Source organism: Suillus plorans (assembly GCF_016647745.1).
Source record: "Suillus plorans strain S12 chromosome Unknown HD556scaffold_11, whole genome shotgun sequence".
Lineage (NCBI taxonomy): Eukaryota > Fungi > Basidiomycota > Agaricomycetes > Boletales > Suillaceae > Suillus > Suillus plorans.
Genome location: NW_024537395.1, coordinates 1 through 857,106, shown reverse-complemented (window position 1 = coordinate 857,106; position 857,106 = coordinate 1). Strand labels below are relative to the sequence as shown.

At 47.3% G+C, this 857,106-nt stretch overlaps 297 protein-coding genes across 297 annotated transcripts; 142 read left to right on the top strand and 155 right to left on the bottom strand.

The window, feature by feature from the left end:
* Positions 1–64: 64 nt before the first annotated feature.
* HD556DRAFT_1305691 (uncharacterized protein) lies at positions 65–703 on the bottom strand (the record flags this gene model as incomplete). The annotated part of the gene is made up of 3 exons (XM_041299815.1): positions 65–153; positions 206–419; positions 644–703. Coding segments are annotated over 3 exons (363 nt in total), but the record flags the coding sequence as incomplete, so codon positions are not given.
* A 9,672-nt stretch (positions 704–10,375) lies between these two features.
* HD556DRAFT_1439871 (uncharacterized protein) lies at positions 10,376–11,002 on the bottom strand (the record flags this gene model as incomplete). The annotated part of the gene is made up of 1 exon (XM_041306019.1): positions 10,376–11,002. The coding sequence occupies one exon, from the start codon at positions 11,000–11,002 to the stop codon at positions 10,376–10,378; it is 627 nt and encodes a 208-aa protein (XP_041163889.1).
* A 1,924-nt stretch (positions 11,003–12,926) lies between these two features.
* Positions 12,927–14,709, bottom strand: HD556DRAFT_1439869 (uncharacterized protein; the record flags this gene model as incomplete). The annotated part of the gene is made up of 7 exons (XM_041306018.1): positions 12,927–13,220; positions 13,288–13,423; positions 13,454–13,658; positions 13,701–14,165; positions 14,217–14,305; positions 14,364–14,620; positions 14,686–14,709. 7 exons carry the CDS (start codon positions 14,707–14,709, stop codon positions 12,927–12,929), a joined length of 1,470 nt encoding a protein of 489 aa, XP_041163888.1.
* Positions 14,710–21,050: 6,341 nt separating this feature from the next.
* HD556DRAFT_1305689 (uncharacterized protein) lies at positions 21,051–22,274 on the bottom strand (the record flags this gene model as incomplete). The annotated part of the gene is made up of 4 exons (XM_041299814.1): positions 21,051–21,685; positions 21,736–21,830; positions 21,885–22,052; positions 22,111–22,274. 4 exons carry the CDS (start codon positions 22,272–22,274, stop codon positions 21,051–21,053), a joined length of 1,062 nt encoding a protein of 353 aa, XP_041163887.1.
* Positions 22,275–23,442: 1,168 nt separating this feature from the next.
* HD556DRAFT_1430716 (uncharacterized protein) lies at positions 23,443–24,504 on the top strand (the record flags this gene model as incomplete). Its single annotated transcript, XM_041304933.1, has 5 exons — positions 23,443–23,595; positions 23,648–23,902; positions 23,969–24,035; positions 24,091–24,260; positions 24,316–24,504. 5 exons carry the CDS (start codon positions 23,443–23,445, stop codon positions 24,502–24,504), a joined length of 834 nt encoding a protein of 277 aa, XP_041163886.1.
* Positions 24,505–26,010: 1,506 nt separating this feature from the next.
* On the bottom strand, positions 26,011–27,041 carry HD556DRAFT_1231305 (PIN domain-like protein; the record flags this gene model as incomplete). The annotated part of the gene is made up of 4 exons (XM_041297418.1): positions 26,011–26,511; positions 26,561–26,690; positions 26,745–26,860; positions 26,916–27,041. Coding segments are annotated over 4 exons (873 nt in total), but the record flags the coding sequence as incomplete, so codon positions are not given.
* Positions 27,042–39,800: 12,759 nt separating this feature from the next.
* On the top strand, positions 39,801–40,764 carry HD556DRAFT_1231331 (uncharacterized protein; the record flags this gene model as incomplete). Its single annotated transcript, XM_041297420.1, has 3 exons — positions 39,801–39,935; positions 39,991–40,215; positions 40,273–40,764. The coding sequence occupies 3 exons, from the start codon at positions 39,801–39,803 to the stop codon at positions 40,762–40,764; spliced, it is 852 nt and encodes a 283-aa protein (XP_041163884.1).
* Positions 40,765–46,186: 5,422 nt separating this feature from the next.
* On the top strand, positions 46,187–47,200 carry HD556DRAFT_1305685 (uncharacterized protein; the record flags this gene model as incomplete). The annotated part of the gene is made up of 4 exons (XM_041299813.1): positions 46,187–46,252; positions 46,306–46,610; positions 47,005–47,038; positions 47,132–47,200. The coding sequence occupies 4 exons, from the start codon at positions 46,187–46,189 to the stop codon at positions 47,198–47,200; spliced, it is 474 nt and encodes a 157-aa protein (XP_041163883.1).
* Positions 47,201–47,719: 519 nt separating this feature from the next.
* HD556DRAFT_1525346 (uncharacterized protein) lies at positions 47,720–51,048 on the bottom strand (the record flags this gene model as incomplete). The annotated part of the gene is made up of 7 exons (XM_041309259.1): positions 47,720–48,752; positions 48,794–49,483; positions 49,538–49,682; positions 49,936–50,132; positions 50,192–50,389; positions 50,429–50,560; positions 50,607–51,048. 7 exons carry the CDS (start codon positions 51,046–51,048, stop codon positions 47,848–47,850), a joined length of 2,709 nt encoding a protein of 902 aa, XP_041163882.1. The 3' UTR covers positions 47,720–47,847.
* Positions 51,049–58,295: 7,247 nt separating this feature from the next.
* HD556DRAFT_1348132 (uncharacterized protein) lies at positions 58,296–59,579 on the bottom strand. Its single transcript, XM_041302306.1, has one exon. It carries the CDS (start codon positions 59,517–59,519, stop codon positions 58,320–58,322), a length of 1,200 nt encoding a protein of 399 aa, XP_041163881.1. The 5' UTR covers positions 59,520–59,579; the 3' UTR covers positions 58,296–58,319.
* Positions 59,580–65,245: 5,666 nt separating this feature from the next.
* On the bottom strand, positions 65,246–66,511 carry HD556DRAFT_130319 (Mis12-domain-containing protein). The gene is made up of 2 exons (XM_041299585.1): positions 66,039–66,511; positions 65,246–65,988 (listed from the first exon to the last, which is right to left on the bottom strand). Exons 1-2 carry the CDS (start codon positions 66,459–66,461, stop codon positions 65,563–65,565), a joined length of 849 nt encoding a protein of 282 aa, XP_041163880.1. The 5' UTR covers positions 66,462–66,511; the 3' UTR covers positions 65,246–65,562.
* Position 66,512: 1 nt separating this feature from the next.
* On the top strand, positions 66,513–68,374 carry HD556DRAFT_130282 (uncharacterized protein). Its single transcript, XM_041299546.1, has one exon. It carries the CDS (start codon positions 66,668–66,670, stop codon positions 68,228–68,230), a length of 1,563 nt encoding a protein of 520 aa, XP_041163879.1. The 5' UTR covers positions 66,513–66,667; the 3' UTR covers positions 68,231–68,374.
* A 2,442-nt stretch (positions 68,375–70,816) lies between these two features.
* HD556DRAFT_1231354 (uncharacterized protein) lies at positions 70,817–71,560 on the bottom strand (the record flags this gene model as incomplete). Its single annotated transcript, XM_041297423.1, has 1 exon — positions 70,817–71,560. One exon carries the CDS (start codon positions 71,558–71,560, stop codon positions 70,817–70,819), a length of 744 nt encoding a protein of 247 aa, XP_041163878.1.
* Positions 71,561–71,886: 326 nt separating this feature from the next.
* On the top strand, positions 71,887–73,467 carry HD556DRAFT_1231596 (peptide chain release factor eRF1/aRF1; the record flags this gene model as incomplete). Its single annotated transcript, XM_041297445.1, has 6 exons — positions 71,887–71,966; positions 72,026–72,065; positions 72,122–72,360; positions 72,408–72,840; positions 72,893–73,109; positions 73,163–73,467. 6 exons carry the CDS (start codon positions 71,887–71,889, stop codon positions 73,465–73,467), a joined length of 1,314 nt encoding a protein of 437 aa, XP_041163877.1.
* Positions 73,468–74,087: 620 nt separating this feature from the next.
* HD556DRAFT_1305677 (uncharacterized protein) lies at positions 74,088–74,836 on the top strand (the record flags this gene model as incomplete). Its single annotated transcript, XM_041299812.1, has 4 exons — positions 74,088–74,094; positions 74,152–74,276; positions 74,330–74,568; positions 74,596–74,836. 4 exons carry the CDS (start codon positions 74,088–74,090, stop codon positions 74,834–74,836), a joined length of 612 nt encoding a protein of 203 aa, XP_041163876.1.
* A 182-nt stretch (positions 74,837–75,018) lies between these two features.
* On the top strand, positions 75,019–79,918 carry HD556DRAFT_1348111 (uncharacterized protein). The gene is made up of 12 exons (XM_041302305.1): positions 75,019–75,866; positions 75,920–76,255; positions 76,316–76,484; positions 76,610–77,865; positions 77,924–78,313; positions 78,369–78,489; positions 78,544–78,835; positions 78,892–78,931; positions 78,977–79,145; positions 79,199–79,266; positions 79,323–79,474; positions 79,535–79,918. Exons 1-12 carry the CDS (start codon positions 75,125–75,127, stop codon positions 79,784–79,786), a joined length of 3,987 nt encoding a protein of 1,328 aa, XP_041163875.1. The 5' UTR covers positions 75,019–75,124; the 3' UTR covers positions 79,787–79,918.
* On the bottom strand, positions 79,919–81,321 carry HD556DRAFT_1348107 (Pex19 protein family-domain-containing protein). Its single transcript, XM_041302304.1, has 3 exons — positions 80,597–81,321; positions 80,371–80,538; positions 79,919–80,309 (listed from the first exon to the last, which is right to left on the bottom strand). The coding sequence occupies exons 1-3, from the start codon at positions 80,948–80,950 to the stop codon at positions 80,199–80,201; spliced, it is 633 nt and encodes a 210-aa protein (XP_041163874.1). The 5' UTR covers positions 80,951–81,321; the 3' UTR covers positions 79,919–80,198.
* A 28-nt stretch (positions 81,322–81,349) lies between these two features.
* Positions 81,350–83,236, bottom strand: HD556DRAFT_1348105 (peptidase M50B-like-domain-containing protein). Its single transcript, XM_041302303.1, has 11 exons — positions 82,985–83,236; positions 82,900–82,925; positions 82,823–82,835; positions 82,742–82,766; positions 82,622–82,682; positions 82,367–82,559; positions 82,234–82,315; positions 82,130–82,181; positions 82,002–82,079; positions 81,880–81,956; positions 81,350–81,825 (listed from the first exon to the last, which is right to left on the bottom strand). Exons 1-11 carry the CDS (start codon positions 83,113–83,115, stop codon positions 81,688–81,690), a joined length of 876 nt encoding a protein of 291 aa, XP_041163873.1. The 5' UTR covers positions 83,116–83,236; the 3' UTR covers positions 81,350–81,687.
* HD556DRAFT_1348093 (P-loop containing nucleoside triphosphate hydrolase protein) lies at positions 83,237–87,119 on the bottom strand. Its single transcript, XM_041302302.1, has 6 exons — positions 86,838–87,119; positions 85,923–86,785; positions 84,125–85,871; positions 83,850–84,069; positions 83,511–83,800; positions 83,237–83,455 (listed from the first exon to the last, which is right to left on the bottom strand). Exons 2-6 carry the CDS (start codon positions 86,774–86,776, stop codon positions 83,393–83,395), a joined length of 3,174 nt encoding a protein of 1,057 aa, XP_041163872.1. The 5' UTR covers positions 86,777–86,785; positions 86,838–87,119; the 3' UTR covers positions 83,237–83,392.
* Positions 87,120–90,765, bottom strand: HD556DRAFT_1348085 (V-type ATPase, V0 complex, 116kDa subunit family). Its single transcript, XM_041302301.1, has 12 exons — positions 90,668–90,765; positions 90,514–90,614; positions 90,134–90,460; positions 89,964–90,076; positions 89,400–89,916; positions 89,059–89,346; positions 88,978–88,997; positions 88,667–88,928; positions 88,123–88,602; positions 87,808–88,065; positions 87,647–87,724; positions 87,120–87,570 (listed from the first exon to the last, which is right to left on the bottom strand). The coding sequence occupies exons 1-12, from the start codon at positions 90,693–90,695 to the stop codon at positions 87,526–87,528; spliced, it is 2,517 nt and encodes an 838-aa protein (XP_041163871.1). The 5' UTR covers positions 90,696–90,765; the 3' UTR covers positions 87,120–87,525.
* A 97-nt stretch (positions 90,766–90,862) lies between these two features.
* On the top strand, positions 90,863–96,054 carry HD556DRAFT_1525334 (uncharacterized protein). The gene is made up of 8 exons (XM_041309258.1): positions 90,863–91,345; positions 91,397–91,446; positions 91,497–91,748; positions 91,800–92,505; positions 92,561–92,601; positions 92,649–94,776; positions 94,829–95,285; positions 95,339–96,054. The coding sequence occupies exons 1-8, from the start codon at positions 90,982–90,984 to the stop codon at positions 95,730–95,732; spliced, it is 4,392 nt and encodes a 1,463-aa protein (XP_041163870.1). The 5' UTR covers positions 90,863–90,981; the 3' UTR covers positions 95,733–96,054.
* Positions 96,055–97,930: 1,876 nt separating this feature from the next.
* Positions 97,931–99,036, top strand: HD556DRAFT_1231462 (uncharacterized protein; the record flags this gene model as incomplete). The annotated part of the gene is made up of 5 exons (XM_041297433.1): positions 97,931–97,981; positions 98,034–98,100; positions 98,152–98,297; positions 98,354–98,482; positions 98,536–99,036. 5 exons carry the CDS (start codon positions 97,931–97,933, stop codon positions 99,034–99,036), a joined length of 894 nt encoding a protein of 297 aa, XP_041163869.1.
* Positions 99,037–109,762: 10,726 nt separating this feature from the next.
* HD556DRAFT_1439843 (uncharacterized protein) lies at positions 109,763–110,490 on the bottom strand (the record flags this gene model as incomplete). The annotated part of the gene is made up of 3 exons (XM_041306017.1): positions 109,763–110,151; positions 110,208–110,355; positions 110,407–110,490. 3 exons carry the CDS (start codon positions 110,488–110,490, stop codon positions 109,763–109,765), a joined length of 621 nt encoding a protein of 206 aa, XP_041163868.1.
* Positions 110,491–110,992: 502 nt separating this feature from the next.
* On the top strand, positions 110,993–111,702 carry HD556DRAFT_1439842 (uncharacterized protein; the record flags this gene model as incomplete). Its single annotated transcript, XM_041306016.1, has 3 exons — positions 110,993–111,076; positions 111,128–111,275; positions 111,332–111,702. The coding sequence occupies 3 exons, from the start codon at positions 110,993–110,995 to the stop codon at positions 111,700–111,702; spliced, it is 603 nt and encodes a 200-aa protein (XP_041163867.1).
* Positions 111,703–112,969: 1,267 nt separating this feature from the next.
* On the top strand, positions 112,970–115,099 carry HD556DRAFT_129790 (uncharacterized protein). The gene is made up of 4 exons (XM_041299446.1): positions 112,970–113,521; positions 113,577–113,783; positions 113,842–114,031; positions 114,483–115,099. Exons 1-4 carry the CDS (start codon positions 113,342–113,344, stop codon positions 114,764–114,766), a joined length of 861 nt encoding a protein of 286 aa, XP_041163866.1. The 5' UTR covers positions 112,970–113,341; the 3' UTR covers positions 114,767–115,099.
* A 230-nt stretch (positions 115,100–115,329) lies between these two features.
* Positions 115,330–117,152, bottom strand: HD556DRAFT_129768 (uncharacterized protein). The gene is made up of 2 exons (XM_041299444.1): positions 116,676–117,152; positions 115,330–116,612 (listed from the first exon to the last, which is right to left on the bottom strand). The coding sequence occupies exons 1-2, from the start codon at positions 116,919–116,921 to the stop codon at positions 115,389–115,391; spliced, it is 1,470 nt and encodes a 489-aa protein (XP_041163865.1). The 5' UTR covers positions 116,922–117,152; the 3' UTR covers positions 115,330–115,388.
* Positions 117,153–117,672: 520 nt separating this feature from the next.
* HD556DRAFT_1348027 (uncharacterized protein) lies at positions 117,673–120,499 on the top strand. Its single transcript, XM_041302300.1, has 11 exons — positions 117,673–118,068; positions 118,125–118,186; positions 118,242–118,418; positions 118,471–118,651; positions 118,701–118,789; positions 118,841–118,978; positions 119,030–119,262; positions 119,315–119,653; positions 119,709–119,814; positions 119,863–119,921; positions 119,973–120,499. Exons 1-11 carry the CDS (start codon positions 117,842–117,844, stop codon positions 120,420–120,422), a joined length of 2,061 nt encoding a protein of 686 aa, XP_041163864.1. The 5' UTR covers positions 117,673–117,841; the 3' UTR covers positions 120,423–120,499.
* HD556DRAFT_1348022 (beta-lactamase-like protein) lies at positions 120,500–121,781 on the bottom strand. Its single transcript, XM_041302299.1, has 4 exons — positions 121,650–121,781; positions 121,560–121,592; positions 121,483–121,507; positions 120,500–121,428 (listed from the first exon to the last, which is right to left on the bottom strand). The coding sequence occupies exons 1-4, from the start codon at positions 121,683–121,685 to the stop codon at positions 120,533–120,535; spliced, it is 990 nt and encodes a 329-aa protein (XP_041163863.1). The 5' UTR covers positions 121,686–121,781; the 3' UTR covers positions 120,500–120,532.
* A 36-nt stretch (positions 121,782–121,817) lies between these two features.
* On the top strand, positions 121,818–124,138 carry HD556DRAFT_129618 (armadillo-type protein). Its single transcript, XM_041299432.1, has 6 exons — positions 121,818–121,936; positions 121,987–122,614; positions 122,672–123,068; positions 123,120–123,254; positions 123,305–123,453; positions 123,504–124,138. The coding sequence occupies exons 1-6, from the start codon at positions 121,872–121,874 to the stop codon at positions 124,041–124,043; spliced, it is 1,914 nt and encodes a 637-aa protein (XP_041163862.1). The 5' UTR covers positions 121,818–121,871; the 3' UTR covers positions 124,044–124,138.
* Positions 124,139–125,651: 1,513 nt separating this feature from the next.
* Positions 125,652–127,498, bottom strand: HD556DRAFT_1430702 (S-adenosyl-L-methionine-dependent methyltransferase; the record flags this gene model as incomplete). Its single annotated transcript, XM_041304932.1, has 11 exons — positions 125,652–125,727; positions 125,779–125,900; positions 125,952–126,022; positions 126,069–126,165; positions 126,218–126,322; positions 126,370–126,509; positions 126,563–126,623; positions 126,671–126,685; positions 126,744–126,979; positions 127,029–127,209; positions 127,265–127,498. 11 exons carry the CDS (start codon positions 127,496–127,498, stop codon positions 125,652–125,654), a joined length of 1,338 nt encoding a protein of 445 aa, XP_041163861.1.
* An 850-nt stretch (positions 127,499–128,348) lies between these two features.
* On the top strand, positions 128,349–129,390 carry HD556DRAFT_129489 (uncharacterized protein). Its single transcript, XM_041299422.1, has 2 exons — positions 128,349–129,199; positions 129,256–129,390. The coding sequence occupies exon 1, from the start codon at positions 128,557–128,559 to the stop codon at positions 129,106–129,108; it is 552 nt and encodes a 183-aa protein (XP_041163860.1). The 5' UTR covers positions 128,349–128,556; the 3' UTR covers positions 129,109–129,199; positions 129,256–129,390.
* HD556DRAFT_129479 (rhamnose mutarotase) lies at positions 129,337–130,190 on the bottom strand. The gene is made up of 5 exons (XM_041299420.1): positions 130,066–130,190; positions 129,716–130,003; positions 129,506–129,659; positions 129,413–129,454; positions 129,337–129,357 (listed from the first exon to the last, which is right to left on the bottom strand). Exons 1-3 carry the CDS (start codon positions 130,105–130,107, stop codon positions 129,615–129,617), a joined length of 375 nt encoding a protein of 124 aa, XP_041163859.1. The 5' UTR covers positions 130,108–130,190; the 3' UTR covers positions 129,337–129,357; positions 129,413–129,454; positions 129,506–129,614.
* HD556DRAFT_1348002 (uncharacterized protein) lies at positions 129,983–130,632 on the bottom strand. The gene has a single exon (XM_041302298.1). The coding sequence runs from the start codon at positions 130,403–130,405 to the stop codon at positions 130,139–130,141; it is 267 nt and encodes an 88-aa protein (XP_041163858.1). The 5' UTR covers positions 130,406–130,632; the 3' UTR covers positions 129,983–130,138.
* A 101-nt stretch (positions 130,633–130,733) lies between these two features.
* HD556DRAFT_1347999 (uncharacterized protein) lies at positions 130,734–132,500 on the top strand. The gene is made up of 2 exons (XM_041302297.1): positions 130,734–130,959; positions 131,018–132,500. The coding sequence occupies exons 1-2, from the start codon at positions 130,786–130,788 to the stop codon at positions 132,236–132,238; spliced, it is 1,395 nt and encodes a 464-aa protein (XP_041163857.1). The 5' UTR covers positions 130,734–130,785; the 3' UTR covers positions 132,239–132,500.
* Positions 132,501–132,637: 137 nt separating this feature from the next.
* On the top strand, positions 132,638–134,035 carry HD556DRAFT_1347998 (uncharacterized protein). The gene is made up of 3 exons (XM_041302296.1): positions 132,638–132,967; positions 133,019–133,269; positions 133,326–134,035. The coding sequence occupies exons 1-3, from the start codon at positions 132,706–132,708 to the stop codon at positions 133,704–133,706; spliced, it is 894 nt and encodes a 297-aa protein (XP_041163856.1). The 5' UTR covers positions 132,638–132,705; the 3' UTR covers positions 133,707–134,035.
* A 118-nt stretch (positions 134,036–134,153) lies between these two features.
* HD556DRAFT_129380 (uncharacterized protein) lies at positions 134,154–135,690 on the top strand. Its single transcript, XM_041299409.1, has 4 exons — positions 134,154–134,484; positions 134,552–135,019; positions 135,076–135,451; positions 135,502–135,690. The coding sequence occupies exons 2-4, from the start codon at positions 134,581–134,583 to the stop codon at positions 135,629–135,631; spliced, it is 945 nt and encodes a 314-aa protein (XP_041163855.1). The 5' UTR covers positions 134,154–134,484; positions 134,552–134,580; the 3' UTR covers positions 135,632–135,690.
* HD556DRAFT_129272 (uncharacterized protein) lies at positions 135,691–136,535 on the bottom strand. Its single transcript, XM_041299397.1, has one exon. It carries the CDS (start codon positions 136,286–136,288, stop codon positions 135,749–135,751), a length of 540 nt encoding a protein of 179 aa, XP_041163854.1. The 5' UTR covers positions 136,289–136,535; the 3' UTR covers positions 135,691–135,748.
* A 205-nt stretch (positions 136,536–136,740) lies between these two features.
* On the bottom strand, positions 136,741–137,237 carry HD556DRAFT_1347984 (uncharacterized protein). Its single transcript, XM_041302295.1, has 2 exons — positions 137,069–137,237; positions 136,741–137,013 (listed from the first exon to the last, which is right to left on the bottom strand). Exons 1-2 carry the CDS (start codon positions 137,217–137,219, stop codon positions 136,922–136,924), a joined length of 243 nt encoding a protein of 80 aa, XP_041163853.1. The 5' UTR covers positions 137,220–137,237; the 3' UTR covers positions 136,741–136,921.
* Positions 137,238–139,096: 1,859 nt separating this feature from the next.
* On the bottom strand, positions 139,097–139,620 carry HD556DRAFT_1347969 (uncharacterized protein). Its single transcript, XM_041302294.1, has 2 exons — positions 139,349–139,620; positions 139,097–139,311 (listed from the first exon to the last, which is right to left on the bottom strand). Exons 1-2 carry the CDS (start codon positions 139,575–139,577, stop codon positions 139,280–139,282), a joined length of 261 nt encoding a protein of 86 aa, XP_041163852.1. The 5' UTR covers positions 139,578–139,620; the 3' UTR covers positions 139,097–139,279.
* Positions 139,621–140,289: 669 nt separating this feature from the next.
* Positions 140,290–142,266, bottom strand: HD556DRAFT_1458397 (uncharacterized protein; the record flags this gene model as incomplete). Its single annotated transcript, XM_041308178.1, has 6 exons — positions 140,290–140,553; positions 140,667–140,726; positions 141,109–141,126; positions 141,288–141,621; positions 141,686–141,936; positions 142,002–142,266. The coding sequence occupies 6 exons, from the start codon at positions 142,264–142,266 to the stop codon at positions 140,465–140,467; spliced, it is 1,017 nt and encodes a 338-aa protein (XP_041163851.1). The 3' UTR covers positions 140,290–140,464.
* A 664-nt stretch (positions 142,267–142,930) lies between these two features.
* HD556DRAFT_1518318 (uncharacterized protein) lies at positions 142,931–143,876 on the top strand (the record flags this gene model as incomplete). Its single annotated transcript, XM_041309107.1, has 4 exons — positions 142,931–143,121; positions 143,176–143,249; positions 143,287–143,396; positions 143,450–143,876. 4 exons carry the CDS (start codon positions 142,931–142,933, stop codon positions 143,741–143,743), a joined length of 669 nt encoding a protein of 222 aa, XP_041163850.1. The 3' UTR covers positions 143,744–143,876.
* A 486-nt stretch (positions 143,877–144,362) lies between these two features.
* HD556DRAFT_1439829 (uncharacterized protein) lies at positions 144,363–145,038 on the top strand (the record flags this gene model as incomplete). The annotated part of the gene is made up of 4 exons (XM_041306015.1): positions 144,363–144,458; positions 144,510–144,729; positions 144,781–144,962; positions 145,015–145,038. The coding sequence occupies 4 exons, from the start codon at positions 144,363–144,365 to the stop codon at positions 145,036–145,038; spliced, it is 522 nt and encodes a 173-aa protein (XP_041163849.1).
* A 154-nt stretch (positions 145,039–145,192) lies between these two features.
* Positions 145,193–146,288, bottom strand: HD556DRAFT_1458359 (small GTPase CDC42; the record flags this gene model as incomplete). The annotated part of the gene is made up of 5 exons (XM_041308177.1): positions 145,193–145,539; positions 145,594–145,928; positions 146,002–146,074; positions 146,123–146,179; positions 146,241–146,288. The coding sequence occupies 5 exons, from the start codon at positions 146,286–146,288 to the stop codon at positions 145,477–145,479; spliced, it is 576 nt and encodes a 191-aa protein (XP_041163848.1). The 3' UTR covers positions 145,193–145,476.
* Positions 146,289–146,720: 432 nt separating this feature from the next.
* Positions 146,721–150,296, bottom strand: HD556DRAFT_128994 (WD40-repeat-containing domain protein). The gene is made up of 12 exons (XM_041299373.1): positions 150,217–150,296; positions 150,015–150,168; positions 149,473–149,951; positions 148,671–149,418; positions 148,284–148,619; positions 148,069–148,226; positions 147,881–148,013; positions 147,730–147,832; positions 147,616–147,675; positions 147,286–147,560; positions 147,214–147,236; positions 146,721–147,161 (listed from the first exon to the last, which is right to left on the bottom strand). The coding sequence occupies exons 2-12, from the start codon at positions 150,163–150,165 to the stop codon at positions 147,075–147,077; spliced, it is 2,553 nt and encodes an 850-aa protein (XP_041163847.1). The 5' UTR covers positions 150,166–150,168; positions 150,217–150,296; the 3' UTR covers positions 146,721–147,074.
* Positions 150,297–150,726: 430 nt separating this feature from the next.
* HD556DRAFT_1206080 (uncharacterized protein) lies at positions 150,727–150,906 on the bottom strand (the record flags this gene model as incomplete). Its single annotated transcript, XM_041296474.1, has 1 exon — positions 150,727–150,906. A coding segment is annotated over one exon (180 nt), but the record flags the coding sequence as incomplete, so codon positions are not given.
* Positions 150,907–151,506: 600 nt separating this feature from the next.
* On the top strand, positions 151,507–151,981 carry HD556DRAFT_128906 (uncharacterized protein). The gene has a single exon (XM_041299365.1). It carries the CDS (start codon positions 151,623–151,625, stop codon positions 151,875–151,877), a length of 255 nt encoding a protein of 84 aa, XP_041163845.1. The 5' UTR covers positions 151,507–151,622; the 3' UTR covers positions 151,878–151,981.
* An 808-nt stretch (positions 151,982–152,789) lies between these two features.
* HD556DRAFT_128819 (RdRP-domain-containing protein) lies at positions 152,790–157,003 on the top strand. Its single transcript, XM_041299356.1, has 7 exons — positions 152,790–152,936; positions 152,988–154,586; positions 154,641–155,605; positions 155,660–155,732; positions 155,781–155,894; positions 155,952–156,548; positions 156,599–157,003. Exons 2-7 carry the CDS (start codon positions 152,988–152,990, stop codon positions 156,896–156,898), a joined length of 3,648 nt encoding a protein of 1,215 aa, XP_041163844.1. The 5' UTR covers positions 152,790–152,936; the 3' UTR covers positions 156,899–157,003.
* Positions 157,004–157,736: 733 nt separating this feature from the next.
* On the bottom strand, positions 157,737–159,184 carry HD556DRAFT_1347848 (uncharacterized protein). Its single transcript, XM_041302293.1, has 7 exons — positions 159,011–159,184; positions 158,730–158,957; positions 158,525–158,675; positions 158,264–158,472; positions 158,129–158,209; positions 157,831–158,080; positions 157,737–157,759 (listed from the first exon to the last, which is right to left on the bottom strand). The coding sequence occupies exons 2-6, from the start codon at positions 158,808–158,810 to the stop codon at positions 157,931–157,933; spliced, it is 672 nt and encodes a 223-aa protein (XP_041163843.1). The 5' UTR covers positions 158,811–158,957; positions 159,011–159,184; the 3' UTR covers positions 157,737–157,759; positions 157,831–157,930.
* Positions 159,185–159,744: 560 nt separating this feature from the next.
* HD556DRAFT_128579 (major facilitator superfamily domain-containing protein) lies at positions 159,745–162,513 on the bottom strand. Its single transcript, XM_041299331.1, has 14 exons — positions 162,202–162,513; positions 162,012–162,151; positions 161,872–161,947; positions 161,749–161,819; positions 161,488–161,696; positions 161,388–161,427; positions 161,116–161,333; positions 161,021–161,057; positions 160,937–160,965; positions 160,818–160,890; positions 160,545–160,768; positions 160,403–160,485; positions 160,228–160,344; positions 159,745–160,160 (listed from the first exon to the last, which is right to left on the bottom strand). The coding sequence occupies exons 2-14, from the start codon at positions 162,133–162,135 to the stop codon at positions 160,079–160,081; spliced, it is 1,383 nt and encodes a 460-aa protein (XP_041163842.1). The 5' UTR covers positions 162,136–162,151; positions 162,202–162,513; the 3' UTR covers positions 159,745–160,078.
* On the bottom strand, positions 162,359–165,857 carry HD556DRAFT_128594 (uncharacterized protein). The gene is made up of 3 exons (XM_041299333.1): positions 165,485–165,857; positions 165,362–165,423; positions 162,359–165,306 (listed from the first exon to the last, which is right to left on the bottom strand). The coding sequence occupies exons 2-3, from the start codon at positions 165,375–165,377 to the stop codon at positions 162,842–162,844; spliced, it is 2,481 nt and encodes an 826-aa protein (XP_041163841.1). The 5' UTR covers positions 165,378–165,423; positions 165,485–165,857; the 3' UTR covers positions 162,359–162,841.
* Positions 165,858–165,957: 100 nt separating this feature from the next.
* On the top strand, positions 165,958–167,636 carry HD556DRAFT_128553 (Dolichyl-diphosphooligosaccharide--protein glycosyltransferase subunit WBP1). The gene is made up of 5 exons (XM_041299327.1): positions 165,958–166,153; positions 166,204–166,314; positions 166,365–167,026; positions 167,082–167,299; positions 167,357–167,636. Exons 1-5 carry the CDS (start codon positions 166,015–166,017, stop codon positions 167,550–167,552), a joined length of 1,326 nt encoding a protein of 441 aa, XP_041163840.1. The 5' UTR covers positions 165,958–166,014; the 3' UTR covers positions 167,553–167,636.
* Positions 167,637–167,759: 123 nt separating this feature from the next.
* Positions 167,760–168,711, bottom strand: HD556DRAFT_1231566 (adenylate kinase; the record flags this gene model as incomplete). Its single annotated transcript, XM_041297437.1, has 4 exons — positions 167,760–167,994; positions 168,054–168,239; positions 168,297–168,504; positions 168,561–168,711. 4 exons carry the CDS (start codon positions 168,709–168,711, stop codon positions 167,760–167,762), a joined length of 780 nt encoding a protein of 259 aa, XP_041163839.1.
* Positions 168,712–170,140: 1,429 nt separating this feature from the next.
* On the bottom strand, positions 170,141–171,566 carry HD556DRAFT_128513 (uncharacterized protein). Its single transcript, XM_041299321.1, has one exon. The coding sequence runs from the start codon at positions 171,203–171,205 to the stop codon at positions 170,405–170,407; it is 801 nt and encodes a 266-aa protein (XP_041163838.1). The 5' UTR covers positions 171,206–171,566; the 3' UTR covers positions 170,141–170,404.
* A 932-nt stretch (positions 171,567–172,498) lies between these two features.
* HD556DRAFT_1518308 (acid protease) lies at positions 172,499–173,920 on the top strand (the record flags this gene model as incomplete). Its single annotated transcript, XM_041309106.1, has 5 exons — positions 172,499–172,775; positions 172,833–172,930; positions 172,980–173,460; positions 173,507–173,777; positions 173,836–173,920. 5 exons carry the CDS (start codon positions 172,499–172,501, stop codon positions 173,918–173,920), a joined length of 1,212 nt encoding a protein of 403 aa, XP_041163837.1.
* Positions 173,921–174,743: 823 nt separating this feature from the next.
* HD556DRAFT_128290 (uncharacterized protein) lies at positions 174,744–175,916 on the top strand. The gene is made up of 4 exons (XM_041299307.1): positions 174,744–174,921; positions 174,986–175,074; positions 175,122–175,681; positions 175,727–175,916. Exons 1-4 carry the CDS (start codon positions 174,764–174,766, stop codon positions 175,790–175,792), a joined length of 873 nt encoding a protein of 290 aa, XP_041163836.1. The 5' UTR covers positions 174,744–174,763; the 3' UTR covers positions 175,793–175,916.
* Positions 175,821–176,963, bottom strand: HD556DRAFT_1458335 (flavoprotein; the record flags this gene model as incomplete). The annotated part of the gene is made up of 5 exons (XM_041308176.1): positions 176,535–176,963; positions 176,369–176,482; positions 176,188–176,316; positions 175,964–176,135; positions 175,821–175,906 (listed from the first exon to the last, which is right to left on the bottom strand). Exons 1-5 carry the CDS (start codon positions 176,655–176,657, stop codon positions 175,821–175,823), a joined length of 624 nt encoding a protein of 207 aa, XP_041163835.1. The 5' UTR covers positions 176,658–176,963.
* Positions 176,964–177,080: 117 nt separating this feature from the next.
* Positions 177,081–178,213, bottom strand: HD556DRAFT_1231405 (S-adenosyl-L-methionine-dependent methyltransferase; the record flags this gene model as incomplete). The annotated part of the gene is made up of 5 exons (XM_041297427.1): positions 177,081–177,358; positions 177,412–177,619; positions 177,672–177,757; positions 177,816–178,004; positions 178,075–178,213. Coding segments are annotated over 5 exons (900 nt in total), but the record flags the coding sequence as incomplete, so codon positions are not given.
* HD556DRAFT_128385 (uncharacterized protein) lies at positions 178,097–179,840 on the bottom strand. Its single transcript, XM_041299314.1, has 4 exons — positions 179,245–179,840; positions 178,757–179,189; positions 178,438–178,700; positions 178,097–178,385 (listed from the first exon to the last, which is right to left on the bottom strand). The coding sequence occupies exons 1-4, from the start codon at positions 179,512–179,514 to the stop codon at positions 178,251–178,253; spliced, it is 1,101 nt and encodes a 366-aa protein (XP_041163833.1). The 5' UTR covers positions 179,515–179,840; the 3' UTR covers positions 178,097–178,250.
* A 521-nt stretch (positions 179,841–180,361) lies between these two features.
* On the bottom strand, positions 180,362–182,152 carry HD556DRAFT_128245 (uncharacterized protein). Its single transcript, XM_041299303.1, has one exon. It carries the CDS (start codon positions 182,049–182,051, stop codon positions 180,408–180,410), a length of 1,644 nt encoding a protein of 547 aa, XP_041163832.1. The 5' UTR covers positions 182,052–182,152; the 3' UTR covers positions 180,362–180,407.
* A 906-nt stretch (positions 182,153–183,058) lies between these two features.
* On the bottom strand, positions 183,059–184,594 carry HD556DRAFT_1439814 (uncharacterized protein; the record flags this gene model as incomplete). The annotated part of the gene is made up of 9 exons (XM_041306014.1): positions 183,059–183,155; positions 183,225–183,379; positions 183,432–183,448; positions 183,518–183,608; positions 183,656–183,794; positions 183,844–184,037; positions 184,092–184,203; positions 184,253–184,402; positions 184,458–184,594. 9 exons carry the CDS (start codon positions 184,592–184,594, stop codon positions 183,059–183,061), a joined length of 1,092 nt encoding a protein of 363 aa, XP_041163831.1.
* A 2,165-nt stretch (positions 184,595–186,759) lies between these two features.
* Positions 186,760–187,654, bottom strand: HD556DRAFT_1439813 (uncharacterized protein; the record flags this gene model as incomplete). Its single annotated transcript, XM_041306013.1, has 2 exons — positions 186,760–187,486; positions 187,542–187,654. 2 exons carry the CDS (start codon positions 187,652–187,654, stop codon positions 186,760–186,762), a joined length of 840 nt encoding a protein of 279 aa, XP_041163830.1.
* A 462-nt stretch (positions 187,655–188,116) lies between these two features.
* HD556DRAFT_1439812 (uncharacterized protein) lies at positions 188,117–188,791 on the bottom strand (the record flags this gene model as incomplete). Its single annotated transcript, XM_041306012.1, has 3 exons — positions 188,117–188,317; positions 188,353–188,457; positions 188,513–188,791. 3 exons carry the CDS (start codon positions 188,789–188,791, stop codon positions 188,117–188,119), a joined length of 585 nt encoding a protein of 194 aa, XP_041163829.1.
* Positions 188,792–189,341: 550 nt separating this feature from the next.
* HD556DRAFT_1458280 (uncharacterized protein) lies at positions 189,342–191,878 on the top strand (the record flags this gene model as incomplete). Its single annotated transcript, XM_041308175.1, has 13 exons — positions 189,342–189,484; positions 189,524–189,629; positions 189,682–189,756; positions 189,806–189,946; positions 190,233–190,245; positions 190,486–190,611; positions 190,642–190,973; positions 191,002–191,064; positions 191,145–191,203; positions 191,326–191,426; positions 191,450–191,496; positions 191,593–191,684; positions 191,815–191,878. 13 exons carry the CDS (start codon positions 189,342–189,344, stop codon positions 191,876–191,878), a joined length of 1,362 nt encoding a protein of 453 aa, XP_041163828.1.
* Positions 191,879–201,819: 9,941 nt separating this feature from the next.
* Positions 201,820–203,442, bottom strand: HD556DRAFT_1305642 (uncharacterized protein; the record flags this gene model as incomplete). The annotated part of the gene is made up of 8 exons (XM_041299811.1): positions 201,820–201,940; positions 201,990–202,144; positions 202,199–202,390; positions 202,438–202,576; positions 202,629–202,819; positions 202,870–202,978; positions 203,032–203,163; positions 203,213–203,442. 8 exons carry the CDS (start codon positions 203,440–203,442, stop codon positions 201,820–201,822), a joined length of 1,269 nt encoding a protein of 422 aa, XP_041163827.1.
* A 764-nt stretch (positions 203,443–204,206) lies between these two features.
* Positions 204,207–206,693, top strand: HD556DRAFT_1305641 (uncharacterized protein; the record flags this gene model as incomplete). Its single annotated transcript, XM_041299810.1, has 16 exons — positions 204,207–204,239; positions 204,319–204,406; positions 204,457–204,602; positions 204,641–204,735; positions 204,770–204,907; positions 205,070–205,278; positions 205,527–205,657; positions 205,732–205,755; positions 205,793–205,818; positions 205,850–205,880; positions 205,935–206,045; positions 206,135–206,188; positions 206,224–206,246; positions 206,294–206,328; positions 206,521–206,564; positions 206,616–206,693. The coding sequence occupies 16 exons, from the start codon at positions 204,207–204,209 to the stop codon at positions 206,691–206,693; spliced, it is 1,266 nt and encodes a 421-aa protein (XP_041163826.1).
* A 521-nt stretch (positions 206,694–207,214) lies between these two features.
* HD556DRAFT_1439806 (uncharacterized protein) lies at positions 207,215–208,149 on the top strand (the record flags this gene model as incomplete). Its single annotated transcript, XM_041306011.1, has 3 exons — positions 207,215–207,356; positions 207,411–207,679; positions 207,736–208,149. 3 exons carry the CDS (start codon positions 207,215–207,217, stop codon positions 208,147–208,149), a joined length of 825 nt encoding a protein of 274 aa, XP_041163825.1.
* A 960-nt stretch (positions 208,150–209,109) lies between these two features.
* Positions 209,110–212,761, top strand: HD556DRAFT_1458277 (cobalamin-independent synthase; the record flags this gene model as incomplete). The annotated part of the gene is made up of 10 exons (XM_041308174.1): positions 209,110–209,823; positions 209,872–210,532; positions 210,595–211,144; positions 211,310–211,395; positions 211,600–211,673; positions 211,749–211,808; positions 211,926–212,198; positions 212,248–212,417; positions 212,453–212,570; positions 212,702–212,761. 10 exons carry the CDS (start codon positions 209,110–209,112, stop codon positions 212,759–212,761), a joined length of 2,766 nt encoding a protein of 921 aa, XP_041163824.1.
* A 635-nt stretch (positions 212,762–213,396) lies between these two features.
* HD556DRAFT_1305638 (uncharacterized protein) lies at positions 213,397–214,120 on the top strand (the record flags this gene model as incomplete). The annotated part of the gene is made up of 5 exons (XM_041299809.1): positions 213,397–213,531; positions 213,571–213,732; positions 213,797–213,892; positions 213,939–214,021; positions 214,084–214,120. 5 exons carry the CDS (start codon positions 213,397–213,399, stop codon positions 214,118–214,120), a joined length of 513 nt encoding a protein of 170 aa, XP_041163823.1.
* Positions 214,121–220,798: 6,678 nt separating this feature from the next.
* HD556DRAFT_1231581 (uncharacterized protein) lies at positions 220,799–221,609 on the top strand (the record flags this gene model as incomplete). Its single annotated transcript, XM_041297440.1, has 2 exons — positions 220,799–221,026; positions 221,073–221,609. Coding segments are annotated over 2 exons (765 nt in total), but the record flags the coding sequence as incomplete, so codon positions are not given.
* A 2,350-nt stretch (positions 221,610–223,959) lies between these two features.
* HD556DRAFT_1458271 (uncharacterized protein) lies at positions 223,960–224,682 on the top strand (the record flags this gene model as incomplete). The annotated part of the gene is made up of 3 exons (XM_041308173.1): positions 223,960–224,098; positions 224,154–224,558; positions 224,606–224,682. 3 exons carry the CDS (start codon positions 223,960–223,962, stop codon positions 224,680–224,682), a joined length of 621 nt encoding a protein of 206 aa, XP_041163821.1.
* A 341-nt stretch (positions 224,683–225,023) lies between these two features.
* Positions 225,024–227,164, top strand: HD556DRAFT_1458269 (uncharacterized protein; the record flags this gene model as incomplete). Its single annotated transcript, XM_041308172.1, has 9 exons — positions 225,024–225,108; positions 225,130–225,187; positions 225,236–225,281; positions 225,335–225,463; positions 225,569–225,683; positions 226,048–226,131; positions 226,320–226,521; positions 226,620–226,944; positions 227,000–227,164. Exons 1-9 carry the CDS (start codon positions 225,045–225,047, stop codon positions 227,162–227,164), a joined length of 1,188 nt encoding a protein of 395 aa, XP_041163820.1. The 5' UTR covers positions 225,024–225,044.
* A 1,867-nt stretch (positions 227,165–229,031) lies between these two features.
* On the top strand, positions 229,032–230,208 carry HD556DRAFT_1347764 (uncharacterized protein). Its single transcript, XM_041302292.1, has one exon. It carries the CDS (start codon positions 229,290–229,292, stop codon positions 229,797–229,799), a length of 510 nt encoding a protein of 169 aa, XP_041163819.1. The 5' UTR covers positions 229,032–229,289; the 3' UTR covers positions 229,800–230,208.
* Positions 230,209–237,278: 7,070 nt separating this feature from the next.
* Positions 237,279–239,126, top strand: HD556DRAFT_1231600 (carbohydrate-binding module family 21 protein; the record flags this gene model as incomplete). Its single annotated transcript, XM_041297446.1, has 2 exons — positions 237,279–238,759; positions 238,811–239,126. 2 exons carry the CDS (start codon positions 237,279–237,281, stop codon positions 239,124–239,126), a joined length of 1,797 nt encoding a protein of 598 aa, XP_041163818.1.
* A 334-nt stretch (positions 239,127–239,460) lies between these two features.
* On the bottom strand, positions 239,461–241,671 carry HD556DRAFT_1347729 (WD40-repeat-containing domain protein). The gene is made up of 7 exons (XM_041302291.1): positions 241,291–241,671; positions 241,173–241,241; positions 241,011–241,115; positions 240,615–240,960; positions 240,441–240,561; positions 240,242–240,393; positions 239,461–240,195 (listed from the first exon to the last, which is right to left on the bottom strand). The coding sequence occupies exons 1-7, from the start codon at positions 241,552–241,554 to the stop codon at positions 239,516–239,518; spliced, it is 1,737 nt and encodes a 578-aa protein (XP_041163817.1). The 5' UTR covers positions 241,555–241,671; the 3' UTR covers positions 239,461–239,515.
* Positions 241,672–241,674: 3 nt separating this feature from the next.
* Positions 241,675–243,077, top strand: HD556DRAFT_1347726 (histone H3). Its single transcript, XM_041302290.1, has 6 exons — positions 241,675–241,960; positions 242,255–242,332; positions 242,388–242,540; positions 242,599–242,653; positions 242,710–242,773; positions 242,828–243,077. The coding sequence occupies exons 1-6, from the start codon at positions 241,946–241,948 to the stop codon at positions 242,877–242,879; spliced, it is 417 nt and encodes a 138-aa protein (XP_041163816.1). The 5' UTR covers positions 241,675–241,945; the 3' UTR covers positions 242,880–243,077.
* A 1,735-nt stretch (positions 243,078–244,812) lies between these two features.
* HD556DRAFT_1305630 (uncharacterized protein) lies at positions 244,813–245,488 on the top strand (the record flags this gene model as incomplete). The annotated part of the gene is made up of 2 exons (XM_041299808.1): positions 244,813–245,218; positions 245,268–245,488. 2 exons carry the CDS (start codon positions 244,813–244,815, stop codon positions 245,486–245,488), a joined length of 627 nt encoding a protein of 208 aa, XP_041163815.1.
* A 1,649-nt stretch (positions 245,489–247,137) lies between these two features.
* HD556DRAFT_1347689 (uncharacterized protein) lies at positions 247,138–248,754 on the top strand. The gene is made up of 11 exons (XM_041302289.1): positions 247,138–247,158; positions 247,211–247,225; positions 247,274–247,312; positions 247,372–247,400; positions 247,461–247,474; positions 247,528–247,560; positions 247,726–247,785; positions 247,836–247,970; positions 248,028–248,259; positions 248,313–248,367; positions 248,423–248,754. The coding sequence occupies exons 3-11, from the start codon at positions 247,292–247,294 to the stop codon at positions 248,612–248,614; spliced, it is 771 nt and encodes a 256-aa protein (XP_041163814.1). The 5' UTR covers positions 247,138–247,158; positions 247,211–247,225; positions 247,274–247,291; the 3' UTR covers positions 248,615–248,754.
* Positions 248,755–250,046: 1,292 nt separating this feature from the next.
* Positions 250,047–250,987, bottom strand: HD556DRAFT_1231540 (uncharacterized protein; the record flags this gene model as incomplete). Its single annotated transcript, XM_041297436.1, has 2 exons — positions 250,047–250,789; positions 250,849–250,987. 2 exons carry the CDS (start codon positions 250,985–250,987, stop codon positions 250,047–250,049), a joined length of 882 nt encoding a protein of 293 aa, XP_041163813.1.
* Positions 250,988–253,252: 2,265 nt separating this feature from the next.
* HD556DRAFT_1305626 (uncharacterized protein) lies at positions 253,253–254,079 on the bottom strand (the record flags this gene model as incomplete). Its single annotated transcript, XM_041299807.1, has 5 exons — positions 253,253–253,365; positions 253,420–253,574; positions 253,627–253,813; positions 253,868–253,999; positions 254,037–254,079. The coding sequence occupies 5 exons, from the start codon at positions 254,077–254,079 to the stop codon at positions 253,253–253,255; spliced, it is 630 nt and encodes a 209-aa protein (XP_041163812.1).
* A 247-nt stretch (positions 254,080–254,326) lies between these two features.
* On the top strand, positions 254,327–255,930 carry HD556DRAFT_1347659 (uncharacterized protein). The gene is made up of 7 exons (XM_041302288.1): positions 254,327–254,516; positions 254,569–254,964; positions 255,022–255,033; positions 255,087–255,137; positions 255,198–255,227; positions 255,281–255,321; positions 255,388–255,930. The coding sequence occupies exons 1-7, from the start codon at positions 254,421–254,423 to the stop codon at positions 255,485–255,487; spliced, it is 726 nt and encodes a 241-aa protein (XP_041163811.1). The 5' UTR covers positions 254,327–254,420; the 3' UTR covers positions 255,488–255,930.
* A 92-nt stretch (positions 255,931–256,022) lies between these two features.
* HD556DRAFT_1231447 (Calcipressin) lies at positions 256,023–256,775 on the top strand (the record flags this gene model as incomplete). The annotated part of the gene is made up of 2 exons (XM_041297430.1): positions 256,023–256,300; positions 256,355–256,775. The coding sequence occupies 2 exons, from the start codon at positions 256,023–256,025 to the stop codon at positions 256,773–256,775; spliced, it is 699 nt and encodes a 232-aa protein (XP_041163810.1).
* Positions 256,776–257,598: 823 nt separating this feature from the next.
* On the top strand, positions 257,599–260,994 carry HD556DRAFT_127125 (growth factor receptor domain-containing protein). Its single transcript, XM_041299178.1, has 6 exons — positions 257,599–257,864; positions 257,923–257,991; positions 258,045–258,839; positions 258,893–259,231; positions 259,285–259,458; positions 259,515–260,994. Exons 1-6 carry the CDS (start codon positions 257,816–257,818, stop codon positions 260,741–260,743), a joined length of 2,655 nt encoding a protein of 884 aa, XP_041163809.1. The 5' UTR covers positions 257,599–257,815; the 3' UTR covers positions 260,744–260,994.
* Positions 260,971–263,158, top strand: HD556DRAFT_127190 (phosphatase 2C-like domain-containing protein). Its single transcript, XM_041299188.1, has 4 exons — positions 260,971–261,655; positions 261,713–262,090; positions 262,145–262,309; positions 262,367–263,158. Exons 1-4 carry the CDS (start codon positions 261,343–261,345, stop codon positions 262,798–262,800), a joined length of 1,290 nt encoding a protein of 429 aa, XP_041163808.1. The 5' UTR covers positions 260,971–261,342; the 3' UTR covers positions 262,801–263,158.
* HD556DRAFT_1458229 (uncharacterized protein) lies at positions 263,061–267,148 on the top strand (the record flags this gene model as incomplete). The annotated part of the gene is made up of 8 exons (XM_041308171.1): positions 263,061–263,399; positions 263,453–263,550; positions 263,609–264,511; positions 264,563–264,622; positions 264,671–264,882; positions 264,931–265,268; positions 265,327–265,485; positions 265,543–267,148. Coding segments are annotated over 8 exons (3,357 nt in total), but the record flags the coding sequence as incomplete, so codon positions are not given.
* HD556DRAFT_1347635 (S-adenosyl-L-methionine-dependent methyltransferase) lies at positions 266,550–267,951 on the bottom strand. Its single transcript, XM_041302287.1, has 3 exons — positions 267,448–267,951; positions 267,194–267,387; positions 266,550–267,144 (listed from the first exon to the last, which is right to left on the bottom strand). The coding sequence occupies exons 1-3, from the start codon at positions 267,674–267,676 to the stop codon at positions 266,815–266,817; spliced, it is 753 nt and encodes a 250-aa protein (XP_041163806.1). The 5' UTR covers positions 267,677–267,951; the 3' UTR covers positions 266,550–266,814.
* A 571-nt stretch (positions 267,952–268,522) lies between these two features.
* Positions 268,523–270,112, top strand: HD556DRAFT_1305619 (uncharacterized protein; the record flags this gene model as incomplete). Its single annotated transcript, XM_041299806.1, has 8 exons — positions 268,523–268,643; positions 268,692–268,861; positions 268,991–269,089; positions 269,142–269,228; positions 269,282–269,341; positions 269,395–269,535; positions 269,633–269,996; positions 270,024–270,112. 8 exons carry the CDS (start codon positions 268,523–268,525, stop codon positions 270,110–270,112), a joined length of 1,131 nt encoding a protein of 376 aa, XP_041163805.1.
* A 457-nt stretch (positions 270,113–270,569) lies between these two features.
* Positions 270,570–270,896, bottom strand: HD556DRAFT_1213418 (uncharacterized protein; the record flags this gene model as incomplete). The annotated part of the gene is made up of 1 exon (XM_041296614.1): positions 270,570–270,896. A coding segment is annotated over one exon (327 nt), but the record flags the coding sequence as incomplete, so codon positions are not given.
* Positions 270,897–273,108: 2,212 nt separating this feature from the next.
* Positions 273,109–274,007, bottom strand: HD556DRAFT_1305617 (uncharacterized protein; the record flags this gene model as incomplete). The annotated part of the gene is made up of 7 exons (XM_041299805.1): positions 273,109–273,216; positions 273,314–273,455; positions 273,507–273,532; positions 273,562–273,605; positions 273,675–273,711; positions 273,768–273,908; positions 273,966–274,007. 7 exons carry the CDS (start codon positions 274,005–274,007, stop codon positions 273,109–273,111), a joined length of 540 nt encoding a protein of 179 aa, XP_041163803.1.
* Positions 274,008–280,867: 6,860 nt separating this feature from the next.
* On the bottom strand, positions 280,868–282,206 carry HD556DRAFT_1439784 (uncharacterized protein; the record flags this gene model as incomplete). The annotated part of the gene is made up of 4 exons (XM_041306010.1): positions 280,868–281,045; positions 281,093–281,277; positions 281,341–281,442; positions 282,129–282,206. The coding sequence occupies 4 exons, from the start codon at positions 282,204–282,206 to the stop codon at positions 280,868–280,870; spliced, it is 543 nt and encodes a 180-aa protein (XP_041163802.1).
* A 3,838-nt stretch (positions 282,207–286,044) lies between these two features.
* On the bottom strand, positions 286,045–286,768 carry HD556DRAFT_1305616 (uncharacterized protein; the record flags this gene model as incomplete). The annotated part of the gene is made up of 5 exons (XM_041299804.1): positions 286,045–286,201; positions 286,257–286,275; positions 286,436–286,475; positions 286,587–286,711; positions 286,744–286,768. The coding sequence occupies 5 exons, from the start codon at positions 286,766–286,768 to the stop codon at positions 286,045–286,047; spliced, it is 366 nt and encodes a 121-aa protein (XP_041163801.1).
* An 8,955-nt stretch (positions 286,769–295,723) lies between these two features.
* On the bottom strand, positions 295,724–296,550 carry HD556DRAFT_1439780 (uncharacterized protein; the record flags this gene model as incomplete). Its single annotated transcript, XM_041306009.1, has 3 exons — positions 295,724–296,002; positions 296,051–296,179; positions 296,230–296,550. 3 exons carry the CDS (start codon positions 296,548–296,550, stop codon positions 295,724–295,726), a joined length of 729 nt encoding a protein of 242 aa, XP_041163800.1.
* A 6,651-nt stretch (positions 296,551–303,201) lies between these two features.
* Positions 303,202–304,594, bottom strand: HD556DRAFT_1439779 (uncharacterized protein; the record flags this gene model as incomplete). The annotated part of the gene is made up of 4 exons (XM_041306008.1): positions 303,202–303,408; positions 303,961–304,062; positions 304,115–304,255; positions 304,310–304,594. The coding sequence occupies 4 exons, from the start codon at positions 304,592–304,594 to the stop codon at positions 303,202–303,204; spliced, it is 735 nt and encodes a 244-aa protein (XP_041163799.1).
* Positions 304,595–305,575: 981 nt separating this feature from the next.
* HD556DRAFT_1231589 (uncharacterized protein) lies at positions 305,576–305,788 on the bottom strand (the record flags this gene model as incomplete). The annotated part of the gene is made up of 1 exon (XM_041297443.1): positions 305,576–305,788. One exon carries the CDS (start codon positions 305,786–305,788, stop codon positions 305,576–305,578), a length of 213 nt encoding a protein of 70 aa, XP_041163798.1.
* A 288-nt stretch (positions 305,789–306,076) lies between these two features.
* On the bottom strand, positions 306,077–306,337 carry HD556DRAFT_1231424 (uncharacterized protein; the record flags this gene model as incomplete). Its single annotated transcript, XM_041297429.1, has 1 exon — positions 306,077–306,337. A coding segment is annotated over one exon (261 nt), but the record flags the coding sequence as incomplete, so codon positions are not given.
* Positions 306,338–307,064: 727 nt separating this feature from the next.
* Positions 307,065–307,313, bottom strand: HD556DRAFT_1231578 (uncharacterized protein; the record flags this gene model as incomplete). Its single annotated transcript, XM_041297439.1, has 1 exon — positions 307,065–307,313. The coding sequence occupies one exon, from the start codon at positions 307,311–307,313 to the stop codon at positions 307,065–307,067; it is 249 nt and encodes an 82-aa protein (XP_041163796.1).
* Positions 307,314–307,679: 366 nt separating this feature from the next.
* HD556DRAFT_1430667 (uncharacterized protein) lies at positions 307,680–308,846 on the bottom strand (the record flags this gene model as incomplete). The annotated part of the gene is made up of 5 exons (XM_041304931.1): positions 307,680–307,873; positions 307,928–308,090; positions 308,148–308,364; positions 308,491–308,797; positions 308,828–308,846. 5 exons carry the CDS (start codon positions 308,844–308,846, stop codon positions 307,680–307,682), a joined length of 900 nt encoding a protein of 299 aa, XP_041163795.1.
* Positions 308,847–312,692: 3,846 nt separating this feature from the next.
* HD556DRAFT_1231634 (uncharacterized protein) lies at positions 312,693–312,875 on the top strand (the record flags this gene model as incomplete). The annotated part of the gene is made up of 1 exon (XM_041297448.1): positions 312,693–312,875. A coding segment is annotated over one exon (183 nt), but the record flags the coding sequence as incomplete, so codon positions are not given.
* A 2,000-nt stretch (positions 312,876–314,875) lies between these two features.
* HD556DRAFT_1430665 (uncharacterized protein) lies at positions 314,876–315,555 on the top strand (the record flags this gene model as incomplete). Its single annotated transcript, XM_041304930.1, has 3 exons — positions 314,876–314,955; positions 315,025–315,384; positions 315,483–315,555. The coding sequence occupies 3 exons, from the start codon at positions 314,876–314,878 to the stop codon at positions 315,553–315,555; spliced, it is 513 nt and encodes a 170-aa protein (XP_041163793.1).
* Positions 315,556–315,858: 303 nt separating this feature from the next.
* HD556DRAFT_1430664 (uncharacterized protein) lies at positions 315,859–316,499 on the top strand (the record flags this gene model as incomplete). The annotated part of the gene is made up of 4 exons (XM_041304929.1): positions 315,859–316,015; positions 316,072–316,121; positions 316,155–316,251; positions 316,330–316,499. 4 exons carry the CDS (start codon positions 315,859–315,861, stop codon positions 316,497–316,499), a joined length of 474 nt encoding a protein of 157 aa, XP_041163792.1.
* A 1,150-nt stretch (positions 316,500–317,649) lies between these two features.
* HD556DRAFT_1439775 (uncharacterized protein) lies at positions 317,650–320,402 on the top strand (the record flags this gene model as incomplete). Its single annotated transcript, XM_041306007.1, has 10 exons — positions 317,650–318,141; positions 318,190–318,261; positions 318,318–318,629; positions 318,782–319,064; positions 319,117–319,319; positions 319,381–319,579; positions 319,631–319,705; positions 319,753–320,051; positions 320,141–320,300; positions 320,359–320,402. 10 exons carry the CDS (start codon positions 317,650–317,652, stop codon positions 320,400–320,402), a joined length of 2,139 nt encoding a protein of 712 aa, XP_041163791.1.
* A 1,136-nt stretch (positions 320,403–321,538) lies between these two features.
* HD556DRAFT_1347624 (uncharacterized protein) lies at positions 321,539–323,563 on the bottom strand. The gene is made up of 5 exons (XM_041302286.1): positions 323,322–323,563; positions 322,686–323,270; positions 322,593–322,637; positions 322,237–322,537; positions 321,539–322,189 (listed from the first exon to the last, which is right to left on the bottom strand). The coding sequence occupies exons 1-5, from the start codon at positions 323,493–323,495 to the stop codon at positions 322,026–322,028; spliced, it is 1,269 nt and encodes a 422-aa protein (XP_041163790.1). The 5' UTR covers positions 323,496–323,563; the 3' UTR covers positions 321,539–322,025.
* A 7-nt stretch (positions 323,564–323,570) lies between these two features.
* On the bottom strand, positions 323,571–324,547 carry HD556DRAFT_1347623 (Cerato-platanin). Its single transcript, XM_041302285.1, has one exon. It carries the CDS (start codon positions 324,454–324,456, stop codon positions 324,016–324,018), a length of 441 nt encoding a protein of 146 aa, XP_041163789.1. The 5' UTR covers positions 324,457–324,547; the 3' UTR covers positions 323,571–324,015.
* A 1,512-nt stretch (positions 324,548–326,059) lies between these two features.
* HD556DRAFT_1231506 (COX17-domain-containing protein) lies at positions 326,060–326,321 on the bottom strand (the record flags this gene model as incomplete). The annotated part of the gene is made up of 2 exons (XM_041297435.1): positions 326,060–326,192; positions 326,251–326,321. Coding segments are annotated over 2 exons (204 nt in total), but the record flags the coding sequence as incomplete, so codon positions are not given.
* A 387-nt stretch (positions 326,322–326,708) lies between these two features.
* On the top strand, positions 326,709–330,480 carry HD556DRAFT_1347620 (uncharacterized protein). Its single transcript, XM_041302284.1, has 10 exons — positions 326,709–327,272; positions 327,335–329,094; positions 329,152–329,210; positions 329,257–329,327; positions 329,377–329,471; positions 329,522–329,602; positions 329,656–329,749; positions 329,806–329,961; positions 330,013–330,120; positions 330,178–330,480. Exons 1-10 carry the CDS (start codon positions 326,802–326,804, stop codon positions 330,295–330,297), a joined length of 3,015 nt encoding a protein of 1,004 aa, XP_041163787.1. The 5' UTR covers positions 326,709–326,801; the 3' UTR covers positions 330,298–330,480.
* A 19-nt stretch (positions 330,481–330,499) lies between these two features.
* Positions 330,500–331,589, bottom strand: HD556DRAFT_1458195 (glyoxalase-like domain-containing protein; the record flags this gene model as incomplete). Its single annotated transcript, XM_041308170.1, has 4 exons — positions 330,500–330,918; positions 330,974–331,324; positions 331,385–331,436; positions 331,489–331,589. 4 exons carry the CDS (start codon positions 331,587–331,589, stop codon positions 330,556–330,558), a joined length of 867 nt encoding a protein of 288 aa, XP_041163786.1. The 3' UTR covers positions 330,500–330,555.
* Positions 331,590–331,993: 404 nt separating this feature from the next.
* Positions 331,994–332,188, top strand: HD556DRAFT_1220082 (uncharacterized protein; the record flags this gene model as incomplete). The annotated part of the gene is made up of 1 exon (XM_041296778.1): positions 331,994–332,188. A coding segment is annotated over one exon (195 nt), but the record flags the coding sequence as incomplete, so codon positions are not given.
* A 1,565-nt stretch (positions 332,189–333,753) lies between these two features.
* On the top strand, positions 333,754–334,527 carry HD556DRAFT_1430661 (uncharacterized protein; the record flags this gene model as incomplete). The annotated part of the gene is made up of 2 exons (XM_041304928.1): positions 333,754–333,918; positions 333,976–334,527. 2 exons carry the CDS (start codon positions 333,754–333,756, stop codon positions 334,525–334,527), a joined length of 717 nt encoding a protein of 238 aa, XP_041163784.1.
* Positions 334,528–335,263: 736 nt separating this feature from the next.
* On the bottom strand, positions 335,264–336,486 carry HD556DRAFT_1347612 (glyoxalase-like domain-containing protein). The gene is made up of 4 exons (XM_041302283.1): positions 336,367–336,486; positions 336,263–336,314; positions 335,852–336,202; positions 335,264–335,796 (listed from the first exon to the last, which is right to left on the bottom strand). Exons 1-4 carry the CDS (start codon positions 336,465–336,467, stop codon positions 335,434–335,436), a joined length of 867 nt encoding a protein of 288 aa, XP_041163783.1. The 5' UTR covers positions 336,468–336,486; the 3' UTR covers positions 335,264–335,433.
* An 86-nt stretch (positions 336,487–336,572) lies between these two features.
* On the bottom strand, positions 336,573–338,282 carry HD556DRAFT_1458188 (aspartic peptidase domain-containing protein; the record flags this gene model as incomplete). Its single annotated transcript, XM_041308169.1, has 6 exons — positions 336,573–336,819; positions 336,866–337,009; positions 337,061–337,232; positions 337,306–337,575; positions 337,627–338,059; positions 338,110–338,282. The coding sequence occupies 6 exons, from the start codon at positions 338,280–338,282 to the stop codon at positions 336,728–336,730; spliced, it is 1,284 nt and encodes a 427-aa protein (XP_041163782.1). The 3' UTR covers positions 336,573–336,727.
* Positions 338,283–342,217: 3,935 nt separating this feature from the next.
* Positions 342,218–343,154, bottom strand: HD556DRAFT_1231452 (uncharacterized protein; the record flags this gene model as incomplete). The annotated part of the gene is made up of 3 exons (XM_041297432.1): positions 342,218–342,347; positions 342,398–342,773; positions 342,830–343,154. 3 exons carry the CDS (start codon positions 343,152–343,154, stop codon positions 342,218–342,220), a joined length of 831 nt encoding a protein of 276 aa, XP_041163781.1.
* A 760-nt stretch (positions 343,155–343,914) lies between these two features.
* On the top strand, positions 343,915–345,314 carry HD556DRAFT_1439766 (NAD(P)-binding protein; the record flags this gene model as incomplete). Its single annotated transcript, XM_041306006.1, has 11 exons — positions 343,915–343,927; positions 343,992–344,033; positions 344,091–344,200; positions 344,250–344,312; positions 344,368–344,542; positions 344,595–344,604; positions 344,654–344,784; positions 344,841–344,861; positions 344,917–344,968; positions 345,021–345,041; positions 345,092–345,314. 11 exons carry the CDS (start codon positions 343,915–343,917, stop codon positions 345,312–345,314), a joined length of 861 nt encoding a protein of 286 aa, XP_041163780.1.
* A 73-nt stretch (positions 345,315–345,387) lies between these two features.
* On the bottom strand, positions 345,388–347,064 carry HD556DRAFT_1458136 (uncharacterized protein). The gene is made up of 5 exons (XM_041308168.1): positions 346,738–347,064; positions 346,268–346,470; positions 345,990–346,159; positions 345,831–345,934; positions 345,388–345,780 (listed from the first exon to the last, which is right to left on the bottom strand). Exons 1-5 carry the CDS (start codon positions 347,038–347,040, stop codon positions 345,514–345,516), a joined length of 1,047 nt encoding a protein of 348 aa, XP_041163779.1. The 5' UTR covers positions 347,041–347,064; the 3' UTR covers positions 345,388–345,513.
* Positions 347,065–348,030: 966 nt separating this feature from the next.
* Positions 348,031–351,293, bottom strand: HD556DRAFT_1458124 (MFS general substrate transporter). Its single transcript, XM_041308167.1, has 22 exons — positions 350,846–351,293; positions 350,721–350,787; positions 350,540–350,618; positions 350,404–350,476; positions 350,335–350,354; positions 350,214–350,284; positions 350,101–350,161; positions 350,017–350,048; positions 349,821–349,924; positions 349,720–349,770; positions 349,588–349,665; positions 349,346–349,532; positions 349,257–349,289; positions 349,144–349,206; positions 348,983–349,057; positions 348,952–348,962; positions 348,762–348,901; positions 348,668–348,702; positions 348,570–348,612; positions 348,444–348,519; positions 348,332–348,395; positions 348,031–348,274 (listed from the first exon to the last, which is right to left on the bottom strand). The coding sequence occupies exons 1-22, from the start codon at positions 350,983–350,985 to the stop codon at positions 348,257–348,259; spliced, it is 1,521 nt and encodes a 506-aa protein (XP_041163778.1). The 5' UTR covers positions 350,986–351,293; the 3' UTR covers positions 348,031–348,256.
* A 2,139-nt stretch (positions 351,294–353,432) lies between these two features.
* Positions 353,433–354,121, top strand: HD556DRAFT_125665 (uncharacterized protein). Its single transcript, XM_041299024.1, has 3 exons — positions 353,433–353,684; positions 353,765–353,837; positions 353,897–354,121. The coding sequence occupies exons 1-3, from the start codon at positions 353,538–353,540 to the stop codon at positions 353,956–353,958; spliced, it is 282 nt and encodes a 93-aa protein (XP_041163777.1). The 5' UTR covers positions 353,433–353,537; the 3' UTR covers positions 353,959–354,121.
* A 3,084-nt stretch (positions 354,122–357,205) lies between these two features.
* On the top strand, positions 357,206–358,478 carry HD556DRAFT_1305598 (uncharacterized protein; the record flags this gene model as incomplete). The annotated part of the gene is made up of 2 exons (XM_041299803.1): positions 357,206–357,234; positions 357,293–358,478. 2 exons carry the CDS (start codon positions 357,206–357,208, stop codon positions 358,476–358,478), a joined length of 1,215 nt encoding a protein of 404 aa, XP_041163776.1.
* A 578-nt stretch (positions 358,479–359,056) lies between these two features.
* On the bottom strand, positions 359,057–361,652 carry HD556DRAFT_1231296 (GMC oxidoreductase-domain-containing protein; the record flags this gene model as incomplete). The annotated part of the gene is made up of 16 exons (XM_041297417.1): positions 359,057–359,140; positions 359,190–359,312; positions 359,365–359,384; positions 359,440–359,663; positions 359,722–359,810; positions 359,863–359,924; positions 359,969–360,108; positions 360,156–360,204; positions 360,260–360,349; positions 360,397–360,623; positions 360,676–360,795; positions 360,850–360,860; positions 360,919–361,098; positions 361,151–361,242; positions 361,291–361,542; positions 361,607–361,652. The coding sequence occupies 16 exons, from the start codon at positions 361,650–361,652 to the stop codon at positions 359,057–359,059; spliced, it is 1,809 nt and encodes a 602-aa protein (XP_041163775.1).
* Positions 361,653–362,774: 1,122 nt separating this feature from the next.
* HD556DRAFT_1231339 (uncharacterized protein) lies at positions 362,775–363,830 on the bottom strand (the record flags this gene model as incomplete). The annotated part of the gene is made up of 1 exon (XM_041297422.1): positions 362,775–363,830. The coding sequence occupies one exon, from the start codon at positions 363,828–363,830 to the stop codon at positions 362,775–362,777; it is 1,056 nt and encodes a 351-aa protein (XP_041163774.1).
* A 749-nt stretch (positions 363,831–364,579) lies between these two features.
* HD556DRAFT_125415 (P-loop containing nucleoside triphosphate hydrolase protein) lies at positions 364,580–367,528 on the bottom strand. The gene is made up of 2 exons (XM_041299023.1): positions 365,920–367,528; positions 364,580–365,871 (listed from the first exon to the last, which is right to left on the bottom strand). The coding sequence occupies exons 1-2, from the start codon at positions 367,401–367,403 to the stop codon at positions 364,926–364,928; spliced, it is 2,430 nt and encodes an 809-aa protein (XP_041163773.1). The 5' UTR covers positions 367,404–367,528; the 3' UTR covers positions 364,580–364,925.
* Positions 367,529–367,542: 14 nt separating this feature from the next.
* On the top strand, positions 367,543–368,373 carry HD556DRAFT_1347453 (mitochondrial ribosomal subunit S27-domain-containing protein). Its single transcript, XM_041302282.1, has 2 exons — positions 367,543–367,902; positions 367,952–368,373. The coding sequence occupies exons 1-2, from the start codon at positions 367,602–367,604 to the stop codon at positions 367,981–367,983; spliced, it is 333 nt and encodes a 110-aa protein (XP_041163772.1). The 5' UTR covers positions 367,543–367,601; the 3' UTR covers positions 367,984–368,373.
* Positions 368,374–368,556: 183 nt separating this feature from the next.
* HD556DRAFT_1231699 (ribosomal protein S5 domain 2-type protein) lies at positions 368,557–369,714 on the top strand (the record flags this gene model as incomplete). Its single annotated transcript, XM_041297453.1, has 4 exons — positions 368,557–368,837; positions 368,894–369,338; positions 369,392–369,559; positions 369,607–369,714. 4 exons carry the CDS (start codon positions 368,557–368,559, stop codon positions 369,712–369,714), a joined length of 1,002 nt encoding a protein of 333 aa, XP_041163771.1.
* A 334-nt stretch (positions 369,715–370,048) lies between these two features.
* On the top strand, positions 370,049–370,837 carry HD556DRAFT_125281 (Cerato-platanin). Its single transcript, XM_041299022.1, has one exon. It carries the CDS (start codon positions 370,319–370,321, stop codon positions 370,739–370,741), a length of 423 nt encoding a protein of 140 aa, XP_041163770.1. The 5' UTR covers positions 370,049–370,318; the 3' UTR covers positions 370,742–370,837.
* A 168-nt stretch (positions 370,838–371,005) lies between these two features.
* On the bottom strand, positions 371,006–371,875 carry HD556DRAFT_1430650 (uncharacterized protein; the record flags this gene model as incomplete). The annotated part of the gene is made up of 3 exons (XM_041304927.1): positions 371,006–371,566; positions 371,633–371,787; positions 371,863–371,875. 3 exons carry the CDS (start codon positions 371,873–371,875, stop codon positions 371,006–371,008), a joined length of 729 nt encoding a protein of 242 aa, XP_041163769.1.
* Positions 371,876–372,788: 913 nt separating this feature from the next.
* On the bottom strand, positions 372,789–373,472 carry HD556DRAFT_1199244 (high mobility group box domain-containing protein; the record flags this gene model as incomplete). Its single annotated transcript, XM_041296345.1, has 1 exon — positions 372,789–373,472. A coding segment is annotated over one exon (684 nt), but the record flags the coding sequence as incomplete, so codon positions are not given.
* Positions 373,473–374,005: 533 nt separating this feature from the next.
* On the bottom strand, positions 374,006–375,735 carry HD556DRAFT_1347422 (uncharacterized protein). Its single transcript, XM_041302281.1, has 6 exons — positions 375,642–375,735; positions 375,381–375,593; positions 375,253–375,333; positions 375,085–375,200; positions 374,907–375,034; positions 374,006–374,858 (listed from the first exon to the last, which is right to left on the bottom strand). The coding sequence occupies exons 1-6, from the start codon at positions 375,720–375,722 to the stop codon at positions 374,410–374,412; spliced, it is 1,068 nt and encodes a 355-aa protein (XP_041163767.1). The 5' UTR covers positions 375,723–375,735; the 3' UTR covers positions 374,006–374,409.
* A 55-nt stretch (positions 375,736–375,790) lies between these two features.
* On the top strand, positions 375,791–378,825 carry HD556DRAFT_1347416 (Mak10 subunit, NatC N-terminal acetyltransferase-domain-containing protein). Its single transcript, XM_041302280.1, has 15 exons — positions 375,791–375,931; positions 375,980–376,047; positions 376,099–376,224; positions 376,287–376,514; positions 376,564–376,678; positions 376,736–376,785; positions 376,834–377,139; positions 377,190–377,261; positions 377,315–377,491; positions 377,540–377,671; positions 377,728–377,935; positions 377,987–378,066; positions 378,120–378,281; positions 378,332–378,439; positions 378,489–378,825. Exons 1-15 carry the CDS (start codon positions 375,850–375,852, stop codon positions 378,648–378,650), a joined length of 2,076 nt encoding a protein of 691 aa, XP_041163766.1. The 5' UTR covers positions 375,791–375,849; the 3' UTR covers positions 378,651–378,825.
* Positions 378,826–379,915: 1,090 nt separating this feature from the next.
* HD556DRAFT_1347407 (DNA glycosylase) lies at positions 379,916–381,526 on the top strand. Its single transcript, XM_041302279.1, has 5 exons — positions 379,916–380,438; positions 380,489–380,679; positions 380,735–380,869; positions 380,921–381,086; positions 381,144–381,526. Exons 1-5 carry the CDS (start codon positions 379,983–379,985, stop codon positions 381,315–381,317), a joined length of 1,122 nt encoding a protein of 373 aa, XP_041163765.1. The 5' UTR covers positions 379,916–379,982; the 3' UTR covers positions 381,318–381,526.
* A 1,463-nt stretch (positions 381,527–382,989) lies between these two features.
* HD556DRAFT_1347396 (uncharacterized protein) lies at positions 382,990–384,411 on the top strand. The gene is made up of 9 exons (XM_041302278.1): positions 382,990–383,209; positions 383,304–383,333; positions 383,389–383,415; positions 383,465–383,503; positions 383,552–383,644; positions 383,692–383,758; positions 383,811–383,957; positions 384,019–384,192; positions 384,243–384,411. Coding segments are annotated over exons 3-9 (579 nt in total). The 5' UTR covers positions 382,990–383,209; positions 383,304–383,333; positions 383,389–383,414; the 3' UTR covers positions 384,301–384,411.
* Positions 384,412–384,967: 556 nt separating this feature from the next.
* HD556DRAFT_1525272 (uncharacterized protein) lies at positions 384,968–387,604 on the top strand. Its single transcript, XM_041309257.1, has 14 exons — positions 384,968–385,085; positions 385,182–385,447; positions 385,507–385,539; positions 385,592–385,611; positions 385,660–385,671; positions 385,732–385,770; positions 385,818–385,860; positions 386,044–386,073; positions 386,129–386,155; positions 386,205–386,243; positions 386,296–386,388; positions 386,436–386,502; positions 386,556–386,702; positions 386,764–387,604. The coding sequence occupies exons 2-14, from the start codon at positions 385,366–385,368 to the stop codon at positions 387,107–387,109; spliced, it is 978 nt and encodes a 325-aa protein (XP_041163763.1). The 5' UTR covers positions 384,968–385,085; positions 385,182–385,365; the 3' UTR covers positions 387,110–387,604.
* A 661-nt stretch (positions 387,605–388,265) lies between these two features.
* HD556DRAFT_1347381 (Mg transporter) lies at positions 388,266–390,234 on the bottom strand. The gene is made up of 7 exons (XM_041302277.1): positions 389,854–390,234; positions 389,735–389,803; positions 389,323–389,684; positions 389,165–389,274; positions 388,798–389,109; positions 388,512–388,747; positions 388,266–388,461 (listed from the first exon to the last, which is right to left on the bottom strand). The coding sequence occupies exons 1-7, from the start codon at positions 390,133–390,135 to the stop codon at positions 388,291–388,293; spliced, it is 1,542 nt and encodes a 513-aa protein (XP_041163762.1). The 5' UTR covers positions 390,136–390,234; the 3' UTR covers positions 388,266–388,290.
* Positions 390,235–390,472: 238 nt separating this feature from the next.
* HD556DRAFT_1439750 (histone acetyltransferases subunit 3-domain-containing protein) lies at positions 390,473–392,712 on the top strand (the record flags this gene model as incomplete). The annotated part of the gene is made up of 5 exons (XM_041306005.1): positions 390,473–390,731; positions 390,973–391,105; positions 391,166–391,379; positions 391,429–392,064; positions 392,119–392,712. The coding sequence occupies 5 exons, from the start codon at positions 390,473–390,475 to the stop codon at positions 392,710–392,712; spliced, it is 1,836 nt and encodes a 611-aa protein (XP_041163761.1).
* Positions 392,713–392,875: 163 nt separating this feature from the next.
* On the bottom strand, positions 392,876–393,798 carry HD556DRAFT_1430644 (uncharacterized protein; the record flags this gene model as incomplete). Its single annotated transcript, XM_041304926.1, has 3 exons — positions 392,876–393,222; positions 393,280–393,484; positions 393,538–393,798. The coding sequence occupies 3 exons, from the start codon at positions 393,796–393,798 to the stop codon at positions 392,876–392,878; spliced, it is 813 nt and encodes a 270-aa protein (XP_041163760.1).
* A 198-nt stretch (positions 393,799–393,996) lies between these two features.
* Positions 393,997–396,385, top strand: HD556DRAFT_1347372 (Phosphomethylpyrimidine kinase-domain-containing protein). The gene is made up of 9 exons (XM_041302276.1): positions 393,997–394,113; positions 394,166–394,291; positions 394,349–394,988; positions 395,056–395,179; positions 395,231–395,374; positions 395,426–395,467; positions 395,516–395,712; positions 395,764–395,949; positions 396,002–396,385. Exons 1-9 carry the CDS (start codon positions 394,042–394,044, stop codon positions 396,130–396,132), a joined length of 1,662 nt encoding a protein of 553 aa, XP_041163759.1. The 5' UTR covers positions 393,997–394,041; the 3' UTR covers positions 396,133–396,385.
* Positions 396,337–398,004, bottom strand: HD556DRAFT_1534549 (uncharacterized protein; the record flags this gene model as incomplete). The annotated part of the gene is made up of 12 exons (XM_041309572.1): positions 397,923–398,004; positions 397,697–397,711; positions 397,603–397,641; positions 397,505–397,547; positions 397,422–397,452; positions 397,334–397,395; positions 397,283–397,312; positions 397,196–397,222; positions 397,108–397,146; positions 396,845–396,908; positions 396,647–396,793; positions 396,337–396,592 (listed from the first exon to the last, which is right to left on the bottom strand). The coding sequence occupies exons 1-12, from the start codon at positions 397,998–398,000 to the stop codon at positions 396,337–396,339; spliced, it is 831 nt and encodes a 276-aa protein (XP_041163758.1). The 5' UTR covers positions 398,001–398,004.
* A 354-nt stretch (positions 398,005–398,358) lies between these two features.
* Positions 398,359–400,940, bottom strand: HD556DRAFT_1347352 (uncharacterized protein). Its single transcript, XM_041302275.1, has 6 exons — positions 400,659–400,940; positions 400,545–400,607; positions 400,330–400,490; positions 400,018–400,278; positions 398,768–399,965; positions 398,359–398,701 (listed from the first exon to the last, which is right to left on the bottom strand). Exons 1-5 carry the CDS (start codon positions 400,755–400,757, stop codon positions 398,837–398,839), a joined length of 1,713 nt encoding a protein of 570 aa, XP_041163757.1. The 5' UTR covers positions 400,758–400,940; the 3' UTR covers positions 398,359–398,701; positions 398,768–398,836.
* A 62-nt stretch (positions 400,941–401,002) lies between these two features.
* HD556DRAFT_1231650 (Per1-like protein) lies at positions 401,003–402,064 on the top strand (the record flags this gene model as incomplete). Its single annotated transcript, XM_041297450.1, has 2 exons — positions 401,003–401,462; positions 401,517–402,064. 2 exons carry the CDS (start codon positions 401,003–401,005, stop codon positions 402,062–402,064), a joined length of 1,008 nt encoding a protein of 335 aa, XP_041163756.1.
* A 91-nt stretch (positions 402,065–402,155) lies between these two features.
* HD556DRAFT_1439744 (uncharacterized protein) lies at positions 402,156–402,839 on the bottom strand (the record flags this gene model as incomplete). Its single annotated transcript, XM_041306004.1, has 4 exons — positions 402,156–402,202; positions 402,250–402,400; positions 402,451–402,517; positions 402,571–402,839. The coding sequence occupies 4 exons, from the start codon at positions 402,837–402,839 to the stop codon at positions 402,156–402,158; spliced, it is 534 nt and encodes a 177-aa protein (XP_041163755.1).
* Positions 402,840–402,997: 158 nt separating this feature from the next.
* Positions 402,998–404,657, bottom strand: HD556DRAFT_1347336 (phosphoribosyltransferase-like protein). The gene is made up of 7 exons (XM_041302274.1): positions 404,533–404,657; positions 404,442–404,481; positions 403,915–404,379; positions 403,738–403,856; positions 403,575–403,685; positions 403,463–403,521; positions 402,998–403,417 (listed from the first exon to the last, which is right to left on the bottom strand). Exons 1-7 carry the CDS (start codon positions 404,564–404,566, stop codon positions 403,247–403,249), a joined length of 999 nt encoding a protein of 332 aa, XP_041163754.1. The 5' UTR covers positions 404,567–404,657; the 3' UTR covers positions 402,998–403,246.
* HD556DRAFT_1347327 (Aspartate/glutamate/uridylate kinase) lies at positions 404,644–406,778 on the bottom strand. Its single transcript, XM_041302273.1, has 7 exons — positions 406,516–406,778; positions 406,262–406,449; positions 406,103–406,213; positions 405,958–406,053; positions 405,726–405,900; positions 404,866–405,670; positions 404,644–404,814 (listed from the first exon to the last, which is right to left on the bottom strand). The coding sequence occupies exons 1-7, from the start codon at positions 406,565–406,567 to the stop codon at positions 404,736–404,738; spliced, it is 1,506 nt and encodes a 501-aa protein (XP_041163753.1). The 5' UTR covers positions 406,568–406,778; the 3' UTR covers positions 404,644–404,735.
* HD556DRAFT_1534546 (DOPA-like domain-containing protein) lies at positions 406,779–408,119 on the bottom strand. The gene is made up of 7 exons (XM_041309571.1): positions 407,798–408,119; positions 407,710–407,723; positions 407,375–407,657; positions 407,289–407,319; positions 407,225–407,229; positions 407,070–407,173; positions 406,779–407,016 (listed from the first exon to the last, which is right to left on the bottom strand). The coding sequence occupies exons 1-7, from the start codon at positions 407,851–407,853 to the stop codon at positions 406,898–406,900; spliced, it is 612 nt and encodes a 203-aa protein (XP_041163752.1). The 5' UTR covers positions 407,854–408,119; the 3' UTR covers positions 406,779–406,897.
* Positions 408,120–409,410: 1,291 nt separating this feature from the next.
* HD556DRAFT_124160 (uncharacterized protein) lies at positions 409,411–411,072 on the bottom strand. Its single transcript, XM_041298213.1, has 6 exons — positions 410,730–411,072; positions 410,520–410,681; positions 410,372–410,467; positions 410,159–410,326; positions 410,009–410,104; positions 409,411–409,957 (listed from the first exon to the last, which is right to left on the bottom strand). The coding sequence occupies exons 1-6, from the start codon at positions 410,888–410,890 to the stop codon at positions 409,561–409,563; spliced, it is 1,080 nt and encodes a 359-aa protein (XP_041163751.1). The 5' UTR covers positions 410,891–411,072; the 3' UTR covers positions 409,411–409,560.
* A 7,066-nt stretch (positions 411,073–418,138) lies between these two features.
* HD556DRAFT_1305577 (uncharacterized protein) lies at positions 418,139–420,868 on the top strand (the record flags this gene model as incomplete). Its single annotated transcript, XM_041299802.1, has 10 exons — positions 418,139–418,204; positions 418,233–418,293; positions 418,382–418,647; positions 418,680–419,048; positions 419,533–419,615; positions 419,743–419,788; positions 420,033–420,153; positions 420,388–420,415; positions 420,496–420,541; positions 420,572–420,868. 10 exons carry the CDS (start codon positions 418,139–418,141, stop codon positions 420,866–420,868), a joined length of 1,383 nt encoding a protein of 460 aa, XP_041163750.1.
* Positions 420,869–422,338: 1,470 nt separating this feature from the next.
* HD556DRAFT_1305576 (phosphoribosyltransferase-like protein) lies at positions 422,339–423,418 on the bottom strand (the record flags this gene model as incomplete). Its single annotated transcript, XM_041299801.1, has 5 exons — positions 422,339–422,569; positions 422,703–422,761; positions 422,814–422,887; positions 422,983–423,081; positions 423,135–423,418. The coding sequence occupies 5 exons, from the start codon at positions 423,416–423,418 to the stop codon at positions 422,339–422,341; spliced, it is 747 nt and encodes a 248-aa protein (XP_041163749.1).
* An 859-nt stretch (positions 423,419–424,277) lies between these two features.
* HD556DRAFT_1217738 (uncharacterized protein) lies at positions 424,278–424,427 on the bottom strand (the record flags this gene model as incomplete). The annotated part of the gene is made up of 1 exon (XM_041296726.1): positions 424,278–424,427. A coding segment is annotated over one exon (150 nt), but the record flags the coding sequence as incomplete, so codon positions are not given.
* Positions 424,397–426,884, bottom strand: HD556DRAFT_123592 (kinase-like domain-containing protein). The gene is made up of 16 exons (XM_041297784.1): positions 426,763–426,884; positions 426,691–426,702; positions 426,506–426,614; positions 426,400–426,456; positions 426,149–426,337; positions 426,068–426,098; positions 425,976–426,013; positions 425,784–425,923; positions 425,693–425,726; positions 425,315–425,641; positions 425,215–425,268; positions 424,978–425,160; positions 424,901–424,931; positions 424,814–424,851; positions 424,531–424,762; positions 424,397–424,484 (listed from the first exon to the last, which is right to left on the bottom strand). Coding segments are annotated over exons 1-15 (1,419 nt in total). The 5' UTR covers positions 426,765–426,884; the 3' UTR covers positions 424,397–424,484; positions 424,531–424,588.
* Positions 426,885–427,329: 445 nt separating this feature from the next.
* HD556DRAFT_1439738 (WD40-repeat-containing domain protein) lies at positions 427,330–429,061 on the top strand (the record flags this gene model as incomplete). The annotated part of the gene is made up of 5 exons (XM_041306003.1): positions 427,330–428,334; positions 428,394–428,438; positions 428,491–428,598; positions 428,653–428,754; positions 428,810–429,061. The coding sequence occupies 5 exons, from the start codon at positions 427,330–427,332 to the stop codon at positions 429,059–429,061; spliced, it is 1,512 nt and encodes a 503-aa protein (XP_041163746.1).
* A 341-nt stretch (positions 429,062–429,402) lies between these two features.
* On the bottom strand, positions 429,403–431,479 carry HD556DRAFT_1439737 (kinase-like domain-containing protein; the record flags this gene model as incomplete). Its single annotated transcript, XM_041306002.1, has 12 exons — positions 429,403–429,615; positions 429,675–429,714; positions 429,770–429,921; positions 429,969–430,006; positions 430,059–430,089; positions 430,143–430,334; positions 430,400–430,447; positions 430,499–430,834; positions 430,882–431,079; positions 431,131–431,168; positions 431,224–431,254; positions 431,306–431,479. 12 exons carry the CDS (start codon positions 431,477–431,479, stop codon positions 429,403–429,405), a joined length of 1,491 nt encoding a protein of 496 aa, XP_041163745.1.
* Positions 431,480–432,911: 1,432 nt separating this feature from the next.
* HD556DRAFT_1439736 (WD40-repeat-containing domain protein) lies at positions 432,912–434,207 on the top strand (the record flags this gene model as incomplete). The annotated part of the gene is made up of 3 exons (XM_041306001.1): positions 432,912–433,850; positions 433,917–434,009; positions 434,067–434,207. 3 exons carry the CDS (start codon positions 432,912–432,914, stop codon positions 434,205–434,207), a joined length of 1,173 nt encoding a protein of 390 aa, XP_041163744.1.
* A 460-nt stretch (positions 434,208–434,667) lies between these two features.
* HD556DRAFT_1347228 (Alpha/Beta hydrolase protein) lies at positions 434,668–436,548 on the bottom strand. The gene is made up of 6 exons (XM_041302272.1): positions 435,921–436,548; positions 435,566–435,868; positions 435,464–435,518; positions 435,298–435,416; positions 434,950–435,237; positions 434,668–434,894 (listed from the first exon to the last, which is right to left on the bottom strand). Exons 1-6 carry the CDS (start codon positions 436,347–436,349, stop codon positions 434,850–434,852), a joined length of 1,239 nt encoding a protein of 412 aa, XP_041163743.1. The 5' UTR covers positions 436,350–436,548; the 3' UTR covers positions 434,668–434,849.
* On the top strand, positions 436,549–437,841 carry HD556DRAFT_1347223 (uncharacterized protein). Its single transcript, XM_041302271.1, has 4 exons — positions 436,549–437,088; positions 437,136–437,202; positions 437,252–437,481; positions 437,564–437,841. Exons 1-3 carry the CDS (start codon positions 436,829–436,831, stop codon positions 437,456–437,458), a joined length of 534 nt encoding a protein of 177 aa, XP_041163742.1. The 5' UTR covers positions 436,549–436,828; the 3' UTR covers positions 437,459–437,481; positions 437,564–437,841.
* Positions 437,842–438,543: 702 nt separating this feature from the next.
* On the bottom strand, positions 438,544–439,964 carry HD556DRAFT_123290 (kinase-like domain-containing protein). The gene is made up of 7 exons (XM_041297550.1): positions 439,912–439,964; positions 439,719–439,857; positions 439,378–439,650; positions 439,291–439,312; positions 439,203–439,240; positions 438,942–439,154; positions 438,544–438,887 (listed from the first exon to the last, which is right to left on the bottom strand). The coding sequence occupies exons 3-7, from the start codon at positions 439,570–439,572 to the stop codon at positions 438,681–438,683; spliced, it is 675 nt and encodes a 224-aa protein (XP_041163741.1). The 5' UTR covers positions 439,573–439,650; positions 439,719–439,857; positions 439,912–439,964; the 3' UTR covers positions 438,544–438,680.
* A 1,792-nt stretch (positions 439,965–441,756) lies between these two features.
* On the bottom strand, positions 441,757–443,609 carry HD556DRAFT_1347178 (kinase-like domain-containing protein). Its single transcript, XM_041302270.1, has 8 exons — positions 443,334–443,609; positions 443,166–443,235; positions 443,065–443,115; positions 442,823–443,008; positions 442,741–442,771; positions 442,638–442,675; positions 442,398–442,583; positions 441,757–442,350 (listed from the first exon to the last, which is right to left on the bottom strand). Exons 1-8 carry the CDS (start codon positions 443,423–443,425, stop codon positions 442,132–442,134), a joined length of 873 nt encoding a protein of 290 aa, XP_041163740.1. The 5' UTR covers positions 443,426–443,609; the 3' UTR covers positions 441,757–442,131.
* Positions 443,610–443,634: 25 nt separating this feature from the next.
* HD556DRAFT_1266166 (kinase-like domain-containing protein) lies at positions 443,635–446,999 on the top strand. The gene is made up of 16 exons (XM_041299114.1): positions 443,635–444,009; positions 444,062–444,258; positions 444,305–444,361; positions 444,411–444,593; positions 444,651–444,681; positions 444,744–444,781; positions 444,836–445,060; positions 445,122–445,332; positions 445,381–445,463; positions 445,519–445,692; positions 445,747–445,872; positions 445,922–445,984; positions 446,039–446,227; positions 446,284–446,406; positions 446,454–446,654; positions 446,710–446,999. Exons 2-16 carry the CDS (start codon positions 444,124–444,126, stop codon positions 446,926–446,928), a joined length of 2,058 nt encoding a protein of 685 aa, XP_041163739.1. The 5' UTR covers positions 443,635–444,009; positions 444,062–444,123; the 3' UTR covers positions 446,929–446,999.
* Positions 447,000–447,980: 981 nt separating this feature from the next.
* On the top strand, positions 447,981–448,283 carry HD556DRAFT_1231615 (uncharacterized protein; the record flags this gene model as incomplete). The annotated part of the gene is made up of 1 exon (XM_041297447.1): positions 447,981–448,283. One exon carries the CDS (start codon positions 447,981–447,983, stop codon positions 448,281–448,283), a length of 303 nt encoding a protein of 100 aa, XP_041163738.1.
* Positions 448,284–451,144: 2,861 nt separating this feature from the next.
* On the top strand, positions 451,145–451,366 carry HD556DRAFT_1201013 (uncharacterized protein; the record flags this gene model as incomplete). The annotated part of the gene is made up of 1 exon (XM_041296387.1): positions 451,145–451,366. A coding segment is annotated over one exon (222 nt), but the record flags the coding sequence as incomplete, so codon positions are not given.
* Positions 451,367–452,566: 1,200 nt separating this feature from the next.
* Positions 452,567–452,902, top strand: HD556DRAFT_1215762 (uncharacterized protein; the record flags this gene model as incomplete). The annotated part of the gene is made up of 1 exon (XM_041296676.1): positions 452,567–452,902. A coding segment is annotated over one exon (336 nt), but the record flags the coding sequence as incomplete, so codon positions are not given.
* A 1,611-nt stretch (positions 452,903–454,513) lies between these two features.
* HD556DRAFT_1347145 (uncharacterized protein) lies at positions 454,514–455,980 on the bottom strand. The gene is made up of 3 exons (XM_041302269.1): positions 455,422–455,980; positions 455,300–455,366; positions 454,514–455,235 (listed from the first exon to the last, which is right to left on the bottom strand). The coding sequence occupies exons 1-3, from the start codon at positions 455,691–455,693 to the stop codon at positions 454,999–455,001; spliced, it is 576 nt and encodes a 191-aa protein (XP_041163735.1). The 5' UTR covers positions 455,694–455,980; the 3' UTR covers positions 454,514–454,998.
* A 119-nt stretch (positions 455,981–456,099) lies between these two features.
* Positions 456,100–458,471, top strand: HD556DRAFT_1347141 (uncharacterized protein). The gene is made up of 4 exons (XM_041302268.1): positions 456,100–456,542; positions 456,594–456,696; positions 456,744–457,057; positions 457,110–458,471. Exons 1-4 carry the CDS (start codon positions 456,169–456,171, stop codon positions 458,221–458,223), a joined length of 1,905 nt encoding a protein of 634 aa, XP_041163734.1. The 5' UTR covers positions 456,100–456,168; the 3' UTR covers positions 458,224–458,471.
* A 710-nt stretch (positions 458,472–459,181) lies between these two features.
* HD556DRAFT_1347138 (uncharacterized protein) lies at positions 459,182–461,636 on the top strand. Its single transcript, XM_041302267.1, has 5 exons — positions 459,182–459,364; positions 459,423–459,652; positions 459,705–459,828; positions 459,885–460,495; positions 460,564–461,636. The coding sequence occupies exons 1-5, from the start codon at positions 459,218–459,220 to the stop codon at positions 461,489–461,491; spliced, it is 2,040 nt and encodes a 679-aa protein (XP_041163733.1). The 5' UTR covers positions 459,182–459,217; the 3' UTR covers positions 461,492–461,636.
* Positions 461,637–461,808: 172 nt separating this feature from the next.
* Positions 461,809–464,511, top strand: HD556DRAFT_1457899 (kinase-like domain-containing protein; the record flags this gene model as incomplete). The annotated part of the gene is made up of 9 exons (XM_041308166.1): positions 461,809–462,245; positions 462,305–462,681; positions 462,736–463,031; positions 463,081–463,304; positions 463,358–463,495; positions 463,547–463,700; positions 463,753–463,867; positions 463,920–464,158; positions 464,216–464,511. The coding sequence occupies 9 exons, from the start codon at positions 461,809–461,811 to the stop codon at positions 464,417–464,419; spliced, it is 2,184 nt and encodes a 727-aa protein (XP_041163732.1). The 3' UTR covers positions 464,420–464,511.
* HD556DRAFT_122533 (uncharacterized protein) lies at positions 464,300–466,692 on the top strand. Its single transcript, XM_041297003.1, has 16 exons — positions 464,300–464,657; positions 464,720–464,867; positions 464,932–464,958; positions 465,014–465,035; positions 465,091–465,177; positions 465,234–465,307; positions 465,361–465,449; positions 465,502–465,766; positions 465,823–465,864; positions 465,914–465,959; positions 466,015–466,050; positions 466,110–466,120; positions 466,175–466,194; positions 466,248–466,335; positions 466,398–466,431; positions 466,483–466,692. Exons 1-16 carry the CDS (start codon positions 464,603–464,605, stop codon positions 466,492–466,494), a joined length of 1,056 nt encoding a protein of 351 aa, XP_041163731.1. The 5' UTR covers positions 464,300–464,602; the 3' UTR covers positions 466,495–466,692.
* A 3-nt stretch (positions 466,693–466,695) lies between these two features.
* On the bottom strand, positions 466,696–468,926 carry HD556DRAFT_1347114 (uncharacterized protein). The gene is made up of 6 exons (XM_041302266.1): positions 468,795–468,926; positions 468,706–468,745; positions 468,486–468,648; positions 467,667–468,435; positions 467,332–467,593; positions 466,696–467,278 (listed from the first exon to the last, which is right to left on the bottom strand). The coding sequence occupies exons 1-6, from the start codon at positions 468,862–468,864 to the stop codon at positions 466,882–466,884; spliced, it is 1,701 nt and encodes a 566-aa protein (XP_041163730.1). The 5' UTR covers positions 468,865–468,926; the 3' UTR covers positions 466,696–466,881.
* A 133-nt stretch (positions 468,927–469,059) lies between these two features.
* HD556DRAFT_1287735 (uncharacterized protein) lies at positions 469,060–471,351 on the bottom strand. Its single transcript, XM_041299352.1, has 2 exons — positions 470,136–471,351; positions 469,060–470,068 (listed from the first exon to the last, which is right to left on the bottom strand). The coding sequence occupies exons 1-2, from the start codon at positions 471,123–471,125 to the stop codon at positions 469,187–469,189; spliced, it is 1,872 nt and encodes a 623-aa protein (XP_041163729.1). The 5' UTR covers positions 471,126–471,351; the 3' UTR covers positions 469,060–469,186.
* A 1,289-nt stretch (positions 471,352–472,640) lies between these two features.
* HD556DRAFT_1347106 (uncharacterized protein) lies at positions 472,641–473,464 on the bottom strand. Its single transcript, XM_041302265.1, has 4 exons — positions 473,279–473,464; positions 473,113–473,196; positions 472,983–473,039; positions 472,641–472,928 (listed from the first exon to the last, which is right to left on the bottom strand). Exons 1-4 carry the CDS (start codon positions 473,363–473,365, stop codon positions 472,779–472,781), a joined length of 378 nt encoding a protein of 125 aa, XP_041163728.1. The 5' UTR covers positions 473,366–473,464; the 3' UTR covers positions 472,641–472,778.
* A 3,521-nt stretch (positions 473,465–476,985) lies between these two features.
* Positions 476,986–478,060, bottom strand: HD556DRAFT_122041 (uncharacterized protein). The gene is made up of 4 exons (XM_041296792.1): positions 477,652–478,060; positions 477,466–477,593; positions 477,156–477,417; positions 476,986–477,102 (listed from the first exon to the last, which is right to left on the bottom strand). The coding sequence occupies exons 1-3, from the start codon at positions 477,958–477,960 to the stop codon at positions 477,234–477,236; spliced, it is 621 nt and encodes a 206-aa protein (XP_041163727.1). The 5' UTR covers positions 477,961–478,060; the 3' UTR covers positions 476,986–477,102; positions 477,156–477,233.
* A 180-nt stretch (positions 478,061–478,240) lies between these two features.
* Positions 478,241–480,985, top strand: HD556DRAFT_1439721 (major facilitator superfamily domain-containing protein; the record flags this gene model as incomplete). Its single annotated transcript, XM_041306000.1, has 21 exons — positions 478,241–478,369; positions 478,421–478,430; positions 478,491–478,508; positions 478,566–478,626; positions 478,680–478,839; positions 478,891–478,931; positions 478,994–479,024; positions 479,079–479,120; positions 479,174–479,220; positions 479,268–479,358; positions 479,409–479,480; positions 479,526–479,576; positions 479,624–479,861; positions 479,920–479,974; positions 480,025–480,154; positions 480,206–480,251; positions 480,317–480,340; positions 480,394–480,444; positions 480,495–480,589; positions 480,644–480,796; positions 480,854–480,985. The coding sequence occupies 21 exons, from the start codon at positions 478,241–478,243 to the stop codon at positions 480,983–480,985; spliced, it is 1,677 nt and encodes a 558-aa protein (XP_041163726.1).
* A 981-nt stretch (positions 480,986–481,966) lies between these two features.
* Positions 481,967–482,809, bottom strand: HD556DRAFT_122209 (uncharacterized protein). The gene is made up of 2 exons (XM_041296828.1): positions 482,309–482,809; positions 481,967–482,256 (listed from the first exon to the last, which is right to left on the bottom strand). Exons 1-2 carry the CDS (start codon positions 482,507–482,509, stop codon positions 482,056–482,058), a joined length of 402 nt encoding a protein of 133 aa, XP_041163725.1. The 5' UTR covers positions 482,510–482,809; the 3' UTR covers positions 481,967–482,055.
* A 433-nt stretch (positions 482,810–483,242) lies between these two features.
* HD556DRAFT_121358 (uncharacterized protein) lies at positions 483,243–484,043 on the bottom strand. Its single transcript, XM_041296620.1, has one exon. The coding sequence runs from the start codon at positions 483,827–483,829 to the stop codon at positions 483,371–483,373; it is 459 nt and encodes a 152-aa protein (XP_041163724.1). The 5' UTR covers positions 483,830–484,043; the 3' UTR covers positions 483,243–483,370.
* Positions 483,468–484,710, bottom strand: HD556DRAFT_122179 (uncharacterized protein). The gene is made up of 3 exons (XM_041296818.1): positions 484,195–484,710; positions 484,066–484,132; positions 483,468–484,010 (listed from the first exon to the last, which is right to left on the bottom strand). The coding sequence occupies exons 1-3, from the start codon at positions 484,428–484,430 to the stop codon at positions 483,834–483,836; spliced, it is 480 nt and encodes a 159-aa protein (XP_041163723.1). The 5' UTR covers positions 484,431–484,710; the 3' UTR covers positions 483,468–483,833.
* HD556DRAFT_121841 (uncharacterized protein) lies at positions 484,682–485,793 on the bottom strand. Its single transcript, XM_041296743.1, has 3 exons — positions 485,056–485,793; positions 484,957–484,995; positions 484,682–484,897 (listed from the first exon to the last, which is right to left on the bottom strand). The coding sequence occupies exons 1-2, from the start codon at positions 485,646–485,648 to the stop codon at positions 484,992–484,994; spliced, it is 597 nt and encodes a 198-aa protein (XP_041163722.1). The 5' UTR covers positions 485,649–485,793; the 3' UTR covers positions 484,682–484,897; positions 484,957–484,991.
* A 1,589-nt stretch (positions 485,794–487,382) lies between these two features.
* HD556DRAFT_1346965 (uncharacterized protein) lies at positions 487,383–487,795 on the top strand. The gene is made up of 2 exons (XM_041302264.1): positions 487,383–487,681; positions 487,728–487,795. The coding sequence occupies exons 1-2, from the start codon at positions 487,464–487,466 to the stop codon at positions 487,768–487,770; spliced, it is 261 nt and encodes an 86-aa protein (XP_041163721.1). The 5' UTR covers positions 487,383–487,463; the 3' UTR covers positions 487,771–487,795.
* A 1,347-nt stretch (positions 487,796–489,142) lies between these two features.
* On the top strand, positions 489,143–490,131 carry HD556DRAFT_1457809 (uncharacterized protein; the record flags this gene model as incomplete). Its single annotated transcript, XM_041308165.1, has 3 exons — positions 489,143–489,477; positions 489,539–489,605; positions 489,665–490,131. The coding sequence occupies 3 exons, from the start codon at positions 489,143–489,145 to the stop codon at positions 489,938–489,940; spliced, it is 678 nt and encodes a 225-aa protein (XP_041163720.1). The 3' UTR covers positions 489,941–490,131.
* Positions 490,132–490,163: 32 nt separating this feature from the next.
* On the bottom strand, positions 490,164–492,508 carry HD556DRAFT_1534523 (uncharacterized protein). Its single transcript, XM_041309570.1, has 3 exons — positions 492,418–492,508; positions 492,246–492,363; positions 490,164–492,194 (listed from the first exon to the last, which is right to left on the bottom strand). Exons 1-3 carry the CDS (start codon positions 492,438–492,440, stop codon positions 490,242–490,244), a joined length of 2,094 nt encoding a protein of 697 aa, XP_041163719.1. The 5' UTR covers positions 492,441–492,508; the 3' UTR covers positions 490,164–490,241.
* Positions 492,509–492,649: 141 nt separating this feature from the next.
* On the top strand, positions 492,650–494,577 carry HD556DRAFT_1457801 (glycosyltransferase family 4 protein; the record flags this gene model as incomplete). The annotated part of the gene is made up of 6 exons (XM_041308164.1): positions 492,650–492,704; positions 492,761–492,881; positions 492,941–493,269; positions 493,318–493,483; positions 493,541–493,668; positions 493,719–494,577. 6 exons carry the CDS (start codon positions 492,650–492,652, stop codon positions 494,351–494,353), a joined length of 1,434 nt encoding a protein of 477 aa, XP_041163718.1. The 3' UTR covers positions 494,354–494,577.
* On the bottom strand, positions 494,415–495,500 carry HD556DRAFT_1231583 (polysaccharide lyase family 14 protein; the record flags this gene model as incomplete). Its single annotated transcript, XM_041297441.1, has 3 exons — positions 494,415–494,505; positions 494,728–495,002; positions 495,051–495,500. The coding sequence occupies 3 exons, from the start codon at positions 495,498–495,500 to the stop codon at positions 494,415–494,417; spliced, it is 816 nt and encodes a 271-aa protein (XP_041163717.1).
* Positions 495,501–496,170: 670 nt separating this feature from the next.
* HD556DRAFT_1346943 (uncharacterized protein) lies at positions 496,171–496,911 on the bottom strand. The gene is made up of 3 exons (XM_041302263.1): positions 496,600–496,911; positions 496,492–496,551; positions 496,171–496,437 (listed from the first exon to the last, which is right to left on the bottom strand). The coding sequence occupies exons 1-2, from the start codon at positions 496,854–496,856 to the stop codon at positions 496,530–496,532; spliced, it is 279 nt and encodes a 92-aa protein (XP_041163716.1). The 5' UTR covers positions 496,857–496,911; the 3' UTR covers positions 496,171–496,437; positions 496,492–496,529.
* A 432-nt stretch (positions 496,912–497,343) lies between these two features.
* Positions 497,344–498,790, bottom strand: HD556DRAFT_1346942 (uncharacterized protein). Its single transcript, XM_041302262.1, has one exon. The coding sequence runs from the start codon at positions 498,625–498,627 to the stop codon at positions 497,548–497,550; it is 1,080 nt and encodes a 359-aa protein (XP_041163715.1). The 5' UTR covers positions 498,628–498,790; the 3' UTR covers positions 497,344–497,547.
* Positions 498,791–501,361: 2,571 nt separating this feature from the next.
* Positions 501,362–502,893, top strand: HD556DRAFT_1525238 (uncharacterized protein; the record flags this gene model as incomplete). The annotated part of the gene is made up of 3 exons (XM_041309256.1): positions 501,362–501,573; positions 501,628–501,637; positions 501,700–502,893. Exons 1-3 carry the CDS (start codon positions 501,404–501,406, stop codon positions 502,891–502,893), a joined length of 1,374 nt encoding a protein of 457 aa, XP_041163714.1. The 5' UTR covers positions 501,362–501,403.
* A 1,996-nt stretch (positions 502,894–504,889) lies between these two features.
* HD556DRAFT_1346913 (uncharacterized protein) lies at positions 504,890–506,321 on the top strand. The gene is made up of 4 exons (XM_041302261.1): positions 504,890–505,560; positions 505,615–505,840; positions 505,891–506,085; positions 506,151–506,321. Exons 1-4 carry the CDS (start codon positions 505,162–505,164, stop codon positions 506,168–506,170), a joined length of 840 nt encoding a protein of 279 aa, XP_041163713.1. The 5' UTR covers positions 504,890–505,161; the 3' UTR covers positions 506,171–506,321.
* A 590-nt stretch (positions 506,322–506,911) lies between these two features.
* HD556DRAFT_120935 (uncharacterized protein) lies at positions 506,912–509,289 on the bottom strand. The gene is made up of 2 exons (XM_041296535.1): positions 509,162–509,289; positions 506,912–509,105 (listed from the first exon to the last, which is right to left on the bottom strand). The coding sequence occupies exon 2, from the start codon at positions 509,066–509,068 to the stop codon at positions 507,398–507,400; it is 1,671 nt and encodes a 556-aa protein (XP_041163712.1). The 5' UTR covers positions 509,069–509,105; positions 509,162–509,289; the 3' UTR covers positions 506,912–507,397.
* A 70-nt stretch (positions 509,290–509,359) lies between these two features.
* HD556DRAFT_1346893 (uncharacterized protein) lies at positions 509,360–510,328 on the bottom strand. The gene has a single exon (XM_041302260.1). It carries the CDS (start codon positions 510,236–510,238, stop codon positions 509,456–509,458), a length of 783 nt encoding a protein of 260 aa, XP_041163711.1. The 5' UTR covers positions 510,239–510,328; the 3' UTR covers positions 509,360–509,455.
* Positions 510,329–512,283: 1,955 nt separating this feature from the next.
* Positions 512,284–514,874, bottom strand: HD556DRAFT_120770 (major facilitator superfamily domain-containing protein). Its single transcript, XM_041296500.1, has 14 exons — positions 514,507–514,874; positions 514,379–514,454; positions 514,246–514,316; positions 513,981–514,189; positions 513,891–513,930; positions 513,618–513,835; positions 513,519–513,555; positions 513,438–513,466; positions 513,315–513,387; positions 513,042–513,265; positions 512,899–512,981; positions 512,713–512,829; positions 512,477–512,656; positions 512,284–512,420 (listed from the first exon to the last, which is right to left on the bottom strand). The coding sequence occupies exons 1-13, from the start codon at positions 514,643–514,645 to the stop codon at positions 512,575–512,577; spliced, it is 1,398 nt and encodes a 465-aa protein (XP_041163710.1). The 5' UTR covers positions 514,646–514,874; the 3' UTR covers positions 512,284–512,420; positions 512,477–512,574.
* A 601-nt stretch (positions 514,875–515,475) lies between these two features.
* Positions 515,476–518,100, bottom strand: HD556DRAFT_1534516 (major facilitator superfamily domain-containing protein). Its single transcript, XM_041309569.1, has 14 exons — positions 517,723–518,100; positions 517,574–517,666; positions 517,435–517,510; positions 517,315–517,385; positions 517,042–517,250; positions 516,944–516,983; positions 516,672–516,889; positions 516,574–516,610; positions 516,499–516,527; positions 516,381–516,453; positions 516,107–516,330; positions 515,965–516,047; positions 515,789–515,905; positions 515,476–515,728 (listed from the first exon to the last, which is right to left on the bottom strand). The coding sequence occupies exons 1-14, from the start codon at positions 517,757–517,759 to the stop codon at positions 515,647–515,649; spliced, it is 1,389 nt and encodes a 462-aa protein (XP_041163709.1). The 5' UTR covers positions 517,760–518,100; the 3' UTR covers positions 515,476–515,646.
* Positions 518,101–518,785: 685 nt separating this feature from the next.
* HD556DRAFT_120349 (uncharacterized protein) lies at positions 518,786–519,786 on the bottom strand. The gene is made up of 3 exons (XM_041296419.1): positions 519,170–519,786; positions 518,991–519,107; positions 518,786–518,937 (listed from the first exon to the last, which is right to left on the bottom strand). Exons 1-2 carry the CDS (start codon positions 519,523–519,525, stop codon positions 519,005–519,007), a joined length of 459 nt encoding a protein of 152 aa, XP_041163708.1. The 5' UTR covers positions 519,526–519,786; the 3' UTR covers positions 518,786–518,937; positions 518,991–519,004.
* Positions 519,787–520,833: 1,047 nt separating this feature from the next.
* Positions 520,834–523,401, top strand: HD556DRAFT_1457785 (uncharacterized protein; the record flags this gene model as incomplete). Its single annotated transcript, XM_041308163.1, has 7 exons — positions 520,834–520,873; positions 520,931–521,078; positions 521,134–521,279; positions 521,327–521,424; positions 521,479–522,304; positions 522,358–522,633; positions 522,693–523,401. The coding sequence occupies 7 exons, from the start codon at positions 520,834–520,836 to the stop codon at positions 523,298–523,300; spliced, it is 2,142 nt and encodes a 713-aa protein (XP_041163707.1). The 3' UTR covers positions 523,301–523,401.
* On the top strand, positions 523,105–524,434 carry HD556DRAFT_1346825 (uncharacterized protein). Its single transcript, XM_041302259.1, has 2 exons — positions 523,105–524,241; positions 524,292–524,434. Exon 1 carries the CDS (start codon positions 523,502–523,504, stop codon positions 524,021–524,023), a length of 522 nt encoding a protein of 173 aa, XP_041163706.1. The 5' UTR covers positions 523,105–523,501; the 3' UTR covers positions 524,024–524,241; positions 524,292–524,434.
* A 363-nt stretch (positions 524,435–524,797) lies between these two features.
* On the top strand, positions 524,798–526,358 carry HD556DRAFT_1430621 (UV radiation resistance protein/autophagy-related protein 14; the record flags this gene model as incomplete). The annotated part of the gene is made up of 6 exons (XM_041304925.1): positions 524,798–524,862; positions 524,913–525,103; positions 525,154–525,441; positions 525,497–525,668; positions 525,740–526,021; positions 526,130–526,358. The coding sequence occupies 6 exons, from the start codon at positions 524,798–524,800 to the stop codon at positions 526,356–526,358; spliced, it is 1,227 nt and encodes a 408-aa protein (XP_041163705.1).
* Positions 526,359–527,122: 764 nt separating this feature from the next.
* HD556DRAFT_1305539 (uncharacterized protein) lies at positions 527,123–528,673 on the top strand (the record flags this gene model as incomplete). The annotated part of the gene is made up of 2 exons (XM_041299800.1): positions 527,123–527,368; positions 527,435–528,673. The coding sequence occupies 2 exons, from the start codon at positions 527,123–527,125 to the stop codon at positions 528,671–528,673; spliced, it is 1,485 nt and encodes a 494-aa protein (XP_041163704.1).
* Positions 528,674–530,613: 1,940 nt separating this feature from the next.
* Positions 530,614–532,084, bottom strand: HD556DRAFT_1346803 (uncharacterized protein). Its single transcript, XM_041302258.1, has 3 exons — positions 531,955–532,084; positions 530,944–531,904; positions 530,614–530,894 (listed from the first exon to the last, which is right to left on the bottom strand). Exons 2-3 carry the CDS (start codon positions 531,889–531,891, stop codon positions 530,871–530,873), a joined length of 972 nt encoding a protein of 323 aa, XP_041163703.1. The 5' UTR covers positions 531,892–531,904; positions 531,955–532,084; the 3' UTR covers positions 530,614–530,870.
* A 1,416-nt stretch (positions 532,085–533,500) lies between these two features.
* Positions 533,501–534,550, bottom strand: HD556DRAFT_1346795 (uncharacterized protein). Its single transcript, XM_041302257.1, has 5 exons — positions 534,498–534,550; positions 534,096–534,443; positions 533,948–534,046; positions 533,775–533,891; positions 533,501–533,710 (listed from the first exon to the last, which is right to left on the bottom strand). The coding sequence occupies exons 2-5, from the start codon at positions 534,239–534,241 to the stop codon at positions 533,629–533,631; spliced, it is 444 nt and encodes a 147-aa protein (XP_041163702.1). The 5' UTR covers positions 534,242–534,443; positions 534,498–534,550; the 3' UTR covers positions 533,501–533,628.
* Positions 534,551–535,113: 563 nt separating this feature from the next.
* On the top strand, positions 535,114–536,417 carry HD556DRAFT_1346792 (uncharacterized protein). Its single transcript, XM_041302256.1, has 4 exons — positions 535,114–535,308; positions 535,379–535,418; positions 535,480–535,949; positions 536,003–536,417. The coding sequence occupies exons 1-4, from the start codon at positions 535,290–535,292 to the stop codon at positions 536,338–536,340; spliced, it is 867 nt and encodes a 288-aa protein (XP_041163701.1). The 5' UTR covers positions 535,114–535,289; the 3' UTR covers positions 536,341–536,417.
* A 1,998-nt stretch (positions 536,418–538,415) lies between these two features.
* Positions 538,416–541,946, bottom strand: HD556DRAFT_1266117 (uncharacterized protein). The gene is made up of 7 exons (XM_041299113.1): positions 541,683–541,946; positions 540,799–541,629; positions 540,455–540,751; positions 539,596–540,402; positions 539,246–539,533; positions 538,868–539,175; positions 538,416–538,778 (listed from the first exon to the last, which is right to left on the bottom strand). Exons 1-7 carry the CDS (start codon positions 541,917–541,919, stop codon positions 538,685–538,687), a joined length of 2,862 nt encoding a protein of 953 aa, XP_041163700.1. The 5' UTR covers positions 541,920–541,946; the 3' UTR covers positions 538,416–538,684.
* Positions 541,947–542,293: 347 nt separating this feature from the next.
* On the bottom strand, positions 542,294–544,055 carry HD556DRAFT_1534506 (uncharacterized protein; the record flags this gene model as incomplete). The annotated part of the gene is made up of 3 exons (XM_041309568.1): positions 542,294–542,893; positions 543,063–543,753; positions 543,822–544,055. 3 exons carry the CDS (start codon positions 544,053–544,055, stop codon positions 542,496–542,498), a joined length of 1,323 nt encoding a protein of 440 aa, XP_041163699.1. The 3' UTR covers positions 542,294–542,495.
* A 136-nt stretch (positions 544,056–544,191) lies between these two features.
* HD556DRAFT_119978 (glycoside hydrolase family 20 protein) lies at positions 544,192–546,969 on the bottom strand. Its single transcript, XM_041296362.1, has 12 exons — positions 546,143–546,969; positions 545,999–546,088; positions 545,799–545,948; positions 545,726–545,746; positions 545,313–545,676; positions 545,205–545,253; positions 545,068–545,152; positions 544,979–545,019; positions 544,884–544,920; positions 544,774–544,834; positions 544,569–544,720; positions 544,192–544,515 (listed from the first exon to the last, which is right to left on the bottom strand). The coding sequence occupies exons 1-12, from the start codon at positions 546,683–546,685 to the stop codon at positions 544,417–544,419; spliced, it is 1,692 nt and encodes a 563-aa protein (XP_041163698.1). The 5' UTR covers positions 546,686–546,969; the 3' UTR covers positions 544,192–544,416.
* A 3,730-nt stretch (positions 546,970–550,699) lies between these two features.
* Positions 550,700–558,020, bottom strand: HD556DRAFT_1231711 (uncharacterized protein; the record flags this gene model as incomplete). Its single annotated transcript, XM_041297454.1, has 27 exons — positions 550,700–550,943; positions 550,998–551,952; positions 552,133–552,389; positions 552,440–552,826; positions 552,879–553,624; positions 553,676–553,940; positions 553,990–554,546; positions 554,601–554,684; positions 554,731–554,868; positions 554,916–554,952; positions 555,010–555,079; positions 555,129–555,160; positions 555,211–555,467; positions 555,517–555,638; positions 555,696–555,739; positions 555,789–555,851; positions 555,907–556,087; positions 556,141–556,170; positions 556,224–556,383; positions 556,435–556,756; positions 556,801–556,872; positions 556,922–556,964; positions 557,172–557,350; positions 557,405–557,504; positions 557,623–557,665; positions 557,724–557,832; positions 557,881–558,020. 27 exons carry the CDS (start codon positions 558,018–558,020, stop codon positions 550,700–550,702), a joined length of 5,637 nt encoding a protein of 1,878 aa, XP_041163697.1.
* A 3,628-nt stretch (positions 558,021–561,648) lies between these two features.
* HD556DRAFT_1525223 (uncharacterized protein) lies at positions 561,649–563,472 on the bottom strand (the record flags this gene model as incomplete). Its single annotated transcript, XM_041309255.1, has 3 exons — positions 561,649–563,173; positions 563,239–563,248; positions 563,303–563,472. 3 exons carry the CDS (start codon positions 563,470–563,472, stop codon positions 561,941–561,943), a joined length of 1,413 nt encoding a protein of 470 aa, XP_041163696.1. The 3' UTR covers positions 561,649–561,940.
* An 848-nt stretch (positions 563,473–564,320) lies between these two features.
* HD556DRAFT_119771 (uncharacterized protein) lies at positions 564,321–566,163 on the bottom strand. Its single transcript, XM_041296313.1, has 2 exons — positions 565,884–566,163; positions 564,321–565,815 (listed from the first exon to the last, which is right to left on the bottom strand). Exons 1-2 carry the CDS (start codon positions 566,115–566,117, stop codon positions 564,580–564,582), a joined length of 1,470 nt encoding a protein of 489 aa, XP_041163695.1. The 5' UTR covers positions 566,118–566,163; the 3' UTR covers positions 564,321–564,579.
* A 140-nt stretch (positions 566,164–566,303) lies between these two features.
* On the bottom strand, positions 566,304–567,834 carry HD556DRAFT_1305528 (uncharacterized protein; the record flags this gene model as incomplete). Its single annotated transcript, XM_041299799.1, has 8 exons — positions 566,304–566,386; positions 566,429–566,504; positions 566,550–566,654; positions 566,758–566,970; positions 567,030–567,127; positions 567,365–567,411; positions 567,492–567,741; positions 567,804–567,834. The coding sequence occupies 8 exons, from the start codon at positions 567,832–567,834 to the stop codon at positions 566,304–566,306; spliced, it is 903 nt and encodes a 300-aa protein (XP_041163694.1).
* Positions 567,835–567,940: 106 nt separating this feature from the next.
* Positions 567,941–570,546, top strand: HD556DRAFT_119236 (WD40-repeat-containing domain protein). The gene is made up of 4 exons (XM_041296203.1): positions 567,941–569,181; positions 569,236–569,340; positions 569,393–570,051; positions 570,099–570,546. The coding sequence occupies exons 1-4, from the start codon at positions 568,207–568,209 to the stop codon at positions 570,199–570,201; spliced, it is 1,842 nt and encodes a 613-aa protein (XP_041163693.1). The 5' UTR covers positions 567,941–568,206; the 3' UTR covers positions 570,202–570,546.
* Positions 570,547–570,866: 320 nt separating this feature from the next.
* On the bottom strand, positions 570,867–578,326 carry HD556DRAFT_1287696 (uncharacterized protein; the record flags this gene model as incomplete). The annotated part of the gene is made up of 27 exons (XM_041299351.1): positions 570,867–571,224; positions 571,278–572,259; positions 572,434–572,696; positions 572,745–573,131; positions 573,184–573,932; positions 573,978–574,242; positions 574,292–574,848; positions 574,904–574,987; positions 575,034–575,165; positions 575,213–575,249; positions 575,307–575,376; positions 575,426–575,457; positions 575,508–575,764; positions 575,814–575,935; positions 575,990–576,033; positions 576,083–576,145; positions 576,200–576,383; positions 576,437–576,466; positions 576,520–576,679; positions 576,731–577,052; positions 577,103–577,168; positions 577,217–577,259; positions 577,467–577,660; positions 577,714–577,813; positions 577,932–577,971; positions 578,030–578,138; positions 578,187–578,326. The coding sequence occupies 27 exons, from the start codon at positions 578,324–578,326 to the stop codon at positions 570,969–570,971; spliced, it is 5,688 nt and encodes a 1,895-aa protein (XP_041163692.1). The 3' UTR covers positions 570,867–570,968.
* Positions 578,327–581,758: 3,432 nt separating this feature from the next.
* On the top strand, positions 581,759–584,429 carry HD556DRAFT_1266100 (asparaginase-domain-containing protein). The gene is made up of 10 exons (XM_041299112.1): positions 581,759–582,316; positions 582,368–582,407; positions 582,466–582,602; positions 582,654–582,753; positions 582,803–582,913; positions 582,966–583,046; positions 583,093–583,110; positions 583,157–583,425; positions 583,477–584,058; positions 584,108–584,429. Exons 1-10 carry the CDS (start codon positions 581,840–581,842, stop codon positions 584,282–584,284), a joined length of 1,992 nt encoding a protein of 663 aa, XP_041163691.1. The 5' UTR covers positions 581,759–581,839; the 3' UTR covers positions 584,285–584,429.
* A 64-nt stretch (positions 584,430–584,493) lies between these two features.
* Positions 584,494–586,195, top strand: HD556DRAFT_118879 (uncharacterized protein). Its single transcript, XM_041296124.1, has 3 exons — positions 584,494–584,518; positions 584,616–584,701; positions 584,765–586,195. The coding sequence occupies exon 3, from the start codon at positions 584,910–584,912 to the stop codon at positions 585,999–586,001; it is 1,092 nt and encodes a 363-aa protein (XP_041163690.1). The 5' UTR covers positions 584,494–584,518; positions 584,616–584,701; positions 584,765–584,909; the 3' UTR covers positions 586,002–586,195.
* A 374-nt stretch (positions 586,196–586,569) lies between these two features.
* On the top strand, positions 586,570–588,094 carry HD556DRAFT_1439692 (uncharacterized protein; the record flags this gene model as incomplete). The annotated part of the gene is made up of 3 exons (XM_041305999.1): positions 586,570–586,815; positions 586,890–587,160; positions 587,217–588,094. The coding sequence occupies 3 exons, from the start codon at positions 586,570–586,572 to the stop codon at positions 588,092–588,094; spliced, it is 1,395 nt and encodes a 464-aa protein (XP_041163689.1).
* A 285-nt stretch (positions 588,095–588,379) lies between these two features.
* On the top strand, positions 588,380–589,627 carry HD556DRAFT_1457741 (uncharacterized protein; the record flags this gene model as incomplete). Its single annotated transcript, XM_041308162.1, has 2 exons — positions 588,380–588,901; positions 589,001–589,627. 2 exons carry the CDS (start codon positions 588,380–588,382, stop codon positions 589,187–589,189), a joined length of 711 nt encoding a protein of 236 aa, XP_041163688.1. The 3' UTR covers positions 589,190–589,627.
* Positions 589,628–590,067: 440 nt separating this feature from the next.
* Positions 590,068–591,796, top strand: HD556DRAFT_1346614 (uncharacterized protein). Its single transcript, XM_041302255.1, has 3 exons — positions 590,068–590,157; positions 590,244–590,466; positions 590,519–591,796. The coding sequence occupies exons 2-3, from the start codon at positions 590,439–590,441 to the stop codon at positions 591,481–591,483; spliced, it is 993 nt and encodes a 330-aa protein (XP_041163687.1). The 5' UTR covers positions 590,068–590,157; positions 590,244–590,438; the 3' UTR covers positions 591,484–591,796.
* A 1,462-nt stretch (positions 591,797–593,258) lies between these two features.
* Positions 593,259–595,228, top strand: HD556DRAFT_118790 (uncharacterized protein). The gene is made up of 2 exons (XM_041296113.1): positions 593,259–593,636; positions 593,692–595,228. The coding sequence occupies exons 1-2, from the start codon at positions 593,397–593,399 to the stop codon at positions 594,949–594,951; spliced, it is 1,500 nt and encodes a 499-aa protein (XP_041163686.1). The 5' UTR covers positions 593,259–593,396; the 3' UTR covers positions 594,952–595,228.
* Positions 595,229–595,912: 684 nt separating this feature from the next.
* HD556DRAFT_1525215 (uncharacterized protein) lies at positions 595,913–597,728 on the top strand (the record flags this gene model as incomplete). The annotated part of the gene is made up of 3 exons (XM_041309254.1): positions 595,913–596,112; positions 596,171–596,451; positions 596,517–597,728. Coding segments are annotated over exons 1-3 (1,494 nt in total). The 5' UTR covers positions 595,913–596,111.
* A 1,310-nt stretch (positions 597,729–599,038) lies between these two features.
* Positions 599,039–601,776, top strand: HD556DRAFT_1525214 (glycoside hydrolase family 20 protein). The gene is made up of 12 exons (XM_041309253.1): positions 599,039–599,825; positions 599,880–599,969; positions 600,020–600,169; positions 600,222–600,242; positions 600,293–600,656; positions 600,714–600,762; positions 600,815–600,899; positions 600,949–600,989; positions 601,048–601,078; positions 601,128–601,188; positions 601,241–601,392; positions 601,445–601,776. Exons 1-12 carry the CDS (start codon positions 599,286–599,288, stop codon positions 601,541–601,543), a joined length of 1,683 nt encoding a protein of 560 aa, XP_041163684.1. The 5' UTR covers positions 599,039–599,285; the 3' UTR covers positions 601,544–601,776.
* A 61-nt stretch (positions 601,777–601,837) lies between these two features.
* On the top strand, positions 601,838–603,643 carry HD556DRAFT_118642 (uncharacterized protein). The gene is made up of 2 exons (XM_041296106.1): positions 601,838–602,201; positions 602,270–603,643. Exons 1-2 carry the CDS (start codon positions 601,914–601,916, stop codon positions 603,515–603,517), a joined length of 1,536 nt encoding a protein of 511 aa, XP_041163683.1. The 5' UTR covers positions 601,838–601,913; the 3' UTR covers positions 603,518–603,643.
* Positions 603,644–605,115: 1,472 nt separating this feature from the next.
* Positions 605,116–606,175, bottom strand: HD556DRAFT_1305521 (uncharacterized protein; the record flags this gene model as incomplete). The annotated part of the gene is made up of 5 exons (XM_041299798.1): positions 605,116–605,321; positions 605,449–605,556; positions 605,722–605,767; positions 605,839–605,904; positions 606,044–606,175. The coding sequence occupies 5 exons, from the start codon at positions 606,173–606,175 to the stop codon at positions 605,116–605,118; spliced, it is 558 nt and encodes a 185-aa protein (XP_041163682.1).
* Positions 606,176–606,895: 720 nt separating this feature from the next.
* On the top strand, positions 606,896–614,010 carry HD556DRAFT_118302 (uncharacterized protein). The gene is made up of 17 exons (XM_041296105.1): positions 606,896–607,830; positions 607,882–607,958; positions 608,008–610,707; positions 610,756–610,809; positions 610,858–610,986; positions 611,039–611,206; positions 611,340–612,091; positions 612,139–612,207; positions 612,256–612,318; positions 612,378–612,467; positions 612,517–612,621; positions 612,669–612,752; positions 612,799–612,859; positions 612,912–613,185; positions 613,238–613,397; positions 613,454–613,502; positions 613,551–614,010. Exons 1-17 carry the CDS (start codon positions 606,986–606,988, stop codon positions 613,739–613,741), a joined length of 5,871 nt encoding a protein of 1,956 aa, XP_041163681.1. The 5' UTR covers positions 606,896–606,985; the 3' UTR covers positions 613,742–614,010.
* A 268-nt stretch (positions 614,011–614,278) lies between these two features.
* Positions 614,279–615,514, bottom strand: HD556DRAFT_1231587 (uncharacterized protein; the record flags this gene model as incomplete). Its single annotated transcript, XM_041297442.1, has 3 exons — positions 614,279–614,911; positions 614,962–615,169; positions 615,192–615,514. 3 exons carry the CDS (start codon positions 615,512–615,514, stop codon positions 614,279–614,281), a joined length of 1,164 nt encoding a protein of 387 aa, XP_041163680.1.
* Positions 615,495–618,104, top strand: HD556DRAFT_1346551 (RNI-like protein). Its single transcript, XM_041302254.1, has 8 exons — positions 615,495–615,696; positions 615,753–615,941; positions 615,998–616,264; positions 616,313–616,498; positions 616,552–616,649; positions 616,702–616,769; positions 616,824–617,818; positions 617,870–618,104. The coding sequence occupies exons 1-8, from the start codon at positions 615,637–615,639 to the stop codon at positions 617,912–617,914; spliced, it is 1,908 nt and encodes a 635-aa protein (XP_041163679.1). The 5' UTR covers positions 615,495–615,636; the 3' UTR covers positions 617,915–618,104.
* A 166-nt stretch (positions 618,105–618,270) lies between these two features.
* Positions 618,271–619,849, top strand: HD556DRAFT_1266087 (acyl transferase/acyl hydrolase/lysophospholipase). The gene is made up of 4 exons (XM_041299111.1): positions 618,271–618,353; positions 618,404–618,549; positions 618,605–618,922; positions 618,975–619,849. The coding sequence occupies exons 1-4, from the start codon at positions 618,312–618,314 to the stop codon at positions 619,774–619,776; spliced, it is 1,308 nt and encodes a 435-aa protein (XP_041163678.1). The 5' UTR covers positions 618,271–618,311; the 3' UTR covers positions 619,777–619,849.
* A 322-nt stretch (positions 619,850–620,171) lies between these two features.
* Positions 620,172–622,962, bottom strand: HD556DRAFT_1346544 (Peroxin-3-domain-containing protein). The gene is made up of 7 exons (XM_041302253.1): positions 622,758–622,962; positions 622,249–622,699; positions 622,114–622,198; positions 621,693–622,062; positions 621,522–621,635; positions 620,864–621,461; positions 620,172–620,718 (listed from the first exon to the last, which is right to left on the bottom strand). Exons 1-7 carry the CDS (start codon positions 622,955–622,957, stop codon positions 620,641–620,643), a joined length of 1,896 nt encoding a protein of 631 aa, XP_041163677.1. The 5' UTR covers positions 622,958–622,962; the 3' UTR covers positions 620,172–620,640.
* Positions 622,963–626,528: 3,566 nt separating this feature from the next.
* HD556DRAFT_117987 (uncharacterized protein) lies at positions 626,529–627,347 on the bottom strand. Its single transcript, XM_041296103.1, has 4 exons — positions 627,052–627,347; positions 626,956–626,975; positions 626,873–626,902; positions 626,529–626,809 (listed from the first exon to the last, which is right to left on the bottom strand). Exons 3-4 carry the CDS (start codon positions 626,886–626,888, stop codon positions 626,646–626,648), a joined length of 180 nt encoding a protein of 59 aa, XP_041163676.1. The 5' UTR covers positions 626,889–626,902; positions 626,956–626,975; positions 627,052–627,347; the 3' UTR covers positions 626,529–626,645.
* Positions 627,176–628,698, bottom strand: HD556DRAFT_118003 (uncharacterized protein). Its single transcript, XM_041296104.1, has 2 exons — positions 627,772–628,698; positions 627,176–627,715 (listed from the first exon to the last, which is right to left on the bottom strand). The coding sequence occupies exons 1-2, from the start codon at positions 628,412–628,414 to the stop codon at positions 627,459–627,461; spliced, it is 900 nt and encodes a 299-aa protein (XP_041163675.1). The 5' UTR covers positions 628,415–628,698; the 3' UTR covers positions 627,176–627,458.
* Positions 628,699–629,265: 567 nt separating this feature from the next.
* On the bottom strand, positions 629,266–632,641 carry HD556DRAFT_1534489 (uncharacterized protein; the record flags this gene model as incomplete). Its single annotated transcript, XM_041309567.1, has 12 exons — positions 629,266–629,300; positions 629,344–629,462; positions 629,518–629,572; positions 630,013–630,069; positions 630,117–630,180; positions 630,220–630,423; positions 630,755–630,831; positions 630,993–631,034; positions 631,251–631,272; positions 631,631–631,653; positions 631,996–632,109; positions 632,164–632,641. The coding sequence occupies 12 exons, from the start codon at positions 632,639–632,641 to the stop codon at positions 629,266–629,268; spliced, it is 1,290 nt and encodes a 429-aa protein (XP_041163674.1).
* A 3,859-nt stretch (positions 632,642–636,500) lies between these two features.
* On the bottom strand, positions 636,501–638,826 carry HD556DRAFT_1231322 (eukaryotic translation initiation factor eIF2A-domain-containing protein; the record flags this gene model as incomplete). Its single annotated transcript, XM_041297419.1, has 7 exons — positions 636,501–636,629; positions 636,690–637,660; positions 637,714–638,014; positions 638,073–638,356; positions 638,418–638,533; positions 638,592–638,733; positions 638,796–638,826. 7 exons carry the CDS (start codon positions 638,824–638,826, stop codon positions 636,501–636,503), a joined length of 1,974 nt encoding a protein of 657 aa, XP_041163673.1.
* Positions 638,827–641,341: 2,515 nt separating this feature from the next.
* Positions 641,342–642,398, top strand: HD556DRAFT_117690 (uncharacterized protein). The gene is made up of 3 exons (XM_041296102.1): positions 641,342–641,915; positions 642,035–642,083; positions 642,223–642,398. Exons 1-3 carry the CDS (start codon positions 641,471–641,473, stop codon positions 642,353–642,355), a joined length of 627 nt encoding a protein of 208 aa, XP_041163672.1. The 5' UTR covers positions 641,342–641,470; the 3' UTR covers positions 642,356–642,398.
* A 1,384-nt stretch (positions 642,399–643,782) lies between these two features.
* Positions 643,783–645,103, bottom strand: HD556DRAFT_1534487 (uncharacterized protein; the record flags this gene model as incomplete). Its single annotated transcript, XM_041309566.1, has 9 exons — positions 643,783–643,875; positions 643,989–644,037; positions 644,099–644,219; positions 644,272–644,332; positions 644,382–644,450; positions 644,575–644,656; positions 644,785–644,859; positions 644,895–644,979; positions 645,058–645,103. The coding sequence occupies 9 exons, from the start codon at positions 645,101–645,103 to the stop codon at positions 643,783–643,785; spliced, it is 681 nt and encodes a 226-aa protein (XP_041163671.1).
* Positions 645,104–647,623: 2,520 nt separating this feature from the next.
* HD556DRAFT_1439677 (uncharacterized protein) lies at positions 647,624–648,369 on the top strand (the record flags this gene model as incomplete). The annotated part of the gene is made up of 3 exons (XM_041305998.1): positions 647,624–647,792; positions 647,842–647,985; positions 648,041–648,369. 3 exons carry the CDS (start codon positions 647,624–647,626, stop codon positions 648,367–648,369), a joined length of 642 nt encoding a protein of 213 aa, XP_041163670.1.
* A 1,891-nt stretch (positions 648,370–650,260) lies between these two features.
* Positions 650,261–650,422, bottom strand: HD556DRAFT_1203246 (uncharacterized protein; the record flags this gene model as incomplete). Its single annotated transcript, XM_041296415.1, has 1 exon — positions 650,261–650,422. A coding segment is annotated over one exon (162 nt), but the record flags the coding sequence as incomplete, so codon positions are not given.
* Positions 650,423–650,514: 92 nt separating this feature from the next.
* On the bottom strand, positions 650,515–651,538 carry HD556DRAFT_1439675 (uncharacterized protein; the record flags this gene model as incomplete). The annotated part of the gene is made up of 4 exons (XM_041305997.1): positions 650,515–650,628; positions 650,668–650,688; positions 650,738–650,775; positions 651,469–651,538. 4 exons carry the CDS (start codon positions 651,536–651,538, stop codon positions 650,515–650,517), a joined length of 243 nt encoding a protein of 80 aa, XP_041163668.1.
* Positions 651,539–655,861: 4,323 nt separating this feature from the next.
* HD556DRAFT_1439674 (uncharacterized protein) lies at positions 655,862–656,525 on the top strand (the record flags this gene model as incomplete). Its single annotated transcript, XM_041305996.1, has 2 exons — positions 655,862–656,141; positions 656,197–656,525. The coding sequence occupies 2 exons, from the start codon at positions 655,862–655,864 to the stop codon at positions 656,523–656,525; spliced, it is 609 nt and encodes a 202-aa protein (XP_041163667.1).
* Positions 656,526–659,462: 2,937 nt separating this feature from the next.
* On the top strand, positions 659,463–661,529 carry HD556DRAFT_1305508 (uncharacterized protein; the record flags this gene model as incomplete). The annotated part of the gene is made up of 8 exons (XM_041299797.1): positions 659,463–659,551; positions 659,630–659,880; positions 659,932–660,069; positions 660,123–660,259; positions 660,549–660,642; positions 660,878–660,942; positions 661,278–661,346; positions 661,431–661,529. The coding sequence occupies 8 exons, from the start codon at positions 659,463–659,465 to the stop codon at positions 661,527–661,529; spliced, it is 942 nt and encodes a 313-aa protein (XP_041163666.1).
* A 1,053-nt stretch (positions 661,530–662,582) lies between these two features.
* On the bottom strand, positions 662,583–665,376 carry HD556DRAFT_1457689 (uncharacterized protein; the record flags this gene model as incomplete). The annotated part of the gene is made up of 10 exons (XM_041308161.1): positions 662,583–663,827; positions 663,893–664,126; positions 664,285–664,342; positions 664,396–664,436; positions 664,509–664,549; positions 664,599–664,636; positions 664,695–664,735; positions 664,784–664,849; positions 664,902–664,933; positions 665,007–665,376. 10 exons carry the CDS (start codon positions 665,374–665,376, stop codon positions 662,583–662,585), a joined length of 2,166 nt encoding a protein of 721 aa, XP_041163665.1.
* Positions 665,377–668,227: 2,851 nt separating this feature from the next.
* Positions 668,228–669,382, top strand: HD556DRAFT_1439671 (uncharacterized protein; the record flags this gene model as incomplete). Its single annotated transcript, XM_041305995.1, has 4 exons — positions 668,228–668,615; positions 668,665–668,862; positions 668,912–669,052; positions 669,108–669,382. The coding sequence occupies 4 exons, from the start codon at positions 668,228–668,230 to the stop codon at positions 669,380–669,382; spliced, it is 1,002 nt and encodes a 333-aa protein (XP_041163664.1).
* Positions 669,383–670,662: 1,280 nt separating this feature from the next.
* Positions 670,663–673,548, bottom strand: HD556DRAFT_1457688 (uncharacterized protein; the record flags this gene model as incomplete). The annotated part of the gene is made up of 5 exons (XM_041308160.1): positions 670,663–671,910; positions 672,671–672,796; positions 672,895–672,935; positions 672,985–673,021; positions 673,408–673,548. The coding sequence occupies 5 exons, from the start codon at positions 673,546–673,548 to the stop codon at positions 670,663–670,665; spliced, it is 1,593 nt and encodes a 530-aa protein (XP_041163663.1).
* Positions 673,549–674,513: 965 nt separating this feature from the next.
* On the bottom strand, positions 674,514–675,239 carry HD556DRAFT_1439669 (uncharacterized protein; the record flags this gene model as incomplete). The annotated part of the gene is made up of 1 exon (XM_041305994.1): positions 674,514–675,239. The coding sequence occupies one exon, from the start codon at positions 675,237–675,239 to the stop codon at positions 674,514–674,516; it is 726 nt and encodes a 241-aa protein (XP_041163662.1).
* A 3,735-nt stretch (positions 675,240–678,974) lies between these two features.
* HD556DRAFT_1439667 (uncharacterized protein) lies at positions 678,975–679,686 on the bottom strand (the record flags this gene model as incomplete). The annotated part of the gene is made up of 4 exons (XM_041305993.1): positions 678,975–679,137; positions 679,225–679,315; positions 679,369–679,615; positions 679,666–679,686. The coding sequence occupies 4 exons, from the start codon at positions 679,684–679,686 to the stop codon at positions 678,975–678,977; spliced, it is 522 nt and encodes a 173-aa protein (XP_041163661.1).
* A 1,403-nt stretch (positions 679,687–681,089) lies between these two features.
* On the bottom strand, positions 681,090–682,630 carry HD556DRAFT_1457687 (uncharacterized protein; the record flags this gene model as incomplete). Its single annotated transcript, XM_041308159.1, has 3 exons — positions 681,090–682,331; positions 682,397–682,406; positions 682,461–682,630. The coding sequence occupies 3 exons, from the start codon at positions 682,628–682,630 to the stop codon at positions 681,090–681,092; spliced, it is 1,422 nt and encodes a 473-aa protein (XP_041163660.1).
* Positions 682,631–683,130: 500 nt separating this feature from the next.
* HD556DRAFT_1457685 (uncharacterized protein) lies at positions 683,131–684,163 on the bottom strand (the record flags this gene model as incomplete). The annotated part of the gene is made up of 1 exon (XM_041308158.1): positions 683,131–684,163. A coding segment is annotated over one exon (966 nt), but the record flags the coding sequence as incomplete, so codon positions are not given.
* A 1,011-nt stretch (positions 684,164–685,174) lies between these two features.
* Positions 685,175–685,490, bottom strand: HD556DRAFT_1231379 (uncharacterized protein; the record flags this gene model as incomplete). Its single annotated transcript, XM_041297426.1, has 2 exons — positions 685,175–685,273; positions 685,326–685,490. Coding segments are annotated over 2 exons (264 nt in total), but the record flags the coding sequence as incomplete, so codon positions are not given.
* Positions 685,491–690,381: 4,891 nt separating this feature from the next.
* On the top strand, positions 690,382–690,597 carry HD556DRAFT_1231570 (uncharacterized protein; the record flags this gene model as incomplete). The annotated part of the gene is made up of 1 exon (XM_041297438.1): positions 690,382–690,597. A coding segment is annotated over one exon (216 nt), but the record flags the coding sequence as incomplete, so codon positions are not given.
* Positions 690,598–691,378: 781 nt separating this feature from the next.
* On the top strand, positions 691,379–691,732 carry HD556DRAFT_1231370 (uncharacterized protein; the record flags this gene model as incomplete). Its single annotated transcript, XM_041297425.1, has 1 exon — positions 691,379–691,732. A coding segment is annotated over one exon (354 nt), but the record flags the coding sequence as incomplete, so codon positions are not given.
* A 1,707-nt stretch (positions 691,733–693,439) lies between these two features.
* Positions 693,440–694,333, top strand: HD556DRAFT_1231639 (kinase-like protein; the record flags this gene model as incomplete). Its single annotated transcript, XM_041297449.1, has 5 exons — positions 693,440–693,619; positions 693,675–693,705; positions 693,763–693,800; positions 693,859–694,068; positions 694,118–694,333. 5 exons carry the CDS (start codon positions 693,440–693,442, stop codon positions 694,331–694,333), a joined length of 675 nt encoding a protein of 224 aa, XP_041163655.1.
* A 1,368-nt stretch (positions 694,334–695,701) lies between these two features.
* Positions 695,702–696,798, top strand: HD556DRAFT_1534484 (uncharacterized protein; the record flags this gene model as incomplete). The annotated part of the gene is made up of 5 exons (XM_041309565.1): positions 695,702–695,893; positions 696,081–696,240; positions 696,367–696,489; positions 696,510–696,589; positions 696,625–696,798. Exons 1-5 carry the CDS (start codon positions 695,771–695,773, stop codon positions 696,796–696,798), a joined length of 660 nt encoding a protein of 219 aa, XP_041163654.1. The 5' UTR covers positions 695,702–695,770.
* Positions 696,799–697,344: 546 nt separating this feature from the next.
* On the top strand, positions 697,345–697,500 carry HD556DRAFT_1231682 (uncharacterized protein; the record flags this gene model as incomplete). The annotated part of the gene is made up of 1 exon (XM_041297452.1): positions 697,345–697,500. A coding segment is annotated over one exon (156 nt), but the record flags the coding sequence as incomplete, so codon positions are not given.
* A 4,087-nt stretch (positions 697,501–701,587) lies between these two features.
* Positions 701,588–702,618, top strand: HD556DRAFT_1439661 (uncharacterized protein; the record flags this gene model as incomplete). The annotated part of the gene is made up of 4 exons (XM_041305992.1): positions 701,588–701,864; positions 701,910–702,116; positions 702,165–702,269; positions 702,323–702,618. The coding sequence occupies 4 exons, from the start codon at positions 701,588–701,590 to the stop codon at positions 702,616–702,618; spliced, it is 885 nt and encodes a 294-aa protein (XP_041163652.1).
* Positions 702,619–704,860: 2,242 nt separating this feature from the next.
* Positions 704,861–705,765, bottom strand: HD556DRAFT_1457666 (P-loop containing nucleoside triphosphate hydrolase protein; the record flags this gene model as incomplete). The annotated part of the gene is made up of 4 exons (XM_041308157.1): positions 704,861–704,921; positions 704,978–705,401; positions 705,451–705,685; positions 705,733–705,765. 4 exons carry the CDS (start codon positions 705,763–705,765, stop codon positions 704,861–704,863), a joined length of 753 nt encoding a protein of 250 aa, XP_041163651.1.
* A 1,900-nt stretch (positions 705,766–707,665) lies between these two features.
* HD556DRAFT_1457665 (uncharacterized protein) lies at positions 707,666–709,000 on the top strand (the record flags this gene model as incomplete). The annotated part of the gene is made up of 7 exons (XM_041308156.1): positions 707,666–707,802; positions 707,898–708,052; positions 708,087–708,115; positions 708,174–708,366; positions 708,479–708,555; positions 708,723–708,784; positions 708,841–709,000. 7 exons carry the CDS (start codon positions 707,666–707,668, stop codon positions 708,998–709,000), a joined length of 813 nt encoding a protein of 270 aa, XP_041163650.1.
* An 11,699-nt stretch (positions 709,001–720,699) lies between these two features.
* Positions 720,700–721,575, bottom strand: HD556DRAFT_1439657 (uncharacterized protein; the record flags this gene model as incomplete). The annotated part of the gene is made up of 3 exons (XM_041305991.1): positions 720,700–721,071; positions 721,122–721,369; positions 721,425–721,575. 3 exons carry the CDS (start codon positions 721,573–721,575, stop codon positions 720,700–720,702), a joined length of 771 nt encoding a protein of 256 aa, XP_041163649.1.
* A 521-nt stretch (positions 721,576–722,096) lies between these two features.
* HD556DRAFT_1305493 (uncharacterized protein) lies at positions 722,097–722,950 on the top strand (the record flags this gene model as incomplete). Its single annotated transcript, XM_041299796.1, has 2 exons — positions 722,097–722,597; positions 722,639–722,950. 2 exons carry the CDS (start codon positions 722,097–722,099, stop codon positions 722,948–722,950), a joined length of 813 nt encoding a protein of 270 aa, XP_041163648.1.
* Positions 722,951–723,585: 635 nt separating this feature from the next.
* HD556DRAFT_1457661 (Per1-like-domain-containing protein) lies at positions 723,586–724,628 on the bottom strand (the record flags this gene model as incomplete). Its single annotated transcript, XM_041308155.1, has 3 exons — positions 724,189–724,628; positions 723,680–724,134; positions 723,586–723,648 (listed from the first exon to the last, which is right to left on the bottom strand). The coding sequence occupies exons 1-3, from the start codon at positions 724,604–724,606 to the stop codon at positions 723,586–723,588; spliced, it is 936 nt and encodes a 311-aa protein (XP_041163647.1). The 5' UTR covers positions 724,607–724,628.
* Positions 724,629–725,476: 848 nt separating this feature from the next.
* HD556DRAFT_1231332 (uncharacterized protein) lies at positions 725,477–727,082 on the top strand (the record flags this gene model as incomplete). The annotated part of the gene is made up of 8 exons (XM_041297421.1): positions 725,477–725,679; positions 725,730–725,864; positions 725,914–726,022; positions 726,074–726,264; positions 726,314–726,452; positions 726,504–726,632; positions 726,756–726,910; positions 726,962–727,082. The coding sequence occupies 8 exons, from the start codon at positions 725,477–725,479 to the stop codon at positions 727,080–727,082; spliced, it is 1,182 nt and encodes a 393-aa protein (XP_041163646.1).
* A 2,608-nt stretch (positions 727,083–729,690) lies between these two features.
* On the top strand, positions 729,691–729,888 carry HD556DRAFT_1231463 (uncharacterized protein; the record flags this gene model as incomplete). Its single annotated transcript, XM_041297434.1, has 1 exon — positions 729,691–729,888. A coding segment is annotated over one exon (198 nt), but the record flags the coding sequence as incomplete, so codon positions are not given.
* Positions 729,889–730,728: 840 nt separating this feature from the next.
* Positions 730,729–731,037, top strand: HD556DRAFT_1231740 (uncharacterized protein; the record flags this gene model as incomplete). Its single annotated transcript, XM_041297455.1, has 1 exon — positions 730,729–731,037. The coding sequence occupies one exon, from the start codon at positions 730,729–730,731 to the stop codon at positions 731,035–731,037; it is 309 nt and encodes a 102-aa protein (XP_041163644.1).
* Positions 731,038–734,956: 3,919 nt separating this feature from the next.
* On the bottom strand, positions 734,957–735,923 carry HD556DRAFT_1305490 (uncharacterized protein; the record flags this gene model as incomplete). Its single annotated transcript, XM_041299795.1, has 9 exons — positions 734,957–734,976; positions 735,120–735,176; positions 735,224–735,242; positions 735,280–735,346; positions 735,393–735,418; positions 735,469–735,489; positions 735,541–735,558; positions 735,609–735,666; positions 735,862–735,923. 9 exons carry the CDS (start codon positions 735,921–735,923, stop codon positions 734,957–734,959), a joined length of 348 nt encoding a protein of 115 aa, XP_041163643.1.
* Positions 735,924–736,416: 493 nt separating this feature from the next.
* On the top strand, positions 736,417–736,790 carry HD556DRAFT_1305489 (uncharacterized protein; the record flags this gene model as incomplete). The annotated part of the gene is made up of 2 exons (XM_041299794.1): positions 736,417–736,668; positions 736,716–736,790. The coding sequence occupies 2 exons, from the start codon at positions 736,417–736,419 to the stop codon at positions 736,788–736,790; spliced, it is 327 nt and encodes a 108-aa protein (XP_041163642.1).
* Positions 736,791–738,407: 1,617 nt separating this feature from the next.
* On the top strand, positions 738,408–739,117 carry HD556DRAFT_1190992 (uncharacterized protein; the record flags this gene model as incomplete). Its single annotated transcript, XM_041296172.1, has 3 exons — positions 738,408–738,602; positions 738,658–738,828; positions 738,881–739,117. Coding segments are annotated over 3 exons (603 nt in total), but the record flags the coding sequence as incomplete, so codon positions are not given.
* Positions 739,118–740,701: 1,584 nt separating this feature from the next.
* On the bottom strand, positions 740,702–741,411 carry HD556DRAFT_1192357 (uncharacterized protein; the record flags this gene model as incomplete). Its single annotated transcript, XM_041296201.1, has 3 exons — positions 740,702–740,938; positions 740,991–741,161; positions 741,217–741,411. Coding segments are annotated over 3 exons (603 nt in total), but the record flags the coding sequence as incomplete, so codon positions are not given.
* Positions 741,412–743,675: 2,264 nt separating this feature from the next.
* On the bottom strand, positions 743,676–745,651 carry HD556DRAFT_1305486 (uncharacterized protein; the record flags this gene model as incomplete). Its single annotated transcript, XM_041299793.1, has 8 exons — positions 743,676–743,797; positions 743,871–743,951; positions 744,085–744,399; positions 744,508–744,793; positions 744,867–744,919; positions 744,965–745,347; positions 745,419–745,489; positions 745,631–745,651. 8 exons carry the CDS (start codon positions 745,649–745,651, stop codon positions 743,676–743,678), a joined length of 1,332 nt encoding a protein of 443 aa, XP_041163639.1.
* A 1,036-nt stretch (positions 745,652–746,687) lies between these two features.
* HD556DRAFT_1231410 (uncharacterized protein) lies at positions 746,688–747,187 on the top strand (the record flags this gene model as incomplete). Its single annotated transcript, XM_041297428.1, has 3 exons — positions 746,688–746,735; positions 746,791–747,083; positions 747,136–747,187. 3 exons carry the CDS (start codon positions 746,688–746,690, stop codon positions 747,185–747,187), a joined length of 393 nt encoding a protein of 130 aa, XP_041163638.1.
* A 2,799-nt stretch (positions 747,188–749,986) lies between these two features.
* HD556DRAFT_1231448 (uncharacterized protein) lies at positions 749,987–750,778 on the top strand (the record flags this gene model as incomplete). The annotated part of the gene is made up of 2 exons (XM_041297431.1): positions 749,987–750,480; positions 750,535–750,778. 2 exons carry the CDS (start codon positions 749,987–749,989, stop codon positions 750,776–750,778), a joined length of 738 nt encoding a protein of 245 aa, XP_041163637.1.
* Positions 750,779–754,407: 3,629 nt separating this feature from the next.
* On the bottom strand, positions 754,408–756,359 carry HD556DRAFT_1305483 (uncharacterized protein; the record flags this gene model as incomplete). Its single annotated transcript, XM_041299792.1, has 13 exons — positions 754,408–754,473; positions 754,645–754,704; positions 754,771–754,883; positions 755,073–755,093; positions 755,154–755,175; positions 755,285–755,349; positions 755,404–755,492; positions 755,536–755,579; positions 755,618–755,899; positions 755,955–756,027; positions 756,084–756,140; positions 756,254–756,294; positions 756,318–756,359. The coding sequence occupies 13 exons, from the start codon at positions 756,357–756,359 to the stop codon at positions 754,408–754,410; spliced, it is 975 nt and encodes a 324-aa protein (XP_041163636.1).
* Positions 756,360–756,769: 410 nt separating this feature from the next.
* Positions 756,770–757,657, top strand: HD556DRAFT_1305482 (uncharacterized protein; the record flags this gene model as incomplete). The annotated part of the gene is made up of 3 exons (XM_041299791.1): positions 756,770–756,798; positions 756,846–757,180; positions 757,230–757,657. 3 exons carry the CDS (start codon positions 756,770–756,772, stop codon positions 757,655–757,657), a joined length of 792 nt encoding a protein of 263 aa, XP_041163635.1.
* A 1,456-nt stretch (positions 757,658–759,113) lies between these two features.
* Positions 759,114–760,120, bottom strand: HD556DRAFT_1457649 (aldehyde dehydrogenase; the record flags this gene model as incomplete). Its single annotated transcript, XM_041308154.1, has 6 exons — positions 759,114–759,158; positions 759,204–759,506; positions 759,559–759,639; positions 759,675–759,717; positions 759,764–760,054; positions 760,101–760,120. 6 exons carry the CDS (start codon positions 760,118–760,120, stop codon positions 759,114–759,116), a joined length of 783 nt encoding a protein of 260 aa, XP_041163634.1.
* Positions 760,121–760,802: 682 nt separating this feature from the next.
* HD556DRAFT_1305480 (uncharacterized protein) lies at positions 760,803–761,338 on the top strand (the record flags this gene model as incomplete). The annotated part of the gene is made up of 3 exons (XM_041299790.1): positions 760,803–760,858; positions 760,929–761,059; positions 761,130–761,338. The coding sequence occupies 3 exons, from the start codon at positions 760,803–760,805 to the stop codon at positions 761,336–761,338; spliced, it is 396 nt and encodes a 131-aa protein (XP_041163633.1).
* Positions 761,339–763,853: 2,515 nt separating this feature from the next.
* On the bottom strand, positions 763,854–765,050 carry HD556DRAFT_1439643 (kinase-like domain-containing protein; the record flags this gene model as incomplete). The annotated part of the gene is made up of 7 exons (XM_041305990.1): positions 763,854–764,069; positions 764,122–764,322; positions 764,381–764,418; positions 764,469–764,499; positions 764,548–764,730; positions 764,780–764,845; positions 764,901–765,050. The coding sequence occupies 7 exons, from the start codon at positions 765,048–765,050 to the stop codon at positions 763,854–763,856; spliced, it is 885 nt and encodes a 294-aa protein (XP_041163632.1).
* A 975-nt stretch (positions 765,051–766,025) lies between these two features.
* On the top strand, positions 766,026–767,190 carry HD556DRAFT_117160 (het-c2 protein). The gene is made up of 5 exons (XM_041296100.1): positions 766,026–766,086; positions 766,140–766,224; positions 766,280–766,359; positions 766,418–766,708; positions 766,769–767,190. The coding sequence occupies exons 1-5, from the start codon at positions 766,060–766,062 to the stop codon at positions 766,961–766,963; spliced, it is 678 nt and encodes a 225-aa protein (XP_041163631.1). The 5' UTR covers positions 766,026–766,059; the 3' UTR covers positions 766,964–767,190.
* Positions 767,191–767,892: 702 nt separating this feature from the next.
* HD556DRAFT_1457632 (uncharacterized protein) lies at positions 767,893–769,211 on the bottom strand (the record flags this gene model as incomplete). The annotated part of the gene is made up of 2 exons (XM_041308153.1): positions 767,893–768,821; positions 768,885–769,211. The coding sequence occupies 2 exons, from the start codon at positions 769,209–769,211 to the stop codon at positions 768,030–768,032; spliced, it is 1,119 nt and encodes a 372-aa protein (XP_041163630.1). The 3' UTR covers positions 767,893–768,029.
* A 644-nt stretch (positions 769,212–769,855) lies between these two features.
* HD556DRAFT_117207 (glycoside hydrolase family 3 protein) lies at positions 769,856–773,352 on the top strand. Its single transcript, XM_041296101.1, has 13 exons — positions 769,856–770,179; positions 770,236–770,414; positions 770,476–770,493; positions 770,555–770,661; positions 770,719–770,847; positions 770,940–771,041; positions 771,102–771,294; positions 771,349–771,640; positions 771,699–771,976; positions 772,030–772,455; positions 772,516–772,740; positions 772,791–772,840; positions 772,901–773,352. The coding sequence occupies exons 1-13, from the start codon at positions 770,020–770,022 to the stop codon at positions 773,307–773,309; spliced, it is 2,568 nt and encodes an 855-aa protein (XP_041163629.1). The 5' UTR covers positions 769,856–770,019; the 3' UTR covers positions 773,310–773,352.
* Positions 773,353–776,833: 3,481 nt separating this feature from the next.
* On the bottom strand, positions 776,834–778,986 carry HD556DRAFT_1346347 (uncharacterized protein). Its single transcript, XM_041302252.1, has 6 exons — positions 778,889–778,986; positions 778,802–778,837; positions 778,713–778,749; positions 778,291–778,662; positions 777,253–778,231; positions 776,834–777,199 (listed from the first exon to the last, which is right to left on the bottom strand). Exons 2-6 carry the CDS (start codon positions 778,812–778,814, stop codon positions 777,185–777,187), a joined length of 1,416 nt encoding a protein of 471 aa, XP_041163628.1. The 5' UTR covers positions 778,815–778,837; positions 778,889–778,986; the 3' UTR covers positions 776,834–777,184.
* Positions 778,987–780,412, bottom strand: HD556DRAFT_1266062 (Brix domain-containing protein). The gene is made up of 4 exons (XM_041299110.1): positions 780,305–780,412; positions 780,119–780,251; positions 779,833–780,069; positions 778,987–779,776 (listed from the first exon to the last, which is right to left on the bottom strand). The coding sequence occupies exons 1-4, from the start codon at positions 780,316–780,318 to the stop codon at positions 779,144–779,146; spliced, it is 1,017 nt and encodes a 338-aa protein (XP_041163627.1). The 5' UTR covers positions 780,319–780,412; the 3' UTR covers positions 778,987–779,143.
* Positions 780,413–782,719: 2,307 nt separating this feature from the next.
* HD556DRAFT_1231591 (uncharacterized protein) lies at positions 782,720–784,629 on the bottom strand (the record flags this gene model as incomplete). The annotated part of the gene is made up of 2 exons (XM_041297444.1): positions 782,720–784,409; positions 784,460–784,629. The coding sequence occupies 2 exons, from the start codon at positions 784,627–784,629 to the stop codon at positions 782,720–782,722; spliced, it is 1,860 nt and encodes a 619-aa protein (XP_041163626.1).
* Positions 784,630–787,338: 2,709 nt separating this feature from the next.
* On the top strand, positions 787,339–787,853 carry HD556DRAFT_1305471 (uncharacterized protein; the record flags this gene model as incomplete). The annotated part of the gene is made up of 2 exons (XM_041299789.1): positions 787,339–787,455; positions 787,644–787,853. The coding sequence occupies 2 exons, from the start codon at positions 787,339–787,341 to the stop codon at positions 787,851–787,853; spliced, it is 327 nt and encodes a 108-aa protein (XP_041163625.1).
* A 1,468-nt stretch (positions 787,854–789,321) lies between these two features.
* Positions 789,322–791,015, top strand: HD556DRAFT_1346306 (tryptophan synthase beta subunit-like PLP-dependent enzyme). The gene is made up of 5 exons (XM_041302251.1): positions 789,322–789,637; positions 789,690–789,988; positions 790,037–790,209; positions 790,264–790,581; positions 790,639–791,015. The coding sequence occupies exons 1-5, from the start codon at positions 789,530–789,532 to the stop codon at positions 790,908–790,910; spliced, it is 1,170 nt and encodes a 389-aa protein (XP_041163624.1). The 5' UTR covers positions 789,322–789,529; the 3' UTR covers positions 790,911–791,015.
* Positions 791,016–791,586, bottom strand: HD556DRAFT_1346297 (uncharacterized protein). The gene is made up of 3 exons (XM_041302250.1): positions 791,367–791,586; positions 791,274–791,315; positions 791,016–791,219 (listed from the first exon to the last, which is right to left on the bottom strand). The coding sequence occupies exons 1-3, from the start codon at positions 791,475–791,477 to the stop codon at positions 791,070–791,072; spliced, it is 303 nt and encodes a 100-aa protein (XP_041163623.1). The 5' UTR covers positions 791,478–791,586; the 3' UTR covers positions 791,016–791,069.
* Positions 791,587–795,056, top strand: HD556DRAFT_1525194 (uncharacterized protein; the record flags this gene model as incomplete). The annotated part of the gene is made up of 7 exons (XM_041309252.1): positions 791,587–791,648; positions 791,707–791,855; positions 791,924–792,278; positions 792,334–793,028; positions 793,609–793,679; positions 793,741–794,288; positions 794,345–795,056. The coding sequence occupies exons 2-7, from the start codon at positions 791,747–791,749 to the stop codon at positions 795,054–795,056; spliced, it is 2,490 nt and encodes an 829-aa protein (XP_041163622.1). The 5' UTR covers positions 791,587–791,648; positions 791,707–791,746.
* Positions 795,057–795,335: 279 nt separating this feature from the next.
* HD556DRAFT_1439633 (uncharacterized protein) lies at positions 795,336–796,554 on the top strand (the record flags this gene model as incomplete). The annotated part of the gene is made up of 5 exons (XM_041305989.1): positions 795,336–795,524; positions 795,578–795,607; positions 795,674–795,690; positions 795,751–796,305; positions 796,368–796,554. The coding sequence occupies 5 exons, from the start codon at positions 795,336–795,338 to the stop codon at positions 796,552–796,554; spliced, it is 978 nt and encodes a 325-aa protein (XP_041163621.1).
* Positions 796,555–797,352: 798 nt separating this feature from the next.
* On the top strand, positions 797,353–797,629 carry HD556DRAFT_1439632 (uncharacterized protein; the record flags this gene model as incomplete). The annotated part of the gene is made up of 2 exons (XM_041305988.1): positions 797,353–797,540; positions 797,593–797,629. The coding sequence occupies 2 exons, from the start codon at positions 797,353–797,355 to the stop codon at positions 797,627–797,629; spliced, it is 225 nt and encodes a 74-aa protein (XP_041163620.1).
* An 875-nt stretch (positions 797,630–798,504) lies between these two features.
* HD556DRAFT_1346278 (kinase-like protein) lies at positions 798,505–801,373 on the bottom strand. The gene is made up of 7 exons (XM_041302249.1): positions 801,239–801,373; positions 800,950–801,188; positions 800,491–800,879; positions 799,740–800,441; positions 799,521–799,639; positions 799,303–799,468; positions 798,505–799,250 (listed from the first exon to the last, which is right to left on the bottom strand). The coding sequence occupies exons 2-7, from the start codon at positions 801,138–801,140 to the stop codon at positions 798,793–798,795; spliced, it is 2,025 nt and encodes a 674-aa protein (XP_041163619.1). The 5' UTR covers positions 801,141–801,188; positions 801,239–801,373; the 3' UTR covers positions 798,505–798,792.
* A 504-nt stretch (positions 801,374–801,877) lies between these two features.
* HD556DRAFT_116444 (uncharacterized protein) lies at positions 801,878–804,712 on the top strand. Its single transcript, XM_041296099.1, has 5 exons — positions 801,878–802,082; positions 802,129–802,878; positions 802,928–803,636; positions 803,692–803,922; positions 803,970–804,712. Exons 1-5 carry the CDS (start codon positions 802,048–802,050, stop codon positions 804,390–804,392), a joined length of 2,148 nt encoding a protein of 715 aa, XP_041163618.1. The 5' UTR covers positions 801,878–802,047; the 3' UTR covers positions 804,393–804,712.
* Positions 804,713–806,469: 1,757 nt separating this feature from the next.
* On the top strand, positions 806,470–808,105 carry HD556DRAFT_1231676 (uncharacterized protein; the record flags this gene model as incomplete). The annotated part of the gene is made up of 2 exons (XM_041297451.1): positions 806,470–806,679; positions 806,738–808,105. 2 exons carry the CDS (start codon positions 806,470–806,472, stop codon positions 808,103–808,105), a joined length of 1,578 nt encoding a protein of 525 aa, XP_041163617.1.
* Positions 808,106–808,928: 823 nt separating this feature from the next.
* Positions 808,929–810,742, bottom strand: HD556DRAFT_1305463 (uncharacterized protein; the record flags this gene model as incomplete). The annotated part of the gene is made up of 4 exons (XM_041299788.1): positions 808,929–809,066; positions 809,130–809,176; positions 809,232–809,511; positions 809,570–810,742. 4 exons carry the CDS (start codon positions 810,740–810,742, stop codon positions 808,929–808,931), a joined length of 1,638 nt encoding a protein of 545 aa, XP_041163616.1.
* Positions 810,743–811,124: 382 nt separating this feature from the next.
* HD556DRAFT_116168 (uncharacterized protein) lies at positions 811,125–811,769 on the top strand. Its single transcript, XM_041296096.1, has 2 exons — positions 811,125–811,661; positions 811,712–811,769. Exon 1 carries the CDS (start codon positions 811,176–811,178, stop codon positions 811,512–811,514), a length of 339 nt encoding a protein of 112 aa, XP_041163615.1. The 5' UTR covers positions 811,125–811,175; the 3' UTR covers positions 811,515–811,661; positions 811,712–811,769.
* Positions 811,770–811,776: 7 nt separating this feature from the next.
* On the top strand, positions 811,777–812,723 carry HD556DRAFT_116240 (uncharacterized protein). Its single transcript, XM_041296098.1, has one exon. The coding sequence runs from the start codon at positions 811,974–811,976 to the stop codon at positions 812,475–812,477; it is 504 nt and encodes a 167-aa protein (XP_041163614.1). The 5' UTR covers positions 811,777–811,973; the 3' UTR covers positions 812,478–812,723.
* Positions 812,724–812,788: 65 nt separating this feature from the next.
* Positions 812,789–814,817, bottom strand: HD556DRAFT_1231355 (uncharacterized protein; the record flags this gene model as incomplete). The annotated part of the gene is made up of 3 exons (XM_041297424.1): positions 812,789–813,052; positions 813,363–813,602; positions 813,651–814,817. 3 exons carry the CDS (start codon positions 814,815–814,817, stop codon positions 812,789–812,791), a joined length of 1,671 nt encoding a protein of 556 aa, XP_041163613.1.
* A 245-nt stretch (positions 814,818–815,062) lies between these two features.
* On the bottom strand, positions 815,063–816,663 carry HD556DRAFT_1439626 (P-loop containing nucleoside triphosphate hydrolase protein; the record flags this gene model as incomplete). Its single annotated transcript, XM_041305987.1, has 4 exons — positions 815,063–815,822; positions 815,882–816,278; positions 816,328–816,586; positions 816,634–816,663. 4 exons carry the CDS (start codon positions 816,661–816,663, stop codon positions 815,063–815,065), a joined length of 1,446 nt encoding a protein of 481 aa, XP_041163612.1.
* A 967-nt stretch (positions 816,664–817,630) lies between these two features.
* On the top strand, positions 817,631–820,306 carry HD556DRAFT_1346209 (P-loop containing nucleoside triphosphate hydrolase protein). The gene is made up of 6 exons (XM_041302248.1): positions 817,631–817,788; positions 818,076–818,261; positions 818,310–818,447; positions 818,495–818,753; positions 818,801–819,245; positions 819,306–820,306. The coding sequence occupies exons 1-6, from the start codon at positions 817,714–817,716 to the stop codon at positions 820,099–820,101; spliced, it is 1,899 nt and encodes a 632-aa protein (XP_041163611.1). The 5' UTR covers positions 817,631–817,713; the 3' UTR covers positions 820,102–820,306.
* HD556DRAFT_1346208 (histone-fold-containing protein) lies at positions 820,294–821,029 on the top strand. Its single transcript, XM_041302247.1, has 3 exons — positions 820,294–820,537; positions 820,589–820,837; positions 820,891–821,029. The coding sequence occupies exons 1-3, from the start codon at positions 820,397–820,399 to the stop codon at positions 820,939–820,941; spliced, it is 441 nt and encodes a 146-aa protein (XP_041163610.1). The 5' UTR covers positions 820,294–820,396; the 3' UTR covers positions 820,942–821,029.
* A 215-nt stretch (positions 821,030–821,244) lies between these two features.
* On the top strand, positions 821,245–822,247 carry HD556DRAFT_1346205 (ribosomal protein L14-domain-containing protein). The gene is made up of 4 exons (XM_041302246.1): positions 821,245–821,383; positions 821,602–821,638; positions 821,695–821,765; positions 821,831–822,247. The coding sequence occupies exons 1-4, from the start codon at positions 821,378–821,380 to the stop codon at positions 822,122–822,124; spliced, it is 408 nt and encodes a 135-aa protein (XP_041163609.1). The 5' UTR covers positions 821,245–821,377; the 3' UTR covers positions 822,125–822,247.
* Positions 822,248–823,261, bottom strand: HD556DRAFT_1346199 (uncharacterized protein). The gene is made up of 3 exons (XM_041302245.1): positions 823,080–823,261; positions 822,652–823,017; positions 822,248–822,588 (listed from the first exon to the last, which is right to left on the bottom strand). Exons 1-3 carry the CDS (start codon positions 823,191–823,193, stop codon positions 822,283–822,285), a joined length of 786 nt encoding a protein of 261 aa, XP_041163608.1. The 5' UTR covers positions 823,194–823,261; the 3' UTR covers positions 822,248–822,282.
* Positions 823,262–823,504: 243 nt separating this feature from the next.
* Positions 823,505–825,849, top strand: HD556DRAFT_1430596 (uncharacterized protein; the record flags this gene model as incomplete). The annotated part of the gene is made up of 6 exons (XM_041304924.1): positions 823,505–823,670; positions 823,724–824,468; positions 824,522–824,668; positions 824,724–824,781; positions 824,834–825,603; positions 825,651–825,849. The coding sequence occupies 6 exons, from the start codon at positions 823,505–823,507 to the stop codon at positions 825,847–825,849; spliced, it is 2,085 nt and encodes a 694-aa protein (XP_041163607.1).
* Positions 825,850–826,193: 344 nt separating this feature from the next.
* Positions 826,194–827,976, bottom strand: HD556DRAFT_115780 (UV radiation resistance protein and autophagy-related subunit 14-domain-containing protein). The gene is made up of 6 exons (XM_041296095.1): positions 827,810–827,976; positions 827,560–827,747; positions 827,226–827,513; positions 826,999–827,170; positions 826,650–826,934; positions 826,194–826,562 (listed from the first exon to the last, which is right to left on the bottom strand). The coding sequence occupies exons 1-6, from the start codon at positions 827,872–827,874 to the stop codon at positions 826,331–826,333; spliced, it is 1,230 nt and encodes a 409-aa protein (XP_041163606.1). The 5' UTR covers positions 827,875–827,976; the 3' UTR covers positions 826,194–826,330.
* Positions 827,977–830,510: 2,534 nt separating this feature from the next.
* On the bottom strand, positions 830,511–831,187 carry HD556DRAFT_1305458 (uncharacterized protein; the record flags this gene model as incomplete). Its single annotated transcript, XM_041299787.1, has 2 exons — positions 830,511–830,595; positions 830,652–831,187. 2 exons carry the CDS (start codon positions 831,185–831,187, stop codon positions 830,511–830,513), a joined length of 621 nt encoding a protein of 206 aa, XP_041163605.1.
* A 541-nt stretch (positions 831,188–831,728) lies between these two features.
* Positions 831,729–832,061, top strand: HD556DRAFT_1204152 (uncharacterized protein; the record flags this gene model as incomplete). Its single annotated transcript, XM_041296433.1, has 1 exon — positions 831,729–832,061. A coding segment is annotated over one exon (333 nt), but the record flags the coding sequence as incomplete, so codon positions are not given.
* A 1,491-nt stretch (positions 832,062–833,552) lies between these two features.
* On the top strand, positions 833,553–835,389 carry HD556DRAFT_1439619 (uncharacterized protein; the record flags this gene model as incomplete). Its single annotated transcript, XM_041305986.1, has 4 exons — positions 833,553–834,552; positions 834,608–834,752; positions 834,818–835,162; positions 835,209–835,389. 4 exons carry the CDS (start codon positions 833,553–833,555, stop codon positions 835,387–835,389), a joined length of 1,671 nt encoding a protein of 556 aa, XP_041163603.1.
* A 3,575-nt stretch (positions 835,390–838,964) lies between these two features.
* Positions 838,965–839,881, bottom strand: HD556DRAFT_1439618 (uncharacterized protein; the record flags this gene model as incomplete). Its single annotated transcript, XM_041305985.1, has 3 exons — positions 838,965–839,159; positions 839,211–839,433; positions 839,487–839,881. The coding sequence occupies 3 exons, from the start codon at positions 839,879–839,881 to the stop codon at positions 838,965–838,967; spliced, it is 813 nt and encodes a 270-aa protein (XP_041163602.1).
* Positions 839,882–840,957: 1,076 nt separating this feature from the next.
* On the bottom strand, positions 840,958–841,585 carry HD556DRAFT_1305455 (uncharacterized protein; the record flags this gene model as incomplete). Its single annotated transcript, XM_041299786.1, has 3 exons — positions 840,958–841,282; positions 841,408–841,433; positions 841,535–841,585. The coding sequence occupies 3 exons, from the start codon at positions 841,583–841,585 to the stop codon at positions 840,958–840,960; spliced, it is 402 nt and encodes a 133-aa protein (XP_041163601.1).
* Positions 841,586–842,194: 609 nt separating this feature from the next.
* HD556DRAFT_1305454 (uncharacterized protein) lies at positions 842,195–843,111 on the top strand (the record flags this gene model as incomplete). Its single annotated transcript, XM_041299785.1, has 3 exons — positions 842,195–842,589; positions 842,643–842,865; positions 842,917–843,111. 3 exons carry the CDS (start codon positions 842,195–842,197, stop codon positions 843,109–843,111), a joined length of 813 nt encoding a protein of 270 aa, XP_041163600.1.
* An 830-nt stretch (positions 843,112–843,941) lies between these two features.
* Positions 843,942–844,950, top strand: HD556DRAFT_1305453 (uncharacterized protein; the record flags this gene model as incomplete). The annotated part of the gene is made up of 3 exons (XM_041299784.1): positions 843,942–843,972; positions 844,236–844,540; positions 844,585–844,950. The coding sequence occupies 3 exons, from the start codon at positions 843,942–843,944 to the stop codon at positions 844,948–844,950; spliced, it is 702 nt and encodes a 233-aa protein (XP_041163599.1).
* A 1,440-nt stretch (positions 844,951–846,390) lies between these two features.
* HD556DRAFT_1305452 (uncharacterized protein) lies at positions 846,391–848,559 on the bottom strand (the record flags this gene model as incomplete). The annotated part of the gene is made up of 5 exons (XM_041299783.1): positions 846,391–846,671; positions 846,725–846,942; positions 846,989–847,333; positions 847,399–847,543; positions 847,599–848,559. The coding sequence occupies 5 exons, from the start codon at positions 848,557–848,559 to the stop codon at positions 846,391–846,393; spliced, it is 1,950 nt and encodes a 649-aa protein (XP_041163598.1).
* Positions 848,560–850,038: 1,479 nt separating this feature from the next.
* Positions 850,039–850,371, bottom strand: HD556DRAFT_1207678 (uncharacterized protein; the record flags this gene model as incomplete). Its single annotated transcript, XM_041296499.1, has 1 exon — positions 850,039–850,371. A coding segment is annotated over one exon (333 nt), but the record flags the coding sequence as incomplete, so codon positions are not given.
* Positions 850,372–850,950: 579 nt separating this feature from the next.
* On the top strand, positions 850,951–851,511 carry HD556DRAFT_1305450 (uncharacterized protein; the record flags this gene model as incomplete). Its single annotated transcript, XM_041299782.1, has 1 exon — positions 850,951–851,511. The coding sequence occupies one exon, from the start codon at positions 850,951–850,953 to the stop codon at positions 851,509–851,511; it is 561 nt and encodes a 186-aa protein (XP_041163596.1).
* Positions 851,512–851,991: 480 nt separating this feature from the next.
* HD556DRAFT_1305449 (uncharacterized protein) lies at positions 851,992–852,486 on the bottom strand (the record flags this gene model as incomplete). Its single annotated transcript, XM_041299781.1, has 2 exons — positions 851,992–852,258; positions 852,328–852,486. 2 exons carry the CDS (start codon positions 852,484–852,486, stop codon positions 851,992–851,994), a joined length of 426 nt encoding a protein of 141 aa, XP_041163595.1.
* Positions 852,487–856,614: 4,128 nt separating this feature from the next.
* On the top strand, positions 856,615–856,776 carry HD556DRAFT_1206396 (uncharacterized protein; the record flags this gene model as incomplete). The annotated part of the gene is made up of 1 exon (XM_041296481.1): positions 856,615–856,776. A coding segment is annotated over one exon (162 nt), but the record flags the coding sequence as incomplete, so codon positions are not given.
* Positions 856,777–857,106: the final 330 nt, after the last annotated feature.

Sequence of the window (857,106 nt, the reverse complement as noted above, 5' to 3'; positions counted from 1 at the left end):
GATATGTCTTTCCTTGAACTGCACCTATGTAAACATCTCATTCTCAACAAGAAGACAAACTCACCATTCTCTCAGCCTCACGGAGAGCATCAATATGTGTTTCTTTACCCCAGAAGTGCTTAATATGTGAGTCCTTCTGTGATGGGTCAAGCACTATTAACAACAAGAGTGAATATAAGGCAATAGTGTTCTAACAAGCACATACACATAGCCATGATATATGCATCATTGTCTGCAGTTCGCTCATAGTACCCACAGATCTTTTCAACAGCTGCATTCAAGGCTGTATGAAAGGGCTCATACTTTGAACTCTCAGAATGAGACATCCAAGCCTTATGCAAGGCTTTGAGAGCTGGCAATGCAAGCTGAAGGGTTGAGCCTTTATCAGACGAGAAACTCTGCTGTACATTATCAGCATGCTGAGCAAACAGTCAGTGACAAGAGAGACATATCAGCACATAACACACTGCAAGAAGAGATGTGAATAGCTCCACTCATTTCCACTCATCATTATTGAGCCTCAACTGGTCAATTTTTGCACGCTTTGCAAGGTTAGGCTCTCGAACACCAAGTTCATATACAAAAGTGTTGACAAACTGATGAAACATTAATGTCATGTCAGTGTCAAGCTCATAGCACATACAGGTTTCATCTTCTCCACACGGTTGAGCATAACATAGGTTGATGACCAGCGGACAGGCATATCAAGCAAAAGCTGAGAGGTGACAAGGCTCGTACTCGGAGGACGGGTCTGGACATCCTTAAAAAGCTGTTTTCATTGCGCAGAAGATCGTGCCTTGATGATGTTAAGGTCGTACTCTCGTAGGATTGGATCTGAAGGACTTCGGCCTCAGCTCGTATGCTGTGCCCCTTTCCCAAGTACTGTCCCTTATTTCAAAGACTTAACGATAACGCGTCCGAAGGTCCGGACGAGTCTCGTAGTTATATCCGGATGACTTCCGGATATCGGAAACGCGTTGTCATGCATGATATGGATATCATACATGGACATATTCATATATATATATATATAAAAGCCTACAGCAATCAAGCCTATTAGCTTTGTCCATGGGAGGCTTGCTTAGAGGCGATATATAGGAAGTTGAAGAAAAGAAGCAGAAAGACTTGAGTAATTTGTATTAGGATCTGGTTTAATTTTGTTTGCTGAATGTCTGAAGACTGTGTTTCTTACATAATCTTTTTCATTGGTCTATGATTGCAATTGTTTATCCATGTTTCATATTTATGAGTTGTTTACGTTCATCATGTTAGTTTTCTCTTCTAGGGAAAAACTTACATAATGAGTTCACATGTGATTATTCAGAAATTGGCAAGATCAAGCTTAGTCAAATCTGATGACTCATGAACTCTCTTTCTCTGCTCAATTTGTCGTCTAGCACCACTATTTGCATATTGGTGATCAGATCGATCGGACTGAGTCAGTTCTATTTTTATTTTAATAGTATACATGTAATATTTGATTACAAATAAGTGGAGCAGGATATTCCAGATATTCATTTGGCACCTAGGTATCTTTCCCACGCCAAATGTATAAAAGGAGGGCCTCTTCTCCACTGAATAGAAGGAGATTTTCCACTTTATCTGTCTCTCACAGAGGAGAATTCCCACTTCACCTGTCTGTCACAGGAAGTGCAAGGGACCAGTATTTCCCTCAGTTAGTCTACACTAAGATTAGGTAATCTTAGTCTTGTATTTACTCACTATTGTTAGACTCCAGCTAGTCTAATCACTTGTATTTAGTTATCTAGTCCTTAGGTGGTCTAGATCTGTTGTATTCTTGTTGTGATTACATCAGCAAGGATTTGTCTGGGAAAAGCTTAGTCAGCATTCCCATCTTTTGTTTGCAAGACCTTTCAGCCACAGCCTGAGGTCCAGCTTAGTCATAGGTTCTCACATCCTTCCAGCTTGAAGTATCTTTGTGTTCAGCCTACTCATTTAGGATAGTTTCTTATATCACTGTCCATTACCTTCTTCAATATATTTCAGTGACTCTCATAGGATTTTACCTATACTAGTCATTGTCTATCTTATTTCAGCAGTCCATCGCTTCAACCAAACGACCGACTGTATAGTCTTGCCTCCAACGAACAGCACGTTATCAACCGAGAAGTAGAAAATCCGTTGACCGTGTACTTGAGGAGTTGGCAGCTTTTGTCTTATCAAAGTGTAGTTGTGGTGTCACTGCATTTTACACGAAAACATATAAGACCCTCAAGTAACAAGACAGCGTATAAGACTAATCCGGACGGATCCGGACTAGAAACAAACAGAGTATAGACTATATGAAGATAGAGGCGGAGACGTAGACTATCAGAATCGATCCGAAGTCTCAGAGATGACAAGAGTTGTTTAGACTCAAGTCCGGAGGACAGAAAGAGGACAAACTAAGATGATATTCGAACTGAGGTACTACAGGAAATATACATGGGTTTATATACTAAGAGGATAACGGAAGGATCAATAAGCAAAGGTCCGAGGCTATGTACGAAGCATATGCAAAGCTTATCAAACACGAGTCGGAAATGAAGCATAGGATAACGGATCAGTAATCATACCGGTAATAAGTATAACCGAGACACCGGGAAGAGGAAATACCGAATAGGCTGTGTTTAACATTATATGAACAGGAAATGAATTAAGAAGCTTATCGGATATCGGACCGGACGCGGATCTATGCATCGGACCGGACCGGATCTAAGGTCCGAAGTCCAGAAGAGAAGTGTGAATATATGGGATATGACAGTATCCCCCCCTTAGGGCCGATCCCTAGAGGCACAAGAAGCATCGGTCGGACCGGACGAAATTAATGAGATGATGGAGAAGTCGATGGGGGGAGTTTCTGAGTTCGGAATCGGACAGATATACACAAGGTCGGATGTCCAGGATGATTCTTCCTTTCCCACTTTTTCACTCTATAACGCTCTATCGGATATGTCTGGCAACACCTCCGGATCTCAGAAACTGCTAAGCAGAAACTTCTGGAGCTTCAACAGCAAATAGCGGACGCGGAAATTGGCTCGGATGGAAGAAGAAGAGAATCGGAAACGTCAGGAGGCGGAACGGAAACAGGAGGAATTGCGGAAGATTAAGGAGGCTGAGAGTCTTGTAGCAGCGGAGGAGAAAAGACGCAAGGAAATAGTAGCGGAAATGGTGAGTTTCGGATGGATATGGTGGATTTCTCTAACGGATGGAAAGACTCGTGCTATGTCTGCGGAAAGGGACGGATCCTGCGCGCGTTGTGCTAACAGGGGACGGACTTGTCTTTGGACGGATGCAGAGGGCAACGCTCAGGTGAGTCGTCCGGATATTTCGGATCCGGGTTTTTGACGTCCGGATAGATCAAGTCTTGCGATATCTGCCGGAAGGACAAGGCTACATGTCCCGGAACCCGGAACTGTCAAGGTGTCCAAGGGCAAGAAGAGAAAACATGCTGCCGGATCTCCATCTCCGAAGGGCAAAGGTAAGAAACACCAGAAGAGTCCGACTCCGGAAGATCCGGAAGAGATGGAGGAGAATACAATGACCAGGCTTGGGTGGCCGCGGCCAACAATATAGTGTCGGAACTGGCTCGGACGAACGCACTTTTGGAGAGGAGCATTCAGGCAGCGGAAGGCAGTAGGGCTGCAGCGGACCGGATGAGTTCCGGAATTGAGTTGTTCCTTCAGCAGCAGAGGGAATTTCAAGCCATGCTATTCGGACACATCCGGAAGGGGTTTCGGACGACTTCGGATCTGGATCCGGAGGATGAAGTGATGGATAAGGCGTCCGGAAGTGAAGATGGCGGATCCGGAGAGGCGGATGGGTCTATGGAAATGTAGGATTTTCTGGTCTGTTTCTGTTTCTTCCTTAAATGTACTTATATCTGTATACACATCATGTACTTCAAAGTTGAATAGGACCGGGTTTGTTCGATATGCTGAGTGGAAGTCCGATACTAGTTCGGATGCGTTTCCGAGCTCCGTTGCAAGCAACCATGAAGTTTCCTCGTCCGTTCCTTCATATCCGGACCATCGGACGAGGTATAGGAGTTGACATTGTCTTCTCCGACGGTCTAACTTGGAGTCTAGGATTTCGGATATCTCATATTCGGGTTCTCCGTCGACTTCGATCGGAGGCGGGGGTGGTTGGATACGATTAGGAATAGTGTTCAAGGATGCTGGTTCTAATTGCGAGACATGGAAAACTGGATGTACGGAGCACATGGAATCCGGAAGTCGGATGGTGAAGGAGTGCATACCCGGATGAGCTATGATTTCGAACGGACCTAAGTTCTTTTCCGAGAGTTTCTTGGATGGACGGGTGGAGCGGAAGTATTTTGCTTTGACGAAGACCAGATCTCCGATTTTCAGATCCGGAGCGGGTTTCCATTTGGCGTCCGCAGGACCTTGATATCTTTCTTGTGCGTGGGCCATTTCTTCTCGGAGGAACTGATGTAGTTCGTCAAGGTCTACTGCATAGTCTCGTGCGCGGGTGGAGGAGAGATCACGTTCCGGATGAACGGACAGGTTCGGATGATATCCCTTATTGGCAAAGAAGGGTGATACTCCGGTAGTGGCACTCGGAGCGTTGTTATAAGCGAATTCTGCCAAAGGAAGTAGTTCCGACCAGTTATCCTGCTGATAGTTGCAGTATATCCGGAGATATTGTTCTAGGGTTTGGTTGGCTTGTTCGGTTTGTCCGTCTCCTTCCGGATGATATCCGGACGTGAAGTGGAGGACCATATCTAATGCTTTTCCTAAGGACCGGAAGAAATGCGATACGAATTCTGTCCCTCAGTCTGAAGTGACATGGGATGGAACTCCGTGCTTGGAAAACACGTGGAGGACGAACAGGTGAGCGAGGTCCGGAGAGGTAATGGTGTCGTGGGTGGGGATGAATATGGCTTGTTTCGATAGACGGTCTATTACGACGAGGATGGCTGTAAAGCCAGATGAATCCGGAAGATGCTCTATGAAATCCATGGAGATGGAATTCCAAGGCTTTTCCGGTATGGGTAACTGCTTTAGCAATCTGTATGGTTTATGTCTCGGAACCTTAGCTCGGCCACAGGTAGTACAGGACTTGACATAGTCCTTGACATAAGTATGTATTCCTGGCCAAGTATACTCGCGTCGGATGAGGTCTAGTGTCCGATTTTGACCGAAATGTCCGGACAAGGGGTGATCATGAGTATTTCGGAGGACGCGAAGTCGGAGGTTATTGGATTCCGGAACATATATACGGTTGTTGCAGCGGAGGAAACCACTATCGTCTACCGTCCATCTCGGATCCGAAGGTTCCGGAAGATGATTGGATGCGATAGGGTCATTGGGAAGTGCGGTCAGGATGTCTTTCCGGAGCTGGTCGATATCTATCAGAACGGCTGCCCTAAGAACCGGAGTTGCTAAGGTTGAGGCTCGTAGGGACGAAGCTAACTGTTCCGAAGTGAATACCGGATGGAAATTATGAGGGTTAACTCGAGCATAGTCCTTATCCCCCTCTTTAGGGTAGACGTCCCAGCGTCTAGTAAGGGAATCCAGTTTAGCTCCGAGTTTTCCGGGATGGAAACGGATGACGAGATTGAACTGATGGAGGAATTCCGACCAGCGGGCCTGACGGCGAGAGAGGAGTTTTGTGGTAGAGAAGTACTCAAGGTTCTTGTGGTCCGTGACAACGTCTATCGGCTCAGCAGAGCCTTCAAGGTAATGTCACCATGTCCGAAAAGCTTCATGGATGGCTAGAAGTTCCTTATCGTGAGTGTCGTAGTTGAGTTCCGGAGCGGTAAGCGTCCGAGAATAAAAGGCTACCGGACGAAGCTCTGAGTTCGGACATACTATGGAAAGTATACTGGCTATAGCGTAATCAGAGGCGTCGGTTTCTACGACTATCGGAACATTCGGAATCCAGTGCGTAAGCACCGGAGCAGACGTGAAAGCTTTCTTGAGTGTTTCAAAAGACTTCCGACAATCATCGGAAAAGTCCCAAGTAACCCCCTTGCGGGTAAGACGGGTGAGCGGAACTACAATATCCGAGTAATTGAAAATGAATCGACGATAGAAATTTGCGAATCCAAGGAAGGATTGAATATCCTTAACTTTCCGAGGTTCCGGCCAATCGACAATGGCCTGGACCTTCTCGGACGACATGGTCAAGCCGTCCGGAGATAGGAGGTAACCAAGGTATTCAACGGATGTGGTGTGGAACACGCATTTTTCGGGTTTAGCATAGAGTCGATGTTTTCGGAGATGGAGGAGAACTTCTCGGACATGTTCCTTATGGGATGCAAGGTCTTGGGAATAGATGAGGATGTCGTCCAGATATACGATAACGCATACATCCAGCATATCAGCAAACACGCTATTGACAAAGCGTTGGAATGCGGCCAGAGCGTTAGTGAGACCTTCCGGCATCACCAACCATTCATAAGAGCCATAGCGCGTTCGGAAAGCAGTCTTCCATTCGTCTCCTTCCGCTACCCGGACAAGGTGATAAGCGGATCGGAGGTCGATTTTGGTATATACTTTAGCGCGGCTCGGAGAGTCTAGAAGGTCGGTAATGAGGGGTAATGGATATCGGTCTTTCTTGGTAATCTGGTTAAGTCCACGGAAATCTACACAGAGGCGAAGGGAGCCATCCTTTTTCTTGACGAACAGGACGGGAGCTCCGTGAGGAGAGGATGAGGAATGGAGGAGTCCGGAGGAAATGTTTTCATCAAGAAACTTCCGGAGGGCTGCGAGCTCAACTGCAGATAGAGAATAAATGGTTCCGAGGGGTGGACTAGTTCCTTCCTCTAACTCGATTTTGAGATCGTAGGGACGATGAGGAGGAAGTTGGCTAGCTTTGCCTTTATCGAACACATCCGAAAATTCATGATATTCCGGAGGAATTCCGGATAGGTCCGGAGGATCGGACGAAAGGGTAGCGGACCGGAGGTCTACACCGGTCGGACGAAGGTAGATGCTGAACTGTTCTGATCCTTCCAATTTGCAGGCCCGGCAAAAGGCAACTGCATTTATCAAGGAAATATTGGGGATGGTTTTATCAGCGGAGGTTCCGGATGTAGTCAGAGGAGGTAAATCTTCCATCGGAGGAGGGGTATCCGGAGACGGAAGCGACGTCGGAGGTGTCGAAGGCATTCCATGAGAAGTCGTTCGGAAATCAATGCTGCCCGAAACCCAGTCAATCAACGGATTGTGTAGGGTGAGCCAGCTATATCCTAGAACGATAAAACAAGAAGAATCCAACGGAGTAATGTAAAACGTATCGGAGGTGACTACACCGGACGGAAAACGAATGGGCAAATCTATAGCTTCGGAAATCATATTATTACAAGTACCATCAAACAAATGGAGAGAAAGCGGAGGTATCGGATATGTAGGGATTTTATTTTTTCGGACAAAATCAGAGTCTATAAAACAATGTGAGGAACCACAATCTATTAGAGAAGGAAACGAGGAAATATCAGGAAAAGTAGGAAGAGAAATGTATGGACATAGAGAGTTCGGATCGGAAAGAGAAACAGTGTTGAGACGTAGCTCCGTTGCACGGGTAGAGTCAACGCAACCCTCATCCCGTGCGGAGTCAGGAGGGTTGCGGACTATTTTTTTGCTTCATCCGAAGCCTCCAGTTTGTCTTCCGGAGTGACTACTGCAGCACGGCCTTTGGCAGCGCGCGAAGTAGACTTGGTGCATTCCCGAGCCAAATGGCCGGGTCCGCCGTAGAATAGACAGAGTTTATTATCCATCTGTCTTTTACGTTCTTTGGACGTGAGCTTTCCGTCCTTTCCTAACTTGGAGGTAAGGTCCGGAGCTTTAGAGGCGGAGGAGGATGTGGAAGTAGTGGGTTTGTCGGATTTGAATCTCGCGGATCCGGACGGGTTGGAATTCGTCCGGTCCGAAGTGGGTTGCTTAGGTGGATTGGAGGTGGTGGGTTTGGTTTCGCGGGCAACTTCTCCCTTCCGTTCCCAGTATCGTGTGTCAATAGTCTGGGCAAGGGTCTTGTATTCGGAAAGGGTAGAAGGCTTACCCATGCGACTGATTTCATCTTTGATACGAGCCGGAAGTCCGTTATAGAATTGGCGTCTTAGGGCACCATCACCCCAGCCACGGACTTGTGAAGCAAGACACTGAAACTCAACAACATATTTATTAATGCGTTGTCCGTCACGCATGTGAAGTTGTTCGAGTTGTTGTTCCGCGTCACCGGACGGATCGTGAGGTCCGAAATTGGTTTGTAATTCTAACATGAATGCGGAGTAATCATCCATCCAATCCGGACGATCATCGTCCTCGTCGGATAGGAGGTCCGGTTCGAACCACTCGAGTGCCATACCCTTAAGGTAGGATTGGGCGAAGTTGACTTTAGCCCGTCCGGTACGGAAAGACTTGGGTTTGCTTTGGAAATGAAGCTCGCATTGGACGAAGAATGCACGAAGCTTCCGAGGCTCAGTGCCATTGAAAGTATCGGGTTCGCGGATCTTGACTTTGGAATCTTCGGACGAGATGGGACGACGGTTGTTGCGTGCGAGATTGTCAATGGCTTCGAAAAGCTGGAGCATGATGTGGTCTTGTGGGTTTAGTCCATCATTTTCGTCGTCATCGTCCAGATCATCATCCGGATTACCTCCGAAATCATCCGGAGGGTCTTCATCATCGGGTCCTTCATCATCTGGAGGTCCTCCAGCGGCAGTACGCGTAGGCGTAGGAGTCACCGGATGCGGACGATTCAAGAGTTGAGAAATACTTTGAGCAGGAACGCTTGAGACACGGCGCTGCGAGAAACTGGTGAAGGCATTAACTATGGAGGTTGGATCGCGTCGGCTGGATGAGAGTCCGACTGCGTGCAGAGCGGCTTGGTTTACTTTAGTAGGAGCCATGATATGAGTAAGTGTACTTGGAAAGGTGTGAGTTCGAATATACTGTTAAGGTCGTACTCTCGTAGGATTGGATCCGAAGGACTTCGGCCTCAGCTCGTACGCTGTGCCCCTTTCCCAAGTACTGTCCCTTATTTCAGAGACTAACGATAACGCGTCCGAAGGTCCGGACGGGTCTCGTAGTTATATCCGGATGACTTCCAGATATCGGAAACACGTATAAGACTAATCCGGACGGATCCGGACTAGAAACAAACAGAGTATAGACTATCCGAAGATAGAGGCGGAGACATAGACTATCGGAATCGATCCGAAGTCTCAGAGATCGACAAGAGTTGATTAGACTCAAGTCCGGAGGACAGAAAGAGGACAAACTAAGATGATATTCGAACTGAGGTACTACAGGAAATATACACGGGTTTATATACTAAGAGGATAACAGAAGGATCAATAAGCAAAGGTCCGAGGCTATGTACGAAGCATATGCAAAGCTTATCAAACGCGAGTCGGAAATGAAGCATAGGATAACGGATCAGTAATCATACCAGTAATAGTATAACCGAGACACCGGGAAGAGGAAATACCGAATAGGCTGTGTTTAACGTTATATGAACAGGAAATGAATTAAGAAGCTTATCGGATATCGGACCGGACGCGGATCTATGCATCAGACCGGACCGGATCTAAGGGTCCGAAGTCCGGAAGAGAAGCGTGAATATATGGGATATGACAATGAGTCTTGAAACACTCAACCTATCATAGCTGGATTAAATATTGAATATGATGACAGTAATGACATCCTTTTGTTCAACACAGGTAATTCAGTTAGCATCAAGTTGTATAATGATCTTGCAACTTCATTGATGAAACTTGATATGTCCTCGGATTCAGATATTAAGGACTCAAAATGCAAAGACAAGGTGCTTTAAAGCAGCACCTACTAGGTCACCAATGAGAAGTCAAAACAGTGAGTACTATTTATGATTCAACTTATAGTATGATACTATACTTATTCATTTAAATAGCAAAGTGCACTCACACTTTGCTTTCCCCATCACCATCAGAAGCTACTAGGAAAGCAGTCCAAAAGAAACTTAGAAAGAGTTTATCTCTCAAATATTATGACAACTGGTGAGCTTATTTTATTTGTTGTTCTAGAACCTGCAAGTGATACTGCCATTCCCTTATTTTCAAAAAACTCTAAATCTGCAAGCTCTGAACTCAAACTACCTCTGTCCACCCAGCCTAGTCCTCAATCTAATAGTTATAGTGAGTTTACTATTTCATTTATTTATACTAGTGGGACTCAGAGTAGATTTTTTAAACTCACTAAAACATAACTAAGACTCGGTAAACTTTGAAAAAACTCGGCTATAGACGGCTGGCACAGATCAGAGTTCAAAACAATACTTGTGCATTTCTGAGAGATAATGGAAGATATTGGGGGTAGCGCACATGATAGAGAACATAGATATACGTAGATATGTCAAAGTAATTAGTCTGTCAGCCTCCAAACAATGAATGAGCACCGAGACCCATCCCACAATTGCGCGAGTGAACAAGTGTCACGAGGAGAGGGGAAGGGAGCAGAGCCAAACACCTCGCGACTGTGGTATGTTGGCATCTGGGGCTTCCGTGGGAGAAGGAAGGTTTTTTTTTCCATGGGAGGGGGAGAAGGGAAAGCCGCGTATGGCCGCTTCTGCCCCCAGTGCCGGAAAAATGAGGAGGGGGGTGCTGTGAATGGGGGGGATGCAGAGTGCTTGGAGGAGCGCGCTGAGCGCCCATGGGACTGGGCCAAATGCTTGGAGGAGCGCACTGAGCGCTAGTATCAGGTGGGCTCCAGAGAGGGAGCTGAGGGTCTGGGGGAAGCGGCTGATGGTTTTTGGGAGGGAGCTGAGGACCAGGTAGATTCATAGAGGCATCAGCCCCCCCACGTGGACGAACGAGCGCAGAGAAATCTGCAGTGCCATCAGGAGGTATAGGATGATGAAGAAGCAGGGAAAGATCTGGGAGCGCATGGAAATCCGCAGCGCCATCAGAAGGTATAGGATGATGAAGAAGCAGGGAAAGAGCTGGGCCATCAGGAGGTATAGGATGATGAAGGAGCAGGGAAAGATCTGGGAGGGGCATCCTCATATCCGGAGTTGTTGAGGGTAATGGACAGCACAGTGGGGATGGTAGGTTGCTCGCTGTCATGCAAGATGAGCTAGACTTAGCACGCTGACCGTGGTAAAATTTAAAACTCTGATTGAAACTCCGCTTATCATCGCACATCAGTTAGGGGGGATAATAAGGGAATCATCTCTCGATCTTGAGCTCTCACCATGCCTCGCCCATCCACCAGGCAAGATATTCTTGGTGCAGTTGATAGAGCTGCACTGTCATTAGCCCAACTCCAATATCAGCAGGTGTTGGAAGCTCAGGAGTCAAACTCTGACTCCAGCTCCAATTCCAACTCTGATTCCAACTCTAATTCAACCATGGACATCACCTCCTCACCCACCCTTTCCTCCAACACCACTAGTGAATTTTCTGATGAGTCCAATGACTCTGATGATATTGCTACACGTTATAATCATCTTCAGCACCAAATTGCGGTGCTCCGCGATGAGGTCACAAGGGCTCGTGTCCTTAACAAGCCAGATGAACCTCCCCCATGAGCTTCCCAGCTGCACATGCTTGTTCATCATGAGAAACACCGCCCTTATTTATTTCGCCAGAAGCTACGTGTTGACCCTATCATTTTTGACGATATCCTCAATCAAATCTCTGATCTTCAAATATTTTTCAACCAATCCAATAATCCCCAGCTTCCCATTTCCATCCAGCTTGCTATCTTTCTCAATCGTGCTGGCCACTATGGCAATGCGATTTCTCTCGAGGATGTTGCCCAATGGGCAGGTATAAATGTTGGGTCAGTTGTGAATTGCACAAATCGTGTGATAATTGCACTGCTTGACCAGCATGACAATTTTGTTGGTTTCCCACACCCTGATTCAGAGGATGCTGAGCTTGCTTGGCAATATGCAGAGTCCAAGACTTGTCCTGAGTGGCGCAATGGCATTCTAGCTGTTGATGGCACCACAATTAATCTCTATGCTAAACCTGCTCATTTTGGTGAGACATTCTATGACAGGAAATCTAACTATTCCCTTGGCTGTCAGGTATTTTTTCCCCCTCCCCTCATGGTCAACAATTAAATATTTTTAGGCAGCTGTTATGCCTCATAACCTTATCATTGTTGATTATGCTCTTGGTCATCCCGGAAGTGTCCACGATGCCTATGCTTTCCGATCAACTCGTCTCTATCAACAGCACGAAGCCCTTCTGCCAGATGACCATTGGATTTGGGCTGACAGTGCATACCCACTTGAGAAGTGGTGCATAGTCCCTTTCAAGAAGCCCCGTAATGGAAGGTTGACTAAGGACCAGAAGACATTTAATTATCATCTTTCCACGGTGTGCTCATATTTTTTGTGATTTTTTGTGATGGTTTGGTGACTGATTTTTATTTTTATTAGGTTTGTGTGCGTGTTGAGCATGCATTTGCTGCTCTTAAGGGGCGGTTTCAATCCCTCTGAGAGCTTTGCCTCAATATTCACACAGAAAGAGAGCTTCAGATTGCTGTCCATTGGATTGTGTTGCATCATCTTGCACAACATGATCATTCGATTTGAAGCACACCATCACCAGCAAAATGCGAAATTCCCTCGTTCTCAGAGGTGGGCTGAAAGGGAGGCCAGAGAATTTGCAGCTCAAGAGATGGAAGATCCTGATGGAGATGAAGTTGTGGGTGATAGGTCATATGAGGGTACTCTGGGGCAAGCTTCCTGTTTGAGGATGATGGATCAACTGTTTGACAGTCCTCACTCAAGAGCTGAACACAGGGAAGGGTAGCTTGAAAGGACCAGAATCATATTGGCAACCATAAGGTACATGTACTACTACAAGAGATTCAACAGATGTAACAACAGATGTATGTAAAAAAACAATCAAGCAGCTAAAGTTAACATGACAACAACAATGAAAAAAATGCGAAAATCACAACACATATTCAGACTGATGGTGACGAGGATGAGGGACCGGCACCTGCGGCACGGATCATCATCTCATATTGGATCTTAAGGCGCCAGGTCTCAGCCTCCCTTTCCTGCAGGGCAGCTGCAGCCTGAAGGTGCAGAATCTCCTTGTCCTTGGCCTTCTGCTCACGTTGATGCGTGGTGGCCGAAATGAGGACTTTGTGTGAAAGATTTTCACGGCGCCACTGAAGATCCTTCTTCTGGGCTTGATAGTTCATCTTGATGGCATAGTGCTCATTCCTCGACTCCCGGCGCTCGGAGATGTCGGTCTGCATGCTCCGGATATCTTCATTGAGCATGTTGAGGTTGTCCTCCATGTCCACTGCAGAGGCTCACTTCTTCTTCGAGCTGGCCGAGCTCCGTGGCTTCGCAGACAGCGATGTCTGGGATGCCGTTGGTGAAACACAATAGTCGGTCGATATGAAGGACGAAGACGCCGTGGACAAGGGAGTGGAATGGCTGCGCGATATCCCTGACGATGATGCAAACGAGGAAGGTTTACGTGGCACCTGGCCACCAGGGGAGGCAGAGCCAAATGCCTTGCAACTGTGGTATGTCAGCGTCTGGGGCTTCTGCGGGAGAAGGAAGGTGTTTTTCTTTCCACGGGAGGGGGAGAAGGAGAAGCTGTGTATGGCCGCTTCTGTCCCACCGACTTGGGGGGACTATCAAGGCTAATGATACAACGACGGGAGGGGTCAAGCTCCATCCTATTGTCATCGTCCATGTCAACGTCCCCCCGTCCAACATACCCAGTGCATTGCCAAGGGGGGCAAAAAAAGGACCATTGTTGTCGGCATGGGGGTCGTCGTCGAGGTCACCATCTGGATCATCGATTGGACTGCCCCCAGTGCCGGAAAAATGAGGAGGGGGGGGATGCAGAGTACTTGGAGGGGTGTGCTGAGCGCCCGTGGGACCGGGCTGAATGCTTGGAGGAGTGCGCTGAGCGCTAGTGTCAGGTGGGCTCCAGAGAGGGAGCTGAGGGTCTGGGGGAGGGGGCTGAGGGTTTTGAGGATGGAGCTGAGGGAGCTGAGGGAGCTGAGGACCGGGTGGGTTTGTAGAGGGACCAGCCCCCCCACATGGACGAACGAGTGAGTAGTAATCTGCGGCGTGGTCAACTCCCGGCTGGGAGGTGAAAATCTTTGCGCTGATTGTTGGATTGGAGAAGAGGAATGGGTGGAGCTGGTCGTACCAAGGGAACTCAAGTAATACTTGTTCTTTAAATCAAATAAATCAAACAAATATAAAAACAATGACAAAAAACTCACTGTGAAGATTGGCGGCCGCGTGTTCGTCAAGCAGGGTGACGCCAGTGCTGGTCTTATTGAACTTATCGTGGTGATCCCTAAATAACTTCCTAAGACTTTAAATATTTAAATTAGTGGCAAAAAATCCGAATAAAGGAGGCCACTTACGCAGTGCAGCGGTTGCCCACTGATACATCGAATTTTTTCAGGTCCTCAGCGTATAACGCTGAATATTCGGAGTCCTTCTCGAAGATCAGCTTCAACAAGATTCGATGGATGTCCCCTTTGTCCCTGCCAGAGGGACACTCCTCAGTGCTAGAACTGGCGGTCTTTTTCCCCTCATAGAAAAGAGTGCGTGCATCGGAAGGATTAGTGGTAAGGTGGGTCACGAGAGTGTCTGTGCGGTGGAGATCTTGGGCCCTAGTCTAATGGACGATTATCTTTGGTCCGGCAGCCTTAGGAGGCTGATTATGAGTGGGGTTGGACCCACCTCCTCAAGATTTCCCTTTTCCATGGGATGTGGATGGATTTTGGGGCAACTCCATTGCCTTTGGGCGAGTACGACCGTTTGCTTGAAGCCTTGCAGAACGGCGGACACGTTGGCGGACAGCAGGCATGGTTATTTAGACTCCGACTTCATGCCGGCCGACTCCTCATTGTTGGCTGTGCTAGAGCGCTTAGCCGGTGTTTTACCGAGCACTCTAGCGAGTTTAGAACTCTACTCTGATTCCCACTACTACTTATTGATGAACATCTGTGCTGCTGTTATTCCAAAAACAGTATCATTTTGTACTATGACTAGTCAAGTGCTAGTTACCCTCAAAGTAGAGAATAAGATATCCACTCTACTAGGCTTTGTGTTAGTCAGCAAAGTGAATGTCCTGTAGCATGACAAGATATAGAATGATGACTCTTTTACAAAATACATCAATCTTTGAAACTTCTATTACTTTATGCTGAATCTTGCCAACCTCTAAGTAATTTGAGAGTTGGCATAGGCTATATCACATAACATTTGATGGTGACCAGGTCTATTTTTAAAATAACAGGCACTTTAATTTTGTAGTTTTTGTTCTTTGTGTATTGTAGTACATTTATCATCTGAGTTATCTTATTCCATATTGCTATATTCAACTTGCACTCTTGTAATGCCTCACCTACTAATGATATCTTGTAGTTACATACATGATTCACTTATTACTACTTTGCAGATTAAATGCAGATGTGTTGTTACTTAGGCTTACCAAACAGCAGTACACTAAAGTTAAAATCATCAAGGTGTCACAAGTTTCAAATACAAACCATTATTCCTTTTTGAATTTGAAGTCCTTTAAGCACCCAGTCATAGTGTCTATCTCTAAGAATGTATTTACTGTTGAAGAAGTTCTCACTATAATGTCTATTGTAGAATTACCAAAAGTACCTGTATCTAAATTATATAACCTATTAGAAGAACCTAGACTAGATGACCTCATACCACATGATCTTCTTAGAGTCTTACTATGGCTGCAGTATATGCCATGACATCATAGTTATATATTGAATCATATGATACCTTTAATTATTCTGATTGACTAGTAGTTAGAACTCAGATTTAATCTCTGTTTCAATATATGTATATAGGTAGCTTATTGTAATCAGTATTTTAGTTCAAACCTCTTGTTTGTTTAGCTTACTTGCTAGCAATCATAGATGTACCTACTGTTCACTTTTCATTATTTGATAATCTTTGTTTGAATCCTAGTCACTGTGTTAGCATTTATTCATTTGAAGTAGGTGTCAGATGAAGTTGTAAGCTACCTAAGTGTAGTTAGCTATTTGTGATTAGTAGAGTTAGAGCCATAAGGTACAAGTTTGCACATAATAAGAGTAACAACTTATATACAAGAGCAAGCTTAATGATGTAATTAAACTCCCATAACATTCATGTTTATTAAATCATTTTCCAAAAAGACTAAAGAGTGTGCCAGAGTGATAGAAATTATGATTCATCCTGATCATATTACTATTGCTAGGCTTATAATTATGTGCACAGAATATCATACTAGTTCTATCTTTTGTGAGGATGCTGAGAGAAATTATGACTACCTAGCTGAGCCTCAAATTGAGGTTTCTGATAAAGAAGATGCCTACCACTATCTTGAATCCCCTGCCTTACAAAGCTGAATATTTCATTATGACATTCCTTCATTTTACACTGTGGTTCTTATTTAGCACCATAATTACTATCTGAAGCTACATAGTCTTTTATGTACAGACTATATGGCTTCAACCCCAGGCATCTCTTGTGCCCTAGAAGAGTGTTTTACTTCCAGCAACTCAGCCTCATTATACAAGTTCAGATAGTTATGAAGGCTATTTTGATAGCTTAAAGTACATTTTCCTAGTGATTTCTTTTGATCCATCATTTAAGTATCTATGTGTAGGGTAGTGGAAGATGTAGTTAGAGGACTGCAAGGCTGTATATTCCATAGGTCTCTAGCTTCAAATTTTGGTCCACTATGGAGGTGTTTCTATTCATCTGAGCCTGCAGAATATTCAAGTCCAGCTACACCCCCAGTCATCATGACTTGATACTGCAGAAGTATGACATTAGCATTTTTTTTGAGAGCCATTGGTGGAATAAAGGCTACTTCCAAAGTCCCCTACATCTATAATAATTTTCTCTAAAGGTTCTGGTGTTTGTAGGACTATAGCTACATGTTGCTGCTTGGAGGACTCTGTAAGTAGTTCCACCAAAGAAGTAGATATAGCACTGAGATAGGGAGTAGGTTCTATATTCCAGGGTTCATGTGGTAATTAAGTGCCAGGGGTTCCCTTATAAGGCTGATAGTGATCATTAATGTAAGTGTTGTTGACACTACAAATCACATACTTATATGAAATACTAACATTTATTTGAGCTAGTCAATTTAAAGAGAATAACAATGGCTAGATAGATGTAAGTTAGCAGAAAGGTTCTTAGTGTTTGAAAGATCTCATGTAAGCCAGTAGAGCTTAGACAAAAACTAAAGACTGATAAAATGACTGGTAGGTGAGACAAGGACTTTAAAAACATAAACTTATTTATGTACACCCAATAAAATGAGAAGACTGCTACTATATATTAGATTTTAAAGATAATTTCATATTTTCATTGTCGTTTTCAGCGCAGATCTAACCCATAATGTGTTCACAGTGCGATCCGCACTCTTTTTGCTCTTGTAAGTGAGAGTTGGTGGCACTACCCCAAATGTATCCTCGACCTGTTTGTGGGACAAGGTCTTGCGAGAGGTATGTTCCCCCCGCTTTCGCTTGAGCTTCAGCTGGAACAAGCTGCAATACTCATGAGTCAATCGGCATACTCTCAGATACTGCTCAATCTCAATGCTGCACACCTCAGCCATTCCTTCTTGTCGTTAGAGAATAGTGGGACTCAAAATAACTTTCAAAACCTTTTGGAAACTCACATAGAGCACAGCTAAACTTTCTAACACCGCCTAAAGGCATCGAGAAACTTGGCTAGAACAGCGTCCAACAGCTGCGGCACAGGTGGCATAACATATGCATATGAGCGGACTTCAAAGCACTTAGGAGATTTCAATGCACTAAGGATAAGACAAATATATTTGTAGCTAGTTAATGTGCTAACATGTAATTGAATATCAATGGAGGGAGAGAGGAAATCAAAGCTTTCTGTCTGCTCAGCCTGCTGTCTACTCAGGATTCCCTGGCTCCCTACTATCCTCCCTCAAACATCCCTCAATCCTGGCGCACTGGAGCGCTGGCTCTAAGCTGTGCGGGATGACACATGTGTTGGCACTTGAAGCCGTGGCTTGGGCCCAACCAGGCTGCAAGGAGAAGTGCAAATGTGTTGGGGACTGGCATGACTGAGCACCATTAGGATGCATAACAAAATGTGTGCAAGCATGAATGAACAGCTGTAAATGAGTGTAAACAGGTAGATATGAGTGAGAATGACTGGATACAAGCAGATATGAATGTGAATGAACAAATAAGAGACCACATGTGCGCGAGAGTGACTGCAAACCTTGATCCACTGCACAGCAAAATCAAGGTCTTTCTCCGGCTAAATCCTGAAACAGAGCTCTCAAAGGGACTGAAACCGTCCCTTCAAAACAGCAAATGTGTATTCAACACGAACACAAATCTAAATAAATGTAAATCAATTAAAAACCACCAAAAAAAAATATACCTTAGAGAGGTGATAATTGAATGTCTTCTGGTTCTTTGTCAGCCGTCCATTGTGAGGCTTTTTGAAAGGGGCAATACACCATGGTTCCAATAGGCACTGTCCGCCCAAACCCAATGACCATCAGGCAGAAGATCAGCATGCTCTTTATAGAGGCAAGTAGATCAAAAAGCAAATGCATCATGGACACTCTCAGGGTGACCAAGAGAGTAGTTGACAATCAGGAGGTTGTGGGGCAAGATGACTGCCTAGAATTAAATTAATTTTTGCACATGAAGATGGAAAAAAAATACCTGACAGCCAAGAGAATACTTGGACTTCCTATCATAAAATGTCTCACCATAATAACCAGGTTTAGTGAACAGATCCATGGTTGAGCCATTAATGGCTAGAAAGCCACCTCTCCACTCTGGACAAGTACGTGACTCAGCGAATTTCCGAGCCAGGTCACTATCCTCAGAGTCCCCTGCTGGGAAGCAGATAAACTGATCATGGGCATCAAGTACTGCGACCATCCAGGGGACCCAACACTCATGCCTGCCCATTGAGCAACATCCTCGAGAGTAATGGCATTGCCATAGTGGCCTGCACGATTCAAAAAAATAGCAAGCTGGATGGAGATGGGGAGCTGAGGATTGTTAGACTGGTTCTGGAAGATAGGGTGATCAGAGATATGATCAAGGATATTGTCAAAGATCTCTGGGTTGACATGAAGTTTTTGCCAAAACAGGTGAGGGCGGTGTTCCTCGTGGTGAACCAGCATATGAAGCTGAGGTGCTTGTGGAGGGGGCTCATCGGGCTTATGGAGTACATGTGCCCTCTTGACCTCATCACGAAGAGCAACAATGGTATCCTGGAGCCTGTCATAGGGTGCAGCAACATTATCGGATTCGTCACTGGAAGAATCTGAAACCCCTGTCATAGGGGAGATGGGGGAGATGAGGGATGGAGGGCTAAAAGACAGACTGATATTATCATCATCTGAAGTTGAAAGCGAGTCCAGGTCAGAGTTGGTGTCAGACTCAAAGTCTGACCAGTTGTCGAGGGTATCCTGATACTGCAACTTGGCTAATACAAGTGCAGCCTGATCAACAGCATTCAAGATGTTTTTATGTGTGGATTGATGAGGCATGATGCTGGGGAATTCACAGTGTGATCTCTTATCAGCTCGTCTGATCTCCAACTGATTTGTCGGAGTTTGAATCAGAGTTTGAATCTCCACCACCATCAGCGTGCTGATTTGTTGACCTCCACCTCTGAGACCATCATAGCCTAACATCTGCCAAGCCTTTATCGACCTCCACCAGACCATTGCTAACATCCGCCAAAGTTCCAATTCTCTGCTACATGCAGCCACTCTGGGTTTGCAGTCACTCTTGTGCATATGTGGTCTCTTATCCGTTCATTCACATTTCAATGCAGCCACTCTGGGGTTGTATCATCCTGCACAACATGATCATCTGCTTTGAAATCAATTGTTGCAAACAGGATGAAACATATGAGAGTTCTCTAAAGTGGGACCATGGAGAGGGTGAAGATTTCATTGCTCAAGAGTTTGAGGCTCCAGATGGTGATGAGGTAGTTGGTGACAGGACATATGAGGGCACTCCAGGTCAGGCTACTTGTGCAAAGCTGATGGATGAGCTCTTTGACAGTCCTCAATCTAATGCACAACATAGGGCAGGATGAGGATCACATTGACATGTACTACTTGACATGTGCTACTGCCAAATGTACAACATATATATGTACCTATGTAACACCAACTTGAATCAGAGCAGTACCAATGAAGGAAGGAATGAGAACAGTGTAGGAGAAAAACATACATGCAACAACGACAACACGATGACAAACAACAACATAGCAACAACAAAAAATGGAACATATGATGGTAGTACAAATAAAATGATAGCGACAACATGTAACAGCAACAACAAACAAAGTGCGATGATGATGACAACAACGACAAATGAATCATGCAGCTCCATCCAATGCTGGGGTCCTGTTGCCCTGCATCATCTGGTGAAACTGTATCTTGAGCCGGAGGGTCTTGGCCTCCTTGTCGAGCACCAACGAATGCACTTCATGCACTCAAATATCCGTCTCGCAAAGGTGAATCTCGGCATCTTGTTGCTCCTGCAGACGTTGATGGGAGACAGTGGCTTGGGAGGCCTCATGCTCGCGGGCACCGCGAAGCCATTCATATTTCTTTGAGTCACAATTGTGTTCGCTCTTCGCGTCGAGCTTTGTGAGGAAGTGTTGATGCTTGCTATCGTGGCATGACATTGCATTGGAATGCATGCTCTTGATCTCGTCCCGAATGTGGCCTACCTCCTGCAGAACATCCGACTTTGCTTTCTTCTTCTTCAAGCCCCCACGCTGTTTGGCAGGGAGGTCTGCAGGGTAGGCGACATATGGTAGTCCAACGAGGGGGTAGTGTTGCAAGTCATCGACGAGGGTGTCGAGATGCTGTGGGACATCTCCGACAACACTTTACATTGCCCCCCACGGCTGGATGGCTTCTGTGCACCAAACACTGAGTGACTGTTGTAAAATGACGTTGGCAACTTCGCAGGGACTTCGAATGGGGAGGGAACATCAGGAGGAGGGGATGGGGATGTTGGGAGCTGGTGTTTCTTCCCTGTGGCTCAGGGAGGCGTCTCTCAAGCATCCCCATTATGGTCCATCATCTCATCACCGTTAAGATGTTCTAGTGCATCTCCAAGGGGCACAGAAAATGGGCCTGTGCCCTCCAAATACAAGTCATTATTGTTGTTGGCAGCTCCAAAGTCATCACAGATATTGATGTCAGGGGAATTATAGAGTCCAGGAAGGTGGAAGGAAGGATAAGGGGGAGTACTAGTGTTTGGGAAGGGGAATGCATTGGGGGGTGAATATGTGTTAGAGGGTAGATATGCGCCAGGGGGTAGGTCAGGCATTCTGGGAAGCCTCTGGGGAATGTTTGTGTTCGACAGCTCGTTGACGGATGAGGTCAGTGGAACATTCGCATTCAATGGCTCATTGATGAATGAGGTCAGTGGAGGATATGTGGAGGGGGGCAGATTGGAGGGCGGATATGCATGGGAGGACTGAGCAGCCGGTATGGAGGGACCAGCCCCAGCAGTGGTGCCAAAGTGCATTGAGGGGCCAGCCCTGCCATGTGGCTGGACAAGCGAATACAGTGTGCCAGCATAATCAATGCCTAGCTGAGATGAGTAAGTCTTTGCCGCCATGGAGGAGTTGTTGTGCCAGATGGAATCAAGATCCAAGAACCAAGGAAAGTCTGCACGAATGAGTGCTACAAAAATCAATCAGCCACAGACCAAAGACAAGGCATGAGGGACTCACCTAAGAGATTTTGTGCAGACTGCCCATCATGTGGCATGATGCCAGTGCCCGTGGCCGTGAACCTGCCCTTGTGCTGTTTGTATTTTGTCCTGAGTCTTGATGTGTTTAATCAGCATATGCGAGCACAAAAAAAATAAGAGAGGACTTACCCTGAGATCTGGTTGGAGACTGAATTGCAAAATTTCTTCAGATTTTGACGGTATGCGGCGCCATACTTGATGTGATCCGCAAAAATGAGCCCGGCGATGGCACTATAGATATGCCCTTTGTCCTTGCCAATGGGATTGTCATCAGCATCCACCATCTTTTTTCTTCCCCTCCGAATAAAATAGGATCCTGCAATCAAAGGGGTGGGTGGGTGGTTAGATAGTTTACCAGGGCATCAGTGAGAGCAGTTTCGCCCTGCCATTGAATTGATATCTTGGGTCCTGGTGTGACTGCGGGGCCAGCAGTTTGTCCTTTGAAGGTGGATGCTTGAGGATCCATTGCTCTTGAGTGCACTCGAGTGTTGGCTCGAAGTCGTGCAGAATGACAAACATGTTGGTGAGTAGCAGGCATGTTTTAAAACTCTGCCATACCATGCCGGACTGACTTTGAATTGAGGCTGAGTTGCTTGAGGTGTTGGAAGGTTTTAGCCATGCTCTATGTGAGTTTCCAAAAGGTTTTGGAAGTTATTTTGAGTCCCACTAATACTCAAAGGCACTGCAACAATTCCTCTTAGTTACCACTCACTGGCCTTCTGTACTGTCTGAGCTTCTCTCTGACATTGAACTTTGTCATTCTTCAGTTTCTGTTGGTAAGCAAATTAAACTAATGTTTCAGTATGCTGTGCACGTCTTAGGGGCCTGGATCTGCTTACACCAGGAATTGATAGGTGATGAGTGGTGTTCCAGGTGTGTACTCCCGGCCAAGGATGGGTAGGCAGAGTATTTCATCACTAGATTCCAGCATGATTTTGCCCAGAGTGAGTAAGGTGTGTCAAATAGTAGCTCTCACACTTAAATGCAAATCAAACCAAAACATTTCTGCACTATGTCAGAAACATCTGCATGTAAGCTAGTCTGAGCCATCTCATACCTACACTTGTCACTCGCGATGTCTCTAGCTCAACTCAAGAGTGTCACTGCTTATCCCGTTGACTCCTAAGGCATTAGTGTCAAAGCTGTAGCTAAAGACCAAGATGAGGAGGTAGAATCCCTCCTCAATAGCTTCAATGTCGACAATAAGGCCACCTGTGGCACACTGCGCATCAGCACAAATGAAACTAACACCCTGTCATCGAAACATAAGAGGACACCTACTGCTGTCCCAGTGCACCATGACCAACTGTCAGCAAGCCTTAAAACAGCCTCAGCAGGTGTTATTGTTGACACCACTCTGTAAGATTATCAGTGGTACATATCATATTCTGTCTGCAAACCTTGTTAACACACAGTACAGGTACTGGAATTAATTTAAGGACTTTTGTATCACTATAAACAAGGTTGTGTTGGCTGACAACATTAATGGCCTCTATCCTAATCTTCCTGCTGACTTTCCCATGTGGATTGCACTCTGGATAATGGACAAGTAAGTTGTACTACCATTTGAACTTCTTTGTGCTGCACATACTGACTCAGAGTTCATAGATGTGACGGAAATGATATCTGGACTAGCAAGGCAAAGCCTCTGAATTTCCTGTGTGCAACATATGGCACTGCACAGAAGATGCGAGCTGCTGTGAGCCACAAGTTTGGTCATGACCACAAGCTTGGCACACAGCCATGGTCAGAACATCCAAAAATTGCTGGAAAGTCAATTAGAAACCTGTCCCTCTCAGTCACAGTCTCACAATACATGGTTAGTCTTTGTCAAAGGAAGGCAAGTATTTTGTACATCTTCCTTTGCAACTCTGGCTGACATCATTTGTCAGGTATGGTCTGGTGAAGCTATCACAAGTGCTCAAGCCATAGATGAAGTAACTATGAAGCACCTATGGGATTTCGTCTGGGCAACACCATGCAAGGAGTATGGACCAACATCTCGCAAACGAAAAGCTGAAAATTCAGCAGAGTGGGCAGGGTTTGTGATCCACAGTATGCTTCTGCTACTTTATTTGGTTTCAATGATCTGTCTCCTGCACTATGATGAGGCGTTACAGATTACTTGGGGAGATATCACTTTCCAAGTTAAGGACAACTCAGTTGAAGGAAACTGGCTTGATGCTTCCACAGAACTATTGCTCCAGGGTGAGGGCTTCCGACCTGCTGACTTTTGTGTGAGACTCGAGGTGTCATTCAGGAAAACACATCAATATAGAGGTATGTTGCTTGATGAGAATGCACAACATATTGGAGCTGACTAGCAACTGTACAGGGATAGCACCATTCTACGTATATGCTGATGAGCAACATCCATGGATGTGCTTGGTGCAAACATTTGCAGTTTGGTGGATGCTAGCAAGGGAGAAGTGTGAGAATCTTGATGGGTTTGTTTTTAAGAAAATTGGCATAGACAGTATCAGTGTCAATCCCACTGATGGCATGGTGAGTTTTCTATGCTTCTTTGCTTAGCTTCTCATAATTTGCATAAATTTTGTAGACCTCTGATGCATTCCTTGAATGTTTCTGTAATAACCTCCTGGATATTGGTGTGGACCCACATCCTTATGGTACTCACTCCTTCAGACGGGGTGAATGCCAATTTTTATACAAGGTATGCAGATGGTACTTCAGGAACATCTGTGATTGGGAAGGATGGGAGCAAGGACCCTTGCCATGCTTGTGGTAGAACCTGTCATTATGCTTGAGACTGTACTAATACACTGGAGAGTAATGGTAGATTCTGATGTGAGATAATGAAACAGTCCGATGTAGCACTCGAGCTTGTGCTAGGCTTGTATTCAGCTGATTCACGATTCATGTTCAATGCCCGTTGCACGATAATCACTTCCCACTCAATCCGACACTTTGACTAGCAGACCTGACATTTCGGCCGCAGCGGACCCGATATTTTCCCGTGCACTTGTCCTATCCATGTGCCGTCTTGTCTTGCTAGCCCCACTAGGTGTGTAGTTGATTATTTTGCACATTACTCATGTCGTAGCCAGCGCTATTACATGTTTTCCCATAGTCCGCAGTGCCTCATGTTTATTTACACGTACTTCGGATCCGAAATATTCCGCTGCTACTTTTGCCTACAGGTTCTGCATTTCTACGTACTTACATATATATTGGACTGACCTCGAGCATTATTTATCATCCAAGTAGTGGGGAGCTGTTCCCCGACGCTTTGTGGTCAAACCCGATATTTCATAGTTCTTAGTTGACATTGCGAATATTACCGCTCTTTCTATCCGAAACACCTGTCATTGTCGATATTCCGCATACCGCTCGCTTTCCCAACACTCACTATCACTATTCTCTGTAATCTGCTGAACCCACACCCAAAACCCGCTAACCCAAAAACATTGGACCCGACACTTTGGCGTCAGACTCATAATTATACCTTCAGACTTCATTTCCCGTGCTCGGACTTTTGATCACTTATTATCTCACTACTTTCGGACTAATACCAGATAGCTAACCCCTTGGGTCGAATGCACTTGTCTACAAGTATAGCAGACTAGGCTGCGCAAGACCACAACATTTTATATTGCTGGTTACTTACTTTGTGTAGTGTCAAGCAATTGTTGTCTCATTACACCGAGTGCAAGAGTAGATAAACGAAAAAGATTCGTAGAAGAACAACATATAATTACACTATACTGGAGCAAACATTTACACAAACAGTCAGATAGTAAGGTCAATGATTTCAGCATCTTCACCTTCACCTGTGAGATCAATGATCCCTGGTAGGTCTCCTTCACCCTGTGTGTCATCAATGAGCGCACCACCAGTCACATTTTTATCCTCGGTGAGGTCAATGATATCCACAGAAGACATGGTGGCCATGGAGACTGCAGGAGCAGATGGCTGGGGAGTATGGCCCTGGTGTGTTCTGAGGTCAATTAAATCTTTTGCATGAGAATTTGAAGGCCCTGGAGAGAGCGGGACCATTGTCTGTACCCAGCAGTCGTAGATCCGGTCTGCAAGCCACACCTGAATATACTTGCTTGATGATCTCTCATCATCCTGAGAAGTAGAGATTCCAGTTGGCCCTTCGAGCAGGTGAAGTGTGGCCCACTCCAGATCACCGACAGGTACATCATTATCATGTCCTGCAATGCCCGAAAGAACTTTCTTAGGGCACCTAGCACGGCACTGGAACACTGCCCTTGTGCAGCAAGAGGCAAGATCATTCTGCAGAACAGTATGTACCAGTGTGTCTAGTAGTGTAGAATGACTGAAAACTTACCTTGTCACTTGCAGGCGAATTGCTGGCAAGGTCGTTGAGCATTTCATGCAAGATAACCACAGGCCAGATGGTGGAATGAAAGGCACTGACAAGTTTTTTTGGCTCCCAGCCCAGGAGTTGTTGGATGACCAAGGCTAGTGGAGCAAGATCAGGAGGGGCAGGAGATTGCACAACAGGCAACTCTGCGAGTGGGGTGACAGCAGGTTGCACATACAGATTAATGACATGGGGATCAGGAAATGACTCAGCGAGCGAGCGGGCCAGTGCAGAGTGAGCTCGGCCTAGTTTCCCAGTGGAATCATCTGTAAGATGGTATCGAGCAGCATCCCGCCACTGCTTCAGGGCCTGATCCAGTGGAATGCTATCATGTGCCAGTATGCTGGTGTTCATGCAGCGAACAAGACGGAGAGCAGTCTCAGGGCCACAGCCAGCAAGACCTTTCTGAAAAAGACGTTAGTGAGAGAAAGTGTCTGTAGGATAGTTAACATACCATATCGAAGTCACCACCACAGCAGATAGCTATCATCACAAAGGCATCACCAATAAGGCAGGACGCCACATGCTCCTGGATAGCACTCGTGGTGTAAAGCTTGATGGTCGCATCAGATGAGAATGTCGAACTGAGAAAAAGAAACCCCATTTAGTAGCTGCCCTCACAAAAACAAAGAGCTTACTTTCGAATGACTGTCTTAGCTCCAAAGACGAAGACATCACTGTCATCCATCATAACAGCATCAACAATTCCTGCATTGTTCATCAATGCTAGCTGCACTTCAGCTTCACCTGCAGCCTTAATGACAAAAAATGACATTAATGACAAATGCAGGGAAAGAACAACAATGCACAGTGATCCATTGTGTGTTGAAGGCATTCAGGATACGTTGCGTGGGCTTAACCATCCAATGGTCTCTTGTAGACATGTGGCAGCCTCTTTTGACCTCTGGCTGCTGGTCACCATCATAGCAGAAGATGAGTTGCACCAGGAATCATGCAAGCCAAGCCAGGCAAAATAGAAAGGTCCAGAGGGCAGGTGAGGGGCAGGTCCTGCATATCGATTCAAGAGGGCGAGGGACACGATGGACACTATTGTTGCGGCAGGCTCGAGCACCTGTGAAGCCAGAGCATAAGGTCTCTGTCCAAGTGAAATACTAGCAGGGCAATACATAGTACATACCTCCCATAAATGATTGACACCCATCGTTGTGCCGGAGAAGGACAAGCTGCAGCTGTTGTATTTGCAAGAGAGATAGTTGTGTGCTGTGTGTTATGACTTGGATAGGTCGAGCCTTCTCTAGCTGAATAGCTAATCGTCTGGCGACAGAAGGACGGTATCTAAGCTCAGCGGAATGCTGAGGTATCCTCCTATGAGCTTGGTAAGCACGGCAGCTCGTCAAGCTGTAGGGCTAACGGATGTATGGCTAAGGTAGCATCGGCTTGCCTTAGAAGTGCTGTCTGGACAGAGGGACTGCAGGTCACTCTGAAAGGATGTTCAAGGGAAAACCAAGTATATCAAAGTAGGGAATACAATGATATGTGTCTACATTATATAGGGTCTAACTACATAGTTCAGGAGGAGTCTGTATCTGTGGATCTATCCTAGTCAGAGATAAGATCCATGAGGCAAGTCATGCTTGTCTGATAAGATGCATTGAGGCGCCTCTTCTATGTCAAGATAAGTACATGAGGCGCTCCGGCCCCTGAGTCCATCAGCGCATGAGGTGGCATACGTTGGTCTAGTTCTACATGAGGCGGACAGCCATCATGATGGGATTGGGAGGCCTTCTAGGCCAGGGGTGATGTCATAGCAGCTCTAGGCTGCTCTAGGTCTCCAGCGGCATCCAGGCCGCTCTAGGCTTCTGGCAGCATTCCGCCATGTCAGTAAGTTGAGAAGAGGGAGCATAGGGTGAAGGCGGCATGTTATTGTAACACTGTGGCCATGGATGTTAAGGAGGAGGACAAGGAGAGGACAATGTAGTAGGGTGCACCTGTATTATCAATCAAGTGGCTATGCTGCAGCTGCCATGACTGCAAAGCCGAGGACTGTCAATTTGCAGTCCATCAGCCCAACAGTTATTTTTTTTGCAGAGGAAAAGACAGGTACTCACCAAAACCTCAGCTCCATCCAGATGGTAGATTGACGGTCTGACGTGGGAAATTTGCAGTCAGTTCAGCATCTTCCTGGATGCATTGGACTTTGGCTCACCCGGTCATTAATCCAGATCCATTCACCTCACCCAGCGGTGGCTCAAGCTCTTCAGCGGCTCAGAAACACCTCATTCTTTCTTCCATCTATGACGTCGATCTAGTGCTGCTGCAGTCCGGTTCTGAACCGGACACATGGTCTGGTCCAAGGTTCGGCCAAGACTCAGAACCAAACCTTTCTGAGGTTCAGGGTTTGGGCTGGCAGTGAATAGGTTTGAACCTGTTTGAACCTCTCAATTTTTGTCGGCTTCACGCTTTTTTAAAAATATGTAAGTATTTACTATGTGTCAATATACACAAAGGCATGTGTCTGGAACCACAGGTTTGGGCCATTGGGTGAAATTGACGCGGTCTCGTCGCACCTGCTGCAGTCGTGACACGCTGTGACACAAGACTACACCATCACAAATAGATACAATGTTTGTTTTCAGACAGCACTCAAGTATTATCTCATGCTGCATCAAGGGCATCAATGCTGCATTCACATCAAACCTCATCCATGATGTGTCACTCCTCTACACTCCGACTCACTCTAACTCTTATCACCAGGGTGGTCATCAAGTTCTAGCGAGATGTCTGAATCGTGACTATCCAGAAGCCGGACCCTTATCATTATCTTAGCCAGCATCTGGATAGTGAAACAATGATACCAGGCCACAAGATGGTTGCTGTTACCGCCTGGATTACCTGGATGTTGGTTATTAGGAAATACGATGCCAAAGTCACAGTAAGTCATTGTCAAGGGACACCAACATTGTTACAGTAACATTTAACCCCTATACTCATTTCTTTTATCTCACTTACGAAACGGGCCGTCCGTACCATGCTTATCTCTTATCTTCGCTATCTTCGCCAAGCGGGCTGTCCGCCTTATCTTTCTCTTATCACGCTTCTATCTTGATAACACATTTACAAGCTCCGCTTGAACACTTGTATATAAACCTAGCTACTTACAGTTGTATTCCTTACTTTAATCTACTGGGTTTTACCTGGAACATTGTCCTTCAGTAAGGTCTCCAACCTTACTGTCTAAGAACCACTATTCTAAGGGAGTCAGCAACACTCGCCTTAGCCAGAACCTTTGATCTCTCATTCGAGAGCAGACTCACGTCTATCCGGTATCTTACCGATTGTCTACTCAGACAAAGGATAGCTTGACTCATCCCAGTCGTAACAAAAGATTAAAGTCTTATCAACTGAACCGTTGCCATCTGCAACGAAACCGACACCACGACTTCGTTAACTCCCTTGATCGGAGCCTTGAACCTAGGAGCCTTACCAAATATCCCTCCTTTGAATACCATGACGACCAAAGCCAAAGATATAGAACTCAAGATCGGCTCCCCTCCTGAATTTGATGGAGACCGAGAAGAATCTAAGAGATTCATGATGAAATGTCACGCGTACCTTGATATCAACGATCAGGTATACAACGAGGACAAGAAGAAGATCATCCTAGTATTGTCTTATATGACAAAGGGAAACACGGCGATATGGGCAGAAGACTTCATGGAAGCAGCCCTAGACCCTAAGAGGAAAGACACCTCTGGCCAAATGATCGGTTACGGAACTTGGGCCACCTTCAAAAAGGACTTCGACGAAGCCTTTAAACCCATGGACCCCGCCAGAACCGCCATGATGAAAATCCGAGGATTAGAAATGAGAGGAGACCTTCATACCTACATCTCCAACTACAAACTCCTCGCACACAGGGCGGGGATGACCGAACAAGCCCCCCTTATCGAGTTCTTCAGACAAGGTCTAGATTACGGGCTCCAAGACAGCATGCACCGTACCGGTGAAAGTCTCGACGACTTTGACACCGTAGTCAACACCTGCATCAACCTCGATAACACTTTTCAAAGATTGAAAGCTATCAAAAGAAAGGAAAGACCCAACCAGCAGAAGAAGAAGAACTTCGGGAACAAGCATTATGTTCCCAGAAGGAGCGACGATATGGAAGTCGATCGCATAAGCCGTCTGTCAGACGCAGAGTTGAAGAAACATCTCAAAGAAGGGAGATGCTTCAAATGTCACCAAGTAGGACATCGCGCCAACAATACCTCCTTCCACCCTAGAGAAAGGGACCAGATCCGGAGAAACAAAGAGGAAGAAAGCAGCAGCGACGACAAAGTCGAAAGTCGCGCCTCCTCCTCCAAAACTCCTATCAGGAGAAAGAAGGAGAAGAACGAAGAAGAAACCCCAAAAAGGAAAACACCGATCCGAAGGAAAATTATGAAAGAGAAAGCGAAAGAAGTCGAGGAAGAAGAAGACAGCGACTTCACCAAAGTAGAACGCCGCTTCGTGGAGATGGATTTTTAGAAAGGGACACTGCCTCGACATCAGTAAATCCCACTCATGTACGACTAATACGTTCTATCGGAACCAGAAATGAATTAAGGATTCCTGCATCCATTTTTTCCGATAAACGCGTACAAACCGTCGAAACATCCATGATCATCGATTCCGGAGCATCTGGAACCTTTATTAGCGATGCCTTTTGCAAAAGGCATAAGATAAAAACCCATAAACTCTCTCGACCTTTCCCTGTCATCACTGCAGATGGATCAGACGCTCAAGGAGGACTCATTTCCCGCTATTGCGTACTCACGGTCAAAATCGATCAGCGAACTATGATCGGAAAATTCAATGTAGCAAAACTAGCCAAACAAGACAAAATCCTCCTGGGATTCCCTTGGCTCTCTGCACTGAAACCCCAGATCGATTGGGAAACCAAAACAGTGTCACTTCCGTCAACGAAAAGATCGTTGGCTATAGAAAAGAACATCGACAGGAGACGACGAAGAAAATCCCTTCCTCCACTCTTCAAACAGGAGAAAGCCGTCAAAAAGGAAACGTCCCGAGATTGGGTAAACTCTAAACTACGGAAGCCAGTACAGGTGAAGGTGGCAACTAATGAAACCACCTCCCCCTATACCGCTTCTGTAGAAGAAGTAATGGACGAAGAAGTCCCCAACTATGACACTAAAGAAGACGTTTGGTCAGAAAATTTTAGATCTCCAGTCCTCGACCCACTAGCCTATCAACTAGCCAACGACGAAATACTCGTTGAATACGCCACTGACGGATCAACTGTGCGCATCATCGAAGATCTAACTTTCGACACCCCGCTCGTTCGAGATGGAACATCAAAAAGAGAACAAAACTTCGGGAAGACAAGCAATAAAGCCCAAGAATTCGCAGTCACAGGAGAAATAGAAAAACAGAAGAAAACTTTCGAAGAACTCGTCCCCCCCTTTCTACACCAGTACCAAGATGTTTTCGCCAAAGATGGCCTTAACAAACTGCCGCCTGAAAGGCCCGGGGTAGATCATCATATCGATCTCAAACCAGGATTCGTACCCAAGACGTCAAAAGTTTATCCATTATCAGGAAAAGAACGAGAAGCCGTCAAAACTTTTATTGAAGAAAACACCAGAAAAGGCTTCATTGTCCCGTCTAAATCCCCCCAAGCTAGCGGATTCTTTTTCGTAGGAAAGAAAAGCGGAGAATTACGTCCCTGTCAAGATTATCGGTATCTTAACGACTGGACCATACGAAACCAATACCCTCTCCCTTTGCCTAAATCCCTCATCGAACGACTTTATGACGCCAAGTACTTCACGAAGATCGACATAAGATCGGGGTACAACAACGTTAGAATCCACCCTGAAGATTGCTGGAAAGCAGCGTTCACTACGCAAGAAGGACTATTCGAACCAACGGTCATGTTCTTCGGACTAACAAACTCCCCCGCAACATTCCAGGCGTTCATGGCAAACCTTTATCAGCAACAGATAAATGAGGGGTGGTTAGTCATATACATGGACGATCTTTTAATCTTCTCAAAAGATCTTCAACAACATCGAGCACGAACCATTGAAATCCTCAACATTCTCCGGAAAGAAAAGCTGTTTGTCAAACCAGAAAAGTGCACTTTTGACGCTCAGGAAGTGGAGTATCTTGGAATGATAATCCGACCCGGAGAAGTAGGGATGGAACCTGCCAAAGTAGATGGAATTAAGCATTGGCCAACCCCGGAAAATCTAAAAGACACATGATCGTTCCTGGGGTTCTGCAATTTCTACCGAGCATTCGTCGCTCACTACTCAGACATCGCTCAACCTCTTATTGACCTTACAAAGAAAGATCGCCCATTCCTGTGGACAGACGACTGCCAGAATGCCTTCGACCGTCTTAAAAACGCCTTTTTATCGCAACCAGTACTAAGAAACCCTGACCCAACCCGACAATTTGCAATCGCTACCGACGCATCGCTTGCGGCGACTGGAGCAGTACTATTGCAGACTGATGAAAATGGGATGTACCACCCATGCGGTTACTTGTCTCAATCGTTCAACCCCGCAGAACGAAACTACGAAATCTTTGATAGAGAATTATTGGCAGTCATCAGAGCACTCTCTGAATGGCGCCACTACCTGGAAGGAAGCCCCCATACCGTGATAGTATTCACGGATCATATGAATCTCCTGTACTTCCGCTCCGCTCAGAAGTTAACAAGACGACAAGCGCGTTGGCAGCTCATCTTGTCCAATTTTCAGCTGGAATTACACCACGTTGCGGGAACCAAATTGGCTGCCCCTGACGCACTCTCACGACGACCAGACCATTCACTCGGAAAAGATGATAGCGAGAATCGCATTCTCCTCCCTGATACCATGTTCGTACGGCTGATTGATAATGACCTATCAGAAAGCATTGCACGTAACTCTGCCGAGGATCTGGTATATCAGAAAGCCTTACAAGCATTGGACGGTGTGTGCCTTCCCCCCATGAAATCCGCCCTCTCCGACTGGACGTGCACCAATAACGTCCTCTTTTATAAACACAGGGCTTACGTACCAGTGGCCCAACGGCATGATGTATTATTTAAACATCATGATCACCCTACAGCGGGACACCCCGGCCGGTTCAAAACGGAAGAGCTAGTGAAGCGGGATTTTTGGTGGCCCGCCATGGGAACCTATATTCGCAAATACGTCGACGGATGCGCTTTATGTCAGCAGATGAAAGCCGACACGCATCCTACTACCCCACCTTTACGCCCGATTCCCTCTGTTGCCACTCGCCCCTTTTCCCAAGTATCTGTCGACCTTATCACCGATCTGCCTGTGTCAGGTGGTTTTGACTCTATTATGATCGTGGTAGACCATGGGCTTACGAAGGGGGTAATTATTTCACCATGTAACAAAAACATCACCTCAGAAGGAGTGGCTAAACTATTCCTCAAAAACGTATTCAAGAGATTTGGCCTCCACGAAAAAGTGATCTCTGATAGAGGACCACAGTTCATTTCAAAATTCTCTCGAGAACTCGCCCGACTTCTTGGATATCAGATTGCTGCATCAACTACCTACCACCCCCAGACAGACGGGCAGACAGAACGTCTCAACCAAGAACTCGAAACCTACCTACGGATCTACTGTAGAAGTAACCCGTTAGAATGGTCCAACCATCTTCCTATCGCCGAATTTGTCCACAACCATCGAAAACATGACGCCAGAAACACGTCCCCATTCTTTCTCATGATGGGCTACGAGCCACGGGGAATTCCCCACATCTTACCGGTATCAGACACGCCAGCAGCAGAAGAAAGACTTAGGAACCTCCAGAAGATACGAGAAGAAGCACTCGCCTGCCATAACATCGCTATGCAGCGAATGGCAGAAAGATCTTGCCATGGGAAGTACCGACCATGGAAGACAGGAGATAAGGTATGGCTCACGGCCACCAATCTCCTGACATCTTTACCATCTAGGAAACTTGCGCCCAAACGATATGGTCCATTCGTTATCACCGCAGTCTTATCTCCCATCACGTTCACCCTGAAACTCCCAGATCAATGGAAAGTTCACCCCACGTTCCATGCTTCTGAACTATCCTCCTATCGCGAAACAGAGATACACGGACCGAACTACACCGAACCTCCACCTGATGTTATCAATGGCGAAGAAGAATACGAAATAGAAGCTATTCTTAGCCATAAGGGCACGGGTAAACGAAGACGCTATCTCGTATCTTGGATAGGCTACTCTTCCGGAAGCAACGAGTGGATACCCGAGGAGAACTTGCGGAGTTCGAAAGAACTCTTAACAACGTATAAAAGGAGACACAAGTTGAACTGAACGGACCATTCCCCTCAGAACAAACATCCCAAGTAACATGACTCCCCCATTGACACCTTCCCCTACTGGATCATCCTCATCCGCCTACTCCCTCGAAAACTCCACGTACAAGAAAAATATCGTTGACCTAGACGACGACGCCATCGTCGAAACAACCTTGTTGTCCCTTCCCCACGCAATTGAACTAGAGAATCAACTCGCCAAAGAACCCGCATTTGTTGCCGCCCCCATATTATCCCAGATTCACGTCATACGCGCCACCGCCGCCCTTGAACTTAGATTCAAGGAAATAGAAAACGATGCCCTCAAACTCGCTTGCCAACACCTCCAGAGACAAATACACAGCCTTGAGATTCAGCTGCTTCCTTCTGCTTTCAGCACTGTCTGTAAATCAGTTATACGGGCTGTTGCAGAGCGAAACAAGACCGAAGTCGGTCGCCCGCCAAGCCCTTCTGCTAGCACTCCCCCCAGCAGTGTACCTGCTACAAATACGATTAGAGAAGAAACTCAGCCTGCTGCTCAGCCAGCGCCAGCTGAAGAACCACTACCCATCCCCGAACCCACCGTCGTTTTTAAACGAAAGACCCGCAGAGGAGCTACCGTGCACGGAGTGTCGAAGACTAGAGCTTCTAAGGGAAAGAAGCGTGAAGTCATTGACCTCACCGAAACCCCCGACGTCATCACAGTAAAACAACCCCAGTTCTCCTCAGACAATTTTGTCTGCCGTGTCTGTAAGAAACTCGGGCATCACCACAAGAACTGCCCCGAATACCATTGCCGCGTATGCCAGAGCCAGAAGCCTGGCCATCTCTCCATCTATTGTCCCTATGCCGCCACGAAAGAGTTATTCCCATTGGTTTACACCGATGAAGGCTTCTACAAAGCATTGTCGGCATGGGAGGCCAGGAAAGATGAAGAACTCCAGGATGAGATAGACAGGGCAAATCGGGAGTATGCCACCAAGTACAACGAACCGGAGTTCTGCAATGCCGACGCAGACCCTATCTACTATGAACACATGGACGAGTATGTCAACACCGAGGAATATTGAAGTCGGAGACTTCAACCATAACAGAGGGGTAATGTTACAGTAACATTTAACCCCTATACTCATTTCTTTTATCTCACTTACGAAACGGGCCGTCCGTACCATGCTTATCTCTTATCTTCGCTATCTTCGCCAAGCGGGCTGTCCGCCTTATCTTTCTCTTATCACGCTTCTATCTTGATAACACATTTACAAGCTCCGCTTGAACACTTGTATATAAACCTAGCTACTTACAGTTGTATTCCTTACTTTAATCTACTGGGTTTTACCTGGAACATTGTCCTTCAGTAAGGTCTCCAACCTTACTGTCTAAGAACCACTATTCTAAGGGAGTCAGCAACACTCGCCTTAGCCAGAACCTTTGATCTCTCATTCGAGAGCAGACTCACGTCTATCCGGTATCTTACCGATTGTCTACTCAGACAAAGGATAGCTCGACTCATCCCAGTCGTAACAAACATGATCTCTATCTAACCCCTCATGCAGTGTGCCGTTTCAATTCACGAGATGGAACAGAACAATATGGACCTACTAATAGATATTTGGTACATTGCACATGTAGACTCAACTCTGGATGGGGGGCTGATATGTTCCTTGTCGGGCACTCTTCATCAACATGGCTCTTATTCTGTGGGCTTTCCGCCTTTTGGAGAATCCTGCAGTGAAGATTGACACGCTTGCATTCTCAAACACTGCAAACATACATGCTACTCCATTTGAGATATGTTTTACGAAGAGGAATGATGAGAACGTGATCAGGGAACTATGCGCACCAGGCAAATAAAATGTGTTTATTTTAGAAACTTGAATTCAATCTTTGTACAAAGGAGTTCTCCTTATGTTATAGAGTCTTTTCATTATCTGTCCAACTCAAATTACATGAAAACTCATAGTCTCAAGCCTATACAACCAAACAGATGGTCCAAGCTTAGTCGAACCTGGTTCAAACGCGAACCGGACCTCCCAAACATGTTCAGTCCAGGGTTCAACCAAATGGCTGAACTGAACCTATGGTTCGGTTCAGCATTCAGAAAATTTGCCCCAAGAACCGGACCAAACCAGTGTAGATGAGGAATGTGAAGTGTAGGAAAATAGGTGGTATGAGATGTACTCAAGTAGTCCTCTGTGCACGAGCTAATGTCGGCCCAAGGGGATTGCTACTGAGAAGGTTCCTCTAAGTATATATATGGAGGGAAACACTGAACTGGGCGCTTAGTCAAGCCTTGTTACGCACTCAAATAGGTCTGTTATGCGGAGCCCTAAGAGGGACGTCGTTCACTAACGTTCGTGATGTAACTGGAAGGATCCGGTATAGCGAGTGAGACTGGCGACGTCGAGTCGGCAGATATCACAGACGCGCGTGTCATGTGACTTCTAAGACGACTGTCTGTGAAGTCACTGAAGTCAAAGAAAGGACAGTCTTGTCCTAACAATAACCCGTTGACCGAGGTAGCCTTAAGTGCAACGAGCACCTAAGAAAGTTGTACTAGAGACAAGAGCTGAGAGGCTCTTGAAGGAAGTAGTTTTGAGGGAAGATTGAGTAGATTCAAGTTAGGGAATCTAATACAAGATGACCGACTACTTATACTAAGTGGAAAGGGTTGAGGGCTGGGTTACCGTACTGTAGGTAAGGGTAAAGGGGAAACGGAAAGGGTATAGGTATGTTGGCAACACAGCCTGATTAGTGATGTGAGGTCAAATGCAGAATGAGACCGATGAACATTGGACCGAGCCAATGGTAGAGTTACAATGCACAGCAGGTGCGATGTAGAGACTCATGCCTCTCATGGTGTGATATGGCAGTATTCACTAGGGAGTACACAGCACGAACTTGCAGCATCACTCTGTGTGCTATCTGCAGCTATCCCTATATGAGGCGCAGCTTTCCCGCGCAACGCGCGCCATGCGCGCACCTTTCCCGCGCTTTACGATGTATACGCGCGCGCGCTTTCCCGCGCTTGATCGCCCTATAGCGCAAGCCTTCCGGAAGCATCCATCCACTGTCCACCAAGCTCTCTAGTGCGTGTATTTTCATTTCCCTTATTTACATATCATTCCACCTTTATTTATATCATGGACCCTTACTTACATATAGCTTTACATACCTTACTCGGTAGCGCTTCGGCTCCGCGTGACAGCGCTTAGGCGCCGTATATAAGCGCCAGCATTACATACTATTAGGAACTTTCGAACTTTGGACTGGACCTCCCACTTACCCACTTACCACCTAGAGAATATAGTTGCAATCTATTCTTTGACACCTCGCGCTCACATCTCTTGTTATTCATCTATCATCACTTAAGCAAACTCACACTTACTCTCACTTGTTTCCGCTCACGCGCGCGCGCGCTTCCCACGCCTCGCGCGTACCTTCGCTTTCCCGCGCCTCGCGCGTACCTGCGCGCTTCGCATTGGCCGACCAGTAGCGCCTTCAGCGCCTACTTCCAGATCCTTGCTGCACTCGCTTCCCCTTTAGGGTTGAATGCACTTGTCGTCTCAGGTATAGCAGACTAGGCAACGCGCGACCTCACAACATTTACAGATACAGTTTGGAGCATCATTTGTTCCTCTCAGTATTGTTGTTTCTACAGCGAGTCAAAGGAGACGAGAAAGGAGAGCCACATTGGTGGCATGAGTCTGGGCAAGTCATGATGCCAAGGCACATGCGCACGTTGGTGCGTTATCAGAGATAAGGCAGATGATGGGGTGGAGACGAGGGACGGGAACGGTCCCAAGGATCCGGTCAACGGATATCCGGTAGAGGAGTACGAGCCAGTAGATGGTGAGGACGAGGATGAAGGGAAAATGATAGGGGGGCCACGTGACCGATGTTACTTGTAACAAGCCTGGTAAGGTGCACGAGCGAGCAAGAGCGACATGAAGCGCTACTGGGCAATGATGAGCGATGACACACGCTGAGTGGGGGCAATGCGCGGTTGCGGGTGGTGGAGCGAAGCGACTCTTAATGAGTTGGAAAACGACTGTTAGAGGTTCTAGTAATGTATGATGGCGGGCGCTCATATTGTATTTAGATATTTAATGTCAGTCGGTGGATATGACAGAGAACTTAGACTTAGAGTCCAACGATGTGTGGGGAGAGAGATAATCATTCTACAGCAAGGTGCGAGTATATATATATTCTATCTATGTAGCATTAAGTGCTGTCAAGCACTAAAGCGAACTGAGAAGCGAGGCAAATATGTGATAACATGTAATCTAAGGGTCCATGACAAAACATACGGAATATGAGCATAAGCACCGGAGATATGTCAGAATAAATGGAATTATGATAGGAATACGCACTGACAAACTGAACGGACATGGAATGGATGGACGGAGGATGAGTGACGGAACCGAGGACGCGCACACCAATGCGCAACCGAAGCGCTCGTGCACGTGAGCGGCCATCAAAGCGCCAAGTGCGCTGGGACGAGATAGGAGTCGTGCTATATTTGGAAGTGGTTGGGATGTTGGGAATTTAGACCTCTACAAGGCCACAGAGATATCAGTCTCTACACCGGACCTTGGCAGCACTACGTCAATCACATGTCTCCTCCCGCAGTCCTTTTTTCTCCATCACTGAGCTGGTTCCTGCAACTGCCTGGGGTCGCATCCTCCTCAGTTTGGGTGTTGCATGGTGTGGTGGCGGTGTTGCTCGCATAAGCCTGTGCATGACCGTCAATTTGCTCATGATCAGTGCTTCTTCGAAGTGACCTGACTGAGCTACCATATATGGTCTAATTAACGTGACCATAACACTGTCACGGTAGGAGTGCCAGTGTGTCCCAACTTACGCCAGCTAATCCTGACCTGACCACTTAATTACAACTTTGTTTTTTTGTGGTCATTGAATTCTGCTGCCAGTGTTTCAGGTAAACATTGTTCTTGAAAGCTAGTGGTCAGAGGTCTCCTACTCGACTATTGGTTCTCCCCTTCTTACTCATTTTCTTATCATGATGATACTACCTGCGCAGCACTCTGTTTCATACGGCCGCCTGCAAGCCAGTAGCAGCAACTAGATGGCCCAGTGGCTAGCTGAGGCTGCCGAGCCAAATTTTGTCTAGCATGTCACGACCTTGCTTGATACGCGTGTCCCATTGTCAGATGTCTCACGACAACAGAATCACAATGATAACTTAGGGACATACGTATCTGGCACGAGGATTGTCGTATAGCATTAATGCTTGCCACAGAATCAGGGCCGCCTTGAACAATTGGCAAGAATTCGTGCCCCTTTCAAGCTGCTTCGTTACAGCCTCATGGTTACGTTACGTTCATATTTGAATAAATACTTCGACAACCTTGTGGCGACCTTCGTCTTGACTTCCACTATCATGGCAGAGTGTAATCAATGCGACCGTTCATTTCGTTCCACTCAGGCATTGTTTGCCCACTGTCGCGACAAAGCTGACCACCCCTTCTGCGAGGATTGCGACAGACTATTCTCTACTTTTACTGGACTGGATCAGGTGCGCGAGGCGCTTGTTGCTATTTTTCGCCCAACTCACGCTCCTTTTATGTCAGCACATGCAAAACGCTGCGGTACATCGCAGCGACAGTGAATCAGACGAGTATGCATCCGAGAGCGATGATGACGATGACTCGGATGACGAAGAACCGTTCTGCGTGGGATGCAACAGGTGGTTTGTTGACTTGGCAAGCCTTTATCAGCACCTTGCTACCAGCTTAAAGCACAACTGGTGCTTTTTGTGCTCGCGCGATTTTGCCACCCCGACTTCATTGGATCAAGTAAGTCCGGCTCTCTCTCTTTTACCCTTCCTATGTTGATAAAACCCCGCCACACAGCACTCATCCTCCCCTGTGCACAAAGGCCTGGATTTCGAGTGTCCTCTGTGCTCAAAGAGGTTTAAGACCCCTTCCTCGATCGCCCTTCACATCGAGTCGGGGACTTGTCACAATATCTCACGAGCGCAAGTAACTGCGGCAGTCCATGCACTCAATATAGTGCCTACGATTTCGGTCTCTCGCCGCATAGAGGGCGGATCGACCCGCGTTGTGTCTTACTATGTGACAGAGCGCGCATTCAACGGCACTGCTTACGAGTGTTATCTTTGCCACCGTACTTTCCGTACCTTGGGAGCTCTGAACTCCCACATCAACTCTCCGGCGCATGACGCGGATGAGTTCAAGTGCCCAAAGTGCAAGAGGAAGTACAAGTTGGTGTCAGGCCTGATGCAGCACATTGAAAGCGAAGCATGTGGGATCGCGAGGTTCCAAGTGGTGGAGGACTTTACGACGAGCTTGATTGACCAGTTTATGAAGCGCTTGAAACTTTAACTTCGTTTGAAAAGGGAATATGAACTGTAAGTGTAACATACATGGTGTATTTTTACGAGAAAGTGAATCAGAATCGGTTTGTCTCTTTGTTGTCGCCACTGAAGAATTTCTAGCCTAGAGCTCACCTTAGTTGACAACAGTTTTGTGAACACTGAAAACGTACTGAATTCATTAGAGTGACACGTTCACCAGCTCTTGGTGAAATTTTGAATGGTGCGCCATTCTTTCTTGTTTACACCGTGGTATCTCTTATATTTATGAAGGGCACATACTGGTTTATGGAATGCTGTAGGCGTTTGCAAGTAATTTCACAAACATGCGAAGATGTGATGATGCTGGGCAAGCAAAGTTTCCAAAGATTTGGCGCGGCGCTTCAAGTTCCCGCCAACGCTGTTGGTCAACGGCAAGTATCTGCAGCTATTTTCTTTGACAGAAGTTCCTGGACTGATTGGCAAGCGGAACTTGGAGTGCTGTACAGGAAGTTGCGAACCTTTGAGAGGTGCACGTGCATGTTCAGTAGTAAGAATAGTGCTGCCCATGCATAGCTGGCTGGTATATTTAGGTAGGCTGCCAATGCGGACCGATACGGGTATGGCTGTCCTGCCTCTTCTCTCTTGAGCGCTAGAGTCAGCGCTCCCTCCAAAATACTCCGGGGAGCATTGAATACGTACTACTACTATGTCGATGCGATTTGAGAACTACTTGAGCAATGGGGTATCTGATTCTACTGCACTGGCACTGGATGTAAGTTCTCAATCTTCTCACCGGACGTCGCTGCGTCTGAGAGTCAGCGCTTTCAGCATTCGCTCGATGAGATGTTCCAGTGTATGTGGGAATGTGCAGATGGGACGAATTGCGACGTCTTGATTCGTGGCCACGATCTGGCCGCTCATTTACGCGTGATTCACAAAAAACATGTCCCACACACGACACGCGTCAAGTGCAAATGGAAACATTGTGATCGGGAAATAAACAAAGATTCACTCGTTGAACATATAGAGGGAAAGCATACAAGGATTGTACATACCCGCAAGTGCGGGCACGCGTTCTCGCGCAAATATACTCTTCTTAGACACATCTGTTCAGGTCAATAACAGTAGATGGCTGAATGTAAACTGCATTTGCTTAATGGTGGAGCGGTAATGTTGACGTAGCTAGTATGCCACTCGTCTTGTCAGTGGTAATACAAGCCAGGCTCGTCCCGAGCCTAGATTAGAGTCTCTTCACATAGATAAACCCCACTGCGTGCCCAGGCGATTTTTCCTTGATTCGTCGCAGTAAGTCTTGTGGTATTCGCTCCTATGTCGTGACCTCGGTCGATGCTTTTAGCGAATTATGCACGTACATTGTTCTCTAGAAGACGTTAGCATCGCCAAGATGATCCTTACTTAACTCGTTGCAGTGGGTATTTATTGAACATAAGTCCTGAGTTCATGGGGCGTACATACCATTCCAATGTGTTTATCGGTGCCACCCCTAGGGAGTTCAGGAGACACTTCCGCTGAGTATGGGGACATACACACGATAAGTGACCGGGAGTCAGCCCCCCCAAATACACAAGATCAGATATGAAATCATGAAAGTGCAGCTAAGGTTAGATCAGGACGTTACCGGTATCATCCGACTGATCTCTACGAACCTACAAAATAGCCGCTAGTGCGATAGGCATTGATGAACGGCCGCCAACTGGGATCAGTTGAGATCAAGTCAGACTGTTAGAGGACGGATGCAGATAAGCGGCGAACTTGGTGAATGTATAATTATATGTCCATCCGTGGCAGCCTACGCAAAAGATGCACTGCGCTTAGCTTAAACGTTCTGTGAAGTTGATGCCACGGTGACACATCAATTACCGCAACCAAAAACGTTCCAACCCTTGACACTCAATGAATACATGGCGCCCATCGCTAGATAAGAGGAGAAGTGAGACAGCACCAATCAGGATATATGAGATTCAAACGCGCTGCTACTACCGCAGGGAGCCTAACTTTCGATCGTATTGTGGGCGCTCATTCCATAGTTGATGGTCACATTATCCTTATCGAATCGGCCTCCCTGACTGGGTCTGGGAACTCCAGTGTGGAGCATGACAGCAGTGATCGATCAGCTCTTGGCTCTTCTGCCTCGACCCATGGAGCTATAACACATAAGGTTACAAGGATGGAAAGATATAACAGGGGCCTACCTAGGCCTACTGATGAATTTGAAACCGATGCAAATCACACCAGGCTAAATTCATCATGCATCATGCATCACGCAATTGTCGCATCGATGTTTTGGATAAGCACGGTGGCGGTAACCAGTGCCTGCTGTGCGTACTTGCCTTCTCATGTCCATAAATTACAATTTCGAAGTCAGTCTTTTCATCTATATCGCTCCTAGTTTGTTGTAGGGTAGGCATCGATATGTGATGGATGTGTCCAACTACCAGACAATGCCGACAGTTCAACGGAGATGAAGAAACTGCGCATATAAGATTTGGGCGCCTGGTTGCACAGCCCGTGCTCAAGCTATGAAGCGAACACGATGATACAGCATGAATGGTGGGAATTTCGACAGGACTTTCATCCTGTGCATTTTACAAGTTGTCCACCCCATCGGAGCCTTCATTTCGTAAGGGTGACGGCGAAGTGCCTATGAGTAAATATTCGTATGACTTTCGAAGGTAACCCGAAGACCTGCGCGCCCATTAGGTAAAGTCCGCGAGCAAGAATGACGCCTTCCCCTTGTCGTGAAGCAAGAAACATTAACAAGAGCGCCCCACTAAAAGATAGATGAACACGGCAGCACCGTCTATGGCCGCGTTTTACGCCTGACTGGACTTGGAGAACGATACACAGGTCTGGAAGGCCTGTCAGGACGGAGGTAGTGGAGGAGACGGCAAGAAAGTAGCAAGGGGGAGTGAAGATGAAACAGTTGCATTCTCGGACATCGACAAAGGCAAGGTCATAAAAAGTGGATTGGGCATGCCAAGGTTGAATTGTGGTTTGTCTGCTGGGGTCCAGGTGGGGGACGAGCGGATCCTTTTACGGAACAGTCGGAATGTGGAATGTCGGGAGCGGCGAGACCATCCTTGGACCAACCAATGCAAGGAACAATGGTGTGTGAGCTGTTTCACTGGATAGTACGATGATTGCAACGGGCGGGCGCTCGCGCTAAAACCGGTAAAGATGGGTTGCGTCGGTTGTACCGCACGTCGTGGCTCAAGCGCTGAGCCAGAGCGCTCATCAAGAAAGAAATTCGACACAGCCACCTGAATCACAATGACATAAGTCAATGCATTCAACATTGATCACCAGAATTTCAATCTCGCATTCTCGTAAGCGTACCTTGTGACAAGACAACGCGACTATGGAACCTCAACAGCAGTGTTAACAAATCTATCAGACCACCACCATGTAACCTAGGTGGAATCTGCTGCCTTTTCTACGGATGACCCGGGTCCCGGGAAAGTTACTCGTCACCGGCTTCTACGACAACCACTCCTCGATCCCTACCTCTCCAATCTGAACCGAGTAACTGAACACGACACCCGGTCTCCATCACATACCACTGGGCTCGGGTGGCACTTCGTCTCTGGCATACTACGCACAGGAGATGCATCGGACATCGAGTAGCGAGAGCCATACATAGTCGACATCCCTTACACTACCACCAAACCTGTACGTTTCTCAATTCTTCTTTATCATTCACTCATTTTCATACAAAAGAACTATAACGGGAGAAAGAAGACAGCTGCCGGCTCCTCTCGACCGTCTAAATACTCGTATCAACGGAGTATCATTGCAGCAAGCCACGACATCTGCGGTACTTCCCGCTGTCACAGTGGCGACTAGAACACCGTCGCTTCTTGACCATAAGACAAGCTGGATTCTGGATTTATTTATTTATCTGGATTGATCGCGTGTGTATTCAATACACCGACATTTAACATCAGTCATCATCGACATCTCATTTAATTGACCACGACCCCCATGTGTTCCGCCACTATATTTATCTCCTGCTTGTTTCGTCTTTTCTCTAGTTCCCACCGGGCTGATGAGTTTTTTGGCTTAGAGGCGTGCGTATTTCTGTTGAAAAGCTTGAGTTTTCTGGCCGTTCTCGGCGTATATGTCATCAATGACAAAGATCACAAGACGAGTCGTGCAGTGTGGCCATCGCTTGCACTCCGGTATAGGCCTCCAACGTTCATGAGGAGCCTGTGGGTCCGTTGCCTTCAACAAATGCCCTTAATCATTCCAGCCTGCCAAGTGGTTACCATGATTTCTGAGTTTCAAAACCTTCTGATAAGAGTTACTTTGGTGAGCGCACCTTCAACGGTCACCCATAGATAGTCCCTTAAAGATCCATCTTCAGTAGTCATAGCCATGTGGGCGCAATAACAAATTCAAAATTTGTTTCTCTCGAATGTTGGAGGTTTGAAACCTGCCTCAAATGGTTTTTGTCTATGATCACACCTACACATTCACTCACCAATATTTTCGTGGTTGTTCATCCGGACTAGCCTTAGCCAAGGGGTTAGTGCACCAGACTCGAAATCTGTCTATTGCATTGATGGTGCAAGTTTGAAACTTGCTATTTTGAAACTTCGATGGCAATTTTTTTTCTTTTTGTCACACCTTTACACATTCACTCATGATAGTTCCCTCGAAGGTCCTTCCAAACCAGTCATAGCCAAGGGCGCATAACCACAGATTCAAAAGATCTGTTATTAGACCCCCGTGCCGGTTTCAAATCCGTCGCCATTAATTTTGTTTTATTGCATTCATTCAGCATCTGAGGGCGCTGGTTGAGCTGAAACGTGCTGAGATCTTATCAGTCCCCTCTGCTCATCGAATGTCTGCATTACCTTCAGCCCGATGAAGGATTCTATCAGACACACAGTATCAGTATTTGGTTAGCATGCACATCCTACATGAAATCTGAACTCAGCGCTTTGTGCTGCTAGGCGCGCGCTAACCTGGAGCGAAACATCGCTTTGTTGTGTCGCTTCATAGACTGAAGAAACAGTCGTATTGATGATATAGATGTGGTACTACATATTATTTTGCCTCCTACACCGTGTCGCAGTACTCTCGCTATCTTTCACGTCGTCGTCGAGATATAAATTAAAGTTCGAGCGCTTATTTTAGAATTTTGCCGATGTGTCAATAGATGGGCTGTGTGAAACTTGGCAGGCTGGGAAAGTAGCCCCTGTGGCCGATTGGCCTGATCATCTCCGTGAAGCTCAAATGTAACCGCTCGAGGAGGTTCTCGATTAATTGCCAACAGCGTGATTGCTGTATACTCATCTTTTATTAGGTAGTTTGGGGAGGCAAGAGTATAAGAACATTGTCATTGTTGATGCCCATTGCATCTTGCTAGGTCACTGCTCACTCAGGTATTCAAGCTGCATAAAGCACACAGTTCTCTCGATCATACCATGTCGAACCATTTTTATAGCCGCTCTAGCAACGGGTTGTCTGATTCCTCCACTACGCCAGGACCTGTAGGTGTAAATTGTCAATATTATGATCACTTGCATCTAATTAGCACCTTCAGGTTGCCCATTCTCCCGAAGAGTTATTCCTGTGCATGTGGGGTTATCCGCACGGGTTACACTGCGACGACTTGATTCGTGGTACCGATCTGCATAATCACCTACGTGAAACTCACGAAATTCGCGGAAAAGAGAGCGCGCGCGCCGAGTGCAGATGGAACCATTGTGGTCGGGAGTTCAACATTGGGAGCCTTTGCGAGCATGTGGAAGAAATGCACATGGGGATTGCATACTTCTGCGACTGCGGCAGCAAGTTCTCGCGCAGGGACACTCTTAGCAATCATAAGAAGAATTGCTCGGGTCAGCGGTGCGTAGATGGTGGTCTTTCAATATAGACGGACGCTAGGGCCTGCCCAGATGATGATTACTTTAACTCGTCTTGCGGTGTTTATTCGCTGTCACTCCTACAGTTAGTGCTTCTCCAGATTTATGATTCGATGTAACATACCAGTATCAATGTCTTACACACACGTTTATTTACTCCTGTAGTAGTAAATCCCCAAGTACGAAACCAGAATTCGCAACTCAATCTCACATCTAAAACACGAGGAGCGCAATAGAGGCAGGGTTTAGTTAGGGACTTAGCCTCGTGTTGTGCAATGGGGGCGTGACTCCATCGATAAACTCGAGTAACAGAAGTCTCGTCTTTCGGCTGCTAAGCGATTTGTTGATTTAGATGAGGTCCGATTTCAATTCCTCAGGTCCGGAACAGCCCAATCGGTACCTACTAATGTAGTGAGTCCGAATGTATGTTTATGTGGTGGCACAGACCGAAATTTCTATGGCCTTTAATCAAGCCAAAATTCAACCCTGTGGGCCCGTCCACAGCGCAACTTGCCTGCAACTGCCGGTGACCCTAAAAATTTTTCGGAAGCACAGAGGCCCGATGGTCTCTAATTGAGGATATCCCCGTAAGATGTTGTCATTACTCACTCCTCTGCGAGGCACTGTAACGTTTAAGGGTCACGTTCCAATCAAGCGGGGGAAGGTGTTTGGTACTGTACGTGTACTTAGTACAACGGTGCAGGAGTGCATGACGTTAATGCCAGAACCGTCAAGGGACACGCGTGTGGTGACCTGATTGCAGCCTTACATAAAAAGGGCAATAAATCGAGTGTCTTAGATGAGAGAGATTAATGCTGTGATGTGTATAGGCGGCTACGGTAGCGACTGCAGTCGCTACTATCTCGTACAGCGGCAAGGTTAGGGCTAGCGATAACTCGCATGGTCTCCTGGGAATCTTCAGCGTGAAGTTCGAATTCGTTCCAGGTGCTGATTAGTAGTGGTGCCGCAGACGAAGGGTGACCGGTGATACATAAGGCAAGTGACGAGACTTGACTTAGCTTGAAGCATAAATTGAACCCCAGCACGTGCCCGTGTGGTGAACCAAATTGGCTGACTGATCAGTTCATGTAATGAGAGAAGTGCAGATAGTGCATTGGAAGAAACTATGGTCCAGAACACATGCGTGTACTAGTATCCCGTATACGAAGTACCATTGAAAACCGATCAGATCTCTAATCTTTAGGGAAAAAAACATGCATCTACGAAATTTCCATCATTCTGATGCCCATAAGGTATCGAACAGAAGCCACATCTTTGACTTGTGCGATGATATCACGATCCGACGCGACCCTCTTGTATTCTCCACGGCGCTGCCGCGCTAGCAAAAATGCGCGGAAAGGCTGCCCAAGGTGAACAAGCAATCGCAATGCTCGCGATTTTGAACCATCCACTTGTTCCACAAGAGAACGGCTAGATGAATCGTCTGACGGAGAAGGAGGTGGCGTCCAATAGTCTTCCTCGCTTTCCGTATCGTCTAGCAAATCTGCAAAGTCTGATAGCTCGATGAGAGACCGATCCCAGGGACGAACAAGCACGAAGGTTTGATGAGGGGGCCTTGTCTGCGAGGACTGAACAAGCGGCTCATTGGTGGTGATCAGCAGGTCATGAAGCCCGTCTGCCTTGACTTGATATTGAGTCTCCGATGGACCGTAGCTCAAACTGACTTCTGTGACACGGAATGTTATGCAAGGCAGATGCAGCCTGTAGCTCACGAAACGAGCAGCGCTCATGTAATCAAGCGCGTCGTGAAGTTTCGAAGCCAAATCCAGAGCCATAGGATTTTTTCGCAGCGAAGATATAGTTGTCTGAATCTGATCTTCGGACAAAGATGGAAGGGTGAGAGGAGGAGTAGTATAAGAGGTAATATAGGCTGGAAGACAGCTATTGAACTCAGACGCTTGTCCGACCCAATCGAGGACAGTGATGTCGCCCGACCGAGCCACGATCTCCTGCAGGAGTCTCCCGAGCGCGTTCTGTTTGTTCTCACGGTACATCACAGGTAAGTGGACATCGAAGATACCAAACAATGAGTACGCGATGTCTTCTTGCAATGTAGTGATGCGTGACGATGCCCATTGAAGTCTCTGTCGAGCGTCACTCATCCCTGGACGGAAGTTAGGGCCCGTGCATCTATGCCCGTCGCACCCTCCAACTCCTTCATGATTGCAGGAGACTCTTTGTGGTTGGGAGAGCGATCGTTGAGATATAATGACCAGTCCTTCTGATAAAAGATTACGACTTTCGGAGCGACCAATTCTTGAAAGGTCCATGCTCTCTCGTTCCAAACACTCTGCGCCAGTGCACCGGGCTGGGATGAAGGAGGGACATCACATAGGTAGACGATGGTAAGCGCTGAGTGACGATACCATACGAACATGGAGTTGATTGATTCTTGGACCTCGGGATTGCTATTCTTGTCGATGCAGCATGTGTCCATCCAGGCCCAGTTATACCCAGCATCACGAACGATTTTGCAGAATGACTGCAGTTTCGCGATGCCACCAAGTCCATTCAACTCGTACACGACTTTGTCCTGAATGTCGTGCAGTAGCACCTCCGTCTCTTCCCAGCTGTGCGATAGCAGGACGCAGCGGAAGTACGTTGCCACCACGTCTTTAATGCGGTTCGTTTGGAGGTCTGAGTGCTTCGTTGTAGATGAAAGAAGCTCCTTGTACTCTGAACTCATTTTGAAGGAGTTTATCTGTGCTGCTCGGTTGCACAAGAGACCCGTGGAAGTGTTAAGTAGACGAAGCGGGGCGTTTTCGAGTTCAATCCAAACAGCTTTTCGAATTGTATCTTCTGCCTCGGATGGAGAGACATACTGCTGACGCAGGTCTGCAGGACAAGGTAAGCATCCTCGAATTAATGAATGAATGTCCCAGGACCTACTTCGTATCTGTGCTTCGGGAGCACTATCCAACTTGGACAACATGATTGTGAAGGCCTTAACGGCTTCGTCGTAACGTTGCGCAGCATGCAGCGCTGTGTATGTCGACTGGTATCCGACGTGAGAAGAAGGATTGAGTTCGGTAACCTATGCATTGCCGAAGTTAACATGGGCCACAAAAGCATAGACGTCATCGCAAGAAAATGAATGGTTTCTTGATCCTGGTTCGTGTACATGGGTGCGACATCAAATGCTGCCCTCGCATCCCGGACATGGCCTTTTCCGCAGAGGGCGATTTCCCTGGAAAGATGGCCTGTCAATGAGGGCTGGATGCTAATGGACTAAGTCACTATTGAGTTAGCCTTTTGTAAGGGGGCCATGATCGGTCATTTCATCTCACGTTAATTGCATCCTGAAGGGTGTGGTCCCAGTCGTGTTTTCGGGACATTACAAACGAGCGACGGACATAGGAAGTATGGTCGTCCGTACCGGTGTTTATTTCTTGCGCGAGGAGTTCTTCAGCAGTAGATAAGTCTCCATTTATGATTGCAATGCGGGCTGTCGTGATAGCTAGGATCTGCACGAAACATGCTCGAGCTGTAGTCTACATATCAAGGACGGAAACGTGCCTTTGGATGAACACCCTGTTGATGTACCCACTCCGAGATTAATGATCTCATGTCCACCTCCGTTGAGGATGTGCTTGCCGTCTACGGAGAAAGTGATACATGTCGGCGATGATGAGTGCTTGAAGATGGCAATGGTTTGTCGATCTGAGCGCTGCCAAAGACGGACATAATTGTCATCAGATGCGGAGGCGACGAGCGTGCCAGCAGGATTAACGGCAATGTGACCTGACTATGGATCACCGACCTGCTGCCAGGTCAATGCACCCCATTTGCGTAGGGTATTGAAATCATTGCTGCCTGAAAGAAGGTGTGCGCCATCGGGTATCCATGCGAGTGAGCAATTGTATAATGTATGAGTCATGACCCTTGAAGGATGCGACGCGCGTTTCCTCGTGCCTGGGATAACATTATAAATTTCGATAATATGGTCGATGTCTCTAACTAATGGCGAATACCGTACGCTGGACCCAACAACTGCACGTGATTTGACTTTTCCAGCACAGTTTCGCGCCTGAACCAGTGACCAGCACGGTTCCATCAGGAGAAAAGTCCAGCGAGGAGACACAACTGGAGTGGACTTTGATGGGTTGGGTGAGTGATTCGCCAGTTTCTCCGTGCCAGACAATGACCTCTCCGTTAAAATCACCACTTGCTATTAATTGCTCATCTTGTGATACAGCCAATCCCAATACCTCCCCGCTGTGCCCCTCCATCTTCTTCAACACAACACCTGTCTTCAAGTCCCACAGACGAAGCGTCTTGTCTATCGAGCCCGTAACCATCCGTCGTTTATTGAGGAACACTGCGACTGCCATTATGCGTTCTTCATGGCCTTTGAACTTTCGCAGGGGTGTAGTGATTGGAATGAGCTTGAGCTTCGACATTTTACTGGAGGTTGATGGCGTCGGGCGCGTGCTGAAGTAGTCTTTGGAGGGATTGTTGGTGTCTTTCACTAAGCTGCAGAGGTGCGTGTATTGTGCGTTTTATGCTGCTTCACTGCGTCAATTTGCCTCGTTTATATAGACGCCCAGGACACAAGGCCTCCACACCTCCATCACTGTTGTAGCAAGAATATATATACTCTGTCGTCATACCCGCCATCCTTGACCCTATACCCTCCAGCACCTCACACATCGTGAGCATGTGTCCAATTCCTGTCTCCAAAGCTTCCAGAACGTATTTCACCATATCCAATCAAGCAGTTGGTGCTTCCTGGCTATCTATCCTGCTTTATCGCATGAACATCATTGTTTTTTTTCGTTTCGAGCAGCTACTCCAGCACATCACCATGTCACTCGTTCGAATGCATGCATATAGCTAAGGGCTTACTGCAATACCACCCCTTCATCGCGTCGACTCCCAAGACCTGTTCGTGCACCGGATGCGGCCAAAGGTCCCTCTTCTGGCATCTCAAACTTGTCACCAATTCTATCATGGAGGAGTGCTTTGCTTCCAGTGCTCTGCTCATGATTCACCTTTACTTTCAGCTTCGCCTACTCCCGCCCAACTGATCTCAGTTTTCTCACTCCCAAGTACATCATCATTGGAATCCTGCACCACACCAGTACTAATGCAACATGATCGTTAACGTTGGCAAGTCCTCACCACAGATGCTACTGAGCCACGCGTTCAAAAGACTGTCATTGTGGGTATTTTGGAATGTCTACCATAGACTCAATAGTCCCTATACCTGGGCCGCCGAGAAATCAAGTGAGATTTCACACCAGTTCTTTTACCAATGCTTTCACCCTGATTATTATGCATGATCGATCTTTGATCACATTTATTCTCGAATGTCATGTAGAATTTGATATTAAACTGAGCGGCAGTGCGCAAATACAATATAATGTGATCTTCACACCATCTTCTTGTTGTCTGGCAAGTGTTCCATCAGAGATCGCCATGTCATTAGCAGCGGGCACGAGATGAATGTGGTCACTGGTTGTGGATAATAGGGCGACTTGAGCTCAGTGGGCATCATCTGGAGCGACGAGGTAGATCGCTCGTCTTTCAAGTTTTGTCAAAATGGGGCGTCTTGGCCAGAGTGATGCATGCATTATCAGGTATCCGTGCTGATAATTTATCAGTAAAGGTAGCGGGAATACCTGCAACCTTGATGCAACCACTATCGGAAATTTGCGACACGAGTATTCAAAAAGAAGAAGCAGGGATCCGAAAAGACGTCAGCAAAGTTGGATGCGCTGGACTTGACCCGAATTGGACGGGCCTTCCAATTGATATGAGCCGAGAAGTACTTTCTAGTGGCTTTGTCCTACACCTATATTACCTCTTGAACTCAATCAACCCGTGATGGAGGGCTGCTACACGACGTCCAGGATATCGTGAAGTTGCAATCTTCCTGCGATGTTTCTCGTGATTCGGGGAGTTGAAGGATGCGCGAGCATAGATCTACGAGCATTCGTCCAATGGTGACAACACGGTACCCGAGAAAAACTTCAATAGGTGTTGGCGCATGTCACGGTCACCTCGTTGCAGAAAGACTTGGCATACCATCAAACATACTCGGTGTCCAACCACATGTGAGAGGCTGTTGCAGGAGATCGTGTCAAGGCTATGCGACAGACACTTCTTCCCTGGGCTGGATTAGAACACCGTCCGAATTCAGTGGGTTTCCTTTCAGTCGACATTACCCCGCACGCCATTCAATGCTACCATTCCTGTAACAAGATGAGATCCAAAACTTGATGCCTTGGCCGACAACGAGTCTTCCTCGTTCCGCGAACTGCTCACTGCGTCTGCCTTGCGTCGCATGCCTTGTCACAGAAGTCAGACAGATCCATGCGTAACATCGGGAAACACATTTCACGTATGTTATCTGGGCAGAGGGGCTTAGTTGGCCTGTGATGGAAGAGGTCTCCCAATGCAGGACAACCAATTCCATTCTCACTCGCAAAGCCACTCCGCATATATTCATGCTTGTCTGCCCACCAGATCGATACATCCTCGAGCTGCCTGTCCTTGTGGACGAAGCTAAGAAGATTGTTTCTCCGTGCCAGAGTTTTCGTTACACGAGTGCATCAGGCGCGCCGGTCCGTCTCGCTGTCATTATTCCTGACGTAACAGCGCAGCGGAGAATACAAGAGAATCACACCAGATCACGATATTATCGGATGATTCAAACATAGCCTGGCTCGCAGCATGATGAACGTCGACTGGGGACACTAGAGATGATGTGGTCATATGGTGAAGATTCGAGTTATGTGAGCAATGTCAACCTCTGCCTTCATATCGTCTGCTGCCTCAGAATTACAGACACTGAAATTATAACTCACAGGTTCACTCGCTCCGACTCGGATCGACTAGACCGCCGATGCCAACCAGCTCTCTACGTGGCACTCGGCTACCACATTAATAACAATGCTTCATATACATTTATCATGAAGATCTAGACTTTAAAGCTCCGAGTTAGTGAAACACCTCGAGGGTGACTCATGTCACTCGTTCTCTTGTGATTCACGTGCGCATCATACTCCGCATACAAGGTATCGCATGATATTGTCTGATGCGCATGCTTGTAGGAGCTGACTAGTCGTGCGTATTATTATTCAGACTCGCTTCGGCATAGCTGGGTACCTCGACTCTCCACGTAAAGGTACGGCGAGCGTACTGCGTATTACCCACGAGGCTATCAAGAGTGGTAGCGAGCATTCACACACCCTCGGATCCGATTGTTCGGGGAATGCCTAACTTCATGTGTCAGACGCGCCAGCACGTGCGTGCATTCATTGAAACTGCCAAGACCTGCAGTCTAGGTGCAGGTAACGCCACTATAATAAATTATCGAGTACGTGGTATCGCAACGGTTTACCAAATATTCGGTTTGGTAAAAGAGCGGTGTACGAGATGCCTATCTGGTCGATCGATACGATACGGCCGATATCATCCATCGTGGTTCGCATATGCGCGCGCAACCACCGCAAAGGATTCAGCCTACTCGAATTGGATCCCCGGATGGCAAAGTGTCCAAGGTCCTCCTTCGCCTGTGTAGAGTCATGTTGCATAGGATTGCCTATCATATGCGTGTTTCATTTCGTTTGCTGTATATTAATGCGTCCCTAGCCTCGTGATATCAGTTGCTCATACATATGAAGACGCGTGTATTCACGCAAGCACGGATCAAATCAGCCCCTAATATGTGTTTGCTGTGTTGTCTGATATAGCACTGATCAATCAGCCCCGGCTCATACGATTCACGTCAGCCTGCCATTGTGGCGGCAGTAGTGTCGGCATGTCTTTCATATTCCCAATCTTTTCACTTACCGACGCTCTCAATGTACTAGATCCAGAACTCAAGTATCTTCTCTTCACAACGGTCTATCTAGACCAAGGTAAGCGAGACATTAATCTGCCTTTTTTCACTAATGATTCTCCTGAGCTCATCCTGCATATCAAGCGATCTCATCCCCTTAACCAGCGAAGATTCTGACAGCGGCAGGCTGTGTGCCTAATTCCCTGAGAATCCCACAAATCGAAGGCAGCGTTGGTGGGATACTTCTGTTCTTTAGATGAACAGGATGTACGGCATTCCACAGCAATACTGTCAAAGTGCTGCGGAACGGTCAAGTTTTTTTGATGTGTTGCGACCATCCTGTGAGTATGTAACCTTGCGCTCCATAATGGTTTTTCCAAATTTCACCATCATATGACGGCGTATTGCCTGCTTATCGTGACCGGATGTCAGTTCAGGCGGTGTACGTTTCCCGCCGCGCCAGCGATACGAACACCGTCCCTCCGGAAGTTCAGCCGCCGGAACGTTACCACATAGCTTCCGAAACCTAACCCACAAATGGAAAAAAATCCGCACCACATCGCAACTCCACCTGGCATATTCCTCACCGGTTCCACCAATTTTTTAATGGCCAAAATCACTCAGCGCTCCTCCGCCTCGTCCAAACCCCACGCAAAAATTAAACTACATCAAATGGCTAAAATCCCGCCGGCCACGATAGACTCACATCATCAATCTAACGCTGAGGGGCTCAGATAGGCGCATGAGATCGGATGGAGCGGATATGTCGGGCTACGTTACTTCAGGCTCTCGTCGGGCAAAAATCCCTCTAGGATCGAAATGGTTCGCTGCCTGTGAGGCAATGATCCGAGAGCCAGACCCGGGGTCCTATGCGCAATTACCTGGCACACGACCAACACAAGCTAGAACTACTATCTCGTAAGCTTCTGGACTGGACCCATATTTGCTCAAGAGTCAACATATGTTGACAGGGGCTTTTGATCCCTGCCATCATGTATGCACACGTCTCGAATTCTTCGAAATTTTTACCTGGCATGCGACCGACGCAGCTAAATCTGCTATCTCGTGCTTCTGGATTGGACGTTGCCTGCCCTCACGTCTATGGTGACTTTGGCCACTCACTTTGCACTTATTCGTCTGCAAATTTCCGAGCTTGTCCCTGGCCGAATGAATTTCTGACCATGTCATGTCACCAAATCACCTCTTGGTCGAGGTGCACGCCCTCTCCTCTTGACAACCAAACTTCAGGGTCCTAACGCCTCGCGATTAGTATACTTAGCGCACGACCAGCACCTATCTTTAGCACACGCCCCGAGGGCCTCGAGAGCCGAAGTCGACGACTCTTCCGTTAACACGCCCGTCAACCTGTAACTCCTTAACTCCGCTAGCGGCTCGACTTTACAGCAATGGCTGACCATGTCACGTTACCAGTTCATGTATCATGATTCAGTAACGTTACCGCGCATGCGATCTACACCATCAATGTGCTATCTCGTGCGCCTTCCGACTAAGCACTGACAGTCGGTGACGACTTACATTCCTTACCCATCTAGGAATTTAACTCCCTCTAATCTCCTCTCAACTCAGCTACCAGACCTCCAGTTGCAGCACTAGACGAAGAAACGAAGAATAAACAACTGATAAAACGTCACGTCATTGTCAAGGCTAGTGTTCGAATGTCCACCAAAATTATCACCACGTCGGATATAGAATGATTTTATTTTAATTTTTCAAACGTCTCAGACGCCATCGTCATCAATTGCCATACCGCGGCTCCTCGCTCTCGACCCTACTTGAACTTACGCGACGCGCGTTCTGATGGATTGTACACTTGTATGTTTTGTAGTGATGTTTCAAGTTGAATTCAGGTGCTCCCTCTACCCTAGATAATATCGGACTCGGACTCGCTTCTTTTCGCGTCCAGAGCTATTGTAAGAAACCTTCTACTTCTCGAGTTATAGATATCACATGTATCAAAGCGCATGAGTTCAAAAGTTGTTTCAGGTCAGCACGCATGATATTAGACTCGCGTCAAGTTCTTGTTCTCGACATCATTAATATAGATCAAGTACGACTCGAAAATACACGCCTTGTATCGGAGTCGAGTTCGATGTCTTTGTACCCTGCATGCAGATAATATTAGAGGCCAGGCCATATTGACATGACAATGCCATGCGTATGTACATATGGGCGCTCTTCTTTTCGCGTCAGCCTGCCTGAGATCCGATCAATTGTATCAGATCATAGAAGGTAACTCAACCTTACGACATCCAAATTTAAACCTTACAATGCATCGATACAGACTTGGAGGGACATCTTTTGAGCTCGGTATCTCCTCCCGCACTGCGGGGTAGCACGAAACGTGATGCATGCGTATATGTTATGTGACCAATATGCAACCTAATCGTCGTGATGGATTCTATGCTATAACATCGCCACCCCACCCCATTGCCAGACTGGCTGGCCCAAGACTCTGCCCGAGCATCTACATCAAAAAAAACCAATAACCCAGCATCAAAAAAGAAACGACGAGAAGAAAAAACAGACAAAAGAAAGACGATACGAAGCTACACTGCTGAAGGGTATAAACTAATGCATTGCGACATACAGTCCATGATGGAATGAAATAAAAAAAGTCAAGATGAGATATAGCGTTTGGAAAAGAAAAGAAGAGAAGAAACAAAGCACGACGAGGTGAAATGAGGCGGAAGGGAGAGCAGGCGATTATAGCTCCTCTCAGCACTGCAGTACGGAGACGAGACGGGGCGATGCAAGTGCACTGTCAAAGATGAGCGCGATAAGCTTTGGGATCTATGCAATGTCAAATAGTACGAACCGGCACCCGTGTGAATCAGGCAATAAGATCGTTGTTGGATACAAGTTAGAGGTAGAAAGATACATGATGGACGAGTGGCGATTGAGGATAAAAGGAGATGTCGAAGTTGATCGGGACATGGAGATGGAGGGGTGAGTTTGCAATGCAGGGGACACGAAAAAAGTCATCGCTGACGGTATCATGGCTAATCCGGGCTCGAAACATAAAGCCGAAACCGAACCCTTGCCCCAGTTGACAAAGATGGAGATGGAGATAGACAAAGATTGCCAACTTGATGGACAAAGCAAATCCCCGCTTGACTTGATGGAGATAATGATAGTGCCCGGGGATGTCCACGAAACACGGCAAGCATGAAGAAGTCAAGGTGCTAGTGGAGTGGTGTAATGCAGGGATAAATGAAACTGATAACACCGGGTTCTGGTTATGATTCCGCCTAACGCCAACCTTGCACGTCGGACACGAACAAGAACGGATATGAATGGTGACAAAGGCGCTATATCAAGAATGGATTTAGCAGTCGAGGATTAAATGGACGCTAGATGCAAGGCACTATTACGAGGATGAACTATTTTCAGTACAGGCTGCGGATAAATATGGAGACGAAGTACCGTAGACAACCATTAATCAATCTCCAGACCACGAGGAAGCCCGCGTTCCAAGAAAACATCATCCCACGTCGAAGAGATGGCGCCGGTGTAGTGGGGACAGCGGTATGCGCCATGATGCTATGCACGATCCGGGAGGGATGTGTGATAAAGAAATATGAGCGATATACCCAAGCATAAGATAGCAGTAATTGAGCGGGCTGTGATGGGTAAGATACAGGGGCGTAAGAGGCTATTGAGCGATGATGTGAAGGCGAGGATAGGGCGAATGGACGATATGCACAAGAAGAACAACAGAGCAAAGGGATATGGACAGCGAAGTATATTGGAGGAGAAGTCAGGGCGGGGCGCGGGTGCTGTAAAGATGGGACGTTAATGAACGGCTTGTTTGTGCCTGCTTATCTTTTCGACTCCAGCGCCCAGAGACGTCTTTCGACGATCCTATTAGAAGGTGAGATGGGTAGAACAAGGGAAAGGTAGGAGACGTACCTCTGCGCGGTCGACCTCGCTCTCGTCCGAGTCGTCCTCTCTTAGAGCCTGGCGATGATATTTGGTACTCTCGCTGGCTGTGCTTGGGCGATTCATGGGAGGGTGTGTGAAGGAGAGTGATGTGTTGACCACGGGGGAGGTGTGTTTGAGGTGAGGACTCAATCTCACAGCCTGCAAGATATAATCTTGGGGTGGGAGAGTATCGGTGGTGCTAAGAGGAGTTGTAGGAGCTGAAGAAGCAGCGAGAGTGGAGAGACGAGTACTTGTGCTGTCCATGGTGGAAGATCTATCTGTGCTTGTTCGCCTTGAATCTGTATCGAGGGCAGAAATGAGCTCCGCCGCCTGTTTCTCCCTGGCAAGACGTTCTCTTTCGAGTTTCCTTTTCTTTACCCAACCCATGCCACTCCCATCATCCTCATCATCTGGAGCTGGTACACCCACGCCATCGTTCCTTTCCACCGGTGTTTTGGTAACTCGTGCTTGAGTATGGGAAAGTAGAGCTGGCGCGCCTTTTGCGAGAACGGAATATTTTGAGTCGCTACTGCCGGTCACGCTTCCCATGCCGCCATAACCCCATTCTACGAATTCTGGCTCGTCACGTACATTTGCAAAAGGGTTCGCTGGAGGCTGACGTTTTGATCCGTAGACGCGACCATTAAGCATACGCCTGGCAGATTTTGTGGGTAGAGATGGGGTAGTGAAACGAGTTGAAGGCATTGGCATTGCATGACGGCCGCCGCCTGAACCGAGTGAGTTTGCTGAAGAGCGTGGTTTTGAATCTGATGATGATGATGATGAACGTTTTGGTTGACGAATTGGAGTTGAATTGGCACGGGTGAGAGGAGAACCGAAGTCATGGGGTTGTGGAGAGCGGGAGCGACGAAGGATTGTTACGTCTTCTGGTGGAGGGGAACGTTTGAAAATGCTACGGAAGAAGGAAGATTTTGGTTTTGGTTTTGGTTTTGAATCGACTGCTGCTGGAGGAGTTGTTGTGATCTGTTCATTGGGTAAAGGTGCGAATCTGATACGACGTTGCATTTGTAGGTTCAAGTCAGAGGATGAGCAACTACTGGAAGAGATGGAATAGGTTGCGGTAGGGGAAAGTCTTGGTGACTGCGTTGGTGAATTCAATAAAATGCTGTTAGTACGAATCATTGTTGGGTGAAAAAATGCAACAAGCCTCGCTCATCCTGGACTCTTAAATGAATCACTTTATGATTCAAAAAGGGTTTCCGGGGGACCAAATCGATCGAGATTTGAATTGGATCTTATTATGAAATTTAAAACTTGCTTCCGTTTTTTCTTATCGACTTCCTCTTAAAATAATATTCCTCACGCTGGCAACGTTTGTCATCAAACATTGTACTACATCGTGCCTATACTCACGTCGGACCTGTCTGTCTTTGTAAACAATCCCCATGATGATTACACATCCTTGGCACCCTCTCTCTCTTCCGTACCTTTTCTTCATCTTGGCTGTTCATCCACTTGGCTGTCCAGACTTGTCTCTTGTCGTCTTACTTTCACCATCTAACTAACTCTGTCCTTGTACTGTCAATCAAATCCTTCGAATTCTTGTTTCCAAGCGATGTCATATCGCTAATCCTCCCCAGGTTCACGCCAAGTTCTCCTTTTTGGTACGGAAAACATCTGATGGAAAACCGTCGCGAGCTTACGAACTCATCGGCCAACTGCAATAGGGGGAGTCCCAATCCGATTACAAACTATACGTACCTCCTTGTCGACTCTCCAGTCCGCGATAACATCGCTAATTTTCACTCTTACCTTCGGAATAGCTCCGACTACAAATTTCATTAACCTTATCCGAGTCATCTTACAAATATCGAACTGCATCACCTCAAGTGTGCATTTCCGAGGATTCACCAACCTTTCTCTTCAACGTTGGCACCATCGTCACACTCATCACACCCATGCCCATCGTGAATATCGACCGTCGGTGCCACCATCTTTCCCGCTATCAATTCAGAGTCTTTTTGACCGATACGGTCGCGGGCTACCACGCCCTGACATCGCTAGCAATAGTGGCAAACTACTGCCACGCCAAGTCAGGCCAAGTCCATCTATTACGAAGGCATCCGAGGACCCATCCTCCATTATCATATATACAGACATATTGCTGATACCGATCATCCTCTGCTATCAATTAACATAGCTTGGACTATCACTCAAGACATCTTGGCGCATCCAAAATACATAGCAGGCAACCGACAAGTCGTCAAGCTTTCAAGGGTCCCTAGGTCTAGTGCTCTACGAGACTCCAATCTGCGCACGAACGCCGATATCTGATCCGTTTGCTGCCTTCGCAGTTGGCAACGAGGCACGACTCGACTCATATTTTTTTCTTCTCGCGTCCAAGGGGTTCCGTTCGCATACCACTGGCAGCGTCGCGTACCAGGTCGGGGGTTCTTCTTCGCATGCAAGGGGTGTTTTTCGCGTATCATCCACAGGGTCTTGGAAACGGGGGGTTTTATTCTTCGCGTAGCAGGATATCTCCTATATTCTGTTATGTTCCTTGGCTAGGCGCACCTGGATCGAGCTCGAGGTGCCACATTCCATGTTCACAGCACCGATTGAGCGTCATCCGAGTCGTCATCGGCATCGTATGTGCCGCCCCGACCGCTTGGCTTTTTTTTTTCGCAAGTTCCGTCCGGGAGGTTCCGCATGTACATCATGCAGTGCGAGTGTGGAGATGTTTTTTTTAGATTTTTTCATCCGCTCCGTGACCATGACCACCACTCGATGGCGGGATCCAGTATGCAGAGAGTGGTTGAGCTCTGTGCCACTGACACTAGCTCGGAGGCCCATGGCGTTGTCTTGAAACACGTTGATCGATGGATAGAATAGGAGATCGAGGGTCACCTGGTAATCGTCATCTTCCCGTCCTGTCCCGTTCTCTGTCTATCTATTTGTCCTTGCGTTAATATCCACGCTGCGCCGCGGTAATCATCCCTATGTGGGAGTTACCAAGGTACCCCGACCGCCCTTCGTGCCACATCAACATCCGGAGTGTGGAGCCGAACTAGGATATCTATTCTCGCTGACGAAGGTCCAGCGCAAACCTGTTTCAAGGTTGTCGACACTGATTGGCGCCAGATAAGCTTGACGCCTCGGGAACGGCAAATACAAACGAGCTCCACAAGGTGCTCTCTACCTGGCTTCGTCCTCTTGGAACCTTGTGCCGATTCAATAGGTGAAATCAGACGAGCCGCCGATGGGTGCTCTGTGTATGTCGACTTTGTACTTTCAGGACCTCGTGCCGACCCGACAAATGAAAACTACCGAGGGTTGTCGTTAGATTTTACCGTCCACGGTGTCGTTGGTCTCCCGTAGGCAGACCAATGCGTGGACTGAGGAAGGCAAGGTTTTCTCACCCGGCTGCCTTGCTTCTTTCAATTCAACTCTGGCACCAAGGGCATTTTTGGCTCAATCATCACATTTAGGTTCCCTCCAGTTGGTGCTCCGTCAAAAACCATTCGTGCTTTCACGTCCAAAAGTATGCCCTGGAACTCGAGCCTGCGTCGAACGGGTTTTCTAATTTAACTGAAGAGTAGGCACGAGCCCGAGTCGCTGCTATGGTGCCTTTTTCCTTACCTCGACGAGAGAACATCGTTCAACCTACATCCGGTCACCTCCGTCCCCTGCCCTCGCATCGAAGTGCAGGGGTTTCCCACTCAACGACTCTTGCCTCTTCTTTCTTCGCGGGGTTCCTTCCGCAGAGGATAGAAATGGATATGGAAAGCGCACGTTTTGTTTCATGTTCCAATTTGTCTGCTCTGGTGCCCATACCTGATATATTTCCAATAGTGCCAGTGCGCATCTGGATTGGGAGTTGGCCTTTCTGTCGGCGCTCGACTCCTTGTTCAGAAGTTCGACTTCCAACATGCGTGTATGCGGATCTATGTGCTGGATGCCTCTAGTCGGCTCGGCTCAGCACTCAGTTTTCGACGGAACGACAAGTGCCGAGGATGTGTTGGATGGTCCTGAGATGCAAACACGAACACCGTCAGCTCGGCTCATTCGTGAAACGACAAACGCTGGTTACCGCTGCTGTTGTTTCGACCTTGGACGGGATAAGTAGCTCCCAGGCACCCGACCACCTGGCTTCTTTCTTCGCGCAAGTGTATATTTGGCTCAGTTACTGAATTGGTCCTCAGCCATCCCTCCTGTTGGTGCTCGTTCGACGTTCTCGCTCTTTCTCGTGCGTTCGGAGTTATGTGCTGGATGTTCCATGGACTTTCGAGGCTACGAATTGGACGGATCTTCTACGAATGCCGGATCCATCTTATTTTGAGTGCAGATGCCCCTTTTGCTCGTCGTTGATGCTCAGTCCAGCCAACTGGTTATGCTGCGTATTTACATCCTCGGCTTAATACCGGCAAACGATATCGAAACGATCTGTGTGTGGCTCTGTACGACGCCCCTTATCTCATCAAATTGATTAGAACGACCCTTGCGAGTGTCCTCCCTTCCTCTATGCAGGGCTGCTTTCTCAGGCCTCCGATAGCTCCAATTGTCCAGTCCCAGCCAAATCACGCAAGGGCCATCGTAATCATGTTTCAGCCTCGTATGACTCATCGCCCAGGAAACCTCTGACTCATGCAACCCTGTCGTTATGCTCTCAACATCGTCGGCAAGTATCATCTTTCTTCCGTACACGTCAGATCCCTCAGCGGATGTCGCCGATGCCTGGATATCTACGTTGGCGAACAGATTATCGGGGACTGGTAAAAGGCCGTACGTCTACTCCGAGGACTCCTCTAACCCGAGTGTCGATACCTCAGGTCATCAAGACTTCTTTGATGGCTTCTCCTCTTCTATGTTTCTCACTGGCGGAATCTGCCTTATCAAAATTGGTTTTTCGAGTTCAGTCGTGTATTCCTCTACAAGGCACGCGCACGGGGTCGTTACGAAATAATACCTGCAAGACGATGCTGCTTGCGTAGTTCTGAGGACTCATCGACATCTCAGAAAGATACGTACATGGCAACGTGATTGCGCGTCTACATGATTGCCCTTGATTAGTGAGCACTCTAGTCTGTATGCTTGGCGTATGATTAGAGTTCAGCGTGCGGCATGGTCTCCGGGGGACGGTCGCTAAAAGGGGCAGTCTAACAAGTCTTAGGGCTGTATGTTAAAAGCTTCGCACCTATCAATGCCGATCATGGGGGTCGCACTGGATAGTCGCACACCTCACTTGGGCGAGCTCACGGCTTGAGCTTGGACTCTCTGTCCAGTCATCGACGGTTTCAACGATATTTGCCACTGGAAGCTTTCCCAAGATATCGAAGAAGCGATAAAACTAAGTTCAGGAATGACAACAGGTGCTGCGAGAAGCTGTGCTCCGCTTATTTGTTATAGTTTGTTCCTTAGGGGTCTTTGCCCTTTGTGTCTCAAGGTTTGTATTCATTGTCTCGGGCCTGAGTTCCGAGTTGGAGTTATGATAGTTACCGTGCCTCAAGGCATGACCGGGACCCTTTCCTGCAAGTCACTTTTTTATCATGCCAGAAGGAGAACGATGACGTGCCAAGTGCCAAGAACACTTAAGACTATGTACACATGACAAATGTAACTGAATAGATTGCACAAGAGGCGAGGTTTGCGACATGATCGGGGACTCGGGAATTAAGTCTTTTACTTCAGATCGCGGCGTTCAAGAAGTACTGGACCTGAGCTCAGGAGTTATATGTACCAGCTCACCAGTGCATGCAACGTTACAATATCTGCACGTGTCAATGAGCGTCTCCAGATTGCTATCGATACGGTAACGGTGACCGGGGGTTATCGTGTCAGCTGGTTGAATGCACAACTTGCCGGTATTTGAAACCGTTTCAGTTCGATGTGGGTTGCGTGCAGGCTTCGAACAGTAATTTAGCCACCGCAGAAAAGGACGCGTTGACTTGCACACCTTGACAATGCCCCGCGCAGCCTGCAGAGAACTCCGACTACATAGCCACTTTAGGAAACATGATCTGTCGGTGACGAAGCCTAGTAAGTACAGCGCGGTCTTACAGCCATAGGTGCCCACACCCCCCCACCTTCCATAACCTGCTTTCGTGTCAGCATGATGATCAAGAAGAATGATCGCTATCAAACATGTTACTCAGATCGCACGAGATTGAGAATCCTTGGCAAATTCGAAACAGAAGGTCTTTCACGGCGGATCATCCGAAAACAGATGATGCCACGACCCGTGAGCAAACGCGGGCTGTGGCTGAGTAAAACACCAAGACTTCACAAGCCAGACCACTGTCAAGCATGTCAATCCCTCTCCGAGTCGTAGGGGCTTAGCAACGCCAAGGGTTCATATGGCCGGAGCTAACTCAGCTGAGCTGAGTGTAACCCAGCATACCTGTGACCCCCATGTTTCAAAAATATGGTGCATGCTATCGGTGCCTGAAAGTGACGCAGCTGATCTGGCAGAGTCCCGGCTGCCATCTGCCGCTATCTCGTCACAAGGTCAGCTGACTCGAACTCGGATCTATAGTTCGATGTGGGGTATCGGGGAAAGCGGATGTCTTACATTGATTAGCAGGTGTGGGGTATGTGCCTCTCCGAGTCCTTCTCGACGTGTTGACGTGGACATATCATCCTACGATGATGTTCGTTTAGCGGCGACTGGGGGCACACATGTGACGTCCGAGCTCGTCCGAGTCTGTGCGCGTAGGCAGACGGAACAGAAGGAAATAAATAGTCTCGCTTCCGAGGATCACGACACGGGCTGTTACGACCGGAAGAATTGGCGGTCTGTATGCTTGGCAGGCATCGCAAGCAGTGTGCTATATAAAAAATAGTAGTACGAGTTTTTAAAAAACCTGAGGCCCTTCAAGTTTACTGGGATCTTTGTCACTGTCCAAATGCGGCCAAGCGCGCCTAATTAGATGCAGTTTCATATGCAACACAATAGTATGCACTGTAATACGGTAGCGAGTACTTTATCGTTCACAACTAATCTTCATGAGAGCACAGCTGGAGCAAACACTCGGCCCGTACCAAGCACCTAAGTAGCCTTACCATATAGTACTTGACGACGCTGTTGTCACATCGAAACCGGCTTAGAGCTCTTCCCAAATCGGAAGGCCGTGATGTGTTGTACATATTACCTCCTTACAGTACAGTACTCATCCTTCCACTACAAATTTTGACCCGCAATGGTATCACGGTCCGCTTGCCCCGGCGATCAAGCATTCTCCAAGGCAGAGCTTACTTCCATAAATCGCCTGAGATCTTCAGTCTTCGATACCGCAGCAGTGGATTCCACCAGTGATCCTACTGTCGAGCTACCAGCATTACCATCAGATTGCTGTGCTCTAGCAAGTACCTGCTTGCTGGCCCAGTCAAGATAACCCATCTTACTGACTTCCCATGGCCGTTTGCCAGGGTCTGCCAACAGCGATTGCGAAAAGGCAGCGACAGCTTCAGGTGTAAGAGGCGGAAGGGACGATACCGCAGAGAACATCGAGCGATACTGCTCTGGAAGGCTCATCAGTTCAGAAGCTTGGGGTGCTTGAAGAAAAGAGAGCTTTTCCAGGCGAGATTCAGAGCGACGGCATTTTGCTGAAGACAAGCGGACTGCGCGAGTCAACAAACGTTTCAAGCGACGTTGCTGCACGCTATTAGAACGGGCGGGGTTCGATGACAAGGTTGGAAACGTACAGCATCTAGTTTTCTTCGCAACTCGTCTATCTCTGTCATGAGCTCTGTTTCACGTTCTGGAGGGCAATCGAGATCGAGGTTCTCTTGGTGAGGGACGACGACGGGAAGATCGGCAGGAATGGCGAATATGTTGCGAAGTGACCATGTCTCGAAAAAGTCAAAGGCAATGTCCGTGTGGGATTCCAGAAGTGTTTGGAAAGCGACAAGGCCCTGTTCCACTTCTTGCGTGCTATCCCAATCCTCTTTCACTCTTTGTTCTCGCTCAGACGCCCAGCGAAACAGGAAGCCCTCTAAGGCATCAACGGTGTTTGTTATTGCTTCATTTGCGTAGTTGATAATGTCATCGAGGAGGAGTTGAGGTGAAAACTCGAGAATCTCGGGAAGTAAGGCCGAAGGTACGGTAGGCTGTTGTGCGTTCATCATGGTCGCGTCAAGAAGATAACGACCACGTGATCGATCATTACCGTAAGCGATGCCGACTCCCGAGTTACTTACTCAGCAAACGCGTGTTCGTCCGGCACTTGAATTAATTTATAACAGCAAGCACTGCTTCACACTAGGAAAGGCTTCACTTGCAACGTTGACATTGACTAGCTCTAAACACCACTAACCGATCAGTGCGCTTCACCATGTCTGCCGTCTCGCACGGCACTCGTCACCTGAGGCAAGGTATCGGCGGAACCAAACACCATGCCCCTGTGACTGGTTCTGCTCGGTCACTTCACAGCTCTGCGTTCATTCCACCACTCCGAACGCCCCATCCGTCCACTGCTCAACGAATTTTCACAAACTCTCGTAACCTCGTCTCCAGATTCTTTGCTCATTTAACTACTCCAGGACTTGCGCATTCAGTTGCAGTCGCTCCGAGTCACTCGCTTGTCCGTCCTGCTCATTTCCATTCCAGTGCTCAGAGCGTTAAAGCATCGTACTCGCTCCCTGTGAGAAATGCCCTTTATCGCCCCTTATCTTTACCACGCCTTCCTCGTCCGACTCCCATCCCCGGGAACGTAGCTAATGTTGGTCTTGGCACTGCTCGTTCATTCCATTCTGCGCGCCCCATATTCCAGAATCTCGTGGATAACGTTCCTATCACTACCCGTGCCCTTTGGGAGGCTGAATGGGAACTCAAGGCGAAGAAGAAGGAGGAGCGCAAATTCCGCAAAGCTAAGGAAAATGTGGCACCCCCAAAGACTAAGGAGATGCTCAAGCCAAAGCAAAAGCTCATTGTTGCTGAAGTCCCCGCCGAAATAGACATCTCTGAACTTGACCATTACATGCCACAACCTGCTTTGCCGGAAGTAACGACTTACCTGCTCGTTCCTATCGCTCCTACTCCCACCTCTCGTCTGCCCCTATCTGCACATTCTACCGTGGGAATTAGCTCATTCCATCCGCTTCTTCCTGTACCTGAAATTGCTGCTGCGCATAGGACGCATCGTAACCATTCACTTCGCGTGTCCACTCTTTTTTCCCGATTGGATGCTGCGAACGTGTGGGATGACCCTGGCGTCGGCGTTGATGCCTACGCCTTTGGTTCCGATCCTGGAAATAATCCAAGCGATAAACAGTGCACGATACTGCGAGTCACATTTGCAGGTTGGACAGCTGCTCAAGTGCGCAGCGTCACCGGAGATAGCGGACAAGGATGGTGTGCTCTCGAAGAAGTTTACTCAGATGCCATGTCTACTTCCTCGCAGATGAGTACCATCGATGAGGAAGAAGTTTTATCAAGTCCCCAGTCGGTTGCTTCCAGTATCGAGCTCGATCTAGCATCCTTGTCAGAACTGGACTGCGACAACGATGCTGATGTCAGTCCAGACATTGAACTTGATTCGGATGATTGGGACTACGGACTCGGGTTATCGCCCTCTCCCGACATACATGAGAACTTCGTCCTGCCAACGCTGGACTTTTCGTCATCATTTGCGCAGGTTGCATCTCCTACCCAATCATGGGCTCTACCGCCGAATATTATCCTTCGGACAGCGTCGGAGCTTGCCGAAGAGTTTGGCAATGTATGGTCCCCCACTTCATCGTCTTCGCTCTCGCCATCACACTCGTACGACTGCCTGTCTGATCGGGAGGCACATGGAATTCCACGTGTTGCAAACAGCGAGATGGAGAGATCGTGGCTGGGGGTTAGCATGGGGCTGAGCTCTTCATTCACTGAGAGACTTGAGGCGCTGCGATAGTTGGAGATTGATCGGTGACACGAATCTGCGTTGCGTATGCTACACCCTCTTTTGTTTTCTTCGTGATTTTAGCTTTCTTGAATATTCTGTACCATTAGGAAGCTTGTTCATCTATTCAATGGCTCAACATTATTTTCACAACGATCTTTTCAGGTATATGACACACTTCCAGTGCTTCTCACTTGCGCTAGCATGGCCGTCCGCACAGCAGGAACTTTCTGCGCAGATAAATAAAGGCGGGCCCAACTCAAGTGTCCACATCTTGTCACTTGGAGTCACCATGAGCACTCACTGGGCTGAACTCACCGTGATCAAAATTTGACTCTGAAAAAGCAGCGAAAGCATTTTTTCCGTCCACCTACCATGCGTGTATATGTATTTGCAATGCTCGCCAATAGCAACCGTCATCGGGAAGAGATGAAATTTTTTTCTTGAGTTCAATTTGTTCTCTGAATTTCCACTTTGGGGGAAGGTGCTCTGGCAGTTGCCGACCTCATAGGGTCGCAGGGTATTGCGTGTCAACTGGTACCTCGACATGGGTCTGCGTAAATGTATTCCCCCCCTGTTGAAATGCCTGTATCGCTGGATGTAATTCACAACACACCGACCGGGGCTGACTTGGTCAGTTACCAGAAACCAGTGGTCTCGGGCCACGACGTTCAATCAATCAATCAAAAAAAAAGAAAAAACAGAAAAGTATTACGTACAAACGTTACCTATAACCCCTAGTACCAAGTATACGGTTCCCATTCGACAAGTTGAATCGTACGGCACCCATCGTGGCGTGTTCTTCATTACCGCCCACTGGCTGGCTATCTCGTTCACCGGTGAAATATCCATCATGTTGTGAGTTTAGTGGAGAACTTTTCCCCGATTCAACCGTCGCAGTCGCACATCTATCTGTATATAACGCAATTCCGATACCTAGTGTAGGCTGTGGCGCGATGGGTCGAGAAGGCTGTCGACAGGACGACTAGTTTAGGTCAAGAAACCCCCAGACACTGCGATACTGTATGTGATCTGAACCAAGTTCTCGCTCTGATGTGCTCTGCAGCGATCTAACTACCTCCCAGGAAGCTCATTTGAGGAGGCTTCGAACGACACGACGTCACAACTTAAACTTTACTTGAAACAATCTGAATTGACCCTATAAAACCCTTAGTGCATCATGATGACCTACGCTGTGGCCTATTTATATATCAGGATGTATGGTTATTTTTGGGCATTGTAAGCGCGAAGTCGCGGCTAGTGGGGCGCGAGGTGTAGGGAAGCTCGACAGGATAGGGTAGTCTCCATTTTCCTAACTTCCCCCTCATGATCATTGTTGGTTAGCACAGCGTTATACCGGCAGTTGCCTCATTTCACGAAGGCCATCAAATTTATCAGAAGTTAACGTTCCCCTACCATACCTTCCTTTACTAGTAGCTTCGGGCTTGCGAGACGAAGTGGTCATCACTCTGCTCATGTAATGTAAATCAAAATGCACCAACCCGCATCATAAAGTCCCCGTTAGCGTCGGTGAACCCTTTTTTTTGTCCGAGTAGTTGGCCACCGGATCTTAGTGTATCGAATGCTTGACAATCATGCTGTCATTCGCGTCCAGCAAGGGCCAGGCCTGGATAATCCCGGTGAGTAGAAAGTAGCAGTCCTTGTGGCAATGATGTCATAAATGACTCTTTGTATTGTCTGATGATGACTTCTGAACGACCCTTATGCTGCGAAAAGAACGACAAGCGACCCGTCATCAAACACATAAAGATATTTCTCACCGAAGCAGCGGTCATCCGCTATCATGTATGGCCGCCGGTAGAAATTTTAGCATTTTTTCGTTCAAATCGGTTGAGGCCTCGTTGATTTCCGTCAGGGTATAGCGTCTATAAGAGAGATACACGTGTTACTTGTGTAACTTTAGCTCCTGCTGGCGGGTATTATAGGCCAACTGAAGGCTCTAAAAACGGATTGGGGGTGTAGTGAGGTTATGCGCTATACATTCATTTACTGATCCTGGAGATCAATTGATAAATAGGGTTAGGATAGGGGCACGCACAGCGAGGGTTCAGTAGTTCCAGTTCAGAAGTCCCGTGCCGCAAGTTGCAATGCATCTGCAGTAACTTCTCTAGGTCAAATTGGTGATTAGAACCGGTGGTATAGAGTGACCGATGTATCGATTTCACGTTCATTAGGACCAGTGAGAAGTCGATAGCAATACGTTACCAGAGTAAGACGGAAATGCAACCATGTGCATTAGGTTTATTGAAGTGTGAGACAATAGAAAATGAAAGTTCCAGTACATATCACGCGAGCTCACCGGTGTATGAGCGCTGTTAACATTACAGTGATGAATACATATGGCGGGGGGTAATATCGCAAAACGGCGTGTTGCTCCGTGAGTTACGTTAACGTATTCCATCCCTAGATCCCAACACATCTGGGACGGTTTGTTCCGAAGGTGCGCGTTACATGGTAAGATCCAGCCGGGTAACACCCGTGTGTCTTCAGACAGATGTGAAAAGTTGGACTACAAGCTATGACACTCATGAGCAGTGACCAGCACAATGGGGTAATAGCTTCCTACTGTGATTTCTGCTACGACTGGTCCATGTCTTCTTGTTCAGGCTCCTGAAGAACAATCTGCTCCGGTTGCTGAATATTTCCATCGCTTTGACTAGAATCTGTCGCTGGTCCTTTCGCGGGATTGCTTATCACCTTGGGGTCCCCCGAGCCTCCTACGCGAATAACGACGTTCAATGTCGACTTGACCCTTGTTTTAAATTCCTCGTCATTGTCACCACTATCTTCATCCTCGCTTCCTTCAAGCATCTGGTCGATAACGTCCACGCTACCCGTCTGCACTTCAACGTTCAATTCGCCCGGCACTATTTGAGGCAGAGAGACAGCCAAAAGCGCAAGATGCGGGATAGCAGCACCCATTGCGCTCAATCGAATCTCTTTAAACCCATCTTCGAGGATCAGAGCCTTGCATCGGCGCAGGTAAGCGGCTAGCTTGGTACGCCGCGTGATACAGATGTTATTCTTGCCTTCGGTATGCAAGGAACGCGGTGCTGTGGCAGGTGCGGACGGTGCAACTGTTGGGAATGGCCGTGGCGGCGCGAGTTTCCGAATTCTGGGACGGTTTTTGGGAGCTGCTGATGGCGATGTTGCTGTAGGGTTCTTGGTCGTCGATGGCTCCGATTGTCCACTATTAGTCTCCTTGTCCTTTTTGTTCTTTTTCGGATTGGCCTCGGCAACGGCTCCGCTTTGTAACTTGACTCTTTTCTGATCATTGGTAGGAGGGACAATTGACTTGCGCTTTCCAGCTGAGTTGCTCATGATGCGGTGAGACGAAACCTTTGAGATGGCGGTTCGCTTCCGACCAGATCAGTTGCAGAATTATATGACTAGATAGCGCCAGTAAACGTCATAAAGACTCAGTTGGTGAATGAATTGAGTCAGAGTACTGGAAGTGCAAGTACTCGGCGAAGTCATTGTATTGGAAAGCAGCCTTGAGGCAGCCTACCCTAAATCCGCCACCGCCCGGTAAAAAAGTTTGTCCTCCATACATAAGCGTCAATTTGAACGTACGGGACATCCAAGGCGTCCCACTCACATTTTCATCAACAGAAAATCAAAACGTTCAGAAGAAAGATCTGCCCATCATGAGTCAAGATGTCGCAGAGCAAAACATTCAGATGTGGAAAGTAAAGAAACTCATCAAGAGCTTGGACTCTGCACGCGGGTATATCTTCATGTTTTTATAAAACCAACAGCGATGGAAGCTGATCGCGTGCTTTACAGAGCGGGGACATCCATGATCAGCTTGATCATTCCTCCCAAAGTGCGCCGATCTTACCCCCTTTTGCCATCCTGCTCATTTCAGTCTACCTGTTACAGGATCAAATTTCTCGTGCCTCAGCCATGTTGACGCAGGAATACGGTACCGCGAGTAACATCAAGTCGCGGGTGAACAGATTGTCTGTTCTTGCAGCTATCACCAGTACCCAGCAGCGCCTTAAGCTGTACAACCGAGTCCCGCCAAACGGTCTCGTACTTTTCGTGGGCACCATCCTCACCGACGAAGGTAAGGAGAAGAAGGTGTCGTTTGACTTTGAACCTCACAAACCGATCAATACGTAAGTATCTCATCGGATGCATGACCCTGATCTTATGCATGAAACAGGTCGCTTTACCTCTGTGATAACAAATTCCACACTGAGGCCCTATCCGAGCTTCTCGAGTCCGACTCTCGCTTTGGTTTCATCGTCATGGATGGTAATGGAACCCTCTTCGGTACCCTCTCAGGCAACACTCGTGATATCGTACATAAATTCACCGTCGATCTTCCTAAGAAGCATGGCCGTGGTGGTCAGTCTGCACTACGTTTCTCCCGTCTGCGTGACGAAAAGCGCCACAACTACGTTCGAAAAGTCGCCGAGCATGCTGTCCAGCACTTCATTACAAACGACAAAGTCAATGTAACTGGACTCGTTCTGGCGGGAAGCGCCGACTTCAAGACAGAACTCAGTCAAAGCGACATGTTTGACCCACGCTTGGGCGCAAAGGTGATCAAGGTTGTGGATGTGAGTTACGGCGGTGAGAATGGTTTCAATCAGGTCGGTTCAAGCGTTTTGGTACTTTTATATTATGACTAAGATTGAGACGTAGGCTATCGAACTTGCAGCAGATGCGCTGGCAAATGTGAAGTTCGTGCAGGAGAAGAGGCTCATCCAGAAATACTTCGACGAAATCAGCCAAGACACGAACAAGTACTGTTTTGGTATCGATGACACGTTGAAAGCGCTTGATCTAGGCGCGGTCGAGACTCTGATTGTGTGGGAGAACCTGGATATCACACGTTATGTATTCCGCAATGCTGCAGGAGGTAAGACACCTGTCGTCATTACAGATCCTGGATGACTCATGGAATAATGTCAGAGGAAATTATCATCCACGCAAACAAAGAACAGGAGAAAGATCGCGAGAGATTTTTGGATAAATCCACTGGTCTAGAAATGGAACATGCTACGGATCCACAGCCTCTCCTTGAATGGTTTGCCGAGAAGTACAAGGAGTTTGGAGCAAACCTTGAGTTTGTGACCAATCGGTCGCAGGAGGGCGCACAATTCGTAAAGGGCTTCGGTGGAATAGGCGGCTTGCTTCGTTACAAGGTCGACCTGACAAACCTAGCGGCCCTTGATGAAGATGAAGACGAGTTCTACAGCGATGATGATGATATCTGACGTTATGGTTGGCTCTTCGGAGCCCCGTCCACTGATAGCACGTCGGGCGGGGCGGGGGCAGGGGCAGGGAAGTCAGGGGAGAACAGCGAAACCGGTATTGCGCGAGTTTCTGCGTTCGGTCACAGTTCAATTGTTACACGCCAGTACTTGGTCTAAAGGTTCGCTCCTCCGCACATTTCATGGAATTTCCTGACAATATTTATTTCAGGTAAACGGTTCTTAGAGCGTATGAACTACTATATGCGAGTGGAGTTATCCTGTTGTTCGCCGATGAGTAGTTTCAACCTATGTAGTTGTATCCTATTGTTCGTTTGATCAATGCATTTCTTGTGTGGTGCAGTGTCTCAGATCTCAGTGCTCTCAGTGCTCTGTACAGCATGCTCTCTGTGTCAACAAAGTGTCGACGTTGCAAGACGTTTATGAGCTGTGGCACCTGGTCAAAGCGCATCAAAGGGACGTGACGAGGCGCGTGACGTCACACGTCCACCTTGCGCCCACCTGTGGTATTTATTGACGGTTGACAACGATATAAACAGACGCGACGATTCGGGATCCACAATTTCAAGCGCATCGTTCTTGACTTCTAACACCCATTTCACATCATCTCCCGTTCTATTACTATGGCTGGTGAGTTTAACTTCTTTAATTCATGCATCCAACAGCTCCTATATAATGTGCCCGCAGGAAGAAAACGAGCTGCAGAAGAGTCCGCCACAGAGAAGCGCGAGACGCGCAGTGCCAAGGTGCCCAGAACAGAGGCTCGAAAGAGCGCTAAGGGCACCGGGAAGAAGGGCGCAGCTCGATTGAAGGTCTGTGCCCCCGCATCCCTCAGCCCCTAATTCTGAATGTGTAGCATGAGTAGACGGGGCTGAGTGCCACTGCGTTCAAGTCGCGGGCGCAACCCTTGCATGTTAACATTTCACACACTAGGCCTCCTACTGATGTCGAGTCGACGGATCCTGGGTTCTTGGAGGCTATAGAGCTCGTTTCGTCGGGCTTTTCTACTGGGAGCTTTGGATGGAAGGGGAGCAAGCGGCTGACTGTGAATTTGCCCAAGTTGGAGGGAGAGGAGGAGGGAGAAGCAGTGCATGTGATGTTAACGTGAGTTCTACCGGCGAGTCTTGGCAGATCCCTGGGTAATCTCTCACTCGCCAGAATCAACGCCACTGTCATTGGCAGCAAAGGTGCCAAGGAGGAGGGTGAGGAAGGTGAGGAGGGTGAGAAATCAGGAGAAAAGGTGGGAGAGAAACCCGAAGAGAAAGCTGAAGAGACGGTTGAAGAGAAAGAATCCGAGGGGGTGGACGAGCCTGTAGTCCAAGAGGAACCTGCTCCTCCTGCCGAGGCAACAGAAGAAGAGGCGGCTTCATAAGTTGTATTTTTATTCGTGCGTTAACAAAGTCCTAGTCCCTGATTTCTTTTTGGTTCATCAGAGGTTCAGTCTATCTACGTTACTACCATACATGAACATGACTGAATTGAATTCGCGAATGACTTTTTTTCTCATGTCAGTTCAAGTTTGTGTGTATACGGTACTCCGCGTGCACAGGTTGACGTTATTCCGGAAGTGCCTCATCATTATAAGCGCCCATATATAATTCCCACTAATCCCGTTCCAAGCTCGTTAGCTCACTCAGACACTGGTTCTGAGTAGGTGAAAATGGTTCTCGAGTTCGGCGATTCAAACTCGGAGAAACCTTCTCTAACAACCACAAAAGGGGTTCCGACGTACTATACGACTCGCCGAACGAGAAATCATCGGCTACAACTAGCAGTTCTGAAAGTAGTTATATGTCTCTGCCTTGCAACATGGGTTAATCACTTTGCCCTCCCCATCCACCAACTTCTCTTTACCGAGTACGAGTCTAGGGCCTTGTTGGATGACCCCGCATCCGAGTTTGCAGACAACGATTTCCCTCTGCGTGCACATGAACCCTGGGACATATCTGTGGACTTCCCCTACCCTCGCACACTGTCCTATGAGGTAACAGAAGGTACATGGTTGCGACTCGACGTGCACCCCGTGAGTGGGGATATCGTATTTGACATGGCAGGGGACGTATATTGCCTACCGGGTGACGCGTATTTAGGAGCTGCTGGAAGAGTAGGAGGGAGAACAGAAGCGGTACCAGTCCTCACTGGTGTCCCACACGATGCGGATCCGCGGTTTTCACCTACAGGTGATAGGCTTGCATTCAAAAGCGACGCGGGGCTCGGCGCTGACAATCTGTGGGTAATGCCCTGGGCGCCGGACGGGTGCACGGCCATGGACGTGCGTGCGCATGTCAGCTCACCGCATGACCTCGAGCTAAAGATCCATGAAGAGGAGCAACTCGCACGAGGTATAAAGGAGACGGGTGAGAGGAAACTAAGGAGATTGATAAGGGAGGGAAGGGTAAATGGTGAGTAATATCAATTACTTCTCTGTCAAGGCGAGATGCTCATGGAAGTATAGCGCAGCGCATCACGAACGAGACGTACAACTGGGTGTCTGACCCGCGCTGGCATCCTTCAGGGGATAAGGTCGTCGCAACAAAATGGTACTACTCTTCACGCTCTCTTGGAGCTGGCGAAGGATGGGAGTTCCCTGTTTCCACTGTCCACGCCCGGTCACAGGTCGAGGCAGGCGCCGGAAAGCGTTTGGTATCAAAGAAACTACCTGTGGGGTGGACAAAGGAGGACTACGTGGAGCAACAGATCGGACACGAACAGTTCATATGGGCGGGCGATGATGCGCTGATTTATGCTGGTAATGTGAGGGATGTAGGTGGCAGTTACTCGTATTCCAAAGGTGCGTTAGCATTCGCTGTTTCATCAACGCGCTATGTACTTGTTTCTCATATACATGCAGATGTCCATCGGGGTATCTACGCGATCTTCCAGCGCAACTTGACGACGGGTGTGGAAAAGACGCTCGTTGACGCCTTCCCTGGTGGTGCAAGCCGGCCTATACTCTCGCGTGATGGACGCACACTTGCATTCGTGCGCCGTGTGAGGGATAAGGAAGCACTCGTACTCAAGTGAGTGGTGATTTACTTATGATGTTCCTTCAGAGTTTGTGTAATCTCTCCAGTGTTCTTAATCACCATAGTTCTTGCATCGATATCATTGTATACGTGTACTATAACTGACATTCCTTCGACAGGGATCTTAATACGGGCACTCTGCATCATATCTGGCATGGGCTCACCTACGACCTCTCCACAATCTACGCGCCGATGGGTACATACCCGTCCTTTGCATTCACGCCCTCTTCGTCCTCGCCGGGTATCATCATCTGGGCTGCTGGGCAGATCTGGCATGTCCCATTGGCGTATAACTCAGAGGGGGAACTTGTCGCTGCGGCCACAGCCACTAACAACATAAACCTTACGCCAAAGGTGATCCCGTTCACAGCGCAGATCTCGAAGAAGCTCGCGGAAACTCGGCGTATGAAGACTGATGTACGCAAGTTCGAATCAGGCCCGCAGCGCGTGCGTGCCTTCACCCAGCTCGCGCTGGACGAATCTGGCGAGCATGCAGTATTTGCAGGCGCAGGCCAGACATGGGTGCAGGTGCTTGGAGACTCCCTCATCAATCCGACTACCTTGGACCCCATCGATGATGCCAACTTCGTTGAGACTTCGAAGCCTGCCCAGCGCATTCCGCACCTACACTCCTCTGCAGGATACTACTCACCTTCCTTCGTTCCTGCATCTTCATTCATTTTGCACGCACGCTGGGATAATACACATTTCTCATCCCTTGAGCTGGCAGATCTGGAAAGTAGGCAAGTATGGGAGGTCGCTGGACTTCCTAAGGGGCGGTGGTTTGGTGCTGTCGTAAGCAGATCTGCGGCAAACGGCGCGCGGACAGTTGTGCTAGTGAAGACGGGTGGAGATGTGTTGACTGGTGACGTGGTGGCTACTGCGCAAACTGGAGTCTGGGTTGGAGAGATCACGCTTCCGTCCCATTCATGCTCCCAAGGCACGGTCGAACTGACCAACTTGCGCTACGTCCAAAGTAGTATCGACCCTTCTGATGTCGTCAAGCTATCGTTCGTGGATGGCAAGTCTAGTGAAGTCCTCGTTCAGCAATCTGACAGTGTACTTCGGGTCTCATTGCGCGACGGTGCGGAGGAGGTGGTTGCTCAGGGGAAGGGAACTGACGAGGTCGTTTTTTCACCATCTGGATCCGTGCCTTCGATATCTTCAATACTAGCTGGACGCAGCCAAACAGCAGGGGGTGCGGCGTTTGTCAGCCTCTTTCACGTATATTATGCATCCCCTTCCTCAGTGGACCCTGAGAAGGCGATGTGGGCCAAGCCTGGGAAGGCACCGAAAAACTTGGCGCGTCTGAGTGGAGACGGTGGACATGATGTCGTGTTTAGTGGTGACGGCAGTGTGATTGGATGGTTCCTTGGTGCGTTCGTTTCTCTCCTAATTTTTTCGTGTTCCACTTGTGACCTAACACGAATTAGGTCCATACCTCCATACTCTCCAGCTTTCCCGCCTACCCGCATGCACGGGCGCAATCGAGGCTGACCCATATAACTTCGGAATCGACTGTGTCCGAGGCTTGCTGCATGTCACAGCAGTGGATGTTACTTATACCCCTGATGTGCAGCGGTTGTCCAGGGAGGCACGCAAGTCAATAGCGGATGGCCTACAGAAATCAATTGCGGTGGAGAACAACGCTGATGTGGTCATCATTCACAACGCGACTGTCTTGAGTATGGAGAATGGTGTGCTCGCGCAGGATTTTAGGTCAGACGCGAGCGTCGTAATTCGGAGTGGAGTTGTGGAAGCAGTTGGCGGTCCTGGTGTTGGTGAGGGACTGCCGGGGGCATTTGAAATCAATGCTGAGGGCGGTCGGTGGTTTCATTTATGATCTGTGGAAAAAGGCTCATGTTACGTGACGCGTAGGGTACGTCGTTCCAGGTTTCATCGACTCGCACGCACACTGGAGTGGCACAGAAGACAAATACCCAGCAACGTCATGGGAAATGCAGACTTTCCTGGCGTACGGCGTGACCACACTACACAAGTGCGTGATTTTCTCTCCACACATTCATTGACCATTTCATTCCCGAACCTACAGCCCAAGTCTACATAACTCCCTCGGCTACGTCGAGCGCGGACGCATTGAGTCCGGACTTATGGCTGGTCCGCGGCTCTTCCATACCGGCAATGTCATCTATGGTGCATCTGAATACAGTATCCATCAGGACATCGCAAGCATGCGCGAGGCGCGTGAAGCACTTATCAGGATCAAGGCTGAGGGTGGAGATGCGAGCTGGAGCTATAAGAACTACAATTTGCCGACGAGGGCTGCAAGACAACGGTTATTAACAGCTGCACGTTCGGTGAGAATGCTGTGTGTGCCCGAAGGTGTAAGTGTACCTCTGTTTCCTCATTCAGTTGAGTAGCCCGCTGATTGCGGTCGCAGGGAATGAACTATGATTGGGATTTGACGTATATTATAGATGGTAAGTGCTCAGCTCTAGGCCTTGGGTGGTTGTTGATTAGACTAGGGATGACGACGATCGAGCATAATATCCCTGTGTCCGTGTTGTACGATGATATCCTCACGCTCTATACGATGAGCGGGACTGGATCTACTCCAACTCATATCGTCGATTATGGAGGCATGTTCGGAGAGCAATATCTTTGGGCAACAGAGGATATTCCGAATGACCCGAAGTATGTCTCTACTTCAGCCTTTCACTATGTGCATTCAAGTAACTCATGATCAGACTTCGCACACACACACGACACGACATCCTCGAAGGGGTCTCAGAGAGCACAAGCCGGCCGTTCAATTGTATGCTTCCTATGGATTCATGCCTAGTGACAAGTCGGTTGACTTTCTCGTTCCAGCGATGGCACTATGGAATGTTTCTGCATCCGTTGCGAATATGGTACATAGAGGGCTGCGTGCTCATATCGGGGCACATGGCGAGCCGCCTCTTGGACTGATGTACCACCAGGAGATGTTCTACGCCAAAGCGGGTGGGCTGAGCAACTATGAGGTTCGTTTTATATATATCACAGTTGTTTGTTGAGTCTGATCTGGCCTGACCTCATCGCAGGTGATTCGCGCAGCAACGGCTGATGCCGCAATCACTTTTGGTCTCTTTGACAGCCTCGGGTCCATCTCGGGGGGTAAACTTGCAGACCTCGTCATCTTCCCGCCTGGCTTTGACCTGTTGCAGGATAATATCCGTCAGACGCGGAATATTCGGTATGTTGTCCGCGGCGGACGGATATGGGATGCGGAGACCATGGAGGAGGTTTGGCCCGTCAAGAGGAAGCAGGTGCTTCCGCCGTTCAATGCGGAGTAGGAACAGAATACGAATTTGTAGCAGAACTTGAAGATGTATAGTGAGATTCACATTGGTCATGTTTACCGAGGTCCGAGTCCCATGTCAAATGAGCCATTATCAAATATCAATTCAACCTCACAATCAATACAAAGTTCAGTCAACCAAGGTACAGCGCTTGAAGACAACACGGAAACATAGTCACTGTGCTCATTCAGGGGCAAGGGTCTGACGTCTGGGAGCTACAATGCCACGGCAGTGCGCAAGTCCGATCGATGTTTGTTCTCGGTGCAACTATTTTCAGTATACCCCGGGCATATGCTTGTAAATTTGTCGCAAATGTTATGTACTATCATGAAGTTCGTGCTCGTTGTGGACAACGGCAAGCTCAGGTATTCGCTTAAAGTTATTCAGTCCCTCCGCCGATATGCATTCAACTGATAATACAGTTATCCGGCATATCCGGCATACCATCAGCGCCCATGTTCAATCCGGGGGGTAATGGGCCCATGATTTCCTCCGGGGGAGACCCGTGGTTTTGAAGCTGTGATTATGCAGGCGATTTCAATGCCATATCGAAGAAAGTAGACTTGGAGTTAACGCACCTCACCCATGAGCTCGACGATTTTAATTCTCGTCTTCTCGTCGTCGTCAGCGTAATCTTTCGATTCAAAAATTTCCAGGAGTTGCCTTATGCAGATAATCTGCGCATCGTAGCGTGACTTATCATCGGACGTCAAGGTAGTTGCATTGGCCTTGAGGTAGTCCGGGAACTGCAGATATGACAAAGGGAAAAAATGAGAGGCTTCGCTATGTCAAGAACAGGCCTACCTTGTCCGAAAGCTCTTTCAAGGGCTCGTATAGGACGTCCTTGCCCATAAGCTGGCCCATCATGGCTTCTAGGACACCCTGCATCCCTTCTTCATCCTCGTCACCCAATTGAGATAAAAGCGCCTCGAGTGGATCAGCACTAGGAGCAGAACTGCTCGGATCCGATGACTTCAAGCCTGACTCGCTCTCCTTGAGCTTGTTCATAGTGTTCCGGATGCGTGATTGGAAGTCGTCCTTTTCGTCAGTTTTCTGGGTAATAGGTGCTCCCTGTGTGAGCGATGGGTCGGTCGAGCCATCGATCCCTTCTGTCGACATGAGTCCCTGCTGTGCAAGATCGCGCCAAAGAGCCTCCATGTCTTCAGCAAGCGATTTCGCAAAATCAGCTTCAAAGTCGGCATTTGAAGAAGACGGCTCTTGTTTCGATGAGGTTGGTTCATTCACAGCAGGCGATGACGTCGACAACGGTTGGGATAAACTGGATGCAGGGGCTTTGGACGGAGTAAACTGATCCAGGACATCTGCTTAGCCTTTATAAGCGCATCTAGATAATGAATGGTTGGCTTCTGACCGTCGAGATCATCGACGTCGTCCTCATCGTCGACACGAGGTTTGGTACTGTTGGACATCCCCGACTCTACAAAAAGTAGGGACAAAGTGTCCAGGCACACTGTGTTTTCGCATGTGCATGAAATAAATTCCTTTTTCGCTTAGGGTTCGGTCTAGACCGGCGGCGACATTAATATTGACATGGACACCACCGCTAAGATCTCGGCACTAGGCTACTGTAAATAGGGTTCACCGGGTCAAGCAGTATGTAGCCTGTAGTCCGTGTTCCGAAGTCAACCGTTCGTTCGGTGACGTGAATATCAATAACAAGATCTCTGCATCGACGTACCAGCGAGGACTGTAACAGTGTGGCACGCAGTGCAGGAGTTATCAAAATAGTGCTGGGATCAAAAAAGGTCGGATCAAAACAGTATCAACAAGTCAAGTATACAAAGCATCATTCTGCATCTAGAACCAACAGTAAAAGCTACAGGATTGTCATATCTGGTATCAATAAGCCCAATCACTGGTTCTGATTTTCAAAGTCACAACAACAACTTCCATGAGAGGGTCGTAACAATCATTAAGAGGACACCCGGTAATGGTACAGATGTCATGGCACCGCTCGATCCTGGAGCAGGAAGGAAGTGTGCGGCTGCCGATTCCTGTTCCGACGAAGACTCCTGAAATATCTCGTCTATCAGCGCTATCCTACCGAGGGAAGAGGAGATAAGAACCTTGAACGCAACTAGCCCCACTATGATGCCAGCGGCAAAGAACATGAAGGCTACGATAAGCCAAATGACGCCCCACACTGATAAAGTATTAACGAAGGTTCATCAAAGGTAGAGGGTTTTACCTTGAGATGGGAAACAGCCACAAACCCGAGCGAACGCGGATGCATCGGAGCTGTTGACTTTCCGCGCGATGGTATCGTCTGAAGGAACTTATTAGTCTGACGCGTGCAAGCCTTGAGGGTAAACCTGCCTATCACGTCCCACAGCACATACAAATCCGACATCACGCCAACAAACAAGACCTTATCGAAGGGTTTAGCTAGAAACACGAGAAACATCTAGAACAAAACTCACAAAGAAGCGCAACGCAACGCTGTCCGCCACTAGCCAGAATAACACGATCAAGCCAGACATTCCAAGAATGAGTATCCATGTCCTGCATGATCCGTTCAGTGCCTGTCCTTCCGCAGCTCCGCAGTGCACTCACAGCCAATTCTTGCGCGCCCACCATAACGTGAAGATGAAAAATACACCAAGAACAATACAAGCTATTTTGCTCGCATTGGTATCAAATCCACATGCAATAAGAGAAGCGCCAATGAGTGAGGACCCAAGGTATCCGGCAGGAAGGGTGATCCATGGTACACCGCCCGACATGCGGGTCTCGCCGCCTTCGTCAGCTGTCCGAATGGTAACGGAGTAAGCAGAGGCTCGATGGCGAGATAAAAGACATTGAACCAACGATCGAGCTCGACGGAATGGATAGTAGCACAAGTCAAGATACCAGCAATTGCATGGCTCATCTAGGAAAATAACTTAATCTAAAGGCCTCGTATCTTGAGCAGCGGTGAGGTGAGCTTACCTCATGGAAGCCCACAGTAAGCAATCTACAATAATGATATCAACCTATTAGCGACCTTTCGGATCTTTGAGAGGAACGTACTTGAAAGGGTATACTGCGTAGTAGATCCAGAGCACATCAGGGCGCTGCAAGAGGGTATGGTATGAAGAGGTACGCACTAATCCAACTCAATACTGGGACATGCCTGCGAACAAAAGGCTCAACAGTGGCCAATGGTCATTGCATGGGGTAGTAGATGCTCACCAGAGAATAGCAATAAGTATAACATAGCAGCCAGCAACGATTAAAGTCGTCTTCTGAGTAGTATTCGGAGTGAGTTGTGTGCCGACGTCTCTAGCGTACAAATTGAAGGTTTGCTCATCAAGGTAGGGCATTTCGTACTAAATCGTAAAGAGAACGGAACCGAACAAGAAGCACGTTCAAATGTTCAAGCTTGCAAGCTGTGCACACAGCTCTTGTAACATGACAAGTGCACGTGCACGCGCTTAAACCAAGACATGAGACAGAAATGCATGAATCCATTATATGAAAATAGTGAACAGGGTACATAAACAACAGCCCGAGGGTAACGACATAACAGATGGCATGAATGCGAATACATGACAAGGTGCACACAAGAACATATTAACAATACCATGACCAGCAGGCAACTTAAAGCTCATCGTCGGTGACTTCTTCACCTCGTTTTTTACGAGCCATGCGCTCCTTCTTGAGCTGTGGAAAAATGGATGGTGAGCACAATTCGGAGAAGTAAAGGAAGTGAACCGACCTTGCGTTGTTCAGCTGATGTCAGCTTCTTTACTTTTTTGTTATCGATCTTATTGCCCATGGCATCATACTGAACCTCCTCCTCGCCATCCTTCTTATCAATGCGGGGACCTGAACCCTGGCCCTCGACCCAGTTGTGGCCGGAAGCCTCGAGGTGGCCATCGCGCATGGCCCACACCTCGTGGCAGAGGGACTCAGAGAAGTCCCTGTTGTGGGTGATAACGAGTACACCACCCTCGAAGACTTTCAAGGCCTCGATGAGCGCAGCAAGTGACTCACGATCAAGGTAGTCTATATAGGACATAAGTAAAACGAAGGCAAAAAAAGTAATCGAACATACTAGTCGGCTCGTCCAAGCAGATGACATGAGGCCGGCGCCATGTAGCAGCACCGAGAACAATTTTCACTTTCTGACCGCCAGAGAGACCCCTCATGGTGTTATGCGACACAAACTCGGGCTCGAGACCGAAGTCAGCAAAGTGCTTCTCAATCTCCCGACGGACGAGAGGGCGCAAAAGACCAAGACGCTGGGCTTCACGAGTATCGACCTCGAGAACTTTCTGCAATGAGATGAATCGTCAGCATTGAGCAATCGCTAGAGCGAACAATACAAACCTTTTCGAAGCCACGCTTGATGAGTTCGTCACGAGGCATCCATATGTTCTCCGAGGAGCTCATGTTCTTGAAAGAAACCTCATACTCGTAGGACTGCTTCAATTTCTTGCGCGCGACGATCTCTTCGATGAACCTCTTCGAACCGTCCTCGTGAACATAGAGGGAACCATCTTTCATCTTTTGTGCCTCGGCTTCGGTAATTTGACGGTTGGCCTTCTGCATCTCTTCCAAATCCTCACCAGTCTGGTAACGCCAAAGCATATATTCGAGAGGAGTCTTGTCGAGATGATGGTCAATATGGTGGAAGGCATGCTGAGCAACGTAACCGATGACCAAGTTGGGATGCTTCCAGATTTCACCACCCTTGTTGGCCTCCATGTCGCCAATGAGGAGCTTAACTAGTGTCGACTTGCCCGAACCGTTGGGACCAAGAACAGCAACGCGAGACGAAAGAGAGACTTGAAGATTGATGTCGTAAAGTTGCTGGACGGGTTGCGTGGGGTACTGGAAGCCGACCTTGCGCATCTTGAGCAAACTCTTCTCTTTGGTCTTGACACCCTCGAGCAAAGGTGGGTCTGGGAGCTTGAACTTGTAGTCCTCAGCAGCCTCAAGGGTGTAGTAAGACTTCGCCTCAGGGACGACCTTGACGAAGGCCTCAAGGTTACCGCGGTATCTCTTGACCTTGAAGCGGTTAAGGTGGAGAACGTCAGTGATTGTGTTGTTGAGGAAGCTAGAGTCGTGTGAGACGATGATGGAGGTACAGGTCTTCAGGCCGACGAGGTAGTTCTCGAGCCAAGCCACGTTAACAACATCTAAGTGGTTGGTAGGCTCATCAAGGAGGAGAATGTCAGCCTTGAAAAGCATGGCCCTGGCGAGGGCAAGCTTCATCTTCCATCCACCGGACAAACTGCCAATGGCGTCCTTCTGACGCTCATCGCTGAAGCCGACGGAAGCGAGGGTCTCGATAACTTCAGTCTCGCCAGCAAGAATGCGTGAATCAGATAGGATAAACTGAAGGACCGACGTGTCGGCCTCACTGCCATCGATGTCGTGCTCGACATAGAAGGTGCGAACCTCATCAGGGGAAGGGAAACCCTCGACCTGTCCGTTGGTGATAGCACGCATGAGGGTTGACTTCCCTGTACCGTTCTTACCGCAAAGACCGTAGCGGTGGCCACGCTTGAGGCGGAGGGTAGCGGTGTTCAAGAGAATCTTTGCACCGTAGGCAAGGGAAAATTGGCAGTTGCACAGGTCTTCACCCTCCTCTTCATCGTCAGGGACTGTATCATCCTCAGTGTCCTCGCTGGCAGAGCGAACGACCCATTCCCTTGCAATGGAAACAGGGTCAGGAGAGGGGGCGAGGAAAGCGAGGTAAGAAGCGAGTGTGTCCCACTCAGGAACATCGAAGTTCTTGGCGTTAACAAGGTTGGCAGCAAGGCGTGAGACATAGACGGCAGAAGCGTCAGTGGTGGAGAGAGTGGCAGCGCCTGCTTTCTTGTAGATGACAGCGAGGGATGATGCAAGCTGCGATGCCTCAGCAACTTTCAGTGCAGGAAGGTCGGTACCATCGCTTTCAGCGGGGACTTCACCGACTTGGCGAAGAGTGGCAATGGCTTTGCCAACTACGCCACGAGCCTCAGGGTCACCAATGGTAGTCTCGACCTTGATCAAGCCAGGGAGGAGCTTGGGCAAGAATGGACGGACAGTGACAGGAGAGTCCACAAGCTTGGCCATGTTATCGACGATGCTACATGCGAGATGAGATCTATGTCCGGCAAATGAAGAAGTTAATACTTACACTGCAACCTTACGCTTCGTAGCAGTGAGCTTCTCTAGGAGACCACGGGACAGGAGGGGAACCATCAAGGAAAGAGTAGCAGAGTCTACTTCGGAAACGAATGTGGTAGCCGAGAGGAGCTGAACGGTATTTGGCACCTCCTCGACAGGATTTATGAGAGCTTTAATGAGAGCTGGAATAAAGCGTTCAATGTCCTTGTTCGAAACCAACGCAGTAGCCTTGGTAAGAGAATCGCGTGCAGCCTTCTTCACGTCTGCTTTGGTATCCCAGATAGCCTCAGCAAGAATAGGGACGATGTCAGGCATCAGGCGAGCGGTTTGAAGGGGCGCAGACACAACGAGCTGGTTCAGGACGATAAGTGAGCCAGTCTTCACTTGCCATTTTCCTGCAGTTTTAATTTCGTGAAGAAGTGCAGGAAGAAGAAGACCGGTAGCCCATGGGTTCATGGAGGCTACAAACTCCCGAACTGCCTCGACGGCTGCATTACGAGGGGCAGGCATTTTGTCGGCAAAACCCTCGATGAGAGCTGCATAGAGACCAGAATCGACGAAAGTGGGTTCAAGGGCCTTGGTAGCGCCCGCTTTTGCAAGGGCGATTACAGCATCAGCTGCACCCTCACGGGCAGCAGCGGATTTTTTGTCGGCAAGAGCCTTGACTGCGGCTTCAACGAAACCAGCAGCGGCAATGGCAGCAGGGCCATCGTTTTGCACGGCCGAAGCCAGAACCTTTGCGGCTGCGTCACGGGTAGCTTTGTCAGCGACAAAAAGGGCGGCCACGTCGACTTGGCTGTCAACAGGGCCCTTGAGAGAGGCGGAAGAAGGAATAGCAGGAGTGGTAGCAGTAGCAGCAGGCATTTCTAGTATCTGAACTGATCGTGAGCGCACAGAAGACAAGATCGCGAGAGCACAAGCGTACCTTTAGTAGAGACGTTGAAAGTAAGTTTTCTTCTATGATGATGAAGTTGGGATTAAGCAAACAAAAGCTACAAAACCGTGCTCTATGTCTACTGAGTGGCTAAATGCCTGAAAAGAGGTCAGTCACGGAAGACTTTGGGAGAGAGGGGGAAGAGGACGAACCTCTATTGAGATATGAAGAAGAGCAAGAAAAGAAGTGAGAGACAAGTGAAGAAAATCGATCTGGAAACAGTGCCTGCGATATAAGGCTACAGGCTCTTGCGGAGTTGGAAAAATCAAGATAATCTAAATTATCTCACCTTGCGCCAGCCGACAAAAGCGGTTAACCGGCAAGATCGCTGATCTTACATCACTGCCACCGAGCTGTGCAAGGGCGATGTGGGGCATCGATGGTGCCGGTCACTTGGCGACCACCACAGTGGTGAAATCAACTTCTTCGAGTGACCAATGTAAACCCTAAGCCTGTCGTTGATCACTCATTGAAAGGATCGTTTCTACAAGAGCATATAAAAATCTGATTTTCAAAATGGGGTGGGAAGTTGGAACCTTACACACAAACGTAGTGGTCGGTACGTAATCGGAACCGTACTCTCACTGCCTTACCCCACATCTTTGAATTATCTAACCATCCTATTGCTCCGTATCATGCCTACAGGACACCAGAAAGGAATATGGGGTAATATGTGGGGTCACTCCTTCTCGTCTAGCTTAGCAAAGCTCAACGGCGTGAACAACTGTGATTCAGAAAAATGTATCAGCACGCGCACTACACGCACATTGAAATAGAAATGATGGGATAACGCCACATACATATCCCTCTCCTTGATAATGTTTACTGTTCGCTTCGACCCAGTGCAGACGAAGCGCGTGCAAAAATGCCGAGAGACCCTGTTTCGAATGAAGATGTCACGAGGAACAGGAAGCATGAGTATATCTGATCCACGCCTGATGGGCATGTTTGTAACACGCACCTCCATGATGCACAGAATGAACACCGTTGCTGAAAACCAGAAAACAACCACTATTGCGAGGGTGATCGTCCCGAAGATACCGGACATCCCCAAAAATTTCTCGATTGTCATTGACCACAGCACCTCGGATAGCTGAGCGTGTGCCAATGACAGGGCCCATAGCCGAAGGTAAGATGCAGTATGCGAGATACAGCCAAGACAGAATTCGATGGTGTGAATGATCTGATGGATTACCACCTCGCTGAAGTCGTGTTGTTCCTGTAGATAATGATCAGTAACGATAGCACCCCTATCTGCTAGTTAATAATAACGTACATGCTCTTCCTCCATCTCCTCCACAATGACACGACCATTACCCTCTTCCTCACTTTCTAGAACTTCATCCGTACTCTCACGATGCCCACCGTTATGGTGACTAAGTCCAACGTACCCTTGACCCTGGATCATTTGTATCTCCTTCCACTGGAAGTACGGTTTCATGCACAACATCCAGGGCACGCAGACCATTGCGAGTAGAAGAAGCACAACCTGAATGAAACTTTGTCCAGGATATAGCTGTGCATTCGCATCCACCTTCCCTGGTGACAGGAGCATCGCAATTAGCATGTTCAACAATGAGGGAGGCTCCGTGTCTCGGGTGGACCAATCAATCGACCACTTGTAAAGGATGCATACGACCAAATAGCCGAAAATCGACTGCAAGAAAATCATTTGGGGAATGAAATTGGCATAAATGTCAAGCGGGCGTTTGAACTTGATGTGATTGGGGAGCTGTAGACAAAGGGCAAATGTCATCTGAAAAAACGTGATCGTTTGAGCGTAACGATCGAGTCGCCCCACAGTGGAAATGAGAACACACATGAATGACTCCAAGCACGATGGACATCTTCATCTTGTATGAATTTGTAAACACGAGCCCGTTATCCGCACCGTGCCAGGCAGGGTCCACCCCAAAGGGATACATATGACCATTAGAAACTGCGTATGAAACTCCATTCGACCCAGGCTCAGGGAAGTCCCATCCCGAGTGCCAGATGTGGAGACTCTTGGAGAAGATATCGTTGTACATGAGGCCGGTGTAGACGGAGAAGATGCCCATGAGAAGAATGATATATCGACCACTGGTGTCGATGTTAGCGAGGGCATCGATTCAATCGTGTTAGAACTTACTAAAAGAACTGGCCGAGGATCTGGTACACACAACCAATAGAGTTAAATGCTGTGTGTCTACCAACCCCAAAAACGACTCACCTCATCAAGTTCCTGTCTAGCCCATTTCTTCTCTTGGTAAATCATGTACAATGCGGCAAAGAAAATGATCAATCCATGCCCGATATCACCAAACATCACGGCGAACAAGAAAGGGAACGTGACGATGGCAAACAGACCAGGGTTGACTTCTTGATAGGTTGCAATACCATAAGCGTCCATGATAGTCTGGAAGCCTTCGGTGAACTTGTTGGTACGCGTGAAGGTTGGTGGCGTTTTGCTCGTGCGCAACTCATGTAAGATAGGAACAACACTCGTTCCGGACGCCTCCTGAGATTGATTGCGTGACTGAGAAGTTCATCTAGAATATGCAACTGTCTTACCGTGGCGTGACGAAGTGCTAGTTGGACCGTAGTAAGATCCCTTGTTGGGACCCAACCCTCGGCGACAAGTGTCTTTCTCCTGACATCAAAGTTGAAAAGATTCATCGTCTCATAAATCGCCTTCTCCTTGCGGACGACATCCTGCCACCTAGCCAGATTCTCTCCAATTTTCAGCAGCTTGCTGCGTCTGTTGAGACCTGTGTTATATAATACAGTCTCCAAGTCTTCCAGGCGGGCGGTAACCTCGCGCAGAGAGTCTGATCGTTTGTCGGCATTGGCATCAATTGGATAGAGTGTCGCGCCCATCGACTCTGCCACTTTTCGTATCTTCGCAAGTAGGGCGTCACCATGCGCGAAAATTATGAACACATTCTTGCGCGTCTCAGTGCCAGTAGCAGGGTCAACAAAGGGCTCTGTGATATCTGTGTGATTCATGTACAGGTTACCCCTTAGGACACGCCACAAGACGCGCTCGAACGTCGATATACGGGTACGGTCGATGGTGCCAGCAATAAATCTATCTTCACATCAGTACAATAATTGTAAGGACATCCACGGACGTACTCAAGGTCAAACTGCACAGTGGATGAGTATTGCTGTTCCCGGTCATCATGTTGCAGAAGAGGTGCGGAGCTGTCATCGAAAGAAGTCCTGATGTCAGTGTGCTGGGTCTCAGCCTACATGCCGCAAGTTAGTATGTCATGTATGCGGACCTGTCGATCAAACAAACTTGCCTTCTCAAAGAACACAGCAGTCTCTCGAAGAACATGCCGGGCCTCCACCAGCTCCCTTGTGCGCTCACTCAACGTCTTATAGCTATCATTCATCTGCACGAGCCGTTTCTCATGCTCGGCGAGTGTGACATCAAGCTCGTCGATGTTATGAGCAGCGCTCGGTCCAACCGTGAGTAACGGTGCCGAATCATATAAAGGACGGATAGGAACTACATCCTTTTCCTTCTGAATCTGAGATTCGAAGGACCGAACACGTCGTGTCATCTCTTCCGTTCTCCGTATTTCACCCACAAAGGAACGTTGAAAGGGATTGACAGCAGGATTCAACTGTTACAAGTATCATTCAGTAGCATGATAACAGCTAAACAGAGCGCACGCACGTCCTTAAATTGAACATTTCCCAGTTCACCGAGCTCTGCAACTGTGTCATGGGCAACTTCAGTTGGGATAAGAAATTGCATCAAGCTCATCTGTTCCGAACCTGGTAAACATTGTCAGTAAAACAGTGGTATTACAATTCGAGCTCATGCGCACGGAACAGTGTGGGGTAATCGTCCCCCATTGTATTGGATTCGTACGTCTAGCAAATAAATGAGAAATGTCAGAAGGACGTCAGAAATCGGTTGGAAAAGTAATGCCGCTCGCGCAGCAGGATACGCTGTTTATTTGACACTATTTGTGTATTGATAAGTAAGGCATAATACTAGTCTCCCGGCCAATATTATTGTCATCTAGTAGCAACTACTAGGCGACTTCTACCATCGTCCCCTTCCGCTTCGTCCTGTATATACTATGCAGAGTATTTAACCGATCTTTCTCTACATCCAACACCATCCATTTCAATTACAATGACCATTACTCAAGACTCCTCCATACAATCCGTCAACGAGACCATTCTCCCTCGAAGATATCAAGAGGAGATTTTTCAACGCGCTCAAGAATGTAATGTCATTGCAGCACTCGACACCGGCAGTGGAAAAACTTTCATCAGTATTCTGCTCATCAAATGGATCGTGCTCCAAGAGAGTGCTCGCGGCAAAGTCATTGTATTTCTGGTACCCAAGGTAGCTCTGGTCGAACAACAGGCCAACTTTATCGCAGCGCACACTCCTTTGCGAGTCAAAAAGTTCCATGGATCTCTCGATCTGGAGCTTACTGATCGTGCCAACTGGAGATCATCCTTCGAGAAGTCTGACGTCGTTGTTATGACTGGTATGTACCTCCATCATTGTTTCCCTTTGATGACCGATGTAACGTTATTAGCGCAGATATTTTTGAACATAGTCACACATTCGCACTGGAGCATCGACAAGGTATTCAGCTAACCTCCCCTTGAAACTAATATTTCTCACGCGCAAGACAGGTTTCTCTTCTCGTCTTTGACGAGTGTCATCACACTAGGAAAAATCACGCTTACAATGGCATCATGCGGGAATATTTCCAAACTCCGTCGTTCCAGCGCCCAAAGGTGTTTGGCATGACTGCATCTCCCATTTGGAATCCAAAAGATGCTCAGGGATCTCTGATGACACTCGAGAGGAACCTTGACGCTATCGTCATTGCAGTCCGCGAGCATGTCTCGGAGCTACTTCATAACTCCCCCCGTCCCCTTGAGGTACTCTGCTCCCTAGTTCTGGAACACAAGACCTGACGAACTGTTCCACAGATCATCAAGGAGTACTACCCCCCGCCTACTAATTACATCTACCTGCATCCTAATCTGTGGGACTGTGTATCCTTATTCCGCTCCCCCGACGTTGCCATTCCGTGGGAGAAGCTTCAGATGAAGTATCATGTCACCCGAAACAGCCTGGGTCCTTATTGTGCCGACCTCTATTTATACCACGATATCAAAGCACGAATCTCCCAGATCATCAATGACCTAGAAGCGTCGATCAAGGACAAACCACGCATTAATTATGACGACGACATATACCCAGACATGGACATTGACGAATCGTCAGAGACTACTATCATTATTTCTCCTGACCTCGAGCAAATTGATTTCATCCTCTGCGAATTTCGACCTTTCTTCGAAGATGATTCCGTGCCTCCTGCCGTACCAATAACTGTACCACTCGCATGGTGCTCACCCAAAGTCAAGGCACTTGCAGAAGTGCTACTCGAACATTGTTCTCCGACTTTTCAGGGAATTGTATTTGTGGAGCAACGGCAGGTGGCGGCCTGTCTGGCAAAGATCCTTTCGTGCATACCAGAACTTCGAGGCAGTATTCGATGTGCGGAGCTTGTTGGCCACGGTGGTGGACATGGGCACCGTGGTAAACATGCAGCCACCGCTAATGTGAAGGGGATGGGTCTCGCACGTCAGCAGGATGTTGTCAAGTCCTTTCGCGATGGTACTTTGAACTTGCGTGCGTTAATATCTCCATATCTGTCAACATGCTCATTCAAGGGCGCGCATCACAGTTGTAGCAACGTCGGTTGCTGAAGAAGGTCTTGACTTTCCTGTAAGCATTTTCATTTTGCTATCATGCACTAGCTGATCTTCTCTCAGGCCTGTGATCTCGTTATTCGTTTCGATCCGCTACATCATATGGTCGGATATGTACAATCGCGTGGTCGGGCACGCACCAAAACGTCTACTTTCGTTATCATGGTGCAGGAAGGTCACATGGCACACCTCAATCGTTACAAGATCTTTGTTGACAGCGAACCCGAGCTCAAGCGTGTTTATCAGAGCCGAGAAAATCCTACTCGGCCATCCTCACCGACGCCTTCCGACTCGGAAGAAGGTGAAGTAGAAGAGGAGAATCCGATTGATTTGGCCGCACGGGAGCGTTATATAGTTCCTTCGACGGGTGCTGTGCTCACATACGGTTCTGCTATCAGTCTATTGAACTATCTCTGTTCCCTAATTCCCCATGACGCATTCACGCCCACCCCAAATCCAAAGTACAGCGGTGACTATGCCACTGTGCTTGAGCTGCCATCCAGTCTTCCTCTTCCCATCGATAAATTGATCTTCCGTGGACCACCCCGATGTTCCAAGCGAGAAGCCCGGCGTGCAGTAGCATTCATAGCTGTCAAGGAGCTTCACAAACTCGGGGTATTCGACGACTACCTTCTTCCGTCAGCTGGCTCCAAGGGTAGGAACTTAGAGGATGCCGACGGAAGAAAGCTTTTGGATGTGAGTGATGTGCCCGACATCATAGATGTTCCGGTACGGGATCCTTGGGCTCTAGGGCCGCGGCTGAGGATGCACGTCATTTCCATCGACGGCGTTGACGTTGCAGGACTCGTCACTGGCACGGAGTTACCAGCGCTAGAGATCATGAGCGAAGGTTGTCTTGTCACAATGCGGTGCACTGACGAACTTGTATTTGACGAAGACGAGGAATGGGAGAAGTTGGAGATGCTCAACGAGTATACCAAAATGGGCATCTGGTTCTGCATCACTGGCCGGCCCATCACTCTTCCTATCACTTGTTTTCTCGTTCCACTGACTCCTCACAACTGTATCGACTTCGACGCAGTGGAGCGTGTTGTTCACGATCCTATGGGAACGTACGACTGGTCGTCTGTAACTGAAGACGATTATCATCGCACCCTGATCATGAACTGCAATCAGTTCGGACGAGCAATGGTTCTGCGCAAGATACGACACGACTTGACAGCGCTGTCTGTACCACCACCTGGCTCCCGTGAGTCTTCCTGCTCCACCTACGAAGAATTCTTCGTACAGAGATGGACCAGGAAGACTCGCGAAGCGGTCGTTCCGACCGACTGTCCCTTGGTTGAAGCCACTTACATTCCACGTCATCCCTCTGGTCTGTATCGACCAATGCACCGCTTACAGGACATCGACAAGTATAAGCGTCACATGGCACGTCCGGGGTTGCTTGTCCCTCAAGGAGCCTGTCGACGCACATATTTCTCGGAAAACGTGTACCGCGCATTCCTCTTCCTTCCACGCATATGCCGCCGCGCTACGGACCTGTACCGCGCTCAACAAGAACGGTTCGAGCTCGGGTTACCCGCCATGAAGGACGAGCTTCTCATTGAAGCGTCGACCTTGCCCACGACAAGTGCAACGTGGAATAACCAGCGTTTGGAAACGCTGGGAGACTCTGTTCTCAAACTTGCCACAACTGTTCATGTCATGAACAAATACCCCCATCGGCACGAGGGGCAGCTGTCTCAGCTGCGCCAGAACAGCGTGTCCAATCGGACTCTGCTAGCAAGGGCATTGGAGATTGGCCTCGAGCGGTACCTCACCTCGGAGGGTCAGAGTCTCCACGTGTGGCGTCATACCATTGCAAAAGATGACGATCGCATGGAGCCTTTCACTTCTGCGAGACGGCATGCTCGTCGAGCATACCCTCGTCGAAGCTTACAGGACTGTATGGAGGCAACGTTAGGCGCTGCCTTTCTGCACGGTGGGATAGATATGGCACTCCGTGCGGGAGACGCCCTAGGTATGACTGTAGGTGGCACTATTCCCTGGACGCTACGATACTCTCGTCCGCCGGAACCATCGCCGGCACCACCTCTTTTCGACGACCTTCAAGCCAATCTTGGATACGAGTTTCATCGGGGCGATCTTCTGATTGAAGCCGCAACTCACCCTTCTTTCGCAACTACTGCCGGGTCATCTTATCAGCGATTAGAATTCCTGGGCGATGGTGAGCAAACCGGATGCTTCGCTTCTGAACCAGCGACTGATGACCTCCTAAGCTGTCATTGACCTTGTCGTCATGAAGTATTTGTTCAACAAGTTCCCTGAAGCCACTTCAGGTCAGCTGTCAGCTGCTCGCTCGCGAGCTGTGTGCGGGCCAACCCTAGCCTCTGTCGCTGTGAGACGGCTCGGACTTCACAAACATCTGCTTATCAACAATGTTGAACTAAGTACTGCGATCACAAGACACGTTCCTTTACTTATGTCTCTTTCCCCTGAGGACACCATCAGCAAGGGATGGAAATACGACCCGCCGAAAGCACTGAGCGATGTGTTGGAAAGCATTGTTGGAGCAGTCTTAGTTGACACCCGTTTTGACTTCGAGAAAACGGCAGTCATAGTCGAAGCGGTGATCAGCGATGTGCTAGAAGTCCTCACGACGGATCTACCTCGGGATCCCGTATCCGAGTTGATGGTCTGGGCAGCTGCAGCGGGATGCAGGCGGATATCCTTCCAGTGAGTTCCCTGGATGAATACTTGTAGGACCCACGACTCATTGTTTTTTTCAGGAAGACACAGAGTAACCCCGATCTCCGGCGAAATGATAGTGTTTCTGTGGTCGTGCATGACATAATTGTCGTCGGCCCTATTACAGCCACCAACCTGTCTTTGTCAAAAGGTCTTGCAGCGGAACGCGCACGCACTGTCTTGGCTGACCCAGCATTTGACAAGTCTCTCGAAAAGTTGTGCAATTGCGTGCGGGACCTGGCCGCTGCTGTCCCAGAAGTGACAGAGGCTATCGTCGCCGATGATGCCACGGCTCCCTTGAAGCTCACTGATGAGACCGAAGAGGGCTTTGCTGCCCTCGCCAAGCAGAAACTGCTCGACGGGGAGGCTGAACCTGCTCACGACCACGATGAGTATGACGACGACGACGTGGTGGATATGGATGTGGAGGAATGATTAGCAAGGCGTGTCGAACAAGTTTTGTGATCACTTATGGAAGCGCGAACGGTCACAAAGAGTGCTCCCAGCCTGTGCGGAAGTGTTGGAGTTTCCCTCCAGGGTGGGCGTCCGTGAATGATCGTTGTATTATACATATTTTGAGTGGGTTTTAGAAACAACTTCTTATGTATTTTCCTGCATGTATGTACCAAGGCCGCTGTGTAGCAATCATTAGAACGATTAGAATCGCACATATTATTATTTGTACCAGCCAACTCTCCAGTTCCCACTACGACAACCCGTCATAATGAAGTCATCGATGCGGCGTGGGAGTCCCGGGTCCGGGTGGTTTTGCTCTACTCACACACCGTGACTTTCATTTCATGCTCCTCGCTATTGTTCTTTCTATGGCCGGCAGATTCTTCCACAGCCATAATATACTTGAACATCAGAAGGACTCGTTGAAGACGATTACAGAAGATAATCTACGACGCCTGCGAGACTGGCCGTTTGTCCCACATTTGTGAAACAGGTAAGTGTTTGAGCCAACCATGCAGATGTGCATCTGCTGATGGTTATTGGCGACACAGAGATATTGCATAAACCCATCACTACTGTACAGGGCTACGTCCACGACATGCGTCAGCCACCAGTTAACTAGTGTGACTATGGGTCAATTTGAGATCACGGTGAGAATTCATTGACATAGTCAGAGTCGGACTGTCAGACTGGTCGAACTCGGAGTGATTTGGCAGAGGAGTTTGAGATTTGGCAGATGCCGGTATGCCGCTTTGGGTAACATTACTTGTCAACAGCGCAAACTATTTCGTTTGTACCGTGAAAACACTGAAAAGTACAGTACTTATCCTCCCAAATACAACAGTACATCGCCCCGGAGCACTAACCATTGATTAGGACAATCAAATTGATTCCATTTCATGCATTATACCCACCCGTGATGATGTATCAGCAGCCTGAACCTTTGACTTGGATGATCAATCCTTCCAGCCTCGACGAGGAAGGAAAAATTCTCGCTGTCCTCAAAATACTCCGTAGATTGCGGATGACAGTCATGGACCTCATGTTGTATTCAAGACCCTCCATGGCAACTTGGAGAGAAGGTTTCTTTCGAAGCAAGGCACTCGTGCAATTTCTGAATGTGTTGGACATGATGGATGAGCGAGCGAGTGAGCAACTTCACGACCCCTTGCTATTGCAACGGTCATTGATGAGGTTGATGCTGAGATGGAGGCCTCAGGCCGCTAAGAACGTTTTTCGCATGTCATCAAAAGATGTCACCCCCGAACCTACTTCTCTCGTTTGATCCCAATACATCGTTGATATAGCCATTACAATTTGAATAGATGGCTTGCATCCTTTGGTTTCTCAGAATGGATTGACGCTAATCAACGGAAAACAATGCATTTGAACTGCTACAAAAGCAACAAAAAAAGCTATAAAAATGGGCTACACGCCCGCACTAGTACACCCGCTCGCGCCAGCTGCTCTGTGCAGGACTGTCCTACCCCGGTGCCTGACTAATGTAGCGTGCCGCTGGAGAACTTCGAGAGGACTTCGACCGTATTTGCGGTCCAAACGCAGTCGGCAACCTAGGTCCTAGATAGAACACACGAATAAGTGTACAATTGGAATAGGATCAAGTACTTACCTCGATGTCGAAGTTCTATAGTAGTAAGTATTACAATAACTTGAAGAACAGAACACACGATAAAAAGAATGGAAATGATACCGCTTGACATCTTTTCGAGCGAGTCCCAGCATGCCTTGAACTCCGGCAAGGAGCCGTTTGGCATCAGCACCATCACCAGCGACGGCCGCAGAGTTTCTGGAGGAAAATATCAGAGTTGTTGGAAGACAGAGCAGGGCATTACACTCACCTGTTGTTCTGAATTGACGTTCGTGGTATTCATTGGCGCCCGAACCATAGCGAGTAGAAAGCCCTCACGACGTTCCAAAGCTCGTTAGCGGAGAAGCAACATCAAAACCTAGGCCGATAACAGATCAGCGAATCAAAGTACTAACAGGACTGAATATCTTCGAGGGAGGATGGTCTCATTGACGGATTGTATGGAGGAGTCTTGAGTAATGATCATTGTAATTGAAATGGATGGAAACATCGGTACGCTGGAGAGCGTGGGTGACTCTCCGGACCCGTAGATTTGGACGCTTTTGCTGACCTCATCTTCACAGTGACAATGTCCGGAAGACCTCAAGACGATAGAAACCAGGAGGCTACGGTATATCTGGTATGCGCCCCTTTCAGCCACGAACTTCCATGCTCACACTGATCAATACTAGGGTAATCTCGATGAGCGGTGCACGGACGCACTCATTTGGGAGTTAATGCTACAAGCAGGACCTGTTGGTAAGTCGCAAGTCGTCCAATCCACCACCTATTCGAACTGACATTATATAGTAAACGTGCACCTTCCAAAGGATCGCATCTCAATGGCTCACCAGGGGTACGGTTTTTGTGAGTTCCTGACAGAGGAGGATGCAGAGTACGCATGCAAAATCATGAACCAGATCAAATTATGGGGTAAGCCCATCAGGGTGAACAAAGTAAGTTGTTTTGAATGCTGTTCTGGAGCGTCATACTAACTACATCTCTCACATAGGCATCGTCCGACAAAAAACAACTCGATGTAGGAGCAAACCTTTTCATCGGTAACCTGGACGAGAACGTGGACGAGCGACTGCTATACGATACTTTCAGCGCGTTTGGTATGATGGCCACAACAGCAAAGGTACGTACTCAGTACGCAAACAACTGGCCGTCTTCACTAACAGAATTTGATAGATTGCACGAGACCCTGGCACGGGGGTTTCAAAGGGTTATGGCTTCGTCTCATACACGGACTTCGAGTCTTCCGACGCTGCAACAGAATCCATGAACGGCCAGTTCCTCATGAACAAAGCCATCACTGTGCAGTATGCGTTCAAGAAAGATGGAAAAGGCGAGCGCCATGGTACCTCAGCAGAACGTCTACTCGCCGCACAAGCACGGAAGAACAATGCACTTCCCATCACCTCCCGTCCTCCTCCTGCACAGATGGCTTTTGGTGCTCGTCCTCCTATGCCGGGGTTTCAGGGTCCTTATCAAGGGCAGTTCGCGGGTGTGCTTGCTCAGCCGCCACCTCCACCTGGTTTCAACCCGCCGCAGACTGTTGTTCCACAAGGGATCCCAGTGATGGGAGGAATGCCACCTATAGGGATGGGAATACCGCCGCCACCGCCCAACATGTTTCCTCCTGGAGCGTTCCCGCCTCCGCCACCACCTGGTTTCGCCGTGCATCAGTGAACGCACGAGTCCTTGGAATTGTAGCCGTTGCAATTGTAGGGTGATGTAATTCTGCTGTCACCGAATATGACTATGTATGCCACAAAACATCGTACTTAGCCATGGATGATCACCAAAATAGACTTGCTGGCGGAGTCCGCGACAAAGTCATAACAAGCTGCCTTCGCAGATAGCAATGGACGTAAGCGTAATGACGTCCGTGTTATTGAGTATTCTCACTTTCAAGCATTTATGTCTCGTATTAAGAGATTATCCAAAAGTTTCCACAGGACAAAGACTCCAACCTTTCACAGCAGGTAGAGATTGGCCTGATAATTCGTAACAAAATCGTGACACGCTCTACCTTCGCAGCCAGTAAGGGACGGAAGCTCACTGTCATTGAGGTCGTTGGTTGCTGTCAGTTCCCATCAAATATTGGCTTGATTTCAATGTTATCCAAGACCTTCTGCAGGAGAACGGCTTTAGCCCTCGACAGCGGATAGAGATTGACATGACGGTTAGAAACAACATCGTAACACGCTTTCTTCGCAGCCAGTAAGGGACGGAAGCTCACTAGCGTTGACGTCGCTGATTGTTCTTAGTTCCCATCAAATATTGGCTCGACTTCAATGTTATTCTTGACTTTCCCTACGGCCGTGTCTTTTTTGGGCATCATAGGCTATATGGCTTCGTCAGTCGATCGTTCCTTCGTTGTTCATTGTCCTCCTGTTTGCGTCTGTCGTCTCGAGTCCATCCATGGATTCTGGTTTCTCCTCAGTCATTGATCCAACTCTCTCTTGTCCTCCAGTCTCGCTCATGCTCTCCGCTCGCGAACTTGTAGACCTCTGTGGTCATGTGTGACTCGATCTTCACGGCTCCACACCGTCCGACGTTCTCTTTTTTAGGGATCATATTGCTTTGTCAGCATGAAGAGTCGATCGTCCCTCCCAAGAGGCGTGCAAAACTAGAGTTCAGCACACTGACCTGTCAGAACTTGGGTACCCCCTACGCCTACCGTGACAGCGTAACCGATCACGCAATTTATCCATATTAGGTAGTCGTTTGAAAAAACGAATCGACTGAACAATCACAGAGCAAAATGTACAAGTTGCAGCAATACAATGAATGAAGTACGTAGACGACTGGCATAAGTCCGCCGTCAAGTAATAACTCAAGCACCGAGTGCAGAAAGAGCTGTTGGATTATCAAACCCTCGCTACTATGGACACTCGGTACCGTTTCATTTCTACCTACCTACAAATACCATTTGTTCCCGCGCCTCGTAACTACCCTTAGTTGACTTCGTACGTCGCTGAGGTTAGTACCGTCCTTAGTATCTAGTACCTATGTAACTAACATCAACTGTAGCTATCTGCTACAGGTATACCAATATGACCTAGTTGACTTCGTACGTCGCTGAGCTATCTGCTACAGGTTATGAGCCCTGCGCACCATTAGTGAAAATTTCAAATTAAGCGCACGAAGAAAAGACTCACAGAAGGATGTCAACCTCGAATGGAAAACTCGGAGAAGATTTCCTCCGCATCCCGAAGCTCGCTGCCGATGGCGAGAATTGGATGATGTACAAAGAACGACTTCAATGGTCCGTTGATGCTCGGGGGCTGCTCGGCCATTTGGATGGCACTGAGACGAAGCCCGTGGATCCCCAGACGCTGCCTAACAGAGGACCGTCGTGGGTACCAGCTACTCCGGATGAAGTGAAAGAAGTTAGTACATATAAAACAGAATTCAAGGAATGGCACACCGGGCAAGCCATAACAAAACAGCAAATCGCGGGAACGATTCCCGATTCGTTATTTATCCAAATCAAAGCATTAGCAACGGCGCACGAAATATTCGCGCACCTTTCGAGCAACGCTCGCGCGTAGTCTCCGTTGAGCTATTGCGCAAGCTGCAGGACCTAAAATGCCCCGAAAAGGGAAATGTACGTGAGCACTTTGACAAGATGCGCACCGCGAAGGAACAGTTATCGTCGTTGGGCCACGCGCCCTCGGACGAAAGTTTTGCGGCCATGATTATGAGCTCGCTTCCAGCATCCTACGACCCCCATTTGTCTGCGTTAACAGCATCAGCCAAAGTATCAAGCGTAAAGCTTACCTCTGATACGTTGATGTCGACTGTCGTCGACGAATACGACCGCCGGGCCTCGAAATTGAAGAAGACCGGCTCCTCAAATGACGACGCTGCCTACAACGCAAATAGCAATCAGCGCACACGAAAGATCAAAGGAAATTGCCACAATTGTGGCAGATACGGCCATATGCAGCGTGACTGCCGAGGAGCTGGTGGGGGAGCATCCGGAGGAAAGGGAAAGGATAGGCCCGACGCAAAAGGCAAGGACAAGCGTGCCGAAACGGCCGCAAGCGCAAAAGACAAAGACAAAGATGACGAACCTGAAGGGGTATGGTTAATGCACGAAACCGACACATCAAATGAACAAACATCATTCACTTACGCGACGTTGGCCGACTCAAGCAAAAACAACCATACTCGAATCAAATTGTTTGACTCGGGCGCTTCGCGCCATATGTCATCATATCGAGAGCTATTCCACGACTTCGTCAGTATCAGCCCAAAGCCTATCACAACCGCGGATAAACACACCTTTGAAGCAATCGGCAAAGGAAATATAACGATCCTGCTGCCAAATGGGGAGTCAAGCACTCGAATACTCCTCAAAGACGTTCTCTACGCACCTAAGATGGGCCTAACCCTCGTGTCTATAAGCCGCCTTGCCGCAGCTGGCTATGCCGCGCTATTTCGTGAAAACTCTTGCAAGATTTTCAACGAAAAGAAAAAGCTAATGGGGGAGATCGCGGTCAGTAGAGGATTGTACTGCATAAAAGGGTCAAAAGGAAGCTTTGCAGGAGTCGCAGGAGTGAAAGAGACTCTAACCATGCGGGAAGCCCACGCGCGCCTAGGCCACATGGCGCCAAGCACAATTGCACAAATGATCCGCGACAGCGTGATCACCGGAATAAATCTTGATGCGACCGACAAGTCGATAGACAGTTGTGAGTCTTGCGAGTATGCGAAGGCTACTCAAAAACCTATCAGCAAGGTTCGCGACCCTCCGCGTCGAGAGAACTTCGGCGACGAAGTGCACACAGACCTCTGGGGACCTTCCCCAGTGCAAACCCCTGGACATAAAGAGTATTTCGCGTCATTTACAGATGACCATACTCGATTCACGCACCTGTATCTCCTTCAAACGAAGGATGAAACGTTCGATGCCTACAAAACGTTCGAGTCCTGGGTGAACACACAGTTCGACGCTAAGGTCAAGAAGCTGCGTTCGGATCGCGGAGGGGAGTTCACTGGAGAAGAGTTCTCACGTCATCTTCGAAGCAAAGGTACTGAGAGAAAACTCTGTTGGACTCAGTCGTACATGATGACTGTACGAGCACAGGAGTAAAAGGATTAGTAATACATACATAGATGAATAATGTAGGGAACACCGACTTACCCGGGAATAGCCGGAGCGGTGTCGATTAGTAAGCACAGCACGGAGAACAGACAAGTCCGTTTTCATATGTTTCGGATCGGACGCATAGTATTAACCGTTTAACAGTATATATATTGTACGAAGTAGTTACAATGAATTCAGCCTTTTTATCAAATATTCTACTCTAAAACATCTACTCTAAACTACAGATAACTACAGGTTATGAGCCCTGCTCCGACAATCATGGATAACACGCACCACAGCAGCTCCTCATTGTACACCATCCCCAAACTTGCCGACGATGGCTCGAATTGGATAACCTACAAGGAAAGAGCGTTAACAGTGATCCGCGCACGAGGATTGATGCGATACCTTGATGGTCGAATCAAAGAACCTACCCCATACAAGACCAACTCGGCTGGAAAGTACGAAAAGGCTGATGGCACGGTAGCAACTGAAACAGAAGTAGAAGAACTTGAAGAGAAGATAGATGAATATCTACAGAAGGACTCACTCGCAAAGCAACACTTATTTAGCACGATCTCGGATCAGCTATTGTTGCACGTCCAGCACCTTGGCAACGCCTCGAAGATATGGTCCGAAATTCGGACAATACACGAAGGCAAGACAGAATTAGTTCAAATAGATCTGCGCCGGAAGTTGCAAGAATCAAGATGTGAGGAAGGAGGTGATGTGAAGACTCACTTTGGGGACATGTTTCGCATCCGCGAAACGCTAGCAGGCATGGGGGCGAGCATAGAAGAAAAGGACTTCTACGCAATTATAATGGGATCTCTGCCAGAATCTTACAGACCCCTGTTATCGTCAATCAATGCGACAGCCCGAATCACAAAGCAACCACTCACCCCATACGAGCTAGTCAGTGTCGTCTCTGAAGAGTACGAGCACAGACAACTAGCAAACCCAAAGACCTCAAAGAAAGGAGGCAACAGCGCATTCTCGGCCAAGGACAGTACGAAAAGGAATCGTACAAGCACCGCAAGCAAGGATGTTATGTGTTTCAACTGCGAGAGGAAGGGTCATTACAAAACCGATTGTTGGAGACCTGGAGGAGGGAAAGAAGGTCAGGGACCAAGGCAAGGTGGAAAGGCGCCAAGACAAACGGCTAATGCGGCAGACAAGATCGAAAGAGCAAATGATTATGCTTTTGTCATGTCAGATCTAGCAAATGTGGCAAAAAGGATCAACATACCTGCCGAGAGACAAGGAGCCATTATCGATTCGGGCGCAACGTCCCATTTCTGCCCCGACCGCTCGAAGTTCATAACATTCACCTCCATCGAAGCACAAGATGTGCACACTGCAGACGGTTCTACCATCAGCGCCATAGGAAAAGGGGATATAAAGATAGACCTACCTTTGGGAACAAAGAAGACCACTGTGACTCTCAAAGACACCCTATATACGCCAAAGATGGCATTCACGTTAATATCGGCCAACAGAATCGCTACCGCCGGTTTCGCATTACACCTCGAAGATAACATGTGCAGGATATTGACCCCAGCACCAGAGCGAAGACCCATAGCCGAAATTCCTCAAATAGAAGGACTATATCGAATCGCGGCATCAGTGACCCATAGCGCAAACTCAGCAATAACGAAACATACCATCGATGAATTACACCGAGCATTGGGACATGTATCCCACGAAGCGATCACAAATGCTATAAAGAAGGGCATGATCAGAGGTATAACGTTAGATGAAAGTTCAAACCCTACCTTTTGCGAAACGTGCGCAAAGGCCAAAGCCACTCGACAACCATTTCCAAATGAGTCAAAGACCAGATCATCCGCATATGGGGACCTCGTCCATACAGATCTATGGGGTCCGGCACAAACCGAAACGATAAACGGATGCCTGTATTATATCACCTTTACAGATGATTTTAGTCGGGAAACGAGGGTAACATTCCTGAAGAGAAAGAGCGACGCACTTACCGCATTCAAGGAATACGAGGCTTATGTAAGCCGACAATATAATGCGCATCTGCGCAAAGTACGGTCGGATCGAGGAGGAGAGTACCTAAGCAAGGAGTTTGATGAATATCTGAAAGAAAAAGGAATAAAGAGACAACTCACCGTGCACGATTCCCCACAGCAGAATGGTGTAGCCGAAAGACTAAATCGAACATTAGTCGAACACGCGCGAGCCATGCTACTCGCAAAGGACCTACCAAAGTTTTTATGGGCCGAAGCCGTCAATTACACAACATGGCTCAAAAATCGCCTACCTTCGAGGGCGATCCCAGGATACACGTCCTATGAATTGCTACACAAAGCAAAACCAAGTTTAGTAAACGCACGGGAATTCGGCGCACGACTCTATGTGCACTCACCAGATGGAGGAAAGCTCGAAGCTAGAGCAGAAGAAGGTCAATTTGTGGGAATAGACGAGGAAAGTAAAGCTTACCGAGTATACTGGCCGAAGAAGAGAAGAGTATCTGTCGAACGCAATGTTAGCTTTGTCCCGCCGGACGTCATCGTTCGTAACGACATACTGGACGAGGGGGAGTATAACCAGGAAGAACAGATCAACATACCGAATATCGTCCAGCCCGTTGCAACATCCCAAGTCCCACAAACACCAAGCCAACCTCCCAAAACGCCACCCCAGAGTACACAGCAACTTCCAGACCCAATAACGCCCAGAACCACGAGAGTACGACCCCCTGCAGGATACTACAAAGCGTTAAATGAAGGAGAAAGAGCAACCATAGCAATGGAAAACTCACCGGACAACACTCAATCGAATTCTTTTCCATATATGGCCATGGCAGCCGCAGAGAAGGAACCGACGCTTAGAGAAGCGTTAAATGGACCAGACGCAGAGGAATGGCAACAAGCCATAGACTATGAGATTGGTCAATTAGAGAAACTCAAGACATGGGAAATTGTGGACCCACCTAAAGGCGCGAATATAATACCTTGCCATTTTGTCCTAGCGACAAAGCGTGGACCAAATGGCGAGAAGGTAAAGCTGCGTGCGAGACTTGTCGCAAATGGTCAGCGCCAAGAGTACGGCGTAGACTATCAAGAGACGTTCGCACCTACCTCAAGTATGACGACAATTCATACTGTCCTAACGATGGCAGCTAAGCACAACTGGGAAATACATCAAGTCGATGTTAAAAGTGCTTACCTCAATGCCAAGCTCAACGACGACATATATATGTGCGCGCCGCCAGGATACTTGAACGAAGGAGACGAAGGAAAGGTATTAAAGCTATTGCGTAGCTTATATGGCCTAAAGCAGGCCGGTTTTGAATGGTCCGAGGAGCTAGAAGAATTTTTCCTCAGTAATGACTTCACGCGCTCTCAAGTCGACCAAGCCGTATACTATCGACAAGCCGAAGAAGAACATACCGTTATCACCGTTTCCGTCGACGACATGGCCATCACATCAAAACACCTAAAGCACATCCAAAAGTTCAAAGATCAGCTTTGTAAACGTTTTGAGATTTCGGACCTAGGAGAGCTTACCTGGCTCCTAGGACTAAAGGTTGAAAGGGACCGAAAGGCGCGGACCATAATGTTGTCGCAAGAAGCATACATCGACACTATAGTCGAGAGATTCAGGATGAAGGATGCGACAACGTCGCAAACACCAATGGAAACTGGAGTAGTTCTAACGAAAGAGTCATCAGACCATTCACCAGACACCAAACCTGAAATACCCGAACAACACGTACCGTATCAACAGGCCATTGGATCGCTAATGTATGCTGCGACGAGCACATGTCCAGATATAGCCTTCGCTGTTTCGATACTCTCGCAGTTCATGCGAGAGCCAGCTAGTGCGCACTGGGAAGCTGCTAAACGAGTCATACGCTATCTAAAGGGGACAAAGAATTCAAAACTTACCCTAGGAACCACAAATCAAGGTTTAGAAGCGTTTGTAGACGCTGATTGGGCGAGTCAGCCCCATCGACACTCAATATCGGGCTATATCGTCCTGTTGCACGGATCTCCAGTAGCGTGGAGCGCGCGAAAGCAGTCGCTAGTTGCTTTATCAACCGCCGAAGCGGAATATATTGCGCTGACGTCGGTAGCGCGCGAAATCCTATATCTAAAAAGTCTCATCAGTGAGCTATACGAGCCGATGGATGAATGTATCCCCACCTACTGCGACAACCAAGGAGCAATAGCGTTAGCATCAAACAACAAATTCCGCGCACGCACCAAGCATATTGACATAAGGTATCATTACATCCGCGACCTTGTCGAAAACGGCACCATCCAACTCCAATATTGTCCGACGCTCGAAAACGTTGCGGACGCTTTTACGAAAGCACTGCCGGCACCACGGTTTAGGGAATTGAGAGGGAAGATGAAGGTGGACTGTGCTCGAGGGGGAGTGTTGGACTCAGTCGTACATGATGACTGTACGAGCACAGGAGTAAAAGGATTAGTAATACATACATAGATGAATAATGTAGGGAACACCGACTTACCCGGGAATAGCCGGAGCGGTGTCGATTAGTAAGCACAGCACGGAGAACAGACAAGTCCGTTTTCATATGTTTCGGATCGGACGCATAGTATTAACCGTTTAACAGTATATATATTGTACGAAGTAGTTACAATGAATTCAGCCTTTTTATCAAATATTCTACTCTAAAACATCTACTCTAAACTACAGATAACTACAAACTCACCGTCCACGACACTCCAGAGCACAACGGATTAGCCGAACGTCAGAATCGTATGCTCGTAGAGCGTACACGCGCGCTTCTACACGCAAGCGGACTCCCCAAGTTCTTGTGGGGGGAGGCAATAATGCATATAACCTGGCTCAAAAATAGAACTGCCACCCGGGCGCTGAACGGCATGACGCCGTATGAAGCGTTGTACAAGAAGAAGCCTAACATGGAAAACTTACTGGAATGGGGCTGTCGTGTGAAGGTCCATTCGCCGAACGGATCCAAGCTCGACATGCGAGCAGTCGATGGGAGATGGGTAGGATTCGACCATGCCAGCAATGGTCACCGCATCTACTTGCCGGAATCCAGGAGAGTCGCCGTCGAGAGGAGCGTCGTATTCGATACGGCGGAGGTGGAAGTCCCTCTAGAAGGAGGTAACGCACCGGCAGACTGCACGGTACGAATCGATGATGTCGGTTCAACACCTAAACAACCAGTTAGCCGCACGGTACGAATCGATGATATCGGTTCAAAACGTACCAGTCCACCACCAGCTCCAAACACCAATCCACCTCCTTCTGACCACCTAGGCCCTTGATTCGAGAATGTAGCACCGCCGCGTCGATCTGGCCGAGTGAGAATCGAGTCAGCATATATAAAGAGCCTGCGCGACGGCACAGGCACCACAGATGGCAGCAGTACAGACTTACCTCGCGGGATACAGCCTGTGGGTGAGTCCAGTCATCTAGCTGTTGAGCTAGGAATGGCGGGGGAGTATGGTGAGATAGATGAAGACGACGAGGAGGTATTTGCAATGATGGCAGGTGTGGAAGCTGTGGAAGGAACGGATCCCACGACCGTCAAAGAAGCAAGCGTCCGAACCGACTGGCCTAAATGGGAAGGCGCGATCAACAAGGAACTTGACGCGTTGGAAGACGCACGCACCTGGACTGTCGTCGAGCACCCAGACAACGTGAATGTTGTCGGCTGCAAGTGGGTGTTTCGGATAAAGCGAAACACTGATGGAGAAATTGAGAAGTACAACGCAAGATTAGTAGCGAAAGGGTACTCACAAGTCTACGGCCTCGACTACTATGACACCTATGCGCCAGTGGCGCACCTTGCTTCCCTTCGCACGATCCTCGCTGTAGCAGCACGACAGGATTGGGACATTGACGTTTTCGATTTCCATAGCGCATTCCTAAACGGGAAATTAGACGCTGATGAGGTAATCTACATGGAACTCCCACCTGGCCTCAGCATTGACGACAAGTTCAAACATCCCGTCGCTCGTCTCCACGTCGCACTTTATGGATCAAAACAAGGGGCGTTGAAGTGGTACCAAGAGTTGTGTCGGTTGATGAAGAGCTTAGGGATGACGCGCGCAGAGTCTGACTGGGGAGTTTTCTATCAGCATATCGGCGCGGACATTCTAATCCTTGCGTCACATGTGGATGACTGCACAGTGACTGGTAGTAGCGACAAGCTCGTCGCAGAGTTCAAATGAGACGTAGCCTCGCGCTACAAACTAACGGACCTTGGCCCCATAGCATCCCTTCTCGGCATGAAGGTGACGCGCGACCGAGTCGCGCGCACCATATCATTCTCCCACGAAACCTACATCGAGTCCATCCTGGCCAAGTATAACTTCACGGACCTCAAGCCGTGCTCCATCCCCATGGACCCAAATGCGCCGCTCACCCAGTCTCAGTGTCCCAAAAACCCAACCGAATCTACCCTGATGAAGAACATACCGTACCGCGAAGCTGTTGGCTCGCTCATGCATCTGGCCGTTGGCACACGGCCAGACATCGCGTTCGCAGTGTCAACCGTGGCGCAATATGGCGCGAATCCAGGATTAGTGCATTGGGACGCTGTAAAGAGAATTTACAGGTACCTGGTAGGAACAAAGAAGCTCGTGCTCACCTTTGGTGACGGAAAGCGCGGCCTTGAAGGTTTTGCGGACACGGATGGTGCCTCTCAAGAGCACAGGCACGCTGTTTCTGGGCATGCATTTATCCTGGATGGCGGGGCCGTCAGCTGGAGTTCGAAAAAGCAAGGACTAGTCACCCTATCCACGACGGAAGCAGAGTACGTCGCAGCTACGCACGCTGCTAAAGAAGCAATTTGGCTTCGTCGTTTCCTCACCGAAATATTCCACCCGCTCACGCAACCAACCACGCTCTACTCGGACAACCAATCTGCCATCGCGCTCGCTAATTCTGGCGCATTTCACGCGCGCACGAAACATATCGACATCCGTTACCATTTTATCTGTTTTTCCGTCGAAAAAGGTTCTATCTCTTTAGTTTACTGTCCTACAGATAGCATGATCGCGGACACTCTCACCAAAGCCCTTCCTAGTCTCAAAGTTAAACATTTTGCCTCCGCCCTCGGACTGCGCTCAGTTTGAGGGGGAGTGTTGGATTATCAAACCCTCGCTACTATGGACACTCGGTACCGTTTCATTTCTACCTACCTACAAATACCATTTGTTCCCGCGCCTCGTAACTACCCTTAGTTGACTTCGTACGTCGCTGAGGTTAGTACCGTCCTTAGTATCTAGTACCTATGTAACTAACATCAACTGTAGCTATCTGCTACAGGTATACCAATATGACCTAGTTGACTTCGTACGTCGCTGAGCTATCTGCTACAAGAGCCGCTGGAATAGTTGTTCGAGCCTTCTTTGAAGGACAAGATGGACCTGCCTGGGGTGCGGCAGAGCGTTTTGAACTGCAGGAAATCAACAGAGGTATGTTCTCCTTCCCAATCTCGACCGGGGGAGTATAGGAAGGCTTCCAACACGTCTTCGGGATGCGTGAAGCGGTCTGCTCCAAGTCCGTGAGTCTCATCTCCTTCCAAACATTCGCAGGCAGCGCTAAACCAGCATCTCTCTGTCCCGGTACCACATATTCCTCGTGCTCCTGTAAGATGTGCTCATGCATATTGTAGCGCCAAACAGCACTGACTGGGATGATAGGTGTCTTTCTTGTTGTCTTGCCGGGTGCTGGAGGGAGAACAGGGTGACAGAGTTCACACTTCAATGGTAGGTTGCCTTCGAACCGACATCGGCGGACGTGTATCGGAATTGGTGCTGGTACGCGCACTTGGTGTCCCAAGTCGTTGCGGCTTTCGCAGGCACAGTGATAGTGATAGCACACTCTGGTCGTCCGGAACGCCCACAAAAGCTGCATGGAAGTGTGTTGCCAACCTTGTAGATAGTCATAAGTGTAAACTAAAAATGCAATTTAACAAAACGTACTGGTTCTTTCAAAGCAACCTCTTCTGGCGTGTTACTCAATGCACGCAGGATGTGCTGACGAGACACGTCGAATTGACGCATCATATTGATATTAATTAGTCACGTGTTCTCAAAAATCACATCCAAGATCTGACATTTAGCAGGTATCATGTTTACATGCTCATGTTTCATTAAAATAACTATCTATATCTATTCTACAGTAGTAAAAACACCCCCTTTACGGTACTCGCCAAACGATTTCACGATGATTTGAGGCCGCTGGCGAGAAACTCAAAACGTGTCACTCATAACTTAGAGCAAGAGGCGTGCAAAAGGAGAATCCCGAACACAGAGCTCGCCTTTACATAAGCTAATGAACCTTAATATACAGCCACTCTAAGTTATGAGTGACACATTTTGAGTTTCTCGCCAGCGGCCTCAAATCATCGTGAAATCGTTTGGCGAGTACCGTAAAGGGGGTGTTTTTACTACTGTAGAATAGATATAGATAGTTATTTTAATGAAACATGAGCATGTAAACATGATACCTGCTAAATGTCAGATCTTGGATGTGATTTTTGAGAACACGTGACTAATTAATATCAATATGATGCGTCAATTCGACGTGTCTCGTCAGCACATCCTGCGTGCATTGAGTAACACGCCAGAAGAGGTTGCTTTGAAAGAACCAGTACGTTTTGTTAAATTGCATTTTTAGTTTACACTTATGACTATCTACAAGGTTGGCAACACACTTCCATGCAGCTTTTGTGGGCGTTCCGGACGACCAGAGTGTGCTATCACTATCACTGTGCCTGCGAAAGCCGCAACGACTTGGGACACCAAGTGCGCGTACCAGCACCAATTCCGATACACGTCCGCCGATGTCGGTTCGAAGGCAACCTACCATTGAAGTGTGAACTCTGTCACCCTGTTCTCCCTCCAGCACCCGGCAAGACAACAAGAAAGACACCTATCATCCCAGTCAGTGCTGTTTGGCGCTACAATATGCATGAGCACATCTTACAGGAGCACGAGGAATATGTGGTACCGGGACAGAGAGATGCTGGTTTAGCGCTGCCTGCGAATGTTTGGAAGGAGATGAGACTCACGGACTTGGAGCAGACCGCTTCACGCATCCCGAAGACGTGTTGGAAGCCTTCCTATACTCCCCCGGTCGAGATTGGGAAGGAGAACATACCTCTGTTGATTTCCTGCAGTTCAAAACGCTCTGCCGCACCCCAGGCAGGTCCATCTTGTCCTTCAAAGAAGGCTCGAACAACTATTCCAGCGGCTCTTTCTGCACTCGGTGCTTGAGTTATTACTTGACGGCGGACTTATGCCAGTCGTCTACGTACTTCATTCATTGTATTGCTGCAACTTGTACATTTTGCTCTGTGATTGTTCAGTCGATTCATTTTTTCAAACGACTACCTAATATGGATAAATTGCGTGATCGGTTACGCTGTCACGGTAGGCGTAGGGGGTACCCAAGTTCTGACAGGTCAGTGTGCTGAACTCTAGTTTTGCACGCCTCTTGACTTAGAGTGGCTGTATATTAAGGTTCATTAGCTTATGTAAAGGCGAGCTCTGTGTTCGGGATTCTCCTTTTGCACGCCTCTTGGTCCCTCCTGTTTCTGTCTGTTGTCTTCGTCTCTATCCATGGCTTCTGGTTCATCCTCCGTGATTGACCAAACTGTGTTATGTCCTCCCGTCTCGCTCGTAGACATGGCACGTTTGTGATGTCGTCGTGTGTTTTGCGCAAATACTTTGGGTTTTTGGGTGTTTCTCGTGATCGTGTGTCTTTCATATCCTGCTGGTTCGCTACTGCCTGTAATGGCGCCGAATCTGCGAGTGATTGTCGCGAACTTCGCGACACTTACTAGAGAGCAATACGCTGAGGCTCATTCTATTTATGTGTCGTCATCAGATCGTAAAGATCATGTTCGTGAATTTGCTTCGCGTGCATGTGTGTGATTCGGTCTGTATATCTAATGCAGTCGTGTTTGAGCTTCTAAAGTATCCACTCTACTAATCCTATCTTTCCTGAGCCGTTCGCAGCATCGTCTCGTTTGTATCGTGCAGTATCCCAAATGGACGTGCAGCAGAAAGGGATTCATTAATCCACGACTCTACATGGAAGACAAGACAAACCCACGCACTGCCGAAGCGCTGGTGAAATACGCTAAACGCGGATTCACATTATGCGCGGAGCCTTTTGAATTGGGAGTGCACAACTGCAACAGAAGTATGGATTGTCCGCATGCTAGGCGGACCACTCTAGATGGACATATGTTCCACTGGAACATCAACAGCGGCATAACAAGTGGGACAGCAAGAATTGCTTGCTTGGACATGCCAATCGTAATCTGGAAACTTGGAGGTCATGGATGCACGGTGGGAAGTAGCAGGAGGACGCTGAATCGGATCCTGGTTGCGGCCTAATGACAAATAATTGGTGAGAGAGAAGAGAAAAGACTTCCGTTTTGCGACTGACCTGATTATATGGATTGTAACTTTGAAGCACCGTGGTTTTAGGTAAACATTGTTTTTGAAAGCTAATTGTCACGGGTCTCCTTCTTACTCATTTTCTTATCATGATGATATCTGCGCAGCACTCTGTTCCATATGGCCGCCTGCAAGCCAGTAGCAACTAGATGGCTGGCTGGCTGGCTGAGGCTGCTGAGCCGAAAATTGTCTAGCATGTCACGACCTTGCTTGATACGCGTGTCCCATTATCAGATGTCTCACGACAACAGAATCATCAAGATACTAACTGAGGGTCATACGTATCTGGCACGAGGATCGTCGTATAGCATTAATGCTTATGACAGAATCAGGGCCGGAACAATCGGGAAACATCCGTGCCCCTTTCAAGCTTATCGAATGCTCGCAGATTGACGCAAATTGGATCACATTGGATCCGATTTGAGATTGAGGATTTCCCTGATGATCGATGAACCTTGTGGCGACCCTCGTCTTGACTTCCACTATCATGGCAAAGTGGCAGTGTAATCTATGCAACCGTTTATTTCGTTCCACTCATGCATTGTTTACCCACTGTCGCGACAAAGCTGACCACCCCTTCTGCGAGGATTGCAAGACACTATTCTATAATTATGCTGGACTGTATCAGGTGCGGGGAGGCGCCTGTCGCTATTTTCGCCCAACTCACGCTCCTTTTATGTCAGCACTGGAATGACATAGACGAGTATGCGTTCGAGAGCTCGGACGATGACGAAGATGATGATGATAACGAAGAACCGCCGTTCTGCGTGGGATGCAACAGGTGGTTTGTTGACTTGACAAATCTTTATCAGCACCTTGCTACCAGCTTAAAGCACAACTGGTGCTTTTTGTGCTCGCGCGATTTTGCCACCCCGACTTCATTGGATCAAGTAAGTCCTGCTCTCTCTCTTTTACCCTTCTTGTGTTGATAAAAACCCCGCCACACAGCACTCATCCCCTGTGCACGAAGGCCTGGATTTCGAGTGTCCTCTGTGCTCAAAGAGGTTTATGACCCCTTCCTCGATCGCCCCTCACATTCAGTCGGGGACTTGTCACAATATCTCACGAGCCCAGGTAATCACGGCAGTCCATGCACTCAAAATAGTGCCTACGATTTCGGTCTCTCGCCGCATAGAAGGCGGACCGACCCGCGTTGTGTCAGATGAGTATGCCTTCGAGAGCGACGATGACGAAGATGACGATGATGGCGAAGAACCGCCGTTCTGCGTGGGATGCAACAAGTGGTTTGTTGACTTAGCAAGTCTTGATCAGCACCTTGCTACCAGCTTAAAGCACAACTGGTGCTTTTTGTGCTCGCGCGATTTTTCCACCCCTACTTCATTGGATCAAGTAAGTGCGGCTCTCTCTCTTTTACCCTTCTTGTGTTGATAAAAACCCCACCACACAGCACTCATCCCTTGTGCACAATTTCGAGTGTCCTCTGTGCTCAAAGAGATTTAAGATTCCTTCCTCGATCGCCCTTCACATTCAGTCGGGGGCTTGTCACAATATCTCACGAGCCCAAGTAACCGCGGCAGTCCATGCACTCAAAATAGCGCCTACGATTTCGGTCTCTCGCCACATAGAAGGCGGATCGACCCGCGTTGCGTCTTACTATGTGACAGAGCGCGCATTCAACGGCACTGCTTATGAGTGTTATTTTTGCCACCTTACTTTCCGTACCTTGGGAGCTCTGAACTCCCACATCAACTCTCCGGCGCATGACGCGGATGAGTTCAAGTGCCCAAAGTGCGAGAGGAAGTACAAGTTTGTTTCAGGCCTGATGCAGCACATTGAAAGTGAAGCGTGTGGGATTCCAAGGTTTGAAGTGGTGGAGGACTTTACGATGAGCTTGATTGACCAGTTACTATGAAGCGCTTGAAACTTTAACTTCATTTGAAAAGGGATATGTACTGTAAGTGTAACATACATGGTGTATTTCTATGAGAAAGTGAATCAGAATCGGTTTGTCTCTTTGTTGTCGTCACTGAAGAAGTTCTAGCCCAGAGCTCACCTTAGTTGACAACAGTTTTGTGAACACTGAAAACGTACTGAATTCGTTAAAGTGACAGGTTCACCAGCTTTTAGTGAAATTTTGAATGGTGCGCCATTTTTTCTTGTTTACATCGTGGTATCTCTTCCCTGACTCCCACGTTAATCTGAACTCAGTGTTCTTCCGGTCAATGAACGTTTATCAAAGTTAGTGTACTATTGAATTCATAATGATATCATGCAGAAATATCTAATCAATGATGATTGATCTCATATTGATCATGCATAGTCTAGTCTAGTATGGTAGGACCAGAGAACCGCTGAAAGTCATCTTCATGTTTACTGAAACTTCACCAACTTTCACACAAGTCGTGGTCAATGACCATGACCTTGGTTCACTGACCGGAGGAACACTGTCTGAACTTGACTCAACGAAGTTTTGTACAATGATTACATTGTCTCGTCTTTCATTACTATCTGTCTCCATAGTACAGTATACAGCCCTAATGTAGCACGGCAGCTTTCAAATATTTGAGATGCCTGTTGACTTCATCCCACCCCTCTGTGTGCATTGTAAACTGATTAATTTGGTCAACACAAGGGAGCACATTGAAAATGATGCGAGCTACATCTGCAGTATTCACTATGGGAGATAAGGTGTCAAAGTCCACTGTTTTTAGGGAGGTATGTTGTATTTTGTTAGGACCAATTTCGATGTTCACAGGATCAATCAACACCCGCAGAGTGTGGAGGTGTGGACACAGACGGAGCGCCGTGAATAATCCACAGAATGTAACAGTAGAAGGATGAAGACATGAGCCTTCTATTTCGAGAGTGCGGAGGTGCGGCCAGTTTGACATAGCTTCCAAGAGAAGGTCGTTGTCGAGGTAGATATAGGAAAAACAGCAAACAAGCCGCAGGGTTTGGAGCTGTGCGAAGCAAAGGAGATGTGGAATGGCTGTCAAAGAGCTGCCCTGATGTCGAGATCCGCTAATCACGGTGATTTCAAGTTGTTGCAAGGTCTGGCATGCTTTGCAGTTGGACAGCGCACAAAATAGTTGCTCTGCCTCTTCCGAAGACAGAAGATCGGTTTCTATCTTGAGCTCCGTCAGCGAAGGGAATTGTGAGTGTCGCAAGACTGTGATAATGTATCCAGCACTGTTAACCTGCAAAGAGAGAGCTGTGATGTTGAGGAATTGCGTAGGGTTGGTGGCATTGCGTTCTAACGACCAAGCAGGGGCACTGCACGTCTGCACGTCACGGACTCCTACCCTGACTAGGTTAGGAAGGTTGGAGAGGTGCTCCCATGCTGCCCAGTCGAGCGGGGGACAAGACAAAGTCACGAGCTGCTTGCACAGACGGACACTGTCGGACAGCAAGGACAGCTCATCTGCTGTACTCGCGTCAAAATTTAGTTTTTTGATGGATAGGTCCTCCAAAGCAGCACAACGCGTCACAATATTCTTCAGATTTTGATTGATGGTGAACAGGGAACAACGGCGCAGCGTGGGGGACAGGAATAGGTCCAAATATTTGGCAGTGGAAAGCCTCCAAGTTAACGACTGCAACCTCAAGAAGACGCACTTTTCGATGGGGATGACTGAGAGAAGGTGAAAAAAGTGATCGGATTGTACACTCAATGAGTGAACGCGTGCGGAGTGACGCAGAAATTGACGGACTTCATGGGCAGATAATGGTTCGACACCCTTTGACCAAGTACTGTCCCACTTTTTGGATGCTCCGTTAGCCGATGAAAAAAATAGCACGACTACTGAATACTAAATACTGACCCTTGAACCGCCATGATATATCAGCGGATGTAGCCTCGTTACGCAGCCTAGCAATGGTTCCAACTGATCTACTTTGGACCACAGCAAATCCATTGCAGGCTCGTGGAACGTTTTGCATGTCGTTGCGAGGGCTGCAATAGATTTCCGAGCCAGTGCTTTCTCCCCAGTAGACGATGGGTTCAAGACTTGATTCACATGCGCGAATATTTCAAGGAAGACGTCGGGAATGAGTAGAGCCTGATGCATCTGTTCTGGTCTGGTCTACCGTCGATGAACTCGGAGTAGCGCGCTGAGGAGTGTCATTGAACACGGACATTGACAAACAACTTTACAAACAACCTGCCAAGTCGGGTACGCGGTACCCCCTCTCCCACGTTATGTGGTGAGGATCGATCTTGATGCAGATGTTTCAAACTAATACTTACGTTGTCCACGACCTCGACTATATAAGTCACCCTGGATCTGCGCGTTCCAAATAGGTTCATGCCCTGTGACGTGTGACGCGTGACGAAGTACTACCGATCAAAAATTCATGATGCATTCCATCATAGCACTAGTACAAGACCAAAATTAGCGGCACACTACTAGTTTGACTTTAGTACTCGACCACGCCTTTATCGTGAGATCGAGTCTGGGGGTCTTTTCAATTGCGAATACCATGAGGGTGTCCGGAATTTGTATGCTCAGGGTTTGAAGTTGTTCGAAGGAACCGAGGAATGATAACAGGGTACCAAGAACTCGTATAGACTCACAATGCTAGACCTGGGGAACGAGCGAAAACGAACGCCAAAACCCAGCAGCTATATTTTAGCCTTGTGTGATAATTATTAACATTCATTATCGGCAATTGGAGTAAGCGCTGGACAAGATCAACGAGCTGAGAACTGGCGAGTGCAAAATGTACTAGAGAAAACACGGGTGACAGCATTAAAGCAACGGCGTCGGATATGCGCGGAAAAATCACGTAAAGATCACGTGAGAAGAACATGGTGTTTGCCTCATCGTTTGACACCGTCACCAAACCTGCGTAGTACTCTCAATTACCCCCTCCGGAAGAGCGCGTGTCAAGCTTTTCAGGGTTTCCGTGGCTGTAACACCCTTGCCCCAGAAGTAACAGAATAATTTTGCTACACACAGAAGCTAGTTAGCGTAACTCTGCATTCACCATGGGCAGCTCATTCTTCAAGTCTTGGAGCGCACAAAGACACCAGCCATTACTATCCATTCCAGCATACCTGACATTGACCCTATTGCTGCTCTCGTCACCCGTCGCATCAATATGGCCGTTCTCGCCGAAACAGTTCACGAAGAACTCTCTCCTGGATGCGGGCTTAGTGGGCATTAATGACGGGGATCGGATAGTCGCATTTGGAGACTTTAATGGGGACCAGTTGTGGGTTACACATGTGTCTATATGTGGATGATATATTGAATCTTTCGCCTCAATAGCTTGGACGTCCTGTCAGTAGACTCGGACCAGCAGACTTTGTCTGTGTACCTCTGGCAACACGGTTAGATCATAGAACACCTCATAAATATTCCCTCTAATCACTCCACTCCGGGTAGATGTGTTTTCATTCAAGAAGGTCTCATCGGTCCGACACCAGTGGCCTATTCATAATGTCATCCCAGGCGATTTCACGCACGACGGCAAGCTTGATGTGCTTGTCATGAGCTCAAATCGCGCTTCTTCAGATAGACTAGATATGACTCTCTACACAGGTAATCACGACGGTACATTTGGTGTGTGGTATCTCTCTCATGCCAAACGTTCTACCATAATCGTAACTTTTAGCGTCAGACTCTATTTCAGTCGCATCTTCGACGCTCTCGGAACCCATACCAGTTGATATCGATGGAGACATGAAAATTGACCTGTTGGGCACTGCATATTTGCAAGGAACTTATACCGCCCCCTTCACAGTCTGGCGGAATATCTGGAATGCGTCGCAGAGTCCACCGACGCTGTTCGAACTGTAAGCGTCTCAGGTTGCGCGCGGCATCTTTCAGCTGACTATGAGATAGTATTGACCCTCCTTTTACTGGAAACCAGTGCACGCTCGCCAATCCTCACAGCAATGCTGTGATTGATCTCAATGGTGATTGTTTAGCAGGTATGTAGGACAATTTTATACCATTTGTCAACTCAACAATTGTGTTTGGAGATATTTTTCTGGTATGCCAGGATAGTTCGGGGAAGAAGTCATACCAGATCTGGGTTAATAACAAGGACTCTGGATTCTCGTTAGACCAGAGCGGTGACCTGCCTTCTGGGACGCAGGGGATATCTTTTGCTGACGTCGGTTTGTCCCCCTCATTCTTCACCCCTCCGAACCATACCAACCAATAGACAGACAGGGATGGCACTATCGACATGGTATTTCCCTCATGCTCATCCGTTTCCTCAGCTGGCGTGGGCTCTGGCTGTTTTATCAACATAGTGTACAACAAACAATTACCGCTGTGCACTTCCCCGACATCCCCTGCCATAGGCAAACAAGGAAGGCGAACCTGTCGGCGACCAGAGGAGCTGTGCACTGCTGACCCAAACTTCAAGTTCGATTTGAGTACAGGAAGCGAAAACGACGTTCGTCGCTGCCCACTCTCTGCCCTCCACAGCCTTACTTAGTATACTCCAGGCATACGTACAGATACCACTCTCAAACCTTCTTCCCTCCTCTCCCACGAGCTCTCTTCTAGTCCTCGATACCACATATTCTCCGTCTATCCCTCTACCCGTCAAGCTCGGAGACGCTAACCTTGATGGTTTTCCGGATCTCCTCCTCATTGTCTCGAACCCCTCTGATCAATCACGTACACCCAAACTATTATTTTCCGAGCCTTGTGCTAAGGGCCTGGGAGGATGCGACGAACAGGGGAATGGCAGGAGGGGCTTCAAACTTGTCACGAAAGGTGCTGAGTCTTTGGAAGCTGTGAAGGACGCGCGCGGAGTCTCGTTTTTGGATATGGATGAGGATGTGAGTATCTATTTTCTGGATTCTACATATGGGGTTGACTTGACCTGTATGCAAGGGTACGCTGGATATGATCGTGCAGCGAAATGGGGAGCAAAAGCAAGGCAGTGTGTTGTTTGTCCAGAACAATTTTTATTATGATGCGTTCTTTTTGAATGCTATAGGTGAGGAGAAATATTTCTTCATGACTGCCATGCTCATACCTCGCTCAGTGCTAAATGGTGCATGTAATAATGGATGGTGTACGGATTCAAACGGCTCGACGTACTCCGTAAGGTTTTCTCTAATCTCGTGGGGAACTGCGCTGATGTAGTTGATGTAGCCCTTCGGCGTGAGCTACTCTGGTGCATCGTATAAATACACAGTTCTTGACACTTCTGGCCGTCGTACCGCTGCTCAAGTCGGGCAACTTCCTCAAACTTCTTACCATTCCCTTCTGACGCCATATTCATTCTTCGGGCTCGGGCGCACCAACAATTACATCGAGAACCTGTTTGTCGGCTCAACCAAGCACACACAGGAACATTTCATCAATATGGAAGGCGTCATTCCAAACTCGCGCGTCGTCATCCACCCTGCCCTTGGTGATGGGGCATGGCGAAGGGAGCTGTTCCTCCGGCCAGGGGCTTGGGTCCCATGGGTAACGCTTACAGTCGTAGCTGCAACCTTCATTTTGGCAGGCATTGTCTTCGTACTGCACCTGAATGAGAAGAGGGAGGATGAGCTGGAGCGGAGGAGGGCATCGCATCATATCAATTTTGATGCACTGTAACGTACACGTGCTCGCGAGATTTTCACGGTATATGTTACTTGTATATTACATTGAATGCACGATCTAGTTCATGCTATATTCTTCTTTGGAAAACGGGCCCTTCGCGTCCTTCATAGCTTCGCTAGCAGCTCCCACTTGATGTCCTTGCCCTCGCCCCCAACCTTCTTCGCCTTGCCCTCGGCTTGAAGCTTCGCAAGATGCTGATTCACGCTTTGTGCCGCGCCCTCCCATAGATCCTGCGGGTACGCAGAATATATCGTGGATACAATTCCCCACGTAGACCAAGGCTGCCCGTCAGATCTAGGTTTCTCAATGACGCTAACAATCTGTGCCTCTCTCTCCATCCGATGTGCGACGTATGTACCGATAAGCTTAGGGCCCTCAGCGACGATAGGGCCATGCCCAGGGTACAACACAGTATAATCAGATTGAAATGCGAGGAGCCTGTGCAGGGAGGAAATATATGTGCCTAGGTCCTCAAACACCGCCGTTCCCTGGCCTAGGACAGTGTCAGCTGTATAGAGGGCTCGGTCATCGGGGACGTGGAGGCAGATGGAATCGGGAGTATGTCCTGGGGTGTGTATGACTCGCATGGGTGAGGGTGAGCCGGTTATGGGGAAAAGTTGGCCGTGCACGAGGTCGTGGAGGAAGGCACCGTTGACGGTGGGGGTATATGTACCCGGAGGTGGTAGCGCGATAGTTTTGTTAGAGTCGGACGGCACATTCAGAAGGGGGAATTTATGGATACGGGGAGGCTTGAACTGAGCCGGTGTGTTCCGCCCGTCCCACATTCTCCGTAAGAGCGAAAGGACGGAGTTGATCCCGCGTGTGTGGTCATGGTGCCAGTGAGAGATGACGATGTCAGATATGTGGGGTTCATTTGGGTTCGTGAGCTTGCAAGTGTTGGAGAGGGCGGACTCGAGCTGAGGGATGTATGCGTCCTTGCCTTCACCAGTGTCTATGAGCGTGTAGGGGTTGCGCTCGCCGATAAGATAAGTATTTGTCCCTGTTACAAGAGCCGTTTGGTTTGAGTTTTTAGAAAAAAGTGGTTAGTAGTTACCTTGAAGTGTGAATTTTCCTGGGTTCTGTGGAAGAGAGTTACATTGGGAGTATGCGCTTCAACGATGTGACATTTACCTGGCCCAACACTCTTACTACGCGATCACTGAGCTATCCACGCATTCACAGATCAGAACATAATAGTCACGGAGCATACATTGAACCTACCCTAGTAATGGATGCCAGGACTTCGAGTGTCTCCATGATGTTCACGGGCTAACTCACAAACTTTGCTCCTGGAACAAGCACTTTCGCACACCGGGTCTCCGACTCCTATAAGGACGACCGTATGGCCCGGGATTAAAGCATTTATGCGTAAACAGTATATTGCTGACTAAGTGTATTGACAAGCAAGGGAACTCCCACGGGTTCAGTTGGTCACGGACGACGATGGCAACAACAGCGCTCCCCCCTCAAACTGCTTCAGATGACGGTCCTTCTGGGCGTAGAAAGAGGTACTTGGAGATCGTATTTTGAAACATTCGACCGCTTATAATGTTTTCAGGTCTCGTTCTCGCTCACCTAGTGAACCAGATGGCATTCCACCGGCAACTCGCCGTCGTTCACAGTCACCGTCTCGTGTTCATATAGACCTTCCTCGTGTAAACGATGTGGACCCCATTCGACGGGCCGAGAGAGAGAGGCAGCTTGCTGCAAATATAGTAGCTATGAATCTCGAAAAAGCGACAAATCCCAAAGTGCAAGACAGAGCACAGGACGAAGCAGAAAGGAAAGCTGAATTTGCCAAGCTCATAGGCTCACGCTCGGGTGGTGTGTACATGCCCCCTGCACGTTTACGCGCCTTGCAAGCCGCTGCTGCCAGCGACAAAACCAGTCCAGAATACCAGCGATTATCTTGGGATGCCCTCCGCAAATCCCTCACTGGTATTGTCAACCGAGTCAATATTGCGAATATAAAGCAAATTGTCCCTGAACTCTTCTCCGAAAATCTCATCCGCGGCCGAGGCCTTTTTTCTCGGAGCATCATGAAGGCGCAGTCATCAAGTTTGCCATTTACACCCGTATTTGCTGCTGTGGTGGCCGTTATCAACACAAAACTCCCTCAAGTGGGAGAACTTGTTCTCACTCGTTTGATCAGTCAATTCAGACGATCGTTCAAGCGAAATGATAAAGTAAGCGAAATCGAAAGCTACAGTCGAATTTTGAGTTTGCTCACCTCACCTTCCAAGATTGTATGCCACTCAACGACGACTTTTATCGCTCATCTCGTTAATCAAGCCGTCGCTCATGAAATCATAGCTCTCCAAATCCTGGTTCTTCTTCTCGAGCGGCCCACCGATGATTCGATTGAAATCGCTGTCGGCTTCATGCGCGAAGTAGGCGCCTTCCTCGCTGAAAACTCACCAAAAGCCAATGCGACTGTCTTTGAGCGATTCCGTGCTGTCTTGAACGAAGGGTCGATCAGCCACAGGGTTCAATATATGATCGAAGTCCTAATGCAAACTCGGAAGGACAAGTACAAGGATAACCCAATCCTTCCTGAAGGTCTCGACTTGGTCGAAGAAGAAGAGCAGATTACACATCAAATCCAGCTCGAGGAAGAGCTCCAGGTTCAGGAAGGACTAAGTGCGTACTCGTGTTCTGACAAAAGAAGTTTTGCCTAAAATTTGCATATAGATATTTTCAAGTTTGATCCTAATTACCTGGAGAACGAGGAAAAGTACAAGTCTATCAGGGCTGAGATTCTAGGTGAAGGCTCAGATGACGAAGAATCTGGCTCTGAAGAGTCGTCTAGCGAGGATGAAGACGAAGGTTTGTTTCGTTCGGCGTCATATCTTGAGTTGCGAGCTCATATCATGCAGTGGTTGCAGACAAAGAAGGCATCGAAGACCGTACGGAGACCAATCTCGTGAACCTACGTAGAACGATCTACTTGACAATCATGAATGCCCTCAATTACGAGGAAGCCGTACATAAGCTCCTCAAAGTACAGATAAAAGAAGGCGACGAGGTACGTGGTCGTATAGTCAACGTTTTGCAAATGCTTGACTGTCTTTTTAGATTGAGCTCATCAACATGGTGATCGAGTGTTGCTCGCAAGAACGTTCTTACTCTAACTTCTATGGTCTTGTTGGCGAGCGCTTCAGCAAACTCAACCGTGTCTGGACAGATGCTCTCGAGCAGGCCTTCGTCAATTACTACACAACAATCCATCGGTATGAGACAAATCGCCTGCGCAACATTTCTCGTTTCTTCGGGCACATGCTCGCGACCGATGCCGTCTCCTGGATTGTGCTCGAGTGTGTCAAGATCAACGAGGAGGACACGACGAGCTCAAGCCGTATTTTCATCAAGATTATGATGCAAGAGATGATGGAGAGTATGGGATTGAAAACGCTCGCGGAGAGGTTCAAGGATGAGCAGGTTAAACACGCGACGAAGGACATGTTCCCAATGGACAACCCGAAAAACACACGGTTCTCCATCAACTACTTCACGAGCATTGGACTTGGTGTTCTCACCGAACAAATGAGAGAGTACCTCAAGGTATGTCAAGTCTACATGCTCAAAGCATTGAAGGGACTTACTTTTTTCTGGTAGAACGCCCCACGCCTTATTATGGAACAACGACGTGCCATGCTGGAACAAGAATCGAGTTCATCCAGTAGTGACTCCGATTCATCTGACTCTGATTCTGAGTCCGACTCTGGCTCGGACACTTCCCCATCAGAATCAGAATCTTCTGTGGACTCCAGGCGACGTCAACGAACTCCTCCTCGCAGAGGGCGGGATGACTCGCGTTCTCTACCACGCCGTAGTGTGCGAGACGACTCTCGTCGTCCCCCTGCACGCCGTGATGGGCGGGACGATTCGCGTAGCCCAACCCCACCCCCACGCCGTGTCGCCCGAGATGACTCGCGCACTCCGCCCCCGCCCCCACGTCGTGGTGCTCGAGACGACTCTCGCTCGCCTCCTCTACGCCGAGGCGGGCGCTATTCCTCTCGTACGCCGTCCCCGTCGCCTCCCCCGCGACAAAGGGATGGACGAGGATATACCCGTCGCGACTCTCCTCGCCACAGGAGAGATGACCGGTCCCCTCCGCCTCGCAAGCGGGATATGGATGGACGGGATCGAGGTAGGCGGGATGGTGGATATGAACGGCGGCGCAAGGATGATTATCCTGAGAGAGAGCGGAATGAACGTTCTCCTGGAGGTGATAGGCGCAGGAGGATGTCTAATGAGAGGGAGAGAGACCATGGTGGCAGGAGATAATTCGCTGGTGGAGGTGGGTTGTGCTGTCCTAACGTGTACTCATGTTGTCTGGTGTTTGCATGACAGTGAATGCAAATGTATATGCAGATATCATCTATTTCAATACTTCACAAGGTGTTTGAACATGATCTGTACTCCCGTAGGATTCGTGACAGTGTTGCATCAATTTCACCTGGCCCGGCCAATCAGCTCAAATTCCTGAATCCCATCATCGCTGTCTCCTATAACATGCATTATCACTGTCCCATAGCTGATGACAGACTTGAAATGGATCGCGAAAACTAGCAGTGAATGGACTGGCCGAAACCTCCAAGCCTACCCAAACATAAATTCTTTGGTGTGCCTTACCTTCCCCCACCTACCCACACTTAGATATCTTGATCTATCATATACTTCCACTTGAGTCGTCGGCAAAGATGGACATCTCCATCATAGATAACAACGAGGTTCTCATACTGGTGCGGGAGAACCAGGAGTCAAGGATCACGGCTGAACTTAGCGAAGTTGTTGTACGAGGTACTTATCCTACAACTGAAAGGCGCGTTCTTCGATAAACTCCCCAGCTTCCCATATCTTCGATATACGGGCTGATTGTTCGCGAGAACATATAATTCTATGATCAAGCCGTATGGCAGGCCCGGGGTGATGGCATTGCAAACTCATACAGCGTAATGATGTGAAGAAGCAGAGGCTCCTGCATCTATGCAATCTTATCGTGACGCAGGTCGAGAGATACTCGATAGCCTCGACGAGTGTTTATATCGGTATAACAGTTCTCGTTGAAATTTGATCGCGGGCTGAGATATTTTGCAAGGCAGTAATTAAGCTAATTAAATAAACTATCGGAAATTCAGGTGTGTTCTGGTAAGTATGTGGCGTGCAGTATATCTTCGCATGTGAAGATATATGTGGATGAACAATTGATTAGCTCGAATATTATGCGGCAGAATACTCCAAGACGCATGTTTCGACAAGGTCCCACACTTTCTCTAGTTTCAGACCGGCGGCAGTGCTATTCCAAACCAATCAGGTGAAGCCAAGGCAGTAATCGAACATTACTCACGCGAGTGTGAGGGAATCTTGCAGTGTTCGCTCCATCGCGTTGTGTATGAACAACATAGTCATGTCTTGCTGGTATAAACGCATATTTCCAACACCAAAGTTTGCAAGAAGAGGTTCAGGGGCCTAGGTGCGGAGATGAACAAAGATGGATGTAGGTCAGCGGACATGACATACCGAAACAACTCCGAGCTCTGAAGCTTCTATTACTGCTTGTTTGCGGCTGAGCTGGCGGAGCACATAGTCATCTAAAATTGTCAGACTGGGACGATGATCACACTATATTTGACATACGGATGAGGACGCGGCTGTTTGGACCGAGCGCCTTGCGAAGGTTTGAAAGAATGAGTGCAGTTTCACGGTCAGGCCAGTCGTGGATGATATTTCTGAGCTGCGATCATTGTCAACTTTGCAGGTTGTCACCTACAGAGTCTAGCACTTACATAGTAGATGTCCTTACCCTTCGCGGGCACTTGTTTGAAGAAGTCCAAATTCTCGAACTCGACCCTGTTTTCTGTCAGGGCCTCAGGGCATTCTCTCGCCCAGATCTAGATTCCATCAATTTGGCGGCAAGTACATTGTCCTACCAACTTACGTCTCTCGCCTGGACTAATGCTTCCGGAAGATCGTGGATTATAATTTTAACGTTTTTATGCGTTTTAGCCAAAGGCAGAGAAAATGCTCCGATACCTCCTCCAACGTCGACGACTGTTGAGAGCTTTTCGAATGGGAAATCTATTATCAGGTTAGCACAAAGTTATCCTGTCTTTGTGTGCTCAAATACTTACGAGTCAGGACGGCGAGGGAGCCCATAATGTCATTCAGACCTCTCATCGACGTATGATAGGACTACTAGAGACGTCAGAATGATCGTATGGAGGGACCAAAATCCCTACCTGGCGTTGGCCGTCCTACGAGTAGATTATATGAGTAAAGCTTCCTGACGCGAGCGATATTTTAAAAACATACATGCCGCGCCATCCGGTCGAAGAGCGTTCCTTCAGTTCCATTTTTGTTAATGGCGTACATCACAGGGGCAACCGTTGGTTCATACGAGTAGGCAATCTTTGGATCTTTGAGCGTCTCATAGAAAACCGGTGCTCCCTTGGCAACTATGTCCACGTGAAGCAAGATCATGTATTTGACAGGATTCTCGTCGAGTAGGATCAGAGACAGTCGGTTGTTGGCAAAAACGTTCATGTCAACTGGCGCAGTCTGAGAAGAAATCAAACCAAGTAACAAATAGCTCCTTACCTTCATTATAGCAACCTCTCGTGGCCAGGAGGCGCATTATCCTGGCCAGTTTCTTTGGCTCGATGTTGATTTGTTTGGAGAGCTCGTTGACGTGAAGACCCTTGGGGTACTTCAACAGAATATCAGAAACATGTTCCCGAGCAACTACTCGCATGCAAGCATGATCATACACTTGGACAAGCTGCGTACAATCTGATGAGCAAAAGTAAAGTGCGTTATATTATACAAGTATTCACGTTAACTGCAGTATGGGCAGGTGGAGCAAGTGTCGCGCATATCTGAGCACAAGCACCTTCAAGAGTACGAATAGCACTCTTCAAAGCTACCTGGTCGACTGCATTGTCCAACGGGTGGGGCTCTGTCTGGTCGATGGCGGGTACATCCCCGTACTGCTCATACAACGCGATGGCATCTCGTGCGGATGTGTTGATTAGAGTCAGGAGTGCCTCAAGTTTTGCCTTGTTGGCCATCGTCGTAGTGTTTGTAGGGGCTCGCAGAAGAGTGAAAAAGGTGATGGAAAGGATTATAGATACCAAGAGCCCGAAAGCTTATTATGCTCCCATACCCTGGCCATTTAGTCGGATAAGTTTCACATACTCATTAGTGTTACTCGAAACTTTAATAAAGCTCAGGTAAGACTAATCTCTCTGAGGAACACGGTTAGAATGACCATGGCGGACTTTCAAAAGCATGCCTGTCGTTCGGCCACCATGTCGCGCGACCGTGACCTCGTCGGCGGTCGCGGCGTCGCCCTGCATGCCTCAACGGTCTGCAGAGGCTAGAGCGAGTCGGGACTCAGCAAGAGTGAAAAAACACTATTCAGTACATAGAACGAGTCAGAACTAAGTTCTGTAACATACGAGCTACAAGATAATAACGTACCTGGACGAGAGTGCTGAAGCAAAAGTTGCAAAACATAAACGGGGTTGTTACATAATCGTGTGGCGTATAATAAACAATTCATTCTTTTGTACAATAAGTATGTAAGGCTTAGCTAGCCAAGCTTGAGTTACTGCATATCGGTGGCGAGCCAGCCATGGAACCGACCGATCGACACAGCCAAGAGGCATAAACCAGTGCCAGTGGGATGCCCGGAGGTAATGACAACCCATATTGATTAATGCACTTAGCGAGATCTAGAACCCATCATGATCTACATCACGAGATCCATGCATCATCCTTTTTTTGTTCAAGTCCTGTCAGTGTGACGCCGTCAGAGCCGTACATCCAATGGTTGCCAGTGGAACTTCTACAGACTATCCGGATATCTTTCACGCGGACATGACACCATTTCGGTCAACGTTTCCAGCCCTCCCCTAGACTTGACCAGGGTGTGCCACCTTTGGCGCAGGAGTCTGGTCGCATATTCTGGTCGTCCCCCCGGGCAAGTTACATCATTCAAGTCAAACCATTTCTTCCACGTCTTCTTCAGTGTTGGCTTGCTCGCTCTGGTTGTTTACTCTTCACCCTTTGCATTGTATACAGTGCCCCATGACGCAACCGCACTCGCAGCAGTCACCAACCTTAGATGATACTGGCGGCAAACTCTCGACTTCTCGATATCCTCCTTTCTGAGAGCAAGCGTTTGAAAATGGTCGTCAAGCTCATGCTACACCTGTGTGGCTGGGATATCAACTTCGACACACCTCGTTTGAGAGCCTTGGAATGTGACTTTCTTGTTCTCCGACTCAGCAAATTCTACGCACCAAATATTTCTCGCTTACACCTCAATACTAACTGTCACTATTTGGCCTCCGCACTCAAACCTCACATTTCCTTTCACAAAGATCTACATCATCTCCGCCTCCGCAACGCTTCCGTGTGTGCTTTATGCTCCACTATAACCAGTTTCCCCATATACTTTCCCGTTGTTTCTGGTGCTAGAATTTATTCAGCGACACTCAAGTCGATGACCCTCCTGCTCCCCTCCTCGCATGAGTCACATCACTTCCGACAAGAGTTTATCGACATGTCCAGCCTCATTCATCTTCCGCAGATTGACTCTCGTTGGAACACAAAAATAGTGACAAATTCATCGTCTGTTGTCAATATTGGCGGGCATCTTTCCAGGTGCCGGTAGTGGATTTTCAGACGGATGCATCATTCAGAAAAGTTCACATAAGCAGTATGAAGTCGTTGCTCTCAGTTGTTGGAGAGGTTGCTTTTTGTGGGTACTACATCGACTCATGCACTTGGTCATGCAATTTGAACCTTGCCACTTGACTAGAAATGTATTTCAGATCGACGAGTATCGAAATTTCGGGCTGAAGTTACGTTACTCGAGATGAGTTTGCATATACGGAGTACACGCCGATAAAATCTACCATGTCTTGAAGCTATGTTTCGCGTCAAGTTTGAGCAATTGTAACCAGTCACATTCTTGCCTTGGGCAAATTTTCCTCATCGTCTGCCTTTTCAATATCGCACTACCTTCCAACTAGTCAACAGCCTGAGCCCAAACTCTTAGTATCTCAAACCTTTTTTTTATCATGGTACGGTTTACTACACGCTGACGGCACAGCTGTCATCCAATACTTGATTCACGCAGTGAGGTAGTCAATCTCATCAGCAATGGCTGTCAACGTATCATGCTGAAGAGCCCCCCTCGAAACGGAAGACTTCCTCAACGTCCTATTCACCAAATTATTCAAGGAAGCGAAGATCGCCAGTCTACAATGAAAACTTACCGTCCACCAAGGGATATCCTTTCCACTCCCAGATGCACCATCATTGAAGCTCTCCTGCATACTATCAGTAAGCCTCCACCACCTCTGCGTCTCCTCGTCGTCCCCGATGGCTTTCATATCTTTCTCAAAGTCACTACCCGTGTACTTGAAGTTTGCGATAAGCAAATTCAGCTGCGGGTAATGGTTGATCGAGTAGTCCACGATGTGGTACCGTCTAATGGCGTTGAGGACGCCGGGCCAGACGTTCCTGTGGACCTCTTTGTATTCGTCGGCGCATTCTGGTTTGAGCTATGATGAACGGTCAGGGGTCTGAGCATTTATTACACGAGGCGAGAACCCGCAGTACGCACCTTGATTATCTGGCAAATACGCTTGGTATGTGGAGCAGACATGGAAGGTAACAAGGCGCCGAGACCTTTGATGCTACCAATCACTAATCAGGCCGACCAAACATCGTGACCACGGGGTCGGCCCGGTGGTAGCTAAAGCATGATGAGCGAGAGACCGGCCGTTTGTTAGATGGTGTGGACAAAAGTTGCTCTTACGTTTGGTAACTGTAGCCTTTGTTGTAGCAATGTGGCGGGTGTGGTGCTTGCTTGTCGTGGTGAAGTCATGACAATCGCTAGTCTCTTGAACAAAAGGGCCAAAAAGGTTTGCGAGCAGCACGACCCACAGCGCGTCTGATGACATGCCCTGATCTCCTACGACTAACTCGGCAGATCCTGCAGGTTGCGGAATTGCTTCCCTGGCCAATCAAGGACCGATTATTCCAAGTCCGATTACACCTTTCGGCGCAAGGAACATGTGGACACCAAGTTTTCTGGAGGGGACAGTCTTGAACCAGCGCACTCATGGATTTGATCGCTGTAAAGAACTATCTCGCATTCCCGGTTTAGGGCCATTACAGCCGCTTCGCCATTGTACCATGCTTAGTTACCTTTCACTTAAAAATAATGACCGTTGGTTTTTGTTGTTTTTTAAAAGTCCACAAGGTCCACCTTTGCATATATAAACAGTAGGCATTTCCTCGACATCCTCATCACCTTTCGTCTCTTGCTTGTTATCACATTATGCAGTCAACTCAGATTGAAAGCTCTTCTTCAAGTATGAATGAGTCCGCGCATCTCGTCGTGCGTGACATTCAGTCCACCACTATCGCACCCTCTCAGAGCTTTGCTCATCATTTACCAAGTAATGATGAACTGTACGCCAGCAATCTCGACGCTTTCGGTTTTCACGAGCAGGTACGAGAATCTTGTTTTTTTTTGACCTAGCATGCAAGCCGAACACACGAGCATGCAGGTCCCTGGCTTCCAGTTCGCTCACCCTGGTTCCGCGCAATATGATTTGGAAGAGGATGCCAACAACATTGATGTTAATACGCACTATGCGCCTCAAAATCTGCTATATGCACCACGGCCCATCCCCGCTGTCGTCAATACGGATACCATACTTGCACGCGATGATGCCACTCGAATCCCTCAAGTCCGACCGACTTTCGTCCATACCCAAACTTCAACCGGATCGAACAGGCCAGCACTGCGAGCCACTCTCCCTGCGCCATTTACCTACTGCATACCGAGAGAAAATCTCGAGGTGGAAAGTATCATACCGATGATGATCTACGAAAAGCTAGACGAGCACCATGACATGCCACTGCGTCTGCCGCCTTTCTTCAACATGCCTGGTGCTCAAAAACACGCTCAATTCGACATGCCCGATGCTCGACAATACGCGCAATTGATCAGCAACTTCTGTCAGCACAAGGACGCTGTCACCCGCCGATACTACTCTAAAGTCCCTCGAAACCCATGCTTTCCCGATGACCTGCGACGCCCGAGGATCTATCCCATCAAGCTCTTGAACCAGCTTCCCGACCACCTTGAAAGATACAAGGACGCGTTCCCGCAGCCAATTCCTATGGTCATAATTCGAAACAGCGAGGTCATATGTATGAACCCACCACGTTGGTATCATATGTATGGCGTAATCATCCATGTCCTCCATACGGAACATCCATCAAACTCCGAGAATTTAGAAAACCCTGAAGACACTCTATGGTCCATGTCTCTTAAGCGCGGCGTTTCAGCCTCGTACAAGCCACTTTCAGGTGGCCAACCGAGTGTGGTCACGTCTCCTGTTCAATTCGGTAATATGATTTATTCTGCCGAAGAATTGACCTATTTTAATTTCGCTGTCAACGTATTCATGGAAGTTCCGACGTTCCCAGGGTCTGGGCTGAAGGAACCTGCAGCAGCGTATAAAGGTGCATTTATACTTAACGTTATTGATCACCCTATGGACCCGGCATATTGGACCGAACTTTCCAAGGACCAGAAGATGGACGTATACTGGGGTGCACCTCAGCTGTTCGGTGGCCTTCCTACTTTGTGTCCAAACTTTCCGGCTGTCGATCTGCACTTCCAGAATTGGGATATAAATCTGCTTGGCGTCCTGGACGATCTCAAGTTTGGAACAGTCGACGACAGTATTGATGTGGCCAGTGCGAGGAATGGGAACTAGGATCGTTGCGTTCGACTAGCCGAGTGACTCCCTGCGATACTTGTTAACGACATTTCACGGTCGTCACAAATCTAATCGCATTGACGTTGCTCATTGTCGTGGTCTGACTATCATTATTGCGCATATTTATTTGCTGTTCCAAATACTGTTGTCTGGGGCTCTGTATGGTATAAATACTATCGAGATTGTTGATGATCATTTCCTTGAACGTTTTCTTGCTGTACTTGTATGCTGTCGATGGCTGGTGCTATGGAAGGTTTGCTCATAAGCAAACCGATGAAATTCCTGATCATGATGCATGAGTGTCCAAAGTCCAGAGTGGCCTGTGCGCGTAGGATTGCTCCGAAATCCGACTGCCAGCTAATATTACTGCCGGCTTACTGCTCAAGCGCTGAGCCGAAGGAGAATGTCTCAGGACTTCTGCTTGTCTTCTACAACCTTGACCCCAACTATTCCTTGGCCCCGTCATGTCTCTCCAGCCATTCATAACTTTGTATCGGTATGCTCTTGAACCCATAGCACCTTTCAGCTGGTTTGGTATCAACGTCTGCTCCATCGAATTGGTGGCCGCCTTGCGGCTTTGCACCATCCTGAGACAGACCAAGGAAGATCTATATGCCAAGCATCAACGCCGCTCTGGCGATAAATCCGCACCTGTGGAGGAGAGATCCTTCCTAAGAGACGCATGTACCTCGCTCACGATCAAATTTGGAGGAGAGGCCATCATAGGTACTTCGCTAACTCGAACCTATTATGCATCTGACCGCTCTCCACTTTCAGGCACTCTGCTCGCTGTTCCCCCATCTTTCATGCTCTCAGGTGTTTCCCCCGGTGTGTACATTGCCGCACAGGCGATCGTAGAATATATCCCTGTTATACCGTCCATGTCACTCAGCACTGAGCTTCCGTTGTCTATCGTCGACGGATTCACGCGCGCGTTGCTTCTATGCAGCCTCATACCCAAACCTGTTATCACCCACGCATCCCCTGTTATCGCATCTTCTCCGTGGACTCTTTTGCTATCCTCTCTCGTATGTCGTCCCTTCCCGATCCTGTCTCGATCTCTAACTGATTTTGCCCATAACAGGTCATCGCCAATGGAGGCTTCTTCATAACCAGCATGTTCTCATTCCTCGAGCCTACCCCGCTCACACTTACGACTCCCGCCGCGATCAAGCCCTACGGCTGGACAGCCACGGACCTGTGGTGTGCGCCGTTCATCACGGGGCTCTATGCCCTCCTCACGCACTCTCAGCCGTTCTGGGCCGAACTCCACAGCGTTATCTCGACCGTCCTCGGAAACACTGGCGATAAAGTCGGTCCTATGGACCCAGAGGCCGCCCGTGCGCTATGCGCGCTAATTCTTGCGGGAATGTTCTCCACCCGGACTGCGAAGAACTATGGGCTTGTTTGGAAGAGGAGTAAGTTATCTTATTCTGGATCGGTGGTCGGCGCTGATGGCTTTTGAACTCGTGTGCAGGTGTCGCTGAGAAGATCAAGATACAGTGAATACCCGAAGTGATATAGGTTTATAAACGCTGAAGATGTAAATGTGCGAAATTTATGAATGAAATTTATTCGCTCTGCCACTGCCACTGTACCTGGATGGAGAGCTATACTTGTGACCTCCTGCAAGTGAGCCTAGATATGTTCGACAACTATGCCGAACACTCGACTTGGGTTTTGTGGAGATGAGTACAGTTGCAAGGCGAGGGATCTACACATCATGATACAATTCTTTCTATGACATTAGTTCTCCAGGCTTGTTCTAATCTGTAATCTCGGAGTCTGCAAATCGTGAGCATGTTTCGTGATGCTTATGTGCTGCCTAACTTGCATTAGCCCATAGGAATCATAAGATCCGCTTATCAGAAAATACGCGAGCCCTGATATACAATTGATTAGGCCTTAGATCATTGTATCACAACCTGCCGGCAGGCATCGACAATTCTCTTCTTCGTCACCACAGAATGCTCGCAGGCTCAAACCCCAGGTCTCTCAGCCTGATATCTCTCTCATCAATCAATCACTTGAACCTGCAGTGACCCTGCGCAGCGACAAAGTTGACAAGTTGATACTCATTCTCGTCGATCCAATATGTACTTGGTCGACATCATCAATAATAATTTGTGCTATACATGCCATATGTATCCTGGAGCAACTTCAACGTAGTCAACAGTGTTTTGGGCTACGAAATCAAGAATTCTCTCCCCGGCGTAGATTGCTGATGGGACTTAGTAATTCAGGTAAGAGCTCCACTCATTGCGCATCCCGCAGCTCCCTGGCGTCATGCTTATGAATCCACATTAACAGTCAGCGGACCAGGTATTTGATAACATGATATGTCAGCCAAACGACTTCCCCGGACTTTGGAAACATATATAAGTAAGATACAACTTACTCGTGATACCAGCACACTTTCATTCCGCATTTCATCCAGCACAAACGGACTAACCATGGCCTCTGACACTATCGGCATTTTCAACTACATGTTGGCTCCGTCTGACGGCTCTCGGCCTTACAGTACCATCAACTCAGATAGCACCACCGGAAAGCGAGACCGCAACTGGGTCGAGGACACGCATGATATACGAATTGAGGATGTGCGCGGGAAGGAGGAGCTTTATAAGCTCGACATTGCTGGGTTTCAGTATGGGCGAGAAGCGGCGAAACATACCAGCTTCTTGAATGATGATGAGGTCGAGCGCGAATACTACTCTGAGAGCATCGACCTTATCAAGAGGGTTACGGGAGCAACCAGGATTGTCATCTTCGATCATAGTACGTTGACCACTACCAATTTGAAATGACGTCTTCATTTCCAATTCGTGACACAGCTATTCGTCGCCGTCGCCCAGGTGAGGTAGATGATGGCCCACAGAAACGTCAACCAGTTCCGCTGGTTCATGTGGACCAAACGACTGCATCGTCCATTGCTCGTGTTCACAGGCATCTCCCGCCAACAGAAGCTCCTTCCCTCCTTCGAAGACGCTTCCAAATCATTAACCTTTGGCGTCCCATATCACATGCGGCTGTAGATTGGCCGCTTGCACTATGTGACTTCCGGAGTCTTGATTACGAGAAAGACTTGGTACCTGTCACTCTTGTATACCCTGACCACGAGGGTGAGACATTTGGAGTCATATACAACCCAAACCACCAGTGGAAATACATGAAGGCGATGACCCCAGAAGAGTTTGTTCTTATCAAATGGTGAGTGACGTCACTCGGGGAAGGTTGTTGTCGTGCTAAAAGGGTTTCAGCTTTGACTCGGTACAAGATGGCAGTGTCGCGAGGCTCACGCCCCATACTGGTTTCCAAGACCCGAATACTCCAGAGGGAGCGCCGCTTCGGGAATCCATCGAGCTGAGGGTCCTGGTATTCTATGATTAGAAGGCGTTTTTTTGACTGGCGTTCAGAATTAGCAAAGAAGTCGTACCCCGTTTCGTTACTGTATTTACAAACCACCAAGAGTTCTAAACCCTTCGGACGGTAACCTTATGCCTCCATTCATAATAATTGACGTCTGTATACTATGTTTACCGTTGTCTCTTCCTCCTCTTCTGCAATTCCATGAACCTGCGATGAAGACTGGTGATGCAGACACGCGTGTTCCGTACCAATCCTTTCCCAACTGATAGATTCCGTTGAATAGCGCATACGGCGCGGATCTTGAGGTCCAATCAATTTCAGGTGCGTCAGGAGGCACTTGTTCTTGACAGTGTCAGAACTGAAGTATGATTCTGTTCCGGCTGTCAGTATGTTTCGTCGTCCGCGTGATTTCGACTGGTTCCATCCTCTATGGCAGTTAGCAATGACCCTCCTCAGGCGGTGCATAATATTTCCCACCAAAAATGAAGACAGATCGGCGACAGTGTCTTCTGATTCCGCAAACCCATCCATTTTCCAAAATCTCTTTTTAGATTCGAGCACATAAGGTCGCGTAGCATTTGAATGCCGACGACACGCGCAGAAGAATGCAGAGATCAAAATGAAAAGGAGCGTCAGTGGCTCAGTGAAGCTTTGAAGCTTGAAGTGGCGCGCGCACATGGCAGTCACACCAATTTCGAAATCCTCGCTATGTACCGATCACCTTCGGACGTTTCCTATCGTCAGTACAGGAATACTACGTCCGCCGTCGTCTTTCCGTCTTCCAAAACCGTTTTCTCGCCTCCAAAGTGTAAGGAGTAGCATTTTGGGTGCCTACTACACGAATAAGGTGAAATATATTCAACCCATTTTGTCACAGTTTCTTGTCTGAGTTCTCTGGTGCAGAATGGCTCTTGTCCTGTAAAAATAATCGGAGAGCTGTTATGCCTCGGGCTCGGCCAGCGAGAGCGAAGAGAGTGGACTACTTGTTCCAATCACATCACGCTTTGACTTGTGTTACATTAATGACTACGTGGCCTCTTTGAAATCATCAATGCCACGTACACCTATTTCAATGTCGGCTGAAGACACTGATTTTCTTCTACTTTTACTGATGCTAGAACATATACAAGTCGAATGACATGAGGCCTGAGCCTGAGGTCTTCTATCAACGCTACAGTAATTTATTCGGGAGTCCAGTCAAGGCGTCAGGAAAATTTGAATTTGTACAAAAGTGAGCACATCCATCAACTCCGTGACGAACTGTATATCGTGCGATCAAGCACTGTGCTAACGCGAAAGAAATACGACACACTATTGTGACATGCTCAGTCTGCCAAGTCCCTTTGGATTTGGATGCAGTACCTGTAAGAAGTAGCGGACTCCTATTGGTATAAGGCGCAAAGGTGAATCGTGGGGTTGAATTTCGGATGCAAAGCGAACGACTCATACTCACAGCAGGCCCACAGATAAGGTCACCGCAGCATAAGAGGTCTTGCGGACTGGTCCTGCCACAAGCCTGGCCTAGGTTCGCACAGTACTGTGCGGTGACAGACATAGATCTTGTCAAAGCTGCAACGGCTGCGACTACTCGGAGGAACGAGAAATGCATGGCTCGTGCTAGGTTATACGGGATGTGTCAAGAAAAACAGTGGCTCTGGTTCTGCTAGTGGCCTTGCTCTTATATCCTATCGGAAAAACGTTTTTGGAAAGTAAGCTTGGCACTTGTATCAGAATGGGTGCGCTTTCCAGCGGACTTCAGAGTGAGAGTATAGGCAGAACCGATGTAACGGGAAGGACTGCAAGGGGAACCAAGGCCAGATCTCTATAGCGGGAGGCTACGGCTCTGTCTATCGAGGACAGACTACGACACACGCGAGGACTACCGACTACGAGCCAGAACTCCTGCCACCGTGCCAGGACCCTTGCCACTCCCGTCCCGTGCCAGAGCGCCCCGCTACACCGAAGGCTGGCGGATAAACAATCCAGAGCATGTGGACCGTAGACCAATGCATACCTCAGTGGACGTAATGGAGGTAGGACTGCCAAGGAAAAACATCGAGTATTGAATGTCAAGATGTCCGATACGGGAACCAGTGACGACCGTGACGACACCGGATGTGGTGTCGAAGGAGTCAAGTCATCTGCAAAACTGTAAAATGAACGCTTACTAATAGATCTGTGCCGGTAGGGTGCACATGTGCATCATATTTTTGGTTGGGCAGCATCATGATATTATCGAAGAATTGTGGAGGATGAGGAGGAATAGACTCAGGAGGTACGAGGTGTGCTACTGCCTGCTGATTCGGAGGGCGTGCTGATGAAGCTCCATTTAGTGCGAAAGGATTTGCAAACCCACCAGGTGCTGCAGACTGTGCTTGGACTGTCTTTCGTGCGCGTTTTGAGGTCCCTGACATACCACCAGTACCTTTATCACTAGCATGACTCCTCTTCGATGCATGCTTGTTTGTATTTCCCTCCGTCCCTACGGCAGCTGCCTGGCTTGTTACAGTCTACAACATCCTGGCCTATCGGAGTCTTCCGAGGAGCTATATCTTGACCAGAATCGCGACTGACAGTTGCAAAACGTGTCAAAATAGCTTTGGATAGATCACATAGGTCTCGTACACATGCACGGGCCTTTCTGATGGATAAGAACAAGCTAAGTAACCTGTTTTTGTTATACATCAACATTGCTTAGGATGAGGGGGCAAAGTAACTACTCACTCATGCCTGCACCAAGTGGCAAGCTGAAATAATTCGAAACGTCTAGCAACCAACCTGGTCCTGCCCGATATTGAAATTAAGAACAAGCGTTCCGGACGTGTCCCATCGTCAATTACAGTAATAGATGCTTGTATAGTACGGAGGCCATGATGGTAGTCGAAAAGAAGAGAACCTAGGAGAGAAATGGGCGGGTGGGATTGAAAAAGTGACAATAGGAGATAAAATATTCCAGGCCTGTTGTCTCCCGCCGTCTGGCCTGGATGGCAATATCAATTATGAATCTGGCAGTACAATACTCACCATGACATCAAGTGCACGATGCATTGAACATAATGCGCTTTGGATCGGATTCGCTCTATCCTTACGGTACCATATCTTTGTTCATCATTTTGGTATAATCATTCAAGCGTACGAGGCGACGAATAAGGTGAAATATATTCAACCCATTTTGTCACGGTTTCTTGTCTGAGTTCTCTGGTGCAGAATGGCTCTTGTTCTATAAAAATAATCGGAGAGCTGTTATGCCTCGGGCTCGGCCAGCGAGAGCGAAGAGAGTGGACTACTTGTTCCAACCACATCACGCCGCTTTGACTTGTGTGACATCAATGACTACGTGATAAATTGCCGACGCCGGCAACGACTGGAACTGTTCTAGCCTGGTCTTCAAGTAGCCTCTTTCGAATGATCTTGAATGTCACGTACACCTATTTCAATGTCGGCTGAAGACACCGATTTTGTTCTACTTTTACTGATGCTAAAACGTATACAAGTCGAATGACATGAGGCCTGAGCCCGAGGTCTTCTATCAACGCTACAGTAATTTATTCGGGAGTCCAGTCGAGGCGTCAGGAAAAATTGTATAAAAGTGAGCACATCCATTAACTCCGCGACAAACTGTATATCGTGCGATCAAGCACTGTGCCAACGCGAAAGAAATAAGACACACTATTGTGACATGCTCAGTCTGCAAAGCTCATCTGGACTTTCGTGCAGTACGTGGAAGGAGTAGCGGACTCCTATTGGTACAAGGCGCAAAGGTGAGTCGTGGGGTTGAATTTCGGATGCAAAGCGAACGACTGATACTCACAACAGGCGTACAGGAAAGGCCACTGCAGCATGAGAGGCCTACCGGGCTGGTCTTGCCACAAGCCTGGCCTACGGACGCACAGGACTGTGCGGTGACAGACATAGATCCTGTCAAAGCTGCAACGACTGCGACTACTCGGAGGAACGAGAAATGCATGGCTCGTGCTAGGTTATATGGGATGTGTCAAGAAAAACAGTGGCTCGGATTCTGCTAGTGGCCTTGCTCTTATATCCTATCGGAAAAAACGTTTTTGAAAAGTGAGCTTGGCACTTGTATCAGAATGGGTGCGCTTTCCAGCGGACTTCAGGATGAGAGTATAGGCAGAACCGAAGGTTGGCGGATAAACAATCCAGAGCATGTGGACCGTAGACCAATGCATACCTCAGTGATGGAGGTAGGAGTGCCGAAGAAAAACATCGAGTATTGAATGCCAAGATGTCCGAGACGGAAACCGGTGACGACTGTGACGACACCGAATGTGGTGTCGAAGGTGTCAAGTCATCTGCAAAACAGTGAGATGAACGGTTAATAGATCTGTGCCGGTAGGGCGCACATATGCATCATATTGTTGGTGGTTGGGCAGCATCATGATATTATCGAAGAACTGCGGAGGATGAAGAGGAATAGACTCAGGAGGTACGAGGTGTACTGCTGCCTGCTGGTTCGGAGGGCGTGCTGATGAAGATCCATTAGTGCACATGTACGGGCCTGTGGGATGGCTGTAAATGTCGCAGGAAGAAGCAGAATGTGTATCAGGACTCAGGACTCGGAGGATCTGTTGTATATAGGCTACATGCGACAAATAAGTGACAGGTTGAAAAATTAGCAAGAATCTCCAACTCTTACTGGCGAACTATCGTCCTGCATGTTAAGGAATCATTCCGACGATAATTCAACGATCTGAAAATCGTCGACTTATCGTCGCAAGCACCTGATCAAATGCGGGCGCTTCGACGGGCGATCCGGTCAACGGGAACACAGCTTGGACTTGAACTACGCAAGGAACTGTTAAATGAACCTAAGGTCAATATATGCCAGAAAGGTTACACCACTAGTGCTCCTGCTGTACTGAACGAGAACAGTATCACAGCGGGATATGCACCAAATTTGTACCCACTTAGAGGTGGCAGTCCTGAGTCAAAAGACAAGCTATAGTGTTATTCTGATGCATCAGAACAAGCTAAGTGGCCTGTTTTTGTTATGCATCAACATTGCTTAGGATGAGGGGACGAAGTAACTACTCACTCATGCTTGCACCAAGTGGCAAGCTGAAATAATTCGGAACGTCTAGCAACCAACCTGGACCTGCCCGATATTGAAATTAATACAACTAGAATCAGTGCAAGTGCCCAGACAGCTCGTTCTACGCGTTTGCGGTGCTGTCTGATGAAGAAGTGACCACGAAGCATGAAGCCCAGATGGCTGATAGCTCATTAGTCTGACATGCATTTTCATCCATCTCACGGAAAAGGACAATAGATCAATTGCGCAGTCTCATGGCTCGACTGTCACGAATGAGCATGGCAAGGAGACAAGGTCTGCTGAGTTGGGAGCGGAGAATCAGAGCTCGAAGGCCTCAAGGGGGAACGCACTCGATCATACATATATGTATGTTCTAGATGTTCTCAGGCCTCAGTGTCTGTAGAGCTTTACATCTTTAGAGTTTCTCAACGGGCTCTCAACGCACCGCTGGACCACTCGTACACTATTCGTGGCAAGGACATATCATTCATAAATGTCATGTAGATCTACAGCAAGCGGTATAAATAGATATCGTGCTGGGTATTCATTGTGTCTTGATCTTCTCTACAACACCTAGAGAACCATTAGTACCGCCACAACATAAAAACAACTCATAGAACTCACTCTTCTTCCAGATAAGCCCAAAGTTCTTCGCAGTGCGGGTGGAGAATAATGCTGCGAGGATTAGCGCGCACAGCGCACGGGCAGACTCTGCATCCATAGGATCAACTTTACTGCCAGCACCTCCGAGGACAGTCGAAATTACACTGTGCAACTCGGCCCAGAACGGCTGGGCATGTGTGAGGAGGGCATAGAGCCCCGTGATAAACGGGGCAGACCAGATGTCGGTGGTTGTCCAGCCATAGGGCTTGAGCTCATCGGGAGTCGTAAGTGTAAGCGGGGTGGGCTCCATGAATGAGAACATATTCGTTAAGAAAAAGCCGCCATTGGTGATGACCTGTGGTAGGAAAGAGTGGTTAGAGGTATGAGGACGGAAATCATGACGGGAAACGATCACATACGAGAGACGAGAGAAGGAGAGCCCACGGTGAAGATGCGATAACGGGGGATGTGTGGGCGATAACGGGTGGTGGTATGAGGCTGCAGAGAAGCATTGCTCGGGTAAATCCGTCGATAATGGATAAAGGAAGCTCGGTGCTGAATGACGCGGACGGCAGGACAGGGATATACTCTACAATCGCTTGTGCGGCGATGTACAATCCAGGAAAAACACCGGAGAGCATGAAAGATGGCAGAATACCAAGGAGAGGGCCTGCGCATAGGGAGCGGTCAGTATGCGCAGCTCTGACATTTCCCTACACAACAAGTTAGCAGTACCTATGATAGCCTCCCCTCCAAATACAATCGTCAGCATGGCACATGCGTCTCTCACGAAGGACCTCTCTTCTGCAAGTGCAGGTCTATCCTCTCCAGCGCTTCGCTGGTGTTTAGCATACAAATTTTCCCTCATCTGTCTCAAAGCGATACAAAGCCGAAACACGGCTACCAAATCGAGGGAAGAGACCTTGGTACCAAACCAGGTAAATGGTGCTATTGGTTCAACAGCATATCGGTACAGAGAGGTGAATGGCTGGAGAGACATAACAATGCGGGAACGACGGTGGGAAGAGAGTTAATCCCAGGACTTAGCGCCTGACAGCGCTAAAAGGGAGGGCCCTTACAATTTCAAAGGCCGAGTGTTTCATTTAATAATATTATTCACAGTAAGTCGGTCCCGCTGGCGGATGGCCACTGGCCAGGCTCTTCTACATAGCTCAATGACAGCGCATCAAGCAACTGCATTTGCAAAACCAAGTAGATTTCAAGGAAAATGTCGCCAGACATAGTACATGTCCTCCTTCGAGTTAAACTCAGTGACCAACGGCGGTTGCTCCCTGTCCCGGGCCCAATGACCATGGCGAACGATCCTACTCCTGTTTCCAAGCACCTACAACTCTCGAGGGACAGAGCCTTCTGGATGGCTCAGCGCCAGAATGCTGTCCTGTTCGTAGTCAAGAGGTTTTTACCGTCGCTGTTCCTACTACTACATAGTACCCTGGTAAGTCGGAAGCAAATTTGCAGCTGCCGAGGTTTTCGAGGTCTTGTCACATCACGTTCCTAGTACGTTGCCCTGGACGTACGTACTACGGGAGCTCTGAGGAGCCGAAGCAGACTTATAAGCCGGGCTGGTCCCGAGCCTAGAGCCAAAGTATTTCGGAAGGGTAACAAGGCTCATTGCTCCAAGTTAGCTGCATCATCTACTATCCATGGCCAAGTTCTACGATGAGATACCTGAATCTCTCATCGAATGGATCAAGAAACAACACATGTTTTGGGTGGCTTCGGCTCCCCTGAGTCCTGATGGCCATATAAATCTCTCCGCCAAGGGCACAGCAGATAGTTTCCATGTCGTGAACTCTCACCGAGTTTGGTATCAAGATTTGACCAAGAGCGGTGAGTACCGATCAATTTTTGTGCTAGTCTTTGAGAGTAAGGAACGGAAATAATCTAGGGAGAATGGTCGCATAACGATCCTGTTCAATGCCTTTGAGGGACCTCCCAGGATTTTGAGATTGTTTGGGATAGGTGCTTGTTTCAATTACATTCTAACATCTGAAGGTAGGAACTGTATACGAATGTGGCACAGAAGAATACGAATATTTTATTTCTCCTGAGATTAGGAAGCCGGGCTCTCGTGCAGTTATCGTTATCGATGCGTATCGGTGTCAAACGGTAGGCCATCCCCCATCTACTCCAGTCTCTTTCGATCTAACAGTTCCGCTAAGTCATGCGGATATGCTGTTCCACTCTATGACTTCGTTGCCCGTCGCACCGAACTCCTCCGAGTGGCTGATACGGAAGAGTCAACTGACCGCGCTTCAGATCCAGAGACCCGTCAGAAAGGTCTCAAAGCATATTCGGCACGACAGAACTTGAGAAGCGTGAATGACCTGCCTGGTCTACTCACAACGCCTGATTCCAAAGTAACATTTTACGGAGATGCGACATTCATCTTTGAGAGTGGCAAGCTCCCAGAAGCTAAGCAGCGGTGCAAATTTAGCCGCCGGTTTTACCCTTGATGCCTTGGTCGCTACTGCCGTTCCTTACATCCTATTTGCTACCGGAAAGTTTGATATGTTCACCACCCGAGCTTAATGCGTGCCCATATACATAGTACTTGCTCCTTTAAAGCTTTAGTAACCTTCCGTGTATGTAGTAATGTATTCTGCTGTATCGACACGTGACTGGTTTTGCGTGCCTTTGACATTATTGAACCGTATGTTTTTTGTGTATTATGAAGTGAAATGTGGTCCGGACAGCGTCGATATCTCCCTTATAAGGGCACAGGACTAGACAGACCGATTGCTTCAATATCATAAATTCCTCTCGAGTTTCGTATCAGGAAATATTGAATAACTTTTCATCTTATTCAACTGTGAGGGTAAAGATGTGGATTTATTTGCTACACTTGAACATCGGCGTAGCACCAGAGTCCACCAGGCTTCAAGCTTCAGGTATTGACATCTAGGGCAGAGTCTGTTGTTAGCTAGTCACTTCAAATGTTTAGACCACGAGTGTGTAAGTTACAATAAGTGCCGAATGCCGAACTCAATTGCCTAATTGGAATTTATGTCGTCTCATGGTGGGACGTAGCACTCTGTACATTTGACACCCACTCGAACGGTGCTGAATTCAAAGATGGCAAACTGCTCCAACCTGGAGTATACATCCATAGATCACAGTAAATGGAGGAACCTTCCTCCTCCTCCAGGATTTTCAAGCTTTGCTCCAAGCGTCAGTCCTATGCTCATTTCTAACCGTTTATTAAGCTAATACTTTCAACAGTCCAGAGCACCAGCCAAGGCTCCAACAGTAGCAACGTCATCGTCGTATGCATCGCTGAAAGACAAACGTGCTTGGGATCTCGCTATCTCGCCAGCCAAGTCTCTTCCTATGCAGGCATTCATGTTGTACATGTCTGGGGGAGGCGTACAAATCTTCAGCATGGGTATCGTGTTCATGCTTCTTCTGTCGCCTTTTAAAAATATCGCTGGTATGAATGCAGGTACGTCCGTTTAATGAAATATAACCGTCACATCTCTTATTGTCGAGGCAGCATTCACACCATTTGCGCCTACACCTGCAAGCGTCAAGTCACTCAAGGTCCTTCCTCTCCAGAAGATAGCATACATCGCGTGCAACCTCTTGACACTTGCAGTTGGCCTCTGGAAGTGTCGTTCTATGGGTCTTATACCAACTGGAACAGGAGATTGGCTGGCATTCGAGAGTCGAGCGATGGTGAGTTATCACACAGCACCTCTGGACGACACCTCTCACATGTCCTTACAAGGCACCTGAACTGTCGCTACTATAATCAAGAAATGACCTATGTACGTGATGGGGATAGTATCTGAAACTCCAGTCAGATCTGTGTTTCGAGAGGCTCGCCAACAAACAATTCTGCCCTACTTCGAAGCTATCTCTAATCTGTAATGAATAGACATAATAACTCCCCGTCGTGGGTATTAAATTCCTATCGAACCCAACAGTTTCCGACAATACGAACTACTCATCAATTGTGGTGTGAGAAAGACGGACGAGATCAGCTTCTCTAAGAGCACCAGCATAGCCTCAAGATCCACTCAGCTCGTGCGGAAGAGAACAGATGCTACAGGACTGGGGAAAATCATGATGTCTTGGCGCAACGAGGGAAACGACATAAAAAAAGATGAGAAGGATATATGAGGCAGAACAAGGCGTAAAGGAGTCATAAGAAGATAGAACAAGCTGTACCGTCGTGATGGATCATTCATTAAACGACGACGCATTTATGTGTCTTCTTAACCACGGGTGGCTCTAGTGCAGCGACAATAGCCTTGTAGGTTATCAGCCAATCATTCAGATAGGATTTATCAAAGATTTCACCGACCTCGTCGAAGACGTTCTTCAACCCTTTCTGTGTCAGGGCTGAGCACTCCACATACTTGACAGCACCAAGCTCTCTCGAAAGCCTCTCGCCGTGCTCGGTCGGCACCGGTCGTTGCTTCTGCCTGGAGAGCTTCTCGATCACCTGAGCATCGTCCCGCAAGTCGATTTGCGTCCCAACGATAAGACATGGGACACCCGGACAATGGTGGTGCACCTCTGGAATCCATTTCTCCCTCACGTTCTCGAAGGATGGAGGTGACGTTACACTAAAGCAAACAAGGAAGACGTCGGTTTGGGGGTATGACAGTGGCCGGAGACGGTCATAATCCTCTTGCCCTTTTATGTGGAAGTGATGTGTGAGCGATTGTATGAAGTGTAACTACGACAGAGACTACAAAAAGACACGAACCGGCGGTGTCGAAAAGACCTAGCGTGTAAGGATCTTCACCAATCATTACGGTGACAGCGTAGTTATCAAAGACCTGCGCTTATTTAGCACAGTGTTTGGCGGTCTTGCGGAACCAACTTACAGTCGGAACATAGTCGCTTGGAAATTTGTTCGTGGTGTATGAGATCAACAAACAAGTCTGGCGATATCGGGGCACACAGTTCAAAGTCCGGAGCATACAAATACAACACGTCACGCACCTTGCCTACAGCACCGTCCCCCACCACTACAACCTTGATAGTCTGCATGTCGTTGAGATGGTTCTACGTGATAAACTTGGCTATCAAGATGAAAAAAGCAGTCAGCACACGCGTCAACCACGCATTTAAGGGCCGCTTTTAGAACGCCTGCAGCATGCAGGGGGCTGCATGACAACCGCGCAACCATGAAGGATGAAAACCTCGGCTGTTGGGTAATAGGGCAAATGAACAGACGTCTTACCAATTCTTCCGGAAAATTCAAGGAGGAGAGTTGAAGCGAAGAAATGCTATTAACCCAATCACGACAGAGAAGGTTGACTCTAATTTACGAACAGGACCTAGGTCAGTTGGATTGGTTAAGCAGCGAAGAATGGCGACAAAAGCGGAGAAGGCGGACGAACGTACGTCGGTGGAAGAAATGAGAAAGTACGGTGTCGATGTTGGCGACGACGACGAGCAACGAAGGAGTTCAACTACGACTTCTGATCATACAGGCTTGACCCGACGAACCGGCCCTAATCAGCCAAATAATGCCAAACACTAGTGTCATTATCATGAGGACTTGTCCACAATGAAACAGGTTCCGAATCAATTATCCTCAAATCACCACAACGGATAGTAGCTGCATAATGTCCATACAAAAATTATAGAATGCTCATATCATAATTTAGGTAGGTTGCACATGCAAAGTACTGGTACATTGCATCCTTCCAGAGGGAATTTAGGAATGATTAGCATGTTTCACCCAATTAATCAAGAAGGTTGCTTGACACGGAGACAATGTTCCTGATGAGCAAGTGCGCTAAAAGTAGTACCATAAGTTCTTACCTAAAGTCACTGATCGGGAGGGGAGTTCCACCACGACAAAAGGCCTTGTGCAGTTCCCGTGACGATGTATGAATGAGATGCACGGTCAAAGCCCTATGACACAATTCAATACCACACATCGCAAAAGGAAACAAAGTATACTGACTGCGACGGCCTGGGTTTGCTCATCTACATCAGAAGTCAGCGAGAAGCCGAGAAATAATCACAATTGACTCACCATCTCCATGATCCAGACCACTCAAAACCTCGCCTTTCATTTTGTTCCAGACCAAACAAGAAGACTCTCTGCTATGGAACACCACAGAACGACCACCATTGACGAACACCGCAGGGGTGGATTGTTTCGCGTCACTCGTCGAATCTCCGTTCATCGCATATACCTGCTCGATTTTGCCTTTGCGATCCATCCCTTGAATGCCTACAAGATGAGCACGAGCGCCCACTTGAGAGACAAGGGCCTGTGTTCCGTTCGGACTGACGTCCAGATGTCGTCTGTCACATAGATCATGTCAGTCGTGAGATCAGGCAATCAGAAATAGGTTCATGCATTTTAGCTTTGAGAAATGCATAGGCTCGGAGGGTCCCATTGGGCACTTGACAATACCATCTGTTGCGATATGTTATCAGAAGTTACCGGTGCAACACTTGTAAGAACCCTTACAACACGCCGTCGCTAGTGCCTCCGAGTAATGCCTCACCATCCTCAACGAACTTGATACACGTCACATTTTGTCGAAGAATGGACCGCTGTGGTTGCCATGTGCCTGTGACAGATCTAATAATGCTTGCTAAAACCCGAGAGAAGGACATACCTTTGATCCATAGCCACACCCTCACACCGAAGCGAGGAAATGCAACAGCAAGGCGATCCCTGTTGTAGGTGAAGCTGATGGATTCCTCCTTCCCCGCATCGAGGAGCTTTGCCCATTGCCAATGATTCTGGTTCTGGCTCAAACGGTAAGCTAAAGTCAACTTCGAGACCAAGAACATCAACACTTGCGTTTCGCGTCCATTTACTGATCATACCATCTTGTCCCAGTGTGATGATACCATTGTCATCCGCCATCCAAGCAACTGATGATATTGGCGAGTTTTGCGCAAGACGGGCAGTTTCGACTCGGTTTGATACACTCCATATTCGGATTGTCCGGTCATGACCTATATTTAAGAGATTGGCACCAAGTAGGAGAATAAAAAAGAACAGCAGAGACGAACATACGACAGCCATCCGTTCACCGTCTGAGCTGAAAACGATCTCTCTGACGCCAGCATCGCTATCACTCTTGATCCGTGTGGAGTACATACTCTCTTGTGTGGGCCAGGGATGTGTGCGCTTCCGCGGGCGCGTGCTTTCTGCATCAGACGCTGTAGACATCGCCCGTTTCTTGCCTTTGCTGTCGGACGGCGGTGTTGCACTGTCGGACTCAGTGGAAAATCGGAAAATGCTGGGAGACGTGGTTGAAGCAGGCAACACAGGTCGTGGCGACTGTATTGAGATTTTCTGCTTCACGGTCGTCGTAGGCGTGGGTGGTAATGGAACATCCATGTATTCTGAAAAGACATAAACAAAAAGCAAAGATTCTGACAGAGACGCATCCTTACCGTGTTTGACGTTGGGCTCGCCGGAACTGGATGGAGAGTCTGTTGGTGGCTTATCCCTTAGCGACTTATGCAAAAAACCAGGAGGAGATGGGGAGGTGTATGCGACGAAATTTGATAGACCTGGTGGTGTTGTTGACGAGCGAGTGCTCTCGGGCGTGAGGGGTCGATGAGTACCTGTAGGTGGTGGTAAAGCCTTGGATGTCACAGGGGATATAGAGGTAGAGCCATGTCCGTTAGCCTGTCGTGTGTGCGGCCAGCCATTACCAATTGTCAACGGTTTCTTCGGCGCTTGCTGAGATTGGATTGGAGTAGCTTTGAGTGGGGCAAATCGTGAAGGGCGAATGTTCAAAGGATTAGATATTGTTCCGGTAGCATTATAGGATATTCTTGCGTCGCTGGCTGACGTTAAAGGTGAATAACCGGGCTTGTAAGGCGCCTTATTGGAGTAAGCGATCACCGTTTCTGACGGACGAGGGGGGAGAGAACTGGGGTATGCTTGAGTTCGTGGCGGCTGAGGTACAGATGGAGGGGTTGGAGGTAAGGGGGCTGCAAGAAGACGTTGCTCTTGAGCAGATAGTCTTGCAGGCACTGCTGGAGGTGGAGGGGAAGGCTTCGTTGAAAACTGAGATGAAGGTGCGCAAGGGGATAGGGAAGTGGACATAGTGGAAGAAGCAGGAACGAATGTAGGTGCTTGAGGTGGAGGATTCGAACGTGGGGGTGCAGGCGTTGAGATGGGCGTAGGAGTTGACTGAGTGATTAACATATGAGTCTAATGGTCCATGATCAGAACTGTAACACTTGCCTGTGCCTCAGACATGTTCGGTGAGCCGGTGCGAGACTTCGGTGGTAGCGATTTTTGAGCAGTGAGCGATGCAGGCGAACCAACAAACTCTGTCATGAATCCACCAGAAACGAATGGATTGACAATCGCCGGTTTCTTTGGAACACTTATTGTGAGTTTTGGGGGAAGAGTCGGTTTATTGACGGTAGGAGGCACCGCAGAAGGTGGAGACTCTTTTAGAGATGGGTGTATTCGCTCAGAGATAAAGGGTTGCACAGACGGAAGAGAGGGAATAACCGTTTTCGGGGGTGAAGCTGGCTGTTCGAGCCCAGGTTCCACGGGTCGTTGAGGTGGCGCAGGTGCACGCCATGATAAACCAGTTACAAGACCAGGTATATCAGACGACGAGGAAGATGCAGAACTAGGAGAGGACTGGAGATCCATGTCAGCAGTCTCGGAAGTGGGAGTGCTAGGTTCTGCAGGTAAACTGCTAGTATCCCCTGGGTGGCGAAGATCATCTTCAATCTGCTTCTCATCTTGCGAGTCGCTTGAGAGGTCCATACCGCTGTCTTGAGAGCTTTTTGGAGGTTCTGTTACAGGACTTTGAACTCTAAAAATATTCGGTATGTGCTCGATAATGGGAGATTGAGGAGGGGTGCTAGAAGGAGAGCCCAAACTCATTGGTGACAAGCTACGTTCACGATCTTCGTCCATTATCTACTGTGTCTCAGGATCACGCTTGTAAGTAAGTGAAAGTGCACTCACAACAGCATTAAGAGTCGGAGATAAAGATAATTTTTGAGGAGCAGGATATAGTCCCACTACCTCCGACAGGCGTGTATCGAGGCTCAAATCTTCTTTGTCCTCCGGAAGTGATGGGTGTTGTCCAATTCGAACAGGAGATGTTGTTGGAACTGCCTGGACCGAACTCACTGCCCATGATGGCTGAGCCTGGATACCCACTGATACACGCTCAGGTAGAGGTGGCGGGCGGTGGGCGCTATCTACATGGTGAATAGCACATTGAAAAGAACCCCCGTGGTCAAGCATGTATCACTCACCTGGCACTACGCTCACCTGTTCATATGCCTTGTTCCACGTTCTCCTCATTTTTGGAGGGACGAATGGAACCTCAACAACATGTTCGACATCATCTTGCGTTTCCTGTTCGGCATCAGGTTGTGTGTCTGAAGCAAAAAGATCTCCTTCGAAAATGACGGCTTGGTCTGTGAAAGATCCATCCTCGGAAGCTACGGCTAGTAAAATCTCCTTGCCAGGCTTGACTTCGATTCTTTTCTGCGCAAAAAGGCTAAAGTATGCAACAGGCCTTTTACCAGAGTCATGTACGGACTCTTCTGAAAGTTCTACGCGTCGTAGGACGACGTGTGCCTTCTGACTTGCACCATGCCGGCGAAAACGAAGGGACCCCTTTATGCCGAGGACTGAGGAGACGGTCGCAGAAGAAATGGGGCCTAGAGAATCGCTGGCGGAGTCAACCATATAGTGCCAGCAAGTCGTGGAGCACTGCGAAATGGGTATGCACAGACCACGATATAGAGAGACGCTTTGGCAGAAGTGTGTAACGACTTTGCACGAAATATAATAACTTTGTCAACGTGACGTGAAAATTCGCACGCATAGTCTATACAAACGCTCCCGCCAAGCTGTACTTTTTTCTTCATTCATGGCCTAAACAATGGCCTAGCCCATAAGATCCCATTTACCACTCCAAGTAGTCTTTAAATGACTCGTATTTCTCTGCAAAGTTCCATGTCCCACAATAGTGCCCTAAAAGGTCGTCGCAAAATTGCCAAATGATCATGTCGGGATGATGTCGCCCAATGAGTCTCGCAGGAGTACACTTGAAGATGCTGTCAAAGACATGGTCTACACACCCCTCATTCTTCGGAAGGCTTTCTGACCAGTGATGAGGTTTCATTGAGATTCATATCAGTTTTCTAGGTCCGAACACGTCCGAAGTTCAAGTCTTGAGCCTGATTTGTGGGAATGATATCTCCCTCCTGGTATCTACTTGCGCTCTGAATGCACATCGGCGAAGCTTCTATTTTCTGTTTCTGCCACAGCGCTATTGACCATCAGTAACCAAAGTTAACCATCGCACTGTATGTTTATTACTCTCGGTGACTCCAAGCTAATTTCCTGCAACAGTAATGGTAATGCTACGCGCCATCTTGACGACATCTTCGCCTCTCTGTTCTATTTTATGCGCTCTCAGTACTGCTATCTTCGGCAAGTGGTCTGCTTGCAAAGGAAGAACCCGAAACCAGAGCATACTTGCCGTCGATGAGCCGATCGTACTCCATTACAGGATAAGGAGTATCCAGGTGACCGCTTTATTTGTCTTTGCTAACGTTTCATTTATCTGTCCAGGACATTATCAAAAGTTTTGGAGCGCCCGTGCTTGATACCCCTGGTATTATACTCTGGAGCCATGTTCTTCAAACGGTTGACCTACGGGCGTGGGAAGCTGCTGAAACGGTGAATTATTGTCTCACAGCTCAATCTACGGTTCTGGATGAAGCAAAACGGTGGGTTCTTCTAAGATGTTGGAGAAGTGGACGATTATGTTTCAGAATTTCTGGTGACCAAGCACGTCCGAAGTGAGCCCCATGATCATGGCCCTTCAAGGCACTGTGCCCCGGAAGGATCAACCACCAAACATGGAGCAATCAAGGATAAGGAGACACGTATATTGCCTGAAGTAATCAAGAACTTTGTTAAGTGCAATATAACCAAGTATGTCCACCTTCTGGAACAGGATACGACTCGGGGGTTTTGGAGGCCAATGCTGTGGATCCATGGAAGGATATGGTTACTTTCATGTGGCAGTTCGCATCTCAAGAAGGACAAGGACGGTTGACTCATACTCTCCTATCAAAATATAAATATTCAAATCTTGTTTGGCAGATCACATTCAAAATACTTGGTTATAGCACTTCCTTGGCTTCTTGTCGCTATCACAAGACCTAGATCACGCACGTGAGGTGAGCCGTATCATGATGGCGAGATGGGACTAAAGATAGAATTGATCGTCGCCGCTCAGAGGAGGGATGCTCAGGTTAGAAAAGACCTAGTCAGTGACGATAGAACGGTGGAGAAACTCACGATTGCCGTATTCCTAGTCTTGGCGTCGAACTTATCACGGTACAGGCTCACTATCGCAGTTGTCAATTGTATAGATTGATGTATCTAGCCGACCGATAGCACCGCTGGGGAGAAGAAGTGGTGTTTCATTTGCCTTGCATTCCAATCCGATAGCTTGGCACGGCGCCTGATACTGAGTGATTGTTAGGAAAGGGAAAGGTGCGCAGTATCATGACCCCGTGCCATGATGTTACACCTACATTAGTGGTTATCTTCGGATTTGGCTTCCGTAGGGCGTTTGTCCATGATCAAAACCCAGCTTATATTCAAGTGCCGACGCTATCGTCTTTCTCGTTGTTACCACTCGACAGTCACATAATGTGAGTGACCCTTTCACGATCTAAACGTATACTTGACAATGAACTGGATAGATGGAAATTTCCTTGCACAATATCCCTCTGGCAGTTACTACAGAAGACTTGGCAATTGCGTTCGCCAATATACTTCACAAGCCTCCCTTTCAAACCAGTCCTCTCCTGAATTTTGAAATACACTTCTCAGACGAATCACACCCTAACGGACAGCAAGGCACCCTCACTCTGCCAACAGAGGATGCTGGGGTCACCTTCTTGCGTGCTCATGGTGTCACAGGGATTGTCGTCAAAGGTCGACCAATCCTCATCAGCAGGAGCACGCAGGCGATCCACGAGTCCCGTATTGAGAGGTTGAATAAGGTTCCATGGCGCGACCCAATGCAGTTGCGAGAAGAGCAGGAAAGGCTTCTTAGGAGAAACAAGTCTTTCCAGCTTCTCCGCTATTCGTTCGGCCGTTTCCTCCGGGACGGATCTTTTTCTTCACAAGTGTCCCCTCCTGGTACAGCTAACGTGATTTGTGATCTGGAGCATCGGCAGGTACGCTTCACCTTTGAGCCTCAACAAAACACATATAACAACCCCTCCGACATTAATCTCGGTCCTTTGATGGAGATTTTTGGACGAAGCATCACCACATCCATCAATGCATCCTATGCGCCTCATAATATCGCAACACTAGTGGGTAACCGGGATGAAGATACCACTATTGTGTTCGTTCGTGCCGATGAGCCTCCTGTGTACACCTTGCTTAATGACATAGTGGACAACGCTAGTCGTATGGCGGGCTTGGGGCGTAATCATAAAATGCCTCCGGGATGTCATAGTCTGATGCTGGCCTTTCAAAACCAGTCAGAGGCAGATAGGTTCACTTATACATGCCGCAATCGTCTCCATCTGCGTTGCTCCACACAACACCATATCAAGATTCATAATCACATCTCGAACGGTGCATCCATTGAGAAGCTTCACGAGTCACTCTCTCAGATCCCATACAAGCTTGGGTTCGAAGCAGAAAAGACTGTTGCAGATTCTCTCTTGAGTGCGGCGGACATTCTTTCGCTGAAGGAGGCCATCCTATCATTACAAGCCGAACATGGCGACGATGCGCCGGAAATATTTCGGTCCTTTGCCTCAGAGCTTGCAGGACGCAGTGCGAGTCGTACAAAACGTCGCAAACGCCGGGCACGACGGCAATCCAGTCAAGAGAGTTTGTCTTCTCTTCTTCGCCGAGTTACCCAAGAATTTATCAAAGAGCACCAAAAGCCCCGTCCTCTTCTAGCTCCGCCACCACAGAGTGGGGTCTACCTATCCTATCATCTCATCCTAACGCCCACGCGGTATATCCTAGAGGGACCTGTCCCGGACCAGTCCAATAGTGTTTTACGCCGATACGGACATTCCGAGTGCTTCCTGCGTGTCTGTTTCCAGGACGAGAATGGATCGAAACTTCATCGGGAACCCGATTGCTCCATTATAGACCTTTTGAGGGTGCGATATCGCAATATCCTCCTCGATGGCTGTCGCGTCGCTGGACGCCAATTCCAGTTCTTGGGATATTCTATGAGCGGTCTGAAAGAACATTCGGTGTGGTTTGTTACGCCATTCGAGGATGAGGATGGGAAATTGCTGAATGCACAAGCAATACGAGACAACTTGGTGAGTTCTTGCCATCGGCTTTCCTCGATATCTTGGACTGAATGCAACTATTAGGGCGATTTCTCCAAACTTCACAAACAACCAGCTCGTTTGGCTGCAAGGTGGTCTCAAGCCTTCTCTGGCACTGATCCATCGATCACACTTCTTCCCGAAGAAGTAGATTTTCGTTGTCCCGACAGATACTCGCCTTCAGGCGGGCTCATGACAGATGGGTGTAGCTCCATATCAGTTGAGCTTGCCAAGGAGATATGGAGGTCTATGCAGAAGAGAAAAAAGCGATCCGCGAAGCTACGACATGTTCCGTCGGCCTTCCAATTTCGACTTGGCGGGGCCAAAGGCATGGTCGTCCAAGACCCCACAATTCAAGGAAAGCTCGTCCGCCTTCGTCCATCACAGATCAAGTTCGATGCCCCCGAGAATCTCACATTTGACGTCCAATCGACATCAGCGGAACCAATACCGGTGTTCCTCAATCGTCCGCTCATATCTCTTATGGAGTTCTTGGGTGTGGACACTCAAAGAATTATTGAACTACAGGACGATGACATACGCAAAGCTCAATCCGTCCGATTGTCGTGTGCCGATGCCTCAAAAATTATTCAGCAACACGGACTTGGCGCATCTTTCCATCTACCATCTCTCTTCGCAAACCTATCGTCCATTTTGCAACTCGAAATTGGAGACACGGAAAATCGCCCGTGGCTGTGGACCAACAAGCTCATTGAAAGCTCTCTGCAGTGCGTCGAGACGTACATCCTGCGGGAACTAAAGTACCGGGCGCACATATCAGTGCCAGGTTCGTATACCTTGCTCGGCGTTTCCGATGAATGGGGCTGCCTGAGAGAAGGAGAAATATACGCGACCGTGTTTGATGAAAGGACGGGATTTGTTGAGAGCATCACGGGACAGGTTGCCATAACGCGCAGCCCACAGATTCACCCAGGCGACCTGCAGGTTGTGACGGCTGTACGACGGCCAGAGTTGGAACACTTGAAAAATGTCGTCGTTTTTTCCTGCAAGTAAGTTCTGTTCGTGATTCAAAACAAAGGCACACTGAATTATATCGTCCACAGGGGTGAACGGGCGCTTGCATCATGTCTGGGTGGAGGCGATCTTGATGGTGACATTTTCAACCTAATTCTTGATGTAAGCCCAAAGTTTCGATGCATCCATTCATGCCTAAGCGTTCCGCAGCCGAGGCTGCTACCAACGAAACAGTTCGAACCCGGAGAATATCCGGCAGTGACCATCAGATCGATACCGAATGTATGCGGCATCTCCGATGTCGCAGACTTCGTAATTGACTATGTGAGTTGCATCCTGACTTCAAGTTAAAATGACTGCGAGATGAACTGTGAAAAATAGATTCAGGCCGACCTCATTGGCCCCATCGCCATAAGTCATCTCAGGTTTTCTGACTTGAATACTCCAAATTGTAGAGAATGCATTGAGCTCGCGAAGTTTGCTTCCCAGGCACTTGATTTTCCAAAGAGCGGCACTCCTGTTAACTTCAGATCCTTACCTTGGCTTCGGAAGACTCAAGCCAGGCCAGATTTTCTTGCCAAAGAAGGCGCTGATATCACCGGCGGGCAGTACTACAAAAGCACAAAGCTTCTGGGTCAACTTTACCGTCGGGTACCAATGAAGAGAGTAATACCTCCTGCATGGAATGGGAGTTCCTCTCCATCCGACGGAGCCACTGTGGAGGCTGCGCTCTCTTACGTAGACCTCCGTCATCTTGGCCTTCCAGGATTGCCCGATCCGAGTGAAGAGCTGATGGAGGAGATCACATATCTACTCAATGCATATTGCGAGCAGCTACTGATCGTCGGGCAAGCACACACAATGTCGAAAAACAAGAACATTCACGTCTCCGAAGCCGAACTGGTGAGCGGGACCATCATGGCAACTTGGTCCGATCATCAACGTCGGCGGAATACAGTCTCTGCGATGAACTTGCAGGTCAGCGCAACATTCAATCTATATCATGGGTTATTTAACAATATTTTCAGACGCAAGAACTCGTTCGTAGAGTAAGAGAAGAATTTCAGGGGGAGAATTCTGCAGCAAGAACCGAAACGTCGTACGAGGAGGACCAGGAGACATCAGAGACGGGAACGGACGAGGAAGAAGATTATGAAGAGTCAGACCGGCGAGTGATGGCAGAAACGTTCAAGCGCTGTTGGGCGGCGTGGTGTGTAGCAGAAGATAACCTGAAGGAAGAACCGGGCATGTTTGGAGCTCAGAGTTTTGGATTGATCGCTCTGGGCATGATGCTCGAGATTGTGAAGACATCTCGTCTCATGATATAAAGGATCGATGACCGGAATTTGTGTTTGGTACAATGTATTTTAGCAGTGATCGTTACTTTTTGTACGTATACGACGCAGTGGGGGGAAAAGTCATGTGAAACCGACCATCCAGTGCCGAGTGCAATGGTATCTAACTGTATCGTTCGCTTTGGTAAGTTTTTATACCCAATGTTGGGAGTTTGACCCCCCCTCCCCCCTTAAAGGCTCTTAGATGGGATACATATTTTGCCATGCGTTAACAGTACAAGTTCATATATACTGCCATCCTCGCTTCTGCGTCTAGTCTCCAAAGGGGCGTGGTGGTGTGTGTAGTTGCACCATCTGCTCCGAATTGAGATTTTATACCTGACGTTGGGGGTTCGACCCCACCATTCAGAGACACTCCTGTTTTGCCATCCGCAAGCGCCCTCACTTGCCGTTCGTTCTCGACCCCGCCCCTTGAAGACACATGCTTTGACTATTGGCTCACGGGCGTCAGTTTGATAAAAAATAGTTTATAACTCATGACTAGCCACCAAATTTTGTAGCGCGTTGCTTCACTAGTGTTTGTCCAATCGTGATGGGAATCCTACTGGTGCGCCTAATTAGTACGTGCTGTTCTTGCTGATCTGAAACTCAGTCCTTGGCAGCAAGTTTTGCTACAGCAACGGTCAGCAGGATCCATCCATCGAGAACACAACAGTGCGGGTGGATAATATTTATTCCACCACCAAGATAAGGCAGCTTACTACGATAAGCTCAGTAAGGAAGTAAGAGTCAAACTGTGGAGTCAGAAAAAGCTGTTTCCTGTGTTGCCCCAAATGTCTCTGCAGCTGTTTCGTCACGCTTTGACGAGCTGACACGTAAATGTTTGATCTCCTTCTGTACGAAATAATAGACCAGCCTATACATTGTGAGAAAAGATCCAGAATAGCGGTGACCTGGATACGAACGAGCTGGCTAAAGCAGTTGACAGAATACTACCGACAATGAGAAGGCTGTTGAAAAACCTTGCTTCTGCGCGCCGTGAATCAATGAGAGCAGAACGGCATGTCATGAGTTCTTACGGGCAACGTTGCGATTTCTCAGTTTGCTGTTTGAGAGTCTGGCAACACGAGATCCGATGAACACTTGTATCACGACCCTTGGGACGACAAAACAAGTCGCTATGAAGAACTGGAGCAACGATACCGACGATATGCTCTGTTGTGAAGGCATTAGATCCAAATTACTGGCAATTGAAAAGCTTACTGCGAATAGCGAGTTTGACCAAGCCCAGGGCACAAGTGAAGACATACGGATGAGTATGATCAAGGGCATACCTCTTGATCGCTGTAGGCATCCTCTACTAAGCAAATAAGCCAATGCTAATGAAACAACACTGACTATGACAACTTCCAGAGCTTGCCATTTCTCGTGAGTGGGGGTCCACAAACGCTGCCTCTTGCTGAACATCATCCGAAGGGTGACAAAAACTATAACGGATGCTGCCAGTGTTCCAATTACCGCGGGGATGACGCCCCGTATACCGTATGTGAAACCGAACAAGTAAAGGAGTATGCCATGTCCAATGAAAGGGGGGAAGGATGCGACAACTGAGAGGAATCATGTTTGAACATCAGATGAAAGCGTACAAGACATGCTTACTCATAACAAGGATAAGAATCATGTACCCATATGGAAGATGTCGGAAGTGTTGGCCGGCATCATACACGAATTGAGCAATGCGACCTGGAGTGAGTGTGATGATGAATGCGGCTAAGCAGACGTAGAAGAATACAATGAACCATATCACAGGCTAGAAAGCATTGTCGGTCAACACGAGACCACTAAAATTCAATAGTTATGTCACCTTTTTGGCTGGATTTCTCAAGCTAGCTGATCGTACGAGACGCTTGAGAAAACGAGTTGCCTTCGCGGGTGTGGCCAACATGTTTGAGATTGAAGGCTTCGGTGATGGCAAGGGTTGGTGTTAACGTTCAGGTTGGGACCCAAGTCGATTCACCCCACGATCAACGACGATCTCCGGTTCCCGGATGCTCTCCAGCAATCAAGAGTCAAATGCGGCAAAGCCAGCACGCTGTGGATAATAATTTACAATCTTCAACCTCGTCACCAAAGTTGTCCACGTACAATTTGCAATTATGAAGAGTAGCAGGTAGATAAAGAAATTTTCGTCATAAATCCGACTGTGCAGCTTGCTTTATATTCACGGTTTGTCCCATAAGATACTGGAACGGGCATTCAGACTGGTGCTTGCACGATCAAAATCAATCAAAAAGTGGCTCACTTGTATGTAGTAACTCAACCTTTCCTTGCTCGCATGATCTTGGTCACTTTTCTGGTGCCCATCTGGCCCATCAGGGCAAATCGGTGCTGCAACACGGACTGATGTGCTTATTTCAATCCATATACTTGATGCGATCGGCTTCCTCTGTGGCTGCAAAGATTTTCGCTCAAGGCCTGTTCACCATTACAGGATGTAATTTGTGGCTGAAGACTGAGATAAGTGACAGCAAAACAATGCAACAGAAACATCAGGCGAGTCCTGGGTGATTAATGAGCACTGCGCCTGACAACGTGGCAGGTACAACGAGGAGTTGCCCATGCTGTGTTTACAACACCATGGAGAACCCTTCGCTGGACTTGCTGATAATGTCGATTATAGGCCAGAGCGAGCGTGGCGTGGTACGTTAGTAGGATATTGTGATAATAAAAAGGTTATGCATCAGAAAGATAACACGTATGACTTATGAGTCACTGCAGAGTGTTCCGATTGTCAAAGTTTGCCTTGGCAACGGCACCAAACATCACGACACAGCCACGCTCACATGCATCCAAAAATAGAACATCGAACACGTAGGCCGCTAGGAACTTGGCATCCAGAGATGCAGCTTAATAATTAATTCTCCGTTCTGCGCTCGTAGCTTTCCTTGCATATGGTAGAATGAGCGGGAGTAACCCCCGCGCGAAAAGGGCTATGTCCTACTCAGGGTTTTGACCCCAAAGGACAATAAATTTGACTCCTTGCACTTACAAAATTCAGTGTTTCGAGTTCGAGTTTTGTCCTTATGGTGCTCGGGCCATCATTAGACAGGGAGACTATTCTATTTTCTTTGTTGGCAATGATGACGAGTATATTGTTCCACATATATTGATTATAATACATTGTTTCCTTTCAGATAAACAAAGATCAATCCGTTAATTATTCTCCATGATCGAGAAACCAACATCTATACTCGCCCTCATGCTATCACCATAACGAATTGTCAAGAAAATCATCCTAGGAAAGAAGTTTTGAAGCCGTGTTATGTCAGTATCACCAATTTTGCATTCAAAAAGACCCTTACCCTTGTCCAATGACCGCAAGGCCAGCAGCAATGATATCCGTCCACGCAACACCTATGCGCTCGATCGTTGGAATGATAAGAGCAGTGGCAACAGACATGATGAGCGACCAGCTCGCCCTGACAGGTAAATGAACGAGTTCAAGTTTGATAGTCAGGCGATATTATGGAGACTGACATGCAAGCAGCTGCGGCCTCTGCGCTTCGAGAATGCACTATGTCCACATTATAAGAATTAGTAGGATTCAACACTAACTCGACCTATAAATTCAATGAATTACTTTATGCACAAGTGAGGGGATCTAGCTTGCATGACTTACCCCCACTCCATTCGCATACAGGCATAATATATTCAGCGCAAGGCCGGTCGGGCCCCCAATATACGTCGTGATCAGGCCCGATGCCCCAACAGATAATGGGACAAGGAGCAGCCCTCCAATCCAGGTCGCTCTCAAGCGGTCTTCGGGACAATACGCTCCTCTGCGCTTCTCCCGCCATTTTCTGACTACAATGTCAGACAGGCGGCCACCAACCAGAGTTCCGCCTGTTCAAGGTCATGTTGGTGCACTGTGACTATAATGCTCTGCACCTACCGAAGCATCCCAGTCCGTTTGGGAGGAAAAACGCCCCGATGATGGCATCGTTCGTGATTCCATACCGGACGCCCTATACCGCGATCAGGATGCGAGATGGAAGATGATTGTCAGCTTACAATAGTCTTTGCTATCGGTACGAGGAGAACTACATGGTTTTATGTGAGAATGTACTGCACGATCAGTAAAAGGTAACAACACACCATACATGGTGTTGACCATTAGAGCTGACGCAAGCATCTAAATCTCGCACAAAATCAAGACTTTGTAGTATGTAGCACATGGTAAATGCACTCACAACCGCAAATAGGTTCGGACTGCGAAGCAACCAAAGACTGCTCAGAGGATTAATCCATTTGATATGAATCCGTCTCCTGAACGGCAGTTTATCAATACCCAATGTGCCGGGATGACTCGTCTCAGGAAACGAAAGATATATGAAAAGCATCTCGAGTAAGCCCCATGCACCAATGGAATAATGCAAATTGCGCCAGGACCAGTACTGTGTCGCCGCACCTGACCAAATACGTCACTAGAGTCAGCGGCCATAAACATCCAGAATATATTTACCTCCAACAAACGGGGCAAAAGTGAACCCGAGAAGTGTGACCTGAGATAGCGGTGTCAATACCAAACCGAAAAAAAACATTCAATCATCATGATTCCTCACACTAAAGAATATCCCAATAGCGGTCCCCCTCTCCTCCAGTTTATAAATGTCGCCAATTACACCTGACCCCAACGACAACGCTCCAGCGCATCCAAACATCTGCACGAATCGCCAGAATAACAGACTCTGCAATGAAGTCGATAGCGCTACACCACAACTCCCAACACATAGAAACGGCATTCCCCACAGATATATCGATCGGCGTCCGTCTGTAGGACTGGTGTTAGAATAAAAACTATAATGAGTGCAAGACACACGCACAGAAAGACGAATAAGAAGACCAACATAACGCTCCGATGGCATTAGCAAAGACCGATAGGCTCAAAGCCAAGCTGGGAAATAGCTCGATCATAACTACATATCAGATGGGCATACAACACACACCTAACGACAGCATGCGTCGAGTCGAGATCTTTAGCTATCTGAGGGATGGAAGGCACGAACGTCACTTGGACAAACACTGACCAATCATTTCCATCAGTATCTGCGTCAAACAGTACACTTTACTAACTCCCAGTACTCACTAGCCAACAAACCCGCAAAAGACACGTGAAACACAATCCACCTCTTTTGATCTGGCGCGAATCTGCCATAAATAGCTTCATGCGCGGTGGGCACTGCCAGTAAAGAGTTTTCTTCTGAGGCCATCGTGAAAAATTGTGAGCTGCCAGCCAGTGAACCTCGCGGCAATAACGCGGAAGATATTAAATTTACGTCAACAGAGCCCTGCCGGCAAGATATGAATCAAGGCCGTATGCAAGAAGTACTAGAATCAATTTAATTCTAGCCTATTCGCCACGGTCCAGGGTCACGGAGGTTTCTGATTCAAATGACAGTCAATTTTCAGCATGTGCTTGCTTTTCAAATTAAATAGGCTTTTAAAGAAACCCAGTGAGTCAAACCACTGATACTAAATTTACATGTATCTATTTAGTATATCCTGAATGAGTCGAACAAACCATTGGCAATCAAGACTGCAAGCTGATAACTGAGCGAGGAGAAAAAGAGACAGTCGTAAGCCGCTATGAACTATAAAAGGTTTGGAATGATCAATATTTCAGAGCCAACTTCCGGAAACCAGTCTCCTCTCAGGGTCCTGGAATACACTTAACAAGTTTCTGCCCTTCAGATAAGATGACAAGGCATGACCGCAGACCTTTTGAACACCACTGCCATTCGAGCCAGGAAAGGAGGTAACGATCCAAGAAAGCCTGGAATATGTAGTTGAGCGTTTCATCCCGTGGATCTGGAGCACGCGAGAGATGGGTGGCCTAGTTTTGACAGGCGTACTTGAGAGCATCGGAAGATAATTGACTGATGCGCTGCGCCTTGTATGTGAAACTCATGAAGGCGTTCATAGCATGAACGATCTCCCTGTTTGGTGGACGATATGTTGATGATGCAGTGGAAGGCTTAACGCAAGGAACACTGGGAACATTAAGAAGTCTGGCAAGCTTTTGAACTGCCGGACCACTTGAAAGGTTGGTAGCAAACATAATTCTTGGACAATGGTAAACTGGGTGACTGCTTCCAACATACTTGAGAATTCGTCCAAAGTCACCCAGACGGACGCCGCAGGAGTGGATATCCACGCTTGACCATGGGACGTCTGCAGCCAGTCCTGCCCGTCTGGGGATTTCAGCCATTCTGGCCCGTCCGGAGACTTCAGCCAGTCTCGTCCTGCATCGGTATGCAGCCAGTCTCGTCCTGCCTTGGTCTGCAGCCAGTTCCGTCCTGCTTGGGTCTGCAGCCAATCCCATCCTGTCCGAGTCTGCAACCAGTCCTGTCCTGCCTGAATCTGCAGCCAGTCCCGTCCTCCCTCAGTTTGCAGCCAGTCCCTTCCCGCCTGGGTCTGCAGCCAGCTTCGCCCTCCCAATTTCCGAGTCAGCCAGCGTCGCCCTCCCAAGCTCTGCAGCCAGTCTCGTCCTCCATTGGCCTGCAGCCAGCGTCGTCCTTCCTTGGCCTGCAACCAGCTTTGCCCTCCCTGGGTCCGCAGCCACTTTGGCTTGTGCCCCAATTTCACCTGGTATGACGAGCCTGAAAGGCCGAAGACATCTCGATTCTGGTAGATCCGACCGTCCACCTTCCAATCGTCCGACTCCGAGTCTGAAACGGATAGTAATTCTGGCATGCTTGCGTCTGAGTCTGAGTCACTGGTCGAGACCTTCCAGGTTAATCCTGCCTCTGTCTGCAGCCACTCTCGTCCTCCCTGGGTCTGCAGCCACTTTCGTCCCTTCGAGGTCTTCAGCCAGCGTTGCCCCTTCCAGGTCTGTAGCCAGGCACTCCCATCCACGGTTTCTAACCAGACTTGCATATCTGACTCGCGATCACCCCGAAGCCATAGCATGCAGATAAGAACAGACACCGGTTCGGGTGCCCGAACGAGGAAGGCTAATTGGTTTTTTAATGTACTGTGATCCTTATGTTCCATTGCATTGCTCTGCTTCATCAGTCCTGAGAGCGCATCCAAGAGAGCTGTGCTTTCAGGAATCTCTTTCATCATCAAGCGAAAAGAGGAATCAGCGAGTAGGGAGTAGGGTGATGGCATATCGTGTTCGCGGACTTGAGGGAGGCTGCAGTTTGAGGGGTTGGAAACGTAGTCACGAATGGAAGAGTGATGAATATTCACAGGGAGAATGCTGGCTCCAGGGATATCCACGAAAGACCGTAGCTGTATCAACGTTGTCTGCACATCCCTGCCTAAGCCAGGGCCAAGAAGTGATGAGATTTGCGAAATGGGAAGAGGGTCTGTGAGGGCAGCAACAATGGACAAGTGCATGTAAGCACGCTTGGGGTCGGCACATGTGGAGAGGATACAGTCGTAAAACTTGTACACCTCCGTTCCTGGTAGCAGCTTGCTTGTCAGCTCGAGCATCAGCTGCAATAGATCGCGGGGATCCTTGTCTTCATCGTCGATAATAAACTTCATCATCGTAGACGCTACAATGAAACGTCTGCCCGCTCGGCTCGCCAGCTTCGCAAGATCATCCGTCGATAGCTTAGGGAAATCGGGATGGCGACTTTCTAGCTCTTCAAAGGAATGCTGTAAGAAAGTACAGATGTCGTTGTCAACATCTACGCCGTCCAACGAAATGCCGTCCCCAGAAGTTCTCACGGGTATCTCGCGCACCAACGGGCGCACCTCTTCGTTCTGGAAGGCTTTATGGATATGGGATTCCGAGCGACTTGTGAGCAAAATATGGGTCACGGGAAGGTCAGGCTCACGAAGAGCCTGTGCAAGGGAAAGGATGAGATCAGTAATCTCGGGTTTAGATGTGCATTCATCGAGCGCATCGACAACAAACGACAAAGGCGGACATCCCGGAAATCTGAGTCGAAGTTTCCGGAGGGGTTGGAGAAAGAGAGCCTCCATCTGGTCGCGGAGAGGCGTATCTGTGTTTAATAGTGCAGGATTGTTGCGGATCGCTCTGCTCACATCCATCCGGATGCTTGGAAAATTGGTGGCAAGCTGGTAGGCAAGCGTCGCAAAGAAATGTCCAGCCGTGCAACGCTTTGTGTGCTTGCGCGAGAAAAAGAATGTTCCCGCTAGCCGTTTTTCGACGTTCGTCTCTTCGGTCACTTTTAGACCTCTCATCGTTTCAGCAACTGTAAACGCGACGGCAGACTTTCCGACACCAGCCGTGCCATGCAGCCAAATCAGTTGATTTTTCTCTGGGTCATCCAATGATTCGTGGATGTATTTGAGGAGATCAACTCGGGTCCCCTTCAAACATTTCGGGTGGGGCAAACGTTCACCAGAGTTGTATTGGGCACCTGTGACAGCAACCTGGGAGAGTTTTAGCCAAATTTCATCAAGAACTACCGAAGAGGTTAGAGATTAAGTATGCGAGAGATAAGAGATGGAAGTATTGACATTGATCGCTACTCATTGATGAAGGTCGGCGTTGTGATAAGCGAACCAACTAAAAGTACTAACTGGGTTCGAGGGTGCTGTTAGAAATCCTCCAGGCGATGGTTAATTCAAGAGACAACGTACGAGGATTTGAATCCAAACTTTCTTGGGCTTAGATTGCGCGATTATCAAGCTGTCGGGTGATGGTGAACGCGAGGCGCGACTCTTGAAATTGAATGGTTGAATGGATGTTTCAATCTATGGAAAGGTGATAGGATTTGAAGCTTAAAGGACGAGTACTCAGTAGGCGCTCGTCTGGTGGCTAATCCACTGCAAACAGCTAGACCCTTAGAATCCATTGAGAAATATTGGTGGTGTGACTGGAGCTCGTCAAAACGGACGTGAAGCTTTTAAGCCTGGTAAGGAATTCGAATATTGACACGACAAGTGAATCACATCCTAAAGCGCACCCCCAACCCACAGGTACCAAGTAGGGCTAGCTAGTAGGAGACTACTGTATTGAACGCCAAGTTTGTCTCGCGCTGCTCAAACCAATCCTTGGCAACGGGACCAAACATGGCTACACAACCACGCTCAAACACGTCCAAAAATAGAACAACCAAGACGTGGAAGGCCGCGACATTAACGCTGGTCTCATCAACAATACCACAGAGATGCGGCTTCTCAGCTCTGCGCTCGTAACTCTCCTTACACTTACAACATTCAGTTTTGCAAGTTCGAGTTCTGTTCTTGTAGTGCTCGACCCATCATTAGACAGGGAGAACTATTCGATTTTCTTTGGTGGACTTGAAAGTATGTGTTTAGTTTTAATGGTTGTTTTGTGTCATCTGACTCTTTGACAGAACGAGGCTATAATTTAACGTTCCGTGCTCCCAAAGACACCAGTCCTGCCATCACCGACTATGGCGTGTCAAACTATGACCACGTCATTCTTTTCGCACCAGACACAAAATGTGCGTACAAAGTATAAAGTACAAACCTGCTGACCTCAATTCAATCACAGCGTATGCAAAAGACATCACTCCCCAGTCACTCGTAGGCCTCCTCTCAGAGAACACCAACCTCCTCATCGCGCTCTCTCCGAAACAAACGCCCCTCACAAGTCTCGCGGCAGAGTTCTCACTCATCCTCCCGCCTCCAGAAACACCACTTATCTCTCACCACCCCGCTCGCTCAGAGCCCCAAACCACAATCCCTGTCACCGTCTCATCATCAAGCCCAATCCTCACCCCAGGAATACCCCCAGTCTGGTTTACAGGCGCACCTCATGCACTAGGCTCTACCCCCATGCTCGTTCCCATTCTCCGCGCACCCGCAGAAAGCTTCGCTGCCGACTCCACAAGCGACGATGACAGCGACGCCCTCGTAACCGCTTCCGAAAAAGGCGGTGAAGGCCTCTGGGCCGGAAGTCAGATGGGCTTAGTTACTGGATTCCAAACGAACGTAAACTCGCGCGTGGTGTTCGCAGGTGGCGTAAAGATGTTCAGCGACGAATATGCGACAAAGGAGCTTCCTTCTGGGGGGCCTCCTGGGAACGCTTTGTTCGCGACGGATGTGGCTGCCTGGGTTTTCCAGGAGAAGTTGAAGTTGAGGATCGATGCGGTTGATCATCGTCGAGTTGGTGAGAGCGAGGTGCCAAAGATGTATACTACTAATGATGAGATCGTAAGTTTTGCTTGCTGGTTTCATGGTATTTGCTTGACGTAATGTCTTGTGAAAGGTGTATACAGCGCATATCTCTGCGTACGACAGCGAGACGTCTACATGGAAACCTTACAGCGGCATCGACGACTTGCAGTTAGAATTCACCATGCTCGATCCTCACATCCGCACCTCTCTTCCACCTGTTCCTGGCTCCCCTGGTGCATACCAAGTCCAGTTTCGCGCTCCTGATAGACACGGTGTTTTCAAGTTTGTCCTGAACTGGAAGAGGAAGGGGTTAGTGCATTACTTCATCTCCGCGTTGACGTCCTTGACCAATCAATTCATAATTAGTTACTCATACCTCGAATCAAGCACGACCGTCCCTGTCGTGCCGCCGAGACATGACCAATATCCCCGTTTCTTGAGCGCCGCGTGGCCATATTATGCAGGAGCTATCAGCACCAGCGCTGGATTTTTCCTTTTTGCAGCTTTGTGGCTTGCAGGAGATGTCAAAGGCGAGCGGAAGAAGGGTTCCAAAGTAGAGTAATTGCTCAGCCGTGCTTAGTTATCGAAGTAAAATATCACCACCATGCGTCGATAGTCGCCTTATCTGTATCTCGCAAGTTTGGTGCTCTATGCACATGCTGTTTGACAAGCGCAAATATGTAGATGAAAAGCACTGTGTACAACAGTTTATGCACGAAAGAGACGGTCTATGTATGGTCACCGGTGGAGCCCAAGAGCGTGCGATATATTACGACTTTGCCGGTGGAGCCCGGAACACTTGGCGAAGATTATCCCAAACGACACTAGGACTTTGAGCGGCGTCGATACCCTGCCACAAGCCCTTTGTTTTGTAGTACGCTGCGACAGGACCAGTCTGTTTATGGAACGTGTCGAGACGCTTGCGCAGCGTTTCTACGTTGTCATCGGACCGCTGGATAAGCGGCTCGCCGGTGACATCATCCGTCATAGGTTTTTTAGGCGGACTATGTAATACCGGAATGTATTAGCGTCAATGAGTGCACAGCGTTAGTGTGAGACGTACTGAAATTCTCTGTGATACGTCCGCCCTGAAGCCGGGTGAATGAGACGGCCGGTGATTCTGGAGATGAGGAGTTGATCGGGGATGAGGAGCTCGACGACGCTGTCGAGCTTTTCACCGCGGGAATCGAGCATGGAATCGAGTTTCTCAGCTTGAGGCACGGTCCTCGGGAACCCGTCCAATACGAATCTGAGCCCCATATCAGAACCGACGCGACTGAATAAAAAAGGTATAGATAAAACGCACCCATCCTTGCACTCCTTGTTATTCTCAAGCTGATCCTTGATCATATTGACCATGATATCGTCCGTGACAAGTTCACCGGCATCCATGACTTTCTTAGCCATCCTCCCCAACTCAGTTTTCTTGGCAATTTGCTCGCGGAGCATGTCGCCCGTTGCGAGGTGGCAGACGCAGAAATCGTCGCGTATCCGTGGGGCTTGCGTTCCCTTGCCTATAAACGTTAATACATCTCACCGGAACATCATTATTCAAGTAAAAGAGACGGACCAGCACCAGGAGGACCCATAAGAATAGTCCTAAGCTGTTGGGCAGGCGTCGGAGAAACGGAAGCTTTCGCCTTCGCCTCTAGCGCGTGAATTTTGTCATTGAGCTGCGCTACGAGGTGCTTCAGATACTCGAGTTCATCTGAGGGTGCCATATTGAACTTCAACGACCGACGAATACTTGAGTCTTGTTGACCGGAGAAGTTGGGAGGAAGACGAAATGGGCGCTCCCTGTCTTCACCGTATAACTATTCGGGACAGAAGCGTGGTAAATTTTAAACGGAGTTTGAGCGCGTATCCAACGAATCCCAAGCATGAAGGTTTCCCATCGACGTGTCTCCTGCAATTGGTGAACTGCAGAGTTCAAAGACTCTCAGTACTCATCGTGTAAATCTGTGTGGTACAGAGAGTTTAGTCTTGGAAATTTCTCATTCCAACTCTCTGTACTCACAGTACTACAAGTCATGATCGATCGCGCAATCCATGCATATCTCGACTCTCGAAGTTACCCAACATGAATTTTGTCATTTTCAGCCTCAAATACGATGCTGCATCTACAGCAAGTGTAGATCTGTCTCATCTTTGAGTGTTGTATGAAGACTTTGGCTCGTGTATATTTATCATGCTTTTCGAGGAACAAGCAACTTTCTCATTCTCCGCGTTGCCGATGCAGGCAGTCAAGAGGATCGCGTCGGATCAGGACATCATCACACGAGTCAGGGACATGGTGGATGTTAGGACGTTGGAGATATTGTAGCTGCCAAGAACGAACATATATCCTCTCCATCATCTTCACTAAGACACTTTAGACTAATGTGTACGTCCATCTTGTTGAGAAATTTTGACAAGGGAATTGATACTGAAACATCTCCGATGTCGATGCATCCTTGAAAGTGACCTACGCCCTTATCGATCCTTTTCTGTGCTTATCAATGAGTCCACTCCTGGCCCCTCGTCCGACTCCATCTGGTCTTACTACTCCTCAAGGACATCGACAAAGCGACCAATTTACGACGATTCCCCAGTGGCTTCCACTCGGCTCACCCTCGATCTGTGTTGCTTGTTTATTATTTCTCATCATTGGCAGCTTCGAGGGCCGATCTATCAGACTCGAAGGTGAGCTGCTCATTGCTCAACATATGAGCTATTCGTTTTGTTAATGAACTCCAGCCCAAAAATTTCAGAGTCCTTCCGCATCTTGCAGACATCTATTCATCCATCAAAGTCGAGTGCGAACGATACGGAAGTCTGATTTCGGATCGAGGTTTGATGACGAGGACTTCGACATGCAACCCTCGCCGTCGCACAAAGACAACTGAGATATCGCGCTAGATTGCCGAGAGTCTGTCCTCTCGACAAGTGCATGCTTATTTCAAGACATGGATCGAGGAGAACGTATGTCGGTGTTCTTCGGTCAACAGACGACTTGTAGGTAATATGTCCTTTGGAGATCATTTACATGATAAACACAATATATGGCAAAATACATATCACAATCACCACTAGTTGACCACAGATTTTCTAGCCTTTCTTACGCTGAACGGAGAAGCTCAAGCACGAGGCTGCACGACGAAGGCATCGCTGATCTTGCCACAAGTACCGATTTCAACATCTTGCCGGCCAGCCTTGTCGAGAGTCCATTCTGCCGCGCCCTTTTGATCAAGCTACTCGTTCGGTCCAGAGCGCGAGAGTGGTGGACTCGATAAGCAGCAGTCAATATACTACGTCTATACTATTACACTTGTCATTTCTCTAGGTATTGCTGTGCTGTTGTTCGTAGCCCGCATGGTGTTATGACATGTTCTTCTATTCATGACACTGCTCCCATCGACAAGAAAATCAAAACCATCAGTCAGTGTCCCCTCGTGCCAACTCCGACAAGACATCCTCCACCTTCTTCCACCTCACCGTATCATTGATTGACGCCATATTCATGTACCTGCGATATGTCCACTCGAAATGCAACTCGAAGGATATTTCGAGTTTCGCAAGTCGCAGTGCTATCATGGGCAGGAACCATGGGATGGACATCATCAGGTCTGGTGCAGTCGGCGGGTTCAACGGACCCACACATGCAATGGGCGACCCTCCAATGGCCAGCCTCCTCAGGCGTCTATTAGGTTGTAGGTGCATTTGCTCGTCATCGTCCAGAGGTATTGTCCCGAGCGCATCGAGCCGCGCGTCCGCACATAGCGAGATTTCGCACAGCTCATGACAGCGTCTCACGATGTAACCCAGCGCACCCAGGGACACAGGTGTGTTGTGATTCCCTAGGCTAACAGAATAGAGGTGTGGGCATGCACGAGCAAGCGTGCGGACATCGGCATCTGTAAGTATAATGGATCCGCCGTGGGCGGGGAAGATGAGGAGGGTTTTGATATTTACGACAAAAAAATTTGGTCCTATATAGCACGGGTGGAGCTCAGTGTTACATCTCTCGATGATCGAGATGTGCTCTAGCTTTGTGCGTGCGAGGATAGTGAGGAGTTCGGACCAGATACCGGTGGGACCGCAACGGAGTGCGATATTGTAAATTTTCTCGAGGTTTGGGCATCCGGAGTCAGAATCCGTCCCGGAAATAGAATGCAGCAAGGATGAGAAAAGGCTCAGTATGCAGGTGAGTGAGTGCCTGAAAAGGCTGGTGTGCATGGAGAGGCATGCTGTTGAATCCTATCTGGAGAGTGAGGTATTGGAGACGTGACCATACAGCGATAGCTTCGAGCAAGGCGTTTGAGATGTTCTTACGGAAGCATCTGATCGAAAGTTCGGTGAGACCCTCAGGATAGCTGAACAGGAAGGACTCCAATTCTGAGGTTGCCAGTTTGTCAACCACGCCAACAAATTCAAGAGCTTTGAGATGCAAGGAGGTGGTACGGAGGTTTTGGAAGACAGCCTTGCAAAATTGATCATCTGTGATATCTAGAGCGAGGGTATGGACGGTGGGCAAGAGGAGGTTGAGGGCGGGGATGGATACGATACGTGAGTCGTATCATGCGAGCGAGTGCAGCTGGGGAAAGAGCGAGGCGTCTTTGGGTGTGCTGGCAAGGAGCAGTGCGTATGCAGAGTCATCGCGACGAAAATTGTGATTGAAAAGGATCTGCATGCATGCAGCACGGAGGACTGATGGGCGGAACTGATTGGGTATATGAACCGAGGAAGGTCTGGGTGACAAAACCAGTTGATCAGGCAGGAACTTGATGAGAGGCCAGATACCTCCTATGTGGGAGTGAAGGACGTTGAGTGCTGGGTCGCAAGATGCACGACAGGTGAGTGCGAGGTTGAGGACGGAGCGTCGACCTTCAGTGTTAGGAAACGGTAAGATCGCAGGCTGTAGTAGCAGTGCATGTCGGACGGTGGCAAGTACTACTAGGTCATATAGCCGTATGCTTTTTTCGTGTCCTAAGTCCTCCTGAGCTCCTAATTAGGACTAATTCTCGAAAATTTCGCATTATTATCTACCGTTGGACTAAGAGTCGCTATTATTGTTTTTTTTTCAACAATGTCAAATTGTAGCTTGATCGGCTGATCAAGCTAGTAGTAGTACTTACTGCGACTCGGACAGAACTTCCAGATATGACTTGAACTTTAAAAAAAATCTACGTTATGTAAATACATGTTCAAATGGGCTGAATCACGCCTTTCTCAATGAATTATTGATCAGGTTTCTCAAAGGTTTCTGCTAAACAGGCTCTGTAATAAAATTCAGCAGGTCATCCAAAGGTCATTTCCAGACTTCCCCTGCAGTTACTGACTCATTTCCTGCGTAGATGAATTCATAGGACATATATCCACACAATGAGCGCCGGGCCTAGTGACATTTCAAGCAGCTAACGCAGTTGATTCGAAACCTTGCTATTGTTCGCCTCCATGATATTTCCGGAGTAACGTTATGATGCTTCTACATATAAAATGGTCCAGGTACTAGTAGGATGCCATCGGAAAATGGTTACCTCTAGATCACTTTCATCTCTTCTCGCCCTGCCGGCGCTTGCCTTCTTCTCTCTGTCAGCAAGCGCTTTGCCTCATCCTCGGACAGCGTCAAGCACGTCTACTCTCAAGCTCGCTGTTAGAATAAACTCGTACGGGATCAAGAACATCGCAGCTGCAGATAGAGCTCGAATCCAAACCCTACAAGCTGGCGGCAGCTCTTCCATCAGTCTAACCAATAATGTGACAACATACACCGCTGATATCGGCGTAGGGAGTCCAGCAACGTACTGTAAGCTGCTCGTGGTTCTGCAATTTCTTTATCTGACGTATTGTCGATTTCATACAGACACAGTTCTGGTAGACACCGGAAGCTCAAATACCTGGATCGGGGCCAACGAAGCTTACGCAAAGACTGCTACAAGCAAGGACACAGGCAATACATTCGTGAGTGTTTGTTTCTACGTGACACGTACATTTGTCAAACCGTTTCCAGAGTGTTCAATATGGAATTGGTTCCGTTTCTGGAGAGGAATATACAGACACCGTAACGCTCAATTCTGACCTGGTCATTGAAAACCAATCTATTGGCGTCGCATCTGAATCCTCAGGGATGGATGGCCTGGATGGAATTCTTGGCGTTGGACCAGTTGATTTAACGCAGGGCACCGTTAGTAATACATACGAAGTTGCAACTGTGACGGACAACCTCTATAAGCAGAGAACGATTGGTTCGGAAGTACTTGGAGTGTTCTTTGCACCTGCTTCCTCGGGTGATAGCAGTGGCGAGCTCACATTCGGTGGTTATGACACCTCCAAAATCACTGGAGACGTTAGCTACGTGCCCATCACATCGACATCTCCAGCGAATGGATATTGGGGCATTGATCAATCCATCAGCTATGGGCCTATGCCCATTTTGGATGAGACAGCTGGTATTGTCGATACCGGAACTACCCTGATTCTGCTTGCCTCCGGTAGGTGTCCTGTATGACATGAAAACCCTTCTAATCCACTATTCAGATGCGTTCCATAGATATCAGTCTGCCACGGGGGCGACCTATAATGCGGAGGTTGGTTTGTTACAGATCTCATCCGACCAGTACGAGAAGCTCTCGTCCTTGTATTTCACTATTGGTGGGGTTACTTATGAGCTCACCCCGAATGCGCAAATCTGGCCTCGATCGTTGAACAGCGCCATTGGCGGTACCACCGACGGTATATACCTGGTTGTTAGTAGCACTGGGACTCCCAGCGGTTCTGGCTTGGATTTCACGAATGGCTACTGTTTCCTGTACGTTGAGCTACAATTTTGTTTCGGGAAAATAAAATACTGAATTATTCTTCCATAGCGAGCGGTTTTACTCGGTGTTCGACACGACAAACTCTCGAGTCGGGTTCGCCACCACTCAGTACACCGATGCCACGACAAATTAAATTCATAAGGAACTGACAGCTGAGCACCAGTTAGCATCGCCTTTCCTCGCAGTTTATTCTTCCTCAATGCACCATACGACTCGATCGCTCGTTTTACACACTCTCGCTCGCTCACTCACTCATTTTTGGCATCGCATTGTAATATTCAATCTGCCATTGATTTACATTGGCACGTTAACATTCCTTCACTAATACTAGTTCAAATGCTCATAGAGGTCACTCATTCTGCCTGCATGTCGAGTTTCCCGCCCACAAAGAAAGAGCACACTTGGTCATGTAACCGGAATACCACGCATATGGGCTATCCGGCTAATTCCTCAGTTCGGTGTAAGATATAGTTTGCAGTTGGCGCATTGGCCACCCCACACCACGCATGCCAATGACTTCACTGACATGAATTTAGACCAGTTGGCAGATAGAGCGGCGCAGGCAAACGGGTCCGACTGAGTCAGGGTTGGTGTAAGGTGGGCTAACATGGGTTAACGTTACTAGAAATCAATGCAAACCACGCAATTGTTTGAATCAATCAAGCTAAGTGCTACTAGTGGGTCTGCATTCGGATTCAGAACTTCCAGATGGGTCTTGAGCTTGAACGTTGAACTTTAAAAACAATCCACGTTATGTAAATAAATGTTTAACGTTCAACGTTCAAACGGGCTATAGTATTTCCATGCGATGATCATAATGCCCTCGCCCCTGTTTTCAATCCGGGGAAGCGTATTAGATCCCAGCTAAAAAAGTTTTACTTTACTGGACTAAGGTCCAATTCAATGTAGGAAAGTTAATGCAAAGGTAAACAAATGATCAACAAATTACTAATAAAGTATTTACTCATCAACGACCATGACGATAGAGCCACCCTTGGATACACCAGATAATGTTTCCCACCAAAAAATCATGCAAGTTTCCCTGCTAACAGGTCCTCCAACAAGGAAAGAGTTGCTCGCGCATTATCCAGCCAAGTTCACATGGCACCAGCTCAAGACCTTCGTGAATTCTGGGTACTTGTATTTCACCGCCAGTATCAACAAGACAGACGACGCTGACTCTGCAACGTCACAAAAGGGATCTCGGGCTGCTAAAGCGTAACAAGGCGCTACAAAAGAGATATAACGCATGGTCTCCAGGAGTCGTGAAGGAGCACGGCTCATTGGGTAGGTAACGTAGAGTCAGGATGTAGAGATCGCTCAACAGCCTGAAGAGAACTACCTCATCAACCATCGTCTTCAATGGGGAAAGCCGGATAGCCTTTCGCTCTTACCCTCAGCACTTGATAGCGATATCAGACTCAAGGATGTGTCCTTCTCATCATCCAAATCTAATCAGTTTCTCCCATCGCTTCCCCCAGACGCACCCGAATATTTCAAAGCTGATATCCCGTTCGACTCGGAGTTCATCAGTATCATTCAGAACGACTGGCCTTACTCCGTCCCTATCGAGATCGAACATACGCTCATCTGGTCGCGAGTACCTATCTTCCATCCAGATCTCATCCCAGCAGAAGTCGATACACGGATTCAACAAGATGGGTTGTGTGGGTTTACAGGCACCAATGAGCTTCCACCCTCACCGTCCACCCTACCAGAATGTCTGCCTGCCCTAGCGGAGTGGGGAATCACAATGGAGAAATTAGTTCGCAGCCCCAGGGGCAATCCAGAGATCGAAGATATGGTGAGGAATGCTGGAAGAGAAATAGATGGTTTTGTGAAACGAAGGTGGGTGGAGAGGGAATGGGAGACTGCATGGTTTGTCAACCCCCCAGTGAGTGGCTCTAGCTACGCTGCATCAGATGCTGAGCATTTTCAGAGGATACAAAGTGTTCGTGGACTAGCACATATACATGTATTCGCGAAGAAGAAGGAATACTTGTAGATTAGACCAATATTAGACTTATAGAGTTTTATGATTTGCTGTCTTTGCGAACGAGTTTCATTTGATCCACTACTATCTCCACGATATCACGCCATTCCGTCATGGCACCGAGTCCTTTGAAAAGAGCCAATTTATCTGCAACGGCAAGAAATAAAAGTCGGGACCACATACCAACGTCCCCACAGGCAAGATTTTTTCCGATTGGCCCGACAACTTGGTAGCGCACAACATCCCGCACAACGTGCAAATGTTCTGCCGTGAGCGGATGCTCGTACATGAGCGTATTCATCGCCGGAAATACGTAAGTCGGTGTCGTAGGTGCCAGCGCACGAAGCAGAGAGGTCTAAGCAAGAGGTTTGCCATGAAGCACGAAATGAATGCGCTGGGAAACATACCGCAAGATTGTCGCAGAGTCCGTGTGCAATCTTTGAGAGCGTATTCGCCGAGCAGGGAGCGACAAGAACAATATCAGCCCACCTCCTCAACTCGATATGCAGAATCGGATCTCCAATCTTGTATGGCCCCTGTCATGGACGTTAAGACGGCCAAACTCTTCTGAAAAGCGCGTGTATTCACCGACCACTCGTCCTCATCGGTCCACACGCGGGCGCCTGCATTGACTACATCTGCAGGGTCATAAAATGCGACCGACTCCTTGGTCGCAACCACTTCTACTCTGACATTTTGGTACTATGTTGCACACAACATGAGCAAGAGCAGGATTCCAAGGACGGGGACAGACTTGAAGAAGCGCTGAGACAATGAGAGGAGCTTTGATAGATGCCACGCTGCCAGTTGTTATGAGCAACACATGGGCGTGATCTGGGAGGCGCTCTGTTTCAGCAATAAATTGGCGAGCCACCATGGGTGCGCAAATTGAGCGCTAAGGCTGGCTGTGCATGCTACAGGCACGCGGCACGCTTCGGCACCGCAGCGGAGTTCAAACGTTATGCCTGCCCTTCGACCACCATCTCGTCGTCGTTCTGCGCGACTACGAGCCTCACAGACGCCCTCTAGGAGGGGAACAAGGAGCCAGAACGCTTGGTGTCAATGCAAGTCAAATGTGTCTTGTACCGTTTCACGCGAAGATTGAATATTTAGCACGATAACATCCCTCGATGAAGCACAAATAGAGCGCAGTTGACTCTCTTCCAACCCAAGCCCTTGACTTGAAGGTTTTAACAACCTCACTGGCCTTCCGAATCATTACCAGTGCTTTGCCTTAGATAAGTCTGATGATCTGCAAGCCGCCAACAAAAGAACACCTACCTACCGCCCTCGAGCACTATCACGCTCTCTTAGCCATTACCACCGCCACCGGCCATTCAATATCTACTTCATCATGTCCTTCCACGGCTCTCCCGTCCTCCCGCTCGGCACTCTCCTTAAGATCTTTCCAGAACCGCACTGCGACATCTCCATGCGGGTTCTCTCCATCACTGAGGTTGTGCTGGCGGAATGTGTGCAATGCACTCCACGTATTCAAATACGATAGCAGGTCATCCCACGTCATCTTCTTACGCATGATCACGGAGCGTGGGGAAGGGAGAGATGGGTGGTAGTCGCCTGCGATGTATTAGTGAAGCGTCGCATGACGATATGATGGGTCCAACACAGACCTGTGAAGAAAACTCTCTCGAAATCGCTGAACGCGCCAGGTACAATTTCATTGGCATCTGGTACCTCAACCAAGTGGTTATCTAAAATCGAACGACCGGGTTGCTCCCAGTATGGGCCAACGGTGTTCAGTGGGTCAGTGCCTTCGACATAAGCGTTAATTCTCTGCGTGAGTGACGGATAGCGGGCGAAGCGGAACTGGGAGTAACCCTAAGTCAAGTAAATGTTAAGAGTGACATGGCTTGGAGACGGGAACACGTACCCAGAATACAGCACTTCCATTCTTCCTCAGCACTCTTGCAACCTCAGGCCATATTTTGTTCCAATCGAACCAATGGCATGCCTGGGCTACAATTACACAGTCATCATGAACAAATAGTGGTTTCTCCTTCTAAGTGACACGCACCGGAAATGACTAGATCCACACTGCTATCCTCCAAAAATGTTAGATTCTCTGCGCTCGCCTGTATGTACTCATATTGACCAGTGCTCGTTGGCGTATTCTTGAGGGTACCTTGAGCAACTTTGATCATATTAGAACTCGCGTCGACGCCAGTGACGCGCTTGAAGGGTGTGAGCTCGACTGTTGCTTGACCTGAAATCCCGAGTGATCAACAGTAGGTCAAGAGTCCAAGCCCTCCACATTGAGTACAGCTAGAACTGACCCGTCCCACAACCAAGATCCACCGCTCTATTCCATCTTGCACTATTGTTGCGCTCGTGGTACCGGAATACAAAGTCAAACAGGGACCTAGGGTAAGTCGGCCTGAAAGTCGCATAGATGGCGCTGTCAAAGGAGGATTTGGCGCTAACTTTCCCGAATGTACAAGATACCTGATATCTATTGCTGATCGTTCTCTGGTGCAAAGGGCCAATCCGAATAGCCCGCTGGTGTGAGATTACCGCCCATGTACCATGTTGCTCGGTCACCGCGCTCAAGTGCAATACCCTTTCGCAAGCGGAACGGAAGGTCGGGCTAGTAAGGGGACATGTTGGTCACTGCCTAGTCCGGGAAACAAATGACTTACGTTCGGCATAAACAACCTCCCGAATCCAATAAGGCCGCCTTTCTTGTCTACCGTCTCGATTGCGGTATTCCGGGTATATCCGTTCGCGCTGATGAAGGTACTGCCTTCAACACCTTGCCAGATATCACGGAGGAAATCGCTGTTTTTTTCAGCAGTGACTTCGGCAGGCATCGGCTCCACGACGTGGATGTATGCGAGTTTGTGTTTGCGCAGCTGCTCAACCACGTAGGAGAACTGGGGTTTGGGGTCTGCCATCCCCATACCTGCACCACAAATCAGTTAAATAAAGATCGCTAATATTGAATGATGTCGCATGTACCGTTGGATACGCCCCACGGGCTCATTCGGAACCCGGTCCTCTCAGCACCAATGGCCTCGACAATGGCATCCGTTACTTCGAGCGCAAACCTTGCGCGATTCTCGATGCTTCCGCCATATTCATCTGTGCGTTGGTTACTGGCATCCTGTATGAACTGGTCGATCAAGAAGCTATTTGCGCCATGAATTTCAACGCCATCGAAACCAGCTCGAATGGCATTTTTTGCCGCAGCGGTATACATGGCAATGTATTCTTTGACTTCATCCGTGGTGAGCGCGCGTGGCACGTCTGTTTTGCCCGGCAGGGGGATGGGTGAGGCACCGACGAGGGGACTATTGTCCTCCTTGGCAAGAACGGCTGTTTCTGCGTTGCGGCCGAGCGCCAGGAGTTGTAGGAAAATGAAAGAACCTTTCTCATGGACTGCTTCTGTTACCTGCAGTCCGGAACGTGAGTCATCTCTCATAATTATTGAGCAAGGAACAACATACCTGTTTCCATCCATCCAGATGGGCATCGGTATATATCCCAGGGAGATTATCATAACCACCAGCGCTCTGGGATATGAATGTGCCTTCTGAGATGAGAAGAGTGCCAGGGGTAGACCCTCTCTGAGAATAGTATGCTGGTGCTTGTGGGGTTGGGACGTGATCTGCCTGTGCACGCAAGCGGGTAAGTGGGGCAAGGACAACCCGGTGCTGCAAGTTCATGTTGCCCACGCGGATGGGGGAAAAGAGTGCGGAGGTCGAGGAATCGGACATGGTGATCTATTACAAACTAGGTATGAAATGCTTTGAATGGAGATCTGGAGACGGGAATCCACATCGTGTATTTTATAGCCAACCTCGACAAGCTGGTTAACGAGTTTAAAATATATAGATTTGTCAGGTTGAGTATATGCCGCATCATCAGGAAATCTTGGATGGCACCCAGCACCGGCAGGTGCACAGCGTTGCAAGATTAATAGACTATGATATGCTCGGCTAGCGCTGGGCTGACTGATTCCATGAGTAACGGTGGCGGAAGCTCCTGACAACTGAGTAAGTACTGATGGCGACAGTATCGCGAGTTGGATTTCAGATTATTCATCATTGATTATAAATATTTCACAACCTCTCGACTCATATCAAGTTCCAAAAGATACCTGCGTTGGCAAATTGCAGGTACTAAATATAAGGGAGCGACGAGTGAGCGAAAGAAAAATGACGTAGGATATCGACCAATTAGAATCGGAGTTATTGACGAGAATGATCATGATCATCTCAACTTTGGTACTGCGTTGGCGGAGTCGTTGCAGGTTCAAATGATGAACGATGAATGAGAGGACAGGATTAGTATGTCCTTTGGAGATCAGCTACTCGTTCGGTCCAGAGCGCGAGAGTGGGGGACTCGATAACATCGCCGAACACTTGAAAGCTCACGGCGGTAAGCTCATCCGTACGGAAGAGGACGAAGAGCAGGAGGGAGATGACGAAGAGAAGGTTGAAGACTTACCAGAGTGCACGTTGGTTCAACAGCGGTCAATATACCACGTCATACCATTACACTTGTCATTTCTCTAGGTATTGCTGTGCTGTTGTTCGTAGCCCGCATGGCGCTATGACGTATTCTTCTACTCACGATACTGCTCCCACCGACAAGGAAATCAAAACCATCAGTCAGTGTCCCCTTGTGTCAACTCCAACAAGACCCTCCCCACCTTCTTCCACCTCTGTATATCATCCATTTTCTTCATTTCCCTAAGGCTGTACCTGCGATATGTCCACCCGAGACGCGACTCTAAGGATATTTCGAGTTTCGCGAGTCGCGGTGCTATCATGTGCAGGAACCGTGGGATGGACATCATCAGGTCTGGTGCAGTCGGAGGGTTCAACGGACCCACGCATGCAATGGGTGACCCTCCAATGGCCAGCATCCTCAGGCGTCTATTGGGTTGTAGGTACATTTGCTCGTCATCGTCCAGAGGTATTGTCCCGAGCGCATCGAGCCGCGCGTCCACACGTAGCGAGATTTCGCACAGCTCACGACAGCGTCTCACGATGTAACCCAGGGCACCCAAAGACACAGGTGAGTTGTGATTCCCTAGGCTAACGGAATAGAGGTGTGGGCATGCACGAGCAAGCGTGTGGACATCGGCATCTGTAAGCGTAATGGACCCGTAGTGGGCGGGGAAGATGAGGAGGGTTTTGATATTTACGAGTGTGGTACGGCTGGCGAGGAAGGGGCGAAGCTCAAAAAATGTTGGTCCTGTGTAGCACGGCTCGGGCTGAGAGTTACTACAGCTCTCGATGATCGAGATGTGCTCTAGCTTTGTGCGTGTGAGGATAGTGAAAAGTTCGGACCAGATACCGGTGGCATTGGGACCGCAAGTGTGTGCGATATTGTAAATTTTCTTGAGGTTTGGGCATCCGGAGGTACCAGAATCCGTCCCGAAAATAGAATGTAGCAAAGATGAGAAAAGTCTCAGAGTTACGCATGACATATGCAGGTGAGTGAGTGCCTGAAAAGGTTGGGGTGCACGGAGAGGCATGCTGTTGAATCCTATGTCGAGAGTGAGGTATTGGAGACGTGGCCACACAGCGATAGCTTCGAGCAGAACGTTTGGGACGTCTTTACGGAAGAATCTGATTGAAATTTCGGTGAGACTCTCAGAATAGCTGGACAGGAAGGACTCCAATTCTGGGATTATCAGCCCTGTGTGAACCATGGCTATAAATTCAAGAGATTTGAGGTGCAAGGAGGTGGTACGGAGGTTTTGGAAGACGGCTTTGCGAAATTGATCATTCGTGATATCTAGAGCGAGGGTATGGACGGTGGGTAGGAGGAGGTTGAGGGCCGGGATGGTTTCAACACGTGGGTCAAACCATCCGAGCGAGCGCAGCTGGGGAAAGAGCGGGGCGTCTTTGGATGCGCTTTCAAGGAGCAGTGCGTATGCAGAGTCATGGTGCTGTAAATTTTGGTTGAAGAAGATCTGGACGCATGTAGCACGGAGGATTGATGGGCGGAACTGTTCGGGTATATGAACCCAGGAAGGTTTGGGCAGTTGACCAGGCACGGACTTGCTGAGAGGCCAGATATCTCCTATGTAGGAGTGAAGGACATTGAGTGCTGGGTCGCGAAATGCACGACAGGTAAGTGCGAGGTTGAGGACGGAGTGTCGACCTTTGGTGTTAGGAAACGGTAAGATTGCAGGCTGTAGCAGTTGATAGCAATCGAAGCTTGGGTCAATAAATCGAACATCCAACACAAGACAAAATATTATTTCGAGGATCTCAGTCAGGCGAAGACAGCGGTGCATGTCGGACGATGGCAAGTACTAGGTCAATTCATTGCATATAGCTGTATGTATACGTGTCAAGTCACCTCCCGAGCTCCTAGCATCACTGAAAATCAAGATACGTTACCAACCATTATATCCGCCTTATAATGGTCATAATGTCCGCAATCAGGTAAAATATGGCAAGCGGTTATATAATGTCATATCTACCTTTAAACACGTAGCCTCCTTGACCAATTTAAATAATAATAATACGTATTTGTGGACCACCAAGTATGGCATGTAAGTGAAGAAATTATAATTCTTTTTGCGCAATACACTGTCTTAAAACTACACAACTGGGAGTCAGACATTAAGCAACAGGAACTGTATTAGAGACCATATATGACTTTAAACACGTAGCCTTTGTGGCCAATCTACATAATGATTTTGTAGGCAGATATGACCTACATTGTAGGCAGATACTTGCAGGATTGGCACGAGCAGACACACTATATCATTCTAAAGTTCTAATATATTGATGTGACTTGCATTGCGAAATGAGGTGCTTAGAGACAAAATTGTCATTATTGAGCTGGTGGCCCACATGTATCAGCGCAGTATGCGCTACCAGAGCTTGCAAGTCAGGTGGATGTGTCCCTGATCACTCGCAACGCCGTTCTTGACACAAGCACGACCAATGTTCAATACTGCAACACCACGCACAACTCATTACCTGAAGTCACATAAGTGTCATATTCGTGTTGGCTGCTAGATACTAGATGGGTGAAGAAAGTGAACCACTCGTCTCAACCATATGATGGTGCAGAATGTTTAAACAAATTATCTATCATTCGACATTTACGCAGAAAAGGGTCTTAATGTCATTGCTGAGCGCTGAATCCTGATCGCACTACTCGGATCTCACTCGGCAATGCACGATGTTGCGGCCAAAATTGATCATTATACAACGTAGCTGAAATTGTACAATATAAAGTTTAATACAAGGAACTCCCACTTAAGTACTAGTAGGTTCCAACCCAACTAAGCTACGGGCAACGTCGCTTGGCCAAAGTCATGGCAACTGACATGTGGTTTGCCTGCTGCGGGCGATAGTCAGAAACATGTTTTCGACCAAAAACTTTTCTAAAAAATGGAATCCCAACGTGTCAATGCATCAATGGAAGGCAGTGTAAAGACACCAAGGCTACTCACCTATTCCACCAAAGTAAGAGATCATCCACTTCTTTCGCTGCTTCGGGTGTTGGAGGAAGTTCAAGATAGTCGACTATGTTATCATAAAACTCTTGATTGTTGAATTCGTCATCAACGACGCGCCAAGATCCTGAGCTTGACAACGCAAATCTTAGCTAAGCCCCTTAATCAGTAAAACATGGATACTTTGAATCAAGTAGTCTGAACCTGAACGGATATGTAAGCTATGGCTCGAGGTTGGATAGATCACATATTGACTAGTGTCGAAACATCACGCCGAGTGCGACGCTCACCACTGTTCCTGCCGAGTGCGGAACGACCCATCGAGTCAACAGCTTGTTCCTCGTCTGTGGAACTCGGAGAGGTGAATACGCGTTTAAATGCCTGCAGACAACATTCAGTATAACTTCTGTCACACATATTAATCTCACCTTTACTAGTAGCTCGCCTTTAAACAGATCCTTTGTAGGGTTCTGGGGGTCGTAACGTCCATCCTTGTACAGGAACGAAGGCCAAGAGCAAGCAGTGATGCGAAAATCGGGATGGTAGTCTCGAATGGATGCTCGAACACTTTGAAGGTATAAGTTAGCTGTGGCGCAGCTCATAAAAGAGCACTTACGTGGGATCGCTCCAGTTATAATCAACTGGGCACAAGAGTTCGCCCGTCATGTCGTGGTAAAATCCTCGACCAGATTTGTTTTGCTTGTGAATGGGGGGATTTGGCGTGGGGGTACGTTCCATTAGCCAATCAGCAACAGCACGCTTGAGACCAGCAGAGTCGTCTCCTCTGGCCCCATCAGAGCTTTCATTCAGCTGGATGCGAGATACAGTGATGATTCGTCGGTGATTTGTTTTGGGGAATCTCACCTTACTATACGCAAAAGCAAGAGTTTCATGCTCGGCAGATGACCGTAGCAACTTACGAACCGAGGGACACCATGTCATAAGTTTCTTGAAGGAGCGATACCGTCTATTCTCTCTGAAACACGACCTGAGAGTTAACCAGTAAGATTCAGGAAAACACTTACTCTGGGTTATCTGAGTCCATTATATCAGCGTCAGATTCATTGGCAGCGCCCAGTCCAATGCACCTATCGAATTCTACTACTAGATCTTCAACGCGCTCGGTTAGGCACACGAGCCTTCGAATTGCTCGGCCATAATATACATTTGATTCACTGTTTTGATCGCATTATCAATCTGTTGTACCGGATTTTTAAATATTAGACATACTATTTCTTCCCAGGGAGCCGACGGACTCGAAGGTCTGCATTTTCTTCCTCAAGTGCAGCGATTCGTCTTTTAAGAGCGACTAGAGGTTGAATGTCGTTGTTGTCTGATTCAGATTGAGATTGGGATGAGGACGCCATTGCCCACGGATAAGAATGTTGAGTGGGAATTTGGAAGTGGGCATGTAAGTCAATTTAGCTGAGGAAACATAGCGGAAATGAAGCACGGACCTCAAAACAGCTAGTTTCATGACATGTACCAATCACAACGTCATATACTAGCAAAGATCCGACACCTTTTGAGTTTCGGCTCTGTACATTCTTCATATCTCCATGGACAGTGCATTGCGTACGTGTTGAGTGCGTGATTGACTAGTAGAGTTTGCTCCAGGCGATCCTGTTGATCAACACGATTAGATTAAAGATGACTGCGGCCTAATCAAGTTAATGTGCTCACGGTGATTACATAAAACGTCGCGGTCAAGTGGAGTAGTAAGGGTGGAACAAGAAAAAAAAATCTTGAATAAAATGGAAAAGCGGGGACGCTAAACCAATGAGAGGTGGGGACACCAAACCAAACCAGATTATAACTACCTGGACGAAATAGAGACTAAAACAAATGTACGGCCGGATCTTTGTTCACTATTTGCGCTGGCGGGCAAACCGGATTTGAAAGCCTTTACAACAAATGTCAGAACGTCATTGAATCAAATTGAGACCATTTGAAAAAATACCCCTGCTAAAGGCCTCTGTATAGCCCCCCAAAACACCAACTCCATGTCATCTATACTTGCCAACTTGGAGCTTGAGACTGACCCCCGCGTCTTTTATCCTTCTATCAGTGATTTTCTGGCCAAACTCGATAAGGCAGAGCCACGACGCGGTTGGACTGAAATGTTTCTCTGTCCACTGACATCACTGGGAGTCAGGAAGGTGGACGATATAGAAATCATTTCACCTGAATGCCTTACCGTTTTTCACGGCCTCTGTCCCCTTATGGTCATGGACTTCTTCGTTCATGTCGTCAGTTATCTCGACGAAGCTGGCGATTCGCATCAGAGCACTAGTTCTGGATCGTAACGTGGAAAGCGGCTGGAAACAATACTAGGTGAGAATTTAGCATTGTTCAATGCCTGTATAGAAGGCAAACCTTTATTTTCAGCAGGCCCGGAGTCATCATCTGCCGCAGTACATCTAGTACATGGTGGAGTAGACGTCTTCAGCAAGAGACAGGAGAACACAAATCATTACGCATACCCAGATCCTTGAGACATTGTGTAGGATGTACTGTTTACTATAAGGTGTAGTTTAGCGTCATGTATAAGTCTCAAGTGTAATGCTACGTACAATTAATGATACCAGACTTGGAGCACAATGAACATGAACTCGAGTGCAGGAGGTGGCATATGGGCGTGTAATGAATGAACTGGAGGTCGCCGTCTCTTGATGCTGCGCGTTCGCTTCTCCTTGCCGTTGGCACTTGCTGATGTGACTTGGGGGTGAAAGCCTGGTGTTGATGGGTCGAGTGGGGGTGTCGTAGAATATAGGCGGTGCGGGCATGGATGCAGGGTGCATTGTGGGGACGGATGACAAAGGGCAGGCAGCTAGTGTGAAGACAACGACAGGACGTGCTGATATGATAGAACTAAGCACGCAATTAATCAACAGTCTCCTAAAAGCACAAGTATACTCACTTTAAATGCCCCAGTAGACACTTGTAGCCCTTCACGACATCAGGACATACTGTTCGAATGGTACGTAGGGCCTCATTGCAACCTCTTAGCTGATCGCCAAAAGGCCAGCATTGAATTGGATGCATAGTCCTGCAATTGCAACCAGAACCCTTAACGGAAGAAAGTAGAATATGATAAAGGGACATACCAATGATATACAGGAAGTTCGTGATAGAGAGAATTTGACAACCCCTTGAGAGTCGCACATGAATGTACGGTAGATTTCGAGTCGCGACTGCCGTGACTCTTTCAAGGTCATGACCTGGTCTAATCTTCTGGAAAAATTCTGCCGTGACTGGTGCGACTGAACTCTCTGTCACGAACCAAAAAGATGACCCGCCATTGACAAATAAGATTTTTGGTCAGAATATGTACATAGATCCTTGTGGAAAAAAGTAAACGCGTCCCCTACTCTGAGGTAGCACATCAAAGTCCATACATCGCTCTGAAGATGATTATCTATAGAGCCACGAAGTATGTATCACGATACAGAACTGACCGGGAGGTACTCAGCAATGCAAAATGTTGGATGACGGTACGCTAAAAGGCCCTCCTATTGAAGGCATTAGCCGGTCATAGTGGATTTTCAGGATAAAAAGACATGCCTTGGGTGCGCCTCAAATCTACTACTTGATCAGCGCCCTTCCAGAGAGACATGTCGCCACCTCCAAATTCACCCCAGGCAGCGGGAACTTGAGATGCCAGCACAATGCGAGAGTCGCTAAGGGAACTAGATTCCAGGAATGTTTCGACTGTATTGATATCTTCTGAGATGCGGAAGACAACTACTTGGAGGTGTGGCAGAGTGAGAAGGGACGCCACCAATTTTGGTTTAGTCCTCCGTGTATGGATATGTAGACACAAGTGCGTCAGTCCATGAAGATACTCCAGATCAAGTGTAGAGTTCCATAGCACCCAGCCGTTGAGAATTTCAAGGTGTGTCACGGTACCGAAGGCTTTGAAAGCGGAAAGGGAGACCAACTGGGTGTAACGGAAAATCAGAGATATACTAAGTGATAACAATATTAGTGGGAGGTCATCTAAGGGCTGTAGCAGAGGATTTGTTGTTTCATTCTTGAAGTCCGATGGCGCGATCCATAATGCAAGATTGGTGGTACCACTGCACAGGGAAATGATCTCTGCAGCTGTACTCAGAAGTACATCGCCCTCGATACACAATGATTTCACTGCCCCTCGAGCGAAGTCACAGTGACGGGACCGAATATAAAGTGATGAAAGAAAGGAGATAGCAATGCTTTCACTTGACAGAACAATTTTTCGGTAAAGTAGTCTTTCGATCCTACAGCAGTATTCAGTATCATTGTGCTCTGCCTCAACCCTTCGGAATTGCTCACCAGTAATGCACCCTCCGTGAAACAAACAAGAACGAGTAAGCTTGCTGCATGCAATCAATAGCAAGAGTGATGATCTCTCTCTCAAGTTCGATGGGAAGCGCTGGCACTGGCATGAAGGGTTTGAACACTCGGCCAGTGTGGCGGTGCAGCGGCTGCAACCCAAGTCGCGCCGAGCCGAAGTTCATTCACTATATTATTGCCTGAGATTACTTAATTTTGTCAAACCAACTTACTATTCTGCTCGCCTGGTCACGAAGCTATGCTCCATTCGTCGATTTCATTCCTGCGTATTGATTGCGCAGTCCTGGACCGCGCAAAGCAGGATATGGAGTGCATAGAGGTAGCCTGTGCTAGGTACAGCAGGGCATTTGGCACTGGACTGGTAATCAATCCGCGCAAATCGTAGCCTGAGAAATTCAATTACGTTTCTTCAACAGTACTAATTCAAGTTAAACTAAACCAACGGTGGCCTAGTGAGTGATGAAAGGAGATCTTGCGTGAAATGCTTTCCATCGAGCTTGAATATACATCGTGATAGTATAGGTTTACAACAGAAGGTATCATAAATGATAAGTTTACTTGGCACTGCCCTCCAGAACGCGATAAATCTTGGACAGCACCTCTGTTTGCCTGTCAATGGCAGCTTCGAGGCGTTTCGCAACATTAAGTACTGAGGTTTCATGAGTCATGCTTCTATTCAATTTAAAGGCCTTTCCCAGCTTCCTACACTTTGGCACTTCAAGTGCTGGTGCTACATTCAATATAGCCATTAACAACTGATGTGAAAAACGAAATGATGAGTCCAGCTCACCGTGGGGTCAGACTCAGAGGCTGTCTTTGACCTCTTGCGCTTCAGGGGCCAAATTTCCGAGTCACCGCTACGGCCTCCAACTTGTGTGTTCGAACTATCGACATCCTGGAACAATAACCATTAGAATCGAGTGTATAATATCTTGAGGTGGCCACTGTACCTTTTCAAGTCCCTGGTGTTCGGATACATCTGCGAGTGCATCTGCGAGTGCAAGTGCAGGTTCAACTTTCGTGCGACGGTAGCACCCGCAGCTGTATACAGGGGCGCCTTGGCCATGCGCTTGGCCACCGAGGCACGGCTCAAAGTCATGGCTATGTGGAGTGCTGGATGTCGTAGTGTCGCCTTCACACAACTCCTCAAATCTAGCAATTATGAGGAGAGCTTCAGCGTCGGCCAAGCCAGATGGGTGTGAGTCCGAGTCAGTACTGGTATAGGACATGGCAAAATGTGGTTATCCAGGCTCTTGTGATGGAAATGTGAATCAGGTCGATCGTTTCATTTCTCCACTCCCTAGTTTAAACATATTTTGAGAACCGTATTTCATATCAATGATAGATCTAACTAGTAATCTGGTTCCACTCACTAGCGTAAGTAAGATTAGGTGGTACCGGCCGGATCATGTTACAATTGACGAGGAGCTTGGAGCCGTCAAGCACTTTAGACTGTCCTGTAAGGAGTTATAAAAATTTTCAATATTACATAGAAACAACCCTGGAGTGCGGCGGAGCTTCGTGACGTCAAGTTAGAGTTGCATTTTACCCTGAAATATTGTCCCTAGATATCAGCATCAATGAACACGGTGCCGAACATGAGACTTTGAGCCATTGTTGGCTAGCTTCAGATCTGTTTGGCAACGACGGTGGGAGCATCAGATTCCAAGATTTGTTACAATGCGGACCAAAAGGATTTCTGTAACGGGGCATGGGTCTAAGTCCTGAAAACATGACATGATACAAATACCCTTACACTTGACGGAGTAAGCAAGAAACATGTCGTCTGACTACAACGCTCATAATAACTCTCACCCTTCTGACTTCAATGATGGGGCTGAGGTGATCTTAACGGACGCTAACTTCAGGTTGGAGGACCGCTCAGGGAGGTCTACTCCAGAAAGTCATATCGGATGCCATGGGTGTGGCCATGGCCAAAGTGTCCCTGCGTATTCCTGTAGATGCTATCAGTGGAATTTCGGACAGTTCAAATCCGAACCTTCATCTCCAGACGATGAGGAGGCATTTCAGCTCGCAGATGAGTTTCGAGCGGAACAACCAGAGCTAGTATGTGTCTGTAGATTATAGGCGGCCATTGTAACAGCTCTAATTTCAACAGTTGGAAGCTCAAGGTGGCAATCACAACAATGCTGATGCACCTCGTTCAAAGCGAAAGTGGTCTGAAGATGATGGGGTGAGTATGCCCAGCTCAATTTTTCGACTGACACACTCACTTTGGCCAGGGCGTGACTAACATGGGGGCAACATCAGTACCTATTGTTGAGCTTCCGCCTAAAAAACGTACGAAGGTTGAAAGAAAATTCGAGTCGTTTGAAGGGGAATTGCTAGCCAAGATGGCGGCCGTCATGCAGGAAGTCGTGGGAGTGCGTGATGCTGTCAGTAGGATCGGAACAATCGTTGATAGGCAGCACGGAGTTCTTCTTGAAGTCTGTAACGCTATTGAGAACCATGGGATGTAACTTGTTGTATTAACTCTTCATACCAGTGTAATAACAAACAGTATCGTCCTTGATGATTGCTGAGCAGTGCTGCCTACTAGTAAAGGTTCAACATCACAAACATTGAGATCACGTGACAATTTGCTTAGCCAACCTACCTGTGATCTTGCTTCGATTTTTGATTTGCACCGTGACCACGATGCACTCTTAGTGCCGCGTTTCAAGTGAGTACTCATTGTTTGAAACAGACCATTTGTACTGTTCACTACTTTGATTATTCTCATACTGCAACGCACGACAGATTTTATCCAGCAATGCATCGGTCACACATCAGCTTGTTAATTAACTGGTGCGTGACGTTGCAACACTACTCGATATGCGATCTGTCCAACCTCGAGCCATAGCGTATGTGTCTGCTCAGGTACAGACTATTTAACTCAATATTTGTGTACTTTGCTGATTAGAGGGCCCAGCATTGTCAAACTCAGGATCTTGGCGCATTGTTGATGACGAATTCAACAATCAAGAATTTTATCACAACATCATTGACTATCTGGAGCTTCCTCCAACGCCAGAAGCAGCGAAAGAAAGTCGATGATCTCTTACTTTGGTGGAATCAGTAAGTAGCTTTCGCGTCTTTACACTGCCTTTGATTGAGTCACAGCGGGAATTGATCAAGACATGTCTTGCACCCAAGCACGAATCCGCTGATTGGATGAACAAGTTCTTGGACCGTCTCTGGCTCATTTATGAGCCTGTTCTTTCTGCTACTATTGTCGCCTTTGTTGATCAGATGCTGAGCACCACTATTCCTGCCTTCTCGGACTCCTTGCGCCTCACAACCTTCACCCTTGGGACGAAGACTTCCCGCATAGACAAAGTTAGGACATCTCCAAGGACTGCTAATGATGTCGCCATGATGGTTTGGGGAATATCATTCATTCCCAACCATGTATCTGACATAACTCTCTGTAAAGCAGCGCAACCCCAAAATTGTTCAATCTGTTCGCCTGGGCAAAGGTCTTGCAACAGCCTTCATGCCGGTGAGTCGCTTGGACTCGACATAGCCGCATAAGTAACAATATAATGAATTATCATCGACTCGAGCTTACCCTATCATCAGATTCCTGGTTTACAGACTTTCATTCGGGATATAATTCACTACACGCTCAGTCCCGTGAGGTACGAGCAGTCCAAGCTAGGTGCTGCGAATTTCACAAATCAAGTCTGCTGGAAACGGCGTCTGACGTTAGTCTCGAATTCTCCCCCAACACCTCTGATCATTAAATTTCACCCCATTCAAGCGTGTCGTTCACTGATACAATGGAAGATCCGCCAATTCTTCGACTAGTCATACATGTACGGGCAGCCCCAGAAAAGTCCGTGTGGTGTTACATCGTGTATAGTAAGTGTGTCCAATATGTGCAGCCGCTAAACCTCATTCTCAGCCTCTTCATGCGTATGACCGAACATTCGTAAGTCAACGCAGAATTTTATAGTTGCCGGCTCACCTGGAAGCGCTAACGCGCACCTCTAAGTCCCAGCAGATATTCCAACTCTTGCATCTCCAGCTCAAACATCCGGCGTTCCCTAGCGATCCAAAGGACCATCATCGCGCGCGCTTCATCTGTCCAGGCCGGAGGCAGAGGGTAGGGTTGAAACGGTAAGTGGGGGTTGTAGATTTGTTGGTGCACGCGGATTCGCGCAGTGTCCCATCTCACATACATCATTTCCTTCAGATATGTTAGAATTTTAATTGCTGAATGAGTCGCTACTTACGATTTGCCTTTCAGTCAACGTAAATGTCACGTCGCGAGGCCTCGGCGCGACTCACAGAAGGTGCTCTGGGATCTGTAGAACGTTAGTGAGTAGTAGTTAGAACTTCCTCAACATACCTGGCGACCTTGGTTTCCGTCTCCGTCCCCATCTCGATTCCCGCCCCCGTTAGCGTAGTTGTTCATTATTGTACTAGAGCTACTGGTAGATATAAAATTGAATTGAGAACGAGTTAATGCTTACCTGCGTTGTTGGAATTATCGCGTATCGTAAACACGTCCCGATTTGGACAAATGTATGTCACCGGCATTTTCCGGAATGATGACGCTCAGTTCTAATTCTAAAAGCTACAAGGGCTCATCAATGCATCGTTTAACAGCTGTATGTGCTATCCTAAGTCTACTAACAAGCTCTCATGTTTTATTTTTTCACTATTATCATTTGTTACTTACTCATAGTCACACTACTACTTGGCGGGGGGTGACCTGCTGCTGGCCTTGGACGTTTGGACATGCGGGGGAATCATGTGACTAGTTTTTCTTACGGTGTTAACACTGTTATTGTGAGTTGTTTTGTTGATGTCCGTTGCACTTAACGTTCGCCAATCCCTCTGGCGCATATGAAGAGGCAATGAAATTTATTTATACTCTCAAGGATCTGACGGCCTTTCTGCTACTCGCTGCTTTTATCAGTATGTCCCTCAGATGTGGGGGCGAATGCAGCCGATCATTCTCAGCACCAAGAACTTTGACCCGTCACCGTCAGGACTGCAAGCACTGGCAGAAGCAGCTGAGTGTACAGTCACAACACTTCAAATGCATCTCTGCGTCTCTGCAAGACTCGGAAGCTCCTGCTGCAAAGAAAGTAAAACTTAGTACCCAAGTAAGTGCATTCGTTGTACACCATATCCCGATCTCTGCTCATTTGGATATTAGCCAACTTCTGCCTCGAGCTCTCCACTGATGAATACCATGTCATCCGATTTATCCGATATTCCCATATCTCCCTCCAACATCCATGATCCAGTAGCGTCCTCATCTAACACATCCGCATTTGACATCCCGCAAGAGGAGCAGCGTGCATCAACTTGCATTCCAAACCTGGAGGTGCAGCCAGAAAGTAGAGCTGGCCGTCCCTCTCGATCGCATCGGCTGCCTTTACGATTCAGGGATGAACTTCCGGTACCCCCACCTGCCATTCCAGAACCACCTCCAGCACCCATTCGTCGGGTAGTTCTTTACGTTTTCGATTCTTTTCGTACATCTCTTAATAAATTTGGGATTGGAAGGGACTATCGCCACCGACCATCGTATGACCCGGATGCCTTTGTCTCCGTTGACCAGCTATCTAATATCACGTCTGATCCCCCTCCCCTCAATGAGCAAGCTAATCATTCTGGGAGCCCACCTCCGTCGCAGTCACCCCCTTGGCCATGGAGAAATATGAGTATATGGCGCTTGATGTCTTGGAAGATGACTAGTAATAGCGGTCTGACGTCTGAAACGCAAGTAACCCGCCTCGTTTGCGAAGTATTGAAGGCCAAGGATTTCAGTCTGGATGATGTGCCCGATGATTTCAATACGCATACAGAAATGATGCGCTTCGATGCCTCTGAAGCAACACTGGACCCCGACGATATCTTTCGAAGAGACGGCTGGAGGGAATCGACGGCAGAAATACTAGTGCCAACCAGGGAGAGAAATGCAGATGGGAATGGGCAACCATTAACTGTCCCAGGTTTTCATCATCGGCCGCTTGTGGCTGTTATTCGTGTGGCCTTCTCAGAGGCATCATCACGCTGGTTTCACCTCACCCCTTTCAAACGCTTTTGGAAATCGCCGTTGACCGGCCGAGAACAACGTGTATATGATGAGCTCTACACATCGGACGCCTGGAATAAGGCCCACGATGAGCTGCAGAAACAAAAGAGGGACGATGGGTGTAAACTGGAATGGGTGATTGCTGGACTCATGTTCTGGTCCGATGCGACACACCTGACTCAGTTTGGGAATGCTTCCGCATGGCCAATCTATCTTTTTTTTGGAAACCAATCGAAATATGCCCGTGCCTGTCCGACTACCAATGCTTGTAACCCCATCGCATTTATCCCTTCTGTAAGTACTCATCCCATCGGAAGACCAGTGAGTACCCTAACACGATTTGTCTCTAGCTACCGGAATCTATTGTGGGTTTCATCCGCAAATTTATCAACAACAAGAGCATCAACGACGTCCTCGCCCATTGCAAACGGGAATTGTTCCATGCATTTTGGCGCATTTTATTGGATGATGAATTTGTAGATGCGTATAGGAATGGGATTGTGATTAAATGCCACGATGGAGTGTTTCGACGAGTTTTTCCAAGGATTTTTACTTACTCCGCGGATTATCCAGAGAAGTGAGCTCATTTATCCCCTCAACTTCCACACATTAACTAACAACCTTCAAATAGAGTACTTCTCGCTGCTATTCACGACAAAGGAGATTGCCCATGTCCCCGGTGTTTTGTGCCGAAATCATGCTTCGATCGGCTCGGTCTCAAGGCTGATATGTTGGCGCGCATCAACAGTGTGCGCTTATACCTCAGAGACAAGATTGTTGTGGCACGTGAGGCTATATACACGCTAGGTGCTCCAATCAAAGGTGCTGCGGCCGAGTGTCTTCTGAAGTCGTTCTCACTGGTACCAACATTAGTGAGTGCACTTATCTATAGGACCTTTTGAATGATTTAAGTATACTTTTCGCTTAGAATACCTTCACTGAGCGACTTGGGCCTGTAGGCCTTGACTTCTTTCCTATACTCGTCGTCGATCTCTTGCATGAATTTGAGCTCGGAGTGTTCAAATCCGTCCTCAAGCATCTTATAAGGCTACTTTATGCCATCAATCACGAATCAGTAGCTTTACTGAACGAACGGTACGTATTAATTAGCATAGCAGCCTCATCTGACGTTGACAATCCCTCAATATTAAGTTTTCGCTTAATTCCGTCATTTGGAAAAGGTGCCATCCGATGTTTCCCTTCAAATGTGTCCGATATGAAGCAAAGAGCTGCACGACATTTTGAGGATGTCTTACAGGTGAGTTTGATCTCTACTGTTCTTGAATTATCATAATCTGATGATCGACCAGTGTGCGATTCCGGCATTTGAGGGTCTATTCCCAGACTCGCATGATGAAGTTGTCCGTGTACTCCTCTTTCGTCTGGCTGAATGGCACGCCATTGCAAAGCTTCGATTGCACACAGACGACTCTCTTGACCTACTCGGTCAAGCTCTTAGACATCTAGGACAGCAGCTTCGAAAATTTCGGGACTCCACTTGCTCGGTCTTTCACACTGTGGAGCTCCCAGAGGAAATAGCTTCCCGTCAGAGGAAGAGTGCTAATCTCAACTCGACGTCTGCAGGAACAGGGTCATCTGGGGCGCGTCCCAAGGCCTTCAATATTCGAACTTATAAGTTACACGCACTTGGTGACTATGTAAGCTCTATCAAAATGTTCGGAACCACAGACTCGTACACTACTCAAATAGTATGTGCGCGTTCTTTGTGGAATGACAAGTAAACAACTTGATTTTTTGAATTTCTAGGGCGAGGTCGCACACAAGCTCTTGAAAATGTTTTACCGGAATACGAATAAACAAGAACCTTCAAAGCAATTAGCTAAGCAAGAAAGGAGACGCACTCGTATCAGATGTATGCAAGAATCTGGCAACACCAGCAACAACCAACCTGCCGGAAACTCACTACCGCCAGAAGCGCACCATTGTTTATCAAGTTATCCAGGCATTACCATCAATTTAGCTTCTTATCTTGAGCAGCATCGAGGTGACCCAGCTGTTGCGGTAAATATGTTCTTGTGCGACTGTTCTGACACATTTAATGATACTACCTGACAGGACTTCATTCCGAAAATGAAAGGTCATATCCTTTCCCGGTTGCTAGGTTTAGAATACGATGGTGATGAACGAGACTTCACGGATGCCGAGCGAAATGACTTGCGCTTTATCAACAATCTGAACACTGTTTTCTGACCTAAACACTTCCAAATTAACTATACAACGTACAATATCTGTAGGGATCAAGACACGCTCAAACCTGGACATGGCTCTACGGTGATGGTGTTGTCGCGAGAAAGCAGTGCGGGCGCGCATCCTTTTTGGTATGCACGGGTATTGGGCGCGTTTTGTATTAATGTTCTTCATGTTGGTCCAAACGCTCGTAACCGCTCACCTCAGTCCATAGAGGTCTTGTGGGTGCGATGGTTAGGTGTCGTACCACGGTACCGTTGGGGCTTCCGAGAAGGCCGCCTCCCAAAAATTGGATTCATTCCCGACTCACCCGCTGCCTTCGGGTTTCTTGACCCATCGCTAGTGATCAGGGCATGCCACCTTATTCCTGCTTTCGCTGACCATCGCACGGATGAGCTTCTCAGACATGGTCCCTCTGTGGCAAGACTACCTGGAGAGATCGACGACTGGGCTTCATTTTATGTCAATATGTGAGATTTTGTCTTGCTATATACTCATATCCTTACCATAACTTCGTGTAGTTTTGCCGACAGAGACATGTTTTGTCGTTTCGCAGGCATAGGTGTCGGTCATGAAGTTCAATATGACTCGTCAAATATCGTCCAGCCCGATCGTGCAGTAGGGAGCAGAAGTACCAGCGTTGGTCACGGAGAAGTCTCAGATGATGATGGCCTCGAAGCCAACATGGAGGGGCTCGACAACGCTAATGTTAACCTCGGAGATGAAAGTTGGCACGAAGGTGAATGTGATAGAGACCTGGATGATGAACACGATGATTTCAACCAGGACGACTCCGCAGACGAAGATGAAGATGAAGTGATTCCCGAAGATTGCGACAGTGATGTAGATGACTTGGATGATGACGGCAACCACTCGGACTCTGAGGATGACGGACCTGCATTCAAATTTTAATGATGATTATCCTTCCTCCTACTGTCCGTTTATTTGCTAGTACATAGGCACCCAAAATCAGAACGTTATGTTTGAACGCTGAGCCTATGAAGCATCCTACTAGTAAGTAAGCGCTGCCGAGCCACGTTTAACTCAAACTCAACACCCCTCCCAACTTCTGCAAGCACCTTTCCATTCAACCGCACCCAACCGTAAGCGCACCATTTGGTTTGGAAATGCCTAGCGTTTCCGCATTCTACTAACAGTTGGATGGGCTCGAATCCCACACTCCTTAGCTGCTCAACGATTGATTTTGTTGTCTGGTGCTAGTAGTTAACATGATTGCATTCAGCTATAAGTCATTGTATGACATTATATCTCCTAAGCCCCATGATGGACTTAGGCAGACGGCACTACATCCTAGAACATATCTGTATCTATCATATAACGGATATAGCTCGCGATAATTTATGTGCGGACACTACAATCATGATCATCGTCGCTAGTAAGATATAAACTTTGTGCAGTTTTATGCTTACCTGATATTGCATATCTAATGAGACTATCCGATGAGCAGGAAATGATACCGTGAAACCGTTTAGACTAAGAATGGTAAAAATCTAAGCATCTGTGTATCATTTGATACACCTTTATAATGGCATATCAAGTGTCGCATCAAGGCAGAAATTATCAAGGGGTGATAATATTACACGTGCTTGATATACTGTTATATTCCATTGTACTACGTTACCATGACCAAACAGAATTGGTTAAAATTATAATTTAATTATTGTCATACCGAGCTAAGTGAATTTCAGTGATGTAATGAGCACTGACTCTCCAGAATTTCTAGTAGTACTTAGAAAGTGACATCACTATTAGTACTGGTGAGAGTGCGATTCAGACCAAAAAGAAAATCCTCCGAGTCAGGCAGTATGACACTAGCTTTCCCGAATGTACAAGATGAATGGTCTTGAAGAATAACAAGACTTGTTCTCTTCTGCACAGTACATTCCTCACACTGAAAGACTTCTGGTGCCCTCAGTTGGACGACTGTCGGGATACACAACTCATGTATATATACATACTCAGTCCTACAATCTGGTCCGACAACCTGATATCTGACATACTTCCGCCTTGGTGCCTCTTGGTCAAAAACACGATGAACTGTCACCACTCAAGAGATAAAGATTAAGTATGATATCGGGTGTATACAGTAAGGTATATTATATTCTGAGGTATATTACTTACAAGACCATGTGAGTTGCTGCTCTATTGCTGATCGTTCTCTGGTGCAAAGGGCCAATCCAAATAACCCGCTGGTGTGAGATTACCGCCCATGTACCATGTTGCTCGGTCACTGCGCTCAAGTGCAATACCCTTTCGCAAGCGGAACGGAAGGTCGGGCTAGTAAGGGGACATGTTGGTCACTGCCTAGTCCGGGAAACAAATGACTTACGTTCGGCATAAACAACCTCCCGAATCCAATAAGGCCGCCTTCAGCTCCGGCCCTCTAGGATGGTAGGTAGTCTTTTACTATGAACATATGGAATATATTTATCACATAGGTATACCAGAACAATACCAGGATCCTTGTCTACAATCCAAAGTCACTTTTTGCCTACAATGTACCATATTTTCGCATTTTTGAGGTTTTTCACTACATTCTCACTACATAGACTATACCAGCTGTTCATATATCACTTATAGTACATATATGAAGCCTTCCCAAGGCCATGATCAGGCAGAAATATGTCAGAGTAATGATATCAAGCACATATCTCCTATTCTCACTGATAAGAATTCCCAGACATGAATATAGTAAAATATTATGATCAGACTATCTTGGAGTACACTATATATACCAAGTAATACAGTCCTCGACTACCAGAAGGATCCATGAATAATTGACAGCAGGGGAATCCAATAGATAAGAAATAGGTCGTGGGAAAGTCAAAAAGTCCAAACATCGAAAAAGTACTATGCACCAACAGTCTATGCAAGGGTGGTCTGACCATAATAATGCAACAAATTGAGACCACAACACTTCCACATCACCTTTACCTTCACAACATATATTAGTATAGTATATTTAAGTAGTTTACAATGTATTCTATACATTTTTAATGAAATCTTCGCCCTAGACAGGGTTGAAATATAACATTTGCATGATTGTGGGATTTGCCCCTATATCATTGATATCATTACTATGTCATATTTCTGCCTGATCATGGCCTTGGGAAGGCTTCATATATGTACTATAAGTGATATATGAACAGCTGGTATAGTCTATGTAGTGAGAATGTAGTGAAAAACCTCAAAAATGCGAAAATATGGTACATTGTAGGCAAAAAGTGACTTTGGATTGTAGACAAGGATCCTGGTATTGTTCTGGTATACCTATGTGATAAATATATTCCATATGTTCATAGTAAAAGACTACCTACCATCCTAGAGGGCCGGAGCTGCAGGAAAAATTTTCTCAGGGAGTGAACCACCAGGAAGATGACAATACATATGACCCTAGGGACTGATCCTGCTGACATATACTCTTGATATGATGTATATACTAGTAAAGAGATGTTAGAAATAATATTCACCAGTCTATATACCTAAACACTAAAAAATGCGAACTGGTTTATGTTTTTTGAGAGGTATTCATGAATTTAACATATCTACTGATGTAGGACACTACAGAGGCTCAAACAAGCGGTGTAATATATTCATTAACACTCTAATATATGATATATACAGTCAGAATTGCTTCCCTGCTAAAGGGGCAAAAAAGCGAATATGTTTTAGTCCTGGGATGCACATATTGTAGTCAGTACTGTAGACTGCTGTACAAGCTCTCAGACAATGAAAAAAGCGGTCTATTGTATCATTTTATGTATGTACATGCCATTCTACTACTTATATACATGAGTGAGCAAGGGGAAAGCTCTGGTGCAGCAGTAGAGCCAGGGAGGTATGTGGGAATAGTGAGATTATTGGAATATCCCAATTTGGTAATTTTTCCGGTGGTAGCGCTATTCTTGGAAGCCTGAGAAAAACATTTCCAGTAGCATCGAGATCACAAGAGAGATCCCGATCTTTAGAACCAGTGAGGCATCGTGCCTGTTAAGCTTCATGAAGCTTCATGTTGGTGACTCTGAGACAAACTTACAAAATGTACTGTGTATAGTTAGACATGGTTAAGTATCACCCTGCCATGAACAGGTGAGGTTGAGTATATGCTGCATCAGGAGATCTTGGATGGCACTCAGCACCGGTAGGTGCATAGCGCTGCGGGATTAGTTGTGATATGCTCAGCTAGTGCTCATCAGTGAACCGGTGAAGGTTTTAGAAAGGTATATATGACGATATATAGCACATAATCACAAGAACCAGCATAATTCTGCTATCGAGTATCACATTGTTATATTTGACTTTGTAGAGGAAAGGACATTTCCTGGTTGCAGTACAAAGGATTATGATTGGGAAAAGGTCCTGGTATCCCTCACACTCAAACTTGGAGGAATTTGCGTCGTGCTTCCACTATTAACACCACCTTCTTGAAATGGTTGACTCTCGTCTAGTGCATGCCAATCTTCCATGTAAGAACGAGCGCCTGTATCTCCTAGGCGACGTGAATGTGCTCATCGAGCGAGCGGGCCTAAATTTGCGTCCTGCTTCAGCTATTATCAATTCCTTATTGGAACGGTTGATTTCCCTGAGGTGTGTGTCAATTTTGAAGCCAAGAATGAAAGTGGATACCTTCTAGAGAACAATGGCTTGTTCACCGAGTAACCGAGAATAAATGTATGTCGCTTGGTGAGCGAGAATAAATATATGTTGTTGTTCACACACTGACTGGCGGTTACTCTACTTGTGAAGAATGATGATATTTGCTCAGCGAGCGAGGGTCGGTATGTTGTCGCTGGGGTGGGCGAGAACGTTAATGTAAGTACTGCTTTGAAATGATGGTCCGCTATATATCGATTGGGGATGTGTGGGAATAAGCTTTACCTTTGCTTAGCAGCGAAACATGTTCATCAAGCGTGTGAGAATCAATATACCTCTTGCTTTGAGTTCCTACGCGACCTTATACGTTTATTCAATGACTAGCAGATGCATTATACTTGTGAAAACCGACGATGTGTTTACCGAGTGAGCGAAAATAAAAGTATGTACTGCTCTGAATTTTGACGGTATCTGCTCTGATTTCTAAGGATGGTACTTTATATTGAACTAGGAATTCACGCGTAACGATTCATGTGTCGCGCACAGAGCAAGTACCACCAAGCAACCTATATGTCTCGCCACGCATCAACGTACTGCGTGGATTTTGGCATTTCAGGAGTAAGTCTTTATGTTTGTATTTTGGAGATGTCTTATATCTTCCGCCACACATCAGCGCGCTGCGTGTCTTTTCACCTTTCAGGAGGATGTTTTTCCGCGTCGATTCGAGAGCCCGGCGACCCAGCTTCCCACATTTCAGGAGTAAGTCTTTATGTTTGTATTCTGGAGATGTCATACATCTTCCGCCACACATCAGCGCGCTGCGTGTCTTTTCGCCTTTCAGGAGGATGTTTTTCCGCGTCGATTCGAGAGCCCGGCGACCCAGTTTCCCACATTTCAGGAGTAAGTCTTTATGTTTGTATTCTGGAGATGTCTTACATCTTCCGCCACACATCAGCGCGCTGCGTGTCTTTTCGCCTTTCAGGAGGATGTTTTTACGTGTGGATTTTGGAGCCACCTTGTATGCTTCGCCGCGCATCAGCGCAGTTCATTTCTTTTCGCACTTCAAGAGGAAGTCTTTATGCGTGGATTTTGGAGCCACCTTGTATGCTTTGCCGCGCATCAGCGCAGTTCATTTCTTTTCGCATTTCAAGAAGAAGTCTTTATGCGTGGATTTGGAGCAATTTTATTATACTTTATGCGTGGATGTGGGACCCTCTCGTGTATTCGGAACATTAGGTATTCATTTTATATTGCAAACACAAGCAGGCAGATATAGAACCATAGAACTTGAGTTGTGCTCCAGAACATTGATTTATTTATTGCAAACTAATTAGCAAACAAAGGTATAAGAGATCTCATACAGATCACAGAGCTATATATCTATGGTGAATCAAACGCAGCGTCATCACGCAGTTCTCTCTGCCTTGCGAGAGCATTGACGGACATGTTGGCCTTCATCACGTCGCTAAGTTCACCTCGGCGGTTCCTCCCGAAAACTTTTCTGAAAACAAAGTTCTGGAAAGGCTTTGATTGGAGGGTAAACAACGCACCTGGTCCACCATTCGAGAAGTTTGTCCACCCTCCGCCGCGCTTCTCGACCAGGGGCCCTTTCGAAGAAGTCCACGATGGTCCGCCAAAACTGTTCGTAGTCGAAGTCGCCATCCATGGACCGCCATGAGGTAACGGAAGAAAGTGCGAATCGCACCTGCCAGTATGTAGTGAAGATGTAGAATAAATTTGACCAAACATTATAACTTACTTGGCATGCAATGTATGCGATCGAGCGAGGAGTGACTTTTTCCATCTGAATGATCTGTGCCACGTGTTTTTTGACCTTGATTACGGATAGAGACTTCTTAGCCCGTCGGTTGTTGCTGATGACATCTGCGCCGTCACCGTCGCCGTCGACATCTTTTGCTGATGAAGGAGACGTGAACACGGCCTTGTAACCCTGAAACATAAGTTAGTTTACTGTCAAGTTGCCTCGGTGCAACAAACCTGGATGAGAATCTTGCCTTTGAAAAGACCTTCCTCAAGGTCGTCCGGATTAGTAGTGTACTTGTCGTACAAGTAAGCGGGAAAGGATAGATCTGTGACGATATGCCCATCTGAGCAATTTCTGATTCCTGCCCTCACTCTGGTGAACGGTGAGCGTTGTCTCTCGGGATATCAAGGGTACATCGACTTACTCTGGGTTATTCCAATCAAGCTCGGCCGGACAGAGTAACCTCCCACATACATCATGAGTGAATCCACGGGAATGTTTATCGTCGGGGTCAACGAGGGAAACCGGCTTGAATTCACGATTGACCCATTCTGAAACGAGAGTCTTCAGTTTCGAGGTGTCGTCTCCTCGAGCGCTATCAGCCCTCTGTCGAAGCTAGACAAAGACTCAGCTATGACACAAACAGTCGATATTATTGAACAAACCATTTTCAACATGTGCGAGTACTCCTCGTACTCCATCTCTGAACCCTTCTTGTAAAACCACGGCAAGGTTCTGGTGAGTGTGGAGTAACCTATTTGCAGTCGATCCTGTCTATGTAACCGTGTTAATAAACAGTGTGCACGAACAAAGGGGAAAATACTTACTCGATGGTAGTATCTGGGTCATCGGACTCCTCGCATCTTCTGTCGTTTTCGGTGATGAGGTCCTCGATACTGTCGAACAGGGCGACAACACGCCTGATTGCTCTTCCTTTAGCGACATACCAGATCGTTTGCCTAACAGATAGTAAGCAATGCAACCAAATACGTGTGATAGCGGCTGCACCTTTCCTTGACTGCATGCCCCGACTGCAGGATCTCCAGCTTCTCCTCCAGCTGAGCGATTTTCCGTCGCTGCAGAGCTTGCACATGTGCCGCTACTGCTTGAGATTGTTGTGGCTGAACGTTACCTCCGTCCAGCCGGTTCTCGATGTGCGATTTGCTGCCTTCGCCATCGCCATCGATGTGCGACTCGGAGGTGTTGCCCTCGTTTTGCTGGTCCTCGACATGCGACATAGCGGCAGGGACTCAAATTGGCTAGAGAACGAATAAAACAGTCAAGCCTGAGGGATAAGATAAAGGGTGAGCGAGGAATGAAGCTAACCAGGCCAGCTCGCATTTTATATGTTGGTCAAGACTAGTGCTAGTTGCCTAAAAAGAAATCGCGCTAGCACATGCGATTAAGTCGCTTGAACAGATACCTAATTAGGGAGATTATTAACGGTGCAAAATAAGTTTAACGGCTGTTTGAAGATCAGGGTCACCTCCTGCAGGCTGGTGCCGTCATGTGAGATTGCACATATAGATGCGGCGGACAGATTCGCAATACCCTGCGGATTAGTAGGTGTAAACGCAATCACCTAAATAGGGTACAACAGAAAAACCTTAGTACAGTTATGATTGCTCATGTCTAACTTCATGGCGGCCACGTCGGGCAAACGAGGTGCCGCGATAGAACTTGCTAGCGGTGTAGCAAATATAGACCGCGAGAACTGATATGATGTTGACTCAGACATAAGTCCTCGTGAATTGAACTCGTTGATAAAAGAACTAACGAGTGCAATAATTGTACATTGTTTTGGTGGAGGCAAATTCCGAAGCGACTGAGGTTCGCAGGACGGACGCATAGTGAGACTGATTACGAGTCTAGAAGTCACCGGTGATCGAGGGCAAGGACAAATGTTGTCATCAACAGGAGGACACGATATAACCATGATATAATCGTCCCCCAAGATCTGACTCAAAAAGTCATTTTTCAGTGTCACGGTAGCATGCTGAGCATGTGCTTGACTTACCAACGACGTTCTAAATTTGTAAGCAGGCCATTCACCAAAGAAACGCAAGGCCGGTTTTACTAGTATCAATGCGGCTTAACGCATTCGGTTCGGAAAGGCACTGAACGTGGGCGTCAGCATTGACGAGAAGAACGAACTTGAAATAAGCTGGCGGCATGGAAGCATGGAAGACTGGAAGCTGGAAGGTAAGTATGTGTTTCTCCTTTCAAATAGTAGCGAGTCATGCGTACTTCAGAGTCACAGAGAAATTGGCGGCGATTTGTGCCACAGCCGCCGCATTCACGTCCCGAAGCCATCGCTGTGTCGGTAGATCCCGATGCACACTGCCCGGTTCATCACGACGGCAAGCATCAGACAATTCAGCGTGTGGAAAACGAAGAGGTTAGTATTACTATCTGGTATCAAGAAATTATATAAAGCTCCTAGTAGACCTGGAAATACAAAAGATCAGCCGGATGGCTGGAACCGTGGCTGTCTTGCTAGTGTGTACCCTGGTCCAGGCAGTACTACCTGAGTACGTATTCTTCCAGATGACTTCGGGTTGATAGAATTGATTCGATCGTGTCATCAGAGCCAATGAGTCAGAACGGTGACCTTCTCTCTGAGTGGCGGCAGCCTAGCTTCATGAGCATCGGACCTCAATGGACTAGTAGTACCACTGCAACAGTCACGGTATACTCAATCGTGTCAGTATCTGTTGTGACATTATAAAGTGATGCGGACAAAGTTCAGGGTAAGATGACAAGTACTATGAAAATATTGTCCTTCTACTTTCCCCACCGGTTCACTGATGGTCCAATGTCGGCCCAATACCACTGTTCAACTCTTCTTCGCCATCCGTTCTTCAGCCAACTTTTCTCGTTCTTTACCATATTCGATTATATTGAGAACTGTCTGCCAGTCGGTGCCTGTTTTCTCCCGGCAGATGCGCTTCACAACTGGAGCAAAATTCTGACATACGTCATGATTCTCCGAGTCCTTGATGGTGTCATGATCGCCATTAACTTGAACATCGTCGATTTTTCTTTTGTAACTCTGGCGAGCCGTATTGGTCCAGGTAATAGTACGAGAAACTTGAGCTCCTATTCCTATCATCTCACCACCTACTTGGCTAGATTCGGCTTCCTGACCAAGTCGTCAGTACAACAAAATCATAGCATATAGCAGCTACGCTGAAAACTCGCCGTTCTTTTGCTTTCCTTCTGTTTATCGGGCTCCACGATAATAGTCTTGGTGGCATGTGATATACTCGATGAGTGTTCTTTCTTCAAGTTCTTCATTGCGGCTCTGTCAACATCTTTCCAGACTTCAATCTTGTAATTCTGCTCTGTGGTATATGGTTTGCGCTCACCGACGACTCTCGCCAGCTGCAACTTGGAGCCACTCTGAGTCAGTGCAACACCTCCGAAGTCATTGCGGCTGCGAGATATGTCACGGTAAGTCTCCTTCTCCTCATTGGCGTGTTGAAGAGCAGTCGACACGGGTGACTTAAATTATGCGCCATGTCCAGGTCAGTAGCGCCCCGCATGGCGGTGTGAGTAATCACCTGAGGATCGGTATAACGACTCAAGGCTATATCCGGGTTTTCCATCTTGAAGTGAGTCGGGCCTGTGTTCGGTGGGTTTTAGTTGTCGATCCGAAAACTCAAAGCTGGCCCCGGTGAGTTCTTATACAAACTTTTTCTTCATTCCGTGACGCACTATTTTCGGGTAGATTAGAGTATGCAAGTCTGATACTATATCAAGTAGGACACACAGGCGCAACAGAGCCTGCGATCGGGGCCTAATTGGGGAGGACAAGTACACAACCGACGCGATTATCACTGTATGCCAAATTGCTACTACTTGTCTGAAATTTCTCTATCGAAAAAATCTATAATGATTCGTAGCACTGAGTGAGACGTAACGCCGTAGTCATGCCACACTGAGTCAAGCAGGATTCAGACAGCTACAAAGAAATACTACTCGGTACGCAAAGCAACTAGTACTACTTGTAGTTGTAGGCCACACGTACCACACATAATGAGTGAGCGGTTACTAGTACCATTTTTGGTATTTGGATATTGTATGAAGTCACCCTGAATCCCGAGTCACTAGACTGGCAGCAGGTACGCTGGACCATTTTTGGGCATCGGAGTTGGTTGCAAAGTGTGCAAGCCACCGTCATTACCTTACGTTCTAGTGTTCAATCAAGTCACATACTACTACATAGTTACCGGTACACCAACTTGCTTACGGAGTGTCATGAATCACTGGCAGTACAGCAGATGATTTGTGCTATCACATGACGATCATCACAGAGCTTAAGCTGGGTAATTCTAAAGAGCGCTTGGGCATCACGATGGTCACCAGTGTTCAAATCCGAGCTGAGACTAACTTGCTCTTGTTACAATAGAACATGGGCCACGCTCGTGTCCTGGCAACTATCCGAGTCACTGGTTATGACGACTTTCGCGTCCCTCAGCACTACTAGTATGATCGCATCGCACAGACTCGGCGGCGGCGGCTCGCTGAGTTAGGTGACTCACGGAAGGCATAGAATTCTCCACTTCCCTCAAAGATTATCATACAACCTAGTACCATCGTAAGTCAAAATTGGCGGTTGTGCGTTGCCTAGCCTACTAAGCCAGGCATGAAATCTATCAGCAGCAATGTTCAAAACCACCCACCCTTGAATCCGGGGTGTTCGGAGGTCTCGTTACCGACTGCAGTCTGCCAGCCTGGGTATTCAATATTCAGAATCAGGAACGCCAACCCCGCGACTTCATAGACAACAACACACCAACCCCTTTGAATTTCCGCAATACTAAAATTGGTTATAGCTAGCCCTCACTGGGATCCTGGTAACTATCCTGAGTATAGTCGGAACCACTCATGCACAGAAAATCTGAGTCAATAAAATTCTCCAGCAAAATGTTTTTGAAAGTCCGATGGGTATTTACCGCTTACGCACTCACCTGTCGTGCCCTACTCCTAGCACCCCACATATTGAACATGAACTTATGTGCCACTACATGTGTCGAAGTTCCTTGTTCCAAACAATCCACACCTCTCCAACGCCCTTTTACCCCTAGTTATACTTCTAGCCACATAGGTTCTCCTCCAAGCACTCCTTCAGTCTCTCCTGGAGGATCAGGTATGGATAACTTGGTGATATTATGATACAGATTGACTCATGAACCAATCACAGCGGCGGGCACAACCTCGGAATCGGACGACGATTCCTTCCCTTTGACACCTGATTCTAAGTGCTCAGGCGACACACGCCATGTCGCCGACATCTCAGGCAGAGCTGGACCATCGACTTTAAGTCGGTATCATAAGCAGCATCACGTTGACAGTTGTAATTATTCTTTCCATCCGTATCGCCGAGCAGCATCTTTTCAAGACCGGCGTGCCTTTGAATGTATGTTGGTCAGCTCTGACTGTGACAATTCATTGGGAGACATGAAGGGCAAGGTGGGTCCCCTTTTTTGGAATATATATATAATTCTTTATATGCATCACACTTCCAGACCGATGATTGGTTTTTGGCGCATATGGATGCGCTTGGACCCCAATCTTTCCGCCTCGTTGTTCACTACAAGGAGGCCGTCCGTGAGCGCCAACGCTTGGACCTCTTTGTGGCATACTGGGCACGAGAGGAGAGCAAAAGGCTCGATAATCTCCGCCAGTTCATGCTTCAGGCAGCCCAGGAAGACTTTGTCAGAGCAGAGCGAGAAACCTCGGTGTTAATGAGAAGACTTCTTGAGAAGCATCCGCCATCTACTGAAATAGATGCCCAATCTCTCGCTATGCTCAGCGACCACAAGAAGAAACATCTCCGCAGGACTGACGTTCAGCTTGACCTTCTGAAAGATTGTATCATGCAGAAGCAGATGGCAAGCTCACATCATGATGATCCAGACAACAATTCGGATACTTCTTGAGACCGCCTTGATGACAAGTGAGTGTTCGCCTCTATAAATAAAAGCACCTCATTAATATTTTTCCAGACGTGCACAACTACCCGTTTATGCATTGCTCAACATGTTCAACCGTATCGATTAGCGCTCAGTTCCTACTACTTTACGGTGTCACCACTTATCGTTTACTGTAGTAAGAGAAACACATTGTAAAAGCTGAACTGGGACGCAAGTGGAGGATGTTGTCAGATTTTCGGGCCTCATGATTGGGTAGGCACCGGGCATATTTTATTTATAAGCTCAGGTGCCGAAATAACACGATGTCACACAAGTGTGTGACACGCAAAATGACTGCTATTTGATGGTCCCACAAGTTCAAATACTAAATCAATTCTGCTTGGATAATCAAACGGGAATTTTTTTGCGTGTAGCCGTTCCTTGATTTACTTAGTTGTAGGCTTGTAGTTGAATAAAAGCTCAAATGTCAGGAAAAATTCACGCGCTTGGTCATGTCACAGACGCTGTACAGGTCGGAGGTACTTAGTCACATGTGCGCACAGATCGCACCAGCCGCCAGGTAAACATGAGGTGCCTACCTTATTAGGCGTCTGCTAAAAGTCGTTACCCATATTTGGCAAGGGCCTGCAAATTTCGAACGTGGATTAAATACGCAATATTATGTACTCAGTAAACGATTAAAATATCAGTGTGACCATATTATGTACTCAGATACCACGTGTTTTGCTCTTTGGCCTATTTTGGTAGTGATGTATTAGATATCGAATTCATGTTTTACGCCTCATGACTACATACTTCCTCGTTGCAGATGACGGCCTATTCAGTCCCCTCGTGTCGTCAAATGAATGTTTCCTATCGCGGAAATCTGCTCATGAATTTGTCTGACTTGGTCGGAGTCAGATTCAAGGTAATGTACAGATTTTTCAATTTCAATCTACTAACATTTGAAGGCGAACTGCCGCGGCAATGCGCCCCTTCGAGTCTGGGGCACAGCTACCCCCGAACGACGACGATCACTATCAGTTTAACTTTGCCTCCCCAGTCACTGCAAATCTGTATGGATTAGACGTACGGATGCCTGTACCCGTGCGGCCATGGCGTGGTTTCGCGCCACCTTCCGAGTCCAATGCGTCTGCCAGTGGCTCTGGCTTCCAGCCGCAACAGTCGTTTGTCAACTCCAACAATATTCAGCATGGCATTCCCTCACAGTTACCGTCTACCAGCAGCTCTAGCTTCCAGCTACAGCAGTCGCTCGTCGACGCCAACAATCGCCAGCACGACATCCCCCCACAGCTACCGTCTTCCAACGTCTCTAGCTTCCAGCCGCAGCAGTCTCTCATCGACATCAACAATCCCCACCATTATATTTATCCACAACTACAATCTAACTATGGCCCAGAGGCGCCCGGTTATTTGGTACCGCCCGCGTATCATCCGATCCTCAACGAGAGGCAGCCTCTCGGCTCCTTCTTTCCGGACTTCAGCCAGCCAGTTCCGTCTATGGGCAATGATACACTGTTACCAGTCGGTACCGAATATCGTGACGAACCACGTCGAGAGCGTATATTTGGAGTTGAGGGTACTCCGGGCCAAATGTTCAGTAGGAAGCGCAAGGGCCGCAACGACAAACCGGATACAGAGTACATTAATCAGCTGCCACAGAAGAGGATTAGACTCAGGGTACGTGATTTACGTTTGGTGCATCGCTGACCGCTGATATGCTCTCAGAGATCGATAGCAAACGCACCGACCATGGTCTTAGCAGATGCTGAGCAATTCGTGGTTCCCTCCTGGCCCCAGCTTGTCGCTTCACCGCCTCTGTTTGCACCCCCGGAAGCGGGGCCATCCACGGTTCCCTCCCAGTCTGTTGTTTCGCATCTTCCTTCTGCACCCCCGGAAGCGGGGCCATCCACGGTTCCCTCCCAGTCGGTTATTTCGCATCTTCCTTCTGCACCACTGGAATCGATACCCTTCACAGTTCCCTCCCAGTCCGTCGTTTCACACCATCTGTCTGCACCCCTCGATTCACAGCCATTCACGGTTCCTTCCCAATCCTTCGTTTCACAACCTCCGTCTGCACCCTTTGATTCACAGCCACTCACGGTCCCTTCCCAGTCCATCGTCTCACACCCTCCGTCTGCACCTCTCGATTCGCAGTCATTCACAGTTCCCTCCCAGCCCGTCGCTGCTCCGGCTGTATCTTTCCCCGATATCTCAGAGCTACCATACAACCTAGCGAACTTGGTACACCAGAAAATTGTCTCGTCCGCCACGAAAGCTATCAAGGCACATTTGATTAATACACATTCCCTATCAACCCATTTGGAAAGAAGGCATTGGGTTGAAACGAGATTGGAGGAGTCAGCTACAAAACAATATCATCATCCAGGTAAGCCGGTATACACTTACAAGGCTTTCTCAACGACTGACATTTTGGTTGCGTGTCAATAGAGTTCGGACGTAATTGGGCTGTCCGCAATTCGGCGACGTTGTATATGGCTCTCTCTGATCCCTGCAAAAGTCTTATGCAAACGTGCAAAAGGATCGCACGCTCCAAGGTGATATTGTACCATCTACATCCTGGAGTATGGTCGATGGCCAACGAACGCCAGTTTCGGACAAACAGGATCCGGGAACTTCTCAGCAAAGGGATGTTCCCACCGAGATTTACCTTCGGTGAGGATGAGTTCAGCAACTTACACTTCCTCCAAAACGAGGTGGTGTGGCATGTCCTCCTGGACACTGTTGCGGAACTCAAAATCCGCCGCCACATTGTCAATCTGGACAGTCTATTTTGCTTGGCTGCTGCCGCTGTCAGCTGCGCCTTGAACGAGCTCGAGAATGATCAATTTGCTCATATTGAATTTATGGCCGAGGGTTATCAAGAGTTCTACAATAGACTACTTAACTATCTTCAAAGGATGTCTAACGACCCAGTGTTTTTAGCCCGTTGGGAAGCGTTCAAAAAACGCACTTCGGCAAGACTCGCACAGCTATCCTAGTTTTTGTTTGCTTCCCTTACGACTTACGTACATTGGAGTGTACTGAACGACTAAGTTCACGTTGAATCCTATCTACGATCTGGCGGTAAATGTGTGAACGTTCGGACTCAGACGTTGTTTACTCCGTCAGTCAAATTTCAATGAGTACCACTACTACTACTAAGTACTCTGTCCAAATTCCCCACCACTACCATCGGTTCCTTCCCTCAGACCAAAGAGATTCGTACTGCCCGTGCCAAGCTTGGCAAGGGTGAGATCTCTGACTCGGAGGCTGAATATGATGAGTTCATCAAGAAGGAAGATTGAGCTGGTCGTCAAGTTCCAGGAGAAAGTTGGCCTTTTTTTGTTTGTTTTGAATCCTTGATTATTGTCCTTTGGGGCCGGGCCCTATGATGGACATTACCTACGCCTACTATACTTTTGTTCATTGTCCGTTATGTAATCTATGTGTCAGTCTTTTACAATGGTTCCGGCGCGAGCGAGAACAGTTTGGCCTTCTTCAGGTGTTGGGTTATTGGTGGAATCTGGGTTGGTCGCGTTCTATCTCTTTTGCTTCTATCTTGATCTTGTTGTAGAAGGCTTGTTTCAGCGCCGATTTGAAAGTTGGCCTTGACCTCCTCGTCCACGGCGAGCCTGAACGTAACGACATGGTTCAATACTTCGGTGAGTGACTGAACGGCTTCGTCTTCACTCACAACGCCTGGGTGCAAAACTACAGATCTCGGTCAGTATTGCATCACGAGGAAAGTTGAATGATCGAGCTCATTGTTTTGCCAACAGTTATGTCCATCCCCCATCATCGTGTTCGACGTTAGCCGTCCCACGCCGATGATCGTCAAGTGGAGCAGTTACGCGCAGAGCGTCTCCAGCAAGCCCATGAAGGGTACGCTTTCTGGCGCTGTCACCATCTTGACCTGGTCCTTCCCTCATGACGATGTTTCACGTAAGCTGCAGTCGCAGCAGCTTGCTCTTGCGCTTCGTGATGAGGTCCTTGATCTCGAAAAGGCTGGCATCAGTGTCATCCAGGTCGACGAGCCTGCCATTCGTGAGGGTGTTAGTGTTTTCATGTGATCAGATAAATTCGCTACTAATCAAGTCTCAGCTTCCTCTTCGTCGTTCTGACTGGTACTTGCAATGGGCTGTGCACACCTTCAAGCTCTCTACCGCTGGTGTGAGCGATGCCATTCAGACCCACTCTCACTTCTACTATTCTGACTTCGGTGACATCTTCCCCTCCATCCAGCATCTCAATGCCAATGTCATCTCTATTGAGTTCTCGAAGAGTGACATGAAGCTCCTCCAACCAGATTGGTCCTGGTGTCTACGACATCCACTCGCCTCGTATCCCCAGCGAGGCAGAGATCATTTGAGCGTCTCAAGACCACCCTGGCCATCATTCCTGATCACCTCATGTCCATCAACCCTGTAAGTGGAATATCAAGTGTTTTCTCTAAAGCCACCGCTCATATAAATCGACGCTTCCTTGGCCAACTTGGTTGCTGCCGCACACTGGGCCAGAGCTAACGCCTAATTTTCTACACATCGCGCTTCAATAGCGCCCACATAAGTGGTTAAATTATCATGGCCCTTTTATCGGCAAACTGGCCTACACTTGACTTTGGGTAGTTGTCGCAAGAAAAAGAAAACAAGGTCCGGCGATCTTGTCGTCGACAGGTACAGGGCAATAAATAGTTGCTACTTTGTGGGCCCGCAAAGTGCCTCGGCAGTGAGGCAGGAGCTTAGCGCGTCTATGCTCGTAGTAGTCAGATTTCAACAATCCTCAATGTACTGTATCGCGTTCCATGGAATGAATGATTTTAGCATGCAATATCTATTGGTCTCATAGATTTAATATATGTTTGAATATCATGAGAGTGAAGGTATAAAGATGCGTTGTAGATAAGAGAGACAGTGCTGACCCGGACTTTAATGCTACACACTCAACTTCGGTATGTTACCAACGTTTTGTTAGCTGTACTATGTACTAACCTCTTTCTTAGCGCCTTCGAACGCGATGACCTACAGCGCGGCGAACTGGCGGCAGCTGACCTGTGCACAGCCACAGCATTAATTCTCTTCCTCGACACCCATCTCCATCGAAGTCAACGCCGACTGTATCACGACGACCTTTCGAACCAGTTGCTGGTCCTGTTCCGCTCCATCAGGCGGTCTTTCAGCCTTCCGAGACGCACTCTAGATCCCGGTCTCGTGCAATACATTGATTGCAGCATGTCAATGCTCTCATTCAGCCATGTCCTGGCTCTTTTTCTCAGCTGGCACACGAAACGCAAGACTGGCAAGCTGCACCAGTGCCATTGCGAACATCTATGCACAGATACCTGGGTCACAAACCAGAACGGGCCAATTAGAAGGATATACACTTATCGTAAGTGTCAATGATGTCGTTCAGTTAGTTGGCTGACAGGACAACGCTAGCCTGCAGCACGACAGTGATGGTAACACTTGGTCGATGATCTCTGCGGACTTCACGCACTCCCAGGCCAGCGCCATGGAGTGCATTAAGGCTTTCTTCATCATCTCAATCGGCCAAGGGGGTCCTTCATGGGTTATTAGTGACACATTCCTTGTGAGTTTCCATCATTAATCTACGTTTTCTGGACCGCATTGAAAATTTCTACTCTATCTTCAAGTACAGTCCTGCTTATGTTAGTTTTGCTGCGCTATCAGAGACTGCTATAGCTCAGAATGGTGTCGAAGCTGCCGTACCATCCCCGACAAACGCCATGGTACGTTTTTTTTAAGAATATGCTGGGCTTTGTGAAGGCTGACTAGTGGTGTCGCGTCAGATTTGAGTGCAATCATTTTACCGTCACTGCTTTAGGAGTCAGGAAGGTTCCACTAGATCATGTCAACACGTGCGTCTTAATATCGGATTTTACTGCAAAGGATTGCTAATCGTGCGTGCGTGTTTGTGCAGGTACGCATCATTCTGGAGGGCGGTGAAGACGACCTAGTGCTGTGGGTTGTCCTCGGAGCGAGTGTCATAATCGTCTTTGTGGCTAAATTACTTCTTGTCAGTACTGTAATAAAGTACCTCATCTTGGTAGGTCGTCCGATCTAGTATCATATCATAAGTCTGACAACCATGAGCATTTAAGAAACACCATAGGAAGCGACACGTTGAGTGCAGACTCAGATGTTTTTAGCCGGTGAACGGTGTCCCCACTTACCATGACTACTGTGACTCATCTGTTCTCAGATTCACTGGCAGCATCCTTCCTCGCTTGATAGATATGACTGTCGGTAATGGTCTCGCACAGTTTTATATGCACGTTTCATCAAATTTTTACAGGGACACGGAATAGATGCTCTTGATATTTGTGGAATGCCAGAGACTGCGGCTCTCAGGGAGGGTGCTATCACTCCCCGAGAGAGCTAGCCTCGACAAGTATCACTCCTGTAAGCTCATCTTGTTTTCACAGCAGTGACAGCACTGACGTTGCCGTAGTTATTAATGAGCCAAGAGTGCCCAGCGAGTATGTACGAGACATATGATCTGAACTTCAGTGTTGGCTAGGCCATACAACAAGTTGGAAGCGATCCCAGACAGGCCTTCATCTCAACTTGGAGATAGTAGATAATTAGGCTTATCTAGAAATCTCTTCGCAGGCCATTTCTCCCATCAGCTAGACACGACCTTGAACATTCATTTAAAAGCTCGTTATATCCTCGCTACTGAGAAGCTAGTCCCACTAACACCTCGAAATTTTTACCTGTGTATCTATTACTATCTGAGTCCGTGTGACTCCACGGGTGAATTCGCCGTTCATCGGTTGCAGTATATTGGGTTTGTCAGTCACGGTCGCTGAAGGAGACGACTCCGAGTCCAACTCGACAGTGCGAGCAATGCGCTGTGTCTGGGTCACTGGCCTTCTAGTTTTTTTCTTTATTCTAATGGTGTCGTGTAATGCACCGGGTTGCTACTGGGAAAGGACAACTGACTCTCGAGGACTCAGTAGGCATCGCACAGCTTGTCCTTTCCACAAGAGAGCTAGCACTCTTGCGAACCAGAGGAGGCATACTCGCGCAAAAGAGGCTGTTGCATCAAATTTTGTTCAAAGCTTATCTGCAAGCACCTCCGAGCTAGTGAGTCACTGACTTTCCAATGTTTCGAGAGTCGAATTATACATTTGGACGCGACCGTTGACTAACTTATCGACCTTAGAGAATCTCAGCCGTCCGACATGTGAGGGACCGTCCGAGCCTGAAGCCAATGGCACCTCGCAGACTTCTCAAGCCAATGTCCATGGCCCACGGAGTACTCAGTGTTTCCACTCTCGCAGACTCGCACCCTTGTGACTCAGAGAAGCAGCAAAATGATAATCCTGATGTTGAGATGGGGAACAATCCTGGAGATGAGTTGGACTATAATGCAGGTTTGTGTCCCTCAAATGTAACCACTGTCTTATGATGTGCTTACAATTACTTAGATCTTTCAGAGGAAACAAGTCTCTTAACGAGGCGAATTCCGAGGCCTTTAGATCACCATGAACCTTCATACGATGATTTGAATCATTCTGATAATGCTGAGATTCCATCGACTCAAAATTTGGCTTCACTTCCAGCCCGGTCCAGAATCCAGCGTGTTCTTTTAACGTTAAGAGACACCCTCCAGACCACATTCAACTCATATGGGCTCTGCCGACTATACCCTCGTCGGCCTTCCTTTGAGCCAGATAGATTTGTTTCATCCTCGCTGCTCACAAGAACGTCTCCAACACCTGTCGATGAAAGTGATCCTCCGCCAAATGTCTTCGCGCCTCCTTACCCCTTCCCGAACATGACTATATATCGCCTTATATCCTGGATGAATTCTGGTAGCAACTTGGTATCTGAAACCAAAGTCTCGCGCCTTGTCAAGGATGTATTGCTGGCACAGGATTTTGACCCCCAGCACCTTGAGAACTTCTCCGTGAGGCAGAGCCTACGAAAATTGGATAGCAACGAGAACGGCCAAGAAATCACTTTTCCAGATGACTGGATTCGAACTAGCGTCACCATTGACATTCCAACGAAGTCAAAGGAGGACGGCCCCCAGCCTTATACTATTCCTGGATTCTACTATCGCCCTCTTGTCGAAGTGATACGCGCTGCGTTCGCAGATGCTCAAGCTCGGGCATTCCATCTTCTGCCTTTCAAGCGGCTTTGGAAAGATCCTTTGGACGGTCATGAAGAACGGATATTCGATGAGTTATACACCTCTGATGCCTGGCTGGAAGCTCAGGATGATCTTCACAAGCTACCGAGGCAATCTGGGTGTTCGCTGGAACGTGTCATTGCGGGTCTGATGCTCTTTTCGGACGCCACTCATCTCGCAAACTTCGGAACGGCAAAAGCATGGCCGCTATACATGTATTTCGGAAACCTAACAAAGTACGCGCGATCACAACCGCAATTGGGAGCGTGCCACCTTGTAGGCTTCTTACCTTCAGTAAGTTTATGAATGTCGCACGATTTTCTACCACTGATGATGCTTAGCTCCCTGACGGTGTGAAAGATGTTTTGAGTAAGCTATTTCGCATATCAAAAACTGGTATGGCTTCCCTTCAGGCGCACTGCCGCAGGGAGTTGTTCCATGCGTGCTGGGAAATATTGTTGGATGAGGACTTTCTTCATGCCTATCGCTATGGTATCATCATTAAGTGTGCCGATGGAGTGCTACGGAGAGTCTTTCCCCAAATTTTTACGTACTCAGCTGATTATCCTGAAAAGTGTGTTCCTTCCGGATTGTTCAACCATGTCGAATCGCTGATCAATCTACAGAGTTTTGATCGCGACTATTAAGGACATGGGTTTGTGTCCCTGCCCTCGATGTCTTACACCAAAAAGTTCATTTAGTTTTCTTGGGCTCGCGAGGGACATGAAAAGCCGAATAAGTAATTTACGAGTATATGTCATGGCGAAGGTCGTGAAGGCTCGCGAGTTCATCTCTAGTGGAAGCACTGTTGACGGTGCAAAGGTCGAGGATAGTCTTGGAGAGGGCTCTTGGGTACCTGTCCTGGTAAGCGCAGCTACTTCCTTACAATTTTATAATTGACTATACACTATTTTATGATAGAATGTGTTTGTCCAGAAGCTCGGACCATTCAGCCTTGATCCATTCCGCATGCTTACCGTCGACTTCATGCATGAGTGCGAATTGGGCACTTGGAAAGCATTATTCTCGCACCTTATTAGGCTGCTTTATGCCATCCCTGGGGGTAGTCAGCTTGTCGCGACCCTCGACGAGAGGTACGAGGAGTTCATATGGACTCGTATTGTGCACCTGTTGAAATCACTAACTCCCAATCTTACTGCAGATTTCGACACATCCCAACATTTGGTAATGGCGTAATCCGCAAGTTTTCAAACAATACCTCTGAGATGAAGCGATTGGCAGCACGTGACTTTGAGGACATCTTGCAGGTTTGCGAGTCGTGTGTTTTCTATCTACGATTCGCTAAAATGTTCTCAGTGTGCGATTCCGGTTTTCGAAGGGTTGTTTCCCGCCGAACATGATGCGGTAGTACAGTCTCTTCTGTATCAATTTGCACAGTGGCACGCGCTCGCCAAGCTCAGAATTCACTCGGAGTCTACGGTTGCTTTTCTCGAGGAAACATTTAAGAAACTATCTCAGAAGCTCCGCAAGTTCCAAGTTTACACCTGCGCCGTATTCAATACTGTGGAATTGCCCAAAGAAAAGGCAGCCCGTCAGCGAAAGGCCGCCGAATGCTCAGATACTAATAATACCTCTGCAAGATCAAGTGGGGCGAGGCCAAAAAAATTCAATTTGGCTACCTACAAGTTTCACGCGATGGGAGACTACGTAAGAACCATCAGGCTCTTTGGGACTACAGACTCTTTCACTACTCAAATCGTAAGTACTATCTGCCTTCACAATATGTACCTGAATTCAAGTCTGGCCAGGGGGAGCTCGCTCATAGAGCCCTCAAGTCATTTTATCCGCTGACGAGCAAGTCAGATACCCCTGCGCAATTAGCCAGGCACGAGCGTAGACGTCGTGCATTACGGCGGGTGGAAGAAGCAGGAGGTATATCTTTATCTAGCAATCAATCACGAGCCGACGCCCCCCCATCGACATCCTTCGGAGAACATCACCATATCGCAGCTAATAGGAATAATCCAATACAGCTTTTCGCGTTTCTCCGAGAGCACGATGGTGATCCGGCTATCAAGGTAGAAGTAGCATCACGCACCCCGTACTTTACTCACAACAGTTGTCAGAATTTCCTGCCAAAATTGAAGGACCATATCCTCTATAGATTGGGTGAGCTAGACGTCAGCTATTGTGACCACACCTTTACGGAGGAGGAACGTAACACCGTGATCATCCCTAACAACACAATATACTCGGTCCAGACCATGCAAGTGCACTATACGACTTACGACTTGAGGCGTGAATACGATACCATCAACCCCCGGACCCACGGCGATGTTATGGTACTATCAGGGGAGGCAGCGCCTAGCCACCCGTACTGGTATGCCCGTGTATTGGGTATATACCACCTCGAAGTATGGCTCAACAACGGGGATCAACCTGTGAAGCGGCACATCGACGTTCTGTGGGTTAGATGGATGGCGGCCTTGCGAAACCATAAATCTGGCATGAAGCATACTCGCCTTCCGAAGATTGCATTTGTGGAGGAATTGGACTTGGATGCGTTCGGTTTCCTTGATCCGGGGCAAGTCATTCGAGGAGCCCATCTCATTCCTGTGTTTGCCTCGAAACGTGGTACAAGCGCGCTTCGCCATGGAAAATCATTGGCACGTCCGATGGGGGAGCTCGACGACTGGGAGGAACACTATGTTGGGATGTAAGTGTGCATATCTTTTTCCCTGGCACCTTAATTCTCAAACTTTTGAGCAAGATTTGTTGATAGGGATATGTTTGTGCGTTACACTCACTTCGGTATTGGACATTCAGCCATGCTTCGGAAGATTGCTCAGGACACTCTCGGCTCTCATTCAGTGACAAGGGCCGACACCATGCACGTTGTCGACAGCGAGGAGGGTGAGGATAATGTCGAGGGTCTTGAAGAATGCGAGGATGTGCCAGAGGATGATGACATCGGGGGTCTTGAAGAATCCGGTGACGAGCTTAGTGATGAGGAGTTCGAGGAAGAAGACAGTGAAGAGTGTAGGGATGATTCGGAGGATGACGACTTCGACGATGGTTTTTGTTTCTAGAACTCCCTCCAAAACGCGTACTCCATCGCTCCAATTTCACTCGCTCAAGCTGTCAAAGCTAAGTGTTGGCTTCAAAATTGAACTGCACACATGTCGGTTGCGAATCGTCCAGCCTGATCATTAGCTTTTTCTCTACCTTTCCTTCAAGTTCAAGGTTGAGCCATGCAAGAGTCGGTTCCCGATCACAAACTTGAGTAGACCATTGCCTCTGTACGGTAAGGTCAAATATGATTATTTGATGATCGATGGCAGAATTACGCTGATGGGTGTTCTGGGTTGGCCCCGTGCGCTTCCTTTTATTCCTTCACACTTTGACAACCTGGGTCACACCTTCCACATCGATAACCACAACTATAAGACACCCTTCCTCACCGTCCATGGCGACGATCTAATCACTCTGCTCGTTGTCTGCCACCTTTTCATGCGCTTCATCTGCTGTCGCTTCGTTGCCCATGTTACTCATCGCTGTCACATTCATCGCCCACACCATCTACCCTATCTCTATCATTCGCAATCACTCATAGCACATGAACACACCTCTTTGCCAGCTTGTTTTTTGATTGTAGCCATTTCAGCAATCACTATCTCACGCTACCTCCCACGATCGTCCATACCACATTCATAACATTATACGACTATTGATGTCCCATTTCTAGTCTTAGCCGTCCCACATACTTGTTTGCAATTACCCCGCGCACCATTTTACCAATCTGATGTCCATAGCTTCCACTCCTCCGTCCATCCAAAGCTTCGAAGAGAACCTCCTCAATCGTTCGTTGCTCGATTCCCTCGAAGCCCAAGGAAACGCAGAACCCATTCATCCATCTCCGCAACCTGTTGTGTCTCACTCAAACTCTAACTCTGGTTCAGGAGCACCATCACCTGAAGCGCAGTTTTATATCCCACCTATGAATAAGCCTGATTTCCCCAACAATATCGATTTCAACGCCAACCACAAGAACGATCGTTTACTCCGCACTTCCCATAATTTTCATCTCCTCCCGGAGTACCGCTCAGACGACATCTCCGTCAAGCAGAGTATTGCGAGTAAGCCTTCAAACGACTTCGGCACTGGGTCGTTAAGGTCGTCTTTGAACGCCTATAGCAGAATCAGTGGTGGCAATTCTTCTAGTGCTGGTGTCACCGACTTATATCGCCTGCGTCAGCCAGATGGTCTCCCATCGCAACCTTATTCAAACACAAACGCGATATTTCGTTCCCATCAGCCCTTAAATTTGCAGCACCAACTCTCTCAACAATCTCAGCAGAGTACTTTTAGGTCTGTCGCATTCGAGTCGCATAGCGGGTACGATTTCAGAACCAGCTCTCCGCTAGGAGGCAATAAGGTTCCTCAACAAATTTCTTCCTTGGACCCGTTCCTCCAAGCGCATTCCTCTGAGGGCCAACAACAATCACAGATCCACGACGCTTATCATCCACTGTCGCACAGTAACTCTGGTTCTCAGATACCTTACCTGAATGGCATACACCTTCAAAGCCAGATGCCTTATGGTCTCCACTTACAGTCTAATGGTGGCGCTGCAGCAGTGTCAGCAAGGCCCATGGGTAACGTTGGGCAGATGAATTTAAACGTCGAGTCGCAGAGTGTTAATAGTGGACGGCCAGAAGAGATCTCGACCATCTTTGTGGTTGGATTTCCTGATGACATGCAGGTATGTGTCAAGCCACGTCCCGCAACTTCTGACAGCTTGTGTGTAGGAGCGCGAGTTCCAGAATATGTTTACGTTCTCCTCCGGCTTTGAAGCTGCGATACTCACGATCCCAAACAAGGAGTACACGGTGTATGGGTCGGTCAGTGCCATGACTTCGACAACTCCATCTGGTCTCCCTCTCCGTGGAGGTACCTATGCTGGCTATCAAGGAGGGGTTGTGATTGATTATGGACGAGATGGTTCAGCGACCTCCTGGCCACCCCACGCCATGCCGTTAGATGAGCCTTCGCACTTCAAAGTGGGACGAGGGTTAGGTGGCCAGCTACCTCGAAAGCAGATAATAGGTTTTGCCAAGTTTCGTACTCGTCAGGAGGCGCTTGAGGCGAGAGATCTGCTTCAGGGCCGCCGTGTCGACAACGAGAAAGGTGCAATTCTGAAGGCCAAAATGGCAAAGAAGGACTTGCACACCAAGCGAGGCATTGGTATGGGTGCCACGACATCCGGAGGTGGCGGAAGTGTTTATCTCATTGGGTGTACAATACTAACCAATGCTGGTACCGGCGCATCCTTGGTTCAACAATAATATGGCTACTCAAGATCACCCCCCCCCCTTCCATGGTTCTTCTCACCACCTCCCTCATCCACGAACTTCGGTATCGCACCTGCGTCGTCTGTTGACAATGCGATCGCCTCCCCTCGTGGCTTGCATGCCTTTGGGCTGCCTTCACATTCCTTCACTTCTCATTAATCGCATGGTTTAGAGCCCACTTTTTCGGACTGTCAACTTCGCCGTCGCCTCCAATTTTGTTTTCCCCGTTTCGCAACCATAAATCGTAATTCTCCATCCTACATACTCACAATCTGTTTTCCTCTTCATTTCTGCGTTCGTATCATTCGCTCCCACAGATTCAACTATCCTATTGCTTGTATGTCAACCTGCTGATATTTCTAACATACTAGTCTACCACTTACTGTTTTAGGTACCTTTGAGTTCTTGTCCCTGTATCAGTGAATTCATGAGTCCGTGATATGGTAGTCATGAGACCTATAGACCGATACAATTTTCACGTTCATCGCATATTTCGACTTTGCATACCACCTGTTGTTTGAACTTCGGGTTACCGCCCCAGCATTTTCTCGACATTCTCATCTACACGCGTTCCATACGCTCGTTATGTATTATAATAATGTATACTTATTAAGTTAGTAGTGCTTTTGATGTTGGGTTACGGTCACAGCTAGTCAATGATACCATCGCCGGGTGTGCAAGGAGCGTGTGTGAATTATGTTTGCTTGTATATTATTGTTTGTGCTGCGATCGCACGCCGATGAACGTTTAATCGACTACACTACCGATGGTACTCTGCATCTACCCTCAGGTGCTTTACGCTAGGCAAATGCAGCCATCCTCCACCATCTGTAGTTAAAGCCACTTCATGATTACGATAGCATGTGCAGGCTCAGCAGGATTGCTTGCGCCGGATCGATCTACATCCCTCACTGATAGTTCTTGGTTCGTTTGCAGATGCATAGTAGCGATGGGATCGTCGGGTAATCTTATCGTGACTACTCTATAATTGTTTGACTTATCCAAGTTTTTTCTTCAACCCTCACCAACAGGCCATACCATCACCCAGATTGTTAACATCAGCAAGCATGATGAACAGCTCGCAAGTGGCCTCTCAAACAATCACATCAAGATTCGTTGATTTGACAGGGCTTCATATCATAGGTGAGACTTTCAAACTTTTCTATGCTCAAGGCTCTGATGCATAAACTAGTCTGAAAACTGGGATCAGAGACTCTCAGAACCAACCATGGTGGTGCGCACTGGCTTGTAAGCTCATCTATCAATCGGGAAATACCCCAAAGGTGTAAAGGTTGGAAAAAAGGCTTGTGAATACCTACTCTGGAAGCGCGGCGGATGCACTCCCTGGGGGTGCTCAGCTTCGGGTGAAAGACACGTGGAGCTAATGAAGAGTATCTCTGCCAGCTAACTAGTTATCACCTTCGTCAATTGTCTTGGTTTAGCGAAAGACATGACAAACCGCATAGCCAGCGGTCGAGTATATGTTACAACACAAGTTATCATTGTTCGGGAGTTCATCTATGGATCAGGAAGTTATGTAGACGGTAGAAAAGTTGAAGACACCCTCAGAGAAGGCTTGCGGGTTGCTATTCTGGTAGGTGCGATGGGCTCCGTACTGGTCATGATTAGCTCAAACCGGCATTCACAGAATCGATTTGTAGAAAAGCTTGGACCACTAGGCCTTGACCTATTTCGCATGCTTGTGGTGAACCTCATCCCATCCTCGGGGACCACGGATTCCTTTACTACCCAAATTGTATGTATCGTCTAATTCCACTAGTACGAACTTGACGTTCATGTGCAGGGCGAGCTTGCACACTGAGCTCTGAGCTCTGAAAGTGTTCTAATCACTGACCAGCTCTAAATATCCCAGTGCAGGTGCCGCATGCTTTGGTGGGTTGCAGATGCGTGCTTTGGCGGGTTCCCGCATCGTATGCCGTTCTTTAGACCAACCGTTTGCACCATAGGAGAAACTTGAAATCTCCTTTGACAACCCCGAAGAGATGCACGACTTGATATACCGCTATGCAGAGGGCCTACAATAGGTTATGCACTACTATTACAGTGGGATCGCCTCATGGGGCTGGTTTTACAATTACCATTACGCACCACGGATATCTGGTACTTTTTGCATTCTCTGTCCTCATTGCACTACGTTCACGATTTCTCCAAGATTTATGCGGCCTTGGTGACATGTTGTTCGCATTCGAGCTGGGTAAACCTTTCCCTTTCAAACAACTGATGGGCGTCCTCCCACCCGCAAGCATGGATCACATTCCATTAGCATATTAAGTACGTTCAGTAGCCCTGTGTCGTGCATTAGACTAATCACTCATAGGATCTAATGTACGACCCAAATTCACCGATATTGGATTTCTACCCCCTCAAATTCGAGCAAGACCTAAATCGGAAGAAGCAAGAATGGCAAGCGATCGTTAAGATTCCCTTCATTGATGAGCAGCAGCTGTTACAAGCAATGCATTGTGAGTGACAAGTTCCACTTTTTGGCTGTAGTTTGTCATCACTCCATGTGTGCAGCCCGAGAACATAGGTCCGCCGCAATGACTTTGGAATCAGTACTAAATCTTTCTTCAATCCTGGAGAATCCACAGTCTAACCTTCATAGTTGCCAGACTTCTTCCCTCCCATATATTATTGCACGTGCAAGATGGAATCCTTCGATTTACCAACTCTTGATGGACTCCATCTCGTCTCTGGACTATGTGAAGGTGCATTCCTCGGTGCGGAAGCCCTCGCTGGATACATACGAGAAGTTGGTAATCGTACCTGGCACCCCGGAAAAGGCTGTTTCAAATCTGCATTCCCACCAGGGCTTAAGCCATTGGAAAGGCAAAGCTGAGCGGATTGAGACGATATATTCAAAGAAATGTGGAGTGATCACTAGTGACGTCGATGTCCTAGTGCACACCCGTCTGCTAAAAGGTGCGTGCTGGTATTTTATGGATGTTCGTTTTTACACATTCGTGCAGATTTGAAACGCTTGGAATCAGGCGCATCAGTTAAGGACTACGAAGGACCCGAAAAAGAACTTGAACAAGCTGTCTAGATGGTCATCTAAGAAGATCCCAGATTCCTCGAGAAGGATGCTCCACCTCTGTCGGAGGAATTTCCTGATGGAACGAACATTTTCTTCCTGGGCGAACATGTGTATGGTACGGCTGCCCAGGTATCTTCAACTACCGACAGTGCTTTGTCTGTTGTCTTGGCAGTATGTCGCAATGCCTACCACGATTTATCTTTCTAAATAACATCGTAGTTCTTCCCTTCAGATAAAACGGAGAACAACAAATTCAAGGCTATTGTCGAGAGCTGTGTTTCCCAGTACTACTTGCCATCGTACAAACCAGCTTCTGCAATCGGAATGTCGCCCAGAGCAGCTCTCTAAGATCTAAGATCACATCTAGCTTCATGGTTCTCGCCTCTCATCATCAAAAGAACAATCTTGGATTAAGCATCAAGTTCGAGCTTGAAGGTTATTGACTACTCGCGGAAGACTGGTCGCTATTTGGGAGTTTAGCGAGAAGGCAGTTGTCCTCATTCGTGAATATAAGGTTGGTCCTATCGAAATCGCATTTGAATTAATATTCAGTCCTTTACAGGACAAATTCCCAGAAATCTTCGCGATTCTGGACCAAGGAGGCGACGGTAAGATGTTAGACTGGCTCAACAATTCCTTGATCTCAACTCCAGGATAATAGATATGGCCCGCGATACGGACATCTTTGACTCACGCTGATGCTAGGGTCAAGGAAGTAAAGCCGTGGCTCAAATTGAAGGGGGTCCGAGATCTCGAGCCAGTTTCCCTCTTCTCGGAAAACTTAGCGAAGGTATATCAGAATTACCATTTGTACTGAATCGTGTTTCACTCAAAGCTGCCTTTAGAGCACTGTCAAAAAAATCGAACAGGTTGCTGATGACATCGATAAAAACAGGTCCAAAGCGACAATCAAGAAAGCTATTGTGAAGAACATCCCTCGCCACGCAGTTCTGAAACCATTGCACGCTATCTATCGACTTTAGAACCAGCACTTTGCTTTGGGAGACAGGGTGACTATTTGTTAGCTTGAACGCAGTCGATTGTGTTGGTTGGGGGGAGGTGGGATGGCTAACGGATGTTCTCAATTGGGTTTGTGTCCATATTGATATTGACACTGACCATTAATCCGACCGCCCTTTCCAAAATTTCAACACATTCAACAGCCCACGCCGCCATCTCGACACAACACCAATCCTTCTCCCCGAGTCCGTTTGTGCTGACTGCGAGATCTCTGCCCTCTCCCTTTTCTTCTCCCTCTCCCTCTCCCTTTTGCTCTCTCTCTCTCGTTTCCTCATCTTCTCCCCCTCCCTATCCCTCTCCCTATCCCTCTCCCTCCTCTCGGCTACTATCTTCCTCCCGCGATCGATACTGCAGCAACGCTGATCCACCCTCAGAGTCAGGTGCACAATCAGATACCACGATGGACCTCTTACCTCATCTTGAGGCGCCATCGTACAGGTAAGTCTTTCGGTTATGATTCGATGTTGAGATATTGATTTCTGCACGATACGATGCAGAGTGGTGAAATCGATAACGTCGATTTCCTTTTTCGGCGTGGGGCTTGTTTCGAAGTCCACCGCACCGTCTCCCGGACCTATTTCAACCTATCTCAACCGTTTACTGTTTTCAAAATCTTATCGATACAGTTATGCGCAACTACTCCATATACGCTTGCACTGTCACCATTCGTATTGTCGTATGCTTCGCGATCCTTGCCTTCGCATTCAAGTTCGACTTCCCCCCCTTCATGGTCCTGATCATTGCCCTGCTGAATGACGGTACTATCAAGACACTCTCAGCTGACCGTATTTTGCCCTCAATGACACCTGATTCTTGGGACTCGCTGAGGTCTTCGCGTATGCCGTCGCTTATGGTATCTATTTGACTGCCTCGACGTAAGTAATACTTTTTTTCACATCGCTGTCGAACTAAATCATATCCTGTAGTGTGGCTCTGGTCACCATCATCCTGGAGACTATGTTCTTCTATGACAAATTTGGTGTCACCTTCAATGGGAATCCATCTCCTTCTGGTTCCAATGATTATCAGCTCCACATGATCGTCTACCTCCAAGTTGCTATCATCTCGCAAGCGTTGACCCTTGTCACCCGTTCGCACGGTTTCTTCTTCATGGAGCGCCCTTCTGTTGCTCTCTTCGGAGTATTCTGCGTTGCGCAGCTCGTGTCTTCGATTATCGCCGCCTACGCCAATTTCGGCTTCACGCAGATCCAGGCAATTTCAGGTGGATGGATTGGTATTGTGTGGGTTTGGGTACGTATATCTATCGAGCCTTTTTCTGTGCCTTTGCTCACTCATGAATCCCTAGAACATCGTTTGGTTTGCCCCTCTCGACTGGATCAAATTCGCAATGAAGGCCACTGTTATCAAGAAGCTTCGCCAACATCACGAGGCGGCACAAGCGGCACAGGCCATCACTGGTGTCCCCATCACTTGCACCCAATCTCACGCTGCGTCGATCCACGAATCGTAGTTATAGTAAGCATTGGCGTTCGTGTTTCTTTGATCTTGAACTTTTTCTCCAGTGACGTCGTGATTTGATTTGCGCTTATCCCTTATTGATACTTTTGTTTGCTCATAGCCTCTTCCAATGTCACTTAGTCTAGTGCGATCGCGAGGTGTGCAACTGTATTTCTCATGAAAGGACCAACCCAAAAGTGCGGCAAATTCTATTTGACGATATAGATGTAGTCTGGTTGTCATTTTGTTGTGAGTAACATGTGAATCACCAACAACTGGAGTCAAGGAGGCGGAAAATAGGAACCAGGCAGTGCCAGGTGCCAGGCTCCGCCAGCATGATCTACATCATAAGTGCGCTTAGATTTGTTGGTCATTGCCAAAGCGGCTTTCCATTAAAATGGCTTGGATGACCTTGAAACTGAAACTATGTATAAGAAAAAATAAGAATAAGCTTGCAAGTTGACGCCATTCGACTACTGTGTCTTATTTGCTGGAATGTCGCTATACTTGAACCTTGTCATTGTAGTCACGTGGTCTAAACATGTGCTGGTCATTGCCAAGGCGGCTTTCCACTAAAATGGCTTGGATGACCTTGAAACTGAAACTATGCATAAGAAAAAATAAGAATAAGTTTGCAAGTTGACGCCATTCGACTACTGTGTCTTATTTGCTGGAATGTCGCTATACTTGAACCTTGTCATTGTAGTCACGTGGTCTAAACATGTGCTGGTCATTGCCAAGGCGGCTTTCCACTAAAATGGCTTGGATGACCTTGAAACTGAAACTATGCATAAGAAAAAATAAGAATAAGTTTGCAAGTTGACGCCATTCGACTACTGTGTCTTATTTGCTGGAATGTCGCTATACTTGAACCTTGTCATTGTAGTCACGTGGTCTGAACATTTGCTGGTCATTGCCAAAGCGGCTTTCCACTAAAATGGCTTGGATGGCCTTGAACCTGAAGCATATACGAGACAAACTGAGAATGGACTTGCAGGGTGAGGGTGCTGGACTATTGTATCTTACTTGCTATGATGTCGCTATACTTCAACCTTGTCATTGACGCATCTTCTAAGTCTAGATTTGCACGGATCAATGGTCATTTATGAACAACACAAATTTCTTCTAGAATACATAGATATATTTGGCAAAAGCGTAATTGTATCGGTCTATAGGTCTCATGACTACCATATCACGGACTCATGAATTCACTGATGCTGGGCTGACTGATTCTGAGTAACGATGGCGGAAGCTTTCTGAAGAACTGATCGGCGACAATTCGCGAGTCCATTGATTATAAATACTTCACAGCCACTGGAGGCCTCTTGCTAAGAATGACTCATAATCTCTGCGCAGGTCCTGTACTAAATATGAGGGAGTTGTGAGGGAGCATCTCAACTTTGGTACTGCAGCGTTGGCGGAGTCGTTGCAGGTTCAAATGAAGAAGTGATGAATCAGAGGACAGGATGAGAGATCGGGAATTCGAGCAAGCGTTCTGTAGTGACAAACAAAGAGAATTTTTTGATGCTTGCCGGCAGGTTGCAACTGTGATACGTTGGTCGTAATCCATTATGCATTTGTTGGCCCCAATAGATTGATCGATTAAGGTTTATTCGAGGCGAAATGCATTTGCGACAGAAAGCATCGCGGCACGTCTCCCTAATGTAGCAATATTCATGATATGATGTCGTGAGCAGCAAGGGTCACCATTTCGGTTTAACTTATAAGTTCAAATTCACCGCCCTATGGCACCAGGGAGGAGTTAATATTATGTGTGAACAACTGAGACCATGACCATATAAAAATCACACCAGCCTCCTCAGTTCCTATCAACTTATTCTCCTCTATTAGCTCGGTACACCATGAGTCTATTGAAGATCCCCTTCATATTAGTTTCTGCCATTGGGATTCATGTCTCGTTCACTTCTCCTTCTCCCCCACCGTCATCTAAAGAGAAGGTGGTGCCCTCGTTATTCGAATTCATCATTGGATGGTGTTTGAAACTTCGCGGTTTGGAGTTGATGAAGGTGGGTCGCTCCTCAACATCCGAGTCGGTCATTGACTTTATTAATTTGTGGATAATATAATAGATCGGCGCGTGGGGGGTATCGTCTGCTGAAGTGGCTAACATCTTGGCCATGTATATAGCGCCCTCGCACGATATGGAGGGCATCAATGGTGCTAGAGCTGTGCAGCTTTTGCGCGTTCTTCGCCCTACACCGATCACCCCCACATTCCTTGTCGCCAGTATTGCCATCGCGATTGGTGGTGCACTAAGGCTTTATTGTATGGCAATGTTAGGAAAGCTTTGGAGCTTCCAGCTCAGCATCAGAAAAGAGCATAAACTTGTGACAAGCGGACCGTACTCGGTGGTGCGCCACCCAAGTTACACCGGTCTCCTTCTCCAAAGTGCTGGGATCGCTGTCATGTACGGAAGTCAAGAATCGTGGATGAGACAGTCTGGGATTTTACCAGTGCCTTTCGTTGAAGTGTTAGTGACTGGCGCTTTATTGTTTACCGCATTCAGCGTTTGGACCTCCCTCAGCCGACCTGCAGTGGAGGACCAGATGTTGCAGCGCGCTCTGGGAGAAGACTGGGAGAATTGGGCAAAGAAAGTGAGGTACCGGCTTGTTCCTGGGGTCTATTGATTACATACATTATACCAGTCGCTATGCGCGTATCTCTTTGTTGGAAAACAACCGGTCAACACAGTACATGATTTTCTTTCTATTCAACTTAGACACTCCTTTTACTATGCCAAGCGGATTTAACATATTAAACAAACGGTGATTGTAAACGCACCAAGCAGAGATATACCTGCTTGCCCCACTTCGACAACACAAAGACGGCTTGGACGCTGAGTGAGGTTGAGAGCGGTAAATTAAGGACATTCGGCTGATGAGTATATTTAACATGAACTCAAAGGCATTGTGGGATGTGATTCGGCTTCGCTGTCAATGTTGAGTTGAGATCAGAAGGAAAGTGAGGAAAGGCGAACAGCGAGGAATGTGTCTGGATGGAACGCCGAAAGCCTTGAAGCTTTGAGCTTGCGGAAGTTCACCACGAAAGCCAAACAATAACAAATACGTCCATGTCACTCAGTAGTGCTTGACTAGCACTATTCCAATGTTCATTTCAATAAACATATTTTCTCGCATTCAAGGTACCAATCTCTCATTGCACAATAAACTGGAGTAACTTGGGTTCACATTGAGGCTGTTGTCTGTTCTTTGTGTATGCTCCAAAATTGCAGGTGCCACGTCAACTTCTTCTATCTCAAAATAACATCCTTCATACACGGATTCAAACAGACTGACTCGAGACCAGTAGCATACTTATTTGCTCACAGGACACGCGGCTTCCGTTTTTCTGAGCACCTAGTTTGCATTGTGCTACCAATGTTCCCTCGTCTTTTCAGTTTGAACGACCATGATCAGATGGGCCAGGTGTCGTTGCCTCGGGTATTATCCGTACGTATCCCTCTTAAAACCATGCCATCAGTATCTCGTATGCTATTTTCGCTAAAAATTCCATGCTCATGTTTAGAGGGCCGTTGGTGTGCTTACTAGGCAGACACCTACCCCGTTCTTTATGATACCGACAAGTTAACTTACTGAACTTGTATTCCATGTTGTCATGCATACCAGCCTTGCGAGACGGGTAGTTGCGACAAGGGTAGCTCAGCAATTGAACAAAAGGCGAACTCGAGGGAGTAGCCGTGCCAATCCACGTTATTCTTGATCTTGCAAAGTCATCGTCATCGAGACAGGTGATATGGGGTGTTTCAATAGATCAAAAAGCCATTGACCTGGCATCCTCATTGTCAAGGTGATAGATAGGCTTGAGATAGGCCGCATGTTTTTGCTCGGTATAAAACTTTCTCCGAGTATAGTGTCAACCCTGATGAGAACAGGTATAAAATCAACGTGGTTGAGTTTAAAAGACCTCAAGGACGACCACCTCTTGTTGCAGTGAGTAACCCTCTTATGTCACACTACGCATTTCATTGAACCAACATATAATATCTTCTAAGACTTTGTTATAGAAACTTCGCGCACAGTGCGGCACACTGCACAATCAAACTTTTGTCGGTGTGTAATTTCCTAGAACGGTGGCATTATATGCTGAAGCATGATAATCATACCAGATACTATGAAGCTCGTTCGAATTGTTTACCTCACAATTCTTACCGCTGCTAGTGCCACTGCTGCTAGTGGTGCTACTGAGGTCTTGACCGCAGATTCTCCTGAAGGAACTGTGGGATGCTTCCGGCCGTGCACTGCTCAGCCACCTTCGAGCTGCCCGCCAGGGACATCGCCTTACAAGCGGCCGCACGACACGTGCTGGGTGTGCTGCTACCCTAGTTGAACTTGAGGTCAATCCGGTTACATTTGCTCTCAATACATGTCAAATGTGTGTCCTGTACCGTTTTACGCCAAGATTGAATATTTAGCACGGATAACATTTCTCGGTGAAGCACAAACAGAGCGCAGTTGACTCTCTTTTAACCAATCTTGCTCGACAACTGCGCTGCGTTCAGAGATGGCCGACGGTCGTGCATTGATCCGAAGCCATGGTCCACATAGTGAAGCGTAGTTGGCGTAGTCACCATTTCTGTCAGGAACGCCATTACCACAAATCCACGAGAAGGAACTACCGCTCTCGCATCCAAAAGCACTCGTTTGTACCTTTTCTTCCTGTCACTCTCTATTGTCTCAAACCGCACACAAGCGTCAGCCATGTCATCTGCCTGACTTTAATACAATATCTCGTTTAAAATCTGACAACTTGTATTAACTGGCAGACAATTAATGTTATACCGGAAGATTCGGAACGAGAATAGGATGTGTGAATGTCCCTGAGCGTAAATTATACATGGTGGACACTACATACAGTATTCTACTTTATCGCCTGCGGCTGGTCTATCTGCTGTCTATGCTTTATGCTTCATGGCGGCGGCGTTTGATTAGAGTGGCACAATGCGATTGCTTCCCTTTCCTCTGCTTCTTTTTCCCGCTCTCCTTTGGAAAGGTGACGTCTCCGAAAATGTGTGCCAGTCCTTTTCGAGCGTGCGATGTACTTCAGCGTTGCTCTTATACCCTTTCAATGTGGCACTGGCACGGTCCTACTTTATCTCTTAGTGCGTCTCGTTGTCGAGTGAATGTGGGGTAGACGAGCAGGAAGTGGTGAACGGATTTTCTCATGTGCATTATATTTTGGGTTGGCGATTTTGAAATTCGGCGGAGATATTTGTTCAGGGAGATTAGTAGCTTGTGAAAGACGATCGATGAGTAATGCTTTCCTGGTAGGGTTTCGATCTTGCTTGCGAACTTTTTCGACGGGGCTGATTGATCAATAGAGGAGGTGAGCGTATCTTGGTGATTTGCGTATGATGTTGGCTGCCTCGTCTTTGATTTTCTGGCACAGAAGTGCTACTTTAGCGCTGTTTTGCTTCGTGGAAGCATTCTGATCCGCGGACTCATTTCCCTCGTAGCCTGGGGTCCATCTGATAATATGTTAAGAACGAGTATCAAATTCCAAAAGATACCTCATTATCTCTGCACAGCGGCCGCAGAACCACTGACCTACTAATGGCATAGACGAATTGCAGGTACTATAGATAAGGAAGCGACGAGTGAGTGAAAGAAAAATGACGTGGGATATCGACCGATTAAAATGAGGACTATTGACAAGAATGACCACCACCATCTCAACTTTGGCAGAGTCATTGCAGGTTCAAATGATGAAGCGATGAATGAGAGGACGGGATGAGACCGGGGATTTGAGCGAGCGTTCTGTGGTGACAAAGAAGAGAATTGTTTGATACTTGCCGGCAGGTTATGACACGTTGGTCGTAATCGATTGAATACGCTCCTACATGTTATACCAAAATTTCTGCCAAATAGATCAGTTATGCCCATAGGTATTCGCAGGATATAAAAGCTGACCGTCCTCCTACAGTGTTCCCTCATCCTCAGAGACATCATTCGAGGATTAAACCACATGACTCACCTGCGCCTGCGCGCCTTAGGGTGAAGGTTTGATCTGCCAGATTCCAGTTTAAAATCGAGCCAGCAGCTCGAGGGGCACGTCGCGACAGTGAGTCATGTTTCTGCTCTCGCTTTGGTATCATGGTTGATGGTGCAATACCTAGTTTGACTCGGAGCCAATCAGTACAGTTACTTTTGAACAAATTTTCGTAGTCCTCGAGCGATGTGCATTGTGGATGTTTGAATTTATCCAAGAACGATCAGTCTTGCTTGTGGTCCACTAAGCTTTTCATCGAGCGAGCGTTGGATGGCGTGCAAGGGTGGGCGGCGCATCAATGACCTGTGAACAGATTATATTGGTATTCAAGGCAGACTGAGCACCGTAATAATCGACGTAAACCTGTAAGAAAAATGCACAAGCACAGGTGCATCATGAAGCCATGTATGGACCCAGCCTGAGACGGAAATGAAAGTACTGGCCTCCTTGATGCTAGCTGACATATTGTTCCAACAGAGCACAAATGCACTTGCTGGTTGAGTCACACTGCTGATCATGCCATAGTGAACGTGACTCATCAGGATAGGTGGGCCACCAGGCGAGGATTGGCCAGTGCTAAATACGGACGATTTATGGAGCGCAGGAAGAAAGTTTGCCCTTGCAAAAGGTTATAACTGGATGTTACATTCAAGTTGAGTTTCAATTAAACAACTTGAAGTTGAATCAACGTTTCGCACTCAGTTCAGGCCTTGCAGCAAGCTCAGTCACTTGTCTATACAAGCAACTGTTAGATGTACCTATTGAAAATATAGGCTACACCGTGAAAAGAGAACGCCGAAGTCATGGCGGTGAGAGACATGCGGAGTACATGTAGAGTTCAAGTAGACGCGAATTGCTTCCGCGGGATCAAACGTTATCGGATATATCCACTACGACGACGTTAACTATTGCAGGATAGACCTTCATTAGAATCATCCATTCACAACTGGCCACCAACAGTTCTGTGAACTCTTGTGATTGGGAACAAGCTTACCTCTCCTTACCTACAAACAAGAGTCCCATAAGCATAGGCGGCTGTTACAAATCGATGTTATCAATTTCATCTATTTTTGTAACCGCTAGTAATCACATTCAGTTGAGAAGTCGTCATTGAGTTTGAGTGAATGACCTGACAATCGAGAAAATGTGCAAATGAATGTGGCTCAAGTTCTGCTTCGCTAGTTTTTCCCTGGGAAAAGATCAGCAGACCCGTCATATTCGGTCATTGTTTGAGTTGTCATTGCAAAGCTCACCGCTTATCGTAGATAGTCTTTAAAAGTTCGACGAAAAGCCATAAAATTGCGATGAAGTTAACCGGTTCGCCGAGTTCGAGGACCTCGCAGATACGTTGCTAAAGATGAGACCCTAGATCATAACGTCTCCAAAGATCACGAAATTACGCCATTATGAGACAGGGTCGGTGGAACCATGGACTTCGAGACTGGAAGTTCCACGGGCGAATCACTTGTCGGGAAACCATCCCGACAAGCAAAAGAATACTCCGAAGATGATCCATGGCGGGTCCCTTGATTGGCACCACGAGTGCGGACGACCCTTGACGTCGGTATGATTTCATCGACCTTGATTGTGCACTCTTGATTCCATAACCTTCGGGACTTCTGCGCCCACAAGCAGGATGAGGAACTGATGGGAAAGAAGTTTGACCGAGCACTGAAAGAATACTTATCTTTAACAGCATGCTCATTGCTTTACGAACGTGGCTATGAAGATCATAGAGAAAAAGGAAAAAGTACATCTATTTCTGATGACTCCACGCGGGGGAAGGGCATCGAGGGTATTGACGTGTTAGTCCAACTACGGGATATCGTAGCTAGAGTTGTGGTTTAAAGCTTCCAGATGACACGCCGAGTGGAGCTGCCCTATATTTGAATTTGGCAGTGCCACGACTGCAAGATCAAGAAAGTCAGTAGCTGATGGTGCATAACTTTGTGTGCCAGGAAGCCATTCAAACGGCTTCGGATATGTCAGATCAATTGATCCAGTCAACGAGCCACCCAGTCCCCGCGGGTCCCCGCAAATCTGTAGCATAGGCGACGTTTGAGAATCAACCACAGCGCTGGGTTAGTCACCGCAAGAAAGTCCGCGATGGTTTAGCGTCGTGCTGACTTGCCAATTTGAGTAGTTCCCAAACTCCCACTGATCAGTGGGGCAGACGTGAAGGTACAATTCCGGGAAATCGACATGGACTCGGAATTCTTGCTGTCCGCTGGTTGAAGATGAGAGACTTTATATTGAACTGGTTCATGCCGCAAACGAGATTGTAGGCCAGTCACATAAAACCCTTTGAGATCGAGGAGGAATGGTAAAACTTTCGAGTTTGCTTATCTCGGCAGATAAGTGTGCTGGGAGTCAATTGTTCCTTCTCAAGATGTTCCGTTTACTAGTGCCGTGCGTACTTATTATTGGGAGCCCAGGATTGTGGCGGAAAGGTACCGTACGCATCATGATTGGGCGTTAAGAGACCCATCATTCGAAACTGACAGAGAACATCACGGTGTCAGTGAACAGCGAAAACGTCGCTAGGTCTTTTCGTGGCCCAAAGGTTTAGTGACTAAAGTTGTTATCTATCAAATTTTCGTTTCATTCCGAACCGCACAGATTGACTTACCACACGCTGTCACACTCTGTGGTGGTGAATGGCGTTGCTGTTGAAAAAGTTCTTCAAAGATGCTACTCACCTTCCGGTCCTACTAGAGGATAGCCGGTGACGTGTCTGAACCATTAGGGATTTCGGTGCCTATCCTCTCCATGTTTCTGTTGAGCTTATCTCAGGACAAGACTTACTGAAAATGGAACCTCCAGCGCTAGCGGTAGTCATCTGGGATTGGTGCAGCATGACGCCATGCGAGGTCAAGATTTACGGAAGAAAGCCGACCAGTCCGAATTTTGAAGATAGAATGTTCTTACCACCAATAGCATTGCGTAAAGAAGGACTCGGATCTGAGTTGGACGGTGACCAAACGAAATGACAGATAACAAGTGGAGACAGCTTATCTTTCGCACGTGTGTTCTCAATTCCGTAACGTTGCTGAGTCGTCCTTCCTTCTCAAATTTTTTCATCATATATAATCGTATCGCCATGACAGAATTCGCCCATCAACCTATACAGGTTACACATACGTTCATTCGCCTCCATACCCATACTAGAGTTCACCAGCACCTGTCTTCAATCCTCAATCCATTGCGTCATAGTCAGTTCTGAACTTTTAACTCAAATATGTGACCGGACTCACCTGGCGAATGGAACTTCATCCAGTCTCACCTTAGAAATCAGTCACCGACAGTGTCCAAACCAGTTTCACCTATAATTACACCGAGATCACTGCTACCTACCAGTGACGTCAGTTTCCGTGGGGCAAACTTTTATTCTGGCCCTCATCTTAACCTCATGTCTCAGTCTCTCTAAATCGCTGCGGGTTAATAGACACCGTATTTTTATTCAAACAAAAGCAAGTTCACATCTCCGTATCACTGCAACGTAGTCTAACTTCTCGAAACAGGTCAACAGCTTTTGTCCTTGGGTTTCTTCTATCGTTCATCCTTTGGCTTGCAAGATGTCTCAGCCACGAATTTTATTCCCTAATGCCGATCCACAAATTTTGCAGAATGATAGTGTCGAAGGGCATCTTTTGCCCTTGCAACGAATGTCACTTTTAGGTCATGGTCCGTGGTCTGAGTCCGCCATGACGGACTTTTTCGACGCGAGCGTCCTTGACAACGGCAAGAGCCTCGTCGATCCAACCATGGTTCAATCATCCATACGCTTTCCTTCCGCTGATATTTATCAATACGACTCGTCCAGTTCCACCTCCTCCACCTCTTCCGCACCTTCTGACGAGTCACACATCGTTATATCGCGTCCCCGACGAGTCCGTGGGCACAACTCCAATCCATCATCTCCCACTATCAAGGCCAGGCACCATTCGAGTCCTCGCACACACCAAGCGGACAAAAAGGGTGCTCAGCTGCCGGAGCTCAGTGATGCATCTGATGTTGACACGGTGCGGTTGGCGCAGGCACCATTTGACAATGCTGGCAGTGTAAAGCCCAGGGCACAGACTCGTCAATTTTCTGCGGAAATGCGCTCCAGCTCTCTTCCCCAATTCAACTCACTCGTTGAGTCCCAGTCCGCCACGAACCTATCCACACAGACGCGATTCATTCGAAATAAGTCTGGCCAGCCTATCAAACCATCGCTCAAGCACGCGAAGCTTCCCAGCCTGTCAATTCCAATGGGCGGCGCGATTGTGCAGAGTGAGCCCACGACACCTACCCTTTCGAAGGCGGTGCACTTCGATGCCAAGCTTGAGCATGTCAAACTGTTTCTCTCGAAGCAAAAGCCTCTCGCAGTGTCGCGAGATCGTGACCTAGCCACCGATACCAGTGGTACAGAGAGTGATTTACCCTCATTCGTCCGTGGTTCACCAGACGACTTCGCCGAGAAACAGATTGAGCTTCAGATTCGCAACATGCCGTCCACCCCGTCAAAAGATGCGGACGTGGTACTGCAAGGACTCACTTTATCCCAACACGATAAGACCATCACCGGGCGAGTTCGAGTGCGCAATATCGCATTCGAAAAATGGGTTGCTGCCCGGTTCACCCTGGATTTGTGGCAGACAACGAGTGAAGTTACCGCCCACTATGTGGAATCCGTGAACGGTGGCACGTTTGACATTTTCATGTTCACGATAAGGTTGCATGACATGTGGTCGCGTATCGAGGAGAAGACGATGTTTATTGCCTTGCGGTATACTACCGCAGGCACACAGTTCTGGGACAACAACAACGGTGCAAATTACATGCTCAAGTTCGTCGGGAAGCTTGTGGCGCGGAAGGCACCCGTTGTCGCAGGGTTTTCCTTGGGGGCTTCGGGGCTCAAAGTCGAGTCGGCAAGAATGGATACGGATTCTCCTCAGGTTTCTCCTTCACCGCGCTCTTCCTTGCCATTGATGCCAGAAACGCTTATACCAGCGAGGTACAATATAGGCTCTGCGCGTAACGTAGCTCAAGACAGGGGCCTTCCTCCCCTATCGTCTCCAGCTGTACGGACCCCCACGTATCCCACAGAGCTCTCCAGTGCTTGGCCGAAGAACACTTCTTATCGCGTCGATAAGATGCCTCCACGTCATACTCGATCCGTTACTATAGGGTCATCTAGGGATCTGGAGAAGCACGAGCAGGCGCACCTTGCGCAGTCGGAATCTCTAAACCTCGAAGCCCCCTTTTCACGCGCAGCACGCGAACGCAACCATCATCGCGGCTATTTAGACAGATCAATGGGTGGCACACCGCGTAAAACCCTTCCAGGTCCTGCTCTTCTGAGTCCCTTTAAGGAGCAGACCCCTACTCGCAACAGTGATCCCGCGCAAGGACATCCATCCCTCTTTAGCAGGTTTACTGCTCAGAGTATGGCTCGGATGAATAGCGCGAGCTCCACTGCTTCTGGGTCTGACTCGAGTTCCCTGGCTACTCCGCTTACGTCTGCGGGACCCAGCACACCCATTTCTTCGGACGACAAGCCTTCTATTAATGATAATTATAGCCAATTTCTTAACCGGTAGGTCCAGGTCCTGAGTAATCCGAACTCAAAGCTAACGCCCTTTCACAGATTCTGCTTCTTCACCGGCTCTGGCTCACTGACAGACTACTCCCCTGATTCAATCCCCCGTTCGCAATCGGCATCCAATGTAGAAGCGTTATTGTGCTCTTCTCCTCACGAATTATCTTCTCCCTTGCGCGATACTGCTTTCAATGGCCCTCGCTCTTGTAGCTTGGATAGCGTCTCCACTTGCCAAAGTGGCCCGACTACTCCACGCGGGAATTCAATGCTCGATTGCCCCACGCCAGTGGTCCACTGTGAGTGTCTTCTCCGAGAGACCGGCTGGCATCACACTCACTCCCCCACAGAACTTATAATCCTATAGACTAACGACCCTGGTTTTTACACTGCAATTCATGACATCCACGACTCGAAATGAAACGAACTTTATTTATTTTGTGGCAGTCATATCACAACTTGTACATTAGGGCACTTTCATATTTCCTTGCACAGGGCTTCCTCGCATCGTACAGTCATTTTCATCTTTCTTGTTTATCTTTTCAGCTATCTCATATGCTATCGTTATTGACCTTCCTAGGATGCATTTCCGCGTTGTAGTGCTCCTGATACATATTGATTTTTGATGAAGTAATCACCGTACCATAGAACGCGTCATGTCAGCTCTTACATTCCAATACAACTGTCTTCGAGCTCTCAATTTGTGGTGACCATATTTGAGGGAGATGGCGCATAGATACAGATAATCTCATCATGTCAGTACCGCCCTCTACGAGCACCGTTGGGATTATATCCCCTTCCGCGACCTGTCCACCCACCCCTGCGGTTCCCCCAATCCTCACCTCTCGACTCACCTCTCGAATCAGCCGTCCACATCTCTTCCTGACCAGGAAGCGGACCACTCTGTTTCGGAGCGACGGCCGAAGGACCTGCGCCACCTCCAAGATTATCCGATGTTCCAAATCCAGGAATAAAGTCATCCGATCCCATCGGATCGTCGCCCGAAAACGGCGCGCGCTGGGTATAACTATTATCTCCCAAGCCAACCGCCGTGTCCTCGTCTTTGCCCCACCACTTATTCGTACCACCATAGCTGAACCCGGGGACCATCGCGTCGTCCTCGTCGTCCTGCCCGCTCATGTCTATAATTTCTGGGGGCTTCTCGCCGCCGCCGGAGAACACTGATGTTGCGTCTCCAGGGCGCTCGCGCGACCAGAAACGCGTGGTGTGGTCATTTGATGCGGTCACGAAGAGATGGCCCATGGGGTGGAAGGCCATTGACCAGATGTTGGAATCGTGCGCTTGCGATAGCGTGGCGCGGGGCTGTGTGACGGATTGCATGTTCGTTGGTTCTGGGCCGCCGAGGTCCCAGTGGAGCACGGCGCCCTCGGAGCCGCCAGACACAAGTATCGGGTGCACGGGGTGCCATGTCACGGCTATGGATTGTTAGTGTGCGGTCGAGTGAAATTAGGCAAAGCTTACAGCAGACTTCTTTCTTGTGGCCTCTAAGGATGCGGAATTCTTTCATGGCGCGGATGTCGAAGACGCGAACCGTTTGATCACGGGAGGCGCTTGCTACAAGGTTGCCGTTGGGAGACCATGCCAGGCCTTGTATTGTATTTTTGTGCTGATGCCTAAGTCACTCGTTAATGATGGCAATGAATTGTTTTGGTGCACTTACAGTGTTGAAAGAACCGCTCCAGTTCGCGGGTCCCAGAATTTTATTTGGTTATCTTTGCTTCCAGATACTAGAAGACCTTTGCTAGGATGCCACTCAACGCACTTGACATCCCACCCATGTCCTAGCAATAAAATCAACGGACCAAACCACGAAACGATGAATAAATCTTTCTACCTGTAAGAACACTTTCTTCCCGACTCTCTTCGAACGACCATATTCGGATAGTTGAATCATCGCTTGCCGTTGCAAAGCGGCGATCATCTGGGCTGAAGCTCAAGCCTCGGATAGCCTCACGATGGCCAGCCCACGCAGTCAAGTTGTTCATATTCGGCTGGAAATACTTAATTATTCCATTCTGATCTGCCGAAGCTAGGAATGAGCCAGAGTGTGTGAACTGGAAGGCGCGGACGGCGGAATCGTGGGCTTGGAGAATAGTCTCGAAATTGAATGTGAGACCGTTCCAGAGGGTAAATTCTCCGCTTGTTGACCCTGTCAGTACTCGTCGTCCTTCTGGAGTCCACTAAATTAATGTTTGAGAGATTTAAAAGAAACGTCAACGGTGGTACGGACTGTAACGACATTGACTGGACAACGAATCTTGTTAGTCGAGGTGTGAATAAATTTGGTGCACAAGGACGTCGAAGAGTTTCCAGGATATGCAATTGGTGGGAGCAGCTATACACAAGGAACATTTCTTCAGCAGCTATGCGCCACGGAAAGAAAAACTCGCACGTCAATAACGAAGGGAGGAGCAGGTCTCATGGAGGGGACATATGTCGAATTAGGTCGGTGTTTGCGTAGCTACACTGGATTAGACGTATAATCGTGTAATGATCAAGTTGCTACATACAATATTCCACCTGCCCATACCCGCATTAAAATCAACAGTCCGCCGAGGTCTTGTCTTCTTTACGGCTTTCCCATCTTGCAACTGTCTTGCAGCAGCCATTTCTTGCTCAAGAACTCTTGCATCGTCCATAGGAGGTGGTTGAGGATCAGAGAGATACCGTTTAGGTGTCCATTCTAGATGAGGATGTGAAGGTGGACGCGGAATTGAGCTCGAGGGTAACAGCATTGGTATTGATGTATCCATGCTGAGCATTGGCAGCACCATCAAGTCCTGGTGCTATTTTCGCGTTTCGAGCAAATGGGAGACTTATGTAGTAGCACGATCAGTAGCTGAAGCTATGAAGTATGATTGACTTTGCATTAATGAAATACTTGAAACTTGAATGCGCGCTTGTTTACATCTGTTTGTCAACACTCATGACGACAGTTCCGCTATTGACTCCGCCCCTGCCATGAGACTGTCACAGCGAAGTGCGCACTGACCACAAGCACTGCAAAGCAGAGTCAGAAATGCCAGCAAAAAAAATCCTCCAGCTGGCTTAAGGAGAGAGGATGTGTTGATATATTTTCCCCCACTCTCTTTCTTCCCAACTACCATCATCTCGGTGATCTTCGAGTTCAAATCTCAAATTCTAACTTACCCCACAAATTATCAAATGGCTCGTACTAAGGTATGTAGATACTGTTCTACTCTATTGTATAAAATTTTGTGAGGGGAGGGGGACATGATTGTCGTCCCGAGTGGGGGGGAGTATGAGAAGGAGGTGTTCCCAAGCGCCGGGTGCTGTGGCGTAAGACCTGTGTTTGGTGATTTTCTTTCGCAAAGAAGGCACCACGGAGGTTTGAAACTACGCATTCTGTTCCATCCGCATCTTCCAACCTCCGGAAGTCCCTCTCGTGCCCCGATGGAACTTCTAATGTTGTAACATATGTTTCTAACGACTTTCCTTTTTTGGTAACTTCAGCAAACCGCCCGCAAGTCGACAGGAGGCAAGGCTCCTCGCAAACAACTCGCTACCAAGCAGACTAGAAAGAGTATTGCGGTTAGTATTTACTATCATATACTGTGAACTCTCATTAATTTACTCGTCATCGTAGGCCGCCGCCACTGGAGGTGTGAAGAAGCCTCATCGCTTCAGACCTGGCACAGTCGCCCTCCGTGAAATCAGGAGGTACCAGAAATCCACCGAGCTGCTCATCCGCAAGCTCCCCTTCCAGAGGCTCGTGCGAGAGATTGCCCAGGACTTCAAGGTATGCCCATATTTCCCTTGCATGTAACACAAACGCTGACATTGCTAACCACTTGCAGACCGATCTTCGCTTCCAGTCGTCCGCTGTTCTTGCCCTGCAAGAGGCTAGCGAGGGTAAGTAGATGCATCATTGGACTGTCACTCAAGCTCATCCATGTTTGCTTGTGCAGCTTATCTAGTATCTCTCTTTGAGGATACCAATCTGGCTGCCATTCACGCCAAGAGGGTCACCATGTAAGCTTACTCCTCCAAGTTACTAGTAGTTTAATTGCTCACACATTTTCGTAGTCAGCCCAAGGATCTCGCTCTCGCACGCCGTCTCCGGGGCGAACGTTCCTAATCTACCAAATCACTCAACTGAGTGTTAATCTTGATTCATACGTGTTTCGTAGAAATGCCTGTATTCACCACTCTTGCTTCGTTTAAATGTGTTTGTGCTAAGTATATGATCTACATGTAGTACTATATATCTCGTTACTTATGAATGTACAAGACCACGATTCAAGCCTTCATGGAATACCTACAGGCTGGACTAAACTGCGATGATTCGACGTTAAGATGTTACAGCGGCTCACAGGTGCTCCAGAATGGTAGGTGCAGCTGGACGGATCATTATGCATTATGTCTTGGCCAGCCAGCGCGACCTGCTACGACATCCGACTGCGCGTATTACACCCTTTCGGAAGCTACTTATTGACGAGTATATTCTTGCTCTATTTAATACTGACATTACAAATTGTACACACAATTATAGTGGCATTTTACTAGTACTATTTGTGCAAAAGACTCCATGAAGTGGTCTCCAGCGCAAGCCCGCTGAGCTCTGAGCGTTCATTATTCTCAGCATCTCTTCGCAGTTCTAACCCCGAGTACTTAACTATACACGCCTACCCTCGTGCCCTGACTGTTTCACGTTACCCTTATCGCTCCACACTCACACCCTCAGATGCGAGGCGCGGGTCGATGGACTGTTTATACAGGAAGTCCACTACATCACTATTTAATATCAGCATAATATGGTACAGAACCACGCGTGAATAATAAACGATTTTTCTTGCAGAAAAGAGTGGCTCATAAGAGGTTGCTGGAACTGGAAGGGTCGACGGAGCAGGCAGAGGGGTGCCAGAGGTCTCGAGGGTCACAAATGTCCGCTGGGGCCCTGGCCCAATGCGTTTCTGAAGCAAGGATTATGTCTAAATGAAGCTAGTGTTGTCAATTTCGAAGTTGGAACGTACAAATATTAGCATATGTACCCGCAGTTACCCTAAATGTCGAGACTCAAATTGCCGAGTTCACGGAGTTCTTCAGGAATAGGCCAGTTCCGACTCCCGCCTTCCTGCAGACTCGCCGCCATGAATAATATAGAGACAGAGCAATTGGGTCCATGTCCGCAACGTTGCAACCCCTAGTAAAATAAACTAGTGAATAAACTGTTATTGAGTAGGGTTATGTAATCATATGAGCCGCGTATTTTCACATCCGCATCCCTAAATCACTTTTGTTTTCAATAAGCTATCATACTGAAATCATGTCCAAGGTCCTTCTACCGGTAGCCGTGTTTTCAATTCCACCACCATGACACCGCATGTACAACAGATCACCACCTCCTCAATTCGAGCAATGGCTTACTGTGGGCCACTGTGACTTCGGTGATGCGGCCTGACTTTTCGTCCAGTAGCATGAAGCTAATCAACCGATCGACCGACGGTCAATGATTGATGGCGCTTACCATGGCTCCCCGCCCAGATTCGATCGACTCGGATGAATTGAAACTGGCACTGCAAGCACGATGTCATTCTTCTTATGTGTGGTATTACTACCTATCCGTTTGGTTCAGTACCGGCTATTTTTCTCTTTGTGGATACACAGTGGATCATACTGACATCAAGTCCTGCCCAATACAAGAGCACACCATGACGTTGTAAAAGCTTCTGCTGGTCTCCAATCTTGTTCTCGAATCGCATCAAAGTAAGCTAAATTATACTGTGATAGGACGGTATTCATGTGACGTCTCTCCCAGGTGTAGGCAAAACTGCGGTGTAGGCAAAACTGCAGGTACTCAAGGTGTCGGCTTTTCATTTCAAACCTTGCCAATTAATCCCATACCACACGCGGCAACTAGTAGTTGCAAGCAAGTCATCCATTGGATCAGAGGAGTCGAGCTTATGTCTGCCAGACGTGCCATGGACATGAAGCATATGATATAAAAGCTGGGAAGACAGTAAGTATTTTCCTGCATTCCCACCACTTCATCTGTCGCCTAGAGTGTCCAGATGGATAGCTCACACGCGCATCGTAGACAAAGACACAAGCTCACCATAAAATCATCCAGATCGACACTACAAGACCTGTCGCCCTCACAGTGGCTAGGGCTGGCCCCTGACCAACGTTCAAGGAGACTACTCCTACAGTCATGTCTTCGGCGCCTCGACCACCTCTACGAGTTAGAGCGTCGCGTGCACGAGGAAATCCATTTCCTTGACAATTACCACTCAGATGCCACGATGGAGATTTTAGGCGGATGTGATAGCGCCGTCGACTCCCAAGCTGGACTCGATGGCCTCAATGCTATTCCACCGTTTGTATCTTCGCATGACCGTTACTTCGTGTCACAGCCTGCACCCCATGGAACGTTTAGGGTCATGGGATCGCTGTCGGAGGGTACAGGTTCTCCTCAAGGTAAGTTTCTTTATATGTAGTTTTTCTTCTAAACACTTACCGTGTATAGGGTTATTGGCCCACAGCGCCCGTAGTTCTGCCGACTATGTAACTCAGGTTCAGCACAATATGCACTCTGAGGTTTTTCCGGCATTATGTGATCCGCGTGTCACGGAATCGTCATCGGCGGGTGTGGATGCTCGCTTCGGTGAATTCGCTATCATTTGCAGCTTTTCCTTGAAACGCTTACAACGTATCACTAGAATTGTCGCTCCGTGGCACGTCCAATGAGCCCGCTGCGCAACACTTTCAGGGCATTCATTCCCAGGAGCATGTCCCATCGAGTTCTTCGGCCGGACCCGATGCGCAACTGTCTATCCCCGTTGTGCAGGCTAGCCAAGCAAAGAACAAAGTACAATGCACCCGGTCCGGGTGCTCAACACTCGTCAACAAGGATAACCTCACTCGCCACGTCAAAGAGGTGCACGAGGGGAATATCAAGGCTGTTTGTGCAGGCTGCAGAAAGGAGTTCAAGCGCCCGTATCAGATGAATCAGCATATTCTTCGAACCCGATGTGGAACATCCTAGATGTGAAACAAAGTCGCTAGATATTTGTTGAGATGGTTATGAATGTGTGTCAGGACTCGGAAACAGCTCTTGGTACTCTTACGAACAATCGTTACTATGCCTTATGTAAAATCATGCCTTTCGATATTCTTGCATATTACCATGTTTTTGCAATTGTCTGGCCATGGGTGAATTTAAAAGAGCAACTTGAGCCGGTGACCTTGGAAAAAGCAGCCACGCGCTGTGCAGAGTCTGCAGACCACGCAGTGTGATTCTAGAAGGAACTAGCAGAAACCACGTTACGAGCACGATGCCACTACCGTCAATCGACAAACGTTTGAAACGACTCAGGCTGCCACAATGCATACTTAGAGCAATATCCACTGGCAGTACCATATACATGTTTAGGCACAAGTCCCAGGTTTGGGTTAGCGGCACTAGCTAGCCGCGGTGCTCGGGTCCCAAACGACAACGACATTTTAGAATTGAGCTTCCTGGAAAATTCCCGGCTCGTTATCTCTGCGTCTCCCACGGATGGTTGTCAAACGGGCCCGACGGTCGCCGGGCTATCAGTGGTACTACGTTCGTCTCCTAACAAGTAAGGCTCACTCGACCTGAAATACACTCCTAAGGACTACGTTTTCGCGTGCTGGACTCCCGGGCCCGTGGACTAAATACGTGTCTGGTTCGAGCACCCCATCACTATCATAGTCAACGGTATATTTTCAGCATCATTTATGGGCGGAAACAGGTAGACATGCCAGCGAATGCTCGCTCTGCGGCGATGTTATGTGTTTTGGTACGCCCCGGTGCTACGACCGTCACAAGGGTAGACACACAGATCAACCACAAGCTACTGGAATCTTCCAGTATTTTGACTTCCAACGTGTTTTGCGCGAGTCACGGCTTGGCAGCTTCGTGATCAACATCTACTTTGACTCAATCGAAGGCCGGCGTGGATTAACCCACGTTTCTACTCTCATGTGAACATACTTACTTGGGTCAATTAATGAAGGCAGGAACGAATATCATCCCGTTGCGATCACTTCGGTCTATTATAAAAGGGCTGGATGGTGGTATATCTAGCACGAATTAATTGTTGTACGCCGATCAAGTCCACGCCCTCCCACATCCATCGATTTTCGAGAAACATGACCGTAGTCTCAAATGATCCGTCTTGGTGGCCAGCCATCGATTCGGCCTTCTTCCTCAGCTATCTCATAGGTTCGTGTAGGACTAGGCTGATGATGATGGTGATGTCTCGATCTAACTTTGGCTGTGGTTTCGCAGTTGCTGCCTCCGCCGGGGTAATGTACGATTGGGGTGAGCATGATAGAATTCAAGAACAACCAATAACCTTATAGTCTCTCCAGTACTCACATTTGGACAAGAGGTAGGTTGATATCACTATCAGAGCAGCTACCTCGCTAAGAACGGTTTCAAAGGTTGATCTGGTCTGGGTGAGTCGAATCCTGTGTCAGAACAAAACAACCATCAATTCGCAACAGAGCCAACGCTGGTCCCTCATGACCTTTTTGTATTTGAGTGTGTGTAGTTCGTGATATAAGTGCGACTGACACGTTGTGCTGATCAGAAGATATCTTAGATGCGCTATCTTGGATTGCTGTTTTCCGTGTATGTCTGGAAGGCTAGTAAGCAAATGGTGTTACGCTAATGAGCCATTCTCACAATTAGCATCGGTATGCTGTGTATGTCTCCACACATACACACTCTTTTTCTTTTTCTGACTGGCAACATTCAGTATATGTTCCGACCATCTCGGTGACAGACGTAGTGAGTATTGCCCACCAATGACAATCATTTTAGTCCAACTAATCCATTCCAATGCAGGGGTGAGTAAGATCTTCTATTAGCTGTTTGGTTTGGGATAATGACTACCACAGCTGTGAGTTTTTTCGAGCATGATCCTCTGAAGCTGGTGACCAACTGTATTCGTTAGGCCTGGTTATGCATGCCGCACTAGATTGGATGAGTATGGTCGGAAATGTAATGCTAGGTGGTGAGCGATTCGTCTCCCAGACTTCAGTCTTGACTAAAACATTACGCAAGTCATCATGATCGCCCGATTACATGCCATGTATCAGCGATCTAGAAAGATGCTGGTATTTCTCGTTGTCATCTTCGTGCCTATCAACATCTATGACGGAGTAATGACCGCACTCGCAGCGAGGTTTGTTTCAGGGGGTGAGTATACTGATGGATCACAGACTTAGGTGCAATAGGCTCATTCACGAATATTAGAGGAGCTCATTCTCTCTGACACGTATCAGTGTAGCCTCAGCTATAAGGGAGATGGCGTACTTGTGTGTACCATCACTTGGACACTCAGCACTGTGTGGGAAGTTCTTATACTGTGTCTCGCAGTCCGGATTGCTGTAAAACACATCCGTGAACTGCGACGATATTCAGCAGGAGGGCTCATTGGTAATTGTTTCACGGTGTTAATGCAAACTCACCTAATTTATTTTTCGATGTAAGCTCGTAATGTGGATATCCTTTCCATCGCTGACCTTTCGCACGCGCTAGCTTTTTTGCTATTTCTTGCTTCCAGCTCAGTGATTTGTTTTCAATCATTTCAGCGGTACGCCGATCTCTCTCGCATCTGTGCTTGCGCCCACGGTTCATAATTTCTATAGGACACATCCTCCCTGGAATTTCGAATGCATCTTTGTTTCTGTCAAATCTCCTTGCTCGTGCACATGTTTGTGCTGGGACCACGCCTGATCCTTAGCGTTCGAGAATATAACGCTAAGCTCCTGGGCGACTGGGACTCAGCAACCGGCATGTTATCAATTCCTTTCCAGAATATTTCAACCAGCGGTGTGTAGCATAGGAGACGTTCTGATTGACAATCGTCGGGTATTCTTCAGGCAGCGGGATAATGTGCTGTCTGATTCAAGTTTCATTGTGGTACTGTACATTCAAGCTGTATTTAGTGTTTGAATTTGAATTTGAATTTGAAAGACAAATAGGCAAAACGAATCGTTAATCAACATCTTGTACTAGCTGCACACAAGCACTGCAGACACTTCATGACCCATAGCTCCTAACGTGAAGCGCGGCGTTTCAGCCTCATACAGGCCACATATATCGATCGAAGGTCAGGTCGCCACGTCTCCAGTCGAATTCGGCAATATGATTTAGTCAGCCGAAGGACTGACATACTTTAACGGTGCTACAGTCAGCTTCGTTGTACTTTGAAGGCTGTAGGACCGTTAAAGCATGGAGACTTTTCGGCTGAGTAAATCATATCGCGGATTTGACAGGAGACGCAGCGAGCCTTGGTTGACCTCCAATCAATGTATATAACCTGCACAAGGCCGAAACGCCGCGCTTCAAGTTGAGAGCCAGGGGCCCTGAAGACTTGGAGTTTGATGGATGTCCTGTTATGGGGAGAACACGCAAAGATTAATATGTCATGCATATCTCATCAGCCAGGTGAATACTCCGCAACTTGGATGTGTTTCATTACGGGGTGTTCACCTGACTTTGAGAGGAACATCGTCTGTGGGACAATCTGGATGTCACGCAGGACGTTGGGGGCGCCCTGCTCGACATCCACTGCAGCACGGGACGATCATCAGAGCACAGACTCGGCGAATGAGTTCGTGTTCATCGAGGATTGGTTTAAACATGATTGACTGTGTGAGGTGAAGGTAGGAGATGAAGCGGGATAACGATGCAGAGGAAATGCCTGCGCTTTATATACCACAGTCGTGTCCACAATTTATGTAAGGCAAATGTGGATAGTGGAACAATTTGAAGTCTTGTAGGCATTGTTACCAGTATCACACTGAGACTTGCTATCAGGACCACAACCTGTAACAATATCAATAATACTAGTGATCGTTTCACTCTTCCTCTTCTCTCAGGTCTCATTGCTCCATCCCCCGTATGGAACTTCGAAAATGTCGCAAGTTAGTAGACTCCTAACATATGTTTCCGACGGCTTTCCTGTTTTGGTAACTGCGAAGCCCATCATGATGTTCATATCGAAGTAGTACTTGCTTAACACATGACCAGCATACAGAACCATGCATTATTGTGTCTAAGTCACCGGAACACTTGGTCTTATTGTTTGTACAAGAGTGAAGTGAACTCTACTCCAAGGCGTAAGCTGTTGGACAGCAAAAATAGAACAATATATGAAAAATAAACGTGCCAAAAAGGTCACGGCTACAATATGAGACATCATGAGAGAAATCCCCGTAAAACAAGAGCAAAAAATCCGCGTAATGTGTCTTGTGCATGCAAAATATATCATTCCGGTTCTTCCAGTTCATCCTCAGTAGTAGTCTCTGTGTCACGTCCTTCACGAGAGTTAGATCGAGAAGCCATAGACCTTGGACGAGAATTTGGACGAGAACGAGAACGGTTTTCAGCGTGCCGCGCGATTCGCTGCTGCTCGCTAGCTTCCTCTGGACTAAGTGGGTAGCTTGGGATGCACTTGAGCTCGAAAGTACAAGGCAAGACGTCTCCACAAGCCTCTTTGATGAATTCATCGTTACGGACAAGACCGCCCCACCTCGAATTACTGCAGAGCCAATCCAGGCGTCTCAGCTGTTCTCCCAGGTGGCCGCCGGGGACGTTGCTGTCCGTTGAGCGATTATACTGATACGCTTGCCAAATCTCCCGTCGGCGACGGGTTGTAACTCCTTCATACTCCTTTTTCGCGACGTCCCCATAAAAATAGGAAGAAATGGCTTCGATCACTTCGCCGCAAGTCACACCAATGTTTTGGCGTCTAGCTTTGACAGAGATCATCCACGGGAATGACCGTGAGATGATGCGGATTTGTGACAGGCGCGGGAACGTAGCGGGTGCCTCACGCCCTTTAATCCATGAACGCTTTGGCCCAGTTGTGCGATAACAAGTACTCGTTGGGAAAATCATGTTCCAGCGGAGGTAGTCTTCATGCGAGTCTGTGGGTGGAGATAGGAGGGGATTGATGCTAATCGTTGCCGATACCGCCCTTACAAGAAAAGGCTCGAGAACGGGCCCATCTAATAAAATGATACTGGATCAGAAAACATTCATCTCAGCCTGAATATGAGGTGCATACAATGTGGCCCTTCGGCAAAATGGTTGATATGGTCCGCACTGCTCGTCCACCGAAAGTTCGCGCGAGCAGTGTCAGGCGGTTGTGGCGGCGCAGGGGGCGGTGCAGTTGGGTGCACCCATGGTGTGTGACCAGCATACATGTTCGGTGGTGGCCCACCAGGGAGAGGCATCCCCCACGCTGCCGCAGGAGTAGGAAATCCTGGCGGATATCCTGCGGGTGTGAATGCCCCTAGTTGGGGACCCCAGCCGGGAGGACCCGGTGGTAGCGGATGTTGGAACGAGTATCCTGTCCCTGGCGCTGACGCTGGCCAGGGTGTACCCGGAGGAGGTTGGGTAGGCACATAAGGTGATGGGTTGCCGTTTGGATAACCAGTATAATCAGCCGAGAATCCATTACCAGGTGGTGCTCCATACATGTTTGGAAGATTGGCAGGAGGGGGGAAGTAGGAGCTTTGAGGCATGATAGGAGTAGAATGTGCGGTGGGTATGTTGGCTACGGGAGGGATAAATGGCGTGGTATTATACGGTGTCGGGGGGTAATATGGGTATTGCCCTGGCGTGCGGGGCTGTTGAGCCCACGCAGGCGGGTGGTGGTTTTGAGGCACTGGAGGAATGACTGGTGGCGCGAGACTTTCGGGAGAGGGAAGGGGGGGTATGAAGGGAGTATTGGCTGTCTCAGGTGATTCAAATAGCATTTTGAGCTGATGTTCTAGATATAAATGCGATTGCAGTTTGTGTCACGCCGTCACTGACAGAAACCAATAAATGCATCAATTCGGGATTAAAACATAATGGTATAGAATTCGGCTCACAGGAAATGCAAGGAAACCTATGTCACGCTTATTAATACAGAGGTAACTCAGGACGTATGGCACAGGCTCAACTTGAGGTGGTTCAAGGATAAATTCGAATAGATTGTGCCGATATCTCGGTCTGAGTGCTCAAAAGGGCCTGAGAAGGGAGCATCATATCAACCATATCTCGGGATAGATGCCAGTATCTCTTTACCTGCGGGTACAGTTAGAGAACGTGCTCAATGTATGTGGTGAATCTAAATGGTGAAATCGACTGATTTCAGGAACCTCCTGCACTGATTCAATCCCACAGCCTTTCGAGGTTTATACAGTGCTCGACACAGCCGCTGCTATAGGATTCAAAAAATGCAAGCAAACTGACAATGACCTTTAGGGAAAAAAGAGGCAGTGGGAAGATGAGAAAGGACTTAGATGGGCCGACGGCTACCCTGAGCAAGTCAGTGATTAGTGGCTGTGCCTACTTTTACATAATTGCGGCACATTGTCACATCCATTTGTAGGCCCATCCGGGGACCGGGGCGTTAGTTATGAATCATGATGGCATCATAATGCAGCCCGAGCGCCTTCAGGTGTAAGTAGTTAAGCGCACGATGGAACTTTGCGCGCCCGCTGAGCGGCTTCGCTGTGCTCTTGATGTAAGAAGTTTCCACCAGATTACTTATCATCCTCGGACGTAGATCTGGACCTTGGATCCGAGCTTGGACAATTAAATGTAGTCACCACCGCGTATCGCACGAGTATGTATAGCGTGAGGCAATGACAACCGATGTGACAGATCAGCACGACACGGGGTTCCTTGGTTTTCATTTCCATTAGTCAACCTAGGAATTACTTCTTGAATTGGACAGCAGACGAGTTTTGGGGCCCCAGCTACTGATTTGAACAGTCGGCGCTGAATTTGGAGTTGTAATATCAATGCGATAGGCCCCTGCTCTTGGACTTATGACGCACTTGCTTCCAGGAGAAACCGGAAGTGTTCAAAGTGTATATTCGCAACACATAATATTCCGACACCTACAATTCTATGTTTCCCTAGCTAGAGGTTTGAGTGATTTCAGAGTAAGTTAGAAGGGATAAGACAGTCATCCCGCCTACAACCAAGGCGGTTCCACGATGTTTCAGCGACACCAAGTTCGCTGATGTTGGCTAGCATCCAATCGCAAGTGCGGTCGGATTGAGGGTCAAAACTGTCGACCCTGTTGTACCTTTCGGGGGCCCCTTCCGTTTCTGGGCTCCAACGTTACACTGGAGACCCTATGCTCTTGAAACTCGCCACAATTCGGGCTTGGCATGGGCAATGCCGGTAGCCATTGGGGTGATCATTCCTGGTCCTTCATGAACCATTCGATTCCCATGCTGAAATGAATGTAGATCCGATCACGACGATGATATCGGAGGCAGAGCTCCAACTTGATCATTAGATCAATGCGTTGATTTCGCTCAGAGTTGCTCTGACGAAAATCGCCTGATCATATGTTCACAGCTTAATGCGGGGATGGGGCCTTCCTTAGACATGACAAGGGTTAGCATAAAGTACGCGACATATGATACATCATGAAGCATGGCGGAAAGCGTGACGGTACGGGGCCATCATGAAGTGAGGTTTAATACAAAAATGTTGGGGGCCTTGAAACCGAGACGCTGAATCGAGTAGTTGTCCTTCTTCGACAGACCGTCAAAGTAGTACTTGTCTCGAAGCCAATCTACAGAGATTGTATAAGACATCGCATAACAGCAAAGTTACATGGATAACTCACCAACTCGTTTATACCGATTTGGTGCAGGGGTGGTGTAATACATGTTCCAAGATGCACCGGAGGCATTATTGTGCGTAGCGGCCCTCTTTACTTGTTCCTGGAGCCTTGGAGGGAGAACATTGAATTCTGCATCGGTCACATAACTCTCTGTGTACCTGGGTCGGTAAGGTTAGATTCGGACGTTAAGGCGGCTGGACAGGTACTCACTCTTTCCAAATCGTGCTACAGACATCGCCCATAGTAACACCACGGTCATTGTGCACTACCGTGCACCACGGACTGGACTCGGTAATGATGATAAGATCTTGAACGCGGGGAAGCGTTGCAGGCTCGTCTTTGGCAGAAAATGGTATATCACGATCCCGGTCATTAGGATTGAAGCCGCCAGTAGAACCTTATGTTTACGAAACATTAGCTCTTATCAGATATTGATTCTAAGGTGACATACCAGTGACAAGGTTAAACATGAGGTGGAAGCCATGGTTTGTACCAGACATGATCGGGTGCAGTTGCAGCTCGGTATTGAGCAGATAAAGATCAGTCTGGGAGAGCACTGGACCGTCTGTTTGGGCGCATCGATCTGTATGCGACACACAAAGCTGAACAATCGCACTTACAACCTACTCCTGCAGACCACTTGCTGACAGTTGTGTCACCCATTGATGTGAGCGTCGTGCGAAATGATGGTACTAATAGGTATTGATGGGGATCTACGACAGGATGATGTGGTATTCGACAGAGATGCAGAACACAGAAGAAACGGGGGTGTTGGGGTATAGAAAGTACTGGTACAGCAGCGCTTTAAATGGGGCTGCTCAACGGCTAAGTTAAGCTATGCACTTGTTTGAATTACGAGGTCGGCTGTGTTACATAAGTGTTGTCCGGGTCCCGCTGCAGATTAGATTAGATTAATATCTGACTAAGTGTTGGGCTCTTTGAAGGCCTTTTGAACTCGAACCTTCTTACTTGATTATACCAGATTGATATCCGCACTATCATAAATGGCTCCCAAAGGTGGCAACGCAAAAAAAGAGAGTGGTCGAGCCAAGAAGGCAGAGAACGAGGCGAAGAAGCAAGAGGCTACAGCTGCTGAGAAGGTGCGTACATTAGCATGGCCTTTGTACAGAATTCATTAATCGGTGTTGACAGGGAAAAAAAGAGGCTGAAAAATGGGAGGATGGCGCCAAGGGAAACAAAGCTAAGGAGGAAAAGGAGGCCAAGCGTCTAGCCGAGCTCGCCCGCAAAGCCGAGAATGCGCGGCTGCTTGCAGAGGAGGAAGCTGCCCCTCCCGTAAAAGTCAAGACAGCACCCAAAAAGAAGAAAGATGTCAAACCAGCTGGTCCCGGAGCAATCGCAGCTGGAGGCAGCTCGAGTCAAGAAATACCAGCAACAGAGACGAATGTCAAGGATGAACCACCTAAGGAGATCGAAAGCTATGCTGCAACTGGCATCGATAATGCACTGGATCTCCTGGAGGTAGTGACCGCAAAGATGGACAAGGCCAGTTTAGGGCAACAAGCTGCAGGTATCGAAAGGCACCCAGAGGCAAGATTGTTTCTTCCTGAGGCTATGCTAATAACTGACACACTTGCCACCTAATAGCGCCGATTTAAGGTGAGAACTCACTTGATGGTATATTTCTGATACACGATTTATCATATCCCTAGGCTGCGTTTGAAGCTTACAAGGAACGCGAGCTGCCAAACCTGAAGCTCGAGGTACGGCCGCATCCCCAGTAGGCGAATCACAAGGCTAACGTACTATTTTCTCAACCGCAGCATCCTGGGCTGCGCCTGCAGCAATATCAGGTCAGTGGCACCGTGAGCGCAATTTCGAGATGTCTGACATTTGAATTATACAGGATCTGTTGCACAAGCAGTTCCAGAAATCACCGGATAACCCGTCAGTCATCAGGCTTATACAGCCTCTTTAATATGACGACTGATCCATGCGTACTCATCATTACAGCTTTAATCAGGTCACCATCGCTTATGACGCCACAAAGGACGAGAAATTGCAGTCTCTCAAGGAGAAACAAGATGCTGTGCAGAAACGCTTGCGTGCATAACGATCGTTCTGATGCGATAATTCTAGGAGTCTGGACATTGGCAGACTCGGAAGCTGGGGTGTATGATAAAGTACTAGCGTTGCTGAAGTTCGATTTGCTATCTCTAGAAGAGACTTGATAACAAACATCTGGACCTGTCCATACATATTCTCACAATCTATTAACACTGCGTGTATTGTTCGTGCGACTGGGCTGTGAAATCATCAAATCCAGATGAGTCAACCGAATTTCCTTCGAGAAATGGCCAACTTGCCAAGTGACATGACAAAGGTCTTCGCATCGATAGAGAACACAAAAGAACTACAAGGACTGCCCACGACACCGCATTTCCGACATACCCTGTATAATAACCTGTGTTCAAGCTGCGATTGTTGCTGCGCTGGCCTACTGAGTGTTTCTTCCGGTCCCTGAAGGCAGTGTAGCTGCATTTGCGATTATGTAACCATGGATATTTTTTTCGAGTACATATAAGTTCAAAGTTCGATGTCGTTCGAGGCAACACACGACTACTTCCCACCTCAGCACTAGCCACGACATGCCAGATATTTCGATCCTGACCCAGCGTGCAAACTCTTTTGCATCACCCAAGTCTACTCAGCCCACAAATTCGCTTGTAATAACACAAGTTCCTCGATCATTTTTCCAACCTTCGATAATCAATGCTTTGCGTGACCACTTTGCTACGTACGGCGAGATTAATCAATGGGTGCCGATAGCATCATTTTGCCGTATAATCCTGGTATATTATGCAGAGGAGGCCGCTGAGGTCGCAAAGAACGCTTGTGATCCTCTTATTTTGACTCTCCCACACAGGTACGTGATCTGATTCGAAGTACTCATCGTGTTTCTCATTTTTTTTTTGCGCAGAATACCCACGGTTTTGAGAGTATATCGTTCCGAACCCAATCCCATATTTTCACCGTCATCACCAACGGCAGATGAAAATTTATTACGTCCTCCACCAATCGAAAAGAACTTCCTTATCTCACCACCTGGATCCCCACCCATCGGCTGGGAACAAATTCGTGAAGAACCACCAAATGCTACGCCTCTCGCAGATGATCTTATAGTTGCACTTCACAAGTTGAAACTGCAGGAGAGGCGGTCTAGCCGAGAAGTGCTACTGGAACCTGAAGAAGGTGTAGGAGTGGGGGTATACGTCGAGGACTGCGATATGAATGATGATGATGATGCGGAGGGGGTCGACTGGGAGTATGGTTGTCCATCCCCGGCCAGGCTACGATGGAAACCAATAGCAACAGCCATGCCACCAATGCGAGTGCGATAAAGTTGTGTAAGTCTTATATTTCACCTTTCCTTCAGGATGATATACATCAGACCTGTTCCGAGACCTACATGCGGACATCTTGATATTGCCTTTTTTTCTGACTCTTTTTGCATCAAGTAATGATTTAAACCTGGTGCTAATATTTTTTTCCACAGTGTCACTGCGAATTGTTGTACTATATCTATACTGTCGGCACACTGTATATCACCATGTGAGCGTCTTTCCTTGTGCCCTTCTCCTGATGAGATACTTCAGACCTGTTCTGATCCTTGTGGAGATAACTTCTATTGCCAAATAATTTTCTGATCCATGTTTATCATGCTGCTTTGAACTTGACACTGACCTATCGCTTCTAGGTTGTCGGCATCTTTTATGGGGCCTGTTTTGAGGTATTTTAGCATCATTTCCCCTAGTCATTTGTAATGGACTTGTATAACAGCCATAACCACATGCCTGGACTCTTGCCGCAGCCAGAAACATACGATTACGAATGTACTTATTTCAATTGAGCTAGAATATCATGCCTTATGTTGTTTAGATGTTGTGAGATGTTTCTTATCGCCAACGCTCTCAAACGTTTGCGCTGAAGGCACCAATGTCACATCCCGGAGCTTTGGCTTTAGCCGCTTCACTACCCCATACACATGTAATCAGCGCTAACTGAAGGGCTCAGTGAGACTGATCATTGACATAAATGAGCTAGGATTTTTAGGCGCTATGTTGTCATCATTAAATATTAAATATTGTTCTATCTCCCCCAAACACCGGTTTAACAACTCTAATATGCGCAGTCCACGGCGTTGTACATTGTGGCCTGGAACAATTATGTAATGTCGCGAGTCGGCATGGATTTCCAAATAAGGAAATTTAGAAATGGACTCGCTTATTGTTCTTGGACGAGGCATTGTTCTCTTGGTCGAGCAGCAACCCACCGTCCTTATTCTTCTAAATAACAAAAGGCCACGCTCGCCATGCTTTTCTGTGATAGAGCTTCGCGTTTATTTCTTGCTTCCTTCTCACTACACGTTTCTTAGTTCGACATGTTGTCGAGCATATTTGCTGCTACTTTCGCCTTTGGCGCGTCTGTTGGTGAGTGCGAAACTGCATGACATAGTACCCGATATGTCTGACGCTAGTCATTGCTCAGTCGCGCAATCTTCTTCTTCTGTTGTATGCGTTGCGGGACAATGCCTGCAAGGTTATTCTAATACAACTCGTGAGTCAAAAAGTTACTAGAGCATACATCGTCGTACTCATGGCCATGATAAGTTGGAGCAACTCTTTCAGCATCTGGAATATCGACCGAAGTCCTTCTTCTTCCTGGGCAATATACATCCACGACCAACCCAGAGCTACTTCATGAGCTGTTAACGTCTTCTTCTGCCAAACTTTCTCCGTCCACTGGCTTCGGAAACTCAAGTGCTGGATCTTCGGTTTCTCTTCCACTAAACATCGCACTTCAACCTGGTCTTGCTATCTATCCACAAGCTTTCTATTCAGGACAAGGATCATATTCAAGCCTCCCTACGTCTCCCGTCGGAAATACATCCATCCCATTTACTGCTTCCTCATTTGCCCTCTCAGGGAACGTCTGGGTAGCTGTATCAGCCGGAAGCAATAGCCGTGTCATTCTGTGGAACTCTGTTCCTGACGTCAGCCAGCTCCCTGCGAGCGCCTCAGGATCCCTATCGTTACTCAACCTGCAATCATCAACCTGTTCACCGGCTTGTTCCGGGAATGGCATTTGCTCCGCTTCTGGAACATGTCAATGCTCAAGTGGATTCACTGGTTCATCTTGCGAGTCATGTTCGTCTGGTTTCTTTGGACCGGAGTGCCAGGCCTGTCCGTCAGGGTGTACTTCATGTGATGATGGAATCTCAGGAACGGGGCGTTGCTTGGTGCCAGTAGTGTCAAACCTGCCATCGAGCTGCAACTGTATCAACGGAGAATGTGGTGCCAATGGACAGTGTACCTGTATCGGCGGCTGGACCTCGGCGTCAAACGGAACTCAATGTGCAGCATGTGCGGCCGGTTTCTTTTTAGATACAAGCGGGAACTGTGAAAGTGAGTTACGACACGTTCTTTTTCTGTCTTCCCAATCTCATCTTTGGTTCCAGTCTGTCAGTTAGGTTGTCAACAGTGTGCCGATGGCACCGGGGACTGTATTTCTTGCGCGTCGGGCTTTACTCAGGACGGGAACGACCGCACAAAGTGCGACGCCCTTCCGCAAACTACGTCAAATGGTACGGCTTGTCCTGATGGAAGCTATGGCGCTGGGTCTACTTGCGCGATTTGTTCGCCGCTTTGCACGACTTGTACCGGGCCGAATTCGAACAATTGTGTCGTTTGTGGACCTGCCACGTACAAGTTTAATGGGTCATGCGTGACGACCAACACCGGGGGTGTTTGCTCAGGCTCCAATCTGATTGCTAACAATAACAAGCATGAGTGTGACAGTAAGTGTATCGCACTTTGCGCGCTTAGCATGTGCTCAATTTGCGATTCTCAGCTTGTGGACCGAAGTGCACGACCTGCCAGATATCCAATTTCAATGCAGCATCCACTGTTAATCAAGCTCAGTGTACTGGTTGTCTTCCTGGTTTTGTCTTGTCACAAGGGGAGTGTGTGACGAGTTGTCCGTCTGGTACTTTCCTCTCTCCTCAAGATAATTTGACGTGCACAGGTACGGGTTGTCTCATCTCAATTCATTACTAAATTAGACTGACGTTATTTATTTAGCTTGTTCTTCATCCTGTACTAGCTGTGTGGGAAGTGCTACCAACTGCTTGACATGCGCGAACAACTTGCTGGCTTCAAACGGGCAGTGTGTCAATTCTTGTCCCTCCAACATGTTTAGTTCTTCTGGGGCATGCATTTCCTGCCACCCAGACTGTGCAACATGTTCAGGCGCATCCTTTAGCCAGTGCACAAGTTGCAACAAAGCACTTCCTGTCCTTACGAGTGGGCGTTGCCTCGCTACTTGCAGCCAGAACCAATATTTCGACACAACGTCCTCGACATGCCAGTCTTGCGATTCCAGCTGTGCTAGCTGTTCAGGTGCCGGTCCAAATAGCTGCCTCGCTTGCTCAAGTTCTAGTCAAGTTTTGCGTGGGGGTGCTTGCACTTCAGCTAACTGCACGAGTGGTACAAGTGTTGTCCCAGGTCTTGGAGCATGCCTTTCAGAACTTGTAGTATCTTCACCCTCTGGTACGAGCTCAGGCGCGGTTCCTTCGGGGCTATCGACTCCTACCATAATCACGACCCAGCGATTGCAGTGGTGGGAGATTTTGCTCATGGCGCTTGGATGTGCCTTCATCTTTGTGACCTTTTTGTACTGCTGGCGCCGGCGAGCTCGCAAGCAACGAGCAAAGGACACAGCGGCATTTGCGTCTGCTAAGGCCCTCCACAAGCAAAGCTGGAGATGGCGACTTGCCCGCTTTGGAGAGAAGCTTTTTGGGCACAACCGTAGCCCGCGGCCTGAGTCGGAGAGCGTGGCTTTATGGAAACTGCGCACTGCGGAGGAGGCACGGCACCATAAGGAAATGGAGAAGCTCATAGGTGCACAGGAGTACTCTTGCACGGGATCGAGCCGATCTCCTTCGCCTCTCCCCTCGCTTCATCCCTACAAGCGTCGCGGATCACACGATTACTCCGATGCTCATAGGTTGTCGGCGGGTTCCATGTATTCCCAGGTGACAGGGATGGTTCGTTCCGGACCTGAACCTCGGCAGCCTGTCAAGTCGAACCCTTTGACTTCTCGGTTTTCGACAACGACATTTGGATCTTCGGTACCCAAGAAACCAAACGTGTTAAAACGTCAGCCAACACCTTCTAAATCGTTATCCGCTGCTGAGCAGTACGCTGCGTCCGTAAGACAATCCCCGGAACCTGGATCGGATTGGATAACACCTTCAAATACGGGCGGATCTCACAACCCTTTCCGTAATAAACAAGCCATGTTGTCATAATTCAGCATGAACTTTTGAGGATTAGACTGGATCTTTACCTACCACGATCTCTACAAGTTTATAGCATTGTACACATCTTTTCGTCACTATACTGTAGCTTACGACTATGATTCTGGTTGCTCTTAGATAACGCCACTCATAAAGAGTGTAATGTATATAGCATTTTTAGGTAATTTAGCTATCCCTGCAAATTGCACTGGCATGGAGTGAGAGTTGGCTAAGTTTGAGGTTTATTCCCCTCTGTGTTCGTCCCTCAATGGAGGTTTCCCAGTGCCTGTGTTGCATCGAATGACCGCGCGAAACTCTACAGCCAAACACAGCATTGCGGGAGTTAACTATATCCCATCACGTTGAATCGCCAAGTGCCCATCTCCGTCCCAAACTTCCAATGTGGTACCACGGCGACGTCTGACGCCACGTGTATACGCACGGCTTCAAAGACTCCAAATTTATTGATATATGTCATTAATTAACGTTGAACTTTAACGCTCAGTACTGCACATGACAGCAGCGATGACTTATAAGCGGCCCGACCGCAAAGTGGGGATTCCGCTTCCCCACATTTCTTCTGCGCTTGCTTCTTCCGTGACCGGCGCCTCATGGATGGAATGTCCCAATGCTCCTGGGATGCTGGTCCAACTTCGTCTGCATCCTTTGGCGATATCCCTGGTAATTTGTGCAGTCCTACAGATGATTGGCCACGTCCTTTCCGAAATTTGAACCATGACGATGCCTGGGATCACCTGGCGGCAGCCTCCAACCTCCACAGCGTCAAATTTGACCCGACTGGACGGTGGCGGGCAGATGCCCTCAACTTCCAACCTTGCGCTAAGACCTCCTCGCAAGACCGTTATGCAGTCCAGCAGATACATATTCAGGGACGCGTCTGGACCCTGTCTGCGGTTTTTGATGGTAGGCGCAGTTTTTGACAATGCTTGTCATTGTGTCGTTACCGGGAATTATTCACAGGTCACCTCGGCAGCCATACCGTCGAGCATGTGGCTCATCACATGCCCATCATTGTGCGGGAACACTTGGAGTTGATCACTCAGAAACACGGTGACCGTGTTGTACCACCGCCTTTAATTGCGGACATGTTTGCGATGGCCATTCGCGCTTTCGATGACGCCATCGCTAATGACGTCCTGGAACTTTTCCCGGGCGGTTTGTCATCTCTGTCTCGCTTGTCGGACTTGCAGATCCAGGAAGTTCTTGATGATCAACTTTCAGGAGGACAAAATTACACGAAGGCAAGGCTGTGCTTGTATGGTACTACTGCGCTCGTAGCTCTTGTTGACCCTGATCATCAAAATCTATGGCTCGCCAACCTAGGTGACTGCCAAGGACGTACGTAGAGCATGACAATACTATTTGTCGTGACGGCTAACGTTTTGATTCAAGTGATGGTCTCAGAGACTGATCAGAAAGCATGGAATGTCGAGGTTTTAACGCGATCTCATAATGGAGAAAATCCGCTCGAGGTTCAACGCGTCATAAATGAGCACCCTGGTGAGCCAGAGTGTATTTTGGATGGTCGTGTGCTTGGAGCTATTGCACCCTTTCGATGCATGTTACATTCAGATTTTCAGATTTCACTATTCGCTGACATGCTCGATTGAACAGGTCTAGGAGACACCCCCTTCAAACAACCACCCGAGTTCACTCGACGTATCCTCTACAATCTATACCCTGGTCAGCATGACACATCTCCTTGGGAAGAATTTCTCATGAGGAACCACACGCCTCCATATATTTCATCCACGCCGGAAGTCACGCATTATCCCCTTGATCCATCGCCCCGAGCTCATCGCAGATACCTTATTCTCTGCTCAGATGGGTTCACGGACATATGCGGCACAAACCAACATGTAATTGTTGATCGGTGGGCCCGTGCGGCCGCATGCAGTAGCTCAAGAGAGCTAGATGAAAAAAGTCTGGCCCTCCGACTGCTTTGGCAAGCGCTTGGTAATGATCCGACGAGCGTATCTCGTGTTCTGACTTTGAACATGGACTCACCTTGGTTAGATGATGTGTCTATTGTTGTACAGTGTTTATAATATTTGTATTATATGGCGATAGTCTGAAGAACATACTTATTCTACTTTAACATGCTTGCTAACCCACATATGGAATTGTTGTGGTCGACTAGTGTATTTGCAATTGTTTACTGTTGACAAATAAGGACAATTAACGGTTCCTTCTGAACACCGGGCTGCCGTGAAGGACGCGGAGACCATATGCCTCTCTCCTCATACATCATTGTATTGCCTTAGGGAGACTGATGGCGAAGCCACTTCAATCCTCTGCGTCTACCGATTCCTCCGACCTGTTCGGCCCTGACGATCCAGAGTTCCTTGAAGCTCTCAGGAACGCGGTGCTACCCGGAGATCAAATCACAGCTCCCTCAGCTGACACAGAGTCACTGAGTCGCAAGCGTCATCGTGATGAAAGTGACGAGCAGCAAGTTGAGACGACCTCACACGGGACCTTGACCCATAGACTCCGTGACACCGAGGATGATCCCGAGATCTATGGCGCATCTCGTTTTGGACATTTTGGAGAATACATGCATCGCAAGCGCGCCAAACTCCAGATACAGAATGCAGACATAGGCGTTGGCACTACAACAAAAATATTTAGCGGTCTTTCAATATACGTGCGCATCTCCGCTGTCATCCCAGGAACGCAGGGCCTTGACTTTGATCGCAGATTAACGGGTGGACGAATCCTTCAGTTCAAGATCTGCGTCAGTTGATAGTGGCGCACGGGGGTGTGTTTCAACCTTACCTGGATAAGAAATCATTAGTGTCTGCACCTTCCTTATCAATCCAGTCATTTCACAGAGATTCATCGCCCCTTATACAGGACCCATATCATCACTTGCTCACTGACAGCTGCGAAGATCAAAGAATGGAAGCACATGAAGATTGTGAGACCTGATTGGTTGGTGGATAGTGCCGCTGCAGGAACCTTAATGCCCTGGAGGAATTACATTTTCAAACCTGAGGCCAGGGTCGAGCAACATCAAGGAGCGCACACGCCTCAAAGTTATCTGTCTACGGATTCACGTACAGCAGCATGCTCTGGTATGCGTAAGCATCAACAGCCACCATCAAATAACCAGGTTTCTGCGGCAACGCCTGATTCCAGCATGACAGGTATTGCCGCCCCTGAGGCTGGTGACCCCGCGTCTTATTCACCCCGACCGCTGCATGTTACAGATCCTGGCACATACAAAGACTCTGCACGCATCCCTGGATACGCCGCTCATACATCGAACCCGCTAGCAGAGCGCGTGATGGCTAATCCTGAATGGAGAGCCGCACATACCTCCGTGGCACCGGATTTCATAGAAGGTTTTTACAAACACTCACGACTGCACTACCTGTCCACATGGAAGGCTGAGCTGAAAAATTTGGTTCAACAAGCCCAAGAAGAAGTTGAAAATGGGTTGATACATGAGTCTATAGGCGACCTTCAGGACATGGCTAAGAGTAGTGATGCCAACATGAGCGGGGCACAGCTCGCGACGAGGTCTCCATCAAAAAGAAAAGGAAAGGGAAAAGCCCCGGGTTTGAAGCGTGTTATCATGCACTGCGACTTTGATTGCTTTTTCGTTTCCGTCGGCCTTCTGAGTCACCCTGAGTTGCGAGGCAAACCGGTTGTCGTTTGTCACTCGCAAGGGAGCACAGGGGGTGCATCGAGTACAAGTGAAATAGCAAGCTCAAGTTACGAAGCCAGGTCATTTGGGATCAAAAACGGAATGAGGTATGCTACATACATTTCACGTGTTGACTTGTGAGTAATAGCTATCTTCAGCCTTCAGCAAGGACGGAGATTATGCCCTGATCTTATGACTATGCCTTACGAATTTGAGAAGTATGTATTTGTCTTTTCATTCACTACACTCACCCAACACGAGATCAGATATAAACAGCTGTCGTTGCGTTTCTACACTATTTTAATGCGTCATGCGGATGATATCCAGGCTGTCTCCGTCGATGAGGCTTTAATTGAGGTTACCACGAGTATTTCCCGATGTGCTCTCCGGCCGTCTTCCCTAGCATTTGTGGATGATCCCGCAAGGTCCCTTGCAGAACAGATACGGTCCGAGGTCAGAGAAGGAACAGGTTGCGAAGGTACTTCACATCAATGTGCCCATCGTCACTTATTGACACAAGCCACAGTTAGCATTGGTATTGCGGAGAACATACAGCTTGCTCGCATTGCGACACGTAAGGCCAAGCCTGCAGGATCATTCCATCTGAAACTAGAAGATGTACAAGAGGTTCTAGCGCCGTTAGATATCGATGACCTTCACGGCTTCGGACATTCTACGCGCCACAAAGCGAACGAGAAGCTCGGAGCCACAAATCTCGGCGAACTCACTAAGAAAACCAAAGCCGCATTGTGCGATGCGCTTGGCAAGACTACTGGCGAAACTCTGTACAATGCGATCCGTGGCATCGATGAACGAAAACTCGAGTCTGACAAACCGAGGAAGTCTGTCTCATGCGATATCAACGTGAGTTGCTGATAAGTAGTTTGGTTTATGTAGTCACTGAGCTCTGAGTCTAACCTAGTATGGCATACGTTTTGAAAACGACGGCCAAGCCAAGGCATTCATCTACCAGATGGCCGAAGAAGTTTCCCGGAGATTGAACGCTATCGACATGTCTGGACGTTCTTTAACACTGAAAATTATGAAACGCGATCCAAGTGCACCTGTTGAGGGACCTAAGGTATCCAGGATTGTAGACCTTATTCAAACCAGGTGCTGATGAATGTTCACTGTTTAGTTCATGGGACACGGTATCTGCGAGACGTTCAGCAAGCAAACTCTATTAAGCAGCGCAAATGGCAGGGCTACAAGCGATCCAAAGGATATCGGTGACCACGCATGGGCACTATTGGATTCCTGGGGATTCGATCCAAAAGAGCTGCGCGGAATAGGCATTCAGGTACAGAAGCTAGATATGCTGTCGGCATCTGACATCACCGATCCTGGGCAAGTGAAGCTGCCCTTCCACGCTAGAAGCTCCAAGACAACTATACAGGAGAACACCGAACAAGATGTTCTCCCAGTGCCTAGGATTATCACTGAACCCCCTTCGCAAGATGATCCACTCCAGAATGAGAATGAGGCCGGTCCTTCACGTCCATTGCCTACATTGGACCTTCCCTCTTTCTCCCAGGTCGACAAGGACGTCTTCAATGCGTTACCAGACGACGTCAAGAAGGAACTAGAGGTCGAATATCAACGCAGATCACGTTCGCCAATGCCGGCGGAACAACCCTCTCATGACGTCCGACCGACAATCTTAGTCAAAGGCGTCAACGTCAAAAGAATCACTCAACAGCTTGCACCGAAGAACAGAACGAGTGTATCCCCCCGTAAAAACACGCTCTTTGCAAAACGTGATGTCCCATCGTACATGCGTGTATCTGACGCAGAGCTCCGAAAACTTGATATCGACCCAGATGTGTTTGCTGCCTTACCTTTGGATTTGCAGCGTGAGCAGGTGATCATGGCTCGACATGCGAGAAGTGGAAATCTCTTTCAAGAACGCAAGATCATCAAGGCTTCTAGTCGCGCGCCATCTGCACCTTATCGCAAGAAACCCCCTCCTCAGGCTAAGCACCCGGAGCCTCCTCTTTTGAAGCAGCAGGGCAAGCAGCCAGGGGAGAAATTGTACTTCGCGGAAACTGGAGATGTTCAGACTGTCATCGAGTCATGGGTCAAGGGATTCACAGAATATCCTCCGAAGCAAAAAGACGTTGACTACTTCAGCAAATTTTTGGTGCGGAACGTAGAATCGGCTGATACAGGCATGGAAAAAACCATTGGTGTAATGAAGTGGTGGCTTATCCTCTTGAGGAGGAATTGGGAGGTGTATGAACGCGCGAGCGGCGCAGAGGAGAATCACGATGGAAGATCGACTGCGGAGAGCATCGGGAAAGCTTGGTGGAAAGCATTCTGGGAAGTGAAGGCCAAAGTCGATACTGCTGCCAGAAGACGCTTTGGTGGTTCATTATCTCTCAAATGATGATTTGATCTAATACAGAGTAATTTATGGTTCTTCAGCAACTTCCTTGGTCCCAGAAGCTAAGAAGATCTGGACAGGGTATCCATCTCTCTTCGCCTTGCAGGCTGTCACAAATGAAAAGTTAACCAATCCAGCACCTTCAAATACGGCTTTGATGTCTGCCTCCTCAAATCCACCCTTGTGCGCAACAAGATTCGACTTGAGTGATCCGGTGGGAAACAACGCCTGCACAGATTCTGCAGAAGATAACTTCATTAAATCTGTGACCAAAAGCGAACCCCCTGGTTTCAGGTATGATGCAAGAGCCTTCGTGACATCTTCGATAGAGGGGAAATGGTGATACGCCGATGCACACTAGAATTCGTCAAGGTGAGAGCGTGGGACATTGCAGGCGGAGACGTACCACAACCACATCAAACTTCATTCCATCCAGCTGATTTGGGGCTTCAGTAGTAAGGTCACAGCACACAGCCCTCATCTCCTCGGGTGGTATACCCTGATTAAAAGAGCTCTGATTGTACTGGTCGACCATGGTCTGGCTGATGTCCACGCCCACGATGCATTTGGCATGCGCAGCGAGTTGTCTGGAGATCAAACCTGGAGTACGACGGACAAATTCACAAGAGCGCTACAAAACCCTTCGTATACATGACTGACCTGTACCACAAGCATAGTCTAGAACCAACGTCGAGTCCTCCTCGAATGGATAGGCGTTGATCATGGCTGCTCCAAGGCGCCGAGCTAGCTCATGTCCGTCGGGATGATCATTGTACTGATGACCATGCTCATTGAAATAATTCTTGTTATGTTCCTTGAAATTGTGTTGCTCCTCATGGACTTGGGAAGAGCCATGGGGGTTGGGAGAGCCATGACCATGTTCAGCCATCGTGCGAGCGCTTATGTTCGATTCAGGTTTTCGATATTTGAGTTTCCACCCTCAGCACAGCCTATTGTATGGGCACTAGGAGCTGCGCCACTGCTGCGACCGACTAGTGTCGCAGCACCTTGTCGCGGGCGTCACGGGCACCATATCACCGCAGCACTATCAGAAAACTGGTGAGTCTCCCCAGGGTGCTTCACGTTGATTGCGGTGGTTTTCCGACGTTATATATGGCTTTATATTCCAATATAACGAAAACATTTTCTATATATGATCCAGACTCCTAGTTGTAACGGTTCAGTCTGACTATGCGTCAATTTGAGATTAATATTGTGAGAATTTATTGACGTAGTCAGACTGGTCGAACTCAGTGACAATGCGAGGAGTTTGAAATTTGGCAGATGCCGGTATGCCGCTTTGGGTAACATTACTTGTCAACAATGCAAACTCTTTCGTTCGTACTGTGAAAAGTACAGTATCCTCTCAAATACAACAGTACATCGCGCTGGAGCACTAATCATTGATTAGGACAATCAAAATTATTCCATTTCATGCATTATACCTACCTGTGATAATGTATCAGCAGCCTGAACCTTTGGCTTGCATCAGGAAAATGTTAGCTTACTTAATCTTACTTATTTCGACCTTTTTACTCCTTTTCCTACTTGTCTCAAATGGACCTACTTATTTCTTTTAAATCAACAACTGCTCCAAATTTGAGTATTCCAATATGTTTATTGTACTTAAGAGATATATTTCATAGCATAAAACTATAGCTATTTGCAAATATAATGACATTTCAAAAAAAAAAAAAGTTTTGCGCGATGTGAGGGCTATCACGTGTAGTACTATATGGTAGCGGCAGTAGCTTATATCCGAGTCATTCATACTGCTACTACATCAAAGCATAACGGTAACACTATGCCAGTGCTCAACGATGATCCAGCCTATGATTCAGACGAGCATGATGGCTGTAAGTTTGTTCTGTCTACACGACTAATGGTACTACTCAACTCCGCAGGGGGCATAAGTGGATTCAATGATGGCAAAGGCTTACGGTTCAACGTTGAATTTGTTCCCCTTCAAGACATGGCAGGCACATCAAAACGACGTAAAAATGCGAAACCAAAGGCGATCAACAAAGTTGTATACATTCACGAGGATTTCGACCTGAAAGACATGCTTGTGAAAGTTCTCCATATACTGAAATGACATGATCTCTTGGAACACTCACGGCTGTATAACTTAGGCCGAATACTTCACTCAGATACTACTGACTCGCTTACTGTTACCTACTCAATTCCGAAATCCCGCACAAAGGATATCACACTCGAAGGAGAAGAAGATTATGCAGAGATGGTTGGGCAAGTACAAGGGAAGAAGAGTGCCGAGGGTACATTAATTCTTGTCGAGAACAAGGTAAGATACTGCTCCTTGTACGTTGGTCATAATAGCTCACACTGTGCTGCAGGTGACCATTCAGGAGATACCAAACAGCAACTCACAAGATGCTGATGAATCAAATGACGAGGCAGAGCCACAGAGGCCACAGAAACGAGTGTGTAGTATCTTGAATAGCAACTGCAGTCCACTCAGGCTGATGATGATTAGCAATCTCTGAATGCACTGGATTCAGACGATGACACGCAGCCACAAAAAAAGGCAAAAAGGGTAGATATATGCTACGTATTTTGGTAATTATGACTGACACGAATCAATGATAGCAATCCCAAGTTCGTGAACCAACTGTTGAGGAGCAAGAACAAGATAAGATCATCAAGAATTTACAAGACCACTACCACTGTGAAGATAAAGCTTGCCCATACAATCAATGCTGGCCTGCTGGCATGTCCGTCAATGACCATGTTCATCTGACCTTTCAGCATTTACGCCATTGGGCATCAGCAATAGTTGTTGATTTCTTTTGCAGATTTTTGCTCGTACTAACATTGCCTTTTGAAGCAAGCAAAAATTGATGGAGTCAACATCGACCATCCTCCAAATAGCAAAATGTTTGACCCACCCGCACGCAGGGGATCTAGCTCCTCCAAAGACAATGACATTCTTGCATTGGCTAAACGACGAAGAAATCAAATTACACAAGACTCTAAACTGTCATCGAATATCACTGTCAACTTTTCTGGCCTTGCAGAGCTCCTCAGTACAGCCCACCAAACTCCAGCACCTCAGCCTGATGTTTCTTCTACTGTCCAGCAGCCTTCTCAACCAACTCAAGTCCCGCCTCGTCTTAGCCTTCAAGCCTTCTGTGATTTGTACGATCTCCCACTCTCAGTCTATGATAAACTCAATAGCCATCAAATTACGGGTCCGCATCTCCTTTGCTTGATATCAGATAATCAACTGCGCACAGAGTGTGTGTTGTCAATCGGAGAACTTGCAGCAGTACGGGATGCTGAGGAACGTTGGAAGGAGTCCCACTGATATTCAATTGCTCGCTCGTATGTATTACATTGTCTGATACACGTTCAAATGTAACCAGAATGATGAAAAAAACCCCAAGTCATCTCAGGAGTGATCACCTTGCATGCCTCATACAACTCATAGTACTGCTCCACCTTAGATCCATGAGACAATCCATTGCGACGAAGGTAGTTTTTGATTACTGACCATGCTTGCTCGATAGGGTTGAAGTCAAGAGAATAAGGTGGGAGATACTCGACATGACACCCTTCAAACGAGTCAGCCTGAGCCTAGTACCAAAGGAGTCACATAAAGATCGAAACCACATACCATAACCCTCGATTAGGTCAACCACTTCTTGGGAGTGGTGAATAGTAGCATTATCGAGGACAATGACACTGAGAGGTGCAGGATAAGGGTTCGTGCAGGGAAGCTTGAAGCACATTTAGCTTGCCATGACTTGGAGTAGGTCACAACTCACCAAATCATCATGCAAAAACTGTAAAAAAAGTTCACATGTGAAGCTCCCTTCAACAACTTGTGTTGCAATAAAACCCTCGTCCAATGCCATAGCCCCAAGCACTGAGAATTGTTCCTTCCGAACAAATGGGTGGTGCTTCTCCACACGCTCACCACGACAAGCCCGACCCCACATGTGTGCATATGTCCTATTGTCCTTTGAAACTTCATCGAGAGTGATCAAATAGTGTGCTGGATATTGACTGATACGACGGATGAATGCTGCACGCTTGAGGGGATTCCTTTCGGATGCGAGTTTCTGAACATGCTTGATATTCAGTCCTGCACGTGTCAGAGTGTGTTGAATGGTTGCAAGTGATGCGGGAAGGTGACGATATTCGGCAAGACGACGATTGTACTCGTCCAAGAAGAGGGTGGGTTTATGACGTGCTAGTTGGATGAGGTACTGGCAGTCCATATGGATAAGCTTGTGTGGACGGCCATGTCCAATTGCAGGTGCTTTTGCAACATCTCCGGTTAGGCGCTGGTGTTGTTGAGCACGACAAAGAGTAGAGAGTGAGATAGTAGTAATACGACAGATTTCATCATCAGAGTCATGTCCGCGATCTCTAAGGTGTATGGCAGCCCTCTTCAGATCATCACTGATACGTCTGTTGACCATGATGAGACATCAAACTTAGCTCGAGCGTTTGATAGAACAATGCGCACAGATTCATACAATAGTCTCACGCTACACGAAGCCTTCGGAATGTTTTTTTTTGCGTGCGTCATTATATATGCAAATTGCAATAATACTTGGTTTTTTAAAAAAAAATCAAGTTTCTGTCCTATCGAGAGTATACTCTATGCAGGACATTACATTCTAGTCTACAGGACACCAGTGTCCTTTACGTGCCTCCCAATTCATGAATGCCCTGATGTGAGGTGTGCCCCCATCAGTCCACCGTTCCTGCCAGCCATTTTAGACATGCAATTGGTTTGAAGATGAGACGACTTTGTTGTGGTTACTATGGTGTATGGGTCCGTGTGGATGTAAGCTAACACATACTCGGCCTGCTGATGCAGGCAGGTACAGGAATCAGGTGGTATGCAGTAAGAGATATATGTAGGGCTGGGTGGGGTCTATGGTCCAGGGTGACGGGACCTTCTCTTGCTGACTGATGACTGGGCTGTGGATTCCTTGTAAATGAGTGAATGAGGAGTTATGAGGGGGTAGCATATGGTGGCATAGGTGCACATATTTTCATGTTTATGGATCTGAGGCGTTGTTTCTATCAGTTTTGCGTTTATTAAGAGTAGGGATTTCTAGGGTATACCCCTGGGTGCCGGAGGTCATACCCATACCCGTACCCATAGATATACCCATACCCCAATAGTGGGTACAGTTTTTGTGACGGGTATGAGGGTATGAGGCCTGGGGTATGACCCATCAAGGGTATACCTGTGGGTACAAGTAGAATAATGCAGTGAACTATGACATGGTGTAGTAGTACCTATCCTACTCAATGATAATGCGGTCCCAGCCTTCATCGAGCTCCTCTTCATCATCTTTAACATCAGGCAAAGAAGTCACCTTCAAAACATCCTCGTTCTTGATTAAGTTGAGTTTGCTCCATAAACCAAGGCAAAGAAGAGCGCGCGTTGACTGAGCCATGAGCCGTGAGCAAACATGAGAAAGCAAAAGCTGACCTCAGCTGAATAGCCATTCAACATCCACTGAAGTTGCTATCTAATAATTAGGGCACTGAATAACCATAAGAGTGACAGAGCTTACCGGGGATAGTCAAATAATCCAGAGCCATGTGGGAGAGACGAGGAAAGGAGCCACGACGTTCATGCCACCATGTGATTGCATTGTCGGCACACTCCACGTCAGTACTAAGGTAACGATCTACTTCGTCATGGAGGTCAGCAGATTTGGGTGGTGCAAGAGCTGGTATATGATCAAAGATATTCTTGCTCTAGGAAAAACATGACATTAGCGAGTGAAAAAACAATGAAATAGAGTGTACCATGGAAGAATCAACATCCATTGAGCCAGCAGGCTCCTCATCCATCTCGGTGTCTGCGTCATTCTCGATGTCCAGGATTGAGTAAGAGCATTCAAATTCCTTGTGCACCAGGGTTTCGGCAGTGTTGATCCACTCTTCTGTCCATCCAGTGTTCTTGAAGTATGATAGTTTATGCCGTGGATGCAAAACTATTTTATGATTAGTGAAGGAAGCAAGAAAGTGAAAAGAAAACACGCACCCATTGCTATACGATATACTTTGGATTTATCGGTAAGCTCGTAGTAGCGGTTCAGAGTTTTCTTGGTGAGACGCACAGCTGCACGAATAGAGGCACAATATTTCTGGTTCAGGGAATAACTTGTGAGTGTCTCATGGATTAGGTCCATGGCAGGAATCACAGTGGCCAATAGTGATGTTCCTGCCCAGCTTGGGCTCAAAGCCCCAGCTTAGGCTCAGCCTGGGGGGGCTTAGGCTCACCAGATTTCAAGCCTGAGCCATGAGCCCAAGCCAGCCCAAAGCCGGGGCTTAGGCCCATGCAAGCTGCAGCCCACATGCTGAATCAATGTCTGGACTCCACCATGCCATTCCCAACACCATAAACACCATGCGCAAATGCCCAGCACACATCAGCAACTGCTGACATGGCTCAGACGAATACGGACGATGGACGAGATCAGGAGAAGGGAAGACAAGGAGAAGAATGAGAATGAGAGTTAGTTGTATGACATACCACGATGACCTTCAATGTGAGATTGAATGTGCTATACGCTTCCCAGACCGCCCCAGTGCATTTATCGTTGTAATAGACATTGCCGGCAGCGTTGTGTAGCTTGTTTGTGGTGTTCAGGAGGGCCTTGCGCTCTGCGGCACAGCTGGAAAAGAAGTTGTCAGTCAACACATATTGCAGAGACATTGCAACTTACATGGTGTTGTCAATGAGTTCCAGAGTCTGCTCATAATCTGACACGGCACACCCACACATGCAACTGGCTTGAACTTTGTGAGGTTGACGGCACCTCTGCCTGTGAGCATGTCTTTGCGCACATGGAATTACTTGATGTGCACGAGGATGAGCGTGCTGCTGTGCTCACCTGTGACCGGGTGGGTAATATCTATCGATTTGTAGAGCTATTGAGAGGCGAGAATGTCAGCGAACAAGCGAGCTTGGTGTGAAATGAATTTACCTCACATTCCATGCTAAAAGCACTTTTGATGATGTTCATGGCGAATCCTTGGCTGTTCTTCAGGTTCGCGGTCATGTCTTTGAGGGTGCCCGTAGCATTGTGGTTGATGGCGAATGAGATGGCGGGCGGGTAGTTCGTGACCTATGGGGTGAAGTTATTAGACCATTAAAGGGACACATTTTTTGTTGCATTGCTCACTGTGTTGAACCAACTGGTGGATGCAAGCCAGGTAGTAAGCATGTAGATTCTAGAATATGTTAGATTATGGAAATGTGCACCTGGCCCGCATGACCACTGACGTGACAAGGCATCATATCTCTATGTCTGTCATATCCCGCGTTCCGGACCCGGACCTATCACACTCATCATTTCCGGATTTCCGGATCCGGCCGACTTCTATGTATCGTCCGGATCCGACCCGCGTCTAACTTCCGTGCCTTATCCCTTTGGTATTTCCCTTATCAACTAGTGATAGTCGTCCCATATGTTTTCTTCATAGCTTTACATAGCTTCACACTGCACTTACTGTTCTCCGTTATGTCCTCAGTAGTATATAAACCCCTGTACAATCTCTGTAGTTTCCTTAGTTTGAATATCATCTTAGACTCTGCTCATTCCCTCCTCCGTCCGACTTGAGTTTCTCTCTCGTCGACCTCCGCTCGTCTGTCATATCCCGTATTCCGGACCTACATCCGACAATATTCCCACGCCTCATCCGGACCTTCGGACACCCTATTCATGTCTCCAGTCCTCTATCCATCCGGATCCCTGCACCCCTGCACATCCACATCCACATCCACATACATTTACCTCCATACCTCAATCCACGCATCTCATCCGGATGTCCGGTCCGGTCCGGTCCGATCCGATCCGATATACGATAAGCTTCCTAATTCAATTCCTGTGCATATAACGTTAACACAGCCTATTCCTCTATTCGGTATTCCTTGTCCTCGGTATCTCGGTTATACTTACTACCGGTATGCTTACTGATCCGTTAACCTATGCTTCATTTCCGACTCGCGCTTGATAACTTTGCTTATGCTTCATACATAGCCTCGGACACTTGCTTACTGATCTTTCCGTTATTTCCTTAGTATATAAACTCTTGTATATATCCTGTAGTTCCTCAGTCTGAATATCATATTAGTCCTCGCACTAGATCTCACTCTAAGTCCTCACATCAGTTCTAGTCTATCGACTTAGTCAATATCCATCTCGGGCCTAGGGAGAAATTCCCTAGGCCAGAGCTCCGCTTATCCGCTCATCCGATCCTCCGAAGTTTCCGGACGTTCGTCCGAAACTTTCCCGCGGTCCTCCGGACCTATTCTGCTTCGGACTTTGTCCTTGCAGCCTTTCCTCTGTTTGCTTCTACTTAGGACTTGTCATAAGTAGCCATTACACGTATCCGTATCAGGACGAAACCTCATCGTAATTTCCAGAAGTTCCTCCGGAACTTTCCCGCACTCGTCCGGAAGTTACTTGCACTCGTCCAGAAAGTCCTTCCGAACTTTCCCGCGCTTCGGACGTCCTTCGGACATCATTCTGAAATTAAGGGCACATACTCGGGTAAGGGGCGCAGCGCACGAGCTGAAGCCAAGCCCCTCAGAATCAGTCCTACCCTTTGTGCACGGTCTTAACATCGTCTTAGGATCGACTCCTATAGACTTGTCACCTCCGCCTCTACCTCTGGTAGTCCTCCGCTGTTTCCTTTCTAGTTCGGACTTCGTCCGGATTAGTCTTATCTCTTGTTCCCGAATGTCCGCCGGAATTCCCGCGCATCAGACATCGGACTCCGGACATCGCCCGACGCCCTCCGGACATCGTCCGGTAACCATCGGACATCGTTCGACAACCCTCGGAAGTTAGGGGCACGTACTCGGGTAAGGGGCGCAGTGCACGAGCTGAAGCCAAGCCCTTCGGATCCGACCCTTGAGCACGTTCTTAACAATGTCCCAAAGCCGCAGCTTGGGCCGCCGGCTTAGGCTTTTCTAAATCCAAGCCCAGGCCTAAGCCCTGCTCAGGCCTGGGCTGGGCCCGGCCTATTTGGGCCCAGCTTGGGCCGGCCCAGGGCTTCAAGCTGGGCCTTGCACATCACTAGTGGCCAAGTTAGGCGTGGAGCGAGAGAAGAATGTAGTTGCGTCTTTGAGAATCTATAATGTAAACCTAAACAAATACCTTTAGCACATCACAAAGCTGCTGCACTATCTCCCATTCGACATCGGTGAGTTCAAACTTGCGCAAACCTAAGCCTCAGCTTTGTGTTACAACATTGATTGCATCCCGATGGTCCAGCGCATATTTCAACATGTCGAAGGTCGAATTCCACCGGGTAGTGACGTCCCATGGCATATTACTAATGGACTGGCCAGATGCATGCAGTGCTTTGTGCCATGTGGGGAAAAGTACAGTAGTCGAGTGAATGAGTTTGTAAGCAAGCTTGTGCAGCTAGATTCTGGCATGTCAATTTCAAAGGTGCACATTGTCTTTTTTCACTCACCTTCACTAATACTAACTTTACGGGACGAATCTCTCGCTGCAGCTCATTCCTCTCCCACTCTGGCAGCAAACTTACTTTGTCCACCCATCCCTCATCATTATCGTCATCCCCAGCACCCCCATATTCTTCAGGAATCACATCTTCAGTTTCAGCACTCACCTCATTGAAATCATCCTCTGGCTCAGATATTTCCTCCTCAAGCGCCTGATTGGTGTCTTTCTTCGTCATGTTGAATTCCCTTATCAACGACTTAGCAATGAGGTTCACCGTATGCAAGAAACATCGAGTATGATTTGGGGCTCCAAGAAATGATGGGAGCATCTTGGCCAGCTTTTCAACCATCACCGTGTTATTCGAGGCATTATCGCATGTGATGCTGAGTATCTGAATGTGCATCCTGCTGGTGAGTGACAATCCTCAACCCAACAATTGACTAACTTTCTCCGATATCCCATACTCCAGAATGTCTGCAAATGTTTGTGCGAGTTCCTCTTCTGTGTGCGACTGTGATTCAATCAGCCAAACAATTTGTAAATACATTGTAAGTGACTATGCACCTTTGCGACCTCAATAATATCTAATGGCAATGTTAGTGGCTTGCCGTTGAGTTTGAGGTGGACCGAAACTGCAACAAATGCTCTGTGGTTGGGCGATGTCCAGCCATCAGTAGTAAAATTGACTTTTCCTGGGTATCCCTGGTATGTGCATGTTATTTTGTATGTTTTTGACTTCAGGGAAAACTTACCTTAATCATCCTAGCTATCTGCTCTCGTGTCCATGCAAAAACCATTTGAACATCCCTAGCGACAGTAGAAGGAGACGGTATGTAGTATTCTGGCCGTCCTGTCTTCATGAGTGACTGAAACCCTTTGTCTTCGACGATTTCGAATGGACACAGGCTTTCGGAGACCCAACAGACAAGTTCAGCCCTATCAATTGAGTCAGAAGGTACTCTTGATGCAATCAAGGGCCACGTACTTTGTCTCAGCTTGTGTGTGCTGACGATGAGAGTAAGTCACCTTTCCTTTGCCCTTGCGTTCAAACGAGGCCGTAATTGACCCATTGTGCAGGAAGCTGCTGACAATTTTTTTGCGAACTTCATTAGCATTTTTGGCCTGGTTGGCGGCTTGCAAAACATCCTCTCTCCAACATGCTCGAACATGTTTTCGCATGTTTCCAGTGGCACGGGCATCACCCTTATCCAGAAAACATTCAACTCCTGCCTTACATCCTTTTGCCTGACATTTGAATTCATGTGCCTGCCATCCTCCAATTTCAACAATGTTTGGTGTTGAATGAAAGAAGGCATAGACCGGTGAGACCCACTCTCGCATGAGATGTTCAAATGATGTTGCATTAGATTAATGTTGATTTACAGATTTATTAATGTACTCAATTCATCTTGTAGATCCTGTTCTTTCTCTCCACTTTGTGATTCCTTGTCACTCTCTTTTGGGTCAACATCACTTCTGTCTGCATACAAAGCTTCTTCCTCCTCCTCCATGTGAACGACTGCACAATGACTTTTGTCAGTCGGAGGGGGGGTTGGTGTAACAGATGTTACTGGTATTGGTGATGTTGATGGCAGCAACACTGTCATTCCGGGGGAGTGGTATCAGCAGGTCGGTTGGTTTTTGCCTTCTTTGGCAGAGGATTAATGGTTTCTCCACTCGCTTCAGATTTACATTTCTTTGATGAGGTCCGCATGGTCTTCTATTTCAAAGCAGCCTTTGCTTTGCCTGTCATCTTACTTATCCATCTCGCTGTCGCAGCAAAGAAGTTGGATTGTGACATGGTGAGGGATGGATGAAGTTGAGGGCGAAAATTTGGATGCAGGGTAGTTACTAGTGAGGTAGTATTATATGATATGTGAATTTCCTTACCTCAAGGCTTGTAAAATGTGTTGCAGCCTTATTACATGTCCTTACATATTTACTATATTTCCTATCCCTTCTTATTCCGAGTGGGATTCTAGACAGTATAAGTTGCCTATACTTTGGGCTACTTACTACACTTCCCTCGTGCTGTATACCTCACCCATTAGGCTGACAAGGACAACAGAGTTTGATTCAGTACATTTATAGCTACTATTATCCTACTAATGAATGCCCTTAACATGTACCTACACAAAACAAACCACTAGCAGTCATACCTGTATCTAGACTACATATACCTAATATAAGATAGAACATTATGCTAATAGTAATTGAGGAGGTAATAAGGGATGAGGTGATAATGCTGAGAATTGGCAAGATAGTTTTTGAACATAGCATGTATGTCTTAGAATCATTATTTGTGATAAGCCAACTTGCCAAATTATTACATGTCCTGCCACATGCAAAACCACACTTGTCAGTTAGCTCCATGCTTCCTATGACTGTGGAGGAATGCTACATGATAGAATGTCTATTAATCTCCAAACAGTGCCTATTTAAGAAGTCAGCTTGGTTGAGCTCTACAGGAAACTATCTATGGGGCCTAGATGCTGGGCTTTTATTTCACTAGAACCATGAGAATTGTAATGAAGGAAATTTCAATTATGATGAAGATAAATTTGAAGTATCATGCTTTCTGACTTTTGAAACAGTCATAGTTAATAATCAGCTTAGCATAGGTCAGATTTTAGTGATAGCAATAATGTTCATTCATATAGGAGTCTTCAGTAGTTAAGTTCAAGTACTCTGCTAACCCATGTAATTAACTGTAAAGTGCTTGACAGCATGAATCATAACTCTTCACTAGATATTGGCTAAGACTAGTAAAAGTAAGGTTGTTATGTTCATAAGCTGGGCAGATATGCATATTTAGAGAGTGGGGCAAGCTGAAAACTAGTACAGACACCTGATGAGACAAGAAGACACTAGGAAATTTTTCTTATTTCTATTATAATACCATAGTAGCCTCATTGAGATCTCATTGGCAAATCTTATGTACATTCCAGAACAAGTAACCTAGAAAAAGTTTAGAGTAGTTTCTATTACTTGGTCTATATGAGTAGTACTCACAATAAATTCTGTTTCTTTTGTTCCTCCTGCTGCTCCCACTCCTGTTTTTCCTGTTTTTTTTCTGCTCTTTCCACTGCTGCTGCTGCTGCTGCTTCTCCTTCTACACCTCTAAATGCTGACTTGGACACCACCATAGGCATTGTTCCTGATCTTGATGATAACAACTTATATTCTGCTACTTTCTGTGCCCCTCTTGGCAATGCATTAGACCACTTAGATGATGACTATATGGATACTGGTGCCCTACATCCTACTTATAACCTTAACAGCCCTCTAAAGTTTGCCAGGAAAAAATGACAACTCCCATTATCACTATCTCCTCATTCTAACCTTCCTATCTCTTTCACAATTACCCAGAAGTCACCTATTTTTTTCTATAATAGTTATGCAGCATTCAGCACTCAGATGCCCTCTAGCTACAATACAGACCATCATCACTAGGGATGACTCATAGCTTGTCAATGCCTTTATTAACGACTCACAATATTTTATTATCAGATTTTCCTACTTCTCTGACCTTCCAGACTTCAATATCAGCACAAACGAAGACTATAGGATTGAAGAAGAAAAAGCAAAATCAGACATTCAGGAGCAGGTCGAGAGGGTCAATGATGAGATTGGGAGTATTTAATCTAATGTCACATTATACCATAACCTCAAGCATGAACACTTCTTTATGAAGCTTGATGTGAAGAAGGACTACCATCACGAGACAAAGAAGTATGAGTATCTTTGTGAGGCATACACATATAAAACCATATAAGCCACCGCCAGCCATCAATAAGAGCAGGAGACCAAGAATGCTAAAATTTGCCTTCATAAGATGGATGTTCAAGTGCACAAGGCCTAGACCCTAGCACTTAATAAGGAGGCAGAGATGTAGTATCTAAAGATTCAATTTTATCAGATGATATAGAGTGATAGTGATACTTCTGCATCTGATGGCTGACATGTTTGCTGTTGTTGTTCCTCTTACTATCATGCTGTCTGCTAGCAGCTTATTTTTGTATTATTGTTGCTGTTTTCTGCTGTCACATTTTTTGCTGTTATTGCTATCTGACTTATGAATTTTTGCTGTTACTTGTAAGATTGATGTTACATGTGTTATACAAGATGTACTACTAGTAGTACATGTATCATTGGTGAATGTAAACATGATGCTTATTCATCCCTACATTATGCTTTTAATCTAGGGCTGTCAAAAAGCTCATTCGTGAGCCTTGCACAAGTATCCTGGCTAGGGGTTCCCTCATATGACCTGTCACCTATTGTTTCATTACCCTCTGGATCCTCAATCTCTTGAAAGACAAAAGCTTCACTCTCTGTACAAGCCCACTCCAGAGACTCATCATAGTTTTTATCCTGCTTGTGATAATGAGTTTCACAGCAGATAATCATATTGTATAGAATAAGACAACACTTAATCCAATACACAGCAACCTGCAAGTACTTCTTCATCTGAATATTAATGCAGAGCTCTTGGCTGCAAATATGTACTTAATACATACATGGATCTTTAAATTCATAAAAAAAAATACAGCAAAAAAAGAAAAATACCTTAGAAAGATGATAATTAAATGTCCTCTGGTTTTTTGTTAGTTGTCCATTGTGAGGCTTCTTAAAAGGGGGATACACCATGGCTCCAATGGATATGCACTGTCTGCCCAAACCCAGTAATCATCTGGGAGAAGGTTAACATGCTCTTCATAGAGGCAAGTGAATTGAAAAACATATGGGGCATAATAATTGTCTAGAATTAAATTAAATTGTTGTCTATGAAAAATCAATAAAAACACATTGCTTGACAGCTAAGGAAATACTTGGATTTCCTATCATAAAATGTCTTATCAAAATAAGCAGGTTTGATGAAAAGATCCATAGTTGAGCCATCAATGACTAGATAGCCACCCCTCCACTCCAGACAGGTTCGTGTCTCAGCAAACCACCAAGCCAGCTCAGCATCCTTAGAGTCATCTTCTGGGAAGAAGATAAACTGATCATGCTCCTCAAGTAATGTGATCATCACACAATTAGTGCAATTGACAACTGACCCAACACTCATACCTACCCATTGTGCAACATCCTCAAGTGAAATGGCATTGTCATAGTGGCCTGCATGATTTAGAAAAATAGCAAGCTGATTGGAGACAGAGAGCTGAGGATTATTGGACTGGTTATAGAAGATAGGATGATCAGAGATCTGGTCACACTGCAGGCATTTTCCCATTTTTCTCCACCAAACATCCAAAAAACATTAGTTGAGAGGATAGAAAATTTCCCTCATTTTTCCTGTCAAAACATTGAAAAAAGTAATTCATGTATCAATGATGTTCTGTGTGTGGGACATGATGCAAAAATTGGTCATGTTCCTTCAAGGATAATGCTGTATTTTCCATGTATTGTCTTTGAAATACCAGCTTAAAATAATGTTAATTTTCTTCTCTGTATTTTTCAAATATACACAGAACATTTTAAAAACATAGTATATTTGAAAAACACAGAGAAGAAAATAAACATTATTTTAAGCTGTTATTTCAAAGACAATACATGGAAAATACAGCATTATCCTTGAAGGAACATGACCAATTTTTGCATCATGTCCCACACACAGAACATCATTGATACATGAATTACTTTTTTCAATGTTTTGACAGGAAAAATGGGGGAAATTTTCTATCCTCTCAATCAATGTTTTTTGAATGTTTGGTGGAGGAAAATGGGAAAATGTCTGCAGTGTGAAGGATATTGTCAAATGTTTCTGGATTGACATGCAGTTTCTAGTGAAACAAATCAGGCTGGTGTAGCACTCAGGTTGGCACTGGGCACGTATCCTGCTAATTCCTTCTGATAACTCACATTGCATTCCTCGACACTCTTTTGACCTTCCAAAAGCTCTGTGTGTTCTTCCAAGTCGTCTGAAGGTCGTCTGTCCATTTCTGAGGCTTGTTCTCACTTGCAATCCACCATACTATCATATCCCATATTCCAGACCTACATCTGACAATGTTCCCACACCTCATCCGGACCTTCAGACACCCTATCCATATCTTCAGTCCTCTATCTGTCTGGATCCCTGCACCTCTGCACATCCACATTCGCACATCCACATCCAGATCCCTTTACCTCCATACATCAGACCTCTATACCTCTGCAGCTAGCCTGCATCATTCATCCTTTGTCCCATCACCCTAATGTCATATCTCATATATCCACACTTCTCATCCAGACCTCCAATCTGATCTGATCTGATCCAATGTATGAATCCGCTTCCGGTCCGATATACGATAAGCTTCTTAATTCATTTCCTGTGCATATAATGTTAACACAGCCTATTCCTTTATTTGGTATTCCTTGTTCTCAGCATCTCATTTATACTTACTACTGGTATGCTTACTGATCCGTTAACCTATGCTTCATTTCTGACTTGCGCTTGATAAACTTTGCTTATGCTTCATACATAGCCTTGGACTCTTGCTTACTGATCTTTCCATTATTTCCTATATAAACTCTTGTATATGTCCTGTAGTTCCTCAGTCTGAATATCATATTAGTTCTTGCACCAGTCTTCACACTAAGTCCTCATAACTAGTTCCTTCCTTGTTAGCATCCACCTTAGGCCTAGGGAGGAATTCCCTAGGCTGAAGCTCCACTCCTCTGCTCCTAAACTCCTCTAAGTTTCCGGAAGTTACTTGCACTCATCCAGAAAGTCCTTCTGAACTTTCCCGCGCTTTGGATGTCTTTGGACTTTCTATAGACATCATTCTGAAATTAAGGGCACATACTCAGGTAAGGGGCGCAGCGCACGAGCTGAAGCCAAGCCCCTCGGATCTAGTCCTACCCTTTGTGCACGGTCTTAACACATACCATGTCCTGTCTGTGTCTGTTTGACTTCGCTGGTGTGTTTTCACTTTGTTTCTCTAAGTATTGAATATGTCATAGGTTGTCAGCCTGTCAGGTACTCGACTAATATGTATAGCAGCACACCTCATGCATTATTACATGCATATCTATGTAGCAGCTCACCTCAAGTCTTATTATATTTTGGATAACTTAACTTGCTACTACTTTCACCTATGCAGTTTCTAGACTTTCACACTGTAGGATATAATCTGGCTCACTAACTACCTTGCACTTCACTTCACTTCCCTTGCTAGGAGTCATAGTTAGTAGAGTCACTTTCAGATATTCTCACTTCGTGCAATCAATCTTTTGTTTATTCAGAATGATTGTTTGGCCTAACTGCTGCCATTTTCACATCTTGATATCTTTGAGTCCTTTTCGATAGGCTTTGCTTCAGTACTCTCACAAGTCTTATACTTTGACATACCTGCTGTATTCTCTCCTGGAAACCTCACTGTTTCGTTGGAAGCTTTTCGGACGCTTTGCACAACCTCAGACCTTTGTTTATCAACTTTGGACCACCTTTGCTCACATTGGACAAGTACTCCGGTACTTTGGATATATCTTTGGAACTTCAAATATACCTTGTGTGACTTTTCCTTCTCTCATCCTTGATATTGATAGACCTTCCTTGCACTTATAGTTTAAGAGGTAGTTCTATAGGCAGTCTCTTTGGGATAACTTACAATCGCACTCTGAGTTTTGAGGTGATCACTTTCTAAAGTGCCTACACAGGATCTACTCTTTACACTGGTGTTCCTCATGGTAAACCAGCATATGTAGCTGAGGTGCTCGAGGAGGAAGCTCATTAGACTTGTGGAATACATACACCCTCTCAACCTCATCACTAAGAGCAACAATTGTATGCTGGAGCTGGTCGTAATGCATAGCAACATCATCTGAGTCATCAGATTGGTCACTATGGCTGGAAATATCTAAACTGAGGTCCAAAAGATAGGACATGGGGGACATGGGGGATATAGGGGATAGGGAGGAAAAAGCCATATCTTCATCATCTGAAATATAAAGCAAGTCCAAGTCTAAATTGGTATTAGAGTCTGAGTCTGAGCCCTGGCCATCTAAGAGTATATTCAAATATTGTGAGTTGGCTAATGCCAGTGAAGCCTAATCAATAGTACAAAGGAGGTCTTCACATGTGGACTGAGGAGGCATGGTTGTGACTTGTAGTATGTTCTCTTATCAGTACACTTGATAAGTGGAGTTTAAATCTCCACCACAGTTAGTGCCAGATGTCGTTATTGGTATCTACATCCTCCATGCATTCTACAGCTTAAATCTTACCCTCCCCTTGCACCTTCTAGCACAATCTTACAGGTGGATAGTGGGGAGGGATGGCATGGTGCTGGATGGGAGGTTAAGGACACAAATGTGAGTCATTTTTTTTGCATCTGTGCTCCTGCCCTCTTATGCTACTGCCATTTTTTTCAATGTTTTGATAGGAAAAATGTAGAAAAATTTCTATCTTTTCAATCAATGTTTTTTAGATGTTTGGTGGAGGAAAATGGAGAAATGCCTGCAGTGAGTACCATGGGCGCATGACCCACTGGACACCACATCACCATTCACACCTCCAACACCACCAATGCCAATAACCATCACATTGTGTTCAATGCCACTAACACCATGCGCAATGCCCAATGCACGCCAGCAAGTGCTGATATGGTACAAATGCTCATAGATGACACCAGGATGTCAAAGATGAGAAGAGGATGAGAGGAGGAGGGAAAGAGGAGAGGAGAGAGAAAAGGAGAAGAGTTAGAGTCAAGCAGAGAGAATTGATGAGAAAGGACGGACCTGGAGGACAAATGGAAGACAAATGACGATGTGACCACCTCCAGCAATGATACTACCATGCTAATGTTGGTTAAGGACCCACCTGTCAACATTCGAGTGTGTTCAGCCTCATTTCCACCCTCGACATGCAAATACCACTCCCAAGGTGTGCAAACAGACACCAGTATTTCCAACTTGTGCATAACCAATTCCACTCACACAATGACTATCTCCTTCACTATCACACATTTCTTTTTTGTTGCATCTTGCTCATTAAATACCTAGCTACATCTATATATTTTTGTGTAGCATATATACCTCAAAATTTTAACCAAGTGTTGTTTCCAAGTTTACTCTGATGCTGTATGTGCTGTGTGTTTTAGTGGCTTTTGACCGAGTTTGTTGAAGATTTTAGCAAGTTTGTTTAAGACTTTAGTGAGTTTTTTGAAGTGTTCAAAATTTATCGTGAGTACTACTATGGTTCTTGAGAGGTTCTACTACTATGTTGCTGGTTACAGATAATAGGTCCTGGTTGAGAATATGGACTATCTCCCTATAGATGCTATAATACATCTTTGTCAGTGAAGTGGCAGAAATGATTTTGCCATTGAAAGTGAATTTAGGGTACCCTCAACATATGGTGTAGTAGAGGCAAGAATATTGTCGGATGCCACAGAACGGAGTTCACTTGCCTGGCTTGATCTAATGTAGCATAAAGTCTATAAACACTCTATCAATGTATCATAATTAGTTATAGTAATGGTGTCAGATATTTGCAACCTTATTGATATGGGTCTGGTGCCTTTAGAAACTCTGTTAATGTGGAAAACAAGGTGGTATACATTATCCTAGCAAGCTGTGGAGAAATGAGATAAGAAGGGAAGAAGCATTCTTAATTATCAGTGCTGGTAGAGATGACAAAACCATTTATTAGAGAGTGGAGGGAGCCTAGAGAATGAGTGTCAGAATGGATGGTAAAATTTGATAAGACAAAAGTGTGATAGGTTGTCAGAAGTTTTTTCAGTACCTATGCACACTGTAGCACTCAGGTTGGCGTTGGTCATGTATCCTGCCAAACTCATAGGTGTCTCACATTATACTCCTCGGCACTCCTCTTGCCTTCTGAGAGTTTCATGCGCTCATCCAGGTCATCTGAAGGGTGTCCGTCCCCTTCCAAGGCCTGTATACACTTCTGATCCTCCATACCATGTCCCGTCCGTGTCTGTTTGACTTTGCTGGTGCAATTTCACTTGGTTTATCTGTTATTGATTATGTCTTAGGGGTACATACATTGTTGGCCCGCCGAAAGCTAGTTCAATATGTATAGCTGTGTGCCTCATGCACTATTACATGCATATCTCTGTAGTGGCTCGCCTTGAGTCTTATTACATTTCAGATAGCTTATCTTACTACTGTTCTCGCCTATGCAGTTTCCGGACCTTCACGCTGTAGGATATAATCTGACTCACTAACTACTCGCACTTCACTTTCCTTGCTATGAGTCATAGTCTGTAGAGTCACTTTCGGATAGTCATACTTCACATAATCAATCTTTGTTCATTCACATAGTCGTACTTCGGTACCCTCGCAAGTCTTACACTTCAACATACTTCAACATACCCGCTGTATTCCACTCTCGGAACCTTCACTGTTCACCGGAAGCTCTTGGGACACTTCACACAACCTTGGACCTTTGTTTCTTGACTTCAGACCACCTTCGCTCGCATCGGACAAGTACTTAGGTACTTCGGATGTATCTTCAGAACCCAGAACACACTTTGGGTAACCTTTCTTTTTCTCATCTTTGATCTTAACAAGATATCCCTTGCATTTTATATCAAGAGATAGTTCTATAGGCAGTCTCTTTGGGATGAGCAATACACTCACACATTGAGTTCTAAGGCAAACACTATTTGTAGCGCTATCAACTCTTTACAACACCATCTCTGATCCTGGTTTAATACTATCAAAAAAGGAGCTAGATCATTAGAAGTAAGTTGTCACAACCCAATAAAGAATTAATGCTGGGCGTCCCTAACGGGCGAAGACTAGGACTCAAATGCAAAGATAATCAAACAAACAAGTAGAATTGAGCAGGTACATCCGGGCTGGTACACAATGTACAGACAAGAGGTTTGAACTAAAGAACTACCAACTACAACTAGCTACCTATATACATATATTAAGTCGGAGACTGAAACTGAGTTCAAACTAACTACCAATCAAATAATAGGAAACAGTATCATATGATTCTATATATAATCCTATGATGTCATAACACGCGCCACAGCAACCAACAGGTTCTGGAACATCATATCAAATTCACGTGGTATAAAGTTTAGTCCGGCATATTCCGATAAGTCACATGACTCTACCACATGCTCGTTGGGTAACTCTACAATAGACACAACCACAGGTGCATCTTCTACCGTAAATACATTATTGGGAACAGGCGCCTTCTCAGAGCGCTTAAATGACTTAGAGTTCAGAAAAGAATAATGATTCGTGTGAGGTACTCGTGACATAAGTTCGGAGTTGACAAAATTCTAATATGTGATTTATAATATATCAGTTATATAGAGAGAGTGATAACTGTCTAGCTCTCCATCACTAAGTTTCCTCTCTATTTTTCCCTTAATTCATTGTCTTGTATTTGTATCAAGCATGTAACCTTTGTTTATTTCTGATTGTTTATATTTATTTGGCTTCTTTCAGTCATTAGATTTTATTTGTTAGCACACCATGTGACTGGGAAATATTCTGGTTTGTAATATTATTTAAGCTGACTCAACATGTTTAGTCATGGTTGGTCATGCTTTGTAAGGATTATATCATATTTATAATGTATATTAGTGTTAAGACCATGCACAAAGGGTAGGACTGATTCTGAGGGGCTTGGCTTCAGCTCGTGCACTGCGCCCCTTACCCGAGTATGTGCCCTTAATTTCAGAATGATGTCTGAAGGACGTCCGAAGCGCGGGAAAGTTCGGAAGGACTTTCCGGATGAGTGCAAGTAGCTTCTGGACAAGTGTGGGAAAGTTCCGGAGGAACTTCTGGAAATTACAATGAGGTTTCGTCCTGATACAGATACGTGTAATGGCTATTTAGGATAAGTCTTAAGTAGAAGTAAATAGAGGAAATGCTGTAAGGATAAAGTCCGAAGCAGAATAGGTCTGGAGGACCGCGGGAAAGTTTCGGATGAACATCCGGAAACTTCGGAGGATCGGATGAGCGGATAAGCAGATGAGCGGATAAGTGGAACTCTGGCCTAGGGAATTTCTCCCTAGGCCCAAGATGGATATTGACTAAGTCGATAGACTAGAACTGATATGAGGACTTAGAGTGAGATCTAGTGTGAGGACTAATATGATATTCAGACTGAGGAACTACAGGACATATACAAGAGTTTATATACTAAGGAAATAACGGAAAGATCAGTAAGCAAGTGTCCGAGGCTATGTATGAAGCATAAGCAAAGTTATCAAGCGCGAGTCGGAAATGAAGCATAGGTTAACGGATCAGTAAGCATACCGGTAGTAAGTATAACCGAGATACCTAGGACAAGGAATACCGAATAGAGGAATAGGCTGTGTCAACATTATATGCACAGGAAATGAATTAGGAAGCTTATCATATATCGGATTGGACTGGGCCAGACCGGACCGGATGTCCGGACAAGAAGCGTGGATATACGGGATATGATATTAGGGCAATAGGACAAAGGATGAATGATGCAGGCTAGCTGCGGAGGTATGGAGGTGTGATGTATGGAGGTAAAGGGATCTGGACATGGATGCGCGGATGTGGATGTGCAGAGGTGCAGGGATCCGGATGGGTAGAGGACTGGAGACATGGATAGGGCATCCGAAGGTCCGGATGAGGCGTGGGAATATTGTCGGATGTAGGTCCGGAATACAGGATATGACAATTAGTAAAAACTGATTTATCTCACCAAATTACCTGATTCTTAAGCCACATTATTATTCTATTCTAAAGCTATATACTACCTTGTAAGGGTTGACTATATAACTTTCATTATTATTATTATTCTACTCTAGGTCACATACTACATTATAGGGGTTGATTATATAACCATCAAACAACTTTCATACTAAGCTTTATGTATACACATAAGATTCTCCCTTTTAACAGAAAGTGAGCCACTAAGAATGACAAAGTTGAAACATAACCTACTAGGCTGAAACAAACCTAACAAATTATCCAGAATAAGAACATTCTACAACATTTTATATAAGACTACACAAGAAGAGAACAATAAACTAAATCCTCCTAAGAACTCACTATATTACCTACTACAAAAATTGAAAAGTCAGAGACTATAGACTTAAGAAGTCTTTATCATATATAATAGTATTGTCATTATATATGGCTTTCATATAAGACTCTTAAGGAACAAAACACTGTTTTTGGGCCATAGATTATCTCTTTTATCTTCCTCCAAGTCTTCATCAGCAAAGTTCATATCCTGCCAATCTCATATAGGATTAAAATCTTTAAATGACCTAATAGTATCATCCTGATCTTCTCCCTCTTCCTGACTATTAGCATCTCCTAAGTCAAGAATTCATAAGGCCATTACAACTAGCCTATTACAATAAATGTCATAGCTTTTCACTAAGCTGTCCTTCAGCAATACTTGAAATAGATATATTAATAAACTGTTAGTCAATGTAATAAGGCAGGACTAATAAGAAAACTTATATTTAAATACACCAACTAGTTAGAAGTTCTAGAAGATTTAGATTAATATTATCTGCAGACCAAATAGTAATAAAATACTTTCTCTCAAGACCTTTGATTGAGTCCAACTATTCAGCTTTATGCCCACTCTGAGCCTTAATGGCTGATATTACATGTATCCCAGCAATTAAATAACTGTTAGTTGTATGTACCTATTCAGAGTTAGTTAAAAACAGAGACAAATAGCTAAAGTTTATAATATTGACAGTTTATTCATCTATAAAGGCACTATTTATGTATTAAGCTGGGGGTATGGAGTAGAATTTTGAAAAGAGATCTCTTATGCTAATGTTCTGCAGCATAGAGTATACCTTAAAGTACTGGAGTTTGATGAACAGCACCTATACTAAGACAGCCTAGTTATATTTACTAATATATATTTAACTGTACTTATGTAATTTAAAACCATAGTTCAAAATAATTATAATAGTTCCAGCCATACATAGGTACATAAATAACATTTTTAGCTAATGCTAGGCTCTCATAGCCAAGGCAGTGGAGGGAGTGGACACTAAGAAGAGAGTCACTGTGATAGATGAGGGCTATATGGGCTTTAGCTTTTCTCTTACTTTCTCTACTTTAAAAAAAGAGTAGACTTCTTGAGAGTAGACAATAGGTAAGGTCTATAGTTATTAAATACATAACCTACTAAACAGTTCTTCCAAACTACATACTGACATTATTTATAAATAAAAACCTTAAATGTAGATTAAAATTATATTATTACAGACAAACTCTTAAATTCATTAATATAAGTAACTTGATAGAGGGTATCTGTATGGCTCACTTGGGAGGCTGAAGCATCTGCAGAACTAGATAAAATATTAATTAAAGAGCTAGCTTCTGCAATCTATTGCAGCAAGAGACACTCAAACTGCTAATTAGATAGCAGGGGAGTAATGAGTGAAGGAGAGCTAGATGTGTGATAGATGGCATATCTTATGTCTTCATTATTGTCAAATAAATAAGGCAATGCTAGAATTGATAATATTAGGGCCAAGATGTTAATGTCTATGTGATCATATATATTGAATAATATAGTAGTTGCAGGAGCATCATTTAGCAACTGAGTTTGGCCTACTAGACCTCTCATTTTATTTTGTTTAAAATTAAGGTTGTAGTTTCTAGCATATAGAGCTGGAGGACTTACTGTATTTGAAGTAGGTTAAACCATAGGTGCTTTAGATTTAGTAAGACTAGAAAGGTTTGTAGAAGCAAATGTTGATTTTATATATTGTTATAGCTCAGCCTAAGAGAGTAACAGGGTCTTCTAGTAGACTTTTAGCAGTCTAGTTCAGGCCTAAACTACGACATTTGCCCTTTGGGCCATAGTGTGCAAATATATAAACAAACAATTGTTTTTTGTAAAAACAAGCACTCTCTATATCAAAATGGACAGTAATACTGGTCCTTGTAATATAAGATAGGTCATTCTACAATAGTCTTTAAAGTTTTGAAGAAGGCTTTATGATAATTAATTTGCCTGTTTCTTCTTTTCTAAAGTCTAACCTTAGTGTGCTGGATAACTTCTTGGCAGTTTTTGCACATCTATTCAATGATAGATGTCATGAAGACTATGACAAAATGTTTAAAAGAGCTTTACACAGTAGAAGACTTGGTTCAAAGTAAAAAAAAAACTATTAGAGTAATGTACTAGTCAGCCAATTAGAATCATCAATTTTAGAAGTTTAAATGCAATCAATCATTAATGTGCAAAAGCTAGTAGGATACTAGTATGATATATCAGTATATTAGCCCTTATATTCAGGCTGCAAGGTTAAAATTAAGCATAATGCTCACTGGTGAGCAATACAAAAGTTTTGTAAGTTCATCTTTTGGAGCTTTTATGTCAGTAGTGATGCTTAATATATTTACATGGTACTTAATACTGCATATGGCTTGTTTGGATAATATTTTCCCAATTCAGGACAAAATATGTAGGGACTGGCAATTGCACTACTACTATTATACATTAACATATATACACATTAGATATTAAATGAGGTACAAGATATGATCAATAAGGGACCAGAACACAATAAATTACACAACCATGATATAAAGTAGAAGGTACTGAAAATGACATGAGTAATGTGTCAAAAGCAATGTGTCAATAAATGATCCAACCCATAGAGTAAGTGTGGACTCACTTTTGAATAATCCTGGTGACTATTATAAGTATGAATACTAGCTGATGCAATTCAGCAAATCAACATATCAGTGGCATAAGAATCTCTACGATGAACCAGACACAGTTTCTGCACGTCTGAAAGATTGTCTTACTAGGATATGGAAGATAATAAAATCATTAGGCTATGTACAGATAGTGTATATAATATTTGATATTCAATATTCACTGTCATGTGACAATAGCTTGTTCATCTGGATGATCCTGGATCTTTGATGAGCCATTGTCTACACCACCATCAATGCTCACAAACTGTGGCTACAGATGGACAATCTCCATTGCTGTCATCATCTTTTGCTTATCACTTGCATCATTACTCATATATCAACTCTATACTACCAACCTCTTCCTAACTCCATACACCAGTGTCCTATACCATATGTCTGCCTTAACAGGTCATGCCATGGGTTCTTGAGCTCCTTACAGGCCACCCAGACAGAATCAGACACAATCTAGGGGTCAACTTAAAAGTGTATGAAGAACTACTCCAAGCTCTACAGACTAAGAGTCAGTTCAGCAACTTGATGTTGGGGCGTATTTGCCAACATCTGCATCTGGAGCAAAGTGAATTGTGTTGGCATGTTCTCTCAGCCAGGCGGAGCTCAAATATAATTGTACCACTTGTAGACTTCATCCTCGAGGCTCAAGCTCATGAATCTCACTATAGAGTTCCTACCTGAAGTCTTTCCAGAGCTTTGTTCTCAACACAGCATGCCACAGTTTTATCATAAAATCATACAGTATACGGTACTTCTACTCAGCATCCTCATCTATGCCTCTGGCAGTCTTGTAGTGTCTATGTACTCAAGGGACCCAGAACCCTACCATACATTGATGCTATCTGGTGAAGCTTGGGTGGTCAAACTACTCACTGGTCATTCAGAACGCATTCGTTGCAAACTCGGAGTGCATGCCCATGTTTTTGCAAGGCTCATATCAGAACTACGTACCCTCGGATATTCAAATTCTAAGTTTGTCTCCCTTGAGGAGCAACTTGCCATATTCCTATATGCTGCAATTACTGGTCTGTATCAGGCACATTGGAGAAAGGTTTCAGCATTCTAACAAGACAATCTCTTGGTGAGTGTTGTATTTTTGTGGACTGGACTTGTTCATCTCACTACATATCTAGATACTTTTGTAGAATGCTCCTAATTTTCTTGACCCCGCCATTCTATTCAAAGTATGTGCACCTGCCATCAGATGAAGTCATTTCCCAGAGAATTTGCCAGAATCCCAAATTCTGGCCCTTTTTTAAGGACACCATCAGTGCGCTTGATGGGAGTCATATCTAAGCTGCACCCCCTGCACTTGAACATGCTGCCTACTGTGATCGCAAGGGTCTCATCTCTCAAAATTGTTCATTTGCATGTGACTTTGACATAAATTTTACATATGCTCTCACTGGTTGGGAGGGATCCGCCACAGACACTCGTGTTTTTGAGAATGCATATACCAAAGACCTTCATATCTCTGAAGGTAAATATTTTCTCGCTGATGTGGGTTATCTGTTACACTGTGGACTTCTGATCCCCTACCATGGTGTCCGGTATCACCTTGCTGAGTGGGGGCGAGCGAGTGTTAGGTGAGCTTGTATTCTTCTGAACACCATCTCTGAGGTACTAACATCGATGGCAGACCATGCAATAAAGAAGAACTATCCAATCTTCGTCACACCATGGAAAGGAACGTCATCGAACATGTTTTTGGTATCTTAAAACATTGCTTTCACATCCTCATACTCACACCAAGGTATAACTTAGACATTCAAGCACAAATTCCAGCCGCTCTATGTGCGATCCATAATTGTATATGCCTGCATGACCCACAAGAGGGTCCTCTCCTAGATACCAACTCAAATGAGGATCTGGCTGAGGATGAGGCTGAGCCACCTAATACAGTGGTATGTGAGGAAGAAACACCGGACAATGAGATGGGCTATTTGCGCAATTGTATTGCTGAAGGTATGTGGGCTCAATATATGCAGACATTACATGAACGAGGGCTAGCCTATGATGGTGTAGACGAAGAGGACTTGGGATCTGAATTTGATGATGACGAGAGTGTGGACGCAGACAAAGGCACAGACTATGACAATTATATTCACGCATAGATCACACATGTATTACAATCCAATATTACATGATTTTTGACTGACAAAGATGGTGGGACAACAGACAACAATGAAGAAGAAAAAAATGCAAACAATGATGAGAAAGTAGTGAGACAATGACGAGAAAACAGCACAATATAGCCTAGCATACATTGTACAGCTTGGGACAAGATATCAGCATTACATCTACTTTGCCATGTGAGATTGAAGAAGCGCCTTAACATAAGAGCAACGTGCTGCAAGTGGGCTCTGCATGTAAATCTCCATCGGCCGCTCATTGGTTGTGAATATAAGTAGCAACTGGCCCAGCTCCTCTTTGGGTACTCCAGTGTCCTCGGTCTGCATAATAGCCATGGCACAATCAAAGGTTGTCATGGGGGGAGGGGGAGGTGCAGGTGCAGGTTGGGTGTTAAGACCGTGCACAAAGGGTAGGACTGATTCTGAGGGGCTTGGCTTCAGCTCATGCACTGCGCCCCTTACCCGAGTATGTGCCCTTAATTTCAGAATGATGTCCAAAGAAAGTCCAAGGATGTCCAAAGCACATCCAAAGCACGGGAAAGTCCAGAAGGACTTTCCAGATAAGTGCAAGTAACTTCCGGACAAGTGTGGGAAAGTTCCAGAGGAACTCCTGGAAATTACAATGAGGTTTCGTCCTAATATAGATATGTGTATTGGCTACTTAGGACAAGTCCTAAGTAGAAGCAAACAGAGGAAAGGCTGCAAGGACAAAGTCCGAAGCAGAATAGGTCTGGAGGACCGCAGGAAAGTTTTGGATGAACTTCCAGAAACTTCGGAGGATTGGATGAGCGGAGCTCTGGCCTAGGGAATTCTCTCCCTAGGCCTGAGATGGATATTGACTAAGTCGGTAGACTAGAACTGATATGAGGATTTAAAGTGAGATCTAGTGCGAGGACTAATATGATATTCAGACTGAGGAACTACAGGACATATACAAGAGTTTATATACTAAGGAAATAATGGAAAGATCAGTAAGCAAGAGTCTGAGGTGGTAGTAGGTATAACCGAGATACTGAGGACAAGGAATACCAAATAGAGGAATAGGCTGTGTTAACATTATATGCACAGAAATGAATTAGGAAGCTTATCGTATATCAGATCAGATCAGAGGTCCGGACGAGAAGCATGCATATATGGGATATGACATTAGGGCAATAGGACAAAGGATGAATGATGCAGGCTAGCTGCGGAGGTATGGTGGTCTGATGTACGGAGGTAAAGGGATCTGGATGTGGATGTGCAGATGTGGATGTGCAGAGGTGCAGGGATCCAGATGGGTAGAGGACTGGAGACATGGATAGGGCATCCGAAGGTCCGGATGAGGTGTGGGAATATTGTCAGATGTAGGTCTGGAATATGGGATATGACATTGGGCTGCAGTAACAGCATTTTTGAGAATGTCACTGATGCGGTTGATGGAACCTTGCATTCCAACAACTGCAGTGGCAGGTGTGAGTTTCGACGCTTGTGCTGCACTGGTCATCATTGAGACCGAAGTGTCAATGCGGTGTCCAGATTGCGACTTCTTTGCAGCAGGGGGTGCCGATACCAATGTGGTAGATGCCAAGGGACCAGAAAGTGATGGATGAGTAGATACAAATGATTCAACATCAAATGAGTCCTCGTGCATGCATTTCCCAGTGCCAATACTAGACCCAATAGTGAAAGGAGGCACGGTTAGAAAATGGGGGGAGTGAAGTTGGTATTGCAGGGAGTTTCTATAGTGGCAGCAAGAAGATTTGTACTGGCAGCGACGGTTGCGACAGCAGCAGTAATGATATTCTGAGCTCCAGGTCTAGGTCCAGGATCGTCATCGACCAGTACTGGAGCTGCAGCTGCAGCTGGATGAAATGCATGGCTGCCCTGGGCACCAGTGCCATGCGGCAGAATTTCAGCTACCTTGTCATAGAATATCCACCCATTGTTGGCAAATTGCCGCAATGAACTGTGGGTTGTCTGCAAAGCATTAGAATACAATAGGTGACTTTGGACAGGGGGACGTACACTTGATCCAATGTAGCTGTTGAATACCTCCAATGCAGCCTCTCTTTCTATTCCAGCACCTTTGACATTGTCCCAATGAGCTCCTGAGATGTTCCGATAGTTTTGAATTTCCCGATATGTCCCTTTGAGCTAGTATAGGGGTTAGTAGAACAGGACTTAGAGGATTTTGATGCACTCACCAAGTTCCATTTATTTCTACAGCATTTATTTGTCTTTGGAGGGCTTGCAGTTAGTAGATTGGCTGTCACAAGGGCAGTTGCTGCCAAAGTAAAGATAGAACTCTTGAAATTCCTGCTATCCCCAGCCTTGGAGATGTTCTTGAGCAGATGGGCGAGAAGGGCATTGGTCTCTGCTACATTCCACTGTGCCTTTGGTTTACCTGGGGTAGCGGTAGATGTTTTAGTAGCCATAAGGACAGTAGTGAATTGGCCACAGATGGATACGACAGCAACAACTGCTGAATAGAGCACCTTGCGGAGGTGAGGATCAATCCAGTCCATCTTGTGGTGCTGGTCAGTAGGCGAGGAAGGTTTGAGCTCCGCTTGGTTGCCACCTGGCCAAGGGAACGTGCCAATGCAATTCACTTTACTCCAGATGCAGATGTTGGCAAATACGCCCCAACATCGAGTTGTTGAACTGACTCTAATAGATACATTCAATCTTGCAATGGCATTACAGTCGAGGAACAACTGGCCATTTATATATATATGTGTGTGACTGGTCTCTCAATCCACCATATTGGTCAGTGTTTCCAATGGTCCTCTAACATGATCTCAAGGTAAAATATTCCTCTCCAAAACTCTGATCCCATTAGTGTATACTAATTTTTATTATATATGTAGATACTTCAAGTGCATGCTGATGTTCTTCTCAAATACCCTTTCTACTCCTCCCAAGTTAAATTTCCAATGGTTAATTCCCCCATCCCTTTGTTGATACAAAATGACCCTCACTTTTGCTTTTTTGACAAATGTATTGATGCAGTTGATGGTACACACATTCGTGTATTTACAACACTTACTGATCAGGCTTTCATGTGTAACCAGCAGGGTTATATTTCTCAGAATTCCCTTTTTATATGTGATTTTGATTCTTTGTTCATTTATTCACTTTGTGGCTGAGATGGCTCGTCTGCTGATGCATGCTGTAGCACTCAGCCTCACGCTGAGCTCATATTCAGCTAATTCCCAATGCATGTCAAACACCCATTGCACATGAATCACTTCCCAATGTTATCTGACACTTACCTGCTCAATCCAATGTTTATCCACTAACCTGACACTAACCTAATGTAATCTGACGCTAATCTGATGAACCCAATGTTTAGGCTGCATGTTAAGATCGTACTCTCATAGGATCAGATCCAAAGGACTTTGGCCTCAGCTCGTACGCTGTGCCCCTTTCCCAAGTACTGTCCCTTATTTCAGAGACTAATGATAACACGTCTGAAGGTCTGGACGAGTCTCGTAGTTATATCCAGATGACTTCCAGATATCGGAAACATGTATAAGACTAATCCGGACGGATCCGGACTAGAAACAAACAGAGTATAGACTATCCGAAGATAGAGGCGGAGACGTAGACTATCGGAATCGATCTGAAGTCTCAGAGATTGACAAGAGTTGATTAGACTCAAGTCCAGAGGACAGAAAGAGGACAATCTAAGATGATATTCAAACTGAGGTACTACAGGACATATACATGGGTTTATATACTAAGAGGATAACGGAAGGATCAATAAGCAAAGGTCCAAGGCTATGTATGAAGCATATGCAAAGTTTATCAAACGCGAGTCGGAAATGAAGCATAGGTTAACAGATCAGTAATCATACCGGTAATAAGTATAACCGAGACACTGGGAAGAGGAAATACTGAATAGGCTGTGTTTAATGTTATATGAACAGGAAATGAAATAGGAAGCTTATCGGATATCGGATCGGAAGTGGATCTATGCATCAGACCGGACCAGATCTAAGGGTCTGAAGTCCAGAAGAGAAGCATGAATATATGGGATATGACACTGCATCAGACCCAATATTTTCCTGCACACTTGTCCTCCCTATGTCCTGTCCTATCATATCTATCCCCACTAGGTGCGCAGTTATCTGTTTTCACATCACTAACATTGTAGACCATGTTATTACATGTCCACAGTACCACATGTCTTATTACATAGGACATCAGACCCGAAAATTACTGCTACTACTTTTGCCTATAGCACTCTGAAATTCTACATAGATACTATATATTTTGCATACCTCCTACCTACCATTATCTACCTTTCTACCTCTGAGTAGGAGGAGGTTATCCGATATTAGTAGTTCTTTACTGAATTCCGCAATATCATTCCTTTCATTATCCAAAACACTCCAAAAAATCCGACAGCAACCTGACATTTGCTATCCCTGATGTAGGAATACAACACAGAGTGGGGCTATACAAAGATGGCTCCAAACTGATATCTTTATGTTGTGGTCTTGCGCTGCCTAGTCTACTATACTTGGTGAGACAAGTATGTTCAACCCAGGGGTCTACAGTCTGGGAATAGTTTTGGAGGTCAGTGAGTAATGTGGGGTCAATAGTCTGAGTGTGGGAAACAATGTCTGAAGGTATAATTATGATGTCCGATGCAAAAGTATCGGGTCCGATGTTTTCGGGTTATTGGGTTTGGGTTTGGGTTATCGGAAACTAATAGTAATGCGATAGCGAGCATTGGGAAAGCAAGTGGTATGCACAATAATAACAATGATGGATATGGGTGGTGAAGGAATGATGCTCGCAATGTCAACTAAGAACTACGGAATATCAGGTTTGACCCTTAAGCATTGGAGAACGGCTCTCCTCTACTTGGATGATGATGATGCTATGGGGAGTCCAATATTTATGTAGATACATAGAAATCCAGAATCCTATAGGTGAAAGTAGTAGCGCAATATTTTTGGACCTGATGTCCTATGTAATAAGACATGAGGTGCTGTGGACATGTAATAATGTGGTCTACAATGTTAACAATGTGAAAACAAGTAACTATGCACCTAGTGGGGCTAGTGCAATGAGACAGGACATAGGTAGGACGAGTGCGCACACTATCCGATAGGCTGATGCGAAACCTGATGTGAAGTCCAATGTCCGATGTCTGATGTTTTTTGGGTATTGAGTCGGATATGATATGGAGTGATTTGGGTAATGATTAGCATTGATACATGCATCAGAAAATAGACCTCTATGAGGCCACAAGGACTTCAAGTCCTACACCGATATTCACTAACTTTCTGACGCATTCCTGATGCAACCCGATACAACCCAACATAACCCAACCCAAAAAACATCAGACCCAATGTTTTTACCTTCAGACATTGTTTCCTGTGCTCAGACTATCTTCCTTTTTGTATAACTAATTATTCTAATACCAGATAGCAAAACCCTCTGGTTGAACACACTTGTCTTGCAAGTATAGCAGACTAGGTTGTGCTAGACCACAACAATTTTATTTGGCTGAGTGCTTACTGTGTGTTGTGTTCAGCCATTATTGTTTCATTACAACACCAACACGACCTGCAGATACCAGGAGGAAGATACCTGCTTGCAGATGCAGGGTTTGGCACCTGTAACTTGTTATTGGTTCCATATCGGGGTGTGCACTATCACCTCAAAGAATGATATCAGGCATCTCTCACATCAGTTTTTTCTTTCATTTGTTATCTTGCATTTGACATGTATTCAAGCCCACAGAACACTAAAGAACTTTTCAACCTCAGCCATGCTTCACTGTGCAATGATCAAACATATATTTGGGGTGGTAAAACACCAATGGTGCATCTTACAACTCCCTCCAGAGTACACCATGGATATCCAGGTGTGCTTATCATTGGCCCTTTGTGCTTTGTACAATTTCATCTGTCATCACAATCCCAATTTTGGTCAAGATTTTGACTTAGATGGTGAGATATTAGATGTCACTGGTGATGATGACATGGATGATGGTGTACACTGGTTGCCTGAGGAATTGCAGGGGAATCTGGCTGATGGGTCAGCAGATGGTAGAGAGAGGAGAAGAGTGGATCAGTGTTATGATGAAATAGTGGCTGCCATGTGGGTAGATGACTTAGAAGAGTGGGCTCAGCATGGACTTGCAGTACTGGTGACCTGCACCAAACTGGTTCAGTGCATGGACAACTAATACTCTCCCACGAGTCTTATACCCCAGAATATCACTATGAAACTCTTTTCCTTTTTATCTGAAGTCAGACTGAGGCCAAGGGAATATTTTTCACCTTTTTTGTTTTTCAAGTTGTATGCAAGTGGACTGAATATTTTAGTACATTTAATTTTGTGATGAGTTTTGCTTAGTCAGCCATGGTGATGACCCAGACAAAATCCCATGCATGTCAGGTGACTGTGAAAAATATTTCTCGCATATGTTGTCCTGGGAAAACATTATTAAAACCCTAAATACTAGGCTCGCGTCAGTTTCACCCATCAGACTACAGAAAAACAAAGAAAAGACAGACACACAAAGGATTCACATCATGTGATATTTCTCACTCCCTTTTCTGGATTTGTCATCAGGAGCTGGATAGGTCACATGACTAGCAACAAGCCAGGATGACTCAGCCATATACCCAATGACTCATTATGACTAGAAATGACTCTTGAATATACTAGTAGCACAGCCACATTTATTGTGTATATAATGACCCCAGTTTTTGAAATAATGTGAAAGGCCGCTCGTGGCAGAGCCCACTACGGTCGATTTTACTCTTGTCTGTTATGCTGAATCAGAGTGGTCTCTTTTCAACGACCTATTGTTTATTGTATGCCTCAGTTCTATATTCTATTGCAATGTCTTAGTTTTGTATTGTCTTGCAGCTGCTTGGCTTCTGTGACTGATGGTAGCAGTGGACAGCGTCAGTCTTCGACTTTAAGTGTCAGCCCGATAAACATGGTGGTGCGACTCTCACGCTTCATTTTGCTTACCTCACCTCGTCTTTTTCCTTGTTTTTCATTTTTCTTCTTGATGTCTTATGCTACTTGAGCGTCCCACCTGCAGATGATGGCCTTGGCGACTTGTGGTTCTTTAGACGTTGAGCTTATATTCTTATGCCTCTGTTTTGGTTTACTTTGGGCACCTTTTCTCCCTGGCCTGACATGCCTCCAGGAGGCCAATCCTTGCATCACAGCTCAACAGCTGTCTCCTGTAGATGGTTTGTCTTATTTTGACATTCTGCTCAATACTTGCATCCAATAGGAGTATCTTGGCTGTCTACATTCATGGTTAAGGGAGATTGAGGTACGTAAAGATAGATTCATCAGGTGTTAAACATATATCATAGACACAGACCCAGACAAGTCCCGAGAAGGATGTGAGCGCTAACCACTTCTGCCTCAGGCGGAGGCAGCTCTGGTTGTACAAGCACCTGCCTCAGGCGGGTGCTTGTATGTCCATGTTTGTATAGGTGGAGCTCATACTGGGTGCTCCATGCTGTGCATGTTTGCTTGGCTTTCTCCGCCCAACTCTTGTTTTTTTGACACACATGAGTCTTGCCCTGTGATGCAGCCATATTTTCTGTGGCTATGTCAGGAGCTGTCTGTGATGAACACTGATGCAATGTTCCTGCATTGTCAGCTGCACCTTGTGAGCCCATTGCCAATATTTCGAATGACCATAATTTCTGTTTATTTTGAAAAGGTCTTTGGTGCTCCTGTTGCTGCAACCTTGCAGTGACCTTTGTGCCCGTACTTAACAGTCATACTCGTAACCTGTACCTGCAATCTATTGATTTTGAACACTGTGACTTTGCCTTCCTGCAACAGACCTGGTATGCAGTGTCTAAGATGGAAATCATCAGGTGCCTCACAGCTATTACTTTGTCTCTACGTCTGAATTATAATTCCAGGTATTGATGTCAGTGTTGCTCTTCATTGGTGCAACACATGTAATTGTGCATGAACTACTTTTACTCCCTGACTGACGAGTCACAATGCGAATTGATTGCAAGACTACTCAGACATCAAGTGCTACAAATATAAGTACAAGTCAACGAGCCACAAACCAGACCAGTGAGAAGAAGGCAAGTGTTACAATGAGATGGAGGCCAACTGTAGCAGGCCCAATTTTCGCTGAGAAAGTCAAAATGCATAACAAGCTAGAAGACTATGTTCTTAATACAAAGATTTGTACAGATTGACTCAGACAAGCTGTGAGATGAAGCCTAAGCAAGTACTATGAAAATAAAGTGAATGGTGGCACTGAAACTTTTGAACCAGGAAAACATGAATCAGATCAGGCGCGTTGTGAAACAGAGGAAGCTCTCAGTCTGTCTTTTCTTTACCTTTTCCACTTTTGTGCCTCTGTGCGTTTGCGTGTTTGGATTTCTTGGTGGGACCGATGTAGAAACAACAATACTGAGAGGAACAAACAATGCTCCAAACTGTATCTATAATGTTGTGAGGTCGTGCATTGCCTAGTCTGCTATACTTGAGAAGACAAGTGTGTTCAACCCTAAAGGGGAAGCGAGTGCAGCAAAGATCTAGAAGTAGACGCTGAAGGCGCTACTGGTCGCCCAATGCAAAGCACGGGAAAGCGCAGGTGTGCGTAAGGCACAGGAAAGCGAAGGTGCGTGCAAGGCGCGGGAAGCACGCACGCGCGTGAGCAGTAATGAGAGAGAGTAAGAGTGAGTTTGCTTAAGTGATGATATGATAGTAGACAAGAGATGTGAGCACGAGGTGCCAAGGAATAGATTGCAACTATATTCTGCTAGGTAGTAAGTGGGTAAGTGGGAGGTAAAGTCCCGTTGGTAGGTAATGCTGGCGCGTATATGGCGCCTAAGCGCTGTCATGCGGAGCCGAATTGCTACCGAGTAAGGTATGTAAAGATATATGTATGTATGTAAGGGTCCATGATATAAATAAAGGTGGAATGATATGCAAATAAGGGAAATGGAAATACACGCACTAGAGAGCTTGGTGGACAGTGGATGGATGCTTCCGGAAGGCTGGCGCTATAGGGCGATCAAGCACAGGAAAGCGCGCGTGCATATACATCGTAAAGCGCGGGAAGTCGTGCGCGCATGCTGCGCATTGCGCGGGAAAGCTGCGCCTCGTATAGGAATAGCTGTGGATAGCACACAGAGTGATGCTACAAGTTCGTGCTATGTACTCCCTAGTGAATACTGCCATATCATGCAATGAGAGGCATGAGTCTCTACACCGAGATCGAAAGTCGAGAAACCTGCAATGGCCAAATCATCTTTCGACAACTCAATGGAGGTCATGGAGAGGATGGGGATAAATTTTTCTTCAACAGGTTCATCAGAAGGATGTAGGACTTTGATTGCTTGTACGCCAAGCTGGAACGTCTGCGAAAAGAGACTGTCAGAGTGCATATTGGATGGTGTCGTTTTATACATATGCTAGTTGGTTGGCTGTTCTGCACCATATTGTACATGTGAGCGTCGCAGACGGCGAGAACGAGTGTTCCAGGTCTCAGCTTTGAATATGTCTCATGCATTGGGATGAGTTTGAACCTGTTCTCGGCCGTGTTGTAGATATTTAACTGCTTGAACTTGTTCTGTTGTAGTTGAAAGTACGTCCCACGGTAGTCAGGGAGTATTCTCAGGTTGTACAGAGCTCCTGATCTGACTTTTCTAGGCTGAGTGCATTTTAGACGGAGTATGAGGATGATGGTTATCTTCATCTGCAGTAGGCATCAGCACATTCATGTTGGCGCTCGGGCTTGTTATAGAACTGATGGATGCAGCCGCAGTCTCTTGTCCTAACATGCTGTCCTCATTCACGATCTTTCATTTCGTTCGTTGCAGAGTTGCTTCTTGGTTGGTGTTTTTACCTTTGGGTTTCTGTCAGAGTTGGTAAGAGGCGGCAACAGTGCAATGTTTTTTCTCTTTGCTTACCTCGTAGATGTGTTGTGATGTCAGCATGATGAGGTCCACATACTGGAGGTCGTTTGAGCTCTTAGTGATGCATGGGTTTATCTTCGAACCCTGTGTACCAGTCTGTTAGAATCTGTGTATAATGTTCTTAATGTTTGAAACTGATTGTCGCCACTCTCTTTTCTTCTTCTGTAATCCAGTCCTCAATGGATGTCAGTTGATTTTCCCAGATGTCTGCTAGATTTGGTGAGCATAGGGTGGGTTTGGAGAGTGCCCATTTCCATTTGACAGTGTCAGAATCGCTTAGTGACACATTCTGGCTTTGCATGTTAGATTGTGTCTGTACATTAGTAGGAGACAAAGTGCATACCTTTTTCGTGAAGTGCGTGCCTTTAGCAGAATGTTTGGTGTCACATGCTGAAGTAGCAATTTGACCAATGATGTTGGTCTTGAAGGTGCGACCGTCTTTTGTGTTTACATATGACCAATTAGTCCCACTGTAGTTATCTTGGACAGTGGTAGTCCAATCGACGCCAAAATTGGCCTCGCCTAACCCGTCTTTTCCAAGGTTCGTTATAGCATCTGCAACATGATCATATATGCCATTGGCGACGCACTGTGACAAACACTGCACTTCAATGTCAGGTGAGGACATGGTGATGGTTTGAGTGATAGAGTTAGGAGTCTGACGGGCATTGAACTTGTCTTTAAATCAAAAGAAGTCAAGGATTACAAGGTATGACGCACAATAGGATGGCTCATTGACAAATCTTTATATTGTTGCTGACACATATTGTTTTTGTCAGCAGTCTGGTGGAGGGACAGAAGGGAGATCCACAGGAAGAGAGCCAGATGATTTAGGCTACTCTCCGGTGTTTAGTATGCCGTGGAGGTACTTGCGGGTCATGATCTATTGAACGAGCTATGGCGTCCTCCTTATCTTTGCTAACCAAATTGCTGATTTTTCTCTTTTTTCAAGGAGGTAGTGGCTGTTGTGTTAACCCGGATTGGGTGCCATCCATTGCAAGATTCTCGAGGTCGAAGATGGTTTGTTGAACATTGTTTAGTTCACGCACTCGGTCTTCTTTTGTGCATGCTACCATTGTATTGGATGTGATCAGGTTGTTTAGGACTGATGGTAATCACTGTGCTGCTTCTTCTCGTCCTTCATTGTTTGTATATGGTGAGTGGACAATTGTCTTGAGGTTCAATATGTCTAATTGAAGCATTTCTCAATGAATGTCTTGGGATGGGTGGGAGCAAATTCTATTGTAATTAAATGGCCATAGGATGAACAGGCTGTGCAGAGAAGTTGCGTGCGATACCATCACATATGGTTTCTCAGTACCTCAGCACCATTTTGAACCAAGATCGACAATGACTTTTTTTAGTGTTTGGCCTTGTGATTTGTGTGCGGTGATCACGAAACCCGGAAGAATGGGCACTTGGGCACGAGTAATGCAGCATGTTTTTTTCGAGTTTGGATGTGTGAATCTAAGTTCCACAGAGTCCTTGATGATGGGTATATGGTGCAGACATAAGTTTGGGAGGGCCTCGTCTGACGATTGACTGATTTCCACAATGCAGGACCTCAGCACACGTTGTTTTTCCTCATTCAGTGAGTATCTTACTTTCCTCAGTATACAGTGCTACCATTAACGATTCCACCTTCAACATCAAAATTCTGAGACACGAGGACTGGCATGCCAATGACTAATGGAATTTTGCCCAGCCGCATGTTTGTTTTTCCTGAATTCAAGTGCTGTAGTTTATTGATCAGATCATCATTGCATAGTTGCTTTCCTCTATGCCTATCTGTGCAATGATACCAGTGAAGAGTGCATCCCATCCTTCATGCAAATGATGTCGTCATTCTAATGTTCAGTTTGTCTTTGCTCTCATTATCACAGACAATGATCGGTGCATCTTTCCATTCGCAGTCTTTTGTATCTCCTGTGTTGGTGGTAATCACTCTCATTTTCAGAAGCTGATAATCATCTAATGTACACTTTCCTTAACGAAGATGCGTGAGGCTGTCAACAAATCGTTCATTCTCTTGACCTGACTGACACATTATCTTTGTCAATAATACCACGGTGTTGGTTGATAGCCACAGGAGTCTGCCAAAGATACTTTTTTATCCTTGTGTCATTGCACAGTGTCTGAGGTTGAGGTGAGCATATAACTGTTTGCCACTTACAGGTGATAACTGAGTGAAATATCCAGCAAAAATAATGTTCATTCCTCTGAATGATGTTGTGTTTTCTTTGGCATCAACTAGTGTGTCATGAATTTTGGTCAGAAAATCGCAGCTTATCATGGACACTTCATCTGTGAACAAGTAGTCAATTCCTTCCCACATCGCTGTAAGATCTTGTTTTGTTTTTGTATTTGCTCTGGATGTATGTCATTGATTCAATAAAAGTGATGCATGTAGAGTCATGCCTGAGATGTTATGTGCAGCTACACCCATGTATGAGGCAAGTCTGAATCGTCATGCTTGGTTTCATCTTATAAAGAAGTCCTTCAGCGCATTGATGACTCTCGACTTCCCAGTTCCAGCATGTCCTCCTATAAACATTCTCAGAGGTTCAGGATTATTCATTCAACTATGTTCTGCTATAATTTTAAATGCTCTGGATTGTTTGTGATTTAATGACCATTCTCGGATGACACAGTCACTATTGACATCACAGGATTCATCAATCGTGTGGGTGTGACTCTGGATCCGTGAAATAAGTGTTTCATGTGTTTCTGATGGTCTCATCTGCAGTATTTCAATTGTCGTTGATGGTTCATCTCTTTTCATAACAGTCTCACCATTCGATCTCTTGTTCAATATTTTGAATCATTTGTTCAAAAAGCTGATTATCTATTTCACAGTGGTCTGTAGGACCTGGAGTATTCACGACACATGAGAGACTGTCAAAGAATTGACAAGACTCCATATGCTGAAGGCAGCAGATCATATCATCATTGATTGTGGACTGGCACATAGAACAACAGGAGTCCATTGATTCTAAATGAGTGAGTATATCTTTGTCGGTATCATCCGTGAATATGTCATCTTCGTTAATACCATGACCATAGCTAGATATTTCGGTTGATATTCCTGCGAGTTTATGTCAAAGCCGGTGGTTCACAAAATGATCATCACAGCTGTCTTTACACTCGTACAATAACTGCATGTTGTTCAAGATGAAAACAATATTTTCATTACATGTGCGTCTGAATGTCTCAAAGCTCTCAGTCCATGATTGTGTTGCTTGTTTGAGATCAGATACGGATCTCCAGGGTTTGAAGAGGATGAGCATCAAACAGCAGTATCTGGGATAGACGGACTCCTGGTCTCTGTGAGATATCTTTGGACCCATTGGAACATGCACAAGTCAATTCTTTAGACATCACACTCTCAGAAAATGTGTTCGCGATTCATAGTGCCCTGCTTGGAGTTCTCCAGAAGCCCTTGTTCTGGCAGAAGAAAGAAGAATATCTTCTGCTGAAAGACTTGAGCGTGGTTTTGCTGCTGCTGATGTTTTGTCTACTTCCATCTCTTTCAAGTCTTTTGAATTTTCAGTGTCATTTTCCAGCGAGATATCATTGGCGAGCTCATCTTCATCATCAGTTTCATCATCATCGTCTGTATTCTTGGAATTTGTTTTCTTGTTTTCCTTGCTCTTTCTAACTTTGTCTACCTGGGCTACGAAATCCCATATACATATGTTGTTGAACTTGTCATCTCAATGTAAGTAGTCCATTACTTGTGCAGCCTTGGGCACGAGATTTCCAAAGCTATCACTTCCAATTCTGATTTCGTCATTTTCAAGCTGTTCAACATAGACCCCGTCATCGTCAAGGGTTCTTTCAACATATCCTTGGTTCAACTCATCATCTGATCCATCCAGCATTTTTTCAGTTTCATGATCAGTATGGTCTATGTTATTTGGTGCAGCATCATCAGCCATTGACGATCAATTATACTCAGGACTTGGACTACATTTTTCAACAAAGGATTCAAAGTTTGTCCAATACAAACCTTGATACTCATGACTAGTGAAGTGGTCCTCGAAATCCATTAGGTACGAACATGCTTGCTGAGCAGATAGTTCTTGATGAGAAATCATTGAGTGAGCACATTTTTGCAGCATCTTCTTAGCTCACAATGTGCAATCATTGTCATTAGGATCATATGTTTCTAATTTATGTACTGCTGTTTCCATTGCAGCTAATGCAACATGAGTTTTTAATTGAGATTTTGTGATGTAGTTGGTAATATAATACAGTATGGCTTTTGCAGCTGGCCCCGATCCAATAAACTTTATATCCGTGTTGCACCTCATGGCTTCCAGTATGCTCTCATTAAAATGGTTCACTAGACCATCCAAACACTTTAGAGTAATTTCACCTGTCTCTGGATCTGTCAGGCTTATCGGATGTATATTTTTCTCATCTGGATCAAATCAACATTGTTTTGGTTCTGGTGGACCTCTCCAGTACTTCTAGCATATTTTGGCAAGGAGATGTAGGTCTTTCTTTTGCATCATCTCTAACAAGTTGTCCTCAGTGGTGTTCTGAAAGTCCACTCCTTGAGTTGAACATGGATGAGAAGTTTGATTAGGTATCGATACATCTTCCTTTGGGAGTTCAGGGATGCAAGTCAAGATGGTATCTTCCAAATATTGTAGGAGACGATCTTTAAAGCTCTGTTCTTTACTTTGTAATATTCGGTCCTTGATCTCATTGGGATTAAGGCCACCTTCTAACCAGATCATCATATAGCAATGCAGAGTTCCTTGCCCTTGAGCTTCAACACATTCATAATATGCACTGACGGTGCCAAGTATACCCTCATGAAGGTCTGTACCCTTACCTTCAAATCACAGAAGACATTTGATGAAAGCTTTCATGTAGACATTGAAAAATTTAGCTGTGACAGCCAGATTTCAAGCTACAAGAATAGATTGATCATAGAATTTTGGCACTTCCTCTGACAGTAGATTGTCAATATCTATTTCAGCACCTGTAAGAAATTTGACAAGTGGATTGTATACATCAGCAGGATTAATGGTGACATAAAAGCTCAGCAATCCTCATTCACACATCAGTCCACGGATTTCGTTTCGCATATTTGCTCTTGCATGAGCAGATCCTGGCACTTGTGAAGTTATTACTTGCACTTCTTTCATCAATCATAGCACACATCACTCATCTTCATTGTTTGCAAAAATAGCATCTCCTTGGGCCACACATTCTGTTACACAATGAACAGCCCACGGTGAAACAGCAGCAAGATTTGTCGCTACAGTTGGAAAAGTGTGCTGTTTCACCTTCAAAGATGTATGTAACAGAATCTTCCGCCGCTGTAAAATGTTGAATGCTGTAAACAGAAATGAGTAATGTTCCTGAAAACAACAATCTGCGAGATTGAAAAGGTGTTTGATGTGCCTCTTAATTGACAAGGGTTCAGAACAAAGATGGTCCTCAAATCCACCCATTCCATATGGAAACAATGTAGGGTAAATCATAGGAAAGAGGTCTGGATCGAAGAATTCATTGATGAGCTCAGGGTCTTGAGGTACCTGAACATATCCACCACCCTTGTTCTTGATGTGATGGACTGCAGCAGCACACAACTCATTCACAGATGCATTTCCATCAACATCTGTGACTACAACATTTTCAAAGTTAGCTTGCAGCTCAGCAGCACACAATTGATCATCAAATGGATCCTCCAATTGCACTGCCTTGGTTGCATCATACTTTGATGTCAAAGAATTACATGCATCATTAGGAAGAACATGGTCGACATGAAAGGGCATCAACATTTTATCCTCCATAGAATTCAGGGCATCAAAATCAATAGTGATATCTTTGTACAGATGATTGTATTTTTTTAACCAAACTAATGCAGAACGAACCTTCTCTCTATGTGCTAATCAAAGGTTTGGCCTTTTCCTCAAGCCATGCACGAGTCGGAGGACATGAGCCTATGAATATAACACAAATCGGGGTTATAATGTCAGCGACTGATGGAGGTAAGACACTTGCAATCCCTTGTGGATGCTGAGGGTAGACAATTATGTGACCTTTGACTCCACGTTGATTAGTAGAAAGTTGTAGGTCTTGATTTTCCTCCTTCAATTGAACAATCCAACACTTTGCACGACAACGAGCTATCATTGCTTCTTCGACAACCATCAGATCTTTCAATTCCTCTGGCACTTCTCCCAAAAAAGTTCGATTTGTAAGACTAAGAGCAGGACATTTTCCTTTCTTAAGCTTCTTATCACAAACATTGCACAAAGATAGCTCAAAATCATTTTCACCACATTGTCTCACTCCAGATGGGTCGAGCATCAAATCACGAAGTGGACCATCAGAACATGCAAAAGGTAATGGAGGGAGAGGACAGTCTTCATCGAAATAATCATGCAACATGTGCTGATTTTTTTGTCGGTCAGGTCTACACAAAAGTGAGGGATTGGTGAGCTTCGCTACAGATATTGTTGTCCATTGAGAACATGGAACACTTTCAGCACAGGACACTCAGGTAAAGGTGACCAATCTTTCTGAAGAGGTCTCGTCTTTAAACATCTGCACCAAATGACGCTTCAATTGCAAAGATGGAAGCTGAGACCATTCATGACAAAGCTGACGATGACGATTATTACAAACCTGTTGTCGCACTCGAGCATGAGTTTGATTAGAAGGTTTCAACAATTTTGACTTTCCTTTTCATAGTGATTTGATATGCTTTTTTAATATGCGGCGAAGCTGTCCCATTTTTGATCCAACTTCGAATCTGACCTCGTTTGCTCTTAACAGCCATTCTAATGGTCGTCGTTTAGTAGTCATCAATATACTTGTCAAGAACGCTATCCTCATAGAAAGCACCATGTCATTGTCACCACAAGACACATCAAGACTTCGACATGCAGATTCACAACCCTCATAAGTGCATGATGAATGAGTTGCACATGATCCCATACCTACATGTTGAGATATAGCCTGTAAAAAAATTGGCCAAAGCATGTTCATTTCCCGGAGGTACAGACAAATGTGACGAAGAAATACCCGCTTGGGTAGCTAAAATTTTATTACCATCTGTAACAACAGACGGCAGAGAGGAATGATTCTCTAAAAAAATCATTCAGACATATGAAAACAATTCAAAGCAATACACATACCACCAGGATTAAGATCCCAACTATGGCCACCTGAAAGTCAAGCGATGTCTGTTTCCAAAGGCCTTTGGAACTGAGAACCATCGAACTTTGCATTCACAGACACTAACTAATCACAGCCAAGCTTGACGTCACATCCACCCAGACAGACAGGTCGAAAGGTCTGCCAAGAATTGTACCAACCATCGATGGTAGGCATGCAAACTGGCCCAAGAGTGGACTCTATAGCTGTCCCATAATGTTTGGTGACAGTTTGAGGAACATTGCAATCATGCAAAAATGACAGTGACATGGTCGAATCAGTACTCGCATCGTCAACACGGATAATGGCAGGAATATCACAGAATGAACCAAGGATTTTGTAAGAAGACATAGATAATGGAAGACTAACAGTTTATCAATAATACACACTGTGTGCTGTGCAATACTCAAGATTGTGTGAACCAGACACCACAAACAGAGATGACAAATATGTTTAGGTCCGGAGTTAGACCTTTTCTCTGCCAAAAGTTTGGTCGAATCAGTTTTTTTGACAATAACAGATTACAAAACCCACTACTGCTGTAGCGGGAATAAGAATAAGAGAGAGCAAGAGAGGACCAGTTTTTCAGCCCATCTAACATTAAGTTGTGAGTGAGGTGTGATAAGTGTCAGCATCAGTGTCAAGAACTGTTCAAGACTGAGAGGAACATTCTCAAGAGACAGTAATACTGCAAGCTCATCATACCAAACGACCAGCTGTGAGCTCACTGTGTGCAGCAACCAGCAAGCAAGGTACAGCCAAAGTTATATTCAATTTTCAATTTTCTTTTCTCTTTTGTTTTACTTTCACCAACCTTTAGTGTTCTTTTGCCAAAAACATATTCCAAAATATTTGTGTTGTCTCTATGTCCACCTAAGACTCAGAGTAGCTTAGTGGGGAGACTTTAGGGATTGATAGTGAAGCTTGACCTTACTCATCTGAGTAGCAATACTGAGCCAAGGTTTTCTGTGCCTGCTAGGCTTTAGCTGTTGAAGAGGAGACTTGGTAGTAAATCCAAAGATGTCTGTTTCTGAGTCTGTTTGAATACTCAAAAGTGAGTTCCTTGACAGCAGGTTCAATATTGAGCTAAGAGTTCTACAATAAAGCATTTGACTAGTCTTGACCTTTGATTCTACCTGTTTGTGCTAAGGGGGTTGATCATTGTAATTCCACATTATTCTTTTTAGAGTACAGTTTGGTATGAGGCACTGTTGTTGAAAGGAAGCTTGAGGGAGAACCTTCTATTTCTTTGGTCATCACCATACTGTCAGGCTGACCATTATTTGTTTGTTTGTTTGTTGATGGATGAACTGTGTCCCAATCAATGGTGTATCCCAGACTGCAGTGACCACCCACAATTCCCGAATCAGCTGAAAGGGATCAAGGCTGTGCTCATTGAGCGTGGCCTGTACAAGTCTGGCTGTTGTGGGAGGTGCGAGAAGTGCAACCCTGATGTGGACGTTGCTTTTTGCAACAAATGTGTACTTGAGCAACAGCCCAACTTTCAGCAGCAGAAGTTCCTTGTCTAGGAAACCATCAAACAGTTGGGGCACATGTGCATCTTCCTCCAAAAATTCCATTGCAAGCTGAACCCAATCGAGTTTTTCTGGGGTCGGGTTAAGAAGTATCTTCATGATAATTGTGATTACATGTTTGACACATTGAAGAAGAACATGTCACTTGCGCTCACATCTGTATCTGTCAACACCATCCGATTATGGCAGCATTGAATGTTTCAGTGGATGGAGGCTTACAGGTCAAACAATTCAGCTCTACACGCTATAAATCACACAGATGAGTTCCTGAAACAATAGCAAGGGTCTTTGATCATGTATAGCCACATTTTGTAGGGATGCACCAAATTGACCTTGGAAGAAAACAAAACTCCCTCAAATTTGAGTATTATCAAAATCTGTCTGGAGGTTTTGTTCCTTAGGCAAAAACAAGCATTTTTGCCAGAGGGATAAAAAATTGGGTGAAATTTTGAGGTGCTAAAAATGCACCTATACTTCCCACATATCCTAGTTAGTAAGGTGGCCTTACCGTAATGTTCTGGCCACTTAATAAAGCCTTTGTGCCTTCCTACGGAGCACTGGCAGTGCACACCAGCAGTTTCCTTGTACTTAGAATATTTTACTCTACAGTCTTTTTTCCCACCATTGGTGTCATCACCCTTTTGGGTAATATGGTAGCGCACAACTTTGCATGATGCCACCACACTCGCACTCGTCATCGTTGACAACGAGCTCGTATACGGTGAGTTTTGTTTTATTTTATTTTACATATATATCTCTCACTACAGGACATCACAAAACTACATATAGGCGTTACTTTACGAGGCTCCTAGGTTCATTCTCTGTGCATACAGGTATGTTAACCGAAAATCAACAGAGTGCGTGGGAATCATCCTGCCTTCTGTGTTCCACCACGCACCCTCACCTCCAAGCTGCCTATCCTCCCTCTTGTGTGTCCCCCATGACACTCAATGCTGTGGGCGGTGTATCATGGAAATGCTCTGTCCATGTGGGTGGCAAAAAGACCAGGACTTTGCATACAGGAGTACTTCGCCAACACCAAGATGATGCCCATGAACTTTGCGCTTCCCTCCTCAAGAGTAAGTTCATCTCTCTAATTTTTACTGTCTAATTTACTTCCATTGATAGTACTGTAGAACTCCCTTTGACAGAGCGCGAGCGATTATTGACCTCTGAAACCCAGCAATGCGGCCCCAATTCATCACCACCCACACTATCAGACGACTTCTCTCCTTACTTCATGGACATCAACTCCATGATTCCTCCTCCCGGCAAGGAAGGATTTTCCTTCAGTCATGCAGGAGATGAAGTAGCAATCTACCGGGAACTAGAAGAACTCACAACAACAATAGCGAGGTAAGTTCAGTGTTTCTGTCACACTCACAAGCACTTAAAACAACCCTTTCTTAGTAGACGAAGGTTGGATACCCGTGACCATAGTGGCTGTATCGCACTACTAGCATCAGATTGGGCCTCACAGTATGAGGCGCTCACGGACACCCTTCTCAACTATATGCATGATCCTCTGGAGCCTTTGGAGCCTCCTTCCTCAGTCAATGAGACCGATCAGTTTAGCATCGAGGTTGTTGATATCTTTAGTAAGGCCTTCTTGTTCAATCGAGCTTTTGCATCTCTAATGGAACCTCAGACCGACGTTTGCACACATTCAAACATGTTTCCCCATTCATCAATGTCTCATTACTCCGCTATGGCTGTATAGGCAGCTCACCCATTCAACCGACCATTGCCATCACCATTTGCACGCTGGACGTGTACAGGCAAAGCCACCGAGTAATCCCACACTTCAGTATTCATGCAGAAGTGAAGATGCTATGTTTTCTCCATGGTGTAAGTTTCATGGCATCATCCTCGCACTGCCCTGATGTTACATAAAATTAGGTATACTATTGCAGACACCTTGCCAAGCAGCTTCGCATCAGTTATGATATATATCTTGAACTCCATCGGCGCATAGACCACTGTCTGGACAAGGTTCTAGGCCACAATTCGGATAACTGGCGGATGCTAAACTCATGTCCTGCATGCCAGTACAAGCTGATGGATGAACCCCCTCTAGAATTTTCTATCCTGTGTGCTTGCGACAGCAATAAGTCAGCCAAATTGGTCAATCCTGAGAGCCGCATACTGTGTGTGTGGACTGTTGGCGCAATGCCGCACCCGAATCTCAGAAGAAAATGTTCACAATATTCAAAAAATCAGGCATTTTCATTACCGTGTGCCGACATGGCTTCCTACTCACCATCTGTGACATGGTGTAAAGCAGTGAGCTGTATCTTAGTTCCTTCACTTCCCATTTGATGTGCTGACTGTTAATATTCTGCAGAATGAAATACCCCATCGCTTCGGTTAAGAAGCTGATGGACGTTTTCGGGAGCAATATCTTGTATGGGTATGACATAAAATGTGCCTTTGAGAAGATCCTGCTGTGCAGCACACTTGGAGACAGTGCCAAGAGGCTCAATGTGCAAGGTGTTGTCCCCGCTTTTCATGGACATACCCATAATCATCTCTGTCAGCTTCAGCACCACTCCAAGCACAAACTTGGTGCTGGAATGGAAGATTTTGAAATGTGCGAACAAGTCTTCTCCAAGTCCAACACATTGGCTTCCGAAATACGTAACGCCACTGAGTTCCACCAACACCAAGCACTCGACGAACACTTCCGTTTTGCTGATATGGACAGGTACACTGCATTATGTAAGTCCACCCTTTGTCCTCATCGAATATTGAATGATCTAATCACAAATTTAGCTGACTTCATATTCAATAATTATGTCCAAGCCTTAACATCGATATCTACGACTACCACTTTTCTTGGCAATTTTCACGCTTCAAATGCAACTCTCAATCCTGACTTCGACGGCAACCTCGAAGACGAATGTCTTTTTTTACAGTGTCTTGCAAGGAAGAAGGATGAATCCAGTGTTAAAATAGACTACATAAAAGCATTAAACGAGTATGAAGAGGCGCAGTAAGCTCTCTTCGCTTCAGTTATTCATAAGCTGACAAAAATTGTAAGGCTCGCATACAGTTCAGTCAACTCAATTTATGTCCAAATTACTCTCCCAAGGATGCTGGCAATGTATGGCAGCATCATACTCATGCTGCGACCAAACGTGATCAGAAGGTTGACATTGTCGTTGATTACGAGTGGTAGATGGCCCTGGATGCACGATGGGGTCCGGATCATCCTGAGCGTGTGAAAACCCAGTCACGCATCACCAACCATCTTTATCACAAGGCTGTCAACGATGTCGAACAGCTTGTTGTCATGCGACTTCTCGAATTGACCAAGCTCCAGATTAGTGGTCTAGGTACAGGATCTAATACTGTTTTATCTATTTATTTATTTCTAACTGCTGTCCATCAGGATACAAACTTCGTACTCAGATATCAATTGCTCTCAAGAGTCAAGCCACTGTGATCTGAAATGCGCTAACTCGGTATAACAAGTACGCAAGCCAGCTGGATCCTCCTCGCCCCCCATTACAGTGGGAACAAATAGTCGACTACTCATTCTTAGCTGAATTTGACCTGCTCCACGAAACAGGTACTGAGATCCAAACAAAATGCTGGGCCAATCCCTCTTACTGACATGCTTCCACACAACACCTTGCGCACCAGTGAGCTAAGGAAGAGATCTGCAGGCTGAATGTTGAGGTTGGGCGTTTGTGCACAAAGATTCGGGACGACACATTGGATTATGCGCGAGCCATTGCGCAACTTGAGCTCGACAATCCACTGCTTGCAGCCCATTTACAGTGTCGGTGGCAATGGCTGCAGTCAGCTAATGGATGACACCTTTGGCATATTGAGCAGATTCTACAGCTCCCCGGATACAGTGGTCCCATGTCTCCTGGCACTCGTGAAGGTCAGCAGTGTGAGGTTACGTCTGCACTCGAAGGTGCACAACATGGGCTGACAGATGAAGCAGACGAAGGCGAGGGAGATGAAGATGCATTAAGCCAGCAGCTGCAGGACGTTCATACTTACATTGAAGGACTCGATCATCATCGCATTGACTTGGAATTTGCAGAGTAGTTGTACTTCTCCGCCATCAGACTACTTGCTGTATTTTGTTACTGTTGAATTCCATGAGTTTTCTGTTCATTCTCACTGTGATACCAACCAGCGGTGCATGTAAAGGAATGTCATTTAATTTGTGATCATTTGACCGTCATCAACAACTTCGAGCCCATATTGTGTGTTCAAGTTGTGATAGGAGAAATTTGAATACTGCTCTACTACGTTAGTTTATTTAATGACGCTAGAATTTTAGATGGTGCAAAACATGGTATTCATTGCGCTATAATGTTGAACTGTGTGAGATACTCGATATAATTGTCATATTAAATGGTTGAAACGTTGAAGAGTTGAATTTGAATGTTTGAACAGTGAAATGTGGTTGCAGCAGTGTTCATTACGTCGCATTTCGAAGTACATAATAACTATTGAGTGAGCCTCGCTTTCACCCACCCACCATGTCGAAGTCAAGTCTTCCTCATTGGAAAGCCACTTTGCTGCATAGATCCCCTACTGTCAATGGCTTCAATGAATTCAAAGCTCTCATTCAGCGTCTTCAAGTTCTCAATGGTATTGCTGGATGTGAGGATCGGTGGGAATCAGCACTGTTGTCTCTACTGACGCATGGGCTCCACAACGATGGCAGCTATCTTGACCATGACAACGGCTTCTACCAATTGACTTTGGATCACTACCGCACTGGTGTCTCAAAGACTCAGCCAAATCTAACGCAGGAGAAGATTGGTAATTGGCATTCTTGAACTTTACACACTGAGCGCATTTTGCATTGTATATTTGATCTAGTAAGTCCTTTCAATTTCTAAATCATCAAACACGCTCATAGCACATGTAGTGCACCGTTCTAGACAGGTTGACAGGTGGATCTACCATTGTATTGCATCACCCTAGTGCTACGTCTCCAAACATGAACATCGTGCCTGAAACACTCAAAGCCAACGTATACATCAACCCTAAAGTCCTTGAAGAGCACCATGAGCTCCATGCAGTGGTGGCTCAGATCACCCAACTCTTTCTTTCCGACTATGCTACTCCACTCACAAATGCATTTGCAGACACCCGCACTCGGCACAAGTGGGGTAATTCAACGATGGCTCAGACCCCTACAAAGGGAAAGGCCCAAACAGAAGACCCCATCATGCCGCTCATTCCCCGCCCAATTGTGCCAACCTCTGCACACTTCATCTTTCCTGGTCGTCCTGCAGGCTCCTTGGAATGGCTGTTGAGTTCCAGTGATTATGTCTTATCACACGCACCATCCTTTGACAACGATACTATCATATGGAAGCCGCATCAAATTGGTTTGATGCAAGGTCAAAGAGATGTGCCCTCTATCCAGCGTCATGTAACAATAGCTGCTGTCGGGGTTGGAGGTGCACAGGTTAGGGGTGTGCGCAAGGTACTTTTACATTTGTATTCAACCAATATGGCCTAATTTTTCACCTAGGGTACTTCAACCGCTATGACACATACTGATGATGAGAGCTCGAAGTCATTGCAGTTGTCATGCACCATCACTGTCTACTCAACTTCTGGTAGCGAGTCTGACTCCCAACGCCCTCATTCACATACAAGATACCCCCCGTAACACCAATCTCTGCCCTCCCATTGAAGGGGATTTTTGCATCTACTGTGTCGCCTACTCGGACCCCTCCTTGCTTTATCATAGAGCCTCTCAATGCTGATATGTCCGCAATCACGCCATTTGGGGATGCAACAGAGGCAGTGTTGGAGAACCTTGGTTACCTGGACAATTTTCATAACATCTGCATTTCGATCTGTCAGAACTACCTTGCAAAGCGATGGGTTACAGTATTGCAGCAGGACGCTAACATCTCTTTGGACCATGCCGATGCCATCAGAGAAGCTATGTTGAAAGATTGTAATGTACAGCTTCCATAGTTCAGTTTGTATATGCCACTCGCCATGTATCTTACATTTAAATGGCAGAATGACCATTGTTTTCTCAGTTTTTGAACTTGTGCATCAGCATTCCCTCAATGGCATTTCCAACAAGCTGCTCACACAACCCTCGTCAGTTTATTGCTCGAACACGTGGTCCATACATCAAAGTATCAAAGGAAGTATGCCAACAACTGACTGAACGGCAATGCACCAAACGTCTTGACGAGGACCAGGAGATTCAAGCTGTCCTGAACTATATGAACTCAAAGGCTACCGATTTGGCTTGCAAATTCAAGCAGCCTCGTCGCCGTTACCTGGAGCATTTCACCCTTGGTTCTGTAGTTCACCACCGCAAGCACAACAAAACCAGTGCATGGCATGCATTTATGCATTTCCAGGGCATCAGAACCAATGCCAGTAAGTCAATCTACCAACCATGTATATTTATTGCTAACGACTTATATTCTAGACAAAGACATGCATGAGAAGTCCAACATTGCGGATTTCGTCAAGGAAGCTACTGAGTACCATCAGCTCACCGCTGAGCAAAGGACCAAGCTTATTTTGGACTTCGATGAAGTCAAGAAGGGTGCTCAAGATTGCCCACTGAATATAACCACTCATTCTCGTGCTGCCGAATGTGCTCGTAGCTTCCAGTACATGAAAGAAGAGGTGGGTGATGTCCATGTTTTTCAAGGTTCAGTGTTTATTGACCGTGAATTTTGGGGCCTAGTTGGAAGCTCTGAAACAATGCGTTGGCGTAGAAGCCATTGTTGTGATGGTTCGAGGTGTTTCCAATTTTTCTATGGCACCAAAAGCATTCTTCACAAGTTCAGCAGCAGAACAATTTGTTTGGTTGTACTTACGCAAGGATGTCGCCCAATTAGCGACAGATTTCGAGAGTACCATTCTGGCCAATGGCCTCATTTTAAGTTAGTAATCATTCTCATCCATTTCAATTTATTTTTTTGATGTGAATCCAGACTCAGCCACTAATCATCGGGAGCGTGTCGTGAATGCCAAGGCTGCTATCAGAACAGGTCTCCGCTTGTCGCTATGTAAGTTTTCCCTTGCACAATTTATACTAACAGCTAATATATCACAGGTGAAGTCACAAACAATCCATCTGCCTCAATGGAGTTCACAAAGTACAAGAAGCTCGTTTCTACCTACTTTATCAAACTTATGGGGTGGAACCACCCCCAATGGGCAAACCCTTCAGACTTAAAGGGTGGTATTGACAGCCTTGAAAATGTGGTTGAGGCAATCAGACTTCACCATTGCTGTTTTGTGGCGATTGACCAAGAAGAAGCTAAAGAGCGTGCATGGTGCATAAAAAATGGGGAGACATTAACTCCCAAGCTCGAGCCACCCGTACCGCTTGAGCCACCTCCTTCTAATACTGTAGCTCTCCCTACTCCTGCTCATACACCCCCTATGCTACAACAGCTGATATATCTCAATTATCATACCCTGTCCCTGATGTTAGTCAGCCTGATTTCACTGCTCCAGATGACAATGCAGCCTCAGTGCTGTTTTCTTTGCCTCACAACATCCAACCAGCCCCGCTGCATGGTGATGATGACATTGAGCCCACCCGCAGCTCAATTACAGATGATATGGTGGACCCAGAGCTTCGTGCTCTTGATCAGGGTACGTAAATCATTATTTATATTTAATACAGTCATGCTGACATGCCCTGGTTTATTAGTGCTCCACTCAGACACTCAAACTGCCCTGGAAACGAACCCATGACAGGCGCACACTATTACTCCCATGCTTACACCCCTCATTGATGAGGTCACTCCTGCATTGACCCTCGGGAAGCGAACTGCCGCTGATGTACCGCCAACTCAAACACACCGTCCCAAACGCTCTCGAAAGCTCACAGAGAAAGCTCAGTTGGAGCTGGAGTCAAGGAATGAAACAGACCATCAGGCGACAAAAGTTGGTCGACGGTCAAAAAAAGGAATGCGCACACTGAGTCCAATAGGGAAGACTTGTAGTGTGTCCATAGTTGTTACTAGATACAAGATATTGGTTTAATATATGTCCTTCCTCGCTGGGAGGAGGAATCATGGAGTTGATGTCCATTTAGTAAGGAGAGAAGTTGTTGTAAGGAGAGAAGTCGTCTGATAGTGGGGGTGGCGATGAATTGGGGCTGCATTGCTGGGTTTCAGAGGTTGATAATTGCTCATGCTCTGTCAAAGGGAGTTCTACAGTACTATCAATGGACGTATATTAGACGACAGAAATTAGAGAGATGAACTTACTCTTGAGGAGAGAAGTGCAAAGTTTCTGTACACAAAGTCCTGGTCTTTTTGCCGCCCACATGGACAGAGCATTTCCATGATACACCACCCACAGCATTGAGTGTCATGGGGGACACACAAGAGGGAGGATAGGCAGCTTGGAGGTGAGGGTGCGTGGTGGAACACAGAAGGCAGGATGATTCCCACGCACTCTGTTGATTTTCGGTTAACATACCTGTATGCACAGAGAATGAACCTAGGAGCCTCGTAAAGTAACGCCTATATGTAGTTTTGTGATGTCCTGTAGTGAGAGATATATATGTAAAATAAAACAAAACAAAACTCACCGTATACGAGCTCGTTGTCAACGATGACGAGTGCGAGTGTGGTGGCATCATGCAAAGTTGTGCGCTACCATATTACCCAAAAGGGTGATGACACCAATGGTGGGAAAAAAGACTGTAGAGTAAAATATTCTAAGTACAAGGAAACTGCTGGTGTGCACTGCCGGTGCTCCGTAGGAAGGCACAAAGGCTTTATTAAGTGGCCAGAACATTACGGTAAGGCCACCTTACTAACTAGGATATGTGGGAAGTCTAGGTGTAAAAATGTTGCACAAAAGTAGCGGTGACTAAGTGACGTGCACCATACATGCATTTGTTCTGATGAATTGATATACTACTAGAGTGTAGATAGATCTCCAATATTAGTACAGCTTAAGTGAAATCAATTTCCTGGACTCAAAGTCATCATAAGTTAGGGTCACGTGCCCGTGCTGATAGGGCGAATGCAAAGAGTAGTAATTAATGCATAAGATCGAGGTAAGTAAACCGAGTATCAATTGGCGTAGGCATGAACTGAAGTGACAAGGCATCAATCGGCTAGTCATAAAACTGAAAAAATGGTATCAAGAGGCATAAGGCATGAAAGTGTAAAGAAAGGGTGACTGCTAAATCAATATCATTGAGTGCATCCACAACTCGGGTCGCGAATCCGGTTGTGAATAGTGGTATACGCTCAAGCTTAACACTCGAAGAAGTTGGGAAGGGGGGTAAATCAACCATACTTCGGCTAGGATAGCTTAATGTGAAATCAAAGCCATGTATACACCATAAGCATTGCTTTGTCAGTTCGAGGCATCGATGATCGTGCGGAGTGTCTGAATCTCGCGATGGAGGAGGTCGATCACACCCTCCATGCTACTCATCTTTCTCTTCACGTTGCTCAGCTTCACGGTTTTGGAGTCGGGGGCTGAGATCGGAAGCTGGGGCACTGACACATAGCTCATGACTTTGGATCTGTTAGCGAACTGCATGTCAACCAAGTGATGCACCTACCGACTCTAGGCTGTTTTCGCTGCACCACAGAAGTGCCCATGCGGCGAGTGGACATTTTCCGCGCCTTCACCCTCTCTGATGATCGAGAATGAAGGCCACCTCGAAAGCCCGACTTTCCTCGTTGTTTGGCGGGCTGGTTGACATCCAACTCACACTTTTTTTTCAGTTGCTTGCATGCAGTGCAAACCAACAGGAGGCCAGTTTTGCCCCTGGCTCTCATGCATATCTTGCCTTCCCTGGCACAACGAGGACAGGGATCAGTGGCGCTGACGGTGCCCGGTCGTGTTGTCAAGGTGTTGGCCTGATAATTGTCAATAAGTTAATATGCTACCAGGAGTCAAACGTATCAGTCTTACCGAATTGCCATTTGCCTTCAAGGATAAAGCTGTCGGTGTTTTGGTCTGAAGCCTGTGATTAGTAAAATAACCAGGCTATTGTTAGTGACTTACTTTCGCTCCAGGGTGTTGCACATATATCACTCCCTTGGATACGCCTTCTCCCGTCTTGTTAACGGTATTGGACTTGGTGCCTGCACAGATTCGTTTGTGCGCCCCATCCCTCATACCTCCTGCAAGCGGGGTTTGTGACTCAGACGGCCGTTTCTTAGACCCCCGGTGATTGGACAGGCCCTTAGACTGTTCTGTCGGTAGTGTTTCCTCCTCTTCGTCATTCCCATCCGCATGAGACTGAGACTTAGGGCCAAAGACACGGAGCCGGCGCTCGCTAACTGCGCTGGAAGCCACGGAAGTATTATCGGCGATTAAAGGAACATCGTCGGCAGCAGCGGGTGGGTCAGCAAGTAGTAGGACACCCTCAGGGAGGGCCTGCAACATCTGCTGATCCGGATGAACATACCACGTCTTGTGGATCAGTGGGTGGTTTTCGATCCTTGGGTCATCTTCTCTAATATTCTGCCAGTTGGGTATGCCAACCCACTGCTTGTTCTGGCAGATGGTGGTTATCTCTACCGCTGCTGACAGGAAAATGGGGTCGAACATTGTTGCCGCAGGTATGAGGGTTTGTACACGAACGAACTGCAGGATGGTTTGTTCAGTACACATGAAAAAACCTGAGTTCAGACTTACCAATATCTGGCTAATCTTTCCCCGGTATTCTACGTGCTTTGGGTCGCCAGGTTGGAGTTGGCGAGCGAAGCCCAAGAGCCCCCGAATTGTGTCAGCCTCCATAGCTAACGCCCTGTTCTGTGGCGAAGTCATGAGCTTCGTGATAAACTGCTGCGCAGATGTTCCAGAGGACATCGTCTAGATCTTATGATGAACTCAAGATAAGAATAGGACTTGTAAGGGTCAGAAAAGCTGCCAGTACATTCCAAAAGCAGCATTTCAACAGATTTCAACGCGTGGAATTTCGAATCATACACGGTCAGGTGACATACAAATACTTCCGTTCATATCGTACGCGTACATGTACAGCATGGACACTTAGTCAGACTATGTAGTCAAGGCCGAACTGTGGGCGCACGTGGATATGCAAACAACGCGTTCTCCTGCAAATTCATTGGTACTCTTTTACACGCGTGGGTCGTGTGAGACCAGTATACTACCAATGTTCCAAAAAGAAAGAGGTACATGTGTTGCTCGTGATTAACGTCTCTGCGAGTGCCCATATTGTCCGTACACGAAAGCCAAAGATCAACTGCAAAAGAAAAGAAAGAAAAGAAATTGCATCACACACCTATCAAGCTGGTGAGTACGAGATGCCTTTGTATTTGACGGGGCTCAGAGTATATTGCTTACCCTAATCCCTAATTTCACGGTCTCACAGACCGCAATTGCTTTCATCAACTTGGGTGGCCGTAACGGTGATGCGCCCTAAAAACTCGGCCTGTCCACCCGTGAGGTCGTTCATAGCCTCAAGTGACAGGTTGAACCCATCCCGTGCCTCATCACCGACGTCAATGGCGGTAACATATTTGGTGGTGGTCACCGACGAGCTGGAGTAGGTGATTTCCCAGCACGACCCACAGTATGCTGAGTTCCAGCCTGTGATCTGGGGTGCACCTCCGATGTAAGGAAAGTTGGGAATAGAACTGAAAGTAGTGTAGCCACGCGACTCCAAACCATTGGAGCCGTCTGAGCAGGCCACCGTGTTAAGTGAGTTGGATCCCACATCGTAGTTGGTATCATAAGAGAGGCTGTAAGATGTAGCGATGGCGCACGTAGCGAGGGCAGCGACGGTGGAAGTGATTAAGAACTTCATCGTGGATACAAAAGTAAGGTTTACGATGGAAGATTGATTAATTAACTTGCTGAACGATGAGGATTCTTGGGGCAGTAAATTGAATGACTTACATACCGTATGAGAGCCCTTTTATGCACCGAGGGCAACTTGGAATTGAGCCGCACCGCCAGAGTCGGGTTGAAATGTCATCATTTCAGTATTTCTCCTTTCGTATGATGTCCGTATGTAGCGAAATGTACGGACAAGCCGAGCACGGCGATTCTTCACCGTTGCATTGCACATGGCTACAAAGGCTACTTCTATAGAAGAAGGAAAAGAACATTGAGTATGGGATCACCCCAACAAGGCAAATTCTCCGTACCTGCGCTGTGTCTGTAGCCTCGTGGTGGACGGTTCTCAACACCAGTACATCACAAACAAGGACAGGACAAGCAGTCTTCTGCTGAAATGAATCATGTCAAATTTGTTCAAAGCAATGGACTATTGCAATCACATGGACATCAGCGGCGAGAGTCTAACCATTTTATGTCACCATCTCGGACACCATGGCCCGTCTATCCAAGTAAGAACATACCTTATATATCCTTAAACAAGTAGACAAATTGGTTCTAATGAGCCCATAACAGGAGAAGGCAAATGGTCCTGAAACCATTGGCTACAAGTCACTGGACCATTCTTGCCCTAGGATACGGCCAGTCTTGCGTTTGATATGACACAACTCTGTCCGCCCTCTCTTGCTTCGCGATGACACTCACTCTCCCCTGGAGTTCGTATTGACCCTGCGCGCACGATGGCACTCACTCTCCCCTGGAGTTCGTATTGACCCTGCGCGTACGATGGCACATATCACTACTGCCACCGATGCAATAGTTTTTTCTCGACTTTGGCAAAGACCGTGACCCTGTCGTCCTGGTTCTTCTACCATTGTTGGATAACGAGGGTCAAGTCACCTGCCCTCATTCTTGCCACCACAGCCCAAATCGGGTAGATGAGCTCAGGCCAGACCCCATCGTCGCGGCGACGGGTTGGTTTCTGTAAAACATACAACCGGATTACGGATATGCCGTGGGGGGAGTAACAACTTGAGTACACGTTCTTACGAGAACATCCTGCAGTTTATATAACACCCAACGCGTCGATTCGGAGGTTAGTGTGCATCAACGCGAACGTAAACGACGTAGCGGGAATTGTATTGGTAGTGAAACACGTCTGGGAGAGAAAGGACGACTCGATGAACTGCGAGGAAGCTAACATGTCTGTCATGGGTCAGCGGAATCATAAAGCAGTAAGGACCACAACCATCCCGCTACATCTCAAGTGACAAACCCCCAGGCAATTCTGGAGGTTAAGGAACGACTCGGATGGAAGGCCAAGAACCATGTGACTCCGTCGCGGAGGGTCACTCAAATGTATGTGATGATCTCATTAAAAACAAGTATGAGCGGGGAACTATCGATAGACGAAATAAAGTGGGGGTGTAAGTATAGACTCATCTCTCTGCGTGTTTTGATATCAATGGAACAAGGGGGTTTTCTACGACTGGCCAAAAAATCTGGTGCCAGCCAACGGGAGTCGGGTAGTTGCTGCGTGCGCGGCGTTACCGACAGTATGATCGCGGCAACTAGATGTCGAATCCGAGCCCTCGCATGCATTCGACATGCTTCTTGAGTACCTCAGCACATTTTCCTTCTTCGTTTCCATTCTGTAGAAAACAAGCATCGCGAGAGGATTTCGTTTCTGGGCAGGCACAACATCTGTCCACACGGAAGTAGCCCGAGTCAGTCGGGATGGCAAAAAAAAGCTTGTACTTACGGTTTAAGACCTTGAGGGTTGAGAGGGTTCATCTTAGGGTCTGTGGGATCATATTTTTCTTTCAGGGCGGGTGCGGGTGTCGGTGTCGGTGTCGGTGACCACCAAGACGAAATCTGAATAAGACGAATACAAAGAGGTTAAACAGCAAAGAAGGGAAGAAAATAGACTCACACTTTGGAACATGAGGTAGTGTGGAGTGGTGACCAAGTCTTGCTATGATGTACGTACTATGTGGCCAATGTCAAAGGCTGTCACAGTGTCAAGGGTGAGTATCGGTGACTTCCGGACTCTTCACAGGTACAGGGCAGCTTCCGTTTTTCAAATTCCGCTCTCCGTTGTTACTTCCGAATGTTTGCCAAAGAAAGAAGGTGACCCCTAGGAAGGCACCTATTTTTGGGAGGTTAACCCCTCGAACAAGCCACCCCACCCGTTTCGCCAAGACCGGACCTTGTCAGGATCATATCATCTGAATCGTTTATGCGAGCTGAGCTGGCAGTAATAAAACACTCCAATGGCGACTTTGTCGGACGACTACTACTTGGAACCCAAGGATGCCACTATTAGTGGTACAGAACCATGGGCTGTATCATCTCTCCTGCGTTCTCCTCGTCCTATCAATTCTTTCAGTCAACGTTATTGGGCAAGCATGTATGAACTACGGTGAAACCTCTCCATCTAATGCCTCGAGCTGTCTTTGTCCTCCGGGCTTTGGAGGTGCTACTTGTGCACAACCAGGATGTGGTGGTACCATGTTCGATGGTTCTCATCGCTCTTTAGCTCAACCCTCGTCTGGCGGCTTTGCGAACTTGACTGCGTCCGATTGCACCTGCGAAAGCGGATGGGGAGGAGTGGGCTGTAATGTTTGCACTACCTCTTCAGCATGCCAGGTCGGGTATGCTGCGGTCAATGGCAATGCAAGTGCAACCTCGGGGCTTGACGGTCAGGTTGGTTTGAACCATACGATGGTTTGCAATACTGCCCCTACTGTATGGGCAGCTGGCGAACTTAGCTGTCAAGTTAATGTCAGTGCAACATCGTTGAATTCGAGCGTCTAGTGTCCCCGAGTTAACTTTTTTAAATCTAGAATCCAACATTAGAGGCACTGTATCCTCTCGGATCTACTCTGAACATTCTCCGTACTTTGAACGGCTCTCTATCACCATTGCACAACACCAGTGGAACATTATTGTCGCCCTCCACTAGCTCCTCTATCTATGCTCAACTTATGTATGCTGGCGTCGAGCAGTTCTTTTGCACTGCTTCGCCTTGTACCCAGACATCATCGAATTCCACCACCACTGGCAGTTCGGGTAATACCGCCTCAAGCACCTGGACATGTCAAAATCTTTCATGTAGCTGTATCAAAAATGCCACATTCTGCGGTGGTGTACCGGTTTCAAACCTCACAACTACCATTAGCGGACTCACCGGAACATTGGTAGTTGCGTGCGATAGCACCAATACCTGCCATTTTCAGCAGAAGACCATCAATTCAGTATTCGGAAGTCAGGGTTTATCCATGGAAGGCTGCGTCTTTGGTGAATGTGTCACTCAGGCCGTCATCGACACGACAAACGCTACTTCTTCCGCTGCAGCTACGTCGGGTGGAACCGAACTAAGCGGGGGAGTCATTGCAGGACTCGTTATTGTTGGGGCAATAATTGCGTTTGGGCTAGCATTCATTGCGTGGGGTTGGTATGCCCAACGAGCGGCGAAAAAGTTACCGTTCAATGGGGGCCGAAGCGGTGGGATAAGTGTTCGGTGGTCCGACATTTCATATACCGTGCAATCGCCTAAAAGTTCACCGTATTCCCTGATTGCCAAATCTTCCATCCAAGAGGAAAAGAACATCCTCGATAGCGTTAGCGGCAGTATCGAATCAGGTCAGCTCATGGCAATCCTTGGTCCAAGTGGAGCAGGCAAGACTACTCTTGTTGAACTCATCGCTGGGAAGACAAAATCAGGCCGATACACAGGGTCCATCACGTTTCCTCCCTATGCTCCTGGACGTCGGCCAAGGGTAGCTTTTGTCCCGCAGAGTGACATCCTTCCTTCAATGCTCACTGTCCGCGAAGCCCTTACATTCGCCGCATCCCTTCGCCTCCCCGAATCTCTTCCTGCGTCCTCGAAGGCAGCGCTGGTCTCCACTGTCATTTCCAAACTAGGTTTAGATGGCATCGCCGAAACTAGAATTGGTGCTACTGATGGGACTGGTAGAGGTATCAGTGGCGGAGAAGCTCGTCGCGTTAGCATCGGGCTCGAACTTGTTAGCTGCCCGGATGTGCTCGTTTGTGACGAGCCCACCAGCGGACTAGACTCAGTCAGCGCTTTCAGGATCATCAAAGTGCTGAAAGAACTCGCACGTGAAGGTGGAGTTACTGTAAGTCATCAAGGCTCACATGGACATCGAAAGGGCGTGGCGGTTATCTGCAGCGTGCATCAGCCAAGTTCGCGTCTTTACCACACCTTTGACTCCGTTTACCTCCTTTCCAATGGGCGCACGCTGTACTCGGGGCCGGGCGGATTAGCACCAATACAATATTTCAAGCACATGCGAGAAGGAGGAGGAGCCGGGGCTGATATCCTGTCCTATGAGGAAGGTTACAACGTTGCGGACTATCTACTCGACATTGCGAGCGAGTCTCCTAATATCTCCAGCATGCCCCTGGACAGTAATGCGGTCGGAGAAATAACTCTAAGTGTCAGCAGCGAGGAGAAGGCCGACAGAGGGAAAGACGTTGAAGCTCTCCTCTCTAAGCGAAATTTGGCACAGGGCATGTATGTGGCAACTTTCCTTACGCAGTTGCAAGTACTTTGTGGACGCGAATGGAAAGTTTTGAAAAGGTGCACACACTTTTAATCGTTCATCTTGACGACCTCTAACCTAGCCGACTTTGGTAGAGACAAGACCTTATTTTTCGCGCACGTGTGTGTTGCTTGCGTGCTTGGCATATTTTGTGGTATGTAAAAATGATTATGCTGTTGACTATGCTAAATGTATGGCAGGTGGTCTATACTATCAGGCTAATTTAACTATCGCCGGATTCCAGGCCAGAATCGGATGCATTTTCTTCATGGTAAGAAATCATGGTTGATTGTGGAGACTCGATATGATACTGCATTCAGGGGTCTCTCATTGCATTCTCCTCTCTTAGCGCACTCTATAATATCGTTGAGATACGACCTCTCTTCCTTCGTGAGAGGTCAAACTGGTATTACAGGTTTGTCAATTTCTTTTCGATAGACGTTCCTTCCTCAAGATGCCCTTTAGCCCAACAGCTTGGCTTCTTTCACGTCTGATATTCGACGTGATACCCCTTCGCATTATACCTACCATCACTGTTTGCACCATGTAAGTTATTTCACTTCTACCATCCATGCTTGTGGTCTGACCTAGGTTTTCAGCACATACTGGATGGCTGGGCTTGCAAATGACGCAGTTCATTTCTTCAAGTTTATATTCATCATCGTCCTGTACACACTAGTGATGACGCTCTTTGTATGTCTTTTGCGCTATCACGCCCTACCTTATCTGATTACTGGTCGGCCACGCAGAACTTCCTTCTGGGAACGCTATTCCGCAATGGCGGGATTGCGATCCTGCTTTCCGCTCTTTCTGCACTGTACCAGATGACCTTTGCCGGTTTCTTTGTCCACCTCGCTTCAATACCTCCCATCTTGCGTTGGCTGCAATGGCTTTGCCCGCTCAAGGTGCGTATACTTGACATCCCACGTTTCACGGATGTTCATCGAATCCGCCAGTATACCCTTGAAGCCATTTCTATAAACGAAGTAGGCTCAGGACTGATGATCAATGATACCTTGCAAGGCGTACCCGTCAATATATCGGCGACCCTCATTATGCAGTTGGTGGGTATTATGTCTGTATCTCTCCCTTCGTATCACCGACTGATCACTGCATACAAGTTGTTTGGTTTTGGCTTAAACAACTATTATAGAGATATTCTTGTGCTCTTTGCCTTTACAGCTGTGTTTGGTGTTGCAGTTGTCGCTGTAGTTTGGTTGAGGGTGAGGGAGAGGCGGTGATGGTCGCCTTTGTGAACAAGTTGCGTAGTATGTGTTATATGTAAGACTGTTGACTTGATTTTGCTACTTAGTTCATCGCTAATAGAATAGGGTCTCCTTAGCATTATTTAGCTTCATGAAAGCTTGGCCTGTTGATATTCTAGGGCAAATGATAACTGGGTCAAAGTTACAACTGGAGGATATCCAGTACACCGCTGGTAAGAATTCGTTTAACGGCTAGCCCAAACTTCACCAAGAAGATCGTATATTTGCCGTGAGCTACCCCTTTAGCCAAACAATTTTTCCATATGGCGTCCAGGATTGCCCTTCCTTCATTCCTGAACTAACGAAAAACGCAACCTCATAAATACCCTCGCCCCTTCCTTCCAACGTCCGGCGTTCGTCCTCTGTCTCTGGCACGCTGATGATGAGTTGGGGTCTTCCTCCAGCGACATCTGTGTTAGGTGTGTCAAGTACCCAAGTGACTCTTTGCGATGTGTGAGACACAGGTAATCCACCGATGACCGACGTTATATCCGCTGTCACATCCGATAGATCGTCATCCTCCACCAAAATTCGGATGTATGCGACCCCGAGCACTCCTGACGGATGTTCTGCATTCGAAGGAGGATCGAGTGGGACCTTGAAAGACTCTGATCTGAGATAGCCTCGGATAAGTATCAAACGAGACACATACCCTCCATTCCCTTGGTGTGACATCTCCGCAGAAGAATGGGACAACTCCTCTGCCAGAATCCGGGGATGGTGCAGAGATCTGCCACTCTAATACCTTGCCGTCGCTGCGCTCTCTTCCTCCATCAAATTCTGGATCATATCGAATCCCAGTATTATCCTTCTTGGCTCGGGCGTTTATAAGCTCTGATATTGAGGTGCTGGAAAACCCGAGGAACGTATAGCCAATCCAACCGGGTTCTTTCAATACCCAGGGAAAGGTATCCCGTTGCTGGCGCTCAGGTGATCCTGGTGGGTAATGCGATTCTGGGTGCGTGAAAGAAACGAGCTCAATGTATGCGCCGTCTTGCAGTACCTGTGCCCAAAATGTCAGTACATAGAATTCTGATACATACTTCAAGTTAGACAATCATACCACGAGCGCATTTTGTGTCAGTCCCCCAGCGTGTGTACCCCCTGGGAGGACACTACACATGGAATTTGCCTTGAGATATTTTCAAAACTTGAAAGGTGACGCACTGGAAGCCAAGTTCACGGAATTGTTGTGATACCTCATCCACTGAGCCAGGAGGTGTGAGATGCATAATGTGATCAAGAGTCTTGGTTGAGGGTGTCGACATCATGGGTTGTGTTCACAAGATCAGGTACTATGAGCAAGTATGTATATACTATAGAACAGTCTATAACAGGCACTTCAGCCAAGAAAACTTCGTTGGCCTCCTGTTGCACAACAAAGAGGTATTATATAGATCTGTCTGGTACAAACTTATAAAGTATGTTCATAAATATATAGAATAAAATTTTGAGTCCATCGATCGATGTCTGAATACGCTGCGAATACATCAGTGTTTTTGGTCTTTAGAATCACTCGTCACGAATCCATATAGGGGTCAGCGTTGCCGACGTGGACCTTGCTCAGCTTTGCATCATTTGTTGTTTGTTCCGACCAAACCTCCTTTTTCTTCCGTTGGTGGTCAAGTATAGATGCGAACGAGTCATGATTCAAATTCAACGGTGATAAAGCTCGAACACGGAAATCTATAACAGATGGATTCCCGCGATGAATACGAGACTTAAAAAAATTGATAGGCTCCTTACCGACTCTAAGAGGTGCAGTAGAAAGGCAATTCAAGCCGATAAGACCTGGAGCGGTCTCCTTCTAAACGAAGACAACCTTCCGGACAACTGGGTCCGCCAATCAGGGGTTTTAGTGAGTATCATAGGCGCCCTCCGGGATGGAAGAAATAATTATGAGGTACCGAGTCTCACACTGCAATGAAGCGTACATAAAGTATTTCCTCTGGGTGACTATTATATTATATACACACGGATGCAATCCCCGTGGCCTCAACGTATCCTTTCGGGCTGACCTTGTCAGTTGCTACTGGATAACATCGTGTCCCACCAAAAAAAAAAACAAGTTGTGTAGTAAGTACAAGGGAGAAACCCAGTCTTCGATTGGAGGACTGAGAGGAGATGATTGAGCAAGGAGAATTAAAGATGTCGTTGAGACCGAGAACGAAAAGACAACGTGCAGGACGAGTGATAGTGTACTATGTAAAAGAAAGTACGTGTTGCATAATCTCGGACTCGGCTCATCGCTCATCATACTAGACTATATGATCTTGCACGGTACAATAATGGGAGCCGAGCGACACACGCGATAGCTGAGATGTTCACGAAATTTGGCTTCCTGTGGTCATTGCCGCTTTCTCGTGTCTTCTTCATATGTACGTTGGTTAAGATGAATTTGTTCTCGAGCGGTATTAGAGAGGAAATGGTGCCACGGCCCACGTGCACCGTGGAGCCTCGGGCCGACACAAATAAGTGCTTACTAAGCCACCTAGTACATAGTACTCACTGGCAGCCTCATGTTCTTCGCCCCAAGTTAAGACTTGCCTCGTCATTTCTTCTCTCATATTTTGTCATGTAATTTCACTGGCATTGTCATTTGCTGGAGGTGGGCCAGGTTTTAGTCACTCGAACACGGGGGCCTTTGGATAGCGTAATTGGCGACGGCGTTACATATAAGACGCATAACCACTGGCAACACATTTATTGACCGTGACGCACGCTAAGGTGATCACAAACGATTCGCTCGCCATGGGATCACCTTTGATGTGCAAAATACTCTTCAACTTATTCAAGTGTTACTAATGCATCCGCTTCCGGGAATCTCACTTAGGAAACGATAGTTAACATGTGAGTTGCATATTTTTTTGAGCCTGCAATGAGCCATATTAGACATCTCAGGACATTAACTTGACAGGTCCTAAATGTAATAAAACATTAATAATTGTCAACCCGGTGGCGGCAGTACTACTTCTGCTTGTCTGTCAAACTTACCTTGAGTGCGTCCCTAGCGCTCAAAACTCGACTAGTGATGTGCAAGGCCCGGCTTGAAGCCCTGGGCCGGCCCAAGCCGGGCCCAAAAACTCGTGAGCCGCTCGCCTGCCGTGTAGCTCAGAAAATGTTACCGTCGGAACGCCATTGACTTTACCTGGTGAGCACCTCAGCCAAATCAACACGGCCCGGAAACGTTAACCATGGCATTTTTCCAGTTTAATTAAGATATGTAACCACTCACCCGTTTTATCGAGGAGCCGGGTGTCATAAGCAGCAAGACCCGAAGATATTTCGGCCTAATAGGTTCAAATTCATCGTCCTGCACCAGGAAGAATAAGCATCATGTGCAAGTAACTGAGAACAGACATTGCCCTATAAAAACTTCCTCGACTTGATCAGTTCCTATCAACACTTCCAGGTCAAGTACAGTGGCGCACCATGAGTCTATTCAAGATCCCCTTCATCCTAGTTTCGGCCATTGGCATCCATGTTTCGATTACTGATCCTTCTGCACCACCATCATCTAAAGAGAAGGTGATGCCCTCGTCGTCCGAATTCTTCCTTGAATGGTTTTTGAAACTTCGCGGTACCAAGTTACTGGAGGTAGGTTGCTCCTGACCTCCGGTCGTTGTCTTTATTAATCTGTCGACGATATATCAGCTCAGCGCATGGGCGGCATCATGTGCTGAAGTGGCTAGCATCCTGGCTATAAATATATATCCCTCGCATATTCCAGATGGCGCTAGCGCTGTGCGGTTTTTACGCAATCTTCGCCCTACACCAATCACCCCTGCTTTCCTTGTTGGCAGTATTGCCATCGTGATTGGTGGCGCATTGAGGCTTTATTGTATGTCGACGTTGGGAAAGCTCTGGAGCTTCCACCTCAGCGTCAGAAAAGAGCACAGACTTGTGACAAGCGGGCCGTACTCAGTAGTGCGCCACCCGAGCTACACTGGTTTCCTTCTCCAAAGCACCGGGATTGCCGTCCTGTACGGAAGTCGAGGATCGTGGATGAGGCAGTCTGGGATCTTACAAATCCCTTTCATTGAAGTGTTAGCAATGACTAGCTTTTCGGCAGTCATCGCAATAGCTGGTTATGCTTCTATCTACCGACCTGTGATAGAGGACCGGATGATGCAGCGTGCTCTGGGAGAAGAATGGGAGAATTGGGCAAAGCAAGTGAAATACCGGCTTATTCCTGGGATCTTTTGATTATAGTTGATTTTTTGTGCATCAATATTCAATATGTTGTCGTCCATCCTTTGCTGACAAAATAGCATCCAAGTCTTTGCGCACGGTACGCTGTGGGGCTGAGCGGCGACATGGGTCGATCGACCCGGGTTATACCCACACGGTGGGCCACACCCAACTCGCGGATGCCAAAATTCTCAGAGGCCCACCCGTACCCACCCAGGTCAGAGCATTGCGGATACGGGTCACTCGCGAGTGACTGGACATATTTTGCGCCTGTACATGAGAGCAACAAGATGTACGAAGTTTAGTTGCGCGGAGATGATACAATCACGTCAGAGAGCAATAATTCGGTTTCCTCGACACACTCGGAGGATCAATCGATTAGCCACGGATGTAAATGGACATTTGTTGACAGCGCATCGCACTACCTCATGATGACGCAGTTTGATTTGCACATTTACGATACCGGGAAAGTGAGGTAGAGCGCATTATAATATTGTTGAGATGGGGAACTTGGCAGTATGTCGTAAGAGATGGAGCAAGATGGAGAAAAGTTGTTTCAAAAGAAAATATAGACATCGATTTCCAGCAAGCGCAGCGGAGCGGTGGGCTTGAAGTTTGCGCCCTGGCACGCGAGACGCACGCGGGTGGACGACACTCCAAGGTCATCACAAGATTATATGTTGTGGATGTGTTATATGTTAGGACTGTTGACTTGGTTTTGCTACTCAGTTCATCGCTAATAAAATAGGGTCTCCTTAACATTATTTGGCTTCATGAGAGCTTGGCCTGTTGATATTCTAGGGCAAACGATAACTTAACTGGGCCAAAGTTGCAACTGGAGGATATCCAATACACTGCTGGTAAGGATTCGTTTAACGGCTAGCCCAAATTTCAGCAAGAAGATCATATATTTGGCGTGAGCTACCCCTTTAACCAAACAATTTTTCCATATGGCGTCCAGGATTGCCCTGCCTTCATTCCTGAACTAACGAGAAACGCAACCTCATAAACACCCTCGCCCCTCCCTTCCAACGTCCAGCGTTCGCCCTCTGTCTCTGGCACGCTAATGATGAGTCGGGGTCTTCCCCCAGCGACATCTGTGCTAGGTGTGTCAAGTACCCAAGTAACTCTTCGCGATGTGTGAGACACAGGTGATCTACCGATGACCGACGTTATATCCGCTGTCACGTCCGACAGATCGTCATCTTCCACCAAGATTCGGACGTATGCAACCCCGAGTACTCCTGACGGATGTTCTGCATTCGAAGGGGGATCGAGTGGGACCTTGAAAGACTCTAATCTGAGATAGCCTCGGATGAGTATTAAACGAGACACATACCCTCCATTCCCTTGGTGTGACATCTCCGCAGAAGAACGGGGCAACTCCTCTGCCCGAATCCTGGGATGGTGCAGAGATCCGCCACTTTAATACCTTGCCGTCGCTGCGCTCTCTTCCTCCATCAACTTCTGGATCATATCGAATCCCACTCTTATCCTTCTTGGCTCGGGCGTTTATAAGCTTTGATATTGAGGTGCTGGAAGACCCGAGGAACGCATAGTCAATCCAACCAGGTTCTTTCCATGCCCAGGGATCGGCATCCCGTTTCTGGCGCTCAGGTGATCCTGGTGGGTAATGCGACGCTGGGTGCGTGAAAGAAATGAGCTCAAGGTATGCGCCGTCTTGCAGTACCTGTGCCCAAAATGTTAGTACATAGAATTCCGATACATGCTTCAAGTTAGGCGATCATACCACGAGCGCATTTTGTGTCAGTCCCCCAGCGTGTGTACCGCCTGGGAGGACACTACACATGGAATTTTCCCTGAGATATTTTCAAAACTTGAAAGGTGACGCACTGGAAGCCAAGTTCACGGAACTGTCGTGATACCTCATCCACTGAGCCAGGAGGTGTGAGATGCACGATGTGATCAAGAGTCTTGGTTGAGGGTGTCGACATGGTTGTGTTTACAAGATCAGGCACTAGAACAAGTATGTATAGAACAATAAGTAACAAGAATTATGTACGTGTGTTCGTGATACTGATATTACATATTGATATTAAATAATGCGGCAACAGTCCAAGAAGAAGTCCTTGTTAAGTCCCAATCGTAAACGTCAGTTTCGGCAACATCCTACATAGTCCAAAGCAGTGTCCAAAGAAGCTACAATGTTCGAGTGTGGTTTTAATTGGTGGTATCAGACAGGCGTTATCGAAGCTCATGCAAGGTCCGCGAAGCCAACTCTAGAGTTTCCGACATCAAAGGCGGTGTACACGTTTCTCATGAAGACGTCACCAAGGACCCATACATCTGAAGACATGTCAGCAAGGTGAGCTCTAAACAATTCGAGACCGACCTCCAAGACCATCACCACCTGCTATACCACCAAGGCAGGTGTTCCCTGAAGAACCGTACGTGCCAAAATTGAAGGTCTCTGCGGAAATCGCAAATGACTTCCCGCCAAGGGTGATGGTCACATTTGGCATGGCATCACATGGTACTTGAACCAGCGTTCAGACAAACACAACGATGAAGCTGTTAAAATGCTTACGCGAGTATACACCTCCACCTACTTCTGTCGCATTGATAACTGCGTAAAGCTGACTGACGTAGGTCGTATCACCCAAAATCAACGTGGTCCCAGTGTCGATAATCGCAGAGAAATCATTGACGATTTCTTTCCCATTGATCGCGATGGCATCACCAGTGACCTGCCAGTAACCCTGGCAAATACACAAATAATCATGATGTCTGAGCAACGTAGTTTACGACTTGCAGCTGATGGCTAGCGCTCACCTGCTTGGTTACCGGAGTGTACGTGAACGGATCACGATATAGCGCAGAGTTCACGCCACCAACGTAAAGCTCAGAACCAGAGGATGCAAGTTTGAAAGCAAACACTGGTTCTGGGACAGCTCCTTGTGAAACCAACGTCTGGAAAACGGAGTTTGCGCCATATGCCGAAATGGACTCGAAACCCATTCCCATCAGCCCATCCGCACCAAAGTTCTCCGACGAGAACCCATATGAATAAAACGAGGCAACGCCAAGCGTTTGTGCATTGGCCTGCAACGTACTTCAAAAATGAAAATGAAAGACAACAAGAACACTACGCACATTGTAGCCAGCAAGTGACACGGTGTCCGTGTATAGATCGCCTGTAGCCATAGAACCATCGCCGTACTCCACCATGAAAGTCTTACCAAGGGGCTCAGCAGACGAACTACTGTTGGGGTTGTAAATGTCATGTCCGCTGCACGAGTCCCCGCAGCTTGGTCCAGGTAGAAAGAAGTCCGTCGAACCAGTGTCGCAATCAACTGGGGGTGCTCGCATCAGTGCGTCATGCATAGCACGATCAAGTCGGAAATGCAAACTGATAAATATATACGGCGGAGTGCCGACTTCGATCTCTCCATACCAACGCTCGTTTGAGTCGTCAGCCAGCGGGTCAGAACCGGACGCCGCTACACGCTTTGTTAGCGATGAGGAGTCAGAGAAGAGAACTGCGCCAGTGTTTCTCTCGAATGCAGCAGCGCCCCGCTGTAACTTGCTGAATATCTGCTCAGTTGGGAACAACACTGAACAAGAACAATCACCTACACCACTGTGCTGCTAATATGAGCCATAATTGAAGTAGGGTCAACAGAACCATGTCCATCAGCGGTCCTGAGAGTAGATCTCTTTGTTAATGGTATTGAAAGATGTCGTGGCTGCGGGAAAGTAATCGCCAACACCTGTAAGGCAGCGATTAAGAACACTGATAAAGCACGCATTGCAGTGGAAGAAAAAGGATATATCCAATGGGGGTCCTCACCTCACAGATGGCCCATTATAATGAGTGTGCAACGTGCATACTGCAAATACACCACTGGCAAAAAGACGCCGTAACCACGAGGACGGCTAGTATCACTGAGCCACGCAACTACCGACCTGTAACTACCGAACTTGGCCTGCCTCTTCGTGTAAATGAAAAATGAACCAGCCTTGTGACCAAACCTAATAGCCGAAAGGTCTTGCGTACAATTCTGGTCGCAGCGTTCAACGTTGAACCAAAACTACTAAGCGAAGTCTTCTTTCGCGTGTTCGCTCATTGGCGGACATTGCCCGGCCAGTGTTCGGTTGCTCTACTAGTGTCACTTCTCGCCGATTCCCGGATACCTTTGCCTCAGCACTCGTAAAGAACGGCGCAAAGATTCATATTGTTCCCAGGAAAGAACCCCACCGAAGGAGCTGCACATCAGGAAAACTTTGACAATCAATAGACAATGGACGCCAAACATCCGCGGAGCAAACCCCGGCGTATGTGAATGACCCGTGTTTATTGTACGCACTCACGATACCTAGGTCAAAAACCGGCGCTGGCCCCGCTCTGATATTCATTCTGGAGACCCGCGAGACTGCGAGGGAAATTGCCCATATGCACATACTTGCGAGTCGTGATCCCCGACGTGAAGAACTGGTTTTATTATGAAAGCTCCTGCCACCCTTCGGTGGTAACCATTGATTTTCAGTATGCCCAGTAAGTCCTAGTAGGCGTTCGCTACGTACCTGATGTTTCAGACACTCGCGAGATGGCAGGCTGCCATCCCAGGCGGTACACATGTTGGGGGGACAAACAGAGAATGTGCTCGTGATGTGATCGCCGCGCGCGGCCGCCTAACCAGGCAAATTTAAATCCACGTGGTATCAAAAATCACGCGGCTGCATGCGCACCACACGTTCGCAAAAGCCAGGCTGAACGCTGAATTCTGGTGCTACTACGCATTGAGCCTCTGAGATCGGTTCAAAAGCTGAGAGGTGATGCATTGGAAATTAAATGATGCGATACAATGGTACTTGATTCATTATCGCAGGAGGCGTGGGGTGCACGATATGTCAACTAATGGCATTCAAGGTCAGGCAGAATGGCTGGATCAATGGTGACGAGAGTCTTATATTTATGGGTCGTGGTACTGGCTTACTGATTTAACGTAATATACAAGAAGAGAAGGCTCTCTCCAAGTCTGAATTGTAAGTGTCATCAGTTTCGTAAACACCGCGGTCCAAAGCAATGTTCACAGAAGCTACAATGTCCTGCTCAAGTGCGATTTCTGTCAGCCAGGTAACTGTTACTGCAGCTCATGTAAGGTTCGCAAAGCCAACTCTGGTTTGTCCGACATCAAAGATGGTGAACATGTTTCCTATGGAGACGTCGCTAAGAATCCATTGAAATTGATCTGAAAACAAGTCAGCAAGACCAGCTCTAGACCATCCGCCAAAGGTATCACTGGTGTAGATAGCACCAATAGAAAGTGTTGCTTGATGGATCAATAGGGCCAAGATTGAGCCTCTATGGAAAGCAGAATCGGCTTCCCCTAAGAGTAATCTCTCATGAAGCTAACATTACGCGGTACTTAAAACAACGTTCAGACAAATGTAACAATGAAAGATCTCGAGCTTACACACATATACGCTATGTTCTACTTCTGTCGCATCCGTGGCTGCGTAGAGCTATTCAAGTTGGGACGGAGTACCCAAAATAAATAAGTCCCGGATGACAACGGCGGAGAATTTCTTGACGACGGTTTTGACATTGCCATTTATCGGTCAGTACGCCTGGTAGATGAATGTGTGATGTCTGTGCAGCACTTACAACTGATGACAGTCCACCTTTTTTATTACGAGCGTACGTGAACTAGCCTTTGTATAACACAGATTTCACACCACCGACGCGAAGGTCAAAACAAGAGGATGGAAGTTTGAAAGCCAATACTGATTCCAGGACAACTCCTTGTCAGCGATCTTCAGAATGGAGATTTTCGTTGATGGAATCGAAAGATCTCGGAGGCGGTAGGGAAACCCCCCCCCATGCTTCTAAGTCAGCGATCGGAGACAGAGCATTTGCTGTGAGTGCAAAAGGCAACTCCCAGAGCCACCAAGTCCCCGCCGGCTATCCTTTGGTGAGAATTTTGACTTTTGGTGCAAGATCTGGCTAGCTGTGGTATTTTGATCGATCACAGATCTGTGCTGTAACGATGCAGTGTTCTCTTCTAGGTGCGTAGTTTCTTTTTCTCACCGCCGGGCGCGCATACAGCGTAGATGTGTCATCGTCGGCCAGCGGTTCGTGCATGCCTTGATGGCCGATTATGAACGCAGGCCTCTCGCAGCCCTGACATCCCATTGTATGTGATTAATTTCTGAAAACCGGAGTACGGGTGCAAAGAAAATCCACGACTCGCAACCCATATAACGCTATGTTGCGCGGGAGGTTGGGCACAGTCTGTGAAAGGTCAGAAAGTCGACAAGGGGGCCCAACTGCGACGGGTGATTGTAATGATGCACACGAGTCACCAGCCAGCCTCCAGCCTGTGCCCTGTGATAGAACTACGGTAAACTCCACGATCAGAACAGGACGGACGCAATTACAACTCAAATCTGATCGCCAGGACTTTGCCACAGCATGGCGTGGCGTTGTCGGTAAAATCGCCGCCCCCACAGATATAGAATCCAGAAGAACACTCAAGGCAGAACGTAGACTTATTCGTATATGACCCGATCGCCCGAATGACCGCACATGCTAATGCAGCTGACGTGAGGGAAATGAATTCTTCGAGACCACCAGAAGTGAGTAATATAGATCATCTGTAAACAAGAAAAATCATTAGCACGCCTTCATCGGAACAAGTATAAGTAAACCTACTTCTGAGTTGAAAGCGACCCAAATACAACATCCAGATGCGCTATCGCACTAGGCTGAGCAAGACCTAACACGACGCATCAACTCCCTTCACCAGGCCGCTCCTCAAAATGCGACTACCGTATGGTTCCTGCAGGCGTCAGCGTGTAAAGATGTTGACCACATACCCGCCGCCACAAATTCAACGCTCACGTTCTCTGCAATGCGGAGGCATTCCTGTCACATCCTGAAGTAGAAAGAAACAGTGACTTTGTTCTTGTCAACCTCAGGCACTTGGATCTCATCTTGGTGGACAACTCAAAAAGTGCCTCAGAGATTCGTCCTCGGCTGATTGTGTAGTAAATGATGCATTAATGAATGGTGAGCATTACTTGGACTATGCACTCACGGTTCAGATTGTCTCTCAGCTCCAGCTATGTAAACAATGCGTGGTCGTTTGTCGTTATGCACGAGACGCGATTCGAAAAAGCAAGCCGAGGATAATCAGTACATGAATCCAGAAAACATTGAGAGGATTTATCGCTGGTCGTTCACAACTGCCCTATACAGCGCGCTGTGACCTTCGATATTGGATGTTAGAGGAACTAAGAATTGACGGCGGAGAGACAAGATCACGGAAGCGAGATAGAATGATACATTTCTGCTTGGTTCATAGAAAGAAAAATATAGATGGCAATCTGGACAGAAAATTTTAGTGATATGTTGCGGATACGTCGTACGATGGAAATTCGTGCAGTAGTACAGGACTTGCTATCGTCAAAGTGTTCACTGAGTAGTAGCCGTTTATTGAATGAGTAAAGTAGCCCGGCTTTTCCCGGAAATTCCAGTAATAAGTACTGTTGGACCTTGGTACCCTCGTTGATTCGTGAACCAGCCGTCTTGTCTGAGAAGGGAATGTGCACCTCTGTGCATTCGCCCCATTGATTGTCTGATCTATCGTACCATGGCGAAAGAAAGATGGTTTCTAAATACAGCAACGAAACGGGGTACGATTTCTCTGTTAATTCTTAACGCCACTCGAAAAAACGCCTTCTAATCATAGAATACCAGGGCCCTCAGCTCGATGGATTCACGAAGCGGTGCTCCCTCTGGAGTGTTCGGGTCTTCGAAGCCAGTATGAGGCGCGAGCCTTGCGACACTGCCATCATGCACCGAGTCAAAGCTGAAACCCTTTTAGCACGACAACAATCTTCCCCGAGTGACTTCACTCACCATTTGATAAGAGCAAACTCTTCTGGGGTCATCGCCTTCAGGTATTTCCACTGGTGGTTTGGGTTGTGTTTGACTCCAAATGTCTCACCCTCGCGGTCAGGGTATACAAGAGCGACAGGCACCAAGTCTTTCTCGTAATCAACACTCCGGAAGTCACATAGTGCAAGCGGCCAATCTACAGCCGCATGTGATATAGGACGCCAAAGGTTAATGAGTTGGAAACGTCTTCGAAGGAGGGAAGGAGCTTCTGTTGGCGGGAGATGCCTGTGAACACGAGCAATGGACGATGCAGTCGTTTGGTCCACATGAACCAGCGGAACTGGTTGACGTTTCTGTGGGCCATCGTCTATCTCATCTGGGCGACGGCGACGAATAGCTGTGACACAAATTGGACATGAAGACGTCGTTTCAAATTGGTGGTGGTCAACGTACTATGATCGAAGATGACAATGCTGGTTGCTCCCGTAACCCTCTTGATAAGGTCGATGCTCTCGGGGTAGTATTCGCGCTCAATCTCATCATCATTCAAGAAGCTGGTATGCTTCGCCGCTTCTCGCCCATACTGAAACCCAGCAGTGTCGAGCTTATAAAGCTCCTCCTTCCCGCGCACATCCTCGATTCGTATATCATGCTTGTCCTCGGTCCAGTTGCGGACTGGCCTTCCGGTGGCGCTATCTGAGTTGATGGTATTGTAAGGGCGAGAGCCGTCAGACGGACCAAACATGTAGTTGAGGATGCCGCTGGTGTCAGAGGCCATGGTTAGTCCGTTTGTGCGGGATGAAATGCGGAATGAAAGTGTCCTTCAAGTTGGTATCACGAGTAAGTTATATCCTACTTATCTACGTTTCCAAGGGCCGGGGAAGCCGTTATGGCTTACATATCATGTTATCAATTCTATACCTCCTGGTCCGCTGATTGTTAATGTGGATGAAAATATCTCATAAGCATGACGCCATGGAACTGCGGGATGCGCAATGATCCAAAGTCGTAGAGCCTCCTACCTGAATTACTAAGTCTCTCGTGACCAGCAATCTCCGCTGGGGCGAGAATTCTTAATTTCGTAGCCCAAAACACTTTGAAGTTGCTCACAGGTGAGGATGGGGATCAAGAAAAGATTCATTAATTGAGTCACCGGCAGATTATATAATGACCTAGGTACCAAGTACATATTGGATCGAGCATCAACTTCTCAACTTTGTCGCTGCGCAGGGTCACTGCAGGTTCAAGTGAGGATAGCGTTGGCTGTTGAGATCATATGCGTCACTTCAAAACACACATACTAGCCTGTCCTCGTTCCTTGTGTCTGGTATGATTTGCAGGACAGAGAGGACGCGACGCGTTTATGACAACGCGGTACCATTTTGGGTATATGCGGAGTTTCAAAGTGCGGCTGGTTCACCGTTCACGAGACTAGTTCTCCGGTATTCGGCTACTAGATACCCGCTTCTCTTGCCGAAGTCTGTGTTTCTCCCCATGGATTTAGATTGATTTCGTCTACCTCAGGTCTTACAAACAACATGTCCCCACCTGGTACTCGATTTTTTTTTTTCAAATATTTGCGAAACTCTGATCTTGAGCGCTCGTCGCATTCCAGATCTTTCTGTTCAGTCGCTGTTCAATGTGAAGGGCAAGATCGGTACGTATCATGGCAGTGCCACGTTCCATGATGGGTTACTAACCATCGTTCCATCAGCCCTCGTCACAGGCGGCGGTACCGGTATTGGAAAGACCATTGCCTCAGCACTCGTACAGAATGGTGCAAAGGTCTATATTGCTGCTAGGAAGGAATCCCAATTGAAGGAGGTGCGTGCATCGGTTTCCCAAGCGCAGTCAAAGTTCCAACAACCCATAGGCAGTGGCTGAGCTTAATGCCAAAGGCCCTGGTTCCGCAGACTACATCGTAGCAAACCTCAGCGTATGTAGACGCCCCGGGAAACTATCAACTTGCTGTACTCACTCATGACACCAAGTCGAAAGCTGGTACAGACGCTCTGATATCCGCTCTCGAGGTCCGAGAGCCTGCGAAGAGATTACACATCCTTGTGAATAATTCAGGCGTCTCGTGGGGAGCGTCCTTCGAAAACTTTCCAGAAGACAAGGGGTGGGATCATGTCATGGCTGTGAACGTCAAGAGCTTGTTTTACTGTGAGTGAAACCTTGTCTTTCGGTAGTCATTATTGAGTTTCGGTATGCCAAGTGACATCCGGGTAAGTATTATTTACGTACCTCATATTTTAAAAACTTACGAGCTAGTAGGTTGTCAACATGGCTTGCAAAGGATGCGAGCGCACTCGATCCTGGCCGCGTGATTAATATTTCGTCAACTGCGAGTGTGACACCTCATGCAGAAGGCCTGGTTAGCGCAGATGGAAATGGGACATGGAGTTGTGCGTCATTGTGTTATGCCCCATGATGAGCCTGATGCTATCTTGTTCTCTTCAAGACAGTGTCAGTAAGGCTGCAGGTAAGAAAATATCTGTCGACGAGGTTGTGTAGGGCTACACTGAAAGTCTTCGTAGTGAATCATCTGACATCAATACTGGCCGTCAAGTTGGGACCACAGAAGATCACGTATGTAGTAACTTCAGTTTATACTATTTACTCCTGATTTCTTCGTTTGTAGTGTTAACGCGATCTGCCCTGGGTATGTACTTAACACACTGTCACTTGAATCCCAGCTTATTCCCTCGACAGGATATTTCCCACAAAGATGACGGCCTTCGGATTCAAGAACGCAGGCGAGACAAAAATCTTATCTCAACAACCAATGGGTCGTGTTGGCCGCCCTTCGGACCTCGCTGGTCTCGCGCTCTTCCTTACGTCCCCCGCCAGTGCGCATGTCACAGGCGCACATATCCTTTTGGACGGTGGCGCAACATTATCAAGTCATGGGATTGCACCACAGGTTAAACTATGATTTATCACTGCACATGTTCATACACCTCTCCATCACGCATTTTGCCGTGGAATCTTGTATTTAACATGATTGTTACAGCTGCAGTACAAAACCAGTTGTCCATAAAGTCCTTATTGTCCATGACCAAACCAAGCGGAACAGCCAGAACGGGGTATGATTCCAAAGTTGCAAAGAGTCCTCGATGCAAAACCAAGCAAGCTCAAGGTCCAGATATTCCATCGCCTTCAATTGTTGTGTCACTGGATGATATCGTGGTGGGTACCGACCAGCCTATTCCGCGCCATTTCCCTAGAGCTGCTTGTTCCAAGACCGCGCGATACATCGCAGAGCTGAATCCTACACACTGCAGTCCGATACACGCAACACGAAGGGCACCAACAGCATACAACTGTCCAGTCTCGTAGAGGTTCTGGGGCGAGAGGTTCTTTCGGCCAGCTAGAGTCTCCTTGATAAGAGTTTGCGTCGTCTAGGTCCAAGTCATGATGATAGAAATAGTGCAAAATTATCTTGCTTCACCTCGATTGAAAGAGCCTCCCACTCTTCCGTGGTTAGATCGTCCATGCGAAAAGCCTTGTATACGCCAGCGTAGTACCACTTCCCGTCCTTGTTGTAGAAGCACTCTAACCAGAATGAGAGCGACATCAACAAAACCAGATTAAATGAGACGCAACAAACCAGTAGGCCTGTCCATGGTGCCGATCACATCCGCCACAGTCCATCGATGTGCTGTTGTTACTCGGGGATTGGTGCTACACTTGAAAACGGGGGTAAGCAAATATCCATGTTCTTCGCGCTCTGGGCACCAGTATGTTGTCAGTTGGCCGAGGACACGATAGTTTGACAGGCTAGGAAAAGACATTCATTGCCCATGAACTTCGTGTGAGCTCTATACTATCTTACGAGCTTTTGAGAGTCTGTATGAGACGTGAATAGACTTCCACGTAGATATATACAGGGCACTGACACCAGAAGTATTGCCCAAGAATTCATGCAGGGTATATGGCTGAGGAATGACAATTGGGTTTAGAGCGTCGTCTGGGATGTCAGCAGGGAGGGGAAGCGTCGCAAGAAATGCTTGTCTTGCGAGAATCAATTTCTCAGGTCCATCGCCAAGCAGAAGTGGTTCGGTAATATTCTGAACATCAGATTCCCTCGACTCGGCAGGAAAAAGCGCATATATTGGCTTACCGGATGGTCGAAGTCGACGGTTTCAGAGCGGTGCGAATCGAAAGAATTTTTAAGACGTGCGCAATGGTTTGATTGAAAAGATGGACTGAAAAAATTGGAATCACACCGGCTTCCTGGGCGGGAATCTAGCGGTGGCGTGGGAGGTAGGCCTGTAGATCCAGGTCTGTTCGGAGTGTTCTGGAAAAAATATAAGTCATCGATTGAGCTCCGCGCCAGTCAAGATACTCCGTCGTACAAGAGGCACCTGCCAAGGCAAGACTTGGGCGGATGTATTCTGACAATTACCGTCCCCTTCTCTCGGAGCTGGTTGTGGAATATCGAATGACGTAGCAATGTCTTGCACCGGAGGCTGCGTAGATGAATCATCATCCCTCGCCACAGATGTCGCAGGGGTAGAAGGGCGCCTCAGATCGTCTAGCTCGCGCTGAAGTCGATCGATCGTTGCTGACTTTTGCCGAACAGATATGTAAGCGTCTTCGAGGCGTTCGACAACGGTGTCTCTGGCAGCTATAACTTCCGCCACGCGCATTCTTTCCATTTGGATAATGAGCGCCAATCCAGCAGCATCGGACGTGTCCTGAAATAAACGGATAAGAACAGAATATTTGGGTTGAGTCAGCGTTCGAAACAATGGGTTCTCAAGCACGACTTGGAGGTCACCATTCGTTGTGCAAACTCGGTTGGGGTGGTGCACGTTCCTATACGGTGGTCGTAAGAGGGAAAATGATGTGTATCTGAAGCGTTCTGTATCCCCTGATCGCTGAATGACATTATGGCTGGTAACAAGCGGTATGTTCTCTCTCGAATTGCTAAGTTCAGGCAATGTTTGGCTTGCAAATACCAGCAAGCTGCAACTTGAAGTTGTACTTGTTTGTCTCCAACTCAGATACAACGGCCCGCTGGGCATCCAGAACCCTCTCATTTCCATGTCACTCGTCTCCATATCCAAAAGCTGCTCCAAAACAGAAACCTTTCTCATTTACACTGTGAAGTAGCCATGTGTCTTTCTTTATTTTGTTATGCTGATACCAACATATAGGCAATATTTGTCTCGTTCTCGTCTCCCTAAATTCGTGTCCTCCGAGGCACCAAACCATGATCGGTATATTTTGGCATGTAATAATTGTGTCTCCCAGATCTGAATGGGGCCAAAGTACCATACAAGAACGTTGTTGTCGACCGTGCTGCGCATATGGTGTGGATAATATCCGATTTTCTTCCTGCTCCGCTCCCCTGTCTCGCATATATGCTCTCCCAGATGGAAAGTATCAGCAGTCACTCTGAACCCTCATCTTCTGTATTTCATCAGCACGTGCAAATGTACACAGGTGGGTCAAGTCCTCCAAATACATCCGAGAATTGATGAGGCTCTTACTTGCGGTTGTCCAAGGTGGGTACGGGCATACTGTGACACTATCGAGCGCGCTGTAACATAGTTCATCACCGCTGTGGAGTGAAACTGCAAGATTGACGCGAGCACACACATACCCAAGCATACCCTTGGGCCGTGGGTATGGGTACAGGTAAGCTTGTGGATACCCACAGGTTGCCCATGCCATTGCCAACTCATAGAGATTGACAGTTTTACATTGCAACTGATGTCGCGAAAGGGCATGTTGGAGGTAATTTGTTGCATACACCAAAACATGGCATTGTAGACGCTCGCAGGTACATACTTGATTGTATAACAAAGTAACTAGGAAGCATACATGTCTAACTCTGAATGATTCTTCTGGTTCTGAAGTCAATGCCAATTATAAGGCATAACGTGCCTAATATTTGATGTACAAATTCAAGGCTGTAACACAAATGAAAAGAACCGCACTTACTCGGAAGTAGCTTCCCTTCAGTTGTGTCATAGGAACGGCGATGAAAAACATGCCAATCACAAGCCTATAACAACCGTCAGACTCTTCGAGTGTGTCAAGCGATGTCACTTGCGCTGCTTCAACACCAAACACCATCAATCCTCCAGATTTTGTAGCCCATGGGACTTGGAAATATGCGATTCCGAAACCTAGGCCACAATCGTGAATGTTGGACAAATCATGCATCGTTGTAACTCACCGCCCAATGCTCTTGTAAGGTTTAGCAGGGCACTGACTTCGCCCTAGAAGGGGAGGTCATATCACTGAAATGCAAATAAGTATATATGCGTCACCCACCGCCCTACGAGGGAAGCAGTCATTACAATATGCGTCTACATTAATGCTCCTTGAGTTATCCCACGACACTTGAGATATTGGATCCGAGACTTACACACTACAACAGTGTTGAGGGTGATTGCAACGATCGCAATGCCCCAGCCCATGATGAGAGCGGCTTCGCTGAGATTTTGTATCCCAGCACCCAGCGTCAAAAAGCCACAGATATAAAGCGGCATGGCTAAGTAACAGGTCCTACACAAATTCTCAGCTCTAACCTTAGACCATCAGTTGAGTTTGCATACCACAAGCGGCTCTCGGCCTCAAAGAAACCACCGTTTTGCGAATATGCAGATCCATAATGAATTCATTGACGTAACGTCCAATGAACTCGCCAAGAAGGACAGCGACCTAAAAATTCCATTCTGAGAACGGTAATCATGCATACTTCATAAATGGAAAAAACTTGCAATTGGAGTCGCATATGCTCCAGCCACGGCATATTGGCTGAAGCCAAATCCGACGGGAGGAGGAGATTTCATGAAGATAACATTTGTCCCCTACAAAAGTCGATAAGTTTATTACTGCAGGTCGAAACGGAAACGCTCACGTTCACACCGATCGAGAACCCGAAAACCAATGCCTTTCGAAAAGGTCAGCAAATGTACTAAGTATTGTCAGCAATGCAATTCATCTCACCTCAAAGAGAACTATGAAGAAAAACTGAGGACGCCAAACAACATCCAAAGATGCCAATATAACTTCCGGCCATCGTGGTCTGTATTTTGCCATCTTGTACCCAGTGACGCCTATCAAAGTTTTAAATCGATATCGCAGTCCCGTAGAAATGTGCAGTGGCTTCAAATCAAGGTGACGATCATACATACTGGTTCAGCAAAAGTCAACGCCACTGCCCTAAGAAACAATATAACAGAGCGTACGTTTCTTCCATGAAAAACACAATGAGAAATAATACGACGGCGCTGTAAATAGATCCTATAGCATAGGCCCATCTCCAGCTATCCAACAATTGATGAGTACTCTGAATCAAGGACAGCATATGTAAGACGTACCTCACACGCGCTACAAGAAAGCCAAATACAAATGGTGATAGGTAAGGCGATCTATGAGATAGTGAGAAATGTTTCTCCCAATAAAGGAATTCATTTCTGACAGAACGAAACCCGAAGTCCAGATGTTCAGCTTCCGTGCTTGAAGATGGAAGGGGAAGATATCCGTCACGACATAAAGACCCTTGGAGGTTGGTGAATGTTGAAGCTACCATGAGAATTGCCACTAATCATACTGTCACCTGGGGACACGTTCTGAAACCGTAGTCAGTTTACCGCAGGCATGGATAACATGACGACCTGCCCAAAGAATGCGGTCAAGCAGCGCATCCCTTCATCAAAAGTTAACATTGTCCAATGAATACCAAATTATTGTGTAAATACCTGCAAAGGTGGCTAGATTCGGCGCCAATGTGGCACCAATCAAGAATGCAAACGCAAAAAGCTGCACTCAAGGTTTCAGGGTTCATATCGGCTAAATCACTAGAGATATATACCTGACTCCAGAAGAGTACTGGCAGCCGACCATACCGTCTCATGAGCATGACCCAGAAGATGCCTCCCCAACCTGGACTACAGATGAGAAGAGGCTATTCTCATGTAATGGTGTGATCTCACCCAAAAGGAAGATGCTCCAGCTTCAGGGAATTGTTGTTGAATGTTAGTAACGATTGATGCATCACGCACTTTGATGTCAAATCATTGATGACACCCGAGGTCGTGTCATAAGTTTGAGCGAGGCTAAATATCGACGCAGTTCCTGCCAAAAAAAGTATTCCACGATGACACTACTATGGATATTGAGCGAGGGTGGGATACATACCAATTCCAGAGTCGAAGTCAGGTACCACTGCAGACATTGTAATGATGATCAGGTGCACAGTCTTGCGGAAATCGGTCCACTACGAATGAATAGCTTAGTGTTAGTGAAAGGGACACGATAATGAGAAATGACGAGCATTTTGTGGGTCATTTGGGTCGTCAGCGGGTTGAGGCCAGAGAACCTTCAGCCCATCAGGGCTAAGCTTGAGCCTAGAGGCCATCACCTCCCCAAACTCGACCTTTGCCTGTCTCGTGAGTCACAAATGAGTCACGATAGACTTAGGATATGGGAGCAACAACCACATACTCGGGGTCCACTACTAAACGGCCAGAAGCCCGCTCGTAATAAGCAACAAAATCCACGTCGTCGGTAACATCGACTTTGATTGAGTCATCTGCCTTCGTTTCTGAATGCAGCCGCTGGGAGCTAACATGCTCTAGAGCCATTGGTAGTGGAGGTGAGAGTTGGGAAACAAATTGTAAGGTATCGTCACTCGGTACCCATCATCAATTTAAAGTACTTACGATAACGATGTATCTCTTTTAATCTTGGGGGTGGGGTGCGCAGATTGTGAGGAACGGACAGCCTGTACCTTGATATTACTCGGATCTTTGCTCGGTTTCTGCAATCCGAGCAAACAAGGTATAGACAACAGACCGTAACAGACCTCGAAAATGACCCACACGCATCGGTGAACCGCTCGTCATAGAATTCGTAGTATGTGATTGACATCTCCTACTTAGGCCATCCTAGGCTAGTGATTTCAACCCGGTTACTAGATATTGTAGACTCATCCAGTTCATGACATTTTTAAACATCAACAAACAATATGAAACATCCGGGATGATCGGTTGTACACATATCTTCCACCGGGACGCGTTTCTTGCTGTCAGCATGTTAGTCTCTGTACATTGGTCTGTCCGTTCTGCCACATCTCTCTGTGTAGCGCCGGTGTTATGGATGGCTGCCCTTTCGGTCCCCTCTAATTCCTCTTGTTCACTTTTTTTTGGCAGCCGACTCCTTGTATAGCTAAGCATACGATGGATGGCAAACTTGAAGTAAAAAACACATTGAACGCAGAAGGGCGCCGGGCCAGGCCGAGGAGTAGCTCACAAAGTCAGTGAGCCCATCTTTTACGTATGTCCTGGTCATCCCAGACCGTGCCTGTACCTGTGCCGATACACCGAAAAAATGGTTGCTCCACTGCTATCATGATTCATGATGGTGGGTCAAATGGACGTTTGATATCAAATAGTGCTTACTATGCGACGAGCTCACGAGGTTTAACGGGACGTTTCTGTGCAAAGGTTTAGCCAACGGCGCTGCGGACAAACATTAGGCAAAAGTGAAGACCCGCCACCGAATGGAACATCCCCTTTAGAATTCAAGTCTGTGGGCATTGCAATGCTGGTCTTATCGACTTTCTCATACTTCGTTCTGTCCAGTGCCACCTGAGCACCACAACTTGGGACCGTTGTCAGACTGGACCGAATCTTGAAGCTTGAGCTTGAAGTCTGAGCATGTTGTGATGTCCTGGTCAAGTTTGCAATACCCACTCGATAGCTGCAAACCCAATTAATCAATATTCATCACACAACAGTCTACAAGATGATTCATATTGTATCCCCCAGCCAAACCACGTCCAGCAGCGCACTCAACGAACACAAATCAATAGAATTTCGAAGCTAAAGACATAAAATAAAGGATCAAAACACCCATCACTGCTATCACTTGCGGGAGACACAGCCGCCGCAACAGGCTAGGCTGGTAACAATTCTCGTGCAATGAAGGCATCAGCCGAAGGACAAGAGTCACAGACATCCTGGAGGGCATGGTGAACATCTATTGCACCAAATTACTACTCACCGAGCTAGTACATGTAGCGTGACTGCCTCTGGAGGCGACATCGTCAGCAAATAGTCATTTTGATTATTAAGACGCGGTGCTGATATCCTATGGTGTTCATCAGTTCAGTCAGCGACGGACAGGGCATTTTCGGTGAAAGAAACACAGAAGTCGCAATTACCATGTTCGAGATGCAGCATGTCTGCAACGACTACTATGATCAATGGGCTGGTTTGGAAAAGTTTCCGTCAGCTGACTGTGTACATGAAGGTCGGGACACTTGGTACATTATCTGTTCTCGCAAAATTTATTTCTTGCAGCCTAAACTTCTACGTACGCACATTATAACTGAAGGTCGATAAAATTTTCCAACGTTAAGTTACCTTACAAGGAAGGGTTCTGAGAAGTAGTAGAAGCCTTGGAAGCAGAGCACGGTGGTCTGGCTCTCCAAGTACTATTAGTCTATTATGGTTAGTAACACTCTAGAATTGCCGTCCGGGGCTCGCAGCTTCAAGTTGTACTTGTTTGTCTCAGGGTGCCCGACGGGACTCGGAAGTTCAAGCTGCGGCTTGCTTCATAACTTGTCAAAGAAGTTTTCGACTACTAGTAGGTCAGGCAGGCATGTCTGGACTCTGCGTGTCACTAACGTACTAGGAACATCGATCAGCCAAGCCAAGCGAAACTTTCGTCAGGTCGGGTGCGAAACGCATAATTTATCAAGTCCAACTCCTTATTATCTTAACCGCAAGTGGACCTTACTTCTGTGACTCCGGAGTAACCATCTTCTCATCTTGCTTATTTGTTTGCACGGATAACAGTCACTTGGTGCGTTCAACCGGCAGGCAAGATATTCGCATCTCGCATTCAAAAGGCATTGATACCTCTTCACTACCATCCCTTGCTAGTCAGGCCAGGTCGTTCCTATCACTACCGTGGATTTAGAGCTTGTGATAAACTCAGTTTACATGTTTATCCGCCGACTATGTGACTCTGGCTATGCCAACACCGAAATCTGCCAGCGGCAACCATTCTGATAGAACTACCGAGCCTGTGCTTACCAAAATCACGATTTTAGGATATATAAGCAAGCTGTCGACTCTCAGAATTATCATTCGGGATCCCCTCGACGCATCCAAATTATCTAACCCAAGACATGCGTTTTTCATTACTCCTTGCTGTTGTTGCTACTCTGACAGCATCCATAATGTCTGTCAGTGCATGCACAGACCAAAACGGGCTTTGTGGCGCGAGTAACGTGGGAGGCGATCCATGCTGCTCAGGCCTTACTTGCAAGTTGGGTGTGAGTATGATCCATCCGCTTTGGATCCGAGATTCAGCTCCATAACTTACCCCTTGCGCCTTGTATCAATAGAATCTCAGCGGCCCAAACCAAGTCTGGTACTGCCAGTAGCCTTCTCTCGATTGGCTTCGAAGACCGAGGATGTTCGTGACAGTGAGTCGTCTTTCTGCTTTCACGTTGACCCAGTGGTCAATTGATTACACGATACGCAGATGATCGATATTCTTATTACTGCACGAATTTCCGGGTTTTTATCGAGCAGACTCTAGCATAATATAACATTAGAAAAACTTCCTCGCAAATTGATAAAACACGTTCATGTTACTCGACTTGCGTGCGATTTCCCACCAATGCACAAAAAATGGTGTATTCAGCCAACATCAAAGTTGAAGATCGTCAAGACAGATCATGAAGAAGGAAGAAGGGCTAGTGCCGGTAACTGCTTTGCTAACATCTCAAAGTAGTTTTATCGATAGCTGTCCAGTAATGCTCCGCCTTGCGTGCGTTTTTCGTACAACTGTCTTGGGTCCATAGGATTCTGGCGGTTACTTGTGCTCATTAGGTCTCTCCGAATGTGGGGCAGCCTTTTGAAACAAATAAAGTTGAGTGCTGTAAATAATTTTAGACAGGATATCCAGGAGTCTGGCTAGATCTGCGTGTATTTTTATTACAATTCAAACTTTGCCTTACCATCCAACACTGTTTTACATGTTGGCGAGGGATCTTCCATTTGCCCAGCTAAACCCCTGTCAGCTGCAAAATGCATTGGAATCAAGCAAATTCTACAAGCGGTTGCACAATAATTTCTACCCATTCGGTATTGATCACCTTTGGTTGGATGAACATTTCAAACGCAATCTTGACTCGAACTACCATTGGTGTCGAGGATTTTATATTAAATAGCTGGGACTCCACAGGCTTGGGACCATGCAGGCAGACGACGTGCCAGGTGCAGCCGAGGTGCCTATGTTATCTAGCGCTTGAGTCCGCTTCACGTTAGTAAGTGCGCTGGAACTGCCAAATGATAAGTAACTCAAGCTAGGACCTGTAGTAATCAACCCACTTACATCTTGATTTTGTGTATCCACTATTGGAATGACGATGGGCCGGTATTGCCGTCTTAATCCTTTCTCCGTGTCGTGAAGTGCAGTTCATGTGTATCTCTATGGGTCGAGCCATGACTATTGGGTTCTTACCAGAATGATTATTTTCTTGTCTCGCTTATTTGTCCGCAGAGGATGGAATAGTGCTCAGCGCGCCGCGTCACGACGGTGGAATTTTCACCCGGTCCCTTGCCACCTAGACTGATCTAACGCATGGATCATAGCACGTGCGTTCATTTGATAGACCTAAAGATATATGGCACTATATCAAAACTTTTGGGTGTCGTGTCTTGCGCCCAGCGCGCTTTCGAAGTTTGTGTTTCATTAAAATTCTATCCCCATGGAAATACACGTGCCGTGTGGGCCTATCGACAAGTTGATGATAGTGTACGAGTGCCACAAACTTCTGGGCGAGTGAAGCATTCACGCTCTGCGTGCACATTAGCTGGGTGGTTTACACTGAAAGTGATTTCCGCACATTGGTAGCAAGTACTAATGAATTGAAACTCCGCTCTTCAGCGAGGTTGGACATCATCGTTGTAACCACGACGTCCCCGCCATAGCGCAGCTGCCTATAAGAGGTCCATCTACAAATCGTACTCCCCAACGGCAAAGGGAACTACCGCCAAGCAAGTACCAATCTTCTCACTCTTCGTTACTCGAAATATCCCATCAGTATACATTCGGATTGTAGTCTGGGCGAATATCGGATGCACTCTCCAGAGCTCCAAGTGTTTAGATGACCGTGTGTGATTAAAAGGAAAAGTCTAGTGCATCTAGACTATGCGTAGGCCCGAGGCAGACGGGGTTTCATCATCAAGGGTTCCCGACACGTCAGGTGGTGACCTCTATCCGTCGCCAGGACTTTCCAGGGCCATGTGTCGTGATTCTGAACGCGCTAGGTCTCACATTCCACACTCGCCCCCTGCACCTATCTGAGATCAACCGTGATTAATACGTGGACTAATTCTGATAGAATATTTGGCCTTGCCTACAAGGTGCATATCCCAATCGCTACTTAAAGTTCGTACGTTGACATTTCACATGTTCTGGATTGTTTATCCGCCTACCCTGTAGTTCTGCCTATGATACTCTCTCCCTGAAGTCTCCATGAAAGTCGCCAGCTGTAACTATCTTGATGGAATTGCCGGGTGCTTTCCAAAAACCTGTCTTCCTATCGCCAGTGTCAGAGTTGTTATTTGAGATTCCCCCGACGGCAGAAACACCCCATATTACCTAGCCAAGTCATGTTCCCTTCTCGTTATCCCTGCTGCTTTGACAACATCCATGTTTGTCAGTGTGTGCACGACTTTAGATGGAGTTCGTGGCTCGAGCAGTGCATCCCACGACACATGCAGCTCAGGCTTTACTTGTAAGGCGGGTGTAAGTATGAGTTGTTCGCTTTGCACCTGGAGAACTTCACTTCTCGGACGAGCTTGGCGGACCGAACATGGGGCAACAGTGAGTTGTATTTCTGCTTCCACGTTGGTATAGTGGTTGATCGCACGATATGCAGTTCGTTGCGGAGTTGATAGATGGGCTTACGTCTATACAAAATCCCCTGCTGCCTCGACCAGACTCTTGAATACAAATCAATCACTGTGGCATCGACAAATGTCGCTATTTTTACATGAATACAAGAAAACTGGTGTATGCAGCCGACATCAAAGTGCCTGTACATATGTCCTTGAAGATTGTTCAGAAGGAAGAAGAAGCTAGTTCGAGGACAATCGAGCTTCGTCATTCTGCCAGACACTGCTCCGTAAGTCGCAGGTATTTCTCGACCTCGAAGCTCGTGCCTCGGACCGTGCGATCCACTCTGCCAATGCAAGCCACAGTATCTGCATTTCAGAAATCAACGATAGCGTCGTTCAGAGCGATGATGAAGCTATCCTCTAGACCTCCCGATGGAGGCCATAGTGATCGTGTGCGTAATTCCGTTGAAATTCATTACTCTACTACTTACATCACCTACAGATTGCGTGAGCTACAAGCTTAAACGTACTCCATATATCTTTATCGATGTTGAACGGTTTGAACTGGTCTGGAGTCGGTCGGGTGCAAACGCTTTAAAGGCACGCTATGCGAACCATGGACTTGTCGCAAATCTTATCACATATTCACAAGTTACGACTTGTCAAGAAACATTGAACACGATACACGATGCATTTGTCTGGGTAACATGTGGCAAGTATACCGGATGGTTGTTCTGTGGTTGGATATTCTGGCTTTGTAATGCAAGTGGGGCGACACAATACCGGGTAGGTGATTGAGGCATCCACTAACGCTTGCATCGGTTGTGGAATTTGTGGAGAAGACAATTATGGTGCGTCCACAGTAGTCCAACCTATATAGATCGCAATGCGGATTCCCTCTTAACACTTTTCGCAACTCTTCACCCGTTCTTCCTCATCAATTATGGTTTCTTTCAAAAAATTGTTCCAAAAGTGAGTCTACTGTTTTCAGGTTATACTCATGATCATAATACTAATTAATACCCCTCAGGTGTAAGGAAGACAAAAAGCCATCGCTTAAGCACTCCCAGTCGATGCCATTCAGATACTCAGGAGCGAGCATGTTCGAGCCTTACGGCGATCCTTTCATAGCTGTATACCACGGCAAGACCCCCTCTAAACCTTCTAACATCGCGCACGTCGAGCAAGCTCCAGGGATGCGAGACATCCATCGTGCGCAGTGGCACCCAGGTGTCCACGACCATCCGCCAAGTCATGCCCACTTCGACACGCGCGCCCACTTGCCGGACCAGTTTCCCAATCCCCCACCGCCCCCTCCGAAACTCACTCGCAGTGCCTCAGGCACGACTTCGTCAAACCCACAGAACATTAGGCCTCAACTGCCACCGAAGCACTGCAACACAAGCGATCAACCTGTCGCAGGCAGACACAGAACTATTCAGCAGTCTTCTTCAGCCACGTACTATTCGCAGCCCACAGCTGCGGCATACCCCTCCCTTGGTCGCAAAAAGCGGCGTGAGGCCACCGCTGATCAAGCTGTGGCGGATCTGCTGCAAACACCTGATGGCCGGCCTCCCGTATTTGGGAGCAGTAGGCAGGCAGAACGTGCCCGCGCCAAGTCGAGCACTGCTCACTCGTACATCCCCGTCCCTCACGATCTGCTGGAAACGGCTGACGGCCGACCTCCAGTATTTGGAAGCAGCAGACAGGCAGACCGTATGCGCACCAAGTCGAGCGCTGTTCGGACATACACTCCTGACCCTTATGATCTGCTGGAAACACCTGATGGCCGGCCTCCCGTATTTGGAAGCAGTAGACAGGCAGAACGTGTGCGCACAAAGTCGAGCGCTGTTCGGTCATACACTCCTGTCCCTTACGATCTGCTGGAAACACCTGATGGCCGGCCTCCCGTATTTGGAAGCAGTAGACAGGCAGAACGTGTGCGCACCAAGTCGAGCGCTGTTCGGTCATACACTCCTGTCCCTTATGATCTGCTGGAAACACCTGACGGTCGGCCTCCCGTATTTGGGAGCAGTAAACAGGCAGAACGTCTGCGCGTCAAGTCCAGCGCTGGTCACTCACAAAAACCCCTCCCTCCCCTCCCTCCCCTCCCTCCCATTCCCCCCATTCCTACCAGTCACTCCCCGCGTCCATTTATCTTGCGCTCTGTGCACAGCTCACGTACAAACTTGAATCATTATAGAGATCGGCGCTGACTGGTCTCGTTGGGTAGTATATCGATGGATTTGTGCACATGGAACTTAGTATGTGAAGATAGAGTCTTGGAGCTGCTTTACCTAATCATGTATGTCGAGTATATCATTATGTATATGTATATGTATATGATCTATGAAAATGATTTATGAAAAGATGGTTGTTTGGCATTTGAGATTATGGTCTGCTTGACGCTATCTCAGAATCTAAGTGTTACAATTTATATAGTTTTTTATTGCAGTGAATTATATTACCATCCGGCAGATGTCGTTCGCCATTGCAAGCTAGTGAAATTAGCTCCTATAACCAAGTTACTTCAAATTGCGCTTCGCCGTTGTAAATCAACTCTTCAAGTAATACCTACTTCTTGTCACCGCTGCCTTGTTCATTACATCGTGTGACCTCACTAGCCCTGAAGAACGTTACATGGAATCCATGTAATTCATACTGTGCATCCTTTGAGATGGCTTAATAATATACAATCAGCATGTACATCCGAGTCACGCCAATTGATGCATGTTCAGGATTACTCTGAGGATGCGCATCAAAGACGCGCTTGAGGAGTTTCGGACAACAACTTTCACAGTCTGTATTCGATACCCAAGTCTTCAGCAATGATCATTGCAGCCTTCTCTCCAATGACGAGCGCCGTCGAATAAGTGTTCTGAAACAAGGTCAAACTATGCATCAATAATTTCTCGTTCACTACTCACCGTACCAACATTCTTCGGCACGATGGATAAGTCTGCAACCTTCAGGTTTGTCACACCATACACATTTAGCCGAGCGTCAACGACTCCTTGATCTGCCCTTGATTTCATGGCACAAGTCCCGAGCTGCACACACAAGGATAAGGCACCTCCTGATGAAAGTTTAAGTTACACATACCGAGTGCCATGACGTTTGGACTGGGATTCGATCGGTATGTTAGCTTAAGAATGGGGAAATGAATTCAGGACATACTGTTGTCACGGTGAAATTTTTCGATCACTTCGTCATCTTCTGCAGTGTAGATGATGTCGGGCGCATTCAAGTCCACTGGACCGGTCGCTTCTCCGCAGACTGCAGTACTTCCCTCTGGGAAACGAGGGTGGAAGGCGGCGACTTCACCTCGGTAAGAAGGCATGCGTCGACAGATTTCGCGCATTTTTTTGTACCCAAAGTTGAGAGGTACAATATCCGACGGACTAGGCGGATTGTCATGGTCAGACGGATCTGGTTGAAATGAAAGAAGTGCCCACTTACTCATCTAGGTAGCCTGTAGTGAAGTCGATGTCTTCCTTGCCGTTCTCTCCAAATTTGACATGAACACTTCCAACAGACACGGGGTAAAGCTATAGGACCTGTATTCAGAACAAAAATCACAGGGTGTATGGAAAGCAGTACTTCAATCATTTCGGCAGTCATGTAATTGCGAGGTGGAAAGTCACTTGGCACCAGGACTCTGGCTATCCTGAGCATTCGCACGTCATGAAAGCAAAGGATTGCACACACCCTGAAAAGATAGTCCATATTGCAACAGCCTTTTCCGGGCGATCCTGGAAGAACTCCTTCCATCGCGGTTTAAAAGTTGAACCCATGACTTTCAGTTCTTCTTCGTCAGGACGCCACTTGATTTTTGCATCGTTGCCGCTGAAATACTAATAAGTGCGTTACAAAGAGCGAATCATTGTGCCAACTTTTGAGCAATGAGAGACTTTCTATGACTTTTCCATTGCGCAAGGTGTTCTGCGCGTGGGTACTTAGAGAGTGCTGAGAACATGGCGAGAACATGCTTGCTTACCCTGTATGACACTCTCCTCCCCACGCCAGAGCCGGTCCATGGTAACAAATTCGTCACCAACAAAGTACGGAACGAAGGCGCCAATATGATCTGATAACCTTGAATAAAGATTATGAGATAAAGATATAAACGCAGACCTCGATAGTTTTCTCCAACGCCGGGCAAGTGTACACGTTGCTCGATACCGCACTGCTTGAGGACCGCCTCAGCACCAATCCCAGACCTCTCGAGGATGGCTGGCGAACCGAAGGCCCCGCCAGAAATGACGACAAGTTTTGATGCTCTCACGGTACTCGATGACTGATCTGCGTCCGGGCAAGACACCGGGTCGTTGGTGAACTCGACACCTACAGCACGTTTATCCCTTTCAGTCGTCAGTAGTTGAGCACAATCGCGATCCAGAGTGCAACACTTACTCGAAGATCACGCGCTTTACACGCTTGCCAGCCCATATTTGTAAATTGGGGTTGTGAGCTTGGTTATAGACATAGCGATGTGCAGCGTCAGAACGCGTTCCAGTTGTCCCGTCAATGTACCTTTGCATATATTGCATGAGCCTAAGTCACGATAGACTACGAGGACATGCTCACTTGAACCATGGCTGAGACGAATTTTGTCAGTGGTGGCAGAGGGAGAAGGAGCATAATGAGGTAGCGCACACCGTAAGAATTGCATGTTTCTAAATCTTCGGAGTCATCGGAAAATGGCCTCTTGTGATATTTCGTGCCAACACGGATAAAGTCTTCGCTGATACTCATTTTACACCCACCAGAAGACACCTTGATAGGCCCATCGTACCCATGGGTTGGACGATCGGCCTGCACCTCGTATGTCTCCAGCTATGCAATAACAGTTCAGCTTGAGAAATGTACAGACAACACGTTTGAAGACCTTCTTCATGAGGGGAATCAAGTTCTTAGATTCCCAACCATCAACTCCCCAATCATCAAAATCTGAGGCAGGCGAACGAGTGTAATTCATAACTGTCCAAGCATCAGAGTCATGCTCATTGTTACAGAAATAATACGAACAGTTCACACTTGACCCTCCACCAACGCAATGGGCGCACTGAACAATTGGTGCACGACCGTTGAGATGGGATGAAGAATTTCCAATGTTCAATGTCATCGTAGTACTCGTCGGTGCCAGATGGGTGAAATATTGGTAGGGTTGAACATGCGCAGCTTTATCGAGGGTGTGTTGACCTCCTTCCAGAATTAAGATCCTGAGCGAGGAGTCGCATGCTGCCAGGCGACCCGCGACAACGCAAGCTGTACTGCCGCCTGCACAAAAAGGACCATGTTAAGAGTAACGCTGTGTGCAAGATGTCAATACTCAAGTACTCACCTCCAGCAAAAATGATATCAAACTCTGATAAGGACGGATAAGACATTGGTTTTGCTGTTTAGGGAGCCAGTCGCAGTCACCAACTCACAGTGCCGCAGGTGTGTACAACTTATAGGATAATCTACAGCCACCGCTGTTCAAGTGAATGACCAAGTCCGAGACTCCGATTAGTATCAGTCATCTGCCATCAAATGATAACATTAATAATACGTACCATAAACCATATCATGAATTCAAGGTTAGTGTAGTATAAAAACACGCACTGTAGTGACTACTACACTCGTTACTAAGCTCCTAACGTGATTAGCACGGCCCGCATTAAAGTGCCTTGGTCTCATGCCAGGTGGCACCCCGACTAGGACCCCGAAAAACTAACCAACATTACGCCCAAACGCCATAAAGCCTCCTGACCGTGCGTCAGGTATATATCTCGGACGACCCGCTCGCTAGGCTTCGAGCCGCCACTGCACGCTGTTGGGCTTGTCCACCAGCGCACAATTGCAATGCATTACGAGACATCACTGCTACTTGGTGTGCTTGTGGAAACCCGCACAGGACACACTTGCGCCGCGGTCAAGCTGCAACTGGTACGTACACATGATACATGCTCCACCTATCGCTGAGAAACGAAATCCGTTGGCAACGCCGGTTTTCTAGTCAACATGTACATGTGCTGGATTAGTAATCAAGAAGCACGTTTAATGCATCCAAGGACTGGTCTCGGCTTTAATTTCAACATCTAGTTGAGTAATCATACAGTGTTGAGCCATGCTCATATCCTCTTTACTCAAAGTTCCAGCATGAACGCATACAGTTCATTTCTCGGATTAAGCGACGTAGCGAAACACGACATTAACTATCCACTGAAGCATCATGGCCTGGCGGACAATGGTTTCAGGGCCGTTACACGTTTTTGAAGAACTTCCGTCGTGGAGCTCCCGTGCTTGCGTGTCGGGTGAATGAGCGCTGCCCTGCGCATTACGATCCGCCTCCTCAAAGTCGGAATGCCTCGGTAAATCATCGATGACTTTTAAACAACAGGCTAAGTAATCAAGATCATAGATACGTGGATTGAAATAGATATGTGATATTTATGGGACGCTAAATGTTTCTGTGTGCAGCTACGAAGTTCAGATTGATCTAACCAATAGAAATATCAGGAAGAGTCTCAAGTATCCTTCCCCTTCTCTTTCTTTCTGACCACCCACCCATCCCAGCCTATCCTCGTATTTCGGTACATCTTTGCATCAAATGCCTTTCCAATAAGGACAAAGCCGACATCATCAACTCTGTCCACAATTTTGGCGACAATGAGCGCTGTAGCCATTGGCGCCCATTCTTCCGCGACGCAGCTCAGCCCGCCGTGTCCAAAAGCAAGTAGTTGCATCTCGACTGGACGTTCATGCTGAGGATGGAAGCGCATCGCATCGAAGGTCTCTAGACGCGTGCCATATACACACGAGCGATGAACAGCTCCGACGTCAGCTATCTCTTGCGCAGGATAAAAAAGACGCTTCCACAAGGGGTGTCGACTTTTGCGTGCAATGCGCTGAATGGGTGGGTGCAACCTCAGGACTTCATTGATGATGGCTTCTACGCTTGGCCGAGTGTTCTTGACTTTGAAAGAATGGAACTGCTTCTGAGTGGGATTCTCGCTGAAATCTAGGAAGGCATTATGCATGTGTTGATTGCCATTCGCATAGGCCAATGTGACAGCAGCTAGACGCCACATGGACTCATACGCGGGAAGAATAGTTTCCAAGGCCTGAGAGGCGCGCTCCCTCCCGACCCATCTATAAACACGTTCCCTCATCGCGTAAAGTTCGCCAGGATAATAGGGAGTTTGCCGCGAGATACCATCCGAATGGCGGTTGAGTGCGCTGGTCATGAAGGCGACATCGACAGGGGAAAGGGTTCCAGGGTCTACGCCATAAAACCCAGTAATTATGATGCAAAAAGTAACACTTTGTATAAAAGCGGCGAAGTCGACTTCTCGACTCGGAAGGAACATCTCTGTGCATTTCTCAGCACATTTCACAAATCTTTGCCACCCAGCACATTGCTGGGGGCTAACGGAGGCAATCAATTTTCTCGCGTCTTGTACGAAGCCGTCGTGCCTTGAGGGGTCGAGTATTGCACTCGAGGATGTTAGAGCGAAGTGTTCATGAAGATGGACGCGAGAACGAATTTCGGCTTCATGGTCGATGTTTCTTGGTCTCAGCATTGCCTTAACAGCGCTAGCTGTGCGGTGGGTCCGAGTGCGGGTGACATGACATGCCCCGAAAATGACCATAGCCAGCGACCACAAAGCTACTGCAACTACTATGGGAAGCGCCATTCTGAGTAAGTTTTGCATTCTCCAGTTTGTTTCGGCTGATTATATGAGAATGAGACCCACGTGTCCAAACATTCGTGCGGGAAACACCTGTCTGTGGCATTCATTCCAGTTTGCGTCCTCCGCATGAGCCGCACTGCGACGCAGCATATCGATGTGATTTTTCTTTGTGTGGATAGCAGTGAAACATACTTCTCCCTCTTTCTGATTGCTAAGCGAGGGCTGTTAATTATGCAAACCGCTGATGAACTCCATCCCTGAGTTAGTGGGCTGTTATCACAATACTGGTACATGATCCACCGAAAATTCCGTAGTACAGTATGAATTAATCACAACAAACAACCACAGCACAGAATTCTCATGTCCGTCAATGAATTCGGCTAGATACGGAAATCATACTGTTCCTGCTGCGTTGTCAGAGTTGTCTATTTCCGGAGTTGCTGCTGCCGCCCTCAACAGTCAACGATCTTGTTCGCACTAATTAAGAGGAGATGTGGCCTAGCGTGCTCAACTTTGGAGAATCGTCCCTGAGACAAAGCTGCACGACATCGTGCCAACACCCTCGTGGCCTCGGCAAGTCGAATGGATTCGGAGTGCCTGCATAGCCACGTGCTCGCCCCTTGCTAGAATGGCGTCAGACTTGACATGGTCAGGTAATTAATGCGAGTGTAGACACTATGAGCATGGCATGGAGGTGGCTGTTGCGCCTGTCAAAGTTGTGGCCCTCTCTACTCCACAGACAAATCGAGTGATGCAGCCACGCCAGTCAGAGAATCTTGAATAGTGATCTTCGCTGAGAGTCTGAATAGGATTCGGAGAGGTAAAAGAATATCAACCCTTTGATTACGTACGTATCATGTCTAATGAAAACAGTGCAACGCCCACTGCAGCAGATCGGCAAAGGGTCGACATGCGCGACACCATGTGGGAGGACCGCCTCAATGCTGTATCCAAGTCGATTTGATCTCCGATGTCCTCGGATTCCTACCTTTGACTACGAGCGCTCCGCCTTTCCGAATTCAACAACTTTGCATACCTCACCCCCAACTCTCGGTTACTCTCTTCCTGAGGGCGGGTGGCTGGGATACGGCGATATTCTACACCATCCTCGGCTTCCGAAGAAACCCTCAGTCCAAAACTAGCAGGCTGTCTGTCTGCCACCTTCGTAGACACGTTCCGCAGACACCAATCAAGGGCTTTTTCTGTGCGCTCCTTAAGTGCGTAGGCTTCCTCCGACTGATAGAACGCCACAGGCAGGCGATGGCTGAGCCACAGATAGAGCACGAGCGATTTGTGAAGTCCCTCAAGAGTTACGAGGCCCTGAGACGGCGCACCAGCAGAAGACTTGCCGCCGGACATCATCCCTTCCACATTCTCCAGTGCTTCTATATATGGGCCGACTCGGAGGGCGTGCAGGATAGGGACTCGGATTTTCTCGTTGTATATCTGACATAGGCGAGCTGTGAATTCCACTGCAAGGGCATCTCGCCAATTCATTGGAGAACCGCCGATGAGAAGTCTATCATATAGTTTCATATGTTTGGCGTGAGTTTCGATGAACTGAGATCTTTCCTCAATCTTGGAGGGAACGAAGGCACGGCAAGGGGGCCGAACATTGGAGACATATGGAGCCACCTCCAATAACGTTTGGTGCAAAGCACCGGCAGGAAGTGCTTGAAGAACACTCTCAGCCCAGGCCAAGGTAGGAGAGACGCCTGCAAACACGATAGGATCTGGTTGGCGCAGAATCGCAGAGTGAAGCATTGGGAGATCATCTGCATGGAGAGTCGTAACGAAGCCTCCAGGTTCACCATGAAGGCCATAGCGTCCCGCACGCCCAGCAATTTGCTTGATTTGAGAAACTGATAGAGCGCGTTCGACAGTACCGTCAAATTTGCGCAGGGTCTCGAAGATGATCCGTTTGATTTTGCTAAGCCGAATGAGACGGGTAATACGATGAAGGGTGCAAAGTACTCACAGATTAAGTCCCATGCCAATGGCATCACTTCCGATCATCACATCATAGCCGCTATGAGGATTATTGAAGAGCGCCGCTTGTTCGGCACGGATCTCCGGTGGAAGTCGCCCGTATGCAACGGCACAACGCAAACCTGTATTCTCTTCTACCTTGCGCTTTAGCGCAAATATGCTGCTTCTTGAGAAAGCGACAAGACAGTCGCCCTTTCGGACTCTACCGAAATCTCCCTCCAGAGATTCGTCTTGAACAGTAAGAGGTGTCAAACGCTCGTAGCGGTTGATGAAAAGCTCGTCATCTGTATCATGCAAGAGCGCTTGGACAATTGGGACCGCAACTTCTTCGCCACATAAATGGAGTTCTTCGGCAGGTAGACCCAACACAGCAGCGGTCCATGCGGATCCACGGTCTGGGTCAGCAAGCATTTGGATCTCGTCCACGACTGCGACTTCTACCGGAAGACTCAAAGAAGTCATCTCTACCGTGCAACTCACAAGACCGGCATACTCGGAAACGATCCTAAACTCCTCTCCAGTGCGAAGGTTGCACTCTCGTGCGTACTTCGCCTTGCCTTCTTTCCGCACGGTTGGTCTGGACACTGACTCTTCGATTATATCCATGTTCGTGGATGTGTCTGGCTCAGAGTCGGGGTCTGGATCCATCCCGAGGGGCACGATCTGACCCTTATTGAGCCGGTCCCAAATTTCATGTGCGAGTAGCCGCAGCGGACCAGAGTAGACACCAGTCTTCGCCGCCGCGAGCGCGCGTAGAGCCATGTGGGTTTTCCCACTATTAGTAGGCCCAACGTGCATGATGACCTTGCGACGCATTGAGCGCGCTTTAGGGTACATATCCGCAGGGTATGACATATCTGCGGTTGAGTATAGATATGAAATTTGTTCCAGCGTATGCTGCGATACTGATTTCAGGAGAACTTCTTGTTGCTCGGGGTCGGACGCCCAGGAGTAGAAAAGTTGAGTGAGATTCTGGTCTAGCCGGAGTCCTTGATTCAGTTCTTTTGCTGTGAGAACAAATCTCTCTACGTGGTACTTTTTCTGCTTGACTGGATTGTGAAGGAGCCCAGAGCTGACCTCTCGGGCGAATATTGAAAGAATGGGCTGGACGTCTGTTCGTGGTACCCCGAAGGACTCCAGGCGACGGTGTACGTGCGGAAGATCAGCCCATTTGTGGACCTGTTTTTCCATGACGAGGAGAGTGTCATTAGCGTCCCGTACTGAGAAACCGTCCAGGATGTGACCCTTCTTTTGCTTCGTGACGTACTGAGGGTTGGAACGACCACCATGTTTGAAGCTACCACGTTGATTACCGGAAAAAGTTTTTGGAGAATGATATGAATTTCTTGGTTGTTGACGCGAGTCGTTGGAGCGAAACCGACGGAAGTGGACTTGGCTGGCTTCTAACCAACTTTCAGATTTTATGAATCCCGAAAGGAGAAGGCGACAGCGGGGCAGCATAACAACAGACATTAACCAAGAAGTAGAATAGTGTTATATTGAGAAGTCTACGCTGGCTTTATGAAGCCATTGAATAGAGTTGACCGTATTCTGCGAACGAGGCGGGTTAGAGAAAAGTGGTTGTTTGGTGATGTTAGGATCAGAAGGTTCACTCAAAAATATCAATGACTTGTCAATTCTAAGTCAACTCACTATATACTTACACCGGCCATGGCTGCCGCAGCAGCCGCCATTCGTCCTATGCGACTTGCATCACTGACACTGACACGTTCCTCCGTATTTAAAACTGCGTATAACCCCACATCAGCACGTACTGGAGCCAAATACCTTCGCGCACGACTTCGCGGGCCTTCTATGGTCAAATACTATACTCCAGAAGCCAATATTGCACAGCTCATAAGACAATGGCCTGAGTTGGAAATGATAAACTTGGCAGAGGATGAAAGACTGCAAGATGTGGAGGACAAAAAGAAGAGAGGGAAGGGTGCACCGAAGAAAGCCAAGGAGAAAGGTGAGTTGAGACTTTATGACATATTTGCACAATTAACGCCTCGTTTCAGGCGACAGTCGCAGAGCCAGCAGGAGGCGATGATGCATTGTATTGGAGCTGGAGAACGACCCTGTTCTGTGTGTCTACGACATGGCGGGAGACGACAAAGAGAGGACGGTCTACTACGTAGGTATATATACGTAGTCCGGATCCGGACATCGAACGATGACGAAGGGCGAACATTAAATTCTAACACACCCCCTCGACCGAGACATCGTGAGGAAGATAGTAAGCGCGTGAAGTTGAAATGACTGAACTATGAAACAGCGAGAAAGTGCTAGAAAGTTCATTACCGCGTATGGAGAATCGAGTATGTCGTACTGAGCACTGGGTGTCATCTAAATAGAGCCGGGAAAGAGATATTAGCATACTTGTTGAATGTAGCTTGCAGTATCACTGCGCAAGGTGATGGCATGCATTCGAGTAAGGCGGATTATGTCAGCGGATATTGCTGGCGTTAGTAGCCGAAAATGGAAGGAAGTCGTTTATTGACTGGAAATGAACAGCGGCATCGCGGCACACCTGCCTAATACGGTCAAATTTATGATAATATTAATGATATTCTAATCAGAATCTTTCGACCCTACGGAAAGTCATCCAATTATCGATCAAGGCATGGCATCAATATCCAAGGCCGAGAAGGCCTACATCCAATCCTCCTTACTATCTGATCCGCCATTACGAGCAGACGGTCGCGGTTTCATAGATTTTCGAACTATAGCCCTCGAGTCTGGAATTGCCCCCATCGCAAATGGCAGCGCACGCGTTAGCATCGGTAGAAACGCGCAGGACGGCGGTGGAGGCACCGAAGTCGTAGCCGCTGCAAAATTAGAAGTTGAGAGCGTCGGCGATGGCGAAGGTGTAGATGGCGGACGAGTGGCTTGCTCTGTGTCCTGGTACGGCTTTTTTGCTACACCTTTAAAAGAAAAGACTGGATAACTCGGACTGATAGCTCTCCAACTGCATACCCTCTCCTTTCCCCAAATGCCCTAGATGACCTGCAACATGACATGACGTCCGTATTGAATGCTACTCTCTCTCATCCGACAATCCGACCAACAAACCTTGGCATCATCCCTGGAAGGAAATCTTGGTTGCTCAATCTCGATATCATAGTATTTTCTGATGCAGGGAACATATTCGACGCAATTTTCATGGCTGCACGCGCCGCTTTATGGGATACAAAGGTACCTATAACAAAAAGCGTCCAATACCGCGCGAAGAAAGGCGAAACTCAGGCTATGGACGTGGACACGGACGAAACAGCCCTTGTCGGCAGCGCACTGGACACACGACAGGCGATTCAAGTGGCTGACTTCGAGCTTCCTGACTACTGGGACGAAGGCGAACCCCTAGATGGAAGACAAGCATGGCCGGTTTGTCTGACTCTCAATCTGGTTCGTTGTTTGTTGAGTTCAAATTCGATGGTATGTGATTGACCTTTGAACAGTTACCAACCTTGCATTTCCTGGATGCTACGCTACAAGAAGAAGCTTCTGTGCCTCTCAAGTTACTCGTATTTTACTCCTTCCCGTCAGATGCAACTCCACTGTTGCGAGGCATGCGCTTGCTCGGGACAGGCGTGTCGGACCTCACACAGGTCAAAAGCCTCTTGAAGGTAAGCATCTAGCACGTATCTTTATCACCGCATTCTAATCCTCTCAGGATGGGGAGAAGTATGCTCGGAATGTGTGGGTCGCTCTTGAAGGGAAGCTCAAGGACGAAGACTTTAGACGCAACCAAAAAGCCAGAGAGAGATTTCTCAATAGATAAACCTGCAACCATATGGCATTCTCACAATAACCCTTGACGAAGTGGTAAAGAGTAAGCGATTCCATGGCTTCGAGCTTATAATTTCTGGACTATAACTGCCTCCTTCGTGCTAGTAACTCCGGAAATATTTGACCGTTTATGCATTCAGGCACTCGTGATTGTATCTATCCATTTACAGGGAAGTTCAGTGCGCAGGCATCGAACGCATGGTAGGTAGAAGGCATAGCCTGTCCTGCCTGAGAAATCGGACTCACTGGCAGATGGGGGACGTCACGCGTAACAGCTCAGTCACAGTCTCGCATGCTAATGAACTGAACACTCTGCCCTCCAGCTAGAGATATTGAGCCAAGAATAGTTCTCGCCGGTCAAGCAATGCTCCCTCTCAGTCTGCTGACCTACACAAGATGCCTGAAATGTCCGGACATCATATTCCGAGTGCGAGAACGCCGCATGGAATGCTGGTCTATTTCGTACGCAGGTTCTTTCAGCGTAACTAGCGGGATGTACGAATCAGATAAAAGGAGTATGTTCATGGTACACTTCTGCAGCGGTCACCCTCAACCAGCATCATCCAAGTAAAGTCCCTGACCACCACCAACCCGTCATGAAATTCACATCGGCAGCCATCTCCCTCCTTGCTATCACTCTTCCCGTGCTCGCTCAGACTGAGAGCCTTTCGTATGACAACACTTACGATAATGCTGATCTGTCTCTCGACGAAGTCGCCTGCTCAGATGGGCCTAACGGACTCATCTCCAAGGGCTACACGACCCTAGGTCAATTGCCTACATTCCCCAATGTCGGCGGTGTCTACACTGTTACGGGATGGGATTCAGTTTACTGCGGAACATGCTACGAAGTAACATACGGCAGCGAGACAATCGCAATCCTTGCTGTTGACGTTGCGAGTTTAGGGTTTAACATTGCGGAGGCAGCGATGAACACGCTTACTAACAATGAGGCTGCGTTTTTGGGGAGGGTATCGGTGACTTCAGTTCAGGTCAACGCATCTGTTTGTGGCCTTTGAAGGTAAGCACGTTGGGTTTCCTTGTGCATGAAAATCGACGCTCATGTCGAGTAACTTAGTATCCATTGATAAACACCATCGGTTACTTGGATTCGGATTCAAGTACAAGTTTAACTTTCGTCCTTTTGGGTAGTGGTGTCACGATATGGACTGGAACTAGACATCAATTATGCAAGAAACTGTATTTCACATTCATGGATGTTTACTGAGCTCAAGATATATACGCACCTACGAGATTACAAATAAACATCTGTCCATCCCAGACTAAAACCTATAGATCCAAGACCGAGCGAACGCAGCCTCGTACCGCTCTGCCAGTGAAGCAAATACCATAAGCGGTTCTTTCGAAAGCGTCCACAGACCTGCCAATATAGGCACTACCGCTGCGCCTGCGACGATCTTGCGCGTTCGTGGGCTCATGCGGAATTTCCGAGAAGCGAAACGCGATGCTTGGATGATTTGTGCGCCTTCGACTGCGTGGAACATGACGCTTGTAACCAATCCACCGTACAAGATCCAGCTTCGCCAGGGAAACCTAGCCAAGCCAACCTTGATAAACTCAAAGTCTAGCTCTGAGGGCCCTACTTCGAATATCGGCGGTGAAGGATTGGCAGGGTAAACGCGGTGTGTGTAGAAATGTATAGGAAGGAAGATTAGAAGAGTTGAATATGCTGCGAGACTGAGGGTGCTGGTAATCTTGCGAGGCGGTGCTGAACGTGGACTGATGATCCTTTTCGTAATACTTGAAGCTACGTGGGATGCTAGAGGTAGAAAGAGGAGATATCTCTCTCCAAAGCCCGTTTGGTAGTACTCCCTACCAAGAAGCTGCGCCGGTCATGATTCAAACGTCACATCCCTTTGTTACCAATTTGATGATACTGTGTCACCTACCATAACATTGGAAGACAAACTCGAGCCTCCGACATTTGCGAGTGCCGGTGCGGACAGATGGACAATGAGGAAAACTGAAAGGAAAGGTGCGGAGATGTGGGCGACATTTGTCAAAACTGTCACTGTGTGTCTTAGTTTTGACCCATCTCCCTTGGCTGACATTGTTTCCGCGTCGTCTGAAGCAGCCAGGAATGACCATTTGGAGTTTTCGAACAATCCAAGGAATATACTGCTGAGAGTCATGGAAGTTGGCTTGCAATTTGTGGGGATCGCCGTTTGCCGCGACTTGCATGCAAACTCGTAAGCTCAGCAATTTTGAGTTTCGAATTTCCAGTTTGCTAGCATTATACGTCCTACATGTAAGTAATCCGTCCCTAAGTATACTATGCACATGAATTAATGCGAACCGAGAGAAATGTGGATATGCATGGTGGAAAGGTGATATTAATGATACTAGAACGCGGAGCAGGGGGCTGAGTATTAGGATCAAGCAACCGTAAAGAAGAAATGACGCGAAACACTGGGGCTATGAAACACTAGTGGGAATAGGGCTACAGGGTCAAGACAGTAGTGCCGGAGATCATCCTCGTGGGTGAGGTTTTACTGGGTGCGTGTTGGAATTCCACGATTCTGTGTCTTGCTCTTGGAAGAGTGCCGAGTATTCAATGTCGCAGGGAATACCGGGTACATGATCAGGGTATTCGGAAAGGGGAAGGGGATGGGTGAAAAAGTCAAAATTGTGTAAGCCAAGAGCGTAAGCTTCCAGAGCCTGTGCACGCTCCATGTCTTCATAAGGCGCTAATAGCTCATCACCAGGCAACATTTCTTGCCCCGGCATACAGGGGGAAAGGGGATTGCTATTCCAGCCAGAAAGGGAGGAGGTGATAGTTGTAAAGGAGGAAGGAGTGTAGGTGAGTCCATTCTGGCTCTCTGGGGATTGGTAGTCAAGCTCAAATGCCATGTGCGACTCGGACGGGTTGCCTATCGAGCTATCATGCTCCTGTATTATGGAATTGAGCACACATCCAAGGAAAAAATCGTATCAGAAACGTACCCCAGTCGATGCACCGAAAGTGAAGGATATATAGGAAGATGGATCGTTTGAGGCAGCATGCCATTGCTGAGGTTGCGCCTCAAATTCCTTCCCAAACCGAACATGTGCCGCCTGTGACACATAGTCAAGAGGACGCAGTGGCCACTCTCGTCCTTCAGTGGAGCGAGACCTGCACGAGTCGTCCTTTGGAGCGTATGATGGGAGGATGGGAGTGAGAAACGCGTCGGGTAGCGGAACAGACGACGATCGTCGTTGAGCTGCGGCACAGTTCCCAGGGACGTCTTTCGGTACGAAGTCTCCGTATGCCCCGACACTCTCGCTCCCTTCCTTCTCGATGACCTGCTGATGTACAACATCCTCTTGGGAGTCTTCATCCACATCTGCGATATAATGAGGCATTTGTTCGTCTGAATCGAGCAGGAAACTGCTGTTACTGAGGCCCATATCGTATTGACGTTTCTTCAGTCCGGAGATTTGGCGCCTCATTGGACGAAAGCGATAGTGGGGGTAAAGGCGTGCATGGTCCTCTCTCTCCTTATCTGCAAGCACTTTATAAATGTCCTTTTCAGAAGCCGACAACTCCTTCCAGGCCTCAGCGGCTCGCTTGGAGAGGGTCTTGGCAGTAGGATTGGGTGCTTCTGATTCCTCGTCGCCTTCTTGGGCTGCCTGGCTGTGCTTGCGTGAGTACTCACAGCGAAAGATTATGAAGGCGTTTCTAGGTCGAGGAATCCAACTAGGGTCCCTGCTTCTGTTACGCTGTGCACGTCGATCAGATGAAGGAGCCATTGGTTGGTGAGTAATGGAAGAGGTGGACGGTATAAAAGGCTTGGGTTGAGGAAATGTATGGTCTGGTAGATGAACATCATGGTCATCCTCCACGGAAGGAGGAGACCATCCGCGGAGGACAGGTTGGGGGGTGAAGACCATTGAAGACCTTGAAGGGATTTCCGGGAAGCGGACGGGACAGGGCAAGGTTATGTTATATGATTGTAATCAACAAACCTGCCGTTGATCTTAGATCAACTGCTTGCTGTTGCCCCAAGGTTAAGTGAATTTGAACTCAGACACATGAAGGGGGTTTGTTTTCAAGGACAGGATGATCAAAATTGAAACCAGGTCAGTGAGCCGAGCAAGGAAATTGAAACAATCGAGACCCGAGAACAACACGAAAACAGCTTGGAAATGTTCCCTATAATTTAAATGGATTAATAACCAAGACATCATTCGATCCGTTCGATCAACCTAATCTAGATCATACCCCGCCGATCACTATGAACGCCGTGGATACTAGGGTCTTGAACACACCTGCCCGTTAAGGTGCCCTGGAAGCTTGTAGCAAGCTTGATACTCCTCGCGATAGGAGTTGCGGGAGCTTGACCTCAAACGGACAACCACTCGGGCTCGGACTCGGTCAACCGCGGCAAGTACTTTCAGGGTGGGATGGCAGTGCTATGGCCAAAGCGAGACCAAGTCTCACTATTACAGGAGAGTTACGCTAATGCTAACAACCGGAGACTACACCGAGGCTGAATTCCGGGGGTCACCGTATGACCGCTTCCACGATGCACTTAGCGCTCGTAAAAACAAGTTCTCCTTGATGCCATTAATCCTTTAGTGATCGAGCGCGATCATACTACTTCCGATTCACTGCCGGCGGCTAGTACTGCATTCTCCGTGGACTTGCTGACAAACTAAAAATCAGACGAGACATGGTCATCATTTTCTATGCTAGACCTAGGCGTGTTTTGACTTCCATCATCGTCACCTCGGAGTGTTCAATAGCGCGAATAGCACCGCGACGCGCTACCTCCTCAAGATATGTCGTTTCATGACGAATACGATTAAACTGCGCCCGGGGCCCTTTCAGGAATTCCTCGACAGCCTCTGCGACATCGCGTTTCAACGTTCCGTGACCTTGGCTTTCATAGGCTTTGGCGACCTGGGTGACATCGCTGTCTGTGCAAGCAGCGAGGATAGTAAGTAGATTTGAGGTACCCGGGCGACCTTGAGGATCGTAAGTAATGCCCTGAATCGAGTCCGTGACAGCAGCCCGAATTTTCGATTGGATCTGCGAAGCGATATCGGTGAGCAAGATGCGAGACTGGACGTCGGGCGAAGATTTCGACATCTTGGACGTTGGGTCTTTGAGTGATAAAATCCGTTTCGATGGAGCTGAAGGCATGGTTCAACGGATATATATACACAACCTCAAATACTTACTGTTGACATAAGTCGGAAGGGGAAACAAGGGAGACGTTCCTTTGAATGTTCGGTTGAAGATATCGGCAAGATCTCTCGTAAGTTCTATATGTTGCTGTTGATCGTCGCCAACAGGAACGTGGGTGGCTCTTAGCAACACATCAGTCGTGCCAAAAATGACCACCAAAAGAAGGCCCACTTGTAAACAAGTACGTCCGCGGCTTGTAGCACAGGATACATGAATAGACCGGCGTTAAGCATCGACTCATCCACTTCATCCTCTGAGCTAGAATTTCGCGCCGCAGCTAATCTTGACTTGAGGAACGTAAGAATTGAATTGAATGTAATTACGCTTGGAAGAACGCACCTTCCAAGTCGTCATCCGGCGCAGTTTCCCCATGGGCGCTATGCAGCTTAATATCCAGGAGAGTTCGGTATGGTGAGGATTCTAGGTATTGTTAACCAATCGGCTGGTGGCATAGAGCAATCAAATACATGGTCCTGGTGAAACAGTATCGACCGGTTAGGGTCGATGCCTATGGCAAGTAAAACAGCCAGCATATCATTCCTTGCAGCCAGTAGGGAAGCAGGATCCTGTGGAAGGGTCAACGCATGCCATCCCACAATCGAAAACAGCAGTTTGTCCTCAGGCTCGGCAGATTTTTGAAGCTTGACCCAGTTGGACAGTGCGCCTAGGTAGTTCCCTAGCTATTACTATGTAAGTTGTTCCGTGTCAAAAAAAGAATATAATCTTACATGAGGGATACCAGTCGGTTGAATGCCAGAGAGTATCACGCGTCCCGGGCGGATCTGGCAGACACGTCGGGGAATGATCATGTGTGATGAGCACTAAGAAAAGTATTTTAAACTCCGATAATATACAAGGTACTAGACCTCAGCTGGTGCTTTGCTTTACTGACGTCTACTACCAGCCACTACCGGCTCATCTGGCGACCGCAGCCACATGGAGTACGATCCCTTTGTGGACCTTCCTGGCGGCGACAATTTTCACGATGTAACTGCATTATTTGAGGATGCTGCCGAAGGTGACCAGACATACTTGTGTTAACTTACCTGCCTGCTCATTGCCTAAGATATGCAACCCGGGGCTCTCGTGTTGACCGACGGATTTACTCTTCTGGATGCTATGTCGTCCTTCGAGGTAAATCCACTTATCTCCGAGGTTCAAACAATTCGCTAATGATGTGTGAAGATAGGCGAACCACGCTTCGATAGCGGCTTGGCGCTTCTGGACAAATCTAAGCCGTCGTTCAATCCTCTCGCCCCGCTTACCCCAGAGGAAGTGTGCTGGATCATAGATCGCTCGGTTTCCTGCGAGGTAAATCAGAGACAGCGTAAACTTTTGCACATGTATTCATTTGTCCCCTGTCTGGCACCCAGATGGAATGGCACTCCGGTTATACTCTTTCGCAAAGCATATACTCATTCCTTTACGTTCACTCTTTGAAAGAGATAGACCCTGACCTCGTCCCCGGGGGCTCACTGCCACGCTCAGACAGCTTGCGTCCGCCAGAGCTAATCACAGTCGTTCTAAGGGCAGCTCTGTTAGGCCTTCTCAAGTGTTGTGACCTGTCCTGGAGGGAGCTAAATAAAGGGAACGTGTATGATGTTCGTCAAAGTACTGCTTAAGTTGCCAGCCATGCTCATCTATGACCAGGCCGAAGACTGGCAAAGCGAGAAATGTGACGTACCCCTCTCCGAGGCCCTGCCCGTCAAATATGTCTGCAAGGCGCTTGATGAAGCGTGTCGTTGGCTCGAGACCTCGGCCAAAGGTGTGAAATGGCTCACATAACAATGTTCACCCGATGTTCATGCGATAAAAACTACAGTTCAACAACCTTGGAAAACCATGCTGATGAATCGATTAGTGTTTAGAAAGGTTTGAGGCGTTTCTTCTTTTACATGATAGTCTACTGACTCGTGTCAGTCACTAATTGTGTTGTTCGAGACACAATTGTCTCAACCTCACTCTGGTTTGCTTCCGACGATGATAAATCTAAGTCTGCAATTATTGCAGCCTATCATGACAGTAACTCCGTCAGAACCCGCGCCAGATTCTCCAGCCCGTCTTGCGTTTGACCCTCAGTTTCCTCGTGTTATTGTATCATACATCCCTCTGCATGTCCTACAGCTACCCGACCAAGCTCATACCTGGACTTTACTAGAGGGACTGTTGACATCGCTGAAAAACGTCAACGATCTTGCAAACACGATAGAACTGACGACATGGGAGGTATATACTATTACTGCTCTTCCGTCGATAAACATTAAATCTAGCATCAGGTTGCCGGCCATCTACAGCTGTGGTGCCCACGGCCCCATAGTCGGCTTCCATACGTGCGTTCAATCACACAGGCGAGTAATTCGTGCATGACAATCATCTAGTCGAATTTTATGATAATCCCTAGTCCGCATTCTGGGACGGCGTCCTCGTGCTCAACAAGTTTGCACTCAAACATGTTGTGGTCCAGTTCTTCCGCGAAACACTGGACATTTCCTATGACGCTTTCACGCAAAATATCGTAACAAGGTGGGAGGGTCCGGCGTCTCCGCCCCTCGTACAGATCGAACGCACCATGACGCAGGTTTGTTTGAAGTTGCGACATCCTGCATATATGCTGACAGCAAGACAGATACTGATTGCGAACATAAAGTCGCTATGGTACAACCCACCACGGCGGCGCCGATTCTGCGCAAAGTCCCTTTTCGACTGGCACGAGCTGTTTTCCGTGTTCATGGATGTGTGTGTGCGCCTTGCGCCCTTGGTGAGTGCAGCAAATGTAAGTAGTGCCCTGTAGGCTCACTAGACGATGCTTCTCAGCAAGACCAAGAAAAGCTTGACCACGTCCGTCGCGCCAGGGTAGCCGTCCTAATGTATAGGCTGTCTGTAATCCGCGAAGTCATTTTATCGGGATTCCAACTGTCACTCTATACAAATGAAGAGCGCGTGTTTGCGTACTGGTATGTCGTACAGGTGCTTGAAATGCACTTGTCCTGCATAGATCAACTTATGCCAGGCATGTCGGGCGGTACGTGGTTCGATGTGTATAATGACTAGAGTTGATTTTTTTTGCATCCAGACTCAAATGCTTACTTCGAGTTGTCATATCAGTCGCAATTCCTCACAGCATTGCAGTCCCTCTCAATAGCTGTCTTCATTGTAAGTGATGGTGAATATCACACATTCGTTCCAGATTTTTACTCGACGGAAAGATTACGGTCAAACAAACGACTTTCTCGTGGCGACGCACGAGGCTCAATTTTCTGCGGCGCTACAAGTGGGCTTTTATGCCCGAGTACGAAGACATCGATCTGCAACCCTTTGGACATCCCAACTTTACCAAGTTTGCTACTGCATGCGAATCGATGCAAAAGGTGAGTGTTCGTAGTAACCGGGAAAAGGTGCCTGTTTAAATGGAAGGTAGGATAAACAGTTCTCGTTGGATGGCATCGCGCTCGCCATAGAAGTTCTATCATGCTTGCTGACGTCACCCAATGGCTGGGCGGGACGATGGAGTGAAGAACGGAAGAAGGTGAGAAAATATTTAGTTGTAGCTACCACAGATTCTCATCTCCTGCAAGTTCGTCCAGAAGCTCCTAGATGTGTGCATCGATTTACAGAGACAGCTCCCTTCAACCGAGCAGGCCTTGACGACATGGGATGCGAAGACTTTGAAGTGGGATGCGGATGTTCATCCTTGGTTTCCAATTATCTCTGGATTCCCTCCAGTGCCATCACGATAGATTGGTGCTGTTTTTTTTTACCCGTTGATATAGATACAACGTTCCCTGGAAGGCCTTGTTTCAGCCACTAGTAATATGATGTCAAATCTATCGTGCATCGTGCAGTGCCGTGGTGGTCGGCTGAGACCCCTATTGTTATCAGTTAGCAAATTAATTGCAAACTTTAATCATGCCCATCGGAAGTCTGTCTGACGGTTAACCTGTCAGGACCTCGCTAGATACGCATATTTAACGTTTAACGGCTGCTTTAACTAACGAGTCTTCTAGCGTTCTTCTAGCGTTGCCGCGCTAGCTATATTTGCGCCATTGTTTAAAAAGCCCAGTCACTCAGGCTGGTCTGAAGTTTTTCTAGATCAATGTGACTACTCCTAACGATGCCGAGGGTACGAATGACGATGGTGCTCCGCAAGATCCATGCATTTTTTCTTCTGTCAATGTTGTGACACTGACAACAGTACATCCACCGGCTGCCTACGGAACTTTTACAACGAATGTTCAAACGATTTACCAGACACAGGTATATTCTCATTTGGCAATGACACCATTACATTACGAGCCCTTCCCTAGTGTTAACGTTACATAACTAGGGTGCACGACCTTTAAATTTGATGGGTTGCATATTCAACGTTGATCTAATCGACGCCGTCACTCCCTCGCCGCCTACTCCGGTCCGAGCGCTTCTGACTTCACCATTCCCGATTTGCGTGCTTTCGATCTCTTTTGAATCTGAATGTGATGTTATACAACTTGATTCAATTTCCTTTTATGTTGCGGCCCGTGGAGCCAATCTAAACGTCTTTTTTTGAAACAAAATGGGAAGGGTGGAGTATGTTTCAGATATCCAATTGTCTCCGAGTCTAACCTACTCGGTGGGCTAATGCTTGAAAGCTTGACGGCCAGCCCTTGCCGCTTTAGCCTTGTCTGGGGTTGACATGGACAGGTTGTCAGTTCGGGTGGGGTGGAGCTGCTCGGGAGGGTGGGATGCCTGCTCACGAATGGGACGATGTCGAATGACTCTTCGAGTAGCTTTAGACATTAATGGGACATGCATTAACGCAGCATACGAATGCTCCAATAACAAAGGAACCAGCATGGAGTGAACTGCGGTGCGAAATTAAAAGGGAGTGGTGGGTGGGTATAAAGAGAAACTGTAGGTACGAGTGAGGAAGTGCGAGGGAGTCACTCGACGTCGTGGCAGAGAGCAAGACGAATGTAGGAAGCGAACAGTCTGGATGTATGACGCCGGGACATTCCGCGGGTTACATCACCCGGTACTTATCCATGCTCTGTCTTCTGTCTATTAACATCTGACTACAAAGTCGTATTATTGCAATGCCGCCGTCGCAACGACAGGTATCGGGAGTTGTCACTAGACTCTCGGCGCGTGCAAGCCCATATCACAATGCAGTCACTTTGTTTGAAGCCGGAAATGCGGATCAGCCGTCAACATCACTGTCTTCCAGTCCAAAGCGGTCGAAGCGTATCAAGCTCGAGGTCGAATCCGGGACCTCGAGCATCTCAGACTGCACACGTCCCGAGAGCCCACGGAAGACATCACCAACTTTGAAGCTGGAAGAAATGGTATCTGAAGATGATGCGAGTTTGCAAGTGAAAATCAAGTCTCCCAAGAAACCTAAACCGATACCGCGGTCTCTGGACACTCCGCATATTACTCCATTACGCTGGAAGGAGGTCTATGACTCGATCAAAGTGATGCGCACACAAATGGTCGCTCCTGTAGACACTATGGGATGCGAACAAGCCCAGCACAAGGAGAAAGACCCAAAGGTTGATATTCATGCAATCTCATACGATGACGGTCTTATTTTGTATGGCAGAACCGACGGTTTTCTACGCTAGTTTCTTTGATGTTATCTTCCCAAACGAAAGATGAAGTCACGGATGCAGCTGTTGACAAGCTGCGGGCTGCCGTAGGAGGCACGCTATCTGTGGCCGCCATCATATCTGCGGATGAGTCTACAATATCAGAGGCAATAGCAAAAGTTGGCTTCTGGCGACGGAAGACTGGGTCCGTTTATTTTTCCCGTAGAAGGAAGAGTGGTTTTATTCACGTTTTCTATCAGGTATATCAAGAAGGCGGCTTTACGGTTACGGGATGAGTTCGATTCAGATGTACCCAAAACGGTGGATGAGCTATGCTCTTTGACAGGAGTCGGACCTAAGATGGCGTTTCTTACACTTCAAGTCGCCTGGAATCTGTATGTGGTGGATCTACTACGCCCTTTATGAACTCGCTAACGCACCTGCAGCAATCATGGCATTGGCGTGGATGTGCACGTTCATCGTATTACCAACAGGTTGGGATGGCATCAACCGCCCACCAAAAAGCCTGAAGAAACGAGGTTAAATCTTCAGTCGTGGTTACCCCTCGAATTGCATCGCGACATTAACCACATGCTCGTCGGTTTTGGTCAGGTATGTTTGCGCCATAGCCATGGGGATTCTCGTATTGATCCTTTTTTTGTTAAACAGACTATTTGCGTCGCTGTGGGACCGAAGTGCGACTCGTGTACATTGAGCACTAAAGGGCTGTGTCCAAGTGCTAATACAAAACCCCCGAAAAGCCCGAAGAAGCGGAAGAGACAATCATCTGCAGACCTTGAGCGCGAGTCTGGACCAAAGATCGATATTGCAATCGAGTCTTGACTTATGAAAACTTGATGTCCTTCCGCCCCCCACCTAGCAATGCATGCATATATTTTGTGATGTCCAGATACAATACCTTATTACCAATCCACTAACTCAAATAACTGATTCCCAGATCGAAGTGCTTGTCTCGAGCAAAATAAACAAATTATGTTGGACGCTGTAATTTGAAGAGTCTTAATTATGGAATGCAACATCTTCGAGTTACACAGATAGCTCCAGCGTGAGAGGAACGAACTTCGTTTACATTCTTCAGTGAATGAAGACTACGCGCTCTTCACGTTGTGCATGGAAACTGATCACATTTCTAACTAGGCCACACAACTTGTTTCAAGGGCCTGGCTCGTCATTTATTGGCAGATGAGATCATACAATCTTCCAACCTGTTACTCCTCGAACCTCCAGGAGTAGCCAAAGTTACTAGCCTGGGGGAGAACTGTCGCATCCATATGTTCCTTACTGAACGAATTTTTATTCCTTCAGTACGACCGTCCCGAAGTCCGACTTCGATCGTCGCGGAGCTCTGCTTGTTCCTCCGCGCCGATACTACGGAACAGTTGGTTTCCATTGCTCCCAGCACCATGTGTTCGGGACCAGATGTACATGTTTGTGCGATTATTCTCATAAGTTATTGATGACGACAGTTTCGGCCTTCTCTGCTTATCCAATGGCAGGCCCTCTTTGAGATTGTCACGTTATGTGCCTCAGGTAAGCAAGTTCATAGGCCAGCATAGACCTCGGATCATGATAAAGCTAAATGTCAAGTATAGGCCCAGACAGTACACCCACGACGCCGAGTCATGCACCCACCGCATTCCTATAATGTTTAGAACAATTTCAAGCTCAGAGGAAGCGACACTTCTCCATGGTCAGCTGAGCTTCGTATACATATAATTTAGAAGCTAAAGCGATCAACATTCAAGTCATGTTTGCTATCGCCCGTGTAGATTCTGCAAATATTGCTAATGGGCCAATCTCCTTTGCCTGACGACAAGGACCTTCCGAGCTTGTGCAAGTTGAGTCGAGATTCAATACACAGGAGTCGCCCATTCTGACAGACTATGTCTAGGTTTCTTCCCACGTATGTGCGAAAGAATATGAAACACGGAGTAACGAGGTTGATATCCGCATCGCCTATTCACTCAGGGCCATCGGTAGCGGCAGTTTCATTTGTGAGACTGCTATTTCAGTAATCAGCAGAACGTATCAGTGACACTATTTAATATCGTGTTGGTTAATCCTCAGGCCCCACCCACTCTTTCAGTAACAGACAGTATTCCACACCCGCCCATGTCGAACATAACTACAATCACTCCAGAAGAAATCCAAGCTTTGGACTTGGACCTCATGACAGCCCCAAATATAAAATATATCAATAGTGGGCCCTTTTATTTTCCGAGACTGATATGCTTACCTACCATTCGGATATCGTGTAGTTGCTGCTTTAACGCTGTTTACCTGGGACCTGAGTGAGTGAGCCCTCTCGATGAGTTTATTCTGGACCGTTGACAGAGACACTAGTCCTTACTTTTCCACACGAGGTAAGTTGTTCAACCAGGCCTAAATTATTGCGGAGGCTCAGCAGTGACAGTATAGACTATGGGTGCGTCAAGTTAGGCGGAATGCTGGCTAGCAAATGACGGGGACTTCTTGCAGAACGCCAAGTGGACGCCTGCAAAAGTTCTATTTTTCGTGGTGAGATAACGTCTGTATATCAATCGGGTGTCTTGGCCTTATCCTTCTCAGAATCGATACTTTGCGCTTGGGACAGCTATCCTAATAACATTCTGTGAGTTGTGCACCCAAGTTTGTTGCAATACACTGTTACGATAGACGCTCATTGCTAAAATGTAATACAGTGACATTCGACGTTACACCCACATTGGCTACGTGCGTTATCTCACCACTCACTCTTACTGGTACTAATTCGAAACAGATGTAAGCTCATACACTTTTATCCCCTAACCCCCCTCATGGAAATGTCAGGCTCTGCAAATACCCTCTTTGCTGTTATCGGTATGTAGCTTGCCCGTCGATCAACTTCAATCGGCTTTAGTCTGACAATTCCCAGCTTTGTTACTAGTGGCCAACATCGAAAGTAAACTGTCTGAGCTATCTGACGTGCCACGTACTCATCAAAGTTGTAGTGATTCTCCAGCTTCGATTATACGCGCTGTACGCCTATGGTGCGTGGCAATGTAAATCCTTCCGGTTGATACCTGGATGATATGCAGATAAAAGAATTGTCCTCCCTGTGTCAGCATTGTTCGTCGCGGTCTTCGGCGGCATGATGGTGATGGCAGTGATCATATACCAGTATGAGAAGAGTGAGCTTCATTAATGTTACCGAGTATGTGCACTGATCAAAGTTTAGATCACGAAGCTCAGATCTTTGGCGCATGCGCTATACTTGGGTCCGTGGATTGGCTGTATCTTTTCTGGTACTTACTCCGCGGACTACCTTTGCGACCTGTTCCTCATTCTCCACTACAGGGTACCAATGATGGGCTTGGACTTTGTTCTTGTCCTGTTAGCCGGCTACAAATCCCTTCAGCACTATTTCCAGGTACCAGACAAGAATTGGTCTGGTGCACGTCTTATGCGTGCCTTTGCGCGAGACTCGATTCTTTATTTCCTCTGGTGAGAGCTCATGCAACGCAGCGGGCCGATTCTGATGCAAGTACCACTTTGCCGTTTCCAGTAACTTTTTAGTATACCTATTCAGTACCTTGCTGGGCAAATTCGGCCCTGTTGAGTATTATCAACTTGGCGCGATCACGATCACAGTTGTCCCACCTGTGTCGGCAAATCGTCTCCTCATCAATATGTACAACTCAGTACACACCGAGGAAGAAGAAGAAATAGATATAAAGAGGTCCGTCTTTCGTAGTCATCTTTCGCCAATGTATTTGACATGATGATCAGAGTACACTACGACGTAGAGCTCGCACCCATGAGTATGGGAAGTTCACTCGAGGTGTAGTCGTGTAATGATATCTATGGTACTGCCGAGTTCATATAGCTGGCTATATGACCAAAATGCTTGTCTTGAGCAGGGAAGCTAATTTGTGTCATGTCGGATGCTCTAGGAGATTTCATTTTTTGCGCAGATGAGGCTTTGACCTGGAAACTGACAATACTTGTTTTGCTTCTTCAGTGAAGCCACTGTTCTTCAAGTGTGCTTGATCCCAGCAACTCCAGGCTCGTCACATAATGCAAGCCACATGCCACCGTGGGCTGTCGTAATTCTCCCCTTGGAAGTTAAGCTCTAAGATTTGCTTGTTTGGAAACTTATGCTTGCTTGGATACTATCAACCAACCACCCGTGTCTAGAAAGAAGGTGAGGGGACATCAACTCGGACAAAGCAGCTCCTTCTATCAACAATTTACGTGTGTCGGAGTGTCTATTTGTTCTACTGGTTGACAACACTGCTTACAGTGATCATCAGGATGCTGCCAGTGTATCTCGGCCGACATCTTCGCAAGTGGCGTCTTCTAGTACTATTCTGGCTATCATTGTCTGATGCTTGTCAGCCGACCTATCAGCTATCGATTGAACTTTTTTTGGTGCATTAGCGCCCATTCATTATTTTGGAGAAAGTAACTCCGGTATGTCTTGCGATTCTAAATTAAGAATTATGCAGCCAACGCCCTACATGATGAACGTCATCACACTACCTCTAGTCAGTGGACAACGTCGAACCAGGACCAGTGTCAATCATCGAAGTTCGCAGATGCATATCATGATCGGTTCAATCATGACGTCAGGTGAGTTCATATCAGCTAATTATGTAAAGATTTCGAACTGTTCCCCATCATACAAAGATTTTAATCACAAATTCACGATGACTTACATAAATTCAGAAGTGATCCATAGAACGAGGTTGCCGATAGGCTGTAAATGAGAAGATTTCGAGCCGCATTTACTGCCTGTGCAGACTTCTCGGTCGCCAAGGCCGCATCGGCATTTATGAAACTACTATTTCATAACTGCTTTTAGACCCCCGAATCCTCCCCCCTCTTTTCTCCAGTGATACCACACGCACCCATGTCGACCACTATCACCCCAGAGGAAATCCAAGCTCTGGACCTATACCAGGTGACAGCTCCAAAAATCAAATACATCAGCAGTGAGCCTGGCCACGTCTTTCCTGAAACCAATGTGACCTATCATTCAAATGACGTGCAGTTGCTGCTTTGACGCTCCTTACGTGGGACCTTGGTGAGCAGGCCCTCTTTGTGCTGTTATTCGGGATCGTTGACAGGAATACTAGTCCTAACTTTTCCTCAAGAGGTAAGCACATTGATCGATTTTCAAGCTGTTAAAGCTCAATGGTGATAGGTTAAATTATGGGTACGACGATCTGTTCAAGTATAGTATGTTGGCTAGCAAGGTGACCCGGATTTCTTGCAGAACACCAGATGGACGCTTGCAAAGGTTCTGTTTTTCGTGGTGAGAATGAGTGCATAGGTCAGGTGTTTTTACCTGACGCCCCCCAGAATCGATACTTCGCGCTTGGAACAGCTATCTTAATGACATTCTGTGAGTCGTGCGTCAAAGTTTGGTCCCATGTATCGATGCTCATTACTGAGATGCAGTAACGTTTGACGTCACACCAACCGATGCTATGTGCGTTATCTCATCGCTCTCTTTTGTCAATGCTCATTCAGAATAGATGTAAGCTTCAAAATTCTCAGCCGATATCTCTCCTTCACTGAACACCAGGTTCTGTAAATGCGTTCTTTGCCATCATCGGTATGTAGTATGCTCGTCCACAGGCACCAGTCTACTCAACTCTGACACGCCTTAGCATTGTTGCTAGTAGCGAATATTCAAAGTGAGGTTTCCAAGCCATCTAAAGTATGATGTACTCATCAAAGCCCAAGTGATTCTCCAACATCGAATATATGCACTGTACGCATATGGTACGTGGTAATGCAAATATTTACCTCCGGTTCATACCTGAATGACATTCAGACAAAAGAATCGTCGTTCCTGTGTCGATGCTGTTCATCGCGATCTTCAGCACTATGATGGTGATGGCAGTGGTTGTATACCTGTATGAGAAGGGTCAGCTTCGTCAATATTCTCGAGTATGTACACTGACCAAAGTTTAGATCACGAAGCTCAGATCTTTGGCGCATGCTGTTTACTTGGATCTATGGAGTGGTTATATCTCTTTTGGTACTTACGTTCATGAAATATCATCGTAACCCTCACCTCATTATCCTCTTCAGGGTACCCATGATGGGCTTGGAACTTGTTCTTGTCGTGTTGGCAGGCCACAAATCTCTTCAGCACTATTTCCAGGTACCAGATAAGACCTGGTCTGGTGCACGTCTTATGCGTACCTTTGCGCGAGACTCAGTCCTTTATTTTCTTTGGTGAGAGTACATGTAATGCAGGGGGCTGGTTCTGATCGAAATGCTCCTTCGTTATTTCCAGCAACTTTTTGATATATCTGTTCAGTACATTGCTAGGCAAATTCGGTCCTTCTGTGTATTATCAACTTGGCGCGATCACGATTTCAGTTGTCCCACCTATATCGGCGAACCGTCTCCTCATCAACATGTATAACTTTGCACACGACGAGCAGCCCACTTGGACGATAGTTTCGGAAGCTAAAGCTTCGCTGCAATTGGTGAAAGACACATCGAGGTCTGTTTTTCGTGCACATCCGCCGAAGTTATTTGACAATGACATGGTACCCAGAGTACACCACGAGGACATGGAGCTTACATTCGTGAGGACGAAGGGTTCTGAGTATGTGGATGCATCATCGTTTGAATGATATGTGCATGAGACTTTGTACTATATGGTTTTTTTATGAGTTCGTGCCTAAATAACACTTCCAGAAGGTATCCGTTCGGGTCCCCTGGTTCTTCCACATGAGCCCAATAGAGCGCCGCCGTCGTCGCTTTCATGCTATATATCGTCGTCAAATCGTATTTGGCCGTCCTGTAGCCCGCTCGGGTGTGACAGGAGTATCCTGCAGGGATACTGCCACTGTGAAGCATCAAGAAAACCAGCTGATCAATATGCACCATGCATACAGCGATTAATCTGCTGTTCTGCAAGTGCAAACGTAGCCGCGGCAACATGTACTAGTACACTAAACGTACCCACAGTTTCTGTCACCACTTTTATTAGACGGAACGACTGTTTCCCTTCTTCTAAAAGTCTGGCTCGGGGAGATCGTTTATCAGTGAACCTGCACAACAGTTTGGTCCGATCAAAAATTCTGTGAGGAACTACCAGTAAATATTGTTCTAAAATTAATGGCGAGAGCAAAAAGGGCGAGCTAGGTTTCCAACTCCGCTAGGACTCCCCACTATCTTTCTACCTATGCCTCCATCCTCCTTTATCTGAGGCTCTAGATCTGTCACGTTCACTCTTTCATGCACATATAAGCCTCGTTCACGCACGGTATTTGCGTTGCTTCAATCAACTTCAATGGTTGAAGTAGTGTAAAGAGCGTGTTTATGGATTTACAGAGCGACCGGCGGCCCCCCGCCTGAGGAGGCTTCCATCAAGGTCGCTCAGGCTGAGTTTCGGCCAGGTAGCAACAATGAAATTGGTAAGACATAACATGCTACTATGATGCTGACACCAGCATCCTGACAAGCCTCACCTTTCCTCTTTTTGTCTCTTTGAGTTATATTCTCACTAAGAATTTGAGTCGCGATTCTGTTGTTCAAAACGCAGGTCTTGTGCCACAAACCAATGGTCATTTCATCCTTGAAGGTCTGTGGGCTGGTGTGTGATTTGACCTGCAGACAACCACAGGAAAATGCTCGTACTGCATCCATGGAAGATGATATCTGGTGGCTTTCAACAATGTTCACACCGTGAGGACAGACTCAGATCGTATTCAGAGTACGAATGGTTTCCGGTGGGTGGAGGGGGTCAATGTGTGCATCATATTAGTTAAGATTAACCACAGCTTTTGTATGGTATTTGCAATATTTGGATTTACAAGTTCATGCCCAAAAGTGAGATGATCTCGAAGCACAATACAAGGAGTAATTGCCCTATCAGGTCCATCAGGGCAGAGTGGATGGGCAGAGCATATGTATCAGGGTCAAGACCTTTAGACCACAAGAAATTGGTCAACCATCGAGCTACAACTAATGAGGTGAAGACCTGTTGTGAACTTCAGTAAACGATCAGTGCAAGGCGGACCTGGAACTCACTGCACAACAAAAAAATAATACTGATAATATCGCAAATATGATGGGTAGCTTCAACCACCCAAACGCGCGTAGAGTACAGAGGAACAAGATCTCTATGGGAATTGTAATGACAGTCAACGTAACCATGACAAGTTTTGGGGAAGGTTCGCTTTTGTGCAGGCATGCGTTCGCAGATGCTGCATGAAGAGCAGTCGAGAGTCGGGAAACAAATATAGACCCAACGCTGCCAGGAAGCCCTGTTCTCTTGCGTTATAACAATATAAACCGTAAGATTCGCTCCACTCACCACTGATAACGATGGCAAGAAGAGGGAATCCTTGATAACGAGAGGCAAACATATCAAGCACAATACCACTAGCGCAAGAAATTACCATTGCACCAAAGAGTGGAACCCAGCCCTGGTAGATCAGATCCTTGACGCTGTTGTTACGCCTCACCAGGAACACGCATACCGTGGCGGAGATAATAGTGAGTATGACACAAATGAGAGGAATGGGAGTATTGACGACGTTGATGAGTATGGAGGAAATGACACCAAGAAGGCTGAGTGTGACCAAGTCTCCGAGGCACGATGCTATGGGGGGCGCAATATTATCTGAAAGTGTAGAAGTTTTAGCGTACATGTTAAATACAAGCCCAGCATAACTTTCCTGGGTCACGCCCATATCGTCGACATATGATAACAAGCAAACACATGAAGGAACCGAGGACAATGCTCGACAGACATGCGGACATCATAGCTGAAGAGGCCACCATCGTGAATCTGCCACGAGATTAACTACCACGCGCTCAATATGAAAACCGCACATACTCGATCAAACCAGACTTCGGTTTCCCACCTAGAGGCGGTGGCGGCCGAGGCAACCTAGCAGTTAGCGATAGGGTGCTGTTCTGTGGAAAAGGGTCTACAGGACCCGAAGATAGCTCTGGGACCAAAAGACCGAGGAGCATCGCGACACAAGCTGCGACAAATGCGACGACAGTCGCTTGCACTTGTAATAGTGCCAGATTACCACCCACAATTTTGCGTTGTGCGCTCCTGTCGTCTAGCTCGCCCATATTAGCCGCAGTTCCCATTCTAGCAGAAAGGTTCATTTCCAAGTTGCCTTTGAGGTTCAAGACAACAGGAATAATCATTATCAGCTCATCGATTGTACTCATTGCCCGCCAACGCTAGAAATAATTAAATCGAGACCTTAGACGTCACTAGTACATGTACTCACTGATACACGGTCAAGGAGTTCCCCGGTGAATAGGAGGCTTATGGTAGTCATAAGAAGCGTGGGTGCACACTTTTTAAGCAATCAGAGGGATTTCTTCTCTGCAAGTTCTATCCACGTACTTCGACAACAATGCTACCAACTTGTGGCCAAACCCTTCCTGTGCCAGACGGTATTCGCTCGTTTCCCCTGGTTCTTCCACCCGAGCCCAATAGAGCATCGCTGCCATCGCCTATATGCTCTACATCGTCGTCAAAGTCCTGCGAGTCATACTCAGCCGTCCTGTAGCGTGCATGAGGTGTGACCAGAATGTCCTGTAAGGTGTCTAATTCCACGTTGTCGCTGCCTTTGTCGTCGACGCGTTGTAGAAATGATTTTGTCTCATTTCTGGGGTCCTCTTGCATATTTTTGGCGAGTCCCAGCCAATCCAGAAACAGAACAAAAGAAGGCTTGTGTGGTCAAGCAAGTCTCGAGGTTTTGCTGAAAGTATCGTAGATCACGTGGGAAAAGAGCTTATGTAAACAACGACAAAACGCTTGGTATTGAAGGTGTCAGCGTTTAAACCTTAGCAAGGTCTGGTTCTCACCTACTTGCTCGTCACTAATCTGGCACACAGAGTATCTTCTGCTCTGCATCGGTTACGCGCAAGACTGCAGTAACCGGTCACTGGATTTGTCCTGTGGTTTTGGTTGCCAAATCCTGACGTGCCTAGTAGCCACCGAACTCGTCGGAAGCGCTGCTATGTCGTCCAAACTGTATTCCTATCGTCCACCTACCCCGACGCGCTCTCCCCTTTTTAAGAGTCCTTCGGAGACTGTTCCCCCGACAGATGATCTTGAAGAGCTGCAGAAAGAGCTTAAATCACTTCGGCAGAAGTCATTGGAACGTCTCAAGAAGGCCGGAGATGACTTGAAGACTATCGAGGAATCTATGAGGCGAATCAAGGAGAAAGAGAAAGGCAAGGCAAAGGCGGTAGAGAAGGTGAAGCGTGAACGCCCTTGTATGTCTTTCCGTTTTATCTGTCTTGGCTTAATTCTGGCTCATGAATTTTAATCTCTTTTCCCCGGTCCACACTTTTTCACTACTCAATCGACGGTCGACAAATTCCCAAAATCTGTACATATACCGGACGTCAAATTCTCGTGGTATCCCGTTCGATCTGATGGACGCCATGTTCATATTATTAATTCACGAATATTCTCTCAATCTGCCATGGTCTCGCCACAATGACGTTGTTGTAGTTACCCCAGCTTTGGATGGGGACGAACGTGATATTTCTCCCTCTGTCAATGGCTCTGTAAGGGCTCGAGCACCATCGATACCAGTTTCTTCCTTCCCTCCCTCTTCTAGGGCATCACTGGACCCTCGAAGATCGTAAGTCCAAAGACGAAGCTCCGAATGCACAGTCTCATCATTTTTCAAAATCTTCATTAGAATACCGGACGATATCAAGAAAAAAAAGAAGAAACGTAAACGAGAGGAAGATAGTGACCTCGAGCAGGGTAATCTACAGAGACCTTCCATAGAGACCGTGATTCAGATCCTTCGTACAGATTCCGGCCGCGCTGTGAAAACTTTGCCAGGCCCTTCTCTCAGTGTCCCTCTCAAAACATCGAAGTCACTGGGATTTGTGGCAAATCACGTGAAGGTATTTTATCTGCATTCTGTTGCACTCTGTCGCTTCATTGGCGTCCTAGTCTTCATTCGCACCCGACTTCACACTTCCGCCCTCCACAGTACTACTACCCACCCGTCCTCCGATACCCCCCGCGCCCATTGCCGGTCCCAGTAATGCAACGGATGTCACCGAAGATTTCAGTAAGCTCAAACCGCCAGCACAGACTCCCGTCAATACCTTCTACTCAAGCATTGAGCCTTGGATCCGAGGGATTAAAGAGGAGGACGTTGGTTTTCTTGAGTTTACTGCGGATGAAGTCGAGCCTTATGTGATACCGAAATTGGGCAGGCATTATTTGGAAGTATGGGAGGATACCGATATGGCCATGTATGGTGGGCCATTGCCTGGCTTTTCGTCTGGTCGATTGGGTGAGAGCTCGACGTCAGCACCGAAATGGGACCCATCGACCCTGATGGAGGCGGACCTGTTAACGGAGGAGCGCAGTCACGGGCCCTTGACTGAGCGATTAATGAGTGCCCTTTTGCCAATGCCAGATTCGACAGTGTGGAAGGGCGTCAAGGCTGCCGAGGACGCTATGGAGGGAAGGCCAGGCGGAACTGGTGCTGCAGCTGCGAAGCGGGAGAAAGTTAATGTAGTTGATTTGGAGGAGAGGGTTCAAGACACGATGCGGTTTCATGGGTTACTCCATGAGCCGGTAAGTATACTTACTGGTTTTATGACGGGTGTTTCACTCATAGCCCTGTTGTAGCCTGATTTTTCGACGAAAGTAGACGACCCAATTGCCACAGCTCTCAGGCATGCTCAGCGTCAATTACGGACCGTGGTGGCCATGAACAAGGCCAGGAAAGAACGTCTTGCTGCTATTGCTCGTGATCGGCTCGGTTATCAAGAATATCTGGACCTCCGTTCCGCCCTTGATAAAAGCATCACGAGCGCCTACTCGAAAGTCCAGAAGAAAGATGAGCCGAAGCTGAATAAAAAGAAAAAGAAAATATCAGAGGTCAACGGGACCGTGAACGGGATCACTTCTGGTGCCAGCGCGCCTAAACCTTCACCTGCAGCACTTGGACTCGGTCCGGATGATGATCTTCATCTTGTGGTGCCAGATCACTTGCAGCAACTCGTGGAGACCCGGCGGCAGTGGGTGGCAAGTGTCGGGGGGGTTTTTGATGAGAAGGAGAGGGAGTGTCCTGGTCGAATATGGGGCCTTCCGCGACGGAGCATTTATGAAGGGCTTGAAGATGCTATCCGCCACGATCTGGCTCGGTCGTTACATCCACGTAGTACTGCATCAGATCAACGGACTACCCAAGGGAATGGAGATGAGATGGATGTTGGATGACATAGGAGACAGTAGAGCTTTGCCTATCGTAATCTATCTTATTCTCTCCGTCGATTACACAGTTTCTTGTACACTGCCTTTCCACATTACATGCGCGTTTAATTACTCCTGTACTATCCAGAAGCATTACACCTAAAACACGATCACAGCCTCAATATTCATCCTATTTCGCCATTTTGGGTTTTTTGACCGTTATCTTACGAAGTGTCTCTCCCTCAGCTTTACGTTTACTACTCTTCGACTCCTTTACCTTGGACTCCTTTGTCTTGCGGGGTGACCCTCCAAAGCTAAGACCAGTATCACCGCCCTCCGCTTGGCCGTCAGCATCCATACTCGCATGATCGCTGCTTATTGGAAGCTTGGCTCCATACGGCACGAAATGATGCTTGAGTAATTCTTTTGGATATGAGAGGCGAGGAGGATTTTGGTGCAGAATGGATGGGTGCTCCGGAGGGCTCGCTCTTGATGGCTGGGCTGAAACAACGAAATGACGTGCAATCTCTTTTGGTGCTAGTCATGGAATGTTCAATAAATCATTCATATAGCTACACGGAATAAATAACTTGCCTGTGTATAGCCTGCCCTTTTTTCTTTTTCTAGGAAGCAAACACGACAGCTCTCTCAGTTCCTCTGCTCCAGCAAAATCCGCATCATCGTCACCCATCGACCATATATCATATACAGCGCTCTTCCGCGTCAAGCTACCGACCTGACCGCTCCGTGAGGACGAGGGTGCATCAATCTCCAGTCCGTCAAGATTTTTGGGGTCGACCTATCACAAGCATGTCATAAGGCCGGCAACCATGCATTCTGATGGACACTTACTGAGTCTGGGACACGTATTAGCCATATTTCTAGATCATCATCCTTCTGAACGGAGTCCCAGTCGAAAGTCTCGGTCTCGAATGCATGGTCGAATGACTTATAACCAGGCGGAGGTTTGTAAGCCCAGTGCGGGTTCTCTCCTTCGTTTTTGCCATGATCGGTGACAGTGACTAGCTGCGATTTTGACTTTTTCTTTGAATTCTCTTTGATTTTGTTTTTTGAGGCTTTGGGTGCTGTTTGCGCTGGTTCCGGAGATGACATGTTTTAAAGCAGTAGCAAACTGCGGGTTGGTTTCCTGTAACCTATAGGCAATCCAAATAGAAGGGAAAAGCTCGTTCCTGGGTCGTTATGTTATAGACCACCGTGTCAATGACCAAACCGCGACGATGAGAAGGTGCTCGCCTCTTTTGGATTGTTTGGCAAAGGCTTGGGAAATAAACAACATGTCCGATCAATGCGGAAGGCCGCATTCTACTGCGGTGCACACCAGCCCACAGGAGGACCATGATCATGCTGGAAAGTCCCCCAGTCCTGACAATCGCCGGAAGTGATTCCAGCGGAGGGGCAGGCATACAAGTGCGCATTTGTGCTCCCTTTTCTATAGGAATCCAAAACTCTTTGACTGAAGGCAGACCTGAAAACGTTCACTGTTCACGGATGCTACGGTGCAAGCGTGACTACTGCCCTGACTGCTCAGAATACCACTGGCGTGCAAGCAGTGTACGGAGTGCCTCCTGACTTCGTGAAGCAGCAGGTATGTAACTAATTACATGGTATGCTGTCCCCGTATCAGCTTGAGCATTTCCCATAGATAAACTCTGTCCTGGACGATATTGACATCAAGGCGATCAAGACTGGCATGCTTTTTAATGCAGAGAACACTAAGATAGTCGCGCAGGTACTCAAGAGGCACTTTGATACCAAGGGGCACATTCCTTTAGTCTGCGATCCCGTCTGTGTTTCCACCTCCGGTCACACCCTCTTACACCCAGATGCCGTGGATACCATTATAGATGAACTATTCCCCATTTCGGACCTCATAACTCCAAATAAAGCAGAAGCGGAACTTCTTCTGAAACAGCGCAATTTTCCGTCTCGCATTGCAAACTTACAAGACATGGTCAATGCTGCTCGACAGTTGAAGACACTTGGCCCTCAAGCTGTGCTCCTGAAAGGCGGTCATTTCGTCGCTTCGCTAGCAGATCTTGCGAATGTTTCATCGGACGACACGCAGGTGATTCGAGATGATCTTCTAGACGAGAACACGAATATCCTCCGGGTTCATGGAAGGAAAGAACAACACGTAGACTCACTCGTAGTAGATGTGCTTTGCGCATCTGATAACCACATCACCATATTTGCTAGGACTAGAGTACAATCAACAAGTACCCATGGCACTGGTTGTACGCTAAGTGCTGCATTGGTCTCTCAGCTTGCGAGGGGTATACCGTGTTTGTCACCCTCGTCATCCTTCTTTGACTGTTCTTTCACTTATCCTAACAAATCCAAATCATACAGTGGGTGAAGCTGTAAGGCTCGCGGCTGCTTACACCCATATTGGAATTGAGACCGCTATTCCGATCGGGAGTGGCTTTGGCCCTCTGAACCATATTCATTCAATTACTCCGCAACTTGTCTCGCCGTACGTGACTATCATAAACACATGTCAACGAATTAATTGCTTTGAATGTAGGCGAACCAAGACGAACCCATACCCACTCACGAGTTCCCTTATACGGAGTTCAAGGGTAATTTGGAAAGAGTATATTCGACACGAGTTCGTGGTGCTGCTGGGCAAGGGTACCCTTCCAAAGGAAAACTTCATCCACTTCATCAAGTAAGGACTTTGTTGACAAATAAGAGGGCACGTTCTGATTGCCTCAAAAAGACAAGATTATCTTTATCTCAAATATTATGCTCGGGCGTATGCGTAAGTAGCTGGACCATCCCGCTTCCGTAGTTAACGTCTCTCTTCCAGACTCCTTGCAGCCAAGTCACATGCCTATGCACCCATATCGGCGGCTATCGATGTGGTTTTTAGCATAGTTCAAGAGAGCTCGATGCACATGGGTTATTGTGCTGAGTGGGGTATCACAGAGGACGAACTGATAAACACCTCCGAATCTCCCGCCCTGACAGCTTATGGGGCTTTCCTCATTGATACCGGAATGCAGGGTACGCCGGCCTATTTTGTTGATGTTTACTTGCTGAAGGCATGGCTGTTAGGTGATCCTATGAAACTCGTCGTCGCTCTTGCCGCCTGCCTGCTTGGTTACGGAGAAGTTGGCTTGTGGCTCAAGGAAGAAGCTCGAGCGCCCGACTCGTGGGTTAAATGGGAGGGAAATCCATACCTCAAGTGGATGGAGGACTATTCAGGCGACGTCTATCAAAAGGCAGTGAAAGCTGGACTAGGTGAGGATGCAACGAACATTCTTGTTGTACACGACTCCATGTAACTTCACAGAGACGCTTGAAAGCCGTGCAGAAGCGGACGCACCTTCACCTATCAGGTTTGCGGATTGGCAAAACGTTTGGGAACGGTGTACGCGGTTGGAGAAGGGTTTCTGGGACATGGCGATGAACCTTGAAGTTTGAGCAACCATGCCGTTGAATGCTCCCATTAGCTATGTTACCAGTCCCATTTATGTTTCTTCGAACTATCCTGAGCATATTTAACTGGTAAAGCACATAAATTTAAACTGTAACGGAAAACTCTCAAGTTAATGTACAACAGACACATCTTTGCAAAACAAATCGAAGACCCTACATACTGTACAAAACCATGTATCACTTCTTCAGTTATACAACAGCAAGCAGTGCAGTATTCTGAACATGTCGTTGTGTCAGCTCTATGTCCTTCGAGGACTCAGATTCCACATTAGTCCTTGAGTCTGTAGTGGAGTTAGTGTCTCTGAAACGAGATTGTTCCATATTTATGAGCAGGTGGTTGGCAGCTATTGGAGGTATCACAATTGTCCAGCTTGCTCCTAGTTGGAAGAACTCAGGTGGTGCGAGATGAAACACAAATGTGATGGCCAAGTAATTAAGGAAGTTGCTAGGCACGAGATTATTTTCAGCATGTGAATATGAATATCACTTGAATGCTCACCATGCAAAGTAAACAAAAGAGTCTCGTGCCAAAGTCTTCATTAACCGAGCACCAGACCAATTTTTATTGGGAACATGGATGTAATGTTGCATAGATTTGAAGCCAGCAAGTACCATGATCACGAAGTCGAAGGCCATGATTGGAGTCCTTTGTTGCCATGTGAGAAATTTTGACGATGAAAAGTATCCCACACCTCACCAGAATGGAATGAACCAGCTTGGAATTGTTTCTTCGCATACACCAAAGAGCACAAACTCATTTGCTAGGGTGAAGTTGTTAGTTTAATCTAAGTGCATCAAGACAGCCCATTGTCACCTTGAGAGTATACACTCATTGCAATAGCTATTCCCACGGTACTGCATACATATATGATAAATAATACTACCATGGGAATCACAATCACTCGTTCTGTGAAACCAGGTCAGCTCTCTGAAACAGCTCTCTGGACATGACCTTCATACTGTAGTCATATAGAGCAAACAGCCTTCGAAGAAGGATAACTATCAAAAAAAGTGTAAGTTTTGGAATTTGAAAAAGGAGATCACCCACTCTCGATGTTCAAAACAAGAAAAAGTCCTATATTTTTGATGATTAAGTATACAGATGGTAGTACTAGTGACTCGGCATCTTACTCACCAATGATGTCGAAGTTTGTGAATGCATGACCTAGTAACAAATAAGGGTTACTGGTGAACAAATATGCTAGCAGGGAAACATCTACATCTAGTAGTTGTGAATAAGATTGATGGCTAATACAACAACATGAGGGACTTACATGGCATTAACAGGATTTGTGTGGACGTCGACTACAAAGAAGTGAGTTGATGCTAGTACAAACGAAGACACCAGAAAACTGACAGAAGGTTGAGGCAATGATTACAGCGAGTCCAAAATATCGATTCTGAAAAATAACCATTTCGTATCAGGGAGGCTACAGGTTGAATTGAACCACATACAATGAAGAACAAAATCCTAGATGCTGTCCACTTTGTTCCCTAACATAAAATGACTGTTATGATTCGAAGTTGGGTAGAATTGACTCAAGCCTACCCATAGAATATTGACCTGGCAAAAAAAGTGAGTTTTAGCTTTGTTTAAAAATAAATTCAGTACTTCGTCATGGAATGTTAGAACTTGATGAGATCATAAATTTTGTGCACTGTTGAAAATTGTGAAATCTTTGCTTTCCAAAGTCCCAAATGTACAGCACAGCAGCGGAGACTGAACAAATAGAGGTAAACACAAGATCCTCCAGACTTGAACTTATGGCTCTTACCTCCGAGTCGACGAACAATGGTATCATACACCTCATATTGTTCAAGCTGCTGGAACTCTGCAGCAATACTCGAAGCATTCATGATAAGTGCTGTGGAACAGTAGGAGCAAGTTTGTACTATTACATCTTGTTGATTGTGGTACTCTCTTTATATCTTGACTCAGAGGGGGTCCAACTTAAAGACACCCGGAGATTATTTGCCAGAATGCAGTGCAAACACTTGAAACAGATGCGAACAACAACTGTGCTGTGTGATAAGCATAAAATCCTTCAGCCTCAAGTCTTTAATTGACGAAGTTGAGGGAAGCAATTTCTATTCTGAATGTTGTCCAAGTGACCCTACGTGATGAAATCATGAAAGCTGTGTTCTCTGATCATGGAGCCTCCAGTTAGACCAGTTCAGAATTAGGTTGATCAGTCTTTTCATCAACATCAATGATCATGTGGGCCCTGGGGCAGTAACAGCCCACTGACAGCACCTGATGTTTGTTTATTTCATGTTTGTTGTACATAGCCCTAGTATCGTGTAGGGGTCTTACTCAAATATCTAGTACCCATGGTACATCAGTCAAGCGTTATCAATGAAACCTGTGTTCTCCAATCACATAGCCAGTGCAAAATCAAGATGGTCAATTCAACACGTGGATGCATAGCGGTGACAGGCGCGGAGCGCGGCGCGAGCAGCCAAGGCATCTGATGCCTTCGACCAAATGTACAGCTATGCTATACATAAACAACGCCATTGAGAAGGGGTGTCACAGGCCATCCGACCAAACTACCTATGATCAAGAAGCTCTGAGCCAAAACATGTACATCATCGAGAGAAGTAGGAAGCATGGATATACCTATTAGCGTTTCGCAAAAGCATCGAACATCTAGATTCTGAAGTGAACAGGACGACAAGCGTCGCAGCTTCATGATATGTCAATATCCAAATCCACCGGAGTCGGTGCGTCAGTCTCTGCATCGACAGCAGCTTCGAGATCTGCATCCGGAAGGTCTTTATCTTTTTCTGCCGGTTTGGCGCGGGCGCGGGCTCGGGGTTTCGCTGTTCTCCTTGGCTTCGTAGTGCGAGAGGCTGCCGCGACCGGTATTTCTTCTATCTCCTCCCCGTCCTCTTTTGCATTGGCACTCGGTCTCCCTCTCGCCTTTCCCCGTGCCCGCTTTCCTGACGCACGGGGCTTTCTTGAGCTGACGGTTCTCTTCACAGATACAGGGCCCTCGTCCTGGTCTATATCGTTGTCACCTTCGAAAAACTCATTGCGCGCCATTGTTCGGTCGCTTCTTCGCTCTCCTGCAAACGCAGTTCCCCGCTCTTCATCGATCTCCTCCTGTTTACGTTCTTCATCGGCAAGCCAACCCTCCAAATCAGGCGGTATTTCTTGCATGGCGACACTCGGTGCACCTTGCAAATACCGCAGCTTGTTCCGAATGCTAATGGTTATTCGTTGCAATGATGTTGGAGAGTTTTGGTTCTCGACGCGTCCTGTGAGGGGAGGATGAAGTTTCCACTGCGAGTCGCGGAAGAATGGATCGTAAACTGTGGCCGGAAGCTCATCGGGTATTGTCGCCCCGACAAGAACGGCGGTTTCATATGTCCAACAGCGGCTGACATTTTTTATGGTGTAGCCTCCTCCTCCTAATACAAGCAGCGGTACATTGAACTTCCTAACAAAGTTCACACATTCACCATGGGCTGCTATGGATAGATTAAATGCCCCGAGTCGGTCGCATCCTAACGAGTCTGCACCGCACTGCAAGACAATAGATGTCGGGCGGAAAGCCGTGACGGTGTCTTCAATGACGGTTTTGAATATTGTCAAGTACATATCATCATCGATCCCATCTTGTAAAGGCACATTCAGGCAAAAGTGCTTGCCCAAGCTTGCACCGTTATCATCGAGTTTACCCGTCCCAGGGAAGAAATCGCCGGTGTATTTGTGGAAGGATACCGTCATAACACGATTCGAATGATAAAATGCGAGCTCTACGCCGTCCCCGTGATGGATGTCGATATCTATGTAGAGTACTCTGGGATGATATCTGTAGGACTCGAAGTCAGGTCTAGGTATCACCTAGTGAAACGACTGCTCACCTCAGAAGTTCAAGAATTGCCAGAACAATATCGTTGACGTAACAGAAACCACTTGCTTCTCCACGCTTGGCATGATGAAGCCCACCCGACCAATTGATTGCAGTATCACAAGTACCCGCCGTAAGCTTCCTTGCACCTGCGAGGGAAGCTCCAGCATACATACGACAAAAATCATACATTTCAGAAAATATTGGGCAATCTTCGACACAGTTAAACGTGTCAATAAGATGCCGCATTTCGTTCTGGTTATTTGGTGTCACGCTATATAACGTCATAAGGTGAGCCAACGACGAGGTAGTGTAAATTCCGCACCGTGAAAGAAAATCAATATAGTCGTGGTCATGGTACATCTCTAACTCAGCTTGAGTAGCTGGACGAGGATTATATATGTGATGTATTTGTTTGTCAAGACCATAACCCATAACCAGGGCGTTGGTCAAGGTCAGTCTGTGTGGTTTCATCGGATGACGTTCCTAGCAGTGCTGGGTAAGAGTGAAGCCTAGTGATGAACATGAGATGACACATACACCATAATGGTGTTCACCGACGCCTTTAGGGAAAAAATATGAAACTATGGGACGAGAATGTGGCTTTTATTCATCTCTAGGAAAAAGAGCTCATTGATAGAGGAGGTAACTTACATTGACATGTTCAGTTATCGGTTGAGCAGTACCGTGCGGCCCCCGATCGTCGAAGTAGGCAGAAGATGAGAAGGTAGTCGCCTGTGAAGCACGAACCATGAATGTCTGGTGATCTGGCTGCACCACGCTTAGTATTAGAAACGTTATCTGCGAAAAGATAAGATGCGGTAGCTCGTGTGCTCTGTGCGCTTGTTGCGTACGAAGATCCTTCGGAGAGCTCGATGGGGAATTGAGTTATTGAAGCTCTGGTCCAAGTCGAGATTGAGCTTGAGGGAGATCCAAGCTCGCTTATTATGTAATGTTCAGACCGTCCGTGTTCAATTGATGCTTGTGTTCTTGCCATCATGTTGCTCGCGTATCGCTGGGTGTTGGCAACCCTTCCATTTCTCGTTTTTGTCCTTGCTTCCTCCGGCGACAGAGCATCAAACTTTCAGAACTGCGTCTCTGCATGTTATGGAGACCGTTGCCATCCTCAGACGACGCTTTCACGTGGCCTCAGACTGACGCGTTGGACGTGTACAGACGACTGCAAGTACCAGTGCATGCATATGCTCACAGATATCGCAATCCGTGAAGGTTCGAAGATACATCAATATTACGGAAAGTGGCCCTTTTGGCGGCTCTTCGGAATGCAAGAGCCAGCCTCTGTCGCGTTCTCACTGTGGAATATGTACTATCATATCCAAGGATGGCGCCAGCTTCGCAGCAAAATACCAAGTGACCACCCGATGCGATCTTACTACTTAACATGCGCCATAGTGAGCGTTAATGCCTGGCTCTGGTCCGCAGTGTTTCACACAAGAGGTCTGCCCTCAGATTATGCGTGATCACGTCCTCCTACTTATCGACTCCTTGAAGATTTGCCAAACACAGAAAAACTGGATTACTTCTCTGCTGCTCTCGTCATTTTATATTCCCTGTATCACACGGTTTTACGGCTCTTCAATCAATACCCCACCCGTTCGCGTGAGGATGGCCGTATCCAGCGCACCCCCATATACCTTCTATGGTCGTCCATTTGTACTGTAGCTTACCTTGCCCATGTCACCTATCTCAGCATTCTGCCACGGTTTGACTACAGCTATAATATGGCGTTCAACCTTACTGTTGGCTTCACGCATAATCTGCTGTGGCTGCTATATTCCCTTCCCGTATCGTTACCCCTCATTCGACGCTTTCCTTTCAAATCAAAAACTTACAGACCATCATACGCATCTGAGGTAGCAGTCTTTGTTGCTCTTACGACGGCTGCAACTGCTCTAGAGCTCCTCGACTTCCCTCCCTGGGGTCGCATCATCGATGCTCATGCCTTGTGGCACCTCAGTACTGCCCCTATCACAAAGTTCTGGTATGACTTCCTGATCAAAGATTCGTTGGATGATGGATGGAGGGAACCAAAAAGGTGAAGACATATTTAGTTTTATTAACTTCCGTGTACTAATGGTGTGGAATCTAGATAAATTGTTCCAGCATCTAAAAGCTCCTGCTCTAGCCTGTTCAAAGACTGCATTTTCTCCGTTTCTGTTCAAGTACGAGTAGAGAAACTGCAACATCGTTAGCGTCTTCACTTCCTCGCTTCAGCATATCGCACCTAGGACTGTATCCAAGGAATCCACCACAGATGACTCGATCTCCAAAAATGCCTGTTGCGATACCATGGTCACCATGAAGTGGCGCCTGTGGGGATAGAATGTTGCTATAGGGGTCGGACTTTGGGTTCCACTCTCATCAAGGCTGCGAAGCTGTCACTTGTCAGCCCCACCGTATAAATATTGTTGTACTATTTCCTAACCTCGAAATTGGAACCTGCTACAGCCCAGGAGAAATAGTTTCCCTCGCCGTCATCAAATTCCCATCGACTACACAATGTGGTAAATTTGGCGATTGTTCAGCATCACAAAGATGAATATACCTCTGTCGGCCTTGTCCCTCAATTTTCCGCAACCATAACTCCTCATTTACGAACTCTCCGTTGTACATGCTGACTGCGACGGGTTTGCCAGACTGGCTTCGGACGCTACCGACAGTGTCGTATCGATTCGCGTGAGTGTCCAGTCGGCGCACTGTCGTCTGATGCGACTCCCACTTAGGAGTTAACACCTCATAGTATAGTGCGTCAGTCGGGTTGGAAATGACAAGATTCCGCACGCTAGCAGTAGTAAACGTGAGTTTTTGGGTCATCGTTGGCATGAGACGTTGGCTCGGGACGAGGTGCATGCACTTCATGCATTCCCTGCTTAAATACCTGAGTGAAGTGATCAAACTCACACTCGATGCTTATCTTCACACAGTTTGTTTCAACTTAGACTCGCTTTCCGAATAGCCATGTGAACGCCGGGCATCCAATTAATTCAGAACAATGAGAATGAGAAAAGGCTGACGTCTTGTACAATCCCCCGCTCCATTTGATTAGTGTTAGAAGATGTTAAATCGTGGGTAGCTGGGGAGCTTCTGCCAGAACAAACCTCAATCATCGGAGTCCCAAGGATCGCAGTCGCGCACAGAGGAGTCAGGACCTAGTCATGTAATGTGTCGTTTCTAGGATGTAATATGTACTGACACGAGAGGATCCGGAGCAAGGAAACAAACTAAATGATGATATCAAGACCCCTGCCTTCCGCCCATTCACCGAAGAGGAGGCTGATGCTTTCACCGTTATGTGTGCGACGTATGCTTTCAGCGATGGTAGAACTAATGTCCAGCGCTATTAACTTCGAAAATTGTTCCTTGTGCTCGTTTTGCGGAACGGTATTTGTGACCTGCATGACACATTAGCGGCACAACGAAAGCCATGAACGACTTACCACAAGCTGCTCTATGGGAAGGCTGTTCAAAGAAGCCATGTGGGCTTCTGCGAAGAGTCCTTCAGGGATCATGCATCAGGCGATTGGTAATTACATCCTACATGACACGCACCGTGCGAAATAAGAACGTAAATAGTTTTGGCTCCTTTCTCATGCAGCGTCCGAGCAGCCAGTGTGAGCGTGTGGCCAGTATCTATCATGTCATCCACCAAAATAGCCACCTGGGGTGATCATCAATAAAGTTTCGAATAGACTATAAGAAGCAGGTGATTCCTTATCTCGAACATCTCCTACCAGAAGCTCCATGCGCTCCGGAGCATTTTGAGATTTCCCATCACGTTTCCGGTGTATAAGGGCGAATTCAATGCCAAGTTTATCTGCCATTGCAGTGACCCTGATCATAGCCAAGCAGTGAAACTGGCGTCAATCCACCGAAACGAAACGACACGGACCTTTTGGCTCCACCGGCATCCGGACTGACAACAATACCATTTTGCCACCCATCGATGTGCCTCTTGATATACGATACCATCAAAGGTTCCGAGAAAAGGTTGTCTACTGGAATGTCGAAAAATCCTTGTATTTGACTGGCGTGCAGATCCATGGTGATCACATGATCACATCCCGCGCCAACAAGCATGTTTGCGACTAGTTTTGCTGTTATTGGTGCTCTTGACTCATCCTTTTTGTCCATGCGGGCATACGGGAAACACGGAATCACAGCCGTAATACGCCGCGCGGAAGCTGTTTTGCATGCGGATATGAGGATCAGGAGTTCCATCAAGTTGTCGTTCACATCGCTACACCCTGACTGGATTATGAAGACGTCCTCCTCGCGGACGGATTCGGAGATCTTGACGTTTATCTCGCCGTTGGAGAATTTTTTGGGCATGCATGGCGTGAGGGGCACTCCGAGCCTATGTGAGTGAATCACTAGTCCGTGGGCTGTTTTGCTGCATCATGTAAAGCGGCAGCTCACCGCTCGGCCACAGCATGGGCGAGCTCTGGGTGACTATTGCCTGGAGAATCTAGATCAGCGAAAGAAAAGCACTGGTGCCAAATGAACATACCCGCAAGAAGTCTGATAGAGTTTCCGTGATACATAATTTAGAAATTTGCTGGATGGTTTTATAACATAGAACAAGATGAAGAATAAGAAAAGGGTGACTGTTGCAGTTGATTGGCACAATAGCTTCCCTTGCCAAAAAAATAATCGATAAAATCTTGTTTGCGCAGCACAAATAATCTACATCTACACTGCCACACTGCCACATCAAGCAGACACTCTAATGGTGATATTTTCTACAACGTATTCTGTGTCTGCATAGCCGATGAGTTGAACTATGCGGGCGCTGAAGACAACCGAATGAAAACACGTCGGAAACCAAAAACAAAGAACCCACCTGTTTAGGCCTCTCACTCGGGATATCTGCGCAGAATTGTAATTTGCTAAACCCCGTCCCACTTCTTCACAATCCCAATTTTCGCATTCGTCCATCTTCTCGATCGAAGGGATCTCATCGTCTGTAATAGTCTGAGAATCAGAGATCATATCATCTGATAAAGATGCCGACGACCCAGAACGCGAGAGTGCAACAAGGGACGTGACAGAGGCCGTCACTGATGGCCCGGGCTCTAGGACTGGCGTGCATGGTGTCGTTGCGGCCACGTTGGAATATGACATTTGTGCAAGTTCCTTGACTTCAACTGGAACTCCTTCGGTACGGCGGTGTATTAGTATGCGGACTGCTTGGCCAGAGGCAAATGAACCTCGAACTCCGAGCACCCCAACTGGCAACAAGCGGCCACCAGATTCTCGACGAGACAACACGGCATGTGCCCCAGAGTCAATAATCACGCTACCTGCTGGATAAAGCGTATGGCTCGTCCATGCCTTTAAGTCCCGCATGGGAATCAAGGCAGGCTTAAAGACAGTATGCGGAGGCCTCGGCCAGCTGAGAGATACAGCGACTTCATCCAAATCGACCTGATTAAGCTTTTGTGGAGTGATCGGGCTAGCAGTACCTGAGGTGGATACTGACGTGCTTTTCAGTGCTGTATAGTAGTCAATGATATCGACGATCACTGAGGGCTGTTTGCTAGATGCGATAACAGTTGTAACGCCAGCGCCTGTTGCGATTTCAGCAGCAATCAGTTTCGTTTCCATTCCGCCGGTTCCAAGGCTAGATCCTAGCGTCGATGTGCTGACTGGAGGAATGTGCTCAGCTTCTGCCAAATCATTACTGTATCTCTGGATCCGTACCTTGTGCTCGGATAGCAGCAACAGAGATGACCACATCAAGCTTTTTTGCGGAGGGATCTTTTCGTGGGTTGGTTGTATACAGACCATCGACGTCTGTAAGCAGGAAAAGGTAATCGGCATGAATCATAGAGCTCGTAATAGCAGACAACGTGTCATTGTCGCCAAATTTGATTTCCTACGAATAGTTAGCCCGCCCGTGTCGCCACTCATCATATCTGTAGTAGACACTTACGCTGACAGATATGGTGTCGTTTTCGTTCACGATGGGCACCACGCCCATCGACAAAAGTTCATTTAGTGTGTTGACAGCGTTCAAATATCGTGTGCGCTGGGATTTTTTCAGTGCTTGAACAGGGCGTCTGTGGAAAGCATCTTACATCAGATATATCTCCTCTTGTTAGCAGAACCTGAGCGGTTCGCTGATCAAACTGCCCGAAAAGATTGTCCCATAGTGCAATGAGACGACCTTGTCCTATCGCTGCTAAAGCCTTCCGTTAATCAGTCATAATCTTACAAGATACAGAAAGAAGACATACCTGCTTTTTGGACAGACTTTTCGGTCTCTGTGGGATATCCATCGTCCTCAATCCCACTCCAATCGCCCCAGAGCTGACGAGCACCACTTTGTGTCCATGGCTGCGTAGACTGATAACGGTCTCAACGACTGCAGAAAGTATGGACAAGAGGGGCTGGTGCGTTTCTTCATGGACGATGGAAGATGTTCCTATAGGGTTTCACAGATTACACATCTGCGGGTGGTGGGGCGGGGATAGTGACTACTAGTACTCGCCAAGCTTGATAACGATCGTGCTAGGAGGCCCGCGTTTGACTAGCCGTGACATTTTGTACAGGTCGAGGCGGTAGATGTGGTCGCGTCAAGAAGATGATGGGTAAGTTTACGATGGGTGACTTTTCTACGACGCTGACTCGGGCAATATGAGTCACAATGAAATGACGTGAAGTCTTCTAATAGTCTCAGGTGTCAGCAAATTACTTACACACTGGCAGCAGTAGTAGGCTACTAGTAGGTGACATTAAATTATCGAACTTATGGAACGGCGGCACCAAATATATATAGCTCATGTTCATTCGCAGAACATACAAACATCGTAACTAAATATATGCATAAAACATCACCACAACTCCTCCAATCGCTCAGATGCCTCAAATGATTAATTCATGGGAGCCCTGGCAGCTTCCTTCTCGCCCTTCAGGATGCGTTCGAGGTTGGCACCGATGCGGCGGCGCTGATCAAGGGTAAACTCAGGTTCTGGTGCAGAGTAGCCTAGTTCTGTGGGTTCAATCAGTATGATTGCAAAAATGTGTTTATGAAAATAAACTCACTCAGACTCGGATATTGTACAGGTAACTCTTCAGTCTTCACCGGGAGAGCAGATAGATCGAGAGGGAATGGAGGGCCAATCCACGCATTCCGGAGCTCATGGTCTCTGGGAGGCCACTGTCAGCTGTGTGTTATACCGGCGATAATCTCTACTCACTTTCTCTGCAAAGGTGTCGCCGCATCGGTCAGTCAGTCAAACACTCGATAAGCAAATGAATTACCGCTTCACGGGTCAGCGGGTGTATGAGTATGCTTTGGTTGCAATGAGGTGATGAGTAGACGTGACTGAGGAGAAATAAAGAAATACCTTAGATTACCCCTGTTCATGCAAAGGAACGAAAATACAGAGGAAACGAGGTCGAAGGTACCCAAATCTCGTATGAACCTGGGACCAACTTGGAGATGATTTCTTTCCAGGCAGGAAGGGTATGATAGACACTTACCAACGGGATGAGGGCCGATGGGGTCGGTGTTCACACGAAATAACGGCACAGCGACGAACGTTCCATCACGCCTTAGACGCAGGACAGCATCGCGTAATTCCAACGCAGCCTGGTGCTGGTCAGCGTTGCGCTGGTGGAAGTAGATATCTGCACACATTCTTCAGCGACCAAGAGATCGACACCTATACTCTCAACTCACGGAAGTGCCACTCTCTGTCACACGGAGCGCGAACGAGCCATGAAAAGAGTGAGTGATCAGTACTCATTAGTGAACTCGGGGCACTTACTTGACCTCAGAGTTAACAACTTCTTCAAGGTCGGTTGGTGGATGGTAGTCTGACATTATGACCCACCGTGGAAAAGAAGTGTGGCTCCGCAACTGGTCATAGCTGCCAATGCTAAGGATGATATATATAGTATGCAAGTGTCGATTCGCTGCCACACCAGCAGGCTCCAGGGATGGTAGTAGAATGTGGGGCTATGTCACACGGGCGAGTTCGGTAGAAGAAATGTGGGGTAGACGCGTTAATATTCGTATTCTGTCGGCTGCATTCTCCCGATCGGAAGATAACGATTGCATGGCCACTCAATTGGTCGCAGCAAACGGGTGTTAACATGTGATTACGTACTCAGAACCAGAGCTTAGTCGTAGACTACCGGTAACTAAACTAGACACCATGATAAACGAAATACAAATACATTGGAACAACCTTATAAATTATAATTAAGTTTGTTTCCATCGGTCAACCTCGTCTCCACAATGAATTGGTCAGTGTTCGACGTTGACAACGACATTTTAGAATTGACCAGGCCTGTTCAGAATGCGTCCAGGTATCCAGCAAAAAATATATCTATTGTTTTGCCTGATAATTCATGCCGTTTGGAACAGCCGCTTCATGCAATACTCACGTTATAAGCGGTTCAGCAGTGACTGACTCTCCAGGACCGCTCTGTATTTCAGAACAGACCCTTTGCGCATGGCGTGGAAAATCATGGAGATACTTTCGTCGACGAACGAAGAACAAGGTGGCGGTGTACAACCACTTGTGAATGTAATTTCACTCAAAATCATATACGACAACCGGAGGTGAGGCCTGAGGGCTTGCATATGTATTCAATGGATCGTTTATCTAACGCCGAATTTGATGCATATGGATCGCCGCGGCAGAACAGAAGCATGGTGGCAGGGTCGACTACAAATTGAGGCTCGGTAATCTCGGGAACGAATCACGCATGGCTAGGCAGTGTCCATCGATCCTACAAGTACGGTACCGTCGCTGGAGCCGTCCAGGCTCTTGGTGATGTATAGTCTACACTTATGCTCGTGCGGACGCCTTCCTACCACCTACTGCTTTTGTCACTAACCATCTCCTCATCTAGCCCCACCTCGATGCGTCGTTTTGCAGCTTCTACAATTTGGGAATCCGAGCTTCACTTTGCTGCGTCGTATTTGCTCTTACTGATATAAGAATCGCAGCCCACCTCAGCTCACTTTGCACAGGTCGCGTCACTATCGGGGCTTCCGCCCGAGAAAAAACTATCTGCTTGCAATCAAGCATATGTTTTTCTTCTTCGTTCTCACTACTTACACAGCTGCACAAGAACGCCCGCAAAGTGACCCACTCAAACAACACTACTCATTTTGAACTGACACAGAAAGACGATGGCTACCGTGTACTAGCTAGCTGTCATAAAATAACGGATGAGGGGCATGCCGTGAAGATCGAATGTCGAGGGTAGGAGAAGGATGTGAGCGAGCGGACTATTTCTAGCGCACAAACCACGTTACCGTCATGTATATATTCCCATGATCAAATCAAATCTAGACTCATCGTTTCGGAGCAGTTCTACCTGTGCATTAGTGAGATGTAAGGATGGAATACGAGGCCATGTAGAGGTATGGATTATCTGTCACAATTCACCTGTTGAAGGTGTGCCCATCATATATCAGTATAACTAGTACAGTGATTTCATTATAGAAAAATCAGGCGAGATGTACCCGGGCAAATTGATCAAGTCATGGTAGGCCAGAGTAAAACATAATTGGTGTCTAGCTATTCCTCCGATACATTAAATGAACTTCAGATATATGCCGCCACACAGAGGAGCGGCGCATGACATTCATTAAACGATCACCTCGCTGCCTATGATAGTTGCAGCGTTCCCATTGGCATTGGATCATCGCACCTCGGAGTTCAGGAAGATGGTCGTCGTACCAATGCTGTCTTAAATCCTCCAAGGTTCCTTCATATCCGCAGGGTGCGTTGTTATGTACCCACCGGCAGAGGAGGAGAGATGGCTGGTTGATCAGCAGTTCCGACTGGGCCGGACTTGGAGGGAGCTGAAACCCGGAGTTCACGCCTCCTAAATCATGAACATATACCACGCTTTGTGCGGGGTTACGTGAGACAGCGGTCCTGAGATTGTTTGGTGTCTGCGAGACAGCGCTACTCGTGTTGTCAGAATCGCGTAAGGTAGATGCCCGGGAGCGTACTTACTTGGAGTTTGTCGTCATATGAACGACAGAATGTATATCCGAGGCGGTCATCCCGTATTGCGAGGACTCGGGCAAAGTGTGGTCAATCGGTCCCGGCCTGTGTATGAGTATGAGGGCGTATACGAGCAAATAAGTGTGACGAAGGGCATACATCTGCAATGCTTGTGGAGACGAGTAGTCACTTCCAATTGCTGGATTATTAGGGACCCCAGACCTGGCACCTCCTAGTTCGTGGAGATATGGCACAAATTGCGACTCGCCAGACCAGCCAAGTGAGGCAGCGGCCCAGGGATTGTTTGGTGCCCACCAGGCAGCACTACTTGTGTTGTTAGACTTATGCGAGGAAGAAAAATAGTGCAATTACTTGGGATTTTCCATCATAGGGACAACGGAGTGCGTATCCGAGGTGGTCATACTGTATTGTGAGGACATGGGCAAAGTGTGGCCGATCGGTCCTGGTCTGTGTTTGAGTATGAGGGCGATTATGAGAGCATAAGTGATGAAAGGCATACATTGGGAATGAATGTGGAGATAAGTAGACCCTTCCCGTCGCTGAATGACTGGAGGTTCTGGACCCGGCACCACCTAGATCGTGGGGGGTTGGTGAATTATGCGGGGAACCATGAAAGATAGCATTTCTGTTTGATGGACTATCTGACATCCATAGGACAACGCTACTCGAGTTATATTTGTGTAATGACAATATTAGGGAGCTTACTAACTTGGGATCTGCCATCATAGGGACGACGGCATGTATATCCGACGTGGTTGCGATGTGTTGCGAGGACGCGGATGAACTGTGATCGTTTGGACCTAGCCTGTGTACAAGGCTCATCATGTGAAAAATAAATGGTGACGGAGGGCATACATTTGGGATGCGCATTTACTGCCTTCCATCGCCGGAGGACTAGAGCCGAAGCTGGCATCTGTATTGTGCTGGTTACTGTGAGGGGTTGGTGGATTGTGCGCAAAGCTATAATTGCCAAGTGTTGTTGATCTTTGCGGTGTTGAAGCAGACATTGTTCTAAGGGATGGAACGAGGTTGTCCCGTGTCTTTATACCATGCCCCGCCACAGCTAAAGAAAGGTGTCCAGCAAGCGTAAGAGTGTTAGTATGAAGTGATTTTCCGCGGCCTACAAAGAATGCTTAAAATATATGGATCGATTTGATGTTTTTTTGGAAATCAACCATACCGTTACTGCAGCATAGCGGACCAGGGAGGCAGGGATAAACTTTACGTGAAAACAAGCGAGCTCCAAACAAGACTGCTGTTCAGTAGCGGGTGTTGCGTTGCATCGCAACTATGTCATGTACAGCCCGAATACAGTGACCAAAATACTGACACCTTGATTGACGATCATGACGGACTCGAAATCGATGGAATGAGATTGGGGAATTGCGCCAATTTCAAGATGCGTCTTGAAGTTTCACATCCATGGGATGTTCCTGTGGATGGTCATACTGAGCCCTCAGTACATTCGGACAGTACCGGTATGCAGGGTTATGCAGGCCAAACTTCTGCCAGAGCCGAGTCGTTCTTGGAACTCTCGCCGTGAACCAAGCCCTTTGGTACGTTCAAATGGGGATTGTCGCATGACCTAGAAATAACGGCAGATGCCATCAGTGACTCGGAACTGGTAGAATGATATATATGTAATAGCATACTATAAAATATATATAATCTCATTAATGTTTCATATCATATGGCGACTCGGAATTTGTATGAAGAAGCTTTATCATTGTATGCTTCAAGAAAATAAAGTCCCACACATAAAACCCCTTGGCTAGACTTGTGACCAGTCCGTCTATGAGGTACTAGTAAGCCGTCAGACACTGCGCGCTCAGGCTGGCGCTCGATTTGATCCACCACACGACATGATCCCACGTTTCGAGGCCCCTGATGAGCTCAGGCTTCATCAAACCTTGAGGTTGCCTACCATCAGCTCCCTAGTATGTCCTTCTAACACTCGCTTTTTTGCTGTGATGTGTCTCGTAGCCACAGGGTTCCCGAGGAGGTTCAAGTTCACAGGTCGAGGGAGGCATAGTAAGTACTAGGGAAGAGTACATGCTAGTATATTATTGTTTGACCGCGATTTATCATTGAAAGCGACTCATCGGCCCATCACGAGCTTGCCGCGAGCGTTGACATGTACAGGCGTTGACTCGCCGGACACGTAAAACTTTGCAGGTCTCGTGTGTGCTTCGCATGATGCATTCCTCACTTCTTCTCTGCGCTTATCCGCATTTGCGAATCACGCACCGGTTGATCGGAGATCTGCAAGCTTGATCCTAGGCTTCAAATCTCGGCTTTTTCCAGATCATCTTGTGCTCGGCCCAGACCCCGGCTCTTGCGCTTGGTGAAGTCTCTTATTTCTCCTCTCCCAATCTTACTACTTCGTCTACTCATATCACTATCAAAATTAGTTGCTGCAGCAGTTCTATGAATGTTAATTCTCTCAACTCCACCTCTAACCACGCGATAATACAAAGGTCGAATGCAATGCCTTTTGGTTGATCTGAAAATCAGACTATTTAATATTTGGCTGATTGACATCGCCGATTCGTCGGATATCTGCTCTGTTGGACTCAGTCGTACATGATGACTGTACGAGCACAGGAGTAAAAGGATTAGTAATACATACATAGATGAATAATGTAGGGAACACCGACTTACCCGGGAATAGCCGGAGCGGTGTCGATTAGTAAGCACAGCACGGAGAACAGACAAGTCCGTTTTCATATGTTTCGGATCGGACGCATAGTATTAACCGTTTAACAGTATATATATTGTACGAAGTAGTTACAATGAATTCAGCCTTTTTATCAAATATTCTACTCTAAAACATCTACTCTAAACTACAGATAACTACAGGTTATGAGCCCTGCTCCGACAATCATGGATAACACGCACCACAGCAGCTCCTCATTGTACACCATCCCCAAACTTGCCGACGATAGCTCGAATTGGATAACCTACAAGGAAAGAGCGTTAACAGTGATCCGCGCACGAGGATTGATGCGATACCTTGATGGTCGAATCAAAGAACCTACCCCATACAAGACCAACTCGGCTGGAAAGTACGAAAAGGCTGATGGCACGGTAGCAACTGAAACAGAAGTAGAAGAACTTGAAGAGAAGATAGATGAATATCTACAGAAGGACTCACTCGCAAAGCAACACTTATTTAGCACGATCTCGGATCAGCTATTGTTGCGCGTCCAGCACCTTGGCAACGCCTCGAAGATATGGTCCGAAATTCGGACAATACACGAAGGCAAGACAGAATTAGTTCAAATAGATCTGCGCCGGAAGTTGCAAGAATCAAGATGTGAGGAAGGAGGTGATGTGAAGACTCACTTTGGGGACATGTTTCGCATCCGCGAAACGCTAGCAGGCATGGGGGCGAGCATAGAAGAAAAGGACTTCTACGCAATTATAATGGGATCTCTGCCAGAATCTTACAGACCCCTGTTATCGTCAATCAATGCGACAGCCCGAATCACAAAGCAACCACTCACCCCATACGAGCTAGTCAGTGTCGTCTCTGAAGAGTACGAGCACAGACAACTAGCAAACCCAAAGACCTCAAAGAAAGGAGGTGTCATATCCCATATATCCACGCTTCTCTTCCGGACTTCGGACCCTTAGATCCGGTCCGGTCCGATGCATAGATCCGCGTCCGGTCCGATATCCGATAAGCTTCTTAATTCATTTCCTGTTCATATAACGTTAAACACAGCCTATTCGGTATTTCCTCTTCCCGGTGTCTCGGTTATACTTATTACCGGTATGATTACTGATCCGTTATCCTATGCTTCATTTCCGACTCGCGTTTGATAAGCTTTGCATATGCTTCGTACATAGCCTCGGACCTTTGCTTATTGATCCTTCCGTTATCCTCTTAGTATATAAACCCGTGTATATTTCCTGTAGTACCTCAGTTCGAATATCATCTTAGTTTGTCCTCTTTCTGTCCTCCGGACTTGAGTCTAAACAACTCTTGTCGATCTCTGAGACTTCGGATCGATTCCGATAGTCTACGTCTCCGCCTCTATCTTCGGATAGTCTATACTCTGTTTGTTTCTAGTCCGGATCCGTCCGGATTAGTCTTATACGTGTTTCCGATATCCGGAAGTCATCCAGATATAACTACGAGACCCGTCCGGACCTTCGGACGCGTTATCGTTAGTCTCTGAAATAAGGGACAGTACTTGGGAAAGGGGCACAGCGTACGAGCTGAGGCCGAAGTCCTTCGGATCCGATCCTACGAGAGTACGACCTTAACAGGAGGCAACAGCGCATTCTCGGCCAAGGACAGTACGAAAAGGAATCATACAAGCACCGCAAGCAAGGATGTTACGTGTTTCAACTGCGAGAGGAAGGGTCATTACAAAACCGATTGTTGGAGACCTGGAGGAGGGAAAGAAGGTCAGGGACCAAGGCAAGGTGGAAAGGCGCCAAGACAAACGGCTAATGCGGCAGACAAGATCGAAAGAGCAAATGATTATGCTTTTGTCACGTCAGATCTAGCAAATGTGGCAAAAAGGATCAACATACCTGCCGAGAGACAAGGAGCCATTATCGATTCGGGCGCAACGTCCCATTTCTGCCCCGACCGCTCGAAGTTCATAACATTCACCTCCATTGAAGCACAAGATGTGCACACTGCAGACGGTTCTACCATCAGCGCCATAGGAAAAGGGGATATAAAGATAGACCTACCTTTGGGAACAAAGAAGACCACTGTGACTCTCAAAGACACCCTATATACGCCAAAGATGGCATTCACGTTAATATCGGCCAACAGAATCGCTACCGCCGGTTTCGCATTACACCTCGAAGATAACATGTGCAGGATATTGACCCCAGCACCAGAGCGAAGACCCATAGCCGAAATTCCTCAAATAGAAGGACTATATCGAATCGCGGCATCAGTGACCCATAGCGCAAACTCAGCAATAACGAAACATACCATCGATGAATTACACCGAGCATTGGGACATGTATCCCACGAAGCGATCACAAATGCTATAAAGAAGGGCATGATCAGAGGTATAACGTTAGATGAAAGTTCAAACCCTACCTTTTGCGAAACGTGCGCAAAGGCCAAAGCCACTCGACAACCATTTCCAAACGAGTCAAAGACCAGATCATCCGCATATGGGGACCTCGTCCATACAGATCTATGGGGTCCGGCACAAACCGAAACGATAAACGGATGCCTGTATTATATCACCTTTACAGATGATTTTAGTCGGGAAACGAGGGTAACATTCCTGAAGAGAAAGAGCGACGCACTTACCGCATTCAAGGAATACGAGGCTTATGTAAGCCGACAATATAATGCGCGTCTGCGCAAAGTACGGTCGGATCGAGGAGGAGAGTACCTAAGCAAGGAGTTTGATGAATATCTGAAGGAAAAAGGAATAAAGAGACAACTCACCGTGCATGATTCCCCACAGCAGAATGGTGTAGCCGAAAGACTAAATCGAACATTAGTCGAACACGCGCGAGCCATGCTACTCGCAAAGGACCTACCAAAGTTTTTATGGGCCGAAGCCGTCAATTACACAACATGGCTCAAAAATCGCCTACCTTCGAGGGCGATCCCAGGATACACGTCCTATGAATTGCTACACAAAGCAAAACCAAGTTTAGTAAACGCACGGGAATTCGGCGCACGACTCTATGTGCACTCACCAGATGGAGGAAAGCTCGAAGCTAGAGCAGAAGAAGGTCAATTTGTGGGAATAGACGAGGAAAGTAAAGCTTACCGAGTATACTGGCCGAAGAAGAGAAGAGTATCTGTTGAACGCAATGTTAGCTTTGTCCCGCCGGACGTCATCGTTCGTAACGACATACTGGACGAGGGGGAGTATAACCAGGAAGAACAGATCAACATACCGAATATCGTCCAGCCCGTCGCAACATCCCAAGTCCCACAAACACCAAGCCAACCTCCCAAAACGCCACCCCAGAGTACACAGCAACTTCCAGACCCAATAACGCCCAGAACCACGAGAGTACGACCCCCTGCAGGATACTACAAAGCGTTAAATGAAGGAGAAAGAGCAACCATAGCAATGGAAAACTCACCGGACAACACTCAATCGAATTCTTTTCCATATATGGCCATGGCAGCCGCAGAGAAGGAACCGACGCTTAGAGAAGCGTTAAATGGACCAGACGCAGAGGAATGGCAACAAGCCATAGACTATGAGATTGGTCAATTAGAGAAACTCAAGACATGGGAAATTGTGGACCCACCTAAAGGCGCGAATATAATACCTTGCCATTTTGTCCTAGCGACAAAGCGTGGACCAAATGGCGAGAAGGTAAAGCTGCGTGCGAGACTTGTCGCAAATGGTCAGCGCCAAGAGTACGGCGTAGACTATCAAGAAACGTTCGCACCTACCTCAAGTATGACGACAATTCGTACTGTCCTAACGATGGCAGCTAAGCACAACTGGGAAATACATCAAGTCGATGTTAAAAGTGCTTACCTCAATGCCAAGCTCAACGACGACATATATATGCGCGCGCCGCCAGGATACTTGAACGAAGGAGACGAAGGAAAGGTATTAAAGCTATTGCGTAGCTTATATGGCCTAAAGCAGGCCGGTTTTGAATGGTCCGAGGAGCTAGAAGAATTTTTCCTCAGTAACGACTTCACGCGCTCTCAAGTCGACCAAGCCGTATACTATCGACAAGCCGAAGAAGAACATACCGTTATCACCGTTTCCGTCGACGACATGGCCGTCACATCAAAACACCTAAAGCACATCCAAAAGTTCAAAGATCAGCTTTGTAAACGTTTTGAGATTTCGGACCTAGGAGAGCTTACCTGGCTCCTAGGACTAAAGGTTGAAAGGGACCGAAAGGCGCGGACCATAATGTTGTCGCAAGAAGCATACATCGACACTATAGTCGAGAAATTCAGGATGAAGGATGCGACAACGTCGCAAACACCAATGGAAACTGGAGTAGTTCTAACGAAAGAGTCATCAGACCATTCACCAGACACCAAACCTGAAATACCCGAACAACACGTACCGTATCAACAGGCCATTGGATCGCTAATGTATGCTGCGACGAGCACACGTCCGGATATAGCCTTCGCTGTTTCGATACTCTCGCAGTTCATGCGAGAGCCAGCTAGTGCGCACTGGGAAGCTGCTAAACGAGTCATACGCTATCTAAAGGGGACAAAGAATTCAAAACTTACCCTAGGAACCACAAATCAAGGTTTAGAAGCGTTTGTAGACGCTGATTGGGCGAGTCAGCCCCATCGACACTCAATATCGGGCTATATCGTCCTGTTGCACGGATCTCCAGTAGCGTGGAGCGCGCGAAAGCAGTCGCTAGTTGCTTTATCAACCGCCGAAGCGGAATATATTGCGCTGACGTCGGTAGCGCGCGAAATCCTATATCTAAAAAGTCTCATCAGTGAGCTATACGAGCCGATGGATGAATGTATCCCCACCTACTGCGACAACCAAGGAGCAATAGCGTTAGCATCAAACAACAAATTCCGCGCACGCACCAAGCATATTGACATAAGGTATCATTACATCCGCGACCTTGTCGAAAACGGCACCATCCAACTCCAATATTGTCCGACGCTCGAAAACGTTGCGGACGCTTTTACGAAAGCACTGCCGGCACCACGGTTTAGGGAATTGAGAGGGAAGATGAAGGTGGACTGTGCTCGAGGGGGAGTGTTGGACTCAGTCGTACATGATGACTGTACGAGCACAGGAGTAAAAGGATTAGTAATACATACATAGATGAATAATGTAGGGAACACCGACTTACCCGGGAATAGCCGGAGCGGTGTCGATTAGTAAGCACAGCACGGAGAACAGACAAGTCCGTTTTCATATGTTTCGGATCGGACGCATAGTATTAACCGTTTAACAGTATATATATTGTACGAAGTAGTTACAATGAATTCAGCCTTTTTATCAAATATTCTACTCTAAAACATCTACTCTAAACTACAGATAACTACATGCTCTTCCTGACGCCTCGGAGTAGAGAAAAAGTCCGCTAGAACTTATTTACTTTCTCTCAGTCTGTAGTCTCACATGGTTTCTCACATAGTAGGACCACACTTCCTCACTCACTTCAATGCTTCCCTTCCGCCCTTCTACTCGTCTCCCTTTCGTCCTACTCCCCGTTTTGCCTGCTGCTTCGGTGTGTTGGTACTCTCTCTCTCTTTTAGGGATCTGCACGGGTACGGGTAACCCGCGCGGGTCACGGGTATGGGTACTACTGGGGTACGGGTACGGGTCGGGATTCTAAGACCCGCGCTCTTACCCGTACCCCAGCTATACCCGTGCCTTCCATAAATGGTAGCACCTCCTGCATCAGTAATAGCGGACGCCATACTTCCCGCGTGCACGCTACAACCGGCACCACCACCAACACCGGCACCTAACGCGCCTTCCCAAGTCCACCAACTCCACGTTCACAGCGCGCGCGCCCGAAACGCGTCAACAAGTGTTGACGCGATGCAAACACACGCGGACGACACGCGAAGACGAAAGGACAAGAGAATCGAGGAAGGGAGAAGGGATGGTATAGAGATGAAGGAGGAAAGAGGAACTCGAGGAGACGAGACTTTGGGCACGCTGAAAGTGAGTACTCACATTGAAGACTCTACCCCCAGCAACAACAACGACGTCATATGTGTCACGTCGCCAGCGCCTATCTTTGTGCGCCCAGCACTCGCACCACCACCAGCTTTCACGCCAATGCCACCATCCACGACGCCAACGCCACCATCCACGACGCCGACGCCACCATCCTCGACGCCAATGCCACCATCCACGACACCAACACCACCATCCACGACACCAACACCACCATCCCATCTACGACGCCAACACCTACGCAACACACTGACTCGCCAGCATCAAGCGTACACGCTCAGACCACGCCAGCGAATGCTGGCGTGGCTCGAATGCACACGGAAGACACCAGGACGAAGAGAGAAGGAAAAGAGGCGGAACGAGAGGAGGAAGGAATGATCTTGTCAGTAAGTCGCCGTCCTGACTCTGCCCCCATTTTCTGCAATGAGGACGCGACGCCTGACACATCACACTCTCGCGCCACCACACCACCATCTCCCATTTCGACACGCTCACCTTCGACTTTGATCGTATGCGACACACCACCTGCCACGACATCAGCGTCTATTTCGACGCGTCCGTCATTCGCGCCGTGCCTCCACTCCTCCTTCTTGTGCCATCCACATATGTTCGAGTCACGTCAGCATTCGCTGACGTGTGCTGGACATATGTGCTAAGCACTGGTGGTGATACCTATGGTACCCGCGGGTAAACCCTGCACGGGTGCGGGTACGGGTCTGAGCTTGTTGTACCCGCCGAAAACCCGTACCCGTCAGAGCGGGTACGGGTTTTTGCCGGGTGCGGGTGCGGGTCAGGTCCCTGACACCCCAGGGTATACCCGTGCGGATCCCTACTCTCTTTCCCCTCATTTTCTCATGACTTTCATTGCAGCCTGGCAATACTATGTTTGTGAACAAGCTCACGAGCATACACCCCCGCGTTCTCGATTTTGATAATTGTCCCCAGGAACGGCAGTATGTATACAAACTGATCCTTTGATAGGCCAGTCAGGGCTCTCGTGCTGCTACGATAATCTAGCGTTGGTGAATTTCTGTCGAAGTTCGGTGTTAATGGCAGATTTGCTACTGACTTTTTCTGCAGTGAATTCTGTCGGATTTACAAATTCTCAGTCATTCTCGCCGGGGGGGTATATTTATTGGAATATCACTTGTCTTGCACGGGTAGGGTCACCATCAATCAATTAATCACATAGAATGGGGCGGAGCTTCATCAACAGGAACCTTGTTCACGATTTCTGTACAGTGTATTTAAGCACGAGATACCGCCAGCTTCGGGTGCACAATGCTGTGTTGCTGCGCGTTCATATCATGATTACATAAGCTTGCCGTCTCGAATTTCTTAGATTTGTATCTATCTCAATTTGTGCTTAGACGTCTATTGCTACCTATCTACCTCTTTCTTGTCGATTTTCACTGGGGCTAAGCGCTAAGCCCCTCGCTGGGGTTTATTCGCTTCACGAACAAGTTATCGAGAAAAACCTCATGGGGCAAGGTGGAGCGACTTACAAACTACGACATTGGCCGCGGCTGAATCGGAGTCGGTTATAACTTGTCTCCGAATTACATACTGTGGCGCATCAGTAGTAAACCGGTGAGTTCTTGCTGGGGATTATGCTGATTATAGTGCTTTTACATAGTCATATATTGCTTTATATCACGTTATATTCCAATGTGACGAAAACCTTTCCTATATATTACGATATATGACGATACCTTCTTCTCACAGGTTCTCTGATCGGCGCCCGCGCCGTCACGTCAGTATGTTCTATGTTTCCATTCGCTAAGGCAATCCTAAATTTGCTTCTAATCATTTCTGAAATCCGTACGTATGTAGGTGGCAGAATGGACAAGAAACAAAAATAGTTGATTTGAATTTGCTGGTAGGTGCTGTATGGCATTTTCCCTCGAAGCACAGCCTGGACTCGACATGGATCTGCTGCAGTCCGGATGAATTGCACATCGTCTGCGGGTCTGAAGACGGAACAGCGATTATCTGGGATACCAACCAAGGCAATATCGCGGGATATCCTATCAGAACTAGCCACTCGCATGTATATGCAGTACGCTATTCATCTGATGGTGGAACACTTGCAACGAGCGGATACAACAACACGGTCACCTTTCGGGACGTCAGGACAAAAGAGGCGCTCCACTCTGTAGAAGCATATCATTTATCGCAGCAGGTCCATCGTACGGACCTCATATGATAGAATTCTCCTGGGCTGTATTGATGGAGTTGTACAGGTAGCTAATACCCAAGGGCCCGTCTAGGCGAACGTACTGGTCCTATCTGTGCCATTGTCTTGTCTCAAGACGAGCTTTTATCAGCGACCGGCTCTCTCGATAATACCATCTCCCTATGGAATCCACAAACCAACAAGTCAGTTGGCCGGCCTTTGGATCATTCTCAGAGCTTGAGGTGCATGGCTTTCGCAAGAAACAACAGAGTGCTCGCCACTAGTGGTATCGACAAGAATGTGTATATCTGGGATCTTCAGGCGCTGTTTAGAGATATCAATGTAAGCCTCTAAGTTAAAATATCCCCCAAGGCGATCATTGACACGCTCATGTTCACCAGGTTACGGACAGCGAGCTAGAACCGTAACTGTGAACGTCTACAGCTGGTCACTTGCTACACGATGTACGCAACACATCAATGGCCCTTTCTTGTGCTAAATAAGGGTTGCGACAGACTAACGCAAGTATCCATCCCGCCGGTAACAACGCACGAAAGGGTCCGTGGCACGCCAACACTAGCGTGGTATGCCTCACTTCTCCATCCAATTTGACACCTTACGTCCAGCTTAGCCCGATAGCACGCATCAACTACCAGGGTCTTCTGATGCGACACCAAACATTGATATTTATGTGCGTAGCAATCATCTCTATTGGCCTATATGTGTTTTGGCATCTACGTAGGGCGCATCGCCTCCGGTCCAAGACCATAGCATAAGCGTTGCATAGCGCCCTGAAGTTCCTTGTTCAGAACTGTTAGCCAAGTCGCTGAGAAGGTCTGTCTTATAGTTCACCTGATAATTTAGTTGAGTCGTGACCCAGCTTACCACTAGGCGTCTAATCGTTTGAGATGCCGGGCACGGTACATGAGAAAACTCCGTCAAAGTCGCCCCCCTGGCGAACAGGAAAGTGCAATGCACTAGCCTGTTAGGTAAAAGACAATGTTTTGTTTTTTGCTGCGTGTTGCTTGCATGTCCTCCGCCGGGGACGGTTAGATATTTTCGCTTTGGTTTATCCTCTATCTCCATGTACTGGTAGATACTATTTTGTTGTTGTTTCTACTTATGTCTTCGTCGCGACAGGTTTGGGGTTGCACAATCAATTTATGACACGTCTAATTAATCACTTGGTTTTGTGTATGGAATATATTGTGTATATTCTCTGGACCCCTTATTTCTGGTGAATACAGCGTCTAGACAACTCATTCACCTGTCTGACTGCATCGGATACGGCACGACATGTGACTTCATTTGAAATGATAACTTCGTGGCTCGCATTTGAGGGGATGTGAACGATTTGCAATCAAATTAATGAATATCTCAGACCCTCAGCAATCTGCATTGATGATGGTGGTTGCATGCCGTATGATTCAAGTCACCTGCCGATAAGTCTTACTATAATCTACGGTTTCCATCGAAGTGTCCGTCCTGCCCTTCCTGAGTTCAGTCCTCACTCAACAACCCATCAACGATTTGAACAGTCGAGTCGAGTGCGTCCGTATATCGACAGACCACCCAAGGTGAATGAAGGTAACGTAGCGGATGACCTTGCCCGAATGGCAGTGTCTCCGTGATATAGCCTGTGATGCCACAAGACAAGGCAACACTGGTACAGATGCCCGTCGGGATAGGATCTGCTGTGCGGAAGACGTGGATGATGTGTTGTGTCGAGGGCTGCATGTCATCCGAGGGATCAGTATGAGAATGGTTGTGATGAAGATGACTGGAGAAAGCAGATGCAAACGCGTCGCAGCCAGATTATCTACGATGCACATTAGCAGCACAACGAAAGCCATGAACGACTTACCACGAGCCGCTCTATAGGAAGGCTGCTCAAAGACGCCATGTGGGCTTCTGTGAAGAGTCCTTCAGGGATGGTCATCAGGCGATTGGCAATTCCATTCTACACGACACGCACCATGCAAAATAAGAACGTGAATCGTTTTGGCGCCTGTCTCATGGAGCGTCCGAGCAGCGAGTATGAGCATGTGGCTAGTATCTATCATATCATCCACCAAAATAACCGGGGTAATCGTCAATAAAGTCGCGGGCAGACTATAAGACTCCTTACCTCGAACATCTCCTACCAGAAACTCCATGAGCTCCGAGGTATTTTGAGATTCCCATCACGTTTCCGGTGTATAAGGGCGAATTCAATGCTAAGTTTGTCTGCCATTGCAGTGATCCTATCCACAGCCGAGCAGTGAAACTGGCGTCAATAAAACAAAATGACACGGACCTCTTGTCTCCACCGACATCTGGACTGACGCCAATATCATTTTGCCATTCATCGATGTGCCTCTTGATGTACGATACCATCAAAGGCTCTGAGAAAAGGTTGCCTACTGAAATGTCAAAAAATCCTTGCATTTGACTGGCATGCAGATCCATGGTGCCGGTCATGACGTGATCGCATCCCGCGCTATCAAGCATGTTTGCCACCGCCGGTTTTGTTGTTATTGGTGCTCTAGGCTCATCCTTTTTGTCCATGCGGGCATACGGGAAACAGGGAATCACAGCCATGATGTGTCGGGCGAAAGCGATTTTGCATGCGGATATAAGGATCAGGAATTTTATCAAGTTACCGTCCACTCATCGCTACACCTTGTCGACCGGATGATGGTGAAGTCTCAAGAGGTGTGCGTTCACTTGAATTTACATTAGCTAAAAAACCTTAGTAATGTACAGCCACTCAAATTTATGTAACAGCGATGCGTTCCGCGAGTTTCTCGATCGCCAGCGGCCTCAAAATCATTTCAAAGCCTTAGTCTGATATTACATAATTTGAAATTCAAGTTTACTCGCAAGTCCGCAGGCGCTGTTTGTTGTATTCACTATTCAAATCACGACTAGGGAATTTGTAGGTCTTCATCGTGCTACACACAGGTGCGCCGCGGCTAATATCTCAGAAATGTTTCGTCCTCGGAGGTGTCACCTGCATGTTATCATCTATCTTCCTTGCATCGGATCTTACCAGTACTGTTGGTAGATTCAACAGCCCTTATCCTGTGTCCGATCAAGACTCCATTTTGATGAATGAAGGAATATATCACTACAGTGTGTATCCAGAGCAGCTCGATGAGAAAAGGGTTGCGCAGCTGCTGCGATAGCATTGGAATTTAGTACACGAGCGTGTGCACAGTGTTTTTTTTCGTAACGAAACAATGCAGCAATCCACTGATCTGATCAACATGTGTTCAGACTTTTGATGTACTTTTGATGTTATGGGTCACACTGTTGAGTGGTGGAATATTGCCACGACTTCTCTATGTATGTTAAACATTCGTCTGTAAATTCATCAGATCTATCGCAGGAGTACATGATACAGATGAAAGTATTGGGAAATATCGCATAGGAACTCTGGTCATCATCTTTGTACAGGAGTTATATTTCGCAACCGCAGCAAGACATCGCTGATCTTTGGACGTGAACTTGGCTTTTGATCCCAACACTCCTCAATGAGGCTCCAATACCGTGTATCACTAATAGCGTCTGGTCTAGGAGGTCTTTCGCCTTTCCTTACACGAAGCATAGTGTTCATCCCGGCGTTGGGCATTGTCGTATTCCACAAGTGGGATCCGGTAAAAATCTGAGGAAAATGAGAACCAAAGCAAGACTAACGGCGGGTCTCGTACCAGATATATTAGGCATGCGAAAGAGTACACGTCGCTTGGTAGGCTTGAATTCTGTCCCCTACTGTCGCCTACTGTCGGGGGAGTCGGGGAATAGCTCTGGGGCTGCCCAGGCCAGTGTCCCTATCTTTACGTCATTGTATGTGACCGACAAATTAGTAAAGCCGCCTAATATAATGGAGAGGCCAAAATCAGTCAGTACGGCCCTTTCGTCGTCGTCGATCAGAACATTGGACTTGAAAAAAAAAAATTATCAAAACTTCCCGGATAGACAGATGAGGCTTACTGGTGTGAGGTCTCCGTGAACTACAGGGTGCTTATGGACTGTCGGTGTTTCAGACATCTCTAAAGTTCAGCGGGAACTCAGACATACGATATTTCAGCCCTTCGGCGATGTCATCCATCTGCTAAATGTAGCCAGAGATCATTTAGAAGAAGAGGAAAGCGCACCCAAAGAAGACGCTTTGATAAAGGTACGTCATTCCTTTTACTCAAGTACACATGGAGTGATCCATTCTTCATCCACGGGGAGACCATGCCTTCGAGATGACCGAAGCCTGTCGTAGTACCCAACAACGAAACTATGTTTGTGTGAGATAGCCTTCTCCAAGCCGCAAGTTCACGCTTCAAAATCTGTGAACCAACAGTTCAGCACATGAATATCTGTCAGTAGACTTTGGCGACTACCTTCTTCACTTCATCTATCCGTGGAGCCTCGACATGCATAACCTTAACGGCAACCTATTTTTCATCAGGTCGGTGACATATGCCAATGTAAACAAGTAACCTCGACTCGACCCCCAGTCTTTCTCTTCCAGATGGCTTCATAGACAGATCCATAGCCTCCGCTACTAACAGGATGATTACCCCGCTTTTCGATCTGTCCAGTGAGGTCGGGAGTGCCAATAGATACGAGGTATTTCTTGATCGTTTCCAAGACATCCAATATGGATAGTCGTTTTTGTGGAAGAAGTGACAAACATGGTTCTATAAGCGCCCATTGCTTATCGTCGACTATCGAACCCTTAGGTCGCGATGGTGTCACGCGCTTCCGGAGCTGATTAGAGATTTCTCCGGATGTTGCATCATGCCAAGGCATGCGTATTGTGAAAACCTGGAGGAAGAAGTTCTTAGCTCAATGATGGAAGACGGTATTCAGTCTTACATAAAACATGATACAGCCGAAGGAGTATGTGTCGCTTTTAAAAAGAGTCTTGGGGAGATGTTGGGATATTGGATCGTCTTTCGGAACGAACCATTCTGGACCAGCGAACTGAATTGCGGGCTTAGGCGGCATCTGGGACTGAGGGCATGTGGCATCCCTTGAGGAAAGTCTCACTGACTGGCGGAAGCCAGAAATACAAGCACTATGTCGCTCAGTAATGAGTACGTTGTCCTGCAAGGAAGATTGAGTATATGTTCCCAAACCACGATAATGAAAATCCTACGCTCTCTAGGTTTCCGTGAACCACAAAGTGTAGATGAACTTTTGCACCTGGCCGCTCGCTTCAGTTGTTTCATAACTTAAAAGACAACGTACGGTATTCAAGGCCAGAGGAAATGTCGTGCAACTGAAAAGGAGGGTCTTAGAGTACGACTCCACCATCTGAAAACAACTCACAAGAGTTGCCTTGGCAGCTGTTTCAAGGACTGCTTTATGAGTACGAATGAACGACGTGAGAGTGCCGTCTGGCATCCACGGCATGACCAGAGAATGGAACGGTTTGTCCTTCTTAAAGCCCAGGAATGGAACTATGTTGACGTGATGAAGAAGGTTTGATGACAGCAACTGTAATTCCGGATGAATTTTCTTGATGATGAAAGCAATCACATTGAGTCTCTAAGCCATATGCCAGTAGTGAGTATACTGACTTCCGAGTGATTCTCGCGTGAATCGCCAGACATGGATTTGTACGACTTGACTGCTACCTGAAGTACACAAATAAACAAATTGCTGCACGAGACGAACCTAACCTACTAGTTTCCCACTATCTCTGAGATTGCATTGGTTCACCTCTGTATATGGTCGAGACACACATGGTCCTTTGAGGGTTAATATTCGACTTGTAAGATTATAATCCTCGGAACTAAAAGCATTCGCAATCAGCGACTTCGTTGCAGGATAAAAGATGGACGCCAGGGGCGCCCAAGATTTGGGCGAACATAGTGGTATTCCTATAAATCAGATGATAAGCTAGTGATTCGTCCAATGGTACTCTTATCATGGTTACCTACATTTTCTGGCCAGCGGATGAGTGAGTATTAAATCCTGGAAGATAGACCTATCTGATACAACGCAAGGAACGCGAAGGAATGTGAAAGATAACGAGAAACTTATACCACATCCATAGGCGCACACACTTCTGAGTCACACGCACTCCTGAATGCCACGTTCTGGAAGGGCTATATTAGAACTTTCATCTGAAACTAACCAAATGAGCAAGAGGTAGGATGCGTACGCCACAGATGGCAGACCCGAACAGGAATCTGAGTGCTTGCCGGTGAAGCAGGATGCCGAGCCTTTGACAAGTATAATGCTATGCTTGCTGTGGTACAGGGTTCATTGGGCCTACTGGCACCATCGATTCCTACATTGTATACGTATCCTGCGCAGTATAAGCTCTTCTGCACTTGGTCCAAACGCTACAATCAAGACTCACCTGACAACAGCACCGTCGCCTTACTCTCATCTCGTTGTGAGTCCCACCTAAGCCATTCACGATAACCAGCTAGCACAAATCACTCACTAGCACAAGCCGTGCACCACCACCGAATCCTAGAGCTCCCTGACGTTCAAACTGAATGTCTTCTCGGACCAACAAGCTTGTGCCAGGAAAACTTGTCATCAAGGTCAATCACGACAAGCAAGTACTGACCATTGCATTTCTCTTCAAAGACCAACACTTCATCGTCTGTCTTCACGACGGTCGTCTCCAAGTCAGAGAAGCAAAAACTGGTAAACTTCTGGGTGATCCTTGGCAGAATACAGAGGGAAGCCAAATTTGTGCAATCGACGTATCACCAGATGGTGGGCGCGTCGCGACTGGCAGCAAAGATGGCAAAATAGGAGTGTGGAAGTGGAATGGAAGAACCGCGAAGATAATTGCTGAATCAAAGAAGCACAGTCATGGTGCTGCAGCAAATTGCGTATGCTGGAGTCAACATGATGGTGGCGCTTACATCGCTAGTGGCTTTGACGATGGGAGCGTAGCAGTCTGGCCAGTATCATCGGGGCTAAAGAATCCCACGAGTACTGATGACACCCGCCTCCGACACATACACGCAATCAGCTACTCACATGACGGCACACAACTCCTCGTGAGCGGTTACGACCGCGAAATCTCGAGATTGACGATCAACGGAAAAGCGCAGGAGATTCAGCTGGATGAAGTCATCAAAATTTGCAACAATCCCAACCATGTATCAAGTGCAACATGGGCTATGACTACAGATGGGCATGCGATCGTCACCGGCCTAACAGACGGGAAGATCACGATACTTGAGCTTCCGGAAGGTCAACCGTCAGAGCTTGAGGGACCAGGTCACTCCGACCTTGTCTGCGCCGTCGCTCTGTCACTTCCAAACAAACGTGTACTTGCAAGCGCCTCTTATGACCGTACCCTCCTCTTTTGGGATCTCGGTACCAAGCGAACAATTTGTCAACCACTCCAGCACTCCGCAGATGTGACATGTGCAGCATTCGCAACCAATGGTACCTTAGTAGCTACTGGTACTTGCGATGGAGAAGTTTACCTTTGGGATGTGGCAGACTTTCTCTCTAATGCAATGCCAACGGACGATGCGAATGTGGGTACTCGCATAAGATCCCATCCACCTATCATGTACTGACACCGTGTCACTTTCAGGGTCGTGACGGAGGCACGACTGCTAGACCTTCTCTTAACTTTGACGTATGTAATGCTCGTGTGGATGGTTCATGGGTGCTGGCTCATAAGCATACAGCCTAACTCGCCGATCCCTACCCGCCAACGTGAAGCCCGACAACCACTAGTACCTCCATCCCTCGACACTCCGAAAAGTGGAAAACCAAGATACGGTGGGGATTTCTTTGTAAGTGGCGCAGTCGCTAGATGTCTCTGGTCATGAATAACCTCTGAACTACAGGACGACGTGCGTCCTGCAGTCGTAGATGGTCCCATTCCAAGTGTTAGCAGGCGATTTTCTATATCCCGGCCTATTAAAGTTGCTGCATCACGTATGCAACAGGTTTGTCACGCTATCTCTTGCCCGCTAATTCACCATTGAAGTGAATCAATTGCAGACATTGAGGGTATCCCGAATACAAATTGAAAGGCCTCTGACGAACGTGTACCTGGGTGACATTCAAGAAGAAAGACAAAACCACCACGGGCAACATCAAGTAACCAGTGGCATTCCGCTTACCACATTCGAACAACAATCAGGGGTGACAAATGAACTGGCCACACGAGGCGCTGTTCTTATACGACGTACTCGCTTGGTCAATGCCTTGTTACGCATGGGGTGCATACCCCAGTACCCCGAGGTGGATTGACTCGAAAGGTACCTTTCAGTGCGTACCGAGTGTGGTTTCCGTGTTGAATGTTTCCAGTTTGGAGTCCAACTAAAGACAATCGCACTACATTATGGCAGGAGGGTGTATCGGTGTAGAAACCCAGCCTATTCAAGAAAGACTGCACCGCTGCGGCTTATGATCATTAATCAGTGACATTTTCCTTTGCAGGGCTGTGGAGAGTCGACACATTGGCAGTGGACACCGCCGGGTTATATATAAATCTACCTCAAAGATATTCGTAATGTACAGCCTAGGTACAGGAGAAAGGGCGCATGCGATTATGTCCCAAGGACTCAAAGAGATGTAGACCTATTTTGCGATTAAACGTTTGAATCAAGTTCGCTTCGCAGAAATTCACAAGCTTCTTCAGCGGATGGACGAGAAGAGGCTATGTGTCCCCAGCACCGTTGGATAAAATCCCAATGCTCTTGAGATACATTATTGCCTCGACCTGTGCAGGGTGCTTCGCCTCGAAAAATGGCGGGATATGGCGATTTTTGTTCAGACGCAAAGGGAAGTTCACCAGAGATGACCTAAAAAGGTGGGATCGATATCAAACGACTGAAGACATCACAATTGACATAGAGCATACGTAATTCATGATGGAACCAAAGGAATACATATCGCTGTGTCTAGAGGGTGAAAAGAGGTGAGGTCCATACATAGGCGACACAAGATTGTTCTTACATAGACGGTGTTGCGTCGTCCATTGCCAGTTCTGGTGCCATCCACCGTGCAGCCGCAGTGACGGGGTAACTCCCAGTGTGTTCCGATATTCGGAAAGACAGGCCAAAATCAGCGACCACTGCGCGTCCGTTGACATCCACGAGGATGTTATTCTGTCCGCCAATTAGTCTCAGATGCCGATATGGAGTGTTACACACACATCTGTCAAGTCTCCATGTACAATGCCTTGCGAATGAACTGCAATGTTCGACAATCAAAATGGGGCAAACGATAAATCCATAGCACACACGATAACGAAGGCCGGTGGCAACGTTGCAGAGCTGTAACTTGATTAGAACATCAATTTTGCAATAGCTCTCCATCTGTGACATACCAGTTTTAATTTCTGTCGTAGTTCCAATGCCGGATACCTGTCGATGTACTGTGAGAGTGTGCCATTCTCCATCCATGGGCAAACCAATGCATCGCAGCCAGGAATCGTGGTAAAACCTCGCGCAACTCCGAGTAGAGGTAGGATGTTTTCTTGCATAAGTCTTTCCCATAGCTTGCGTTCACGCAAGTACTCCTGATGCAAGACAGACATCATGAATCAACTCAGAGCACAATGGTGGAACGTCGAACCTAGCATACCTTTTGATCTGGAACATCGCGTTGGAATCGAATCGACTTGGCAGCTACCTGGGTATGGATCATTCATGTATCCTCTTATTTTATGGAGGATCAGCCGACCTGTATAGTGTTCCAATCCCTCTTCAGCGTACACTTTGTTATGTATGCAAAACCTCCTGCGACAGTGTGAAACAGGGGGCGGTTGCAGAGCATCTCTGTCAGGTCATCTGGAGAGATCTCGACCTCACTAGGCTCATACTGATGTTCGAGAAACTCGAGGATTTGTGTTGCGGATGGCCGGTCGCGCGGTATAAAGGAACAGCAGCGTTTGATAAAATTCCACAGGGAATCATCAATACCGCCACCCACCGGACGTGGTGGCATACGACGCTGTCGAAGTCTGTTGATAATGTCACTCGATCTTGAATCATGCCATGGCAAACATCCCGAGAAAACCTGGATGCAAGCTTCAGATTAATCAGGATTTGGAAGCATACACTCACGTGGAGTAAGATACAGCCGATTGAGTATATATCTCTGTTGAATGAACTGTTGCCTTTCTTGTCGATGAAGCATTCAGGAGCAGCAAATCGCACTCCACCAGGCTCGGGTATTCTGAAGAGTTCACCGGTATCAAGGTCGGTTGCCAAAGAGAAACCGGTCAGATATGCTCGATTTTCTGGGCCTATGAGAATATTTTTCTGGAAAAATGTTGAGAAAAGTTGTATGGTCAAGGAATATCAAGAACGAACACTCTCTAAGTTACCGTGAACCACATGGGACTCATGGACTGCAAGCATTCAAGCAGTTAGCACGAGTGCCTATTCCGATGGAATATTACTGACGATAAGTGACTCCGGAGGCAATATCACGAGCCTAGGGAAGTATGTTATTACTTGACAAGTTTTGAATTATCTGTGAATTTACCAGGGACAACTTGAGTGATGCCTCGATTCCTGCTCCGTGGTACGCGATGTAGCAATGGAGGTCTCCACTTGGCATCCAGGGGAACACAAGAGAAGGGAAGCTACCACCTTGGAAATCTCCAGTGGTACCTAACAACTGAATGATATTTGGGTGATGTTGAAGTCTCCTGCGCATGTGTATCTCTCTCAAGATTCGCTGAGGGCGTCATTAAAAATAGGTATCAATGCCGAGGAATTGGAAAATACCGACATCGTAATATTCTTTGTGCCTGCCAAATCGGATGGACTTTACTGCGACCTGCGAAGTAAGGGTAAATTGAGGCTGAGCTCATCCCACGGTGAAGTCGACGACTACGAACGAGAGTGCTTTCGCTGCCGGTCGTCAATGTGCACTTGTATACATCACTGTAGCTCCCGGGTGCGCTCAATGTTCGATTGATAAGATCAGTAGCACTGAGTTAGGCGTAAGTCGGGCAATCGACAACACAGCTTTCGAGGGTACTGACAGTATTTCTGGTTCGGGATTCACTGGATTCCTTCAGAGAAATGTGAGGACGTTGTTTGACATATGTCATGTACATCTCACTCACATTTCATGCAAAGTTGTAACAATCGTGGTTGTACGTGCAGAAGGGGGATGAACAGCTATCAAAGGTCAGCTAGCGATCAGCATAACTTATACGCTCGGGAGTAATGATGATGTCGATTTTTCGGGGGTGCCCGTGCAGATTTGTACACAGCATTGCTATGCCCACTTACCCCAGCTCAGCTCATGCTCGCTCAATTCTAACTTGAAGATGTCGTCAGTGTCAACTGAGCTGCGGAGCGGTATTACGATATACATATTAATATTTTTATTACATACACTTTTGTACGTAAATTAGTAAATCAATTATTACGTTGTGCCGCCTGAATCGGTTTTCTTGGAGTTTCCTTATTAGTACGTTACCATGTATACCTCCGCGGCTAAGGTGGCTTCTATTCGTTTTTGAAATACGATTTCTCTATACCAAGGAGGCGACAGTATGGACAAGAAACAAAAAATAGCTGATTTGAATTTGCTGGTAAGCGCTGCATGTCATTTTCCTCGAAGTGCCTGAACTTGACATGGACCCTGCTGGAAACCTAGGAATCAGGATAAATAAGTCCTCCTCTGAACGGGCTACGGTATTTCATAGTAGCCGTGATGAGGCGGGGCAGCGGTGGGCACAATTCGGACACGTCAAGTCAACCCCTGTTGTGGCACACAGCTAGTAGGCGGCTGCTGTGCGACTCGGGCCAAGTCTACATAAGTAATCCACGCAAGGTCCCATTGCATCCGTCTCTTAACTTTTCCACCTGCAGATCTCATCCGCGGCAGTAGCCTATCCAATCTGCAATATTTAGCATCTCATCCTATTTAAAGTCGATTGTGCTGCTCTAGCTCGAATCACGTTCTCTAATTTAGTGAGTACTAGTCCTTCATCTCTGGTCATGAAATCGTAACGAGGTGGTACATAGTTTCTGGTCGAAACTGCCAGCCACTGAATCTGTCAAATCCCTTGGCCTTCGACTTACCTCATCCCACCTGTCGTAGTGAATATTTATTTTTGTAACATCATCACACCATGCTCTGTTCGGTCAAACCTCATATCCAGCTCGATAACCAGGGAATCCACTCCGAGTCCGCAACAATCACATGCATCGATTTTGTAGATGAAGATCGATGCATCATCACCTGCTCCGAGGATGGTTCCATCCAAGTTCGGAAGGCGGATACAGGTGAAAAAGTGGGTAACCCCTGGACAGATGAAGGAAGTGGAGGTATCCACGCCATGGCAGTATCGCCAAAAAAGCAAACGGAAGTCGTAACCGGCAGCCAAGATGGTAGGATACGCCTGTGGGAGGTGGACACCAGGGAAATGACCAGAAGATCGAGGCAAGCTCACAGCCTCGCAATCCTGTCTGTCTGCTGGAGTCCGGATGGATTCCAAATTGCCAGCGGGTCTGAAGACGGAACGGCGTTCATATGGGATATCAACCAAGACGATATCGTTGGACATCCTATCAGAACTAACCACCCACATGTATACGCAGTATGCTATTCACCTGACGGTAAAACGCTCGTGACGAGCGGATGCAACAACATGATCACTTTCTGGGACGTCAGTACAAGGAAGGCGCTCCGCTTTGTAGAAGCATGCGATTTATCGCAGCAGGTCCATTGCATCGCATGGACTTCATGCGATAGAATTTTCCTGGGATGTAGTGATGGAATCGTACAGGCAAGAGGTAAAGCCGAAGGAAAGGTCGCCCGTCTAGGCAAACGTACTGGTCCTATCTGCGCCATCGTCTTGTCTCAAGACAAGCTTTTATTGGCGGCCGCTTCTCTCGATAATACCATCTCCCTATGGAATCCAAAAACCAACAAGTCAGTTGGTCGACGATTGTATCGTCCTACGGGCTTAAGGTGCGCGGCTTTCGCAAGAAACAGCAGACTGTTCGCCGCCAGTGGTACCGACAATGTGTGTATCTGGTATCTTCAGGCGCTGTCTAGGGATGCCAATGTAAGTTTCCAAGTCTCAATAAAGGCGATCATTGACATACTCATGTTGATCATTTGTTGGATGTAGAGCGCATCGCCTCTCAATCCAAGACAATGGTATGAGCGTTACATAGCGCAGTGGAGTTCCTTATTCAGAACTGTTGCCCAAGTCGCTGGGAAGGTCTGTCTCATAGTTCACCTAATAATTTAGCCGAGTTGTGACCCAGCTTACCCCTAGGCATTTGGTCGCCTGAGATCATTTTCACTCACGCGTGCCGCTGGCCTGGGAGTGGGGCACGGTGCACGAGAAAACTATTTGCATGGCCGTCAAAGCCCTTCACTTGACAAGCAGGAAAGTGCAGTGCACCTGTTAGAATAAAGGACAATGTTTGGTTTCATTGGCTGTGTATTGGTTATTTGTCCTCCGCCAAGATGAACGATTAGATATTTTCGTTTTGGTTTATCCTGTATCTCCACGTACTAGTAGGTACTATTTTGTTCTTATTTCTACTTATATCTTCCGACGGGTTTCAGGGCGGTACACTTATGACACGTCTAATCATTGATGTACGAGACATAGACATATTCTTGGATCCCTTATTTCTGGTCAATACAGCGCTTTAAACAAATACATTTACCACTGTCCGGCTCCGCGGTAGGACAGAATGGGCTCGCGTTTGAAATTGGAGGGACGTGGGCGATTTGCAGTTAAATTAATACGGGTATCTCAGTGGAGATGGCGGTTGCGTGCTGTATGATCTACGTCATGTGCTGATAAGTCTTACTATGGCGGTGACCCCGACTCCGCCTCTGGCTACAAGGCGGAAGCCAAGATATTCCCACGACATGTCCTTTGACAGAAACGAGGGCATGCTTGCGTAAAACCCAACTAGGGAGTCGGGGATCTACGGCTTCCCTCAAAGTGTCAAGAACGGCTGTTCAGAACGTTCTAGCCCAAGCTCAAATTAGTTATACGTCATATACAATTGTAATCATAAGTTTTCCGCTTCCATGACCGAGATTAACTCTGGCCCTTAAAGCTGCCAAACTCCCAGTTAAAGCAATCCTGGCACCACAATTAATGCTAAGTAGCAGTAAAACAAAAATTAAAATAGACTTACAACACAGTCTTCGTCATCCGCCTTCGCCTCAGGCACCGTCCTGTCCTGTCCTTCCTGAGTCCAATCCTCACTCAACAACCTATCGATGATTTGAACGATCGAGTGCGTCCGTACATCAACAGACCATCCGAGATGCGTGACGGTATCATAGCGGATGACCTTTCCCAAATGGCAGCGTGTCTCCATAGCGTAGCCTGCGAGGCCACAAGACGAAGCAACACCGGTACAGGTGCCCATTGGGATAGGGTCAGCTGTGTGGAAGACGTGGGTGATGTGTTGTGTCGAGGGCTGTATTGTCATCCGAGGTATCAGTATTTGAGAATGATTATGATGAGGACTTGCACTCACTGGAGAAGGCAGGTGCAAACGCGTCGCGGCTAATTTCTCAGAGGGCGCTTCAAATGCGACGACAGGTGCTCCAAATGTTACACCGATAAGTGAGGCGAGGGAACCACCGAGAGAATGCCCTTTCGGATGATGAGAAGTACTCGGAAGATATAACGTTTAAACGCACCTGTGAGCCAGATATTGGCATCGGGATACAAATATGTGATGTTATTATATAAATTCTGCAGCGGAATCAGACCGAAAAACTAAGCTTTGAACTAACACATACCATTCCAACAGAATAATACAAGTTCTCCCCCATCAAACTCCTCTCCAGACATTCCTGCTCACATTTATAGCCACCCTGGTGGCAATCGCAAACCGTTGACCAAGTCGGGCCAACTTTTGCACAGCAGCAAGAAAACAAAAGGTTATCGTTCAACTTATCCCTTCGTACAGTTGGGCCACCACCACCTGTAATCCAGCCAGCGGAAGTACCCTTGATCGAAAGCACCACTGTTGAGTTGTCGTCCGAGACAAAGATATGCCCTCGAATGCCATCTGCGTCAGGTTCCCAACCAAACGGTATGGACTGTTATTTTTTAATATATTGTAAAATGTATCATCAAGGTAGGCAAACGCACCTTATTCCAGCCCTCCGGTGTGTACCAATCTGACGCCGTGGATGACGTATATGCATTAGAGGTCATCTTCGCAAGTGTAAGCAGCGTCTCTCTCTCTTCAACGTTCGGTCCGAGGACGTAGGCTGTATCCCACAATACCTGTTCGCTCTGGTCATATCTAATAGAGCGTAGTCGAGCGCTATGAAATGCCTTCGCCGACTGCGGTCTGTGCGTTTGGATATTCGATGTACTCATAACGAACGAATCTGCGGCGAATGATGAATCCACATTGGAGAAGATCACCCTAGAATCATTAGTTAGAGCATGCTCGTGCCGCAGCTGGAAAGACAGCGGGGTGCGGGCTGGCAGGACAGCAGGTGGCTGAGAGAAGTCGAGCCAAAGTATTGAGCCAAGCAAGAAGCGAAGAGTAGCGGGCAGTAAATTAAGCATTGCGAGTTGAAGTTCTAAGGGTATCTATGCATGAGACGTGAAGTAGATCGTCGTTCTAGCACGACTGTGTTCAGGCCTCGAGGAGATGACTCTGAGACTGCATGTGCTAAACTAGGAAGATCGTGCTATGATTATGTCAGCCTTGTTTTTTTTTTTGAATACCGGCCGCGCGAGAGTCGAGTTGAGACTTGTCAAGACCGCGCCAACGGTTGGAGTTTGGACCGCCCAAGTTGGACCGCCTGGTTTTGCTCATAGATCGCGCTCCTCAACGACGGACACGAAAGTTTGACTATTGCCTTATCATATACACAGGTTGTGGAGCTCGTACAAGCGCCCATTGATGGACCCTGGGTCTAGCCCTCCGCCTTCGCCCATGGATCCCACTTCTGATCCCTGGGTCCTGTTAAGGTAGAGGTGACTATTTTAACACGAAGCGGCGTCTCCCCAATGCTAGTACATTTTCAACCCGTAACCACTTCATGGAACTCTGCCTGCGACACAATGACCCTACACAAACCCTACTCATGACCCCGGACGGCATAGTCATGTACCAGGTCAATACGGCACCGGGACAAACCACGATAAGCCGTTTCGAAAATCACGCTCAACGCTTGAGCACCGGGCGGGTATCTTGCGTCGTTGGCGAAGTCGATAGTAGCCGGTTGAGGTTACTCGATAATGAGATCCCGATAGACATTGTGATGGTTTCAGGCGCGCAAGATACTGAGAACGTCGACAGGTAAGGCACTAGATTTAATGTATCGACGTTAGTTTAAGATCATAAAGACCTTGGACCTTCAACGGACCAGACGATAAGCCGTACACATGGCAAATTCTGTTTCGTTCTCCGGTGGTAAGTTGTTGACGAATCAATTTCCGCGTTATCTCTAACCGCAATCCAGCTCTTTGTATCCGACAATTCACCCATACCTCTAGCACGATATAGACAAGCGAAACTTGGTATCATATCACGATCAAGACGAGCTTTCCTCGAAATATTCCCCGCTGGAATAAATGTCATCGATTTCATAGTCGTTACATTTGTCTCTTACGCGAAGCACCATTGGTTGAACGAGCCCCACCATGAGTCCAATCCATCGGCAATTTAGTCCTGCAAGCGAAGCTGTTGAAGGTAGGCACGCTCAAAAGCATTGTTAAATTCTTGATATTGACCATTTTGACTCCTCTTCGTCACTGTTGGCTTCAATTTTCAGCTGGATAAATTGCGCGAAAGATTGAATTATGCTTCCCTGACTGGGTTTTTGTAAATTATACCTGAGCTGGTGGGGTACTCGGAATAGCATTCTGGCCAACTCCGAGCACTTGCTTCTGATATCTGATATCTGAGAACTAAGCGTGAAGAGGGTCAATAATCTATTTGTGATCTTGTACGTGTGCGAGGTCGTTCATGTGCTCTGACCATGAGAGCGTAAATGTTCGCATGACTGACCAGCTGCGCTTCTCAAACACGTTCTGGACCAGAACCAAAGCGAGAATCAAGCTTAAGGGATACCGTGTCAATTATATACCAGTTAGTTACATGGAATGGAAGTTGGAACATTATCTGTCCCTGCGCACACTTGAATCTTACGTATCACTCAGTTCATCACTTGAACATCTAGTTTGGTTGACTCGGAGTGACGATATACTACACATTTCACATCGGACTGGCCAACTTTGTCTGAGACAGTAACGTCTGCTAGGTTGTCGTCAGTATCCAATATTCCCTAATACTTACTTGTCTAAGGCCGCCACAACAACGACATCATGCTATCAACCAATCAAGTGCATCCAGTGTCCATCGATTTAGCCTTAACGCTAACCGACACATCACCTTTCTTTGCCGATCCTGCACGCCTCCCAAGTATACATCCCGAGCTGCAAGGCCTCACCTACGTTCAAGCTGTGGGCACTGGATTGATGTCAAACGAACACGTATACAGGCTGGAAGACAGAGAACGGGCTGCGGTTGTACGGGACTTTTTGAAGAAAGAGCAAGGGGTGTTTAATGTGGTTTTGCTTGAGAAGAAGCAACGGGTCAAGAGGGATGAGTTTTGATTTGTGAGCATCGCTTGATTCGCTTCATCAAACGTTTCTCGGAACGAGTGTTGATTCAGATGCTAGAGCGGCTGATATCACTGGAGAAGCATACGTTGCCATTGCGATGTCGGGATCTATGTAAGTAAAAGATACGCTGCGCGCGGCTGCATATTTTCAAGAAGACTAGTGTATGTATGGTAACGGTATATAAAAGAAGCGCGCGACTAGTGCTACCTAAATAAAAATACGGATATACGAAAAGAGCATGCGGCGATTATCTGCCTGCAATCACTACGGTGGCAATGCACTTTGAACATAACTGAGAATGTGGTCAACAGTCGGTCTGTCAGATGACCTTGACCAGCATTCTTGAAGAAGGGGTACGTGGCGCCTGTCAACTGAACTGTCTCCTGCCATGGGTTGCATACCCTTGTGTCTGGCAGCCATGATATGAAAAGGGTCTGCCAGCCAATCATAAGGGAGCTTTCCGGATAGCACCTGAATTGTAACTCAAAATGTAGGTACTGCAAGGCAAAATAAGAAGTAGCGTACCTGAAATATTACGCAACCGAGGGAGTAAACGTCGGAGTGGGTAGTCGGCTTTCCAGCTTCTTCATCTGCAAGATCTATCAATTCAGGTGCTGCCCAGCGTATAGAACCCGGGTAGTAAGTTTCGCACGACGAGCTATCGCATTCTGCAAGGATCACCGACAGTCCGAAGTCTGTTACGTGAGCATTTCCTTTGGAATCGATCAATATGTTGTGCTGTAATTGTTTAGCTTGTCAAACACACGTCCAGAATCACAACCTTACCCCAGTGAGGTTCCCATGAATGACATTTCTGTCGTGAACTGTGGGAATTGTCAAAAGCTGTATGCGAAAAACATGAACCAGCACAAACGATACTGGATAGCTGTCGTAATCTGTTCAAGCTACAGAGAGTAGTTGTCAACGCGATCAGCTTGAATCACTTGGCAATAGGACCCACGAGTATGAACTTGTCACCATCCATTAGATTAAAAAATTCAATAGACAGATAGTTCGTCAATGATCCACGCTCCATCCAAGGAGTCACGAATGCGGGGAGCGATCCAAATCCTGAGGTCGTCCCAAAAAGGCGAAGTATATTCTTATGATGCAACGTTGTCCACACGCGCACTTCGCCATAGATCCTCTGAAACATTATTAGCCTGAATAGAGTGAGCTGTGGCCGTGTACCTTGCGCAATACTCTTATCGCTTCTTCGCTTGAATCAAGGATCCTCAAAGATTTGATAGCAACCTGTTGTGAACTTCATTGGCGGTGACGAATAAAAGAAGGAGGAGGTACCTCTATTTTTCCATGGGACTTTGAAACCATGGTACATCGGTAGACATCGCTCAAATCGCCGATGAGATGAGGAAAACTATCATATCTGAGAATACACGCTCGAGGAACCTCTGTCGATTTGTCCTGGATCATATCGGACCTATACAGTGCCATCTTTAGACCAACAGGCCAACATGACAAGACGTTTTTTTACAGAGAATGCCATAGTACTTGCAGTCTAGTGACCCCGCCAATCTGATGAAATGAAAAGTTTGGTTCATGATTAGAAACATTGAGAATCGTCGATTTGCCAGCTTAGATGTACACTCACCTTCAGACAAAAGATATTTAACATCGCTGTGCACGAGTCACAACTTCGTCAGAATGCTGGGATGCGATACGGACGAGATAAGCAGGCGCCGAAACTAGATTCATGGGCCTTAAGTTCGAAAGCGACTAAAAAAGGCTGGGCCATGGGGAATCCGTAGCCTGCCATTAGGTGAATGCTGTACTTACATATATATATTGCGGCTGTGTAAACGATGTTTTATTGGCTGAAACCAAAATACAGTATAATTATGTAAGTTGGTTTGAGGCGCTCAGGCTGCCATGTCAGAAATTCAGAATCTTATTCCGCGACTCCCACGTTAGGACCTATTTTTCTCCGCACACGGATTGATCCCATTACCTGGGTGTCTGTCTTTGGCCCTCGACTTCTCATTTTTCTTCTTCTAGTGTTTCATGCAATGGTATATCCTGCACCAGTACCATGATTACCCGTCTTGTAGCCTCTTGGTTCTTAAGCTTCACACCGGTCGAACTTCCAGCCCCACTATATATATGGGTCTGTCCAGAACTGCCAAAGTGTGACATTTTCGCGTACTAGCTCAAGCTCACGTCGCAAAACTGGATGAAGTGGGCACCGACTTGGCTCGCGAACGGTTTTTTCCTTACATGGTAGAGAGTTCATGAACTCTAAAATCTACTAACTTCGGACAGACATCGGCCTTCCGAAAGCCTCAAATTAGTCTCGATTTTCGGCCTGCTAAACTTCGGATAGACCTATGTGGGAAGCTTCAAGGGGCCTGGTCAAACATATACCCTCCAGCTTTCACATCGGTGGCTTGTGTTATCCATCCGGAGGCTCCTTATCGAATCCTACATGTACTTGATGCCTGAACGGAAACAGGTCCTCTCCATTTGGTGTTCCTTCCCCTCCCTTATTTAACAAGGTGCGTTTTCATTCGCTGTGTTGCATGCCTCACCGTTTACCATTGGTCTTCTCAGGTGGCCGATATTAACGCTCTGTATGTTACCGTGGTCAGCGGTGATCCTGCGTAGTTTTTCTTTCTTGAAGACCATCATTCCACATCCATTCCTGATTTGCCTGCGTCTTTCGTCATAGAGGCTCCCCGATTTCCTTCAGCCTTTGTTTCGAAGAAGCGTACCTGTCCTGATTCTGTCGGTCTCCTTCTGCTGTACTTATGTCGTTTACGCGCCGAGTCGGGTGCTATGTCATTGTATGGCACTTTCTTCATGTGTGCTCGGCGTGAACTGCCTTGCCCTATGTGGCTGTCAAATAAACTCTTTCGGATGTGGCCCTTCCTTCTGGTTGTGTCCGTTCATTTTATCTGCGTGTATGGAGCTGAGGTTGCTATGGTCCTTTGTTGTTCCCTTCCGGGCTGTTACGCATGTAACTCGCTTGATTGTTGTCGTATCTTGTGGTCTGCCCTTCCGATCAAGTCTCTTGGTTATCACCTGTGCACACCATCTATCGACGTGTTATTGCAGCGCATCTGCCATCTACCTTTCGAAGGTGGCCCCGTCTTAAATGCTCGGTTTTGCACTAAGACCAGGACGGTCTGGCTTGCCATATCCGTGAATGCGCTATGTATTTGCAGGCCGTATGTTCCAGCGTCGTGCATCATGGCCATGAGGTCTTATTCATCAACGATGAAGCACTAGGGTTGGCTTTGGCTAGGTTCGGAAATAAGGACCACTGAAGCGCTGAAATAGAAGGTTCTTAGTTGTACTGGTAGCCGTTGCTAGCCACACCTGACTTCCCGGTCTCACAAGCAGCAGTGTCATACTGATCAACAGCACATCATTAACGTATACAAGAGTATCAAGTAGGCAAGTAATGAGAGGAAAGTAGAAGTCAATGACTTGGTGTACGGTGCTAGTATCCCGAAGCTACATATACGTAAAAAGTCGTGTAATATACATACAAATATTACAATAGATTGGAACTTGGTTTTTAAAAAGTGCGATATGTATGTCATCCAGAATAATAATAACGGGGCCTCGTGTTGCCAGAAAAACAACGCCGGTGGCCATGACCCCATGAAGTCCATAGTAATGAGAGCAATGAGAAACGAGTGTAATAGTTTCAAGCAAAGGAATGAGCAGGTGGATGTGAGTTCCTCACATAGGCCTATGTGGTGAGAAGCTCGACTTCCGTTTGAGAGAAGTGCAGCACTTCAGCGGCAGATGGGCGATTTTCTGGGACGAACCAGCATTTTTCCATGAATGACCAGTGATGGTCTGTGATATGAGCATCGTGCGATCGTGAAGGTTTGTTTCCGTTCAATATTTGGATAGAAACCTTGTTTCCTGATCTGAACTCATAATAAGGTTCACGGCCAGTAAGGATCTGCAAGATTTTCAAGCGATGCATCTAATATCATAAGCGCAACGGACCTGGTAGATGATGGTTCCAATAGAGTAAACATCACTCTTGGTCGTGGGAACGACCACGTTTTTACTGTCAAAGCGTTCTGGCGCTGCCCATCTCACAGATGGGGGAATATGTTGCCCTCGGTGTGCTAGAGTAACGTCGTAATCTGCAAGATATGCAACACCCATGACATCGATCAAGACGTTGTTCTAAATGCATCGCAATAAGATAGAGGAATACAGTGAGAAATAAAGGTGGCTCACTCCATGTAGATTGCCATGAATGATGTTCTTGTAGTGCACTACATTGATTTTTCAGAAACCCGAGTCGGGATGTACGTCAGAAGTGGAATTCTGTAGTGCTCACGGTAACAGAGTCCAGCCGCTATTTGCTTGATCTACTTTACTAAATTAGACGTATTCAAGCAGAAAGAGTGGACAAGACTTGCCAGGTTAAACCTTGCCAGAACACTTAGACTGTCAGAGTTTTTTTCGAGGTATGATGTCAATGTCCCGCCCGGCATCCAATCGTACACAATTGACGGAAGCGGTCCAAATCCATCAGTGAATCCTATAGGAATAAGAATATTGTCGTGTTGCAACGTCATCCAGACATGAGCTCTAATTAATATCTCCTAGAAAATAGCAACGTGAATAATCTATGAATCACCTCGAGACATTAATTACAAACCTGGACTTCCGTGTTTCCGAAAATTTCTATCCTCAATGACTTCACAGCAACCTGTTTTTCATAAGTACACACTAGATGGCGTTTGATTGTCCAGCACGAACCAGTTTGGAGGTCGTAGCGGTAGAATATACAGCCTGATATACATTTGCCGATGGAGTTTTGCCAATTAATCTTTATTTTTGAGTTTTCGAAGTGAGGTTGCGCATGGGAATGCGAAGCATTTCTCGTATTAAGTGATCTATGATAGGATCAAGAAGACGGTGACTTACGAATGGTGCTTCTTCTTCTGAATCTTCAAGTTGGTCCTGGAACTTGTGAGCAAGCTTTGCCAAACACGTAAAAGAACATGGAGTAGCGGCATCTGAGATCAGGAGACCTATGTGAGCCTATGTGGAGTCCTCCAGACCCCAAAGGATTTGGTAACAAACGTGATCGTCCGCAGAAAGGTGGCTCATCCAGATCTTGAGAGATAACTGTGTTTGTTAATGTTTGGCTGTCAATGTACTTACTAAATTAGTTTGATCAGATAAATTTCCCCCCCTCGGTTCCCAGTTCGGAAGAAGATTAACTTTTTACACTGCCCAACGTGGGGCCCCGCTGCATGATCACAGCGATTTTGTCTTCTGGCCCGCGGAGTATAGAGTTTAGTGCCAGCCATCTCAGAAAATTCAACTCGGCAAGGCACTTGAATCCAGTTTCATCTTTCATTGCTCTGGCTGGTACAAATGACTGATTTTGATAGCATAGCATCTACACATGAACATCTTTCTGGTGGAGTTACATCTCCTCTCTTTTTTCACTCTTTTCGTTAGTGGGCAATACATCAGAAATAAAAGTGGGGCCAACATGGGCGGCTAGCAGAATAGGTCTGTCAAACATAAAAACTAAGAAAGCCGCCATACCAGGTATAGTTCCCTTCAAGATTCGTAATCCAGTGAACACGAGGTGCGTAACATCTATTTAAACTGCCTTACGCAAATTATAGAACCTCTGGCAGGGTTGGTGTGTATCTTGACGCTGGACCTTTCTACCCCCACCTCATCAAATCCCACCCTCGCAATGTCCAGGCAGTCGATCAGCGATCTCGTCGACCTCACAGAGCGTATCACACGCACCTGTTTTTTTTGTTCAGCTGGAGGAGGGTTTGGTGACATATGGCGCTGCACGCTACAAACTGGTGCAACACATGACATGGTACGATTGCTCGCATTGACGACCAGCATACATCTCATGTTTCCAGGTTGCAGTCAAAGCAATCAGGTTCCAATCTGGAGAGGCCAGTGCATCACAGGAAAAGGTAATTTGCAAAATTACACTGCCGACCCATTTGCTTACTATATTTAAAGGCGCTGCGACGTGAACTTGGAACGTGGAAGAGACTTGTCCATGCGAATATCTTGCCACTACTAGGCATAGCAAGAGGTTTTAGCCCCTCTATATCTATGGTCTCCCCTTGGTACGAAAATGGTTCGCTAGCAGCTTATCTCCAGAAATACGAAGGTATTCCTCTGTCTGATCGCCTCCGCCTAGTGAGCTTTTCTGCTTGATAACACACCCACCTATCTCACCAATAGTTTGATATTCAGCTTCAAGACATTGCATCGGGTCTCCGTTATCGTGTGTATTCAATGCATTGTGTGTCTACGTCTTGCTCATATATATATTCATGTTTGACGTAGTGCATGGCATCCCGGTGGTTCACGGTGATTTAACTCCAGTAAGACGGGTTATCTTGGAGAGTTTTGACAGTATCTTACTACCTTACTCGCAGAACAACGTACTCCTGAATGACGAAAAAAGGGCTGTCCTCACAGACTTTGGCTTATCGTCCATGCTCGGGGATATCACGGGTTTTTCATATCTTGAACGGTCTTGTGCACAACCAGGAGCAATTCGCTACAGCGCTCCCGAGCTTCTGATTTTTGGGGAGTCTGATGCATCTATCCGACCAGACATTCGAAGTGATGTCTACTCATTTGGCTGTCTAGCGCTCAAAGTATGACTCTAATGTGTGCGTAACTATTCGAAATGCTGATAGCGACATTTTGTCGGCGTAGGTCCTTTCTGGAAACGAACCCTGGTCTGATGTCAAACACTGGAGAACTATCGTCATCAAAGTCGCAAATGGACGTACACAACAGAGGCCTACCCACAGTCCGATTTCAGATGCACATTGGCGACTAATACAACAATGTTTCTCACGACCTCGTGCTCGACCATCCACAAATGACATTCTGAAATTTCTCAGAAAAGAATTACAGTCGGAAGGTATTGATCAAAATGTGCCTTCGACAGTTAGCTAATGCGATTCTGGAGATCAAAATCAAAAAGTCTCGGCCGTGAATCGATCGACCCAATGCTCCGATCAAGATGAAGCTACGGCATCTCTCAAGTACAAAGTATGTATTCTCTCTGTCCAGGCTCCTATGCAAATACTTACTCCTGGTCATTCAGGTTACTGCCAACACATTTCATTTGACACATGCTTCCGGGACAAGTCACATTATTGATCCAAATGAACAAATAGCGTCTACGTTGCTCAGTTCTATACCTGATATTCCTGACAAAGGGAAAGGCCCTGCGCGCAAGTTCAGTTTGAATTTGTTCCGCCGTAAAAGCGTGCAATCGGTAAGAATTGTACTATATTCTGCAATAAAAAACATAATAAAAGTTTTGAAACAGATTCAAACACGAGGCCCGAACATTGAGGCCCGTTCGCTGACGATAGTGCAAGACTTTGCCGTACCTTCGGGGGGGCTTGGCAATACTTTTCAGTGTGTCTTGCGGAACAAGACAAAAAAGGAGAAGGTCAAGCAAATTTCTATTTATATCCTTGGTAGTATTGATAATTGCTCAGGTCGCTGTCAAGTCCATTAAGGTACGAGATGACGATGAAGAGAACATTAGGGAGGCTCAAAAAGTCAGCCTCAGCAATGCCGAGAAACATTTCAACGCTGATCCCTAGACATACTAGATCATCCTGAAAGAAGTGCAAGGCTGGATGTCTCTCTCCCATGAAAATCTATTACCTATCTACGGTACTACTACTGGCTTCGGTTCTAGCCTTCCATGTTTGGTTTTGCCTTGGATGGAGAACGGGTCGTTGACCAGCTACCTGAGCATCAAGAATCAAAACCTCCCAATCGCTACGAAATTTTTGCTTGTGCGTTTCTCAGCTCGTCAAACAAATTTTCTGCTCATTCCTCAACCCGGATCCAGCTATCTCATGTCGCAGCTGGGCTTCAATTTCGTAAGTACGAAGATATTCCGCCAATTAAGTACACCTCACCGGTTTCATCAACAGTCCACAGCAATTCCATAATACATGGCAATCTCAGTAGTGTCAGTATCTTCCAAGTCCCGGTGGAGCCTGCTGACAGCGGATGTAGAATAATGTCCTCATCGATGAGCGCCACAATGTCCGTCTCACAGACTATGGACTGTCTTCAGTCGTATCCATGTGCGGCGAACTCTTTCAGTCCTATCATTGCAGTGCTTTGCGCTGGACGGCCCCGGAATTGATCGACGACGATGACCAGGAGCTCGGTAACGCGTCCGATATCTATTCTTTCGGATGCATCATGCTTCATGTATGCTAAGTTGATGTATCACTCTTACTTCATCACTTCAACTGATACCTTTTAGGTGCTCTCCGAAAAGTTACCATACTGGTGGCTGGACGACGTTCTGCGCGTACTTTCTGCGCGACACAATGGCGTGAATCCAGTCCGTTGCGGGTCGGAGATGCATGAGGAACATGTGAAATTCGTCCAGCATTGCTTGTCGGTTTCTCCTACGGACCGTCCAACAATGGATAAGATCGACGGTTTCATTGCAAGATCTACGCGGTCCATTGTAAAGTAGAGCTGCATCATACTCGGGTTATACCTAGTCACAACCAGATATCAATAATTAGATATCAGGCATTTGAGGAACTTCAGTCTTCAACCGCTGGACGGCTATATGCGGAAGGGAGCACAGCATTCTCGCACGTGATGGGAATTCGGCGAAGCCCTGTCCCGACTCCCGGGGGACGGTACCACAACGAAAGACGAAGCCTGCTCTTGACATCTAGGATCTAGTTGATGATGATTTAAACCCTTCAATCAATACAGTGTGAACACACCGGGTGCAGGACGCTTCAAGGATATATCGGTGTGGGAATGCGATATCATGCAGTAGAACACATTCAAGCTCACTGCAGCTGCGCGGGTGTTCAACGTTCAGCAATTTGGCAATTGCTTATAATACAGCAAACGTTCATGCGATGATGCATTTGGACTCCTTGATATGGTCGACGGTACGCGTACCAGAATATTTCGATCCTGGAATATCCGGAATTTTGGTTAGTATTACTTACCCCAAACTTCCTGTGCAACTTGCTGCCACCTCGTGCCCTCCAGCTGGTCGGACCTTGCAGGCAGCGAGACAAGCGCCCGCTTATCTTTTCAACTTGACTGCAAAGTTCAACGTTCAACCACGAGCCATCTATCGACTTCGAATATAATCGCAATCAATCGTCCATTCTCGTGCGCAAGCATCCTGTGATATCTTTGTTGCTCGATCGTTTCAACATCACCGGCCATCACCACTTAAGCCTTTTTGATTTCAAACGAAGTTACATTTTAGAAATTGACTCCTCAATTAACGTCGCATGTTGTCCCCTCCGAGATAGCCATCGCCATTACAATTTCTAATCACACCGCTGAACTAAACTAGTACTACTTCCACCTATTCCGACTCCCATTTTGTGTCGCATTCTATCGTCAACCTCTGTTGTGAGATTGATGTAAATATCTCCTTCCCTTATCACCTTTCTCGCTCTCTGACCCGACTGACAGTTCCTGGCGAGCTTCTAGCAATGGCTGAAGGAACTTGGGAGAAGCTGTCCCAGGTCGCTGTCCTGGGTGCTGAATATGACTCCCCTGAACGCTGAACGCCAGCCCCATCCAAAATGTTTGGAAGAGACCCGAGTGAACCTTCTCGAATTGATCTACGGATTGTTGGACAAGCGAGAGATGAGCCAGATCATTTGGCTGCATGGCACAGCATGCGTCGGGAAGTCTGCCGTGACATTCACTGTGGCCGAAAGGATGAAAGGTCTGAAAATGACAGAGGAGACGAAAACCGAAACAAGGCTCGCTGTAAGCCGATCGGCTTATGCATCACGTCACATGACACTTTCCCCATATATATATGTTGCTTTCTGTATTACTTGACGCAGACTCGGGTCTCCGACCTACCATCACGTACTTATCCATAATCTCCAAAGAAATCCACAGTTTCGTCCAGTTATCTTCGTTCGATCCGCTTAGTGTTCTTTGTCACTTTCGTGGCAAGGTTCCACTTTTTTTTTAACTGAAACGAAACTGATAATCTTTGAACCATCATACTTGCAGACCGCCGGGCCTCCCCGCCCGCTATCTGACCTGACAAACTGCCTTCTTCACGAAGGGAACCAACCGTCTCCGAACCTTTAGTCACGCGACAGCGTACAAGGAAGGAAAGACAAGAACCTGTACCCGAACCGCCCCCATCTCCCCTGACGTCTATTTCTTCAGACGATACACCCGCCCGCCACATCGTACCCATAAAAAGGTATTACGACTCTTCCTCCTCTGAATCCGATACAAAAGACACGCATATATCCTGTAACTATCCACGTACGATGACTAAGTCAGCAAGAGTGGAACAATCCGCCCCCAACAAACCGCCCAAACTCTTGGCTGGCGAACTCACTCCGGAAGTCGCTCGTGATTGGGACAATGCCTGCACGACGTACTTCATGCACAAGGAGATCGAGGCTCAAGACCAAGTAAAGATGATCGCGTTCGGGATGTTAGACCCTCGCCTCCACACTTGGTACTTGACTCAAAGAGCAACGTTGGACGGAGGAACATTCGCAGACTACATGACGGCACTCAAGAGCGCCTGGCTTGAAAGCCATTGGGACACCAAACTGCGTCGTAAGGTCCTGGGATCCCAACAGGGAAACCGACCATTCTACGAGTGGGCTCTAGAGTTACAAAACCAGAACGCCTTGTTATATGGCGGTACGACACACTTGTCAGATGCGCAATTACGGAACCAGCTCGAAGCAAACATCTGTGAAGAGCTGACCATTCCCGTGCTCAGGGCAAATCTCGCCGACAATCTCACACTTAAGACGTGGATCGAAGAGGTCAAACATCTCAACGACAAACGTCTCGAGGACCTCGCTGCTCACAGGAAGATAGCCGAGGACCTACACAAGTTGTCTAGACGCACCGCAACCACTAGCAGGAACTCATCATTGAAGACACATACGTCGTCCTCCCGCTTGGGTTCACTGACAGACTCTGAACGCGCGTTGCTGATGAAGCATAAAGGTTGTTTCAAATGCAGGAAATTCTATGTGTCACACCAATCGAGAGAATGCACCGAAGGAGCACCCGACGCCTCGGCCTACAAAGCACTCACAGAATCGGACGCCCTCGCGGCGAAACCGAAGACAAGAACAGTTGCCGCAGTGGGACCAGTAGGCGTGGTGATGCCATCATCGGTGCTTGATGACGGGACTGACTCTGAGGATGACATGTGCGTAGCCCCTTTTGAAACCGCCCACATCATGTGGCCCTGTCTCTTGACAGGACCATCATCCGATTCCTTTGAACGTGTCGACGCGTTAATTGACCATGGGTCACATCTAGTTCTGATTGATGAAAGCATCGTCAACAAGCTTGGACTGCGTAGATGCAAACTACATACAAAGATCGAAGCCAATTCGGCGTTTATGGACGATTCTCTTTCTTCCCCTTTCTCCTTTTCTGAATATGTTCTGTTGTCTCCGTCTTCTGTTAGTCATGATTGGACTTCGCGCGCGGTTCGCGCTATTATTGCACCGAGACTGGCTGTGCCGCTCCTCCTTGGAGGACCTTTCTTATCACATAATTGCCTTGTTATAGATCATGACTCGCGGACATGTATGGTGAAAGGCTCAAATTACGATCTGTTGAACCCCCCCACTTGCGCACGCAAAGGAAAGGTACACATACCGTCTCGACACCAGATGTTGCTCCTGCGGAAGACGGTTGTCAACGAACTCAAGACTGCCTTGGACAATTGTCGGAACAACAATGAAATGGATACGACAATTGACACGCCCAACACGGCCTATGTGGCAAGTTTGTTGCGAGAAAGAATTGACACATTAGCGTTCATAGAGAACAACAAAGAACAACTGGACCGCCTCGACAGGGAAATGCGTCGAAAGTACATCGACAGATTCCCGAATGATATCCCACACATCGACGAACTGCCAACAGACATCGTACACCGAATAATGCTCAAGGACCCAAACAAAATAATACAATGTAGAAGATACAATACGCCGAGAAAATACCGTGAGGCCTGGGACGCACTGCTAGACCAACATATCGAAGCGGGTCGCCTAAGGCCATCATCTAGTTCGTTTGTGTCCCCAGCCTTCCTCATACCGAAGAAGGACCCGACAGTACTGCCGCGGTGGGTGAACGACTACCGTGCACTGAATGCGAACACAGTGCCGGACAACCATCCTCTACCGCGCATCGATGAGATCCTACGTGATTGCGCAAAAGGTAAAATCTTCGGCAAGATAGATATGACTAACTCGTTTTTCCAAACACGAGTACACCCAGACGATATCAAGTACACCGCGATCGACACGCCTCGAGGACTACACGAATGGACCGTGATGCCTCAAGGTGGCAGAAACGCACCTGCGACCCACCAACGCAGGATGTTCATCGCATTACGTGGACTGATAGGGAAGATTTGTCACGCATATCTCGACGATATTATTATCTGGTCCGAAACGGTCGCCGAACACGCGAAGAACGTGAAACTAGTGCTCGAGGCACTACGAAAAGCGAGCCTGTTTTGCTCACCAAAGAAGACGGCCCTTTTCTGTACCGAAATCGACTTTCTAGGACACCGCATCTCAGCAGCTGGTATCGAGGCGGACGCTTCGAAGGCAAAGAGAATCCTGGACTGGCCCATACCGAGATCGACAAGCGACGTGCGCTCATTCTTAGGACTCGTCAGATACCTAGACCAATTCTTGCCTCATCTCGCGGACCACACTCGGATTCTAACGCCATTAACGACAAAGTCTAGTGAAGTCGAGTGGCCCGGCTGGTCAAACAAGCACCAGACGGCGTTCGATGCGATTAAGCGCCTAGTCGTAAGTCGTGATTGCTTGACAACGATCGATCACGACAACCTCGGAAAGAACAAAATCTTCGTGACATGCGACGCGAGCGACTGGCGCACTGGCGCGATGTTAAGTGTTGGCCCAACGCCTCAAAACGCGAAACCAGTCGCGTTTGACTCGATGCAATTGCGTGAAGCGCAACTGAATTATCCTGTTCACGAGAAAGAGTTGCTGGCCGTTGTACGTGCCCTCAAGAAATGGCGCATCGAACTGCTAGGGACTCCGTTCACTGTCTATACCGACCACCGAACATTAGAAAACTTCCTGACACAACGTGAATTGTCACGTAGACAAGCAAGATGGCAGGAATTTTTCAGTCAGTACGATTTCACTATCCAATACATTCGCGGTGAGGACAATACGGTGGCGGATGCCTTATCACGACTGCCCCCGGAATGCGACGATGCACCATCATACGCAAAACAGACACGACACATGCCCGCAGAACTCGACAAACACATCAAACCCATCGCACTGATATTGTCCGTGACACCAGACACCTCGATGTTGAAAGACATCCAGACAGGATACCTGACAGATCCCTGGTGCGTGAAATTGATGAAGTTGACTGACTCACTGCCAGGTCTACGACACCACGAAGGACTACTATACCTCAACGACCGATTGGTAGTGCCACGCGTAACGCATTTACGAGAAACTATCTTCCGGCTGGCGCACGACCAGCTAGGACATTTCGGCATAGACAAATCATACGCAGCGATCCGTGAATCATTCTACTGGCCGAATATGAGACGCGACCTCGAAGAAAGTTACATACCGGCTTGCACTGAATGCGCGAGGAACAAAAGTCGAACAACGAAACCTGCCGGCCCATTACACCCACTGCCAGTGCCCGACGGCCGCGGTGACTCCATCGCCATCGACTTCATAGGACCTTTACCAACCGAGAAGGGCTTTGACGGGATAATGACCATCACCGACCGCCTAGGCGCAGACATCCGATTGGTGCCCTGTCGTATGAATATGAACGCTCGAGAGATCGCCAACCTGTTCTTCAACAACTGGTACTGCGAAAATGGCCTCCCATTGAACATTATATCCGATCGCGATAAACTGTTCACTAGTAAGTTTTGGAAGGCGCTTCATCGTCTGACTGGGGTAAAGTTGAAAATGTCGACGGCGTACCATCCACAAACGGATGGATCTAGCGAACGCACTAACAAAACAGTTGATCAGGCCCTCAGATTCTTTGTAGACAGGCACCAAACAGGATGGGTGAACGCACTCCCCCGGATCAGATTCAACATGATGTCGACGAAGAACGCGTCAACGGGGTACACACACTTCCATCTACACCTCGGGAGAGCACCTCGTTTGATACCGCCACTGACGACGGAGAACGTGCGCGCAACACGGGAAGACTTCCCAACAGATACCACGAATGCGCTTGACGCGATCGTTTCACTTAAGACAGACATTGCAGACGCACACGATGCCTTGCTAGCATCAAAAGTAGCACAAGCAAACGCTGCAAACGCACACAGGAGTGACGAACCTTCATTCGCGACAGGCGATCTCGTGTATCTCTCAACGGCACACCGACGACACGAATACCTCAACGGAAGCAATAAACGAGTTGCAAAATTTATGCCTCGGTTCGATGGACCCTACGCAATAGTGTCTGCGAACCCTGAGTCTTCAACTTACACTCTAGACCTACCAGAACATACTAACGTTTTCCCGACTTTCCACGTTTCAGAGCTGAAACGGCACGTGCCAAACAACGCAGACCTATTCCCCTCTCGCGAACTGCAACGGCCGGGTCCCGTGGTAACGGCGGCCGGAACGGAAGAGTGGGAGATAGAAAGGATACTCGACAGAAGAACACGCGGGCGCGGGTGTCAGTACTTGGTCCGATGGCGCGGATATGGCCCAGAAGCCGATGTTTGGGTGCCAGGACAAGAACTCGAAGATACAGACGTACTGCAAGAATACATCACACAAGAACGAGGCTCTGATGAAGATACCACACGTACCACGCAAGAACGTACCACACAATCACGAGGCTCTGATGAAGATAGCAGACGCACGAAGACTGATGAAGAACAAGATCAACCGCCATAGCAAATTCTTGAGAGAATGAGAGGGTGTAAGCCGATCGGCTTATGCATCACGTCACATGACACTTTCCCCATATATATATGTTGCTTTCTGTATTACTTGACGCAGACTCGGGTCTCCGACCTACCATCACGTACTTATCCATAATCTCCAAAGAAATCCACAGTTTCGTCCAGTTATCTTCGTTCGATCCGCTTAGTGTTCTTTGTCACTTTCGTGGCAAGGTTCCACTCGCGGGAATATTCTTTTTCGCGCGCAAGCACACGAAACGCACCACGACCGGACATTTCTTTGCGACCCTTGCTTACCAGCTTGCGAGCAATTTTCCTAGCGTCCAGAAGGACGTGAACAAGCTATCCGCGAGAATCTTGCGGTTCTAGACTCCAGCAAGTCTCTTCGCGACCAGATGATGGGGTTATTTCGCCGCCCTCTCTGGCACCTGCAATCCAGGCTGCGCGAGTGTCCGCCTCCGGTGTTTGTTGTCGATGCCCTCGATGAATGCCAACCTGAAACCATCGCCGATCTGATCTCGGTGAACACTTCTGGGGAGGGCGTTGCTGGCATCATTTCATTAGACGGCGAAGATGTGGACAATGACATCTGTACATTCTTGCAGCAGAGTTGCGAAATCGCCATCCTGATTTCCTGCGGATAATCTTATGCGGCTGACGAGGTCTTCCATCTCTCGCGAGCTCTTAGTATAACGGACAACAAGCTGAACTGTGCATTCAAGGTCTTCTGGGATCGCCACCTCCTCTCCTGGCTTGAAAGGCAGTGGTGCTTGAAGGGCTTGCAGTCCTGCCTCCTTATGTTATCCAAAGGAGAGAAACTTGCACAGGTGTGTTCTCATTGCTTAATATTTTTTGTGTATTCAGCACCTGACCTGCGCACAAAGGAATGTCTCATTGAAGCTACAGAGTCATCTCAGTCCCGGGTCTGAAACTGTTGATTTTATGTACTGGATGTCACGCTGTCTTGTTATTTCGCGTTAATATTTCTCTTTTACGTCGCTCGTGTGTTTTCAGAAATTGTCATGTTGAAGAAGATTGAAGATTGAATTGTCGCGAAGGTGAGTGGGGCGCCGCCCACCTCTTCTCCTTGTTATCTCTCATTGACCTATGTATGTACATACAGAATTAATACTTGGAATGTTAAGTATTGAATGACGGCCCGCTGGGCATTCCAGGACCCTCTCATTTCCATGTCACTCGTCTCCACATCCAAAAGCTGCTCCAAGTCCAACTGCTCACCAATCTCGAAAACCACTGTATTCCATGTACCGAGTTTTATTTTCATTCTCACCGCTTGAGTTTGACTGTGAATCGCAAACAACTTTCTATGAGACTATCTTGCGCAACTACTTTCAATGGCTGCCAAGGTCTGCTCTCTCGCACAGCGCTGGATCTCAGAGCTGATCTTTTTGCTCGTGGTCAACTATATACTGCATTGGTCCCGTGTGTGCTTATTTTCAGGAGCGAATAAGAAAGATAGTGCGAATATTATTTTGTAGAGTTCAAATGCCTGCTTTTCTGGTGGAATGAGATACTAATAAAACCCAACGACTGAAGGTCACCGCTTGTAATCTGACAAAATACATGATCTGGTCAATACAATACCCATTAGAGAGCTACACCGGCAGCATAACCTGAGTCCCACGCTCCAGATCTTGCTCTCTCTCTCTCCCGCCACTGACTCTCGAAGTAAATAAAGGTGACAACAATATCATCCAAGATGTGTACTGCTTCCGGTGATATGAGAAGCGCAGGAGACTTCTTTTGTCTGAACAGAGCCTGTGTAACCGTGGTTACAAAAGTGGCGATGCATGCCTGTGAGCGAGCGACCTCTAATGGCACGAGCTGTCCATATGGAATTAATCAGTAACCAGCTGATGCTTACATGTACAACAACATAGATACTCACTTGCGCGCGAGACTGACGGATTTGCCACTCATACCACTCGCTGTGAATTCCCTGAAACTTTTCCGGACTGTTTGGAAATCCATTAGCGATGAACATTTAATTTCGCTAAGTAAGTTTCTTACTATGTATATAGTCCCATCTTTATCATCTCGATTGTCCTAGACCCCACCACCACTGTGGGCCGGTCATTAGGGTTGGCTGGCCACTCAATGATGCCCACATGGATAGATTCTCCAACGACATTTTTCCAAACCGTCGTAGTAGCTTTACTTCCACCCTGAAGGAATGGTCGATTACGTGTCACTGTGTCAGAGGTGTAGTGTATGGCACGCTCTGGGCAAAAGAAAGTGGTCTGAAGTGGATCATTTTTTGCCAAGGATAGGCGAAGGGTCATATCGCTAGGGAATGTGGACACTCGTGATTGGCCCTAGTTTTACGTCCTGTTACTCCTGCAGCTGTAGTATACTAGTCTAGGGCCCTCCTAACTTGAAGGAGAACGTGGACTCGGAAGGACTCACCGCCCACAACTTCGATTTCAGGACGTCGAATACCGAGGCACGAACTAGAGCATAGAGCGACGCCCAGCGCCAATACCATGACTCAGGGCATATAAGCAGGCGATGAACAAACAATACCCACCCCACGGTGCCACCATGTACATAATACTGACAGGCACTAGTGACTGGCACTAACTCCGAGTCAGACACGCAGTCGAACCTGCATCTATTATTATGTAATATGAACTACAGCATTCGCTGAGATTGAAATCGTATTATTACTTAGATGCACTCGCGGAATCGTATAAGTCAAAAATCTATGTAAATACCAAATGCAACAAAGGCCTTTGTTCTTGAACCAAGATTCTCACAATGGCGATCAACCCAGAGTCCAAGAAACAACCCGTATCTTTCCACAAAAAGTCAGGTCCTAACGACTTGCCTCCAACTTTTCCTCCGTTTCCAGCAGCACCGCACGGTGTCACCATAATTCCTTTCAAAGATTTTACGCCGTATGGCTACAAACGCCTTACAACAGAGACTGGAGAAGAAATCGAAGTTGACGCTCTTGGTGGCTTGCCTACCGTGAAGGTTCTCTCCGATGAAGAGGTCATTCAGAGAAATAAAGACAGAAGACGACGCAGAAATGCAGGACAGAGCGCGGACGCTACAGGAAGAATTGTACCTTGGTGGGAGGAATGGGAAGAGGGTGAAAATTCGCGCACCACGAGCGAGCCAATAGAACTGTACTTGTCTTCTCTTGTTCACATGTGAAATAACTAATCCCCGTCATCCAGGCGGAACAACCTCATCGATAGGGTTCACCAAGCTGCGGATGATTTCCGGATTGGTCGTACTTGGCCGCCGATATCTTCTGGAGTCAGATCATTATGGGATCATGTATAGACTTTCTCGTGTTGTTTGAGTGTTCTGATTTATTTCTGCAGTTTCGTTTGTACATCGGCCTTCTGTCTAGCTTGCCGATCTACCGCAAAGTCAAGAAGTCTAAGGGAAATACAGACATGACTTGTGAAGTGGGCGGTGACGCCTCGGATAACGATGATGTCCCAAAGGCAAAACAAATAAACCTCGACATTATACAAGATCCACTGGAACAGGTCGCCCATCCAGGCAAACAGCTAGAGCCAAAGGAAGGGGAGGGAGATATCATGGCTCGTTTACTTGAAACTTTCCTTGAAGACATGGAGAAGTCCATCAAGGTCTTCATGTCTTCATACATGCGAGATAAAGGTTTAATCTGGCAAGTTTGTCTACTTCCTTACTTGTTGTTCTGGTATTCATGGGTCACGCAGGTCGGAACGCAACCTTTTCATTGCACCCACAGTACTCCACTTTTTCCTCCGTTTCATGCAGCGGAACCGAGTTTTTGCTGGTTTCGAGACTCACACCGAAAACTTAAACCATGCGGTAGTTGTTGCCGAGCTCGCTATCAGGGAGCTTCCTTTGACGGCTAGGGTTGCACGAGTTTTGCCGGGCATGTTCGATGCTGCGTGCAAGGAGTGCTGGGGATACAGAGGAAGCCTCAGCATGTACATCTCCACCACTCTTAACTCCGAGGATGATACTGATACGCCTGCTTCGTCGGCGGTTGGCACATTTGAGGAAGCGCTCAAAGCTGATCACACTGAAATCGTATCCTCAGATGTTGTCCTTGACTCGTTGATGGCGAAGGAGGTTTTGGATGACACCTTCGGGCCCGGTGATGGCATGAACATTTCCCCTCCTCCAGCGAATGACCCTTGGGCTGCAGCCATTACTACAGGGCAGAACACTACGGTATCGTGGACTGATGTCAAAGTTGATTCACTGCTTACCTTCCTCGGTCCAACTCAATTGCCCTTGACGCATACAGCTGGTGTCGTCGAGTTCTCCACGCGCAAAGTCAAAGAAATAATGCTGCCAGAAGCTATCAACTCAGTTCCAGATACTCCCTCTACAGCGATTGAGCAGGAGTTAGGAAGTCGCTTCGCTCGTGTCGTGTTGGAACCTTGGATTCGCACCCCAACAGATGAACTTCTTGATATCACGAGACCTATCATCACGTCTTCTAGTCGCGGAGCCGTCATCAAGGACCCGTTCGCGGACAACATTGATGTGTCTGATGCCCACTCCCCTTCTGATGCATTCAATCCGTGTCGTGACAACTTGACTATACTCATCGATCCAGCGTCCGTAGATTGCTTCCATGTCGGCCTTGGCTTGTGTGGTACATGGGTGCAAATGGCTCGCTGTGAAGATGTGGAGAGTTCCACCAGTCCTATTGACCAAGGTACTCCATACGTCAGCAAGCATCCTCGCGATTGCTTCTGGTACCTAGAGGACGTTGTATCTATCTTCCCCAGCTTTTACGTGGAGTCAGAGGTGCAGATTGACCTTGGCCAGACAACCGACAATGATGATCTCTAGGTTACAATTCTGCAGCTTTTTGGTATCCTGGTGTATAGGAAGAAATCACTATTGTATGTTTTATCACCATGGACTCGCATCACGATTTGATATGCTTTATTTTATCTTGCCGAACTAGTTTGATACGTTGGTAGCCGGACTGTAGAACTATCGAAGTTCGCGCCATACAATATGTATATCCAGCCTCATCGCTTCGACAAGAAATAACTGTAGTGATAGTGTGAATAGAAGACAAACTTGACACCAAGTACTGTAAGTACATACTGTACTTACCGGTTACCAGCGCGATCGAGGGAGTTCACACATGACCTGGTGCACTTGCCGAGTGTGGATAGTCACCGTCTACTAGTGCATTGCGAGTGAGATGCGTGGCAGCGCTTGAGTCAACACTCGTAAAGCGTTCAAATTCTTCGCTGGCGGTATGAGCTATCACTAGTTTACTTCCTAGCATGACGAGAAGATCTTCAGAATTATCATCATGGCTGTGCGTGTCCATGACTCCACCGGTCTCCCCAGTTGTGAACCAAGCCGGAATCAAGCCAACGGCATTAGAAGTGTATGTTTTCGGAACTCGTTAGCAGCAAGAGTTAGAAAATGGCTTTGGATGGAGCCTTGCAGTCTATGTGGTGGATGATTGGGGAACCTCCCAGCTTGGTACTCTCCGGAAGACCTACTGTACACGCCGAGGCGAGTTGAGCCAATGAAATCACGATGCTTACGGAATTGACAGTAAGAGCTCGTCATACACAAAAGTGGGTTGGGTTGGGTTGGGTTATTTTGACTCACTGGCGGACTGTGACCAAAATCTGATTTTCGACGTGTGAAGACTCAAGAGAGAGAAGCAGATTTGTCATCGATCATTAGGGTTAGGTATACAACATTAGGAAATCTGATTAACCCTAACCACAATGCGGGGTTCTGAATTTCGAGCTCAGCTTGTGGATTTATGCACTTTCGGGTCATACTTTGCTTCTTTTGAATCCTGACCACCACCATGCCTTTCGCGGATGCCGCGCGACGAAATCGGTCTGCTGGATCCAATGATGAGGATGACGTGTTTGTGAAAGACGGACGTCCCGTGGCCTTCTTTTTCCATACGAGTGTCAGGGAAGGGCGTGATGTACTCAAACAAAAGATCACGGTACTATCTTGTTTAAATGTAGAAGCCTCCAATTGCTGATTTTATTCAATTGTTGTAGAGATATGGTGGTCGTGTATGTGAGGATGAGAAACGAGCCAACGTGATTTTAGTTGATGAAGAAGCCGACATCGAGCATATCCGCCGGCGCTACTACCGCTCAAATGCCCTCTGGCAGCAGGGCGTCTATATCGAGCCCCGGGATTTTGTCCGTCAATGCACCAGAGCTAGAAAATATGAACATCGTCCTCCACCGAGGAAGGGTATGCCCGGTGCTCCGGGTGGGCGCGTGTATGACATTTCGCTTCTGCTCCTATGTCTCGTTTGCTAATGCACCTATTAGACGCGTACCATTTACCGCAGATGATGATGATCATCTCGCATTTTACATTGCAACTGTCTATCCTAATGCTTCTGACGGGGGACGCACTGGGAATTTGTTGTACAGGGAGTTGACAGAGGAGCTGGTGCGTAATTAAATCTTGAGCATACGCATCTTAATTCACAAGAATACTCTTCCAAGGCTGATGAGCCTGAATTCAGAGAGTGGGCGAAAAGGCACACATGGCAATCCTGGCGCGAGCGTTACAGGATGAATCGCGTGCGTTTTGATCCTGTGATTGCCACGTATGCGGCGCAGCTCAAACCTGTGGCTCATGGTTTCGGTCACGATCCACGCTCGCGTCGCTTTAGACATGGGGAGATAGTACACCGGGAGGAAGAGGAAGAGGAGAGCGATCAGGAACTGGAACAACAAGCAGAGCGTGGTGCTGGATCTGATGACTTGAATAACCGGGTGCCCGACGGTATTCCACGAGCCCGTAACCAAGTTCAAGACAACGATATGCGCAATCATGAACCTAGCGCTGCACAGCCTCAATTGCGTAGGCGGCGTCGCGATGATCCTGATACGTCTCAGCGTGCAAATTTCCAAGGGGAGTCGCCTCGGAAGCGACGGCGTGTGGCCAGTCCAGCTACAGCATCAGAACCTCGCACTCCCGCTGTGGAGAAGGGGCGATGGGGTAGTGGTCATGGTAGTCCTGGCCAAATTTCGAATGAGAACGATAGAAGATCACCGGAAGCGTGGGGGGCGCTCGATGGTGCGATTAGTTTCGACAATGATCAAATGCCTCAGTAAGTTTTTTTTGTACAATGTATCACAACTATTTAACTAGTTACTTTACGGTATTCATTCTGGGCAGACTCAATGTATTACCAGTGCCGCGATCACCTGCGCATGACGTTCCAACAACTCAATCCGATGGACCATTGGCTACGCAGCAAACCTTAGTCAATTCACCCACCGACATACGATCCAGACGGGCTCCGAGTGCTCGAGTTACTGCTGTGGTTCAAGCGGCGTCGATGAGCTCACAGGCTATTTCAATTGCACAGCCCCTGCGAGCTGCGCGAAGGCCACATTCACGCCGTGGGCGAGCCCAACGAGAACAAAGCCCCGCTGCCGAAGTGCGCACCTCTGCTGCTGGCACCGAAAGTCAGTCACAGGTTAAACGTATACGGACGTCGAGCAAATCTCGCGGTAATCAATCTGCTGTGGCCACTTCTGACGCACCATATCGCCACACTCGGGCAAGATCGCAGTCAGTTGACCTGCCTCCACAACCTGCACTAGCATCGAAGCGCCAGAGAGTAGTTTCGGCGAAGGGGAAAATGAAAGAACCGGAGCTAGAGGAGGTTCCTGAAGAAGATGCCGAAGGAAATGTAGTCGAAGGCGATGATTCTCAAGCTCACATTTACGAGGGTGTCGGGTTGGAAAGTCAAGGATCACAGATTTCAATTCGTCGCCCGGAGGCCGAGACATTCCAAGAGCAGCAGGATGTGGAGGACCACCTTCTGAAGGAAGGGAGTAGCCTCTTCACTGACGAAGAACAATCTGACGAGTCTTCTGATGAACAACAAGAATTCACAGCGGACTCTTCATCTGAAGATCCTTCCGACTCTGATGATGCAGCCACCCATAAGAATCTCCAGCGTAGTGGGCAACGGCTCAATAGGATGGCAGCTGCTGGCTTCCGCACTCGTCTTCCGAGTACCTCAATGTCAGCCTCAAACAAGGCCCGGATGACCACAAGATCATCTGCAATTCGAGTCACACGCCACGCGGCCTAACTTCCTCCCCTCCCTTCTCCAGGCACCAAGGCGATTTACCATATTGCAAGAGAGGAGAGGGAATTAACATTAGTCATTAATCAACGTTGTTTATATATCACTTAGAATCATTAAGCCTAATCAATTGATGATATGCGCACGGACCATCCGGAGTTACTGGATCCGGAGTGTGCTTGATCGACTGTTTGTTGCTCTCCACATTCCTCGTCAGCAAGCACGAAGACGAGCTCATTCATTTTCCGCCTCACTCCCACATTCTTCCAACGTTTCCTTGTTGATCGTGCGGTGTCCCGTAAACCCAATTGCTTTCGAAGAAGATGACTAACACATCCGCAGGATCAAAGCGGTCTTGGGAGGGTCACGCAGCCGAATCTCACTCACACAAGAGACACAGAGACGAACCTAGAGACTGGCGGGATGTGCACCTAAAGTCTCCCACAGATAAGCGTAGCAAATCTAGCAGTAGCAGACGAGACAGTGTCGATAAGCGGGAGCCTAGACGGTCCAGAGAAGACTCGAGGAGGCCTAGCGACCATTCTCGAGACTGGGACAGAGACAAAGACAGGCGCGACGACCGTGGTCGGGATCGTGACCGTGAAAGAGACCGTGATCACGACAGAGAACATCGCCGTAGAGAAGACAATCGAAAAGATGAATATCGTCGTCGAACTCCACCTCGGAATCGCCGTTCACCTGCACCAACCAATGGACATTCTTATCAAGCTAAGGACTACTCAGACAAAGAAGAAGGCGAGTAAGTATCAACGCATCCAAGTGTATGAATACCCTTTCACACCACTTTTTTCTGTCAAGAATTTCTCCTACGCGTAGCGCCCGTGCAGCATCTCTGACTCCATCCACACAAACTCCCTCAGAGGTCACTCATATTCAGAAGCCGGTACAGCCTATTGCTCCTCCACAACCTGATCCAGAACTTGATCTCGAGATCGATACAGCTGCTGCAGAGGCAGCCGCTCGAGCCGCTCGCCGTGCCAGGCGTCAAGCCCTTTTAGCCAGGGACTCCGGGTTAGCTAGTGCTAATAAGAGCGTCAGCCCCAGCCCTGGGCCTAGTAGTGCGGTCCAACCGCAACCTGTTGCACCTGTATCTGATACACTTCAGCCCCACAGTGCTGTCGATACTTCCGCAAGTTCAGCAGCCGACACCTCTAAAGCGAGCCATGATTCAATGAGTAAGGTCCTCTCCAAAAAATATCTCGCGTGGATTAATGTATAGTATCATGCAGGCAAACGAGATTCTGCATCTCCACAACCAGATGATAGTATTTTTGAACTTGCTAAGGACGAGGACGATGAAGACGTTCGTGCGAAGATGCAAGATGGTGCACCAGATCAGATATCTGCTGCCGACTATGACCCCAGCCTAGATCGCCGAGAGGACGAACAAAGGCGAGTCCTCAAAGACGAACCCATGGATGTAGAAACTATTGAGGAAGAGGAGGAAGAGGAGGAGGACGATGTCGATGACATGTTCGCGGCAACTATAACCGAGAAGAAGCGAAAGAAAGTCAAGAAAGTTGTTGTATGCCCTCACTATTTTGTCCGTCAACGATGTCTGACCTTGTATGCAGAAAAAAGCAGCACCCGCCCTTATCACAACGACGTTAGACTCCGCCTCAGATCATGAGGGTTATTACCAAGTTATCCTTGGTGAGCAACTTGATGGTGGTCGGTACCAGGTCTTCTCCTCTGTTGGAAAGGGAATGTTTGCCAATGTTGTCCGGGCACGCGTTCTTCAAGATGCAGAAACCGGCAAAGAGGTGGCCATCAAAATCATCAGGAGTCAGGAATCTATGTTCGTACAGTTTCGCTATATGATACTTCTGAGTATGCTGAAGCAACATCCAGGCATCGTGCTGGTCTGAAGGAGGTGCAGATATTGAACAAGTTAAAACAGGCTGACCCAGAAGACAAGAAGCACATCGTCCGGCTAGAGAGAACTTTTGAACACCGCGGACACCTTTGTCTTGTGTTTGAGTCCATGAGGTTGGAAGTTCTTTAATTTCATTCCTGGGTGTTTGACAAAAATTCCTCTAGTATGAACCTTCGAGATGTTGTGAAGCGCTTTGGCAAGGATGTCGGTCTGAACATCAAGGCCGTCAGAGCTTATGCACACCAACTTTTCCTTGCGTTAAGTCTTCTCAAGAAAGTCAACATTATGCATGCAGACATCAAGCCTGACAACATATTGGTGAGATTCGATTTAGCTCTGGCACCTGTCGATTCACTAACGACAAATTCAGGTTAATGAACAGAAGACGTTATTGAAGCTGTGCGACTTAGGCTCAGCGTCGGATGCGTCGGAAAATGACATCACCCCCTATCTTGTTAGTCGTTTTTATCGTGCGCCTGAGATCAGTACGTTGCTTATACTTCTGTCGAAGTTAAAAACTAACGTCATTTTATTTAGTCCTCGGAGTCCCGTATGATCCAGCGCTCGATGTCTGGTCCATTGGGTGCACACTGTATGAATTATACACGGGGAAAATCCTTTTCCCTGGCCGGTCGAACAATCAAATGCTTTTACTCATGATGGAGCTCAAGGGAAGGTTTAATACCAAAATGATCAAGAAGGCGAAGTTCGGAGAAATGTATTTTGATGAAATGGGTGGGTTTGAGAGCGTAGAGACGGACCGTGTCACTGGTGCCGTGAGTCAATGTGATGCCTTATTAATAATTTTTCCTGTCAGCTGATTGTTCTACCAGAATGTTGTCCGCAAGGTTCACATATCCAAACCTAGCCGTGACCTCCGCGCCCGTCTCATGCCACCTGCATCAGTCAAGATGAAGGATGACGAGATGAAGTTGCTCACCTCATTCATCGATTTGTTGGACAAGTGCATGGCACTTGATCCAGCAAGGCGGATTACTCACAAGGAAGCGTTAATTCATCCATTCATCAGGGGATAGGATTGCCATGAGCATCTTATCTCGGACCTGTACTACGTTCCCGTGGCGTGTATTTATATTTCTCTTCTTGTTCTCATCAGTATAAATTGCACCTCTGACCTGTCTGCTGGTCCAGGTGTGAAGGTATGACGATAAGGGAATCTCATTACTCCACACGTAAATGAGGGGTATATATACTTACCAATGTGTCGATACTTCTCCAATCACGCGGCAACAGTCATGACATCTCGTTTGAAACGTATGTTCTCTCGGAAGGGTGGAGAGAGATGAGGTGATCACTGATATTAAACCTGCGGACAGTCGGAGCGCTCCCTACATTCGATGAACTGCCAAGTTTTCATGATTTCAAGGGATGTGCGTGGGATGTATGGGGCAAGGACGATGAGCTAGGCACGATTAACCTACTCACTCCCGAGGTGGTGGCACAAGCTGCTCAGGAGGAGATTCGGTACGTTTATCACAAGAGCCGAAATGATATGATAACCAATCATGCGTCTTGTTGTCAATGATAGCCTAGGGCGTACAGTTTCATTGAATTGGTGCGAGCAATACGGCTCCCGCGTAAAAGCTGAGCCTTACAATACTACTAACCAGGCCAATCCACTTCCCCTCGAGGGTAAGCAGATAATCGCCGCGTTTTCTTTCAGTGTTCATTGATCTTCCATCGCAAGCCCGTTTTTGAGCGTAAGATTCCATCAATCACTACCTTCGCGAAGTACGGCCCCACCATACCTATCCGGGATGACGTTATCCATATAGTATGTCCCACTCAACCCCGACTGACGAATCACACTTCACTAAACTAAATTTGCAGAATACACAATCGGGTTCCCAGTGGGACGGTTTGAAGCACTATGGGTTAACAGAACACAACGTGTTCTACAACAAGTATATCGATTTCGTACATCGAGGGCTTCGACAAAACTCACGGATCTTGTTAGCACCCCCGCCGAAACCCTCTCTGAGGGCGAAATGGAATTACACGATCCGAGTGAGATCGATTGTTCGAAAGTCAAACTTGGGATACACAGTAGGTCCACAAACCCGCTACCCCGTATAGTATGACTGAGTACTATCTCTAGACTGGGCTAATCATGGTATATGCGGCCGCGGCGTTTTCCTGGATGTGGTAAGGTATTATACGGCCAATGGCGAAGCCCTACCTTACGATCCCTGGACGAGTCATCCAATCACTGTTGCCGAACTAGAGGACATCGCGAAGAAGCAAGGGGTTGAGTTCCGACAAGGCGATATCCTTCTCTTGCGCGTTGGATTTATCCAAAAATACTACGCGAGCACTAATGAAGCAAAGGCCGATTTGAGAGGCGGCTCAGAAAAGGAAACATTGTATGCAACCCCATCCGTATCCTGACGCCCCTTTCGCTTAGCAAAACAAAATACAGCGCTGGAATAGAACAAAGTGAAGATATGAAGCGCTTCCTCTGGTATTTTGTTATCAGATGTTACCAAATAATGGCTTGATTGTGCCTGCAGGAATAATCACTTTGCTGCTATCGCATCCGACCAACCATCTATGGAGGTGAGTTCCCCGCGGGTACTATCGTAAGCCTGACCAGCTAATTGCGTATTAATAGTGCTGGCCCGCGCCTATGGGAACGCAGCTTCACCAGGTCAGTCTAGCTCTCAGCCACTAACATTATCGCTGCGCTAAATTCCCGCGACTTCGCAGACGATTCTCGGGTAAGTTTCGGCCCTTCCCAAAATATTTTCATTCCTGACAACTGCGGATGCAAGCCTCTATGGGATGCCTATTGGTCTGTGCCTCATAACAATCTTCTGCATACAATTTTTATTTCTACCTAAACAGGCGAATTGTTTGATCTTGAAGCTCTCTCAGCGTTGTGCCAAGAGACAGGTCGCTATACGTTCTTTTTCACGTCTTGGCCTTTGAACATGTCAGTCGCTTTCCATTCTGTATGGAGTTGTATCTCAAATCAGTGTCTTTTTCCTTGTTCAGTCTCGGCGGCGCTGCGAGCCCCCCCAACGCTGCCGTGAGTATCCCTCATAAATATATGTCCTGTCATGTTAATAATTGTTTATAGGCATATTTCTGAGCTGTCCTTACTTGACACAAGTTCCTGGTAGCTCATGTGGTCGGCTGAGGTGTAAGTTTGTGAAAGTTGAGATGTCAAACGAACATAGTTGTGGTTATATGAATTGTAACTGTCACTAAACGACGAAGGGTTGTGATTGACCCTATGCAATGTATCTTTGTAGAGATGTTACCCTGCTGATCCAATCATGTCCACAAAAACTAAATCTTCTCAATCCTCAGGAACGTAGAATTACAAAAAATATATGGTATTTGTATGATAGTGGCATACTTGCTTGTTTGTACTTGAGAGCGTTTCATATCGTCATGATCAATAGTATACTTAGAATAATCCTACGCGGAAGGATACCATGTATAGAACCAAGGTACAGCATCAACCAGAACAAAATCATACAGCCAGGCTATGCCGTCTGCCGTCATCAGCTTCAAGTGCACGACGGACGGCACTTTGATGTGCGCTCCGTCGACGCCCCTCAACGTTAACCCAACCATTGACGTTCCCGTATTCGGCATCAGCTTGGGCACCTTCGCTTTCGTCGTCGTCTACTTCGACGTGAGGACGTGACTTCTTCCTTTTCACGACAGTATTTGCGGTAGCTGAGGATGACGAACTCGTGCCGGACGAAGAACGAGCAACAGGGATTGAAGTCTTGGACTGCGAAGACCCTTCTGAGGAGGGTCTGTGCTCAGGATCCTCATTTTGAACACTAGTTGTGGATGATCTCTTCTTCAGCCCCGGAGCACCTGTAGGCTGCATCGGTGGACCATCAGGTTTCCGCATTTTCCTAGTGGTCTGGACCGTGAGTCATAGCGAAATTGTGCAAGGGATGGGACTTACGTGTTGAGCTTGGGCTCAGCATAGTTGACACTTTTCCGTGTACGACGTTCGCGCCCTCCAACAGGGGCTTCATCAGAAGTAGAAGCACATGGCGGAGGGACCGGACTAAAAGATGTTCGAGGTGTCGGCAACTGAGAGATCTGAGATGTCGTTGTAGGAGTGGTGGCTGGCGTGGATAAGAAGCTCCGGGTTGTTGCCAGCGACGTGACTCCGGATATCGGCGTTGTTCCATCCGTATCAGGCGTGTGCTGTCGATCCCGATCTGCAAATCGATCAGTTAGAGAAGACATGATCGCATGCGTCCGCATTTCGCGTTGCCTAAACGTGCGCCGTACCTGGTGCATTAGTGTTTAACAGTGGTAGTATAGCACGGCTTCTGGGTGAGTTTGTGACATCCTTGAGGCCCGAGTACTCCTCGCGTCTTCGTCGTTTCCTTTCCTGCACCCGTGATGAAGTAGTAGCCTCACCCTCTTCCGATGGTAACTCTCGTTCAACCTGCTTTGTCGTTTTCTCCTTCTCTTTCTTTGCTGGTAGTACGTAGTCCAAATCATCATCCTGAGTTGGTGGTGGTCCCGATGTCCTGACAGCTTCTTGTTCCTCGTCGTCCTCAGCCAAACCAGCCTCCCTACGAGCAGGAGACCCGAAGGCGGGACTAGCAGCTCTGGGTGGAATTATCCTATCACCATCCGTACTTACACTGAGAAACCCACCCTCCCTTCTCCCCGTTTTCCTCTTGTTTGACGACCCTCGTTCTTCTGCAGGAGCTTGCGGTGGCGTTGGTAGTGGCGGAGGCGAGGAAACTCGGGCGGGTAATGGCAGGCGAGATGCTGCAAGTCTTGACTTGGTTTTTCGCCGAATAGTAGGACTAGGTATATGCTCTGCCTCCTCTTCGTCTCCTTCCGCAGAAGAGGCCAATTCTTCGTCTTCGTATATGCCTGGTACGTTGGGCGCACGTGAAAGTTTGGGCATTTGTGGTGACGCATTTGGATCTATGAACGGTCGACGAGCTCTAGACGCTGGCCTCTCTTTGGCGGGAGAGGCTACCCCGGGAGCAATACCAAATGACTGCCGCAAAAAAGTCAGATGTTTGACCAAATTAGCAGTCTAGCTGAATCTCAGCGACAGCAGGTGGGTTCTCGGGATATGAAACTCACCGCAGCATCAGCATCAGCCATTATTTTCCTAGACTTTTCCTGCTCTTTCTTCAGTTGTGCCGCGAGTGCAATCTCGGATGCTCGTAGTCGGAGGTTCTCGACGTATAGGGTGGATATTTGAGCGTTAAGCTCCTCGATGCGGATGCTGAGAGTCGAATTGAGTCTGGTATCGTACAGTGAGCTATTTTCTAATTAGATTAAACTTGACAGGGCGACATACTTGGTGATATGCTTATTGGCAAGCAGGAATTTCTTCTTAACTAAATGCCACAGACGTTAGTCGGACCCAGGGTGACATAAATGACATACAGTTTTCAAATTCACTGAGAGCATCATTCTGACGGACATTAAGGGAAAGGCGTGAGTCTCGCCTGCTCATCGTGGGCGGCGACGAGGACAAGCTCTGTGGCTGTCCCGGTCGTGGTCGTAGTTGGGTCCAACACGCGCTGTTATCGAACAATACCATATCCACGTGATCAAGACGCGTCCCCAATATGGAAGTTGGGTATCTTACTTTGCCTCAAGGCAATGATGGGCGCATTCTTCCCTTCAACCTTCCTTCTAGGGCCCAGACTCGATTTGAAACTATGTTTTTCTTCCTAGTAAAGCAACAAGTCGCGACTAAAATACACGAGAAGTGGGGTGCGACTAGTCAGCAGCTTGCACGTTCGCGGGTATTGCCTAAGGCTATGTTGTGATAATCACTGTTCCTGACTGGCTTCCAGTTCTTCCACTGATGGTACATCACGCAACCACCCACAAAAGTCAACATCCTTCTCCAATAATTCACTAACACGGTCAACATGTCTTTCCACATCAAACTGGGAACGATAACCCCCTCCAAAGACGCCACTACTCGTCCCGTTGTGACCTGAACCTCCAGCCTGGGTGGAGGTGAACTGCGGAAGAAATGCGTTTGGATTTTGAGCGAATGACCGCATTGGGCTGACAGGCGAGTGAAGAAGGAGGTTGTGATTGGACGTAGGGGAATCAGACGCCCCCGAACCCGGGGTTGAGAAGTAAGACTTTGCAGGCGAGGGGTTTCCCTTGGCGGCATGTGGTGAAGGCTCACTCTCGGCACGAAGTATATTTTTCAAAGGAGGCCCCTGGCGTGGCTTCGGTTGAGGGGTGGCTGCCAGCAACTCAGTGAGAGTAGGAAGTCTACCTTCACCGCGAGGGGAGGCTGGAATAGCTGCACGTTTCGACGTTACCTCTGGCACATTTGCCGATTCCGTCGGTGGTCGAGAGCGAATTGCTGAATTTTCTCCATGGGAGGACTGTAACCGTCGCTTCTTCGAAGTGGAAGATACTATGTCATGGAGAGAAGACGGTGATAAAGGGCGTTTGTTTGTTTGTCGCCCGTCGGAATGTAGCGGAACAGAAGGGGATATATCAACAGTATAAGGATCTTCCCCGAGATGATTATGATCGCCATCCCTGGGAGTTGACGGATGTGAAATAGACGATGATGAACATACAGGGTAAATCGGCGGGGGTTTTGACCGAACAGGCACCGCGGCGTTATGTCGTGGCTGCGGAGTTGAAGTTTCAAGCTGTGATGGGAAGGATGGAGGAATATACGGCTAGGGGCAAGGTAAAACAGAGACTGATGAGTTCGATAAGAAGAAAATACTTGACTTTCGCACTCACCGTTTCTGGAAAGTCTGCAATCTTGGGCAGACCCCCATCGGAAGCATGCAAGGACTTCAGCGGGGTCTTGAAGCTAGCTGTTTCTGGCTCATCGCCGCTAGGTTCCGTTGGTAATTTGGAGCCGCTCGCTATATGGTCACCTTTGGGATCTCCGTGGACCCGAAAATTAGGGGGACCATGTCTATCTGAGCGTTCCTTATTACTCTTCTTACCAGTCACGGTTGTAGCATTACGCTTTACGACCGGAAAACTAAGCGACGTGGATTGGCTTTTATCTTTCAGCAATGTCAACTTCATCCCTGACTTGGAGGCACCTGTGAGTGCTGGGGTAATGGATACGGTCTTTTCGACAACCGACGCGCCTTCAGGTGTGGAGATCGTCGCTTGCCACTTTGCCACCTTCTCCTTGACATTCAGCATGGTTTTGGGCGAGACCGTTGCTAGCGCTTGAATGATTTCTACTGGCAGCTGATAGGCAGCAAGATCTGATCCGCGGAATGGTGCAACTGCTGTTATCGACACGTTGGCGGGATGACGAGATTGCTTGGCATTCCCTTTCGACGTCCTCGCTTTTGTCCTATCTTTCTCTAGCTTCAACCATGTTTCCTCGTCATCTGGTAGTATCCATTCCGCGTTCTCAGCTGGATTCCAGCGTTGGTCTAACCCAGTCATACGATATCGTCCCCTGACACAACCCATCTTCAACTTCGCGCTGACCTGGGTCCATTTCCCCTCCCCTGTGTCTCCTCTTGCAGCGTCAACTGCCTCTAGGACAGCGTGTTTCAAGTCTTGAACGTTTGCGTCGAACGAGGGAGAGCTGGGTCTTGAAGAGGGTGCAAGTACCTCAGGTTTGGTGGCAAGAAAAAGGTGAATGTCGCGTAGAATCTCGGTAGTGGACAGATGATTTAGTTTATTGGATGAGGACGCGCCCTTCCGCCCTGTTGATTTGCGTTCAAGAGACGGTGGGAATACCGGTGTATAAAGCGACATTGTTACTATAAAGCGCCGTCAACTGAGTGTCTTGATTAATGCTAGTGAAACGGTCCGCAGCGAAATTGTGGCAAACTAATGAGTGCGCCCAGATTAGAAAATTTGGAGGGAGACCAGACTGATTTCCCCTTGAATCCCTGCCAGTTGGTGTTGGATCGTTGTGTTTGCTTGGTGTGTTTCAGTTAAGTCTGAAGGCAAGTTGGAGGCGGCACGTCAAGCGCAAGGTGAACTACCCACAGCGGACTTTGAAATTCCACTGTACACCCAGTGACAGGGCCACAAGTCCGCCACGGTCAGACCACAACCGCATGCAATTATACAGATCAAGCCCATCAGCACAGGCAAGCACGTTTACGCTTGCGAGCACTGCTCAAAATTAAAATGTCTCACCGGCCTACATACTCACGGAATTTTGCTTGCATCACCAGTGTTGCTTCGCAATGTTTGTGGACAGTGCCACATAAATCACGCTATGATCAATTGTGAGCCTTGCAGCTCTCACACCTTACCGCCTCACTATACTAGAACAAGCGTGTTAGTAGGAAATGGAACTTGTAATCAATAATGCTTATGATTCCTCCAATGTGTCCTCGACTGTTCAAGGATGGCAAACTGACGCCGCCGCCACAGTGGCGTATTGATCACATATGCAAGTCCCGCGACTCATCTCAGTTTATCCTATACGCCCACAGGTAGGTTACCCTTGGCGGCGTGTCCGAGAACTCGATATATCGACTTCTCCGAGGTCACAACTTCTTACACGGTCCCTGACCTAACTTACTTACTTTGACATTAGCGGAGCTCGTTATCCACGAGATAACTCGTTGATCATCCAGATTCTCTCCAGCGCATCTGCCACTCAGAATCAGAATTTACTTTTCATCCCAAGACAATGGAACGCATACTGACAGTGAGTGACAGCGTGACATTGGTGTGTAGGTGCCTGAGTTGTGGAGTTAGGTTTCTGTAACTCTCTACCATCCACCAAAGGATACCTGTTGTTAGGTAAAACTACGATTGGCGACGGAATCGTACCTCGAATATGCCTACATGCGCCCATGCCCGGTTCTTCCTCGGGGCTCGAACTCAGCTCAAATATCTATTTTTTTAACATTCTGTGGGTAAATTCAGGGTTTAAAATCATCCCCCTCGGTTTTAGGCATGCACCAGAATAGAGTCCTCAAGGTCATTCTCAACGACAATCTTGTCTTCGTGTGAAGTTGGAGCGAGGCTGTATAGCTGCGCAGCGCACAGTCAACATTAATGACGCTCAGGAGAGCCTCGCCTTGTTCCATCATCTAAGCAACAGTGTTCCCTCTGCTCCCACTCCCACTTAAACTTGGACAATCAGTCAGTTGAACTGAAGGCGGTATATATGTTTACATCGGTCGCGATAAATATAGCGGTCCTGAACAGTGTGACCCACAACCACAATCGCAATCACCGGTCATACGAGCGACACAGGAGACCTTCAAGTCTAACAAGCATCGGCTCCTTGATGGCGCCAGCCACCCACCGAACTCAACCTTTTTTTGCTCAGCGTTACCAATCCATAATACCAACGAGCGGTGACGGCGAGATACTCCAAGCTGATGATCAAATATTTCCACTGCATTTAATTGATCGAGAAAAATGTAAAATATACGTCAAAGCCTAAGCAAAGGACACCCTCTTGCGAGGTGCACGATCCTGTGCGGGGCTTGACTTTTGATGGTCCGCGGGGCCCGGGCGCTCCTTGCGCATTTTTACTTTCTCCCTTTTCAGCCGAGCCCGCTGGATCGCAATGGTAGCCTTGACCTCCTCCTAGAAACCGCGTAAAAAATAATTGTACCCTACGCACAGTCTTTGATGATTTACCAATTTCTTTTTTGTCCTGCTTTTTTGATGAATACGGTCGGATCGGGGCTGACCAGCCTACGAATCGGAATGATTTGTGATGAGAGGGATGTATCGGGGAATTGACAGACTGGGAATGTGATGTACCTACCTGCGGTTGATGATGTCTCCCAGCCTTAAGCAACGCTTTATCCTCCTGTGAATTGCCGATTGACACCGCTAGATCCAAAGAATCCTAACCGTAAAGACTTTCATGAGATAATTTCTGGCCGACGATCGCGAGTAATGCAAACGCTGTGTCAGAATGAGCGCCCTACCTTGCCGTGTTCATAAAAAACTTTCCTCTTTTTCTCCTTCAATGTTGATAGTGGGGGTGTCACGACAGGCGGTCCTGATTTCGTCATAACATGGAGTTTCCCGTGTCAACGAAGGCGCGGAAAGACTCTGGAGGCGTTCAAGTCCAGCGTGACGGAATCAACTTGAAAAGGATTCAGACTGATGACTCAGCAGAAAGTTAGTAACACAACCTTCCGACGACGCAATCAATCGCCTTTGAAGCGCCGCCGGGTACCAGCTATCAATTATCTTTTGTCACACTGTGCGTCTGTTCATCATATGCAGCAACAGGAGATTGGCGTAAAGCAACCGGTAGACAACCGGTCGACAACCAGATTCCAATGGAAACGACTCATAGGATTATGTGACTATTTTTCCAACATCTGATTCATCTGCGGTCTCGTTACAGTCAAATGCAGGGGACAGCCTGAGTGCACCTTCAATGAATGCCGGCAACGGAGGGTCGCCAACAATACGACATATTCCAAATTCACGCTTGCAGCTCGAGCTTTCTCTTCAAATGTTATACCAGGGTAACCTAAGTCATTCCCGCAAATCAAGTAGTTTAACTTTCTTCAGGTATTGACAGGATACAATCTAGCCATATATATGGGTGTCACCAACTTTACTTACTTCATGCCGCAGGTGTGACCGAATCTGGAGTTGATCCCCGGGTTCAAATTGTGCCCGTCAGGACCTTGTTCCTCATACGATTAGTCGTTCTCGAGAAAAGGTCCTGCGAAAACGCTATCAAATGACGCACGGCAATACCTCTCGTTTTGGATGGCTGGCGACCTGTTCTTCTTGTGCACAGATGGTCACCAAATTCAAAATGCATAATCCGCTTTAGCACCCTGAGCAGACACGCTACGTTCATTCCATTGCCGTGTATGCTACATAGCCTATCGGGGGATGGATAAAAGGGCAGACAGTTCTTCGTCAAAGATCACCCACCAATCGACTAGAACACTTCTTTCTACAACACTCATATATTCACCAACCACTCTCAACTACTATCAACAATGTGCTGTTGGAGACAGTATGTGCAGTCGTCCAATCCTTCCATGGTTTACTGACCCTCTCCTCAGTGTCCGCAATGTTTACCTCCGCTGTGGACACGCCTTGAACCTCGTAAGCCTCACACGAATGACTCTTAGCGACGTGGCTAACGTCGATGACTTCCTACGTCAGCCTGACGAATTGGTGAGACATCACAGCACAACGATACCAGCGATGTCTAAAAGTTTTTGCAGATCGTCTGCGACAGTTCCAGGTGCAAGTTCGGCCCCAATCACCCTGCCACCTGCCTCCCGCCCACGTGCAAGCAAAGTTGCGCCCAATAGTGCGTGCACACGACTCATTTACGATTACAATGACTGACTTGCACGATGATGAAAATTTCTTACTTCCGCTCCACTCGCATTTCGGACAACGCCACTCTGATGACTCGTCGGATCATTAGTCGCCAGTACCCTCAACAATATTGTAAGCTCGTGATTGTTATATCTCGCTGTTGTTTCTAACAACAGACATGATAGCGCCCAACATCAACAGATTCTGCCCCTCGTGTGAGCAGGCTGGACGCCGCTGAGCGCCGAACGCCGAACGTCATTGTGAATATCTTATCTTGCACCTTTAATTCTTAGAGCCCAGGCCAAAGACCCCTTTCGTTAATTATTCCATGTGTCATATTATTTATAGTGTATCACCTAACATCGGGATCGACTACGTGTACAGTTCGCTTTCTTGTTACAGAATATCGAATGATCTGGGATTTGTTAAAGTTTGTCCGACCGAGGAACGTTGCATGAAGCCCGGATAATTAACTCAATTGGATGGCGCTGTGCCGTAGCTCGCCCGAGTCAACAAATGAAACCTAAGAGCAAAATGCGTTTCAGGCCACTTACATACAGGATGATCCTCACGGTCCCTTGATCAAATGCAATGAGCCGGGAGTTGCATCATCGTGGCGTACGATGGTCGGACAACAATAAGTATTTTTTTTAAGGTTGCAACCGCAGTTTGATCATTCTTTGTCTTGGAGTCAAAGTAAGTTTGTGCGGTGTCATATGGTTTCTCTGGTGAAGTAACGCTGTTCCCGCAGTATATGCCACTTTTTTACTCCCTCTTTAAAATTATCGTAAATGATTGGTCTGAGCGGGCGGCCGTCGTGTGGTCAGGGCACGCGGTACACTCTATTTGGACATGGCACGTTGATAGGCCTTTGCCATCGGTGGGACTGCCGTTAGGATACGGCCGCCAGTCAGTCTTGATTTAGGGTCTGCGTGGTGAAGCGCTTCATCAGGATGAGATTCGGTTGACAGGTTAATAACAATAAAGGAAACAATGGTGCTAACTCTGTAGGCGCTGAGCCATACCCTGGGGGATCATCCGTAAACCTCATCCAATGGTTTCCGTTCACATAGATGTCCGTGAACTGCCGGGTAGCCGAGCTGACAGCAGATAGCCATTAATGGGGTGTCCGTTACTTTTGACGGTTGGATTGAATAATCGCCTAGATTCTGCCAGTAATTTTGAGAAAAGCCTGACTAGTATGTACTGATTGTGTTGCAAACGCTTCGTGCGTTGCTAGTGCTGTAATCGCACGGCCGCGGAGACTGAAGTTGTAAAAACTCAGACCAGTACCATGGAGATCTCGAGAGAGTGCTTAGATGTAAACGTCATGATGATTTACGTACCTTTTTAGGCAGCCCTGAACTCGGCCTCAGCAGGATAAGCGGTTTTGAATTCGATAGCCTTCATAATAATTACGGTGGACTGTGTGTGTCAGGTATTACCCTCAAAACCTAACGTGGGAATCCTGCAAGCCAATGATGAGTCATATGACCATCCGCCGAGACGGGTTGACAGTCACCCTACCCCATTTTCGACTGAATATTAAAAGAGACCATCCGCCGAGATGCAACCGTTGACACTGTCTACCGTTTTCAACTGAATGTAAGTAATCATTCACCGAGTCGGAAGTGTTGTCGCGCCACTGATTTCGATTGAATGGAGGTGACCATCCGCCGAGACGGAAGTGTTGTCGCGCTAACTGTTTTCGATTGAATTGGAAGTGACCATCTGCCGACACGGAAATGTTGTCGCGCTACTGTTTACAACTGAATGGAAGTGTCCATCCACCGAGACGGAAGTATCGTCGCGCTACTGTTTCCTGAATAGAAGTGACCATCCGCCGAGATCCAACTGTTGACAGTGTCTCACAGTCGCGCTACCGTTTTCAACCGAATGGAAGTGACCATCCACCGAGACGGAAGTGTTGTCGCGCCACCGTTTTCGATTGAATGGAAGTGACCATCTGCCGACGCGGAAGTATCGACAGTGCCTCAAAGGTCGGCTACTGCTTTCGACTGAATGGAAGGTGTGCACTGCTCCCCTATGATGCGGTGCTAAGAATTAATTGTACCCCCGATCTGAGAGAGATCCAGCTGAAGCCCACGCCTCGGCAGTTGCGCTGGTCTATTTTCTTCTGAAATGGAAGACAAGGAAGGTCTTTTCCGATAGCAGTTTTCATCGGGTGATATACGCATCGCCCAGACTTGTACGAATAAGTAATAGTAAGCAAGATTCAGACAAAGGTGCCTTGTTCTTCAACTTCTATCAAATTACAGCCCGTGTGTTCCAACGTTACTGATGCAGCGCCAGAATTGTGGCGAGCTGGCGCTGCTTGTGGGAATAGTCAGCTTTGATCAATTTGTCTGATATTGTAGAATTTGTCCCGGGAGTGCTGGCTTGCAGCGTAAAGCAAACTAAGTAGTACATCGGCGGTACCATGACGATATATCTGCGAAAATCAAACCGTCAGTTACAGATGGTGTGACGAAACAGTAGGCGTACAAGTGACGTGAGTTTCATAAATACGTCCAGCTACGTATGCCTGGTCTAGTACTTAATCATGCTTTGTCTCATAAAAGTTTAATCTTTCATCTCCCAGCTAATCCCGCAGCCACATCCACCCTTCGCCTGCGGGTTCTCCGCGATGCGAAACGAGCTCCCTATCAGCTCGGTAGCGAAATCTATTGTAGAGCCGTTGAGAAGTCCGAGGGAGACTGCATCGATATAGATATTTGACGGAATAATGGCAGGATGTGTGAAGTGGCTGCTAATCCGATTAGAGATAACGTAACTTATTGTGTTGTCAACGCACTAGTCTTCCACATTTCGTTCAGAAGCAAGCTCCATTGTATACTGGTAACCGTGACATCCTCCTGACTCCACTGCAATGCGTAGGCCTGCACTGGGAGAGTGTTCCCGCGTAGCTATAGATTGCAGTTGCTTCGGTTCCATTACAGTTCAGAAGACATTAAGAGTTGATGAGAAGCACACGACGCACCTCGGCAGCTCGGTTTGTAAGTTCAAGCTTGATATCCTCTTTGGGTATGATGTCTAAGTCAAGCTCCTGTGCTTTTAGTTCATCTGGAGTTGGAACAGAAGATATTAAGGCGGCGGATTTTGGAACATAAGTGGGTGTTGAGGGGGCTGCATGCACGATTGAGGAGGATGCGAACGACCGCGTCTTGTGCAGGGCGGAGCCAGACTTCCATCTTGTTATCGGCGTTGAGACCATCCCGGAGCGCATATAAATGTCTGCGGCATGTCTCATGCATGTCGACACCAAAAGTCCAAATCTCGGTGTGCTCATCGTCGTTTGTGCGCAGAGGTCGATGATGACCAATTATGATGATGACATGTATTTGGTCATCTACGCTGACCTCACGTGATCGATTATTTAATTAAACTGCTTCATGTACGTATAATACCGTATATGACCGTTTATATGCCGTTATCATAATTTGTGTCATTCTGGCCACGGACTCCATGCTCCGCGTCGGAAACAAGTCCGAACTCTCAGGAGGCTCTTCATCATGATTGCGTGACACTCTTTGAGGTTTGACTTCCAACCCCAACTACACACGCACGAAATGGCGACCGAAAGAGATCCGTTAATCTCGAATGGAACACAAGATCATCGTCCGCCTGGCCCTCGAGACATTTCAAGGTCGACGCGTTATGGAATTTTGGTTGGTCTGTGGTCTGCGACTTTTCTTTCAGTGAGTTTTTTTCATCCAACAGTCTTTCTCTGTTTTCTGATTAGTCGTTAGTCTTTGAACAGTACGTTGAACTTTCTATTCCGACTCATGAGTTGTGTAACTCTCATCAAAACATATCTAGCAACCCTAGTCGCTACCCGTACGACGTCCTGGCTGTTGCATTCATCGGAATACTAATCCGACGGTTCTGTCACAGTGCTACCATCTATCTCCTCTGACTTTAACAAGTCAAATCAAGCTAGCTGGCTTGGAACATCGTGAATACCGGATTCTTCGGCCCGAAATCCTATTTTCTAATACTTTTTCTTAGGTATTTACTTGCGGTCTGTACTTTTACACCTTTATATGGGCGGTTATGCAACATTATGGGGAGACGGGGTGCAAACCAGTTGGCTGTATGTATTGCCGCGCTGGGTACCCTGCTTTGTGGCCTCTCTACGAGCATGGAGCTGTTGGTTGTTGCACGATTTGTACGTTCCTTCATTGATTTCATTTCACTCTTTTGTAACATGTTCCTCCAGCTATCTGGTATGGGAGGTGGTGGTATTTTTACGACCTGCACGTGAGACAAACATCGACCAAACCATTCTATTTATTACTAAACACGACCCATGACGAGTTCAGGATCACTACAAGTGATATGTATTCCATGCGGGTACGTTCTACTCCATCGCCCTCACTGTTATCATTATCTCAGGAACACCTATAGTCAAGAGGGCTTGCGCAAGGGGTACAAAGTGTGTTTGATGGCGTCCGTTTAGTTCCACCACTTTTTGAACCTGGAAATTTACAACTTATATTTAGCTCGGCATGGGTCTAGGAGGACCCATAGGAGGTCTCATAAGTGACCGGTAAGCGCACGCGCCTTATCTTGTTTCCTATCTACCATGAATTCTAGGTTTGGTTGGAGATGGGCGTTCTTGATTCAAATGCCCTTTTTCGTATTGTCACTTGCTCTTACGACCTACAACTTGCGATACGTCACCCCCGTGAGCGCTTGAAAATTTCCTAAAGTTGTCACCGACTCATACTATATTAGGGTAAAAGCGGAAATACCAAGGACGTTTTAAAGAGAATCGATTACGGCGGTATTTTTTCCCTTCTACTCTGTGTGAGTCAATACCATCACGTGTAGATTGTTCTTGATTCCTTGCAGGTTGGATCATGCTTAGTATTCTTGAGTATGAAATACAACGAGGATCTCCCAGTGAGTGATTATTCACATGAAACATCTAGTCGGTTGACCTTGGCCAGTGGTCGAACCGATGGGTATACGTGCCGCTGGCTCTTGCTTGCATTTTCTCCGTAGTTTTTATCTTGGTAGAGTTACTAGTTACCTCGGAGCCTATCATGGCGCCATTCCTCTTGAAACAGAAGGTCCCTGTTCTTGTTGGAGCCAACAACTTTCTTGTGTCATTGTGCAACTTCTCCGTAATGTATTTCTTTCCGATGTGGTTTCAGACAGTGGCCTTGACAAGTGCATCGACTGCGGGTATGTTAATGTTGATTTGTTTCAACATAGTATTAACCGCAATCTGGATTGTGGACAGGCTTGCATCTGATGCCGAATAGTGTATGCATGTCAGCCGGGTCCTTGTTTGCCGGGTTAGTGGATGTGTCGTCGTCATTTTGTTTTTGATTCTCATCAGCCCCAGATGGATGATGCACCGCACTGGGAAGTATAAACTCATCAACCTTATTTTTGGTTTCTTCCCATTCGTCGGCATCACTCTCATCACGTTGTTGCGGAAGGACTCCGGACCACTGCAAATGTGGCTGAGCATTGTGAGCGCCACCTTGTATTCTCTGATTGATGTATGAATAATGCCATATCAGGTCCCACTCGGGTTTGGCAACGCCGTCGTTTTACAGACAAATCTTGGTGTGTAGGATATTGGTAATTGGCTATGCTTTAGGTGGTTAATCATAATGCACACAAATAATTAGTTGCCTTGCTCGCACACCTCCCTGGTGCGTGATTATAGTTCCTGTGCTGAAGTATCTAATGATGTAATATACAATAGAGAGCTCGATGGCCGTCGGAACTGGTTTTGGTCAACTTTTCAGAGGCATAGGTCAGTCGCTCGTACAGTTCCTGGTTATCAAATGTTCACTGTTCCGGTAGGTCAAGTAGGGGGCGTTGCCATTTCGTCGGCGCTATTCCAGTACAAACTTGACTACGAGCTTCGATCAAGAATACATGGTGATGGCGCAGCAGAGGTGAATTGTTACCCTTCAAGCAGTACATCCCCATGCTATATTTTCTTCATTTAGATTGTGAGTCGGATCAGGCACTCAACTACCCTCCTGGGCGAGTTGCCGCCAGATTTGCAGCGCGCAGCAAGAGAGTCATATGCTATCGGTCTCCGTGCTGTGTTCACGCTTGCTGCATGCTCCGCACTGCTAGCGTATTTCGTCCGACTACCTGTACGTTTCTAGCCTGTTTTATTTTTTCGGTTCTCTGTTGATGGTATCACGGCTTAGATTCCTGAGAAGAATTTAGACAGTCCGCCTAAGGAGACTGATACCCAACCCAAGTCCACCAATCCCGGGGCTGAATCAAGAGCTCTGCCTCCTCCCCAATGGTCGCCACGCCGTGGAGAACGGGGGGTGTGAGGACACCCTGCCGTTGCTTTCCAATCACGAGTCCAGTTTTTCCACCCTCGAGCCGACAGAATGTACATCATATGAGGTTAGAAAGCGCTTCGATCGGAGGTTCAGCCAGACAGTGATAACTCACATTAATATCTTTATTCCTTATTCCAAACATAGAGTAGAAGAGTCTTACATTCCCGGATGTCTCCGTGGTTCTGATCCTCGACTTCTCAATGTCCCTTGTACTTCTCCTCATCAATCAAATCACACCCAATCCCGATGTTTCTCCTAATTGTTCATGCAGAACTTGTACCGTGCACTATAACCCGTCTTGAGTCTCGAGCTTCATATTCGTGAGATGGTTTGATAAGGGGGAATGATAAAATATCGAGTGGCGCAGATCTTGATTCGGAAGACAACCATTTAGTACTAGTGCGCCGCTGCACCGAAGGTTGGTTATGGTCGCCGAGAGTTCAGGGAACAAACAGCCTAGCTAATCGTTGGCCGATAGGCCCGACAGATTAAGACCCTGATCCCCGAGGTGGTTCGGAAACGGCTACCTTGCGTTTGCGCTTGATATTGGTACTGTGTCCAGTACCTTGCATTTATAATAATGTGAGGAGAAACAACGCCGGTAAGCAGAGGAAAACGAGCAAGTCAGAAACGATGGTGGTGGGCGGAAGGAAACAAGCAAGTCATTGATAACAATGTACCGAATACTTTTATTCTAGAATATGAGCAACAACACGTACAAAACGAAAAAATTAATGAAACAGGGCTATCTACTGCGATATGAAATGAGCGCGGGATATCATATATCAGCAGTCACATGCGCAATGCGCGTGTACATACCACGTTTGGAGATCTTATCAGGCCTCGAGGTCCGAGAAATCATCCAACTTCTACGACCATAGCTACATTCAAGGGTGATTTGCTGGTAGATTCACCTGTGGATACCGAAAAAAAATCATCGCAACGTTTCCCCAACATCTTCGAGACTTGTTTTGCTTGAGTAGAGAGAGATCGGAGGATCTCGCATTCGTCATCAGACGGCTTGAATGTAGTTGGTGTCGTCTGCAACTTCTGTCAGGTTACCATTCTCTCATTTTCTCCAACTTGACGTCTTCTAACACCAGTAGCTGTTTGCTCTCGACACGAAATGCTTCAAGGAATGATGTGTAGCGCCCGGCCTCTTCAAGCTCCCACGTCGCCGTTGACGCGCAGCCTCGCGGGAAGCCAGCTTCGCTTTGAATGCCTTGTACAGGGCCGCGAGGCTCAATTGTGAGAGGCCTCTCGCGATAATTAAACATGAGAATGAATGAACGATTGTAAGAATTGGAATACCTGTTCAGTTTCTTCGGGAGTGAATTCTGGTTGGCGTACCCTCCCTGTTACACGAGCTGCAAACCGAAGCTCGGGCGGAGAGGGTATGGCTGGCCATTCGTTCCCGTAGGTACTGTCCACGAAGGGAAGCACTCGCAGATGGAGTATCAAAAGGCCTAAAGAATAGGCTCTCTTTCGCATCTGGAGGACTTGGTACTTCATCCGTGAGGGGGAGAGAACTGTGTGGCTCAGTTGGAGTTAGCTCAGAGGTCATTGAATCAGCAGATGAGTCAGAGTTTGTCTGCCTGTACAGAACACGGATTCCGGATGATAAGCTTTTGTATTTGGTGAAGTCAAACGTAGATAAGTCAACAAGAGTTTCATCGATGGATGCTCAATGCCTGATCGAGACCTTAGCCTGGTAGCGGTACCGAAGTCCGATTCGGTCCGGTTCTTGTCCCTCTAGCTGCGAACCACAAACCAGACGCATCAGTCGCGTTCAAGCAAAGAGGGCAAACGTTGAACCGAGCCTAACTCTTATGAACGCGTTCACAAGCGTTCGGTTCGAGTTCAGAACGCGTTCGAACGCCCATTCGCGTTAGTGACTAGGCGCGCATGGATGGAAGGAGGGTCACGATGTAGAAAACGGGTGTTGTCGACTCGTTTGACAAGGAGATTGATATCGGGTGGCACGGGTTTTGATAGACGCGGACAGGTACGCGGCGGCAGCGAGCAGCGGTCGCGTATACCCGTCCCTACGGGTGGGCGTACAGGAAATAGTCAGGGTTCCCGTCGGTCGGACCCTACGAAACATGTGAATGTTTAAAAAAAAGTGCTTTGCAGACCTGTGGAACTGTCCATATAGTACGATGCATAAAAAAACAAATCATGAGACCGAAAGTAGGGAATGAAAGCATGAGACCGGAAGTAGGGAATCATGAGTTTACGAGCTTTGTGCATTCGTGACTCAAGGTGGCGTTCTCCGCGAACAGCTGGGTTATGGTCCGACATAGGGTTTATGTTTTTTTTAGCAGGCTTGTGTATAAAACGTTAGTAGTTAGGGATTGAATCAGCTCACGCTCTTTATTCTGGGCCTGCCAGTTCTCCCGTAGACAGACAGATAGGAAAAAGACAGCCGTTCCTGCGGATTGGGATAAAAAAGGGACGTGGGTAGCACGAGGTATGCCATCTCAGCGAACAAGTACGCAGCATGATGGGATCGCGTGCTTCAAGTTTAAGTTTATGCATATGATAGTAGTCTCTGCAAGAGCGGCCTATCACAAATCTGACGTGACAAACGTCAACAGATATACAAAACCCGTAGGTATGTGAGTCCATACAAAATGAAACATGTGGTAACTCTAGATCTATAACAGTATCTAGAGCAAAGATATGACTCAGTGAAGAAGAAAGAAACACAAGTAAAAAAGAAAGAGAAAGCACTTGCACACATATATGCATATGAAACAGACGCAGCACCTGAAAATGAACACCAAATGAAGCGATCGGAAGTAGGTTTGAAGGTTTGAAATTCCTCCGCATGACATCATCTTAGACTCTTCCTCATTGTATGTCGGCGCTCGCCTTCGACGCAGACGAAGCTCAAAATGACATCTCCGGTGATGGTCAGACCATGCGGGGTTATATGCAGTAGCCCGGGATTTGTTCTCGTTGCTGGTGTGTATGTGGCAACTGGGGCTTGCCTGCTATCGTTGCTCGCCATCTTTGAGAGCAAAATCAATATGTGACAGCAAGGCACTTCCCGCAGTGATTCTCACCAATGCTGATCCTTCATGGAACGTCCATTTATACGATTGCCCATTTAGTGCTGTGAATGTTCTTGACCTAGACAGAAGGGAAAAATAAGACGACTGCGGAGGATTAAAAGGAAGAAAAAAAAATCATACGAGCTGAAAAAACTGCTTTTGTTGACATATATCTCGTGTCCGTGTACGACAGCTGTCCCAGGTCTACCAGAGTGCCACACTACTCTTCCAATCTCCACTTCACTCTGCCCACCGCCGACCTTCTTGACGGTAGTCGTAAATGAGCTAAGATATGTGTCGATGCGATACACGGCGCGACCCTCTGGGGATAATAAAGCAGTGTTAAACGGACTGTCCGTAAGAAGAGAATAGTTCATGATTGGGACGGTTCTACAGCGTGTTTAGTTTGGTGCGCTGTACTTATCGGTGTGTGCAGAGTCTGAAGAGCGTGTGGCGAGAGAAGCTCTAATTCTGCCACGGTGGGCGCCAGCTGTTTCCGTGCGCACGGGCACGACATGTAGCGTTGAATTTTTAGGATTTTCGTTCATGAGAGCTGGGGAACGATATGATAGCTGACATGAGTGCTAAGAACAACGTTGATGAACCCATCAAGTCCACATCTACTCGTGTTGCGACGCGTGCAAAGGCGGTGTGCTAGTGACACTGTGATTGGATAGCATCCCTTGGGAATCGATCATGCTTCGAAAGAACCATTTCGGCTCGGTTCGGCTTGTATTTCGGGATTGACCGTCGTACCTGTTCTCGTTGAAGATCAAGTTCACAAAGAACTGTCAAGTACGCTGAGCCTTGCATTGATTCTTGTAATAATGTTTGTTCCCCGAGTCTTGATCGTTCATTAAAATTTTGTTATACAACACATCCAGCATATATATAAAAACTAACACAGCTCCATAAATCAAGGTCTTGCGGTCAAACGTTCAACTGAGAAGGCAAGACTCCACGTAAGTACTAATAACAACAAGAGAACGTGAATGCACATACCAGACCTCTTCAGCAGTGGTAGTCATTGATAATCTGCTCCGCTTGTATGCGCGAGGCGCTTCCGAACTTGGAGGCAGCCGACGCATAGGCTTCCCTACAGCATGGACCCTGTTCAACAAGATACCAGCGATGACCTTGCACCGGGTCTCGCGCTCCTGTGCGGCCCGCTGTGCAGTTCGCTGACGAACTAGGACGTCGATTGGGTTTGAGCCGGGGAGTCTGACGGTGTATGATTGTGAAGCGAGGTGAGTGCGCTGGGGAACGGGTCGTTGTGGTATGGGCAGGGCGCATTCATTTGAATCATTAAATGGGTTTTCTGAGGGGAAAGGGATAGCTTGTGGTGCGATAGCACGAGGTGGTGGTGGAGGTGGGACACGACGGGCTATAGGGAAGGATGGGAGACGACGAGAGCTTGAACTAGGGAGTGATACGGGCGCTATGCGCCAAGAGGCGGTTCTGGCGAATCCTGGATGGATTTTATTGATTGGGGAGCCTTCAATTACGACGCCAGCGTTCGATGAGAAAGTAGTGTAGGACGGTACGCCTGCGAAAGTGCCGTGGATTGAATGAATACTGTGAGTTGGGACGGACATCTCGTTTGAGGCAGGTATCGTTTACTAGGAGGGATACAAATACTAGTAGTATTATGAGGGACGTCTGAATCAGCTGAGGTACTGAAGAATTTATAACCGTATTTGTTGTAGCGTGATCAACCATTTCTCACAAGTAACAGCCTCCTTAACGTTGTACTATCCAAATCAAGAACACAATGATTTTGCGACGAATTTCACCCATCACCTCTTTGTTTTTCTCATTCCTTTTGTTCCCAGTTCACGTCCAAGTCCAATTATATAGTTGCTACTGATAATTCAAAGGGACTCTTGTGTTGCTTTATCAATGGGCTCGCGTTGGATACTACGGCGGACCCGAGGCTATGTTCCATCATAGGCTGATCCAGAATCTTATCGGCAGTGTGGGCCAGGTCATCAACTTCTATCAAACGCTATAGACGAATCTGGATTTGTATCAGTCACATGTCGCGTGTCCCGCAGCAGAATCTAGCTTGATACGGGAAGCTTCTATTGCTTTCGCGGAGAGGAGTATGTATGTCCGAGCCTATCTATATCCCTCCAGCGAGTTCTAGCGAATTTCAATACTCCAACAGCAGGCACCCTTGTTAGGCAATCTCCACTTCGATCAGATACCTTGAGCTTTATCCCCTAGATAGCACCATTCTTCGACCCCACGCACCGTGCTTTCTATTCTCGACTAGTTCCTTCGCCGAGGTTGGATGGCAAAGTGACGTACACCTGATCAAGGAGCCTCTCTTGATAACATGGCCCTAGCTCCCCGATAAGAGTGCTTCGTTGTTGCTCCACACACCTGAGAATCCGTGAGTAGAAGCCCGTCGTCTTCCAGACTTGCATAGGGTCGTCCCCTGATTCTCAATCGCGTTCTTGATTGTAGCAGCTGTCCTACCGACAAGACCACTACGAATGATGTTTGGCAGGGATCTCATAGTTGTTTGCGGGTGAGATTTCAACTCAAGGTAGCAAGTCTGACTGTAAAGCCAGGATATCTGCCATCTATGCTTCTACACAAAGTAGAGTTACCCGCGGATCCGTCGTTGGAACTTTGCAAATCAGGGCCCTACTATAGGCCTGGACAAGTGCTCGCGTGGGGATTCTCTATCCCTGATGCTTCTTCTGCGCGTGTCTAATAAACCAGCAAGTTGAAATGTAGGCCCCATCTTCCCGCTCCTCTCTTCTCAGCTCTCACAAGTACGAATTTTTTCGGCTCACTCACCATTCCTATCTTTATCTTGGTCTGTGTCCTTGGGCACCAATTAGCTTCAGCCTGACCCAGCGCTTTACTCACCGTTCTGGCAGTCGATGACAGACTGTTGACAGCTGGATGCCAGATTCGGACCTTTACGCACATGGCACCATGCATCATCGCAAATTAATTCTTTTACGTGATCCTTTATTTTCAATATTTCTTGGTTTTCGATCCCATCTAGCCTTTTCTTTGAATCAGAGCTGATCGATCGATCTTCATTTCAGCTCTTCGCTCCACAATCGGCCCCATGTAAGTGCGCGATTTCCTTCCTCACAAAGTACTCTCATTCTCATTAAAATGAACAGATTGAACCAATGTACCCTTCAGCGTTGGTTACATCTGGGTTGTATTCCCTTCGCACAACCGCCTCCTCGGCTCCACATATTAGTGCAGCTTTGCGAGCTGGTGGTGTTCTCTCTCCGAAGATACTGGTAAACAGGTGAGTCATCTGCCCGTCCTTCCACTATGTAGTCCTGACGTCATCTTCCTGGGTCTTCATATATACTAGCTATTACTGTTGAATATGAGACTTCTGCATCGTCGCCTGACTATGTAGATCTCATGTTCACATGTACAAGCTGCTAGTGTCCTTTCTCCTGCTGGAAGTGCAACTGTGTAACAGCTTCAGTGCATTGTGCTCTGCTCTGCATGACAGTGAGTACTCATCTTTCATCACAATTACTTTGATCCTTCAAGTTGGCAATATCAACTTGACGAGCTTCGTTTCATACCCGTCCACCGAGATCGTCAGTTCCGGGCCAACGGATCCTAATGTACTGGCGAGCATGTGAACATTCCGTCATATCTTTGAACTTGCGTTAAACCGACTTTAGGTCGTCATGCATTTCCGAGACAATCAACGACTATTCCCATTGAGCCCGGGATCTATGTAGCTCGAGATGGTCAGAGTCATTCTACCTGTCCGACTACATATTTCAGGGGCTCCTGGTGATCTCTCTCCGGAAACACAAACCGCACACAAGCTCTCGCATGTTTCGGCCTCCTTTGCTTGTCAGTGTTTTCTCCATCATTTCCTGCCAGCTTTAACCTATATCCGCCCTCCAAGATCATGAACTCGCAACTCCAAACTGATGGGTACAAAGGCGCTGGCAGGTGAACATTCCGTCATATCTTTGAGCTTGCGTTGAACCGACTCTAGCCATGTCGTTAGGTCGTCATGCATTTCCGAGACAATCAACAACCCCATTGAGCGCGGGATCTATGTAGCCGGACAGGTGTCATCTTTCTACCTGTCCGACTACATATATCAGAAGCTGCTGGTGTTCTCTCTCCGGAAACATAAACCGTATAAAAGCTCCCACATTTTTCGACCTCCTTTGCTTGTCGGTGTTTTTTCTCTACTTTTTCCTGCTAGTTTTAACCCATATTCGCCCTCCAAGATCGTCAACTCGCAACTCCAAACTTATGGGTTGAACTGATCCTGATTATCATCCCTAGGTCTTTGTGCATTCCTATTCCCAGGTATGTGATGAGAACCACCCTTGGATCTTCGTAGATGTCAGGGATCTATTTCTGCCCATCTGTGTAGATCCCACACTCCCGTTCAATACAACCCTGTAGATGTTCTCACACATTTCATCCGTCGCAAGTACCCAAGTGCTTAATCCAGGTGTGTTATCCAAGGTCGTCCACTATTTCTAGCCATGGCTATGGGACTGTTATCTTCTAACTACTTGACCCGTAGATCTTGTTCTCTCTTTGGCAATGTATCTTCTGCAGTTGCGATATCCGAGTCCAGCAAGTATGACACGCAGTGTCCTTAACACCGATAATTTACGTTCTCTGTGAAAGAGAAAGGCCTTTATCGTTATTGGGGAGCTAGTCATTGATCACTGATTCCACCGCTTCACTCGATGGTGTTCGACCTGGCTGCCAGTCATGCTTGAGAAGCGGAACCGGTGCTCATTCTGACGGTGATGCCAAGTCTGACGAATAGACGGGGAGCTCGAGTGCATTCACTTTTAGTACCCTCTTGCTCGAGTTATCAGCTGACACGTCGTCAAATTGACAGCAGTGCAGGGTTCCTGAGATCAGCCTGTCACGACCTGTTACAACCGGCTGGTTCTTTCCATTTCGGGCTTACAAAGCTGTGTATATATCAAACAGCACCTTCCACATAAACACCGTTTCCTGCAAAGTTGTCAACTGCGCACCCTAGTGCACGCGCACACCTACCTAAAAGGTAAGTATCCATTTTGATACAAACAACATCCCATCTGAACACATCATGGACTCCCAGATAACTCTCGTTGACACCGATCCTGATTCCGAACTCGCTCCTCCAGATCCGGCATTTGGTGCAACGACAATACTGGACTTTGACAGCAATATTAATGCGAGGAGATTGACGAATGCCACGGTGCGGGGACAAAACCACATACGATACTCTGTTGGAACTGTCAGGACTGGTCTGGCGGGGATGAGCCGCAAGACCATTTTCAGCCAGGGAGAGAGGATACTGGCAACGGTGCAGCGCAGGAATATCATCCCGGATGTGTTGACGCTGGGCGGCGAAACTATGAGGCTTGGTGGCTGGCTGAAGACGCCTATATTCTCATCGCTGTAAGTTGCATCTGACGAGCTTTTGCACATGGTGGACGAGTTACAACATCTGATGATCTAGTCCTGCGTCGTTCCGCGAGGGGAGAGAGACGTACCTCTGGAAGAAAGGCCGGGACGGCAGAATCGATGTGGGTTTAGGGCGATCTAAATAAATGTGCACGAGATTTGACGTGTTTTTTTTCAACAGCTGTACAAAGGAAGCGGTGCTGATACTAGTACAATCGCTCGTTTCTATCCCTCTGATTTCGCTGTGACGCGCGATCGGAGAAGGATAACGTATCGCGCTCACTTGGACCTACGAGCCGAAGCTGATCTCATACGCGAAAAGGTGTTCATATCATGTGTGCTGATCGTGCAGAAGAGGAAGAATGCAAAGGTGAAGGAGCAGGACTTGGTGTCGGTTAATAGTAATGAACTTGGACTGATTTTTTTCTACGCGATTGCTCCGGTTCTTGGGTTTTGACTCGACGAAACTTGTTTGAAGCGCTACCATTTATTTATTACCTGTTGTTCATATACGAAACTTTTGCTGCAGTCCAACTTCAGTCTTAAAATAAATGTAACCTACCAAGTCAACTGCACCGACTCCTGTGATGAATTTACCGACAAATATATACTTAGCATATAGAGAAGTCACGGCAATCAACCACTTCCCATGCTGAATCAAAAGTCTGAACTCATGTTAATCACGTGGGTGAATTCCTGTATTGCTTCGGTACGAAAAAAGATACTCCCTACATGCTCATGTACTGAGAACTCCAGTGCTATCGCAGCAGCTGCGCAACCCTTTTTCTCATCGCTCGCTTGCCCAATCGCCTCTCAAGCATTTTATGCACCTCCTCATTCCCAGAAAAGGGGGTCAGACCCTCATCCGCGTTCCAGGGCGGAGATACTGAGCGTGTGCGGTGAACGTCCGATAGAGCACCATTCAGTACCTCTTTCCCATTCAGTGCCGAATCCCCATGCGGCGTGTAAAATGGGGGTGGCGATTCACTTTCGCGCTTGATGTGCATGGCACGAGGAGGTTCTCGGAGTGAGAACTCATGCCGGTTAGCCTCATCGAGTTGCTCTGCATCAGCAGATGCAGGCTCGGGTTCATTTTCGCCGTCGTACTCGAGATTATCCTGATCTTGAAGGTCCTCCGATGAAGATTCAGATTCATGCCGTACCCGCAGCCCATTTGGTAAACGCCGCTCTAGCAAAGTTTGCTGCAAGGATGGTCGGTGACGAGAGCTGCGAGGCGGTTCGTCGTCGCTACTATCGCTCTCCCTGTTCTCCTTCGAAGCTCTCCTGGCTCTATGCGCTCCCCGCTCCCTCCGCTTGAGTGCGGCTTCAATCCAGCTCTCAGAAGCATGGCGCATGCCCCTCACATACTTCTCAGTCTCTTCTAAGCTTTTGACGCGCTTGTAAACCTCAAGCACGACGTCTGGTGAGTATCCGTGTGCGGCGGCGATACCTGATAGCAAGGATTTGAATCCGACGGAGGCGGACAGGGGTAAGTCGACGGGTGTTATGGATGTAAGTGGAATTGATGGTGTCGTACGCCCAGACGTGATAACGTAGCTAGAGAGGTGAGCTGGGATGGCCGATGGTGTGGAATGGACGGCGAGAGAGTGGCGGAGAGGTAAATGAGAAGCCGAACTATTGGCTCTAGAATGGGGCATTCGGTAAGTCGAGGTTGATAGAGTGCGAAGGTCCATGTGTGGCAGGTCATAGCCACCAGCTGTCTCTCTGGTAGCAGTGGTTAGTTTTAAAGGTCCGGCGGCAGGTTGGGCCATAACTGATGCTTGGCCCATAAGAGGAGTTGAAGATCGTTGATATTCTGGCTTGCGTGCTGCCGTAGATGTTGATGCAGTCGGTCCTCGTCCTACCTCTTTCTCTTTGCCTTTCTTTCCCCGAACGGGAGGCCAAGTCGTCATCAGTTTCTCCTCAGAACGACTACCAAGTCGCACACGACCTAGCCGATCAGTAAGCGCCGTTGTAAAGTGCCCTTCTATCACTTTTGGGAGAACTTTCGCCTTCGAAGGAGTAGGACGATCGTTTGTTGGCGAGAGCGAGGCGAAGATGGGAGAAACGGACTTGTGCTTCAAGACTCGTTTGAGCACTGGTGGCGGCTTTGGGGTGACTACCTGCTGTGAAGATGAGGCAAGAGGCTGAGAACTTGGTGGGAGCTGGGACGAGATTGGTGGCAGGGTCCTGACAGGAGAATTGACTTGGGACGACAGGACCGGCAGGGTATCCGAGCGAGAAGGGGGCGGCGAAGGACTATTGAACGTGTTTGCTGGTTTCGGGGAAGGCGGAGGCACGTCTGACACAGCTTCTGATGGTCCCTGATAAGGGGGAGAACTACGAGCTTGGTCGCTTGGTCCAACGGCGGGAGTTTCGTGTGTCCCATTGGTCTTGATCAAGGGCGAGCGACTACTCACAGTAACTGGCTGGTCTTTCTCCAGTCTGGCTCGCTTTACTTTCCGATGCTCAGAAACTTCTTCACCGCCAGCCCGTTTTTTCCCTTTTCCGGTCTTCATCGAGCGGTCCCTCGCAGCTTCTTCGTCGGGAGGCGGAGACTGAGGCTCCTTCCCTGTTTGCTTCTCCATGTTCATTCCCTTTTTCTTCTGATATTTGAGTATTCTCCTGTCAAATTCCTCCATATTGTTCCTGTATCGGGTCTGCCAGGACTGCCATGTGTGCGTCCTGGACCAGTTCCATTTGTTATCGACCTATATTAGCGTTAGAATTTGATTCACGAGAGAAACATGAGAGAAACTCACATTTTCCACAAGGCGCTTGTACAAAACGTTTCCGCTTCTGTTTTGCTTACTAGGATTGTATGTCGCAATATATTTCATGAGGAGGGTGTCCTCGTCTGACGTGTAGCCCACACGAGTACTAGGAGAAGCATGGTAAGTCAGCAGCATTAATTATGCAAATACAAGTACAAACCCTTTTGCTGCGACTTGTGACATGTTTGCGGTTCAGTATATGCATATGTAATATCACTAGATCAAATTTGAGGTGAACGATGCATTGGAAGCAGGCGCGTCTGGTACGTGACGCGTCAAAATCACGCGGGATAATGTCACGTCACGCCCTCCATGACAGTAGGCGCCGGCCACTGCAATTCCTTCGACGCACTAAGCCTAAACAACACACCAACGCTCGTTGAATTTGAATGATGGTAAGGAGCTCAAAGCTGCGCATCGCGTTTATTCACCCTGACTTGGGAATCGGTGTGTATTTAATGGCAAATTCGAATATGGCGCTCAACTCACACTATGACACGTAGGAGGAGCCGAAAGGCTGGTTGTAGATGCTGCATTGGGTTTACAATCCCTGGGTCACTCTGTTGATATATATACCTCTCACCATGACCAGCACCACTGTTTTGAAGAGACAAGAGACGGTACGTCAGGAAATACTTGTTCGGTGACTGCGTCACCATTATACAGCTCTCATTTACAGGAAGATTGCGCGTCCATCATGTGATTCCACCGCTACCTCGGTCTATACAGGGAAAGTTTCATATCATGTTTGCACATGCAAGGCAGCTACATCTCACCATGCACCTCATGTGCACGTCAGCGCATCAATACGACGTCTTCTTTGTCGATCAACTCTCTACTTGCATACCGTTCCTCCGAATGTTGTGCGGGAAGCGCGTCGTTTTCTACTGCCACTTTCCGGATAAGCTTCTTGCGAACGGTGCATATGTAGAGGACCGGCCGCGGAAGAATGTCAATATCCTGAAATGCATCTATCGCTTCCCAATGGATTGGTTAGAGGAAGTGACTACGAGTATGTGTATCACCGCTTGTCCGGAATTCACATTTACCGGAGACCTAGCACAGGCTGACCTGATTCTCGCGAACTCAAAATTTACTGCACGAGTAACCAAGTCGCACTTTTCTTCCCTTAGACACCAGTTGAAAGTCGTCTATCCTGGAATTAATATCGCAGCCTATATTTCACCAATCGACCCATCAGATTCTGATATCCTTCAGGTTGCCTCGTGAGTGTATTTTCTTTCTTTTTTCGTGCATAGACCATTCAAACACTCTCGGTGAAGACAACGGCGAACATTACTGTCCCTCAACCGGTTTGAGATGAAGAAGAATGCTGCTTTGGCAATAGAAGCATTCGCGATACTGCGGAACAAGGATCCGAAAACATCAGACGTGAGGCTGGTTCTTGCTGGTTGGTTAGGTAAAAGCCATTGTACAAGATCGTCGCTAACCATCTTCCAGGTGGCTATGATCCTCGTCTAGAGGATAACATACGCACGCTGAAATCTCTCATCGAACTGGCACAGTTCAGTGGTCTGACTTACAACATCGTCACCCCGTCGCAGTCCCGCGTGGCAGTACCGTCGTTCCCGAAGATAACCTCGAATGAGCCGGATATATTGTTCCTCTTAAACTTTACCACCGCTCAGCGTTCAGGTTTACTACAGGCTCAATCTACGCTTGCTCTGTTATATACCCCAGCTAACGAACATTTCGGAATTGGACCAGTGGAAGGCATGATATGCGGCCTGCCAATACTTGCTTGCGACAGCGGTGGCCCCACAGAGACTATCGTCGACCAGCCAGCAGATCAGAGGACCGGATGGCTCTACCGTCCCCAGCCATCAGTGTGGGCTCAAGCATTGGAGGAAATTTGTAATCTCTCAGAGACAGATAGAAAGGCGCTCTCGCAGAGAGCTCGGGACCGTGCACAGCAGATGTTTGGAATGGAGGCGATGGCGAAATCCCTCGAGGGAGTTTTGGAAGAAGCGGTATCTATGGGACCGGTGTCAAGAACGGGGATGTGGCTCGTGATGCTTGCAGTTCTGGGTTTACTAGTGGCTTTGTTCTTTCGGTATGGATCATTTTCAGGGTAGCTCTTTGATTGCGAACGGACAGGACCGTTTTTTGCAGTTTATTCGATAGGTCAGGATCCTATCAAAAGTTGCGCATAATGGCAAAGTCTTTGAACCACGTGTACTGTTGCTTGGGAGTAGCCCAGCCGTCTCCGTGTCCGCCGAAGAAAGTGCTGAAGAAAAGCCCAACAAAACCCACCGCCGGTTCATCGCTGGAATCACTGGTACTATTACTCAAGACAGAGATCCTGTCAGCGACGAGGATCGTCGGCGCTTCTCGTGCTGTATGTATGACGGATGATTGAGAAGCCACGGCTTCTTGCGCTGTGGCCGTCACTGCCAGAATTCCCAGCAAACCACCTTGTGTTTGTTGTGGAGTTGGCGGCGTCAAAGACTTGGAAGTGGTTTTTGATTTTGACTTCTTTTTCTGCTGAGGTGCGTCGCGATAAAATATGTCTGTCCGGTTGATCACCCGCATCCCGTTAACGAATAAAGCAAACGCTCCATCCTGCTTTCCAGGCGTGTTGAGCATGACGTCCTGGCGCAATGTTGTCCAATTGCCTGTGCCGTAGTGGAACGATCCCCTTCCGATTGAGAGCCCGTACTCGGCATCGCAGACTGACTGGGGATCCGAGCATAACGCATTTGTTTGCTTCCTCTTTGGAGCGTACTGTGAACAGGTCAGCCCTTTAAAAACATTATGAGTGAATCGACAAACTAGATACAGTTCGCCGGCACCGTCTTGCCTCCACATCAGTCGTGTGCTAAAGCAGTCTTCGGCAGCAGCTCCCCCGGAACAACCTGTATGGCCACCGTACAGACCCGGCAGCTTTCCACCCTTCACCCAGTCGAAATCTGCAGGAAAGTAGACGCTGTATTCCATTGTGACATTTTTGGCATCGCTTAGGTTCAATGGCGACGCATAAAACTCCGCCCCACCTGGGGATTTGCTGGAAGGATTGACGGAGTATGCTGGGTAAACAAGCTGTAAGGCTGCGGTGAAGTCTGTAACGTCATGTATATTTGTTGTGCTCTGTGACTCGATTATATCCTGGGCATACACAGATCCTCCTGGTACAATGGCGAGTGCAGAGACACTGTCGATGATGGCGACATTCTTCTTCCCACTGGGAAAGTGAGTGACATTAAACGCAGATAAGTCTTTCATGTCCGGAGGAGTCGCCCATGCCGTCCGATCGCCCCATGGCGTGCTGGTGCTGGTCACAGTGGTCGTTGCAGTCACTGTCTCGACGACTGTAGTCGTAGACTTGGGAGTGATTGCAATCGTAGTTGTCACGACATCGGTGGCTACGATTGTATTGGCTTTTGTGATGGCAGCTTGTGAAGAGATCAAAAGGTAGGTTGTGCCGACAGAGGTAGATGTTGACGCGGGACTGTAGAAAGAGGAAGGAGGGATGACCGCAGAGGCCAGCTGGGCAGTTGTGGCCGTGCTGACACCCCCAGGGTTTGCAGGTGCAGTCAAAACAGTCGGTATAGCTAACGCTATCATAAAAGGCAGAACCATTAATGCCATCCTGCCGAGAGAATATCACTTTTGTAGAGAAGCATGCACACAACGTGCGCCATGCAGACATGTGCAAACGAGATTCAATTTGAATCTGGCAGTCCAGAACAAGATCGGTGAGTTCATGAGCAGACGAAATTCAAATGGTACTAGTCTGAACCTTCGCAGGCACAGAAAGACGAGTGAAATTGTCATTCAGACTGTCCTTCTTCTGATCATCGAAACATTTTCAAATGGAATAATGTTCTCCAGGACACACGCGCCTCCACGGACATCTGTAATGGTGATTTAACCAATCGCTGAACCAACGCTGATTATTACCTAGACTTAGTTGTCGGTGAAATTTTTTTGCAGTCCAGTTTTATGTCCAGTTGGGGTAATCTACCCCATGCCGGACAGCATAATCTAATCTAAAGGGCACCTGCGCCCTATGTCATACCGCTGAATTCGCAAATGCCCTAGTACATTGCGCAAAAATCCCTCAGGAGGTCGGCTCATCGCTCCAGCTCCAACATCAAGCACAGTATAAATTCGACGCAGTTGAATCACAAAAGCCTCAGATACGACTACCTCCTTTGCAGTGGGTGGCCCTCTTGCACTACATCATGCGCACATCACTGAAATCGACATATAGCTCTTCTAGGACTTGCCATAGTGACAACTCTGCGTATATCACACAATTAAATGTTTCCTGGTGGGTATTTTCCTAGTACCCACAACCATCACTGAAGCATAGTCATAGCAGGTACTATGAAGCCTATTCAGTTCGTCTACCTCGCCATCTTTGTCCCTGTCGCTTGGGTGATTGCAGTTCTTGCCATCCTTATCGCCATCGCCGGGGTGAACGCAGTTCCCACCAATGACATCCGAACCTGCGGGAGTATTTGCTACAATTCTCAACCCAGCTGCCCACCACAGTCGACAGCTACTATTGTGGGTCACTGCTGGACCTGCTGCACTCAAAATGAGCGCCTGGATTGAGTTCCAAAGTATTGCCATTAAATGTGTAAAGATAGTATGAAATGTACCACCTGTAACCACTTTGAAATCGAGCGAAATTGTCGTCATTGTCATTGGATAAATATTCTTTCTGCCGCAGATGATTAATCTAGTTGGACCGAATGGACTATGGACTGTCTAGATTCAAGTATGCTTTCGATGCGGCTGCGCTCATTTTTTCGGCAGTTTGACTTGGACGTGACTCATTTGTTCGAACAAATAGTATTTCTACGCCACTATAAGCGGCCACCGTCCTATCGATAGTCGCGGGTCGCAGGTGAAAAAAAAACAGAGTTTTGCGAGTAACATCTTATCTTAGGTATGCAATGCGTTTGAGCTGATTTCGGGAGGAACGGCCATGAAAAATTCGCGAATCTGAAGATTCAATAAATACTGGAGTTAACGTTTACCCACAAGGAGTGCTAGTCTTTCACTGGGATGATCATCCCGAACCCGCGATATTTAGGAATCACTCCAGCTCATCGACAATATTGTACAAAATACATACATTGCAATATTGGCAACTTGGTTTGACTCGTTACATATACTGACCAGAGTACAGTAATCATAAACTAATATATAGTATGTACAAAGGATAAGATCCAAGACATAGAACATGAGTGAAATGTAAAGAAAATACCGAGGCACAAGAAAACTTGAATGATATCAAGCGGCGATTGGAACTGCAGGTCTAAATGGGAACTTCGTCTACAACGGGGACTTGAGCGAGCGCAACATCTGCAGAGGTAACGTTCCCGGGCTCCGAGGAATCAGCATCATTTGGGTGAGTAGGCTGCTCAATAGGCATTGTAACAGGGTCTGCCTTCTTAGCACGAGCACGGCCCTTTCGCTCCTCCACACCTTTATCAAGCTGTTTAAGCGCTTGATCCACACGGGTCACGACCGCGCGCCTTGCATTCCTCACTACGTCTGACCCAAAGCTTGGAATGTTGTCCAAGTCTGCGAAGAGCAACGAAAGCGCATGCTCCTGAGCGCGAACAGGTGCATTGGCCGGGGTGTAAGTCAATGCAAATACACCAGCGGTGCCGAGGGCTGGAGAGAAATCAAGCTCAGCAGGGAACTGGAAGGCAGCGAGGAGGCTCTCGAGACGGGTGGAGAGGGAAGAGATCTGGGAGAGGGAGGAGGCGACCTGTGCTGGCGATGCAGCATACTCTTCTTGGGTGTCAGAGTCAGAGATCTCCCTGGCTTCTCCTTTTCCCTCTTGCAAAAGTACGGGTCCCTTCTCGTTGACATTGACTGATGATGATACGGGATCGCGTTCGATAGGAGCTTTGATCGTAGTGCCTTTAGAGAGGTGGGTAAGAATCGCCTGGAGCACATCGCGCACTTCGGACCGGTGCTCTGCCATAAGACGGCGCTGTTCCTCGAGATGTGAAGAGATCATGTCCTTGAGCGAGGGCTCGTCCGGGCCAAAGACCTTGGGTTGTAGTAAGTCACACGAAGCCGAGTTATTGAACCCGTGAGAACATCTAGGATTGATGGTCCCTGCGAAGAAGTTCTCAGCATCTAAACGGCGGCGCCGAGCGAGGATTCGTTGCTCCTCGAGGTGAGCCTGGAAAGCAGCAAGATCGTGCCACTCATGTTCACAAACGGCCTGATTGCGGATAGCACGGTTAGCCTGTTGTATTTCAGCCTTCTTATGGGCGCTGTCACCGTCGAATGGGAACTGGGTGTCGTTAAGAGGGAAGGGGAGCGGGCGGTAGTGGGAACAGGGATAAGTCATTGGGATGACGGGTGTAGTAAAGGACATTGTGAATTTGGGATTGGGATGAGTTTATGAGAGATTGCATGTTGGATGTTGAATTTATATGTCTGGATGATGTGGACTTGTGGACTACTAATCCCTTTGTGAACAGAGGCGTCCGCTATTCTGTTGGGCGCGATCACCACGGTGAATAGTCACGTATTGTCACAACCGTGACTATTGAGCTACTAGCATGTTGTCCGCTACTATGATACAGCAAACAATAATATCATGCTTTGACCTTCACTCATCTCGCGACACACCTTTTCTCTCTGTCAAAGGGAACCATTCCAAAGAAACCGTCGAGATGGCCATGAACCGGTTCCGAGTGTCAGATATGGCCTGATATGATACGTATAATAAAAGAGCGGCCCTCAGCCAACGAAACTCCTTTCGAAGCAGTTCTTGTCACACAATGTTAGATGTCTCCTCCATGTCAGAAATCAAGATTTCAGCTTGCACATGGGACTATGTAGTGGTCGTACTGCATGGCATCCAGCTTCAAGGTGGAGTTCTTATCTGACATTAATTTCCTGGACTTCAACTAGAAGAACCGAGATGCCGCACTGCAGTCAAAGAAAGAGAGGGACACGAGGTTGTCGAGGACGCCATCCCGGATGAGCTTGCTGCCGCCACTGTCGAGCCACAACATGAGGACAAATTGGAGCTTTGGGAAATGTCGATTTGATTCAGGAGCATGATCGCGTCCTTGATATTGTTGAGGAGGAGTGGCGGCGTGACATCAAAGAGGTCAGGAATCCGGTCGAGGAGCTGATGTATAATTGTTTTGTTGTTTTATCTGTCTTTTGTCTCTCACCGCCATACAGATCCTGGCAGAGCGCAAAAACAAAGAAATATCACAAATCTCAACGCCAGTACCAGATGTAGCCAGTGCTAGTAACGTGCACCTTGCGTCTACTATTTTTGCACTTGTCTTTGATGTTTATAAATTTGCTTGTTTCACAAGAGAACTCACGCTAAGCTTGCTCTTCAACAAGTCGATCCATTGTGACAACTTCTCGAACAATGTTTGATCTGAATCCTCCACAGTACTGATTCCACACCTGTAAGCTCTCAATCTTTTGTCCTTGCTATTGCTGCGCCTAATCCTCGCTTGCAGCAAGAGGCTTATTCTCTCGAACAGACATTTGCGTGTGAGTGTGGCGAGGAGATGGATTATGTTTTATCTGATTCGTGGTCATAATCTCTCTTACCACTTGTGGGAAGTCCACGGGGTTTGTTGCCCAACTGAATCGCGCGTCGAGTGCGGATGGAAGCACTGCGGACAGCAATTGACGAGAGCGCACTGTTGAGACATGTGGAAGAGGTGCACCTTGCAACAGTGTACGCTTGTGGCTACGGTATTCTCGCGAAGATATACTCTTAGAAGAAACGGCTAGAGTCCTCTTTCAAGTTATCTTGCAGCGGTGTGCTGCATGTGGAACTCTCCTGTAGGGATTGATATTTGGCACTAAGTGATGAATTGGATTTGTAGGTCACTCTGTGATGAGACCGCGTACGTCCCGCTTAAACTGTTTACTGTAGCTAATTTGCCTCAGACTCAGCTCAGACTCCGCACGCGTACGAATTCCTCGAAGAGCTTTGAAGTCCGCCATTCAAATTGCAACTGTAGTCTGTAGGTCTTCATATAAATCATGCGTGGCAACAAGTGGGCTAATTGTCAGCTTCACTTGTGACAATTCCAGCGAATTTACTACATATTCTGTGCGCTTATAGTGTTCATATCGAGGCACATGACAGTCTCGACTGCTGTATAACCAGGAGTTCTAACTTCTCGCCCATTCTTGACCTTACGACTATCCTTCTCATCATTACCCCTTCAGTCAATGCACACATGCCTCCACGGGTATTCAATAAACCTGTAATTTTTATCTCATCGCTGAACGTTTGCAGCGCTAACAGCGAGAAGAATATAAATACAATGCGGTTGAATTCTAAAAACCTCAGGCCTCAGTGACAAACACCTCCTTTACAGTGAGTAGCCCTCCTGCGCTACATCATGCAAATATCGCTAAATCGACATATAGCACTTCTAACACTTGTTATAGCAAATTTGTGTACATGGTACAGCCAAGTTTTTGTTGGTGAATATCTCTCAGTACTCACCGCCATGACTAAAGCGTGGTTGTAACAGGTACCATGAAGCCTATTCAATCTATCTACCTCGCCATCCTTGCCGCTGTTGCTGGGGTGAATGCAGCCCCCGCCAATGACGGCACGATCTGCTTGGATATGTGCGCTGATCATGCTGTTTCCTGCTCAGGAGGGTTGCATTCTGTCCAGATGGGCGCATGCTGGACCTGCTGCAGCACCACTTGACACCTGAATCAAATTCCCGAGTATCGTCATCAATTTTGTAAAGCGTAACATTATGAATGCATGGAATTGATGAAGTTCTTGTTCGAGCAGAATGATTGTCATAAGAGTCCTGTTCCATCTAGTATACGGGTGATTCTAGTCAGATCGATCGGTAACATTTGATGTGTTTCAGCATGTGGCGCTAATTTTGACTGTTTGACTTGGACGTCACATTCTGCCGAATGGAATAGCATTATCCGGGCCAGACACGAGCAGACACGTCACCGCAACTGATATATCGGCGCAACTAATATAAACTTTCTGTGCAAGGGGAGCAGACGGTGTTTGCCACCATTTGTCTAGCTTAGTCAGCAGTTTATCAGACTCGCCGAGGTGTGTAATTATGTAATACAATTGGTCTATAAAACCTAGTTTTGAGTCATGACTCTACCGCACCCCAGTGATGCATCAGGCTTTACTTGTTCCCGAAGTCCTCCTGGAGATATTCGCCTATGTGAATACACTACCATCTACTCAAACAACACCAACCCAGAAATTACTTGCAGCGCTTGCAAGGACATGCAAAATCTTCCACGAGCCTGCAATGGATTTGCTGTGGACTGAAATCTATGGGTTAGAACCACTACTAGGCTGTGTAACAAGGTTATATCCACTGATATATCATAGTGATACGAGGGTCAGTGCACGACTTCACGCTTTGTTTGTTTCTTTTCGGCTCACCGAGCGTCTACATGATAGTGGGACAACTCATACAAGCCCTGGGCGAAAGGTGTTGAGCCATTATCTGCCCATGAGGCCCATCAATTTCTGCGTCACTCCTCCCGCATACGCATATTGAACATAAAATCTGAACATCCGCATCTTCTCTCTGTCATCCCCGCTGAGGCATGCGTATTTCCGAGGCTGAAGTCATTAAGTCTTTCCACCACATATTTGAACCACTTTCTGCCTCGCATGCTGCACCGATGTCATCTATTGAGCGTCAACGAGGGTCTGCAATCTTTTGTGACATGCTGCGTTGCTCTGGAGCATTTATGCATCTACGCTCCTCAAGCCAATGATGATGACAGCACAGCAAATGAACTGTCCCTCCTATCCGATAGGATTCGTTGTTGCACACGACTTGTAACTCTTGCTTGTCCAATGCTCGACTGGTCAGCATGGAAGCACCTCTCCTGCCTCCCTACCCTTCTCAGATTAGACATTGTGGAAGGACCTATTAACCCTCCTTCGCTGCCAAAACAAGATATCGTGAATTTATCATTCCTTAACATCACAAGCCTTTCCTTTGGACGGATGAACAATGCTGCAGACTTCATCACAGTCATACAACATTCGCAATTTCCCTCAATGAAAGAGTTCAACTTTGAAACCTGCGCTCTGTCTTCAGAAGAGGCCAAACAACTCTTTCATGCTCTGTCCCACTGCAATGCGTGTCGGACTCTAGAAGAAATCTCCATTTGTTCTTATGAAGGCAGATCTGCGGGAAACGACGAGTCTTTGAGACCAATTCCGCATTTCTTTTGCTTCACACAGCTCCGAACCCTGAAGCTCATGCTTAATAGTCTTCACATCTACTTGGACAACGACATGTTCTTGCAAGCTATGTCTAGTTGGCCGCACATCCGCACACTGAAAATCGAAGAACCTGAACCTTCTTCCGAAATCACCCTCCGTGAATTATTCACAGCGCTCGGTCTATGTCCACAGTTGCGTACACTACTAGTTCCAATCATTCTTGTAACCATCGACATCGATCCTGATGCCGAGCCAATACAACATACCTCCCTACGATCATTGGCTTTGGAGTTATCCGAGTTTCAAACGGCTGATGCTGAAACTATCGCTCGCATCATTTCCGCCTGGCTCCCTTGTGTTGGCCTAGTTCGAGACCCGAGTTGGGATGAAGTCAACAGCCATTTAGATCTTTGAGAGCGGCTACTGCACCGTATGTCGTGGGAATCTCCCAGAATATTTAAGTTTGGAATACCTTCACATCCGGGAATGTTGGTACATACTTTCGAGTTCTTTCATTCATTTGTTATCGTTGTCGTCGCCGTTGACCGTGGTTATATACATCCATGCCATATGATAAGACACCATAGCTAGGTCCAGCAAGCTATAAATATAGTCTAATAATCATATAGAATATACACCAAGCGATAATGAAGAGCGAGTGTTCAAGACAAATGATCTCGTTACTAGTCAGTCACAGATAGAAATGGTTTCAAGTACTGAAGACAACAGCAGTAGGAAGTTAGCATTAGTGACAGATGCAGGGCAAGGGGAACGTACAAAGTTGAACGCTGAAATATGTCGCATTGCAGGCTTTGCTATCATGGAGAACAAAACCTTTTGTTCCGAAGTGAGATGAGGTCCTTGTCGATGTTGGCCTCGCCTGACTTATTGTGCGCAGCGATGTATTGACAGCATGAGTAGCTGTACTAGTCGAAGCGTCGTGTTTGGCCCACCTCTTTTTCTATTCCAAATGCATGACTGATAAGTGATGACTTGCATAGTGGCAGTCGCTGAGAACCGATACCAGAATCACCTTTAATGTCGTGTGGCTTCACCTCATCTCAGCTTTGCTCGCTCTGTCTGTGGGCTGTGAGCCCTCCGGCCTAGTTCAACGAGGTTCAACGATCAGATCATGGATCCCAGAAGTTAGTTCTTCTAAATCGACCAACCATCCTTCAATGTGCACAGAATCCCAAGAAGTCGATGGCCATAGTACTTGCCTGATACAAAAACATGAATTAACACATAGCATCTCTATAGTGACACATCAAATCTGGGACATCTGCAATGGGAGGTCGCTGTGACAGCGATATCTGGATGCTCGGGCTTGACACCCTTGAGTATGGCTACGACCACCTGGTTATCACTGCAAATGTTATAGTACGGCAGCTTGCCCGATAGAACCTGACACAAGAGCGCTGCAGATGTACGTCATTAACAAACATGGTATGCGATGCATCCAAATGAATAAATGTCACTTTCTAGTTTTGGTGAGCTAGATGCGTGTTCAGCGTCCGAAACTTCGAAAAGCTTGGGAGCAGCCCATCGTACGCTACTCCCGAAGTGAGAGATCCACGTTAGGTCGGAACATGTAGTCAAAAACGCATAGAAGAGATGTGACATTTCCAAACGTTACCGAAACAGCCCAGCAGTGGCATAAGTCAGTTCCTTGACAATTGACCTTGGCGGTAAGGTCAACCAGGCATCTAGATTAATTTGTCACATGAGTCAGGAGCTCTGCAGACTGCAACAAACTACGTCTACTCACCCATTATCACTGACATCTACATCCAGGTGCGTCGAGCTCAACGTTTCTGTCTCCAGTGGGCCTTTTGCCCATTTCCGAGTCTCAGGTAGCAGACTACGAACGTGAAAAGGAGCAGGTGAAGCAAAACACAGGGCTCAGCCTGTGGTGCTATGTATACGGGCAAGTACTTGGTGTGTGCAAATGAACGTTCGTCTTGATCAGTGTGGCGAACAAATGAAAACAAAACAAAATTATGCAGAGCAACTGTATTTACAAGACAAAATGAGCTATCCAACTCTGGGCTTCTTTCTGGCAGAACCTTCCTGACCACCTGAAGCTTCCAACGGCTCCCCCACCAACACTGCCGAAACTAGCATACTGGTACTACATACCTGGTTTGGATTGTTGGGAAAGATCTACCTGAGACTGCTGCTATAGGTGGTGCCCTTGAGCCTGGCCATGCCCTAAAGATCCATTCGGAAAGAGAATTCCTGGCATCGTGGGCCGCCCTATAATAGCTAGTAAGGAGACTCAAATGGCTTTCGTATTCTCACGGTTCGTCCTTGCAATGCTAAGTTACGAAATTTCCGACAGTGTGCCTAGCTTAGTCAGCAGTTCATCCGAGGTAACAGCGAACGCGTATGTAATTCTATGTAATTAATGCAACATGCGAAGAGAAGAAACCCAAACCGACGCCTTGGTCAAGGACGCCAACGCAGGATAACTTGGCTGCCACACTTAACATGCTCACCGCCTGACACCGATCATGCTACAATGCTAAACCGGATGGCAATTTTTGCAGGTTCTGGATGTGCCGTGCCATCGTGATTCGTGTGCGTACCGAATAGCAGCCTCGTGGCCCGTCGTGGGTTGTGCTTGAAGGGAGGGTGGTAAAAAAGCCTATCCATGGCTCATAATCCAGCACACCGCCTCAAATGCCAACCACTCCACTCTCTCTCGCTCTGATCCAACTCTGGATCGCCGATCCATCGCTGCCATGGTCCAATCCAGTATGGCAGTCTCTAACACATGTTACTGGTGACCCGTGGGCATACGACCCTTGGAGGGGTGTAACCCGTGTCACCGAATGGACGGTGGACACAGCTCGGGCAGTTGAAGCCTTCATGAACAATTGCAGGACAGCTGGGGATCTTGCAGACGTCGCTGTGAAAGGGAAGGACACTGACCATGAAGGTCGTTCCGCGTGGAACGCCTGGGTTAAGACGTCATGGCCCAAATGGGATATCAACACACTGGTCGACAACATTTTACAAGAAAGCGGTTGCGAGCCGCATGATGTCATGGCGAGGCTGAAGTGCAAGAGCACAGATGATGTGAGTTACGTGCTAATCCGTTTATCTTATGATATAATATATCCATGTACTTAGTTTCCGACGATGGAAGCTGCACAGGTGAAGCATGTCGTTTCCGTCAAATTAGCCGATGCATTGTTCGGTGATGATGGATTCACCGACGGAACGTTCATTGTGCCATCCGTCATGACGTTTATTACCACGGTGATGGTATTGACGTGGAGCAGATATCGAAAGGCCATGAAACGGCAAGTCGACAGCATCGCGAAGAAGCTTCAGGAAGTTGAGGGGCAATGGCTAAGTAAGTGACGCAGATTGATCGGTTGGGGTGGGAGCTTAACTGTAGCGCAGCCTGGGCGACTGTAAATTCAAATCCTACCTCGGTCGAGCTCCGCGCCTACCTGAAGAAAGTGGATTCCTTGGTTACACTTATCAGTCTATTCAAGGACAAGGAAACGGTCGAGAAGCTCAATACGCGTCGTGAACAGGTCAATGCGATGCTGGCTGGTACCAAGAAACATCCCATCAAGTTAGAATATATGGAATGTGAGTGAGCCTTCAAACCTACGATATAATCCGAATATTGAGTGTACTTGTTTGTATCTATTAAGCCGAACAAATGATATTGTAGGTTTTACGGGTCACACTACGCCCTAGGTGCACTACAGAGCAATCCGTTTATTTTCATGTATACATGCTTGTCTAATCTTGATCGTGATGACATACGTAGAATTCGAAGACACGAAGCAATAAACTTCTTCGACATAAAATTGGAGTCCTCGACCAATCTTGCATCCAAATTAAATGTCCAGGCAGTGCTGCCCGCACAAAGCTCAACCAGACAGCCATGCTCGACGAATCTTACCGATCTGTTTAAACAGAAGTAATATCCGGTGCAAATTTTTTTAAGTGAACTCTAGATCTATCTTTCAAGTTGATGGTCTCACGCTCTGAGCGTCTCGAGGTACGTGACCATGTTCGGACTTCTGGCAAGTTCTGCATGCCCGGATCTGCAATTCCCAAGTTCTCGTGTGCTATTCCAACAGCTGCGGAAGCATCGAATCGCTCCGTGTCCGAAATAGTAAGCCAATCAAATTCTGGTTACTCAATGATAGCGCAGGCGCGCTGTGCAATACGTATTGATGCACACATTTTTTCTCGGGCTTTGGAGTAATTTTAAACTTTGATGGTCTCGGTTGGGCTTGGCTCGGAACGGATGCTAGATACTACGTAGGAAACACCCACGTATCGTACGTTAGCCACTTCCGCAGCATGATATGATACTTCCTGTACGTATCAACGACAACCACTACTAGGTACCTGCGTTCCTCGACCGAGCTTCTCAACGCCACAAACGGTTCGATGCGATCAGCTGTCTCTGATCAAGAATATTAATCAAATCAGAACTTTTGAAATTCCTCATGATTTTCACAATCGAAGCTGCGAAGGGGAACACCATTCGAATGCATGCAAAGAATCAAGACGGTAATAACGGAACTGCATAGATATTATGAATCTGGCATGTATGATGTACAACGAAGAGATCTTATGTAGTTTTCGACGTAGTTAGATTTTTTCGCTTCGTACACGAGCGCCTATTCCTATATCTGCAAACATAATCCAATAGATGGGAAACAAAGGGGTTTGGGAGAGTGGTTCCATGCTAGCGGTGGTGATTACAAGCTAAAGGCATACAAGGACATAGTCCAACAACATAACATCTGAGCGTACAGCGCCAAACAATGCACCTCCGAAGTCTGCACCACGATCCACGCACCCGAAATAAGCACCCCGCCCAAAATGCGCGCAATCCAAGCCTACGCACCTAAAAAAACAGCTACTGATCCGATCCTCGTAGCTACGGATCATAAGCGATACATGCTGAAAGTGGAGAATGCACATATTCTTGCGCAGACAGTACCGACTTGCGTTTCGCCAGTGGTCGTGAAGCCTCGTGTCGCCGTAACACCATCTGCGCGACTAGCTGGGATATGCTCCCTATGACGCCCTTCTTGCGGCGTTCAGGACTCCTTCCCTCATTTACATCCATGCCGAGCTTGTCGCCCAGCTTCAACCTGAGCAGAGCTCCTACCTCCGCACTCCTCTCCCTCTCCCGCTTCTTCTTCGACTTGCGTGTGTACGCATCTGTGCCTTCCAGGCCCTCAGACGATCCCTGCACTGCAGCGAGCGAGCGCTTGCGCAACTCAAAGAGCTGCGCAAGCTCAGGGTCGTTGTCCATGTCGTGCACGGAAAGGCAGAGATTGAAATCCTCAGGCGAGGGTGAGCGTGGGAGAGGCACGTCCCTCGGATCGTGGATAAACAAAAGTGGCTGGCTAGGGACGAATGGGACGGTTTGCAACGACGAGAGGGGTAAAAATGCGGATGCACTGGGGAGAAGGCTGTCATCTGTGTCAGCGCCTGGGAGTGAGAGGAGCGATGGGCCGGGAGAAGATGGAGAAGATGGTAGGTTATCTGTATCATCGGGAAGAGAGGAACAGGACCGCCTGCTGGGAGATGATGGTGGTATATGGGGTAACGCTTTTTCATGTTCTAGCTCGGGAAGACCTGAAAGGGAAAGATGAGGGGATCTGAGCTCTGGAGGATCATCAATGACCATATCTGTCGATGAGAGCGCGGAACATTGGGGGGAGGATGGGGGGTGCTCATCTAGTTGATGCATGGGTATGTGTTGGTGCGATGACCAGGGTATGTGAAGCGGTACGAGTCTGGGACGGGGGCCAGGAAGGTAGGGCGCCTGATCAGATGAAAAAGACGTTGTATCGTTGGATACTGCTACAGACAGACCACCGATGTCCTCACTCCCTGAACAGGGAGACCAGGAAAATTTGGGTGAGGGCGGATCATTCCAATGAGAGTTCACCAGACCATGTTCCAGTGACGGCTTCCAGGGTGGTGATAGAGGCGAAAGCGGCGAATCTGACTCTGCGGAACTATCCGACATGGCAGATATCCCGTCGTAAAAATCCTCTTCAAAATCACTCTGATGAAGTGTATGCCCGCTCTCGTCAAACATCGAAACATTGATATCATCTTCATACCCTGGCAACTCCAGGTTATAGAGCAACTGCGTCGGTGGTGGCGTCAGAGGTCTATGACAAGCAAGGTCCTCGCGGCGCATAACGGTCGGGGAGTCCAAGACGCCTGGTGAATGTGTAGTGAAGATGGGGGTAAATTCGCCTCTTTCTTCTGGTAGTGGGATGGTGCACTTTGATGGAGAAGTGCTGGAGGGTGGAGTCGGGTATAAGTTCACCAGACCAGACTGCTTCAGAAGATTGGATGGACCAGGCACGCCTTGTGTGTGTTTAGACTTGAGAGGAGGGAAGTCCTCCTCCGAGAAGAAGGAGAATATAGGGTTACTGCTGCAGCTAGGAATTGGCTGCCAAGATTGTGAATAGTGCGGAGCAAAGGTAAACACGGGCTGCGGGTCTGGTTTGAGCAAGGAGGAATCATTCAGAGAGGGTATGTATTGAACTAGGGCAGCCCTAGTCAAATTATCCCTAGTATCCATATTATGTCCACCGATATTCAAGCCCTGCAACGAGCGCCGAGTTTGATCAACAAAAAAACAAGCAGACAAAAAAAACAAGAACCGAAGACTTACAACTAATAACATCAAAGGTCGCAAGACATCACAAAAGACAGAAGAAACAGGAGAATTTACTGTGAACGATATGGAGGCAAAGAGCGTTGCAGTGCTTGACACCGTTTCTCCTCGTGCCCAGGCTGAGAAACTCGTGTTCGGTGATTTCCTTGATGGGCCTGCAGGAGATCCACGAAGTTGAACCACTACTAAATTGAGCGTCACACATCATTTCCTTTTATCTAAACACATTTATCTTTACATCAACCATGTCACCTGCTCTCTAACACCTGACAACGACATCATCCTCAATAATTAGGTCTTCTTAAGTGCTGAAACCCGATCCGATAGCGTCTCTTCGCCCTCAGTGGTATGAGGCTCCAACTCCGTACTTTTCACCCCCCTTTTCGTCAATGCATACTCCCTGCACGCATCTACACTCTTCTTTAACTCCGGATCGTCCTCTGCTAGCGCAACTACGTTGATCCCCGTAAAATTGTGTTCCAGAAGTTGTGCAACTTTGGCCAGCATATCAGGATTAGGAGAATACGTCCCAGAGTCGTTATCAATCACCAACTCCCATCTCACACCGCTATCGTCCGTGCAATCGGAGAAGTTCTCCCAGCCACCTTCTGGGCGAGGATGAAACTCTCCGCCGTACACTACGCTTTCTGCACAGTTGCTATGCAGTGCATGCTTCGATGCAAAGTTAACGAAGAACGCCGCCCCTGTCTCTGAGAAACGGAAGGTATTGTCTTCCTCGGCGATAACATACGTGTATACTGCGGGCTTGATGCGATTTTCAAATGCGTTACTGCCGTCTCGACACAAGCCGCCTCGCAGCAACTTGAACAAATCATCGGCACTTGTTATAACCCCAAAACCATTCGAAACGGTCCGGGCGTATAACATGTGGTGGCCAGCCATAATGCCGGAACGCACCGCAATTGATGTAGGCCCTTTGAAAATGGCCTGTGCGCCCTTGTAATCGTGGTTCCATCGTTGCACCGTATCCCCAAAGAATTGCGGAACACCTTTAATATAGATCTTCCATGTCGAATACAGCCGCGTGTCCCTGAGATTGGTAAGAACGCCCATTGTTGGTGAGTCGTGTCGAGAATAGTGGATCGGGCCATCAAACAAATATGGTAGTGATATTGAATTCTGAGCCGACGGAGAGGATTCAATCTTGAGAGATGATAGATCCAAACGTTGATAAGCACAATCGGTGGCGATCAAATGCGGGGCACACATACGTTTAACCAGAATGTCCCTTTACTTCGACCGAGCCGCTTGCCAACTATCTCAACCTCTTTCGTACCTGAACTTACAGTTGTCCGGAACACGCCAATGTCATTATTTGCCAGTGCTCCACTCTCCACCTCTTGTACTACCACGGACAAGGTAGCTGTGGAAGGAACCGTCTTTACGATCCAGGTCTCGTCCCAAACTGGGGAAAGGGTATTCAGTTTGATAGACGACCTGCAATAAAGTAGGCTAGCGTTAATACGCAGATAGAAAACCACTCACGTGTACGAAACCTTGTCGTCAAGCGTAGCACGAAAACACGGGTTCATCATGCCAATAACATGCACCCTTGCAAGATCCGACGCCCCAATAAACTTCACAGCCCTTCATTTACACCCAGCACGCCTGAACGAAACAAAAACTCACCCTGATAACCAGATCCACGTACTTGGTATCTATATTGAATTCCTTCGTCGCGAGCTCGATGGCGTTGAGGTGGCTGCCGAACTTGACTTTGCTGCTCTGCAGGGAGTGATGAGCGCGTTCCATGGCGGCTCGAAGACAAATAGTGTGAGGGGGCATCGGTCACGGTGGTCCATGGCGATGTTACAGGTTGCCAAGCTGCGCATACTACGATATTTGGTCACGGGAAGGTACTGGGGCCGATGAGCTCAAACCTTACTTTAGGGTTAGGGTTACATGCTAATCAGTGACAGCTGCTCCACCAAAGTGTCCAAGACCAACACGAGCACGCCATCTGTTCGCTGTAAACAAAACACCATTCGACTCCCGTCAAATGGTGCGCAGGACAAGGGAAGTTGAGTGGAGATCTCAGCTAGCGCGCGATTTCCTTAACAATCCGACCCTGAAGAACAGGTTCACGACGATAGATCCGCACGGCATCTGAACACCATGCGTCCATTCCAAACTTTCGTTTCCTAGCACCTGAGAAGCTCCCTTCATGTGTGCCTTACACGCTGCCAGTCAGGACAAACCAAACTGGGCGATAAACGCTATCCGCCCCGAGCTTGAATGCATAGCATCATATCCGACCGTCCAAGCGACTCAAGTATCGTTTCAGTTCTTCACCCTGCGATAGCGGTTATCGCCTTCATCAAACGAGTGCGGAGTAACATCACGGGCGCAGAAAACTCGTCACAACTTTGAATGCCGAAGATGGTAAGTTGGTCGTTGAATGTCACAGTATGGTGGTTCTTGTCATACCGATAGCATGGAAAATAGATTCCGCTGTTCATTAAATCAGCGGTGATAAACATCCAGTAGAGAACGGGCCGCCTACTGGGAGGTAAAGATAACAATTAAGTAATCGAGTGATCCACGTGTTGACGCAAGACCCAGCTTGTTGGCGAATGAGCCAAGTTGGGTAAGTTTATGGAGACCATTCGACTCGTGGTTGGATAGACGTATTTATATTTGTCGAAATGAATGATCATGATGTTCGAGGGTCTTGGCTAGCAAATAGAGTTTAGTTCCAACATCGTCGTCATGTACTGTACATGACCGGCGCGCTGCGAAACCTAATCGCTACTCGAACGGGAAAGATACCAGCTGTATCGTGTCCATCAGGACATATTTGATGCTGCCCCCAATTATAGCGGCCGTCGGGCCATATCCGTGAATAGGACACAACGAGGTACATCAACGCAAGTGCGAATTCACTGACCAAAATGTGATCCCGCACAGCTTGAGGATGTGATTGCTGTTGTCCGTTGGGCCATGCGACAATACCATCAAATAGAAGCCCGAGATGACCTCTCGGGCGGTTGTCTGTGACAATGGCGAGATCCGAAATGGTGCATGCAGCATCTCCGAGTCGTTGCAAAAAAACGTTGATAGCAGAATGGGACTAGATTATTTGAGCCCCAGGGTCAGTCCTGTAGTTCATTTCTTCGTGAAGATATCGTTAGAACGCAATGCGCATCAAGTTAGTTTTAAAATGGAGAGGAAAAAAATTGAAAGTTGGCAGACACAGCCACATTCACCAATATAGCTCCCGAAGCACGACGCGCATCTGCATCAACATCGATTAAGAAATGGAAGAATACAACATTACGAAGAAATTCATACATCAGCATATAGTATTACACGATCTGAACTTCTAAGGTTGCCAAGCCGATATGAAAGATCTTCCGAAAATAAAGTACATTCTTCGTCACGTCAATCGATCAGTTATTCTCTATGGTCGAGAAACCGACATCCACGCTAGCTCTCATGCGATCTCCGTAACGAATCGTGAGGAAAACAATCCTATAGACAAGGAAATCAGCGTAGGCCCTCGATCGTGCAGTCAAAGGAACCCTTACCCTTGTCCGAGAAGTGCAAGGACAGCCACAATGATGTTCGTCCACGCAACACCAATGCGTTCGATGGATGGGATAACAAGAGCGGTCGCGATAGACAGAATGAATGACCTGACACCGCTGGAAAATAATTGGAGATACGTTAGTGAGTTACGAGTGCGATAGTCACGACATATAATCAAGACTGACGCGTTGGCGGCTGTGATTTCTGCGCTTTGCGAATGCACTACATCCACATTGTAAGAGCCAATTGGGTTTAATACGAAGACGACCTTTGGGAAATAGTGAGTTGCTTCATGCACGGGGATGACAAACTAGCAGCAAGGACTTACCCCGATTCCATTGATAAAAAGACACAATAAATTCAACAAAAGACCGATCGGACCGTCAACATACGTCGTGAGTAGCCCTGACACTCCGATGGATAATGGAACCATGAACAACCCCCCGATCCACGTCGCTCTCAGTCGATCTTCTGGAGACCAGACTCCTTTGCGCTTCTCCTGCCACTTCCTGATTAAAATATCTGATAAGCGGCCAGCAAGCGGCGCTCCGACTGTCGAAGATTGAGTTGATAGTCTGGAATCATAATGATTTGTGCTTACTGAAGTTTCCGAGTCCATTGGGGAGGAAACACGCTCCAATGATGGCTTTGTTCGTGATGCCATACCGTACACCCTACAGGTACCGCAATTAGTTTGCGACATGAAAGATGACTATCAGCTTACGATAGTGTACGCCAGTGGTACGAGGAGAACTGTATCATTTTATGTGAGAATGCACTAAGGAGTTATAAAAACTCAACGCACCGTAGTCAGTGATGAGTGCTAGACTCGTCGCAAGCATCTACATCGCGCATAAAGTCAAAAGTTTGTACCCAATGCAACGTACGAGGTGTATGCACTCACAACCCCAAATAGGTTCGGACTCCGAAGTAGCCAGAGACTTCTCAGAGGATTCACCCAGGCGATATGGATCCGTCTTCTTTGCTTTAGTTTATCGATGCCCAATGTGCCGGGATGGCTCGTTTCAGGTAACAAAACGTATATTAGAAGCAGTTCGAGCAAGCCCCATACAGCAAGGGAATAGTGCAAATTGCGCCAAGACGAATACTGCGCCGCCACACCTATACAAGCACCATTGCTAGATTCAGCATGCCTAAACATTCAAAAAATACTTACCTCCAAGGAACGGAGCAACAGCAAACCCGAAAAGCGTGGCCTGAGACAGCCGTGTCAGTATCACACAATCAATAAATCATGATCCCTCACACCCAAGAATATCCCAATACCAATGCCGCGCTCCTCCAATTTGTATATGTCACCAATTACGCCAGCGCCCAACGACAACCCTCCAGAGCATCCGAATGTCTGAATGAACTGCCAGAATAGCAGACTCCGCAACGAATTCGACATTGCGACACCACAGCTACCAATGCATAAAAACGGTATCCCGCACAGATACATTGTTCGGCGTCCATCTGCACGATATTGATAACTTGAGACGAATACCAGACTACATCATGAATGGACGCACAGAAAGACGAATACGCAGCCCAAACCAGCGTTCCGATAGCAGTCGCAAAGGTTGACAGGCTGACCGTCAAACTATATAAAAACAGTCGCAATTTGAGCATTAATTGCTATATCATTCACCCACAAATACGCACCTGACAGCAGCATGTGTGGAGTGAAGTTCTTTAGCTACCTGGGGAATGGAAGGTACGAATGACGCTGCAACCAACTCTGATAGATACCATTTATCAGCATGTAGTGTATTCGAACACAGACTGCTTACTTGGTAATAAACCCGCACAAGAGACGATGAACACAATCCACCTCTTCCGACGTCGAGTGAACCGGTCATAAATCACTTCGTGCGTGGTTTTACTGCCATCACTGCTTGACGTCAGTAGAGGGCTTTCTTCTGAAGCCATGCCACGGGATCATACGCAGACGCCGGGGTGAGAAAGGTCTATTGTCTTATATACCATTGCATGACAGTTGAACGTTGATGCAGAGCATTGTCCTTTATTTTCATCCCTGAAAGCAAATATGGCAACGTAAGGACACCGCAATCAACGTAAGGGCATCCCGAAGGATCATTCATCGGTTCTCTGACGTGCCGGCCAGTATACCATGATAAAGCTTTCGGGTGCTACTGGAAAAGAAAACATCATATGAGCTATCAAGATGAGTGCTACGGACCGGCAGAACAGATAGTAGAACTGCTTGTAGATGGCAGCAGCTATTCCGGTTCACTGCCTCGAGGTGCTGAGTCACCTATTTGTAGCGAAAAATGGCGTCTTCATAGAGTTACTGTGGCGTTTTCGAAGTTTCTAACGCTGTGTGGAATACTATAACCATTACTAGTTAAGCTGAAAACAAAAAAAGGATGACTGCAGTTGGAACTTCATTGAAGGTTCAACGTTCAAGCTTCAAGTTGGCCCTGCAGTCAAGTATCAGTGCACAAGTGCCTCGAACCGGCTTCGCCGAGTCGTGGAGTCCGGGAAAGTTCGCTGCCGGACATTTTGAATTTTGAATTCTATATTTGGATAGTTCGGGTCCGGGATCACGTGTGCCTAAGTCTTTGACGGGAACCCGTAGGTAGTGTAGGGGGCAAAACTAAGTACTTGGGGTCAGTACACGAGAGAGTTCACTTTGAATGGCGAAGGCACGCCCTCCATCCCTCCAGGCGATCTTACTTTCCCACACACCTTTACACACCAACTTGTTGATCTGGGTTCACCAAGACTAAGCATGTGATTAAGCTTCCCGGTGAACTGTGCCACCGGAGTTTAGCATACATAGCCTTGGTGCATCAGCTTCGCTCAAGACAGACACTCCAGAGCCGGTATGATGGATGTGTCTATTGGCAATTTGACGAGTATATTATTCATAAGTCTTAATTCTGATCCGTTGCTTCTGTAAGATCATTCTATGAGTTCTCCGTGGTCGAGAAACCAACATCTACGCTGGCCCTCATGCGATCGCCATAATGGATCGTCAAGAAAATTAACCTGAAAATCGAAGCAGTACTACATCAGTGTGCTCGATCTTGTAGTCAAGAAGAGCCTCACCCTTGTCCAATGACAGCAAGGACAGCCGCGATGATGTTTGTCCATGCAACACCTATATGCTCGATCGAGGGAATGACAACAGCAGTCGCAGCAGATAGAATAAGTGACCGGATCGCTCTGTAGGTAAATATTTAAGTTCAACTTTGATAGCCGCGTTATATCATAGAGAGACTGACGCGCTAGCGGCTGTGGTTTCTGCGCTTCGAGAGCGCGCCACATCCACATTATAAGAACCGATTGGATTGAATACGAAATCGACCTGTAATAACCAATGAATCACTTCGCGCACATGGTAAGAGCCTAATTAAGAGAACTTACGCCCACTCCATTTGTAAAAAGACATAATAAATTCAAACAAAGACCGACCGAGCCCCCAACATACGTCGTGATCAACCCCGACGACCCAATAGACAACGGGATCATGACCAGCCCTCCGATCCACGTCGCTCTCAAGCGATCTTCAGGAAACCACACTCCTTTGCGGTGTTTCCGCCATCTTCTGACTATAATGTCCGATAGGCGGCCAGCAACCGGTGCTCCAACTGTTAAAGATAGCGTCAGTGAACAGTGATTACCCATGGTATGCACTTACTGAAGTTTCCCAATCCGTTTGGGAGGAAACACGCCCCTATGATGGCCTCGTTCACGATACCATACCGAACGCCCTACACTGTGATCAGGTACGAGATAGAAGATGACTGTCAGCTTACAATAGTATACGCCAGCGGCACGAGAAGAACTATTATTTTATGTGAGAATGCACTCTACAGTAAATATCAACGCACCGTAGTCAGTGATAAGCACCAGAGTCGACGCAAGCATCTACATTGCACACAGAACCAAGAGTTTGTAACGAGTATCAACATACACTGAACACACTCACGACTGCAAATAGGTTCGGACTCCGAAGCAGCCAAAGACTACTGAGAGGATTGACCCATGTGATGTGGATCCATTTCCTTCGCTTTAGTTTGTCAATGCCCATTGTGCCAGGATGGCTCGTCTCGGGAAACCAAAGATATATGAGGAGTAGTTCGAGCAAGCCCCACACAGCAAGGGAATAGTGCAAATTGCGCCAGGACCAATACTGCGCTGATGCACCTGCGGGAATACATTGCTAGATTCAGCATGCATGAACACCCAGAATATGTATACCTCCAAGTAACGGAGCAACAGCGAACCCGAAAAGTGTGGCCTGAGAGAGTCAATTCAGTACCAAACCGACGAGAGCGCCCGACATCAGCATCACTCACACCAAAGAATACTCCGATAGCAGTCCCCCTCTCCTCCAATTTATAAATATCACCGATAACACCAGCGCCCAATGGCATTCCCCCAGAACATCCAAACGTCTGTACGAATCTCCAGAACAACAAACTCCTTAACGAGGCTGCCATCGCGACACCACAACTCCCGATACACAAAAACGGCATGCCCCACAAATACATCCATCGGCGTCCATCTGCAGGACTGCAGTTAGGAATCAAGACTATCGCGAGTTCACGATACGCTATGGATACACGCACAGAAAGACGAGTAAGCAGCCCAAACTAACGCTCCGACGGCACTCGCCAAGATCGATAGACTGACGGTCAAACTGGGAAAATCGCTCGATCACAAAATATTATGTCCAATGAAACACGCACCTGACAACGGCATGCGTCGAGTCAAGATCTTTAGCTATTTGAGGGATGGAAGGCACAAATGTCGCTGAGACGAACACTGGTCGTGTTCATCAGCATCACACCACTGTATAAGCAGTACACTGTGACTATCAGCACTCACTAGGTAACAGACCCGCAAAAGAGACGAGAAACACGATACACCTCTTCTGGTCGGGTGCAAACCTGTCATAGATAGCTTCATGCGTGGTGGACGCTAGCAGAGGGCTGTCTTCTGAAACCATCTTGAATTGCGAGAAAAATCTCGCTTACCGTGACAGCGCAGGAGAGATTTATATACATGAAACATGAAACATATATAAGCACGGAGCGTTTGATCCCGCGGAACCGATTCGCCTCAGGCTAGACTGGTGCTATACCTCATACTGGTCACCAGGCCTGGTCAATTCTAAAATGTCGTTGTCAATGTGGACTTGACCTTACGGCCGTCCTCTTGTATATTACCTTGCGCGGACCCTCAACGTTGCCTTTCCTGATTTGGCCGCTACCGTGTCGGGTCAAACAAACTACTCAAATTTACTCAAAAGTTGCCCGAGCAAAACAGACACCTGGTAGACTACAAGTATCATGAATAAAAGGTTTAGGAAGACATTTAAAAATAAACATGAAAATGTTTAGGAACATTATTACTACTACATGGGAAGGTTTAGGCAGCTGACTTGGGCTCTATACAGCAAGGATTGGGACGAGGATGGTTCAACCGACACGGCCAAATCAGGGGTCCGCGTAAGTAATTTACGAGAGGACGGTCAAGTCCACATTGACAACGACATTTTAGAATTGACCAGGCCTACTACGCCATCTGCAAAACCACTGAAATGAACGCTTGATGCCGAGCGTGTTACGGACACTTACGAACACTTACGACTTCAGTAACGCACTCATGCAATTGGTTTCAGCGTCATTATTTTATTTCGTCGTTCTCTAAATCTGTCTCTAAGTAGTTTTATAACCTAATATTCACTGTTTCTTGCTCATTTTTTCGTGGTCGCAACTGTGATTGTAAAGAGCCGCCGAGTCGACTTGGGTCAAAAAAGGGTATTTTTCTTTCGGATAAACCAAAACGACATTTACGAACTCATAGACGCGGTGAGCAAGCTAGCACAAAACTACGATAGATTACAACACCGTACATACTGTCCACCATAGGGCCCCGCCCCACCGGACAATTCCAAAAAAGATTTTTTTTTACCAACGCATGCCCTGAGCTATACCAGATGCGAGTCGTTCAGAACAACTTTTGAACTCGCTTTTGACAGGTCAGTTCTTGTGGTAGAAAATGAATATATAAAAAGTTATCCTGTGACCTGATGGTCAAGATAGGTGTTAGTACGGACCGGAAGAAGCAGCAAGACGTGCATTAGAATAACTCGCCGAGGTCAGATTTGCTGCCTCGAGGTTGGGAAGAAATAGAGGTTTTCTCAGCGTGTTGGTGCAGAGCTTGCCATGTTGAAATTCTCATTTGACCTGCGCGAGTCAGGCATGATCGTTTTACAGTAAGGGAAGAAAACAAAACATACAATGTTCGACACCACTATTGAATGAACACCAACTTCGCCCCAGCGCTTGCAAGACTCTGCACGCTGTCAAACTTCTCTGAGAGGCTAAGACACGCTTGAGGGTATTGAGTGGCTGAACTTCAAGTTGTAATTTATGAATAGATTTTTCAAGATTGCGAGAAGTAAGGCAATGAACCTACAATGGTGATTCGACGAAGTAGCTCCGACCAGAACTGACCATGGCCCTGGTCCATGGAGTGCATCGTGGAGAAAGGAAATGTGTTTCGTTGAGAGGCAATGGTCTGAGATTAGTGTTCAAGTTTGCGGTGGGTGGAATGATTATCAAGGTCGAAGGGACATTGTCTGGTTGGCGGGCCGGGACGCACAAATAACAACTGATCTCCTGACCGGATCTCTTTGTTCTTGGGCGGTAACGAGCGCAGCTGTGAAAGTAACAAGATTTAAGGAGATCAAGTGTCGTCCCTAAATAGTGCAGATCAGATGCGCGTATGATTCGGCGCATAGCTATCGCTTCAAGTGACTGTCTATCTTTCATTTGCGTGGTTTGTGTCGGATGGGTGGGACGGATGGGTCACGCGCACACGTCACAAATCAGCAGGGGTGAAGATATGAAAGTGGAAGAAGAGGAAGAAGGTGGTGGACATGCCTCGAATACCTGATGAAGATCATAGCAAAACCGAGTGAACAGCATATGAGAGTTCACTTCAACGTGCTACCAGTAGAACCTGAGATGATCTGGAGTTCTGCGTGTCGGATGGTCTGTAGAAGAAGGCGCCATTTTAACTTGAAAAAGTGAGTTCACAGATGATGTATTTTGAAGTGAGAGGAGGTAGTTTGCGGGGTCTGAAGAAAAGTGGACTTCAGGCAGTTGGTGGAAAAACCGTGATGTGTAATCTGTGAGTTTGAAGTCGTATTTCACATGGCGAGTGAGCTCGTTCCAGACGTTGGAGTGATATAAGTTTTGGGTGGCCCGAAGTACACAGTGCACAGTGCACACATGCCTTTATGGCTTGTGGTGAAGGGTACTTTGATTGTTCCCTGGCGTTGTGACTTTCAGCCTACGGGAAATATGGAGATTCGATCTGGATAGTTATCCTGATACCCCGGTGAACCTGTATCACTTGCATACTATGTGCATCTGGATGTGCTACGGTGTCGGTCGAAGGTGGGTACACAACGTTGTATAGGTGGCTGTGCTTATTATTTTCACTTGATGTTCACAACTCAATAATACCATGAACCAGCCACTGCACAGTAGACGACACACTGATGGACTGGGCGACACTTTTACTCGTAGCCAAGTTTCTCGCTGCTCATGAAAAAAGGTTGGTTTGTCCAATTGCAGATACTGCTGCCCAGGTATTGATTATCGTCAGTTTTTGTAGTCATTCTGACTTTTTCAAGTTGTCCCAAGTCGTTGTATCGTCCCGCTGCCGCAATTGCACCTGAATCCAACTCGTCATGTTCTCATCCCGATGTTTCTGCAACGCCCATTCGGACAAGTCGTGTAGAATCGTTCAGCTATCCTATGTGCGCCGTTTTCAGCGGTTTACATTGCTGTTACCTTGGGAAATACACTCGATTATCAATTTTGCCTTTGTATGCTGAATGAGTGATACGACTGCGTCATGAAGTCCAGGGGCAGCAAGCATCATCAAACGCTCTCAGACTCGCATCCTTGGCGGGTCACTTTCGCTGAAGACTGACATTCTTCTTTAGCACAGGCTCTCCCGCTAACACTAAATAGCCGGCCGTATTTCTCAGCGCTCATACCAGCGTCTATTATATCGCCTCGACAATATGAAAATACCTGTGCAGTGTTATTTTGTTTCATCGTACCATCATGCCTGATAGCTTAGAAGAACGATACATCAGACTTAAAGGTGAGTCACTCCATATCACCTTTGTATCTATTTCATGATCTTCACATCTATCTATAGTTATCAGCGGAATGAATCTTAAAATCTCCTCCTGGCGCATTCTTGCTGGCATTTACGTATCCATCAATGTTAACTCCCGAAGCTGGAATTCGGCTATCAGTGTTTTGCCATCTGACGAATCTGTAGCGTGGGGAGATACTGCGACTCTGTAAAGTCCACGGAGACTTCCTGACGTGATGCGAGAGCTGACAATTGGATTACAGTCTCAGATCATCACACGCCTCACCTGCGTTATCAGTGGAAACGAGAGCGTCCTATGAGCTTGGCCAAATGCTAGGCAGCGGAGAAGTCGGCGGGAAGCTTCGAACACCATGGGATAGGCTACTTGATCATGGTGATGAGTTATTTGGTGAGCAACTTATTTCTCATTCATGTACATCCACTAACATCTTGTAGATCTATTCTTCCCATCCATGTGTGGAGTCCCCACTTCCCTCACACTGAAGGCCACCGTTGTACGTGCTTGCGACGATCAGGACGGTGTATTCTTTGATGTGAGTGATGCTGGCTTCTGTTTTTATCTTTTACTGACGAAACACCAACCGTAGTCCCTCGTAGACTGCGAGATTACTCGAGACACGGATACGGGCTACGCACTATTTACCGAATATATGACGAGCAAGACGGTCTCTCACCTGCACGATGCTGTGCAACACTTTCAGTTTGTCCTTGACCGATATTCAGTCGACCATCCTGACCACGCAGAGGCTTTCACCAACTTTGCGTTTACCTGCCTAGAAGGTTATATGCGAGATCATCTTCAAGACATTGACACCACTACTTCCCTCTTCCACCAAGCTCTTGCATTGCGTTCGCAGGGTCACTCCGACCACACATTATACCCCTGTGATCTCATTAGAGGATTTATATGGCCCTACGGCAAGGAGTCTGCCGCCGTCTACATTCACGAATCCACGCAGCTGTGGTGCAAGCTACTGCCTCCCTGTCCAGGAGGCTCCTGCCTTCGTAGCATGCACGTAGACAGTGCGATCGGTTATGTGATCGGTAATCTTCCAATTGACACATCTGATGAAGGCATCCACCTTCGATGGAACGTGCACCAGCTCTGTCTTCTGGAATATCAACTCCATCCCAGAGCCCTTCGTTTGCTCCCATTAGCATTAGAAACCCGCTTCCAACAGTGCGGCAGCATTCATGACATCGATGAGATTATACAACTTCGTCGTGAAACTGCGTTTCTGTTCCCGGAGGGACATTCTGACCATGATGACTACTTACACAATGCGACCTGCTCACCCGAGTCTCGCTTTGACCACCGAGGCAACCCCAATGACCTTGATGAGGCCATCTCTTTGTACGAAGAAGCGCTGCGCCTTGGGGGATCTCTCATTGGACAACCTAGGATGTGCCCTCGTCACCCATTTCAACAAATGCAGGGACATTGATGACATCACCCGAGCTATCAGCCTCCTTCGCGAGGGACTGGCATTGCACCCACCTGGGTGACACCACGCTTAACAACCTTGCCCTCGCGCTCAATGAGGATCTTAACGAGGCCATTGATCGGTATCGCGAATCCCTTCGGTTAAAGTGGCTTGATGATCCAGAGCGCCATAGAACTCTTTACAATTTGAGCTCGGCGCTCTGCTCTCGTTTCACGCACACCCGGATGGATGGAGATGTCGAGGAGGCCATTATTCTCTGCCAAGAATCATTAGAGGCTTTGCCTTTACCCTGGACAGGTTTGGGGCTATTGACAGCTGCAACGAGCCTATACATCTCGTTACCTGATGCAGCATAGCCCTATATTTTGTCACTCGCTGTAGAAAACTTCAGACTGGCATCAGGACACCCTACTCAAGGTTTTCCGAATGTATTCAAACTGCCTTGAAGTGGGTTGCTGAGGCCGAGGATCATCAACACGACTCTGCTCCCGCCGTCGTACACAGACTTGCAAGTGGCAGCACGTCACGGCACGGTCGTCATCCTCGTTACCAGTCAATAGTCTTGCAGCGCCATTATTATCCCAACGTTAGGAGAGTGTTCCATCGTGTTCTCCTGTCGTCTATCGCTCTCGCAGATCTGAGGATTCTCAAGGATCGCTTCACCAGGTCAATAAGGCACGCGTCTCGGACGAACCCAGCTGAATCGAGTACGGATCTAATAGTACTCTTGCGGTCATTATGGGACGAAATCATGCTACTCATCGTCAACGTATTCGAGCACATCCTCAAACTAAAGCACCGCTCTCGAATCTGGCCGTGTCTAACTGCAGCTTTCACGTCCATTCCTCTCCATGCAGCTAATCCCTTTCAAACAAAGGCAGATTGCTCTGGGAAGGAGTCATGCGTGGAGGATCTCTACATCTATTCTTATACGCCGACACTTCCACCTCTAGTAGACAAATGATGAAGAAGCGCATCACTCTATCCTTCATGTCGATTAGACAAGGTTAATCGGGTGCAGGGAAAGGCATGACACTCTTGGCTGTCGACAGCGAGCTAAAGCTTGTCTGTAAGTTCGTCCCTGCAACGGCCAAGTGTACCACTATTTCTGGCGATGCAGCCACACGTGTACTCCAAAACAACACCTGGACGCACCTAGCTTGCCATGGCAAGCAGGACCATACACCCTCGCAATTCCCATTCCGTCATGAGAGATCAACCTCTGACGCTGCTTGACATCATGGAGAGAGACATTCCACACACCGAGTTCGGATTGTTGTCGGCATGTCATACCGCCGTCTGCGATGAGAAGACGCCAGACGAAGTCACTCATCTCGCAGTTGGTCTCCAGTTTTTGGGGTTCAAGAGCGTTGCTGGCATGCTGTTGGAGGTCGACGATGCTGTCGCCAAACATGTCGTCGAAGCTTTCTACAAATATGTGTTCAATCCGGAGGTTGGTGTCATGGAGTGTACGAAGTGTGCACTCGACTGTGCTACACACTCTGTGAAATACAAAAGTGCCACTCGAACAGAAGATGGTTTTCATTCATATTGGTGTGTAGTTATTTTATGCCGTATTGCTTTCATCTCGCAGTTATCTCTACCATATCTTCATCGTGGTGAAGCTAATCGTAAGATCACCCCTTCGAGTTATGCTCTTCCCGTTTCATATCGTGTTATCGCCTAGAATATTTTGCTGGTTGTCTGAATGCTCGTTACGCAGTGTGCTGTCAAGTGACCTTCTTGACTTGAGCACCCCTTTAAATTTGATTAAGCTAGATTCCTCTAGATGATTGCCTGCAGTTTTAAACCAAGGAACTTGTGGAGTTTCTCCCTGAGACTTTTATCTGTATTCTCACAGCGACAAAATGGTCTGTATCATATCGACAGCGACCTGCCTTGGTCCTGTAGAATATCACACGGCCATGATTGACATCAACGTGATAAACACTCGCCTTTCAAATTTCCAAGGTCAAAGTATATGACGTGTTTGTGCCGCGCAGTAGAAAAGTCATAACCTAGAAGCTCTGCTTTCTTAACGCTTGTGAGATACAAAAGGTCTCTCCTGTCCTTACTCTCCAATGACTTATTTCTGCTATCCCAACTGTCCATATGAGAAACTGAGAACCGTGGAGTTATCATCAGAGTGTTGACAGGACATTGCGAAGAAAGGGATAACTCCCCGCGGCCACCCGTTGCAGCGAAGGATTGATGAAGAAGCGTGTACTAAAGATGCAATGACCAGGGAGGTATAAGTGCGACAGGGACACGAAAGGAAGGCACCCATGGCAAGTTTGGCTCATGTTGAAGCTTTGAAAGAGATAAATAGGTCAGTCATGGTTAGCGTGAATATCAATGTTAGTGACCAATTCAAACAAGGCTCCTATACTAACCATCAAACTTGGCCCCGCGACGTCTGACTTACGTCATCCAGTAGGCATTAGTGCCGCCCCTTCTAGCGATGGAGTGTAAGAACTGCGAGTTGAGACAACGTCAGTACTATTGCGTAATCTGTCTCAAAAACCAGTAAGCAACTTGAAAACACTTGTCGCAACCCACCTTAACCTTGCATACAGTCTACGTGATTTCCGCCTTCAAACTCACCATTTCTCCTCCGACAGAGACGAACACGTTGCTCGTGCATTTCGTGCATTCAACTCCATCGAATCCAGTCGCCTCCAAATTCGTGCAGAGATTGTACGAGCGAATCGCAGCCTCGAGCAATTAGTTGATGGCCTTGCCAAAGTAAAGAGAGACTGTGAGACCAGTACGTCCTGTAATACCCTTGTTCGCGTGTGATGTTCTAACATAATCTAGAGCGCGACCGTCTCCGTACTCTTCGAGAGGCCCTTGCTCAGCGCAGACGCACACTTAACGCCGCACGCCTCCTTCCACCTCAATCGCAAACACTTACAAAGGAGTCTCAGGAACTCTCTGTACTGAGTCAAACTATCGCTAGAGCACGATCGGGCCTCGTACAGGAGCTAGTAGAAGTCTTTCATGTTGTTGAAGTCGGCGGTCGACCCGCAGTTGGTGGACGACCAGGCACAAAAGGAGAATGGACTATTGGTGGACTAGTTCTTCCAGTACCAGGAGATGTTAGACGTACGTTGCAAGTGTTCACTACGTGAAGGATTTGATCACGCAGGTTGTACCACAGGATACCCACCTGATCATATCAACGCCGTAATAACGCATTCTATTCACTTTCTGGGACTCCTTACGTTCTACCTGGGTATCAAACTACCTTTCGAAGTTTCATGGTCTTGCAGAAAACTCGGGGTTGGTATGCCTTGGATTGGAGCAGGACAAGGGGGTGAATCATGGGCAAAGTGTGTCTCCTCTTGTCACCTACCATATTTTTAACTTGAACTGTTTCACGTTCTCTCTCCTCCACACATAGATGGGTGAAAAAACACCCCATGCACCTAACCTCCAAACCATCCTCGACACCACCTTCTCCCACCTCATCGCCATCCTTTACACCCGCATCGTTAGCTGACTCAGAAGCTCCAGAACATGCACCAGCCCACGCCCAAAACCAATCATTCACGACCGGTTTCGCTATGCTTCTTTATAACGTGTGTTATCTCGCTCATACCCAAGATGTCGAGATTCCCTTGTCCCAGGCAGGTGATGCATTGGGTAATCTGTGGGCTGTGTGTTGTAGTGGAGAGCTTGGGCGGTAAGTTGCCTTTTACTCACCTTTGAAACCTTCGGCACTCTATTCCTGTTTCATTGTTCATTCATTCTATCATCCAAATTGGGCGTTCTCTGATTGATGTCGTTACAGCCGGTCGCACTCTACCACCCCGCTCCTCTTGCCTCCGACCCCTCCCTCATTTACGCTTGACTTTACGCAGGTCCTTCAAGCTACTGCTGCCAGTCCTGCTCGAGCAGTACGAATACGGCCGGGGCGTTTGGTGCAAGAAGCTGACATCGGGAGGATGAGGAGCGAACGTATCGTGGAGGAGGATGGCTGGGATGTAGTAGAGCTTGGCGGAGAAGAGGGATTTGGATAAATGGACGAGCTGGGAGATGGTGGATCATCAGCATGTTACATTGTTCTGAGAGCCTTGATATGAACCTGGAATAGTCAGTCTTATACGGATAAACTTGAGGTCAGTAGCTTGAATTTTCTAAGTACGTCCTCGCAAAGTGTCGGTATAGAAATTGCATGACGTTCTCCCAGAATATCCCCTGCATCACATTCATGTAATCAGAAAAGACATCCGATCTCTGCTGGGTTGATGAAGTAGCAGCAATACATAACCTTATCCCCAGCTGTCTTCGGCTCAAGAACCAGTTCCTCCACGTCGTAGTCAATATCAATCTTGATGGTGTCAATTGCAAGGCAGAGTTCTGCATAAAGATAACCAGAGAGGGAGATGATTAATAGACATCTGTCATGTGGGTTCTCCGAGCTGAGTAGGGGTTGAGTCATGAATCATGATTGCAACACGTCGGGAAAACTCATGGTCTGAGCATGCATGAAATAACGGGCGCCATTTGTACGTGCGCCATCCAGCCTACAAGGAGTTCCCCGTCGAATTCAACGCATCATAGAAGATGGTTGGGATGTAGTACTTACTGTACTATAGAGTTTGAGAAGATAAATTTCAAACGGCATCTAGTAGTAGTCATGTGACTCGGACTTCCCTGGCAAGTCGAGCGTAAACATATTCACTTTCACTCTCCATCAACACAATTCGAACTGATACATGCATCTATCAGTCTCCCAAGTCAACTCATTAGAAGGAAAAAAATTTCTTTGCTTCTATATACAATGCACCAGGCTCTGCTCATTCCCGAAGTCCTCCTAGAGATATTCTCGCATGTGACTGAGGAGCCATCCGACTCGTCCACCGGTGTTACATCGTTGCCTCGGAAATCCCTTGCAGCGCTTGCAACGATATGCAAAGCCTTTTACGAACCCGCGATGGACCTACTGTGGAGTGAAATCGACATATCAGAGTCAATGCTAGGATGTATAACGAGACTACATCCACTGAAATATCGCAGCGGTCGACTGGTGAGTACAGACTAGTCGTGTTCTATTCATTTCTTTCGTTTATTGGCTGACCGGGTATCCGCATAGTGGAATTGGTTGGCAGACGTCAGACCCTTATCTGTCGATGAAGCCCATCAATTTTTGCGTCACTCCGCCCGCGTTCGCTCGCTGATAATGTTATCCACTCGCCTTTTGCACCTTTTCTCAGACATCCCTGTCATATTATATGACTTCCCGAGACTAATGTCGTTGACTATTTCCACCAAATATTTGAACTTCCTGCTGTCCCAGACGCTGCACCATCATCATCTAGCGACTGTCAATGAAGATCTACAGTCTATTGTGACCCGTTTTGCTGCGTTAGAGCGCTTAAGCATTATCACTCCTGATACCATCGATGCAGTCAGCACAGCACGTGCGCTGTCCCGTATTTCCGATGTTGTCCGTTTGTGCAAGCAGCTTGTAACTCTGTCCAGTCCATTATTCGACTGGGCAGCATGGAAGCACATCTCCAACCTATCTACCCTTACCAGAGTGGATGTTGGTGACACGGTCACTGACGCCACCCCTCCTTCGCCGTTGGAACGGGATATCACCAATTTTTCCCCATTCAGTAACGTCACTACTCTTTCCTTCCTACTGTACGGCCCTGCATATGCTATCACAGTCATGCAACATTCACAATTCCCTTCGCTGAAAGAATTCAAGATAGATGTCCGCTTTATATCTTCACCAGAGGCTGAGCAGCTCTTTCGTGCATTGTCCAAATGCAAAGCATGCGAAATCCTACAAAAAATTGTCGTATATTCCTCGCATCACGAATATAATGATCCCCAAACCAACTCGTTGTCATATTTCCTTTGTTTCACACAGCTCCGGACCCTGGATCTCGCATGCTTTGATTTCTGTATCAACCTGGACGATGACATTCTCTTGGAAGCCGCGTCAGCTTGGCCGCACATGCGCAATCTCGAAATAGAAGACTCGCGCCTTCATCATTCTCTCATTACATTCCGCGGAATTTTCACAATGCTCCGTCTATGTCCACAATTGGATACGCTGCGTATTTCAATCGATACTACGACTGTCGATATTGATCCTGATGTTGAGCCGGTACAACATACCTCCCTACGGATATTAGAGTTAAAGACATCCGGGCATCAAATACCAAACGCTGGAACTGTCGCTCGCATCATTTTCTCCTATCTTCCTCGTATTAACGGGGTTGGCGGGTTCATACAAAATGAATGGGATGAAGTCAACATGCATCTCAAATCTTTGAAAGATGCTGCGCCACATGCAACAGGAGCCGCCTCGAATACTTGAGTTTGGGGTGTATCATTTTTGTTCGGACAATTTCTGTTACATTCATTCATGCTCATCTCTTCGTATATGTCGTCGTGATACCCGCTGTCGATTCTGCACTATGATTGCCACTGTTTTCTCTCATCCTACACTACCATGACTGTACTAAGTTGTAGCGAGCCTGGAGCTCCAACCCATCACAACTCTTCAACAAGTCGATCCGTTGTGAGTCTGTGACAACTTCTCGAACACCGTTTTGATCAGAATTTGACATATGTGCAAGAGGCGCACCTTGCAATCGCACGTTTAGGCTTACCGCTGCGGGAATGTGTTCTCGCGAAGAAATGATGGAATCTTGTTCGGGTCAGCACAAGAATGGGAAGCATTTTGAAATAAGGCCTGTACGTAACTGACTTGAAACTGTTTGCTCAACTGATCCTTGATTGTGAACATTGACGCGTCGACGGGCCATGCATGCATGAGCTCCAAACCCTTCAAAGCTCCATGATATGTAGACTTTCGTTGTGCCACGCCGGCGCTTGGGATTGGGTTCTTGGGTGAAAAGTGAGTCGGTGACTACTCTTTACCGCTTCCGAATGTCACCTGCAATGAAAATGTGCCTGTGGCAAATCGCAATGCCGAACCCGGAGCGCTACACTGAGAGCACAATGCTCTTGGTTGTGTTATCGAGAACGTTTGGTAGGTTGAGTCAGGGCTCATGACTCATGGTGAGTCTCCATTGCTTGCGTCCGAAGAAGCTATATCATAACCATTCATTCTGAAGCCTAGTCTAGCCTAGTACGAAGATTGGAATGGAAGAGTAAACCGATCTCGCGTCCGAGAGTCCTCCTGGTTGGCGAATATAAGAGACGAATCACAAACTTGGTTTGGCCTTTCTCCTAGTCCTATCATACACACAACACAACTCTGCTCTTTTGATCATGCCGACTACTACCTTTACTGAAGGAAACTATATGATTGAGAGCGTTGACTCCAAGGGGGAATTTTTGACGGTGGAAAACGGGAATGTCTGTCTCCACGCGAAAGACCCTCAGAGTGTCCAAGTCGTGCGTCAGGCTCCCGATCTCCTGTGTCACTGCAGCTAATCACAGATACGTAGTGGAAACTCATGAGTAGCGGGGATAATTGGGTGAAATTTCAAGGCGTACCGCCTGATGTTGTTCAGGAAGGAAAAATTGTTGGTGCCAGTATGTCAGTAAGTTTACCCTTTTTTCTTTGATGCGAGATTCCTTCTGACTCATCCAGACGCACACACTGGTTTACGGTGATGGCACGATAGAGGATTTCCAGATGGAGGACGATGCCAAGGATACTTTTCGGTACGTGCCTCTAGTAACTGGTGTAGGTTCAGTATTGAATATCGAGTACTCACTCCATCAGGGTGACATTTGAGTACTATGAGCAGGGCCTGTACTGGGAAATCGATGATGGGAAATCCGTAGGTCTTGGAGTTAATCAAGTTGCGCCGCTGTTTACAAGATGTGTACAGGTCTCGTTCACGAACAACCTGACTTATGCAGCGAAATGGAAGTTGACAAATTGTTCGAAATGATGCGCTGAACAACGAGATTTCCCAATTTTAACAATAAATTGTATCAATACTACATGTAATCCACATCTTGACTGGGATTCTGAATAAGACGGGCATGCAGATTGCCAGGGGACCGAAGTACTTCTAGAGGGATGAGAGATCTTTTCCGTCATGTGTTATTGCGCTAGATTTTGGTCACGAATTATAATGCATAACGAGTACTTCTGAAGTGTATCCAACCACACTCACCAGGGCGATGAACGGTTTGATATTGGCCAGGGCTTGGGTAGTGAGTTCATTCGCGCTCTGTTCCTGTTTCATAGTTGATTCGTTCTGTAATGCAAAATTGACGTGCTCTGATTAACTTGATGATCTCCCGCTGCAGTCGATCAGTCTAGCTACCAGTCTGGGAATATTCATAATTCTTGAGACATATTTCTACACAACTACACGCAGTTCTTCCCTTAAGCAACCCCTAAGAGATATACTTCTTGATATTCAAGTTCAACGTTCAACTGCTAGATCTGACCGAGTCATGATTATTGGACACTGGGGCGGTACTGGCCAAGTGCTGGTACAAGTTTATAGACATGATCTGCCAGATGATGGCAAGAACGTGTTCTACCACAGTATTGTATATTACCTTACGGATGAGGATAGTTGCGATCAGAAGTCCATCTCCAGCTCGATCTATCGAAAGCTCTCAGGTCCTGTCCGTGTTGTATAGCAAGGTACATACCAGAGCGACAGCCTCTTCGACTTTTAGAGCAAGCAATTTACTGAACTCCGTCATGCCTTCTTTCACCCGGCCAGGGCAAACAACACAGTTCGTACTACTTCTGATCTTTTGGATTGTCCTGTCCGCTGCCGTCCTCACAGTATTTCCAGACGGGCTATCCTGTAACAGCTCGCATACCTCCTGCATATATGTTGTCCACCATATAACTGGAGCGGAACCCCATGGAAAGAAACTTTTGTCGGTACCCTGTCCACAGCGGCAGTAATTCCCGTTGTAGGAGGAATTACTGAACAGCCAACTGCAGCCATTCGTAGTGCGATAATGATCCGTCATCCATTTGAGATTCTTCATTAGGTTTTGTACGGAGATGATGCATTTTTTGTGGTATGTTAGTAGGGCAAGAAGGTCGGATGCGGTGATCAGGTTGATCTCTGCAAATAACGCAGGAATTAAGGGTTGTCGCAAGTTGTATCTGGCAGCGGTGATGGTTTCATGCTTGAGCCGCGCATTCCTTGCAATGGCGAAGGAGCGAAGGGGGGCTGTCTCAAGAACCTTGGGATTCGCCAGAGCTTGACATACTTTCCTCTCGATCAGGTCTAGTGAATACTTCTTCGCAGCTGCGAGTACAGAAAGAACCTCTGTGAGGTTGTCAAGAGAGGGATCTTCCGCCAGCGTCGATGGATAGCAAAACCTGAGAAACATATCTAGAGTTTTGCTGTCCTCAGGCACGGCAATGACTGCTAAGCCATCCTTCATCTCTTGATCGGAAGCCCCGTCAGGAGCCTGAGGGAGGTCAAACAATGTTTCGAAGAACGGAGAGGCAAGGGAGAGGAAGAGCCTGAAAACTCGAAACTCCACGCCATCAGCTGATCGTAAGATAACGTCTGCTTTAGCGTGATCGAACGGGACTAATGCGCAAATTTGCGTTGGCAATGTTGGCAATTCCATTGGCGATTATGATCTTTGTGGTGTCATGAATATGGCCAATCGTAGCTAGTAAGCTGAACTCACCAGTTGAAACTTGAAATTTGTGGGGTGCGTTTGTGGGATGATCAAGAGGCTCTGAGAAAGTGAAGAGAGTCGAACTGGCCATGCACTTGCAGGCCTGTTAGTATGGATGATTGGTGACGGTTCATTTTCTAGGTGTTTTTCAAAGTCCGCTGTATGTATTATCGAAGCACGAATGTCACAGGTCACACCTCTCTAAGAGGACAGATTGAAAGCGGTCATGTAACCAACCCAGCTTTTTTGTCAAACCAAGGCACATTATGATTCGATGATTCGAATCGCGATGTATTCGTGCCAAGACAGCAACAGTTAGCACTGGTGCGATATGAGATTATGTCTATCCAACGCTGGAAGAATACGATGGGGCCGAAAGTCACTGGCATCAAAGTTGGCGACATCATACTCAGTGGCGGAGGTATAGATGTCGACAGATTTTTCAAACGTGCCGATCTAATGTTTTTGTCACCTGAGATGGATATTCGCACCTGACGAACGTGTATGGGCTGACAATGACAATGTCGTAGCATACGAACTTGTTTGGCTTAATAGCACAGTCAACAACTTCAGCGACCTAGATTTGTCCTACGGCTTGCGGGTGAGTTTTGTCATCTATCTTGTCGATGTTTTGAATTCTCATGCCACTGTGAAGGGAGATTTTAATAAACTTTGTCTGTGGTTCCCTGGAGAAGTATAGGGAGTCGTCACTCGTATCGCTCCAAAACGTGTCCTCGATCCCAAGTTTGGGTGAGACGATTGGACCAGTGTTTGATACAGCACGGTGACAATCATATATAGGGTGGGCGTGTCTCATACAGTCAAAATCAATTCAGCCCTGTAAACGCTGCCATCGCTACTTTATCTGCAAACGTGCAATCCATGTCAAGGGTCAACAAACTGATGGGTAGCCTGTTCTCTCGAGCACATATTGTTCTATGGTGCGCCAACTCATCCGGATGGTATCTTCGAGCAGTTCCACACTTCAATGATTGATACTTCCGTCTGGTCTATCGTGTCCTTCGTCCAAGTTGTCCCGGCCTTGATATTCTTTTTTTTGGTTTTTAAACTCACCGCGAAACAGTGTTGTGTTCAATTCTATAGCGATGGAGGAGTTGATGGAGTCCTTGTAAATGGTGAAGTGTTGCACGTGCAACTTTCAAGCGTTGGAAGGTGGAAACTCAAATCACAAGCAGCACTACGGATGAACAATACACGGTTCGTGTATGATGATAATGGAAGAGCTGCAAGTTTAGATGCGGGTGATGGCGACACTAGTGTGGCATGGGCCGCTGTGACTCTATGGTAGGGCGTGGCAGGGCACAATGGTTGATTGAGGAAGAAAAGAAAGAAAAGAATCACAAGCCTCAAGATGCCTTAATTTACAGCGAGGGTCGAACTCACAAGATTATTGATACCTATGGCCAGGCGCAGAGCTGTCCTTGAGAAACTCGGCGGGATACATGTGGTCAGCGAGACCTGCTGCATATACCTGTCAGCACGAAGTTGCAGGTGTAATTGAGCGTCCAGCAATTGCCAGCTTGTTTTCTAGTCAACTTCGCACAAGGTAGCTCTGAGCCGTTATGAAGGACCAGCCTATTGGCAATCGTGACGAGTATATTGTTCCACATAGATTGATTATAACACATAATGCCTCCCTTCAGATAAACAAAGATGAATCCGTCAGTTGTTCTCCATGGTCGAGAAACCAACATCTATGCTGGCCCTCATACGATCACCATAACGAATTGTCAAGAAAATGATCCTAAAGAAAATTTGAAGCGGTGCTGTGTTAGTATCATCAGTATTGCAGTCAAAAAGACCCTCACCCTTGTCCAATGACCGCAAGGACAGCCGCGATGATGTTCGTCCACGCAACACCTATGCGCTCGATTGATGGAATGATAAGAGCAGTGGAAGCGGATAGAATGAGCAACCGGCTCGCCCTGACAGGTAAATGAACGTGTTCAGGTTAGATAGTCACAATATCATGGAGACTAACATGCAAGCAGCTGTGGCCTCTGCGCTTCGAGAATGTACTACGTCCACATTATAAGAGCTAATAAACAACTTGCTAAGCAAGAGCAAGAGATTGCCATCACTCGAGCCATCAATGAGTACCGTACCGAGCAGAGAAAAGATGAACCCACAAAAAGCCTCCGTGCAATCTGTCGAGAAGTTCAGGAGAAGTATCGAGCAGAAACTGGGAAGCCAGTGGTTGTTGACCACATGACTGTCTCGCGTCGACTCGCCGGGAACAGAAGCAGTGCCCAATACATGGCAGAGGAGAGAGCATGGTTAAAACCGGAACGAGGTAAGTTGGAAGCGCCGTTACCTAAACCGGTAGTTGCGGAGGGCACTGCAGGTGACGAGCTTGATGTCGACGAAGATGAGCGCGAGAATGCCAGTGACGAGGATGAAGAGGAGTAGTAACTGGATCGTTACGGTATGATAATCGCTTAGATGGTACTCTCGCACTCTATAAATCTATATTAGGGCTGGCTCAAGTGGTGAAAAAAACAGATATCAAGACATTCTACTGATCCACGCACTGTGCACGCATCACTCATTCGATTGCTCTGTAGCGTTGCATTAGCATGGTCATCATATATCTAAACATGACTGCCAAATCAAAAATTTAATTTATGTACAGCTGTTCACTTGAGACGGTCAACAAAATTCACTGGCTCAAATGCCGGTCCTATACTGTATTTGGCGGGCCCGATCGAATCACCAGCTGTGATAGTGACAGTAGGGAGAGCAGCCACCAATGACAAACGGTTCAATTAGCTCAGTAGGTGGTTCCACATGAACGACGCCAACGATAACTTCGCTTAATTCCATTTTTATAGGTGATAGGCAGACTGTGTGATAACTTTAAGACTCGGAGGACGAGGATTCCACTAAGATGATCGGATAAACGGTTTGACTGGTTCCACATGAACGTTTGAACCCTGACTGCAATGCCGCGGTATTACATCCAAGTGCTGCTTCGATTGCCTCATCGCCGTGAGACCTCAGCGTAAAGTTGATTCAAGTTTGATCGGCGCCTTCGAAGTCCCGTAATCGGATGAGTGCGGCATGAAGGAGGGCCCTGATGCCCATTATGGAAATGATTATCGTGACATTATTAATGACGTGTGCGCCCAGGCCAACTTTTGGCCTAATACTGTATTAATAAGACTAGAAACTCTTTCCCGACAAGCCCAACGCCAATGCCAACGGTCCTAGTCATTCCCGAGGACATTCCCCACAACAAACACATACACGCGAGTCCTTGAGTACCGGATCTGTTCGAGCGGCATTACACACTTATAACTCGCTCTCTGGTGTCCTCCCACTAAATGTGTGGTATATATAAAGGCAAGGTTCTTGCAAAGGCTTGCAAGCATTCAAGTTCTCTTAGACTCTTACATTCGCATGACTTCCCCAGCGACTCAGGATTTCAACATGAGCTTGTTTCAATTGCAAAGGTAAGGTTGTTCTATGGAGACTCGAGATACAACATGCGCTTATCACGGATGCACATTTAAGGCCCAAATCGTCACTAACAGCCCCCCAGTTGACGTCGCCTTCACGGTTAGGGCCTGCTCCTGATCAAGATTCATTGAGATCCAGCCTACAATCATGTCTCGAGTACCTTGACCGAGTCCATGATAGGCTAGACGGTGTTTGCAAGGAAATGCTGGAATTACGCGCCCGCTTTACAGAGCTTCTTGTCACCCAGTGGCAATCAGAAATCACCATGAGGGATGAGGGCACGTTGAATAACGGCATTGACTTTCAGGCAATCATTGATGACTCTGAGCCTCAAACCATCATCGTACCTCTTGCCACGCTAGATGAGCTCAATGCCGTTTCACCGTCGCTGACTCCGCCAGACCTCCCCGTCTTGGCAGAGTCGCAAGCATTCCAAGGACAACCTTTGACCCTAGAGTACGGTCCTTTAGGGTTTGCTAGTGCTCCGCCACCAGAGGGTCTTCCCATCGGCAACTTTCCCCGAGGTAAGCTGTAATATGCACATACTTTCCTTTAGATGCTTACCGTGTACGACCAGACCTGTTGATCAGTGGCAGCGATAGACTCTATGTACCCGACTTCTTGCTTCAGTCCGACACGTACTTTGATGGAAAGACAATATCCGAGTCCGAGTCTTCAGCAAGTCGCGACCAACAGCCAAGTCTTCCCATTCAAGTTGTGCAGGCCGGTCAAGATAAAGTAAAATGCACCTGGTCCGGATGCTCAAGAGCTCTCAGTAAGGATAGCCTCACTCGTCATTTGAACGAATTTCATCGGCGGAAGGTCAAGGCTGTCTGCGTCGGCTGTGGAAAGAGGTTCGCGCGCCCATATATGCTAAAGAATCATATATGTCGGGCCGAACGGGGAATGTGCTAGATACTGACATATTACGCACAAGTATTGTAGCAGAACAGCCAAGCTAGCCAAGACCAATTGTGAATGTGTGAATGACTATGTGAGTTTGCTGGAACCACAATGGTTCATGCATATCAATAGCATGATCTCAAGATTCGAGAGTTCCTCTCCGAGGTGCTTTGCTGACTATTCTAATCCAAGGCACGCGTTCACGTCGGGTCCGCGTTTGTCACTAGATGTCACCCAAGTACACATATCTAGTGTCTAACGGACGGCCCGGGCGGCTGACGTATTTTTAAACGACTGCCCTTTCGATGCCAAGTGTAGATGTCGCACGTCATCTCGGTTATCATACCGTCTACAAGCAATCTTTCCTCCCAGCAATTTTCGTCGACGAACCTCAGACCTCGCACCGGTTCACTATCGTTGACTCCGCTCAACCTGTCCCTCTTGCCAAAGCCAGCTTTCGGACCCGGAAGGATATGAATCTTTAGAACCTATCAGGGGTACTAGCACCCTGCTGGCAGAGTGCAGATACTCCATTACGGTGAACCTTCGAAAGGTAAGTTCGCGATATTCGCAGCCTTTCCTTTAAACACTTACCAATTTCTCTGTGGCACCTTCAACCTCGTCAGCAATGAGCTCGATGTACAACCATCCCTACCTCAGCATGAAGCCTGCTCTGAGGGACAGACTATGTCTCACTCTTCAGCTAGACTTCTCCCAATTTTTTAGGGCAGCCACGGCAGTGATAAATTGCACCTAGCCTAGAGGGTCAAAAAAAGACAACGTAAGAGCTGTCTGCGCCTGCTGTGAAAAGGTGTTCGTTCAGCACAAGTCTACATGATACCTGATTCTTTTCAATCACAGTACTGCGTACACTTCACGTGCATATTTTGTGTCGTTTGCCGTGACGTATCAGGCATCGAGTAGACCTTAAGGTAATAGTCAAGCCCAAAGGTTTAAGGTACAAACATCCACTGACATCTAACGGCATCGAATGGAGGCATTGCGCGTGAAACTTCCAAGAGTTGAAAGGTGGAAACTTAATTTGTACAGCCAGCACCGCGGATGAATGACACACGGTTCGTGTGTAATGATAATGGAGGCGCAAGTCTAGATGCGGGTGATAGTGACACTAGTCTGGCACGGGCCTTGTTCTAGTGCCGTGACTCTATGGTAGGGCGTGGCAGGGCACAATGGTTGGTTGAGGAAGAAAAGAAAGAAAAGAATCACAAGCCTTAATTCACAGCGAGGGTCGAACTCACAGGATAATTGATGCTCGTTGCCAGGCCAGGAGCTGTCTTTGAGAACATCGGCAGGATACATATGGTCATCAAGACCGAGACAGTACTGACTTCTGAGTACGCAGCGACTGATGCCGGCCTCCGAAGGGCGCTGCGAGTGGAGAAACGACAACGCCCCAGAGCATCCAAACATCTGGACGAATCGCCAAAATAACAGACTCTGCAACGAAGCGGACAGGGCGACACCACAGCTCCCAATGCATAGAAACGGCATTCCCCACAGATATATCGGTCGGCGACCGTCTGAAAGACTGGGGTTGAACTCGAAAACTACCACGAGTACAAAGACAAGCTGCAGTGGATGCACGCACAGAAAGACGAATAAGTAGACCAAATAAACTCTCCAATGGCATTAGCAAAGATCGATAGACTGAAAGCCAAGCTGGGAAAACAGGTTGATCGCTGCTGCATGTCATATGTGCATATAACACAAACCTGACGACAGCATCCGTTACGTCGAGATCTTTAGCTATCTGAGGGATGGAAGGCACGAACGTCACTTGGACGAACACTAACCAATGTTCGTCAGTATCACGTCGACAGTATACCGTGACCTTAGCTCCCAGTACTCACTAGCCAACAAACCCACAAAGGACACGTGAAACAGAATCCACCTCTTTTGATGTGGCACGAATCTGTCATAGATAGATTCATGCGCGGTGGGCTCCAGCATACTAGGGCTTTCTTCTGAGTCTGAAGCCATCGTGAATCGTGTGCTGAAGTCTCGTGGATAGCGCGGAAGATATTAATACCAACAACGTCACACCAGGCTGCACCCTGTACGGATAGCTACAATTTCATGTTGCAAACGCCATCAATGCAATGACCTGAGATCCAGCAGTAATTCACTGTTATCATGCACACTTTTAAACTATGCGAGTCAACGATCATTGTCCCAGAGCAAAAAAAAAAAGGAAAGAAAAATACATGAGATGTATGTTACTAATTAATACAAAATTGCGACGTCAAGAACAGAACGAAAGCAAGAGCACACCTTCGCTATAAAACACCCATAAGGGTGAACATCGTGGACACGGCAAACAGAAAGGAGGGTATCATCACCGTGGCCGTGAGGGACCTTTATTTGCCTCTGCCACATTGTCCAGTTGCGCACTCCGTTTTTGAGCGAGTTCGTTCTGGCGTTCTAGACTCCTGCCATGCCAAATCGTCAGCACAAGACCTTGGACATGCAAGGAAGAAAAGAGGAAAGGGAGGGGAGGAAAAGGTCAATAAACACAAACCTCAACTGATTTTCCAATTCCAACACCCTCTCCTTCGTCCCTTGCCTCTCCCTTTTATACTTCTCCTCCCCCGCTTTCAACCTTGTCTCATACTCCTTCACCCTCGCCTCCCATTTCTGATCAGCTGTAGTCGTCTTTTGGTTTATGTTCGAAATCTTTTCTTCGCTTAGGAGGAGCTGATTTTGAACTACCACTAGGCGTTTCTCAGCATTTACTGCGCGGGAAAGGAGCGTCTTCGTTTCTTGGGAGTCGCCTTGGGTTGGTCGTCGGGATGTCACTAGTTGTGAGGTTAATTCTGCGTTGGTGGCCTTCGCAGATGAGAGTAAGAGTATCAATCAAAGTCAACGTAAAATCAAAAACACTCATAAAAACACCCACCTTCAACCCCTCAATCTCCCCTTCCTTCGCAGTGAACTTCCGTCTCCATGTAGACTTTGCCTCACCATACGCCTTTACGCTCGACTCAAACTTATCAATCTGTTTCCACCGCACATCAAGCTGCCTCCGCATCTCAGCAAGCTTGTCAGTGAATTTCCCTTCTGCATCTTTGACGCGCTTTTCGAAGTCGAGTTGGATCTGGGATAGAGCTTTGAGCCGTGTGATGAGGTTATCGTGGAAGACGCTGAAATTGGTGAAGGGCTTGGTTTCTGCTTGATTGCCTTTCTTCTGCGAAATAACATGTTTTTGTGAGTGAGTGACACGTGTTAGAGAGTAACGGAAGAACTTACGGGAGTCTTATCCACCCCGAGGATCTTATCCATGTATTGATATATCGTAAGCAGCAATGTATTTCGCTCCGTAAGCTGATCACGATACTGATTCTCAGCACTCAATAACGTCCGCTGGTCCTTAGACAACCGCGTCTCCAGCTCATTCACTCTCGTCCTATACCCAAACGACTCTGCCTCAGCGGTCTTGAGACTGCTCTGCGCGCTGTCAAGCTTCTCTGAGAGACCGAGACGCGCTTGAGTTTGGGTGTTGAGCTGTGTGGTGAGCTGTTGTACTTCGAGCTGCAGTTTATGAATCAGATCTTCGCGATCACGAGTCGTACCCTCCCGGTCGCCGACATCTTTCCTCGTACGAGATAGTTCGTCCTCTAAACGGTCGACATCACGTTTCAGCCTGTCGACTTCTAGCTGCAACGAGAACCGCGCGGTCGTATGGGTCTCCCCAAGCTCCTTGGACCGTTGTTCCATATCCCGAAGCGCGTTTTGGACAGCTTCGAGGTCGCCTTGGCGTTGTGAGAGGAGGGACTGCGTGCGTGAGAGGTCATCGAGGGTGCTGCGCAGTGCAGAGTCTTTGTCTTCGAGTGCACGGCATTCGCGTCGCAGCTCAGACTCGTGCGTCTTCTCGACATCGTCGAACTCGCGCTCAAGACTCTCCCGAGCTTCCTGTTCGCGTTTCACTTGAGTTACTAGGTCTTCGATGTGCCCCGCTAGTTCTTCCTGACGGGCTCGGTGTGCGTGCATGTCTTGAAGAGATTGGTCGTAGAGTTCTTGGAGGTCTTGGAGTTGGGATTTCAGTCCTGAAACTTTCTGTTGCAATGTGAGCTTTTGAATTTCGAGTGAGTAATGAAAATGGATGTACATCTTTGAGCGCAGATGCGAGTGCTTCTAGTGTTTCGCGCTCGACTGCGTCATCCTCTCTCTGACGTTCGTGATCCTCGGCCATGCGATCTGCATCTTCCTCGAGTGCGTATACTTGCTTTCCGAGCTGCTCGATCTCCTCGTTCGCAGCGCGGAGCTCGGCATCTTTCTCCTCTGCTTCTTGTTCGAGATGCGCGAGTGTAGCTTCGAACTTGGCATGGAGGTCGTTGGTATTGGCTTCGAGCTCTGTGATATTGAGGCGGAGTTCTCTTGCTTCGTTTTCGCGTTCTGCAAGGACCTATGTGATAGTGAGAGACAGGAGACAAATAGGACAATGAAACAAACATCTCTGAGTTCTTCAACCTGACTCCTGGCCTCTTCGACTTCACCCCTCCACTCCTCCTCGACAACATCAACGACGCGATCATGTTCCTGGATTAAATCGTCTATCTCTTTGTTCTTGAGCTCCAATTCGTCCTCCTTCTGTTGTAGCTCGATGGTGGCGGCAGCAAGTTTATCCCGGATTGAATTGAGATCGTCCTCCACAGCCTCACGTTCCTCTCTCTCCTCAATTATTTGAGCCCGACTCTCGCTCCTTTCGATGCTTTCCGCTTCTCTCCGTCGCTGCAAATCCTCGACCTCCAGTTGTAACCGATCAGCATGGTCAGCAAGTGCCTCATTCTCCTCCTCGCGTGCAATGAGAAGTTGATCGCGCTGCTCGAGCTCAAGACGAAGTTCCTCATTCTCAGCACGCAGATCCTCGACTTTCCGTGCATAACTGGGATCTATGGAGTCGTCCTCACTGCGCTCAATGATAACCTGGGCCTTCCTCAACTCCCTGATCTCATGCTCGCGCTCTTGAAGCTGCATCTCAAGATCGCGTTCCCGCTCATGTAGCTGTGTCTCCAAGTCGCGTTCGCGTTCGTGCAGCCGCGACTCCAGATCATGGTCGCGCGTCGAGCCACGTTGAAGACGCTCCAACTCACGCTCAAGCTCCAAGACGAGTTTCTTGAGTTTCTTGATCTCAAGACCGCGTTGCTGGACCTCGATCTTGAGGTTAATGTTCTGCTTGAGAGCAGCATCGATCTGGTCGGGTGCAAGCTGCGCAAGACGCTCCTCGAGGAAATGAACGCGTAGTTTGATGTTAAAGTTTTCTTTTTTGAGAGAGTCGATGTGCTGTTGTGTAGGTTAGTTTAGATAGAGCCAGTGGGCGGCGGTTTTTGGTTTACCTTTTCTTGGTCTCTTAGAGATAAAGCAGCGCCTTTTCCTCCTGGTGCGCTTTGTCTTGGACGTCGTGCGCGTGGAAGGGGTGTGTCTGGACCATCACCGTTGCTGGGAGCGGGTGATGAAATTGACGGGACACGGAGTGGTCTGCCGGGTGTACTGGGACCTGATACAAATGAACCGAGGGACAGATCCGGGTGAGTACCAGCAGAGATGTCTGCACCGTTTGGAACGGAAGACATGCACGTTGAGAGCACGGGGGGAGGGCCTGATTACTAAGCAAAGACCATTCGTCCTTTATAGAAAAATGGGCTACCGACAGTACTTAGTCTATTGAGCGTGATCAGGCCCTGCCAAAGTGGATTGCCTAGCCAAACCTGGTCAGCATGATGGGCCGCTTTCAGGTATCTTGTGCTCAGATAATTCAGACATATCGAGTCCTTACCACTTTCTCGGCTGAGGGTGCCGATGTGCTTCAAATACGCATACACCATACTGCAGGGGAAAGCGCCATATTGTGTGATAATATAACCATTTCGTACGATTCCAACTCCTGAAACTACCTCGACAAACCTTTCAAGTAATATGCCTATATTCACAGGCGAGACGCCTCAGCCCCACTCCAAGCCGGAACATTGTAATGATGTTGGAAATCGTACTAATGACAATGAACCAGTGGGTCCTTGGCGATTATGCAGAAGTGCTAGTACACCAGTTTATAACTAAAGTTAACAGCGACAACGATAACGAAAGAACGAAAGAACTCGAAGCTATGCAACAACATTCCCGGACGTGAAGGTATTACAAACTCAATTATTCTAGCAGGCATACGGCGCAGTAGCCGCTCTCAAAGATTTGAGATGCTTGTTGAATTTATCCCACCTCCTATCTGTGCTTAGAACTTGGTCGACACAAGGGAGCCAGGCGGAAATGATGCGAGCGAGAGTTTCTGCATCTGCTATTTCAGACTCCGATGTCTCCAATTCCAATGATCGTAGGGAGGTATGTTGTATTGGCTCGGCATCAGGATCAACGTCGATAGTTGCAATATTGATTGGAAGTCGTAGTCTATGCAATTGTGGACACAGACTGAGCGCTGTGAATAATCCACGGAGGGAGACTTCGGAAGAAGAAAGATGGTCGTCTAGTAAGTGGCTGATGTCCAGAGTGCGGATGTGCGGCCAACTAGACATAGCTTGCAAGAGCACGTCATTGTCTAGGTAGAGGCAGGAATCATGAAATATGAGCTTGAAGCTTGAGGGTTCGGAGCTGTGTGAAGCAAAGGAGATGCGGAATTGGTGTCAAAAACTCGTCGTATTGGGGTCCCATGACATTGTCTTCATAGGAAAAAATGTAGATTTTTTCTAGAGTCTGACACGGATTACAGTGGGGCAGAGCATGAGAGAGTTGCTCGGCCTTTTCTAAAGACAGAAAGTGGGCTTCAAAGTCGAACTCTTTCAACGAGGGAAATCGCGAATGTTGCATGACTGTGATGATGTCTCCAGCATCGCAGAGCTCTCGGAAGGAAAGGCTTGTGATGTTAAGGAATGATAAATTCACGAGATCTTGTTTTGGCAGCGAAGGAGAGTCAATACATCCTGGATCAATTTCCAATTTGAGAAGGGTAGGGAGACAGGAGAGGTGCTTCCATGCTGCCCAGTCGAGCATTGGACAAGAAAGAGTTACAAGCCGCGTGCACCAATGAATCCTATCGGATAGGAGGGACAGTTCATCCGCTGTGCTGCCATCATCATCGCTTATGGGAGTGTAGATGTATAAATGCTCCAGAGCAATGCAACGTGTCACAAAATATTGCAGACCCTTGTCGACGCTCAATAGATGACATCGGTGCATCGTGCGAGGCAGGAAGTGGTTCAAATATATGGCGGAAAAACTTAATGACTTCAGCCTCGGAAATACGTATGCCTCGGCGGGGATGACAGAGAGAAGGTACGGATGTTCAGATCTTATGTTCAACGTGCGTATGCGAGAGGAGTGACGCAGAAATTGATGGGTCTCATGGGCAGATAATGGCTCGACACCTTTCGCCCACCGGGGCTTGTACGAGTCGCCCCACTATCATGTAATAGACGCTTGGTGAGCCGAAAAGAAACAAACAAAGCGTAATGAAGTCGTGCACTGACCCTTGTGCCAATATGATATATCAGTGGATGTAGCCTCGCTACACAGCCTAGCAGTGGTTCTAATCCATGGATTTCAGTCCATAGCAAATCCATCGCAGGCTCGTGGAAGATTTTGCATGTCCTTGCAAGCGCTGCAAGCAATTTCTGGGTCGATGTTGTTTCAGTAGATGGTATTATATTCACATAAGCGAATATCTCCAGGAGGACTTCGGGAATAAGTAAACCTTGATGCATCACTGGGGTACGGTAGAGTCAGGACTCAAAACAAGGTTTTATGTAAATCTAAAAACATTGCCTGCCACGTTGGGTGTTGTTACCTGCTATTTTGAATTCTAGTGGCGCTATATAGTATCACGTAGTACGGATACAATTTATTGGTAAAAATTTGGATACTTCATGAATCTTTGTTCCGTGCATCCATCACTCGAACATTCTATTTCGCCACGTAACTTCTCGCAGAGCAGATGCATGAATTTCTCGATATAAGTCAAGTTTTGGGTGAATGAGAGCTGTACAAATCTTGTAAGCAACGGCGCAGACTGATTAACGCCAAGACCAATCGTGAAAAGACCCAGAGTTTGGATCGAGTTCTAAATCAAGCGTATATATCGCATGCGTCCGGTCGAAGCGCACACCAGTGCGGCTGGAGTGGGATGGCATTGATGCCGCGCTGTACCATCCTGTACCTGACATCCTGTATCGTTCATCTGTCATCGAGGTACTTCCACATCAAGAAACACTACTTACATGCAAACGAGGAAGTGCCTCGGTGACGTTGAGTGCAGCGCCAGTGGGCTGCTTCCCACTCCAGAAAATTTCTGCTGATGATGCAGCGCGTGGCCAAACGATCGAGTCGACATTTTGGGGACCAGACTGTTCACTCCATAGAATTTGCTCGCCTGCAGATTGCTCAGAAAGAGTTGCTTTAAATTCAAGACTAGATTGCGTTTACCTCCGAGAACAAGTTCATACTGCGCCTCAGTCAAGTTTGCCAACGGATCAAAGGTATATGCCTAACGAAACATTGTGTGATATGTGGCTATCCTCAATATTCATACTCACCTCGGACCAGGTCTTGAAGGGGTCGCACCAGCTATTTCTGTTCTCCCAAGGGATGTCAGTTCAGATTGAGTACATTCAACAAGACGAGGACTAACCCAGTTGGGTCGTCTCCCAGCCATTCACCAGCACCACAATCCTGGGATAATAAGGACGTTGTGTTCTGTAGAAAAACTCGTCAACTGACCAGGTAGAAGTAATTTGATGGTGCTTGGATGATCCTAAAACCCCTTCCTGCCACTGCTGCAGCATCTGCAGAAGAAATCCAAATCCTTTCGATACAGTTGAATCAGCGAAGTCAAATCATGGTATCATTATACTTACATCACAATAGTCTCGTTTGAGAGTGTAATATTCCAATCGAGGACCATTTCTGAACGACCGCCGTCTCCATTTAATACTGTCATTCAAAGGAAGAAACACGGCGCATACCCTCCCATACGACAGGCGTCTTTCCCTGGGCAATCAATGCACCGTGAGTGGTCTGTGTGAACGTGTCAAGAGCACTATTTAGCGTCATGCCGGTCCTGTTCAGCTGCTGCTCCGTTAGGTAGTCATTGGCATAACAGTTCGTGTTAAGTTCATCGCCGCCGGTGCTGAAATAGTGCGAAGGGAGGACCTTTGCGACGCTTGTGAGTAAGGAAGCAGTGAAGTTCATGACCTCTGGGAGTGCAAAACGAAGCTGGCCGGCAGGGGGCTCGTTGGCAAAGTCTGCCCACGGGCTAGCATCAGAGCACGCAACATATTCGGGGTAAGTGGCTGCAATGATAGCGGTGTGGCCGGGTGTATCGATTTCCTGTTAGAGTGCTCAGAGTTATTTACAAATTTGACTAATGAATCCTGACCATCATAACATCGATGCCTCTCTGCGAGAACACCATCAGCAAACAAAAGACCGTGATGAAGGGAAAAACGTACTGCAGCAGCATACTGCACGATGTATTGGACATCGCTCGCTGTGTAAACTTCTTGAGGAGAGTATGCACCGTTTATGGCAAGCTCGGGGTACTGTGCGACTTCGAGTGGAAAACTCTGACTATCCGTGATATGCCAGTGGAAAGTGTTGATCTGTATAGCTTGTGAGGGATGACAAGACAAGACACCAGGAAAGCACTCGCCTTCACCCAGCTCATCGCATCCAACGTTCGCAGAATGTCGCTGACCGGGTAGTAGTTTCTCGAGGTATCCAGTCCTAATCCCCGGAAAGGCTACGTATATGGGTTCATGCACCAGACGTCAAAGTGTAAGGGATAGCTGCTCACATATGCAGGAGTGTCCTTGATAGAAATCGGGGCGAGTAAAGTGTAAGTCACTCCTCCATAGTAGTAGAAAAGCTGATTGAAAGTGGTGAGTCCTCTGTACAGACCCAACGTCGAGTTCGCCGTCAAAGTAGCAGCCGAGCCGTCTGCTGGAATGTCTAGTACGTACTCCTCACTACGGGTTCCCAGGGGCTTGACAGCTTCTGAAGAAATGGGCTCTACAGCAGCTCCACTCGCGAGAGACAGCGTTAACTTTGAAAGTGTCCTCGCGTTAGCAAGTGCGGTAGTATCATTTGCGCCGCGGCCTACGACGAGACGTCCAAGTTTGTCGTTTTCGAGATAGTACAGTGATTGTGTAACTGCGTCATGTAAATCCGACGGCGCGCCTTCAATCTGCACATCAAAGTAGAATGTGGGGGAGATTTTGAGGGTAGTCATGCCGGTCTCGAGGGTAGTTGGGATGGGCCAGAGAGCCTGGACACCAGAAGGAAGGATGCATCCTGTGACAAGTGCCAGGATGATCATAAGGTGGCGAGAAAAGGCCATGAATCAATATGTGCGGGTTAAGGACGCGACCAGTTCAACTGCAACTGTTTATATAGAAGTCACAGCCGAATACTAGGAGCACTAGCGGTGGTGAACAAAACAGGATTAATAGAAAAATTAAATGGCCTAAGGATTGCCATGTGCGCTTTCAACATGCGTACGTAACGCTAAAGTGACCCAGGATTCCAGTGCAACTTGTCCGGTGTTGACAGGCCCAGCGTGGATGGCTTTCGGAAGTTTGAATCATCCATATGCACGTCCATTGTTCAAACGTTCAAGAGGTAGAATCCCGCGGTTCAACGGCGCGTAAACGCGGTCGCGTGACTTATAGGACTGAATTCTCGAAATGGAACTGCTTACGTCAAACCGTCAATTGAGCCTCTGTCTGGCCAAGACTATTCCTGCCATGTCATGCAAAAATGGCACACGACGCGCATGGGTTCCTCCTTCAAACAGATCTCATTCGCTTATCAGCAGACTTCAAACCAGTTTTTCTCTGTCACCTGATGATTGCCAGACCAGCCTTGTGCAACTGGTCGTGTGGCGTGACAAGTTTCGAAACGCAAAACTAGAGCGGAGCCGCGGTCATCGATGCTATCTCAGTAAGTGATAAACCTGGTGACAGTTTTACTCATTCTCATATCTTTGGCAGGCATATGATAGAAGCCGTAGAGTGAGTCACAGGTGTTTCAAAGATAACGACTTGCATCCCTATTGCGGCTACGAAGCCTGCTAACAAGTACATACTTACTACGGCATAGACCAGCCTGTCGCTTGTGATTGACACCACCATCCTGCCATATAACACTCGTGTCAAGGGGCCTTGATCACGGTCGGTCGCTTTCGTTGTGTCCCTGAAAGCTGTCTGACATTGCGCGCAGAACTTGACTGTCCACTCAATCAATGCTTATAACTCGTTCCTCAATCCATGGACACTAGATTGCCAAGCCACGTTCCCTCGAACTCTTTAGCTCCCTGAACGTCACAAAGTTCAACGACCTGGGGAAACCCACCCTTATAATCCATTCCTACAACCCTGGAACGTTGGAACCTACCCTACGATACAATTTGTACGTACTACACAGAACCGCCATTTCTCAAGCAACCATGCTTTCTGTATTGTAACACGTCCCGAGTTAATAGGTCAACAACTCCTATAGTATGTGATTCTGCGACACCACATCGAGAAATTCTCATGCTCTGTCGAGATGGACACTAAACTGCGTTTTGTTCCAGCAGTCCGACGAAGGTGTCATAGGTTCTAGCAAAGAACGGCATATTGGAGCTCTTATACTAAGAGGATGATCCATGCTGACGGTGCTAAAGGTGATATGTGAATAGTCCAGCATTCAACTTTGTACGATCCCCTTGCCCTGCATCTGTCATTACTGCTAACTTCCTACTGCCGTACTCTAGTGTTGTCTCCAGTTCTTGAAATCATTTCTATCTACGACTAACGACATTTGTCTCGAACATTCGTTCTTCTTGACATGCTTTCCCCTGTTCATTATCACTTGGTACATCTTCTATATGATTTTTAGACTATCTTTATAGCGCGCTAGACATGACTATGGTATCTCATCATATGGCATGGATTGATCCTATGTAGTTGTTGGATTTTATTAAGCACGGATTGTGTTGTGCGATCAGATGGCCGTTACAGATGCGGATATCAAAAGGACTGAACCAGTGAGTTGTTGGCGATAATACAGAAGTACCAGTACAGCAGTTTATAACTACAGTCAACAGCATCGAATGACAACGATAACAAATGAAAGAAAGAACTCGAAGGTATGTAACAACGAATTCCCGGACGTGAAGATATTCCAAACTCAAATATTCTAGGAGGCTCCCACGACATACGGCGCAGTAGCCGCTCTCAAAGATCTAAGATGCCTGTTGACTTCAACCCAACTTAAACCATATAGGTTTTGAACTTGGTCGATACAAGGGAGCCAGGTGGAAATGATGCGAGCGATAATTTCAGCATCTGCTATTTGAAACTCGGATGACTCCAAATCCAATGATCGTAGGGAGGTATGTTGTATTGGCTCAGCATCAGGATCGATGTCGATAGTTGCAATCTTGATTGGAAGTTGTAGTGTATGCAATTGTGGACATAGACCGAGCGCTGTGAATAATCCACGGAGGGTGACTTCGGAAGAAAAAGCAGAGTCATCGATTACCAGAGTGCGGATGTGCGGCCAACTAGACATAGCTTGCAAGAGCATATCATTGTCCAGGTAGATGTGGACATTATTAAACGCGAGCTTCAGGGTTCGGAGCTGTGTGAAGCAAAGGAGATGCGGAATTGGTGTCAAATATGGGTCATCTCCCATGAATTCCTCATCATAAGAACAAATGGAGATTTCTTCTAGAGTCCGACAGTGGGACAGAGCATGAAAGAGTTGCTCGGCCTGTTCTGAAGAGAGATTGTTGGCTTCAAACTCGAACTCTTTCAGCGAGGGAAATTGTGAGTGTTGCATGACTGTGATGATATCTTTAGGATCGTAGAGCTCTTGAAAGGAAAGGGTTGTGATGTTAAGGAATGATAGATTCACGATATCTCGTTTTGACAACGAAGGAGGGTCATTACATCCTTGCTCAATTCTCAATTTGAGAAGAGTAGGGAGGGAGGAGAGGTGCTTCCATGTTGCCCAGTCGAGCATTGGACAAGCCAGAGTTACGAGCTGCGTGCACCAATGAATCCTATCAGATAGCAGGGACAGCTCATCTGCTGTGCTGTCGCCATCGCATATTTCAGGAGTGTAGATGCGTAGATGCTCCAGAGCAATGCAACGTGTCACAAAAGATTGCAGACTCTCGTCGACGCTCAATAGATGACATCGGTGCAGCATGTGAGGCAGAAAGAGGTTCAAATATGTGGTGGAAAGACTTAATGACTTCAGCTTCGGAAATATGCATGCCTCGGCAGGGATGACAGAAAGAAGGTGCGGATGTTCAGATTTTATGTCCAATGTGCGTATACGGGAGGAGTGACGCAGAAATTGATGGACCTCATGGGCAGATAATGGCTCGACATCTTTCGCCCAGGGCTCGTTCCACTATTATGTAGACGTGGTGAGCCGAAAAGAAACAAACAAAGCGTGATAAAGTCGTGCACTGACCCTTGTACGACTATGATGATATATCAGTGGATGTAGCCTCGCTACACAGCCTAGCAGTGGTTCTAACTCATGGATTTCAACCCACAACAAATCCATCGCAGGCTCATGGAAGATTTTGCATGTCCTTGCAAGCCCTGCAAACAATTTCTGGGTCGATGTTTGAGTAGATGGTATTATGTTCACATAGGTGAATATCTCCAGGATGACTTCGGGAACAAGTAAAGCTTGATGCATCACTGGGGTACGGTAGAGTCAGGACTCAAAACAAGGTTTTATGTAAATCTAAAAACATTGCCTGCGTGGGACCAATATTAATGGGTGTTGTTATAACCTGCTATTCTCAGAAATCCAGTCAGAATGAATACAATTTCATATAACGCGTGACTCTCACGAATTCGAATGCGGTCACCAAGAGTCCGAGTCAATGTTGGCTCGCAATGCACCTGGTCAGAGGCTTACCTTGACAACAGCAACCGTAAGCGTTGGTTCGTGTTCAAAAGGGGTAGCTTGATGTTTTGATTGGACCTCGACCCTGATGCAGATGTTGCATTGCAACGTAAAACCCCCTAAGTATACGGCTGTCTTATTCAGTGCCGCACAGCACACGGCTTTATTGGAAAATACTAACGGCCAATCCATCATTGCATCTAGCTGAAACCTTCGTACATCCTGCCTCGCTGAGCCAGGCCAAAAGAGCAGACTGGGTGGGTTATTGGTAGTGGTAATGATCATGATGAAAACTTGTTCATTGTCTACTTTCGTTAACGTTCGTTCTCGCGCGTACAGGCATCGATTTACGGAAATACACACTGTACAATATGATATATGATACACCGACGAAATGGCAGTCTCGACTCTCCACAACCTAAACGAAATCAACAGTCGTTCATATCCTCGACATTGGGAGCAGGTATCTATTTCTCCTTCCCACATGAACATTCTTTGCAATAATGCCCTTATAGGCTATTTGAAAGTCGGATTGCATATCTTTCATGTTGCCGGGAACCCCCTGCATGAATTCATCGACCTCTGAAACTCTAGATCTGAGTGCGTCAATGTCACGGTCACGATGAGCGGGTGAGGAAGGTTCCAGTTGTCTGCGTAATCTCAATCCCTGCCTGAGAAGCGCTCTATAAACAGGACAGTGTTAATTATTATATGTCACGGAGTAAGGGAGGACGGACACTAGCTCGCTTCTCTGCTTGCCCAACTCCTCAAGTTTTTCATAAGGCTCCTTGTTGAAAAGGCTTTTCGTCTTCGCCATGGCCGCGCGAGTCAGAGTAATGCTTCGTTCCAAGCACACCAGGAGGTGAGGCAATGGTCCAAGGAAAAGGAAGGTGTAATAACCCGAACGCCATTCAGAGGACTGCGTCTCCTTCAGGCATGTCATGAACATCGCATCAATTTCGGCGTTAACTGCATGACTCGAGCGGCGTCTGATGTAACGACGGTATGCTTTCTGAATTGTGCAAGCCGCCTCTTCCTCCTCCACCAATGGTCCGTTGGTGCGTAGCAACTCGCTAAGATCATGTGCAAGCAACATCACCGCATCACGGGCCTCGGTATCAGCGTTCGCCGTGACATCTTCCTCCATTTCTTCTTCTTCTTCGAACTCTTGAGGTTGCAATTCCACTATTTCTTTTTCATCGTGCTGGATAACCTCTGGTGGGTCCTTGGAATGTTCTAAACGAGGTACAAAGGCAGGGGCCACTACTTTCAGAGTAGACTGTGCGGTCACTGCGTATGATGAAAGGAGATGGGGGATCTCGATGATCTTCTCGTATACGAGCCGTCGGACTATATAGACTCGGGTACACTGGTTCATCGTTTTGTAGACAAGATGCACCAGGTTGCTCACTCCTTTGTTGTCGTCCAAAGCCAGGAGAGCTCGCAAGTAAACGTCTGAGGGTGGCGCCTGTTCTCGCAAGGGTGTCATGTACCTGACCACGACATCCACGAGTTTCCGATAGTTAGCTAGATGCCAGTTCGAAGGAGGGTTGTTGTTGTGCAGAGAAAGAATGATCTTGTCTACTTTGTCTCTCACGAAGCGATTCCTGAAGTTATAAGCAACTAATGAATTCAATTCAGCAGCGAATGAGCATTTGAAAAGAAATAGTAGACGTACGAAGGCAGAGGACCCTGCAGCTGTAATACATGTGATCAGTATGCACATCGCCGATGAACAGATACTAAATTGAACTTACATCCGGGAAATGAAAACATTGTGGAGAATGGGCGTGAATCTCATATGGTTCAGCCAAAGGAAATCTGTCTAATTGTAATCTAGAATCTCTGAAAAGTTGAGACACGCACCTATACTGGTTTCTACGCGCAATGCTTCAACTAGTCTAGCTATTTCATCCAGAAGCTTGCCCATCAAAAACAGCTTAGTGTCTTTCTCCGCAGTGAATTTGTGGGGAAACAGCAGCCAGTTACATGGAAGGACAACGTTATGAAGAGGAAACTCATTGAAGTCTGGGTCCATTCGATAGTTGATTACAAAAGCGCTGCAGATGTCCTCGATACAGTCGCACAACACCGAGAGGTTGACATGTAAACGATTATCGAGGACATGTCTGAACTGCACTTAGTTCGTTGCATGTAGAGACAAGAAGAACGTGCTTACAGAATATACAGAATCCCCGATGAGATGCTGCTGCGGGTAGCTCCTTGGTAAGAATTGAGCAGGTCATGAACCATATAACGATTGTCCCCCTTGCGAAAGAGTTCCAATGGTCCGGAGATCGTACACTTTGCTCGAGAGATGTAGACGGGTGCGTCGTTCCTGTCAAAAGCAAAACTAAGACTGGTTATTCCCATCAACACCGTCAAAAATTCAGCCTGGGTATGGAATGGGTCGAGCGAGTAGAAGGATTCGCGGATCCAGAGCTTCACTACTTTCATGCCATCCAGACGAAGAGGCATCAGGTTCATGTCAAGGTCCGCAGGGGAACCTTGAATGAATAAGGGTGGATTGATGGCCTCATAAAGATGCTTGAGCCAGTGCCTCATGCTGATAGAGTGATCAGTATGAGTACTCGAATATAAGCTACCTCCAGGCGTACCTTTTGCGTCGCTCAATGTATGGGTGAGCGGAATACATGAATTGCAAGATCAGGATCTGCCAGATGTGGATAGCAACACGGTTGTTGTAACACTGGCGATCTAATTTCGATACTGCAACATGCTCTTGGGGACAGATATCTCTTCGACATACTCCAGATATCAAGAATTCCAGGCATTGCGAGAAGACGGGAGATTTGCAGCACATATCATCGATCTCCGATATTTTGTCTTTCAAGATCGTTCGAATGGATTGTTGTAGCAGCTGGGTGACGACTCTACGAGAAGCTGTGTACCCGGATGAATGTTCCGATACCCAAGTGATCCCCTGGCGGTCTTCCATTAAGTTGTTGTGGAGGAACGTTCCATCTGGTATGAGAAACTCATCACCGGACAACCGCACGATGGAGAATAGTCTCTGAATACCGCTATGCTCCATAGGGTCAGGGAAGGTCAAAATAAGATAGAGCAATCGCGCATAGGCGTGAAATTGTTGAAGGAACCGTTGCATTTCATCGACCGTGAAAGCTCGAATATCTGTGGTTCGAGAGAATATATGGTCCAGGCAAAGAAGAGCTGCTGGCTTGTTATCCTGTTTATCGAAGTTAAGCGCAAGATTTCTCAACGGCTCATGATTTCCGCGCAAGATGTTTTGAAACATCGATATCTGGATGTCGATCAGTCCAGTGGTCACTTTGAGACTGCTAATACGTACTAAATCACGCGTGGCCAGCGTTAGTTTGTTCGTCTCCAGCTGATCAGCGATAGCGATGAAATGCCGCATTGGCTCATCAACAACGGATTTTGCCGTGATTTTGAAGGAGCATTTGCGCCAGAAGTATTCCAATATAGTTTCGGCCGCACGAATAGTAGAATCGACGTTGCTTTCGTCCTTGATGAATGCCCGGACAGCTTGCAAGGGCCTGTTCTCTGACAAGTGAAGCTCTGCGGCCTCATAGTACATCGAGTGAGATTCAAGTAGTGATGCACGAGCGTAATCAAGATCATAGTCCTCCAGAAATTCGAGTTGTTCATCAAACGTGGAGAAGAGTGGCAAGGGAGTCCTGCGCAATTACTATTAAATAAAAATATTGTGGAGAGTCTAAGACTTACTGAGTGTTGTTCCTGCTGCAGTAAAATAGTCTGCACACAGTGTACAACTCCGCCTTGGTCTCTTCAGGTATATCCGTGCCATGGTCATGAAGGACATGGATGGTCTTGTCAAACCGTCCAGCCTTGCGATATGTTTTCGCTGCTTGCTCGAACTCTTGAGTATTGAAATAGGCCTCGGCAGCTTTAAGATCATCTCCTGCTCGAACGTAGCAATCCGCCGAGTTACGATAGTATTGAAGCTTCTGATTTCCTGTCGCGGTCGCCCCACAATCAGCAAAGGCATCGGCAGCCACGTTAAAAGCTCTTGTTTGGTCACTGAGTAAGGCCGCTCCGACACTAGAACGTGCGACTTCTCGGAGTTGATATGCTTCACAGACCTTCACTTCACGATGAAGGTTAGCACGTTCGAAGCAGTGGATAGCCTGCGAGTAGCGCTTGTGCGAGAATAGTGAACGCCCGAAGGATGCCCATTCTTCTGGAGTCGAGGAGACGGCTAGATGAGGGACATCGGTGCCGGGGATACAATTATAGATCTGGTCGCGAGACGTCCAGAATATCTGAAGGAAAATGTTATCAGATCGAGTTACACCAACACGCTGCTCTAAACGTACACGCATCGGCGCTGATTTATCAGATTTGTCGACGATCCATATGTTCTTCCTTGCTCGAGTGATCCCCACATAAAGAAGTGTGAGCTGATAAAAGTAAGCCAGTGTTCGTTTCGAGGATCGGTATTCCTACCTCGCTACAAACCCCAGCGTATCGCGCCTCGTCTCGTTCAAAGTTCGGTGCATATCTTTGACCGTCTACCCCATTGAGAACTATGCGCCATCGCGACAGATCTACAGCAGAATCCTCGAAAAAGTTGTACAGCAGCACCTGACCGAGGTCAGACATCCATCAGATAGCAAACTTAACTTTCTCACATCATTGAATTCCAGGCCTTTGCTCTCATAAAGCGTCCTGCATACATATGTCAACATGAAAACGCAGAGCAAAGGTGGTCTCAACACGACTCACATAATTAGTCCAATTTGACCAACTTGGTCTCGTAACTTCTGACGTGCCGCATCGTCACGCACGAGAATGCCTAGATACCTTGTCAGCATATGAATGAAACCTCCAACCAATTACTTTACATTGCTGGGCTCCGAACTCAACGTGACTACCGCTAGAAGAATCCTGAGTAGGAAAGGAGGGATATCGTCCAGGCCTACTTACCTCGCCCCAAAGAAGAACTGTTCATAACGAAGGGCATCTTCGTCCCAACCAGTAAAAAATACAGGCTTGAGCCCACCAGCCACCTCTTTTTCTTGCCGAAAACCGTCGATTGTGTTGGGCCAAAATTTTGTGATCAGTTCGATCACAGAATTCGCGCAGTTGACAATGCCACCATGTGATCTGTAGTTGATGGTCAATTGAAACATCGTAGGTTGATGAAGACATGCTCCAATGGAATTGATCGAGGTATTTTGCTGCTGCTCTAAGATATCAATTCAGGCCCGATTTAAGTCACTGTCGGCTAACCTCCATGCGGTAGAGAAACGCTTTCAGATAATTGAACCTGAAGGAACTTCCTGCAGAGATTGTCTGTGCGGTGTCACCAGCCCAGAACAAACCGTCCGGATTCCCGCATAATTGCCTCAAAACTACAACAGGAAGTTCTCAAGTGATTTCTGTCAACGAGGGATGGTGTAACTACTTACAGAGTGCATCGATTAGAAGGATGTCTTGTACGTCGTCGACATACCTAGTGTAGGTGGTCAGGTGCAAGATGCATTGGTGGGGATAACACGTACATATAATCAATATGTTGGCCAGGGAACCTCTGGCTCCGCAAGACCTTGAGTATCGCATGTGCACTGTTTGGGCATATATCGTGACATTGCGTGGGTAAGAAAAAGGAATTGGTCGTACCGGTCTGCAACATCATGATGACATCGCTGCCTCTTAATTTTCGTATAATACTCGAAGATGTCATACAGAATTTCCCTTTGATTTGCAAAATTTGGGTAAGAACGATGAGGAAGACGGATGTAGTTTGGGCGATCGAGAACTCCTTGACAATTCAGTGCGTCTTCGGAGCCTTTGACAATCCCTGTATGTATATTCAAGAATTGTCAGTGTCGATGTAATACAAATAGTACTTACCCATGAATTCGCTGAAAACCAACCACGGATCTGATGGGGTAGTGTCAGTACTTCATTGTCATCACAAGAGAACATGATGCTACTAAGATTCTTAGTGAGATTCTGTGGAAAATGAGGCCAGTATTGATTTGCGAATACGTCATAGGTGACGAAACGGTCTTGCGCCTCGGCATCGTCCACATTGAAGAAAAGTCCTGCGCTATCTTTCTTGTCCAAGATATCTGTTGCAGTCATTTTTGCCAGCTACATAAACGATTAGCTTGGGAGCTGTCCGGAGGACGGATTGGGACATACTCGATCAAAAGTTACAAAAAGCGGAAAATGCTTGTCCTCAAGTTCGCTGTATTTCATGGGTATACTCATCTGTGATTCGGGCAGGTCATCGAGATCAACAAGGCCCTCCTGAACACTTCGTGCCTTCATTTTTGCAAGTTCCTCCAGGGTATAGCCTGCTAACGCCAGAGATTCGACAAGCTTCGTGAAATACGCTTCCGCTCTCGTAGCGAGCACTCTGGATTTGGTGACGAAGATTTGGCGTGGCTTCGGCATGGCGACGGCGCTCATTTCCCAAGCTCGCTGAATGCCGAGAATCTTGAACAACATCGTCGTGGTTTTTCTAGTTGAGTGTGATAAATAAGTTACTCATATCAGGGGCAGGACGCTTGCCCTGTGCCGCTGCGACCCAAGACGTAATATGATGTGGTGCACTCGACAATCTTTTGTTCTTGAGGTCTAAACCAACATCGATCAATAAATGTGTCTCATTGGGGGTATAACTCACGTGAGCTTAAAGACGTGCTCTACGTCTCGGTTTGCGATGAGACCTTATGCAAAGGTGAGAATAAGTGGCGAGTCAACTACATGATCGCTCACCATGCAGGAGCGCCTAAAACAAAAGGTTATCAAGTCAATATTCGCGTGCATATAATCTGTATTTATAAGCTTACTTGCGAGAATGTGACATATTTCTCCAAACTAGACAATCGTTAGATGGAAACCAATTTGTATAAGGATGGCAGAAATTCATACACAAGCAAAGGGTGAAACTATGTCATGGGTCAATGACCGCACAAACGACATCTGAAAATACTCAACCATGTCTTTATCACTAAGATCAAGTGGGCTTTCTGAGCATTCTGGCTCAGGTTCAGCTGGTGGGAATGACGCAGGCAGAATCGCGCTGTCTTTAGGCAGGACTGGTAAGGTGCACCTGTGCAAGCAACGATTCAACGATATGCATCAAGAGCCGAAAAAATGACCACACCTTTTACGATATTCTCTGCCCTTGCGTGCGAGATGGCTACCCAAGGCATCCCATATTCTGCCAAACTGTACATGCGTATAAATGCCATATACCTGGATTACTGGAGTTCATATGAGTGCTAATGGCGGAAAAGATGTAATTGCTCTTGATAGCTTACCTTGTCTTTCGGACTGTCAAGACTCCAATCTCAGTATCATGCTCGATGTCAATGTAAGAACGGCTTACGTTTCCATCCTGGTCAGGGATACAATCAATCTGGTACTGAGAGAAAAGGTCGGTCATTTCCTGCTCTAAGCGACGTATGTGAAATTACGCTTACTACTAATCGTAAGTCCTTTGTCACCTTGGCGTCGTAGATGGCTATGCCTGCATCCGGCCTGTTAATTCGCTTGTGATTATCATCTGAGAAATCGCCATTCGATAGTTGTCTGTGGCAACGATGAGATCATTGCAACGAAATTCATCAGAAGACAAACTTGATCTTCTTGAAGATGATCTTGAATGTCTTCTGATCTGCTCTACGGAATTCACGCAAATGTTTGTAGACCTCCGTAGATATGAGGATTCGCCACTCTCCGAACCCGTTCGCGTTGTCGAAGTAAAGCGCAGCATTCATAGACTGCACCATTTGGCACGCACTAGGTCGGTTTGTTGGGCTCTCGACATCCTCGGCTGACGAAACTTCAGGCGCAACATCTTTAGCAGACTTCCCAACATTTTGGAGGAGTAAGGCTTTGATATCGCCTGCCAATTCCGTCCTCCGCAGAAGCGAGAGGTGGAACTTACGGGGAGCTGTCAGGGGAAACATCAAAAGTAGCGAATATACTCACCAAGAGAGCATTTTTCAGCTCTGCAAGAATGTGAGTAGACAATGATGCGGCAGCCTCGCTCGTGAGAGGCACAACCACACCAAGCCTCACGAAGAGCGATGTGTCGATGGCCGTATGACCTTTCAGACGATTGCGCTTGTACATTTTCTGAGGCACCTTCTTCTTGACAAATCCATTATCAGACTCTGCACCAGCAATCCCCATAGTGTTCAGCGCGTAAAGTACAGGTAAAGCGCCCTCGATGAAGCCACTGTGACGATCGATGTCCTTTGAGATATCCACCGTTAGAGATTCAGCTGGAAAAGCTAAAAAGTACATAGACAGAGTGTCTAGCATTCTTCTCGCAATGGATGCCGGATATTCTTGAGATTTCGTTGGAAAGTTTGTCATGATCTGTGAGATTATTGCCTCGCGGCGATCCCAAACTGTTGCAGAGTCAGATCTAGTCAGAGAGCTGATGACGCTCGAAGAAAGTTTGTGAGATACCAGAAATAATATATGCAAAGATATGAGGTGATGACAACATATGTTCAACCGTGGCTTGTAATGCGGTTGCTCCTGAAGTTGAAATTGCGTCCAGATGATACAAGGCGGCTCTGAGGCCTGCCTCATTGACTATTCGATCTTTGGAGAGTAAGTCCAACATGGTCTGTTGAACAAGAGGCCGCGAGCTTGTGATGATGAAGTGGTTATATGAAAGGTTGGGGGACTTGGACTTGAGCTATGTCAATGATGGTACAAAGCGCTTGAAGGAAGTCCGAGTGCGAGTCTGCAACGAGGTTGTCCTTATATCGTCGAGCCGGCGCTCTGTCGGAATTTCCAAACAGGTTGAGGCGCAAATAGTACACCCAAAATCGACACCTGCAGGCAACCAAAGTCGTACATAGCGGTGAACTTGGACCCTCAAATGATCCCAGATTGTGACAAGAATACGACCCTTACGTAGGTATGGAACAGTGTAAGATGTGCATTCCGGAATAAATCGGCTCTCTAATTTATGTAATAGGTCACCTTACCGCTCGTCTGATCAAAATGGTGTGTCTAGACTGATCTTTCTTGGAAATAAGGCCACAAGTATCAAGCTGGACCTACAGCGCGTGTTGTAATAGAAGCAGACGAGAGGCACAATATGATAATTTTTCGGAAATCTCCTACATACATTTTATATCATACAAGCAAACATCATCCGTTCACCTTCGAATGTTTACTACAATGAATTACAATAAGAGATGTTTACGTGTCCTTCTCTTGCAAATACCGTTCGAATGCCTGTACTCTTGACATGATATCTTATTGGTATTTTTCCCACGCCATAGGGTATTGGGCATTGTGTTGACAATACCAAGTACAGCTGAGCGCTGAGCGCTGATCACGGTGATCTCGAATTGATGATCCAGCACAGGCTTGCGAAGTTCATGAAACCTACGGCGGCCTATCCGCGAGTATGGAAGGTTGTTATCAGTATGATGGACTTCAGGTAAGTTCAGGTTATCTGCGTGTCTCCCAGACATGTCCTGACCTCATGTTTACTACTACTATTAACTATCATGTAAATCTTGACAGAACACATCGCAGAATGTCATAACCCGTTCCTTCCCATGGTCGTAGGCTAGAGGTAAATCGATACACACACCATGGTAGGGTAGACTGACAGAATGTTCATTAACTGGTGATTATTGAGGCCCACGCCCAGGATACGATTATACGAAGATGAAGACTCGGGTGCAGCACCGCCGCAGTTGAAGATTTTGAGCTTACCCAAAGTGAACGATCACAGTGGGGCAGATGCCATCAAGATCGAGTGGAGCTCCGTGCAGCAACCTCCGTTTTGGTCGAAACGACTCAGACTATAAGGTATGCAGATCTCATTTTCATGAACGAAGTCACTCTCTTTCAGATTTACAATGTACCGTACGCGCAGATACTGTTTTCGCATTCTAAGACGGAGGATAATATCGATAATCCACACATTGATGTATCTATCATGATGCAGAAGCCAGGACGGGCCAATCATAATTGTATCATTTCACTATTTCACATCTTCACGGTGCAGCCTCGTATCATGACAAATATTCCTTTGTCCTTATCATTCTCATGCACAACCGTACCAAATGCCTTCAACCACTCGTTATGATACTTAAAAGAACGGACGAACACTAACCAATGGGCTAATGCTTTTCACGCCTCAACGGCTCTTCGCATCCATGGCACTCATTTCTTACCATCAAGTGGTATCATCAACTCCGCTGAATATATATACCCAATGGGTATAACTGTCGATTGCAGCAAGTCGAAAACAAATGTCAAGTCTGCGGAAGTACGGATCATCAAGCATTCGCCAAGTCAGTGAAGCAGGAAAGAGGTTGCGACGGATGTTGTCTTCACCCATGTAAGTAATGGACCCCAACACATGTTCTCACCTGAGTTACTTTGCCTTAGAGAGCTTTCTTGCGGGAATTCATTTTCCCTGCATATGCGGTACAACAAACGTTCTGGAACTAAGCACGAAGATATTACTTTCGATCCAGATGACGTGATCCGCGTGTATGATTCAAGATAAGGTGAAACAAGAATCAATGCATTGCTTCCTCGCCTTGATCGCTCGTGGGTTCCAACAAGGTTCATAACAACATCAGCATCGTGGTCGAACTTTTCAGGACTACAACAACAGAAGTAAGGATCCATGCCTGGCACCAAGCCCGTCTAAATTCTAGCAGGCTTAGCAGTCTATCTCTTCCGATCAAAGCTTTGAGCCTACCACTTCAAAATATTTCAGAAATGTCTTTGGTGAGTCATAAAGTGCCGTTCTTGAGGCTGATACTCCCAAGGTTCTGAATTCTAGTGATAGGAAAGGTATCTAGCTTTTTCCGATGTCAGGCCAGTGTTGACAACGCGTTTTTAATAGTCTGGCCTCGGCAAGTCATCACTGACCAGTTACGCATTTGGAGTGGGAAAAGAGGTGGGCCACACACGACGCTTCAACGAGTTCAGCTACTCATGCTGTCCATAGATCTTTACCCACAATAAGCTAGTAGGCGAGGCCAACATCAACAAGGAGCTCATCTCACCTCGGAACGAAAGGTTTGTTCTCCACGATAGCAAAGTACCTGCCTGCAACGCAATATAGTCCAGCGTTCAACTTTGTACGTTCTCCTTGCCCTGCATCTGTCACTACTGCTAACTTCCTACTGCCGTACTCTAGTGTTGTCTCCAGTTCTTGAAACCATTTCTATCTACGACTAACAACATTTGTCTTGAACATTCGCTCTTGACACGGTGTCCTCTCTTCATTATCGCTCGGTGTATCTTCTATATGATTTGAAGACTATCTTTATAGCGCGCTAGACGTAGCTATGATATCTCATGTGGCATGGATGTATCCTTCTATGTAGTTGTTGAATTCTATCAAGCACATATTGTGTTGTGTAATCATATGGCTGTTACAGACGCGGATATCAAAAGGTACACAGAAGGAAGGAGGGGACCATCGAGCACAGTGAACGGTGGTGCTCGGGTGGCGCACGTAATCATGTTGGAAATGGTACTAATGACAATGAACCAGTGAGTTGTTGGCGATTATGCAGAAGTACTAGTACAGAAATTATAACTACAGTCAACAGCGACGACAACAATAATGAATGAACGAAAGATCTCGAGGGTATGTAACAACATTCCCGGACGTGAAGGTATTCCAAACCCAAATATTCTAGGAGGCTCCCGCGACACACGGCGCAGTAGCCGTTCTCAAAGATCTAAGATGCCTGTTGACTTCAAGCCAACAACCATTTATGTTGTGAACTCGGTTGACACAAGGGAGCCAGGCGGAAATGATGCGGGCGATAGTTTCAGCATCTGTTAGAGACTCGGATAAGTCCAAATCCAATGATTCTAGAGAGGTATGCTGTATTGGCTCGGCATCAGGATCAATGTCGATAGTTGCAATCTTGATTGGAAGTTGTAGTGTATGCAATTGTGGACATAGACCGAGCGCTGTGAGTAATCCACGGAGGGAGACTTCGGAAGAAAGATCAGATTCTTCGATTTCCAGAGTGCGGATGTGCGGCCAACTAGACATAGCTTGCAAGAGCATGTCATTGTCCAGGTAGATGCAGAAATCACAAAACATGAGCTTCAGGGTTCGGAGCTGTGTAAAGCAAAGGAAATGCGGAATTGGTGTCAAAGACTCGTCGTATTGGCTTCCCGCGAATTTGCGTTCAAGAGAACAGATGGAGATTTCTTCTAAAGTCCCACACGCTTTGCAGTGGGACAGAGCATGAAAGAGTTGCTCGGCTTCTTCTGAGGACAGACGGTTGGCTTCAAACTCGAACTCTTTCAGCGAGGGAAATTGTGAGTGTTGCATGACTGTGATGATGTCTCCGGCATCGTAGAGCTCTTGAAAGGAAAGGCGTGTGATGTTAAGGAATGATAAATTCACGATATCTTGTTTTGGCAGCGAAGGATGGTCATTATACCCTTGATCAATTTCCAATTTGCGAAGAGTAGGGAGGTGGGAGAGGTGTTTCCATGCTGCCAAGTCGAGCATTGGACAAGAAAGAGTTACAATCCGTGTGCACCAACGAATCCTATCGGATAGTAGGGACAGTTCATCTGCTGCCAGTGTGCTGCCATCACATAGAGGAGTGTAGATGCGTAAATGCTCCAGGGCAATGCAACGTGTCACAAAAGATTGCAGACTCTCGTCGACACTCAATAGCTGACATCGGTGCAGCATGCGAGACAGAAAGAAGTTCAAATATGTGGTGGAAAGACTTAATGACTTCAGCCTCGGAAATACGCATGCCTCAGCGGGGATGGCAGAGAGAAGGTGCGGATGTTTAGTTTGTATGTTCAATGTGCGTATACGGGAGGAGTGACGCAGAAATTGACGGGCCTCATGGGCAGATAGTGGCTCGATGCCTTTCGCCCTGGGCTTGACCCGCTATTATGTAGACGCTCGGTGAGCCGAAAAGAAACGAACAAAGCGTAATGAAGTCGTGCACTGACCTTTGTACCCCTACGATATATCAGTGGATGTAACCTTGTTACACAGCCTAGCAGTGGTTCTAACCCATGGATTTCGGTCCACAGCAAATCCATTGCAGGCTCATGGAAGATTTTGCATGTCCTTGCAAGCGCTGCAAGCGATTTCTGAGTCGACGTTGTTTCAGTAGATGGTATTGTGTTCACATAGGCGAATATCTCCAGGAGGACTTCGGGAACAAGTAAAGCCTGATGCATCAGTAGGGTCAGGGCTCAAAACTAGGTTTGATGTAAATCCAAAAACATGTTGCCTACTACAGTGCTATGTATGCCAAGCCAACCTGCAAATTTGAATCACGTGATGCTTCTGTTGATCATGACGAACGTTCATTTGCACACACCACCATATACATAGCACCACAGGCTGAGCCCTGTGTTTTGCTTCACCCGCTCCCTTTCACGTTCTTAGTCTGCTACCTGAGACTCGGAAATGGACCAAGGGCCAACCAGAGACAGAAACGTCGAGCTCGACGCACCTGGATGTAGACGTCAGTGATAATGGGTGAGTAGACGTAGTTTGTTGCAGAGCTCCTGACTCATGTGACAAAATTTCCAACGAATCTAGAAGCCTGGTTGACCTTACCGTCAAGGTTGTCAAGGAATTGACTCATGCTACTGCTCAGGGCAGTTTCGGTGACGTTTGGAAATGCATATTCTCAGAAAAAGATATTCGTGTGGAGGTTGGTATAAGTTCTGTAGTAAATTCTGACAGCTGATGATAAGTTTCAAGGTGGCAGTTAAATGTATAAGGATCGAAATTCCGGATGGCCGTTTCAAGGATATCGTCAGGAAGGTGTGTCAATATGATGTAGAACTATGAAAATATTTGCAGAGGTTGACGGTCGACTTCTGCAAGTGGAAACCGCTGCGCTATGATAACGTTCTTCCCTTGTGCGGGATCACGTACGTATTTGGTCCAGTACCAGCTATCGTATCTCCATCGATGCCCAGCGGATCCTTAAGCACATATCTTGATGAATACTATGACGGTCTCTCTGGGGCCCACAAATTCGGTTTGGTGAGTCTTTCCCAACGATATAGCTACACCACAACTCATGGGGGTCGTAACAGCTTGCTAAAGTAGCTGCTGGTCTTCAATATCGTATGCTGTCATTGTGTTGTGTGATCACATGGCCGTTACAGACGCGGATATCAAAAGGATTGAACCAGAGGGTTGTTGTTGGCCATGATGCAGAAGTACTAATACAGCAGTTATCAACAGCGACAGCGATAACGAAAGAACGAAAGAAGTCGAAGGTCTGTAACAACATTCCCGGACGTGAAGATATTCCAAACTCAAATATTCTAGGAGGCTCTCACGACATACGGCGCAGCAGCCGCTCTCAAAGATCCAAGACGCATGTTGACTTCATCCCAACTCAAACCCGGGCCGTATATGTGGTCGACACAAGGGAGCCAGGCGGAAATGATGCGAGCGAGAGTTTCAGCATCTGCTATTTGAGACTCGGGTGTATTCAAAAGTTGTAGTGTTCGTAGGGAGGTATGTTGTATTGGCTCAGCATCAGGATCAACGTCGATAGTTAGAATATTGATTGAAACTCGTAGTGTATGCAATTGTGGACATAGACCGAGCGCTGTGAATAATCCATGGAGGGTGACTTTGGAAGAAAGAGCAGAGTCGTTGATTTCCAGAGTGCGGATGTGCGGCCAACTAGACATAGCTTGCAAGAGCATGTCATTGTCTAGGTAGATGCAGGAATAACGAAACATGAGCTGCAAGGTTCGGAGCTGTGTAAAGCAAAGGAAATGCGGAATTGGTGTCAAAGGCTCGTCGTTGTAGGGTCTCGCGAATTTGTCATCAAAAGAACAAATGGTGATTTTTTGTAGAGTCCGATACGCTTTGCAGTGGGATAGAGCATGAAAGAGTTGCTCGGCCTCTTCTAAAGAGAGATGGCTGGCTTCAAACTCGAACTCTTTCAGCGAGGGAAACTGCGAGTGTTGCATGACTGTGATGATGTCTGTGACACCGTACAGCCGTCGAAAGGAAAGAGTTGTGATGTTAAGGAAGGGTGATAAATTCACGATATCTTGTTTTGACAGCGAAGGACGACTATCATACCCTTGATCAACTTCCAAATTGAGAAGAGTAGGGAGGCAGGAAAGGTGCTTCCATGTTGCCCAGTCGAGCATTGGACAAGCAAGAGTGACAAGCCGCGTGCACCAACGAATCCTATCGGATAGCAGGGACAGCTGACTTATGTTGTCACAATAGAGTGTGTCAGTGGAGATGTACAAATGCTCCAAAGTAATACAATGTGTCACAAAGGATTGCAGACCCTCGTCGACGGTCAATAGACAACATTGGTGCAGCGTCTGAGGCAGAAAGAGGTTCAAATATGCGATGGAAAGACTTAACGACCTCAGCCTCGGAAACACGCATGCCTCGGCGGGAACGACAGAGATAAGTTGAGGATGGGTCCTTTTTATGTTCAATGTGCGTATACGGGAGGAGTGACGCAAAAATTGACGGGCCTCATGAGCAGATAATGGCTCGACACCTTTCGCCCAGGGCTCGTCCCACTATTATGTAGACGCTTCAAGGTGAGCCGAAAAGAAATGAACAAAGCGTAATGAGGTCGTGCACTGACCCTTGTACCCCTACGATATATCAGTGGATGTAACCTTGTTACACAGCCTAGCAGTGGTTCTAGCCCATGGATTTCAGTCCACAACAAATCCATCGCAGGCTCGTGGAAGATTTTGCATGTCCTTGCAAGCGCTGCAAGTGATTTCTGGGTCGATGTTGTTTGAGTAGATGGTATTGTATTCACATAGGCGAATATCTCTAGGAGGACTTCGGGAACAAGTAAAGCCTGATGCATCACTGGAGTACGGTAGAGTCAGGACTCAAAACTAGGTTTCATGTCAATGGTGTTGTTACGTGCTATTTTACAAAATTCCAGTCGATTTGGGCCAAGTATGGATACGGTTTATTGCCAAATATGCAGTACTCCTTCCTTCTCTTTTTCCCTTCTTTTCCCAATGGACTAAATAGGAGTTTGCTACAATCATATCAGAGAACGGTGAAAAAGAATCTCTGTGTTGTACTCAACCTCGTGATCAAAAACATCTCGCAAGTCCGACTCGTGAACTAAATGCATCCCTATGGCAGACGCTGTTTTTGAGCGCTCACCATATCCGTATGTTTTTAAACTCTCAAAGTAGCTGGCTCTGACACGTTTCACAATGATTAATATGCCATGTACGACCTGGTGGTCATTCCAGGTCTACAAATCCGCAACTTATCTAGACACCTTTGACTCCCCGAACATATCTCCCTCACTCATATTTTGCTCTATTCCAGTGCGCGTTTCTCTCTGGGTGGTATGCACCTTCTGGAAGGCCGCTTTGCTGCTGGTCTTTGCTCACCACTCACGAGTGCGGTCACCAAGAGTTCAAATTAATCAACACTGTTGGCTGGGTGCGTACCTCTTCCGCGATACATCTGGTCAGAGGCCTTACCTTGACAACGACAACCGTAAGTGTTGTTCCGTGTTTAAAAGAGGGTAGCTTGATGTTTTGTTTGCAGATCTCAACCCTGATGCTGCGTTGCAATGTAACACCCCCCAAGTATATGGCTGTCTTATTCAGTGCCGCACAGGACACGGCTTCATTGAAGAATACTAACGGCCAATCCATCATTGCATCTAGCTGAAACCTTTGATTGAAAGCGGCCTGGTTTAGACCTGTAGTCAGCTTGTAGTTAGCTTGTAGTTCCGAAGACTCGCACATACACAAGCATCAGAGAATTCATAGCTACTTTCAATGATATTCGAAGGCTTGGATTTTTCAGAGGAGTTGTAACTGATCTGAACTTTCTGAAGGACAATCTCTATGGGATACAAAGGACATGTAGGTCATCTAAGACTGATGACTCGGAGTTACTGGTCTAAAGAGGGAACAGTCGTCAGTAGCATTTAAAAATGGTGAAAGCATTTCATGTTGGATCCAGCTCCTTCACAATGGCATGACTTGCGCGCAAATCGGCTTGACTAGGCTCGTACTATGTACTGAAGCAGAAGACGAAGCTGCAAACGATTCTAATTTGAAATAACACGAGAAAACATACCAAGAACGAGATAACTGGAGCACACCGTATCCGAGTCAGGGTCATTTCTACAAACAACAGAATGAGAGATCACAGATCAACAAATTGTGAGTATGTACCAGACGACAGGAATACGGCGCAGAACTACATATCTATATGAATGAAAACCGTCCTCTGCTCGAGCGGCACTTTCGTCTTCACAGCGTGAGCCCAGGCTACCTTCGTACAGTCCATGGCACTACCATTCTTCGAACCCTTGAACACGTTCTCGTAAAAGGCTTTGACGATGAGTTTTGCGATTGCGTCATCGACTACCCAGACAGTGCCTGAACCACCAGAACGGTAGACCTGCTGCGAGATCAATGCCCTCGTCAGGGGTCCGCTTATCGCCGTGACACCTGAGCGCTTCGTTCACGCAGCCATGAAACTGTGTGAACGAACAACTGCCCTATTTTCTAACTCTCAACTGACACCCACTGATTTCTGGTCATTGCGCACTGGGCTCGTCGAAAAGTGCTTCCCGTGAGTGATACCCTAAGTTCTTCTGCCGGTTAAATCTGACGACTCGCTTACCAGAGACTTCAGATACCCACGAAGATTTGTTGCATCTTATCGAATTTAGCAGGACCTGAACTCGTCGTCCAAAGCTGTTTTGTGGGGGAGGATTGGATATTGAATTTTGTAAGTAGACGATCTCGTGAGTAATGGTTTTTGTGGTTCTGACGGGCATTAAATTGGAAGGAGAAGGCTTCTGGACTCACCAACAATCATTGCCATTGTCAGATAACTGGTCTGATTCCAAGATCCCTGCAGACTTCTCTCGCATACACGATCTACCTTATTCGATCACTTAAGCGCCGACCATGTCGTCATCCACCAGTAAGACGGCAGTGGTCACGCCACGCTACACGATGCAGGGTCATGCAAGACAAGTCAACAGTGCTGTGCACTTGCCTGACGGACGACACATCATCACATGTTCGTCGGACGGCTCACTCCGACTATGGGACCTAGAGAGCGGCGCACAGATAGGCGAGGACTGGCGAGACGAAGATAATGTAGTATTTCGATCCATGGCATTGTCTCCAAACGGCAAGACGATTGCAAGCGGAGACTATGACGGGAAAGTGAGGTTGTGGGATGTCGAGACGAGAAAGGTCATTGCCAGATGGACAGGGCACGCCCATACTGTGCAATCATTGTGCTGGAGTGCAGATGATAAACAAGTGGCAAGTGGATCCTGGGATGGGACGGCAAGAATCTGGGATGTCAGGAAGGGCAAAACTGTTCTGAAAATCGAAACCAGTCACGCCCGGGTGAATGCGGTGATGTACTCGCCTGACTCATCAAAACTCGCTACGGGGGGGTATGAGGAGAACGCTGTGAAAATCTGGGATACGAAAACAGGAAAGCGTCTCAAAACACTCAAACACTCAAACACAGTTCGCAGCTTGGCATGGACGTCCTTGGATGGAAATGGCAAACTTATCTCCGATTCATATGATCTGATTAGGATATACGACACCGCCACTTGGGAGCAAATCGCTATCCTTGAAGGTCACACAAAGCATGTCACCGCCATCTCCTTGTCTCGGAACAACCGCCTCCTTGCAAGTGCATCTTATGATAAAACAGCACGTCTGTGGAATCTTGACACCAACCTCCCAGTTGGACCACCCCTCCAGCATGAAAACGTTTTATGGTCCGTAGCTCTTTCCCCTGATGCAAAGGTGCTAGTCACTGCCGAGGACACAACCGCGTACACTTGGGACGTTTACGCCATCCTCAAAGAAGTTGGCCTTGAGGACCTACTTTCCATTGGTTCCAATATTGTCACGGTAAGTGTCAACATATCCATATCACCCGCTCTCTCTGACAATGTCTGTTGTTAGGCACCAGAGGAGAGACGGGAACAGGAACAGACGGCACCTCGAGATGATGATTCAGGAATACAGCACACACCCCGCTCTTCGCTCAGTGACAGGTCATTTTTGGAAGTACGTGCCGAGTTTGCAATCTTTCTCATTCATTATAACAGTAATATTCTAGCGTGATGCTACGCGATGTCCTGGCCAATTTGACGATATAGATGAACTTCCGCCAATGTTTTTTCATGGCATGGAGGCCCCTCAGTCCTCCCCAATGGATGGTTTACGCCCACATTCCTCTGCAAATGCATTCCTCGCTCGCCTTCTCTCGCTCCTCCGGCGCTTTCGACCCGACAATGATAGAACGACTGAACTTCCGCAACCTTCACGGCCTTTGGCGGTTCATCTACGCACACTCCTCGCTCGCCTGTCCTCACTCATTCACCGCTTTTCACCTGAAAGTGATGCACCAAATGAACTTCAGCAACCCTCCACGTCTTCCCGGTTAGATCCACATGTGCTCCTGGCTCGCCTTTCCTCACTTTTCCCCCGATCTCGACTCAATACCGACGAAGAAGCTGAACATCATCCAACATTGCCTACGAGTTCACATCCAGATGGAAGGCTCATTGGCTGGCTGTCCTCATTCTTCCGTTCTCAACCCCACACCAACGAAGAAGCCGAACATCATCCCACAGTGGCTTCAAGTTCACGTCCAGATGCGAGGCTCATCAACCGGCTGTCCTCACTCTTCCGCTCTCAAGCCCACGCCAACGGAGAAGCCGAACATCATCCCACAATGGTTTCGAGTTCACGTTCAGATGCGAGGCTCGTTAGCAGGTTGTCTTCACTCTTCCGCTCTCAACCCCACACCAACGAAAGAATAGAACTTTCGCAACGCCCAAGTCATCCTCGCGTTGTCAACGTGGCTGCAGTGCGGGACAAGCAGGTATGGCTCTTCTTGGCCCATTTACAATCGCTGTGGTTTAGTGATCTCTGTTCAGGCTTTGTTTGTTGCTCGGGGGCCAAATTTTAAGAAAGCAAAACGAGCATATGAGCAACGAACAGAATCGCACGCCCAACCTCAGGCATCGTCATCGGGCACTCAGCCTGCCCATGTTTCAACATTAGCGACATCTCCTGTTCCAGGTACTAACACTACCACAACAGGTACATCAACCCCACAGTCACCACCCATCCCATGGTGGAGTCAACTCGTGTTATTTCTCTGCTGTACATCTCCACCACATGCCAATAGTCATTGACACAATTAGCGTTGCAGCATTTGAACAACTACTTCACCTTTGCTTCTAGTGATTCCGTACTTATGTCTCTTTCCTTATGTCTTTGCAGTACAGCATCAATCTTGTTTCCTCGTCATGAGCCTAGTGCAACGCACCAGACAGGATAATACTAATTTAATGAGAGAAGGACAGTGTACTTCTGGTCGATAGCTGTCAAAACGAGTACGTCTGACAACAGTGCCCAAGTGCGATGCACCGAAAACCTTGCGGTCTCAAGAATTCCCGATGGGTATCGTATATTCTGCCTCGCTGAGCCGGGCCAAAAGAGCAGACTGGGTGGGTTATTGGTAGTGGTAAGTATGAATACCTAAGATGATCGCGATGAAAACACATTTATTGTCTATGTTCGTTCTCGCGCACACAGGCATCGATTTACGGAAACACGCACTGTATAATATGATATATGATATACCGACGAAATGGCAGTCTCGACTCTCCACAACCTAAATGAAATCAACACTCGTTCATATCCTCGACATTGAGAGCAGGTCTTTCTTTCTCCTTTCCTGGGGGGACCCTCTTCGCGACAATGCCCTTATAGGCCATTTGAAAGTCGGATTGCATATCTTTCATGTTGCCGGGAACCCCCTGCATGAATTCATCAACCTCTAAAACACCAGATTTCAGTGCGTCGATGCCACGGTCACGATGAGCGGGTGAGGAAGGTTCCAGTTGTTTGCGTAATTTCAATCCCTTCCTGAGGAGCGCTCTGGAAACAAGACGTGTTAGCTATCGTATGTCAATGAGTAAGGGAGGACGGACGCTAGTTCGCTTCTCTGCTTGCCCAACTCCTCAAGCTTTTCATGAGACTCCTTGTTGAGAAGGCCTTTTGTCTTCGCTTTGGCTGCGCGAGTCAGAGCAATGCCTCGTTCCAAGCACACCAGGAGGTGAGGCAATGGTCCAAGGAAAAGGAAGGTATAATAACCCGAATGCCATTCAGAGGACTGCGTCTCCTTCAGGCATGTCATGAACATCGCATCAATTTCGGCGTTAACTGCACGACTCGAGCGGCGTCTGACGTAACGACGGTATGCTTTCTGAATTTTGCAACCCGCCTCTTCCTCCTCCACCGATGGTCCGTTGGTGCGTAGCGACTCGTCAAGATCAGGTGCGAGCAACGTCGCCGCCTCATCCAAAGTCTCCGACGCATCACGGGTCTCGGTATTAGCATTCGCCGTGACATCCTCTTCCCCTTCAAGTTCTTCTTCTTCGAAATCTTGAGGTTGTGGTTCCGTTATCTCTTTCTCATCATGCTGCATGACCTCTGGTTGATCCTTGCAATGACCTACGCCAGGTACGAAGGCAGGGGCCTCTACTCTCAGGGTAGACTGTGCGATCACTGCGTACGATGAAAGGAGATGAGGGATCTCCATGGTCTTCTCGTATACGAGCCGTCGACCTATACTAGTATAGACTCGGGTATGCTGGTCCATTTTGTGGACGAGATGCACCAGGTTTCCCACTCCTGTATTATCGTCGAAAGCCAGGAGAGCTCGCAGGTAAGCGTCTGAGAGTGGCGGCCGTCCTGGCAAGGGTGTCATGTACCTGACCACATCGTCCACAAGGTTCCGATAGTTCGCTAAACGCCAATTCGAAGGAGGGTTGTTTTTGTGCAGAGAAAAAATGATGTTGTATATTTTGACTCCGATGGAGGGTTTCCTGATGTTATGAGCAACTAATGAATACAACTTAGCAGCGAATGGGTTTTTGAAAAGAGACAATAAACGTACTAAGGCAGAGAACCCTGCAGCTGTAATACATGTGATCAGTAAGTACATCGCTGACGAACAGATGCTAAACCGAACTTACATCCGGGAAATGAAAACGTTGCGGAGAATGGGCGTAACTCTCGTATGGTTCAGCCAGAGGAAATCTGCCTCATTGAAGTCCCGGATCTTCGAAAAGTTGAGAGACTCACCCATGCCGGCTTCTACGCGCAATGCTTCGACCAGCCTCGCTATTTCATCCAGAAGCTTGCCCATCAAAAACAGCTTAGTTTCTTTCTCCGTGGTGAATTTGTGGGGAAACAGTAGCCAGCTACATGGAAGGACAGCGTTATGAAGGGGAAACCTGTTAAAGCCGGGGTCCATTCGGTACTTGATTACAAAAGCGCCGCAGACGTCCTCGATACAGTCGCACAACACCGAGAGGTTGACACACACACGATTGTCGAGAACATGCCTGAATTGCACTCAGTTCATTGCACGTAGAGACAAGAATAACGCTTACAGAAGATACAGAATCCCCGATGAGATGCTACTGTAGATAGCTCCTTGGTAAGAATTAAGCAGGTCACGAACCATATAGCGATTGTCCTCCTTGCGAAAGAGTTCTAAGGGTCCGGAGATCGCACACTTTGATCGAGAGATGTAGACATGTGCGTCGTTCCTGTCAAAAGCAAAACTTAGACTGGTTATTCCCATCAACGCCGTCAAAAATCCGGCCTGGGTATGAAATGGGTCGAGCGAGTAGAAGGATTCGCGGATCCAGAGCTTCACCACTTTCATGCCCTCTAGACGAAGAGGCATCAGGTTTATGTCAAGGTCCGCGGGGGAACCTTGAACGAAGAAGGGTGGATTGATAGCCTCGTAAAGATGCTTGAGCCAGTGCCTCATGCTGATAGAGTGATCAGTATAAGTACTCGATCATAAGCTACCTCCAGGCGTACGTTTTGCGTCGCTCAATGTATGGGTGAGCGGAATACATGAATTGCAAGATCAGGATCTGCCAGATGTGGATGGCAACACGCTTGTTGTAATACTGGCGATCCAATTTCGATGCTGCAACATGCTCTTGGGGACAGTTATCTCTTCGACATACGGATATCAAGAATTGCAGGCATTGCGAGAAGACGGGAGATTTGCAGCACATATCATCGATCTCCGATATTTTGTCTTTCAAGATCGTTCGAATGGATTGTTGTAGCAGCTGGGTGACGACTCTACGAGAAGCTGTGTACCCGGATGAATGTTCCGATACCCAAGTGATCCCCTGGCGGTCTTCCATTAAGTTGTTGTGGAGGAACGTTCCATCTGGTATGAGAAACTCATCACCGGACAACCGCACGATGGAGAATAGTCTCTGAATACCGCTATGCTCCATAGGGTCAGGGAAGGTCAAAATAAGATAGAGCAATCGCGCATAGGCGTGAAATTGTTGAAGGAACCGTTGCATTTCATCGACCGTGAAAGCTCGAATATCTGTGGTTCGAGAGAATATATGGTCCAGGCAAAGAAGAGCTGCTGGCTTGTTATCCTGTTTATCGAAGTTAAGCGCAAGATTTCTCAACGGCTCATGATTTCCGCGCAAGATGGTTTGAAACATCGATATCTGGATGTCGATCAGTCCAGCAGTTACTTTGAGACTGCTAATACGTACTAGATCACGCGTGGCCAGCTTTAGTTTGTTCGTCTCTAGCTGATCAGCAAGAACGATGAAATGCTGCATTGGCTCATCAGCAACGGATTTTGCAGTGATTCTAAAGGAGCATTGGCGCCAGAAGTATTCCAATATAGCATCGGCCGCACGGCTAGTAGAATCGTCCTCGCTGTCGTCCTTGATGAATGCCCGAACAGCTTCCAAGGGCCTGTTCTCTGACAAGTGAAGCTCTGCGGCCTTATAGTACATCGAGTGAGATTCAAGCAGTGAGGCACGAGCATAATCGAGATCATAGTCCTCCAGAAATTCGAGTTGCTCTTCAAATGTCGAGAAGAGGGACAAGGGAACCCTGCGCAATTGCTATTAAATAAAGACATCGTGAAGAGTCTAAGACTTACTGAGCGTTGTTCCTGCTGCAGTAAAATAGTCTGCACACAGTCCGTAACTCCGTCTTGGTCTCTTCAGGTATATCCGTACCATAGTCATCAAGAACATGGAGGGTCTTGTCAAACCGTCCAGCCTTGCGATATCTCTTCGCTGCTTGCTCGAACTCTTGAGCATTGAGATAGGCCTTAGCAGCTTTAAGATCATCTCCTGCTCGAACGTAGCAATCCGCCGAGTTACGATAATATTGGAGCTTCTGATTTCCTGTCGCGGTCGCCCCACAATCAGTAAAGGCATCGGCAGCCACGTTAAAAGCTCTTTTTTGGTCGCTGAGTGAGGCCACTCCGACACTAGAACGTGCGACATCTCGCAGTTGATATGCTTCACAAACCTTCACCTCATGACGAAGGTTAGCACGTTCGAAGCAGTGAACAGCCTGCGAGTAGCGCTTGTGCGAGAATAGTGAACGCCCGAAGGATGCCCATTCTTCTGGAGTCGAGGAGACGGCTAGATGAGGGACATCGGTGCCGGGGGTACAATTCTTGATCTGGTCGCGAGACGTCCAAAATTTCTGAAGGAAAATAGTGATCAGATCAAGTTATGCTAACATGCTGCCCTCAACGTACACGCATAGGCTCTGATCTATCAGATTTGTCAATGATCCATATGTTCTTCCTTGCTCGAGTGATTCCCACATAAAGAAGTTTGAGCTAATAAAAGTAAGCCGAAGTTCATTTCAAAGATCGGTGTGCCTACCTCGCTACAAACCCCAGCGTGTCGCGCCTCGTCAAAGTTCGGTGCATATCCTTGACCGTCTACCCCACTGAGAACTATGCGCCATCGCAACAGATCTACAGCAGAATCCTCGAAAAAGTTGTATAGCAGCACCTGACCGAAGTCAGACATCCATCAGATAGCAAACTTAGCTTTCTCACATCATTGAATTCCAGGCCTTTGCTCTCATAAAGCGTCCTGCATACATATGTCAACATGAAAACACAGAGCAAAGGTAGTCTTAATACGACTCACATAATTAGTCCAATTTGACCAACTTGGTCTCGTAACTTCTGACGCGCCGCATCGTCACGCACGAGAATGCCTAGATACCTTGTCAGTGTATGAATGAAACCTCCAGCCAATTACTTTACATTGCCCGGCTCCGAACTCAATGTGGCTACCGCTGGAAGAATTCTCAGGAGGACAAGAGGGGTATAGTCCAGGTTTGCTTACCTCTCCCCAAACAAGAACTGTTCATAACGAACGGTGTCTTTATCCCAACCAGTGAAAAAGACAGGCTTCAGCCCGTCAACCACCCCCTTTTCTGGCTGAAGATTATCGATTGTGTTGGGCCAGAACTTTGTGATGAGTTCGATCACAGAACTTGCGCAGTTGACGATTCCACCGTGCGATCTGTAGTTGATCGCCAATTGAAACATCGCAGGCTGACGAAGACCTGCTCCAGCGGAATTGACCGAAATATTTTGCTGCTGCTTCAAGGTATCAATTCAGGCCCGAGCTAAGTCGCTGTCTGCTGACCTCAACACGATAGAGAAACGCTTTCAGATCATTAAACCTGAAGGAACTCCCTGCAGAGATTGTCTGTGCGGTGTCCCCAGCCCAGAACAAACCATCTGGATTCTTGCATAATTGCCTCAAAACTATAACAGAAAGCTCAAGGGATTATGTCAACAAGGGATGGAGTGACCACTTACAGAGTGCGTCGATCAGAAGGTTGTCTTGTGCTTCGTCGACATACCTAGTGCAGGTAGTCAGGGGTGAGATGCATTGGTGGTGATAACACATACAGATAATCGATCTGTTGACCAGGGAACTTCTTGCTCCGGAAGACCTTGAGTATCGCATGCGTGCTGTTTGGGAATATATCGTGACATTACTTGGGTGAGAAGGGGAATAGGTCGTACCGGTCTGCAACATCATGATGACGTCGTTGCCTCTTCATTTTCGTATAATACTCGAACATGTCGTACAGAATTTCCCTCTGATTCGCAAAATTTGGGTTAGAACGATGAGAAAGAAGGAGGTAGGCTGGGCGATCGAGAATTCCTTCAGGACAGGTTAGTGCGTGTTCGGAGCCTTTGATGATCCCTGTGTGTATATTTAGTAATTGTCAGTGTCCATGCAATACAAATAGTACTCACCCATGAATTCGCTAAAAACCAACCACGAATCTGATGGGGTAGTGTCAGTACTCTATTGTCATCATAAGAGAAAAGGACGCTACTAAGGTTCTTGCTGAGATTCTGTGGAAAATGAGGCCAGTATTGATTTGCGAATACGTCATAGGTGACGAAACAGTCATGCGCGTCAGCATTGTCAACATTGAAGAAAGCTCCTGCGCTATCTGTCTTGTCCAAGATATCTGCCGCGATCATTTTCGCCAACTACATAAACGATTAGCTCGGAAGCTGTCCAGACGACGGATTGGGACGCACTCGATCGAAAGTTAGAAAAAGAGGAAAGTGCTTATCCTCAAGTCCGCTGTATCTCATCGGTACATTCATCTGTGATTCGGGCAGGTCGTCGAGATCAACAAGGCCCTCCTGGACACTTCGTGCCTTCATTTTTGCAAGTTCCTCCAGGGTATAGCCTGCCAATGCCAGAGATTCGAGAAGCTTCGTGAAATACTCTTCCACTTTCGTAGCGAGCACTCTGGATTTGGTGACGAAGATTTGGCGTGGCTTCGGCATGTCGACTGCACTCATCTCCCAAGCTCGCTGAATACCGAGAATTTTGAACAGCATCGTCGTGGTTTTTCTAGTTGAGTGTGATAAATAAGCTATGTATATTAGGGGCAGGACACTTACCCCGTGCCGCTGCGACCCAAGACGTAACATGACGTGATACACTCGACAATCTTTTGCTCTTGAGGTCTGAACAAACATTGATCAGTGAATGCGTCACATTGGGGCAGAACTCACGTGAGCATAAAGACGTGCTGTACGTCTTGGTTTGCGATAAGACCTTTTGGAAAGATAAGAGGAGGTGGCGAGCCAACTACATGATCACTCACTATGTAGGAACGCCTAAAACAAGAGGTTACCGAGTCAATATCTGCGTGCCTATGAATCGTATCTATAAGCTTACTTGCGAGAATGTGACATATTTCTCCAAACTAGAAAATGGTTAGATGAAAACCAATTTGAATAAGGATGGCAAAAATTCATACACGAGTAAAGAGTGAAGCTGTGCCATGGATCAATGCCTGTACAAATGACAACTGAAAGTACTCAACTCGGTCCATGTCCTTATCACTAAGATTGAGTGGACTTCCTGAGCATTCTGGCTCGGGTTCAGCTGATGGGAATGATGCAGGCAGAATCGCGCTGTCTTTAGAAAGGACAGGTCTATTCCGAAAGATACACCTGTGCAAGCAACTATTCACTGAATTGCATCAAGACCCGAAAAAGGTCCTCACCTTCTACGATATTCTCTGCCCTTGCGTGCGAGATGGTTACCCAAGGCATCCCATACTTTGCCAAGTTGTGCATGCGTATAAATGCCGTATACCTTGATTACTGGAGTTCATATGAGTGCTAATAAGACGGATGTAATTGCTCTTGACAGTTCACCTTGTCTTTCGGACTGTCAAGACTCCAGTCTCAATATCATGCTCGATGTTGATGTAAAAGCGACGTACCTTTCCATCCTGGTCAGGGACACAATCAATCTGGTACTGTGAGAAAAGGTCAGTCGTCTCCTGCTCCGATCGATGTATGTGAAATTACACTTACTACTAATCGTAAGTCCTTTGTCATCTTGGCATCGTAGATGGGTATGCCTGCATCTGGTCCGTTAAGTCGCTTGTGATTATCATCTGAAAAATAACCATTCGATAGTTGTCTGTGATTACGATGAGATCATGACAGCAAATTTCATCTGAAGACAGACTTGATCTTCCCGACGATGATCTTGAATGTCTTCTTTTCTGATTTACGTAACTCACGCAAATTTTTGTAGGCTTCCGTAGATATGAGGATTCGCCACTCTCCGAACCCGTCCGCGTTCTCAAAGTAAAGCGCAGCCTTCATAGGCTGCACCATTTGGTACACTTTGGGTCGGGTTGTTGGGCTCTCGACATCCTCGGTTGACGAAACTTCAGGCGCAACATCTTTGGCAAACTCGCCCACGTTTGGGAGGAGTAAGGCTTTAATGTCGCCTGCTAATTCCGTCCTCCGCAGAAGCGAGAGGTAGAACTTACGGAGAGCTGTCAGGGGAAACGTCAAAAAGTAGAGAATATACTCACCGAGAGTGTATTTTTCAGCTTCGTAAGAATGTGAGTAGACAATGATGCGGCAGCCTCGCTCGTGAGAGGCACAACAACATCAAGCCTCAGGAAGAGAGATGCGTCGATAGACGTATGAGCTTTCGGGCGATTACGCTTGCGCATGTTCTGAGGGACTTTCTTCTTGACGAATCCATCATCAGATTCGTCGAAGAGATCGTTCTCGTCTTCAAACGACCCTGCACCAGAAAATTCCATAGTGTTCAACGCGCAAAGTACAGGTGAAGCGTCCTCGATGAAGCCTCTGTGGCGGCTGATGTCCCTAGAGATATCCATCGCTAGAGGCTCAGCTGGAAAAGCTAGAAAGTACATAGACAGATTGTCTAGCATCGTTCTCGCAACGGATGTTGGATATTCTTGAGATTTCCTTGGAAAGTCTTTTATGATCTGTGAGATCATTGCCTCACGGCGATCCCAAACTGTTGACAGAGTCAGAGCTGATGACGCTCGAAGGAAGTTCGTGAGATACCAGAAATGATATATGCAAAAACATGGGGTGATGACGACATATGTTTGACCGTAGCTTGTAATGCGGTTGCTCCTGGACTTGAAATTGTGTCCAGATGGCGCAAAGCGGTTCTGAGGCCTGCCTCGTTGACTATTCGATCTTTGGAGAGTAAGTCCAACATGGTCTGTTGAACAAGAGAAGCTTGTGGTGATAAAGTGGTTATATGAAAGGCTGGGGAACTTAGACTTGAGCTATGTCAATGGTACAAAGAGCTTGGAGGAAGTCCGAGTGCGAGTCTGCAACGAGGTTGTCCTTATATCGTCGAGCCGGCGCTTTGTCTGAATTTCCAAAGAGGTTGAGGCGCAAACAGTACACCCAGAATCAACACCTGCAAGCAACCTGAAGTTGTACATAGCGGTGAACTTGGACCCTCAAATGATCCCAGATTGTGACAAGAATACGACCTTACGTAGGTGTGGAACAGTATAAGATGTGCATTCCGGAATAAATCAGCTCTCTATCTTTATGTAACAGGTCACCTTACACTCGTCTGATCAAAATGGTGCGTCTAGACTGATCTTTCGGCCACAAATATCAAGCTGGACCTACAGCGCGTGTTGTAATAGAAGCAGACGAGAGGCACAATATGATAATTTTTCGGAAATCTCCTACATACATTTTATATCATACAAGCAAATATCATCCGTTGACCTTCGAATGTTTACTACAATGAATTACAATAAGATATGTCTGCGCGTACATACTGTTGTCCTTCTCTTGCAAATACCGTTCGAATGCAAGGCTTGTACTCTTGAGACACGATATCTTATTGGGATTTTTCCCACGCCATAGGGTATTGGGCATCGTGTTGACAATACCAAGTACAGCTGAGCGCTGATCACGGTGATCTCGAATTGATGATCCAGCACAGGCTTGCGAAGTTCATGAAACGCACGGCAGCCAATCCGCGAGTGTGGAAGGTCGTTATCAGTATGATGCACTTCAGGTAAGTTCAGACCATCTGTATGTCTCCCAGACATGTCCTGACCTCGTGTTTACTAGTACTACTATCAACCATCGTGTAAACCTTGACAGAACACATTGCAAAATGTCGTGATCTGTTCCTTGTCATGTCGTCGCCGTGGTCGTCGGTTAAGCAGACTGACAGGATGTTCATCAACTGGTGGTTATTGAGGCGCAGGTACGATTCTACGAAGATGAAGACTTGAGTGCAGCACCGCAGCTGGAGATTTGGAGCATATCAAAAGTGAACGCTCACAGTGGGGCAGATGCCATCAAGATCGACTGGAGCTCCGTGTAGCAACCTCCGCTTTGGTCGAAACGACTCAGACTATAAGGTATGCAGATCTCATTTTCATGAACGAAGTTACTCTCTTTAAAATTTGCAATGTACCATACGCACAGATACTGTTTTCGCATAATAAGACGGACGATAATGCACACATTGATGTATCTATGCAGAAGCCAGGACGAGCCAATCATAATTGTATCATTTCACATCTTCACACAAGGTGCAGCATCGCATCATGACAAATATTTTTCTCTTGTTCTTATCATCCTTGTACAGAGCCGTATCATATGTCTTCGACCACTCGCTACGATACTTCAAAGAACGCTGTATACATCGTCGAATTCCTCCCAACGTTTCAAAGGTCCATCGTCTCAGCCGGGAGTCTCATTCTTAATGTCTCTCTGTCTTACTTTCGTCTCGAATCTCGATCTTTCATTCCCCTTCAAACTTGCATTTCGCGCCATGTTCTTCTTGTGGGGTCGCAGCTAAGACTTACATCCTCAAATTCTCACGTCGCGATTTTTGATGTTTCGGGTGAGTAAATTACTCCACCTGTGCCCGGTTTTGATTGTACCAAGTACTGTTTATCCGCTCTTGATATTCCACACTCTTGCCGTCCCATAATTGGATTCGCTCGCATGGCCACTCGTTCATCCAGTACACTAATCGCACCCAATCAGTGTCCCGTCCATTTGGAAATGACCCTCCCCGTCTCCATATCTCGCAACATCACTATCCTATCAGTGCCTCCAATCATAATAGTTTTGTCGTTCAGAGACAAAGTTACGATAGTGAACGCTGATCACAGATCTAGAGTCCCCTCATCCCGCCATTCGTATCCTATCTGTATTGCTCTCCAGGTTCATAGTTCAAGTGACCCATCGCACGAACCTGTGATGATGCGTCGTCCCCCAGGCAGGTGCGCAACACCCTGTACCTTGCCAGGGAGACCTCTCGTCGTCTGACGCGGCTTCACCACTGACATCTGTTGCTTCCTATTGGTCATAGAAGACATGGCCAATGTTTGATGTGTCACAGTCGGTTGTGAACTTTGGCTACTCATTATTGGATTGTGCGTCTCATTTGATCCATGCATCTATGTAGTGACCACAACTGAAATTATGTTCTTGAACAATCCAAGAATGCAGATCAGACTGTATAGGAGGTGATTTGTTGACGAGGTAAAAATATTACAAAACGGTGGAAATATCGCACGAACTATCGATTCTAGCTAGATTGTTTGTGTATTGACATCGGAACCGCCCAATCAATAGATCAAAGGTGGGCGTACGCCGGGTGTTTGATGGTCGTTAGCTGGCATGCGTGTGCGAGAAAGATGGGTAACATCTCTCGTGGCTCTGCTCAGCGAGAGTATCGGACTCGGAAGCTATATATCGGAGGCGGAACTCAACCGAACTTGTAAATTTACAACCACCAAACGTATAAGTTACCTACGGGCACGCGTAATCGCAACGACTAGGTCAACGACTCCATGCACGATGGAAACGCGTTCGGATGAAGCCAGAGTATTGGTTATATACACGGGCGGAACCATCGGAATGCTTGTCAGCTCACGAGGTTACGTTCCAGAGCCTTATTTCCTCACCGATACCCTCCGGAGCCAAAAACGCTTCCATGATCCTTTGCAAGACTCCCTCTTCTCCAACGCTGCATCCGTAGAAGGTTATAGAGAGTGGAGCAATAGCGGAAAGTCTACTCCAGTCAGCACAGATAACGTCACGACTCCGAGTGCATCAAATCAGCCCACCCTTCTCGTCAAGTCCTCCCGCCCGATTGGTAACACGGTTACCCTTTCTCCCTCTATATTTTCGCAGATTCAGAGAGTGAATGAGCAACCAGAATGTCGAAATGTCGCTGATGGTGTCTATGAGACACGTCTGCCAAGTCTTGTGACTCCCCGAAGTGTCGTTCCCGGAAACGGTCATACGAAACGCATACGCTATGCAATTCTTGAGGTCAGTCGTCCGTATATACTCATCGCTCAGCCAATAGCTTAGAAAAACCAGTGGAATCCACTGCTTGATAGTAGCAACATGGAAATGGACGGTGCTCGTCTTTTACACTACTCTTAGGTTTCTCCCGTTCACAATCTTGACTAGGACAGATTGGATCCGCATAGCCGCCGAGATCGAGCTAAACTACACTTCTTTCGATGCATTCGTAGTATTACATGGTACCGATACCATGTCATACACTTCCAGCGCACTTAGCTTCCTGCTCGAGGATCTCGGTAAAACTGTTGTACGTCTTACATCCTCCAATAATATGATCATCCTCATGCGACGAGACTAGATCCTCACCGGAGCTCAAATACCTCTCTCACAACTTCGGAACGACGCTGTCGACAATCTTCTTGGCGCACTGTCTATTGCAGGCAACTATATCATACCAGGTAATTCTAACATTTCTATCATGCAGCTGTAGTTTATTATTCGTTCTAGAATGCAGCTTATATTTCAATCACACCTTGTACCGCGGTAATAGAGTATCAAAGGCCTCTTCCTACGACCTCAATGCCTTTCATAGCCCTAATTTTTCCCCACTTGTGAACGGTACGCGAACACACATATCGTCCTCGCAATGGTCATGAAGTTTTTTTTTCAGTTGGAATAGATATAGTTGTTAACTGGAATGACGTCCTACGTCAGACAAGCCTTCGAAGATTCAGAGCTTACAAAGGAAAGCGTTAATATTTCTACTCCTTCAACAATATTACTGACATCTCCCAAAGAAATGAGTCCTCACGTCGGTAAGCACCTACAGGACACATTTTCATCTAACCTGACACTTTCCAGCAACTCTCCGTCTTTTCCCAGGCATGACAGGCGCCACTGCTCGCGCATTCCTTGCACCGCCGACACGGGGTATTGTTCTAGAGACATTCGGTGCTGGAAATGCTTCCCAACGTCCAGATGTCCTGGCTGCATTCAAGGACGCATGTGATAGAGGCGTCGTCATCGTTGCCATCTCTCAATGTATCAAAGGGTCTGTATCAGGTGATTACGAAACAGGACAAACACTTATTCAAGCCGGTGTCGTTCCCGGCGGGGACATGACTCCCGAGGTGTGTCATCTTTCATATAGTTTTTATTTTAGTTGACTGGCTACCGGAAAGTGTGCTCTTACCAAGCTTAGCTACCTTCTAGCAAAACCCGAACTTACCGCAGCCGAAGTTCGCTCACTTATAAGTCTTCCTTTAAGAGGCGAACTCACGCCACCGGTGCCATCTCTGGCTGCGGCGCCGTCATTAGACGGTGTGAACATAGACCTGTCTGGACTGCTTTCTCAATTTGTTCGTCTCTCTTCATCTGCACCGAAGGCAGATATCCCTCAGATTGTGATCGGAGAAGAAGCGCAGGACGCTGCAGCTCCGTGGAGCCGTACTGCCGCAGAGCGCGCGAGTACAGAAGCTGCGCTCTTACCGTTTCTCGTGCATCTTACTGTTGCGCGGGATGACGTCGAGGGACTTGAGTTCTGCATTACTTCAGCAGCCACAGCCTCGTGTTCCGGTATGACTGAGGGAACGGCAGAAGTTGTCGTACCAGGAGGTATCGTAAATTGTCTGGATGCGGGGAGTGGACGGAGTCCTTTACATGTCGCGGCATTAAACGGGAATATGAGGTGTGTCGAGAAATTACTAGAGAGCGGTGCGTTAGTGCATCTCAGGGACGAATTGGGACACACTGCCTTATATTATGTGAGTGTTGTGTAATTTTACTTCGGGTTTGAGTGGCTGAGGTCAGCAGGCTGCACGTCAGGGTCATGATCTCATTGTCGATACACTTGTGAGCGCAGGTGCGAATCTTGGGGGGATGGAGAACGAGGCGGGTTATGTGGGACTTGCAGTGCAGAATGCGGTCAATGCTGGAGATGACGCAGTGGTAGAAATTTGGAGACGGGCTGGCGCGAAAATTATAGATTAGTTTTTAGTCGAGAAATTTTCTTTACAACCCTGTGACGTTTCGTTCGTTTCGTTAGTGTTATGTACATGGTTTAGTCGTCTGTAGACGTGTTGGAGAAACTGATTCTGATGATACCGCGGCCAGGATTGCATCTGCGGATCCGGTCAAATCTCAGCCCGAAGCTAGCATCCTGTATTGCCGCACTAACACCAAGTACAACGGAGCATAGAGCTCAAAACCCGTTTTGTCCTTCATGTAAGTATGCGTTTCCGATTCCGGCACCTTCGCTGAATGGCACGACACACGTGACCGACGCGTCGTGGGATCATGTTTATTTTTATTTGTCTTTAAGAGGATAGCACGCCTCATGTTCCCCACAAAAGGGTCTTTCACACCTTTCACATTTCCCTTGGACCGGTCAGTCCGCCTTATATAAAGGTCTGAGTTCCGCTGGCGAAAAGATTGGGGCTGACCTTCTCTTCTCTCTATTTCATCTTGCAGCTGGTCATCGCTGGAAGATTCTAACCCCCGCTACCTCTCTCATACTCTCGTCTTTGGACTACTTTCGCACAACGATCAGATCAGATCACTGATTCCCAGGTTGAAATTCGAGCTCGAGTCAAGTTCGAGTCGAGAAATCAGCACCATGGCTTTAACGATGGCAGCACACCCAATACTAGTCAGAGACCACGCATCGCGCGTAACACGGGCGGGATCCGTTTTCGCCGACACAACCAACTTGCATCGTCGGGTCAAGTCTTCACCATCGACGAAGCACCATAACGCTCTTTTCCCATTCTCCTCCCGCCCGTGCAAAGCCCCACCCACCCTTTCCCTTTCAGCGACATGCGCTAGTTCCTCGCAGTCGCGGGCGCTCCTACCATCTCCCCCCGATCTACCGGATGTCCGGAGTGTCATACCCTTCCCTTCCACGTCACCTGCAGATGATGTCGCTAGCGTAATGGATGTTCATATGTTCGATGGGACAACCGATAGCGTTGATTCGCAGTCTTTCCCATCAGCTCTGTTTTCATCCTGTAATGGCACCGCCTCTCCGTGCTCTGCGCAAACCCGTCTTCGGAAACGGCGATCCCAAGCTATTGCCACGCTCTCCCAGCCATCGAGTCCCAGACGGGATAAAAAGGCCAAGTCAAGGGAGAGTAGCAGGTCCGGGAGTACAGACCCGGTTGTGCGCAAGCGGTCGCGTAAGAGTTGGCGCCAAGTCGCGGACTTGATGATCCTCGCTACCGTGCATCGCAGCCTCGTATCAAACTGCAGCACAGATCCGTGGGACTGTTTTCAGGGAGAGGATGTTGCGCCAGTTGATGCACAGACCCTTGAGGGGCAGGATGTGCTCCTGGCACGCAGGATCCAGACACGATTAGTTGAACATGGATGGTCATTGGTAACTGATGGCATCCCAGAGATGCCTCGTGATCATGACGCGTCCATTCCTTCTTCCGCGCAGGCAGAGTCATCCAAATCTATACACTCCGACACAGTCCTGAACCACCACAGTCTATCATCTGACACGCCCTCACCACGATCATCCCCACCGCCCACAAGCGCTCCTATGCCCTCTGTCCTCACTATGCCTCAGCTCGTCGCCACACTGATGATGCGATACAACGACCGATGTAGCACGCGTTCGCGCTCGAGCTGGAAAGCTCGCCGTGCTGATATATCTTCTGGCCATTTCGGCCAGCGGAAGTCGTCCCTGTCTGTGGCTTGTAGCTAGCAGACTTGTGCGTGCTGGCTTCCCTGATGAAGCAGAGATTGAGTCTCCGCTGCCAGGCATTGTATCATGCTGCTGATGCATCATTTATCTTCGCCGCGGCCACGATGCATCGTACCTTTGCCACGATGCTTCACATCATTTGCCACGAGGCGTCATATATTTGCAATGAGGCATTTATCTTTTTTTATGTATTTTCACGACGTTTAACGAGCGCTACGACATGTCATACTGTGTATTGATAGTCATCTAATTCTTCGCGGAACGGTGCTTGAGTACGTGTACCGCTAATTTCTAGTCTTGCTTGCGAGATCTACGTAGTGCTGTGCAACGATATTATGATCGAGATAGAATTTTGGTCCGATTGAACTCTATTTTTATGCTCGTGAGATGGGCGCAGTCGGAGTCGAACGCACGATTTCGGATTTGCAACAGCTTCGGGTAGTGGCGCTCAGTGGCACCTACTATGCACCTAAGTTTTTTGTTCTTTGTCTGCTTTGTCTGGGTTATAGTATAAATGGTTACACTCTCAACAGGTAAGTACTACTACTACTCCATCAACTGAGAACTGATGCATCGGGCTCTACTTGTTTCCGATGTCCTCCTGTACATATTCACATACGTGGAACAGCTACCGCCTACTATCTACACGCCATCCGTCACGGCGTCTCCGGGTCAGAAATGTCTTGCATCGCTTGCAGCAACATGCAATGCCTTCTACGAGCTCGCGATGGACTTGCTGTGGGCTGATATATATGGGGTAAAGCCACTACTAGGCTGTGTAACGAGGCTACATCCACTGGTGTATAGTTCATCGGTGAGTTTAGACTACTTTCATTCTGTTTACTTCTTTTCGTTCATCGGCTGACCGACTCAACCTCTACCAAATAGTGGAAGTGGGGCCCACAGCCAGCAGGTGTCGAACCATTATCTGCTGACGAGGCCCGTCAATTTTTGCGTCACTCCACTCGTGTTCGCTCATTGGTCATAGAACTCTCTGACGATGGCGCTGTTCCGCTCCTCTCAGTCATCCCCGCCGACGTATGCCTCTTCCCGAGGCTACGAGAGTTACGTCTTTCGGGTTCCAAACATTCAGGGCTATTCTTGTCCCACACCCTGCGCGATTGTTATGTATATTACGATCCAGAGGAAGTGATTCCTGGTACTGCTTTGCTGAATTTATCTATGAAAACAAAAATCTTGACAATAACACAGTAGATCAACTGCCCATGCTGTCTGACCGTATCCGTTTGTGCAATCAGCTTGTAACTCTGTCTTGTCCACCCCTCGACTGGGCAACATGGAAGCACCTTTCCACCCTCCCTACCCTGGTGAAAATCGAAGTTCGTAGCAGTCTTGGCGCCCCTCCTTGGCTCGAGGAACAGCATATCTCGCCATTCCTTTACCTCACGTCTCTTTCCTTTACGGACAGCAGTGCTGCATACGCGACCACCGTGCTGCAACACATGAAATTCCCCTCATTGGAAAGTTTCTGGATCAGTGTGGAGATTTTGGCTTCGACAGAGGTTGAACCATTTTTTCGTGCACTATCCCAATGCAAACAGACCCTGGAAACACTCACTATTATCTGGGAGGAATACAACGACCCCCAACGCAGGCCTTTAACAGCGATCCCACATCTCCTTTCCCTTTCCTTCACACAGCTCCGAAGTCTGCGACTCCGTAGTTATGATTCCTGCATCTACCTTGACAACAACGTTCTCTTGGAAGTCATGTCAGCTTGGCCGCACCTCCAAGCTCTGCACATAGAAGAGTGCGCTATCTCTCCTTCCGTTACATTCCACGGACTACTCACCGCAATCCGTCAATGTCCTCAGTTGGAAGCGCTCGGAATGTTAATTGACACTGTGAATATCGACGTCGATCCTGATGCTGAGCCAATACAGCATACCTTCTTGCATACGTTGCGATTGGAAACACCCGAGTCTCCCACAGGAAATGCTGAAGCTATCGCTGGCATCATTTTCGATTGGCTCCCTTGTGTCTACCAAGTTGCCCAGTACATAGGTGAATCGGACTGGGATGAAGTCAATGCACGTCTCGCGTCATTGTTATGTGACTGCTGCACTGCATGATATAGCTTGAATACCCGACTTCAATATGGATGTCCGAGAACATCCTAGGGTGGCTACATTCATTTCGTTTCATGTGCGTTCGTGTCTTTGTTGGTATCATGTTATGTTAGAGCTTGTACAATGTATAGATTATTGCAGGAAAGCGATTCGGACTGGCCGTACAATATATAGACATAGTACATCATGATGCAGGTGGTTTTTACTCGTGAATATTGTTCTCTCATTTCTCGCGCACAATACTATTAATATTGGACCATGACGGAAGTTCCCGAGCGGCTGTTGACGATGTCTTTGCCCACCACCACCGATGTCGTGCTCGTCGACACCATCCAGCTCACGGCAAACATCGGCGCAGATTGCTGGGGACGCTTACGCGAACAGCCCGTCTCTATCACCGTCCACCTGCATCTCAAGCCCTCCTTCCTTGAGATCTCCGGCCAGTCTGACAATGTCCTAGACTCCATCCACTATGGTCATCTCACCAAAGCTGTCTCAGCACTCTCGGCATCTTATACTGATGTTCGTGCACTCGTGCATGAGGTCACTCATAAAGCGTTCGCTCTGGCTGGAGAGAATGTGGACGCCGTGCGCGTCGTCGTCGGCCTTCCGAAACAGATTTTACTTGCGAACGACTTTGAGATTGAGGTGATTACACCGAGGGGCAAAGACAGTTTGCAGCAGGCTGCAAAGGTGTCTGTCAAAGACCTTGTCATGCCCGTGCTGATTGGTGTCAATCCCCCCGAACGCCTCGCAAAGCAGAGGGTGATCACGAACATTACATTCTATGAGAAAGCTGGTATGCACAAAGTGGACTACCCTGCAATCATCAAACAGATATCAGAGGCACGTATTCTCTCTCTTCCATTGATTACTGAAGAGTGACGATACTGAAGATCACCATGACAGGAAATCGAAAACACTGCGTACCTCACGCTCGAGAAATTCGTTCTACACATCGTCCGCAGCTCATGCCTCGCATCTGATGCTATCGAAGCTGTAACAACACGATCACAGAAGCCCAGTGCACTGTCTTTCGCTCACTCTTCTGGTGTCGAGATGACCCGGTACCGCGATGGGTTCCAAGGATTGCAGTAAACCCGTGTAGGAAATGTGTGTAACCGATCTCGGGTAGCATGACCCACATACTCATGCATGTCTGAACAGCCAACATGAAGGCGGGTATTGAAACGTGATCGTTGATTACCTCAACGCTAGTAAGGTATATTATCCCAAACTGTTGCATGCATGATTGATTACATTATTCTTCTGAAGAGCGCAAATTTGAAAAATACAAGACCGGGTTTTTCAAAGCAAACATCACGAACTCTCGCTGATCTTATAGGCGATATGGAAGGAGGAAGCATTGAAACAGCCAGATTCAAGCACCGCAAATCACAACAGCATTTCCGTCGATTAAACATCTACACATACCATTTCTGATGCGCTGAAATGTAGTGAGAGGGCTAGCCAACTTAGAGCTCCTCCGGCGATAGAATAAGGCACTCGAGTTTCCTTTTGCCACCTCCAGGACAGGGCTCACGGAAGAAAGCACCTTTATTTCGTTCGTCCACTGTGACTTGAAAGGATACAAAAAAAAGTGTGATTACTTTTACATGAGACTACAAGCCGTCTTCAACAGAAGTAGTTCCGAGTCCTACGACGGAACAGTGTCTAATAAAAGACACACTATGCCAACTTCATTTGACGCGGATTCGTCTAGAATCCAGACCAAGTCGGAGCATAAATAGTGTAATCGGCACCACTGTGCGATCTCCAAGTCCTTGTCTGTATCGCTTAGCACTCCATCAACGTACTTAGAACTGATGCATCAGGCTCTACTTGTTTCCGAAGTCCTCCTGGACATATTCGCACAAGTAAATCAAATACCATCTACTGGGGAAAAACCATTGTCTTGGACGTCCCTTGCATCGCTTGCAGTGACATGCAAAGCCTTTTACGAACCCGCGATGGATTTGCTGTGGGCTAAAGTAGATCGATTGCAACCATTGCTGGGTTGTGTAAGCAGGCTACATCCACTGATATACCATCGCAGCCGTGTGCGGGTGAGTGCAGACTAGTCCTGACTAACCCCGTTCTCTTCTTTTTTTCGATCATTAGTTGATCGAGCATCTAATAATCAAATATGTAGTGGGACGACACCTGGGCAGAAGGCATCGAGCCATTGACTGCCGATGAGACCCATCAATTTTTGCATCACTCCGCCCGTATTCGTTCATTGTGCCTACCATCTACTGATCGCCTTTTCCCGCTCCTCTCAGTAATCCCCATCGAGCCATGCGTCTTTCCGAGGCTGCAATCGTTAGCTCTTTTCTCTAATGCACGTATGGGCTTATTCCTGCCCCACACCCTACGTCATTGTTCTGTATTTTGCCGTGAATGCAGATCCGCTGAAATCTATTGCAGTTCCTGGTGCTGCTTTGAAGCACTTATCCATCAAAGCTTTCGACAAGAACACAGCAGATCAGCTGTCCATGCTGTCTGACCGCGTCCGTTTGTGCAAGCAGCTTGTAACTCTATCTTGTCCATCCCTCGACTGGGCAGCGTGGAAGCACCTCTCTGACCTCCCTACCTTGGTGGAAGTGAGAATTCGTGAGGTGTGCGGCTATGACGCCCCTCCTTTGCCGTTGGATCGGCACATCGTCGATCTCCCACCATTCCTTAATCTAACGGCTCTTTCCTTCACGGTAGAGAGGGCTGCATACGTGACCACAATCTTGCAGCACTCACAATTCCCCTCGTTGAAAACATTCCGGATCATGATCGAAGTGATGTCTTCGACAGAGGCTGAGCAACTCTTTTGTGCGCTCTCCTGCTGCAAAAAAAACCTAGAACAACTCATCGTCGTCTTGAACGAATATAACGACATCCAACACAACTATTTGAAAGCAATCACACATCTCCTTTGCTTCACACAACTCCGATTTCTTCAGCTCGATTGTCTTGATTCTTGCATCTATCTTGACAATAACCTTCTCTTGGAAGCCATGGCAGCTTGGCCATACATCCATACGCTGAAAATAGAGGACTGCGGTATTCGTCCTTGCGTCACATTCCGCGGACTATTCACCGCAATCCACCAATGTCCACAATTGGAATCACTCCGAGTGTTAATTAACACCGTGAATATTGATATCGATCCTGATGCCAAGCCAACACAACATACCTCCTTACGGACATTGGACTTGGAAACACCCGAGTCTCCCATAGGAAATGCTGAGGTTCTCGCTCGCATCATCCTCAATTGGCTGCCTTGCGTCGACCAAGTTAACAAAGTCGCGGATGATTGGGAGCCTTGGGATGAAGTCAACGCATATCTCACATCTTTGAGAGATGTGCGGCGTGTTATGGGAGATGCCCCGAATACCTGATTTCAATGGGATATGTTCATGTTCGGGATCGTCGTAGAGTTGCTACAATCGTTCGCGCCAATTCGTTCATGTCATTGTTGGTATGGTTGCTTTTACCTATGGTTGCAATTGTTTTATCCCTTCCGACCGTTAAATTGCTTACACGGGTCTTCACGCCTTTCTGTAACACTAAAACATCTTCACGTGTTATGATCTACGTAGTGCAGTGCTATGTAATTCGAAGTGTGATGATATGATGATAGTAGAACTTACTGTATACCTCTACACTAAAAAAACTCTGAGGGTGGATCCTCCGCGGTTCATCAGCGCTGAGCACTGTCTCTCTCTCGTATGGTGCATTCATTCCCAGTGATAAGTATTCGACAAATGGAAAACCATCTGCCTCGATAAAGATCCAGATCTCATTACGTGCACACTTATCACGATAGTCCACCCTGTGAGGAGCCTCTATCCGCGTTGGCCGTCCTGCGGCACCCAAGAGCGGCTGAACTCGAGGAAAAAAACCCTTCAGCAATGAATTGGAGGCAAAGAATGCAAGGACAGAAGAGGTTTGCCAAGACGCTGCGGTTGTCCACCCTCTACGTAGCACAAATATATCGATCGTATATGACTACCTAGGGACACCACAGATAAGATGCTCTCCAGACTATATACGATGGAATTAACCACTTGAAAATCTGCAAAGAATTGTCATGTTTCGCAGCCTGGGTCAAACGCGACTACATACCTTTCCCTCGAAGATGACGAGAAGATCCGTGAATCCGGTTCTTGCTTGTAAGCTTTCCCTATAGGAGAAAAATACATTGATTTTATGTGTTCTAGTGTGAGGACACACGGACGTGGACAATACTTCATCTGACGTGAAACCAATGGGAAGAGAGCAGTCGCGCCGAATACGTGAACTTACAAGTTGATGAAAGTGACGGCCGTCTTTTGCGAGATGCATCGTGCACGGTGGGGCCGATAAGGAGTACGAAGCGTTGTACTCAGCCCTGTGCACATCTCTGATGCTGCGTGGGTTGGTCTAGGAAGTGGAGAGGATTTAATGTGCTTGATGGTTGAGACGATTGAATGAGGAAACCAGTCCAATGGCGTTGAAAGAGAAACTGCGTCAGAGGGCGAGGGACAAAGAACACTACAAGCTACGATCAAATCATTGCGAGAAGCGGGTTAGCAAATATGCAAGGACGACCACTGTGCTGACATTCAAGAAGTCTTCGCTCCTCATCTTGGCTAATCTCTTTGCAAAATAGAACTCCAATCTGAGCTATCAGCGTGGGTGGGCTGACCATCAGCGTCAGGATTTACAGCGCACGAGGACAGCTCAGCACAGCTTCTTCGAACGCATCCAAAAAATACCTTGACCACTCAACTGCAGTTTTGCTCAAGGAGGTAACCGTGAATGCTACATCAACAAAGCTGTTCTATGCGGAAATACGATCCTGACATCAGTAATGCCATCGGAAGATGATATGCCTGGTATCACAGCCATATCTTACTTCCCCAATAACCAGCAAATGATCAGGCCGTGATGACGCTTATAAGAGGATTGTCCATCTGCGAGCTTTGGAAGATTGAGACGAAAACGGAGATTGTGAAATCATTTCGAGACCACTCGCTAGAGGTGAACTGCACACATATCTCTGCGGGCAGCACGCTACTGGTGAGTGGCTGAGGCTCAGATAAATCCTCATTAATCATTATTAACATGGAGGAGCTTAAACGCTGTGGAACTTGTGGTTGGTCAAGTGAAGACTCAAATGGCTTTCCCACGAAATAGCTGTCGCTTGTATTCTCACGGTTCGTACTTGCAATACACCAAGCAGTGAGCGGCCCACATCGATAAACAGCACGTAGGCAATGATTTTAGATTTACATGAAACCTAGTTTTGAGTCCTGATTCTACCCCAGTGATGCATCAGGCTTTACTTGTCCCCGAAGTCCTCCTGGAGATATTCGCCTATGTGAATACAATACCATCTACTGAAACAACATCGACCCAGAAATTGCTTGCAGCGCTTGCAAGGACATGCAAAATCTTCTATGAGCCTGCGATGGATTTGCTGTGGACTGAAATCGATGAGTTAGAACCACTGCTAGGCTGTGTAACAAGGTTACATCCACTGGTATATGGTATGAGGGGTATGACTTGGGTCAGTGCATGACTTATTATGTTTCTTTTCGGCTGACCGAGCGTCTACATAACAGCGGGACAATTTTATTTCCTGGGCGAACGGCGTCGAGCCATTATCTGCCCATGAGGCCCATCAATTTATGTGTCACTCTTCCCGTATACGCACATTGAACATACAATCTGATGATCCCCACCTACTCTTTGTCATTCCCGCCGATGCATGCGTATTTCCGAGGCTGAGGTCGTTAAGTCTTTCTACCACATATTTGGACCTCATTCTGCCTCACACGCTGCACCAATGTCATCTATTGACTGTCAATGAGGGTCTGCAATCTTTTGTGACACGTTGCATTGCTTTGGAGCAATTACGCATTTATCCTGAAATGCACGGTGGTGGCAGTATGGCATATGAGCTATCCCCACTATCCGATAGGATTCGTTGGTGCACGCTGCTTGTAACTCTGTCTTGTCCAATGCTCGACTCGACAACATGGAAGGACCTCTCCTACGTCCCTACCCTTCTCAAATTGGAAATCGATCAAGGGTATCCTTATAATGACCATCCTTCACTGTCAGAACAAGATATCGTGAATTTATCATTCCTTAATATCACGAGCCTTTCCTTTCGACGGCTGGACGATGGCGCAGAGATCATCACAGTCATACAACACTCGCAATTTCCCTCACTGAAAGAGTTCAAGTTTGAAGCCAAGTATCTGATTTCAGGAGAAGCCGAGCGACTCTTTCATGCTTTGTCCCGCTGCAAAGCGTGTCAGACTCTAGAAAAAATCTCCATTTGTTTATTTGATGAATATTTCCATTTCCCGGAATCCCGAGACGTCGAGACATTGACACCAATTCCACATTTCCTCTGCTTCACACAGCTTCGAACCCTGCAGCTCATGTGTTACAATTCCTACATCTACCTGGACAATGACATGCTCTCGCAAGCTATGTCTAGTTGGCCGCACATCCACACTCTGGAAATCAACGACTCTGGCGACCATGTTCCTTCTTCCGAAGTCTCCCTCCGTGGATTATTCACAGCGCTCGGTCTATGTCCACAATTGCATAGACTACGAGTCCCAATCAATCTTGCAACTATAGACATCGATCCTGATGCTGAGCCAATACAACATACCTCCCTACGATCATTGACATTGGAGACATCGGTGTCTGAAATAGCACATGCTGAAACTCTTGCTCGCATCATATCCGCCTGGCTCCCTTGTGTCGACCGAGTTCAAAATATGGATAGGAGTTGGGATGAAGTCAACGAACATCTCAAATCTTTGACAGCGGCTGCTGCGCTGTATGTCGCGGGAGCCTCCTAGAATACTTCACGTCTGGGAATGTTGTTACATACCTTTGCAAAGTTCTTTCGTTCTTTCGTTGTCGTCGCTGTTGACTGTAGTTATAAACTGCTGTAGTACCTCAACATACTTAATCGCCAGCAAGAACTCACCGGTTCACTGATTAGTATGATTTCCAACACAATTATTGGAGATTTGGAGTCAGGCGGGGTCAAATCATCTATCACTGCATTCTTCACCATATAAATACATCTACTCTATCATTTCTAGTCACCCTGTTCCATGGCCTGCCCTGCCGATTGAGTCTCTTGTCTATTGGCCGTGTACTGTGTCTGCTGACATGCTATCGCAGTGCATCCGCCTTCTACCCATCGAGACCACTCACTGGAGGTGAGCTGCATACATATCCATATCTCTGTGGGCAGCACACTACTGGTGAGTGGGTCAGAGAAATCCTCAGTGCGGATATCATTAATATGGAGCTTGGAGCCTTGGACACTGTGGAACTCGTCGTGGTTGGTCCCACCGACTCGGAAGTGTATAGGTGCATGAAGCACTCGAGAAGAAACGGACATGGAGTCAGAACTTGAAAAGATATCCCGACTTCTTTTGTTGATTGAGAGATCCGTTATTTTCCTGATGCCTTTGGAGCTCGGATTACATCGTGACCGCTACCAGAACACACGAATGGGAGATCGAAAAGGTGTTGGATAGAAGAAAGCGAGTATGCGGCCACCAGTATCTTGTTCAATAGCGCAGCTATGGTCTGGAGAATAACGTATGGGTACAAGATCTCGAAGACACTGATGCACTTCAAAACTACAACGCAAGGCTTGAAACGGACACTGTCGAAGAAGATGATGACACAAGACACAAACCTGAGCTCGAAGAAGAACATCAAGACGGACACATGCCAGAGACTGAGAAAGAAGCGATAGAAGATGAAAGCTCTATGGACGCCATGAAAGATTCTTCGGAGAATGGGAGGGTAAGCTGGACGCTTACTAACGTAAGCAGTGGATCACGTGCAACGTCTCCTTTAGCGACGTTCAACGTTAGACTCGGGTCTCCTACCTACTACCACCTGCTCGCTTGTATAACGTTCTAAATAATCATAACTTCGTCCTATTAATCTCGCCAGGTTCGTTTTGGTGTTACTCGCCGATCCCCGGCGAGTTTCCAGTAGGCAATGTTTTTAGATTTACATAAAACCTAGTTTTGAGTCCTGACTCTACCCCAGTGATGCATCAGGCTTTACTTGTTCCCGAAGTCCTCCTGGAGATCTTCACCTATGTGCACACAAGGCCATCTACTACTCGGAAACTACCACAAATATACGCTCATGTGAACAGAAAACCATTTATCCAAATAACATCGACACTTGCAGCGCTTGCAAGGACGTGCAAAATCTTCCACGAGCCTGCGATGGATTTGCTGTGGAGTGAAATCCATGGGTTAGCACCACTGCTAGGCTGTGTAACTAGGTTACATCCACTGATATATTGTAAGGGTATGACTTGGGTCAGTGCACGACTTCATTACACTTTGTTCATTTCTTTTCGGCTGACCAAGCGTCTACATGACAGCTGGACGAGCTTCCTTCTTGGGTGGAAGGCATCGAGCCATTATCTGCCCATGAGGCCCGTCAATTTCTGCGTCACTCCTCCCGTATACGCACATTGAACATACAAACGACCCATCACCACTTTCTTTCTGTCATTCCCGCCGAGCCTTGCGTATTTCCGAGGCTGAGGTCATTAAGTCTTACCACCACATTTTTGAATCTCTTTCTGCCACAGACGCTGCACCAATATCATCTATTTAGTGTCGACGAGGGTCTGCAATCTTTTGTGACACGTTGCATTGCTTTGGAGCATTTGGACATCCACACTGACCGACAAGGCTATCATAACAGCGCAAGTCAGCTGTCCGATAGAATTCGTTGGTGCAGGCGGCTTGTAACCCTGTCTTGTCCAATGCTCGACTGGGAAGCATTGAAGCACCTCTCCTACCTCCCTACCCTTCTTAAATTGGAAATTTTTCAAGTGTATGATGACCCTCTGCTGTCAAACCGAGATATCGTGACTTTGTCATTCCTTAACGTCACGAGCCTTTCCCTTTCCTTTCGACCGCTGGACATGGACGGTGTAGACACCATCACAGTCATACAACACTCGCAATTTCCCTCACTGAAAGAGTTCGAGTTTGAAGCCGACTATCTGACTTTTGAAGAGGCCGAGCGACTCTTTCATGCACTGTCCCACTGCCAAGCGGATCAAACTCTAGAAAAAATCAACATTTATTTATGTGATGAAAATCTGCGGGAACCCCAAGACAAGGAGTCTTTGACACCCATTCCCCATTTCCTTTGCTTCACACAGCTTCGAACCCTGCAGCTCATATTTCACGATTCCCACATCTCCCTAGACAATGACATGATCTTACAAGCTATGTCTAGTTGGCCGCACATCCGCACTCTGGAAATCAGAGACTCTGGTGTTCCTTCTTCCGAAGTCTCCCTCCGTGGATTATTCACAGCACTCGGTCTATGTCCACAATTGCATACACTACAAGTTCCAATCAATATTGCAATTATAGACATCGATCCTGATGCTGAGCCAATACAACATACCTCCCTACGATCATTGACATTGCAGACATCGGCGGAGTTTGAGATAGCAGATGCTGAAACTCTCGCTCTCGCTCGCATCATTTCCGCCTGGCTCCCTTGTGTCGACCGAGTTCAAAGCATGTATGGGATTTTGAATGAAGTCAACGAGCATCTCTCAAATCTTTGACAGCGGCTACTGCGCTGTATGTTGCGGGAGCCTCCTAGAATACTTCACGTCTGGATGTCACCGTTTACTGTAGTTATAAACTGCTGTAGCACCTAACATACTTAATTGCCAGCAAGAGAGCTTACCGGTTCACTGATTAGTATGATTTCCAACATATTTATCGGAGTCAGGTGGGGGGTCAAATCATCTTCTGGCTGCTTTCTTCATCATATATACACATCTGTTCTATCATTTCTAGTCACCCTCATGTTCCGTTGTCTGCCCTTCCGATTGAGTCTCTTGTCTATTGCCTGTGTGCTGTATCTGCTGACATGCTATCGCAGTGCATCTGCCTTCTACCTTTCGGAACCACTCGCTAGAGGTGAGCTGCATACATATCTCTGCGGGAAGCACGCTACTGGTGAGTGAATCAGAGAAATCCTCAGTGCATATATCATTAATATGGAGCTTGGACGCTGTGAAACTCGTCGTGGTTAACTTGGTCCCACGAAGAGACTCAAATGATAGCTTTCCCACGAACTTAACAGCTGTCGCTTGTGTTCTCGTGGTTCATCCTAATAACCTAATAGTTGTACAGTACTATTTATTGCAATGCTAAAGCACCCTTGCGCTCTATTACCCACAATATCACAGCAGGTCATCACTTTGGAACCCCGCATGGCTATCCAAATCGTTCGCCTCTCATCACCATTCCTGTCACGCTTGTTCCGTCAAATTTTGTGGCGTCTCAGTTGTCGTCACGCTTCCGAGTCCGTATCTATTCCTCTGTTTGAGTTTCAGGCATCCGGATAATATTGTTGCTACCGTATGCTTCTGCGCTAGTTGACTTCTCGCGCTCGTAATGAGGCGGTCTCCTCCCTTGCACTGAATTTCCGGTTTGGTTCAGAACGTTACACTGAACAACAGACCATCATGATTGCAACCTAGTGTTGTTGGCAGAACTCAGGAGTTTTGCCAACTAGTCTGTTAAAACTGGTTGTACCTGGCCCACGGCAGAACTCATACGAAGGAAGGGTGGCAGAACCCAACAGAACCTGGCAGAACTCCGATATAATTTACATTTGACGACACAATTTGAATTCAATAAAACATCATAACCGACGTCCCTCAAGTAAATGTTGGAGGATGCCCCCTCGTAATCACTTATCAACACAATTTCGAATGCCCGGAACGAGTTGAGAACAGCTCGAATCGCTACAAGTACTTACTACTGGAAATGCAAACATTGCGGCGACACCGATAACTGTTACCCACCAGGTACTCAAGTCTAGGGTCGTGACAACAACATACCCGACCGTCTTCCTCTTGAGCATGGATGAATCAAACTTCCGAAAGCCATCCACGGACCACACCGGACCTGTCACCGCTGGACACATGCAAAGTTTCTAGCTGCATTGGAAATCTGGGTCGCTCCTAGGTAATATTTAAAGCACTACCTACGTACGCATGTTGAAAGAACATATGACCCCTCACCGGCACCACTTACCGATTAGCAGCTGTGACTTTTATAAACAGATGCAGTTTGAACCGGTTGCTCCTTTAACCACATCTTGATTCATGGCCTTTTCTCGCTATCTTATCATCCTGACGCTCATTGCAGGGTGCCTCCTCCCTGCTGGTGTCCAAGCTCTCTGGCCCATTCCAACTACTCTCGAAACCGGGCTGACCACCCTCAAAATCTCCCCCGCATTCTATTTTGACGTGGAGATTGAAGGCGCACCATCGGATTTACGTGACGCGGTTGCACAATCACAGTACTATCTCGAAAACGACAAACTTGGACGTCTGGTCGTAGGTCGTGGCGCGAATGACACTACCGCATTTGCCACCGCGATGACGCTTTCAAAGTTAACGCTGTCTCTCGCGAGTGGCTCTGCTGTAGAGCCAATTTCTTCAGAAGCTGTCAAGCCCCTGGGAACCCGTAGCGAGGAGTACGCACTGAACATTCCAGCAGATGGCTCGGCTGCTACTTTGACAGCGAACTCGACGTTGGGTCTGTACAGAGGACTCACCACTTTCAATCAGCTTTTCTACTACTATGGAGGAGTGACTTACACTTTACTCGCCCCGATTTCTATCAAGGACACTCCTGCATATGTGAGCGGTTATTACATACACTTTAACGTCAGATGCATGAACCCATATACTTAGCCTTTCCGGGGATTAGGACTGGATACCTCGAGACACTACTATCCGGTCAGCGACATTCAGCGAACTTTGGACGCGATGAGCTGGGTGAAGGCAAGTGCTTTCCTGGTGTCTCGTCTTATCGTCCCTCACAAGCTATACAGATCAACACTTTCCACTGGCATATCACGGATAGTCAGAGTTTTCCACTCGAAGTCGCACAGTATCCCGAGCTCGCCATCAATGGTGCATACTCTCCTCAAGAAGTTTACACAGCAAGCGATGTCCAATACATCGTGAAGTATGCTGCTGCAGTATGTGTTTCACTTTACCATGGTCTGTTGTTCGTTGATGGTGTTCTCGCAGAGAGGTATTGATGTTATGATGGTTAGTACTCATCAGTCGATTTTGCAGATAACTTCTCAACATTCTACTAGGAAATCGATACACCCGGCCACACCGCTATCATGGCAGCCGCTTACCCCGAATATGTTGCATGCTTTGAGGCTAGTCCATGGGCATTCTTTTCCGGCGAGCCCCCTGCTGGCCAGCTTCGTTTTGCACTCCCAGAGGTCACGAACTTCACTGCTTCCTTGCTCACCAACATCGCAAAGACCCTCCCTTCACACTATTTCAGCACCGGCGGCGATGAAATTAACAAGAACTGTTACGCCGATGACTACCCCACGCAGCAGCAGCTTAAGAGGACCGGCATGACGCTGAACGGTGCTCTTGGCACGTTCACACAGACCACCCACGGTGCACTGATTTCCCAGGGAAAGACGCCTGTCGTATGGCAAGGTATGCGCTGCCCTTTCTTTGAATGACAGTATCAAATGAAGACGGTCGGTCATTCAGAAATGGCCCTCGACTGGAATATTACACTCTCAAACGAGACTATTGTGATGTAAATATGATAATATCATGATCTGACTCCGCTAATTCATCTGTATTGAAAGGGTTTGGATTTCGTCTGCAGATGCTGCAGCAGTGGTAGAAAAGGGTTTCAGGATCATCCAAGCACCATCAGATTACTTCTACCTGGTCAGTTGACGAGTTTTGTCTATAGAACACAATGTCCTTATTATCCTAGTCTTCTGGTGCCGGTGAGTGGCTGGGAGACAACCCAACTGGGTTAGTCTTCATATTGTCGAATGTACTCGATCTGAACTGGCGTCCCTTGGGAGAACAGAAGTAGCGGCCCCTTCAGGACCTGGTCCGAGGTAAGTATGAATGTCGAAGATGGCCACGCATCTCACAATGTTTCATTAGGCATATACCTTTGATCCGTTGGCAAACTTGACTGAGGCGCAGTACGAACTTGTTCTGGGAGGTAAACACGATCTAGTCTCGAGGTTAAATCGATCGTTCTGAGCAATCTGCAGGCGAGCAAATTCTATGGAGTGAACAGTCTGGTCCCCAAAATGTTGACCCGATCGTGTGGCCACGCGCTGCATCATCAGCAGAAATTTTCTGGAGTGGGAAGCAGCCCACTGGCGCTGCACTCAACGTCACCGAGGCACTTCCTCGTTTGCACGTAAGTGGTGTTTCTTGATGTGGAAGTACTTAATGATATATGAACGATACAGGACGTCAGGTACAGGATGGTACAGCGCGGTATCAATGCCATCCCACTCCAGCCGCAGTGGTGTGCACTTCAACCGGACGCATGCGATATGTATGCTTGATTCAGAACTAGTTGATCCGAACTCTAGGTCTTTTCACAATTGGTTTTGGTGTTATGTAGTCTGCGCCGTTGCTTATAAGACGCGTACAGCTCTCGTTCACCCAAAACCTGACTGATATCAAGAAATTTATGCCTCTGCTCTGCGAGAAGTCATGCGGCGAAATGGAAGTTGACGAGATGGATGCACTAAACATGATTCATGAAGTATCCACATTTTTGGCAATAAATTGTATCCGTACTATGTCGTTATCTTGACTGGACTTCTGAGAATAGCAGGTAACAACACCCATCAATAAATATTGGTCCCACGCAGGCAATGTTAGATATACATAAAACCTAGTTGTGAGTCCTGACTCTACCGTACCCCAGTGATGCATCAGGCTTTACTTGTTCCCGAAGTCCTCCTGGAGATATTCGCCTATGTGAACACAATACCACCTGCCCACACAACAGAGATATTCGGTCATGTGCACATAATACCATGGGCCTCTGCTCAAGTAACATCGACGCTTGCAGCGCTTGCCAGGACATGCAAAATCTTCCACGAGCCTGCTATGGATTTGCTGTGGACCGAAATCCATGGGTTAGAACCACTGCTAGGCTGTGTAGCGAGGTTACATCCACTGATATATCGTAGGGGTACGAGTCATCCGACTTGGGTCAGTGCACGACTTCATTACACTTTGTTCGTTTCTTTTCGGCTGACCGAGCGTCTACATAACAGCAGGACGAGTTTTTTTCAAGTTCCTGGGCGGAAGGCGTCGAGCCATTATCTGCCAATGAAACTCGTCAATTTCTGCGTCACTCCTCCCGTATACGCACATTGAACATAAAAAGGACCCATCCCCGACTTTTCTATGTCATTCCCGTCAATGTATACGTATTTCCGAGGCTGAGGTCATTAATTCTTTCCACCCCATTTTTGAATCTCTTTCTGTCTCACACGCTGCACCGACGTCATCCATTGAGCATCGACGAGGGTCCGCAATCTTTTGTGACGCGTTGCATTGCTTTGGAGCATTTATACATCCACAATGACGGTTGTTATGACAGCGCAAGTCGACTGTCCCTGCTATCCAATAGGATTCGTCGGTGCACGCGGCTTGTAACCCTGTCTTGTCCAATGCTCAACTGGGAAACATGGAAGCACCTCTCCTGCCTCCCTACTCTTCTCGAATTGGAAATCGATCAAGGGTATGATGACACTCCTTCACTGTCAAAACGAGATATCGCGAATTTGTCATTCCTTAACATCACGAGCCTTTCCTTTCGAGGGCTGAGTGATGGTGCAGAGATCATCACAGTCATACAAAACTCGCAATTTCCCTCACTAAAAAAGTTCAAGTTTGCAGCCCTCTATCTGTATTCAGAAGAGGCCGAGCAACTCTTTCATGCTCTGTCCTGCTGCAAAGCGTGTCAGACTCTAGAAGAAATCACCATTTGTTCTCCTGATGAAGGAGACTCTGTACCCCCAGACAGCGAGCCTGTGACACCAGTTCCACATTTGCTTTGCTTTACACAACTTCGAACCCTGCAGCTCTGGTTCTATAATCCTTGCATCTACCTGGACGATGACATTCTCTTGCAAGCTATGTCTAGTTGGCCGCACATCCGCACTCTGGACATCAACTACTTAGACGACCATCATTCTCCTTCCGGAGTCTCCCTCCATGGATTATTCGCAGCGCTCAGTCTATGTCCACAATTGCATACACTGCGAATTCTAATCAATCTTACAACTATCGACGTTGATCCTGATGCTGAGCCAATACAACATACCTCCCTACGAACATTGGAACTTTTGGATATATCCCAGTCTCAAATAGCAGATGCTGAAGCTCTCGCTCGCATCATTTCCGCCTGGCTCCCTTGTGTCGACAAAGTTGAAAGCATTGGTAGCACTTGGGATGAAGTCAACAAGCATCTCAAATCTTCGACAGCGGCTACTGCGCTGTATGTCGCGGGAGCCTCCTAGAATCGTTAAGTGGGAATACCTCCACGTCTGGTAATGTTGTCACGTACCTTTGAGTTCTTTCGTTCCTTTGTTGTCGTTGTCGTCGCCGTTGACTGTAGTTATAAACTGTATTACCTCAACATACTTAATCGCCAGCAAGAACTCACCGGTTCACTGATTAGTATGATTTCCAACACGATTATTGGCTCAATTCATCTTCTGGCAGTGCTTTCTTCGTCATATATACATCTATTCTACCATTTCTAGTCACTCTCATGTTCCGTGGTTTGTCCTTTCGATCGAGTCTCTTGTATATTGCCTGTGCACCATATCCGCAGTGCATGCGCCTTCTACCATGGCCCGGGCCCGTCTTAAATGTTCGGTCTCGTACCCGAGACCAGGTTGGCTAACAACTGCAACATCCCTGAATACACTACGTATTTGCAGGTCGTGAACTGTAGTGTCTTGAGCGATATATAGTTTGCATACTTTCCCGGACACTCATTGCATTCCAGCCTTTCTTGAATGTCAGCATGACGCAGACATCCTTCCCTGCACATTCTCGTGCCTAGTTAAACAACGGAAGTTACAGCGACGCGATGACAAAAATTGCAAGTTGTAGAGGACGAGCATTTGGCGCAGGAGTATCGCTGTGCTTGGCCGGTCACTGTTTCTCAAATGAATGTTTGCTCTTATCTCAATCACTATTATCAAACATCGAAGTGGACCGAGCCTCCTATTTGTGTTGTGGGTGCTCGCTATGAACGGGATTCCGTGTTTGTGACCTTCTCCGCTACCGATGCACCTGTTTTCCATCTCGAGACCCTCCTTCTCCTTCTGTCAGATTGATTCATCCAGAAGCGCGTTATGCAAGTTTCAAGTCTGCCACGTTCTCTTTCGATTGCCCGATCATTGATGGCCTCATGCTTGAACGTGCATGTGTTGTTGATTACAGCAGTGACCATGGACCGCCACGACATGAACGGAAGGGTAGGACACATTTTTGTCGTGACTTAAGGCTTCAGAACTCGGATGAAGCTACCATAGGAACTTCGTCCCAGCTCCCAGCTGTACTAATAAAAACCGCCAGTTCGAGAGCATTAGTAGCTACATACTTCTAATGCCGCAGGTCTTCAGGTCTTAGATTTTACGAGATTAGCCTAGGTTCATGAAGCACTCGAGAAGAAACGGACATGAACCCAGAACTTGAGAAGATATCCCGACTTTCTTTTGTTGATCACCGTAGAAGCTTCATGAAATACAGTCCATCCTCTGTATGTTTTTATGGACGAAAGCAACAGATTACTTTAGTGGACGCAAATCATCGGAGACTGCACGTACGTGATCAGGGGAGTGATGAGTGGCCTTTCACGTGACCACCCTTCTGAAATACTTCGGCTCCTCAAAGCTCCCAGAAGCAAGGTACGTGCAGCTAGCGCTGCCGCGAATAACTGAAGCGAATCGAAGTGGAAATTTGAGACACTTCAGTAGACTTCGATGAGTCAACGAAGTTATTTGAAGTGCGCTTCGTGGCGCGCGACACAGAGAAGTAGGATAGGTTAGCAGCTAAGCAAGTTCGTCGACTCGGAACTTGCCTGCTGCAATGAGCTCATCCGAGCTTATGGCATTCCTAGATACCGGCCAGTATGATTTACTTCTTCTGCAATAAGATAGGGCGTGAAATCCAGCCGGTCGTGCCAGTGCTTGTAAGATAACTTAAGTATCTGTAAAGCTTCGAGAACGATTGATGCAGAGGTCAGCACACCGAACTGTGCATGCCTCTGTGCTGGAGGAGAAAACTCATTCAGAAGGGACAGGGTGAAACCTGCGTGGAAAGGCCATCATGATCCTTTGTGATACAGAAAAGCAGCGAGAATATTATATGTTCTTTTTGCAACGAAATATCATGTTCATTTGATGAATGGCTAAAAAAACTCAAATAGTGCACGTACCTCCAAAAACGAACGATATCAGCTGTGCGTTTAGCCGTAGCATCAAGAAGCGCTGTATTTCTCGCTCGGCATCTGCAGCAGCTCGACATGCTGCAGGGGCGTCATATACTAGACATATGCATGCAGAGGTGGATAGAGGTTTCGCAAAGTCCTGAAAGAACCTTTGGTGTTACTAATGGTGAAACTGGTGGGCCATGACTGTATAAAGTTCTTGGACCTGAGGTGCAAGCGAGTACTAACGAAATCTCACGTTTCGAAGTGAAGCGAATTTACCTCTTGAAGTCACTTCACTTCGGTAGCAACAAGTATTACCGATAGGCTAGCGTAACATAAGCACGTAATGACAAGACCTCGAAAACCTTGTCAGCTGCAAATTCGCCTCTAACCTACCCGAGTAGTAGGAACAGCGACGGCAAAAACCTCTTGACCACGAACAGGACAACTTTCTGGCGCTCGCTAACGCCAACGATGATTCGCATACACGAAAGGTTCATTACCTATCTCTTTGCTTGTTCAGAAACTCGCCATCGGTATTCATCTAGCTCCTAAGTCAAGTTTCATCACTGTATGCGGCGGCGTGCGCCCTTTAGCGCACCAAACTCCACTTGTCCGTCATTTTTCTGCCCTCGTCGACTGAGGGTGCGCTTTTGGTGCCCACGCTCTCATATGGCCACCATCGTTGTTCTCTGTCAAAGCCTGCCTCCTTTCTGCTGGACTTATCATACATTATCCTGCCGACAATGCCGGACAGGCCGTCACCGAGTTATTCAGCATCGATGTTTCTGGCCTCAACCGTATCTTCCCCAGGTATGGAGGATTGTGCTGCTCGTATCGTATCAGCATTATTACCGCCAGGTATTGTGAAACACGAGCCTGTGTCCCCGCCCTCATCAGCCCTCATCACTCTCGCACTCGTGAACAGCAGCGATGACTTGAACATGTCGCCCGTTCCGGGATTTTTCGTTGAAGTTGAAAAACATAGAAACATGTCTCCTTCATTTTTTTGCTTGGAGGCAGCGCCAGGCTTCATGAGGTTGTAGTTGGCCTAGCGCCTGATGCAGGAGGATGCAAGTTGGAGGTCAGGTGTGGTAGCCTGGTCACGGCGGCGGGAGACTGCAGGTCGGGCATGGTGCAGGAATAGACGCGCAATGGGCGCGATGGCACGATGCTTAACCTTATACACGAGCAGAAAATACCTTGCCGAGCGGTGCTGAAGGTCTTGACCTGTCACAGTACTATAAGTGAGGTAACTGCCTCGTTTTCGGGAGCTTGGAGGAGCCGAAGTGCTTCGGAAAGGTGACAGTACCACAGACTCTGCCTTCAAGGCGCCATTACGGCAATAAAGCGTTCCGAGAGATAACCCTATAGAAATCGATTAATTACATAAATTAAATTCTAATTCTAAATTTGGACTTAAAAACTACGCAATCTCCGCTTTAAAGGGTCTCATCACCGTGTGCAACAGCGACCAGACCTAATTTCTTCCATTCTTCGATCTTCATATCAGCTTGAATTTGTACAGGCATAATCTGGCACGATGTCGCAGTGGGGCCAGCCGGGATTTCAGTATCCCATGTCCACAGGCTATCCAGGTCAACAGTTTCAGCCTGGCCAGAATCCTCAATTTCAGCAACAACCCAGTTTCCAGCCTGGAGGAATAGCTAGTGGTGGTTTTCAGCCTGGTGGAATTGCTCCACAGCCTACCGGGTTTCCAGGCGCACGACCACAGCAGCCTTACCAGCAGCCTCAACAGACAGGCTACCTGAGCCCGGGCCCCTCTAGACTGGGTGTCTTGCAAGCCCAGCCTACGGGTTTTCCAGGTGAGAGTAGCTTTGCGCAGCAGGCTCGTCCGCAGCCTCCACCTGTTCCGCCCATTCCAAGCCAATTCCAGCAGCAGCCTCAGTTATACCAACAGCCTGGGTTCGCAAATCCACAGCGTTTCGGAGGTCCGTCTCCTTCAGGATTCGGTGGAAACCCAGGTCTCGTACCCCAGCCAACCGGGTTTGCGGGTCGTACTCCTGCGCCCTTGATCCCCCAAGTAACTGGCTTTGTAGATCCACGGTTGCAAATGATGTCTAGCTCGTTCTTACCTGCCAATATCTCTGCACCATATGGTGCAGGAGGAATTCCCCAGCTTGCTGCCCCTCCCCAGCAGCAGTTGGGTGGTCTATCTTTGCAGCAGTCCTTCCAGCAACATAATCAAGCACGAGGCATAGGGTCTGCACCCAAGATCCCATGGACGCTCTCCAAAGCCGAAAAGAAGCAATATGACCAGATTTTCAGATCCTGGGACGCCCAAGGCACTGGTTTCATCAGCGGTCAGACCGCACTCGAGGTCTTTGGCCAGAGTGGAATCGAAAAGAACGAACTGGCTCGCATCTGGTGATTATCAATTTTTTCTTACTGTACATCAAGTCTCTAATGTCTATGCAGGACCCTTGCTGACGCTGATAACCGCGGCAAGCTCAACCTTGCTGAATTCCATGTCGCAATGGGCCTGATCTACCGCAGTATGTCCTTGCATTTCATCTTTACTTTACACCACTGACACAACACCAGAACTTAATGGCAATGACATACCTGACGAACTCCCATCCGAACTTATCCCTCCATCCTCTCGAGATCTTGATACCTCTGTTAATTTTCTCAAGGACATTCTCAAGAATGATACGCGCGCCCGCTCTCCATTGGGTCTCGACACTCCTGTCTCACGTCTCAAAGAGCGTTCTTTCAATTCTACATCTGCACCAGGTGCTGGCGGGCGACAAGATGCTACAGTCTACAAGCATACCGATGCAGAGCCCCCTGGCGGGTTCTACCAGCCCCGCAGCAGGCACATCGATCGCAGCACTGTGCGCTCGCGTAATGAAGACAACAGCCCTGCCGCAGACATGTCTGATATAAAGCGTCAACTTGCCAACACGCAAAAGATGCTCGATGCAAGCGCAGTAGCAGATGCGGGCGATGACGAACTCGATCGTGAGATGGGCGATCTGCGGTACCGCATCAAGCGTCTGCAAGAAGATCTGGATTATGTCTCCCGCGGTCCAAGGAGCGCGAGCAAAGAGGAGGAACGTAGGAGGTTGGAGAGAGAGCTTTTGCAGCTCATGCACGAGCGTGTACCTGAGCTCGAACGCAAGATCGAGGACCGCCAGGCGAGGAAAGAGAGGGAGAATCGCGAGTATGCCAGAGAGCGTGATAGGAGGAACGAGAGATCTGGTCGGTTTGACGATACAGATGGCGGGCATTCGCCTTCCTTGGGCTATCGAGATGATGACCGTGATAGACCTTATTCTCGCAGTGCATCGAGGTACGATAAGGATGACAGAGACTACGACAGGGATAGGTCGTACCGTGACCGCCATGATGATCGCGATGTGTCGACAACAACGCGTACTCCGCCGCCACCGCCTGCTGCTCCGGTAAACAACATATCGCAACCACCACCACCGCCACCAGCCACCAGCCGCTCGCCTGCTCCAGGATTGAAACACATGACACCTGAAGAGCGTAAAGCATTTCTTCAAGTACAAGCGAAGAAACGTCTCGAAGAGCGTATGCAAGCTCTAGGTCTTTCTATGCCATCGTCGACTGTATCATCTACCTTGGGTGTCAGCGTTGAAGACAGACTCGCTCAGGAGAGGAAGGAAGCGGAAGAGAAAGCCAAGGAAGCTGAGAGACAGGCTGAAGAGCGCGAGAGACTTAGGAGAGAACGACTTGAAAGCGAGAAGGCTCTTAGGGAAGGCAAGGCGACTCCTCAGCCTACGCCTGCTGCCCCAACACCTACTACTACCGCCCCACCTCCTGCCCCTGCACCCAAGATTGCGTCACCAGCTCAGAAGCCCCGTGCACCAGCACCGCCCCCACCAAGGAAGGGCTTTGCTCTTCGCCCATCTGCGACTTTATCTTCTTTGCCCTCGCCTGCTCCTGCTCCTGCTCCTGCTCCTGTAATTCCCACACCAGCTCCCGTAGCACCTGCTCTTCCACCAGTACCTGCTGTACCCAAAGAAGACCCAGAGGATGCAGATTTCAAAGCCCGTGAGGCAGCACTTCGCCAGAAACGAGAAGACCACGCTGCCCTCCTCCGCAAGCTTGAGGAAGAAGAGGAGGAGGCGCGTCGCGCTGATGAATTATACCTGGCACGCCGAAAGCAGTTCTTGGCTAGTAAATCTGCCGTGTCCCCTATCATGCCTGCTACACCTACATCTCCTGTCCCCCCGCCGCCGCCTGCTTTCGTTCCTGCTCCGCCGCCGCCTGCTCCTCCAGCAGAGCCCAAGTCTGGGCCCGATGAAGTGGCGCCTACTATTACTACTCCACCACCGCCACCACCGCCCGCACCGCCTGTAAATAAGTCAAGTACCAATCCCTTCAGTCGAATGATGAAGGAGGGGGGATCTACTGTTTCAACCCCTGCAGCAAGCAACGGTAGCAGCAACCCCTTCTTCCTCAACAATCCTGCGCCTGCGCCTACCACACCCGCTCCCCCTAAAAGTCCTGGACCTTCGAGCAAATCGACCTACAACACGGCTGGAGGTGATAGCGAAGATGACTGGGATAACCTAATGGAAAACGAAGAGAATGATAGTAGTGATGAGGAGTTGGGTTCAAGGGACACGCGTATGGGTTTGGCGCAGCAGCTGTTTGGGAACTTGTTGCCTTCAAGGCCCCAATCTGCTGGACCTGAGAAGTCTCGAAGTCCTGCACCTCTGCTACCAGCTTCTGCACCCCCTGCACCTCCTCCACCACCCGCACCCACTGCACCTCCTCCACCATCTGCACCATCTGCACCCCCACCACCATCAGTCAATGTCGCACCCCCAGCTCCAACTGGTAATCACAGTGCCCTCTTGAACGCTATCCAAGGAGGCGCAAAATTGAGGAAGGCTGTTACTCATGACCGTAGTGCTGCAGCAACCTCCGGCAAAGTCATCGGCGATGTTGCTCCTCCTGCTCATATCAATGCTGCACCCCGTCCGGCGTCGCCCCCCGCTGCTATCGCCCCTGCAGCATTTGTGCTTCCTTCACCCCAAGAATCCACTGCTGAGGCACCCCAGATGAGCAGAGGGTCGACTTCAGGACACAGTAAGAAGGAATCAGTTGACTGGTATACTGGTCTTGCTGCTGACCAAGGCGCTGTACATCACTTGCCGACTACTATTGAGGAGGATGAGGAGCCGGCTGAGGAGATATCTGTGATGCCAGAGATTCAAGCGTCTGAGGCAACGATTGATATGATGGATGATATTGATAGGTCTACTGGTGAGCAGTCATGGGGCAGGGGGGGAATCTGAACTGATTATTTTTCAGAGTTCCGTGTGTGGTCGCTTTACCCGTATGAGGGACAGAGACCTGATGATCTTAGTATGGTCGTTGTTGATCTGTACGGCTGATTGCTGATTATTTTGTTAGGCTTTCTTGAGAACCTGATCATTACTGCTCATCCTTCCAAGACAGGAGGCGCCTGGTGGTATGGCACCATCGTGAAGGATGGCAAATCTGGATTCTTCCCACAAACATATGTACAGAAGGTGGAACCAGGTGCGTAAACCTCGATGTACCTTTCTTTCAAATATGTTCATCATGTATGTAGTGAAAGCAAACGCGTTGTACTCATACGCAGGGGAGGGCGCAGATGAGCTTCCCTTTGCCGAAGGCGACGAACTCTCCATCATAGATAGAGGCGAAGAGGATTGGTGGAAAGCTGAACGAGACGGAATTGTCTTCATCGTGCCGGCTGCTTACCTGGAGATAGTAGAGGGTTCGTGGATTTTATCGCCTCCCCCTTGAGTTTTCCTCTTAACCTTGATCGCCGTTGGCAACTAGACTAAAATCTATTCTTTTGCTTTTCTTTTACATGTACGATTCGGAAATACCATTTTCGTTGTTAACAGCCGCCGGATCTCCACCCCTCCTGCGCGTGAACCCGCATGAGAAGCCGTCGACTAACATTGACAGTGCCGAACGTCCTGATATATCGGGGGCGGCAGCTGTCAGCGGATCACCTGATGAGGACGACCACGTTGACAGGTCTTCCGATGAGGGCGAGGACTATTATTCGATGGACGAATCAGATGACGAATCAGAAGGGTCTGAAGATGGGACTATTGAGGACGAACACGCTCGAGAACTTGAACGTCAACGAGTATTGGAGGCGGCAGGCCTGATTGTAGATACGAGCTCGAGTGTGACAGCGCCGCCTAATCCCCCAGTACAGAAGCGCCGCCATCCACCCGTGACTCCTCAACGGGTTTCCATAGCACCAGTGGCTTCGAAGATTCTTCCGCCATTGCCGACTGTTGACTTGACAGATACTGAGCTCGATTCGACGTCTCATCTGGACGACGCTTTCGATCGGTACGAGGTTTTCAAGAAGACGAATGGAAGCTTCAGCAATAGGATGTCTGTCTCATCCTTTGATACCTCTCCTTCGTCACCGCCGCGCTCGCCCGCTGTGTCTTTGGCGCCTAGTCTCACACATCGAGATTGGGAGAGTCGTACGTCGCAGTTTTTGAGCTTTTTGGGGAGACATACAAATAGGTCGAGTACGCCGGAACAAGAAAAGAAAACGTTGGTCATATCTGGTCCTATCGTCAATACGCCTGCTGGTGGTGAGACTGGAGATGAGAGCCCTAGTTTTGGCACGGTGCGTGTCTTTTTTGCTATTACCGGGCGCCGTATTGAGGTGAGTAGTCATGGGCGAGCTTAGTGGACAAGTCGGCACTTGAGGGCATTCCTAAGATGGAGCGGCGACGACAAGAGGTGAGATTATGTGCTTGTAGTGTGGTTGTTGTGTCTCACGATCTGCAGGCAATTTTTGAACTTATTTCTACCGAAGCAGATTACGTTCGCGACCTGCAGCTCATCGTTGAAGTATGGTTTAAAGTGCTATTAATATTGTAGTGTTCAGATTGCTCACGTTACTATGACAGTTGTTCTACTCCCGACTTATGGGCACGCTCGGAGAGAAGGCGACCACTGTTATATTTGCCAACATTGAAGACATATTACTCACTAATACTGTACCTTCTCGGTGCTCTCGCTTACTGGCTATGACTGACAGCTTTGTAGACATTCCTTTCCGTTCTCGAAGAACGTCAGAAAGACTGTCGGCTCTATATCGACCACATTGGCGATGTTCTGGAGACTCACATTCCTAACATGCACCTTTATTTGGTACATACTTCCTGAGTCTGCGCATCGTTAATATTCACCTTTTTTAGTCGTACTGCTTGAACCAGCACAACGCTGCCAAGGTTCTTCACTCCATGAGAGACAGTAATGCTGACCTTGCTACTCAACTTCAGGTATGCTACAAACGTTTTGTTAGCTGTTTACTGACCTTTCTCTCAGCGCCTCCGTGATGACCCTTCTGCTCGAAATCTTGATTTATCACATTATCTCCTCGTACCAAGTACGTTCATGCGGAGGCTTAATAGCCGTTAGTAGCTGACTTTCTATTCCAGTGCAACGCCTCACCCGATACCCTCTCCTAATCCGCCAAATCCTTCAATACACAGATCACTCCTCAACGACTAATACCTCCATCCACACCGTAACTAACGGACAGCCTCCAGGAGTCTCCATCCAGCTCCCAGGCGATGACGAGGAACGAAAAAACATCAGTACTGCTTTGAAAGCAGCACAGAAAATTTTGGAGCATGTGAACGAGACGATACGGGAGCAAGAAGGGAGAGAAAGGCTGGGTGAGATTAGCAAGGATCTGTGGATTGGACAGGGGTGCGTATTTTCTTGCATATTTGCTCCTGATGGCGCTGAGTTATCTTCTCAGTCACCTTGATCTAACCGCTCCAACACGCCACCTGGGACCGCGAAAGCTTGTGAAGGAAGGGATAATAAGCAAAGCAAAAAGCGGACGCAAACTTCGTCTGTTCCTGTGCAGCGACATTCTCGTGCTGACTCATGAAGGAGGAAAGGGTTTATATCGTGTTGTGAGTGTTTTTATCGCCATTACCGGAATTTAGGTAGGTGCTGATGTGTGGGATAGCCCATACCTCTCAACGAAGTGCAAATAAAGGGGTCGAGAAACGAGCGAGGTTCGTAATATTTCTACCTATCACGACCTTGAGTTTACTGTGCCCTAGAGGACTCTCTGCTTCGCCTACACCTTACTTACCCGCGTGGTGGCGATACCATTGTTTTGCGAGCGATTTCAACCAAAGAAGCTCTATCATGGAAGGACGCAATCGAGCGCGCTAGTCGAAGAGCCAAGGATGGAGAGCGACGAGCTGTAAAAGCTCTGCGTGCATCATCAAAGACGGACCTACAACTTTAATATCTACAGACATTTTATTAGACTTCTCTGCTATTGTTATGATCCCATATTAACTGACATTCAGCTACCCATTCCTAAGCAGCATCTTATCAATTCTATCTCATTGCTGTGACCATGGACGATCGTGCGATGTCTGCATATGTACTTGAATTGTTCTGAAGTGATTCAGCAGCTCAGGCTTTCTGGTTGTGCAGCGACTCCCCATTTGGGATACCCTTAATACGCTACGGTACAGCAAATGAGCGCCCAGTTGTCTCGATGCTCAACGTTTAACTGCCACCATAGCGAGCTTATCCATAACAGAATGGATTATTTGATGCTTTCCACTCTCCGCTGTTTCATAGCTTGATCCTTTCGAGACCCAATAGGAGTTCTTCATACAAGCAGTAAGAAATCCAAAAGCCTGCTCGTCTTACTGGATCATTCTGCGGCAGCTTCCTAGCCGTATCCTATAATGGCACATGGACAAGGAAAATGAGTTATAGATGTTCATACTGTCATATTTATTCTGCTAGACCACAACTGACCGAAATCAAGTTATGCATCGCACGTAGGCAGCATCGCCGCGATCTTGTCCTTCCGCTGTCTAAGAAGATCGATCATGGTCTGGATGCCCTTCAACACGCCCTCATCGGGACCTGCCCCGTCGATAAGTCGGGTATGTGCGAAGTCTATAAGAGAAAGGGAACACAAAAGAGCTTGATGTTCCTCCTCTTCCTCTATCGCTTCGTCGGGTATAGACTCCAGAACAAGTTGTCCGTTTTCATCTATCTCGACCTCTACTTCGTCATCGTCGTCTTCTTCTTCTTCGATCGTGGCGGTCCCGGAAGGCATGGAAAGCATCTTCCATGCACGTTCCCAGTCTCCCTCGTACACTATGAGAATACTCCCACCTACCATGCGCATCTCAATGTTCGCTATGGTAGCTTTCAATTCTTCTAGGTCGGCTTGAAGTGTAGTGAGAATGCAGTGGAGGAGGATAGCAGGAAGACCAGATTGTGGCTTTGACACGTCTGAATCGGATGTCTCAGTGAAGTTCGGTGGTATCGGATAAGGTGCAGACGAGACGGGAAAGAACATCTCAATAACGTCAGGAAGCTGTTCCTTCTTGATCGATCTGCCGTACGACTTGGGCGTCAAGATAGGTTCGGAAGAGTCATTACCGTACACCTTCACCGATTTCAGCGTTTAATCTGAGTATTAAAACCATGAGCAGGTACCTGAAATCCTGTGAAGCGAACGCCCGTTTCTCCGCTAGTAGTATTATGAGCGACTTTAATCATACGCGCTTGCTTTTCAGGAGGCGCGTCTTCATCGTAGAGGACGGTCCCAAGTTTCACATCCAGAATACAAGGCTTCACAAAGCCGTACGCAGCATTTTCAAGGACGAGGCGCTGTGCTGGACCAGATAAGAAAAAACGGGACGCGCTGACAGCAGAATCGGATTGACATATCTTTATCCTCTGACACTATATTGCCATGTACGGGAACTATTTCCATATTTCCATCGCCAACTGCATTTGAATCTTTGAGTTGCCCCTCGAGCTTCAGCACGCCCAGAAACTTTGGGGTCCAGTTTCTAAGCTTCGAGAGTTCATCGTGATCGCCTGCTGCGGCGATTCGTTGATAAAATTCAATTTCACGAGGAAGGGCTGGCTTGATCAGAAGGGAATTGTCTTCTGTTGTCTCAATGCCTGCATGGCCACCTACTTGAGCTGCTAGAGGGCGGGTGGCCGCTATCGTTGGCCCGAGCAGGAGCGGAGAATTAGACATGGACGTAGAGTACTAGCACGTGACCCGGCGTGTTTCATTTAATAAATTTACAAAGGCGCGTCAACCTTCAAGGTACACCGACCTCGATAGTCTTCAATCACTTTTTTTCAGTGCTTCCAACAATGAGCAGACGTGGAAATAATGTCCGGGGACCTACATCTGCATTGACCGAGTTTCTTCGGGTATGTTTCGGTCCCCCTAAAACATTTGCATCGCTTCAATAAAACTTTGTTAACAGGAGTCAGGTATTAATCCTGCTACCATTGCTCGTCGAGTGGCTACACAGAATCAGCCTGGGAGCCAGTCACAAGGTCAATCTGTAGCTGGTCCGAGTAACGCTGGAGATAACGTGGAAGATGTTCCAGAAGAAGAGCAACCGGAGGAAAGTGCTCCCCAGGCGTCGAATGGCCGACGTGGTCGAGGCAGGGTAAGTCGTTCATATGAAAGTCTTTCATCGTTGAATTGACTCTTTGGTCGAATAAGAACACTGGCTACGCCTCAGACGAGCTCGACGATCCTGCGGAAGAATCTCCTGTCAAAAAACGGAAGGGTACGAAGGGCCGAGCGACGGCCGCCACAAAAGCCAAGGCCAAGAAGAAAGCGAAAGACGATGGTGAATATGAAGGCTCCTCTGAGGACGAATACCGGGCAATGTCGAAGAATCTCTGGTCAGTGGGTGGAAACGGTAGTCCCAAACCTCTGGCTGGGAGCTTCGAAACCTGCGCGAGATGCGAAAAGCAGTTCACTGTGGTATGATTTCGTTTCACTCAGAATAACATGGCGTAACATTGCGTGTAGACAAAGTATACTATGGCAGCAAATCCGCCTCCTGGCTATCTCTGCCACCATTGTGCCAAGGCTTCTGGTACTGACCCTTTCAAGAAGCCCGTAGTCCCTCGCAAACGCGTTAATGTCACGGAAAAACGGGATGTTATCAGTTATCGGGAACGCCGTTTTCCGTCTCTTGCGGCAATATGCATCGAGGTGGGCCATTAATAACCTTTCATTGTCAAGACGACTGAGCTTTCATGGCACAGCTTATCAGCCGCTACATTAACGATGTGGAAGCTTTGGGTGATATAGGTGCCGTGAACATGGATGAAATTGCGAAAGCCCTCTCTAAGAACCGTGGTCTGTGAGTGATGAGTATGGGATACTTCTCGGAGATTCTCACAGCAGAACGACAGCACTCCTGAGAATGCACATTTGTTCTATGATGTGCTCAACAAGAAGCTGAGGTTCTATGATGCAACTAGTATGTTTCACTATCCTTCTGCTCGTACCGGTTCACCCAAGCCTTTTTGTTTAGATTTGAATCCAGACGCATTGACAACCCTCGCTTCCCTCAACCCCAACTTGACTCACTTACATCTTGATTATTGCGGGCGTCTCACATCGCCCGTCCTTTTAGCTTTTTCCACTTCAATGCCGCAGTTGACTTCCCTGACACTCCTTGGCCCATTCCTCGTACGGGCAGAAGCCTGGATCGAATTCCTCAAGGCTATGTCAGGCTTGCGAGTGTTCAAGATTACGCAAAGTCCAAGATTTGACTTAGAATGCATGCAAACATTCGCAGGTAGCTGCAAAAATATCGGAGAGCTCTCATTGAGGGAAATTGGTTTGATGGACAACGAGTTTGCGGATCCTTTATGCTCTCTACCGCCATTGAGAGTGCTAGATTTGGCGTTTCCAGGAATAGGCATAGATGAAGACGGTTGGATGAAGATCATAGAAAAGCACGGGAGCACTCTTGAAACACTTGATACCTCAAAGCATGAAGGATTCACTGACCATGTCCTCCAGGAGAGTGTCAGGAAATACTCCCGTATCTTGTTCGAATTAAAACTGGACGAGTGTCTTAGTCTCACTGATGAAGGCGTGGCGCAATTCTTTGGCAACTGGGCTTATCCCATGTCCACTCTGAAAGACGAAGGCGACGATATGGATGTGGACGCTGACCCTGTAGAAGTCAGTCTCACATCCCTCGAACCATTCACGCCAAATCCACCGTTGCGCGTACTGTCTCTTGCCCGAAATCAAGAGCTCTCAAGTGCGGCACTCGCAGCTGCCATCGTACACTCTGCTCAGTCGCTCACGTGGTTGAGTGTGAATGGACTACGCAGCGCTTCCTCTGAAGCACTTGCACAACTCAAGAGGGCGAAGGAACTGCGCTATCTAGATGCTGGGTGGTGTCGGGAGCTAGATGATTTTGTGATGAAAGATGTTGTCACAGCGTGCATGAAGTTGAACGAGATTAAGGTGTGGGGATGTAGTCGCGTAAGGGGTGTTGGTTGGGGTGTGAAGGTGAGCCAAGAAGCTTCGTTTACGTGTTTGCAAACTGATCTGACCTCACAGAGAGCCATAAAGGTTCATGGGATCGAACCGAGCGGGGGCATGTAAAAATATCGCGTGGTTACTTGGTGCAGCATTGCATGTACATGCTTGAGATGATGTAGTTATTTACAGGTTTTTCGGCCGCCTTTTTCTTGTTGAGCACACTGAAGCCTACTTTCATTACTGACAGACAAGCCAATGACCGTCTGATATTTTGATGTGGCGATTCGCAGGCAGTTCATGAGGCCCGTTTCAGAGTATTGATATATAATTTGGTAACAGATTAAAAACACGCGGCTTACTGTGGAGATTCGCTGCCATACCCTCGCACGGAAAGCGGCGCCAAGCCCATCAAGCATCTTGCTGCAAAGCACTCACAAATTTGACGGCATTTGAGCTATCTTTTCATTTCCGAGTTCGTCGGTTGCTCCTCGACATTTAACGTTCAACTTTGACGGTGAAAATGTGCATCTCAACCATCATGGGAGGGCTCGTGCACCCGGAGGTATGTGTTTTATCTTGAACACTATGTACTTTCACAAAGCGCAGCAACAGGAACCTCTATCCATTCTGCTTGCCCCACCAGACACTCAGGCCGCTGTGATGCCAGAGCACCTGGAACTGTACAATGACTCAGGGCGCATACCTTCAGAGATTGATCCACCAGTCGGAGCACTGTATGAAGATGAAGATCCTTGTCAGTGAGTAATCATCCCCATGGTGGGATCTCTCCCCCTCATCTCCACCATCTGATAGAGGATCTGGACCCAAGCTCTGTGTGGCGTTCGTCGGAATGGGATCGCAACATCCAGCCATGGGTCGTCAGCTCGCGGAAAGATACCCTCCATTCCTAGCTTCCATCAAGGAAAACGATAGGATCTTGATGGAGGTATATGGCCAGCCATCGTTACTGGACCGCACAGGCCTCTTCATTCCGGGCGCCGAGTGCTCACTGAACGCCAGTGGCACCTGGTCGTTAAATGATGTCATTCTATCATTTGCATACGTACAAATCGCCTTGTGGGATCTCATTCGCAATTTGGGATTTAAAGCAAATTTCGTTATTGGCACAAGGTATTTAATCGCATCGATCAGAAGTTGAAAATGTTATTAAATGGGCGTTCAGTATAGGGGAGATAGTGATGGGTTACGCGGCAGGCCATTACGATAGATCAACCGCGATCGGGATTGCTGCGGCCTTCGCTACTACCATGTCTGAAGTCGAGGGAAACGGTGCCACCATATTTGTCGCCGTCAGTCCACGGCAAGCACGGATGATCATCGATGACGTGCTGCTTCATGCAGGGGCGACATCCGGCCTCTGGATTTCATCCTTTCATTCTCCACACGCCGTTGCCATCGCTGGCACCCATCCCCTCATAGACGCCTTATTTGCTTTCCTAAGCAACTCCAAGACCTTCTCAGATACATTTGCACTGCGGCTCCCTCAGCTTGGGTGTGCATTCCACACACCATTGATGGAACCAATAGAGGGGCCGTTCAAGGCAGCACTGGAGAATCTAGACCTAGACCGAAAGTCGGATGGGGGGACACGTGAAGTGCGAGTGATGTCCACCATTGACGGTGCTTGGCTCAATAGGCCGCTTGATAGCGACTACTTCTGGGACAATGTTCTCCGCCCAACGAGATTTGGGGACATCGTGCAGAAGCTTGTTCATGACGAGGGCGATAATGTCATTATCCTGGAGATCGCTGCTCACCCAGCAATGAAAACTTGCGTAGAACAATGCGGAGCTCGTTATGTCGGGCTAATCCGACGCCCTGCCACGGAGTCCTTGATTGATGGATCAAATGAATGTATTCAGCTTCTTGAAGCGGTCCAGCATCTTTACGATGCTGGGTTCAGGAGCACACTCCCGCTAGGGGTGTTTGAACAAGCCCTTCGACTCCTTCGTACTGGTAAATAGGCTACATGATTCGTTGTAGACATGGTGACTCGACCTACCATATTTTTGGCGATTGACGCTGATATAGCTGCCTCCTAGATGAAAGAGTTTAGGGGAGCGTGTTGTCCAAGCGTGTCGTCTACATTATAACGCAACCTCGCTAATACTGGGTATATTCACGCTCGGATCCAGCCATCTAATGTACATCTAAATCTTGGAATAAGAATATGCTTCTGGCTTTGCGTTGAACCTGTGTTGAACCAACCGCAAACCGCAATTCGCTGGATCAAAGGTCCGGATAACTAGCATGGCTACTACTTGTGCCCGTGGGTTGCTTCAGACTCAATGTTAAAACGGGATGTGGGGACAGTAAGAGGAACTAGTGGGAAGGAACGAATAAGTGCACTGTTTAAATCGTGACTTTTCCCTGGGTCAACTGGTACTGAACTCACGCTGCCAGAGTATCCTTGGAACTGGACTTGTCGGCAGCCGCTGATTGTGACCCAATATATACAAATTGAGAGATATCCACTTGAGAAACACACGACATCAACTGAAGGAATGCCAGACGAAAGTGCCTCCCCGGGATCATCATGTGGTGTCCATACCTGTCAGTGCTGGCGCACTGGACGCTGGACGTGTAGCCTGAGGGGTAGTAGTACGAGGGACTACAGCTAGTACATTGTAGACTCGTAACCAGTCTTGACTACGTCTTTGAAATGTTGAAAGCTTTGCTATGCGTCTACGCCACGCTGGTTGGGAGCTTCAGTACGACCTGATTGTAATTGCACGTTAATGAATTACTCAGGGAGCTATATCCACTAGGCATAATGTCATTCATCAGTCCAGGCAGGTAATAGATGACTTTTTCTTTCTTTCTCGACATCAATTAGAGTATCGATCCTCATAATCTGACATAATAATCGCCTCCAGGGCACCGAGTTCGCGCACCGCCATGACATTCTGTTAAAAAGTTAGCTGAAGCACACAGCATGACGTGAATCAAACGAGATGAATGTGGTATCCAATGCTCGAAAGAAGTCGCACAGATACAACAGAAAGCAAATAAAATAAAATAAAACAATAAAATAAAAACGCGCACACTCACATCTACCAATTCGTTGGGCATAGCATTCAGCGCCAACTGGCTCCACCGCGCCAGTCCAGGCAAAAGGCCTGCCAACCGTATCTTTATCTCCTCTTTCGCTTCCTCTTCCACAGTCAAATCAATCGGATTGGTCGCTGACAGCCCATCTGGGAAGTTTGTCGAGTTCGAGTCTACGAACACCTTCGCCCGCAGTCCGTCGACCAGTACTATCGTGGCGCGGTCGAGCGCAGCGCTGAGGGCATAAGCAAAATCTGGGCCGGACAGATATGCTCTGGTCTGCGAGAGGAGGGAGGAGAATATTGGATCATTGAACTCGGCACGAGGTTGCGAGGTCGGGGGTGGGGTCGTTATGTTTGGGGCAGGTTGGCTGGAGGATGGCGATGGGGAAGAGGAGGGAACAGATGAGGGAGGAGTTGGAAAGATACCTGCACGAGGGGTGGGACCGGCAATCGGTGGAGAGTCATTGCTGTCGCGTAACGATGAAATGGAAGAACCGGGGAGGGGTGACAATTTAGAGGGGACTTGGGGGAGAGCACCACCTTGTGCAAGTACGTGGGCTGTTGTTTCTGGAGTCGGTGGAAGGAGAGAGCCAAGAAAGCTAAGTGGTAGAGTGAGTCAATGAACCCAGCCGTGAGGCAGCGAGAGGGACTCTGCTCACCGGCCAGGTATGCTTGCTCTATCGTCACATATACCGTCCCGCTCAACGCGTCGTCGAACATCAAGGATAAGTACGTGGAGCTCAGAAGGTGACAATTTTGTCTTGAGAGATACTCTGACATTAAAAAATTAGTAAAATACGCGTATACACCTACCTGAAAAAAGTACATACCCCTCAAAGACGGCTTCGACACTACCTTTCACTCTTGCGGCTACATCCTTCCATCCAACGTGTAGTATCCACCAGCTAAGTGTCAAGAACCGCATCTCAGCATCGTCTGATACGCCTTCCACCTCTTCATCCCAGTCCTCTTGGCCTGCAGACCATGCTGGCCATATCATCTCCACGTCAACAACACGAGATACAGCCTCACGGAAGATAAGACCAGAGAGTGTAGGTGCTGCCTCGCGGATGCGTTCAGCGCGTTCAGCGGAAAGGACCGAGGTTATGTAGCGTTCACGTGCTAGAAGAGCCAGCTGTATGCTCGTGAGGAGGGACAGCAAAGTGGTTGTATAGAGTGTCGTCAGTGTACGTGTCAATGCTGATATATTGTGTGAGCAAATTGTAAGGGATACTGGATATGACAATGTACTTAATATTTTTACTTCCTTCCATAATTGTGCTTTCGTTCGGGTGCTGCTTTCACTCATGGAGGAAGCCATGGAAGCCTTTGGTTCCTAGTTTGCGCATAAATAGAGTTTTTCAATTCCGGATCCGAGAAGCTCACATGAAAAGGGGCACCAGGGTTGTAGCTCAGTGAGGAACTAGCGGTGGTAATTGAGTCAGATAGTTGACTACCAGCAGAGGCAAGGAACTCGTGAGGTAGCTGTAGCTGCTCGCTTGCACTCTTGTGCGATGAGCTCGAAAAGCGATCGACCCAACTGCCTGTTGAAGCTGCCATATTCGATGATGTTTCTCCATCAATGCCTGAATAGGACGACAATGACACAGACCCAGCATCCGAGCGCATATCTGAGGTGGAGCTAACTTCGGATTCGGAATGAGACTCTGGATGTTGAAAGCGAGATTGAGGACGGGACATGCGTGACAGAGATTGAAGCTCGTTGGTAAGTGACTCCACATCCATCTCCTCGAGGATTTGCTCAGCCAGTGTAGGAATAAGTGCCATAACAGTAAAACACGCATCATCATGAGTACTCTGAAAGCGTCTTCGAAGTCTAATAACAATGAATGAGCAGGTAAATCAGTAACCTTTGACAACGTCGGCGAACATACGCCTCTCGAGCAGCTCTGCCTCTGACAACCTTTTCTTTGACTTCCTCTAGTCTCTCGTTAACATAACAGCTCACAGCATAGGCTCCACATAGAACAACCGATGTCCCAAATAGCCCACGACGCCGGTCGTACACGTATTTCCTTGCAGCGTCGAACATGAGGTCACTTGAAGGAGGAAAGTCAATGGATGATGTAAGCATTGGGCTAGTCCTCGTGACTGAGTCTTTTGTTGCAAGCGCAGAGATGATCATAATTCCATTCTGACTTATCTCCGCAACATCGTATATACGTATGGTTGGAGTCCAACACCTCCAACACCTTGCAGGCGCTTAATATTGGCACTGAAGCTAATTTCAAATTTTGATTGAACAGCAATTCATTATGGTGGTGTAACACTGGTGTTCATTGAACCCACGAGGCTTTTGATGTTCAAAGCTTACAACCGTGACCAGACCAATACGCCGTATGTACTTCAATGTCATGTTATATTCAGTGTTCGAGATGTCCCTCTATTACAAGTTCTCCATTGCTCAAGCGGCAGGGAATTTTGTTCAGAAGTAACATTTCGGCCAATCAGCAACGAACTACTTTATATCAACCACGCTGTGCGGCATCATCGCAAAATCGGGAACACGACTTACTGCTGCGTCTTGCGACTTAGATTTGATGTAAATGCTTGACATTTATGAATGAATCCTATCGAGGTCTGTGAGTGTTGGAGAAATTGTGCAAAGCAAACTATTCATACTCGCTCTTCTCAGGTTCTAGTGTCCTCATCAACACGAGAGGCCCTGCGGCAGTCAGGGGCTCCGCATATAATATCGTCATCCGCGCTGACAGACAAAGATGCTATCAAAGCAGTAACAATAGCAAGGATAAAGAAACGCATTGTGATATTTGGTATGGGGAGTAACAAATACGAAGGGAAACATTGCTGGCTTTTATGTCCTGACACTAGCATTCTGGGCACGACTTCATGGTGGATTTAGGCAGAACGTACTATCCGAAGAGACGTCATTTGCGTGCCAGCGGATCTCGAACCTGATATCGACCACAGCTGTACGTGTTTGCGATTTGTCGTGCATGTGAGCTAAAAATTCCCGTACCGTAGGATGCTGGACTTTTATACACGACCGATGTTACTGGCTCTCACTGTGACAGTGTTGTGCAGAACTTTGCAGAGCCATGTTCCGCCAGTGTAGCAGGTGGCAGAATTAAGGGGAAAAAATCGATGGGAGTCCAAGTATGCTAATTAGACCACTAGATAGCGAGTCCGAGTCCTCGCATTGTGGTTCCGTGGCCATTATATCGTCTACCAATAGGCTGCCGGCACTAGTCCCTTGTCAGCATGCGGTGATTTCGCAAAGTCGAACGTCCTCCCTTCTAATACTTCCGTCCCATACACTCCAAGGCAAATTACGATTCTCCATGCATTAACTCTTTTCCCATTACGGATGTCTTTTGGTCATTGGTGGTGTTTTGGCCAGAAGTCCGCTATTCCAGCCGGTTCTGCCAGACCGGTTTAAGTAGATACAGCAGAATGTCAAACTACAAGGTATGGTGTTCTAATAACCCATCTAGAAAATATGCAAGAAAGACGATGGCGATAGGGGGAGCAAAAGGCCACACTGCTCATTAACAACCTCAAAGCATATAGCGATTAACCTGCAGGCCATTTTCAGGTGGAAAAGCTGATGGATTAGGATGGTGGGAAGCCTTTCATCAGCGCTGGCAGACAGACATCCTTTGAAATCACTTGCAACCACTCTCTTATGACTACTCTCTTATCCATTGTTCTCCATTTCACCGACGTCGAACGCCTCTGCTCGTATATCGGTAGCGCTCAGTCTTCAGTCTATCAAGCGCTGCAATTTCTTGGTAGACACATTCAAAGCACTGGCAAAGATTTAAGCGAGTCTTTATTACCATAATAATCATCAGAAGGCCATGGCTAATGGAAAGCCAATTCGCCAATGTCATGCGTTTTGTCCAACCCACGAAGCTTTTGATGTTCAAACTCACAAGTCACAACAAGATCGGTAATACTCATGTCGTAAGTACTTCGGTCACATATCATGTGTTCAAATCAAGATCATATATCGAGTGTTCGTTCTTCTAATGCCTCCATTGCTCAAGCGGCACTGAATTTGTCCAAAAGCAAGCATCTCGGTCAAACCAGAAATGAGCTGCTTGAGTATCGTGCATCAACCACACTGTACCAAAGCGTTACCAGAGAAACGACTCACTGTTGCGACTTGCCACTCCGGCTTGGTTTATGACGTATCAACACAAATAAATATATATGAGTCCTACAACGCCAGTGAGCCTTGAGGAATACTGAATGCGAGCTACTCATACTCACACTACTGGCGATGTATATCGCCTTACATGTCTGACCAAGGCAGCAATCTTGAGTCGTTGCGCACTGATTTGGGCATGCACTGACAAATGCAGACGCTGTCAAAGCAGCCACAGCGGCGAAGACGAAGGAAAAATGCATGGTGCGATGCGACACAGGATCAATAAATGTGGGTGGGAACAGTAGGAAGACTACTGCTTTATGAGTGTCGCGTTCAGGACTCCATGACATATCCAAATAGACGTAATTTGCATGCCAGCAGACCTCGAATTTGACTTGCTCTGTCACCGATATCATGAGCGTAGGAATTTGCAGGCTGCCGTGCTCTGGAGTTGAATCCTCTCACCATTCATAGAGTCTTAAAGCTCTCCAAATCCAAATTGAAAACGGTGTGGCCACCGCATCACCCAGCACAGTCTCGTCGATCATGATGTGATGATCGCTCACCTTAGTGAATTCAGTCGTACGCCAGCTGGTGTTCACAAGGTCTGTCTCTAATTTAGTAAGACTATTGTTGTCTGTTGATATTTTCTTTTCGGTCGACACGTCAAGAAGGTTCTAAATTTCCCATTCCCTGAGAAACTGGTGGAAAATCTATCGATAATCACACTGCAGAACAGTGAAGTCAATTTTTTGGTGGTGATAAACTGATACCGATTGTAAGGGCTGCCGACGCGCCTTCTTCATACACAGCACACGGCGTGCATACCACTACGATGCCAAATTGGCCAGAAGTGTGCGGAAAAAATGAGTGTTAGCGAAATACCAACGAGGGCGGATAAGAATGAAATAAACGAACGGTTGTCCCAGTCGATAGGTTACACTGTCGATACTGAAAGAGATTTAATGCTGCTTGCAGATGGTTGCATGATCATTAGAATTTCAGTACGAAACCAGTCATGTAATAATTGCACCGCTTATGATCTACTGTGAACACACTAACCCGTGAGGTTCCACCAAGTCGGCTGATGTGCTGATTATTGCGAGAGTTGCCAACAGATCCTCGTTCCTCGAGATGAACCTGCACTTGGAAGTTTTTCCGTGCCTTTGGGTGTGTAAGAATGTGTTTTATCAAGCTCGACGAAGGACGAATTACCAGAGTGCACCAACATTCTCAAACTCTACAAGAAGTATGATTTCTTCCCCTAACTCATCGAGTTGTTTGACGATCGTACACGCAGCAAGGATACAAGAGATGAAGGTACAACGAGGCTTTGGCAGAATGCAACCTTGAAACAAGATGCCACCGTCCAATGGCAGTTTGTATATCGATGGTGTCATGTAAATGACACGCATTAGGGCATCTACGGCACTCAAACCCAAATATGAACCCGCGGGGCTCCAATCAAGGCGGCAAGAGACCGAGGAAGCGCTCAGGCCTGAACTCCGAGGTACGTCTCATTCAAATCTTGTGAAATGGAAAGAATGTTTACGATGACGATCGCACCCTTAAGTACGCTGCACCCTTCGTAGACGTCTTCCCTCATTACGTGACGTGGGAGCCCTGCGTCGTTGAGAGTGAGCAGGAACTAGGACGAAAATGCACCTCTGAGGTCGACGTACAGAAGCTTCTCTCTGTCCTCAAACGCGGGAAATTGGTCCTGACCCACGACAGCATCGATTTCTGCCTGTACACATTTCTGTATCTCGGGATAAAGCAGCATCGCCAGAATGAAAGACGTCAAGAATGATGCTATTTGTTCATGTCAATGATTGTTTAAAATTCACACGAGGTAGGGTGCAAAAGATAACTTACGGTGTCGGCTCCGCATAGATCCACTATGTACTACACCACGAGGTAATATTAATATCTTCTTGTTTGGGGCAGACTGTACACACATCCTCTGGAAGAATCTGTTCTGAAATGGAGGAATATGCGTATAACTGTCACTTGCGGCGACAATGGATTAGGCATCTGGCAGCCCGAGCACGTACCGATTTTTAGGCAGCAGTGTCAGGGCTACGGGTCCGAGAGGCACAGAATCATCTACATATCCGGCAGTCGTCCCGCACTAACTCCGCGTTAATTCATTGGCCAGGAAGATTTCGAGCACGCCCTTCACCTCGTATTATTTCCTACCCTTGAAAACACTTGACACTATGATCACATCGGTGCGCATCGCCTTTCTTACTCCTTTCGAGATCACCATATCAATCTCTAGGGCTTTCCGTACCCATCAATGGTTCAATCTCCCTCGGAGTAGCGAATGAAGTCAAGGATGAATTTTCGGCCACCAAGGTCACCTTGTAGCAAGCGAACGCTTGTATCCCCTAGATCACATCTTGTGCATAAGGAACCACTTCAACAGATATCTAGCGACTTTGTTGTACAAGAAAACAATCTAGGATCTTCCACATCGGGTCCGAACGATGTGCTCATTCATCTGATATGGGCGCTTGAACTCCTTTCCGCAGCCTGCACAGACAGCCTTAATCTTCCCCTCATGCACCTCTTTGACGTGACGACCGAGATTATCCTTCTTGATGAGTGCCGAGCACCCGTACCGGGTGCATTTTACTTTGTCCTTTACTTGGATGGGGACAGACAGTTGCGCAGCGGGCTCATAGACGGAATCCAATGCGCCACAGAGCGATAAATCTAGGGATACATTGTAAGTGTCTTGACGAAAAGCTGTTAAATGATAGTGAACTGACCGTGGCGATGATCCTCACCCTCTAACGACGATGCCGTGACACGCGGATCATAGAATGCTGAACAGGCCTCAGAGTACATGCTGTACCGAGGCTGAGTTAGGGGATGTTGAACAATCGGCCCATAGTCGGAAAAAGTGCAAGCGCCGTGGGGCAATATCGCTGTACACAGTAAGTGTTTAAATGAAAATTTTGGCTGCAAATACAGCAACTTACCTTGGGGGGGACCTGTACCCTCTGACAGCGGTCCCGTGACCCCGAACGGTGTTCCATGGGGTGCAAACTGTGGCACGAAGCAGCGGTCGTGCGAAGGTCCAAATGGTGCAATGGTATTGAGGCTATTGAGTGCAGCTTGGGAGTCGACGGTGCTATCACGTCCACCCGAATTCTCCATTGTGACATCTGACTGGTAGTTGCCAAGGAGATTCGTCAAGACGCTGCGGATCTGCTGGATTTCCTCATGGACACGACGCTCTAAGCTGTCGAGACGGTCGAGGCGCTGGAGACATGACTCCAGGACTAGTCTCGTTGAATGTTGGTCAGGGGCCTGCCCTGGCCATGAGGACAATGAGTTTTGTAGTGTTGATCTGGATGAAATTATGGTGCGCTCGTGTCTTTTTCTACGATGTGTGCGTAAGTTATCCATCTGTAGACCCTAGGCGACAAGTAAAACAGTGCAAATGCAAGAGAATTCTGTTATCCTTTGCGAAAGTTGGGAAATTGAACACAAAATGAAACATTGCCCCGACACCTTTATATTACATGTCCATAACGCGTCTGGCAGGCGTAATCTGGATTACTCCGAGTAAGCGCTTCCAACTAGCAATCCGGTTGCCTCGTGTTGTATGGAATAATTGGTTAGTCTTCCACGAAATGAATTATTGCTTGCCACCTTGAATCTTATCACGAATTCAGATCGTTTTCCTGCCATGCGCAGCCCGCTTGCTTCTAGGCGACGGTCAAAGATGTGGGTGAAACAACCGTGCGCTATGTCACTGGACGACTCCATCGCAGCGACTTCCTCCAGAAATTCTGAACCAAGACCTACATTGTGAGAAGAAGGCATCATTTATTCCGCATTCCATCAGCGCAATCACGCTAGATTCCACTGGCGCCAGTTGGTTCACCGTGTGGTCTCTACCGTAATGCCACCCGCCATAAAAATTACTTCCCCTTGGCATTTCAATTAACTTCGCTGGGCGTCTCTCATCACGATGTACAGCCAACTCTGCTTTGTAGTACGTACTTTGAATAAAAAACGTTTTTATCCTCACCAATACTTCCCTCGTCATGCATGTCATTAATTGTGGTGTCTTTCCGGATCCCAACAGATGTATATCTGTACAGTGCCTCGAGTTATGCTTTATTTTTGTATGGACTCATTCCCCGCCTTGAGAAGTATCATATATTAACAGATAGGCTGACGCCGGCACGTAATATCGGTTGGACGCCCATACTACCATTCCGCCGTTGCGACAATAGACGTGAGAAGGTTCACTAGGCATACTGCACTTTGCCTACACCTAGGAGATCTGGAATATAAGTGCCATTTCGTGAGAGTGGAATTTAGCTTACTTTGATCCAATTCAAAAACGACGCAATTACGGGATTGGAGACCAGCAGAAGCTTTTACGATGGTTATGAGGTGCTGTCGTATTTGGCAAGAATTGACGCCAGGATGATCCGTCGTGCATCTACAAAGACAAAAATAACTGGTATTGAACCAAACGGATAGGTAATACCACATACAAGAATGACATCGTGTTTGCAGTGCCAGTCTCCACTCGTCCGAGTCCATCGACATCTGTAAATATTTTCCGATGTTATGTTAGTACTAGTGCGTATTCTTAAACTGGGAAAGGAGGAAGTTGTATATGAATGCTAGTGCGCGGAGACTGAGGGGGGGCCAACGAGCAGGAAGCATCAATCACCAATGGGCGTCGTACTGAAAGTAATATCCGATTTCAAGTCAGGCAATCGCCGAAGCCACATACTAGAAGATGCGCCAAGAACCACCTCCTTCTGAGTTCCCGGCCAGGAGCGGGGCCAAGTTTATTTCCGTTTGCCATGGCATATGCGCATATGCACTGTCTCATGCTCACAGCAAGCCGCATCGTAAATTCAAATTGGGGTGATCTGCTTATCCGTGTTACGGTGGCGTGGAACCATGACGATGGCAGCGCAAGAGAGATTGTTATCATCCATGACGTGAAATAAAACGTTGTCTGCGCAAGGAGTACTTACTACTTATGTAATTAGGGCCTGACATGGGTTGACCCGGGTCAACGTAGTAGAGCTCGCCTAATCGTGCACTTTCATGCACCGGCAGTACTTGAAGCTTGACTCACCCAGGCATACCCGCTTTCCTTCTTCACGCCAGTTTGTTAACTGCTTCGCAATATTCCGAGCCGCCTTCATTTCCGAACCATCATACGGCCATCATTTACCTACCACTATTCTGCAGGCGCCGGTCTTCGCTGACCGTTCACGAATCATACGAGTTCCTGTTCGCGGACCGCCCTTAGTATGCACATGGTCTTCCTCAGCTCGTGGGCTGATGTAGGTTGAACTTGGGTACGTCTCATACGCTTCAGCCACCTCATTCACAACATATCTTTTTGCTTGATGTCTGCAGTCGGAGCCGCTGCCTTCCATCTTATCAACATTACAGCATTACAACTTATCACCGTTAACGACATCCGCAGAACAATCAAGATGTCCACTTCCATAAGCGCCAATGCATGAACGCAACTACCATGGACAGTATCCGCATGGAGACCTTTCTATCCACCCTCAAGGTCAGGTCCCTCTTTTTTCCGTCGAGTACCTTCGACTAGAACCATTATGCAACCTTGCAACAGCTTATCGTGTCGCCCACCCGTCCCAACTACCTTTCAATAGTTAACTGGTCACGCATTTCTCGGTGGCCATGAGCTCTCTGGCAGTCCCAACTTCTTCGACATTCTTCGACACGCTCTAGTCACACCACCGGGTCAAACTGCTGGATAGCTGTCACCTCGACAGGGTTACATCCATCTGAGCTCAAGAATCTGGTCTGACATGCTGACAGGCACATGCAAAATTGATCACTCCCTGTTATTTACGCTGACAGATTCGGGTATCATGCTCCTGCCGATGATTGTCTAGCGCTGCCGGTGGGAGGAGGGGCAGGAGCAGAGGCGCCACTCGGATGTCGAGCAGTGCGAATTCCTAGAAACACTTACAGAGCCATTTTTGTATTTCTACCTCAATCCGATTCATTTTCACTTATATGAATATTCATCCACAAAGCAGATTTGCATATCATCGTAACCAGGTCCGGCTTAGAGCGCAAATATCTAACCCACTCCTTACTCACCCCTGCCCATCATCACTAACCACCCTCCGAGTTTGGGTTCAAATGGTCACCTTTTTCTACTCTGGCTTATAGAGATTTGCACATTTGGCACTCATCGCATATGGTACGGTATACCAATACTTACTAACGCTGACTCTGCGACAGTCCTATCGGGTTGTGTTCAAGTTGGCGCAGCAAATGCAAATGCATACTGAGCAATCAATTAATTATGGTTCAAACGTTTTGAATGTTCATGAAACCCATATCATATCCAACATTGAATGTTGAACACATGTATTAACACGCGGAATCTCGGTTCCGGAGAGTTCTCCGTGCACTGATGATTTTGATACTCCGTCCAAACTCCGTCCAAACACTTTCAAGTCGACCGGTGGCTGGCACTAAATGATTCATCTTTGCGCAAATCACATCCCTTCCTTGGTCATGTGCCTTTTGGAGTTGAGTATCACCGTGGATCACAGACGGATCACAGATCGTCGCCAGCATGCTTCAACTCAGCGGTACGCTCTCCCTCCGTGTTGATTTACCTGTACAAGAACATATTGAATCTTATTTGTATTGGTTAAGTTCCTGTGCTCTTGAGAACTCCATACCTAGGTGCTCTCACCACTTTACTTTTGACAAATCTACTCGAGATCAGTACTTTCTCCATTCGGCCCGACAGATATGGTCCCTCAGCATATAAGGGCGCGCGAACTTCTTTCCACAACCAACGCAGACAGCCTTGACTTTACGCCGATGCACTTCATTCACATGACGAGTGAGGCCACCCTTCTTGACAGCTCTTGAGCATTCGGGCCAGATGCAATTTACTTTATGTTGGCTCGGGCTGTCCTGCGCAATGGGAAGACGTGGTTGTTGGCCGTGACTTGTTGAAGACTCGGACAAGGTCTTCCCATCGGAGTACGTGTCATACTGAGGCAGGAGCCCGAGTACACCAAGCCCATAGCTGACGACACCAGGGGTGCCATCGGGCAACAGGTCTGGTCATACACGGTAAGCATTCTAAGGAAAGGTTGTGCATATTGCGAACTTACTTTGGGGAATTGTACCCATGGAAAGACCCTCCTGCAGGGTACTAGTACCAAATCCTAAAGGACCGTACTTAAGGTCTGAAAATTGTCCTTGGAATACTAGTGGCTCTGCCAAGACGGAGAACTCTGGTGGAGTCAACGACGATGAAACGGCATTGAGCTCATCGAACGCAAGTGGCACGATGGTCTGAGGCTCATCATTGACGATTGCCTGGGAGTACATGTCACTATTCAATGTGCCTTCACCCCCCACTGTGGTGATTTCTGATTGACTGGTGACAAGCAGCTCTGTAATGCGGGTGCGGATTTCCAGAAATTCCTTGTAAACACAATCCATCCTATCATGGACTCGGTCAAGACATCCGAGACACGATTGCAGGCTTGATCTCGTTGAATCTTGATCAGGGACATCCCCCAACCATGAAGACGACGTCAACTGGGGGGTTGCTAGTGACGATTCAGGCCTTGAATGTACGTCCATGGTAAGCTCGTGCTCTGATCTCGAATCTAAGAAGCGTAGAACGACTTCACCTTTGCAGATACATGCTCGTTTTAAAATCTTGAGTTGCGGGTTCTGGATGGCACGGGAAGTTGTATGAATGTAAGAGAATGCAAGATTGTTGCCTTTTTATTCCCATTATTCTGCAAACTGAATTTTGATCATAACACCATGGCAGTCAACGTAACCCAATACTGCGCACGGCTACTCCTCTCAAGCCTAAAATGGAACGTGTCGAAACCTTGACTGGTCACGTAAATTTACACCGTGCTCGCAAAAATCTTGGTGGCAGTCTTGAGCTCAGGGCGGGCCCGCACAGCGAAAGACACGGGCACAAATAGAAAAGGAACCTGGATCGACTTCCTGTTGTAGTTATCAAATTCATGGTACTTCTTCATATTATCCATGGCGCTCATAAAGGGCCATGTGTCATTAAGTCAGAAACTAATATTGTGTGTGATGTTTCTAGGCAAGAGCCATGTGATAGGAATCTAGTATGGTCGGCCGTCACCCGAACGGCCAGCCCTTCCAAAAGTTCAATTTGAATAACCGATGACCCTATGCTACGTGTTACTGTATAAGGCTATTGTGGACAGTATGGTTACTGGGTCGACATGTCAACATACGAACATTTCAAATGCGCTGCCCAAACCTTGTAACTATCTATGAGCGCGAAACGGTTGATTCCGCAGAACCAATTCGCGTCCCCCCATTGCGTGTTCCACCTGAGCTCCACGTGTACTCTCGTAAGTACTCATCTCGCAACTGTATGCAATCAGCCATGACATCAAACTCGTTCCCATCTTCACTGGCGACGTCACACGACTGTATGTCTGCATACAATGTTTGATACACTAACATTCAGAACTGCATAAGCAGAACCGGTCCATTACTAAACCGATAGTCGAAATTCAGGTCCAACAGAAACCACATAATTGTAGACTCATCAGTCAGAGACTTAAGTTCATACAGGAAGCAGATGCCGAGATGAATCAGTGCCGTGAAGCCCAATCCGACAGATCGTACATACTGAGCAACAATCTTAACGTAATGGCATCCGGGCCGCCATGGACTGATTTGCGCAGTGCAGTGCACTTAAAACGGCGAGTCTGATCAATCCATTCCAATCAGTGAGTGAGGTTACGAGGAAAGCCACGATACTGCAATAGATCAACCGAGACCCTGGATTGAAATTCTCCTAAACCGTTCCGACAAACCCGCCTGAAACTTCGGAGTGCATAGTACAGTCCGAATTACGTTGGCTGTCAGGGGTATAAGTTACCTCGGCTTACCAATTCAGATTCATGCGTTTTCAGCGTCCAGAATTTGAAAAAAAATTACGCCGCATAGAATCAGGATGATCACATGAGCTTACCAGGAATTTACATTCGAGGTCCGGATTGAAACCTGCAGAGACCGTTTTCGCGGTTAGAGCATGTTGCTGACAAGACTCAATGGAATCAATCGCGGCTTTGCATTTGAGGAATAGATGACTGTACTCACGTAGGAATGTCCTGTCTCGAATGATTCTCGGCATCCACACCCTTGCTATTCCATCGTTTAGCAAATTCACTCACCACCAACCCTACATCTCGAGACCAGCAACAATTCACCAACGTTCCAGGCGAACACCTTCCCTCTCTCAGTATATCATATTCTTCTCCCAACTACCCACATCTTCCGGTCAGGGGACAACATCGTGCTTATTTACGGTGCGCCTTCCCCGTCTCGCCAGTCTTACCCTATCTGGCCACCACTACTCAAGTTCCATGCTCGCAGGTCGCCGAATGAACAAGCGATGATCCGATGTTCGCCTGGCAGGTCCAAATTTCTGGCAGGGCGTTTGAAATCCCATCAGGCGCTGCGGTACGTGATTGTTACCCAACGTGTGCAACTCAAAACGTGTCGAACCAATGTTGGCCCAAAACAGTGGCTTGCGGCGTCCAGCGGGTTTATGTAAGTGGTGTGGCCGACAAATAGCACGAGGTGCATATCCTTCAGAGGATAACCAAAGCAGCCCGATACGAACGGGTCAGAAGTTAAACTTCATTTCAAAGCCAGTGATAATGGATACTGCCGTGACTACGCACGCGTGAAAATTGACTCATCGGCATCCAGGACTCTCCAGATAAGTCGGGTAGTCAAGGAAGGACAAAACCGCCAAGTCGTAATTTGAAGATGAGGCCCTGGTAGATTCAAGATTACGACAAATTGTGTGGCAGGTGCATCTTCTACTAGTAGTATGAAGTCGGCGCCGTCGAGGAAGGAAATTTCCTGCGAATAGATCCCGAAAGATTGGCAGATTCCTTTGAAGGTCAATGGGCGACTCTACTTTAAGTTTCGGGTTTAAACCTGAGAGTACTTGGTGTAATGGGGTGATGAGGCAAAATCAGGAACGTACCGGTGCTTGTAACGTTCTTCGTGCAGGTGAGCTAATTGGGTGAGAAATTTTTTCACATGTACCATTTTACTTACAGCAGACAAGTATGTGGTGCCGGCAATTCCAACTCGTGTTGGGGGCCCCATTGATGGAAAACGGTATGTCTTCCCGAACACGTACTATGATCAATGCGTCAGCAAGCCATCCGGGCAGCACAGACGCACCGCTGATATCTTATCTCATGGTCCACTTTCAAGGTATCTTCACCCAACAATTCTCTCGAGGATCGCTCCGATAGATTTTCATCGAGAACTTGAGTTGTGTGTGGGGTCAGCAGACGTCGGTCCCCTGTTAGTCTTCAGGTCCATCATCCCTGCCCAATTTCCATGTGGACAGGGCCAAAGAAGTTGTTACTCGTAACAGAGCATGACTTGGAGAAATCAAAGTGGTAAGTAACCGAGCACTGCTTGCCCTAAAGTAGATCTAAGATCTTAATCTTATGAATATCTTCTGCCTCTACTGACAGTCTCCTGTGAAGCCTTCGTTCTCGCCCCCTCCATCGTTTCAGCACCAAAAAAAACATGCTTGTTGGCTAAAATATTTATCCAGTCCACATGATTTAACGTGATTGACATGATTATTACATTACCTTCATGAGCGCTGACACATGGTCACCCACAAGTTCAAGTTCGTTCAACCATGTTACGTCGTAAGGGCGGTGGGCTGGAGCAGGCACAAAATACATTGGAGGGGTGAGAGAGGTATCGGAGACCGAAGGATCCGAGATACCGGGTACTAGACTCATCCAAAAGAGTCGTTAGCGGTGGCGATGCATTGATATCGCCTCCGAGTCATTCCATGTTCTAGACTCAGGTATGTTCCACTTACTATATATAGAGACCCAACAGTAAAACAGTCGCGCATCTCAGTTCTCTTCCAAGACAGAGATGCAAGTCTATATACCTGTCACACGACGAGCTACAGATATTTAACGAGTCGTAGCAGACACTGAGATCCTACTTGTTCTATAGCTCGTTTTGTCCTCTCCCGCTGCGGCCTGCCTCCATAGTCGACCAAGGTCCAAATCATTTCAAGTTCTTGTTAGATGTGCGACGCACATTGCTTGGTGGGTGATCCTTTTCGTAGTGGTACTTACATAGTTGCAAACAAGCGTTGTACTGTCAAAAGTCCCCTCTGCCAAATCAATTCCGAAGGTCCCGATCACTAAAACATGCTATTCATACTCCCATATATCTAACAACTACGGTGCAGATCAAAACCCCATACATACATACTGTAACATCTGATATCTAATGATTATCCAATCCTAGCCCTCGCATAAATGCAATGTCAATCTAAACATGAATGTCAGACGACGCATAACGATAGCAATGTGTGTTCAACAAAACTTATTTCTCGAGAGATGGTACGTGTCCTGATATACTGACGATGAGAAGACATCTAGGCTGTGATCCCAAGACTAGATAGTTCCTTGCGGATCTCAGCTTCACCCTCCATTTTTTTGAGCTGCGTCGCTTCCAGTCGCTCTCCGCGGTTCGCCTTCTCCTTGAGTTCATCAATGGCCTTCAGCTGTAAGTCAATGGCCATCAACACAATGCAACGACGACAACCAGAAAAGAAAACACCAACCTTCTTATTAAGATTCCGAACCTTCTTCGCGACAGGGTCCAATGATTCTGCTCCCGGCGTTGGTGGAACGGAACCTTGGCCAGGTGTCTGCGTCCCTACTACGGTCACATCAATAGACGGTCGCACAGACGCCTCCCCAGTAGGCGTCGCAGCTCCCGAGCCCGCTTCCCCAGTTCCTTTCTCTTTCTTCTTCCCCTTTTTCTTCGGCTTCTTTTCACCACCCTCTGCCCCGGGCACAGGCGCAGTCGAGGGCGTCTTGGGTGCGGCACCAGGTACATGCCTCCTTCCCCCATTCCCATTCTGGTAGTGGCCATTTCCGTTCGAAGGCGTGGCTCCATTAGCATGGCCCATGCTACCGGGAGGATTCGGTGAACGGTTGTAGCCCCGTGGAGGTGTTGCGCTGCCGCTGCCGGTGGGCATACGAGGAGCACCGCCCTCATCCTCGCGCTTGAAGATCGCTGGTGTTGCAAGGCCACGTGCACCGGGCGGCCTGTAAGCTCCTGCAGCTTTAGGTGTAACGGGTTTAGCGGTCAGAGCCGCAGTCAATACACTGATTGAGGGCTGGGGTGCGGCAGGGATAGTTGCACCAAACGGAGGTGCTTGATCGAGTGGTGTAGGTCTCCACGATGCCTGATATAATTCGTCTACCAGCTGGACGTGCATAAGTCCACTAGTGCAATGCCATATCTTGATTCCGTTGTCCACACGAAGACGAGGAGACAGGGTAGCTGTCAAAAGGAACCTGCCGCAAGGCGACCATTCGCAATAAGAGGTGTTTGGTGCGTCGATGGTACAAATCTTCGTCAACGTTCTTCTGTCGAAGATGTCGATTTTTCCTGCCAGGTTGCCAAAGCCGGCAAGCGCGACGAGACGACCTTGTGGATTGAAAGAGATGAAGTTATGAGGAGAGGATCCAAAATCGTGAAGCGTCCGCACACGTTGATCAAAGAGTGTAGTTTTAGCAGGCATATCTAATAAGAAAACTTGTTAGTAATGACTTCCATGATCTAGGGAGACAACTAACATCCATAGACAACGCCAAATTCTTTCGAGTTTGGGCTCCACGAGACGTCATGGATCGGTCCCTCCTTGTCCAGGGTGACGCGACAGTCGAAATTACCTGCCGCGCTGAGGAGGTACATACCAGTCTCGCCATAGTAGCTCATGTTTGAGTTATCAACCTCCGTTTGTGTAAGGACTAGTGCCTGTGTGCCAAGATCGTTCCACTTTATCTGGGCGCGATCAGCCTTGTAGAAAGTTTTAGAGCAAGTCGGAGCGCCAGAAAGGGTGGATAGGCCGTAGATCTTGACAACCGCAGGGGCGCCCTGAGAAGAGTAAACTTAGTATAAGAATGTATGTAACATGGAGAGAAAAGGATTATACCTTCTTCTCAGCAACAAACACCGCAACGGATGGATTCAGTCCAGGACTCAAGGAGACCATGGATGCGCCTTCGACGCGCAGCTTATCGGCAATGCCCTTCCCCCATTCAGCAGGACGGTAGACCTGGATCTCCTGAGCAACAAGACGAATGGCATGCGACTCAGACATGGTGTACTGAAGGTCCCAGTTCTCCTGCGACTTTTGCGTGAATGAGATGAGCTCCTCGCCGGTAGACGCGGAGAAGACGCGGAGGTTCTTGTGCTGGGCGCCATCTTCCAGCTTGACTGCGGGGAGGCGTGTGAGTGGGATTTTACCGAGACCCTCGACGACAGACACGAGGCGTACCTGGCCGCTCCCATGTAGAGAGGTATGTTCCGCGCGGAGAGAACTTGAGTTCGATGATATTTGGAACACTCAGTTCTTGAATCAGCTGGGCACCTTCGGCTAGAAAGATCCGCACACTGCGAGGATCAAATTGAGTCAGCCAGGTGATTTGCGCGAGCACGAAGTAAACCGTACACAGTTGGTAGCGCGTATGCAAAGAGGCGACCATCGGGGCTGTAGTGGTATGTGCGAGCTGGGACATCGGGGACGGCGAATCCCTCTATTGGCATGTATGTGGGCGTGCCGCCGACGAGGCCCATGCTCTTCTGTGCGCGGACTACAAGATCCCAATTACGTTAGATCAAAAAACAAACTGGATGGATAAATGTTTGAACGAACAAGCATATTGCTGGGAGAGCTGGGAGGCCATTTTTTTGTGCTGAGAAGATGGAGGGGGCGAGAACGAAGCAAGTGAATGCTTCACAGGAGACTGTCGGTGGAGGCAGAAGATCGAGGATGTAAAGTATAATCAATGCACAGCTGAATTCAAACAAGATCTACTTTAGGGCAAGCAGTGCTCGGTTACTTACAAGTTTGCCTTGAGGCCCTTCTGGGCCATGTGCATGCCGCCTCTCACTATTATGTATGTTACTCGTAACAACGTTAACCGTCTTTGGCGCTGTTCGCATGGAAATCGGACAGGGCTGATGCGGCCTGAAGCTTGAAAACCAACAGGGCGTGTCCAGTGAGCTGACCCACAAAATAACTCAAGCTCGATGAAAATCTTTCGCAGCAATCCTCGATAGGATTCAATTCAATTGGTTGAAGCTTCCATCCGACATTCTTCTCGAGGAAGGTCCAAATATTAGAGTCATGCTGGATTCAAGTACTTTTTTTCACTCGGGCTCTCATACATGCGAAGATTGAAAGTGGACCATGGCAGCAATATCTATCAATTATCCCGAATCTTTAGTGGTGCGTCTGTGCCAGCCGGATGACACGCTGACGCATTTATAACACGTTTTCAGGGAGATATGCCATTTTTCACGAATGGGGCCTCCCCAACACGAGTTGGAACTGCCGGCATCACATCTCGGTTGTAAGTAAAACCCGAACAGACGGCGGACGCTCAGATTGCACTCTTTGGTTGCGCGATATTCGTTCAGTGTGTCACGCCGGTATCCGTTCTTTCAGCCTTTCGTACATGCACCATTAGATCTTTGCTCACCCAATTAGCTTACCCACATGAAGAACGTTGCACGCACCGGTACATCCCTGATTTTACCCCATCACCCCATTACATCACTCAGGTTCGAAACCCGTAACTTAAAGTGGAGTCACCGTTGGCCTTCAAAAGATCTGTCAAACTTTCGATCTATCCGAAGGAAAACCCCTCTCTGACGGTGACTTCAGAAGATGGCAGCCACCACATAATTCGCGTAATTTTGAATCTATCAGGGCCCCCATCTTCAAGTTACGACTCGGCCGTCTCCAAACTTCTGATGCGCCGCGGCTGTTTCTACCCGACTTCTCTGGGGAGTCATGGATGCCAATGGCAATTTTCACGCGTATGTAGTCACGGCAGTGTACATTAACAAATGAAGCTTAACTTCTGACCGTTCATCCCACATCCCGTGAAGGACACGTCTCTTTGTCGCGTCGTCTCGGCAGCACCGTTCATTTACATAAAACCGCTAGACGCACCCCTCCGTGTTGGTTCGACGCGTTTTAGTTGCACGTTTCGGGTAACAATCACGTACTGCGGCGCCTAATAGGATGTCAACAATAATATCCTGCGAGAAATTTGGATAATACAGCTCGTCTCACCTTCCAGGCCGTGAACATCGGATCATCGCCTGTTCAAGCGACAACCTGCGAGTATGGAACTTGAACAGTGAAAACCAGATAGGGTAAGACTAGTAAGACAGAGATGGCGCACCGTAAGCAAGCCACGGTGTTGTTTCCTGATGGGAAGATGTGGATATTGGTGATAAGAATGTGGGATACCGAGAGAGGGAAGGTGTTCGCCCAGAACACCGGTAAAAAGTGTTGTTTGGTGGTGAGTGAATTTACTGAAGGATGGAATAGCAAGGGTGTGAGGGCGTAGAGAATCATTCGAGGCAGGACATTCCTACACGTGAGTATAGTCATCGTGACGTAGGCGCAGCGGTGCTCTTCACCACTTTGCCTTGCTCGCAAGTCAATACACAGGCACACAGTCGCGGATACACCGCTCCAACGGTCTCAGCGGGTTGTTTTCGTCAATCCGGACTTCGAATGTAAATTCTCAGTAAGCTCACGTGATCATCCTAATTTTACGCAGTGAACTGAAGCAAGACAACTGAACGCTACATTCTCTGAGCGGAAATTTCTGGAATTAAAATTGGTAACAGTTTATATTAAATTTTACATGCACCATAACCTCATGTACTTGTAAGCATAGGGTCGTCGGCAGCCTTCAACCGGACTTTCCGAGGCTTCGAGCCATGAAACGGCAACATTATCCCATCAATACTAGATAAGTAAGCACGTGTGATCATTGGCAACGAGGTTATGAAGAGAATCACCTTGATACGGCAACCGTTCTTTCAATATTTGTGCCTGTGTCTTCGCCGACTCCACGGAAGAGCGACACTGTAGACCTCGCAACAAAATTGTATGATGTAAGTTTACACGACTAGTCACTGAGGCCTGAGGTATTCACAAGTTCCGCTTTGGGTCTTTACAAGCTCAGACATATATGCGGAGAATTAGTATAGTATCGGGTTACGTCGACTTGCCATGTGCATGGGCCCTAAAATCAAAATTAAGTTTGCAGAATATGAAAGCAACGGTTTATGCCCCTGATCAAGATTCGATAAGCTGCAAGGAGTTCGCGCGCCCGAAGAACTATACCTGTCGGGCCGTTAATCATTGTGTATGTAGATTTCCGTTAGAATTGCACCGCTTAAAGCCCCTTACCTACACGTCATGTGATTTGCCGCTGGCAGCCGAAAAAGGACAATGACCCCCATCATAGAGGAGCAGAAAACGTACTACACCCTTTTCCTTTCCCTCGAAGTCCAACGGAAATTATGGAATCGCGCGATACGGTTCTGGGCGCACAAATCGCTTGTTCCCTTCGATTTTCGTTCGACACCATGGAAATGGGCGTTCATCTACTAGTGAACGAGGGAAAGCTCAATCTGACGATAAAGTCGGCGGCGATGGTATGGAAGAAGACCTCGTGGACACTTTCAGTCAGCAGTTCGACACCAGGACATTCTAGGGAGGAATGCTCACACATATCAAGAACATTTGCGCCTCCTGTGACGGCCTTGAGTATCAAATCCGGCTCAATGATTGTAGAATGCTTACCATTCTCGAACGAAACGGTTCAGGTTTCCTTCGGCTTGCAGACAGCTGCCACGAGTTGGTGCATGCCATCCGTGCATGTTGTAGCTGTATTTTCATATCTTCCTTTCAGCTTGAAGCACCTGGCTTCAAATAGAATGCGAACACTCTTCCGATCATATTGTGGTATGCTTTGCTATTCTTGCCTTCGCTGACTTCTCTCACAGGCGCTGATCTTCATCGCCCATTTGCACAGTGCGAAACTTAGTGCTCAATACTGAGACATACTGACAAGCTATACCCAGAATCCGTACCATTCATTGTCCTTTACCCTCCACAAAATTCAGGTGTCAGGTATGTTTGACGCTGTCGCTAACTGCACTCTCTGGTACCAGCCCTGAACGCGCCATTCCTGTGGTAAGTCACACCTAACTGCACTCCAATACCTTCCCGGCCAATCGACTAATTCGATTCCACTACTTACTAGCTCTAGACACATGTTTTGTCACCTTAGCTACCACCAATCAACTGTTTTTGCCTGTTTTTACTGCTCTCTGCGTGATTCCTTTGAAACACTAAAACTACATTCAAAGTGCCAGTGCCGACGCTTTCCAAGCTTCTGGTAATGATACGGGCTCGGGATCTGGAATCGCCAAAAGTTACCCGTCGAGTCCGATTGGGGCTTATACGACTAGACTCACAGCCAAGGTTCTATGTCGGAAATAAACATGGACATGAGGTCACCGCATGTAAAATATCATTGTAAGTCAGGATTTTTAGTACACTATTTAAGAAATGATTACAACATGGACAGGCATCCATGATTCGGTGTTCCTTATCATAAAAGCCTTGAGGGGAAGAATTTGATTCACTATCAGGGTTTGATGACTTCCCAAGGTTGTTCCCGATGGATAAGAAAAGTGCGGTTGGCATTTCGCTAATCTTGTGCATCGTCAAGGTTTACATTAAATGGCGAAGCCCTTCGAGCCCTTCGTCAGCTGCTGTTCATTTCTAGTGAGATCAGAGGATGGAAAATGCGTCATCTGCCGTTACGTTACCTGCCAAACCTGCCAAGCTACGCGCAACCACGCTCAATCTACAGGCAACAAATAGTCGCGAGCCCAAAACACGAATGACTTTCATCCGGTTCTTCATCGGAGTGCTCGGAGGGATCCGGCACCACTCCGACAGCAAGCAAGAGCTTCTCTTCATCGTTTCTTTCCCTTCAAGTTAGCGATACTTCTCGCTCGCTCGATCCTACACACTATCCTTGCTCGTTCTCGTATTTTCCCCCTACCTCCACACCCAGTATTAATATGTTCACCATTTAATATCCGCGCCAGTCAACAGTTATATCTCAATTATGCATTCATACATACTTGGGTTCATTTATCTCATTACAATTTGCAATAGAGCTCATTCAGCACTCCGCCTGACGGCATCCGAACTGAGCGTTGCCGTAGCTCAGTCCCAACTCGTCCAATCGTGTTCAGTTACACGCTTCGGGTAACAATCACGTACCGCAGCGCTGGATGGATGTCAGCAATAACGCCCTGCCAGAAATATGGACAACACAGTTCGTTCCACCTGCCAGGCGAATATCAGATCATCGCGATTTGCCTGTTCAAGAGGCGACCTGCGAGTATGGGACTTGGAGAGTGGTGACCAGATAACCTATAGGATAAAACTAACGAGACGGAGAAGGCGCACCCTAAGTAAGTCACCCGTTGTCTCCTGACGAGAAGATGTGGGTAGTGGTGATAAGAATGTGGGATACCGAGAGAGGTAAGGTGTCCGCCCGGAACACCAGTAACGTGTTGTTTGTCAGTTGAAGTCAAGCTGTAGAGTTAGTGGTGAGTGGATTTGCTAAACGATGGAATAGCAAGGGTATGGGACGCGGAGAATCATCCGATACAAGGCATTCTTATGTGAGTACAGTCATCTATGGGCGTTGTTACCTGTTATTTCCAGAATCCCAGTCAAGATGTGGACTTCACGTAGTATAGATTTATTGACATACTTTGTTGTTCAGTGCATTCCTTCGAACATTCTGTCAAAGTCCATTTCGCTGCGTGACTTTTCGCAGAGCAGAGACATAAAGTCTCGACATAAGTCGGGTTTTCAGTGAACAAGAGCTGTACACATCCTGTAAGCGATGGCGCAGACTGATGAACGCCAAGACCAATCGTGAAAAGACCCAGAGTTCAGATTAAGTTCTAAATAAAGGGTACAACTCGCATGCGTCCAGTCGAAGCGCACCTGGGGCTGGAGTGGGATGGCATTGACGTTGCGCTGTGTCATCCTGTACCTGACATCCTGCATCATTCATCTGTCATTCAAGTACTTCTACATCAAAAAGCACTACTCACATGCAATTGAGGAAGTATCTTGGTGACGTCGAGTGCTGCTTGCCGCTCCAGAAAATTTTCTGCTGATGCAGCGCGTGGCGACACGATTGGTCGACATGCTCACTCCATAGAAGTTGCTCGCCTACGGATCGCTCAGAAAGGTCGGTTTAACCTCGAGAGTATATTGTGTTTACCTCCGAGAACAAGTTTGTACTGCGCCTCGGTTAAGTTTATCAACAGATCAAAGGTATATGTCTAACGAAACATCGTGAGATGCGTGGTAATCCTCAACATGCGTACTTACCTCGGACCATGTCTTGAAGGGGTCATACCAGCTATCCCTTCTTCCTGCCACTGCAGCAGCATCGTGAATCTTCGTAGTACCAGGAGAGAGGCTCAATCATGATGTATCCACCGTTAGAATTGTAGCGTTCGCCATGGTGCTGAGGGCCCTGACTGACTGGACCGTGGTGGTTAGTTCATGCATTGGCACTTACAGAAGCAGTTATCTTGATATGTCGCCAACAGTGATGAGCTGCGACATCGGGGTGTTGATAAGATGGAAGGCAGTGACTCAGACTGTAAATTTGAAGATATGAGCAAGCATAGGTTCGTGAGTAGACCTCCAAGCGAAGAGAGCCGAAGCGTATGTGCCCAAACTCAAAATTTGCCATCAGCCCACGAGCTGTGGAAGACTGGATGCTAACATGTGCATAAGGGCACTCCGTGAAGAAGAACTACTGCACTGCAGCAGGGAAAGTCCCACATGATCATTCGACGTCCTAGGACATGAGGAAATAGCATTGTGATAACATACAGGACAAGTGGTCTTCGCGCGCCGCGGCAGTTGGTGTCAGCGAAATTGTTTGCTTGTTTTTGTTTGTCAGTTGGTGGCGCCGTGCCTACGCACACCTTATCTTTTATGCTTCAGTTGTAAGTATTTCACTCGCTATATTGGGGTACTTTCCTGGAGGACTAACTGCATTTAGCAGTAATATCTGCACGTTGCAGTACCCGTAAGCTCATGGTAAGCATCAAACTTCTTTTTGACAAGCGAGATGAGCGTTATACTACCAAGATACGGACTGATACGGACTCGTACGTGCAACTGTCATTTAACGTGATCTGAATGACTCCATAATACGTCACCTGGTGTTTCAGATAGACCCCTCAAAATGCCTGCCAGTGGCACTGTTTCACCCACCCGGGATGTCATATTGTATCTTCTGGCGCTGTACGTCCTGCTATTTTCGATGTCCCAGATCACTTTTTTCAATAAATTACCATACTGAAGTCCAAGGTCCCTCCTCTGGTAGCCGTGTTTGTCAGTAAGTATACGATCATTTTATGCCCCCCCTACATTGTAATATTAATGGGGATGATGATAGGACGCGGATGTGCTGCAGGTGAATATTCATAGACCTCACGTGGCACCGTTTAATTTCCTTCCGCTTCTTCAAAAATGCAATTGTGCTGCCACCAATCCATGCCACCATGGCACCTGCTAGACGAGATCATCGCTTCCTCAATTCAAGCGATGGCTTGTTGTGAGTGTGAGACAGTGCAGTGTACGTCATGGCATTGTCTTCTGATGGAAAGAAAGTTGGTAGCGGGGACTCGGAAGGACGGTGGTTTTGGTGCATCTTCCAGTACGTGACTTCGTTGATGGCTCCGCTTGAGATCGGATCGTACTTTTTTCATTCCACCAATAGCTGATGATTGACGCCCACCACCGTCACTCTCATCCCTCGCGCAGAGTCAATGGACTCGGACAAGTGGAATCTGGTACTGCAAGCATGATGCATTCTTCTTATGTGCGTTATTAGCTTTGCATTTGGTTTAGTACTAGCTGTTTTTTCTTCATGGATACCCAACGGATCATGCTGGCATCAAGACCTGCTCAATACGACAACACCCCATAACCGTCGTAAAAGCTTCTGCTGGTCTCCGATCTCATAATCACACCGTTTTCGAATCGCGTCAAAGTCAGCTAAACTCCAGCCTGCTTTAGTGAAACGGCATTCATGTTGCGGATCTCCCAAATGTAGGCAGAAATGTGACGTTGCCATACTCAAGGTGTCGATATGACAAGTCTCAGCGTGTCAGACATGCCTGTTATTAATAGTCTGAGATTTGGTGTATCACTGGAGATGATATGAACTCAAAAATGTACCAGCTGCTGCGGTCGCGCGCCAAGGGTCGCGATCGCAAACTCCTGCTCGGGTGCGTTATATATCCAGAAGGATGACAGTATGAAAGTATTACGTGCAGGCGTCATCTGTTCCATCAATATCGTATCTCAAAACCGGGAATGAAAAAAAAAATCATAACTCGAGGCGGTATATAGGGGATTATATCTAGCACATGTTTTGTTTGTCACACGCGAGTAATGCCGCAGCCTAACGTCAAACCCTGCAGCGGAGAAAACAAAGTTGAGATCTAGAAAAAAACAAGATCATGGTACGTTTGGCGACTCGCGAGGGAAGTATCGCAAGGGTGCCAACACTTTTGTTCAAGATACGTGCCCAGCGGGGTTAACTCAAGCACCAAGAAGATGTAAATTCTATGAATCAAGGTAGGCATCAGGGTGAAGACCATATGATGCACCAACGGGGATGGTGCCGGTCGGCGGTGGAATCTAGCGTGATCGCACTCATGGAGTTCCATGCCATACTAATCACCATTGAGCGCTGAGCAAAGGCAAATGGGGATTGGCTCTATGGCATATCTCGGATTCTATGGAAGAGAAAGTGGAGATCAGCGTTCAAAAGCCGATTTGGAATATTCGCACTATCAATCGGGATTCGGTATTGATGGAAAGCGGGATCCTTGTCATATCTGCTAGAACAGGGCTGCCCTTGTCAACATCGCAAAGCATGAGTTTACTGACCTAAACGATCCTTTTTTGTCACAATCATTAGGTCTTGGTGAAGAACTGGGGGAAGTGACCGCGCGACGGAGATCGTCCGGACGGAAATACTTACCACAGCTATCTGGACATTTTCCGACAACCAGTAAGTTCATAATAATACCGGTGACTCCAGTGCACTTCTGAGTCACATCGACTTTTAATACAGCCTACCTCAACTCGTCTAGTGACACAGCACATCGTTATTTCAGGGATGTATTGAAATTCATCCACACTGCACTTAATTACCACTTGGAAGCGAACAGGCCGCGCATGACTGTCAAGCGATCTGAATCTATGACAGGTAACAACCAAGCTGAACAGACTCGAAGTGGCAAGTAATCGTCTTATATGTGAAATGTGCTTTGTTTCTGAGAATAATTACCAATTAATCCCTGCAACACGAGGTAAACTACTAGTTGCAAGCAGATTATACATTGGTTCCAGATTACGCCCGAAGTTCAGGCCTCAGATGTGCTATGGGGCGTGGAGCATATGGTATAAGGCCTCGAAGTGATGTTTCATTATGTTCAAACTCCCAACATTCAATGAGACTAGCACTGCAGTCTTGTCTTGAGCGCCTCGACAGGTTAGAGCATCGTATGCACGAGGAAATCCAAGAGATCTGCAGCCTCCTTATGGATCTCCTTGACAATTGCCAGTCAGATGTCACGATGGAGAATTCGGGAGAATGTTTCAGTACTGTCGACTCCAGAGCTGGGCTCAATGGCCTCGATGCCATTACACCGTTTGGATCTTCGCACGACCGCTGCTTCGTGCCACAGCCTACTACAGGCTCTCCCCAAGGTAAGTTGTTGTATATGTCGTCCTACCTCCAAACGCTTACCGTATACAGGCTTATTGCCCCACAGCGCCCGCAGTTCTGCTGACTATGTAGCTCAGCCTCAACACAGCATATACTCTGCAGGTTTTCCGGCATTCTGTGACCCGCGTGTCACGAGATCGTCATCAGAGCCTGAGGGCATGGATGCTCGCTTTGGTGAATCCGTTATCATCCACAACTTTTCATTGAAGCGCTTACAATATATCCCCAGATTTATTGCTCCGTGGCACGTCCAAGCCCGTCTATGAGCCCAGTGCTCAAACCTTCCAGGGCATTTATTTCGGGGAGCATGTGCCTTCAAGTTCTTCAGCCGGACCCGACGCGCAACTGTCCGTCTCCGTTGTGCAGGCTAACCAAGCAAAGGACAAAGTAGAATGCACCTGGGACGGGTGCTCGGCAGTCATAAGTAAAGATAGCCTCACTCGCCACGTCGAAGAGGTGCACGAGGGGAAGATTAAGGCTGTTTGTACAGGCTGCGGAAGGGAGTTCAAGCGCCAGTATCAGATGAATGAGCATATCCCTAGATGTAGAAGATCCTAGATTGTTATTTTGTACGTCAAAGTCGCTAGCTAGACCCGCAATATGTCCATTTGAATTCCAAGAACGAGGACCAGGCCTTGTTGCACTTGTCGATGTCATTATGGCTGCTCTCGACGAGTTTCCCAATTCCATGCTGCTTCAAAAATGAAACTCGGAGGACGGCTGGTTGGAAGAGAACGAGGAGCCAGAGATTCAGTGTGATCCGAATGTACAGGTCTTGTGACAGTGACACGAGGGTACTTGCTGGTAACGAGGACGCTCATCTTGATGCTCCTCGATTGTTGTACTTGCTATCAGAGAAGCCAGTGAAAGGGGCGAGCAGTGGACCCCAGCAACAGGATACCACAGTTCCAATATCTTTGCAACGCGGCGAGGGACCTTTGCATAGCCCTGTAGCTGGTCATGATGGTGCTATCACCTAGATTGGGTAATGTACTTACAATATTTGTTGGTGTGGTTTCTTATGAACATGATGCGATCTACTCGGGGATGTTAGTACTTTAGTATTTGCTTCTACAAGGCCACCTTGGTGGACGAAACTGCAGCGTCGACGTTCGCTTGGCATGGTCCCCGATGCCTCACCACCGCCCACCCAATTGTTCGGGTGCCTAAATATACGCCCTATCACCGCAAAAGTACTAGGCTTGAAAAAGTTGATTAGAATCGTATCATATATATGACTTTATTGGGCAGGTTGGCGTGGGGTTTCGAAAGCAGTTGGGGTTGGTAAACGGGTGTGTCTTGTCGTGATACCTCGACCTCAACAATATTTGACAGTAGCAGCCAGGACCTGAGCCCCTTCTTCGTCGTCATTGAAAACTGTGAAAAGGTATGCCTCATTAACATTGAGAAGCTCGATATATTTACAAATGTATTTCAGACTCTATTCTGAAATATTTTGCCTATGGAAAGTCATCCAGTACACTCTCCTTGGAGATGATGATCGATTCGATGATCCCTTGGAGGTGAGAGATTACGCCAACAACGAGCCTCACAGCAAGCGGCAACTCAGCGGCCTTCATTCCCATCGATCCGCATCGCCCTTTTGAGTTCTCGGTACTCTTCACACAGATTCATTGAAGCAGTGGAATTAAGGGGTGCGTGTGTTGAAAACTTCATCTATGAAAATCTACATTTCGGTTGGGCAGATAAGGTCCTCTTCAAATACAGGCATGTGACTTCCCTGTGTACGCACCGTGCATCTCAAGGTACTCAAGACATCAACAAGACATGATTGCAATCTTGATCTCGATGAATCTTGGCTCGATCATGGACCTGCCCTGACTACAACGAAGACGTCGATGGGATGTCTATTAGTATCGACCTAGACCTTTGACGAACATTTATGGTAAGCTCATTTTGAAGTGATGCGTGATGCAAGCTTATTTGTGCAAAGACTCGGTTTAGAATGGTGAGGTTGGCTTCTAGGTGGCATGGAAGGTACGAACGTACCTCACTGGCCAGTCGTTGCGAGATTCCTGCTCGTGTAATCACACTCGAGGTTATTCAACGCAATGGAATTCAGAATTTTTATGGCTATGGCAGGCCAGTACGGCCTCAGACGTGCCGGCAGTCAAAGTCAAGCTTTGGGTGCAGGTCCGACAAACGGTAACGCCAGTACAAAACGCGCCAGCTCCCAACCTGAACTCGTTCCAATCACCTTCCTTTCAGGACTACAAATGCAACGATTTCTGTGATGTGGCGTTTTTAGTTGCACACTTTGGATAACAACCACGTACTGCAGCGCCAGATGGGATGTCAGCAACAGATCATGATATTATGATACTTACATTACAGTAGTCTTGTTTGACAGCGTAATATTCTAGTCGAGGACAATTTCTGAACGATCGTTTCCATTCAATACCATCATTCAAAGGAAAAAAACACGGCACATACCTTCCCATACGACAGGCGTCTTTTCATGGGCAATCAGTGCACCACGAGTGGTCTGTGCGAATGTGTCAAGAGCACCGTTCAACGTCATGCCGGTGCTGTTGAGCTGCTGCTGCGCGAGGTAGTCGTCGGCGTAACAGTTCTTGTTGATCCCATTGCCCTGATGCTGAAATAGTACGAAGGAAGGATCTTTGCGACGTCAATAAGCAAGGAAGCAGCAAATTTCATGACCTCTAAGAATGCAAAACGAAGCTAGCCAGCAGGGGGTTCGTTGGCGAAGTTTGTCCACGGGCTAGCGTGGAAGCTAGCAACGTATTCGGTGTAAGTGGTCACAATGATAGCAGCGTGGCCGTGTGTATCGATTTCCTGGTAGAATGTTCAGTCCATTGATTGATGAGTACTGACCATCATAACATCGATATCTCTCTGCGGGAACACCATCAGCGAACAAAGACCATGATAAAGGGAGACGTACTGCAGCAGCACACTGCACGATGTATTGGACATCATTCGCTGCGTAAACATCTTGAGCAATGCACTATGCACTGTTAATGGTGAGCTCGGGGTACTGCATAACTTCAAGTTCAAGTCAGATGATACCCTGGGACACATAACCGATGTGAGTTGCCCACTTATAAGTTATACCGAATCAAAGGTTGCAGTCATTCTCATTATTACGTGGTCCTGACTATTTGAGAATACAGGACTTGGTTCAAATGGTTGCACGAGAATAAAAAGTCAGTCTGTATAGACATACATGATGGTAAGCCAGGCTCTAGAGATTAGTCGGGAGATGACGTATCAGGCTGTAAGAGGTAGAGTTGGCCTTTAATGTATTCATCTACCTGCTGAGAGGACGGTCTACAGTCCTTGATAGACCAGCAATTCAGAATAAAACTCCAATGGTTATCAATGATCGCGAGAAACCGGACGCCACGGTTTTGTTCTGAGAGAAATTGTGACCACAACTTGTGCGCTCGCTTGAAGGGTGGTTTTCCCGTCAATACCTGGTGCAAGGGTGAGACTCAGCGTTGAAGGAACGTAATCTTGGGCAAACCTGGAAAAAAATACACCCAAACAAATATACGTCGTATATTTGATATCGGGATCATGGTCGTGCCTTCTTCTGGAATTGTAAGAAGTTAGGGTGCTATCCACCGCACAGTGCCATCCAGGGCAGACGTGAAATAAGACGTGCCCACAAACTCCATCCCAGTAAGATCGCCCTGAACAGCGAAGCACGAGTGGACTGAGGCAAAGAACCATTGTCGACCATGCTGAAAAACTGAGCAAGTCACCTATGGTGTTGAAGACCCGCAGAGATATCACTGAGCTGCGAAGGCATGAGTACGGTTTCAGACAGATCATGTAAGACATACCAGTTGGAAACGATTGATTATGGACACGGTTTGACCACGGGATTCCAGATAACCTGAAAGCGATCCGTTGTCATACCAGGGGCAAACCAAGGCAACGAATTGGCCAAAGCCTGATACAGTGCCGTACAGTGGGACGGTGTATCATGTAAGTCTCGATCAAACCTTGAGCTCTAGTGCTTGAAGCTTGATTCCTGATCGACTTCACAGCTACCTGTGACTTTATTGAACTTAAACATGAAAATCGGGACGCACTCACTACGATGATACTACCATTCCTGTCCCATGTACATCGCCGGATGTCACTCAGGCCTCCGAAAGAAGTGGCATGAGAGCTCGTGCGATTTAGTTAAATCTGGCAGGTTATCGAATCTGAATCAAGTCAGCGTTGCTGCCGTAGTGTCTGGTCGAGGTCTCACCGCCTTGTTGGATCATTTAGATTCGAGTGGGGAATTGACTGGAGAGAACTGATGGGAGATACTCCCAGTGACGTTGCCCGAAATTCGAGTGTCTGAAGTATTTTCTAGAAAAGTTGGAGCTTGTGTTTTCGTTCCACTGACTTATGGTGTGGTGAAAAATGTTGGATATTGAGGTCATTTGGAGGTCATAGTAATTAAGATTCGATGTTTGTTATTCTGTATATAGTACATGAGTAAAACCTGAAAGGATGGCGGACGCCTAGGCTGCACTCTTTGGTTGCGTGACATTCGTTCAGCGTGTCACGCCGGTATCCGTTCATTCAACCTTTCGTACATGTACCATTAAATCTTTGCTCACCCAATTAGCTCACCCACACCAAGAATGTTGCATGCACCGGTACATCCCTGATTTTACCCCATCATCACTCTCAGGTTCGAAACCCGAAACTTGAAGTAGAGTCACTGTTGGCCTTCAAAAGATCTGTCAAGCTTTTGATCTATCCGAAGGAAATCCTCTCTTTGACGGCGCCGACTTCAGGGAAGACGCGCCCGCCACATGATTCGCGTAATTTTGAATTTATCAGTGCCCAATCTTCAAGTTACGACTTGGCCGTCTCCGAACTTCTCATGCGACGTGGCTCTTTCCTTAACTACCTGACTTCTCCGGGGAGTCATGGATGCCAATGGCAATTTTCACGCGCATGTAGTCACGGTAGTGTCCATTATCAAATGAAACTTAACTTCTGACCGATTTATCCCAGGCTGCGCAAACATATAATTTGGTCACATCCTGTGAAGGACATGTGCCTTGTGATCTTTGTCGCGTCGCGTCGGCCGCACCGTTCATTTACATAAACTCGCTAGATGCACCCCTCCGTGAGCTACTATTTTGGGGAACGTTGGTTCGTTGCACGCTTCGGCTAGCAATCACGTATTGCAGCACCTGATGTGATGTCAGCAATAACGCCCGTCAGAAATTTGGACAACACAAGTTTCACCTGCCAGGCGAACATCGGACCATTGCCTGTTCAAGCGGTGACCTGTGAGTATGGAACTTGAGTAGTGGTGACCAGATAGGGCAAGACTAGCGAGACGGAGATGACGCACTGTAAGTAAGCCACGACGTTGTCCCCTGACGGGAAGATGCGGGCAGTGGGAATAAGAATATTGGATACCGAGAGAGGGAAGGTGTTCACCCAGAACGTCGGTGAAGTGTTGTTTGTCCGTTAGAGTCGATGTCTAGGGTTGGTGGTGAGTGAATTTGCTAAACGATGAAATAGCAAGGGCGTAGGACGCCGATAATCATTGGAGATGGGACATTCCTACGTGAGTACAATCCCAAACCCAAACCTATGGTTGATTCCATTGGCTCTTAGTGGCATGCTGTGACTGCAAAGACGGTCTCGGCGAGTTTCGATATTGGACCTCAAATGTGATCATCCTGATTCTATGCAGCGTAAAATTGTTCTCATTTTTTCTTCTCAAATTCTGAACGCTGAAAAGGTTGCGTTAAAGCGAATGGATCTGAATTGGCAAGACAAGGTAATTTGACAGGTTAACGTAATCCGAACTAGAGTTTCGGCGGTTTTCTCAGAACGGTTCAGGAGATCTCAATTCACGATGTCTTAAATGTTATGTGAACGATAACTCGCATTAGCGTCGCCGGTCGGTCGTCGGCAGCCTTCAATCGGAGATGCTGAGAGGTCACCCGGCAAGCAGCGCCCGGTTACTTACTTATGAGACGGAAGTATGTCACAGTATCGACATGTCAACATGTCAACGTCTCAATTTCGGTGCAAGGATCAAAAGAGAGCCAAACTGATATTATAAGCCTGATCCCATGAACTGGCCACTAAATCCAACAATTGAATCAAAACTGGATAAGGAGGTGCGTGGAACACTGCCCTCTATCGCACATATGCCTCTTCACAGAGCCATGTAAATATGCAAGAAACAATATTAGGTTCTTATAGCCCGTCATGAGCGCTGGATGATAATTGGACGATATGAATTAATCGCAAGCTTAGTATGAAATGAATGGAGTGATCCTTGGCAGTCAGCTTATGAAGAGATCTACTGTGATGCTGCAACCGGAGTCAAGGGCACTCAACCCGATATTAATTTCTTCTGATATTTGTACCTGTGTCTTCGCCGTGCGGGCCCGCCCCATGAAAGAGTACCATTGTAGACTTCGCGACAAAGTTATACAGCGGAAGTTTACATGACCAGTCACTGAGGTCTTAATAAGTTCTGATTTGGGTCTTTAGATTGAGCTTAGTTAAATCGGAGAGCTCAGCTATGCGGAGGATTAGTACAGTATCGGTTACGTCTTGTGCCGTCAGCTATGGGCTTGGTGTACCCGTGTAGGAATCCTGCCTCAGTACTCAGATGGAAATTGGACCTTGTCCGAGTCTTGGCCGGCAAGTTGTAACCAACAACCCGTTCGAGTTGCGCAGGCTGGTCAAGATAAAGTAAAAGTGTACCTGCCCCAGATGCTCAAGAGCTGTCAAGAAGGATAACCTCACCGTGACTTGTCATGTGAACGAGATGCCATCAGCGATTCGGCGGAAGGTCAGCTCAAGGTTGTCTGCGTCGGTTGTGGAAAGCTAGGTTCGCGCCCATATATGCCGAAGCGCTGGCTCGATATTGTTCGCGGGAGATTTACATAAAGTCAGATACGTACATATACTCCAGCACTTTGTCCGTTCCGTGCGCACTTCCGCAGGTACAAGTTTCGTTCATACTCCGCTTGGAGGTTTTCACAATGATGACACGTTATTCCCTCGGCTGTCTATTGTAGGCCCATCCCCATCTTCCTGCCCGCCGGGTTCCTCGCTGCCCACAGATCTCCGCATGTGAGCGACCCCAACTGCTCCGCTGCTGCCACTGATCATCGATCAGTGACAATAACACGAGCTAGCACCAATCCGCCACTTCCTAAGACCTGCTTGCCTCCACAAATTTCATGGTGCACGCCATTCCTGCATGTTGCAGTTGTGTTAACTGACCATTTTATATCCTCCTTTTGGTTTGAGGCACCTGTGGAATGTTCCAAACACGAATACTCTTCCATTCATATTCTGCTATCCTTGCCTTTGCTGACTTCTCTCACAGGCGGCGATGTTCATCACCCATTTGGCTAACTGCACCCTCTGGTACCAGGCCTGAACGTGCTACTCCTTAACTAGTTCGATTACACTACTTGCTAGCTCTAGACACGTATTTTGTTACTTCAATAAGTAACCATAGGCCTTCTTGAACACGAGGTTACTTGCGGTATGGTGTATATCATAATTTTTAGCGAACACGGCAGAACTTCCTTATGATAGGAAACTTTGATGGATCGTAAAGTTTGCATTTTTCAGGGTTGTTCCTGATGAAGTGTACCTAGTTGGCTTGTGTGTCGTCATGGTCGGCATTAGCCCTAACGTAGACCGCACCTCCATCTTAACGTTATGTCCTCCCGCGCGCCAAGGCCGCACAATCACACTCAACCTACAGGAAGCAAACAGGCCCCAAACAGAAATATAAAGAACCGCGCAAAGGTTGGCAGGACCTTCTTGCATCCATACGACTTCCCGTGCCAATCAGAAAATAAACTCAGTATTCAGACTGAAGCCGCCTTTACATATGTAAGCTTATATTTCGTTGACAGAAAACATGACTTAACCTTTAAGGTCCAGACCAATGCAAACAACCTTCCCGTCGACGACATCTTCGCAGCTGGGGCAGGCCCCAGATCGACATTCAATGAAACCAACACTGCAATCGTATCTTGAATGCCTTGACCGACACAGTGAAAGGATGCTCAACACTTACAGGGAAATGCTGGAGATCTATTCTCGTATCAGAGAGCTTCTTCCCAGCGACCAATCGGAAGTCACCGAGGGCACATGGGATGGCACCGTTGACATCCAAGCGACCGTCAATGAGCCTCAGACCATTGCCCCAAGTGTACTCGCTAGTGCATGGTCATCGGATCTCTCCTTTCCAGAGCTTTTACCATTATATAGCCAGCTTCCGGACGGTCCTTTAGGATTGTTGTTAGAGGGTGTAAATCATCCCCTCGGTCAATTTTCCCAAGGTAAGTTTGCTATCATTGGCAGCCTTTTCTTTGCAAACTCACCATATACGAAAAGACGTAGTGCCCTACAGCTCTTCCGATCCAGACGGCTATGAGTCTATGGCACAAGACTTCGTGCCCCAGCACAGCACGTACTCTGAGGAGCAGACCCCGTCAAGTTCTTCAGTCGAACACGATGAACAATCACCTGTCCAGGAAAGAGTACAGTGCACCCGGCCTGGGTGCTCAAGTGTCGTCAACAAGAGTAATCTCACTCGTCATATCAACGAAGTACATGAGCGGAAGGTTAAGGCTCGATGCGCCAGCTGTGGAAAAGGGTTCGCACGCCCGTACATGATGGATGACCATATCCTTCGGGGCAAATGCGTCCCTAGATTTGGTTGACTTAAACAAAATGATGCATGCATACGCACGCACGCCCAACTTCACCGCTTCGATTATTGATAATTGATTTAGTCTTCTCGAAGTTGTATTCTCTAGTGTACCGATGTTTCCTGAAGGCCACCCGAATGCGATGACTATGATCATTGGGGCAATGAATGTATGGAACCAATCCGGAACCGCACTGAGGTCGCAAACTCCGACATTCAAATGTTCATCCTTGACCTCATTCGCCACAGAGCGCTTTGACGGAGGCTTGGTCATCCATTAGCGATTGAACAGGGAAAGTCTTGGAGATAGACGTGTAGTGGATCTTGAAAAGCAACACGAAAGGTAAAACCGTAATCATGATGCACAGCAACGGGAATAAGATTCGATTAGATATGGCTGTTTCTCGCGTGATGACATTGACGTTGATTATGAGAGAGCATGCAGCTGAATTGTCTATTCAATTGTGAGGGAAAAAATGGGGAGCATGGCCGAGGACACATACTTATTTGAATTCAAATGTTGACTTGGAGCGCTGACATGGGCCATGATTGGGATGCGTCCTGACGGACATTGATAAAATAAGCCGGCAAGTAGCGAAATGGTCGAGTGCTCGGAAGGATCCGGTGTGTCTACAATTTGTTTTTCACAGCTGCAGTCTCTATTATAGCAGGGTCTGGCCATCACAGCATCTTGCAGTAGGACGTTCGCCATATGTTGTCATACCTACACCGATTAGATTTGCTACACCGCACTCTGCCCCTAGTGAGTCAAGGGTCCGTCCGCTTGGAACTCTAGTCAGCAATGGAAGGTGAGGTCTGTCATCAACTCATTCTTATGGCTTACTATGCGCAACTCCAAAACAAGGCGACGACAAATCATTCATCATTTTAGTACTAGTGCGTCGCTAAATTCCACTCTCAGACTTCATTCGCCCTTAATACTAGATATACGGAAGTGATTTAGAAAGGGAAGGGAAGAGCAAGGCGAGTACTTCGGGGTTGGACTTCCTGCTGGTGTACTGAATGTAAAATACAGAGACTGAGTAGAGCAATGACATTGAAGGATGGCTGGGGCCGGATCAAGATAACGTTGTGCCAATTTTTGGGATGACGCTTGGATTTGGCCGATGACCAGCCTTGGTATGCCCATGGATAGAGAATGGCTCTTTGACACGTTACTCGGAGCAAAAACAACATCAAATCACTGACTCCGAATCAACCCGAAAGGCAATGGTGAGCGGCCATCACACTTACTCACCCTATTTCACGGGACTATACAGCTCTTGGAAGTCATTTCCGCAGTTCATTATCGTACGCATTTACTTTTCCTCTATTTCTCGCACCAATTAAGCTTTCGATACTGTCGCCAACTGCACCAGCTCTGAATGCGCCAACATCTTTCCTGTGCCAAGCCATACCCAACCGCACTCTCCAGCACCTTCCCAGCTGTCCATCACTCAATAGTTCAATTCCACTACTTACTAGCTCCAGACACATGTTTTGTTGCTTAAGCTACCACCAATCGACTATTTCTGCCGTTGTGTGATTCATATTCTTGTTCCTCTTCAAATTAAGTTCAGTAGGAAACGCTTGCAAGTGCTACTAGTACAATCTTTTTTGATCCTGCACCAAAATTGAAACGTTCCCATGTCGATACAGTGACATACTTCCGTTTCAGTGCCAGTTACGCTTTAAATATGTGGACGGGACCTTCGAATGGACAGGACCTTCGAATGGAGGGGAGCTTCGAATCACGGAATATTGGAGCTTCGATGGGAGCTTCGAATGGACGGGAGCTTTGATTGCGCGTGATGGGGGAACTTCGAATGGATGGAAGCTCCGAATGGATGGAATGAAAGTTTCGAATGGACAGGAACTATTATGTACACGATAACCTCGTACATGTAGTATAGGGTCGTCAGTAGACTTTTTGAAGTCATTTACACGGTAATTCATATCTCAGCCTATACACGTGGCCGGCCTATCGGAACATATCCAGTTCTCACTTGGGATATCAGTGATTGATGGTTCCTGCGGTTGGCCCCTTCGGGCCCAGCGCACTGGCACTTATGTACGATTTGCCCCTTTCGCAGTGGCGTTGCGGTAATATTTAACGGTGGATTCGAACCGACAGGGTGGATTCTAGCGGATTGTCCTAATAGAATTCCATGTGGTTGAGTAAAGGCTGCAGACGTAATTAGCTATTTATCGCGGATTTCATGAAAGAGAACATACATATGGACTGCCACGGCTATGTTTGGAAGTCGATTGAGAATGGCAATATCAACCAGTAGTATTGATGGAGAGTGGAATATCGATCCTTTTGTGTCCCTGCCATCGGCCCTTGTTGACATTATGAAGCACGAGTACCAACCGAAATGACCCTTTCTTGTTACAATATAGTTCTTGGTTAAGAAGGAAGTCACCGCGATGGGGACCGTCCAATGGAACTACCACGGTAGCTTGACACATCCCAGCAAGTTCATAATGGTACCTGTGACAGTGCACTCTGAGTCACGCCAACTTCCAATGCAGCCTAGTCGTCCAGTGACATACTAGCTATTTTGGGTACGCGTGGAAATTTATTCACATCGCGTTTGACTGTCTCCTAGAAGCGAGCAGGGAGATCTAAATCTATAAGAGGTAGGGCCAAGTTCACAAGGCTCGAATGGCAGGCGATAATAATTACACTTTGCATTTCATATGCAATTCATTTCCGGTAAGACTTGCAGATTGGTCCCGTTCAACGAGGCAACTCATTAGAAGCAAAATACTCGGTGGATTCGGCTACATACCCACTGCGCCTGCCAGAGGCGCCATGGGCACAGAGCGCATGATATAAAGGCCTTGGGATGATGTTCCATTTTGTGATCAATTTCCCAACTCTCGCAAAGGATAACAAGGGTTCTCCTGCTTCCATACTGTTTTACCTGTCGCCTAGAGTCTACAGATGGATAGGTTAGGCGCGCACCGTAGAAAAAGACACGAGCGCACCATAAATTCATCCAGATCAACACGACAAAACCTGTCGTCCGCATGGTCAGTACAGGCCCCTGATCAACATCCAACAAGACTAGTCCGGCAGTCATATCTCGAGTGCCTCGACCGCCTCTACAGGTTAGAGCGTCGCGTGCACGAGGAAATCCAAGAGGTTCACAGCGTCATGGATCTCCTGGACAACTACCGGTCAGATGCCACAATGGAGGATTCGGACGGATGTGATAGCACCATCGACTCCAAAGCTGGACTCGATACCCTCAATGCTATTCTACCGTCTGAATCTTCGCACGACCCCTGCTTCGGGCTACAGCATGCACCCCATGAAGCATCATTCGGGGTTGTGGAATCGTCATCAGAAGGTACAGAAGGTGAGTTGCTGTATATGCAGTCTTTCAAATTTCAATGCTTACCATGTACAGGCTTATTGCCCCATGGCGCCCGCAGTTGTGCCGACTATGTAACTCAGCCTCAGCACAGCATGTACTCTGCAGGCATTCCGGCATTTCCTGACCCGCGTGTCATGGAATTGTCATCAGATGGTGTGGATGCTCGCTTCGGTAAATTCGTTATCATTCACAACTTTTCATTGAAACATTCAGTGTATCCCTAGATTTACCACTCCATGGCGCGTCCGATTCCGTCCATGAGCCCGCTGCAAAACCCTTCCAGGGAATTTATTTCGAGGGAAATGCTCCATTGAGTTCTGCAGCCAGACCCGACGCGGAACTGTTTGTCCCCGTTGAGCAGGTTAGCCAAGCGAAGGTGAAATGCACCTGGGAGAGGTGCTCGGCACTCGTCAACAAGGATAATCTCACTCGTCACGTCAAAGAAGTGCACGAGGGGAAGATTAAGGCTGTTTGTGCGTGCTGCGGAAAGGAGTTCAAGCATCCGTACCAGATGAATGAGCATAGGCTTCGGACCGGATGTGGAATGTCCTAGATTGTGATCTTGTATAACAAAGTCGTTAGACATTTGATGAAGTGATTCCTTATGAATAAGATGGGATCTGGGAGTGTTGATGTTCACTTACTATAAGGCCACCTTGGTGGATGAAAGCACACCCTTGATTTCATTCGCTACTTCGAGTGAGGTCGAGCCATCAATATCGGCAGAGAAAGCCCTAAAGATAGGTATGAATATCTCGAAAGAAACAGGGAAGGCGATGCGCACCGTTGTTTATAATATCAAGTGTTTTCAAGAATCGAGAGAGTGCAGCCCTCTACGTGAATTGTTGTGGAAAAGGAGAAGTATGGCTGCACTGAGAAGAAAAACGTCGACAAGACGTCGGGACTCGGCCCCCGGGCCCCAATATTTAATAATAGGATTGTTCGGGTGCCTAGATATAAATATGCCCCATCTCCGGAGTTCCTATGTTCCACGACTACACCTCCAGCATTCCTCTTGGAGATGTCATGATTGATCCCTTGGAGGTGAGTACGACGACGAGCAAGCGGAAACTCAGCGGCCTTGATTCGCATCGCCTTGTCCGTGCCTTTCAACTTTTCCGTATTCATTTTCGCTCACAAATTACTTCGCACAGAGATTCATTGAAACTAGCCGGGCTTGCATGCATGCGTGTGTTGAAAACAAACGTTGACTCAGATAAGGTCTTTCTTCCAATACAGGCGTGTGAATTGCCTATACATACGCGTCGTGCGTCATTTTGCCGATCAACATAGTTGCAATCTTGATCGTCGAATCTTAGCTCGATCATGGACCTGCCCTGATCGCGACGCGTCGATCGGAAGTCTTCGTGTCGATCTAGATCTTTCAAGGCAAGCTCATTTTGAAGCCACACAGGTTTACTACTTGTGCAAAGACTCGGTTCGGAATGGTGAGCCTAGCTTCTAGGTGGCATGGGAAGGTGCTAACACAAGTCACTAGCTAGTCATTGCCTACTTTTGTGATCACACTCTAGGTATGCAATCGAATTTTTATGGCCATAGCAGGCCATTTTAAGTTCGGCTATCTCAAGGGAGACGCGACGCAACTAGGTTTAGTTGCACGCTTCGAGTAACAATCACATACTGCAGCGCCGGATGGGATCGCTTCAGCAACAACGCCCTGCCATAAATTTGGACAACGCAGCTCGTCTCACCTGCCCGGCGAATATCAGATCATCGCTTGTTCAAGTGGCGACCTGCGAGTATGGAACTTGAGTAGGTGACCAGATAGAATAAGACTAATGACACAGAGAAGGCGTACCGTAAGTAAGACACGCGTTGTCTCCTGATGGGAAGATGTGAGGTGATGAGAATGTGGGAGAGGCAAGGTGCTCACCCGGAACACAGGTAAAGTGTTGTTTGTCTGTTGAAGTCAAGATGCAGGGTCGGTGGTGAGCAGATTTGCTAAACGATGGAATAACAAGGGACGCTCAAGACAGGACATTCCTACGTGAGTACAGTCATCGATGGGTGCTGCTACCTGTTATTTTCAGAATCCTAGTCAAGATGTGGACTGCACGTAGTATAGATACAATTTATTGCCGCACCTCATTGTGCAGTGCATCACTTCGAACATTGCGCTACCTTCCATTTCGCTGTGTGACCCGCAGAGACAAGGCATAAATTTCTCGACAAACTCAGGTTTTCGTGAACGACAACTGTACACAACTTGGAAGAGACAGCGCAAACTGATCAACGCTAAGAGCAATCCCAGAATTCGTCACTACTGCTAACTTCCTACTGCCGTACTCTAGTGTTGTCTCCAGGTCTTGAAACAATTTCTATCTACAACTAACGACATCTAAATTGAACATTCGCTCTTCTTGACATGCTTTACTCTCTTCATTATCACTTCTATATGATTATTAGACTATCTTTATAACGCGCTAGACGCAGCCATGGTATCTCATCATATGCCATGGATGTATCCTTCTATGTAGTTGTTGAATTTTATCAAGCGCGTATTGTGTTGTGTGATTACATGGCTGTTACAGACGCGGATATCAAAAGGTATACAGGAGGGAGGGGACCGTCGAGCACAGTGAGCGGTGGAGCTCAGGTGACGCACGTAATCGTGTTAGAAATCGTACTAATGACACATTCCCGGACGTGAAGATATTCCAAACTCAATTCTTATAGGAGGCTCGCGTGATATACGGCGCAGTAGCCCTTCTCAAAGATCTAAGATACCTGTTGACTTCAATCCAATTCGAACCATATGAGTGAACTTGGTCGACGAAAGGGAGCCAGGCGGAAATAATGCGGGCGATAGTTTCAGTTTGAGACACGGATAAGTCCAAAGCCAATAATCGTAGGGAGGTATGTTGTATTGGCTCGGCATCAGGATCGATGTCGATAGTTGCAAGATTGATTGGAACTCGTAGTGTATCCAATTCTGGACATAGACTGAGCGCTGTGAATAATCCACGGAGGGAGATTTCGGAAGGAGCATAGCTAGCTGAGTCACTGATTTCCAGAGCGCGGATGTGCGGCCAAGTAGACATGGCTTGCAAGAGCATGTCATTGTCCAGGTGGATGATGTGGAAATTATGAAATGTGAGCCTCAGGCTTCGGAGTTGCGTAAAACAAAGAAATTGCGGAATTGGTGTCAAAGGCTCGCTGTTTGGGGGTACACGGTATTCCTCATCAAGAGAACAAATGGTGATTTCTTCTAGAGTCCGACACGCTTCGCAGCGGGACAGAGCATGAAAGAGTTGCTCGGCATCTTCTGAAGAGATATAGTTGGCTTCAAACTCGAACTTTTTCAGCGAGGGAAATTGCGAGTGTTGCATGACTGTGATGATGTCTTCAGGATCATAGAGATCTTGAAAGGAAAGGCTTGTGATGTTAAGGAATGATACATTCACGATATCTCGTTTTGACAGCGAAGGAGGGTCATTACACCCTTGTTCAATTTCTAAATTGAGAAGGGTAGGGAGGTGGGAGAGATGCTTCCATGTTTCCCAGTCGAGCATTGGACAACAAAGAGTTACAAGCCGCGTGCACCAATGAATCCTATCGGATAGCAGGGACATCTCATTTGCTGTACTATCAACCTGGCGCCATTCAGGAGTGTAGATGAATAAATCCTCCAGAGCAATGCAACGTATCACAAAGGATTGCAGACCCTCATCGACGCCCAATAGATGACATCGGTGCAGCATGTGAGGCAGAAAGAGGTTCAGATATGCGGTGGTAAGACTTAATGACTTCAGCCTTGGAAATATGCATGCCTCGGCGGGGATGACAGAGAGAAGGTGCGGATCATCAGATTTTATGTCCAATGTGCGTATGCGGGAGGAGTGACGCAGAAATTGATGGGCCTCATGGGCAGATAATGGCTCGACACCTTTCGCCCAGGGTTGGTGCCACTATTATGTAGACGCTCGGTGAGCCGAAAAGAAACGAACAAAGCGTAATGAAGTCATGTACTGACCCTTATACCACTATGGTATATCAGTCGATGTAACCTCGCTACACAGCCTAGCAGTGGTTCTAATCCATAGATTTCAGTCCACAGCAAATCCATCGCAGGCTCGTGGAAGATTTTGCATGTCCTTGCAAGCGCTGAAAGCAATTTCTGGGTCGATGGTGTTTCAGCATATGGTACATAGGCGAATATCTCTAGGAGGACTTCGTGAACAAGTAAAGCCTGATGCATCACTAGGCCCTGGGGCAGAGTTGGCAAGACTCAAAACTAAGTGTTATGTAACATTGCCTACGTGGGACCAATACTATTTTCAGAATTCCAGCCAAGATATCGATGTGAACTAGCTACTAGTGCATAGTATACACGTAAGTACTTCCACATCAAGAAACACTACTTACATGCAAACGAGGAAGTGCATCGGTGACGTTGAGTGCAGCGCCAGTGGGCTGCTTCCCACTCCAGAAAATTTATGCTGATGATGCAGCGCGTGGCCACGCGATCGAGTCGACATTTTGGGGACCAGACTGTCCACTCCATAGAATTTGCTCGCCTGCAGATTGGTCAGAAAGGTTGATTTAACCTCGAGATTAGATTGTGTTCACCTCCGACAACGAGTTCGTACTGCGCCTTGGTCAAGTTTGCCAACGGATGAGAGGTATATGCCTAACGGGACATTGTGAGATGCGTGGCTATCCTCAACATTCATACTTACCTTGGACTAGATTTTGAAGGGGGTCGCACCAGCCATTTCTGTTCTCACAAGGAATGTCAGTTCAGATCGAGTATATTCCACAAGATGAAGACCAACCCAATTGGGTCGTCTCCCAGTCCCTCACCAGCACCATAATCCTAGGATAATAAGGACATTATATTCTATAAACGGACTCGTCAACTAACCAGGTAGAAGTGATTTGATGGTGCATGGATGATCCCGAAACCCCTTCTTGCCACTACTGCAGCATTCTTTCAATAAAGTTGAATCAGCGATGTCAGATCGTGATATTATGATACTTACATCACAATAGTTTGGTTTGAGAGCGCAGTAGTCTAGTCTAGGACCATTTCTAAACGACCGTTTCCATTCAATATCATCATTCAAAGGAAGAAACACGCCACATACCTTCCCATATGACAGGCGTCTTTCCATGGACAATCAGTGCATCGCGAGTGGTCTGCATGAACGTGTCAAGAGCACCGTTTAGCGTCATGCCGGTGCTGTTGAGCTGCTGCTGCGCTAGGTAGTCGTCGGCGTAAAGGTTTGCCAATTTCATTGCCCTGGTGCTGAAATAGTATGAAGGAATGATCTTTACGACATCAGTAAGCAAGGAAGCAGTGAAGTTCATGACTTCTGGGAATACAAAACGAAGCTGGCCAGCAGGGGGCTTGTTGGCCAAGTTTGTCCACGGGCTAGCATCGAAGCTCGCAACGTATTCGGTACAAGGGGCCACAATAATAGCAGCGGGGAATACCATCAGCGAACAAAAGACCATGATAAAGGGAGACGTACTGCAGCAGCACACTGCACGATGTATTGGACATCATTCGCTGCATAAACGTCTTGAGCAATGCACTATGCACTGTTGATGGTGAGCTCGGGATACTGCATAACTTCAAGTTCAAGTCAGATGATACCCTGGGACAGATAACCGATGTGAGTTGCCCATTTATAAGTCATACCGAATCAAAGGTTGCGGTCATTATTATTATTACGTGGTCCTGACTATTTGAGAACACAGGACTTGGTTCAAATGGTTGCACAAGAATAAAAAGTCAAGTCTGTATAGACAGACATGATGGTAAGCCAGACTCTAGAGATTAGTCGGGAGATGATGTATCAGGCTGTAAGAGGTAGAGTTGGCCTTATGCATTCATCTACCTGCTGAGAGGACGGTCTACAATCCTTGATAGACCAGCAATTCAGAATAAAACTCCAATGGCTATCAATGATCGCGAGAAACCGGACGCCATGATTTTGTTCTGAGAGAAATTGTGACCACAACTTGTGCGCTCGCTTGAACTCGGAGTAGGGTGGTTTTCTCGTCAATACCTGGCTCAAGGGTGAGACTCGGCGTTGAATGAACATAATTTTGGGCAAACCTGGAAAAAATACACTCAAACGAATATACGTCGTATAATCGCTCAGAAAGCTCGAGAGTAGATTGTGTTTACCTCCGAGAACAAGTTTGCACTGCACCTCGGTCAAGTTTGCCAACGGATCAAAGGTACATGTCTAATGAAACATCGTGAGATGCATGATTATCCTCAACGTTCAACATTCGTACTTACCTCGAACCAGGTCTTGAAGGGGTCATACCAGCTAGTTCTGTTCTCCTAAGATATATCAGCTCATATCGAGTACATTCGACAAGCTGAAGACTAACCCGTCTCCCAGCCACTCATCAGTACCAGAATCCTGGGATGATAAGGAGATTGTATTCTGTAGAAGAACTTGGCAACTAACCAGTACCCGTCTTGAGTGTTACAGTAGGAGGCTCAATCATGATGTGTCCACCGTTACAAATGTAGCGTTCATAATGGTGCTGAGGGCCCAGACTGTCTGGACCGTGGTGGTTAGTTCATACATTGGCGCTTACAGAAGTGGTCATCTTGAATGTCCCCAGCAGTGATGAGCTGCGATGTTGGGATGTTGATAAGATGGAGGATAGTGGCTCAGACGGCAAACATGAAGACATGAGCAAGCATAGGTTCGTGACTAGACCTTCAAGCGAAGAGAGATGTTGTGAACGTGGTGGCCAAGGCGTACGAAAACGTACCCAAACTCAAACTTTGGCATCGGCCCACGAGCTGCAGAAGACCGAATGCCAACATGCGGCATAAGGGCGCTCCGCGAAGAACTCATGTGATTCATGAATCTCAAGATCTAAACCGGATTCGTCAGTCAAGACACATTCACATATACGCTATACTTATTTTGAGACACATTCAACGATGCTACGCAAGATTCAATGACGGCTTTGATGGATGCAATGATGAACAGAATGAAGGTGTTGGGAATGACGACGGTGAAGGGGAAGCTGCAGATGACGATTTCATTATGTCTCTTTCCATTTCTGCCTGCTAAAACTTACAGCTATACATTTTCAATTCTAGCGAGGTACTGCGCTGCAGCAGAAAAGAAGATAGAAACTCCCGCATGATGTTTGCTTGTTTTTGTTTGTCAGTTAGTGGTGTTGTGTCTACATGCACCATACCTAGTACTATTCAACATGTTCACATGTGACCATCATGGGAGACGTTCACTGACTTTGGCGAACGTTCGGCGGCTGGTAGAACACTGGTTGACAGTGCGCCGCTGAGCCACGCCTCTCAGGCTCAGCCTGAGAATCTTAATTGCCATATCTGGTGCGCGAAGTATTTTAATTTCTAGTCTTTGCCTCACGTCTGATAGCTAAGTTAAAAATAGTACATACACTCGACACTTTGTTACTTACATATTAGGGACGCTCAAAGTTGGGGGCGCTCAGGTCGCCCATGCCTACCGCCCACGCCTATGACCCCTTTGGTCTACCTAAAACGTAGCTTACACAGTATTATATAATACGGATATGTACAAAACGAGATGGTGTTGTAAGCCAAGGGGGGTCATAGGCGTGGGCGACCTGAGCGCCCCAAACTTTGAGCATCCCTAAATAGTAATTCATCCATAAGTACCTACACCTTAGCATCTAATACATCATCTAATCTCTAGATTGCATGGCCGATGGTGCCGCCCATGCCTCGACGTTAACCGTGCCTTGCATCAGCTGTCACACCATCCGTGATTCGGTTATCACCCTCCAAGACATATGCTGACCCCTACCTGGTTGTGTTAAGAATGTGTTTCGAGCTGCGGAAGTACTACGCGCGTCCTATCTGTCTCTTGCGAAAGACATATGAATTATACAGGTCAGTAAAAGTTCACGGCCATGACACGCATAATTGAAATGTTCTGTTCGAGCTACACTTGAAGTCAATCATTTATTTTTGCGCATGATGGATTGGAACACCCAGACAACGCGATTCAAGCGGCAAGGAAATGACAATCGTTGCGATAGTGCTATTATAAGGACTCAAGCCCATTGGTAAATTCAGCCGGTTAATTTCGGATCCAGTACATGAAGCAAAATGGAGTACCGTTTTGATTCAATGGGTTCACGTTTTGTTGGCTAACCAGAGTGCGCTATGCGAAAACTGGCCACGAGCCATAGGCCAGATTGCACCTGCCAGACGGGCCACGGAAAAGGTGGAATGAACATAAAAAGCCGTTCAATTTCCTGACTCACAAGTATTCTCCCCCCATTCGCACTCGCCTATACATTAGGTTGCATCATAAACAAAGACATGGATACACCCACATCAACACTACAAAATCCACCTGACCAGCATCTTCTAACACTCCAGTCAATTCTCGAGTGCATCCTCCGCCTTGATATGTTAAATCAGCGCATTGACATGTTAGAGCGCCGCCTTGACGTGTCAGACCATGGCGTGCGTGAGGCAATGCAGGAGATCCGCAGCGTCAAGAATGTCGTTTGCGACTACCAGTCAGGTTTCACAATGGAGCATTCGGGTGGACGTGGTGGCGTTGTCGACTCTCAAGCTGGAGTCAATGATCTCACTGCCGTTATATCGCCTGGATCTTCGCATAATAGCCAAATCATGCTACAGCCTGCAGCACTCCATGGAACATCGTCCGGGGTCATGGGATCGTTGTCAGGGGGTACAACAGGTAAGTTGCTTTATAAGCAGTCTTTCCTTCAAATGCTTACCGTGTACAGGCCCATTGCGCTACGGCGCTCGCAGTCCTCCTATCACAGTTAAGCATTCGGGTGGACGTGATGGCATCGTCGACTCCCAAGCTGGACTCAATAGCCTTAATGGTATTCCACCATCTATATCCTCGCACGACCCCTACCTCGTGCCACAGCCTGCACCCTCGTACAGGGTCACGGGATCGGTGCCAGAAGGTACAGAAGGTAAGTTGCTGTATACGCAAACTTTCTTTTAAACGCTTACCGTATACAGGCTTATTGCTCAACGGCACCTGTGGTTTTGTTAACAATGATTATGTAACACATCAGCATAGTATATACTCTGAGGACTTCACGGCATCCTATGGTATGGATGCCACGGAATCGTCATCAGAGGGTGTGGGTGCTCGCTTCGGTGAATTTGCTATCATTCCTAGCTATTCGTTGAGAAGTTTACAATGTACCCCTAGATTTATCGCTCGATGTCGATGGCACGTCCGATCCCGTGTGTGAGTCCGCTGCCCAACAGCTTGGTTCTGTTGTGCAAACTGGCCGAACAAAAGTCAAAGTAGGACGCCCCAGAGTAAAATGCCCCTGGGACAAGTGTCCGAAATTCATCAGCAAGGATGGCCTCGGTCGTCACATTAACGAGGTGCATGAGAAGAAGATTGTGGCTATTTGTTCAAGATGCAAAAAGGATTTCACGCGCACGAATGTGATGACGCACCATGCATGTCCTTTGTGAAGGTCCTAGATTATTATCTTGTATAACAAAGTCGCTAGATATTCGACGAAGTAGTTCCTTATTGAGCAAAATGCGATCTAGGGGATGCGATGTTCGCTTGATACGAAGCTGCCTTGATAGCTGAAATTCACCTTTGACTTCATTTGCTACTTCGAGGGAGGTGGAACTATCAATGGGTAAAGAAAACCAATGTAGAAATCTCGAAAAGAACAGGCAAAGCAATGCATACCGTTGTTTGGAATGTCAAGTGTTTTCATGGGAGTGCTACAATTGGAAATAAACCTAATTAGATACGAGGTGAAGGTAATGGAAAGGCAACTTACTGGGATGAATTAATGCGGAGTTAGGGACCGTTTGGCAACTGCTCGGTTTTGTTTTCATTTGAGACGGAAAAAAGGCGTCCAGAAATGTTGTCATGCTACAAGCAAATTCTGGATGGTGGGTCCTGGAATGCGCATGGGGGAAGAGCACCAAACAGCGTGTGGGTATTGCAGGGCAAGTGAGTGGTAAGAAATGGTTAGTATGGGGGAGGGGTCAACGTTCAACGGTAGGAAATGTATTGATCATTGGTTGTATGTGATGATGATGATCCGTTTTCCAGGTGTGCACAGTATAGCCCTCCACGCAAATATGGAAATAGGCCTGCGGAGAAGGAGATGTATGGCTGCGCAAACAAGAAAAATCAGCAAAAACGTTGTAGCGTTGACGTGTTCGGGTGCCTAGATAAGATGTCCTATCGCCGGCATGTCCCGGGCCATGACTGTCATATGTATGGTTCCACGACTATGTAGTACACCTCCACCCTTGGAGATATGTATACGATGCTTTGGAGGTCAAAAAGCCTAACCAGCAAGCGGAAACTCAGCGGCATTGATCCGCATCGCCTTGTCCATGCCTTTCGGGTTCATTTCGCTCATCGCATGTACAGATCGATCGGATGTCTTAGTGTCGATCTAGACATTTGAATGGATGTATCCTTCTACGTAGTTGTTGAATTCTATCAAGCATGTATTGTGTTGTGCAGTCACATGGCTGTTACAGACGCGGATATCAAAAGGTACACATGAGGAAGGGACCGTCGAGCACAGTGAACGGTGCAGCTCAGGTGGCGCATGTAATCATGTTGGAAATCGTACTAATGACAGTGAACCGGTGGGTTGTTGGCGATTATGCAGAGATACTAGTACAGTAGTTTATAACAGTGACGACAACGATAACGAAAGAACTCGAAGGTATGTAGCATCATTCCCGGACGTGAAGATATTCCGAACTCAATGATTCTAGGAGGCTCCCGCAACATCCGGCGCAGTAGCCGTTCTCAAAGATCTAAGATACCTATTGACTTCAACCCAGCTCAAACCATATACGTTTGTAACTTGGTCGACACAAGGGAGCCAGGCGGAAATAATGCGAGCGATAGTTTCAGCATCTCTTGTTTGAGACTCGGATAAGTCTAAAGCCAATGATCGTAGGGAGGTATGTTGTATTGGCTCGGCACCAGGATCGATGTCGATAGTTGCAAGATTGATTGGAACTCGTAGTGTATGCAATTCTGGACATAGACTAAGCGCTGTGAATAATCCACGGAGGGTGACTTCGGAAGAAGAAGCATAGTCGCCTGAGTCATTGATTTCCAGAGTGCGGATGTGCGGCCAGGTAGACATGGCTTGCAAGAGCATGTCATTATCCAGGTAGATGCAGGAATTATAAAATGTGAGCTCCAGGGTTCGGAGCTGCGTAAAGCAAAGGAAATGCGGAATTGGTGTCAAAAGCTCGCTGTTTGGGGTTACAAAGTATGTCTCCTTAAGAGAACAAAAGGTGATTTCTTCTAGAGTCCGACACGCTTTGCAGCGAGACAGAGCATGAAAGAGTTGCTCGGCATGTTCTGGGGAGATATATTTGGCTCTAAACTCGAACTCTTTCAGTGAGGGAAATTCCGAGTGTTGCATGACTGTGATGATATCTGCAACATAATAGATTTCTTGAAAGGAAAGACTTGTGATATTAAGGATTGATAGATCCACGATGTCTCGTTTTGACAGCGAAGGAGGGTCACGACATCCTTGCTCAATTCTCAATTTGAGAAGAGTAGGGAGGGAGTAGAGGTGCTTCCATGTTGCCCAGTCGAGCATTGGACAAGAAAGAGTTACAAGCCGCGTGCACCAATGAATCCTATCGGATAGCAATGACATCTGATTTGCTATGCTGTCAACCAGGAGCCATTCAGGAGTATAGATACATAAGTGCTCCAGAGCAATGCAACGTGTCACAAAAGATTGTAGACCCTCGTCGACGCCCAATAGATGACATCGGTGCAGCATGTGAGGCAGAAAGAGGTTCAAATATACGGTGGTAAGACTTAATGACTTCAGCCCCGGAAATATGCATGCCTCGGCGGGGATGACAGAGAGAAGGTACGGATGTTCAGATTGTATCTTCAATTTGCGTATGCGGGAGGAGTGACGCAGAAATTGAGGGATCTCATGAGCAGATAATGGCTCGACACCTTTCGTCCAGGGTTCGTCCCACTATTATGTAGACGCTCGGTGAGCCGAAAAGAAACGAACAAAGCGTAATGAAGTCGTGCACTGACCCTTATACTACTATGATATATCAGTGGATGTAACCTCGCTACACAGCCTAGCAGTGCTTCCAACCCATGGATTTCAGTCCACAGCAAATCCATCGCAGGCTCGTGGAAGATTTTGCATGTCCTTGCAAGCGATTTTGGGGTCGATGTTGTTTGAGTAGGTGATACATAGGCGAATATCTCCAGGAGGACTTCGGGAACAAGTAAAGCTCGATGCATCACTGGGGTACGGTAGGTCAGAACTCAAAACAAGGTTTTATGTAACATTGCCTACCACGTGGGACATTCCACCAAGATATCGATGTGAGCTAGCTACATAGTATACACGCGTAGCACGGATACAATTTATTGCCAAAAATGTGGATACTTCATGAATCATTGTTCAGTGCATCACTCGAACATTTCGTCAACTTCTGGCATTTCGCCGCGTGACTTCTCGCAGAGCAGAGGCATAAATTTCTTGACATATCATAAGTCAGGTGAACGAGAGCTATACACATCTTGTAAGCAACGGCGCAGACTGATTAAAGCCAAGACCAATCGTGAAAAGACGGATCAAGTTCTAAATCAAGCGTATATATCGCATGCGTCCAGTCGCAGCGCACACAACTGCGGCTGGAGTGGGATGGCATTGATGCCACGTTGTACCATCCTGTACCTGACGTCCAAGTACTTCCACATCAAGAAACACTACTTACATGCAAACGAGGAAGTGCCTCGGTGACGTTGAGTGCAGCGCCAATGGGCTGCTTCCCACTCCAGAAAATTTCTGCTGATGATGCAGCGCGTGGCCACACGATCGGGTCGACATTTTGGGGACCAGACTATTCAATCCATAGAATTTGCTCGCCTGCAGATTGGTCAGAAAGGTTGATTTAACCTCGAGACTAGATTGTGTTCACCTCCGACAACGAGTTCGTACTGCGCCTCGGTCAAGTTTGCCAACGAATAAAAGGTATATGCCTAACGGGACATTGTGAGATGCGTGGCTATCCTCAACATTCATACTTACCTTGGACTAGCTTTTGAAGGGGTCGCACCAGCCATTTCTGTTCTCACAAGGAATGTCAATTCAGATTGAGTGTATTCGACAAGATGAAGACCAACCCAATTGGGTCATCTCCCAGTCCCTCACCAGCACCATAATCCTAGGATAATAAGGACATTATATTCTATAAACGGACTCGTCAACTAACCAGGTAGAAGTGATTTGATGGTGCTTGGATGATCCTAAAGCTCCTTGCCACTACTGCAGCATCCGCAGAAGAAATTCAAATACTTTCAATAAAGTTGAATCAGCGAAGTCAGATCACGATATTATGATACTTACATCACAATAGTCTGGTTTGAGAGTGTAATATTCTAGTCTAGGACCATTTCTGAGCAACCGTCTCCATTCAACACCATAATTCAAAGGAAGAAACATACCACATACCTTCCCAATCTTTCCATGGACAATCAGTGCACCGCGAGTGGTCTGTGGGAACGTGTCAAGAGCACCGTTCAGTGTCATGCCGGTGCTGTTGAGCTGCTGCTGCGCTAGGTAGTCGTCGGCGTAGAAGTTTGCTAATTTCATTGCCCTGGTGCTGAAGGGAGGATCTTTGCGACGTGAGTAAGCAAGGAAACAGCAAAGTTCATGACCTCTGAGAATGCGAAACGAAGCTAGCTAGCAGGGGGCTCGTTGGCGAAGTTTGTCCACGGGCTAGCGTCGAAGCTCGCAACACATTCAGTGTAAGTGGCCACAATGATAGCAGCGTGGCCGTGTGTATCTATTTCCTGGTAGAATGTCCAGTCCATTGATTGATAGGTACTGATCATAACATCGATACCTCTGCGGGAACACCATTGTTACGGACTAGGATAGTTCGAGCTCTCCCTAGGCGGATTGCCTAATCTGATAGCGGGCTCGCTATTGGAGAGACGGGGATCTTCTCTCGAATGAGAGGTTCGGGGGTTCCACTTAAGGTAGCGTCGGCTTTCCTTAAGGTGCGGCTTAGACTGAAGGACTGGGACTGTCTTTCAGAGGAAGTTCTGGATAAAACCTAGTAGAATCAAGTAGGGAATATACATGATTCTAGTCTGCTCTATATACTGTCGTCCGTGTGCACAGACCAATACTACGTTCGGTAGGTAGATGTAAGTGTGTCTATACAAGGGCATCTTATCTGATGCCATGCGGTCGATTATCTATACATGAGGCTTACCATGCCTCTCTTATCTGTCCTCAAGGCGTAGCATGCCTTTGAGTCTAACTGCGCATGCTAAGGCATGCGGCTTCTCTTCTGACCATGAGGCAGAGCTTCCTCATGATCCGGGTCGAGGACCATCTAGGTCCGATCAGATGTAGCCTAGGCTGGTCTAGGTCATCTAACGGCATCCAGGCCGTTCTAGGCGTCTCTACGAGTCTCCGTTGAGTCGGTAAGTCATCCAAGACGGTGCATATGGTGGGATAGGGGCTAAGGTCATGATGACCTCCGTAGGAGGGGTTCTCGGTTACATGTTATTGTAACATTACCTCCGTTTCTGGGTCGAAGTCGCCGACTACGACAAAACTCTCTCCCGGGTTTCTTCGTCTGGAGTGGCAGTATTACTACGGGTATCAATGGGAGTGGGTGAGCGCGGCGCGGGGTGGTGCTTGATTAACTCTTCTAGTGCTACGTGGTTCTTCTCCCAATCTACGAGGAGTTCGTAGTATTCCTCGTCGTCTCGAAACTCTGGGAGGCATGATACTTCTCCGAGTTGAGGGCAATGGACCGACAGGTGGTCGGGTCCGATTTCGTTGCAGATGCAACACACAGCGTCTGGACACTTTCTAAAATTGTGTCCGTATCCTCCGCATCGTCGACAGATGCAGGTGCGGTCTACTCGCGCTTTCTTGGTAGGGCGCGAGGGTCTTAACTTTTCTCCAACGCGTTTCTTCGCGATGTCTACAAGGTCGCTGAAGTTGTCGGGGAGTAAGTGGAGCGCCATTGCGCGGATCTTCTTCTGGTCTTCCAGCACTATGAGGGCTCTAGTTGCTGGGTCTAAGTCTTCACGGTTCACCGATATTTCTAGGTGTCGCGTGGTGCGGATGATGTCTATTACCAAGGACGCGGATGCGGCGATGTTGACATCTGACTGTCCTAGGATGTCGCTGATCTCTAGGAAGTGGTCTGGGGAGAGAATGGCCGTTTCGGCGACGGCGCCTTTCTCGAGGTGGTCGAGGATTTTGGAAAATCCCGAGTTCTTTAGGGGAACGATGGCAGAGGCTTCGATGTTGTTAGGCATGATTGTTGCGAGAGTTTCTGGCGAGTATAACTTGTAGAGGGTTTATATGGACCTCCAAGAGTGCTCTAAGCTCCGCTTGATCAGTTAACTTATCTTTTAATCTCTTTATCAAAGTTCAATCATGAAGGCGTGGAGTGCCTCATGGTTCTCTTGGCAGAGGGGGAAGTCACCATGCCAGTGCGGTTCTGTGATAGTTTCGAGTCATTCCGGACTATCAGAAGCGGAAGTTTTGCGTCATTGCGGACGTGCGTGTCTTGATCTTTCGTTTTAGTCGAATTCTGTCAAGATCTAGGGTATGTCGTTTCGAGATGTTCTTTTTGTTGAATTTCTCGATCGGCGTTCTAGAGGGTTCCATGGGCTTTGCAGGAGTTTCCACGGAGTTCGTCTCGTGATAGTTTAGCGTCTTTCCGGACAGTGGCGAAGGTAAGGCATCCGGGGCTTGCAGGAGTTTCTCGGTGTATTAGTCTTGTCTTCAAGGTGAAGGGGTCCGTATCTCCGGGTTCGTCCTTCTATTCTCAGTTTTTAGAGTCGTGATGGACATGGGATAGTTTAAGGTCTTTCCGGACCGAGGATAGTTTCAAGTCATTTCGGACTTCTGCGCAGTTTATAGTCATGCCGGACTCGGGTACAGTTTATAGTCATGCCGGACTCATGGCGATTGTCGATATTTATAGATAAGGGTGCGGCCGGGGTGAGGGGAATTAAGAGTAAAATGAGTTTTAAATGAGAATTTCACCCCCCAAGTAGGCCGTTTGATCACCGATCAAATCTAGAAGTCTAAATCAAGGTTTCCGCAGTCAGGGTCAGACTGATCCGTGACTGGTGCGATCTCTCCCTGGAATAACCTAACATCCACAGGGTCGTCCTGGCGGGGACAGTGTCTTGCGATACGCTTTATCGTTCGCTGAAAGTAATTCTGCTGTTTAATCCGATCTACTTCCATCGGAGTCGTCGCGGGTTCTTCTGCTATGGCAGGGGCCGCGGGGGCAGTATTAACGACTATCTTATCGTTATCTTCATCGTCAGTTTCTTCCATCATTTCCTTATCGGCTAGTGTGGGCACGAGGAATGGGCGAGTGACTGGTGCGGTTCTCGATCGTTCTGGGAAAGAAACGATCGGCTCGGCCCGGTTGATCCATTGATCAGCGGCCGGTTCGTCTTCTGCTAGTTTATACTCTTGGCGGAGTTTCTTCGGTGATGGCGCTTCTGCCGTGACTACCGATCTACCTTTTCCAAGAACCGAAGCAGGTTCTGCTGAAAAGACGTACTTCTGAGTTTTCTCCGGTTCAGGGGCCGGTCTAGGGATCTTTGCACGAGGGGGTTCCTCGTCGAAAGTGGCTCTGCCTTTTCCTAAGATCTGGGCAGGTACTGCAGAAAATTTATATTTATCTGCGGGTGGTGAGGTGGCAACTAAGTCCGACTGTCTCGTGGACTTCTTCTCGACGTTCCGGGATGTCGAGGCGTGGGGTTCCAACGGCTTGGTAGCCGGTGCGTATTCGAGGATTTCGTGGAGTTCCTCGATCGGGGTTAATGTCGGAATGAATCTCCGTTTTCCCGAAGTTAGTTTCGACTCGTTTCGGAGATCTTCCATCGGCAAATCAGCCGGTTCTGGTAGTTTAGCCTCATTTCGGAGGTTCTGCGTGACAGGTGCTTCTGTCAGATCTAGTTTATACTCATCTCGGAGTTCTTCTTTCTTCTTCGTCAGGGTGCCTACCTCCCTTCTTTGGCGCGTGTTTCGCGTCCTCTTTTCTCTACAGAAGAGTGGCTTCAGCCCGTTCCTCTTCCTACCTCTCTCAATCATTCTCTCAAGTCCTTTCGACTTGTCAGTGGCAGGGATAGTTACCGTACCCTTCTTCCAGTCTATGGAAGGCTTCACAGCGGCCAGCCATGTGAATCCGAGTAAGATGTCGTCTAAGCGCGGCATTATGAGGAATCGTCCGTGCATTACTCGGTTGTCGATCTTTATGATGAGTCGGCAAAATCTTTTGACGTCGCCTCCTTTCGTTCCGTCTCCGTTCATTACCCTTTTTGGTTTCTGAAGGAGGTGCGTTCTAATGCGATATCTCTTGCAGAGTTCTCTGCTGATAAATGAGTCGCATGCGCCCGAATCTATAACCATGGTGGTCGTAATGGGCGGCTTAGTGATGGACATTAGGGTGGCGGCAACCCGTAGTTCTTTCTTCTTGGATACGCTATTCTTGTTAATTATTAGCGGTCCAGTCTTCTCCTTACCAGCCGCTGTCTTGCGGACTGTTTCTTCTTCGATAATCTTTCTCCTCATCGGGCACTTGTGGTCGTTGGCTTTGTGTCCAACGTGATGGCAAGAAAAGCATCGTCGTTGCTTCAGGTGGTGTCTTGTATCCATTCCTGAAAGGTTGGCGGCGGCGTCGGTATTTCTTCTGATCATCATGATCTGAGTCGGTGCGTTCATGGTAGAGGGAGTAGTGCGAAGGGACAGTGATGGGCTTAAGGATTCAAAGCTTCGTACGTCTGTCTTGACAATTTGTGGATAGCTTTACGCCGGTCTCGGCGATTTGGTCACGAGAGTAGAGGTCTACGCTTGTCTCAGCGGTGCGGTCGGTATCGATTCAACGGCGGTGCGTGATGAGCAGGGCCGGGAATGTAAGACTTGATTCTTTTGTTACGGACTAGGATAGTTCGAGCTCTCCCTAGGCGGATTGCCTAATCTGATAGCGGGCTCGCTATTGGAGAGACGGGGATCTTCTCTCGAATGAGAGGTTCGGGGGTTCCACTTAAGGTAGCGTCGGCTTTCCTTAAGGTGCGGCTTAGACTGAAGGACTGGGACTGTCTTTCAGAGGAAGTTCTGGATAAAACCTAGTAGAATCAAGTAGGGAATATACATGATTCTAGTCTGCTCTATATACTGTCGTCCGTGTGCACAGACCAATACTACGTTCGGTAGGTAGATGTAAGTGTGTCTATACAAGGGCATCTTATCTGATGCCATGCGGTCGATTATCTATACATGAGGCTTACCATGCCTCTCTTATCTGTCCTCAAGGCGTAGCATGCCTTTGAGTCTAACTGCGCATGCTAAGGCATGCGGCTTCTCTTCTGACCATGAGGCAGAGCTTCCTCATGATCCGGGTCGAGGACCATCTAGGTCCGATCAGATGTAGCCTAGGCTGGTCTAGGTCATCTAACGGCATCCAGGCCGTTCTAGGCGTCTCTACGAGTCTCCGTTGAGTCGGTAAGTCATCCAAGACGGTGCATATGGTGGGATAGGGGCTAAGGTCATGATGACCTCCGTAGGAGGGGTTCTCGGTTACATGTTATTGTAACAACCATCAGCGAACAAAAGACCGTGATAAAGGGAGACGTACTGCATAATGTATTGAACATCATGCATCATTCGCTGCGTAAATGTCTTGAGGAGAGTACTATGCACTGTTGATGGTAAGCTGGGGATACTGCGTAGCTTCAAGGTGACATCGATAACCGATGCGAGTAGCCCACTTGTAAGTGATACTGAATCAAGGGTTGCTATCATCCGAATTATTATTATGTGGTCCTGACTATAGAGGAATATTCGAGAATACAGGACTTGGTTCAAATGGTTTTGCTGCACAAGTCAAGTCCGTACAAGTATCATGGTAAGCCTCAAGAGATTGGTCGGGAGAAACGATGTGTCATGCTGTAAGAGGTGAAGCTAGCCTTAGATGTATTCATCCACCTGCTGAGAGGATGGTCTACAGTCCTTGATGGACCAGCGATTTAGAATAACACTCCAATGGCGACCAATGATCGCGGATGCGACAGTTCCGTCCCGAGAGAAATTGCGACCACAGCTTGTGCGCTTGCTTCAACTCGGAGTAGGGTGTCAATACCTGGCGCAAGGGTGAGATTCAGTGTTGAAGGAACGTAATCTTGGGCAAACCTGGAAAAAAATTCAATATATGTCGCTATTTGATATCGGGATCATGATTGCGCCTTCTTCGGGATTGCAAGTTCGGGTGCTATTCACCGCACAGTACCATCCAGGGCAGACGTGAAATAAGACGTGCCCACAAACTCCACCCCAGTAAGATCGCCCTGAACAGCGGAGCACGAGTGAACTGAGGCAAAGAACCATTATCGACTATGCTACGAAACTGAGCAAGTCACTTACGGTGTTGAAAACCCGCAGAAATATCACTGAGCTGCGAAGCCATGAGTACGCTTTCGGACAGATCCAGTTGGAAACAATTGATTATGGACACGGTTTGACCATGGGATTCCAGAGAACCTGAAAGCGATCCATTGTCATACCAGGAGTAAACCGGGGCAACGATTTGGCCAAAGCCTGATGCAGTGCCGTACAGTGGGACGATGTATCGTGTAAGTCTTGACCAAACCTTGAGCTCACGGCGAAGCTTCTATAACAACCAATAAGCAACACTAAATTGTACGGAGCACGCTGACTCACCTGGCTTTTTTTTGTTGACATCCTCTTCTGCTTGATTCCTGTTTGACTTCATAGCTACCTGTGTCTTCATCAGACTCGAACATGGAAATCGGGACGCACTTACGACGATAATGCTGGCTTTCCTTTCCCATGTCCATCGCCAGACGTCACTCAGGCCTCCGAAAAAAGTGGCCAGTTAAATCTGACAGGCTATCCATTCTGAACTTTCAAGTCAGCCTCGATGATGTAGTGTCTGGCTGAGGTCTTACCCGTTTGTTGGATCATTGAGTGGGGAATTGACTGCGGAGAACTGGTGGGAGATAAAGTGACGTTGCCCGGTATTTTCGAGCAAAGTTGAGGGATGCTCGCTCAATTCTAAATGTTGTTTGCAAGCCAAACACACGCTAAGCGTCGCCATTGTGGGCATTCATATTCAACATTCTACTGCTTATAGCTTGGATGCGAAAAGAGCCTATTCTGGAAGATGGAAGGCTTTGTGCCTGTGTCTCTTGATCCGGAAGATAGCCTGGGTGATCTTCCTGTCTCTGTCTTCGTTTTCGGCAGCAAAACGGCGCCTCCTGAAGATAGCATCATATGGACCTGCTGCCCTGACTGCGACGCGTCGATCGGATGTCTTCGTGTCGATCTAGACCTTTCAAGGCAAGCTCATTTTGAAGCCATGCGTGACACAAGTTTACTACTTGTGCAAAGACTCGGTTCGGAATGGTGAGCCTAGCTTCTAGGTGGCATGGGAAGGTGCGAACGTAACTCACTGTCTAGTCGTTGCCTGCTTTTGTGATCACACTCTAGGTATGCAATCGAATTTTAATGGTCATAGCAGGCCAGTATGACCTTCAAGCTCGGCTATCTCAAGGCAGATGCGACGCAACTATAGGTTTACTAGCTGCACGCTTCAAGTAACGATCACGTACTGCAGCGCCGGATGGGATGTCAGCAACAACGTCCTGCCATAAATTTAGACAACGAAGCTCGTCTCACCTGCCCGGCGAATATCAGATCATCGCTTGAACAAGCGACGACCTGTGAGCCTGTATGGAACTTGAGTAGGTGACCAGATAGAATAAAACTAACGAGACGGAGAAGGCATACCGTAAGTAAGACACGTGAAGTTGTCCCCTGATGGGAAGATGTATTGTGCTGTGTAATCATATGGCTGTTACAGACGCGGATATCAGGTATACAGGAGGGAGGGGGCCGTCGAGCACAGTGAACGGTGGAGCTCAGGTGACGCACGTAATCATGTTGCAAATTGTACTAATGACAGTGGACCGATTATGCAGAGGTACTAGTACAGTAGTTTATAACTGCAGTCAACAGTGACGACAACGATAACGAATGAACGAAAGAACTTGAATGTATGTAACAACACTCCCGGACGTGAAGATATTCCGAACTCAATTATTCTAGGAGGCTCCCGCAACATATTACGGCGCAGTAGCCGTTCTCAAAGATCTAAGATACCTGTTGACTGCAAGCCAACTCAAACCATATATGTTGTAAACTTGGTCGACACAAGGGAACCAGGCGGAAATAATGCGAGCGATAGTTTCAGCATCTGCTGTTTGAAACTCGGATAAGTCTAAAGCCAATGATTGTAGGGAGGTATGTTGTATTGGCTCAGCATCAGGATCGATGTCGATAGTTGCAAGATTGATTGGAACTCGTAGTCTACGCAATTGTGGACATAGACCGAGCGCTGTGGACAATTCACGGAGGGTGACTTCGGAAGAAGAACGATAGCCACCTGAGTCATTGATTTCCAGAGCGCGGATGTGCGGCCAAGTGGACATGGCTTGCAAGAGCATGTCATTATCCAGGTATATGCAGGAATTATAAAATGTGAGCTCCAGGGTTCGGAGCTGCGTAAAGCAAAAGAAATGCGGAATTGGTGTCAAACGCTCTCTGTATAGGGGTACAAGGTATCCCTCAGCAAGGGAACAAATGGTGATTTCTTCTAGAGTCCGACACGCTTTGCAGCGGGACAGAGCATGAAAGAGTTGCTCGGCATCTTCTGAAGAGATGTATTTGGCTTCAAACTCGAACTCTTTTAGCGAGGGAAATTGCGAGTGTTGCATGACTGTGATGATATCTGCAGCATCATAGAGATCTTGAAAGGAAAGGCTTGTGATATTAAGGAATGATATATTCACGATATCTTGTTTTGACAGCGAAGGAGGGTTATTGCATCCTTGATTAATTCTCAATTTGAGAAGAGTAGGGAGGGAGGAGAGGTGTTTCCATGTTGCCCAGTCGAGCATTGGACAAGAAATAGTTACAAGCCGCGTGCACCAATGAATCCTATCGGATAGCAGGGACATCTCATTTGCTGTGCTGTCAACCTGGCGCCATTCGGGAGTGTAGATGCATAAATCCTCCAGAGCAATGCAACGTGTCACAAAAGATTGTAGACCCTCGTCGACGCTCAATAGATGACATCGATGCAGCATGTGAGGCAGAAAGAGGTTTAAATATATGGTGGAAAGACTTAATGACTTCAGCCTCGGAAATACGCATGCCTCGGCGGGGATGACAGAGAGAAGGTGCGGATGATCAGATTGTATGTCCAACGTGCGTATACGAGAGGAGTGACGCAGAAATTCACGGGCCTCATGGGCAGATAATGGCTCGACACCTTTCGCCCAGGGTTCCGCCCAGGGTTCGTCCCACTATTATGTAGACGCTCGGTGAGCCGAAAAGAAACGAACAAAGTGTAATGAAGTCGTGCACTGACCCTTATACCACTATCATATATCAGTGGATGTAACCTCGCTACACAGCCTAGCAGTGGTTCTAACCCATGGATTTCAGTCCACAGCAAATCCATCGCGGGCTCGTGGAAGATTTTGCATGTCCTTGCAAGCGCTGCAAGCAATTTCTGGTTCGACGTTGTTTGAGTAGATGGTATTGTGTTCACATAGGCAAATATCTCTAGGAGGACTTCGGGAACAAGTAAAGCCTGATGCATCACTGCGGCAGAGTCAGGACTCAATGAGTCAAAACTAAGTGTTATGTAAATTATAAATCTAAAAACATTGCCTGCGTGGGACCAATATTAATGGGTGTTGTTACCTGCTATTCTCAGGACTCCAGTCAAGTATCGATGTGGGTTATATACACGTATACTGTGGGTAGTAGATACATTGAAAATTCAGTGATTTGACTTCTGGGTTTCCTTAAAGAGCTTCTATTGAAATCTAGCACTATGCACAATCTGACTACCGTTTCCGTGAGACAATCGCTGGAAATTTCTGCGACCAGTGACAAATACGTTGGAATCAATTGATTCTACTATCCACAGTGAGTAGATGTGTATATATGACGAAGAAAGCAGTCATAGACTGCCAGAAAATGAATTGGGCCAATAATCGTGTTGGAAATCATACTAATCAGTGAACCGGTGAGTTTTTGCTGGTATGTTGAGGTAATACAGTTTATAACGGCGACGATAACGACAACGACAACAAAGGAACGAAAGAACTCAAAGGTACGTGACAACATCCCCAGACATGAAGGTATTCCAAACTCAACTATTCTAGGAGGCTCCCGCGATGTACAGCGCAGTAGCCGCTGTCGAAGATTTGAGATGCTTGTTGACTTCATCCCAAGTGCTACCAATGCTTTCAACTTTGTCGACACAAGGGAGCCAGGCGGAAATGATGCGAGCGAGAGCTTCAGCATCTGCTATTTGAGACTGGGATATATCCAAAAGTTCCAATGTTCGTAGGGAGGTATGTTGTATTGGTTCAGCATCAGGATCAACGTCGATAGTGGCAAGATTGATTGGAATCCGTAGTGTATGCAATTGTGGACATAGACTGAGCGCTGTGAATAATCCATGGAGGGAAACTTCGGAAGAAGCATGATGGTTGTCTAAGTAGTTGACTGCCAGAGTGCGGATGTGCGGCCAACTAGACATGGCTTGCAAGAGAATGTCATTGTCCAGGTAGATGCAGGGATTATCAAACCAGAGCTGCAGGGTTCGAAGCTGTGTAAAGCAAAGCAAATGTAGAACTGTTGTCACAGGCTCGCTGTTTGGGAGTACAGGGTCTCCTTCATCAGGAGAACAAATGATGATTTCTTCTAGAGTCTGACACGCTTTGCAGCAGGACAGAGCATGAAAGAGTTGCTCGGCCTCTTCTGAATACAGAAAGCGGGCTGCAAACTTGAACTTTTTTAGTGAGGGAAATTGCAAGTGTTGTATGACTGTGATGATCTCTGCACCATCGGCCAGCCCTCGAAAGGAAAGGTTCATGATGTTAAGGAATGATAAATTCACGATGTCTTGTTCTGACAGTGAAGGAGTGTCATCATACCCTTGATCGATTTCCAATTCGAGAAGAGTAGGGAGGCAGGAGAGGTGCTTCCATGTTTCCCAGTTGAGCATTGGACAAGACAGGGTTACAAGCCGCGTGCACCGACGAATCCTATCGGATAGCAGGCACAGCTGACTTGCGATGTCATAATAGCCGTCAGTGTGGATGTACAAATGCTCCAAAGCACTGCAACCTGTCACAAAAATTCGCCGATCCTTGTCGAGGTTCAATAGATGATGGTGGTGCAGCGTGAGAGGCAGAAAGAGATTCAAATATGCGACGGAAAGACTTAACGACCTCAGCCTCGGAAATACGTACACATTGGCGGGAATGACAGAGATAAGTTGGAGATGGGTCCTTTCTATGTTCAATGTGCGTATACGGGAGGAGTGACGCAGAAATTGATGGCCCTCATGGGCAGATAATGGCTCGACGCCTTCCGCCCAGGAAAAAAATTCGTCCCGCTGTTATGTAGACGCTCGGTCAGCCGAAAAGAAACAAACAAAGCGTAATGAAATCGTGCACTGACCCTTGTACCCATACGATATATCAGTGGATGTAACCTCGCTACACAGCCTAGCAGTGGTTCTAACCCATGGATGTCAGTCCACAGCAAATCCATCGCAGGCTCGTGAAAGATTTTGCATGTCCTCGCAAGCGCTGCAAGCGTCGATGTTCTTTGAGTAGATGGTACTCTGTGACCGAATATCTCTGCTGTTTGCCAAGTAGTAGATGGTATTGTATTCACATAGGCGAATATCTCCAGGAGGACTTCGGGAACAAGTAAAGCCTGATGCATCACTGGGGTACGGTAGAGTCAGGACTCACAACTGGGTTTTATGTAAATCTAACATTGCCTGCGTGGGACCAATATATATTGATGGGTGTTGTTCCCTGCTATTCTCGGAATTCCAGTCAAGATATCGATGTGGGCTATATACACGTAGTAGTATGAATAGAATCTATTGAGCCAAAAATGTGTATACTTCATGAATCATTGTTCAGTGCATCTATCACTCGAACATTTCGTCAATCTCCATTTCGCCGCGCGACTTCTTGCAAAGCTGAGGCACAAATTTCTCAATATAAGTCAATTTTTGGTGAACGAGAGCTGTACACATCTTGTAAGCAACGGTGCAGACTAAATAACACCAAACCAATCGTGAAAAGACCTAGAGTTCGGATCAAGTTCTGAATCAAGCATACATATCACATGCGTCCGGTCGAAACGCACACCACTGCGGCTGGAGTGGGATGGCATTGATACCGCGCTGTACCATCCTGTACCTGACGTCCTGTATCATTCATATATCATCAAGTACTTCCACATCAAGAAACACTACTTACATGCAAACGAGGAAGTGCCTCGGTGACGTTGAGTGCAGCGCCAGTGGGCTGCTTTCCACTCCAGAAAATTTCTGCTGATGATGCAGCGCGTGGCCACACGATCGGGTCGACATTTTGGGGACCAGACTGTTCACTCCATAGAATTTGCTCGCCTGCAGATTGGTCAGAAAGGTTGATTTAACCTCGAGACTAGATTGTGTTTACCTCCGACGAGTTCGTACTGCGCCTCGGTCAAGTTTGCCAACGGATGAAAGGTATATGCCTAACGAAACATTGTGAGATGCGTGGCTATCTTCGAGATTCATACTTACCTCCGACCAGGTCCTGAAGGGGCCGCTACTTCTGTTCTCCCAAGGGATGTCAGTTCAGATCGAGTACATTCGACAATATGAAGACTAACCCAGTTGGGTTGGAACGATCTATGACAGATATGCAAGGTGTTGTAACACTGACTTCTTCATGACAGATCTGGGTGCTCTAACGATATTCAGAAGCCATTCAGGGAGAGCGTGGCCTCGTTGCATGAGATAATAGCCTGGGACAGCCCACTTCTTAGTTATACCGAAGGAAGGGTTGTAGCCATGATTGTTATACGGTGCTTACTATATAGAGGAACATCCGAGAATACAGGATTTGGTTCAAATAGGTTTTGTTGCACGAGAGTAAGAAGTAAGGTCCGTACAGACATGATGGTAAGCCAGACTCAAGAGATTAGTCGGGAGATGATGTGTCATGCTGTAAGAAGTGAAGCTGGCCTTTGATGTATTCATCTACCTGCTGAGAGGACGGTCTACAGTCCTTGATGGACCAGCAATTCAGAATAAAACTCCAATGGCGACCAATGATCGCGTGAAACTTAGGACGCGACGGTCTTGTCTCGGGAGAAATTGTGACCACAACTTGTGCGCTCACTTGAACTCGGACTCGGAGTAGTGGTGTTCCCGTCAATACCTGGCGCAAGGGTGAGACTCGGCGATGAAGGAACATAATATTGGGCAAACCTGGAAAAAATACACGCAGTGCCATCTAGCGCAGACGTGAAATAAGACGTGCCCACGAACTCCACCCTAGTAAGATCGGCCTGGACAGCGGAGCACGAGTGAACTGAGGCAAAAAAAAACATTATCGACTATGCTGCAAAACTAAGCAAGTCACTCACGGTGTTGAAGACCCGCAGAAATATCACTGAGTTGCGAAGGCATGAGTACGCTCTCAGACAGATCATGCAAGACATACCAGTTGGAAACGATTTATTATGGACGCGGTTTGACCATGTGATTCCAGAAGCGATCCGTTGTTATACCAGGGGCAAACCAGAGAAACGAATTGGCCAAAGCTTGATACAGTGCTGTACAGCGGGACGATGTATCGTGTAAGTCTCGACCAAACCTTGAGCTCACGGCGAAGCCTCTATAAAACCAATAAGTAACACTGAGTTGTACGAATGAACATTCAGTTGGTTACGACAACACTATTCACCACAAATCCACACCCAAAGTCAGTGGAACGAACACACAAACTCCAACTTTGCTCGAAAATACCGGGCAACGTCACTTTATCTCCCACCAGTTCTCCGCAGTCAATTCCCCACTCGATGATCCAACAAACCGGTAAGACCTCGGCCAGACACTACAGCATTGAGGCTGACTTGATTCAGAATGGATAGCCTGCCAGATTTGACCGGCCACTTTTTTTGGAGGCCTGAGTGACGTCTGACGATGTACATCGGAAAGGAATGCTAGCATGTGCGTCCTGATTTCCATGTTCGAGTCTGATGAAGACACAGGTAGCTGTGAAGTCGAGCATGAATCACGCACTAGATGAAGAGGACGCCAAGAAAAAAAGTAGGGTGCGTCAGCGTGCCCATTCTGTATGTAGTATCCCGATTACTCCCGAAACGCTCACTTAATCCTTATTTTTCTGGACCCTCAGTCTTATATCCGAGACTGGTATGTCCGTTCATTTATAGTTATCATACTGACCTTCGTTTATGGTCCGCATTTGGGTCTGTACCGCCAGTGGTTGTATCTGAGCCAGCCAGCCATGTCTGAGAATAGAAAACAAAGAATAACCCAGCACCACGAAATAATACTAATCATTGGCATGATCACTGCGCGTGGGGTGATGCGTAGAAACAAGCACACGGTAAGAAAGCTCGGTGTACGTTAATGATCTTGCTTCATGGAGCGCTAGGTGAGTCACTACGCTGCAATTGGGCCATATTTAATTATAACAGAGGTAATCCAAGTCGCACCTCTTGTTCCGTGCACATTAAATGAGGGTTCGTGATCGTCGATTTAGAAGAACCAACTTGTGTAATCTTGGACCCTATCGTCATACTTGCTATATTGCCGACCGCTACTTGGTTGTGTTGGTCATGTGTCCAAAACTATGGCAGTACGCGTACTAGTACGGCCGTTCAATCTGTCTCCTGCAAATGAATGAAATGATATAGGATCACGCAGGCTACTTCTGTTCTAGCAATGTGTATTGTCTCAAGACAAAAACAACGCATGACTAGTCACTGTTGTGCTGTGGCGGTCAAGGGAGAACGGTCATTAATGCCCATTCCAACGGGACTTCCGTTCAATCCGGACTACAGCATTACCAACCAGACTCGGACTTGTCAAATTTACTGTGCATGACAGGTAGAACGCCCAAAGAAGGTGATTAAAGCGGCATAGAAGTGACTATTGTTGCGGACAGTGCTGCTGTATGGAAGCCCGTCGGGTGGAGTCAGCCGGATACAGCATGCTCTATCATATTGCGGATTCAACGGAAGAGAACGGGGGACGTCTAGCACGGCTTTTGATTCACTGCCTCTGTTACTAACTTACAAAAGGAGGTGCTATTATACCATTGTCTTATTGTTTCTGCGCTCAGCCTGCCTTGTTAAAAGAGCACAACGCACGAGTCTACTGACCTAAATCATTCTTCCATTCTTATCCCACTGCAGGTCCTTGTTACCGAAGGTCGGGAGGAAGTCGTTTGTGGAGAAGCAGCCTGTCTGTCATTATCGCTACCACCGGTGGTGATAAGATAGCCCTCGACAACCGGCAAGTCCATGATCATCGTACCCTGTGACAACGCACTTCTTCATGCGACTTTCAATGCAGCCTATTCGACCTTACGGGATTGTATCCAAGGACTCACCTCATCCGATAGCGCACGGTAGTTTCGGGGATGTGTGAAAATGCACCTATACTGCATCTGACCCGTCAAGGCTCGGAGGTAAGAACGCTACACATATGGCTGTCCAGTAATCTGAACGCATGACAGGTAGCAGTCAAATCTATAAGGATCGATGTCGCCGGTGACGATTTGAGGGCCAGAGTTACTCAAGTACGTTTTCGGTTTCCCCTTTGCATGTGACACGCATGCTCGCTTGACAGAGACTCCTGGGCAATTTGCGGAAGCAACCGCCATCACGAAAATATTTTGCTTCTGCGTGGTTTCAGTCACGAATTTGAGCTGCTTTCAGCGATAATTTTCCCATGGACACAATGGCTCACTCACCGCATACCTTGGACACCAGTTCACAAAATCAACCATCAAACGAACATACGAGCGTTGCGTTGCTCAGGCATGCTCGTACATTCGTTTGATGATCAATTCTGTGAAATGGTGTTCAAGATATGTAGTGAGCGAGCTATTGTGTATCCATGGGGAAACGGTCGCTGGAAGTAGCCCAAATTCGTGACTGAAACCAAGCAGAGGCAAAATATTTTCGTGATGCAGTCGCTTCCGTGTACGGAAATCGCCCAAGAGTCTCTGTATGTTTCATGGGATTGAGACCCAGGCTGGAGGGGAGATATCCTTATGTATATGTATATACGGCCATGTACATAGTATTGAAGCTGTTCTAATAAATTATATCAAGCTTGACTGAGTCTGCCGCATGATCACACTATGTAGTATACTAGGTTCCCGCGACGAAGAGTCGTTTCTACGTTATGTACCTGCGTAGGGAATTCAGCACGTTCAATGCGACATTTAAAGTGCGGGTGAGTTCAATAAACCAGGTTTGCCCTTATTCTACCTTTAGGCCGTTGTTATCAGAGCAGGCAAGACAGCTACGCTAGCAGCATCAGAGCTCTTTCGGAATCATAGTAGTGTAAGTACAAGGTAATTAGTACGTACTAGTTACCATTAGCTCTGAGTTTGCATCGGCGTGAGTGGAATTTGGCTAAATAAGAGTGATACGCAGTTTCTTGGCTTACTCGTCAACTTGCTCATGTATAACGCCATGGAGACTTCGTCTTTCACAACTATTAGTAGCTCAGGAACCAAAGAAAGTGTGCGGCTGTAGGAGTAATGATTAACCGAGTCAAGGCGATGTGATATCGACTTGTTTGCTTCAAGTACGTGTAATATTGCTTCCTGTATTATCAGGAACTTACCTCTTCGATTTTGAAATTTGATCAAGGAACGAGGGCACTCGGATGATTATAATTAATTTAGACTGATCGACAGTAAATATATATATATCTAACTGTGCGAAGCTCAGCACAAGTACTTTGTGAGATCCGGGACCATAGCCGGAACCTTGAGCAGTTCATGACAATTGTATGGGAAGCAGTACCTGATAAGCGAGTACTACAATTGTTTTACGTTGATCCAACGGCATGTTCCTGTATGGTAAATTTCCATGCCTTTGCTTAGTATACGCAATGTGCCGCCAGCAGCCCCCTGAACGTCGATATAAAGGCAGGAGTATTGCAAAGCCTAGTAATCTTGCTCTTGTGATTACCCCCAAGATGTCTGCCCCAGCCAGGCCTCACTGCGCTACCAATGCGACAGATATTCCTTTTCCACCTTGATCTTCAGTAAAGTGGTCCATTATCATTGGCGTCTACATCCTTAATGTAGACGCCAAGGATGGTGAATAACTTTCCAATAGAGTTTCTCGGGCCTCGGCGTCTCAAAAACACTTCTTAGATGACGTCCCAAAGATGGGAAACTAATCAGTGCATGGTCTAGCTAGGGTTAAGGTTACTAATAATCTGAATCGACAGGTTTTCCCACCTACTCTTTAACTTCGCCCCGTCCGGGAAGCCTCTCAAATTTCCTTCGTTCATTTTGGCAGCGGCAAGTGGATACAGCAGAGAAAGAGACACCAGCTTACAGGAATCCTCCACTCCCTCTCACTCGCATTAAGAAAGTCACGAAGAGTGATCCAGATGTGAACTTGAAGGTGTGTCATAAAATGATGTCAAGTGTTCGTAACTACGTTCACACCGAACTTAGTTGCAGGTGTATGTGTTACCAATAAAACGTGTCGTACATATCTCGTTCATCTAGCCTCAAGCTGCTCCTCATCACAATTCTGAACACCATACAAACGATGAAGCTGGCGGCAGTGGTCCTGGATCAGGTGAGGATTGTGATGCAGTTTGTAGCGTTAGACCCTATATCTCCTGTGACTCTGTTTTCTCTCACTCAGGAAAACCGTGCTGTGTGTACGACATCCTTACAATTGCTTTTCACAGCTCCAGTCTCTATTAGCACCATCGAACGCAATACACGCACCGCGACCCAATCAAGCATCCACCCATGTATACTAGTTTTTCTTTCTCGCTTATTGTCGTTCTAAACTGACCTAATGTCGACAGTACATGTGGTTTAGTGCTAAGTGTGCTATGTCGTTATTATATATGTCATTTACTCATTAACTTACAGGTCCCAGAGGCAGGATACGAAGCTGTGAAAGTTGGTCTGGCAGTTGTTTTTGGGTGGGGTGCATGCGCGAAGGCAACGAGATGTGACGCTGATACGAGGTGTGTGGACTTGCGTAAGTGCTCGAGCGAAGGTTGCTAAACGTGTGCAGAAGACTGTATAATTTACTAGTCTTTGGGTGTCAACGGGGTGACTTCGCCGAAGTTTTCCTCTATATTGTGGTAGGACATTCAGCATCTACTACACCGATACCATGCTCTACCCCTAGTGAGCTAAGGCCGCCTCAGAACCATAGCGAGCAATGTAGGCTAATATCAATTTCGTGTGCTTGCGTAGGAGTTCGAGCGAGGGTTGCTAAACATGTGCAGCCGGGTCCACCGTCAACGTCATCAAAGCTATCTTTGCATGAGTCTGATACGCTCGAAGGTAACTTCGTCGATAACGGTGGTCGTACCCTTCTACTACGTGGCGTAAACCTACCTGGCTCCTCTAAGGCACCCATGAACCAGCCTTCTCAAGTCTTAGATGGATTCTGGGAAGAAGCTAAGATTGGTAGCGAGAGCTTCATAGGCCGGCCGCTGAAGCTGGATGACGCGGACGAACACCTCGCCCGCCTGCGGGGTTGGGGTTTTCATATGTTACGCTATCCTGTAACCTGGGAGGCCCTTGAAGTACGTGTATTGCTTCCTGTATTATCAGGAACTTACCTCTTCGATTTTCTGGGCTCCTGAGGAACGAGAGTTCCATTGCACTCGGATAATTGGCTGTATAATCGTTGATCCGATGGCCGCCGCCGCCCCGCCTCAGCACTGATATTTTATAATATAATCAACATTACTGCGCGAGCCCATCGGAGCAAGTATCAATGTTGTATTGCAAAGTTCGGTCAGGAGCATGGAATTCTTCTCTGGCACGTTATGTGCATTCTGATACTGTGGGGGACACAGCTGAGGCTAAGGAACCTTGACCCTTCGAGCTCTGAATCTACACAACATAGCCACTGTGTTTACGCGAGTCTTCAACATTTCAAGTTTCCATCTTGGGTCCGACACGATCCCTCCCATCTCAAGGCTGCTTCCTGTGTTATCATGTCTTGAGACCAGCATATCGCTACGAGCAGACGATTCTAAGTTGGGACCCGAGCTTGAAGCTCTTTCGGTATCACAAGGTAATTATATAATTAGATAGTAGCTCTGCATGCAGCTTTGAATGTTGGTGCTGTACGCCATTCTTCTTATGTACTGCATGGTCTTAGGCGACTACGTCTTTTACAACTAGCCAGTAATCAAAGAAAGTGTGGCTATTGACAAAGTGCGTCTTCTGCAGTGTTAATAATTCTCATGATCAAGGGCCAAGGCGATGTGATATCATCTTATGTAGAAATTATGCTTCAAGTACGTGTATCTTCCTGTATCATTAGGAACTTACCTGGATTTTCTGCACTCCTGAGGAACGAGGATTCCATTGTACTCGGATAATTAGCTGTAAGTATGGCATATCGCTGATCGACACCGCAATTTTATGATATAGTCAACGTTACTGCGCGAGCACTGGAGCATTGAATTCCATTTGGTTGGCAGGAGATCCTCAATTCGTTGGGACCATAATCGAGAGCATGGAAGTCCAGAGTCTCTGGGACATTGTGCATTCTGATTCTGTACAGGACACAGCTGAGACTAAGGGATTTTGAGCAGTTCAAGAATTTCGAACGTAGCCGTAGTACAACGGGAAGCAGTAGTACGTGACACTACACAAGACATTTTACGTTCCTACCACGGCATATTCCTGTAGTCGTGGTAAACATTCTCAGCAATGTAGCGCCTTGGTCTCTACAGCCAGCAGCCTCTTAAACGTCGATATAAAGGCAGGAATCTGGCAAAGTCTAGTATTTATTCTCGTTCTGCGGTCATCCCAGCTGCCCCGGCCCTGTAAGATTTCGACCTCATTACGTTGCCAGGGCGACAGATGAATACTCTTTCCGCGTGGATTTTCAGCCTGAGCGTGCTGCCCAAGAAATGGCGGCAGGTCCAACCGGAAACGGAGACGTCGGGCGCGACACACTTGGATGTAGGCACCAATGATAATGAGTGAGTAGACGGGCTTGTAATACCTTGAATGAAGCTGACTCATGTGCCAAAAATTTCAGACGCCCGGTCGACCTTACTGCGAAGGTCGTGAAGGAATTGGCTTATGCTACTGCCCAGGGCAGTTTCGGTGACGTATGGAAATGCATGGTCTCAGACAAAGATAATAACGTGGAGGTTGGTATGAGTTTCATAGTAAATTCTGACATCTGATGATAAGTTTTAAGGTGGCGGTTAAATGCGTCAGGATCGAAATCCAGGATGACAGTTTCAAGAAAATCGTCAACGAGGTGGGCCGACATGATCATGATGTAGAACACTCGCTTAACGATATGAAAATATTTGCAGAGGTTAATGGACGACTTCTGCAAGTGGAAACTATTGCGTCATGATAACATTCTTTCCTTGTACGGGATTACCTACGGATTTGGTCCAGTACCAGCTATCGTATTTCCATGGATGACCAACGGATCCTTGAGCACATATCTTGGTAAACACTATGACAGTCTCTCTGGGGCTCACAAGTTCAGTTTGGTAAGTCTTCCTCGATGATCATTAGCTGCACCGCAACTTATGAGCATCGTAACAGCTTGATGATGTAGCTGCTGGTCTTCAATATCGTATGCCATGTCATTTTTGCATTGCATTAAGATAAGCTGACAGTATATGGTGCCTAGTCCACTCTAAGGGTGTAGTTCATGCGGATCTCACAGGTGTAAGCAAACTGTGGTATGCAGATTTGTGACGCTGCTCACGTCTCCGTTTCCTCTTAGAGCAATGTACTCATCAATAGGGACGGAAGAGCTCTTGTAGCAGACTATGGGCTCTTAACTACATGTTCCGACCTGAACGGGACCTCTTACATCAGGAGTAATGTACGATGGTCTGCGCCTGAGCTCTTCGAAGTTCCGGACACCGAGGATGCATCTAGCTCACCAAAACCAGAAAGTGACATTTATTCATTTGGATGCATCGCATACCAGGTCTGTCGACAACGTGTATTTGCAACGCTCTTGTTCTCATTTGTGTTAGGTTTTATCGGGCAAGCAGCCGTACTGCAACATTCGCAGTGATCACCAGGTGGTCGTGGCCATCCTCAAAGGTGTCAAGCCCAAGCGTCCAGACATCCCTGCTATCGAAGATTGTCACTGGAACTTTATCGAGCAATGTTGGGTTGAGTCATCACAGCGACCTCCCATTGCTGATGTCCGAGATTTGATGTCTCACTATAGAGATGCTATGCGTTAACCCAGGGCTTACGGTCTTCGCATGTAATCAACGCTGACAAGTTAGACACCGCACGGTATTGTCGAATGTTTGGTTACTTGTACTGATCCTCGTTATATATCGCGTTACTCATGCGTTGCAGATCTTATCTCTTACCTCACTGTTAAATTCCATATGCTCATCCACATACATTATCCGTTGTCTGATCGTCCGCTAGTGTTTGCCGTCTACGGCGACGGCCTTCCATCATTTTTTTCCTATCAAACAAGTATGGCCATCGACTTGTTCCGTGTAAATTAAATTCGTTGATTTAGAAGAACCAACCTTGGGGATCCATAATTCAACCGTCACACTCCAAGCTTCAAGGCTTGCTGTACTGCCTGGTTGTGTTGGTTACACATGAATGGGAATATGAATATATTTTATTTGGCCATCTACATAAGCTGAAATGACATATATACGGGTCATGCAGGCCACTTTTGTTCTAGCAACGTGTATCATATACGTCTCAAGACGATACACCATAGGACTCGCCTTGGCTATGGTCATGTCATAATCACCGTTGTGATGTGATTGGTCGACGAAAAATGCAGTTTCATTGGAGGTCGAAAGTCGAGTACGCCAACGACAAGCCTCACTCTCCACGGTCTTTCACCACGCCAGTGCAATCACTACGCTTTATTCACAGACTCCAGTCGTACATCCCACAGCATCGGGGGGTGTCTTCGCAGTGTTCGTCCCAGCGATCAAATTGACCAATGAACTTTTGCCAGATCCGCTTTCTCCACAAATGAGAATGTCAAGCGTGTCTACGTGGTGCGGAGGTTCTTCAATTTCAGTATGGTTGGACTGATTTGAAGTTAATCAAGAGTTGGACAACACTCACACTAGGCGGTTGTGTGCGAGCAGGACTCGACATTGCAATGATGACTCAAGACAAGAAAGGTATGTCTACTTGCGCCTTCGCTGTGTTCAAGTAGAATCGGTTCTGATCACCAAGCCATGGTTGTTAAACTGATAGAACTATGGCATGGAAGTCGACATTAATATTAATATTGTTGGGGGTACTGCTGAATCGAAAGGATCGCTGAAGTGTGCGTGGCATGTTATTGACCTGTGTTTGCCATCTTATCATATTCCCGTTTAATCGCCTGAACTCAGTGTTTCTGCCCGGAGACCCGCGCACACGTAAAGTCAGCCGGTGATCATACTATAGATCTTTCAATGGAAGAGAAGCGTGGCTTAACGTACGTCACTTTTGATTCACTCCATTCTGTTACAATAACATGTAACCGAGAACCCCTCCTACGGAGGTCATCATGACCTTAGCCCCTATCCCGCCTATACACCGTCATTGGAAGACTTACCGACTCAACGGAGACTCGTAGAGACACCTAGAACGGCCCGGATGCCGTTAGATGACCTAGACCAGCCTAGGCAACATCTGGACGGACCTAGATGGTCCTCGACCCGGATCATGAGGAAGCTCTGCCTCATGATCAGAAGAGAAGCCGCATGCCTCAGCATGCGCAGTTAGACTCCAAGGCATGCTTCGCCTTGAGGACAGATAAGAGAGGCATGGTAAGCCTCATGTATAGATAATCGCCCGCATGGCATCAGATAAGATGCCCTTGTATAGACACACTCATACCTACCTACTGAACGTAGTATTGGTCTGTGCACACGGACGACAGTATATAGAGCAGACAGAATCATGTATATTCCCTACTTGATTCTACTAGGTTTTATCCAGAACTTCCTTTGAAAGACAGTCCCAGTCCTTCAGTCTAAGCCGCACCTTAAGGAAAGCCGATGCTACCTTAAGTGGAACCCCCGAACCTCTCAGTCGAGAGAAGATCCCCGTCTCTCCAGTAGCGAGCCCGCTACCAGATTAGGCAATCCGCCTAGGGAGAGCTCGACCTATCCTAGTTCGTAACACATTCCGACTGATTTGGAACGGGCAATGCCAAAAATGCCTTTTGAGTTCTCGGTACTCTAGGCCGCACGTGCGTGTGTCGCAGATTTCATCTATGAAAATCATTTCGGTTGGGCAGATAAGGTCCCTCTTGCACGTGAAATTCCATGTGTACGCATCGTGCATCTTAAGGTAGAGCTCAAGATATCAAGAAGATATGATTGGATCTCGATGAGCCCGGCTTCTAGGTGGGCATGGGGAGGTACGTACCTCACTCGCTAGTCATTGCGAGATTGGAGGCCATTCAACTTGAACGTATTGGATTATGGTCATGGCAGGCTAGTACGATCTTGGACATGCCGGTAGTCAAACTTAAAGCTCAAGCTTTGTTCGACAGAAAATGAGCACGGTAACGCCTAGTGCTGCCGCAGACTCCGAGGTGCCCCATAAATGGTTGGTACTCCTCTGGCACGAACCTGAACAAGAAGGACGGAAGAAGATTCGGAATCCAGCTGATGAGTCTGTCGCCAGATCGCAGAGCTCTAGAGTGGTGTGGCTGTCCCGAGTCTAGACTTCCAACCAGATGCCAAGCATCCAGGAACCAGGACAGAATTATTTATAGCAACACAATAGGAATGAAATGATGATCGAGATCGGTGTGACACATCCCCCTTAATTACAGCAATGACTCGAGTCACATTCAGAGCACTGGGCATATTCCTGTAGTCGTGGTAAATACTGTCAATGTAGCGCCTTGGTTTCTACAGTCAGCAGCCTCTTGAGCATAGATATAAAGGCAGGAATATCGCAAAGCCTAGTAATTGTTCTTGTACCCCCCCAACTGCCTCGGGCCTATAAAAATCTGGCCTCATGGTGCTACCAATCCGACAGATATCTTCCCTTCCCCCTTTGATCTTTAGTAAAGTGGTCCCTTATCATTGGCGTCTACATCCGTGGACGCCAAAGATAATGGATACCTTTCTAATAGAGTTTCTCGGCGTCTCCTTCCAACGTCCCAAAGACGGAGAGTTAATCAGAATTAAGCATGCCTCTAGGGTTAAGGTTACTAATAGACAGATCTTCCCGCCTACTCTTTAATGTTGCCCCATACGTCTAGTCCGGGAAACCTCTCAATCGTTCATTTTGGCAGCGGCAAGTGGATACAGAGACACCAGGTTACAGGAATCCTTCACTTCCTCTCACTCGCACTAAGAAAGTCATAAAGAACGATCCAGACGTGAACTTGAAGGTATGTCGCTCCATCATAAAATAATCATTCCTAACTACATTCACACCGAACTTAGTTGCAAATGTACGTGTTACCAATAAATCATGTCGTACCTCTCTCAATAAACGTCCATCTAGCCATGTCAAGCTGCTCCCCATCAAGATTCTGAACACCATACAAGCGATGAAGCTGGCGGCGGTGGTACTGGATCAGGTGAGGATTGTGATACAATTTATAGTATTAGACCTGTTCTATCTCCTGGGACCCTGTTTTCTCCCACTCATGACATCCGCCCTGTATCTACGACGTTCTTACAATTGCTTTTCACAGCTGCAGTCTCTATTAGCTCCATCAAACGCAACACACGCACCGCGACCCAATCGAGCATCCACCAATGTATACCATTTCTCTCTCTCGTTTATTGTCGTCGTAAGCTGACCTAATGTCGACAGTACATGCTAAGTGTGATAAGTCGATTATTGTATATAACATTTGCTTATTGGCTTACAGGTCCTAGAGGCAGGATGCGAAACTGTGAGAGCTGGTCTGGAAGCTGTTTTGGGGTGGTGCATGCGCGAAGGCACGAGATGTGGCGCTGATACGAGGTATGTGCTTGTGTAGTAGTTTGAGCGAGGGTTGCTAAACGTGTGCAGAAGACTGTATAATTCATTGGCACTCTGACACGTTACTTGGATCAAAACCACCATCAAATCACTGCTTCGACCCGAAAGGCGATGATGAGCACCGGTGCGTATGCATTGACTTTTCTCGCGCCAACTCAAGCCTTTATAACCCTACATAACTATAGCATTATCTTTCCGGGTATGGATCACTCACTCGATCCCATCTTGATTCAGTCGAATATCTTTGTCAACGATCTCGGATGAGCACTGGCATGTGGCTAACTTCGGGATGGAAGTTCTACTATCGGAGTTGTCTTATTTCTCTTCTTCCATCGGAGGGATGGTGAGATGGATCGGACGAGAGCTTTTTCAAGAATTAAGCAATTTCATGGACCATCCTAGTGCTTAAGGTGACATATATTCCTTTGGGGGTATCATGCTTCAAGTGCGTAATTTTACGTCTCAGTGTTTGTGTCCTCAGCATCGCCCTAGGTCCTTTCTGATAAAGCTCCTTATCATTACTTCCGATGTAACACGCAGATTCCTTGCGACATCTACAGGCATCAAGTCATTGCACCCAGACGCCTCCTGCGTTAATGGAGCGTTATCCAGCAATGCTGGACGGCTCCGAGAAGGGCTTAAACGATGACCTGAATGAAAGTGCGAGGATCTTGTGCGAGAGGACACGAGCGTTCTACAATCGGTCTACGATCTCTCGTATCGATATTTATCTGCAGTTCCTGGTACTGATGAGAGCGGGCGGACGTGCACTTCGACGGTTGCGCGAGCAGGGTGGTGCTCACCTGCTAGACGGGCTGTAATGACTGAAGCAAGAGCTGAACGAGGACGGAAGGAGAATCTAGCTGATCCGTCAACGTCATCAAAGCTGTCTTCGCATGAGATGCTGATCGATCGCAGAGCTGCAGATGCCAGCTCTTGAATGTCAACACAGAGGCAGGGATCTTGCAAATATTCTCGTTCTTCTGGTTATCCAAACTGCCCCAGGCCTATAGAGATCCGACCTCATTAGGCTGCCAGTGCGACAAATACCTTCCCTTCCCACCTGGCTCCTTAGTGTGTTGCCCCCATAAATGGCGGAAAGTCCAACCGGGACTAGAAACATCGAGCTCGACGTACCTGGATGTAGACGTCAATGATAATTAGTGAGTAACGCAGTCTTTGTTGCAGAGTTTCAACTTGAATGAAGCTGACTGACATAGCAATTTTTTCAACCGATTTAGACGATGCGCCATACACTATTGGCTTATCTTGATGCGGTGCGAAAATGACATGATATATGGTATTGAATACCAGCTGCCACATCAGTAAGCTGTTGCGACGCTCGTGAGGTGTGCTACAGCTAATGATCATTGGGGAAGACTTAACAAACCGAATTTGTGGGCCCCAGAGGAACCGTCATAGTTTTCTTCAAGATATGTGCTGGTACTGGACCAAACCCGTAGGCAATCCCACACAGGGGAAGACATGAGCAAATATAGTGAGTAGACCTACCAAAAGCAAAGAGAGATGTTGTGAATGTGGTGGCCGAAGCATACTAAATCGTACTCAAATTCAAATTATATCAGCAAACAAGTTGTGGAGAATCGAATGCTAAGATGGTGTTCCTCGAAGAAGAACTCGTGTGATTCGTGATTCGGAATCTCGCGACGACTAGCCAGTGACTTGCGTTCGCACCTTCCCATGTCACCTAGATGCCAAAATTCATACACCTTAAGGACCTGTCCAAAATGTAGTTTTCATAGATAAAGTTGTTTTCGACACACGCACCCCTTGTAAGCTTGATTCCACTACTTCAATGAGTCTGTACGAGGTAATTTTTGAGTTGAAATTAGTTCGGAGAACTCGAGAGGCACGGACAAGGCGCAATGCAGATCAATAAATGCCGCTGAGTTGCCTGCCCGGGATATGCCGGTAGAACAATCCTGGGCTGACGTCGACGCGTCAGCACAGCTCTACTCGATGATCTCCTTCTCCGCACCAATTTCCATATTTGCGTGGAGGGTTATACTACGGATACTTGAAACATGGATCGTCAGATACAACCAATGATTAATACGGTTCTTACAGTTGGCTCCTCCCCCACACCCCCGGGGCGCTAACTACCCTGCAATACCCACATGCTGTTTGGAGTCTCGGACCGCAGTCTAGTGAGTCAAAAGCCATGCTAGATGCCCTTTCATTGAATCCGCGATATGTACTAGAACCAATGGCCAGTTGATTTTACCCCATGGACCAGCGAATCCTGCACCCGATCAATGCACTTCATTTCACTGGAACAAGATCTTGTGGTCCTTACCTGCACCACCTGCAACAATAGTCACTTTCTTACCGCTTGATCCACCTTATCTGGGCGTTCCAACACCGTGGTGGTGTACACTGGTAGTAAATGAATCGACTTTAATTCTGGTGTGTAACGTTGTAGCCCGAAAAGAACGCTTTAATTCCCGTTGAAATGCGCGTTAATGCAGAAAGTCTGGGAATTGGCCGGTCTATATAGACTCATTACAGACTCCGCATGCAGGACTGCGTGCAGGGTATTCCCAACGTGGTGCTCGTCACTAAAAAAACTCTGATGTGCCGCCCATCAGTAAGTCTGGCCATCGATTTCTTGGGGTTCCGTGCACATAAAATGAGGGTTCGTCGATCTAGAAGAACCAACCTTGGGAATCTGTGATTCGACCGTCACACTTCAAGGTTTGCTATATTATTGCCTAGTTGGAATGAATGTGAATAGATATTATTTGGCCATCTACATAAGCTGAAATGGCATATATACGGGTCATGCAGGCCACTTTTATTCTAGCAATGTGTATGTCTTGAGACGAAACACCGCAAGACTGGCTCATATCAATATGGCTATGGCTATGGCTATGCTGCAGTCACTGTTATGACGTGATAGTCAACGGAGAATGAAATTCTACAATCCATTAACGGAGAATAGGCGCTTAACAAGAACCTGTCCGCAGTCCTGCATGCGGAGCCTGTGATAAGTCTATGCCGGCCCAATGCAAACATGATATCAATCTTGTTATGTGCGGTATTACCTGTGTTTGGTTCAGTACCAGTTATTTTTCTCCTTGTGGATGCATACTGGCATCAAGTCCTGCCTAATACGACAGATAACTTCTGATCGTCTCTGATCGCGTCGTTTTGTTCGAATTGTGTCAAAGTAAGCCAAGTGCGGTGTGCACTTCATTTCAAAAATGGCCTTGACATGAGGCGACCAGTTAGTTTTTGATTCCAAACCGGCCAACCTGCCAAGACGTGCCATGGAAAAGGTGGAACGAACATAAAAAGCCGTCCAATTTCCCAACTCTCACAAGTATCATCCCCCATTCGCACTCGCCTATACATTAGGCTGCAACATAAACAAAGACATGGATTCACGTACATCAACACTACAAAATTCACCGCCTGACCAGTATCTAATACTCCAGTTAATACTCCAGTGCATCCACCGCCTTGACATTTTAGACCAGCGCTTTGACATGTTAGACCGCCGCCTTGACGTGTTAGACCATGGCGTGCGTGAGGCAATGCAGGAGATCTGCAGTGTCAAGAATCCCGTTTGCAATTACCAGTCAGATTTCACAATGGAGCATTCGGGTGGACGTGACGGCACCGTCGACTCTCAAGCTGGAGTCAATGACCTCAATGCCATTACATCGCCTGGATCTTCACATGATAGCCAAATCATGCTACAGCCTGCAGCATTCCATGGAACATCGTCCGGGGTCATGGGATCGCTGTTAGGGGGTACAACAGGTAAGTTGCTTTATAAGCAGTCTTTCCAATACTTACTGTGTACAGGCTTATTGCCCCACGGCGCTTGCAGTTCTCCTATGACAGTTAAGCATTCGGGTGGACATGATAGCATCGTCGACTCCCAAGCTGGACTCAATAGCCTCGATGCTATTCCACCATCTATATCCTCGCACGGTCCCTACATCGTGCCACAGCCTGCACCCTATGAAGTATCGTACGGGGTCACGGGATCGGTGCCAGAGGGTACCGAAGGTAGGTTGCTGTATACGCAAACTTTCCTTCAAAGCTTACCGTACACAGGCTTATTGCTCAACGGCACCCGTGGTTTTGCCAACAATGTAACGCATCAGGGTTTCCCGGCATCCTATGAAATGGATGTCACGGAATCCTCATCAGAGGGTGCAGGTGCTCGCTTCAGTTCCTAGCTTTTCCTTGAGACGTTTACAATATATCCCTAGATTTATCGTTCGATGTCGATGGCACGTCCGATCCCGTGTGTGAGCCCGCTGGGCAACCCGCTGCCCAACAGCTTGGTTCTATTGTGCAAACCGGCCGAGCAAAGGTCAAAGTAGGACGCCCCAAAGTAAAATGCCCCTGGGACAAGTGTCCGAAATTCATCAGCAAGGATGGCCTCAGCCGTCACATTAACGAGGTGCATGAGAAGAAGATTGTGGCTGTTTGTCCAAGATGCAAAAAGGATTTCACACGGACGAATGTGATGACGCACCATGCATGTCCTTGTGAAAGATCCTAGATTATTATCTTGTATAACAAAGCTACCTTGATGGCCAAAAGTTCACCCCTGACTTTGTTTGCTACTTCGAGGGATGCGGAACCATCAATGGGCAGAGAAAGCCGTAATGTAGAGATCTCGAAAGGAACAAGCAAGGCAATGCGCACCGTTGTTTGGAATGTCAAGTGTTTTCAGGGGAGTGCTACAATAGGACATAAACACGAGGTGAAGGTAATGGAAAGGCATGCTCGAACTTTTTCATTCAACTTGCTGGGATGAATTAATGCGGAGTTATTAGGGACCGTTTGGCAACCGCTCGGTTTGGTTTTCATTGGAGACGGAAAAAAGGCGTTCGGAAATGCATCAAATACCTATCACGCTACAAGCAAACTGTGGATAGTGAATCCTGGGATGTGCATGGGGGAAGAGCACCAAACGGCGTGTGGGTATTGCAGGGTAAGTGAGTGGTAGGAAATGGTTAGCGCCCCAAGAGTATGGGGGAGGGGTCAAAGGTAGGATCATTGGTTGTATGTGATGATGATCCGTTTTCCAGGTGTCCATCTAGTATAGCCCTCCACGCAAATATGGAAATTGGTGCGGAGAAGGAGATGCGCTCATAACAAGAAAAATCATGCAGTGTTGATGTAATTATTAGGATTGTTCGGGTGCCTAGACAAGTATACTATCACCAGCATGTCCCGGGCCATGAGTGTTCCACGACTAGTAGTACACCTCCACCCTTGGAGATCTGATCCCTTGGAGGTCGAAAGTTGAACGTTGAGTACGCCAACGACAAGCCTCACCAGCAAGCGGCAACTCAGCGGCATTGATCCACATCGCCTTGTCCACGCCTTTGAAACGGGTTCTTCATATTAATTTTCGCTCACGAATTCGAGGTCCCTACAGGTGTGTGAATTCCCTATACGTGCGTGCATCATTTTGTCGATCAACATATTAATCTTGATCTCATTGAATCTTAGCTCGATGCGGCACGCTTCAACTTGGGCGTCGATCGGATGTCTTAGTGTCGATCTAGACATTTAGGGTGGTAAGCTCATCTTGAAGCCATGCGTAATGCAAGCTTACTTGTGTAAAGACTCGGTTCGGAATGCTGAGCTCGGCCTACTAGGTGGCATATGAAAGGTGCGAGCGCACATCACTGGCTAGTCGTTGCGAGACTCGGATTCCTGGTCTGTTTCTGGGTACTTGGCCCTCTTTCAATCCTTTGTCTAGTCACTTGAACCTTCTGCCTTACACGATTTTCGTACTGCAAAACTCACAACATATACCTCATGTGCCTGCTGCCTACTTGCTTTCATCATGCTGCATTGGTACGAACCACAACTTCACTCATTCATAGTACTAGTTGCTCAAATGTCCCCTACACAACCGCCTTCTACGAAGATCACTTGCCCAGTTACGTGTCCCGAGACTGCCGATGAAGACACTACCACTATTTAATTTGCAACGTCCAGAGGTGTCCCAATTTTTTTCAATGGAGTGCTGTCATACAAAATAGTAAGCCATGCTAAGTAGATACGTGAAGAAAACGACAGCGACTTACCCGGCTAATAAAGGTCCGCTGACGGCCGGATCATTCAGTGTTTCTTGTACCATCGGTGTCGAAACCCATCCACGTGCAATACAATAGGACATGAATGTTTTTCAGCCCTAAATCCATTGTCCGACCCCTGTGTTGATCGAGGACACGAGGACAGGAGGACAGGCTAAGTTGAGTTATATCTACAATGGTTAATCCCACGAATCCGCGCTCCCCAAGCAGACGGGTCACTGACGCCGAGCGAGAAGCTGCAGTATGCGTTCACAAGCACCGTCGACGCGTGGGTGTTCAGTTCCATACGGTATCGCTGCCACGCATGTTTAGGGAAGCAACTCCTGTTATGAACTTCGGACTATTTGTCGTGTTTTGGCACCTACTTGCTGATAATTCTGTTTCGGTTATGTTGAACTTTGTTCCAAGCTACTTTGACTAGATAAGACTAGGTGCAGGTGGTACAGACTTTCAAAGTGCATCCGACGCCGTCGGAGCAGCTGTTACCATAAATAACAATACCGGTGGTAATTCATATTAATTGTGTCTATTGTCCTTTGTACGATGATTGGAGTTGGCACTTCTCCAGTCCTTCACTACGCCAGTACAACCACTACGCTTTATTCACAGACGCAGACTCCGAAAAAGACTCCTTATCATCACCGTCGGCCTGGTCGGGGATGATGATGGTAGTGCCGAAGGCCCTACCGACTAAGCCAAGCAAATGGTAGCTAACACCCGCCTGTACCACCCCCCGCTGTCACGCTGTGTCCTACTTAGTACCAATGTGAGGGAAATACGATATACAAAGTGTGGAATATAACGTACATTTGGACCTCATGAATAGTGCTTTGGCGACACTGCTCTCGGATGAGGTTCCAGACAGCATTGTATGACTGGTTGCGGCGCTCCACAAACATAAGCTCTTCCCTTTCCATCGTAGTGATACAAGCGTGGCCAGCAAAGATCATCCCGTGGTTTAAGATGGTTTTTTCATTGAGCTTCCACCAGTTTTCCATCTCTGGAAGATAAATTTCCAAACATGTGACGACAAGGACAATTGGAACTTTGCTCTTGACTTGGGAACAGATTAACTCGTAGTTCCGGCGGAGTGTCCGAATGTTCTTCCCACCCCGCACACAGTACATGATGAGATGAACGTTGCCTTGCTCCATCAGAGTTCGAAGAAGCTCCTTCAAAACTTTTCGAGCTTCCTTGTCTGAGACCGTCCCTTCAGTGCCCTCATCCAGACCTGCAATCCAGTTCAGTAATAGCCACGAAGAGGGGTGAATTGGACCAACCAGCTGTATCGATAAGCTTTACCTTCAATGTCCCAGCCTGGCGACTTGTCAATTTGTCTGAGTCGTATACATTTGTTCCAGTCGTACATCCCACAGCATCGGGAGATGTCTTCGCGATATTCGTCCCAGCGATCAAATTGACCAATGAACTTTTGCCAGATCCGCTTTCTCCACAAACGACAATGCCGAGCGTGTCTATGTGGTGTGGAGGTTCTTCGATTTCAGTATGGTTGGACTGATTTCAAGTTAATCCCAGCTAAGCAAGAGTTGAACAACACTCACACTAAGCGGTTGTGGGCGAGTAGAACTGGACATTGCAATGCTGATTTGAGACAAGGAAAAAGCAAAATGTATGTCTTGACTTGCGCCTTCGCTGTGTTCAAGTCCCTTCTCTAACCCGATGCCTTTAAGTCTTCTACAAATGAATGAAATGATATAGCATCATGCAGGCCGTTCTGTTCTAGTAATGTGTATGTCTCAAGGCAAAACACCGCAGGACTCGACTCGTTCATATCAATATGTCCATGTTGTAGTTACCCTGGCGGAGAACGAAAATTTACGATTATTAAGGCCCATTCAAACGGGAAGTTCCGTCTACTTGAAGTCGATTCAACGAATGAGGCGGTGATTCAAGCGGCGAGGAAGTGACTATTGTTGCGGGTAGTGCTGCTACATACAAGGAACCCCATCGGGTAAAGTCAGCCGGTTAATTGCGGATCCAATGGAAGAGGACGTACGTCTATGGTGTACATAAATCATTTTCCTTCATGGGGATACAGACGAACCCTAGGCAACTCACCACGCTGCAATTGAGCCATATTTAACACAGAGCTAATCCACTACATGCATCAAAAGCAATCGACAGACTGCCAGTGATAGGAGTTTGCCGGTGATAGTGAATACTTGCAGCACTCTTGTTCTCATTTGTGCCAGGTTTATCGGGCAAGCAGCCGTACTGTAACATTCGCAGTGACCACCAGGTGGTTGTGGCCATCCTCAAAGGTGTGAAGCCTAAGCGTCCAGACATCCCTGCTATTGAAGATTGTCACTGGAACTTTATCGAGCAATGTTGGGTTGAGTCATCACAGCGACTTCCTATTGCTGATGTCCGAGATTTAATGTCTCACTATAGAGATGCTATATGTTAACCCAGGGCTCGCACATAATCAACACTGATTGGACACCGCACGGTATTGTCGAATGTTTGGTTACTCATACTGATCCCGATCGCGTTACTCATACGTTGCGGATCTTATCTCTAGTAGCTAGATCTTACCTCACCGTTAAATTCCATATGCTCATCCACGTTATCCGTTGTCTGATCGTCCGCTAGTGTTTGCCGTTTACAGCGATGGCCTTCCATCATCAGACAAGTATGGCCATCGACTTCTTGGGCTTCCGTGCACATACAATGAGCGTTCATCGATTTAGAGGAACCAACCTTGGTAATGCATGATTCGACCATCACACTTCAAGGCTTGCTATCATGATATTGCCTGGTTGTCTTGGTCACGAATGAATGTGAATATATTTTATTTGACCATTCACACAAGCTGAAACGTCATGTTCACGGATCATGCAGGCTACTTTGTTTCAAATTTCAGCAACGTGTATCAGTGTGTATCATATGTCTCAAGACGAAATACCGAGGACTCGCCTATATCAATAAGGCTATGGCTATGTTATGCTAGTCACCGTTGTGACGTGATGGTGAACGGAGAATGAAATTCCACAATCATTAACCGAGAATTGGCCGTCTATATAGACTTAACACGGACCTGCACGCAGTCCTGCATGCGGAGTCTGTGATAAGTCTACATATATAGACCGGCCAAATTTCCAAACTTTCTGCGTTTAAACGGGAATTGAAGTGTTCTGTTCGGGCTACAACGTTGCACACCAGAATTACATAAAGTTGATTCATTCACTACCAGTGTACACCACAGTGGTGGAATGCCCAGAGAAGGTGGTTCAAGCGGTAAGAGAGCAACTATTGTTGCAGGTAGTGCCGCTGTAAGGACCGCAAGATCGTGTTCCAGCGAAATGAAGCGCAATATTCGTGTTGATCGGATCAAGATCGGATGCCGGATTCGCTGGTGCACCGGGTAAAATCAACCGGCCATTGGTTCTAGTACATACATATTGCGGATTCAATGGAAGGGTGTCTAACGTGGCTTATGTAACGTGACACTAGACTGGGGGTGGAATGGACTCAATGGAGAATGAGTCTACCAACCTAAATGATTCTACTACCTTTCCTATCCCACTGCAAGTCTTTGTTAGAGAACATCGGGATGAAATTGTTGTGGTGGAAAAGCCACCCGTCTGTTATGATAGCTACCATCGGTGGTGGTGAGATCATCAACACCGACAACCAGCAAGTGCATGATCATTGTACCCTGTAAACAAGTTCTGACAATGCACTTCCTCATGTAATTCTAATGCAGCCTACCCGACCTGACAGGATTCGTATCCAAGGAGTCGCCTCATCCAGTAGCGCACGGTAGTTTCAGGGATGTGTGGAAATGCATTTACATCGCATCCAACCGTGGAGGCAAGCATGCTACACGTGTGGCTGTCCAACAATCTGAATTCATGACAGGTAGCAGTCAAATCCATAAGGATTGATGTTGCAGGCGACGATTCCAGGGACAGAGTGACTCAGGTACGTTATCGGCTTCTCCTTTGCATGTGATACGCTTGCTCAAACCTCATGTCTTCAGAGACTCTTGGGCGATTTTCGTGCACGCAAGCAACTGCATCACGACAATCTTTTGCCTTTGCTCGGTTTCAGTCACGAATTCGGGCTACTTCTAGCGATGATTTCTCCCTGGATACACAACGGCTCGCTCACCACATATCTTGAACACCGTTTCACGGAAATGACCATCGAACAAAAGCTCCTGATCGTGACTCGTGAGTTTCCCAGAAGTGCTGTTACATCATGGTATTGATTGGAACCTTAGTTACGGCAAGTCGCTGCAGCCATCAGCTACATCAGTGAATTCATGAGTCCGTGATATCGTAGCCGTGGGAACTATAGGAGGATATAATTCTGCTCCTGCTAAATATGACTATGTATACTACGATAAATTTGAGTTGTTGGTACATAGCCATTAATGTCTGCAATTCTAGATTATCGTGAGGAGTTTATGAGAAAATTGTGACGTCGTAGCGTGATGACCGGTAAGAGATGGAAGCGTAAGTTTGACCCCCTTGTTGAGCATTCTCATTCTCCCATATTTATGTTGTGAATTACAAGGCTATTCAAGGCTTTGTCGTGGAAAACGGTGTTCGCATTGGGCATTAAATCTGTGACGACCAGTAGCGTCAAGTGCGTCCGTTTTGTCACAAAGTTTTGGTATCACACATAATCGATTATCCGAATAGTCTCCATGATGATATGGGCAACATTGCATCTGGTAATGCGGGTGCCTTACCCCCGCAACTGGATAGTACGACGATAGAACCTAAGGTGTTGTCACGATTGGCGCAGGCATGGCACGTGCATAGTATTCAGCTGGCTGGGGAGAGTACAAACGACGTATAAGGGCTCTGAATGCACTATAGTCGGTGTCGTCCTCGACAAATGTGAGGAAGGCATTTTTTTAGAAAGAAAATTCCAGCTCTTCGTCCTCGTCGTCACCATCATGCTCCTCGCCGTCCATTCCATCTGAGTCCACATCCTCTTCATTGTCACATTCCGAGTCGTCATCCTCGTCACTGCAGTCTTCTTGTTGGTAGTCGCCTTCTTGAAAACCCTCGCCGCCATCCAGGTCCTCCTCGTCTACAACATCCATGGCTTCGGTCCCTGTCCAAGTCGGCGAATCTGTACCAAAAGCGTCTCATGCGATCCTTCGAAGTGTGACTGAATGACCCACGCCCAAATGGGTATAGCGCATAAACATGTCTCTATCAACGAATCTGGCTCAAAATCGTGAGCGTTATGGCACAAGGGGTAAGGGATATTCACACTTACATCCCGACGTAGTATTCTTTCCAATCATCTAGCTCCCCTCCAGGACGTGCAAGCGACTTTCCGTGGCGAAGCGAACTTATACCTCTTCCTGAGTGAAATGCAGGAATCAAATGCGCCCCTCTGATGACTTGCCCTGGGTCAAGGAAGCCAAATACATCCGTGTCTGATTCTTCAACAAATGCAACCTTTGGAAGGCGAGCACATTTCATACCAGATCTATGGTTTTGTACGAGTGCCAGCCACCTTACCCACAGAATGTCTAGGTGCCGCTTCACAGGCAGGTGACCGTCGTGAATCCATACCTCCGCGTGATAGATGCCTAACACCCGGGCATACCAGTATGGGTGCCTAGGATTTGTCTCCCCTGACAGCACCATGACATCCCCATGAGTTCGGGGGTTGATGGTGTCATACTCGTGCCTCAAGTCATAAGTGGTGTAGTGCACCTGCATTGTCTGAACCGCATACATTACGTTGTTGGGGATGATCACCGAGTTGCGTTCCTGGTCGGTGAAGACGTGATCACAAAAGGTAATGTCGAGCTCCCGCAACCTATAGAGGATGTGGTCCTTTAATTTTGGCATGAATTTCTGACGAACTCTGTGAGCAGATTACAGGTGCGTCCAAGATAACATCTACCTTGACAGCTGGATCACCCTCATGTTCCCGGATAAAGGTGAAGATCTGTACTGCATTGTTCCGATTCGTTGCGATATGATGATGCTGTTCCAAGGAAGTTGACTGTAGGGCGTCGGCTCCTGACTGATTGCCTGGTGACGAGGTGCCCGCTACTTCTGCCACCCGCTGCAGAACACGACGCCTACGCTCGTGCTTCGCCAGCTGTGCTGGGGTGTCTAATTTATTTGTCACTGGATAAAACGCCTTCAGGGCTCTGTGAGCAAGCTCTCCCTGTGCAAACTTCAGATACATAGCGTGAATGCTAAAGGTACCTACAATCTGAGTGGTGAACGAATCTGTAGTTCCGAAGAACCGGATGGTTCTCACATAATCACCCATCGCATGAAATTTATAAGTACTTAAATTGAATGTCTTCTGGCGTGCCCCACTCGATTCTGCAGACGTATTGTGAGTTTCAGAATGTTGAGCGGCCTTTCGTTGGCGGGCTGCTCTCTCTTTGGGTAGTTCCACAGCGTTAAACGCGGCACAAGTGTGACGTTGGAACTTTCGTAGCATCCCAGACAGGTTTTTGAAGGTTTCTGCCAGAAAAGTAACGCTGGACTCAGAGTGGAGCCTGAGTTTAGCGAGTGCATGCCACTGGGCAAACCGATACAACAAAGATTGTACCACCGCATCATGAGGGGTCGGAAAAAGTCCTTCAAAGGCCGGAATGGCGCACTAAGAGGGTGTCAGCTGGTATGAAGTATAAAATAAATAACTAGAAGACCTGTAAGATATCTTCAAAGTCGCGCGCCGCTAACCTCTTCATCTCAGAGGTGTTGTTAGAAAACTTGCGGATCACCCCATTGCCAAAAGTGGGAATCTGTCGAAATCTATAGAAGATCAGGATTAGACTACTAGTTAGCAGGCGGCAGCGCTATGTGAAATCTCCATACCTGCCGTCCAGGGTTGACACCAACTGACTCCCGCCAGGGATGGCATAGAGCAACCTGATAAGGTGTGTAAGTAGCGCCTTCCAGGTGCCGAGTTCACACTCGTGCATGAAATCGACTACAAGCATGCCAAATGCATCAAGGCCAAGTGGTCCAAGCCTTTTGGCGAACTGATTCTGCAATATATGGCGTGCAGTTAATTCATATAACACAGGGAAGCATAGTTGCACTCACCAGGATGGGCACCCAGGAGCCCTCACCGAGACTATGTTCTACCTTTACGCCGTCGACCGTGCTTCCATTGTAGATAAATTCGCGAGCCTTCACAACCTTCGCCAAAGCGTATACCCGAAGATTTGTCACTCGACTTTTCATATCTTTCACGAGCCCGAGAAAACTAAACAAGCTTTTGGGCGTAAGACAGCGGGGGCAAGGGCACAACCCCATGTCCTTGATGGTTGCAATTAAAACCCTGTAAATTAACGGTGATTGAGCAGTCTTGAAATAGGTATTCAGAGGAACATACTTTTCAGGATAATCTGCAGAATATGTGAAGATTCGAGGAAAGACCCTCCGCCATATTCCATCAGCACATTTAAGAACGACACCGTGATGATATGCGTGAATGAAGTCCTCGTCCAATAGGATTTCCCAGCAGGAATGAAACAATTCCCTGCGACAGTGGGCTTGAAGGGACGCTATGCCAGTCTTTGATATGCGAAATAAATTACTGAGAATATCTTTCATGCTATCGGGAAGCTGACTTCATCAACAGAAGGCAAGTGTGCTGAATGCAATGAAAACTCACTGACGGCAAGAATCCTACTAGATGGCAAGCTCCTGATTTGGGTGACGACCTTGCATACTTGGTCAGATTTCCGAAATATAAGTAAAGCGGCCAAGCTTTGGCAGTCCCAAAGTTTGCCAGATGCGTGGCATCAGAAAAGAGCATCAGACCGGCGATGACACGCTCCAGTGAGCACCCATGCTCCCTGGGCAGCTTCTGAATGTGGTCCTGAGCTTCCAACCATGCATCGGAGGTGTATAGCTCGTCGAATACCCGCTCTTCATGGCCGTCCAAAGGGTCTTTCCACAGCCATTTGAAAGGGAGGAGATGAAACGCCTGAGCTTGAACATCTGCGAATGCGGCACGCATTACTTCAACAAGAGCGCGGTAGTGGAATCCAGGAATGGTATAGGGCTGAGGGCCGTCCTCCTTCGACTTCGTCGGAATGTTGATGGTAATGTCAGTCTCAATCCAATCATCAGGGAAGGTTACTTTTTTCCCATCCTCATCTCTATCCAGCTCTCGCAAGTTTTGCTTCACGGAGAAGTCTTCAAGGTGCTTGGGGTCAAAGTCTTCCGCCAGTATCACGTCCTTGACCAAGCGCGAGACTTTCGTTTCAGACAATAGAGCACTCCCGGAATTCATCCAAGACATAAGTCTATGGACCGTCATGTTAGGAAAGGGGTAAGGAGGTGGGAAAAGCTTTTGTTGAGAATCAGTTCCTTCAAGTTGGCTAACCGTTGGAGACGTCCTTGCAAGTAAGGAGGATGGGATCAAATGATCTGGCTCGAAGGAGGGACGACGAGGGTACAATCGACAAAGACCGAATGAGTTATACGCGGTCTGTAGAGTGTCCCTTAGCGTTAGAAGGACTCATCGAATCCTGGATTGAGCAGGCAATGAAATCGAGGTTTGAACTGGTGAGACGTTGGCGTTATCCAAGTGGTGGAGGTCATCTTGTGAAGGCTCGACATCGCGGAAGGCTTTCGGAATTCTTCTCATAGATAGTCTAGTTTCCTCTGGAAAATATCAACTCATTGATAAAACAGTCGCTACTCAAGGAATACTGACCTAGACCATCATGATAATCCGAGGCGTTCAAGTTTGGCTCCACATTCTCTATCTCCGAGTCAACATCAATAGGAATACTTTCAAGTTGCCATTCAAGTTGCTTTGAGTTAGGGGGAGTCTGCGAGTCTAAGACGCTGGAGACACCTTGCAAGCTGTCAGCCATAAACATGGGCCTGCGGAGCTTGTCAGGAGCAATTGGCTTCAAACTTGGGCGGTCCTTCACATGTCAGACAGCAGATAGTATTCTCTGAGATTACGTTGAATGACTGAGTTCAAGTTTGAAATAGATAGAACACTTACTGGCGTATTGCTGAAAGGGGGCAGAACCGAGCTTGAAGAAGCAGCCTCTTTTGCCCGGTCTTTTCTCCTTTGACTGGCTAGAGTACTAGATCTCTTATAGAAATGGCACGTCGCGCGATGCCTGCTGAGTCCTCGGTTGTCGGTCGCCCTTTTCCAAGAGCAACCCAGAGCGTCACAAGATACCATTACAAGAAACAAGAAAAGGCCAGCCCAGAACGTGCGCATTGTGCGCTGGGCATAAGCAATGCAACCGCGTGACTAGTAGTAGTAGGCCTGAACCGATGGTCAGTCACAGTCACGGTAGTAGCAGTCAAACCAGTAGTACTAATTAGGGCCCTCTGTCACGGTCAGAACCTTGCAAATCACATAGGAACAGTAGGACGAAGTCTGAACAACTCGAGGTTAACGTTGAACGTTGAACCTCCGTGACTCATCTAGTAGGCTTTATAACGCGCCGCCAGGTAGGCTGAGTGTTACACATCTCGGGCTCAGGGTTGAAACGAAGCGTATTGACGATTATGCAACCATTTGATACGGATCCACTTCTCGAAATCAAGCTCAAACAAGTGCAAGAGGTGGGATTAGTATCGTAGTCTATATATATGTGTGTACTATACCGGCCAACAATCTAGTCTAAACATCCTCACAGCGGGGACATAAATCATGCTGCTCTTCACGAGTATACGTCCAGCACCGTGGACACTTGCTCGAAGATGCAGGTCCAACGCAAATTGCTAGCTCTAAGTCCGAGCCTACGCAGAAGGAATAAGGCAAATGAATACCAGAAACAGCTTTCAGAAACATAGAACATACCGGGTATATCCATTGAAGAGACATAGGACCACGCGAATGAACTAGTGCCGAGAGAGCCTTCGTCCGTGATCTTGGCATCAGAAACAATGATCAGCGTCTTCAGGAACGTCTCTGCGCGCAAATACTGTTCAGTACTCACCCCCATCTCCAAAACATAACTGAAGTCTGGCATTCAGACCTTCTGGGATGCTAGGGGGTGCACTGGGTGATGTTATTGGTCAGCAAAATTCAAGATCAGAGCGGTTCGAGCGCACAAATCAACTACTTCATGACCTTGCTTCTCCAATGCATCACAGACCCATTCCAAAGTACGACGACATGCAGGAGAGAAAGAAACGATGCCTAGGGATATGAGGAACGAATGCAAAAAGCAGCGTAAAGGGGGCTGACCATCTTCCCAAATCACTCCAAACTTCAGCTTCGTCTCTTGAAGATTTACGGGTCGCCAAGGTAATGGAACGCACTGCGGCAATCATTAGGTCTGGTGGATGTTAGAAATGAGAACTTAGCGAACCGTATGGTCGTACTCCCATGGCCGCATCTCCACAACACGCTTCCAAAATTCTTCAAGGTCTTCCAGAGGAGTTTCGCGGGTTGTTCGGGAATGTCTGTGCCGTCTGAACCAGTTGAAGGAGCTGGAACTTTTGGGACTAGAGCTTCTTGAATCATGATCCCGGCTAGTGATAACAAGAATCAGAAACAACGTAAGATAAACAAGGTAAAGGACGATCAGTATGCCATAGGCTACCCAACCGCCTGCGCCTGCGCCTATTAAAATCTGAACGAGCTGTCAGCATTGGACTTCACGGAGACAGGTAGCCTTACAGTTGGGGTCGAAATAACTAGCAGCACGGCAACCACGATGCGTGCAAACGACGGCAAAGAGAAAGACACAGACATCGATAGAGGTACCGTGAACCTCACAAGCCCAAACGGGCGTGCACACCGCATACATGCGTCTGTCTTTGCGTCTGGGACCCAGACCGGGGGTAGGAAGGGCAAGGGTGCACGTTGAGGTCGGGCGGAAAGAGGGAGCCCTTCTCCGTGGTTTGGAGTTGTTATATTCGGTGTTTGCTGAGACGCTAAATCGGGGAGCTTTGGCTGTCGAGTGTCTAAAGTCGTATTCTCGGAGATTAAGGTGCGGCCTGGCTGAATGAAGTGTAGGGTAGGTGGAAGGCCGAGGGTAGCGCGTTGCAATGCGAGGAGCGAGAGTGTATGTGCATGTGCATGAAGAGATGTATTGAGAGATGATGTCACTGGTGATCGTTCAGTTTAGAGACACAGATGAATAAAGAAACTCACCTTTCTCAACAAGGGCAAGGACCTCCGCTGGCTCTCTCCTATTTTCTGACCTTATTCGACTGCCAGTGAATTGGAAGGACCTGCACTAACAAGCTGCATCACATTCTAAGAACCATCAGGTTTAAGGCAGACCCCTAAATCAATCTTTGATACAGAACTGTCAACATACGGTCACTAAACACATTTCCAGCTGCTTCAAGCTATAGTACTCTCCAAGCGTTTAGTAGACTCATGTGCGACTAGGAACGACTGTATCAACGGAATGCTAGTAACCCAATCAATACAGAGTTTATATCACATTAACATGTGTACTTACTGGTGCCAGAAGCACGCGGAGATCGGACGATCACGGTCGGGCTACCCACTACAGTGCCAGGACCGAAATACATGACACGCTCATGCATTATGGGGTGAGTTATTTGAGAGGAATAGGCTACTGAAGACGGTGTTCGCTGTGGCCAGAACCTGTCCTCGGGAGTGTTGTACGCTAGAGGACTGATCAGCATATGACAGTAACGAAGCTAGAAATGTGTCGCCCACTTGCTCCAGTCGCATCTTCTGAGTCGATATTAAATGTAGGTGACCCAACATACAAGTTGGAACCGAAAAAATGCAGCCTATGTTCATGTCTTCGCCTGGTCGTGCATGTAGACTATCCTGAGCCAGGGGTCGTGCTGTGTGGCGTCAGTGTTAAACTAGGAGTAAGAACGCCGTGGACATACCTGTGGAAGCACTCAAAAGCCAATCCGTGAGTTTTAGCTGCCCACAGCGTGGATCGCGTTCTTGTGTTCGTAGATATAGGGCAAATGGCGCGGGTGGACGGGAAAGGAAGGATATAGAACTTGGGAATGCGGTTATAAATGTCGTGTAAAGAGAGAGATAAGGTGATCAAGGAGGCTCGTTGAACTAAAAAAAGATCCCATACGATTGCACTCAATATGTATCAAGCACTTACATAGATCGTGAACCCCAGCCACTCGTTATCTAGTTGGTTGATAGAGTCTTTCCAGCGTGGGGCATTGATGATCTCGTCCACCCATACTCTCTGTACACGCTTATAGTGTTTACGTGGCCCATACCAGAGTATTAGGTTGAGGAGCCTGAAGATGAGTGTTTCGCGTTCGTGGCCCTCTCTGTAATAGATGGACCTGTCGGCGTCAACACGCACGCCAGGTTGTCCGCAGAAGTTTGTGAATTTGACTTTGGCTGAGCCTTGTTAGTATTATTCGTGAATCGAAAAATATATCCGTACTGAACAATCTCATGAACCGAGCTGTAAAGAGTAGATCAATATACTGTTGTCATTCATGGAAAACAACTCGCCTACAACACACACAGAATAAGCATGCATTTTATCGATGCTGCCTAGTTCAGCATTTAGTTTGGGTCGAAAATACACGGAGCAAGTCTAACCCTCAACACGGTCCATTAGATCCAGCATCTTCACTAGTTCATTGCCATCGAAAGGGGCCAGTGATGTATCTGAGGTGATAGTTTCTATCATGATCGTAAGATTCTGTATTAAGTTACAATCACATAGCCTGCCTGCGTTTGCATGAACAATGATTGCCCTCAACTCTTCGAAGATTCATCTCGGAAGGTATCGGTTGTGAGGATAAAGCTCGCAGTGATACCTAGAAGACTGTAAGCGTCGCTAACACGCTATTGTGTGCGAGTCAGTAAAATTGATCGAAAATATTTGTTCACTGAGCGTACTGATCCCTTGGAGAGTACTGGCCAGTATTGCGATTCCAATGAATACTCTAAAAGCAGGTGTTTAAGGGTCATCCAAACAGCAGTGAACCACCCACTTATATGACTGAGTTTCTTGGCTGCCTTGACGTTGAACAGAATCTCACCATGTGGTTCGCAAGTATATGAATGCGCCCAAAATAGTAGCCACAAGACTTGATGATGTTAGTACGACCTTTTTCGGTGTTGAGCTCGAGCACCAATTCTGTTCCATCACCGATCCTGGCCTGTACGTCTGATTGACTCTTTGCATAATCCTTGAGGGCTTTAGCCATCCCCAGGAGCCTCTTCGAATCCATCTTGCTTAGGCGCATGTCTGCATCTGTGAAAACTCTCTATAAAGTGTATGAGCATTTTAGAAAATCAATCTAGGGACACATGCTAACTGTCTCGTGGTGATAATAAACTCTGGGACCTTCCGGGTGCACAAAGTCGCGCCACCCACATTCATCCATAGTCCCTATGCTGAAGTCGTCTCTGGAATTGGGGTGCGAAGGTGGCGTCAGGTACAATGGATGCTGCGGAGATGCAATGTCCACTGGTACTGCGAGCGTACTATGTGGTCGGTCACCAGGCTGGTTGACATCTGTCGAGAGTGTATGGATCGTAGGTAAGCCGCTCGAACAAATTGCAGGGCTCAACTCTTCTTGAAGTCTTCTAGTTGAGGAGCTATCATGGCCGAGGCGAATACACATGTGTCCCAGCCTACGGAGTAGGGCATAGAAAATTCGCAATGTATAGCATGCTCGATGAAGTGAAGATTTCAACAAGAGTGCAATGAATCTAGCAAATTTGCGCAAGATGTCCGATGAGAAGGTGACCATGAAGATGAAATCATAAAAGCAGTCCACCGTTTGAGAACTAGGGCTCAACGTCATCGCCATCAACATGTGAGCACCACTACTCCCTTCAGTGGGGATAGGCGTAGAGAGCCAGGCTGGGATACCATGGAGGGTTGGGGAGTGGTGTGTAGATGGATTTGCTGATAAAGTAGATGGAGTACTAGAACCACCGGTGATGGACTGGACGGGAGGAAAGGCAGCTTCGTAGCACTCGTTGCATGCGCGTGCAGGTTTCGCTTTGGTGTTTTTGCCAGAAGGGGATTGGGAGGATGGGTCGGTGATGTAGAATGTCTGAGTTTAGGAGTGTTAGTTTGCGGCGTGGAAAACCAAAGGATCAACTGTAGCGAAAAAGCAAACGAATGACAGAGAAAAGCGAAACACAGTAAAACACAAGACTTACCCATCCAGAACACTCAGCACACACAATCCTTCCACAAAGCCTACAATGATGTCGTCTCAGTGGCTTTAAAAACAGATGTAGAACTGCCATCGCGCAGGTTTGGATGTCCGAGAGCGGTGAGATCCATGTAATAAGACTCAGCGCTCAGCTACTGACAAAAGTATGATGGTGAGTATTTGCCAAAAACTGTAGAGATGAGAATAAAATTAAGATTCTGGCCAAGTGCACAGCTTTACACTGATCGGCTGACGCATGGGAATTCGTTTGTGTTCGACAAAGCCCTTAACATGGGAGTCGGGGATGCGAGTCATGATCAGGTGATTTATTGATTTCAAATATTACTTCTGCAGAATCTGCACTAATGCTGAGAGAAGACGACTGCCTAGTAGTACACGTATTGAAGTTGGTACAATGGTTGGTAGCAAGGTATGTTATCATCACGATCGAGTATGAGTACTAATTAAATCTCAAGCAACCTGGCACAAGTAACCTGCTCGTAATCTTTCCATCGCTCCGAAAACGCTATGTCATGGGCGACTTTCTGGTTAATATAATGCTGCAGTGCGTCATACCGGTCTTTAAAGGCATCGGCCCCAAATTCAATGTCTACCAACCTTCCACTTGACAGTTCTGATAATGCACAGTACACAGCGACGATTGCTGTCGGCATCATGCTATCCAGCGTTCTGAGGTACCGTTGGTACCCAACTTCTTGAAGAGCATTGAGAATGATGTCCCATACCACCCTGTTCTCGAGCACATGACCGTCATTCCCGACGCTAAATTTGGGAGGGAAGATATTGTCGTCAATGAGGTCTTGGACTGTTTTTCTCTGGTGCTCGGGTTCAGAGATACCTGACCAAGGTTCAGGACGCAAACGATATCCAGTTTAAATTTTGGCCCGTGCGATTCTCTTGCAAGTGGTCATGATCTTCTTGAAAGGATCGGAAATTTTTTGGTACAGCGCCTTCTTATTCTTTTTGACCCATTTCTTTCTGGTCCCTGATGCATGGCCAAAACTTGGAAGTGAGTTCTTTTTTCAAAAAAGAGACACGCATGCTTACCTGCCGGTGTATGAGGGCAGATGGAGTTGACCGCATTATTCAAAGCTTCCTCGACTAGCTTCTTTCTTGCCTTCTGATTTAGGAGGCAGTGAACGTTGACTGCATAGTCAATCACGTGGTCCAATGCAGACCGAACGATTTCCACGTGCAAAGGATCATTTACAGCATACGAGGGGAGTAGTGGTGGTTGGACCATGGACGGTCCAGACTCGGGAGCTTGGGACTATGCAACCACGACTCCGTCAGCAATTTAGCTGCTGCACATCCGCTGCGCTCACCTCATGATCCCCAGGTTGGTGTGAATATGGGTGAAACAGAAATTGGTGAGTTCTCGTCGATGCTCTGTGGTTGCGATTGACAGGAGGCGGTAAGGGCTCCCCCAGAGGTTTTGGTTCACCCTGGAATTCATGTGGAAACGTTGACACCCCATCCGTAGATAGGACCGGCGGACAAAAATTGGTCAGGTAATCGCCGATGTTTAGCCCGGTCTCTGCGTTGAAGGGCTCGTTGTCGGGATCATGCGGCCCAGGTTGACTTGGCGCTTGTAAGCGAAGCGCAGTCCCTGGGTCGTCAACTGTTATGTGATCAGAAGTGTTATGGTTGAGCCACTCTTCGATCGAAGATGGCAGGAAGTCAAGGGGGTGAGTCTCTTCTTCCCTGGTAATCAACATATTTGATGTCTCTGTGCTAGGCGGCACGAAATCGCTGTAGAAAGGGTTGGGGTGTGGTGGCGGGTAGTCGTGGTGATCGTGGGGGGTCAATTCATCGTTGAACAGGCTGTCCAAGTTATACTCATCGTTAGAAAAGAAATCTGACTGCTGGTCATCGCAGGTGTAAGCGGGTAGCATCGTTGTGGTAGACTGATGGTGGGATGATTAATCAGTGTTCATACCTCCTTAAAACCTGATTTCTGTGATAGGAAAAATGTATTGAACATTTACGAGACCATAAAACTAATAGTAAATAAAACTGCGATGACAACGAGGCTCGCCAGGTCTAAATCCAGTTGGTTTGTACGCCCAGGCAGTTTAATTTTTCGCTTCCTCGATCAGCATTGAGATCGTCACCTGCGCGATACTCCACGTTGTATGAAGCCCATCAGAGCAATCATCAAGTCTTTTCAGTCAAAATTTAATATTCGGACGGTTGCTTAAGACGTAGTACTTTACAGAAGGCGCTTACAAGCGAGTGCGAAGAGTGTAGTTGTATAACAGAAGTATGCAGTAAGTTTCAACGTACAAGTGCCTAATTCATCCATCAATCCCCGCTTGACTGAGATGTTCGTTACTCTTAGTAGAGTGAGGCCTGCAAATACGTCAGTGATTAAAGGAGGGAATCATTACTTGAAAAAAGGCTTACCATTTGTCATCAGGACTCGGCCTTGATAATGCTGTCCTTTAGAAGGGACAGCTCTGCATCAGCTCGATGAAGAGATTTTTTGTCCCTGTCATACGCGGCAGTAACGTGTCTGACATCTGCCTTGACAGACTTCAGTTTCTGACGGTCAACAATCATATCAAGCAACCAGCGTGACTCCTCCTCCGCTGCTACGAATTCCATTTCTGAATTGACCATGGTTGTTTGAAGAAAAGCACGCAGCCTTTTGGTCTCCTCGAGTTCCCATGCCGCGGTGAACATGCGCATGCGCTTGCGTTCACGAACTGCTTCTTTGTAGTGCACAGCATGACGGAATGAGTCGGGTGAGAGCTGTTCTATTTGCCTTGTATACACATCCTTGACCTAGGTACATGTGAGATGTTGCCAGAGCTATACACAACAGCAGGACCTACCCTGAGGCTCATCGACTCTGACGAATCGTCACTATTAGAGGGTCTGCCTAATAATTTAGAGCCCAGGCACTCCTCTTCGAAACTTGGGGATGTCCGGCGGTAAGGGTGGGAGCCTCGGTTGCGTTGCCTCTGAGAACGGCTTAGAGTTGGTGACCTATGAGGGAGGATATGCGCGCATCCCGTACGGTAGGAATGTTTAGAATCAGGCGTCAAAGCTTCTTCAGCATCTGAACCCGAGGTTGTGGTGGCTGTGGTGGTCACATTTGAGTCTCTTGACCATTGCATAATGTGCATTATCAATACCTGATTCTGAAAGCCCGGGACTCGAAGAGCGTGGAGAGCGTGGAGGTGAGCTGTGATGATTATAGGAGTCCACCTCGTCGGAGGAAACTGTAGGGGCTGCAGTGGGGCATTTAAATTGGCCTTCATCACAGGCAAGAGTTATTGTGTTCATTCTTCGGCGACTTGGATGGGTGTTGGGTAGCAGAGCATGACGAATACACAAGTGATTAGTAAATACGAACCGGAGTTTGAAGAATTACCGTAGCAGTGAATACCAATAACAAATGATCGAGCCATCTGATTTGTCTGCGACACTTAAAACTCAGCTCTTCCCAAAAATGGTATTTGAGTGATTGACGGAATGGAAAATAGCTTCTCGCTGTCACAGATTCTATTCGGAGCTCACCGGACGTAAAGTTCAACGGATTATGACTCGCTTTGGAACTCAGAAGATGTCAAAAATGGAAATTGCTTGCGAGTTCTAACTACGCGTTGCAACGTGTGATCAGCGCGGAGCGCCATATTACACCTGATAACGGTTGAGAATTAGTAAACCAGCTCTTTCTAAAGATGGGAACTTTTGCTTCATGGCACGATGTTACTCACACTTGGTATGATGGACGCCCAGCAACACAGCTTAATACGTATAAGAACTCGTCAGTTTATAGTCATTAATTCTTTACCAGCTTTAGCATGTTACGTCCCAATCCATACACAATTAGCGGCACCCATTCCTCCGAGTCTTGGGATGAGGACCCGATAGCCCGTGTCCAACATGATCGACAGCATTACGATCATGATGGATTTTCCACATCTGGGAGTGGTGATGGCGCGTTGATGTTCTGTGAACCAGATTCATCGTGTGAAAGCATAACGAACCCTTTCACTTGCTCACCTGAAGACTCTACCACCACCCCTCCAAGTCTTATGGGCCCGCCCTTGCGTGAATTTTCACCTTCTCCCGTCAGCGGCTGCGGTGCTACAAAGCATAGATCTGGCTCGGAGTTGTTACCAATCACTGCTCCAGCCATCAAGAAGAAGACTTGTGCACCTGGCCTCCGACGTGATGGCGCGGTCGAGCAGTTCGAGTGGACGAGCCTCCTCAGCGAGTCACAGCGCAGCCCATGGGCTACAAAGTATAGCGATAGGGGTAAGGCCTATAAGGACCTTCAGCTGGACAGGGAGAATGTAATGGTAAGTGGTGCAGCTACGCTTGATTTTTTATGGTGACCTAGCTCCAGGGCGCCATTGACTTGAAAGTCGAAGCCGGCTGCGCAGGTGGCGAGGCTATGACATTGCAAGTCAAAGCCTCTCCTGCTGTGAACGTTCGTTTGACGACGAAGAGGGGGGTGGATTGCGCCAACCTCCCCCACTCCAACAAGGAGAACGGTGGTCCAGCTCCAAAGCGCATCTGTCGGGAGAAAACCGGCACCGACTGGCAGACGGTCCTTGACCTTGTTAAGTATGGCCAAGAACGGGACGGCGATGGCAAGGGCAGTGGGTCGAATGGCACTCGCGCTGAGCAACCGCCGGTGCCACTTCCTTAACTTCTTCTGCGTTCACTACACGCGTCGCGCACATCTTCCTTTACTGCTGCATGCTATTTAGATTTGATTGTAGTGTTGCTATGACGTCATACCCATTGAACCACGTGATACTATTGCAAATACAACGTCAATAACACAGATCAGTGAGGTAACAAGAACACTATAGGTGAAGAAATAGAGCGCACGATGGGAATTTGATGATGGCGAGGGAAACTATTTCTCCTGGGCTGTAGCAGGTTCCAATTTCGAGGTTAGGAAATAGTACAACAATATTTATACGGTGGGGCTGACAAGTGACAGTTTCGCAGTCTTGATGAGAGTGGAGCCCAAAGTCCGACCCCTACAGCAACATTCTATCCCCACAGGCGTCACTTCATGGTGACCATGGTATCGCAACAGGCATTTTTGGAGATCGAGTCATCTGTGATGAATTCCTTGGATACAGTTATAGGTGCGGTATGCTGAAGCGAGGAAGTGAAGATGCTAACGATGTTGCAGTTTCTCTACTCGTGCTTGAACAGAAACGGAGAAAATGCAGTCATTGAACAGGTTAGAGCAGGAGCTTTAGACGTCTGAACAATTTATCTAGATTCCACACCATTAGTACACAGTAGTCGATAAAACTAAATATGTCTTCACCTTTTTGGTTCCCTCCATCCATCATCCAACGAATATTTGATCAGGAAGTCATACCAGAACTTTGTGATAGGCGCAGTACTGAGGTGCCACAAGGCATGAGCCTTCGATGATGCGACCCCAGGGAGGGAAGTCGAAGAGCTCTAGAGCAGTTGCAGCCGTCGTAAGAACAACAAAGACTGCTACCTCAGATGCGTATGATGGTCTGTACGTTTTTGATTTGAAAGGAAAGTGTCGAATGAGGGGTAACGATACGGGAAGGGAATATAGCAGCCACAGCAGATTATGCGTGAAGCCAACAGTGAGGTTAAATGCCATATTATAGCTGTAGTCAAACTGTGGTAGAATGCTGAGATAGGTGACATGGGCAAGGTAAACTACAGTGCAAATGGACGACCATAGAACGTGAACGGGCGTGCGCTGGATATGACCATCCTCACGCGAACGGGTGGGGTATTGATTGAAGAGCCGTAAAACCGTGTGATACAGGGAATATAAGATGACGAGAGCAGCAGAGAAGTAATCCAGTTTTTCTGTGTTTGGCAAATCTTCAAGGAATCAATAAGTAGGAGAACGTGATCCTGCATAATTTGAGGGCAGACCTCTTGTGTGAAACACTGCGAACCAGAGCCAGGCATTAACACTCACTATGGTGCATGTTAAGTAGTAAGATCGCATCGGGTGGTCACTTGGTATTTTGCTGCGAAGCTGGCACCATCCTTGGATATGATAGTACATATTCCACAGTGAGAACGCGACAGAGGCTGGCTCTTGCATTCCGAAGAACCGCCAAAAGATTGCGATACCTGTGAGCATATGCATGTACTGGTACTTGCAGTCATCTGTACACGTCCAACATGTCAGTCTGAGGCCAAGTGAAAGCGTCGTCTGAGGATGGCAATAGTCTCCATAACATGCAGAGACGCAGTTCTGAAAGTTTGATAATCTGTCGCCAGAGGAAGCAACGACAAAAACGAGAAATGGAAGGGTTGCCAACACCCAGCGATACGCGAGCAACATGATGGTAAGAACACTAGTATCAATTGAACACGGTACTCTTGTTGCCACGTGACCTTAGCCCTTGGCCCGACGCGTCAAACGCGTCTTTAAACATCATCCTCACCATGCCTTACGTTTGCTGTTACTGCAAGACCAACAATTGTGGTGGAAACCTGACTGCTGTCAACACTGCACGCTCTCATGGTGGACCAGAACTTCAATAACTCAATTGCTCCATCGATCGGAGCTCTCCGAAGGATCTTCGTACGCAGCAAGCGCACAAAGCACACGAGCTACCGCATCTTATCTTTTCGCAGATAACATTTCTAATACTAAGCGTGGTGCAGCCAGATTACCAGACATTCATGGTTCGTGCCTCACAGGCGACTACCTTCTCATCTTCTGCCTACTTCGATGATCGGGGGCCGCACGGTACTGCTCAGCCGATAACTGAACATGTCAATGTAAGTTACCTCCTCTATTAATGAGCTGTTTTTCCTAGAGATGAATAAAAGCCATTCGTAGATCATTCTAACGACGTCTGGTGCTGAGAAATCGGCCAGTCAGTGAGTCTCTCCGAACAACTCGAAGTCGTAGGAGACTTAGCAAAATCACAGGGACGATATGTCGGTCTCCCAGACTATAACAGTCCTATTTTCTGTTTTCAGAAGGACCGACTATTCCTAGTACTAACCTTAATGTTTTCCCAGACAGGTATTTGTTCCAATCGCTTAGTCTCTTACGGTAATCCCGGCAGAGACATTTCGCTTTTTAGGAAACTAGTGTTAGTCCCGCCCAGCATCATATAAGACTCATGCGACCTGGCTAATTATTTCCCTACTCTCACACCTTCTCTTCCTCTACCCTACTTCATCTCGTCTCCCTAGCTCTATGTCGCTCGCCGAGGCTAGCGCGCCACATGACGAGGACTGGCGGCAGGATGGAGGCAGCCCATCGCACGCTGAGGATCAAGATGGGGGCAACCTTCGGCAATCCGAAGCGGCAAATCATGTCCAGGCTCGACAGAGAAGGAGAATTGCTCAACTTGAGGAGCAGCTCGAGACTCTCGAGGCGGGGCGGGCAGCAAAAGAAAAGTATGTCCCCCACTACTTACATTGAGTCATCATTTCTTACCGTCTATCAGGCAAATAAATTACTACATGGCTCAAGGACGAGCACTCAGATGGGTTGTCGCTCTGTTCGACAATGTTGAGGACCTCGTCACCGAAAACGACAGAAGATGTGACGACGAGCAGCAGGACCAGGACGCCACTCTAGAGTATGTTTTTTACTTTTGGGTCGTGAATGATATTAATTGGTGTATCTAGACAGGATCAATTGCAAGTAGGGTATGTCGCCCTGACGCAAACCTTACCGTGGTTTCATAAGAAGGGCTGTGAGTTGGAGTACGATGACTACTTGCACATGATAAAAATGGTACGCTTTACTGACGTCTACAATTGGTTTGTCTCACTGGGTCTTTATTAGCTTCGGCAAGGCGCTGACGGTGCTCGAGGCGACGACACCGCCAAGCTCAAGACTCTTGTTTCCGAATGGGTCAATCGTGACTTCAAGCCTGATCCACCGGTCGACCCCGAGGATAAACATTCTCGTGGATTTACTAACAATGTGTGCGGCATGTTGCTCTGCCCAGCCGAATTAGATTGGAATGACCCAGCGTAAGTAGCGCACTCGGACTCAGCAAGAGAAGCACTCACTATCTGGCAGGGTAAGGGCGGGAATTCGAGATCGTTCGGAGGGTTATGTTGTCACAGATCTCTCTTTTCCGACTTTCCTGTATGATAAATATGCCGCCAACCCGCATGATCTAGAGGAAGGCCTGTTTAAGGGCAAAATTCTTCTTCAGGTTCGTCCCACTCGACTCTAGCCAGACAACGAGCTCGCTGATTCTTCTTAGGGGTACAAAGCTGTATTCACATCGCCCTCATCAGCGAGGGATGTCGAAGGTGACGGCGATGGTACTGATGTCATCCGAAACAATACACGTGCTAAGAAGTCTTCCTCTGGAGTCAAGGTCAAGAAACATGTAGCGGAAATCATCAAGATGAAGAAAGTGACACCTCGTTCAATTGCATACATTGCATGTCAAGTAAGTTATATGTGTCATATATTTAGTTTGAATGATGAATGATAACCATAATTATGGCAGGTACGATTCGCAATTTCTTCTATTACGTCTTGGAGGTCTGTTGATGGAGACTTCGATTATGTACAATTCTGGCAAACCATCGTGGACTTCTTTGAACGGCCTCCCGGTCGCGAAGCCCACCGCAGGGTTGACAGGCTCCTTGAATGGTGGACTAGGTGTGTCACTCTTACATTTCCGATCAGCCCCAGCTGGACTCATTTTTTTAGGAAAGTTTTTGGAAGGAATCACCGCAATGAGCTTAGCAATATGGCAAGGGCTAGCATGTCAGTGAATGCTCTAGCAAGACAGAGGGCGCAACGCGACGATGCCGCTTTTGATTCACCTTAGGCACCTATTGATAGTCTGCTACCCACCACGTTATTTCTGATTAGTTTACTTCTAATGTGATAACAATTCAAGCAAATTTCTGGTTAAACAGTGCGACACACCCTCTCATGAGTGCCAGCTTCAGACTCAAAGTATTTTGAATTTTGAATTTTTATATAAAAGTAAATACCATGACACGTCACATGGGACAATCAACCTGCATGATTTTAAACGGCTGAAGATAGGAAAAACAGAGCGACTACAGTAGAGTCTGCAGCTTATAGCGGATAGCACAAGTTAAGCCTGGAGTTGTGAATCTACCTGCCTGGGTCCACCAGGCTAAATGCAAGAAACATAGGATATTAATGGCGATATCTGCAGTTTTTAGTCAAATCACCGACAACACAACTTCAGCCCTAAATCGTGGATCCGCCCCCCTTGGCTTCGTCAGTCTGAGAGTAAGAAATGCATTATGATCTCGGCAATCTCACTGTAGAAACAACAATACTGTGAGGAACAAATGATGCTCCAGACTGTATCTGTAAATGTTGTGAGGTCGCGCGTTGCCTAGTCTGCTATACTTGAGACGACAAGTGCGTTCGACCCTAAAGGGGAAGCGAGTGCAGCAAGGATCTAGTAGTGCGCGCCGAAGGCGCTACTGGTCGGCTGATGCAAAGCGCGAGAAAGTGCGCAGGTGCGCACAAGGCACGGGAAAGCGAAGGTACGCGCGCGTGAGCGGTAATGAGAGAGAGTAAGAGTGAGTTTGCTTAAGGGGTGATTAGATACTAGACAAGAGATACGAGCGCGAGGTGTCAAAGAATAGATTTCTACTATGTTCTCCTAGGTAGTATGTGGGTGGTAAGTGGGAGGTAAAGTATCTAATAATATGTACTGCTGGCGCTTATATGGCGCCTAAGCGCTGTCATGCGGAGCCGAAGCGCTACCGAGTAGGTATGTAAAGATATATGTAAGTAAGGGTCCATGGTAAAAATAGAGGTGGAACGATATGTAAATAAGAGAAATGGGAATATACGCACTAGAGAGCTTGGTGGACAGTGGATGGATGCTTCTGGATGGCTGGCGCTATAGGGCGCTCAAGCGCGGGAAAGCGCGGGAAGTCGTGCGCGCATGCTGCGCATTGTGTGGGAAAGCTGCACCTCGTAAGGGAATAGCTGTGGATAGCACACAGAGTGATGCTGCAAGTCGTGCTGTGTACTCCCTAGTGGAAAGTGCCATATCACACAATGCGAGGCACGAGTCTCTACAGCGCACTGGGATATGAACATCAGGAACTGTTGTTTCCTCTACAAAGTCAAATATTCATATGTAACGATCGATAGCAGAATTATGTTGATGCTTGTGAATATGTGCTATATATTGTTATATATGTCTTTCTAATTTGTCCATCAGTTCACTGATGTACCGTATGTGGAATTTTCAATAGTTTGTGCAACGGCATTGCAGTCCACTCGAAGGGCGTTGCCCATGGTGACCTTACCTCTGTATGTACTAGTTGTCTGATAATCGCCTTCTAGCTCTGATCTGAAACGCCAGAACAACATCCTGATAGATTCGGACTGCAATGCGCAAGTAGCAGATCATGGAATTCTCACAATGTGTTCTGAGCTCTCAGGGACTCTTCATACATCAGAAGCAACGTGCGGTGGGCTGCGCCAGAGCTCTTCGAGGTGCCCGAGAGCAAAGAGTCATTGAATCCTCAACTAGCCAGCGATATTCATTCCTTCGGATGCATCATGCTTCAGGCTGGAGGTGTTCCCTAGTGGTTGCGTTAGTTTGCGACTAAAGATTTCATAGGTTATGACAGGTAGGCCACCCTATGCAGATGTGCGAAGTGATCATCAAGTCATTGTCCTGATACTGAAGGGTAAGAAGCCTACAAGACTATCGAGTCCGCACGACGCAGATTCTTTCTGGGATTTCATTGAAAAATGCTGGGGTGATATAGGACATCGGCCCTCTGCCGTCGATGTCCTGAACCTCCTAGGATCAGATCATGTCACTGCGCTAGTTGAACAAACAGAGAGCTGATCGATTTTGTTTATGTATATTCCTGTACCCTCTTCTAGGGTACAGAAAATTTCTCTAAGAGCGGCTCCACACTGGCCCGGTATCCACAATCTCTTTTGGACTTCAGCTTGGTCATCACAACTCCTGCTCGGTGTCTGTTTCATTGTGCTCATCGTTCTTTTCTCTCGTCTTTGTTGTTATGGCTCTGGTTTATCTCAACGTTGCAATTCTCAATCTAGCTTCTTTTTGACCTCCCCCTGTGTCTCTCGTGATTTCTGATCATATGCTCAATATGAACTGCACATGCCGAGCGCGCGGTTTGTATTTGGAGCAACAGGGATAGACGCTTGCTTCCGTGGGATCAAGCCTTCGTTCCCGTATTTCTGCCCGGAGTCCTGTGCACGTGTAAAGTCAGCTGGTGATCATATTATAGGTCTTTCAATGGAAGAGAAGTGTGGGTTACAGAGCTGTTTTAGTAAATGATGGCAGTGGCGTCATTGTTTTGTAAATTACACTTGAGTATGCCCTTAGTCTAGGGTTAAGGTTACCAATCGATAGATTTTCCCACCTACTCTTTAATGTCGCCCCATACGTGTAGTCCGCCGGGGAGCCTCTCAATGATTTCCTCTGTTCATTTTGGCAGCGGCAAATGGATACAGCAGAGAAAGAGACACCAGGTTACAGAAATACTCCGCTCCCTCTCCCTCGCATTAAGCAAGTCATGAAGAGCGATCTTGAAGGTATGTCGCTCCATCATAAAATAATCGCTAAGTACGTTCAAACTTCACACCGAACTTAGTTCTAAGTGTACGTGTTACCAATAAAACGTGTCGTACCTCTCTCAACGAACCCATGCCAAGCTATTCCTCATCAAGATTCTGAACACCATACAAGCGATAGATCTGGCAATTTGCCCTCGGCAGTAGTACTGGATCAGGTAAGGATTGTGATACAGTTTGTAGTGTTAGACCTTCTATCTCCTGGGACCCTGTTTTCTCCCACTCATGAGATCCGCGCTGTGTGTGCGACATCCTTACAATTGCGTTTACAGCTGCAGTCTCTATTAGCGCCATCGAACGCAATACACGTACCGTGACCAAATCAAGCATCCACCGATGTATACTATTTTTTTTCTTGTTTATTGTCGTTGTGGGCTGACCTAATATCGACAGTACATGTGGTTCAGTATTAATTGTGCTATGTCGATTATTGTATATAACATTTACTCATTGGCTTACAGGTCTCAGAGGCAGGATACGAAGCTGTGAGAGCTTGTCTGGCAGTTGTTTTAGGGTGGTACATGTGCGAAGGCACGAGTTGCGGCGCTGATACGAGGTGTGTGTACTTGCGTAGGAGTTCGAGCGAGGGTTGCTAAACGTATGTAGAAGACAGCATAATTTATTGGCAATCTGACACGTTACTTGGAGCAAAACCACCATCAAATCACTGCGTCGACCCGAAATGCGATGATGAGCACCGGTAAGCGGTCATTACACTTGTTACAATTGGTGACCCCGTTTCACGGAACTAGACAGCTTCTGGAAGTCATTTCCGCAGTTCTTCATCGTACACATCGACTTTTCTCGCGCCAATTCAAGCTTTTATAACCCTACATAACCATAGCATTATCTTTCCGGGTATGGATCACTCACTCGATCCCATCTCGGTTCAGTCGGATATCTTTATCAACGGTCTCGGACGAGCACTGGCATGTGTGGCTGACTTCGGGATGGAAGTTCCACTATCGGAGTTTTCTTTCTCTTCTTCCATCAGAGGGACGGTGAGATGGATCGGACGAGAGCTTTTCCAAATTTCCGACGAATCAAGTAATTTTGTGGGCTTCCCTAGTACTCAAGGTGATGTATGCTCCTTCGGAGGTATCATACTTCAAGTGCGTATTTTATGTCTCAGTGATTGTGTCCTCAGCATTGTCCTGGGTCCTTTCTGATAAAGCTCCTTGTCATTACTTCCGTCGTGACACACAGATCTTCTTTGCGATATCTACAGGCATCAAGCCATTGCACCCTGCATTAATGATACTCAATGGAGCGTTATCCAGCAATGCTGGACGGCTCCGAGAAGGGAATAACTGGGGGTCGGATTCGTTAAGATTTAAACGATGACCTGAATGAAAGTGCGAGGGTGTTGTGCGAGAAGGCACGAGCGTTCTACGATCTCTCATATCGAGATCTGCGGTTCCTGGCACTGATGGGAGCGGGTGGACGCGCACTTCGACGGTTGCGCGAGCAGGGTGGGTGCTCACCTGCTAGACGGGCTGTAATGGGACCACTGACTGAAGCAAGAGCTGAACAAGAAGGACAGAAGGAGAATCTAGCTGATCCGTCAACGCCATCAAAGCCGTCTTCGCATGAAATGCCGATCAATCGCAGAGCTGCAGATGACACGGTTGTACTATTAGGTTGGACGACCAAAGAGAAGGAAACCCTAAAAAATTTGATCAACGTCATTCAGAATTTCCGACTAACCTTATGTTGGTAGTACAACGGCATATTCCTGTGGTCGTGGTAAATTCCCATGAATGCCAGCGCCTTGGTGCTAGTCTACAGCCAGCTCTTGAACGTCAACACAGAGGCAGGGATCTTGCGAATATTCTCGTTCTTCTGGTTGTCCAAACTGCCCTGGGCCTACAAGATCCGACCTCATTACGTTGCCAGTGCGATAAGTACTTCCCCTTCCCACCTGGATCTTTAGTGTGTTGCCTCATAAATGGTGGAAAGTCCAACCGGAACCAGAAACGTCGAGCTCGACGTACCTGGATGTAGACGTCAATGATAATGAGTGAGTAATGCAGTTTTGTTTGCAGAGTTCGAACTTGAATGAAGCTGACTGACATGGCAATTTTTTTCAACCAATTTAGACGCCTGGTCGACCTTACCATGAAGGTTGTCAAGGAATTGACTTATGTTATTGCCCAGGACAGTTTCGCTGACGCATGGAAGTGCAGACTCTTAGAAAAAGATAAAACTACGGAGGTTGGTATCAGTTTCGTATCAAATTGACATCTGATGATAAGTCTCAAGGTAGCGGTTAAATGTGCGAGGATCGAAACCGAGGATGACCAATTTAAGGATATCATCAGCAAAGTGAGCCTATATGATGTAGAACACCCACTATAATGATACGAAAATATTTGCAAAGGTTGAATGTTGATAGTCGACTTCCGCAAGTGGAGATCAATGCGCCATAATGTCATTCTTCCCTTGTGCGGGATTGCCTGCGGGTTCGGTCCAGTACCAGCCATCGTATATCGACGAATGCCCAATGGATCCTTGAGCACATGTCTTGATTAAAACCATGACAGGCCCACAAATTCAGTCTGGTAAGTCTTCCCCAATGGTATAGCTGCACCACAACTCACGGGCGTCGTAACACCTTGCTGGTGTAGCTGCTGGTCTCCAATATCGTAAGTCGTGTCATATCATTTTTGCATTGCACTAAGATAAAATGGCGCATAGACGGTCCACTGCAACAAAGTAGCTCATGCAGATCTCACAGGTGTAAGCAACTGTGCGGTGTGGATATATGTTACGCTTCTCACATATTCGTTCCTGCAACGTACTCCTTGACGAAAGAGCGCTTGTAGTGAACCACGGGCTCTTGACTACATGCTCCGACCTAACCAGGACCTTCTTCCATCGGGATTCGGGAGTAACGTACGATTGGCTGGTCCCGAGCTTTTCGAGGTTCCGAGATCTCGATCAGTGCCGCATTCACCAAAACTAATATTTAAAGTTCATTTGGGTCTACTATGACCCCAGAAGCAAAAAAAAAAGTTCATTTGAATGCATCTCTATTGCCGCAGCGCTCTCGTGTCAGGTTTTATCGGGCCGGCAGCCATACTGTAACATTAGCAGTGATCACCGTGTGGTTGTGGCCATCCTTAGGGGTGTCAGGGCCTAAGCGTCTGCCATTGAAGATTGTCACTGGAACTTTATCGATCAATGTTGGGTTGAGTTATCACAACGACTTCTCATTGCTAGCGCTCATGCTCATGTCCAAGATTTGATGTATCGCTATAGAGATGCTATGTGTTAACCCACGTGTAGCTTACGGTCTTCGCATGTGATTAACGATGATACACCGCACGGTATTGTCGTTGTGTCTTACCAATTGGAATTAAGTATGTACAATCAGCAGGAACCGTCATCATGGTTACATCATGCGATCTAGGTTGTGACTAGAAAAGCCCAATTGACTACCGAGGACCCTATGCTACATGTACATGTAAAAGGCGTGTACCGGTGCATTTGCCTGTCCGCGTGATCGATCATCCATATCATCCATACCTTCCGTGGATAACGCCATATGCACGCACGGGTATCTGAAGCATGCAGCTCTTGAAAGTCATTTCCGTAGTTCTTTATCGTACGCATTGACTTTTCCTTTATTTCTTGCGCCAATCCAAGCTTTTGTGACGGTGTATAACCATGGCGTTATCCACGGAAGTCTTTCCGGGGTATGGATCACTTCAATGATCCTATTAGGCGACACTAATTCCTCGTTCCGTCGAATGCCTTTACGTATTCACGATGCCGGACGAGTACGTGTACTACATGGCTGAGACTTCGGGACATATGGCAGCTCTACCATTGGTGTTTTCTAGCGAGTCTTACTTTTATTCTTCCATTGGAGTGGTGATCGGACCAGAGCTTTTTCAAGTTCCCGACGAATCAAGCAATTTTTCAGTCTTCCCTAGCACTCGAGATGACGTATATTATTTTGGATGTATGATGCTTCCCGTCCGTATCTCATAAAGATGATCGATCAACGATTGATGCAACAATATTGATGGTTGATACTCCTGTTGTTGTTGCCCCCGTACTACTTCCTCCTTTCACAGAATAACACCGGAACATATTTAAATGCAGATGTGGTGAGTTTATTCACGTTAGAATAATCCGTAGGGGGGATTGCGGCATTAGTACACCTTCGTAAGGTGTGAAATTCTATTTCCATTATTTTTGCCCATGACAGCATAACCCCTGCGGCAGTGAAAATGGAACCAAGACACAGGATAAATGGCACGCATGACCAGGGAAGTATCAGGCGAGGATAATAACGTTTTATTCGAAGTACGTGTCACAAAGCAGAGTTGGCTGTGCATCACGATGTGATGCGCTCAGCGAAGTCAATTGAAGTCCCAGGGAGAAGTAAATTTTATGGCGGGTGGCGTTGAGATAATGACCATACAGTAAACCAACAGGTAAGGTGCCGGTGTGAATCGCTGATGGTATGTCACGTCATTGAATAAAGGCAGGCGGTAATTAGCTCTTTATCGCGGATTTCATGGAAGAGAACATATGGACTAGCATGGCGATGTTTGGAAGCCGATTCGGAATGGCAATATTAATCAGTATTGATGAAAAGCGGGATCCTGTCGTATCGCTGCCATATCTGCCAGAACAGGGCTGCCTTTGTTAACATCATGAAGTATGAGTTTACCAACCTAAATGATCCTTTCTTGTCGCAATGTAGGTCTTGGTTAAGAAGGTCTGGAGGAAGTCACCGCAGTGGAGACCATCCGAATAGAACTACCGCAATATCCCGACGACCAACAAGTCACGCCGACTTCTAATGGGAGTCGTCCAGTCACATAGCACACGATTTTTTCGGGGATGTATGGAAATTCATCCATATCGTGTCGACCGTCACTTCGAAGCAAACAGGCCGCGCATGACTGTTGAGTGATCTGGATCTATGACAGATAGCAGCCAAGTTGGCACCCAGGCATATCACACAAAATATATTCTCATAATCATGTGACTTTTTTTTGACGCAAAAATTTGTGAACCAGCATCTGCCGGTATTTTAAATATAAGTGCTAGTGCGACATTGTGTGTTTTGTACTACAAAAATGTTTTGCGTACTACAAGGATAACAAATAAAGGGGAGAAGCAAGACTTGAGTGAGGGGGCCCACCTCACACAAGTCTTACCCTCCAATAGAACAGTAGGTAGAAAAAAATACATAGATGTTAAAAAAACCCTGTAGTGAACACATGAGACAGACTTTCTAACAAGAATAGACACTTAACTTTGAAATGGCGGTGACTGTTGAGCGTTACTACTGCAAAAACACGTCAGACAGAAATTGACAGAAGGTGAAACACTTACCTTGGATATCTGTGACTAGCTGATTGGTGAGGAACATAATGAAGGGAGACACTTACTATTACTAGGCAGGAAGCGCCAGGCGCCATGCACTGCAAGTCCCCCAGGTTCAATTCAAAAGGGTGACTGAAAAAAATATGTGTAAGTCTCACAATGAAGATGTGCAACTTACCATGCACACAAAGTAGTAAGCACAAGCTAACAAATGAAGATTTCAGCCTAAGGGTGCAGAGACGCCATTCACTCACCAATGTAGCAGAAAACATAGCCTAATCCAAAAGAATGTCAGTATTTAGGGTGCAGGAACTATGCTCACTTACCTTTGCAACAAAAGGTAACTGAAAATATATAGAATTAGTATGTGGATGTGGCAAGGATGACCACTTACTGGGATAAATGGCAGCTCCAGAGTCTCTAGCTCCTTTGGATCCTTGCAGGCTGCAGTCCTGCAATGACCCAAAGGTAGACTAAAGATGTTTTGTGTGATGAGATTGTAGAAGAGAAGACGATGTTGAACGCAAGAAACAATGAACCATGGGAATCAATGTTGAAGTTGATATCAACGTGTCAGTTTGTAATTGTTTGCAAACTGACATGTTGCACAAATGCATGACTTAGTATACAAACAATTACAAACTGACACTTGGCACACTGTAGCACTGGAGCTCGTGCTAGGCTTGTATTGAGCTATTTCCCTATGCATGTCACACACAAATCACTTCCCAATGTTATCCGACACTTATCCACTCAATCCGACATTTATCCGCTAACCCGACGCTAACCCGATGAAGTCCGACGCAAGTCCGACGGATCCGATGTTTCCCATGCATCGGACCCCATGTTTTCCCACACACTTGTCCTCCCAATGTCCTGTCCTGTCATATCTATCCCCACTAGGTGCGCAGTTATCAGTTTTCACATTGCTAAAACACTGTAGACCACATTATTACATGTCCGCAGTACCACATGTCTTATTACATAGGACATCGGACTATCTTCCTTTCCATATAGCTAATTATTCTAATACCTTACAGCGAACCCCTTGGGTCGAACAAACTTGTCTTGCAAGAATAGCAGACTAGGACGTGCAGACCACAACATTTTTATATTGCTGGTTGCTTACTTCATGTAGTGACCAGCCATTGTTGTCTTGTTACAACGTGTTTGTCTTTGGCATTATTTGTCTCAAATTCACAATGCGTTGTAAGTCTGTCTCCCTTCACTATATTCCTATGTCCTATTCCTACGCCCTCAGCACTTTGCTGCTCTCTCTAACGCCAAACCACTGCCTCAAAGCCGTCAACTTTGCTATGCCCATGGCCAAGACCAAGCGAATGGCCAAAAAGTCACATGGTGGCTTAGCACCGTGTGTCAATCTTCGTGGTGGCGCCAGTACAGCGCCAGGGACAGAGGAGATGGAAGTTTGCCCTGAGTTCCAGCACAATGAAGTAAGTTTTTCTTTATGATTCATTCAACTAACTATATATCTATCTAGTACTGCATCGTTTGTCGAGACGGAAGCATCGAGGAGCACCAGCTCTTTCTGTGTAACGGACACATATTACAGTGACCTATCTCCGTATAATACGAGGGAACGGACATGCATAATATCCCGTATGATACGGGCCAGCGGACCATGGGCCCATGATAAAAATATCCTCGACTATGACGGATGGGCCGGGAGGCAAATTATTCCCGATGGAGACGGGTGGGCCCATGCAGGGAATATATAGAGTAGATGAGTGGGCCGATGTACATGAATATTAGGTAGACGGGTGGGCCGAGGTAGTTGGATATTATGCAGATGGGTGTATTAAGGTAGATGTGTATGAGATAGATGGGTAGGTACTTGTTATCACATTCACGGGTGGGCCCAGACACATATTAAATTAGACGGGTGGGCCGAGGGTATTATAAAATATTGTATTAGACGGGTGGGCCCAGACGCATATTAATTAGACGGGTGGGCCGAGGGTGTTGTATGGGATGTTGTATTAGACGGGTGGGCCGAGGGTGGTATAAAATATAGATGGGTGGGCCCATGTGTATCATAATTGTAGACATGATGGAGCTGAGGTAGTTGTACATCAACCAAATCAGAGGAGGTAATAAATCAAAGTTACCAAGTTCCCGGAGCAGCAGGTGATCTCCTGACATGGCCTTTGATGGTGCACAGGTTGTCTTGCAGAATGTGGAATCCGGGGTGCGAAGCTTGTGTTGCCCTACGAGAAGCCAAGTTCCGACCACCAGAATTTGAGTCAACTGTACCGAGCTCCGAGTTCCGAGTTCCGGGACCCGGAACTCAACACATAATTTAGTTAATACTTTCCGTGTTAAATGGCCAACCGAAGTTGAGATGTTTCTGAAGAGAGCAGCAGGTGCTCTCTTGACATGGCCTTTGATGGTGCGTAGGTTGTCTTGCAGAATGTGGAATCCGGGGTGCAAAGCTTGTGTTGCCCTACGAGAAGCCAAGTTCCGACCACCAAAATGTGAGTCAACCGTACTCAGAGGAGGTAATAAATCAAAGTTACCGAGTTCCCGGAGCAGCAGGTGATCTCCTGACATGGCCTTTGATGGTGCACAGGTTGTCTTGCAGAATTTGGAATCCGGGGTGCGAGGCTTGTGTTTCCCTACAAGAAGCCAAGTTCCGACCACCCAAATTTGGGTCAACCGTACCGACTTCCGAGTTCCGGGACCCGGGAGTCGACAAATGAATATCTGATGACCAGCACACTTCCAATCAGGTAGTATTTCATTGAGCAATGGATAATAATACATCTTTGACAGCCAAAATTATCTCAGGCTCCCTTATCTGATCCTCTCTATCTCCACCCCCTTTAACACCAAAGTCCGGACATTCAGCATTCAGTGTCTGATTTCCCAAGATTAACATCCAGCATGAACGGTTCTTCCCCTTCCACTCCTGATAGTATAAACATCTGGCGCACTTGGGCCCTGACTGTGACTTATGAAGCAGGGGAATATACCGAACAGAAATTCAAGGCAGAGAAGACTGGAGGAGGCCCAGTCATACCTTCCCCCAACCTAGACACTGATCTGGTGATGGCGTGCGATCGCTTGGCTGATGTACTCATAAAGGCATATAAAAATCCCAGTGGGTCTTCCTGCAGATTCGGAAAATTCATTTTATCATTCAAATTCCTGCATGACAGTTCAGATGCAGGTGGATATTGCAAGATATAGCAAATTGATCTCCCCAAAGGACACCGGGCATAATGAACAGAGAGAGGCTAGGTTGCTTGAGAGGTGTCCTCCTGGCCATGAAGGCAAAAGGTTGGTCGACGAACCTGCCACAATTCTCGATGCATCCGGTGCCATCATCGCATGGTACCTCCCAGACGCCCTGACCGACACCACCCAGGTGTGTAATATACATTGTTACTCAATGGATATTGAATATCAAATGGAACCTACAGAAGGAAATCAGGGAAGCCACCAATTTGCTCGCTCCAAGCCTCGAAAAAAGTGTAAGGGCTGATGGCAATTGGCGAACTAATCAAAAGTGGTTCAACCGGGGCTCGGAAGATGTTGGGGCAACTCCCGGATGCATCAATTTATCTCCGGCATGGTTTCAACAGGGACACGAGGTAGGATCTGATGAGATGGTGATTCCGGCAGTCATACTCACCAATCCCAAAGAATGTGTCCGATCCGGAGGTATCTGCATCATTGAAGGGACCTTCCTGCGAGAATATCCTCAAAGCCATTTCAAGGCCAGCAGCCATCGCGTCCGCGGCACTCAGAGTCATGCATCCTGAGCAGTACTGGGCAGGGTTGCGAACCTTGTCAAACCTAGGACATATAGCAGTAAGCAAGGATCTGCCACAGATGCCGGAGGCCCTGCAGTACTGGGCATCGGTGTTTAACACCCTCTCCATCATTTCCAATCGGGAAACCCCAAATCATCGAGACCATTTGTCCATTGCTGAATGCTTCGACATTCTCACCACCGTGGGGAACTATTCTAATGCTCGGATGACAATGCCAAGCCTTCAGCTGGAGTTCAAGTACAATTCCGGCTGTATGATTGCGTTTTCCGGAAGGATTGTGAGACATGGAGTTTATGATGTGGAAGGGGATCGGATTGCTTGGGCATGGTATATGAGGGATTCTGTTCACATTTACGCTGGTGTTCCATCATGTGGATGGGCTAGTGTGGATGGTCCATACAGTGTGTGAAAGATCAAACAAAGAGCATGCATTGTGACCTATATACATTCCAACAAATGAATACCATGTACCAATAGTTATCTGGACCTCAATACTCAATTTTGAGCATTTGCGAAGTGATATATGGGACTGAATAATTTGGATGCGAGCCTCAGTATTCGATAATTGGAACTTGGGACTTGACATATGGGAGTCCCGAGTGCCAGGGTACTGAGTCCCGAGACCCGGACCTCAGCACTTGATATTTGAGACTGGGGGAAGATGTATCAATATGCTCAAATTAACATTTGTTATTGCCGTACACATTTGACAAAACCCTGAACCCCGACATTGTGAACTCGGGACTCGACACTGTTCTGAATACCGAGTCCCGGAAGCCCAGGTCCCGAGTCCCGAATTTCGGAGTTCGGGGTTCGGCGACCCGGAGCTCGGCAACTGTGTTGGGTGTCAGGGTATGCGGAGCATTGGAGATAGCATGTGTCAGTATTTTGCATTTCATGGTTCATGTTTGGCTGACACATGCGATCTCCAATGTTCCGGATACCCTGACACCCAACACAGTTGCCGAGCTCCGGGTCGCCGAACCCCGAACTCCGAAATTCGGGACTCGGGACCTGGGCTTCCGGGACTCGGTATTCAGAACAGTGTCGAGTCCCGAGTTCACAATGTCGGGGTTCAGGGTTTTGTCAAATGTGTACGGCAATAACAAATGTTAATTTGAGCATATTGATACATCTTCCCCCAGTCTCAAATATCAAGTGCTGAGGTCCGGGTCTCGGGACTCAGTACCCTGGCACTCGGGACTCCCATATGTCAAGTCCCAAGTTCCAATTATCGAATACTGAGGCTCGCATCCAAATTATTCAGTCCCATATATCACTTCGCAAATGCTCAAAATTGAGTATTGAGGTCCAGATAACTATTGGTACATGGTATTCATTTGTTGGAATGTATATAGGTCACAATGCATGCTCTTTGTTTGATCTTTCACACACTGTATGGACCATCCACACTAGCCCATCCACATGATGGAACACCAGCGTAAATGTGAACAGAATCCCTCATATACCATGCCCAAGCAATCCGATCCCCTTCCACATCATAAACTCCATGTCTCACAATCCTTCCGGAAAACGCAATCATACAGCCGGAATTGTACTTGAACTCCAGCTGAAGGCTTGGCATTGTCATCCGAGCATTAGAATAGTTCCCCACGGTGGTGAGAATGTCGAAGCATTCAGCAATGGACAAATGGTCTCGATGATTTGGGGTTTCCCGATTGGAAATGATGGAGAGGGTGTTAAACACCGATGCCCAGTACTGCAGGGCCTCCGGCATCTGTGGCAGATCCTTGCTTACTGCTATATGTCCTAGGTTTGACAAGGTTCGCAACCCTGCCCAGTACTGCTCAGGATGCATGACTCTGAGTGCCGCGGACGCGATGGCTGCTGGCCTTGAAATGGCTTTGAGGATATTCTCGCAGGAAGGTCCCTTCAATGATGCAGATACCTCCGGATCGGACACATTCTTTGGGATTGGTGAGTATGACTGCCGGAATCACCATCTCATCAGATCCTACCTCGTGTCCCTGTTGAAACCATGCCGGAGATAAATTGATGCATCCGGGAGTTGCCCCAACATCTTCCGAGCCCCGGTTGAACCACTTTTGATTAGTTCGCCAATTGCCATCAGCCCTTACACTTTTTTCGAGGCTTGGAGCGAGCAAATTGGTGGCTTCCCTGATTTCCTTCTGTAGGTTCCATTTGATATTCAATATCCATTGAGTAACAATGTATATTACACACCTGGGTGGTGTCGGTCAGGGCGTCTGGGAGGTACCATGCGATGATGGCACCGGATGCATCGAGAATTGTGGCAGGTTCGTCGACCAACCTTTTGCCTTCATGGCCAGGAGGACACCTCTCAAGCAACCTAGCCTCTCTCTGTTCATTATGCCCGGTGTCCTTTGGGGAGATCAATTTGCTATATCTTGCAATATCCACCTGCATCTGAACTGTCATGCAGGAATTTGAATGATAAAATGAATTTTCCGAATCTGCAGGAAGACCCACTGGGATTTTTATATGCCTTTATGAGTACATCAGCCAAGCGATCGCACGCCATCACCAGATCAGTGTCTAGGTTGGGGGAAGGTATGACTGGGCCTCCTCCAGTCTTCTCTGCCTTGAATTTCTGTTCGGTATATTCCCCTGCTTCATAAGTCACAGTCAGGGCCCAAGTGCGCCAGATGTTTATACTATCAGGAGTGGAAGGGGAAGAACCGTTCATGCTGGATGTTAATCTTGGGAAATCAGACACTGAATGCTGAATGTCCGGACTTTGGTGTTAAAGGGGGTGGAGATAGAGAGGATCAGATAAGGGAGCCTGAGATAATTTTGGCTGTCAAAGATGTATTATTATCCATTGCTCAATGAAATACTACCTGATTGGAAGTGTGCTGGTCATCAGATATTCATTTGTCGACTCCCGGGTCCCGGAACTCGGAAGTCGGTACGGTTGACCCAAATTTGGGTGGTCGGAACTTGGCTTCTTGTAGGGAAACACAAGCCTCGCACCCCGGATTCCAAATTCTGCAAGACAACCTGTGCACCATCAAAGGCCATGTCAGGAGATCACCTGCTGCTCCGGGAACTCGGTAACTTTGATTTATTACCTCCTCTGAGTACGGTTGACTCACATTTTGGTGGTCGGAACTTGGCTTCTCGTAGGGCAACACAAGCTTTGCACCCCGGATTCCACATTCTGCAAGACAACCTACGCACCATCAAAGGCCATGTCAAGAGAGCACCTGCTGCTCTCTTCAGAAACATCTCAACTTCGGTTGGCCATTTAACACGGAAAGTATTAACTAAATTATGTGTTGAGTTCCGGGTCCCGGAACTCGGAACTCGGAGCTCGGTACAGTTGACTCAAATTCTGGTGGTCGGAACTTGGCTTCTCGTAGGGCAACACAAGCTTCGCACCCCGGATTCCACATTCTGCAAGACAACCTGTGCACCATCAAAGGCCATGTCAGGAGATCACCTGCTGCTCCGGGAACTTGGTAACTTTGATTTATTACCTCCTCTGATTTGGTTGATGTACAACTACCTCAGCTCCATCATGTCTACAATTATGATACACATGGGCCCACCCATCTATATTTTATACCACCCTCGGCCCACCCGTCTAATACAACATCCCATACAACACCCTCGGCCCACCCGTCTAATTAATATGCGTCTGGGCCCACCCGTCTAATACAATATTTTATAATACCCTCGGCCCACCCGTCTAATTTAATATGTGTCTGGGCCCACCCGTGAATGTGATAACAAGTACCTACCCATCTATCTCATACACATCTACCTTAATACACCCATCTGCATAATATCCAACTACCTCGGCCCACCCGTCTACCTAATATTCATGTACATCGGCCCACTCATCTACTCTATATATTCCCTGCATGGGCCCACCCGTCTCCATCGGGAATAATTTGCCTCCCGGCCCATCCGTCATAGTCGAGGATATTTTTATCATGGGCCCATGGTCCGCTGGCCCGTATCATACGGGATATTATGCATGTCCGTTCCCTCGTATTATACGGAGATAGGTCACTGTAATATGTGGTATTGCCGCAATTCGTAATCGCAGTAAGCTCGCATTTATCCACCGTGCTCAATGGTCCAAGAAACCTCGTCATCACACTGCAGTTGCATATAATAAAGAGAGTACAGCTGGAACCGAGGCTCATGTGTGGTGGTTATGTGAACAGATAGATCAGCTGCATCCTTTCATGGGTTCCTTTACAACCTTAGGTTAGAGTTATTTCATTTGTTTGGCAGCAAGCTCTTTTATTAGGATGGTGATTATTTTATACACACATGTGACAAATATGCTTATATAATTATTTATTGATTTCAAAATACACATGGAGGTGGATGGCAAGTCCGTCAGTCAAGGTCAGACTGTTGTCAGTTATTTACCTCGAACTCAAAAAACATACCATTTATGGAACATCCATCAGGTTCCAGTCGGTGGTCGCCCTTAGGCTCATCCTTTCAATTTCAAGTATCATAGTTATGTTAGTATATCGTCTGAAAGCTTGTTAAACTTTGTGTTATGCAAGAGATGAACAGTTTAAGAATTAAGTTAAGGAATATCGCTATTCAGAAGTAATTTTGAGATCATTTGGTTACCGTCGCAAACAGAAAAATATGTGCATAAAATGACAAGAAGATGAATAGTACCTCACTGTACATCAGCCAAGCTGGCTTGTAAGGTCATCATTATCCTGGAAATGCCTAAGTGTGCTGCTTCCAGATCGTCCTAGATCGCCTAGCTGCCTACACTTTCTCCTGTGCTTATCATGATGGCTTGAGCCTACTTATCAGGTTAGTACTCCCCCACGTGGTAGCAGGGCGTGATGCAATTTTGAATTGGTGCTGTGGCTTACCAGGTCTTTCATAGTGGGACTCGTCAGAAGATGTCAAGGAGTTATGACCACACTTTTGAGTTTTCTTTACCATAGCAGAGCCTACCATTGTGCAAATGTTTGAAGTGAGATTAGCCTCCGAGCTGACACAAATGCTTTGGTCTAGCTCAGAATATTGTACAACTTGTTGTAAATGAGCATCATGCACTAAAACGCAGGGGAGGAAGATACATACCTGAGGTAGTGGCTTGAGGCTCTAGATCATCATCGATACCAGCATCATGAAGGGACAAGATGGGCAGTTCTGTGGGTAAAGCACCAGGAGGTGCATCCAAGCAGATATCTTCTAAAATCTGTGGGCCATTGATATTAGATCTTTTTTCCTCTTCATCCTTAAGATCAAGGAAAGCTGGGCTGTTTGGTTTAGCAGGATTACGCAGGGAAGTAGGAATGCATTCCTCTTTATCTTCTCGGTTATTACATTCCTCCACTTCTCCTTCATCAGGACCTCTCTCTCTATTCTCACCGTCTTCTAAACCGTTTATCTTGGCTGCAATTACATGGCTATCACAGACTTTATAATCATTCTTTGTCTGATAGGAGTTACCTTGTATGGGACTTAAGTACTTGTGCAGCAGATAACGACCAATTAACTCACCATTTACCCTATTTGCGGAGTCACCTGTCTCCAACATGCCATTTCCAGTGCCCTCGGCACTATCCACTAGTAGCTTCCATTTGCACTCACGGGCCTTTGTCTCCTCAACAAGATGTAGGTCATCATCCTGCGATGAAGGTATAACAAACTTCATGTTCTTCGTGATGAATGTGTTATTCTCATTGGCTTCCTCCACGTCATCAGAACCCCAGTAAGCAACTGCCAATGACTCAGAGGATGGAACTTCGTTTTGGAAGGTCTGCTTCTTTGACTTGGAAGACTGACACTGTACATATGCATTGGCATCCAAGAACTAGCCACAGTAAGTACTAAGATATTGCGATATTGCTATAACTCACCTTCACCAGATTTTCAAGCGCATATTGCACCTCAGGCCTAAGTGGTGGATGCTCTTGTACACTGACAGCTCATGTGGTATCCTCCCAGGCTATGGTACTTTTTTGCACAGCGTTAATGATGGCCTGTAACTGATGGGACTGCCCCAAGCACATGATATCACGCTTGTGTGCAGCTAACTCAAATCCCAGATCAAAGGTATGCTTGATTTTGGTAAGTGCATGTCTGTCAATTTCAAGCCCATCTGGCCATGTGAAATTAACAAGACATGGGCTCAAGACCTTGACATTGGTGAGTATCATCTGCCTCTTTCCACCACAAAAGGCAACACGGTATGGGGTAGTACTCTCCTCTAGAGCAAATCGGATTGCAGCGGCGCCTCCCGTGAGATCCCCTAGCATCACTGACCTCGTTGAGCGCTGAGCCTCTGTATAGTGTTCATGGATGATAGCTTTCTTACCAAATGCAGACCCCATACCGTGCCTGACATGTCACCTGTAATATGTATGTTCATTGTTCACTACGTCCTTTCCCCTTTACCATCAACTACATACTCAAACTCCCAGTTCAAGTTCTGCTCCTGCCTCAAGAAACTGGAAATCTCTAAAGTACAGTGGTCCGGCATCTGTCAGTTGGTATGTCCATCTACATGCACAGATCATGACACTCGCCATTGGCCTAGCAGAATGCATGGGAAACTAGCTACAGATTCATGAGGATGGGGTGCTTTTGTAAGTTAAACCTCTCCCCACCATACAAAGCTGACCAGCTCTTGAACAAGACTCATCTCGTTTATACTAACCCACCCCTGCAGTTGCGTTCTCGAGCTTCCTCTTAAATAATTAATATCTCTCCCTTTTATTATTATTAGATACAGTGTCATGCTCCTCAAGATCTACCTCCATCCAAACTGCTACTTTCAATGCCCTCCTCCCATCACCTCCCTCCTCCCTAGTATGTACTTACATGTCCTTCTTCAGTGCAACCACACGTAACTACATACTCCAGCACTCCAGCAAGTTGGCAACCAACCTCCCAGGTCGACACCACTGCTTTTAAGTTCAAGAATATCAACATCGTCGGATGCACTATAGTGCTATGATCTGGAGGTGGTTGGCACTTTGGCTGTATCAACAGCCGCAACTTGAAGAAGGTATGTGTTCTCTTTCTCCCTGCCTTTTTGTCATTGTTGAACCATCATTGGCTAACCAGGTGTGTGCTACAGCTGGTGCTCTTTCTTGTAAGGAAGAAGCCTTCAGCAACGGACATCTTCACTTGGAGACATTTGAAATACATGGTTCTCTCTGGAGACACACAATGTTGTATCTTAGACGATGATTTTGGTTTTGTTGCTCCTGGGAAACTGACGGCCCTCATGGGTGAATCAGGCACTGGAAAGGTGAGGTATTGTTATGTCCTAGTGCTAGCACCACCTAACAAATGTTTCTAGACTACGCTCCTTATTGTCTTGGCGCAGTGTGTTGATATCAGTGTCGTGACTGGTGATCGTTTAGTCAGTGGTCAACCCCTCCCTGCGGACTTCTAGGTACAAACATGCGTGCACTGTTTGAGAATTTGGTTGATTCCAAGTACTAAACAACATATTTGCTAGTGGCTACTGCCAGCACATGGACACCAACCTTTCTCAATCTACCATTTGAGAAGCCCTTCTATTTTCTGCCCACCTTTGCCAGCCCCAGAGTGTTTCTATGGTCGAATCAGCAGAATAGTAAGGTGACATTACATTCTTGACCGCTGTTACTCATAATATTCTTTTAGTGTCGACAAATGTCTCGTCATGTGTGGTCTCGAGGGTTATGCTCATGCCGTCGTTCAAATGTACCACTACCGGTGTTGAGCTCATTGCCAAGGTCCGTCGTTGTTATTATATGTTCTGGGCGATCTGCTAATAGCGTGTTGATATAGCCCAAGCTTCTCTTGTTCTTGGACGCACCTACCTCTGGTCTTGATTCTCAGTCAGTCTGTGCCATCATGAAGTTTCTTTGTAAGCTTCACGTGGTGAGTGCTAAAGTGTACTTGCTTGCTATCGAGCTAGCATCCATAAACATTCTGGAGAGTTGGTCCAGGTCTTTAACCAACTCTTGCTCCTCAAAAAAGGCGGCCAGACTGTACTTTGGTGACATCGGCGAAGGGTCTTCTACTATGCTTGAGTGTTTCGAGCATAACAGTTCCCCACGATGCAACCCTAATGCAAACCTGTATGTGCTTCCTGGCTGTGTTTTCCCCTTCTCAAGTTGACCACTCATCTAGGGCTGAGTACATGTTTGATGTCATTGGCGAGGTACAACAGCATCGACCTTGATTGACTGGCAGAGTTTGGAGTCACCATTGTCATGGCCCTCACACAGCATAACTTCCAGGCCTACTGAAGGAGCCCAACCTACCTCATGGCCAAGTTCGCGCTTTGCATTACTGGCGGCTTGCTCATTGGCTTCATGTTCTACAAGAACAGTGGCTCACTCCAAGATATCCAGAACACACTCTTTGTATGTGGTATTTTGCATCACATGACAGATATTTTCGACTTCTTTGATAGGCGATCTTTTTGGCTTCGGTGCTTTGAGTCCCCCTTTTGCAGCAGCTTTAGACAATGTTCATCGACATTTGGTCTATCTATGAAATCCGAGAGCGCCCAAGCAGGATGTACAACTGGACCGCTCTCATTGTCAGTCAGATTCTGGTCGAGCTCCCATGGAACAGTATGTGCTTGTCGCTCTTCTTTGTCTGCCAGTGGTACTGGACTGGCAGTTGCTTCCATGGCCCTAAGTGCTGTGATTGTGTAACTACTGTTCAGCAAGTTTGTCATTGATAAACCTAGTTGTTGTTGTTGTACCAATTTATGCATGTTGTTGTATCTGAATGACTCGTCTGCGCAATAAGAATGGGAGAGAAAAATAAATAAAATGTTCAAAGTGGAATATGGAAGTATGGAAAACATATTGATGCGAACAGATGTGGGGTCTTATTTCATAAATATGCTAGTTCATCGAAGCATAGATTATCCCTAATCTCACCTATTAATGGCATGGTAAGCCTTTGCTGCTATCTTATAGCTCTTATATGTTCCTCCTTGACTTCTAGCAAGGGCTTCTTGAATCCGCGACTCGCGCTAGATCCTTTTTCTCGGAGCTGTTTGAGATATTCAACCTTTCATCAAATGTTAGCATTGGGCATTTACTTGCCATTGACCATTGAACGTGCCCATTAGACATGTCTCAGCTTCCAAGACCTTTGCTTCATAATTTGACGCAGACGTCCCTTCAAAACCAAGCCACAAAATTGCTTCCCTTGCCCTTACACACACCTTCAACGATGTCAACTGCATAGGTACCCAATATCATCAAATATGTAAAACACTGACATTGAGTTCAGATCACCTGCGAGCAACCACAACTTTGTCTATTTGAGGGAGACCGACTCACTCCTCTTCTCAGCCACGCAGACAGTGTGTCCTTCCGCCACCGAAGTCAAACCAGATTTCAAGCATGAAGATCCTGACCCCAAGGAATTGTTTGAATTGAGGTTTGAACTGTCTCAATATTTACAGATTGCGGCTACCCCAGACGATATGGAGCTCAAATACTCAGGTCCTCTACTCCAGCGTCTTTCCACCATTCAGATAGTTACTCATCGAATGACATATGCTCTTTCCGCTGAGCAAAAGACTAGCTGGCAATGGCTGGAGAACACCCTCCATCACACTGCCTCTGTTTTTAGTAGCAATTGCCTACTCCCATTGCACTTCCGCATGCTACCTCTTCCATCCTTTTATGGTTACACTCGCAACCACAAGATCCACCGGCACGCTTTACGATGTGCAAAAAGATCAAGATTGGCATTTCACAGTCTTGTGGGTTTGGTGAACTTGTTTTATGGACACATTCTAGGGAGATACGAAGCTGTTCGACCCTTTGATTCTCAAAGACTGCCTTCACCGTTGCGCATGCTCCTCGAATCCGGGCTCAGCGAAGCCCATGTTTCCGACATCATCAATGTGTTACAGCACGACACACTTGGACGATGCATCGGTGTAGTTCTAGACCCTCGCACATCTGAATGGGGCTCCCTATTTCCATATCTCAACTGAATAGGAATCCCTGTCTGGCTTAAGGTAGGAAGACAACACAGTCCATATGATCCGAAAACTTCTAAATCTGAAGAGTTTAAAATGGCCACACCTCGTGAAGATGAAAAGCTCAGGATCTGGACTATCATTAACAAGGCCATCTCGGAGGAAGTCATTTCCGGCCCGTCCGACATCAATCCAGATAGTCTATACCGATGGAATGCAATCACTGACGCTCACAAACTAAAGCGGGAGGAGTTCTTCTCTAGCGCTTCTGAGAGCATCAAGGAACGCGTCCGAAAACGGCTTGATGATGCTGTCAAGTTCATTCTTCCAACTGCACGAGACGGCACCAGGTTCTTTGCATGGTATAGATCGAGGAAGGGGAGGTTCCATGGAGAGATTGATTATGAAGACGCAAAGAAGGAGTTTGAGAGCAGATCGCGAGGGCACTTCATGTATGATGAAGTGTCCAATCATTGGGACATATGTTCCCTCTTTGAAACTGATCCAGACGTCATCCATGAAAATCCCATGACACGCGATGACCTTGCCATAGACTTCAATGAAGTCGAAATCCAGGAGGCTATAACTCCCATTCCAGCCCCAGCTATCAAAAATCCTCCCATCCTCCCATCCGACCACAATGACATTGGAAGAAACATCCTTTACAGTGGAAACGTTAGCGAGGACATTCTGTTCTCCGATTCACTTGAGAATGTCCTTTTCAGTCGTTACGGACTTGTTTGCCACATGCAGTCTGAAATTCAGTCACAAGACGACTTTACGACCATCAAAGAACCTCAAATGATCGACACTTATACCGTCAGAAAATATCTCATGGAAATGAACCTCCCCTGTCTGCAACGAAAAAACGAATTCTCTATTCAATATTTTGTTTCCTGTCTTGTCCAGGACATCCGTCCACCTTCCATCATGTGGGATCTACACCCTGATAACATCCAGCAACTCATTGCGTCAGGCATGCATTTCAAAGTTGAATCAGTCAAAGATGCGACTTGCACCAGCTATCTGATGATTCCATGCATTGAAAAATATTCTTGTTTGTGGAATCTTGTCATCAATAGCCCTGTCTCTGTAGTTCAATGCATCAGGGAACGATGGGGACCATCTCTTGAAGATGTCATTATTTTCCTATTCGAGCGTGGAATCAAATTCAAAGTCCTTCTCCACGTCTGGTATTCTCCTGTTTCTCATCCAAGAACTGTCTTCCAGTCAAACTGGCGCCCCTCTGGGTGGGAACCTGACAAATACGAGTATATGAACTATGAGCTACGTCGAAACCAATTGCTTAGACTTCCCCATGTCAGAGTTGTTGCTCCCCAGGGTGGTATATTATGGTGTTTATGCAAACAGGAGCTTGCTAGTGATATACCAAGTGGTCCTTCAAGAGACGTCCAGTGTTTTGCTGATACATCTCGGCATACATCCCCCCAGTATATTTTTGATACTTTGACCACGGAGGAGATTGAGACACTATGCGGCTTATATTATGTCGGTACAGGTATGTGATCGCCTCACAAATCTAGCTTGATTGTTATTACTTGTTCACTCACAGGTAGAGGTGACCAGACCACTATATTGTCATGGTGGCCCACTCCAGTACTATGGTCTACATCTGGTCTGGATGTAGGTTATTGGACTCATTCTGCCAAAAAAATGTTCCAGTCCAGGCTCACTGCCATACATGAAGGACAGGCGAATTTGTGGACGAGTAGAAAATGGAAAGGTGAATTGAGTTTTTACAAGAACCAGACAAGGAAATTCATTGCTGCTGTCAAAATACAATGTGTAACGCTGCTCTAGAACTGATTCACATGTATAATGATCTTGTAATCACAAGTAGTAGACCATGTCACCATGAATATTGTATCATCATTCAGAAATTGTCACGAGTGACTGACTAACCAACTAACTAACCAAATTATGAGATTAGCCTGTGAGATACATATATCTATTCATTTAGAGTGTACAGACTGACCTGACTGACTTTGGTATACAAAGACTACATATGGCGATCAGAGTGTCCAGACTCCAGACTGACACACTGACTTTATTGACACTATATGGTAATTCCACGCAAATATGAGAAGTTTATATTGAAGATGAGGGGGTACATATTGTCCACGCAAATATTCAAAGTTCATATTTGTGCAAGATGAGGGGGTACATGTTTTGTCACGCAAATATTCAAAGTTCATATTTGCGCAAGATGAGGGGGTACATATTCTCCACACAAATATTCAAAGTTCATATTTGCGCAAGATGAGGGGGTACATATTGTCCACGCAAATATGACAAGTGTATATTTGCGTAATATGAGGGTACACGTCTTGCACGCAAATATGACATGTGCATATTTGCGCAAAATGAGGGCCTTTGATATACCATAACGCAAGCATAACCTAAAGGTAGTTGCAAAACATGGTTAGAATCAATATGAGCCCAGAATCAAAGAAAATGGTGGTTGGGATGTGAAGATAATGTCGAAATACTGACTTTTTTGCACATGTAGCATATCTCACGATCCTTGCACTCCAGAGAGTTCAGGACCATCACCAATTGATTCATAGGCCTTAAAAACACTAGGGACATCATTTTTTGTATTGGTCTTGGGTCATAATTCAGCTTAGCAAGATAAATAGGGTAACAGTGGGGAGGAGAACCTTCTGTATCTCTACAACCTGATTTTTCCTGACAAAATGGACTTTACCATCGTGTTCAGAAGCATCAAGAGCCCCCAGGAAAAATACTCTTGGAGTCCTAGCCAGTTATATGAAGCCTAGAAAAATCAATCTTTGAGGGGGGGTATCAGGCAAACTCACACATCACATTTCATATTGACTTAGAACACTCTGAGACCATCTCCAATACATTTTTATAATCACTAAACACTAGGGACATCCTTCTGTCCATCAATATTGACATAAATCATGCCTCTTAGTGGAGTTGGCAGGAGGAGAGAGTACCATAACTCTGAAATTTGATTTTTTCTGACCAAATCAGCATTGCCATCACATTCAGATTGGTCAATAGCCTCTGTATCAAGTCTTATTTAAACCCAGGCAAGTCAAATGGAGCCTAAAAAAATCAATCATTGGGTGAGGCAGTCTACTTATATAAGCAAAAATGGATCTTTTCACTGCATATACATGATGATAGAACTAGCCTAGCATTCAGAGTGTGTGCACCTGCATTCCTGAACCCTGAACTAGGGTCATTTACAGAATGATCAATCCTTGAAGTCATTCTCCACTCAGTCAGGTCCAAAAGCAGAGAGTATTTGAAGCACATATTCTGAGCTCACAGAGTGGTCAAAAGGTAGGGACAATGGAACAGAGTGCTAGAGGAATTCACCAAATATCAAGTGTATCTCCTTGAAAATGAAAGAAGTTGAATATTTGACTCAGAGAAATGTACCATGAGCACTCTTTAAATTTGAGAGCTGTTGATAGACATGCCGGGCCATACGTCTTGGTATCTCCGAGAGTATGTACATTTAAAGGGTTTCCAAAGGACATGAGGTTTGAAAGTGTCAGAGGAAGTAGTGGATGTGCTGCAAACGAATCAAGAAGTCAAGCAGACTCAGCAGACGGTGGCAATGGTGCACGATGAACATGGTACCACCGCTGCTGAATGGTGCACACTGTGAAGCCTTGAGGGCACGCACTGGAAGGTTGATCGTGATGGGAATGCCAACTGAGCATACCTGGACAGACAGTCCCAGAGTCTGCCAATTCCCTGATATTCTGTGTGCTTTAGTGTGCATCTGCTTGATTTCCATTCCACATTCATACACAAGGTTTCTGTGGTCCTTACTTGAACTATACCACTCAGACTTTGCAGCTCCTTGTGAATTCCTGCCAGTTTCAACAACTCCAGACATGGTACTGTATATGCTAGATTAGAGCATGCGACATCTGTAAGCAGCCTTGACCTCCAGATCACTGACTACATTTTCACTATTCAAGCTGCAGCTCCAGCCAGGACTGGGCCAAAGCCAGCCATCATTGGTGGCTTTTGTCTGGCCTGGATTTTTTTCAGGCCAAAACCATAGCTTTGGAGCTAAGCTGAGCCTGAACATCACTAGGCGGTACATTCCTCGACTCAGAATATTAGCTGACCTTGGTGCATCACAAGAGCAAATGGTGTGTTGGCCTTGTGGTGCAGAGTCTCACACCTGTTGACATTGACAATAACAATGCTTGGGTAGGTTTCACACTCTTTGTGACTAGCCAGAAAACACAATAACTATTGATGGGCCCGCTCACAAGACAGCTGATGCCATAAAAGTGGTTGGCACCCAGAGCAGGCCAGCAGCACAATCAGCCAATAATACCCTATTTTTGAACAGATGGAACAGACACTTTTCTCATCAAGTATTGGTAATTTAATACCAGATGCAAATCACATTGTAGTAAGTATTCATTAACTTGTTGATGTGTATTAATTTCTTACAAGACCAAGTGCAAGTGCAATTATGTTCACAGGATCTCTATTCCAACATCTTCAGATGGCATTGACACTTTATCAGCAAAGCCCCATATTAAAAACACCTTTTCAATAGCAAGACGGGGACTTGCAGTATTGTATGCCAGAACTCAAGTGTGTTTATGCAAATTCAGAGGTGCTTGCGTACACCTTGCCAACTGTGGGAAGCAGGTATATTTGTGTCCGACCTGGAAATTTCACAGTGGTCTTACTTTTCACAGAGACACGAGAAAAGAAGCAAATGATATGCAATCATATGTGATGTGCTACCCACTACACAAAAATCTCGATATTTCTGATACTTTTCGTTATATAATACTATACCAAGCTTGCAATCACCATAAAAGTAGTTGTATCATTACTAGTGTCTGACGCCGATTAGCATATCCCCTAATATGTATCTGAATCTCATATATAAAATGACTTTCACCTTTAAGGAGTGTTTTATTGCTATTAGTTACAGTCCATTTGTGACGGATCTTTATCTTGAGAGACAAAAACAATGAAATTAATTGGCTATACGCCGCTACTTAACAAGATTTAGATATTTGGCTCAGGAATGAGGAGTTCCAGTAATATAATTGATGAGAAAGGGCTCATTGATGCTTTGAGGTGCTCAGATACTAAGTGAATAGCACGGATCTCATTACAATCTACACGAAGTTTTTCTGAAATCTATTGACTGCGATGATTTCTTGTGAAATCAAGACATTGTTCTAACCCCGTGCATTAGATGTTGACGAGAAATGGAAACTGAAGACCAAGTCAAAAATCCTCCAACGAAAACTATGGTGATCATGCACGGTATGGTTGTTATCAAAGACCGATCTGGCACTGTGAAAATACCAGCTAAAAGGCCCAGAGTAGATAATGCTACGCTATTGAATAACACATATTCATCACTATTGTGATAGATTCAAGTGAGTGAGAAAATACCTTGTCATTCACAACAAACTAGGAGCGCTATAGATGATAGCAACCTTTGTAAAGTGGTATTGCAAGTTATGAGACTGTTAAAATGTTTGGGTGAGAAAATAACCGCAAGAATAATCTATTGAACTTGAGCGCACAGCAAATTGAAGAGACTTCATCTTCTGCCCAAAGTGTTGTGCCACAACGCCCGCAAAAATGCAGTGGACGCTAAGGATAAGTGAAAGAGAGCATAGTGTTCTTGTTGTTACTTGGGAACCAATATTCGGAATAGCAAGTATGCTAGCATCTACTGCCATGATAATGCCCGCCTGGGCAGTGGGAAAGAACAAGGACACGAGTATCAGAAAAGTGTACGTTGATGGTAAATCACATACCAGAGTGCTGTGCTTTATGTTATCGTCGTTGAAATGGTCAAGGAATTTCTTGATATCAAGCAGATTGACAATACCATCAATGTGAAGTTTTTCAACATGCTCCAATACCATCACTGGAACACCAAACATTGCAGCTGTCGATAGCAAAGATAAAAAACTGATATTTCGGTTTCGTTTGCTTCCCTCGATTGAATGGGTCCGCATCAGACGAGCTTCTGGAAAACCATAGTAGTTGAGAAACTGGTGATGGCCTTTCCAGCAAATTAAAACTAAATTTTCGGAGCACTGATCCTGTCACTTACGTAAAATATTCCATATCCTTCCTGTTAGTTTATGCGAGTCAGTTAGTATTCGAACGAGAGCCGCAATCAACACAAGCGCACCACAGTATGCGACACCTTGTTCCTACAAGGATGCATCGGAGTTGAGAAGGTTCTCTGCAATTCTGTTTAAAAAAAGGAAAAGGTTGCATAATGTCTTGCGAAGTACCAAAGCTAATAAGGCGAGCGATCACTTTCTCTGTTTGGTCGGTGCTCCAAAACAATGATGCCGCAGTCGATTGTTCCAGAATCAACCCCTCTATCATTTATTCTTTGATATCAGTCATTGCTTGATACAAGATGTGTTTCTTACCTGCCAGATACCATTCTAAGTGTGCGCGTAGCTCAGTAGCATCCGAGCATTGCATACTATAATGTCTTGGAAAGAAATCAACGTGCTTCCTGAAAAAAATTCGTGTCAGTATCCTAGAAGTCTCTTTTCTACCTCATCAACATGTTCTCACCAAAATTGTGCCTCCAGCTCGAGCCCTGACACCACCATGGAATTATCAGCATAATCAGAACACGTTCATTGGGGAATAGAACTTGCTCTTGTGGTTCCACTCTCTTGCAAAGGCGCATTCCTGGAATAGAAGGTCGGCGTTAAAATCCTCAAACCAAGCAATGATGCGGGCATCCGGGACCACACAATAGTATTCGTAGTAGTCTCTGTCTTCTCTTGTAACAGGCTTTACGACCATATACCATGTTTCTTCCTGCAATCTCCTGCGTGCTGCCCTTATCCAGTTCTGAAGATTGTTCAATTGATTAGGCGTGTATTTTTTCACATCGCTTCCTGTATATGTTTTCTGTCTGATTGTGAGATATGCGACAGACAAGAATTACCGATGAATATTTACTTACCATTGAGACGTCGAAATAATACAATACTCCTGAAGGATGCACGATTCCTTGCCAGACACTGTAGCTGTGTTTCCTTCGGGAATGACGTATTCAGTTTGGTTCAGTAGGACAAGGACTAACTCAACCCACCTGAAGCCATCAACCTGTTTGCACTTTATCGAGTAGTCAGGGCCAAGCGCAGAATCACTAGTATCATGAATAAAAAAATTAGAGATGTCCATGACAGGCCCAGGTGCTCCCAGTCAGGCTGGCACTGTGACTGTGCTGCAGCGAACTGGCACTACATCGTCGTAACTGACCTAGTACTAGTACTAGTAGTCACACTGACCAGGAAGTCGCGCTGATTCAAGTCGAAGGACTTACTGCATCACAGCTTTTTAATACATTTGCAACCTTGATGGCCATGAGGGTATGCCTAGTTTCAATAAGTCAGCATCTGTAAGAGTACTATGAGTCTGGCTCAGAGTCGTTGCCATTTGATTGATGTTCAATGAGGGCGTATTGACACGACTAGTCGTGGTAACCTGACTTATACCAGTAATATACATACCTATCCCTTTGTGTAGTATAAAGGCAGAGACCGTGATGAGTCACGAGTAGTTATTCGCCGGTCAAAAATGTATTCAAGGTTTTGAACAAGAATTGCCCCTAATATATTGACTCTAGTTAGATGGGGTGACACTTGCAGGGGTGCACCCGCCCCACCAAATAAATAGGTTTACAATATTGGGGGAGACAAGAAAGGTTACAGAGCTACCTTGCACGATGTCAATCTCAGCAAATGCACAGTCGCGGTGCACGGTCAACATCGTATCATGCTCCCATCCTGCGACGTCGTCACTCAGTGAGTCATTCTCTACTCTAGGTCATCGAATTACTAACACCCTTTAGATACGGCATGAGGCTTAACGGTGCAATTCTCGACTATCACGACATGATGTCATTCTGCGAGATGCGCAGACGCTCTTTCCTAACGCCCAAACCCCAAAGCGTCACGCCACCGCCCGAAAGACTTGCACCGTCCAGGGCTGATCCAGGTGCATCAACCTCCTCGTCCGGTGTCGCCTGGACTTCCTGGTCCGATGCCGAGGATGGTGATCGCCCAACATCCGACAACAACCCAATAACTGATGTTGCGTCCGCGACACCTGATCCTTGGGCTGTCGACAACAACGATGTTGAGGATATTATCGAGGCCGCCGCTCGAAAACTTTCAGAAAAACCTGGTAGGTCTTGGTATCAGACAGTGCACTGCTTGGTTTAATTTTCTTGCAGGTCCGACATCATGGTTGCAGGAGTTCTCCCCGACCTTTTTTGCTTATCGCGCCCTGTTTAAAGTCGCTCCCAATTTTCACGGAGGTCGGCTAAACAAACGGCTGGTGCAGACCGAGTGCCCCGATCCCTTTGTCGGCCCAGATGGCCCAGCGCCCAAGGGCACCGTCGCCGTTAGGTGTACAGCTAAAACTGCAGGAGGCGCAGTGCAGCATTATTTTATTCCCGGAAACGATCTCACCCCCGCTGATCCCCGCAAGAAAGGACAAGAATGTTTTATTTTGGATGGGTCGTATCGGGGCAATATCTTAATTGTGTCTAAATGTAACGCTAAGGCCAGTAATGTAGACTTGAAGTTGATGCGTGACTCTAGCGTCAGCGTCAATCTTCATTTCGATCAAGTTTGCGTTGTAGAGCCTACACAGGCGTAATACATTACATACTGTACTATACGATTTGGTTACGTTTGATCTACTTCATACTGTTGTATATAATGCAAGTCCCTTAGTGCGGAAGTTTTGTGATCGCCCTGTGCGATCTGATCCTTGAAGTGAAGGTGAACTTTAATTAAATTTTGACACACTACGCTGTTTAATACGTTGAATGTAGATTACCTCTGCGATACGGTGCTCCCTGCTTTCGCTGACCTGACGGCAGCCTCCCAAAGTCTTCTCCTTCCTCGGTTCATGGCCAAGATAGATCTACGTGAGATGCGCTGGACCGCCGTTTCGATGACTTGACAAGACTGCTGAAACGCTGAGCTTGGCTAGGGCGGGCACCGCTTGGAGGATTGAATGGGCGATGTCAATGCTCAGTTTCCCTCACTGTAGGTGATATTCCAATTAACTTTGCGTCTTCATGGCTAACAGGGGCCGCGGTGTCTTACAGACGCAACCTCTCCCATCCCGCTCACCTGACGTTGGGTTCGCAATTGCTGAGTTTTCTGTCTCTGCGGTATAAAAAAATTGTTTTCAGCATACTTTCTAGGATGTTTTCACCGGCTCGCTAGATATTCTTTGAGCTAATCGCACACTTCAAGCATACCACATGCCATTGCCGTTTACGTGAGTCAGACATGAGCTGACTCTCAGTTCTAAGCTTGATATGCTGTACGCTTGCATTCATGGATCACGTTCGGTGCATCTATTAGTGCTGTGGTGAGATATGGCATCAGCGACGCGATTCGTGTCTCAATTTCGTAGATGTTTGAACTTATCTGAAATGACTAGTCTTGTTCGTCGTCTACTCAGCTTGAGTTCGAGAGACTGTCGAAACGAGCGATCGTTGCTGTTGATGATTGATATTGGGTGGTCGTATGAAGATGGAACAATCTTGAATCTGTTTGTCTAAGGCTGGTCTCGAAGGTTAGCTCATAGACATCGATCTGTGTGATGGAGTCAATGAGATGCTACTTCGTTGCCGATCGTGGTGTCAGACGTATTATTTTCTGGTATGTATTCGAAGCCCAATCATGTCATATGGGAGCGCGCATCATGACAGGCTACATTTGATTCATCGAGTATCTGTTCTTCACGCTTCAATTAGAAAATACTAGGTTCGTGACCAGGACTTACAGCAGTCACTCAAAGTGGGAATAGCGAAATCAAAGGAGTCCTCGAAGTTCTTGCTATCAAGGCACAAGCTCTCGTTATTTGAATGCGCTATGTTTTGACCCTTAAACCTTTCCTGATCCCTTCCGTCAATGAGAATTTCAAATTTACAATAAGAGTACAAGATACTACACGTGCATCAGGGTCAAACCTGCACCCAGTTATATTTCATTTCCTCCCGTTCACATTTTGTGGCCGAGAGGTTAACGTGGACAGCCTTCACTGCAGTGTAACTTGGAGCACATGAATTTGTGCTGATATATCATTGACGCGACACTCACTTAGTTAGGGCGTAGTCACCACATTCACGACCGATACCGCTCTGTTTGAAACCGCCAAATGGTACGTTGGAGTTGAATGAGTTGACACAGTTAATCCATGCAGTTCCAGCTTTGAGTCTGTGTGCGGTGTTGAGGGCACAGTTCAGGTCCTGGGTGAAAACAGCAGCAGCAAGACCGTAAAGCGTGTCATTTGCCTGCTTGATCACATCTTCCTCATCCTTGAACTTGATGAGAACACAAACGGGACCGAAAATCTCCTCGTGGACGATCTTCATCGATGGATCGACATTGGTGAAGATGGTGGGTTTGATGAAGTAGCCCTCGCTTCCATGACGTTCACCACCGATTTCAACCTCCGCCTTTCCGGACTCAATGTAAGACATGATACGCTGGATCGTGCATTAGACAGATGAATGGTTATGAAAGCATTTCACGACATACGTTGAATTGAATCTCTAAGACCTGAGGACCCTGGAAAGTGTCAGGTGCAAATGGGTCACCGATCTTGAGCGACCGAGTTTTCTCCATAGAAATTCGTCATAGATGCCTTCTTGCACGAAGATACGCGAACCTGCGGTACACATCTGACCGTGGTTCCAGCTGGTGAAATATAAGTGTGGTTTGCATGACAGCACGCTATACTTACAAGATGCCGAATACAGCCCAGTTGACAGCTTGTTCGATATCTGCATCGTCAAAAATGATGTTTGGACCCTTTCCACCAAGCTCAAGGGTGACGCTCTTGAGGTTGCTCCTCGCAGCAGCCTCCATGATCTTGCGACCAACAAGGGTTGAGCCAGTGAAGGCGACTTTCTCTACTCTCGTATGTGAAGAGATAGCATTACCGGTAGTGTTTCCATAACCAGTGAGGACGTTGACTACTCCGGGCAGGAAGCCAGCATAGAAGGAAGGAGAACCTTCGGCAGAGCAGAAGACCCTCTTTGCGCAGATGAAGACCGGTTGCTCGCCAAATCATCGGATACCACGCAAACTTCGGTAGCATGTAGGAGAAAGCTTTCCTATGAATGGAAGCGAAGGGTGAATTTTGATAGCAAGCGTGGTTAAGCGTGTGTCGATGGCAGCCTGAAGAGCCTCAATTATCGACTGCGGTGGCGGTTCATGAACGCTGGAGGTATTGGAAGGGGAGGAGTATGAGTGTCAAAGCTCACGGGAGGGGGACATACGACGCTACATCAGTAAGCGCGGTATTCAGCGAAGCTTTGTAACTGTCTCGGACAGCTCGCGCTGCTTCAACCGAGATCACACCGTCCGACTAGAATATACATCCGTCAGCATTCCCATTGAAAAACATAAAACAAAACCAGGCATACGATGAGCTTATCTTCATACAACTTCGGGACAGAACTCCTTAAATGATTTTTTTTTCGTGCATGAGCGGCTGCGTGAACGCTGGTTCGTCAAGTTCATTGTGTCCCAGCGGCGATAAACAATGAGATCGATTACAATATCGTTGTGGAAGTGGTTGCGGTATAGACTTGTAGCCAGTCTTTACAACGTCTGAGATCCGAGATGTTGTGCGAACCACGGAGTTTAAATTTCAGCAGGTGCGGCTGCCCTTCGTCCAGGACTTGGATTCCCTGCGTTAAACTGCGAATCGAAGATGATGCGATATGTTTCTCCACACAGATCGAGCGATTGAGGCGGCAGAATCTCTTTAGTACATGATGCCCGCGATGGATGGGGCTGCAAGGCCCGACTACTTATCTCGAATGGTCTGCTGGTGAGTGTATTAGAGCCTTGGACAACTTGAGCGACCGGATTCATTCTGGTGTTCATTAGCTTCTGAACAGGACTGCATTACATGCAGAGATCCTTCACGGCGCAGAAATCGAGCTGAAGTGGCACTTTATGGAACACGACGCTGGGATGAAGCGCCATCAGAACCATGCTCTTGAAGTTGGATGGTTATCCAGACGAACAGGTACGAGTTCTCGAGCTTGCTGAGGTTGCCTATCCCGCTGGCCCCAGCCACATCAAAGTTTGCATCGCAGCTGCAAGCATGTCTTGGCTCTCCCTTGCTACCTTCGAGTTCAAATCAGTAGCACCATCCACAATCTACGATGCGCCGAGGTCAGGCGGTGCCATAAAGCCTGCGGCTGTGGCTCAGAAGATATTAGACTGGTCAAAAACTGCTATCGAAGTTCCTCCAACGCAACGCACTGAAACTTTGCAGTGCAAAGCTTATATGCACTATCTGTGATGCAGCTTCTGCCCTGGCTCCAGAGCTGCCGGTACATACAATTAATGAAGCTGAGTAAGCCGAATTCAAGAACTACCGTGATATCAATACGATGAGTCCCTTTCATGCCTCTAAATCTCCATCTCATTAACTCATTCACCAAGCATACTTGACACATCTAGACAGGTTTTGCATCCGAACCTGGTATGAACGCGTCCGACTACATTCGGTTCAAATTCGAGCAGAAGGAGGAGGATACGATGTCACTCTTTACGTTCAGGGCTTTTTGGCTGGGTGGAATTGGCCCAGCTGCTGATCATGACACATCGAGATTATACAGTGACACGTAAATTTCAACGCCATCAGGTAAGTACAATGGTCCTAGCCCGACCAATTTTTAACTCAGTAACTTACTAAATCACTCTATATAACCAGCTGGCCACCAATTGCGATCTTTATCGTCTCCAAGGCCTGAAAGGATATTCCGTGATCAGGGTGGCATTCCTGCACAAATTATGGATAGTTATCGATTGATGATTGTGGGGTTGCTGCTCCAATCACTGTCCTCGTTCGCTTTATCCTTCACAAACCGGGATACATCAATACGATGCATTTAGCGTAGCGTGCGTTACATCAGAGTGGCACTGCCCTTACTGTCTCACTCGTGTGATATTACAACCTAGCTTGACTCAGAACCCAGCTGGCATCAAAAACACGATCATCAATTTTTTCATGGCATGATTTGAAGGTTTCGTGCAATGGTTGTAAGAACGATGCTTGGGTCTTCGCCTTTCTCATTTCTGTTTGTAGTCAATGGATCGTATCGTGTTCACCGCACATTGATCAAGGCTGTGAGTCAGGCTGTGACATTTGATGCATCCACATCCCATCAACCACACGCTGCAAATTGAGTGCGGTGTGTCTTCTATCAGATTCCGCACTTGCGGTGAAAGTCCCGACAGACGATCCCACGTATTTTTCCCGTTCATGCGTATCACAAGCAACGTATGCCGAGTTCGTCATAAGTTCGGTGCTTGTGCCTACATTTGTCTGACACACCAAATATGTATAGCGGTAGTCATTGTTTCCACGCGGTGTCACGTGACCTGTCGGGGGCGGTTGAACTAGGTAACTTGGCGCCGTGGCGCGGGTGCGCGCCATCCTAGCATGACCCGTCCACCCCGGCTTAGAATATTAGACAAGACAAAACGGGACTAATGCAATATCTATTCAACGGCGACACATTAAATAAATCTGAGAATGCTGATGGATGTAGAATGTTAGCTTGCATAATTAATCATTGAGAAATGTCCAAGAACTGAAGGCACAGAGTAGAAATTAGTGTGTTTCTACAATTTTGCTATGTTCTTATTTCTAGTTTCCTCTTAGCCTGTTCCGGCAATTAGGCATTGACCTTATCCTCGAGTATTCAGCCTGTCAAAGTCAGTCACACTCACGTGACATTTGATGCTTTCGTTTGAGGTCTACCTTATGTCTAGTGCTTTTTGCAGGTTGATCCGGTGCTTCTTGTGGGTGCTTTCTTGGTCCTGTCGGTGCTGTGCTTTTATATGCATGCTATAAGGAAGTAATAAGGAAGTTGTGTGGCCTTGTTAAGGGGATAGTGCTTTCAGGAGGTCGCTTTTCCCCCTCCCTTATATACATGGAGCCTTTTGTTGAGCACTGTGCAGGGAATCGGGCTCTTCTTGGGGGTGTGCTTTCTCAGTGCTTTCTCAGTGCTTTCAGGGGGGTTCAGTACTTTCCTAGTGCTTTCCCTGTGCTTTCTGTGCTTTCGCGTGCATGCTATATAAGGAAATTATGTTGCCTTGGAAGGGAAGGTGCTTTCGGGAGGTGGCTTTTCTCCTGCCTGTTATGGCAGGAGCTTTGCACCCCCCCAAGCTGGGGGGCTCAGTTCAGATTATTAGTATTCATTCACCGGCGCGGTTGATAGCATTGACTGTCAAAAGGGTCTAACACGGTGGTCCCTAACTGCATTTGCAGCACAAACAACACGTGGTGCGTTATCTCGAGATTGGTCATTAACCTGTCTTCCCATAGTCATACTCAACCATGAATGTTGGAGCGAGGCGCCCTGGCAGGACAGATCAGGTCGGGAGTTGCAGGGGTCCTAGCGCAGGAGTAGGAGTCCTGGCTCGTAGACGGTAGTCCTGCCGCGTGTCGTAGTCGGTCCTGGATAGATAGAGCTGTAGCCTCCCGCTATAGGTTTGGCCTTGGGTTTCCCTTGCAGTCCGTGCCCGCTCCAACGTTAACTCGTTGTGCCGTTAGTTGATGGTTATATGTGTCAGTTGGAATGTGAGTCAGTTTGCCCTCAAACTCCGATTAGAGTCAACGACTGAACAGGGCTAACTTCTACCACCACCTTATATGAAGGTCACACTTGGCAGGCGCGCATGTTTAGGAAGACAATATTCGATAAGCTCCGAACACAAATTTTAAAGCAGGGTTACAAGTACAAAGGTGAATGAAGGTATGAGCAAATCGTGAGGTCGTGAATTAATACGGACATTATAATTACTCGTCATCGAAGCTTCTGCAGCTCGGTTTCTATGAAAGCTACGATTCCCGTGACTTCAGGTCGATCCTGGGATTCAATGGACAGACATTTCAGCCAATACTGCTCATGGCCTTTGTCAACGCCGGTGAGCTGGCCGAAGGGCTTTCTTCCTCTCACTATCGCTGTCATCACATGAAACGCATTCATCAGCGGGAAGTAAGGTTCTTGACCGCAAAGTAGCTTCGGTGTGTCAGACATGCACCGATCTCAATGAACGAAAGAAGATACTTACCTGAAGCATGATACATCCGTGAGAATATACGTCTGCGGGCATTGTTGGCTTTGCCTGCTCCTCGACCATTTCGGGAGCCATCCAACGCACGTTACCCGCGTGGCAGGAGTTAAATGTAGGATTTCCCGATTCTGCGAGAATCAATGAGAGACCGAAGTCTGCGAGGCGAAGCTTGCCGTCACTATCGATGAGTACGTTGGTCTGAATTCATGATATCGTCATCTCTCAAGCGTAGTTCTGCAAAAGATAAGAAATCTACCGGTGTCAAATCGCCATGGACAACGTCGTTTTCATGCACTAAGGGGTTATTTAAAACTGCATGATGCATGGAAATAGAAACCACGCACAATACTTGAGACCGAATGCTATCTGACGTGACTGCTTTGCTTGAGATTCAGCTGGTCTTTTTTAAACACAAGCGCTTACCATGTCCAGCGACGTCGAAAGATCGGGTTTGGGTTCCTTTTTCAGGTAGTTCTCGAGAGACCCTTTCGTCATCCATGATGAAACAAATGCTGGTAAGACTCCGAAACCAGTTGTAATTCCGTGAAGCGAGAGAACGTGGTCGTCTTTCAAGTTGGCCCAGACGTGGGCCTCGCGTCGGATACCCTGTCAACCATAAATATGCAAATAAATGTGCTGTGACGTGATATCTTACCCATGCAGTCTTTTTCAATAGTTCCGTTTCACTGGCGTCAGGGACCCTCACTACCTTGATTGCAACCTAGAAGTTTTAACCAAATCAATGTGCGTGCATACGTGCTTGGAATCGGGCTCACTGTGAGAGGGGAATCACTAGAGGTGGAGTAGATGCATTTCCAGACATCACCAAAGCCACCAGTGTAATTAGGAGAATCATTGGTTTTCTCGAGTTGCGCCTTTGGAATCTCTTTGACCTCAGTTTTGAAATTAATGTTGTGTAGTGGCATCTTTATTCGTCTTGGATGAGGGTGTGGGTCCAAATGGCAAATACAACTGGGGTATAAGTACAGAAGCGTTCACCCTAAAGGGCAGATAACAAATAGACCCAGATGATAACCACATCCCTCGGACCAGTATAACACAAGTTCCCGATATTCGATGAAGAATATGTGACATAACTGCGGGCGCTTGCACTTAGTAAATTTCCTGTGCAACCACAGCATCGATAGATCATCTGATGACATACCTGTCCGAGTCGATGAGGCAAAAAGGTCACGCCGGGAGGATGGCTAGCTAGCGGCTACCTGCTTTTGGGCAAATCTTTGGACACGTGTGATGAAACATAAAAATTGAACGCTGGAGAACCAGCACAGCAACGTTATCATAGGCGTTTAGCTGCGGTCGAAGTTTCAGAGAGAACATTGAGCGCTATATCACATGAACACAGGAACAAATAATACGTCGCGTGATCTGTCAGTCTGACTTCTGTTCGTACTAGTAGTCAATCAATTTTATCCGCATGATAGGGAACTTGAATATGCCGATGACGCCCGAGGTCAGTTTCATGCGGCAATTGGAAGGTTGCGGTACTGTGCACATAGCCTCCTGGCTCTGTATGTAGTAACTGGTCCAGGTGGTCGACCGCAAGCCTACTAGTACTTTTTCGCAAGAGTTTCACGAGTCACTAGCGGCAAGTACTTACCGTAACTAGTTGACTAGTCGACGATCACTTGTTATCACAAGCATGAGTCACTTATCCAGCGGGAGGCTGGTTCGTTATCAGGAAGTCTGTGTTCAAGGGCGAATACTTTCATTAGATTTTCCTAATCGACACCATGTCACCACTTACTCGGTTGGCGTGCATACTCGCGCACAAGTTGCACGACACATCGTTCTCGTATAGAACTAGTCTGTGTAGTAATTTATTCGATTTATTCTGACATCACATGCACATAAAATGATGAACAATAGGTGGGGTTAGGGTTAGCAACTCAATTTCATTTTCGATCCTCCACCATGGCACCCTTCCTTGAAACAGTCAAGGTAAGCCCAAGGCTCACGTTGGCGATGGTTCACCTGATGGATCCCCTTCCTAGTCGTTTAATGATGTGCCAATCACCGACGATGGCGTCAACACTGTCGCATTCCTCGAAGCTGGTGACGGTGTCGTTCGCATGCTCAGTGTGTATCAGATTCACCACGCCATTCGCTGCATCGTCTGATTCACAGCATACAGAGGAACTCACTAGCCTTATGAGCTCCGTTGGCTCCGGGGCATTCTCGCCCGTCATCAATGACATCCAGGGTAACATCACAGTGGGTGTTCCCAGGCAAGCGATCATCGATCAAACTGCTCATCCAACTCTTCTACCAGAAAGTTCGTGAACGGCACGATGCGACTCCCTCGCAGTCCGGAACGTTGGAGGTGTTAGTGACCAACGAGAAAAGCAACAAAGTAGGAAGCGCAACAGAGGGCCTAATGTGGCTGCTTCGTTCCCTGGCGTTCACAGGCAAATCCCTTCAGCAAGCGCAGAGCAACCCATCAGAGGATCTCAAAGTTGCCTTCACGAAGGGATATAATGTCACCCTTGGGCCTATTCACCGTGGTTCTGGAATATTCAGCATACAAGGGGCCATCATGAGAGCGGCAGGCTTGATGTTCAACGTTCGTCAAACATTGCTCTCACAATTCATGGTTTGATTCTAACGTTGTGCGTTGATGTAGACTGCGATTGGATATTGCCCGCCTCGCAAGAGCTTCTACGAGAAGCTTGCAGCTAACCCGAATGGAGAGCCGTGCTCGCAGGAGGTGCTTGACAAGCAGCTCAACGATTGGATCACCGGCCTGGATACCATTATCACGAGGATGGACAAGTTCTACACACAGGGGAAGCATGGAGAGATATTCAAGTCTGCATGAAGTTATAGATCAGCATATCGGCAATAAGCCGCGCATTGTGCATTGTACGGATAAATCATCAGTGGTGTGCGTCGTTGGATTCTTTTTGTGAATACACGGACTTGAAGCTTGGAGTACTATTAATCTTCGAGATCACTGTCAGGAAATGCGTGCTTTGTTCACTCAGCGTCTTGACGTTCCCCGAAACAAGCAACCCATGTAAATCATACATGCCTGTTAGCTCGGTGGATCGAAGATCAGTACTCCTATGAGGTATGTCCAAGTCAATCATAAACCATAAACATGTCCAAAGGAACTAAATCGACAAGATCGCGCTAACCGACAGTGATCATTTTCGTTCGTACCACACAGACTACGGAGTAAACGCACGGAAAGTACATCGTTCTAAGGAACGTGCCTTTGTGCAGTGGACTCCACGAGTTTGAGTCTGTTAATCGTAGAAATGACTGCTCCTGAAGAATACGACCGAAACGCCTGCTCTCGTATCATAAATCCGAAGTTGCGATTATCTACTTCGCGCTGGACTTTGCTAGGCCGTTAAGAGAAGCAGAGTAGGAAGGGTGTGTTTGCTCGATCAGTTTATTCTGATCGGTGCACGAGAGGTTGTGTAGGAACTGGAGGGGGAAGTGAACTTGGAGGAAGTGAGTTTGTAGATTCAAGGCGTACTAGTATATGCTAATTGATTCAGGCAGTTTCCTGAATTGACAACTTTGCGATGCCGTTTTATGCAATTCACATCCATCTCAAGGAGGATCGGTGGTACAGCGAGTGTTCGGCAAAGACTGGGAGGGCATAATTGATATATTTCCAGTGCAGCGAGAATTTCTCTTTTGCAGGCCCCTCATCGCTGTGGAATAGGTATGTGGTGACTACGCATTGTGCAAGATAAGGAAATAATTGTCCTTTAGCTGCAATGTTCAAAAGTACTTCGTTGCTGCGATGATATATAACAAGCCAGAAGTATCGATATTTGATCTATGCACAAGATATTTTGTTACGCTATTTGTAACTGGAGTTGCAGGCCGGAGGAAAACTCAAGACATGGGGTATACGTACGAACAGAACTCTAATGTCCAGCCCTCCTCATTCCCGCTCCTATTCCCTTCCCGGGGCCAAGTCCAATCTCTTTCCCCGTATTATCCTTCATCGCTCTAACACCCCAAAACGCAAACCGACAAGTCGACCCGCTCCCGTGACCTGCTTTTCTGTACATCTGGTCGTAGCTGACGCTGAAGGAGAAGTAGCCTTCAAAAAGTTCTTTTTTCACAGCTTTGCTCGTCTTTTTGCCTGCGTTCGCTTTCGTCGAGGAATCTGCTGCCTCACCGACGCAATCGACTGTGGTTCCATCACCAACATTCTCACACTCTCCTACCATGCCCTCCCCAATCCACACGCGCTTCATCTTCCATATTCCCTTTGCGTTCTTGACTCCACATTGAGGGGGGAGCCCCGCTTGTCCGATGACGCCCGGCGACACAGGACTGTGTTCAGGGGCCAGAAAAGAAGCGCGTTCGCTCGAGGTGAACGTGAGTTCTGCACGATGTTTCAAATTGCTTATCAGCACGTCAAAAGGGCGCTCCATCATGGGATCGAATATAGAAACGCTTTCTGCTCTACCTGTGTCAGAGCTGAGCGAAAGGAAGCACCGGGCGGTATAGTCGTGCTTGGACTGGTAAGCTAGGATTGTGTCATAGACTGCGGCGTAGTCGGGGGATGTGCTGCCCGGCGGGAGGTAGGCTTTGACAAGGAAGGGGAGGTACATGCCATAGAGGTCGAAGTTGCCTGAGAATATAGCGGGAGGATGGGAATTCAATGCATGAAGGGATTTTGGGAGGGGTGGGGGGAGAATGGCTATTGGCTTGTGCAAGACGAGTCAGGATGTTTCTTCTTCAGACAATAGAAGGCTGGCGGGTAGACATACCTTTTCCGGGGGCGGCGTCGGTGTTCGCATTGGCCGGACGCGGGTGGTTTGACTGCTGTCGGTGGTTGGAAGTGGGGCTGATGGTCTGGGGCGTTTTTCAGGGCGCGATTTTGTGGGTACTGCGGATCCTGAAAGCGCACGAGCGTTCATTAATGGAGTCCCGCGTGATACTGAAGGTTGACGATATGGCTTTGTGAGACCGCCAGAGGAGGATGGTTGCAGGAACTCGGATGGAGAAGGGGGTTCGCTGCGTGAATGCGAAGATGATTTAGGCTGTAACACTGGTACACGTAGCATGTTGGCGGTGCCAACAGGTGATGGAATCATGGATGTGTGCGATATAGTTTGTGCATATTGTTTTAGAGAGTGACTGGACGCGTCGTTGTGTCACGTGGTCAAGAAATCAACTCGCGTAACCAAGCAAAAGTACATGCTTCGCCTAGCAACTGCCCAATTCTTCATGCTGTTCGAAGTCATGTGGTATCTGAAATGATACGCATGTACCTGTTCTGAATTTGTCGTTAATGACCACATGAGTGTGCTGCGCTCAGCACGTGTTACTATTGTCTCCTTGCACTTATCTTTTTTCAAAAGCCATGTATGCAAACCCTCAAGCGAAGACGGTCCGGATCACCTGCCCCACAGCATAAACTTCTTGGGAATACAAATCCCCACAATATTACCACCGGCGGTCGCCGTATCCCCCATCTCTCGCGGTCTTTGTTTCCAGGTGTTCTTCAAGTTCCGCCGACCCATCGAGAAAGCTCCCAAGGACTCCCATTCGGAATATCGCATATCCTATCATGATGCAGAACCATTATCCAATATCGACGCATCCCCCAAATTGCAACATCATTGCTATCAAACCAACGACCGACTTGGCAGTTTTCAGTGTTTTCACTGCTACTCCAGACTCGAGACGGCGAATTCTCGGTATCGGAGAAATCTCGGAAATGTCACGTGTGGACTTCATAGTGATAGTGAACAGTATATATGAGAGCAATATGAGAGTGCGGAGAAGAGACAAGTCCTGCTCATTCCTATCTTTCGTCCCTATCGCACTCACAGACCTGTGAGAAGCTAGACTATCTGCGCGTCGTTACAATCCAGATCTCACTTGGACTCAAAATCCATCATGCCGTGGTCAGATTTCGCAAATGCAGACGTGGATGATATCGTCGAGAAGCTCACTACGGATGAGGCTATCCTCCTCACCGCTGGTGTTGGCTTCTGGCACACCCATGAGATCGCCCGCCTTGGAATACCCGCTGTAAAAGTTAGCGATGGCCCTAACGGTATGTCAGATTCACTGCTCGATTAAAAACGCGATGATTCAGACGCATGTATGCAGGTATCAGAGGCAATCACTTCTTCATGAGTACACCGGCCAAGTGCCTGCCTTCTTCTACCGCGCTTGGAGCTACCTGGGACACGGAACTGATCGAGGAAGTTGGGCTGAAGTTACTCGCAAGCGAGGCCAAGCTCAGAGCCGCGCCTGTTATTCTTGCCCCGACATGTAACATCCAACGCGTATGTCTGCTCTTACCATCCTTTCATGTGCACCCGTTCATGACTACCGAACCGACTACAGAACCCTCTAGGTGGCCGTGTAAGTCCCATATCCAGAATGATAGCTCTGATCCCATCTAATTTTGTACTCCATTGTTCAGGCCTTTGAGAGTTTCTCAGAGGACCCACTCCTATCTGGTCTCATTGCGGCCGCGTACGTTAAAGGTGTTCAAAAAGGCGGCATTGGAACTACAATCAAGCATTTCGTGTATGTCCCATCATCCGATTCCGATCACCGTTCCATGTTAACTCGGGACTAATACAGGTGCAATGACAAAGAAGACGATCGTATGGCATACGACTCGATCCTAAGCGAACGTGCGCTTCGCGAGATCTACCTCATGCCGTTCATGCTTGCCCAGAAATATGCGAAGCCGTGGTGTTTCATGACTTCGTACGTTCGCATTTCAATTTCAAATACTGTGCTTCTCCTGGAGCACAGGAGAAGAACTTCGACACGTACTGATCTTCATGGTCATATTTTAGGTACAACCGTGTCAATGGCACCCACGCCTCTGAGAATAAGCATCTCTTGCAAGACATCCTACGCCGCGAGTGGGGCTTTGAGGGGCTCGTCATGTCCGATTGGTACGTTCCTCATTTACACGTATGGTTGAGTAGTAACTCATGTTGCATATGTTGAATTAGGTTTGGTATCTACAGTATAGACTTGAGTATCAATGCTGGCCTCGACCTTGAGATGCCAGGTACCAACAAGTGGCGCACCCTTGATCTCATGAACAGGTCTATTGGCTCAAGGAAATTGACCGTGAGGACTGTAAAAGAGCGCGCCCGCAAAGTTGTCGAACTTGCCAAGCGCGTCGCTCAAGAAGCACCGGAAGTGCGTACATTCCTATTCCGTCCCATGCTCTTTATTGATGACAAACACTCGTAGATCCTCGATGGAGATGGTATAGAACGTACCGTCGAAAGTGCCGAAGACACAGCTCTCATGCGCAAAGTCGCAGGAGAATCCATCGTATTGCTCAAAAACACTAACGCCCTCCTCCCCCTGAACCCCAACAAGATCAAAAAGATTGCTATTGTCGGAGGGAACGCAAAAGCTATCGTACTTTCTGGAGGAGGATCGGCCGCACTCAAACCATCGTACTTCGTGACCCCGTATGATGGTGTTACCGCTGCGCTTCCCAAAGGCGTGGAGGTTCTCTACAGCGAGGGCGCTAGCAGTACGTGGTTTTGTCATTCACATGAGAAGAGCTGTGTTTTTATTGTTCATTCCGCTAGCCTATATGGAGATGCCCACACTCGACTACGAGCTCTTCACCCCCTCGGGAAAGCGGGGCTGGACTGCTACGTGGTACGCGCATAAAGACGACGAGAGCATGTCTGCAATCAACACGCCCTACTCGACGCGTCTGGTTGATGAGACGAGGATATTCATCAGTACATCGGCACCCAAGGGCATCACGAGACGTTGGACGATGAGACTCGAGGGTGAGCTGAAGCCCCGCGAACATGATTGTTTGTTCGAGTTCGGCTTGACTGTCGCTGGAAGGGCTAGGGTGCGCCACCATATCCATGTTGCTGTTATCTCACTGAACATTGACATTTGTAGCTCTTCGTCGACGGTCAACTTGTCATTGACAACTGGACACGCCAACGCCGTGGTCAATCCTTCTTCGGCAGCGGTTCCACGGAAGAAAAAGGCCGCGTGCCACTCAAAGCCGGCGTCAAACATCACATCCTCGTCGAGTTCTGTAACGTCCGCGCACCAGCAGACGGTGATGAAGACGAGATGGTGATGGACAGCAACCCCGGCGTTCGTCTTGGTGGTGCAGAGGTGATCGATGAAAATGTGAAGATGGCTGAGGCTGTGGAGATCGCGAAGAAGGCTGATGTGGTTATTGCTGTCGTCGGCTTGAATGCGGATTGGGAGACGGAGGGGTATGATCGGAAGACCTTGGCACTGCCTGGACGTACAGATGAGCTGATTGAGAAGGTGCTAGCAGTGAACCCCAACACTGTTGTCGTGACCCAATCCGTGAGTGCAATCAAGATGAGATTTATGGCCTCAATTGAATTGATCTCGTGTTTACGCTAGGGTTCATCCATAACGCTTCCATGGGCAGATTCAGTTCCTGCGATCCTTCATTCATGGTACTTGGGTAACGCGACGGGCGACGCGATTGCGGACGTTCTGTTCGGCAAGAAGAATCCATCGGGCAAGTTGTCCTTGACGTTCCCCAAGAGATTGGAAGATATCTCTGCCCACGGACACTTCCACTCTGAGAACGGTGTCCTCCGTTACGGCGAGGATTTGTTCGTTGTGAGTCCGATCCATTGTGGATCTTATTTTGCGCTCATTTCCTTTGGTAGGGCTACAAGCACTTCCATCATAGAGGCATCAAACCACAGTTCTCGTTCGGGTGAGTAGCTCAGCCTCAACTATACAGAGAACAGAGGATTGATTGATTTCGCGTCGATAGTCACGGTCTCTCCTACACGACATTCTCTTACTCGAACTTGACACTCTCCAAGGCAGCTGTCTCGAACGGCGAATTCAGCCTGAACGCCACCGTCACCGTCACAAACACCGGCAAGCTCGCAGGATCCGAAGTCGTGCAGTTGTACGTCTCGATGCCTACCACGTCCGACGTAACGCACCCCCCGTTGCTCCTTCGTGCCTTCCGAAAAGCCAAAGACCTGCAACCGGGACAAAGCGAGACGTTGACGTTGACGCTGGACAAGTATGCTGTGTCGTTCTGGGAGGAGAGGATAGAGAGGTGGGTGATCGAGAAGGGCGTTTATGGTGTCAAGGTGGGCAGCAGTTGTGATGAATTGCCATTGGTCGGCAGCTTTGTACTTGAGAAAGGGTTCGAGTGGAACGGCTTGTAAGCTTGTAGCGATGCAGATGTATATTTGTAAAATCACAGCAGTCAATGCAATATGTTCGTTTACTTTCCACTGATGCTAAAACTCGTCATGACAAGACGTCCCGAGAGAAAACCTTGATTTCAAGGGACACCAAGCTAGCAGACCTCAAGGGCTTTTCGATGTAGCTTCCGACTAATGCCGTAACATCCTCACTTGTAGCCGCAGTGCCAGTGCATCCTGCTCGCGGTTCTCATCCATCCCCATTCATAGAAAATACTTTTGTTCCCGCTGTGAGTGATAGGTAGTGTTCATTACAGTACTTATAAGTACTAAGTAGAAATACACAACCTTTGACAAAGCAGACTGAGTAAGGAACTTGAGGAGTTCTATGGCCAGAAAAAGCATAGGATCCCTCAAGTTCGATGTCAGTTACCTGCTCCTCCTTGCCCCTCGTGCCAAAGGCTTTCCTCCTTCGTCGGTATTAGACCAACGCCATGAGCGTTCGGCAGCGATGCATGGCAGCATTCTCCGAGTCATGTTCCCCGTCATCTTAGGTTGACCACCACGATGAACAATTAATCTCGTCGATTGTTCGGGCGGCTTTTTGCAAGACAGGGGGGTCTCTGTGACCTCGGCTTTGCGAAGATGACTTCTTTCTCATTCTGTTTTGCAAAATACACGGCCGAAAGTCGGTCGTGTATAGGGCAATAATCAGTGTGGAGGAATGAGATCCAATATTGATTGACAAATCACCTGAAGGTCGTGATCGGGCAACAATGTGCAAGTGATGTTTCTTGGACATGGTAGGGGATACTTTGAACGATGATGACATAGGGCATAGTAAACTTCGGGTGCGAAAGTCAATACTCATTATGATCCGGGCTATCGTCGATAGGTAGGGGAATGTTTCAAAGAGGAATTTCCTTGGCGTTTGAATCGCGGAACATACATCCCTTCATTTTGATCGCATGTCTCCGCCCATCGACAGTGTTCGCACATGAAATCTTGACAGTGAAAATATGGCTGCGGCCACCGCCTCTGATCGTGCAGTTGAGGTTGAATTCCATCTTGGGGTGGTGGCCCGACGAGGATGAGTATATCAACAGTTGACAGATACGTGTGAGGCTCACCTCCAGGAGGATGTTGCACCTGATAGTGTACAGGGATCACGATGACGTGTGACTATCAGATATCAGGGGTTCTTCCAGTTTCTCGGTCGTTCTTTCCGTGTACATACTATGACAGGCCTTATGATATGTCAAGTGTTGCCAGCGGTATTGTTCTCAGACATTGGGCGTTGCAGGGTCATCGGAGGTGAAATCAGAACAGGTTGTGACATGGATGCTCAATCCGTCAATTCGTTTCCAAGTGCTGGACCTCGGTGGACGTAGGACGCCACATTTTGGCCGCTTCAGGTTGCTATCTTTTGACATTCGGTAGTTCTTTGTCGACCGTAAACTTTTCATTGATCAGCCAATCCTTTTTCAGCAACAGTTCCATAGGAAGAAAAGGCCCGCGTGCTGTTCAAGACCGGAGTCAAACATCGTCTGGGAGATATCTCTGCCCATGGACACTTCCACTCTAGGAGTGGCATCCTTCGTTATGAGGATCTGCCCGTCGCCATCCAGGCGATTTGATCTGATTTCAAACCGTTTAGCAGGATTACAAGAACTTTCATTATAAAGGTTCCGCTCGGAAATCGTGCAGCTCATCCACTACATCCGCAGTGACGCACTCGTCGTTGCTACGCGCCTTCCTCAAAGCCAAAGACCTCCAACCGGGACAGAGTGGGACGACGCTGGACAAGCATGTGTGTCGATAGGTGGGGTTGTCGAGAACGTGTCAAGGCTATGATGAACTGACAGTCTGATGTGGAACGGGTTGTAGCGATGCAGATCAGTATTGACATGGTCGACGCAGTATCGTTTGCATTCTGGCGACTAGAATGGAAAATGGACTGAACCTAGGCTGTCAGAATTGATCAGACTGGCACGTGACGCGTGACGGTCCACGGCATGTAACGCCCGCTGTTCTCTTTCTGGCTTTTCCTCACCGCCATTTTCCGATTTTTTATGATATCGAACGTTTTGGGAGGTTCACCAAATTTTAACGCTTTTGTGTACTTTCAGCCGATCATCGTGCATCATGTCACGGCGTCCGCTACATGCAATTTGCCTATCGGTGAATGGCCCCCGGATGATCACGTCGCTCAAAGCCCAATCGTGACAACATTAATAATGGGCGTTCTGAATCTTCTGATGTGGTCCGTTGCTATCATTGACTATATGGTCTTGGTTTCTCCAATACTCATCATCAGTAGCAGCGCGCCCGGGTCGTCATGACCAATTCATTGCCGATGTACATTGAGCGCTCAGCGCAATCAATCAGAAAAGATTTGACAGAGTAGGCTGCTGCGGAATTTGACTGATCGGGTCACGAGAATCCATATCACATAGCGAGCCCGCGGCACTTGAGGGACTTGGTGTTACTATCGATTTTCCTTCATCAATTCAAGGACTATCGTGATCTCCGAATATTCAATATTGTACACAGCGTCCCCGTATTCGTGCTGCTGCGGCCGAATCGCGTACTGCAGGGACGTCGTGATTGTATCACCGAGCACCCCCCGCTGAGAACATCGAAATATACGTTAGGCAATGTATCCCATTTCTGATTTCATGATGGAGTCCGGTACTTACATGTGCGGTCCGAGGCCATCCACCATCATATCGGATTTAGTGATTCCTACGAATCCCGTTCCCCAAGAACTGCGTAAACGTGCCCTTGTCAATCAGGTGTGTATGTGGTCTTTTGGCGATTGATTTGGCCAGTGAAATGATCATTTGTAATATGGGATCGCGCTTATTCCGCCCAGGTGACCCAAGTAGCTCTGACTGCTATGTCTTGGTTCTAATTAGATCCCTCCTCTATGGTGTGGCACGTATTGAGCTTCTCGAACGAGTATGGGAACTTGACGAGAGCCATCAGAAATAATGAGTCATCCCGAGAACCAGACATGTACCAGCAATTAACGAATTCATTTTCCTTGCAGCTATTATCAGACTTCCCCCTCAACGAATTATCGTACTCCGCCGGACTTTCACAAGGTTTCTCATAAACAACACAACCATTGACTCGTAGGGATTCTGCATGGACGGTTCCGCCAGTTTGCCCAGAGTGCATCGATCAAGACGAGTTCAATGCTGCCAGTGTCAAGCGGATGCTTGATTTCTCATGTCATGTATCACGTCTGATTGCACATGCCTACTTTACTCCAGTGGCAGTAGCGCGCAGCTTTGTATTTTATAAAGCAGCACATGCAACTGTCGGAGGTTTTCCGGGAGAATTATGTGCGAGCTATTTATGACGGCGTAACTCTGAGCGAAAGAGCTTGTCTTTGGGGGCCTGAGGTCTGATTGATGATCGACCACGGACGGTACCTCAAGGCCTCAGGCCTCATTCGACGATGTGCCTTGTGGAATACAAATGATCTCGTGTATCTGTTGTAAATCAGCCAACAGTTCACATCATTGAAATGGATCTTCATGCATCGGGATTTATACAACCCAAACCATATCACACAACAAACTTAAGAGGAACCAACAGAAATTCTCTCATTTCTCCGGGCACATCACAAATCTGTAGTGGACGCTACACTAAACAGTTCGTACTAGCCGAGCAGCGTGTGTAGTCTAAATACGTGACGCAGCAAAACAGCGCCAAGGCCAGGGAGCGCCCGAGAATATAAGCTAGAGTTCAGCACCTTTCCTTGCATCCTCATCACAAGAAAACATATCGATATAAGTAATAAACAGAAAAGAGCGACGACGCTGCGGATATAATACGCAAACAAGTCCGCAACAAATTTCAGATGCGGCGAAATTTCTGTGAGGGTCTCACTCATTTGCGACCTGTTTATGAGCACGTGAGCCAAAAAAAAATGATGGGTTATGTGATTACGTACTCTGAGCACACGGTTGTGTTGACCGTAATCTTCGTCGTCAGCGTAACTCATACGCTGACTCGGAGGACCATCGTCGTGATAATCTTCACCCTCGACTTCGCCTACAGGACTGTGAGACTGAGCAGGGGGTGGCGACGGGGAAGTCTCATGAGAATTGGGAACCCCATGATTCAGTGGAAGTTGAGACGGTGAATTAACAAAGCCAGTGTATGCATCTGCGAACTGGGTATCATTGCGCGGGGGTGACTGGTATACAGGCTGAATGGGCAGGGAGTAGTTCTCGCTCGACGAGTGACCCTGCGAGTGCCCATGTGAACGCATACTTCCATGTGTCTGACGAGTATATTCCGAAGGCCGGCGGTTAATATATGCTCCATTGTTGGCAGCAGCCATGGCGGCAACTCCAGTTCCCGCCAGACCAGCGCCTTCGAGCAATTCGATGCCGCGAGATCTGTATCGCCCACTAGCGGTGTGATCCAATATTTCGTGGGGCTGTGGGCCAGGACCAGCGAAAGCGTGGTATGGGGTCCTGCGGCTCGGCTCGCGAGCAAGGTTGCCTGCACCAACACCAGCAATGCCTGGTGCACGATGAGTTTCACTGTCTTGCCTACTCCGAATCCTTCCCACGTTAGCCGTAGCGAGAGATACTGCCCCAGCTGCGTATGGGTCATACTGTGTCATCTCACTCATACCATATGAGTCACTGGGAAGATTCATCGGAGCCTGGCCAAAAGTCCCATGGGTGGTATCCGAGTATGGATATCCGCCGCCCGAACCGCCATTGTTAGAGTACGCGTAGTCATCAAATGGCGAACGCGAAGAGGCGGCCGCCTCTGCGGCTGCTTCCGCGACGTCCCTGTCAAACTTCTTGGCACGACGGCGGCGAACGGCGTTCGTCACAAGTGCGATGAAAATCGCAATAACGATGAGACCAACGACGGTGAAGACACCGGCAACGGCTCCAGTGTTCGAAAAGAACCTATTATGATGGCGGTGATGTGAATTACGTGAGAATGTATTTTAAAATTTTGAACTCACGAAGTGGATGAAGTGGCGGTATTATTAGCAGATGAAGGAGTGGAGGTTGCCACAGTCACATAGGTTACACTGGTAATTACAACACCGCCGCTGGTTGATGTGTAGACTGAAGCACTAAGAGTGGGTGTTGGCGATGTTGTTGCAACTGTGGTAGGAGTAGTAGCTGAGACAGAATTACTGATCTGTGTGGATGAAGTGCTCGACAAAGTAGCACTGGTTGATTGCGTCGTGGACGAAGCTGATGTCGTACTAGCAGTACTGCTCGCCAAGGTCGACGAAGAAGTAGGAGTAGTACTGCTGGACGTAGTCGTTGGAGTCGAAGCCGACGACGACGTAGTAGTAGGCGATGTAGTTGCTGTCGCCGAAGTACCGCTGCGCTGGAGTTCCAATCTGGATTCCATGTGATAAATGAAAGAACTCACCCAGTAGATGTTGCCGCAGGGGTTGTTGTCGTCACTGCTGAGGTGCTGTCTAATGAAATGTACAAATTCCAAGTGCATCATGGACTTACGAGCACTAGACATATCTGAAACCTAAATGAATGGATCTTTTGAAAAGATCAGAACTTCAATAATTCAGGGATCAAGTTTCGACTTGCTGTTTGGGCCAGCAAGATCAGGTGGTTGTGGTCAACGAACAACAGGATCCACGCGCATGAGAAGTTTTACCTATGTAGTTTGAGAGGCAGTTAATCAAGCTACCACGCCTTTGTTGTTCAAATCCTTATGTAATAAGCGGAGCGGGCACGGCTTTAAGTGGGAAGGTAGATGCCATAAGGCCATGTTCTGCCCAGCTGCCCGCGTCCATTAAAGAATAACCCCACGGCGGACATGGACTATGAATACAATCACCCTTAATCCCGCTTTCGCTTTTTCTGTCGAGGGTCGTCCTCCTGCTCGCTCTCTTCTGAACTCCCATCCTGTTCCACCAGCATACCCTTTAAGCCTTTCATCTTCCGCGTTTGGAGTTTGTTGAGATCCTGCTTCGCGATGTGCACCCGTCCCCTCAAGTCGCCCATTTCGTCCACTTCCAAATTTTTCTTTTTCTTTCCAAGACCCTTTTCCAAGTCTTGCTTCTTCAACTTTGGTCGTCTCATAGCAGCCTTCCACATTTCTGGATCAGCGGCTTGATGACGTCTCAGTGATAGGTCAAGGAAGGGGCCCATCTCCGTCAGCTCGACACGTGGTATACGCGTTCCCGACGGAAGTAGCTTCACGGTGTACGTCCGTATATGGATCTTGGGTAGATTTTGGACATCCTCTTCCTGGGAGTCGCCTAGAATAGGATTTGCCGTTTGTAGTGAGGGAGCAGGTGCGATGCTAACGCTGATTACATGCTCCAACCCTGGTAAACATATGGAATCGATGACTTCTCCATTGAAGAAGTCCATAAGCAATGATTTTACTTGAATAAATCGTGGGTGGGTGTCGAATAGTTCTGATGCGAAATGCATCATGGGCTTATGTCCCGGTGTTGATTTTGGTGTCTACCGCCCATAAAATTATTAGATTAGATTATACGGCAAAGGGAAAAAATACTCACTTTGAACTCTGCCATGCTGATGAATTTGTCTACTCCAAGTTCGCACATATCCAGTAGTCTCGAGTCGAATGTACGTGCAATAATAAGACCTGCAGGTCTCTTTTTCGTAGACTGGCCCACGAGGAACATGGACGCATCATTTTTGCCCGCCCAAAATTCAAGGGACGAAGCATCCTCAAAGGGGTGAACGGTGTTTTTCTTCGAGAACGATATTGCGTCTGGTCGTTTGAGTGCCATCTAATTGATGATCAGTCTCCAACCTCGAGGACTTTCGAACAATACACACCAGCTCTTTCATCACACCGTTCAGTATCTCCCCTGTATGAGTTCCCTTTACGAATATCGCTGTCCGAACATCTTCGACCTCCTTGGCTTCACGAGCCTCCAAAGCCCGCTTTGACCTAGCATTGCGTGGTTTTCTATAATACACCCTTCAGCAAGCGCACAACTTTTTAAGATCACAGGGACTTACACCGTTCTCAGCATACTCCCGATCTGCCAGAAAAAACAACTCGACAACTTGAAGTCAGTCTATTCAGAATTTTCCAGCCACAATCCACCTTCCATTCTAGGAAAAAACAGGACGTTGTTGTGCCATATTTACTAGGGTTCGTCTATAGAGCCGAGGCCCGATTTTGGTACATTTCACCTTTCTACGTCACTGACACTGGACAGTGACACTAGACGTGGCATACTAACTTAACTATGTACAGGGATACTCGAGTCAGAGACGAGACTTTTGTTCGTCGTCTTTATTCACGCCTCGGATGAAATAGCACATGTATTATGGCACACCTCTTTTGCCTGTGGTCTATCGAGTAAGTTCTCAGGATTGGTGCATTTGTCTGAGCACGGTAATCTTCTGCAGTATTGCTTGGAAACTATCATAGGCTTCATAGCCCTAGATCCGCCAATGGTGTATAGTGGACTCGACTCCCACAATGGCGCCGCTCAAAAAGACATCGACTTGGGTAGGCTGAACAAGGATGTCTTCGTGGTAGACAAGGCGTTCTGCGTGAAAGTGGTACTTCAATCCCTCAAAATTTCAGGCAAACTCATGAGGAATCTCCTAGTTCTTTATTTCTTCCGTGCATCCTGGTCGCGTTGTCAGCAGTTTATCTGCGAGGCGAAAAAAGTCATTCAATACCAGAGGTGTGTACAACGAGGCGTAGTATAAAGTCCAGTTCGGGATGACTGAACTGATACGAAAATAGTCGTGTGAGCACCGAATTGAACATAAGCTCGACTCGGAGGAGCAAGAATGATGTTTTATCCAAATCCGTATGTACGCTCCTCTTATTACGGTTCCGCGAACCTTCGTGATTTGTTGCGAGCTGAATACGGCACACTCCTTGCAATGTGCCTTTTCATAATAACAAGCGTACCTTGTCGCACATCCTGATAGCCTATGCAGGGACCTCCCCGATGCTCACGGGAAAAATCAGCCGCTGAAGAACGTTCACAGGCGCACATCAAGCGGCATTCACCGTTCTCCACCTGACTTGCCGTCTTTCTCACAAGAGAGAAAGACGCCACCAGATGCCCATGTTCTCCGAATCACTGGTCAGCGATGACTACAATCGTGTAGATGACTGGCCAAACATCGTATAAAGTCTTTTGGCTTGCTGGGAAAGATCGCCCATGAATGGTATGTCTTCAAGTAGAGTATACTACATCTTGTTGATCAACAGTCCGTCAATCAAGCAAAGTTCACATCAGTCCAAGAAAAAATAAATCGATCAGACGGTCCGTGCTAGTGCTATTATTGGTTACCACCAGTTTGCACACGCCTCATCTTGTGCAGTCACAGAATGGACATATTGGCTGATTTCTGAATCTCAGTCCGCCCGAAGGGCACACCTGTGTAATGTATATTCAAGCTCCGAAGGGCCGCTTGCGTGACCCAAAAGCCTTTGTCGCGGTCTCGAGCCATCTCTTGTCAGATGGCATTCATTCAAGCTCATTATGAGGGCATTCTAGAGCATTATGATTTAGTAGCTTTAAGGTTTGTTCCGGCGATGTGCGTTGCAGGTAGAATTGGATTATTACGGACTTTGAAAAATATTTGCAAAGATAAGCCGTAACATAAAATAATGTCGGTATGGATCTACTACTACTGGTGCCGGTAAATGGAGGACTAGCAGGGAGACCCTGAACCCTGGAGGATTGGGGTTACTAGCTAGTGGTTTATGTATAAAAATAAAATTTGTAGCACAGGATTTGGTTGGTAGTTGTTCCGGTACGTATTGGAATCACGGTGGAACGATTGTCTTCCTTCTATGACTAGGGGAGACCAACATATTGGGAAGAGACGGGGACCTGATTGCTCTGGCGTTAGTGGCCCGAAACGGGTATAAATTTCGAATCGCGGGGTGCCTCTTAGTAGTGTTTACAAGAGGGGTCATCGTTTTACTCAAATGAACAGCGGCTCTAAGGACTTCCTTATATAAGTGGACTTTTTATTCTTGGATAGAGTAACCCATTATATTCAAGGGGGATTTGCAACTCACATCGAGATGCTTTGATTGTGGCGAGTACCAAGGCCATTCCAAGCCAAGCATTATTGGTGGTTTCAAAGCGGTGTATTTACACGACAAAAGATTACGAATACGAGGCGCTACCGTAGCAGTACATACAACCTCAACGAAACCCCACCAAAAGGTATAAACAACACTACACAAGATTAAAAAGATTTTGGTATAGATGAGTGCGAAGATATAACGATGAAATACTTGTACTAGAAAGGGTTTGAGTCGTACTGACCGAGCACGGAGGAAAACACAAGATAGGTAGGTAATCGCGCTGCTAACAAACACCAATGTTCGTACCCCCCAATTACTAGGGATATAAAGCGAGAAAAGTTATGATTTTTATCCCCCCACGGCAGTCACACTCTCATTCCAACGGCAGCGGAGGAGTATGGAGATGTAACTGGAGATTCCCTTCCTCGCTTTGATAGTGCTGGAGGGGTTGCCCCATTGGATGATGGGGATGACGAGTTTGATTGTATGCTGACGGATCGAGCAACGGTGGCGAAGGCAACGCCGTGTGGTTGGGATCGTGGACTGCGTGATGTGTCTGATAAGGGTGAAGATGCGAAGCTTCCTCTGTTAACGGAAAGTATGGCCCCTGCTGCTGCTGCTGCTGCTGATGCCGATGATATGTCGTGCCGAAATTGTGGAGAAACTCGGCCTCCCCCGAGCGACGCCGCGCCTGCGCTATACGCTGCTGCTGGAATTGTTGGCGTCTGAGCTCCTGGGAGTAGTGAGTAGCTTGAGATTGGTGTTCTATCGACGAGTGTGAGGGATGATGCTGATGAGATGATTCCTGATGCGGTAGTCGGCCGTGAAGCCGTTCCTGTTGCACCGGGTAGAAATGATCGTATTCCTGCATCTGCATCTGCGTCGTTGCAGAGTTCCAGGACGGTGAGCCTTCGAGATTGAGGGCGTGATTCTGACCCGTACTCGTACTCTCCAGGCCCTGAAAGCCCGCTGCTGGGTTCTCGACGTGAGACATCATCGTCTGGTCCCGGGTATGGTCGTTTGCGAGGGTTTGGTGGTGAATATGCGAAAGGCCCACTAGATGAGATTGACTCGGCGAGCGCCGGTGGGTGGAAGGAAAACGGTGAGTCATATGACCCGCCTGTTGGAGATGCTGGTTCTGAATCGTATGGGACGCCCCCGTAGGAGGATGTGAGGGATGGCGCTGCCATGTCGCCGCGTCCATAGACTGGAACGGATAGTTCTGTGACCAATCCAGGCCCTCCAGCGTAAGCAGGTTTTGTGGAGAGGATTGATGCGGGAGCTGTACCTGGGCGATTGGCTGTTGTAGGTCTTCGGAAGGGTAAGGGAAGTACGTGTTGTGCTGACTGAGGTGGGAGGGCGAATGATTGGGATGGTGGAGGGGGGATTGTCGCGGAGACGACGGCAGCGAGTGGCGGGAGCGTTCTAGCATGTGCGTCGGGACCCCCTGCAGTTGGTGGCCTGCTGCTGCTAGATCCGGGCCGACCATCCCGTTCCCTAGAGGGGAGACTGAAGTTGAATGTGTTGGTGGTGAAGGTCTGAAAGGACTGCGACTGTTGCTGCCAGGAAGTAGAGGATGCGGGGGGGACACGAAAGGACTGGCTGGAGTCACGAAAGGAATGGTTGTTTGTAGGTCGAGGATTACCAGAACGATGATCCAAATCGGAATTCCAACCGTCACCGTAAATCATGTTGTCACCACCCTCGTAACCAGTGCTCGTACCGGGACGCTGGTGCATGGGGTGGAGAGAGGCAGACAAGTCCTCCTCCTTGACTTGATCGAGACCATGCATTGAACTATCTTGAGATCCTGAATGATTGCTTGAGGCGAGTACGGCAGCAGCATTAACGGAAGCTTGACCTCTCTTGCCTCTTGGCTGACCGGTTTTATTTGCGGCGGCCATAGAAGCATGAAGAGAGGTAAGTTCACGCATCATGCGCTCATTCTGCTCTTGCTTATCAGCGTGAACAGTTTGAGCATGCTGGCGTAGATTATCGAGACGCGAGAATTGCTTGCTGCAATGGCAAGTAAAAGGGCGCTCGCCAGTATGTTTCCTGATAGGAAATTAAAGAGATCGAACGGGGGTATGTGCCTCGGTACCTACCTAATGTGCCTGGCAAGATGCTCACTTCTACTGAAAACCATACGGCACTCGCCATAACCTCTGCATTGAAAAGTCTTTGCAGGAGCTGGACGATAGCGTTTATTGACGCCTTGTATGCCTGCTGAAGCAGATAAAATAGATGGATTGTTTGGTGCGACTAGGGCAGCCATGTCGGATGATGAACCTGTGGGAGAGAGTTCACCGTTGTCGTCGTAGTTATTATTTAATGATTGATTGAGATCGTGAATCTCTGAGGAACGAGAAGAGATTGAAAGTGAAGCAGGTGAAAGTTTTGAATCGACTAGAGTGTCGAGAGTTGAAGATTTTGAGTCCTCCATGAAGCGGGTTAGGAAAAGAGGAACAACCTTCTATAAAAAAGGTGCCTGATTGCAGACGCTGGAAAGAGTTAAGCCCAACACCTCAATTAAGGCACCGCAATCGTCGGACTTTTAAAAAAATCTATCCGTTAGTTTGGTTCAGGAACAACCCCGCCGAGCTACGGCACCGTTTTACACTGATAACACACGTCACGCCGTAAAGGATGCCGTATATAATTTGACCCCCCCATAATAATAATTTATTATCGGAAGAAAGTACACGCTTTTTTCGCATCTTCCCTTTAACTCCTACTTCATGGCCAAGTCTAGACCCGTGTCCGTTCCGAATATCAATTGTGGCTGTGACACTTTATCGATTGCCATCTTTTTCGTTGTCAACCCTTTTCCCAATTTTTTGCATTATAGGATTCACTTTTTCCAAACAAACCAATTCGTGGGACTTGCGGTTCAACTGTTTTTCATCCATGGAATTTGAATTGGCATTTTTGTCTTTAGTTTGTCCGCATCAGTCCCGATGCGCTATCTGCGCTTTTCCATTCACCTGTCAGACGACATCTGATCCGCTTTTTTTTTTCAAACACAGTTTATTTACTCCGACATTCAAGGCAAATTATATTACTCCGCCAAGTTCACCAAAGAGATAAAACATGCGTAGGCCTAGGCATGCTAATCACCGCGCACGAGGTCCTTTACATACACGTGTGGACGTACTCCTCCATCCCCCATCTGTGCTGGCATAAATTTCTTGGTCCGAATCAGGGCCGAATAGTAATTAAACTTGCAAATTCCCAATCCGCACAATCCAGTACCCAAGCCCTGGCACCGATAATTACGGATTAAGCAGGGAATTACCCATACCCAAGACGGTCTAAGCCAACGGTCCAGACTCTCGAAGACCCATCCGATAACACTGCTTGCTTGGTGCACCCAATATACGTCCCGCGCCTCGGGCCAGCACAGCTACACTCTTTCCGATCACCTAAATCTTCATTCGACATTCCGTTAGGCACATAGCCCAGGGACCTCCCCCAAGGGGCTATGCAAATGCAAAGACTCTCGGAGACAACAAACCTAACGATCGACGCTTACGAAAAACCAAGTGCCTGGGCAATCAACCTTACGTACTCTCAAAATAGAAGTTCAGTACGCACAAGGTGGTCGTGATTAACCACACGGACAGCCTACTGAAATCCCACTCTACAATCCATATTTTTACAATATCGGATGGTTGCCCCCGCTCCCTCCGTCCATCATACATCCATTAAAAAAACGTCTATTCATGTGAGACATACTGTCAAAGCTTATCACCATGCTGCGGTTGTGTCGTAAACATGCCCGAGACCCATCAGAATGACTGAAAAAAATAACGAGCTGGGAACATAGACATAGACATGATGCAGACTGTTTGCAAGGAAATGTCAAGACATACCCGAGTCCAGCTCATGCTATGTATAGGCTTACAGGCGAACGTTCAGAGTCCGGAACTCCAGCCGTGCGGAGCTGTACATAGCATCTCCCGCGACTATCGTAAAATCGAACGTCACCAATCATGACATCGGCGAATTTTTTTTCTTGCAAGCCGTGCGGGAGTGACGAAAGTATCGGACACCATTCCCAGGTTGAGTTTGATTCTAAATGTGTGATATGTTCCACGGACTGCTGATTGATTGTGACGAATTTGTCTGCGGGGTGCAATTCGTGTATCCGCGATACATTGCGGAAAAATCTCCGCATCTCGTACATGGCTACAGCCACTCAACTGGCTGTCCCTTGCTGAAGAACACCGTCGACCTTGGGATGTCCGGTGTACGATATTATCTCTGTAAAATACCTTGCACCATCAGGGACACGTATGGCGTTGTACATAACGCAAATCATGTATGTCACGGAAGGATCATTCTGGCGTCAAAAGAAGACACGATGTACCGCGCGCCGAGTGTGGGACAGAAACTATTGTTGACGCGTCCGGGAACAACAGAGACTAATAGCCATGTCCTGCATCTGGATCGACCCATGTGATTGGGTATTGCATGCTAAAACACAAGGCGTCTAGTGCCGGCGGAAGGGGGTGGTATGGTACGAACATACGGAAATTAACAATGGACATACCATCCATCCCGTCGCTGTCAAATAAATCGCAGATAGAAATGCGTCTGACGGAAGTAGTGTTTCTAGAAACCTGAAAATTCCCTAGAGTTCAACGAATGGGCTCAGGCTTCGGTCTATGAAATCACAAATTACCTGACAGTTGGTTTTCATTTTGAAATTCGAGACAGCCAAGTACAACTCTGATACACAAAGTGTCATCGGAAGGTTTCCACCTGTGCCAAACGACCCGTTCACAGGCTGTCCCAATATTTCATCATCACTTTTAGATGACTGCCTACGGCAGAAAAAAAAAATTGCTCGGATTCTAAATCGTATGCTTGAGTCCATCATGATAGGCGGTGGTAAATTTTCCGCGCCACTATGGCCTCATTAACCGCGTCCATTCGCATTAAAATGTCCAATGGACGACACAACAGTGCTTCTGTGGCTGGCATGGCCGCCATAGCCGTTAGTTTCCGGGCGGTGATGATGATGGTGGTGGTGGTGGCCTCCGTTGGTTCGTTGCCTGAAGATCAGGAATTGTGCCCTGGTATCAGGAACTATTCCAAAGTGAGCACTATGGGCCGGAAGCGCCAGAAAGTCCGTAATCGAAACTAACTTTCGTGCCTTCATCTTCCGCACATCGATATCGTGGCACGTCTGCGGACTATTTGACGCCAGGTCGATCACTTGTAGGTGGTGTATCAGCACTGTATCAACTGTAATTTGATAGCTCACATAAGATTTATGTCTTACAGGACAACGTGCTCATTAATTTCCGCGTAGAAGTCTTTTATTCAACTCGCATTAGCATTGAACGAAGGGGGGTTTCCTACTGCGGGGAGCCCGGCCTCGCGCAGCCTTACGCCCGTGCCAATCTACACACGGGCCCTCCGTTCACAAAGGCCAGCTGCCAGCCAGTGTGTCTGATACGGAGATACCATAGCACCGGTATGAGAGCCATTTGATAAAACTCGTCGGAGCATGAAAGAAATTTGCGGGCGTAAACGGAAGGCGCGTTGGCCTATGTCAATGTTGCAATGGAGGCTTCCCACTGACAGATCATATATGTAGCACAGGTCTGGCTGCCAAGAGAATTTATCATCCCATATACCTTCAAAGGGCTAGTCGCAATGCACTGATGCGCTTACCACGTATAACCAACTCTTTGCCACTACCGTGGCTGCCAGTGGTGAGGCCTAGGACTGGTGTCGCCAAGAACATTGGTTGCAAACCGTTGAACGTTTCACGCTGTTCGACATCGGCTATATGACTATTACCGGTCCGGCTGTCACAGAACGTTGACCGAGTCGCTTCAAGTCAAACACCGAAAGATATGAGATGAGCGTGGACGAACACAAAGGAAATCATAGCCCTCAGACATTGGAGTCTGGAGTCTGGCTTTGGCGCTAATGCGCTCCATTATGATACGCGTGCAGGTTCGACGGAACTTCACGCCAAACATCAGGGTTTCCGTAATTGTTAAAGATCCGCGGCACTACTAGTACATAATTCCACCGTACGGTCATGACGTGCCGCTCATCGCAGTTCGAGGCGTTCTCCGAGGCCCTGCCCCACACATTCTCAGGTCTAACCGATATCAATCATAAGTAGCCGATTTTGCTCCGCTACTCGCTGCTACCCACGAATCACGGCCAGTCTTGAATTTGCAAGTGGTTTCGGTAAGTCGGTTCAGGTGTTGTTAATACGTCCTGTCGGAATCATGACTTCCTATAGGTGCTTACTCAATGTTGCAGCACGCGCGACATCAGTCTGGGCTGTGCATTATTATTAATTCCCCACCATTGGGACATTGCATGATATTATGTCAACAACTTGCTCTGTGTAGTGAGGTATGTTATTGATCTATCACGCCTTAGTACGTATCCTGACAGGCCGAAACCATGGTTCTTGGCATTGGTAGATGATCACTCTCGTGCAAATACTGTCAATGAAGCTAGTGGTTGCTTGATGAAAGTCTCAGCCTCAGGCTCTTCTGTGCGCAAAAGACAACTGAGACAACCCGGGCATCAATGTCTGACATTTACTATTAACGGCACATAGATACGTGATACCTTAGTGAGCTCTTTCTTCTGCTCGGGTGGTGTTTAGGGGGCAAGAGCTACCCAGCAACATGGCGGCACCACATGATGGAAACTCACATGTAGAGGTAATCATCATCTCGACGGAGAGATGTCGGCAAACGACTTCTCGAGTTATCTATCCCCTTCATGCTCATCTTCGCGATCACTGCCAGCGATGCATGTGGTGAAGGGTAGGTGGCGTCGAGTGGCGTCTTATTCGTGTGCTTTGATGCGAGTCCCAAACTGTCACAGGGTGTCATGCGGCGATGCAGCTGGTTGGCCTAGACACCAGGAAATGGCCGTGATGGGAACACCACCTAAATCGTACCTTCAGAAGAATGACTAAAGCGGATCGCTTGATATCACAACATTCTGTTCACCCGATATGATTCGACTGCTGTAATCTCTGCGTTCTTATTACTTTCTTGCTTTCTCCTTTGTTCTACGCGGGGTAAGAGTGTGAACATTTAATCCGGAGCTAAGCTTGTCCAAATATAGCAGGGACAATTGCTCCATCAAAGTTCCGGAAGCTGGCTTATAAACAACCAACATCTAGCGATATGACCATTAAGGCGGTACAATCCGAGAATTTGTGGACGGAAACACCCTTGGTGTATTCCAGCCATATTTCTGATATTATCGGATGTTCTGCATACCTAAAGTTGGAGGTGCGATATAGATTTGGACCTCGTGCGACTTATCAAACAGGCGTACGTACAGAATCTGCAACCTTCTCAATCATTCAAATACAGAGGTATCTCCAAATTCGCACAACAATGCAAGGATAAGCATGGTCCTTCGGTGCACCTGATGATCGCTTCGGGCGGAAATGCAGGCCTAGCTGCGGCAGTTGTAGCACGTGTTTTGGAAGTGAAATGCACAGTGTTCCTTCCCACCAATGTAAGTATCGACACGCAACAGGCTCTCCGAAAGCATGGCGCAGAGATTGTGACAATTGGAAAATTCTACTCCCAAACACTCGCTGCGCTCCAAGATGCCGTGAAGAAAGACACAAATGCGTGAGTACAGGCTTACCCGTCACTTACGGCAAGCCAAACGCATCTTAGTGTCCTAGTGCCAGCATATGATTCGCCTGTCCTCTGGGATGGTCATTCATCCATGGTGACCGAGATGCAGAGACAGCTTCCTAAGAAGCCGGACGCCATATTCTGCAGTGTCGGTGGGGGAGGCCTCATCGGAGGCATCATGCAAGGCTGCAAGAACGTCGGGTGGGATGAAGGTAATTAAAATTTTGAACCGCTATACTCATACTTCTAATTCACGCCCAATAAAGTGCCGGTGGTAGCGCTGGAAACAACTGGCTCGAACTGCTTTTACAATGCCATCGCCATCAATACCCAGAACTTTACTTCTAAAGTCCCCATCGTACCTTCCATCGAAGTGGAGGACAATTCTCCGTATACCGTTGAAATTGTCGAGGAATATAATATCGCAATTCCACACATGAAAGCACTGAAATCTCGAGCAGCATCGCTAGGCGCGACCTCGCCAGCTCCTGGGGTAGTTAGAATGGCAGTCGATCGTGCCGGAGGAATAAAATGCGCATGCATCCCAGACGAGATGGCTATGCATACTGCAAGATTATTTGGAGGTGAGTCCCTGTGCAATGCAAAACGCAAACTGGCTGGCACAATAACCACATTGCCAGACGATCATAAAATACTGACGGAGCTCGCTTGTTCGACAACTCTGACTCCCGGGTATAATCGCGAGTTTCTCTTGCGTATCCTCGGACCAACGTTCTCAACACTTTCTTCAGAAGAGAGGAAAGAAAAGTGCCTAGTTTTTGTAGTGTGCGGTGGGGTCAAAATCTCTTTCGAGGAGATGATGGAATTTGAAGAGATTGTCGCTGCAGCGCAGGTGCAGAGCTACTGGAGTGTGCAAATCGACGGCGAAGAAACTCAGCTGCCTAAGCAATGATATAGAAACATAGAAGGAAACATGGACACACTCATACAATACTAGGAGCCTAGACGAAGTAAATGTATTTAGAAGGAAATAAGGGAGACCTAACAACTACGACTTACTTATAAATGCTACTCGTGATGAGAACTTTAGGCGACATACCGTTACCCCGAACTACCACCATTTGAACCACCCTTTTGAACTCTGTGCAGGTACCTCCGGCTGTGTTTGAAGTTCTTTATCCCGCTCCATTCGTCGTGCAAGTTTATCCGCCTTTATCCTTGCCAGCTCTTCTCGGATGGCGGTTTGATCCGTTGGTATTTTCTACGTGCATCTTGAGCACACGGATGAGCAGCACATTGATATTAAAAGACTCACACTATAAGTCCTATCCGGAGGCGGGAATAGGTGTTCCCTATACTGGTCGCAATAGTCAACGACAAAGTCATCATAAACAAAACGGCAACCTACAGGAAGGACGTGGTTATGGTACCAAGCAGGATCACCGAAATGCAACAAGGCCATGACGGGTACAAACAAGTACAGACCAAATTTAAAGACCTCGAGATTTGGACCACCCATGATAGACGCAGCCAACGTACAAAGCGTTCTCTGTCACTCACTGAACCTGAAGCGGCATGGGATAGCAGAAAACGATCACGTGACTTTCATTCATTCATTGACGCGTTGCCGCTCATACTCACTTGGTCACGTCTCCCATATAAAGACAACCATTCCTTCTTTTCGAAGCTCGTAAGTAGAAACCACTGATTCGAACGCCTATCGATGTAATCACTAACACTGGACTCAGATTTTCCCGACCTGCAGAGGCGACTTGGCCACAGATTATCATGGCGCAACGAGAGGATGACTCGGAAGATGTGTCCTATAAGCGAGCAGTCCATCAGAGCGCTCTGAGTCGGCCTTCACGTCTGAGTAGTCATGAGAAATCCGGCATAGGTAAGACTTGAAATCATATTGCAAACCAGAATGTATAGTCACATGTACTTCGCTCGTGCGACTTCCAGCCTCAACCTTCACTGCTGTGATATGCGATCCAACAAAGACCACAAGGTATAAACGTCATCTTACCACAGATTCCGAGTCTAGAGACGAACAGGCTAAACGCCCACGAGCCGATAAGACTCCTCTTCGCAAGCATGAGCGGTTTTGGCTTGCAGACGGAAATGCTATAATTGAACTTGACGGTATAAACTTCAGGGTGCACCAATCATGGTTCACAAAGCATTCAAAACGGATTGCATCCATACTTCCCGACCAAGGAATGCAAGGCAGCAGACTCGAAGAGATTACGCTTGATTTTTGTGGCGTGCTCAAAGCAATAGATTTTGAGGCACTGCTTTCATTGTATGAAAACCCTGGGTAAGTATATGTTGAATTTTGATCATCATATAGTGCTGGCTGACGTGTGGATTAGCGACTACCGCGATTACATCGAGACCCCAACACTCATGTCTCTTATCCGCGCAGCGGCGATACTCGGTTTTGACAACGATCGTACATGGCTCGTGAGGGAGTTGGAAGCGCTCTGGCCGTCTAACCTCGGAGAGCTATTTGTCAACCCAGAACCACGCCTCGATGCTCCAGAGGTGGCTTGCCTTGCACGGACGTGTGAGATTGATTCACTGTTGAAGCCCGCGTTCTACGATATGGCAAGAGCACCTGGATTCGGTCTGGACAGGCTGGATGAATCAGAGCAGATCGGCCGTGCGGATGTACTACGCCTTGTTCGGATGAGAGAGTATTTGAGCGGAATGTGGGCTCAGGTAGCTGCACATGAGGATTCTACCTTTGTTTGCCAAAACCTCCAGGCTGCACCATCTAGCAATGACGAAAGACCCTCAGGTTTATCTGCAAATACCAACGGGAAGCCTGCACTTTGCCCTACCTCCTCTGCTATGGATAGCCACTGCCTCTCGGCGACAACACGTCGCGAGGCGTGGGTTCGGCTTGTTCACTACTCACAAATTTTCGCTCAGTATCGGTACGACCCACTGCGCGGACTAGCAGCATTGATAAACATCCCGTGGACCGACGAATGGTGCAGAGATTGCGTGGAGAAAAGGAAGGCTGATTGGCATAAAATGCAGAGGAGAATCTGGGAGATGGTTGGTGAGTATTTAAGAGAAGAATGACGAGTGGATGCTACAGTAAGTTACCTTGATCACCAAGTATCTTGCACCTCCCATGATTCAAGATTTCGCACAACCAAGAAACGTTTCTCGCTAATTGTCTTGCTAGAGTTGCGATAGAGTTCACTGGCTTTGTACTGGAATTCGCGTCAGGATAGAAAGGATTTGGACCGGTGTTGAAAGGCGTGCCAGGACTATCTGTCGTACAAGTCCAGGAAGTTAGTATACAGTTTTATTAATCTCGATTTCGTCACTTCATTAGGCTTTCCGCTGTTGTTCATATGGCCTTTCTTTCCCCACCATTTCAAACTGCTCGGTACAGTGCTGTCGACAGGATTCACGCTTTGAACATTTACTTTACCTGCTCTTTCAGCATCTAGATCTGGTCATCCGGGTTTTCTGCTCCCCGATTATTTAATATTCCACTTAGCATTCTTCACAATTGATGTCTACAAGAATTTTGGTACTGAACTTCTCTTCCAGAGTTCAGTCTCAGATGATCGCTCCAGAGTGTCATGACACCATCAATGCAATCACGTGATCTATCTACTATCCCGCAGATTTCGGTGCTCATTCAGAATCGCTCGACTCTGGACAAATCTTCTCCCAAACTGCAGGGCGACAACAGATCGTAGAATAACATGGTGCGACAAAGGGATAAAAATGTAGTTGATAATCAAACTGTCAATCAGATTCAGAAATCTCAACCAAGGCCCAGCGCGGTCTACTATGACAGGCGCAGCTTGCTTGACCTTCCTCGTCGCAGTCTCCGTTCGAGTATTCCTTGGACTCCTAAAGCCTCCGATGTGAGACTCGAACGGCATAAACCAATGGACGGTGTTCCTGTGTCATGTACTCCACTCACACGACTTCCAGTCTTTGAAGTAATACCCGCTACTTCAAGCGACCCAGTAAAGAATGCACGGCGCAAACGCGAATCGTCCTCGGAGCCCGAACCAGCAAAGAAAAGGGCTAAACCTGCACGAGCCGAGAACCTCGTCGAAGGAGTCCGCAAGCATGAGCGGTTTTGGCTAGCAGACGGAAATGCTATCATTGAACTTGACGGCATACAATTCAGGGTGCATCAATCATGGCTCGCCCAGCATTCAAAACGCATTGCAGGCCATTTCCGCGACAAGGGAGAAAGTGGTGACAAATTTGAAGAAATTACACTCAAACCTTGTGGAAACCTCAAAGCAATAGATTTCGAGACGCTGCTGTTGTTTTATGACAACCCGGGGTGAGTGTCTACTGAAATTTGAATCCCATATTTGCATCAGCTAACAAATGCGTCAGGGATTATCGCCATGCTATCGAGCCTCGCACCCTAATGTCCCTAATTCGCGCAGCGACAAGCCTTGGTTTTGACTCCGACCGTGTATGGCTCGTGAAGGAGTTGGAAGTACTTTGGCCATCTAGCCTGGAAGAGCTAACCGCGAACCCAGAGCCATACCTCGATCCTCTGGAGGTAGCTGTCCTCGCACGGATGTGCAACATTGATGGGTTGTTGAAGCCTGCATTCTACAATATGGCAAGGATGCCTGGGTTCGGTCTTAACAAGCTTAAGGAATCAGAGCAAATCGACCGTGTGGATATGTTGCGCCTTATACGGATAAAAGAGTATTTGAGTGACATGTGGATACAGGCAGCTGCGCACGAGGATCCTGCCTTCGTTTGCCGAAACCTCCGCGATGCGCCATCAAGTGGTAGTGCGACTCCTTCTAAACAAGCTGACGAGAAGCCTGCACATGGCTTTTTCACCTCTGCTAGTACGGCTAGCACGTGCCTTTCGGTCACTGCAAGACGCGAAGCGTGGGCTCGGCTGGTATATGAGTCAGGCATTTTCACCCGATATCGCTATGATCCACTACGTGGACTAGCAGCGTTGATAAACATCGAGTGGACGAATGATTGGTGCCAAGATTGTCAGGAGAAACGGAAGGCGGATTGGCATACAGTGCAGAGGAGCATCTGGGAGAAGGTTGGCGAGTATTTGAGGGAAGATTGATAGGTGGATATTGCAGTGAGTCACCTTGCTCCCCGGGATTCTTGCTCCCCTGATGATTCAAAAAAAATCTCGCATAAGTATTCCCGCCGTTATGTATCGCTCGACTTGTGCTAGAATTGACTGATTCTGCAACCATCAGAGGTTTTAGGGTGAACTAGGTCCAAGTACTACTGAGTACTGAGTTTGTTGGACGCTTACTAATAAGTACGGGATATTCCGATTGCCCCTATTCAATATCTTACACAATGTCGCAACTGACACATTTACCTTGACGACAACATGACCGACCTGAACACACCCCCGCCGACTCAGGAGATTGTACATATCCATGCCATTCATCCAGACCGGGACAATCTTTTCCGCATCGCAGCAACTCCCACTGATTTGATCAAAAAGCATGTGAAAACTTTCGGTGTACAATGTACGCAGTGTCAAAAAACGTTGGATAAACCTTTGAAATGTTCAAAGGTGCTAGTGGCTGATATATTTCTGTTACAAGCGCTCATCACATATTTTTGTAGTGCAAAGGTGTCTGGTATTGCTCAAAAGAGGTAAGATTTGTGACTGGGACAAAACACAGGGGCTGACGTTACAACTTGCGTATCTTCTTGTGATAGTGCCAAAAGAAACATTGGTGAGCGTTCTTTTACCACCAATAAACAGATATCTCAGACCCGGATCGCACTCATAATAGGCCCGCTCACAAACCAGCATGTCATGACGTTGAACGCTCCTCGGGGGCCCTCAAATTCGTACGAACGTTCTTCGCAAACATAACGCTCATGATGTTCCTCAAAGTTGCCATCATTTACGACTGTGGTTTGCTCGACAACTCTCGGCTCGGGTTCGACGTGCCTTTCATGGCACGTGTTGACATCGCCATTGAGCCAACTGATATTCTCGACTTCGCAGGACTATATCTCAATAATAGGCCCATTGCGGAGAAGCTTAAAGGAATGGTGCAAGTCAATACCGTCTCTGCGTGGGATCCGAACACGCATCCTCCCCTCACGCCGACGCGGCTGCGCTTATGGCAGGATGCTCGAGCACAGTCCACCGCAGCAGGTCACGGCAAAGATCCTGTTGGACTCATCGAATTCCTCAACTATACGGAGAACTCTACCACCGTAGCGGTTCATATTGCCAGCTCTGTTATTGCCATCGCAAGGAAACGCGAACCCTTCTTATGTTCCTCTGCTCTCACGGGCAATCAATCTGAGAAGCCCATGGACTCTGCGACATGTATAGAGTGCGTTCTTGCCTGTGATTTGAATTTCAAGAAGCGCGGCCCCTCACCATCGCCTTGCATAGGTATATCAACTTGCATATTCGGGCCGATGAGCAGAATCAGTTACTTTTACGGACTGTGATGACAGAGCAAGACAAGGAAGTTATTCGCGCTGCAGGTCGCAATGAGGACTCGCTTCCCATCTCCCTTCTCAATTACAAGATGCAAAGAGAACTCCTCTATGCTAACATAATGAACTTGAGACGCTAGTTAAATACACCCTCAGGTGTGCGTTTTTCAGAGCGCTGGACTCTTTCTAATTGTTGCATGTAGACAACAGACGACTGAATATTTTGTCGCACAAGGTTTGATTGACTAATTTTTGGGAATGTTTGTAACTGTGCTTGTAAATTTGGAACTACTATATTACCGATTAGTTCAAGATATCATATGTACGTCACTTCTACCACGTATCATCAAACCATGTCTATTGAACCCGTTCGCAAATTTAAAGTCCCATCATTTCCACGTCATCATGATAAAATCTTGGACAAACTCGAAGGACTTGATATGCATCTTGGATCCCGCCCTCCTTTGGTTTTCCTGAGGGAAAGTTAGAATATTTTCGCCTCGCCTCGCCGATACATTATTCATTGTACGTTTGTGAGTCAATTTTGTGAAGTTATTTGCTCTAGTAGGCCCCTCTCAGATGGATTTTTGTACTGACAATGTATGTAAGGCCCTTCGCCAGACGTACATGTCCTTCATCCGAGCTTCAGTACATCGTGGCCAATAATTACCCCCCGTCCCCAACACGGATAATCACACACCTATTTCCGAGCGCCTACAACTCTATCGGGACAAACCCCACGCATGGTCCAAGTTTAGTATCCATTCTTTCGATACAGTCTTTATACCGAAGGAATCACATTATGCAGACGGCATCTCTGTTGTGAGGGCCTTGATAACGTGATACTATCAACGCCCTCACAACAAACAGTCGAGCAGCACCGGTCAAAAAGAACGTTGAGTACAATGACTTCAGTTCCCCACTCACACAGGTTCAGGATGTTCGTGGGTCCGTCAAAAGACCTGATTGCCGTCGTGTGTGTTGTCGACAAGACACTTTTTATGAACCTTAGAGCCCTGGGTGGTGATGGTGTTCACTCCGAAGCTGCTGGGCAGACTCCGGAGACTCTTTCTGTCGGTGGTGCAGGATTCCAACCTCGGTGGTATAACCTTAAGGGTTTTGGGAAGTATGTCGGTTTTCTGTGAGGATCTCTATTGCTTTATTTGTGGCGGCTGCAGATTTGGGGCTGGCGGCATTCCACGACATCCACCGTGAGCCTTTCTCAGATATAGTCGAAGGACCCCACATTTGATCTTCCATCGATTTTGGTGCATCCTCAACGGCGACATAACCCACGCACGTTCAATCAAACTTCTGTTTCTTCGGCTAATCGTTGTCATCGACGATCTGAAGCTCTATTCAATCGAGGATATGTGCTAGATGCCATAATTGATGGTGTGTTTTCTGATGCCCACCCCATTTCCACGTACATGGTTCGTCCTTTCTGACTAAGTATGACTTACAGCTGCATGTGCAAGCCTAATATACGATGTACACCCCAGACCCCAAACGCCGAGTCCTATGCATGACCATAGGCGGGAAAGAGGAGCTCATCTACATCGTCTTGACGAAATAGCAGCAGCAACGCTATACCGTGGAAACACTGGGGCCCTTCATTTTCGAGCACATGCAGGATCGCGTAGTTCACCTTAGTGGGAACCGGGTTCTTGCAAGCAATCCCGGCCGGTACTACACTAGTAGCCTAAACTCGGGTCTCACGGAGGACACATTGCATACTACGATCGGATGAACTTCGGCCCGCTAGCTGTGACGAAGAGGCGGGGTCTAAGACGAGTGGTGAGAGAGTCTTCTGCGATGGACTTCGGTACCTCCATTGACAAACCCAAGGAGAGTCTGACAACCTACCTGCCTTGTATCGGACACGGTATTTCAATTTGGCGAGTTAGATTGATCGACCAGGGGTAGAATTGATATACTCCAAACACTTCACGAATTCACAATACCGACCTCGAGGTCATTGATGTTTGGAGCGGTCTATTAGTTGTGAAGATGGATCGTAGCCCTCAAGTAATACCAATACAAGTTCAAAGCTACCAAGAATGTAGCGAGTTTCCGACAGCTAAGGATCGTCAAGAACAATCAAACTACTTCTTTATTAGCATACAGGTCTACCTTCATCCACTTTGTGAACTACGGCTCCATATTCTACTTACTACATTTCTTGGTATAGAAACTCTACGCAAACAAGGGCACCCAAACAGCAGGGCAGGTAAGTACTAGTGTTCATCGCGTCGCGGTCTATGGGTACAGACAAGACTGTGAGATAGCAACACAATATGATGGTAAGAAATGAGAAAAACAAAAGTGCTACGGTATAATAGTGCACACGTCTATGTGCAAGACAAAACAGGAAATGGTTACCGGACATGCGATGACTTTGAGGAGGGGGCATTCGCATTCTCCTTGGCGGTGGAGGATGACGGGACAGGAGGTGCAGATAGTATGGGCGCTTGATGCGGTTGTACCGATTCCCGCTGCAGTGTGCCATCATCGCTTCCGGTACCCGCCTCCCCGACAGGTTTCATGGCATCTACCTCATCGGCATCAAGTGAAATTTGTTCTGTAGACTTGCGTCTTGCAGCCTCTTCTTCTTCGGCCCGCCGGACGATATCGATCTCGCCCTGCACCGTTATACCGTCCAGCCATGTATGATGTACAAGCTCAAAAGCTTTTGCACGGCGCTCGGGGTGCAATTGGAGCATCGGAGTGAGGAAGGCAGAAATAGCATCAGCTTCGTCCTTCGGGAAGAGGTACTTGTCATGCAATACCGCTTCAAGAGGCCAAAACCGAAGCTTGTTGATATGTCGGAGTTCGCCTAGAGTGTGATACGGTAAGAACGTATCGGAGGGAATTTCGAGGAAACTTGCCTTTCCGGTTGAAGAACTCCGAACTATACTTCCCTGAAAATGCGACTGACCTCGGAATTTCTCTCAGCAGCTCTATGATCTGGGCGATGTGGTCATCGTCTTTGCTGTACCGTGGGCCTGGCGCGGGATCGAAGAGATAGTCTCCTCCGGTAATGAGTTCGAATACCTGAGGTGTGTATGAGCAGTATGCCCTGAGCGATGATGATTGTTGCACATACCAAACAGGCAACACTCCACACATCTGCACTAGTGCCCCACTTAGCTCCAAGAATGACCTCCGGACAACGGTACTGTCGCGTCTGAATATCATCTGTAAAGTGGTGCTCGACCCAGGTAGCTACGAAGATAGAAAGCACCGCCGAAGCGAATGTCAATGAGCAGCCATGAAAATGCAATGAAAAACGCAATGACAATAATGTAAAAGGAAGTGTACCAACCGTTACCAAGATCCGCAATTTTGACTGTGATCTTCGTAGTGCTCTCGAGCAGGCTAGACGTTGTAGATGTCTCTGCCAGTACCGAATCCATAGACATGACAGAGGTGGAAAGCTTTGGATCGACAGCACTTGGTTCCACAGATGCTTTGGAAGTCGATACAGCGTGTGGCTGAGAGGATGTTGTAACTGGGGGCTGGGAGGGGGCCATTTGTGTCAGTAGTGAAGGCCCTGGAGGATGGGCAGGGTGAGGTGTCGGCGTCTTATTGAATCCGGATGGATGGAGTGAGACATTTGAGATACGCTCTGCGGCCACCTCTGTCGAGTCTGCGCGCTTGAGGGAGGCGTCCATGGGGCCCAATCCTGATGTTGCAGCTGATCCAGCTGAACCATCCTTCGCCATTGAACTAGATCCGTAAGATCCGGGCTTGGAGGTGGCCTCACCATCGATCTTGCTCATACCGAATGCAAGCTTATCGAACATGGGGCTGCTGCCGAAGGAGGAGGATGGGGACGGTAGGGGCTGAGATCCGGTTATGAAAACGGATTCGGAGCGAGGTGTCTGGTTGCCACCACGGCCTTTGGAAGGTGGTACGCCGACGAGTCGGGTGGGTGGTGATGTGGCATTTGCTGACGCGGCAACCTCGGTCTGAATGATAGATTCGACGTCATCGATACTTATAAGAACGTTTTCAGGCTTCAAGTCTGTCGGAACATGGTCATGAGGTCCGAGGGAGAGGCAAAAATAACGGACCTGTGTGAATTATGCCACAACAACGATGCATGTAATCCAAACCTAGAAGGATTTGCTTCGCGATTTGTTTGACGAGATGCATGGGCACGCCCTTGTTCTGATGTCGTTTGATGAGGCCGAGGAGATTTTCACCCAAGACTTCAGAGACCATGCACACGTGAGTGCCATTAGGACCTTTATGTCGGAAGTGATCCAAAAATGACATGACATGTGATCTCCCGGGATGTGTGTGGGCATGGGATGGTGGAGGATTTGGATTATCAGGGGTTGGGGCGACGGGAAGAGTGTTAGATGTGATCAAACGCTGGAGTAGTTTGATCTCATCGAGGGCGGTCTCTGTGTACCTCGGCGCGGACTTTACGATTTTGAGCGCGACATGACGATTCATTCTGATCGGTTAAAAAAACGGAAGGAAAGATAAACGGACTGCACGTGGGGAGAGAAGATGTGCCTGCTTACTTTGTGTCTTTTGCGAGCCACACTGTGGAGAAATGACCCCAGCCGAGCTTCCTGACGACGACATACCTGCTGTCTGAAAACGAGTCACCGATGTGAACAGGATGGTAGCCTCCCTTGACGTAGTCCTCCCAATCTTCTTCGTCTTCGGTCATGATGGATTGGGAGTGAGAAGAATAGGATGCGTGAGACATAGTGAAATTCGGGTATGCTGTAAAGGAAAACGATAAGGCAAGTTCTGTCTAAGCAGGCGATAAGAACTATGTTTGATAGCAACGGGAGATAAGCTTACTTGGAATGTTTAACTGATTCTATTTGGGTATACCTTTCGCTATAACACAGTAAAGATCAGTAACAATAAGAACACTTGAACAACGACGGCGACGACGACGAGAACGACGACGACGATGACTGGTGAGCTGGAACAGTGATCAAATTATATCAGGAGACATGTGATTGGCTACTTTTTAGCTGACTAATATAAGTGACATATCATATTTGTTTGTTCCAGACGTTCTTGCCAAACAACCGCACGATGACCACGCCCTTACCAGTCGATCCCAATGGGTCATCAAGGAGCTAGTCCAAATCTCCGCCCTGCTTCCCTATGGAGTAAACCTATACGTCTTTCCCCGCACGCATCAATGTCTACCCGCAGGTTACACGTCATAATTACTACAGGAACTCATCTGCCTCGTGTAATCACAATAGTCACCAACGTTGTATCAATGACCTCTGCCGTCAATACAAGTTTCGTGTAGGCCACGAGATCATATTCTCGAAACCAGATTAACCATCTTGGTATGTCTATGGCTTCTGTTTACCTCTTCAGGCCTTCCGTGAATAGCATTGCATGCCTGAAACACGTGTACAAGTCATGACTTTCCCTGTCGCCGGTTCCTGCCCTTCCAGGTCACATACCCCAGCTTTCATAATCATCATCCATTAATTGATATTTACGCCCTCCTTCATCCGGTTCGGATTACACGAGGCTGCGCCTTCCATCCTGTGCTATTTATCCTTTAACTTTGCTGATCATACGTTCTCACTCCACAGCTTATCAGCATCCTTTCAGGTGCTCGATCGTGCCTATCATCGTCCATGGGTCCTTTCGCCGACCTTGATGATGAACAAAGGTATGCTAACAACCATATATCGTAATGTCCCTCTCATCCCCCATAGGATCAGCATTGCCAACGAACACCCCAACGATCTCGAGTCTGGGCCATCCTCTCCATCCTCACCACCCAGCTACCTCCGTCCTCGTCGTCCCAGCAAATCAAATTCCCGTCATCGGTCACAACATACCACCACAGACGGTGGCTCAAGCAGCCACCTCCTCGCCCGTCTCATCGCTCGCGACGATGAAGTCCGCGAAATCAACGCACTTCTTGTCGTCACTTCTGAACGTCTCGAGACAGAGTCCAACCGGGCTAACAGCTCAGAGCGCCGTGCGCTCGAATACTTCAACCGATTGCGTCAAGCAACCGAGAATCGTGAGCGCGCTGAACAAGACTCAGCTCGTCTTCGCGAGGAGTTGAAGCTGTACAAGCTCCAGCTTGAAAATGCACAAAAGGAAATTTTTCGTGCACAGGATATCATTAATCAGGTTTCTGCTCAGAAATGTGAAGCCGAGGCGGATGCTGCGAGAGCCAGAACAAAAGCAAGAAAGTTGCAGGAAGAGAAGATGGTGATGCTCGCACACGAGGATGGCAGGCGGCGTGGTTACAAAGAGGGCCTAACAATCGGACGTCGGCTCGGCTTCGACGAAGGAAGCACGATAAGAAATGATGATGAACCGGTCCGACGAGTACATCGGCCTGCCGTCCTACCAGATGGAGGGGACGAAGAAGAGGAAGAAGAGTCGGTCCACTCCGAACGTAATAATGATGTACGCTCACAGCCCCGGGCGCACCCACGATCTTCAAGACAGTATGTAACCATATATCCATGTGCAATCGTACTCATTTTTTATGGACAGCGTGCGCCCGGAGTCTGCTCCGCCTGTTGGGCAGTATGGTATTGCGCCACATGCAGCTCCTATTATGCCAGTTCCACCACCGCAAGTAACCCCAGTCCCGTCCCATTCCCCTCCAAGAAGAATCATGACGCCCTCGCCACCAACGAGTCCCCCAGCGGAGACTGTTTACCCTACGCAAATACGCACAACCTCTAGCCACTCAGCTGACGTTCCCCGAGATGGTTGGATACCGCGAGCAGACCCACAGACATCGTACATTCCAATCCCACCGCCACACGAACTTTATCAGCCCGTGTCCCTGAGCTCTAGCACACACCCACACGACTTAGATAACCGCTCACGTCGCGGTCCTTCATATGATGCTGAGGACTCAAACTATGCTCTTGTGAGAACTCGCGATTTCGCATATGCGCAACCTGCCCCAATCCCAGTCCCAAGTCTGCATACTCCATCTCTCATGTCGCGATCAACATCGACGCATATGTCTCAATACGAGCTTGTAAGCGCCCCCACCGAACGACACGGAGTTTCACTTCGTCACGATGTATCTTCCACGCACACAAGGAGTGAAAGTCAGACTGAACGACGTACGTCATCACGCGGTGGATATCCCCCCGAGAAAAGTCGGAGGGAAGATTTGGTAGAACAATGGCGTGTAGACCCAGAAGTTGTTGCTACAGCAACTCCTGGGCCGGCCGTAAGAGATTTTGTGCGATATTATAACCAGTATTCAATGTCAGGGCACTAATTTTATGCTCGTTTAGCAACCTGTCCCACCTCCTGGACATCAGCGTCCCAGGGAGTCAAACATCCCCGCCCCACATACTGATTCACGTGCTTCAAGTCGAATAGAGTCCCAATCATCGCAAGGTCCATCCCAGAAACGGAGTCCACCACGATCAAGAAATCCGCTCGACTACTTTAACTTCAGGCAACGTTTCCACCAGCGAACACAATCAGCTGCCAGTGTTCCAAATATAACTGTTGAACCCCCGGTATGTGCTCCGATATGAAATGCATCTTCTGTTCACATGTTTTACAGTCCGATGAAGCTTCGACTCCATCTGACCACTCTCATCAAGCACACCACAATCTTCTAAGTCCAGATGTCGCAAATCGGCCCCTTCCTCCGGTTCATGAAGAATCCCGGACATCCGAAAGACATTCACAAGACTCACACGGCGCCTACCAGTCGACCACACCTACACAGCCTCCATGGCCAGCAGGGTTCATGCCCGTTTCAGGGGAACCACCAGAACCGGGCTCCCAATATCCTCGCTCAAGAAGTCGAGGACCTGATGAGCATTACCAGATGTCGCCTATTCCTGAGGGTATCTCATACCCTGAACCGCCGATGCGTATTTCGTCGTCTCATGGACATCGTCACCCGCAAGAGTCTGAACGATCGAGCTCGCCGGCACCTCTGCAGAGACCGATATCATTGTTCTCTGACCAAGATGGGTGAAACAGACATAATTCCATTATTTTTTTTGTATTTGTAGAGTTTTGATTTTGACACATTCGCGCACTGTCCTTACACCATTGCCACATTATGAAACTTGTTTTTTCTTCCAAGCCAGCGACTTTTAGATGCGTTTGTTTTGTGTACAGCTTTGATCATTGGTAACTACCACCAAAGTATGATAGGGTGTTGGCTGAAGCACTGATGCACCGATGTGACTCGCCGGTGACTCCCTTCGACGTCAAGCAGATTATCCCGCGACAGTACTGATCGATGATCGAAGATGACTAGTGACTGATCGAGATAGAGGGTGTTTGGCTGTGCTCGGGCCAAGCTCGGGCACCTCAGCTGAAGCTGTCTTATTAGTAAGCCATCATAATTTCCGGTGGCACTGACGTTGCATCTTCATTTTAAACACCAAACACATGAAGACCCTTACAGCGTCCTAATTATGATGCTGTACCCGCCCTTATTTACGGAACACTGTTCTGTCTGATCCGTGGATGTTTAATGTGAGTCAATCATTTAAACGTTAGACAGACAGAGTCACTGTGATACGCACGCATTTATCCCTCAGTTCTGAAGATGACATCCGCGAAAAGCCTTTATTCAGACTCGAGTCAGACTCGTCCGAATTCACACCAGAACTCGTGCCTGTAGATAATGGAATCTTGCAAGATGCAGACTCTGCCGCGGGCGAACTTCTTGGAGTATAGGACTCCAAGAGTAGCTGGGCGCTGCGGATATGGACCCTGCCATCCGAGAAGCAAGGAATGTTTTTTCTTTCAAGTTGTCTTTTCTGATAATGGTGCTTGGCGTGCGCTCTGCATTGCAGGAGGCTGTGGCTGCTCAGGTCGTTCTTAATATCACTATTGAAATTGTGGAGTGCTCGTTGCACATGATGCGTGCTCAGGAGCTACAGAGGAACCCCCTATCCCAGAAGTCATCGCAATGCGCCATCGTGCTGGAATCTGGATACTCTCTGGAATTCTCGCGGGACAAACTGCGGACGGATCGAGATTGATGAGTTCTGTTTTTCTTCTTTTGTTTCACGGTCTCCCGGATCTTATTATAGCTCAAGGTTCAGCGTTCAACTGTAGCCTCCTGAAGCAAGATATGGAAGTTGTGATTCTATCTGCCCACACTCCTGAAGGCATTGGCAATTACTGCGGATCTCACGTCGATACTGGGCTCCACCTGCCTCGGAAAAAGTGGATCACAGCTTTGTCCTTGGCGCTGAAGATTTTTTGCGGCTCGTTCAGCCTCGGAATTTTGCTGGAGCAAGTTCACAGAATGTTACATAGCCCCACCCACAAGTTCGGACGCCAGTGGAAGACCTGTTGGGATCCTGAATACAATTCTTATTACTCAGCATCCGATATGTGCGTGAACAGTGATGCATGATGAGGCGTCCGTGCAAGATTGTTTTGTAGTTCAGCGCTAGTAACGCGTTCGCAACACGGAACCTCAGTGTGCACTAGTCCCCCTTGACAGATTATAGACGAATGAAGATACGTTTCTCATAAGTCTGAGTGTGCACGTTCGTTCATTGTTATTGACACGTCTAAAATATCCTCTTCAACAGCCTCGACTAGTGCTTGAATCGAGAGTCGGTTGTCAATACATACATTGAATTCATGTTTGGACCTAGTGGCCGGCATAGATTTCTTTGACCCGCTGCTAGGACCACCAAAGGCGCTGAGTAAAGCAAGTGCTCGACATCTGTCTCAAACTTACTCTCCGTGGATGGTGAGGCTTTCACGGGATGACGTGGGCATCTATGTGCGCTTATCCTGCTTTCAGCAATCCCGCAGCGAATACTGTACTGCAAGCATCCCGCATTTAGCGAGAACACACCATTGTACAGTGGTGAGAAATGTCCACAGTGCCAGTTGAATAATTTCTAGTTTCAACTATTGTCCACAACAATGCAGCCGATAGAGTCAATGGCGCTGTGAGCTCCACACCACAACTGAATACTACCCAGGCAAAAGACTTGAAGACCTATGGACTTGTGGATACGATTGGATATATAAAAAGGATCGTACAAATGACCGAGGGCTACCAACAACTCTTCATCATGCATAACGCTCTCAAAGTCAACGAGATCGTCTACTATATACTGCAACACGTCAAGTCCTCTAAGTCGGACTTGCGAAACATGGCGATGACCTGCTCCGCGTTCTCAAATCTCGCTCTCGACATGCTATGGTCTCAACAGGACAGTTTGACACCCCTCATCCAGTGTCTCCCGCGAGACACTTGGAATGTCTGGTGGGGTAACACTATGGTGAGTGATGTCTGCCACTTGAGTCTTGACAGGACGATGCTCACCGTACTCTTTGCAGGATTTTTCCCGCAAACCGCTACCCACGGAGTGGGAGCGTGTCCGGATCAATGCAGCAAGGATACGCGAGTTTATTCTTACGGAGTACACCTATCGTGCCCCAAAACCAACTGGCCAGGTCGTACAGCAACTTTTAGAGCTTTTCCCGCCTGCTGTGTTGTTCCCCCGACTGCGCACATTGCATTTCAACACAATATCTCGGCACTGGCTGGACTTCGGTCCAGAACTCTCGTTGCTTCGCCAGTTCCTCTCGCCTAGATTGGAACGCCTCACATTTAACATACTGCCCCGCGCTCCGATGCACGAGGTAGAGCAATTGTTTGATGCTATTTTTACTGAAGCGCCTGGCCTCCGGCAACTATCACTACACAGTACCCACAAGCTTTCGGCCTGTCCTTCCAAAGCACCTAAGCTGCCGAAGAAGCTGGATGTCCTGTCTATTGGCCCACTCCGCATGGATCTGATGAACCAGATCATTCCCGATATCCAGCATTTGCGCAGTCTCCAAACCCTTACACTGGCTTTGGGCAAATCAAGCGATATGGTATTCCAACCACCAGGTGGTATGCCACTTGAATTGAGTACGCTCAAACATCTCTATCTCACTGGCGCCCGCTTGGAAAATTGCACATCCTTCCTTCATAAAATTGCCATGCCACAGCTATCGGTCCTCGAAATCTCATATTACACAGCTACTGGACCAGCCGAAATCACCGCGGTCATCAAATCCTTATCTACGTCCTACAAAACATTTGCATTCCTTGAAAATATCATTGTGGTCGACTATTCGGAAAACCCCTCGGAGGAACTTGGGCCTGACGACCAACTTCATTCCTCTATCTTCCGGCCTTTGCTCCAGTTCAGGAGGCTGTCCAGTGTCAAATTTATTGACATTGGAAAATACTGCCTGGATGACGCGTTCGTCGAGGACGTTGCAGTTGCTTGGCCGGATCTTCGTACGTTGACATTCGCGTCAAACGTACCTGGTGAATATCAGGTCACCTTGACCTCGGTGCTTTCATTAGCCACCAGGTGCAAGTCGCTTCATGACCTGCACTTAACGTTCGATGCCACACATTTTCCGACACTTCCCCGTGCGCCGGATGGAAACCTGGAACTTTGGACCACGCAGACGACCCTCTGCAAACTGCATGTCGGAGAGTCGAAGGTGTCGGAAGCATCGCGTTTGCACCTCTTCCTAGTAGTGCTGTTTCCAAATCTAGCCGATCTCAAGTATTATCTCCATTTCGATGGTCTTTCGGCGTGGATAAAATTAGAAAAAGCATGGAGCGAACTGCTGATCGAGCGGGAAAACTCTTCAGGCGAGGCAGCTTCCTGGCCAAACACCCTACTGCAGCTACAGCCTTAGTCGGAGGAGGACGAAGTGGAAGATAAGGAATGGGAGAGGACAAGAATGACTTAATGTGCGGATCAATTATTAGGAGGTCTCAGTGTGACCCAGTCGAGGCTGTAGATGAAATAGTACGATATGTTAACTATTATGTACCTTTGTTCTATCAGCCTGCGTATGCCTGAAAGTAGTCAAAAAAATGTAAACCACGCTGTCGTTCGTTGTATTTATCTGTCTAATCACCGCTTCCGATGAAGTCCTATCGTTTCTGATACTACTAAGGTTATAGAATGCCATGGAACGTACACTTAGTGGTTTTAGAGCGTATATCACGGATGGACCTGTTGTCAAAACCGACCCTGCCATCCGAATAGTGATGCATAAGCACGAGAAGCGCGAACCTTCAAGCTTCAAGCATGATACATGATCGGATTTAAGTTTTCGCAGGTCTACAGTTCGAGCAGGACTGTTCGTTAAACGATCAAATCTGAGATGGGCGCAAGGGCAAGGAGTCAGAAAGAACACTGCATCAAAAAATACAGTACAATAAAAAGCTTCACAGAATACCTCTAATACAGAAGGAAATGTGCAAATACACTTCCCTCGCAGACGACAAAAAACCTACAAATACAACCTACAAAATTTTACTTCGGGTACCTATATATATGAATATAAAAAACTACCTCCGAAATGATAAAAAAAATCGCCGTGCCACCTTCTGTGTAGATATATCTGTTCGAGGATTCCTTGGTAGTGTCACATTCGATCTGTTTCCCTCTTATTCGTCCCTGTACTCACTTTGTCATCTTGGTTCTACTCCTAGATGCTCTGCACCAACGTTCTACCCAAATACATCGCCCCAAATACCCGATTCACACGGCCTCGCCACCCAGTGGTCAATACGGTCCGCGCGGCGCCACACCCACCCCGGGTGTAGCTGAACAGTGCGAAGTCCAGGACAAGTACGGTTCCATGCGATCTACGTGCATCGCATGATCAGTGCCTCCGGAACCACAATCAAAATATAACAAAACAGACGTACGATAAGTTCGCGAGTGTACTCGTCAAATGGCTCAGACGTTCGAGGTTCTTCAGACTCAGGATTAAACTTGCGTTGAGATTGGAAATGTAATCTAGACATTACCTTGCTCGTCCATAAAGTCTACGCTGACGTCTTGGGAGAAAGGCAGCTGCTGCAGGCTGAGAACACCCTCCATCAGCGTATCCGTGACTGTATCGATGTCATGCATGCTCTCGAAGTAAGTATCGCCGATACCAGGGGCGCCATATATCGTGTCGTCATCACGCTTCCTTGCCTCAAGGACACTTTGAGGGGGCGGGGGAAGAGGGATGCGGAAGATATGTGCAGATACGAGGTGCGGAAGAGCATACAGTGTACGCGAACCCATACCGAGTATAGTATCCTGAAAATGTGGGTCGGAGATGAGGAGGGAGAGAAGGAATAAGGGAAATGCAACGCACCTCGCTTGGACCTCCCCTTGCATACCTGACTTGTAACTTAGTTAAATTGGGAAAACGCGCGACAATGGCCAGCACAACTTCGTCATCCCAGTCCCCTATAAACAGGGAGAGCTCTTGTACCCTCGACAAGTGAGAGTGCGCTTCTACAAATACTTGGTAGAGTGACGTGAGCACAGCCTCGTCGCGGATATCAAGCTTGATGATGCTGCGTCCAGAGCAGATAGAAGAGATGGTAGATAAAGGTGCAGAAATAGCACAGAGGGCTGGAAGAGCCCTTGGTGATAATAAAAGGGCAGGAACGTGGTTTCGCAAGATGAGAGTGCGGAGGGAGGGAAGAGTCTCAAGGAATGAGATGAAGCCTGGCGGAACTCTGGAACGGTCTTTATGGATGGGGAACTTTATGTCGAGAGCAGTGAGTGGGGGAGGCGGGGAGGAAGGTGTGAAAACGCGATGTAACCAGACAGTGTGGTCATATGTAAGGGTGCGGATAGTGGGGACTTGTGCAAGCATTCGTAGACGGGTACGGGGATTGCGAGGATTAGTGTCATCATCATTAGATGGGAATACAGCGCGGATATCGAGGAGGGTGAGGGATTGAAGTCTCAGAGAAGTGTGGTCAACGTCTATATAGACACCAGTGAAGTGAACGGTGCAGTGCACGACTGCTAAATCACGCAAGTTTGGAAGGTCGCGCAGAATGGAGTGTAAATCTCGCGGGAGAAGCATACCACGGAAGACGAGCTGTCTGAGCGAGGTAAAAGACGTAACTTGAGTGAGGATATTTTCGTAGACGGTAGCGTCGGCAAGGAAGCGTGGTTGGTAGGCATCCTTGATTTGGAAGAAGCGATACCTGTTTGTTTGCCGGTTAAGGGGAATAGGTGTCCAGTCGTCAGCTTCCGCCAAGGAAACAACGGCAACAGCTTCTTTTAGCTGCTCCACGGGGCGCTCCACGATGGGGGATATACCAAGAAGAAGAGCGTGCGGTAAAGGCTGGATAGAAGACAGCGCCGAATACGCCGTTACAAACGATGTCGGAGACGTTAGAATCAGATGCTTGTAAAGAAAACGAATGGCGATTGCATGAAAGCGCTTCGAGGTTAAGACGACATTACGAAGCGACTGTGAAGGCAGATATTCGAAAATTGAAAGCCAGAGTTCATTTGGAAGCGACATTGAATAGATGACTGTCGACGAAAATGCAGCTGTAGATATCGATGGACAAAATCTTCATGCAAGATCCAAGGTATTTAGTTACAAGGTTACTTCGTATCACGTGACTGACCAATGTTTCACACTGGTTGCTGTCCACGCCGAGATATCGATAAAGACGTGCCGTCAAGTGAAATGCAAGTTCAAGAAGAGATGGAGGATAGTTGGAATATAAAACACGTGTCAGAGTAGTACTTATTTATACCTGGGGCCTATCAAAGGCGAGATGACGGTCAAAAGGATCAAGGAGCTGGCCAGAATACTTACAAGGTTCACTATAGGCATCAACCGGCAAAATATTGTGGCTGTGGTGTTCTGATCAGCCAAATAATTAAGTAATCATAGCCACTCACAACGGCCTTTTCTATAATATTGCACTGTGTAATGTCCTCCCGTCATGCATTCATTCGTGTTCTGCTCATGGGCTGTAACAGTGCAACCCCGTCCATTGACAGTTCATGGTGGGGCCTTGAAGTTGAGATTTGGTAAGGACTTGCTACGGAGGCCCCGCGGACAAGCCTTGGGTGATATTTCACTTAGTATCAAGGCGGACGAAGATCTCTACAAAACCGTCCTTTACATCACTATCGAAGGCAAGTTGATTCATCCAGAAACTTCAAGGCTCGCTGTAAAACGTTCTTGCTCATATATTTATCGCGATCATGGGCTGCCTCAGACTTTCCCAGCGAGTCTTCCGGAGAAAGCGAGACAATTTCATATGGACTATCAGCTGTGACCAATCGTTCGCCTAGCACACCCTTTTGGCGCACTTTTCCTAGCCCGACAGCATGATCGAGGGTGTAAAGAGTCGCTGAGGATTACAATATCATTGCAAGAATCGGGGACGTGATTTCTATCTCTGATGGATGTGAGGATGCTTCAGGTATTGTAGCAATAAGGATTTCTGATGCACTTTCATTCATATATTGACAGTACCGCTGGTAGGCATTTGTATCATACATTTGCCGACTTACGCCAAAAGCGAGCCCTAATAATTGTATCATCAAATCGTTGCTGCCAACTCACCAGCTGAGAAGGCGTTGTTATATCAATCATGGTTTGTCGATTGTACTCCGCCCGGACCGCCTGGCCTCCACGCGCAACAGGCTATCACTCAGGCGATAGCATCTGGTCTCAAGTATCGTGCACTAGTCTTTGGATCCATACGTGACCAGGATTGAAAAGACCTCGGTGCATGGCATTGTCCGTAGAGACTTATGTAATACCGGTAGGTTTCTTATCTGATGCAACACTACGCATGAAAGGAAAGATGACAAAATCATGTATCAAACCAATATACTCATTAATAACAACGAAAGTTTTGCCTTGCAGACTTTGGTCTTTCGATAACACTCTGAAGTACTTTGTGGGCAATAACCTTACTTCCCGCTGGCGGATGCCCTTCGCATGGTGGCGGCAATGTTGGGTGACAGAATCTCAGCCCTTCCGTCAACTCACTAGCGTTGACGATGGCCGTTTGAAACAGTATTGGCTCAAATGTCTGTCCACCAATTTCAATGCTCGACCTCAAGTCCAAGAAACCGTAGCGTTCATAAAAGTCGAGCCACAGAAGCTTCGATTGCAAGTAATTCTAATCAACGGCTTGCCATACAGTCTTTGTCTGTGTCGATTCACGACGTCTCATACCCCTTCAGTCACCTTTGTGATTGTTACACGAAGTTCGTGTTCGTATCGATGATTATCGATTATCTTCCTAAAGCACTCACGTCTACCAAGTGTTATAACCAGTACATTGACAATCGTCCGAGTAGATTATACACAGAAAATCAACGTTTCAACAATTAACCTACATAGAAGATGTATAACCTACAATATTTATGTATTTGCGAGACAAACTGACGATGCCGTTTCACGGTGAATGACCATGTCAGCGCCGAAATAAACACCAAGTTCAACCTTGTTTCCATATTTTCATTCCTTCATCCCAATACCCTTTTCATCTCGATTGCCAGTTCTGCCCCCGCGCATTCCGAATTAATAATCTCATATTCAAATATGCGTGATTATAATCGGGGATAGCGACCTGGATGGCCTAAGTGATATCCAGCCAGTGTCGCGTGCTTTTGATTCAGTATTTTTTATGATATCTGTGAGTAACCTCGCGTCGCAAGGTGGCGATTCGAAAACATCGCCAAAAATGCCTGATTCGCACGGCCTCGCAACCCAGGAGTCAGTAGGGTCCGCGCGCCGCCACACCCACCCCGGGTGCAGTTGAACAGTGCGAAGTCCGGGACAAGCACGGTTCCAAGCGATCTATGCAAATGATGGACAAGATCAGAACAGCCAAAACTGTGCGGATACAACATAGTAGACGTACGACAAGTTCACGAGTATAATCGTCGAACGGTTCCGTCTCCGGCACTTGGGGCTCTTCGAACTCCGGTTCATCGACAAATTGGTCAAGATGTTCCTGCTGCTCAGCAACTTTGCACTTTTGGCACGACGACACGATGGGAGTCCCGTGGCAACAACACACGGTGTATGTAACCATGTCCATGTCTATGTCTTGATAGACGGCAGTAAGTCTATTGTCAGAGTTGCGAGCGTGGCACCGGTAGGGTACGCCATAATCATCGCTGCCGTTATCATGCTCCAAGCTCGTGTCTGCGTCCGGATCGATGTCATGCATGCTCTGGAAATAAGTGTCATCGATGCCGGGGGCGCCGTATGCAGTATCGTCATCAAGGTTATTCGTCTCAAGGAAATTTTGAGGGGGTAGGGGCAGAGGAATGCAGAAGATGTGTACGGATACCAGGTGTGGAAGAGCATATAGTGTACGAGAACCCATCCCGATGATGGTGTCCTGGAAATGAGTATCAGCGTCGGCGAAAACGAGAGAAATATAACGCACCTCGCTTGGCCCTCCCCTTACATACCTGATTTGTAACTTGGTTAAATTGGGGAAATGTGCGACGATGGCCAGCATAAGCTCATCATCCCAGTCCCCTACGAACAGCGAAAGCTCTTGCACCATTGACAAATCAGAGTGCACTGCTGCAAATGCTTTGTAAAGTGGCGTAAGCGCAGCCTCATCACGGATGTCGAGTTTAACAATACTACGGCCAGAACTGAGAGAAGTGATGGCAGCGAATGGGGCAGAAATGGCACAGAGAGCTGGAAGAGCGCTTGGCGATAATGAGAGAGCTGGTACGTGGTTTCGCAAGATGAGAGTGCGGAGGGAGGGAAGAGTCTCAAGGAACGGGATGAAACCCAGCGGAACTCTGGGACGGTCTTTCTGGACAGGGAACTTGACGTCGAGAGCAGTAAGCGGGGGAGATGGAGAGGAAGATGTAAAAGCGCGGTGTACCCAGATGGTGTGATCATATGTGAGAGTGCGGAGGGTTGAGGCTTTTGCAAGCAGACGTAGACGGGTACGGGGAAGATTTAAGTCGTCATCATCAGATCGAGAAGTAGCACGAATGTCAAGGAGGGTAAGAGTTTCGATCTTCAAGCAAGTGTGGTCAATATCTGGAGGGGCGCGGACGAAGGGAACGGTGCAGTGCACAACCGCCAAATCACGCAAGTGTGGGAAGTCGTGCACGATCGAGTGGAAATTTCCTGGAAGAATCATACCGCGGAAGACGAGCTGCCTGAGAGATGTAAAGGAAGTCACTTGTGATAGGAGAGTGTTGTAAAGTGTCATATCTGCAACCAGGCTTGGTCGGTAGACATCCTTGGTTTCAGAGAAAAGAGACCTGGTTGACTGGCGATTGTTATTAGTGTTGACAGTAATTGGCTTCAACCCGTCAAAGGAAACAACGGCGACAGCTTCTTGTAGTTGCTCTACGGTCCGTACGAACGGTGAAATACTAAGAAGAAGAGCGTGCGGTGAAGGCTGGATGGAAGATAGTGAGGAGTGCGCCGTTACAAATGATGTCGGGGACGTCAGAATCAAGTGCTTGTAAAGAAGACGAATAGCGACTGCATGAAATTTCTTGGACGTTAAGATAACGTTACGAAGTGACTGTGGAGGCAGATATTCGAAGATTGGAAGCCAGAGTTCATTTGGAAGTGTCATAGACGAAGACACTTTCGACGAAGACGCAGCTGTCGACATTGACGATGACATCCTGATTCCTCATGTACGTACGAGTTACGATAACTTGAAATCACTTGAAGCTCCTTTGTTGATGGACACCAAATAAAGGCACACACTTTTTGAGGTAAGACAATTATATCAAGTAGTAAGTGAACTGCGTGCAGTTACTAGTCATGTTTGACGAGGACAAAGTAAGTAAGCGGATCTGGGTATCGAAATCAGTCTCAGTGCTTGATCATATTAGCCAACTCTTTTGCGACATCTGGAGATATCCCGCAACGCTTCGTGAGATGAGGAACAAGATCCTTACGCGTCAGATGCGAACCCCCTGTAAGTAGCTCCTTTAGCCTGCGCATTAACGAGACGAACAGGTTATGCCCTCCTATCCATGCTTGCTTCTGCCCATCAGCAGCAAAGCGTTTGACGAGCTCACGGATTATGACACGCGATTCTTCATAGTGGTCTGCCATCTGTGTGCCAGCCTGCAGTCCATTAGCGGCAGTGATGCACGCGTGACCAGCGACTTGGATCTGATATCTGTTAAAGTTATTATGTTCCTGGTCCCACCAGTCCTCCATCCTCTGCTCTCTTTCGAGGTTTGTGATCGCAAGGACAACGGGAACCTTCTTCTCGCAGAGGAATTCGTGAAAGAGTCGGTAGTTGCTCTGAAGAGTAGCGGTCACTCTGCCGGCGCGAATGCAGAACAGAAGTAGATCAATGCCGCCTTGCCTGTCCAATTCCTTGACCAGGCGGTAGGCGTTTTCGACAGAAATGAGGTAGTCTTTGATTCCAAGCTGCGGTTCCTCGAGTCCAACGGTATCGAACACCTTATAAGACTCCCCATCGAAGTCGATGGCGTAGTCTTGCCAATGGAGTGTGCAGCTTTTCATGCCAAGAGATGTCTTCGCTACTTCCTTTCCAGCCATGAGGTTCACGACTGAGCTTTTGCCCACTCCGCTCGCTCCAAAAAGTACGATATTCTTTCTAATCATTAATGTTTAGCAAAATACGGCGTAATACGGGTCTGACAATGAAGCACGTACATTGGGCAACACTGTTCGATCAGGTCGCAGACAGCACGGTATGACTGTTCGCGGCGCTGCTTAATCTTATTTGTATCACCTTCATTAATGGTCAACGCGGTAATACACGCGTGACCAGCAAAATTCATCCGGAGGTCTGAGATGGATCTCTCGTTATTCCTCCACCACTCTTCCATTCCCGGTTCTCGTTGTTCCAGTCCCGTAACAATAAGGACGACGGGGACATTTCCCTTGACTTCGGACAATAACTTGTAGTTGCGCCGGAGCGCCGAGGCGTCCTTTGTGCCCTGCACACAGTACATGAGGATATGTATCTTCGGAAGAGTTTGAAAGAGTTTCTTCAAAGCATTCTCAGCTTGTGGATTAGGGACAGTCCCCTGAGAGCCCTCGTCAAGACCTGTAAATTAGTTCAGTGGCGGTAACAAAAAATAGCGGACTGCACTGACCGGCCGTGTCGAACAGTTGTACCTTTATGGTCTTGTTCTGAGTCACAACATCATGCTCGTACACGGTGGTTTGCCTTGTACATCCCTCGGCGTCGGGGGATGTTGGCACCTTCTGCGTCTTGGTAATCAGGTTGACCAAGGAACTTTTGCCAGCGCCCGTTTGTCCAAAAATGATAACATTGCAAGTGTCTTTGCGACGTGAAGCTTCTTCGAATTCAATGTATTTGCAGCCAACTACACTCTGATCTGAGGTGTGGGACTAACTTCGAGTTAGTATTATGCTGAGGAAGAGCGGACAGTACATACGGTCGATGGTCTCGTAGGAGAGGGTGACATTGCAAAGATTGAGGATAATGAAGGGAGCATCTTAACGGTTCTCTTGAGTGCCATCAGTCTTACCCTCGGTCCCTGATCCTCTAGGATGTAACGTGTCCAAGCGCTAAATTCAAAGATCGATCCCAACGTCTGGATTCAGCATGTGCCAAGCATGCAGCAAAAGCTTTGTGATACGTGACGTACTCAGTTTCTGGATACATTAAGGCTAGAGGACCCTGGTTCAACCCTCAGACCTTTAGTCTCCCTCATTGGTAGCCAGATCGGTCAAAGGAACCCGTCAGAACGTGACAAGTCCAGGCGGCAGATTGAAGATTGATCCTGACGCCTAGATACAGCATGCTCAATGCACGTGAGAATGGCAGGGGACAACTGTATGTTTATCTGCACTAGTACAAGCTCCGCACGGTTGAGTGTTGTGCTGAAAACTTTGGTTCCTGGGGGAGTAATCAACTTTGGCCAACCGATTCAGCTGGAACCTGGTTTAGCTAACTTGAACTTGTTGATCCGACCATGTCGATGAGAGGCTTTGACAGCGTGTATTCAGTGGGCAGCGGGCATGTAGTATGATCATAAGTAATATTATCCGTTTTCCAATGTCATTATGTAATTACTAGCACCTCCGACTCGAGTCCAACCCTAATGCCAGATAAATCAAAACCAATACTACTTCGAATTCACGCCTTTATCGTATGCACAGAACATGCTGAATCCAGATGTTGGGATCGATCTTCGAACGTGGTGCCTGGATGCGTGTGCACGCTTCAATGAATCGTAACTGAAGGCAAGACTATCATTGACATTCAAAACACCCACAGCGCAAGCCAAAACGCCTTTTTGTTGTATCCCATTGTTACCATGTCGTCGACTCTGGGGACAGCGTCGTCCACCGAATTAGTATGTGGTGTCTGGCTCTTCCTCAGCATGAAGTTAACTTGAAGTCAGTTTCACACCTTAGATCACAATTCAGCTGGCCACAATTTTCATTCGGTCAATGATGGTGTCGTTACTGGAGAAACAGGCGCTACTACCTCGACCAACTCGACCACCGAGATGAAAATGGTGCCGATGTCCCCTGACGCAGTGTCGTCGTTTTCTGAGGCTGGGAGAACATCGTCCACCGAATCAGTATGTGGTGTCTGGCTATCCCTCAGCATAAAGTTAACAATTGAAATCAGTTTCACACCTCACATCAGAATTCAGTTGGCCACGGTTTTCATTTCGTCGATGATGGTATCATCGCTGGAGAAACAGGCGCTACTAAAAGTTCCTCGACTAACTCCGCCACCGAGATGGAAATGGTGCCGATGTCCCCTGACGCAGTGTCGTCGTTTTCTGAGGCTAGGAGAACATCGCCCACTCAATCAGTATGGGGTGCCTGGCTTTTCCTCAGCATGAAGTTAATTTCAAGTCAGTTTCACACCTTAGGTCAGAATTCAGCTGGCCACAATTTTCATTCGGTCGATGGTGCCATTGCTGGAGAAACAGGCGCTACTAAAAGTTCTTCGGTCAACTCAACCACCGAAATGAAAATAGCGCCGACGTCCCCCGGCGCGATGTCGTCGTGTCCCGAGGTTGGGAGAACATCGTCCACCGAATCCGTATGTGATGTCTGGCTTTTCTTCCATATGAAGTTAACTGGAAGTCAGCTTCATCCGAGTGTAGCTAGCAGAAATTCCCATGCGGTTGACAGTTCCCACTTTGTGATTGTTAGAGAAACAGACACCTTTGGTACTTCTCGGACTGAAAGCTCCACCCAAGCGCGGGTGCTCCTTAAATCATTCACTGTATGTGGTGACTGCTCTTCCCCAGCATGACATTAACTCGAAGTCAGTCCCGCACCCTTGATCAGAGTCCAGTTCGCTGCAAACGCCTTGGACTCAAGGAAGCTTCACGTCGCAAAGACACTTGCAATGTTGTCATTTTTGGACAAACAGGCGCTGGTAAAAGTTCTTTGGTCAACTTGATTACCAAGACGCAGGAAGTGCCCACTTCCTCCGATGCCAAAGGATGCACAAGGCAAACCACCGTGTATGAGCATGATGTTGTGACTCAGAACAAGACCATAAAGGTACAATTGTTTGACACGGCCGGTCAGTGTAGTTCACTCTTTATGGGGTGTCACTGAAATAGATCCTAGGTCTTGATGAGGACTCTGAGGGAACGGTCCCCGACAAGAAAGCTCAGAAGGATCTCAAGAAGCTCCTTAAAACTCTTATGGCGAAAGGGGGCATTCATCTTCTCGTGTACTGCGCGCAGGGCATAAAGAACGTCTCGGCGCTCCAGCACAACTACAAGTTGATTGACTCTGAAGTGAAGAGAGGAGTTCCTGTCGTCCTTGTCGTTGCAGGCCTGGAAGACCGAGAAGCGGAAGAGTGGTGGAGGAACAATGTAACATCCATCTCAGAACTTGGGATGAACTTTTTTGGCCACGCGTGTATTACCACGTTGATCATCAACAAAGATGATACAGATGAGGTCAGGCAGCGCCGCGAACAGTCATGCCGCGCCGTCTGCAACCTTATCGAACAGTGTTGTCCGCAGAATGGGACGGAGGTTCACAGGGTATCTACTATTCCTGCAAGGTACGTACTTCGTCGTCAGATGCTCTTTGCACCGTACTTTACTAAACATTGATAAATTAGGAAGACTAAAAACATCGTACTCTTTGGGGAGGCCGGTGCAGGCAAAAGCTCAGTCGTGAACCTCATGGCAGGAGAGGAGGTAGCAAAGACATCTCTTAGCATACAACGCTGCACGCTTCATTGGCAAGACTATGTCATCGACTTCGAAGGGGACTCTTATAAGGTGTTCGATACCATTGGCATCGAGGAATCTGGACTTGAAAGGAAAGAGTACCTCGCAACAGTCGCAAACGCCTATCGGTTCATCAAGACGTTGGACGCGGAAGGCGGCGTTGACCTGCTTCTGTTCTGCGTTCGTGCCGGCCGAATCACCGCTGCGCTTCAGAGCAATTACAGATTCTTTTATGAATTTCTCTGTGACAAGAAGGTTCCCATTGTTGTCGCAATCACAAACCTCGAAAGGGAGCAGACGATGGAGGACTGGTGGGAGCGAGAACATAGCATCTTCGCTCGATACCAAATTCATGTTACTGGCCATGCGTGCATAACCGCCGCTAATGGATTGGAAGGCATACACCAACGACTTTATGAACAATCGCGTGTCACGATCCGCAACCTTGTCAAGGAGAATATCGCTGTCAAGCACGATCATGTATGGAGAGGAGGAAACAGAGTGTTCGTGTCGTTGGTGCATGCGCTGAATATTCTTGTTAAGAATCCGCATGCGCTGCAGAAGATTCTTGTACAGCATCCGGGTATCAGAAAGAAGATCCTTGCCCGTCAACTGAAGCGTTGCGGTATATCTCGAGAAACCGCAGGTCAGTTGGCCAATATGATCCAGCAAGGGGAAGTGTAGTACTTGACTTGCATCTTCTCTTCTACTTGCAGATCGTCCTTGAAGGATACATAGGCGTTTCTCATTCCCGCTTGTACAGTAAAATCGATTATTTTCTCCCAATTTGAATATGAACGAATAATATTGTTCGGGATGGAGTACACTGTTTTTAGAAATTTGCCGCCACCGACGGTGGGAAATTCACGGCATTCCATCGCCTTCGAAGGTCAGCAAATCGTTTTGGCGGTGACGGATATGGCCCTTTACACTCTCTTCAGCTCGCGCTGAATACACTCAGGGCTACTTAAGGGTCGAAATGTCAGAGATTCAACCCATGATCGCGCCGCAGGAGGACGGCTCTGGTAGTGTACCAGAAACAGTACACGAACCACCACAACCGACGCCCATCACAGACCAAGAGGTGGGAGAGTATCGGGAGCAGGATCGTTTTCTACCCGTGCGCACTATCGTTCATCTGGCTTGATTGGCTTGTTTATCTTTCTAATAGATTGCAAATGTCTCCCGTATCATGAAGCAGTCCGTTCCACACACCGCTAAGATTGCCAAGGATGCCAAGGAGTGCGTTCAGGAATGTGTTTCAGAGTTTATAAGTTTCATTACTTCCGAGGCCGCTGAGAAATGTCAGATGGAGAAGCGGAAAACGATCGGAGGCGAGGATATCCTGTACGCCATGGTGTCTCTAGGGTTTGAGAACTATGCAGAAACACTGAAAATTCATCTGGCAAAACTGAGACAAGTGCGTATTTTTTCCGTCACATGCTTCATGGGTTGTATTAAAACTTGCGTCAGCACCAAGCAGGATCCTCGTCGAACCCGCGACAAGAGCATAGAGAAGATTGATTCTACTTTTTTGTACCTGTACTATTCGTGTACCACCGTATCAACTACTTTCGCAATGCCTATGTTTTGCAGCTCACCTTGCCGCTTTCTATGATGCGATCGCCAATGCCCGGAGTCGACTTGGAAGTTCGAGTGCGCGATGACAGCGTTGCTCAACAACTCACGGTGCTTACTGAGGTGTCTTGAGCCATATTTCCTTAGCACGCTCCCGCCGCGGCTGATAGCAACACATGTACGCATTCCAGACACCATCCAGTACTACGATGTTCCGGGTAAGAATTCGAGATTAGAATCTATCACGGTCAATTCACGATAAGTAAATCACGGGGACTGATGCGAATAACCTCTCGGCAAATTCCGTGCTAAACTCCGACACATCATCTCAACTACACGACCAGCGTCAACGACGTCGACGGACACCCTCAAATAATTCCCCATGACTGTAAGTCGCTGTTCTGTGTATCTGGACCCCTTGATCAAGCATCGTGCCACTTCTGATATTGTTTTCGATGGAAACTGGTCGAGTTTGAGATGGATGGAGGTGCCACATATCCGATGTAGTCAACGCATTGGTGCAACACTCATATCACATGGCACATAGCGAACGATCGTTGTCTCTCGGTGATTGAATTGGATTCTAATAATGCTATTAACTTGTAGGACTCGACTTTCAAACGTTTCGTAGAGGTTGGACGAGGTACGATGTTTATGACTTGTGCTACACTGAACGAGCTAAAGCTAACGTATCGACAGTGGTCCTTCTCAAGTCTGGCCCATCTGCAGGCAAGATCGCTGTCATTGCTGAGATCATAGACCATAACCGGGTGTGTACAATGATATCGTATGCAAGAATGATCAGCTGATCTCACACCGTCCTGCCAATGTTTAGGCAATCATTGACGGCCCAACCACCGGCGTACCGCGCCAATCCTTCCCCTACCGCCACCTCACCCTCACCCCTATTGCTCTAACAAAACTTCCTCGCGGCGCAGGGTCTGGTGTTATCCGGAAGCAAGTGGAAAAGGAGGGAATCGTTGCTAAGTGGGAATCCTCAACATGGGCCAAGAAGCGTGCTGCCATGGAGAAGAGACGATCACTGAACGACTTTGAGCGGTTCAGCGTGATGGTCGTAAAGAAGCAGCGGAGAGACGTCGTCAGGAAGACCCTGGCCAAGGCTGCATAGAGGATGTATGCATACAAAATATTGGACATCTTGGTAGGATGTCGCGTCGCTGCATGATCCACATTTCTCTTACATCTGTTATGCCTACCATGATATATGCATGCGCTATTCCCGCATTATATTGCTGACTATTCGCCTCGAAGTAAGATGTGTCATTCTCAACTAGTCGGCTTGTCCTGGGCTTGAGTGAAACCCCTTTTTGCTCTTTCGACCGTTGCTTCTGCCTCCACCTCTACTAGAGCAGCTGATGCCCAGCTATGAAACCCCCCCTTGTCAAACGCTTCTCTAAGGCGGTCCTCTGCTTCTTGCCAATTCCATCCCACAGGTTCAGAAGCAGGGTTTTCTGTTAGCGTAGAATCATTACCATCATCTTGGTGAGTTTCAGCTGGACGATATATTTGATATGCGAGGACGGGTAATTTAGTTAGCACCGCATGGCGCATACGTTCCGCAAACTCGTTGGCCTAAGCATTAGAAAAAGTTGCTTGAGTTCCAGAAAGAATAGTCATGACATTGCAAGGGCGCACATCACGAGCATTGAGAGTTTTCATTACTCCCCAAATAGAGGCTGTGGCACCCAGCGTCACAAGAGCAGTAGCGATGCTAAGGGCTTTGAGGGTGTACAGAGGACCGTTGAAAAATTGTTCAGGGTTATCTTCATTTGATACAGATGTTTTAGGAGGCGGCAGACGAGTCGAAACCTCCCTTGGTACCGTTTGTGAGGCAGGACGGGGTCGTATTGCAGGGGAATGCAATGAAACAGGCAGCATTGATGATCCTCGCCCTCGCCGAGGAGGTGGAGTAGCTTCCTGAAGGTTCCGGGGAGTAACACCACGCCTATATCGTCGTAGCATGATGATCGGCACTACAAGGGCTACGGATGAAAAGGCCAGCTGTGGTACATATGAACTGCCAGTCCATACAATGATTCATTGAATCGGACCGGGCAACTCACCAAGGTCACCGGAACCCATTTCGGAACTTGGTGTTTAGTTCCAAAGATACCTGTCCGTAGACCAGTAAAACCGTCTTCCTTTGCATCGTCGGAAGACGTTGTTTGTCGCGTCATTCGCGCTACTAAAATGTCGCCAAGCACCGAGAGGAAGTGTAAAGAAAAGAATCACGTGGTGTCGACACATATGTGCTTGATCTACTGAATACTACGGGTACATCCTAATTTGCTCCGAATTATTGCTTTGGCCAAACGCAAACGCTCGTGTTGATTGCCATCCGCGACAGTAAGTGGCGATCACTTGTAAGTACTCATGGTAGCATTCACGCACAGTTGCTAAGTCACATTTTGATTTCGACCGCACTGTATCATAGCACCCATCGGCATATCGTCTTTGGTTTGGCTCGTCGCCGGTGGCTCGACGCACCATGTCTGACCCACGATTTGCGCGGTTGAAGACTGACCCCCGTTTTCGACGTCCCAAGAAACACAATTCAAAAGTTGTAGTTGACGAGCGTTTCAAAGAAATTTTTGATGAAGACAAGGCGGGAAAGAAGAAATTGAAACAAAAAGGCAAAGGAAAGGACAAACCAGGTGCGCCTCAAACTTCATTTTCTACTACTTCTCACCTCGTGTCGTCGTTACAGGTCGAGTGGATAAATTTGGTCGACAAATTTCTGAAACTCATGAAAAAGACAACCTCAGGCGGTTTTATCGGCTGGAACACGAGGAACACGAAGAGGCAGAGGCTCCAACTTCCACAATACCTGACTATGCTCGTGGTGGCGTTCTCATGGAGTCCTCCGAATCCGAGGCGGAGAGTGAGGATGCAGGTGACTCTGGCGGCGAGAGCGATGGCCCTGGATTTGTCACATTAGGCAGAGACCTTAATGAAGAAGGCGAGATCGATCTTGATGAGAGCATATTTGCCGATCTGGATGCACAGGCTGCTGCATATGCGAGGACAGCCCCGGAGGACAACAGTGAAGAAGCGATGGAGAAGACCAGAAGACTAGCTGTTGTTAATCTTGATTGGGACCATGTCCGTGCAGCGCATCTTTACAAAATATTCTCGTCACTTGTTTCGCCAGCCGCGCCTGCTACCCTTCCGGCGCCTGTGCCAATGCAACCTAAGGATGAAAAGTCTTTCGAGAACACGAAAAGCGCAAAGGCGACGGTCGCAAGAGGAAAGGTACTGAGCGTCCGCGTCTATCCAAGTGAGTTTGGGAAAGAGCGCATCACAAGAGAGGAGAAGGAGGGACCGCCTGTAGAGGTATTCAAAAAGAAGCTAGAAAAAGAAGAGGATGTCAATGAACGCACGATTCACGAAACCGGAGACGGAGCGGACTACGACGAAGATGCTTTGAGAAAGTATCAGTTGGAGAGATTACGGTGCGTTACCTCCTTACATATTTCTAGCGCAGTGTTCAATGAAATGTTCGAAGGTATTATTACGCAATTGTTGAATGTGATACCGCCGAAGCTGCTGTGCACATCTACAACGAACTTGAAGGTACTGAGCTTGAGCGTTCAGCAAATGTGTTCGATCTCAGTTTTGTGCCCGATGAGATGGCATTTGATGAAGAATATCGGTGAGTCCCTTTGGACATTATTTGTGGATATTCCTCTAACCGGAGCCATGTACAGCGATGAGGCGACAGATGATCCTGGAACACGTTATCGAGCAGTAGAGTTCGTGACAGATGTAGGAGAATTTCATCGTTATCATTTTTTTTATACCCATTTTGCACTTTCAGGCTCTCCGTCATTCAAAAGTCAAGCTCACGTGGGATGACGATGATCCGGAGCGCAATCACATTACTAGACGATCACTATCCAAAAAAGAGATCGAAGAAGCCGACTTCAAGGCGTATATCGCATCGTCATCATCATCTGAATCCGATAATGATCCAGATTCTGTATCGAGGAGGAGGAGTAAGAAGAACACCCAGAGAGACAAGCTTCGCACTCTGCTTCTTGCCGGAGACGACGACGAACTTCCAGAAGGGTGGGGCCGGGATGACGACGCAGGAAAACATGATGATGTTGACATGGAGATCACGTTCGCCCCTGGTCTCACAGAGGCCAAAAATCTTGAAGACGAAACGACAGTGGAGGCATATCGAAGAAAAATGAGGGAGAAGCGTAAAAAAAGAAAGGAAGAGGTTAAAGTAAAAGCTACGACAGTCACGAATAACGAAGGTGAAGGGCGGCCTGGGAAAACAGTCTCGTTCGATGACGACTTCTTCGAGGGCATAAGTGGCAGTGGCAGTGAAGGAGAATCCGAGGCAGAGAATGCATCGGGGTCGGCGAAGCGAGTGTCAAGACGGGAGGTTGACAAGCCAGTGCCACGCGAGGAGACGAGGTCAGACGTCAAAGTGGAGAAGAACGGCAAAAAGAAAAGGGGAAAAAAGAAAGTGATCGATGATGATGAAGTCCAGGACGACTTCATTATCGACGTTAAAGATGATCGGTTCAAGGCAATCCACGAGGATTATCAATTCGCCATCGATCCCAGCAATCCCCGGTCAGTACCTGTTCTTTACGTTACCAATGACGCTGATGTGTTCACAGCTTCAAAAAGACGAAAAGTATGGTGGCACTTATTGACGAACGAACTAAGCGCCAAAAAGGGAGTCTACCTGAAGATGAGACAGGCGCACGACTCCCCGCGAGGGTGGATGACACTAGCCTCAAGAACCTCGTTGAGAGCGTCAAACGGAAAAGTGCAGCGGCTGGTCAGGGTGGATTTGGGAAGCGGCGTAAGCTATAACCTCAATTTTTTCTATGTTTGTCCTCAGTTTGTCGGTGAGACATACGACGAATACTCAGCGTCATCATACTTATTTTCGTGGTTACATAGGCATGAAAATCTTCATGGACCAGGGATACCGATTGCGAGTAAAGCCGAATCAACGACGATAGCATTATTACAGCCAGGTTTTTGGTGTCAGAGCAGACGGCGAAGTGCACTTGGTTGAATGGCGTTCAAGTTTGCGTTCGGTCTTGACTAGCCCTATGAGTAGTCAAACCAAACACGTCTCGAGATGTAAGATATATATGAGTACGGAATACATGCGCGCCAGTGCCATCATAGGCTTCTAAGTAGATACAAGCTAACACTGATTGTTTAAAATTATATATACATGTACTCATCAGAATTGACGGTCTCCTGCAGAGTCATAAATCTAACTATTCTAAATGTCTATAGTCACCACCATCTACTCATCGACTGTCTCTCTCAGCTTGTGTATTTACCCAAATCCCTCTTCTCCACCAAGCTCTACCACGTCCCAGCCATCTTCCTCTTCTACGATACGTTCACTCCTCATATTACTGATGCCAGCTTCTTGCGCTGAACGTCCTGGCCGTATTCGTGCTGCCCGAGCAGGACTAGCAGCAGTGGCTTGAAGGACCTGGGCAAAGTCGAGCGTGAACGAGGGAGGGGTTGGAGGTAAGAGGAGCGGAGTGGTAGAGTGCGACCGACTATAATGGGAGATTAACATAAGAACGTGTATTTCGGATAACAGAATGAATAAACGACGAAGCAAGAATAAGGCACCGGAGACTCACCGCCCAAGCTCGCCGCTGCAACATACAGCCCACAAATTACTCAATGCATCGCCCGCCTGCGACAAGGGAATCTCGACACCTTGGCTATGAGCGAGATAACACACGTTGTAGAGAAGCATCGCAAGGCCGGTCGTGAATGATTGGTTTTGGCCATGTGCTAGTACCTGTTCTGGAGCTTCTGAGTCAGCTAGTGAGACGGGTAGCGTAGGGGATGGCGAGGAAGAGGGAGAAGAGGGAGTAGAAGAAGGATTTGATGTGAGGTGCAGAGGGTGTTTGGCTGTCCATCTATCCGTAGGAGGAGATAATGATGAGTGAAAAATTCAAGCCGTAAATACAGTAAGTGACGCACTTTGCCCAGGATTCAGTCCCTCGCCCTGCTCCGATCCAAGGCATACCGACACCGAATCTTCTGCAAGACCACGAAACTTCAAAAGGGAGTTTGATGCCTAGGTAGAAAGTAAGAAGTCCCAGAAAGTGAATGGTCTGTGTTATCACGGCGTTGATGTGATCCGGTGGATATCCTATGATATGTCCCATGTGATCAGATTCTTGGCATAGTGAGTAGTTGTAACTTACGTCTAACATCTCCCGGTACTGGAAGAACCAATCCGCCAACAGTCCATTCTCCTCTTGCGCCCGCCCGCCCGCCCACTGCAGGTCGTCCCCCAACTTCGACAACGTGAAATACCTCTACCAGCTCCTGTACAAGGCCTGAGCGTGCTCTAGCAATAGTTTGACTCAACACAGAGAGCTCCTGAGATTCCTTGGTAAGCGTTTGTGATTGGGGTGGAAGGAGACGTGCAGCATGAAGTGTGCGTTTGCGTTGAGCAAGGGTCTCTCGGAGGGTACGGAGGCGGTCGCGCTCTAGATCGTTTAGAACAATAGATGCGAGCAAGGGTAAGATACGTACTGTTCTCGCAGTCTCTTCTCACTTGAGCAAGGCTATCTGCTAACTGGTCGAGGCTGTGGTCCGCTCGTGCAATCTCTGCACGAAGGAGGCGACCAGATTCAATAGACTTGAATGCCCGGGATGCGCGAGAAATATGCTCATTTCTGTCCGAAGAAAAATGGTGAGTTTGAAGGCGAAAATCACGTAGACTGCCAGTTTATGTCAAGCAAGGTTAGTACGGGTTGCGTTTCATGACAAATGTTTTGCATACTGGTTTCTCAGACAGTTTGCACAATAGTACTGACGTTGTCTCAGCTCGCAGTTCTTACACTCCATCGCATCTTCAGAACCTTCAAGAAGGACAAGTTTGAGGTAAGTACTGTAAAAGCAAGGTGGCGAGCGAAGTACTGGATGACGTAAGGTTCACTGAAGAAATTGCCCTGACTTGTTCAACGATTTCTAGAACATCACATGCATCACCTACCGTCAATGTACTTTGAATGAAAGATGCATCGATGAGTTTCGAATATCGTTCAATCCTGGACTTGTCTTCTGTGTGCTCTCGACCGCGATGACTCTGGTTGAAGTATTGCTTTCCTCGTGTGCCACGCCTGTCCTTCCGCAACAATCTTTCTCTCGACATCAGAGCCTGACCTTTAGCACCATCGCAATCCTTTATGTAACAGAACTACGGACCCTCCTATTACTGCTGCCATTCAAATCACTCTTTCGAGTCCTTCGGTCACTGCACTTACCTCGCCAAGTCTAATCCCACCTTTCCACACCATCTCAGTCTCTTCTCGTCCAACGTTACATAGTACACTCAAATATCTACTTCGTCGACAAACGTGCCACTCGTGTCGAATGCAAATGAAGGAATTTTGGCAATGCCTGGCCCTGGATCTAACAAGGCGCCTTCGTTTGACGGTGAAGCATCCGAGCTTATTGAGTTCTTTGAATTCTTCGAAGACCTAGCCTCCTCCTGTGCACTCATGGACGAACAGAAGTGCAGGACTATCATTCGTTATATGGACGTTCTCACCAAACGACTCTGGGTCACGCTAACGGGATATGAAAGTAGGAAGTATGACGTTTTTAAACAGAGCATTCTGGTAATGTATCCTCGTGCTTAACTGGGTATACGCTATACGATCCAGGATTTAGACCATGTCGTTCTCAGCACAGCAGACTAGGACATATCCACAGAAACAAAACTCCAGTATTATCGTCAATTTCGTTCCATTGCCTTCTGGTTAGAAGCCAACTCAAAGATCTCCGTTCGCGAGCGCAATCAGTACTTTTGGCAAGCACTCCGTCGTTTGGCGCGAAGAGCTATTGACCAACGCCTCCAACTCAAAGATGCCAACTACACGCGAAACGAGGCACCTGACTATGAGAGAGTCTTGGAAGCAGGACGATTTGTATTTTCAGATGATGCGTTCGATGTTGATCTAAACGGGCCCATTGCTAGCTGCTTCAAATCAAAATGCGATACTCATGGATCTAGGCCGAAGCCAGCACGTCAGAATTGGGATTCAGACGAAGAAGATGAGAGAGTCGTACGACGAGAAGTACAAACCAAGTGTGTCATATTCACTCTCCCACCTGCCCCTGTCAAATCTACCCTGGACAAAGTCGAGGCACTCACTCGAGAGATACATGGTCTCGACTTAAGCCACGCCAATTATTTAGCATGTTTTACTCGACTCGTTTACCTCGTTCCCATTGCCGCTGATATCTGGGCCACTCCTCGCACTCATCAACTGGGTACCGATGTGCCCACAGCTACTCCCATATTTGCTCCGCCTCCCCAAACGCAATGCAACGAGAACCTGCAGCAAGCCACAGACAGGCACACAAAGACCCTCGATTCATTCCCCCCATTGTTCCTTCCAGCGCTGTCATATCCGAAAGCTATTTCCATGAGGAATTGAACGCAGACGCTCTCACCATAACTTGTTCGAAAGCTAAAAGTGCTGCACCTGATAGCTCAAACGCAGGACTATCTCAAGAGAAGCTCGAGGGACCTATTAGTACTTCATCGAACGTCTGTGCCCAAGAGCAAACTTGCACCATCAAAATCTCGCCTCCTGATACATCCCTTGACACTCCCAATGATACTCCCGCATTCACTTTCGAGCCCAAAGCAGCCATTTCAGATGCAGTGTCGCATATCCATCAGAACATGCTCAATACCATCGTTGCAAACATCATCATCGCCGACCTCCCCGCAAATAGTCCAGACCTTCACAAAGATCTCATAGAACACTGCTGCACACGTCAAGTTGCCATTTCGTCACCTGTCACTCTTGCTACCGCTGTCATTCCTCCTCCGCCTCGTCCAAGCACGCCTATACTTTCAGCAGCCACGTTCCATAGTTCATCCTCCATTTCAGTTCAGCCACCTGCCACAGTCTCACACAACCCCGCTCGACGAATTTTAGCTTACAAGAAGGTCGCTGATCCAGTCAAGTCCATCACAGCAATATTAATGTCAACAGCACATGTTCTGTCTCCCAATAAGTTAGCCCTCGCATTGGACAAGAGTGGGAAAGGATGGGTTCGCGACGGCTATTTTCCGCCGTTTGTTCCCTCGAAATCAACAGCTTCACATCCGAGTTCAAGTTTGCAGCCTTGCCCTGTTTTGTCTCATCCCTTACCACCCTTATTCCCCAACTTCTCTCGATGTCACCCAATACCTCAATATCGAAAACCTTGCCGGTACTATCACAGACGAAGAGTACCTAAAGTTAGATGCGTTTTTCCATTTTGTTTCTGTTTTTCTTGATTCCTCCTTTGACCGTTTCATATACAATACGAATTTTAGTTTATTAGTCGGAAGATCGACCGAGGACGGTCAATATTCGAAGTGGAGAGGGGATGTAAGGATTGAACATCCTCTACGCACGGACTATGACTATGGCGACAGCTCGAAGTAGTAATAGTTGAGGTGAAGACACAAAAGCAAACACTCAAGACGTTCCAGCCGAGCACGTTGCAGATATGGCCGAGTCCTTGAAATCCGCTGTGTCGATAGAATTCGAAACATGGGTAAGACTAGAGATTCAATAGAGATGTTGATGTTACAGGTAAATGCATATATATATACTAACTACTTCAAAAGTCCAGCTTTTAACAATCTCAACCGTCTTTCCTGCCTGTTCCTTTGACGCCTTTCCTGCTCCTCCTTGTCATCTCTGGCGGGGGGTTCTACAATCACGACCTCATCATCCTCATCCGCGACCCTCTCCTTTCTTGTGCCAGCCCTCTTGGGGGCGGGTTCCACAATCTCTACCTCGTCGTCATCTCTAGCCCTCTTCTTGGCTGGGGTCTTTGATGACGTCCTGTTAACCCTCTCATCCCATGCCTTCAAGATGGCCTTATCTCTCAACGATGCCTTCTTTATGGCTTCATCTCTCTCCTCATCTCTCTCCCTCTTGTACATTTCTCTGTATCTTTCCTCTGGAGTCTTCAACGTGTCCACTGGAATGTCGGGCTGCGTGTCTACCGGACTGTCGCGACGCATCGTCTTCATCTTCCTAGGCCCTCTTCTGTTTGTGGGCGCCGTCATCCTTCCGACCCTCCTGACTTTTGGTGGTGCGCCATCGATAGGCTGCTTTGGTTTGGTTGGGGGTTGGGGTCGCGTCATTGTGAGTTATTATAAGAGACAAGGATTGTAAGTCACAAAATAATGTGATGGTTGTAGGATGAAGACGAAGACCAGCGTATTTGAAGTGGACTAGATACTGTGGACTGTGGTGACTCTATTGACACGTGAAGCGGTCCACCTGGTTAATTGAGCGAATCTCTCAGAGGCACTTAGATGATCACTCATACATACATATATTAGATATATCTACACATCGTAAACACATTTGATCTACTTTCACCCCAAGTTTGAAATGGTAAGCGTCTGGTTTGCAACAGATGATCGCTGTACTGATCGCCTAACTACCATTCACGATTCAAATGTCAAGTTTGCTGATTGATGCCCAATCAAAATCGACAAGAATGAGGTAGATATAAATCTAAGAATTTCGAGACAGCAAAACCCTAATTTTGTGCAAAACGCAAAGAATATTTGCAAAGGAAGAAAATGCAAATATTGTCAGACTGCGATCGCGTAGTTTGCAACTGTGCAACGAACTTTCGGCAAACTTTGCACATGCACACTAGGTCAATGTGCACCTGGTAGCGACCATGCTGATATTAGTGTGTTTTGCCTCCCCCCTGGTGGTTCTCAAGAATATGCTGATAATTTACGCCACCTCGTCCCATCCCCTAGTCAACGACAATTGGAGATGCGCAGGACAGAGACCAGTATCACGAAGCCACCTCTTATTCTTAGACTCAACCCTTCACGTTGCCTTGGAGTTCCCAACTGTACGACCACGGATATTATGCATCTAGCTGATAACCTCAGTGACCTCCTCATTTCTCTCTGGCGTGGAATGATAGATTGTGCCGCTACAGATGATGTAACTACATGGGATTGGGCAGTACTCCATGACGCGGAAGCTTGGAGTGCACATGGGGAGTTGGTTGCACAAGCGGGTCCGTTTCTTCCTGGTTCTTTTGATCGCAGAAAAACTCAACACAAGTTATAAAACTTGGGAATTCCAACTGTAAACCTTTGGTCTCGCTCCTGGCCTTTTTGGAACACTCACTTTTTCAGATCCCTCTGCACAAGCGCCAGGCATTTCTGGACACCAAGTGACTAGTACGGATGGCTTGTGTGCTATTCCTGCAAATGATACCAGCGAGATGTCCTTATCGTATGGTGCTAGTCGTGCTTCCACCTTGGGAGCACTTGCGAAACAAACACGCGAGAGCGCAGATTATCAATGCTTTGTATGTCGATGCAAGCGGGCCCAAGAGTGTGGAACCTGAACAAGTGGTATGTGTTCATATTCAAACACACACAAGTCTCACTATTGTTTTAAAGATCCGTCCTGATGACGACCCTCTGCACACTCCCAATGACTAACATACACTTCCCCCCGACAACAAACCTCTGCACACTCCAACAACAAACTTTGAGGACTATCGCTGAGGATTATCGTGACTATGGGACGGACTATTGAGAATTTTAGCATATGGCCGCACTTTGTAACTTTGAGGACTTACTGGAGTCACCAGACTTTGACGACTTTAAGCACATAGTTGTACCTTCACTTAATATGACTCTGAGAACACCTTTGGGAATATACCTACTATTATTGGACTTCCAAGACCGGACTTTGAGGACTTGCCACCCACGACTTTGAGGACACTTTGAGGACTTACCACGACACTTTGAGAAATTACAACGACTTTAAGGACACTTTGAGGAATTACCACGACTTTAAGGACACTATGAGGACTTACCACGACTTCAAGGACGCTTTGAGGAATTACCACGACTATGAGGACACTTTGAATACTATGACGACTTCAAAGACACTTTGAGGACTTACCACAACTTCAAGGACGCTTTGAGGATTTACCACGACTTTAAGGACTTACTAGACTTACTTGACTTTGGCGATTTTAACCACATAGTCGTACTTTCACTTAATATGACTCTGAGCACAATTTTTGGACTATACCTAATATTAATGGACTTCCAAGACCGATGACTATATTCACACTGATTATTTACCAAGTGTCTGACCGCTCTGAATGTATTATGACTTTGAGGACATGGTCACACTTCCAAGACTCATCACATTCACACTTTCCTTACTAAGCTTATGAAGATCAACTTCTCCTGTAAAACACATCCTTCAAATCAATGATATTGTCAAAAGTCCACTGTTGGTTGAAGCCAACAATTGTGCAAGTGTCTCCTTACCTAATGTGTGTGGCTGATTCAAATCCATTTATTTGACCCCGCCGCTCGTCCTTCTTTCCTCTTAACTTCTTTCCCCCCATCTTGAATTTGCAAAGCTCGTAACATTATGAGCTAATAGCATATCATAACCAACCCCACACTTAGTTTTATCTTAAATAAGTGAATTCCTCGTTGATATACAATGCCACAGCACGACCAACCGGACAAGAAGCCAAGGCTTCAGCACGCCGATCTTTCCGAATCTAATCTTACCGAACAGGAAAAGCAACGTGAACGTCAAAGACGATGGCTCGCCAACGAGAAGCGTGATCCTGCTCGGGCGCAAGAGATCAAGGAAAGGAACACAGCCAACAAACGTGCATGGAGAAAGCAAAAGAAGGAGAAAAAGGAGAAGGCCGACCAAACAGGCAACGCAGGCCCCGCCGAAGGACAAGGTCCTGCGAAGAAACAGCGTGTTTCCTCTCCCGAAACACATGCTGAGGCGGGACCGTACAACTCAGCCCCAGACGATATCCCTATCGACCCAATCCTCCTCAACCAGGGGGAAACCCTTCCTCAGGCGGGACCTTCTAACTCAGGCCCGGACCATATCCCTATCGACCCACTTCTCCTCAACCAGGAGATTGCCGCACCTACTCCGACTCTCCCTCTAATGCGCGATGCTGAGGTGATGACAGATGCGCCGGAACCTCTGCACGATGCTGAGGTGATGACGGATGCTCCGGAACCTTTCGTCAATCTGCCTGTCGAAATCATCCCTGTACCTCCTTTGCCTACCTTCTCTACCCTTACCAATCTCGACTCTCGCGACCGGGCGACTCCCATTATCGGCACTCAAGTACACAAAAAATCAGACACCATCGACTGGTCTGATGGATCCACGATGGTACTACCGTGCATCATGAGGGATGGTGTCAATATATGCCAAGAAGACGCCGACACAGTGGCTTTCTTTGCTTCTCTCCAGGAATCGCTTCCAGAGACTTCTAAAAACATCGTGCATTTACATTACAAGGACTGGCGCACAAAGAGCCGACAGTTGTGCGACGAGATCTCTGCGGCGATTCGGGTAAACAAAGCCGTCATCATTCGGAACATAAGCACACCTGAACCTGCAACATTGGATCTAGACTACCTCGAAGATCGCGGGATGTCAGACTTAATGCACGTCGTCATACATGGTATGATTATTTTAATTTTGTATACTCATCACACGATCTAACCTTGTTACAACAGATGCTGAACAACGTACCAAGGATTTCACGTTTCCCCACCAGCATGCAACTCTTGAAGAGTTCGTGAACAACATACACGATCCTAACAAGATCCAGTGTATTCTAGATGTTGGATACGGACAAGGTGGTCTCCCGTCAGCTCTAAGGTTCGTACCCATATCATTAGTCTAATCCATCACACTACTAAGTTAGCTGACCCGTCCATTATTAGCACTCTTGACAGCAGTATCGTCAACAGATGGAATCAAACTACTGTTGACTGCCCCGTCGGTGAAAAGTTCCACCCGGATAACTTCACCGTACACTCGTGGGCGTTGATTCATAGCCCCACGTTTTGGACACATCCGCACCACGACTTGGATGGTAGCCTGACATTCGTGCAAGTCAAAACAGGCGAAAAAAAATGGGGCCTGTGGCGACACATTCATGAGGACACGCTCACATGGACCCACCTCTCCGAAATAGCCCCCGAACTCACGGATCTCTATCAAAACCGCAAGAAAATACAGGAGACTTGGCACGGAGAAATCGTCACTCTCTTACCCGGTGACATGCTGTGAGTACATTGTTATTTTATAAGGATTTTTACTCACAATTACTAGTATACAACCTCCAGGCCAATTCCACGCGGTTTATACACCAGTAACTTCATTTGCCACCGGAGGGCATTTCTACAACTACGAAACCATGCATCTAATGGAACTTTCTCGATACATAGACCACAAGCAAGGAAGGACCCTCACGAACCAAGTCCACGAGCATTCTCTGGAAACTTTTCAGTGAATGGTCATTAACTTACTGCGCATATCGCGTCGTATTAGTGAGTCTATTTCTACTTGTACAATGTTGGACACTTTTGACATAATTTTTCAGAGCTATACAGCAGGCCTTTGATTGCTCTTTGCATCATGGTCTTAGATTGCAACAAATATGTTGCCGCCGGCACTGAAAAGCCGAAGTTCAAGATGAACACCACAAAGCCGGCGCATGATATCGCCAACGCGATCATAAAGAACTTCTGGAAGGACCCCAAGAATGCAACTAGCGTGTATCGCAAGAAGCAGATAGATGGCAGCAATAGCCAGATGCATCCGGGTGAACCCATTAGTAGAGATGAACTGCTGAATTGCTTGAAGCGCTTCACTGCGCTGTAGTGTAGTTACTATATATTTACTTAAAATTGGATTTGACATGCTGTATGAATAGACTGTACAATACATTCTTATTAGGTGTGATGTGCAGGTATGACCGAGAAGTTAAACAATCGTGAATGTAACGCTATATTATAACTCTTCAATTCTTTTGCGAGTCACATTTGTGTTTGATACATCATGGAAATTTATCTTGATCCTATTAGTAAATCTATAAGTTATGTTGGACGAAGAAATAGATGGAGCCGAAGTGAAATAATCGATACTGTCCGCACAGTGTCCTCAAAGTGTCCTCAAAGTGTCCGCAAAGTCTATAGTCACCCAAGTGTCTTCAAAGTGTCCTCAAAGTAGCATAGTCATCAAAGTGTCCACAAAGTCATATAGTCCACAAAGTGTCCGCAGTGTCCTCAAAGTAGTATAGTCCGCAAAGTGCCGGCAAAGTGTACTCAAAGTAGCATAGTCATCAAAGTGTCTGCAAAGTCGTATAGTCACCAAAGTATCAGTGAAGTGTCCGCAAAGTGTCAGCAAAGTGTCCTCAAAGTAGCACAGTCATCAGTGTCCGCAAAGTCGTATAAGTACTCACCAAAGTGTCTGCAAAGTTTCCACTGTAGTAATATCCAGATGCATCTGGGGTAGCCTATCAGCAGAGAAGGACTACTGACTTGTTCGAAGCGCTTCACCACTCTGTAGTATTTTTTACTAGATATATTACATATATTGGATTTTTCATGCTGTATGAATGCATGAATACCAACTACGGAATTGTCCAATATATTTTTAGTTGTGATACTTGTCAAAGTCTAGTTAAACAAGTGTGAATGCAGCGCCAGATTATAAAGGTTCAACGTTTTTGCGAGTCACACTCGTATTATTACGCATTTGAATTGATTAGGATTCTACTAATAAATCTGTGATTTAAGTGTGCACGAAGAAATACATAGAGCTGAAGTGAAATAATTGATACTCAAAATGAGTCCTCAAAGTCAAACCGGGTCATCAAAGTGTCCTCCAAGTTCAACGACGTCCTCAAAGTCAGACCGGGTCCTCAAAGTCAAGGTACATCTTCAAAGTCTCACGACGTCCTCAAATCGTTGTTTGAATCTATGAAAAATCCAGACAAGATACAATTGCACTATGATAATTCAGTGCACATTGTATAAATTTACGATAGTCTTGTCACGTGAAAATTATCACATGATGGTTCAAAATGTGGTTCAATTTCAACTTCCGCTTCATACGTTCTCTTCCCATTCTACTTCCTTTGTTACACATCTTCTCACATCACATTGTCATAGCTCCTAATGGGGGCATAGAGCCATCGCTCTGACACCATGTGAGAAGTGACATTCGTGTCTAGTGCCTTTATGGGCGCATATGGCTGTCGTCGACAGTCGCATGACATGTCTGTTCTGTTTGCGTCACTCTTGCATGCGTCCCATCTCCTCGCCGTAGCTCCTTACGGGAGTTTTGAGCTGTCGCTCTGGCATGGCATGATGGGCGACTCTCGCACTTAGCGCCTTTATGGGTGCCTGGCTGTCGTCGACGGTCGTGCGATGAATCTGTTCGGTTCATATCACTATTCGACGCATCACCTCTCCTTGCTGTGTCTGTCCCATTCGCGTCACTCTTGCATGCATCCCATCTCCTTTCTTTTCCTGTCCTGTTCGCGTCACTCTTACACGTGTCCCATCTCCTTGCCGTAGCTCCTTATGGGAGTTTTGAGCTGTCGCTCTGGCATGGCATGTTGGGTGACTCTCGCACTTAGCGCCTGTATGGGTGCCTGACTGTCGTCGACGGTCGCGCGATTAGTCTGTTCTGTTTATATCACTATTCGACCCATCAGCACATCTCCTTGCTGTGTCTGCCACGTTCGCGTCACTCTTTCACGCGTCCAATCTCCTTGCTGTTTCTGTCCTGTTCGCGTAACTCTTGCACGCGTCCCATCTCCGTGCCGTAGTTCCTTACGTGGGTTTTGAGCTGTCGCTCTGGCATCGCACGATGGGTGACTCTCGCGCTTAGCGCCTTTATAGGCGTCTGGCTGTCGTCAATGGTCGCGCGATGTGTCTGTGCTGTTTGTATCAATATCTACTATATCTTCTTCAACATGTTATCAAAGCAATTGTAAGTAGTCTTGAAAATATTCCTGCGGACACCTAGCAGAATTGAGTTATCACTCTGGAGATGAGCATTTCAACAAACACAATTAAGTGATCTGAGAGGACAGGGGAAGAATTGAACGTATGATTGTGTATCTATATCCCATGACAGAGCTGTTCCATGAATTCGAAAATAAACTTCCTCAAGTAGTTACAAGACAATGAACCGACTTTGGTGAATTGTAGACTCACCCACAATACACCTCATACATTCATTAAACATAGTATTTATAAGCAATGAAGCAGTTGATTCACCATATGTACATAGAATACTGATTGATATGTGGAGACATGCACCATCAACATAGTCACCACCTGTGATGTTCTGGCATATGGCCACCACTATTACACATTACTGTGACTTCCTCGAGGTTTCACAAATTCATGTATTTATCACACAAATTGCTTGATGCTTGGAAAAAATCATTTGTTGTATGTGGATATTGGAGTGCTAATGCATTTGTGCTCACAATGGCGGCCAAGCTAACAAGTAAAATAATGAATATCCACATGTTGCACAATGTACATGATTGTGAACGTGACTGCTCAAATTTGTGGGTGGCATAATGCACAATACTGATTCTGGACTGGCTCCTGTGGATATTTGTGCATGGGAGAATACAATAGAGGGATTTCGGAATGGCCATGGTGGATATTTATTACTCTCGAGCACTATTAAAACAATCTCGCAAATTATTAATATATCATTCCCGGTCCAAACCAACAACAGGTACATGTATAATTAAGCTCTGATATTCAAGTGAACCAATTGCCTCATTGAGGCTCTTGAGCTCTCACATAACGGGTTTGAAATGAGAATATCGAATTAATGGGAAAGGAAAGTCATTGTATTGAGTTGTTTATAGAATATATGAACTAAACCACACATGCGTCCAAATTTTCAATTTTGTGTATTGAGATACAGGGAATGACAGGATGAAAAGGATCATCTAAGAGCATAATGTACATATGATGGATAGTTGGGTACGTATGATAGGTGTGCTACTAGTATATAATTTTACTAGCTAATTAGTCCCTAAGTCGTCAGGTATCAATCAGACACCGTCAAATCTATCACCTCTGGCTTTTTTTTGGCTTTGGCCTTTCTGCGCATATTTCCAAGACCAGATGGCTTTATGATTCTCAGCATCATCTGAGGCCGAGGGGAGTACAGAAGGAATTCAACGAGAGTTGTGACACGCAGGTTTCCCTCTAGGTTTTCTATTGCATGTCTTAATCGTGGAACCTAAAAATCAATTAATATAACCTTCCAATGAAAACAACGAATAAATCTCACGCAATCCCAAATGTCTCCCTCTTCGGGGGTATCCCCGACAATCTCCATCTTCAAAAATTTAGTCAAGAAATCCTTGTATTCCTGTCCTGGCTGGTCTTTAGCGGAGGACATGATCGTCTGGATTATGCGGTACGGTAGGAATATCTTTCTGAATTGACTCCTGTATTGCGCCGATGGAACTCCCAGACAATATCGAGCTCGCTCGGTTTCAATATACATGGAACTGTAAATGAATGTCATAAGATATCAAGCGAGTTCAAGATAAAGGCGACTTACCCATCAGGGTCAGCAAGGTTGATGTCGTAACTCTGTATGGGTTCAATACAAATAAAGTCAGGCTCGTGTCCTTCGACACAAATCATACCAGCCCCGTTGATATCGCGAGACCCGAGTTCAAAATGACCGTCTAGTTCTGGAAGAAGAACCATGTCTTGCCACCAGTCGAAAAAAGCAAAGTCCTGTAGTAAGTACACGGTGTCTTTCTGTCCACCGCTTTTCCGCTTGACAGGGAAGTACTTATGTTCCGGTACTAATGTACCGGACGGTGGAAGATAAGGCTTCCCATGGTCAGGAACTTCAGTAGTACTGTTGCTATCTATGGTGAGTATTTCGTCCGGAAAGGACACCTCGTATGCTGTCGGTTTCCTTCTTCCTTTGCGATCAGCTGGCATCCTGGCTTGTCTTGGTATTGAACAAGTGAGTAAAAAAGACGAGGGTTGTGTGGTTGAAAGCTGAGATGATTTATTGGCTGGTAGGGGAATTTCTTTGAGCAAGCCAAGGTGTGAGATGCAGGACAAGAAAACTTGACCGTTTTTATATCTATCTGGTCCTGTGGCAATTTTTGCGACTGCGCATGTGGATGATTCACAATTTATTGAACACGAAAGTTGACACAGGACAATAATGATTTTGTTGTGGGACTCATGTTTGACCATGATTCATTCTGCCATTGTAGTATGGACCATTATGCTCCCGAGCACTGAATCTTGTGCTTGGTGTCTCCTTGAATTCATTTGTTGACTTTGATATATTTTTTTCTGCTATTATTACGTAGAATCACCACTACAGCGCTACCGTGCTCCATAATACAACAATGTGCTACAGAAATGAATTTTTGCTACAATTACTACAGGTGCCTCCAAGCACCTTAGCGTTACATAGTTTGGCTATGTAGCACTATGTAACCAGTCACTGGAGCTCCCAAAATATTTGTTTTTTTCCCTCCATAGTAAGTGAAAGTCTCGCTATGCAGTCGTAGTTAGATAGAATCTTGGCCTACGATGTATTGGTTGACTTGCCTCATACTGTTCACCTCCCCCGGTCTGTGTTTTGTATGTGGATTATGGAGTGCTAATACATTTGTATGTACAATGATGGCCGAGCTCACATGTACAATAATGAATATTTACATGCTACAAAATGCAATGGACAGAATTGCGAAATCGGCGCTACTGACATGTGCGCGTGGCAGAATTTACATTTCGAAATAAATTCATAGAGCCAAAAATATATGCATACTTTCCAACTCGTTATTTCATTGCTGGATATAAATGAGGCTTTGCTGTACCATGCAGAAACTGTGAGATCAATTTTGTGAGGACACAGTTTCAAGATATCAAAGTCATATTGAATACTAAGCCCCAAGATCAACATGCAGCAGGATAAATGTGTCCACTCATTATAGTAATACTATATTTATTCATTTATAGAATGAACATCGACGATAGAAAATAATTACAGATACATTTTAAACTGAATTACACCAACGCGACAGAGCAATAATTACCCAACGATAGAGAGCAGTAACACTGTAAGCGCCAGAGCAATCAATCAGAAGAATGTCATCCTGCTTGATCTCACCATCAAGCACAGTACCAAGAATATCAAACCACATTGCGATATCGTCAACAACGGGGATCTTTCCTATCTGCCTCACACCATCTAGAACCTCCTGGGTTCGCTCCAAAAGGTATTGCATATGACACGCACTCGCCGCGTCACGATAGAGCGGCTGTAGCTGCGGCTCAAGTGGGATAGTAACAAATGTTTGTGCCGCGACCTTGATTTTTCCCCTACTCGCTCATAACTTTGCTTGATCCCATCTATATGAGCTGCATATTGGGCAGCTCTTCAGATGGACAAACGGGCCCGTCAATGCTAAACATTACTCTGGGCACATGCAGTCTGCCACGCGCACATGTCAGTAGCGCCGATTTCGCAATTCTGTCCATTGCATTTTGTAGCATGTAAATATTCATTATTGTACATGTGAGCTCGGCCATCATTGTACATACAAATGTATTAGCACTCCATAATCCACATACAAAACACAGACCGGGGGAGGTGAACAGTATGAGGCAAGTCAACCAATACATCGTAGGCCAAGATTCTATCTAACTACGACTGCATAGCGAGACTTTCACTTACTATGGAGGGAAAAAAACAAATATTTTGGGAGCTCCAGTGACTGGTTACATAGTGCTACATAGCCAAACTATGTAACGCTAAGGTGCTTGGAGGCACCTGTAGTAATTGTAGCAAAAATTCATTTCTGTAGCACATTGTTGTATTATGGAGCACGGTAGCGCTGTAGTGGTGATTCTACGTAATAATAGCAGAAAAAAATATATCAAAGTCAACAAATGAATTCAAGGAGACACCAAGCACAAGATTCAGTGCTCGGGAGCATAATGGTCCATACTACAATGGCAGAATGAATCATGGTCAAACATGAGTCCCACAACAAAATCATTATTGTCCTGTGTCAACTTTCGTGTTCAATAAATTGTGAATCATCCACATGCGCAGTCGCAAAAATTGCCACAGGACCAGATAGATATAAAAACGGTCAAGTTTTCTTGTCCTGCATCTCACACCTTGGCTTGCTCAAAGAAATTCCCCTACCAGCCAATAAATCATCTCAGCTTTCAACCACACAACCCTCGTCTTTTTTACTCACTTGTTCAATACCAAGACAAGCCAGGATGCCAGCTGATCGCAAAGGAAGAAGGAAACCGACAGCATACGAGGTGTCCTTTCCGGACGAAATACTCACCATAGATAGCAACAGTACTACTGAAGTTCCTGACCATGGGAAGCCTTATCTTCCACCGTCCGGTACATTAGTACCGGAACATAAGTACTTCCCTGTCAAGCGGAAAAGCGGTGGACAGAAAGACACCGTGTACTTACTACAGGACTTTGCTTTTTTCGACTGGTGGCAAGACATGGTTCTTCTTCCAGAACTAGACGGTCATTTTGAACTCGGGTCTCGCGATATCAACGGGGCTGGTATGATTTGTGTCGAAGGACACGAGCCTGACTTTATTTGTATTGAACCCATACAGAGTTACGACATCAACCTTGCTGACCCTGATGGGTAAGTCGCCTTTATCTTGAACTCGCTTGATATCTTATGACATTCATTTACAGTTCCATGTATATTGAAACCGAGCGAGCTCGATATTGTCTGGGAGTTCCATCGGCGCAATACAGGAGTCAATTCAGAAAGATATTCCTACCGTACCGCATAATCCAGACGATCATGTCCTCCGCTAAAGACCAGCCAGGACAGGAATACAAGGATTTCTTGACTAAATTTTTGAAGATGGAGATTGTCGGGGATACCCCCGAAGAGGGAGACATTTGGGATTGCGTGAGATTTATTCGTTGTTTTCATTGGAAGGTTATATTAATTGATTTTTAGGTTCCACGATTAAGACATGCAATAGAAAACCTAGAGGGAAACCTGCGTGTCACAACTCTCGTTGAATTCCTTCTGTACTCCCCTCGGCCTCAGATGATGCTGAGAATCATAAAGCCATCTGGTCTTGGAAATATGCGCAGAAAGGCCAAAGCCAAAAAAAAGCCAGAGGTGATAGATTTGACGGTGTCTGATTGATACCTGACGACTTAGGGACTAATTAGCTAGTAAAATTATATACTAGTAGCACACCTATCATACGTACCCAACTATCCATCATATGTACATTATGCTCTTAGATGATCCTTTTCATCCTGTCATTCCCTGTATCTCAATACACAAAATTGAAAATTTGGACGCATGTGTGGTTTAGTTCATATATTCTATAAACAACTCAATACAATGACTTTCCTTTCCCATTAATTCGATATTCTCATTTCAAACCCGTTATGTGAGAGCTCAAGAGCCTCAATGAGGCAATTGGTTCACTTGAATATCAGAGCTTAATTATACATGTACCTGTTGTTGGTTTGGACCGGGAATGATATATTAATAATTTGCGAGATTGTTTTAATAGTGCTCGAGAGTAATAAATATCCACCATGGCCATTCCGAAATCCCTCTATTGTATTCTCCCATGCACAAATATCCACAGGAGCCAGTCCAGAATCAGTATTGTGCATTATGCCACCCACAAATTTGAGCAGTCACGTTCACAATCATGTACATTGTGCAACATGTGGATATTCATTATTTTACTTGTTAGCTTGGCCGCCATTGTGAGCACAAATGCATTAGCACTCCAATATCCACATACAACAAATGATTTTTTCCAAGCATCAAGCAATTTGTGTGATAAATACGTGAATATTTGTGAAACCTCGAGGAAGTCACAGTAATGTGTAATAGTGGCGGCCATATGCCAGAACATCACAGGTGGTGACTATGTTGATGGTGCATGTCTCCACATATCAATCAGTATTCCATGTACATATGGTGAATCAACTGCTTCATTGCTTATAAATACTATGTTTAATGAATGTATGAGGTGTATCGTGGGTGAGTCTACAATTCACCAAAGTCGGTTCATTGTCTTGTAACTACTTGAGGAAGTTTATTTTCGAATTCATGGAACAGCTCTGTCATGGGATATAGATACACAATCATACGTTCAATTCTTCCCCTGTCCTCTCAGATCACTTAATTGTGTTTGTTGAAATGCTCATCTCCAGAGTGATAACTCAATTCTGCTAGGCGTCCGCAGGAATATTTTCAAGACTACTTACAATTGCTTTGATAACATGTTGAAGAAGATATAGTAGATATTGATACAAACAGCACAGACACATCGCGCGACCGTCGACGACAGCCAGACGCCTATAAAGGCGCTAAGCGCGAGAGTCACCCATCGTGCGATGCCAGAGCGACAGCTCAAAACCCACGTAAGGAACTACGGCACGGAGATGGGACGCGTGCAAGAGTTACGCGAACAGGACAGAAACAGCTAGGAGATTGGACGCGTGCAAGAGCGACGCGAACAGGACAGAAACAGCAAGGAGATTGGACGCGTGAAAGAGTGACGCGAACGTGGCAGACACAGCAAGGAGATGTGCTGATGGGTCGAATAGTGATATAAACAGAACAGACTAATCGCGCGACCGTCGACGACAGTCAGGCACCCATACAGGCGCTAAGTGCGAGAGTCGCCCAACATGCCATGCCAGAGCGACAGCTCAAAACTCCCGTAAGGAGCTACGGCAAGGAGATGGGACGCGTGTAAGAGTGACGCGAACAGGACAGGAAAAGAAAGGAGATGGGATGCGTGCAAGAGTGACGCGAATGGGACAGACACAGCAAGGAGAGGTGATGCGTCGAATAGTGATACGAACCGAACAGATTCATCGCACGACCGTCGACGACAGCCAGGCACCCATAAAGGCGCTAAGTGCGAGAGTCGCCCATCATGCCATGCCAGAGCGACAGCTCAAAACTCCCGTAAGGAGCTACGGCGAGGAGATGGGACGCGTGCAAGAGTGACGCAAACAGAACAGACACGTCATGCGACTGTCGACGACAGCCATATGCGCCCATAAAGGCGCTAGACACGAATGTCACTTCTCACATGGTGTCAGAGCGACGGCTCTTTGCCCCCGTTAGGAGCTACGACAATGTGATGTGAGAAGATGTGTAACAAAGGAAGTAGAATGGGAAGAGAACGTATGAAGCGGAAGTTGAAATTGAACCACATTTTGAACCATCACGTGATAATTTTCACGTGATAATGTTCACGTGACAAGACTATCGTAAATTTATACAATGTGCACTGAATTATCATAGTGCAATTGTATCTTGTCTGGATTTTTCATAGATTCAAACAACGATTTGAGGACGTCGTGAGACTTTGAAGACGTACCTTGACTTTGAGGACCCGGTTTGACTTTGAGGACGTCGTTGAACTTGGAGGACACTTTGATGACCCGGTTTGACTTTGAGGACTCATTTTGAGTATCAATTATTTCACTTCAGCTCTATGTATTTCTTCGTGCACACTTAAATCACAGATTTATTAGTAGAATCCTAATCAATTCAAATGCGTAATAATACGAGTGTGACTCGCAAAAACGTTGAACCTTTATAATCTGGCGCTGCATTCACACTTGTTTAACTAGAATTTGACGAGTATCACGACTAAAAATATATTGGACAATTCCGTAGTTGGTATTCATGCATTCATACAGCATGAAAAATCCAATATATGTAATATATCTAGTAAAAAATACTACAGAGTGGTGAAGCGCTTCGAACAAGTCAGTAGTTCTTCTCTGCTGATAGGCTGCCCCAGAATGCATCTGGATATTACTACAGTGGAAACTTTGCGGACACTTTGGTGAGTACTTATACGACTTTGCGGACACTGATGACTGTGCTACTTTGAGGACACTTTGCCTACACTTCGCGGACACTTCACTGATACTTTGGTGACTATACGACTTTGCGGACACTTTGATGACTATGCTACTTTGAGTACACTTTGCCGACACTTTGCCGGCACTTTGCGGACTATACTACTTTGAGGACACTGCGGACACTTTGCGGACTATACGACTTTGCGGACACTTTGATGACTATGCTACTTTGAGGACACTTTGAAGACACTTGGGTGACTATAAACTTTGCGGACACTTTGAGGACACTTTGAGGACACTGTGCGGACAGTATCGATTATTTCACTTCGGCTCCATCTATTTCTTCGTCCAACATAACTTATAGATTTACTAATAGGATCAAGATAAATTCCATGATGTATCAAACACAAATGTGACTCGCAAAAGAATTGAAGAGTTATAATATAGCGTTACATTCACGATTGTTTAACTTCTCGGTCATACCTGCACATCCCACCTAATAAGAATGTATTGTACAGTCTATTCATACAGCATGTCAAATCCAATTTTAAGTAAATATATAGTAACTACACTACAGCGCAGTGAAGCGCTTCAAGCAATTCAGCAGTTCATCTCTACTAATGGGTTCACCCGGATGCGTCTGGCTATTGCTGCCATGTATCTGCTTCTTGCGATACACGCTAGTTGCGTTCTTGAGGTCCTTCCAGAAGTTCTTTATGATCGCGTTGGCGATATCATGCGCCGGCTTTGTGGTGTTCGTCTTGAACTTCGGCTTTTCAGTGCCGGCGGCAACATATTTGTTGCAATCTAAGACCATGATGCAAAGAGCAATCAAAGGCCTGCTGTATAGCTCTGAAAAATTATGTCAAAAGTGTCCAACGTTGTACAAGTAGAAATAGACTCACTAATACGACGCGATATGCGCGGTAAGTTAATGACCATTCGCTGAAAAGTTTCCAGAGAATGCTCGTGGACTTGGTTAGTGAGGGTCCTTCCTTGCTTGTGGTCTATGTATCGAGAAAGTTCCGTTAGATGCATGGTTTCGTAGTTGTAGAAATGCCCTCCGGTGGCAAACGAAGTTACTGGTGTATAAACCGCGTGGAATTGGCCTGGAGGTTGTATACTAGTAATTATGAGTAAAAATCCTTATAAAATAACAATGTACTCACAGCATGTCACCGGGTAAGAGAGTGACAATTTCTCCGTGCCAAGTCTCCTGTATTTTCTTGCGGTTTTGATAGAGATCCGTGAGTTCGGGGGCTATTTCGGAGAGGTGGGTCCGTGTGAGCATGTCCTCGTGAACGTGTCGCCACAGGCCCCATTTTTTTTCGCCTGTTTCGACTTGCACGAATGTCAGGCTACCATCCGAGTCGTGGTGCGGATGTGTCCAAAACGCGGGGCTATGAATCAACGCCCACGAGTGTACGGTGAAGTTATCCGGGTGGACCTTTTCACCGACGGGGCAGTCAACGGTAGTTTGATTCCATCCGTTGACGATACCGCTGTCGAGAGTGCTAATAATGGACGGGTCAGCTAACTTAGTAGTGTGATGGATTAGAATAATGATATGGGTACGAACCTTAGAGCTGACGGGAGACCACCTTGTCCGTATCCAACGTCTAGAATACACTGGATCTTGTTAGGATCGTGTATGTTGTTCACGAACTCTTCGAGAGTTGCATGCTGGTGGGGAAACGTGAAATCCTTGGTACGTTGTTCAGCGTCTGTTGTAACAAGGTTAGATCGTGTGATGAGTATACAAAATTAAAATAATCATACCATGTATGACGACGTGCATTAAGTCTGACATCCCGCGATCTTCGAGGTAGTCTAGATCCAACGTTGCAGGTTCGGGTGTGCTTATGTTCCGAATGACGACGGCTTTGTTTACCCGAATCGCCGCAGAGATCTCGTCGCACAACTGTCGGCTCTTTGTGCGCCAGTCCTTGTAATGTAAATGCACGACGTTTTTAGAGGTCTCTGGAAGCGATTCCGGGAGAGAAGCAAAGAAAGCCACTGTGTCGGCGTCTTCTTGGCATATATTGACGCCATCCCTCATGATGCACGGTAGTACCGTCGTGGATCCATCAGACCAGTCGATGGTGTCTGATTTTTCGTGTACTTGAGTGCCGATAATGGGAGTCGCCCGGTCGCGAGAGTCGAGATTGGTAAGGGTAGAGAAGGTAGGCGAAGAAGGTACAGGGATGATTTCGACGGGCAGATTGACGAAAGGTTCCGGCGCATCCGTCATCACCTCAGCATCGCGCATTAGAGGGAGAGTGGGAGTAGGCGCGGCAATCTCCTGGTTGAGGAGAAGTGGGTCGATAGGGATATGGTCCGGGCCTGAGTTAGAAGGTCCCGCCTGAGGAAGGGTTTCCTCCTGGTTGAGGAGGATTGGGTTGATAGGGATATCGTCTGGGGCTGAGTTGGACGGTCCCGCCTCAGCATGTGTTTCGGGAGAGGAAACACGCTGTTTCTTCGCAGGACCTTGTCCTTCGGCGGGGCCTGCGTTGCCTGTTTGGTCGGCCTTCTCCTTTTCCTCCTTCTTTCGCTTTCTCCATGCACGTTTGTTGGCCGCGTTCCTTTCCTTGATCTCTTGCGCCCGAGCAGGATCGCGCTTCTCGTTGGCGAGCCATCGTCTTTGACGTTCGCGTTGCTTTTCCTGTTCGGTAAGATTAGATTCGGAAAGATCGGCGTGCTGAAGCCTTGGCTTCTTGTCCGGTTGGTCGTGCTGTGGCATTGTATATCAACGAGGAATTCACTTATTTAAGATAAAACTAAGCGTGGGGTTGGTTATGATATGCTATTAGCTCGTAATGTTACGAGCTTTGCAAATTCAAGATGGGGCGAAAGAAGTTAAGAGGAAAGAAGGACGAGCGGCGGGGTCAAATAAATGGATTTGAATCGGCCACACGCATTAGGTAAGGAGACACTTGCACAATTGTTGGCTTCAACCAACAGTGGACTTTTGACAATATCATCGATTTGAAGGATGTGTTTTACAGGAGAAGTTGATCTTCATAAGCTTAGTAAGGAAAGTGTGAATGTGGTGAGTCTTGGAAGTGTGACCGTGTCCTCAAAGTCATAATACATTCAGAGCGGTCAGACACTTGGTAAATAATCAGTGTGAATATAGTCATCGGTCTTGGAAGTCCATTAATATTAGGTATAGTCCAAAAATTGTGCTCAGAGTCATATCAAGTGAAAGTACGACTATGTGGTTAAAATCGCCAAAGTCAAGTAAGTCTAGTAAGTCCTTAAAGTCGTGGTAAATCCTCAAAGCGTCCTTGAAGTCGTGGTAAGTCCTCAAAGTGTCTTTGAAGTCGTCATAGTATTCAAAGTGTCCTCATAGTCGTGGTAATTCCTCAAAGCGTCCTTGAAGTCGTGGTAAGTCCTCATAGTGTCCTTAAAGTCGTGGTAATTCCTCAAAGTGTCCTTAAAGTCGTTGTAATTTCTCAAAGTCTCGTGGTAAGTCCTCAAAGTGTCCTCAAAGTCGTGGGTGGCAAGTCCTCAAAGTTCGGTCTTGGAAGTCCAATAATAGTAGGTATATTCCCTCATATTAAGTGAAGGTACAACTACGTGCTTAAAGTCGTCAAAGTCTGGTGACTCCAGTAAGTCCTCAAAGTTACAAAGTGCGGCCATATGCTAAAATTCTCAATAGTCCGTCCCATAGTCGCGATAATCCTCAGCGATAGTCCTCAAAGTTTGTTGTTGGAGTGTGCAGAGGTTCGTTGTCGGGGGGAAGTGTATGTTAGTCATTGGGAGTGTGCAGAGGGTCGTCATCAGGACGGATCTTTAAAACAATAGTGAGACTTGTGTGTGTTTGAATATGAACACATACCACTTGTTCAGGTTCCACACTCTTGGGCCCGCTTGCATCGACATACAAAGCGTTGAGAATCGGCGCTCTCGCGTGTTTGTTTCGCAAGTGCTCCCAAGGTGGAAGCACGACTAGCACCATACGATAAGGACATCTCGCCGGTATCATTTGCAGGAATAGCACACAAGCCATCCGTACTAGTCACTTGGTGTCCAGAAATGCCTGGCGCTTGTGCAGAGGGATCTGAAAAAGTGAGTGTTCCAAAAAGGCCAGGAGCGAGACTAACGGTTTACAGTTGGAATTCCTAAGTTTTATAACTAACTTGTGTTGAGTTTTTCTGCGATCAAAAGAACCAGGAAGAAACGGACCCGCTTGTGCAACCAACTCCCCATGTGCACTCCAAGCTTCCGCGTCATGGAGTACTGCCCAATCCCATGTAGTTACATCATCTGTAGCGGCACAATCTATCGTTCCACGCCAAAGAGAAATGAGGAGGTCACTGAGGTTACCAGCTAGATGCATAATATCCGTGGTCGTACAGTTGGGAACTCCAAGGCAACGTGAAGGGTTGAGTCTAAGAATAAGAGGTGGCTTCGTGATACTGGTCTCTGTCCTGCGCATCTCCAATTGTCGTTGACTAGGGGATGGGACGAGGTGGCGTAAATTGTCAGCATATTCTTGAGAACCACCAGGGGGGAGGCGAAACACACTAATATCAGCATGGTCGCTACCAGGTGCACATTGACCTAGTGTGCATGTGCAAAGTTTGCCGAAAGTTCGTTGCGCAGTTGCAAACTACGCGATCGCAGTCTGACAATATTTGCATTTTCTTCCTTTGCCAATATTCTTTGCGTTTTGCACAAAATTAGGGTTTTGCTTTCTCGAAATTCTTAGATTTATATCTACCTCAATTTGTGGTTAGACATCTATCTACGCGTATCTACCTCATTCTTGTCGATTTTGATTGGGCATCAATCAGCAAACTTGACATTTGAATCGTGAATGGTAGTTAGGCGATCAGTACAGCGATCATCTGTTGCAAACCAGACGCTTACCATTTCAAACTTGGGGTGAAAGTAGATCAAATGTGTTTACGATGTGTAAATATATCTAATATATGTATGTATGAGTGATCATCTAAGTGCCTCTGAGAGATTCGCTCAATTAACCAGGTGGACCGCTTCACGATTCAATAGAGTCACCACAGTCCACAGTATCTAGTTCACTTCAAATACGCTTGTCTTCGTCTTCATCCTACAACTATCACATTATTTTGTGACTTACAATCCTTGTCTCTTATAATAACTCACAATGACGCGACCCCAACCCCCGACCAAACCAAAGCAGCCTATCGATGGCGCACCACCAAAAGTCAGGAGGGTCGGAAGGATGACGGCGCCCACCAACAGAAGAGGGCCTAGGAAGATGAAGACGATGCGTCGCGACAGTCCGGTAGACACGCAGCCCGACATTCCAGTGGACACGCGGTCCGAGAGTCCAATCGACACGTTGAAGACTCCAGAGGAAAGATTCAGAGAAAGATACAGGAGGGAGAGAGATGAGGAGAGAGATGAAGCCATAAAGAAGGCATCGTTGAGAGATAAGGCCATCTTGAAGGCATGGGATGAGAGGGTTAACAGGACGTCATCAAAGATCCCAGCCAAGAAGAGGGCTAGAGATGACGACGAGGTAGAGATTGTGGAACCCGCCCCCAAGAGGGCTGGCACAAGAAAGGAGAGGGTCGCGGATGAGGATGATGAGGTCGTGATTGTAGAACCCCCCGCCAGAGATGACAAGGAGGAGCAGGAAAGGCGTCAAAGGAACAGGCAGGAAAGACGGTTGAGATTGTTAAAAGCTGGACTTTTGAAGTAGTTAGTATATATATATGCATTTACCTGTAACATCAACATCTCTATTGAATCTCTAGTCTTACCCATGTTTCAAATTCTATCGACACAGCGGATATATAGCTTTGCACTGTAGCTTAAGCTTTTTGTATATGCATCATATTTCGCGTTTTGTCATATATAGCTACACTTTAATATTACTACGAATCGATTCAGAAACATACAAAACATTAACAACAAAAAGATCCTGAACATCTGGTTAAAATCGAGTGAGATAAGTGAGTTCGACATTGAGAATAGCGCGCACGAAGTAGTGTCCTGTCAATCTGGTTTGAGGGAACATTTTAATTGCGATAATCTGGCAGATATAGTTAGAAATTTTAGAAAACGACGGAAACTTTATACTCACTGGAAGTACATCAGCAAGTTCATCCCCTGACTTCAACAGTGCTCGCCAGTAATCACGTGGGGTCTGATTGGAGCGCATCTTGCGATTGAATGAATACTAAGCACGGAAATAAGCCTCGAACTGATTATGAAGTGCTTCAGCCAGACCCAGATGTGCGAGTGCGGAGTTTCGACGTTGCATCTCAGCTTTTGGGTCAGTATATTTGGCTGTGTCGTGAACATTACCATATTTCCGCTGCAAAATCTTTTGAATGCCAAGAGCTGCTCGCTTCGACATATCAGGGGGAGGTTTTGATGCACATGTAACTATGTTGTCCTTGCTTTGCCGATTATTCAGGATGAGATCTATCGCGATTGGATTGGCCTGTTTATACGCTGGAACATTGTGAAACACTGCACTATGTTGTGAGTCTATAACGAAGACAACACTCACCGCCATATCAATTCCAAGATCAGTATCTTCAAGGACAGCCTGAAATGCTGGCAATCCACATTTTATTGATAGTGCTGCCCAATAAATAGTACCAAAACGAGTGTCACCAATTACTTCAAGCCCAAGACCAGCTCGTTTGTGATTATAATGCTCCATCATGTAGATTGATGTTGTTGCGCGAGGTACGAGTTGACGACAATATCAGTTGATATGATCCGTGCACGATAGGCAGCGGATTTTAACGTCATCCGAGTTTGTCGGAAAGCAAGTAGTATAAGTAAATACTACGGAACAATCAAAAATGAGTTGAGATCCTCCTGTTCATTTTCGTCTGTACCGTCTCTCTCAAATTAGCTCGTATCTTGCCTCGCAACACCTGAGCGACTCATATAGGCCAATATCATCCAGACCTGTTGGATGACCTAGAGAGGAAACACGAAAACTGTAAGTAAACCTCAATGAAACCAATGCCCACTCAGATCCTCAAACTCGGATAATAAGCAGATATCCTTCACAGAAAGCTTCAGGAGATGATAAGCGTCTTGAAGGTTGATTATGTGGGGGTAATGCTCAGAGTAGCCTCCGACCCTTCTTTGTGTTGCCTTTTATTATCTGACATTGCTGCACAGAAATTCCATGACCCGACGTTCTTAATAACCTAACAGTGTCAGTATATCTATCAATTGTTGCTAAATTGACATTGAACTGAAGCAACAGGGAGTTGGACAGATGAGCCCGCTATCACACCCAACTAGGGCGACAACTCGAAGCCCACGCGAAAAGCAACGGGAAGGAGATGGAGTGTGGGATATGCATAAGGGCCGCACAAAAATAAACCAACTAACATATTGCACAACCTCCGGCGAGAGCCGGACAATATGAAACGCGTCGAATGGTGATGCGAACAGCACAGACTCATCGCGCGACCGTCGACGACAGCCAGGCACCCATAAAGGCGCTAAGTGCGAGAGTCGCCCCAACATGCCATGCCAGAGCGACAGCTCAGAACTACCGTAAAGAGCTACGGCAAGGAGATGGGACGCGTGTAAGAGTGACGCGAACAGGACAGGAAAATAAAGGAGATGGGACGCGTGCACGAGTGACGCGAACAAGACAGAAAAGAGAGGAGATGGGACGCGTGCAAGAGTGACGCGAATGGGACAGACGTAGCAAGGAGAGGTGACGCGTCGAATGGTGATGCGAACAGCACAGACTCATCGCGCGACCGTCGACGACAGCCAGGCACCCATAAAGGCGCTAAGTGCGAGAGTCGCCCATCATGCCATGCCAGAGCGACAGCTCAGAACTCCTGCAAGGAGCTACGGCGAGGAGATGGGACGCGTGCAGGAGTGATGCGAACAGGACAGGAGATGGGACGCGTGCAAGAGTGACGCGAATAGAACAGACACGTCGTGCGACTGTCGACGACAGCCATATGCGCCCATAAAGGAGCTAGACACGAATGTCACTTCTCACATGATGTCAGAGCGACGGCTCTATGCCCCCGTATGGAGCTACGACAATGTGATGTGAGAAGATGTGTAACAAAGGAAGTATAGAATGGGAAGAGAACGTATGAAGCGGAAGTTGAAATTGAACCAAATTTTGAACCATCACGTGATATCTTCCCCGTGACAGCAAATACTGCACCGCACTCAATGGCTATGATGCCAATCACTGCGTTCTGGGTGAAAGTGAATGCCATGTGGCAAGGTGGCTGTAGACAGACTTTCAATATGTGTACAAACACCACGTGTATGTTCAGAACCTACCACGCTGTACAGGTCATGCAAGACCACCTTCCCAGACCTCGTCCGGCGCTGCTTGTACTCCCTCAGTGTATGTCCGAGTACCCATGTTCATCTCAGTTCAATATCGGTGACCAATCTGTGCAACTCACTGGGCCTCTCACATAGCCATGGCCTTGGTCCAATGAGGGCAACACCATGCACATATAAGTAGAACAACCTCAATATGTCATCGTTGACCCAGTTTCTTGCCGAGACAGTTCTAAGTCCCTAGCCGCGTGTTCCGAAGGGTTTTTATCCAACATTCATTCAATAACTCACGATTTGCAGCAATTTTATGCCACAAGGCTCGAAGCAGAGCACAGGGGTGCACAAGGCAAATAAGGTGAGTACTTAGAGCGAACTTCAGAGTTTTTGGTACTGAATCAGGTCCGCTTTCCAGAGGATGCTGATAAGCGCCTTGTGCATTGTATCTGTACATCATGTGTAAAGGACTGCGGAAATCAAGGCAAAAAGATACCTGCATGGCTAGAGAGGAAGCATCGTAAAGTTGCTAGAGTCAAGAAGAGCAGGAAGTGTTAGCGTATGAAACGCACGTGACAACGCGATACGTCCTAGCGGAGTATAGGATAGGAATTCCAGGAATTCAATCTAGTATATAATGGTTCATTTTCACCTTTCCCTCTTTCCTCAGTCCGTTATCTTACGACTGAGGGTATGTCTTTCCATTTCTTTGTACGATACATAGACTGACGACACTACGTAGTCTGACTCTTGTGTCTAGGTACTTATCAATAGAGTCCGTTATCTTACGACTGAGGTCTTACTCTTGTGTCTAGTCTCCACAGGAAGATGGGCAGTGATGACGATGAAGACGACGATAATGAGATCGTCTCTTTCGAAGAGATAGCGGCCGCTCGAAAGCATATCAACAACACCTATGAAGTTCAACCATTGAGCCAGGCCACCGGTAAAACAATCATTAAAGGTACGAGTTGCTCACTCTATGATCATATAGTTAGTATTAATGTGTTTTCAGTCGATGATCCCTCTACTGTCATGGCTACTCTGAGCCCTACCCAAGCCATCGAGCAAACATGTTCCCATCTCATATATCTCAGTGATTGCGCACCTGGTCCCAGTGCAGACAATTCAAGCCTCCCTATGCCTGGACAAGCCCCGAGTAACTCTGTGACGGACGGTGGTGAGCTTCTGGTAAACTCTTTGATACCACCGAGTAGGATGGATACTGATGTAGTCACTGATGCCTTAGATGATGATTTTGTTCAACCTGACGGTTCTCCCATGCCACAGGACATCGATATGCAACAAGATGTCGAGGAACTGTTTGTGGATGATTACAATTTCCAACTCGACGACGGATTATTTTCTGGGGTTGGTCACGATCATGCAATGACCCCTTCCACTCAATGTTTACTCTTGCTGAGGTGTCTGATGATAAAGATGGCGATGCGAGTGTCAAAGAAATCTCTACACGTCACAGTTCATGTTTGAATGTCTTGCTTGATAAAAACATGGCTAGCTCCTCCGCCATGCAAGTCTTTACAACACAGCTGAAGCATCATCCGATACTCAATTACCTTTTCCCCCTCAGGCTGATATGCAACCAACTCATTCTACCGATGTTTCCCCTCTGATAGTTCAGCCAACCTATGAAGAACCTTCATCCCTACTACCAGAGACCCCGCTACCTCCAGATGTCGTTCTGGATAACACAACTCCACATTGGTTTTGGAAGATAATGATAATCCTTCTCCTCGTCGCATGGCTTAATCTACGCTCCCATCTACCCCACCGTGCAGCAAACCTTGTTCTCAAGGTTTCAAGATCTATCTTTTATGGACTCGGAGCTTTCACTGTCGAAGATAAGCCAGCACAGACATTGAGAACGGCCTTCAATCATTTAGCACTCTCTGATTATTTTCAGGTCCATCCTATGCGTACTGTCTGCATGACGATCTTCTCCCCTGACTCGCCGCCTGATTCTCTCTGTACACACTGCAGTGAACCACTTTTCCAAGAGACTCGTTAGAAAGATATTCCAACACAATCTTCAGGGTCTACACGCACAAAGACGAGTGCGAAGGCGAGACTGCGCTGTCCTTAAAACCCATTTTCTAACGGAATTCTTCGACTTCTGTCCCAAGATGGCATCGAAGCACATCTTGATTCTTAGCGTTCATGTCAAGCTATCCCTGGCAAACGGTCGTCCATACGAGATGGTGAGGTATGGAAGACATTACGAGCAGCAGATGGGAGTCTTTTCTGTAATAATAGCCCTGCACTCGAGGATGCAGATGAGCTGCGAATAGGGATTACACTTTGCCTTGATGGGTGAGACACAAACTCGTGCATTGTCAGACTATTGACTTGATTTCAGGTTTAACTACCAGCGCAGTAGCAATTCCAGGTCCCACAGCTCTGGTATAATGTACAGCTGCATTGGAAACCTGCCAACGCATATGCGGTAAGTCTTTGACTTCAACATCCTTGATGGGTCCTTGTTCATTTCACCAACAGGTATCGCCCCCGAAACTTAATTTTTTATGGTATTAATCCAGGCTCGAAGGAGTTGGATGCCAATCAGCTTCAGTTATTTATGAAGAACTACGTTGATGATTTGCTCCGTCTCTATGACGAAGGAGTCATGCTCAAGACACAGAAGTATCCCAGTGGCAAGCCAAATGATGTCGTCGAGTTTAAATCTTATTCAACTGCATTTCAGGTCGTCGTGTTCGTGTAATTCTGGTTACAGTATGCTGTGATCATTAAGCAATGTGTAAGGTTTGCGGATTTGACAGCCACAGTAAAAAGGAAGGATTCTGTTCACGCTGTCACATTCCGCAGTCAGAACTACGAACGAAGGGCGCAATGGAATATGACAGTACGATGGTCTTGTTTTAGATAGCCCTGATTCGTCACTGATTTAACAGAATTCCCTCCACGACATGGTGAGCAACACAAGAAACACGCTCATGAATATGTCAACTTGAAGTCCAAGGAACGCGAT

Coding starts and splice junctions, on each gene's coding strand:
- HD556DRAFT_1348132 (XM_041302306.1), bottom strand. CDS start 59,519: ATGATTCGTACTAACAGCATTTTATTGAATTCACCAACGCAGTCACCA.
- HD556DRAFT_130319 (XM_041299585.1), bottom strand. CDS start 66,461: ATGATGAACGCACAACAGCCTACCGTACCTTCGGCCTTACTTCCCGAG. Junction 65,989..66,038: donor TGCGAAGAAAACTAGATGCT/GTACGTTTCCAA, acceptor AATAGCGTGCAG/CAACGTCGCTTGAAACGTTT.
- HD556DRAFT_130282 (XM_041299546.1), top strand. CDS start 66,668: ATGTCTGCCGTCTCGCACGGCACTCGTCACCTGAGGCAAGGTATCGGC.
- HD556DRAFT_1348111 (XM_041302305.1), top strand. CDS start 75,125: ATGGTTCTCGAGTTCGGCGATTCAAACTCGGAGAAACCTTCTCTAACA. Junction 78,932..78,976: donor TTTGACGTATATTATAGATG/GTAAGTGCTCAG, acceptor TGATTAGACTAG/GGATGACGACGATCGAGCAT. Junction 79,475..79,534: donor GTGGGCTGAGCAACTATGAG/GTTCGTTTTATA, acceptor ACCTCATCGCAG/GTGATTCGCGCAGCAACGGC.
- HD556DRAFT_1348107 (XM_041302304.1), bottom strand. CDS start 80,950: ATGGAGGCTCTTTGGCGCGATCTTGCACAGCAGGGACTCATGTCGACA. Junction 80,539..80,596: donor TGAAAGAGCTTTCGGACAAG/GTAGGCCTGTTC, acceptor TCATATCTGCAG/TTCCCGGACTACCTCAAGGC. Junction 80,310..80,370: donor TCGTCGAGCTCATGGGTGAG/GTGCGTTAACTC, acceptor GCATAATCACAG/CTTCAAAACCACGGGTCTCC.
- HD556DRAFT_1348105 (XM_041302303.1), bottom strand. CDS start 83,115: ATGCCCTACCTTGATGAGCAAACCTTCAATTTGTACGCTAGAGACGTC. Junction 82,683..82,741: donor TTACTGTGGGCTTCCATGAG/GTAAGCTCACCT, acceptor TTATTTTCCTAG/ATGAGCCATGCAATTGCTGG. Junction 82,080..82,129: donor TGTGCTGTGGGACGTGATAG/GCAGGTTTACCC, acceptor AAGTTCCTTCAG/ACGATACCATCGCGCGGAAA.
- HD556DRAFT_1348093 (XM_041302302.1), bottom strand. CDS start 86,776: ATGCCTGCTGCTACTGCTACCACTCCTGCTATTCCTTCTTCCGCCTCT. Junction 85,872..85,922: donor ACGAAGCGTAAGGTTGCAGT/GTAAGTATTAAC, acceptor TCTCGCATGTAG/CATCGTCGATAACATGGCCA. Junction 83,801..83,849: donor CTGCTTGGACGAGCCGACTA/GTATGTTCGATT, acceptor TGTCCTATATAG/ACTACCTTGATCGTGAGTCA.
- HD556DRAFT_1348085 (XM_041302301.1), bottom strand. CDS start 90,695: ATGGGGGACGATTACCCCACACTGTTCC. Junction 88,929..88,977: donor ATCCTCGGCCAGTTCTTTTA/GTAAGTTCTAAC, acceptor CATCGACACCAG/TGGTCGATATATCATTCTTC. Junction 88,066..88,122: donor AGGAGATGGAGGAAGAGCAT/GTACGTTATTAT, acceptor CATTATCTACAG/GAACAACACGACTTCAGCGA.
- HD556DRAFT_1525334 (XM_041309258.1), top strand. CDS start 90,982: ATGACCATTACTCAAGACTCCTCCATACAATCCGTCAACGAGACCATT. Junction 92,602..92,648: donor AAGAAGGTCTTGACTTTCCT/GTAAGCATTTTC, acceptor ATCTTCTCTCAG/GCCTGTGATCTCGTTATTCG. Junction 95,286..95,338: donor TGCAGGCGGATATCCTTCCA/GTGAGTTCCCTG, acceptor TGTTTTTTTCAG/GAAGACACAGAGTAACCCCG.
- HD556DRAFT_129790 (XM_041299446.1), top strand. CDS start 113,342: ATGAACCTTGTGGCGACCCTCGTCTTGACTTCCACTATCATGGCAAAG. Junction 113,522..113,576: donor ATTATGCTGGACTGTATCAG/GTGCGGGGAGGC, acceptor CTTTTATGTCAG/CACTGGAATGACATAGACGA. Junction 113,784..113,841: donor CCCCGACTTCATTGGATCAA/GTAAGTCCTGCT, acceptor CCCGCCACACAG/CACTCATCCCCTGTGCACGA.
- HD556DRAFT_129768 (XM_041299444.1), bottom strand. CDS start 116,921: ATGCATCAGGCTCTACTCATTCCCGACGTCTTCCTTGAAATATTCGCG. Junction 116,613..116,675: donor TATATCATGGCGGTTCAAGG/GTCAGTATTTAG, acceptor GCATCCAAAAAG/TGGGACAGTACTTGGTCAAA.
- HD556DRAFT_1348027 (XM_041302300.1), top strand. CDS start 117,842: ATGGGCAGCTCATTCTTCAAGTCTTGGAGCGCACAAAGACACCAGCCA. Junction 118,069..118,124: donor GACTTTAATGGGGACCAGTT/GTGGGTTACACA, acceptor TCGCCTCAATAG/CTTGGACGTCCTGTCAGTAG. Junction 119,263..119,314: donor GTACAGGAAGCGAAAACGAC/GTTCGTCGCTGC, acceptor AGTATACTCCAG/GCATACGTACAGATACCACT.
- HD556DRAFT_1348022 (XM_041302299.1), bottom strand. CDS start 121,685: ATGGAGACACTCGAAGTCCTGGCATCCATTACTAGG. Junction 121,593..121,649: donor TCCTGGCATCCATTACTAGG/GTAGGTTCAATG, acceptor ATGCGTGGATAG/CTCAGTGATCGCGTAGTAAG. Junction 121,429..121,482: donor AGGAAAATTCACACTTCAAG/GTAACTACTAAC, acceptor CTCTTGTAACAG/GGACAAATACTTATCTTATC.
- HD556DRAFT_129618 (XM_041299432.1), top strand. CDS start 121,872: ATGGCAACAACAGCGCTCCCCCCTCAAACTGCTTCAGATGACGGTCCT. Junction 121,937..121,986: donor CCTTCTGGGCGTAGAAAGAG/GTACTTGGAGAT, acceptor TAATGTTTTCAG/GTCTCGTTCTCGCTCACCTA. Junction 122,615..122,671: donor CGTTCAAGCGAAATGATAAA/GTAAGCGAAATC, acceptor TCACCTTCCAAG/ATTGTATGCCACTCAACGAC.
- HD556DRAFT_129489 (XM_041299422.1), top strand. CDS start 128,557: ATGATACTGGCGGCAAACTCTCGACTTCTCGATATCCTCCTTTCTGAG.
- HD556DRAFT_129479 (XM_041299420.1), bottom strand. CDS start 130,107: ATGTCTGCTCCACATACCAAGCGTATTTGCCAGATAATCAAG. Junction 130,004..130,065: donor GTATTTGCCAGATAATCAAG/GTGCGTACTGCG, acceptor CGTTCATCATAG/CTCAAACCAGAATGCGCCGA. Junction 129,660..129,715: donor AGGATATCCCTTGGTGGACG/GTAAGTTTTCAT, acceptor TTTGGTGAATAG/GACGTTGAGGAAGTCTTCCG.
- HD556DRAFT_1348002 (XM_041302298.1), bottom strand. CDS start 130,405: ATGTCATCAGACGCGCTGTGGGTCGTGCTGCTCGCAAACCTTTTTGGC.
- HD556DRAFT_1347999 (XM_041302297.1), top strand. CDS start 130,786: ATGCAGTCAACTCAGATTGAAAGCTCTTCTTCAAGTATGAATGAGTCC. Junction 130,960..131,017: donor CTTTCGGTTTTCACGAGCAG/GTACGAGAATCT, acceptor ACGAGCATGCAG/GTCCCTGGCTTCCAGTTCGC.
- HD556DRAFT_1347998 (XM_041302296.1), top strand. CDS start 132,706: ATGTCTCTCCAGCCATTCATAACTTTGTATCGGTATGCTCTTGAACCC. Junction 132,968..133,018: donor TGGAGGAGAGGCCATCATAG/GTACTTCGCTAA, acceptor CTCCACTTTCAG/GCACTCTGCTCGCTGTTCCC. Junction 133,270..133,325: donor CTCTTTTGCTATCCTCTCTC/GTATGTCGTCCC, acceptor TGCCCATAACAG/GTCATCGCCAATGGAGGCTT.
- HD556DRAFT_129380 (XM_041299409.1), top strand. CDS start 134,581: ATGTCAGCCAAACGACTTCCCCGGACTTTGGAAACATATATAAGTAAG. Junction 135,020..135,075: donor GATTGTCATCTTCGATCATA/GTACGTTGACCA, acceptor TTCGTGACACAG/CTATTCGTCGCCGTCGCCCA. Junction 135,452..135,501: donor GAGTTTGTTCTTATCAAATG/GTGAGTGACGTC, acceptor AAAGGGTTTCAG/CTTTGACTCGGTACAAGATG.
- HD556DRAFT_129272 (XM_041299397.1), bottom strand. CDS start 136,288: ATGTGCGCGCGCCACTTCAAGCTTCAAAGCTTCACTGAGCCACTGACG.
- HD556DRAFT_1347984 (XM_041302295.1), bottom strand. CDS start 137,219: ATGCATTTCTCGTTCCTCCGAGTAGTCGCAGCCGTTGCAGCTTTGACA. Junction 137,014..137,068: donor CGGTGACCTTATCTGTGGGC/CTGCTGTGAGTA, acceptor CCCACGATTCAC/CTTTGCGCCTTATACCAATA.
- HD556DRAFT_1347969 (XM_041302294.1), bottom strand. CDS start 139,577: ATGCATTTCTCGTTCCTCCGAGTAGTCGCAGTCGTTGCAGCTTTGACA. Junction 139,312..139,348: donor TGCGCCTTGTACCAATAGGA/GTCCGCTACTCC, acceptor ACGAAAGTCCAG/ATGAGCTTTGCAGACTGAGC.
- HD556DRAFT_128994 (XM_041299373.1), bottom strand. CDS start 150,165: ATGGACGAAGATCGTGAACGTAGCTTGTCACCAATGAGTTTGGGCTCT. Junction 147,676..147,729: donor GGCACTAGCGACGGCGTGTT/GTAAGGGTTCTT, acceptor ATATCGCAACAG/ATGGTATTGTCAAGTGCCCA. Junction 147,237..147,285: donor TGGTCTGGATCATGGAGATG/GTGAGTCAATTG, acceptor CTTCTGATGTAG/ATGAGCAAACCCAGGCCGTC.
- HD556DRAFT_128906 (XM_041299365.1), top strand. CDS start 151,623: ATGGTAATGCTACGCGCCATCTTGACGACATCTTCGCCTCTCTGTTCT.
- HD556DRAFT_128819 (XM_041299356.1), top strand. CDS start 152,988: ATGGAAATTTCCTTGCACAATATCCCTCTGGCAGTTACTACAGAAGAC. Junction 155,606..155,659: donor GTCGTCGTTTTTTCCTGCAA/GTAAGTTCTGTT, acceptor TATCGTCCACAG/GGGTGAACGGGCGCTTGCAT. Junction 155,895..155,951: donor CAGACTTCGTAATTGACTAT/GTGAGTTGCATC, acceptor TGTGAAAAATAG/ATTCAGGCCGACCTCATTGG.
- HD556DRAFT_1347848 (XM_041302293.1), bottom strand. CDS start 158,810: ATGTTGGCCACACCCGCGAAGGCAACTCGTTTTCTCAAGCGTCTCGTA. Junction 158,210..158,263: donor AAGCTCTGGAAGTTGTCATA/GTCAGTGTTGTT, acceptor GGATGCCTACAG/CGATCAAGAGGTATGCCCTT. Junction 158,081..158,128: donor GGTCAAACTCGCTATTCGCA/GTAAGCTTTTCA, acceptor CCTTCACAACAG/AGCATATCGTCGGTATCGTT.
- HD556DRAFT_128579 (XM_041299331.1), bottom strand. CDS start 162,135: ATGGCCTCAGAAGAAAACTCTTTACTGGCAGTGCCCACCGCGCATGAA. Junction 161,948..162,011: donor TTTTGCGGGTTTGTTGGCTA/GTGAGTACTGGG, acceptor ATGATTGGTCAG/TGTTTGTCCAAGTGACGTTC. Junction 160,486..160,544: donor TGTATGCGAATGGAGTGGGG/GTAAGTCATGCA, acceptor TTGAATTTATAG/GTCGAGTTAGTGTTGAATCC.
- HD556DRAFT_128553 (XM_041299327.1), top strand. CDS start 166,015: ATGCGGCTTCTCAGCTCTGCGCTCGTAACTCTCCTTACACTTACAACA. Junction 166,154..166,203: donor TTTCTTTGGTGGACTTGAAA/GTATGTGTTTAG, acceptor ACTCTTTGACAG/AACGAGGCTATAATTTAACG. Junction 167,027..167,081: donor ATACTACTAATGATGAGATC/GTAAGTTTTGCT, acceptor GTCTTGTGAAAG/GTGTATACAGCGCATATCTC.
- HD556DRAFT_128513 (XM_041299321.1), bottom strand. CDS start 171,205: ATGCACACCAGCCTTTTCAGGCACTCACTCACCTGCATACTGAGCCTT.
- HD556DRAFT_128290 (XM_041299307.1), top strand. CDS start 174,764: ATGACGATAGAGCCACCCTTGGATACACCAGATAATGTTTCCCACCAA. Junction 175,075..175,121: donor GAAGGAGCACGGCTCATTGG/GTAGGTAACGTA, acceptor AACAGCCTGAAG/AGAACTACCTCATCAACCAT. Junction 175,682..175,726: donor CATGGTTTGTCAACCCCCCA/GTGAGTGGCTCT, acceptor GAGCATTTTCAG/AGGATACAAAGTGTTCGTGG.
- HD556DRAFT_128385 (XM_041299314.1), bottom strand. CDS start 179,514: ATGTCCGATTCCTCGACCTCCGCACTCTTTTCCCCCATCCGCGTGGGC. Junction 179,190..179,244: donor ATCTGGATGGATGGAAACAG/GTATGTTGTTCC, acceptor TCCGGACTGCAG/GTAACAGAAGCAGTCCATGA. Junction 178,386..178,437: donor GGAGGTTGTTTATGCCGAAC/GTAAGTCATTTG, acceptor TCCCCTTACTAG/CCCGACCTTCCGTTCCGCTT.
- HD556DRAFT_128245 (XM_041299303.1), bottom strand. CDS start 182,051: ATGCACCGCTGTCTTCGCCTGACTGAGATCCTCGAAATAATATTTTGT.
- HD556DRAFT_1347764 (XM_041302292.1), top strand. CDS start 229,290: ATGTATATAGCGCCCTCGCACGATATGGAGGGCATCAATGGTGCTAGA.
- HD556DRAFT_1347729 (XM_041302291.1), bottom strand. CDS start 241,554: ATGGTGCTGCCAATGCTCAGCATGGATACATCAATACCAATGCTGTTA. Junction 240,961..241,010: donor GTCCAGTCAATGTCGTTACA/GTCCGTACCACC, acceptor ACATTAATTTAG/TGGACTCCAGAAGGACGACG. Junction 240,562..240,614: donor GGAAGAAAGTGTTCTTACAG/GTAGAAAGATTT, acceptor TTTTATTGCTAG/GACATGGGTGGGATGTCAAG.
- HD556DRAFT_1347726 (XM_041302290.1), top strand. Junction 242,333..242,387: donor AGACTAGAAAGAGTATTGCG/GTTAGTATTTAC, acceptor TCGTCATCGTAG/GCCGCCGCCACTGGAGGTGT. Junction 242,541..242,598: donor AGATTGCCCAGGACTTCAAG/GTATGCCCATAT, acceptor AACCACTTGCAG/ACCGATCTTCGCTTCCAGTC.
- HD556DRAFT_1347689 (XM_041302289.1), top strand. CDS start 247,292: ATGACCTTTTTGTATTTGAGT. Junction 247,561..247,725: donor CATCTCGGTGACAGACGTAG/TGAGTATTGCCC, acceptor TGTATTCGTTAG/GCCTGGTTATGCATGCCGCA. Junction 247,971..248,027: donor AGCGAGGTTTGTTTCAGGGG/GTGAGTATACTG, acceptor CACGAATATTAG/AGGAGCTCATTCTCTCTGAC.
- HD556DRAFT_1347659 (XM_041302288.1), top strand. CDS start 254,421: ATGGCTCCCAAAGGTGGCAACGCAAAAAAAGAGAGTGGTCGAGCCAAG. Junction 254,517..254,568: donor AGGCTACAGCTGCTGAGAAG/GTGCGTACATTA, acceptor CGGTGTTGACAG/GGAAAAAAAGAGGCTGAAAA. Junction 255,322..255,387: donor CAGAAATCACCGGATAACCC/GTCAGTCATCAG, acceptor TCATCATTACAG/CTTTAATCAGGTCACCATCG.
- HD556DRAFT_127125 (XM_041299178.1), top strand. CDS start 257,816: ATGTTGTCGAGCATATTTGCTGCTACTTTCGCCTTTGGCGCGTCTGTT. Junction 257,865..257,922: donor CGCCTTTGGCGCGTCTGTTG/GTGAGTGCGAAA, acceptor GTCATTGCTCAG/TCGCGCAATCTTCTTCTTCT. Junction 258,840..258,892: donor TACAAGCGGGAACTGTGAAA/GTGAGTTACGAC, acceptor CTTTGGTTCCAG/TCTGTCAGTTAGGTTGTCAA.
- HD556DRAFT_127190 (XM_041299188.1), top strand. CDS start 261,343: ATGGATGGAATGTCCCAATGCTCCTGGGATGCTGGTCCAACTTCGTCT. Junction 261,656..261,712: donor CCTGTCTGCGGTTTTTGATG/GTAGGCGCAGTT, acceptor AATTATTCACAG/GTCACCTCGGCAGCCATACC. Junction 262,091..262,144: donor CCTAGGTGACTGCCAAGGAC/GTACGTAGAGCA, acceptor TTTTGATTCAAG/TGATGGTCTCAGAGACTGAT.
- HD556DRAFT_1347635 (XM_041302287.1), bottom strand. CDS start 267,676: ATGGCTGAACATGGTCATGGCTCTCCCAACCCCCATGGCTCTTCCCAA. Junction 267,388..267,447: donor AGACTATGCTTGTGGTACAG/GTCAGTCATGTA, acceptor GTCGTACTCCAG/GTTTGATCTCCAGACAACTC. Junction 267,145..267,193: donor TGAAGTTTGATGTGGTTGTG/GTACGTCTCCGC, acceptor GACGAATTCTAG/TGTGCATCGGCGTATCACCA.
- HD556DRAFT_1347624 (XM_041302286.1), bottom strand. CDS start 323,495: ATGTCCTCTGGAACATCTGCGCAGCAGTTTATCACGAAGCTCATGACT. Junction 323,271..323,321: donor GAAAGATTAGCCAGATATTG/GTAAGTCTGAAC, acceptor ACCATCCTGCAG/TTCGTTCGTGTACAAACCCT. Junction 322,638..322,685: donor TGCAACACCCTGGAGCGAAA/GTAAGTCACTAA, acceptor CACAGGCTTCAG/ACCAAAACACCGACAGCTTT.
- HD556DRAFT_1347623 (XM_041302285.1), bottom strand. CDS start 324,456: ATGAAGTTCTTAATCACTTCCACCGTCGCTGCCCTCGCTACGTGCGCC.
- HD556DRAFT_1347620 (XM_041302284.1), top strand. CDS start 326,802: ATGCCACTATTAGTGGTACAGAACCATGGGCTGTATCATCTCTCCTGC. Junction 329,211..329,256: donor CGTGCTTGGCATATTTTGTG/GTATGTAAAAAT, acceptor AATGTATGGCAG/GTGGTCTATACTATCAGGCT. Junction 329,328..329,376: donor TCGGATGCATTTTCTTCATG/GTAAGAAATCAT, acceptor TACTGCATTCAG/GGGTCTCTCATTGCATTCTC.
- HD556DRAFT_1347612 (XM_041302283.1), bottom strand. CDS start 336,467: ATGTCGACACCCTCAACCAAGACTCTTGATCACATCGTGCATCTCACA. Junction 336,315..336,366: donor TTCCGTGAACTTGGCTTCCA/GTGCGTCACCTT, acceptor TTCCATGTGTAG/TGTCCTCCCAGGCGGTACAC. Junction 335,797..335,851: donor TCACACCAAGGGAATGGAGG/GTATGTGTCTCG, acceptor GAGTCTTTCAAG/GTCCCACTCGATCCCCCTTC.
- HD556DRAFT_1458136 (XM_041308168.1), bottom strand. CDS start 347,040: ATGGAAAGAATGCGCGTGGCGGAAGTTATAGCTGCCAGAGACACCGTT. Junction 346,160..346,267: donor ACTTCTGGTGTCAGTGCCCT/GTATATATCTAC, acceptor GTCTTTTCCTAG/CCTGTCAAACTATCGTGTCC. Junction 345,781..345,830: donor GGGAGGCTCTTTCAATCGAG/GTGAAGCAAGAT, acceptor ACTTGGACCTAG/ACGACGCAAACTCTTATCAA.
- HD556DRAFT_1458124 (XM_041308167.1), bottom strand. CDS start 350,985: ATGGCTCTAGAGCATGTTAGCTCCCAGCGGCTGCATTCAGAAACGAAG. Junction 350,619..350,720: donor TTAGCCCTGATGGGCTGAAG/GTTCTCTGGCCT, acceptor ATTCATTCGTAG/TGGACCGATTTCCGCAAGAC. Junction 349,771..349,820: donor TGGACTTCGGGTTTCGTTCT/GTCAGAAATGAA, acceptor ACTATCTCATAG/ATCGCCTTACCTATCACCAT.
- HD556DRAFT_125665 (XM_041299024.1), top strand. CDS start 353,538: ATGCGTTTTTCATTACTCCTTGCTGTTGTTGCTACTCTGACAGCATCC. Junction 353,685..353,764: donor GCCTTACTTGCAAGTTGGGT/GTGAGTATGATC, acceptor ATAGAATCTCAG/CGGCCCAAACCAAGTCTGGT. Junction 353,838..353,896: donor GACCGAGGATGTTCGTGACA/GTGAGTCGTCTT, acceptor CACGATACGCAG/ATGATCGATATTCTTATTAC.
- HD556DRAFT_125415 (XM_041299023.1), bottom strand. CDS start 367,403: ATGTCTGTTGTTATGCTGCCCCGCTGTCGCCTTCTCCTTTCGGGATTC. Junction 365,872..365,919: donor ATTGGCATGGGACTTAATCT/GTGAGTACTTTG, acceptor CATTCGGCTTAG/CAAAATCAAACGGATCATCT.
- HD556DRAFT_1347453 (XM_041302282.1), top strand. CDS start 367,602: ATGGCTGCCGCAGCAGCCGCCATTCGTCCTATGCGACTTGCATCACTG. Junction 367,903..367,951: donor GAAGAAAGCCAAGGAGAAAG/GTGAGTTGAGAC, acceptor GCCTCGTTTCAG/GCGACAGTCGCAGAGCCAGC.
- HD556DRAFT_125281 (XM_041299022.1), top strand. CDS start 370,319: ATGAAATTCACATCGGCAGCCATCTCCCTCCTTGCTATCACTCTTCCC.
- HD556DRAFT_1347422 (XM_041302281.1), bottom strand. CDS start 375,722: ATGATCATTCCCCGACGTGTCTGCCAGATCCGCCCGGGACGCGTGATA. Junction 375,201..375,252: donor GCCGGATGACGACTTGGAAG/GTGCGTTCTTCC, acceptor ACGTTCCTCAAG/TCAAGATTAGCTGCGGCGCG. Junction 375,035..375,084: donor GCGGACGTACTTGTTTACAA/GTGGGCCTTCTT, acceptor TGTGTTGCTAAG/AGCCACCCACGTTCCTGTTG.
- HD556DRAFT_1347416 (XM_041302280.1), top strand. CDS start 375,850: ATGGAGTACGATCCCTTTGTGGACCTTCCTGGCGGCGACAATTTTCAC. Junction 375,932..375,979: donor ATTTGAGGATGCTGCCGAAG/GTGACCAGACAT, acceptor TCATTGCCTAAG/ATATGCAACCCGGGGCTCTC. Junction 377,936..377,986: donor TATGCCAGGCATGTCGGGCG/GTACGTGGTTCG, acceptor TTTTGCATCCAG/ACTCAAATGCTTACTTCGAG.
- HD556DRAFT_1347407 (XM_041302279.1), top strand. CDS start 379,983: ATGCCGCCGTCGCAACGACAGGTATCGGGAGTTGTCACTAGACTCTCG. Junction 380,439..380,488: donor ACAAGGAGAAAGACCCAAAG/GTTGATATTCAT, acceptor TTTGTATGGCAG/AACCGACGGTTTTCTACGCT. Junction 381,087..381,143: donor TGCTCGTCGGTTTTGGTCAG/GTATGTTTGCGC, acceptor TTTGTTAAACAG/ACTATTTGCGTCGCTGTGGG.
- HD556DRAFT_1347396 (XM_041302278.1), top strand. Junction 383,645..383,691: donor CATATACCAGTATGAGAAGA/GTGAGCTTCATT, acceptor ATCAAAGTTTAG/ATCACGAAGCTCAGATCTTT. Junction 383,958..384,018: donor TCGATTCTTTATTTCCTCTG/GTGAGAGCTCAT, acceptor TGCCGTTTCCAG/TAACTTTTTAGTATACCTAT.
- HD556DRAFT_1525272 (XM_041309257.1), top strand. CDS start 385,366: ATGTCGACCACTATCACCCCAGAGGAAATCCAAGCTCTGGACCTATAC. Junction 385,448..385,506: donor AAAAATCAAATACATCAGCA/GTGAGCCTGGCC, acceptor AATGACGTGCAG/TTGCTGCTTTGACGCTCCTT. Junction 386,503..386,555: donor GAGTGGTTATATCTCTTTTG/GTACTTACGTTC, acceptor TATCCTCTTCAG/GGTACCCATGATGGGCTTGG.
- HD556DRAFT_1347381 (XM_041302277.1), bottom strand. CDS start 390,135: ATGCAAGAGGACCCCAGAAATGAGACAAAATCATTTCTACAACGCGTC. Junction 388,748..388,797: donor TCTTGCCATCGTTATCAGTG/GTGAGTGGAGCG, acceptor GCAAGAGAACAG/GGCTTCCTGGCAGCGTTGGG. Junction 388,462..388,511: donor TATTATTTTTTTGTTGTGCA/GTGAGTTCCAGG, acceptor AGTTCACAACAG/GTCTTCACCTCATTAGTTGT.
- HD556DRAFT_1347372 (XM_041302276.1), top strand. CDS start 394,042: ATGATCATGCTGGAAAGTCCCCCAGTCCTGACAATCGCCGGAAGTGAT. Junction 394,292..394,348: donor CTGACTTCGTGAAGCAGCAG/GTATGTAACTAA, acceptor CATTTCCCATAG/ATAAACTCTGTCCTGGACGA. Junction 395,375..395,425: donor AACTTCATCCACTTCATCAA/GTAAGGACTTTG, acceptor TGCCTCAAAAAG/ACAAGATTATCTTTATCTCA.
- HD556DRAFT_1347352 (XM_041302275.1), bottom strand. CDS start 400,757: ATGGTTCGTGCTTCACAGGCGACTACCTTCTCATCTTCTGCCTACTTC. Junction 400,491..400,544: donor TCGGTGAACACCATTATGGT/GTATGTGTCATC, acceptor CAGCACTGCTAG/GAACGTCATCCGATGAAACC. Junction 400,279..400,329: donor TATATTGATTTTCTTTCACG/GTGCGGAATTTA, acceptor GACGTTATATAG/CGTGACACCAAATAACCAGA.
- HD556DRAFT_1347336 (XM_041302274.1), bottom strand. CDS start 404,566: ATGTATCACGGAAACTCTATCAGACTTCTTGCGG. Junction 404,380..404,441: donor GCCCATGCTGTGGCCGAGCG/GTGAGCTGCCGC, acceptor TCACTCACATAG/GCTCGGAGTGCCCCTCACGC. Junction 403,857..403,914: donor GATGCCGGTGGAGCCAAAAG/GTCCGTGTCGTT, acceptor GGCTATGATCAG/GGTCACTGCAATGGCAGATA.
- HD556DRAFT_1347327 (XM_041302273.1), bottom strand. CDS start 406,567: ATGTCACGGCTAGTCAAACGCGGGCCTCCTAGCACGATCGTTATCAAG. Junction 406,054..406,102: donor CAAGAGGAGATATATCTGAT/GTAAGATGCTTT, acceptor AAAAAATCCCAG/CGCACACGATATTTGAACGC. Junction 405,671..405,725: donor TGCTGCTATCCGAGCACAAG/GTACGGATCCAG, acceptor ACATTCCTCCAG/TCAGCACATCGACGCTAGGA.
- HD556DRAFT_1534546 (XM_041309571.1), bottom strand. CDS start 407,853: ATGTCAGACTACCATCCACCAACCGACCTTGAAGAAGTTGTTAACTCT. Junction 407,320..407,374: donor ATGAACAGGGGTAATCTAAG/GTATTTCTTTAT, acceptor TTGCAACCAAAG/CATACTCATACACCCGCTGA. Junction 407,017..407,069: donor TGTACAATATCCGAGTCTGA/GTGAGTTTATTT, acceptor TTGAACCCACAG/AACTAGGCTACTCTGCACCA.
- HD556DRAFT_124160 (XM_041298213.1), bottom strand. CDS start 410,890: ATGCGCATCCCAAATGTATGCCCTCCGTCACCATTTATTTTTCACATG. Junction 410,105..410,158: donor TCTCCACAAGCATTGCAGAT/GTATGCCCTTCG, acceptor ACTCATACACAG/GCCGGGACCGATTGACCACA. Junction 409,958..410,008: donor CATATGACGACAAACTCCAA/GTAAGTACGCTC, acceptor CAACACGAGTAG/CGCTGTCTCGCAGACACCAA.
- HD556DRAFT_123592 (XM_041297784.1), bottom strand. Junction 426,099..426,148: donor CAGCTGCCAAGGCAACTCTT/GTGAGTTGTTTT, acceptor CCTCCTTTTCAG/TTGCACGACATTTCCTCTGG. Junction 425,924..425,975: donor TTCACGGAAACCTAGAGAGC/GTAGGATTTTCA, acceptor TCTTCCTTGCAG/GACAACGTACTCATTACTGA.
- HD556DRAFT_1347228 (XM_041302272.1), bottom strand. CDS start 436,349: ATGCTTAATTTACTGCCCGCTACTCTTCGCTTCTTGCTTGGCTCAATA. Junction 435,869..435,920: donor CACCGGAGGGCTGGAATAAG/GTGCGTTTGCCT, acceptor AAAAAATAACAG/TCCATACCGTTTGGTTGGGA. Junction 434,895..434,949: donor CGGATGACGAAGACTGTGTT/GTAAGTCTATTT, acceptor TTGTGGTGCCAG/GATTGCTTTAACTGGGAGTT.
- HD556DRAFT_1347223 (XM_041302271.1), top strand. CDS start 436,829: ATGGAACTCTGCCTGCGACACAATGACCCTACACAAACCCTACTCATG. Junction 437,089..437,135: donor GATACTGAGAACGTCGACAG/GTAAGGCACTAG, acceptor AAGATCATAAAG/ACCTTGGACCTTCAACGGAC. Junction 437,203..437,251: donor TTCTGTTTCGTTCTCCGGTG/GTAAGTTGTTGA, acceptor ACCGCAATCCAG/CTCTTTGTATCCGACAATTC.
- HD556DRAFT_123290 (XM_041297550.1), bottom strand. CDS start 439,572: ATGTTTCAGAGGATCTATGGCGAAGTGCGCGTGTGGACAACGTTGCAT. Junction 439,313..439,377: donor ATGGTGACAAGTTCATACTC/GTGGGTCCTATT, acceptor TAGCTTGAACAG/ATTACGACAGCTATCCAGTA. Junction 439,155..439,202: donor TTCATGGGAACCTCACTGGG/GTAAGGTTGTGA, acceptor AAACAATTACAG/CACAACATATTGATCGATTC.
- HD556DRAFT_1347178 (XM_041302270.1), bottom strand. CDS start 443,425: ATGCCGCTACTCCATGTTCTTTTACGTGTTTGGCAAAGCTTGCTCACA. Junction 442,772..442,822: donor TTCTGGCAAGGTTTAACCTG/GCAAGTCTTGTC, acceptor TTAGTAAAGTAG/ATCAAGCAAATAGCGGCTGG. Junction 442,351..442,397: donor TTGGAACCATCATCTACCAG/GTCCGTTGCGCT, acceptor AAAATCTTGCAG/ATCCTTACTGGCCGTGAACC.
- HD556DRAFT_1266166 (XM_041299114.1), top strand. CDS start 444,124: ATGTCCAGGCAGTCGATCAGCGATCTCGTCGACCTCACAGAGCGTATC. Junction 445,693..445,746: donor GCCGTAAAAGCGTGCAATCG/GTAAGAATTGTA, acceptor GTTTTGAAACAG/ATTCAAACACGAGGCCCGAA. Junction 445,985..446,038: donor ACATTAGGGAGGCTCAAAAA/GTCAGCCTCAGC, acceptor TAGACATACTAG/ATCATCCTGAAAGAAGTGCA.
- HD556DRAFT_1347145 (XM_041302269.1), bottom strand. CDS start 455,693: ATGACCCTTCGCCTATCCTTGGCAAAAAATGATCCACTTCAGACCACT. Junction 455,367..455,421: donor AAGATGGGACTATATACATA/GTAAGAAACTTA, acceptor ATTTCCAAACAG/TCCGGAAAAGTTTCAGGGAA. Junction 455,236..455,299: donor TCCGTCAGTCTCGCGCGCAA/GTGAGTATCTAT, acceptor CCATATGGACAG/CTCGTGCCATTAGAGGTCGC.
- HD556DRAFT_1347141 (XM_041302268.1), top strand. CDS start 456,169: ATGGCGATCAACCCAGAGTCCAAGAAACAACCCGTATCTTTCCACAAA. Junction 456,543..456,593: donor ACGAGCGAGCCAATAGAACT/GTACTTGTCTTC, acceptor CCCGTCATCCAG/GCGGAACAACCTCATCGATA. Junction 456,697..456,743: donor TCAGATCATTATGGGATCAT/GTATAGACTTTC, acceptor TTATTTCTGCAG/TTTCGTTTGTACATCGGCCT.
- HD556DRAFT_1347138 (XM_041302267.1), top strand. CDS start 459,218: ATGCCTTTCGCGGATGCCGCGCGACGAAATCGGTCTGCTGGATCCAAT. Junction 459,365..459,422: donor TACTCAAACAAAAGATCACG/GTACTATCTTGT, acceptor CAATTGTTGTAG/AGATATGGTGGTCGTGTATG. Junction 459,653..459,704: donor GGTGCTCCGGGTGGGCGCGT/GTATGACATTTC, acceptor TGCACCTATTAG/ACGCGTACCATTTACCGCAG.
- HD556DRAFT_122533 (XM_041297003.1), top strand. CDS start 464,603: ATGTGTCGATACTTCTCCAATCACGCGGCAACAGTCATGACATCTCGT. Junction 465,036..465,090: donor CAATCCACTTCCCCTCGAGG/GTAAGCAGATAA, acceptor TTCCATCGCAAG/CCCGTTTTTGAGCGTAAGAT. Junction 466,195..466,247: donor CCTCTATGGGATGCCTATTG/GTCTGTGCCTCA, acceptor CTACCTAAACAG/GCGAATTGTTTGATCTTGAA.
- HD556DRAFT_1347114 (XM_041302266.1), bottom strand. CDS start 468,864: ATGAGCAGGCGAGACTCACGCCTTTCCCTTAATGTCCGTCAGAATGAT. Junction 468,746..468,794: donor TCTCAGTGAATTTGAAAACT/GTATGTCATTTA, acceptor TGTGGCATTTAG/TTAAGAAGAAATTCCTGCTT. Junction 468,649..468,705: donor GCCAATAAGCATATCACCAA/GTATGTCGCCCT, acceptor GTACGATACCAG/ACTCAATTCGACTCTCAGCA.
- HD556DRAFT_1287735 (XM_041299352.1), bottom strand. CDS start 471,125: ATGTCGCTTTATACACCGGTATTCCCACCGTCTCTTGAACGCAAATCA. Junction 470,069..470,135: donor TTGCAGACTTTCCAGAAACG/GTGAGTGCGAAA, acceptor CCTTGCCCCTAG/CCGTATATTCCTCCATCCTT.
- HD556DRAFT_1347106 (XM_041302265.1), bottom strand. CDS start 473,365: ATGACGAAATCAGGACCGCCTGTCGTGACACCCCCACTATCAACATTG. Junction 473,197..473,278: donor TTTTTTATGAACACGGCAAG/GTAGGGCGCTCA, acceptor CTTTACGGTTAG/GATTCTTTGGATCTAGCGGT. Junction 472,929..472,982: donor GCAGGACAAAAAAGAAATTG/GTAAATCATCAA, acceptor CGCGGTTTCTAG/GAGGAGGTCAAGGCTACCAT.
- HD556DRAFT_122041 (XM_041296792.1), bottom strand. CDS start 477,960: ATGAGCACACCGAGATTTGGACTTTTGGTGTCGACATGCATGAGACAT. Junction 477,594..477,651: donor TTACAAACCGAGCTGCCGAG/GTGCGTCGTGTG, acceptor ATGGAACCGAAG/CAACTGCAATCTATAGCTAC. Junction 477,418..477,465: donor GAACGAAATGTGGAAGACTA/GTGCGTTGACAA, acceptor TCGGATTAGCAG/CCACTTCACACATCCTGCCA.
- HD556DRAFT_122209 (XM_041296828.1), bottom strand. CDS start 482,509: ATGAAGTACCAAGTCCTCCAGATGCGAAAGAGAGCCTATTCTTTAGGC. Junction 482,257..482,308: donor CTCCCGAAGAAACTGAACAG/GTATTCCAATTC, acceptor AATTATCGCGAG/AGGCCTCTCACAATTGAGCC.
- HD556DRAFT_121358 (XM_041296620.1), bottom strand. CDS start 483,829: ATGCGGAGGAATTTCAAACCTTCAAACCTACTTCCGATCGCTTCATTT.
- HD556DRAFT_122179 (XM_041296818.1), bottom strand. CDS start 484,430: ATGAACTATTCTCTTCTTACGGACAGTCCGTTTAACACTGCTTTATTA. Junction 484,133..484,194: donor AAAAGCAGTTTTTTCAGCTC/GTATGATTTTTT, acceptor CCTTCTGTCTAG/GTCAAGAACATTCACAGCAC. Junction 484,011..484,065: donor TCCATGAAGGATCAGCATTG/GTGAGAATCACT, acceptor TTGCTCTCAAAG/ATGGCGAGCAACGATAGCAG.
- HD556DRAFT_121841 (XM_041296743.1), bottom strand. CDS start 485,648: ATGTCCGTCCCAACTCACAGTATTCATTCAATCCACGGCACTTTCGCA.
- HD556DRAFT_1346965 (XM_041302264.1), top strand. CDS start 487,464: ATGTACAAGCTGCTAGTGTCCTTTCTCCTGCTGGAAGTGCAACTGTGT. Junction 487,682..487,727: donor CCTAATGTACTGGCGAGCAT/GTGAACATTCCG, acceptor AACCGACTTTAG/GTCGTCATGCATTTCCGAGA.
- HD556DRAFT_1534523 (XM_041309570.1), bottom strand. CDS start 492,440: ATGTCACAAGTCGCAGCAAAAGG. Junction 492,364..492,417: donor TCACAAGTCGCAGCAAAAGG/GTTTGTACTTGT, acceptor TGCTTCTCCTAG/TACTCGTGTGGGCTACACGT. Junction 492,195..492,245: donor ACAAGCGCCTTGTGGAAAAT/GTGAGTTTCTCT, acceptor ACGCTAATATAG/GTCGATAACAAATGGAACTG.
- HD556DRAFT_1346943 (XM_041302263.1), bottom strand. CDS start 496,856: ATGGCAATACTTTGGAACTCAATCCAGGCGCTCATTTTGAGTGCAGCA. Junction 496,552..496,599: donor AATAGGCTTCATAGTACCTG/CTATGACTATGC, acceptor GAAAATACCCAC/CAGGAAACATTTAATTGTGT.
- HD556DRAFT_1346942 (XM_041302262.1), bottom strand. CDS start 498,627: ATGTCCTTTACTACACCCGTCATCCCAATGACTTATCCCTGTTCCCAC.
- HD556DRAFT_1346913 (XM_041302261.1), top strand. CDS start 505,162: ATGCCAACCACTCCACTCTCTCTCGCTCTGATCCAACTCTGGATCGCC. Junction 505,841..505,890: donor AGTTGAGGGGCAATGGCTAA/GTAAGTGACGCA, acceptor ACTGTAGCGCAG/CCTGGGCGACTGTAAATTCA. Junction 506,086..506,150: donor CAAGTTAGAATATATGGAAT/GTGAGTGAGCCT, acceptor GTATCTATTAAG/CCGAACAAATGATATTGTAG.
- HD556DRAFT_120935 (XM_041296535.1), bottom strand. CDS start 509,068: ATGGATACTAGGGATAATTTGACTAGGGCTGCCCTAGTTCAATACATA.
- HD556DRAFT_1346893 (XM_041302260.1), bottom strand. CDS start 510,238: ATGGGCGTTCTTACCAATCTCAGGGACACGCGGCTGTATTCGACATGG.
- HD556DRAFT_120770 (XM_041296500.1), bottom strand. CDS start 514,645: ATGGCTTCAGAAGAAAGCCCTCTACTGACGTCAAGCAGTGATGGCAGT. Junction 513,556..513,617: donor GTCCGAACCTATTTGGGGTT/GTGAGTGCATAC, acceptor TGCGCGATGTAG/ATGCTTGCGACGAGTCTAGC. Junction 513,266..513,314: donor CAATGGACTCGGAAACTTCA/GTAAGCACAAAT, acceptor AATCTTCGACAG/TCGGAGCGCCGCTTGCTGGC.
- HD556DRAFT_1534516 (XM_041309569.1), bottom strand. CDS start 517,759: ATGTTTCATGTATATAAATCTCTCCTGCGCTGTCACG. Junction 516,984..517,041: donor CTATCGGAGTATTCTTTGGT/GTGAGTGATGCT, acceptor TGACTCTCTCAG/GCCACACTTTTCGGGTTCGC. Junction 516,611..516,671: donor GTCCGAACCTATTTGCAGTC/GTGAGTGTGTTC, acceptor TGTGCAATGTAG/ATGCTTGCGTCGACTCTGGT.
- HD556DRAFT_120349 (XM_041296419.1), bottom strand. CDS start 519,525: ATGAAAGATAGACAGTCACTTGAAGCGATAGCTATGCGCCGAATCATA. Junction 519,108..519,169: donor TACTTCGTCGAATCACCATT/GTAGGTTCATTG, acceptor TACAACTTGAAG/TTCAGCCACTCAATACCCTC.
- HD556DRAFT_1346825 (XM_041302259.1), top strand. CDS start 523,502: ATGGCAAGCAGGACCATACACCCTCGCAATTCCCATTCCGTCATGAGA.
- HD556DRAFT_1346803 (XM_041302258.1), bottom strand. CDS start 531,891: ATGGAATTGCCAACATTGCCAACGCAAATTTGCGCATTAGTCCCGTTC. Junction 530,895..530,943: donor TCGAAGAGGCTGTCGCTCTG/GTATGTACCTTG, acceptor AGCTTTCGATAG/ATCGAGCTGGAGATGGACTT.
- HD556DRAFT_1346795 (XM_041302257.1), bottom strand. CDS start 534,241: ATGCTCTCTCCTCTGCCATGTATTGGGCACTGCTTCTGTTCCCGGCGA. Junction 533,892..533,947: donor GAGGCCACAGCTGCTTGCAT/GTTAGTCTCCAT, acceptor TTTACCTGTCAG/GGCGAGCCGGTTGCTCATTC. Junction 533,711..533,774: donor CTTGCGGTCATTGGACAAGG/GTGAGGGTCTTT, acceptor AATTTTCTTTAG/GATCATTTTCTTGACAATTC.
- HD556DRAFT_1346792 (XM_041302256.1), top strand. Junction 535,419..535,479: donor AGCTTGTTTCAATTGCAAAG/GTAAGGTTGTTC, acceptor TGCACATTTAAG/GCCCAAATCGTCACTAACAG. Junction 535,950..536,002: donor CATCGGCAACTTTCCCCGAG/GTAAGCTGTAAT, acceptor GTGTACGACCAG/ACCTGTTGATCAGTGGCAGC.
- HD556DRAFT_1266117 (XM_041299113.1), bottom strand. CDS start 541,919: ATGTCTTCCGTTCCAAACGGTGCAGACATCTCTGCTGGTACTCACCCG. Junction 539,534..539,595: donor TCGGGGTGGATAAGACTCCC/GTAAGTTCTTCC, acceptor GTTATTTCGCAG/AAGAAAGGCAATCAAGCAGA. Junction 539,176..539,245: donor GGGAGATTGAGGGGTTGAAG/GTGGGTGTTTTT, acceptor TCATCTGCGAAG/GCCACCAACGCAGAATTAAC.
- HD556DRAFT_119978 (XM_041296362.1), bottom strand. CDS start 546,685: ATGGCCTTTTCTCGCCACCTTATGATCATCCTGGCACTTGTCACAGGA. Junction 545,153..545,204: donor TCAAACGAGACTATTGTGAT/GTAAGTATAATG, acceptor CTGTATCGAAAG/GATTTGGATTTCTTCTGCAG. Junction 544,835..544,883: donor CCTTCAAGACCTGGTCCGAG/GTGAGTATGAAT, acceptor ATGTTTCGTTAG/GCATATACCTTTGATCCGTT.
- HD556DRAFT_119771 (XM_041296313.1), bottom strand. CDS start 566,117: ATGCATCAGGCTTTACTTGTTCCCGAAGTCCTCCTAGAGATATTCGCC. Junction 565,816..565,883: donor TATATCGTAGGGGTACAAGG/GTCAGTGCACGA, acceptor TCTACATAATAG/TGGGACGAGCCCTGGGCGAA.
- HD556DRAFT_119236 (XM_041296203.1), top strand. CDS start 568,207: ATGTCGTCATCCACCAGTAAGACGGCAGTGGTCACGCCACGCTACACG. Junction 569,341..569,392: donor GTGACAGGTCATTTTTGGAA/GTACGTGCCGAG, acceptor GTAATATTCTAG/CGTGATGCTACGCGATGTCC. Junction 570,052..570,098: donor GATGCGAGGCTCGTTAGCAG/GTTGTCTTCACT, acceptor ACGAAAGAATAG/AACTTTCGCAACGCCCAAGT.
- HD556DRAFT_1266100 (XM_041299112.1), top strand. CDS start 581,840: ATGGAAACGCGTTCGGATGAAGCCAGAGTATTGGTTATATACACGGGC. Junction 582,317..582,367: donor TACGCTATGCAATTCTTGAG/GTCAGTCGTCCG, acceptor TAGAAAAACCAG/TGGAATCCACTGCTTGATAG. Junction 583,426..583,476: donor GCGGGGACATGACTCCCGAG/GTGTGTCATCTT, acceptor GCTACCGGAAAG/TGTGCTCTTACCAAGCTTAG.
- HD556DRAFT_118879 (XM_041296124.1), top strand. CDS start 584,910: ATGGCTTTAACGATGGCAGCACACCCAATACTAGTCAGAGACCACGCA.
- HD556DRAFT_1346614 (XM_041302255.1), top strand. CDS start 590,439: ATGGGCTTATTCCTGCCCCACACCCTAC. Junction 590,467..590,518: donor ATTCCTGCCCCACACCCTAC/GTCATTGTTCTG, acceptor AATCTATTGCAG/TTCCTGGTGCTGCTTTGAAG.
- HD556DRAFT_118790 (XM_041296113.1), top strand. CDS start 593,397: ATGCATCAGGCTTTACTTGTCCCCGAAGTCCTCCTGGAGATATTCGCC. Junction 593,637..593,691: donor GTATGAGGGGTATGACTTGG/GTCAGTGCATGA, acceptor TCTACATAACAG/CGGGACAATTTTATTTCCTG.
- HD556DRAFT_1525214 (XM_041309253.1), top strand. CDS start 599,286: ATGGCCTTTTCTCGCTATCTTATCATCCTGACGCTCATTGCAGGGTGC. Junction 599,826..599,879: donor TCAAGGACACTCCTGCATAT/GTGAGCGGTTAT, acceptor CCATATACTTAG/CCTTTCCGGGGATTAGGACT. Junction 599,970..600,019: donor ACGCGATGAGCTGGGTGAAG/GCAAGTGCTTTC, acceptor CAAGCTATACAG/ATCAACACTTTCCACTGGCA.
- HD556DRAFT_118642 (XM_041296106.1), top strand. CDS start 601,914: ATGCATCAGGCTTTACTTGTTCCCGAAGTCCTCCTGGAGATATTCGCC. Junction 602,202..602,269: donor GTACGAGTCATCCGACTTGG/GTCAGTGCACGA, acceptor ACATAACAGCAG/GACGAGTTTTTTTCAAGTTC.
- HD556DRAFT_118302 (XM_041296105.1), top strand. CDS start 606,986: ATGTCGCAGTGGGGCCAGCCGGGATTTCAGTATCCCATGTCCACAGGC. Junction 611,207..611,339: donor TTACCTGGAGATAGTAGAGG/GTTCGTGGATTT, acceptor CGTTGTTAACAG/CCGCCGGATCTCCACCCCTC. Junction 612,753..612,798: donor ACCTTGCTACTCAACTTCAG/GTATGCTACAAA, acceptor CCTTTCTCTCAG/CGCCTCCGTGATGACCCTTC.
- HD556DRAFT_1346551 (XM_041302254.1), top strand. CDS start 615,637: ATGAGCAGACGTGGAAATAATGTCCGGGGACCTACATCTGCATTGACC. Junction 616,499..616,551: donor TTGCGGCAATATGCATCGAG/GTGGGCCATTAA, acceptor TTCATGGCACAG/CTTATCAGCCGCTACATTAA. Junction 616,650..616,701: donor CTCTCTAAGAACCGTGGTCT/GTGAGTGATGAG, acceptor GCAGAACGACAG/CACTCCTGAGAATGCACATT.
- HD556DRAFT_1266087 (XM_041299111.1), top strand. CDS start 618,312: ATGTGCATCTCAACCATCATGGGAGGGCTCGTGCACCCGGAG. Junction 618,354..618,403: donor GAGGGCTCGTGCACCCGGAG/GTATGTGTTTTA, acceptor GCGCAGCAACAG/GAACCTCTATCCATTCTGCT. Junction 618,550..618,604: donor GAAGATGAAGATCCTTGTCA/GTGAGTAATCAT, acceptor ACCATCTGATAG/AGGATCTGGACCCAAGCTCT.
- HD556DRAFT_1346544 (XM_041302253.1), bottom strand. CDS start 622,957: ATGCTTACATCATCCATTGACTTTCCTCCTTCAAGTGACCTCATGTTC. Junction 622,700..622,757: donor GGCAGAGCTGCTCGAGAGGC/GTATGTTCGCCG, acceptor CATTGTTATTAG/ACTTCGAAGACGCTTTCAGA. Junction 621,462..621,521: donor AGAGCAAGCATACCTGGCCG/GTGAGCAGAGTC, acceptor TCTACCACTTAG/CTTTCTTGGCTCTCTCCTTC.
- HD556DRAFT_118003 (XM_041296104.1), bottom strand. CDS start 628,414: ATGGATAACTTACGCACACATCGTAGAAAAAGACACGAGCGCACCATA. Junction 627,716..627,771: donor GGGTGAGGATCATCGCCACG/GTCAGTTCACTA, acceptor ATGTATCCCTAG/ATTTATCGCTCTGTGGCGCA.
- HD556DRAFT_117690 (XM_041296102.1), top strand. CDS start 641,471: ATGGAATCGCGCGATACGGTTCTGGGCGCACAAATCGCTTGTTCCCTT. Junction 641,916..642,034: donor ACTCTTCCGATCATATTGTG/GTATGCTTTGCT, acceptor AGCTATACCCAG/AATCCGTACCATTCATTGTC. Junction 642,084..642,222: donor CCACAAAATTCAGGTGTCAG/GTATGTTTGACG, acceptor TACTAGCTCTAG/ACACATGTTTTGTCACCTTA.
- HD556DRAFT_117160 (XM_041296100.1), top strand. CDS start 766,060: ATGGCACCCTTCCTTGAAACAGTCAAG. Junction 766,087..766,139: donor CCTTCCTTGAAACAGTCAAG/GTAAGCCCAAGG, acceptor TCCCCTTCCTAG/TCGTTTAATGATGTGCCAAT. Junction 766,709..766,768: donor CGGCAGGCTTGATGTTCAAC/GTTCGTCAAACA, acceptor GCGTTGATGTAG/ACTGCGATTGGATATTGCCC.
- HD556DRAFT_117207 (XM_041296101.1), top strand. CDS start 770,020: ATGCCGTGGTCAGATTTCGCAAATGCAGACGTGGATGATATCGTCGAG. Junction 771,295..771,348: donor TCGCTCAAGAAGCACCGGAA/GTGCGTACATTC, acceptor AAACACTCGTAG/ATCCTCGATGGAGATGGTAT. Junction 771,641..771,698: donor CTACAGCGAGGGCGCTAGCA/GTACGTGGTTTT, acceptor TCATTCCGCTAG/CCTATATGGAGATGCCCACA.
- HD556DRAFT_1346347 (XM_041302252.1), bottom strand. Junction 778,663..778,712: donor CCTGCGGCAACATCTACTGG/GTGAGTTCTTTC, acceptor ACTCCAGCGCAG/CGGTACTTCGGCGACAGCAA. Junction 778,232..778,290: donor ACCGCCACTTCATCCACTTC/GTGAGTTCAAAA, acceptor CCATCATAATAG/GTTCTTTTCGAACACTGGAG.
- HD556DRAFT_1266062 (XM_041299110.1), bottom strand. Junction 780,070..780,118: donor ACGGTGTGATGAAAGAGCTG/GTGTGTATTGTT, acceptor ATCATCAATTAG/ATGGCACTCAAACGACCAGA. Junction 779,777..779,832: donor TCAGCATGGCAGAGTTCAAA/GTGAGTATTTTT, acceptor TATGGGCGGTAG/ACACCAAAATCAACACCGGG.
- HD556DRAFT_1346306 (XM_041302251.1), top strand. CDS start 789,530: ATGACCATTAAGGCGGTACAATCCGAGAATTTGTGGACGGAAACACCC. Junction 789,638..789,689: donor CTGCATACCTAAAGTTGGAG/GTGCGATATAGA, acceptor GCGTACGTACAG/AATCTGCAACCTTCTCAATC. Junction 790,582..790,638: donor TACTGCAAGATTATTTGGAG/GTGAGTCCCTGT, acceptor CCACATTGCCAG/ACGATCATAAAATACTGACG.
- HD556DRAFT_1346297 (XM_041302250.1), bottom strand. CDS start 791,477: ATGGGTGGTCCAAATCTCGAGGTCTTTAAATTTGGTCTGTACTTGTTT. Junction 791,316..791,366: donor ACCATAACCACGTCCTTCCT/GTAGGTTGCCGT, acceptor TATTGCGACCAG/TATAGGGAACACCTATTCCC. Junction 791,220..791,273: donor CTCCGGATAGGACTTATAGT/GTGAGTCTTTTA, acceptor AGATGCACGTAG/AAAATACCAACGGATCAAAC.
- HD556DRAFT_1346278 (XM_041302249.1), bottom strand. CDS start 801,140: ATGTCTCACGCATCCTATTCTTCTCACTCCCAATCCATCATGACCGAA. Junction 800,880..800,949: donor TGGCTCGCAAAAGACACAAA/GTAAGCAGGCAC, acceptor TTAACCGATCAG/AATGAATCGTCATGTCGCGC. Junction 800,442..800,490: donor TTGTGGCATAATTCACACAG/GTCCGTTATTTT, acceptor ATGTTCCGACAG/ACTTGAAGCCTGAAAACGTT.
- HD556DRAFT_116444 (XM_041296099.1), top strand. CDS start 802,048: ATGGGTCCTTTCGCCGACCTTGATGATGAACAAAG. Junction 802,879..802,927: donor CACCCACGATCTTCAAGACA/GTATGTAACCAT, acceptor TTTTATGGACAG/CGTGCGCCCGGAGTCTGCTC. Junction 803,923..803,969: donor ATATAACTGTTGAACCCCCG/GTATGTGCTCCG, acceptor CATGTTTTACAG/TCCGATGAAGCTTCGACTCC.
- HD556DRAFT_116168 (XM_041296096.1), top strand. CDS start 811,176: ATGCATTCATTCGTGTTCTGCTCATGGGCTGTAACAGTGCAACCCCGT.
- HD556DRAFT_116240 (XM_041296098.1), top strand. CDS start 811,974: ATGGCATTGTCCGTAGAGACTTATGTAATACCGGTAGGTTTCTTATCT.
- HD556DRAFT_1346209 (XM_041302248.1), top strand. CDS start 817,714: ATGAAAATGGTGCCGATGTCCCCTGACGCAGTGTCGTCGTTTTCTGAG. Junction 817,789..818,075: donor GAACATCGTCCACCGAATCA/GTATGTGGTGTC, acceptor ATTTCAAGTCAG/TTTCACACCTTAGGTCAGAA. Junction 818,754..818,800: donor ACAATTGTTTGACACGGCCG/GTCAGTGTAGTT, acceptor AATAGATCCTAG/GTCTTGATGAGGACTCTGAG.
- HD556DRAFT_1346208 (XM_041302247.1), top strand. CDS start 820,397: ATGTCAGAGATTCAACCCATGATCGCGCCGCAGGAGGACGGCTCTGGT. Junction 820,538..820,588: donor AGCAGGATCGTTTTCTACCC/GTGCGCACTATC, acceptor TCTTTCTAATAG/ATTGCAAATGTCTCCCGTAT. Junction 820,838..820,890: donor ATCTGGCAAAACTGAGACAA/GTGCGTATTTTT, acceptor AACTTGCGTCAG/CACCAAGCAGGATCCTCGTC.
- HD556DRAFT_1346205 (XM_041302246.1), top strand. Junction 821,639..821,694: donor TTTCGTAGAGGTTGGACGAG/GTACGATGTTTA, acceptor ACGTATCGACAG/TGGTCCTTCTCAAGTCTGGC. Junction 821,766..821,830: donor AGATCATAGACCATAACCGG/GTGTGTACAATG, acceptor GCCAATGTTTAG/GCAATCATTGACGGCCCAAC.
- HD556DRAFT_1346199 (XM_041302245.1), bottom strand. CDS start 823,193: ATGACGCGACAAACAACGTCTTCCGACGATGCAAAGGAAGACGGTTTT. Junction 823,018..823,079: donor AATGGGTTCCGGTGACCTTG/GTGAGTTGCCCG, acceptor TATGTACCACAG/CTGGCCTTTTCATCCGTAGC. Junction 822,589..822,651: donor AAACTCTCAATGCTCGTGAT/GTGCGCCCTTGC, acceptor TCTAATGCTTAG/GCCAACGAGTTTGCGGAACG.
- HD556DRAFT_115780 (XM_041296095.1), bottom strand. CDS start 827,874: ATGGAGTGTAAGAACTGCGAGCTGAGACAACGTCAGTACTATTGTGCA. Junction 827,171..827,225: donor AGTACCGGGAGATGTTAGAC/GTAAGTTACAAC, acceptor GACATATCATAG/GATATCCACCGGATCACATC. Junction 826,935..826,998: donor GGGACTGAATCCTGGGCAAA/GTGCGTCACTTA, acceptor TCCTACGGATAG/ATGGACAGCCAAACACCCTC.